Source organism: Schistocerca serialis, chromosome 6 (assembly GCF_023864345.2).
Source record: "Schistocerca serialis cubense isolate TAMUIC-IGC-003099 chromosome 6, iqSchSeri2.2, whole genome shotgun sequence".
NCBI classification, from domain to species: Eukaryota; Metazoa; Arthropoda; class Insecta; order Orthoptera; family Acrididae; genus Schistocerca; species Schistocerca serialis.
In genome coordinates, this window is record NC_064643.1 from 114,707,083 (window position 1) to 115,616,392 (window position 909,310).

Sequence of the window (909,310 nt, forward strand, 5' to 3'; positions counted from 1 at the left end):
ATCTCAATCATTTCAGTTTATAGTGAGAAGTATGAATTGTGCCTGCAGAATCAAAAAATGATGCAGCATATAAGGACAGTGCAAAAGAAGTGCAAATGGAAAATGAATTAGTGTAATAATATGAACTACAAGGGTCATTTAAAAACTTCTGCATACTATAAGATAGCACTGAAGAAAATAATTTATTTTTACAAAATACCTTTACAGGCCTTCAGTACAATTTCCATTCCAGCTCATGACAACTTCTCAACGTTCTGGCAGCTTATGCATTCAGGATAGAGCACACTGTTAAGCTGTCTCATTACTCGGCTCAGCTCACTGAAACCTGTATCAGTGGTATCAAAATGTTTTCCACGGAGTTGTTCCTTCAGTTTGGGAAACAAATCAGAGAGTGATGGTCTCATATCAGGATTTTATGGTGGGTGAGGAAGCATTTCTCACTGACAGAGTAATACGCGGACTTCCATTATCGTGCAGAATGAGGACATCAGCTGGAAGAATGTCAGGTCTTCTGTAATAAATTATCGGGCACATCACATTTCGCAGAAACGGTTTGTAGTATGCGCCTGTTAAAGACGTCCCCTTGGGCATTCTATTTGTAGCTATAATTCCGTTCACGTCATACGCAAAGATCATCATCAGTTTCAACTTAGATTGTTGGGGGGCGGAATTTCTAAATCATGTTTTCTCGTGTTTAAAGTTTCATTTATGCTTCTGTAAATTTAAGTGAGAGATTCTGGCCTCATATGCAATGGCCTCAACGTCGATCCTCTCTCAAAATGCCATTAACAATAAACTCACAGGTGTTGTCTATTATAGTTGATAGCCTTCCATTTCTTGGGTTGTCCTCAGTGCTTATCTGACCTTCATGGAAATGAGCTGTCCATCATGATAATGTGTTACGATCGTCTACACTATTCCCACACACTTCTCTTAAAGGTTGTAAATTTCCGTTGGGTTCTTTCCACGTTGGGTTTCATTTTTGATACAGGAACGCTGGTCACTACGTGTAATCCGACCTGACTCGGTTTCAGATTCCATTTTAAAGCTGAATTATTCACAACACAGCCTCGCGAATCAGCAAACACATATACACACATCAAAAAAAGTTTTACATCATCCCAGTCCCAGAACTCCTGAAAACAGACGTTGCCTGTAGATATTGTATCACAGACACCGGCCCTTTCACTGTTGAAAGATGTCACTACACTCGCCCAAAGATGTAAACAACCATGCATGAGCAACGCCTATTACACGGACGGGGTCCGACAGCCAATCAGTTCCAGTCATTCGACCAGGAAGGAGGTACACAGCTCATGTTGTCTGCAGTTCAACCATGCCTATACGGTCAATACCGCGGTTGGATCGCGTCCGCATTGTTACTTCCTGCCAGGGAGGGCTCTGAACAAGGAAAGTGTCCAGGCGTCTCGGAGTGAACCAAAGCGATGTTGTTCAGACATGGAGGAGATACAGAGAGACAGGAACTGTCGATTACATGTCTCACTCAGGCCGCCCAAGGGCTACTACTGCAGTGGATGACCGCTACCTACGGATTATGGCTCGAAGAAACCCTGACAGCAACGCCACCATGTTGGATAATGCTTTTCGTGCAGCCTCAGGACGTCATGTTACGACTCAATCAGTGCGCAATATGCTGCATGATGCGTAACTTCACTTCCTACGTCCATGGTGAGGTCCATCTTTGCAACCACGACACCATGCAGCGCGGTACAGATGGGGCCAACAACATGCCGAATGGACCGCTTGGGACTGCCATCACGTTCTCTTCACCGATTAGTGTCTCATATGCCTTCAACCAGACAATCGTCGGAGACGTGTTTGGAGGAAACCCAGTGAGGCTGAACGCCTTAGACACACTGTCCAGCGAGTGCAGCAAGGTTGATGTTCCCTTCTGTTTTGGCGTGGCATTATGTGGGGCCGACGTACACCGCTGGTGGTCATGGGAGGCGCCGTAACGGCTGTGCGATACGTGAATGCCATCCTTCGACCGATAGTGCAACCATATCGGCAGCATACTGGCAAGGCATTCGTCTTCATGGACGACAATTCGCGCCCCAATCGTGCACATCTTGTTGATGACTTCCTTCAGGATAACGACATCGCTCGACTAGAGTGGCCAGCATGTTTCCCAGACATGAACACTATCGAACATGCCTGGGATAGATTGAAAAGGGCTGTTTATGGACGGCGTGACCCACGAACCACTCTGAGGAATCTACGCCGAGTCGCCGTTGAGGAGTGGGTGAATCTGGACCAACAGTGCCTTGATGGACTTGTGGATAGTATGCCATGACGAATACAGGCATGCATCGGTGCAAGAGGACGTGCTACTGGGTATTAGAGGTACCGGTGTGTACAGCAGTGTAGACCACCGCCTCTGAAGGTCTCGCTGTATGGTGGTACAACAGGCAATGTGTGGTTTTCATGAGCAATAAAAAGGGCGGAAATGAAGTTTATGTTCATCTCCATCCCAATTTTCTGTACAGTTTCCGGAACTCTCGCAACAGAGGTGACGCAAAACTTTTTTGATGTGTGCATGTCTGTCATGTTGCTCAACACTGACACGAATTTCAGCTTCATCACGCTACCGTAAAAGTCGCGCATGCGCTGTGTGCAGGGCTTTTGAAAGATCCTCGTAATGTAAACACAACTGAGTCTAAAAGTCACTCATGGAACGGAAAGAGTTGTGAAGAAGAAATAAATCAGTTCATTTTGAAACGTAACTTTGAGAACACGTCATTAATGTTGATCTCTCAGATCTTCTCGCCTCTATTGATTAATAGTGCGCTTTTGAAAGTCCAGCCAATTGTTGATTCAATTTTCTTGCATGATATTTCGACGCCCAAATCAGTCGTCTTTTTCTGGTGGTCCGAGCTCTGCTCTTAAGTGCACTCCCTGCCTGGAATCTAGCCCGCAGCACGCGAAGAAGATGTCTAACAAGGGGAGGCCAGGACGCTGGCAACACAGATTTTTGTCAAGCTTTGTACACATTTAGTAGGCCAATAAAACATCATAATGTGCAAGTAATACGGTGCACTACTCTGACAATTCAGAGAAAATAGCAAGAGATGCTTTACGCGTCTAGTATGTAGCGGATGTATTTGTGCTAGGCGCAGAATGTGCTAAGTTAGTGGTGATCAAGTGGTTAGCGTCCTAATTTCGGAAGACGAACGTGTTAGCGGCGACATTTCCACTACCGCTTGAACTTAATTTTTAATCTATTTCCGAAGTGGCCGTGCGGTTAAAGGCGCTGCAGTCTGGAACCGCAACACCGCTACGGTCGCAGGTTCGAATCCTGCCTCGGGCATGGATGTTTGTGATGTCCTTAGGTTAGTTAGGTTTAACTAGTTCTAAGTTCTAGGGGACTAATGACCTCAGCAGTTGAGTCCCATAGTGCTCAGAGCCATTTGAACCATTTAATCTATTTTTTTCATCACTGGTCATATTATTTAATTTATTCGACGCTTTAGAGGTAATATAATTTTAAAAATGCACGTTTACTTGCATGAAGTTTTAGTGAATTTCATGTTATTTGACTACTTACTAATTTTAATTAAACTTGGTAATTAGAACAAATATATTTGTAACTATCGATAAGTAAATGAAGAAATGCATAGAGTTTTCTTGAAAATGTATACATGTCGTGATTTGCGAAATCCCTCATACATGCAATCTGGTAAGGTACCCAGAACTACTTTGCACCTGGACGCTTCGAGGTGCAGACACAGATGTAGGCCCCATTTGGCAGTAACCTGCATAGCGGTGAGACGTTGCTAACGTAGCAAGAACAAATAGTAGAGGTGCAATACTTTTTTGGTATCACAGAACTTGCACTTGTACTACAAAAATGGAGAGTTGAGCGGGAGTCGAACCGTCGCCTGACACACGTTCATCTTATGAAGCTTAAACGCTAACCACTTTTTTAACTTTTATTTTTTTATTTTTTGGGGCGGGAGGATCAGGTCACGGGCTGGCGGAGGCAGGGTGGGCAGGGGTCGCAACCCCAGGCCTGGGTTGACAACCCTCCCTTTTCTGGGGATGTGGCCCAAGGCATGAAAGGGATTTTTTTATTTCTTTCATTTTTTTAAATTTTTATTTGAGGTGTTTTTTGTGTCTATTAATTTTTATTGTCTTTCATAGGTGCTAAACACAGCATACAGAAACTGAAGGTGCCATTCAACACATCTAAACGTAAAAACGGCGCCTAAGGCCGTCTAGATTTTAAAGAGTTCACTAGAAAAAGAAAGAAAAGAAAACGGGACCCTGCAACGACCCTATCAGCGTGTATCCAGGTCGGCTTCTCGCTAACTTAAAAACGATATGGATTTCCCTGAACACATCAGGCATGAGCGTCAGTTCGTGAACGTCGAGCTATCTGCTCGTTTCACTTCCCATACTCGGAACACCCCAACTAGCCGCAGGGTCCGTGAATAACAAACCCAAGTAATTGGAGAAACATGTTCTATATTTTATATGTCGCCGTGTGATATCATGTTGCTCTTGCAATGTGTACCAGACGTCTATGACGTCCTTGTCATCGGTGCGATACGAGTAAATACGTCGCCGTCCGCTTTATCCAGTTTAGGGCGTTTGTCCTGGCGGTGAGAAAGTATGCTTTGTCCGGGAAGAGTAGGCCGTCAGATTTGATCGCCGTGTGCGCCGTACGCAGTAAAAGGGCCAGCATTTCCCTCGTTAGTAGCCAACAGTCGACTGCCGTGCAACAAACCAAACGGTGCTCTTCGGAGTCGACGACCACGCAGTGGGGGCGTATCGGCGTGTCGACCAAATGAATAGAGTGCACTCGTTGACGGTTCGGGAATTTTCCGTTCACCACTACACAACACAATGCATGTACCTCTATAGGGAGAGACGGAAGATGGACCGCTCTCCATATTCTCTGCCACTGTATCGCCGGGTACTTCTTCTGTTCGGCCACATTGCGAGATTGTTGCTGAAGGAAGCTTCGATACATGTCTTCCTTTGTGGGCAGCCTGGTCTCCTGCAGACTGTCCTGAACGTAACTGTAATCGACGAAGAAGTCCCGAAGGTGTGCGAGCGGTGCCGTGATGTGGCCTACATTGACTAGTCGACAGACTGAATGGGGAGCCACTTCGTTGATCACAGCCTCCATTAAGGTGACGTGCTCGGTTCTCCAATAGCGTTGCATCGTACTAAGAAATAGCGAACGCGCACTGTCCGTCACGTTTACGAGTCCGATGCCGCCTCCTCTCGGTGGCAGCGTCAAGATCTCGTAGCGGATTTTGAAGAGGAGGTCAAAAAATGGCACTGAGCACTATGGGACTTAACATCTATGGTCATCAGTTTTGTGGACTGGCAAGACAGCCAATCCACGAGGACGGGAGGCCGAAGGGCACGCGTTTAAGCTCACGCAGGCTGGCGTGAGGTCTGGTACAGTTAAAGGAGTTGAGTCTAGTAAAAAAAAGTACGTAGCTTCTGGAATACTTAACTTTAATCCATAATTGGTGAACATCGGTCTGACGGTACATGCATCACAAGATAAATAGCAATTGATAATGGCGCCTTGCTAGGTCGTAGCAAATGACGTAGCTGAAGGCTATGCTAACTATCGTCTCGGCAAATGAGAGCGTAATTTGTCAGTGAACCATCGCTAGCAAAGTCGGCTGTACAACTGGGGCGAGTGCTAGGAAGTCTCTCTAGACCTGCCGTGTGGCGGCGCTCGGTCTGCAATCACTGACAGTGGCGACACGCGGGTCCGACGTATACTACCGGACCGCGGCCGATTTAAAGGCTACCACCTAGCAAGTGTGGTGTCTGGCGGTGACACCACAATCAGTCCCGTAGAACTTAGAACTACTTAAACCTAACTAACCTAAGGACATCACACAACACCCAGCCATCACGAGGCAGAGAAAATCCCTGACCCCGTCGGGAATCGAACCCGGGAACCCGGGCGTGGGAAGCGAGAACGCTACCGCACGACCACGAGATGCGGGCAGAGGAGGTCAGCACGTACGAAATGTACGAAGGTCGACTGCAGTCTTGACGCGATCGTCGTGCGCAACGGCCGTATGTGTGCCAAGTGACTTATTTTCGGTGCCAAATAGACGTTGACATAACGTGCGCGCTGGGATATACCTATGGCGGGCAGTGCATGTTGTCGTACTAATGCGCGAATCTGTCGCAGTAGCGGTCGATAAATATCCGCCGCTGTGCGTCGTATATTTCCATGGAACACCACTCCCGAACACTCGAGAGTGGGGACCTTGGTGATGTGCATTGGTGTCCCTGGTTGCAGCCCTCTGCCCACTTCCATACATCGGGTCTTTCGTATGTTGATGACACTACCGGCCATCTCTCCATACTGCTGAAACCATTCCAGCACCGCCTGGATTTCGTCTCCTGCGCGGCACTGGAAGGGTGCGGTTCGTAGTTGGATGCCTTCAGGTCGTCGTCGGAGGTCGCGTAGTGCAGGTTCAAGAGCGACTGAAAATAAGATGGCCGAAAGGGGGCAACCTTGCCGCACCGGGCACTGGATCGTGAAAGGTTCTGAGCTAGCACCGTTCACCAAGACTCTCGAGTTCACGCCATTATTCAACCTCAACATCGTGTCCACAAACATTAAGGGGATTCCCACCCGTTCCATGACCCCTCGTAGGAACACATGGTCCACTCGGTCGAATGTGTGTTCGAAATCCAACGCCACGAGTGCTCCTCGTAATCGACATGCCCACATCAAAGATATGATATCCTTGTATGCCCCTGGCGCTGTGTGTAAATTGCTCTCCCCACTAAGACATGTTTGATCTAAATGTATTTTTTCCTTTATCGCCGCTTGAATGCAAGCACGGAGGATATGTGCAAAGATTTTGTAGTCTCCATTCAATAGTGTCAAGGGCCGGTAGTCTTGTGGTCTACGACCAGCACTCGGTTTTGGAACGGGTATCATGATACCCTCTGTGAACTCGGTAGGAACACGTAAGGTAGGTGTTAAGAGTTCATTGTACATCTTTACCCACGTCGGTCCCATCAGAGAAGCAAAGGTGCGGTATAACGCAAGAGGGAGCCAATCCGGTCCAGGGGATTTGTTTAACGCACCACACTTTAGGGCTGCGTCCAGATCATCTCTGGTGATTTCAGCCAGAAGGCTGTCCACTTCAGTCGGACGCTCCTCCCCTGGCATTTCGCGAAGCACGTCTGTCAGTCCTGCTCTGTCCAGCTGGTCCTCCGCATAGAAACTGGGATAATGGTGAGTAAAATCACGTGCACTATCCTTCTGTAACGTGGCCCGGGATCCATCGGCCATTTCGACATCCCGTATAACTGTACTCAGCCGCTGCCCTCTTTCTCTCAGTATATAGTGTAATGACGGCCGTTCGTTGCGTAATCCGCCGAGGATCCTCGCACATACTCTGACTCCTTCCATCTTCACTGCCGTAAGACTCAGCAGTTGTGCTTTGATACGTTGGGCAGCCTGCTGACGGTCGGGAGACGGTGGTTGTTTCGCCCACTCACGTAGGGCTGTGAAATAAAATTCGGAGGTCGCCCGTTGCCAACGTGACTTATCTTGGCAATACTGTGTGAACGTTCTGCGTAAAGCCGGTTTGACGCAGCAGAGCCACCATTTAAGCCTAGAATCGTACGAACGTTGACGCCGTTGACATTGTCGCCATGTGACTTCAACCTTCAGTAAACAGTTCTCACCCCGCAGGTGGATAACGTTGAGCTTCCATGGGCCCCTACTGCGCCATGTCTTCTGTCGTGGCAGAGCGATGGTGCCTATGTAAGCCTGGTGGTCTGTAAAAGCTGTAGGCCACACCTCGGCGCCGGCCACGGTGGCCGAGCGGTTCTAGGCGCTTCAGTCCGGAATCGCGCGACTGCTACGGTCGCAGGTTCGAATACTGCCTCGGGCATGGATGTGTGTGATGCCCTTAGGTTAGTTAGGTTTAAGTAGTTCTAAGTTCTAGGGGACTGATGACCTCAGATGTTAAGTCCCATAGTGCTCAGAGCCATTTGAACCATTTTTGAACCACACCTCGGCGTAGCCCACTTAACACATACACCCTGTCTAGTTGATTAGCTGAATGGCTTGTAAAGTATGTCTATCCGGGAATGTCACCGTGCGTCATTTCCCAGGTGTCATGGAGTGCAAGATCCCAGACCAGCGTCTGTAACGCCGGGCAACGAACGAAGTGTGGTCGTTGGTCCTGGGATCGCAGAACGCAGTTGAAGTCGCCGCCGACAATATAATTCTCCTGACGCCCTCGCAATAGCGGCGATACTTCCTGGTTGTGCGTTCGTGGCTCTTGGTCGAGTCAGACGGTGCGTAAACATTCACCAAGCGGACATCCTCCACAGTCAGGGCAACACCATGGGTCGATGGTAAGTATTCCACATCTTCCACGACTATTCCTTCCCGTAACTGTATGGCTGGGTCACCACTACCGTCGTAACCTGCTAAACGATAGACGTCATATTCATAAAACTCAACTGGGGCATCGTTTCGTACCTCCTGCATAAAACCTATGTCGACATCCGCCGCCTGCAGCGTATCTTGTAGCATTTGGATCTTGGTGCGTATACCATTCGTGTTTATTGTACCAACAGACGGTAGTAGTGTGACATCGTATCGGCTGTGCACTGCTAGAACGTCACGCACCATCGAATCGGCTGTCTACGGAGCATTTTTCCTGGACCGGGACCACAGGACACCGCCTCATTGGCCGCCATGGACAAGGTTCACTTCGGACTCGTTGCTGGTGGGATCTCATGACTGAACGTCGACCTACTGTATCTCATCAGTTTGGTCCATTTCTTGCGCCCAATCTCCTAATGAACTGATGAGGACTCTCGCTGTTGACGGGCATTCAGCTGCAGGTGGGACGACTTCCTGTTGCATAATTGTATCCATTGCGTATCTTTTACGTGGCGGCCACTCCACGGTTTGCAGCACAGACGCTGTGGGTGTGACGTCGTGTGGCCAAACGGTGGAAACGAATCATGATCGTTCCCACTGGCTTCGTAGAGTAGCCTCCTCGTCTGCTGAGGGATGCCGTTCAGTGCTATCCTCTTGCGGATCAACTTCCATATCTGAAGACATGTTCGACTGGAGATTGGAAAGACCTTGGCAACGCAGCCTTTGTGTGGGCGTGTGGCTGATGGTGTGGCAAGGTCATCTGTATCGTCAGTGATGTGGGATCGGGGGCGATACTCATACACTCTTCGGGCAACGGCCTATCATGCACGTCCTTAGAGCTTTCACGTACGTAATAGACGGCGATGTCATCTGCTTGGCGGGTGCTGGGTGTCCCGAAGTAGTTGTACGAGACGTCACTGAAGACAGTCAGTTTCGGAAATGGCCTTCCCGCCCGCAGCCAGAGCAAATTTCGATTGACCATCGTATATAACGATGGCTCTACAGCCTATGATACGCGCTTCCGGAATTCAGTTCTTATTTGGCACACTCCATCGAGTACGGGATACGTCCCGAAGCTGGTCCATTTCTCCATAGCATGATTAAGGACCGTGCGATAGGGGCGAAGTGTTGCAATGGCCATGCCCTCAGGAACTTCGAACGGGATTTTGAATACACGTACCGTTCTCACTCCGAGACCGGCATGATCAACGGCAAACCACACCCGTCGGCGTGGCAAAACCGGTTACCTCGGTGGATCGACGAATGATTCTGTCGCACGCTGCCTCGTCTATGAGTTTTGCCTATACGACGCTGGCCACTATTGATAGGTGAATCCCCATCAGCTCCCGGGGATCTAGCTTCACCACTTCGCGCATGAAGTGTTCAATTTCGTGTGCTTTAGGTCTTGAGTATTGTGCGTCGAACGTGAACTTGACAGTCGCCTTCCGGTGAGAAAGAGCCGTCGTGGTCTGTAGTAATCACTGCACCGCTTTGCGAAGCCTCAGGGACGTAAATACAGTTCGCGCTAAAGGGGCATGGCCGGTGCCCTAGGCAAGTCAGAGCCGCTACAACGCCGAAGGCGGAATGAAACGCTCGACAACCATGAACTGTAGCAGTTGGCATCTACACACAGATACATCAGGTACATAATAAACGCTTAAAACTTCTCTTGCCATTTTCTCGAAATTGCCAGAGTAATGCACTTATTACTTGCACTTTATGTTGTTTTAATGGCCTACTAAAGGTGTACAAAGTTTAAAGTAAATCTGTGATCGGCCGCCCTGATTTAGGTTTCCCGTTATTTCCCTAAATCGCTCCAGGCAAATGCCGGGATGGTTCCTTCCCTAATCCGATGAGACCGATGACCTCGCTGTCTGGTCTCCTCCCCAGAAAACAACCCAACCCAAATCTGTGAGCCGGTCACTGTGGCCGAGTGGTTCTAGGCGCTACAGTCTGGAACCGCGAGACCGCTACGGTTGCAGGTTCGAATCCTGCCTCGGGCATGGATGTGTGTGACGTCTTTAGGTTAGTTAGGTTTAAGTAGTTCTAAGTTCTAGGGGGCTGATGACCTCAGAAGTTAAGTCCCATAGTGCTCAGAGCCATTTGAACCATAGCAAATCAATATTCTTCACTTGCACAAGACCCCATAAAATTAGCTAGGGATCGAACCCAGTATCTTTACCTCGCTCACTAATTATAGAACATGTTTGCCGCCTTTTTGCAAACACACTGTTTTCTCTTTCTGTTTCAGCACCTCTATGCCGTCATCAGTGGGTTTTCGTTTATTGAAAACTGTAAAATGTGAACATATTTTAGGTTGCAACTGATTTAACCAACTGAGGCCTAACGAAAGCTTTTGTTCGTTTTGCTTTTACCATGATTTTACATTATATGGTTCTGCAGGTCCAATGTACGGTGTCTTGCACTTATAGCTTGTCATCTCCAAACATTTGCATCGTTTGGTTTGCAGATGACAAGCTATCAGTGCAGGACACCATGCAGATAGTCCTACAAAATCATATAATCTAAAATCACGGTAAGAAGCGAAACGAACAAGAATTTTCTTTAGGCCTCACTTTGTTTAGTCACGTACAACCTAAAATATGCTTACTTTTTACAGTTTTCAATTTTTTTTTAAAAATCCACTGATTACTACACCCAGGTGTTGAAACCAGTCCGCAGCTCGTGGTCGTGCGGTAGCCTTCCCGCGCCCGGGTTCCCGGGTTCGATTCCCGGCGGGGTGAGGAATTTTCTCTGCCTCGTGATGACTGGGTGTTGTGTGCTGTCCTTAGGTTAGTTAGGTTTAAGTAGTTCTTAGTTCTAGGGGACTGATGATCATAGATGTTAAGTCCCATAGTGCTCAGAGCCATTTGGACCATTTTTTGTTGAAACCTGTTTGGGTAACAAGAGAAAACAGTGTGTTTGCAAAAAGGCCGTACCCATATCCTATAACTTAACTGGAAACACGGAAAGAAAGGACAAGAGCTGCAGATCCAAAAGATGAATATCGCTCACTAATGTTAATGAAAGCTCTTATTCCTCAAGGTTAGTAGATCGCAAAGTGTGCTTCAGCCCATTTCATTCTTCTGTGACTACAGGGTCGTCAAATGTCCGGGTGTTCCTGGACATTCCAGGTTTCAGATTAAAGAAATCGGTGTCTCGCAAAATACTTACGGGATGGCAGTTTGTCCCGGATTTCAGATAAACATCTTTTTCAAATTGTTCCGCGGATCTACACTTCTATTCCAGCTAAATAACGAAAGTTTTTGCTATCGCAGCTGACTGAGTCGCTTAAGGAATATTATTATGTAGTAACGTTGCTGAGTTTCCATTACGGTTCCTAATCGCATCTCTGTCTAAGCTTTACAGTAACGTGATACTCTGTTTATTTGTGTGATTCGTACCGCTGTTAATTTGTTGTTTAAGTGTTTGATAGTTTCATGTGAACTAGAAATGCCGCCGCGAGGGCTAGCCGCGATGTCTAGGGCGTCTTTTCACGGTTCGCGCAGCTCCCCCAATCGGAGGTTCCAGTCCTCCGAAGGGCATGGGTGTGTGTGTTGTCCGTAGCGTAAATTATTTTAAGTTAGATTAAGTAGTGTGTAAGCTTAGCGACCGACGACCTCAGCAGTTTGGTCCCATAAGGGCCTTACAAATTTCCAATTTCGAAATGCCAAAGAAGAAGAAAAAAGAAATGGACAAATTTCAAATTCATTTATACAGTGAAAATTAGTAACAGCAATTCAATTCGCAATGTGCTGTCACCCAGTTAAACATAAAATGTTTTTGAAATCAGTGGACTGTACTTCTAGGGTATGCTTCAAATTTTGTGAAGAGTCCGAAGCAGAAAAAAATGTGACATTGGGCAGAACAAAATCAACAGCAATTGAGAGATTTGTGTTAGCGGTCTGTTATTTTAGTACAGCTGCAGACGCTAGAAATCACAAACCTAAGAAAATATTTCCAATAATTGTTCATTATTTTATACCGAAAAAAGGCGTTCGAGTGAAATTACTTAAATTAACTGCCCTGCCAAATGAAACTGCCTTTGTAATTGGTACAATTGCGTCAGTGCCCTAGAGGAAAAGAAAACTGATAAAAGTGCATAGAGTTTTGCGGTAACAGTGCCAATACTAATTTTGGAGGAGTACAACGGCCGGCCGGGGTGACCGATCGGTTCTAGGCGCTGCAGTCTGGAACCGCGCGACCACTACGGTCGCAGGTTCGAATCCTTCCTCGGGCATAGATGTGTGTGGTGTCCTTAGGTTAGTTAGGTTTAAGTAGTTCTAAGTTCTAGGGGACTGATGACCTCAGAAGTTAAGTCCCATAGTGCTCAGAACCATTTGAACCATTTTTTTGAGGAGTACAACGAGATGGTACAAACAACGTGTTCGTGAAATAGAGGAACGAAAATCTTGTAGGAGGTGGATGCCCTGCACACTTAGGATGCTGCAAAGCCAGCCGCTGGCGTGATGAATGTTGACGTGGAAACATTTGTAATTATGATTTTCAATTACTTCTCCATATACACAGTACGAAGCGTCTAAAATAATTTTGAGAGAAGTATTCCGGGCTATCGTGGTTTCTGCTTTCTGGATTACATTCATTTATAGTCATTTTAAGAGAAATGTCCCGGTTTGTCAGCCAGAAATTGTGGTAACGCTAATGATGTCCACTCTCCAGATTTCAGCAATTAATAAGTACGCTGCAATTTGCACGTACCTGCCACTCGTATATTGCAAAGATGAACATTCTCGAAGAGTTCGCTCGTTGCGTGAATGGAACAGCTCGAGGTACTTACCCAGTGAGATGGTGCGGTTCGTAACAGCGCAGCACACACCTGCTCGACAAATACACTGGGGGAACGACGTATATGGGAGGGTTCGCGCTGCGTGTGTGAAGTTCTCCCTTCCGGCTGTTAATAGGTTTGTATGGGGGGTGGGGGGAGGAGGGGGAGTGAGGGGAGGTGAGAGGGAGGGGCGTCATCCCCCATCTGAAGTACAGTACAGTGAGCACAACTTCAATATGGCAAAGAAGGACGGAGCTTTCAACCCGTTTACGCCGCAGCCTCGCTGCCTGCCGTCAGCATTCGCGCTGCAGCTGTGCACATCATCATCGCTAGCTGAGTGCGTTATTTGCAGCGGTCCGAACGGAAAAAATATATTCTCTGCACCGCCTGACAAAACAGTCGCTACAAAAAAAAACCGGTTATTGGGAAGGAGAAAGAAGAGAAGCAATGAGGAGCACCGTTCGAACGCAGGACGTCCACATCGTAGATACTTTCACTTGTTCTAACAGCAGCTCAAAAGCTTCCCGTTGCACTTTTTCAGACAGTTACGAATGTCGCAACCAGTTTTTTCAATTTATTTTAAATATTACTGAATCAGAATAGTTAAAAATATGATGATACGACCCAGCATTATTAAAGCGATTTCTGTGGAAAAGCGATTCGTATACCTAATCAGTTAGTATTCCGTCAGCATTTATACACATCTGCTTCATGTACTACAGCTGCTACTTGTAGATTTTCGTAAAGAAAACGGTAAATTAAGTGAAACAGAGGAAATAATTTCCAAAAATTGTTAACCTAATATTGTGCATCATGAAGCGGTTGTTATGATCTACACGCACCCAGCCCCTGATAATGCTGCATCTAAAAATGACGGAAATGTCTTAGTCATTAAAATTCTTCTGGGTATTATGCCGCGTCATCGCTAAAAACTAACAACAATAATAAACTAAAACCGACGTTTCGGCCGAATTGCAACGGCCTTCCTCAGGCCACGATTGGTTTTTCATGGGGATAGGTGCTTCTATTTATTACAGACTATCGATGTCTGACGTCACTGTTGTAAAACTTTTAATTGGCCCTCTAATATGATTGGCTACTCATGACGTAAGGGAAGATGGAAGGGAAGAGGCTATTCGTGGATGTCCATATCATCAACGATTGGTAGCTGTCCGCCAATCAGCGTTCGGCTTCTGGTCGGCAAATTTTCCTCCTGGCGTGCGTGGAAGTGGACTGACAGTTGCTGTTTGTGCAGATACGTCCGTGTCCCGTGTAGCTTCTGCCCCGCGGCCCGTTGGACAGTTTCAAATCATTACTTGTAGTTCTTATTCTTGAAATTATCTCCTAAGCTCACTACAGACACTACTGTCTGCGTATGGTGCTTTTATTAGTAAGGTAACTGTCTGCATATAATGTTTTCATTAGTAGGATACTGGGAAAATGCATCCAGTCTACAAAGGAGATTGCTTACAATACAGTTATGTGACCCATCGTAGAATATTGCTTGTGTGTCGGATTCATACCAGATAGGACTATAAGCAGGCACTGAGCGTATACATAGAAGGATAGCACCAAAGGTCACATCGTCTGATCCATGGGAGAGCGATACGAAAATTCAGAAAAACTTGAGCTGGCAAATGCTTGAAGATGGGCACAAATTGCCTCATGAAAGACTGTTACGAAGTTTGAAGTACGTATTAAGTGAGGAGTCTAGGAATGTGCTACAGCCCCCTACAAAACTCTCTTGAAGGGCTCGCGAAGACAAAATTAAACCAACTACAAGGTTGCACAGAGGCAGTCATTTTCCTGCGCTTCATGCACGAATGGAATGGAATGAATTATTAACGTGATACAATAGGAAGCACCCTCTGTCATGTACTCCGCGGTGGTTTGGAGAGCATGGATGTAGATGCAGATGATGTTGTACGATGTGCAAATATTTGTGTAAACGAGAAGTAGCCCGCTAAACAACGGTACCGCAAGTTACCTTCAAACAGCCAATCACTGCTCAGGTGTCATGGCAGACAGCCAGACCGAGCGAGATGTGAGCAGTGAGGTTGTAGCAAAAACGCACCCTAAGGGAAGTAAAGTAAAAAGGGTAAGTAAAGGAAAAGGTAAAGCTGTCCTCGATACGATGATTGGTTTGAACACAGAAGTCGTTTACCAGACGTAATATTGTTGGAGAGGATAACCTTTTACCTTGCTCTATCCTTTGAAATAACTTTAGATAGCTATAGGGAGACTTACAGTTTAACACAGGTACCACATCATGGTGTAACTTAGCAGTTCTCACATACACATATCACTCACAGAGATAAATGAAGCGATAAGTGACAGAGGAGATCAACCAATAAAAAACCACATATTTCGTTTTATAAGACGACGTTTGCGACACTGTTGCTAACATAAATTGAAAAAGTTAATTTGAAAATGTTTGTAACATACTTATAGGTTTCATAGGGAGTAACTGTGCTGTCAAATGATTTGCGTGTGAAAACCGAACATTTGTAGGGAAACACACAGTTTCGTTATAATATGGGCTTTACTAGAAGACGAAAATTTTTTTATTCGGAAAATACAGTTTATGTATGTATTTCTGAACAAATTGCGGTACTTCGACAGTATAAAGTTGTCAATTTCACATTTTATTAACATTTCAAAAACATAAAAATTAAACCCAATGATTTGCCAAACTGTGAGAGCCTAATGAAAATAGATTTTGTCAAAATTTTATGATGAATCCAAATTCATAAATTTCATTATAAAATCAGGTTTATAATGTAAAACCCTTATTACGTGCATGAAAGAACACGTGTTGAAAAGTATTTCAATGTCTCAGTGAGTGTTACAAGTATACTTAAGTGCTGACAGATATGTGGCAAGGAGAGAGTTAACTGGGAATAGCAGTGCAATAAAAGTTGAACATTTGAACTGGATTATCTTGTGACGAAATGTTTGATAATAATATTGTGGTTGCTAAAATTACGTGTTGCAATTAATAATGAATAAATTCACTGTGTTTCTCTCTGTAAATTACTTTTTTCATAAGATGAATCTTTGTTCTACAATCAGTGTTCCAGTTTCCTTAAAAAAATAATTTCATATAAATATCATTAAATATTTTTGAGTTCATACAAGACATTAGTCTTGTACTTCATGTTAATTTTATGAGGAAATCCAGGAATAGGAAGTTACAATTATTGGCTTATACTCAAGATTAATTTTGCATTAAAGCAGATATTCATTTTATTCCACAATTTTTCAATGCAACGACAACAAGAGTAGCAGTATTAATATGTGTGTTCTGAAGGAAAAAAAACATGTCAGTAGACTGAGAACTGTGTCTGCTAGCAATCCTCCAAAATGATAAATTCTCTTCACAGAGACATTTCTTTTTATCTCAGTGAAGTGTTTACAGTGGTGGAATGCTTAGCTATGTGACAGGGACAAACACTGAACCAAATAGCAGTGAATGGGGAAAAGGTAGGTCTAAATTAAATCAGTAAGTGGGTAGATTTGCTGGATAAGAAGATAACTGGGAACTATCTGAAATAATTAGACAGAACACATGTTTCTGATTTTGGAGGATAGACAGTGGCGTTAACACGACAGATGACAGAAAACAGTAAACAGCTCGCGCACATGAAAGAGTTTAACAGGAAGTGAGGGAAGGACTCGAATGAGAGTATGGATAATTTAGCATCAAAAGTAGAAAGTTTTGAAGAGAAAATGGACAGAGCGTATTTCGTGGCGTCGTCAGTGTGCTCTCTGCCATTGTTGGATTCCACACCCTCCATTCGTTGTCTACCTAAACTGGCAACACGGGTAAGCGCCATATTCGACTACTGTTTCTGTCCCGACTGCCCAAGATAAATTTAGATACTCAGAAAAGTATCGCAGCCACTTCTTGACGTAATACTTGTATTTGCTTTATTCGACCTGTAATAAACACCACAGTGGTTAAGTACCCGCACCTGACGTAAACCATATGCACCACCCAAAACGCATGCTAAGAGTCAAATGCAGCAAAATTACACTAGTGGCAGGAGTGGCACTTGTCACTGCACATCTCTCCACTCTTGCTGAAAGCCATAGTTACCTAGAACTGCGGCAACACTAACGCATGCTGCAGAAATGTAAATTAAATTTCTTTAAATTATTGGGCATGGCACACATTTAAAGCAGCTGTGCCAAGCCCACTTCAACTGACGCAAATCTATTTTGGCTGTGGAGGTCGTTGTATCTCTAGTGTACTGATGGAAGGGAAGTTCGCTACCATCCGGAAGTGTCTGGCTGCAGGGGCGATGGAATCTCCGGGACATTGGGAGCAGCACCTGATGTGGTGTCGGCATTGCCTGCAAATCTTGAGGTACCTGCACCTTCTGATGTGCCAGACTGACGCGTTCGACCTCTCCTTGTGGTGAATGGACAATAGTTGCGAGGGTGCCAGTCTCAACACGCAGGGTTTGTACTCGTACTGTTTGTATGGCTACCTCTATGCACCTTAACAGGACATATGAGATTTTGCCTACTTTTGAAACTACGACTGATTGGTAAGAGTCACCACAGCCTTTGGGACCGAGGCTGACCTACTTGTAAGGTCTGGTCTTGCGCAGAGGGAGCAGTCACTCGTTACTGGAACCTTTAGAGTTTAGCAGGTATGGAAGCCTTTCAAGGCAGTGTCAGTAAGCTGGGAAGCATACTTGTTGGCGGAGACTCGTTCGATACATGGAGGAGGCTCTGCTGGCGGCTACTGAATAGGATGGAGGCAGCTAGCTGCAAACTAACCCGTGATCAGAAGCCATCCTCAGCTTCATTCGGCAGCTGGCTGCATTAGTCAAAGCTGCTAGTTTTTCTGATGGGCAGAAAGCACCGCTCACAATTTGTAGCATTACCACTGGACCAACTGTGATTCTTTAGTTTGGAGCTAGATGCAACATTTAAACCAAAGTATCTATCGGGTCTGCATTCAGAATAGGAGACGAGGTCAAAGAATGTTGTATCGCTGTACTAAATGTATTTTTCGCAAACTATTTAGAGCAGTTGGTGGAGACAGTACACCTTGCAAAGAAACCTATTGGATCCGCTGGTAACGAACAGACCTGAACAGTCATAAATGAAAAATTACGAAAAGTAAAAAGATTCCAGAATGAAGTTTTCACTCTGCAGCGGGCTGTGCTCTGATATAAAACTTCCTGCCAGATTAAAACTGTGCCGGACTGAGACTCGAAATCGGGACCTTTGCCTTTTGAGAGCAAGTGATCTACCGTCTGAGCTCCCCAAGCACGACACAGGCCCCGTCCTCACAGCCTTACTTCAGCCAATACCTCATCTCCTACCTTTCAAACTTCACTGCGAGTTGGTAGAGCACTTGCCCGCGATAGGCAAAGGTCCTGAGTTCGAGTCTCTGTCCTGAACACAGTTTTAATCTGCCAGGAAGTTTCATATCACCTCACACTTCGCTGCAGAGTGAAAATCTCATTCTCAAAACATCCCCCAGGCTGTGGCAGAGCCATGTCTCCGCGATATCCTTTCTTCCAGGAGCTCTGCAAGTTCCGCAGGATGGCTTCTGTGAAGTTTGGAAGGTAGGAGACGAGGTACTGGCGGAAGTAAGGCTGTGAGGACGGGGCGTGAGTCGTGCTTGGGTGGCTCAGATGGTAGAGCACTTGCCCGCGAAAGGCAAAGGTCCCGAGTTCGAGTCTCCGTCTGGCGCACAGTTTTAATCTGCCAAGAAGCTGCAAGCAAAAAGTTATTTCTGTTTACTAAATGTGACAGGCAAATCACGAGGAACTGTCTGAACAGTAGCAGCAAACATTCAGTACTGCGAAAGAGAATGTGGAAAACTTCTGACAGAAATTAAGAAATATTGTGTACTAAGTTGTAGGTAAATTGGTGAGGGGTGGAAAGTATTCACTTGGTTGAATAATAACTTTAGTATTCTTCTATAAAATCAGAGATAGGATTGCGTAGCAGAATGAAATGTAGCTGAACCACCTGATGATGTACAAAATATCAAAACAAGCGTAAGGACAGCTACTCGAAATGGTTTTAATGAATTTGAAAGTGACTGTTCCCTGCAGAGTTATCAAAAACTATGAAAAGATTTCTTGCCACGTAAAACGAGATAATGGAAAAAATATCTGTCCAAATGCTCATTGACCATAATGGCAATGAAACCGAAGATGACAAAATGAAGACGGAAAATGTTATGGAACAAAACCGTCTGTCCAAATGTTCACTGGCTATGATGCCGCCGAAACGAAAGATGACAGACACTTCTCTCTTCTGAAACTGCTTCGCTGAAGATCACAGCGTGTTTCCTACGTTAGACTGTACCACAGACGCGAAAATCATAAATATACACTCCTGGAAATTGAAATAAGAACACCGTGAATTCATTGTCCCAGGAAGGGGAAACTTTATTGACACATTCCTGGGGTCAGATACATCACATGATCACACTGACAGACCCACAGGCACATAGACACAGGCAACAGAGCATGCACAATGTCGGCACTAGTACAGTGTATATCCACCTTTCGCAGCAATGCAGGCTGCTATTCTCCCATGGAGACGATCGTAGAGATGCTGGATGTAGTCCTGTGGAACGGCTTGCCATGCCATTTCCACCTGGCGCCTCAGTTGGACCAGCGTTCGTGCTGGACGTGCAGACCGCGTGAGACGACGCTTCATCCAGTCCCAAACATGCTCAATGGGGGACAGATCCGGAGATCTTGCTGGCCAGGGTAGTTGACTTACACCTTCTAGAGCACGTTGGGTGGCACGGGATACATGCGGACGTGCATTGTCCTGTTGGAACAGCAAGTTCCCTTGCCGGTCTAGGAATGGTAGAACGATGGGTTCGATGACGGTTTGGATGTACCGTGCACTATTCAGTGTCCCCTCGACGATCACCAGTGGTGTACGGCCAGTGTAGGAGATCGCTCCCCACACCATGATGCCGGGTGTTGGCCCTGTGTGCCTCGGTCGTATGCAGTCCTGATTGTGGTGCTCACCTGCACGGCGCCAAACACGCATACGACCATCATTGGCACCAAGGCAGAAGCGACTCTCATCGCTGAAGACGACACGTCTCCATTCGTCCCTCCATTCACGCCTGTCGCGACACCACTGGAGGCGGGCTGCACGGTGTTGGGGCGTGAGCGGAAGACGGCCTAACGGTGTGCGGGACCGTAGCCCAGCTTCATGGAGACGGTTGCGAATGGTCCTCGCCGATACCCCAGGAGCAACAGTGTCCCTAATTTGCTGGGAAGTGGCGGTGCGGTCCCCTACGGCACTGCGTAGGATCCTACGGTCTTGACGTGCATCCGTGCGTCGCTGCGGTCCGGTCCCAGGTCGACGGGCACGTGCACCTTCCGCCGACCACTGGCGACAACATCGATGTACTGTGGAGACCTCACGCCCCACGTGTTGAGCAATTCGGCGGTACGTCCACCCGGCCTCCCGCATGCCCACTATACGCCCTCGCTCAAAGTCCGTCAACTGCACATACGGTTCACGTCCACGCTGTCGCGGCATGCTACCAGTGTTAAAGACTGCGATGGCGCTCCGTATGCCACGGCAAACTGGCTGACACTGACGGCGGCGGTGCACGAATGCTGCGCAGCTAGCGCCATTCGACGGCCAACACCGCGGTTCCTGGTGTGTCCGCTGTGCCGTGCGTGTGATCATTGCTTGTACAGCCCTTTCGCAGTGTCCGAAGCAAGTATGGTGGGTCTGACACACCGGTGTCAATGTGTTCTGTTTTCCATTTCCAGGAGTGTAGAAATAAATGAGGGCGAACTTGAAACCGGCTGCTGTGGCCGAGCGGTTCTAGGCGCTTCAGTCAGGAACCATGCTGCTGCAACGGTCTAGGGGACTGATGACCTCAGATGTTAAGTCCCGTAGTGCTTGGAGCCATTTGAACCATTTGAGAGAACTTGGAAAACAGTTCAGATAGCTTGAATAGAGGAAAGGTGATTTGTCCTGATGAGGTGTTTCTTAGATTCTACACTGACTAAGCAGAGGAATTAGTACCTCTTCTAATATCACTTTATTGTAGGAAAATCAGATCACAACACTAATATCACTGAAACTCAGGTTCATGTGTGAATCTACCGACAAGCATTTTTCCTGTGTAAAAATTTGCACAAAATAACTTGGCCTATACATGTACAGACGGCGCAGTAGGCGGAGGAACAACTATAGTGTCGGGGGCTCGGTTATGAACAGCAACAACATGGTAGGGAAGCTGCAAGTAGACAGCCGAAGCCTACACACAAATGCATACTTCACGTAAGTTGGAAACTACAGCTAGTGAGTCTGCAAACATTTGTACTAACAGGTTACAACAGTACGACCAATAATTCGAGAATATAGACGTTCAAAGTCAATGGTTTTTCACTAGAGTACTGAAAAAGAAATGGTCAAATAAACATAGGATCAAATGAAGCAAAGCAAGTCTGACCATTCACTGCAGGCAGGGAATCTCGTAAAACAAAAAAAGGAATAAAAAATATGTTGCAGTAGCAATTACTTTACCGACAATACAATACTGACAATATACGAAAAGTACATATGTCACGTAGAGATTGTGTGACAGTCTCCCAGCTACCTGTTCCTCAATATCAACTAATGTAAAATTTTCTTCTCCTTCTTCCACTTCCTTCCTGAAGTAGTGAAGCTTTGGTAGTACTTATTATTTTATTTATTCGTTTATTTTTATTCATCCAAGGATCATCTCACAATGACGTAGGGACAGTCATGGTAAGACAACACAAATTAGTAGCTAAAAATATACATACACAGAGAATATGAGGACTGGACACATAATCAGTCATGGCCTTGATGAAGTAAAAGTCCTGGAATTTGCATGAAGTGATTTAGGAAACCCACAGAAAATCTAAATCAAGCTGGTCGTACGGAGCAAACTCTATCCTCCCAAATGTGAGGTTGGTGTCACAGCAGCGGCACTGCCTCATTTGGTTGGCCACTATTGCACAAAGTTCTTCGATTTACGCCCGTCTTGCTTCAGATAAACTGTAATATACTCGTAAAACACAGATTTGTTCTTCGTCACAGCACAAACTAAGGACACCCGTTGGTGACCCCTGCTGCTATGCTCGTGCAGTAACTCCAGTCTGTTCGGAAAACTGACTCCAGGCCGAAAACATTCAACTAAGCTCCATGCGTTTCTCCATGTTCTTCCCTCGGACCACTTGGAAAACAGAGCCAGCATCTCCTGTAATGGCGAGCAAGATGTTGAACTCAGGGGAATGATAAGACAGTACTATAATGCACTTTACATCTTGACACGTGATTTTCTTGTGAAGGACATAAATTTTGATCAAGTAATACTATTCAACAGGGTATTGTACTTACCCCCTTTCACTATTAACCACTCCGCTGAGTCCTCCAAGCAATCTTTTAATTGTGTAGTATGGCATTCGGCGAGACTGTTGTAACTTGGTACACTTTTCAGACATTCGGCTCTAGCCAACCCTATAACAAAAATTTAAATATATTTTCCTGTTCTGTTTTAAATGATGGTGTTTCCTTTTTATGAGCTGCTGTATTTTTCTGACCTTACAAAAATTGCTCCAACAAATTAAGTTTTTCCAAATGTGAAAACATCTTCCAAGATACAACATGGTCACTTACCCAGGAACAAATATTCGATTGCAATCTAAAACCAGTGAAATCAATAAAATCTTGTCAATGCTGTATTTAATAGTCTATATCTTATATTATTGCCCTACTACAAACCAATAATCACTAAGTGACACCAATTCAAGTATAACTAGTTAAGAGTTAAATACACTTTCAACTAGAAGCTGTTTGAAACTAAACATATTTCCATTTTCAAGACAGGTAAAATTATGAAGATATTAAAGAAACTCTTCATTTGCAAGTATCACATGTTCCACGGTAAAAGACCTCCTTCTGTTTCAAGGTAAAGACGCTCCACCACCAACGAAGTATGTTATACAAGTGTTTCTCAAAAAATGTAACATTGTACTCGCCGATTCTGTACCTGAAGAATTAACAATATATTCCCGATAGCTTCACTATACTACATAGCAATTACATGTGGAGAACGCAGAATATTTGCAAATGCTGTGCAAACCTAACTTCAAGTCTAACAACAACAAAAACTGGAGAAAATGGCGGAAACTGCTTATGGAAGTCTCTAGTGTGCATTCTGTCATGTGATTTTAAAACAAGGCATTAGACTGAAGCCCCGACCAAAAACCGTCGTGCGTTCGTAGGTACGCTATCCTCTAGGTACAACACTCTCTCGTACTTATGAAGAATGTTATAGGCACCTTTTTGAACAAATGTGTTTTAGCACCTAAGTTTTCTCCTTCCTTCTTTATTGTCTTTATTGTGTGACTGAAAGAGCTAGCGGTTCTGACAACCCTATCAACGTCACTTTTCAGTGAGAATTTTCCTTTTTCTATTTCCTCCTCAGACATAAATTTAATCGCATTGCTTACAATCACACTTGCCTGATAATCATACATGAAGAGCTTTCCCTGTGGCTGCATGTCACGTTGCAAAGATATCACAAGCAGGCGGTCAAAGTAGTCGGGTCAGTAGGCGACAGCCAGATGAGGCTCCGTCCCTTCCAAACAAAGGGGAGGACTCGCCAAGCATGCAGGACAAGAATACTTTTCTGCGTAGGCGTCAAGTTATTTTGCGTGAGCGCTGCCGACTGTGAATGGGTTAGGAAGAGGGCCAATGAAACAGCTGCACCATGTAACTTCCACCCCATGTCGTACAGTGGCTTGCAGGGTACGGACGTTGATGTCGAAGCTGTCACAATCTCAAAGCTCACCTCTGAACAGGCACCACGTGGCATCCAGTAGAAGGGGTAAGAATATATCATAACACACAGTTAATTTAGTCGTCATGATTTGCAAATTCTGTGTTTTATTTCACTGAAGACAGCAGCAGAAGTCATAGAATATGGGTATTGCTTTCAGTTTCTACATAGTTGCTGCTCTGAATTATACTGCCCTTATATTGGTAAGTGTCAGTTCATCCAGCACATGTTCTGGCATGTAATTTTGAGGGTATGCATATCAGAGCTTCTTCTATCGAAAATTGCTAGAGCGCAGTGTTTTTGAGGTAACTACAGAGGAATGGAAAAGAAAGTTAAGGATCCGTTACATGACGATCAGTTTGACTTGAAGAAAGCTAAGGCCATCAGAGGCATTTCTGGCGCTACGCTAGAAAATGGAGGCAAACCTTAAGGAAAATCAGTACAGTCCTAAGATTTGCCGACTTAGAAAAAATGTTCGGCAACGTACAATGATGTAAGACGTTTGAAAGTCTCAGAAAAGATGTATATCAACGCCTGTTTGCAGCTAGGGTGTCGATTTAATTCTCATTTCATTCTAGAGAAGCTGCACGGTCATCAATGGTATCTGTTCTTTCGGGAACAGATACTACGTTCATATTTAGTTAAAATGTGGCTACCCGGCCATTGACCTTCTTGTGCGAACGGACACGCAATGCCCAAACTCGTACGGGATTTGGTAGATTAATCTGCCACGAGTAATGAGTGTGATGGGCAAACATCTATTAGCCGCACTACGAATGTAGTGGTGTGGACATGTTGGGAATGTGGGTCTCACGGGGAGCGTGCAAGGGATAAGTCCCTGCAGGCGCACTATCTTCTGTGCCCTCGGCAGCTCAGATAGATAGAGCGTCTGCCATGTAAGCAGGAGATCCTGGGTTCGAGTCCCGGTCGGGGCACACATTTTCAACATGTCCCCAATGAAGTATATCAACGACTGTTTGGAGCTAGGGTGTCGATTTAATTATCATTAGGTACAATTTAATAATAGGGTAATACACAATATACAAAAGAACGAAGAGACTGGAGTAACAACAGAAAATACAGAAGTGGTCTTATTAACATGTTTGCCGCTGCCACGGCAGGCGTGGTATCCCGACGAACGGCAGGTGGTTCAAAAATGGTTCAAATGGCTCTGAGCACTATGGGACTTAACTCCTGAGGTCATCAGTCCCCTAGAACTTTTTTTTAAATTTCTTTATTCAATTCATTGCATTATACATATTTAACCCACTACCTAACTACATTAGTGGGTCCTATTAATGATACAAAGAAATGCAGCTCTCTGTTCTACACTACAGGTGATTTTATTATTATAATCTTACCGCTATGTGGTTCTTAAACTACTTAATCTATAAGGAAACTAAATGCTACCTGCAGCGTTACGGGTGTGCCAGTGCTACTATAAACCTGATGGATGTTGGCCAGGCCCACTGAGCTAATCCCAGTGGGCGTGCCCCTGACACTGGGCTGGCCCTCAACTTGGTATCGCTGCAGTCTATTCTGAGGTGTTATCCTATCTTCTAAATCTAATATAAATTACATAAGTCATGATTGGTGCGTGTTCCAGTCCGGTGTTTTTTGTACCCCCCTCCCTCCTAGTCCAGGGCAAGGCGGATTCCAGCCGTGAATCGGCTGGCCAAGTCCCTACCCGGCGGTACAGGAAGGGTGCACGGAGTCTTAAGTTGGTGAAGAAATTTTTGCTTTTAGTGATTGTACCTTAAAAAGTTCTTAAGGACTTTTTTCGATATTTCATCTGTGAGTTTATTTAAGGTGTTGAAAGTGTTGTCGTGCCTTAGTATGTGGTACGTGTCATTGTTCGGTAGCTGTTGTCTTAGGTCATTGGCTACCTCATCGATGAGGTGGCACTCATACACCACATGTTCTGGGGTGCCTTGCACAGCACCACAGTCACACGCGGGTGTAGCCTGCTTCCCAAACCGACACAGATGTGTTGGGTATGGTCCATGTCCAGTAAGAAAGTGCAGCATTCCTCTCGTAGGCGTGAAAAATGTGAGTTTTATTCGTTCCTCTATGTCCGGTAGCAGCTCATAGGTTCTGCGTCCCGTATCCTCGTTGCTCCACTGTTCCTGCCACAGTTCGATCCCTCTCTTTTTAATAGCGTTCTTATCCCCAGTATAAACCCCAAGTATCTCCCTAATTTTGTCCCTGTTCTCCTTCTTCGCCCAGTACCAGGCGGCCTGCTCACGGATTTTTATGTACAGTGGACAGATCCCCATTAGCACTAAAAGCGCTCCTCCAGGTGTTGTCCTGTAGGCCCCTGCTGAACGTAGGAGCATGTTCCGCTGCACTCTTCTTACGGCCACGGCAGGCATGACCGTCGTGAGTCTGTGTTCCCAGACCCCTGATCCGTATCCTACTATTGAGGTCAAGATACTATTATGATAGAATTTGATTAAGTTGGGTGGAAGGTGAAAACGTTTGTGACCAATTCCAGTTAAGTTGTTTAGTAAAACCAAGGATTTTTGAGATACGGTATCAATGTGTGATGCAAAGTTCCACCTCTCATCCATGACTACACCTAGACATCGGGCCTCGCGGCGCCGAAGAACTGGCGAGCCATTGATTCTGACAGTAGGGTTTCTGACCAGTTGGCCTTTGAGAAGCAGGTATGTAGATTTACAGGGCCCAATCGTCATTTTAGTTTTGTGACACCATGATGTAAGTATGGTTATGGCTCTCTCCACTTTAGGCTCTAAATGCTCGCGGCTACGGCCGCCGACCAGCAGGAGGAGGTCGTCTGCGTGTGTTATGACCCCTAGAACTTAGAACTAGTTAAACCTAACTAACCTAAGGACATCACACACATCCCTGCCCGAGGCAGGATTAGAACCTGCGACCGTAGCAGTCGCGCGGTTCCAGACTGAAGCGCCTAGAACCGCACGGCCACTCCGGCCGGCCTCAGGTGCTGCAGTCACGGACTATGCGGCTGGTCCCGGCGGAGGTTCGAGTCCTCCCTCGGGAATGGGTGTGTGTGTTTGTCCTTAGGATAATTTAGGTTAAGTAGTGTGTAAGCTTAGGGACTGATGACCTTAGCAGTTAAGTCCCATAAGATTTCATACACATTTGAACATTTTTTTCATGTCTGCCTGTTCCACATTAGGACCCTCTTCAGCTGTCGGCGGTTTCTGTCAGTCAACAGACGAGGTCGGCCTGTACGCTTTTGTGCTGTACGTGTCCCTTCACGTTTCCACTTCACTGTCACATCGGAAACAGTGGACCTAGGGATGTTTAGGAGTGTGGAAAACTCGCGTACAGACGTATTACACAAGTGACACCCTATCACCTGTCCACGTTCGAGGTCCGTGAGTTCCGCGGGTCACCCCATTCTGCTCTCTCACGATGTCTAACGACTACTGAGGTCGCTGATATCGAGTACCTGGCAGCGGGTGGCAGCACAATGCACCTAATGTGAAAAACGTACATGCTTTTGGGGTGTCCGGATACTTTTGATCACATAGTGTATCCTTGTTTAGTATGTGTTGTGTACCAGGCTTAAGGTGTAGACAAGGAACACCGCGAGAGGCTGCCACCACGCAGGCTCAGCCACTCACCCGTTGCCTCTCAGTTCCGAGCAGCAGCCTTTAGATGGTGCTCACAAATTCAGACCACTTTCTGCTTCTGCGTGACGTCGGACTATATTGCTTCTGCCTTATACTGGTGGACATGAAAATCCCGCTGCCGACAGGCGCAAAACACGACGTACCGTGGGCACTTGGTATTAGACAGTTTCGTTGAGAGCCTGCAGCCAACTCAGTGTAGTTCCTGCAAGACTACATTCCGACTTAGCAGTCACTATCTCCAGAGTAATAGGACAGCTAACTAAGAGTGTCCGCCGTATATATTCAGTCACAGTGACAATGTCGTTTACTAAAAAGAGAAAGCAAAATTATTTAGATTTCATTACATTAGGTATGTGACTTCAAGCGCCACGCATCAAACTGTGCCAAAGTTAAGTACCATTTTGTAACATACTCTTAATAAAAGTTATTGGTTATTCGTTATTGTGTTGCCACGTTTCTGCTCTAGTGTCATCCTGTCAAGCAAGTGTTTAAGTTGATAGTTACAGAATGCAACTGCCATCATACTATAGCAAGAAAACCAGTTTTCCACAGCCATGGATTTTGGGTTGAATTAATAGTAGCACTCAGTTACAACATATCTGACAGTATGTAATTAATACCCTGCCACCAAAATAAAGTTCGTCGGTCCGTGCCGCACCGTGTAAACGATGCTCCACAGTCATTAGCACCGCCTTCCAGTTTGACACCTCCATGTCATAGCCTTGTGAGAGAGGAGAAATAATAAAAGGCCGACGACATCTAGAAAGAAGCCTTGCTACTTTGCATATTTTGTCGTTGAAACGACTTTATGCATTTCCCCCCATATTTCTAGGACTGTGCTAGTCCACCAAAGTGATTCTAGCTTTCTTTATTTTGAACTTAAATATTGCCTGTGCTGGTGTATATCGGTAGTTACTGTGGTATATCCTTTCTCGCTGCGGCTGGTAAAATTGTTCCTAGAATTCTGTTCAATCGCCTCCACACTCTTCCCGAGACTGTACTTCCTGAATCTCAGTGCGTATTTCGCCCCTCCAGAGGAAATATTGATATGTTCTTCTGTGCGCGACAACTGCAGCAGAAGTAAAGGGAACAACGTAAACCTCCACTGTTTGTGTTCTAAGACCGAGAAAAGGCCTTTTTTACAGTGCCCAGAGAAGCTATATGAAAGGTCTTAAAACATTTTGGCTGCCCTGAACACTTGTTAAACTAATCCAAGATTTCCATGACGAAACGTCTGGGCAAGTACGATATCAGAATCAAACATCTGACAAATACTCTATCACTAATGGGCTCGAACAAGGATGTGTCCTCGCGCCAACATTTGTGCTCTGTACCTAGCAGCCATGCTTTAGGAGATATCGTCTGCAAACAACGCAGGAGTGGAACACAAATAAAGATTAGATGTGGGGATATTTAATCAATCCGGACTCCACTCTAAAAGGTACGCAAGTCTCACTCAGGTAACTGAACTACAGTATGCTGACGACAATGCCTCTGCAGCTCACACACGTGTAGAGCTGCAGATGTCTGTACATTGTTTCAGTGCTCCATACAGACGGTTTAGCCTGACCATTAACATCTAAAAAACAAAGACACTAGCACTGCCAACTCCTCAAACTGCCTTTCCGGATCTCAATATCTTCATTTCCAGTACATCTTCGGAACAAGCAGATCACTTCCTCTATCTGGGAAATGTGTTATCAGCTAATTGCTCGTCGGGAAAGGACGTGGAGAACAGGACGTATGCCGCGCATGCTGCTTACGGATGTCTCCTACATCGAGTGTTCCTGGATGAAGATCTGACACTATTTACCAAACACATGGTGTATCGAGCAATTGTTGTTTCTACCCTACTCTATGGTTGCGAAACGTGGACGCTATATCGCCGTGATCTTAAGAAACTAGAACGTTTCAGTCAACAGAAGCTTAGAACCATTATGGACACCTGATGGGGATGACTTCATATCAAACACTACGGTTCTTGAGAAGGCAAGTTTGGTGAACTGTCCATGTCCGGAGGATGAGAAACAACAGACTTCCTCAACAAATTTTATATGGTGAAGTAAGCACAGGTAGAAGGCTCCGTCGTGTTCCTCTGAAGCTCTATAAGGAGAATCTATAGTGTCTGAGCATTGACCAAAGTAACAGGTGCGCCACAGCAGAAGATCGTAAACGTTGGCGCGCAACTACCTCAACTGCTGTCTTACATTCTGAGTAGGAACGACGGAGGCAGGGAAACGAAAAATGTGGCATACGCACATTCCGCCAAGCCCAGCCACACATTTCACCTTCTATTGTGTGCAATGTGCGTGGCCGCATGTTTCGTGCTAGAATTGGCCTAAGCCATCATAGGCATCTCTGTACCTGAATAGCCATTTAATAACAGAAATGCAGGAAAGAAATGAAAACTCGGATACAATCATGAGCCTACGACGAGGTGTGTATTTCATTATTATAGTAGCATTTTTGTGTGTACCTGCCTCTCGAGATTATGTAAAAAAATGTTGTATATCATTACTGGCTGAAGTTCCACACGGTGGGCTGAGCAGCCTGTTGGACAGTGTTCTTTCTTCGTGCACATTGGCCCCTTTCCTTGCCGATGTGTGGAAGTTCTGTCAGTATATGGAGTAGACTATAGGTCAGTGTGATGGATGCATACAAGGGGTGTAACAAACAAGTACGGCACAAATTGCAGGACACATTCCTTGCACGTAGACGAAGAAATCATGTTATACAATATGTGATCAAAACTATCCGGACACCTGCCTGAAAATAACTTACAAGTTCCTGACGCCCTCCGACGGTAATGCTGGGATTCAGTATGGTGTTGGCCCACCCTTAGCCTTGATAACAGCTTCCACTCTCGCAGACATACGTTCAATCAGGTGCTGGAAGGTTTATCGCGGAATGGCAGCCCATTCTTCAGGGAGTGCTGCACTGACGAGAGGTATCGATATCGGTTGGTGAGGCCTGGCACGAAGTCGACGTTCCAAAACATCCCAAAGGTCTTCTGTAGGATTCAAGTCAGGACTCTGTGCAGGCCAGTCCATTACAGGGGTGTTATTGTCGTGTAACCACTCCACCATAGGGCGTGCATTATGGACAGGTGCTCGATCGTATTGAAAGATGCAATCGCCATCCCCAAATTGCTCTTAAACAGTGGGAAGGAAGAAGGTACTTATTAATGGAGGCCTATGCTGTGATAGTGCCACGTAAAACAAGTGGGGGTGCAAGCCCTCTCCATGAAAAACACGACTACACCATAACACCACCACCTCCGAATTTTACTGTTGGCACTACACACGCTGGCAGATAACGTTCACCAGGCATTCGCCATAGCCACACCCTGCCATCGGATCGCCACATTGTGTACCGTGATTCGTCACTCCACACAAGGTTTTCCCTCTGTTCAATCGTCCAATGTTTTAGCTCCTTACACCAAGCGAGGCGTCGTTTGGCATTTCCAGCATAATGTGTGGGTTATTAGCAGCCGCTCGACCATGAAATCCAAGTTTTCTCACCTCCCGCCTAACTGTCATAGTACTTGCAGTGAATCCTGATGCAGTTTGGAATTCCTGTATGATGGTCTGGACAGATGTCTGCCTATTACACATTACGGCCCTCTTCAACTGTCAGCGGGCTCTGTCAGTCAATAGACGAGGTCGGCCTGTACGCTTTTGTGCTGTACGTGTTCCTTCACGTTTCCACTTCACTATCACATCGGAAACAGTGGACCCAGGGATGTTTAGGAGTCTGTATGACACAAGTGACACCCAATCACCTGACCATATTCGAAGTCCGTGAGTTGCATGGAGCACCCCATTCTGCTGTCTCACGATGTCTAATGACTACTGATGTCGCTGATATGAAGTACCTGGCAGTAGGTGGCAGCACAATGCAACTAATATGAAAAACGTTTGTCTTTCGGGGTGTCCGGATACTTTTCATCACAATGCGTATCGACATGGGTCTGGAAACGATTGGTTTCCGTGTCACAACTAATTTTCTCCAACTCACTAATCATGGGAAACACACAAGAACAGAACAATAGAATCATGGTGAACAGGCACCCTTGGTGACGCCTGATTACGTTGTGGACTGTCAGTGTTTTGTTTTGCGTGTCCGTGTTGCGAAGCGACGTACGTCATTGCCTGTTTATGGGGAACACCAACTGTTCCAGCGATTAGTAAGACATTAGTAAGACATCGTCGGCCACGTTTGCAGAGTTGGATGTGGATTATAGGCAATACAGAGATGTGTAAACAGGCAGAATACGGCGCTGCAGTTGACAACGCCTATATAAGACAACAAGAGTCTGGCGCAGTTGTTAGATCTGTCACTGCTGCTACAATGGCAGGTTATCAAGATTTAAGTGAATTTGAACGTGGTGTTATAATCGGCGCTCGAGCGATGCGACATAACGCCTCCGACGTAGCGATAAAGTGGGGATTTTGCCGTACGACCATTTCACTAATGTACCGTGAATATCAGGAATCGGCAAAACACCAAATCTCCGACATCGCTGCGAACGGAAAAAGATCCTGCAAGAACGGGACCAACGACGACTGAAGAGAATCGTTCAACGTGACAGAAGTGCAACCCTTCAGCAAATTGCTGCAGATCTCAATGTTGGGCCATCAACAAGTGTCAGCGTGCGAACCATTCAATGAAATATCATCGATGTGTATTTCGGAGCTGAAGGCCGACTCGTGTACCCTTGATGACTGCACGACATAAAGATTTATGTCTCACCGACATTCGACTGTTTATGGCTGGAAACATGTTGCCTGGTCGGACGAGTTTCGTTTCAAGTAGTATCGAGCGGATGGACGTGTACGGGTATGGAGACAACCTCATGAATCCATGGACCCTGTATGTCACGAGAGGACTGTTAAAGCTGCAGTAGTGTGGGGCGTGTTCAATTGGAGTTATATGGCACACCCGATATGTCTTGATACGACACTGACAGGTGACACGTACGTAATCATCTTGTCTGATCGTCCGCATCCATTCATGTCCATTATGCATTCCGACGGACTTGGGCAATTCGAGCAGGACAATGCGACACCCCACACGTCCAGAATTGCTACAGAGTGGCTCCGGAACACTCATCTGAGTTTAAACACTTCCGCTGACCACCAAACTCTTGCGGATTTATGGACAGACCTACAATATACATGGTATCAATTCCCTCAGCACTACTTCAGACGTCAGTCTAGTCCAATTAGGTAATAGTGAAGTCCATGCCAAGTCGTGTAGTGGCACTTCTGTGTGCTCGCGGGGGCCCTACATGATATTAGGCAGGTGTACCAGTTTCTTTGGCTCATCAGTGTACATTCTTGTGTAGGTGAATTTCATTCCTGTTCAGGTTATTCTAGGTAACTCTTACTTATAATTTTGGTTTATTTCAATAAACAGAGTCCCAGAACAGTTCATAGCAAAACCTATAGCAAATAGTGGAGTGTGTTCTCTTAATCGTAACAACAATTGTAAAAATTGCAGGGTTGATCATGCCTAATCCCTCGACATTGTATAGTTACGAAAATCCTATCGACTATGTCCCACTTTAGTTGGAAACCACAATGACTTTCGGTAATCATTTGTACCACACTAACACCAAACGATCAGATGTTGGTATTAGGACTCACTATTTGACAACTTCTATGGGTTAACTATCTAAGCCGGCCGGTGTGGCCGAGTGGTTCTAGACGCATCAGTCTGGAACCGCAGGTTCGAATCCTGCCTCGGGTATGGATGTGTGTGATGTCCTTAGTTCGTTAGGTTTAAGTAGTTCTAAGTTCTAGGGGACTGATGACCTCAGATGTTAAGTCCCATAGTGCTCAGAGCCATTTGAACCATTTGAACTATCTAAGCCCATATGTTTTGCCACCCGTTCTCCACTGCTGGATGAAATTTTTCAAATCTTGGTCGCACATATGCTTCTAATGCTGTGGTAAAGCAATGTAACGAACATACATAAGCTAAATCTGATCATACATTTCACGTATTTAGTGCCAGTGCTCAACTCGTCATCCCGTAAACTTTCTCAGAACTGTGAAATGCTGTGCCCAATCAAGTGAACATGTTAGTGCAGTAAGTTTACGTCTTGATCCAAATATGACTGCAAGGATATCAAACAAACTGGGACAAAGTCTATGCATTTTTCATAGTTATGTATTAACGACAGAAAAGCGGTCATTGTCTACAACTGGACTTTTAACATCTTTGTCTTGAAGTCTTGTCGAATTTTACACCGGAGTACACTTCTTATTTGATATCTCAAGTCGCCCATAAGTGTCTGTATATCCACTTCAGAATCATCTAACCAGTCTAAGACTTTTTTCAGCAATTTATTTACAACTCGACTAGCTAATTTGTGCAGAGGTTTGGTGCAAGAACGCGATTCAGCAGCAACTGAAGCACATTCTGAATGAGGTTCTGAAGTCCAATATTCGGCTTCGTGCTGATGGCTTGTCTCTTTGCAGTGACCAGCTTGCTGAAGCACCCCTGAGAACTATCATGCATGCCATTTCATAATCCAGAAGGTTCCATTGCCTAGAGTGAGGATGCATCCGAAATATTTTCTACACACATCAAAAAAAATTATGCATCACGCCAGTTTCCAGAACTCTTTAAGATAGACGTTGACTATGGGTATTGTATCACAGACACAGTCCCTTTGACTGTTCAGAGATGTCACTAAATCCACAGTGCCTTTTAGATGGAGGGGTCCGACAGCCGATCAGTTCCAGCCATTCCACCAAGAAGGAGGTACACGGCTCGTGTTGTTTGTAGTTCAACCATGCCTAGACGCTCTATACCGCGGTTTGATCTCGTCCACATTGTTACTTTGTGCCAGGAAGGGCTCTCAACAATGGAAGTGTCCAGGCGTCTCGGAGTGAACCAAAGCGATGTTGTTCGGACATGGAGGAGATACAGACAGACAGGAACTGTCGATGAGATGCTCAGGCCGTCCTAGGGCTACTGCTGCAGTTGATGACCGCTGCCTACGGATTATGGTTCGGAGGAACCCTGATAGCAACGCCACATGTTTAATAAAGCTTTTTGTGCAGCCACAGGACGTCGTGTTACGACTCAAACAGTGCACAATAGGCTGCATGATGCGCAACTTCACTCCCGACGTCCATGGCGAGGTCCATATTTCCAACCGTGACACCATGCAGCGGGGTACAGATGGGCCCAACAACACGCCGAATGGACCGCTCAGGATTCGCATCACGTTCTCTTCATCGATGAGTGTCTCATATGCCTTCAACCAGACAATCGACGGAGACGTGTTTGGAGGCCACCCGGTGAGGCTGAACGCCTTAGACACACTGTCCAGTGAGTGCAGCAAGGCGGAGGTTCCCTGCTGTTATGTGGTGGCATTTTGTGGGGCCGACGTACGCCGCTGGTGGTTATGAGAGGCGCAGTAAAGGCTGTACAATACGTGAATACCATCCTCCGACCGATAGTGCAACCATATCGGCAGCATATTGGCGAGGCATTCGTCTTCGTGGACGACAAGTCGTGTCCCCATCGTACACACCTTGTGGATGACTTCCCTCAGGATAACGACATCGCTCGACTAGAGTGGCCAGCATCTTCTCCAGACATGAACCCTATCGAACGTGCCAGGGATAGATTAAAAATGGCTGCTTGTGGACGACGTGACCCACAAACCACTCTGAGGAATCCACGCCGAATCGCCGTTGAGAAGTGGGACAATCTGGACCAACAATGCCTTGATGAACTTGTGGATAGTATGGCACGACGAATACAGGCATGCATCAATGCAAGAGGACGTGCTACTGGGTATTAGAGGCACCGGTGTGTACAGCAATCTGGACCTCCACCTCTGATTAGATTAGATTAGATTAGATTAATACTAGTTCCATGGATCATGCATACGATATTTCGTAATGATGTGGAACGAGTCGAATTTTCCAATACATGACATAATTAGGCTAATTAAACAACATACTTAAGTTAATATAACAACTTTATTTTTTTGTGTTTTTTTGTTTTTCTTTATTTTTTATTTTTATTTTTTTAATATTTTTTTTTCTTTTTTTTCTTAATTTATATCTAAAAATTCTTCTGTGGAGTAGAAGGAGTTGTCATTCAGAAATTCTTTTAATTTCTTCTTAAATACTTGTTGGTTATCTGTCAGACTTTTGATACTATTTGGTAAGTGACCAAAGACTTTAGTGCCAGTATAATTCACCCCTTTCTGTGCCAAAGTTAGATTTAATCTTGAATAGTGAAGATCATCCTTTCTCCTAGTATTGTAGTTATGCACACTGCTATTACTTTTGAATTGGGTTTGGTTGTTAATAACAAATTTCATAAGAGAGTATATATACTGAGAAGCTACTGTGAATATCCCTAGATCCTTAAATAAATGTCTGCAGGATGATCTTGGGTGGACTCCAGCTATTATTCTGATTACACGCTTTTGTGCAATAAATACTTTATTCCTCAGTGATGAATTACCCCAAAATATGATGCCATATGAAAGCAACGAGTGAAAATAGGCGTAGTAAGCTAATTTACTAAGATGTTTATCACCAAAATTTGCAATGACCCTCTATGGTGCTACAACAGGCAATGTGTGGTTTTCATGAGCAATTAAAAGGGTGGAAATGATGTTTATGTTGATCTCTGTTCCAAGTTTCGGTACAGGTTCCGGAACTCTCGGAACCGTGGTGATGCAAAACTTTTTTTGATGTATGTGTTTTTTAAGAGGCCTAAAGAACGTGTTTGTAATGCTCAGGTTGAATTAAGCACACTATCGAAAGTGGGCATTTCCATCAACGTTACATTTTCTCATATTGTGATGACTTGGTATTGCTTTCAAGACTTTCGTGTTCTGTAGTAAAACAATGATCAAAAAATCACTTCACAGAACACAGGTCGATTCCCGCAGAGAAAACAACAGCACTTTTTATAATGGTATTTGTTTAAGATTACATAAATATCGTTACCTGTTTCGAACCGACAGACTTGTTCACGTTGACTGCTTGTTTTCACTGCGACGTAATGCTGAGAAATTTGAGACGTAGGTAACTAAAACATTTCCGCATTAAAAATTTGTTTAAATCACTCGAATTCGATATGAGGCACCAACAACAGTTAATTAGAATGTTTTCCACATCATGTTTTGGTCGTAGGGCACCACCACGTCAAGGAATTTTTACCATATGGGCGAATAAAAAGTGAAAACCAATGTGCCGGCCGGAGTGGCCGAGCGGTTCTAGGCGCTTCAGTCTGGAACCGCGCGACCGCTACGGTCGCAGGTTCGAATCCTACCTCGGGCATGAATGTGTGCGATGTCCTTAGGTTAGTTAGGTTTATGTAGTTCTAAGTTCTAGGGGACTCATGACCTCAGAGCCATTTGAACCATTTGAACCAATGTGAACTACAACAAAATGTGTCTTAAAATGCTCAAACTGTCTGATGATGAACGGCGCTATTTATGCAAATAAAGAGCATTACAAAAAGCGGCTGTTTGCTTTTATCTGTTCGGCAAGACTCAACGTGTATTTTGTACACAGCCACGGTCTCAAAATGCTACTTTTCGACAGAATAGCGCTTCACAGAACCTTCGTCAGTGGCAGGGATGTGAAGCAAAATTCCATATTGTCACCAACAAATCGTAATCCGAGATGTCTCTCGATTTAAGGACAGATACTAATAAAACGAATATATTTTCCATACGCGATTTGAAGACACATTGTCATCAGATAGTCACTAGTTGCCTTGGAAAAAGGGGGAGGGGCCCTCTGAAAGTGATTTTGCAAGTTCATTTTTAACTGAAAATGCAACAAAAATAACCTCTCAGATATAGTTTTACCAATACTGTAATAAGGAAAAACATCCAAATAGTCATAGAATTCTGCGCTGTCACATAAGTATCGCAGGCTGCAGCAGTATTCCGGTTAGGGTAAGTCTTGAGCAGTGACAGCTTTTTTCCAGTAACAGAGTTGTTGACACTACTTCGTGATCTACAAACATCCAAGTCACTACATGCTGTGTTTGCAAATTTACTTTAAGTTCTTTCCAGTTACATGAGAGCTGACACTTTGATGTATCATCATATTTGAGTGAGACAGACGTCACACCACAGGTTCGAAGCATCTACCCACAGTTTGAATCTGATAGGAGAAACTGCACCCATTATGGTGAACATCTTCTAGGAGCATCTAGCGGAGAGGTTGAGGAGAGCTTGCAGAGCAGGTGGCGAGAACCACTTATTCTCCAAGCATAAATCCATGAGTAATAATACGCTGAAGATCCAAAGAAACTGGTACACCTGCATGGTATCGTGTTGGGCCCCGCGAGCACGCAGAAACGCCACAACGCGGCGGAGTATGGACTCGACTAATGACTGAAGTAGTGCTGGAGGGAATTGACACCATGAATCCTGCATGGTTGTCCATAAATCCGTAAGAGCACGAGGGGGTGGAGATCTATTCTGAATAGCACCTTGTAAGGCATCCCAGATATGCTCAATAATGTTCATGTCTGTGGAAGTTGGAAGCCCGTGGAAGTGTTTAACACTCAAAAGAGTGTTCCTGGAGCCACTCTGTAACAATTCTGGACGTTTAGAGTGTCGCAGTGTTCTTCTCGAATTGCCCAAGTCCGTCGGAATGCACAATGGACATGAACGGATGCAGATGATCATACCCCACACCATTACAGAGCCTATACCAGCTTGAACAGTCCCCTGCTGACATGCAGGGTAGATGGATTCATGAGGTTGTCTCCATACCCGTACACGGCCATCCGTTCGATGCAATTGGAAACGATACTTGTCCGACTAGGCAACATGTTTCCAGTCATCGACAGTCCAATGTCGGTGTTGAATGACTCAGTCGAGGTGTAAAGCTTGGTGTCGTGCAACCATAAAGGGTACATGGGAGAGCATTCGGCTCCGAAAGCCCCTATCGATGACGTTCCGTTGAATGCTTCGCACGCTGACACGTGTTGATGGCCCAGCACTGAAATCTGCAGCAATTTGCGGAAGCATTGCACTTCTGTCACGTTGAACGATTCTCTTCAGTCATCGTTGGTCCTATTCTTGCAGGATCTTTTTTCCGGCCGCAGCGATTTCGGAGATGTTTTACCAGATTCCTGATATTCATGGTTGTTGTTGTTGTTGTCTTCAGTCGTGAGACTGGTCCGATGCAGCTCTCCACGCTACCCTATCCTGTGCAAGCCTCTTCATCTCCCAGTACTTACTCCAACCTACATCCTTCTGAATCTGCTTAGTGTATTCATCTCTTGGTCTCCCTCTACGATTTTTACTCTCCACGCTGCCCTCCAATGCTAAATTTGTGATCCCCTCATGCCTCAGAACGTGTCCTACCCACTTCTACTCAAGTTGTGCCACAAACTCCTCCTCTCCCCAATTCTATTCAATACCTCCCCATTAGTTATGTAATCCACCCATCTAATCTTCAGCATTCTTCTGTAGCACCACATTTCGAATGCTTCTATTCTCTTCTTGTCCAAACTATTTCTCGTCCATGTTTCATTTCCATACATGGCTACCCTCCATACAAATACTTTCAGAAATGACTTCCTTACACTTAAATTTATACTAGATGTTAACAAATTTCTCTTCTTCAGAAACTCTTTCCTTGCCATTGCCAGTCTACATTTTATATCCTCTCTACTTCGACCATCATCAGTTATTTTGCTCCCCAAATAGCAAAACTACTTTACTACTTTAAGTGTCTCATTCCCTAATCTAATTCCCTCCGCATCACCCGACTTAATTCGACTACATTCCATTAGCCTCGTTTCGCTTTGTTGATGTTCATCTTATATCCTTCTTTCAAGACACTGTCCATTCCGTTCAACTGCTCTTCCAAGTCCTTTGCCGCCCCTGACAGAATTACAATGTCATCGGCGAACCTCAACATTTTTATTTCTTCTCCATGGATTTTAATACCTACTCCGAATTTTTCTTTTGTTTCCTTTACTGCTTGCTCGTTATACAGATTGAATAACATCGAGGACAAGCTACGACCCTGTCTCACTCCCTTTCCAACCGCTGTTTCCCTTTGATGCCCCTGGACTCTTATAACTGCCGTATGGTTTCTGTACAAATTGTAAATAGCCTTTCGCTCCTTGTATTTTACTCCTGCCATCTTTAGAATTTGAAAGATAGTATTCCAATCAACATTGTCGAAAGCTTTCGCTAAGTCTACAAATGCTAGAAACGTAGGTTTGCCTTTCCTTAATCTATTTTCTAAGATTAGTCGTAGGGTCAGTATTGCTTCACGTGTTCCAACATTTCTGCGGAATCCAAACCGATCTTCCCCGAGGTCGGCTTCTACCAGTTTTCCATTCGTCTGTAAAGAATTCGCTTTAGTATTTTGCAGCTGTGACTTATTAAACTGATAGTTCGGTAATTTTCATATCTGTCAACATCTGCTTTCTTTGGGATTGGAATTATTATATTCTTCTTGAAGTCTGAGGGTATTTCACCTGTCTCATACATCTCGCTCACCAGATGGTAGTTTTTTCTCACGACTGGCTCTCCCAAGGCCGTCAGTAGTTCCAATGGAATGTTGTCTACTCCCGGAGCCTCGTTTCGAGTCAGGTATTTCAGTGCTCTGTCAAACTCTTCACGCAGTATCGTATCTCCCATTTCATCTTCATCTACATCCTTTTCAATTTCCATAATATTGTCCTCAAGTACATCGCCCTTGTATAGACGCTCTATATACTCCTTCCACCTTTCTGCTTTCCCTTCTTTGGTTAGAACTGTGTTTCCATCTGAGCTCTTGATATTCATACAAGTGGCTGTCTTTTCTCCAAAGGTCTCTTTAATTTTTCTGTAGGCAGTATCTATCTTACCCCTAGTGAGATAAACCTCTACATCCTTACATTTGTCCTTTAGCCATCCCTGCTTAGCCATTTTGCACTTCCTGTCAATCTCATTTTTAGACGTCTGTATTCCTCTTGCCTGGTTCATTTACTGCGTTTTTATATTTTCTACTTTCATCAATTAAATTCAATATTTCTTCTGTTACCCAAGGATTTCTACTAGCCCTTGTCTTTTTACCTACTTGATCCTCTGCCGCCTTCAGTACTTCATTCCTGAAAGCTACCCATTCTTCTTCTACTGTATTTCTTTCCCCCATTCCTGTCAATTGTTCCCTCATGCTCTCCCTGAAACTCTGTACAACCTCTGGTTCTTTCAGTTTATGCAGGTCCCATATCCTTAAATTCCCACCTTTTTGCAGTTTCTTGGTACACTCGTGAAATGATCTTACAGGAAAATCTTACAGGAAAATCCCCACTTCATGCTGTGTGTCCCATCGCTCGTGCGCCAACTATAACACTACGTTCAAACGCAGTTAAAACTTGATAACCTGCCACTGTAGCAGCAGTAACCGATCTAACAACTGAGGCAAACACTTAAATAGGCGCCGCCGACCGCAGCGCCGTGTTCTGCCTATTTACATATCTCTGAATACGCGTGCATTTCTTTGGCTCTTCAGTGTATAAAAATGCTAGAGCTAAGCACCCCTCATAGATCATATCTATCGTCTTAGTGAAGATCTAACTCTGTAGCAACAACTCAAGGCTCGCGAATGACACGAAAAGAGTGCTGGACAGTAAAAGTAAAACCTATGAAGCAACTGTGGCGTTTTTGTGTATGAGCTTCTGTCAGGGCAAGAAGATTTTGAACTGTGGAGCTGATCAATGTGACCTCCAACGGGCAAATTGATATTAGCATTGGTGGCAGGTAAGAATGTTAATGTCATGAGCACACAGTAGCAGAGGGGAGGATATTCATACATTATTACTTCATGCATAAAGAAAAGAAATCTATGTAAATGAAGTATTACACTTACTAATACTGCAGTATCAGTCGATCTGAGTGGTTTACCACCATGACAGTTACATTGTTAGAAACTGGAGCCTGTGCTGAACAATTTGTCTTTTTTCAACCTTAGGAATCAGTCCCCTACGTTTGTTACAAAGGTTTAGAAACATTTATCATTTATTCAAAACCTCCCAAAATGAATACTCGAAGACATTCTGACTGAACAACATGAGGAAATGTCAGGAACGCAATTTGTGATGGTTATTTGTACTGAGCCAAATTGATTTTGTAGGAAAAATTCGGAGTAGGTATTAAAATCCATGGAGAAGAAATAAAAACTTTGAGGTTCGCCGATGACATTGTAATTTTGTCAGAGACAGCAAAGGACTTGGAAGAGCAGTTGAACGGATTGGATAGTGTCTTGAAAGGAGGATATAAGATGAACATCAAGAAAAGCAAAACTAGGATAATGGAATGTAGTCGAATTAAGTCGGGTGATGCTGAGGGAATCAGATTAGGAAATGAGTCACTTGAAGTAGTAAAGGAGTTTTGCTATTTGGGGAGCAAAATAACTGATGATGGTCGAAGTATAGAGGATATAAAATGTGGACTGACAATGGCAAGGAAAGCATTTCTGAAGAAGAGGAATTTGTTATCATCGAGTATAGATTTAAGTGTCAGGAAGTCGTTTCTGAAAGTATTTGTATGGAGTGTAGCCATGTATGGAAGTGAAACATGGACGATAAATAGTTTGGACAAGAAGAGAAATGAAGCTTTCAAAATGTGGTGCTACAGAAGAATGCTGAAGATTAGATGGGTAGATCACATAACTAATGAGGAGGTATTGAACAGAATTGGGAAGGAGTTTGTGGCACAACTTGACTAGAAGAATGGATCTGTTGGTATGACATGTTCTGAAGCATCAAGGGATCACAAATTTAGTATTGGAGAGCAGCGTTGAGGGTAAAAATCGTAGAGGGAGACCAAGAGATGAATACACAAAGCAGATTCAGAAGGACGTATGTTACAGTAGGTACTGGGAGATGAAGAAGCTTGCACAGGATAGAGTAGCATGGAGAGCTGCACCAAACCAGTCTCTGGACTGAAGACCACAACAACAACAAGCAGATATGGAAGAGGGGGTCTAGAGCCTAATGGACACTGGACACCAGAAATGTCAACTTTCCCACAACAATAATGACACTTTGAACTTCAAACTACACAAATGATGCTTTTTGGAACTGAATGTGTACAAACTCCATCTGATTACTTTGATCCATGGTTTTCAGGGTGTTTTGTCAGAGAGTGCAAGTTCTCTTGTTTATTAACAATACCGACAAAAAATCGTAACAACAAGAAGGAGCTTTTCGTATTCTAAGGCCTGTTTCTGTATCTAGAAGATGATGTCTGTTCAAATTTGCCGCCAGTCGATAGCACTACTCGCCTAGTCGCACAGCGCCTTTATGAGGATACAAATCAGGTCTGCTTTAAATACACGCTGTTACGGTCGTATGTTAGTTGCCTTTGAGACTTGACGTGATGAGTTCATGTTAGTCAAGAATTTCTGTAAGGCGACGAAGAGATCATTATCAGCACCTCACTGAGTTTCAAAGAGGCCGTGTAATAGGGCTACGAGAAGCTGGATGTTCCTTCTGCGATACTGCAGAAAGACTTGGCAGTAATGCAGCCACTGTACATAAATACTGGCAGAGGCGGTCACGAGAATATACGGTCGCAAGAAGACCGGGCTCCGGACGGCCATATGGCACTGACGAGAACGATAACCATCGTGTTGGGAGTGGGGCTCTGGAGCATCGTACTGCATCTGCAACAGCAATTTGAGCAGCAGTTGGCACCACGGTGACACAGCGACCTGTTACAAATCGTTTACTCCAAGAGCAGTTCCGAACCAGTCGTCCTGCAATGTGCAGTCCACTGACCGAAACCACCGCCATTTCCGACTTCAGTGATGTCAAGCGAGAGCTCATTGGCGGGCAGGTGTTTTCTGATGAAGCTAGTTCTGCCTCGGTGCCAGTGATGGCCGTTTGTTGGTTAGAAGGAGGCGGGATAGAAACACTGAACCTACACCTGGAAGCAAATTTATACGTCAATCTGCTGATTAGACCTGATGTGCTGCCATTCATTAACTGTATTACAGGGGTGTTTCCAACAGGATAACGCTCGCCAACATACCGCTGTTGTAACGCAACATGCTCTACAGAATGTCGACATGTTGCCTTGGCCTGCTCGATCACCAGATCTGTCTACAATCGAGCACATATGCGACAGCGTCGGACGACAATGCCAACGTTGCTCACAAGCAGCATTAACTGCACCTGTCCTGGCCAACCAAATGCAACAAGCATGAAACTTGTAATGGTACTTGAATTACGTAACCATTATGATACCTCACCTGAACCTCTCGATACCAGTAATATTCTACTGTATTTCTGTTAACTACTTAACATATTTCTGAGACAACATTCAGATTTGATTTCACTTTTGATACATCGATATGTTTATATTGCAATGATATTATTCTTATGTGTATTCTTTCTTTTGTCACTATGATCTTTGACGTACTTGTAACTCTGATTTTTGGGCGCGTAAGCGATTGTTAGTTAGTTGTTAAGTTGTTAGAGAGTCGGACCTTGAAAAAGTCAAGTCTTAGACGTCATGTTGGAAAGACGAATATTCTCGTCAGCTTAAAAAATGTGAACTTTAACAAAGACTGTGAGGAAGATGTTTTCAAGTATGTTTTGTATTGTGAAGTGATGTTTGTGTGTTATGTGATATTGCAATAAAAGCAATTAAAAGGAAGTGTAACTTAAATTCGGAGTGCTGATTATTTTTTTTTACATCACTATTGTGCTAACTTTGAAAGGTTTAATCTCCAAGTATGGTTGGTTTGTGAAGCACATCTACATAACTTTTGAATATAGCAGAATAAAACCTAGGCCTCTTTGGAATCATAACCACCTAGATTTTCAACGATTGAGCCATGATTTTACGACGAGACCAGCGAGGGAAACACAAAAAGATGAGTGCCTAGTTTTTTTATTATTACATGAAATGACTTTATTAACTGTGCTCTAATGACACCTGCCACATAATATGACTGCTGTTACCCGATAATGCAGTATTTAGCAGGGTGTGCAACACTACAATCGTTATTAAAATTTTGACCTTTGTTGTGGTAGGGTTGTTAGAAACTCCAGCCCACAAACTAACATCATGCACCTGTACAATTCAACACATACCCATTTTCACATTTGCAGTTAATGTTCTGTCGGTTACACTGGTTATTACTGTACCATCATTTGACATTTGCTCTTTCTTAACTTATACTTGCCTTAACCTGTAATCTTGTGGTCACTTAAATATGTTTCTCAGCCAGATTTATTACCAAGATTTCAATAACTCTATCCGTACAGGCCTCATAAGGCCCAACGATACAGACCTACCGCGATGTCATCCCCTGCAGATAGGCGTCACTTCATGCGGATATGGAGGGGCATGTGGTCAGCACACCGCTCTGCCGGCTGTTGCCAGTTTCTGTGACCGGCGCCGCTAGTTCTCAGTCTCAGTCGGGCAGCTCCTCAACTGGTCTCACAAAGGATGACTGCACCCTACTTGCCAACAGTGCCCGGCAGACGCAGACGGTGATCCATCCAAGTGCTATCCAAGCTCAACAGCGCTGAACTTCCGGAAGTGGTGAACGACAGGGCCATCGGCCGAAATTTCTTTACTCTACATTAATTACTTTTTTTGGCGCTGCGGTTTTTTTTCCGTAATTATATGTTCACAATTGTAGCTTTGACACACACAGTTTTGGACAACAGTTGTCCTTTATCATTCTAGATATAACCAGTAAGAGTCGCTGCAATATTGCCGATTCCGACACACGAGAATGTTAGTAACAGTGGCAGTACCACTGTTCCTAACGATGCTACTACTACTGTATGCATCTAAGGTATGTGTGGTAGGGAAGTCCTGCTCAGGGGACACCGCCTTAACGTAGCACTGTTCGTGTGGGTGAGGAGGTTTGCGTCCTCTGGGTCTGGAGAGCTATACCGACGGTAGCTTAGCCACCAGAAGGATCACCCAGGATGGACAGGCCACAGGGGAGGAGCCAGACAAAGTGTGTCCCACAACGGCCTATCGCTCCCCCTTTCCTATCCCAAACCTGTCCTCACCATGTCCTTTTCCTACCGTTTCCTGTTACATGGATAAGACCTCAATGGCAGTGACAGCGAAGAGGGAGTCTTTCAGAATGGTGAAGCTGGCGGAAGAAGCACCTTTTCTCTTTGGCTACTACACCCAAGAGGGGCGGCTACACACAGCTGCTGATTTTTTGCTGGGCAACCTACTGCCTATGTGGAAAGTACGGGAAACTGCCACATTACATTTCCAAGCAGTACTTGGTATGTCTCTCCATGTGAAACGTTCCAAAGTTAAAACTTCCCCTCATTCAGATCTTTGGGAGGGTAACACATAGAAAGAAGACGTATTTGAAAGGAAGAACGGGACAATGAAGGAAGGAAAGATAAGGATTGGAACATGGAATGTGAGGACACTACTGGAAGTAGGAAAGCTAGAGAATGCAAAACAGGAGATAAATAGGAACAGATTAGAAGCCCTTGGTTTGTGTGAAATGAGATGGGGAGAGAATGGGGAAATATAAAGTGGAGATTATAACCTCTTTTACTCTGAGGAAATCAAGAGTGGTGTAAACGGAGTAGGAATATAGATAGGGCAAAAGATGAAAAATATGAAGGCACAGTATATTGATGGAAGACTGATGATGATAGACTGAAGGGTAGTTCAATAGATTTGGTGTTAATGCAGGTATATATGCCAACCAGCCAGCATAGAGATGAGGAAGTGGAAGAATATTATGAGAAAATACGAGAACTCATCAAGAAAGACAATAGAAATGCCTGCATTATCATCATGGGGGACTGGAATGCAGTGGTGGGTGAAGAAAGAGATGAAGATACAGCAGGAAAATTTGGATAAGAAATAAGAAATGAGAGAGGTGAGCGACTTATTCGTTTCTGTGAAGAAAATTCATTAGTAGTGGGTAATACATCATTTGAACACCACAAAAGGAGACATTACACTTGGATATCAAATTTGGATAGGGAAAGATATCAGTTGGACTACATCCTGATACAAAAAAGGTTTAGGAACTGTTTGAAGAATGCCAAAGCTTATCCAAGAGCAGATATAAATTCAGACCACAACCTAGTAGTGGGAGAAATACAAGTGATGTTCAAAAAAGTCTGGGGAGGTAAAGCAAAAGAAAGACTAAACATAGAAAGACTCAAAGAGGTAGGAAAGGCATCAGATTTGGGAAACAGATTTATGGAAAATTGGGAAAGAGGTAGTGTTGATGAAAGTGTTAATGACAAATGGAAAAAAATGAGGGAAGGACTCATGGACTCTGCCAAAGAAGTACTAGGAATTAGAGTATCCCAAAGTACCAGGAAAGAATGCATAAGAGAAAACATGTTGAAAAAGATAAAAGGTCGGAGAAAGTCGAAAAATGTAGAAACTGATGAAGGCAAAAAGAGGTATAAGAAACTGAATAATGAATTAAGAAGAGAAACTGAAGAAGCAAGGGAAAAATGAATGAAACAGAAATGCGAAAACATAGAGAAAATGGAGAAGGAAGGTATGAAATGATCTATAGACTGGCTAGTGAGATAGTTTTTGAACGTTAAAGAAAGAGGAATAACATGGAAATAGAAAGAGCGGATGGTACTCTAGCTGAAGAACCACAGGAGGTTTTGAACAGATGGCAAAAATATATTGAATGTCTGTATAAGGGGATGAAATACAAAGCGAAATTACGGTTGAAGAGAAGCAACATGTGCCGGAAGATGGAAAGGGATTCACCATCTTAGAAGCAGAAGTAGAAAAGGCGCTGGAGGAGGAATAGAAAGGCATGTGGAATTGGTGATTTACCAGCAGAACTGTGGAAGTGTCTGGGAAACAAGGCAAGAAAAAAAATAGTCTCCCTCTGTAATGAGATATACAGGGTGTTACAAAAAGGTACGGCCAAACTTTCAGGAAACATCCCTCACACACAAATAAAGAAAAGATGTTATGTGGACATGTGTCCGGAAACGCTTAATTTCCATGTTAGAGCTCATTTTAGTTTCGTCAGTATGTACTGTACTTCCTCGGTTCACCGCCATGATTTCATACAGGATACTCTACCTGTGCTGCTAGAACGTGTGCCTTTACAAGTACGACACAACATGTGGTTCATGCACGATGGAGCTCCTGAACATTTCAATCAAAGTGTTCGTACGCTTCTCAACAACAGATTCGGTGACCGATGGATTGGTCTCCACGCTCTCCTGACCTCAACCCTCTTGACTTTCATTTATGGGGGCATTTGAAAGATCTTGTTTACGCAGCCCCGGTACCAAATGTAGAGACTCTTCGTGCTCGTATTGTGGACGGCTGTGATACAATACGCCATTCTCCAGGGCTGCATCAGCGCATCAGGGATTCCATGCGATGGGGGGTGGATGCATGTATCCTCGCTAACGGAGGACATTTTGAACATTTCCTGTAACAGTGTTTGAAGTCACGCTGGTACGTTCTGTTGCTGTGCGTTTCCATTCCATGATTAATGTGATTTGAAGAGAATTAATAAAATGAGCTCTAACATGGAAAGTAAGCGTTTCCGGACACATGTCCACATAACATATTTTCTTTCTTTGTGTGTGTGGAATGTTTCCTGAAAGTTTGGCCGTACCTTTTTGTAACACCCTGTATGACAAAGGGGAATGGCCTGAGGACTTCCTTGCAACAGTTATGATACCAACAGAGAAAAAGAGAGACATTAAAAAATGTGCAGAGCATAGGACCATAAGTCTAATTTCTCATGCAGCTAAAGTGTAGCTGAGAATGTTGAACAGGCTATACAGCATGCTGGATAGAGGAATTGCAGAAGAACAGTTTGGATTTAGAAGGGGAAAAGGAACAAGAGATGCTATTGGGCTGTTAACAATCACAGGAAAGATATACGGAAAAAGGTAGAGAAATCTTTGCTGTTTTTATAGATTTAGAAAAGGCTTTTGACAGAGTTCAGTGGAACGAGCTGATGGATATTTTGGAGAGGAAGGGGGTGGACTGGAAAGAGAGACGACAGATACAGAATCTATATTTATACCAGAAAGTAAGTATAAGGATTGGAAATGAAATGTCAGAAGGAAGCAGCATTGGGCAAGGTGTTAGACAAGGTTGTTGCCTTTCCCCACTGATGTTTAAAGCATACCTTGAAGAGATTATTGCGAAAGGCTTAGATGGGAAAAGAGGAATATGTATTGGTGGAAAGAGAATAGAATGTATAAGATTTGCTGATGACATGGTATTAGTGGCAGAAAATGAGCAGACAGTGAATAACATGCTGAAAGATCTGAATGAAGCTTGTTTGGAATATGGGATGCAAATAAACACAGCAAAAACGAAGAGTATGGTCATCAGTACAAGACGCAGACTGTCCAATATTAAAATAGGACACTACCATTAGCCCAGAAAGTGCATCTAAATATCCAGAAAGCACAATAACTGAAGACTTGAGATGTCACCAGGAGGTGAAAACTCGAATTGTCATAGCGAAGGAGGCATTCAACAGAAAGAAGAGACTGTTATGTGGCAAATTAGATAAAGGTGTAAGGAAAATACTTGGCAAATGTTTTGTCTGTAGTGTGGAACCATATGGGCAGAAACATGGACGCTGAGACGAGAGGATGAAAAACGTTTAGAAGCATTTGAGACGTGGATGTGGAGGAGAATGGACAGAATAAGTGGATGGAAAGAGTGAGTAATGAAAGACGATTGGAAAGGGTTGGTGAGTGAAGATGTCTGCTGAAAGTTATACGAGAAAGGAAACGGAACTGGTTGGGACATTCACTGAGAAGGGAATGCTTGTTAGCAGAGTACTTTGGAAGGACTGGATTATGGGAGAAGACTGAGACGAAGAAGGAGATACAAGATGATAGACTACATATAGGGAAGAGGAAATTATGCAGACCTGAAGAGGATGGCAGAAAACCGGACAGCCTGGAGAACTACCATGTGAGAACTTGCACTAATGATGATGATGGTAGGGAAGTTCTCTCTAACTCCTTTAATTTGTGTCATGCGATCTTTAGATCATGAAGATGCCTAATCAATCTGGCTAGGGGAATATCTAGCTTTAATTTGGTTAAATTCATTTTTCAATTATTAATTATTAATCCTACAACAATCAATGATCAGCTTATGAGCGGGAACAGTGTTGTCATGTTTTTAACTGTTAGTCCTTTTGAATTAAATTTTTTGGCACCATAACCTCAACAGTCTGATAAAATTTCAGTCTACTTGTGCCCTTTATCAGAATATCTGTGGGCTTTTCATTTTTACGTGAAACTGAAAACCCTTCTTCCTGAGAATCGAAGAATAACCATCTCTTACTGCAAATTTGGGCCCACATATTATCATTAAGTCTAATTACTCCCTTGTTACAATTGTTACATGTGTCACAGACTGGATGTAACAACGTAGCCTCATAAGCCTCATGACCATGGGTTGACGGAAGTACTAAGGTCTGTTTACAAATGCTGCAATTTCTTGCTATCAGCTTACGCAGAAGTTGTTCACTGCTCAGTTTTGCATACTGTCTTTTTGCATTGTCAGTTAAGAGTGTGTCTTTCTCTGGAACAGTATACATATATATTTTCTGTTTAGGCCCTATTTCTTGCTGTAAACGTAGTGCCTTTTATAGATTGAATTTATTGTCCTCTAATAGAGGAACATTTAAAACATAGCTCAATATCCTATCTGACATGAAAACATCTAAATCAATTATTCGCAATAACTAGTATCCATTGTCCTCCATTAGGGTTACTGAGGATGTCTTTTCTTTAATGTCGTCCTTGATTAATTCTGGATAGTTCACAACTCGTAATAGATTAATAATGTATGACTTCAGAATTACCTCATGTAGGTTTATAATGGATTAAATTAACTTCTTGTATTATCTTTCTAACTCATATAGTCACACAGTAGAGCCCCAGTGATTCGAGCCCTGGTGTTTAGAGGTTCTGTAAAATTTGAGGTGGTCTTAAGAAAATTAAAATTTTACTTAAAACTAGAACAAAAACCCGTTTTCATACATTGTTCGCATGTACGTTTTATGCACTTTCGAATGTGCTACATTTTGAACTTTATTTCAATTTTCCATGTACAATGCAGGTAAAACTGTCCCACTTAGGGTACAGAAATAACCTTGGTCTCAGACTTCTAATGCATTTCTATTACAAATTGTTACAGATGAACAGGTACCATAAGGTTCTGCAGAGTGCGCTTGCTCTTTCTTTGTCGACCTTTCACTAATTGGGACTGCCTGGTAGTCAGTTGTACAGTGCATACCATCCTTAATTTACCCCTATTGTTGTGCCTAATCAGCAACAGTGGTCATTAAAATACAGTACGCCTAAGTAACAATACATTACTCATTTTACAACATTGTCTGACCATTGTTGTCTGTACTGTGGTTGGTTGTGTAGTAACGTCTGTATTGTAGTGAGCCTACCTGCGTCACATTAATTTTAAAGTGTTGTATATATGTACAGTGTACTGTACATATGTAACTGTGTGTTTCTTAATGTTTCAATTCATACATTACCGTGAGTGGTGGGAGTAAGAGAAAATTTGTGCTACTGAATGTGAAACTGGAGGCTTCGAAAAGACTAGGCAAAACTTGTTGCTGAGTATGGAGTTGGTGAAGTGATAGTCGGAGATTGGCATAGAAACGGAAACAGAATTGAAAAGTTTTCATCAAACAAGTGTTCTATTTCCTCATTTGAATGGAACTAAATGAAGAAATCTGAGTATGAAGAAATGCGTGAAGCTTCGTTCGTTTGGTTTACTCAACAAAGACAAAAAGGAAATCCAATTTCAGGGCCTATTCTGCAAGAAAGACTTAGAAAGAAATGAGTTAAAGGAAGATGAGGATGATTTTATTGCAAGTTCAGGATGGTTTGTATAGGTGGATGAAGCGATGTGGCGTAAGGCAGCTTGAAATTCGCTGTGAAATACTTTTTGCGGATTCTGAAACTGTTACACAATTTTGTGAGAAATTAAGAAAAATTATACAGGAAGAAAATCTTACCCGTGATCAACTGTATAAATGTGATGAAACAGTGCTAAATTGTAAAATGCTTCTATCTAAAACACTAGCTTCAAAAGAAGAAAAGGCTGCCCTGGGCTACAAAAAGCGTAAAGAGAGGTTAACAGTTCTTGCTGCATTGAATGCAAGTGCAGACCATAAACTGAAGCTGCTGATAATAGGGTAGTACGCTAAGCTGGGAGTTTTAAAATATATCACTGCTTCTGGACTGCCTGTTGCGTTATGTCCACCAAAAATTTGCTGTGATGGATAAAAAAAATTTTAAGAAGTGGTTTTTTCTGAAATTTTGTTCTAGTGACCAAAAGGTACCTAAAGAAAAAGTGCTTGTGTTCCAAAGCAATCTTAACGCTTGACAACTCTGGTTCACACCCTGATTCGGAAGAATTATAGTCTGTCGATATTCGTGCATTGTTCTTCCGCCATAATGTGACGAGTTTAATACAGCCTGTGGACCAAGGCGTTTTATAGTGCTCGAAAAAAATTATCGAAAAAAATTATCGTCATCGTTTGCTTCAGACGCTTCTACGAACAACAGAGGTTGAAGGAAAATTAAAAAAGAAAAAAAAGAAAAGAAAAACTACCACAAAAGACATAGTTTACTGGATAAACCGATTCATGGTATGAAATAAAGGCGGAGACACCAAAAAAGTCTTGGAACCAGGTTTTACAGAATGGAACGGATATGTACAGTACGGATGAAATTCACCTACCATTGCCATAATTAATGAAAGAGCTTCCTGGCTGTGAAAATGCGAATGTGAGTGATGTTTCAGAATGTGTGAGCAGTGATGAACAATTTGAAGTGATCAATCTTGCAATTCTTTAATGGTTAGTGAACCCACTGTAGACAATGACGACGAGGAATTGCCTGAAGAAACTGTACCGATTATCACTCATACCGTGGGTTTGGCAGCGCTATATGTGGCATTGCGTTACATCAAGCAACAAGCGGAAGCTACTCCAGCTGAATCCATACTTTTTAGAAGATGGCACGACATTGCTGCTAAAACCGGAGGTTCTATTTTGAAACAGAGGGCTATGGACAATTTCTTTAAAAGGTAATTTTAATTTTTGCAGTTTGGCAGTATGTACGCATATACCGTATGTACACATAACATAGGTATATACTAGATTGTTTTTATTTATTTTTGATTCATTGTTGTGCCCTTTAAACATTTATTAATGAATTACCCATTTATTAGTGATATTTCCGTATCATCCGAGTTATTTTGTTTAATTCGAAGTAGACTCAGCCCCAAATATCTCGAATTACTAGGGCTCTACGGTAAATCGTATTAACTGTTCATGTATGGTAGTTACTGCGGAGATATACTGCAATATTTTCTCGGTACTATTAATGTACCCATGAAGGTACCTCTTTAACTTGTGCATACTGACAGCAATTTCTTTGTTGCAATCTATTGTGAATAAAGTATCGCTGAAACTAGGCAAAGTGACTTTCACGGCAGTAACTTGTTCCTTACTAAACCAAAACAATTGTCTTTGTTCTCCTTACACAATGTCTATTTATGCTGTAAAGTAAGAGGCGTCTTCCTTGTCCAAGGTACCAAACAGAATTTTACTAACTTCATCCACAGAAACTTTATAGTTTTGGTAGCCACAGCCATGATAAATCGCGTTGAGAAATAAACCGCTTCAGCTATAACATTCTTTTTAAACATAGGTGAGACACCCCGCTTAACCTGCAGGACAGGACAATTAGTTTAAATTGTGGAAAGGAGCCAAAATAAGGGGCTGTCAGTTACACTCGAACATACAACTTTATTATTTGATCAACATTACAAGAGCCCAAAAAATTTTTTTTAAAAGACACAGTTTTAACCTTTGGGACTTAATTACCGGCTGAAAGCCACTTTAATTTAAAAAGAGCTGAAGGCTAAACAACATTAATTTTAAAAAAAACAAAGGCCTTATGTAAAACAGTTCTTAATTAGGCAAAACTCAACCAAAACAGAAATTTAAAAGGGAAAGCCTTATCTTAAAACAGTTCTTTAGTTAGACTGAGGGCCCAAAGAATCAGACACTTCAAGAGCAAACAAGTTAAATTCAAATCGGCTGAAGGCATAAAACTCCATAACATTAATCTTTTTTTGAATACCAAAGACCTTATGTGAAACAGTTCTTTTACGCTGAAGACCTTTAGAGCCAACAACTCAAACTCAAAATCGGCTGAAGGCCCAACACTTAAAATTCAACAACATTAAATTTTTTTAAATGCCAAAAGGCCTTACGTGAAACAGTTCTTGGAACTAGGCTGAAGTCCTTAACAGTAAAAACAACTCAAACTCAAAATTGCCTGAAGGCCCAACACTTAAAATTCAACAACATTAAAAACCGTTAAAATGCCAAAGGTCTTACATGAAACAGTCCTTTAAATTAGGCTGAAGGCCTAAAGAATTTTACACCTTAGGGGCAAAACAACACTAATTTTTAAAAAAATCGGCTAAAAGCCGTACAAGTCCAAAAAACAAGAACAAATAAAAAAAAAGGCAGTACACCAAAGGGTGCTCAGATGTTCGAGGGTCAGCCTGGAATTCAAACACTAACGCTCACTTAGGTGAGACAGGCAGTTGGGCCAACCAGTCACGATCCGACGACAACCCAACCGACCAACAGTCAATGGACCCACCGACAAGATAAACTTCCACTTCACCCGACCAGGGCACAACAGGGAGTTCAATGGAACAATGTAGAAGATATTGGCGCCCACAACCAATCATACATGGAGCTGTGAAACTACACATTGTGCTGAACAGCAACAACATGATGAAGAAGCTACACTGCCTGAAATTTACGTCAATGGCCAGGGCAGGTAACCGGAATGTTAGTGGCCACAAGGCACAAAATTCCGCTGGTGCACTTCAGTTCAAATAACCAAATACAGTGAAACTCCACTGGAGGGTGGCTAGAATTTTCCAACTTGAAAACCACGTTGTTGCTCGTGGGAATAGCCCAACAGCCGACAAAGAACTCCAAACAACACAATGTGAACAGTCTTGACCTGCTGGTAGGTTAAATCAAAACTCAACTTTCGTGTCCAGGATCAGTGAGCCACAGTCTTCGTAAGAATGAGAACAGCCCCACACACTCAGACTTTGCGTACAGACTGCCAGGGGCCTGGGCCAAACTACATCCTACGGAGAATTCCTCGCTGCTCCACGCCAACCGACCAACTGGTTGCACACTGCCCAGCTGGAAACTATAAGCGCCAGGTCAAAGATAGTACAAGGTGCGAATATCGATACACACTGCTGCTGCCACCTGCGGAAGAAAAGGATAACAGCATAATCACTGTAACACAGAATCGCAACAAAGGTTTAATCCAGCACATAGCATGAACCAGCCATGGCTCAATAGGCACTACTGGTTTTACAGCACTTAGTAAATACATCTTTGGATGCAAACCTATATCTAAGTGGAAAAACAAATATGTAAAAAAATAAGTAATCCAAAAACTAAATCAAACTGTAATGAGAAATGTACTCACTGGATTCAAATCGTGATATATATAATATATACTGTGAAGCTCAAATGGTTCAAATGGCTCTGAGCACTATAGGACTTAACATCTGAGGTCATCAGTCCCTCTCGGGAAGCCCCAGTGTTCATAGTCAGTCCCATGTAGCTTCCAAATTAATTACATTTCTACATGATTGTTTTTCCACTTACATATAGATTTACACCTGAAGATGCAACTGTAAGTGCTCTGAAACTGGAAGTGCCAATGAATAAAAAGGGTTTTGTATCTGAGGAGGAGGAGGAGGATATTAGTGTTTAAAGTCCCGTCGACAACGAGGTCATTAGAGACGGAGCGCAAGCTCGTGTTAGGGAAGGATGGGGAAGGAAATCGGCCGTGCCCTTTCAAAGGAACCATCCCGGCATTTGCCTGAAGCGATTTAGGGAAATCACGGAAAACCTAAATCAGGATGGCCGGAGACGGGATTGAACCGTCGTCCTCCCGAATGCGAGTCCAGTGTGCTAACCACTGCGCCACCTCGCTCGGTTTTTGTATCTGAAGCAGTTTTATTTCTCAAAATGATTCGCCCACAAATTTTAATATTCCACATGTGCTTCATGTTTCATGCATCTTGGCTTGTCCTGACAGACTATAAGACAGAGAAGGCTCAATTTTGTGTCATTCTAATGTCTGTTTTGCTACTTGACGTTCTGATGAACTCAGCCTCATTTTTTGTAGCTTCAGATACGGAAATGTGCCCACTGCCTTACCACAGTGGTAACACCAGTTCCCTCAGATCACAGAAGTTAAGCGCTGTTGGGCTTGGATAGCACTTGGATGGGTCACTGTCCAGATCTACGAAGTGCTGCTAATAAGTGGGTGCACTCTGCCTTTGTAAGGCCAATTGAGGAGCTAGTTGATTGAAAAGTAATGACACCAATAACAAAAACTGACAGTGGCTGGGAGAGCAGTGTGCTGACCACATGCTGCGCTGTGTCCACATCTGGTGACACCTCCAGGCTGAGGATGGTACGGCAGCCAGTCAGTACCATTGGGCCTTCATGGCCTGTTCGGACAGTGTTTTGTTGTTTGTTCTTTTGTGGATATATCTACCGATGTTTGCAGTAGTCGTCCTATTTTTTCACATTTATCCTTCAATCATCTTAAATTAACATAATTAACTGTTTTTCCATGAGATACTATATATACTTTTCTTTCTTAGATTATTGTAATTCAATCCTGATGCACATTTAATTTTTTTTCATTTTTTAAATCTTACACTTTCTGGTAACCATATGTTGTTGCATAGATGCATGCCCTTACCCCGAGTATGAGTCACTACATAATCAATATTTTAAAAGAATTCCTGTAATCGATTTGCGTAAACCATCAGGAATCTGTTCTTTCTTAACATTATTACTAGATTCGGTCCCTCAGTTCTGACTACCCGAAATGTTCCTCTGAACTGACTATCCAGTTTATGCAAGTGACCTCATCACATGCTTTTGTTGTATAGCAAGACTTTGTCTCACACCTTCAATAATTTTGTATTTTGAGTTCAGTTGTAGTGTTCTTTTAATCTTTATTTTTCATTTATCATTGAACTCTTTTGCACACTGATACATTTCTTGCATTCTTTCCATGAGCTCTAATATGTATTCATCGTAATCCAGTAGGACGTATCTGCAGTATCACTGATATGTTCCACTTCCTGTCATAATACTCCAGAAGGTATCCATGAATATCTATCTGTCTGATTCTTGTTTACAAAATGTCTCACAAACTTAGTTAGTGTACAGTGTGATCGTTCTGGCACACCATTACTTGTTGTCTGAAATGTTGCAATCCATAATAATTTGTGAACCCAGTAAAATGTTTCACTGACAAAATTTCTTCTCATGTCACTGAGAACAACTTATAGTATTCCAAATTCAAAATTATTTTATCTACTATTGCTCTTCCTATTGTCTCAGCATATGGCCTTTCTATTGACTTTGTCACTATATACTTTGTCAGAATATCTTGGAACGTTAATTTATATTTGTGCCTGTTTCTGTCTCAGCTAGTGGGCTATTGTCTCAGCTAGTGTTTCTTGAAAACGCTATCTGGGGTTTCCTTTATTCCTAGTGGCACCTTTATCTTAATCTTTGTAATATTATTTCCTTTTGCAACTTTCACTCGACCATATATATTCACGCGTGTCTTTCCTCAAACCCTGCCAAGTAAGATACTTTCTAAACCATTCAAGAGTATTCCATATCCCTCGATGACCTCCAGTGCGTGCATAATGTACCAGGACTTGTTTCAGAATGCTTTTTACTTATTTGGGACTCAGCTTTAGCTTTCCTCTTTCTTTGAATCAAAGTGCTGTACTTGTCTCGTCTCCAGTGATTGATACTCTCTCACCTTCCATGTCTCTGGCTATCTCCATAATCAGCCAAGTTGTCTCCCGTGCTGCACTCACTTTTTTGGCTTCACGAATCCTTGGCATTGCATCTGTAACGTGATTGCTTTTCCTGCTTTATATAGAGTTTCATTTCCATATTCTTCTTGCTTCAGATTTCTGAACCTTGTTAGTGGCTTATGATGGGTACATACTGTAAATTCGCGACCAGTCACATAGGGTCTATAGAGTTTCACTTCCCAAACGATGGCAAACAGCTCTGTTTTGATGGTGCTATAATTTCTCTCTGCTTTATTACGTGTCCTGGATGAATATACTAAGGATGCTTTCCCAGCTCTTCTTGGCTCACCATTGCCCCACTTGTCTCTTGGCTTGCTTTTGGTTCTGATTAGGAGTTGTTTTTCGAAATCCAGATACTGTAAGATTGGTTTACTCAACAGCTTTTTTTAACTCCTGAAACGCATGTTCATGCTTCACTGTCCAGATATATGTAACATACTTCTTTAACATCTGATGCAGCAGTTGGACCATTTTCTTGAATCCTATGATAAACCTGTAGTAGCGGACCAGACATGAGTATGTTACAGTTGCTTCGTGGTTTTTGATGCCACATATTCTTTGATGGCTGCTACCTTTTTCTCCTGTGGTTTTAGTCCTTCCACTGACACTACATGTCCTAGGTAAGTGATTTCTTTTCGGAGGAACTCGCCATTATCTACCCCTAGTTTGATACTATGTTGCCTTAATCTTTCAGAAACTTTCCTGAGTTTATACTCTGTTCCTCTAACGATGATATGAAAATTATTATATCATCCAAATATATAAACAGTTTCTCTCCTTGTAGTCCCATTAATATAGGAATTCACAATTTTTGGGGATGTTGAAGTTGTGGTCCTCAAGCTCATGGCCATTCTTCTTGGTTCATAACGACCAAACAGTTACTGAAAGCGGCTTTTTTGTTGTCCTTCCCATCAGTCACCACTTAATAATAGCCCTCGCCTAAATACAATGTTGAAAAGTACATTGTTTCTTCTATCCCATCAAGAATCTTTTCTATTCTTGCTAAAGGAAACACTGAATTGCATTGTGTGTCGTTGAGGTCTCAGCAGTCTGCTAAAACTCTCCATTTCCTCTTTTCACTAGCATTCTTCTTCTTTGGAGCCATGATTTGTGTGAAATTCCATGCATGGTGTCACGATATCGTCCTTTAGAAGTTTTTCTGTCTCTTCTTGTAACAGCTCCTTTCATGTGTGAGGAATTTGATTAGTTCTACAGTTTCTCACTTGACCCTCTTCTTCTGGAAGAAATTTAATTTCGTGCTTTATATTGCCAGTGTTCGAATATGTAATACCTGGAAAGTGGAATGCATTGTTGCAAGTGACAGACATCTCTACTATCACATTTCTCTCTTCACAGAGTTTAATACATTGTTTACAAGTTATCTTCAATAATACTGATTCTATTTTCCCCTTCTGTATTGGCTTCCAAACTTTCCTTGTGCCTTGTACTCCTCTCAGAACACTCACGACTTCTAATATGAGGTATATAAGTTATACACCCATGTTGGCCATTTTTAGTGCACTTATAAGACACACATCGTTTTCTATTTACATTAGTCCTTCTGGTACATACATTCCTTCCTTGTTTTGACATGATTGCTTCTTTCATTCATTTCATGTTAATCTTTATTCAAAAAAATCCTTACTTGTTGCTGACACATTATTATTTTTAACTTAATGTCGTTTTCCCCATTTTTTTTACTTACTGCAGCTAATGTTGCTTTTCGAACATACTTTTCTTCATTCCTATGCTTACTGCAGCTAATGCTGTTTCTTGAACATTCTTCACTTGTTCTAGTGAATTAGAAATTTTCCTTGTTTCTTTGCTTACTACAGGTAATATTATTTCTTGAACATTCTTCATCTATTCCGCTGGGTACGCGGTTTTTACATCTAGCCATGACAGATTGTTCTTACATCTCCTATTACCTCAACTAAATTTCTTAGTGAGGTCCCTGGAATGCATTAAACCCTCCCTGGCTTCCATAGGATTCGTTTTTCCACATATTTTAGTGGCCCTTTGATTTTTAGTGTTTCTAAGTTCTTTCATAATTCCTTCATTACAGTGAACTACCTCTCTTCCATTTTTAAAATTTTTGTTCCTTGAATTTCGATTGTATTTGTCGTGTAGTATATCACAGTTGCATGAATAGAGAACATATCTCTACCCCCTACGCAAGTGGTCGTGAAACTTTTTTGCTCAAGAGCCAATACTGACGCTGTGGATTGGCCTCTTCGGCCACATATGTACCAATCTTATTATTATTAACTGTTAACCTACATAAATCAGCGTGTTATGAGCGCCCAGCACTACATTTAGTAATGGAGTGATAAGTTGACTGCCAGCCACCAAATACTGGTCGTTAAAAGTTGGTACCACTTAGAACACGTTGCGTTGACTGATCTCTGTTTCAGATTACTGCCACCCTCAGTGACCCAAAAACTGTAACACTGTAGTTACAGGACGAAGTGTTGTTGTGTTGTCTGTATGAGCTGGTGAGACATCGATTAAAACAGGACTGTACTAATACTTAAATGCATTATGCAATATGAAACAGTCACAAATGTATATTAAATTTTCTGGATGTCGTTTTCTTCCACTCATTACATAGCAGTACAACAGCTGTAATTTAATTTCATATTTCTTACTACAAATATGTTCTCTATTTGAAGACAACTGTTTCTATAATGCATATTCACAAATCTATGATACTTTTATTTGAAATTTATACCATAGCAGGTGATCAGAATGATTCACAAACATCCATGAGTTGTCATCACTGGAAGACAAACAAGAAAAGATTTCTTCTATTACATATCCTCACCCCGAAATGACAAATCTATCTACCCCCGCACCTGGCGACTGAGGTGACTGCCCAGCTTTCTATGTGCTTCACGTATATTTTTGATACGTGAAGGCATCAGGTACAGCCATAAGTTTCAAATGTAAAGCGTTTATTCCCTAATGGTTTTGGATATAGAGGCCCCAATTAAAGTTCCAGCTTCAAAAAAGTGTAAAAAAAAAAAGAACTGCTGCTGAGAATGCCATCAAATATGAACTGAAGATTATCGAAGAAGGCAGAAACCTCATGGAAACAAAAAAAGGAAAACATAATAAAAATTTTCCCATTTATACCGCTATAGACGGCAGAATATACAAACTGCACATTATTGTTCCTCAGTTTGGCTCTGAGATGTTGGTAAAGCTCTTTTATAAGAACGGTGACTGTGCACCTGTAGCTTGCATAATCCCCAGACAGTCAAGGGTTTAAAGGAAGGCGTTGTTCTGATATCTGCCGACAGTCAGGAGAAAATGATTACAGAATTCGAAAGGATAGGTTCTCTTGAAGTGCAATGTAGCAGAGGGTTGGAAACAATTGATCTGAAGTCAGCAGAAGATGTGGCAACACCATAGCAGGGGAGGTCGAGCGGTGGTGTCCAAATATGCAGTGCACGAATTTGTGAGATGCTTGTGAGCATGTTGCTTAACGTTCTACAAAACACCCTGCATTACTACTCATACAAAATTACCCCTGTTCAGGATCTGCTTCACAACGACCTGTCAATAAAACTAATGTTTACTTTAGAATATCATGCTCACATGGAAGTGGGCAATGAATGTCCATGGTACATTCTGTGGACAGGTGAAGCCAATTTTTATGTCCAAGGACATGTCAATTCACAGAATGGCAGAATATATCCAATGAAAAATCCACTCGCCTATCAACATCCTACAATGGTAACTGTGTGATGTGAGTTGACAACATCGATTATCATAGGACCACATTTCTTCAAGGAGATGAGTCCTGGGGGTCTTGTTACCTGTACCATCACTGGCAAACTCTTCAGAGTCGTTGTGTACAAACTTCTTCCAACCCTACAGCAATGTGAATGTGTGGGTAGGCGCTCCTCTGCACATTGCATGGCCAGCGAAGAAGTCGCTGCAGAGGCATTTTGGAAATGCTAGATATATCACGTGCCATTTCCCTACAGCCTGGTGTCCAGATCATCTGATCTTAATCCACGTGACTTCTGTGTGTGGGGTTATCTCAAAGATGCTGTGTTCAGTATCCTTATTTTCAGTGCTCACATTGCAAACGTAGGTGAACTGAAGGCACGCACTGCACAGCACATTCAGAACGTGGCCCCTGGAGTTCTGCCAAACTGGTGGGGAACATGCTGTTTCTCAATTTCAACTTGTAGCGAAAAAAGGTGAGAAGCATATTGAACATGTCTTACGCCAGTCTCATGACGATTAAAAACCGATTTCACTTTTTAAGGCCCCAGGGCAATTGAAAGCTGATGTCATTGTTGCTTTTATACGCTTTTTGTCCTCAGGACAATTAAAAACCGATTTTTCCCATCCGATGTGGTACAGCCTTGTTACCTCATCCTGGCAAATGAGCTTACCTAACTAACAGTGCCTCAACTGGTAAATGTCTAATTTGTGCTGTCATGCACTTTGTACGGTATGGTTCGTTTAATGTGTAACTCACATTATAGCTGTTGTACTGCGATTCATCTGTCATTTGTAGCTGAATCCATTTAGGTCGAAGTCGTAAGGCGCCATCTAATGGGAAGATCTCCATTAAGTTTTTTATTTCTATAAAGTTTTCCTCTTCTTCGACGATATTCCATTCAAATTTACGTCATTCCAAGTAATGGTTCTTGTTAACAGCGTTTTGAAACTGGAACCTAAATTATAATCACTCCGTATGTAGGTTAACCTTCTTCAGAAGCTAGTAAAAGTTAACCCTTGTTACAAATGGAAGCATGTGTCTGAAACTGGTAAGGAATAAATACTTACCATTTGCAACTATTGGGTATACCTGACTTTTGAATAAAATTATTATTTATAAAATTGCTGACAGTGATCAGCTACGTTTAGGATATTAAAAGCCTTCAACACATGAATAAGAATTTTAAATTTATGCACAGCAGCTTAACAAAGATTAGATTTTGATGCATACATTCATGGAAGTAGAGTGTTGGCACATGCTGTTTTGACAACAATTAAAATTTTTGTAATGTACTGATGAGAGTCAATTGTTGGCACTGATTGCAATAATCTTGGAATAATCATTGTGATACCATGGGCCAATGATGGGATTTGCCATTGACAGAATTTCACAGAATGATGGCCACCATGTCTGTGAGTGTAGAAAATAACGTAAAGTGCTACTGGTCAGTCTTCAATAAACTAAAAGAAAGAATATAGCGTGCTTGTCTAATCCAGTTCACCTTATGCTGTCAGTAATTCAGCGGATTACTTCTATGAATTTCCTTAATCGTGTATTGGTGTGACATTGCAATTTTTCGGTTTTTAGGAACAGGTCTTTCATTGAGAGAGCAGTTGTATAAGATTGCCAAGTACAGCGTTATTATACTACTATAGTGTGAAAGGAACCTAATTCATATATGAACTGGACTGGAAGAGTTGCCTTTATTGACTTAAGTTGTTTCGTTACACCAAGGACATCTGCTTCTAAGTTACTCATGTTGGCAGTTGTTCTTGATTCGAATTCTGAAATATTTACTTCATCTTCTATGGTGAAGGAATTTCGGTTAACCTCGTTCAGTAACTCTGCTTTGATGGCACTGTCAGACACAATTTCATTGTTGAAGCCATTAAACTCATTCACCTTGAGGTCCACGCTAAATTCTGAGTCCTTCACAAGCCACATGCTGTGTAAAAGAAACTACAAGTTTTTTCTAGACTCTGGATTTCTATTCATTCTAATTGTAAAGTAAACTTAGTGTAACAACTGAAATTCTGTTAATTAATGTATCCTGTGATGTACTTTTTTGTATACCTTGCCTATATCTGAATCGTTTTCACTGTGTACAACCCTCATTGCACCTTTTAACTCGTTGGACAACTTAGTTTTTAAGTAGTTAATTTTTGGAAAATGAAGATCACTTCACAAAGATAAGTTGAAGGAAATAGTGTTAAAAAAACTGTGGACTATCTTGTAATTCAGCGTATTCCTGCCTTTAACAATTATCTATAAATTGTGCTTCAAGTTTGTGTCATGTTGAAGTTTGAATATCTCATTTATTAAATGAGTTTTGAGAATGAAACTGATTTAAATATTTCTGATATCAGCAAATCTAGTTGCTATTTGTTCCAAATATTCTTTCAGATAGGGTGTCATATCTTGGTAGGTATTTTGATGATAGTTAAGTGTGAATGGAACATAGCAACAGTACACATATTAGACAGAACTTTTTCTTCAAGTTCATTTACATACAATTGCAGTTTGGCTTCAGCTGCAAATACACTCCTGGAAATGGAAAAAAGAACACATTGACACCGGTGTGTCAGACCCACCATACTTGCTCCGGACACTGCGAGAGGGCTGTACAAGCAATGATCACACGCACGGCACAGCAGACACACCAGGAACCGCGGTGTTGGCCGTCGAATGGCGCTAGCTGCGCAGCATTTGTGCACCGCCGCCGTCAGTGTCAGCCAGTTTGCCGTGGCATACGGAGCTCCATCGCAGTCTTTAATACTGGTAGCATGCCGCGACAGCATGGACATGAACCGTAGGTGCAGTTGACGGACTTTGAGCGAGGGCGTATAGTGGGCATGCGGGAGGCCGGGTGGACGTACCGCCGAATTGCTCAACACGTGGGGCGTGAGGTCTCCACAGTACATCGATATTGTCGCCAGTGGTCGGCGGAAGGTGCACGTGCCCGTCGACCTGGGACCGGACCGCAGCGACGCACGGATGCACGCCAAGACCGTAGGATCCTACGCAGTGCCGTAGGGGACCGCACCGCCACTTCCCAGCAAATTAGGGACACTGTTGCTCCTGGGGTATCGACGAGGACCATTCGCAACCGTCTCCATGAAGCTGGGCTACGGTCCCGCACACCGTTAGGCCGTCTTCCGCTCACGCCCCAACATCGTGCAGCCCGCCTCCAGTGGTGTCGCGACAGGCGTGAATGGAGGGACGAATGGAGACGTGTCGTCTTCAGCGATGAGAGTCGCTTCTGCCTTGGTGCCAATGATGGTCGTATGCGTGTTTGGCGCTGTGCAGGTGAGCGCCAGAATCAGGACTGCATACGACCGAGGCACACAGGGCCAACACCCGGCATCATGGTGTGGGGAGCGATCTCCTACACTGGCCGTACACCACTGGTGATCGTCGAGGGGACACTGAATAGTGCACGGTACATCCAAACCGTCATCGAACCCATCGTTCTACCATTCCTAGACCGGCAAGGGAACTTGCTGTTCCAACAGGACAATGCACGTCCGCATGTATCCCGTGCCACCCAACGTGCTCTAGAAGGTGTAAGTCAACTACCCTGGCCAGCAAGATCTCCGGATCTGTCCCCCATTGAGCATGTTTGGGACTGGATGAAGCGTCGTCTCACGCGGTCTGCATGTCCAGCACGAACGCTGGTCCAGCTGAGGCGCCAGGTGGAAATGGCATGGCAAGCCGTTCCACAGGACTACATCCAGCATCTCTACGATCGTCGCCATGGGAGAATAGCAGCCTGCATTGCTGCAAAAGGTGGATATACACTGTACTAGTGCCGACATTGTGCATGTTCTGTTGCCTGTGTCTATGTGCCTGTGGTTCTGTCAGTGTGATCATGTGATGTATCTGACCCCAGGAATGTGTCAATAAAGTTTCCCCTTCCTGGGACAATGAATTCACGGTGTTCTTATTTCAATTTCCAGGAGTGTATTTTATTAGTTATATGCTCAATTATCTTCTTTGGTCCTTGCAACTTCAAATCAAATTTTTTGAATTTTATATAAGACAACAGCTGTAAATGCCTACCCTTCACCATTATCAAGTTCAGCATGATTTTTTCAGCTTTGTGGTAAGAACAAAATAATTTCAGGTTTCAGACTGACAAACTATTTCAGCACTTTTCTTTCACTTAGGCATCTATTCTTCCAGTAGTTATTTATTTTTTTGTGATTGAGTTCATTTGCACCAATTATATTTATAATTTTTGTGATGCTTTTCATAACATCCTTTAATCTGTTATTCAGAATTAGACATTCCAAACTTTCTTGATGCAGTAAGCAGCGAATGGAGAGTAAATTTGTTAATTTCCACCTCCTCTTAACCAGTGATATCAAACTTTCATTTACACCAATCACACGTGGACAGTCATTTGTATACACTAATATTAAATTGGTCGTATGTGAGCCATTATGCTACAAAATATTTGATTGGATCCATAAATTCACATCCTTTTGTGTGACTGCTCATCCTAAGAAGTTCGCTACTATCATCCTGTCAATTGTGAAGCAACACACGGATAACGAAAAGAGAGCCTTTGAAAGTGTATTCGTTCTGGAGTCACATGCAACACAAACGTATTTGCATATATTGTTAATTATTCCCTCAAACATATATTTTGAAATCTGTTCTGTGTGGCAACATCAAATAAAATCCAAAAGTGTAAGCTTACTTATTCCTGCCAGTATTTGTTTACTGTTTGAAATACATTGAAATGAAGATTGTGAAACTGATATTGTACATTGCTTCATTAATTCAGCAGCAGTGAAAGGTTTCATACTTTTTGTGAGAACGTTAAATACCATAATTCATATGATGCTTTCATGACAACTTCATTTGCCAGCTGCAACTGACATAACATTTAGTTGATGACGAATTGTGGATTTTGGATGAGCTATTTTGCCACCTCTTTCATTTGAATCTAAAGAAGAAACTACTGTGAATAAACTATAATTACTCATGTAGTAGCAAAACCAATTGTATCTCTTCACTTCCACAACCACATTAAGCAAAAGCAGCACCTTCTTTCTATCCACTTATAAAGCAAAATTATTCTTTCCATTTTTCTTGGAAACTTTATATTCTATTCACTTATCTTCCACTTATTAAGTGTATTTTACAGTTCACCATACATTATTTATTTTAATAAAAATAGTCACAGCAAGAACGAGTACAAATACACTTTGAAAATGGAGAATGCTCAGTAGTACCGAGACATAGTGCACAACTGACACTAATTGACATGACAAAGCTGAGGGTTATGGGGCTGGGTGCACAGACTGTGCAACCCTGTTCTTGGCGTTTTCTTTGCGCAGTTCTCCCTTGGTATGCCTGTAACGCCACTGAGTCTTTGTGGAGGAGATTCTAACTCAGGTCCTGTCACCGAGAGCAACTTTAAGAGTTCTCCTGTAATACGAATAATCGGAAAAAATACTTTTCGAGCTATTTATTCAGTGCTTCTTAAAATCGATATGGGTTCCGAGTAAAAATTACATAATAGGCAAAGTTGATATTCGACTTCAAAATTAGGATTGGAAATTTCGGATGAATGAAAGAAAAGAAAAACACAAGAATAAAGGAACGTAGCAGTTCACATATGGGTGTAACTTTGCATAGATTTAGATACAATTAAGAAATGAAAAGAACATATTGCGACAGGTGAATGAATTTTAAGTTAAATAAAAGCAGAAAAACTAAAGCAAAATGGCAAAGGTTGAATTTAAATTTGGTGGTGTCACAACAGTCAGTAATGGAAAGATTTCAGTGGGTAACAGTGGCACGCCCTTAATTCCCACAGCAATGTCAGCCAAGTAGACAAAGAAATGATGAAACACACATAACTATTGTTAATGTGTTTGTAAGTATAAACGTCGAGGTTTTGAAATTTATGGCGATATTTTCCTGTTGTTTCACTTCTAAACTATACACACTTTATCAATAACATTTGTTATGAAGTTTACTTGGCCATTAATAAATTTTACCATTGCTAGTTCCTCAATTCTGATACTATAGTCTGATTGTTTGTATCACAGATGGGTATCGTACAATTTCACTTTCACTGTACAGTACTGGGCTAAGTGAAAGTACGATCACTGTACACCTATCCATCAATTCCATTCCATTGACATCTAATGTAAATTAATCTATGAACATTAACAACTACACTTGGTTTCTACATGCAAAAGAGAGAGAGAGAGAGAGAAATGATGCCACTTGGTCGCCACTCGGTGGCATCACCAAAGTTGCATGTGGTTATAATCAAATTCCTGTGGCACCACTTCAGTGATGCCACTTTTAGCAGTGCCACATAGGTTAAAGTTGCATTAACTTTGTGACGCCACTTTCCTTCTCGCGTTTTTCGACTGCCATCTTGTACCTGAATTTCGAAGTACCATCGTTTTTTTTGTTTTTGTGTCAATAATTTTGTCATGCATATTTCTTACAGTACCTAAAAATGTCTAAAATTATACAGTTTAATGAGCTGTGTGAAGAGCGACTTTGTTTATGAAAACAGAAATGCAAGTGCTACCAATGCAGAAGTTTGAGCAATGCTTGAAATTGTGGATGCTCTCCATTTGCGATTCATTTATTGCAAAAGCTATAATAAACATTGCAAGGCCTACATCAGACAAAGTGTTAAAATCTTCTAGAAGTGGCTGCAGGTCCACCTGGCATCTAAGAAGATTGATTTCTGAAAATGGTGTAGCAAATGTATAATCCCATTGTAAACAAAATAAATTATATTGAAAACTGGTTTAAGCATGTTTAGAAAAAAATCCTTCATTTAATTTTTTTTAGAAAAATTCTTTATTTCCAATCATAATAATTATACAAGAATAACCCACCACCTTAATGATTAGTGGGTCCTAATATTCTACAATGTTATGTATAATTGCAGCTACTTCATATTAAAATATTTGCATTTAATTTAAAACATAAGTGAGATAATTTGAGAAAGTTGGATGAAAATAATTTCACTACAGTGCTTCATCAGTACAAAAAAATATCTTTTTGTGCTGTATAGTAAGTGCCCAGCTATAACGACAACGAAATGGTGTTGCTTAGGATTACATTCCACGTGATGAGTACAAACCAATGTTGATGACGTGATGTATCTGTTTTTATTTTGAGTTATATGTGCCTGGATCAGTGATTACATTTAACAAGACTCTTAAAGTTTCTGGAACCTAAAGATTTGGGCATTGCAATTATCAAGACAAAATGGTCCGTTTATGTGGTGAGAATATATGATATTTCTGCTGTTTGATCTATGGATAAGATCTGTGTGTGAGTAAGCAAGTGTAATTAAGTTGATAGTGAAAAGTGACATGTCGTTCACAGCAACTCACTTAATTCTACAAATGATGAAAATTAATGCAATACTGGCAGTATATTCTGATTCCACTACTGGAAACATAAATGTACTAAATGCCTGTTCATTAAATTTGAGAAAGGAAGTAACAAGGTTTCTGGTGGCAGTATTTGACTGTAACTGTTAATAAAGGCACATATATAGCCAATCACCAACAAAATTGTAATGTCTTTTTGTGCACTTGCAGAAAACATAATTGCAAATTTTGGGCCAGAATATCTTTAGTATTTGTCTTATTTAACTAATGTAGGTGCAGCCATGAAAATATTAGCTTTTAAATGAATTTACAGGATTCAACATCCAATACATCACAAAGTAACCCTAAAATTGTACTTCTGAGGATGTGATACTGAAAGGTACTTGTTGATTTATTACGATTTATGGTTGTATAGATCGTGGGAGGAAGCCGCCTGGTAGAATTTTGCGCAGAGCATAACTTAATCATAGCTAACACTTGGTTCAAGAATCATGAAAGAAGGTTGTATACATGGAAGAACCCTGGATACTAAAAGGTATCAGATAGATTATATAATGGTAAGACAGAGATTTAGGAACCAGGTTTTAAATTGTAAGACATTTCCAGGGGCAGATGTGGACTCTGACCACAATCTATTGGTTATGAACTGTAGATTAAAACTGAAGAAACTGCAAAAAGGTGGGAATTTAAGGAGATGGGACCTGGATAGACTGAAAGAACCAGAGGTTGTACAGAGTTTCAGGGCGAGCATAAGGGAACAATCAACAGTAATAGAGGAAAGAAATACAGTAGAAGAAGAATGGGTATCTTTGAGGGATGAAATAGTGAAGGCAGCAGAGGATCAAATAGGGCGAGCATAAGGGAACAATTGACAGTAATAGAGGAAATAAAAACAGTAGAAGAAGAATGGGTAGCTTTGAGGGATGAAACAGTGAAGCTAGCAGAGGATCAAATAGGTAAAAAGACGAGGGCTAGTAGAAACCCTTGGATAACAGAAGAAATATTGAATTTAATTGATGAAAGGAGAAAATATAAAAATGCAGTAAATGAAGCAGGCAAAAAGGAATACAAACGTCTCAAAAATGAGATCGACAGGAAGTGCAAAATGGCTAAGCAGGGATGGCTAGAGGACAAATGTAAGGATATAGATGCTTATCTCACTAGGGGTAAGATAGATACTGCTTACAGGAAAATTAGAGAAAGGAGAACCACTTGCATGAATATCAAGAGCTCAGATGGAAACACAGTTCTAAGCAAAGAAGGGAAAGCAGAAAGGTGGAAGGAGTATATAGAGGGTCTATACAAGGGCGATGTACTTGAGGACAATATTATGGAAATTGAAGAGGATGTAGATGAAGATGAAATGGGAGATATGATACTGCATGAAGAGTTTGACAGAGCACTGAAAGACCTGAGTCGAAACAAGGCTCCAGGAGTAGACAACATTCCATTACAACTGCTGACAGCCTTGGGAGAGCCAGTCCTGATAAAACTCTACCATCTGGTGAGCAAGATGTTGAGACAGGCGAAATACCCTCAGACTTCAAGAAGAATATAATAATTCCAATGTCAAAGAAAGCAGGTGTTGACAGATGTGAAAATTAGCGAACTATCAGTTTAATAAGTCACAGCTGCAAAATACTGACGCGAATTCTTTACAGACGAATGGAAAAACTGATAGAAGCCGACCTCGGGGAAGATCAGTTTGGATTCCGTAGAAATGTTGGAACACGTGAAGCAATACTGACCCTACGACTTATATTAGAAGAAAGATTAAGGAAAGGCAAACCTACGTTTCTAGCATTTGTAGACTTAGAGAAAGCTTTTGACAATGTTGATTGGTATACTCTCTTTCAAATTCTAAAGGTGGCAGGGGTAAAATACAGTGAGCGAAATGCTATTTACAATTTGTACAGAAAGCAGATGGCAGTTATAAGAGTCGAGGGGTATGAAAGGGAAACAGTGGTTGGGAAGGGAGTGAGACAGGGTTGTAGCCTATCCCCGATGTTATTCAATCTGTATATTGAGCAAGCAGTAAAGGAAACAAAAGAAAAGTTCGGAGTAGGTATTGAAATCCATGGAGAAGAAATAAAAACTTTGAGGTTCGCCGATGACATTGTAATTCTGTCAGAGACAGCAAAGGACTTGGAAGAGCAGCTGAACGGAATGGACAGTGTCTTGAAAGGAGGGTACAAGATGAACATCAACAAAAGCAAAACGAGGATATTGGAATGTAGTCGAATTAAGTCCGGAGATGCTGAGGGTATTAGATTAGGAAATGAGACACTTAAAGTAATAAAGGAGTTTTGCTGTTTGTGGAGCAAAATAACCGACGATGGTCGAAGTATAGAGGATATAAAATGTAGACTGGCAATCGCAAGGAAAGAGTTTCTGAAGAAGAAAAATTTGTTAACATCGAGTATAGATTTAAACGTCAGGAAGTCGTTTCTGAAAGTATTTGTATGGAGTGTAGCCATGTATGGAAGTGAAACGTGGACGATAAATAGTTTAGACAGGAAGAGAATAGAAGCTTTCGAAATGAGGTGCTACAGAAGAATGCTGAAGATTAGATGGGTAGATCACATAACCAATAAGGAGGCATTGAATAGAATTGGGGAGAAGAGGAGCTTGTGCCACAACTTGACTAGAAGAAGGGATCGGTTGGTAGGACATGTTCTGAGACATCGAGGAATCACCAATTTAGTATTGGAGGGCGGCGCGGAGGGTACAAATCCTAGAGGGAGACCAAGAGATGAATACACTAAGCAGATTCAGAAGGATGTAGGCTGCAGTAGGTACTGGGAGATGAAGAAGCTTGCACAGGATAGAGTAGCATGGAGAGCTGCATCAAACCAGTCTCAGGACTGAAGACCACAACAACAACAACAACAGATCGTGGGAGATGTCTAGGTCCTATAATTGACAGATCTTCTGTCCGCAGCTCGTGGTCTTGCGGTAGCGTTCTCGCTTCCCGAGCATGCGGTCCCGGGTTCGATTCCCATCGGGGTCAGGGATTTTTCCTGCCTCGAGATGACTGGATTTGTTGTGTCGTCTTCATCATCATCATTCATCCCCATTACGGTCGGAGACAGGCAATGCCAAACCATCTCCACTAGGACCCTGCCTAGTAAGGTGGCGCAGGTCTCCCGCGTCGCTCCCCTACGCTCTGTAAAAGGAGTATGGGACTCATCATCTGAGTATTTAACAGTTAATCGCTCCTGGCCTATATGAATATTTCAGTATGTTCCCTAAACAGACATCCCAAGCTTTTCTGATATAATTTGGAATCGTTTGTTAACCAGAAGTACAATAGCTAAATCAGGTTATATCCACAGAAAAATGAATAATTTAAGCCCCGAATTTAAGAGAGAGGTCTTGATCTTACCCTATGCAGGGTAACACTAATTCGGTACAGCCTTAGGATGACGATTACCAGAGCGTTGCATGCAATTGGTACCTTTCTGATTTGTACTACCGATTACAGGTACATAGGATGGGGAAATTGATAAATGTTAAAAAGCCATTGCAAACTACAATATTTAATAACATTCCCTTCGCCAACTGACATGGGATTTAACAGTAAAAGAATGGAAACTAACTTCATTTAATTGTCCTGTGCACATTCGCAACTGAGTGACAACTAAGTGGAGAAAGACCAGTGTGAGGTGTATTCTGTGCATTGAGGAAATGGATACTACATTTGGAGGGGATCTTAATCAGGCAAACACAAGATGTGCTCCATTAAAGGAAACTATTAGAAACGAAAGTGAAACTTGATACTTCAGCAAAGAATGCTACATACAGTGTGATAGAAAATGAAGGAAGCAAGTTAGAACTCCGCTAATTAAAGTTTCGGTAGTTAATTACAGAATGGACCATTCTGGAACCAAGTATTTCCGTAAGTAAATACCAGGTGCTCATGTGAACTGAAATAATAATTCTAAACTGTTTGTTATTTAATTATTCTTCACAAGAATAAAGTTGAAATACTATTGATTCTTTCAATTACTCCAGGGTCCACAACTCATCATTTAGCATACTTACAATTGGGTGTTTCTTACCATTTCAGTATGCAGGTTGTAACAGCTCCATAAAGACCTGCACCAGGCGAACGGTCTACCCGACGGGAGGCCCTAGCCACACGACATTTCCATTTATGGCAGCAACCTCTGCAGACATCCATCACTCATCTGTTGCAAGACTCTGATTTCTGCAACACCCGAAGTTTATCTGAGAACCTTAGCACTGAATGTACTACCAAATACTCCCAACAGTTATCTGACCACGCCCAGCAGTGAAAATATTCTCCATAATCTCTATAACATCCCAACTCAATCTGACTGAGCTGTATACAATTATACGGATATTTGACTGCAGCTTCAGCAACCCCCAGACTATCTTGACTGTATTGTTTGTCCCCCCAAAGCTGACATGTTTATCCCTAAAGTTATCTGTCTTCACTCCAGTGACCAAACCGAGATCTCGTCCGCATTTTTTCACAGTCCTCGTCGACCAATTTCTGTCACACTTTTCTGCGCTATGGCACAGACCAGTCAGACTCCAGAAACAGCACGTAGGAATACACCTTATTTGGCGCACTTCTGCAGAGAAAAAACTACCTGAAGCTCCTAGAAGCGTCTCTCGAGGAATTGACGAGACAATAAAATGCCTCTCCGTTTCTACATCAGCCACGCCAACCGAGTACGTAGGCTGCATAGCAATGTGCCACTAAACATTCATACAGTTTTCTTAGCTTGTTCATTCTGCTTTTGTGCCACGAAAGGTAAAGGAAACTCTCTGTGCTCCCTCACCAAGGCAGAGAGGACTCAGCGAAACTTGCATTAAATTTCATTTACCTTATGTCTATGATCACAATTTTTTGTCATCAGACAACCGGCTTCGGTGTATAATGAACATCTTCAGATTTGTTTTATAAAAACGTGTCTTACATTCTCATACATTTCAATGAAGTGCCACAAAATTGGAATTTGCGATTCGGAAAGATACTCAAAAATTAAAGTAAAATGCAGGTTATGCAGACACTTCCTCTTGGCATCGGTATTGCTCTACAGAGCTGAAAACAGGAGAAAACATAATATGATCCCGAGTTAAGTTAATTGATCGTAAAATCAATGAAAGAGGTACATACACAAAAATTGGAAATACGACAGGCAAACGTCAAATGTCGAAGTGTCACTTTTATTCGAGCCAGGACTGTATTTCTGGGTCTTCGTTTACGAGTACTGCTCCCATCATAAGTTTGATAGCACTGTGTTATTTCTGAGTAAAATCCACTTCCATTCTTATTTTTACTAGATCCTTGGCTCAGTTCTAACGCCTTAACCCGAATGACGACAGCGAAGTTCTTACGAATAACGGGAACTGAAGCTGTATTGAAAAGCACTGTGACTGATTTTGACAGGTGCGCTTGGAAACAGCAACACACGGTGCCACTGACGTATCAGCCGTCATGCCACTTACTGTTGTGTCACTTTTGTTGTATGTGGGGATACGGCTTTACTGTGGTGCGTATTTGCTACGATATACTGAAAACAGCGCTTCCCTGTATTTCCTCGTTCTGGATAAATTTTGGCTCCCCTATCTTAGAACTGTTTTATTCTGTATATATGAGGAATTGTCGGAATTAAAAACATTTGCCTTTTCAATATAGTACTGATCGAAGACGTTTTCGACCAATCGAAGGTAGATAATTGCTGAGACAGTATCTTTGGCGTGTCTTTTTAAATATCTGAATTGCCGCCAATATTTATGAATTTAAATTTTGTTTACTAAATGTTACTGTAAATGTTATTGTGTGTTGTGGGGAGTGCAAATGAGCGAATATATGTTGATTGATATAGTGGAACCTTAAACAACGGATTAAACTTGCAGCCGTGAGTGTAGGAATAAATCGGGGAATACGTTGACAACAGGTGTTGACATCAAAACAGGAAGGTAATTATTTAATTACGTTTCAAGATCTCATGAATAGTTCGGTGTTATCTTTTACACCTGTTACATACACATATCAAAAAAGTCTAATGAATTCAGATCTGCATTTAAAACACTGTTTTCTATGTAATACACCTGCTGCGTCGCGGAAGTAAGTCGCCAGTTCCTCTTGGACTACACTGTTATTTGCTGGTTGACTTCTCATGACGGTTTACGTATTACAGTATCGGCATATTTTTTGTTCATCACAGTCGGTATTATAAACTACTAGAAGTAACTTTCCTCCCTTGTTTCAAGGTGTTTCCGTGTCGTAGGCTTGAGTGTTACAAATTTACGTTGCCTGCAGTTTTCTGTGTGTTTGGACCTCAAAATTTGCGCCTAGTAATTGCAGTGTTTTACAAGACCTCCGCTTTAGAACTTTTCTATGACTTTCAGCTCTATCACTATGAATTTTTATGGCTGAGCGCTACTTAAGTGTACCAAGCATATTAGAGGAGTAGTAGTACCCCTTGATTACTCTGCGGGTAAGTGCCAGATTGTAGATCCCAGCCGGTCCCGGGTATTTTTCTTGCACTTACCACTTTTGTCACCCGCAGAAATGATTTTTTAATATGAAAAATGCCAGGTTTCACTGTTACTTTGAGTAGCCTATATGTTGCTTTGTAATGCTACTATAAATACAACTGTAACTTTGTTAAAAACTCAGAGAAAGATAAAGAGTACACCACCAGCAGTAGATCTATGCCTAGTTGTGCTCAAACCAACCATTACGTTTTGGTCAGCGTAACATATGCTGTAGAGATACCATTCAGTGGAATAGTCTGGTTTAGTTGACTATTCCTTATAGAAAAAGTTACTTCAGTAGTATTAATCCTGACGGTAATTCGAGATTTACATTCCCAAAACCAAAGTTTCCTTTATGTCGGGAAGCACTTAATATTAGTTTGTTTATTATTTGTAGTGTACACTCAAGAATGTGTTGCAGGAATCTTTCTAAAGAACTGGCTTTGTACTAACTACTAGTTTTCATGAAACATGTATACGTAGTATAATGTAATTTGCCATAAGCAATTTATTATTCTTTCACACCAAAACGGAGTTCACAGAAAAAATGCCATAAATAAGAACAATTGTCACAAAGATTTAAATTCATTTACTTTGAGCGAGAAAGGTGCCCACTTTTCAGAACACACATTTGAATAGCATGCCAGGAATCATAAAGATGTTAGCTACCATAAAGTACAGTTTAAGAGGAGACTGAAGGGTTTATTGATCGCAACTTTTTTTACTGCATTGATGAATTTCATTACATATCTGCATGACGGCAAAGGTATCGATAGGTTCAGGTGACTGGAATTTCTTAACAGGATCAGTTGATGAATTTATTGTCTATCGCATATATGACTTTGACACAGCTTGCCTGCAACGAAGTGATGTACACAAGTAAGCCTTGCAAACTGCTTTAGTACAGTGCTTGGCCACAGCACATCTGGAAGTGTTTCATTCACTTTAGTGTGCATATTTTTAACTATTTGTGGTATTCTTTGTAATTAATATGTGAATGAAAAACTATAGGCTAACAGTTAGGCCTATCAGTTCTTTTGTAAATATGCAAGTATTTTAGTTTTTCTGACATGAGGATTTCCTCGATGTTAATCTCTGGAATCTTCTGTGTATCCAATTTAATCTAACCCTTCCAGGAAAAATTCTCAATGATATGCATTTTTTTTTAGTGTATTGTTTTGAGTAGGCTACAATTTTCATTTTGTCTTCCTGAAAGAATATGCTGGATGTTGGTATTGTGTTTGTGTTTAAATCATGAGCAATCTTTCTTATTTTAAGACAACATTAAATTATCTGGCCCTGATGTTGTATGAAGGTGGTGACACAATGTGAATTTTAAGAAAATCTCCCCATTTGCTCTATGATTACGTCTATATTACTTAGCCTTATCTTTAGTTTTGCATGTGGTACACTTATGAATAATTTATTGTGAACAAATATTGAATATTAGGGAAGGATAAAAGTGATTTTGGTATTGGCTGTGCAAACGTGAATACTTGATACAGCTATTAGAGAAAGACTGCTTCATTCTGTTATGCATGGCTACTGCAATTCTCATGTTACACATTTATTTTCAGGATGGGGGACGATCTGGCCTACAAAGACGAATATGATAATTTAATAAGGATGCTGGATGAGTGTAACATTGTTAGGTATACAGCTTATCGCACAGCAGCAAAATTAAGAATTCTTCAAAAGGCACTGAAAGGTAAAAATATATGTTTCACTTGATTAATGGTTAGAAAGAAGTGAATTTTTTTCAATTAATTTAATACTGATGGTATATGGAAGTTAATGTGGAATTTAAGGACTCTGGTAGTTAAAATAATTATGACCTTGTTTCTTGTAACATTTATCTAAAATAAATACTACCTTTCATACATCAAAATTTAAGTTCTGTGAGGGCTGACAGCCTGAAGGACTTCTGTTTGATTCTTATTGGAATGTCATTTCAATTTATGACCTTTATAAACATTTTCTGTTGTTCAGTGACTTCACCTCTTCTTGGAATGTTCTAATTTATAATAATCTGACATATATCACAAAGAATCACTGACATTTGTGTTCCCGCTACAGTATATTCAAGTGTAAAAGAAGAGTTTTATACAACCATGATATTCGTTGGGGATAAATGAAGATACCACCAGTCCGCATTGACCTTTGATGATGTCATCAAGACCCCACAATTTCAAGCTTGTAGAATGTTGTAATCATTTCATCAGTCATTACAAATGTGAACAGACACAAATAGTGCCAAATAACATGAAACTAATAGCTGTGGGAATTAGGGGTTTGGTTGGCGGCAGACTAGGTATATGACAATTGTAATAATTAAGACATACCAAATGAAATATGCAAAAATCAAGCATACGAAATCATCAGTCGAGCATTCAACAAAACCACAATAAAATTATGACCACAATGCCGCAAAGCTCCAAAAATGTAGGTGCTGGAAATTTCACTTTACTTTTACAGCTTGAACAAAGTATAAGATACAACGAACCCACACATACTTCCTAAACCTGCCAACAGAAACTTCACTTGACCTGTATAGCTCAAACAAAATCCATAAACCATACACAACTCGACAAATCTGGTGACTTAATACTTTAGTTGAAGACTGTGGTAACACAAAACAGAAACTTGGATTGTATAACTAATATTAATAATCTAATGGCACGTAGTGTAGCTAAAACAAATTCCATGGTACCTACTTGTGGTGTCACCGCCAGACACCACACTTGCTAGGTGGTAGCCTTTAAATCGGCCGCGGTCCATTAGTATACGTCGGACCCGCGTGTCGCCACTGTCAGTGATTGCAGACCGAGCGCCGCCACACGGCAGGTCTAGAGAGACTTACTAGCACTCGCCCCAGTTGTACAGCCGACATTCATAGCAATGGTTCACTGACAAATACGCTCTCATTTGCCGAGACGATAGTTAGCATAGCCTTCAGCTACGTCATTTGCTACGACCTAGCAAGGCGCTGTATTCAATTGATATTTATTATATAAAACATGTACAGTCAAGAGAGATGTTCTCCAATTATGGATTAAAGTTAAGTATTACATCAACTACGTACTTTATTTGCTACTATTAATTCCCTTAACTGTTCCAGACCTCACGCCAATCTGCGTGAGCTTAAAAGCGTGCATTTCGGCCTCCTTTAGCAACACGGTGTTGGCACTTCTGCCAACACTACACTACTGATCCCAATACAACTTAAGTACCATCAATTAACAATACAAACCAAAGTTCGTAAAAAATTGCTTTAACACCAATTTATTACAAGAAACACACAATTGTGCATGTAAACACAAATACCATATTTACTACAATAAAAAAATAAAACCATACCTACCAACAAAAGTCAGCTGACAAATATATCTGAACCGTGATTTATTTTGAAAGAATATTCTTAAGAATTTATTTTATTTACTAGCGATTCATCAAGACCATTAACACAGTTAATCACACTATGTAAGCATGGAAGTAGTTGCCAGGGAGTAACCGATGAAATCACAAGCAAATTCCTTTTAACAAATGGGAATTTTATTCCCTTTAATAGTGCCTAAAAGCATTTTTTAAAAGAAACAGATTTAAAATTACAATCAGAAAGCACCCTCTAAATATCAAAATTACAATTTATTTAGAGGCAGAAAGAAACAAGCTTTGACTGTATGGGCTTTCAGGCAGAGAACCTTGCCACTCCCTTTTGATACTGCCGTAGTTACAACTGCTCACAACAGCCTCTGAAAGACTACACTGGTGCAAATCTGCAACGCACCATATTACTTTAAACTAATAGTTTTAACAATTTACACAAGCACACAAACTATGCACCCCCCCCCCCCCCCCTGTCGGAGGGATGGAAATGGTACAAAACACTGACAATTAAAATATTAACCTTGCCACCAAAGGTGCAACTTGATTTTAATTTCTAAGAAAAGTCTTCGTTGAAAGGGTGGCAACTTTGTATACTAAAATGATCATTTAAATAAAAGCCCATGACATGCAATCTTATAAAATTCTACAAGGTTGGCCAAACAATAATTAAGATGCTCTACAGTACACAGATACCGCCTCTCAAGATCATAGGCAATAATATGAAAGTTTCCAAAGATCAAAACGTATTTGAGGTATGAGGCCGTTACACTCCAAGCAATAAATTCGTTAACACGCAAAATCTGACAAACATGACAGAGGCAGCTACTAATGTACGGTAGATTGATAAGGAATTACTGAACTGCAGGTTGCTCTAACCCGCCCCTACTCCACAAGGGAAAAACGGACCACCCAATTTATAAACAACCACCTTCCCGTGGGTGGGCAAACGGAGAAGAATGGTGGGATAACCACAAAGCAAAATGGCTGGTGACCTCGCCAAGAAAACAAGTACAATTTAACAAGAGTAAATCAAACAACATATCACCAATCACTTAACTTCTAATAAACTGCGATTTGTCGAGAAGACCTGGCACAGCACCCCCAAACCGCTCTCCCGAACCGTCCGGTGCCAGCCGCTTCAACAGACACAGGAAGGCGCGCCGATCTGCCATCTCACGGCGTCGCAGCTCACACCGGCCGTGGGTTGACTCCTGTTGCTCTCGTGTCGACCGCAAAGTCACTACACCTCGCTATACGCTGCAGCCCACTGGACTCACGTGGCGACCTCACATGCGCTGATGCTCAAGACGGACAAGTCATCTTGTGTCTCAGTGCGTGACCGACCAACCGATCGATCCAACCAGTGATGACCATTGCCTGAGCAAACTCGAGCAGACTGGGGGCCTAACACGCAGACTCAGATGCAGGAACTAAGCCCCGACCGGGCGACCACTCGCTGAGTTCTCTTACTGGCGGAGTGGAAAGACTCATTTTGCCGGCTTTAAAGGTTGATCCGAACAACAGACATACTAGCACTCAGAAACTAACTGCCTAACAAATGCGGACGAGAGAGAGACTAGTAAGCTGGGGACGAGAGACTGACCAACTGGCGAGCTCGTAGCGCCCCTTAAATGCACGTGAATGGGCAACCTTTCCCCTTTCCCACCAGAGGGAGACACCAAAGCTGCGATTGCTACAGCGGCGCCACCGCCAGAAACGGAGGGCGACTGCTTCACACTACGCGCTGCAGCGCGCCCTTCAAAACAACAATTTTTACCACGGCTCAATATCCATCAACCTAGTGATAGCAAAAATATGTCATCAACACAGTTTCTTGAATGACCAGCAGAGACTGTCAGGAATCCGTCTATATAGAGCGCCATATGTTGTCCTGCTGACAGTACCATATACACTGCTCATTCTTTTGAGAAATGCAGCAACTTTAATCAGTCTTACACCTTCTTCACAAACTTGATACTTCACATACTCAGCAATTAAACTGAACAACTGTAGGAACTGATTCATAGTTGACATGTCATCCCTCATTGTGACATGCAGGGACCTACTCGCGAACTTCAGTGTCCGTAACTAACAAAAAGAGAAATATAAAATTAAATGTCCAACCATAAACAAAACACTGCACTAATAATTCCAGACCCAATAACACATCTGTTTCCCATAATTGCCAACATTAAAATAACTCATTAATAAACCACCACAAAATCTTCCAATATTATTCTCACAAAGAACACATGTGGAGTCCGGTGAATCCCTAACATCACTTCAAACAATTTATAAGCATGAACATCCCACACTGGAGAGTGGCAGTGCATATTCCCAACATGCCCTCTGCAAACATGGTTTATTTCAAATACATCCATCTTAACAGCTGGGAGGGGGTAGGGGAGTTCCACATACTTTGCTTGATCCTATTGGTTGACACAAATTCATATTGTAAAGAATACACATGCATAATCTATGGGTATGGAGAGCATTTCTTTGCCAAAGGCACATCATCAAAATGTCTTTGGTACATGCTAAAATAGGAATATATAAAGAAGGCACTGAAGATGGTTGTATACTTGATAGTAGTCCATCAATAGAATGAAAAAATGAAAGTACGGTATTGATCAACTTTACATAATATTTAAACAATGGAAAATCGAGGATGGAGTAATGACAGCATTATGAAAAGGATAGATTGCTATTCACCATGTAGTGGAAATGTTGGGTAGGAGACAGGTACAACAAAGAGACTGCTAAACTGAGACTGAGGCCTCAGCAGACAGTGGTCATTTGTGTGTAAGCGGCAGTCTATCCTTTCTTAATATTAATGCGACATTTTTTGTATTTGTAAGCTGCAGAGCAGCGCATATAGAAGACTAATTCTTTGTGAATATTTAGTTTTTTCAACTCATGATTATTCTAATGATTGATAATAGAAATCAACAAAAGGCTTAACCTGTCCCTGCTACTCTGTCTTGCCGAAACGACCTTAAATACTGACTCAGTTTCTGTTTATGTAATTGGAACCCAGCAGTGAACACAATGACACAGACCAAAACGTCTGAAGTCTACAGTTCAAAAAGAGTCATTTCATTGACATTGCTGTTATTGTAGAACTTAGAATTAATATGAGAAAGGCCAGTCATTCACTGCAATGGACCAAATAAACTGTGGCATCCTCAGGACACCAATAGGACTTGGACATGCAGTGACATTTTCAATGTACACTCACAGCTCTGTAGGAAAAAGAGAGAGCGAATCAGTGTCCTTGCAGGGAAAGGAAATGGAAATGTGAAAAGTGCTAGTGAATTAAGACTACTGCTTTTTTAGTAACGCATAATGTATCAGTGTGGTCCAAATATAGTAATATTCTTGTGACTGCCTTGCAACGGCCTTGCCGCAGTGGATACACCGGTTCCCATGAGATCAACAAAGTTAAGTGCTGTCGGGTGTAGTCGGCACTTGATGGGTGACCATCCAGGCCACCATGCACTGTTGCCATTTTTCGGGGTGCACTCAGCCTTGTGATGCCAATTGAGGAGCTACTTGACCGAATAGTATTGGCTTCGGTCAAGAATACCATCATAACAGCCAGGAGAGTGGTGTGCTGACCCCACACCCCTCCTATCCGCATCCTCCACTGAGGATGACACGGCGGTTGGATGGTCCCGGTAGGCCACTCGTCGCCTGAAGACGGAGTGCTTGTGACTGCCTTAGACCACATACAAGCAGTCATATATATTGTTTCAAGATAAGTGGCATGTTAATTTCAGTTTTAGAAGGGAAAAAATACTGGATCAGTGATCCGTTTACATGCAGTTCAAGGGTTCATGAGTAAAATTCTCACTTTTAGTGCTTGACAATATGTGAATCAAGTACATAATTCTAATTTTCCCTTTGGAAATCCTTAGCCATGACCTTTTTTATGTGGTATTTTCCCAAAATACTGAAGTACAAACTACTTCACAAAAAAGAAGGTAAAGCAAAACTCTTGTCTCATTTTTGTAAACGCTTCCAAAACTTTTCAAGAAGAACGAGTGCTGTAGAATTTATAAACATTTAATACAGGAAGTTATTCTCAGCATGAAACAGTTTGGATTATGAAAGTTCTGTCACAGGAATAGTTTCCTTTTGACTTGTGAATACAAGAATCTATCAGTCACAAATTATTACTGTTGAAAATATTTTATGGTTTAGCTGAAATCTTTTAATTGTGTGAACCGTGATGTGTTTGTGCATAAGTTAAAATACTGTGGAATAACAGACACAACATACTTGTGGTATTAACTGTATCTGCGTGACGGATAGTGTATCAGTTCTGTCTTGATCACAGACAATCCTTCTACTACAGTGAAGAGTATCTTAACAGAAACTCTTAGGTTGTTCTTTTTTTCTTTTTCTTTGTAATATAATTAACATTAGAACTTAAAGCAAAGCAATGTTTTATAATCTTAAGTCATTTTGTTGTCTTGCACTTAAATAATGTAGATCTTTGACTTATTTCTACATCCCAGAGATTCATCTTTTTGGGTGCCATGAAATACAGTTTATGTAATATATTATGGATCAACACTCAGTTTTGCAATACACAAATCCATTCTCTCTCAGCTACTAGTTTCTTACTGAAACACAGTCTGTGAAACAGTGCACACACAACTGCTTTTTTCAGTATTTCATCCACTTGTTCCTCGGAACTTATATACGTTACATTCATCTGTCTTATATTGTGCAGCTGATGTGTGAAATTGTTCTAAATATCAACATTTTTCAGTCCTACTGTTCCATCAGGAGTATGAATGTCTTGGTGTCTTAAAAGCTGTTGGTTTTACAGATATTCTAAAATCTTCAAGAAGTTACTTAAGCCACAGAAATTGTGTTGCAACTGTTGCTGAAGCAAAATGTTCTGCTTGTGTTGGAAAATAGCAAAGTATTTCTATGAGACTGAAGTACATATCTTTTTGCAGGTGTGAGGGCTTTGCTTTTCCAGTTAGAATCAACTCAACAAAGAATAGACACTGAATTCTCCTTTCAGTAGCTATGACGTACATAAATTTTTCATTTGAATTTAGAACAGCAGAGAGTGTGACATTCATAGAATAGCAAGAACGGATTATATTGAACTTTGGATAAAATCACACTAATGTTATAAACTGTTTTTGACAGTGAAATTGTGTAACAGTATTTTTCCTCCTATTTGTTCATTTACATACACCTTTACTATTCTTTCAGCTCAGCATTATTTCCAAAATTATTACATAATTTTTGTATTATTAGTATGTACTAATGTGTCATTTCTTCCTCTTCTTCATTAAGTTGTGTATGCTGATTTCATCTTCCCCTGTTTTTTTTACCTAATGGCTAGCTGCAGAATAAACTCCTTATGTTTCATGTGAGAAAAGGTGATGCTCATCAATATTTTGTGCTCGTAATGTTGGGTCTTAAGCATACATTCTAAAAGAGAACACTCATCATGTCGGTAAACAACAAAAATAATACAATTTATTATTTCTAAAAACTAGATTCATGCTAAACTGTACTGAATAAATCTACTAATGATCAAATAACTCATCATGTCTGGAACAGGAACAAGTTGAGCAACCCCTCAGGGAGCTAACAACTCTTCTGTGAGTATGTCCTTGGTGAGCACAGGGTTCCAAGCTACCGGAGCACCTAAGTCCTTTCCTGTGCTGCTATCTCTCATGTCTTACTATCCTTCCTTCTCTCACTCTCTTTCTCTTTGTGCCAGTCTTTGGTGTCGACCCCACTATTTCCTTAGTTCTGCCTTCCCTTCTTGGAATATTCTAATGTTTGGAGAGATTCTGGGAATCCAGCCAGTCATCGTAAACTTCATTCCACGATATTTCAACTAGACACCTGTCAGTCATCTACAGGAGAGCCATAAAAGACTTTCTCAGCTCTGCCTTATACAGCGCAGTGATAGTACTGCCGCGCATGTGTTATAGGCAGTGTGAAAGAAGGATCACACTGCCCAGCAACAGTGCCCTTGCTAGTGGAACTACAAGGATCAGCTGTCTTCAGCACTGCCGCTCGCCACAGTTGTCAGAGTATTCTGGCATCTTCGTCTGGAGCAAATCTCAGAGATCGTGCTATTCCACACATTATCCAGCTGATAGCCGCTGTGGCAGTTCATTAGATTTTCCATTTTGCGTATTTCAATGGAATCCTTTATAACGGAGTCCCAAAAAGGTGTTACTGTGGCCAAAATTAATTTTTTGTCATACTCCATAGTTTGTCCCAACGAAAACGATAAATTATTGACAAAATTGCCAATTACAATTGTCTTGTATGTGTGTGTGTTCTGCTGCGTAGATTTTTTATGTATCCAATTTTGTCCATTGAATGTCTGTTGGAGAAACAATGTTCCGCATCTGTAGACTTGCTGGGTTGCAGAAGGCGAGTGCAACGTTTGTGTTCTGCGCAGCGTCCTTCTACTGTGTGTGTTGTTTATCATATATAGGACATACCACACTGGTAAGGTATTTTGTAAATTCCCACCTTCCACAATAACAAATTATCCTTCACTGATCCCATCTTGTATGAAATCTTAAATGGTGAGTGGAAAATCGCTTCCACCTGAAAATTATGAAGGATTCTTGCTATTTTGGAGGTAATGTTTCCAATGAAGGGAAGGAAAGCTAGGAGCTTTGATGGCACATTCTCCTCTTTATCCACTTCCTGGTTCATGGTTTTAGCTGAGAATTCCCTGTTAATTTGCAGGGTTGAGAATCCATTGTCTCTGAACACTGTCCTTAAATGTGCAAGCTCTTTAGATAAATTATCTGCATCCGACAATGTACGGGCCCTGTGTACGAGGGTTTTGAGCTTACTCGTGGTTTGGGATGGGTGGTGGGAACTTGAGGAGTGCAAGTACAAATCAGTGTAAGTGGGCTTACAGTAAAGAGAATGTCCCAAAGGCTGTCACTCTTCTACCTAACCAAAACATCCAGAAATGGGAGACAACCATCTTTCTCTATTTCCACAATAAATCGAATGTTCTCATGAACGGAGTTAAGATTATGTAAAAACTCCATTAACTTATCCTCTCAGTCAGGCCACACTGTGAAAGCATCATCCACGCATCTTAAAAACACGGTTGATTTAGAAACTGCTGATTCAAGTGCTCATTCCTCAAAATCCTCCATAAAAAAGTTAGCCACTAGGGAGACAAGGGGCTGCCCATGGCGACACTGTCAGTCTTCAAAATATTCTTGGCTAAACATAAAATAGATTGAGGAAAGAGCATGTCGAAACAAACCAGTGATGTGCGGCTGAAACTGTTTACCAATTAGGCCAAGGAATCATCAAGAGGTACCTTTGTAAAAAGAGATACTACATCAAAACTCGGTAGAAGATCCGAACTACTTAAGTGGAGGTCTGTTGATAAAATTGGCAGAGTTCCATATATGATGTGGAAATTTGCCGACCAATGGTCTCGGCAAGAAAGCAAGATGTTTGGCTAAATCATATATAGGGTGTAAATATTACTCACTATAGGCTGTAAAAGAAGACCTTCTTTGTGCACCTTAGGATTGCCATACAGTCTTGGTGGTACGCTGCCATGAGTTCTTAACCACTTGTGTCTCTGGAGATAACAAGGAAGAATTCAGGAATGTACATGTCTTCTTCCATTGCACACATGCTGTAGGGTTGTGATTGGCATGGGCGCAATATTGAGTTCTTTACCCGAAACAGGCAGTGTTGCATTGTCCAAATTCTCCTCAGTCATGTTAACAATGGAATGTTGTGCAGTTATTCCCTGTAGCGATGACTGTTGTGGCTTATGATCAAATTTTGACATCTGCCAAGAACTTGCTTCCGTATATACCCAATCAAACTTGGCTGAAGTCACTCCATCGATCTAGTCCCGTGATACAGGAGGAAGAAGTGCTCCACTCTTCATATGTAGATGGAATAGTTCTTCTGAAATGTCATCCAGCCTTTGTCTTGTATAACAAATTCTCTCCTTCACAGTAGCATGACTCACCTTCCCAGTTGTCTTCCATGCAGTGGCCGTCTTAATAAAATGTGTCACTTGGCAAATTTTGGTATAATGTCAGGGTCCCAGCATGTCATTAAAAAACTTAAAGAACTTAAAAAGTTTTGCTCTTTTATCACATTGCTTGTCGAAACTTCTTACATGTAAGGCCTTCTCCTCCTCGTAAAGATGTTTGATGTGAAATTTAAAATTTTCCCGGCGACTCAAATGTTCAAAGAGATTCCGCGGTGGCAGCTGGTTCTCACAAACTTCATTCCACAATATTTCATTAGAGTCACGGTGACAGAAGGACCACGCCGCCCGGTGGCAGCGCCCTCATTGGTGGAACTGCAAGGATCAGCTGTGTTCAGTGTTGCCGCTCGCCATAGTTATTGGAGTATTTGGGTGTCTTCATCTGGAGCAAATCTCTGAGATGGCACGATTCCACGCATTATCGAGCTGGTAGCCACTGTCGTGGTTCATTTTCCGCTTTGGGCTTTCCAACAGATTCTTTTATAATGGAGTCCCAAAAAGGTGTTGCTGGTGTGTGTTGTTTGTCCTATACCACACTGGCAAGGTATTTTGTAAATTACCACCTTCCCCAATACCAAATTATCCTTCACTGATTCCAAAATATCTGAAATCTTAGAAGGTGGGTGGAAAATCACTTTCTCTTGAAAATTATTAAGCACTCTTGCTATTTTGAAGGAAATGTTACCAATGAAGGGAAGAAGAGGTAGGGACTTTCCTGGCATGTTCTCTTTATTCACTTCCCGATTCATGGTTTTAGCTAAGAATGCTCTCTTAATTTTCCGGGTCGAATATCCATTGTCTCTGAACACTCCCCGTAACGTGCAAGCTCTTTAGGTAATCTATCTGCATCTGACAATGTAAGGGCTCTGTGTACAATGGTTTTGAGCATTCTCACGGTTTGAGATGAGTAATGGCAACTTGAGCAGTGTGAGTGGATTTACGGTAAACAGAATGTCCCAAAGAGCCGTCACTCTTCAATCTAACCAAAACATCCAGGAATGGGAGACAACCATCTTCTCTAATTCCATAATAAATTGAATGTTCTCATGAATGGAGTTAAGATGATGTAAAAACTCCATTAACTTATCTTCTTCATGGGGGCACACTATGAAAGCGTCATTCACGTATCTCCAAAAAACAGTTGATTTAGAAACCACTGATTCAAGTGGTCTTTCCTCAGAATCCTGCATAAAATAGTTCTCCTGTTGTTGAAGTAATTTTTACAATTTTTTCTGTTGTGTGCACCAACTGGGGAAGAACACCTTAAAAGTGTTTTGCTGCATTCAGTGTTGAAAATCATACGCACACAATACCTGCATAGGCTCATATTTCCACTTCAGAGCCAACATGGCAGCCATTCTGATGTGGTAGGGTCATTATGTGCCCTGTCAGTTGAGCCCCTGACAACACAGGGCTCACACTGCGCATGCCTGAACTGCTAGCTCCCCACACATGTCAAGTAGTTGATGCCCAGTCCTTGATTGGAGTAGGTGGCATCAGGGCAAATCTTTTGCATGTGAAACATATTAAATTACAACAAAGCAGGGCCATTATGATCTGGTCATCTCATTAGACATGTATAGAAATTTCAGTCTGGGTAGTTTCAACCATACTGCTTTCCCCTAACCTGGCTATCCCGTGGAAAGAGGGACAAGCCAGACAATTAGGAGTGAAGCAATCTATTTAATACTTACTATGTACTCAAACTTATGGGGATGCTTCTATTGCAGCAGAGCCATTATTTTTTGTGGGACAGACAGTACATAAATTTGGAGAAGTTGAGTCATTGAGAAAACGGTGCAGTGGTTCGGTATTGATTGTAGCCTCCTCTGCTGCACTTTCTACAGCTCTTCAGGTGTGAACATCTGGGTGACAACAGTAACGATTGCCTCACACAAGACTTTGAATACAGGTGACAGAATCATTTTCCACCAAAACCTTAGGCTCCAGACAGACAAGGAGCTACAGACTAACCTTAAGTGTCGAGGCGTACATTTTGTCCGATACATCCAAAAAGGTATTAAAGATAATAAAATAAATACAGGCGCCTTTATCGTAGCCTTTGTTGGGATTGTCCTCCCAGAAAAAGTTAGTCGTGCTGCACAGGTCTGACATGAAAAGATATATCCCACTGCCCATTAGGTGCTTCTGATGCCTGCACTTTGGTCATAGGTCATCTCGCTGTTTGGTAGGCTGAAAATGTGGTAACTTCGGACAACTGCACCATGAAGATAGTACTTGTGAACAACCACCTTTGTCTGTCAGTTGTGCAGAACACTATCCCCTATGTTCATAATTTTGCCCAATCTTCAAGAAATCACAGGGATATAAATCTGTTGGCCACTTATATATTGAGGCACACAAAAAGATGAATGCACACAACCTGTTGGCATGGTTTCCAGTTATGGGGAGGCCCAGCTATCACTCCAACTACCTCAGTTTTTTCACTTCTCCCATTGCCCTCCTCTCTTGCAGTTCCCACAGCCCCCATCCTCGGGAACTACGTCCTGCACCCAGTTGGAGGAGCATTTACCTCCTCCGGCATCTATAGGTAACAGTGCTCCCTTTGGCACTCCCCTCCTTAGTAACCCACAGACTTGTGGCCCGACAGCAGCCAATGGCTGTGGGTTCCAGGGTGGCCCACTCTTCATCCATCCCCAAATTTTTCATGTATAGATCTTTGTACTGGCCCCTTCATACCTAACCTTGGATACCTGTTATGTGATCATTCAGTGGAACTGTGATGGTCATTACTATCACCTGCCGGCACTACACCTCCTTATCTCCTCGTATTCTGCAATTTGCATTGCTCTCCAAGAAACATGCTTCACCAATGACAATTCCCCAATGCTGTATGGCGCGTTCTGTCAGGACTATGAGAGGGTATCTGGAGGGGTCTGTATAATGGTTTGTACATGGAAGCAATAGTGCTGCAAGTGCAAATGACCTCAGCAGTGACCATTTGCAACATTTACATACCTTCAGATGGGTCACTTACCTGTAGTTGCCCACCTTAAACCAAACTTTTGACCCCATTTTCTCAAATTTGGGGATTTCAATGCACAGCATATTATTGACGCAAGGGGAATCAAATGGAACAAAATAAAATTGAATGAAAATGCATACCAACAGACGCGTGATGCATGGCTGTTCCTCAGTTTGTGTCTGAGATGCCTAACATAATTGTGTCCATAAAGGATGATGCACTGCTGGTAAAGCTCTTTTACATGAACGGTGACTGTGCACCAGTAGCTCTGCAGAAGTTCCAGTATGAAAGAAGGCATTGGTCCAACCTCTGCCAAGGGTCTGGAGAAAATTATGAAATTCGAAAAGACAGGTGCTCTTGAAGTGCAATGTGGCAGAGGGTGAAAACAGTCTGACATCAGCAGAAGATCTGGCAACAGGATTGCAGGAAAGGTCAAGTGGTGGTGTGCATACATGCAGTGCAAGGGGAATTGACCGAACATTGAAAACGCTTGTGAGCACTGTGCATAAAGTTCTACAAAACATCCTGCATTACCATCCATTCAAAATTACCCAGATTCGGGAGTTGCTTCATGCTGTCGGTGCTAGTGAGACAAACGTTTGCTCTAGAACTTCATTGTGCAAAGGCGACTGTGTGGTGTGGGTAGACGGCATTGCGTATTGTAAGGCTGTATTTTTTTCAAGGAGATGAGGAATGCGAGACCTATTACATGTACCATCACTGGTAAACACTATAAGTGTCTTTTTCCCACCAACATCATTCCAACTCCTCAGCAATGTGGATGTATGGGTAGGATGATTTTTATGCAAGGTGGCAGTCCTTTGCAGATGCACAGCCAGTGAAGCAGCTGCTGCAGAGGCATTTCGGAAATGCCAGAACTATCAGCACATTCTGGATATGACCCCGAAGACACTCCGTTCTGTTGTGTAACGTGGTACCTCTCCATTTCAACTTGTTGCAGAATATGGTGGGCTGCATATTGAATGTGCCTTGCACTAGTCTCACAACAGAAACTGATGTCATTTTGCTATTTATGCAATTTTTGGCCTCAGGACAATTAAAAACCGATTCTTTTTGTGTTCGATGTGATACGACCTTGCTGTGTTGGATGGGCTCATCTAACAAACAGTGCCCAAGTTAAAAATTGGGAACGGTCTGTTTCAGGGTCCTAAAGTTTCAGAAAAATGAATGTAGTTACATAGAACCTATGTCATGATAACTTGAGTTAAGTAGAAACTTAGGTCTTGGTCAGGCACTGAAGCATCATGTATGAACATGTTGTCTGAAAAGCTTTGTTAATTATCACTTGTTGCGAGTTGAAAACTTCTTAGAATATAGAAGAATTGCAGAAATTGTGTTTTGTGGTGGGTTTAAACAACTCTCTTATAGCCCATACCCCTCAGCATTTGGGGAAGAAGTCAGCGATCAAATTTGTGGGACTGCATAGCAGGACCACAACATCAAGAGAAAACAAGATGATGACTGGGAAATTCGGAAAACGGAAAATATGGTAACTGTTATTACAGGGAACAAGTAAAGACTTGGCATCTTGCAGTATATCGATCGCTTGGAATCAATCCACAACAAGAAAAACACCTCAGGTTCTAAAGCAGTGGATACCACAGGATATGCTTTTACATTCCATGCAGGTCGGCAACACCATTTGTTACCCAGAACATGTAGTGTTTTTACAGCGAAGCTGATAACCATTAATAGAGCCCTCCACTTTAATAAAGTGTCCTCACTTGACCATGTTTTAGTAAGTAGTGAGTCAATAAAGAGTCTTCAGGCCATTGTCCAATGTTACTATTGTCACCCTGTGGTCTCTGCCATTCATGACCTTCATGCTGAACTTAGTCATAGTGACTGCTTGGTTGGCTTTCTGAGGGCCTGAAGCCATGTGGTATCCAAAGAAATGGACTGGCCAATCATTTGTTTAGAGGAGTGATTACTTGCACCCAATTTGTTATGTGAATCTCTGTTGCAGACCTGCGGGTGTCTGTAGAAAGGAGATTAACCTATGGGTTCTGAAGCAGGGCAGCAGCCCTTTTAGTCATTGCAGGGGCAACAGTCAAGATGATTGTCTGATCTGGCATTGTAACATTAGCCAACATGGCCTTACTATGCTGGCACTGCGAACGACTGAAAGCGAGCCAAACTACAACTGTTATTTTTCCCTAGGCATGCTGTGCTACAGAATGAATCAATGATGATGACATCCTCAAGTGTTAAACATTCTGGAAGTAAAATAGACCCTCAGTCAGGGACTGCTTGGAGCATGTTGTCAGCAGAAAAAAATAGCATTCTATGAGTTGGAGCCTGGTCTGTCAGATACAGTGTACTCCTGATTATTCGTGTGCGGATTATACGATTTGAGGATTATTCATCCATTAAAAAAAAGTGCAATCTTTTTCTCTAGCAAACAGCAATAAACAACCCACTGCGTGGCAATAAGTGCCAATTCCATTGTTTAAAAACTGCAACATGACAACAGATGGACGTTTCTGTTGTGGTATAGGTCAGCCTGTTCTGTGTAAATAAGAAACAAACTCAGTTTCCTGATGTTAATCAGCATCTAAGTGTCAGCGAAGCAAGTTCAAAGAAATTTGTAAAAGAAATGACAGAGAAATGAAAGAAACGTGTTGACATTAAAACAAAATGAAGAAATAACAACTGTACAATTAATGAATCTAGCAGGAGGTTTAAGGGTTTTGAAGGTTTCGATGAAGAAAATTTGAATGAGTGGCTGAAGATCGCACATGTGAACCTGGCTTCCAGTTCACGAGTGACACCAAAATTGTGACTGCTGCTCCACTTGAAAACAAAGAAGAGGATAGCGCATGTGAAGTGGGGATGAAGACAGTGACCTCGTCGGTTATTGTACTGCATTGCAACACTTTGATATTCTCATAGATTTTAGTACATTGACATTATTGCTGCTAGAAATATTCAAAATGCTGTGTGAACAAATGGCAACTCCTCTCAGGAGACCAACACCAGACAGTTTTAAGGAATAAGAAAGTCTCTATTACCTATGCACAGAACTTGGATAAAACTTTCAAACAAAGAATACGTGTTTGAAAAAGTCTTGATTATTTGTGTTTTTCTATTATTTGTGTCTCTTCTCTACCACATTACCCCAAATAAATGAGAGTATACTGTATTTTAATTGAGTAGATGGACTAGAAAATTTTAAAAAGAAATTGAATAGTTTGAAGTTAGGTTTATTGGGAATTCATGAATTGTGACAGCAGGACTTCTGGTCAGATGTGTGTTAAGTCTGGGTTCGAGTCTCGGTCCACCATAAATTTTCATTGTCATTATTCCATTATACAGCTGATGGTTGTCCATGTTCGCAAATGCGAATATGTTTCATGTCTTTCATAATGGCTGTAATCGATGCAGTGCTTGTTCATTCAGACACGTGTGTCCCCTGAAGTTAGTCAGAACCAAAGTTTGAAAAATGTACAAAGGCGTTCTACTGTATTGTTTCTTTTTGATGCTAGCTTTAATTTACCATACCAGTGGACAGTAGTGTCAGTAGACTTTTGTATGGGTCCACAGCTGCTGTTAATTGCTTAAAGGGAAACCTTTTCTTATATAGGCTGTATTTTTATTTTAAAATAAACACTTTATTTAATTTTTTATTTGTTGACATTAGGTCTGTCTGATTGCATCATAAGGCATTTATTTAGGAACACCCCGGATTCAGAAAGTGCTTCTCATAATTTCTGATGTAATGTTTCACAATCTGCTTTACTGATGAATAAAGTTCTCAGTTGTTATGCTACACTCTCTGGCCAAAATCTAATGGTTGTAATCCTTTTTTTATGCTTTCTTATCCTTAAAGTGGTTCTTTACTTCAGTAGCCATTTTCACTGGGTGTTCCTCTCACGTCCTGTGAATAGAAGTCGTGTTGTGTGAAAAACAGTCAATATTCAGAGCAAGCATTTTGATAGTGGCTATCACAGGGTGGGTAGTCAGTCACCTTTCTCAACCTTAGGTAGCTTTTTGTAACAGTGTCATCCTTTTCAACCTTTTTTTTGGGGGGGGGGGGGGGAATAAGTTATCTACTTTCTTCCCAAGTTTTTGTATTTGTGTTCATTCATTTAGCTTTTTGGAATGCTTCAGCGGTGAAATTAGTGAAAATCTATCTTTGAGCACCAGCAATACAGGTGTTAAGTACCAAAGATAGTTCCAGCATTGCTGAATTGATTTGGACAATGAAATCAGATATTTCCAGTTACTCTATGGATTTGTCCAATGGTATTTGTAACTTTTTTAAGAGGATACTGTTCTTGAATATTTTTCACTTTCGTCAAGAAAATAAGATACTTAATAACTGATGGACTGGCACCATATTTCCAGGAACATAAGTTAAAAGAACTTAGATATTGAGTTTCAAAGACACTGCCAGTATTAAAGATAAAAAAGGATTACAAACAACTATTAGATTTTGGTCAGAGAGTGTCGCATAACAACTAAGAACTTTCTTTATCAGCAAAGCAGACGGTGAAACATTACATCATCAATTATGAGAAGCACTTTCTGAATCCAGGATGTTCCTAAATAAATGCCTTATGATGTAATCAGATGGACCTAACATCAATTAAAAAAAATGTTAAAACTTTTAAAGAGTGATGTCCATAACACCCAAGGCAGACAACTTACAATCATCAGAACTTGCAACATTCATACAATACATAATGCCTGTGCAAAGGCTTTGAGTGTTTAGGTGGAGAAGCATCCAAATTTCTGGTCAGTGTTTTACCATTACTTTGACAGTTAACCTGTTCGGTGGAGGGAGGGGGGGGGGGGGGATTTGAAGGAATTCAGTTTAAGTTTAACGTTCCCCATCACAAGTTTTTGAAGTATAAAGCTGCAAGATGGCTTGATTTAGCCAACAGGATTTTGGAACAGCGGGATGGAATTCAGTGTTATTTTCTTAAGTATATATATTTGTAAAAAAGAATACTGATAGTGTTCAGTCCAAATCCTGTGATACCATCGTGAATGCTTTTTAAAAAAAATTCTTCAGTGAAAGCAGAATTTCACTTGGTAATTTCATGTGTAGAACTATTCATTAAGTTCACAGAGTGTTTTCAAGGTCAAACACCTCTTATTAACAAGTTGCATAAAGAAATAGAAATTGTACTTCAAACCTTTTTGGCCTTTGTTTTCAAGGTATCTGCTTTGAGAAAAATTGAGGGTATTTCTGTAGTTCTTCATAATGAACTCTTTACAGTGGATAATATACTTCCTCTTGAACAGCTAGTTGTTAGCAGGCAAGTAACCAAAGAGCTTAGTAAACTGGAAGAACATGACAAGTTGTGGTTTCTAAAGAATGCCCCAAAAAATTACACTGCAGCTTGCTAACATGTGATGGGAAAAGACATGCTTAACAAGTGCACCACTGCAAAGTTTTGTATTCTTAGACCCCAAAGAAAGAATAAAGAGCAGAAGCTGCAGTGACATGTTAAATGTTGCAAAAATAATGCCATTCATTGTGCTGCAAGATTACTTATTAGACAAGTGGGAGGTTTTGCAGCTTGAAGAGGATGACCTAGCTTTAGATAACAAAGGTATTGACAATTTCTGGCAGGAGGATATCTCAAAAAAGACTCATAACCCATAGAGTTAAAGTAAACAAATATTTCAATACTTGTTAATGGCTCTCTTACATGGAAATGAAGACATAGAGGGAAGCTATACTGTTTCGAAGTACACACTAGGAGAAGACAAGGAAGCGATAGCCAAAAGATTTTTAAACGTGTTTTGACTGTGAGAGATGCTTTGGGACGATACCCCTATTTTCTTTCCGTGCCTATTGACCCACAATTTTTTAAGCTTGGACAGCAAGCAGTATTTATAGGGAAAAATGGGAGAGGAAAAGAAAATGTGAATTAGAAGAAAAGCAAAAACAGGAATAAAACCAAAAGTATTTTGAAGAGGAGATTAAAAACATGTCTGGTATCCTGGCCTGACTAGCTTGGAAGCCCACCAGAACACATGGACCCAGACGACAGCCACTAGGCAGTGCTCATAAAATTTGTGAGCACACTTCAGCACTATGTACAGGCTATGATGCCCATGCCCCCCCCCCTCCTTCCCCTCTAATGGTCTTCAGACGACAAGAGACAGTGTGGTTTCTGGGGTGCAAGACTCACAAGTCTCTCGCAGTTGACTCACGTGTTATGTGCAGCCAATCTTCTTCTCGGGTCAGATGGCTGCGTCGATCTTCACAACTCTTCTTCTCCTAAAACTATAGCTGGTTAAAGGAATTTCAAAATAGACTTCTTTTCTACTCTTGAAATGATTCTGTACTCTCAGGATACTTTTGTTCAACTCTGTTATATTGTCATCACCACTATAAAACAACAACAAGTTTCACACAAGCGTTCAACTCTCACAAGTCAACCCCGTCTTGGACCATTAGGTACTAAGAGATACAATTACAATATGTGTGGTTTAATAACCACTACAAAACGAGTTCTTGCTTCTCGCAAGTCCAAGACCAGAAAATCCAATGTAAATGTCTTTAGTTCCATACATAATTCATTCATTCACAACAATACAGTCTTTACACCATCAAAGAATAGAGCGTGCTTGCTCCTTGTACTGGACATACAGCTTCTATGGCACGCGCTGCAAACACTTGTCCGCGCCGATCGACCGTCACTATTGCAGTATTTTCCCAATACACATCCATCCTGCACACACAAAAACTGGCGGCGAGGTAGACACATCTCCACTCTCTCACCCTCTTACTTAAAATATCGGGTGTTTGAGATGGTGGAAAGCGAAGTGTCTCTAGAACTTACTGCACTCTCATATTGTTCATTGTGCTCATTTTGTTTGATGCCTAATATTACTGCATCTAGGCTCTCAATTTGGTTCTCTTACCAGACTTCTCATTCTGCTGTGCTGTCTTTGTTGTCCATCCATTGGTGCTGTTGTCTTTCTGTGGTTATCAGCAACTCACAGTTGACGCCATCGTTTGGGTGGCCAGTGTCTCCTGGTCATGTCCGGTTACTATAACACAAATAACATGAAAAAATCAATTGACTATAAGACAGCAGCTCTGAGAAAAGACAAAAGAACACCAACTGTCTAAGGGGGCATGAGAAGAACTTCTCTCTCAAGCATCAGATAAAACGAAGGAAATACTTGAAAAAAGTTATATGAAGGCAGCAAAAGTGCCCCAGGATGTGACTGGTGGAGCAAAAATCATGAAAGTAGAAGAAAGAGTGAAAGGAAGGGAGATAGAAACCATTCAGAAAAATCTTGGGAAAAGAAAATCTGGTATGAATACTTCATTTTTTTTCCAAGATTCCTAAGAAATGGCAATGCAAAAAATATTTTGTTGATCTTGTTCCAGTCTTGAAGCACAGAATATCATTACTTGAAAAATGTAATGTAGATTATTTTTGTGAATTACAGTCACCAATAATGAATTACCGATACTGGAAGTGCCAATGTACCTGCATATAGTAATAAATTTGTATGAAGGGAAAAATGGCCATACCCCATCCAGGACTATAATACAGAAATTAATTATAGCCCCATCCGGCCTTTTTGACAAAGTACCATCTCTGTTTATTTAAATATTTGGCAGATTTTTAAAATGTTTTTCCACCTTGTAATCATAGTTTTCTAATATTTTTTCACCTTTTCCACCTTTTTCAAGTGGTACCATTGCTCTTCACACTACTATCTTGATGTGAACTGATTCCCTGTCATTCACCTTTGATTTATCAAAAGCAGCTGCAAGATTGAGTCAATACTGCTTGATGTCATCTTCTTTTTTTTTTTACATGTAGCAATGAGATTTTTGGAACAGTGTTATCAGTCAGTGTTCATGGAACTTCCCCAAAATAAAATCACTCTGATTCAAGACTATTTGAAATTAATGTCACCAATTCACATAGTTGTTTGGAGGGAAAAAGGTTATTAGATAGATACAGAGAACAGAAAGTTAGATTTTTTAAAAGTATTTATATATAAAATTTATTATACAAATTCATAAAAAATTACTTATCTCATAGTTGGATTTCATATCTGCTTCGCTCTTGCCTCGTTCCAACTGCCTCTACTCACTCAGATGCTCTCCCTGTTTTCTGAAATAGCTGGTAATCGACTCCAAGCATGAACCTTAGCTATCTTTAAACTAATGCTTGATCGAAAACTGTTTATCTTTTTCAATAGTAATGATATTTAAAGCAGTACTAGGTGTTTTGACAAAAATATCAAGTTTATTTAACAAAATCTATTTTCTTTTGTTTATGAATGTTCACCGATATTTCAGCTTTTTTATAGTTACATTAATTTTTTATACCAAACTAGAGGGTAGCTCAACAAAAAAGTTAAAAATAAAAAAAAGTACTAAGTACAATTATACTCTATGGCAAAGACTGTAAGAAAGTGGAATTTAAGCTCATATTTCCATGATCAGATACCAAAGGTATCTGTAAGTAAATTCCAGGTGCTAATGTTTGAAATAGAAACTCACATTACTCCTGCATAGACAAGGTATACGTGATAATGGCAGCTGTAAATTCCTTGGTGTCTATTTGGACTCAAACCTCTGATGGAAAAAAACACACTAATATTGTGCGTAGTAATGGCGGCTATGGCCTGTATATTCTTAGCTGGCCCTCCAAAATAATGCCCACCCCCACCTTGCAAACTCTATTTTCTGTGACAATCTATATCTTAGCTACTGCATAGAAATATGGGTTTGTGTTCTAGATGTACACTTTAACAATGTACTGTTGTTACGTAAAAGAGCATTGGGGGTTATACATGGACTAAGTTCTAAAGAATGTTTAATAAAGCTTCCATGCAGCACAAATACTTCACAATCTGTTACTTGTAACTCAGTAAGTTAATTACTTTTTCTGTGTGCCAGCACCATGAAGTAACTAAACATAGTGATATATCACTGATCCACAACATCAGGTCCAAATGTAAATACTGCAGAGAAAGGACAAAAATTAAAGATGAGAGATGAGGTACTGGATTCTATTCTTCCTGGACAGTATGGCAGAACAATCTACCAGAGTACCTGCTCAAATCAAGTGCCCCCTCCTCCCCCCTCCCCCCCAAAAAAAGAATGCTGGTATTCACTCGAATGAATTTTAAAGTGGCGTTTATTAGGAGCTCACTGAGGTAGTGTAGTTAGACATACCAGTAACATCTTTCAAATGTATTTATAAATAAATATGATTAGGGTTTGTTTTATAACCTTTGTAATACTAATACATGAAAAATTGTATTGAAGTTTGATACATAATATTGATTATTGTAATACTAAGACCCAAATATATGGCATTTGCAAAAGTTAACATATTGGTGAATCCATGCAAAACTGTAACGACACTCATGTTCAGAACAATTTGAATGACTATAGATAGGATGTTCATAGCCACAGGACGAGTGCATTCTGCAGAAACACTAGCATTACAGTAACCTCGTTTTGGCATGTGTCCTGTTGCCTAGTAGGTACAGGGTCCACCATGGGCACTGATAACGTGTTCCATGTGTGATGGCATCAATGCTATAAGGCGCAGATAACGTCCTGTGCTAGAGCCACCCATCCTGCATTTGCCTGGTTTCAAAGTTTGTCTGTGATGGTTGGCATTGTGTCATATTGCTGCACTAGTCATTTACACTGTTTCACTCTTGCGCCAGAGCCAAGGAGGACACAGATCTGTCCTGGAAAGCCATTCGGATGAGGTGTTGATCTTTTTGGAGGGTGGTCTGGGTTGTGCAGCCTGACCCATCACGTCATGTTTTACGGCCTTCGGTGAACCACTGCGCACACACCTGTTGCTCTTCCAAAACACTTCGTCCCACATGAGGAGCTATTTCGCGGATGGCTGCATCACTTTCTCTCATGCCAATGATGTGACCTCTTTCAAACACACTGATTTGATGGTACAGTTTGTGCATACATCTGCAAGGCATCCTGCTCCCTTGCTCGAGTCATACTGACCCATTACCTTCAGTTTATAGTGACAACAAGAGCTGCAGGCACGTTTTACTGATAGGTGGTATAGCGCCACGGTATCGATGTTGACCTTGAACCAGCAGGCCAACATGGTTCAAATGCTGACCATTTCAGCAGAACATACTAATGTACATGTCCTTTGAATGAGAACATCCTGTCTCTTGTTGTTCTGTTTTTTCTGAACACGAGTATGAGTAAACACACAGACTAACTTATTTCTTACTGCTGGTGTAATTCTCTCCTGCACCCTACTATATACTTCTTTCATTATTTTTTAAACAGTATTGGTATTGATAAAATTATCTCTGTTTCAGTGGAAAAATTGACCCTAGATGTCATAGCAAATGTTTTCACCAAGCATTGTCTTCGTGCTACAGAAAATGAAGTGTTTCTTGAACTGCCAGATTTGGAAACATTGGTATCTGATATCTATCTTGCAACAAGAACAGAAAACACTAACAACACAGATGCCAGCCTGTCTTCCCAGTTGGCCATTCGTGTGTTGCAAGCAATATATCAGAGGTGAAATCTAAAGTTACATTTTACTGAAAAAATCTCTTAATTTTTATTTTTTATTTTTTTCCCCCTTCTGACAAATTCAGTAGTGAAATACTTGTATATTTCATATAGCCCTGGGGAAAAAGTATTATAAATTCAAAGCCATCTGTTTTTCATTTTGTAAAAATGCAGTAGCAAGTCATAAGTGGTGTGCTAAAAACTAATTTATTTTTACTTTTTGTGCATTTTACAGTGACGGCTGCTGCAGTGTGCAGGTGTTGCTTTTGAAAGTCATCTTTGTTATTTTATGTTCGTCACAAATCCAAGACAAGTACCAGTATCTTTTTCATCAACTCTCAGATCACAACAACTGTGTTTCAAGAAAAAAAATTGACTTGCTCTTGAAAGCAACTGTTAAACTAACAGATTTCCTGTCTGAGCCGTCATATTCCGCACCAAAGCTGATAGAGAACTCTGTTGAAAGTTGCTTTAAACATGTAAGTAATATTTTTTTCCTTCTGAATACTATCTTCAAACATGATTTTGTCTATTTGATTTGAGCTTATGGATTATATATGTAGAGAACAATGAAATACATATAGGATGTCTATCTTAAGAGTTGTCAGGCGTATTTTCTCTGGTGTTTCAGCAGATATTTACACTTTTGTTTCTTCAGTGTGTAGCTGGAGTCGGCCCAAATAAATGTCGGTTTGTTTGCCTTTTTGAACAAAATTATTTTTAAAGTGGAATTTTACGTGCACATTCAATAGAATGGTCCCAAATTATCTAGTGTGATATTCATTTTATCGATATGTATTAGTGGAGACAGTGGAACACAATGAACAAACGGTACTCCAACAGTGAAGGAGCATCACTGCTGCATAGCAGTAACAGTTAGCCCACACCAGAGCGTAGCTCAGTCGCTGCTGAATTCTGATCATTCTTCATGTTTTTACTGTCTCTGTCCACATTGATGAAACAAATATTCCACTAGACCAGGGCCAGTTGTGGCGTGCCAGACTTCACGTGTGCTAAGTGTCCAGGCTGTGTGTGGAGTATGGCCCAGCCAGTCTCAGCTTTGCTTGGTCCTTCTCAGAAGTATCTGCCACAATGTGACATTTCATTTAGTATTACAGTGTGGCATTTATTGGTCGGCACAGCTCTCTGAGTTCAGTATAATTGTTCTGTCGGCACAGTTTGCCCTTTGCTGTTTGTTGGGGGCTGAAGGACATCCCAGTTCCAGCAGCCATTTCCACAGAAAGAGGCAGTCTAGCAGTTTATCGTCACAGCCCTTTAAAATGAGTACGAATGACAGAAGAGAGTGATGAGAATTCTGAATTCGCATAGGCAATGGGTACTGGGAATTTGCTTTGAAAGAACAATACAATACCGTGCAGAAGAATTAAAGATGTAGTTGACAAGCAAAAAATTACAACAATCAACAGATTGATTTTTTTGAATGTCAAGAATCACTTTGTGGTAAATTTGTAGGTATGGAGCACATGAAGAAATTGGTGGTATGAATAGTAGAAAAAGTTGCGGCTACACACATTATTGCATTGTCAGTTGCAACAATTTTCAGTGGAACTGAATGAAGAGTATGGAGACTTCATGTATTATTACAGAGTATGTTGATTTATTAAAGGTGCATACCTGGAACAACAATTTGATTTAAAACTCACTATTGTTGAATTTATGAAGAAAAAAGGTGTTTAGGGATGAACGTTAGAACGTACAGAGTGGATTGCAGGCTTCGTATTTTAAGTGGACTTGTCTGCACACTTTCGACAGTGAGACATTGCAAGGCGACTTCCTTCTGATCTGATGGGGATGCATTTAAAAAGAAAATCATGTTGTACAAGGACAAAGACAGTCCAGTTCCATAAGCTCTCTGGCCTTAAAGAAAACACAATATTTGAAGAATTCATCATAGCCCTGAAAGAATTGCAAGGATAATTTTTTGAAGTTTTTGAGGACACTGTCAATCTTATATCTGTTTTTGAGACTGTTTGCTGTTTCAGTTGAAAGTTCCCCTGTGCATGTGCATACGTAACTGGTTGAGTGCAAGGTAATTCCAGTTTTAATGTCAAATCTTGTAACACTAAACCTGTCCATGATGTCTACATTGCTTTCCTCAGCTAGAATTTCCTTGCCCCCTGTAATGAGATTGTGAAAGTTCCACAGTATTTTGTTTAACATATTTCTGTGAAAGACCTTTTCTTTGCCATGAAATTAAATAAGTCTCGATTAGATGGTAGCTTGAGTGCAAAACTCTGTGAAATTGTCTGCATCTGTCTGAATGCTGACTGTTTGTACCAGATAAAAATTATATTATGTCTTTAGTGTGCCAAGGATAATTGAATAATACTGAAAATTTGTTTTTTTGTGATCTATGTTGTTCAGAAATGTGAAATATAAAACCCCCTTTAAATGCGACATGTTTGCAGTTTGCCACTCTTCCTCCTTCTGGCATTCAGACAGTGTGGCATGCCGGTGAGGAAAATGTGCAGTGAGGCTGAACAGTTTAGCACTTATGTCCAGGCATGCCTCATGAGCTGAAATCTTGGCCACCCCTGCTCTAGACTAATTTGGGACTAGTAGTGAAAGTGTGTCTCCATTTGCTTTGTAGAGCTGTCTTTAGTACACCACTGGTTTCAGCTTTTTTAAAAGTTATTCTCTGGTTACTGCCATACATACAGTAGATGTATACATGTGTATGATTGAAGATGGAAAAAACACGGTTACATATATTTCTCTAGTGGACTGAATAAAGTTTGACAGAGCAGCAAAAGTGGCCTTTTTTTGTAATTAAATGAACAGTTGTGGAGCACATTGAGAAACTAATAATTTGGGACCACTCTATTGAATGCGCGCATAAAATTCAGCTTTAAAAATCATTTTGTTTGTAATGGGAAACAAACCAAAGCTTTCCATCGACACTGGGTTTCACATGAAACATGTGCTGAGAAGTATTTGTCTGGACTGACTTCAGCTACACATGATGAAAATGAAGTTGCAAGTATCTGTTGAAACACCATCAGTAATGCACCTGACTCATGCCATGTGGTGAGCATCTTTGGGAACTTATCCAGTCTTGGCTGATGGCTAGGTACAGTTTGGGATTGGGTGAAACAAAGTTCCAGAGCTGGGGGGACAGTGCTGGCTTGCCCTTTACTGTAAATTCTAATGATGCTCCAATGATGAACCTCTCTGCTTAATTGTGAAACATTTTGTGCCACATTAAAACAGGTGTCTATCATTCAAGCCACGATACCACATTCACATGTCCACAGACGACATGAAAATTGCACAAATCTGAAGAAATTAGACTGTTGTGCCTTGGTGGCAAACAGCACAACTACATGTCACTGCCCCAGGTTTGAGCTGTAGAGAACCACATCTATAGAAAGTTTATGCCATTTGAACACATGGCAGTGCATGCATTTCAGCAATGTAGCAGGATTGTTCTTCATGATCAGTCTCACAATTTTCTGTCTGCCCTTGCAGACACTGTTCCGCGAAAAATGACGGATACAGCAGCCAGACTGAGCAGCACTTGAAAGAAAAGTTGCCAAAACAGATGCTCAGAAAGACAAAATGGTGGCTGTAGTACCATCTCGCTGTTTTGAACAATGGGACAAGAATGGGTGATGGGGAGATCTGAAAGCTGATGGTTTGTCAAGGATAACAAGAAGAGTTCTTGGCAAGAATTCTGAACTCCAGAACTTGTTCTGCTAAACCATCGATTTCATCACAGACCATCAGAAGAATTTCAGTCAAATAAAAAGTACTCTATTAATGCTTTTAATACAGAGCGAGATTTTCAGAACAGAAATTTTCCAGATAGGTATGGAGCATTTCACTTATGTTACCTCCGTTTTCAGCTGTGACGTTGGTTTCCATCACCACCAATTGATCACTATGAAAGCAGTTAGGAATTCATTTCTATCAATGATGTAGCAGATTTGGCATTGTCTTGGCACTTGACAAGTCGTTAGTACATGACAGATTCCACTATTACAGAATTACCCCACTAGCTACTTCAGAAATAATGAAGAGCTGCTGGTAAATTGCCACCTAGTCTGTATCTTACAATGCAGACATCTTAGTTCTTGTACTGTATGACCCTCCTTGTAGCAACTATACAGCAGGTTTTCCTGCACAGGCATCTTCTGTAAGCAGAAGAAAATACATATTAGAAGGTATATGGTACTACCTGAACCCATAGGATCCTTGTGGAGCTCCATGCACAGGACTTTTCATATACATCATACCATTGTAGACACTGAGCCTGCGACGCCCTATCAGCAAGCCACCATGAAGGGCATGGCAGAGGGTATGCCCCATTGTACCAGTTATTAGGGTTTCTTCCTGTTCCATTCATATATGGAGAGTGGGAAGAATAATTGTTTTAATGCCTCTGTGCATGCTGTAACTATTTCTATCTCATCCTCACAATCCTTATGTTAGCGACACATAGTACATTCCTAGAGTCGTCATGTGAAGCTGGTTCTTGGAACTTTGTTAACAGACTTTCTCAGGATAGTTTATGCCTGTTTTGAAGACCCACAGTAAACAGTCCCATTCTATTCTCATTATTTGTAGATGGTTTCTGAATTTTCTGCCCTTTTCCCAGACTGCTAGCAATCTCACCAAAGTTACAACTACTTTTTAACAAGCATTTGCTATCCTTTGAGCATGTACTAAGAACTGCCTTTTTTAAGTGGTTGTGGCAGATGTCAGTCCTATGCCAAGGTTGGAGCAAAAGGCTGCCTTGGGTCCTCAGGAGTCACAGAATTTTAGATTTGACCTCTTTTTTTTTTCTTCTTTTTTTTCTTTTTTTTTTTCAAAAAAATAAATAAATTAGAGAAAGCACTTAGTGTCCTTTCTAGATCATTATTTGACAATATTTTAGATAATCAGCAAAATACAGATGGACCCAAACAGTGGAACAACTAATGGCTACTTCATAATTTACCCTAGCCTTGTTGTCAGGATTTGTTTACCAGAAACATTCACAATGTACAGTTCAGAACTACAGTATATGCAAACCTGAGAGCACTGTGATGAATCCCCCAGGTTTGACTAATGCATCCAGTACATAAAAGCCACTGAAAATCACAAGTAGGGACAATAAGCTGTGGTTAATTAAACTAGCCACCTGGTCATGTTGTATCTGTTCCTTATTGTAGTCGAAACTTGGTTCCCTGTACAACTTTTACCCTCTAAATTTCCCTCTATTGCAACCATACTCCCACCTGTCAGTACTTGCTTTCTTTGTTATTGAGATTAGTATATTCTTCGTGAAGACTAAGGATGTTCTCCATGTCCCATATGTCACACATATGAGGCAGAATGATTTTGTCGTGGTTGGTTGTCCTAAGGATCTTTATAATGATGAGGGAATGTCAACTACCCCATGTGCCTTATATTTTGACTTATGTATATCAGTGGTCTGTCACAATGACCCATAGTATTACTTTCCTTATCTCGTCTCCATCCACTTCCTACTCCCTTTCCATAATACAGCCATCAAACTTAATCATTTATACAGCCCGTCTGTGTATTTATTCCACCTTTCAGCCTTCTACTTTTTTGCTTCGTGCTGGCTTGCTATTTGAACTCTTCATTTTCTTACAGGCTGCATATCATTTCTCCAAAAATTTGTTAAATTTACCCATAGGGGGCATTTCTCTTTTCCACAGCCATGCATGGTTCTATTGCTGTATGCTGCATCATGCTACTAGTGCATGTGAGTGTGAATGCACCAAGTGTGGTGTTGCCACATGTGCTTGTTTCAGTTGGCCAGCTGCTGGAGGCCACCTGTGGGAGGCGTACACACAGCGCTGTCCCCGCAATGCCATCTGCTGGTGACTCGCACATATATATGTATGGAGCAGCACTGACTGACTCTCTCTCTCTCTCTCTCTCTCTCTCTCTCTCTCTCTCTCTCTGCATCACGCACACCAGTGTTCTGTGTCTTGGGGAGTCCAGAGAGGGTTATTGTTCAGAGGTTATCATTAAAGTCATATTTGTGTGACTTGGATCGTTTCTGTGTATTAATTGGTTACTACACAGTTGGCAACGAATTTGGAATGGTTTCGTGTGTGCAATCTTTCAATGTGGTTTCATCAGGCTTATTCATTATGGATGCTGTGCTGCTGGCCCAGACTGAACAGCTTACTTCGGCTGTAATCACTTTGTCAGCTTCCATTAACAGATAGGGTGCCATTCCACTGGTTATTCCACCCATTTTTCCTCCATATGATGAGTCAATCAAGGATTGGGAAGCTTATAAAAAATAAAAGACTCAGATAGTATTTTTTTGCTTTTGGTGTGACAGACTCAAATTTGTGCAAAGCCTTTGTCCTCTCGTGAGTTCCACCTAAAATTTATCAGTTGCTGTGTCAGCTTGACCCTTTACAAGAACTGGTTGCTCTTACTTTTGATAAAATGTGGGGTTTGTTGTCCATCTACCATCGCAAATAAATGCATATCATAGCGGTGTGACTTGAATTCTTCTAGTGCCACAAGAAACAAAACTAGTCATACAGGGCCTGGGCGGCAGATTTAGCCATAAGTGTCAGTTCGCTACTGATGCCCATAATAATTCTTATGCAGACTCTAATGTCTGAAAAGCAATCGTCTATCTGCCTCCAGACAAGGAACTGCGCCAGAAGGCTTTACTCTGTGAAAAAAAAAACCTTTGGCAGAAGCTTTCCAAATAGCACCGTCTTTTGAAGTTTCTCAGGCAGCAGTGATCATATTGAAGCATGGGGTGATGTGGCAGTAGTGTCAGAAGATGTGCCCACTAGCGCAACAGGTAGCTTGCACAAGGAAGCAGCAGTGATGGTGGTAAACAAGTGAGCCAATGCCAAGCTGGCCAAAGCCAGACCAAGGAGCCGCAACTACCACTACACCAATGTCAGCATTCTCCGTTTTCATCTTGTCCTTTCTGTTTTGTCCAGCATGAACATTTGGCATGCCCTAAGCACTGGGTTACTTGTAATGCTTGCCGGAAGAAAAGCTACATCACCTCTGTGTTTTTTTTTCTCCTTAGGTTGATCAGGATGTGGATGTGGACATAAACTGTTTGACTCTGATGCTTGTGACTTCTCCCAAGTTGTTTATCAACTTAAGTGCTTTTTGTGAAGTTATTGGGCTAAAGATTGACATAGGCGCTGCATTGACATTACTGAATTCTCAAACCTGGACAATTTACATCATCTGCTTCTTACAAGTCAATGGTCTGTTCCATTACATTTTTGGTGGTTGCTGATCCCGGCGTTGACAACTTGTTCGGAAAGGATGCATTTCAGGCCTTTGGATTTTCTGTCACCAATGCAGCTCACCTTGTGTCCGATTAGGTAGCATGTTACCAATTGGAAACACTGTGCGAGGAGTTTTTGGACTTGTTTTCGGAAGGTATAGGGTGTGTTACAAATTACAGAAGTCGCCCAGAAAGGTCAAGTGGAAGCGGAATTGTACAGACTTTAATCTCTAGGGTGGTGCAACCTGTTATGGCTAGGGAATGGTCATCTCCGCTGGTTGTAGTTCGGAAACTTTCGGGGAAACTTTGCATCTGTGGTGACTTCAGTACTACTGTTACCAGGCAGTCGATCGTAGATTCATAACCTGTCCCATGCCAGGGGGAACTGTCGGAGAAAATATCGAGTGCCCAGTACTTTTTAAAAATCGATTTGTCTGAAGCATATCTGTGGGTTTCTGCAGACTTACTCTCACCGAGTTCTGCTTTTGAATACTTCTTTTGGTTTTCATCAGTATTTGTGCCTTCCTTTTGGTGTGGCTAGTGCTCCCGCTACTTTCCAACGATTTTTAGAGCAATTGTTATGCCTTTTCCCAGTTGCATTAATTATCTGGATGATATTGTCACAGGCCCTTCCACAGCCTGTCAATAGAAAAATTTGCACACTTTATTTTATGTCTTACAGTCTGCAGACTCATAGTGTAACTCGCAAAATCTCTGTTTTTCAACCTTCTGTTGTTTATCTGGGGTTTGAGATCTCACAGGATGGCGTTTGTTCTTTGCCAGACCACATCTCCACTGTTACGTCTATGCCTCGCCCCTTGTCCATGAAGGAGCTTCAAGCCTTTCTAGGGCAGATAGCCTACTAACATAAATTCCTGCTGGGGCAGCCAAATTGACCCATCTTGTGCATGTCTTGTTACGCAAGAAAGTACTCTTTTGCTGGAGCCCGGATTGCGAACATGCATTTTAAATGTTGAAATCCAGCTGCTTCACGCCGAGATTGCCGGAGCCGGAGTGATGGTTTGGTCACCGGTCCAAGTAGATAACAACCACTGTTGCCCACCATCAGGAACCCTGTCTTTGTAACGTCTGTATGGCTGACGGGCTGGTAACATTTATACCACTCATAATCATCTGTCTCACTCATAACAGATTCACCAATAGCCACAGTCAAATTTTAGAATGTGATGCCGCACTTTATTCTGTTTTTCAAGCAAAATTTAGTGCATATTCTTTGATCCATCTTTTTTTGAAAGTAAAAATGCATCGAGTACTTAAAAATATGTATGACCTTTTTGACTGTCAACGATAAACTAAATATTCAGCTGAAGATGCAAACATACTTCAGGAACACGTGTACCAACAGCACAATAATTTTTTTTGACTAAGTGTGTGAAGACTGCAAAATTAAAAAATTCCCGTTACTTTTTCGTCACACCTCATATGTCGTGAAATCATTGCAACAGCATCGTGTTGCTGAAATACCTGTTCTTGAACAGGGTGCAGTTTTGTAAACCAGTCAGTTTTATTTGCATTTCCAAAGCTCCTGTATATTGATGCAACTGAAAATGCAGTCAAATGAAACAACAAGTTTACTATTGCCAGTCACTGTTTAAATACATCCACAATGTGTTTTGAAGGTTTAAACCTCCGTCATCAGATGGATTTACGTAAGTTAGTATGACGAGTGCGTGTTGTGTTACGATTTTGGGGTAGCTTTTGGCACTGTCTCTAATGGCCACTGGCTCCTTTCTCTGTCGTAATACATCACATGTAAACTGTCATATAATCTAAACAAAGATGAGATACCATATTCATTTAGGGAATACAATGTTTACATGCGAAGTGTTACAACAAAGAAAGGAGCCTTTGACCACAGGAGACAGTGTCACAAGCTACCTCAGAATCATAATACAACACACACACGTCATATTAACACATGTAAATCCACTTGATGATGGATGTTTCAAATGCATTGTGGATATGAATAAACACTGACTGGTGAAAGTAAACTGGTTGTTTAATTCAGTATCGATAACAGTCACGGTAAAGCCTAACCTAAAATGTTCACATTTAAAATGAAAATGGGGTGCTAAATAATTCCAGTTAATTTCCTATGCTACTTATGATCCGGAGCTTTTCTCAAAACTGTGGTGAAGTTGCACATGTTTTGCTCCGAAACCATGAAAAGTGTTTCTGGGGCCAAGTGTAGCAATGAAAGGCATTTGAAAAAGTTTGGTGTTCTATACAAAACTGACTTTTGAACTGATGGAGTTTGTCAATGAACACATTAATTTTATCACACGCATAAATAATCAGTAGATACTTCTCTTGAGATTTTGTATTATTAATGTAAATAACATGCTATATTGGTGAGGGATGCTTTGTGTATGTAATAGGAAAAGACACAGATGAAGTGCAATTTGGTTGCCTGCTGAATAGTCTATACTACGGTGTTGGAACAGCCTGTGCTACAGGGTTTGGGGACATTTTAAGTTGACTGTATTCTGATCCACTGATGAACAATATGCTAGCTGCAAAAGGCTGAAAGTACAAAATATAATATAGAGGACAGATAATGTCATGAACATAAACAAAACCAAAAAAGAAACAATGAATTGATAAAAAAAATCTAGTCACCAAGGCGTGGCAGGTGAACACACATATAAAAGCTATTACAGTATGCTAGCTTTTGGAGCCAGTGGCTCCTTTTTCTGGCGGTAGGGTTGAAGGGAAAGGAAGAGAGGCGAAGGAAAAGGACTGATGAGTCAGGAAAAGGAGTAGAGTTTGGAAAAGTCACCCAGAACCCTGGGTCAGGGGAGATTTACTGGATGGGATGAGAAGGCAAGACTGACTGTTGGGGGGGGGGGGGGGGGTCACCAGAAAAGATTTGAGAACCCGAGAGCTTAAAGGTGACATTAGCCTACCTTCCACCTTCAATCTATCAGGTGTTCAAATCTCATCCAGTGCAGTCCCCAACAGTCAGTCTTTTCTTCTAATCCCATCTGGTAAGTCTCCCCTGACCCAGGGTTCTGGCTGACTTTTCAAAACTGTACCCCTTTTCCTAGGTCTCACCAGTCCTTTTCCTTCACCTCTCTTACTTCCCCTTCAACCCTTCCGTCAGAAGAAGGATCCACTGGCTCCAAAAGCTATCGTACCATAATACCTTCTCACTATATAGTGGAAATGGTGAGTCACAATAGGCACAACAAAAAGACTCACACAATTAAAGCTTTTGCCCATTAAGACCTTTGCCAACAATAGTCACACATACAGGTGCGTGAGTGCGATGCACACACACACACACACACACACACACACACACACACACACACACACAACTACAGTCTCGGGCAACCGAAAACACACTGCGAGCAGCAGCACCAGTGCATGATGGGAGTGGTGACTGGGTGGGGGTAAGGAGGAGGCTGAGATGGGGAGGGGAAGGGATAGTATGGCGAGGGTGGCAGACAGTGAAGTGCTGCAGGTTAGACAGAGGGCAGGGGAGGGGAGGGCGAAGTAATGGAAAAGGAGGGAAATAAAAAGACAGGGTGTGGTGGTGAAATGACGACTGTGTAGTTCTGGAATGGGAACAGGGAAGAGGCTGGATGGGTGAGGACAGTGACTAACAAAGGTTGCGGCCAGGAGGGTTACAGGAACATAGGATGTATTGAAGGGAAAGTTCCCACCTGCACGATTTAGAAAAGCTGGTGTTGGTGGGAAGAATCCATATGGCGCAGGCTGTAAAGCAGTTGTAGAAATGAAGGATATTGTGTTTGGCAGCTTGTTCAGCAACAAGGTGGTCCACTTGTTTCTTGGCCACAGTTTGTCGGTGGCCATTCATACGGACAGACTGCTTGTTGGTTGTCATGCCTACATAGAAAGCAGCACAGTGGTTGCAGCTTAGCTTGTAGACCACATGGTTGGCTTCACAGGTAGCCCTGCCTTTGATTGGATAGGTGATGTTAATGACTGGACTGGAGGAGTTGGTGGTGAGAGGATGTATGGGACAAGTCTTGCATTTAGGCCTATTACATAGGTATGAGCCACGAGGTTAGGGATTGGGAGCAGGGGTATATTGTGTAGGTTTGGTGGACGGCGGAATACCACTGTGAGAGGTGTAGGAAGGATAGTGGGCAGGACATTTCTCAATTCAGGGCACGATGAGCGGTAATCGAAACCCTGGTGGAGAATGTAATTCAGTTGCTCCAGTCCTGGGTGGTACTGAATTATGAGGGGAATGCTCCTCTGTGGCTGGACAGTGGGACTTTGAGAGGTGGTGGGAGACTGGAAAGATAAGGCACGCAGATTTATTTTTGTACAAGGTTGGAAGGATAATTACGGTCAGTGAAGGCTTTAGTGAGACCCTTGGTATGTTTTGAGATGGACTGCTTGTCACTGCAGATGCGATGACCACGGGTCGCCAGGCTGCGCAGAAGGGAGTTCTTGGTATGGAACGGGTGGTAGGTGTCAAATTGAAGGTATTGCTGGTGGTTAGTAGGTTTGATATGGATGGAGGTACTGATGTAGCCATCTTTGAGGTGGTCACCAGCATCTAGGAAGACGGCTTGTTGGGTTGAGTAGGATCAAGTGAAGCAAATGGGGGAGAAGTTGTTAAGGTTCTGGAGGAATGTGGGTAGGGTGTCCTCACCTTCGATTCAGATAGCAAAGATGGCATCAGTGAACCTGAACCAGGTGAGGGGTTTAGGATTTTGGGTTTATAGGAAGTATTCCCCTAGATGGCACATTAATAGGTTGGCTTAGGATGGTGCCATGTGGGTGCCCATAGCCGTAACCTGGATTTGTTTGTAGATAATGCGTGACGGCTTTTCTCCGATTCTAACCCAGTGCTGTTTTCCTTTGTTACCATTTTCTTTTACATCACTGTCCTTCTTTCTCTACTTTCCTGTGTTTCTCTTGTTGCCTTACAAACTGCACTGTACCTACTAACAAATCTGGGGTACGGCTAGGGGCACCTGCATGGCACCATCCAATGCCAACCTACTCATGGGCCATCTAGAGGAATCCTTCCTAAAAACCCAGAATCCTAAACTCCTCACCTGGTTCAGGTTCATTGATGACATTTTTGCTATCTGGATCGAAGCTGAGTACATCTTAGCCACATTCCTCCAGAACCTCAGCAACTTCTCCCCCATCTGCTTCACCTGCTTCTGCTCAACCCAACAAGCCACCTTCCTAGACATGACCTCCACCTCAAAGATGGCTACATCAATACTTCCATCCATATCAAACTTACTAACCACCAGCCGTACTTCCACTTTGACACCCGCCACCCGTTCAATACTAAGAAGTCCCTTTCATACAGCCTAGCCACTCGTGGTTTTCGCATTTGCAGTGACGAGCAGTCCCTCTCGAAATATACCAAGGGTCTCAGTGGAGCCTTCACAGTTCGTAATTATCCTCCCAACCTTGTACAAAAACATATCTCCCATGCCTTATCTTTCCAGTCTTCCGCCACCCCTCAAAGTCCCACTGTCTGGCCACATAGGAGCATTCCCCTCATAACTCAGTACCATCCAGGACTGGAGCAACTGAATTACATTCTCCACCAGGGTTTCGATTACCTCTCATCATGCCCTGATATGAAAAATGTACTGCCCACTATCCTTCCCATCCGTCCCACAGTAGTATTCTGCCATCCACCAAACCTACACAATATACTTGCCCATCCTTACACAACCCCTGCTCCCAATCCCTTACCTCATGGCTCATACCCCTGCAATAGACGTAGATGCAAGACCTGTCCCATACATCCTCCCAACACCACCTACTCCAATCCAGTCACTTACATCATCTATTCCACCAAAGGCAGGGCTACCTGTGAAGCCAATCATGTGGTCCACAAGCTAAGCTGCAATCACTGTGCTGCATTCTATGTAGGCATGAAAGCCAACAAGCTGTCTGTCCACATGAATGGCCACCAACTAACTGTGGCCAAAAAAACAAGTTGACCATCCTCTTGCTGAACGTGCTGCCAGACATGATATCCTTCATTTTTACGACTGCTTCACAGACTGTGCCATATGGCTCCTTCCCACCAACACCAGCTTTTCTAAATTGTGCAGATGGGAACTTTCACTGCAATACATCCTATGTTCCCGTAACCCTCCTGGCCTCAACCTTCGTTACTCACTGCCCTCACCCATCCAGACCCTTCCCTGTTCGTATTCCAGAGGTACACAGCTACCACCACACCCAGTCTTTTAATTTCTCTCCTTTTCCACTACTTCCTCCCCCATCCCCACCTCTCCGCTGCCCTCCCTCTAACCTGCAGCACTTCACTGTCCGCTATCCCCCACCATAATATCCCTCCCCGTCCCAGCCTCTTCCTTACCCCCCCCCCCTCTCCTCCAGTTGCCACTCCCATCATGTAGTGGTGCTGCTGCTCGCAGTGTGCTTTCAGTTGCCTGAGACTGCGTGTGTGTGTGTGTGTGTGTGTGTGTGTGTGTGTGTGTGCGCGCGAAGGCCTTAATGGCCGAAAGCTTTAATTGTGATAGTCGTTTTGTTGTGCCTATCTGCGACTCAGCATCTCTGCTAACATGGCGAGTAACAACTTCCCTTCTCATAATATTGTTACATCCCATCCTGGATTTTCCGTTGTTTGATTGTACTGTAATACCTTTTATGTGTGCATTCTCCTACCACCACTTGGTTAAGTAGATCTTTTATATGCCTAACTACATTGTATTTCAAAAATTGATTATTTCTGAGAAAAAAAATAAATAGCTGTATTTATTACATACCTGTATGCGGACTTAGGAGAGCTGTGTGTTTTTGGTACCCATTGTAAATAGTTGACAAACAAGGATGAAGGTCCTTGCAGCAGGTGATATCAGTATAAGTATGAGACAGCTATTGTAGGTCCTCCTCCACTTTTGTTGTTCAAGAACTATGGTAGTAGATTTACTTGTCTATATGAGAATAATAATGGCATTGTCAACTTTGATGAGACATTGTGGGAGACAGATGTCATCCAGTTGAGAGTAGTTTATACATATCCAGAATGTAGGGTCTAGAGAGACCTCATTTTAAGGACCTGTTGCCCCATTATTTTTATTTTGACCTGAGCCCATGAGCGATTCTTCCTGTTGAATAACTGTTTTCACAATTTTCTTCAGCCTTTTCCCTATCTTTCCTCATAAAGGATCCTCTACTAATAGAAGGTGACATTTTTTGTAACACCGTAAGTGTATTTCTGCTGTTGCTGCTTAATAAATACTTGTAATATAATTGGGTGGATAAATAATGTACTCACAAAGCAGCGGCAGAACACGTATGTAAAAGAAGTCAGACCTGTGGTTCTGGGTGATGTTTCCAAAATCTACCCCTTTTCCTAGACATGTCCAGTCCTTTTCCTTCACCACTCTTCCTTTCTCTTCAACCGTTCTGCTGGAAGAAGGAGCCTCTGCCTCTGAAAGCCTAAATGATTATAATATTCTTTTATGTGTGTGCTCTGCCACTGGTTGGTGAGTAGATTTTTTTATCCATACAATTACATTATATTGTCAGAAATTGGTCATTTTCTTAGTAAATACTTCATACTTGAAAAGAGTATTGTGGCACAAAATGCCAAATCTTCTACCATCCAAATTTCTTGTGAGTCAGGAGCATTTACTTCATCAACAAAGGATAATTGATTTCACCGATATGTTAATTAATGAAAGTGTATTGCGTGAATGACTGCAGTAAATATTTGTTTCAGTACTCTTGGTCTGACTGCTCATTTCCTTGTCCAAGGAGGAATACAGATAGAATATTGGAATTCATGTCAAGTGATGACTACCACTAGTTGATACAGTCTCCAGGCAGAACATGATCTCAGTTGCTGAGAAACTAGTGCTGCAGCAACACAAAGTGTTTCATGTTTTTCAGTTCTCCAACACAGACTCTGTATTTACAGTATGGGTGGAGTTTCAAAAATTATTATTCCTTTTTTTACAAAACACAGTATACTCTGAACAGCCACAGCTGTGGAAATATCTGAGGATGCAGCTATAAGTTATGAAACTGGTTGCTTCAGTAAAGGATGATTAAACAGCTATTGCAGTTCTTCATTTATCAAGATGGACTCCTGTTTTAAAATATTCACTGATCTTCTATTAACAGTGGCCATTAATAATTGGCATAAGTAGTTTCTAGATAGTTTCTAGAAGCAGATGCTTTAATCCACGGGAAAGTTCATTGTTACCTCAAATTTCAGATCAGCCACAAATAATGTACCCATTGGTGAATGAATGGAAAAAAATTCTGTTACTAAGAAATATGTAGTTAGTAAGACTGCGTCATGAATCCATTCCAGTTATTTCCATTATTCTGGAAATTATATATGTATATTATTTTTGCTAATAATTTACGTATGATCAATCATTTTTCTTTATAGTGCCAAGGAAGTTTAGGGTTGACTGAGGATTCCTTTATGGAATGGCTGCTATGTGAGCCACAGATACTCATGTGGCATTCTGTGTTATATCGTATGCAATCAGCTGAATTAGGTGAGCTTAACATTTTATTTACATTTCCACTTAATTTCAGTTTAACTTGTGACAAATGTTCACTGCAACAAATACTCTACTTACAAGTAAAGATGTGTCATCTAATAATTGTCTTTTGCTGATGGTATTAGAAACTAGTACACTGCCTCAATCGTCATGGTGACCGTGTTGGGAAACAGGCTATAGATGTATTTCTCTGCTGTAATTGAACTCTTGTTGTTTGTATTCATAAATATTTTGCCAAACAAGTGTATATTGAAAGTGTTCGAACAATAGCAGTTGTTAGAGATAAATCAGGGTTAGGTCAGCCAGAAGCAGATGCAACCAAAGAGAACTGAGTGTAGTTCTCACTAGTACAGTTGTCATAGAACTTATTGGTGCTCTCTTTGAATATATACAACACATTGGTTTAAGGAGCAGTATTGTTATTGCTTCATTTGTTTCTGAACTATCCTGCATGAGTTTTCTGCTATTTTCTGAAGTTACACAGGCAAGACTGAAAGATTATCCTGTATCTGTAGTATATTTTTTTCATATATCATATTAAAATGATAAAGGCATATGTGTGCATAATAAATGTTGTGTCTTCTGATCACTTAAATATTTTGACTGGTGTAGCACATGAGAAAGGGAGGGATACATTTTTTTGTTAAATTTTATTTTCATCGATGGGAAAATAAACAAGAACAGATGAAGCAGAAATGTTTTGTACTGAGCCGCGCGGGATTAGCCGAGCCGTCTAGGGCGCTGCAGCCATGGACTGTGCGGCTGGCCCCGGCGGAGGTTCGAGTCCTCCCTCGGGCATGGGTGTGTGTGTTTGTCCTTAGGATAATTTAGGTTAAGTAATGTGTAAGCTTAGGGACTGATGACCTTAGCAGTTAAGTCCCATAAGATTTCACACACATTTGAACATTTTTTTGTTCTGTACTGAAAAATATACATGTCTATCCATAATGTATATACACACACACACACACACCATATGATGAGCAGAAGTAAAAAAGCAGCTGGACGAAAACATGCTTATCTTTTTGTTGATTAGTGCTGAAGACTCAGTAGTTATTAATTCCTATTGTCCAATGTTTGAATTTGACTTATTATTTTAATTGTGTTACTATCTTCACACATACCTTTCCTTTTTCCCCAGTTTGCCATTACGTCCGTTGTGATGTCTGCAAAGTCTATCCAATAACTGGACTTCGATACACCTGCTTGCATTGTTTCAGCTACAATCAATGTCAAGCGTGTTTTTTTACAGGGAAAGTTAGTAAGAATCATAAGCTGAAACACCCAATACAGGAATACTGCTGTCAGGTAAGATACAGTGGTCCAAGCAAGGGAACAATTTAGTCCCCCCCAAGAAAATTGTTCAGATTGTCACCAAATTAACATGTTTATTCTGCAGGAAACTTCCTGCCTTATTGTTGTTGCAGTTATTGGTTTTAAATTGATCTCAATGAATCTGTTGTGTCTTTGTTGTAGAAATTATGTAGAGTCCATTACTTGTATGCCAGAGGCATTTTGAACAGTTATTATCACTGATGGGAGGATTTGTAATTTTTCCCCCCTATTAGATAACTCCAAAAGAGGCAGCTACTGCCTTTCTAAAAATGCTGAGAAACCGGATTCACAAGGGTTCATCAAAATATTTAACTAATGAGTCTTCTGAATCTGTTAGCTCAGACATGCAGGCTAGGTAAGTATGCAGCGGCCATTAATGATATAATCCACAAAGTTCATAATTTTAAGATCACAGATTATTATATTAGTGTCATATTTCCAGTAGTGATTTGAAGAATGGTACAATAACAAGATTCCATCACAGCTATTCTAGAGCTGGAAATTCAGTCTATGTCCTTGATGACATTAATTTGTCTAGACAGACATTCAGTAGCTCAAGATTTATGCAGCAACTGCATCCCCAAAAGGAGCTACAGAATATTATACAGAATCTTGAAGAGCAAGAAAGGTTTGTCAATTCAACTTATAGATGTGTAATGATATGGAATCATAATTCTCGTGATATTTGAGTAATCTAAATAAATGACACCATTCTTTTTTGCAGGAAAATGGAGAGAGAGAAGGAGAAAAAAATATACAACCAAAAGGAATTCACAACATGTCTACAAGAGCATCAAATGTGGCTTAATTCGCAGATATACAGGCTCAAAATTCTAATGGTTTGTTAATTAAAATTAATCTACAGAGGACGATACTACATATTTTAAATCTTCACAATATAAATGCCTTATGATTATTGTAAACATGAAACATTAATTTAAAAATAGCCATTTGCTTCATATTGAGCAGAAATTAACATATAGTGCATATAAAACTGTTGAATAAATATAAAATCATTAATTACAAATACTCAGTATCTCTTTCACTGTAGTTGGGACAGAAAGGATATTATTATTATTATTATTATTATTATTATTTTAACCATATAGTGGATATGTTGAGTCACAGAGAGGCACAACAAAAAGACTACTAAACATGCAAGCTTATGTCTAGAAGGCCTTCTTCTAAAACAGACAACATTCATACTCACATCCATGTAAAAGCAGCTCACACACATATGACCACTGCTCTGGCCACCAGGGCCAGACTGCAAGCAACTGCACGTAATGGGAGAATCAATCTGGATGGTGGGGGCAGCTGGGGTGGAAGAGGGAGGGAGAGCTGTGTATGGGTTGGGGAAAGTAAAATGCTGTTTGTGAGAGTGGCAGGGATGAATTGGAGAGTGAGTAGGGCAGCAAGATGCAGTCAGGAGATTGGACAGTAGGGGCAGGGGTGTGGGGAGGGGCGGTGGGGGTGGAAAAGGATGGTAGTAGTTGGAGTGACGAATGACAGCTAGCTCTAAATGTGGAAAAAATATAAGCTGATGCTGATGAGTAAGAAGAACAAACCTGTAATATTTGGCTACATTATTGCTAGTGTCCTGATTGACACAGTCACATTGTTTAAATATCTGTGTGTAATGTTGCAGAGCGATAAGAAATGGAATGTGCGTGTGAGAACTGTAGTAGGGAAGGCGAATGGTCAACTTCTTTTTATCAGGAGAATTTTAGGAAAGAGTAGTCCACTTGTAAAGGAGACCGCATATAGTGCACTAGTGTGACCTATTCTTGAGTGCTGCTCAAGTGTTTGATACCCCTGCCAAATCAGATTGAAGCAGTTCAGAGGTGGTCTGCTAGATTTGTACCAGTAGATTCGAACAGCACTTAAGTGTTATGGAGGTGCTTCAGGAGCTCAAATGGGACCCGCTGGAGGGAAGACGACATTATTTTCGAAAAACACTATTGAGAAAATATAGAGAACTAACAGTTGAAGCTGACTGCCAAATGATTCTACTGCCATCAACATACAGTGCGTGTAAGGACTGTGAAGACAAGATATGAGAAATTGGAACTCGTATGGAGGTGCATAGACAGTTGTTTATCCCTTCTTCTGTTTGGGAGTGGGACAGGAAAGGAAATGACTAGTAGTGATAGAGGGTACCCTCTGACATGCACCATACAGTGTCTTATGGAGTATCTATGTAGATGTAGATGAAGTAAAAAGACCGTGGATGTGCTTGTGGAATAGAAGGCTGTGGAGTGGAACAGGGAATGGGATAGGTGGGTGGAGGACAGTGACTAACGAAGGCTGAGACCCCGAGGGTTATGAGAACATCGGATGTATTGCAGAGAGAGTTTCTACCTGCACAATACTGCTAGTGTTGGTAGGAAGGGACCAAATGGCAAAGACTGTGAAGCAGTCATTAAAATGGAGAATATTGTGTTGGATAGTATGCTCAACAACTGTGTGGTCCAACTGTTTCTTGGCCACAGTTTGTCGGTGGCCGTTCATACAGACAAACAGCTTTTTGGTTATCATGCCCACGTAGAATGAAACACAGTGGTTGCAGGTTAGCTTGTAGATCACATGACAGGTTTCACAGGTAGCACTGTCTTTGATATAATAGGTGATGCTTTTGGCTGGGCTGGAGTAGGTGTTGATGGGAGGATGTATGGGACAGGTCTCACATCTAAGTTTGTTACAGGGATATGAGCTGAGAGACAAAGAGTTGGGAGCAGAGTTTTTTGTAGGGATGGATGAGGATACTGTGTAGGTTTAGTGGGCGGCGGAATACCTTGGTGGTGGGGGTGAGGAGGATAGTGGGTAGGACACTCCTCATTTCAGAACACAATGAGAGCTAGTTGAAACCTTGGTGGGAAATGTGATTCAGTTGCTCCAGTCGTCAGTGGTACTGTGTCACAAAAGGAATACTCCTCTGTGGCTGGATGGTGGGACTTTTGGAGATGGTGGGTGACAAGAGATAAGCCACAGATCTGTCTCTGTACAAAATTAGGAAGGTAATTATGGTCTGTGAAGACCTCAGTGACCCCTTGGTATATTTCAAGAAGGACTGCGTGTCACTGCAAATGTGATGGCTATGGTAACTTGTCTCTATGGAAGGGGATGGAATGGGTGGCAGCTGTCAAAGTGGAGGTATTGCTGGTGGTTGATAGGTTTGATTGCATGGAGATTGTAATGTAGCTATCTTTGAGGTCAAGGCCAACATCAAGGAAGGTGGTTTGTTTGGTTGAGGAGCACCAGGAGAAACAAATGGGGGAGAAGGTGTTGAGGATTTGGAGGAATGTGGATAGGGTGTCCTCACCCTCAATCCCGATCATGAATATGTTGTCAGTGAATCTTAACATGAGTAGGGGTTTGGGATTGTGGGTGAGTGGGAAGAATTCCTCTAGATGGTCCATTAATAGGTTGACATAGGCTAGTACAATGCGAGTAGGTCCCCATTGCTATACCCCAGATTTGTTTGTAAGTGATGCCTTCAAACAGAAGTAAATGTAGGTTAGGACATAGTTGGTCATGGTGACCAGGAAGGAGGCTGTAGATTTGGAATCTATAGTGCGTTGGGAAAGATAGTATTCACTAGCGGCTAGGCCATGAGGATTAGGGATGTTCATATTAAGGAATGAGGCATCAATAGTGATGAGCAAGGCACCGTGTGGTAAAGGAACAGGAGACATGGAGAGTCAGTGTAGGAAATGGTTGGTATTTTTTATATAGCAGCGTAGGTTACTGGTGATAGGTAGAAGGTGTTGGTCTACAAGAGCAGAGATTATCTGTGGCGGCACAGTAACTGGTCACAATGGGGTGTCCTGTGTAGTTGGGTTTATGCACTTTAGGAAGCATGTAGAAGGTAGGAGGGTGGGGAGTGGTATGGGTGGGGAGAGAGGTAGACTCGGGGAGAGGTTCTCCGATGGGTCTAAGGATTTGGGAAGAGCCTTGAGATCCTGCTGGATTTCGGAAATGGGGTCAGTGTGGCAGGGTTTGAAGGTGGATGAGCCTAAAAGCTGGTGGAGACCTTCTTCCAGGTAATCCTTGCAGTTCAGAATGACAGTGGTGGAGTCTTTATCAGCAAGTAGGATAATAAAGTGAAGATCAAATTGTAGGTGGTGGATTGTTGTTCTTGTATGTAGTGTGTTTTGGAAGAAAGCCTTCTGGCTGAAAGCTTACGCGTGTAGTAGTCTTACTGTTGTGCCTGTCTGTGACTCGACATCTTTACTATATGGTGAGTAGCAATCTATCCTTCTAATAATATTGTCATTATTCCATCCTGGATTTTCCATTATTTGATTTTGCTTTTCTTCCATTCTGTAACACAGTGTTGTTTTCCTTTGTTACTAGTTTGTAATGCTACTATACTCAGTGACCAACCTTTTCTTTCCCTTCTTTCTTGTGTTCTACATGGGGAATGATGGTGAGACAATGTTCGAGGTTAAGAAATTCTGGGAAGTTAACAGGAGTTGGTTTAGGGTCAGAGTGAACTGAGTCAGGCAGGATTCAATATTGGTTCCTGAGTGTGATTGGTAGGGTTGGTGGCCAAAAACTTTTTCCACTGTAGGGGCAAGGAAAAGGAGAAAAGGTCATTAACAAGTCCAGCATGATTGAATTTGCGAGTAGCGTAAAAGGTCAGGCCTTTGGAAAGGACTGACACTTCTGTGGGGCTAAAGCTTTTAGAGAAAAGGTTCATGACTGTGTTTCTGGTCTGTTTAGGTCCTTGATTCTGTATGGTGGTGGGAGGAAGTTTTTGAGTAAAGCATAAATGTAGGAGGTTTGTGAGGCAGGGTTTGTCAGCGGTGAGGGGATGTGGGGGAGATTTGGAGGCTGTTGTAGAGGTGGCGGATAGTGGTGGTCCACGGCAGGAGTAGGAACAGGGTGGAGAGTTTTTTAAAGTTTCATTGTGCATCTTGTTTTAGTTCCTGAAGGGCATGGGTTTCTGTGTGTGAGATGGGATCCAAGAATTTGGGATTGCACAGCAGGAGAATTTTGTGGGTAGAGAGGAGATACTGTAAGGAGGGAATGGCTTTTCACGACTGTGTTGGTGAGGGTGAAGGACTGGCAGAATCTGAACAGATGGTGGTCATTGTGGAAGGAGGGTTTGCAGCCAGAGATGGGTAATTTGATGGTAAATCTATTTGGGGGATTCCATGAGCCAAGCAACAATGCAGGAACACTATGTGGGATATGGTTCTGGCTAGGGATAAGGAAACTTTTTGTATTGACACAGATTAAAGGAGCTAGAATCCATTGTGCAAGAAAAAAAAACATAAATAATGTAGAAATAATTCTTGTGAGGAATTTTTTTTTTTTAATTTTCAAAAATACACGAAAATACATGGAAAAAAATCACAAATAGGATGACGTGGATGAAGTATGGGGAAACAAGATGAAACCTGAGGAAGTGGGACAATATGGAAAGGCGAAAACGCACTGAAATCAACATGAAAAAACATGAAATCGAAGTTAAAAATAAATAAAAAGTTTGTAATGTGGGTTACCAGTCCATAGATGGATATGTATGAAAAAGGAGGAAAGCAGATGTGTCAGGTCAGGCCAAATAAGTATGTGTGGACTGCAATGAGAAAGGGGGCTTGGATAGGGGTTGGTAGGATGAGGTACAAGTTCGTGTGGCACGGGAAGGAACAGAAAATAACATGCAAAAACTTGTGAGAGTTATGCAGGGAGAGTGACCAATTTGAAGGTCTAGCATTAATGATAATGGCAAGAGTAATGTGGGTCATGAGATGTTGCACCAACAATCAGCACCAACTTGTACCATGTGTTGTGCGCAGACAAGTCAGTTGGTACAGTATGGTTCGTAACTAAGGGCATGCAGAGCACTTTGGAAGGTGACATGTGGAACACAGGAAAGCAGAGAAAGAAAAGGATGGGCACTGTGAGTATGGTAGCATTAAAAGATAGTAACAAAGGAAACCAGCATTGGGTTATAGGATGGAAGAAAAGCCTTTAAGCAAAATCAAACAATGGAAAAGCCAGAATGGAATAATGACAATATTCTGAAAAGGATAGATTGCTACTCACCATACAACAGAGATGTGAGTCACAGACAGGCACAACAAAAAGATACTAAATGCGTAAGCTTTCAGCCAGGCCTTCCAAAACAGACTACATACAAGAACAGCAATCCACCACCAAAAATCTTATCTCAACCTTATTATCCTACCTGCTGGCAAAGGCTCCACCACTGTTGTCTTGAACTGCAGGGATTACCTGACAGAAGGACTCCACCAGCTATTAGGCTCATCCACCTTCAAACCCTACCACAGTGACAGTTTCAGAAATCCAGCGGGGTCTCCAGTCTCTCCCCAAATCCTTAGATCCATCCCAGAACCTCTCCCCAGACTCAACCTCTCTCCTCACCCCTACCACTTCCCGCACTTCTATGTGCTTCCTAAAGTGCAGAAACCCAACTACACAGGACACCCCAATGTTGCCAGTTACTGCGCCCCCACAGAAAATCTCTACTCTTGTAGACCAACACCTGCTGCCTATCACCAGTAACCTACACTGTTATATAAAAAATACCAACCATTTCCTCCACAGACTCTCCACGGTACCTGTTCCTTTACTGCACAGTGCCTTGCACATCACTATTGATGCCACATCCCTTAACATGATCATCCCTAATCCTCATGGCCTAGCTGTTACTGAATACTATCTTTCCCAATGCACTACAGATTCCAAATCTACAGCCCCCTTCCTGGTCGCCATGATCAACTATGTCCTCACCTACAGTTACTTCTGCTTTGAAGGCATCATCTACAAACAAATCTGGGGTACGGCAATGGAGACCCGTCTGCATTGTGCTAGCCTATACCAACCTATTTATGGGCCATCTAGAGGAATCCTTCCCAATAACCCACAATCCCAAACCCCTAATCATGTTCAGATTTACTCATGACATATTCATGATCTGGATTGAGGGTGAGAACATCCTATACACATTCCTCCAAAACCTCAACACCTTCTCCCGGTCCTCCTCAACCCAAGAAGCCACCTTCCTCAATGTTGATCTTGACCTCAAAGATGGCTACATCACAACCTCCATGCAATCAAACCAGCAATACCTCCACTTTGACAGCTGCCACCCATTCCATACCCTTCCATACAGCCTAGCCACCCATAGCCATCACATCTGCAGTGACAAGCAGTCCCTCTTGAAATATGGTCTTCACAGACCATAATTACCTTCCTAACTTTGTACAGAAACAGATCTCCTGTGGCTTATCTCTCGTCACCCACCATCTCCCAAAGTCCCACCATCCAGCCACAGAGGAGTATTCCCTTTGTGACTCATTACCACCAAGGACTGGAGCAACTGAATCACATTTCCCACCAGGGTTTCGACTACATCTCACCGTGCCCTGAAATTAGGAGTGTGCTACCCACTACCCTCCTCACACCTCCCACAGCAGTATTCCACCGCCCACTAAACCTACACAGTATCCTCATCCTCATCCTATACAACCGCTGCTCCCAACTCCTTGCCTCACATCTCATATCCCTGTAATAGACCTAAATGCAAGACCTGTCCCATACATCCTCCCACTGCCGCCTACTCCAGTGGGGTCGTAAGAATCACCTATCCCATTAACGGCAGTGCTACCTGTGAAACCAATCATGTGATCTACAAGCTAAGCTGCAACTACTGCGCTTCATTCTGCATGGGCATGCCAACCAACTAGCTGTCTGTCCACATGAATGGCCACCAACGAACAACAAACTGTGGCCAAGAAACAGCTGGCCCACCCAGTTGCTGAGCACACTGCCCAACACAACATTCTTTGTTTTAATGACTGCTTCACAGCCTGTACCATCTGGATCCTTCCTACCAACACCATCTATTCTGAACTGTGCAGGTGGGATCTCTCCCTGCAAAATATCCTACTTTCTCGTAACCCTCCCGCCCCCAATCTTCGTTAGTCATTGTCCTTCATCCACCTATCCCCTTCTCTGTTCCTACTCCACAACCTTCTATTTCACAAGTGCACCCACAGTCTTTTCACTTCCCTCCGTTTCCGTCCCCCACCTCCACCATCTAAGATCCCGACTCCACCTAGGTGCCCTACCCTCTTTCCACCTTCTCCCTGTATGCTTCCACAAAGAGCACTTTATTGTGTCCCACCTGTACCCTGCTCTTCCTTCCCTTCCCCAATGCTGCTACCCCCACCACTCAGACTGCTTCTCCCATCATGCACAGTTGCTTGTAGTCTGGCTCCAGCAGCCAGAGACAGTGGTCATGTCTGTGTGAGCTGCTTTTGCGTGGATTTGTGTTTGTATGTATGTCGTCTATTTTGGATGAAGGTGTTCTGGTCGAAAGCCTGTGTTTAGTAGTCTTTTAATTTTGCCTGTCTGCGACCAAACCAAAAACTACTTCCACAATGTTGTTTTACCTTGAATCTACCTCAACAATAAAAAAACCTGTAATATGGATTTGTTCTACAGGAAACAAAGACTGTCTTTACAAAACTACCTTTCATTTTGACTGCCTCAGCTACCCCTCTTTTAGTGATCTTACAGTGGAACTACAGTACCTGGCTGAACTCGAGCAGTTCACGTCCCTCTTCTCCATCACAGGTCACACTACAAGAATCACAGTTATTGGCTGCTCACTTCCCTATAATCTGAAACTACAACACTTTCAATAACAATCAAACTAACACCCGGATGTCTTCAGTGAGTGTTTCCACATTGTTCCATTCCCCACTTCCTCTGTTCAGGAACTACTGAACACCACACTCAATGCCTCAGATGGGTCTAGTGGTCTAGCAGTAAATTGCATGTCTGGAAACTGAGAGGTAGTGGAATCAAATCCTGGTTGGTCCATGTATTTTTTGACTGTTGCATTAGGCAGTGTGACTCATGAAATTGTTGTTATTTATTATTATTATTATAAGCTTTGCAATCCAGGTGACGTAATATCTATTACATCAGTTGCCCCTCCCTTGACGCTACTGTGTGATTTGAATACTCACAAGACACAAATAGCAGATGTCAACTAATACAATATCTCCTCTTGGATTTTAACCTTTCTCAGATGAATGCAGGAAATCCAACACATTTTAGTGTCACCCATACAATCTGTTTAACACCCTGTGGCCCAAGTCTTGCATCAGTAATGCAAAGCCATGTCCACAGTGACCAGTGTGACAATGACTATTATCCAGTCATTTCATCAGTACCACATTCTAGATCCCTGATGCTCTACTGTAATGGTCCGTATAAAGGGCAAGTTGGGATGCATACTCATCTGAAGCCTACGACATGATATTCCAAGAAAAGGACATTGATGAAATAATGCAAGAAGCGGCCATTGTGTTTTCCTAAGCTGCACAATGCAATATGTTACTCTCCCAGGCCATGTCAACGTAAATCTGTTCCATAGTGGCCTCAATAAATAACTGAGGCCATCAGAAATAGATAAAAAGCATTTACAGCTGCAAAACAGAGACCTGCCTGGATAGCTGCCTGTGCTAGCATGCCACTTATGTGATTTGAGTAGTGTGGCAGATCCGGTCCTAATCCATCAAGTGGATTAACAATTAGGGCCGATGTGCCAGTCAGGCTGGAAGTGTTTTTTAGATTGTTTGTTATGTTCAACTAGATTAATACTGGGCTAGTACCCAGGGGTATACATATTCCACCGGGAGAGGGGAGGAGAGGGGACGATGGGAGGTTTTGACAGGAAGGGCGTCCAGCCATCCTCTAACACAAACATTGCCAAATCCAATAATTAAACCTCCTGACCCCACAATGGTATGGGATAAAAGCCAGGAAAGGCATTATTTAATCGAATCAATGTAAGGGGAGTGTTGGGAACAATACATTTCTTCAGTGGCAGATGCATACGTATGAACAATAATGTTACGTGCAAATGGGCATTGTTTCCCATCTGAAATGCTCAGAACGTTTTATCAAGGAGTTTCATACCAATTCTAATGACAAAACTGAACAAAAAATGTGGACTTCGAACCATCCTTACTCATAATGGTGCTATTACAAACTAGGAATGTGCTACCACATTGCAAAGGTAGCTCACCGGGAACTGAACCATACACAGTAAAGTGCTTCACTACATTACTGACCATAGCAAAGCATCTTAATGATCCTTGTAAATTTGTGTTCAGTTAAGCCATGCTCTAGGGCATATTTCTGTTTGGTCTCCTAATGCTGAGGTCATGCTCTAGGGCATGTTTCTGTTTGGTCTCCTAATGCTGTAGAGATGATCAGAGTTATAAAGACCCAGATAGTAACTCCAAACTTGATAGCTGTTTAACATAGGCCACATTCTAATACCAACAGAACAAAAATTAATATCAATTCAAATACTGAGCTCAAAAGCTTGCATTGTATCCTGATTGTCTTTTCATACAATTTGGCAGGAGGAAATTTCCCTACCCAATAAACAGAACATGTCATTGAAATCTGTTATAAACCCTTACAGTGCTGACAGCTACAGATCTGCCAGTTTAATGATAATGCCATGCAAACTCGTGGACTGGATCATCAGTCATAGTATTGATTAATATCTGGAAACGGGAACTTAGTTTTCACCATTTCATTGTGCGTTTTGATGTTCTACATCCACAGATGATTGGAGACTGCTGTCAAGGGATACTTGTACATTGTTTGCACCTGACAAGTCTTCATTTTACGAAAGGACGTACTATATAGTGTGATGACACCACATCATGACTGCGTGGAGGCTTTAGGCAATGTACCCTCTTTTATTAAGAATATCTTAACAGCATTGGCACTTTCAGGCTAGAATGTTAGTAATCAGTGTTTACAAGATAACAGAGTTCCCAAGGCTGCAGTCCTGAAAGCTGATCTCTTTACAACTGCCTTAAACATTATTGCTGCTATCATAGAACCATATCTATCATTTGTCTTTTATGGTAATCTTTGGAAGTCCCCTGCTGAAATATTGAGTCATGCTGCCTCCATAGCTGCCCATAATTGTGAAAGTGTTGCCAGTGCAGGATTTTGTGCACAAACAGACCTTTTGATTACGTTCCATAGATGTTCGATGGAATTAATGTCGGGCAGTCTGGGTGGCCAAATCATTCACTCAAATTGTCCAGAATGTTCTTCAAACTAATCGCAAACAATTGTAGGCTGGCAACATAGTGCATTGTCATCCATAAAAATTCCATCATTGTTTAGGAACATGGAGTCCATGAATGACTGCAAATGGTCTCCGAGTAGCAATTGGCCTAGAGGACTCAGTCTATTATGTGTAAACACAGCCCACACCATTATGGAACCACCACCAGCTTGCACAGTGCCTTGTTGACAACTTGGGTCAATGATTTTGTGGGTTTTCTGCCACACTCAAACCCAACCATCAGCTCTTACCAATTGAAACTGGAATTCATCTGACAAGGCTACAGTTTTCCGGTCATCAAGGTTCCAACCAAAATGGTCATGAGCCGAGGAGAGATGCTGCAGGCACTGTCATGCTGTTAGCAAAGGCCTTCACATTGGTTGTCTGCTGCCAAAGCACTTTAACACCAGATTTCACTGCATTGTCCTAAATGATATGTTTGTCATACATCCCACAGTGATTTCTGTGGTTGTTTCATGCAGTGTGGCTTGTGTGTTAGCACTGACAACTCTATGCAAACATTGCTGCTCTCTGTCCTTAAGTGAAGGCCATCGGCCACTGCATTGTCCGAGGTGAAAGGTAATGCATGAAATTTGGTATTCTCGGCACACTGTTAATCTTGGAATATTGAATTCCCTAACGATTTCCGAAATGGAATGCCCCACGCGTCTAGCTCCAACAATGATGGCTCTGCCAATGCACTCCCATTTTATACCTTATGTATGTGATACTACTGCCATAAGTATATGTGCCTATCGCTGTCCCATGACTTTCAGTGGATATAACATTTGTTCGAAGGACAATGAGAAAGTTGGCTAAGCATTTATTAATAAAAATTTTAATATTCCGGTTACTACATGGCAGTTTTAGTAGCCATACTCATAACTCTGACACATTTAAAGAAAACAACTTGCCAAAAATATATTGATATGCATTTATTCTTTCAGTAGTTTAACATGCTGGCTGTCACAAGGGCACTGGAGGCCACAGCAGTGCCTCACATCTGATGCCCCTGCCTGGTGGGGAGACATCCATTACTGTGCATGCTGCAGTCGCCATGGTAAAAGTGATTGGCAGCCATTCTCTTGAGTCATTCATTACTCAGTGCCAATCACAGTCTTCCATTCGACCTCCAAAGAGCAGGACCCTTAGTGGTACTCGTCTGGTCACTGGTCTGTGTAGACGTCATAAGCAACAATCATACTGATGCATTTGTTGAGAAAGTCACCATGACGGACTCATTGCAGCTCTACCTTGACCTGTGCATGTCCTACATCTTGTTTTACTGATGTTTTTATGTCATTGTGCACCTTTCTAATCAGCAGCATAGCGTGTCAGCGCCAAAGAGTCATAGTTTAAGTTAGCAGACATCATTCAACTGAAAAGTAACAGCATTTGGCAGTCCATAAGGTTCCATCTTAGTCCCTTTTCATCATTAACATTGCCATATTCTAAGATCGCATTGCAGGTGATACAAAATTATATATGATAGCATATAAAAGTCTTCAAAATGACTGGTGTTTTTTTTTTTTTTTTTTTTTTTTTTTTTTTTTTTTTTTTTTTTTTTAAATATATATATATTAATGTATGGCTTATTGCCAATTCTTTCTCATTAGGCTTTGAAAAGACTCACTTTGTGCTGTTCAGAACCTACTAAAGATTTCTACCCAGCATTCATATAAAGTGTGAGTAGTTGCTGATAGAAGATGTTGATTGTGTTAAATTCATGGGATTACAATTTAATAATTATTTTATGTATAAAAAAAGGCAAATTCACCTGACGAAATCAGTGAAATTACTAGAAGATGATATGGCTGACTAATAATTATCACCAGGAGTCAAAATTTCAGTACTGCCTATAGACTTAATAAAAGTAGAAATATTGTGTTCCTAGTTTTTGGGCTGTTAGTTCCTTCATCAAGGGTTTCAGAAGCTCGAGGAGAGAGTCACATCAGTCAGACTCCAGGATGCAGGGAACCCACTTGTCATGGAGCAAAGAGGAGAAAAAGATGAAAGGTCTTGAATTTTAAAGGGCTATTACGTTTTCATGGAGTAGTACAAAAACTGGCTTCATACAAGTACCCGGGATCATTCTACTTTCCTAGAATTCTATTTGTCATGACCAGAAAAAGTTCTCCATTTTGGACTATGTCTTCATAAATTTTGTTAATTTTTGTGTCAGCACCAATAGTTGCATTTACTGCTGAAGGCACAACTTTCAACAGAAGTTCCATTTATTTTTTGGATGCCTGTTTCCTTACTTATAAGAACGTTGTAAGGGTTCCGCACTATTTTTGTGTTTGCAACAGACACAGAAATTTAACCAGCATATTTATCTCTAAACAAATAAGCAATTTTATAAACTTTTAAATTTATTTCTTGTATATTATTGGTGTATTGTGTAATTTTTATTGAGTATTGCATGAAACTTTTGCTACACCAGTCATTGATTTGTGACACCTCAAAAACAAATTGACAGTTTTTGTGTGTTAGAATACAAAGCTTGATATACATTTTTTCTCTACCTACAGGAATACATCTCTTACATACAGTCTTCGAATGTTCGCCGGCCACTAGCTTGTATTGAAAGCACTCCCATTCTGCCAGCTCAGCAACGATTCTGTAATGTGTTTACATCATCACAACCAAGCATTGCCAATCTCAGCCCAATTGTAAAGCAAGATAGTGATTTCAACAATGAATTAAAGAAAATAAACTTCCATTTCTCTGATTTATCTGAAGATTGCCGTCAAGATGAGTTGTCAAATCTAACATCGGTGACATGTCGTCCTCGTGTGCCGAATAACTGTACATACTCAAAGAATACTAGGGTACTGGATGACTGTAGTGTCGAAGGCGACCTCTTGACATCTAGTGAACTGTCTTCTTGGTTGAACAGTCCACGGGTGCTGTCACTGCAGTGTGCACCAATAACAAACTGTACATACAGTGTAACAAATACAGGTGATTTTAGGGAAGAGACGATACAGAATGTACATGGTTTACATGAAAAATGTAAACAAACACCCTCCTGCATTGATGAAATTGTGGAGAGACTTCAGAAGGTTCTTTCATTAAACTTCCATTTTGATGGTATGTATTACAGAAGTGTTTACTTTCTCACACTATTTATTGGCACTTAAGTTACTGAGAAGTTTAAAAATCTGTGTTCATTAAGTTGATAACTGTTGGAGGCTTGTTTCATGTGCCTAGGGACAAGCTAATGTGTTTGGAACAGCACATCACAGTAATGAATTATATGCACAGCAAACAAACTAAATTTGTTTAATAAATTACTGACACAGATTATGTCTTGACACGAGATAAGATAAGCAAAGGCATTGAAGTGAGCTGTGGTAAAGCACCATAGGATGTGGAGATCGGGTGAGATGGTGCATTTAAAACAAGAGAGATAAATAGAGAGAGGGGGGGAGGGAGACAGAGACGAGAGTTCACATCCTCATCGGGCCATCCAGATGTAGATTTTCACGAATTGTACAACTGATTAAGACGACGACCGGGCTTCATCAGGAGCTCCTCAACCCCTGGGTAGGCGGAGTCCTAGTAGGCTGCTCCTACTTTACTTCCAAATCTTCTGTGATTATGTAGCGGTGATACTTGCTTCTTGTCTTTTCAGTGTTTTCCCTTCTCAAGTTTTCATCTTTGCTGCCTGCTTTGCAGTCAGCTGTGGCGGCCCATGACAGGCCGGTCTTGCTGCTCTCTGTGCAGACGGCGTACGTAGTGCTCTACTGCAACAGCTGCTGGGCAGTCACCGGCATGGTGGTTATCACTGCCTCTGCAACTCTGCAGTGTTTCGGCCAGGTGTGAGACGTTTTTGATTACTGCAGAGTGTGTAGAGACGACTGCTGTGGCTGGGTGCAACTTGATTGCCAGTGGCTGCTGGTGTGTCGCCACTTCTGTTGCCTCCCATTGATGAGGCTTCCTCCTGGCATGTTTCTTCCCTGGGGGGATCGAAGTGCAGATCTTCAGGTGCGCCCTCTCGAGCATGTCTTCCGTTGCCCCCTTCAGTGGAGGCGGAGGTGGCAGCATTGGTGTTGACCTTGTGTTTGTCGGCTGCCTCGCTGCCTGGGTGTGGATGGTGGAGGGAGCGGTTGGCAGTCTTCTGTGTCTGCTGCCCATGTTGGTGAGCAACAGCAGCCTTGATAACTTCACAGCTGCAGTAACTCGCCACATGTGGGCCACCAGACTTTGCACACTTGGGCTTGTGCATCCTTGGTATCGGACAGTTTCTGCCTGCATGGTCGCTTACGCACTTCATACACGCCTCAGGAAAGAAGCAGTGGCGAGCCACGTGGCCCATCCCTTTGTAACGGAAGCACTGCACTATGCTCCTCTTCTGCTTTAGGTTTTCAACAGTGACCTTAGTGTTGGTCACCCGTTGCAGCTGGTAGAGCCGCCTGTTCACTGGGGTGTCAGTCACGATCACCAGCAGAGAAGGCAACTCCTTGTGTGTGACTGGGGACTTGACGCGTGTCACATTGCGCACGCCAAAGTCAAGCCATGCCATCTCGTCTTTCAGGAGTTCTGGTTCCACCTTCTTGGGGAAACCCTTGACGATGACCTTCAGTAACCTTTCAGGGATGGCAGCGTGTGTGTACCAGTGCAAGCCCTGGTTTGACACCTCGCTCATCACCTTGATGAAGTCTTCTGTGTTTGCGACTTGCAGTCGCACAAAGTTCCCTGCTACAGCTTGCACTCTGAATTCTGCAGTCGTTTGCTGCTTCATAAGCTGCAGGAAACCTTTAAAGCCTTTGGCCACCTCAGTGAGTACGGTAGGCAGTCGTCACTGCGACCGTCCGGTGGTAATGTCTGAACGGGAGACAGTTGCTTCTTCTTTCGAGTGGCCAGCATGGGCAGCGGCCGTGGTCTCGGTCTGCTTGGGTGCTGCTGGCTCCTCCGACTGCTCGTCTATCGCGTCGTAACAGTTACCAGTAGCCATGGGTGGGGGGGGAAGGCATCTTCTTGGGTTTGGCCGCACACCGAGCTGCCTCTTCTTCTGGGGTGCCTTTTTGATGACAGTTGGCGCTGCGGTGATTGGCTGTTTGTGGTGCTCTCCATTCAGGCAAGGCTGCACACTGGCCTCGCTTGGCGTCCTCTCGGCGGCCGGGAATGACATAGTGGGTGCATCGTGCACTATCATGTCATCTTCATCCGTATTGTAGTCCACGGATGGTGGCCCGGTCGTTCTAGGCGGCGGGTCAGAGAGGCAATCAGATGAGCAAGCTCCTCTGAATGGCGGTCTGCCACACCAGCGTCTCCAGTCGTCATAGGTGGGGGGCCAGATGGGGCTGTCGACCAAGCAGGCTTGGCTGAACGATCTCTAATGATCTTGTCATCACCAGTATGTTGCATTCTGATTTCCTTTCCCTTTTTAGAAGATAATGTATAAGAAATATTGAATTCATCATATTTATCAAAACAGGTGACCTGATTGTACAGACAGTACAGCAGAACAATTTATCAAGGGAACTTGAGTGAAGATTTGTACTTATTTCACAATCGCATCTCCTCCTCCTCCCCTCCTCATCAGGGGGCTCGCTGCTGTTTGGCGGGTTCGTGCTTGGTTACCATGGGGCCTCATCCTTTGCAGCACCTTTTTCCTTCCATGCTGCATGTCTATCCTCTTACTATTTCTTTTCCCGTGGGGTGTTTTTGGAACTGTGTTTCGCATTTTCAATAGCTAACATAAGAACAGTCTCACCACTGTTTTTCGTTCTTTTCTTCCTTTCTTTGTTCACCTTCTTCAATCCTTCCTCTGCTTCTGTGTTTGAAGCTCCTCCTTTTCTTCTGCCTCCCTGTGCTCTCTTGAAGGCCAGCCCAAGCATCTGACGTGTAACAGGTGATTGGGTAACACATAATTGCCAGCCCCGGGTCCACAGGTAGGATTCGCACGTACCCCCTGGTACAGGCCACGCCTAGGAAGGGGTGATTGCCTGAGCTGCTACCTTCCCAAATTGCCGATTGGCCCCTCTGTCAGGTGTTCAGGAGGTGTGAACAGTTTCCTAAGACGGTGAGATCCCTCTGAGGGGAGCCCCCAGTTGGAAGGAGCGCACCGCTGGAGACGCTGTCAATCGTGGGGGATTTTCTTACAATGAGCCAATCGTGATCTAAGCAGTTCATGTCTATCACATGTAAATGGAATGAAGCATCTGATTCAAAGACCCTACCAGCTGCAACACGGTTCCTCGTGGTTTCATGGAGTGAAGACAGTCGGTCCTTTGCAACGGTAAATCTGTTTCTCATTCAGAAATGCGATTGCCGGCCCTGCGAAATCCTGCTCTCGTGTACACAATGGCACTTTGCTTTTGGAGACTACTTGGATTCTCAAGCACAACAACTGCTTGCTGCTTCGCTTCTCCATGGATATCCTGTTCGTGTTGAGGCCCATAGAACTCTGAATTCTTCCCATAGTGTTGTTTACACTAGGCTGCTCAATGGGCTGAAAATTGTTCAAATGGCTCTGAGCACTATGGGACTTAACTTCTGAGGTCATCAGTCCCGTACAACTTAGAACTACTTAAACCTAACTAACCTAGAGAAATCACACACATCCATGCCCAAGGCAGGATTTGAACCTGTGACCGGAGTGGTCGCGTGTTTCCAGACTGTAGCGCCTAGAACCTCTCGGCCACACTGGTCAGCTCGATGGGCTGACTGAGGCAGAAATCCAAATGCACCTGTCTGATCAGGGTGTCATTACCGTCCATGGGTTGATGAAGAAGGTCGATGCCCACATGCACTCTTTTTCTCACCTTTGGTGCTTCCATCCGAGGTCAAAGCAGGCTATGGAGTTATCACAGTCCGATTGTACATTCTGAACCTGATGCGCTGCTACCAGTGTCATCATTTCAATCACATTCGAATGTCTTGCCGGCACCCAGCCAAATGTGTAACCCGTGGTAGGGATGTGCACAAGGGTGATTGTCCGCACCCTCCTCTCCACTGTATCAAGTGCAATGGCGACCGTGCCGCCTCCTCTCGTGGTTGTCCCGTATATCTCGATGAATGGGCTGTCCAGCAGATCTGGACAAAGGAAAAATTGCATTATCTGGTCACTTGCAAGTTATTGGCTAGTTGCAAACCCTGTCTTCTACCATCTGCCACTTACAGTACTTTTCTTGCTATATCTTGCTCCATGAAGGACATGGCCACACAGGCGTGCAACCTCAAATTCAGCATTGCAGTTGTGAAATTGCCCAGTGTCATGGTAGCATCGCCATCTCATCCAGCTGTTCAACAAGCCACCAAACATTTGCCTCCTGCGGCAAAGTCACCTGCTACACAACCGGCAGGCAGGAAAGGACAGAAGGAATACTCTTGTGAAGACTTCCTACGTCCCTCCAGCCAGCAAACATCTGAGTCTTCTTCTGCCAACCGGAAAGGCTCCAAGAAGTCAAAGAAAGGCAAACGGTCTTCTCCTTTGCTGACTCAGAGACCCTCTTCTAAAATGTCACCATGTGATACCCTCGTCCAACCGACCTCATTGTCACTGGTGAGCACCGCTAACCATTTATGTGCCCTGGACTCCGCAGATCGACAGAGCGAGAATGCCGATACCTCTGTAGATCTCATGGAGCAGCATCCTCCAGCCTCTGCGCCCTGTAGCAGCGAGTCTTTGAAGGCTAGCATTCAGCAGCCACCAAGGTGACATCCCTTCATTTGTTCTTTCCACCTTTCCTCATTATGACTGTCCTTCAATAGAATGTTCATGGCCTTTGATCAAACAAAGAGGATTTAGGGCTACTCTTAGAATCACAGAAACTGCTTGTTCTCTGCCTCCAGGAAACAAAATTGCGTTCTCACGACCGCTTTGAGCTCTCGCATTTCTTCCCAGTCTGATTTGACCATTTCCTCGAGGATGGCATTCTGTCTCATGGGGGAGTCGTGTTGCTCATACGGGATAACGTTCATAGTCAACCCATTTCCCTGACTACCCACCTTCAAGCTGTTGCAGTTCGCCCTTTCCTTCCTCACTTGACCTTTTCTCTTTGTGTTGTTTACATCCCTCTGCCATTCTGTATCACAAGGGCAGACTTCCTCCACCCTATTGGGCAGCTACCTCACCCATTTCTGTCGTTCGGTGAGGTTAATGCGTGTCATCCCTTTTGGGGTTGTCCCTGAATCTGTCTGAGAGGTGCCCTCTTGGCTGACCTTCTCAGTCAACTTAACCTCCTATGCCTTAACACAGGAGCACCCACGTTCCTTTCAGACTCCATGCACACCTATTACCATTTGGACCTATCTTTCTGCACTGCCAGCTTCCTCTTCATCTCGAGTGGTCCGTTCTCACTGATGCATACTTGAGCGACCATTTTCTGTGTGCTGTCTGTTTGCTGACTCCTATACTCCACTTATCTGCACACCCAAATGGATGAACATTTCCCCAGTTGTGATGACCAGGTAGAATACCTTAGAAACATTATCCTTACCGTCGCAGAATGTTCCATTCCTCGTACTTCCTCTTTACCACGGTCCCTCGGAGGACTGAGGCATGCCACGATGCAATTCACGTATGGAGACGTGCCTTCCACGTCTTTAACCATTCTCCTACAATGGCAAACTGCATTCATTATAAACAGTTGCATGCACAGTGTCATCGCATTCTTCACAATAGCAAAAAAGCTAGCTGGATTTCATTCATTAGTTCTTTTAACAGTTCCGCTCCCTCTTCCTTCATGTGGGCCAGCCTCCGACGGCTATCTGGGACCAAGGAGTGTTTCCCAGTTTCTGGCCTGTCAGCAGCAGACAATGTCATAGTGGACCCTATTGCTATCTCCAACACCTCGTGCTGCCATTTTGCAGAGATTTCAAGCTCCTCTCACCATCACCCTGCCTTCCTCCATTGGAAACGAGTGGAGGAGTCTCAGACAATAACCTTCTCTTCTCTGAATCATGAGTGCTACAATGCCATCTTTACAATGACGTAGCTAGGTCATGTTCTCACTTCATCCCAATCCTCCACCCCACGGCGAAACAACATTCACATTCAGATGTTGCAGACCTTTATGCTTCATACATACAACCGAATCTGGGTAAACACTGGCGTTAAGCCACTGTCATACCTATCCCTAAGCCCGGCAAGGACAAAAACCTTCCTTCTAGCTACCGCCTCATTTCTCTCACCAGCTGTGGTTGCAAGGTGATGGAACGTATGATTCCTACCTGGCTGGTATAACATTTCCACACTCCTATACACCCCTAGGTCCACTGTTTCTGATTTGATAGTGAAGTGGAAACGTGAAGGGACACGTACAGAACCTCGTCTGTTGACTGACAGAGACCGCCAACAGTTGAAGAGGGTCATAATGTGTAATAGGCAAACATCTATCCAGACCATCACACAGGAATTCCAAACTGCATCAGGATCCACTGGAAGTACTATGACAGTTAGGCAGGAGGTGAGAAAACGTGGATTTCGTGGTCGAGCGGCTGCTCATAAGCCTCACATCACGCCGGTATATGCCAAACGACGCTTTGCTTGGTGTAAGGAGCGTAAAGATTGGAAATTGAACAGTAGAAAAACGTTGTGTGGAGAGATGAATCACGGTACACAGTGTGGCGATCCGATGGCAGGGTGTGGGTATGGCGAATGTCCGGTGAACGTCATCTGACAGCATGTGTAGTGCCAGCAGTAATATTCGGAGGCGGTGGCGTTATGGTGTGGTCTTGTTTTTCATGGAGGGAGCTTACACCCCCTGTTATGTCTCGCATATAACATGTCTCGCAATTTACTAACCACTGCACAATGTGGATTTTGAGCATGCCGTTCTGCAGTGACCAACTCATCCCTTTGTCCACCCATGTCATGAATGGTTTTCTGCAGAAATCCCAGAATATGGCCATGTTTTTTTATTTGAAAAAAGCCTACGACACCTGCTGGAGGACTGGTATCTTCCATACCCTCTACAGGTGAGGCTTCTGTGGCTGCATGCCCCATTTCATTCAGCAATATTTAAAAGATCGAGTTTCCAAGGTAGGTGTGGATTGTGCCTTGTCATATACCTTTATCCAGGAAACTAGTGTGCATCAGGGTTCCTATAATGGCCTGTCTCCTGCCGGAAATCTCCGGATCCCTTTTTGTTGACAATTTTTCCATATATTGCAGTTCTCTATGGACTTGTCTCATTGAGTGCCGTCTTCAGCGATGTCTTGATTGTCTCACTCATGGAGCATCTACAATAGCTTTCGTTTTTCCACTGATAAAACTGTTTTTATGAATGTTTTGGTGGCACAGTTGTTTTCCTCCACCATCTTTACATCTTGGGTCTGTATGCAGAACCTGACGAACTACCACTGTTGTACTGCTGTGAATTTCTCCTCAGCAGATATGTATGCTGCTTGCCTGCCATGTGTGGCAACCCATCCTATGACTCCTTCTTCGATGATTCCTTTGATCACCAATATGGAGCACATCTGTCTTCTCTGTTACCTCCTGGAGTTCACTTTTGGCTCTTGCTCCGGCAGCTTAACTTCACACTACCAGCAACTTTTCCTTTACCACCTTGGCATCATGGAGTGGCCCATGTATCTTGGCCTTCGTTTGCTTTTTAAGGACACAACTCCAGCCTTACCCTATCACCTTCAGTTTCATGAACTTTGCATGAAACTTCATGATATTACCTTTGTGTACATTGATGGCTCTTGGATTGACCTTGGCATCGGGTGTGCCTTCGTCATTGGCACTGATGTTTTTCAGTATCAGCTTCCAGAACACTGCTCAGTATTTACAGCAGAGCTCTTCGCCCTGTATCGGGCCACGTAGTACAACTGGCGACACAAGCTTTTCAATTGCGTCACCTGCTCAGACACTCTCAGTGCCTTTCAAAGCCTCTGTGTGCTGTAAACTGTCCATCCCTTAGTGCTGTCGGTCCAGGAAAGCTGTCACTTGCTCAATCTTGATGGAACTTCTTTGATGCTTATGTGGGTTCCTGGTCACATCAGTCTGACGGAAAACGAGGCTGCTGCCAAGGCTGCAGTCCTCGTACCTCAACCCACTAGTTCTCATATTCCCTCAGGTTACCCCTGTGTTGCCGTCTGTCAGCAGGTAGTGCCGTTTTGGTATCACCACTGGTACACCCTTCATGGGAATGAGCTCTGGGTTATTCAGCGTTCCTCAGCAGCTTGGACGACCTCCTCTCAGCCGTCTCGCTGTGAGGAGATCATTTAAGCTAGGTTGCATATCGGGCATTGCCATTGCCATTTGTTAAGTGGCGCTCCCCCGCCACTTAGTGCGCATTGTGCTCATTCTTTGATGGTCCACCATTTCCTGATGGAATGCCCTTTTTTTTAACCACTTGCGTTCTCGTTTGTGTTTGCCATTTGAGTTATCAGCAGTTTTAGTGAACGATGCATTGGCCGTCAACCGGATTTTATTTTTTATCTGTCGCAGTAATATGGCGAAGGCTACTTAATTTTTAGGTCAGTACCTCCGTTTCTCTGTGGCATATTTTATAGACCTTTCTCAACATCCCTGTTTTTAGCTGTCTTCTCTTCCATGGATTGGTATTAATGTGTAGTCGATTTTAACTCCTCTCTTTGTGTTCTACAGTTCTGACATGGACGTGTATGACCTTAGTTGTTTTTGCGCTCTAAAAAAAGACAAAAACAAAAAAAGTATAATTAAATGTTCCCCTGAGACATTTAAGTCTCTTTTTATTATCTACGATAATGATCAAAGCAGACGGAATGAATTAAAATTTGTGCTGCTGTCAGGTCTCGAACCCAGGTGTTCTTGCTTGCTAGGCAGGAATGCTAACCATTACACTACCACAGCACAATGGTCAACATTGCTGCATGAACTACCTAAGCCGAGTTTGTGTTGGGGAGGGCACTCGGTTTGTGCAGCAATGATGACCATCGTGCTGTGGTGGTGTAATGGTTAGCATTTCCGCCTAGCAAGCAAGAAGACCCGGGTTTGAGTCCCGGCCGCAGCATAAATTTTAATTCATTTCGTCTGCTTCGATCATTATCGTAGATAAAAAGAAAGTATGTTGTGCAGAGAAATCAGTATAGCTTTCTACCATTTGGTTGTTTACTCATTTATGGGACATCTGCATGCTAGGATAATTGGCACTCTGGCCCAGTACAATTCAAAATTGTTGTTTTTATAGTTTGCTTTATGGAAAGAACTTTGTTATGGGATGAGATTTCTCATACAAAACAAACAGTTCGATTTATTAGATTATTTACTTTGCAATGTCAGTGGAATGATAGCAGGTAGCATCAGTGGATGCCAATTTTTGACTATTTTTTCTTGACTAAGCCTTCAAAAGTTGTCATTGTGTAAACCAGAATAGTGATAGTGAACCTTCTTTGACATAGTCTGAGAACATGACATTTGTTTATTCTCATATTGACTGTATGGATATTAACTTTTCCATAAAATAGCATCCTAAATTTTTATAATTGGGCTTTAAGAATTTGCCTGTGTCTGTAGTTCCAGCAACAAGAAGTAGTAGTAGTACATTTCTATCTGTTGAGTGATATAGTTATAGATTTGGTGCACCAGCAGATAATCATAAGGATCAATTAAATTTTGCATGCAACTGCTCCTCTTATGCTATTATGTACTGTAGTAATAGCTGTAATTATTCATCCAAGAATCATATTACAATGATACAGGATCTTTCAGCTTAATACAAGGAGAAACATAAGTCATACAGGGTGAGTCTGGAGGGAAAGTGCTTGCTTTGTAAAGTATTTCTCAGTCAGAATACTTCCACAAGGTCACAAGTAGGTGTAATTAAAATGTGTTTATTTGAACATGTAAACTTCAAACACAGTCTGCTGCTTCTGACGAAGTGCAACAAATGAGAAGAAACATTCTCCAGAAATTATTCTTAGTAATTTGAAGGAAAAGCCCATCACAAATGATTGTTCTCCAACAAAACTAAAATAGATTCTTGAGAGTGTAGATTATATTCTGCTGACCAATGAAAAGTTTATCTTCAAAACAAAGTACATATTTAAAGTTTTATCTAATGAACAGCACAACTTGTCCACAGCGCAAAGCCCTAAGGCTCGGAGCACAGGTTATGGGAGCACAACCATCTCGGTGGCGGAGGCAATGTTCCATCCTAGTCGGTGTCCAGACGGTGATGGTACATCATTCACTGGCAGGTTACCCCTGTTGCTATCTTCTGTACCCGCTGGCTGGTTACCAGGAGGTCCTCTGGGGAGCTGAGCCAGATATCGCAGAAACCAGTTGAATGCAGGGGTTGAGCTAACGATGACCCGCAAAGAATAGATGCATTGTGAGATGAGGCAGCGTTGAAGGCAAAGCTGAGAGATGCGCTACTTTGAGAGATGATTGTATTAGTGATTCTGTACAAAAACTTCATAGGGACGTATGCCCTATTCCAAGTGGTTTTCGAAATATTACACATTTAATATACATTGTTATTTATTTTTCTGTATTATTTGAACTCTGTCATTGTTTACAATGTACCACAGTAGTGTAGAGGAAGTTCAGAAAACAGTTTGGTATGGGACATTTGTTGTCTATCAAGTTGGGAAACTATCTCAAATTGTCCCAAATAAACCACTTAATCTACAGCACCTGCAAGTCGTGTGATATTTTCAGTATTCTTGCACTTTCTTTGAGCAAACTATTAGTCCTAGAGAAATAATGAATAGACGTTTCTTGTAGGAAATTGGAGGGTACAGGTTATTCAAGAAAAACTTACAAAAGTGATATGAAATGTTTTCTAGCTCAGAAACCATTTGAAATAGTTTTTTGTTCGCAGTTAGTAATAATATCACACCTCAAAGCATGTACCGTTCCTCCTGCCTCATCCTGTACATACATACAAATGACTCCACGAAGCTGAACCATCTAAGATATCATAATTTTGTTTTCATCCAAATTAATTGTGGAAAATTCCTCACAAAATTATGTATAGTCTCTTTTCATAACAATATTCATTAGAGTTATTGGTAGGAACTTCACTTTTTCAAATGAAACTGCAGTAATTTCCGCTGCTAGTCTCATAGTTCTAAAAGAGACAAATTCAGTGATGTTCCACTCTGTTCATGTTGTATGCAACTTCCATCTCAGGCTGATGGGGTACTCAAGCTTGAGTGTCTACTTAGAAAAGCGGAATAATGGAGAAAGTTTGATTTAAAAGTGATCTCGCAGGGCAGTCCATTACACAATATTAACACCCAAACCCCAAACTGACCTCATATGGCCAGTCCACCTGAGACGTGTGTGAGTGTGGATGAAAGCAGTAATAGTAACAGACCACATCCTGTGAAAAACTGTTGTCTTTCTACATCCATAAAGCCCTGGAGGGACTTGCAGGGCACCTTAAACACTATCAAGAAGCCATGAAATTGAACACTCCTGATTAACTGCCAAACTACTTGAAGAATATGCTATCAACAGTGAGATACACTAAAATTGTTGGACTAAATTGTTGTAAAGGAGTTTCAGCATTTTGGGCCAATATGGATATAGACATGAAAGAACTCCAACAGGAGTAGGGAAGTGAATGTGTGACTGAAGTTCAGAATTTCATGAAAAGGGTTAATGATGAGCTCCAGAAAGCATAATCCTTTATCGTGATATTCACTATACCAAAGTTGTCTGAATATATTGTGGCAAGCTTTTTTCACTTTAGAGTAACCACGTACACTGTGTGACAGAGACCTGGCCTATGACTGGTCACCCAGAGTCTAACACTGTGTCAATTGCGACATGGGAAAAATAACATGGCTACCTGCACAATCTGACAACTTTGTAGGCTGCAGCAGTTTCTGGAGGACATCTTAATTTCTGTTAGAGCTGTTGTATGACATCTGCACCCATGGTCTAGTGGTAAACAGCGTGTCATCTGAATCCAACATCTGGTGGCGAAACCACTTGTTGCCTAAAATTTATAGTGCCTTCTGTCTGAATACTGAAGTCATGAGTGTAATGGTAACACAGCTACAACATATTTCACTTTCTGACACACTGGTAATTACAAGTCTGTCCAATAACATTTGTTTGACAGATTTCTTTGCAGGCTGTCTGTTTGTGACACTGCATGTCCCAGAGCTGCCTGGGATCTGTTAAATGAGACCCGATAGTGACACTGCGCTCCCTCATCCTCTGTTGAAATTGCGAGCTTCCACTCATTGCTCTGGGTAGTATAAAATGCTTTACTGTTGTTGAGTGATACACCACAAAAATGCCCACAATTTGTGTTTCACACTCAATGCCACTGGAAGCAGACAGTCCGTTTTAATTTGATGAGTATTATTATCACACGAATCTGCAAGACATAAGACTGGCACAAAATTAATTATGTAATTTGTGATCTAACCAGGATACCCCACTACAGTGTTTAATATTTTTAATGATGCTTTACATCTTGTTTCATTTCTTTTCAGAAGTGATTCTTCATGCAGTTTTATTTCTCAGGAATTTGTATTTTTTTGTTGAGCAACAGTAACTGTGGTTAATTTCATCGTCCAATTCCTTATGGTAAATGTATACAATAAACAGTGTGAATGCCCCACAAGGTGTGCTCTGTAGCAGCACAGTCACACTGCATATTTTGAAGTGCATATATGGATTCATTGAGAACTTAATGGTGACCGAACGTGATATTAAGGTATTCAATTAGGTACAAATCACAAAACTGCCCATTTTAAGCTACCTAGAGTGGAAGGAAGTTGCTAGTGCTAGTGTCAGCAAATGTCTATCGGGGTGCCTAATTTTACTGCAGAGATTTAGCTCACTGGAAATGTGTTAATCAGTATGTTCACTTCACAACTATTCTCGTCCAATGAGATGATCAGAACTCAAATTCATATTGTTGGTGGTAAAGTCGAAGCCCTACAGAGATGTATGTATAGTAGTGATGCTTTGTATTCGTAAAGTGGACATCTGTGACCATTAACACACATCACTAAGTCAAGCTTATGAGAAGGTGTAGTTTGTAACGGTTTTCTTCAGGTATTGGTAAAGAATTTCTTCTAGTAATTTGGAGCTCCATTAAATAAAATGGAAAATAAGAACCTTGAGTGCACAGGTGTGTACCATGATTAGAACTGAAAACACACTGTCCTTGCACCACAAGATATTTGCAGGGCCACTGAGCCATCGAGATGCTGCTGGGAGCTAGTATCCCACATCGCAGTATTGGTCACTGTGCCTCATAACACAGTGTTAAAAGTAAGAAAACTTGTTACTTATGTGAATTATGGCATTCCTGGTGTCCAAAAATTAAATATTATGACTCTGTCTTATCTTATGTGAGGTTATGTAGCAAAGTCATCAAAGTGAAAAGGGAATTCCAAGTGGGTTTAGCTGAACAACGCAAACCCACATGTGGAAGTAAATGCAATATCACAGGATTGCCAAATATTTGCAACTATATTGCCAATTCTTATCTGTGCTAGGGGCAGCTATGTCGTGAAGTGCATGCCATGCTCATCTTATAAGGGCTCCCAGGGGGGTGGCAGAAGTGCGTTTACATTTTATACAGCATTATCTGCTGATACTTCTTAATATTGCCTTTCAGGCTATTTATATTGAAGGCATTCAAGTAGGTTTAATGTAGAATTCTTCATTTTATAAGCATTCTGGCATGGAAAGGGGCCACTAAAGCCATTATTACATAATTTCAGCCTAGGGATTCCCAAAGCTAGTGATATTAGTTACCGCAAATGTAGCATACGTGACATATGGAGATATATAATATTCTACTGTAATTACAATTTCAGAAAAATGCAAATGAATAAGACACTTACATTGACAATTCACAAAAATAACTTATTTCAGTGGAATTAAAAGTAATTGGAAATCAGCTGTGCCCCACACATCATGAAATAGTAAGATATCAAACACTCTGCACCTTTAAATCAAACGTGCAGTGTGGTGCCACATACAAACAGAATTTCACAACTATTATGAGAATACAGAGAGATGTTGGTGGGAATGAAAGCCAGAAGAAACACAATGGAATGGAAGCAAGAAGAAAGACAATTAATTAATTATTTGATGTCACACAGTAATAAATTCATTTGAGGGTTTAGAAGAGAAGAAAATTATATTCATGAACACAGAAAATTGACATCTTTACATATAAAGCATACCAAAAAGCCTGTTCTTTGATTTCGTAATTTTCCCCTCTTGTCTGGTTCCTAAATGATATAAAGAATCCATATCCATGTCACTGATGGTTTTCAAATTTTCCCAGGATGTTTTGTAAACCAGACCACTATTCTTGCTCATACACAGTTCTGGATCAAGCAGAAGGTTTATGAATTGTATTTGAAATTGAAAGTCATAAGTGAAACACACACTTGATTACCCAGGATTCCCATGTTAGTATACATAGCTATGTAAAAAAAAAAGCAGAAGAAAACCTAATTTATTGATTTGCGTAACTCATTCGGGCAGCAGTGGAACAAAGTTGGCAGTCTTCTATTTACAGTTGTAAAATTATAACAGTAAACTGTGGTTGTGGTCAGAAAATCATAGCTATCTATAGCTGTGGCAGGGTCCATCCTGCATCTGCGTATTAGATTGTTGAGAAACATACTGTGATATGAATTTGTGTGTTGTCACACTGTTAAATTGACAAAAATTGTTGCAGAATTCTGTGTGCATCACTGGCCCCGCTTTGTCCTCTTTTCTTATTGGGCTTTTCCTGTTACCCTGAAATCAATGCATAATCTGTGTGACTACATATCCAACATTCCATTCCTCCAAAAATATTGGTACCAAATAGTGATAGGAAAGCTCTTGTGAATGTACCTATGAAATTAATAATAAAAAAATCATAAATGAAGTTTATTGCATTACAGAAGAAGGCTGATGATAAAAAATAAATGAAAATAGGTATATCATTCATTTGTCACAATGTATTTTTAGTGTTCTTAAAATAAGCTTTCCCCTAAAGGTGAACAGGATAAGTGTGCAATTCATTTGTATGTGTAATTTGCTGTCGATCTGAAGCCATCTCTTACACTTGCATTTGGTAGCACAGCTTTACTGAGGGCAGGCTGGAGCAGTCTGTGGACAGCAGTGAGGATACTGTGAACAGTCCTTGATGTTCTCCATATTGCCCATGCAGCTGAGACTGGGCAATATTGCTGATGATGTATGGTATTGCATGAACAGTTCACCCACTTTCAGGATTGATGCTGAGTGATCCTGCTAAATTCTCACAATATTCTATTTTCGTACTGATAAAGTAATCTCTGTAGTCATGGTGTTCATGTGACAGAGAGAGCGTAAATTAATTTTTTGAACCTAGGAAAGTCGTTCCATGCCCAAATCTCAACTAATTTTGTATTTCACATTGTGAAAAGCCTACAGAGCTATAGCAGAGAGCTAAAAAAGCAGTGTCATGTTTGCTCCGTGGCACCATGCTCGTGTCATGATCTGAGGCAAGGGTAGTTGCTGGTTGAGACCTTGTTGGAATACCAATGTAGTCCATTATTTCTTTTTACTCAGCAAGTCTCTAGAATTCAATTCAGAAACAAGGCAATAAGAAAACTTTTGTATTGTGCTGACTGAATGATAATCCTATTTTTATTTATTTTTGTTTTTAATCATCAGCCTCCTCCTGTAATGTAATAAACTTCATTCATGATTATTTTATTATTAATGTCATGGGTTCATTCACAAGGGCTTTTGTATCACTATTTGGTTCCAATGAACATTACCAGTATTCCTGGAACAGTGAAATGCTGGATGTTTTCCCATACCAAACACACACATTTACCTAACCCAATAAGAAAAGACAGCAATGGGAGGATGGTGATGCATGCAGAACAATGCAATAATTTCTGTTGATGTAACAGCACGATGACAGATAAAAATTTGCTTCACAGTATATTACTCAACATCTTAATATGTAATATAGACTCTAACAAAGCTACAGATAGCTAAGAATTTGTGAGCCCAACCTTAGTTTGCCGTTGGCTCAGCTCCTGGTTTTAGTGTCACAACTGTAAACGGTAGACTAGGTTTGTTAACTTTGTTCCACTGCTGATTGGGTGAGTTATGCAAATCAGTAAATTACGGTTTCTTCGTGCTTTTATGTACATAGCTATGTAAACTAACACAGGAATTCTGGGTAATCAAGTGCTCGTTTCTCTTGTGACTTTCAATTTTGAATACAATTCATAAGCCTTCTGGCAACCTTATGTGAGCAGGAACAGTGGTCTGCTTTACGAATACCAAGCATCAACGCACAGAAAAGGTCTTTTGAAAGATCCACAGGAGCCATCAGTGACATAGATTTGGATTCTTTACTTCATTTAGGGATCATAACAAGAGAAGAACATTAGGAAAGCAATGAACAGGCCAGTTACTATGCATGTATATAGATCTCAAGCTGAAACTGCAAATTAGACATTGCTCACATCTACAGTTTAATTTGTATCTTAATGAGTATATGTTTCAGTTTCTTCTCTTCTGATCTGAATTCTCAAATGAAATGATTATTGTGTGGCATTGGATAGTTAGTTAATTGTATTTCTTATTGATGTCACCCCCATAAACATACTTCTGCTTTCTTGTGGTTGTCATGGAATTCTACTTGTATGGGGCACAACACTGCACACTGATGTATTTGATTTCGAGGTGTGAAGTATCTGATATCATAGTATTTCATGACTTCAAGGGCAAGGTTGATTTCCAGTTATTTTTGTTCCACTGAAATATTCTTTCTTCACAAACTGTCAGTACCAGTTTTATATTAGTTGTAATCACAGTGGAAAATTTATACTTCAAAATTTCATGATGTATGTACGAGTGGAAACCTATCCCTGCATGGCATTTACAGCACCCTTCCATGGTGGAAAGCTTTAAATATGATGTTAGAAAATATCAGGAGATAGTGCAGCAGAAAAATCAAACATGGTGCCACCTCCCCTCTAAGAGCCTGTATCAGTAGAACAAGCATTTTGCTACATAGATGCCCCTGGTGCAGGTAAGAATTGGCAACATAGCTGCAAATATTTGGCAGCCCTGTGATAGTGCATTTACTTCTGCGTGTAGGCTTGCATTGTTCTGCTAAATTCACTTGGCATTTCCTTCCCACTTTGATGGCTTATACTACATAATCCTCATGTAAGATGAGACACTGAGCCAGAATATTTAATTTTTGGGCACCAGGAATGTCGTACTTCACTCAAGTCACAATTTTTCATATCTTTAACATTGCATTATGAAGTACAGCTACCAATAGTGGTATGAGGGATACTAGTTCTCAGCAGCGTCTCAATAGCTCAGTGGTTCTGCAGATATCTTGTGGTGGAAGGAAAGTGTGTTTTCAGTTCTAATCGTGGTCCAGTGCACTCAAGGTTCTTATTTTTCATTTTACTTGCTACAAGAAATTCTGTAACAAAATCTGAAGTAAACCTTTACACACTAAGCCATCTCATAAGCTCGACTCAGTAATGTGTGTTAATGGTCACAGATGTCTGCCTAATGAATTACAAGCAGCATCTCTATACAGATGTCTCTTTAGGGCTTTGACTTGACCACCAACAATATGAATTTTAGTTTTGTTCATCATGTAGGACCCATATCAGGGTTGCCACAGACTCTGGAAACCAGGGACTATCAGGGAATTTCAAACACGTCAGGGACACTGGAAAACACTGCAAAAATCTCATTTTTGTCTCAATTGATGAAATGGTTTGTTTACTGAGGTGTCGTGCGTAGTTGCTGGCTGGGTGCAGCTAAGTACATGTGCCACTTCCCTACTCCCTCATTCCTACTGCTTCTGCCCATCCTACCATGCCCCTCAGCTTGCAGTCAGCACCACTTCTTGTGGCTAGCCTAGAAGCTGCTGATGAGAGGTAGGGAAGCATCAGGTGTGGTTTGTTTGGATCTAATTCTAAGAGACTGTAGAGGCAACGGCCGGAGACGGTGATCATGTTTGCCTGAGTTGCGTGTGAGTGATTGTGTGAATGTGTGTGCGCTCTCGTTTTCTGACAAAAGCTAAGGCTGAACATTTAGTTGTGATATTGCGATTGTCTTTTCTATGGTTCTGTCTGCGACTCGGCAATCATCTTTATGGTGAGTTGCTACCTATCCTCACCGTGGTCTGTGGCTCATGAATAGCTGGTCACACAAATGGATTTCCATGATGGGCCAAAAGTGGAGGTTCTTTCTGCAGGTATCCATAATGGATCGGGCCTACTGATCTGAAGCCATTCGGTTCCCACTAATGTGTAGGCCCTGCCTGTCGAATCTAGTCTCACCGATCTGCCTGCAGGCCGGGTCTATTTGTAGCATAATGCAGCGGATTTTCATGGTTTATCCATGGACCAAGGACTGCAGTGCTCCTCAGCAGGCCCTCCAGGGGACTCACGGTTCTTTCGTGAGTTCGTGTGTGGCACACACGAGGCCCCAAGCCATTGCCAGTTCTTCCTTCCCTGGCTGCATTTCCTTCACTCTGTCCTCCTTCCTTATCCTCGCTCCTTCCCCATTGCCCACTCCTTCCCCTCTCTCGGCGTTCTCATTTTATCGACCTGGCTTTCCACCTGGTTCCCCCTATTGCTTGCAATTTTGTTCCTTCTGCCTGTTCTTTCACCATTTTTGGGGTTTAGGTCGCCACCTGAGGTTTAACCTCCACATCTAAATTTTCTGTTTTCAGTGTGAGCTATTTGGGATTTGGGGAAGAACTTCCCCCCTAGCATCTACGGTGTAAATTCCTCTTCCCCCTTCCTTCCCCTCTCCCTTCCTTGCTGTAGCCCCCTTCCACCCAGCTAGGTCACTAGCACTTGTAGTCAGTCCATATGGTGGGAATGTTATGTACCCATCTGGCTAAGCCCCCTGATAACACCGGGATCACGCTACTGATACCTGAGCTGTCCCCTCCCCATGTATGCCAACGAGTTGTTGCTTTTCTTCTTGGAGCATTGGAGCTCCCAGCAATGGCCACAGTCCCAGTCAGCCCTTGCTGTGGCTGGATGGCGCTCACTGGAAGAGCTCCTGATCAGAGTGGGTGGTATCAGGGCACATGCTTGGCACTTGAAGCGTATCAAGCTGCAAAAATCTGGCCATTTTCAAACAGCCGTCTCTTCAAATGGTGAAGGATCATTTAATGTTGCTTCATGTGACCCGGCAGCCTTCCCTTCCCTGGCTATACCATGGGAGGAGGGCCAGGCTCGCCATCTTGCGATGAAACAGTTTCCCGCTACCTCGTCTATACTGGGACAGATGGGGATACATTCGCCACACAAAGCCATTGTTTTTTTGTGGAGAATATCGATGACAAGTTTGGTGAAGTGGAGTCTCTTAGTAAGATGCGGACGGGCTCCCTTTTGATCAATGCTTCCTCTGCGCCCAGTCCGCAGCGATCATCTTCGCAAAGTCCCAGTGTCTATTACTCCTCACCAATCTCTAAATATGGTCCAGGGAGTGACTTTTCATAGGGACCTCATCCTGCAAACTGATGAACTCCGGGCTAATCTGGAGTAATACATGTTCATTTTGTTTGATGTGTGCACATGGGTCGCAAGGACAACTGCACCGATACTAGCGCCTTCATTCTGGCTTTCGAGGGGGACACCCTATCAGAGAAGGTCAAGATTATATGTTACAGATGTGATGTGAATCCGTGTGTCCCACCACCCATTAGGTGCTTTTGGTGCTTCAATTTTGGGTATAGGTCTTCCCACTGTATGGCAGACCCTCTGTTTGGTGACAGTGGACACCCATTCCATGAGGGAAGGCTCCTGTGGTCCACCATCTGTGTGTATCATTGTCATGACTGCCACTCCCCTCACTCACTGGATTGCCTGGCTTACAAAAGAGAAAAGAAGATCCCAGAATATAAGTTTCTGGATCGCCTGTCTTATGCTGAGGCTCCTCAAAAGTATGACACTCCATCCAGTGTCACTATCTTCAACCTTTGCCTCTGTTGCATCTTTTCTTCCTCCTACCTCTTCCTCACCCCAGTTCCATCCTCCTCTACCCTCCCGTCCGGGAGCCACTCCCCCTCCCTGCCAGAAGAAGAACTGCCCTCCTCCTTCAGCACATGCCAGTGATTGGGCTCCCCCTGGGACCTCCTTCCCTGGTGCCTTTCAGGCCGGAAGCCTCCTATCACCGCTCAGCCATGAGGCACATTATCTGTGCGCCCCAAGGTCACCCGCTCTCTCTTTTGGTTCCAGATCTTGCAGACACCTGTACTCCCTTTGTACCCTGCCCTTCACCTTTGAAAGAGAGGAAGAAGGAACATAAGTCTCAAGACAAGCCCCCCCTCCCTCCTCCAGTGCCCCCTGAGGTGCCATCTCCCCCATCGCAACCTGAGTCTACATCTACATGGATACTCTGCAAATCACATTTAAGTGCCTGGCAGAGGGTTCATTGAACCTCCTTCACAATTCTCTATTATTCCAATTTCATATAGCGCACCGAGAGAACAAACACCTATAGCTTTCCCTACGAGCTCTGATTCCCCTTATTTTATTGTTGTGATTGTTTCTCCCTATGTAGGTCGGTGTCAACAAAATATTTTCGCATTCGGAGGAGAAAGGTAGTGACTGGAATTTCGTGAGAAGATTCTCTCGCAACAAAAAACGCCTTGCTTTTAATGATGTCCAGCCCAAATCCTGTATCATTTCAGTGACACTCTCTTCCATATTTCGTGATAATATAAAACGTGCTGTCCTTCTTTGAACTTTTTCGGTGTACTCCATCAGTCCAATCTGGTAAGGACCGAACACTGCGCTGCAGTATTCTAAAAGAGGACGGACAACCATAGTGCAGGCAGTCTCCTTAGTAGAACTGTTACATTTTCTGATGTCCTACCAATAAAATGCAGTCTTTGGCTAGCCTTCCCCACAATGTTTTCTATGTGTTCCTTCCAATTTAAGTTGTTTGTAATTGTAACTCCTATGTATTTAGTTGAATTTACGGCCTTTATATTTGACTGATTTATCGTGTAACCGAAGTTTAACGGATTCTGTTTAGCACTCATGTGGACGACCTCACACTTTCGTTATTTAGAGTCAACTGCCAATTTTCGCTTCATTCAGATATCTTTTCTAAATATTTTTGCAATTTGTTTTGATCTTCTGATGACTTTATTAGTCGATAAGTATCAGCATCATCTGCAAAAAACCTAAGAGGTCTGCTCAGATTATCTCCCAAATCGTTTATACAGATAAGGATCAGCAAGTGGCCTATAACACTACCTTGGGGAACTCCAGAAACCACTTCTGTTTTACTCGATGACTTTCCGTCAGTTACTACGAACTGTGACCTCTCTGACAGGAAGTCACAAATCCAGTCACATAACTGAGATGATATTCCATAAGCATGCAATTTCACTATAAGCCGTTTGTGTGGTACAGTATCAAAAGCCTTCTGGAAATCCCGAAATACGGAATCAATCTGAAATCCCTTGTCAGTAGCACTCAACACTTCATGCGAATAAAGAGCTAGTTGTGTTTCGTAAGAACGATATTTTCTAAACCCATATTGGCTGTGTGTCAATAGACTGTTTTCTTCGAGGTAATTCATAATGTTCGAACACAATACATGTTCCAGAATCGTGCTGCATATTGATGTTAATGATATGAGCCTGTAATTAAGTGGATTACTCTTACTACCGTTCTTGAATATTGGTGTGAACCGTGCAACTTTCCAGTCTTTGGGTACGGATCTTTCGTCGAGCCAACGGTTGTATATGATTGTCAGGTATGGAGGGAATGCATCAGCATACTCTGAAAGGAACCTAGTTGGTATACAGTCTGGACCAGAAGATTTGCTTTTATTAAGTTATTTAAGTTGCTGTCTGTCTTCTTTTGTGAAGGCATTTTGGAAAGCTTTGTTTAGTAACTCTGCTTGGCAGCACTGTCTTTGATAGTATCTCCATTGGTATCGTGCACAGAAGGCATTGATTGTTTCTTGCCACTAACATACTTCACATGTGACCAGAATCTCTTTGGATTTTCTGCCAGGTTTCGAAACAAAGCTTCGTTGTGGAAACTGTTGTAAGCATCTTGCATTGAAGTCAGCACTAAATTTCGAGCTTCTGTAAAAGATTGCCAATCTTGGGGATTTTGTGTCTTTTTAAATTTGGCGTGTTTGTTTTGTTGTTTCTGCAACAGTGTTCTGACCCATTTTGTGTACCAAGGAGGACCAGCTCTCTCATTTGTTAATTAATTTGATATAAATCTCTCAATTGCTGCCGATGCTATTTCTCCGAATTCAAGCCAAATTTGGTCTACACTTATATCATTAATTTGGAAGGAGTGCAGATTGTCTCTCAGGAAGGCATCAAGTGAATTTTTATGTGCTTTTTTGAGTAGGTATATTTTTCGTTAATTTTTGGAGGATTTTGGGGTTACAATATTCAGTCTCTCTACGACAACCCTGTGTTCACTAATCCCTGTATCCAGTTTGTTGCTCGTTATTAACTCAGGATTATTTGTTGCTAAGAGGTCAAGTGTGTTTTCACAACTGTTTACTATTTGTGTGGCCTCAAGAACTAACTGCTAAAAATAATTTTCAGAGAATGCATTTAGCACAATTTTGGATGATGTTTTATATGTACCTCCGGAATGAAACATGTATTTTCGCCACATATCAAGGGTAAATTAAAGTCACCACCAACTATAATTGTATGAGTCGGGTACGTATTTGAAATCAAACTCAAGTTTTCTTTGAACCTTTCAGCAACTGTATCATCTGAATTGGGAGGTCGGTAAAAGGATACAATTATTATTTTATTCCAGTTGCCAACAATGACCTCTGCCCATACTAACTCACAGGAACTACCCACTTCAATTTCGCAACAAGATAAACTACTTCTAACAGCAACAAACACACCACCGCCAACCGTGTTTAGCCTATCCTTTCGGAACACCATTAGGTTCTTCACAAAAATTTTGGCTGAGCTTATCTCTGGCTTTAGCATGCTTTCAATGCCTATAACGATTTGAGCATCAGTGTTTGGAGCTCTGGTACTTTCCCAACACAGTTACAACAATTTACAGCTGTTATACTGGTGGTTCCTGTATCTATGTTCTTCCTGTGTTCGGCCAGCACCCTTTGTGACTGAAGCCCTTGTTGTGTTTTCCCGAGAACCTCTAACCTAAAAAACCACCCAGTCCACACCACACAGCCCCTGCTACCCGTGTAGCCACCTCCTGCCTATAGTGGTCACCTGATATATTCAGCAGAGCCCGAAACCCAACTACCCTTTGGCGCAAGTCAAGGAATTTGCAGTCTGACATCTTATTTATATATGTCATCCCAATCTTCACCTACCGGAAATACGACATCTCGCTACCTCCTATTCTGCATTCTGTCTTGCTCTTCGAGAAATGCACTTCCGTGATGATCACTCTCCAACATTTCATGGTTATCGGGCATTCTGTTGGAACCATGCCGGCCCCAGTGTAGCGTGTAGCAGGGTCTGCACTGTGGTTCGCTCCGATGTCATTAGTGACTGGATTCCCCTTATGTACCAACCTGGAAGCAATAGTGGTTAAACAACTCCAGCAATCACCATTTGCAGTGTCTACCTCCCTCCAGGTAAGCCACTTCCTGCTGAACTGTCTACCTTAATCCAGCAATTCCTGCCTCCATTACTTCTCCTTGGGGACTTAAATGCCAACCACCCATTGTGGTGGTGGTGGTGGTGGGGGGGGGGGGGGGGGGGGGGGGGTGTCACTTCAGCAGGTAGGGGTTTCGTAATTGACCAACTTATTACAGACCTCGATTTGTGTCTCCTCAACTGTAGTTCCCCTACCCACTTCAGCACTGCTCATGGCACCCTTACTGCTATCAATCTCACAATCTCCTCCCCTGCTCTCGTGACTTCCCTACATTGGTCATCCCACAATGAACTTAGTGACCACTTTTCAGTGATTCTATCGTTCCCCTGCTGCCGCCAGGCAGACAGGCCCCCACGTTGGGCATTCTGCAGGCCCAGTTGACCTTTATATATGTCTGCTGTGCACTTAGATACCTTCCCCTCAAATTCTATTGATGCAGTCATCCAAGGCATCTCTGCCCTTATTCTTCGTGCTGCTGGCACTGCTGTCCCCCTATCCACAGGTCCCCTGTGTTGTTGACCGGTAACATAGTGGACCAATGATGTAGCAGTCGCTGTCCAGGACTGCCGACGGGCACTGCATTGATTTAAACGATATCCTTCACAGGCCAACCTCCTTACTTTTAAGCATTTCTGTTACCTGAAACTTCCTGGCAGATTAAAACTGTGTGCCGGACCGAGACTCGAACTCGGGACCTTTGCCTTTCGCGGGCAAGTGTTGTACCAACTGAGATACCCAAGCACGACCCTCGACACGTAGGAGACGAGGTACTGGCAGAAGTAAAGCTGTGAGGACGGGGCATGAGTCGTGCTTGGGTAGCTCAGTTGGTAGAGCACTTGCCCGCGAAAGGCAAAGGTCCCGAGTTCAAGTCTCGGTCCGGCACACAGTTTTAATCCACCAGGAAGTTTCATATCAGCGCACACTCCGCTCCAGAGTGAAAATTTCATTCTGGTTTCTGTTACCTTATTAAGTAGAGTGAAAAGAAATCCAGGGAATGCTATGTTTCTTCCCTGGGGACGTATGGCTCTTCATTGCTGGTTTGGTCCAAGCTCTGTAGCGTTCTGGGCCTCCAGCAACAGTCAGCTGTCAAGGATCTTAACCTCCAAGGTGCTGTGTGCACTGATCCATTATTCCGTTCAGAACACCTCACGACACGCTTTTTGACAGTATTGGTGTCCTCTTCCTATCCTGCAGCCTTTCTCCAGCATAACAGACGCCCCCCCCCCCCCCCCCTTCCTCTGTTTCAAACTGCACCATACTGAGACCTATAATGAACCCTTCACTGAATGAGAATTCTTGCAGGGTCCTACCTCTGCAAGAGACACGGCCCCAGGTCTGGATTCCATCCACAACCAGATGATTCAACACTTGAACATTCCCCAGAGGCAACATCTCCTAGGTCTTTAACTGCATTTGGCTCACCGGTACTTTTTCATCACAATAGCGAGGCAGTATAATTATTCCCATCCTTAAGCCTGGGAAGAACCCAGCGTCTCTCAGCAACTACTGCCCAATTAGCCTGACGAATATCCTTTGTAAACCACCCGAGAGGATGATTAGCTTCAGATTACGTTGGGTAATCGAATCTCGGTACCTTCTGTCCCCATATCATTGTGGCTTCCTGGCAGGATGATCTCCAACTTACTATTTACTCAGCTTGGAAACAGTCATCTGACAGGCTTTTACTAACCTCCAGCACCTGGTCGGGGTCTTCTTTGTCCTACATAAGGCATACGACATGGCTTGGTGCCATCACATTTTAGTTACCCACCATGGCTGGGGCGTCCATGGCCCCCTTCCGATTGTTGTCCACAAGTTTTTATCCCACTGGCTCTTCCGGGTTTGAGTTGGCACTTCACTCAGCACCCCTTGGATTCAGGAGAACGGTATTGCACAGCATTCTGTGCTAAGTGTCACACTTTTCTTCATAGCCATCAATGGGCTTGTAACTTCTGCTGGGTCTGTGGTTACCCTGATATTGTACATCGTCAATTTTTGCATCTGGTGAAGCTCCCACTTGGTAGCATCTGCTGAGTGGTGGCTCCATGGTGCCATCCAATGGACCTCTGCTTCCCTTGGCTTCCAGTTTCCTCCCTCCTAAACACAGGTTATGCATTTTTGTCATTGATCCACAGTACACCCCAACACAACTTTATTTAGGCGACCAGCTCCTCAATGTTGTAGCACAGTCCTCTTTCTTGGACGTTATTTTTGATAGCAAGCTGACATGGCTGCCCCACATGCACCACCTAAAGACTACATGCATGTGGAAGCTTATGCTCTCCACCTCCTGGCCCACCAATCTTGGGGTGCAGATTGTACCACTCTTCTCCAACTTTACTGTGCTCTGCTCTTGAACAGACTAGATTATGGTAGTCAAGTTTATGGCTCAGTGACTCCTTCCACTTTGCAACTACTTGACCCTGTCCATCATTTTGGGGTGCGTCTGGTCATTGGTCCATTCACACTAGACCTGCTGACAGTCTCCCCACAGAAGCAGTGTTCTCCCCTCTACACATATGACGTAGCCAACTCCTGGTTTCTTAGGCAATCGCCATTTACCAATTCCCTGACTATCCCATGTAACCTGTTGTCTTTGGAAACGAGGATTGTCTCCCTCTTGACAACAACCCACCAGTGGACCTACCAGTTGACATGTGTCTCACTTCCCTCTGTTGGGATCTCCATCTCCAGTCACTGGAATGCACCCCATGTATTTCCCCCCTTAACCCCCCCCCCCCTTTTCCCCTTGGAGGATGCCTAGGCCACGGATTAGAACCAACCTATTCCAGGGTCCTAAGTTCTCTGTCACCCCTATGGTCTTCTGGTGTCTTGTACATGCCATCCTTGCAGAGTTCCAGGGTGCCACCATCTTCTACACTGATAGTTCTAAAGTATTTTGTAAGGTGGGACATGCTTTCATGTCTCCTACTGGTGTAGAACACCATTTATTGCTGGAATCATGTAGTGTGTTAACAGCAGAGCTTTTAGCCATTCACAGAGTCCTCCATTTTGTTTCTCAGATCTCCCTCCATGGCATTTTCATTTGTTATGACTCAATGACCAGCCTGCAGGCTATTGACCGATGCTACTCTCATCACCCTTTGGTCTCTGCTATCCATGACCTTCTCTTAGCTCTTGGCCATGCCTCCTGCTCAGTTGTCTTTCTCTGTGTCGCAAGTTATGGGGGCATCCCAGGGAGTGAACTGGCTGACCGTTCGGTTAGAGGAGCAGATACTTACCCCACTCCCTTTCATGATTCCAGCTGCGGATATGCAGTTCTACGTCAAATCTCTCTTTGCCCAAAAGTGGAATGACATCTGGTGCACTACTGCTCCTAGTAATAAACTCTTCCCAATCAAGGAGTCTACTACAGTTTGGTGCTCTTTCTTCCACTCATCTCGGAAGGAGTTTTATGTCATTTATGCATTGGTCATTCCAGGCTCACCCATTGTTTCCTCCTGTGTAACGAACCAGCCCTCACAATGTGGTTGTGGAGCCAGACTGATGGTATCCCACATATTGGTCCTCTTCTTTGGCCCTTTGTACTAAGTATAGTTTTCCCAATTCCTTAATTTTAATATTAGCAGATGATTCACGGATTGTTGAACTGGTCCTCTGTTTCCTCCATGAAAGTGGTTTATATTTCCAGATACAAGGTTTTGCTTTACTCTTGGAGCAGGATCGGGTGGTTGTATTTGGGACCTCTTTTGCATGTCTTCTCGGTCTGGGACCCCATGACCACTCCCCCCATGGAAAGACCACTGTCTTTTTCCAGTTTTTGTATTTGGTCTCACCTCTTATGCCTTTTACTGTGTGTGTGTTTTAACTTCATTATTTTATAATTTGTTTCTCCTGACTGGATCCTCTTTCTTCTGTGATTAACTTCGGAATCACAGGACTGATGACCTCACTGTTTGGTCCCATAACCCTCTCATTTAATCAATCAATCCTCAGCAAGCCAGACGCCATGGGCAATGGATTTCGGGAGCTGCGTCTGTCTCACCGCAAGTACATTGGACAGTCTGGTGTTTTATGGACATTTTATTTGTTCTAGTACATCTTGGCACTTAAAAAGTAGTTTCTATGTCAGAAAATATGTACGATAACAAGAAAATTGTGTCACTCACTGGTGGTTTGTACATTATGTACTCATAGATTTCTTGGAAGAAAAATCACACAATACCTGTAAAATAATAGATATAACACAGTGGGTAATAACTGACAATAACAAACATAGTAAAACCAACATTTTATTGGTGGTCACCTACAGTGTTGGTTTATGCAATTCTTCCCTGCCTTATATGCTTCTATATAAGAGGCCTACTTTTTTCTGAGGTTATCTCTGAAATCCGTGAAGGTATTTTAAATCAGTCTTGCAACTCCAAGGAAATGCATATTTTTGTCACTGAATGTGCTTCTTTCTATTTGAAATAAAGTAACATCAGTGGTCTTAATGAAACATACATACCATTCGGCTTGCTTTCTCCATCTAAAAACAGTTCATTACAAAAGATATTAATGTTAGTACTTAAGATTTTTGCACACATCAGGGAATGCCATCTGCCTTTCTTTCTCTCTTTTAAGATATTTCCTCATTTGCACTATTGTTTCTTGTACTGCAAAGACATCCCGCCAACTTAAGTCCTAACTTACCCTTGAGATCTCAAAATTTGTCAGGACAAAATGCTAAAACTTGTTTGAAAATCAGAGAAATATCAGGGAATTTCATTTGGGGAAACTTGTGGCAACCCTACTTATGTCACTGGGATAGTTATAAAGTGAACATACTGATGACCATAATTCTGGTGTGTTAATCCTTAGTAAAAAGAAGTTAGGCACCCTGGCAGATGTTTCCTGGCACTAGCAGCAGCAACTTCCTTTCACTCTAGGTAGCTTAAAAAAATGGGCAATTTTGGTGATTTTGGTACATAATTGAATACTTGAAATATCACTTTCAATCACCATTAAGTTCTCCATGAATCCATACGTGGACGTCAAAATATACAGTGTGCTTGCGTTGCTATAAAACATGCAATGCAAGGCTTCCGCACAGTTTATTGGATATATTTACCATAAGGAATCAAACATTGGCGTTACACCACAGTTACTCATTGGTGCTTGACTAAAATGTATGAATTTCTGAGGAATAAAACTGCATGAAGAATTGCTTCTGAAAGGAAATGAAATGAGATGTAAAACATTAATAATAACATTAGCTAATGTTGTGAGGTATTCTGGTTAGATCACAAATTATATAATCAATTTTGAGCTGTACTCATGTCTTGCAAATTAGTGTAATACAGTACTCATCATGTTAAAACATGTCATCTCCTTCCATTGCTTTTGAGTATGAAATACAAATTGTAGGTTTTTTTTTTTTGCATAACTATAAAACAGCAAAACATTTTATACTATCCAAAACGATGAGCAGTAGCTGGCAATTTTGATAGAGGTTGAGGGTGCACAGCACTGCTGCTTCTGCTACTGGTGCTGCTACTGCTGCTGCCAGTTCCTAGCTAACAGGTCCTAGGGAGCTCTGGCACATGTGGTGTTCACGGGCTGACAGTATGCTAAGAAATCTCTCACAAAAATGTTACTAGACAGATTTGTCATTATTACTGGTCTGGCAGAAACTGATATATGTTGTATCTGTGTTACCCTAATACTCATGACTTCGATATTCAGAGAGAATGCATCATAAAAATTTTTGGACAAGTAAAGGTCTCGACTCCAAGATGTTGCATTCAGATGACACATGACCTACCACTGATCCAAAGATGTAGATATCGCACAACAGCTCCAACAGAAGACAAGCCTTCCTCTAGGAAGCCTCAGCCTATAGTGTTACCGAATTCTACAAATAGCTAGACAGAGTATTATCAGCATAGCCATGTTATTTGCCCCCATGTCACAATTGTCATGTCTCAGACACTGCAGCGCCATCTTCTGGTCATGTTTTGTGTCAAAGAGTGCACCTAATCCGCTGCACTGCTTTAGTTCAATGCTTCAGTTGCACCACCATGTGCCATAAGAGTCAGGCTATGTGTGGAATATGTGGCTGCTGCCCACAAACTAGATGTTCAACATACTGCCCCACCCATGAGTGTCAGATGCCCTGAAGTCCATCAGTTTGGAGCAAGGAACATCTTTGTAGAAGACACAGAGATTTTTGGCACTCACCGTATCTTATACTCTGACAGGAAGAAGATATTTAGGATTACATAGTCACCCACTTTTGTGAAGTCGCTTGCCCCAGTGTTGCAGTCTGTACAGAATAGTTGTACTGGCATCCAGACTTTTATAGCTGAGCAGAGCGTATCAGCCTGCACTTGTGAATGCAGCTGCTAGCCTCCATCGCTCGTCCAACAGCAAAGCTCTCTTACAGCTGAAATAATTGTAGCTGCAAAACCTAATGTGAGAAATGATAACAGGCTCAGAGCAGACGGAGGTCACCAACAAAATGTTTCTGTTAAAACTACCTTACACTATCCACAAAATCCAGACTGGAACAAAAAACAGTCCAAAATGATCACATCCGAAGCCATCAGGCCTTGCCACATCGGTCCTGTCGGATGGATCAGACGATGACCATATCATTGATAGTACGGATGTCCTTCGCCTCTGCTCCCCCTCCTCTGCAACCTCCACACTGTGGAAGAAAGGTAGAGGACAACCTCACTGTTAAGATGTGTTCCATACTTCAGTGTAACTGGAATGGGCTTACAACCCATGTGGAGGAACTATGTATATTAGCTCAGGATAGGCAAACGCTTATCAGTCTTCAGGAGAAAACAAGGTGCTGCGGTATCAGTGCATGTGCGTCACAGGTTGACAATACGTTCCCTCTACCTGCACCCACATGAGGTGCGAAACAGAGGCTCTCCTTGACCACCTTACTCAGCTCAGCTCCCCCATTCCCCTTGTCCTCTGTGGTGATTTTAACACACACAGTGTGCTTTGGGGCTCTGCAGGCACCTGCCCCAGAGGTAGAGCAATTGAAAACCTCATGTGCCTGATTGTTGAACATAGGGTGGAGCAGGCACTTTGGAACCATACTAACCCAGTGATGTTGCTGTAAATCCTTGCTGGTGCACTATGAAATGAGGTCTCATACTCTGAAATTGTTTTGATTTGTGGTCACTCAGTTAAATGACACACACACAACACCACTGATTTAAGTTGTAAATCTTTTCACTTTTATTTAATTTTAAGTACATTCTGCTGATGATCAATTCAGTAACAAGTAACGTACGGAAATGCAGTTGAGTGACATCATCAACAAACGCCGATATTTAGGCAGGAGCATTCTCTACTCTTTCCAAGCCATATGCTGTTATGCTTTGAAAATGGCAGGGTGTGCTTATGCCGAAATACCAGCAGTTGTCAATGACTTCACCTGGCTGCATTCTCATAGGTTATTTGAACGTTGTGTACACTGGGAGAAAGTCGGGTCTCACATAGTTCACTAACAGTTCTCTTAATAATATTAATTGTTTATTCATAAAATAATGGTTATTAACTGAGTTATGACCTCTCTAGTGTAAAAACCATTAAATTAAGTTTGTACCACATGTAGTAAGTTTTAACAGTTGCAATATATCCGATACAGATTCAGATATTGAAATCAAATGAAAGCTTTTTACGTTTTGGCCTTTACTGATCATCAAGCCTTGATGCGGAAATATGGCTTGAGCTGTATCGAGGCCCTGTTATTTTTGCATATAAATATTGTTGGAAGTATTCCCGGTTGTGACTTTCATAACAAGATTACTGTATATGAACTTTGTTACTTATAAACTGACAAAATTATTGAAACCTGATAATTAAGCACACCAACATACAGATGTTAACTGGGTAATGGATAGCCTCAAACTGCCGACGTACAGTCCGATAGGGGTAGATAAAGACAGGCTCGTGGCTAGTTGATGGAAATAGAAATTATATTTTGCTTTGTAATAATATGAGTCAAATTTTCTGGTGGCGTAATATTGGTAATTCGTGCAATAATTTTGATTACCTTATGTTAGACCTTAGAAGAAAGATTAAGGAAAGGCAAACCTACGTTTCTAGCATTTGTAGACTTAGAGAAAGCTTTTGACAATGTTGACTGGAATACTCTCTTTCAAATTCTAAAGGTGGCAGGGGTAAAATACAGGGAGCGAAAGGCTATTTACAATTTGTACAGAAACCAGATGGCAGTTATAAGAGTCGAGGGACATGAAAGGGAAGCAGTGGTTGGGAAGGGAGTAAGACAGGGTTGTAGCCTCTCCCCGATGTTGTTCAATCTGTATATTGAGCAAGCAGTAAAGGAAACAAAAGAAAAATTCGGAGTAGGTATTAAAATTCATGGAGAAGAAATAAAAACTTTGAGGTTCGCCGATGACATTGTAATTCTGTCAGAGACAGCAAAGGACTTGGAAGAGCAGTTGAATGGAATGGACAGTGTCTTGAAAGGAGGATATAAGATGAACATCAACAAAAGCAAAACGAGGATAATGGGATGTAGTCAAATTAAGTCAGGTGATGTTGAGGGAATTAGATTAGGAAATGATACACTTAAAGTAGTAAAGGAGTTTTGCTATTTAGGGAGTAAAATAACCGATGATGGTCGAAGTAGAGAGGATATAAAATGTAGACTGGCAATGGCAAGGAAAGCGTTTCTGAAGAAGAGAAATTTGTTAACATCGAGTATAGATTTAAGTGTCAGGAAGTCGTTTCTGAAGTATTTGTATGGAGTGTAGCCATGTATGGAAGTGAAACATGGACGATAAATAGTTTGGACAAGAAGAGAATAGAAGCTTTCAAAATGCAGTGCTACAGAAGAATGTTGAAGATTAGATGGGTAGATCACATAACTAATGAGGAAGTATTGAATAGGATTGGGGAGAAGAGAAGTTTGTGGCACAACTTGACAAGAAGAAGGGACCGGTTGGTCGGACATGTTCTGAGGCATCAAGGGATCACCAATTTAGTATTGGAGGGCAGTGTGGAGGGTAAAAATCGTAGGGGGAGACCAAGAGATGAATACACTAAGCAGATTCAGAAGGATGTAGGTTGCAGTAGGTACTGGGAGATGAAAAAGCTTGCACAGGATAGAGTAGCATGGAGAGCTGCATCAAACCAGTCTCAGGACTGAAGACCACAACATGTTAGACAACTGGAAAATTGATAGTCAATGAACTATTTGGTTTGGCTGGCCTCTGGGGTCTTTAAAACCAACCCTATTCTGAGCTTTTATGCTGGGGCCAGTGAGCCACTGCTTCGCATCAGACAACAACTCCTCATGGTGCAATAAGCCTATAAGACAATGTCCACACCAAACAATCTGCACCCGACAACATATTGTTACTCAGCTACCAGTGGAAAGGCTCATTCATAATGGACAACAAGCAAAGGTGTTCTGTGGATTCTTGTGAAGGATTGCCTTTTGCAGTTGGGTGTGGCAGGTTTTATAGTTTTACACCAAGGTTGGAGCTGATCTCCACCTTGGCTGTTACAGAGGCCCAGAAAAACACGGTCCATTCACATTAATGTGACCACTGACTATGTTCAGTGTCAGTGTGCAATAACCAGTCACAAATGGCAGGTGGCAGTGCTAGCAAAGGAGGGCATATTAAGTGTGTTGATGGGACAGTCATTGTTGTAATGTGATTTACGTTACGTCCAAAAGGATGGAAGCATTTCCAAAATGGCTATGTCTGTAAATGGTTCACGTGCCACCATGGTTAAAGTATACCATGGATGGCAAAATGGCACTATTCAAAACTGGCACTGAGGCTATTATGGTACACCCTGGGCCATAGATGACAGAGGTGAGCGATGGATGTGGAGATGTGTCCAAGCAAATAGGTGTGGAACTGCTGAGCAACTGACTGCCCAGATAAAGCAAAGAGCTACCAACAGTGTCTCCTTAAAGATCTTTTGGTGAACGTTGGTGTGTGTGAGCCTCTGCAGCAGGTGCCTTGTTCATGCACTCATGCTGACTGCATTTCTTCAGAGACAAATGCTAAGACAACAGGTGACCTTTCCAGATGAATCACGTTTTATGCTCCATCAGACAAATGGCAAACATCCTGCATCAATCGTCGGAAGGGACCAGGCCGTTCCCTAGGTGACAGTGTCATTATAGAAGGCACAGTGGATCAACACAAGTATGCTTCTATCCCTGGGGACCGTGTATTACCCTTACAGGCCGTTTGCTTTTCCTCGGCACGATGGCTTCTGTCAGTAGGACAGTGCAACGAGTCACACAGCTCACAGTCTACATCCATGGTTCGAAGAGCACCACGATAAGTTTACTGTACTCCCCTGACCACCAAACTCCCATTATTTAGTCCGATTTGAGAATCTGTGGGACCACCGAACGAACAGTTCAGGCCATGGATCCTCAGCTGAGAAACCTAGAGTAGCAGGCCATGGCACTGGAGTTGGCATAGCTCCACATCCCTGTTGATACCGTCCAGAACTTCATTGAATCTCTTCCTGCATGTCTCATAGTAGTCCACGTTGCAGAAGGTGGCTATTCAAGTTTTCGGCATAAGATCGCATTACTGGACAGTGTATTTTAGACTTCTTGAATTACAAGAAAGACTGCCCTCCAAATTTTGTGTCTCAGTCTCTGTTTTTTAATGTTTTAGATAGGTAACTCAGTTTTAAAATTGTGTATACTGATGGTTCCAAACCAGGGATTCCCTTGGCTGTTCAGAGGTGTTCACTGAATGTGTCTTTAGGGTTCACCTTCCTCGTGAATGTATTGTGTTTAGCGCAGAGCTCCGTGCATTCCTGAAGGCATTGGGGTAGATGAGGTCAAACATTTTCTCATCAGCTGTGATTCCGTTAGTGCCCTACACTCATTTCAGCACATGTACCCAGCAGAAAAAATGATCCAGCTAATACATGACCAACTGAACTTCCTTCAACAGTAGGAGAAGCAGGTGTCATTCTGTTGGGTACTGGGGTATGTGGAAATTTAGGCAAATGAACAAGCAGACAAAGCTGCTAAGGAGCAATGCAGGGAACATGATGTGACACAATGTACGATTTCCCTGCAGGCTGTCATTTCACTGCTGCATCTGAGATCCAAGCAGATGTGGGAGAATGTGTGGCAGGCAGTTGATGAAACTAACTATCTGGCCACTAAGACGAGATGAAGTGACCATGACCTACCTCTGCATTGGGCACTGTTTCCTAACATATGGGTTCTTATTTTGGTGCGAGGATCCCCCCAGTCTTTAAATTGAAGCCCATGGCATGCAAATCACTGTACACGACATTTTAACTGAGTGCATTTTAAATTTTGTAAGAGGGCAGAAGCAAATTTCGGTGGAGATCTGCCCTCTCTACAGTATAGGCCCCTTACTTATTGTTGATCTGGACTCGCATTCGGGAGGACGACGGTTCAATCATCCTGATTTAGGTTTTCTGTGATTTCTCTAAATCGTTTCAGGCAAATGCCGGGATGGTTCCTTTGAAAGGGCACGGCCGATTTCCTTCCCCATCCTTCCCTAACCCGAGCTTGCGCTCCGTCTCTAATAACCTCGTTGTCGACGGGACGGTAAAAAAAAAAAAACACACTAACACTTATAGTTGTTGTTGTTGTTGTGGTCTTCAGTCCTGAGACTGGTTTGATGCAGCTCTCCATGCTACTCTGTCCTGTGCGAGCTTCTTCATCTCCCAGTAACTACTGCAACCTACATTCTTCTGAATCTGCTTAGTGTATTCATCTCTTGGTCTCCCTCTACGATTTTTACCCTCCACACTGCCCTCCAATACTAAATTGGTGATCCCTTGATGCCTCAGAACATGTCCTACCAACCGATCCCTTCTTCTAGTCAAGTTGTGCCACAAATTTCTCTTCTCCCTAATCCTATTCAATACCTCCTCATTAGTTATATGATCTACCCATCTAATCTTCAGCATTCTTCTGTAGCATCACATTTCAAAAGCTTCTATTCTCTTCATGTCCAAACTATTTATCGTCCATGTTTCACTTCGATACATGGCTACACTCCATAGAAATACTTTCAGAAACAACTTCCTGACACTTAAATCTGCACTCGATGTTAACAAATTTCTCTTCTTCAGAAACGCTTTCCTTGCCATTGCCAGCCTACATTTTATATCCTCTCTACTTCGACCATCATCACTTATTTCGTTCCCCAAATAGCAAAACTCTTTTACTACTTTAAGCGTCTCATTTCCTAATGTAATTCCCTCAGCATCACCCGACTTAATTCGACTACATTCCTATTATCCTTGTTTTGCTTATGTTGATGTTCATCTTATATCCTCCTTTCAAGACACTATCCATTCCATTCAACTGCTCTTCCAAGTTTCTTTGCTGTCTCTGACAGAATTACAATGTCATCGGCAATCCTCAAAGTTTTTATTTCTTCTCCATGGATTTTAATACCTACTCCGATTTTTTTTTTTCCACTGCTTGCTCAATATACAGATTGAATAACATCGGGGAGAGGCTACAACCCTGTCTCACTCCCTTCCCAACCACTGCTTCCCTTTCATGTCCCTCTACTCTTATAACTGCCATCTGGTTTCTGTACAAATTGTAAATGGCCTTTTGCTCCCTGTATTTTACCCCTGCCACCTTCAGAATTTGAAAGAGAGTATTCCAGTCAACATTGTCAAAAGCTTTCTCTAAGTCTACAAATGCTAGAAACGTAGGTTTGCCTTTCCTTAATCTAGCTTCTAAGATAAGTCGTAGGGTCAGTATTGCCTCACATGTTCCAATATTTCTACGGAATCCAAACTGATCTTCCCCAAGGTCGGCTTCTACTAGATTTTCCATTCGTCTGTAAAGAATTCGTGTTAGTATTTTGCATCTGTGACTTATTAAACTGATAGTTCGGTAATTTTCACATCTGTCAACACCTGCTTTCTATGGGATTGGAATTATTATATTGTTCTTGAAGTCTGAGTGTATTTCGCCTGTCTCATATATCTTGCTCACCAGATGGTAGAGTTTTGTCAGGACTGGCTCTCCCAAGGCTGTCAGTAGTTCTAATGGAATGTTGTCTACTCCCGGGGCCTTGTTTCGACTCAGGTCTTTCAGTGCTCTGTCAAACTCTTCACGCAGTATCATATCTCCCATTTCATCTTTATCTACATCCTCTTCCATTTCCATAATATTGTCCTCAAGTACATTGCCCTTGTATAGACCCTCTATATACTCCTTCCACCTTTCTGCTTTCCCTTCTTTGCTTAGAACTGGGTTTCCATCTGAGCTCTTGATATTCATACAAGTGGTTCTCTTTTCTCCAAAGGTCTCTTTAATTTTCCTGTAGGCAGTATCTATCTTACCCCTGGTGAGACAAGCCTCTACATCCTTACATTTGTCCTCTAGCCATCCCTGCTTAGCCATTGTGCATTTCCTATCGATATCATTTTTGAGACATTTGTATTCCTTTTTGCCTACTTCATTTACTGCATTTTTATATTTTCTCCTTTCATCAATTAAATTCAATATTTCTTCTGTTACCCAACGGTTTCTACTAGCCCTTGTCTTTTTACCTATTTGATCCTCTGCTGCCTTCACTATTTCATCCCTCAAAGCTACCCATTCTTCTTCTACTGTATTTCTTTCCCCCATTCCTGTCAATTGTTCCCTTATGCTCTCCCTGAAACTCTGTACAACCTCTGGTTCTTTCAGTTTATCCAGGTCCCATCTCCTTAAATTCCCACCTTTTTGCAGTTTCTTCAGTTTTAATCTACAGTTCATAACCAATAGATTGTGGTCAGAGTCCACATCTGCCCCTGGAAATGTCTTAGAATTTAAAACCTGGTTCCTGAATCTCTGCCTTACACCATTATATAATCTATCTGATACCTTCTAGTATCTCCAGGGTTCTTCCATGTATACAACCTTCTTTCATGATTCTTGAACCACGTGTTAGCTATGATTAAGTTATGCTCTGCGCAACATTCTTTTATTTTATTATATCTTATTTTCTAACCTGACTATACCACCCCTACACCCACTCCTGTATACCTTGTATAAGTCACTTACCTTTCCGCTCTTATTGACTCTTGCATGATGCTTTTTCAGTAATCTCTGTCTTGCTTATTTATCTTCCACTTTTAAATCTCAGGTTTTCAAATATCGTTCAGTGCAGGCACCAACAGCCAGTCTTTTATTCTCATCCTGTCCAACAAGACTCCCCTAATGCAGGGTTCTGGGTGGCTTTTTCGTAACTCCTCCCATTTTCTAAACCTCATCAGTCTTTTCCCTTCATTTCCTCTGCCTGAGGACGGAGCCACTGGCTCTCAACCTTTTTATGCAGTTTCCCCTGCCCCTGATTTTTAACTAGATTTCCTATACATATCCAATTATATTAAACTAGCTTACTGCCAGCTGCTTCACTCACGTAAACTGTGTGGCCTGCAGAGATTTTTTGTTTTTATTTAATATGTTGGTCACAAATTGCAACACTTTCTAAGTTTTTCATGTTAATGAAGGTCATATAAGCAGGGTCTCTTCTGAATGTACTTCCGACCAAAAAGTGACTCTGGGAATTGGAGTCCAAAGTTTTTGTTAATTATGCCTTTTTTGTTCTTGTAGAGGTATTTCCATAGCAACCTTAATGCTCAACCAAATATTTCTTTATGTCTAACCAAGAAGTGAAATACCAGTTTTCATAAATTCAGCTATAAAATGTATTTAATGTAACGAAATATCTTTTTAAAAATCTTGTTTCACCGTCTTAAGGGTTGGATTTTCAAAAACAATGACATACATATGTCATACATATGACATGGCTAGAGGACATATGTAAGAATGTAGAGGCTTATCTCACTAGGGGTAAGATAGATACTGCCTACATGAAAATTAAAGAGACCTTTGGAGAAAGGAGAACCACTTGCATGAATATCAAGATCTTTGTTGGAAACCCAGTTCTAAGCAAAGAAGGGAAAGCAGAAATGTGGAAGGAGTATATAGAGGGTCTATACAAGGGCGATGTACTTGATGACAATATTATGGAAATGGAAGAGGATGTAGATGAAGATGAAATGGGAGATATGATACTGCGTGAAGAGTTTGACAGAGCACTGAAAAACCTGAGTCGAAACAAGGCCCCCTGAGTAGACAACATTCCATTAGAACTACTGACAGCCTTGGGAGAGCCTGTCCTAACAAAACTCTACCATCTGGTGAGCAAGATGTCTGAGACAGGCGAAATACCCTCAGACTTCAAGAACAATATAATAATTCCAATCCCAAAGAAAGCAGGTGTTGACAGATGTGAAAATTACCGAACTATCAGTTTAATAATTCACAGCTGCAAAATACTAACGCGAATTCTTTACAGACGAATGGAAAAACTTATAGAAGCCGCCCTCGGGGAAGATCAGTTTGGATTCCATAGAAATGTTGGAACACGTGAGGCAGTACTGACCCTATGACTTATCTTAAAAGAAAGATTAAGGAAAGGCAAACCTACGTTTCTAGCATTTGTAGACTTAGAGAAAGCTTTTGACCATGTTGATTGGAATACTCTCTTTCAAATTCTGAAGGTGGCAGGGGTAAAATACAGGGAGCGAAAGGCTATTTACAATTTGTACAGAAACCAGATGGCAGTTATAAGATTCCAGGGACATGAAAGGGAAGCAGTGGTTGCGAAGGGAGTGAGACAGGGTTGTAGCCTGTCCCCAATGTTATTCAATCTTTATATTGAGCAAGCAATAAAAGAAGCAAAAGAAAAGTTCGGAGTAGGTATTAAAATCCACAGAGAAGAAATAAAAACTTTGAGGTTTGTCAGAGACAGCAAAGGACTTGGAAGAACAGTTGAACGAAATGGACAGTGTCTTGAAAGGAGGGTATAAGATGAACATCAACAAAAGCAAAACGAGGATAATGGAATGTAGTCGAATTAAATCAGGTGATGCTGAGGGAATTAGTTTAGGAAATGAGACGCTTAAGGTAGTAAAGGAGTTTTGCTATTTGGGGAGCAAAATAAGTGATGATGGTCGAAGTGGAGAGGATATAAAATGTAGACTGGCAATGGCAAGGAAAGCGTTTCTGAAGAAGAAAAATTTGTTAACATCGAGTATAGATTTAAGTGTCAGGAAGTCGTTTCTGAAAGTAGTTGTATGGAGTGTAGCCATGTATCAAAGTGAAACATGGACGATAAATAGTTTGGATAAGAAAAGAATAGAAGCTTTCGAAATGTGGTGCTACATAAGAATGCTGAAGATTAGATGGGTAGATCACATAACTAATGAGGAGGTATTGAAAAGAATTGGGGAGAAAAGGAGCTTGTGGCATAAGTTGACTAGAAGAAGGGATCGGTTGGTAGGACATGTTCTGAGACATCGAGGGATCACCAATTTAGTATTGGAGGGCAGCGTAGAGTTTAAAAATCGTAGAGGGAGACCAAGAGATGAGTACACTAAGCAGATTCAGAAGGGTGTAGGTTGCAGTAAGTACTGGGAGATGAAGAAGCTTGCACAGGATAGAATAGCATGGAGAGCTGCATCAAACCAGTCTCAGGACTGAAGACCACAACAACAAAATAAAAGGGGCGTGAAGCAAAGGAATATTTACTAAAAAGAATTACCAAGATCACAGCAGTTAATGTAAATTTAGGAGAGGCACATGTTGTGACAACAGCTTCCATCTCTTCTGAGAAACTGGTGTCAGGAGGGAGAACTCAACAGGCAGGAACCGGGGTTACAACATTTGTTTGGTTATCATCACTTGTCTGGCTAAATTTTCTTCAGCATCTGTGGTCTTGGAATTTCTTTTCAGTAACTATTACTTTTCTTTGTCCCCCCTTTTATTTTCTGATCTTCCCACCCCATGTCTACCACATAATAACGCACTTAGCTTTCCATTCTTAGTGACCCTTGCAGCATGGTCTTTCAGTAGTCTCTGTCTTGCTTATTGTTCTTTCTTTCACCTTTAAGCTCTCAGGTTTTCATATGGCGTCTGGTGCAGGCATCAACAATCATTCTTTCTTTCACAGCCCATCCAGGACATCTCTCCTGATCTGGGGTTCTGGTCAACTTTTCCATAACTCTCCCCATGTACCTAAACCTCACCAGTCTTTTTCCCCCATCCCTCTTCCTCTGCCTTCTACCCTTCTGCCAGAAGGAGCCATTGGCTCTACACGTTTGCACATTTCCATATCCGTTTCATGTGGTTTCTCCTGCCACGACTTGGTGGCTGATTTTTTATGCTTCCAATTATCTTGTATTTTCAAACATTGATAATTTTCATTGTAGCAAATATTTAACTAGTTGTTTTCATCGTATGATGCAAACAATGTTATATAATGTTTTCTAAATTTTGTTGTTATTTTTTGCAAATACAAGATGCTGCCTTACAAGCAAAATTGCCAATTTGAGGTACATATTCTACTCACACAGCCACTGGAATGCTTATGTGAGGGCTATTCAGAAAGTAGGGAACGTTTTGGCATTAAAAGAAAGCTAAGTACAAGAAATACATTTTATTATATGCATCTGAAAGAGCAACTGACGTTCTACTTTTCCACATAGTCACCAAGCACATTGAGGCACTTATCATAGCAGTGGGCAAGCTTTGAAAGACGTTCGTCGTAAAAGTCTGCCGCCTGAGACTTCAGCTGGTGAGTTATGCCCGCCTGGAGTTCTGCGTCGTCATCAAAGCGCTGCATTGCAAGCGGATGAGGGAAAATTTCCCATTTGAATGAATTAAGGAGTTCTTTAGTGCGGTTTGCCGTAAGAGGTCGGGCATTGTCATGCAAAAACAAAATTTTGGATGTCAGCTTTCCTCGACATTTGTTTTGAACTGCTCTTCTAAGGCTGTGCAAAGTTTGACAGTACCGGGCAGAATTGGTTGCTCCACGTTCGAGAAAATCAATAAGAACCACACCTTGCCTATCCCAAGAAACTGTCGCCATCAACTTCCTTACTGACAAGGATTGCAAATATTTTCTTGGTTTTTGTGGGGACCTTGTGTGCCCCCACTCCATGGACTGTAATTTTGTCTCGCAATTGACATGTTTCACCAAGGTCTCATCACCGGTTACGATTTGATCCAGTAATGAATCACCATGTTTGTGGTAGGCCTCCAGAAATGTCAATGTTGCCCCCATTCGCTCTTCTTTATGGTGCTTTGTAAGCATTTTGGGCACCCATCCTGCACAAAATTTGTGGTAGCCTAGCTTTTGAGTGACAGTTTCAAAAAACAAAGTCCGTGAAACATGTAGAAAAGAAAGCAAAAGCTCCGTTATTGTGAAGTGACGGTTTTCACGAATCGTTTCATCAACTTTAGCAACAAGATTGTCAGTCACAATGCTCGGATGTCCACTCTTCTCTTCTTAATGGACCTTGGTTCGGCCATTTTTAAACTGAATGCACCATTTCCAGATGGAACATTTACTCATTGCATTGGTTCCGTACACTTCGCACAGTTCACGATAAATTTCTATAGGTTTTAGGTTTTTTGTCAATAAAAACCATATCACAGACCGCACCTCACAACTGGTGGAATTTTCAATTGCAGCACACATTTCAAATTCGAATATTGAAAAAACCAGATGCACAGAGATGTTCCTGCTGTCACGGATGGATGCCGACTGAGCTGCCAAGCATGCACATACTGAAATATATGCAATTGGTGCGCACCTAGCTGCATCAGACGGAAATGTTCCCTACTTTCTGAATAGCCCTCATTGTATTTCAGTCTTTTCTCCTTATGGTAATACACAAATACTGGTGCTCCACTTTATTTCTATTCATATCAGCAAACAACGTTGTCAGCTGAATTGAATAGAGATTTGTCTCCCTCAGTATTGTGTCCATTATTTCAGAGCCCAAGAACTACTTCAAAAACTGTTGTCATCTGACACAGTCTAATGTAACAGGGAAATCTATTGTTGAATCTGAAGCAATGTCTTCTTTTATCCATTTGTATACTATGGATGAACTTTTCTTCGATTATTACTTGTTTGTCAATCTTCGACATACTAGACAAAACATCCAGCACTGTAGGATTAATGTCTTCAACATCAGCACTGACACTTTTTGATTCTATATGTAATTCTTCTATCACCATACCAGATTTCCTAGTAAAGACATACTCACTGTAGTCAGAAACATTGTCACTCCTGCATGCTATGATTCCAGACTCAGAATCTCCTTGTGGATCACTATTAGACAGATATGAAGTTACAGAAAACTTTACAGCGTATTGCCATTTCCTTGTGCCATAAAAGGATTGTGAACCTATTTGCTACTGTAATAACTAACCATAGTTTGGCATTGTTGCCTATAAGCAAAATCCTTTTTATGACCAACTTTATTCATTTCAGACTGTAGAGTCATAAGATATTTAACATTACAACTCAACTTCTACTACTAAATAAATCCAAAGATGATTGTGAATCAGAAGACACACGAAGTAAAAAGATACTATCTCTAACAAGTGGTACTATTTGTACAGACAGACATGCAAAGATTCTGACTTGGATGCTCGTTGCTAACAAGTTTGCACCTATGAGTATCAAATGTCTCTGGATCACAGAGAGTAAATGTTGCCTATATGCATTAGTGCCATAGAAAGGGTCAGAGAGTGTATTCAGTTCTCTCAATTACCCCTGATTTCTACGTTGCTTCAGAACATCATTGCCAAGTGTGGGGTGAACTGATAACAAGACAAGTGTTGTAAAGGATTTTGAAGTATTGTGAAGTGTTTAGACTACAGCCCAAGATTTTAGGCTGGAGATTTTAAGGTCCTTTTTATACCAATGATCAACGAGCTGAGTTGTTGAAATTGCTTCCCCTAGTTTTTTTGCAAATTTTCAATCTGACAACATAAGCAATGTTTATAGTTTCCTTGAGAGACAGAGATTGTGTGTGTTTTTGGGGGGGGGGGGGGGGGGGTTGTGCACTCTGTTTTTAATGACTTTGCACCCTTTATCCACATTCATCTCATAAAATTTTAGTATGAGTGCTAAAGATCTCACTATTGTGCCCTGTTTTTGCCAGAATCTTGAAGGAAAAATACATGTGAAAAACTGAATTAGTTTGCAATACAGGGAACTGAGCAATAAAGATTGTTACATAATAACTTTGCATCACGAGTTTAACATTGAGATACACACTTGCCTTGAAAAATTACACAAACAACAGCAACAAAAAGGAAATCGCAAAATATTGTGGTCATAAATGCTTCCTTAAAATTTCATTTACATCATATAGTGTTTACAATGCTTACCCTATTGCAATACATATCTGCAGTCATTGAAGGAAGTACCTCTCAATAGACTGAAGAAATTCTTTCAATGTCAGTGCACAAACTGTTCAGTGTAATGGTTTAAATCCTCTTGGGTCATCAGAACTAGTTCATGGATTTCATCTTTGAGCTTAGCCCATAGGAAAAAGTTCAGCCCCATCAAATCAGGTAAACATTCAGGACAACTGATAACTGAGCAACAGAATTCCATGACTCTTCTGCAGTCCCGCTGGTTAATCTGTTGAAGTGACGCAATGCGAACAATACTGGGCTGACTCATTCCAAAGGCATTCATAATGTCTCTGGAGCTAGCATGTGGATAACGAGCAACAGTTTCCAGGACATTATTTCATTCATTCTGCTCATTACAGATATGCCCTTTACTCTCTGATTAGTATTCTAGTGCCCTTCAGAGAATAGTTTTTGCACATTTACTGAATTTTCATTCTTGTTGGACACAGTCTACATACTTTTATGCATTCAACCTACTTTTCGTCTGTACCCCTTTTATACTAGTATCAATGTGGTGCAGCTCTGTTTCTTTCTTATCTGAAGTGACATACTCATATTTTAATATTTGGGTGTGTCTATACACAACAGCAATTGGTTTCATGCCCAAAACGTATAGCCTAAATTCTAAATATTGGAATTACTGCAAAACTAATAAGCCGATTTTGGAGGGTGAAATGCCATTGAATATGACACTTTAAATACCAAGACACTAGTGCATAAATTACTATAACTCCATTTGAAGAAGAAGTTGAAACCAAAAGAGACTATACTCTGTTTAATGAGGATCTTCTTACTAGTCATCTGGATGAAAAGAGAATTACGGTATCTTAAAACAGTTCCTGAAATACTGGAGGTGAATGGCTTAGCTAAATTACTCTGTATTGATAATTCAGTCTTTATACAAATGTGTTTAATGAAGAGAGGATAGGCTAGTGGCCATATCCTTGGTTAAGGAAGTATCCCAGAATTTACATGAAATGATTCAGCACGGCAGGGCAGAGCATAGGCCTCCATTCTCACAAACCTGTAGCCAGTGTCTTAACAAACGCACTTCCTCATTCGGTTGCAACTAAAGTGCGATGTAAATACCCTTGCAGACCATCGTGGGCTGTGAACTGGTTTCATCACATTTTAAATTCCACATGTAGATAGTTATGGAGACAAAAGAGACCCTCTTGACCATACAACTTTTGTATTTCCGTAAGGGGTAAAAAGAAGCAGAAAGAGCAGAAAAACTACTTTTTTGGGGGGGAAGGGAGTGGGGTGGGGTGAGGGTTGGAACACCAAGCTAAGACGAGAATACGTACTACTTTTTATTATTATTTGATGCTGTATTTTCTTGTAAAAATATGAAACTGCTACTTTTCTCAGACTTACAAAATTTAAGCTCTAACTCCATTAGCACAATGGGTATTGCATCAAATGGCAAATGAACTGTACTATCCAATACTGTCATATGACTGTGTTCCCTCAAACAAAATGTCAACTTACCCGGTCTCTTTATGCATGGTACCAAATATTAAAATCAGAAAGTTTCCATATACTTCAGGAATAATATAAATAGTTTTACTCCAGTAATAAGACTGCCTATGGTCATGGAAATTAGTTTGTTAAAATATGTTCTGTTCAATAACAGATATATTATGAACTATAAGCATTAGTCGGGCCGCAGTGCTGGTACAGTGTAGTTGTACACGCTCCGCGAGAGCGCGCTCGCACTCGCATTTGTGTGTGTGTGTGTGTGTGTGTGTGTGTGTGTGTGTGTGTGTGTCCACACATGCATTGAAAATATTGTTGCATTAAATAAAAGTTATTTGGCTCCAATCCTGATGCAAGGTTCATTTCAGTTTCAGTGCTTTTGTTCTTAAGCAGCTACAAATTTCATCTGATAAAGCTGGGTAGACACCATTCTACAATTAATAAATAAAAAATAAATATGTCTGTGGTCATTGGTGGTGACTAAGCCCAGAACCTCAGCAGTTTTATTCAGTGGCGAATAACACTTATATATGGAATTATTTGCTTGAGAACATCAAATTTTTCCTATTCATCTCAGTCAAATCATCAGTCACCATTGGAACTGATCATTTTATTCCTCAGATACTGTATGGTCTTGCAGTATCTTTTTGAGGGCCTCATATGGCATGCTGTATGATAAAACAGGGATGAAGGCATTAGCTTAGGTTGCTGCACTCTCAGTTTAAGAGCTCACCAGCTTCATCAGAGTTGTATAAATCTAGTTAATGCTCCACATGCCACATGTGACAGACCATGTAGTACCAACCAGTCATTGGGCCATCCTCTACCAATGGTGAGACATATATGTGCTTTGGAGGAGCCTGGGATCAGCACACTGCTCTCCCAGCTATTGTCAGTTTCCCAGATACTAACCACTACTTCTCACTCAAGTAGCTTCTCAGTTGACATCATGTGGCTGAGTGCATCCTGTTACACGCTGCCCACTAAGGAAAAATCCCTGACAGTACTGGGAATCAAATCCAGGCACAGCTGTGAGACACACTGACTACTGAGCTACGTAGGTGGAAACACGTTACTGAAGGAGTGGATGTACAACAGGGCACGGCTGCAGGTGTGTATTAAAGGAAGGGCATGTGTTGCACTGAGATTAACTTTGAATGTGGGCAGCAATTACTCATCACCTTAACAACATTTGCCTTTTATAGACCACTTCAGACAGGCATTTTACACATATAAAACAGCCTGTCCAGCTGATACTTCTACTATTACCTATTTTCAGAGACCAAGAAAAATGTAACATTCATGTTCTTCATATCCAAGATAACTGCAATGAGTGAAGTGTGATCTCAATGCAATACAAAATTGTTTTTATGTGAAACGTATTATTGCAATATGGCCCAACAGCCAGGAATGATGGTTTGGGATGCCACTTCTTTTCATAGCGGAACCCTTTCTGTTGTTATCCGTGGCACCCTTACAGCACAGCAGTTCGTCGATGATGTTCTACGTCCCATTCTGTTGCCCGCCATGGCAAGCCTTCCTGGGCTTACATTTCAGCAAGCCAATGCCTGCCCACACATGGCAAGAGTTTCTACTGCTTCGTGGTTGCCAAACCCTACTTTGGCCACTGATGTTACTGCATTTCTCCCCAATCAAGAACACTGGAGCATTATGGGCAGGGCCTTCCAACCATCTCAAGATTTTGACAATCTAATGCACCAAGTGGACAGAATTTGGCATGGTATCTGTCAGGAGGACATCCAAAAACTCTATCAATCAATACCAAGCTGAATAACTGCTTGCATAAGGACCAGAGGTGGACCAACATGTTATTGACTTGCTTAGTTTGTGAAGCTCTTTTTTTTAAAAATCATCCAATTTTTATGGATCTGTAATTATTTGTTTGCCCGTACATGTACGTATTTCCACCCCATTTGGATAATTTCTTCATGATTCACTGTTTATTTTGTCTTGGAGTGTACATTCCAGTCAGAGTTTAGAATTTCATTGGTGCCGACATCTGGTTTCAGTTAACTTTAGGTCCCTAGTACTCTGTTGGCATTGTTATCGTTTATAAGCAAGACTAGTTCCAGGATATTTCCATAGACACCCCCGCAGTTAACTAATTCTGTGTTAACATTTTCTTTCTCCCAACTGTTGTGATGAATGCTATTCTGTCTGGAATCAGAATGCATCTTATCAGACCTGTGGAGGGATTTCTCAATCCTGAAAAAAACCACATATGCATGCCACATATACTCTGCTACCCTAGTATCAACTTCCTGTAAGTAGTGAATGACACTACAGTTCTCCACCCAATAACAGGGATGGAGAAATCCACATCCAAGATCATCACAGCCTCTAGTTTAACCCTTTCATTCAGCTCCAAACCCAGAGGACCATTATCATTTCTGGAAACAATGTTGCAAAGTGGTCGCTCTGCTTCCTCACTATGGGAAAGGCTAGCTGTCTTTCCCAAATTAGCCATCTGCCTGTAGGAACTGAAGATGGCCTCTGAACTCAGGCAGCAGACATCATTCATGGCGGTAAGAGCCACGATTTGCATCCTGATGCTTTCAGTGCTCTCTGTCATTGCTGGCATTGTCTCCTTCACATCTGGACGAGACCTCCTCCCATTTCTCCCAGCAAGCAAACGGAGTGGACACTGGCCTTCTTTTCCAACTTGCCCACTATTTCCCTGAGAAGAACCTGCCTAATACTGGAGCTCCTGATGACGAGCAATCCCACCATCTGCACTTGTCCGGACCTCTTGGGAAGATTGTCCACAGTTCCAACAAGTGAGGCGTCCTATGCTGGCTTGGATCTTCTTTCAGCAGTAGACAGTACCTCAAATCTGTTTTTAAGACATAAGGGTACAGCCATACAGCCGGTACCGACTTTCGCTTTCTGCACAGGTTTTCACGAACTCATCATTGTTTGCCAGTCATTGTCAGGCAAGTGTCGGCCAGCTGGAATGTGCTAATTTGAAGATGCAGTGGCATCAGGGATCTCAGGTGAAGCTATAGACTCCAAGAGGTATAAAGTATTCGTCCCGTGTGTCACAGTGCCAGTGCATTACAGGGGAGCAGCCATCTGCATAGTACACATCAGGTGCAGTCAGTATTCATCTTTTATCAAGTTTTGTCGAAACCGTAAGTAATGTAACACTAAGCTGAGAGTTTGAACTCACTCTGTGCAGACACTTACAGCACAGTAAAAAGCTACTGTGCACTTTTACTGAGAGTCAGGTAAGAATACTGCTAAACAAACAATGTATACCATCTGGTTCAGAAAGGATAAGCTGCTTCTGTAGTCCACTCTGCTCAGACTGGCACTCAGAGGAAAATAATTAGTGGATATGAAAGATGAAGTGAGTATCTTTGTAAGAAACTTTGCATTAATTTGAAAAACAAGCACATTTGAAGCCATGCGTTGTCTCAGTAGACAGTGCTTAAAGTCATTTCCCTCAATATCACCTATGAATAAGTAAACCATTTATAATTAGAAAATTATTGCTTACTTTCAGTCTTCTCTTTTGTGTTGTCCATTATGTATAAATATTTTTTGTCCTAAATGTTTTCCACACACAAATTCAAATGTTCGTGCACCTTACAGTTTATGTATCTTATTCCCTGAAAATCTTAGTTAACATCTTTAACATTTATCTGCTTCTATCTATGATGTTGAAGTGAGGATCAAGTGAATGGCCTGATTGCTATTTCAGACATATGCATCTGCCCCAAAGATCTGGCACTTCCTGACAATTTTTTGTACGTAACATACACCTGTAAAAACTGAAGAGTTATGCTTTCATCCTGTCATCATAATATTAATGGGGTGAAAGGAACATCAAATGTTTATTGAGAATGGTGACAAATGCATGCTCCTTTCTTATAAGAATCATAGTCTTTTCATTTTGTTGCAAACTGACAAAATATCTTTAAATAACAGACAGAATGTGCAGTAACTTGTACAGATACAATTCTGACAAGAAGGCTACAACAGATCTTCCATAAGTATACAGATTAGTTAGGAAACATAAAGATCCACCATATATTTTACATAATTTTTCTTGCCTTTCTTGTGTGCTATTGTCTTTCTTGTGTGCTAGTCAAATACCAAGCCAATGATTTTGCTTTTGTATTGGAGCCATTCATTTATAGCCCTGCTATAGTTTTTTCCTGGTTTTTAACCATCTCAGCTAGAGTAGCTATAGACTTATTATAAGATTGTCAATGATTAAAGGTTGTTAATTGACTGACAGACCTACTTAATTTATTTTCAGATTCATTTACTTGTAGAGACAACACTCAGTTGGAGAAAGCAGCTACTGAAATTGAAGAGTTACTTGCAACTTTAATCAACAGAATTGAAGAACGAAAGAAGACTACAAATGCAAAAAATGTTTAACATTTGTTTTTGGCCTTTTTATTTAATATAAATAAGATTTCAGTCTACCTGAAACAAGGAAGAAAATACTTTTAACTGCTGCTGTGTATGAAAAGCAGATGTGTGAGTGATTGTGGCACATAAAATAGGGACAGAGCTCCCTAGTAAAATAAAAGTAATCTTTATATAAAAGTGTTAGCCCATATGCATACGTTACAGTGTAACATTTGTTTTAGTTTCTAAGACAAAGAGACCACTACCTAAGCTGCACTGTTCCTGCAAACACAACTGCACATGTATATATGCAACACCTTTGCTCTTAATTGTAAGTAGGAGCAATGAACAGGAATGAGTACATATTACATTAGAAATATCTAAGGCCCTACAAAACAGATTGGAGAAACAACTTGATCAAGAAATTGGTGAATACCAAGCAGGCTTTAGGAAGGGAAGATCTTGTGTGGAGCAAATTTTAAACTTGAAGTTAATTATTAAATATAGACGATTAAGAGGAAAAGACATCTTTATCACGTTTGTTGACTTCAAGAAGGCGTACGACTCCGTTGACAGAACAACCTTGGTTAACATCCTTAGGGAGTTTGGAGCAGACAAGAAAACAGACGCAATCGTCAAAGAAACACTTACGGATACCTATGCAAAAGTAAAGTTCCGTGGTGAGGTATCCAGACCATTCAAAATCAGAACAGGATTAAGACAAGGAGATGGGTTGTCACCTACCCTATTCAACTGTGTGTTAGAAAAAGTTATTAGAGAGAGGAGGAAGAAAACGACTGAAGAAGGAATACAAAAAATCAGATTAGGAAGAAGAAAGGATGGATTAGAAGTAGATTGCCTCGCTTTTGCGGATGACTTAGCGATTCTGGCAGGAAGTTTGGAAGAAGCAGTCAAACAGATCAATATTCTGAATGAAACAGCAGAAAAAGCAGGACTGAAAATCTCCTTTGAAAAGACAGAGTACCTAACCAATGTAAAAGAGGCACCGAACAATATGATTACAAAGTATGGCCAGATAAAGAAGGTTTCTAATTTCAAATATTTAGGGGAAATCATCCAGCCCAATGCTTCAGATAAAGAAGGAAATAAAACAAGAACAAGAAAAATGGAAATGGCATTCCAGCTAACAAAGAATGTGTACAACAAGAAGTCAGTATCAATTAACGCAAAAATAAGGCACTACAACACTGTGATTAAGCCAGAGTGTCTGTATGCATCTGAATGTTTAGCAATGAACACTAACAAGGAAATGGAAGCTATAGCAAAAAAGGAGCGAAAAATCATTAGAAGAGTACTTGGGCCGAGGTTTGAGAATGGGACTTGGAAGCTTAGAAGTAATAGAGAAGTGTATGACAAAATTGAGAAAGTGGGAGATACTATGAGGAAGAGAAGAGTAAGCTTTTACGCCCATTTGAAAAGAATGAATGATGAAAGGCTGACAAAGAAAATATTCATGTTTTTTGACAAGAACCCCAGAACCCAAATTACCTGGTTCAAAGAAGTCAAAGCAGACTTAGAGGAGATGGGTATAGGAGAAGATGATATAACCAACAGAGACTTAATGAGAGACAAAATTCAACATTTTGAAGGATTTGAAGTGAAGAAGAGAAGAACTGGAGGAACAGTGTGGACAGAAGACCGAAGGGAGCAGCACAGAGAGAGGATGAAGACATACTGGCAGAAGAGAAAAGAGGAGGAGCGCAATAGGAGAAATGTACATTGAAAAATAGTTGTTTAACGCGGTCCCTAGACGGCCAAAATCGGAATAAAAAAATTAGAAATATGTAGCATGCATTGTATTAAAAAAAAAAAGGTCAATTGTTGTTGTGGCCATAGTGCAAATAGTCATGTTTACAACCAAAACAGAGACTTAAAAGTCGCTCACTATCATGCTGTACTCAAAATTATAAATGAAGCAAATGTGAAGTCACTCAACAAATACAAACTGAAATTAATTATTTTGCTCATCAAGTGTGAATACTGATATTTGTCCACATATTTTTGTCTTCATTTCACGAACTGGGCAACCAGTTTAACAATTCGTAAGATTCACTGGAAGTGGGACCCATACCAAATAGGGCTAACAGGGAGCATTGGATGGATACAAAAACAGGGCAGCACAAACGGACACAGATTTGTTTCTCATCGAAGAACATCATGGGAATACCTGAATTTGCAGACTGTTGAAGATAATGCCAGGTATCTTGCAAAAGTCTGCTTACAAATTTTTAACAACCAGCATTAAGCGAAGAATCCAGAGATTCTTCCTACATTCCATATATGATTGGAATGGAAAGAAACCGTAACGTATGGTACCATGTATGGTACCGTCTGCATGCGCTTGACAGTTGTTTGTAGAGTATGCATGTAGATGTAGATAAATTCTTTCAGATTTTAGCTTGAATGGTACTGGTTTTTTGTGGTTGGTGGGGAGGAGGGGGGGCACTTAGAAATTTAGTGGTCAGGGGATTAGCAGTCACAAGACTAGAGTGGAGAAGGAAATTGTTTGTGTCCATTTCAAAGGACTCATACCAGCATTCACATTAACATTAACTGATATCATATGTGTGTGAGATAGCTGCCCATTTTCCTGATAGTCACCATCTTCCATTCAGCGGCCATTTCACGTTTTTCCTCTGTGCACCTTGCAGTTGTATTGATGGCTTCTTGCTGTGAGTGTGGAGTGGCCGTTCACACCATTTGGTCTTTGGTAAATTGATGGTGAAGCTGTCATGATGTTTGGTAGACATATGGTACCGGTTACGTGATTATTCTTTGTCAGACCTGTTTATCAACATTTTGTGTTTACTGTGATAATTATGGTGCAATATATTATGGCTATTACTTGTAATTAATTTGCACAGATCCATCTCACCATTCAAAACAGCCTGAACAAGCTGGTTATTCTCAACAAGTTCTGAGAGTAAGTGAACCAAACATCAAAATTTATTTGAAAGACATGACGAATGACATTTTTGATGATAGTGATACTAATCCAGATTATGAGACAGAAAGTGATAATGATACAAATTCAAAACAGGCGCATTTGATGTAAGTAGAAAACAGTCATATCACCTTGATTCCTACTGTTGCGGTAGGGGAAATTGCTTCAAATGGAGAAAATCATAACCACCAACTAGTGTGAGAAAACACAGCATAACATTTTGCTGTGGATTCCTTATCTGCAATTTAGGGCTGATGCCTTTGGTAAGAATCTGAATGTTGAACAAGTATTGGGCCTACTTTTTACTCAAGGGATTTTAAATGAGGTTCTACAATGGTCAAGCAATAAAATCAGTAAAATAAAAGTACTATCATATCTTTTGTGTGTGATATTTGATGTTCTTAAGCTGAAAGCTTTTATAGACTTAAAAGCAATTTCCAGATCTGACAAGGAATCCATAGATAAACTTTTATCAGTGAGTACCATAAGAAAAGTTTTTTGTTCATATTGAGAACTCTTCAATTTGGTAACAGACGACGGGGAAGAAAGGAAAGAAATAAGATTCAACTGACACAGTATCAAACATTTTTGATAGATTTATTTGGAACTGTCAGCATTGTTACTCTCCTAGCTGTATTGTTCGTAATGGTGAAATGCTTGTGCCCTTCAGCCTTCAGTGATGATTTCGTATGTTCCTGCCAAGAACACTGGTGAAGCATGGGTTAAAGACTGTGTATATGACAGACACCAAGGCTTGTACAACACCTACACTATGAGCTCTAAAACATTTGAAAGTTAATATCAAAATGTGAATTTATACTTAAAATATTTGAGTAATGTTGTTTCTGTTTTGGAGCCTTGGTTGTTAATGAAAGACAGGCACAGTATAGGATTAATAGTTAAAATTTTTATATCTAGATTTTTGAGAAACGTAGGATAGTCCTCTTTTTCGGAACATGACTTTCATATTTTCTGTGTTTTCTTCTTGGTTATTAATATTTTGATGTGGTTTCACTTTCACATGTTTGAAAATACATGTTGTAACTAGGTGAGATCAGTAAATGACCAATTTAAAGCACTCTTGTATAGTTTACTATTAAACTTATGGGGTCTGACAGGCACCACAATACCAGTTAAAGGCTAAATGATTTAGGGAAACCATGGAATACCTAAAACACAATAATGAGTTGACAGATTCGAACCTTGCTCTTCCCAAATGCAAACCCTAGGCCAGTTTACTCAGTGGGTGCTGCAATAGTACTAAAATATTTTTCTTGCAAGAAGCCATGTATTTGATGCACAGAAGGGGGACAATAATTAAATGTGGGCACTATTGTTTGACAATAATTTTGCATATTGTTGCTATGTCAACACCAATTGCCCTGCAGTGTGTGAATAAAGAACTCAACTAAGTATAATATTTATTTTGAGCTCAGGATCTTGGTGCAAGAAAACTGTCTTGCTGATCAGTCATCTCATCTGGTGACTTTTGTAATGGTATATTAGAATCAAAATAATTTTCCTGATTGTTGCTTTGCTATCTTTAAGACACTGCTCTATCAAACTAACAAGATACAGTTTTTGTGTAGAGCTGGTATGTTCGTCTGTTGTTCATCGTATCAGAGGAAAAGCTGTCTGATTGCTCATATATGCAGATTGTCAGTTGTGTACTTTTTATTCTTCCACCATGAAGTAGGTAGAAGAGTCCCATTAAAACCTTTGTTGTCTTTTTATTTTTTTATTTTAATACCTCCAGCCTGTAATGCATAAACATCTTAACTGCATGTTCTGTCCTGTTTTCTGTCAACTCTCAGTCCTCTTCTTTTTTCTTCTTCTGATTGTTGGTGATATTGATAATACTAATAGTTAGCTGCCACACCTATCTGTGAAGGTTTTCTCTGTGATTGGTCCATTGGCTTACACTGCGGTAGAACAAATAACATGTAACCCTTTCCCCTTGAACACAGATGCGCTTTGTTATGTGATGTGTAGTTTCTGTGAAGCCTTGATTGAACTTGGCTTTATTGGGTAATACACTTTTTACAGGCATTGTTTATAACACTACCATATTTACCCAAGTGTAAGAGGACCCTGAAATAAGTTGACAACATCCTTTTTTTCCCTTTAAGAGGCTCCTTGAGAAAAATTTATTTTTAACATACTCTGACTAATCAAAATTACAAACTGTTTTATTGACTTAAAGTATCTGTCTAAGAAGTTAATATAATAGAGGGAAACATTCCACGTGGGAAAAATATATTTAAAAACAAAGATGATGTGACTTACCATACAAAAGCGCTGGCAGGTCGATAGAAACACAAACAGACACATACATACACACAAAATTCAAGCTTTCGCAACAAACTGTTGCCCTCATCAGGAAAGAGGGAAGGAGAGGGAAAGACGACAGGAAGTGGGTTTTAAGGGAGAGGGTAAGGAGTCATTCCAATCCCGGGAGCAGAAAGACTTACCTTAGGGGGAAAAATGGACGGGTATACACTCGCGCACACACACACACACACACACACACACACACATATCCATCCACACATATACAGACACAAGCAGACATATTTAAAGACCCACATGTCTGCTTGTGTCTGTATATGTGTGGATGGATATGTGTGTGTGTGTGTGTGCGAGTGTATACCCGTCCTTTTTTCCCCTTAAGGTAAGTCTTTCCGCTCCCGGGATTGCAATGACTCCTTACCCTCTCCCTTAAAACCCACTTCCTGTCGTCTTTCCCTCTCCTTCCCTCTATCCTGATGAGGCAACAGTTTGTTGCAAAAGCTTGAATTTTGTGTGCATGTATGTGTCTGTTTGTGTTTCTATCGACCTGCCAGCACTTTCGTATGGTAAGTCACATCATCTTTGTTTTTAAATATGTCTAAGAAGTTAACATCATAACTATTCTAAATTTACGCTATTTAATGACAACATTTTAATAATACAAGGAGAGATAAACTAAACAAAAAGGAATGGTTTACATTAATCTGTGGTGGGTTTTTTATGCTGTCGTCAGTGGTATATTGGTGTCACTGTTTTTAATTGTCATCATCCTAATAGCACAACTGTGAAATTTGTATCTTCAGTGTCACAAATATTTGGCTGTTTCTTCTGAATATGTTGCTGTTTCTTCTGTATATGTTGCTATTTCTGAGGTGTTTACAGTGGTACCTGACAACACAACTGTTTCTTTCCAAATACATATCGGATTTTACTTCTCTCTGACATGAAAATGTTACAATGTTTCTTTCTGCCAAACACATTATTGGCCCAATGCTCACTTATTTGTCGCTTAGAACCAAATAATATACATATTGATTTGGGTTCAGAATCAAGTAGCTAATGTTTTTTAAAGGATATCATTTTTGTCTTTGAATGATACCTTTCCTTAAAAGCATAAATGTTTGTATATGGTACCCATAAATGCACGTATCAGAACTTTTATTGCAAACAAGTTCAATACAAGAAGAGTTTTTAAGATGATAGAAATTAATGGTTCTTTCTCCAGTGTTTCATAGAACTGTCAAATTTTGAGTAGAAAAATAGATCGTTTTAGTGTCTAATGTCTTACTGACGATCATTCTTCCCACGCAATGTTCGCGAGTGGACAGGATTTGAGGGATCAGATAGTGGTACCGAAAGTACCCTACGCCATACACCATTAGATGGCTTACAGAGTATGATGTAGATATAGTTTCTCGCGTATACCTTCCACCTGTGCCGTGAGAGTCAAATATAAAGTGACTGTCCGAGCAGTGTTGATACTTTATCAAGCGCTTTGACATATCAAGAAATCTCGAGCCTGTTCAAATGCGAGTATTGTTTCTCCAGCTTTGCCCTTCTGAATTCATCAAAATGAATCTGCACATAACTGTAGAAGCTAAAGCTTTCTCTGTAAATGTAAGATGACCCCTATCTTCTCTACTAAACTACATATGGCCGAGAGTTTCTAGGCGCTACAGTCTGGAACCGCGCGACCGCAGGTTCGAATCCTGTCTGGGGCATGAATGTTGTGATGTCCTTAGGTTAGTTAGGTTTAAGTAGTTCTAGGGGACTGATGACCTCAGAAGTTAAGTCCCATAGTGCTCAGAGTCACTTGAATTTTAAACTACATAAAAATGTTGACAGAGCAGGAGCAGTTTAATCTGCGAATATAAGATGACCCCGCATTTTTTGAATGGTGAATTTGGAGAAAAAACCCTGTCTTATAATGGATAAATACGGTTCAGTTCCTATGTTTGTTCTTTTGATTGATTCATGTGACAAAATTTATTGCTGCAAGGCATTTGTAACGCAATAAAACTGTGTTGCTGCCAAGAACTGTTTATTTTCTTGCAACTAATATGTTGTAAAGGAATTACATAAAACTATTTTTATGAATATATAGACACCAGTTCAGTACCAGAGATTAATGCGTAAAGCATTTGCAGAACAAAAGAAGCTTTACGCTCTTCGTTTATTAGTTTTAGAATAAGTTACCTTTCGTTGTTAACCTGTCCTAGTGTTAAGACGTGTTGTACCATTCCTTAATGGTAAAATTGGGTTAAATAATGAAAGTGATTTTGAAGCAGAGCGATTTCGTCCGTTATGATACCATGGGCCCCAGCTTCTGAAATTCTGGAAAATTATTACTATTATTTTAATTTTAGGCAGAGAATTTAGATGGCGGCGACGCTGCTCAACAATAGAGGTACGTGAATGTATTCATCTTTTTCCTTTCGTGGCCGCTAACGTCAATTTCAATATATTTGCCGCGACATTCAGAACCTGCAGTCTTTCTTTTCATGTAATTTCGAAGTCCACGCATTTACGTTCTAAGGTAAATAAATGCGTTTAACTGTAATTCTTTTTATCCAGGCCACTGGGGATGATTGCACTCAAAATGTACGTGCCACTATCCCGTTCGTGTGTTCGCATACATTTCCTACACAGTTTTAACGGGTTTTTCTTTTACCACTCATTCGCGAATGTACGTGCCGTCTTATTTGATGTAGTCAATTGGCCGTATTCTTTAATAACATTATTTGTAGTATTCAGTGGCTTAGTTTCCACGATTGATCTTTGCCTGTGTCGCAACAGCGCTTCACGCGAAATATTTACTACGCGACATCCACAATAACTTTTATTTCAAAATTTCGACGACCGACTGAATAAAGATTTTTCTAACAATAACATTAGCAAAACATAATAATATAAGAGGACGCGTTACAAATGGCGACAGAGTGCCATGACGTTTGTTAATTTTCAGAAAAATTTTGTACAAATTTTAAGTGGAAATATGTAAGTAATTTTTCCCATCCATTATTGCGACTATAACCAATTGTTTCTGTTACATGCTACGCTAACAGCGTATAAGATCACCAAATTTACTAATGAAATCAGCCCATAAAATTCACATACATCCATAAAATAAAAATTTTGAAAAAGGAGGAACTTCTGGAACATCAAATTTTTAACCGACTACTGAGAAAACGACCGGCAAAAGAAAATACGTAAGGTAAGAGCAACAGCACTACTACGCTTTTAGTTGACCGTAAATGTGGGACTGAATAGCATTTTTTCCGACACCCACAGGGTAGCAGGCATTTTTTTCAAAATTTCAATTTTTTTAGATGATTTATAGATTGCTGTTAGTAAAATATATGTGAATGCGTCACAAGATGGCGGATCATTTTCATTGATTGCGCGCGTAGAAGTCTACTGTTTTACCAGGGACATATTTTACTACATTGAATTACGCAAGAGAGCGCGACGTCATCTGAGATTTGTTTACGTGTAGTACGAGCCGTAATAGTAGTGAAGTTCGGCTGCACGCTGCTTTACTATTACATACAGCTATGGTTGAATTAAGATCACAAACCAAAACGATGGCTAATTCGTCAGATGAGGAATCAGTTGCTCAACCTATACCTGACACAGAGATAGAAAATATTACAGATACCGCAGTCGCAGCGACTAGTACTCGGTCGCAAGCGACAGACAAAAATATGTCCACTCTAGAAACTGTTCCGGATTCCGCAGATGTACCAGGTCCAGCAGAGCCAGGCATTATGCAGATGTTAAGAATAATAACATTACAGATAGGGAATGTAACAACCCAAATGAATGCACAGGCAGAAAATGTCACAACGCAGATAGAAAATGTCGCAGCACACATGGGGAAAGTAACAGACGAAGTGAACAAGCTAGACAGTGATGTAAAAACCCTTACTGAAATGCACGATAACCTGGCGACACAACTAAAAAGAGAGGTAGCAGATCAGGTAATAGAAATGGTGCGGGAAGATCTAAACTGTATGAATCGGGATATTGATAACCACAGTTAAGGATGTGCCAAACCAGATAAGTTAGTTACCTGAAAATTTCAATGACATGAGTGTACAGCAAACCGAGCTCAATACAAAAATGTAGGAAGCTGTAAATCAAGTTGAGGGCTTGACAAAACAGCAATTCGAGGACTCTTTAGAAGAAAGAGACACACACACATAAACCGTACTCTAGAAACAGAGCTACAGAAAGCAATAAGTAACACAATGGAGCAAGTATACACTACACAAAACACATCTGTAGTTAAACTGCAAACTGACATAGGGCAGATACAGAAAACTTTGACACAGGACTTACCAGGTTGGCAGAATCAAATTGTCGAGCAACTAAACAGGAAACTTTGTACAATGAAAGAACGAAACCAACATGCAGCAGAAGAACTTGACAACATACCCACAGGTAAGAGCGATAGTGCGGTCAATGAATATCCTACCCCGAATGTACATGTGTACTCACCAAACTATGAGGTGTACGGTAACCAACGATACCGTGACGAGAGAAGGGAACAGCAGATAGCTGAATCCACTTTGTCATCAGTTTTGTTAGAAGAGAGTCTTATGAAACACCGTCAATTCAAAGTGTCTATCCCGAAAAAAAAAAAACCATGCATCTGGTAATTTTTATAAAGTCATTCAAAAACGTATTGCCTAAAACGTGGTCGGAACAGCGAAAGATACAATATGTTACGGTTTATATCCAATGTGATGGAGCGTTATGGGCGATGGAAATGTCAGACATTAGAACAGTTTGAAAACGCGTTTCTTTCAAAGTATTGGTCACATGGCGTTCAAGAGAGATTCAGAAAAGCCTTATTCAACCCTGGACAATATAATCCAAAATTTGGATCACTCCGAAAGTACTTTGAGAAATATTTAAATAAAACAAGATTCTGGGATGAACCAGTGACACACACGGACGTCCTACGCATTCTGAAAGCTAAACTACCGCTAAATAAATATTCGGGAAAGGCTAGTACATTTACCCGAAAGCAATTTGGAGTAATTTATGTCTGTCTTGGACTTTATTGACTTCATTAATGAAGACGCAGGACAAAGCCACCCCAATCATAATAATTTCCGTAGCAGCGCCAGCCTCAGTGCGGCGTCAAGATAGTAGCGTGCGCGGCTGAGTGACGACCGGCTTTTGTCGATTCCGCCGCACCAGCGCATATGCCAGGCCCGAATTCGGGAGGCAATTTCAATGACAACTATAATCAAAATTTTAATCTAGGATTTAAAAGAAAAAGAAATAATGGGGACAGAAACTACTCTGGCTAACCGGAAGTGAAACTAAAATAGGAACGATAACGGAAATCAATGGGGTAACGCTCACAGTAATTTTCAGCCTCAATTTAGCAACAACACGGCTAACCCACAAAATGTGCAGTGGCAGTACCAGATTAGCAATCAACACTATCAGTCCCAAGCTCAAAGTAACATTACACCTGTAAACTAAGGCCAAAATCATGATCGCAATGTGTAATGAGGTAACAACACGTCGGGGGTGAATATCATAGAAGTGACGAACGAAACACCTACAAACAGTAATAATGGGGCGTTAAACTAAACGTGGCCTCATTATGCTCCCCAGTGTTGGCCATGAATAGTCGTGGGGACGATCTATGCTACCATGGTAACTACTTGTTAAGATATCAAGATGAAACGGACATGCGTGATTTGTTAACCAATGAGGGAGAACCACAGTTGTATGAAGAGGATGGTATAGTGCAAGCTAGCATACAGGCTATAGTGGGAAAAATACCCTCTCATATACTTGTGGATAATGGCGCAAAAATTAGTGTTACGCCGAAGGCGCCGGCCGGAGTGGCCGTGCGGTTTTAGGCGCTACAGTCTGGAACCGGGCGACCGCTACGACCGCAGGTTCGAATCCTGCCTCGGGCATGGATGTTGTGATGTCCTTAGGTTAATTAGGTTTAATTATTTCTAAGTTCTAGGCGACTGATGACCTCAGAAGTTAAGTCACATAGTGCTCAGAGCCATTTGAACCATTTTTGAATCGAAGGCATTGTTTAAAGAGATTGACAGCCACAAAGATTTACCGACCTATCCTGTGCAGAACTGCAGGATATTAGGAGCCATAGGTGGTAAATCTAAATTAATTAAGGTACAAACCATGGTCGAAATACAAATTGAAGATATTGTTTTTCAGGCAGTTTTTCTAGTAGTGGAAGGACTGACGGAACGGTGTATTTTTTGCATGTATTTCTTAAGGGAAATTGTGCAAAAATTGACTTAAAAACTGGGAAGAGTTATCTGTTTATAAATGGGAAGAACTGTACTGCAGATTTGATAAAAGTCAAAAGCAGCAACGCCAAGCCTTGTCAAGGTATACACATCCAAATTTTAAAAGTCATCACCTTTCGACGCCATGACTCGAACGAAATGTGGTGTCTGCAAGTAGAGCAGCACGAATTTGAGGTTAGAATATCAGAATGCACATGAATCTCTCAGCAATAAAAGGACGACCTCAGAAATGTATTGTTACGTTATGTACGCGCTTTCGACAAGAAACCTGGAGTTATTAGAACGTATCAATATTGCATGGATGTTCGGCCCCATGACACGTTCCATACTGTGGTCACAAAGAGAGGCAGTGACCCAGGAGATAAAAAGGATGCTTGCATGGAATATTATACAGACCTCCTTATCGCCATATTGCCGTCCATTGCTTGCAGTAAAGAAAGCGGATAAATCGGTGAGACTTGTTCTCGATGCCAGGGAAATCAATAAGATTATAGTTCTAGTAACCACCCGACCTGAAACCTAGAACAACAATTGCAGCGGTTCCCTGGAGTACAGTTTTTAACTAGTGTCGACCTCCGTAGTTCGTACTGGCAAATTCCCCTATCACCTGAAAGTAGGAAATAAACAGCATTCATATTTGCAGGCAGGTCCTACCAGTATTGCGTTTTGCCCTACAGGTTAAATGTCAGTGCTGGTGTTTTCATCACTACACTCGACACCGTGTTAGGGCCTGACATCTTAGACAAACTCACAGTATATATAGCCGCACACTATCAGAATGTGAACGCAGATATTTCACCACAGACTTAGAAGCCCTTTCTATTGTGTGGGCATTCAAGAAATTTAATTATTATCTATTTGGCAAACATAAACGAGTCTACAAGGACCACCAGGCGTTAAGCTATTTACTCACATGTAAATTATTACATAATCGCCTTGCGCGGTGGGCTTTGTTTTTGCAGTCTTATGATTTTGAAATAATATATGTGAAGGGCAAAGACAACGTAATCGCTGATGCACTGTCACGGTTACCCTAAGGATTATCCGAGTTTGAAGAGTTTATAGAACAAAACACAGAATTTAAGGTTGTGCTCACAAAAGACACTAAATTTAGAAAATATTTTTTTAGATATGTGTAACAACATTGCGAAATTGCAGGAAGAAAATGAGCGGTGGAAGAAAGTCAGATTTCAATTAAACAATAACCCACCTGCACCAGTACGACAGCATTACAAGTTGTATAAAGATGTGTTGTTGTATAGGAGAAACCTAAGCAGCGATGTATGTTGCGTTTGTGTACCCGAAGCGTGTGAGAAAAGTTTATTTTGGCATACTCATTTCACTTGGGGACACTACGGTGCCCGCAAGTGCTGTAAAAAGTTGAATGTGTACTGCTATTTTCCCAATATGCTTCGACGCACACAACAAATTTTGAAAACTTGTCAAAACGCTAAGCCTGTCAATCTGAACTCTGAGACAGAGTTACATCCTATTTTACCAAAAAAAAAAAATCTCTACAGCTGGTATGCATAGATGCTATGGGTCCTTTACCCTCAGCAAGAGGAGGGGTGAAATATATAATTGGTGTATATGATGTATTTTCGAAATATGTGAAACTGTATACCAGAAAAACAACCGCAGCTAAGCCTATTATTACACGTATGCTAAATGACTACTTTCCGTCTGTCGGGAAACCGCAGGCGATCTTATCAGATAATGCAATCAGTTTTACATGCCATGCTTGGAAACAATTTCTAATAGAGCAGAAGGTGAAATAAATTTTTGATATTCAAATATAGCCCGCAATCCAACCCAATAGAGTTTTTCGTGAACTGGACAGGTTTATGAGGTCGTATGTAGGCAACAAACCGTCTAAATGGATTGAATACTTAAAACGTTTTTGAACAGGTAGTAAATAATCTTCCGATTTACGAAACAACAGTTACACCGTCGGAATTAATATACAATAGGAAAGAAAACAATGAATGGGTTATCCCAGGTCCGGCCATCCTGATTTAGGTTTTCCGTGATTTCCTTAAATAGCTCCAGGCACATGCCGGGATGGTTCCTTTGAAAGGGCACGGCCGAGTTCCTTCCCCGTCCTTCCTTAATCCGATGATACCGATGACCTCGCAGTTTGGTCTCTTCCCCCCAAACAACCAAACCAAAACCAATGAATGGGTTAACCCCATCTCGTCTGTTCCAAGACAACCTGGAGTTTTAAATGAAAGGGTACGACAGGTATTGATCTCTATTACAGAACAAGCTCAACGCCGTACGAAACATTTTGACAAACAGCTACATGGTGTTAACAGATTTGTGGTTAGTGAAAAAGTATTACTTAAGACCCATGAGAAATCTTCTCTGTCAGCCAAGAAGAACGCTAAGTGGCAAATAAGATAAACTTGTCCGTATATCATTGTACGTATTCCGCATGACGGATGTTATTTACTTGTGTATCCTCACAATGGGAAAATCAGAGGACTCTATGCACACAGAGACTTGAGGAAATTCCACCATGTTTAAGTATCACACTTTATATCTATATATGCACACGAGTGAAATAAGTAAACTATGGTAAAAAACAAGAAATACGATTAGGTTAAACTAGTTATATCTTCCTATGTAGCTACATGAATCAGAGCATTTCACTACTTCTGTTTACATTTGTCAGTGATTGTGGACTCAGTACACAAGTAAGCTAGGACGTACACATTGATGACTAGCAATGTTAACATAGGGTGTACTTGGGAGGTTGACTGAACAGTTTCTGATCACAGTGGTGTTTTAGTTTTAAGTTTATGTACAAAGGATTCTGGAGCGATCAATTAGCACAGACCTCGGAACAAAGTAGAGGAAAGTTTTATTTTATTTTGCCACTTGTGTTTCAAGATTATAAGGTACAGGGTAAGATACAGAAAATATTGGGCTCCCTAAGGTCCTTAAGTATCCGGTCACGCAAGTACATGCCATGTTGCAGTTTTTTTGACGTGTCCACATCACTGGGCTTTATTTATGAATATATCCAGCAAAACGATATTAAATTTTTTTGTGCTCCGATGATGATATGATTTCTGGCTGCTAATGAAAGTTTAGCGTGTTATACACCATACTCACGACAACCAGATCTAAGTAAAGTGCATCCAAAGATAGAGTGATCTTACTGAAATAAAAATAATGTTTCACCTTTATACACACGTTTGAGTGCAAGTACACTGCTGAGGTACGATTTGTAAAAAAAATTAACATATTTTGACTAATCAAAATTATCGATTGTGTACAGTTTAGTAACACAAGGAGAAATAAGATAAAGAAAAAGAAATGATTTACATTACTTTGTGGACTGTTTCCTTTTCTACCATTTTTGCTTAGTAGTCCTGTCATATGTGATATCAATATTTTTAATCATTAATATCATCATCTTCATCCTCGTAATAACACAGCTGTGAAATTTATATTTTCGTTGTCAAAAATATTTGGCTGTTTCTTCCGAATATGTTGCGAGTCTCAGGTTTTGGTTCCGGTTGGACCTGAGGATACTGCAGTTTTTTTTTTCCGAATATACATCGCATTTCAATTCTATACTGACGTCAGAATTTTACGCCTCGTGCTTCCAGACATAGTTTCCCCTGCTGCCCTCTCATTGGTTGTGTAGAATAACCATTCGCGTCATACAGCACAGTGAGTGTCGAGAGCATTGCAGCGCGAAACACGCGATTCAGTCCAATTCTCAACTTTCGCTCATATCGTGATACAGTGACATCTGTTCGTGCTGTCTCCACGATGGGTCTTGCTGCTGTAATTTATTCTCATGACACAATTACTGTCAGTTTAATATGATTTGTTTGTTAGACATGTTACTCTGGATTAATTCCCCCTCTTGTATCATTTGAATATCATCATCGTGTTCTAAACCTGATTAATAGCTGGTAACAAGACTTACCTGGTATACTAATATGTATTATCATTATAGTCTTTCATAACCAAATAAAATATTGATCTAGGTTGTAAATCAAGTAATGTTTTTTGAAGGTCAACGGCTTCACTTCTGAATTTTACCTTTCTCTAAAAAAGCAGCATTAATGTTTGTATACAGTCAGCGATGTGTTATGTTACTTGGCAACCGGCACTGGCGCAGTTACGCAGTCGCTAATGGGAATCTCACAGAGTAAAATAATTTTTCACATCTCTTTTCATTCGATTTTGAGCATCTGATTGATGGCTTCCAAGATGATTCAAGAGAGCTAGTATCTGAAATAGTTGAAAGTGAATGTAAATCGGTAAAAGGGTTGACAGCAACACTTTTCAATATCCAAAGTTAGCTGTAGATGCTCATCACTAATACTTCCAGCTTACGAACCTGACTACGCTGAATATTTTACGATTTTATGTGCTACTTTAGTTTAAATATATTTAGAGAATACTACGATATAGATAACGAAACTTACCTTATGTTTCCCGGAAAATTTAGTTCAAAGTTGCTGAAGACGACGCAGTCCAGAGAACATTTCGCTTCGCTAAAGCCCGGTTCATTGCATCACGTTTGGTTCTTGTAATCAAAAATCTAATGCGTATTATAGCTCTTGTATTTACATACAAATCAATGATTTCCTTTTCAATTTTGGGAAATCTTGATTGAACCAGTGTTGCTAATGATACCATCACGTGTTTGTAATGTGAAATGTTTGCTCCATGAAAAGAGCAAAAGTAATTTTGAAATCTGATATGTAGAAAACCATTCAGGTGATAGAGAAGTAAGCCCACTTTTCGAAACTACATTTATCCAGTTCAATTTCACTGTTAATTTTGCGCCGACATGGCATTTTGCTGTTGTAATTCCGAATGAACTATCAATGTTTTTGCAATGTACCCTGCAAAATATTTTAAGGCATCATGGGTAACGTCTTTATTGGAGTTCACTGAATCACGAAGATTGCAGTCTCCAAACAATTCTTATTTATCTGAAATATAGTGATGTGATGTGTCAGCGACTTTGTTGCATAACTCACTAGAAGTAAAATTCTTGAATTTGCCCACTATTTCTTCTGCAGAATTTTGGCCTTTGCCCTCTGCAATGGAAGCACCGAGGGACAAAGGTATATCTGTAGCATTGTCAGCCAGTATTAGTGGGCATATTCTATTTTTCACCTTGAAGGGCTCCAAGACCTTGAATTCTAGAAAAGAAATTTTCGAGACACTCTTGATTTAGTGTGGCAGTCAGGATGCAGGTTGCCGCGGTACGTTTCACATCTGCAAAAAGTCAAGTAAGTGAATTTATTGCTGAAAGAAATCCTTTTTGAAATGGGAGGAGACTATTTCTTTTTCCTACTCGCATATTTGAGCAAATTTTCCAAAAATATCTTTAAGGAATTTTCCTTACCTCTGAGGTTGAAACCATAACTACTTCTAAGAGGCACTTTCTGATCTTGAGTGTACCTTGAGTTCAACACTGAAAAGGTGTCAGTTAAATGAAGCTTCCTTTGTGATCTTTATGGAGAACATATCGCACAGCTTGGGCAGTGTGACATGGAAATAGCTGTGCAGCCATTCCAACATTTTGACATGCATGTCTACACACATTCATGTGGGCTTCCGATATGTGAAAGGTGGTTGAGAGATCACTTGTCTGGTGCTGCAGATCTTCTATTACAGTCATTGTAAATATGATACCGTCAGGCGAGGTGATTCTGTCACCAACAAAGTTATTTCTTAAGAATTTTTACAAATACAGTATGTTGTAAAAGAAACCTGAATCACATGTAACTGCTACAACACAAACTCCAACTCCTTCAAGTTCTTTAATGGTTGTCTACAACAAATTTCTTGTCATTGTCACATCAAAGTCATAATTTATTGCCTGCTTCTACTTTGAAATTAAACTTCTTATCATGGCTACTTGAACGTTGTCGTGTGGTCCGAGTCTGACATCGTCAGATGAATTATAGCTCACATGACTGTCAATGTTCATTTCATCAAAGCTTAGGGCAGCCATGACCTCATATGGTGTAAACATTGCCGACCTAGTCATAATTAAATGTAATACTTCCTTTAAAATGTGTAGCAGACAATGAGACTGCTTAGTCCTTCTTGAGAGTGTTGATCACCAGGGCAAAAGATGGTTCTTTCTTCTTAAGTAAGCACATGCTTTTGACGACAAAGCTATCAAAGTAAAGGCATTTGCAGTTCCTCCGAATTCCACTTTACATATTCTGTTCTCTTCATCAGGTGCCAAATGTGACCTTGGGTGACGCACTGAGGTAGTATAGTCAAAACCTCCTTACTTACTCTTTCTGTATTGTTACTAGTGGAAACAGGTATCATGAGAAGTACACCCAGTTTCTTGGCTTTCTTCATGAGTGTAATTTTTTGCTCTAATAAAGGGTTTCTGCTCTTTACAAGTCATTTCTAACAAGTCCTTAATTTCTTGCTCATTGCTTGTAACGATCAGATCAGAGGAAATTTCCGTGTTAATTGACTTGTCCAGTTTTGTTTAATTGGGAGACAAAACTGTCAATGTTTTGAGGGACCTCTTCGACAGAGCTCTGTTGTTACTACGATCTTCTCTTCCTGTTACATCATCTTCTGTGTGTGTGGAACCCGCAGCACCAGGTTTATTTCCATGCTGACTTCAGCACCTTTTTGTAAGTAAATCCAATGACCCATTTAGCATGTCCCGATTGTTATCCTGTGGACAAAAATATTTGGGACTTATCCTTGCACTTTCAATATTGATCCTGCCTGTTCACATTGAAGTTCTATGCCAAGTCTTTTAGAAACCAATGATAAAGGATACCTTCATTTCTATGCCCAGAGTTACTACACTTAGCACAATACAACATGTTTTTCCTTGTTTCACTCAGAAAATAGTGTGAACAACTCTGAAGATTACAAAAGATATCACTCCATACCAGAATATGCCATAGGTCATAAACTACACTCAAGGTTGCAAGATCACAGCACTACCAACAATGGCAATGGGTACTGTGAACACTTCATAGTAGCTGCCCAGTGATGTCATGCCTCACAGGATTGTGTGACCAGCAGACATGCTGGAACCCAGGATAGAACCCCTGAGCCAACGCTTCGTCCGTAAATGTATGAAAACACCTATGTAATCTATTAAACAACATAAACATATAATAGAGGGAAACATTCCACGTGGGAAAAATATATTTAAAAACAAAGATGATGTGACTTACCATACGAAAGCGCTGGCAGGTCGATAGAAACACAAACAGACACATACACACACACAAAATTCAAGCTTTCGCAACAAACTGTTGCCTCATCAGGAAAGAGGGAAGGAGAGGGAAAGACGAAAGGAAGTGGGTTTTAAGGGAGAGGGTAAGGAGTCATTCCAGTCCCGGGAGCGGAAAGACTTAACCTTAGGGGGATAAAAGGACGGGTATACACTCGTGCACACACACACATATCCATCCACACATATACAGACACAAACAGACATATTTAAAGGCATGACATAGTTAAAGACACAGACATCTTTAAATATGTCTGTTTGTGTCTGTATATGTGTAGACGGATATGTGTGTGTGTGCGAGTGTATACCCGTCCTTTTTTCCCCCTAAGGTAAGTCTTTCCGCTCCCGAGATTGGAATGACTCCTTACCCTCTCCCCTAAAACCTACTTCCTTTTGTCTTTCCCTCTCCTTCCCTCTTTCCTGATGAGGCAACAGTTTGTTGCGAAAGCTTGAATTTTGTGTGTATGTATGTGTCTGTTTGTGTTTCTATCGACCTGCCAGCGCTTTCGTATGGTAAACAACATAAACATGTTTACCTCAGCAACCATAGTTTAATTAATTAATTTATTTATATCCCATAAATCCAATACTGCGAGACATTCACATGGATGTAGGACGTGTCAGAATTATTACAAATAATACAAAAGGAATACATAAAGGTACCTCTTGCAAGAGGATATCTGGTATAAGACAAAATACACATTAATAGGTACAGAAAAAAATACACTAAAAAAATGGTAGATCTTAATAGCTAAATGAAAGACACAGTAATGTTAACAGTGATTGTGAGTACTGGAATGCACAATAGCACATCAAGTTAGTAAATGAAAGAATCAATTACAGTTAACTCTACTGAAATATTCTTCTACCAAATAGAAGGAATTATCTAATAAATACTGTTTGAGCTGTTGTTTAAATTTGGGAAGCTCGTGGATACGTAATTTCAGTGATGGTGGGAGAGCATTGAACATCTAGCAGCTCATGTAATGGACTCCTTTTTGTACAATAGTAAGGTTTTGTGATTCATAATGGAGGTCCATCTTCCTCCTGGTATTGTGGGTATGGTATGAATCATTGGTTTTGTACGATTGTCCATTTTTACCAATGAAACATAACAGGGAATAGATATACTGGCATGCAGTTGTCAGTATCCCTAATTTTCTGAAAAGGTTCCTACAAGAATGTCTAGGCTGGACTCCGCTCATTATCCTAATAACTCTCTTTTGGGCAATGAATATTTTTTTGAATAATGGCTGATTACCCCAGAAAACTATGCCATACAGCAATAGTGCATAGAAATAACTGAAATAAGCAGTTTTTGTGGTGTCTCGGTCACATACAGTGGAAATAATACAAACACCGAATGTTATTGAGCTGAGTTTTTTGTGGAGGTGCAAAATATGTTCAGACCATTTTAGACTGTTGTCAATGTGTACACCCAGAAACTTGGTTGACTCAACTTGTAGTAACTCACTACCATTCAATGTAATACTTAACTGATCCTCAACTTTTTTCCTTACTTGGAAATGTACAAACTGGATCATATTAACATTTAGTGATAACCCATTATTTACAAACCAATTACATACTTCACAAAAGACAATATTGGCCGATTCCTCAAGATTGAGGTTGGAAGTTTTGTTGATGAGGACAGAGGTGTCATCAGAAAAAAGAGTAAAGTGAGTTTTAAAGCTAGTACACAAGGGAAGGTCATTGATAAAGATGAGGAAGAGAAGGGGGCCAAGTACAGAGCCCTGAGGAACACCACAGCCAATAGAGCCCCAGCTATAGATGACACAGAGTACCCCTCAGAGTCATTCAACATGACCTTCTGCTTTCTTCCAGCTAGGTAGGATTTAACCCATGAGCCAACTGAGCCACTTATACCATAATATTCAGCCTTTGCTAAGAGGATTTCATGATTAACTCTATCAAATGCCTTAGAAAGGTCACAGAAGATACCAACAGGAGACAATTTATTATTAAAAGACTAAGATTTGATGGATGAAGGAAAAAATAGCTTGTTCTGTTGATACACCCTGTTGAAATCCGAACTGGCTACTGTTTAATAACTTGTAATGCTTGAGGTGTTTAATAAGTCTTTTCTGAACCAACTTCTCAAGAATTTTAAAAAAGGTTGTTAAAAGGGAGATAGGCCGATAGTTGGTAACATCGGCTTTATCGCCTTTTTTAAAGAGAGGTTTGATAATAGCAAACTTTAGTCTCTCAGGAACAATCACGCACTGGATGGATTCATTGAATATGTGGCACAGTATTTTGCTTATCGACTTATAACACTCCTTCAGTAATCTTGAAGAGATACCATCTATGCCAACAGAATTCTTGCTCTTCATCTCTCTAATTATATTCTCAATTTCATGTACTGTAACAGGAGACACTTTAATCTGCTTGGTTTTTTTCTTAATAGCTTTTTGAAGGGATAACATGGCTTCATTAACAGAACATGTTTCCAGTCTGTACTGCTGACGCCAGAAAGTGCTTGTTAAAAATTTCGGTGATTATTTCAACATTGTCATGAATGGTATCATTTGTTTTAATTTCTATTGTGTTTTCTGCAGCAGGGATTTTACCTGTTTCCCTTTTTATTATGCCCCATACGGTTTTAATTTTTTTGTTAGAGACATCAATTTCTGATTTTATAGAAATACTCTGTGCCCTTCTTAGCACTTTTTTAAGGATAGAGCAGTATAGTTTCTAATGTTTTTCCTTTCCTACACTATAACCGGATTTGAGTGAGGCATACAGATTCCTTTTCCTTTTGCAAGACGTTTTAATGCCCAGTGTTAGCCAGTTTTTATTAGAGTAGGTTTCGCATTTGGATTTTACAGTCCTTTTAGGAAAGGCTGCTTCGAATAGGCAGATAAATTCATTTAGAAAAGCATTGTACTTGTCATTAACATTGTCAAAGAGCTCAATCTGGTCCCAATCTACTTCTTGTAGGGAATTACAGAAGCTATTGATAGACTGTGTGTTAATTACTATGAATGTTTTACTGCAGGAGATGTTCTTACAAAGAGGGCTAACATTATCAATTGAAAGCAGTTGACCATCATGGTCTGAGAGCCCATTCAATATACGTTTTACAGTTATGTTTAGAATTCTACTGCTGTCTAAGAAGATGTTGTCAATTCAACTTGTAGAATTATCTGCGAATCTAGTGGGAAAATCCACCAGTGCTGTCAAGTTAAAAGAGTTCATTAAATGTGATAAATCATTTCTTACCATGTTATCTGTAAGAAAGTCAACATTAAAATCACCTACAATTATAATATCTCTTGTTTTTGCAAAGAGATGAGTTAACAGAGATTCTAACTGTTTTAGAAAAATACAAATTTTGCCTGCAGGAGCCCTATAAAATGAAAGCACAGTAATTTCAGAGAAATCAGTACAGATTACAACTCCACAAACCTCACAATGTTGATCAATACAGTATTCACTCAAGTCTAAAGATCTATAAGCTATTTTGTTCTTAACGTATAAATCACCACTCTGCCCTTGTCTAAAGAATGTCTAAAGTAAAGAGCTGCTAGGTTATAGTTATTCAGTTGCAGTGTGTCACAACCAAGTTTCATAAAGTGTTCACTAAAACAGATTACATCAGCATTATTAATACAGTCGTTATCTAAAATGTTAATGGATAGCTCATCTAGTTTACTTAATAAGCCTTGAATGTTCTGATGGTAAACAGCAAATTTATTAGCACTGGCTGGAGATTTGGGGTGGTTGATTGGGTTAGTCTCTCTTAAAGTATTAACATTAGGCTTACTTGGAGGTGTAGTTATGACACAATTTTCCTTTCCTCGTGATGATACCATAAAAAATTCTGTGCATATATAAGACAACACTGTATTTTCGAATGACAAATTTGGGAAAAAACTTTGTTTTACAATCAGGTAAATATGGTAACTGCTCAAGTTGAGCAATACCTCTGGCTTTGGACACCAAAGTTTAATGTAGTAAACATTAAGAAATGCATTTTCCCCACACAGAATAATGGTAATTTTGCTGAGCAATACTTACCACTGTATTCTTGTTCTAAATATAAGGATGTTAGTGGAGTGGTGTGGTGTGGTGTGGTGTGCTGTCATGTTTGTATAAGAAATGTTTAAAATTGAGAATGGAATATTTTTAATAGTCAGCTTTTATTGAAGCAACATGTTACATATAAACATTTAAATAGCCAGGACACACACAGATTTACAACAAACATATTTCATACAAATAATTTTTGTCTTAAAATTAAGAGCTTGGATTTACTTGACTTGATATAATACAATATAATGAATTTCATAATGGTGCTTCTGCAGCTCCATCATGATAGTTTAAAATATTAGCATGATCTGTATAATGACAAGAATGGAACAGTATACATAGATACTATGAAACATTTTGTTTCCCACATACAAGAGCATCTGATATTTGCATCAAATATTAGTTTCCTGCATAGATACCAGCAGTGATGATATATTAATTGACATGACTTTGTTGATGACTTGTGTAAATACAGTGTCTCAAAAATAGAACTCGAACATGAGATCACAGATCTGATCGCCTGTATTTGTTTAGTGAAATGAAAGTGGTATGTAAAGTGTTGCAGTTATGTATATACAGTGCCTGTTTTGTAGGATGGCTGTCCATATATTTATAAATATAAACTTAGTTTTCCAAGTATATCTAATGGATTACATATGTTACATTACTGTAAAACTGAAGTGCGCACACACACATGCATCCAATCTCCTCCTCAACCTCAACCCTGCCCGTTCCCTCTCCCAATTATCACACTTGGAAATGTGATGTTCTCTCTCTCTCTCTCTCTCTCTCTCTCTCTAACACACACACACACACACACACACACACACACACACACACACACACACACATTTTTAGCTTCCAGATTTCATTCTGTCCAACATCACTGTTATGCCATTAGTTGAGATAAGTGGATAAGTTGTTTGCAAAATGATGTAAAAAATAAAGTTGTCATTCATGCAATATAAATATCCAAAGGAGGGGGGAAGGGGGGAGATTTGTCATGAGTGCTAAAGAAAGTGAAGTGATGGCAGTAGTATGTCACATAACAACAGACAATAACGCAAAATAAATAGTTTCATGTACAATATGTGGAACTACTGATAACATTTCCTGCAGCTGTCAATTTTCATTTCACAAAACTGCTCTGTGCAGGAAAAGAGTATGCAGGAAGAAAATTGTTGGCCCACAAACCTCCCACCCCACCCCCCTCCATAGATATGCACATACACACCTCGACTTTTCATTTCTTTCATATATTTGTACACCATGCAACCAGTCACATTTCTAGAGAAGACGCTACTTTCATCTCCTCATTGGAATTGCTTTTTCCCCTCTTTATATCTGAGACTCGCACCATCATTTGACATTACTGTCATTATTGAAGGGATTCACTTTAAAAGAAAAAGTGCTATCATGAAAGTGTCATTTAGTACTACCAAGAGGTTTTATTATACAAAAAAATATGTGGTTGCATGTTGAATTTAATGTGAAAACTCAGCCCCACAAATATGAAATAACATTATTATGTATTCTCTTTGCTCAACACATTGTTATAATTACAACAATAAATATCTGTTTCATTGGGTGAATATATGTGGCAAGATTGTGCATGTGGAGTCATTGTGAAAGGTTTATATATACTGGTGGTAAGGTAAACTCATTTTAAAAATATAGATGATGGTATGAATTTTTAAAGCTCATAAGCTAGTACAAAAATATTGTGTGTTAATTATTGTTTCTAATACCACACATCTTTAACACTGATTCATGCACGGTGATTTAATATTGGAGGATTCAGCTTTCTGTAAGGTTTTTAATAAAAACAGTCAATGCATTAGTGCAGACAGTGTCACAGTGAAAGTTAATAGTGATATAAAAAGCAACATTACAGCCATCAACACAACAGGAAATGTAATGGGAGAAAATAGTCAAACTCAGTCATGTGAGCTTGCACTCCTTGTAGATTTGATGTTCTAATTGTGTTAGCTTAATGGCTACTTGACTATGGGGTGTAGTCATCTGTTACAAAGAGCATCTGAATCGTTATCTGCTGCTCTTATATCTGAATACTTGTAGAAGTAATGCTTTAATCTTAACAATAAAATCTTTTAAATGGTATTAGTAACATTTACAACAGTTTTTCTTGCTTTTGGTTAGACAATCTGGTTCATGGCTGTGTATTTCATTTCCATGATAACATTTTTCTGACAAGATCTTGACTGTTTTGATAACACTTGTGTGATGAGTTTTGGCAACCTGCTTCAATTTCTTTTTGATGAATTTATCAGATATTTACAACAGTGTGTCAGAAGATGCTTCTCACCAGTCCCATCCATCTGACTGCCCCCTAATTCACGTGTGTAAATATCGAGACCGTACTGACCTTCCTCAGGGAAACTTATATGAAATGTTACTATATCATCATCTGAGACTAAATGAGAAACAAATTTTGCAAGTCTTTTCTCTTCCACACCATTTTTATGCAGAGTTGCCATGAAGTCTGTAAGTGGTCGTGACATCCTGAACTGAAGCTCTAGCTCCCTGCCAGCGAACACCAGAGCATCCTGTTCAAAATAAAACAGAAATTACAGAAATACACAACAGACAACTATTTTATACATGATCTATATGCAGGTTTTGTCCCTCTCTCAAAATTTAAAAATGTGATCTCATAAATTGTTTGCAAGGAAAAACTCAGCTGCTCAGTTACACCACATTTTGTACAGTTTGGTATTGCCGTCTACCATCAGCACAAAACCTGTAAGCAACGCTGCTGGATACTGCCCTTTTGGAAATCCTGTCAGCACTCAGTCTATCTGGTCTGAACTCTATTCTATTTCATTTGTTCATGGTCCACCCTTCCCTATTGTCAAGCTCCAACTTCACTATGTGTTCTGGAGAATACATATGTTTCTGTATTATTTTGTCCTTGTGTATGCATCTTCTTGTATTGCTTAAAGACTGTTTAAGCTCTCCTACTAAAATATGTCTACTTTTCACATGTCTGACCACACATAGCAGAATGCTTTGTAAGCTAATGGTGACTTATTCTCACTCATTATTTACATTTTCTTGTCATGTGGGTTTCTGAATTAGAGGGAAATTGCGAGATTGTAAAGTTACATATTGAGGATCAATCCCCAGTTGTCTTGTTTTTTTCTGACATGGAAAGAAAAGATAAAGTTTGAAAAACAAGACACAGAAGCATCTTTAGAGGAAAACTTAGTAATAGACTTCATGAAATATTCGTAACAAATTTTCCTCCTCCAGCTTGGAGAGTGGTTACTTAACAGCAACGAATATGAGGATATATGAGATGTTCTTTCTTAGAATGGCGAGCTGTAAAAGCATAAAATGTATCTGAGTAAATGTTTTAGATTACTGGTGAGAATACTAACAAGATTCAGTTATCATTGGAACTGTGTTCTTTTGGGGTCCACAGCCTCAATGGTTACCATGTATTCTTTCTTATCATTGGTTTTTTTCTCAGCAAATAGGGCAGAAAGTTCCACATCTGTCGATAAATTATGGCAAAAAATAGTAGCTCCAGTTTTAATTATCTGTGAAAGGTACAATAGTGCATTGCTGGGTGGATTTACTCAGTTATTTATATCTGCTTTTATGTGCTCGATGATTGAGGAAATCAGTCACATTATTCAGTAAACATCAGTTAGTTATGATTTCATAACTCAGTTAATCATAAGAGGGCATGGACAGATTATGGAAAGTAAATAGTGGAGCTTTACCATTTTTGGTCAGTGACATTTTCCAGCACCAACTGCGAATAGGATCTTCTACAGGAATGCTACAGGCTATTAAGAAAAATAATTACTCATCATTTAGTGTTACACAGTATATCAGATCCTCCTTCCTATTTCTGTTCATACAAAGAATTATTTGTGCATACACGTGACAGGCCAAATGTATATCAGGGTAACACAATTGTCTATGCAATAACTAGAGTTAGGTAGGTTACAGGATATACAGCTGAATTACCAACAGAATACAGCTGCAGAAACATTGTAATAAATATAACTGATAGTACACATTGCATGGTAATTGTATCAAAAGGAAAATTTACCCATAAACTATAAAATTACGAGGAGACAGAATGGCTGGCCGCTACTTTCAGGAGGTAAAATTTCAATATTTCCAACAGATACCATACCTAAGTGCAAAAAAAGTGTCCTAGCTTTTGGAAACATTAGTTCCATCCTCAGGGAAAGTTACAAAGGAGTGTCAGGGTACTAAGACTCCAGGGAAAGAGTTCCCCACCTGTTTTGAGGAAGAGTAGGGGGACAGTGATTTCTTCTATTGTTATTCATAATTGTTTTTCACTTACCTCTGCTCTGTAAATGTACTACTGCATCCTGACAGCCTCTCCCAGAATCTACATTTCTGATTCTCATGAATTTTCTGTTCTCACCCAAAATAACTCTCTAATCAAGCTCTATCTTCAGACTTTTTCTACAGAGGGGGCATCATTTTTAAATGTTTTTTTTAGTATGTGAAAATGGTTGTATTTCTTTGAGACCTTTCTGTTGCTTATATTCTCTCAATTCTATATCTCTACTCTGAACACCTCACCCTTTCCTCCTTTCACCCTTTACAATCCTCAAGATTTCCAATTAAGACAAAACTATCATTGATAAAAGAGTAATTTTCAATATGTTGGAAATCTTGTAATAACCCTGAGCTTGTTATAATGTAAGGGTGTTGAATATCACTTGCCTTGAGCTTTGCTCTGCTTTTCTACAGACATTTGTCACCTTTCATAATTATTCTATCTGAACCTACCTGGTGGGTTATTGGCACAAGTCCAAACAGCCGTGTTGCCTTTGTAGGGCCCCATTCACCACTGGCACAGTCTGGCAGAGGGACCATTACTGTCTGAAGTTCTTCACATGCAATCTTGAACTTGCATACACTCTTGAATTTCATGGGTTCACCCGTCAGGTATTCCTTTGGCGTGACTGCATTAGCAAATATATCCAACAGGAATGCTCCACTACAAGGAGCATGTACTCGAAATGCGACAATGTTTCCTACAACAGACTGAAAAACCGCAAGAAGGATTCAAAATTGTGTTTCTGTTCAAGTACTTCATTTTTATAAAGCAAAGGTTTAAATTAATTCATGTGTCATTAACATGCCATTAAATTTCATGTGAGTAGTTCCCCACAGCTTATGATACTTCGGGACTGTCATGATCACCACCATAATCTGCTGTTCAAATAAGCAATTTTTATCCCAAAAGCAGCTTATCAGTGAGTCAGTAACGTTCTTTAAATGATTAAGATACATAAGGGGGGTTGTATTTAAATAGCTAACAAATGTACTCATACAAGTAGTTTTTGTAAGGCTTTAATTGTCACCACAAAAATATAAAGTTACATAATTAAGTTTATTTGTGGGTACATGCCTGCAGTCTTGGCAAACATTAAAATCTTCATGCCACAGTACCATAGCATGGCCCTAGAGGACCCAAAACAATATGCACAGCCCATTGATAAAGTGCGGTATCAGACAATAATTCATTTGCAGCAGGAGTAGAAAGACTGCAGCTGTGTCAGGCCAAAAACAAACCATGTGGATTGGCCTCATAGAGCTACCTCATTTCTGCTGCAGCTCCCATAAACAGATTACCTCATGATACTCAACTCCTTCAATGGAATGTGCTTTTTGTTTTGATGCATCTAATGGCATGTGCAATACTGTGGTGTGGAGATTTCAGTGTGTACAGGAACTTCAGACACATACCTGCAAAGAAACAAAAAATTTGTTGTATTAACTTTATTTTTTGTGGTGATAGTTAATACTTTGACAACCCTTTCCCCCTCCTTGCCCTACCTGTCTTTCCATGTAGCATTCAAACACGTACTTGTAGACCTTCCAAATTTTTACTTACAGGACAGAAACCGTTAGCTAGAGGAATATTGAGCAAAGTATGTTTTAGATAAAAGAGGACCATCTCAAAAACTGAGTGGCAAGTTTTGTTGTCTTCACAGTTATAACAATATAGAGCTGTTTACTCACCAATGTGTGATTCAGGTATATGTAAATGCATTTATGTAATTGTGAAAAGGCACTAAATTTTAATGGAACTAAGTGCTCATTTTATTAATACCATGAGGTGACAAAAGTCATAGGATACCACCTAATATCGGGCTGAACCTCCTTTTGTTCAGTGCTGTGCAGCAATTCGATGTGGCATGGACTCAACAAGCCCTTGGGAGTCTCCTGCCTCCATAGCCACCCATAGCTGTGAAATAGTTGTCGGTGCAGGACTGTACATGAACTGACCTCTCCATTATGTCCCATAAATGTTCAATGGGATTAATGTTAGGCAATATAGGTTACCAAATCATTCACTCAAATTGTCCAGAATGTTCTTCAAACCAATTGGGAATAATTGTGGCCTCGTGACATAATGTTTTATCAACCATAAAAATTCCACTGTTGTTTGGGAACGTGACGTATACGAATGGCCTCAGCTTATTCAGCTGGATCAGAGGACCCAGTCCATTCATTGTAAATGCAGTCCACACCACAAGCTTGCACAGTGCATTGTTGACAACTTGGGCCTACGGCTTCCTAGAGCCTGCACCACACGCAAACCCTACCACCAGCTCTTACCAACTGAAATCAGGACTCATCTGACCAGGCCACAGTTTTTCAGTTGTCTAGGGTCCAAGCCCAGGGGAGGTGCTGCAGGTGATGTGCTTTTAGCAAAGGCACTTGCATCAGAAGTCTGTCGCCATAGCCCATTAATGTCACATTGCTCTAACAGATTTGTTTGTTGATTTCTCCAGTTATTTCATGCAGTATTGTTTGTCTGTTAGCACTGACAACTCTTACACAAACACTTGCTCTTGGTCATCAAGTGAAGGCCATTGGCCACTGTATTGTCTGTGGTAAGAGGTAAAGCCTGATATTTGGTATTCCAAGCACACTCTGACAATGAGGATCATGGAATATTGAATTCCTGAACAATTTTTGAAATCAAATGTCCCATGTCTTTAACTCCAATTACCATTCCACGTTCCAAGTCTGTTAATTCCCAAGGTGTGATCAAAATCAAGTCAGAAACCTTTTCACATAAATCGTCTGAGTACAGATGACAGCTCCACCAATGCACTGCTCTTTCATACCTTGTGTCCACAATACTACTACCATCTATATGTGTGCATATCGCTATACCTTGACCTCTGTCGCCCCAGTGTAGTACTGTAGCATTCTGCACTAACAGGCAACTGCCAACTGAGCTTTAAGATAATTAGATAATTTATGTAAGAAATACCAGACAACAGATAATTTACTTTTTATCCTACACAGTACCTTAACATCTGCCACTGTCTCCCACTTTGGAAGACTGTGGCAAAGGAAAGGAGTGGAAAATTGCTAAGATGAAAGTCAAATCATAGAAAGCATTAACAGTGAAACATAACTTGCAGTTTAATTTATAATAAAAGAGTTGTGCAACAAAAATAAATAACTCAAAATTCAATATTTTGAACATGGCTGACTTCAGCAACTGTCAGAAATCAGTAAGTGAATCCATAGCAGCCAACCAGTTGCAACAAAGGGGGTATTATTTGATTTTTCAGCACGGTTTCGATGAATGTAAACTCCTGTATTTATAAAGAAGAAAAGTTTACATCTGTCAAAACTATGGCTAAAGGTGGAGTAAAACCACATTTTATTGCAGCTGGTTGGCTGCTTTTGATTCATTTGCTAATTAAAAGTTGTCTCGTTTGTATTTTTAACATAATTATAAGCCACTGTTTTAGTCATAGGATGAATTAGCATAAGCAAAGAAATTGTCCTGTTAGATTACAAGTTCAATACTTTTCTTTAGGGATTAGACTATGAGAACTTATAACACTAAGAAATAGATAAATTAATCTGCTCACAGTGCTCGATGGCTGTTTGCCACATTTGAACCTCACATAAATAAACACATGAACTTCATGTAATCATTTTGTTAGACTTTTATTTTTGCCCTAAAGCCATCAGTCTTTCATTCTTGTGCTCTCCCAAAGTGATGAGCTATTCAGCAGTTGTGAAATGTCTGATATTTGGTTGACCTTAAGCATGTTAACACTTGTCCCTTGATGGATAAGTCTGCCACAGATTTTTCACATGCAATATTTATTATGAGCAGATTCTTATAGAGTATCAAAGGAAGTGCTACTTCAAAGTACTTCTTACAAACTTCTAATGATATTATGGATGTGAATAAACAATATGAATATTGTTTGATTTCCTTTGTCAAGAAGGAATTGTAGTGTAAATCCCCTTCACTTTGTTCTTCAACATACAGTTTCCCATGTACAATTCCAAATCAGAGCTCCACAAGTTAGTATACAGCTGACATAAAATATATGATGGTAAGGTCAAAGATTACCTGCATCACAAACCGCTTCAAGCTGACTCCATCAAAACTATCGCCGTCACTATCGTAAAATTTCAAGTTGTAGTGGAAAATCAAACTTGACTGCATGTTAGCTGGCATTGCTATTCGTACTGTGGCTGCACCTGAAAAATATTTACTTACTAATTAGAGCTGTTCCTTTGATGTTAATTTAGGCAACATATAAATATAAATCTATGAAAATGAAGTAAGTACTTAATTAAACACAATTTATGATAACTTGATGTACACATTTTGTGGCTGGAAGCAGGGAAAAGCACATACTTCACAGTATCAAAGCTAACAGATTCATGAATAATAAGAACACATTGAGAATCTTTGGAGAGTAAAATTTATCCTTCTGTTGGTAAGGAAGATAGGCTGTAAGATGAAATCAACCGGTAAGAGAATACATTTAGCAGTGGATATAAAGAATGATATGCTAATTACCAAATACTACTTGTAGTCTGGAAGCAAATTACAAGGCGACAATATAACTGTAGACTAGAAAGTAAGTGCAGGTGGAAACTAGGACTTGAAACATAAAAAAATGGAAATGAGAGAGAGATAAAATGTTGAAAAGACTGACAAAATATGACTGAGGAAGATAGGTGAAAGTGAGAACAGGAGGCAAAAGGATTAAAAAATTTTGAAACTACTGAAGAACCAATTCCTATAATAAGAGTTGGAAAAAAGTGATTTTATGGATATTGGTAGAAGATATCCAAATAGCTTGAGTAGTGGAACCAAGTGACAATATTCTTGATGATATATTCCAGTGTGAGTTAAAAAAAATGGAAACTTAAAGTACTACCAATGTAAACGATAATAACTATAATTTTATGAATATAATAGAGGGAAACATTCCACATGGGAAAAATAATCTAAAAACACAGATGATGTGACTTACCGAACGAAAGTGCTGGCAGGGCGATAGACACACAAACAAATGCAAGACGGAAAGACTTACCTTAGGTAAGACTTCCCCCTAAGGTATGTCTTTCCGCTCCCGGGATTGGAATGACTCCTTATCCTCTCCCTTAAAACCCACATCCTTTCATCTTTCCCTCTCCTTCCCTCTTTCATGATGAGGCAACAGTTTGTTGCGAAAGCTTGAATTTCGTGTGTATGTTTGTGTTTGTTTGTGTGTCTATCGACCTACCAGCACTTTCGTTCGGTAAGTCACATCATCTGTGTTTTTAGATTAACTATAATTTTAATGAGTTATAATCATAAAATGATGACTGTAGCTTGTAAGTCATATATTGTACATGCTGTAACAAGTAGCCTGTTTCAGTTATGCAAGTTTTCTCAGTGGTAGTGCTGGTCTGTAAAGTATCAGGGAGATGCATTCAGTAGGTTTTCTAACCAACATGGATGATAGCCATGGTGTAAAGAAACCTCTTTACAAGTGTATTGTGCATGCAGGGAGGAGTACCTAAATTTAATTAGTGGCAGAGGTCAATGCTAGTAGGTTTGGAAATATTTCGGGCGATGTTGATCTCATTTCAGGGCATGTCTTATGGGAATTATGGTATGAATGTAAAAGACGATTGATTCCAGTCCATGTCATTACTACTCAATGATAGGGATACTGTGTTTATGGTTCATTGATTTGTTACTCGTAATGAGTCCATAAGGACTGGCCATTGTTGATTCCTTCACACTTACAGGGCTTGAAGGTCAATGCCCAGACACCATTTTCCTAAAGCAGTGTAACACAGTTCTTAAAAAAAATCATCTTTGAAGATTTCCAGTATAAAACATTAGCAAATACAAGAGTAATTGAATGCATACAACAATAGAGATTGTAATTGTAAAGTCACTAGTTCTAATCTAATATTTGTCTATTTGCTTTTATTTAAATTCCATAAGGAAATGTTATTTAATAAATATGGAAACATAATTTTTAATAAAAATAGCTTGTTTTTATTTTTAATTACCAGAATGAAAACAAATCAAAATTTCATTCAGGCATGTGAAACGCCTTCTTGTCTTCAATAGTATAGTAGAAATAAAAAATTATTTTATTTGGGTTTGAAGTTTCACGTTTTTACATAAAATTTTAATTATTTTGAGAATACTTGCATTTTCATACAAATGGTAATTACAAATCTGTCACTTTTAGTTATATAATTATGGTTTCATATTTGTTAAGTAACATTTTCATTTGTTACTAAACACGGAATTAAAAAAACTACAAGTGAGATTCAAACCAGCAACTTAACACTTACAGTCCTATTATGCTACACATTCACATGCCAGCAACAATATGTCAATAAACCAAAACTGTTTTATATGTAACAGTGCTCACAAATCATTTTTTAGTTCTTTTATATTGCAGTGCTTTAAAAAACTGATGTTCAGATACCAACCTTCAAATCTTCTAAGTATGAAGAGAATCGTAGAGACCCACCCAGTCTATAAGGTCTCCTTGTGAGATTGACTGGAATTGTCCACAGACAGGCTTCTTTATAATATGAGTTTCATCTATGTCGGTCACCCTGTTGTAGAACCTGCATAACATCGTTCTAGTTCCACATTTTCCAGGTACACCATCAGTAAATTTCTATAATCTGGAGTGGAGTGATGTGAGAGCACAGGCATAATCTGTCAGCTGACTTGTAAATTCTGATCAGCATTACTGAATGAACATCTCCAAATAATCAATGGAGAGAAATAATGATGATTAAGCCATTTAATCTCTCTCCTCCTTATCAGATGTCTTACATAGCTCTTTTCTCTCTCATCATATTTTGTCTTCTTGCTTTTCTCCACATCTTTTCTTCATTCCTCTCACTTTCATTTGTGCACTGACCCATTCCTGCTCTGATTACAAGTGAGATAACGTAGTGTTTAACACACTAAACTTCTGTTTATGAGAACAAGCTTCAGATCCCTGTTCAACCATCCAAATTTAGGTGTTTTGTTACACTAAATCACTTCACACAAATGTCAGAATGGTTCCTTCAATACACCCTTGCTGATTTCCTTCCCAATCCTTACCAAACCAAGCAAATGCTCAATTCAAAATGACTGTTTCACAGGGGGGTATTAAATTCAAACCATTCTTCTTTCCTTCCTTACTCTATCATATATTTAGTATCTGCCAGCATTCTGTGATTTATTTTACCAAGCAAGTATGATGCACAGACTACCTTTATTTTACAGTTGGTACAATGAAAAATTTAATTCAAATGTTCAACCCAATGTTATATCAATTTCTGTTTTTCTCTCATTTTTTCTAAGCAATATTATATAAATGCTGTTTGTAATGGTGTATAAAACATGATTCCATGTATGTTGCATATCTAATTGTAGCTCATCGGTGCAGATGGATTTGCTGCCTCTTCCACCTTCTTTGCACATCCATTTCTTATCTTCTATGATCTTCTCCAAATAGGTCATTGCTAGATGAGTTGGTTACTTGCCAGAGCTTGTGGTCTTCTTCCGGACCATCACAAGTATTTCAGGTTATATTTGTGCCCCTTGAAATCTTTTGGAGCTGCTCCTTTTAACACTTCAGAGGAGTGTCATGTTATCTCCTGCTTGTAATGAGCTCACAGTAGAGGATTTGGGTTGGTTAATATACAGAAAAATGGTAGTTGGGTGTACAAACAGTAGAATGAGTAAAGATAATCTCTTTCTGTGTTGTGGTGGTATTGAGTGACGGATTGGCATATAAATGAGAATAGACATAGTAGTTTGACTTTTAAACTTTTGCATCAACAAACAAAAACACACAATAAATCTGTGGTGCCATGACTATATAGCTGCTTGTGTGTCTTTGGGCTCTGAAGAACAATGTGAGCTCATGAGCTGAACTACTGTGTTTCATTTATTTTTATATTCCTATCCTCTCATTAATCTCCTCCCTTTACTTAGTTTGGCATTAATTTAAAACTATTCTCTGTCTGCACTTACCTGATTTTCTTTTTCCTGTGTCCTGTTTTTTTTCCTGTTGATTAAAAAAACTGTTTTTAAATCCTAACACTTACTGTGCAACGTCTTTGGTCTCATTGTTTTCAGCCCTGCTGCAGTTTATTGTGTCTGGTAACAAGCCAATCCTTTTCTGTCTCAAATTGTGTGTGTGTGTGTGTGTGTGTGTGTGTGTGTGTGTGTGTGTGGTAATAATGCTGAAAGATGAAAAGGCAAGTGAAGGCACATGTGCCAGCTGCTGTTAAAAAAACGATGGACACTGACATAACTGCCACTAGGTTATCAGGTAGAAGTACTGCATCAGAAAAAAAGAAAAAAAATAGTAGCAGTATTTTGCCTGGCAGAGAGGAGAATAATATGCAGTTGTGATCAGTCCTTCCCCAAAGAGTTCAGGAGCTATTTATTAAATTAATTTCTTCTATTTATGCTTAATATGAGAGATTTTCATTTCTCATATACTGGCATTGGACATGTGTCTTCCTGCGCACTGATGAAATTCATTAATGCTATTGACGGGGATTATTACTGATGCTCAATTAAATGATAGGGGTAACACAACAAACTGAAAGTAATTTAAGTGGACACATAGATTTAAATTAAATCCAACAAGCATATTCTTTTTTGAGCCCATACATGGAAAAAATGTAAATGAAGTAGTCAGTCAAAAGCAACGGATGGGTACCTCTCACCTATGTGTGCCATGTTAAATCAAACACTGATATTTTTTGTGGAGTCACACCCCTTACACTTCAGTATGTTTATTATGTAAATCCATTTGCAGATTTGTGTTTCCTAGTAGTTGGAAAAATCACTGGAAATTTGTGGTTACTGAAGTTCCTTTGTGATCAACAATCAGAAGTGGAACATAATAGTTCTGCTTAACATTCAGATGTACACATAAAATCTGCAATGCCAGGGCAGTCAAGGCTGCAAAACAGGCTTTCATTTCTAGTACTTGTATTTTTCATAGATAAGCATTAGGCCATGGCCTGGAAGCAAGTTTCTGTGGCTAATGTTTTGTCTCCTAATGCTGGAGATGTAATAGGAGGCTTTAAAGTCTCAGATAGTAGTTTTGAACTTAAACTGTGTATACATATCCATGCAACTTAAGATGGCGACGAGTGTAGTGATGCATAGTGAACGAGTGAATAAAAGTTACTGTTCTGTCGTAAAAAAGGAATCCTGTGTAAACTGTAAAAGTGAAATCGAAAAACTAAACGACTGCATTTCAAGTTTACAAAAAGTTGTAGATGTTTTAAGACGTGAGATTTCGTATATAACTAATGAAAACTGTGAGCTGAAGAAGTTGCGCCATATTCTAAATGATAAAACAATAAAGCCACAAAACGGGAACCTGGTGAGTTATGAGAAGCGGAAAGGAAGCGATAGACAGGCATCAAAGGCAGCAAATGAAATTATAATTACAGATAAAAACAGGTACAGTGTTCTGTCGAATAGTAGTGATGCCTGCAATAAGGATATGCAAAACGCCAGTGAAGTGATGCAAGACAGTGAAACAACGTCCGAGTGGATAAAAGTGTCGCTAAAAGGTAATCCCTTGTCCACTAAAAGAATAACAAACTCCGTAAAATCTGCCACATTTTGCGATAAAAACAAATACGACGTTTTGCAACAAAGTGAAAAAAAAAAAAAAAAAAAAAAAAAAAAAAAAAAACCGATGTGTGTGACAAAGAAGAAAGAATCAAAAGTCGACGTCTTTGGAGACAGTCACGCCAAAGGAATTTCTCAAGAACTGCAAGAAAATAGTAAATCAACGACAGTCACAGGCATGGTTAAACCAGGTGCTGGTTTCAAAGAAGTGACGGAAAACATCATAAAATATAACTATGACAAGCAGGACAGTGTTGTAATCTGCGCAGGAGCTAAAGACATTTACGAAAACAATGCTATGAAAATGTATAAACAGCTCTTGAGTCTTTTGCTAGTACTGTCAAATACATACATTTTACTGGTGAACTTTACCCACAGGCATGATTTACGTGAATGGTCATGTGTGAATAAGGAAATTCACAGAATTAATGTGAAACTTAAAAGTAGTTGTAGGCTATTCAGCAATGTGAAATTAATTGACTCAAGCCCACTTGACAGAGAATGTTTTACGAAACATGGGCTTCACCTTAACAGAAATGGAAAGGCCAGGTTAGGAAACTTAATGAGGGAAGCAATTAGATGCAATTACAAAGTGACAGCCACTGAACTGGGATGGTATAAATCTCCAATAGCAGAAACACCAGCAAAAACAGGAGCAGCACGCAAATGGACCATCCAAAAAACAGTAGCAACAGAGGACCCTACTACTGATCCAACAGCACGAAGAATCCTGTCAGCACCACCACCACATCCACTACCATTACCACCACCACCACCACCTCCGGCCACAGAAGCACCAGCAGCAACAACAGCAGCAGCAACTGAACCAACAACAACAGTAGCAGCAGCAACAAAACCATCAACAACAGTTGCAGCAACACAACACTGCCTAAGGAGAAGTCAAAGACAAGGTACATCTACATCATTAAATAAGGATTTTTTATGGCTTCAGACAAAGAAATGGAAAAGATTGTGACAAATCAGCAAGAAAATTTGCAGACAAGTCACATCTACTATGGAAAAAGCAGCACATTACCAGGTAATGACAAAAGAAAAAATACTTGCAAAACAGTCAGGATAATGTGTCAGAAAATTCAATGCCTCAGAAACAAAGTACTAGATCTAGAAGTAGCTTTAAATAATCTTGCTGATGTCTCTTGTATTTGTTTATCTGAACACTGGTGCAAGGCTAGTGAATTAAGTCTCATAAATATAAGCAAGTTTAATTTAGCAACACATTATTTCCGAAGTGTTTTTAAAAATGGTGGGGTATGCATTTACTCTAGAGTAGGACTGCAGTTCAAAGTGAAAACAGAATTGGACCATCTAAATATAGAAAAACATTTTGAATCATGTGCCATAGAGTTAAAAACTGAGGAGAAGAGTGAAAAAATAGTTGTCATTACAGTATATAGATCTCCACTGGGTGACAAAAACATATTCTTCAAAAAAATAGAAGCAGCATTAAACACTTTTTATAGTAATGAAGTGAAATTATTTTTATGTGGAGATTTTAATATTAACCTGTTAATTGAAAGTGATGAAAAAAGACAGCTTTTGAGTATACTCAGCAGCTTCCACATGAAACCACTCTTTACAGATGCCACCAGAATAACAGAACTGTCATCTTCTTTTTTAGACAATATTTTCTCAAATATGGAGAATGGTATCACTGAGCCACTAAACGTAAACTTAGGTCTTTCGGATCACAATACATTATTAACATACATAAATTACTCTATCCCCAAGGGAGTAAAATATAAGTGGGGATACAAAAGGCACTTCTATACAGAAAAAGTAAATACTTTCATCCAGTTGTTAGCTAATGAAACCTGGGAAGATGTCTTTGCACAAGCTACAACCGAGGAATCTTTCAATGCTTTTTCTAGTACATTCATGTACATTGAGATGTGTTTTCCAAAAAAGCTCACAAAGATCAATGTCATGCCTAGGAATACAAGCCAGTGGATAACACCTGCTATTAGAGCATCTAGTCAAACACTAAAAAAAGATAACAAAGATGAACACTTCACAGATTATGTTAAGACATACAAAAAAATTTACAGGAAGGTGATCAAAAAAGCCAAGACAATGCACAATGACAGTGTAATTGCTGGGTCAGCAAACAAATCAAAAGCTATATGGAATGTAGTAAAAACAGAAATAGGCCGAAGCAAAAATGTTAGAATTCCAGATGACTTTGTTTTAAAAGATGATCAAGGTGTGCTAGTCAGAAATCGTACTTTAGCAAATTACGTTAATGACTACTTCATAAATAGTCCAATCAATCTGCATAAAAATTGTCCTAAGATTAGTAGAACATCAATCCCAGAAGAACAAAGTGTGAATTCATTATTGCTACCTCCCACAAACAAATTGGAAGTTAATCAAATAATAAAAACAATGAAGAATAAAATGTCCTCAGGGATTGACGAGATACCTTGCTCAGTCATGATGAGATGTGCTAGTGTCATATCAGACCCACTCTCACACATCATAAACACATCATTTTCAGAAGGTGTCTTTCCACAACGATTAAAAATTGCAAAAGTAAAACCATTGTATAAAAAGGGCAATATACATGAAGTGGGAAACTATAGACCAATAGCTTTATTATCGGTATTTTCAAAAGTAATAGAGACAGTCATGAAAAACAGAATTACAAATTACCTCGAGAAATTCAATCTATTGTCTGTAAACCAACACGGCTTCCACAAAGGAATGAGTACAGAGTCAGCCATCACCCAATTCATTGAAAATATTGTAACGGGGCTAGATAAGAACAACAGTACAATAGGAATAAATTTGGACCTCTCAAAGGCATTCGATACTGTCCAACATGATATCCTGCTAGACAAATTAGAATATGTCAGTAAACAAGGAGTAGCTAAAAAGTGGTTTCAGTCATATCTCCATAATAGGAAACAGGTAGTAGATATTGCAACAACAAACAGTAAAAACCAAAGTATTGTTTACAGATCGGATATTCAGACTGTGCCAATAGGGGTACCTATTTCCTCTTTACATAAATGATATCAAGATTCCAGTAAATGGTACTCATATAACCCTGTTTGCAGATGACACAAACATTGTAGTAACTGACATAAACCGGGTATTGCCAACATCTGCAACCAGAGTTATAGAATATTTGCAAAATTGGTTTGAAGTGAACAAATTAACCATAAATATCTCTAAAACTAATTATATCCATTACAGGAAAGCAAAGTCACACTCTGATCTAGATCTCAGAATACAAAGTAAAGAAATTGTGAGAGTTGCTACCACAAAATTCTTAGGTGTACATATAGATGAAAATTTAGACTGGAAATCCCATATCCTGTATCTCTCACATAAGTTAAGCTCTGCTTGCTTTGCTTTGCGCGTTATTAGCTTTGTATGTAGTGGGGAATGTAGCAGAGCTGTTTACTTTGCTTATATACATTCTGCTATTACCTATGGCCTCATCTTCTGGGGTCATAGTAAGAAAAATCTCAAAACCATCTTCACTCTACAAAAACGAGCTGTTAGAATAATTACCAACAGTTCAAGGCTAACTCCTTCAAAGCAATTATTTAAACAGCTGAATATTCTACCCCTACCGTGCCTCTATATACAGAAAAGCGTAATTAGTGTAAAACGAAATATTAACAATTTCCAATCCAACTCGGATCTACATACTTACAACACAAGAAAGTGCAATGACATTCATATAAAAAGAGTTAACAAGGCTTTGGCGCAGAAACAAACAAACATAGAAGGAAGTAGATTGTATAACAAACTACCGGTAAAGATAAAAGAAATAAAAAAATTGTCTTCATTTAAAGAAGCAGTATTCAAATTTTTAATGACCAACTGCTATTATAGTGTAAAAGAATACCTGGAATAGCTCCATACTAAACAATTATATTTATGTACTCTGTGCCAATAGTAATTTTTATCTGACTGTTGCTATGATCTAAATAAATAATATGCACAAAAGTGCTAGAATTGTATGTGTTATATCTAAATATCAACTGTGTATTCCATGTAAAAAGTCTTTCTCATACATCAATGTGGTCTGATGTTACGTAGTCTACTATGCACATCTGTATTTTGTACAGTATTGTTCACCCTACATGTGTGTATATATATACTATGTATTTTTTTGATGAAATCCATGCAATGTAAATTCTCTCTGGATGAATAAACTACTACTACTACTACTACTACTACTAACAGCCAGGCAGTGATGTCATCAGGTCACTTCCTAAGATCATGTAGTTGCACTGAAATATGTTATGGAGCTTGTAATGTGGAAGGGTCAGCACTGTTTACTTTATTTATCAATGTCACCCCTAACTTGCTTAATTTCAGTTCTCCTTCCTTTCTGCTAAAGTTGTTTTCATACTTTGTAGTTTTTATGGCCTCTGGCCTCTGTGTACATCGTATCATAGTGATGATTGGACCCTGATAAAACTATAGTATCAGAAAGCAAATTTGTTGGCTACAGCCAATTTATTTGTGTTGCCTAGACACAAACTGCCTTAAAAGGAAATGGCTACTCTAACAAAGAGATAAATAAGGCACTACATCCTGAAGGATCTGGAGGCTCTACTGAAACAGAACAAGCTAAAGAAGGAGTTTTCATCACATTCTTGAAAACAGTCACAGATCATGTCAGCAGGGTACTAAAAACCAGTGTTGACACAGTATTCAAACAGACAAGAAAGTTGCATGAATATTTGAACAGTACAAAGGTTCTATGCTAGCTGCTTGCCACAGGTGGAGTATAACAAATCCCTTGCACATGTAGCTAAAGGAAGCATAAACACCTGGCTAGAGAATAGAAGACAAGTGTCACTGGGGCAAGACACAAACTGGCAGTATAAAATCACACTCTGGGGCCAGGGAACCACCAAATTCTTCAGTACTATAGGTTTGTCAAGGTCCAGTCATTATTATGCTAGAATGTACAGAAGTGCTCTAGAAATTCAAAGGCACAAAAACAACTTAACAGAAAGGAAGAAGGCTTGAAATTACACAAGTTGGTGGCCTTAGTGCTAAATCAAATAATACTAACTCTTTTGCATTACAAGCACCATAACTTACATCAGCACAATCTCAGATAACGGACTGATGATGATGCAACCTAAACATTGCATAGATACATATAAACAGTTCAGCTTGAGTTTGTTTAAGTTTGACAGTACTGTCTGTCTTAATAGCCTGCGATGATATCTGCAGCATGAGGAGATGAAGCATTCGGTACAGAAACACCTTGTAGTTGGGCCTAATGCCCGAATAACAAAAACTGTGTATATGTATGCAATTCTGACCATTACTTATCTTGAGTGCCTACATGTTCTATGCAGAGCAACAAACTCCAAGAGAGTCATACTTCACCATCCTTTGTAACACTTCTGATCTCTCCAGTGTCTCACGACTATTATGAGAGGGGCAGGGAGAGACCAACTCGGTGAAAAACACAACCTATTTAATGAACATGGCTCTGAGAATTAACCTACTTTGTATCTATCAACATCATTTTCAAAAATTCTACACCTATTTTATCTATGACACAAAAGAGAAAAATTATCCAAAAGTAGCCGAATTTTCAGGTATTCTTTTGGGCTCATTATCTCATCAAAGAAGAAAACACACAAAGCCACAATTGAAATATAAAGCGTTACAGACTTTTTAATTAAATAAAAATTTAATTACTGCACAATGATTGAAATTAGTTATGGTCAGTTTTACATTTATGAGTGACATCATCCTAAAAGTATGATATTATAGTTACACACTATTCATACTTAAAGGAATGTGCAATAATATTCTTAATTACATTTTTTCATAGGGTGAAGGACTTTCTACATTTCTGGAACTTTATTTTCCAAATATATGTTAGTGCCATTTTAATGTGCTTTGCAAAATGGGGCTTTGCTCTTGCCTTTACTTGGTGTAGGAAGATACTTTACATATTGTGTTGGCTACTACACTAATTTTATCCTCCAATGAAGTGTGACATTGGGCTGGTGCTACACAAGTGCTATATCAATATTTTACGTCAGGGACAAGGTACTAAACAAGATGTATAGTCTTGTTACTGGTTGTCTTAGACCTATGACATTTGTAAATCTTTACCAAATCATTGGCATAGCACCACCAGATACTTGTCGTCAAGTAACTGTCAGCACAAAGAGAACGAATCACTCTCGTCAGAAAAACCACCTGCTACATGGGGACGTTCCGGCAGCCCCAAGGTTTAGATCCAGAAGAAATTTCCTCAAGATCACTCCAGTCTTCCAAACAGCAGCATCTACAGCAAGAAAACAGTCGAGAATAGTCCTGATGGCCTTTCCCTTCAGAATACCTCCCAACTGGGCATGAACAGAATTGGATCAAATGCAAGTCACTCAACCACCTTTGTTCTGGAGTTTAAAGATCCAGGAGTAATGCATAGAAATAGCACTTTCCTGTGGATGCTGCTAACTGTGACTGCAGAGAAACAAGGGCCATGGATCACCTACTGTATTGTCAACTATGCCCTTTCTTCTTGCACTTATGATGATCTGTTTGTGACACTTCATTTGTTTGTAATGGTAATTACCATTTACTGTATTTGTTTTTCTTACTAGAATAAAAAATGAGTTTACAGAGAGCAGACATTTTTATAGGTGAATGTGTTTACCCCAAATAAAAATAAAAATTCTCTGTATCTTTGTAACAAGATAAAAAAAATAGTGACTGTTCAGATTCTATCTCTCCAATATCATATTGCTACAACATCACATTTTATTATATACAAAAGGCTTCAGTTATATGTATCAGTCTCACCTGTTGCGTCAGTGTACATAACAGCCTTGGTGTTTGTATCAGGGAAATAGAGTCCATATCGAAAGAACAGAGAACGTACAAAAGGTAGTTCTTCAAATTCTTGAAGTGTAATTGGATTTTTCAGTAATTGCCATTCAGCTTGCAATGGAAAGAACTCATAGATGAATTCTCGTGGATCTGTGAGGAAGTAGTGGTCATCATATTCATACCTGAGCAAGAAAGAAATCAAAAATTCATTCAATCACAGATAATTATTTTCTCACAAAAAGTATCTGAAACTAGTTTGTATTTCACCGCTGCAAGTTTTATGTTTATGACTATTTAACAGAAGCAGAAATGCGACAAACATTCTAAAATAATGAAGTGACATTAACAATAAAAGCCAGCGGCCGTGCCGCAGTGGTAACACTGGTTCCCGTCAGATCACTGAAGTTAAGCACTGTCGGGCTGGGCTAGCATTTGGATGGGTAACCACCCAGTCTGCCGAGCACTGTTGGCAAGCAGGGTGCACTCAACCCTTGTGAGACAAACTGAGGAGCTACTTGATTGAGAAGTAGTGGCTCCGGTCTCTAATCTATTAATAAAAAAATGAAATGAGCATATGGCATTGTTGGCTGGGAGGCCCCATTCGGGGAAGTTCGGCCACCAAGTGCAAGTCTTATTTCAGTCAGCACCCCAATGGGTAACTTTCGCACCAATGATGAGGATGAAATGATGGTGAGGACAACACACACCCAGCCACTGAATGGAGAAAATCTCCAACCTGGCTGGGAATCGAACCCGGACCCACTTGCATGGGAGGTGAGCGCGTTACCACCCAGCTAAGCAGGTGGACTAATCTATTGATATTTCTGGGAGAGAGAACTGTACCTAATGCTGTCTGCTCACAGTAGACGTAACAGGACACACAGAAAATTGAAATTAAATATATTTATCCTAATCTGGTGCCTGAAGAGGGGCAGCAGCCTTTTCAGTAGTTGCAGGGGCAACGGTCTGGATGATTGACTGATCTGGCCTTGTAACACTAACCAAAACGGCCTTGCTGTGCTGGTACTGTGAACAGCTGAAAGCAAGGGGAAACTACAGCCATAATTTTTCCCAAGGGCATGCAGCTTTACTGTATGGTTAAATGATGATGGCGTCCTCTTGGGTAAAATATTCCGGAGGTAAAATAGTTCCCCATTCGGATCTCCAGGCGGGGACTACTCAAGAGGACATCGTTATTAGGAGAAAGAAAACTGGCATTCTACGGATCGGAGTGTGGAATGTCAGATCCCTTAATCAGGCAGGTAAGTTAGAAAATTTAAAAAGGGAAATGGATAGGTTAAAGTTAGATATAGTGGGAATTAGTGAAGTTCGGTGGCAGGAGAAACAAGACTTTTGGTCAGGTGAATACATGGTTATAAATACAAAATCAAATAGGGGTTATGCAGGAGTAGGTTTAATAATGAATAAAAAAATAGGAGTGCAGGTAAGCTACTACAAACAGCATAGTGAACGCATTATTGTGGCCAAGATAGACACAAAGCCCACGCCTACTACAGTAGTACAAGTTTATATGCCAACTAGCTCTGCAGATGATGAAGAAATTGAAGAAATGTATGATGAGATAAAAGAAATTATTCAGATAGTGAAGGGAGATGAAAATTTAATAGTCATGGGTGACTGGAATTCGATAGTAGGGAAAGGAGAGAAGGAAATGTAGTAGGTGAATATGGATTGGGGGGAAGAAATGAAAGAGGAAGCCACCTGGTAGAATTTTGCACAGAGCATAACTTAATCATAGCTAACACTTGGTTCAAGAATCATAAAAGAAGGAAGTACACATGGAAGAAGCCTGGAGATACTGACAGGTTTCAGATAGATTATACAATGGTAAGACAGAGATTTAGGAACCAGGTTTTAAATTGTAAGACATTTCCAAGGGCAGATGGGGACTCTGACCACATCCTATTTGTTATGAACTGTAGATTAAAACTGAAGAAACTGCAGAAAGGTGGGAATTTAAAGAGATGGGACCTGGATATACTGACTAAACCAGAGGTTGTACAGAGTTTCAGGGAGAGCATAAGGGAACAACTGACAAGAATGGGGGAAAGAAATACAGTCGAAGAAGAAAGGGTAGCTTTGAGGGATGAAGTAGTGAAGGCAGCAGAGGATCAAGTAGGTAAAAAGATTAGGGCTAGTAGATATCCTTGGGTGACTGAAGAAATATTGAATTTAATTGATGAAAGAAGAAAATATAAAAATGCAGAAAATGAAGCAGGCAAAAAGGAATACAAACGTCTCAAAAATGAGATCGACAGGAAGTGCAAAATGGCTAAGCAGGCATGGCTAGACGACAAATGTAAGGGTGTAGAGGCTTATCTCACTAGGGGTAAGATAGATACTGCCTACAGGAAAATTAAAGAGACCTTTGGAGAAAAGAAAACCACTTGCATGAATATCAAGAGCTCAGATGGAAACCCAGTTCTAAGCAAAGAAGGGAAAGCAGAAAGGTGGAAGGAATATATAGAGTGTCTATACAAGGGCGACGTACTTCAGGGCAATATTATGGAAATGGAAGAGGATGCAGCTGAAGATGAAATGGGAGATATGATACTGCGTGAACAGTATGACAGAACACTGAAAGACCTAAGTCGAAACAAGGCCCTAGGAGTAGACAACATTCCTTTAGAACTACTGGCAGCCTTGGGAGAGCCAGTCCTGACATAACTATACCATCTGGTGAGCAAGATGTATGAGACAGGCAAAATTCCCTCAGACTTCAAGAAGAATATAATAATTCCAATCCCAAAGAAAGCAGGTGTTGACAGATGTGAAAATTACCGTACTATCAGTTTAATAAGTCACAGCTGCAAAATACTAACATGAATTCTTTAGGTTGGTGGTTGGTTGGTTTGGGGAAGGAGACCAGACAGCGTGGTCATCGGTCTCATCGGATTAGGGAAGGATTGGGAAGGAAGTCGGCCGTGCCCTTTCAGAGGAACCATCCCGGCATTTGCCTGGAGTGATTTAGGGAAATCACGGAAAACCGAAATCAGGATGGCCGGACGCGGATGAATTCTTTACAGACGAATGGAAAAAGTGGTAGAAGCTGACCTCGGGGAAGATCAGTTTGGATTTCATAGAAATATTGGAACACGTGAGGCAATACTGACCCTACGACTTATCTTACAAGCTAGATTAAGAAAAGGCAAACCTAGGTTTCTAGCATTTGTAGACTTACAGAAAGCTTTTGACAACGTTGACTGGAATATTCTCTTTCAAATTCTGAAGGTGGTAGAGGTAAAATACAGGGAGCAAAAGGCTATTTACAATTTGTACAGAAACCGGATGGCAGTTGTAAGAGTCGAGGGGCACGAAAGGGAAGCAGTGGTTGGGAAGGGAGTGAGACAGGGTTGTAGCCTCTCCCCAATGTTATTCAATCTGTATATTGAGCTAGCAGTAAAGGAAACAAAAGAAAAATTTGGCGCAGGTATTAAAATCCATGGAGAAGAAATAAAAACTTTGAGGTCCGCAGATGACATTGTAATTCTGTCAGAGACAGCAAAGGACTTGGAAGAGCAGTTGAGCGGAATGGACAGTGTCTTGAAAGGAGGGTACAAGATGAACATCAACAAAAACAAAACGAGGATAATGAAATGTAGTCGAATTAAATTGGGTGATGCTGAGGGAATTAGATTAGGAAATGAGATGCTTAAAGTAGTAAATGAGTTTTGCTATTTGGGGAGCAAAATAACTGATGATGGTCGAGGTAGAGAGGATATAAAATGTAGACTGGCAATGGCAAGGAAAATGTTTCTGAAGAAGAGAAATTTGTTAACATCGAGTATAGATTTAAGTGTCAGGAAGTCGTTTCTGAAAGTATTTGACGGAGTGTAGCAATGTATGGAATGGTCGATAAATAGTTTGGACAAGAAGAGAATAGAAGCTTTTGAAATGTGGTGCTACAGAAGAACGCTGAAGATTAGATGGGTCGATCACATAACTAATGAGGAGGTACTGAATAGAATTGGGGAGGAGAGGAGTTTGTGGCCCAACTGACTAGAAGAAGGGATCGGTTGGTAGGACATGTTCTGAGGCATCAAGGGATCACCAATTTAGTATTGGAGGGCAGCGTGGAGGGTAAAAATCGTAGAGGGAGACCAAGAGATGAATACACTAAGCAGATTCAGAAGGATGTAGGTTGCCGTATGTGCTGGGAGATGAAGCAGATTGCACAGGATAGAGTAGCATGGAGAGCTGCATCAAACCAGTCTCAGGACTGAAAACTGCAACAACAATGACATCTTAATCTATAAAGCTATTTACACATTTTTTCCGCAGTTAGCTCCCAAGAATGAAGTTATACCAGAAAATGTGAGTTCTGGTACCCATATTTAATGTGATGTTACATCAGAGCTGTTCAAACTATAGGTAAGAACAGCCCATTTAGGTATATTCTTTAATAATGACAGGAACTTGACTTGCTTCCCCACGTTTTCCAGTTTATACAACAAATGTATGATATTATTCCCTATTAAATGTCTTACAAGGATTATCCTAAAAGGCAAACATGTGCAAAATTTTTCTGAGGCGCTTTACATTAGATTAATGGATATATAGATCATAGTTTCATTTATCATTTATATTTGATCAGCACTGATATATATTTTGTGAGACTTGGCCCTTTATTCATTCTGCCATTTTGACTTAACCTTTTATTTCTTTCATATGTGTAGATTAATTAAAGTGGAGCATGGATTGGCAGTAATCAGTGCCGCATGGTCACTCTTTAACTGTACATCCCTACCAGGTTTGTCAACATTTTCCCAAGGCAGATTTACTTCACTGTCTACATACACATTTAATCTGACTTCTCTTCTGATACCTGACCTGTAAGAGTAGCTTGGCATAGTCCCTAATGTAATCAAGCAGCGTAATTCCCGTGAGGATGGGCCAAAGTATTAACTTTGTTGTAACGTCTTTCTGGCTCTCTCAGCCAACTTAGAACCTTCTCTTAACTTTATAGTTGCCTACCTGTGTATTCCTTTAAATCTGATGATAAGTGAGTCACTTGGTGCAAAACTGGAACTGTGTGATGGATATAACAAATGTTTCTACCTAAAGGATTGAAATAATTTCTTTGTGCTGTGTTAGAACACATTGTATCACTGACACAGTAAAAAAAAAAAAAAAAAAAAAAAAAAAAAAAAAAAAACCTCCAGTTCCAAAGATGCCACAGGGTCAGAAGCCTGCTATCCTCTAAATGTCTGTCACAAATAAACAAATTAATTATCTCCATAGGCAAGGATTAATGGTCTAAGGCAAGGCAAGCCAGTAAAGAAATTTTGAAAATTCCTGTAATTGGATAGGTAAAGAAATTTACTCACCACACAAACTTTTGGAGTCAGTGGCTCCTGCTTCTGTCAGAAGGATTGAAGGGGAAAGAAGACAGGTGAAAGGAAAAGACTCTTGCTTCCCCTTCAACCCCTCTGTCAAAGAAGGAGCAACTGGCTCCAAAAGCTTGCAGATATATTATCCATGCAATTACAGTGTATTTTCAAAACCTGACTATTTTCATTGGTTACAGGTGACTGTATATGTTCGGATGGACATGTGTGTGTGTGCACGAGTGTATACCTCTCCCTTTTTCCCCCTAAGGTAAGTCTTTCTGCTCCCGGGACTGGAATGACTCCTTACCCTCTCCCTTAAAACCCACATCCTTTCGTCTTTCCCTCTCCTTCCCTCTTTCCTGATGAATCAACCGTGGGTTGTGAAAGCTTGAAATTTGTGTGTGTGTTTGTGTGTTTTTTATTGTCTCCTATCAACATACCAACGCTTTCGTTTGGTAAGTTACAGCATATTTATTTTTAGATATATGATTATTTTCATTGACATTTAAGATACATCATGTGTTACAACTCATTACTTCCTAAAATCTCATTCTACTATAGTCTGATGGGGGAAGTGGACCTTCCCGAAAGAATTGTGCGGCTGCGGTACAGTGACACACAAAATCTGTTGTCCATTTCCTGTCCAGCAGTGTAATGCAATGAGTGGCGATTTACAGTGATTCTATTTGTGTGATTTCAGTTACCAAAGTCTGTCAGTTCAGTTAATATATTTTGTGACACACTTAGTTATCCAGAAGTGATGAATAGTCATACTATAGTGTAATAAAATGTGCATAATACAAAAAAGAGATATCTTCAGAGTAAAGATCATTCGGTTGTCTCTAAGATTATTACAGCTTGTGTTAAAGAGTTGGCACAAAAAGAACTGAGGGCTAATATTTCCAGTCCCAATCAAAGAGCTGTGATTTATACAGAAGTCAGTCTTGGCATAAAATGCACTTCAGAAAGGAATGAAAAAATATACCATATGGTTTACTACAATTGCCAAGACAGAGAGCTAAGAAATTTTGGAAGAAATCCATTATTGTAAACAGATTTTGAAAATTAGTAATTTGACAAATGATGGGGGGACTTCTGCATAAATAAAAAATACTGTGCCAACTTATTCCAGTAAAACAAAAGTTACATCTTTCTTGGCAGCATTGCGTGAAATGGGATTTACCTGAAAGAGACCTCTATATAAAAGAAAGTTATTGGCAGAGAGAAGTGATGTAATTGACTGGTGATGCAAATACTTGATACAAGTAAGGAAGAGCAAGACCATAAGTTCTTTTATATTTATGAAACTTGCATCGACTGCAAACAGTGTGGCAGAACTGCCAGAAAACATTGGCAGAACTGCCAGAACAGCATTACTCTTAGCAAATGTTGGCAATACCATGGCATTCAGCAACATGTACTACATTAACAGTGAATATTGGACCCAATACTGGGTTTATTTGTTAGTCTACATCAATGTTATCCTCATCTGCATATTTTCCATAGCATATTATACATTTATTCCAGTACTTTTTCCAATTCCTGACACACCTCTAGAACTCTGTCACTGGGATATCGTTTTAGTTGTCTCAGTGATGCATTTTTAGTCTCATCTGTGCTTGTAAAAAGATTGCCTTTTAAGTTTTTCTTTATGTTTGGTAGCAAAAATTCACATGGGGCAAGGGCACCATCACAGTGTTGTTTTTGGCCAAAAATTCAAGAAGACACAACGAGGTGTAAGCAGGTGCATTATTGTGGTGCAGAAACCAATAATTGTTCCATGAAAAATCCAAACTATTTGGTATTGTTTCATGCAAATGGCAGTGAACTTATAAGTATAGCATTTCTTATCAAATGATTTACCTTGTGGCAAAAAGTCTGGGTGCGCTATACAGTTAGAATCGAAGAGCACTGCTGAAGCATAACATTCACATCTGGCCACATTTGTTGAGAATTTATTGGTATTGGCAATCGAGAATGCTACCACTGAGATGACTGAGGTTTAGTTTCAACAAAGTATCCATGAACTCATGTTTTGTCTCCTATAATGACCCGTTCTGTCATCTTCACCTTCTCCGAAACAGCAGTTGTAAACCCATGTTTCACTCATGGTAGACTCACCAAAAGCAATATTCAGTGTACCTAAAACTTTCATGCACTTCATTCCATTCTTATAGCAAAATTTAATACAATTGCTCTGATTGATTTTTATGCAAAATAAACAATTGCTGATACCACTAAAACACATGTAATTTTTTTAACAGCTGACAACAGACTAAATATCCAATATGCCTAATTTTGTACAGATACTTTCAGACATGTTTACCAATGTTGTTGTTCTTGTGGTCTTCAGTCCTGAGACTGGTTTGATGCAGCTCTCCATGCTACTCAATCCTGTGCAAGCTTCTTCATCTCCCAGTACCTACTGCAACCTACATCCTTCTGAATCTGCTTGGTGTATTCATCTCTTGGTCTCCCTCTACGATTTTTACCCTCCACGCTGCCCTCCAATGCTAACTTTGTGATCTCTTGATGCCTCAGAACGTGTCCTACCAACCGGTCCCTTCTTCTTGTCAAGTTGTGCCACAAACTCCTCTTCTCCCCAATTCTATTCAATACCTCCTCATTAGTCATGTGATCTACCCATCTAATTTTCAGCATTCTTCTGTAGCACCACATTTCGAAAGCTTCTATTCTCTTCTTATCCAAACTACTTATCATCCATGTTTCACTTCCATACATGGCTACACTCCATACAAATACTTTCAGAAACGACTTCCTGACACTTAAATCTATACTCGATGTTAACAAATTTCTCTTCTTCAGAAACGTTTTCCTTGCCATTACCAGTCTACATTTTATATCCTCTCTACTTCGACCATCATCAGTTATTTTGCTCCCCAAATAGCAAAACTCCTTTACTACTTTAAGTGAGTCATTTCCTAATCTAATTCCCTCGGCATCACCTGACTTAATTCGACTACATTCCATTATCCTCGTTTTACTTTTGTTGATGTTCATCTTATATTCTCCTTTCAAGACACTGTCCATTCCGCTCAACTGCTCTTCCAACTCCTTTTCTGTCTCTGACAGAATTACAATGTTTACCAATACAATGACCAAAAATTATATATTCCCCATTACTTTTGAACTCTCCTCCCGTAGCAAGAATTGCTGCATCTCAATGCACCCTATCAAGGAAAACTTCTGCCTCTTAGTGGAAGCACAATGTAGGAATAAGCCTTAAATTCTACAGTGTAACTGCACTATATTGTGTTTAATATCACAGAATATATCCATCTGTTTCTGAGGAGGTAATGGATGTATAAGCATTCAGGTGAACAGGCAATCAGTTCTATATTTGTAATAGATACAGGAACACTGACTTATGACTTCTGTTCTTACATTAAAGTAACTTACTCTACAATGTTGTGCTTGGAAGGGGCCAATTTTCCTCTGTATTCCAGTAGAGTTAACACATTTATCTAAAAATACATGCTGCCTGGATGCATCTGTACACTGATTTAAAGCCCGCACCATGGAAGGCTTGGTACTATGTTGAGAAACAGCATGTAGAAGCACCTTGTGATATAGCTGGGTAGCAGAGTGAGGACTCGCTTGCTCACTCACAAGTTTACCAAAAGACTACACTCTGTGCAGCAATGACAGTTAAGATCATATTTTTCCAAAGTCATGCGAATGGCCTTTTAACAACTGGTAACGAGAAGAATTTTTGGGTACTTCACAATGTAGTTTTTAGTGTCCACTTGTAACAACTGTTGTGTTTAGTCTGGTCTCATTTCAGAATAGTTTTCAACAATGGAACCAAAAATCAAAATGCTACTGTAGTAAATTTCTATTTCAAGTATAGATACGTTCTAATGAGTTGGATTTTTTAAAATGACCATGCTTATGTTTCGTTATTCCTTTTCTCTCTCTCTCTCCCTCTCTCTCTCTCTCTCTCTTTTCATTTTAACTACGGAATTAATCTGTGTTTTAAAATATAATATGGGTAGGTAAGTAAAAACCTACTCACCAAGTGGTGGCAGGAGAAAAAAATACACGAAAGATGTGGAAACACACAAGCTTACGGAGCCCAAGGCTCCTGGCAGAAGGACTGAAGGGAAAGAAAGAGGGGTGAAAGAAAAGGACCAATATGTTTAGGAAATGGAGAGAACTGTGAGTCAAGTGAGATTTACTGGGCAGGATGAGCAGGAAGGACTGATGGTTAGTGCCTGACCTGGACAAGATCTGAAAACCTGAGGACTTCATGTTCTCTACAACACAACGTCCATGACCTCAGTGCCTGTTCCAACACACGTGCTATCTGCATTCTTCCCCTGAAGACCAGTTTCTCAGAAATCCACAGGTAGGAACTAGTGTTACAACATGTCTTTCACTATTGCTGTCCACCTAGCCTTAATTTACATTATTACTTTCTTTAATTTCCTCTATCTCCACACTTCTTCTCAGTAACTATTCTTGTCTTCATTTCTTTTAGTTTTCTACTTCTTTTATTTCCTGACACATTTATTTTTCCCTGTGCCCCACCTTTACCACTTCTTTCTGCCCTTAATAACTCTCACATGATGCTTAGTCAATAATCTCTGTTTTGCTTATTACACTATATTCCATCTTTAAGCTTGTCCAGTGCAATCCCCAAAAATCAGTGTTTCCTCCTCATCCTGTCTGGTGAGACTCCCCTGACCCAGGGTTCTAGGTGACTTTTTTGAACTCCCTCATTTCCTAAGCCTCTCCAGTCTTTTCTTTCATCCCTGTTCCTCCCTTTTCAATTCATCTGCCAGAAGAAAGAGCCGATAGCTCTGAAAACTTGCGTGTTTCTTTAATCCTTGTATGCATTTTCCTACTGCTGCTTGGTGAGTAGACTTTATCGATCCAGTAATATTATGTTTTCAAAAATTGATTATTTCTGTTGTAGTCATGCACGAATTTCTGCTCTTACATTAACTGAAAATTATACTGGCAGGAAGAGCTTCTGATTGCAAAATAAATTAATTACCAAATTGCGAACCAGTGCAAACCCTCCAGCAACAGTACAAACCAGGAAGATAAATATCTGAGAATCTAGGCTTATACTATTTTAATGGACAGAAACATATGTTGACACATTCAATGATCACATAGTCACACTTGGAAATTTGAATATAAGTCGATCTGCAAAATAGTGGTAGCAGTTGTCTTTTTGAGATAGTGTGCAGTTTGAACCACAGTTTTCAGAAAGATAGTTAACTAAAATTTCGCAATAATGAAATTTAAATGTATTTTCTCTGTCTTTTCATTAACATACGGAACAAATAATTTCATGATTAACATATTTAGAGAACTGCTGTTGTATCCAACTACTTGCCACTGGCCAACTTCTTCGAAGGCTGGTGTGAAACCGTAATATTGTTTTACCATTTTGTTTGACAGAAACCGTGGTGGCAGCAGTTTCTCCATGTTCTCAAGCTATAGAATGAGTAACCTTTAACTTTTTCTGACAAGTTTCATTTTTAAGATTTGTAATTTACTACAAAATTTTTGGTTATAAATGATGTGTGACAAAATATTAAGCACATTCTTGGTTTTTCTCCATAACTGATATTCCTTTACAAAAACAATACTATACCTTAAACTGTCAGACTTTCCTTTGCTACCAGCTTTTGGTACTTCCTTGGCATTTACAAGATGCCGGGCTCCCCAGTTACACTGTACAAAACGCCAAGCTCCAGCCACATAAACAGCATTCCAGGAATTTCTGAATCTGTTATCTTCAAAGCGAACTCCAGGTTGGTACCCAGCAGATTTTGAATACCCCTTTATGACTACGCAGTGAAGACCAGCATAACTGCAAGACACAAACTTTTTAATTTAGTTTTAATTTCCATTTTTATATAGGTACATAGTCAGAATCCTTGAGTAGTTTGTTTTCTGTAGTACATTATATTCAAAATAAGATTCAAAATAAGAAAACTTCTTGCCTGCAAAGTCGTTTGAAAAGCACATGATAGCTTTCAGTTCCATGCTTTATTCCTCTTAGTAAACCCATAGGTGTATCTCCTCTCAGATTTTCATCAAACTGCATTGTATTCAGATTCTTCACTGTAATCCATCTGAATATTGTCCTGAAAAATAATGTTTTCATTTAGCCTCGTGTGCAGGCATGCAAAAATCTCTCTCCCTCTCTCTCTTTCTCATGTATGAGGGTGCATTTAGAAAGCTATATAGAACTGTTTCATAATGATTTAGAAAGTTTTAGTGAGAGAAACATGGAATCTTATTAGAAAATCATGTACAGGCTTGTAATTTATAGTATTATTCACCGAAGATTGGTAACTGACGTCGATATCAACTGCCTAAATAAGGAACACAGTAACAGGTTTGGGACAGTATTTACTTACACAAACAAGTTTTAAATGATAAATGTCTGGCAAAAAATGGCCTATCTTATGGTAGTTTCGGCTCTGTAAACTTCAACAAAATGTTTATAGACATGTGTAAAACCCTAAAAATCAAGGGAAACATACATTCTGATGGAGCTGACAAAGGAAAGATACAAACTGAAAATAAAAATTATAAATACCAAAGAAAGAACGCTCATACAGTGTCATAGTCAACCACAAAAATGTTCTACTGATGCAATGGAATATCAGTGGCTCAACAGCAGAACTTCCAAACCTTAAATACTCTTAAACCGATGAACTTCAAATTCTATAAATAAATATCAAAACAATCTGTCTAAACAAACTTTGGTTAATAGAAGATTGTATAAAAGTTGTAAAAAACATTAATAATTTTAGGTAGCTGGCAGCTTCTGTAGAAAAAACAAGTCTCATGGAGTCTCCTGCATTCTTGTTAGTTCATCAATTATAAAGGAAGAGAAAATTTTAATTATTTAAGTGACGAGTGTGTCTGAGTGTTTCTCTGTAGAGTTAAATGATCTGAATGCAGTGATTATTGCAATCTATATCATTCCTGGATGAGCTGTGACAAAAGTGTTCTTAGCTAAATTCCAGTTCCTCCTAAAAAAAAAAAAAAAAAACTTCAGAAAGAAAGTAAGAAAAAAGTTGTGACTGCAGCAACAGGCTTTGACTTAAATGTGTTAGTTGAAAGCAGTAAAATCACAAAATTTTGCGACTTATTTCAGAAATCAGGAGTCAAGTTGACATTTACCAAAGTTAGTAGGGTAAACAGTAGGTTGGTGACCTACATTGATAATGTTATGACAAACCACCAACTTGAAAATGAAAATAAGTACTGCTCAGACCTACGTAATTCAGATCATTCAGCTCTGTTTATCGAGCTCTCACAAGCTTCAGGAAATGTATGTACAAAAGGAATTTCAATAAAAGGAATATGGATTTTTTTCTCAGTGAACTAAGTATTGTGATACATCAGTGCAGTGTTTGTATTTGACAGTGTCTGTAAAGTTTGATGCAATGTTCCTTCAGATGTGCATTGGAGAACCACTCCTTACTTCTCCATAAAGTCCAAATAGAATATGGGACAATGCTTTAGAGTCATTCAACTCTTCCTCAACAGGTTAAAAATGAAGAGTAATGTAACTCAAAATCGAAACAATTACTTATGCTGGAAAACAATTTCCCAAGGAGTCCCACATGGTTCTATACTCTGTTCTTATCTTTTTCTTCTCTACATAAATGACCTACCACTTGGAACAGATGCTGATTCAGTCTTATTTTGCGATGATACATCAGTTCTAATTGCAAATGAATTTCCTGAAAGAAAGTGTCCAAAATACTTAAGAAAACCATGTATGATGTTCCATCAAAATGGACTAAAACTGAAAGTAACTAAAACCAAAATGATGCATTCTGAAGCAAAATAATTATAACAGATTGAAATAAAAATAATCTGCAATGGTCAGGATATTACAGAGTCAAATAATGTAAAGTTCTTAGACCCAAATCTTGATAAAAATTTAAATTGAAAGTTTTACATAGCCTACTTAGCAAATAAACTGAACAGCTTAGCATTCGCATGACAAGAGCTACAATCATACTTCAAGTCAATTATTTGTTATGGCATAATCTTCTGGGAAATCAAGCAATTGTCATGCAGCTTCTTGTATTACAAAAGAAAATAATCAGGAACATGTTTACAAAATTAAAAATATTATCTATTACCTCCATTTACATATATGAGATGGTGTTCTTCACATTTAAAAATCAACACACTCTTGACATTTTCCATTTCCACTACAACTATAGCACTTATCACAGAGAGAATTTTAAACTTCTGACACCCTTTTAAAACTCTAGGCCCAGACACGAGAATATACGGGGTTAAAAACTACAATAAAATAAAAGGCAACAATATATTTAAAATGGATCTTTGTTAATGAAAAATTTCTCTTTGCTCTTGTGGTGTAACAGTGTTGTTGTTCTATTGAAGAATTTATTGAGGACAGTTTCACAATTGGAACAAGGGAATTACATACTCTATTTTTTGCTTACTGGAAACTACAGTATGTATTTGTGGAACAGTATCTCAGAAATGTAAGTATAAAATAATGTAAACTTTTTTATTTCTGTATTGCAAATCTTGACATGTTTCCTAGACATCAAGTCTAAAAATTTGAAAATTGTATGTAACAAGAGGAATAAATCACATTTCACATAATGACATCATTCAGTAATATCTTAACTAAATTGGCACAAGCCCAATGTATGCAGACAATGATTGTGGTTAGGAGGTAACTGAGAACAGAAGATATGACATGAAGGCAAAGTTGTCACCTGTGTTTGGACAGCTTAAAGGACAACAGTATACCTTGCCAGGGGACAGATATGGCCATCCAATCAGTAGTGGCCTAGTGACAGTTCACCAGTCTGCTAAGTTAATGAAACAGGCTTAAAAGGAAATATTAACGTGTAGCTCCTATATTTCAGAATGCTATTCATTTGTTGTCAACATTGCAAATAATGAAAATCCTGCACTTAAATCCTCCAAAAATCATGTGGTTTGATGAAAAAGAGAACATAATACATGATAAGACTGGACAGTTTAGGTAATGAATATTTTCTGAGCTATGTCAGACCTAATGTACCCCATCTTTTATCTAGAGAGGGGAAGATGTTTAAACGTTGTCGTAAGAGTTGAGTGGCAACTTATGTCAATACTGTTACTCATGAAATTTAATTATACTTGCTGTTGGCCCATCTCTTATAACTTACAGTAAATTTAGGCTAGAGCCTCTGTGTATGAGTCATGTGAATTTTCAATGATTTCAATGTTATTTATGTCTTTGATACATGTAACTGGGGCAGGCATTATTTTTTCCTGTATTCCCTGGTGATTGTAAAATATTACTGCATAATCAAATTCTGAAATTTTCTTCATTCCTGTGAGATATCTGTTAAGCATTTACAGCAACAACCAGTGAAGTTTACAAAGTAAATAGTCAAATTAAATATTTAGAAAATATATTACAGTAACGTAAATAGTTTATCATACGAAACAGTAAATTGCTTCTTAATTTTTTACTCTGATTTTTAAGTCCCAAGAGAGAGAAAATGGAATGGAAAATTTATTAAAAAGCACAATGTTGTTGGCAGTTGCAGTGAATTATGACTACAGTGTTTCCCTATTCTTTCTATTAACTCAGAAAACATTTATCCAGGTAACATTCCACGTCTCACAGACACATATCCCACTGAAATACCACCATTACTGTATTAGTAAACATGAGATTACAGAGTGATTTACTCAAATTACTAAACCAACAACATTATTGAACAAGCCAAGATCCTAACAAATTTTATACCTTGCTTTTTCAATGTCAGATCCACATCGACCAACTAACTGTCTCACCAAGTCTGTGAAAGTCTTCTGGTCTTCTTGTGCAACCTGAAAATAACATTTGTAAATTATTAGCTCCTCAAATATAAGGTTATCAGTAGAACATTACAGCAATTAAATGCAAAGAGGTAGTGACAACATAGTCTTCTTTCCCAATTATATCACATGTCTTTAAAGTAAGAAAAGAGGAATAACTTAAAAGATACCAACCGATATAGCAATTTGATCAACATCAGCAAACTCCACAGGATCGTTGTAAACTTCAAATTTCGAGAGAGCTGGTGGTGCTGGCTGTGGTGCCTGACTGGGGTATGGTAGCAGCACATCATCTGTGTAGCCATCTCCATCATCCAGGTACAGAGACTCTGCCATCATGTACTCACTACGCTTCTCGTTGATCAGCTCCAACATCTCTCTGCTTTGCTTCTCAACCAGAGCTGCTGTCGCTGCCCTGTAACCATCGGCACCATGTTATAAAACTGTATTTGTCATTTGCTTCTTACATAGTGTGGATACAAAAATGATGGGAAAATTTCACAACTTTACTGAATATCAACAAATGTATATGTCCATTATTCACGAACAGGAGTCAGGTCCAACATCAGCAGATCCAGAGATAAAAAAATTACACCTATGCGGGAGTTGTTTGTAGGTGTAAAAGTCCTGTAAATGCAGTGATGGAAAGAAACTGGAGCCATGCAAAGGGACACTGCATGCTTGGAATGCAGGCTTCAAAAATTACTTTGAAAACTAGCAAAAAGTCAAAACACTAAATGTGGCTGTCAGTAGAAAAGGAACAAATTTCATCGTTTGGATTGAAATAGAGGGAGAATATAAATTCAACACATTTGAAGTATCACAACTAAGAAAGATACAAGCTAGCTCAGAATACTCATCAGATTGAGGAAGTAGCTGAATTTTCAGGCAATCGAGAAAAATTCTATTGAACAGCACAATGTTAGAGATCACATTATTGATGGTGAATAGATTATTTGTACCATTCCTCATTTAAAATGAAACAGATAAACTTTCCTGTAAGAGCAAACCATCAAATCTAATAACTTAGAATGAAGTTCATGACACAAGTGAAACAGAAGACCATAAAGCCAAAATAGATTTGAGACTACCCATAATTAAAGTGGCATTAAATTTTCTGTTACTGGTGCACTGAGTACGAAACTAATGGGTTGTAACAACTGCATTTGACTTGTAAGTTTGGTTAGTAACACAGGACAGTAAAAAGTTAATTCTCAAGAGGAGTGATGGCAACAGATCAAATACAACATGAGGTGCAAGTGTGCAATGACATGAAAGAAAGTGAAATGCTGGTAATTCACACTTGGGAAAACTGTCATTTGGAAATGGCAACTGCCTCTTTCCCATATAAAATTATACACCAGTCTGCGAAACGTAAGGACAAAAGTAACTTTTACATGATGTGTAACTGCCAAAGTAACAGCTCAACAAAACTTTCACCATACATAGAAAAAACTGCTACATTATAGTACCAAAGGTAACAGAAAGAAATATGCAATGAGACAAATGGAAATGACACTTTTATTCAAAAACAATGATTATACTGCAGTCACCACAATTTGTTATTGTCCACTGATCATTACAAAACACAGGACATGGTTCTTAATAGGTTGTGATCACCACAGCCAGCAATGAATGCTTTGCAACAGGCTCCCATGCTGCCCCAAGGTTGGTAAGCAGTTTTCTGGCAAAGCATTTTATTCCTCCACCAGTGTATTGACATGTGCTGGACAGTCTTTGGAGCATGTTGATATACTGCAGTACATCTCCCAACCACATCCCACACCTGCTCCCTTTTGGGAGAATGGGTAGGCCAGACTGTTCACCGAATATCCTCTCGTACCAAGAGTTCCTTCACCTGTGCTTTTCAGTGCAGTTTGGCATTGTCACCCACAGACTGAAGTCAGGGCTAAATGCACTCCTGAAAAAATGCATGTGGGAAAGGAGTAAAGTGTCACAAAAATGTTGACCAGTGAGTGCTCCATTTCCATAGATTTGGAGGTCACCCATGCAACCATATGCCTCCCCACACCATAACAGCTGGGCCACCTAAATGAACATGTTTGACAATACTCGTTAGTGCATTATGCGTTCCTACCTTCCACAACATAAGGATGCAGCCAGAATCACTACTCAGACTGAATCTACTCTCATGTGATAAGAGCACAAAAGCCTACTTCTAGTTGGTCCAGTCCCCATGCTCTTGGCACAATCGCAAGCCGTGCTTTCCATGTGTGGGTGTCAATGGAATTTACTGGCCACTGAGCAAGTGTTCCTCCACTATGCAATCACCATGCCACTGTGGAACCTGAGATTATGTGCCTTGCAATCATGTTAAGTTTGGCTTCAATTGCACCCACTGTCTGACTTGGATCCCTTCTTAACCATTGCACAATTTAGCTGTCACTGCTACTGTAGTTAACCATGATTGATCACCTCCTCAGACTCTTCTCCTTCAAACAGCAGTGCCTGCATGCATGTGAAACAATGTAGTGAGCAATAACAAACTCATAGGTTTCGCTCATCACACTTTATCCTCCTTCCAGTTTCCTAATGATTCTTGTCCATGTGAGGTCATCCAGTTGTTGCCTGTGGGCCATGTTTGTAATGAAGAACACCATCACAGTGCAATGTAGCTGGTCACTGATTGACACATACTGCCTTTCCTGTTGCTTCAACTGGCTCGTGCTGCATGGCTAGCGACATTTGGCACTATAGTCAGACTGACCTTATGGCCGTGGCATCCAGATTCCTGTGCACAACTGGGAGACATCTGACAACATGTTCCCGCACTTTCATTCATTTTCTCTGAGTAGTTAATATATCATGTTACTTTAACTCGTCTTTAAGATTTGCAGAACAGAGTGTTATATAATAGCTGAAGCTGATACATTCTACACCTGCTATTTATCTTCCTAAACCTGTTTCTGGCTGCCAAAGAAATCCTATATATTTCCAACAAAATATGGCTTTTCAAATCAATTCAGTTGCATGCAGAGGTGCCATTTTTAACACACTCCTTAAACAAGAGGAGAATAGTAGTCCTCACAGTAATTCTTCATAGTGCTGTTCTCTGCATTAATGTATAAAAGGTTACAAACTGGGCGATTAAGCCATTTGGAGACAACATATTGCTTCTGATATTATAATAACAGCATTTGGACAAACATGGAGACTCCATATTTGCATGAAGTACTGATAGTGAGCAGTAATGGTAATGATACTGTGGGCAGAGTAGGAACCATGTACTGAATGTGAAAGTATTGTGTCTGTAACAACTTTACTTGATTTGGTGGAAGTGTAGTCTGTTTTTTTTTTTTTTTTTTTTTTTTTTTTCCAGACATCCTGTTGGGTTGACATCGTAGACATGTGAGAATGACATGATGCGTTTAATTGAACTTCAGGATTCTGTCACTTAGTGGTTCAACGATCGACGTATTCCGTTTTGCCTCACTAGTCTACTGATGAGAGTCTTTACGCGGAGTTCGCTCACTGCTCCAGTGCCACTGACAGATGTTCCATCGCAGTGCCCTTTTTCTGCTTGAGCTATGTCTTTCTAGAATACAGCTAGAACCAGACCACGCTTCTCCCTTCACATCTACCGACGGCCAAGATAGTGATGATGATGTTTGGTTTGTGGGGCGCTCAACTGTGCGGTCATCAGTGCCTGCTCAAAGGCCCAATTTTTACACAGTCAATTTTTTTTCACAATCCAATCTACTCAGTGTCACAAATGATGATGATGATGATGATGATGATGATGATGATGGTGATGATGATGATGATGAAATGATGAGGACAACAAAAACACCCTGTCCCCAGGCAGAGAAAATCCCCAACCCGGCTGGGAATCGAACCCGGGACCCCGTGATCCAGAGGCAGCAATGCTAGCCACTAGACCACGAGCTACGGATGGCCAAGATAGTGTGTGCCTCTCTGCAATCGTGGCTTCTGCCAAATGTGATTGTAGAAAAACATCGGCTCGGTCTGGTGGAATGCTGTGTGGCGAGCAATGCACGCTCCAACTCTTGCGTCAGGCAACTTGGTACGTGACGGTTAATGGGGAGAAGGTATGCAAATCGCGTCTCCATTGGACGCATCTGGCGGCTTCACCATTATGTACCACGTGTGGCACGCAAGACGACGATGGCCATCGACTTGTCAGCAGAGAGGCGAGCTATGGTTGGCGTTTGGTCTGCCAGATGTTGGCGTTCATTACACGCACGACTCTTGACGGCATCACCGCACAAATGTTTCTCTTCCCAGACACGGACTATTTCCCACTAAGACCCACTCAGTGACTTGGATTAGCGGGCACGCTGTCCCCTACCTGTTTAGTGGCGATGACAAATCAGCCCTCGATTTCTGGAAATACCTCTACGACCGTCATTGTGCAGTTGACAAGAACTCTTAAGTACCAACAATATTTCTCGAACTTTCTCCGAAACGCTTTCTGCAGCACCCCTCGCAGTTGGATCATTCATGCTAGGAGAAGCTGACACACGTTCCCCTTTTCTCCATTTGACAGAATGATCCCCTCAACTGTTATTCATACACACTTGCGAGAAGGCGTGCATCGATCTGATGGGTCGCCACCACATGGGTTTTCTCCCACTGACGTCGAAGGCGATCGCATCTTTGCGAGGACATGCTGATGCGATGGAAATGAAGTAACAATAATAGTAATCATAATAATAAAATTTTACCCATCCTTCTATCCTCCTTTCCTGTTTGGTAGTCGGAAGAGAGTCAATACCGATTACCGCCATTCAGTTTCAGTCGGAGCATCTACTCTCATTAGCTACATTGTCGGGTCCGGAGTGCGCCTATACTGTTGTCAAACCACATACTATGTAATAAATAGAATTTCTTTTGTCGAAACGATTGTTTCAAGCCACTAATAAGCCATCAAAAATTACTTTTTTTTTCACTCATCATTCTTCTAATTGATATGATGTGTCGGGTCCCAAGTTCCTCTCCTACGCCAACATTTTCATCTCAGAGTAGGACTTGCAACCTGCGTCCTCAATTATTTGCTGAATGTATCTAATCTCTGCGTTCCTCTACAGCTCCGTCTAGTACTATGGAAGATATTCACTGAAGTATTTAACAGATGTCCTATCATCCTGTTCCTTCTTCTTGTCAGTATTTTCCAAATTTTCCTTTCCTCGTCGCTTCTGCGAGTCTCCCCCTTACCTTATCAGTCCACCTAATTTTCAACATTTTTTTGTAGCATCAAACGTCAAATGCTTTGATTCTCTTCTGTTCCAGTTTTCCCCACAGTCCATGTCTCACTATACAGCGCTGTGCTCCAAATGTGTGTTCTCAGACATTTCTTCCTCAAATTAAGGCATATGCTGGATACTAGTAGAACTGGGAATGTCCTTTTTACCATTGCTAGTCAGCTTTTTATGTCCTTGCTCGGTCCGTCAGGGGCTATTTTGCTTCCTAGGTAGCTGAATTCCTTAACTTCATCTAATTTGTGATCGCCAATTACGATATTAAGTTTCTGGCTGTTCTCATTTCTGCTACTTTTCATTACTTTCGTCTTCCTTCTGTTTACTCAAAATCCATATTCTATACTCATTAGATTGTTCATTCCATTCAGCGGGTCCTGTAATTATTCTTCACTTTCACTGAGGATAGCAATGTCATCAGCGAATCGTAACACTGATATCGTTTCACCTTGATTTTTAATTCCGCTCTTTAACCTTACTTTTATTTCCATCATGGCTTCTTTGACACATATATTGAACAGCAGGGACGAAAGATTACAACCTTGTCTTGCATCTTTTTTCATCCAAGCACTTCGTTTTCGGTCTTCCACTCTTATTATCTCTTGGTTCTTCTACGTAGACCGACTACACATTACCCGTGTATCCTTGTAGCTTATCCCTATTTTTCTCAAGATTTCGAACATCTGGCACCATTTTACCACACATAGTCGAATGCTTTTTCCACATCGACAAATCCTATAGATGTGTCTTAATTTTTCTTTAGTCTTGCTTCCGTTATCAACCGCAACGTCAGAACTGCCTCTCTAGTGTGTTTGCCTCTCCTAAAGCCAAGCTGATTGTCATCTAACATATACTCAAATTTCCTTTCCATCAATCTGTATATTAATCTTGTCAGCGACTTGAAAGCATGAGCAATTAATGAGTGTGCGATAATTCTCACAATTGTCAGCTCTTGCAGCTTTGGGAATTGTGCGAATGATGTTTTTCCAAAAGTCTGGTGGTATATCGTCAGTTTCACACATTCTACACGCACTTACGTGAATAATTTTTTTGTTTGACTCCGGTTTCTTCAACACGTCATCAGAAATGTCGCCGACCGTGGTGGCCGTGCGGTTCTAGGCGCTTCAGTCCGGAACCTCGGGACTGCCACGGCCGCATGTTCGAATCCTGCCTCGGGCATGGATGTGTGTGATGTCCTTAGGTTATTTAGGTTTAAGTAGTTCTAAGTTCTATGGGACTGATGACCTAAGATGTTAAGTCTCATAGTGCTCAGAGCCATCAGAAATGTCTTTCCCTTCATAGTGGCCCTCAGTGTACTGTCCCCAGCGATCCGCTCTCTCCTCTGCATTTAACAGCGGAATTCCCACTGCATTTTTAATGTTATCGTCATTGCTTTTAATTTCACCGGAGGTTGTTTTGACTTTTCTATATGCTGAGGCAGCCCCTCCGACCATCATTTCTTTGATTTCTTCACATTTTTTCACGCAGCCACTTCGCCTTAGCTTCCCTGCACTTCCTATTTATTTCACTCCTTAGTGGTATTTCCGTATTCCCGAATTTTCCTAAATATTTTTGTACGTCCTTCTTTTGTCGGTCAACTGCAGCATTTCTTCTGTTACCCACGATTTCTTCGCCATTACGTGCCTTGTACTCACTTTTTTTCTCTACAACCTCTGTGACAGTCCTTTTTAGGGATGCCCTATCCTCTTTAATTGAACTGCCTACTGAGCTATTTATTATCGCAGTATCTATAGCCTCAGAGAACTTCATGAGTATCTGTATCTATTCATTCCTTAGTACTTCTGTATCCCACTTCTTTGCGCACTGGTCTCTTAAACTTCAGCCTACTCTTCATCATTACCAAATTGTGATCTGAGTCTACATCTGCTCCTGGGTGCACCTTACAATCCAATATCTGATTTCGGAACCTCTGCCTGACAATGATGTAATTTAACTGAAATCTCCCCGTATCTCCCGGCCGTTTCCAAGTATACCCCACCCTATTGTGATTTTTGAACAGTATTCGCTATTAACATCTGAATTTTATTGCAGAACTCAAAGAGATGTTCTCCTCTTTCATCCCTACTACCAAACCCACATTTTCCCGTAACCCTTTCTTCTGCCCCTTCCTTCCCCTACAACCGCATTCCAATCCCTCATGACTATTATGTACTGAATTACCCGTTCAATATCCTCATATACTTCCTCTATCTCTTCACCTTCTGCTTGCTACTCACCATGTGTATCTGAACTATTGTTGTCGGTGTTGGTTTGCTGTCGATTCTTATGAGAACACCCTTGACACTGAAATGTTCACAGTCACTTACCTCCCTTCTTGTAACAAATTCTACTCCTGATATGCCATTTTCTGCTGCTGTTGATGTTACCCTATACTCGTCTGACCAAAAATCCTTGTCTCCTTTCCATTTCACTTCACAGACACCTACCACATCTAGACTGAGCCTTTTTAGATTTTCTAGCTTCCCTGCCACTTTCAAACTTCTAACATTCCATGCTCCGACTCGCAGAAAGTTGTCATTTCGTTGGTTATTCAATCTTTTTCTAATGGCCACCTCCCCCTTGTCAGACACCTCCCGGAGATCCGAACTGGGGACTAGTCCGGAATCTTTTATCAATGGGGAGATCGTCATGACATTTTACCAATTACGGGCCACATGTCCTATGGATAAACATTACGTGTCTTTAACGCAGTGGTTTCCATTGCCTTTTGCATCCTCAAGGCGTTGATCATTGTTGATTCTTCCGCGTTTTACGGGCGGTTTCTGACCTCAAAGGTAAGAGAGTGTCCTGAACCTTCGCCCCCTTTGATAAGGTCGTTGCCAGAATGAGGATGACTTCTTATGCTGGAAGTCTTCGCCCACCATTGCTGATGATTTTTATTTTAAATTTAAGCAGTGGTGCGGTTCGAATCCGGGACCCAGGACGTTTTGATTACTAATAAAAGACGCTACAGCTATGCTCAACCAACACATATACTTTTCGTCATCTAGTCGTCCTAGCTCTCCCCAACATATATACATGGTTACATAAAGCGTAAAACAATTCTGTTCAGGTCCGTGAAAAAAGCGAAAAATCTAGAAAATTGCAATAAACCATTTACAGCAAGACTTAAATGAAACGTTTTCTGAAAACCTAGAAAACTGAACCTTTCGTACAAAATGGGCAATGACGTGCTTGCTAGGGACTATGAGCTAGACAAAATCTTGTGTATTAGTGTCTTACCTTTCAAACGATCGACGATTGAGTACAAAGCCTTTGCTACGATTCAAACAAGCACACCTACTCTTGTAACAGGACCGCGTCGTGAGCCAAACCAACGATCTGCCGTGTAAAACTTAATAGTCTCTACGCGCGAGTTTGTGTACCAACAATAGCAGATATGGGGAGTGGCAGAAAAAGAGATGAGGGGTTCTGTTCCAGCACTGCTCTGCGAAGGTTCGCCGCCTACCTTGATTTAGATCGCGTAAGAAAGCAACTGCGACGAGGGAAACTGCGTAATTTCTCGTCAACGGCGTAACTACTAAACAAACATAAGTTACGGAGCTTTTACGGAGGCTATAGTATTTCACCTTACGGCAGTCCAATTGCCGTTTAGCCAAATCATAAATAATCATTTCTAGAAATTAAACTTCCTGGCAGATTAAAACTGTGTGCCGGAGCGAGACTCGAACTCGGAACCTTTGCCTGAGCTATGAGGACAGGTCGTGAGTCGTGCTTGGGTAGCTCAGATAGTAGAGCACTTGCCCGCGAAAGGCAAAGGTTCGAGTCTTGGTCCGGCACACAGTTTTAATCTGCCTGGAAGTTTCATATCAGCGCACACTCCGTTGTAGAGTGAAAATTTCATTCTGGATTTCTAGAAATGTTTGAGAATTCTGTGATGAATAAAACGTATGTATTTCAGAGCTACGGGAGATGATGGGGTGGTAGGTGCACAGCCCTTCCCATCGCCCTATTGGACTCTCACGTCCACTTAATGTTTCTGTTGTCCTCTAAGATGCGTCTCATCTTTCTCGCCGACAGCCCCCTGACATGTTCCACACACATCAGCGCAACATGACGAGGAAAATGGTCTGGTATGAATTACTATCTAACGAAAGGTTGGAAGAATCTCCCAGGGTAAGGTCTGACATCGGTGCGATCGTCTCCATGTACTGCAGTACTGCCCTGTAGCTATAGTAGACTACAAACGGTGTTGAAACTGCTATCCAAGGCAATCTGCCGACAAGCATGTGACCCTGCAATTATGGTCATACACGGCGTGCAACCTGTATGATGTACATGAGACCAGTCAGAATTTTCAACTTTCAGGTACCTATCAACAAATGAGAAGAAAAGTATTACTTCAGGTATGTTTTGGCAGTATCGATTTTTCCTTGATTTCAATTCGTTTAGTTCCGTACATATCAAGTAATGTGGCCAGCACTGATCTCACACTTGGAAGATACTTGAAAGCGATATCTGGTTTTTGTGAATATGAAGAAGGTGGGCTGCTTGTTTAGTACAGGTTGTTTCACAAATCGTTGTTTCAGTTGTATTTTTGTAGCATTTGTTTTAGGAGTGATGAACTTTTTTGAATTTTATATGCAGGTTGTTCCAGTCATAATGGACTAATTTGTAGGGCTAAGGAGAAGCACAAAAATAGCGAAGTAAATATTTTTACAGACACTAAGTAATGTTCAAACAAACATCAGTTTGACGCCTGCATATTCTACGCGAATAAAGCTGTTTCATATCTGGGTAATAAATAATGAAAACAGTCTTATAGAGCCACCATGAAAAATTTAATATGAAAATGTGGCAGGAAGGTAAGTCATGAGAGGTGCTAAGTAAGTAATGCAACACATAGTTTTCTGAAAGCAGGTTAGTTTTGTTCGGGATTGCAACACACCATACTATTCACTACTCTTTTTGCTACAAAACCCTGTTTTCAACATAATCTCCGTTTAATGCGACAGCCTTACGCTATCTTACTGGGAGGGCTTTGTGCCCTCATGGGTCGTAGCCATGGTCTTGCTGCATCAGTAAGCTCCTCATCATCTACGTACTGCATTCCGCGGTGTGTATTCTTCATTGGGCCAAGGAGATGGAAGCCGGAAGGCGCGAGCTCCGGGCTGTGGAGGAAGAGCAGTCTAATGAAGTTTTATGAGCTGTTCTCGGGCGCGCACACTTGTGTGAGATCTTGCTTTGTCACGTAAAAGGAGAAGTTCGTTTACATCTTTGTGGCGACGAACACACTGAAATTGTGTCTTCAGTTTCCTGGGGATAGCACAGTACATTTCAAGAGTTGATCGTTGCACCATGAGCGAGGTCATCAAACAGAATAAGCTCTGCAGAGTCCCTGAAGACGGTCTCCATGGCTTTACCGGCTGAGGGTGCGAATTTCAACTTTTTCTTCGGAAGAGAGATGGTGTGGCGCCACTCCATAGATTGCCGTTTTGTTTCCCGTTCGTATTGATGAACCTATATGTCACAGACTGTGACTATGGTCGACAAAAAACTTGTCACGGTTAGTCTCGTAACGCGCAACCAATTCAATTCAGCACAGATGGCCCCTCGTTGTTCTTTATTGTCTTCTGTTAGGCGGCGAGGACTCCGACGGGCACACGCCTTTCGAGAAACCCCACTGATGGACGAATGTGTCAGCACTAGTTACAGATACGTCCAGTTGAGAAGCGAGGTGTCTGATTGTGAACCGTCGATCACCTCGAATGAGAGTGTCCGCACGTTGCAGGAGTCGTGCGTGGCCGGCTGGCACGCGGGAGATCCTACAGGTATACTTCAGATCATAGGTGGTTCTGTGATGTTTTGAGGCAGTTTTTGTATCATCACTTGCGTTCACTCATTCAGGTTAGCGTGAACATGAACCAGGAAGTTTATTTCAAAATTCTCGGTGATCAAGTGTTGCTCTTGCTTCTACATCTTCACGATGAGTCTGCTGTGGACACTGGTCTTCCAAGTTCCAAGATGACGTGTTCACAGGGGTTGTACGCATGCAACTGCATGTGTACGCACAGGTCATGTAATTAGGGTAAATAATGGGCCGATGATCTGCGAACCAGGTGATGGCACCTGATAGCGACCCAGATGGTTTCCATATGATTTACATCAGACGAATTTGGAAGCCGAGACATCAACGTGAGTTCACTACAATGCTCCTCAGAACACTGTAGCACGGTTCTGGCTCCGAGACACGGACAGTTATATTGCTGAAAGATGATATCGCCGTCGGGGAAGACATCAAACATGAAGGGATGCAGCTATCAACGTTTCTTCGATTACTACCACAGGTCCCATGCAAGCTCAGGACAATATCTCCAATAGCATAATACTGGACTCATCAGCCTTCGTCCCTGGCGCGCTGCACGTTTCGAGTCGCCGTTCACCTCGACGACGGCGTTTGTGGCGACGACCATCGACCTAGTCTAGCAAAGAGGTCTGCTGTGAAGCTCCTTGTTCAACACTTTACGATGAACGGTGTGCTCCAAACCACTTGTGGGTGCACCGGCATTGTGCTCTTTCGACAGAGGTGCCGCAGATCACCATCTATGCTACATTACAGAGCAGACAAGACTCCGAACCTCACGTTCTGTGAAGAATCGTGGACGTCCAACCACTTAGCGCCTAGTGGTAGTTCCACTGTCCTTCTACCTCTTTCCGTAGATGTTCACGACAGTAGCACGTGAACATTCGAGCAACTTTGCCGTTTTAGAGATATTCGTTCACAGGCTCGGCGTAATAATAATCTGCCATTTGTCAAAGTCGCTTATCTCAAAGGATTTCCCCATTTGCAGCCTATAACTTCGTTCCCCTTCGTGTCAGCTCCGCTTACACACTTTTGTTACCGAGTGACGTGCCTGTAACGCCAACAGGCGGCATCCAACGCCGCGGTGGGCACTGGTCATAATTTTCTGACTTTTCGGGGTACGCTGCTGATTAATTAAACACTCAGGCACCCTAGCGCACCTGCCCTGGCCCGCTAAATCACCTCCTCTTAACACGCACAGAAAATATCCGTGACTATTTTGAACTGACGGAGCTACATAGCAGTTTTCATCTACGCAGTTTGGTAGCTCTACCGGTTCTAGTCAGCAATGACTGGCTTCAGCTTGGTATGACATACTAGAAGAAACCGATGGGTTCTCTTCTGCCTTGAATTAAGGGCATTATCAAAGCTAGAGTTACATGGTATTAGCGTGATGTCTCCTGACAAAATATTTTTTGTCCGATGTACGTACTACACTGAGGTTACAAAACTCATGGGATAGCGGTACGCACATATACATATGGTGACAGTATCGCGTACACAAGGTATAAAAGAGCAGTACGTTGACGGAGCTGTCATTTGTACTCAGGTGATTCATGTGAAAAGGTCTCCGACGTAATTACGGCCGCACGACGGAAATTAACAGACTTTCAATGCGGAATGGTAGTTGGAGCTAGACACATGTGACATTCCATTTCTGAAATCGCTACAGAATTCAATGTTCCGAAACGCACAGCATCAGGATTGTGCCGAGGATACAAAATTTCAAGCATTAGCTCTCACCACCGACAACGCAGTGGCCGACGGCCTTCACTTAACGACCGAGAGCAGCGGCGTTTGTGTAGAGTTATCAGTGCTAACGAACAAGTAACACTACGTAAAATAATCACAGAAATCAATATGAGGCGTATGACGAACGTATCCGTTAGGACAGTGTGGCGAAGTTTGGCGTTAATCGGCAGCAGACGACCGACGCGAGTGCTTTAGCCAACAGTACGACATCACCCGCTCCGACACTCCAGGGCTCTGACCGTTATCGGTTGGACCCTAGACGACTGGAAAATCATGGTCTGATGACTGCCGATTTCAGGTGGTAAGAACTGATGGTAGGGTTCGAGTATGGCGCAGACTCCACCAAGCCATGGACCCAAGTTGTCAACAAGGCACTGTGCAAGCTGGTGGTGGGTCCATTATGGTGTGGGCTGTGTTTACAGGGAATAGGCTGGGTCCTCTGGTCCAACTGAACCGATCATTGACTGAATATTGTTATGTTCGGCTACTTGGAGAAGATCTGCAGCCATTCAAGGTCTTCACGTTCAAAAACAACGATGTCATGCCACTGGACCACAATTGTTTTCGATTGGTTTGATGAACATTTTAGACAATTCAAGCTCCTGTTTTGTCCACCTAGATCGCCCAACACGAGTCACATCGAACGTTTGTGGGACAAAATCTGGATGTCAGTTGGTGAACAACATCCTGCACTGGCAACACTTCCGCAACTGTCGTTGGCTCTAGAGGCAGCATTACTCAGTATTTCTGCAGGCGACTTCCACCGTCTTGTTGAGTGCGTGTCACGTCAAGTTACTGCACTACGACGAGAAAAAGGAGGTTCGACACGATATTAGGAGGTATCCGAGGACTTTTGTCACCACAGTGTAATGGAGACGTATCCGCAAACGTTAGATAGTGCTATGTTTCCATTAATGGTGTCTATCGATTCCGCCAGATCAGTTATGTAACGACATTCCCTAGCGGATAAATAACTTGTTCTGTAAGACCGAGACAGGTCGAGTAATAAAGTTTTATACTGCAGCTGAGACGTCTCGTTAAAATCCCTCTGGATGTACTGCCACGTCATTTTATAAAATACTTACAATGCTATACCAGACATCTCGGCCATGTTGTAGCAGCTACAACACAGCCAAAAACGTATGATTTAATATTTTTAGTGTTGTGGATTGGCAGGAGCCAACCCACGGAGTTTGGAGGAAGCCGAAAGGCACGCGTTTAAGCTCACGCAGGGTGGCGTGAGGTCTGGAACAGGACAAGGGATTCAGACTTCAGAAAAAAGGTGGTACTTGGTGGAATACTTAACTTTAATCCATTAATGTTGAACGTAGCTCTTGTCTGTACATTATTTACAATATCAATAGTAACTGAATAATGGCGCCTTGCTAGGTCGTAGCAAATGACGTAGCTGAAGGCTATGCTAACTATCGTCTCGGCAAATGAGAGCGTATTTTGTCAGTGAACCATCGCTAGCAAAGTCGGCTGTACAACTGGGGCGAGTGCTAGGACGTCTTTCTAGACCTGCCGTGTGGCGGCGCTCGGTCTGCAATCATTGATAGTGGCGACACGCGGGACCGACGTATACTAACGGACCGCGGCCGATTTAAAGGCTACCGCCGAGCAAGTGTGGTGTCTGGCGGTGACACCACATTTAGTATTTTATAAAGTGACGCGACAGTACACCCAGGAGGATCGTAATCGCATTGACATTGATTGCGTAGACCCACCTATTTACAGGGCCTGGAGAAAAACATGGAAACGCCGCGAGAGTCACATGTACCGCGAGAAATGCATGTTCGAACACAAACGCAGCTGCTAGCCAAGCCTGCAGGTGCCGCTGTTGTATCTACAGGTGAACAACACCTGTACAATGTCCTCAGTACGTTGCGTCTTTTCTACTCAGAACAGAGTTCTGTGCAGAACTTTTTCCAACTCAGTACGAGATGATACAGCGGCCAATGATAGATATTTTGAGTAGATATACAGGCTTGGCAGCAAAATAGGCATTATTATTTAATATTTGGCCAATGACACATCTCGTCTTGTTTAACGAATCTTCAGATTGGTCTTACAAAGAAATTACAAGCTTTCTTAAATATGTCACGTCCCCGGTTTAGTAATCCGAGTGCATTATACATTGAAGAGCCAAGGAAACTGGTGCACCTGCCTACTGTCGTGTAGGGCCCCCACGAGCAAACAAAAGTGTCGCAACACGACATGGCACGGACTCTACTGATGTCTGAAGTAGTGCTGGAGGGAACTGACACCATGAATTCTGGAGGGCTGTCCGTAAATCCGTAAGAGTACGAGAGGGTGGGGATCTCTTCTGAACAGCACGTTGCAAGGCATCCCAGATATGCTCAATAATGCTGGTAACTTTGGTGGCCAGCGGAAATGTTTAAGCTCAGAAAGGTGACTCTGGTGCTATTCTGGGTGTGGGATGTCGCATTGTCCTGCTGCTATCTCACAAGTCCGTTGGAATGCACAATGGACATGAATGAATGCAGGTGATCAGATAGTATGCTTACGTACGTGTCACCTCTCAGAGTCGTATCTAGACGTATCAGGGGTCCCAAATCACTCCGACTGCACACGCCCTACGCCATTATAGAATTCCTACAGCATGAACAGTCCCCTGCTGTCATGCAGGGTCCATGGATTCATGAGGTTGACTCCATACCCGTACACGTCCATCCGCTCGATACAATTTGAAACGAAACTCGTCCGAAGAGGCAACATTTTTACAGTCATCAAAAGCCCGATGTCAGTGTTGACGGGCCCAGGCGAGGCGTAAAGCTTTGTGTCGTGCAGTCATCAAGAGCACACAAGAGGGCCTTCGGCTCCGAAAGCCCATATCGATGGTGTTTCGTTGAACGGTTCGCACGCTGACACTTGTTGAAGGTCCAGCATTGAAATATGCAGCAATTTGCGGAAGGGCTGTACTTCTATCGCGCCGAAGGATTCTCTTCAGTCGTCGTTGGTCCCGTTCTTGCAGGATATCTTTGCAGTCACAGCGATGTCAGAGGTTTGACGTTTTACCGGATTCCTGATATTGACGGTACACTCGTGAAATGGTCATACAGGAAATTTCCCACATCATCCCTACCTCGAAGATGCTGTGTCCCATCGTTCGTGCGCCGACTATAACACCACATTCAAACTGAATTAAATCTTGATAACCTGCCGTTGTAGCAGCAGTACCCGATTTAACAACTGCGCCAGACACTTGTTGCCTTATACAGACGTTGCCGGCCATAGCGGCGTATTCTGCCTGCTTACATATCTCTGTATTTGAATACGCGTGCCTAAGCCAGTTTCTTTGGCGCTTAATTCTAGATGTATTCCGTTTAATCCACCAAATATTACTTGAGAATGTCCTGTTATACATTTGTTCCCTCCTGCGCTATTACAGTGTATACTTTATAGATTTTAAGTTTTAAATCATTACTCATCCTTGCTCATTACAACCCATTTATATAAGCATGTTATTTATATTTTTAATAAGGAATTTTATTAGTTTTCCACTGTTCGTTTCTGAAACTCATCACTACATTTGACTGTTAAGATAACTTTGTCCTAATTCTCCTTCCATGGCGATATCCGCTGTGATCAGCGCACTATAGCTATATATTGTTATAGTCCAGTACCGAGTATTAATTTAATCGGCGAGAACATGTACAAAGGCACTTGTTACATGCTTACATTTTGGAGACGCATTTCTTTAGGCCCGATCTCGTTTTTGGTGTCTTTTGGACTGCGCTATCTACTGTAGAAGGTAATCTACTGCCTCCTTATTTTGCAATACGTAGCTTACAGGCATAAGCAGTTTACTCGCCTTGAAAGCCGTTCTATGTTATGTTTCTTTTTAATAGCGCACAGCGTTAAGTCTGTTAAAACTCGACAGGGGCAACTACCTACTAATGTCTTTTATGTAAGAGTATTTTAAATTGATTTCCAGTGTACTCAACACTATTTTATATCAGTAAATCGTTTTAAAATGTTTCTATTGTGCGTGTTGGTGTTACTGATAGGCAAGACTAGTTACTAACTTCTGGCGGCTATTATATCCCATCTGTTTTTATATTATACGGCACCAAGCAATGATCTCAATATATTGACAACCGTGTTTTCCTGCTAAGACATTTAAATGGACTACAGCATATGTGTTTAGCATCTGCTGTGCCAATAAGTTGTTTTTAATATTTTCCTTGATAGTCCAAAGTTTTAATAAACCGGAGTCGTGCAGTTTTTAAGAAAGTTTGTATTTTCTTTATAGGCTAATCTGAAATTGCCTTAAACTAGACGAAATCCGTTATTCACAGAATATAAAATAATAAAGCCTATTTTGCAGCCAAGACTGTTCTTCTCTTTACCTCAGCGTTCTGTGTAGTTCTGAGTGCATTATCACGGAGACAAGTTATTTCGAACATAAATACACTCCTGGAAATTGAAATAAGAACACCGTGAATTCATTGTCCCAGGAAGGGGAAACTTTATTGACACATTCCTGGGGTCAGATACATCACATGATCACACTGACAGAACCACAGGCACATAGACACAGGCAACAGAGCATGCACAATGTCGGCACTAGTACAGTGTATATCCACCTTTCGCAGCAATGCAGGCTGCTATTCTCCCATGGAGACGATCGTAGAGATGCTGGATGTAGTCCTGTGGAACGGCTTGCCATGCCATTTCCACCTGGCGCCTCAGTTGGACCAGCGTTCGTGCTGGACGTGCAGACCGCGTGAGACGACGCTTCATCCAGTCCCAAACATGCTCAAAGGGGGACGGATCCGGAGATCTTGCTGGCCAGGGTAGTTGACTTACACCTTCTAGAGCACGTTGGGTGGCACGGGATACATGCGGACGTGCATTGTCCTGTTGGAACAGCAAGTTCCCTTGCCGGTCTAGGAATGGTAGAACGATGGGTTCGATGACGGTTTGGATGTACCGTGCACTATTCAGTGTCCCCTCGACGATCACCAGTGGTGTACGGCCAGTGTAGGAGATCGCTCCCCACACCATGATGCCGGGTGTTGGCCCTGTGTGCCTCGGTCGTATGCAGTCCTGATTGTGGCGCTCACCTGCACGGCGCCAAACACGCATACGACCATCATTGGCACCAAGGCAGAAGCGACTCTCATCGCTGAAGACGACACGTCTCCATTCGTCTCTCCATTCACGCCTGTCGCGACACCACTGGAGGCGGGCTGCACGATGTTGGGGCGTGAGCGGAAGACGGCCTAACGGTGTGCGGGACCGTAGCCCAGCTTCATGGAGACGGTTGCGAATGGTCCTCGCCGATACCCCAGGAGCAACAGTGTTCCTAATTTGCTGGGAAGTGGCGGTGCGGTCCCCTACGGCACTGCGTAGGATCCTACGGTCTTGGCGTGCATCCGTGCGTCGCTGCGGTCCGGTCCCAGGTCGACGGGCACGTGCACCTTCTGCCGACCACTGGCGACAACATCGATGTACTGTGGAGACCTCACGCCCCACGTGTTGAGCAATTCGGCGGTACGTCCACCCGGCCTCCCGCATGCCCACTATACGCCCTTGCTCAAAGTCCGTCAACTGCACATACGGTTCACGTCCACGCTGTCGCGGCATGCTACCAGTGTTAAAGACTGTGATGGAGCTCCGTATGCCACGGCAAACTGGCTGACACTGACGGCGGCGGTGCACAAATGCTGCGCAGCTAGCGCCATTCGACGGCCAACACCGCGGTTCCTGGTGTGTCCGCTGTGCCGTGCGTGTGATCATTGCTCGTACAGCCCTCTCGCAGTGTCCGGAGCAAGTATGGTGGGTCTGACACACCGGTGTCAATGTGTTCTTTTTTCCATTTCCAGGAGTGTAGTTGGTTCTTGTATGCTGGGTGCTTTCGTAAACAATCACTGAAGTGTTTGGTGTTTCATGAGGTGCCGTATCGAAGATTTATACCGCATACAGGCAAAGCGGTAAGACATTATACATTAAGTCATAAGGCGGACGAAAGTGTGTGCTGCCGGCTGTGGTGCCCGAGCGGTTCTAGGCGCTATAGTCTGGAACCGCGCGACCGCTACGGTTGCAGGTTCGTATCCTGCCTCGGGCATGGGTGTGTGTCATGTCCTTACGTTAGTTAGGTTTAAGTAGTTCTAAGTTCTAGGGGACTGATGACCTTAGAAGTTAAGTCCCATAGTGCTCAGAGCCATTTGAACCATTTTGAAAGTGTGTGCTGAGTGATCGTAAAGGAACTGCAAAAGTTAGTGCAGAACTGAATGAAGCATTCGCAAACCCTGCAACCGCCAAATCAACACGAAAGGAGTCCCAGGAGATGGGAACTGCAGGACGAGCTGGTATTCTAAAACCACTCATCAGAGATGCATATCCCCGTAATGGGAAAAGGTGGTGCAGTAGCCATAACACTTGGAGTATGTAGCAAAGGATGCCATTTGATCAGATGAGTCATGTTCCACATTTTTTTCCAACTTCTGACCGAATTTACTTCCCAAGAGCCAAACACGGCGAGGATTCTGTGATAGTTTGGGCAGCCACACCGTGGTATTCCATGAGCCTCATGGCTGCCACTCTGAAAGGTCGCACTACTACCAAGATTATGTGACCATTCTGGCTGATCAAGTCCATCCTATGGTAAAGTGCTTGTTCCCCAATGGTGGTGCTGTGTTCCCACATGACAGGGCCCATCTTCACACAGCTCGCATCGCCCAGAACTGGTTCAAAAATGGTTAAAATGGCTCTGAACACTATGGGACTTAACATCTGAGGTCATCAGTCCCTTAGAACTACATAAACCTAACTAACCTAAGGGCATCACACACATCCATACCCGAGGCAGGATTCCTACCTGCGACCGTAGCAGTCGCGCTGTTCCGGGCTGAAGCGCCTAGAACTGCTCGGCCTTAGCGGCCGGCCTCCAGGACTGGTTTTGGGAGCTCGAGGATGAGTTTTCGCACCTCCCCTGGCCAGCCCCAGTCACCATATCTCAATGCAATTGAGCTTTCATGGTCTACTGTGGGCAGAAGATTGTGTGTCCGCTATCCACATCCATAATCGTTACCTGAATTTGTCATTATTTTTCTGGAAGAAAGTTATAAGGGTTCCTTGAAATCCATGCAGAACCTTTATTTATCTATCCCAAGAAGAATGGAAGCTGTTTACAATGCCAACGGATTTCCTACACTGTATTAGGCATGGTAACTTGTTTGTGGCGTTTCCATATTTTTGTCCGTCCCCCGTACATCAGATGTGAGGTGTTCTGTGAAGAAAGATGTCATTTCTCCGGTGCTTCATGAGAACCAGTTCTGGGTGCATGTCCATATCTATGTGAGTACGGCTTTTGGAGCACAACGAAATTAGGACATTACAACTCGGCTATCAGACCGCTCTACCAAGTTAGATGTATCGTACGCTGTGTGGCGGAGAACAACAGTGATGGTGTAAAGCATTATGACCACCTGTTTAACAGTGTGTGGAACCGTCTTGGGAACATAATACAGCAGCAGTTCTGGATTTCACAAGTCCTTGGTAAGTTTCTGATGGTATGTAGTACCAAATGTTTATACGTAGGCCACGCAATTTCCGTAAATTATGTGACGATGGTTTCTGAGTGTGGAGTTGTCACCCGACAGCGTCCCAGATGTGTTTTTCAGATTCATAACATGCGAATGTCGTGGCTAAGTCATCAATGTGAGTTCACTACCAATCCCCATGCTCCTCAAACCACTGTAGTACGGTTCTAACGGTGTCACACTGACAGTTATCCTGCTGGCAGATGATTTCGCCGTCGGGGAAGACATCGAACATGAGGGGATGTGATAGTCGGCAATAATGTTCACATAGTCCACCTGTGACAGTGCCTCCGATTACTACCAAATGCAGTAAGGATGCCAAGGAGAGTGTCCCCCATAGTATAATAATGCGTCCACGATGCGGTGCATACACTGAAGCGCCAAAGAAATTGGCATAGACATGCGTATTCAAATACAGAGATTGTAAACAGGCAGAGTACGGCGCCGTTGTCACAAAAGTGTCTGCCGCAGTTGTTAGATCGATTACTGCTGCTACAATGGCAAGTTATCAGGAATCCGGTAAAACATCAGATCTCCAACATCGCTGCGGCCGGAAAAAGATCCTGCAAGAACGGGATCATGACGTCTGAAGAGAAACGTTCAACGTGACAGAAGTGCAACCCTTCCGCAAATTGCTCAGATTTCAATGCTGGGCCATCAACAAGTGCCAGCGTGCGAACTATTCAACGAAACCATCCATGTGGGCTTTCGGAACCGAAGGCCCACTAGTGTTCCCTTGATGACTGCACCACACACAGCTTTACGCCTCGCCTGGGCCCGTCAACACTGACATTGGACTTTTGATGACTGGAAACATGTTGTCTGGTCGCACGAGTCTCATCTCAAATCGTATCGAGCGGATGGACGTGTGCGGGTATTGGAAAACCTCATGTATCTATGGACACTACATGTCAGCAGGGGAATGTTCAAGCTCGTGGAGGCTCTGTAACGGTGTGGGGCGCGTGCAGTTGGAGTTATATGAGACCCCTGACACGACTCTGACAGCTGACACGTACGTAAGCATTCTGTGTGATCACATGCATCCATTCGTGCCCATTGTTCATTCCGACGGACTAGGGTAATTCCAGCAGGACAGTGCAACACCCCACACGTCCAGGATTGCTAAGAGAGTCTCCAAGAACACTCTTCTGAGTTTAAGCACTTACCCTAGCCACCAAACTCCCCAGACATGAATATTATTGATCGCATGTGGGATGCCTTGCAACGTGCTGTTCACAAGAGATCTCCACACATTTTCGACTGGCAACAAAGCTGGTGATCTGGCGGGCAAGGGCTGAAGGCTGACTTCCTTTGACACGAAGAAGGCACGTTCGTGCAGCTACTTGTGGTCGTGCATTGTCTTGCTGAAAAATGGTGTCCAGGGTGTTGTGCAGAAAGGGTATGGCTATAAGTAGGCCACACTGGTCACAGCGCCTGGAAAAGCACCAACTGTGGTTTCTGGTTGTACTCAATAGCACCCCACATCATAAAGCCTTCAGCTGGCGCTGTATGTCTTGTGGGAATGCAGTCACTGTGGTGCCGCTCCCCCTGTTTCCAGTGAACCAAAATGCGGCCATCATTTTCAAACAAACAGTACCTGCATTCGTCCGAAAACACCATTTGACGCCATTCGTGTCGGCAGAAACGTCGTTACATAAACCACTGCCGCCTGGCATGTTGCTGCACATTCATGTCCATTATAATTATCCGGGCTGTTATGCCGTGGTCGGTTGATGAATTCTGTGTCTGGTATGGGAATCGACACAGAATTCATCAACCGACCACGGTATAACAGCCCGGATAATTATAATGGACATGATATTTCCGGCCGTGAAAGTCTATATTTTAGTATCATGCTGCACATTCGTCAAAGGTAGGCAGAGAAGTGGATGACGCGCACGTAAGCCGTGCCGTAATAAACGGCGACGGACTGTCACTCCTCATAGTGTACGACGAGGTACTCTGTTCCAGGAGGGGGACGCAGATCTGTCCTGCAGTGCCATTCGGAAGAGCTGTCGATCTTCTCGGGGGGTGCGGCCTGACCCATCTCGTAGTGTTCTACGCCCTTCCGTAAACCATTCTGCACACACCCGTTGTGCTGCCGAAACGCTTCTTTCGATACGAGCAGCAATTTCCCGGTTGGATGCATCACATTCTCCCATGACAATAATGCAACGTCTTTCAAACTCACTGATTTGACGGTACGGTTCACGCATACGTCTGCGAGGCATCCTACACGGCTGCTGAGGTCACATTGATCCGTTACCTTTGGTTTATAGCGATAACGAGAGCCGCAGGCACATTTTATCGGTAGGCGGTGTTACTCCGCAATATCGATGTTGACCTTGAACCCGCGGGTCTACATGGTTCAAATGCTAATCATTTCTGCAGAACATACTAATGTACGTGCCCTGTGAATATGAACATCCTATCTCTAACCGTTCAAGGTGTTCTGTCTTTTTCGAACGTGAGTGTATATTCCTATAGAGGGGAGACGTGTTAATTAAAAGTCGCTTGATCGCTGTCGGCGAATAAGTACGATATCGCAGTGTCTGTGTTGTCGAGAATTACTCTGCACTGTTCCTTCGGAGATGCATGCATGTATTTCATAACGGCTGTAATCGTCGCAGTGCCTGTTCCTTCGGATATGCACATAAATCCGAAGGAACACTGCATCGAATTCTGAACAACATAGGCACTGCAATACCGATTAATTCGCCGACACCTGTCAAGAGACTTGCAAGTAACATGTCTCTCCTGTACGGGAATATACACACTGAATATGGCAGTGCAGGTTGTAGACACTCGGTTGACGACATACGGAAGTATGAGTCTGGCCGTGAATCGTACGTGGATAGCCAAAGCAGTTAAGCCCACCGCTCGGGATAAGCGGGAAATACGGGTTCGACTGCAGGTCCGGCACAAAATTTCAGAGTCGTCATTCCTTTAAACAGCTGATGGTCGTCCATATTCGCAACTGCGAATACATATCATGTATTTCATAACGTCTGTACTCACTGCAGTGCCTGTCCCTTCGGACACGCATGCATGTCCAAAGGGACATTGCATTGCAATTGTGAATAACACAGGCAATGCGATATCGTGTAGCATCAGTTAACATTGCTGCGGACAAGAGACCATCGAGACTGGACCGTGGATCAGTGAAAACGTGTCGTCTGGTCGGATGAATCCCGTGGTGTTGTTGCATCAGGTCGATGGTCATCTCCGCGCATGCTGTCATTGAGGCGAACGGTGCAGTGCTGTGACCCAGTGCCAACTATCGCCGATGAACTTTGTAAACAGGTGAATGCAACATGGATGGCTACACCACAAACACTTGCACCTGCACCAGCATCCAACTCAGCCGTCAGATATTCCACAGATCGCTGCGTTTACTGCTTTATAGAGTAGGCGAGCTTCAGACCTCCCCGTTCTATGATGACACGTGGATATCCATTGGCCCTCCTCGTACTTCGACCGTCCTTCAACCAGTATCCATAGATGCGTCGACGACAGTAGTACCAGAACGGCTAAACAACTTCTCCGTTATCGAGTTGTTAGTTCCAAGGCGCCAGGCCGTAACAATCTGGGTTTTGTCAAAGTCGGTTATTCCAGTGGATTTCCCCATTTGCGGCCCGTATCGTGTCTAGAATCATTCACCATTGGTCTCCGCTCCGCTAAAATGCTGTCCTTACCGCTTCACGAATTCTGTACAGAAGAAGAATGGAAAAACTAGTAGAAGCAGACCACGGGGAAGTTCAGTTTCGGTTCCAGAGAAATGTAGGAACACACGAGGCAATTCTGACCTTGCGAGTTATCTTAGAAGATTGGTTAAGGAAAGGTAAACATGCATTTACAGCATTCGCAGACTTCGATAAAGCGTTTGACAATGTTGACTGAGATACTCTCTTTGAAGTTCTCAAGGTAGCAGTGGTAAAATACAGGGGGCGAAAAGCTGTTTACAACTTGTACAGAAACCAGACGGCCACTATAACAGTCGAGGGGCATGAAAGTGGTAAAGCAGTGTTTGAAAAGGTAGTGACACAGGGTTGTAGCCTGTCCTTCACGTTATTCAAGAGGTGCGAGGGTTGACTGAAAAGTAATGCCTCCATCTTCGTAATTCTTCAACAGTTGGCAGCACTGGTATGCGGCAGGTATTGGCTTGTTCCGTAGCCTCTTCAGCTCCAGTTGGCGGGAAGCCTTAGCATTGAACGGTTGTGTTGTTACAGTGTAAAGTATGGAACCCTGCGCAGACGGTCGGTCAATCTGATTTAAGTAAGGTGCGGTCATTGAATTCTTGACGGCAAAGGAGATTCATCAGAGAATGAAACCAGTTTATGGTGATTGTGTTGATGTGAGTACTGTGCGTCGTTGGGCGAGTAAGTTGAAAGATGTTGAGGCGGGAACATCTGACCTGCGTGATAAACAAAGAGTTGGACGTCCTGTGACAGCAACCACCGAGTTGCACAAGCAAAATGTTGACAGACTGGTTCAGACGATCGTCACATCACTCAGAGAGAAACTGCAAGCACAATCCGCATTTCACAACACCATTGTGCTTCTGATGAAGACGCTGAGAGAAATGTGAGACTGTGGTTGCAGAAACAGAGAGTCGACGACTTCTTCCGTGACGGCTTCAAAAAACTTGTTCATCGTTGGCAGAAATGTATCCAATTGTCTGGTGATTATGTGGAAAAGTGAATATTGATAATTAAAGATCGCATTCTACGGATTAATTCTGGGTTTGATTTATTAAACTATTCCCATCCAAACCCAACTAACGAAGGTGGAGGCATTACTTTTCATTCAACCCTCGTACATTTAATAGGCAGTAAAGGAAACCGCAGAAAAATTTGGTGAAGGCATTAAAGTTCGGCGAGAAGAAATAAAAACTTTGAGGTTTGCCGAAGACACTGCAATTCTGTCAGAGACAGCAAAGAACTTGGAAGAGCAGTTTAACGGTATGGACAACGTCCTGAAAGGAGGATATAAGATGAACATCAACAAAAGCAAAACAAGGATAATGGAATGTAGTCGAATCGAATGCTAAGGGAATCAGAGTAGGAAACGAGACACTTAAAGTAGTAGATGCGTTGAGCTGTGTGGGCAGAAAAATAACTGATGATGGAGAAGTAGAGAAGATGCAAAATGTAGACTGGCAATGGCAAGAAATGCCTTTCTGAAGAAAAGAAATTTGTTAACATCGAATATGGGTTTAGGAGTTCGGAAGCCTTTTCTGAAGGTATTTGTCTGGAGTGTAGCAATGTGTGGGAGTGAAACATGGACGATAAACAGTTTAGATGAAAAGAGAATAGCAGGTTTCGAACGTGGTGCTGCAGGAGAATGCTGAAGATTAGATGGATCGATCCAGTAACTAATGAGGAAGTAGTGAACAGAATTGGGAAGGCAAGAAATTAGTGGCATAACTCGACCAAAAGAAGGGATCAGTTGATAGGACACATTCTGAGACATCAAGGGACTACCAATTAAGTACTGGAGGGAAGCGTGTGGGGTAAAAATCGTAGAGGGAGACCAAGAGACGAACAGAGTAAGCAGATTCAGAAAGATAGTACTTATTCAGGGATGAAGAGGCTTGTACAGGATAGAGTGGCATGGGCAGCTGCATCAGAACAGTCTTCGGACTGAAGACCACAACAACACCGCATCACGAGCCAGCAACGCCACCAGGAGGGATGGCGAGATCCAGTCTTGCAGTAGGAGGCGTTCATAACGTTCTCGTTGTTGTTGTTGTGGTCTTCAGTCCTGAGACTGGTTTGATGCAGCTCTCCATGCTACTCTATCCTGTGCAAGCTTTTTCATCTCCCAGTACCTACTGCAACCTACATCCTTCTGAATCTGCTTAGTGTATTCATCTCTTGGTCTCCCTCTACGATTTTTACCCTCCACGCTGCCCTCCAATACTAAATTGGTGATCCCTTGATGCCTCAGAACATGTCCTACCAACCGATCCCTTCTTCTGGTCAAGTTGTGCCACAAACTTCTCTTCTCCCCAATCCTATTCAATACTTCCTCATTAGTTATGTGATCTACCCATCTAATCTTCAGCATTCTTCTGTAGCACCACATTTCGAAAGCTTCTATTCTCTTCTTGTCCAAATTATTTATCGTCCATGTTTCACTTCCATACATGGCTACACTCCATACGAATACTTTCAGAAATGACTTCCTGACACTTAAATCAATACTGGATGTTAACAAATTTCTCTTCTTCAGAAACGCTTTCCTTGCCATTGCCAGCCTACATTTTATATCCTCTCTACTTCGACCATCATCAGTTATTTTGCTCCCCAAATAGCAAAACTCCTTTACTACTTTAAGTGCCTCATTTCCTAATCTAATTCCCTCAGCATCACCCGACTTAATTAGACTACATTCCATTATCCTTGTTTTGCTTTTGTTGATGTTCATCTTATATCCTCCTTTCAAGACACTGTCCATTCCATTCAACTGCTCTTCCAAGTCCTTTGCTGTCTCTGACAGAATTACAATGTCATCGGCGAACCTCAAAGTTTTTATTTCTTCTCCATGAATTTTAATACCTACCCCGAATTTTTCTTTTGTTTCCTTTACTGCTTGCTCAATATACAGATTGAACAACATCGGGGAGAGGCTACAACCCTGTCTTACTCCCTTCCCAACCACTGCTTCCCTTTCATGTCCCTCGACTCTTATAACTGCCATCTGGTTTCTGTACAAATTGTAAATAGCCTTTCGCTCCCTGTATTTTACCCCTGCCACCTTCAGAATTTGAAAGAGAGTATTCCAGTCAACATTGTCAAAAGCTTTCTCTAAGTCTACAAATGCTAGAAACGTAGGTTTGCCTTTCCTTAATCTTTCTTCTAAGATAAGTCGTAAGGTCAGTATTGCCTCACGTGTTCCAGTGTTTCTACGGAATCCAAACTGATCTTCCCCGAGGTTGGCTTCTACTAGTTTTTCCATTCGTCTGTAAAGAATTCGTGTTAGTATTTTGCAGCTGTGACTTATTAAGCTGATAGTTCGGTAATTTTCACATCTGTCAACACCTGCTTTCTTCGGGATTGGAATTATTATATTCTTCTTGAAGTCTGAGGGTATTTCGCCTGTTTCATACATCTTGCTCACCAGATGGTAGAGTTTTGTCAGGACTGGCTCTCCCACGGCCGTCAGTAGTTCCAATGGAATATTGTCTACTCCGGGGGCCTTGTTTCGACTCAGGTCTTTCAGTGCTCTGTCAAACTCTTCACGCAGTATCGTATCTCCCATTTCATCTTCATCTACATCCTCTTCCATTTCCATAATATTGTCCTCAAGTACATCGGCCTTGTATAGACCCTCTATATACTCCTTCCACCTTTCTGCTTTCCCTTCTTTGCTTAGAACTGGGTTTCCATCTGAGCTCTTGATATTCATACAAGTCGTTCTCTTATCTCCAAAGGTCTCTTTAATTTTCCTGTAGGCGGTATCTATCTTACCCCTAGTGAGATAGGCCTCTACATCCTTACATTTGTCCTCTAGCCATCCCTGTTTAGCCATTTTGCACTTCCTGTCGATCTCATTTTTGAGACGTTTGTATTCCTTTTTGCCTGTTTCACTTACTGCATTTTTATATTTTCTCCTTTCATCAATTAAATTCAATATTTCTTCTGTTACCCAAGGATTTCTACTAGCCCTCGTCTTTTTACCTACTTGATCCTCTGCTGCCTTCACTACTTCATCCCTCAAAGCTACCCATTCTTCTTCTACTGTATTTATTTCCCCCATTCCTGTCAATTGCTCCCTTATGCTCTCCCTGAATCTCTGTACAACCTCTGGTTCTTTCAGTTTATCCAGGTCCCATCTCCTTAAATTCCCACCTTTTTGCAGTTTCTTCAGTTTTAATCTACAGGTCATAACCAATAGATTGTGGTCAGAGTCCACATCTGCCCCTGGAAATGTCTTACAATTTAAAACCTGGTTCCTAAATCTCTGTCTTACCATTATATAATCTATCTGATACCTTTTAGTATCTCCAGGGTTCTTCCATGTATACAACCTTCTTTCATGATTCTTAAACCAAGTGTTAGTTATGATTAAGTTGTGCTCTGTGCAAAATTCTACCAGGCGGCTTCCTCTTTCATTTCTGTCCCCCAATCCATATTCACCTACTATGTTTCCTTCTCTCCCTTTTCCTACACTCGAATTCCAGTCACCCATGACTATTAAATTTTCGTCTCCCTTCACAATCTGAATAATTTCTTTTATTTCATCATACATTTCTTCAATTTCTTCGTCATCTGCAGAGCTAGTTGGCATATAAACTTGTACTACTGTAGTAGGTGTGGGCTTCGTATCTATCTTGGCCACAATAATGCGTTCACTGTGCTGTTTGTAGTAGCTTACCCGCATTCCTATTTTCCTATTCATTATTAAACCCACTCCTCCATTACCCCTATTTGATTTTGTGTTTATAACCCTGTAGTCACCTGACCAGAAGTCTTGTTCCTCCTGCCACCGAACTTCACTAATTCCCACTATATCTAACTTCAACCTACCCATTTCCCTTTTTAAATTTTCTAACCTACCTGCCCGATTAAGGGATCTGACATTCCACGCTCCGATCCGTAGAACGCCAGTTTTCTTTCTCCTGATAACGACATCCTCTTGAGTAGTCCCCGCCCGGAGATCCGAATGGGGGACTATTTTACCTCCGGAATATTTTACCCAAGAGGACGCCATCATCATGTAATCATACAGTAAAGCTGCATGCCCTCGGGAAAAATTACGGCTGTAGTTTCCCCTTGCTTTCAGCCGTTCGCAGTACCAGCACAGCAAGGCCGTTTTGGTTATTGTTACAAGGCCAGATCAGTCAATCATCCAGACTGTTGCCCTTGCAACTACTGAAAAGGCTGCTGCCCCTCTTCAGGAACCACACGTTTGTCTGGCCTCTCAACAGATACCCCTCCGTTGTGGTTGCACCTACGGTACGGCTATCTGTATCGCTGAGGCACGCAAGCCTCCCCACCAACGGCAAGGTCCATGGTTCATGGGGGGGATGGATTTATATTTTTGGGATGGGTGTTAGAGTGAATGGAGACTCCGTTGGCCGGTGACTGGCGATGACCCGCGTGACATTCCGACATTCCTGATGCGAGAGGCGGCCGATAGATATGCCCCGTTACGCGTAGCCTGGTGGAGTGAGGACCTTTGTGCTCCAGAGGACAGCATGTGATTACCGCTGGAATGCGCCCACTGACGTCACTAATTCCAGGGGCTCCCAGCCTGCTGCGGCTCCGGCTACAGCTTGCTCCAGTCAATTACTTCTCGAATGAGCAAGTCCCGTTCCTCCAAAACAACTAAGCGGACTCCGCCACGCCCCTAGCTAATAGAAGCCGGCCGGGGCAGATCCGTCTTCGGCGTTACCTGTCGTCTCACGCTTCCGACTGGAGTAAGCGCAAGGTGCGCCTACGTGTTTCGCTCTTACAGGTCCTCCTCCACTTACTTTCTCGGGCGTCGTTTTCCCATTTTCTGCACAATCGCTGTAGTCTGCATCTTCCACTTTGTTGTTTGTGCTAGCAACTACGATGAGTACGGTACAACAGGCATTCGGGTGATATCGTCCGGTTAAATATGGCGCGAACGCATAAATATTATGCTGCACCACAGGTCAATATGCTGTGGCAACCATTATTTGGCATACACATTCGCGGACTTCACGAACTCTCAACCACATTATCACCTTCCAACCTAGCCTATCCCTCGGGCTACGCTGCAGGTCAGTCACCGTATTCATTTTCGCGACTCGTGTTATTTGCTGTTGTGGTCTTCAGTGTGAGCACTGTTTTGATGTAGCTCTCCACGTTAGTGAATACATTGCGTGCAGGACCGGACCCAGGAGGGGGAGGTGGGGGGGGGGGGAGGGGGGGACCTGTCCCGGGCGGCAATTTCAGGGGGTACCAAATTCCTATTCTTGAAGAAAAAAACCTTGTTTCATGAAGCGCGTAGCATCCAGCGCACATTGATCTATCGATTATTCATATGATTTTGAAACGCATCCCTGTTGGTTTTTGAACACATTCTCAGTTGATTTCTGAATTAATCAAATTTTTGAATGCGTGCATAACGTACGTGATGTCTCTGCCAGAGGAATCCCCGTCGCATCTAGAAATAAAAGTCTTTCCTATGTATTGTAACGGCATAGTTAAAGTGCCTAGCTCCTTGAGGTGTCTACACGACGTCCGTGTGTGAACACCACATATTATTCTTACTGCTCGCTTTTGTGCAATCAATACTTTCATTCTAAGTGATGATTTACCGCGGCAAGTTATTCCTCACGACATTACAGAGTGGAAATGTGCAGAATATCTCGGGAGGTTTATACGTTTATTTCCAAGATTAGGAATTTTACGAAGAGCAAAAGTACCTGAACTTAATTGTTTGAGCTCAGTAATATCCTTCTTCCAGTTTATGTTTCTATCAATATGTACGCCCAAAAATTTGGAGCGTTCTACCCAATATACTGACTCCTGCTTATGTGCTACATCAATTGTTGGCATGATTCTATTTGTTGTTGTGTTTTTCCAAAATTTAGAGAGAATCCGTTTTCAGAGTACCACGTAATAATTATTTGGAAACTATCAATCACTAACTCTTTTGTTGCTTTCTCTCTAATGGGATTCGTTATAACAGTAGTAGGTTAACTGATGACTGCGCCAACAGGAAGGGCATACGGCTACAAAGCTAAAATAAAAATAAGTTTGCTAAACTGTGAAAAACAACGGACTTCTTACGAAACTATAAAGTCTAAGAAAGGGAGTTAGTTCCATAGATATTTGAAGTATTGATAATCTCACAGATATTTGCAGAATGAAATTTTCGCTGTGCAGCGGAGTGTGCGCTGATATGAAAGTTCCTGGCGGATTAAAACTGTGTACCGGACTGAGACTCGAACTCGGGACCTTTGCCTTTCGCGGGCAAGTGCTCTACCGAGTTCGAGTCTCGGTCCGGCGCACAGTTTTAATCTGCCAGGAAGTTTCACAGATATTTTTACTCTTTTCTGGATAATCATAGTGCAAAAGCTGTGGAATATATCATTCTAAGAACTTACGCTTTTTTCCGAATTTAACCTGTCTCTCTTTATAGAAGGACGCTGAATCAAGTTTCCAGGCTAGCAGATGGGCCATTGCGGTACACATATTGGAAAACCAAACATCGTCGCTACGGCCCTGATGTCGGCTGATAGTGTATGTGGTGCTACATCACGAAACGTTGTGTGCATAGTGTCTAGGGACTGGAAGTCAGTAATGAATGAACTAGCTTCTTACATTGTTAAATAACTCCTTTACAACACAGTACTTAGGCTAAGTATAAGCTGAGGAAGGCAACACTGAAACAGGCTGGCCTTGTATTCGAGAGAGTGGAGTTTCCAATCTTGATGCGGTCTTCCTGGTTTTTCCGTGGTTTCCCTACATTATTTCACACAAATGACCGGATGGTTCCTACTATAAGGCCACAGCCGATTACCTGTCCCAGCCTTGTAAAATTAGGCATGTAAGCGTGAAAACGGCTGCGTACGTGAATTATATTATTTTTTATGTTCTTAAATTGTGGCACCATGACAGCTCTAAAATCCTTACAAAAGTGATCCACGAGTGAATAAAACAGGTACTGTACTACTACTACTACTACTACTACTAACACGATGTGTTATCACTTCCATCGGTGTCAGCGTTGCAATGTCTGGAACAGATCCCATTGCGATGGTACGAGTAATGAATAACAGCCAGAGTACAGTGACAGCGCAACACAGGACGTGCCGCGGAGCGTCACGAATACAGTGACAGAACGGAAAAAGAGCAGTTGAGCAAGCACCAGCAGAGAAACGTGGCGCCATGAAACGAGGATCGTATGTCATCTTGCTGGTTTCTCTCAACGGCCAGCGCCGTTATGCAAACGAAAAATGAAAATACGAGTTTAGACAGAACGTGTACACGCTGTCTGTGAAGAGGGAGAAGTATTTTATTTCGGACGAGTTCCGGTCGCCAGACGCGGCACCGTGAATGGACGCCAGTGTGTGTCTAAGGCTGGCAGGAGCCCGCATCGGCGCGTGCTTTTTGTCGGCCTGCCTTTAAATCAACGAGACGGGCAGACGGACGGACGAAGAGGAGGTTTTTGTGGGCGGCAGAGGCCGGAGGGTCAGTCGGACGGGCGCTCACCTCATTAGGCCGCAATCTCTGGACTCTTGAGGGCCGGCGCTGAGCACACTCCCGCCTCGCGGCCACCACCGACATCAACAGCGCTGCAGTGGGAGGGAATGCTGGGAAGCTGTCTCCAAATGTTGGTCGCTGGCGCAGTAACGCTCATTACGTATCTACAATGAACAGCCAAAGAAACTGGTACACCTGCCTAATATCGTGGAGGGTCCCAGTGAGCACGCAGAAGTGCTGCAACACGACGTGGCATGGACTCGATTAATGTCTGAAGTACTGCTGACACCATGAACCCTGCAGGGCTGTCCATCAAAACATAAGAGTACGAGTAGGTGGGTATCTCTTGTGAACAGCACGTTGCAAGGCCTCCCAGATATGCTCAATAATGTTCATATCTGTGGAGTTTGGTGCCAGCGGAAGAGTTTAAACTCAGAACAGCGTTTCTGGCGCCACTCTGTAGCAATTCTGGACTTGTGAGATGTTTTTGTCCTGCTAGGATTTCCCATTGCTTCCCACCCAGCGAGGTGGCTCAGTGATTAGCACACTGGACTCGCATTCGGGAGGACGACGGTTCAAACACGCGTCCGGCCACCCTGATTTGGGTTTTCCGTGATTTCCCTAAATCGCTTCAGGCAAATGCCGGGATGGTACCTTTGAAAGGGCACGGCCGACTTCAAATGGTTCAAATGGCTCTGAGCATTAAGGGACTTAACTTCTGAGGTCATCAGTCCCCAGGAACTTAGAACTACTTAAACCTAAGTAACCTAAGTACAGCACACACATCCATGCCCGAGGCAGGATTCGAACCTGCGACCGTAGCGGTCGCGCGGTGCCAGACTGTAGCGCCTAGTACCGATCGGCCACCCCGGCCGGCACGGCCGACTTCCGTCCACATCCTTCCCTAATCCTATGGGACCGATGACCTGGCTGTTTGGTCCCCTCCCCTGAATCAACCAACCAACCACTGCTTCCCTTTCATGTCATACGACTGCAGTTTGGTTCCTGTGCAATTTGGAGACAGCTTTTCGCTCCCTGCAATTTATCCCTGCTACCTTTAGAATAAAAAAAGAAATTTTATAGTCGACACTGCTATCAGCTTTCTTGAAATCTAGAAATGCTATAAACTTGTGTTTCTTTAACCTATCTCCTAAGGTAAGCTGTACAGTATCTACTCGCGTGCTTCTGCCTTTCTCCTAGAACCTTTCACTGTTTAAATTGACTATCGCCGTATCTCCTGTTTGTCGTATTTGGCATGGGCCTCACACATTCGAACAGTACAGGGTATTTATAAAGTCCATGAAACATTTCAAACAAATCGTTATAGATAAACGGACAGAAACAACGTAACAAATGTTGCATTGCTTGAAGATAAACTCTCAACCTTTTTTTATATATATACAGTTTATGTGAATGTTCTACGTGCCCACCGTTCGTCACACGGCACACATTTAATCGCTAGTCTGATTCTGCTAACACCTGAGCGAGCATACCAGGTGTTACGGCAAGAACAGCTGCTGCGGTGCGGTGCTGTAACTCTCCGAGATCCTGTGGTAGACGTTGAACACAAGCCGTATATTCTCGATGTACCGCTACAAGAAAAAATCGCAAGGCGACCGTGGTGGCTACTCGAGCAGCATCACGTTAGCGTAGCAGTTTCAAGTTGTGGGATGAGCGTCAGTATGCCAGGTGATACCACTGACAGTTCTCTAAGTCAAGAAGAAGGGTCCGTACACATAACACGTTAACTTTCTCCGAATCTCTGTCCTGTTCGACAGCTGCATGTTTATTCTCCGACCCTCTGTGCCTGTGTTCTATTGGGTGAACTTTTCTGAAAGCTGAGAAGTGGTTTCCTGACTGAAGATTAATTTGCTTGCAAAGTTGTCACTCTCAAGGTGGTCCTGCATATCAGTGCTTAACCGCTTACGATGGATTTTTCCATGCTATTGGCTGAGGGATGTTCAGTGCTGCACTAGCTCGACTGGTAGACTGCGAGGAACTTCGTAGCATCACATCCCCCACACGGTGTAATGTCTGCTCTGGCCCTCCCGGTTCTCCGAAATGTTTTGCACCGCACAAACAACCATCATGGTCGAATTACTTGGTGTTGTAAACAGATGGTGTCTCTTGTGAAACATACCACGGAAAACTCTTTGATCTATTGACTGGCAACTGGCTAATTCGAATACACAAGATTCCTCTTCCTGGTTCGCCGCAATTTTCATGAAATAGTCGGTGGCGCCCCTGTAGGTGATTTTCGAAACTAATTCGCCGGCGCCACATTAAAACAGTCTTACTCCTATAGTTCTTTATTTTATTATCACAAGTCTTTAGCTTCACAGATTAGACTTCTGTGTTTGTCCACTAATATAGTATTGTAGTTGTGAAACTGGGAATTTGTAGCACCGCTGGGGCGTTATTAAAATTTCTCGTGTTAATATCCATGAGCCGTGCTGCGGTTCGCGTTGGTGCTGTTTGTAGGTTTCCGTCCTCTGTTGGAGGCCAGATGGTATCGTTTAGTTGCCATGGTTGCGGTTGTTTGTTTTCTTCTGGTGTTGACTGGCTCCACTCGGTTTTGCAAGCGTTGCCTGTCCGCTAGTGGCAGCAGCGGCGGTTATCGGTATGTAGTAACTGTTGCCCTATCTTTGGGGCGACTTTGTTGTCTTTCTGGGTCGTGTGGGTGAGCCAGTTCGGCTCGGGGGACAGGAGGAGCCAGGTCCGTACAGTGCGGTAACACGCCGGGACCACTGGCAGCACGCATGGACTGCCGGGTGGAAGGACTGTGGTCACCAGGATGAACGACCTCGTCGTAAACCGGATCCAGCAAGCTTTAAGATGAGTGCATTTCAATCCAAGTAGAGAAACCGCCACCACTGTGACATCTCGCGAGTCTCCAGTGACTTGGGTTGGTGCTGCTGCTCCTAGTGTCGCTGAGGCGAAGAGCAGCGAGTGGAGTGCTTGGGGAAGGCGGATTTGATTAGCTTTCCTCGACTTCTTATTACTGTTTACTGCGTTCAATTTGTTACAATTTGTTAAGTTCAACCAGCGGTAATTGTTCTTGCCTTGTGGCTGCTAACGCCCCAGTTAGCTGCCCTGGGGGTTAGTGTATGTAATGGCAGTGTACATTTCCTCGTCTTGCCGCTGCTGTCTGGTAGGGCTGTAGTTTTGGCAGCTTTCTTGATTGTAGGCCGGCTAGTGATTCTTCTTCTCTGCTGGAAGTGATTCCTTCCTCGTTCCGGGCACTCTAAAACACAGTATTCTGGGGACGTAGTGCAGACCGCCGGTTCCGGCTTTGGCGTATTGATCCATCGTTGCATTTGGTTTATCGGACGTCAGGTAGCTTCAGCAAGATTATCATTAGTCATTCGTTAGACTGCCACTAGTCTGAGTTACCATTTTGTGAAGTGAATGCAACCTTGAGCTGCCTATCTCGTTGCTCGCGAAAGTGTTTGTTGCCAGACCTTTTCAGAGGTCGATTCCTGGAGCACTGTCTGTGGCCCCCTGGTTCTTTTAAGACGTGTGTTCTAAAAGGTCTGATGGCCAGTATTTCAGTGTAACGCTCCTTTAGCCCAAGCCTTCTGCAGGTCTAGCAACGGCCTTGCCACAGTGGATACACCGGTTCCCGTGAGATCAGCGAAGTTAAGCGCTGTCGGGCGTGGCCGGCACTTGGATGGGTGACCATCCAGCCGCCATGCGCTGTTGCCATTTTCGGGGTGCACTCAGCCTCGTGATGCCAATTGAGGAGCTACTCGACCGAATAGTAGCGGCTCCGGTCAAAGAAAACCATCATAACGACCGGGAGAGCGGTGTGCTGACCACACGCCCCTCCTATCCGCATCCTCATCTGAGGATGACACGGCGGTCGGATGGTCCCGATGGGCCGCTTGCGGCCTAAAGACGGAGTGCTTTTTCTTCTACAGGTCTGATGTGCCTCAGTACCCTTTAAGGAACTTATGTACTGCTCCTTGTGTTTTATTATTGTAATATTTATTACAATACCTTGTAATGCCTACATTAAAGGTTATATGTGTCTAGTTAATACTTTTGGTCGCCTTCTGGAATAAATCTAGCAGTGTAGTGATCAGTGGATGTTAAGGGTTGTGTTACAAACTTTACCATCATCTTATTTCACCCGTTTGGTGATCAGTTGCTGTTTTTTTTTTTTTAATTAACCTTTGTTTTTGTGTTTGCTGTTTTACAGCAATTTCTAAATTTTTTATATTATTGCTGTTCCTGGCGTGTAAGGCCTTCTGCCCAGATCACAGTGGCTTGCTTTTAAAACCTTATCTGCTGTATCTGTATTTAATGGAGAGTTGCTAAATTATAACTCACTGAAAGCACTATTATTTACACAGTTGTTCACTCCTTCATTAATATCGTGTGGTATTTTTATTTACTGTTGAGTCTGGAATTACTGGTTTAAAATAAATTGTGTGTAACTGTAAAAGCCAACCAATAGTAACTGATTACGGCCCTGCCCACAATCGTAACCGAATCCTGCCTTCCTTTGACTATCAGGTTTCAATCCACTTTCAGTTTTTTTTTTTTTTTTTTTTTTATAAATTGTATTTGTCAAAGAAGGAATTTCTATTATGCCTAAGGTATTATTAATATGTTGCATATTAATTGTCCAATTTCAGTCTTTTTATAAATGGGACCCAGTCGTTTTACGTATTTCTTAAGTACTGTAGTGTATGTACAGCGGCTCGCCAACCGTGACGTCCCTTATAGCGACGGTTTTGCTCCCCGTCACCTCTGACGCCACCTGTCACAGGGCAGTCAGCACTGCAGCCGCTCAACCACTTTCCTGGCACGGTACGGCTCTTCTCGTTCATACTGTGAAATTGTCTTGGTGTGCTACTGGACTTCAGCTTTGTTTGGCCCGTTATTTTTAAAGGTTCTCCTATGCCCCGCCGTTTTTAATAAGAACTACCGGTTTTAGCTCACTATTTGTTCACAACTTGTGATTGTTGGGAGTGGCTCCAAAGCAGTGACCTTTCGCCGATGACTTGTTAGAAATACACTTGTTGTAGCTGGGATTCACAGTCACAAATTTTTTTGAAGGACATCATCTTTACACTAGTGACTGTCATATATTTGTATTGCACTATTGCAATTTCGGCCTTAGGCCATTATCAGGTGAATTATGGCTTTAAGCCATGTCAACGTAATGTAAGCTGACACACTTATACGTCGTTGTCAATTCTGTTAAATACATGAGGCCTCGCGCCCCAGTAGTGTGTTTACATTTTGCGGCGTGCACTGCAGCTGTAGCGGTTATAAGCTAAGTAGTGACAAACTTATTTGTGCTCTGTAATACAGTTACTAAATTTAATAGATTTCAGCTGTGTTGCGTGCCGTTTGTGGCGAAATAACGACTTAATAAACTTTTGTAATCGTTCGCTCGCTGTGTTTTAGAGAATTTTCAGTGTGTTGAAGTCGTTAGTAATTTTCGTGCTTTAGTTTTCAACTGACGTTTATTATTCTTTCTAGTGAAATATTTCAGTAAAATTTTCATACAGTGTTTTAACTTCGCTTAGTGTTACAGTGGTACTTTTAATTTTTTGGTTGTAGCTAATAGTTTTGTGAAGTTTTGCTGGTATTGGTATCGGCTATGTTGTAGTAGTATTAATACAAGTAGTTGCTTTCTTAGTAGGCAGAGAATTTCGAGACCATTATTGCTAGTTCTTAAATAGTTCTACTGGTGTAACTGAACTTTGGAAACGTAGACGTATAGTTTTTTTTCAGTAACTGTAAAATTTACCATGAGTGAAAAGTGTGGGCTCTGTCGTAGGTTTGTGAGTAGTGGATTACGGTGTGGGATTTGTTCAAAGTATTTTCATTGGGGGGAATGCAGTGGGGAAGCCAGTGGTCATTTTAGGGAGATCCTCTCCTGGGAATGTAGAATCTGTAGTAGAAACAAGTTAATAGAGGAGCAGGAGCGTAAGATCTGTGCCCTTCAGGTGCAGTTACAATGCGCAAAGGAGGAACTAGATAGGTTGAGGAGGGTGAAGGGTGGTGGGGAATGGGAACTGGCAGTTGGCAAGAAGGTAGCTAGGAAGAGAAGGTACTCAGACAGTTTTACTTTGCATACATGCAATAGATACGACCAACTGTCAGAGTTGAGTGGAGAGGAGCCTCGTGTAGCCGTAGATGTAGGTAACTTGCAGCAGTCCTCAGCAATTAGGAGGCCTAGGTTAGTTGCAAAGTCTAGCGGAAAGAAGGTTCTGCTGCTAGGTGGTTCCCACGGTAGAGGTGTGGGCCAACAGTTGCAGGAAGTGTTGGGGAGTGAGTACCAGGTCACCAGCATTGTGAAGCCTAGTGCAGGGTTGGCTCAGGTGACTGAAAGCATAGGGGAGTTATGTAAGAATTTTACGAAAGAGGATCAGGTAGTGATAGTGGGTGGAGCAGGGAACAGTCTCGATAGGGACGGGGAATATGATGTCAGTGGTGATTTGGTTAAGATAGCTACTCAAACTGGTGGTACTAATGTGCATTTCGTGCAACTGTTTCAGCGTCATGATCGGCCTCACCTTAATGCGGCTGTTAGGCGCGTTAATGTGGGGCTGGGGAGGGCACTGATGGCGGAGGGCATGGATCACATCTCAGTGGTGCCAGTCGGGTCTATCAGTAGATGGGGTTTCACTAGGCATGGCCTGCACCTCAATAGGTATGGGTAGGAGAGGCTGGCTAAGCTTGTAGGTGACAGTGTAGTGGGTGGTGGTGGTGGTAGTGGTGTCACTCATGGAAACATTCCTGTAGTAGTTGGTGTTAGAGCTGCACCTTTTTTAGACTGAAGTCAGCTGATAGGTATACCTGCTTAAAGGAAGTGCCTCTAACTAAGGGCTCACCTCCAGAGGATGTAATGTTTCCAAGTAGAGAAGGTATTAGCATATTTCATCAAAATATAAGAGGTATTAGAGATAAAGTTAGTGAACTGCTAATAGATGTTAACTCTGAAATTATTGGTATATCAGAGCTCCACTTAAATAATTTGACAATTCAGAGGCTTCCTTTACCAGGCTACAGATTAGCTGGCTGTTTCTCAAGGAGTTCCTTGCGGGGTGGGGGATTGGCTCTGTACGTAAAAAACAGTATTTCATTTGAGTCCATAGACGTATCACGACACTGCACTGAACAGATATTTGAAAGTTGTGCAGCATTAGTTGAATTTAGTGAAACTAAACTTCTAATTGCTGTTGTTTATAGGTCCCCTAACTCCGACTTCAGAGCATTTTTGCTTAGGCTAGAGAGGGTTCTTGATTCACTTTGTAGGAAGTACCAGAAAGTAGTTATATATGGAGACTTCAATATTAATTTTGTACATGATTGTGCAAGAAAAAGGATGTTGGTAGATCTCCTAAATTCGTATGATCTGATGCAAACTGTGTTTTTTCCAACTAGGGTGCAGGGGAACAGTAGCACAGTCAGACAATATTTTTATTCATTCTTCATTACTAGATGGGCATTCTGTTAGTAAAAGGGTGAATGGCCTCTCAGACCATGATGCACAAATTTTAACACTAAAAGGTTTTTGTACTCTAACCAATGTCGTATTTAATTACAAACTACGTAGGAAAGTTAATCCAACAGCAATAGAGAATTTTTCAAACTTGTCACGGAACAAGAGTGGCAAGATGTTTATAGTGCCGATAGTATAGATGATAAATACAATGCTTTCCATAACACATTTCTCACGCTCTTTGAGAGTTGCTTTCCATTAGAACATTCTAAACGGGGTACTAGCAGTAATGGACAGCCCGGTTGGCTGACTAGTGGGATAAGGATATCATGTAGAACAAAGGGGGAATTATATCAAAATGTTAGAAGTAGTCACAATCAAGCTACAGTAGCCCATTACAAACAGTATTGTAAGGTGCTTAAAAATGTTATTAGCAAGGCAAAAAGTATGTGGTATGCAAATAGAATAGCTAATTCACATGATAAAATTAAAGCCATATGGTCAGTTGTGAAGGAAGTGTCTGGTCAGCAGCACAAGGTTGACGATATAAAGTCAGTTTGCAGTAATAATATTTCTGTTACTGATAAATCAGATATATGTACAGTATTTAACAACCATTTTCTGAGCATTGTTGGTGAATTAAATAAAAATTTAGTATCTACAGAAATCATATAAATTTCTTAGCAAATGCCTTTCCGATACTGACGTCTGAAATACTCCTCTGTGATAAAGACAAGAGGCAGATTGAGTCAATAATCAAATCACTGAAGACTAAGGACTCTCATGGTTATGATGGAGTGTCTAGTAGAATATTAAAGTACTGTGCTGCACAAGTTAGCCCTGTATTTAGCCATATTTGTAAATTTTCCTTTAGGAGTGGTCAGTTTCCTGAGCGATTAAAGTACTCAGTAGTAAAGCCGCTTTATAAAAAGGGAGAAAGGGATAATGTAGATAATTTTAGACCTGTTTCTATGCCATCAGTGTTTGCAAAAGTTATCGAAAAGGCTGTGTATGTAAGGTTAATTGATCATTTTATATCACACGATTTGCTATCAAATGTACAGTTCGGCTTTAGAAGTCGTTTGACAACTGAAAATGCTATATTCTCTTTTCTCTGTGAGGTACCGGATGGGTTAAACAAAAAGTTTCGAACGCTTGGCGTATTTTTTGATTTAACAAAGGCATTTGACTGTGTTGATCACACAATATTGCTCCAGAAGTTGGACCATTATGGAATAAGGGGAGTAGCTCACAATTGGTTCACCTCTTACTTTAGCAACAGGCAGCAAAAGGTCATTATTCACAATGTTGATAACGGCTGTGATGTGGGATCTGAGTGGGGTACTGTCAAGTGGGGGGTGCCCCAGGGATCAGTGTTGGGGCCGCTCCTGTTCCTTATTTATATAAATGATATGCCCTCTAGTATTATGGGTAACTCTAAAATATTTCTGTTTGCTGATGACACTAGCTTGGTAGTAAAGGATGTTGTGTGCAACATTGACTCGATTTCAAGTAGAGCAGTACATGACCTCAGTTCATGGCTTGTAGAAAATAAACTAACGTCAAATCACAGTAAGACTCAGTTTTTACAGTTCCTAACACACAATTCAACAAAACCTGACGTTTTAATCTCACAGAATGGGCATATGATAGTGAAACTGAACAGTTCAAATTCCTAGGTGTTCAGATAGATGGTAAGCTGTCGTGGAAAGCCGACGTTCAGGATCTTGTTCAAAGACTTAATACTGCCATTTTCACTATTCGAACGGTATCGAAAGTGAGTGATATTTCGACACGTAAATTAGTCTACTTTGCTTATTTTCATTCACTTATGTCGTATGTTTTGGGGTAACTCTTCCCATTCTAGAAGGATATTTTTGGCTCAGAAACGGGCGGTTCGGGCAATAAGTGGTGTGAGTTCACGAATCTCTTGTCGACCTCTTTTCACGAGTCTGGGTATTTTGACATTGGCCTCTCAATATGTATATTCCTTATTGTCGTTTCTTGTTACCAATATTAGTTTATTTCCAACAATGAGCAGCTTTCACTCGGTTAATACTCGGCAGAAATCAAACCTCCATTTGGATCGGACTTCTTTAACTCTTGTGCAAAAAGGTGTGCAGTATACCGCTGCATCCATTTTCAATAAGCTGCCACTCGAATTCAAAAATCTTAGCAGTAATCCACGCGCTTTCAAATCGAAACTGAAGAGTTTCCTCATGGGTTACTCCTTCTATTTTGTCGAGGAGTTTCTTGAAAAATTAAGATGATTCTCATTGTATTGCTGATAGCGTTTGCTTAAACTTATGGACTGATTTTCTTTCAGGTTCATGAACATTTATTTTTATCTGTTATTACTTTTTATGTTGTAAGTTCATGTACTGACACGTTCCATGACCTTGGAGATTTGCTCCTCAATTTGGTCCTACGGAACTTGACATTTAAATAAATAAATAAATAAATAAACATTCGTGTCGTTGTTACATAGTGCGAGCACAAGTATACAGATAACATGATCTGTAAATGCACGTGTTCGTTAACCCATCACTAGAAAAACATGCATTAGACCAAAGCTGCACACCAGTAGTCTGCAGCTACGGTCTAAAGCATGTGTTTCTAGTGATGGGTTAACGAACATGTGCATTTACAGATCATGTTATCTGTATACGTGTGCTCGCACTGTGTAAAAACGACACGAACGTGTTTAACAGGATTGACAACGACGTGCAAATGTGTCAGCTTACATTATGTTTACATGGCTTAAAGCCGAAATTGCAATAGTGCAACAAGGACATATAACAGTCACTGGCGTAAAGATAATGTCCTTGTTAGAAATAATCTTTGTGAGTACTCTTCACACACGGCTCTATAATGCTGCTTTTCAATAGCTCTTTATTGTTTACACCATTGTTAAGAATTCTTTCTAAAAGAATATTTTCTTATTATATGTACATATCATGAGGATGAGTCTTCGACTGACGCGAAACCGGACGTGACTTTTAATAAAAAGTATTCTACAGCAAGTGTGGGTCATTTCATTCGAAATGTGGAAATTTGGCTGCAGTTGCCCGCAGTTTAAAACAACATAATTAAAAATGCTTTGAATGTGTGTATTTGCCATTGTGTATCATTTGTTACGTTATATTTACACATTTACCTATACTCAATTTTTAAAAGAGTTTCGTGGACTTTTAATTGCCATGAATTCTAGGATATGCCAGAAGATTGCAAGAGTGGGATCGCGTACCAGACCATGAGAAGAGGTGGTCGACGTTGTCGTCGGTAGCCATTAGGAGCATCAGATGGGCCTTCTAGAACATAATTTGTTGTCGTAATCAGATGGGGTGGTGACCCTCTGCAAAGCCACCAGGCAGTCGCCGCCCATCGAGCTTAAGCCTTATCCCGCCATCCCACACCTCAGCCTCCACTGGTGAATCACTACGATACTGCCTCCGCAGCTGCCCCCTGCCGCAAAGGCGGTCAAGAGGCAGCGAGGTTACGGGGGTCGATCTCCGCCCAGGCCGTCACGATTCCCAACAACGTCACCCGCATCCGCCCAGTGATGGTTAGGGTGCGCCAAAGCAACAGAGGTCGAGACCGCCCCGCAGCCCGCGGCAATCATGGACCAGTAGTGAGCGGTGCGCCTGCGTCATCCCGAAAGTGCGCCGCCCATGTTGCCGTCCCTACATGACGCCGATGTCACTGTCCTGAGTAGTAGTTCTGTCTCACTGAGTCTTCACACAGTTTATGTTCGAGCTGAGCGAGGCTATAATACCAAATGTTCAAATGTGTGTGAAATCTTATGGGACTTAGCCGCTAAGGTCATCAATCTCTAAGCTTACACGCTACTTAACCTAAATTATCCTAACGACAAACACACACACCCATGCCCGAGGGAGGACTCGAACCTCCGCCGAGACAACCCGCACAGTACTAAAGCGCCTGACACCGCTCGGCTGATCCCGCGCGGCCAGTACCCAGAACAACCACCTCTGGCCGTAATAACGGCCTTGATACACCTGGGCCTTGAGTCAAACAGAGCTTGGATGGCGTGTACAGGTACACCTGCCCGCGCAGCTTCAACATGATACCACAGTTCATCAAGAGTAGTGACTGGCGTATTGTGACGAGCCAATTGCTCGGCCACCATTGACCAGACGTTTTCAGTTGGTGAGAGATCTGGAGAATGTGATGGCCAGGGCAGCAGTCGAACATTTTCTGTTTCCAGAAAGGCCCGTGCAGGACCTGGAACGTGCGGTCGTGCATTATCCTACTGCAATGTAGGATTTCGCAGGGATCGAATGAAGGGGAGAGCCACGGGTCGTAACACATCTGAAATGTAACGCCCACTGTTCAAAGTGCCGTCAATGCGACCAAGAGGTGACCGAGACGTGTAACCAATGTCACCCCATACCATCACGCCAGGTGACACGCCAGTATGGCGATGACGAATACACGCTTCCAATGTGCGTTCACCGCGATGTCGCCAAATACGGATGCGACCATCATTATGCTGTAAACAGAACCTGGATTCATCCGAAAAAATGACATTTTGCCATTCGTGCACCCAGGTTCGTCGTTCCGTACACAATAGCAGGAGTTCCTGTCTGTGATGCAGCGTCAAGGGTAACCGTAGCCATGGTCTCCGAGCTGATGCTGCTGCAAATGTCGTCGAACTGTTCGTGCAGATGGTTGTTGCCTTGCAAACCTCCCCATCTGTTGACTCAGGGATCGAGACGTGGCTGCACGATCCGTTACAGCCATGCGGATAAGATGCCTGTCATCTCAACTGCTAGTGATACGAGGCCGTTGGGATCCAGCACGGCGTTCCATATTACCCTCCTGAACCCACCGATTCCATATTCTGCTAACAGTCATTGGATCTCGACCAACGCGAGCAGCAATGTCGCGATACGATAAACCGCAATCGCGATAGGCTACAATCCGACCTTTACCAAAGTCGGAAACGTGATGGTACGCATTTCTCCTCCTTACACGAGTCACCACAACAACGTTTCACCAGGCAACGCCGGTCAACTGCTGTTTGTGTATGAGAAATCGGTTGGAAACTTTCCTCATGTCAGCACGCTGTAGGTGTCGCCACCGGCGCCAACCTTGTGTGAATGCTGTGGAAAGCTAATCATTTGCATATCACAGCATCTTCTTCCTGTCGGCTAAATTTCGGGTCTGTAGGACGTCATCGTCGTGGTGTAGTAATTTTAATGGCCAGTAGTGTATATGAAAAAACCTACATTAGTTAAGAAATTATTCAACATGTAAACGTCACTACAGATATTCGGATTTAGGTTTTCACGTGTTCGATATGCCAGCCAGCATTGGAGATGACGTGGCGCAGACGAACAAAGAAATTCTGCATGACCCGCTGAAGTGTCGGAACATCGATTCTGAACGGCTGTTTTCAGCTCAGCAATGGTTTAGCGGTTATTGCTCTACACCTTGTCTTTAATACAGCCCCATAAAAAGAAGTCGCATGTGTTCAGATTCGGAGGACATGGCGGTCAATTGACGCCCACACCAGTGGCCCGTATGCGGTTCGCAAAGTGCTCCTCTAGGACATCAAACACTCTCTTGGTTCGATGGGGTCGAACTCTGTTTTGCATGAACCACATCTTGCCGAAATCAGGGTCACTTTGGATGATGGGGATAAAATCATGTTCCAAAACATTCACGTTCCGTTCGGTAGTCGCTGTGTCATCAAGGAATATCGCACCAATTATTCCGCACTGGACATTGCACACCACACTGTCACTCGTAGAGGGTGAAGAGACTTCTCGATCGCGAGATGCGGATTCTCAGTCCCCCAAATGCGCCAATTTTGCTTACTGATGAACCCATCCAGATGAAAGTGGGCTCCGTCGCTAAAGCGAACCATACCAATTCCCACCACGTCCCGCGCCTAACCATGCAGTTTGAAGTCCTAATGCAAACCGTTCAGAAATCATGACGGTTTTATTTCATATAGTTCAATAATTGCCACCCTCCATGTTTTACGTTGAAACTTTTGTGCCTCTGAAAAGACAAACATAGTTTTAGCTATTGCTTTCCTTACGCCTGTCTAAGATTTCATGGTCGGATCTTTCTTGACCTGTATTGTTCCGGTAAAAATTTCGGTTTACTCGATGTAATTTCTGTCATGTATTATGACCACCTCTTCACAAAGGAACAAATGTTTCAACGTAAAACATACGTTGTTACACATATAAATTTCCAAATTTAAAAAAAATGAGGTTTCGAAAATGATAAGGGATTCCAGAAAATTACAAGTTGCTTTTTGATTTGCAAAGATAGACGAAGTCCTTTGAAAAATCGGAAACATATTTTTTATTATCCCTCGTGCCTAAAAACTGAAAGATAAGTTCAACAGGGACACTTCTAATCTTCATGTTGTGCTAGGCAACTTTTTACCGACACTACAGTTTACGTATCTAGAAGAGAGATCGAAAACCGAAATAAACAGGGAACAGGAAGTAATTAGAAACAGACACCAGAAGAAACTTTTTAATTTAGATGTAAACTAGAATGTTGAAAAGGAAGTGACATACAAAAAGCTGCATTAATTCCATGATAGGGTCGTAAATTTAACTACGATAGAATTGACAAGAGAAGAGCAAAATCTTTTAAATACACAGCTCCAGTGTAGCCTGAATTCCACAAGTGACTAATACAACAAAAAATTACTGGCGCGAAGGGAAACTAGTGTGAGATGTCGCGAAATGAGTAAATACGAACAAACCAACACAGCAGTTAAAGTAAGAAACTCAATCGCAAGAGGACTGCACACAACTCGCGAGAACAGAAAGCAGCTGAAAAGTTATTAAGATAAACTAGAATCACAACTAAGGCAATTAAGGGCGCCACGGCGGTCGTAATACACAATAGAAATTACGCCGAGAAAACCGAGAAGTTTTTTACCGGACTGATAGATATCAAGAAAGATCCAACAGGAAACCTCAGATAGACGTAAGAAAAAAATAGATATCAGAATGTTTCTCTTCATGGAAGAACGAAAGTTTAAACGTAAAGTAATGATCCTGCGAATCCTCCAATTACGATCGCAAATGAAGGTGCATAAAGAAAAAAAAGTCTGTACATCCGATTGTGGCTAGCATTTGTTGCCCTAATTATAAAATAAATAATTGAATTATAAAGATGCGTAAAGACTCCGCTGTTACCGGCCCCAAGCCCGGGGAAGGAGGAGGGGGAGGAGTAGCAACCTCGTTGAGAAACCGGGGTCCATCCGGCTCGTACTACCCCGTGAGGACCCCTGCCTAGGGTTACAGTTGAAACCCGGCCAACAGTCTCGAAGGCGGAAGAGGAAGTTTGGTTTAATCCCCAACGGTGGAGAGAGACGAAGAGCCTAGTGGAGTGAACTACGAACAAGCAATCAAATTTCGGACTAACAATCCGATCTTATCTTGGAACTGAATTCCTTACTTTGAATGTAATACAAGTAATACAATTGCAACTGAAGTACGGAAAGTCCGAAAATGAATGCACTACTCCAGGTGGTAACTCGAGACAGAAATCCACTATTGCATCAAGCAATGTCTGCGGGACCAAGGGTTATAGGGAGTCCCAACAACTGCAATCAGAAGGTTGAATCGGAGCAACCTTGGAATCCTTCTGAAATAAAATTCAAAAAGAAATTCTTTCTAGGCATTTTAAACGTAAATTCTATCAAGACTGGTAAACAAAAAGAACTAGAAATACTTTTAGAGAAAAACAAAACTGAAATTTTAGCGGCTCAAGAAACAAAGTTCCTCGATGAAAATGTTGTTGATACCTTTAACTACGGAATCTTCGAAGGCAAATTACCAGTCAAAATTATGAATCAGATGCTATTATTGGGTATGTCTTGCCATGTTCATAAAAGTATAATAGGAAATGTTACAAAATGTAAATTCACCTCAGAGAGGGTATTTTTCTTCTCAGTTAAATGCAAAAACAAGATATACACGCTTGTTAATGGCCATGCACCAATAAATGAAGACAATAGGAAAAATCCACAAAAAACAGAGCTTGAAGTAACCAAGTAAGGAAAAATGGCACTGCCTAAAATCGGTGTTGTGGCAACTGTGGTGCACGATGGGCCATAGATGAGAGGGGTGAACTGCTATAGAGGTGTGTACAGGCGGATAGACCTGCAACTGTTGAGGGATTGATCACCCATATGAACCAAAGGGCTACCAGCAGTGTCTCATCAACGACCATCCAGTGAACGTTGCTGCATAAGGCTGACTGCTGTTGATCAGTGACAAAGACTGGAATTTTCATGTCAGTACCGCATGTGGACGTCCACTGAGATGAATCACGTTTTGTGAGATAGATGTCCTTTGGATCATTGGAAGCATCAAGGTCGGAGGAGGGAGAGTTATGGTCTCGGGAATTTTTTCATGGCATTCCTTGGGAGATCTCAGTCATTCTGAAAGGCATAATGGTTCAACACAACTATGCATCTATCGTTGGAGGTCATGTACACCACTACACACAGTTTGGTTTTCCTTGGTACATCTATCAGCAGGACAATGTTGTGCTGGCATAAGTTATCACCAGCACACTGGTCGGCGAAGATCGGTTAGTACACGCTGGATCAAGCGCGCCCATCACGAGAGAGGCCAGAGACACACCCACAAGAAACACGCTGCCTACGAGCTCTCCACAGCATGTATTTAGCCCGCTGCCACTGAGCAGAGGGCCTCACTCAATTATCCAGTTGGCATTGGAGCGGGTTTAGTTCATCACAGGCTACAACAGTACATAGCGACCAGATTAATGACTATAGTGGGACTAGTTTACCTCACCCAGAATTGTATTTTACTAGCAGCGAGAAACTAAAGTTTGCAGTAGTAAGATTACTGATATTGACATAACATCAGTCTGCAAGAGGACTATTTCTGATGAGCTTGCGCCACAAAACATGGACTCTATTCAAGTTAAGTAAATGTTCCACTTCATATAAATAAAGAACCGTACCAATCCACGTGTGCATTTATATTGTGGAAGGAGGATGCCGGCCACCCATAACAACATCCTCTCCCATGCTTCCTTGTGGTACAAGACTCTACAAGCAAAATGTGTGACGCAGCTTTCAGTGTACGAGCATGGTTCCAAGAGCACCAGGATGGGTTTACCTCACTGCCCTAGACACCAGAGTCTTCAGATTTAAACCCAACCGAGAATCTGCCGCATCACCTCGATCGGGTTCTTCGCACCATGGATCCTTAAACTACAAATCTAGTGCAGCTGGCCACGGCAGCAGATTCGGCATGGCTCCACATCCCGTTCGGTACCTTCCAGAGCCTCACTGCACATCTCGCAGCGGCCTACGCTGCAAAAGATGGTTACTCAGGCTTTTGACAGGTGGTCACGTTAATGTGATTGCACAGTGTAGAAGGAATGCGCTATTCCCATCTCTGCATTTCCACAAATAGCACGTAGGTTTCTCCAGTTGTGATGAAGTAGCAGAACATGCGAAGGCCTAGTTGTCTCTTACCACATTAGAAAACAGTACTGAAGTCCTAATAGTTTCGTCAAGCTGATGTCTTCAATTTGGTAATGGAAAGAAATAAGGGAAGAGGACAGTTGAAGTGGATGTATAAGTTACAGTGGATATGCAGAGATGAAGAGGCTTGCAGAGGATAGACTAGCACGAAGGGCTGCAGCAAACCAGCCTACGGACTGAAGACTATCAACACGACAAAAGTGTCCAAATGTGTGTGAATTCCTAAGGTCATCAGTCCCTAGACTTGCACACAAACTAACTTATGATAAGAACAGCGGTAATGATGTTCAGTCCCAATGTGGCACTGTGAAATGGGGCGTTCCCCAAGGATCGGTGCTGGAGCCACTGCTGTTTCTTATTTATATAAATGATATGCCTTCTAGTATTACAGGTGATTCAAAAATATTTCTGTTTGCTGATGACACCAGCTTGGTAGTGAAGGATCTTGCGTGTAATATTGAAACATTATCAAATAATGTAGTTCATGAAATAAGTTCGTGGCTTGTGGAAAATAATTTGATGCTAAATCACAGTAAGACTCAGTTTTTACAGTTTCTAACTCACAATTCAACAAGAACTGATATTTTAATCAGACAGAATGGGCATGTTATAAGCGAGACGGAACAGTTCAAGTTCCTAGGCGTACGGATAGATAGTAAGCTGTTGTGGAAAGCCCATGTACAGGATCTTGTTCAGAAACTAAATGCCGCTTTATTTACCATTAGAACAGTATCTGAAATAAGTGACATTTCAACACGAAAAGTAGTCTACTTCGCATATTTTCATACGCTTATGTTATATGGTATTATTTTTTGGGGTAATTCTTCTGATTCAAAAAGGGTATTTTTGGCTCAAAAACGGGCTGTTCGAGCTATGTGTGGTGTAAGTTCGAAAACCTCTTGTCGACCCCTATTCAATAGTCTGGGAATTTTGACATTGCCCTCACAGTATATATTTTCTTTAATGTCGTTTGTTGTTAGCAATATTAGCTTATTCCCAAGAGTTAGCAGCTTTCACTCAGTTAATACTAGGCAGAAATCAAATCTGCATGTGGAATGCACTTCCTTGACTCTTGTGCAGAAAGGAGTGCAGTATTCTGCTGCATCCATTTTCAATAAGCTACCACAAGAACTCAAAAAACTCTAGCAGTAGCCCAAACGCTTTTAAGTCTAAACTGAAGAGTTTCCTCATGGCTCACTCCTTCTATTCTGTCGAGGAGCTCCTGGAAGAGCTAAAAAATTAAACAAATTCCAGTATTACATTCTTGATTTTCTTTATTTAAACTAACGACGTGTCAGCTGAATATGTTTCTTATATTTCATTTTATCTGTTTCTACAATCTACAACTGAATATGTTTCTTATATTTCATTTTTTCTGTTTCTACAATCGTGTTATAATTTCATGTATTGACTCGTTCCATGACCATGGAGACTTCTCCTTAATGTGGTCCCACGGAACAATAAATAAATAAATAAATAAATAAACACACACATCCATGCCCGACAGAGGACTCAAACCTCTTGTGGGAGTGGACCATGACAAAGCGAAGAGAAATCTACAACAGACAATGGCAACGAAGCAGAGGTGACAAAAAACGGTGAGCACAAGGAACGACTGAAGGGGACAAAGACCACCCACCTCCGTCCCCTCCCCTACCATGCCATCCCCTCCTCTACCCTACCCTACCCTACCCTACCCTACCCTACCCTACCCCATTCCTCAAAAGAAATTAATCGTCGTCGGGGCAGAAACTTGCAGTAGCCACTTCATGTGGCCACATATGTGGCGCTTGGGTGTGGTGGGCAGTCGTACCTCTCGTGCTCGAGCAGCTTCCTGGTGAGGGACTCCTTCTTCTTGTCGCGGCGCAGCGTCATGTTCTTCTCGAGGTCCTCGCGCTCCTGCTGGTGGCGCAGCGTCAGCACCTTCTGCTCATCGGGCCGTTTCTTCTTCGTCTGCAGCTCGCGCTCGAACCTGCTCGTCAGCCGCTCCAGCTCCTTCTCCCACTCGTCCTGCGAAAGGAAAGCCAGCCATCTACTTATTGCTTCACTGTCCTCTTTGCAGCTACCGTCATTCAACAGTTATAGCTGCAAAACGTGGACTGATGTACGACACTGAAGAGGTATCAGACAGAGAGTCCTTTACTTTGCCATTCGATACACTTCACTAGTGAAGTACTCGATACCAGACTGCGAAAATGGGTACGTTTTACAACCACAGTCAACATTTTTGTCATAAGTTATTTAGTATTGTAAGCGTGTAGAAATGTGTCACTGAAATAAAAAATATGATCATTTCGATGATGATGTTTGGTTTGTGGGGCGCTCAACTGCGCGGTTATCAGCGTCCGTACAAATTTCCTACCTTTACTCAGTCCAAACTCGCCACTTTCATGAATAACGATGAAATGATGAGGACAACACAAACACCCAGTCATCTCGAGGCAAGCGAAAAGCCCTGACCCCACCGGGAATGGAACCCGGGACCCCGTGCTCGGGAAGCGGGAACGCGACCGCGAGACCACGAGCTGCGGACTGATTATTTCCATCTTACAGCACAGCTAATGTCGCTTAAAATTAATGTTTTATAGTATGTTCCACAATGCAATAAGAAAACAGTCAAACTAAAATGTAAAATTGCTACACGAGATCTTGCGAAAATGTTAACAGTCTAAATAATTTTGTAATTAGTACGAAACTTATTGCTGTTTGAATTTGCTTAAAAACCGTATTTCCTAAAGTTTGTATAAAATATTATTTTTTCAGTATTTTTGTTATGTAAAATACCTTTCATCCTTTCGCAAACATAATGTTTTACTCAAAGTTTTTTTAACATGATAACTTTTAACTGAGGGTCTTATGAACTAAGAATTTAAACAGTGTTACGAAATATCTTCATTCTTATAAGTATATAAATACTGTGGCGGCACTGCCCATCACAGTTCATCTTTGTTTAGGTCTTCGCAGTTTTTGTTATGTCTGTCTGAGTCCAGTCAGTAACGAACAAACATTGTACAATTAAATAGAAATCGCGGAAACGCTGTAACATATATGTCTGAGGAGATCGAGCGCGGAATCGCGATTTGAGGGGTCTTGGTGCTCGGTTCCTATTTGCGCTAGGAATGTGGGGTGGAAAGTTTTTTGTTTAACCCCGACCAGAGACCATTTGTATAGCCATTCGATCATCTGTCTTACTGTAGCTATGTCACAGTATATTATGCAAGTTTTGAACGACGAACCGAAACTGCCGCTCTGACAGAATGTGCGAATCGATTAATTCCTTTCGCAAAAGATATTAATTGGGGTTAAATCAGTGCTCAGCTAATGGGAGCATTTGTATGTGCACAGTTCGCATTTTACCTGCAAAAATTGTCACCGTCGTTATGATTCCACGTGCAAAGACAGTCACCCTTAAACAAATCCAGACCAAAGCGAGACTCGTGATTCAAATTTTGTCCACAGCTGTATCGGACTTTGGTCTAAGATAAGTTTTAACTGTCTGAAAAACTCTAGTTTCGTTTGGATTTTACAGCCAAAAAACACGTTTCGTAGCCGGTTCTTGGAGCGCGACATTTCCATAATTTAAACATATAAGAACTTTGCACAAAGGTAAATAAATGGATGAAGTCAAAACAAAATTTTTTAATCCTATAATCTTAATCCGTTTTCGAGACACAAAGTTTTGAAGTCGAGGTAAATGTAGGTTGCTGAAGTGAATGCGCGGAAACGGTTTATAGCGAATCGAATAAATAAAAAATGCATTCTAACGATATAATTGAAAACTCGCTTTCAAAAACCTAGCTTCATTCGGATTTTACGTGCAAAAAACACTTTTCTGCGAACATGTCCTGTGCAGAATCTGGCAGCTCCAGAGACATTTAAATCACAAAATCTTAAGATATTCGCGTTTTTTTTTTTTTTACGAGTTAATCCTACTACTTACACCGATACTAATGTAACAAATCAAAAAGCACGAATATGTCAAGATATAATGTCTTTGAAGTTGACAGGTAAGTCGAAAAGTTAGTTCCCTACTTTTGTATCCCAAACTCTGCGTAGCACATTTCGCCTTTTTTGTGCTATGATAGGAGAATTTTTCATTTTGATATTATGAATGAAAAACAACATTCATCATTTGGCAGAGCGCTCGGAGAAGATCCTACACGCGCAAAGTATCAGACATTTCTTTATTTCAGCGCAGCGCAGAGACCAATGTCAGCTCAGCAATGATAAGTTAAGTGCCAGCATTGTGACGTACCGCTGCAATTTCCATTAGAATCCGTGACAAACTTTTAAAGGTATCTGATGCAAAATAAAAAGTTAATTACATTCTTAGTACTATTTATAGCGGATAGTTCACAGGGAATACATAGTCGTAACATGGTATAACAAGTTTTATAATCAAATGTAACGTTACTTTCTTACTTTCCTGCGGTGTATGTAGTCGCGACTCGCCTGGATAGCCGTGCGTGTTAAAAGCGCTGCTTCTGGGGCGGGGAAGTGCGCCGGTCCCAGGCTAAATCCTCTCAGCGGACTAACGACGAGGTTCGGTGTGCTGGGCAGCCAGGATGTGGTTTTTAGGCGGTTTTCCACATCTCACTACGTGAATACCAGGTTGGTAACCAAGTCCCATCTCTGTTGCACGATTCGAAAACAGAAAACGTTTGCACTCTTTCGCATGAATAACACTACATGCAGGCAGTCGGAATACACGTATTCTGTCCTGGGCATCAACAGGGTGACCGCAGGAAGAGCATCCCACCACATTTGGAATTAACCATCTCTTCCTAAGCATGCCGACCCTGCGCTTATCAGGGAGAAAGGAGCAAGAAAAGGAAAAAGAAGTGTATTTTGTCACGAACGAGAATGAGTAATGAATGGATGTCCTGGAACATTATAAATAAGATATTAAAGTGGAAATGAAATAAAGTTAGCTGAAGTAAGAGAAGGTTTTTCCATGAAATGAAAGCGCCCTGTACGAGTAGTGCGTACACTATCTCACAATAGAAATGTGAAGCACCTAGAAGAAATTGTTGGATCTCGGTGTAACTTCATACATGTATGATGCCACTGGCGGGTATGTTAGTGATTAGGTTTGCAGTTGTCTGGAACAAGTAGAACGGCCGGCAGAGTGCATTTGTGTTGTTTTTCCAGGTGTGGAGGAGCATACAAATGGTTTGAAAAACGTCAGATATTGAGTGATCACTGAGAAGAACAAGCGAACTCGTGTGCCAATGAGCTATCAGCACGGAGTAAAGCTTGACAGTGACACCATGTGGGTCTCCATTTGGCTGCCTGGCCCAGTCGTGCAATATCCAGATTTGTGGGGCATTCGCATGCGAGTCCGCAGCTCGTGGCATAGTTGGATCACGTGCTCCTGGATCACGTGGTCCCGGTTCGATTCCCGGCCAAGTCGGGGATTTTCTCCGCTCGTGGTCTGGGTGTGTATTACCCTCATCATCTTTTCATCATCATTCAGGAAATGGCATACAAACGTTTGTGGATGTTCACCACTTTTCTATTTTCGTACCCAAAAATTCAATTACAGCACGTTGCTTGTAATGAATGTCTTGCGTAAATGCCCTTTCGATCGTTTTCCATGGCTCTGCCATCAGTCAGAGGTGTTCGTAACTTCGTACACGTGCAGAACAAACAACAAATTTGAAACACCTAAAACGACAGTTTCATATGTACCGAGTGTTTGACTGTCATACACTGGTGTCCAAAGTTAAAGCAACGAACCGATTGTGTCTAATTCATACAAACTGTCAACAACGTCCGTACAACCGTCTTCTGCACGGAAAATGGCATTCCGGTCAACGAACAACCAAATCATCGATGACGTCAGGGCACCTATCAAACGGGGTAGTATTTGCCGGGTAGTCCACATCCACAATCGATGTGTACAGTCACCGACGGTGCAGTATGGCACAAAGAAGACGCCTACCAGACTCTCTGCGGTGGAGGGCCAGAAGAAGAATGGAAGCAAAAGTGATGAGGCCCGATGGCTTAGTGCGAGTCGTTCTGGTGTTTCTCGGATGTGGCGACAGTTTGTAGAGACCGAAACACTACCCCAAAGACCAGGGCAGGGCCAACTACGTATGATGTCAGAAAGAGAGACCCGTTATGTCGATGTAAGGGCACGATGGTACCACCTTAGCACTGCACGGCAACTGGCGTCTGTCCTCGTAGCATCCTCAGGACGTGTTGTATCGAGGCAAACGCCGCCCAGAAGGCTTCGGCAGACTGGCCTTTAATCACGGAGACCTGCTGTATGTGTACCTCTGATGTGTGTTCACAGAAGGGAACGTCTAGTGTGGAGTTGTCAACATGACACCTGGGCCGTCGAACAGTAGGCCAATGTTCTTTTCACAGATTAATCCCGATTTGGTCTGAAGAGTGATTGTCGACGCATTCGCATCTGCAGGGAACGTAGAACACAATTCCGGTACTCAAATATTATAGTGAGGAGGAGCCCTAATATTGTCGGCAAGAATCATGTCGACCATATGAACACCTCTTCATGAAACTGTATGGGTGAATCGGCAAGGTTTAACTGGTGTCAGGTATCGCGACGAGATCTTGGGACCTCATGTGCGGTTGCTGCGAGGTGGTGCGCGCCCAAATTTCATATTGGTGGACGATAATGGTCGACCGCAAGAGAGCAAAAGAGGTTGATGTTTTCTTGAAAACGGAAGATATTGCACACATGACGTGGTCTGCTCGGTCTCCCGATCTGAATCCCATAGAGCATGTCTGAGGTGCACTAGGAAGATGGGTCGCATCACTTCAGCATCCATCAACCACTCTCCAAGACTTGCGAGCAGCTCTCCAGGAAGAATGGATGTTATTGCATTGATGATATCATTCACAGCATTTTCCCTCGTTGTCAGACCCGTATTGCTGCCAGAAGTGGTCACATCCAAAACTGAGCATAGTTGTCGGAATGTGTGTGCAAATCCGTTAAGTTGGAAAAAACGAAAAACATTTTTGTCTACCGTTATGCATATTGCAGTTGTTTCCGTATTCTTTACATTGTTTCTACTTTACTATCACCTGTTTATACTGTCTTGTCGCAAAATAAACACAACGTTGCAAAATTTCCATTTGTTGCTTTAATTTTGGACAGCAGTGTAGGTACAAATGAGAGGGGTGAACAGAGGCCAACGAAACAACAAATAATCCTATGAAACGTACGTCCGGAAACAAATATTTTCCCTGGTATGACCCATGCACAAATGCAGTCTGAAACGTCCCCTTAGAAAAATTTATGAATTACTATGCTGATAAAACTCTTACGCTATTTAATTTTCAAACAGCTGAGCAAAACTGAACGTACTCAGACATTTCGCTCTTTACCTATTCTGATCAACACTAAACTGACACACAATATTTTTAGCGCAACGCAATCTGACTTTCAGTAATCCCTACAAAAGAATGGCCCTGACTAACAAGAACCTATACCTTTCACAAATCACTTACCTCACAAAAATCTTCGTTACTCGAACTACTGCAATACAGCGAGCGCCACTACTGCCAGCTAAATAAAAGATTCAAACTACTGAAGGCACTAACTACTCAGAGGCATAGTTAGCAAATGAAAGATTTTGATAGAGAAAAAACAATGTATTTACCTTAATTGTGTTCAAAAGTCATAATATATATAGCAGTTCATGACATCCAGTCCTACAAATTTACTGTCTCTGATGGACACACGTCCAGATCATCCGCTCTCAAAACTCCGCCATTTCTCTCCCCACATCCACCACTGCTGGCGGCTCACCTCCAACTGCGCAACGCTATGCGCTGTTAACATCCAGCTGCCCAACACTACAATAGCAAACAACAATGCAAACCAGCCACAGACTACACACAGCACAGACAGTGATTTTCATACAGAGTGCTACGTGGCGTTACCAATAAAAAAACCTAAACAGCCTACTTACAAGTCTTGCCAATTCAACAACACTGTTAATTTCTAAAGTTCCGATTATGCTGCTGCGTCGCTTTGGATGAAGATCCTTATAGAGAAGATGCGTATGTGGTGCATGCATGATAGTGCACCGGCACACAGTGATAATTCTGTTCGGGAATACGTACACGAATCGTGGACAACAAGTGTATTGGTGGATACTCGCCAATACCATAACCTCCCAGGTCCACCGTGTTGAACCCAATGACTTTTTTTCCTTTTTTTGTGGGGATATCTAAACCTTTGGTGTATTCCAATCCTGTTGATAGTGTCGCAGAACTCCAGGAATGCTCTGTGGATGTTTGTCAATACATGCGGAACACACCTGGGATTTTTGAACATTATGGGGATTGGTGAGGAGACGTGATGAATATTGCCTTCACATGAAAGATGGCCACGTGGAACACTTGTTGTAATGTGTCTGTTCGCATGCGCATATCTGTAGTTGGATTCTCAGGGTCCTCGGGGAATCTATTATAATGCGTTCGTCTACTCAGGGACGACCGTTGTGACCGAGCGGTTCTAGGCGCCTCAGTCTGGAACCACGCTGCTGCTACGGTCGAAGGATCGAATCCTGCCTCGGGCATGAATGTGTGTGATGTCTTTAGGTTAGTTAGGTTTAAATAGTTCCAAGTGTAGGGGACTGATGACCTCAGATGTTAAGTCCCATAGTGCTCAGAGCCTTTTGAACCATTTTTTCGTCTACTCAGTCGCAATGCAGCGTGTTCGGGCTAGAGGTATACACAAACAAATCCTTATAATGAAAGAACTCTTCAACGTGTGATCCCCGTCATTTCATGAACAGAGGTGAGTCGCGTAGCGCATGGGCGCCAGTGACAAGGCACTGCTGTCTGCACATATCGGCGGACTATGCAGTTCCTCAGATGCCTCCCGACGTCGTTTTCGAGCAGTATGGTGCTCGGCCCCTCCCCCCCCCCCCCCCTGTCATGGAGATGTTACAGCATTTCTCCATGAGACATTTCCTGAATGTTGGATCGGAAGGGAGGATCCCATTGCCTGGCCCCTCCGTCTCCCAATCTGCCTCTGCTGGATTTCAGTGCATGGGGGTTTATCAAGAACATTGTTTACAAAACAAAGGTTCGAGATCTGGTAGATTTGAGACAATTGATCTACGACGCAGTAGAGGCCATAGCACCTGTCACCGTTATGAACATGTGGCGAAAACTGGACTACCGTTTCGATATCTGTCAAGCTACAAATGGTGCCCACATTTACTTGTACAAACATGCATAAAAACGTTTGAGGTCTTGTGTACAACGATGGACAAATAAAGTTATAAACCTTAATAGGTACTGACATATAAAGAAATGTGTTAGTATAGCTCTAGCCCGTATACCCCATACGTTGTATAGGGAAAACCATTGATTTCCCTGTCTATTTTTATTGGGATTATTTGTTTCTTTCACTATCCTCCGCTTGACCCTTTCGTTTTGTAGGGCACTGTTTACTGTGTGTTAGCTTCCCGAAATGCGTATTGGATAAGTGCAACAGCACAGTCCGAGCGAAACATCAGCCGTATTCAACTGGACAAAGACGTGTACAGTAGGAATCTTAACGTTGGCTCAGCGGCAAAATAATCATTGGTCAAATTTCGACGAAGAATTTTATGAGATTTCCCTACAGTCCAAGTGAGATTTTGGAACTGATAGTTCGTACCCAGATCTTCCCAAATGAAATTTCATTGTTCCAACACCAGCAAGGTAAAATACAACAATCAATAATAGACTTCAGCAGAAGTCTACCCAGCGCTCTTCGAACAGTGAAAAAAATAAACAAAAAATCCTAGTGCTGATAAAACTTTTGCTAGTTACATCCCTTCTATGTCCAGAGATTTTACTTCACAGCCAGAATATGCCTATGGGGACAACAATCGCGCTGCTTCATCTACTCTGTTCACATGTCACTCACGTCCCACATGCTGCGAGGAAGCCCTGGGATATCAGGGTCGCTAGTTCGGTTGCGTTCGTGTTCCTGGCAGTGGAACATGCGTCGTGCGTCCGCCTGTGCTTGAAAATTATCGCTGTTTGCTCGACACGACACGACACGTTACAGACAACGGGCGGTCCTCGTTTGCTATGTATACAGATAGCTTCTCCCCTTCCACAGCGACACACACACACACACACACACACACACACACACACGAGCGGGCGCGAGTGTGTCAGTTCTTCAGAACGAATGGATATTACTACAGGAGTAAACATTATGACCCACTGTGTCCTGCGATTGAGAAATGCGCGTAATGTCGCTTCATAGAAGCTGACTTCAAAAATTAATATGAAAACTACGGCTGACTCGAGAAAAGCGCAAAGTGACGGAAACTTGTTTTCGTAAGCTGCAGATTGTTTAGAATTGGCAACCGGCGTTAAGTCATGGAAGTGAAGCGTGTGTGTGAAATCTTATGGGACGTAACTGCTAAGGTCATCAGTCCCTAAGCTTACACACTACTTAACCTAAATTATCCTAAGGACAAACACACACACCCATGCCCGAGGGAGGACTCGAACCTCCGCCGGGATCAGCCGCACAGTCCACGACTGCAGCGTCTGAGACCGCTCGGCTAAGCCTGCGCGGCGGAAGTGAAGCGATATGCCAGTATCCGTCGGTTGTATGGAATCAGCTCAGTGAGGTGGTTCCACGTGAGGTGTGACAGAATGGCACAAAGCAGCTGGTGTGTTTGGACGTGCCCTTGACTGCACCGTGACTGAAGTTGCACAATTTGTTCGTGTGCCAGCGCGGACTGTGCAACGTGTATACAGGGAACAGTGTACCAGTCGCAGCAGGGGAACACGACCTAAGAACAGTGATGACAAAAAGGTATTGAGTCAGTGACAATTGGTCCCAACCTGACAAGAATTGCTGCTGTCATTGCATGCAGGTCTATCTCAACATTGAGGAAGTAACTGTATGCAGAGGATATCTGGAGTCGGGAAGCTTGGTAAAGATCACTGTTCACAACATTTTCCTTTGGTTTGGGAGTCGTCAGGCGTCGAGAGCACCAACCATCCAATGAAGCGTTTAACCCGCAGGGGGTGGGGCGTATATTTTAGGTCGGTGGTGGTTCTGTCATTTTCTAAGGGCGATATCCGTGCTATTACTTGGGCCCACTCATTCATGTTACTGTGAACATGAATCAGGATCCAGAATAAATTTTCTCTGTGCAGCGGAGTGTGCGCTGATTCCGAACTTCCTGGCAGATTAAAACTGTGTACTGGACCAAGTCCGAGGTTCGAGTCCCAGCCCGGCAGCACAGCTTTAATCTGCCATGAGCCAGGATCTTTATTTCAACATTATCGGTGATCAAGGGGTGCCCTCTCTTCCACATCTTCAGAAAGAGTAAGCTACGGACATTCGCGTCTTCTAAGATAGTATCCGTCGCGTTCACAGGGCTCCACGTACAGGGGCAGAGAAAAATATGGAAACACCAAAAACCCAACACGTTACCAAGCATAATACATTGCTCTAAAACCGTTGGCATTCAAAACAGCTTCCACTCGTCCTGGAATGGATATACCGGGTGCCCCATTTATCTTGACCACCCTAAATAACTGTTTGTCCAGATGAAAATTACAAAATGTTTCAAGAAATGTTCTTTAGCCGTCAGGGGGGGACATCTACCAGCATGATTGCCTTCGTTGTAGCTTTGTTTTTTACAAAGATATCAACAGCGGTATTACTTTTTTCAATGGGACCCTGTATTTTTTATTCGGTAATTCATTTCCTCTCCTAAACACCTATTCAAAAATCTGGACAAACAGTTATCTAGGGTGGTCACGATAAATGGGACACCCTGTGTACAGGTCCCATGCGGTTTTCAAGGGAATCTTTTACCGTCCTTCCGGAAAAATATGGGCAATTTGTGACAATGGTGATTGAGTTGTATAGCAATCAACCGCTCTTGTCTCTAAAGGAGACGACAAAGGTTCGGTAATACTGAGATCTCGTGAGTGTGGTGGCCAGGGGAGACGCGCCAATTCATCCTCACGTTCAGAAACAGTCCTGGACGATGCGAGGTGTGTGAAGAGGGACCCTGCCGTCTTGCAACACACCGCCACTGGCGAACAAATATTGTACCACTGAATGGACCTAATCAGCCAAAATCATCACTCCATCCTCAGCAGGAATGTGACCTTACAGAGTAAACATGTGTACCATTGAATACCACAATATGGCAGCCAAAATCATCAAGGAAGCCCCGCCATGTTTCACTCTTGGGACGTAAACTTCGCCGGAAGTCGGAGACAATGCGCAACAGCACTCTTCCGTCCAAATGGCAATCTTCCATTTCTCCATAGTCCAGGTTTTATGGCCTTAGCACCACGTTGTCTTGTTATGGGCATTTGCGTCACTGCTGAGTGGTTTTGGAACTACTTCACGCCCTGCAGTTCCCAGCTTATGGAGCTCCCTTCGCGTTGTTTTGGTGCTGACGGGTTCGCAAGTCCGACAAAAGTCTGCAGTGGCTTTTGCAGCTGCCGTCCTATTTTTTGACACAACGCTCTTCAATGGCCGTCTCTCACGATCACTCAACACGCACTGTCGTCCGCGTTGCGACTTAGCGGATGACGTTTCTCCGCTTTCGCTGTATGCGGTATAAATCTTCGAAACGGTCCTCTCACTAAATATTTCGGCTGCATTGGTGGCGGAAGCACCCACCATATGAATAGCAACAATTTGCCCACGTTCGACTTCATTTAGCTCCGACATAATGCACTCACAACTACACGGAACACTTCTGATCACGACTGACGCTTGTAACGTACTGAGGCCTTGGTACAGGTGCCGTTCGTCAAAAACCACAGCGCCACCTGCAGGCTTGGGCAGCACCTGCATTTACGTTCAACCACGCGTTTCTCGCCATCTTTCTGTGTTTTTGTGCAACCTCTGTATGTGTTTCCAGTCTGAGAACACACACGCACCCTATCGCACATCGGCTGGCCCACTAAATCGCTCGATCTTAATCCTCTAGAAAATATGTGAAACGTTGCAATCAACGTGCGCGCAATTTGGTAGCTCCATTGGATCTGATCGTAAAGGAGTGGCTTCAGCTGCCTATACCTGAAGAAAGTTGTGGGCTTTGGGCTTTCTTCTTCGGTAAATGCCGGCCGCGGTGGTCTAGCGGTTCTAGGCGCTCAGTCCGGAACCGCGCGACTGCTACGGTCGCAGGTTCGAATCCTGCCTCGGGCATGGATGTGTGTGATGGCCTTAGGTTAGTTAGGTTTAAGTAGTTCTAAGTTCTAGGGGACTGATGACCACAGATGTTAAGTCCCATCGTGCTCAGAGCCATTTGAACCATTTTCTTCGGTAAATTTTCTCCATTTTCAGAAGTAGAGGGGATGTAACACGGTACTACCTTCAGCCCACCTACGGGGGGACGAATTTTTTGTCCAGTGTGTTTAGTTACTTTTAGGATACTTTGCCAGTTGAGTATAGTGATATTCCACTCTTTGCCTATGGCGCAGACGACAGAAGCTAAGAACCATTGTCTACTTTCGCTAACTGTTGCGCCTTTGTACTCCTATTAGATTTAAATAAACGATTCAAAAGTTACATTTAAACTAGCTGCGACGCCCGCCGCCTCACTGCGGTTTCGTTTCACTATGGTTCAAAAAGTATATTTGTGTGAGCCCAGTACTGCTGTACAGCTAACAATGTGTCTGTCGCATATTATTAGGATACGTGTTAAATACTGTAAGTGCTATGGAAGCCATGTGTAGCTATGACGTTAATGCCCACTAACATCGGATGAAATAATGTTTTTGAATGAACGGCAGGCACTCTTGTGAGTAAACATTACGATACTAGCTTTTACCGTTGTGCAAATATCCAGCTTTATTTTCTTTTTCACACTATACTACATCGCGTACTGACCAGATGGATAACCGCGCGCGTTAGCGTGCCGCTTCCGGGATTCTGGGAGGCGCCCCGGCTCCGGAGAATCCGCCCGGCAGATTACCGACGAGGGCCGGTGTGCTTGGATGTTGTTTTCAGCCGCTTTCCACATCTGACGAGGCGAATGCCGGGCTGGTACCCACGTAATAACTCTCTTCACGATTCGCGAACGTTTAGAAAAACCTCACACTACATGCAGAAAGCTGGGGTACACATATTCCATCCCCAGGGAAGGGGAAGGGGGAAGGGGGGAGGGGGAGGGGTTAAGAGATGCAGATAGGGCATCTGGCCACCCTCTACCAATCATATGGCCAAATCCAGGTTAACATGCCGACCCTGTGAAAATACGGGTTAAAGCTAGGAAAAGAAGAAGACTACGTCGCATACCAACGGTGTGCCCTTTTAATAAAATTATTTGTTTCTGTAACTTGTAGAACACCGCCTTCCTTGATCCTGATGTCATTTGGCTGTCCACTCACTTATTAAGGTTGTTGTCAAAAATGAATCATAATTCGAAACCAGCAGTAAATTCATAGATATGATACTAGCAGGTGAAAATTTACACATCCTACGTTCCGCCTTAGTGTGCCACAGAAAGAAGCGGGGTATTCAGCATAAAAATCTTGGTCCAGCTACACAGCGGTGTAAAAAATTCAATAGGTAATGCATCTAAATTCAACACCAACTGAAAATGATGTATCTGCTGGATAACTCCTCCTACACTACAGAAGAATATCTGAATGTTGTATCGTGGTGTGTGTGTGTGTGTGTAGGGGGAGGGGCGTTATATATGTATATATGAGAGAGAGAGAGAGAGAGAGAGAGAGAGAGAGAGAGAATCATACACAGATTGATTCCGTGATGATATTACAAGGGTGAAGGGTAAACGTATCAATTTGGGGTAAGGGACCCTGTTTCGGAAACGACAGAGTCGAAAATTATAACTGAAAATCGTTCTGACACCTCTGTTAGAGGAAGAGGTATATAGTTTTTATCCAGGTTCCTGGAACATATTACATTTGTTATCCGTCAACGGATTTGGTTTCAACATGATGGACCTCACCTCACTCTCGACTGAGTGTTCGTCAACATCTGGATCAGACATTCCCTGAAAAGTGGATGGGAAGAGGAGGTCCTATTCATTGACCAGCGCGTTCACCTGATCTCACCCCACTTAATTTCTTCTTGTGGGACCAAATGAGAGGTTCAAATGGACCTGAGCACTATGGGACTTAACATCTGAGGTCATCAATCCCATAGACTTACAACTAATTAAACCTAACTAACCTACGGACATCACACACATCCATGCCCGAGGCAGGATTCGAACCTGCGACCGTAGCAGCAGCGCGGTTCCGGACTGAAGCGCCTGGAACCGCTCGGCCACAACGGCCGGCGCCTGTCGAGACTGAAGAGGATTTCCTGCCACGAATTTGCGCTGCTTGTGGCTTTGTTCAAACGGCAGTGGGGATATAGGAACGTGTACGATGTAACTCTGTGCAACGATATCATGAATCGACTGATTCTGAGAAAAGCCATTTTGAACGTCTGTTGTAACTGTAGCATGTTGTGAAACTTTTACACGTAACTGGAATCGATTATTACTATAGCATAGAAATAGGACTTTCGGTCTCTCAAACATCAAGTTACGTGGTCCGTCGCTAGTTCACCAACAGGGGCGACTATCTGAGGGTATTGGCGGAGGAGGGGGGTGTACTCAGCGTGAATTCCGTATGTTATTATCATGATTCCGAAGCTGGGACCCTTGGTTTGAGCGCCGCACGAGTCTAAGGCGGAACTTGAGTACATTTTGTCTTAGAACCTTCGACTCGGTCGTTTCCGGACCAGGGTCCCTTGACTCAAATTGTACGTTTATCCTTCTCCATCATCCCTCACAGTTTGTAACTTCATCACATCATTACGGAATCATCCTGTATACGGTCTGCATGTTTTATTTTTCATTCAGAAAGCGTACCATACTTGTAACCTTGCTCGTTGCACACCATATCATAATGACAGGTCAGAATAATGACCCGTGGGACACGCTAATAACCAAACGAAACATGTAGCACTACTATTGTGTGAGCGTTCTGCAAAATTTGTAAATACAGAAAGTTTACACTTATCTAGATTAATGTGGACCCGAGACTGTACGGATAACAGATACTACAGATAATCTAAAACACACATTTCTTTAACCGAATACTTCTGTTTTCTGTCTTTACAAAACATGCTACACGTCACATTTCATAGCCCATTATGTACGCGTTAATCACCGGAAAGTGACAAATTACCAACAAAGTTACACTTATAACCATTGTTCTTCGTATCACGTGCTTTCGGAAAACATCGCCCAACTTTTTCTGTTTTTGTTCCTCATTCATTTTAAAAAAAAATGTTCAAATGTGTGTGAAATCTTATGGGACTTAACTGCCAAAGTCATCAGTCCCTAAGCTTACACACTACTTAACCTAAATTATCCTAAGGACAAACACACACACCCATGCCCGAGGGAGGACTCGAACCTCCGCCGGGACCAGCCGCACAGTCCATGACTGCAGCGCCTGAGACCGCTCGGCTAATCCAACGCGGCCCATTCATTTTAACCCTGACGACGGTTCTCATTTCCTGTATTACTAGAGCTCTAATGACGGACCAACGTATTTTTGTGCATCGAAGTATATGATGCAGGGTTCCTCGACCGAGTCGTTTCCCTCTCTTTATCTACCGAGCACACATTCTTCAATACATCCACCTCACTCAGCTGTTCATGCACTCGCGGATGTTTTCGGTATCTACGGACTTCACAACCAGAAATTAGTACTGTATCACATTCCCCACTGCTTAGAGCTATTGCTGTTATCTTCCCATTGCCCAAGCATTACATGTTCCGTACATTGCATTGAACACATTCAGGAATTTCCAGAAACTGAGGATGTCTGAATCTCCTTGCCCAGGCTATTTCATGAGACTCGACATATAATGTTGTTTCACTGTCGCGATCACACCTTGGTTCACTGGCTGTGTGAGTGAAGTAGCACAATATGGAAGGTAGCTCAAAAAAGTGATTCCGTCATTCGAAACGAGCACATCTCCCGCAAGATAAGGTGCGTGTGGTTAAAAAAAAGCACAGCATGAACATAAACAGAAAGAAGCCACTCTCTGAAGCATTTCTTTACTAGTGGTATGTCCGGTGATATGGGCTTCAGTCCAAGAGACTATGTCTGCGTCTACATGCCCGGGATGAAAATTGTTCTGTTAGGTGTAACTGAAGAAAAAACCGCAAAAAACATCAGCTGCGACTTTTGTTATCCCTAAGCTCCTCGTCTTGAACAGCAATTTCTCGGATCCCATATCGATGTTTAAATAGAGTCAGTCATCCTGAGAAAGCAATAAATTTTCGTTGAATCTTCAGTGTTTCATAGGAGTTTCCTACTTTATTAACATCGTATCTCATCCTGGAAGTACTGCTCTGCTTGTCCTCGAATCGAGGGTGCAGTTATTCACCCAGTTTCGCGTAACTTGGAAGTTGTTAGGCAATTTCGCTGTGACGGTTCGGGTTGGTTGTCAACTTCCTTTGCCTAATTTAACAGCTTTCGTTTATTTCTATGTAAATCCCTCAGCAAAAATGTCAGCTGCACTTCTATCACCGGTTGCTGCTCTTTCTCATTGGCCCAATTTATTCTTCACACTTCGAATTCCCGAATTTTTTATAATGTTTGCAAAGAGGGATCGTGACGGCAAACCGAGATCAGGATACCTTTCAGCACACAACCGCGTCGCTGCTCTAACAGTTCAGCTGCATGCGCCATAAGCCACTTCGTAAGTATTGTGAAGATCTGAATTGTATTGTCTGACCGCTACAACAGTGGAACTCATGCAGATAGACACAAGTCAACATAACGAAGTGTACCCAAGTAACGCGCTTGCTTACATTTGTTGCAGTACGGCAGAAATTTGTGGGACTACTTCTCCTGACAGCGGGTCAGTTGCTAGCGTGCTGTTATCCCGATATTATACTGTATCTACATCTATACTCCTGTGTGTGAAGGAGGGTACTCCTGTACCACTGCCACTTTCCCCTTTTCCCGTTTTAGACGAGAGTGGTTCGCGGGAAGAACGAATGCTGTTAAGTCTCCGTGTGACCCGGAATCTCTCTAATTTTACCTTCATGGTCGTTTCGCAAGACAGTAGTAGGAAGAAATATGTTAGTTGACTCTTGTTCAAACACATGCTCGCGGAACTTTCATAGCAAACCACACCGTTACGCACGCTTTCACGCTTGCTCAATGCACCTGTAACGAAACCAGCTGCTCTTCTTTGAATCTTCTCTACTTGCTCTCTCAATCCTGCTGTCTCCTTGGTATATGGGCAACAAGCCTTGAAAATTCTTCCAATGACTCTTAGTCTGAAATCTTTTTTACCTGCGATTAGTTTTAAGTGCTCGTTTTACTTGAAATCATTCAATACGCATACTCCTGCTTCCAGTGATTCTTCTGCAAGCTTGTAATCAAACGAAACGGGTCTTTCTCCCGATTCATGTGTAATACGTTACATTTGTTTATGTTGAGGGTGAATTGTCAATCGCTTGCAGCTCTTCTGTTTTTTGGAATAATTTTTCTAGCGTTGCGTCTTCTCTGTATATAACAGCAAGCTTACGACGTCCCCTATATAGTGAAACGCAGTGGTACTATAACGATCCCTTAGAATACGCCGAAAGTTACTTTTACGTTTCTAGATTTCTCTCCATTGAGAATCACAGGCTGTGTTTTGTTTGCTAGAAACGCTTGAATCCAATCATACCGCTGTTCTGATATTCAGCACCGTGGAATTTTGTTCATTAGGCGGCAACGGGAATTCCACTGTTAAATGCAGAGGAGACAGCGAATAGGTGGAAAGAGTACATTGAAGGCCTCTATGAGGGTGAAGTTTTGTCTGATGTGTAGAAGATGAAACTGGCAACTATTTAGGAGAGATAGGAGATCCAGTTATTAGAATCAGAATTTAAGAGAGCTTTGGAGGACTTAAGATCAAATATGGCAGAAGGGATAGGTAACATTCCATCAGGGTTTATAGAATCATTGGGTGGGGAGGGGGGGGGGGGGGAGTGTCAACAAAGCGACTATTCATGTTGGTGTGTAGAATGTGTGAGTCTGGCGACATACGATCTGACTTTCGGAGAAATTTCATCCACACAAAAATGGTTCAAATGGCTCTGAGCACTATGGGACTTAACATCTATGGCCATCAGTCCCCTAGAACTTGGAACTACTTAAACCTAACTAACCTAAGGACAACACACAACACCCAGTCATCACGAGGCAGAGAAAATCCCTGACCCCGCCGGGAATCGAATATCATCCACACAATTCCGAAGACTGCAAGAGCTGACAAATGCGAGAATTATCAGACAAACAGCTTAACAGCTCGTGTATCCAACTTCCATTAGATATAAAGAAGAATGGAAAAGAAAATTGAGCATGTATTAAATGACGATCAGTTTCACTTTAGGGAAGGTTAGGGCACCAGAGAGGCAATTCTGACGTTGTGATTAATAATGGAAGTAAGACTAAAGAAAAACCAAGACACGTTCATAGGATTTGTCGACAATGTAAAATGATGCAAGATGTTCAAAATTCTGAGAACGTCAATGGCTGGGAGGCCCCTTGCGGGGCAAGAATATAGGGGTAAGCTATAGGGAGATACGAGTCGTATACAATATGTACACCAGCCAAGAGGGAATAATAAGAGCGGACGACCAAGAAAGAAGCGCACGTATGAAAACGGGTGTAAGGCAAGGATGTAGCCTTTCTCCCCTACTGTTCAATCTGTACATCGAGGAAGCAATGATGGAAATAAAAGAAAAGTTCAGGAGTGGAAATAAAATTGAAGATGAAGGGATATCAATGATACGATTCGCTAATGACATTGCCATCCTGAGTGAAAATGAAGAAGAATTACACGATCTGTTGAATGGAATGAACAGTCTAACGAGTACAGAATATGGACTGATAGTAAATCGAAGATAGGTCTAACTAATGAGAAGTAGCAGAAATGAGAACAGAGAGAAACTTAACATCAGGATTGACGGTCACGAAGTAGATGAAATTAGGGAATTCTGCTACCTTGGTAGCAAAATAACCAATGCTGGACGGAGTCTGGAACCGCGCGACCTCTACGTTCGCAGATTCGAATCCTGCCTCGGGCATGGATGTGTGTGATGTCCTTAGGTTAGTTAGGTTTAAGTAGTTCTAAGTTCTAGGGGACTGATGACCTCAGAAGGTAAGTCCCACAGTGCTTAGAGCCATTTGAACCATTTGAGGCATCAAATGCAGACTAGCATTGGCGAAAAGAGCATTTCTGGCGAAGAGAAATCTGCTAATATCAAATATCGGTCTTAATTTGAGGAAGAAATTTCTGAGAATGTACGTCTGGAGAACAGTAGAACTTAGAACTACTTAAACCTAACTAACCTAAGCACATCAGACACATCCATGCCCGAGGCAGGATTCGAACCTGCGACCGAAGCGGTCGCGCGGTTCCAGACTGAAGCGCCTAGAACCTCTCGGCCACTCCGGCCGGCGAAAGGAACATGTCGAAAACACTGACGAGGAGAAGGGATAGGATGATAGGACATCCGCTAAGACATCAAGGAATGACTTCCGTGGTACTAGAGGGAGCTGTAGAGGGCAAAAGCTGTAGAGGAAGACAGAGATTGGAATACATCCAGCAAATAATTGAGGACGTAGGCTGCAAGTGGTACTCTGAGGTGAAGAGGATAGCGCAAGAAAGGAATTCGTGGCGGGCCGCATCAGACCATTCAGAAGACTGATGACTCAGGAACTGTATTTAACACCTTCAGGAAGTTATGTAACTATTTGATCACATTACACGTATGTTATGACGTTGAAGTGTTCGTCGAAGGCTCTTTCATTTAGGAAATTGCAGGGCATAATTTAACAGTTATAAACATTAAAAATGACATCAGTACGTCAGCTAATTCACCACATTGTTTGCTTTAACTTAGCGAAAACCGCATCCCATCTCAGGATATTTTCTCCTTCTGGATGTATTTAGGGTGACCTATTTTGCCAGTTCACGCTGCAAATGCTGCTGTTAGTAGATACGATTTAGCTTTATGTTACACTGATGTCGACCATGATAGTCTTATAAAACTTGTTTTATCGTTCAGGTACCATCTACGATTATTGTTTCCGTTTGATAATAAAAGTATTCAAGGAGCAGTGAAACACGCACTCTTTATCTCTGCGGCTTCCGACGGAGCCACCGCCGCCTCTTGCACATCCGGTTCACCTCCATCCAGTCCACGTGTGCCCCTCCCGTGGCAAAGCAATTGTTGAGCTTGAGCGGCGCCCCGTGAAATGAGGTGTGGGCGCGCCCGGCTCCTGGCCCCTCCCCCCGGGCCGTTCTTCTGCCGGCAGGATGTCTCCGGCACTTCCTCAGGCGGCGACCACGCCCTTCAGAGCGGAAGGAGCCGCACACGGTTACGGCGAGATCAATTTTGGCACTCGCTGCGAAACACCGCCTCGTTTACTTTGGGTTATTCATTCTTTCGCTTACAGAGTCCGTTCTGCCTTTGGTGGTCTCGAAAGGAACGGCATCCGAACAGCAGTTTTTGATTTTGTGCTTCTGTTGTTGGTGAATTTACCACTTAGGCTCACGCTGCAACCTCATTTTCTTCTCTTTGCTCGGAGTTTGCCCTTTCCAGTACTACTTCATACGATAGCCGTGCTGCTGCTTTTGTTCTACCCTCCACATCATTTTGGTGTTTGTTGAGATAGAGATAGAGTTGAAACATTAGCAAACTTCATATTCTGCTTCGAATAACGTCCCGTTACAACATGAGGTTTTCCGAGATGTTGGACCTCTCAGCGTCTCCATAATCCACGTCGTGGTAGTCTTCTCGTTCCAGGAGTAATCAAGTATTTCTACGATAGTCAATTTTTGTCCATCCGTACAAGTGTCCAAGAAATATCAGTCTGCTTTTCCTCATGGTCTGTGAGATCCTCACCACATTCTGGTACTCTCTCGTTTGTTGTTCAAAAATTTCCAGCCTGTCTCAGACTGGACTACAACCATGATTTTTCGTAGGATTCTCCTTTCCGGGATCTCCAACTCTCTAGCTTGTAGTTTATAGAGAGGCAATCACTGGCGTACACGCATTCTGTTTGACCATAGTATCACAGTGTCTTAGTTTGGTATTCTAGAAGATGCACAATTTGTTGTGAAAGTTTTTAGTCAGCCCGTACGCTATCCTCATTTTTTGAGATTCGATCACCAATCGCAACTTTTTGTAATCCATTTTCTTGTACGGTCTCGCAGAGGTAATGGTACTTTAGTTTCTTCACCACAGTAATCTGACCTACCTGTGCTCCATGTAATTTCGCTCCATATTTGTCCTTCATCACGAATTTGGTCTTTTCTGTCGAGATTCAGCCGCGTTCTAATGACGATCCTCTCTGGTGGGTTGATCTGGATGGTTGCTTCCTCTGGGGCTTCCGAGAGTGTCGCAAAGTCATCCACACAGGCCAGGCAGTGATCAATTCATTCAGACTTTTCTCCTAATTCTTTTAGTTTAAAGTTTCGATTTCCAAATTCTCAAAATCTTTTCTAGAACACAGCTGAATGGTAGCGGTGGTAGTCCGTCACCTTGTCCCACGCCTGTCTTGATTGCACTGAGCCTAGACAATTCTCCGTTGAACTTCACCTTGTAGGTTAGGCCTGTCACGGTCTCTCTGATTTCGTACCCCATCCAGGATCTCTCTGTTTACCGTGTCAAAAGTCTTTTTGAAGTATACAGAAAACACCACGATTTTACTAGAAATCAGCATTCTGTGACGGATGATTGACTTCGAATTACGGATATGCTCGGCGCAAGAGCGGCCTTCCCGAAACCCTTCTTAATACTGCCCGAGTTGTTTATCTCTTACAGCTAACTAGGACATTTTATTGATCGATACTAAAGGCATTCTGTGCGACAACGATTCTTGATCGCGCCTGTGTGCTCGTTTTGTCACCTGCTGCGAACTCTAGAGCCTTTTTTCAGGTATCCGGGAGGGGGGGGGGGGGGGGGTGAGTGAAGGCTTTCCTGTTCATTCTGCAGATGATGAGCCAGTTTTCTCATAATCTTTCCAAATGGTTTATGGCCAATTCCTATGAGGCTCGCTTAAGACTGCGATTTCCCGAGGACTGGCAGTGTTTTCCAGCACTCGCTGGGGAAAAAACTTGTAAAGTTCTAGTAGGCTGTTTAGGTTTTTATGGTGGTAACGCCACGTAGCGCTCTGTATGAAAATCGCTGGCTGCGCTGTGTTCAGTCTGTGGCTCTGGTTGGACTCATTGTTGGAATATTTGCTTGTGTAGTGTTGGGCAGTTGGATGTGAACAGCGCATAGCGTTGCGCAGTTGGAGGTGAGCCGCCAGCAGTGGTGGATGTGGGGAGAGGGATGCCAGAGTTTTGAGAGCGGACGATCTGGACGTGTGTTCGACAGAAAAAGGAAATTTGTAAAGGTGGACGTCATGAATTGATTTAAGGTAAATACATTGTTTATTCTCTATCAAAATCTTTCATTTACTAACTAGTTAGTGCCTTCAGTAGTTTGAATCTTTTATTTCGCTGGCAGTATTGTCGCTCGCTGTATTGCAGTAGTTCGAGTAACGAAGATTTTTGTGAGGTAAGTGATTGATGAAAGGTATAGGTTATTGTTAGTCAGGGCCATTCTTTTGCAGGGATTATTGAAAGTCAGATTGTGTTGCGCTAAAAATATTGTCTGTCAGTGTAGTGATGATCAGAATAAGTAAAGAGAGAAATGTCTGAGTACGTTCAGTTTTGCTCACCTGTTTGAAAATCAAATAACGTAGTTTACCAGCACAGTCATTTTTAATTTTCAAAGGGGACGTTTCAAAGCGTTTTACAGGGTAGTGCAAGCAAAAGATGACCAACGAATAATTTCTATTCCTGAGGCTAATTGGCTGAAAGGGACAAATGGTAAATAATTTCACGGAACGATTCAGAGCCCTTGACGTAGAGGACTGCGTTGACAGCTCTCGGAGGAGTTGGAAGCCCTGTGGGTGGAGGTGGTGTTTCAAGTGTCGTGTGTACGAAGTCGGGACTGAGTAACCCTCAGTGATCAACAAATCTGTTCTGCCAACATGGAAAGTTTTGGAAAGTGTTGTGCGTGTGTTCCGTTGTAGAAGCATAGAATTCCAATTAATCATTTTCGGACACGTTAGTGAAAATTTCAGTTTTTTTCAAGCTTGCACGTACTCGGTAAACACAGTCCCAGCTGCTGCTGATGATGACGACTGTAAATATGAAGGGACTCAGCTACGTGGTTATTAGTCTCTCGATCCTCTCACGATGACTGAAGACGTAGGTACGTTTTGTACAAGCTATACGAATGGGTAAATAACCTACTAAAATTCACCTTTCAGAAATAATAGTAACGTGACTGCACGGCAGTCTGGTATGTATAGTTATTATGTTACGTTCCGTAAATAGAAACAAGTATTTTGTCGTCCATAGCGGGATCGAGTGCGAAGACTCAATTGGGTGGCCCCTCAACACTAAATCGGTGGCGAAAGGCCCCTAAGTCGACATATAAAGGCGTTGTTTTTAAATCCTACTGTGATATCGACTCCTTCGTAGAAAGTGAAACATGGCTTACACCTGTCTCATCATACGCTAGAATCTCTGACAGACGGTGCCCTACGTCCATCTAACGCCGGAAGTCCTCGGTAGCTGCACATTCTTCAAGGATGTGGCGAACCGTTGGTATTTCTTCAGAGACTCATCCCGCAGGCTTCTTCTTGTAGCAGTAGAAATACTTGTGCTATTTTGATACGTTCAACTCTGAAATGGTACGAGCCAATACGTATCGTTCTTGATCTTCGTTACCAAGTCTGGTAGACATTTGTGGTGTGTTTGTTGGTCTGTAGTTCCATGGATTGTGTGCAATTTTGCCAGTAGTCTTTCCATTTCTTCTGGATGTGATAGTTAAGTCAGGACTTGGTATATCTAGTTCGAGTGTTTCTATTCCCGTCGCTTCTTTGGCAAGTTTGTCATCCAGCTCATTACCTAGAATGCCGACAGCGATCCACTTGCTAGGTGGAGGTAGTTCCACTGAACGAAAGGGATTTGGCCAAGGGATTTGTCGGTAGAAATTTGATGTGGACTTCTGATGTGACCTTTTCCAGTGGACTCTAAATTGTTATCTTGTTTTATCTTTGTGGCGTTGCTAGAAGCCTGCTGCAGACGGCGTATGAACTGTTAGCTGTGTACATTTTCTAGTCCAGTGGTTGGACCTCTAAGTCTCTGTGGAAGTAGTAGCATCAGTGCTTTTAATTGTTGCCTTTGAGGTAATAAGAAGTTTCACTTTGTCTCGGGGGCCAAAATGCGGCTGATTTAATAGTTTACTACGCGCTTCCGTAGCCGAGGGTGCTAATGCATGCCTGTGCAACGGCGCTCGACTCTGAGGTAAGCCAGTTCGAATCCCATTGCTGCAAAAACTTTTCCATCACTAATATTCAGTCGGCAACGGGAGAGAAGTGCTGGCATGAAGTTCCTGATCACCAGTCTTTGTCTTAGTGTCATGAATTGAATTCCTAAACCTCTCTGGAGTGTCTTATGGAGTAAGGGCATGTGATAGTGTTGATGGTGATTCTTCCTTGGGATGGGGAGATTAAGCTCGGCGGACCCGTGCTGCTCCAGAAGAGTAGCCTATGTGTCGGTAACAGGTTTCGCCCTCTTCCTCCCCTTCACCTGTGACAACACAGACCAGCACTAACCTCTAAAAGGACTCACCAATACCATCCACACGACACAGACAGACACCTGACACGTCATAACAGGTGGGAGGTAGGCAATGGCAAATCACCTCGCTTAGCACCTTGCCAAGAGCGATTATGCGTGATTCCTGCATATGCTCCCCCTACGTTCATTCCTAGAGTATGGGACTTTTTTCACATTTGAATAGTGTGCTGGTGCTGACAGCTAATCCGGGTCCGCCTGTTTACGTCTTGGAGTAAATGAGCGGAGCAGTTCGTCTTGTACATCTAAATCTACACTCCTCAAGCCACTTTACGATGTGTGGAGGAGAGCACTTTGTGTAACAATGTCACTTTCCACTTTTTCCGCTCCAATCGCGAGTAGTTTGCGGGAAGAACGGTTGCTGGTAAGCATCCGTGTGCGCTCGAATCTTCCTGATTTTATCTTCGTCGCCTTTTCGCTAGATATGTTGATTCTTCTAGGAACTACGAGCTTTAACAGTAAACCGTGATGCAGAACGCCTCCCTTGCGGCTTCCGCTACTGCAGTTGGTTGGGCATCTCCGTGGCGCTTTCGCGATTAGTAAATAAACCTGTGACGAAACGTGCTGTCCTTCTTTCGAATTTCTCTATTTCCTCTATCAGTTCTATTTGGGCGGTTCCCAGCCTGGCCAGCGATATTCATGTATTGGTCGAACGAGTCTTTTGTAAACTGCTTCCTTTGCTGGTGGACTACATTTCCCGACGATTTTTCCAATGAAACTCAGTCTGGCCTCTGCCTTACGAGTCGTTAATTTTATGTGGTCGTCCCACTTCAAATCGCTCCGTACGCATACTTTTAGATATTTTATGAAAGTTGCTGTTTCCAGTGATTGATCTGCAATCGTTTAGTTATATAATAAAGAGTCTGTGTTGTGAGTGAAATGCCTCTCCCTGCACCAATTTGTAGTTTGTCTCACTTGCCTCACATCGCTAAGACTTTGCGCATTCATGCCGCGGTCGCGAGTGTGACATCGCGCGACACAACGGGAGCTCCATCGATAGACTACAAGAACGTCTCAGGATAGTGGGTGTCCTTGCACCTAACGTACAATCCAATGGTTAGAAAATGATTATTACATAAATAGCGGAAACTATAACAGCCAGCAGGAAAAACCGAGCGAGGTGGAGCAGTGGTTAGCACACTGGACTCGCATGCGGGAGGACGACGGTTCAATCCCGTCTCCGGCCATCCTGATTTAGGTTTTCGTATTTCCCTAAATCGCTTCAGGCAAATGCCGGGATGGTTCCTTTGAAAGGGCACGGCCGATTTCCTTCCCCATCCTTCCCTAACACGAGCTTGCGCTCCGTCTCTAATGACCTCGTTGTCGACGGGACGTTAAACACTAATATCCTCCTCCTCCAGCAAGAAAAACATAGTTTATGTACGTTTGTTAGAAGTGGAAAAAGAGACAAATTCTGGTAGGCATATTTGCCCTCCGGTCATCGGCAACAGTGGATTTGAGAGGAGAGATGGCAAAAACGGCGAGAGAGAGATACTGAAGTGACAGAACACAAGTACAGAAGAGACATGTAGAAAAAGGGGGTTAACTGACAATGAGAAAATACTGCTTGACAGTTACAGGGTGACAATTATTGACCAGCATGAAAAAAAAACGTGAATTAGTCACAAACTAGGACGTGCACACACTTTATTCAACATGTAAACATCACTACAGATATTCGGATTTAGGTTATGAAATGTTCGATACGCCTGCCATCATTGGCGTTGATGTCGCGCAAACGAATAGAGAAATTCTGCATGACTTGCTGAAGTCTCGGAACATCGATGCTGTCAATGACTTCCTGAATGGCTGTTTTCAGCTCAGCATTGGTTTTGGGGCTATTGCTGTACAACTTGTCTTTAAAACAGCCCCACAAAAAGGAGTCGCACGTGTTCAGATCCGGAGAATATGGCGGCAGATCGAGGGCCATCCAGTGGCCTCTGGGTACTCCAGAGCCAGGATGCGGTCCCCAAAGTGCTCCTCAGGACATCAAACACTCTCCTGCCACGATGCGGTCCAGCTCCGTCTTGCATCAACCACATCAGGTCGAAATCAGGGTAACTTTGGATTAAGGGGAGCAAATCATCTTCCAAACCTTCAAGTTTTGGAGCTTGTTTCAGAAGCGGACAGCTACAACAGAAAATTGTTTTACCGATGGGCACAACCAGGCACCGTGCCATCAAGGAATATCTCAGCGATTATTCCGTGACTGGACACTGCACACTACACAATCACCCGTTGAGGGTGAAGAGACTTCTCGATCGCGAAATGCGGATTCTCAATCCCCCAAATGCGCTAATTTTGCTTATTGATGATCCAGTGCAATTGAAAGTGGACTTCGTCGTGGGTTTCGTCGCTAAAGCAAACCATACTAATTGCCATAATCCCCTGCTGTCAACCGTGTAGTGTGAACCTCCTAACGCAAACCGTTTGGAATTTATAACGATTTTATTTCATATAGTTCACTAATTGTCACCCTGTATGTTAATTATAGTTAAAACTTAAATTGTCAAAAGGAAGTGCTTCTTAAGCGCTTCAGCCTTTTCTTAACTAAAAGAGTCCATTAAATTTTGCGGAGACTGAAGGGTAGCTTGTTTCAGAAGCGGACAGCTACAATAGAAAATTGTTTTGCCGATGGGCACAACCAGGATACTAGACAAATAAGATGTTGTGGTTACGATGGGATGACAGGTAGTAATCTCTGATGCAAAGTACTGGAGGGCATGCCACTGACGAATCAACGAAGTAGACGTCGCATGTCATAGGCACGTAAGTTCTATGGTCAAAACCTTCCTAAATGGGCGTTTGAAACAATGACGTGGCCAGACACAGGAACCGTGTAGATGTAACGCACTCAAGCATTCTTGGTTACTACCAATCGTCTAGAATTTTCACTAATCGTGGGGTGGTGTATTACATCGCTATGTTACAGATTCTGCAGGACAAGTGACTGCACACATTTACGGTCCACAAGCTGTGGAAACACGTTTCGAAACTTCTGGAGAACAAAGAGGCAAGCGGAAGTCTTTCAGTATGTGGCGACAGTATTTTCTGTCTATTTTACGTGCTCGTCCAAAGCTCTACCCAAGTCATTCACCTTTTTATGATGAAATACTGGGATACCGTCGATAAGAACAGAAGGCAATTCTTCGTGGCATTCACAGATAATTTCAAATATGATGTTAAATTTACTTGGGCGCAAAACCAGAGGTTCAAACTAATGCTAAGTCCCACCTCAACATTAGATATACACTCCTGGAAATTGAAATAAGAACACCGTGAATTCATTGTCCCAGGAAGGGGAAACTTTATTGACACATTCCTGGGGTCAGATACATCACATGATCACACTGACAGAACCACAGGCACATAGACACAGGCAACAGAGCATGCACAATGTCGGCACTAGTACAGTGTATATCCACCTTTCGCAGCAATGCAGGCTGCTATTCTCCCATGGAGACGATCGTAGAGATGCTGGATGTAGTCCTGTGGAACGGCTTGCCATGCCATTTCCACCTGGCGCCTCAGTTGGACCAGCGTTCGTGCTGGACGTGCAGACCGCGTGAGACGACGCTTCATCCAGTCCCAAACATGCTCAATGGGGGACCGATCCGGAGATCTTGCTGGCCAGGGTAGTTGACTTACACCTTCTAGAGCACGTTGGGTGGCACGGGATACATGCGGACGTGCATTGTCCTGTTGGAACAGCAAGTTCCCTTGCCGGTCTAGGAATGGTAGAACGATGGGTTCGATGACGGTTTGGATGTACCGTGCACTATTCAGTGTCCCCTCGACGATCACCAGTGGTGTACGGCCAGTGTAGGAGATCGCTCCCCACACCATGATGCCGGGTGTTGGCCCTGTGTGCCTCGGTCGTATGCAGTCCTGATTGTGGCGCTCACCTGCACGGCGCCAAACACGCATACGACCATCATTGGCACCAAGGCAGAAGCGACTCTCATCGCTGAAGACGACACGTCTCCATTCGCCCCTCCATTCACGCCTGTCGCGACACCACTGGAGGCGGGCTGCACGATGTTGGGGCGTGAGCGGAAGACGGCCTAACGGTGTGCGGGACCGTAGCCCAGCTTCATGGAGACGGTTGCGAATGGTCCTCGCCGATACCCCAGGAGCAACAGTGTCCCTAATTTGCTGGGAAGTGGCGGTGCGGTCCCCTACGGCACTGCGTAGGATCCTACGGTCTTGGCGTGCATCCGTGCGTCGCTGCGGTCCGGTCCCAGGTCGACGGGCACGTGCACCTTCCGCCGACCACTGGCGACAACATCGATGTACTGTGGAGACCTCACGCCCCACGTGTTGAGCAATTCGGCGGTACGTCCACCCGGCCTCCCGCATGCCCACTATACGCCCTCGCTCAAAGTCCGTCAACTGCACATACGGTTCACGTCCACGTTGTCGCGGCATTCTACCAGTGTTAAAGACTGCGATGGAGCTCAGTATGCCACGGCAAACTGGCTGACACTGACGGCGGCGGTGCACAAATGCTGCGCAGCTAGCGCCATTCGACGGCCAACATCGCGGTTCCTGGTGTGTCCGCTGTGCCGTGCGTGTGATCATTGCTTGTACAGCCCTCTCGCAGTGTCCGGAGCAAGTATGGTGGGTCTGACACACCGGTGTCAATGTGTTCTTTTTTCCATTTCCAGGAGTGTAGATTTTTCGTTCGTTTCTGAGATGGCAGTAATTATATATTCAGGTCTGTCACTTAAAGACAGAGACAACAAATATAGAAATTGTGTTTACGCGATGTCATTGATATGTTTATGGGGCGCACTTCGCAGAAATCGAGTGTGAACATTATATCAGATTCATTCTTTTACGTTCCTGTTTGATTCGAAACACTGTGGCCTGCTCCTGAAACCAGCCTTTTATTACCTGGTGTTGCACATTTTCTTTCGGTGCCTCCATATAGTCTTGCTTCACGTTGCTAAGAACTTCTGATTGTGTTTATATATACAGGAAACAAACTGGACGATATCAACGTGCTGCAAAAGCTCTGAAGAATCTAAAGATAAACTAGAATTGCATTAAAATTATATCAGTGAGAACCAAATAGCATTAGAAACGTACGAGAAAGTAGACGCAAGGGCAACTAGAGGAGTAAGTCAAGCTCGTAATTTATATCACCCGTAGTTAAGATAGAGGTTGCAAGAGAAACTATGTATACAAAATTTTAGAGTGTTTAAAGGAAATAAAAAGAAGCGCTTTCGTATGTGACAAAAATGTATCAGATACACCGTTCCCCGTTATGGGTCCGTGAAGTTTTTGACACTAGTGATGTTCAGAGACGGTGTTCAAACTGCCGCCTGATGAAGACTGTTTCAGAGGTGTTGCTGAAAATTTCGTCCGTTTACATCAATACACGACTAGCATCTGCGTACTACTGATTCTCTGACAAGCTCAAACAACAAGATGTTTCGCAAATAATGGTTCAAATGGCTCTGAGCACTATGGGGCTTAACTTCTGAGGTCATAAGTCCCCTAGAACTTAGAACTACTTAAACCTAACTAAGCTAAGGACATCACACACATCCATGCCCGAGGCAGCATTCGAACCTGCGACCGTAGCGGTCCCGCGGTTCCAGACTGTAGCGCCTAGAACCGCTCGGCCACTCCGGTCGGTCGCAAATAATGACTGCAGCTTCGACCGAACTGGCATTCAGCTCTTCTGGAGCGTCGGTAGCTGTATTTTACACAAAACGCGTCATCTCCCCCCCCCTCCCCCCCCCCCCCCACCTCCCACCCCACAAAAAGAAATCAATACGAGGTCAGCAACATCTCTAAAACAACGTTCAGCACACAGCCTTTCAACACTATCTCTGAACATTACAAACGGCAAAACTTTCATGGACTCGTGGCGTGTAAACGGTGCACCAGAGACATTTTTATCATACACAAACTGTTTCCATTTTGTTGCTCCTATAAACCTATTATCCATAAATAATTTTTTACGGCCTAGGTATGTAGAAGATCTAGTTAAAGAATGTGAATCAAAACATGCGTTTCGTACTAGAATAAACGGACATTTTTACAACACTGTCAGATCTGACATTAATAGCATTAAATACATGCTGACATTAATAGCATTAAATACATAAAATGAAAATGACTCGGAATCTTTACGAAAGAAAATTGATAACTTACTATCTGAAGTGTTAAATGTCAGTATTAATTATGACAATAATCAAAGTCGTGAATTGTACCCGTCCGAATAACCGAGCGCGTAGAAACACTTCCAGGACCCTGCGGTGCGCTCCAATCCCGGATCAAATCTGCTCGGCGGATTAACGACAAGGGCTGGAAGTTGTTTGCAGGCGGTCACCGACATGGGACTAGGTGAATACCGGGCCCGTACACACGTCCTGCCTCAGTAACATGCTTCGCAGACATCTAGAAAACTTTCTACATCTGCATCTACATCTGCGCCTTCAAGCCACCGCACTGTGCGTGCCTGAGGGTACCCTGTACCACTACTGGTCATTTGCCCTCCTGTTCCACTCGCAAATAGAGCGAGGGAAAAACAACGCTCTGTAAGCCTCCGTATAAGCCCTAATTTCTCGTATCTTGTCTTCGTGGTGCTTACGTGCAATGTATGTTGGAGGCAGTGGAATCGTTCGGCAGTCGGCTTCAAACGCCGGTTCTCCAAATTTTCTCAGTAGTGTTTCTCGAAAAGAATGTCGCCTTTCCTATAGGGATTCCCATCTGAGCTCCCGAAGCATCTCCGTAGCACTTATGTGATGTTCAAACCTGTTGTTGTTGTTGTGGTCTTCAGTCCTGAGACTGGTTTGATGCAGCTCTCCATGCTACTCTATCCTGTGCAAGCTTCTTCATCTCCCAGTACCTACTGCAACCTACATCCTTCTGAATCTGCTTAGTGTATTGATCTCTTGGTCTCCCTCTACGATTTTTACCCTCCACGCTGCCCTCCAATGCTAAATTTGTGATCCCTTGATGCCTCAAAACATGTCCTACCAACCGATCCCTTCTTCTAGTCAAGTTGTGCCACAAACTTCTCTTCTCCCCAATCCTATTCAATACCTTCTCATTAGTTACGTGATCTACCTACCTTATCTTCACTATTCTTCTGTAGCACCACATTTCGAAAGCTTCTATTCTCTTCTTGTCCAAACTGGTTATCGTCCATGTTTCACTTCCATACATGGCTACACTCCATACAAATACTTTCAGAAACGACTTCCTGACAATTAAATCTATACTCGATGTTAGCAAATTTCTCTTCTTCAGAAACGATTTCCTTGCCATTGCCAGTCTACATTTTGTATCCTCTCTACATCGACCATCATCCGTTATTGTACTCCCTAAATAGCAAAACTCCTTTACTACTTTAAGTGTCTCATTACCTAATCTAATCCCCTCAGCATCACCCGATTTAATTTGACTACATTCCATTATCCTTGTTTTGCTTTTGTTGATGTTCATCTTATATCCTCCTTTCAAGACACTGTCCATTCCGTTCAACTGCTCTTCCAAGTCCTTTGCTGTCTCTGACAGAATTACAATGTCATCGGCAAACCTCAAAGTTTTTACTTCTTCTCCATGAATTTTAATACCTACTCCGAATTTTTCTTTTGTTTCCTTTACTGCTTGCTCAATATACAGATTGAATAACATCGGGGAGAGGCTACAACCCTGTCTCACTCCTTTCCCAACCACTGCTTCCCTTTCATGCCCCTCGACTCTTATAACTGCCATCTGGTTTCTGTACAAATTGTAAATAGCCTTTCGCTCCCTGTATTTTACCCCTGCCACCTTCAGAATTTGAAAGAGAGTATTCCAGTTAACGTTGTCAAAAGCTTTCTCTAAGTCTACAAATGCTAGAAACGTAGGTTTGCCTTTTCTTAATCTTTCTTCTAAGATAAGTCGTAAGGTTAGTATTGCCTCACGTGTTCCAACATTTCTACGGAATCCAAACTGATCTTCCCCGAGGTCCGCTTCTACTAGTTTTTCCATTCGTCTGTAAAGAATTCGCGTCACCTACCGGTAACAAATCTAGCAACCCGCCTCTGAATCGCTTCGATGAGTTCTTTCAACCCGATCTGGTACGGATCCCAAAAATTAGAGCAGTACTCAAGAACAGGTCGCACCAGCGTCCTACATGTGAACCCCTTTTTCTTAAAATTCTCTCAATAAACCGAAACCTACCACAGTTCTCACACGCTCGTTCCACCTCATATCGCTCTGCAACATCACGCCCAGATATTTAAACAACTTGACTGTGTCAAATAGTACACTAGTGACACTATATCCGGACATCGCAGGTTTGACCTTCCGACTCATCCGCATTAACTTACATTTTTTCCATATTTAGGGCTAACTGCTATTCGTCACACCAAGTGGCTTTGTGGTAAGGTCTTATGGGACCAAACTGCTAAGGTCATCAGTCCCTAAGCTTACGCACTACTTAATCTAACTTAAACTAACTTACGCTAAGGACGACACACACACCCGTGCCCGAGGGAGGACTCGAACTTCCGACGGGAGGAGCCGCAAGAACCGTGACAAGGCGCTTAAGACCTCGCGGCTACCCCGCGCGGTACACCAAGTGGAAATTTTGTCTAAGTCGTCTTGTATCTTCCTACCGCCACTCAGCTTCGACACTTGCACGTGAGGTAACAGTAGACACAGACATATAGGGTGACATATAGGGTGCACAAATGCCATCACGGGAAGTTGTGTTGGCGTCAAGAAGGGCTACCGGCCACCCACTATCACTAACTTTGCCAAATGCGAAATTACAGGCCGATCCCGTCGAGACACGCGATAAGGTCAGTAAGAGGAAGACGAATCTGAAGTGATGAACTGTAGACGGAGAAAGGAGCAGAATGTTACCAGGTTGCAAGGGAGAAATCTGGCACGGATAAACGATTTCAGAAACTTGGGATGCCTACTTATTTCTGGTGTAACATATGAGAGAGACTTCTGCTCTACAATTACTCGGATGAGAGAAGAATTCAATGGAACGTATATTCTGTTGACATCTATGAATATTTTATTAAACGGGAAAAGAATCCTGCACAAAAAAACCTTATAGAGCGTTGCAAAAATATGAATCGCAGACCAGATACTGGCACCGCATGCTGTGCCTACCCCGAACAGGCCGAAGAACGTATGAAGTAGTACTGAGAAATACGGAGGAGGAACTTGCTTATGTGGAAATAGCTTAAAATAACTCTATAGCTGAATCAGTTGTTTACTACGTCACTCATCTTGTTGTGCTGCTCTAACAGAGGAAAATAGAAGCAAGATGAAAACGATGAAAGTAACGAGCAGAATTCTCAGAAGACGCCACTTACATTGGAAAACAAGACGATTAGCTCATGGAGGATTGCCATTAGACCATCCCGCTGCCTACAGACCGTAAGGAGGTGAAGAAGTAAACAGCAAGAAAACCTCCGTACATTACTTGTAATCTAACAGAAATTTTCTTCAAAGCTTCAGCACTGTTGTGGTCTCTTTTGCCAAGACTTCGCTCAATTCCTTTATGCTTCCCATCTCACTAGTTGTAGTTACAGTGAACCGTCAGAAATTACGATTTTTGATGAATGTAAGTGTTTGTTGGATAAAAGAAAGCGACTGTCTCTCCAGTTTTCACTTAACAATGAGAGACCTCCACCGATATTTCGCAAGAAGCCTATCAGCGGATGGCGGCGCGTATTCTGTACAATCACTAGTCATTTCTTTCCTTGATCTGTTAGTGAACGAGGTATGCGAAAAATGAATAACTGTACTCCTATCCACGCCCTACCTTATTTTATCTTTCCGAATAATCCCTATGTGAACTATTCGATCTAGAAAATCCATACCACATACAGCTTCTGTCTATATTTGCTCAACATTCCGCTAGCAGACACTCTTCTTTCTTTCAACCATTTCCTTCTAACCATCTGATTATAATTTCAGCATCCTGTCTGAATACTTTAAATGTCCTCTGTTAGGCCGATTTTATAGTGATCACATAAACATATGCAGTAACGAAGAATTATCAGTACCGTAGCTTAATTTTATCTGATACGTTCACCCTCCCTTCATACAGCTGATTTAATGAGTAGTGCTACTTCATACTACCTCACATTACTGTTCCAAAAAAGTGTATTTAGTACGTCTAGAGCATTATAACAACTGCATGATACCGGATTTTTCTTCTATTTATTTGGTTATATTGTACCTGCCCAGATTTAAAGTGATGTAAAATTCATTCCAATACGTCGAAGCTTTGTCTAGATTTTGCTGATGTTCGTACTTACTGAGCGATGATGTTTTCCTGTAGATTACAGCATTTTTAGTGACCGATCTGAATGTTCTTTGCTCTTTGTATTAAGACGTATAAATCAAGAAATTAAGGTTGAGTACATGTAGTACAGCTTCTGGTAATAGATGATAGATGAACTATTTCGTACCACAATTCATAAGAACTCTACCTTAGTAGACCTTTTCGTTAACCTTTGCTTCACAGATTTTTACTTAAGTAAACATACGGAAAAATGTATATTTTATTAACGTTTGTTCTTTTGTGTTAAAACGATATATGCAGAAAGTAATCAAACGATTAGTTAATTCCAAAATGTGGAATATTGTTGTACGTAAACATGTTTTGCAGCTTCTAGCTATTGTTCTGATTGCTCCTCATAGGTATTTACTTTCGTAATTCCTGCCAAACATTTGTTCGAATGATTATTATTTTTTATTGGTAATATGCTAATATAATCCACTGTCACGGCATAAACCTGCGGCTAAAACATTCTACACAGGAACTACCACTATTACAGAGAGGCGACGAGGCCTAAGAACTGTTACTCATTTCAGTTATCAGGCCTCTCTCTGATGGGAGAATTTAAGAATCTTCCTTTCTGTAACACGTGTTAAGTTTTCAGTACAGGTCTTGAACGCCGTATACACGTGACCAGGAGTGCGTTTCGGCTTTATGGGACGCACTCTTTGCCACACGATAGTTAATATACTACTTGAAGAACAAGTATAATCTACAGCAATTCTATTTTTACTTGAATATAAATGAACTTACCCTAAACTCCTCCCGAATCCTCTTGTCTTCCTCTTCCCGCTGGCGGGCAAATTTCCTGTACAGGTCATCCTCTTCTTTGCGGTGCTTCATCTCCAGTTGCGTCTGCTCATCCTTGTCCTGCAAAAATACAACGAAACAATTATTAACTGCCATGTTAATAAAGACTGCAAGAGTTTTTGTTGTGAATTTTCCTTCGATTACGGTGTGGACACTTGTGTAAGGCATAGATTTTATACATGATTAAAACTGGCAATTTAAAAATAAATGCTAAAGAAAGGAAAACAGAAACGCAATGTCTACTAAAACAAGTTTGTTTATCTTATTTTCAAAAATCATCGTTATTTTGTCGACCTTCATGATACATTCTAAGCAGTTGGTGTCGATTCCATAATTATTGCTAAGCTGCAGCAGTAAGACTCGGTGACTTTTTATTACAAGGAAACTTCTACCTCTGCGCCCATTCAGGGATATTTAAACAGATAAATAATATACCAGATCCTATGTACAGCTGCTTATGTTTCCTGTCAAAAGTTCGTTGTAGATTTCTTCAGGGATCGGCTCCGAATGTATTTTTGCATAAATATCTCTCAGATATCTCCTTCAAAACCATTTTTCTTTTACATGAATCATCGATGCGTGATGATTGTGATCACGTTGTTTCCTGAAATGTGCTAAGTTTAAGGATCGGAATGCATACTGTAAAATCATGAGTTTAAAATAAAAGCAACATATCAACAAACGCACAAAACCAGAACCTACAGGGCAACAGTGAAGAACCTCGCATTATTTGGGGCGGAGACGATAAACCTAGGGAAAAAAAACTGTGAGTAACAGGAAAAGAAAAGAATAAAATCCTTTCGAAGTCACTAGGGCCAAACAAGGAGGTGAAAGGTGGGAACAAAGATAAAGGGGAAAGTAGTATTGGAATCTGACGACAATATCACAAGGAATCATACTCACAAGGACAAGATGGAGTTGACTAGAAATACCAGAAGAGCTCGGAAGACAATATTTAGGACGAGAAAGACAGTGGGAACAGAACGGGTTGTTGAACTGAGAACGAACTGATCTGAGATGGCGATTAAGAAAAGGACAACTGGAAGAATAAGTACACACTAACTTATATAGTACCGATAAGTGCCACAGAATGGGATAAGAACACACAGAGGAACATCAATGGAGCAGACCAAGAAAGAGAACATTGAAGGTCTCAGAGGAAGAGCGAGGGAGAACAAGGAAGAGGGTGAAGAGGTTATGAAAGAAGAGCTAACCCATTCTATGAACGAATCGGCAGTCCTGCAGTGGTCATAACAAAGGGGAAGTAAGAGTAAGAAGAAAAAGAAGGGAATGGGTATGGAATAGTTCAGAAAACTGAGTGGATTAATTCACGATTGCCAGGCAAACATTAATAATGGCAGATCAACTGAAATTCAACTTTCTACCCATTTACAGCATTATTACGGTGACTTAACAAGGTCGGAAGGTATCTATTCAATACATCTTGTTTGAAAAGGTACAGTGAATAGAGACATTAACTTGAGAACGCAATTAAATGTCGGAATTCTAAAATTATGTATATTCGAGCGCATGTGGAAGTGTGCTATATTAGCTGCACCGGTAATAAATTTTCCTTTGCAGTCATGTTGGTACTATCTATGTGGTACAACAGCAACCAAACCTTATTGAAAGGTACTGTTGCAGTGACAAAATATGTACACTTCATTTCAGCTTATTTCGATCTATTCTCATCACTAAAAAATTAGTATGTTGTGCATCCAGACAACATACCGTCTGAACAACTTTTTTGCTCCTCGTAAAATTGTCACAACAGTGATGTAATTTTGAATGCCAACACTTCTGATAAATAAGTTATTTGTTTCACCAAATAACTTGACCTATCCCTGAATATATTGTCGAAGAGTTGCCTGAATGGATTGCTGACAACGCAAGGCATTCCTGAAGAGAAGGAACAGCGGATCAAATAAGGATCCACAAAGCGAACGCTTCCCACGACTCAACGATGACACAGCCGCAACTCAACCGCTAACACCGTTATATGCGTCCCTTAGAGACAATGCAACCACTGTGTCTTCGTTCTATTGTTTCTAAAAGATAATTTCGTCCCCTTGAGTGTTCATCCTAAAGGAAGTTAATTAGCTGTATGTGTGAAAGGTTTTATATTTTCCCCGCCGTCAGAACCAGTCGCTGAAAACGTCCTGTCAATCAATGTAAACCTTTTTTAGTAGCGGCTAACGTGTATTCCGAATCTGTTTCCTCATAACATTTATGTAACAGTTCATTTATGTAACAGTTCCGCGAACAGACTGACGCCGCAGCCACGGTGAGCAGTAAAAAAGGAAAGGAAGGCAAATGTCATATATGTCAGGATCAAAATATGGCGATGTGTAACGTAAGCAACTGTATTAGGTCAACTCTAATCGCATTCGATATTTTCAAACTTCCCATTTCGAAATGAATCCGTCCGAAAGTTGCGTTAGTTCGAATGCGAAGGGAGCAATGACCTGTTGCATCCAGGTTTATTCGTGGAGTCGTGATCTTTACAAATCCATGTTCCCTGTGTTAAAATGCTCTCTCAGCGAATATAACACGATTTATGATAGCTGCCTATAACGACAGCCATGACAGCGAAACACAACGTGGTAGCCTAAACTACTCTGGTTATACTGTGAAAGCGGATCAAGGGGTCGTGGATTTTTGGAGGCTTTGGTGCAAGATGAAAAGGCACTAGAATACATGCTGTTCGAACAAATCTGTGACGCCGGCCGAAGTGGCCGTGCGGTTAAAGGCGCTGCAGTCGCAGGTTCGAATCCTGCCTCGGGCATGGATGTTTGTGATGTCCTTAGGTTAGTTAGGTTTAATTAGTTCTAAGTTCTAGGGGACTAATGACCTCAGCAGTTGAGTCCCATAGTGCTCAGAGCCATTTGAACCAAATCTGTGACGTGACGGTTACCGAATAATTTTCGGGACTGAGCAAGGCATCATTCTAGTGTTTGGTTTTCCCAACTACGCCTCTTTGACCAAATAGACTTTAGCCCCTCCTCCCCCCTGTAGCTGAGTGGTCAGCGCGACGGAATGTCAATCCCAAGGGCCCGGGTTCGATTCCCATTCGGGTCGGAGATTTTCTCCGCTCAGGGACTGGGTGTTGTATTGACCTAATCATCATCATTTCATCCCCATCGACGCGCAAGTCGCCGAAGTGACCTCTTTTCGACATCTGCCTTTGGGTCTCATCCTGTCTATCGATCCGTAATGTTCGCGTTGTCATTGCGTGCAACCTGTCGCAGCTACGGTCTTCTTGCACTCTTCTACCTATATTACCAAAGGACTGCAACGGTGCAAGGACATAGTTGCAGCTTCCTATCTAACGACTCACAGAGGCAACAAAAATTTTATTTTCAACATTCCGTATAATTATTTAGAGAATTTCAAAATGTAAAATACTGTTATAATCTACTCATTACGACATATAATCTTACGTTACAGGTTTCAGTTAATAACTGAAGTATTACAATTACAAACTATATATTTATTGAGACAGTTAAGGGAGGCTAACTGATCGACGCGCAAATAACGCAGAATATATTCTTCGAACATTTGAGAACGAGAACACTTAGCGACTTCCAGCAAAGTACATGTAATTTGAAACTTAATTTATTACTTCTTTACTATAAATCTACTCGCAACACAATTTACAGACAATATCCACGCGTATCGCTGAATACGCTTACAAAATTATAGCGTTGTACGACGCATAGTTCTGGAGATAAACACTGAGGCGTGTGTTCAACCATAACGCTTTTACATGCTTAACGTTATGTATTTAACAGATTAACTCATTTCTAAAGTAATCAGACGTTTCGAGCTGTTTTATACACGAGCGTTCGACTCATTAAAGAATCGAGGGTGGGGAGTTACTGCTTAAAATCTCGAATAAAGAAGAAAAAAAGGAAATATTAAGGGTAACATTTCGTCAACATCGAGGTGGTAACAGACGGAGAGCAAATTTAGATTAGAGTAGGCTGCGGAAGGAAATCAGTTTTCTTCAATTCAAAGGAATAATTCCTGCATTTGGATTAGCCTTTTTAAGGAAACCACGCAAACGGTAAAACGGGATGTGGACGGATGGAAATTTGAATTCCGGTCCCATCGAACGCGAGTGCAGTGTCTTAACCACTGCCCTGGAATGTTCCACCAGGTGCCCTCATAAAAACTGACGCTTCTTCCCGCCGGCTGACACCTTCTTCTGTGCGGCTGTCTACCACCGTTATGTAAAACACCGCCTGGCTCCCCTCTGATACCACTTAGATGGGTGACGAAATCGTCTCGGGATATGAGACGAATAACAACGCCGTCCTGACGCAACGTTTCCATGTTTTTCTTACCCGTCACACATCGGAGAACCTATAATATTACATTTCATTTATTGAGTCGAATTATATACGTCATATAACCATTTGGCTCTTCAAAGAAATTGTAGAAAAAATAAAAGTGTTTTAATTTGCGGGTTCCTCTCTCAGTGAGGACATACACAATAAGGGGGGAAAAAGAAAAAAAACGCACCAGGAAGGAATATCCGAATAGAACGTAAATGATAGATATGATGTACATGTCGAGACAAGCAAACGATTACAATTTCAGAAAAATTCGAAATTTTATTCAAGAGAAAGAGCTTCACAAATTGAGCAAGTCAGTAACGCGTTGACCTACCTCTGGCCCTTATGCAAGCAGTTATTCGGCTTGGCACTGATGGACAGAGTTGTTGGACGTCCTCCTGAGGGATATCGTGCCAAACTTCGTCCAACTGGCGCGTTACATGGTCAAAATCTCGAGCTGGTTGCAGGGCCCTGCCCATAATGTTCCAATTTTACTGACATCAATTTGTTGTAGAACCATGGAACATATTTTGTGTTCAGACAAAATGACCTTTCTAGACTCTGAGAAGCGCATCTGCAGAAATCAGCACGGTTTTAGGAAACAGCGGTCATGCGAGACACAGCTGACCCTCTTTTTGCATGATATACAACAGGCTCGAGATATCGGCTCCCAGGTTGATGCCTTATTTCTCGGCTTTAGAAAGGCGTTCGACTCAGTTCTGTCCTGTCGCTTGCTCCAAAAAGTGAGTGCTTACGGTCTATCCGATGACATATGCGGTTGGACAGAAAGTTTTCTAACAGACAGGGAGCAGTAAGTCGTCCTGAACGGGGTGCCTTCAGCAGAAACAAGCGTAACTTCAAATGTGCCCCAGGGCAGCGTAATAAGTCCGCTGCTTTTTACGATTTACATAAACGACCTGGTTGATGGTATTGACAGCGGCCTTAGACTGTTTGCCGATGATGCTGTAGTCTACAGGAAAGTAGTATCACACGAAAGTTGTGAACAAATCAATGAGGATTTGCAAAAAATAAATGCGTGGTGTAATGACTGGCAGTTATCTCTCAATATTAGTAAGTGTAACCTACTGCGTATAACAAGGCGAAAATCCCCATTAATGTGCGAGTACAAAATAAATGCCCAGTCTTTGGAAGCGGTAACGTCCATCAAGTATCTGGGTGTGACTATTCGAAATGATCTCAAATGGAATGATCAGATTACAAAGGCAAACTCTAGACTGCGGTTTATTGGTACTCGTAGAATCCTGAAGCGAGGCAGTCCTTCAACAAACGAAATTGTTTACAATACGTTAGTTCGTCAAGTCTTATGGGACCCTTACCAGTTGGATCTCGTTCAAGAGATTGAAGAGGTCGAAAGAAGAGCGGCAAGATTCGTCACTTTGACATTTAGCCATCACGAGAGGGTTCCAAAACTCATAGAAAGTTTGAAGTGGGATACACTTGCAGATAGACGACGCGCCAAACGGAAGGAGCTGCTCACTAAATTCCGAAATCCGATCTTCGCTAAGGATGTAGAGCATATATTATTACCACCAACTTTCAAATCGCGCAATGATCACCATTCAAAGACAAGGGGAAATTAGAGCTCGTACTGAGAAAAGGTAAAGGGACGAGAGAGGCAATTCTGACGTTACATCTAATAATGGAAGCAAGGCTAAAGAAAAATCAAGACACTTTCATAGGATCTGTCGACCTGGAAAAAGCGTTCGACAATATAAAATGGTGCAAGCTGTTCGAGATTCTGAAAAAAGTAGGGGTAAGCTATAGGGAGAGACAGGTCATATACAATATGTACAACAACCAAGAGGGAATAATGAGAGTGGACGATCAAGAACGAAGTGCTCGTATTAAGAAGGGTGTAAGACAAGGCTGTAGCCTTTCGCCCCTACTATTCAATCTGTACATCGAGGAAGCAAGGATGGAAATAAAAGAAAGGTTCAGGAGTGGAATTAAAATACAAGGTGCAAGGATATCAATGATACGATTCGCTGATGACATTGCTATCCTGAGTGAAAGTGAAGAAGAATTAAATGATCTGTTGAACGGAATGAACAGTCTAATGAGTACACAGTATGGTTTGAGAGTAAATCGGAGAAAGACGAAGGTAATGAGAAGTAGTAGAAATGAGAACAGCGAGAAACTTAACATCAGGATTGATGGTCACGAAGTCAATGAAGTTAAGGAATTCTGCTACCTAGGCAGTAAAATAACCAATGACGGACGGAGCAAGGAGGACATCAAAAGCAGACTCGCTAGGGCAAAAATGGCATTTCTGGCCAAGAGAAGTCTACTAATATCAAATACCGGCCTTAATTTGAGGAAGAAATTTCTGAGAATGTACGTCTGGAGTACAGCATTGTATGGTAGTGAAACATGGACTGTGGGAAAACCGGAACAGAAGAGAATCGAAGCATTTGAGACGTGGTGCTATAGACGAATGTTGATAAGGTAAGGGATGAGGAGGTTCTACGCAGAATCGGAGAGGAAAGGAATATGTGGAAAACGCTGATAAGGAGAAGGGACAGGATGATAGGACATCTGCTAAGACACGAGGGAATGACTTCCATGGTACTAGAGGGAGCTGTAGAGGGCAAAGACTGTAGAGGAAGACAGAGATTGGAATACGTCAAGCAAATAATTGAGGACGTAGGTTGCAAGTGCTACTCTGAGATGAAGAGGTTAGCACAGGAAAGGAATTCGTGGCGGGCCGCATCAAACCAGTCAGTAGACTGACGACAAAGAAAAAAAAGACTGAGGCGTTCAGACAGTCGTTTTTCCCTCGCGCCATCCGCGAGTGGAACAGAAGGGGGGGAAATACGACTTTGGCGCGAACTGTGCCCTCCGCCACACACCGCTTGGTGGCTAGCGGAATATATATGTAGATGTAGAAGTAGAAGTAGATGTAGATGTAGAAACGTTCTCAATTGGGGATAGATCCGGCGACCTTGCTGCCTAAGGAGGGGTTTGGCAAGCACGAAGACAAGCAGTAGAAACTCTCGCCGTGTGCGGGCAGGCATTATCTTGCTGAAATATAAGCTGAGGATGGCTTGTCATGAATGGCAACATAACGGGGAGTTGGATATCGCCGACGTACCGCTGTGCTGTAACGGTGCCGCGGATGACACCCGAAGGGGTCCAGCTATGAAATGAAACGACACCCCAGGCCATATCTACTGGTTGTCGGGCCGTATGGCGGGTGGCAGTCATGCGATATCTCGCCGCTGACATGGGCGTTTCCGGACAAGCCTTCGCAGGTGATCCGGGCTTAATTCGAAGCGGTACTCGTCGCTGAACACAATTCTACTCCAGTCGATGAGATTTCAGGCCGAATGCGCCTGACACCACCGCATACTGGTTTGTTGGTGTACAGAGGTCAACGGTAATCGGCGTAAGGGGAGATGTGAGTTCAGCCTACTTTCCTCGCAGTCACTGAAGCACGAGTTGCATGTCCGATCGATAATAATGATGAAACAGGGGCTTCCAGTGCCTGCCTGACGATTGCTCGGTCCTGTCGGTCCTCCGACCATGGTTCACCCACTCGTGCCAACATCGTCGCATTGTGGCGTCGCTCTTATTCAAATGACGAGCGATTCGTCGATTACTCCAACCGACTTAGCCCAACTACACATCCTCTCTCAAACGCTGACATCTGCGTATATCGTTCACGCGTCTGTCTGCGAGGTGCAGTTACTGCCCAGCTGAGTAGACGGAATAAAATTCGCAAAAGTTTTATGCCCTGGTATCGACGTGTCCCCTACTTACTATCTTTGGCCGCTGTGCAGTGATACTACACTGCAGCGTCGCTGATTCATCGATCGGCCGCCAGAAGTTTCCACTTTTCCGTTCTCCGTCGATACCTACATGATAGCGATTTGTGACCAATTTGCACAACTCCCTCGTTGTGAATTCTGTTTCTTTTTAAATTTTTTATTTTATGTTTCATACTTCGTCTGTTAAGGCAGGGATATGGTTCTCCATGTACGGTGTATTCTCCCGTCGACGACGAGGTTGTTATAGACGGAGTATATAGCGGAAGAACAAGGAAGGAAATTGCCAGTGTAGAAACCATACTGGCATTCGGCTTAACGATTTAGGAAAATCACGGTAAACATAGATTTGGATGGCTGGACCGGGATTTCGGTGCTTACGTGATTCCATGAAATCCCGTAGGGTTAAAGCAGCAAGGTTTACGTCGTGGCCTATTTCGAACCCATTAGGGGGTTTCGTACTCCAAGTTAAAAAGTATGTATTTCCACTTTTCATTTCATCTTTGGTTTAGAGGTGCGAAGACAGGTTAAAAATCCTTCTCCCTCGTTAAAACTTCTGTAATAGTTACTTACAAACAAGCACTGAAATAGGCTAATAAAAGATAATAAATCGCTGCAGTAACAATACGCTGACTAACGTGGAAATTTAAAGTAATTTGCGCGAAAGTCAATCTTCAAATGCGAGCGTACAAAGCAGGATAACCTGTTTCCTCCACACAATTGCTAGACCGCGACTGGACGGTGCACCTAATGAGTTTTATTTTTTACTAGGGAAATTACAGCCTCTGCATGAAGCGTTGGCGCAATTGAGCGTTAAACTGAACTAAAAGAATGACCAAGAAAAGCGATGTTTCATAATCAGCGAATAAGTTAATTTCGTACCAGCTCTTTCAGCCTTTCAGTGACAACATTCTCGTTTGCGAGGATAATATTCTACAATGTGCCCCTGTCGGTAGACGATTATCATCTCTGACGACTTCACACTACGTAGACTATCTGATCGCAACTATCCGGACACGCAATGTAATGTGGAAATGACCACTAGATGTCACGAGAGGCGGGATTGCCAGTATAAAAGGAGGTGGGTAGTTTTGCGTTGTCAGTATGTAAGTAGGCTGTTTAGGTTTTTATGTTGGTAACGCCACGTAGTGCTCTGTATGAAAATCGCTGACTGCGCTGTGTGGAGTCTGTGGCTGGTTGCACCCATTGTTGGAATATTCGCTTGTGTAGTGTTGGGCAGTAGAGATGGGCAAACTGAAACACCTAACTGTTTCGAAACAAATGAAACAGTACAATGAAATGTTTCGATACGCTGTTTCGAAACAGAGAAACAGTTTGTGTTTTGTAATCTAATGAACCTACACATTTTATCATTTTGAATGTCCACATAAACACAAATGAGGTGCGAGAGCGCTAATCATATCGCAGAAAGTATGAAAGTATCACCTAGGCGTCTTGGCAGTTTCGTATTTCCTGCAGCAAATGCGCTGCTTTCGTGTCGTGTTACTTTTGAATTGGCTGAGGACAGCCATAGCTGAAGACGGAAGGACCACCACGAACAGAACTGGAGGTGGGAGCAAACTGCAGAAACAACGGATATGCTACTGGGATTCCCACATTCCGTTAGTATGACTAATATACCCATCCTGCTAATTTCCATGCACACAAAAGGAATCATTGTGGATAATGGCCAGTGACTATAGACTCACAGATAATGTCAAATAATTCAAATAAATAACAAAATATAACAAAATAATTTTGTCTTTCAAGGTGTTTCGAACTGTTACTATAAATTCACCATGCTTCCCAGCTGTTCGCATTCACCATTACACTATCAGTGATACGTCAAACAGATTGCTTGCAATTATACCTACATCAAATTTATGTTTATGTCTAATAACTGTCACTCTAAGCCTTTTTTTATTCAAAATGTTGTAGGCTTGCGTTTCTTAATATGATTACTGTAGATGACCAGAGAAACGTATGTTATAAAAAAGTGTAATTTAACTGAATGATTTTCACATATTTATTATTTTGAATGTGAATAGTATACGTTGTTTTATTGTTTGGTTAGTGTTTATAAAGCAGATGTTACGCCATTTCGGAATAGGACAGTCAGCTAGAAACGAAGCTTTATTTTCGGATACCTTAAGCTTCATGCTATTGCTTCTCAAAAAGATTTCGACGCCCTTGAAAGTGTTTCACGAAGTGGTATGTTGTGTTTCAGTACCTGTGCCGAGCCCGAATCTCGTCCGACACAGAGCGGAATGAAACACCACTGTTTCGAAACAGTGAACCACAGCCGTTCCGAAACACTGAAACAGTTCCACGTATCGATACACGAGTGAGGATATGAACATATTGTACAACATTGTGTAGTGCGTAGAGGATCGGTTCGGAGTCGATGATTGATTTTATCAGTATTACAGTGCACCTGGTCATAAAAAAAGCATATGTGAGACAACGGTTTTTGAACTGTAACATTCCCGGAATGGACTAGTCTGCTTTGAGTCCCGACCTGAACCCAATGGAATTCCTCTGGGATGAGTTACGACGTCGACTTCACTTCAGATCCCGGCATCAAACATGACTGCCTTCTCTGGTTTCGACTCTTGAGAAAGAATGGGCTGCCTATCCTCAACAGACTTTAAGACATCGCATTTATAAAGTGCCCCAGCAGAGTTGAAACCCAGAGTAGGTTGGTTGGTTGATTTGGGGGAGGGAGCCAAACAGCGAGGTCATCGGTCCCATCAGAGTAGGGAAAAATGGGGAAGGAAATCGGCCGCGTCCTTTCAAAGGAACCATCCCGACATTTGCCTGAAGCGATTTAGGGAAATCGGGAAAAACGTAAATCACGATGGACGGACGCGGGATTGAACCATCGTCCTCCCGAATGCGACTCCACTGTGCCACCTCGCTCGATGCTTCGAGTAGACAGAACCAATAGTAATGTCCACTAACAGGTGTCGGTAGAGTTGCGAAACTACCGTAGACTATCATAAGTAGCTTTGGTCAGCTAAGGTTGTACCCACGTTACCTATATGTTCGGTGTGTTGCATACCTATCCGAAGTTACGATATAACGATCGCTTTCTTCACGTATGCGGCTAGTGACTTACTAGATTCCATTGAAAACCGGAAACAGTGAACTATCTAGAAACCGATTGAGGGTGTATAAAGTGCCTGGTAACCTACGGAGCATTTTTGTTCTACACAGTTATCCGCCTGTTACTTCAAAGTAAACATATTTGCAGCAAAATTAAAATTATCAATGTTTAACTCGGATTTCATTTGTTAGTAGTTGAGGTGCAATGTTAAAGGGGCGGGTGTTGTAAAAACAAAGAAACAATACAAATTTTTTTACATACGGCCAGACAACGGAATTTCCTCAACAACAAAACATGTCGAGGAATGACTGCTAGTCAGACACACGCACGGCGCTTGTAGTATCACCAAGCATACTGTCCGTGTGTAGAATGGGGAAGGATCGCGACCTATCTAAGTTTGACCGAGGACAGACTGTGTTGGGCTGGAAGTTCGGCACGAGCATTTCAGAAACTGCACGACTTGTCGAGTGTTCGAGGAGTGCTGTGGTAAGTGTCTTCAACACATGGCGAAACCAGGGAGAAACCACGTCCCAGACGTTGCGAGGTTGGGCGGACACCCCTCATTACAGATGTCGAAAGTCGTAGGCTCGGCAGACTGTTAAACCAGAACAGGCGGCGAAGAGTGGCGAAGCTGACGTCAGACTTTAATGCTGGGCAGAGTACAAGTGTGTCTGAACAAACAGTGCACCGAACATTCCTAAAGATGGGCCTCCGCAGTCGACGGCCAATGCATGTGCTAATGTTAAAACCACTACATCGGCAACCACGACTGCAATGGGCACGTGACCATCGGCACCGGACGTTGGCCCAGTGGCAGAACGTTGCATGGTCTGATGAATCCCGATACCTTCTTCGTGATGCCGATTGGAGGTCGCGAATCCGTCGTCTTCGAGGGGAACAGCCCCTTGATACATGTACTGCGGGACGGAGACAAGCTGGCGGCAGCTTCATTATGCCCTGGGCAACATTCATGTGGGCGCCCATGGGTGCAGTGATGCTCGTGCAAGGCATCATGACGGCCAAGGAATATCTTACACTGTTTGCAGTCCTCGTACACACCTTCATGAGGGTTTCCCGACGGCAGTGGCATTTTTCAACAAGATAATACGCCATGCCACAAGGCCATGAGTATGATGGAGTGGTTCGAGGAAGACAGTGACGAGTTCCAATTGATCTGCTGACTCCAATACCCGCCAGATCTGTACCCGATCGAACACATCTCGGATGTGACTGAAAGTGACGTCAGAGCTCATCGTCCCCTCCACGGAATTTATCGGATTTAGGTGAAATGTGTGTTCAGACGTGATGCCAACTTCCCCCAACGAACTGCCAAGGGCTCATTGCTCTCATGGTACGACACGTCGCAGCGGTTAGCCAGAGGCAGAACTACCAGTTTTTAGGTAGGTTCTCATAACGATACGACTGATCAGTGTACCTAAAAACATTTCTGTTACTCATAAACACCTTTCACATTTATCAACAATAATAGGAAGCTCTCGCCTTTGGTCATGATGAAGAACTGTTGAGTACAAAATAACAATAATGTTATATACATTTGTTATGTTTGTGCATGTAAACTGTTCAAAATGGTTCAAATGGCTCTAAGCACTATGGGACTTAACATCTGAGGTCATCAGTCCCCTAGACTTAGAACAACACACACATCCATGCCCGAGGCAGGATTCGAAACTGCGACCGTAGCAGCCGCGTGGTTCCGGACTGAAGTGCCTAGAACCGCTCGACCACAGCGGCCGGCGTCCATGTAAACTGTACTTACATCAAAAGTAACTGTTTTGGTTACGTAAAAGCGCAGAAGTTACATGATCAAATAATTTTTATTACTTAAAAATGGAATTTATGTTCTGTAAAGATACGAAATGCACAATGGTCTAACTCTGAATGATGTGCGGTTCTTGTTATATGCAAAACAAAGTAGCATACAAACAAAAAGGCAAGGAGAAGTCGTCGGCTCGTAATTTCTCTTACACATTCATTTATGCTTCTTACCGCGCCAATGCTACCTGTAGTACCAATAATCCTACCATTTACTACGTCTTTTATGTAGTGTAAAATAACCACCGAACCATAGTTTTGGTAGAGCGCAAATCTAAGTGTCGGGATGATTTTGATCAGATGCTGCATTACATTCTTGACTGACATGGAGAGGTTGGTGCATGAGAGGAAGCCGTGGCGGGCCGCATCAAACCAGCTGACGACTCAAAAAAGCCAAATGGTTCAGTTTCGCAGCCATTTTAACTCATTACAGCAGAAGGTCATAATGTGGCTACATCCTCACTGTGCGGCTGAGGATGCTACTGCGCAAGCGCAACCTGTCTGCAGCAGACAGTGTTACGTTTTAACCAATAGGGCGGTTCGTTTAGAGAGGCGGCTCGCCTGGGAGCACAGGTGAGGAGCGCAGCGCGTTGTACTGTACAGCCAGCGAGTGAGGGCTGTCTGGCTGGCCAGGCCCATGCGGGCGCGACCTTGCCGGGACGTTCACACTGCGGCGCGGCGCGAGGCTCAGCCGGCGAGTCACTTAGGCCCGTTTTACGTGAGCGGTTTTCCGGTCAAAATCGACTACTCGGAGCAAGGACGCCCTTTCTACCTCAGGGTAGGGGTAGACCAGGAGACATGAAGTATAGAGTAAAGAAGCCGTAAGACAGTACCAGCTGCAACCCTGTTGAAAACCTGCGTAATACCGACTTTAAATCATTTTCTTGAGAGAAAAACGCCTTAGCACACTATATTTTCTCGTTTGACTGAGACCTGAAGTGGGAGGGGAGGGGGGGGGGGGGGCGAGGGGCTGCCCCCCACATTGCCCTCTGGGCACGGGCGCCGGTGATTCGAATTTCGTGCGCCTTTCGTGCCTGCTGGTAAATGAGCAGCGAACCACGTCACGAGTGTGTATATGACGTCAATGATCTATAGATTGTCCCGAGTGTGTGATTCTAAACTTCCGACTATGCTGTGCCCATGCGCATGCGCAGAAACTTACAGTGGCATCGGAACTGAACACGTTCTGGCTGAGCTCACGTTTCTTATAGAGGGTGTCCACAATCTCTGGGTACATGGCGAATTCTAATAAATAATAAAGCACAAAATCAAATGGCTCTGAGCCCTATGGGACTTAACGTCTGAGGTCATCAGTCCCCTATACTTAGAACTAGTTAAACCTAACTAACCTAAGGGCATCACACACATCCAGGCCCGAGGCAGGATTCGAACCCGCGACCGCAGCAACAGTGCGATTCCGGACTGAAGCGCCTAGAACAGCTCGGCCACAGCGTAATAAAGTACATTCTAGTGACATTAGTGTTAATAAATAGTATTTTCAACATGATCTCTGTGCTTTTCATGCATAATTTGATAAGCTTTGCAACAGTAAGGGGAACTCGAGCGAACAGGTCTGAATTGCCATCGATTTTAGCACACTAACTGGTAATGCGGTCTGTCAAGAAAGGTTTGGCGAATGATGGGACGACTCCTCATCACCTCTTCTCCCAATCTAGTGAGGAAAATTGTCATTCAACCAGTATCAAACAGCTGCAGCAAAATGGGCAGGGGCACCATCCTGCTGAAACCAGTCCTGAAGTCCCTCACCCTGGTGCTCAGTTTGAGGCATCAATTTATCTCTCAGATTGTTCAGGTGAGTCTCACCCATTACATGTTTGATCAAAGAAGAGAGGTTCTAGCACATGAGCTTTCCACAAACCACACTACACTGTCAGCGTTTGGCAGCACTGCTGTTCGGATGGACTCGTTTATTTATTAATATTCATTAACATTTATACAATATACAACATTTATTAGAATTTATTAGCGTTGTCTATGTACACAGACTTTCTGGGCACCCTGTATTTTCTGTTTTCGTGTCGTCTTCTCTTTTATTGTCTTGTTTGCTTTGTTTTAGTGAGACAGGACAAAATTGGACTAGATTTTGGTATTTTTCCTACCAGTGTTCTCCTACGAGAGACGAAATATCTGAAAGCAAAAAGATATTACCGTTTTACAAAGAAAAAGCCCCTGCACAATGCATAAATGACAAATGATAAAAATAATTTGAGCAGTGAAAATGCCTGAATTATTTGAAGAGAAAAAAGTTTTGATGTTATTTGGCACAGAAAGAAAACAAAACACAGAGGATAAAGTAAAAAGGCACTGACTACTGCGTTCTGCATATTGTTCGATGTGACTTCCGGTTATATTTTCTATATTAAACAAATGTATGTGTTTTGAAATGTTTGGACACCATTTTTTCTATTCTTTCAGCTCTCAGGAGTGTAGATATTTCATCACACGACCTATGACAAGTACACTCACTATGAATTTTGCTTTGCTCACTAATCAATTCTATTATCAGTGGTTGTTCCTACATTTCGTTACTATATTTCGCTTTTTTATGTAAAAAGGATAGTCACTCATAACCTCACTTTCAGCGTTCAGGATCTTGACTGCACAGCATACAGTTGTCATAACACAAAAAATGGTTCAAATGGCTCTGAGCACTATGGGACTCAACTGCTGAGGTCATTAGTCCCCTAGAACTTAGAACTAGTTAAACCTAACTAACCTAAGGACATCACAAACATCCATGCCCGAGGCAGGATTCGAACCTGCGACCGTAGCGGTCTTGCGGTTCCAGACTGCAGCGCCTTTAACCGCACGGCCACTTCGGCCGGCTGTCATAACACACGCGAGTTTGCCGGCCGCGGTGGCCGAGCGGTTCAAGGTGTTTCAGTTCGGAACTGCGCGACTGCTACGGTCCCAGGTTCGAATCCTGCGTCGGGCATGGATGTGTGTGATGTCCTTAGGTTAGTTAGGTTTAAGTAATTCTAAGTTCTAGGAGACTGATGATCTCAGATGTTGAGTCCCATAGTGCTCAGAGCCATTTGAACACTCGAGATTGGCGCTGAGGTATGAACTAAACTGACCATTCGAGACAGACGAGTTCGCGAGATCAGGCAGCGCAATTAAAACGCCAGGGGCGCTGCTGTAGCCGCGTTTGTCTCGAGTGGCCAACTGAACCAAGAAAGTCGGCAGTGTAAAAGGGGCCTCGCCCTACCCTAGTCTCCGCTCTTCTCTCCTTCTCAAACTCATGTCAACAAAGCGACTGTGGATACCAGTGGAAGACGAGCAATCATATCTAAGAGTCATCTTCGATCCAGCTTAGAAAACATGTTGGGCCGACGGAGCTCGAAAGCTAATCAACGGTAGCCCCGTAGTTAGGGAATGAGCGCAGGGGAGGACACGCAGGAATCGCCGTTCTACGTCTGCATCTACTTCAGTATTCCGCAAGTGTGTGGCGGAGGGTGCTACTGGTACGGCTAACTGATCCCCTCTTTCCCTATTCCATTCGCGAACAGTTCGTGGGAGGAATGATAGTCGACAACCATCTCTATTAGCCGTAACTTCTTGAGTTTTCTCGTTCTGGTCATTTTGCGCCACGTGTGGTGGGAGAAGTTAACTTGTTGTCCGACTCTTGCTTCCCCATCTAGGCAACGTCCTAGTGGACGTGCTTTGTCGTTTGCCTTACTCGCCGCGCGGGATTAGCCGAGCGGTCTTAGGCGCTCCCGTTATGGACTGTGCGGCTGGTGCCGGCGGAGGTTCAAGTCCTCCCTCGGGCATGGGTGTGTGTGTTTGTCCTTAGGATAATTTAGGTTAAGTAGTGTGTAAGCTTAGGGACTGATGGCCTTAGCAGTTAAGTCCGATAAGATTTCACACACATTTGAACATTTTTTTGCCTTTCTCCGGCTTGTTATACAGTGTCAGGTGTGGATGATTGTGATGGGTGCTTACAGATTGTAGTGTTGAGTTTTTGTTGTCGTGGATGAAAGGAAGTGAGAGGGTGAAACACTCTGCCGGTACACAGCCTACTTCTCTCGAAGACCACCAAGAGGGGCTGTCGAGACACTGTCGAGAGGTTTGGAATTTAATCGCAAAGAGTGGTGATCAGGAAACTTTAAGCCACCACGACTCCTCGCCTTGCCGGCCAAATACTGGTAGCCACCTCACTGCAATGCGTCAGCGACCTCGGCTACGGAGGCATTACATTAAGCAAATATCTAAGAAAAGGAAACCACTGATCTCGCTCAGTGCTGTTAATTTACACTGATATTGTTCTCCAACGGTGTTCGCAGAAATATATCCGTGAGGGCGCAAAAATCTAAATCTCCTGTTTTTGGTATACGTATGTTTTTGGATAGGGCATTGTTAAAGCAAACACGGAAAAAAAGAGCTTCAACCCTAAGATGATTGTTACTGGTTCAGTGAATGTGAGAACTAAATTTGGCATGACCTACACAGAAAGTATTGTTTCTCGCACGACTGATAGGTACCCACTCAATGTTTGTTAGTCTCTGATGCATTATTTGAGTGTTAGAAAGTAATATCTGGAGATATTTGTCCGGAATCTGCCCTTGTGCGGAAGTGAAACGCGGACAATAAGCAGTTCAGATAAGAAGAGGGTAGAAGCCTCTAAAATGTGGTGCTACAGAACAATGCTGGACATTAGATTAGTGGATCGAATAAATGAAATAGGCAGTAGTGAATCGAACTGAGGAAAAAATTTATGGCAGAAATTGACTAGAAGAAGGGACCAGTAGATATACCGATCCCCTTTTAGTGTCAATTTACAAATACCTTAATGTGCGCAATAAGACGCGCGCTAAAGCGAACGGAAAAAATCAAGTTTGGCTCGACGCACTGACAGCAAGCTACCACGGCGTCGAGTGCTGCGTAATATTCCGTGGCAGTGAACAACACCAAAACAAGGAAAAGGTTTTGTGGGTGAAAAAATGGTTGAAGGAACGCGAGGAGAGGAGAAGACATTTCTTCTAAACTAACCTATTTGCGAGGACGAATAGTCGTTTCGAAATTATTTGGGGATGAGCGAGGATAATTATCGAATGCTACGACGCCTTACCACCCTGTGCAACAGAAATTAACGAAGCAGTGCAATGTGACGAAAGCAGTTGCTTCTTCCGAGAAGCTATCGGGTACCCTACGACTACTGGGTCGCAGTGTGTATGTGTGGGGGAGGGGGGGGGGGTGGAAAGGGGGAGAGAGAGAAAATAAAAATAGTTTTGATATGAAGGGGTGGGGGAAGGGAGAGGAAGGGAGGGAGGAAGGGAGAGAGAGGGAGGGAGGGAGAGAGAGAGAGAGAAATAAAAATACTTTTGATGTGTAAACACACTATCAAAAAATGTTCAAATGTGTGTGAAATCTTATGGGACTTAACTGCTAAGGTCATCAGTCCCTAAGCTTACACGCTACTTAACCTAAGTCATCCTAAGGACAAACACACACACCCATGCCCGCGGGAGGACTCGAACCTCTGCCGGGCCCAGCCTAAACACACCATCAGCACCACTTCACTTCGAGTTCTCAATGATATGTTTGTCTCGGCAGTACTGTGGTCGCAGAGTTTTTCTTCTTCTTTTCAATGTCGTCCATTGTTGTCTGCGACCTATTTTCTTATAATGTACAGCACATTTCGTTTAGTACTGTATACGTACGTCTGTAATAATCTGATTTTTGACCTCAAAAAAGCCAGCTTACGTCCATATCGTTCGATTAAAACGCTCACATGTTCTTTGCACCAAATCACCACATTCAACCACCTTCGTTCTCGAAATCACCGTGTCGGCACAGCGCGAGAGGTGCGAAGTGCACGCCTGCAGACCTCTTCATCGTTTGAGAGCTCAGCGGCATTCCTGCGACGTCGTACCCGCTTCCACGCACCTATGTACATTTCTGTTCCGTGCAACATGCAGTAGCAGTTTGGGGGTGGCGAGTTTAGACAGTCCGCGTAGCTCCGCGGACTCGTGCGCAAAAAGGAAGGTCTACATAAACATTTAAGATGACCCACCGTAACAGTAGTAATAACGGTCGCTTCCTGTCAAATCTGTGTAGGTGGATAAGCCTGCTATTGAGGCCTGGCTATCGTTCTCTGGCCCAGCGGCAACGGCTGGTACGGTAGTGGTAGTGGGTGCCCCGGCCAGCAGTGCGCCGCGCCGTTATAACGGGCGATGATTAACGCCACGGCGCACCGCGCGGGCCGCCACCGCCTACTAAATAATTAACCGCACCTTGCTCCCGCCACATACCGGCTCCTGCAGGAACCAACTTCTAGCAGGCAGTGCTCTCTCACAAGCAACAAGATTTAACAAAGATATACCACATCCAGAGGGGCAACATTTTTTTTCTGATGCTCTGGAGTGAGCTTGCTTTGAAATGTCCGCACCAGTTTAGCCTTCGTTAACTGCGCTCCTCGCACTTGTTTCTGTCACCAGAGCGCTACACTCGCTTAAGGGGAAAGACGTAAAATGCACGCAAGCCATCAATGGCAGGTAGGTACACTACCCATGTCGAGACAGTCATCCATTTTGCACGCGTAGACAGATTTTGTAATATTGTCTAGGGGTTCATATCTATTTCGGGGACGAATTGCGCCGTAAATAAATTGGCTACGATTGCATGATTGCAAGTCAAATACCGGAACTGTATATACCCTGCCAATTTGCCCAAATTGGAAACGACATTATGCAACACCGTAAGTAATGTTCGATCGGTTTCCGTCAATGACCCTTTTCGATCACCTACTGTACAAAAGTCACGATTGCAGAAAAACCTGAGGCGAAAAGGATGTTTCAGAATTATAGCAAAAATACACGCAATACTTAAAATTTGGCTTAAGAGCAGGAGTGAAACATATAAGTAAGTATTGCTTGTATCATTACAACTATTTTGAAACATTCTTTTCACCTCAAATTTTTCTGCACTTACGACGTTTTACATAGCACGGGCTGGATACTGGGCTTTGAGCGAAATGCTTCGCACATTAGAGAATAGTCAGTACAACGAAAAACCAGAAAAGATTGCAAACTTCACTTTTTTTATTCACTCGATGACTAGATTCGGGCCGGGGCCCATTTTCAAATCATCATAACGCAGGCAAAATTCTGTTTCCGAAAATGCAGAAACCACATCAAAAATGTGAAAACGACCCGTTATAGCGCATCCAGCACGCTGAACGCTCGTGAGCAGCTTATGGTGTTATACAACGTCATTTCTACAGCTTAGTAAAGCTGTAGAACACAATCAACAAAAATGTTCCCAATTTCGATCACCGCTGCTCCACTACCAGCTCGCCTTGAATTTAACCAGAAAAAAATCTGAATCTTATCTCGAACAGCCTCAGAGTCCCGCGCAAGTCGAGATTATCACATGAAGAGTACCATCTCAATTGGAGAATCGTGGAGATCAAATTGAAGGAACTATGCTGCCATTCACCTGACTAAGGGAATTTGTCGGTACGCCACTCCTATGTCTGGGAAGCTAGGAGGTAATCTTGCCCTGAGAAGTTCGAGAAACATTAGGGCACCGAATAGCCACAATGTACTCACACTATTCTCCAACTGTGCTAAGGAATTCGTCTCAAAGTAAGAAATAAAATATATTAGAGACACATATGTGCCTTTGAATGATCCTCTAAACGTAAAGCAGTTAGGGGTGCCGATTGAGAACGTAAAGTTCAGTGTTTCACTGAGAATTTTTGAGTACTAGAGGTCAATTCTGCAGACTATATAGTCTCCTGTTGTGTGGTCTTGACATATTTCTATCGTCTGTGTCCGAAGATGTAACAAATGGTTCAAATGGCTCGCAGCACTATAGGACTTAACATCGGAGGTCATCAGTCCCCAAGAACTTAGAACTACTTAAACCTAACTAACCTAAGGACATCACACACATCCATGCCCGAGACAGGATTCGAACCTGCGACCGTAGCAGCAGCGCGGTTCCGGACTGAAGCGGCTGTAACCGCTCTGCCACCGCAGCGGTGAAGATGTAACAAAATTACAAAAATTTTTCAGTCTCAGAATTTACTCAATAGGAAACCCTCCAAATATGAGGAAAGAAAATGTCCACTCTTAATCGGCACCTCATTTGCTCCAAATGATTTCGAGCATCATTCAAAGACGCGTCAAATGTTTAACATATTTCTTAATTTTAGACAAATCATCTCACAAAACATTTGATCTTTTCTCCTTTTTTTTCATTTTCAAGTTTTGTTCTGAAAGCTGTTCTGGAAATGTCGAACTTTGTTCGAAGGAAGGCGTTTTAGAAATGAAATACCACACCAATGCTTTGTAGGAAAAATACGTACGTCTGGATGAGACTATCTTGTTGGCATCTCATTTGCTTTCCTAGCGTCTTCTGCTCTCCAAAATGTCCTAATTGTTAAAATGGCTGCCTTAGAATAAATGTTATAGGAATGTAACTTTTTAAGCGCAGAAGTCTGTGCTTTGAAGAGATGAAATGTTTGACACTCCGTTTACGTAGGTACCAGCAGCTGTTCGTGAAATATTCCAATTTTCCATCAAATCTCTGAGCTTTTCTTAATTACCTTGATTACTTGCAAAGCAAGTAAACATCTTTTTGGTAAACTAGACCTCACACTGGTCAATTTAATACTCCATTTGTCCATTTCCCATTCTTCATTTGGCTATGAAAATTCGGAAAAGAAGCCTTTGTCTAATTTATTGGGAGTCAACGGCCTTGCCGCAGTGGATACACCGGTTCCCGTGAGATCACCGAAGTTAAGCACTGTCGGGCGTGGCCGGCGCTTGGATGGGTGACCATCCAGCCGCCATGCGCTTTTGCCGTTTTTCGGGGTGCACTCAGCCTCGTGATGCCAATTGAGGAGCTACTCGACCGAATAGTAGCGGCTCCGGTCAAAGAAAACCATCATAACGACCTGGAGAACGGTGTGCTGACCACACGCCCCTCCTATCCGCATCCTCATCTGAGGATGATACGGCGGTCGGATGGTCCCGATGGGCCACTTGTGGCCTGAAGACGGAGTGCTATGTTTTCGTTACAGACATTTGACTAAAGATAAGCTCGCGTAAAGACGAGATTTTGATCTAAATGTCCCACAGGTATGGAAAGACTGGCGTATCCGTTTGGTATCGCTCGGTCAAGGTATTGACGGCGGTGACTCCATTTCCGCCAGTATGTGCGTATCTGTACGACGAATATCTATGAAAACAAGAATGGCCTCCACTTTTTTCCACGTCGCAAAACGAGCGAATGTTTCGCTCTCGAAGAGAGACCGTGGACGGCTTAGAGAAGCTCCCGAGAGAGCAGCGCGGCCGACGCACACTGCTCGAGCCTCGGTCTCTGGAGTGAGTGTCGCGCTTTGACGGCGTCCTTTCCTGCCGCCGCGGCTGAATGACACACTTTGCCGGAGTGGACACCGCCGCTCTCCGGCTCAGCTGCGACACCGGCAAGGGCTCCTTTCACATGGGAGGACAGTCGCGCATCTCGATGCATTTTCCACTCTCTGCGGGCAGTCGCGCGCACTGCAGCTCGGCGATAGTCGCCACATGGTAGCGTATAGGTCTCCAGTGGAAGTGGGGCGCAAGACGGGTCACTTGATCCCTTCCCCATTATAGGTGGCCTCTACCTCTAGTCACCCACCTCGAGATGACTGGGTGTTTGTGTTGTCCTCATCATTCTACCTCAATCAAGAAAGTGGCGAGACTGGGCTGAGCGAAGGTTGGGAATTTGTACAGGCACTGATAAGCGAGCAGTTGAGTGCCCCACAAACCAAATATTATCATTATCATCATCATCATCATCATCATCATCTACCTGGTGGTGGTGGTTAGTGTTTAACGTCCCGTCGACAACGAGGTCATTAGAGACGGAGCGCAAGCTCGGATTAGGGAAGGATTGGGAAGGAAATCGGCCGTGCCCTTTTAAAGGAAGCATCCCGGCATTTGCCTGAAACGATTTAGGGAAATCACGGAAAACCTAAATCAGGATGGCTGGAGACGGGATTGAACCGTCGTCCTCCCGAATGCGAGTCCAGTGTGCTAACCACTGCGTCACCTCGCTCGGTCATCATCTACCTCATGCCGGCACGGTAGCTCAGCGTGTTCGGTCAGAGAGCTGGTTGGCCTCTGTAATAAAAAAAAGGTGAGTGGAAGGATCAACAACGAACTTGAACGGATGTCATGTCACGTCTGTAACGACCAAACACAACGAAAAAAAAGAAAATCTCTAGTTTATTAGGCACAGCATTCACACGAGCCCCCACTAATAACGCAGGCTCCCCAATTCACTGGCCGTGCGGTTAAAGGCGCTACAGTCTGGAACCGCAAGACCGCTACGGTCGCAGGTTCGAATCCTGCCTCGGGCATGGATGTTTGTGATGTCCTTAGGTTAGTTAGGTTTAACTAGTTCTAAGTTCTAGGGGACTAATGACCTCAGCAGTTGAGTCCCATAGTGCTCAGAGCCATTTGAACCATTTGAACCCAATTCACTACTACCGTGGATATACAGGGTATTCACAAGTAAAACTAAAGAAAAAAGTTCGTATAAACATAGGTCCGCAAATGTTTAGTTACAGAGTTACGGCTAATAAAAGATTTTGCCGGAAATCTAGAAACTTCGCTAATATCAAGCCATCGCAAAACAGTACGAGGTTAAAGTAAAGCAGGATTTGCATTTATTTTGTTGTTATTGATCTGATGAATCTGATAAAACATGTTCCAGACGTGTATCTGCAGTAGTTTTCCAGAACATCCAGAGAAGCAAAGACGTAATTTAATAAAAAATTTAATTTATTAACTACTTGGCCAAAATTGTTTTCTTTTTTTTTTTTTTTTTTTTTTTAAATTCCAGACAGTTGCACGAAGTTTTCAACAGAAGTTGCAGAGAATTTAATTTTGGAAAAATGATGGTAATAACGTTAGCTGAAACTGTATAAATGTGTCAGATAATCTGCTTTCATTAATACCATAGCACACGTGAATTCATGTTAAACCTGCCTGTCGAATCTCTGGAACGGTTCTGAAGCGAATGCCACGAAGTGGTTCCTTCATCTTCGGAGTCAAATCAAAGCCACTAGCACTTAACTCCTGGGGCAGTTCGTGGATAATCCAAGATACCACTACCGATAAGAGACTGTGAACACCGACAGACACGAAATATTTTCCGACAAGAGTCGTTTACTAGATTAGGTACAGCTTCGTCGACCAAACCATAGTACACTGAGGTTACAAAAGTCACAATATAGCCCCCAATATCGTGTCGGACCTCCTTTTGCCCGACCTAGTGCAGCAACCTTACGTGGTATGGACTCAACAAGTCGTTGGAAGTCCTCTGCAGAAATGTTGAGCCATGCTGCCTCTATAGCCGACCATATTTGTGAAAATGTTGCCGGTGCAGGATTTTCCTCAAGAACTGACCTCGCTCTCGATTATGTCCCACAAATGTTCGGGGGGTTCATGCGGGGCGATCTGGGAGGCCAACTCATTCCCTTGAATTGTTCAGACTGTTCTTCAAACCAATCGCGAGAATGCGTCACCCGGCGACACGGCGCATTTTCATCCATAAAAATTCCATCGTCGTTTGGGAACATGAAGTCCATAAATGGCTACACATGGTCTCCCTGTAAGCCGAACTAACCATTTCCAGTCAGTGATCGGTTCAGTTGGACCAGAGGACCCCGTCCATTCCATGTAAACACATCCCATACCATTATGGGAGCACAACCAGATGTCGCAGTGTCTTGTTGAAGCCGACCGTTGTGGTCGAGCGGTTCTAGGCGCTTCAGTCCGGAACCGCGCTGCTGCCACGGTCGCAGGTTCGAATCCTGCCTCGGGCATGGATGTGTGTGATGTCCTTCGGTTAGTTAGGTTTAAGTAGTTCTAAGTTCTAGGAGACTGATGACCTCAGAAGTTCAGACCCATAGTGCTTAGAGCCATTTGAACCATTTTTTGAGTCTTGTTGACTATGCGAAACTCGAATCCTATCATCAAGTCTTACCTGGTGAAATCGGGACTCGTCTGACCAGGTCATGGTTTTCCAGTCGTCTAGGGTCCAACCGATATATTCACGAGCTTAGGAGAGCCACTGCAGGTGGTGATGTACAGTTAGCAAAGGCACTGCTGCCAAATTTTGGCGCACTGTCCAAAGGGATACTTTCGTCGTGCGTCCTATATTGATTTTTGCAGTTATTTCACGCAGTGATGCTTGTCTGTTAGCACTACCCAAACGCCGCTTCTCTCGGCCGTCAAGTGAAAGCCGTCGTCTATAGCGTTGCCCGTGGTGAGAGGTAATGCCTGAAGTGTGGTATTCTCGGCACACTTTTGAGGCGGTGGATCTCGGAATACTGAATTCCCTAACGATTTCCGAAATGGAATGTCGTATGCGCCTACCTGCAACTACCGTTCCGCGTTCAGAGTTTGTTATTTCCCGTCGTGCGGCTATAATGACGTCGGATACCTTTTCACATGAATCACGTGAGTGGAAATGACAGCTCCGCCAATGCGCTGGCTACACTACACTACCGACATCTGAATACGTGAAGATAGCGTAAGTGCCGAACACTAGCAATAGGTCCTATCGGTCTTTAGGCTTACACACTACGAAATCTAACTTAAACTAACTTCCTCTAAGGACAACACACACACACACACCCATGCCCGCCGGAGGACTCGAACATCCCACGCGGGGAGCCACGTGAACCGTGGCAAGGTGCCCCAGCCTGTCGGCTACCTCGCGCGGCATGCAGGTACGAGTTAAATGCCTTGGCGACATCGCATTCACTTGTAGGGCTAACACTTTTTTGTCACCTCAGTGTAAATGAAGCTTGTGTGGAATATGGGATGCAAATAAACACAGAAAAAACAAACAGTATGGTCATCAGTACAAGACGCAGACGGTCCAATATTAAAATAGAACAATCTACCATTAGACAAGTAAGTGCATTTAAATATCTTGGAAGCACAATAACTGAAGACTTGAGATGTCACCAGGATGTGAAAACTCGATTGCCATAGCGAAGGAGACATTCAACAGAAAGAGAAGACTCTTACGTGGCAAATTAGATAAAGGTCTAAGGAATGGGCTTGGCAAATGTTTTGTCTGGAGTGTGGCACTATATGGGGCAGAAACATGGACGCTGAGACGAGAGGATGAAGAAAGGTTACAAGCATTTGAGATGCAGATGTGGAGGAGAATGGAGAGAATAATATGGATGGAAAGAGTTGTAAGACGTCGTGGTCTCCTGACCTTCATTGCTTATATATTCTGCCCTCACAATCATATTCCGCACATCAAGACGCTTAATTCGAACCCAAACTCGATAAGATAACGTCACTGTTGTATGAATTCATGTAAACGATATGCAAATAACCAGTAAATCGCAAATGCGCTCCGAGATTGAAATACTCGAGGCTGGTGTACACACACACATTCAAGACACGATGGTCGCAGGGGCTTTTAGTTCGGGAGACGCAAACCGCACGCCGGTGGGCCGGTCCCTTAAGAGGCCGACTCAGACTATGTCGGCCGGTGACCGCCCACAGAGCAGACTGCATTTGCCCAAGGGAAAGGAGGAACGACCCCGTGTTCGGCTTAAAAGCAAATTCCGCTACATTGTGTGGGAACGCCCAGCCTACGCATTCTTTACAACATAGTATGCAGTTTCAGAGATTTTCACAGGGAGACAGCAAACGCCAAACGTCGATGCTACAGATTTCCGGATTGGTTGCCTTAAACGAAACGCCCCCCGGTTTAGAAGAGCAATGCGGATTGACAGACGATATTCCTGACGCCTTGAGCTAATTGAGTAATGGAAGAGACCGAAAGATAGACCCCTTCACGTCTGGCATGGAGAGGGACCGTTCTATTGTCGCTCTCGGAGCGAGAAAACGTAATGAGAGCGTGTGCGCTCGTATGTGCACTCAAAGAGCGAGGAACAAGTCTCTCCTCAGTACTTCACTGGGAGAGCACCTCTGTCAAGAGCGAATCGGAGTGTGGCTCTATATTGAGTCCTTGCGCACTATGTCCTTGTTCACTGTGTTGGCCGACACACTTATTGGGGGGTGTGAACGGACAGAGTTAGTCAAACACCTGCAAGCGAATTTTTGAGTGGCATTGCGGTGGACTGGTTATCTGACTGGTGTACCACGCCAGTAGTTAGACTAGGGGCGAATAGGAGTCCTTGACTTCATCAAGGCGTAGGGAGAGTTTGATTGGCGAAGGTCAATCCAGATAGAACGAGAGTTATCTTATTTGTCAGCAGCGAGCGGCGCAGACAGCAGTCATCGCAGCTTACGGTATTGTGCGCTACATCTCTTGCGAGCCCCATATTTCCTCCACAACAGTACACTTCACTGCATTTCACACATGACAGCCTCGACCGTACCTAGTAACATTCTAATGGATAATTATTCAAGTTGAGTAGGCACGGCTCTCAGCCATTCTGCGAAGTCAATAACAAACTTTGTACAGAAATTTCATTAGCGAATCCTGTCCTTCAGAGGTAACTTCACATTCCGAAAAGAACCCGGAAATAACTTGCTCAATTCATAACTAAAAGTGCCATTGTGATTTTCTCAGAATTTTTGCAAAATAAATAATTTTCGTTAGTTTCATGTTTTTCTTACACTAACTAGCACTACTCCAGTACCCAAGTATCCCACTAGTTACGTAAGATATTTTGTGAATGTTTGTGTCATTTCCTTACAGCAGACGACTCCAGAAGATATTTATTGCTGAAAGTTTTTCAGGCATTTCTCTTTAGAACGTTAGGATCGTCTGTCTGACTTCTGTAGTAGTGTGGGGGTGGAAATTGCACCTTGTGGGAGCCACAGGGTAAAGGGTACATCTCAGATTAATCCGTTACGCAGAATGACAGAATAGCACACACACACGCTCACAGAGTGAGTAATGAAAGAGTATTGGAAACGGTTGGTGAGAGAAGATGTCTGCTGAAGGTTGGAAGAGAAAGGAAAAAGATCTGGTTGGGACATTCTTTGAGAAGGGAGTGAATGTTAGCAGATGCTTTGGAAGGATTGGTTTGTGGGAGAAGACTGAGAGGGAGGAGGAGGTACAAGATGATAGACGACATAAAGGGAAGAGGAAATTGTGCAGACCTGAAGAGGACGACAGAAGACCGGACAGCCTGGAGAACTGCCATGTGAAAACCTGCCTTTTGGCAAATCACTGATGACGATGATGATGATGAGTGTAAAAGTAAAAATTCATGCACAAATTTCTAATATCTCGCTATGTCGTGTGAAGTGTCAACCGATTCATACACATACCACCATTTCTCTATGAAATAGGTGCTGACGATTTTGATACCTGGCTTTTACAATAACCTGCATTTAAATATCGTAATTGGGTGACTTCAGAATTCCGTCTACGGAGCAGAAGAAGTTAGCACAGACGACTGACTTCAATTTGTTTTTAAAAGTGTTTTCACTGTATCATTAATGGCTGCATAATTTGCTTCTTTCCGTGTGTGTGGCCGCGCGGGGTAGCCGCGCGGTCTCAGCCGCCTTGCTACGGTTCGGGCGGCTACCCCCGTCGGAGGTTCGAGTCCTCCCTCCATCATGTGTGTGTGTGTGTGTGTGTGTGTGTGTGTGTGTGTGTGTGTGTGTGTGTGTGTGTGCGTGTGTGTGTGTCGTCCTTGGCGAAAGTTAGTTTAAGCTAGATTAAGTAGTGCGTAAGCCTAGGGACCGATGATCTCAGCCGTGTGGTCCCACAGGAACGTACCACAAAGTCCGCAGCTCGTGGTCGTGCGATAGCGTTCTCGCTTCGCGCCCGTGTTCCCGGGTTCGATTCCCGGCGGGGTCAGGGATTTTCTCTGCCTCGTGATGACTGGGTGTTGTGTGATGTCCTTAGGTTAGTTAGGTTTAAGTAGTTCTAAGTTCTAGGGGCTGATGACCATAGATGTTAAGTCCCATAGTGCTCAGAGCCATTTGAACGTACCACAAATTTCCGTGTGTGGGAGAGATTCAGTTGGGAACTGCACACTGACTCTTGCTAACGTAGCCAGTAAGCCGCAACAGATAATCGTCGATATTAATCGTTGTGAGGACTAAGTAAATCGCAGCCTCGAGCAAATTACTCTGAGACCGAAACACCTTCTTCGCGGAGCTGATGACCCGGCGCCGAGTGCGGGCGTGCGACTTTGCTCCAGCCGCAGTGGGCGTTCCTCCTGGCCGGCCGTTTATATGGGAGCGCGAGTCTGCTGTGATGCGGGGCAGCGCGCTACAAGACTCGTGGGGCACCTGGGGCGATTGTCGGCACCTGTGAAGAGGCCGGCGGTTCCGGCATTCTCCCATTTCATTAGCATCTCCACACACACCGAGGGGCTTTCACAATTTATTCCACCGCTGCTGCGCCCTCTGTCTTTCATATTAGCGACGTCGTATGCAGCGAACCGGTTGTAGGAGAAGGCTCGAGTCCAGGAATGCAATGAAACCGGTCCGGCTTGTCCGAGTGTTCCGCCCGTATTTTACTCGAGCAAAGCAAACACAGTTAGCGGGGAAACTGTCTTTGTGACGCTTCGAGAGCGAAAAAAAGTCACTTTACATCTCGTTAACTACTTAGGACATGCGGAGATAGAGTCACTCTTTTGATTTACTATTCCAATAATGCGGCGAGAGTTGTGAGCTCAATATCCTCCCTGGGTTATAAATACTTTACATCGTTAATGGTCACGACGATAAACGACAAGCAACAACTTGAGCGAGTTATTACGAATAAAATACTGGACTATCAGAAGTTGGCTGCAAAGCATGCGAGAAATCGTCCTGGCGGCTTTCAGTTAGTGAAAGCAGTGTAGGTGTCAAAAGCAGACAATAAAGAAAAGGGTTAAATGTCTTGGCGACATCGCATTCACTAGAACGGCAGGGCTGCCCTTTTGGAAAAGGCTGGTGGGGAGAAGCGGATGGTGCCTATTTGACCAGCCATCTTCTGTTAGTTTGATGATCTAGGAAAATTCAACTCATCCCGAATACATCTACATCTACATCATATTCCGCAAGCCACCTAATGGCGTGTGGCGGAGGGTACTTTCTGTACCACTATCTGAGCCCCCAAGCCCTGCTTCACTCGCGAGCAGCGCGTGGGAAGGATGAATGTCGGAAAGCTTCTGTGTCTCAGTGTGGCATCGGAATCCGTGATAACCTCACTAGATTTCATCGAATTCTTTACAGCAATAAACACGCCGCCACCACTGTCGACTAACCTATCCTTACGATAAATATTCCAATCTGAACTTAGGATTTCGTTGTCATTAACTTCCGATTTCAACTGCCCTGCCTCTAATACTAACTGTGCTTTACAACCTTCAGTAAGCGATACTAATTCTGGAGCCGGCCGGTGTGCCCGAGCGGTTCTAGGCGCTTCAGTATGGAACCGCGCCACCACTATGGTCGCAGGTACGAATCCTGCCTCGGGCATGGATGTGGGTGATGTCCTTAGGTTAGTTAGGTTTAAGTAGTTCTAAGTTCTAGGGGACTGATGACCTCAGATTTCAAGTCCCATAGTGCTCAGAGCCATTTGAACCATTTTTGAACTAGTTCTGGAACCTTTCCTTGGATGCTCCTGCAGTTTACTAAAATCATATTAACCTTTTCTATGTGTGACCTTCGACGACGGATGTTCCCTGAGGATAATGTGGCTAAGTCATCAGGCAAATCGTCTTTGATCCCAATCGTCTTGATCTACCTAAAAAAGCCCCATGTGCACGCCACATGTACTCCGCTAACCTAGCAGCCGCTTCCTGCGTGTAGTGCATGCCTGATCTATTAAGGGGAATCCTGCCATTCTGTGCCCGACAGTGGAGGTCGAGAAATTCGCTTCCGATACAGCCGCAGAGTCGTCTGAGCCTCTGGTTTAGACCTTCTACTCTGCTCCAAACCAGAGGACCGCGATCAACCCTGGGAGCGACGTTCCAAAGAGACGGCTTAGCCAGCGCCCCGCTTGCGAGGCCAGTTGCCTTCACCAAATCAACCATCCGCCGAAAGGAGCCGAGGATGCCCTAAGAACCCAAGTGGCAGGCGTCATTCGTGCCGACATGTGCCACCACGTGCAGCGGGTTGCACCCAATGCGCTCAATAGCTGCCAACAGGGCCTCTTCCACCTCAAGGGTTTTGATTACCGCATTGCTCGTTTCTCGTGCCATGTAAAATAGCCACCACCAATATCGAGATGTTTATACCAGGAAGCACTCTCAGCTATCTTGTATAATACAGCAGATGAGGACTCCAAGGCACCACGACTGAGTGCTGTGCAATATGTGAAAAACTACACTTTCCAGTCACAGCTCGTCGCTATGGGCTACACAAGTTTGAAGGTGTGTACAGCGAAGGTACAGGACCGTCCCTCCATGTTATTCAGTACGAACATTGAGCGCCCAGTGAAGGTAACCGAAGATAAATTTAGGGAGGGAATTAAAGTTCAGGGACTAGAGATAAAAACAAAGTTTGGCAATGACAGAGACAAAAAAGGAGTTGAGGATGAATTGAATGGAATTGTTAGCGTTCTGGAAAGAGGTTATACAATGAACGTTAATGAAAGTAAAAGTAACGGAGTGTAGTTAAATTAAGTAAGACGATTCTGAAGAAGTCAGATTAGGAAATGAGATACTACAATGATAGACGAGCTTTGTCATTAGGGAAACAAAGTAACTGACGGTAGTCGAAGTAGAGAATGTATGGAAATTGGAATGGAGTTCCATGCTTCTTGACAAGAGGATATATACAGGATGGCAGTTATTGAACTATATGGAAAAAACGTAAATTATTTACAAACTACGGCGTGCACACACTTTATTCAACATGTAAACGTCACTACAGATACTCGGATTTAGTTTGATATGTTCGATATGCCTGCCATCAAGTGGCGCAGACGAACAGCGAAATTCTGCATGACCCGCTGAAGTGTCGGAAGATCGATGTTGTAGATGACCTCCTGAATGGCGTCTTCAGCTCACATTGGTTTTGAGGTTACTGGTTGTAATGACACATTCCGACGCAGAGACATACAATACCTTAAAGGCTGCGCCAAAGATTAAATTGAGAGGCATGTAGGTTATAATCTTTGTAATGTTCACATTGGATTCTCTTTTGTTTCATACTCCAAGAAGGAGCTAAGGGACACTTTCGATTGTTGCCTCGTGGAGGATGGACGTAATTTTTGGTGTCTGCGGGAAGGCAGCCATATTGTTAGTAATTATGGTTTGTGCGACGAGCAGAGCAAGTTTTATTGTCTTGTGAATAAAAAAATAGTGAGAAGTATCGAAGTGTTACGAAAATTATTTAAAGCAACGTAGCATTGTATTCCTTGGTTTGCACCGTCTTCGTGAAGTGAACCGATGCTGACTTAGGAAGATACACACGGTCAACAAAGAGAATAACTTCGATGGCGACTGATGAATAAATATTGTGGCAGAAGGACTAATTCTATGTCTCAGGTGAGAACTCTAATTAAATCAACAATGACATAGAATTCAAAATGTAATTAATCGGAATGGTAAATTATATTACAGGCATATTTCACGCAGCACTGTATTTGTCCGCATTCAAGCCGGTCAATACAATCCGTCAAAAAACCTTTCAAAAATTCTAAAGTTAAAAAACACAATAAAATTCAAATGTTTTTTTATTTATTTCGCCACACTGGCGACCGCTGACAGGGACAGTGCTGGTGGAACAAAGAGTAAGTACTTCATTGTTGTGCTACAAATGTACTTGTACTAATTACTGTTTCTCTGTTACATGACGCACATGGAAAATGACGAATAAGGTGAAACAATATTAACTGTATAAACGGATGGCACAATAACCAGAAGGAACAAGGACAAGGATTTACAAAACTAACTTAATCGTGAGTGACGCAGCTCAGCCGGAATTAAGGTAGGAAAGCGCAAACGCATGCAGTGGCTGCACCTGGCTTAGCTCCACTCAAAGCAGAATCTTTTCCTTTCCATATTAAAATTCTGGTAGTGTTTGTGGCAACACACAATTACACTTTGATAATTACTTTTTTATGTTCAACAATCGCAGAATTAGAAGACGTAGTTACGCTTGAGGCATTATATAGTCTGATGTCAAACGTGAGCGAGCAATTATCTGATTTAAAGATGAGTCACAACACAACGAACACAAAACTGGCGAATCTAGAAATCAGCTACAACACAACGAACACAAAACTGGCGAATCTAGAAATCAGCCACAACATGACAAACACAAAATTGTCAAACATGGAAATTGGGTTCCAATAACAGTTTTCAAGTGTAAACACGCAATTTGAAAACATATACAGACATTTCGATCAACGCTTAAATAAACTCACCAATGAAATCGATCAAAAGATCGAAGACAAAGTCATCAAAACCGTCAATAGTGTATACAATGTATTGGCAAATGACTTAGAAAAGAAATTGTCAGATCTTACAAACAAACAGGAACAGGAACCGTCAGAAATAGTAGAAACACACAATCAAACACAAACCGTACAAAAGGAAATACATGAAAACGTACAGGCTATTCAATTAAATTTAACAAGAGTACAGTCCGCATGTGAAGAAATACCTGACCAAGTTAATAAAGTTAACGAAGAAGTCGGTTTTCTGAAACAGGAGACTCGACGTATCAACGCGGACATTATCAAAATAAATGAAACTTTAGAAAACGGTAATGTAAATGAATCAATAACTGACCGGGAAACAAAACTTTTTGAAAAATTAGGTAATGAAATCAAAGTAGCCGAGGACAGAATACGCAAGGAAATTGCTGGTAGACTGAATGTTTCAAATTACTTGCCTACGACAAGCAACAGGCAGCTTGACACTTATTCGCCCGTGCCAGATTACGATGTCAATAACGCAGAACATCACGCGCCCAGTCCGACGTATGTGCACGCACCGGCACAGGCAAACAATGGCTATTCGCCAAACGCGGTGCGGCAACAGGCAGTAGGCGTGTTGCCTTGCATCTCGACGATTCTAGTCGATGAGAGCCTGTTGAAACATAGACAGTTTCCAGTTTTCTCCACAGAATCCAGAAAAACTCATCCAGTCGTATTTGTAAGAGCATTTAAAAATGTCTTACCAAGAAACTGGACTGAGGCACAGAAGATTAGATATGTAGTAGGCTTCACACAAGGCGACGCACTTTTGTGGGCCACAGACATGGCTGAACAGTGCGTCACCTACGAACAATTTGAACGGGCTTTCTTGGAGAAATATTGGTCTGCTGGGGTCCAAGAAAGACTGCGACGAGAGGTATTCAACCCACAACCGTTCAACCTCAAAAACGGCGGATTGAGAAAGTATTTCGAAAAGGACTTGAATAAGACGCACTATTGGAACAATCCAATACCGCACGTAGATGTTCTCAAAATTCTGAAAAACAGACTACCCGCGAACTTACGCGAAAAATTGGTAACCATACCGGAGAACGACCTTGAATACTTTCTTTCCGTGCTTGACTCAATTGATCTAATATGCGAAGAAGAGCCAAGCACAAGTAATCGGAATGAATATTCCGGAACCAATCAAAACAACGGTAACGGATATCATTTTAATGGCAGTGGACAAAACCCACACAGTTGGCATCCGTATGCGACAAGGCCAAATAATAGAACCTGGAATTACGGAAATCGGAGGAATTCGGCGCCACAGAGACGTGAAGACCGAAGGTATAGTACAGATTACGGTCCACGCCGGTATGGAAATGATAGAAATCACGTGAATGATTGGTCAGGCCCGCGTGATGAAAGGCGGCACACAAATGAAAATTACAATAGTTACAGTAATAGGAATGACAGACCAAGGAGGAATAGCGACGGCCAGTCGCAAGAAAATGTTGCACGCAGCGGTCCGGAAACTAATTGGCGACAGAATAACCACTAAGTACGCTTTGTAGAGGTAACGGACAGTAATGAAGCAACGCTGTTGTCTCCCCCGGTAAACAACAATCGGTCGCAATGAGCCCCCACCGGCCGACCGATTTGACAACAGGGGGCACAAACAAGCACACATTACATCTTAGACAATTATTTTTAAGATATGATCAGGATGCGACCGTAGATGATGATCTATGTGAAGAAGAGATGAAAGCACCGGACAAGGTAAGTGACCTCGTGCAGGCTGTAATAACAGCAAAGATAGGAACTATAATTACCAACGTAATTTTAGATACTGGCGCATCTACGAATATTATTTCTAACAGTTTATTTAAAGAAGTTTCGAAAGCATTAAAAGTACCAGTGTTGCCAACGGAAAATTGTAAAATCTTGACAGCTGTAGGTAACAAGTCAAAAAGTATTAAGTGGCAGACGCAAATACCTGTTACCATTAGCGATGTCACGATAAACTGTACATTCTTAATCGTTGACAAGTTAATCGTCAATTGTATTTTAGGTATGGAAGTTTTCCGGCAGTATAAAGTAAACATCGACATAGGCAGTGGACTTTGCTATTTCCGAGTGGGCAGTCGTAGTGTGAAGGTTAGGTTAATCTTGTAAAGTCAACAATAGATCGTAATGGCCAATTACAGAAACAAGCTGAAGTAAAATTAGTTTACCCACAAGTTTCATTGATAGATATTCCTTTCTCCAAACAATTAGACACGGAAATAATTAACGAACAGGCCGCCCACGAGAAGGTAGGAAAATCCACTTGTCTTTCAGAAACTCAACAAAATGAACTAGCAGATCTTATTTATGAATACCGAGACATTTTTAGAAAACAGCCGACAATAATCAAAAAGTATGAGTACAAAATGGAAGTCCACCCACATAAAACGTACTGCCATAAATCATATGCGATACCATGGGCAAAGAAGGAAGCGGTTCGCAAAGAGATAGATAGAATGGTTCTGTGGAAGGTGACAGAACCTTCGCATTCACCGTACTGCAGTCCCATCCTAGCTGTCAGCAAACCTGACGGGTCAGTCAGATTAGTACTTGATGCACGGGAAATTAATAAGATCATCGTACCAATACGCACTAGGCCGGAGAACTTAGATGAGCAATTGCTTAAATTTCATGGAGTGAAGTATTTAACATCCGTTGACATGAAGGCTTCGTATTGGCAAATAGCCCTACATAGTGATAGCAGAAAATATACTGCGTTCATTCATGCTGGCAGAAGCTATCAATTCCAAGTACTGCCATTTGGACTCAACGTGAGTGCTGGGGTGTTTATAGAGGCTTTAGACAGAGTATTGGGTCCAGAACTGATTAGCAAAGTGACGTTGTATGTAGACGATCTCTTGATAGCCACGGAGACCTGGCAAGAGCATGTAGAATTGGTACACAAAGTGTTCCAAAAGTTCCGAGAATATGACGTCACAGCAAATTTTAAGAAGTCCGAATTCGGAAGGGATCGAATAAAATTTTTAGGCCACATTATTTCACCAGGCGAAATTTTACCAGATCCAAAAAAGCTTGATGCCATAAAATATTTCCCCTCACCACAAACACGTAAACAATTGAAAGCTTTTCTGGGGCTCACGTCATTTTTTCGAAAATTCGTGCCCAAACAGTTACTGAATAGTGATTCCCTACTCAACCTTTTAAGGAAAAACCACACATGGTTGTGGACAGAAAAATGTGAGGAAGAGTTCGTAAAAATCAAAATGTTTTTTAATTTATTTTGCCACACTGGCGACCGTGACAGGACTGTAGGCGCGGGGAAAACTCTGCATTGTTGGTGAACATTATTCGTGATAGCCACCATCGTGTAATAGAGTCACGTGCCGCCTGGACTCGACCGCGCATACGCCTTCGCTCTTTGTATACACTCAACTGATCGGACAAGGAAGGGGGAAGATTTCTCCCCGGCTCGCTGCTTACAGCGCGGCCAATGATCTCGTCTTGACATGCAGCTATCGCATGCTCATGAGCTGAGCGTTGGATTGCAACTTCGACGCGTGGTTTGTTGCTCGTCTCAAGCGAACAAACTCTGACCTTCGCGCTAATTTGTCTTTGTTCCTCTCTCTTAAATAACTGAGTTAGACTACAAAATACCGTATGGTTTATTTTATAGTGTTAAGACTCACAGTAACACATGTTTCATTAGGTGTGGTTAACTATGCGTTGTTTAGCTGGCATATGCCCCCAGTTGATTACTAGTTTCGATGTTTAACTGAAATTTCAGTTATGTTTTCTATAATTGAATAATTGACCATTACGCTCTTATTTCGCCACATGGTGTACACCTTGTCTTTAAAATAGCCCCACAAAAAGGAGTCGCATGTGTTCTGATCCGGAGGATATGTCGGCCAGTCGAGACCCATGCCAGTGGCCTCTGGGTTCTCCAGAGCCAGAATGCTGTCCCGAAAGTGTTCCTCCAGGACGTTAAACAATCACCTGCTTCGATGGGGTCGAACTCCGCCTTGCATGAACCATATCTTGTCGAAATCAGGGCCACTTTGGGTAATAGGTATGAAATCATTTTCCAAAACCTTCACGTACCGTTCGGTAGTCACCGTGTCGTCAAGGAATACCGCACCGATTATTCCGTGACTGGACATCGCGCATCACACAGTCACCCGTTGAGGGTGAAGAGACTTTTCGATCGCGAAATGCGGATTCTTAGTCCTCTAAATGCGCCAATTTTGCTTGTTGACGTACCCATCCAAATGAAAGTGGGCTTCGTCGCTAAGCAATGCGCATACTAATTCCCATCATGCCCCACGGACGGTCGTGCAGTTTGAACGTCCTAACGCAAACTGTTCAGAAGTTATGACGATTTATTTCATGTAGTTCAATAATTGTCACCTTGTAAAATGCAGGCAGTCAACAGCAAGAAAAGCGTTTGTGAAAAAGAGGCCTTTGTTGACATCTGATATAAATTTAAATGTTAGGAACTGTGTTCTCCAGGTATTTGTCTTCAGTGCAGCCTTGCACGGAAATGAAACATGAGCGATAGACAGTACATACAAGAAGAGAATAAAGGCTTCCGAAATGTGGTGCTAGAGAACAATGCTGAAAATGAGGTGAGTAGATCGGATAATTAATGAGAAGGCACGGAATGGAATTGGAGAGGATGGAAATTTATGACAATGAGAGCAACAATAGGGATCGGTTAATAAGAGACACTCTGAGACATCAAAGAATCATAAATTTGTCAATTGCGGTACATCTGAGGGATAAAACGTATACAGAGAAACTAGGGCTTGACCACAATAAGCAGTTTCAAATGGGTATACGTTGCTGTAGTTACGCAGAGAAGAAGGCGCTTTCACAGGATAGATTAACGCGGCGATCTGTAAAAAACTAGTCTTTTGAGTGAAGACCACAAATACGAAAATATTCGTTCTGGCTATGTGTTAGATAATGTTATCAGACAAACGTTTAACGAATTGGCGTATCTCATTTTTCTCCCCTTACTTCTGCCGTATATTATTATTTTGCTGCATATACTTTCCAGTAAATACCTACGATTTACAATCCTGAGACACTAACCACACAGTTAAAATGTTTTTCAGGAACTCACTGTAGTCGGCAGTATTTCATATTTTTTATCTTTGGTGAAAAATCTAAGGGACATCTCTCTTGTTCATCAAACTGCTGGTTACATATGTGCTGATGACTTCTTACCTTCGAAGCGAACAGATTATAATTTATAAATGCGTCGTATAAAACAAAAAATTGTGCCATATTTAGTAGGTTGGTGTATACGTTCGCACCGTTTTTCCCTAAGTCTAATAAACACAACAGATAAATATAACAGAGACTTAAGCCATCAATAATATGAGGTGCATTCAAGTTCTAAGGCCTCCGATATTTTTTCTCCGGACTGGAAAGAGATAGAAACGTGCGCATTGTTTTAAAATGAGGCCGCGTTCATTGTCAATACATCCCAGAGATGGCTGCACTGTACGGCAAATGGAATTTTACCGCCAGCGGCGGGAATGAGAACTGTTTTAAATACTTAATGAAGGCAGAACATCGTGTGACAACAAACCAAAACCGAAACAACCTCGCACAAGCCGGTCTGACGACATGATCGAGAAAGTGAAGAGAATTGTTTTAGAGGATCGCCGAATGACTATTGAACAGATCGCCTCCAGAGTTGGCATTTCTGTGGGTTCTGTGCACACAATCCTGCATGACGACCTGAAAATGCGAAAAGTGTCATCCGGGTGGGTGCCACGAATGCTGACGGACGACCACACGGCTGCCCATGTGGCCTGTTGCCAAGCAATGTTGACGCGCAACGACAGCATGAATGGGACTTTCTTTTCGTCGGTTGTGACAATGGATGAGACGTGGATGCCATTTTTCAATCCAGAAACAAAGCGCCAGTCAGCTCAATGGAAGCACACAGATTCACCGCCACCAAAAAACTTTCGGGTAACCGCCAGTGCTGAAAAAATGATGGTGTCCATGTTCTGGGACAGCGAGGGCGTAATCCTTACCCATTGCGCTCCAAAGGGCACTACGGTAACAGGTGCATCCTACGAAAATATTTTGAAGAACAAATTCCTTCCTGCACTGCAACCAAAACGTCCGGGAAGGGCTGCGCGTGTGCTGTTTCGCCAAGACAACGCACCCGCACATCGAGCTAACGTTACGCAACAGTTTCTTCGTGATAACAACTTTGAAGTGATTCCTCATGCTCCCTACTCACCTGACCTGGCTCCTAGTGACTTTTGGCCTTTTCCAACAATGAAAGACACTCTCCGTGGCCGCACATTCACCAGCCGTGCTGCTATTGCCTCAGCGATTTTCCAGTGGTCAAAACAGGCTCCTAAAGAAGCCTTCGCCGCTGCCATGGAATCATGGGGTCAGCGTTGTGAAAAATGTGTACGTCTGCGGGCGATTATGTCGAGAAGTAACACCAGTTTCATCGATGTCGGGTGAGTAGTTAATTAGAAAAAAAATCGGAGGCCTTAGGACTTGCGTATATTCTTCCTCACTACTTACAACAGTCTGCCAACGCTGGGGAAACTTTTCGATTCCGCTACTGTAGAAATCACGGGCTTTTTGAGGCGAAGAACTCGTCGATCATTGTGCGGTGCGCATTTTCATCCGCAAAGGAAGTTGCTTGAAGGCTGTTAGACAGACAGCGGAAAAAGTGAAAATCTGAGGGTGCAAGATCAGGTTAAGAACTTGGCAACGGCATGACTTTGCAATCCAACTCCTGTGTAGTGTTTTTTGTCAGTCTAACAGAATGCGGGCAGGCGTCATTGTGGAGCAACATCACTTCCAAGTCTTCCTGGTCGTTGTACTTGGACTGTTGACAATAAATGTCAGCAGTGATGATTAAAACTCGAGGAAACAATTCGTAGAACATCGCACCTTGCCATTCCACCAGGTGCATCACATTGCCTGTTATGAATACGCGCAGGTCTGTGTACGGGGAGTTGCTGCTTTGTTTGGGCTCATCCATTCCTTTCTTTTCCTTACGTTAGCATAAAGACACCACTCCTCGTCACCAGTAACGATACAGGACAGGTATGGTCGGTTTTGTTCACGAGCCAACTGATGAGGAGCAAGCAGGGATGCACATATGGCCATTCGCTTACTTTTCCATCGCATGCAAGTGTCGCACGATGGTGGAATGATCACGGTTCATCGCATTTGTCAGTTCTCGATTACACTGCTGTGGGTCATTGTGGATTAATGCATTTAAACGATCTTCATCAAACCTCGAAGGTCTTCCTGTATGTGGAGAACCACTACTGTCAAAACAACTCTTCTGAAAAGGAGAGAACCATTTTCTTGTCTGAGCTGTGGCATTATCTCCAAACACTACACAAATGTTTTTGCGTCTCTCCGCTGCTGTCACCCCTCTACTGAATTCAAACAGAAGGTCGCGGCGCAAACGCTCCGATTTCTCCACTGGGCACTCCGTTCTCTAGCGTCCACAGCTCCATTCACTGCCTCTAAGCGACAAAATGACAGCATGTAAATTCGAATAGCAACAGTGAACTAAAAATAAAAAATGACAATCGATAAATAAACCCATAGCAACAGGAATACTAACATGCAAAACAAAAACGCTATGAACTTATGCACCAACTTAGTTTCGAGCCGAGATACCCTGCTTGGTGCGAGCTGTCGCCCTCGTACATACTAGTACACTTCGAGAAGAGACTCAATTGTTCAGTCTCACTGACGTCCCCGTCGTGTAAACTGATTTGTTTCATTTCAGTGTTTCCATGGATCTGTAGTACAACGCAGCCTCCCTTTTCACGTATCCCCCCCTTCCCCAAGCTGTCAGCAGTGTTTCACACGTACCCTATGGGGAGAACCTCTGGTTGTAGTAATCGGAAGTAATACGAGGGAAACTGGAGTGCGGTTGAGAGTTTAGTTCACTTCTGGAGACGTGCCTTTTGTGCCAGGTCGGCACAAGTGTTCATTTGCCACGATATATTCATTACACCGCAGGTTCAGAGCTTTTGAGCGAGTGTGACTGGTATCATCCGCGTGGATTCCATTAATTTCATTTCAGTGAGTTTAATCCCGTTGACATTATCTCGTATGCCGAAGTATCAGCAGTGTCCAAAGTTTCCAGTCAGTTAGGCTCTCTAGAATTCATGCAAAACCAATACTCGGCTTAAGCTTTTGATCATGCGAAATAACGGTAAGAAGAAAAAAACGTATTACTGTGCTTTAGTCTAATACTAAATAAATATAACATTCCCGCATAAATAGGCGAAGACATTCTGTGCTGTTCAAGTACGCTACTGGCGGCAAAGCAATGAAGCCGTAATTATTGTAGAATACTTGCGATTAACGATCCTGAGCGACCTAACGCGGAATGACCACATAAAACAGACGGTAGGAAAAGTGGATGCCCGACTGAAAACTCTCGGTCGACTGATTCTTAACTGTCGTCCATCAGTCTGCGACCCTTGCCAAGTCGGGTTAACAGAAGATTCAACGAAGCGCGGTGCGATTCATCACGGGACCATTTACGCGGCGAGAAAGTGTTACGGTGATGTTCTACAAACTCCAATGGCAGAAGTAACAACAGAGGCGTTGTCCGTCACCGAGAGGTTTGCTGATGAAGTTTTGAGAGCTTTCGCTCCAAGAAGTGTCGAGAAACATATTAGTTCCTCGCAAATTCGTCTCGTGCAGTGAAAACGACGAGAAAATAAGATTCGGAGGTTTACCGAGTCAATCTTCCCTTCTTGCCATTCGCGAATGTAACCGGAAAGGGTGGATGTAACAGTAGTACCAGAATTACCCTCCGCCACACACCGTCTGGTAGTTTGTGGAGCGTAGATGTGGGTGTAGATGCATGTAGGGTTTAAAACACGAATTGACTGTAAAGAATGTGAAATTTGCCCAGAGGAGGTTTTGCTCAGAGAGACTTTGTGGCGCGAAGCGGAAGGCGCCATTCATTCGTTGCGCCGGTGTCTTTCGCAATCTGTTTCACTGCGGGTATTGTTTACGATTTTCTGCACCAGTGCTTAGGACCCAAGGCCTGACGACAATCCAGTAACGTGGAAAAAAATACGCCAGCTACCGTTTAACTTCTTTTGGGTCCTTGAAACGGACGCAAAACACACTTCAGTGAGCGTTCCCAGATAACAAATCATCTGCGAGAACGAAGCAGGTTGGTTTTATTCGGGACTCCAATACACCACATTATTTCCCACTCTTTTCGCTACAAAAGGCTCTATTTTTCAACATAACCTCTGTTCATTGTGACGGCCTACACCAACATACTGGAAGGGCGAGTATGCCTGTATGGTACCACTTTACCGGTCGATGTCAGAGTGTAAGTAGGCTGTTTAGGTTTTTATGTTGGTAACGTGACGTAGTGTTCTGTATGAAACTCACTGACTGCAGTCTGTGGCTGGTTGAACTCATTGTTGGAATATTCGCAAGTGTAGTGTTGGGCTGTTGGATGTGAACAACGCGTAGCGTTGGAGGTAAGCCGCCAGCAGTGGTGGATGTGGGGAGAGAGATGCTAGAGTTTTGAAGGGTTACTATGAGCGGACGATCTGGACGTGTGTCCGTCAGAAAAAGGAAATTTGTAAGACTGGATGTCATGAACTTTTAAGATAAATACATTGTTTGTTCTCCATCAAAATCTTTCATTCGCTAACTATGCTTATCAGTAGTTAGTGCCTTCAGTAGTTAGAATCTTTTATTTAGCTGGCAGTAGTGGCGCTTGCTGTATTGCAGTAGTTCGAGTAACGAAGATATCTGTGAGGTAAGTGATTCATGAAAGGTATAGGTTATTGTTAGTCTGGACCATTCTTTTGTAGGGGTTATTGAAAGTCAGATTGTGTTGCGCTAAAATACTGTGTGTCAGCTTAGTGATGATCAGAATAAGTAAAGAGAGAACTGAGTACGTTCAGTTTTGCTCAGCTGTTTGAAAATCAAATAAAGTAAGAGTTTTTACAGCACTGTCGTACTTTACATACAGAGGGGAAGTTTCAAGAGCCACAGTCTTGCTGCATCAACAACCTCCCTATTATCCACGAACTGTTCCACACGGAGTGCATCTTTCATTACGCCAAGCAGACGGAAGGCGGAAAATGCATCATCCGCACTGTAAGTTGGATGAGAAAAAACAGTCCAATGAAGTTTAGTGAGTTCCTCTCGGGTGCTCACACTTGTGTGAAGTCTTACGCTGTCATAGAAAAGGAGAAGTTCATTTGCATTTTTTGTGGCGACGAACTCGCTGAAGTCGTTTCTTCGATTTCCTGAGGGTAGCGCCGTACACTTTCGAGTTGCTAGTAGCACCATGAGGGAGGACATCAAACAGAATAACCTCTTTAGAGTTCCAGAAGACAGTCGTCGGGGTACGCCTTTGGACTTTTTCTTCGGAGGAGAGTTGGTATAGCGCCACACCGTAGACTACCGTTTTGTTTCCCGTTCGAAGTGATGAACCAATGTTTCATCACCGGTGACGATGTTCGACAAAAAATTGTCACGATTAGCTTGGTAATCCAAAAGCAATTCCGCACAGATGGTCCTTCGTTCCTCATTATGTTCTTCTGTTATGCGGCGAGCAACACAACGGGCACACATCTTTGAGTACTCTGAATAGTGGACAAGTGTGTAAGCATTATGAGCAGAGACGTCCAGTTGTGCAACGAGATCTTTGAAGGTGATCGTTGATCCCCTCGAATGAGTGTCCGCACGTTCCAACATTGCAGGAGTCACAGTTGTGTGTGACCGGCCGACACGCCGGAGACCAGACAAGTTTGTGCGACCATCTTGCGATGATGACAGATGCCTCGCCCAACGACTGCCAGGTCTCCGTAGACATTCTGCAAGCTCCTATGAATATCTGCGATGCTCTGGTTTTCCGCCTAAAGAAACTCAGTGACAGCTATCTGCCTGGAACGCACCTACATCTACATCTACATCTACATTGATACTCCGCAAGCCACCCAGCGGTGTGTGGCGGAGGGCACTTTACGTGCCACTGTCATTACCTCCCTTTCCTGTTCCAGTCGCGTATGGTTCGCGGGAAGAACGACTGTCTGAAAGCCTCCGTGCGCGCTCTAATCTCTCTAATTTTACATTCGTGATCTCCTCGGGAGGTATAAGTAGGGGGAAGCAATATATTCGATACCTCATCCAGAAGCGCACCCTCTCGAAACCTGGCGAGCAAGCTACACCGCGATGCAGAGCGCCTCTCTTGCAGAGTCTGCCACTTGAGTTTATTAAACATCTCCGTAACGCTATCACGGTTACCAAATAACCCTGTGACGAAACGCGCCGCTCTTCTTTGGATCTTCTCTATCTCCTCCGTCAGACCGATCTGGTACGGATCCCACACTGATGAGCAATACTCAAGTATAGGTCGAACGAGTGTTTTGTAAGCCACCTCCTTTGTTGATGGACTACATTTTCTAAGCACTCTCCCAATGAATCTCAACCTGGTACCCGCCTTACCAACAATTAATTTTATATGATCATTCCACTTCAAATCGTTCCGCACGCATACTCCCAGATATTTTACAGAAGTAACTGCTACCAGTGTTTGTTCCGCTATCATATAATCATACAATAAAGGATCCTTCTTTCTATGTATTCGCAATACATTACATTTGTCTATGTTAAGGGTCAGTTGCCACTCCCTGCACCAAGTGCCTATCCGCTGCAGATCTTCCTGCATTTCGCTACAATTTTCTAATGCTGCAACTTCTCTGTATACTACAGCATCATCCGCGAAAAGCCGCATGGAACTTCCGACACTATCTACTAAGTCATTTATATATATTGTGAAAAGCAATGGTCCCATAACACTCCCCTGTGGCACGCCAGAGGTTACTTTAATGTCTGTAGACGTCTCTCCATTGATAACAACATGCTGTGTTCTGTTTGCTAAAAACTCTTCAATCCAGCCACACAGCTGGTCTGATATTCCGTAGGCTCTTACTTTGTTTATCAGGCGACAGTGCGGAACTGTATCGAACGCCTTCCGGAAGTCAAGAAAAATAGCATCTACCTGGGAGCCTGTATCTAATATTTTCTCCGTTACAGACGCCATTTTGAAGACTACGTATAGCGCTACCACCTACCGGAACTTCATGAAACTATAGATGCTGAAGCGGGAATATTCCACGATATCCCACAACAAATTATGCATTTTTCCAACCGTCTGTGGCATATTTCCCATACCCAATATGGGTAGCAATCAAAGTTTATTACAGTATTTACGATAGTTTTACAATATTATACAAAAATATTGACTGATTATTCGTGTAGGAGATGCGCAGTTCTATGATGCCGAGTGTGATCTGTCAACAAAACCAAGATCGCGGCAAAGGAATTTTGTTTCACAGTGCTCTTTATGTGAGAAGTAGCATTACGCTTCTAATGATGTCCTGTGAGAAAGACATCAAACATAGGAAAAAAAGTAATTTCGATAAAATATATAGGGAGAGCAGTAGAAATGTTTATGAACTCTGCTGTCATGTTTCAAGACATAATTACTTTGTTTCTAAAATTTGTTTGCTTCTATATTTTAAGTCCATTTTTGATTGTTATTTTGTTTTATTCGTGATTTGTTGATGTCTTTATACGAACTTACTATTACAGTACAAAGCAAGGTACTCCTCACGTAACAGAACTTGCATTTTTTAAATAATAGATCCGTAACGTAAAGCATCTACTAGAAATGAAAAAGAAATCAGGCTGATCCAGAAAGCCGTGTTGACATACAAAATAGTATTTATTAAACTCCTCAAAGAGAAAAAAAGATAAATAAAATTTTAAAAATGATATTTTGGCTGTGATGCCTTATACACTGACGGAAAAAAATCGCAACACCAAGGAGTTGTGCGACATAAACGAAAATTGGTAGGCGTGTTCCTATGTGTTAAAGATTGTGTCTATTCATATTTCGCACCAGTCGCGTAAGAGTGGCGTTAGTAGCGCCACTAAGAGGATGCGAATTAGGTTTGCTTTAAACACACGCTGTAAAGGTCATGAATGTTAGTTACCTTTGAGATTGGGCGTTGTGAGCTAATGTTAGGCAAGAATGCCTTTAAGGCGACAAAAACACCATTATCAGCACCTCACTGAGTTTGAATGACGTTGTGTAGTAAGGCTACGAAAAGCAGGATGTTCCTGCTGCGATATGGCAGAAACATTTGACAGGATTGCTGGCAACGGTGGTCTCGAGAATGTACGGTCGCAAGACCGGAGTCCGGACGGTCACGTGGCACTACCGAGAGGGAAGACCATCGTGTTCACCATATGGCTCTGGCGCATCGCGCTGCATCTGCAGCAGCGATTGCAGCAGCTGTTGGTTCCACAGTGCCGCAACGGAACTGTTACAAATCTATTACTTCGTGGGCAGCACCGAAACAGACTAACTCTTACTTGCATTCCAATGACCCCCCAAACCACCGCCATTTCTTTGGTGTCAAGCGAAAGCTCACTGGAGGGCAGGGTGGAGGCCTGTTCTGTTTTCCGATGGACGTTGTTTCTGCCTCGGTGCCAGCGATGACCATGTTCGTTAGGAGGAGGCCGGATGAGGGCCTGCAACCAACCAGTCTGCGTGCTACACACACTGGACCCTCGCCTGGAATTGTGGTCTGGGTTGCTATTGCGTATGACATCAGATGCTCCCTTGTGGTTATCCCATGCACCCTGATTGTACAATTGTACGTCAGAGTGGTGATTCGACCTTTCGTGCTGCAAACACGAACAACTTTCCAGGGGGTGTTTTCCAACAGGATAACGCTCGCAGACATACCGCTTTTGTAACAGAAAATATGCTCTACGGAGTGTCGACATGTCGCCGTGGCCTACTCGGCCACCAGATCTGTCTCCAATCGAGCACACATAGGACATCATTGGACGAGAACTCCAGCGTCATCCAGAAACAGCATTAACCGCCCCTGTTTTGACCGGTTAAGTACTACAGGCACAAAACTCCACGCCACAGAGTGACATCCAACACCTAGACAATGCATACACGTCGCATGCTTGCATTCAATATTCTGGCGTTTGCACCAGCACTTTACATTTGCAGTGATTTATCTCGCGCTTACATTAACCTGTGATCTTGCAATGTTAATACTTTAAATATGTTACCTAGACAAATGTATCACCGGAACTTCGTTTCTCTGCATTAAGTATTATTTGGTGTTGCAACTTTTTTCCGCCAGTTCATAACAATGTATAACAATGCCTGGTTACAAAACTTCACGTACGATCATGTTACTGAATTTCTTGCATTAGCTTAATGCCAATTCTAAAACGTAGACTGGCATAATAAAAGATCAATAGCATTCATTTTGAAAGCTATTTTTACTGGTTATTTGCGTAACACGTTTCCTGTAGCCAGTATTCGAACCTTCCGAAATGACCTTCAATCATCCGGGTTTTCTTTAAACCGCCCTCCACCCGCCTCAACCTTCAACCTGCACTGAACCGAGACGCTCCTCTTCTCGTCGGTTTGAGACGTTATTGTGCAGCCACGCAGCCTTGACAGGATTCGTAACACTGTAACCGCATGTAACGGTGTGTTCCAGCCGGCAAACTGTAAGAGTTTAAGGTGATCTCAGTTCGTAGACAGGACATGTTCTCCACCTACAGATTGCACGTTTTTCACCTTTCTCGGAACAAATAGTAAAATACGACTGTTATTAAGTTGTGCAGCTGGACTACTGGGATACCATCGTGTGAATTAGCGACGCATGCCAGGTAGCGTACGGCAGCCGTGCTAGTTCTATGTTCGGTATTGGCGGTGGGATCAGTGCGCTACGGCGTCGGACCGTCCCTTCCTACAGATCCGAGGAACCCTCACAGAAACTATTGGGGACTCTGCTTCGGCGCTCTTCTGCAAATGTTAGCACTCGCCTATAAACCGTTGGCCAGAGACGGATACGCCTCTGCGCCAAGGAAACGTTGTTCTCCTCGTGAACAGCCTGACAACCAAACAACCCAATCTTGTACAGCGACTGCCAAAGCCCCAATATTTCCCGTCGCTTTTCGAAGTGCTCAGTACGCAGTTTAGAAGAATCATACACAATAACTGCTATACATGCGCAAGAACCCTGCTTGAAAAGAAATGGCACTCATTACCGTAACTCCTCATTGTTGGGCGCACGGCGGACAACAGTGTAGTTGGTATTCCACCACCGTCTGGGATGTCTCTAAACGCATCTTCGCTGGCCATCGGAACTGAGTTCGAAGCGGGACTGATCACTGATGACAATTCTACTCCAGTCAGATTCTGGGCCAAAGGCGTGTCTGGAGATGCTGCGAACAGTGGCAGGATACCAAGCTGACTGTCTTCTGCCACTTGGACCGACAACAAGGGTTGATAGTCTGGGATCCCAATTCCTTTCATAACAGGACCCCATTGGATGTCATCTGCAGAACCCTTACATCACAGCGGTACGTCGATGACATCCTACTTCCCGTTTTGTGCCGTTCATGTCAAGCCATTCTAGGCTCACATTTCAGCAAGACAATGCCCATCCGCACATGGCGAGAATTGTTACCACTTGTCTTCGTGCTTGCCAAACCCTTTCCTCTTGGCAAATGTACCAACCCAACCAAACCTAATTAATAGCCTGCAAATGAAGTAAATGCTGATGTAACGTCGTTCTGTTCATCGTCCTGTCACCGATAGAAACACATGTTCTTTTACTCGTCAAACCCTATACGATAGGTGAACGTTGTTAAAAAAAATCTCGAAAATGTTCCTGACAAAAAAAAAGCACTCCATCTTCAGGCTACAAGTGGCCCATCGGGACCGTCCGACCGCCGTGTCATCCTCAGTTGAGGATGCGGATAGGAGGGCCGTGAGGTCAGCACACCGCTCTCCCAGTCGTTATGATGGTTTTCTTTGACCGGAGCCGCTACTGTTCGGTCGAGTAGCTCCTCAATTGGCATCACGAGGGTGAGTGCACCCCGAAAAATGGCAACAGCGCATGGCGGCTGGATGGTCACCCATCCAAGTGCCGGCCACGTCCCACAGCGCTTAACTTCGGTGATCTCACGGGAACCGGTGTATCCACTGCGGCAAGGCCGTTGCCTTTCCTGACAAAAAATTTATATCAAATTTTTGCAGGACAGACTAACAAATATTGATTTGGACGTAGGATTTATATTTTTCTTAAAAACAATGTAAAGGTTTTCTGTTAAAGTGCTGTGCCTCGCACCTCCGTGAACTGCAATAGTAGGGCATTTAAACCATTAGAAAAATTGTTTTCCAAATCGAGTACATATTCTTTCTCATTATATATATTTTATACAAGAATTTTGTACACAACAATGCGCTGTTTTGTTTTTTTACCCACCGTCGGTTTTATAGAAAATGCAAAGACTGTGTTATCGCTTATCAGCTTATGGTTGGAATACTATTACCGAATCTGAATTTGCAATAACATGAAGCAAGGCTCAACACCAGTGAGAGGGGAATGGGTAGAGGGTCAGAGAAGCGGCGGGGGGGGGGGGGGGGGGGGAGACGAAAAGGACAAAGAGAGGGGCTAGAAGGAGATGGACAAAGAGGGGAGGAGGAGGAGAGAGAGGGGGTGGAGGTGATGGAAAAAGAGAGATGGCAGATGACGGACGGAGAGAGGGGGATGAGGTGATGAAGAGAGACGGGGAAGAAGGAGATTAAGACATACATTCAATTCCCATACGTATTTAACAATTACCAATTGTGGTGTCACCGCCAGACACCACACTTGCTAGGTGGTAGCCTTTAAATCGGCCGCGGTCCGTTAGTATACGTTGGACCCGCGTGTCGCCACTATCAGTGATTGCAGACCGGGCGCCGCCACACGGCAGGTCTAGAGAGACGGCCTAGCACTCGCCCCAGTCGTACAGCCGACTTTGCTAGCGATGGTTCACTGACAAATTACGCACTCATTTGCGGAGACGATAGCATAGCCTTCAGCTACGTCATTTGCTACGACCTAGCAAGGCGCCATTATCATTTGCTATTTATCTTGTGATGCATGTACCGTCAGACCGATGTTTACCAATTATGGATTAAAGTTAAGTATTCCAGAAGCTACGTACTTTTCTTGCTAGTATAATTACTTTACCTGTTCCAGACCTCACGCCAGCCTGCGTGAGCTTTAACGCGTGCCTTTCGGCTACCTCCTAGTGGCTTGGCTGTCTTGCCAAGTCACAACAGCAATCATTGCCGAGTTCTCTAGTGTTTAAAACGACTGTACACCAGATCCCAGGAGCGGGAAAATGGGACGTCTGTGGGTATAGGCAAACACTGCCTTTGCTGGTGATCCCACGATCACCATAGCCAAAAGAAGGCTCATGAATAGACCCCCGTGGGCGTCTTCCAGGTGGTGAGGTGAGTCACTCCACAGCACTTCTCCAGGCTCCAGGAAACAGGTTGCAGCACACCGTGTCGCGTGACAGTGTCAGGGTCTCGGAAGTGAGGGGCGAGTGGTGTGACGTCGTGTGTTCCAGCGGCCGTAACGGGCACGCAGCCCAAGCGAGACGGCCTCCCGGCCAACGCACGGTAGGCGACCACATCCTCGCACGCGGTCGGAGGCCAGAGCTCACGTGGAAACCTCATACTCTCGGCGAAGATGGATACCACACGACAAATGGGATTATTACCTTTGTGTATTTTCAGCTACACATCTACCTTTACACATCCCACCTTACAAAATGAAGAGTGTAATAGCGTCGGCCTTTTTAAACCGAGTCTCGCAAACTGAACAGATCTCGCAAACTGAACAGATCAGGACTGGCGGAATGCAGCTAGAGGCCAAAATCCGGAAACGTGTTGCTCGTTGTCACCACTGATAACTATTATCATTTCGCTGCGGTAATCCAGTCTTGTTACATCTGGCAGAGAACTTTCCTTTCTTTGAAGCGCACATTTTCCTCACTCTTTGTGAGCGGTCTTGCTTACGCTCCTCTGTCGAAGGGGCACTGAGTCTTCCTTTTAGTTGCTCATCTCTGTGCAGTCCGTTTATCACTACCTTCTTCTACAACTACATACATACTCCGCAAGCCACTGTGTGGTGTGTGGCGGAGGGTACCCTGTACAACTACTTGTTACTTACTTTTCTGCTCGCAAATAGAGCGAGGGAGAAATGACTGTCCATACGCCTCCATACGATCCCTAATGTCTCTGACCATACTTAATGGTCCTTACGCTAAAAGTATGTTGGCGATAGTAGAATCGTTCTGCAGTCAGCATTAAATGCTGGTTCTCTAACTGTCTTCAATAGTGCTCCTCGAAAAGAGTGTGGTTTTCCCATTTGAGTTCCCGAAGCGTCTCCTAATACTTTCGTGTTGTTCGAACCCACCGGCAACAAATCTAGCAGCTCGCTTCTGAGTTGCATCAATGTCTCCTTTTAACCCGACCCGGTGCGGACCCCAGACACCAACAATGGATGACACTAGTGTCCTACATGCGGTCTCCTTTTCAGATGGACCAAACTTTACTAAAATTCTCCCAGTAAACCAAAGAGTACCATTGGCCTTCCCTGCCGCAGTCCTCAGATGCTCATTCGATTTATTTCATATCGCTTTGCAACTTTACGCCTAGATATTTAACCGACGTGATCGTGTCGAGCAGCACACTACTAGTGCTGTGCTCGAAGATTATGGGTATGTTTTTTTTTACTCATCTACATTAACTTACAGTTTTCTACATTTAGAGCTACCTGCTATTCATCACACCGACTAGAAATTTTATCTATGACATCCTACAGTCGCTCAACGACGAAATTTTCCCTTACTCCACAGCATCATCAGCAAACAGCCGCAGATTGTTGCTTACCATGCGCGCGTGGTCATTTATGAATACAGAAATAACAGCGGTACTGTCACACTTCCCTGCGGCACTCCTGGGGATACCCTCGTCTCTGATGAATTCTTGACGTCGAGGACAACACAGTAGATTCTGTTACCTAAGAAATCTTCGAGCCACTCACGTACCTTCTCGTGAGGAAGAGATTCTCGCCAGAGGCGTCGTAATGAGTATCCCTTGAGTATGTAGGCTTGCAGCCGGATGACGTCGATATCCTGCCACGATATTTTGGCAGACAGCCATTTTCATGTTTCCTACAGTGGAGATTGCTGGTGCAGTGGCACACGCGCATATGTCTTCACTGGATAAACCGACCTCTTCAGAGTTAAGCGAATATTGCTCCATCTACGGCGCGCAGGCACGTGAACAACGGTGATGTTGCATGCACGCCCTCTGTCGAACTGCAGGCTTGCGTAGTTAGTATTAAGTTATCAAAATAGCCTGTCTTTTTGAAGGTATCAGAGAAATCACTGGCTCCAACGCTCCATCAAGTAGAAAGCCGTCGTCAAGATTAATAAGCTCTTCCGTCAAACGTATTTCCACAGATTTCTTAATAACTGAATCCCCCAAGGATTTCCTCGTTGCCATGATTTTGATGATAAATCCATCCATTTTCCTACAATGTTCAGCTATGGCTGACTTACTGGGCTACGAAAGGCGAGAGTGGCAATCATGTTAAGCTCATCTTTTATGCACAATGAATGCTGTCTGACTAGTATACGCTTTGCCATATTGACATGGTATTCTTAGATTCTACCCCTCCGCAAACCCAGATCAGTCTTTCTTGAGCCAAAAAGAGCATAAGTTATTATATGTGGCCGAAAGATTATTTTGACGTGATGTTCATGGATTCTGCCTAATTTAGATGAACTATTGGTCGCACAGCTCCTTTTTTTCTTTATCTTGTGAATGGTCACGTTTACTCCTCGTTTCAGCCGAGTCTTGTAGAGAAGTGACGCCAAAATGACGTGTCTTCCATAAATTTCATGATTGGAGACTCCTTGTTGGAGTAACATAACTCGTTGTTTTCGTACTATATATTACGTGTTATGACAGTACGCTGCTTCAGGGCAATGGCACAATGAAGATTTATCACCAAAACGTGACTCTTGGTACGATTTGTTATAGATAAATGTCAATTAATGACGTTTTAGCAGTAAAAGACTTCAGGGCATCGTAAGATTAAAGAGCTGTATGTGTTTACTGTAGCGTAGTGAACTGAGGCATGGAATTCCGAAGCCGAAGAAAGCAGATTTGCGTTCTGCTATATTCTAAAATGTTATTTTCATCTTGGCTTCTGTAAAAGAGTTTTTGCGATCTCGACTGTTGGTTTTAAGTGACAGGAATGTTGTTGAGATCAGTGTTTTTGCTCCCATGGGGAGTAGTTTGAAGGCGTTGGGCCAAACCAGGATCTTGGTAAGGAGTAACAAATTTTAATTAATACATTTGGGAACTGTTGGTTGCCAAGTCCTGTTAGCGTGGAAGCTACCAGTAGGGAATCAGGGTACCCGGCTAGACCTATCGATCATTACGTGAATGCTACTGCGAGTACATCTCTCAGACACGCGGTGCACGATGAAGAGGCGTCTCCTGCGTGACCGTGAAGGTCGGCGTGGCCTTGCGAGGCTTCCAGGCTGACGGGACGCCGCTGCGCACTGCCGAGTGGTTTTTGTAGCAGCAGTCGCGTCGGATGCGCTGGACGCGGGCGTGACGCAATGCTGGCCGCGGGCCGCTCGCCAGGTGACCGCGTTTTTATGCCCTTCTGCAGCCTCGCACCGGAAGTGGAAAACACGTTACCCTGTTTCGAGAATAAATTTTCACTCTGCAGTGAAGTGCGCTGATTAGAAACGTACTGGCCGGTTAAAACTACGTGCGGTGCTGGGACTCGAACCAGGGACCTGTTACACCATACCTGTTACCTCAAGCGTACAGATTTTCTGGTACGATTTGGAGCATTATGCTTCTAATCGTCTGCTTTCCGGTGTTCAGCCTAGTCGTTGATTCCATTTTGTGCGCGACTAGCTGTACATCGCATTGCTGTGGATCTGTCAGGTTAAATGGGAAAGAAAGCTAACAAGGGAACTTCCCCATCGTACCCCCCCCCCCCCCCCCCCCTCAGATTTCGTTATAAGTTGACTCAGTGGATAGGCCTTGAAAAACTGAACACAAATCAGTCGAGAAAACAGGAAGAAGTTGTGTGGAACTATGAAAAAATAAGCAAAATATACTGAGTAATCCATGCGTAAGATAGGCAATATCAAGGATAGTGTTAGCTCAGGAGTGCCGTGGTCCCGTGGTTAGCGTGAGCAGCTGCGGAACGAGAGGTCCTTGGTTCAAGTCCTCCCTCGAGTGAAAAGTTTACTTTCTTTATTTTCGCCAAGTCATGATGTGTCCGTTCGTTCATTGACGTCTCTGATCACTGTAATAAGTTTAGTGTCTGTGTTTTGCGACCGCACCGCAAAACCGTGCGATTAGTAGACGAAAGGACGTGTCTCTCCAATGGGAACCGAAAACATTGGATCGTAAGGTCATAGGTCAACCGATTCCTCCACAGCAAAACACGTCTGATATATTCTACACGACACTGGTGACGGAAGGTGCGTCACATGACAGGAATATGTTGTCGACCCACCTAACTTGTACACTTGGCGAATGGGTAAAAAGATTCTTCTACCTTGCCCGATTTAGGTTTTCTTGTGGATGTGATAATCACCCCCAAAAAAGTGATGAAAACATAAGAGTTTGACACATAAACTGAAAATTAAAAAATTGAACTTTTCACTCGAGGGAAGACTAGAACCAAAGACCTCTCGTTCCGCAGCTGCTCACGCTAACCACTTTTTTTGTTTTTTTTTTTTTTAAATCTGATTTTGTTCGCTTTTGTTCGTTGAATGTGTTCGGGGCGGACGTCGTAAGACATCCGTTTAAGTTCGTTGTTGATCGATTAACTCAGTTTTTTTTATTACAGAGGGTAGCTAACCCTCTGACCGAACACGCTGAGCTACCGTGCCGGCAACCACTTTACCACGGCGCTCCTGAGCTAACACTATCATTGATGTTGCCTATCATGCGCATGAGTCCACTACTCAATTCGCATATTTTGCTTATTTTTTTCATAGTTCCACACAACTTCTTCCTGTTTTCTCGATTGATCTGTGTTCAGTTTCTCAAGGCCCATCCACTGTGCCAACTTATAACAAAATCTGAGGGGGGGGGGGGGGGGTGCGATGGGGAGGTTCCCTTGTAAGAGGAAGCACACGTTTCTAATATACATGGGAACTGGATATACGTCCTAATGTCGTTCTCCCTTCTGTCCGTGCCCGTCTTCTCCTCTTCCCTTCTTTGTGCACATTCTCCTCCTTCCCCCTCTCACTGTACACCTCCTCCTCCCCCCTCTCTCCATGTCCTCGTACCCTCCCCCCCCCCCCTGTCATTTTCCTCTCACGCCTCTGTCCATATACTCTTCCCTCCCCTCCCTCCCTGATCCTGAGCCCTGCTTATTGTTATTTGCAAATTCAGATTCTATAGCAATATTCGAAAGCCGATAGGCCATAAATACAACTTTCCTGTTCTCTGTGAGACCAGCTGCGAGCCAGAAAACAAAACAGCGCACTGTTCTGCATACAATTTATGTTTACAAATAAACACAATGAAAAAGAACACATACATGGGAAAAACAATTTGTATAACGGTTCAAACGCCCCGCTATCGTAGTTAAAATCACCTGCGTCAAAGGAAACAGAACTGCACGTGTTTACAATAGAACATTTTCTTTCTCGCAGTCAGTTTTAACGAAAAACATTATTGTTCAAAAGCATGTGTAGCTTCTGTCTGTCTGCATGTCTAACGGACTATCGCTAAAATTTGAAGTAAATCCGTCAAGAACTTCCAAGATATTTTCTAACAACTTTTCACTATTATATATTTTATGCATATGTATTTGTATATTATGGATATTAAATGACATATATATCATACATTAGTCCATATGTTTGTTAGAGTAACGCGTAAAAATTTGAAGTAAATAATTCAAGAACATTTTGACATTTTTGGTAACAACGTTCCCCCTTCCTATATAACATATTTATTCATGTATTTAAAAAACAGGCATCTAAGAACGCGCGTATTCGAATCTAATATTGTATCAAAATTTCAAGTCAATCGACCGACTACTTTTCGAGTTTTGCGAGCACAAACATGTACAAGCCAGATTTTTACATATAATAAGATGTTTCGACGACCGACATGCTAGTCTTCTTCAGGTGCCGCGAGCTGTGTTCTTATGCGTATCTGTTGCCTTAACTCCAACCAGACTTTCTTTTATGGCTAAGTGTGGTTTTTGCTGTACCGTCGGATTCAACGAACTTGAATTATTGCACACATTGAAGGAAAAAAGTGGACCTGTCGCCCACCTTTTATTGGTTTGTAATCGTTCTGTTTAATCACCACTTTTATCCTTCTTACGTGTTGAGCGGCATCTTGAGCCTATTTCTTGGATTAATGGAGGATGTACTGTATGTGTGCATTCCATTCGGTATTAGAACATTTTGTTGTAATAGATTCATCTTTTTGTACAGTGTTTTCATATGTTAACTGGTAGTAGTTTTAATGTTATCCATTTGCAAGGCCTCGTGGATGTCTGATTTTTTCCCAGAAGGAAGCTTTTGCAGTCCACGGGAAAACGTTTTCTTGAATTAGTTGTCATCTATTTAGTTTGAAATAGTTGCCATCTATGTAGTCGGGTACTGGAGGCAGTGCTCTGAACTGAGCACCTATATACAGTAGTAATGCTGGGAGTACTGTTGCTCTATATAATCGTATTTTGGATCCACATTCAATTTATTGCTTATGAACAAGACGCCCAAAGCCTTAGCCATTTGAAGGGAATTTGATCTTTTTTCTAATATGTGATGTATGACAAATAGTTGACGATACAGACTTATCCTGAGGTATTCTACACTAACTGGTCAAGTAATAAGATGTGAGCCTGTTTGATAGTGCCTGCAGTGCGACAAATCTATTGTGATCACAGCTGCTCGGTACCGCCGCGTTACAGCGGCCGCTCAGGTGTAGGTTGCGTGGCGCTGGCCCTACGAAGATACGATTCCGTATCACAGGCGCGAAGTTCTCTCTCTCCCTTGCAGTCTCGGCTGGTAATCAGATTCCTAATCCTCAGTGACTTAAGACCACTGCTTCAAGTCGGAGTGTGTGCTCAGTGGAGCCGCAGTGTGAATGTAAGTTGCGTAATGACGCTTTTGATTGGAACTGCCACAAATCAGTCAGATGTGGCGGTCAAGTTCTGCAGACTACTACCTTGAGATGGTATGGCTGTTCTAACTACATTACAGACCCCTGTATGCGGCGTCGTTTGATGATTTACGTGATACAACCTTACTGATTTCAAGTTTTCAAGGCAGCTTGGTCAAGTTGGTTCAACTCGTGTAAATAATTAACGTTTAACGATATTTACCTGTTAAATTTCCTAAATTAAAAGTGAAACAAAGGTTTGTGAAATTTGTTGTAAACTAGTTTTTTGTGCGTGGTGCCTTCTGCTTACCCATATTCTCGCTAGCAGCTCCAAGACGATTCTTAATTCTTATACACGATCCAGTTATATTAAGGAGAGGTTTACTATCTTTGGCCCGAAAAAAGCATGTCCTTTGAGACTTTTTTTCTCGTGATGTGTTATAGATATCAATGTCAAATTTGGTCAAAGTGTTTATTGATATTTCCTCTACAAACTGGAATTTTTTCGACCGGAAATGTCGAAGAGCAAAGGCGGAAGTGCCGTCCGAACGAAACAAAATTTCGATGTAGACCACCACGCGCGGTATGTCACAGGTCAGCCGGGTCGTCTGAAATCAAAATTTAGTTGAAGTTAGCGAAGTAACTAAGATTCTTTAGTACCTCGCTTAAGCTCTTTGGACCATGGGAAACAAAACGGCGGCCATTTGAAAAAATAGGGCTTTTTCATCGATTTTCGACTTCGTCGGCCTAGCAATAATATTTATAGTTGATGGATCGGAATAAAAGTGGTACAACTCCAGGACAATTTACTTAGTTTCGTCGGAAACAAAGAATCATGCCAATTGGTTCAGTAGATTTGAAGTTACCATACGGAGCGATACAAAAAAGTCATTTCGAGAAAAACGCGTTTGAAGTTTTGACTGCATATAAATGCATATTATGCAACTTACGTTCAATCTGCTATTCCGGGTCCATAAACTAGTCCTTCCTCTTCCTCATAGAGGGCGTTCTGCTCGATCTGGGCCATCCTGCGCTACTCCAGAGCCGCTCGAACGGCCGGTGACAAGCGGTTTTCGGCCGCTTGAAACTGGTGGTCGTTCGAATGCTTGGGGAACTGCGTCGAATAGAGTCCCAGGGTTACGTCCATCGTTTTCATGGTCTTCAGAATTGCTGAATACCCTTCGTTAAAGCTGCTCACTGCCAGGAAAGTCGCAATCTCTACAGTGTTCCCGCCAGAATGCAAATGCTTGGGGGCTAACTTCCAAACACACGCGTTCAAACTTTCATCGGATTTTGTGTGTTTCCTCGCAAGCACCGGTACAATAACTCGTCCTCCGAAAGAAAAATAACTGGTGCGTTAAAAAGGCCGATTTCAGGCAGGTGCATTTTTTTGTTCAACCGCGAATAACAAACATTTCCGTTCCGTATTCGGAAAAACCGTTTCAGGTGTGGATTCTAAACACTTTTATGGATCAAAAAATGCAATTTAAAAAAATCGATTTTTTGAACCAAAAGATAGTAAACCTCCCCTTAATCTGACTACGGCGTATATTCGACGTGAACGTGCAATAACTACTAACAGACAGCAGGTGGCAGCATCAGCGAAGAAGGCTACGGTAAGTATGCCCGGAGGACGCGGAAAATAGTGCTGTTCTTGAGAAAACGGATCGATTTATCTGATGTTCAAAAGGGCATGATCATTGGTTTCCGTACCAAGGGTGGAACCATTTCCGGAACTGCTAAGACTGTAAACTGTTCGCGTGCCGTTGTGGTTAAGGTATACCACGCATGGCAAAATGGAGCTACGCAAAACCGGCGCCGAGGTAACTGTGGTGGACCAAGCGCCTTAGATGACAGGGGCGGAGATGTTAACGGGCGGCTAGACGTGCACCTGTTGAGCAACTGACCGCCCAGATGGAACACGGGGCTATCAGCAGTGTATCCTCAACGGCATTCAGCGAATATTGATGCGTATGGGCCTCCGCAGCAGGCACCCATGCTGACTGCTGCTCATCGGCGACGGAGGTTGGAATTTGTACGATAATACCGCACCTGGACGTCCACTGGGTGGTGACAGGGGTCCTTTCCAGATGAATCACGTTTTATGCTCCCATCTGACAGATCACCGTTGGCGTGTACGTCTGAACGTAAACACCCTGCAACAAGAGCTCAGACCGGAGGAGGGAGCGTAATGGTCTGGAGATTGTTTTCGTGGCATTCCCTGGGTGATCTCGTCATTAGGGGATGCACGGAGAATCAACACAAGTATGCTTCTGTCTTCGGGGGCCCCTTGGCACATTGGCATCTACCAGCAGGAGAACGCAACGTGCCACGCAGCTCGCACTGTACGTAAGTGGTTGGAAGAGCACCACAATGAGTTTGCCATACTCCTCTGGACTCGAAAGTCCAGATTTAAACCCAATAGGGATCAGTGGGACCCCTTCAGTCCGGCTGTACGCGCCATGGATCCTGAACCGAGAAACCTGGCGCTTCTGGTCACGGCACTGTAGTCGGCATAGTTCCTCATCCCTGTCGGCACCTTTCATAACTTCACTGACTTTCTTCTCGCGTGTCTCGCAGCGGTCCACTGAGCAAAAGGTGGTCATTCAAGCTTTTGACGTGTGTTCACATTAATGTGACAGGACAATGTATTGTCTAGGACAATGTATTATCTAGGTTCGGTAACTACACTCATTGTCATAAATTAAGGATAATTACGATACACGGTGAAACAACGCTCTGGTGGGCGGCTTGCGGATTTCAGTTACCTCGGGTATGACCATGCGGCGCATTTGACCTGCGGTCGTCGCACGGTGGTGCTGGCAGCAGTCCATATACGCAGAGGTGTGTTGGTGCGTCTGTGTACGGTGCAGCGAGTAAGTGTGCAGACGTTTTCAGACGTGATAATGGTGACTGTGTGTAAAAAATGGCTCAAAGAACGCATATTGATGTTACGAGGGGTCGAATACTACGGCGACTGGAGGCTGGTCAAACACAGCAGGTCGTAACACGGACCCTCCGTGTGCCACAAAGTGTGATCTCAAGATTATGGCAACGATTCCAGCAGACAGGAAACGCGTCCAGGCGCTACAGTACGGGACGTCCACAGTGTACAACACCAAAAGAAGACCGATATCTCACCATCAATGCCCGCAGACGGCCACAGAGTACTGCAGGTAGCCTTCCTTGGGACCTTACTGCAGCCACTGGAACAGTTGTCTCCACACACACAGTCTACAGACGACTGAACAGACGTGGTTTATTCGCCCAGAGACATGCAAGGTGCATTACACTGCCTGGTCATAGGAGAGCCCGTAATGCCTGCTGTCAAGAACACAGTACATGCTCACCGGAACAGTGGTCCCAGGTTATGTCCACAGACGAGTCCAGGTATAGTCTGAACGGCGATTCTCGCCGGTTTTTTATCTGGCGTGAACCAGGAACCAGATACCAAACCCTTAATGTCCTTGAAAGAGACCTGTATGGAGGTCGTGGTTTGATGGTGTGTGGCGGGATTATTATTGGTGCCCGTACGCCTCTGCATGTCTTTGACAGAGGAACTGCAACAGGTCAGGTGCATCGGGATGTCATTTTGCACCAGTATGTCCGCCTTTTCAGGGGTGCAGTGGGTCCCACCTTCCTCCTGATGGATGTTAAAGCACGGCCCCACCGAGCTGTCTTCGTGGAGGAGTACCTTGAAACTGAAGAATGGGCGAATGGAGGGGCCTGCCTGTTCTCCAGGCCTAAGCCCCATCGAGCACGTCTGGCATGCTCTCAGTCGACGTATCGCTGCACGTCTTGAAATCCCTACGACACTTCAGGAGCTCCGACAAGCACTAGTGCAAGAATGGGAGGCCATACCCCAGCACCTGCTCGACCACCTGATCCAGAGTATGCCAACGCGTTGTGCGGCCTGTGTACGTGTGCATGGTGATCATAGCCCATATTGATGTCGGGGTACATGCGGCGGAAACAGGGGCGTTTTGGGGCACATGTGTTTCGGAACTGTTTTCTCAACTTATCACCAATACCGTGGACTTACAGATCTATGTGCCTATGCCATTAGCGCCAGTTTTGTGTAGTATCACGCTGTGCGGCATCACGTTCTGCAATATCCTTAATTTATGAGCATTAGTGTATTTCGATAAGGAGATAGCTTTTATTTTGTCGCTGTCTGGTGTAACTTCATTTAAGCTGCACCATTTAGTAGTAATCCTGCCTTATTTCTGTAGCTTAGCTACAGTTCTTGTGTGCTATTGCAGGCGAATAGTGCTGTGTCGTCTGCAAAATGCATTACGCCGCACCTCCATTTATAGCAGAGTTCAACTCCGGGCGTCCTTTGCACCCTGTGAAGCTCATTTGCTTCTCAGAGCCTGCCCTTTTACTACGTGAAACGCAAATTCTATCAGCGTTTTCCAGCGAGAGAGGGCGGGCAACATCTTAATAAATTGAGTGCCTGAGCCAGAAGTCTAGCTGAAATGGGAACCTCCGCCCCGTTTTATTAGGTTATCCGACATCTTCATCTCGATAGCCTCCTTAATTACGCTGTCCCATAAACTTGTCGTTTGCACCACGTAAATGGTCTTGTCGTATTTCATTTCCAGATTATATTCGAGCCAGTGCTCGGCGGTAAATGATTTGCTTGGTTGTTTTAGTCGCGTTATGTGTGTGTGTGTGTGTGTGTGTGTGTGTGTGTGTGTGTGTGTGTGTGGCGAAACTTCTGTGGGCTCTCGTCTCGACTGTTCTGATACTCTCTCCCATTTAATACAAGCCACATTCTCGTGGAATTCGGTACACACACAGCTTTCGGGAAACTACACTACTCGCCATTAAAATTGCTACACCAAGAAGAAATGCAGATGATAAACGGGTATTCATTGGACAAATATATTATACTAGAACTGACATGTGATTACATTTTGACGCAATTTGGGTCCATAGATCCCGAGAAATCAGTACCCAGAACAACCACCTTTGGCCGTAATAATCGCCGTGATACGCCTGGGCATTGAGTCAAACAGAGTTTGGATGGTGTGTACAGGTACAGCTGCCCATGCAGCTTCAACACGATACCACAGCTCATCAAGAGTAGTGACTGGCGTATTGTGACGAGCCTGTTGCTCGGCCACCATTCACCAGACGTTTTCAGTTGGTGAGAGATCTGGAGAATGTGCTGGCCAGGGCAGCAGTCGAACATTTTTTGTATCCAGAAAGGCCCGTACAGGACCTGCAACATGCGGTAGTGCATTATCCTGCTGACATGTAGGGTTTCGCAGGGATCGAATGAAGGATAGAGCCATGGGTCGTAACACATCTGAAATGTAGCGTCCACTGTTCAAAGTGCCGTCAATGTGAACCTGAGGTGACCGAGACGTGTAACCAATGGCACCCCATACCATCACGCCGGGTGATACGCCATTATGGCGATGACGATTACACGCTTCCAATGTGCGTTCACCGCGATGTCGCCAAACACGGATGCGACCGTCATGGTGCTGTAAACATCCGAAAAAAAGACGTTTTGCCATTCGTGCACCCAGGTTCGTCGTTGAGTACACCATCGCAGGCGCTCCTGTCTGTGATGCAGCGTCAGGGGTAACCGCAGCCATTGTCTCTGGGCTGATAGTCCATGCTGCTGCAAACGTCGTCGAACTGTTCGTGCGAACGGTTATTGTCTTGCAAACGTCCCCATCTGTAGACTCAGCGATCGAGACGTGGCTGCATGATCCGTTACAGACATGCGGATAAGATGCCTGTCATCTCGACTGCTAGTGATACGAGGCCGTTGGGATCCAGCACGGCGTTCCGTATTACCCTCCTGAACCCACCGATTCCATATTCTGCTAACAGTCATTGGATCTCGACCAACGCGAGCAGCAATGACGGTATACGATAAACCGCAATCGCGATATGCTACAATCCGACCTTTATCAAAGTCGGAAACGTGATGGTACGCATTTCTCCTCCTTACACGAGGCATCACAACAACGTTTCACCAGGCAACGCCGGTGAACTGTTGTTTGTGTATGAGAAATCGGTTGGAAACTTTCCTCATGTCAGCACGTTGTAGGTGTCGCCACCGGCGCCAACCTTGTGTGAATGCTCTGAAAAGCAAATCATTTGCATATCACAGTAGCTTCTTCCTGTCGGTTAAATTTTGCGTCTGTAGCACGTCATCTTCGTGGTGTAGCAATTTTAATGGCCAGTAGTGTAGAAAGTCTTTAATGTTATATCGCGTTGGACGTGTACCTCCCTGCTACCAGCGGCAGAACTCCCTTTGCCGAGTTTATAATGTAATAAAGGTCCAAGTAGTTATTGTTCCTAATAGAGAATTACACAGAGATGACAAGTGATGGGATACCTTCTAATATCACGTCGGACCTTCTTTTACTCGGCTAAGTGGATCACCTCCACTGTAAAGAAACTCAACAAGTTGTTGGAAGTCCCCTGCAGAGATACTGAGCCATGCTGCCCTTGTAGGCGTCCGTAACTGCGAAAGTATTTCCGACGCACGATTTGTGTGCATTAAATGACCTTTAGATTACGTCCCATAAACATTCTATGGGATCCATGTCGGGCGATCTGGTTGGCAAAATCATTCGCTCGAACTGTCCAGAATGTTCTTCAAACCAATCGCGAACGACTATGGCGCGGTCACAAGAACTTGTTTGGAACGTAAAGTTCGTGAATGGCTGCAAATGATCTCCATGTACCCGAACATAACCACTTCCAGTGAATGACCGGTTCAGTTGGACAAGGGGAGTCAGCCCATTCCATGTAAGCACAGCCTATTTCGTTACGGAGTCACCACCAGTTTGCACAGTGCCTTGTTGACAACCGGGGTCCATGGCTTCGTGGGGTTTGCGCCACACTCGAACCCTGCCATCAGCTCTTACCAACTGAAATCGGGACTCACGTGACGAGGCCACGGTTTTCCAGTCGTCTAGTTCCAACCGATATGGTCTCGAGCCCAGCAGAGGCGTTGCAGAGGATGTCGTGCTGTTAGCAAAAGCACTCGCGTCGGTTATCTGCTGCCCTAGCCAATCAACGCCAAATTTCGCCGCACTATCCTAACGGATACGTTCGTCGTACGCCTCACATTTATTTCTGCGGTTATTCACGCGGTGTTGCTTGTTCGTTAACACTGACAACTCTGCACTAACGCCTCTGCTCTCGGTCGTTAAGTGAAGACCGTCGGTCACTGCGTTGCCTTTTTTGAGAGAGAATACTGAATTTCCTAAAGATTTTCGAAATGGAATGTCCCATGTGTCTAGTTCCAGTTACCACTCCACATCGACTGTTAATTCCTGTTGTGAGGGCGTAATCACGTCGAAATCTTTTCGCAAGAATCAGCTGAGTACAAATGACTGCTCCGCCAATGTACTGCCCTTTTATACTTCGTGTACGATATGCTATCGCCATCTGTACACGAACACGTGCATATTGCTATCCCATGACTTTTTTCTCCTCAGTGTATAAGCCAGAGAAATTTTTTTCTTAGCTGGCTCCCCTCTTTTGTTGTACGTATCATCAGGGGAAAAAACGAAGCTGATGTATGATAGAAGAGTCTAGCTTCAAATCTCGTAGAAAACCGACACGTGTTTCTGAGATACGTTTTCCCATGTAACATTATTGTATGATCAAGTCGGAATTAAAAAAAAAAAAAAAAAAAAAGCTGAGCGTTTTGATTTTACGTGGCGATTACATTGCTTAAAGCAACTAAATCTGATCCTTATTCTAGATACGCACATCGTTCTCCGTCGCATATTACGGTATCATCGTTGGTGCCAGTATCCATGGGAAGTACAGACGTTCGTTGCCTTGGTTCTGGACGGCAGCGGCATTCGCATTCACATGTGAACCAGTGCACCAGACGAGAATCCATTGCTGAGAGCTGCGCGACCGCAGCACGAATTAGGATCGACGTTGCACTCACCAGACCAGCTAAGGCCGTCAGGAACCCTTTGCTGGTAACTGGGCTACGAATAAGAACGTAGCCCTCCTCCAGTGATGTAGCGAAAGATTTCCAGTAATGATCAGTAGCTACTGTACTCTTGCAATAAGGCCCATTCGCCAGTAGAGGATATCAGAACTGCGTTCGATGCCCTCCGCAATTCAGGAAATATCCCTGGACTAGTTATACAAACTGGTGGACGTAGCATGAAACAATAACATCGAAATTACATCTGACCACTCTAAGATCGACACTATTGGCACTGTACTTAGAGGGGAAGACACTAAATTTGTTTTCCAAGACAGTATTTTCTTGGGATTATGACCCTGTGATTGTGTTGTACGCAGTGTAAGGCTTGTATTAACTATGTCTTGGACGTTTGGTGCTCTGGAACTAGAAGAAATTGTACATGTGTCGTATTTTTACTTAATAGCCAGAGAAAGACTGCTTTGTGGTGGCATTTTGCTCCACCAGACTAGTTCGTGACGTTGCCCATCGTCAGCGGTATCTGTATTACGCGAAAGACACATATTTCTTATAATAAGTTACTTTCAGTGTACATTGTAGTGTTTTATGCTTACGTGATTTTTCAGTTCATTGTAATTCGAGTTGCTTTATATGTGATGTTCTGTAGCGTATCCCTAAGACAATATTTTGTGATGAACATGTAATTATAGGATTACATAGTTTATACATATATACATATATGTAATCAGCATAAGAATTTTTTTTACGAAATATATGCACTTGCAATGGCAAATGCCGTACATGCAAAGATTACTTTCGGTATACATCACAACACACACGTATTATCTGTGTTAGCAGACCAAAGAAACTGCATTTTAATTAAATGTTCTGACTCAGAACTGCATATATGATAATCAATACACTGAAAACAACTCATGTGACCAAATACAAAAAATTCAAGATGTTCACATCGCAGTGAATCCTAGTTTTATTTCCTAACATTAACCAACACGCTCACTACGGTACTAACAAAACTATTCAAATTATCGAATGTAATCTATATACACACTGTAAAATGTGCGAAATTGAAATTGACGCTCTCACATAACTATTTTAAGTTCAGGAACCAGCTGTATATACAAGAACGCAGTTTAGCAATGGGAAATTGCTTTCCTCGTGCGCTAGTTGAAATGGTCTTCATCATATCGAGACTTTTTTTTAAAAAAAATATCCAGAATGCACTTATAAAATTTAATACTACCGGAAATACGCAGATGATACATTAACTCTATTCGAAGGAACAGAAAGCTAAACAAACATCTTGCACTCACGCTGGAAATGCCTGCATAAAAATCTCAGGTTTACAATCGAACATGAACAAGATGTTAAAATAAATTTTCTTGATTGCGAAATTACAAGAAACGAAACAATCCACAAAGTCAATATTACGAAAAACAAGTAACCACAGACTGTGTAATACATAATAGTTCATGTAATCCAAAAGCACACGGAGAAACATTTTCTAACCTCTACAGAGAGACTAATAAAGTATAGATTAAGTAAAGAAAATGTAACATCTGAATGAAAGACTCTAAGAAGTGCAGCAAAAAAATAACGGTTACAGTCCCAACATAGTCGACAAAATTTATGCCTGGAAAGAACGCACAAGTGAAAATAAAAGACAACATTACTTTAACAAAGACAAACTACAACAAACGTAGATAGTTCACTGTCATGCCATATTGAAGAAAACTTTCAGATAAAATCAGAGTAGCGCTCCAGGAAAGGAACCTAAAAATAGGCTTACGAACATAGAACACACTGCAATCGCAAATAACTGACAAGAACCTGCCTACTTTTACTACACACTTAAAAGAAGAAAACCACACAGCCAGTTACATGACACAATGACAATTAGACATAGATATTGCCGAAAAGGCTGTTTCTAAACATTTTGTTAGAGACAGAAATTTTCACATGTATCACTAAACTTACAGACATTATTTTAAACAGATCTAAAAAACAAAATCATCCAAAATTTCGCACTGATGCTTTAATGAAGATACATTTCTTTGTTCCGCTAATAGGGATGATAATAATTAGAAGTAGGGTGTAATGTATGATGTATACCAAAAGTAATCTTTGCATGTACGGCAATTGCCAATGATAATTGCATATATTTCCTAAAAAAATCCTTATGCTGTATCCATACATTTATATATAAATCACGTAATCATATTATTATATGAACATTACAAAATATTGTCACTGGGATACGCTAGAAAACATTACATATAAGGCAAGTCGAATTACAATGAACCGAAAAATCACATATGTGTAAAGCACTGCAATATACATTGTGACTTATTGTAGGAAGTGCGCTATTTATGTAAGACAGATACCGTTGATGGTCGGCTACGCCCGGAACTAAAAAGGTGACGTAAAATACCACCACAAAGCAGCTTTTGCCAAACAATTAATAATATGACGTATGCACAACTGTATTAACTACTTCTTCATCCTAGTGAATTCCCACTTTAGTAGGATTCACTTTTTCGAATCTTTGAGCACCATTTTTCTCGATTTTTTTGGGCTTCTGATCGGACACGGTCGATCTATTGATGGCGGCCTGTCATCTCTGCCTATGTCACCCTCGTGGCAACCTACCATCGGTTTCCGGATTATCTACAGTTCTAGTGTTCTTCAGGACATCCACCATCTCTCAGTTTTTTCAATACTGGGAGATTCTACACATCTCTGCAGGACAGTGTTGATTGTGACATAATCAAGCAGGAGAAGCCACGTTGCCTCGAGAGCGTACGCATTTCATTACATAAAAATGTCTTCTGTTGGCCAGTGTTGCTGCGCAACACTCGGTCCATAATCGGCTACAGGACAAAAAACCCTGTCTTATGTCTTAATCATCAGGTATACTGGCGTTTGTTTGCCACGCTGCATCCTGGTGATCTATTACAATCAGACGTCGGCTGCTTTGATTCCATTCGTTCAGCATTTCTGATAGACCTATAGCATCGTAAATTGAACCCTATTTTCCTTAAATGAGCCCACTTCTTTACATTTGTTCCTGTGTTTTGGTACGTTCCAGTATTAGGATATGTATCCAAGTACTCAGTTTTTGCTGTATTCAGTCGGAGACTAAACTGACGGAGGCTGTCATACCACGCCTGACGTTTTCGCTGCAATTCCTCCTTTAGGCAAGCAGAAATGGCGACTTCATCACGTCAGATCGGGTTGACGGAGGAGATAGAGAAGATCCAAAGAAGAGCGGCGCGTTTCGTCACAGGGTTATTTGGTAACCGTGATAGCGTTACGGAGATGTTTAACAAACTCAAGTGGCAGACTCTGCAAGAGAGGCGCTCTGCATCGCGGTGTAGCTTGCTCGCCAGGTTTCGAGAGGGTGGGTTTCTGGATGAGGTATCGAATACATTGCTTCCCCCTACTTATACCTCCCGAGGAGATCACGAATGTAAAATTAGAGAGATTAGAGCGCGCACGGAGGCTTTAAGGAAGTCGTTCTTCCCGCGAACCATACGCGACTGGAACAGGAAAGGGAGGTAATGACAGTGGCACGTAAAATGCCCTCCGCCACACACAGTTGGGTGGCTTGCGGAGTATAAATGTAGATGTAGACGTAGAAGACTCGCATAATACGTGAAAAATTTGTGTTGTTCTGTAATTATTGCTTTGACGTCTTCTTTTTCCATTGTCTACTAGCGTACTTCTGGGTGTACATAGTTTAATATTTTGATAGTACTTTTAATACTTTGGTAGTACTTATTTATATATTTATTTCTTGTTCTGTATGCTATAACTTTTATTTGTTTCTCTTCTTTGGTAGTGATTCCTGTGTGATCGTCAAAAATCAAAATAACCCATGATGATTACTGTATGGTGCATATCATGCACAATAACGTCGTCTCAATAGTGAATAGTGAACAAATAGAGCGAAAGATGTAACGACTGTCTTTGGGACACCTATTATGCACATGCGACTTCATCATACACCAGTAAGAGCGAGGAAGGGCTGAATCATGCACTGGTTACGTCAGTGACCGCACGAACCGGTCAGCACGCCCCCGTGCTGGACGCTTCTGCAAACCAGGGGCTTACGGGACTCTTTAACAGGTTGTGGGGAGACACCGTTCTACCTGAGGTTCGAATCACTACAAACGAAATGGTGGAGATCCCTACGACACAAGACAGACACTCTGAAGGGATGCTACACGTTGCCAGTCTATGGGAAAATATCAGGAACGTATGCCCGGCATATTGGGAAGGTGTTATATAACTGGGTAGACACTACACAGGCGTAATCCTTTGTTTTCCTTAAGAGTTTGGACTTTATCAGAACACAACACTGTCAGAGAGCATTATCAAGAGAACATTATGCCGCGTGGTTTGAGGCGCCATGTCACGGATTGCGCGGCCCCTCCCGCTGGAGGTTCGAGTCTTCCCTCGAGCGTGTGTGTGTGTGTGTGTGTGTGTGTGTGTGTGTATATGTGTGTGTGTGTGTGTGTGTGTGTGTGTCTGTGTGTGTGTGTGTGTGTGTGTGTGTGTGTGTGTTGTTCTTAGCATAAGTTAGTTTAAGTAGTGTGAAAGTTTAGGGACCGATGACCTCAGACGTTTCGTCCCTTACGAATCACAAAAAAAGAAAGAAAGAAACATTACTGAAAGTACGGAACATTCTAGTTTGGATCTTTCTTTTATTTAGTCATCGCTTTCTCGAATGATTTAACGCCACTTATCATAGCTCCATATTGTAACAAATAACGTCTTCCATAGACGGCACATAAACCTCTCCATTTAGTTTTGCGATCTTACGTAATGTTTAGACCTCAATTTTTTTTCAAGTATCCTGTATTATCAATTAGATGCTGACCTGAGCAATTTTAACTCTGCTTCCACATCATTTTCATTTGTCTCGAAATAAATGTAAAGTTGAAGGGCGCAAGTATTTTGTCTCCTCCTGTTTAACGTTGAATTGAGCGGACTCAAAGAGGTGCTCACTCGTAATTTAGCAATAATTTGAAACGACTAAAGGGTAAATCTCAAAATGCGTTGATGTGGACTACATTAATTATCAAGCCGTTCAATTATTATATATTTACGCTTCATAAGGACGAAGAAACAGCATATCGGACGAAACAAGCAAAAGATTTCTTCCGTCAGTCACAGCAGCAAATTATATGAGACTATTTTGTGGTGACACTTGCATCTGTCCATACCTACTACCCAGTGCCACGCTCATTTTTAACTTGCCCCTAAAATCTTTCCTCTGTATCCCTCCTCCCAAAATACAGCTAATCATTCCTTGAAACCTTACGGAAAATCACATTAAGTTTTTTTGATCTTATTTGTTTTCGTGTTCTTTAAATTGTCTCTTGATTTTGTGTTTAATCTGGCCACTTAATTTAATACTCTACTGTGACATAACTTTATAGTTACTTCTAGTTTAATTTTGTTCAGTTTCTATATAGCCTCATTTCCACACAAAGCGGCTATATGAGTCCTCAACGTCATTTCATTTCAAACGCAACTTAGTAATAATATTGTACTATAAGGTAACCCTAGCTGCATTTACAGCAATTGTCGACTCTCTCCACTCCCCCCCCCCCCCCCCCCCCTCTCGAACTCTTTCGTTAATGACTTGCGTGTCACGATATTTACACAGCGTTAAAGAGTAGTGACTATGTGAATTAAGGAAAAAGACTTTGCCAATTGGTATTCTGGATTCTAGACCTACCCCTCAAGTTTCCGAGCCATCAACGCTGTAAATTTATCTGTTTAGTTTGCAATACAACGAAACTGCTTCAAACGCAAGTTATGAATAGAAGAATAATGGGAACGAGAAAAAAGCAAATAAGGTCGGTCAATAGGTCATGTACCGAGATGTGGTTGTAGCTGACAACGTGGGGAACCTTCTGACATACACATGTAATTTTTATCGTTGGATAAATGAAACTCACCCCGCAAATAGTCTGTGCATCTTAAGACAGGCAACCCGATGTTAGCTCCACCCAGGGCGGGCGACGTATGGTAGGTTGCCTATCTTAAGGTGCATTAGATATTTTGCAGGGAAGATTTATTTTGCCGGCACTGTAATTGCCCAATTACGAAACTGGCAAAGCTTTTCTGGCACCTGAAGAAACCTCCACACGCCGATATCGCTAAAGAAGCATTCCATTGGATGGCAGGTTTTGACGGGACTACGCTGTCATCTGTCGAAACCCGTCATCCAATAGAATTCTTCCTTAGCGATCTTGGCTTGCGAAGTTTTTTTCAGTTAGTGGAGCAGGTGATAAGCTTTGCATTGAATTTCAACGTCTTAATGTGCATGGGCCTTCATGAATTAAGAAGATAACTGTGCCACAACACACTAGGTTATTTAATTCTTCACGCTAGGTTTCTTGAATTTTTTAAAAATAATGTTTGCAAAGACAGATTATCAAAAGGTTCAAATCGCTCTTAGCACTATGGGACTTAACATCTTAGGTCATCAGTCCCCTAGAAGTTAGAACTACTTAAACCTAACGAACCTAAGGACATCACACACATCCATGCCCGAGGCAGGATTCGGACCTGCGACCGTAGCAGTCCCGCGGTTCCGGACTGCAGCTCCTAGAACCGCACGGCCACCACGGCCGGCTACAGATTATCAGAGCTCGGCACAATCAGGATGCCTTTTAACACGCAATTACTGCACCATAGTTGCGTTTTGTGACATTTGTCATATACGGAAACTGTACACACTTTAAGATTCGACATCGTCAGGTAAGGGAAACACAGGTATCTGTATTATTTAAAATCAGTTTTAATGGTGTTGATCTATCAGTGGCAGTATCACACGGGAATAAAACGGCAAAGGATCACTCTGAGACCCCCCAGTTCGACAACAAACTTTATGCCACACTTGTACCTTTGTCGAACAGAAACTCTGCCATCCTCGAGCTGAGTAGCGCTCCACCACCGCTCTGGCGCCCGATTGCTGGCATGCGGAATATGAGGGGTGTCGAAGGGGTTGCCTGCTCTCAGGCGCTAGAGCATCACTCAGCCCAATGGGTGTCTTAAGCGTCTGTACAGGTATGTTTTTAAAGTACTCAACAAAGGAGTGTCGGTGGCACCAAGGGCGTTGCCGAACTGATGGGTCTTAGAGAGAACCTTTGTCCTTTTATTCATGCATGTGTCAATGTGAAAGCCCCCCCCCCCCCCCCCCAGCGTCCCCACTCAAACAGCCATTGATTCTTAAGGTCATGTTCAAATTTCCTCTAATGGTTACCAATGGTCCATAATGGTACCACTTTTAAGGAGAGCGCGAAAATTGTGATTGGAATACACTCGAAAGAGGGTTCAGTCAGGTTTTCAACCCCACCATGTCCTTAGAGAAGGGTTGAATCGTCTGGGGAGGGTCAACAGTGTCGAACGTTGTCAAGAACGTCATCCTGTTGCCCATTGCATGGTACTCGTTTTAGACTGTGAAATGTATGGTACTCAACGCCCCAAGGTTAGGGTGGATTCATTGACGTCCTTTTTGTCACCACCTAAGCCTTTATCTTGTCGATGCTGAGTGGCAATGTGAAATGTTCTCCTCATAAGAAAACAGCACGGTTTTAACGACGGGCGTCGCGGTTCTTGTCGTCATTTCAAAGGGATCAAAAACGCCGTCCGAACAGCCCTTGAAGGTCCAACGGAACCGACCGGCCGCCGTTTCACCTTCAGCCCTTAGGTGTCACCGGATGTGGATACAGTGGGGCATGTGGTCAGCACACTGCTCTCCCGTCCGCTGTCAGTTTTTGTGACCAGTGCCGCTACTTCTCAGTCAAGTAGCTCCTCAACTGATCTCACAAGGGCTGAGTGCACCCAGTTTGCCAACGGCACTCGGCAGACCCAGACGGTGACCCACTCAAGTGCTAGCAAAGCCCGACAGCGCTTAACTTCGGTGATCTGACGGGAACCGGTGTTACCATTGCGGCAAGGCAGTTGGGCAAAGGCGTGAAAAGAAGGGCTGAAATGTGGGTCAGAGGGGGTGTGGGAATCTTCCCATCGCGTGACACGCCCACAGTAACGTTGGGCAGAATTGCGATGAAATTTTGTGCCAATGTGACATCATTAGCCCACTTTACAAATCACATGAATTTCTGAGCTCAGGTCTTTTTTTTCACATTTGTTGACAGCTTGCTGTCTGAAGCATAACTGAGCCCGAGAGTTATGTCGCAGGGCACCACGCTTTTTGCCTCATTACCGAGGAAGTAGGCATCTTTGCGGCAAGTTTCGAACTTCGGCGTTGCAATGGGAGACAATTACTGTGTTTCAAAAGGCGATCCATTAGCTATGTTGTGCAATGTATTTGACGCCATTTTGGCGAATCTTGCATCTTTGTGGTGAAGATTGAGATGCCATGATTAGAATGACACAAACGAGGAAAATCTTCAATCTGACCGGTAATCGAACCTGAGAACCTGGGATTTAGAGGCAGAGATACCAATCACTATTTTCGCCAAACTATCTACTTATCTAACGAAGTTCGACCTCTAAAAAAAAAAAAAATCAAAGTTACCCCTGCTTGGCACCGTCTCTTATACCCTACCATAAAAAACTGAAGTATTCTGCTTCTGGCGTTGCCCCTAATTATTCCCAAAAATTCTCCCAAGGTGATAGGATCCACGATGCTATAGTTCTTTTTTAATTACATGATTATGATTCGGAAATGTGTAAAAGTGAAAATTCTTAAAAACTTAACGTTTCAAAAAGTGTTATTCAAAGGATAAGTAAAAATAACGTTTTTATATTTCATGTGCTACTGCTGCTAAATGAATCTTTCTTCAAGAAATGGTGCAACCTGATTTTCCTTGTGCGCCGCCACTGACGTTTTCTACTTCCAACAACGCCGTGTAATCACTAGAGTACGACCAGCGGACGCTCTCCCAAGAGCCAGGCGGTGTATATTTACACTCCAGCGCCGTCATCACCCGAGAGCGAATATCGTGAGGCAATTAGCAGCGGCCCGATTCGAAACCGGCCGGTTGAGTGTTGCGGGCGGCGCGCTGCGTTTCTCTCCCGCTCGCAGACCCCCCGTGGAAACGGCAGCGGTGACGTCACCGCACTCGTCTTCCAGGCGTGACGTCCGGGTTTCGAAACTTCCGCCGCCGCGCTCGGCTCGGTTCTGGGGAAGCCGCGTTACGTCACAAGTTTCCCTGCAGACAACTCACCTGCGGTCGGATATCCAGGCTGGGAAACTGGACGTCGGGCGAATACAGACCGAAAAAAAGGTCAGGTAAGCCGTGCGAGACTGTTTGTCAGCAGGACAATGACACACGGTTTTCGGATGGTGAGTCATGTGCCTGCTACAAGTATTGCTGGGATTGGCAGTTCACCATCTGTCGTGAAGCTACATCTACGAAGGTTACCCAAAAAGTAATGCATCGGATTTTTTCCTCAACAGTTCTTTATTGAACATAATGAGAATTACACACCCGAAAGAATGGTGTTTTATCTCCATATCTTAGTTTTCCACGTAGTCTCCATCCCGTTCTACGGCCTTCCTCCAGTGCGAAACAAGGGAGTGTATGCCCTGTCGGTACCCATTCTTGTCCCGGTGGCGAATCCAGAGCTGCACTCTGTGAATCACCTCCTCATCGTCTCAAAATGTCTTCCACGAATGGCATCCTTTTAATGGCCCAACAAGTGGAAGTCCGAGGGGGCTAGGTCAGGTGTGTCAGGCGTGACAGCCGTGGATTGTGTCCCCGACCGCTGCAAATCGTGGAGCTCCGCCGAACCGCTTTTTGCTGACCTCACTCTCCGTGCCCAGCGACTAACTGTACATCTATCGTCAGCAGATGCTCCATAGACTTTGCACAAGCGTTTTTGAATACTCCCCACAGTTTCTTTCTCTGCAGTGAGAAAGTCAATGACGTCACGTCGCTTGTAACGTACATCACCAACAGACGCCTCTTTGAAACTGTCCTGCAGCTACGCCATCTGTCGGAAGTGACGGAAACTTGGAGTACTCACTCAGGAGATTTCAAATAATACCTACGTAACGTTTCTAATTCGTAACATTGCTTTCGGCTGAGAGAAAAAATGCGGCGCACTACTTCCTGACCAACCCTCGTAATTACACAGGATGACCCAAAAGCCCGTTAACATTTGAAAATTCAATACTTCACGCAATAATGTAGGCAGATGGTAAAAATTGACAACACATGCTTGAAATGACATGGGGTTTCATTGAAACAAAAGAGAAGTGCCCAGAACGGCCAACAGATGGCGCTTCATACGATACGAAAGCAATCATTAGCATAACAATTCGTTTTCACCAAAGACGATGTTATCTACAATAAAAACTTAGCATGTCGGCCGTCATTCATAAACAATGCCTGTAGTCGAGGGACAGTGTTGTGAACAGCACAGCAGAGCATAGCATATCAGTAGTTATGGTGGAAACTGGCGTCGGATGTTGTCTTTTAGCATCCCTAATGAGGAGGTCGGACGATTGCGATAGATTTGCGACTTCAGGTAACCGCACAGCCAATAACCACACGCATTGAGATCTGAGAGGCCTAGCATGACGGATGTGGCGGCTCAGTACTACGAATGGGAAAAACGGACCGCGTAAAATCGATACTGTATTTCAGTTCTGAACAACCAGTATTTTTCGGTATTTGTTTGGTCTCTGTTGTAACAGTGTTTCTTAATTTTTGCTTGTAACCAGTAAAAATCCGAAATATTATTTGCCATAGCAGCAATCTAAAACTTTTGGTTTTTAAATAAACCTTTTTTTTTAAGAAAAAGCAAGTAATTTCTTCTTACAATTTTCCTTGCTTAGAAATATTGCGTTGTTAAAGAAAATAAGGACATCATCACTGCTAGTTTATTAACAGTGTCGACAGAAACGAACAACAAACACATGGCATAAGAATGAGTACAGCGTTGTTGTCAGAGTAACGTACGGGTGCCCGTTACCGTGTGACGTGGCCAACTGGATGGAACACGTGTACACGCACTGTGCGACACTGGACTATATGGCACTTTCTCGCTGTTGTCGTCGTACAGTAGATGTATTACAGAAGGGCACGATCTCATTTAGAAGTGTTGCGGTATCAATGCACAATGCCCCGTTTCCTTTAAAAGGGAGAAAACGTAAAACTGAACAATTCATTCATAGTTTACAACAAAAATAGAAAATACCTTCTCTGTTACCTCTGTCTTTATAACAAGCCTTTCCCCTTGTAGCTTTTAAAACCGGATAATTAACATGAAAAACATAGTTCTTCAACCTTAGTTTTTACCCTTTAGCGCTGACTATTCGGAATATCCAAATAGTGGTGTGATTCCAAATGGCTCTGAGCAGTATGGGATTTAACATCTGAGGTCATCAGTCCCCTAGAACTACTTAAACCTACCTAACCTAAGGATATCACACACATCCACGCCCGAGGCAGGATCCGAACCTGCGACCGTAGCAGTCGCGCGGTGTGTGATTCCATTACAAAACGATTTTTCAGAAGAATTTCAAAAAATTGGTATCAGTAGGAGAATACTGGTGATCTTTTGTAGTACGTAGTGGACATTTCAGTAATGCCTGCAAAAATACATTGAACTTTCATCCTCTGAATTTTGTTTTATAATTAACTGTTGTTTAATTCGATTATTTCTGATATAATATGTCAAATGTGCATATGTCACCGTCCGCGACCGATAGGCGGCGCAACTTCGAGTCTTATTTTCGTAGCAGCAATGTAAGGCACTGGGCCACTCAATCAGATGTTCCTGTAATGTGTACGTACCAAAGGCTGGAACGCTTTAAATTTTTAACTTGAGCATGTCTACTCTAAACTTCGACTATTGCCTTCTTCCAGTGTAGCTGTCCGTAAGTAATCTTTCTATGTTATGACATTTTTCATCTTGGTTAATGTTTCTGTCAAACTTTTCTCGTATGTATTATTTTATAGTATTTTAAATTTTCATTCTGATGAAGACTTCCTTAGAGGTGGTGAAACCTAGATAAATGTATTAAACGTTTACTTGCAACAGTTATTTCTCCACTGAAATTTACATGCGGTTGCTGAAAGACAGCCATGTTCAAAACTGTAAGTATTTAATCACTTATCATTTTTCGACAAGAGCAGCTAACCGTGGGCGGACTAAGTTTTGTTTTATTTGCCTATTTTATTTTATATTTCGATTCTGTGTGTGATGAAAGTGAGGGAGTCGATATTTTTCAATTTTTGTTCGATTTCTGCGATTATTACAGGAAACAATGGGAATAAGAAACCGAAAATCATATTTCAGACACCGGTTATTTTGGGCGGTTTTAAAACACTCGGGTTGAGCTGGCGTTGAAAGAACCGATATAACCGAAAACTGGTTGTTTCAGCGATAACCACCCCATCCCTATTCAGTACGCCATCCTCGCCAAAAGATGTGCGCAAGAGATATTTCACTCATGTAGCAAGCAGTATGGGATGGAGCTCCATCCTGCATAAAATTCGTACCTTCCAGCAGGTGTTTATCAGCCAGGTTTGAGATGACTTGATTCCCTCTCTCACTACACCTCATTTTAAAAACTATTCTCATGCGGCGTCTCTTGTGTTGCAGTCCAGCACCATGTGTTTTTGCACTTGTTTCTGTTTTCAGTAAAACACCATGTCATTTCGCGCACGTGTGCCAATTTTTTCTCTCTGCTTACAGACGGACTTTTGCGTCACCCTGGACAACGTGAATCACCTGAAGCTTTTAACCCTTAGCGGCTAATCACGAAGTCCATGATATACCTAAAAATAAATGTCTGACAGATAAATGATCAAGAACGACGTAGCAAATGACACAACGACACATTATGTGAAACAGAGACTCTCAAAGAGTTGGTTTTTTTTTCACAGTCTGTGTGTCCACCCTTTTTCTCACAGCACACATCTAATCGATAGTCCTGCTCTGCCGAGACCTGAGTGTCGATAAGAACACGTGCTGCGATGTTTTGTCGCAGGTCTGTGTCGCTGTATGGTTAGAGTTGGAACATAGACGCTATCCTTGGTATTTCCCTACAAGAAAGAAAATCGCAAGGCATCAATTCCGGTGACTGTGGCGGGCAATGAATTAGCGCCAGGTCAGAGGACGCAACAGGGCCTATCTGGCGACGCGGTAATAACGATTGGAACAACCAAGTAACCAATCGATTCAGCTGCTTGTCGCTTTACGTATCGGTTCGAGCATTTATTCATTCATTTCAGTGAAACCAGTCTTTGCGAAGAACAGAATGAAAACAGTCGACGCAGACACGCGCATTCAGTCCTGGGTGGAGACAATCGACCGTTCTGCCGTTGTTAAATCATCATTGTTGACTCCAATCTGTTAAACTGACTGTCGTTGCTTTTATCGTCGTTCTCATATTTACTTTCTTCTGAGTGCCAATAAGTAGATTTTAGTTCAGTTCTTCAAAAAAAATGGCTCTGAGCACTATGGGACTTAACATCTATGGTCATCAGTCCCCTAGAACTTAGAACTACTTAAACCTAACTAACCTAAGGACAGCACACAACACCCAGCCATCACGAGGCAGAGAAAATCCCTGACCCCGCCGGGAATCGAACCCGGGCGTGGGAAGCGAGAACGCTACCGCACGACCACGAGATGCTGGCAGTTCAGTTCTTCATCCGTGTTTATGAATAGGCGTCTACTCAATAGTGAGCTTTGTATTGATCAAAATGCTGAAACGCCCAGCTGCGTGGGAATGGAGGAAATTAGATTACTGGATAAAAAGTGATCCTCATGATAAACTGAGTGCGATATACAATATCGGCAAGGATGATTCATATTATGAAACTATATTAATTACAGAAATTCAAAGAAAATTAACGAATGATGATAAATATTTCTCTCTCTCTCTCTCTCTCTCTCTCTCTCTCACACACACACACACACACACACACACACACACACACACACTTCTAACAAGTGACGCTCTATGCTTCAAAAGCAGCTGATTAAGTCACCAAACAATTAAAAACAATCATGTATGCTTCCTGTTCACGTCGCCTTAACGTTTATCTACATAGAATTATCGGTGACAGGTGCAAACAGAGTGAAGAGAGAAGTACAGCTTGAAGAAATTCAAATAAACAAGGAATTGTTTATCAATTAAAGTATAAATTTACTATGTAGGACCAGATATTAACCCTTAAAAAGCACCAAAAATTCACATTTAAAGCCAGAAGTACGGAAAAAATGATATTTAAGTAAAAAATACATAAATTTTGAATATACTTAATTTTTAGATCCCCTTGAAATAAGATACATCATTTGTATCTAAAAAAGTTGCCAATCCTAATGTCGATAGAGGTGTTACCATGTCAGTTCTCTCAGCAAAGAAGGAAGGTCCATATACAGTCTTGTTGGACACGGCATAAAATACTAACTTTCTCGGAATCCCGAACGTGTTCCACAGTTTCATATGGGTTCTCTGTCACCCTTTAGCGTGTAGTTTCTCTGCATGCTTTGCCGCCATTTTCTGCAACTACAGTCCCTGGCACTCCTGTCGGCGTTTTTCCAAACTAACTTGCCGGCTACAGGAAATAAAAGCATTAAAAATCACTGAGAATTTATTCTTCTTTGCGTTACCTATAACGAATTTTTAAAATCAATCATGAACTTGGTGAACGTTTCAAGATATGGAAGAGCAGTTTTCGGGTAATGATAAAAGGCAGACGCATTTTGTTGTGTGCGTGATAAACGCCTATGAACCCATATATTGAAGGAAGTTTTTCTTTTTAAGTAAAGAGATCTGCCTTCTTAAATGCATTGAGTCTTCAAACACTAGTGCGATTGTTGATTTTGGCGTTGAAATTGTTCGCATAAATATCCGAGAAACGTGCTAACATCGAAAGGTAAAGCTGCCGGAATTGGCTATTGCTTTGTGAACAACACCGCGTGCGACTCTCTCGCTAGATGTAAAACCAGAGGAATCTGCATGCAAACCGTAACTTGTATGCTGCACGCTCCAAGACCAGAGTTGTCCATCCAGGTAGTACAGAGATGACTGCTTAAAAGTTACCCAGAAACTCACCTTTGTAGCAGAAATGTTGTAAACCATGCATATTATAAAAAGGGATGTACGTATATATGTATTCATGTTCCACGTCTCCTTCTCAAGCACTGGACCGATTTCAACCAACACGGTACACATATCTCGTACTGTCTGGAAATAATCTCTGCGGACCAAGAACCACCTACGTATCAAAGGGGTGGGGGTGAAATAGCAGAGTAGTTCAGGGCGCGCCTGTGCCCATGATTTAGCCATCCAGTATTTGAGATTGACAGCACTTATAGACTTGGAACGAACATCACAAATAATTTCAAACCTTTATGAAACCTTTTCTTTCTGACGACCCTCAAAAACTGATTAAAGGAAAAAAGTTTATCTCATGTAACATGTTCAGTGTTCATGCAGTAAAAATTCCGCATGAAACGTGACGTTTAAATTTATTACTTGTTTACCACCAACTGTTTTCGCGAAGCATTTTGCAACAATATTCATCTATACCACTGAATGTACCAGAAAAATTATGTCACTGTGCGACACAGGAGATAAGTCGTCGTCATGCAAGACGTTTCAATTTATTACTTCTTTACTTCTAACTTTATTCTCAACACATTTCTCAGAGAGTAGAGACATATACCACTGGATGTACGAGCTGCAAAATTTTATCGTTGTACAGCACACAGTTCAGGAGATACTGTGTCATGAACATTGAGCTGTGTGAAAATGAAACTGCAGGGCGAAATTCGCTATAGGTACAACCGAAATATGCGTACAAATACGTGTAAAACATAGTTAACATATATTAAATATATTTGACATATGGATACGTGGGAAAAAGCCCATCCTAAACCCTTCCAACGATTTCAACGAAACTTGGTACACATATATTCGTTGCAATCAGAAAGAGATATTGTGAAGATGAGAACTACCAGCCTCTTATTTCAATTGGATGGTAATGTGGAGAGAGGAAGCGGAGGAGGGGATAGACAGCGAGGAGGAAGGAGCAGATGGGTGCAGATAGAGGAGGAGGGGGTGGACAGATAGCAAGGAGGGGGAAATAGACAGAGAGAGAGAGAGAGAGAGAGAGAGAGAGAGAGAGAGAGGAGGAGGAGGAAATGGACAAAGAAAGGAAAGAGCAGCAGATGGACAGAGAGAGGGGGGACCAGTAGATAGATGGGCAGATGGATAGAGGGGGAAGAGCTTACTGGCTGAGAAAGGGGATAGGAAGAGATGAACAGAGAGAGGGGTGGGGAGAGAGGAGATTGGTAGAGAATGAGAGGTGGAGGAGGTGGACTGAAAGAGGGGTGGATGAGATGGAGAGGAAGAGGAAGGAGATGGGTAGAGAGGGGTGTATGGGGAAGATGTACTAATGAAAGAGTGGAATAAACACGTACGCGGATAACGCAAAAAAAATGGCTCTGAGTACTATGGGACTCAACTGCTGAGGTCAATAGTCCCCTAGAACTTAGAACTAGGTAAACCTAACTAACCGAAGGACATCACAAACATCCATGCCCGAGGCAGGATTCGAACCTGCGACCGTAGCGGTCTTGCGGTTCCAGACTGGATAACGCAGGGTAAGGAACTAGAATGAAATAACACTCCCCGTTGTATTCAAGAAAATGCTTGGAAAAAAATGTGCTCTTACTAGATGTTATTATTTCCGAATCATTCCATGTCGTTCTGAGGTCACGTTTCTAGTTGGCATCCACGTGCTACAGTGTGCCTGAGCGTGTATATAAGTTAGTGGCGAGCTACGGTGTGAGTCACTCGGAGAACGCTGGACGTCAGCCATCGGACTGTGACGTCCCTTCCGGCAGCGCGTAGCCCCGTGACGTCACGGGGAGCACACGCACCGCTATTGCGCACGCACTTCCCCACTGGCTGCGCGTCTCGTTGTCATGATGAGCGTGCGTAGCAGCTTGCTGTGGTGATCGCAGGCGAGGCAGATACCACGTAGCAGATGTGCGTTGTGCATTATAAATCACTCACAAGGGAACGATTAGTACTTCGAACCCCATACCTTCAATTTGTGTATCTTTTTCCCAGGCGAATAGTGGAAAGCTGTATTCGACCTTTTATTGTATTCGCGAACTATGTCGACAGAATTTCGAAGGTCCTTCAGCGATATTTTCTGAATATTTTGGTATGGGGGGCTCGTGGTTCCCGGTGGCTCGTTTTCATCTTTTGTTCCTCTTTATCTTTGAATCTGTACTGCACTGAACTGATCAGCAGAACAGCGTAAATGACGAAGGTATGCGCCGATTGTCTTCTATGGAAACAAACTTCTTCTGTTCTCTCACTGTATTTGCTGTTGACAACGATGGTTCCCACTCCCCTGGATAGGTTTACTGACGAAGAACTGGCACAAAGACCAGCACGATGACACTGTGCTGAGCCGTGCCATCGGCGACGTCACGTCACACTGCTTTCGGTACTCCAATTCAGAAAATCTATCCCTACTGCCCTCATATATGAGAAACTCGAAGAGTTCTTGGAACATCTCAATGGCAGCGACAGTAACGTCCAGTTCACCACGGAGGTAGAAAAAGACAATGCAATGCCCTTCCTCGACGTCCTCGTCTGCCGCAAAGGAAATGCATGCCACTGCCTCTATAGAAGACCCACCCACACCGACTTCTGCTTCCACACCATCAGCCCGTCATAGGACAAGAAAACATTGGTGCTTCGTGTAAGAACGATACAGATGCTGATAACCTGCCCCATGAGATGAGCCACATACTCAAGGTCTTCAGGAATAACGGCTATAAAATTCATCTAATAAATGATTTCAAGCAAGAATCACAACAAGAGTACCGACGAGGAACAGGAAACTTGCTCTCTTGCCGTTCTGTGGTTCCGTGTCGGGCAAGATAAGCCGGCTGCTCAAAAGACGCAAGATCAAATCGATCTTCAGGTCTCCGCCAAAAATCCAACAGTTAAAGACACAGCAGGTCTCAGAACACCTGGGGTCTACAGGATACCTTGCGAGTGTGGCCAGTCTTACGTCATACGAACAGTACGCACTGTGGAACAACACACGAGGAGCATGAAAGATTTTACCACCTACGGTACCGCGAGAAATCTGCTTTGGCTGAACGTGCTTTTGAAGACGGTTACCGGATAAAATTTGACGAAACCCCCGTCATGGCTCTCGCTAAGGACGTCTGGAACTGTCTGATTAAAGAAGCCACTGAAATAAAAATCACCGATAATTGCACCTTTTGCTGCTTTGGATCATGATGTAATGTCCTCGAAAGGTTTTCAATGGTCACTAGTGGTTCCACACTCTAAACCAGAGAAAACCCTGTGGTCAAATTTCACTCCAAATTGGTGCGTTAACATTCATTGGGGTTGCTGCCCCAGGATTTCCTTAGATAGGGGTTGAATAGTCCGGGGTGTAAGCAGTATGTTATCAAGAACGTCGTACTGTTGGCTCATCATATGGCGAACTGTAGTTTCCGACCTCGAAATATATAGTCACATCGTAGCCCTCTGTGCCTCCCCCGAGGCCTTTTTATGTGAGCGGCGGCGTGTGTGAAACATCTGTTTCCTCGGGCACCCATAACAAAAGCACGCGATTTCAACTTTGGGCGTCGGCGCTTCCGACTTCCATTACAGAGGGGTCAGAAGAAGGGCTGAAGTGTGGGTAACAGGAAGTGTGACGACCTTTCCCTCGTGTGACTCGTCCACGGTGGCGTTGGACAGAATTGTGGTGAAATTTGTTGCCAACATGACGTCACTAACCCACGTTACATCTCACTTGAACATCTGGGCTGCGGCCTTCTTTTCGCATATGTCGACACCTCGAAGCGTCGCGTAGCCCGAGGGTGAAGTCACAGGACGACTTTTGTACCATCATACATGTAGGTTGTAGCCACGATTGAGGCAAATTTCAAATTTCTATTGCGCAATGGTAAACAATTGCAGCGTTTCGAAAAAAAAATCCTTCCACTGTGCTGCGCAGTGTATATCGGAACTGTCCTTTTCTGCTAGTGTAATCTATTGGAGTGATTTGGGGAATTATCACTACCATTTCTCTGGCATTCCAGATGGTTGCCCTTGCAGAAATTTCGTAGCAATAATGGGGAGAGAGAGTGTAAAGCGGTGGCTGGTCGCGATATCATTACTAGCACTGCCGCGACCACCAGGTGGGCGGCGTGGAGGCGTGCAGCCCGTTACGGGCGATTAGTGCCGTTTGATGCGACACTGGCGCAGGGAGACAAAGAGCTGCCGTGGGAACAATGGAGCAGGAAGTTGCGGGGCCCAGTGTGTCGCTGCGAGGACGGTGCCGCCGTGCGCCCGGGTTCTGGAGGCACACTTTGCGGTGTTTCCGCCTTCCCGCGCCTTCCTGCACGCTGCCGCGTTCTCATTGTTGCGGGGAATCTCCCGTGCAGGGGCTGCTGTCAGCTCCGGGAGCTGAGAAAAATCTGCAGCAACCGATCCTCCCTAGCTTCTCACGGGTACCACTAAGTATACGTATTCGTTTACGTATTGTTGGTTACGTATCTAGGGATATATACAAGTCTTCCTATTGAATCAGTCTATATAGTAGTGAAAACAGTATCAAAATAGCTACAGGTGCGATTAGCCGTTAGAAGCAGACAGAAAATTGTGGCAGGGGATCTTACAATATACGGGGTGTCATGTTGCAAGCTTTCAGGGATGATGGAAAAGGTTAAATGTATCAGTTTGAGGTAAGAGACACTGATCTGTAAGCGACCGAGTCGAAATGTTATAAGTGGAAGTTGTTCTGGTACCTCCGACATTGGAAAAGATGTAAGAGGTTATTATGAACGTACTAGGCAGGTTCCTATTAGGTATCCAACTTGTTATTCGTGAAAGGGCGTGGTTACAACATGATCGAGCCCCACCTCACTTTGGGCAGAGGGTTCCTCAACACCTGGATCACACGTTCCCTGACAAGTAGATAATGAGGCTGTCCTGTTTCGTGGTTAGCGCGAACAGCCGATTTCTTTTTGTGCGGCACGTGAAAAGTCTTGGGTACGAGGCGCCTGTCGAGACGGAAGATGATCTCCTGGCGAGAATTCTCGCTGACCCGGATGTAGGGATGGGGGAGAGCGGGGGGGGGGGGGGGGGGGGGGGGTGGCGAGGGCGAGGAAGGGGCAAACCGGGGTATCTGCCACCGGCGGCAAAATCAGAGGGGCTCCAATTTCATATTCTTGAAGAAAAAAACCCTTGTTTCATGAAGCGCCTAATAACCAGCACACGTTGGTCTATCGATTGTTCATACGATTTTGAAACGCATCCCTGCTGGTTTTTTGAACATTTTGAACACATTTTAAGTTGATTTTTGAGTGCGTGCATAGTGTACGTGATGTCTCTACCAGGGGAATCCCCGTCGCATCTAGAAAAAGCAAGCTTTGCCGCAGACAAAAGTGGGCAGGACTCTGCGAACTGAGCCGAATAAACGGGAACTGGTAAATGCCAATCGCTGTTGTTTTCGTGGTTGATTGGGTGTGCGCATGATAAGCGTTGTTATTTATAATTATTAGCGACATCCGTAGATTCAGACTACTAGAGTGGAAATAAACGACTAACGGGTAAGAAAGATTACAAAATTATCTTCTAAGTGTATCCGAGAAAAGTGCGCGTCTTAGAGTTTCAGATTAACATTTCATCAAACATAAGGAAGATTCTTTGGCGTCAAGTATCTTACGATTTTTAGTTGCAGCGACTGTCACATACACGTGTGTTTCTCTTTAGTACTGATGTCTCAGGAGTGAAATCATATAAAGTGCTATAAAAAAAATTTTGCTGTCTGATGGTACCCGTTTCGACTGATACAAGTCACAAAGTTTTATGTTATAAGCAGCTACCTAAAAGTTAATTTCTAAAGATAGCGTCAGCTTCACAACAGCTTATGAAAGAAAAAGTTACTGGAAGAAGTCAGCTTCAACTAAGTGCAAACCCATATTTCGGTACGTAGAGAAATACAAGTTCACAAGAGAGTGGAGCACTGAAAACACAACTTTATTAATAACATAACACAACACTGACGTTGACGCTCCCAGCGCTTAGTGCAGGTACTCGGGGTAATGGAACACGTCCAAGTGCTAACATTGACATACGAAAAATGTAAACGTAAGTAGAATGCACACCCGTCATTGCGTCAACCAACGCCAGTTGGAGAGTTGAGAGAGTAGAATGTACACTATCGAAGAAATGGTGGAAATGTTACTCATCTATGGGGAATGTAAGTTAGCACAACAGTAATTCCAATACTGTTTTCTTATGTACGGGTACATTTAGTACAGTAGTTTAGTCCTTTTAAATACTGTTGTGTAGAGTAGGCATACAGTAAAGGCTGTCCCTCCTACAAACTGCATCGACATAACGTTTCTTTTATTGTTGTTGTTGTTGTTGTTAAAGGTAGGCGAAATGCTACGCAGGCAGCGGAACTGTGCAGAGAGCGATATCCTGACAAAAACCCACCTTTCCGACGGATGTTTTCTCATCTTGCTGCGACGTTTCAGGAAACGGGAAGTTTCAACCCACGAGAACGCAATCGTCGTAGCACTCACACAGACGAAGCTGCCGAAGTTACTGTTCTCGCTTCCGTTGCTTTGAATCCACATGTGAGCACACGACACCTTGAACACGAGACTGACATGCCTAAAACCAGTGTACGTCGTATTCTTACAGGTCACCTGTTCCATCCTTACCATGTACAACTACATCAAGAATCGCATGGGAATGATTTGCAGAATCGCGTACAGTTCTGTCGGCACAGCAGCAAATCCACGCCAACCCGAACTTCTTCTCCAAAGATCCTTCTCAAACAAAGGACAGATAAATACAAGTAACATGCATTATTTGTCCAGCACCAACCCACGATGGCTTAAACAGGTGGAACATCAGCGTCAATGGTGAGTTAACGTCTGGTGTGGGATGCTTGGTACTACACTTATTGGCCCTTATATCATAAATGGTAGTCTAAACGGCACAACGTGTGCCAACTTCCTCAGACGAATTCTTCCTCCTCTTCCGGATGAAGTGATTCTAAGAACCAGAATGCTTATGTGGTATGAACACGATGGATGTCAAGCACACAATGCCCTTCGTGCACGTCGTGTTCTGAACCGAAGGTATCCTGCCAGATGGATTGGTCGAGGAGGAACAGTTACTTGGCCTGCTAGGTCTCCCGATTTAAATCCTCTGGACTTTTTTCTTTGGGGATGCATTAAAGACGTCTACCGCGATATTCCAACAACTCTAGAGGACATACAGGAACCTATCGTGACTGTTTGTAATTCTCTTCAGCAGGCAACACTGAAAGCAGTAAATAATTCTTTCATTCAACGAGTGCACCGGTGTATAGGTGTCCAGGCTCACCACTTTGAGCACCTTCGAATGTTTTATTTCTGGGCAATGGTATGGGAGAGTCAAAGTCAATTTTGTGTTATGTTTTTACTTGGTTTTCATTTGTGTTCTGACAACTCCAGCAACTCCCGGGCTCAAAGTCAGTGTTGTGTTATGTAATTAATAACGTTGTGTTTCAGTGTATGGTACACTGTGATACATTTTTGAATAGGTCTTTAGGAGAGGAAATGAATTGCCGAATAAAAAATACAGGGTGCCATTTAAAAAAGTCATACACCTGTTCATATCTCTGTAAATAGCAAAGCTACAATGAAGGCAATCATACTGATTGATGTCCCCTTGACGGCTAAAGAACATTTGCTTGTTTAGAATGGTCAAGATAAATGGAACACACACACTCTCTCTCTCTCTCTCTCTCTCTCTCTCTCTCTCTCTCTATATATATATATATATATATATATATATATATATATATAAAGCATTATTATCTCTGCTCGTTCCTGTGAAGAGGATCTCTAAATGCTCAAATGTAGGCGCGTTGGAAGGCAATTTAATATCCTCATACGAGCAAATTGTGTCCCCTTCCTGCGGAAAAAATGGAGATGATCTTATGGCATTGTTGATAGGGAGGCGCCATCCGAGAACGTTCGGCCGCCAAGTACAAGTCTTATTTCAATCGGCGCCACATTGGGCAACTTGCGGCCGGTGAAATGATGATGACGACAACACAACACCCAGTCCACGAGCGGAGAAAATCTCCAACCCCGTCGGGAATCGAACCCGGGCCTAGTGCATGGGAGGCGAGTACTTCACCACCCAGCTAAGCAGGCGGACTCATCTTTCTGTTAAACCCACGGATACACAAAATGGGATGCTTGTAATCCATTTAAATAATTACGAAGCACTGGACAATTGGGAAATTTGGAGATCACACCAAAACTAAGCACCGTGTGTCAGAGAATTAGATTTATCTGCATGCAGAGACACAGAAATCATTACCCTTGAAATTAGGCTTCTTTTTTAATGGCAGTAGTCATTAGTCTAATGTTAGGCGCCCCCTTTCTTAAGCGCTTTGTGAAGTTAAACACATGCGACAGCAGGTATTATAAATAAGGTATTCACTGCCCTGTAGACAGAAAGTGTGTGCTTTACATGACTGTTACACACGAAAAACAATATGTATGGAGCTGAAACGTTCAGCTTGAGGAAGTTCACTGCCTTTAGTGTTCCGGGAAATGAATGCAACAATTTCTGGGAGGTTGTTAGGCAAGCAGTCTTCGAGCCGCGGACAAACAAGAATAGGAACTGGGCATAAAATGAGCTGAGGAAAACCTGTTAAGGCTTAAATATGCACAATATTTGTTCCTGAGAAGTATCCTCAGCAGACAATCAAACTAAAAGAAACAGGAGACGTCTGTGAAGGCGTTTAGGTAACACATGCCTCGGAGAAATATTATATTCAGTTCCTCTCCGAACATGCTAACGGCCTTGCCGCAGTGTTAACACCGGTTGCCAGCGATCGAGATGGCGTAGTGGTGAGCACACTGAACTCGCATTCGGGAGGACGACGGTTCAAAACCGCGTCCGGTCACCCAGATTTAGGTGAGGCGTAGCGCCGTATAACGCCGGTTAAGTGGGAGATGTGTCTCAGAGCTGGAGAGTGACAGATGGTGACGCGAGACTGGACGCGCACGTAGTTTATGTATCAGCCGATAGAGGAGCCGATAGGGACTGTGATGTTAGTTTCGATTGTGCCAAGTAGAGTGCGCGAAAGTAATAGAATGTTTTTCATAAACTGTTCTAGTATTTTCATAAAGTGTTATTATTTCTTTTTGTGTATGTAAAATGTTATAAATATGTTTTAGCAGTATGAATGATGCGTGAGTGTGGTTTAAGGTTAATATGAAGATAATTATTAAACGAATTATGTAGTGGGATTTAGTGTGGGAACATTTCGAAGAAGTATGGATATGGAGAAAGGGGATTTTTGTAGAATCGATTTGTAAAGAAAGTTTATGGTAAGGAAAGTTAATTCAGGTATGAATAACAATAGTAAATAATTTTATGCATAAGCAAGACTTCAGCGTATTAAATAATTACGTCGGTAAAAGGTGCAGTCGTTAGGTTTACTATTCTGCGATTGGTTATTGATGAAAAGCGCGGACTGACGCGAGAGAATGTTGTTTTGCTATTGGCTGTTGAGTAAATTGACCACTGGTAAAGCAATATTCTTCGCGCTCCTTTCTCTGCTGGTAGAGAAGACTTAGAATATTCTAGAGAGGAGTCGAAGCCTAGCCATGAAAGAGTTCGGACGTGTGCAGTAGTAGTTCCGATGGAAATGATAAGTTGCCGGATCTAGCAGTGTTTCATACATCAAAAGTGTTGGAAAGAGACGGCATAATTATTCCGATGTGTGTGGATAAATTTCGGAATTTTTAAGTGAATTTTGTGACGAGATAAGGCATATATTTCGCGTGGCGTATTGAGCAGGTCGGTGGCTAAAAACTGTGACTTCATTTGGTACCGACAGACTTAATATTTGGCGAGCATTATCGATCTAAAACAATCAGAATTTTTGTAGCTATTACGTTTTCGGGAAATGCATAAACTTGCTAACGCGAGTGAAAGGGATTGTGAGTGACTGTGTTAAGACTGGCACGGGCTTGGCAGTGATACTTGTTCACCTAAGTTTCAGAATATATTAATTGAGGACAAAATTTCCAACCTTTCACTTCATATGAAAACTTTATCCCGAAACGTAGATTAGTGACTTTAATTGCAGCCTGGCTCACATCGAAGTATAGTAGGTTTCAGTCGGCTTCCCTACTGATGATCTGCTGAGACAATGTTCACAGGTAGGTGCAGGTCCGTCGTAAAGGGACGGAAAGAACCGCGCCCGCCGCAAGGTTTTCCGTGATTTCCCTAAATCGCTCCAGTAAAATGTCGGGATGGTTCCTTTGAAAGGCCACGTCCGATTTCCTTCCCCAACCCCGACACAATCGAGCTTGTGCTCTGTCTCTAATGACCTCGATGTCGACAGGATGTTAATCCCGTCAGATCACCGTAGTTAGGTGCTGTAGGGGTTGGCTATCGCTTGGGTCGGTGCCTGTCCGGGTCTGCCGAGCGCTGTTGGCAGGTGGGGTGCACTCAGCCCAAGTGATGTAAAAACTTTTCGAAATTGCTTTGCTTCTTTCGGTAGGTTTTATTTATATTTGAATTTTTGGCTACGAAAACAAAAGTATGTAGTTTGCCCTGTGATTTGGGTGCCTGCGTATTACATTTTGATTTGTTTATAAAAACAAGTCGAGAAAACGGTCGACGGTCGGGTCTTTCTCAGTAACCTAGAACTAAAAGACTCCGATGAAGATCGTGGTGTGAGACTTGCTCCAGCTCCAGGACATCAGGCTCTAACTCGCTCTTTGGGAACTCCTTTCGAAAGCGAGACGCCACGTAACTCTGATCGAGAGCGTGGAGGAGGAGATTAGTTTTCAGCGTCTCGTCGACATCGAGGTCGAGATGAAGCACAAGCTCGGATTAAAGAAAGGTGGAGAAGGAAATCGGCCGCGCCCTTTCGAAGGAACCATCCCAGCATTTGCCTTGAGCGATTTAGGCAAATCAGGGAAAACCTAAATCAGGATGGCTGGATGCGCGTTTGAACTGTCGTCCTCCCGAATGCGAGTCCAGTGTGCTATCACTGCGCCACCTCGCTCGGTCGACAGCGTCATTCAGTTATCTCGCTGCTCACAACGTACTATAAACAAGTCGTCCGGCCGTAGATACTTTGTGCTACGCGTGTGGACTTTCCAGAGTCCTGCAACAACCATTAAAATGCTGCCGCTTTCTTTTGAGTCATCAGTCGTTTGACTGGTTTGATGCTGCCCGCCAGCAATTTCCCTCCTGCGCCAACCTCTTCATCTCAGAATAACACTTGCAACCTAAGTCCTCAATTATTTGCTGGATGTATTCAAATCTCAGGACTCTTTTGCAGTTTTTATCCTTTGCAGCTCCCTTTAGCACCATGGAAGTTACTCGAGGATGTCTCAACAGATGTCCCACCATCCTGTCCCTTCATATTGTCATTGTTTTTCGCATATTCCCTTCCTCGCCGATTCTGCCGCGAACCTCCTCATTCCTTACCTTACCAGTCTACCCAATTTTCAAGAATTTTCTGTACTACCACATCTCAAATGCGTCGATTCTCTTCTTTTCCGGTTTTCCCACAGTCCACAGTTTCACTGTCATATAAGGCTGTGCTCCAAACGTACATTCTCAGAAATTTCTTCCTCAAATTGAGGCCTCTTGACCAGAAATGCCGCCGGCCTGGGTGGCCGAGCGGTTCTAGGCGCTTCAGTCTGGAACCGCGCGACCGCTACGGTCGCAGGTTCGAATCCTGCCTCGGGCATGGATGTGTGTGATGTCCTTAGGTTAGTTAGGTTTAAGTAGTTCTAAGTTCTAGGGGACTGATGACCTCTGAAGTTAAGTCCTATAGCGCTCAGAGCGATTTGAACCAGAAATGGCCTTTCTGCCAGTGCCAGTTTGCTTTTTATGTCCTCCTTGCTCCCTCAGTCATGGGTTATTTCGCTGCTTAGGTAGGACAGTTCTTTAACTTCATGTACTTCGTGATCACCTATCCTAACGTTAAGTTTCTCGCTGTTCTCATTTCTGCTCCTTCTCATTACTTTCGTCTTTCTCCGATTTACTCTTAATTCATATTCTGTACTCATTAGACTTTTCCTTCCATTCAGCAAATCCTGTAATTCTTTTTCACTTTCACACAGGATAACAATGCCACCAGCGAATTTTATGACTTTCATCTTGAATTTTAATCCCACTCTTGAACTTTTATTTTCGTTATAGCTTCTTCGATAAAGTACCCGAACAGTAGGGGCGAAAGTCTACATCCCTGTCTTACAGCCTTTTTAATCTGAGTACTTCATTCTTGCTCTTCCAGTCTTATTGTTTCCTCTTAGCCCTTGTATATTACCAGTCTTCTCTTATAGCTTACCCCTATTTTTCTGAGAATTTCGAACATGTTGACCCATTCTAAACTGTCAAAGGTTTTTTACTCGTCAACAAATCCTACGAACGCGTCTTGATTTTTCTTTAGTCTTGCTTCCATTATCAACCGCAACGTCAGAATCGCCTAGAGTTATATATAAATTTACCTATTAAGTTTCCTGATTCGTTAAATATTAACGCAATCAGCCCGTGATTATTATCATTGGTTTGTAATTTAGCCTTCATTATGAATCCATTTTTGGAAGTATTATTTGTCAATCAATTATGTACTGTTCGTCTGTGAGGGTTTGGACAACACAGCCGCCGAGGACGGTGTACGTGTGTGTGGGACATGGCGGAAACGTCTGAGGTTAACAAGTATATTTTCTCGACATGCTGGTGGCCAGCGGTGATGCGATACTTCCACTCGGCCCTGTCCGGGCGGTGACCGTTATCAAATTTATTCGTTCGCCGTTCTCGATCATTTCTGAAAATTAGCGTAACCCTCATCAAGAGAGCACCTTGGACGTGTACAGTCGTTCGCACTCGTGCCAACTACAGGCAACTTTTCAGTCCTGCAACAAGCGGAACACCGCTGCCGCTTCCCCCGCACTTCCCGTCCGAGTAGTCCAGAGGGAGTGAGCGGTTCGTTAGCCATCTGGCTCCTCGCCTCTTCCCCAACTCGCGCTCCCACCGACCGAAAACGAGTAACGCGATAAACCACGGCCGGGACAGCTGCGCTTTTTTCCCTTCGCTCTGTTTCCACAACTTTTCCGGACGGGTTTTCGGGTGGGCGCGATCGCGGCCGCATGCTAACGATGGACGGCGACCTCTCCCACCCTTCCCCCACGGTATACTCTCTGGAGCTGGAGTGACACCGGGTTTTCTGTGAACCTGAAACGCATCTTTTGCAGTGTTGCGCAACACTGGTTTCCTTGTATTTCAGTAGTACAAACATGTAATTATGACATCGGGAACGACAGCGGCCACATTGATTTTTATGTGTTTCAATAATATTGATCACGATTAAAACAGCAATGGTAGAGGCCGATTTATATAGCGTACATCAAATTCGAGCGGTAGCACTTGATTTCACTGTTCCTAATACGTGATACGCTTTATCAGCTGTTGAATGAGAGATAGACAATTATGTATGAGTAAAAACAGAACTGCTAGTACTTTTCTCGTTAAACACATTTTGATGCTGCTGATCAACAGCCATACAATAATTTTTAACTGAACACAGCGCCATTTGACTGTATTGTTGCTTATTTAATTACGACCCAAGTTTCGGCCTTTTATGCCATTTTCAAGTGATTGAATTTATGTCATTAACACATGTCAATGTAAAATCATGGTCTTGTAAAAGATGCTAAATCTTTTTACAAGATGATGATTTTACTTCTGGAATTTCATGGGGAGCTAATATTTTTCTTAATTTGTGGCCAATTTTGAGCTTGATGTTCTGCAATATATGTTAATGACATAAACTCAGTCACTTGAAAATGGCATAAAAGGCCGACACCTGGATCGTCATTAAATAGACAACAATACAGCCAAATGGCGGTGTGTTCATTTAAAAAATTTTCTCGTTGACGCTACTGTAGACTATTAGCATTTAGACGTTAACGGAAAACTATTTTGGTATGTTCTGCGGGAAATAAACAAGAATTATTTAACAGTTTGCATTATGTCACAACACGACGTAGATACGAGCAGATAAACACACTAATTGTATTGGCATTTGTTTTAAAAAAGTCATTGAATCTCGAGGCTTCAATAATCTATAGTTCTCTGCTTTCAGTGAATACTGACGTAGAGCCTAATCAAATGTAAATGGATGCATCTGAGACTCCGTGCCATTCAGATTATGAAGGCGAAATTCGGTGAAGTTGGTGTGCCTGCATTTTACAATTAAGATTTTTGGAAAAATTTTGTCATTAAGTTGTAGAATCTGGGTTTGCAAATTAGTTCTGGTAGAAGCACCACTGAATGAAAGGTTGTTACTAACTGTAAGTGACCCGAACCAATGAGAATGCGTCAGACCCAAGTGAATCATACTGCGCTTAAACCGCTGACTGGGTGAAAATTATCACTTGTTTAGCAAATTTGGAGAGTTATTTGAAACTGGGCAAAAATCGAGGAGTAAAAATAGCATGCAAGTGATAAAGCTAACATGTGTTAATTTTACCGATAGTTCATCATTCACATGTTCTTGCCATACTTTTACACACAGGGTGGTCAGAAAATGTGTGAAACGCTTGTAGGGATGTTACAGGGCAGGTTGTGTTGAGACATAAATGTTAAGAAAAAAATTCGATATGTTGCTTCGTTTCCGAGTTATTTAGCGTAGAATTTAGCCAATCGGGGCGCCGCGCGCTCACACTCAAGCGGCCTGCCAGGGGCAGTGTTGCCCAACGAGTGCTTTGTCTCCTAAGCTGAAACTTGAATTTACCCGCGCGACGATCTGATTGGATAACTTCAATGCTAAATAACTCGGAAACTGAGCAACGTATCGAATTTTTTTCGTAGCATTCATATCTCAGTACAACCCGCCCTGCAACATCCCTATAAGCGTTTCAGACATTTTCTGACCACACTGTATAGTACAGCTCCAAATGAGAACACGTGTTATCTAATTTGCATCATAATGCAGATAAATATGTGGAATTTATGGTACAAAAATATGTCTTCTCTACCAGGCCTCGAAGGCTTACTAACTTGTCATTGGCCCCGTTTGCGAGCGCAATGGACAGTGCAGAGAGGCCAGCTTCTGTTTCGAAGGCTGGTGCAGCAGTTCTGTTCTGAATGCCAAGCACTGTCACAATATCATCTGCGAGAACATCAAAACAGTGTTGAACGAGAAACTAGTGCTGAAAAGCGACACTTCAGAGAGCACTGAAAGGCTGCCATAAAGGTGTGAAACCTCCTTATTATACAGGGTGATTCAAAAAGAATACCACAACTTTAGGAATTTAAAACTCTGCAACGACAAAAGGCAGAGCTAAGCACTATCTGTCGGCGAATTAAGGGAGCTATAAAGTTTCATTTAGTTGTACATTTGTTCGCTTGAGGCGCTGTTGACTAGGCTGAAAACCAAACTACCCGAGGCAGCCCGTGACAGAGCACTTAATCGGGCCTCCAAGAAGCCCTGATCTTACCCCCTGCGATTTTTTCTTATGGGGGTATGTTAAGGATATGGTGTTTCGGCCACCTCTCCCAGCCACCATTGATGATTTGAAACGAGAAATAACAGCAGCTATCCAAACTGTTACGCCTGATATGCTACAGAGAGTGTGGAACGAGTTGGAGCATCGGGTTGATATTGCTCGTGTGTCTGGAGGGGGCCATATTGAACATCTCTGAACTTGTTTTTGAGTGAAAAAAACCTTTTTAAATACTCTTTGTAATGATGTATAACAGAAGGTTATATTATGTTTCTTTCATTAAATACACATTTTTAAAGTTGTGGTATTCTTTTTGAATCACCCTGTACTTCAAGATCAATATGCGAAATTTAAATTGTTTTTCTGTTTGTGTTTATAGCAGTAACTAACCTGATGTTAAACTGGTACGCTTTTTGTTCAATAGTTCGCTTTTCTGTCCAACACATGTTCCTTAACATGGAACTGTGCACTTGGCTGTGTTGCACCGATTGCTACAGGTAATCTAAAGTAATTCATTTACGCATAACTACGAAAGTTTAACATTTGATTTGGGAGCATAAATTTTTGGCATTAAGGATATACTGGGTTTCACGATTTTGTTTTGGTCGTCCAGTAACTAATTTTTTGCAGGACGCTGATTGAGGACCTGAAACGTGCAAGTCTTTTTTTCTTTTTTTTTTTTTTTTCTTTTTTGAGACACAGGTGAGGGACTGGCGCAGCAACTGCCGAAGCAAATGTGAGGAGGCCGCCTGAGAACCCTATTCACGTGACAGTGGCTGGTGTGTCGGACGATCATTTTTTTTTAAATCCGGGATGCAGATAAGACTCTGATCTAAGTCACCTTGTTTCGTCTGCACATTAAGCTATACGAGCAGATCTGATACATACAATTTGCAGTGGCTTAGTACTTCTAATTAACTAACACTAGGCTACTGAGATTTAAGTGCAATTGGCAGCGCTCTCAATGATCTCAGCGCTCTCCACCGGCGTTGTCGGATTTGTTTGGGTCGCAAACCATTCAGTTTGTTCACAATAATGGAATTCCTACGTTAGTTCTATTAAAACGAACATCTTCTTTCCTCACCATATGCTAGTCATATTGTTCTGCCCGACGTATACGCAAACAAAAACTTTAATATCCGTGAATGTGTCATGAGGCGAAAATGAAAGATACATGTCCACTAAGGAAGGTACATGTCCTCTCAGGAAGTTCACCAAATCAAACTCACTGCTGAGAGAACGCACAACTCCATTTGCATAACATTAAATATTACAGAAATTATGTACGTCTATTAATTTCATACGAACCCGCCACAACCTTTTACAGAACGCGAAAGTGAATATATATATATATATATATATAGCACTCCGTCTTCAGGCCACAAGTGGCCGTGTCATCCTCGGGTGAGGGTGCGGATAGCAGGGGCGTGTGGTCAGCACACCGCTCTCCCGGTCGTTATGATGGTTTTCTTTGACCGGAGCCGCCACTATTCGGTCGAGTAGCTCCTCAATTGGTATTACGAGGCTGAGTGTACCCCGAAAAATGGCAACAGCGCATGGCGGCTGGATGGTCACCCATCCAATTGCCGGCCACGCCCGACAGCGCTTAACTTCGGTGATCTCACGGGAACCGGTGTTTCCACTGCGGGAAGGCCGTTGCAATATATATATAGGGGCGCTACAAATGTACTGCGTGGACAGTAAGTTGGTAGTGTGTGTCTCACGGGGAGCGTGCCAGAGATAAGTCCCTGCAGTTGCACTATCCGCCTGTCCGCCTGTGTCCTCGGTGGCGCAGTCGGATAGAGCGTCTGCCATGTAGGCAGGAGATCGCGGGTTCGAGTCCCGCTCGGGGTATTTTCAACTGTCTCCGTTGATATTTATCAACGCCTGTAAGCAGCTAATGGTCTGGATTTCATTGTAATTTCATATATCACTCGGTCCCATGTTGTAATGACTCATCTACTACGCCAGGCTGCAGATCGCCTGTTTGAGCGGCCTCGTTTTCTGTACCTTCATCCCCGAAATGTTAATCAGATTTAATTATACAACAAATCCTAACAAGGACGACACGTGTTCATAAATTTTAGATGGCTCGTTGCATTAAAACGCCTTTCTCTCATTCCACATGAGTTATAACGCAAAAATAAATAAATTTGAAAATTGTTTAACCACTAATATGACGTTTCCCGCCATTTTATTACAACAAATCGTACCAATAACTATTCGTTCTCGAGACATTCAACGTGCAACACCATATATTCATAGGACATAACGTATAACGTAAGACCCATCGCATATGGACTTCTGCTGAATACGACAGATTCAGTATGGCGTCTTGCTTTCTTCTTGTGGCGTAGGGAGCGTTCTTGCTTCCTACTGGTTCTACTTTACGTGGCACGTTGTCGAAATATCGCGGACTTATTTTGCGTTTCATGTGACGAAATTGCTTCTCAAGGAGAAACAGAAGGAAGTGATGTTACAAAACTCGTAGAGCGGCACATTCGTGTTAGCTAACTCGTCCTGTGTTCCGATGATTTAAGGCTGCTAAGCGCTGCGCCTAACTGTTTGCTAGCACTGGCTCTCAGGGAGTGGAGACGGCTAGTTCGCAAGCCGAGACTCTCTACACTGTGTAATATTTGGCACGCTCTCTAGATTGCATGAATGACAGCTCGTGCAAGCCGGATGCTCTGCAATCTTTCTTAAACAACTTCAGAAAAACTACTTGATTGAAAAAATCTTGCATCTCACAGTATCATTTGTCAGCTTCGTCATGAACAAAGTATCATTTCGTTAATCATCATAGTTATTGTGATATTTCGAAAGTAAGGTAAGCGTCTATACTACATTCGAGTAGTCTACACTGAAAAATAGGGTTTACTATGAGTTAACGTCTTGTGTATGTTAAGTCATACACTGCTGAAGGCAAAATGTATTTGACATATTTAATTATTATTCAAATTTGGTAGGAGATCAATGTTTGTTTCCAAACTCAATAAATGGATTGTGTGTAATACACTCAGTTCCACACGCACGCACCAACGAAACATTCATCCCTTGTATCTCATATCTCGTATCTCATTTTGGAAAACCATAGCACACAAAGAGGAGAGAGTTTTGCTGTTTGGTTAATACGCTAACCTTTCTTATCTACGGTGATATGCGAATAGCAAAAATTGTTTTTATCAGTGGAATAATGTAATTTTTTAATGGCGATCAAGAATTGCTGTGGGTTCGCAGCAATATAAGTAAAGAAATTAGACGTTTATTTTTATACGGAAAATAGACTTCTTCATAAACGATTGAACTATCTTGCACTCAGTTGCTAATTTAGCAACACACAGTTTCAAGATTCTGTAGCAATATCAATTGCATTAGAATGTTAATGAGGTGAATATTTGTAAATTCCGCTGTATTTAGGAAAAGGAGGAAATTTTAAAATGTCAACAAGAGAAGGTTAGGCGTTACCTGAATCTCAGTACTGGTGACAATTATCTGAAGAAAGAAACGAGTAACAAATCTGGGGAAAATAAATCGCTACCTCTGTTGCTATGTTGGCGGAAAGCTATACTCTAGTGCAGGCTGTCCGCTCACTGCGGCAGCTCGGAGCCCGCGTGGAGGGGGAAAGCGAACTCACTGCCCCTGGCCGCATGCAGCCGCAACTGACGCAATAATCTGTGTTCAATTACAGCTATGATTAGCCGCGGGAGCCCTGTACCTCTATTGGAGGATACCTTCCTATTCATTGAGAGGGATGGTCGTCCGCAGTGTCCGGTATGTCATAAAGTATTTAATTCTGCGAAGAGTGCAATATACAACGACATTATACACGTCTCCACGCAGCGCACTACGATCAGCTAGAAGGCGTTGCACACAGAGAACTGGTAGCCAGGCTTAAGAACGACATACCAGGAGACTTAAGTTTAAAAACGGTTTCGTAATACGGAGGGTATCAAAACATGCAACATAGTTCATGTTCTGTAATGCGTTTATAATTTTCAGGTGAATGAGAGCGGAGAAAACACTACAGAATCTGCAATTCGAGCAAGCTACAGGGTCGCTCACATCATTGCGACGAGTGGCAAGCCGTTTTCGGTGGGACCACTCGTAAAATCGTCCATGGTAGCAGTTGCAGAATGTTTGTTTTCAAGGGAGGTGCAGGCAATTGAAGGGGTTTGCCTGTCGAATCCTGGACATGGCAGCGGATTTAGAGACACAGCTCAGGGAAAAGGCGGAGAGCTTTGTTGCATTTTTGCCAGTGCTTGACGAAAGCACCGACATATTGGACTGTGTTCAGCCTGCAGTCTTTGTGCGTGGCGTCGACATGGAGCTGCAAGTAACTGAAGAACTCCTGGATGTGGTAGCACTCGATTACACCGTAACAGGGCGTGACATTTTTGAAGCTGTTTGTGAATCAGTGGACAATATGAATTTGCCGTGGGATAAGCTCCATTCTGTAGCGACAGACGGTGCACCACAAATGACCGGGCGTCACCAAGGTTTTGCTTCCCGTTTGAAAAATAAACTCAGGAACGAATTCGGAAAAGACATTTTGACTCTTCATTGTTTTATTCACCAAGAAGCATTGTGTGCTGAAACAGCAGAGCTAGGTGGCGTAATGAAAGATGTCGTGAAGTGTGTGAATTTTGTGCGGCGCCACGGTATTAATCATCCCCAACTCAAAGGATTCCTGAAAGATATGGAAGCTGAGTATGGGGATATACCTTACCACAGTACAGTTCGTTGGCTGAGTCGGGGAAAAGGTCTTGATGTTTTCTTTGCCATTCGTGAGGAAATATCCCTTTTTCTCGAAATGAAAGGGGAAGAAATGCGTTGTCTGAAAGATATAAAATGGATATCAGACCTGGCGTCCCTAGCTGACATAACTATGCATCTGAATAATTTAAATCTGTCATTGCAGGGCAAAGGGCAGCTAATCGTTGACATGCACGACCAGATCAAAGCGTTCATGTAAAAGTTACGTTTATTTGAGAGGCAGATAAATAATGGACAATTAACGTTCTTCAATCGTCTTGCTTCTTTAAAACTACCTGAAGGTACTACTTTCGGCGATTACGAAGCAAAGTTAAAGCAGCACATCACGTCGTTTGAAACACGATTTCCAGACCTCACTAGTTTGGAAACGGAACTTCAGGTGTTCAGTATTCCTTTTTCAGTTTCCCCCGATGACCTGCCATCGTCACTTCAATTGGAGATTACTCATTTGCAAAATTCAGTTTTTTTTTTAAAGAGAGAGCCGGCCGGTGTGGCCGTGCGGTTCTAGGCGCTTCAGTCTGGAACCGCGTGACCGCTACGGTCGCAGGTTCGAATCCTGCCTCGGGCATGGATGTGTACGATGTCCTTAGGTTAGTTAGGTTTAAGTAGTTCTAAGTTCTAGGGGACTGATGACCACAGATGTTAAGTCCCATAGTGCTCAGAGCCATTTGAACCATTTTTTTGAAAGAGAGGTACTACAACACGTTGGATTTGTCACGATGGTATCGTTCATTACAGCGAAAAACATTTCCAAAGCTTCACAACAATGCCGCTCAGATCATGTGCATGTTTGGATCTACGTATTGTTGTGAGCAGCTTTTCTCAGCGATGAAAAGAGTAAACAGTAAGGAACGATCGTTTCTTCAGGATGCAACAATGAAGGTCATCCTCCGCATTAACGCTGCGAACGCTTTGACGACTGATATTTCCGATCTTGTAACGAAAGGAAAATGTCAAGTTATAGAGGCCCAATAAATTTAGTATGTAATTTCTTGTAAAACAGTTGTTTCTTATTTCATGAACATCGTATTTTCTGGTGTAGCATGTCACCACGTCTTAGCAGCTAAAAGTATGAGGTTGTCGATCTTGTAAGACGCAGCTGGCACATGAAAACGCTCGCCTTGCCGCCTGCCTCAGCCTGCGTGCCGGCCCACTTGAATGACCACAGTGAGCGACACGGCTCCCTGGAGCAGGGAGCGCTCCGCGGCTCATAACGGAGCCGACTAGCTGGAACAGCCCGCTCTAATGTATTATTACGAGGAGCGTTGATAAGTAGTGCAACATATTTCTTTTCGGCGAATTTCGATTGAAAAAATGTGGAACTTGTGTGAAATCGTGGAATATTCCCGCATCAGCCCATATAGTTAATGAAGTTTCGATTGGTGGCACCGCTACAAGCAGCCTCCAAAATGACGTCTGTAAAGTAGGTGCGTTCCAAGTGGAACGCCGTCACTGAGTTTCTTTTGACGGAAAACCAGAGCATCGCAGATATTCACAGGCGTCCGCAGAGTGTCTACGGAGACCTGGCAGTGGTCAAAAGCACGGTGAATCGCTGGGCGAGACGCCTGTCGTCACCAAAACAAGTTGGCGCAAACCTGTGCGATATCCCGCGTGCCGGCCGGCGGCACACAGCTGTGACTCCGCCAATGCTGTAACGTGTGGACACTCGCATTCGAGGTGGTCGACGGATCACAGCCACAAAGCGCGCTGGTCAACTGGACGTCTCTGTCCGTAGCGCTGCCACATCTGTCGCGGTACTCAAAGGCGTGTTCTTCTTCACCCACCCTACAGTACAGATCTCGCACCTTCCAATTTCCATCTCTTTGGCCCAATGCGGGATGCAGTACCTGGATAATGGGGAGGTTGTTGATGCAGTACGACGTTGGCTCCGATGTCGACCAGTAAAGTGATACAGGCTCTCTCAATAATGTGGCGTAGGGCCGTGTTGCGCTGAACGGAGATTATGTTGAAAAATAGGGTTTTGTGTCCAAAAGAGTAGGGAATAATATGGTGTACTGGAACGCTGAAGAACAACAGCTTGTTTTCAGAAAAAAAAAAAAAAAGTGTTGCATCACTTGTTGAACGCCACTCATGATAAGGAATGGCTAGAACTGAGACATACAGAACTACACTACTGGCCATTAAAATTGCTACACCACGAAGATGACGGGCTACAGACGCGAAATTTAACCGACAGGAAGAAGATGCTGTGATATGCAAATGATTAGCTTCTCAGAGCATTCACACAAGGTTGGCGCCGGTGGCGACACCTACAACGTGCTGACATGAGGAACGTTTCCAACCGATTTCTCATACCCAAACAGCAGTCGACCGGCGTTGCCTGGGGATCCGTCGTTGTGATGCCTCGTGTAAGGAGGACAAATGCGTACCATCACGTTTCCGACTTTGATAAAGGTCTGATTGTTGCTATCGCGATTGCGGTTTATCGTATCGTGTTGGTCGAGATCCAATGACTGTTAGCAGAATATGGAATCGGTGGGTTCAGGAGGGTAATACGGAACGCCGTGCTGGATCAGAACGGCCTCGTATCACTAGCAGCCGAAATGACAGTCATCTTATCCGCATGGCTGTAACGGATTGCGCAGCCAAGTCTCGATCCCTGAGTCAACAGATGGGGACGTTTGCAAGACAACAACCATCTGCACGAACAGTTCGACGACGTTTGCAGCAGCATGGAGTATCAGTCGGAGACCTCTGCTGCGGTTACCCTTGACGCTGTATCACAGACAGGAGCGCCTGCGATGGTGTACTCAACGACGAACCTGGGTGCACGAATGGCAAAACGTCATTTGTTTCGGATGAATCCAGGTTCTGTTTACAGCGCCATGATGGTCGCATCCGTGTTTGGCGACATCGCGGTGAACGCACATTGGAAGCGTGTATTCGTCATCGCCATACTGGTGTATCACCCGGCATGATGGTATGGTGTGCCATTGGTTACACGTCTCCGTCACCTCTTGTTCGCATTGACGGAACTTTGAACAGTGGAGGTTACATTTCAGATGTGTTACGACCCGTGGCTCTACCCTTCATTCGATCCCTGCGAAACCCTGTACTTCAACAGGATAATGCACGAGCGCATGTTGCAGGTCCTGAACAGGCCTTTCTGGATACAGAAAATGTTCGAATGCTGCCCTGGTCAGCACATTCTCCACATCTCTCACCAACTGAAAAGTGTGGTCAATGGTGGCCGAGCAACTGGCTCGTCACAATACACCAGTTACTACTCTTGATGAACTGTGGTATAGTGCTGAAGCTGCATGGGCAGCTGTACCTGTACACGCCATCCAAGCTCTGTTTGACTCAATGCCCAGCCGTATCAAGGCCAGAGGTGGTTGTTCTGGGTACTGCTTTCTCAGGATCTATGCACCCAAATTGCGAGAAAATGTAATCACATGTCAGTTCTAGTATAATATATTTGTCCAATGGATACCCGTTTATCATCTGCATTTCTTCTTGGTGTAGCAATTTTAATGGCCGGTGTATTTAATTTCCGAACTGGAAAATGTGAAAAAAATTCGCATGGGCACCACCTTCCTGGCTGTGACGTCAGACGGCAACAGTACTCCTTACTGGCCAGCAGAAGCAGCATTCACCGAACCCGACACGTAAAACAGCTCCGGAGCTATCATAGAAAACCGGTTTGGTAGATGTCGCACGAGCCAGCAAGTACTGTAAATTTACAGAGTATTTTCCCCGTGTCGGAGGGACCTAAGTAGCTGGCGTGCGCTACGCCACCGGCAGTCGGCGGGTGAAAATGACATCCACGCTGCTCGGAGTTTTCCGCTTTCCCGCTGCTCAGGACGCACGAGCGCACACGCCGACTCCAGTCGTCTGCGATGTCTCTCTCTCTCTCCCCCCCCCCCCCCCCCCTCCCCTTCTCCAATCCCCACTCCACCCTTCCACGTCTTCATCCTTCCGCTGTTCACCGAGCGTCCCTCCCTCCAGTGCGGGAAGTTGTCTGCCTAGAAACGTGTCCTGCATATTTTTCGGAAACTGGCATCTCATTTCGCGGAAACGGCGTAATCATAGAAGCAGCGCACGTATTTTATCCTTTGTAATAGACTGCACTGTCTCCGCTTTCAAGGACAAGGTGCAGTCCTTGCGTCTAGTTATCAAACACACTAGTCAATATGTGAGCGACTCCAGTACGGCCGAGCAAAATCTCTGAGAAAGAGAGGGCTTAAGAACACGCAGACATACCAAGACGTATGCAGTCATAGACTCCATTAAAAGACACGGCTGAGGCAAGTGGTGTACACTGATGAGCCACCTACTTAATAGCCGGTACGTCCACCTGTGGGATCGGTAACAGCGACGACGCATGGAAACGACGACGGCTTCGTAGGTCCCTGGGGGAATTGGGTCCACATCTGCACATACAAGTCACGTAATTCCCGTAAATTGCGGGGAGGGGGGCAGCTGAGCTCTGACGACACCATCAACATCATCACAGATGTGTTCGATCGAGTTCACATCTGGCGGGTTGTCGGGTCAGCACGTCAATTGGAACTTGCCACTGTGTTCCTCGAACCACTTCACTACACTACTGGCCTCGTGATGTGGCGCGTTATCTTGCTGAAACATGTTACTGCCATCGGGTAACATGATCGTCACGAACGAGTGTACGTGGTCTACAACCAGTGTACGGTACCCCCTGCAGTCATGGTGTCATGCAAGACCTCCACTAGACTCATAGATGCCCACGTGAATGTTCACCAGGTCATAATGGAGCTGCCGCCAGCTCGTCTCCGTTCCGCAGTACAGTTGTCAAGGAGGTGTTCTCCTGGAAGACAGCGGATTTGGGCACATACATTGGCATGATGAAGAAGTTATTGGGGTTCATGAGACCGTGCAGCGTTTTGCCATTGCTCCAAAGACCAATGGCGATTGTCACGTGCCCATTTCAGTACAAGTTGCCGAGGTCGTGGTGTTAACATTGGCACATGCAGGCGGCGTCGGCTGCGGAGGCCCATCATTAGGAGTGTTCGATGCACTGCGTGTTCAAACACTTGTATTCTGCTCAGCATTAAAGTCTGATGTCAGTTCCGCCATAGTTCGCCGCCTGTCCTCTTTTACCAGTCTGTGCAGCCTACGACGTCAGATATCTGTAATGAGGGATGGCCCCCCCAACCCTACTACATCCGGACGATGTTGCACCTTGGTTTTCGCCACGTGTTGAAGACACTCACCACAGCACTGCTCGAACACCCACACGTCGTGCAGTTTCCGAAATGCTCGTGTCGAGCCTCTGGTCCATCACAATCTGCCCTCTGTCAAACACAGATAGATCGTGCACCTTCCCCATTCTACACACGGACAGCACGCTCGCTGATATAACATGCACCGTACGTGTGTTTGACTAGTAGTCATTCCTCGCCGGTGACGTTGCTATCGCCTGGACGGGTTTATATCGATAATAGGTCGGTGGTCATAGGTTGTGGCTGATCAGTGTATGGCTGCCAGCCGGTTGCCTCGAATCAAGACAGTAAGTTGGGTCGGCGTGGAGATGCGGCTGAATGGGAGGAAGAAACTGTCGACGTTACGGCAAGTTGAAAAGGAGAGAGGGTGAGAGAAAGGAAGATACATACGTGAGTATGATAAGTCCCTTCTCTCGAAAATTTCTCTCCTCCTCTGTGTTACCACAGATGACGTGGCACTGATCTCATTTGCATTAAGACTGCAGTACACGGGATGTGCCTATTTGCTTTCCACCGCCCTGAGTGGATTGCATAACTTCTAATTAATGTTTACCAACCTGGAGTCTTCTATAGTTGTTGTCCCCTGCGCAGAAAACAGCATGTACGTCGTGAATACGCTGTCTTGAGGCTGTAATAAACTGATACTGGACGAATAGTTAAATTTGCAAAAAGTTGGTTTATACGGCATGCCACTCGCTTTATACTAGTAAAATACGAGAAACTGCACAATTATTTAGCACTTTATGAATCACAAAGAATTTCATTTCTTCATACTCTTATGCAAAATAAACAAAATAATGAACTGCATATGAGCATAATTACTATCAAATTGTCTCTGTTACATATCCAAATAATCAGAAATTGCTGATTAAGTCATTAACCGATATCGATCAAGGCAGACAACATGTCTGTCCTCCCAGACTGCCGAACCAGCTCTGATCGTACAGCCGAACCACTTCGCCCGCCATCGGAGTTAGGCACGATAGGAAGATGTCCGAAGTGCTTCGTCTGCCTTTTCGCTTAGCAGTTGTTTATTATTCTGCTTTTCAAATAACGCTAATGGGAGGTTTTTTATATGACTTGCAAGTAAATTCACTGCTCAGTTATTCTAATAGTGCCGGCCGGAGTGGCCGAGCGGTTCTGGGCGCTACAGTCTGGAGCCGCGCGACCGCTACGGTCGCAGGTTCGAATCCTGCCTTGGGCATAGATGTGCTTGATGTCCTTAGGTTAGTTAGGTTTAAGTAGTTCTAAGTTCTAGGGGACTGATGACCACAGCAGTTAAGCCCCATAGTGCTCACAGCCATTTGACCCATATTTTAATATTGATATCAGAAGTATATCATTTTGGCGTGCTACTTCCGAATGCAGCAGCCAATCGCGGGGGAGGGACACAATTCTGGCTGCCTTTCTCACGATAGACGTACCTAATAAATCATCTGTCACCAGTATCTCACACCACATTACGTTGTCTTCCCGCTCCTGCGTTCTCAACTGTTCCAAGAAGAGCCTCTAGTAACTGAATATAATGGCTGCAAAGTTAGAAATATTGCAACGTGTCGATCACCAAATCGCGCATGAAGTTGCCGGATTCGTTGATGTAACATCGCCGACTGTCCAAAGCGTCCACGAGGAATGGTGTACCACTCACAGGCGACAAGAACCGGACACGAACAATATAAAGCAAGCAAGCAGAACCTGACAATGTAAATACACAACAGAAACAGATCACGCATATTACGCAATTATACAAAATTAATGGATCCACGACTCAAAAAAGTATAGTTTTATTCTAAAAATGCTTTTACAAGATTAGTAATAGGTTAATGGTGGTTTGATGTTTCTCCTAGAGCTATGTAGGAACAGTATGTAATTTAATTAAACTACACAGAGGCACAATATTGTTCCAAGGCCATGCAGAACTAACTTACTAACCAACCTAGCAGCAGTAGTTGTTATGTAACTTGACAAACATCAACTCTCACCGCACTCTAACGAACAACACCGACATAGATTTGATCCGCGCGGACTGAACAAATCAAGTTTTCCCGAAGAGGGATGTTCATGTGAATAATGCTAAAATGGGTAGCACCACGTATGGACGCTGGTCTGGAAGTTCAGTGCCAAGTCCCCTTCCCCAGGTGGTGTTGGTGAAAGGATATCTATATCTACTCTTTCCTGTATTCTTTTGTTCTCTTCTTGAATTATACCATAAATTTATAATTTCCTACTTCGGAATTCCTGTATTTTTCTTTAAAAATAAGTGTATTTGCTGTAAGTAAATATAGGATAACTCCGAAGAGCAGACAAAAGAACTCCACGGAGCCCCACCTCCACGTCGTGCTGCACAGACAACACTGCCCGTGACCTCAAGTATGTAACTCAGTTTTGGTGCGCTGTGGTGGCTATGAGTGCTGGCTAGGAGGACTGTGTGGAGCACTCCGGCCTGCATAAAGTAATAACGTGGCACGCCCTAATAATCGTAGTGCAGCGCAGTGACATCGTTTTTCCTTCATACACCTGCGATTATTAGAGAAAAATGTAGTAATTATTGTGAGGGGCAGTCATATGAAAACTGAACACCCACCACAAAGAGACCACGGAATGGCTCCACTCAACAGTAATCACCACACGCGTTAAGATATTTACCCCACTGTGAGACGAGACGACTAATTCCCATTTCGTAGAATGCGCTAGGCGGCTGCCGGATCCACAACAGCATACGCTCTTGCACGTCCTCGTCTTAATGAAACCGACGTCCACCCTTGTCTGTCTTGGGTTGCCAAAGATGTGAACATCCCACAGTGAAAAGTCCGAGCTGTACAGGGCACGTTGCAGTCTTTCCCAGCCAAATCATTGGGCGTTATCGTGCAACAGGATGACTGCTATTGGAGACAGTCGTGTGTAGAATCACGTCGGTAGGAACTCAGTCGTGCTGCAAGAGTATGCACGCACTTTCTTGGATCGTTATAATTACTCGCGCGCTCGGCCTGCTCCGCGAACTGGCTACGCAGTACATAAATCTCACAAGTGCTGATGGTGTCAGACTTGCCACCCTTGCCGCCATCTGTTTTCGAATCTCGTACGTCTCATGCTCAACAACAGAAATTGGCCGAAAATGTCGACTAGGCCTACCAATTGATTTTTCCATTTATCAGTAGAGCTCATGGACAATAAGTTCCCAAAGTTTCAATGATGAAATCGCATTCAAAGTGCCTGAAATACAATTAAATGCGTGACGCGACCTTCCTGCCACGCCTACTTTTTGAAGCAATATTTCAACATTTGCAGGCTTAGAGGGGTAACAACCCCTCCATTCACAAGGAGAGGCTTCCAAATTGTGTACTGAATCTTGTCAAGCCCGATTACAGGTTTCTAGCCGATCCTAAACTTCTAAAAAAAGGGTGTTCACGATATAACACAGAATCCAAATGATTCCCTAATTTCACACATATGGAAACGTTACCCTAAAACCTAATTTTTATGTGCTACAGTTGCCAAAATTGCAACTTAATGATGCAGTTCTTGTATCCAGTGATGGGAACGAAGGAAGGATGAAGGTATTACAGAGAATGTACTTTAAGATAGGAAATATCATTGAAGACACCTTGAGAAAGATAGATTTACATTCCCTCTCTGCAGCTAAAAGTCATTTGAAGAATTGGTAAAAGGAAACGAGAAACCAGAACAGAAACCTTGAAGTGGAAGAGGACCCTGAATACAAATCTGGGGCGTTCTGAAGAGGTTGCAGAGAAAAAAACGTTACGTTGAATTGTAAATTGCACATCTGAAAATGATGTTTTTAGGTTTATGTACGTTTTGCCACAATGTATAAGGCTAGAATTATGAAATTTTATGCATTTATATCTATAAACCACCAAGAGCAAATTTTGAAATTGTGAGTGTAAGTTGACGTATGGGGCAAAGTGCTTGTAATTTTGCATGAATATTATATTATACTTACAGAATTACAATTAAAAATTATTAAAATTCTCGTATTCGATATATTAAAAAACCATCATTAGAGAAGGTTATCATACGAAAGAGACTAAACACAGAAAATTTTGTAGAAATATCCTGAAAAGTTTCTGAGAAAAAGGTACATATATTATTTTTTGAAAATAAAAGTTTTAAATTCCATAAAAAGTTAAGTACATATAATTCAAGGAACTTAACAGTAAATGTGTTAATTTTCTGTATCTCGCGGTACAAAATGTCATTGTCATCTATTGAAAATTGTGGATTTGGGGCATCTTTTAAACAGATTGTGGTTTTATGAACATCCCCCTTAAGATGGTTTTGTCACGTTTCACTGCTTACGTCTCTCTACAAGTTGGACGAAAAATTATTTCTTCTTTTACTGTTCTTCTCTTGTAACTTCTAACCCCCGTGGAGGATTGGCTGTACGACCAGCAATCCGGAACTATGGATTGTTGTCGTCCCATGCTGTGAAAGACTCTCTCGCATTGTGATTTAAATAGACAATATTTCATTACTCGATTCACTTACTGCTTTTTATGTTACGTGTTTGTTGTCTTCCCTTTTCCTTTTCCTTAGTTTCATATGGCTGAAACACCTTTTGCAGGTTCGAGCTCTGATGCTGTCACGGTCAGATCTTCAGGTAAGACAGTGAAGATGGGGACGCGGTAACAGAGAAGGCAGCAAACTCAACTGTTTTATTTTATTTTTTGTTTCACTGCGACAAACCACACTAACATCAAGAGCACACACCGCAAATGCATGTAAGGAAGCAACGTATCTGAATTGGTCAGTTGATGCACTGCCGCTTGCTACTACGTAGCGTTTCACTTTGCGTTTGAGCTCAGCCTTTTTTTTTCCAAGGCCGTTCCTAAATCGTTTAGTTTCTTCTCGGCTAAACGTGATAAGCCGTCTGCCAGAGTGTCCGAGCAACGGGCCGAAGGATCATGCAGCATCGGATCCTGTCTGTGGGTTTCCTGATTTCGGTACGATGCCGGATAAAGCATTTGCATAATAAATGAAACACGTTCTGCGATCAAGACCGACTGTTAAGCAGTAATAAATACCATCAACAGACTCCCTCTATAGGACAGCGGAGAAGTGCTGATTTTAACTTACAGCGCTAGTAGGGTTGTTGACGAAGGTCCGACCACATGATTTAGGTTCCCAGATATGTTAAGACTTGTTAAGTAATAGAAATCAGTACGTTGCCCTTGACGATGGCTGTTCATCAGAGACAAGGGTGTCATCAGGAGTGTGACAGGGCCTCTGCTATTCTCTTTATACATAAACGATCTGGCGGACAAGTAAGGAGCAATCTGCGGTTGTTTGCTGATGATGATGTGGCGTCCGGGAAGATGTCTGCGGTAAGTGACTGAACCAGGGTAAAAGATGACTTACACAAAATTTCTAGTGGGTATGATCAATAGCAGCTAGCTCTAAAACTAGAAAAACTTAATACAGATGAATAGGAAGAACCAACCCATAATGTTCGAATACGGCATTAGTAGTGTGCTGCTTCGGACAGTCACATCAGTTAAATATCTAGGCGTAACGTGGCACAGTAATATGAAATGGAAAAAGCATGTAAGAATTGTAGTAGGGAAGGTGAATGATCGACTTCGGTTTACTGGGAGAATTTTAGGAAAGTCCGGTTCATCTCTAAAGGAGACCCAACACAGGACACTAAACTGACCCATTATTGAGTACTGCTGGAGTGTTTGGGATCCGCACGAGGTCGGATTAAAGGAAGACGTCGAAGCAATTCAGAGGTGGACTGCTACGTTTGTTACCGATAGGGTCAAACGACACGCAAGTATTACGCAAATGCTTCGAAAAACTCAAATGGGAATCCCTCGAAGGAAGACGATGCCCTTTCCGCATGGCACCGGTATTTGAGGCCAATTGCAGAATGACTTTACTGCCGCCAATATAAATTTCGCCTAAGGACCATGAAGATATGATGAGAGAAGTGGTTTGCTGAGTGTAGATGTAGATGAACTGTACGCCACCATCTCTCCTTCCATTTTCAACCAAATGATCTTGATAAAAATTCCTTCCACCACCCTACGTCACAGCTTGCTACCTCTTGGTCCAGGCAGCTAATATTCGCATACACTTTGAATACTCGGCATGTAGGGTGAGCTGGGCTAAGGCAATCGATACTAATTGAAAATACTCGACCGAAACCGACGGTATTACCGGGCTGCCAACCTAGCCTGACCTCGTTAGGAGGCAGCACAGAGCGTGATGTCGTGTGTTTATGTATACGACAGCAGGCGTGGTGCAAGGAATTGCCACATCAAACAAAACTCGGCACAGCGAATACAAAACAGACTGATCAGCCAGAACATTATGAGCACCGACATACTATCGACATAAATTCGTCCAGGCGGCAGCAGTGTCAGCTGGCGATGTATGACTGCTAGTCACACACACGCACGGTGCATGCAGTATCACTGTGCGTGCTGCCCGTGAGTAGAATGTGGAAGGCGCGCGATCTGTCTGAGTTCGGCCTAGGGCAGATTATAACGGCGCGGAGGTTCGGCACGAGCATTTCGGAAACTTCACGGCTTGTCGGGTGTTCGAGGAGTGCTGTGGTAAGTGTCTTCGACACGTGGCGAAACCTAGGTCAAACCACATCGAGATGTCGTGGGGTTGGGCGGCCATCCCTCATTACAGGTGTCGGACGTCGTAGGCTGGGAAGACTGGTAAAACAGGACAGGCGGCGAGCTATGGCGGAACTAATATCAGTCTTTAATGCTGGGCAGAGTAAAAGAGTTTCTGAACACACACTGCGCCGTACACTACTAAGGATGGGTCTCCGCAGCAGACAACCAGTGCATGTGGCAGTGTTAACACCAAGACATCGGCAGCTACGACTGAAATGGGCACGTCACCGTCGGCATTCGACACTGGCGCAGTGGCAGAGCGTTGACTAGTCTGATGCATTCCTTCTTCATCATGCCGATGGGAGGGCGCCAATCCGTCGTCTTTCACGGAAACGGTTTGTTGGCACCTATACTGTGGGTCGGAGGCGAGCTACCGGTAGCTCCATTATGCTCCGGGGAACCTTCAAGTGGGCATCTATAGATCCAGGAGAGTTCGTACAAGGCACCATGACAGCCAATGAGTATCGTACACTGGTTGCAGACCACATGTAACCCTTCATGATGATCATGTTTTCCGATGGCAGTGGCATTTTTCATCAAAATAATGCGCCATGTGTGTTATGGAGTGGTTCTAGGAGTACAGTGGCGAGTTCCAATTGATGTGCTGGTCGCCCAGCTCGCCAGATGTGAACCCGATCGAACGCGTCTGCGATGTGACTGAACGTGGCGTCAGAGGTCATCGCCCTCTCCCCGAAATTTACGGGAATGAGGTGCGTTGTGCGTGCAGAAAGCAAACTACGAAAGCCTCCTTGCTTTCATGCCGCGACGCGTCGCCGCTCTTATCCGTGGCAAAGGTGGAGACATCGCCACTAGAAAGATGGTCGTAATGTTCTGGCGGATTAGTGTACAATGCACTGCATGTCAGTCCAAGGCTGGTTCTTATTGTGGTCTTCAGAACGAAGAGTCGTTTCATGTGTCCATCCGTGCAAGGCTGTCCCCTCTGCTTAAACTGCAATCTAAACCCATTTCTACCAATCCACGGCATTTATGCTTTGATCTCTCTCTAAGTTCTTATCCCACACACATACCTGATTTTGTTACCAAACCGACTGCCCGTTAATGTTACAAGATGTGTCCTGCAGCCCGACCCCTTCTTTTACTCAAGTCGGGACATAAAGCTGTGTTCTTGCCAAATTCGATTCCGTACTTCTCCCTTGCTCATCCCATCTACCCATGTAATCTTCAGCATTATTCTTACCACATGAAAAGCCTCTATTCTCTTCTTCTCTGTCCCTAGTTTACGTTTCACTTTCGTTCCAGGGTGGTAGCGACCTGAAACAAGTGATTATCGACTCTGCTACTCCCATCTACTTTGAGGATTTCTAAGCTTGTTGACGTACAGAAATTGGACCTATTTACAGAGTCGCCCAAATATTATACGAGTATTCTTATGAATACAAAATCTACGCTGGCATTGTCACTGATGTTCACTTTGTTTTTCGCAAGTCTTCATTTATTGTAAATAATTGTAAGAGTCTGTTATAATGGTTAAGATTTATATCAACATATGTACAAAGTTGTAGTTCATTGTATTTCAGCCAGCTGAAAGACATTTAAATTTCTTTTAAAAAAAATCCTGTGTTCATACGACATTAATCTAGCTACTCTTGTAATGGCAACATTTTTTATAAGGTTTATTTGAATTTTATATATAGTGCACGCACATTCATGTGACAACCGCCTATGTTCGACGTTAATGTGCAATAACAGACGGCATGTGGCACCACTAGCAGTGGAGGGTATATAAAAAGTGGCAGTGGGTACGCGGCAAACAGTGCAGCCCATGTGGTAGTGCAGAAGCGAAACGATATATCTGACGGCCAAAAGGGTGCGATCAATCGCTTTCGGGGCGGAAGCATTTCCGAAACGACTAAATTTGTATACTGTTCGCTTGCCACCATGCCAAAATGGGGCTATCCAAACCGGCGTCGAGGTAAATGTGGTGCGTCATGTGCCACAGATGAAAGGGAGAACGATGGCTACAGTGATGTGTATGGCCGAATGGACGTGCTACTGTTGAACAATTGACCAGATGAACGAAGGGGCTACCAACAGTGTCTCCTCAAAGACAGTTCAGCGAACGTTGCGGCATACGGTCCTCTGCAGCAGGCCTGCTTCATGCACACCTGCTGATTGCTTTTCATCGGCGTCGAAGGCTGGAATTTCCACGCCAGTACCACAATACCGCGACTGGACGTCGACTGACTGGTGACACGTCGCTTTCTGAGATGAATCAATTTTTATGCTCCATCGGCGCGAAAAGTCTGAAACCAAACTCCGTGCAATAACAGTCCAAATGGTCCAAGCCGTCGGAGGGGGCGTTATGGTGTAGCTAATGTTTCCGTGGCATTCTCTGGGTGATTTCGTCATTCTGGAAGGCACAGTAGATCATCTATACTTTTGGACCTAGTACGCTCCTAAATGCAGTTTCTGTCTCCTCAGCACGATGGTAACTACCGGCAGGACAATGCAACGTGTCACACAGCTCGGAGTGCACATGCGTGGTTCGAAGAGCATCAGGATGACTTTACGGTACTCCCCTGGTCACCAAACTATCCGGATAGAAGCCCAATCGGGAATGTGTGGAACCACCTCTATCGGGTCTTTCGCGCCATGGAAACCGGGAAATCTCGCGCTGCTGGCCACAGCCGCCATACGAGTAGCTCAACATCCCTGTGGGTACCATACGGTACCTCACGGACGGTCTTCCCTTACTCTCGCAGCGGTCTGCGGTGCAGAAGGTGGCTAGTCAGGCTTTTGACATGTGGTCACTTCATATACAGGGTGAGTCACTGACTACTGCCACCAAGAATAACTCCGAAAGTACGACAGTAGCTGGAAAGCTTGTGGGACAAATGTTGCATGGAACAACGGGGGCCGTAACATGACGTTGGTTTTTTGTTGCTAGGTGGGGTCACTTCAGAGATATGTAGATCAACTTTTATTTCTTTTTTTTCTTTTTTTCATTTTTTAATGGGTTACTGTAGTTTGGTACTTATTTTCTCATAGCGGCTATCGAGACGGATCCAATGAACTGTAACAGTCAGGTCTTTGAAGGTCAACGGAGGTCACAAAGGTGGCATGAACGTCCATTTACAGGTGTTCGAAATGATGACCATTGGTATCAATGCAGTGCTGCAATCGTGGATTGAGTGGTATTCCTTATCCATTCGGCACTTATTGAAGTACATGCACTGACAGTTGCCTCCCGTATATCGTGCAAATAGTAAATATTTGCCGAATACGGCGTATCCATCTAATGCGCCATTGACATGTAAACAGCATTCGACGGTTTCGCAATACAACTCTAACAGGAACGATAAGACGAGTATCGTCGAATCAAGCGAATTCGAATGATGTATTCCTTCGAAGAACAAGTCGATATGCTTCTCATTCACGGAGAATGCCAACGAAATTCAGTGAAAGCTAGAGACTTGTATGCTGAAAGATATCCTCAATGTAGTTATCTTGCACGTCGTACATTTAAATATGTATATCATAAATTGAGAAGAACTGGATCTTTAACGCATCGGAAACATATCCGGCAAAGGAAAGTTAGTAAGGAGGAAACGGAAATTGTTACTCTTGCCACTGTAGTTCGAGATCCTTACGTTAGTTCGCATCAAACTGCAAGGCAATCTGGCTTGAGCCGGAGTTGTGTTGTTCGTGTTCTGCATCGTCATAAATATCATCCTTACCATATCAGTCTCCACCAAGAACAAACTGGTACGCATTGTATGCGTCCCATTAAATTGTGCCGATGAGCTCAACTTCAGATTCAGAGGGATGACACATTTATTAATTTGATTTTATTTACTGGCAAGGCTACATTCACGAACCATGGAAATGTTAATTTGTATAGCATGTATTATTGGGCAACTGAAAATCCACGTTCGCTGCGGCAAGTAGCACACCAAAAACCATGGTTGGTGAATGCATGGTGTGGGATTCTAGTGGACAGAATTATAGGCCCCTATTTGGTCGAAGGAAACCTTAATGGCGGGAAGTACACCACATTCCGGCAAGAAACATTAGGTCTGTTATTGGATAAAATACCTGTAGGAACAAGGAACAGAATGTGGTCTGAACACGATGGCTGTCCGGCACATTTTTCGCTGATGGGTAGAAATGAGTTGCAGAGACAATTCCCAAATCGTTGGATTGGATGCGGAGGAGTGTGTCGTAGCCGGCTCGTTCGCCAGACTTGGCGGCTCTGTGGGGATTCGTAAAAGACATTGTTTAAAGACGTTCCAACTACACCTGAAAATAAGCGAGAGAGAATTATCAGCCGGCCGGAGTGGCGGAGCGGTTCTAGGCGCTACAGTCTGGAATCGCGCGACTGCTACGGTCGCAGGTTGCAATCCTGCCTCGGGCATGGATGTGTGCGATGTCCTTAGGTTAGTTAGGTTTAAGTAGTTCTAAGTTCTAGGGGACTGGTGACCTGAGATGTTAAGTCCTATAGTGCTCAGAGCCATTTGAAGCATTTCAAAAAACGAAGTTGAGCTTCATATCTCTGACGCGACCCCACCCAGCAACAAAAAACCAACGTCATGTTGTGGTACCCGTTGCCCCTCGCAACTTTTGTCCCACAAACTTCTCAGCTCCTATCATGCTTTCGGAGTCATTCTAGGTGGCAATAGTTAGTGACTCAGCCTGTATACATAAAATAAAAAGCTGCGTGTATTCGAGATTTTTTGCAGTTAACCGCGCTCGTAGCCTTAAATTTTCGAAAACGATTTTATTGAATGTTTCGAGTACCCCGAATATGATGCCCGGCTCAAATGGCTCTGAGCGCTATGGGACTTAACATCTGAGGTCATCAGTCCCCTAGAACTTAGAACTACTTAAACCTAACTAACCTTAGGACATCACACACATCCACGCCAGAGGCAGGATTCGAACCTGCGACCGTAGCGGTCGCGCAGTTCCAGACTGTAGCGCCTAGAACCGCTCGGCTACCCCGGCCGGCTATGATGCCCGGACACTGAGTTTCAAATCATATAAGTATGACGGAAATGGAAGAGGGGTGATCGCCATATGAGATGAATTTGGCACTTTCAACGGCGAGTATCCAAGTCGCGTGGGCGTGCGTGCAGCAGAAGAGCGCAGAACTCTGCGAGATGACGCGGCGGCCGGCCGGCGACAGGCGGTTGGTTCGCAGCGAGACTGCAGCGGCCCAAGTGTGTCGAGGACGCTGCTGTTCCGTGAAAGTCCTCAATACTGCCAGCTGCTGTCTCTGCTGCCGCCGCCGCGTCGGAAGCGCGCAACCGGCACCGGACAAGGCAGCAGCGGATGCAACACACGGCGAAACCTCAGGGTGCCGGTTTCGTACATCGCGTTTCGCTAAATCTCGGCGCTGGTGCGTTTCTGCACACCCTGCTTGCGATATGGGCGCCTGCTGCGATGCTATCTCTCTGGTTATCATACGCAGACGACAGCGCTTTAAAGTCGTTCCGTAGATAACTTCCCTTGTTGCTGATTTGTTTGGGCATAATGCGTAAGACAGGCACTTCTCTGAGTTTTTGATACGATCTTTCTTCTGTAAAATTACACATTTTTAATTTTGAATTAGCATCTCATTTTTGCCGCAGTATTTGTAAAAATGGTGGAGTATGCATATACACTTGGGCTGGGTTGCAGTATAAAGTTAGATCTGAAACATACCATCTAAATATCAAGGTGTTACTGAGTACAAAACGTAAAATGGTTGCAGTCATATCTCCACAACAAAAAACAGGTAGTAGCAATTACCTCAGTATGTCCTTAGGTTAGTTAGGTTTAAGTAGTTCTAAGTTCTAGGGGACTGATGACCATAGATGTTAAGTCCCATAATGCTCAGAGCCATTTGAGCCATTACCTCAAGAAACAATAAAAGCCAAAGCAGTGCACACTGTACCAAACGGAGTACCTCAGAGCAGCGTTCTCGGACCTCTCTTATTTATTACATATATTAATGACATCAAGATCCCAATCAGTGGTACCCACTAACTTTGTTTGTTGATGACACAAATATTATTGTAACAGACATAAATAGGGTATTGCCAACATCTCAAACCATAGTTTTGGAATGCATACAAAAGTGGTTTGAACTGAACAGGCTAACCTTAAATACCTCAAAACCTAATTATATACATACAAGAAAACAAAGTCTCAACATGATGTGAACCTCAAAATTCAAAATAAACAAATTGAAAGGATAGCTGCCACAAAATTCTTAGGTGTGCAAATTGATGGAAATTTAGACTGGAAAGCACACATTCTCTACCTCACTAACAAGTTAAGTTCTGCTTGCTTTGCATTATGCATAAGTAGTACTGTGTGTAGTAGAGAGTGTAGCTGAATTGTCTACTTTGCCTACATCCATTCTGCTATCACCTATGGCCTAACCCTCTTGGGTCATAATAAGGCAAACATGAAAACCACCTTCACCTTACAAAAACGAGCTGTTAGAATAATTTCAAACAGTACAACTCACGTGGCCGTCCGGAGCCCGGTCTTCTTGCGACCGTAAATTCTCATGACTACTGCTGCCAATAATCACGTACAGTGGCTACATTCCTGCCAAGTCTTTCTGCAACATCCAGCTTCTCGTAGCCCTATTACACGACCTCTCCAATGTCAGTGAGGTGTTAATAATGGCGTCTTTGCCGCCTTAAATGCATTCCTGACTAACATCAACTCACCACGGCCAGTCTCAAAGGTAACTATTGTTCACGACCGTTACAGCCTTTATTTAAAACAAACCCGATTTGGATACTCTTAGTGGTACTACTAGCACAACTCTTATGCGACTGATGCAAAATTTGAATATACATCTTCTTTCAGATGTAGAAATACGCTTACCGACTTTCGTTTATGTCGCAAAACTACTTCTTAGAACTACGTTTTTTTTCTGTGAGTGTATTCAGCCAGCAATTGGAGATAAGGAACAGCTGTTTAATGTAAATAAGGAAGCAGCAGCTTTTGTTTTCAGAGCAGCCCCTTTGCTCTTGATTAATACTAATAAATTAAACAGAAAACTGGAGCTGGCCTATCTCTGCTACAGTCTACAATAATAATACATTATCAGTTAGTTTTATGGGCTTTTTTTAAATACCCTACTTAGAAGAATGTCTTGTGAATTTTCTTCTATAATCCAGAGGCCACTTCATGATCTCTGACAGGGAACAATGTGCACCACACTTTTCTTTTCTTTTCCTCCCTTACTCGAGAATAATCCACGCCGAAAAAGGTGTCACCATCACTCTGTATGGGATGTCCCAGAAATAATTTTACAAACTTTGCTATCGAACTCTTAACATCAAATCGTGAAAATCTTTACAAACTTATGCCTGAAATTCCATTACATTTGAGTGGTTGCAGAAGGAACATTTTACAATTGATAAGAACGAATATTTCAGTCTAATAGAGTGTGCCTGCCAATGTATCCAGTTACATGTACTATATGCAATGCTTGACACTCCATGTAATTTGATAACAAAGGCTCACCCTAAGTTGATTACATTGACCAAAAGATGATAACGCTATCACAACGATATGTGTGTATGTCTGGGATCTCATCTGAAATCTCTGGAGAGATTTCAACCCAATTTGGCACAGACACAGCAGGTCAAATGGGTGTCAGCACTGCAGGGTTTGTAATTTCCTAGCTGCTGTAGGAACACAGATACATGCAAGAAGTTTATTTTCCAGCCCCTGGCCCATAGACTGCAATCCACAACAGGCATGTCGTGTGGTAACAGTATCAACCTGCCAAATCAACCTGCTTTGCTGTATATCAGGGGCAAGAAAGGGTTTTCTGGGTCCCAACATCTCATGTGCCCTGCATTACAGAATGTTGTGTTAGAGTATTATCAGCCTGCTTTACCGACCTGCTGTGCATGACAGTCTGTACATCAGGGGCAAATAAATGATTTTGAAGCCTCTGAAGTGTAGCCTACATTGCATGTGTTGTGAGAGCAATATCAGCCTGCTTTATTGAAGAGTATTGTAGGTGCTACATGTGCTGATGAGTATGGCTGGGGACAGGTCGAGATGGAAATAGAGGAGTGGACAGAGTGAGGGGGGCAGGGGGAGATGTATGAGGCAGCTGGAAGTTATGGAGGGGTAGTGGGCAAGCGATAAAGGAAGAGGGGAATGTGGAGATGGAAACAGGGAGGGGTAGGAAGGTATGGTGAGAAGGAGAGGGAGGAAGACATGATCAGAGAGAAGGGGTGGAGGAAATGGACAAAGAAAGGGGAAGGAAGAGATAAAGAGAATATGGAGAACATAGAAAGACAGATGTAGGAGAATGAGGTGGACAGACAGAGGGAGGAAGACGTGGACACACAGAAGAAACAAGGGTGTGTGTTTAGTATACATGTGGAACGCATATGCAGGCAAAGCTACAGCGAAAAGGCTTATCATTTAATAAATAAAGCTATATTGCAGCTTTTGGCAGTGACATTAATGATTACAAACGTGGTTCCGTAACTGACTGGGGCAACAGAAACCCGCGCTTGCGCGAGACAACACAGGTTAACAGTACAGAAAACGTGAGCGACCATGCTTGTACTGTGCTTGCGGTAGCTTTCCCGTAAATAAGCAGTTGTCATCCATTTGTGTAAGCATTGTGTGTACCTGCGTAATATTGTTCACAAATGTGTGGATCTACAACTGTGTTAACAGAAGTGCTCCTCTTGGTAACAGATAGCTGTTCCAATATCTCTTTAGCGCCACCCGCTGGTGATACAAATGGTTCAAATGGCTCTGAGCACTATGGGACTCAACTTCTGAGGTCATTAGTCCCCTAGAACTTAGAACTAGTTAAACCTAACTAACCTAAGGACATGACACAAATCCATGCCCGAGGCAGGATTCGAACCTGCGACCGTAGCGGTCTCGCGGTTCCAGACTGCAGCGCCTAGAACCGCACGGCCACTTCGGCCGGCGCTGGTGATACAAAGAACTACCTTCACAATACAAATTTTAATTACAAAAAAATCATTTAATCCTCCTGAGCGTCTTTTACTGGTGCCACAATTGTATAGTGTTACTGGCAATACTTTACGAATGCCAGATTCTGTTATTTTCAACTACTTTCAATCACCCAGTACCTGTTAACATGGCAATAGAACAGGCGCTTCCAGTTAGAAATAATTTTAGTTAGGCACTGCCCAAGTGTCTCACTGTAATGTGCAGAATACAGCTGCGCTAGTGTACCTGAGTCTTTTTTAAGTTATTAAAAACACAAGTATATGCTGACATGGATATAAACGTACATTACGTAACTACACTCTTCACTAATCGAATGCGGCGGAATATAACGAGAAAAATGTTAGTGTGCAAACAAGTACTTGACAAGCTATTAACTAACGCACTTACTGTAGGACGCTATTGAGTATGCAAATGTATCTGCGGTGTAAACGAATATCCAACTAATAAATGGGAGTGTGAAGCTATCGTAAAACGAGACCGGTCGGTATGCAAGGGGCACTGGTCGTTAATTCAGTTAAAGCGGCCGTAGGGGTTGGTGGTGCGGGGTTGGGAAGGGGGAGGGGGGGGTGGATAAGAAGGGGGATAACTCATCAGATTACTGTGCGACACATAGCTGTCGTCTCCGTGCAGTCGCAGAATGAAGCACCTTGTTTTGTTCTCATTGCGTAATCGACGGAATAAATTGCTGGACAGCATTTACCACCGCACGGAATTTAATTAGAGGCAGCATTACTGATACGTGGAACTTGGGGAAGGCAGGAAAAGGTGTGGACGGGGCCTAGTCAGTTACCGTTGGTTGCACAGTACACACGTGCACTTTTTTTAAGGAAATAATTTTTTTTTAAAAATTGACTAACAGAAGCTACACTGACGGCTGAAGGCCTTATTAAGAATAATTCAAATTATTTGTCTGCTGAAGGCCACAAGCAATAGGAATAATTTTTAAACAACTGACACAATCAGCCCAAATAAAGAAGGGAGTGATCCACAGACAGTGCTCCAAGGATCCACCTGAGGAAGGTCCCTACAGCTGCATAAGCGGTGAGACAGGCAGCCAAGAGTTATGCTCATTTAACAGGATGGCAACTCAAACTCGGGACAGCTCAAACGCCGGTCAACACACTCGCAAAATCCACCTAAGATGCGATAACCAATACCACGATAGAATAACAGTTAACATCGTCAGATGACAAGCGTTTAATTACACAAGATGGCTCCACCAAATCCTAGTACGCAGACAACGTTAAGACCAAACTGCCTATTCAAAATCTGACTAGATGCACATGGAACCGCAAAAGACAAGTCCACAAACAACTCAAACAATGCTAAAACAATCACAACAACACGAACTGCACGTAGACATGAACGCCAAGAATACAGAAACGGTCTAAAGACTACATACACGTCGTCCGAACGACCAACTATCGGTCGTTGCCAATCAAGTCAGGCCAAGGAAACGTCGGAATATAAAACCGCCAACTGACAGCTTGATGGCATGAGGTCACTTCGACGGGCGGAGACACACACAAGCGAAAGTTGCACTACTCGAATGTAACAATCCATTCGACTTCAACTCGCTGAATCCAGACCTCGGCGTGGTCGTGCACTCCCGCGACCACATCCTTTCGTCGGGCAGTGCATGCATAGCCAGCTCCCTCGGCGAGTACTGGCGGTCTCGGACCTCACTGCTGCTCCGTCCCAACTGAGCTCCGACACACGACGACCCGGGAACACTAGAGGTCCCTCCAAGGATAGTACCACTGTCCTCGCTATGGATAAACGCCGCTGCTGCCACTCACGGACAGACAAAGCGAGCAAACGTAGTGGCGCCAGTGAACGCACTAAGAAAACGAGAGGTCACAATCCGAACACACGACGCCAACCTGTCAACGGCACAAACGCGAGCCGGAGCACGGCTCAATTACTACATCTGTCCACGCGCGTGGCAGTTCATATGAACGGTAGTTATCATATAATAAGATGTTAAATGATCAACAGTCATTGTTGATCTTTTAAAAGTATCAAGCAATCAGTACCAAACAAATACCATAAAGCAACTGAACGGTATCGACTTTGGAGAGACCACTATGTTGAACGCTTATACAAGGATTTTCGAAACCATTCGTTCAAACATATGGCCTCTCAAGTCAGCTTCAAATGTTAGAGAACATTTTGTTAACGGTGCTGACGTAAGCTGTTGTCCGTTCTGTTGACTGGGAATGCGTATTAACATTCAAATGTCTCCAATTTGCATGTCTGGGCAAATGTGAATCCATGAGGTATTCGACCTCTTGCTTGTCAGCAGTTCAAAAATGGCTCTGAGCACTATGGGACTTAACTTCTGAGGTCATCTGTCCCCTAGAACTTAGAATTACTTAAACCTAACTAACCTAAGGACATCACACACTCCCATGCCCGAGGCAGGATTCGAACCTGCGACCGTTGTGGTCGCGCGGTTCCAGACTGTAGCGCCTAGAACCGCTCGGCCACCCCGGCCGGCTGTCAGCAGTGATTTGGTGTTAACTGTGCGAAGGCATTTTCGGTAATAGGTTGATTGGACCTTACATTCTTCCATTCCGCCTCAACAGAAAGAGGTATAGCATCTTTGTGGAACGTGTTGCCAGAACTTCTGGACATACCCCTGAAAGAGAAAGGATGCATTCCAGAAGGACGGGTCCCCAGCCCACTTCAGCGTTGCTGTCAAGAATCATCTGAAAGCCACGTTCGGGAATCGATAGATCGGCCGAGATTGCCCTGTGGCCTGGCCACCCAGGTCACGTGACCACACGTGTCTGGATTTCTTCCTCTTGGGGAAGCTGCTGCTGTATGGTGTATGGTGTATGAAACCATTGAGGAAAAAGAAGAAGAGCTCATCGCCAGAATTGCCGTCGCTGCTAGTATGGTTGCGGACAGGCTGGAAATCTTCGAACCGACACGACAGTCAATGGTCCGAAGATGTATCGCCCCCTTACAGGCCATACGATGGTCGCGCATTCGAGCAGTTCTTGTGAATGCCGCTGCTATAATTAGCTTGCTGAACTACTTCTGTGTAAATCGTCCTAGAATCAGAAGCTGCTATCGGGGATCGTATGTACCGAAACTAAATATGTTTTTGAGTACTCAGCCACTTGTATTAATTTGTACGAATAGTGCGGAACACCTCGTATAACTTCAAAATTTAGCAAAATCAAGAGACAACCGAAACTAGAACTAGTTAACACTACTAATCTGACTGAAGATAAAGAAAAAAGGCAATACTTTGCTCTCATGGACCAGCGGTATCCAAGGAGCAACAACGTATTGTTTGCTTTTATCCTATGACTTTTTTCTAATCACCAAAACATTGTTCATCAGACGTATCCCTACGCCATGGAGGAAGAAAGATTTAGCAAGGCGCTGATATTATAACAAACCTCCGTGATTTTAAGGAATTTAACATCTTGAGAATTATGAGTGTTATCAGGAAAGACAAGTAACATAAAATTAAACCAGAGAGTAAGGAATTGCTGGGACCCTTCCCACATTCCCACAGCAGCCGAGAACACACATAAATTCACTTGAAAAATCTAAATCTCCAAAAAATTTGTTGTTGCGAAAGCTCAGATTTTGTGCAAAAATTAAAAAAACGAGAAGTCGTACCAGTAGAGCGTGCAATTATAAAGTGAACGCTGAATAGTAAGGAATACTTCCTATTTCGCCGTTTAGGAGGCACCTTCTCCTCCTCAAATTGACACTCTCCATGCATACACTCCTCGCTCACACAACGCGGTATCGAAAAGTTCTTGAACTACGCATGCAAGTAGGCACAAGAGGCGTGCGCCAATTGAACATGGGTATCTCGTGTGATCTGTATCATCAAAAACACTGACCAAATGGGGTACTGCGAAGTGAAGACACTGGACTCGCATTCGTGAGAACAGCGGTTCAAATCTCTTCCACAATAACAATTTACATGTTTCATGATTTTTCTAAACCGCTCAACGCAAATGCCATCACTGTTTCTCCTAAAAGGATTCGGCCCATCTCCCTCCCCATCCCTCCACAATCGCAGCCTGTGCTCTCTCTCTATCTCTCTCTCACCTCTGAGACAACAGGTGGAACGTTATCTATATCTCTCACTGTTGGCGTCTGACACCTCTATAAAGTTCATTACGGTCGACTGCACTCCTGCATAGTAGCTAAGGAAACAGTACAGCATATCTGAAACAACGCTTTGACATCTCAGCCTTCTCAACAGATGTGTTGATTATTCTGCTCTCGGGTCTTCAGACAGATCACGTTATGTAGAACGCACTACAATTTATCGAAGCAACTGCTTGACTTTTTCAGGTGGTTCATATTGGCAAGTAACGGATGACGATTCGCTTGCACGTATGAACAAGCATTTACACTGGAGAAAACAGAATACGAGAAAAAGAGGGTATAGCGTACCAATCCGACAGTCCTAGGGGACTTGTGTTCTGATTTTCCTTTACTTCTTTACTTTTACGCTAATAAGCGTTACACAGGCTTCATCGATACAACAGTAGCTATATCCACGATGTAAAACTGTGTTATTTACATAAGGTTAGTTTGCATGGCGAGCACGACGATTTTGACAAAGCTGGTATAGGAAAGGAAGAATGTAGACCTAGACGTCTGAATTTGTAATCATTTGAGAAGAGCTTGAAGGTAGTGCATTTAACATTGAATTGCTGCTCCAGCCATCCTTAGCATTATTCCAAAAAGTCTGCACATATCTAGGCTGACGCTTTTCGCTAGCTTGTCATTACAAATGCAGACGAAATTTACAAGCAGGACACTAACAACTGAACGAGGGGTAGCATTTACTCCCTGGTTATTAGCAACTGGAGACATTTACGTTAAAACTGTTTCGCGTTTTAATAGCTGCTACATCTCAGTTAGTTCCAGATGTCTGCAGTGACATATATGCACTTCTAGTATATTTACTAAAGTACATACAAGAAATATGTCACAAAGTATGAGAAATGAAATGAGAAGATACATACAATCTTTCACACAAGCTACTTGATAAAATTATCTAATAACTTTGTTACAGGGCAGATGGCGTGATCACGAATAGCTTCTTTTTTATTCGGTTATAACATAAGAAATTTCTGAAATGTGTTCGTCAGACTTGTAGCTGCAGCTACAACGAACGTAAGCAACAAGAACGATCAGGTCTTTCGCATATTTTTAATTTTAATCAGCATAATAGATACATATTTGTACTTGTATACTTTCAAGTAAATTTATTTTGCGGTTACCTCTTAACAAAAATTAATACAGAGTTTGTACTTATTCACTCCGTTCCCGCCTAATAAATTTATCGTCTTTCTGACTTCCCCACCTGGACCGTTAACAGCTTCGGCAATTTTCTGCCAGTCGATTTCTCTTTGTTCGATATTTTCGCCGCGGATCTCTTCGGTCTCACAACCGCCTATGACGACTGTATTCTGTTGCCGGAAACGTTACATTCTCTTGAGACCACTCCACTGCTCACGAAACTCACGCCAACAATAGAAGTTCACTCGTAAAATAGCAGACGAATGTTCTCTATTCTGCTAGCGCCAAAGCGGGGATGGCGCGAACTTCCTTTCACGGTTCGTTGAAAGACCGACAATCAGCGGAACACGAGGGAGCGCTTGCGAATGCGAAGCGAACACGGCCGAACGGAACCGCTCGCAGTCGACTGCCGCTTAAGGCCCCCGTAAACGATCAAACGTATTTGACAAAACTGCTCTTATCTATCCACGGATTCGTCAAGCCCATACACGTTCAAACAACGTTTGTCAGTTTAACCCCACTTTCAAGCCGACGCTGTCCGTCTTCGTAAGTGTTTTGACAGTTGTGAGAACGGCCACAAATGCAGACAAACCAGTCCTGGCATTAACTCTGGCACTGTGTTTAAAGAAGCAGAAGAAGAAAACACGACTCTGGTTCAGGGAGTGGCTTAAAATGAGAGATTTGCCCATTAATATCTGCTAAAGGAAATATTACCATCAGAACCCGATGATTATATCAACTTTCTTCGAATGGATAAAGAAATTTTTTTAAAAAAACGTTGTTAAGGCCCTCATAAATGAACAATCTCGTCTGTCGAGTTCACTCTTATTTAGCCAAGGATGAGTCAAACAACCCCATACACATACCAAGAAAGCTTGTCACTTGAACCTTACTTTTGAAGCAGAGCCGGCCGGAGTTCTAAGCGCTACAGTCTGGAATCGCGTGACCGCTACGGCGCAGGTTCGAATCCTGCCTCGGGCATGGATGTGTGTGATGTCCTTAGGTTAGTTAGGTTTAAGTAGTTCTAAGTTCTAGGGGACTGATGACCTCAGAAGTTAAGTCCCATAGTGCTCAGAGACATTTGAACCATTTATTTTTTGAAGCAGAAGCTTTCCGACTGCGCTGTAATTTGACACTAGTGTGAATGGATAAAATGCAGATAAAGCATTTGTAGTAGCATGGAGAGCTGTCTCAAATCACTTTACGGACTGAAGACCACAAAAACAACACTGACTCTGTCAATGTGTTTAACGAAGAAGAAAACAAGATGCTGGTCCAGGGAACAGTTTAAAATGGGAGAGAAATATAAAACTGAAAACCTGTTAAAGGATATGTTACATTCAGAACCTGATCAAATTTTTGCGGATGGACAATTAAACGTTCAATAACTTGTTTAGCGTTACTTCGCTCTCACATTGAAAAAGTTTATTCTGTTCTGCTGATTTCTCTAAGACAGTTCATTAAAATATCACAACATAGGAACTTACAGCCCACATCGTCCGTGGACGAAATGGAGAACTTAAATTTCTTTTATTTTGTTCCATTTCCGCTTGTATGTGACTGCATGCGTAAAATATTTAATTTGTTCATAACCTTTTCATGCGTAATACACTGAAGCGTCAAAGAAACTGGTATAGGTGTGCCTATTCAAATAAAGACAACAAGTGTTTGCCGCAGTAGTTAGATCGGTTTCTGCTGTTATAATGGCAGGTTATCAAGATTTAAATGAATTTGAACGTGGTGTTATCGCCGGAGCACGAGCGATGGGACACAACATCACCGAGGCAGCGATGAAGTGGAGATTTTCCCGCACGACTATTCCACGAGTGGCTCCAAGTACTATGGGACTTAACATCTCAGGTCATCAGTCCCCTAGACTTAGAACTACTTAATCCTAACTAACCTAAGGACATCACACACATCCATGCCCGAGGCAGGATTCGAACCTGCGATCGTAGCAGCAGCACGGTTCCGGACTGAAGAGCCTAGGACCGCTCGGCCACAGCGGCCGGCTTTCACGAGTGTGCCGTGAATATCAGGAACCCGGTAAAACATCAAATCACCGACATCACTGCGGCCGAAGAAATATCCAGCAAAAACGGGACCAACGACGACTGAAGAGAATCGTTCAACGTGATAGAAGTGCAACCCTTCCACAAATTGCTGCAGATTTCAATGCTGGGCCACCAACAAGTGTCAGCGTGCGAACCATTCAATGAAACATCATCGATATGGGCTTCCGGGGCCCAAGGTCCACTCGTGTACCCTTGATGACTGCACGACACAAAGCCTTACGCTTCGCCTGGGCCCATCAACATCCACATTGGACTGTTGATAACTGGAAACATGTTGCCTGGCCGGACGAGTCTCGTTTCAAATTGCATCGAGCGGATGGACGTGTACGGGTATGGAGACAACCTCATGAACCCATGGACCCTGCATGTCAGCAGGGGACTGTTCAAGCTGGTGGAGGCTCTGTTATTGTATGGGACAAGTGCAGTTCGACTGATATGGGATCCCTAGATACGACTCTGACAGGTGATACGTACGTAACCATCCTGTCTGTTCACCGGCATTCATTCATGTCCATTTTGAATTCCGACGGACTTTGGCAATTCCAGCAGGACAATGCGACACCCCACACGTCCAGAATTGCTACAGAGTGGCTCCAGGAAAACTCTTCTGAGTTTTAACACTTCCGCTGGACACCAAACTCCCCATACATGAACATTATTGAGCGTATTTGGGATGCCTTGCAACGTGCTGTTCAGAAGAGACCTTCACCCCCTCGTACTCATACGGATTTATGGACAGCCCTACAGAATTCATGGTGTCACTTCCTTCCAGCACTACTTCAGACATCAGTCGAGTTCATGCCACATCGTAATGCGGCACTTCTGAGTGTCCGCGGGGGCCCCTACACGATATTAGGCAGGTGTACCAGCTTCTTTGGCTCTTCGGTGTACATGTCTGGGAAAGACGCTATACGTCCACCATTTTGGTAATTGTCAATGCTATTTTGTTTTTATACTTGACCGCAGTTTCCATGGTTGTGGGAACTCACGGCATAATGAGATAAATTGTAATAAAGCAATTTTTCACGAAACATATGCGGTGAAACATCGTCATAAATTACCTTGTCAAACTTTCTGTATAAATAACCTTGTCAAACTTTCTGTCAATCAAATTTTTGGCATACGTCAAGCACAATCTATGCTTGACAAACACGTCAAACAGCACCGTTACCGTCAAATATTTGACAAGCATAGTTAAATTTGACAAAATGTTTGATCGATTACGGGGGCCTTTACACCAGAGAGAATTGTCGTCCGCTTGTGTGCGCCCCGCTGTACAGGGTACTAAATTGGCCTCGTGCTAAAGTCGGGTACGCGCGACCGAGTTGCTTCCAGACGAATGAGGGTAGACCGTCCAGAGCCGCCTACGGAAAGGGAGCTGTGGCCTTCTGGCAGCGCTGGGTCGCTCTACAGATTCGCCGTTTGTCACCCTCGGAAGCAGTTTCGGTGCCCTGGAACACGCGCAGAAGGCCACATGTCGACTTCCGGTAGGGGACTGTGGGCACATTATCGTCATCCGTCTGGAAGCAACTCTGTTGTGCACCGCGTGACCTGCGGACTTGTTCATAACAAGAACGTTGCAGTTGATATCGGGATTAAACACAAATTAACCTCCAATAGATATTAAAAGTAAACACGTGTTTGTACCGTCACGGTGCGTGGTTGACAAGGGAGACTTTGAAGGTAGCGTTGTGTTAGTCATCTTGTGTTACATTCATCATTGTACAAGCGGCAAGCGACTCAAGTGGTCGGTGCTTTGCAGTTGTGAGATACGTTCTGACATTCGCTACTGCAAGATGCAGTAGTCGTGCCGCTGAGATTGATCACCGATTGTGTCGTGTGTTTGAGGGTGGGATTATGTGTCATTGTGTTGTGACGGAATGGTGCACAAAATTGAAGGCTGGTCGATCAGTTGCGCATGATGAAACTTGTAGAGGGTAACATTCAGATGCGTCTGGTGAACATGTGTAACATGTTGGCGAAATTGTGCATGGGAGACGTCGCTTCATAATTTCCAAAGTTTCTGAAGGTGTGCCTCAGATTTCAAATACAGGCCTCTAACACTGTTACCGAGGGGTTAGGTCAGCGTAAGTTTTGTGCAAGGTGAGTATCGAAATGTCTAACCGGTGTTCGAAAAACTGAATGAATAGGCTGGGCCAAGACATTAAGCGCTGCTGTGAAAAGGGGGAAGAATTTGTGAATAGTATCGTGAAAGAACAATACATCGGTGCAGTATGTGAATTCTGAAACTAAGGAACAGTCCAAACAGTGGATGCACAGTCATTCTCCCAATGATTCCCAAAAAATTCAAGTAGATGCTGTCAAACCGGAAAATAATGGTTATAGCTTTTCGATAACTAAGGAATTTTGACAACAGATTTCGTGAGAATAATGCGCGACAATACTGTGACAGGGCAGGTTTATCGTGAGATCCTTACAAAACTCCGAAGGTCAGTCCAAAATAAAAGGCGATTACCGATCTAATCATTTTCCTTCGCCACAATGCGTGACCACATACTGCGAATCTACCTCAAAAATCTACCAAACTACTGAGGTCATCGGTCCCTAGACTTCTACACTACTTTAACTTTTGTTAAGAACCAACCCATGCCCGATGGAGCACTCGAACCTCCGGCGGGAGCGGCCGCGCAATCCGTAACATGGCGCCTCTAACCGCGCGGCAACTCCGCGGCTTAGCGAGATTAGGAAAGAGGCTGAATTACACGCCAAAAAAGGTTACTTGGTCGTACCGTTAGTGTGTGGTGAACTCCGAAAATCGCATAGTTTCTTCTTTGAACCCAGTAATTGACAAAGAGCGCCTGCTGTTACCTGAGTTTATTTACTTGCTTCTCACAAGTGTCTCTAGATCTTGAAAGTGGCAGCGACTTACCTGGAACAAGAAAGTTACACATCACAAATCAAAAACTTAGACCAGCCTTCAGTCAATATTGAAAAGTTTACAATAATCTCAACACACTGTGAATCACAAATTACTAACTTCTACTAGTACTTTAAGGGACTGCTTATTACACTAACTGCGAATCTACCAAAGGAAAAAAATGTGAGTTTTTACTGGGAGACTTTTCAACATCTTCCACACTTTCCGGACTTGGCACCAAGCAACTCATTTCTCCCTCAGAATGGAGGTCTGGCTGACATCTAAGCACTTCAGGAACGACGATGATCTCTCGTATGCTGTCAACAACTGGCCGAAGCACTAAGCGGCACCATTCTTTGATGGAGGGATAAAGAAACTAGCGTCACGGTACGAATAATGTTTGAACTGGGGTGGTGAGTATGTGGAGGAGTTACGTCAACATGTAAGAACAAATTATATAGCACAATTTTTATTTAATTTTTTAATCGCCGTCGGGGGTAATTTATGAATAGCGCCTATGCTTGCAGCAGTGACCACAAATCACCACCTGACGATGTCGGGCAGCTTGTGGTGTTACACCTAGCATGCCCCTCAGCTTCCACTAACAAACTGAACCCAATGAAGGTGATGCTACTGCGTATAGCCTTGGATATCTCGTTCCTATTTGCAGACGTGAATCAAGCAGCCACAGTAAACATGCATTATTCGAAGCTAATGGTTAAAAAAAAATGGCTCTGAGCACTGTGGGACTCAACTGCTGAGGTCATTAGTCCCCTAGAACTTAGAACTAGTTAAACTTAACTAACCTAAGAACATCACATACATCCATGCCCGAGACAGGATTCGACCCTGCGACCGTAGCGGTCTTGCGGTTCCAGACTGCAGCGCCTTTAACCGCACGGCCACTTCGGCCGGCAGCTAATGGTTCAAATGGCTCTAAGCACTATGGGACTTAACATCTGAGGTCATCAGCCCCCTAGAACTTAGAACTACTTAAACCCAACTAACCTAAGGACAGCACACACATCCATGCCCGAGGCAGGATTCGAACCTGCGACTGCAGCAGCAGCAGCGCTGTTCCGGACTGAAGCGCCTAGAACCGCTCGACCACAGCGGCCGGCTATTCGAAGCTAATCACGGGGATGTAAGTAAACAGGAAGGGCAGCACTACTATAATAATAATAGTGGGAAGATGTCAATTTCGAGTTCTTAATTGCGATATATTCTCCATTCCAGATTTAAAACGGAGTAGCCGTCTTTCAAAACTTAAAAAACTCTATTTTTATTTTTTTGTTTCAAATATTCTCTGTGATCTCTTCTTTATCGTAGCGTTCATCCCAATTTCGCCAGACACTCCATTACCAGCGCACTCGCTGCATACGTCAGGTTATCGACGAAACTGGTGATCCCTTTTGTTCGACATGGTATCGCTTGACTTGCTGGAACGATGCCTAGGATGTTACACTCAAAATGCCAACGAAGGTTTTAACGCTTGCGTCTAGTCGACGTCTCCGAAAACCACTCGCAACGGGAAGAAAATAGTCGATATCGCGGCCGCTGTGGCGTTATGTGCTTTCAACGACGGCTTAACAAGTATTATGAAAATTATGAAAGTTCTCTAACTTGAGGTTGGACCATCCTGTTACAACTTTTGCATAAAAGCGGACGAAAAGGGTATCGAGCGAGCAGAGGAGCTGCCAGAGAGGGCCGCAGGACCGTCATGGCAACCAAGAAGAAGGACGACGACCTCCTCTTGGATATAAAAGGACAGCTGTATGGTCCAGCGACAGCTGACTGGAGGTAGATGTACATTAACTACAAAAAACCTAACCCAAAACTTATAACCCCTTTTTCTCGAAACATTTTTCAAATTGGGGGTGAGGGGGAACATATGATTTTGATTGAATCTTCTATCAGCATAAGTCGCCGTTTTTCAATATCCATTTTCGGTGCCCGCTTTTGTCTCAATATTTTGGGCAAAGAAAATGAAATTTAAAATTTTGTATTTGTGGGGATCCACAGCCTCCAGATGCTTAATAAACGTCAACTTAACCCGAAGTAGGCCGTAATGCGATGTTTATTTAACCGTGAGATTAGCTAACTTCGACTATGCGTCATTGTCAAGCACCTGTGAAACCAACATGAAAAAGCACTACATTCTCTGCATACATCGCCACAACACACCCCACATTAAGATAAAACATAACTGCATAAATTTCTTACTTACATTTGTAACATCTGTGTTTCGTGTGATTTTCAAATCAATCTTAATTACAAGTAAAAAGTAGCCATATTCTGTCATTTTACGAAATGATCCACGCTACAGCATATTCTGAACTTTTACCTATGTAACACAACATAGCAACTGACAGCAGCTGCTAATTTATTGTTGCAGATACATATTCATCCAATGACTTTAAGACTCTTGATAGCACATATGATAGGCACGTTACATATATCGCTGGCGTGCCAGACGTAGTTGATGTCATTTATAAAAACAACCGGTGACCAAAGAATACATTAAGGGCATACAAATGGACATAAAATGTTTTATGCAGTACATGACATATCACCGGACAATTATTTTAAACATCATATTAACAAACATGTCAGGTACGTGCAAAATTCCACAAATGGTTGAAATAGAACACTCCATCAATTGCTGGCGTGCCAGGTATAACGAGTGCATTATATTGTAAGCCATCAATGTCCGAAAGCTATTTCTAGACACACAGAAGGCAGAGCTGATTATTTGTACAGAAAGATAACCCACAGATTTTTTTTGTTTCAAATAACAACCTATAAACAATGCGTGAAAGGGTGGCAACCAAACGTCACCAGCGTTATAAAATTACCAGCATTGGGAACATCAAGTACTTCAAGATTTACAGGTGCATGATAGTATCATAATATAAACTACATCAAAAACCATGGGATAGGTTCAATATAAAGACAAATAACGTTGGAAATAACTACGAAAAAGGAGAAAGAAAATAAACATCTCATTACAGCTTGCTACGGACCACGTTTACGTTTGTTAAAAAAAATGAAATTTGTTTCGACACGTCACCATCTTGTTAGAACTTAATATTTTTCTATTACCGTATGCATGCTGATAGAAAACATATCGAAAATAATTTGTAGAAAATTACGTTATTGCATGTCCAATAGGAGGGCTTCAAGAATTCCCGGTGGTTGCTAATGTTCTCGCTGCAATGCATCCTTGCACTTGGTGCAGCGGTTCGTGAGAAATAAAACTGTCATCAGATTCAGCATTACTTTTTATTTTACTTGAAAAAATCACAAAATTCACCTTCTTTTAATGCGTTCAAAGAGGGTTACCCCCTTAAGCGCTGCTACGGTCGCAAGTTCGAATCCTGCCTCGGGCATGGATGTGTGTGATGTCCTTAGGTTAGTTAGGTTTAAGTAGTTCTAAGTTCTAGGGGACTGATGACCACACACATCCATGCCCGAGGCAGGATTCAAACCTGCGACCGTAGAGGTCGCGCGGTTCCAGACTGTAGCGCCTAGAACCACTCGGCCGAAAGAGAGCACTAATGTTCAATGTCTAGTTCACAAGTTATCAGGCATTAGTTGAAATACAAGTTTAAAAATTATAATGAATCAGGCTCCTATAAGGTTGAGAGAGAGATAAATGACAGCAACGAGGATCAACAGAGGAGCATGAGGACGCCTTAGCTAGCCTGTTGGCTGTGGTATCCCGCCGTCGGCGGCTGGCATCGCCCACGAGGTCCTCTGTTGATGGACACGGACGCTTGGTGTAGCCTTCTCCAGGACACCGGAAAAACTGAAGCTGAGCGACCCCGCTGTGCGCCGTTTAAAAGCTCGCTCCCAGTAAGGAAACAGCACGCTGTCAGGGTGGGCAGTATTTTCTATTGCGGGCGCTATTTTCTGTTGCCACCTTAAACGGCCGTTCCCATAAAAGCTAAGTCCGTCTTACCAGCGAGTTCTCTTCTCCACGTCTGCTGGCCTGCCATTACCAGTCGGGTCCTAAGCGCCAGCTGCTTCCCACGGACGTATCGCTGCGCTCCTGGCGTCTTCCTTCAAACCACGGAGCTTTTCTCACCACTATCGTCGTGACTACCAGTAATTACAGTTCGAAAGACGTTTGCCTAAAAATTAACCTGCTCAAAAATTACTCATGTGCAGAGGGAATAATGTTAAGTAATGACCGTCTCTCTCTCTCTCTCTCTCTCTCTCTCTCTCTCTCTCTCTCTCTCATCTCCGGGAGAGACAGAAAATCATGAGGTAAGTACTTGGTGCATTATGCTTACTACCTGAGCCCCCATCTTACTCTGTTACTCGCTCCTGTGAACGGGAACGCGTTATGCAGATCTTGGTGCCTCCCGTGTCCATTTAGAAAAGGTAATGATTTTAATATTTTATATTTCTAGTTTTTACTGAGTTTAACGAAGGCGTTGTTGGCCTGATATATTCGACGATGCCCTTTGTCCACACTGACTAAAGGATTCTTCTAAGAAATAACAAATAAAGGTATTTTCTCTTTCAATAGTTGATCTGTTTATACGTGCTTACAGGTTATCCAAGTCTGCACAACGCGATCGCGATTTTAAATAGATGTATTTATTCTCTGTTAACGTGAAGATGCCTACATAAGGCGAAACGCGTCGTTCAAAGACAAAAAACTAAAATTGCAACCAAGACTGTTTTTAACCAATACTGTTAAGCACTGGTTTGCTGTATGCCACATATGACTTGGAAGAATTTCTAAGAACTTTTTATTTTAATTCATAACTTAATCCATACGTAGGCATGAATGTATGTACGTATGTCCTCATAAATTACCGATTTCAATCACATTTGAAACACATATCACTTACTGCATGGAAAGAATCACTGTGTGGATGAGAACCACCTATCTACCAACGGGTGCGGTGGAGAATACTTCAGACATCCAGTATATGAGAATGAGAGCGCTTAGTAACTTGCAACAAATTTTACACATTATTGAGAATCTTTATGAAACACTTGCTCGCTGACAACCCCAAAAAATGATGAAAGGAAAATAAAGTTTATCGCTTCGTTTTCACTGTTTATGCAATAAAAATTCCTCATGTAACATAACTTGTAAGTTTATTTCTTCTTTACTACTAACTGTATTCACGACACATTTAACAGACGGTATTAACATGTAACTCTCTCTACATGTATACCTCGAAATGTAGCTACAAAAATATATAGTTGTACGACACATAGTTCAGGAAATACGACGCCATAGACATTGACCTACGTGATATGTAACTGCAGGGCGAAATGATTGTGAAAAACGTTGCATATATCTGAAATATGTGAGATGTGCGTGCGCAGGCAAAGCCACAGTTAAAAACCTCATCCTAATCTCCTAGAACGATTTCAACCAAATTTGATATCCCTGCTAGTTACAGTCTGGAAAGAAATACTATAGGGGTAAGGTGAACCAGCCTCCTATCCTTATGAGCGTTATAATGTGCACATGGAAGAAGGGGAAGGAGATGGACAGACAGTGAGGGCGGGGGGGGGGGGGGGGGGGAGAAGGGGTACAGATAAGGGGAAAGAGGAGACGGACAGAGATGGACAAAGAGAGGGGGAGCAGGAGATAGGTAAAGACAGGGGGAAAGTGGCACTGGACAGACAGCGGGGGGACAATAAGGCGTACAGAAACAGGGCGGAGGTGAAGACGGATGGAGAGGGGGGAGGAGGAGATGGACAGACAGATGAGGGAGGAGGAAATAGACAGAGAGAGGAGGGAGGAGGAGATGGACAGAGAAAGGGGGGAGGAGGGGATGAACCCAGACATCGGGAGAAGGAGAGAAGGTCATAGGCAGAGTGTGGGTGGGTGGAGAAGGTGAACAGAGAGGGGGGAGGGTGGAGGAGATGGACACAGAGGGGGTGAATATGGAGAAAGGGAGAGGCAGGGGGAAGGAGTAGATGAACTAATGGAACACTGTCGGTAATTTATTTAATACTGTTACGACGTCCCCTGAATGGTTGCATATAACATTTTTATATTGCAATAATGTGCCACATACGGATGAATTTCATACAAAAGAGAGCGCCTATGTTTAATTGGCGGTTTGATAACTTATTAGTCACTTTCTAACGAAAGGTGCCCACAAATTTAATTACCATTGGCCCATAGCTAAAAAAAAATTCAAAAATAATATTTAAAATTTTCCGCGATCCAGACGAAAGAATGTACAAATTTTTGTTGTCTTGGCTGTGAGAATAGAAGTCTCTGATCGAGTAATATTGCGTTAACTGTTTTCACACTTCAGTGAAAGGGTTTTCACAGTATCGCTGGTATTTGGGGTTTGAAATTTTATTTCTTGTTACTGCATGAAAACGTTAATAACCTTTCTCACTTAAAATTTCGTAGTAATTTCAATGTCTCTTTTCATATGCAACGGTAAGACTAGTTACTGTTAAGCGTGTGAAAAATTATCATCTCAGGGACACATGTCAGTGACCGGGACACATGTCAGTGACTAATTTTTATGAAAGAATAATTCGAAGTCCTTTCTTTTTTTTACTATAAGAAAAATCGACACTTACATGAGTCGTACCTCAAGCGGACCATCAAGAATACAATTACTTAGCATTATTTCCTCTGTACATGAGTATTCTTAAGCCCAATTAATTTTACAGCAATGTCTTTCAAACGGTGATTATTACTGGCGGCCGTTAGAGAAGCTCCTTGGTTTAAAGGAGGAGGCTAGGAGCGCAGGAATATGTTAATGGGGGACAGCTGGTGGTTAGGACCCGCCGGGTAATGGCAGTCTAACAGACTTGTAGAGTTCCCTCAGAACTCGCTGGTAAGACGGGCGTAACTTTTTACAGGAACGACCGTTTTTACGGTGGAAACAGAAAATAGTGCCCACCCCGATGTCTGGTGTTTTCTTGCTGGGATCACAGGGTCGCTAAGCGTCACTTTTGTGGAAGTTGCGGAGCAGGCAACATCTCTGTCTTCCTCTACAGTTTTTGCCCTCTACAGCTCCCACTAGTACCATGGAAGTTATTCCCTGATGTCTTAACAGATGTCCTATTATCCTGTCCCTTCTTCTTGTCAGTGTTTTCCACATATTCCTTTTCTCTCTACCTCGGTCCTTACCTTATCAGTCCACCTGATTTTCAGCATTCGTCTGTAGCACCACATCTCAAATGCTTCGATTCTCTTCTGTTCCGGTTTTCCCACAGTCCATGTTTCACTACCATACAATGCTGTACTCCAGACGTACATTCTCAGAAATTTCCTCCTCAAATAAAGGCCTATGTTCGGTACCAGTAGACTTCTCTTGGCCAGGAATGCCCTTCTTGCCAGTGCAGATCTTTTTTTGGTCCTCCTTGCTCCGCCCGTCACTGATTATTTTGCTGACTAGGTAGCAGAATAACTTCATCTACGTCGTGACCATAAATTCTGATGTTAAGTTTCGGGCTGCTCCCATTTCTGCTATTTCTAATTACTTTCCTCTTTCTTCAATTTTTTCTCAAACCATATTCTGTACTTATTAGACTGTTCATTCCATTCAGAAGATCATGTAATTCTTCTTCACTTTCACTCAGAAAAGCAAGGTCGTCAGCGAATCGTATCATTGATTCACCTTGAATTTTAATTCCACTCCAGAACCTTTCTTTTATTTCCATCATTGCTTCTTCGTTGTGCAGACTGAACAGTAGGGGCGAAACAGTACATCCCTGTCTTATACCCGTTTTAATCTGAGCACTTCGTTTTTGGTCGTCCACTCGAATTATTCCCTCTTGGCTCTTGCACAGATTGTACATCATCCGTGTCTCCCTGTGGCTTATTCATATTTTCCTCAGAATATCGAACATCTAGCGCCATTTTACATTATCGAACTCTTCTTTTCCAGGTCGACAAATCCTATGAACGTGTCTTGCTTTGTCTTTAGTCTTGCTTCCATTATCAAACATCACGCCAGAATTGCCCGTCTGGTGCGTTTACTTTTCGTAAAGCCAATCTGATCGTTATCTAACACACCCACAATTTTCTTTTCCATTCCTCTATATATTGTTGTAGTCAGCAACTTGGATGCATGAGCTATTAATCTGACCGTGCGATAATTCTCGCACTTGTCAGCCCTACCACTCTTCGAAACTGTGTGGATGATATTTTTCCGAAAGTCAGATGGTATGTTACCAGACTCATACATTCTACACACCAAGGTGAATAGTCGTTTTGTTGCTACTTCCCCCAACGATTTTAGAATACTGGATGATACATGTATGTATCAGAACATGTGTTGCGTGTTAGAAAGCTTTTCAGTGACAAATATAAAGTGTTCAGTTAGAACAATTTACGTGTGCAACAATAAGAATGCAGTGGGAATGCATTTACATCTGTTGGACGAATGCTATGAAAACAAACACTCCAAACCGACGTTTCACGACAATTAATCTGTAAAAAACACACCACATGTCACAAAGAAAGCGTGTAAACCGTCTGAGGATGAATCACAACGATTTGAAACCGGCAACGGTACCCTTTGAATAAAGGAACTGGAAGTAAATTTGTGGCTGGTTGCTCTCCTAACACCGTCAACATTTGTCTTCAAACAACAGCCACGGTCTCCATCACGTCATCATATGACAAAATTGCTCATAAGATAGGTTACAATGTCGGGTAGTAAGCTAGTTATCTAATAAAATAAATGTAGAGTGACAAGTTGCCTCGTGAACCGGCGCACCGTTCAGTTGTGTTGTCGAATAAAATTGCGAATGAAACTTTATTCATATGGGCCCATTCCTTAATTGCGCTCGTTTATTTTTTTTCAAATCTCCACTGGTTCGTACGTACGGTTTACCGTACAGCATGGTTGAGGTGAACGGAACAGACCTTTGCTGCTGGCGGGTATACGGCGTCCCTGACGGCAGTGCCGGTCCCCCGCGGGACGTCCTCTTTACGCAGCCCGCGGCAGCCACAGCTACCAGCCACCAGTCACCAGCCAGCGGCCGCTGTCCGACACAAAAAACCGCAGCTTCCGGCGCGCCGGCCGCCTAATTCGCCGCCGCCGACTTTAATGGGAAGGTCGGGCGGTGGCTCACTCCCGCAGCGCCGCTTGTTTAGAGACACAGACGCCGTTACTGCTCCGAGCGCATGGAGAACGTCAGTGACGTCTTGACTCTTCGCCTTTAAACTTACAAACCCTGAAAAGGTAGCAAATGTCGAAATTTTACTTGAATTTTCGTCCATAAAGGACGGAATCATGATGGCAGGCCGCGCGGTGTAGCCGCGCGGTCTTAGGCGCCTTGTCGTAGTTCGCACGGCTCCCCCCCCCCCCCCCCCTACCCATCGGAGGTTCGAGTCCTCCCTCGGGCATGGGTGTGTGTGTGTTGTCCTTAAGCCGTCGGCACACGGACCGTGCTGTCGAACGTTAACGTGGAGCATGCCAAGTTCAACGTGCTGCTGAACGCTCAGGAACGACGCGACTCCTGCATACGGTACGTGGGCCCCAATGTGGTATACGCGATCGCAACGCACTCCAGCGGCAGTCGAGGGATGTTTCTAGTTCGTAAATTACACTGTTTACTCAACGGGCGCGCGTAGAATTCCCACGTTAGCTATATTGAAACGCAGATTTCCTCCATCGTCCACGAAAAGGAAAGTACCATGTCGAATCAATAAGGACACAGGCTTATAAAAGTTCCATTACAAACAATGCGGTACAAATATGGAACACTTCTCCGCATAAGATAAACATTATTTCATCATTCCCACATTTTGGTAAAACCCCTAAGTCAGTCTTACTTGATCACTGTTCCTACCCAGTAGCAGAATCTCTGCAACATGTGAATTACGAAGCGTAAAAGAAAAAGGAGCAAAATATCTTTATACAAGTAGCGCAAGCTGTCCTGTAGATTAAGCCAATCGAACAAAGTCACTCCTCAGAAAAGGTGACTTTATATTTACATAACATCAAACATTATAGCATATAATTATATTAAACTAATAATAAAGTATCAGAACCTAATAAAAACACGAATGTTAGGAAAAAAATTGAGATGTGGTAAGGCGCGAACCACCGCCCCGACAAAAACTCATTACTGGATAGAGACGCTACTCATTACGCTTTTTTTTTATTGCATTTTGTTCGTTTTATCTGCTCGGGGCGGACGTCGCAAGACACCCGTTTCAGTTCGTCGTTGATCCATTAACTCGGATTTTTTTACTACAGAGGGCAGCTAACCCTCTGGCTGAACACGCTGAGTTACCGTGCCGGCTTTCTCTAGAGTCTAGACAATCAACACACTTCTTATACTTTATCATACTGTGTTACCCCTTGCTAAAAACGTTAATCGTAGATAATTATATTACTAATTGAAATTTAATTATAACAAATTGTACCACGAACAATGCGTTTTGGGTGGATCTTCAGTGTGTCACTGCCTTCAAATAGCCTACTCTCATAATACCCAAGTTACAATAATTCTTTTGCCACGAATACGATGTATCTCATTTTTTATTAGAACGAATCACACAACTAACAACGGGTTTTCCAGTGATTCTCAATTTTCTGGTGCTCAGAAACGGCATATATACATATAGGCTTGAAATGAATGCCAATATGGCGCCTCACAACTCTGTACTGAAGAGAGACGGCGCGCGTGTGACGTAGGTGGCGTTGTGCCATCTCGTTGGTCAACGCTCAGACGCACGCTCAGAATATCTGACATGCCAGATATTGCTCTGCACGTTCGGAAAGACTCCCGAAAGTGCTATTCCACGCTATGGCGTCAGAAACTCGGCACGCTCAACGTTCGGATGCACGGTCCGTGTGCCGACGGCTTTAGCGTAAGTAAGATTAAGTAGTGTGTAAGCTTAGGGACCGATGACCTCGGCAGTTTGGTCCCATAGGACCTTACCACGAATTTCCATGATGGCTGCCGCTGTTGACAAATACAAATGAAACATTGCAGAAAAACGGCTTTTGCGAGCTGCACATAATTTTTTTTTATAATTTACTTGCGCACCCAGATGCGTTTCGCCTTATTCACAAGGCATCTTCAGTGGCTGTCCTGAAATATTATACGACTCTTTTTTGGTTTGCACAAATAGGTTATAGGTTCAAGAAAACAATAAGTTTTCGATGCTCCTGAGCCACAGTACACAGTACAGGGTGATTCAAAAAGAATACCACAACTTTAGGAATTTAAAACTCTGCAACGACAAAAGGCAGAGCTAAGCACTATCTGTCGGCGAATTAAGGGAGCTATAAAGTTTCATTTAGTTGTACATTTGTTCGCTTGAGGCGCTGTTGACTAGGCTGAAAACCAAACTACTCGAGGCAGCCCGTGACAGAGCACTTCATCACTGGCCTCCAAGAAGCCCTGATCTTACCCCCTGCGATTTTTTCTTATGGGGGTATGTTAAAGATATGGTGTTTCGGCCACCTCTCCCAGCCACCATTGATGATTTGAAACGAGAAATAACAGCAGCTATCCAAACTGTTACGCCTGATATGCTACAGAGAGTGTGGAACGAGTTGGAGTATCGGGTTGATATTGCTCGTGCGTCTGGAGGGGGCCATATTGAACATCTCTGAACTTGTTTTTGAGTGAAAAAAAACCTTTTTAAATACTCTTTGTAATGATGTATATCAGAAGGTTATATTATGTTTCTTTCATTAAATACATATTTTTAAAGTTGTGGTATTCTTTTTGAATCACCCTGTATTTCTGAAAGCACACACAGCCATTTGACCGTACATATATTTCTAGTGTACAACCTAGATTTCGGCTTTCACGCCGTCATCGTGTACAATGTGCTTAGGCCACTAACATCATTTTGCTGTGAACTGTGCAGGATGATAAATACACAGTGTAACGGGACATCCTCCTCTAGTATTACTTTTCCTCAACAGTAGCTGTCGATACCAGTATTATTTTTCGAATTTTGTACAGATCAGCATTATCTCTGTTGCTTTTATGAAAACTTTCATATAATTTTATACACAGTATGTTATATTTCAAAGTAAAATTTATAAAAAGGAATTAATTTATTTAATACTTTAGTCACGATGTTGTACTCCATTGGGGGGGGGGGGGATATAGCCGCCATAGCCCCCCCCCCCTCACCGCTTTACACAGCCCCTGTTCATTATTTTTTCCAAAAGGAGGAGATCACCCAGGGAATACCATGAAAACATTCCACGGGGCATAATGCTCCCTCTTACAGCCTGCATCCTTACTAAGATTGTTGCAGTCAGACGTTTCACGCCGTTCACGCCAGTGGCCATCTGTCCGATGGAACACAAAATGTGGTTCATCTGAAAAGACCGCCTGTCATCCTCAGTGGATGTCTAGTTGCGACACTGGAGTCAAATTCCAGCCTCCGTTGCCGCAGTCAGCATGGGTGCAAGAGAGGCAGGCACCTTCTGTGGATGCCCATGCGCAACTAAGTTCGATGAAAGTTCGTTGACGGGAGACTGTCGGTACCCGTTGGTTCACTTGGCCGGTCAGGTGCTCAACAGGTGCACGTCCATTCGCATGTACCCGTCTCCGCAGCTGTCTTTCACCACTGTCATCTATGCCCCGTTTGTGCCACTGCATGTGCTCCCTCGCCTATACTTACAACAGAAGCATGCCCTTTCTACACACGGGACGCTTGCTCACGTCTAAGTGCAAATTTACAGTGAGGGACAGCAAAAGTATAAACAACAAGTACGTGGAATTTTATCACTGATATGTTTCACGGGGTACATAGGTAACTCAAATCTAAATGATGTATAAAAGAAAAAAGGTTGTCTTAAATAGGACAATTTTAGATTAGACCTTACCTTGACCGTTAGATATTTCAGTCGACGTGGCTAATGTAAACAAAATTCTGTTTTTTTAAATACGATATAAATTTCGATTTTGGAAGTCATGATTTAAGACGGATATTTTTCCTTATGTTATTACAGCTGCAGCGAATAGCTGCTTTTATTTTTATAATAACCGGCAGGAACGTACCCACGACGTGAGGCAGCATTTTTGTTTTGCATATTGGTATTGCCGTTGCTGTGGGTTTATATATCGATTGTAATTTTTTATTTCCAGTTCACTGCTGCTACCTGAGTTTACATATCATCATTTCGTTGTTTGGTGATGTGAGTAAAGCCGTGGACGCTAAAATAACGTGTGCCAAGTGGAGAAATCGGAACATTTCCGCCATATTCTGTTGTTGGAGTTCAGTGGAGGGGTTACAGCAGCGGAGACAGCCAGAAACATTTGCGCCGTATATGCGGATGGTTCCACTGGACAGAGCACGCAAGAAAATGGTTTTCTCGTTTTAAGGGGAGATTGTATGTCCTATGCCGCCAATGTTAAATTATCGAATTTTGTGACCCATTATCTTGAAAACATCTAAAGACACCAACTTACAATTTTCCATAATTATTGAATGCACCTTTCTGGATACACTGAACTAGAATTATTACTAAAATTTTATTGTGGGGCATGTTATCTTTTTTTATTTCAAACACTCAATTTTTTGACAGAATTTTGTAAATAAATGAACTTAAAAACAAAACAACTCAGAATATTTTAATTATTATAGTTGCATATGTGTTGAATCTCACACTTGGCACGCTGTGAATATTTCATGTCCCTGCCATCAGTACTTGTTTAGAAAACGGGTCATTTATTGCAAAAAAATGTATTTCAGAGATATTAAGGTTTAAAACTTTTTTTATTGCAAATTCTTATACAGACTTACATTTATGCGTCTTTCATGCACTAGAATTGCCCTGGCCCATTGTCTGTGTCTCCTTCAGTGTCAGAACAGCCCAGTGCTTGCCTCCTCCTTTTCTTTCTTGCTTGCTTCTTTTGTCATTTGCTGAGCAGCCAACTCTGCTTCACGTGCACGAAGCTCATCCAGTGCCCGCAGTCCTTTAGCTGTGTCCAAATCTTACCCCTAGCTCCTCCAGTACCTCAAGCCTTTCATAGTTCCCACCATTAAAAGTTATTACAGCATCAGACACTGCTAACTTTAGAGTCATAAGGCACACGGCACGACACAACAATATTGAAGGATTCATTCACATTCTGGGTCTTCCCATGTAAACACTTCTTTAGTAGCTCAAGATCTGCCAAATCTCTGTAACTAGGTTTCATTGCGTCCATTACAGCCAAAGGAAGAGAATGTTTATGTGTAAATTCACGCAGGGTGCCAAAAAAAATTCAGCTTCCCTATATTTACACAAAGTGTTTGTGAAGGTGGACACAAAGCATGACATGGTTTTTTATCGGTTGATATTCGATGAAAGAAAGTCTCACTTATCTGTTACCCGCAAATTTACTTGTACGCTTAGTAATTTTATTTGAGTATATAAAGCAATAGAAGTTAGCTTACTACAAAAATAGCCGATAATCACACTACTTTCAACGAAAGCTAGTATCAGAAACAAAGGACTGATTTGTTTATTCGTAGTGCCAACTTCGGAGACGTAGCAGTAGGCACAAAACAAAGCAATTCACAGCCTTCTAGACTGTGTAGTTCCCAAGATATGATGTGGCAGTATAGGCGTAGCCGCGAAATTTAAGTGTCACACGCCAACATTCAAAATATTATTTGAAGGTCTCACAATTGTCTGATTTTAATGTATTATATACCAAATGTTCAGAAAAGTCCAAAGTACATTATGGAGTGGAAAACAGAAAATGTCAAACCCCAACGAATTTTATGTACAATGTCCCCTTAAGGAGAATCGTTTTGACATTAGTGACTCTCCACGTTCAGGACGACCTTCGGGGTTTGATGAAGCTCGTTTAAGCGTACTGATCCACAATGATCCACTATGCCATTGTACTCGAGAACTAGCAAATGTGATGAACTGCGATACTTCCACCATCGTGCGACATTTGTATGCAGTGGTGGAGGTTCAAAAATCTTGTGTATGAGTACCGCATGCTCTAAGCCAAAATCACAAAAATCACCAGGTGGCCATATGTGCACCTCTGCTTGCTTCTCATCAACTGACACTTCTATCGTTAGTGGTGACGAAAAATGGTATCTTTGTGCTAACGTGAGGAACGGTAGGGCCGAAACAAAGCAGCAGCTACCCATACGAAGACTCGCCCGCATGCACAAAAGGCAATGTTCTGCATCTGGCGGAACAACCACAGTATGGTGTACTACGAATTGCTCCCCCGAGGTGTAACCATCACTGCCGACATTTACTGTCAACAACTGAGACGTCCTGCAGACGCAATCCAAGAACAGCGACCAGGAAGAGTGCGAGAAGTGAAGCTGCTCCACGATAACTCCCGCTCGTTAGACTAAAAAAAAATAAATAAATAAAAACACTGTACAGGAGTTGGGGTGGGAAGTTATTCCGCAACCTCCTTGTTCACCTGATCTTGCACCCTCGTATTTTCACCTTTTCCGGTCTCTGTCGAACGCTGTTCAAGGAACATCCTTTCTGGATGAAAATGCGCTCCGAATACGGACGGACGAGCCCCAAAACCACGTGACCTCTACGGTCGCGGAATCGAAAAGTTACGGCAGCGTTGGGAGACAGTTGTAAATAGGAGAACATATTATTGATGACTAAAATCTCTGTTATGTGTATCTGTTGTGTTTATTATACTTAAGGAAAAACGCTACCTGCTTATGCACCAACCCAAACGTTACTATCCATTACATGTTATCCTTTTCTTCGCTCTTTTTCGTCTCTGACTGGCGAAGTAGGCTGTTCTTCTTTTATGGGGACGGGAGAGAAGTAGCGGCAGATGGCTTCCCTGCCCCGCGGTAGATACTCCGTTCATGACCTGTTTTAGCCATGATTTTGTGATTTACAACCACGATCACTGTTACAGCATAAATAGATTCGTAATACGGAGACGTGTGACGAAGCTTCTTATGCTCCAACACTGATTTCAGTTCTCATTGAAAAATAAAACTAGCGTCCGTTGTCACGTATAATGATGCAAGAAACAAAAAACTATCTATGTTACGTTACCTGAAATAAACACCCCTGATGGGGGAGACGTAATTCTCCCCAAAGTACAATGCGAAGCTAAATAACGGGCTAGTTAGTCATTTCTGTTTTGCTGTTGAAAATATGTTCGTTACGTAACGTTTCCCACACCGACGCAACTGGTTCTCGTGACGGAAGCGCTGCAGCACCCCTCACACCCGCGCGTGTGGGTGGTCTCGCTCCCGCAACCCCTATTAAAGCGTCCACCCGGCTTCCTCCCCTTTGCTTTGTTTGTCCTTCACTTAAGAACGGCCGTTGGTAGCGGGCGCGCCGACCTGTGAATCCGGTGCAGCTGAAATGTAGTTCGGCTACACACTAATTCAACTGAAGAGTGTAACCAGGATCTAAGCTAGACTGCGGTTGGTGGTAACTCAGTTTCGCGGTGACTAGCGAGACAGTTTTGAGATTTCACGACTAATGTTCAGGGTACACTCGCTACTAGTCTTATATATTAAACGTTCCACCTTTGTTCAAACTAATGTTGTACTGATAAATTTGTCTCTGTATGTGTGTGGCGGGCGGGATGCAAGTTCTGTTTCAGATCATCTTTTTCTCCTCGGAGAGGGTGGGGGGGGGGGAGGCGGAGCGGGTGTGAGAGCCCACCGTACTCAGTCGCTGGGCACGCGCCAACTTCGAGCTAGCGACATCTGCAAAACTTCGTCGATAACAGCTACATTTTCATATAATATGTATCGGTCAAATAGTTCCCATTCGAAGGCCGCACATTCCAGAATCGGTATGCCCCGCCAATCAGACAAAATCGCCATGAGCACAGCGACAAACATCCGCCGATGCACGAAGTTGGAGGTACCCATTTGGTATACCATCGTGTTCCGCTGCGTGAAGAAGTCTGCAGCCGCCTACTGCACATCCCCAACCGTCAGGGTCTTTTTTAGGGTACCGAAGACGTGATAATCGCCTGGGGAGATATCAGGACGATAGGGCGGGTGCTCGTGTGTCTCCCACATGTGTTGGCGCTACTTCAGCGATACGACACTTGCGATACGGGGACGTGCGTTATCGTGATGTCGCAACATCTCTTGGCGCACTGTTCCACAAAGGAGATTTTCGACAGACATGCCGCTCCATTCACTATCATCATTCTACCGTTGTTGTCCTTTGACTGCCAATAAAAGAATAACAGCATGTAGGTCCTGTTTGGACACATTTGGTAGTAACGTTGCTATGTTCATGTTTCCACATTTACATCTCGCACGTTGGAACCACACGAATGCCACGCTGTAACCTCGCCTACATGTCGCTGCTTGTATACCCGCATTCGAGTCTCGCTACTTTATTTATACGCTGCAGCGACGCCCTCAAAAGGAAACTTTTCCACATTCCTTATAGAGGTGTCTCAGTCTACTTTAAGGGTCCGGCGGAAGAAAACGATAATTCTTACTTTAGTAAAGCTTTGTTTAATCACATAATCACATAATCTGATCGTGTTATCTGTTGTGTTTTCGGCCGACGGGAGTGGCCGAGCGGTTCTAGGCGCTACAGTCTGGAACCGCGCGACCGCTACGGTCGCAGATTCGAATCCTGCCTCGGGAATGGATGTGTGTGATGTCCTTAGGTTAGTTAGGTTTATGTAGTTCTAAGTTCTAGAGGACTGATGACCTCAGAAGTTAGGTCCCATAGTGCTCAGAGCCATTTGTTATGTTTTCGAATGCACTGCGTGACATGTTGCTAGTAACAGGTAGTTTCGTATGTGCCGCTAGAGAATGTATCAAATATATGAACTGTTTGTCTTACTGAACTTAAGCTATTGTTTTAAATTCAACCAAGCGTAGCAGTAAGATACGCCCTTGTCGATTAGTACTTTCTTCCACCGAGCTGTCCGCCATGCTTTTATCAAATTCTTTGGGGGTGGTTTTGCTGTACTTTTTAACTTCTTGGATCATGCGACTCTTCTCTCGAAATTTTCACGTCAGAAGGTTTCTTGTGCAGCGAGCGGCATTCTGTTCGGTATCGTGCGCAGTGTCGTTGTCACCTCTTCGAGAGTGGCGCCCAGGGTCGTGTGGTGGCTTCCCGCGAGTTGCCGCGATTGATGCGAACTGTGACAGTAGGCGCAGAGGCAGTCGGCTGTAGCGTGTCTAATTGTAAGGCTGCGCTCACCCACAATGGTCGACAGACAGCATCGCCAGAGGCCGCCCGAAAGCATCCCCCAATAGCGTTCTCATAGTGCGTCAGATCTCCTTCGTCAGTTTTTTGCAGGTTCAAAGGAGGTTAGGTTAGAATCTGTTCTGTGCACGAAGTAGGTTAGATTTTAACCTCAAGGAGTAGGGTGCATATCACGACGCCTCTGTTCTCGGATACGAGTGCTGCATAGCGGCTTCTGCTATTAAACAGACGCCAAATACATGCGAATGAATTTTCCTGTCTCGTAAAAAACATTCCGGGTTATCGTAATAACCAGACGAGCTTTACAAATACATGAGACGACGGGAGGGACGTTCTGTTACATACTGGAGATAATTCCTGGTGACCCTGAAAAGCCAGTTATAAACACTCTGTTTCGCTGTATTTGCTTAAAGTAGTGCAGACGTATGTCGATTATCCTTCAATGGCTGTAGTTTAGCACACGATCGAAAAGCAAACATAATCTGTTGCTTAAGATAATCTGATAACTTACATCACTTAAAAGTGGACCGAGCGAGGTGGCGCAGTGGTTAGCACACTGGACTCGCATTCGGGAGGACGACGGTTCAATCCCGTCTCCAGCCATCTTGATTTAGGTTTTCCGTGATTTCCCTAAATCGTTTCAGGCAAATGCCGGGATGGTTCCTTTGGAAGGTCACGGCCGATTTCCTCCCGAATCCTTCCCTAACCCGAGCTTGCGCTCCGTCTCTAATGACCTCGTTGTCGACGGGACGTTAAACACTAACCACCACCACCACCACTTAAAAGTGGAAAAACATACCGTACACCAGAATGAAATTTTCACTCTTCACCGGAGTGTGCGCTGATTTGAACCTTCCAGGCAGGTTAAAAGTGTATGCCGGACCGAGACCCGAACTCGGCACCTTTGCCTTTCGCGGGCAAGTGCTCTCCACCGACTGAGCTACCCAAGCACGATTCACGACCCGTCCTCACAATTTTACTTCTGCCATTACCTCGTCTGCTACGTTCCAAACTTCACAGTTCTCCTGCGAAATTTAAATATTCACTATGAAACTTCCTGGCAGATTAAAACTGTGTACCGGACCGGCTCACGACGCGCAGGAGACGAGGTAATGGCGGAAGTAAAATTATGAGGATGGGTCGTGAACCGTGCTTGGGTAGCTCAGTTGGTACAGCACTTTCCCGCGAAAGGCAAAGGTGCCGAGTTCGAGTCTCATTCCGGAACACAGTTTTAATCTGCCAGGATGTTTCATACCGTACACCGCATTTGCAAACCACTTCATATTTACAGAATCACCACCCTGCTGGCATAAAACGCCAGTGAGCAGTAAAAATAATTTGTAGACAACTAATGACAACCTACCACAAAAAATATCCAGGACAGTGGCCATACGGATGTAAGATACGCCACCCTTTTCACTTCAACAAATTATTTTTTGGGGCTATAATCTGTGCCTAAAATTGCAGTGAAGATTTTGTCTATTTGTGGATTCGAATAAAACTGCGACGTCACTCCATAGATCCCAAGCTATATCGCGATTATATTTTCATCTTCAGGATGCCACGAACTCACTCTTTCTTGGACTAAGCTTATTAGTTTGTCACGCTCCCTATTTCGTGTGCAAGAACGTCGGTCGATTTGACCGAAGAAAACAAACTGATCTGAATTTCACCGATTGTCGTCCGAAGTCTGTACGTTCGGTAGATAAGATCGGCTATAGTGTGACTGCGCACATAGAAGCGTACTTATTTGAAAGGATGAAATGTTTCCGACCGTTGTCGGTCGTCGGCAGAATCAAATGGTTCAAATGGCTCTGAGCACTATGGGACTCAACTGCTGAGGTCATTAGTCCCCTAGAACTAAGAACTAGTTAAACCTAACTAACCTAAGGACATCACAAACATCCATGCCCGAGGCAGGATTCGAACCTGCGACCGTAGCGGTCTTGCGGTTCCAGACTGCAGCGCCTTTAACCGGTCGGCAGAATCCACCGATATCGGAGCTACTGTGACCGCAGCACAAGGTGGCAGTTACTTGTGTAGTAGCGTGGTCCGGCTTGCCACTGCTAGAGGCACGTGTGACTCTAAGGTCTCTATTGGCATCCTGAAGAGCAGATCAATCGATTGTGTGCTATTTTGGAATTATGTGGAGCGGACTCTTGTGGAACATGTAATGAATTGGTGACATTGTGGCAGGCTATTGTGGGAATCCAGTCAATTATTCTTACTCTCTGGTATCCTGTCGCTATAGTGTTAATTCTATATGGTCTAGAGAGCTAAGTTAGGTCCCGGTGGCTCTCTTCTACAGAGTCCTCCAGATAGTGGTGAGAAATTTTGTACTAACTGTAATGTTCTCGTGCCCTAGTTACGTTTATTCTCATGTCAAAGTTTCAACAGTGCTGTGATTTCAAGTTGGTCGCGTTTTGTTAACATTCAGATCAATAGCTACTCCACGCAATGTGGGTATCTGGGCCATCCCTTATGTTTTAGTTATGTTGGTTGCTTCTGGCAACAAATCTGTGTTTCTGGTATTCCTACCCGAATGTTCTTCCTTGTTAACGCATTGTAAAGGCTACCTTGATGACAGCTGTTTCGTTAAGAACCCCGAATGTGTCAGTTGATATTGGGGTTTGTACCTGTGTGTTATTTGGAGCCAGGCTCTTAAGTAATTTGGGTTTTAATTTGTCGTGTAGTAAGACAGTCAATATTTTAATTTGTCATGCTGTAAGCTAGTCAGTGGTAGTTATTACATGGTGTTAGTTACAAAAAATGTTAAAACGTGTGTGAAATCTTATGGGACCTAACTGCTAAGGTCATCAGTCCCTAAGCTTGCACACTACTTAACCTAAATCATCCTAAGGACAAACACACACACTCATGCCCGAGGGAGGACTCGAACCTTTGCCGGGACGAGCCGCACAGTCCATGACTGCAGCGTCCTAGTCCGCTCGGCTAATCCCGCGCGGCTGTTAGTTACAGAAGATCGCTATTTGATTCTAAACTATCAATACTCTTTTCTTGGAATTAGCACTGTTTTTAATAAGACGCATCAGCTTCTATATGTGGAGACTGTTTGAAAAGGCTGTGTGCCTGAGATTTACGTTATTTCATAATGTACGTTCAAGCTTTAAATTTTAAAGTGTTCATTATCGGATGTCATATAATTATTGTTGCTCTTTTTAAAATCTGTTCACTGCAGTGAACTTCGCTATAACGCCTTTTACGAATTTTAACAATTTATATGGTGATTGCAAGTTCATTGTTCTGGAATTGCCGGCCGCGGTGGTCTAGCGGTTCTAGGCGCTCAGTCCGGAACCGCACGACTGCTACGGTCGCAGGTTCGAATCCTGCCTCGGGCATGGATGTGTGTGATGTCCTTAGGTTAGTTAGGTTTAAGTAGTTCTAAGTTCTAGGGGACTGATGACCTCAGATGTTAAGTCCCATAGTGCTCAGAGCCATTTGAACCATTTTTTTTTCTGGAATTGGATGACGTGTAAATTGGCGTATGCGCAGCTGAGTTTTCTGTCTCAGGCATCAATTTGTATAGTCGTTACCTAAGCTCTCTGAAACTGATGTCAATTTTGAAAGCCTCTTTTTCCTGAGTTACAGTCAGTGTGTAAAACTCGTAATTTGAGCTTGATTTCATGTGCGTTGTCATAAAACTGTTAAGCTGTTATTCTTGTAGCATGGTGTTATTAGAAACTGTAATATGAAGTAAGAGTATGTGGCATTTAATTGCAAAGGAATACTAAGTTTCGAGCTTTAACATTAAAATCCAAACTTTATTTAATAAATTACTTTTTGGTAAAATTTGTAAAGTAATTTCGGCCCAGCACCTTACTACTTCCTCCCCGCTCCTACCACTACAGCATTCCCGTCCTTTAAACACTCTTTGAAACTCTGAAGACTTAGATTTAAACAAAACTAGAGATTTACTCCGGCTTTACACGGGTAACATTTACAAGGAGGTCACACGGCAATCGGATCTTCGTAAATTTTTTATATTTGTGATACGTGAAGTTGAGAACTCAAACATCAATACTTTTAACGCAGTTAAGCGCAACCCTCAAATATTGTCGAGGAAAGCGTCCTTAAACGTCTTTAATAGACTAAAGTGGTTCGGAGAACCATCTGTCAGGCACTTAACTGTAAATTGCGGAGTAAGCATGTAGATAGAAAGTAGGGTAATATTTTAGGCAGGTTGCGTGGGTTTGTGGTAGAATGATCGCCTGCAATATGAGGGCGGGGGCGGGAGTGAAGGGAGACGTGGTTTCGATTCCAGCCTGATTTTTCCGTTCTCTTCAAGTACATACGTCATTTAAATATAATATTCATCAAATATATGTCAGTTAACACATATCTGCGAGGGTCGTTCCGGAAGTAATGCGTCCTATTTTTTTGTGGTGAGTTGGATATCCGCGTCAGATGTCTAATGCTTGAACTTCCTCTTTTCATTTTCAGGTGTTTCCGTTGTTCTGCCGTAATTGGCGCCAGCAGAGGAGTGTTCCAAAATGGAGTCTGATATGGATGCGCCTATAAAACAGCGATGTGTGACTGAATTCCTCCCTTCTGAAAAAATTGCTGCGATTGAAGTCCATCGACGTTTGCTAAAGGTGTGCGGAGACCATACAATAGACGTGAACAACGTGAGGCGATGGGTACGGCATATTCAACGTGGTGAAAATGGTGTGCATGACAAGGCACGACCCAGCCGACCCAGCACAGCTGTCATCCCTCGCCATGAAGAGCGTCTTGATCAACTTGTCTATTCTGATCGGCGGATAATGACCATGGAATTGTGTGCAAAGCTGAATATCGGCTGTAGCGCCTTGGAAACAATGTTGGAACATGTCGGTTATCGCAGTCTGTGCGAGATGGGTCCCACGCCTTTGATGTATCAAGGATGTGCCACGAGTAGCTCCGTTCTGGGAAAACCGGCTCTAACTTTGTCGTGTGCGACGAAGTGTTGATGACACGGGTCGCCGTCGACTGTAGCGAGTTTTAACAACAATCGTAAGGGCCATGGTGTAGCGTATCATTCGCACAACCGCCACTGAACCACAACAAAGACTAAGGAGACGGGAACGAGTTGGACGACAACTGGTGACCAGACACAGTCTCCGCAGTCCCACTCCTTGCTTTGGGATAGAGCTGTGTACTTCTTCTAACACCATGGCACACCACAGGACACAGGGATTAGCATTTACAAGCCGTCGGTAGAATACGTACACGACAGTCCAGTTGTTGCCAGTTTGTCAATAGAGATTTTCGAACAACGGGCACTCCAGGAAAACAAATCTGTTGTATCGCTATGCGGTTGGTACTTTTGCAGTATGTACCCACTTGCACAGAGGAGCTGAATGTTTACTGTTTCAAAAATGGTTGAAATGGCTCTGAGCACTATTGGACTTAACTTCTGAGGTCATCAGTTCCCTAGAACTTAGAACTACTTAAACCGAACTAACCTAAGGACATCACACACATCCATGCCCGAGGCAGGATTCGAACCTGCGACCGTAGCGGTCACGCGGTTCCAGACTGTAGCGCCTAGAACCGCTCGGCCACCCTGACCGGCTGTTTACTGGTACATAGAAAATACCGTTAACCCAAAAATTCAACTTACCATCGAGAAAGTGAGCACTGGATAGCTTCATCCCTATGTTCTTGTTGTTGTCGTTGTTGTTGTGGTCTTCAGTCCTGAGACTGGTTTGATGCAGCCCTCCATGCTACTCTATCCTGTGCAAGCTCTTTCATCTCCCAGTACCTACTGCAACCTACATCCTTCTGAATCTGCTTAGTGTATTCATCTCTTGGTCTCCCTCTACGATTTTTACCCTCCACGCTGCCCTCCAATGCTAAATTGGTGATCCCTTGATGCCTCAGAACATGTCCTACCAACCGAACTCTTCTTCTAGTCAAGTTGTGCCACAAGCTCCGCTTCTACCCAATTCTATTCAATACCTCCTCATTAGTTATGTGGTCTACCCATCTACTCTTCAGCATTCTTCTGTAGCACCACATTTCGAAAGCTTCTATTCTCTTCTTATCCAAACTACTTATCGTCCATGTTTCACTTCCATACATGGCTACACTCCATACAAATACTTTCAGAAACGACTTTCTGACACTTAAATCTATACTTGATGTTAACAAATTTCTCTTCTTCAGAAACGCTTTCCTTGCCATTGCCAGCCAGTCTACATTTTATATCCTCTCTACTTCGACCATCATCAGTTATTTTGCTCCCCAAATAGCAAAACTCCTTTACTACTTTAAGTGTGTCATTTCCTAATCTAATTCCCTCAGCATCACCTGACTTAATTCGACTACATTCCATTATCCTCGTTTTGCTTTTGTTGATATTCATCTTATACCATCCTTTCAAGACACTGTCCATTCCGTTCAACTGCTCTTCCAAGTGTTTTGCTGTCTCTGACAGAATTACAATGTCATCGGCGAACCTCAAAGTTTTTATTTCTTCTCCATGTATTTTAATACCTACTCCGAATTTTTTTTTTGTTTCCTTTACTGCTTGCTCAATATATAGATTGAATAACATCGGGGAAAGGCTACAACCCTGTCTCACTCCCTTCCCAACCACTGCTTCCCTTTCATGCCCCTCGACTCTTATAACTGCCTTCTGGTTTTTGTACAAATTGTAAATAGCCTTTCGTTCCCTGTATTTGACCCCTGCCACCGCCAGAATTTGAAAGAAAATATTCCAATCAACATTGTCAAAAGCTTTCTCTAAGTCTACAAATGCTTAATCTTTCTTCTAAGATAAGTCGTAAGGTCAGTATTGCCTCACGTGTTCCAATATTTCTACGGAATCCAAACTGATCTTCCCCGAGGTCGGCTTCTACCAGTTTTTCCATTCGTCTGTAAAGAATTCGCGTTAGTATTTTGCAGCCGTGACTTATTAAACTGATAGTTCGATAATTTTCACATCTGTCAGCACCTGCTTTCTTTGGGATTGGAATTATTATATTCTTCTTGACGTCTGAGGGTATTTCGCCTGTCTCATAAATCTTGCTCACCAGATGGTAGAGTTTTGTCAGGATTGGCTCTCCCAAGGCTGTCAGTAGTTCTAATGGAATGTTGTCTACTCCGGGAGGCTTGTTTCGACTCAGGTCCTTCAGTGCTCTGTCAAACTCTTCACGCAGTATCATATCTCCCATTTCATCTTCATCTACATCCTCTTCCATTTTCATAATATTGTCCTCAAGTACATCGCCCTTGTATAGACCCTCTATATAGTCCTTCCACCTTTCTGCTTTCCCTTCTTTGCTTAGAACTGGGTTTCCATAAAGCTCTTGATATTCATGCAAGTGGTTCTCCTTTCTCCAAAGGTCTCTTTAATGTTTCTGTAGGCAGTATGTATCTTACTCCTAGTGAGATAAGCCTCTACATCCTTACATTTGTCCTCTAGCCATCCCTGCTTAGCCATTTTGCACTTCCTGTCGATCTCATTTTTGAGACGTTTGTATTACTTTTTGTCTGCTTTATTTACTGCATTTTTATATTTTCTCCTTTCATCAATTAAATTCAATATTTCTTCTGTTACCCAAGGGTTTCTTCTAGCCCTCGTCTTTTTACCTATTTGATCCTCTGCTGCCTTCACTATTTTATCCCTCAAAGCTACCCATTCTTCTTCTACTGTATTTCTTTGCCTCATTCCTGTCAATTGTTCCCTTATGCTCTCCCTGAAACTCTGTACAACCTCTGGTTCTTTCAGTTTATCCAGGTCCCATCTCCTTAAATTCCCACCTTTTTGCAGTTTATTCAGTTTTAATCTACATCCCTATATGCACCAGTAATCAGCCTGGCGCACAGGTGTTAAGGCGCACAGAAAAACAATACACAAAGATCTAAAAGCCCATTAGGAATTTAACCTTCGTTCAAAACGAAAAAGAGATATTATGAAAATGTTTTTAGATAGGGAAAATAAAATATGAGAGCCGTTTTACTTACAACGAGAACAGTTTCTTATGTCAACTTCTTAATAAGCAACACTGTGGTGGAACGAGCACTACGGGCAAGAAGAAAGAATTTCAAGGCTAACGAAAAACAGCGGTCGCCAAGCGACGAGTTCTCCTTCCTTTTGTAAACAAGATTTCTGATCGCATCGGAAAAGATTTCACAAAATATGGAGTCCAAACAGTTTTTAAGGTCAGGAGAAAAATAAAAATTTCTTACAACCGCAAAATATGTACGGCATCCACTAGTGACACCTGGTGCGAATAAACTCCGTGAAGTTGAGACCAAGTTAACCGCGTATCTGGACCACGAAAAGAAGTATAAATACTAATATAGCTTAACAAAGGGGAACTGTCGCTTTCGATAAAAATGATTAGCCAGTTAATTCTGGAAAGTGATGTCTCACAGTTTGTAATGTATACAAAACACATCTCATGGATCATTGAATAATACAATAAACAAAATACTTAATATATCTAGATTGTATTATTCATAAACATAAGAACTTAAAACCAGATCTTTCGGATGTTTTGTTACGTGCCTACTGCGTGAAACACTCCATTATCGAACTCTTTAAATTTGTCAGCATGACCACTATAGAGTCTCGAGTCCGCCCACTCCCATTTTATTCATTCGAATACAATGAGCTCCTCGGACGGGCGGATGCTGCATGCGGATGCACACGTCCCATATATGTAACGGCTGCGATCTCCGCCGAGTGCTGACGTAACAAGTCGTACCTTTCAACAGGGTTGGCCGCCTGCCTACGCGTCGAAGTCTCCAGCGGCGGGGCAAATGGGCCAAGTTTACGACTCCTAATTTGATACGCGCTCGATCTGACGGAAAAGGGGGGAGGGGAGGGGTGGGGGGTTCGCAGCGTCCAGCGCGAACCCGTGACGTTTGGCCGCAGGCAGCGGCGGCTGCTTATCGCTGCGTGTTTATCTGCTTCCCGCTGTCGTGTAACGCCGCGTGCGTGGCTGGGCTGCTACCCACTCGCACGACCCCAAAAGGAGGAATGCGCCCACGGAGGACTGCCGACCGGTTTAAATGCCAACTGCAGACCGCTGAAATCCCTCGGTTCGTACACGTGACGCTCTTTCGCCATAACACGTTGTCACACACTTTGCGTTCCTAAAAGGCGTGTGTCCACCAGGAAGTTAACTTCCACAACTCAATTGAAAAAGCTACGTCTGCAAGTTCTTTGTTGTGGAAACATCTCTAGCAAGTCGACTTCTGCGAAGAGCTTCTGTAAAGTTTGGAAGGTAGGAGACGAGATACTGGCAGAAGTAAAGCTGTGAGTACCGGGCGTGAGTCGTGCTTCGGTAGCTCAGATGGTAGAGCACTTGCCCGCGAAAGGCAAAGGTCCCGAGTTCGAGTCTCGGTCGGGCACACAGTTTTAATCTGCCAGGAAGTTTCAACAAATATATTGCTTTTTCCTATGTATATTTCACGGTCGGAGGAAGGCAACGGCAAACCACCTCCGTTAGGACCTTGCCTAGTACGGCGGTGCGGGACTCCCGCATCGTTCCCCTAAGCTCTGCCGAGAATCATGGGACTTCATTATCATCATATCTCACGAAAAGATCATGAAGGTAAAATTAGAGAGATTCATGTATAGTCCTACATCTACATGACTACTATGAAATTTACAGAGGGTTCATTGAACCACTATCACACTATTTCTCTGCTGTTCAGTTCTTGACCAGTGTATGGGAAAAGTGAACTCTTGAATCTATCCATAAGAGCTTTGATTTCTCTTACTTTATTTCTAGGATTATTTCCCTATATAGGGTGGTTTCAGTAAAAAACCGGGTGTGGCGCTTAAATCTGGACAAATTTCAATTTCCTGCCACATCGTAGCTCCACCGGAGGTCATGATTGGTGTTCTAGAAAGCCATAGGCATCTAGTGAACAGTCATAACCTCAAAATGGCCGACATCTAACGGTCAAGTGCGGAGTACAAACGAAGAGTCGCGATTATCAAAAGTCTTTGCGCTGGACGTTCGCTCACTGAAATAGTTCAATTCTTCAGGTACCTGAGATCAGCTGTTTACGACATTGTGGCCAAGTATAATAGTTGCTCACACGAGCCATTTAGCCCAAAACTGGCTCTCGGATAACGTTGACATTTTCTGGTCAAAGGAGTTCCGGCCCCCGAATAGCCTGGATTTGAAGCCCCCCGGCTACTACATTTGGAGTGTAGTCGAAAGAGTTACCAATAAGACGAAATGGTTCAAATGGCTCTGAGCACTATGGGACGCAACTGCAGAGGTCATTAGTCCCCTAGAACTACTTAAACCTAACTAACCTAAGGACAGCACACAACACCCAGCCATCACGAGGCAGAGAAAATCCCTGACCCCGCCGGGAATCGAACTCGGGAACCCGGGCGTGGGAAGCGAGAACGCTACCGCACGACCACGAGATGCGGGCCAATAAGACGAGGCACCCTAATGTCGTATCTGTATAACCGCTATCGAATATGGGCAGCGCTGTTTGAAAAGCGCATGCTATCACTTCAGGAGAAGATTTGAGGCTGTCATTGCGGCTGAAGGGGGTTACATCGAGTAATGTACTCTTGAAAGATATTGCTACTTTTGTGTAAAAGGATTTTCATTTATATTTTGCTTTAATAAATTTGCTTTTTTAAAAAAGTTCCATTTGTCCCAATTTAAGCGCCGCACCCTGCATATTCGCATTCACATGAGAAAGGTGGAGATTGAAATGTTGTGAACAGATCTGGCCATGACGAAAAATGGCTCTGTCTTAATGATTGCCACCCCACCTCGCATATCACATCGATGGCACTCTGTCTCGTATTTCACGATGATACAAAACAAGGTGGCCTTCTTTGAACTTTTTCGATGTCCATCGAACCTACCTAATCTGGATCCCATACTACACAGCAACACTGTAGCAGAGGACAGAGAAACATAGTGCAGGCAGTCTCTTTAGTAGACCTGTTGCACCTTTAAAATGCCGTGTTTGGTTCACCTTCCCCACAACATTATCTATGTCCGGGGCCACCAAGACTTCGGCTCAGGAGCCATGCCCTGCACAAGTGCTATAGCGGTCAGCCTCGCTGCACACTTCGCCCACTGCCACAGCACACTGCCTGAGTGGAGGAGGGGGTGGAAGGGGAGGGGAAAACTGTCAATGCGCCACATTTAAATGGCAGTGCTATCGCAGTGCATACGGCTTGCTTTTATAGTTCACTTTTCTCTAAAACACTAAGCAAACACAAAACAAATGTCCAGTATTATTTAATTATTTTTTGCGCACTGAAGACATCATTTCCACCTGGTACAGACCGTTCGCATACAAACACATGAGGACAATTTCATAGATTGTCACAAGATCGTGATGTAATTAGTTCCATAATAGAAAAAGGTTTCTCATACTAATATGTTGATCGAAATATTCTAGCACTTTCGCAACCTCATTATGGAGACAAGGTTGGCTGGCTCTGAGCACTATGGGACTCAACTGCTGAGGTCATTAGTCCCCTAGAACTTAGAACTACTTAAACCTAACTAAGCTAAGGACATCACACACATCCATGCCCGAGGCAGGATTCGAACCTGCGGCCGTAGTGGTTGCGCGGTTCCAGACTGAAGCGCCTAGAACCGCTCGGCCACTCCGGCCGGCCAACAATAAACAACCGCAGATTGCTGCCTACCCAGTCGGCGAGATGATTTATGTATACAGAAAATAATAGCGGTCACGCCACTCTTCCCTGGTGCACTCTTGATGACAGTTGTTTTTATTCTTCCGTTTAGTGCCGTGGAAGAGCGTATGTGGAGTTTACAAGGTGTGGAGATTATTAATGGCAACTGAAGTTTTCAATCGCCTATCCCCATGCCCTCCCCCCCTCACCCTCCCCTCTCTTTGGATGTAGGTAGCGGTTCTGGATCGTATCCCGTTCCCGATAAGATGTTTCATCTTGTCGCTAATGTTCATCGCGCAGTATACTGCGCTACACGAGAGGCGTTGTGCATCACAGAGAGATTTACTGTCGAAATTCCGAGAACGAACGTTCGAAGAAGAGAAGAATCAGACAACGTATTACCTCCTCACACATAAATCAAGCAAAATGGGCACAATGGGGAAAGTCGTTCTCCCCACGCAGCATTCGCTGGTGGAACAGGTAAGGACGGAAATGGTAGTGGTAACAGAAGCACTCTCCGCCACACACCGCAAAGCAGGTTGTGCTGTACAGATGCAGTAAAAAAAAAGAAGAAAAAGAGTTTAATTTTTATTATCAGTCCCGAGACAGGCGAAAACGCTGCAAGATGGTGTAACAAGTAGAATGTATGGTCGTGGTGCAGAAGTTGTTAGTGCCTCGTGCCGTGGATCAGTGGCGGAGCGCGGCCGCTGACTCAGGCAGGGGTCGGGGCCGCATTCCGGCTGCTACGTCACCGGCAGCAGGCAGAGGCCTCTCCCGGCGCAGGCCGGACTCCCCACACCTGCGGTCGGTTTGCGCCGCTCCGCTCCGCTCTGCCGATTTACCGCCCACGTTCTGAGCGCGCCGGCCGTAAAACGTGACGACGACTCCTTCACAGGAAATCCTGCTGGGATGAACCTCCTTTAGGCTCCTCTGGGATGGTCGACGGCAATCACAAAAGAAGGACATCGCCATTACAGGCCTTTACAGTCTTCAAGCAGGCGAAGGGAGGAGGCCCTTATTTATTTGCCATTCCGTCACGGTTCCCTTAACGGCTCTTCCACGCCACGACCCCTTGTTCAAATTCCTCGTTGCTTCTTCCTGCTTCTACCTAGTTTCTCTGAGGAACATCGAGCGAGACGTCTCATTATCCATTGGATGGGAGGGAGAGCGAAGGGGGAGGGGACGTGAGTCATGACTATCCTCAACATGCGCCCCACACCCACAAAAAAATTAGAAGAAGCGTTCAGATTTTTGCATACAATGTGTGAGAAAAAAGCTGAAGCACCCAGGAAACATGGCCGCAGGTCAGCTTAACTCCGTGTACGTGCACATAACTGATTAAGAGTCGAAGTTCTCTGTGACAGGTAGAACAGCCACCAGGTTGCATAAGTGCTGTACGTGTGCAGTGTTGTTACGAGGCCTGGTAGGGTACTTAAAGGGCATGAAAGGCGTCGGATGTTGAGTGACCGTTGTGAAAGACACTGAGAAGCTGCACACTCGTGTCAGGCAGCGCTATCAGCATCTGACAAAGTTTTAAAGGTGCCTCATTTTGGGTCTTGATTTGCCAGGCTGGTCGAATCGTGCAACATCCAGTATTTTGTGGCTTTCTAATGTGACAGCAGCCCTGTGTTGGAGTGCGTGGAAATGTGAGGACAGGCATACTCATCTTCAAGGTTGCGGTGGACCACGTCTGAACACAACAAGGGAGGCTCGCCGTATTGTGCACCAAGCGCATCTCATCCCCTTCACTAATGCATCTGCCATCCGGGCGCGAGTAATAGACTCCTAAAACATTTTGCGTTATCCATCAACATTGATCCGATACTGTCATCAGCTGGACTAGAGAATTGCCGTCCCGTGGGTAGGCTGGCGTTAACACAACACGAACGGCTGAGTCTGAGGCCAGCCGCGGTGGCCGAGCGGTTCTAGGCGCTACAGTCTGGAATCACGCGGCTGCTGCGGTCGCAGGTTCGAATCCTGCCTCGGGCATGGATGTGTGTACTGTCCTTAGGTTAGTTAGGTTTAAGTAGTTCTAGGTCTAGGGGACTGATGACCTCAGACGTTAAGTCCCTTAGCGCTCAGAGCCATCTGAACCATTTTTGAGTTGAGTGTGAAGTGGTGCAGGGACCGGGAAGCATGAACTGTTGATAAATGGTGAAGCACTGTATTCAGCGATGAATTGCGATTTTGCGACGAGTATTTCGGCGACTTGCGGAGCCCTTCCTTCCTGCCATACCTTTGGAGAGAGACAGCGTTGTTACTGCTGGCGTCATGCTTTGGGGGACCATCGGGTATGACTCCAGGTCACAATTCGCAGCCACTGAGGGAACTGTATTGACACAACGGTACTTGACGGACATCCTTCGTCCTCGTGTGTTACCTCTCTTGCGTCAGTGTGGTGGTGTCATTTTGCACTACCAGTATCCAACATATCAAGGACCATCTGTAACAATTGTGGGACATGTTGTCTCAGGAGATGATACAACGGCTTTATGACATCTTTCCCAACCGAATCAGTGCAGTCATCCTGGCCAGAGGTGGTTCCACGTCATGCCCTCGCAATCCGTGAAATTTGATTTCGTACCCTATTCACCATCTGTGTGGTTCACGTTTTTTCTCAGTGTCTTTTTCCAAATTTCACAGCTGACTTTCGGAGAACGAAGTGGCAAGAAAACTGAGTGCTCTCAAAATACGAAAATGTAAATTTCGTGTGACTAGGGCCTCCCGTTGGGCAGACCGGTCGCCGGGTGCAAGTATTTCGATTTGACGCCACTTCGGCGACTTGCGCGTCGATGGGGATGGAATGACCCAGCCGGGAATCGAACCCGGGCCCTTAGGATTGACATTCTGTCGCGCTGACCACTCCGCTAGCGGGGGCTGACTCAAAATAGGAAGTAATTGTATAAGTGACAACCTGTGTTTAACACAGGACACTTTGTAGTCGCTTGGGTGAATGCCTGCTCTCGCAGATGGGCTTGCTGCCTCACGGGTAACAGGGGTCTTGTAGAGGCACACATTCACGGCTGGTCGCACTTGTTGTCAACAAGGAATCCGACACGGTTCGTGAGTAGTCAATATAACTCTAAGCGACACCGATCGCTACGTAAAAGTTGCTGTTTACTTTTGCCTCTCTGACGGATGATGTAAAGTTTAGTTTTTTGCCATTTTTTGCGTTAGATTCATTAAACTGGTTCGAGTTGATTGGGCCAAGAAAAATAACAGTTTAAAGATATACTTCATTCTGTTCCATTAATAGCTGCACGTCACCATTACTCCAACGTAAAACCAACGAAAGCAAAATGTGAGACACTTGCAACCTACGCCGCTTGCGCCACTGTACCAACACACGCAGTAGTCACGGGAGAGAACTCTGCGAGTAGTGAGGCGAGTTTTATGTTTCTGTAAGCATCCTTCTACGGCAGTATTTATTTTAAAGTGCTGACGAACATTTGGCGTTATTCTCGTCCGCCTTTTTAAGAATACTTGAAAATGGCTAACGGCCGAAATCAGCTGATCATAGCGTACATAAAAATCATTCTGTAACATGCAGTTGCCCTCAGTAAATTTGTGGGTGTGGCACCCGAAGTGGAAAAAAGGACCTACTACAGTTTAGAGTTCTAAGATATTGGTGCTCGTGTTGTTCTGAATGTCATGACTGTCATGCGCATGTGCAATGAATTAGTTCAGGAGTGCCGTACTCAACAACGTGTACGACGGCAGAGCCAAGCGACTAGCGCCCGATAGGCTAGACACGTTGTTCCCTCGGCCGTGCAGGATCGTCCAGCCACGGACCACGAGTCAGGAAATGAGCTTGTTTGCAGCAAGACAAGTATCCAGACGGACAGTGCGACGACCTTTGAAGCACCACAGACTGGCGGGGCAACACAGAAAGGAGCGACGACAAAACAGGACACAGCACTCGCAGCAGCATCCGCGTGTGGAGGCTCCGAGGAGCCCGACACCAGGCATGATGGTATGTCGTGCCACTGAGTACACGACAGGACTACCGTGTAATATGGACACCAGCCGTTACTTTTCTGACCTGTTAAAGGCGGTGGTTTCCGACATCTTCGAGGCACCTGTGACGTTATCTTTCAACAAGACAACGTCTGACTGCATATTGCCCGTGCTGCCTTGAGCTACGAGGGCTATTCGGAGAGTAAGTTCCGATAGGTGGCGAAACGGAAATGACAGTGAAAATCCGATAAAGCTTTGTACAGGTGGGTTTTGCAATGTCTCTAGTATGCCAGTCGATTGCGTCACGCTGAGCACACAGTAAGCATGTAAAGATGTCTAGAACAATAGAGCCTCCCGCCAAGTATGGGTACCGGCGAGGTTTCACCCAATCATGAAAATCCACATAACATACCTACCCTGCATTTCCTTCTTCATGACAATTCTCGGCCGCACGCTCCGAGGGCATTGAGGACGCCCGTGCAACATTTTCGATGGGAAGTGTTTGATCACCCACCCGCCATACAGCCCGGACTTTGTGCCCTCCGTTTTTCAACTCTTTCCTCAGATGAACCGCTGGTTGTGTTGACAACAATTTGAAACAGACAGCGAACTACAAACCAACGTAGGGAACTGGCGGAGGGCACAGACGATTGCTTTCTATGACGAGGGTATTGGAATCTTTGTTCAACACTGCGACAAGTGTCTACGTCGGTGCGGGGACTATGTGGAGAAGTAGCTGGAAGGTGTAGCAAATTGTTGCAAATAAAACATTTTTGGTTTTCACCGTGGCCTTCATTTCACGACCGATCGGACCTTACTTTCCGAGTATCCCTCGTACATTTAATGTCGTGTGGCTAGGGCTTCCCGTCGGATAGACCGTTCGCCTGGTGCAGGTCTTTCAAGTTGACGCCACTTCGGCGACCTGCGCGTAGACGGGGATGAAATGATGATGATTAAGACAACACAACACCCAATCCCTGAGCGGAGAAAATCTCCGACCCAGCCGGAAATCGAACCCGGGCCCTTAGGAGTGACATTCCGTCACGCTGACCACTTAGCTACCGGGAGCCGACAGGCCTCGTACAGAGGTTGTTCGACTGTTGTTCTTTCCATCAAGTTGTACAGAGCTCTCACTCATTGAAAACAGTTGAATATTCGTTGCGATCACTCACCAGCCAGTACAATCGATTTAACTAGGCGCAGAGTAGAAGCAGTGTGGGATTCATACCTGCATCTGTTACCAAAGCTGAGTTCGACTCTATGCCCAACTGGGTCAGAGTCGCTGTTATTGCCAACAGGTGGCAGCTTTGTGTACTATATGTCGCACCTTGTACACCTCCGAATCACCTACAAGATTAATCGAGTAATCTTACCGGTATACTTCAACCGCATATATGTGAAATTTCGTTGCTTGTTGTCCTTCCAGGTAGTTTTCAGTGGCTGGCAGTTTATTTCCAGAGGAGAGGCTGTGATGTCCTCGGCCCGATGCGTCCTTGTGGCAGCCGCCTCTGCACGGGCCACGAATATGAATATGCAGCTGGGCCGGCGAGCACGCACGTGCTGGCCAGAGGTACCGAGTGTCCCTGACCAGGGCACCACGCCCAGGCTCAACACGCGACCTACACACCAGTTTCAGGGCCCTCTCCGCTGCGCTAAGTATGAAAGACCAACAGAGAGATACTCGCAATAAAAATGGTGTCTGGCACGGAAGCAGTCTCTCTCTTCTGCTGTTGAACTTTAATGTCGTGGAAGCAACGAGGGAAATAAATGATAGATTGAAAAGGGGGATAACTGTCCAGTTTTAAACGTAATCACTGATTATTTACCGTCCTTTGTGAAAGCGAGGAAGACTTACAGTGCTAAGTGCAATTAACAGTCTAATACCCTCAGAATACGTGCTGAGAGTAAACTAAAGAAAGCTATAAATAACGACAAGCAACAGAAATGAGATTAGTGATAAATCTGTCATCGAAATTGGAGGCCATCTAGTGGACGGGACGTAGGAGGAAGCAAGGAGGACATAAGAATCAGACAAAAACAGTACGGTCCTGCCCAAAACGAGTATGAAAGGTCTCATTAACCGGGAAAAAAAGATTCTGACGATGTGCGCCTGCAGCGCAGAATTCTGTATACACTACTGGCCATTAAAATTGCTACATCACGAAGATGACGTGCTACAGACGCGAAATTTAGCCGACAGGAAGAAGATGCTGTGATATGCAAACGATTAGCTTTTCAGAGCATTCACACAAGAATGGCGCCGGTGGCGACACCTACAACGTGCTGACGTGAGGAAAGTTTCCAAGCGATTTCTCATACACAAACAGCAGTTGACCGGCGTTGCCTGGTGAAACGCTGTTGTGATGCCTCGTGTAAGGAGGAGAAATGCATACCATCACGTTTCCGACTTTGATAAAGGTCGGATTGTAGCATATCGGGATTGCGGTTTATCGTATCGCGACATTGCTGCTCGCGTTGGTCGAGATCCAATGAGTGTTAGCATAGTATGGAATCGGTGGGTTCAGGAGGGTAATATGGAACGCCGTGCTGGATCCCAACGGCCTCGTATCACTAGCAGTCGAGATGACAGGCATCTTATCAGCATGTCTGTAACGGATCGTGCAGCCACGTCTCGATCCCTGAGTCAACAGATGGGAACGTTAGCAAGACAACAACCATCTGCACGAACAGTTCGATAACGTTTGCAGCAGCATGGACTATCAGCTCGGAAACCATGGCTGCGGTTACCCTTGACGCTGCATCACAGACAGGAGCGCCTGCGATAGTGTACTCAACGACGAACCTGGGTGCACGAATGGCAAAACGTCATTTTTTCGGGTGAACCCAGGTTCTGTTTACAGCATTACGATGGTCGCATCCGTGTTTGGCGACATCGCGGTGAACGCACATTGGAAGCGTCTATTCGTCATTGCCATACTGGCGCATCACCAGGCGTGATGGTATGGGGTGCCATTGGTTACACGTCTCGTTCACCCCTTGTTCGCATTGACGGCACTTTGAACAGTGGACGTTGCATTTCAGATGTGTTACGATCCGTGGCTCTACCCTTCATTTGATCCCTGCGAAACCCTACATTTCAGCAGGATAATGTACGACCGCATGTTGTAGGTCCTGGATACAGAAAATGTTCGACTGCTGCCCTGGCCAGCACATTCTCCAGCTCTCTCAGCAATTGAAAACGTCTCGTCAATGGTGGCCGAGCAATTGGTTCGTCACAATACGCCAGTCACTACTCTTGATGAACTGCGGTATCGTGTTGAAGCTGCATGGGCAGCTGTACCTGTACACGCCATCCAAGCTCTGTTTGACTCAATGCCCAGGCGTATCAAGGCCGTATTTACGGTCAGAGGTGGTTGTTCTGGGTTCTGATTTCTCAGGATCTATGAAAATGTAATCACATGTCAGTTCTATTATAATATATTTGTCCAATGAATACCCGTTTATCATCTGCATTTCTTCTTGGTGTAGCAATTTTAATGGCCAGTAGCGTACTTGTGGCAACGACTGGGCGAAAAGTGGGCAGAAGAGAATCTAACTTTTGGAGATGTGTTGTGACCGAAGGATTTTGAAAATTAAATGGACTGATGAGAAATGAGGGATTTCTCTGCAGAACTGACGTGGAAACGAATCCGTAGAAAAGCAGTTAGGAGAACGAAGAAGATGACAAGATGAGTTTTAGGACATCAGCGAATAACTTCCATAGCAGAACAGAGCCATAGAGAGCGAAAGTTGTAGGAAAATTCATAGATTCGAAAATACATCCAACAAGTAATGAAGGACCTTGAGTGTAAGTGGTGTTCGCTCCGTGCTGCCTTCGAGACGACAGCCACAGTGTGTGGTAGAGCTTCGGCTACGGAGGCGGATGCAGGCAAGGTGTCTGAAACAGACCCGAACAAGAAGAGGAGGTTCGCCCTCAACGAAGAATGAGCTCTTGTGGTATATAAAACATTGACACTCCACTTAAAATAATTATTCTGAAACTGAACATTTGGCTCTCTACACTGTATGTAACTGTAGCGTAGTCACTGCAAAGACACAAGAGGAAGAAATTTAAAGCATTAGAAATACGATTATTGCACCATGGTGTAATGTTAAAAGTAAACTCGACGGTTCATGCACGAATTAGGAGATACTGGACAGAATAGAGGAAGGAAGAAGTCTGTAGAAAACAGTTTTTGGAAGAAGGATGCGATAATTACCATTACCACTATCATTACCATCACTACCACCACCACCACCACCATCATCACTACCACTACTACTACTACTACTACTACTACTAATAATAATAATAATAATTACAATAATAATAATAAATACCAGCTTGGTGTAAGCTATATCATACCACTTCCGCTGCTTCTGTGTCAAGTTCACTGACTCTATTATCAAGGGAATTTTCTTTCGATCTCACGTGGCTGCGCAGACCCCGTTCCCGATCTTTGCACCACAAAAAAATCTGAGGTGATTACCGAGATTCAAACAAGGGACCTCCCCACTGGTAGCCAGAGACGCTAACCACCAGACCGCGGAGAGGCCGCACGCCTGATGATGACAGATGTCCTTTTTTACAGGACGCCCTCTGCTACTGGCGAAACTACTCACTGGAAAAACGCTGGAGGAAGTGCATTGACCGAAAACATGACAACGTCGAAAAATACATGCGTTCTGTGTTTAAATGAACGCAGTATTTCAGAGCCCGGATTTTCTCCCCTTGCTCGATGACAAATCAGGATCGCACTTGTAAGATTTCTCTCCATTTGAGATCCGCCTATCAGCTTCTACGACGAAGAATCACATCTTCGTAGCTCGTTGTTTTCCCATGTACATGAAGCCGTGTTAATATTCGCTACCTGGTATGATTTATTAAATATCTCGGCGTAACGTTACAAAGTGATATGAATAGGAATGAGCGCATAACGACCATAGTATGGGAGACGAATGTTCAAGTTCGGTTTATTGGGAGAGTTTTAGGAAAGTGTAGCTCATCTACAAAGGAGACCGCGTATAGAACACTTGTGGGACCATTCTTGAGTACAGCTCGAGTGTCTGGTATCCTTAAAAGGTCGGGTTAATGGATGATGTCGAAGCAATTCAGAAGCGTGTTGCTAGATTTGTTACCGGCAGGTTCAATCAACACACAGATATTACAGAGATGCTTCGTGAACTCAAATGGGAACCCCTGGTGGTTAGGCAACGTTCTTTTCGAGAAACGCCACTGAGAAAATCTAGAGAACCAGCATTTGAAGCTGACTGCAAAGCGATTTTAGTGCTGTCTTCACGCGTTTCTCATAAGAACTGCGAACACAGGGTAAGAGAAATTATGGCTCGTACGGACGCATATAGATATTCGTTGATACCGCCTCCATTTGCGAGTGGAATAGGAAAGGAACAGACCAGCAATGGTACATAGTAGCCTCCGCCACACACCATACGGTGCCTTGCAGAGAATCTGTGTAGCTCTGCATTTATCACATACTTTGGTATGGGGCGGCTTAGCCTGAAGTACATGACGGACCAATGAGTGAGCGAGTTATCAGAGCTCCTTACTTTATACAGGTTGAGAAAAGTAAAGCGACAAGGAATATATTTTATGCACCTTAAGGTAGGCAACCCAACTTACATTAACACCAGGGCGGCTGCTGCATGTTGGTCTGCCTATCCTACGGTGCATAAAATATATTCCGGGACCATTTTATTTTGCCCACCTTGCATTTTACAAGGCGCGTAAACAGGGCTTTGAACACTGATCAGCCAAAACATTGTGACTAGCTGCTTGTTTGTCCGACTTTGGAACGAAATATATCATTAATACTGCGTATTAGGAATCCAAAAGTTTGTTGGTAGGTTTTTGGAGGTATGTGGTACTAGATGTTTATCCACATGGGGAGTTGATTCGTGTACGCGGTGATGGTGCCAGATAGGGATCCAGATGGGATCCACAGAATTTACTTCAGAATTTGGTAGCCGAGACATCAACGTGAGTTCACTGTGATGCTCCTCAAACCACTGTAGCACGGTTCTGGTTCAGAGACACCGAGAATTATTCTGCTGAAAGATGACATGACCATTGGCGAAGACATCGAGCGTGAAGGGATGCAAGTAGTTCGCAGCTGCCAGCGTGCTTTCGATTACTACCGTAGGTCTCTTTCAAGCGCAGGAGAATGTTTCCCATAGCATAATGTTGTTCCCATCAGCCTGCATCCGTTGAGCGCTTCACGTTTCGAGCCGCCGTTCACCTCGACGACGGCGTTTGTGTAGACGACCATGGACCGAGTGTAGCAGAAATGTGATTCACCCGAAGAGCCCACACGTTTACACTGATTGACGGTCGAAGCCCGATGGTCCCGTGCCCAGTGCAGTCGTAACTGACGACGTCATTGGGTCAACATGCGAACATGGAGTGGTGGTTTGCTGTGGAGGGCCATGTTCAACAATGTACAATGAATGGCGTACTCCGAAACGCTTGTGCGTGGACCAGCATTGTGCTCTTTCGGCAGAGGTCAGAGTTGCCGAGAATTCTTCCGGGTAGTATGGCCGTGGTCCCTGGAACTCTTCTATCTCTGACATTTCGTCCAAAGATACGCTGGACATCCTCGGAGGCGCTCCTGGTTGTGCTGAGACTTGCCGACTCGGCCAGACTCAGCACACCCAGGAGCGCCTCCGAAGACGTCCAGCGTATCTTTGGACGAAACGTCAGGGATAGAAGAGTTCCAGGCACCACGGTCATACAACCCGGAAGAATTCTCGGCAGCTGAAACATCCGATCGTGAAAGTCTTCATCGTATGAAGAGATGTCAGAGATCACCATCTGTCCTACTTTACAGAGCCGACAAGCCACCGAACACCACATTGTGTGAAGAGTCGTGGACGTCCAACCATTATCGCCTAGTGGTAGTTTCACTATCCGACCTCTTTCCATAGATGCTCACGGCAGAAGCACGTGAACATTTGACCAACTTCGCCGTTTTGAGATGTTTACAGACTCTTCCCTTTGTCAAAGCAGCTTATCTCAACGTATTTCCCCATTTGCAGCCCATATATTCGCAAGGGTAATCTCCCGCCGGCCGGAGTGACCGAGCGGTTGTAGGCGCTACAGTCTGGAACCGCGTGACCGTACGGTCGCAGGATCGAATCCTGCCTCGGGCATGGATGTGTGTGATGTCCTTAGGTTAGTTAGGTTTAAGTAGTTCTAAGTTCTTTGGGAGTGATGACCTCAGAAGTTAAATCACATAGTGCTCAGAGGCATTTGAACCATTTGGTAATCTCCCATTCATGTATGCTCCGTTTACATCGCGTCACTTCCCCGTAACACCACCATACGGCATCCAACGTCGTGGTGGGTACTGGTCATAATGTTTTGGCTTTAATCTGTGTGTGTGTGTAGTTTCGCGCTTAGGTCTATATTAGCCAGTTAATACATCTGATATTGTACGCAGATACGAGATCAGCTCGATCACTCACATGACCGGTAGTTGTTACACGCCGAACGTTCATGGTATTACTATTTTGTCCCCAGCATATTCTAAACAAGATATCAGTCTTTGGAAGGACACGGGTGCATCCAAACTCTCGTGTAAATCATTAAGGGCAAAGAAACACGTCGTAAGTTTGACTGGCAAGCTAACGACGCAAGGTAGGCGTCTGTCGCGTGACGCACCGCGGGCCTGGCTCCGCAGTTCAGCGTCTCTGGAATGCAGGTGGTGTGCGTTAAGAGCAGTTCCCGTTAAACAGCCGACTCCGGCTGCTAGAGGCAACTGCGGGTACAGAGACCCGGCTCACCCTGCGACCCCGTAAATCGTATCGCTTTGCGGCACCGCCACGCCATATTTGCTAGGAGGCGTGAAGGCTTTCGCCCATTATCCTCTCGCCGGTAAAAATAGTAGGGTCGACAGCGGCAGCGATTCGCGGCAGCATGCCACGAGAAAAGAAGTATACTAGACGCACTGAAATGTTTATCTTTTGCATATTCAACCAGCTACACAAAGCAGGTAGGAGTAAACGGCGTCGACATTCTGTATATGTGGGCAGATCAGGCAGTGGTTTTCTCTTTCAGAAATTGCTTTCGAATGTCAGTTGTCTGCGAGATTTATCATTCCGTGATATTCCTTCTCAAGTGGGTCTGCGCACACACAGCTGACACGCGACTGTGGAATCGATGACTTCAGGAGAGCCATACTGAGTGTTACGCACGATCTGAAACTGTCCCATGTAACTAGCGCCCGAGAGTGCTCGGTCGTGCCGAATCGCAAAGTCGCATCATGTGCCGTGAGTCACTAAATGGGTTTGTTTGCAGTTAGACATGTACCTACACGAGTAATATGACGTCTGGAACACCACTGGCTCTCGGCTACAGGGCACTGCTACACTCCTGGAAATGGAAAAAAGAACACATTGACACCGGTGTGTCAGACCCACCATACTTGCTCCGGACACTGCGAGAGGGCTGTACAAGCAATGATCACACGCACGGCACAGCGGACACACCAGGAACCGCGGCGTTGGCCGTCGAATGGCGCTAGCTGCGCAGCATTTGTGCACCGCCGCCGTCAGTGTCAGCCAGTTTGCCGTGGCATACGGAGCTCCATCGCAGTCTTTAACACTGGTAGCATGCCGCGACAGCGTGGACGTGAACCGTATGTGCAGTTCACGGACTTTGAGCGAGGGCATATAGTGGGCATGCGGGAGGCCGGGTGGACGTACCGCCGAATTGCTCAACACGTGGGGCGTGAGGTCTCCATAGTACATCGATGTTGTCGCCAGTGGTCGGCGGAAGGTGTACGTGCCCGTCGACCTGGGACCGGACCGCAGCGACGCACGGATGCACGCCAAGACCGTAGGATCCTACGCAGTGCCGTAGGGGACCGCACCGCCACTTCCCAGCAAATTAGGGATACTGTTGCTCCTGGGGTATCGGCGAGGACCATTCGCAACCGTCTCCATGAAGCTGGGCTACGGTCCCGCACACCGTTGGGCCGTCTTCCGCTCACGCCCCAACACCGTGCAGCCCGCCTCCAGTGGTGTCGCGACAGGCGTGAATGGAGGGACGAATGGAGACGTGTCGTCTTCAGCGATGAGAGTCGCTTCTGCCTTGGTGCCAATGATGGTCGTATGTGTGTTTGGCGCCGTGCAGGTGAGCGCCACAATCAGGACTGCATACGACCGAGGCACACAGGGCCAACACCCGGCATCATGGTGTGGGGAGCGATCTCCTACACTGGCCGTACACCACTGGTGATCGTCGAGGGGACACTGAATAATGCACGGTACATCCAAACCGTCATCGAACCCATCGTTCTACCATTCCTAGACCGGCAAGGGAACTTGCTGTTCCAACAGGACAATGCACGTCCGCATGTATCCCGTGCCACCCAACGTGCTCTAGAAGGTGTAAGTCAACTACTCTGGCCAGCAAGATCTCCGGATCTGTCCCCCATTGAGCACGTTTGGGACTGGATGAAGCGTCGTCTCACGCGGTCTGCACGTCCAGCACGAACGCTGGTCCAACTGAGGCGCCAGGTGGAAATGGCATGGCAAGCCGTTCCACAGGACTACATCCAGCATCTCTACGATCGTCTCCATGGGAGAATAGCAGCCTGCATTGCTGCGAAAGGTGGATATACACTGTACTAGTGCCGACATTGTGCATGCTCTGTTGCCTGTGTCTATGTGCCTGTGGTTCTGTCAGTGTGATCATGTGATGTATCTGACCCCAGGAATGTGTCAATAAAGTTTCCCCTTCCTGGGACAATGAATTCACGGTGTTCTTATTTCAATTTCCAGGAGTGTAGTTGGTGTCGGAGCACTGGCAAGGTTATTGTGCATCGCCTGTCAAAGCGACAGTGGCGACCCTTATTTTGCTAGACTTTACAAATAATCTAAATTGGAACGATCACATAGATAATATTGTGAGTAGAGCAAACTAAAGACTTCGATTCATTGGCAGAATACTTAGAAGGTGCAACAGGTCTACTAAAGAGACTGCTTACATGACGCTTGTCCGCCCTATTCTGGAATATTGCTGTGGGGTGTGGGATCCGCATCACGGAGTCTGACGGATGACATCGAAGAAGTTCAAAGAAGTGCGGCTCGTTTTGTACTATCGCGAAATAGGGGAGATAGTGCCACAAACATGATTCATGAATTGGAATGGCAATCATTAAAACAAAGGCGTTTTTCGTTGCGACGTGATCTTCTCATGAAATTTCAATCAGCAGTTTTCTCCTCCGATTGCTAAAACATTCTGTTGGCACCCACCTACATAGAGAGAAGTGATCATCACGATAAAATGAGAGAAATCAGGGCTCCCACAGAAAAATCTGAAGGGCTCGTTTCCCGCGCGTGCCGTTCGAAAGTGGAACGGTAGAGAGACAGCTTGAAGGTGGCTCATTGAACCCTCCTCCAGGCATTTTATTGTGAATAGCAGAGTAATCACGTAGATGTAGACGTAGATGTAGACTTTCTTCCACTCCATTAGGCCGTCTGGTACAGCAACTGCATGTAGACTACTTGAATTAAAAACAGTCTTCGTTGCAACTTATTCTTCTATTAACAATGCGTTTCGTCTTCATCGGGTATCTTCAGATTATGTCTATATATAACAAAGTAAGTACAAGGGTATGGTCCTAGCTTGCACGATTCTAAGGAATGCTACAACTGATGGTTGTCCATATTTGCAATTGCGGATACATTTAATGAATAAGGAATTGTTACTGACCTTATAATTTTCCTTTTACAACATATTAGGAACAATAAAACAGGTGTGTGTTACACTGAAGCACGCGTCGAGTCAGATGAATCCACTGAAACTTTTTCTTTCTCCAACATTTTAGAAATCATAAAATGACTCTGTGCTAGATGGAAGCACGCATCGAATCGCATTTCGTTCTACACATTCTTCCAGTCTGGTCAATACAAAATTTATGGCAAACATTACATTCCAATTTGTAAACCCCAAAAGACGCATGCCGATCTTTAGTAGGCCGCTCATTATGTGCGTAATAGTTCTGAACTTTATTATACGGTGGAAAAGCTATGCGGACCTCGAGATTTTTGAATGACTTAACCAACTAACACACTGCGGACATTGTATGCAAGCATCATTCCATTGCTCGCTTGACGTTCCTGTCATGATGTTATGGCGGCAACTCTGCGTATTATGTTTAAATGTGTACACTTCTTTGTGGGTGAGGTCCTACCATTGCACCTTCCTGCCCTGTGGGTACGACTTTATTAAGGTATGTTTCGCTCAGTTTGAAAATGTGCATTTTACATTCTATCCCACGGTTACATGATATAGTATTAGTTGTTTTTGACTAGGTCACCGTCACTAACAAGTCCTTATTCACATCCAGAATCACGCAATCTAGGATCATACCCTAATTTTATTTTGTTATCCCTATAGATAATCTGAGGATGCCCCATGAAGGCCAAACGCATTGCTAACAAAAGAATAAGTTCCAACCAAGCCTGTTTTTGATTCAAATATAGGAATAGGACTAAGTGTGCAATAAATTTAACCGGGTCTTTCAAGAAATGTTTCACTGTTGATCTTCGGAGCAAATGACCATATCATTCGTAGAGCTTCAGCGATATCCTAGAATCCAGAAAGTTATGTGATATGCGCTTTGTCATCATTCAGTATTTACTACACTGCGAGAACAATGTACCTGACATGCATACGATGTATGCACGACGTTTGCGATGATTCCATTTACTTTGAACCTCGCATGCGTTGAGTTCAACGGGACCCGCAACGAACACAATAAATTTGTTCAGCTCTGCGTTACTTGTCGATCGGCGGATCCGCTGAAACAGTGAATTACTCTGCCACCAGACAACGGAAGACCTGTGCGCTGTCTTGTGCTATTTTCAGTGTTAGAGTAATTCAAAACGGAGTTTCTAAAAAGAAAATTTACATATGACCAATCATAATTTTGTCGCAATGCGTAGCCTTGACCATTTCGCAAAGGTCACAGGCGACGATTCATAAACCCAGAGAAAATATTACGGTGCTAGACCGCCTGCCGCACTGGTGACACACTAACTGCAACCTGTGTTACGCTTTTTCAGTACGCAGGCTGTTACACAATTGCTGTTATATACCTTTAGTGGTTGAGTAGAAGACTTTGAAATAGATTCACTGTGTTGTAAAGTACGTCTGGAGGTGGCCAGTTTCCAAGAAAAGGGGCGTAACAGACTTGGCTTTTCAAGCCATAACGTTGAAAGTGATATTTTTTTTTTTGGGATGTTTCCTATATTGAGTGCTTACATGATAGCATCACATACGTTTTGTTTAAGGCACTGTATTCTCTGAGGAAGACTCATTTGCACTGGTTGTGGGTGCGGCAGCAACGATTCACTCTGTTACTAAATGGGATGTTTCAATAATAGAGGGTGTAATTTCGGGTATGTATTCCCAATACGAAGACAATAATAAAGCAGATAACCGGAAATGTTTGGATTCCGAGTTATGTCTTTCAAAACAGTGATATTTCCTGAAAAGTTTTTCTTCCAACAGGTAGTTTTCGAGAGAGAGGATGTTAATAGGGCAGTTAATTCCGAGGCGAAGGGTGTATTAGGTGTTGTGTTTGGCTTTTGACATATATGCAGTACAGGAGGTGGCAGAAGTGAACTTCGCACATGGTTAGGCGGATGGCAATGCTGCGCTGGATCGTCGCTTTCCTGAGGACAGGTGCCCACGGCGAAGGTGTCCAGATCGGAAGACATTTAAGCATCTCTATCGCTGTCTTCGTGCTCATGGCAGGTTTACATCTCCCGGTTTGGAGACGGGACGACAAAAATCTACAAATCCAGATGTAGAGAAGGAAACTCTGAATTCTATGCACACGACTCCCTCTATCACCATTCGAAGGTTAGCACTGCATGCTCGTCATACGACTGTTTGGTCACTGTTGGGAAAGAACCAGCTGTATCCCTATTATTCGCAACATGTACGGGCCTCTTCACCATCAGATTAGCCTGCACGAGCTACGTTCTGCAGTGGTTCTAGCTTAATATTATTCACAGATGAAGCACAGTTCACGCGAAATGGTATTACAATCAACAGGTATGTGCAAATGAAAACATGCATTCAGTTGTTCCATCTCATCACCTAGTGTGGTTCTCGCTCAACATGTGGGATGGTATCATTAATGATCGGTTACTTGGATCCCACATACATGTAAACAGATTTTAGAGGCAGGCGTTCACAAACTTTCTGGAAAACACCATAGCTCATGTTTTTGAAGACACTCCACTGATCATTCTTCAACAAGCTCTCTTCTTGCATCATGGCACTCCAGCACGCTTTAATCGTAGTGATTGCCGGTACTCGGATCGAATGTTTCCTGATCGATCGATTGGCAGATTTGAACCCTTCTGATTTATGTTTGAGGGACCATTTAAAATCATCCGTAAATTAGTTTCCAGTTCCTAACAAGAAGCCCCTCCGTAATCTAATTGTGGCTTGTTGTGATGAAATACGCAATATTCCTGGAATTTTGGATCGTGTTTCGCAGGGCCACGAGACGTCGACATGAGGCCTGTATTGAACGTCTTCTGTAACGACAACTACACGCGGGAAGAAAAACGTTTCGATCAATATCACTCTGACAGAAAGCATTTGAAGACATACGTGCAATGAACTTTGTTTGTAGTGTACATATGGGGGAACATATGGTGAAACTATGCACAGCCTTTATACAGGGCGACTCACCTAAAATTCGCATCATTTCTTTCGTTTACAGTGCAAGATATCGGAACGAGATTTCCAGCAGATGATAGTACGCAAAAGAACAGGTAATTTTATCGTATGGGTAATATTCTTCACTCTTCCATTAACCGCCGTGATGAATCACGGTTGCCCTTTCTTAATGGGACGGTACTTTTTTGACGACATTCGAAAGCTCTTGACAACATGGGGAGAGTCATATTACGCTTTCTTTTCGCAAAAGTATCCGAGAAACTGAAATGGAAAGACAACGTGGCAGCGACTGTCTATCCGGTGTAAACGCAACCAAATGGGTCGCTACAGTCCGAAACCAATGCTCGTCTGTCTGCCGTGCATCATGGCCCGAGTATATACTGAAGAGCCAAAGAAACTGGTGCACCTGCCTGATATCACGTAGGGCCCCCGTCAGCACGTAGAAGTGCCGCAGCACTGCGTGGCATGGACTCGACTAATATATGAAGTAGTGGTGAAGAAATTGACAGCATGAATCCTGCAGGGCTGTCCATAAATCCGTAAGAGTATGAGGGGGTGGAGATCTCTTGTGAACAGCACGTTGCAAGGCATCTCAGATATCCTCAATAATGTTCATGTCTGGGGAGTTTAGCGGCCAGCGGAAGTGTTTAAACTCAGAAGAGAGTTCCTGGAGCCACTCTGTAGCAGTTCTAGACGTGTGGGGTGTGGCATTGTCCTGCTGGAGTTGCTCAAGTCCGTCGGAACGCACAATGGACATGAATGGGTGGAGATGATCAGACAGGCTGCTTACGTACGTGTCACGTGTCAGAGTCGTATCTAGAGGCATCAGGGGTCCCATATCACTTCAATTGTACACGCCCCACACCATTACAGAGCCTCCACAAGCTTGAACATTCCCCTGCTGACATGCAGGGTCCATGGATTCATGAGGTTGTCTCCATATCCGTACATGTCCACCCGTTCAATAAAATTTGAAACGAGACTCGTCCGACCAGGCAACATGTTTCCAGTCATCAACAATCCAATGTCGGTGTTGACAGACCCAGGCCATGCGTAAAGCTTTGCGTCGTGTAGTCATCAAGGGTACACGAGTGGGCCTTCGGCTCCGAAAGCCCATATCGATGATGTTTCGTTGAATGGTTCGCATGCTGACACTTGTTGATAGCCCAGCACTGAGATCCGCAGTAATTTGCAGAAGGGTTGCGCTTCTGTCACGTTGAACGATTCTCATCAGACGTCGTTGGTCCCGGCGTTGCAGGATTTTTTTCAGGCCGCAGCGATGTCAGAGATTTACGGTACACTAATGGAATGGTCGTTCGGGAAAATCTTCGTCGCTACCTCGGAGATGCTGTGTTGCGTCGCTCGTGCACCGACTGTACACCATGTTCAAACTCACTTAAATCTTGATGACCCGCCACTGTAGCAGCAGTAACCGATCTAACAACTGCGCCAGACACTTGTCTTATACAGGAGTTGGCACCGCAGTGCCGTATTCAGCCCTTTTACATAGCTCTGTATTTGAATACTAATGCCTATACCAGTTTCTTTGGCACTTCAGTGTATAAATAACACTTACGTGCTGCAATTTTGAGAGCTGGAGGTGGAGCGACTCGTTCTTAACTTCACCGCCACTGATAACTTATAACTTTGACTAGTCACTCTATACTGCGTTTCTATCGAATATTTAAGTCATTCGACGTTTTGGCACGTACAAGGAATTCAGCATGAACATTTTATTACACTGCCTAACAAAAGAAGCGAAGCAGGCAGGAGGGGAGGAGAAACGAAATAAAACTTAATGGTCTGGCGTGGTATGTGATTTTATTTCGGTAATATCATACTCTAGTCAAATTTACGAAGACCCTGGCGGTATGAGCCATTTACCAGAATGTCCTTGCATTTCTCGTGGCCTGGATGCGTATACATCCCTTGTGGCGTGGATAAGTACAATAATTCCCTTCGGGAGTGTGTGAAAGCGGTTGAATCCTGTTCTGAGCCAAACTGATCCATAACTGTGGTAACTGGTCCTTGATATCCTTCTTGCTCGCACTGCAACAGAGCTGAAGTTCGAGCTGGTCCCATACATGTTTTATCGCGGATAGGTGTTTGGATCTTGCAGCCCATACTTAGTGACTTACTCCTTGGCGCTACAGCCCATGCAGCGCCTTGGCTTCCCGGACAATCTCCGCCCATTCTTCTCTGCTGGCTGCTTTGGCTCTCCATGTTCTAACTGCCATACTTCTCAAGTCCTCCACCTTTTCTAGCCATCAGGTTCTTGGTCTGCTTCTTATACGACGTCCACGGGGTTTTCCTTTGAAAACTTTCTTGACTGCGCTGCTCTCCACCATTATTTCTACATGTCCCAACCAACGTAGTCTATTACTCTTTATTTCTGTCACGATATCTGGTTTGTTGTACAATTCTCTGATCTCCTTATTATTTCTGAATCTCCAAAAACCCCAATGAGTCACTGGACCGTAGATTTTCCTAAGTATCTTCCTTTCCCATCTCAGCAACAACTCCTCATCATTTTGTGTCATTGTCCAGGTCTTCGAACCATACATCACCACAGGTCTAACTACTGTACGATACACAGTCAGCTTTAGATTCCATCTATGGCTCCTTTCCTTAAATAGTTTAACCAGTGCAAAGTAGCTCCTGTTACCAGCTGCATCCTGCATGTATTTCTTCTCTCACATCATTATTCTCAGTTGCCAGTTATTCAGGATATTTAAAGTTCTCACACCGTTCATATTCTTTTACGTTCAAAGTCATGCTTCGTACTCCTTCACTCTATCTTTTCCTAGATGTTAACACATACTTGGTCTTTGACTGATTAATGCTCCATCTCCGCACCATATCTTTCTTCTTTTTCAAAGTTTTCTTCCAGGTTCTGTTTCCTCCTGGATAACAAATCAATATCATCCGCATATGCAGGCTCCCGAGTCACTCTATGAAACCGTGTTCCCTCAGGGTTGTTGCTTTGTGTCCTTAGCATTACGCTCTCCAAGGCGAAAATGGCTCTGAGCACTATGGGACTTAACTTCTGAGGTCATCAGTCCCCTAGAAATTAGAACTAATTAAACCTAACTAACCTAAGGACATCACCCACATCCATGCCCGAGGCAGGATTCGAACCTGCGACCGTAGCGGTCGCGCGGTTCCAGACGGTAGCGCCTAGAAGCGCTCGGCCACTCCGACCAGCACTCCAAGGCGACATTAAACAGAGTAGTGGAGAGCACATCACCCTGCGGCAGACCTTTGTTAACTTCAAATGCCTTTGATAAAGGGACCTCGATGTTTAGTTTGCATATTGTGCTTCTCAAAGTAATTTGAACCAATCTTATCGGTTTGTTAGTCTTGCAGCCCATGGGACTACCTAAACATCACGCAGTCGCCGAAGATGGTCATTCATCGTGGTGCGGAACCGCGGTTCATCGCAGAAACACTGCGACGCTAGTCATCAGCAGTCCACACTTCCCGGTCACAGCATCGCTCACAACGCTGACGTTCGTGTTGTGGTGCTTGCAGCAGGGTAGGCATGGGACGGCGACTATGGCGCCGACCAGGGAAGGGTCCCGCTCTTCCACCGTGTTGTAGGGGCACGGCGGTGTTACACCTGGCGTCGTGATGTGAGGAGGCATCGGATGTGACTTCACGTCACGGCGGGTAATGACTGAGGAAACTATGGAGGCGTAAGAAAACCGCGTGATTTCACCGCTGGGCGTCGCAGTTATGACCTCCATCGTAGAGGCGTCAAAAGAAGGGGTGAAATGTGCGTAAGAAGGGCTGTGATGACCTTCCTATCATGTGACACGTCCACAGTGCCATAGGGTAGAATTATGGTGCCAGTGTGACATCGTTAACCCACATTATCCCTCATATGACCTTCTGAGCTGCGGCTTTAGGTTCACATGTGTCGACACCTTGCTGTTTGAAGCTCGCCATGGCAGGCAGAGGCGGTGGTTATTGCTGAAACCAACGAAAGTACACAAAATGACCAAGTGCTGTCGTTTCATATGACAAACCGCTCAAAATAACCGTTTCTGGAATAACCAATTTTCAGTTTCTTTATATGTATTATTTCCTATAATAAACGTAGAAATCGAACAAAGACTGAAAAATTTTGACCTCTGAGTTTCAACATGCATAGAATCAAATAATTAAATTAAAGAGGCAAAGAAAAGCTTACTCCATCCACCATTCACTGTTTTTTTCGAAGAGTGCTACGTGGTTAAGTACTAAAAAAAACTACATCCTATAGATTCCAATTGTTGGAAACTCTGCACAAAAATCATGTTGTAGTCTGGGATCATACCACTATTTGGACATTGTATGTATTGTATGTTAACCGGGGACCTAGAAACGACGGAGAGGCTCCGTCGCCGCCGCAGCCGCAGTGGTCCACAATCCCACGGCGACTACCGCAGTCCACTCCACCCCTCCGCCGCCCCACACCGAACCCAGGGTTATTGTGCGGTTCCGCCCCCGGTAGACCCCCCCAGGGAACGTCTCACACCAGACGAGTGTAACCCCTACGTTTGCGTGGTAGAGTAATGGTGATGTACGCGCACGTGGAGAACTTGTTTGCGCAGCGGAATAATGGGAAGCAGCCCGCATCCGACGAGGCAGATGGAACGCCTAAAAGCCATCCACAGACTGGCCGGCTCACCGCACCTCGGCACAAGTCCGCCGGGTGGATTCGTGCCGGGGACCAGGCGCTCCTTCCCTTTCCGAAAAGCCCTGCGTTAGACCGCTCGGCTAACCGGGCGGGCATTTGGGCATTACAAATAGTCAGTGCTAAAGAATGAAAATTCAAATTTTTCGTGTTAATCTGTCTGCTTTGAAGGCATACAAGCAGATAAGTCTTTAATTTAATACTGTTACCATAATTTCCTTCCTCTTTTGTCGTTTTATAGAAATGGAAGACAAATCTTGTAAAGCAAATGAAGCATTGTACTCCACTGTTACGTCACTTCGTAGAAATATTTTCAGAGTCGGGTTGCTGCCATTCTGCAATAGAGCTATGTCCGGCGACGACAGGCAGAACCTGCAGTATAGACCAGGTGCGGGAAACTCTCGCACACTGCACGTACGAGCGTAACTCAAGCTACAAAATACGGCAACATTGACGTTATTGCACCACCAGTGCCTTAGCAATCCTTACGCCACGTGTTCGTTGCCCGTTTCTGTCGGCATTGTTGTTAAAGTAACACTGATTTCTTTTCGAAATTTGTGTAGTAACACAATGTTTCAAACAAATGCAAATTTTATACGAACAAAAATTGCTCCATTCTTACAAAAGGTTTATTTGAAAACGAATAATTTTAGCGCTGCTGCTATGGTTAATTGATATTTCGGTTATTTTTTACTCAGTTATTAGTAAAAAATTAGAAAAACGCCTGTTACAACCGTGACGAAATAAATACCGAAAATGCCGCTTATTCAGACCTAAAATACGGGTATCGGTCTTGAGCCAGTTCGCTGGTCGATCATCAGCGATCGGCTTGTTATCTTTGGCGCGTCCCCGGGCATGAGCATCTTTGCGTTTTCGGCTGGGGCGCGCGGGACGGCGAGAGGCAGTCGGTTTGGGGCGGCCGGTGAGACTGGCGGAGTTGTGGCTCGGGCGTAAGCACATGTGTGATGTCTGTTACTCTGGGGCTGTTTGCTAATCGTGAAACTCCTGTGGCGGTTACTGGTTGCCTGGAAGGCATTTCATATAAACTGCGCCAAGCCTCGCAGTGAGGGGGGAGTCCGGAGTTGGTGTTGGCCGAGATGTTTGTTCAAACTGAGGTGCCTGTGTGAGAAGCACGGCGCGGGCCTGTTGGTTGCTTCGTCCTTCTGGCAGCCACCGCAAGAGGATGTTCGGCCGGAATGTCTACAGTTTGTGGTGAGCATAGTGTGAACAAGTTCTCGTAGGATGTGCTCCCAGCCTGACTCTTAGCCTGTGTTATTTGTGGGTGTCGACCCCTTGTCTGTTACTGCTTCCGGGTGTCCTGTAAGATTTCACAGCAAAACTGTGTTTTTGTGGCATTCTGTGTTTCTGGCTCAGCCTCCGCCTAGAAAGGGGAAAGATTTGTGCCTCAAGTGAAAAGGTGGGGGTTCGATGGGACATCTTTTAGTATTCCTTAATGCTGTAGTTTAAACATATAAAAAAAATTTGTTCTTTCAGAATAAGCGCCTGTTTCTTTGGGACACTGAAGTTCAAACAGGAGTGGTGGAATGTTAATGAGTATTTGTTATTCGTCAAATGAAGTGTATTTAATGTCATGCAGTTTTCTGGGGCACGCAGCTGTGTTATTGAAGTCATTTTAAAGTGTTCTGTCGGGTGAATGACTGCTCCCCACTTCAGTGTATTCTTTTGAGTAGTATTGTAAGGTTTTTCGGATATTTGTCAGTGGGGTGTATTGATTCAATTTTGTTTTTCTCTTTCTTTAGAATTGTTATTGGCTTAACTCGCGCTTCATGCACTAAATCAGCTGATATTGAAATGGTTTTTCTTTTAATTCCTGGTTAATGTCAGACAGATTCAAATGTAACTTCATTTATGTTATTTGAAATAAATGTGTTGGATTGACCTTAATGAATTGTGTGTAATCGAAGTAAGGGACCCAGTCCTTCATTAGTGCTGAAGAGTGGCGTGTGGTTCGGGTTGTGAGCCCCGTGCTCGGGCCAGGTCTTAAGCGGTCGGTTTGCCCCGTCTCTTTGTCATCGTCGAGAATGATGTCGAAGGGCGCGGTGCTTTTATACCATTACAGCGGAAGGTAGCAGGCAGCTGCGAGTTAAATTTCAAACTTACGCGTCGCTGTGGGAGCCAATTACGGGGTTGTGAGAAAGTGATCCTTTTAATTCTGTCGCGCAGTGTACTTCCTGCCCACAGCGGCTGCCTGGTGTGAGGTTCGCCCGGCGGGCAGCCACGGAGGTGTGTGGCTGCGGCACGCGCCGGCCATCAGCTGCCCACACCCACACACCCACCCAACCACCCCGCCGTTTGTCACGGCGCGACACGGCTGTGCGTGCGTGCGCTGCGTGATTTACGCGCCCCACAGAGGCTGCCGCAGCGGCGCTTAGTTCCGGCCCTGTGTCCCCCTCTCTGTGTCACTCGGCCACGTCCGTTCAGTGACGCATTGCCGGCCAGCACGCTGTTACACAGCCGCGCGCGATATCCCTCTGTGCTGGGTCCGCCGCGAGCTGCCACTGTCCACTGCGTACCGTGACTGCGTCCGCGCTTCATATACGGGGTGACCCAAATGTTTGCTAATATTTGAAAATGCACCAATTCGTGCAATAAAGTAGGCAGCTTGACTCACATGCCTGAAATAACATGGGGCTTTATTGAAATCAAAAAAGAGTGCAAAAATCGGGCAACAGATAGTGTTGGCCAGCAACTCGCCAGTGATGCCAACTACAGAATCTACATCTACATCTACACTCCGCAAGCCACCGAACGGTCTGTGGTGGACGGCACTTTACGTGCCACTGTCATTACCTTCCTTCCACTCGCGTATGGTTCGCGGGAAGAACGACTGCCGGAAAGCCTCCGTGCGCGCTCGAATCTCTCTAATTTTACATTCGTGATCTCCTCGGGAGGTATAAGTAGGGGGAAGCAATATATTCGATACCTCATCCAGAAACGCACCCTCTCGAAACCTGCACAGCAAGCTACACCGCGATGCAGAGCACCTCTCTTGAAGAGTTTGCCACTTGAGTTCGCTAAACATCTCCGTAACGCTATCACCCTTACCAAATAACCCTGTGACGAAACGCGCCCCTCTTCTTTGGATCTTTTCTATCTCCTCTGTCAACCCGACGTGGTACGTATCCCACACTGATGAGCAATACTCAAGTACAGGTCGAACGAGTGTTTTGTGAGCCACCTTCTTTCTTGATGGACTACATTTTCTAAGGACTCTCCCAATGAATCTCAACCTGACACCCGCCTTACCAACAATTAATTTTATATGATCATTCCACTTCAAGTCGTTCCGTACGCATACTTCCAGATATTTTGCAGAAGTAACTGCTACCAGTGTTAGTTCCGGTGTCATATAATCATACAATAAAGGATCCTTCTGTCTATGTATTCGCAATACATTACATTTGTCTATGTTAAGGGTCAGTTGCCACTCCCTGCACAAAGTGCCTATCCGCTGCAGATCTTCCTGCATTTCTCTGCAATTTTCTAATGCTGCAACTTCTCTGTATACTACAGCATCATCCCCGAAAAGCCACATGGAACTTCCGACACTATCTACTAGGTAATTTATATATATTGTGAAAAGCAATCCGGGTTACCGATAATCCTGGAACTATTGTGGAAACCCCACAGCGTGCCGAGAAACTCATGGTGTTGTGTGGATTTACCACATCAGTCCGGCTGGGTCGGAGGTTTTCTCCGCTCAGGGACTGGGTGTTCTGTTGTCCTAATCATCATCATTTCATCCTCATCGACGCGCAGGTCGCCGAAGTGGAGGCAAATCGAAAGACTTGCACCCGGCGAGCGGTCTACCCGACGGAAGGCCCTAGTCACATGACATTTACATTTTTACCACATCAATCGTGATCGGACCCTTTTTCTTCGAGGAAATGCGGGATGTTACTTTTCAAATGTGTCACCGTGAGGGTATGAGGTACGCCGATATGTTACAGAATCGCATGATCCCTAGCCTGGCGCATAAACACCTGCTGGAAGATACGCCGTATGCAGGATGGCGCTTCATCCCATACTGCTACACGACTGAAAGATCTCTTGCGTACATCGTCTGGTAAGGATCGCGTGCTGTATCACCACTTCCGTCGCGCTTAGCCTCCCACGTCCCAAGACCACGGTCCGCGTAATTGTTGGCTGTGGGGTTACGTGAAGTCACAAGTCTACCGCGATCGTCCGACTTTATTTGGGATGCCAAAGTACGACACCCGACGGTAATTTTTCACCACATTCATGAAAGAAGGTTGTATACCTGGAAGAATCCTGGAGATACTAAAAGGTATCAGATAGATTACATAATGGTAAGACAGAGATTTAAGAACCAGGTTTTATATTGTAAGACATTTCCAGCGGCAGATGTGGTTTCTGACCACAATCTATTGGTTATGAAACTGAAGAAACTGCAAAAAGGCGGGAATTTAAGGAGATGGGACCTGGATAAACTGAAAGAACCAGAGGTTGTAGAGAGTTTCAGGGAGAGCATAAGGGAACAATTGACAGGAATGGGGGAAAGAAATACAGTAGAAGAAGAATGGGTAGCTCTGAGGGATGAAGTAGTGAAGGCAGCAGAGGATCAAGTAGGCAAAAAGACGAGGGCTAATAGAAATCCTTGGGTAACAGAAGAAATATTGAATTTAATTGATGAAAGGAGAAAATACGAAAATGCAGTAAATGAAGCAGGCAAAAAGGAATAAAAACGTCTCAAAAATGAGATCGACAGGAAGTGCAAAATGGCTAAGCAGGGATGGCTAGAGGACAAATGTAACGATGTAGAGGCTTGTCTCACTAGGGGTAAGATAGATACTGCCTACAGGAAAATTAAAGAGACCTTTGGAGAGAAGAGAACCACTTGTATGAATATTAAGAGCTCAGATGGCAACCCAGTTCTAAGCAAAGAAGGGAAGGCAGAAAGGTGGAAGGAGTATATAGAGGGTTTATACAAGGGCGATGTACTTGAGGACAATATTATGGAAATGGAAGAGGATGTAGATGAAGATGAAATGGGAGATAAGATACTGCGTGAAGAGTTTGACAGACCACTGAAAGACCTGAGTCGCAACAAGGCCCCGGGAGTAGACAACATTCCATTAGAACTACTGATGGCCTTGGGAGAGCCAGTCATGACAAAACTCTACCATCTGGTGAGCAAGATGTATGAGACAGGTGAAATATCCACAGACTTCAAGAAGAATATAATAATTCCAATCCCAAAGAAAGCAGGTGTTGACAGATGTGAAAATTACCGAACTATCAGTTTAATAAGTCACAGCTGCAAAATAGTAACTTGAATTCTTTACAGACGAATGGAAAAATTGGTAGAAGCGGACCTCGGGGAAGATCAGTTTGGATTCCGTAGAAATGTTGGAACACGTGAGGGAATACTAACCTTACGACTTATCTTAGAAGAAATATTAAGAAAAGGCAAACCTACGTTTCTAGTATTTGTAGACTTAGAGAAAGCTTTTGACAACGTTAACTGGAATACTCTCTTTCAAATTCTGAAGGTGGCACGGGTAAAATACAGGGAGCGAAAGGCTATTTACAATTTGTACAGAAACCAGATGGCAGTTATGAGTCGAGTGGCATGAAAGGGAAGCAGTGGTTGGGAAAGGAGTGAGACAGGGTTGTAGCCTCTCCCCGATGTTATTCAATCTGTATATTGAGCAAGCAGTAAAGGAAACAAAAGAAAAATTCGGAGTAGGTATTAAAATTCACGGAGAAGAAGTAAAAACTTTGAGGTTCGCCTATGACATTGTAATTCTGTCAGAGACAGCAAAAGACTTGGAAGAGCAGTTGAACGGAATGGACAGTGTCTTGAAAGGAGGATATAAGATGAACGTCAACAAAAGCAAAACGAGGATAATGGAATGTAGTCAAATTGAATCGGGTGATGCTGAGGGGATTAGATTAGGAAATGGGACACTTAAAGCAGTAAAGGAGTTTTGCTATTTAGGGAGTAAAATAACTGATGATGCTCGAAGTAGAGAGGATATAAAATGTAGACTGGCAATGGCAAGGAAATCGTTTCTGAAGAAGAGAAATTTGTTAACATCGAGTATAGATTTAAGTGTCAGGAAGTCGTTTCTGAAAGTATTTGTATGGAGTGTAGCCATGTATCGAAGTGAAACATGGACGATAACCAGTTTGGACAAGAAGAGAATAGAAGCTGTCGAAATGTGGTGCTACAGAAGAATGCTGAAGATAAGGTGGGTAGATCGCGTAACTAATGAGGAGGTATTGAATAGGATTGGGGAGAAGGGAAGTTTGTGGCATAACTTGGCTAGAAGAAGGGATCGGTTGGTAGGACATGTTTTGAGGCATCAAGGGATCACAAATTTAGCATTGGAGGGCAGCGTGGAGGGAGACCAAGAGATCAATACACTAAGCAGATTCAGAAGGATGTAGGTTGCAGTAGGTACTGGGATATGAAGCTTGCACAGGATAGAGTAGCATGGAGAGCTGCATCAAACCAGTCTCAGGACTGAACACCACAACTACAACAACCTACTTTTATGCTGTACAGTGTTGTTCACAACAGTGTTCCTCTACTACAGGTATTGCTGTCTAATGACGGGCGACATTTTGACCGTTTGCTATAAAGAACATCGTTTTTGGTAAAAATAAAGTGTTATGCTAATGACTGCTGTTGTCATATGAAGCGCCGTCTCATGGTCATTTCGTGCACTTTCTTTGGTTTCTTACCTCACTATCTACACTATTCCGTGAGGTGCCGGCCGCTGTGACCGAGCGGTTCTAGCCGCTTCAGTCCGGAACCGCGCTGCTGCTTCGGCCGCAGATTCGCATCCTGCCTCGGGCATGGATGTGTGTGATGTCCTTAGGCTAGTTAGGTTTCAGTAGTTCTAAGTCTAGGGGACTGATGACCTCAGATGTTAAGTCCCAGAGTGCTTACAGCCATTTATTCCGTGAGGTACTGAAATGTCAAAAGTTAACCGACTTCTGTGTCATTGCGCAGATCTCTCTATCTATACTTTGCAGCCCAGTGCAGGATGAACGGTGATTCGAATATGATAAATCAAACGAAATATGTGACTGGATAGAGGATTTCTTAGGAGGGAGGCCGCAGCTTGTCTTGGATCAGGAGTCATCGACAGATGCCGACTTTTCGTGGAAAAGTAAGCTGCATCTGAGGAAATTGTCTTTGATTTCAAATTGCTGTATATAAGCTATTACCTGTGGTCAACAATCACGGAAGGCATCAATGCCAAGAGATGTGGAATGCGTCACAACAAACGAAAGGTGAATATCATGCGGCATTACAATCTCAAATTCCTACAAGGGATTGGCTTACGAGGGTTCATTTGGGTCGATCAACCATTTTCACCTTCATTCGACTCGCTTTAACCATTCTTCTTTCCCCTACACTTACGCGAAGTCAACATCTGCTATTCCCCCGGATGTGAGTTTAATTCTACTGGAGAAGCCAACATGAAGCACATCTTGTTTTCGTGTCCAAATTGGACTGTCAAAGATCACAATTTTTTTAAAATACCGCTGAATATGGACTACCATCTCTCGATGAGCTTCTTGTATTTTGTTTTACTAAAGACATGCGCGACTGGAGCAAGACGATACGATAATACGCTGTAGCGTGAGAAGTACTTACGCCGTATTCTTCGCAGTGGCTTGCAGAGTATGGTTGCATCTCGTCAGTCCAAAAGAAGTTTCGTGACTAGATTCATAAAAAAAAGCAGATTTCCGGAAAATAATTAGTACACCTGGAAAGTCGACGTCGATTTTGATTCGACGATGGCATATGCCACCTTGGCAGTAATAGATGTACTGATATTGGTTTCAACATCGTCAGCCGGCAGTTAGCGTAGTGGCATAGCTACCAGATCACAATCTGTTTCTACCCCTTAATAGGGAACGATCACAGCCAGAAGAGTCAGTGCGAAACAAGCACGTAAATCTGCCACGGAGACGCACTCGTGCTTCCTGGAGCAAGCTGTTTGAAAGGCGTCAAATTGTGGGCTTCCTAGTTTGGCGGGACGGTCCTTTCAGAGAGCTGCCACGCAAGCTGGACGAGCTACGTCAGTTGCGCAACGGTGCTGGTAACAGTGGTCACGTGAGCATCCTCACACCCGTAGACGACGTTCTCGACATCCACGCAGCACAGACGCCCGCCAGGATCGTCGTGTTGCAATGTCAGCAGTGGCGGATCGTACAGCTGTCACAGCACGGATAAGAGGGCCAAGCCCAGACGTGTGAACACGAACTGTTGTGAACCGGTTATTGGGAGTGGGACTACGGGCAGGCGCACATCTCTAGCCCGTCTTCCACTCACGCCACACCATCAACGTTCATGAGTCGACTGTCGTTGTCACAGGATCACTTGGAATCGCTTGCCGTGGTCTTCAGCGATGAAAGCAAATTCCGCCTGCATGCAAGGGATACTCGTTTGAGCGTACGACGTGGACCTGGTGAATGCTTTCTCGTTGAGTGCATTCGTCCAAGACACACTGGAATCACACAGCCGTATGGTCTTGAGTGGGATAAGCCAGAATTCTCGTTCGCCTTTGGTATTTCTGGAGGGAACTCTTACCAGCACTCAGTTCGTGCAGTATGCTATTAGACCCGTACTTTTGCCGTTCTTGCAACAGGAAGGTGATGTGTTGTTCCTGCAGGATAATGAACCCTGACACACTGCCCATGACACTCAACCTGCTCTGCAAGTCGTGCAGCAACTTCTGTGGTCAGCACTACCTCAAGACTTGTCTACAATCGAGCACGTGTGGGGTATGGTGGGATGGGATGTTACTAGTGCGACTCCTCAACCAACAACTTTTATACAACTGCGCGAACAGGTGAAGCAGGCGTGGCATAACATATCTCAAGACAGTATTCACCATCCGTAGGATCGACTGGATGCCGGTGCCTGCATTGCCGCCAGTGGTGTAGATGCCACATACCCTAGTCCCTATTCAGTTTCATGTATGTGAGCTGGAAGCAAGGTTTTTCGTAGATTTCACTATGTGATAATTTCTCCATTTTTAAGATAGAGAGGACCCCTTGCGTCTGTTCCAGCCACGCAATTTGGTTTACATATTCACATTTATTTTATTCCTCTGGCTCGAACATGTTCGGATAGCTTGCTTTTGTTTCGTTATGAATACATAACCTTCCCACAGTGAACAAATCTAGGTGGTTACCGTGATTAAATGAGCGCACACGAAGGGTACAGAATTCTGACGCAACTGTGTGACGCTATAACCGTACAACTACTCTGAGCGAGCGTAAAGTTAACAAGATCAATAATATAGCTAAATTGCAAGTTAACTGAGTTGCTTTTTTCTCCAGCTAATGTTAGCCGGCCGCGGTGACCGAGCGGTTCTAGGCGCTTCAGTCCGGAACCCTGGCGACTGATACGGTCGCAGGTTCGAATCCTGCCTCGGGCATGGATGTATGTGATATCACTGTTAGTTAGGTTTAAGTAGTTCTACGTTCCAGGAGACTGATGACCTCGGATGTTAAGTCCCATAGTGCTCAGAACCATTTGACCCGTTTTGAACCTCTTGTTAGACAGGCAGGTGACGATACGATCAGAACACACTTTAACGACAGACATGCGTTTCACTGAAGACTTTAATGGCTGGAAAAGTCGGGAGGCCTTTGTCGCCAGTGTATGTCATATAGGTTCTGATTATACGCCGGAATGATGGAGAAGGGAAAATGCTTCAATCTGAGACCGGCAAGCCTTGTCTCGAGAGAGTGTGGAAATTTAAGCAAAAATCAGAATTCCACTCATTACACCGTATGCTGCCGCCGTCAGAAATCCAAATAGAGGACGACGGTTCAATCCCGCGTCCGGCCATCCTGATTAAGGTTTTCCGTGATTTCCCTAAATCGCTCCAGGCAAATGCCGGGATGGTTCCTTTCAAAGGGCACGGCCGACTTCCTTCCCCGTCCTTCCCTCATCCGATGAGACCGATGACCTCGCTGTCTGGTCTCCTTCCCCAAACCAACCAACCAACCAACCAACCCAAATAGAAATCTTTACTCAATCACTTCATTTATCTGCACAATTTGTGTTGTAAGTAGGCTGTTTGTTTTCTTATTGGCAACGTTACGTAGCGCTCTGTATGAAAATCACTGGCTGTGCTGTGTGCAATCTGTGGCTAGTTTGCATTGTTGTCTGCCATTGTAGTGTTGGGCAGCGGCAGCTAGATGTGAACAGCGCGTAGCGTTGCGCAGTTGGAGGTAAGCCACCAGCAGTGGTGGATGTGGGGAGAGAGATGGCGGAGTTTTGAAATTTGTAAGACTGGATGTCATGAACTGCTATATATATTATGATTTTTTAACGCTATTAAGGTAAATCTCTATTAAAATCTTTCATTTGCTAATTATGCCTATCAGTAGTTTGAATCTTTTATTTAGCTGGCAGTAGTGGCGCTCGCTGTATTGCAGTAGTTCGAGTAACGAAGATTTTTGTGAGGTAAGTGATTTGTGAAAGGTATAGGTTAATGTTAGTCAGGGCCATTCTTTTGTAGGGATTATTGAAAGTCAGATTGCGTTGCGCTAAAAATATTGTCAGTTTAAGCACAGCCTTGTATAATTGTTCAAAGGGGACGTTTCATAGTGTAAACGGCTACATTAACAGTTGTCTCTATGTGATGCACGATGTTTTTGGAAGAATGTCATAGGCAACGAGAAAGTTATGCAAAATGACTTCTAACAAGGTAAAGCGGAGCTATGTCCATACCACGTATTTTCTTCTTATATGTGTGAGAAATGTCTCTTGCAAGCCTGGTCGCTCCTTTTTGTTACTTCCTGTAGACATAAATTGCAGCATTCCTGCATAACAAGCGTCTTCTGCCCATCAGACATGATTTCTTACATTCTCTCTGAAGAAACGTTCTCGGAATTTTAGGCTTAGGCCTTCATTACATTTCATCTAACTACTCCCATCGTGTTTTCCTGGACATTCGCCTTGCTCACTATTGTAGACTAACAAAACACCTGGCATGTATCGACTAAATTCCGCAGTGCGAAACGAACCGTGACCTTTTGTTACCATTGGCTACAGAAGGAAACCTGCGCTAAAAGCTAATGGTTTCGCGACCGTAGAGTTCCATACTTCTGGCGACTCAATGCTGTGCTCGGAATTTTTGAAGTTTGTTTACTGTGCGCTTGGGAAATACCAGCGATTTTTATGGCCCTTAATACTCGGCGAAAAGCGCGAAGTGCTTGCCTGCGGAATTCCGAGTGTGCACTGAAGGCGAGACTTTACACAGGCGCGTATGCGCTTAGCTATTTGTTGTTCGGCGCAGTAAATAGGACGAAACCAGTTTGTTGCGCACGCAGCGCAAGGTCCGATACAGCCTCAACAGTTAATATATAATGTTGTCATTGAGAATTTCTCTTTATTTCCCATTGTTTATCAACGTTCATTATTTCAGAGCTTATGAGCAGAGTGATACTGAATGGAGGAGAGGAATTTCAGGATATGCTTGTTATTGGGAGGAGTGTTGTGATCTGCAGACACGTATTGCGCGAGCCTCAACTCGATCTTCTAATGTATGCAAAAATAAATAAATAAATAAAAGCGAGACAAGATTTTCTAAAAGTGTAATCAATTCTTGTTTATCACAGTAGCCGGCGAAAACAAACTGCTCGAAGGTGCGTTTTTTTTTTTTAAATACGAGTAGCGTCAGTGAAAACGCATTTGCATGTGTGAATACCAGGATTTCGATGACGTCACTGCAGTGGTGCCGTTTTCTTCGATCCCAGTAAAATTTAAAGTCGGTTGTCTTTAGTAACATCAGCAGCCTTCCCCCCATCACTCAATAATGCCTACCAACTGCTCCCTGGTGGTTCTATTTTGGAATATTAAAATTCTTTACAAGTTTTCGTGGAATAATTGTTGCTGTTATCCTTCATGTTCAGTGTTTTTCGATGTCCTTATTGGAAAAAAAGATAAAAAGTTGGTTGGCAGGTAGAATCCCACAGTTTGTGGAAATGTACGAAGACCTAACTGTAGAAATTTCCGAACAGGGTACACACGAGGCCTCCGAAAAGTGGCAGCTCACATTCCACTTTCGTAGAACAACTAATTAACAAAAATCACAACCCCAGTAATACCGAAAGTTATCTACACATCCTGACACAAAGCAACAGTAACTGCGAAAACTAACAACAGAAGTAAATTATTAGATACAAAAGGCTATAGTGGAGGGAAAAACGCCGGCCGGTGTGGCCGTGCGGTTAAAGGCGCTTCAGTCTGGAACCGCGCGACCGCTACGGTCGCAGGTTCGAATCCTGCCTCGGGCATGGATGTGTGTGATGTCCTTAGGTTAGTTAGGTTTAATTAGTTCTAAGTTCTAGGCGACTGATGACCTCAGAAGTTAAGTCGCATAGTGCTCAGAGCCATTTGAACCATTTTTGAGGGAAAAACGTAATAAACGAAAACACGCGCGCGCACACACACACAAGTCACTCTCCATTACGCACAGAGACATAAATAAGAAAGAGAAGCTGTCAGAACTCCCTTTACAATTTTCTCGCAGTATGCGATGCATTTCTCGCGACACGCGCGAACAGCAAGATGGCGTAATGTTCAGGATCTCTAACAAGATGCAAAAGTTACGTTTGTCTAAGTCAAAAAGTAGTTGCAAGCTGTCCACTGAACGTCAGTACATGCCAAACTATGTAACAACTTAGTACACACCAAGACTCTATGTACCACACACCGCAATCCCAATAGTGCAACGCTGACATACGTAAGTTACGTTTTTGCTTTTGTTTTAACAGTTGCAGATGGCATGTTGTATGCCGAGAAAAACGACAACAAGAAAACCCAGAAAATATGCTGGAAATAGCGGCAACTATCGTAAAATCATGCTGTGACGCATAGTAAATAAGGTATTACGAAATTATTCACAGAAACAATATTTGGAACGAAATAGTACACATATAATAACGCTTTACAATGTTTTAAAAGTATGTTATTTCCGCATGTTTTAGAATAGAAAAAAAAACCACTGATGATTGCAATATTCGTCGCTGAAACTAATTTGGGAGAATAAATCAATAAATAACAAGTGTTTGCAACAAGGCAGACCCATAATCCCACATTGTGTGTGTGTGTGTGTGTGTGTGTGTGTGTGTGTGTGTGTGTGTGTGTGGACGCGTACAGTCATATGCAGTATTTATGAACGACTGATGTACCCTTAGGATGTGAAAATATTTGTCGATATGGAGCTAAAGATGCAATTCGTACGCAGAGCGTGGTTGGAGAGTCCAAGCACTGTAAAAACTGGATTGCATGCAGGAAATAACCCCGAGTGCGATGTCACAGTTTCGAAAGTAAAAATTAAAAGTATTCTAAAGTCCTGCATCGACAAATGCAATAGTATTCTAAAATATGGGAAGACTAGTGAGGCAGCAGATGGTTCTTAGCCGCGTGGGATTAGCCGAGCGTTCTAGGGCGCTGCAGTCATGTACTGTGCGGCTGGTCCCGGCGGAAGTTCGAGTCCTCCCTGGGGCATGGGTGAGTGTGTTTGTCCTTAGGATAATTTAGGTTAAGTAGTGTGTAAGCTTAGGGACTGATGACCTTAGCAGTTAAGTCCCATAAGATTTCACACACATTTGAACATTTTTTTGAGATGGTACTTAAAAGCTGGCCGTGCGGTTCTAGGCGCTGGAGTCCGGAACCGCGGGACTGCTACGGTCGCAGGTTCAAATCCTGCCTCGGGCATGGCTGTGTGTGATGTCCTTAAGTTAGTTAGTTTTAAGCAGTTCTAAGTTCTAGGGGACTGATGAGCTAAGATGTTAACTCCCATGGTGCTCAGAGCCATTTGAACTTAAAAGCTAACGGTTAGCTTAGTGAAATTTGGGTTAACAGGCTACCGTTAGGCCAGAATTTGGTGGCCGGTAAAAATTTCTGAGGATTAATTTTACTTCACGTAGGTCGTCTACTCTCGTCCAACTGACTTCGCAATCAGACTCACTTTCGACCTGGATACGTATTTTTCGTTGTGATGAACACTCCCCCTGCCTTTTCGATATACGTTCGACTCTTCGTTAAATATTCCTGATCTTTCTAATTCGGGTTTCATCCAGCTCTCAGTTCCGAGTGTAATTTGAGCCCGACAGCTTTCCTGAAGAGCTGTAAATTCGAGAACTTTGTTACAAATGTTTCGGCACTTACTGTTAAAATTTTGATATTCGAGTTGTCCTTGTTCGCAATCTAATTTTGATCTCTGTGTATCGACTAGCGAGCTTCTGCGAAACTACCATCTACACTTAACCAAGTAGCTGCTCCCTCTGTGTGGAGCACCCCTGACTTATCAAGGGCAGTCCTACAACTCTCCGTCCCAAAGCGCAAGTCCAGGGAACTGTAGCCAACACCGTCACAGAATCTCCATAATTCTCTCTCCTCCTCCTACTCCTCATACTGTAGTACAGTCCTGTCTTGCCTGGTACTCCTTCGTCAAATGTTGCACGTATAAAATACACTTTAGCTAGTGTTGGAGCTTATAACGGACTATGGTTACAGTTTTGACTACCTACTGTGCCATGGTTGTTAGGATGGTTAAACAGGAAAACTGTTCATAAAAGGTTCTGTTTGATAATGCTGAAACACAGTTGACGTAAAAGTAGTGATTATTTGCTAATCCACATAACGCTAAATTCGTTACGCACAACAGTCTACTATGTACAGCCACTATTGTCCAAACTTACACTTAATTATGGTAAACTACTGTATTTGCTCCGATGCCGCGCGAGTTTGTTTCTTATCCACCCACCCTCTCTGACGTTCTATTCCAGCTCAGTCTACGTCTTTCAGATGTACACATTTCTGTCTGCAATATGAGAGTCAGAAAACTGTTGACTAGCACTATTCACGAATACTATTGTACACTTACCACGTCCACGTTCTACGAACGACCGCTGACGACGACCTTCGCGGATTTACTACCCACAACTCGCAGCTTAAACGCGCCAGAAAGTTTCACGCATTTCTCCACTGGCTTAGAGGTCGATACCAACTAACCATTAGACGAAACAATAAGTAAACGGAAATCGGAAAAGTGAATATACGGAGTGTAGCAGGTGGAATGGTCAGAATTCAGGGATGTGACAGGAAGCACTCAATTTGAAACAAACTTCATCTTGACATACCCCCTATTCCGAATGGTTTCAGCGACAGAACACCCTTAATTTACATTTGTCTTTGGGCTAGTAACGCGCATGTTTGTCTGTTACCCACCCACCCTCTCTGACGTTCTATTCTAGCGCAGTCTATCTCGTTGCTTTCAGTCTCTTTGCTCGGGTTGTCTTTATGCTATTAAACTAGCCAGGTGAACGCACAACTGTCCACGGCGCGCCATGAGTGAAGTAGTGGGGGAGGATTGAGAGTGCATCAGAGGGAACCATCGGTTAATTGCGTTTGTACACGTACCTGCTAAAATGCCACACACCTATATTAATGAGTAACGAGCAGATATTGTTTGTTCACGGCTTTTGCGATGGCAGAGCTCTTGCTGCTGTATAGGGAGACTCTTTCCAAACGTCGAATTCCTGATCGTCGAGTGTTTACCAGTGTTTTCAGCACACTGCGTGAAACAGGTATTCTTTCCAGTTCCCATTTTTCTTCTGAACGTTTAGGTAAACAACCTGTGCCGGAGGAGCAACACATTATTGAAATGGTGCAGCGTAGTCTTGCTACCAGCACACCGCGACTTTCTACACGTATCAATGCTTAGGGTGAATGTGTTAGAAATACATATATTTGAACTGATACTTTGAAATACGCATTTTGTAGTGTTTACTAACTGTTGCGCATCTATACATGTGTAAACCTCACAATGTATTGAATATCACAGGAAATAAATAACAATGTACATTAAATTTGTTCTGTCTTGGAAATCAATCGAATCAGAGCTTATGTATGGAATTTTGTGCTTCAATGATCGTTTTTCTCATATCCTTGAATACTGATCATTCCTCTTGGGACGCCCTGTGTATAAAATAATGTCGACTGTGAAGATATGCTCTCCTCACATCTCCCTCATAAAAATGGTGTTCTGGACAAGCATTGACAATGATTCTGGTACATGATATTCCCCTCATGCACATCGCTAACCCGTTAAAATGTACGTATGGAATCACACAACACTCTCCAGTTGCCTTTTGCTATGAGTCACGTGATGGTGTCAAATCAGGGCAGGGTTTGCAGCGCGTAGTATTACTCCTTTCCGGTAATCTTCCCACCGAAAGGCCCCTCCGAATATCGCAGGCCCGCACTTCGCCGTAGCCCGAGTTCCTGGATTCATTCAGCAGTCAACGGTATTCTTCTCTCCGTGGGCGGCGTTTTACGACGGCAACTTCGCCTCTTCACTCCTTTCGGAGTACAATGCGCCCGCCGCAGGAACCGCTACTTCCCGGAGAGGTGGGTTCACGGCTGCCGCAGTTCCCGTACCGAATTCCCGTGCCACCAGAAACTAACACAAGTCACCTCTCTGCTACATAACACAGCCCCTAACACCTGCCCCTGCCACTGAACAAGTGTCAACTTAGGTCCTGTGGATCTTACGGTGACTACTGGTGTGTAACAGGGGTCAACAGAACGTAAATGCTGACTTAATTGGTTTATCAGAATGGTCGGAGAACATACGCTATCTGATCGAAAGTATCCGGGCACCTGGGTCAAAATTTCACAGGAATTCCAAATTGCATCAGGATCCACTGCAAGTGCTATGACAGTTAGGCGGGAGGTGAGAGAACTTGGATTTCATGGTCGAGCGGCTGCTCATAAACCACACATCACGCCGGCAAATGCCAATCGACGCAAAAACGTTTGTAGAGCGACGAATCACGGTACACAATTTGGCGATCCGATGACAGGGTGTGCATATGGCGAATGACTGGTGAACGCCATCTGCAGCGTGTGTAGTGCCAACAGTAAAATTCGGAGGCGGTGGTGTTATGGTGTGGTCGTGATTTTCATGGAGGGGGCTTGCTCCCCTTGTTTAGCGGGGCACTATCACAGCACAGGCCTACATTGATGTTTTAAGCACCTTGTTGCTTCCCACTGTTGAAGAGCAATTCGGGGATGGCGATTGCATCTTTCAACACGATTGAGCACCTGTTCAAAAAGCACGGCCTGTGGCGGAGTGGTTACACGACAATAACATCCCTGTAATGGACTGGCCTGCACAGAGTCCTGACCTGAATCCTATAGAACACCTTTGGGACGTTTTGGAACGCCAGGCCTCACTGACCGACGTCGATACCTCTCCTCAGTGCAGCACTCCGTGAAGAATGGAGTGCCACTCCACAAGAAACCCTCCAGCACCTGATTGAACGTATGCCTCCGAGGGTGGAAGCTGTCACCAAGGCTAAGTGTGGGCCAACACCACATTCCATTCCAGCATTACCGATGGAGGGCGCCACGAACCTTTCATGCAGCCCACAGGATGTAACTGCCGTGCATTTCCTTCTTCGTGACAATTCCCGGCCGCGCACTGCAGGGGCAATGAGATCGCTACTTCAGCATTTTCCGATTGGAAATGTTCGATCACCAACCATACAGCCCGGACTTCGTTCCACCTGACTTTCGTCTCTGCTCACTTGAACCGGTGGCTACGAAGACAGCATTTTAGAAGAGACAACGAACTGCAGACCAGCGTCGAGAATTGGTAGAAAGCACAGCCGTGTGCCTTCTAAGACGAGTTTATTGGAAAGTGGGCACAACGCTACGACGTATGTCTGAGTCGGATCGGCGATTATGTTGAGAAATGGCTGGAAGATGTAGCTAACTGTTCCAAATAAAATATTTTTAATTTTGTGACCGATCGGAGCTTATTTTCCGAATAGCCCTCGTATTACATACTTCTATCGCATAATATATGAATAATTAGTACCTACTTTACTCGTCCACCGTACAGAAGAAATGTTTTGGTATTCCTCTGAATCGTCATTAAATTCCAAATATCTATGTTGCTTGTGCGTGGGTTAGCTGCCCCTCACATTCTAGTACTCAATTGCTCTTCGTAGACGACTGTCTCGAATCACGAGATCCAGTCACTGAACCAATCATCGGTTGACGCTTTCTTCCTTCCCTGACTGCCTGCGCATCCTGAATGTCCGTAAATTCTGCTAAAAATTTCCTGCGTCCTTGCCACACTTTTGTCACACATGACAGTTACTTATGTTGACTGCATCAAATCAGGCACAAGAAGTCAGCGCGAAGAAATCTATTGACAGCACACATTTGGCACTTGACGGGAAATTCTACTGTTCCAGGCATCTTTATTTGCTCTCAGAACTGAAAAGTGCTACGTGATTTGATCGACGGCCATACTAGAGACACTGCGCAACACGTCTGTGCAAAGCTTCATCGGATTTTCGCTGTGGTTTTGATTTCGCGATCGATCGCACTTTCAAATAAATTAAAAGGGCTATACTGCAGCAATCGAAGGAGTTTTGGTAGTGCCACAGTATCTCAGGAAGAGTAGTCTGTTGACAAATGGCGTCACATCATCTTCAGCGATGTATCTCGGTTCTGCATTATATCGAAGACCATCATTACTGATGCAAAGATGAAGTCAAGAAACATCTCGCACAATCTTTGTGTTATGACATGGGATCGCGGCTCCAACGCCGACATCTGCTCCTGGACTGGTGTACCCTGTGGCAAAATATTGCGTTGCAGCCTGGATCAATAGCTCATACACCAGACTCGTTGATACGCAGCTCGACCAGAATATGCGCATCATCACAAGTGCAGTCAGAAATACTCCATCTTTCTGGGTACATATCCTCAGCCACATACAGTAGCTCACCCATTTTTGCGATGCTAATCCTTACCTCCCTATACATAAGAACTTTCTTGTACTCAGTGGATACAGACTTCGTTCGTGTCACCCACCTGTACAAGGTTCAATATCTTTGGTGGACAACGAAGCAACAACAGCAGACCGATGAGCAGAAATGTGGCACAACATCGCTAACCCAGAACCGCTGAAGATGCCCTGCGTCTCTTCCAGGCCAGCAGAGTTTGAAGAGCATCGCAACATCCGGTATGCACTCAAGAGAATAAGGACAAATAGTGGAAGATATGCTGACTCGATGTACAAATGGGGATTAACAACATCGTCCAACTGTCACTGTGGTACTGACAAATTGTTCAACACATCATACGTACGTGGCCAAATCGATCCTTTCCTAACTATTCCTGTTAGCAACTAAGGCATCAGTGGTGTACGTTCAGGAGTTGGACATAAGTCAGTGACCTTATGTGCTGTGTAAATATCGTAAATTTAATCAGCCTATAATCATAACGTTCTTGTTTGTGTTAAATATCTGAATATGTGTTGTTAAAGGAAAAATGTTCCCATGTGTGATTTGATGCTAGCCATACGCAACGTAAATAATGGTTGGTGAGTATTGTTGCATCGAGGACGGAGGTTACATACGGCCATTGCTTTGTTGAGGCGCACTACTGTTGACCTGTTGTCAAGATTTGGGGTGGCGTCTGTGGAAGTTACGCAGAGGCGCCGGGCGGGAACGTAGAATCACTCGCGACATTGCGTCGCCTGACGAACTGATGATTAAGCTCACCGGAAAAATATTACTCACTCCCTTAAAACAGCAGACTGGTCTATCTTGTAGAACTGGTACCAGGCGGTCATGTGACCCTGCACCGCTGATGTAAAGCGTGGAAACGAAGTTGTAAATGCCAGTCGGGTCGCGCAATCAGCACAGTAAAGTGGTCGCAGCCAAACTGACAGAATGACGGAGAGGAGCTAGTGTGTTTGGACGTGAATAACGGTGCCCGATTTGTTGATGTACCAACGCGGACCGTCCACCGTGTTTCACTCGCAGCCATTTAACGAAGTTTACGATCAGTGCGTGTAAAAAAGATCTTAAACGATAGGAACTAAATAAACTCAATGAGAATAGTTTCCGAAAATGACAGGAATTGCTGCTATCAGTGGATGCAGGATACTTGTCAACCAGTTTGCGAACGAACACTGCCAGGGGAAATGGTACTTCAGAAAAGGCTATTGCTTACCGAGCAACATAAGGCTGTACGTCTTCAATGAGCCACACAACACAGTGACTGTCAATAAAATTGAGTATTTGACCGCATTGTCAATATGCAAAATTCTTCGACATTTCGACCACTGTTGCAAATGGCCTTCATCATAGTATTTTGTTTACTGCTGAATGATTATTCCTCCCTTGAGTATGTCGTGATGTTTTATCATCTTTGACGATCGGTATTTCTGTATTGCATGGTTCGCGAAGAAGGTTGTGATTTTATTTATCAGCATCGGTCACCCAAGGTTTGGGCAGTCTAAAGAGTGCTCGAAACTTGTTACGTGACCAGCGTATTCCTTTAAGGCTTACATGTAAAGCTGCGGAACATCCTTCGTCCTAGGTGATGAGGTTATAGGGGATCGAACAAAATTGCTTTGGGTACTTTCTACTTGTGCCACCGTGGAGGGGCAACTGTGCACACCTTACCTAGTTGTGTTATATCTCATAGGGCGTCCAATGTGCCAAACACTCTTGTGATTTTATTCCTCACTTTCTCGTCAAGGTACTTCTCTACTTCTGTACCCACCAAGGGGCTCCTGTGGTGCATCGGAGGCAGCGATTTTGTATTGCCTGTAGGTTCTTTTAATTGGTTTCTCATGTAATCCCCGATGATGTCGAGCTGTCTAGTAGGATCTGTTCCGTTGTGGCGTAGTGGGCTTGTAATTTCGTGCGTTGGTTCCAATTCGGGTTTTTCAGGAATGGGATGAGAGCCACCATCCTTGCCACATCCTTGCTGCTGTCTTCTTCTCTCGGATGTGTGTCGTATAAAGCAGCTTTCAGTCGAGATGTGTCCCCCAAGTACTTCACAATATTTGACAATGTGATCGGTTGTTCTAATATCCAGAGCCTACCGTTGACAAAGGGTTTCCCTTCGTACAGACAGCGGCTGCTGTCTTGGTCGGGTTAGTTATTTTGTTGTCTTTTGCCAACTGTTCCATAAGTTCTCTGTATGAGGTGATCCAGTCGCTTTCCATTGGTAAGGAACGCTGTGTCATCTGCATATAAACAAACAGACATGTGGCACAGTGGGAATGTTAATACTGAAGTTAAAAAGGAGCGGCGATATGACAGAGCCTTGCGAAATTGATGCGGTGACTAACCTTGATCTCGAGTTCTGGTCTTCGGTACGAACGTAGAGTCGCCTGTCGTCGAGAAAGCTATCAAAAATCTTGAGATAGCAGTCCTGCAAGGGAGTGGTCTGAAATAATTGCGCTGCATAACTTTACTAGTGGAAGGAACTGTTTTTGTAGGTTGATAGCATATTGACGATGAGGAGGAGGGGTGTTAGACATCTTTTACTGGTGTTTGTTAGATTTCTTGTTATTGGTGGAAACAGATGTCCTTGATTGGTGTTTGCGCTATTTCTTGCCGTTGGCGGGAATAGGCGAATTAGAAACGGGAAGCAGTTACGTTCACTTCTTGCCTAGTGCCCGGATAAGGCACCTGCGGCCGCTGTCGTCTCCAGCGGCCTGGGTGGGTTGCTTTGCCACGGATGTCGTCCCGTGGCGCTGATAATGCTGACGGCGAAGACGCTGGAAGTCTGCACCCGTCTTCTCCATTTATGCTGGCGGGCCGCTTGGCTGTTTATATCGCCTTTCTGATCTTCCTCCTCAAGGTAAGTGGCTATTTCGCCAGTGCGCCAGCTGCTTGAAATATTACTTCCTTGCCACACTCCTCCATCGCTGAATGGGTGTGAGGAGTTACTGAGAAATGCCATTTGCAACAGCGGCCGAAACGTCGGAGAACTTTAGATATTGACAGTGTGGTCACATGCCCTGAAGAATTATATTGACAGTAACAGTGGCCGAGGAAGCCTACGCTTACAACATAGAAACTCCAGAGTACCTGACTGGACGCACCTAGTATGGTCCGAGGCTTCTCCTCTTTTCCAAGATAAAGCCAAATGAGGCGATTAACCATCTGTGTCTCGAGAGTGACGGTCAAACTTGAAGTGCTTCTGTGATGTTTTTGGTATGCTTTTCGTACCACGACTCGGATACACTCATTCTTCTAACCATTAACATGAACCAATGTACCAGGATATTCAACCTCGTCGGTGACCAAGTGTTACCATTCCTCTATATCTTCAAATGTGTATGCTGTGGATACTCACGGCTTTCAACATGGCTACAGACGTGTTCACAATGTTTGCATGCATGCGTTCCTGGTTTGACGAAAGCTAAGGTACCCTATAACAGCCGGCCGCTGTAGCCGAGCGGTTCTAGGCGATTCAGTCTGGAAGCGCGCGACCGCTACGGTCGCAGGTTTGAATGCTGCCTCAGGCATGGGTGTGTGATGTCCTTAGGTTAGTTAGGTTTAAGTAGTTCTAGGGGACTGATGACCGCAGATGTTACGTCCCATAGTGCTCAGAGCCATTTGAACCATTTTTAAACCATATAACACCTCGCTGGACTACTGGACCACCAAACCTTAACCCCACGGTTGAAACAGCAGGTGAAACGCAGCCATCGACGGAATTTGGAAGCTCTGCGGGACCTAATCATCAGTGAGTAGCTTGAGCCGGATCCGGCATACCTGAAGGACCTTATGGACTCTCTTCCTCGCCCAGATGAGGCCATTATGAGCGCTGGAGACTGTGTATAGCACACCACTTCCTGGTGTGACTAGTTTTCTTTCCGATGTGCCCATTCTGTCAGTGATGCCCGCGGATCGGCGTTCGGTAGCCCATCCGTACGACCGGAAAGACATTCCCACAGAGGTGGCCGTCGCGGTTCGTCCGTGCGCGTCCTCTGGCGCCGTGTTTTTTTTCCTCTCTTGTTGTTATTACCTGTTGGAGGTGCGGCTACTGTGGTGTGGACCGTCCGGCAATCTCGTGCCATTTTCCGTAATTTCTTTCCTGTGGCCTTGCGGTCACCGGACCGTAGCAACGTCCGACCCGCGCACTCGACAGCAGACACTATTACAGTTGCCACGAACCGGGGCCCTGACGAGGAAGTCAGCACTTCCAAAGCTGACACAGTCATTCATAATTATTCGATACGGACTTCAATCTAGAGAGAAATTTTGCGTACGTTAATCACGGGGTGAAAGACCTTCCCCGCCTGGTCCAAAGTGAATGAGAAGACAGCGAATCGTGTCCTCGAATAGTGTCCTCTCTTTCGTTGACAGCTTTTGGAGATTGGGGTCTCCGCTCCCCAAAGAAAGACGACCTTCGTGTGGTCCTTAGGTATGCGAAGTGCTTTGGTTTCAATTGTTGGGTTTGTCTTTTTTTCCTTTCTTTCGTGGCTGTTCTTCCGTCTTTACAGGTCATTTCTTCTTCCGCCATTCGCTTTGCAGCTCTATCGAAAGTCGACAAAGACGGAGATTGACTTTTTTTCCACAGATGTTTATTACTACATTTCAACGATTCCTGTTCAGATAATTCCCCTCTTGCTTGAACGCACTTTTCACAACGCCTCTGCCAGGTCTCTAACACTTGGTGCAGGCCATTCTTTGTCTGGACCTTGACAAAGTTCTCCAATCGAATGTTCCGAAGCTTTGCCTTTATTGATGGGAATAAAAAAAAGTCACAGGGTGCAAGATAGGGGCCACAAGGCGGATCGGGTACACAAGTAATGTGTTAAACCAGAAACTACACGACTTGATTTTCGACGTGAGACCGGGCATTGTCATGAAGAAACCGTCATCCTGTCCGAGAAAGTTCTGGTCGCTTCCTTGCAATGTGCTTCCTCAGTTTAGTTAATACTGACGTGTAGTACGCTAGCGTAACAGTATCGTAAGAAGGAACAGCATGCTGGTAAATCATTCCATAACAGCCAAAAATATGACTGCCATTACTTTCCCAGCAGATGGAACAACTTCCGCCTTTTTTGGACACCCTGGCGATTTCCACACTATGCTAGCTTGTTTTACTTCAGCATCGTAATGATGCAACCATGATTCATGATAGATGTTAATCGATTACAGAAACGCATCCCCTGCATCAGCAGAGAGACGCAGCCATGCCCAAAGGCTATCGTTAGGTAGGCAACAGACGTGGCACAGTACGGGCACAACACGGGTCATTTGGAGATGATCATGCATAATCGTAAAGACATTACCATATGAAATTTTCAAGTACTTCACTGGGGATTTATGACAATATCCGCCAATTCTCACGGGCAGTCACAGCAGCTGTACTGATGTTGACTTCAATCATAGCAGAATCCGAAACACCAGGCCCATCTTGATTAACCAAGATAAGTCGGCCATCTCTGAAATGCCTGAACCACATAAACACTGTTCCACGAAGTAGTGCATTTTCTCTGTACGATTTCTGCAGTTTTTCGTACAATCATAAACCTTAAATAAAACTAGAAACAAAGACAATCTCCAACCAAAGCGTTGTTGTTGCATGGTCTTCACTCCAGAGACTGGTTTGATGCAGCCCTCCATGCTACCCTACCCTGTGCAAGCTTCTTCATTCTCAAAATACCTACTGCAACCTACATCCTTCTGAATCGGCTTAGTGTATTGATCTCTTGGTCTCCCTCTACGATTTTTACCCTCCACGCTGCCCTCCAATACTAAATTAATAATCCCTTGATGCTTCAGAACATGTCCTACCAACCCATCGCTTCTTCTGGTCAAGTTGTGCCACAAACTCTTCTCCCCAATTCTCTTCAGTACCTCCTCATTACATACGTGATATACCTCTCTAATCTTCAGCATTCTACTGTAGCACCACATTTCCAAAGCTTCTATTCTCTTCTTGTCAAAACTATTTATCTTCCATGTTTCACTTCCATACATGGCTACACTCCATACAAATACTTTCAGAAACGATTTCCTGACACTTAAATCTTTACTCGATGTCAACAAATTTCTCTTCTTCAGAAACTCTTTCTCTGCCATTGCCTGTCTACATTTTATATCCTCTCCCCTTCGACCATCATCAGTTATTTTGCTCCCCAAATAGTAAAACTCCTTTACTACTTCAAGTGTCTCATTTCCTAATCTAATTCCGGCAGCATCACCCGATTTAATTAGACTACATTCCATTATCCTCGTCTTGCTTTTGTTGGTGTTCATCTTATATCCTCCTTTCAAGACATTGTCCATTCCATTCAACTGCTCTTCCAGGTCCTTTGCTGTCTTTGACAGAATTACAATGTCATCGACAAACCTCAAAGTTTTAATTTCTTCTCCATAGATTTTAATCCCTACTCCAAATTTGTCTTTTGTTTCCTTTACTGCTTGTTCAATATACAAATTGAATAACATTGTCGATAGGCTACAACCCTGTCTCACTCCCTTCCCAACTACTTCTTTCTGTTCATGACCCTTGACTCTTATAACTGTCATATGGTTTCTGTACAAATTGTAAATAGCCTTTCGCTCTCTGTATTTTACCGCTGCCACCTTCAGAATTTGAGAGAGAGTATTCCAATCAACATAGTCAAAAGCTATCTCTAAGTCTACAAATGCTAGAAACGTAGGTTTGCCTTTCCTTAATCTTTCTTCTAGGATAAGTCGTAGGGTCAGTATTGCCTCATGTGTTCCAACATTTCTACGGAATCCAAACTGATCTTCCCCGAGGTCGACTGCTATCAGTTTTTCCATTCGTCTGTAAAGAATTAGTGTTAGTATTTTGCAGCTGTGACTTATTAAACTAATAGTTCGGTAATTTTCACATGTGTCAACACCTGCTTTCTTTGGGATTGGTTTTATTATATTCTTCGTGAAGTCTGAGCGTATTTCGCCTGTCTCATACATCTTGCTCACCAGATGGTAGAGTTTTGTCAGGGCTAGCTCTCCCAAGGCTATCAGTAGTGCTAATTGAATGTTGTCTACTACCGGGGCCTTGTTTCGGCTCAGGTCTTTCAGTGCTCTGTCAAACTCTTCACGCAATATCACATCTCGCATTTCATCTTCATCTACATCCTGTTCCATTTCCATAATATTGCCCTGCAGTACATCGCTCTTATGTAGACCCTCTACGTACTCATTCCACCTTGCTTCCCTTTCTTTGCTTAGAACTGGTTTTTCATCTGAGGTCTTGATATTTATACAAGTTGTTCTCTTTTCTCCAAAGGTCTCTAATTTTCCTGTAGGCAGTATCTATCCTACCCCCACTGATATGTCTCTACATCCTTACACTTGTCCTCTGGCCATCACTCATCACTGCTTAGCCATTTTGCACTTCCTGTCGATCTCATTTTTGAGATGTTTGTATTCCTTTTTGTCTGCTTCATTTATTGCATTTTTAAATTTCTCCTTTCATCAATTAAAATCAATATCTCTTCTGTTACTCAAGGATTTCTACTTGCCCCCGTCTTTTTACCTACTTGATCCTCTGCTGTCTTCACTGTTTCATCTCTCAAAGCTACCCATTCTTCTTCAGCTGTATTTCTTTCCCCCGTTCTTGTCAATCGATCCCTAATGCTCTCTCTGAACACTCTACAACCTCTGGTTCTTTCAGTTTATCCATGTCCCATCTCCTTAAATTCCTACCCTTTTGCAGTTTCTTAGTTTTAGCCTACAATTCATAACCAATAAATTGTGGCCAGTCCACATCTGCCCCTGGAAATGTCTTGCAATTTAAAACCTGGGTCCTAAATCTGTCTTACCATTACATAATCTATCTGAAACCTTCCAGTGTCTCTAGGCTTCTTCCACGTATACAACCTTCTTTCATGTTTCTTAAACCAAGTGTTAGCTATGATCAAGTTATGCTCTGTGTAAAATTCTACCAGGTGGCCTCCTCTTTCATTCCTTAGCCCTAGTCTATACTTTGCCTTCTCTTCCTTTTCCTACTATGGAATTCCAGTCCGCCATGACTACTAAATTTTCGTCTTCCCTCACTATCTGAATGATTCTTGTATCTCTTCATACATTTCTTCAATCTCTTCATCTGCGGAGCTAGTTGGCATATAAATTTGCACTACTGTGGTAGGCATGGGCTTCGTGTCTATCTTGGCTGCAGTAATGCGTTCACTATGCTGTTCGTAGTAGTTTATCCGCGCTCCTATTTTTTAATTCGTTATTAAACCTACTCCTGCATTATCTCTGTTTGATTTTGTATTTATAACACTGTATTCACCTGAACAGAAGTCGTGTTCCTCCTGCTACTGAACTTCAATAATTCCCGCTATATCTAACTTTAACCTATCCATTTCCCTTTTTAAATTTTCCAACCTACCTGCCCGATTAAGGGATCTGACATTCCACGCTCCGATCCGTAGAACGCCAGTTTTCTTTCATCTGATAAAGACGTCCTCCTGAGTTGCCCCCGTCCAGAGATCCGAATGGGGGACTATTTTACCTCCAGAATATTTTACCCAAGAGGACACCATCATTTAACCATACAGTAAAGCTGCATGCCCTCGGGAAAAATTACGGCTGTAGTTTTCCCTTGCTTTCAGCCGTTCGCAGTACCACAACAGCAAGGCCGTTTTGGTTAGTGTTACAAGGCCAGATCAGTCAATCATCCAGGCTGTTGCCCCTGCAACGACTGAAAAGGCTGCTGCCCCTCTTCAGGAACCACACGTTTGTCTGGCCTCTCAACAGATACCCCTCCGGTGTGGTTGCACCTGCGGTACGGCTATCTGAGGCACGCTAGCCTCCCCACCAACGGCAAGGTCCATGGTTCATGAAAAATTCAAATAAACGCTAGCCTGTGAACGCTCAGACTGATAATCTCAACCTAAAATTAAAAGCAAAGTAGGCGCTAATCTAGACCCAAAAAATTATAAAAAAGGAAGCAAGCTTTTTCGTGGCCGTTACAAACCGGCGACGTAGTAGATGTATGGCACCTCTCTTCCTGCAGAGTGCCGTGTTTTCGTCGTATAAAGCTAACTGTGCTTGTGAAGTACGAAGTAGGTCCTCTATATAGAGTATATGACAGGATCAAGTGCGGAGCCTTGGGGAACAACAGGCTAGATTCCGCGTCCAGTGAAACATGGATGAGTCTCGGGAAAGGTTTTTAGTGCACTGTGAATAAATTGTCTTCCTCTGCGACTAAGCGTTCAGTGTGTCTGATTGCCTTGCGGAGGACCTGAATTCATTTCCCGCTACTGCCAGCGATTTTTCTTTGGTGCGGCGGCTCAGCCTCGCGATGCCAATGGCCCCGAGATCTGCGAAGCCGATAACGGCCAGCGGTGCGGTGTGCTGATCCCACACCCTCCACACCACATGGTCAAATGATGATGCAGCAGGCTGTCAAAACGGCATGGCCCACACAGCCGGAACATGTAGCTTCTGACGTAATACTAAAATAATTTTCTAGAGTTGCGAAGGTTGTCCTGTTGCTTCGTGCGAACGTTTAGTTTCATTAGCTTGAAAAAGTAGGTTGTGAGTGGTTCTGACAAGCGATAGCACCGAATAGAGGAGGAGCGATGTGGTTTTTTTTTAATTTATTGGCCTTTGGCATTAACGATTTAGCCAGAAAGTAACTGCAGATTTGGTACAGAATATCATACATGAATCATAGGCCTTAGAAATAACATTAATAGGTTAATACATTTGTACATTCACACACTTAATACAGCGCATATATTACAACTTCTTACGGTGGAACCTTTGCGTCTGACTTAGAAGTGGATATCCGTTTCCTGCAGACGCCAGGCAATACTGACTTAGTCCGTTGTGAGCAGCTGTCGAAACAGGTCCGTCAAAGAATTCCTGCTCTGATCGAGGCCTTAAGAAACTTGAAGGGTTCTGTTCTAACGTGAACCCCTGGCATCACATGACGGAGGTCTGCAATATCAGTTGGGTGGAATTCGCAGTATGGAGACGCCATAAAGATGTGAAGCATAACAGCCGTGACTGTCGGATGCGCGTTATAGTAGTGGTCTGACGTCTGGTTAGCTTCATTCGGGAGCAGCAGGTTTTTCGCGGAATACTCGGCTGTACAGGGGCACAACGCCTTCATCGGGAGTGTTGTGCGGCCTCCCAATTCTGTGGCCATCCTTGATTGATCTCTTTCTTCGTGGCAAAAACAAAATCTTTATGTGGAAAGCAAGTGTAGTAAGGGCGGCTATCAATCACAGTTCGTTTCGCAAGGTGATCCGCCATTTCGTTACATGAAATACCAGAGTGTCTCTTGGTCCATAATAAGCGGACACGTTTATGTTAACCTTCACACTGGTAGAGTAACTTAATTACATCGAGTACATGGCGGTTAGAGTTGCAGCTCCATTGGTGCTTTTCCAGGTTTTCCAGTGCAGTCTTCGAATCCGAGACAATAAGGATGTCGTCGAACTGGTTTGCCTCGAACTGAAGGCATTCCTTAACTGCAAGAACTTCGGCAGTGAAGATGCTGGATTCCATCGGTAGCTTACACGTAGCCCAAGATAGTGGATCTTCGCAGAAGTAAGCAAAGCCGGTGCCGTCTCTCGTCTTGGAGGCGTCAGTGAATATTTTGACCGATGAGGGTCACGTTGATGCAATCAGATGGGAAACGCCAGGAGAAGTAGTGAATCTTCGATTCGACCCTCTGGAGTGATAGAAAATTATGGGCTGTGACTTCAACGTCGGGTCTAGGGGTCATGACTGTAGCGAAGGGGTGGCAAGATAGGCACCTGTCAAGGGCTTTGGCAAAAAGGGACGCGCAAAAACTTGCCGAAAGAAAAAAAAGACGACTTAAGAATTAACCAGGAGAGGTACGTGAGCTCTCCCACGCTCGTGTTCCCACCTTCTGGCAGTGAGTCTAAGCGTTTCCCTCGGCTCGAGAGCACGCATGCCGTTGCCTCAGTGTCATTTCGTCAACGCAGCGTCGTACAGGAACGACTACCAGCGAACGGACGTCCACCGCTAACGTGATTTACTAGGCAACGGCGCACTTCGTCACGCAGTCCATGTTCAACAATAGAGTTCGTGCGGCTAGTTTGTTATAATAATTCAGGCCTGCAGGGTCTCAAACATTTACGAGCGGGTCTTGAAGCAAAATATAACACGTATGCTGCAATCCAGTTTCTGCAAACTGAGAACTGTAGAGGAACGCGACTGTCAGGGAAGAAATAAGAAATGTGGACAGAATACGTGATTTACTTGCATTGCCCCTCCAGGAAGTAGTTTTCAAATTATTACTCTTTATACCTCAAAACTACATTTCAATACACGCATACGTCCATTCCAGCTATCCTTGGCGCTTGGGCCGTTTGTGACTTTGATCGATACCTCTTTCTCTGTAAAGCTGTTGTGACATTCTACGTCGAAGTAAATTTGGATATAGGTGTTGTACTGGCCAATGAGAAGTTTCAAGTATATGCTTTCGACAAAAGTGAGATGAACAAAAGCGGATGGCGATATTTTATCACAGGATTTTGACGAATGACAGCCCGCAGCACGAGTAATGTTCTGAAAGTTGTTGTAAATGGAAGAAAGTTGAGATGAATGGAACACGCAGAACAACAATGAAACACTGAATTCATTACTCTGGACTTACGCTCCGAAACAAATGTTTTCAAATGTAAAAGTCGTCCAAATTGCTAAGAAGGGCGTGTGTAATTTTTAAAGACGGATCATAACATGAAAGTCATGGGAGTCGTTATCGACACTGCAGCCTGCTCATTCGCCACGAACAGGGGCTACAAATGCCTCAAGCGTTCATTCTGCCATGCATGTCCAAAGAAACATTGCGTCCAAAATCGGAACAATACAGGTACTGCAATATCATACACTCATGCTCACAAATTAAGGATAATTGCAGAATGTGACGCCACACAACGTGGTACTACACAAAACTGGCGCTGATAGCATAGGCACTTAGGGAACACATACGACACAGATCTGTAAGTCCACGGTATTGGTGATAAGTTGAGAAAACCGACCCAAAACACATGTGCTACAAAACGCCACTGTTTCCTTTGCATGTACCCCGACATCAATATGGGATATGATCACCATGCACACGTATACAGGCCGCACAATGGGTTCGCATACTCTGGATCAGGTGGTCGAGCAGCTGCTGGGGTATACCCTCCCATTCTTGCACCAGTGCCTGTCGGAGCTCCTGAAGTGTCCTAGGGGTTTGAAGACGTGCAGTGATACGTCGACCGAGAGCATCCCAGACGTGCTTGATTGGTTTTAGGTCTGGAGAACAGGCACGCCATTCCATTCGCCTGATATCTTCTGTTCAAGGTACTCCTCCACGATGGCAGCTCGGTGGGGCGGTGCGTTATCACCCATCAGGAGGAAGGTGCGACCCACTGCACCCCTGAAAAGGCGAACATACTGGCGCAAAATGACGTCCCGATACACCTCACCTTTTACAGTTCCTCTGTTAAACACATGACCTCCATACAGGTCACTTTCAAAGGCATTAACGGGTTGGTATCTGGTTCCTGGTTCACGCCAGGTGAAAACCCGGCGAGAATCACCGTTCAGACTATACCTGGACCCGTCCGAGAACATAACCTGGGACCACTGTTCCAATGACCATGTGTTTCTGACACCAGGCTTTACGGGCTCTCCTGTGACCAGGTGTCAGTGGAATGCACCTTGCAGGTCTCCGGGCGAATAAACCATGACTGTTCAGTCGTCTAAAGACTGTGTGTCTGGAGACAAGTGTTCCAGTGGCTGCGGTAAGGTCCCAAGCAAGGCTACCTGCTGTTACTGCGTGGCCGTCTGCGGGCACTGATGGTGAGATATAGGTCATCTTGTGGTGTTGTACAGTGTGAACGTCCCGTACACTTTGTGGCAGATGGAGGGACCGTGCTACGACCTACTGTGTTTGACCAGCCTCCAGTCGCCCTAGTATTCTACTCCTAACAACGTCATCAATATGTGTCTTTGAGCCATTTTCAACACACAGTCACCATTACCACGTCTGAAAACGTCTGCACACTTACACGCTGCACCGTACTGACATGCGTATGTGGACTGTTGCCAGCGTCACCGTGCGACGACCGCAGATCAAAGGCACCGCATAGTCATACCCCGAGGTGATTTGAGCCTGCAAACCGCCCACCAGAGCGTTGTTCCACCATGTACCAGCATTATCCTTAATTTATGAGCATGAGTGTATTGTCCGCCGACGCTGGGCAAGCGTCTCTCCTGTACGGCACCATACATAATGGAAGTAAGAGTGCAGGGGTTAACACTTGGTTGACGACAGATGGATGTTTGGGTCTGGCCGTGGAGCGTTCTCGGATAGCCTAACTGTCCGATGACTGCTCGCAATGAGCGAGAAATTCGGGTTTGAGTCTCGGTCGCCACAAATTTTCATTCTCTGTTGGTCCATCATGGCCAGGGGACATCGGCTGGTAAGTAATTGTCAATGTCAATCAAATTCACCAACAGCCATATACTTTAAGATAATTTATTTTATTCTGAAGGCAACCAGTTTCGCCATTTCATTATGCCATCCGCAGGCTCCATACGCTTCTATTCAAACTCAGTTGCTGTCATGCCTTTGTATGAAGCAATTGTATAACGATTGCAATTCGCGATATCCAGTGATTTATGGCGCTAAACGACAAGTTCGTTTATTTGGGTAGAAGCGTGTGGGTGCTGGGCATGGCATAATGAAATGCCGAAACTGGTTGCTTTCAGAATAAAATAAAATGATATCTTAGAGTATACCGCTGTTGGTGAATTTTATTGACACTGACAACAATTTTCACTGTCGTCATTGTCTATTGTACAGCGGATTGTTGTCCATATTCGCGACTGCGAATAAATTTCATGTATTTGAGCGTTGAAGTCATCCAATGTGCGTAAGCAGCTCTACAATTATGGGCATCTGGCCAAAAATGGGCAAAGACCTAGATTAAAGGCAACAACACACCCATCTCAGCTATGACGCGCAGTGAATCATTTTCGGGGCGTCCAAGTTTCCCGTGTGTTTACATTCCCCAGAAAGGCAACAGAGGAGGATGCGCGATGCTGCAGGTATTTCGCTGCTACGCAAAAGCCGGACGCTGGAATGTCGCGCATGCGCAGACGGCGCGTTTAAACAGCGGCGTGACATCGCATTGCAGCTGAAGGTCGCCTCGGCGCTTGCGCAACACGCTGTGCTGTGCCACGGAGCTCGCATCACAGCCCTCTGCATCCTTATGCAACGTTCCTCTTCTGCATTCTCTTTCATCTGGGTGCAACGCCTTGTCGGCAGCTCCATCGGCATTCCAACTTCACGGCGCATGCCGACTTGTTTACGAGACAGTCTGGCCGACTACTTCCTGCCACAGCTATGTGGAACGCAGTTGGGAAGCTGTGGCATGAAACACCTAGTCTACATTTCCACAGTATCGCTTCAAAATGTACTTACAGCAGGTTCTGTCATACTTGTCCACGGGGTACCATATGTTTTTGTATAGCCACCAAGCCACCCGTGACATCCACATCTACGTCTATAATCCGCAATTCACTTTGCGGGGTGTGGCGGAGGCAACTGTGTGTGTGTGTGTGTGTGTGTGTGTGTGTGTCAGTTTCCTATTTTCCTGTTTCAGTCGCGTATGGTTCACGGGAAGAACAATTGCCGGTAAGCCTCCGTATGGACGGGCGAGCGCGAAGAATTATTCTACGTACACACACACACACACACACACACACACACACATTATCGACACTGTACGAGAATGGATGGGCTCCTAAATATGGAGTACATCCCATAAAAGATAGCTTGACTGTGAAATAGGCACAGGATCTGAGAACACAACTTAAAAATGGTTCAAATGGCTCAAATGCACTATGAGACTTAACATCTCAGGTCATCAGTCCCCTAGACTTAGAACTACTTAAACCTAACTAACCTAAGGACATCACACACATCCATGCCCAAGCCACAATTCGAACCTGCGACCGTAGAAGCCGCGTGCTTCCGGAATGAAGCACCTAGAACCCCTCGACCACAGCTGCCGGCAACACAACTTAAAATATTTTGTTAAGAAATAATAATAATAATAATAATAATCCCGTGGAGGCCCGGGACAAGAATAGGCCTCCGGTATGTTCTGCCAGTCGTAAAAGGCGACGAAAAGAACAAACCACTAATAGGGCTAACCCCCCTTTTAGTGTGATTAGTTGGTTCAGGACAGAACTAAAGAAGCCTCGGACAAGCGCCGTCATGGTCGGGGACGACGCGAACCCTATGCCCGCCCACAATGGTAACGACACTGCTAGCCAACTGGAAAATGATTTAAATCCAAATAGAGGTGTTTTGCAGGATATGCTTCCTGCAACCACCCTAGAAGGAAAACAGAGACAGAGGATGAAGATGGTCAGATGAAGTTAATCGACACCTCATGTTCTGTTATTACCAAGCAACAAACCTAGGAACCAACACAACTGGATACAGATCACAAGTATACACAACATTTATTACCAGATACCCAGAATTAAAATTTTTAACAGAACAACGACTAGCTGATCAGATCCGTGTGATAATCAAAAATAACAGGATACCCCAGTCAGAATTAGAAAACATCAAACAACAAGCACAACAAATACTGGAACAAAATAATAGGCAATCAGAAGAAGAAGAAAATACAATAATGGACTCAAACATCCCAGAGCAAACAAACAAAGGACAACACGCATCAATTAAACAATCAGAGAAAAACGAAATCTTAAGACAGCCACCAGAACAAGCACAAATAGAACACGAAGTGACACACATGTTAGATATAGAAGAAAAATTTCAGCTAACATATATAGAATACAAAGACACAAATACAGACATTAGACCATTCTTGCATAGACCGCCAAATAACCCACAAGTCGAAACAACAATAAAAACTATCAACACAATCATACACAACAAAATAAATGAAAACACAACTATGGAAGAGTTACAGCTACTGGTTTATATAGGAGCACTCACTACACTAAATATACACACTAGGCAGAGATCAGAACCAACCAATACACAGAAGAAACCCACAAAACCAGCATGGCAACACAGGCTACAGATCAGAATAGAAAAACTGAGAAAAGACATCGGACAGCTAACACAATTTATAAGAAATGAAATGTCAGAAAAAAACCGAAAAAGGTTAGGTAAAATCTCACAACAAGAAGCGATAGAGCAATTAGATGAAAAGAAGCAGAAATTACAAGCATTGGCCAAAAGACTTAGAAGATACAAAAAAAGTGAAAATAGAAGGAAACATAACCAAACATTCAACACAAACCAAAAGAGTTTTACCAGACAATAGATAACACACACATTAAAATAGACAATCCACCAAACATAACAGACATGGAACACCTCTGGAGCAACATATGGTCAAACCCGGAACAACATAAGTCATGCACGGTGGTGCATACAAGCAGAAACAGACACATACAAGATGATACCACAAATGCCTGAAGTGATAATTTTGCAACATGAAGTCGCCCAAGCAATTAATTCTACTCACAATTGGAAAGCCCGTGGAAAAGATAAAATAGCAAATTTCTGGCTAAAGTAGTTCACCTCAACACATTCACATCTAACTAAATTATTTAACAGTTACATTGCAGACCCATACACATTCCCTGATACACTTACACATGGAATAACTTATCTAAAACCTAAAGATCAAGCAGACACAGCAAACCCAGCTAAATATCGCCCCATAACATGCCTACCAACAATATACCGAATATTAACTTCAGTCACTACACAGAAATTAATGACACACACAACACAGAACAAAATTATAAATGAAGACAAAAAGGCTGTTGCAAAGGAGCACGAGGATGTAAAGAGCAACTGATAATAGATGCAGAGGTGACATATCAAGCTAAAACTAAACAAAGGTCGCTACACTACGCATACATTGATTACCAAAAAGCTTTTGATAGTGTACCCCACTCATGGTTACTACAAATATTGTAAATATACAAAGCAGATCCTAAATTGATACAGTTCCTAAACATAGTAATGAAAAATTGGAAAACCACACTTAATATCCAAACAAATTCAAATAATATCACATCACAGCCAATACAGATTAAGCGTGGAATATTCCAAGGAGACTCATTAAATCCTTTCTGGTTCTGCCTTGCTCTGAACCCACTATCCAACATGCTAAATAATACAAATTATGGATACAATATTACTGGAACATACCCACACAAAATCACTCATTTGCTATACATGGATGATCTAAAACTACTGGCAGCAACAAATCAACAACTCAACCAATTACTAAAGATAACAGAAGTATTCAGCAATGATATAAATATGGCTTTTGGAACAGACAAATGTAAGAAAAATAGCATTCTGAAGGGAAAACACACTAAACAAGAAGATTACATATTGGATAACCACAGCGACTGCATAGAAGCGGTGGAAAAAACAGATGCCTATAAATATCTAGGATACAGACAAAAAATAGGAATAGATAATACAAATATTAAAGAAGAACTAAAAGAAAAATATAGACAAAGACTACCAAAAATACTGACAACAGAATTGACAGCAAGAAACAAGACAAAAGCTATAAATACTTATGCTATACCAATATTGACCTACTCATTTGGAGTAGTGAAATGGAGTAACACAGACCTAGAAGCACTCAATACACTTACACGATCACAATGCCACAAATATAGAATACATCACATACATTCAGCAACAGAAAGATTCACATTAAGCAGAAAGGAAGGAGAAAGGGGATTTATCGATATAAAAAACCTACGTTATGGACAGGTAGACAATTTAAGAAAATTCTTTATAGAACGAGTAGAAACTAGCAAAATACACAAAGCAATCACTCATACAAATACATCGGCTACACCACTGCAATTTCATAACCACTTCTACAACCCTTCAGATCACATAACATCAACAGATACAAAGAAAGTAAATTCGAAAAAGAAAACACTACATGGCAAGCACCCGTATCATCTAACACAGCCACACATCGATCAAGACGCATCCAACACATGGCTAAGAAAAGGCAATATATACAGTGAGACGGAAGGATTCATGATTGCAATACAGGATCAAACAATAAACACCAGATATTACAGCAAGCATATTATTAAAGATCCCAATACCACAACAGATAAATGCAGACTTTGCAAACAACAAATAGAAACAGTAGATCACATCACAAGCGGATGTACAATACTAGCAAATACAGAATACCCCAGAAGATATGACAATGTAGCAAAAATAATACATCAACAGCTTGCCTTACAACATAAACTTATAAAACAACACGTTCCCACATACAAGTATGCACCAGAAAATGTACTGGAGAATGATGAATACAAATTGTACTGGAACAGAACCATTATAACAGATAAAACAACACCACGTAACAAACCTGGCATCATACTCACCAATAAAAAGAAGAAATTAACACAACTAATCGAAATATCCATACCCAATACAACAAATATACAAAAGAAAACAGGAGAAAAAATTGAAAATACATCCAACTGACTGAGGAAGTCAAGGACATGTGGCATCAGGATAAAGTTGACATTGTACCAATTATACTATCAACTACAGGAGTCATACCACATAATATCCACCAGTACATCAATGCAATACAGCTACATCCAAACTTATATATACAACTACAGAAATCCGTAATTATTGATACATGTTCAATTACCCGAAAGTTCCTAAATGCAATGTAACATATACCGTACAGTTAAAAGGAAGTCACGCTTGATCAAGGTCCGCGTCACTTTCCATTTTTGACCAGACATAACGTCTGAGAAAAGAAAGAAATAATAATAATCTTTCAAATGTAACTCTATATGTATTCTTTGCTTTTTAATTCTCGCAATATGTTAGGAGAGCCGGAAAGCAGTGTCCTTTTTATCCATTAAATTCAAACAGATAAATGGTTCAGACACATTTATTTTTATCGATGACGTATTAAATCTCGTTATCAGCAATCTTTTGCCATCTAGTGTGCAAATTTTCGATACCGGATCGATAAAAATCAATTCCTTTTTGGTTAAAACATCTGGACATCGCATTTTGGACATCGTCCAAAGTTTCAAATTTTTTTGTCACTTAGGAATCCCGTCCTGTATTATCGTGTTGCAAATTAACGCCTTTTCCTTTGCCAATCGCTGGGCACTTTTCAATCAAAGATTGATGTAGTCGACCAATTTATTCACAGCAAAGATCCGCATTCACAGTTAGTCCAGGTTTCAGCACATCAAAATTAACGATACCGCGAATAATCCACCACACCCACAAAAGCGCGTTTTAGGGTGTAAATCTGGCTTAGCTGTACTTCGTGGTGATGCATTCTCAGAGAGTCACTGACTTTTACATTTGGTTCACCGCAGAGGACCCATTTTTCATCTCCAGTGATCTAACGACCAAAAAACGAATGTGCCGCTGAAGCAATACGTTGCATGTGACGGATCGGTTAACTTTGTTTCTCTTTACCAGTCTACTCTAAATGCTCTTGTAGGTCGATCGAGGTTGTTGGTTAAGCGTTTGACAGTTCCTCGATTTTCTGGTACGGATTAGCTTCCACTTCCGCTCTTAACATGTCATCGGTTACACTTATTGATCGTCCTGAACGATACGAATCGGAAAGATCAAAATTACCGGATTTGAACTTGAAAAAAGAACCTTTGGCATTTACGCACGACTAGTGCACCTGGATAAACAATGCAAATGTTTTGGTAGCAACTGTTGCGCTACTACCCTTGTGAAACTCAAACCGCATACAGTGCCGGATTTATAGCTCTTCTGGTATTTGGCTAGCTATTTCACCACAAACTTCAATGAGCTGATAAATAGCCGGCCGAAGTGGCCGTGCGGTTAAAGGCGTTGCAGTCTGGAACTGCAAGACCGCTACGGTCGCAGGTTCGAATCCTGCCTCGGGCATGGATGTGTGTGATGTCCTTAGGTTAGTTAGGTTTAACTAGTTCTAAGTTCTAGGGGACTAATGACCTCAGCAGTTGAGTCCCATAGTGCTCACAGCCATTTGAACCATTTTGAGCTGATAAATGACGAACGAATATCGACAAGCGCAGAAACGACATTACTTTCCGGTCCCCTTAATTTATTCAAGTATGCGGGGTATAAACCTTCTTATATTGTATACAGATTCTCTCATAATTATGACTATCAGAACCGATCCCTAATAACAACTTGCTTTAACAGAAGGGCTCCGTCCACTTGCGTATGCATGTGGTAACGGCGGAACATAACTTTCACGTTCTCTGTCGACTATTAATCAAGACAGACAATTCAGAACTGATAGTTAATAATCTTCGTCTTACACTATGGAAAGGAGAAATACGGGAAGTAGGCACAGATGTGCACTCTACCTTATCTGACTGTAAGATTATCTCAGGCTGAACTTAATCACTGCATTGTTATTTTGAAGTTTCATTAAAAGCTTTACGAATATAATTCCTACCTACAATGGAAGGCTGGAAACATATGAGATGTTACAACACACACACACACACACAAGCCTAGCATTCGAACCGTCAATAAAGTTATGCAATTGTGCGCGACCTTGCAAAGACGCAAGGAAACAATCGAACATGTAGCTGCAATAACACAAGAGCTGACGACAGAATTCTCGTTTTTTTTTCTTCTTATAAGATAAAATTAATTGCATGTACAACTCTTAAAGTAGCGATAGTAAATACAAGTGTTTTTACAAGTCTGACAGAGCAATAAACAAGACAACACTATCGTCAGGAACCGCAAGTAACTCGCTAAAAACGTAATATGAGATAACAGTTTGCAATCTGTATTATAGAAGAATACAAACTTCTCTTGTCTGCAGGTGATAAGTGTGTTCCTAGAGGGATGGACAGTATTAATGGATAATACAGGACCATTCGAAACAATGAAGTTAAGTAAACATGGGCTCTGCAATGCATACTTAAGAACCAAGAGCGGTTTTTTATCTTCAGTATTGTGAGACACATGTCTTTTACTGAACGGGTGCGCATAGCTCTTAAGGTATAGAACCCTTGTTTACTGGACTTGTTTTTCTTATCTTGGTCCATGCTACCACCTCTGAAAGGCGGTGGAGTTCTGGTTTTCCTGTATATAGACAGTTTCAAAGTCTTTTCGTCAAACGTCTAGGGTTGGCGGATCACGTCTTGGGGAACAACGTCTGGTAGAGAGAAAATCTTTTCTGACGCTTTTCGGCGATGCTAAGGTTCCTTTATTATTTATCGTCCCTCGGATGACGAGAGGTTACTGAACTAAAAGGATCTACTAATCAGGTGTGGTGCATACTACCTTCTCCAAGAAATTGGTGTGACTTTCAACAAGAGTACCTTAAGAGTGAGTGTGTCTAAGTTTAGAAGGTGATTTAGAAGCGAATCAGTAACTTAACTTTTGCTCGGCTTATTTCCTTTCACGCATAGTAGACGACTGGATTATAGGCAACCCACCTTGCATACGCCCAGGGGCATGACCAATACATAAAGAACCCCTAGAGAACATGTTGTGTCTAAGAAAATCTGTTCCGCATGACGCGATCTCTCGCCCATAGAATTTGATGCAAAGACTTTGAAACACTCTACTTCAGTCACAGGTCGCTCAAATGCAATAAATAGCGGGTTCGATCTATTGCCACGTCATCGTCAGACGATCTTTTTCAAAAGAAAGAAAATCCAGGTGAGTAAAATACTGGGACACTAAATTGCAAATCAGACTGACTTCTATACCCAAATATGGTACACACTCGTACTAACTCGTCAACTGAGTCCGCAGCTCGTGGTCTAGTGGCTAGCGATGCTACCTGTGGATCACGAGGTCCCGCGTTCGATTCCCGGACTGGTTGAGGATTTTTCTCTGCCCGGGAACTGGGTGTTTGTGTTGTTCTCATCATGTCATCATCATAATCATTTGTGACAGTGGCTAGATAGGATTGTGAGAAAATTGGAGCGGGTAAAAATAGGGACTTTGTATGACCACGCAGTTGAGCGCCCCACAAACCAAACGTATTCATCGTCGTCTGAACAGGCTCAGCAGATACATTTACGGTGTGAGCACGTCTCCGCACCCGTTCAGTTGATGAGTTTCTAACAGGGGAAACTCACCGTCAACTTACTTTTGCCGCAAAATGGCCCAGTCAATAACTGAACACAGGTAAAGCATGGAAACAGGAAGAATGTGTACTGGACTGTGAAAAAAGAAGCAAAATAGAAACGGTGAACGATACAAGTTCAAGGTGTGCAGCGTGGAGCGAATTGCAACAGTCACGGCGTCGTGGTTGTGTGGCCACGCTGTTGGTCTGCAGAGCGGGAGATGCTGTTCAAATCTCCCTCGCGCCCCTTTTTTTTTTCCAGTAAATTATGAACCTTCCGTCCGGTTATTGACGCGTCTGTTTTCCTTCTGTAGTCTTGGCAATTAACATACCATACACTCGTTACAGCATATGACTCATGTGGTAAGAATATATTACCGTCGCAAGTAAATGTGACGAATAGTGAGAGCAGGCGAGATGCCGCATAAACCTCGTGAACTAAGTTACAACAAAGGAATTCAAGAGTGAAAACTTCCAAAACGGAACGTAGCAGTCATAGCATGTGGTACTTTTGTAGCACAGACAGCACGTCTAGAGGTTTTTTTCCTTATAACTCGCTATTGCAAACAGATGTTACACCATGACACAAGACACAAATCTGAATACAGCAAACAGATATGTCAATACTTCCATGAGCGGACGGACTCTTCATAATTTTGTGGAAAAAAAAGGGGGGCATGAGGAGATTTGAACATAAATCAAACACCGTGACCACATAACAACAACGCCGTGGACTCTTCAACTGCCTTGATGTTGCACATCTTGAGCTTAGTCCGTTCATTGTGTCGATTTTGCTTTTTTCAGAGTTCAGTACACCTTCTTCTTGTTTTCACGCTTGATCTGTGTTCACTTTTTGACGAGCTATCCTCTGAGCCATGTTACCACTAAATCTGAGAGGGGTGCGATGGGGAGTTTCCCTTGTATCGTATCATATCCAAGTATCTATAGTTGTGTATCGAAGTCAATCTGATTTGTAATATCGTACCCTAGTGTTTTAGTATCCCCCGTTTGTTCTTTCTTTTTAAACAGACCGTCTGATGGTGTCGTAGTAGTAGGTCAAAATGGTAGTGACCAGAGGTTGAAATATTTAATAAAAAAACATAGAAAACGATGAATGTATTTCCATAAGCCGGTATGCTTAGATCATTTACATATAAGACAACCAACATCAAGTAATTGATAGGCGAGGTGAACGTGACTTAATTAATACAGTGGGCATAAGTTTCAACACAAAAAAACTAAACTCCTCCCAAACAGGCCATGAAGGCCCAAAGGCACTGACCGGCCGCCGTGTCATCCTCATCCACAGGCATCACTGGATGCGGATACGGAGGGGCATGTGGTCAGCACACCGCGCTCCCGGCTGTATGTCAGTTTCCGAGGAGTTTCAACACATATGTGTAGTATTTTATGGCCCAGTTGTTTAGTGAGTGTCACAGGCTTTTGCTGTAGATATTAACGTATGTCAATGCAAAATTAACGTAAGATTATCACCCTTCCGCATGTAGGGCTAAGTTCAAGCTAATTTCTTAAGTACCTCTACATGGTGTTACGTCAAAATAATTTTACAGACCAAATAATAAACAAAAAGCCTCGGTGGATAGAACATAAATTGCTCAAATACGCAGGGTGAATCATCTAAGACTTGCGCGACAAATATTGCGGAAATGGAATGTACTAGTGATGAGCTGTTTTCACAGAATCGATTGTTGGTCAGCTCGTACTGAAAGCCAATAAACAGATTGTAATAATACTCAGAAAGTGTTTTTTGTGCGACCATACACTTTTTTAAATGGAACAATGCCTATTGACATTAACAAACAAAAAGCGGGGTAAATTCGAATGTCATTGGTGTTTATTGTGGGAGTCTACTGCGAGTTGTTTACGCGATATCGTATTTTGAAAAGTTCCCTCACTGATAGTTGCACAATACCTGTGGTAGTACTCACTAAAGAACAGAAGTATACACACTAGTTTGTGGATTCTGACCGGCAACGAGACAACTGACCATCACAGCGGCAGCGACAATACACACAATCAGGTATGGAACAACTGCTGCACACGTGATAGCATTTCAGCTGAGATGTCCGAGCAGGCTGCAGTAATACTTCGTTGCATAGCATCAGATGTAGTTGGTATGTTCTTGTAGATAGCATCTTTCTGCTTTCCCCTTTCTACAGACGTCAAATACGGGAAACGGGCCGGCCAAGATACAGGTCCGCTGCGTCCAACCCAACGGTTAGGAAACAATTCGTGAAGACATGCTGTAGTAAGCCTACTTCGTGCAATGTGGGCTGGACAGTCGTGTTGGTACCACAGGTTCTCCCTAGTCTGCAGAGGAACGTCTAACATCAGTGGAAGATGGTCCGGTAGGAGACTGCGATACTTGTGAGCGTTTGGTGTTGCATCTATCAAATACGGACCTATGACCTGATGGTTCACTATTCCAGACCACACGTTTACACTCCACCTGACGAAGCCAACGGGGATAGTCAACAGACCAGTAATGCATGTTTCGGCTGCTTACCTGTACATGATTGGTTCAAATGGCTCTGAGCACTATGGGACTTAACTTCTGAGGTCATCAGTCCCCTAGAACTTAGAACTACTTAAACCTAACTAACCTAAGGACATCACACAAACAGCCATGCCCGAGGCAGGATTCGCACCTGCGACCGTAGCAGTCGCGCGGTTCCGGACCGCAGCACCTAGAGCCGCTCGGCCATCGCGGCCGGCGCATGATTGGTAATTGTGGCTTTATCATTAATCCCTCCATACACCATGGGCATGTGAGCTTTCTCTACATTCCTAAATCCCATCGTCTACTCACGACCTATTGCTTGGACTGCCACACACTAACTGATTAGCAAGTCGCACTGCACTCAGAGAACACACAAGCACACTGCAAGGAAACATAAGAACATCATTCGTAGCATCTACACAGGCTGAATGACTCAAACAAGTGTCGCTGTGGAAACTTTTCATAATACGACATCTTGTAACGACTCGCACTAGAATCCTGCAGCAAACACCACTGACATTCTAATTTCCCCTAATTTTAGTTTGTTAATGTCAGTAGGTAGTGTTCCACTTTAAAAGCGTTTGTTTTCACAAAAATACACTTTCTTCGTATTATTAGTATCTGCTTATTGACTAACAATACGAGCCGCTGACTGCCAATCCACTCTGTGTAAACGGCACATCAATAGCACTTTCCATTTCCGCAATATCTCGGTGCAAATTTTAGGCGTTTCATCCTGTATATGGAAAAACAAAAACAAGTAAGTTGTGTCCTCTATAAGGCGAAAATTTTACCCAATTTTATAACATGTTTGCATATTTACTTCCAACAAATCTTTTTAAGGTTCCATGTTACATATTACACCCATGTCTGAGTCTCTATAATATAGTAGATCCTCATAATATCAAGAAAGCTTTGATGGAAATATGTAACCGAGCCTTAATCTGGTTTTAATTCCACGTTTATTTTTGCTGTCTTAGGTGTTTAGTGCATGGTAGTGTTAAGTAGTGTAAATCGACTTCTTTTTCAGTATAATGACCGAGCCTACGGAAGATTAAAACTTTTTAATTTCATACAGGTGACACTGGTAACGTCAGTGTGCATTTCAGTCTGGTGCCGTAACTAACTTTCAGCTTCATCAGGCCTTGCGTTCCTCTACATGAATGGATGTATACAGGAACAAAATTTTGCTTTATATTTCAGGGATAACGGTCTGTCTCTTTTCCAGTCTCCCCGCCCTTGTTGATGTATTTTTTGAATGTATTCATTATACGGGAGTTTCATTCGTTAGAATTTGCTTTGAGTAACGTTTTCCTTAGCATCTGTGTCGGCTATTTTGACACTTATGATATCGACATTACCACACGAAGTTTATGTGAATGCAGACATATTAGAGAGTGCGGCAAAATTTATGCGCTGTGGTGTTTGTACACAGGCAGTAGCCGAGAACTGTACGGCGCTCGCTGCAATCGAGAAACTTATGGAAATGAAATTTTTAAGCAACAGGGAAGCTCACTCTTCCTTTAATGCACTACTTCCGTAATACTAAAGACCTATCTTTGGAAGTTTCATTTACTTGATTCATCTATGCCGTTATGGATGTGGAAAGAAAAATAAGACGAAGACAGTTTCCCGAAAAGAATTCTTTGCTCGGCTGTAAGGAAAGCCGAACGGTGTGCTTCGTGCTGGGGTCCGCAACGGCGAAAGCTGTGTTTACTCTGAGCGAGAGACGCACCTGCGCGCCCCGCACGACACCTTTCACGGAACGGCTGACAGGTGGAAAGCGTAAACAGGCTGTCTGCGGAACAAAATACTCTGGCGAACAGCCGTCAGTGTGTGTAAAGCCGCTGAGTTTAGGTTGCTGCAATCGGTTTCCACCAACTTTATGTCGCCTATTCGAAACAGTCGACTGGGAGCAAAATTTATTTCTGTCCCAGCGTGACCAGCGGTATGTGGTAATCAGGGGTCATGGTTTATGCCAGGGTTCGTGTGAGCTGTTTGCTCTGTGACTTGAACCCGTCTTTGTAGGAGAAAGGTGGCACCAATGACGTGATATTTCGGCTAGCGTTTATTATTCAGTATGTGCTATTCAAGACAGCAAATCGACGGCATCCTCCACAGATTGGAGGGTCTCTCCCCTATCTCAGTTACATAGCTCTTGAAAATTAGCAGTATCATCATCGGCTACCCTTTGCGATCACAAGAAACAACTTGTTTACTGCAGTACCAGCTACTGGGAAAACTTTGTTGAAAATGGTTCAAATGGCTCTAAGCACTATGGGACTTAACATCTGACGTCATCAGTCCCCTAGACTTAGAACTACTTAAACCTAACTAATCTAAGGACAGAACACACATCCATACCAGAGGCAGGATTCAACCTGTGACCGTAGCAGCAGCGCGGTTCCGGACTGAAGCGCCTAGAATGGCTCTGCTACAGCGGCCGGCACAAAACTTTGTTAGGAACAAATGTTATTATCATATGAATAACATTTTGTTTCGCAGCTGGACAGATACTCGTATAAAGTGTAAAGCACTGTACCACACATTGAAGAATTCCTACGCAAACAACGGTTAGTGTCCTCCTACGTGCCTCACTCGCGCTTAGGATGTGTCGTGCATTTTAATCAATAAAGATGCAGTTTGAACATTATGCTGTTAAAACGGGTGCGAAATATTGTCACCAGAAAGTCTTCCTCATCTGTGTGATAAAGTATATTGCATCATCCTAATACCTTTTATAGTACAATATCATCTTCAATCAGTGGATGTTTATGAAGACATTTTGGGTCAAGATGCGAGCCCTATTCGGAGAGCAAGGTCAGATCGGTTGGGAAATGGAAACCACTGTGAAAATCAAGAATGTTTTATTGGCAACAGTTAGCTCCCTCTTCCAACTACTTGTTTACATACTCCCTGCTCCGACTTAGCTATCTGCCATAGTGTTGTACCGACTTCCCAATACCCTCGTAACAGAGGACAACCGCTTGTGCTTTCCACCAATCTTCTGCACTGGTCTACAGCTCGTTGTATGCACCAAAATGTCTTCCTTGTCAGTGGTTCATGTGACAAGAGATGAAACTCAGGGGAAGCCAATCACAGGCTGTATTATGGACGATTAAACACTTCCCGTCAAAAAAGCAGCAGCAGCGTTTCATTGCCCCTGTAAAGTGCGACCAAGAGCCGCGCGGGATTAGCCGAGAAGTCAGAGGCGCTGCAGTCATGGACTGTGCGGCTGGTCCCGGCGGAGGTTCGAGTCCTCCCTCGGGCATGGGTGTGTGTGTTTGTACTTCCGATAATTTAGGTTAAGTAGTGAGTAAGCTTAGGGACTGATGACCTTAGCAGTTAAGTCCCATCAGATGTCACACACATTTGAACATATTGAACTAGTGCGACCAAGAACTGTCGTGAAGAAAGAAACGGACGACAGTTATGTTGTGTGGGCTGCATGATATCAGGCGAAATCTCTCTCCAAGCCCTCATACCTAGCGGAAGACATTATTTCCTATGCGTTTTTACGCGCTCAGAACTAAAAAGAATGCAGTGACGTGATCGACAGCCATACAAGAGACACTGCCCAATGCATCTGTGCAAAGATTCATCAAATTGTCACTGTGGTTTCCATTTCACACCTGTGCGGACCTTACTTCGAGAACAGCTCTTTTAGTGTAGAAAAACGTCGGTGATTGTGCCACCCTGGTTTTTCCCCAGTTTAATTTCATATAATACATGGGCTGCAAGATATGGTGCTGATTTTCCAAGAGAACCGGAATCGTTCGTAACACACAAAAAGAACCTTTACATCCAGACAGTGAAAAAACTGTTGTAAAATTTAAGAGAATATCACCAATGTAGCAAATAAATTCTCGATCTTTCTTCTCGTCTCTGAAATCGTGAATCATGGAAGCGCCAGGTAATTTCTTCGGTGTGCTGAGCAGGACAGAGGATGTTGTTGAAGCAGGCGCCTTCACGGATCGGCCGTACAAGCTGTGCTGTGGAAGCCATCCGGGCGGCGCACCCGAGACACACAATCTGTCACAACCTCCGCAGCCGCGGGCAGCAGCAAGGGACGCCGCTTCTGCACAATGGCCGATGAATTATTCAGCAGCAGCAGCAGCAGCAGCAGCGCGTGGTCACGTGACCTGGGATGGCCGCTCCCAAATGGAGATCGCCAGCCACCGGTCTTCCTTCTAGAAATTCTCCCCGAGTCGCCGCAAAAGAGCGAACGCGGAAAACTGTATTCCCATGTACAACGTGTTCCAGAGCCTCACTTACCAACTTCGTGGGTGAGTCGGTGAGTTGATCAAAACGAGACAAAAATTTCACCCCATTTTTGATGATGCTGGATCCCTTGTGTTGCAGGTGCAACTCTACCACAGTTTTACTTGTGCTGGCCGAATGGAAAGCTGGCCCTGGGGTGGAAGAACGTTGGCACTGACCACCGGATCGACGCCAATCAGTACTGATGAACGTTTCGTCCTTCCGGGGGAATGACAATGGTTCACATGGCTCTGAGCAGTATGGGACTTAACTTATGAGGTCATCAGTCCCCTAGAACTTAGAACTACTTAAACCTAACTAACCTAAGGACATCACACACATCCATGCCCGAGGCAGGACTCGAACCTGCGACCGTAGCGATCGCGCGGTTCCAGACTGTAGCGCCTAGAACCGCTCGGCCACTCCGGCCGGCGGGGAATGACACTGTTTAGTGGTTGTTGAACACCACGAATGCTCACAGTGAACGACACCCCTTGTTCATTGCATATTAACCACACACACACACACACACACACACACACACACACACACACACACACACACATGTACGAGTTGAGTTCAAGAAGTAAATTACATACTATTACGACAGGCCAAGTAACGTTTATTGAACGCTGTACTACACTGCAAAGTGACACAGGCACTTTTAACATTGTCACCAAGTCTTTGTGAATAACAGTCGGAATGTCCTACCAGACGTTCAGTTCCTCGACGATAGTAATCCGCTCCTTGGTCACGGAGTAATTCGACAAAGGCTTTTTGAACGTACTCATCGTTCGAAAACCTTTCTCTTCCTCCCCACCTCAGATACTCTTTCAACTTGCCGAAAAGGTGGACTCGCATGGTGCAAGGATCTGGACTTCCCTGCCAGCATAAGCCACGCTTGCGCGGCCTTGGTCAAATTGTCGTCAGCATCTCACTGCGGTTGAACGGTATATTGCATTTGGTCGACGTACCGCCAGGTTCTAACAGTGAATGTGTGCGCAGTGCAGGCGTACTGCCCACAATAATCTCACTGTCACGCGTACTTCAACTCTGTATTACGTTTTCAGTTAGCGCGCCATTCCACTCGACATCTGTGATGCACCTGTGTCTACAGGAAACCTGGAACGTGTAGTCTCTTCTGGCAATGCGCCAGTCTTGTTGCGCAGTGATGTGTACGGGATGTGTAACTTACATACAGAAGTCACTAGTCACTACGTACATGAAGGAAGAAAGCAAGATTAGCGTGCAATGTCACGCTGACACTGAGGATATTAGAGACAGAGCACGCGCCTGGATTACGGTGGTTGGAGAAGGAAACTGGCCGTTTCCTTTTAAGGGAACCATCCCAGCATTGATCTTTTCAAGAAAATTACGAGAAACTTACATTAGGATGGCCGGACGTGGATTTGAACCGTGCTCGTCCCCAATGCGAGTCCATTGTGCTAATCACTGCGCCACCTCGCTCAGTCCTACGTGCAAGATTTTCAAATGTAATTTCATTAGAAACATAAGTAGAAGTCTGCGTGAATGCGCATATCCTCAGATATATGTACATCTTCATAAATATTCTACAGGCAACTGAAGTCCATGACAGAGGGTACTTCTCATTGTACTACTTGTTATGGCTTCTTCGCGTTACATTCACGTATAGAGCGTCCGACTGACAACTTTTTAAACGCCTATGTGCTCGCTGTACTTAGTTTAATCTTGTCTTAGCAAACATTACGGGATCGATATGTACGGCGTTGTAGTATATCCTGAATTCATTACTTAAAGCTGGTTCTTGATACTTTCGATGTGCGCTTTTTCGGGATAGTTTGTGTCTGCCTTCAAGCTCTGCCAGTTTTCTTCAACTACTTTGCGGACGGAAGCCTGCTCCGATACAAATATTCTTTATCTGCAGATACCGGCAATTATAGTCCGCCTCCTTAGTTGGCTGACAGTCAACACGGTAGCACAGCGTGTTCGGCCAGAGGGCTGGCTGTCCTTTGTAATAAATAAAAGTGAGTCAAGTATTCATCGATGAACTTGAAGGGTGTCACTCAGATCAAATGCCGAGAACAGTGAACATTGACGAAGAAAATGAAGGCGACAAAAGATTGGTCAACGTGTCTGACTGCCATGTAGCGGGCCCGGCTTCGATTCCTGGCCGCATCAAGATCTTCTCCGCTCGGGGACTTCGTGTTGTGTTGTTCTCATCATAATTTCATCGTCATCGACACGCATGTCGCCCAATGTGGCGTCAACTGCAAACGCTTGCAACTCGGCGACTGAACTTCCCCCTGGTGTGGACTTCCGCTCATCAACGCTATACGATCATCTCATTTCATTTTTTTGCAATAATAATTACTTTGCGACCTGTCTACCTTCCCGGTTTTCCGCAGAATTACACACATATCCTTGCTTTGTTGTATCAGCAGCTGTATTACCTTTGCGTCATTCTTGTTTCGTCTGCATTAGGAGAGGTCACATCTGTAGTTAGTGTAATTACCAAATCTACCAGAAAGCACATGAACACTGTTTTAGGACACTCCATCCACTGCAATCTTCATTTTATTGTCTGACCTCTACTGCTCATACGACGCAAGAAAATTTCGCTACAAACTCACTGATGCTATTAACGTTTGCTAAATATATATTCCAGTACACAATGTAACACTTACTCCAGTGAAAACGTAACAAATCATCATGATTTAATACTGTGGTGAACTTTTCTTAAATATATATTCCAGTACACAATGCAACACTTACTCCAGTGAAAAATGTAGCAAATGATAATGATTTAATACTGTGGTGAACATTTCTTAAATATATATAACAGTACACAATGCAACACTTACTCCAGTGAATAATGTAGCACATCATCATGATTTAATACTGCGCAGAAGTAATGTATATTTGATAAACGAACAATACTATTACTATTTAACAGTTCCGAAGATGTGACAACATAAAAGACGACCTGATATGATTTCACAACGTTGATAAAATATTCCGCAAAAAATTTCACATAATAATTGCAACAAAAAATTAAACAAGGAATATGAGAGACCATGTTTTCTTAAACTATATTCATGACAAGCCGTTCCTAATCTAAGTAACATAAATTACGAGTCCGTATTCAGTAGGAAAATACAAGCCAGGGGCAAGCATACCGCCAGAGTACCGTACGGAACGAGCTCAAGTGATTCACAAAATTGTAATATTCGCGGTTGCGCACAAAAGACTTGAGGACGTGAATAGCATTTCTCTTATCCGCGCAGACTTCTGAACACTGGAACATGAAGAAAACGGCGTGATAGACATAAAGGGGGATGGGCGAATGTATGTAAACACGAAAAACACAACACATTGCGAAACCTTATACGGTGAACGAAATCAATTGGCATTCAAAACAGCTTCGTGTCGGAATTGATAAATACAGGTCCTGTATGGTTTTCAACGGAATAAAATAACATTCTTCTTGCAAAATAGTGGTAATTTCACGTAACAACGATGAAGGTCGATAGCGATCAATTATGGAGCTCCCTTCGTGTTGGTTTGGTGCTAAGGCGGTTCGCGACTGCGACATTAGGTTCTGCAATAACTTCTGGAGCTGTCCTCCTCGTACTTCTCATCACGATCCTCTGCAATGGCCGTCCGTCACGATCACTCTACACACACTTTCGACAGCGTTGTGACGTGGCGAATGATGTTTCTCAGTTCCAAGTGTGCGGTATAAATGTTCGATTCGATGCGTCCTGAAACGCCAAACATTTCGGCTACCTTGTTTACGAAAGCACCCAGCATAGAGCACCAACAGTTTGACCGCCTTCGAATTCCCTTATCTACGACGCAATGCACTCACAACTGCACAGAAAACTCTTCTGGTCACAGTTGACGCTTGCAACGTGTTGTGGACATCGCATCGGTTCCGTTCGTTGTCAAATACAACAGCGCCACCTGCAGGCTTGGCTATCATTTAGATTTACGTTCAATCAGGCATTTTTCGTGGTCTTTCCATATTTATCCCACCCTCACTAACAATTTTCATTAATAATGTCGCTTACGCTCCTCTAAACGGATTCTTACTTTATTCCTAAACGGATGTCAGTGCGTGTGCACTACGGAAGACCGGTGGGGAGACTTCCGTTTGCTTATCCAAAGAAGGCATTTCGTGCGATGGGCAAAAGAAGCTACGTCAGTCCTAGAAAAAACGCCATGCGAAAGTCTAGGACACGAATAGCACAATTAGCGAGCGCAAAAATGGGGTGGTAGACTAAGGAGCACCTCCAAACCCCCCCCCCCCTCCTCTCACACGCACACACTCTTAAGACAGAAGAAAGTCATCCAGTGCGTATGTGCCAGACCGTAAATGAAACGAAATGAGCGTATGGCAGAGTTGGCCAGGAGGACATTTCCGGCTAACATCAGCCGCTAAGTGCAAGTCTTATTTCAGTAGACACCACGTTGCGCGACGGTGAGATGAATGACTGCGCTGTCTGGTCTCCTCCCCCAAAACAACCCAACTCCTCCAACCCGGCCGGGAATCGAACCCGAGCCTGCTTGCATGGGTAACGAGCACGTTACCACCCAGCTAAGCAGGCGGACTGCCAGATCGTCTGTAAAGAGGTTAAAAACCTCAGTCCTCCCAAGAACTAATTTCTATAGACGTGTCATTCTTTATTTTCCGCAGTCGCAGTTATACAAGCGGCATAGGTTACATACCGTCTTTTGCTACTGTAGTAAAAGTGTTATTTAGGTTATACGTGTTCCGATTTGTAACAATATAGTCTTATTCAATGTAGTTTTGTTCGTTAAGATGCTGTAGCTTTAGCCTAAGTTCCTGTTTTGTTAATCTGCAAGCAATCTGTAGATGTTCAACGAACGAAACTGTTCGTAACACAATAAAAGTGCAATAATACAGCTGTGGTTGTTTTTATTCCTAATTAACAATATGGTTTTTCTTGCAAATTTGTCTACCAAGATATGAAACGGTTTTCATGTTTTAGATTACTACAATTAAACAGTTTAAAATCACTATTATTGCTCACGAATTTTTGTTTCCTATTGCATTTCTAATGTACTTCAATGCGTTCATGTTCGATTTTAGTACACTGAACTACAATGACGCAGAATATATTCTCTCTCTCTCTCTCTCTCTCTCTCTCTCTCTCTCTCTCTCTCTCTCACACACACACACACACACACACACACACACACACACAGAGAGAGAGAGAGAGAGAGAGAGGGGGGGGGGGGGGGAAATCACTTCCTATTTGTATTTTTATTACTTTTTGATTTAAATGCTTTCCATTATTCTAATGTGTACGTGCAATGTCAAATTTGTTGAATAAATTTTGAAAGCAAAAAGTTGGCAAAGCGCGAACCTGGTAAGCGAAAAGTCACCGGATCGAATTTCGGCCGCACCCATAAAATTTCCAGTCTGCTTTTATTCTAGCCTTCAGCTCTCAATGATTCGAAGATATGCTAGCAATGACAAGTGATTCGGTTTCCGCGTTAAACTATAGCTCCCTTGCTCCCTTTTATCCGGTCTCCGCGGAAGAGCTGTTATGCAGAAAGCGGTAACGATATGAAATAAACTTTTCTAGAACAGCAGCTTGAACGTAAAAGTTCGTTTATCACTTTTTTTTAGATTATACAGTGTCTCCTGCAACCTATTTAAATCCAACTTCTGGCTTTGAGAATGGTAGTTTTGCAAACGAAGCCGTGAATCATCAGAAAAAATTTTGCTTCCAGGCCACTTTCCTGCTTTACGGTTAATTATCGAAAATACCAGTTCCTGTTGGTATGAGGTTCAATGAGAATGCTTGTTGAAGAGCAGAAATGCCCACCTGTATCATTAAAAGAAATGTGTGCCAGTGAACGTATTTTGCAGCCACAAGTAATTACAACTGGGGAGGTGTATCTCGTTTCCCGTACCTGTTTCCAGATGACTAGTTCGTTCTATCACCTACCGTAGTTCTCTGAATTACCGCATCAGCACAGATTTAATCTCGTAAAATTGTTGTTGCGATCCAGGTGCTGGCCAACGGCAAGACAGAAGTAATTTATGAAAATCACTAAGAGAAATGCCGCTCATTAACGCAAGTTGGAAACAATTTCTGCTGGATCTTTATTAACTGAAATCTCTCGTATTTCAGCAGCTGATAGTGAAATTAGACGAGAAGTAACGATGTGTAAAACATACATGACAGTCCATTACTACGTACAGTCATTACGTAATCTAAGATACTGTATATCAAACAGTATCTACAGTAGAGTAAGATAGACGTACGTACACTACTGTGACTCGTAGAAGTACTGAACTGCTCACCCATAACTTTCGTTTGCGTCGAGACAATACACACATTTCACATCTAATTAGAAGACTTGGCTGGTAACAGAAACGGAAGGTTACAGCTTATCTTCCTGCAGTCATTCACTTGGCTTAATGGTCTGATGACACACAGTTATTTCCTTTTAATAGCACGACGCGCCTCTGCACGTTCTATCTAGCACTGTTATGTCCCAGTGTTGGCTATACTTTGCGGGTAATTTTAGACGTGGCATTACACCCTAAACGTAAAGTGTCTACTCAACTACGGAATAAGCCGCAACTTTTTCCTGAATAATGGCAAGAACAGAAGTTTCTTTGCGAATAGTTTCGAGAGTAGTTCTCACATTTCTACCACGCTTAAAATGATTCGCTGTCTGCCATTTGCCTATGTCGTCAGTTACATTCACGTATTTATTTCACCGTCATCGCTATTTTCATGACAGGCATTCCAATTCATATGAAAATTTCAGTTCTACAGCAAGCATACGTCAGACCTTATAAATCTGAATGGACGTGACTGATGTTGATTAGCAAGAAGTATCTTAACAAAAGAGCTGCGTCAGTTTGTTGGTGAGGTATTATAATTTTTCTAACGTGTGATTTTCTTCTTAGTAATGCAGTCATGTCAAAACGAAAATTCTTCTCTCTAGTGAGACACACTGTAATTATACTTTGGTAGATTAAAGCTGTGTCTTGCATGGGACTCGAACCAGAACTTCTGCGCTACGCAGATGATTCTTCACTAGCTGAGCTATTCAAAAAACACCAGGGAGCTACAAGATCGCTGCGATTCTGCGAAGGTCGTTCTCATGTGATTTATTCACAACAGCTGTAAACACGAAAAACTAAATCACGATTTGAACCGAAGGGGCACGTGGATGAAAGTAAGAGTTAGTTAGATCACATTACGTGCCGGCCGAGGTGGCCTAGCGGTTCTAGGCGCTTCAGTCTGGAACCGCGCGACCGCTACGGTCGCAGGTTCGAATCCTGCCTCGAGCATGGATGTGTGTGATGTCCTTACGTTAGTTAGGTTTAAGTAGTTCTAAGTTCTAGGGGACTGATGACCTAGAAGTTATGTCCCATAGTGCTCAGAGCGATTTGAACCATTTTTTTCACATTACATGTTGTGTTTTCGAAATGCACCAAGTAGTTCCACATGTACAGCTTGAAACCACCTTTTGCGGTGTAATCGGTATTGTCGTTTTATATTAACGTTCTTCTGTTTGAATTTAAGGGGTAACACCACTGTAGAATTTTCAAGAAGGAATTTTTTATTGGCTTAACAGATGCTTTGAACCTTCTAAAACATGAGGCAAAAGGTCTAATCGCTGAAAAGAAAAAGTTGTTCTATGGAATTCCGATCTCCTCGTTTAGCGTCTCGGACGACCTGAAACGGCCTCTCTGTTGCAACTCGATACTCCCTGTTGTGTTTGGGCAAAGTCAAAAGCATTTCAAAACAACCATACGTTAGCTAGGCGCCACAAAGCGTCAGTACGTGTACGAAAAAGGCTTTCGCTTCGAAACTTCTTTTTTTGCGTGCAGTAGTGACTTTTGATAGTTCATTTGTGATATTACAGTATACAGTTTTGTCTTTCAAGGAACAATGAGTAGTAAGATAGCTAGGAAAACATGTCCAAAGTGGCGTTGAAGCATTATGTCAACAAAGCGTCCAAAGAATAAACATGAGGTCGAGAGCAGTACGGAAGGAGTCAGTGCCTCTGCTAAGAAACTGAAGGACAGGGACCAGGATTTCGATATGAATTACGGATTTAGCTACAGAATTATAAATTTTCTTGCTGTTTTCTCTATTATTCCTCAATACGTGAAATGCAAAGCTTGCAAATGCAGTCATCATGTTGCAAGAACGAAGTCGTCGAAGCTTAGGCTTTCAAACTGCTCAGAAGTTTTATAATCTACAAATATCACGTATCAAAATAAAACTGTATCATTCTACATCCCACTGAAGATACCTTAAAGTAAAAATTCGAAACGCGTCTGGGAGAAATAAAATGCAGAGCAGCAAGAAAAAGCGGTTTTTATTTACAAAACATGTGCTGAGAATTTGTTATACCAAATAGTAAGTTTGTACATAACGCATACGTAATCAACTATCGAATCGTTCTAGCAATGCGCCTTCTTGGAGTATGGCTAAACTGAATTGCAAAGTTCTGTACGTTCATGGAATTGCCACGACCGATATTTCAATTGTCTATCATAAAACTAGCGGGTATGACATCAATCGCAACAGTACGTCGGGCCAGTCCTGGGATAGCAGATAAATGAGGGAGTTTTCTGAAAGTAGGTTTTTTCATTTGTTTTTGTCTATAACACATTTCAAAACAGCACAAAGCATAATTCCAACGATTTTCAATCTCTTTATTTGAAAATGTAGCCACTACATTGAAACACTATTTCAAAGCGAACCACATAAGCGTTTTTCCGACTAGTTAATGTAAACGATATTTATTAACAACTGACTGTCCTTTTTTGGTGAAAACTGATCGACTTTATTAAAATACTCGCCACTTATATAAAAATCAATTGTCATTTCTTTTTTCAGATTCAAATTGGCACTAGTTAAAGAGCACGCGCCAGATCGACATGCCTCAGGAGAATTGGTACAGTATAACCATTTTGTAATATTTTGTGACAGAAATGTTTTATAATGTACTTAAATATATGCTCAATAAATACCCCACGTATTATTTCTTTATCGTCGACAAAAAAAGAAAAAAACGCTTTTTTTGGGACCGTTACAGCGGTGTTACCTCTCAACCAAAACATATAGCGTGAAATAACTCAAAAGATCCTCTTGCTTATTAGCTCTTTGTTCCGTAGATTGCAATGGTTTTGCAGTCCGACATTTAGTGTAGCCATGCAGCAACTAACGTGGAGTTTCATAATGAAATAATCAGGTGTTTCAGCGAGGCACAAATGTTGACGGAATAGGTATTCGGCGGTAAACTTGATCAAACCTGCAAGCACTGTTAAGATTACAGTTAAACACCTTTTGTTCTTATAAGGCATCAGGACAAAACCCGTAATCATCGAAGAATAATTAAGAAAGGTAGAAGGCCTTAAGGTTCATCTCAGGGGGGAGTTTTGCCGTGTATTCTGTGAGTCAGCCGGTAGCAGTTCCGTGGACATTCCCATGTGTTTACTCTCTTGAATTCCGTCTCGCTGGCTGCTCTTTATTTTCCCCGAGCTCTCTCTTAAGGCTCTCGCTATTATGTCAGGATTATATAAGTTAATGGAACGCAGCCGACGTGGTGTACCGATTAGGAGTGAAAGTTTAGAGCAGGTGTGTCTATTACAGTCTGAACCATCTGGGCCGCCATGTTCACGCCAGGAATCCTAATGAAACACACTGTAGCTCAAACATATCATGTACTTGTAGGGACTCCCACAACTAAAACTTGGAGAACAATATAAATTGCACGAAGCAGGAGCAAACAAATCCGTTATTCACAGAAGCACGTACGGTCACCTCAACAACAAAAGATATGCCACCAAAAACAGCTGCTGGAGGACAGCCACAGCGTAATAAAAACAGTCACGGCACTCTGGTGCGAAAGTTATCACCGTTTGACAGCTGAAGCGACACTTGCGCTCCAAGCGTTGAGAAAGCAGATTGTCAGATGCGTCGCAAGGGTAATGTTTGTTTTTAATTATTTTCTACTTTATGAACGGAATAGTTGTTAAAATTGTACGTTCCATGCGTTACTAAGTTATCAAGAGAAGCCGAATCACACTGATTCAATGACATGAGCTATAGCTAATTCCTGAAGAAATACTTTCGAGTGTGTCTATAGCAGCTTATTCCGTTGAATGCAAGAGCATATAAACACATTTCATACACGAGAAGCATATGTTTCTGCTGTTGCCTGTTGTTATTATCATAGACCCTTTTCTTGACACTCAAAAATTTTTTATGGAGTCTAATGATTCGCCCATTCCTACACTTCATTCGACTTTCTAATACACGAATCTTTCTGTAAATGTAATTACTTATGCTTCAAAGGCGAATGCGTTGAAGACTCCTGTCGTTTGTGACTCAGATTTAGCAACAATTGCGGATTACGTTTCTTCTGCGTTGGGGAAACAATTTTATTGCTTTTCACGATTTTTTATTCCGTCTGTGTGGTCTTTGTTTAAGTTACAGATGTGGTGGCTTATTTGGTACGTGAAATAATGTATTACATATACGTGTCCTGCATTTCACAGTCACTGATTTGGCTGAAAGTGTAGCGAACTACTAATGGGGAGCTCGTGAATGAGTCGTTCAAATGAACGCTTCACTCCAGTGAAGTGTGAACTAACCACTCAATTTCAATTAACTGGCACTTCAAACTCTTCACAGATAGCACACTCCACACTTTTGTCTAGTTCACTCACTCTCTTCCACTCTCCCTTTTCCACTACATCGGCGCTACGTCACTCATTCTCCCTTCACTTCAGTCCTCCCTCTACTGCCTGTCGACGAATCGCGCGGTGAAATACACTTAGAGCAACAGTTGCACTTTGCTTTCCCATCACCTAAACCGGCCAAGAAACCCCAAATTTCACTACTTTTAGGCGATCGTGAGTTGCTAGCCATTGTATAAGCGTGAACAGAAACAAAAACTGCTTTCCGAATTAAATAATGAGGGATTTCACCTCAAATCGTACCAATCACTACAGGTGACAGTTTACGTTTTGAATTTAGAGGGTTATTATTCTCAACAAAAATTAAATATACAGGAAAACTTCTGAATAATTACGTAACGTAGGTATATAGACTTTGTGACAGTGGTAAACATACTCATTCCATTTTGGATTAAATTTTAAAAGGAACATAAAATTGGACTGCATTTCGTTGGTAGCCCTAGTTTTCAGTCCATGAATAAAACAAATAAGGTTTCACTTGGCAGATGAAGACTTATTTTGGCGCTTCATGAAAAAATGTCGAGCAAGATTAAACGTAATACCTTCTTTATATGTGACATGCTTCTCTGTTTATCTTTCCTTTGTCCCCTTCGACCATGCTCTATTTAAGTCAACTCACGTCAGACGCTGTAAGATGCAAAACGTTGCGTGCACGTTACTGCATAGTTCGGCCATCTGTTGGTAAAATTATGAAGTATTACGAAGCTTTATTGTACGAGCGAGGCGAGTTGAGCGCGCGACGCCGAAGAGTGCGGACAACGGAACGCGCGCGTCCGAGCCAGCCGGCTGGGTGGCGCCGGGGCCGGCCGCTGGCCGGTCGGTGGGGCCTGCCCCGCCGGCCGCTCCCCACAGGACGAATACAACGGCGACGACCCCTACAACGACAACGGATTCTGACAGGCAACATAATGAGGACGGGACCACGACGAGCGCTATGCGAATGCAGAGCGGAGGACAACGTACGTCAAACCCCTATGACGAGCGACATCAGCTCATACAGAACGATCGGCAACAACGGGACCTAAGACGTGAAATAAAACACATGATTCTGCAAAGTCGGGAAATATACGACAACCGCACTAGTACAGTTCCTACTTCACAGCCTGAAGAACAAGTAGACGACGTGGAACAATTTTCTCCTCCAGAAGACGATGACGAAATGGAGGGAGTCTCCTCTGAAGAAGTTTGGACCATGCAGCCCACCGACGGAGAGGGCGATTTTACACTAGTTCGCCAAAGAAAACGACTCAACGCTTCTCCTAAGCAGAACAACTCTCGGAAGCGACAACGTCCAGAAGAACTGAAAACTTCCAACCGTTATGCGGCTATTGCGACGGAAGATAATACGGATGCTCCAGAACGTATGGACCGGATGAGTGATGTCAATCTCGAAGCAGATAAAGAGGGGACAGATGGCTCTGGCCGGAACTTACTACGCAAAGTCCCGCCCTTTACTATTTACCATATCAAGAACTACATGGAACTCAACAAGGCGCTGAAAGCGAATATTGACGGCAGTCTTAAGGCCATCTACCAACGAGACAGGATCAAATATCACTTTGACTCCTATGAAGATCAACGGCGTCCATCAATTTCTTTGTGTCGAATGACATCCACTTTTTTACACATCAGGCCGCAGAGGACAAGGACCTCAAAGTGGTTGTCAAACGTCTACCTGCCGAAGTTACGGAGGAAGAACTGAAAGCCGCTCTGATAGAGAAGGGTTTCCCTGTCGTCAACGTCCACCAGTTTAAAAATTGAGACGACCACAAGAAGGAATTACGACCTCAAGATGCTTACTGTGTCACGTTGCCAGCCCAAAAGGAAAACTACAAGATTTACGACATCAAATACCTTCTGTATACTAAAGTCGTTATTGAAACCTACAACAGACAAGAAGGACCTGTTCAATGTCGCCACTGCCAGCGATTCGAACATACGGCTAATTATTGCAGCTTGCCTGCTCGCTGTGTTCGATGTGGAGGGCATCACCGACCTTCAGCATGTCCTCATCCCCGAGGGGCTCCGCCGAAATGTGCTAACTGTGAAAAGGACCATCCTGCCACATGGCGTGGTTGCCAGAAATACCAGGAACTTCTCAGGAAATACACACAACGGTCTTCCCCGCAGCCATCTCAACGGAGGACTCGTGTAATACGGAACTCCAACCTGACGCCACACCCTCCGCCCCACCGTCAGCAAACGCCACAAGAACAGCCGGCGGCGACACGGCAGCCAGTAACACAGCCTCCTCCTGAAGCACTTCCACCTCGACAGCACCGTCAGCATTATTCATACGCCCACGCAGCATCGCCACGCCGACCGGAACCGGAAACCTACGGCTCACCAGCTCATTTGATGAAATCTATAGCTCCAGCGCTCTCTGATGTCGCCAAACTTCTCACCGCCGTGCAGCAACAACTAGTGGGGATACTTTCTTTAATCGAAAGTGTATTGAAGGCCTTTGAAACACCTTAAGCTGGATCGCCCTGGGACCACGAGAAACCTGAAAATCTGTACATGGAACGCCAACGGAATGAAACACAAGAAACCAGAATTCACTGAATTTTTACAACGTCACAAAATCGACATCGCACTTGTATCGGAGACGCACCTTCGTCCAACAACTGAGCTCAGATTTCGTAACATGTACGTCTATAGAACGGACAGGCAAGGCCAACGAGGTGGAGGGACCGCAGTTCTGCTTAAAAGGGAACTGCGGCACCATCATGAAACGCTACCACACCTCCAAAATCTGGAGGCAACAGCAGTAACGGTTCGATCGGCGGCAGGCAACATGACTTTCATCGCGGCGTACAACAGCCCCGGTAAAAACCTGGTGCCAGACGACCTAAGGAGTATCTTCACCAATTTTGACAAAATCTTCCTAGGAGGTGACCTTAACAGCAAGCACGTCGCGTGGAATTCCCGGCGTACGAACCCTCGTGGACGAACTTTGATTGCCATGGAAGAAGAACTGGGCATCACAGTCCATGGCCCACGAGAGCCCACACGGATTCCTTACGTCGATCGGCAAGAAGCAGACGTCCTAGATATTGCTATCATCAAAAATATCGAGACGAACCTCCAGCTCCGCACCGTCGACGATCTTTCGTCTGACCACCGACCTGTTATCAGCATAGTGGAACACGGAACGGCCAACCTTCCGCCCCCAACCTCACAGACTCTGAACTGGGGTCAATTTCGGACATATCTTGACAACAATATCTGCCCGACGCAGGACGTTTCCACATCGGAAGCCATCGACATCGCGGTACACACTTTGACGCAGAAGATAAAGGTAGCCAAACGGAGGGCAACTACTCACACGGTCTACCCTGTAGTCGCTTTCGACGAGTTCCCGCCTCTACTCCAAGAACTGAAGACACAGAGAAACAGGAGCAGGCGACGTTGGCTCCGCTATAGAAAACCGATCGATCGACGAGAAACACACGTCTTAACACGAGAACTGCACAGGAGAGTAGCCGAGTGGCGACAGCAGGACTGGGAAGATAAGATGGATGAATTCTTACTTCGAACCAAGAACGAATGGCAGGTAGTCAAGAACATACGACACCAGCGGCCACCTAAACGAGCCATCAGAGGACCAGACGGCCTCCTCTATGACGAACTCGCCCAGGCGGAGCTGTATGCTACGACTTATACCAAGAACAGATGTCTACACTAGCGGTCCCCGTGAACGACGTCCGCCTGCAAGAACAGGAAGCCGTCGTTACAGCAGAATGGACTGCTTTTCGTACTGCGCCTGTGCAGATCCGCCCACAACTCACCACACCAGCAGAGATCCGTAAAATTATCCGGAAGACTCGGAATAATGCGCCGGGCAACGACTCCATAAGCAACACCGATTTGAAACAGTTGCCCAGGAAGCCAACTGTGCTCCTTACCCGAATTCTCAACAGCTGTCTTCTGCAGGGATATTTTCCGACGGCATGGAAGACGGCTCGAGTAGTTCCAATACCCAAGCCAGGTAAAGACCCAGCAGAACCCGACAGTTACCGGCCAATTAGCCTCTTGCCGACCCTTGGCAAGGTGCTCGAGAGAGTGCTGTTGAAGAGGCTCCATGACACGCTTACAGCGCATGATGTTATACGACCCGAACAATTCGGTTTCAAGGACAAGTTATCTGCCGCTACGGATCACCGAACGGATACAAGACGGATACAACAAGCAGTACTTCACGATTGGTGTCTTCCTTGACATCGCAAAAGCTTACGATAAGGTGTGGCGGCCCAACCTTATCGTCAAAATGCATTGCACTACCCCTATTGCGTATTGTTATGTTATACTCATAGATAGCTTTCTGCAGGACAGGAAATTGTATGTCCGAGTCGACGACAAAAACTCCGAAATGAAACTGATCTCCGCAGGGCTCTGTCATTTCGCCTCTGCTTTTCAACTTATATATAAATGACATCCCAACAGCCCCCCTTGTTACGGCGAGTTTTTATGCGGACGATACGGCCTTTCTGACAACTGGACGACACTTGGACCAGCTAATCGCTAGGATGCAACGGCACCTTGCTGTAATGGAACGCTGGGCGCTGCAAAATAAGATAACCATCAACCCGACGAAGACGGCAGCCGTTCTATTCACACGGAGGAAACCAGTTCTTAACGACAGACTCCAAATAGCTGACCAATTTATCCCATGGTCGTCGGGAGTGAAGTATCTCGGTGTCTACCTTGACAAACAATTACTCTTTACGCAGCATATTGACGACAAGAAGACGGCAGCCCAGAAGATGGCCAGGTCATTGATTCCGTTCCTGAAGAGTAAGGATCTCAACCCTAAGACTAAACTCCAATTGTATAAGGCAACGATGGAGCCCACAATGTTGTATGGCTCCACCTCGTGGGGAACTACGTGCGTCTCCAACTACAACAAACTCCAAGCGCTGCAAAACATTGGCTATCGATGGATCAGAGGAGCTCCATGGTGGACAAGAAACGTCGACATCCGCACCGCACTCCACGAGACCACTGTACAAGAGAAGGTCCATGACAAGGCTCTACGAGTTTTTGACAAGATCGATGCCCTTAGGGACGAAGTTCGACAATTAGAATCGGTAGGAACGGTAAACCCTGCAAGATGGCACAAGTACAGAGTACCGAAGTCAATAACGTTTCACCCCCCATAGGCAATCTGTCATAACACGAGGAAGCAGTCACACATAACAGCCTTGACACATTTCACCCTCCACAGGAGATAGACATCACCAAAGACAGCAGGCTAAATGACCCATTGCGTGCCCAAGCCTAACTGAATGCGTAATAAAGTGTTTTCCTTTTATCCTTACATCCCATCCTAGAAAAATAAGTCATCAAGGATGATCTCTTCAGTCCTCACTACACACTATATATTTAAAAAAAAAAATAAAAAAAAAGAGCGAGGCGAAGCGAGCGTAGCCGCGGCTGAGCGGCGAACTGGGCAACTTCGCCAGGCTTCCGTACTTCATGAATGAACTACTTCATTTGAATGCTTCACGGCAAAGAGTGAAATGAATGAAGTAGTTCACGGGAATGAACGAGTTCGACCCATCTCTATAGCGAACAAAATTGTGCTCTGTTGGATAGATACATGACGTCTTTCTGTAAAGTCAGGTTCTCTGGTCTTTATTAACAATTTTTTATTGTTAACCGAAAACAACATTTTCACTAAATGTCTGTACGTTACAAGAGAACCGTAAAGAAACCGTCCTGTAGCACGCCGATTTGTATTTCCAAGAGTCTTTACAGAATTAATGACAAACGTGGGGTCATTTTTTAGTTATTGTCGATTGTTATCGTACCACATACACCTCCAATTGTAAAAAATATTTTACAAGTCAATATAAACGTTGGGGTTTGCGCTCTTTCGATGTCGTATTTAGAATTGGCACGTGCTGGCCGCTTGGGGCGCCGCTATCGCTATGGGTAAGAAAAACTAGACGCAGTGGCACCACAGTCTAACACAGTCTTATGTTAGACTGTGGGACAGCCGCGATGTGTGCAATGTCTGCGGCCTTATTGTAAGTTCTTTGAATTATAGCTGAAGGTTGACTGGCCTTTAAATCTCGTGTATAACTGCGCCTCCAAATCCTGGCGCGTGGATGTGTGCCCATTACTTCAAACTGCAAAACATAAACATCGAAGATATCTCAATTCTGCAGTTTTCACACGTGTAACTAACAATGTGTGCCAAGAGGTAAGTCATTAAAGCAGTAAATACTGACAGCATGTTCGACCTTCAGATTAGTTGCAGACAAAATAGACTTTCACCGTGCTACTTACTGGTAACTGAAGCAGTATTTGCGAAGTGGATAGAAAAACGAACAAAATATTGATATTTGTTAAAGAATGTAACTGACCTCTAGCGAGAAAGTTAAAAAGTACGTGCTTTCACCCCTTGGCGACTAATGCTAGTGAGCTCCTGTTCCGCAGGGCGAAATACGAAGCAAATTACTTGCAAAACATCCGGAACATTTACAACGCCACATGCTTTGGTAGTCACATTGGTTGGTTATTTTCCAAGAACGATTGCCTATCGAATCGCTGGATCCAAAAGATACATATCGGACATGCGATCGTAAATCGATCATACGACATTGGCGGGCGTTATGAGTATGTTTACGTTGGTCACTACAGCAACGACAAAAGAAGAGCGTTACAAAAATACTTGTCACTGCAAAGGAGACGACTTACCTTACTCGTCGTCGGTGTTGTCGTCATGTGGAAGTCCATTACGGTGGTCTGGATGGGTAATTTGGAAGAGTCGAACCATGTATTATTTCTGATACTCTTTAGTTTTCCTCACTGTCTGCAATGAAATTGTAACGGTATTTCAGCATCGAAACTGTTCTTAACGAAGTTTTACACACTTCGCACTACCACAGTCTACGCAGTCCCTTCCCTCCTTGTCCTGTAGTACTCCATATTTGCGACAAAAGTAGAACAATTTTCTGCGCTGGATAAACATGGAATTAGATTCTTCCATGTGAGAGAATCCCTAGCAACTCACAAATAATTCGCGAAGGTATGTGATTTAGAGTAAGTACGGGAACGACGGAAAACAGATAAGAATGACGATCACAAATAATTGATCAAACCGCCCGCCACCGGGATCGCATGATCGATTCCCGAACGCACATTCGATATGTATCGTTCGCACCCAGCGACTTCGATAGGCAATCATTCTTGGAAATTACTCATTAGTTTGTTGCTTCCACAACCTCAGAATTAAACAGAATACACTACTAGTCGATTACAGATAGTTTTGTACAATGTGGTCTTCTCAGATCTTATGAAGAACCTACTCGATGAAGTCGGCGTCTTAACAAGTGAGGACTCTGCAGACTCTGACAAAAACAGCTTTAAACGTCACGGCCTACGTAAGTTCAGAAATTTTGTCCGACTAGTGCCGATCAAGATATATTAAATGTTAGAGTCGTTGTTTGCAAACAGTTCGATATTTCTTATTGACGTGCGACTGATACATATAGTGAACTAACACATGCGTCTATCGGGTGTCTGGAGGGAGAACCTAAGGTGCTGGTAGAAGTCAGTTCTGTGGCTGTCTATGTACATAATAAGAAATTTTTTTTGTATATGTTTTGGTGACAGAAACAGAACTAGTCAAGCATGTCGTTACATTGTGGAAGGCATATCACCCTCTCATTTGATCCGGTCATACCTCTTTAAATATTTCAGCAATGGGAAGATACTGAGGGCAATTGTGACATTTGAAAAAAGCTGAAAGTTTACTGACTTTGAATTGCACGATTACAATTGCCACAGGCTGAACAGTGTCACCTTTAAAAGTAAGTGACAGATGTATAATACGTATGTTTTATTTTAAGCTAGCGTCTCGCATTGGTTCGCCAGACGACTTGTCTGGCGCAGCGGTGATACATTGCGCACACAAACCTTCCTCGTGAATCAGTCTGTCTATTAGTGCAAACAGTATCAAAATCCCTGCATTAGTCGCTGAGATCAGCATTCACAAACAGACAGAAAAATCTAGCGGAGCACTTTAATTGTCCGCCGCTCGTGGTCGTGCGGTAGCGTTCTCGCTTCCCACCCCCGGGTTCCCGGGTTCGATTCCCGGCGGGGTCAGGGATTTTCTCTGCCTCGTGATGACTGGGTGTTGTGTGATGTCCTTAGGTTAGTTAGGTTTAAGTCGTTCTAAGTTCTAGGGGACTGATGACCACAGCTGTTAAGTCCCATAGTGCTCAGAGCCATTTTTTTGAGAACTTCAGGCTGCCAATGTTTTGTGCCTGACCATTGTTACTGATAGAAATAATAATGATATTAACAATAATAATAATAATAATAATAATAATAATAATAATAATAATAATAATAATAATAATAATAATAATAATAATACAGGGTAGGCCCTAGAACAGTGTAGTAGTCATTACAAAGTTGATATTGAAGCAATTTCTGGATTATTATGGGAACTGTCTTAAGACTCGGAGAAGAGTTTTTCTTGATATATTTAAGCAAATGTGATGTATATTTCGCAGTTTACTGTCTTGGATGCATAGTACAAAGTATTTGTGTAGTGGGAGGACAATGTAGGGAAAATATGGTTCACCCATTCGTTTCTCAATCTGTAATCTCCACTACGTTATGTCACGCGTTGAATTGCTGGTCACATACGGAATCAGTACTACGATTTTACAAAATACTGATTATAGTAATGATGTTTAAACAAAAAATTTGAATTTTGTAATCGAAACACAACTGAACCCATTTGTTTTTACACCTTAGTAAATTACTTTTTATCTCTCAATGGGTAATAAAGCTCCCACCACCACCACCCCATTTGCAAACCACAGCTGTAGGGGCTACATAGTATTATTATTGACACTGATCAGACACAAATCATTGGCAGTCGTAATCTAGCAACCGAGTGATTCACACAATAAGTATTACTGCAGACATTATAACTAGGTCGATTTTAAATGGGGGTGCATGATGTGGGTGAAACAGTGTCGCTAGGGAGGGGATTGGTGAAGAGGAAGCAAGTTTTTTAAGAACTCTCTACGGTTGGTAGGTTGTTTTGGGGAAGGAGACCAGACAACGAGGTCATCGGTCTCATCGGATTAGGGAAGGATGGGGAAGGAAGTCGGCCGTGCCCTTTCAAAGGAACCATCCCGGCATTTGCGTGGAGCGAATTAGGGAAATCACGGAAAACCTAAATCAGGATGGCCGGACGCGGGATTGAACCGTCGTCCTCCCGAATGCGAGTCCAGTGTCTAACCACTGCGCCACCTCGCTCGGTAACTCTCTACGCTCAAAGTAGAAAATTAGCTTTCTTTTCCGTGAAGGAGCTGTAGGAAGCACTTACGATGCACTCAGTATTGCGTCATTATTCTATAAAAATAGTTTGTTCTTATAAATTAACAGTATCAGCTGTCTCACTGACTCATTAGCTCATGGTTTAAAAAAACATTTAAAAACAAATAGCGTTTATTTTTCGTCATTTTAAAAGTCAAAGTGTACAAAGACCATTCAGAAATCTAGTTAGCTGTTCATGTAGAAGGGTGATGGTTGTAGGGAGAGCGAGGTGGAGTACCAGCTCATATCTGACTGCACTCAGGGGTAGTGGTCTGAGAAGACTGAGGACCACTGCTCTAGAAACATAGCGTGGCGCCACGACATGAAAAAGAACGCGATCAAAGAACCTTATAGAGGTAGTGGAAGGAACATTGACCGTTCGCCCTCGCAATATCAAACGTGAGTGGGGGGGGGGGGGGGGGGGTGGTACTTTATGCTCAACTTTTCAAAATATCGTAGTCTAATCATGTACTTAGTACTGTCTTATACCACATTCGATGATTGTTTTAAATTTTTTAGTAAAGTTGGTTTGTGGGATTGAAGGCACCAGACTGCTATGGTCATCGGTCCCTAATTTTTTAGTAAAACGTGATATAAGAATTTAAGCCTTGGTAGTGAATGTGACTTTTCACAACAAATATCATATTAACATTTTCAGTTTCAGAACCCTTCTTACACACCTATATATCTTTCAAAAGTATGGCGTAAATAAAAGTCAACGAGAAGTAAAGAAATTTGTAATATTTTAATTTTTTGTGGTGAGCATAAAGTACGCTCTTGGCAGCGCGAGTTATGAGATATTCGTTTCTATGAGTAGGTTTAAGCTAACGGAGCTTACTATTGTATAGAGGACTGTAGTAAAGGAGATTTCTGATTTTCCTTGTTCGCCTGATGCGGCTCGGCATTATTTGCCGCCGACCACTACCCAGAGGGGTCCTGGAGGCAGGTTCCAGATCACCCCTCGTGATACAAAAGCTACAAGGAAAATACACTGATGAACCAAAACATTATGACCACCTGCTCAATAGTTTGTTTGTCCGTCTTAGGAACGAAACACACCACTGATTCAGCGTATCAGGGATCCGACAGTTCGTTGGTAGGTTTCTGGAAGTGTGTGCCATTTGATGTCTGCGCAGACGTAAAGTAATTCGAGTAAATAACGGGTCGCTGATATGTGTACGCATTGATGGTATCTGATAGCGACTCAGTGTATTTGAATCAGTCGAATTTGGTCGCCGACAGATCAACGTGAGTTCGCTACAATGGTCCTGAAACCACTGTAGCACGGTCCTGGCTCCAAGATAAAGCGGAGGAGAATGCCTCCCACAGCACAATACTTCCACCAGAGCGCATCCGTGGCGCGCTGTACGTTTCGAACCGCCGTTCCCCTCTACGACGGACGGCGTTTGTGGAGACAACCATCGACCTAGTGTAGCGAAAACGTGATAGAACCGAAGATCTGACACGTTTCCGTTGATCGACGATAGAATCCCGATGGTCCTGTGCCCAATGTAATTGACGATGTCGCTGGGTCAACACGTGAACACGTACTGGTCTGTGCACCACTCTACGTATGTTCAACAATGTCCGATGGACAGTGTGCTCCGAAACACTTGAGCGTGCGCCAGCATTGTGCTCTTCCGGTAGAGATGCCACAGATCATCATCTAGCCTGCATTACAGAACAGACAAGCCTCCGGACCCTACATCCTGTGCAGAGTAGTGGACGTCCAACCACTTAGTGGTGGTAGTTTCATTGTCTACCTCGTTTCGTAGATGCTCACGACAATAGCACTTGAATGTTCGACCAGCTTCTCCGTTTCCCAGGTATTCGTTCACAGGCCCTGCGTAATATAAGTAATAATCTGTCCTGTCTCAAGGCAACGGCCTTTTGCCGCAATGGATACACCGGTTCCCGTCAGATCACCGACCTTAAGCGCTATCGGGCGTGGCCGGCACTTGGATGGGTGACCATCCGGGCCGCCATGCGCTGTTGCCATTTTTCGGGGTGCACTCAGCCTCATGGTGCCAATTGAGGAGCTACTCGACCAAATAGTAGCGGCTCCGGCCAAAGAAAACCATCATAACGACCGGGAGAGCGATGTGCTGCCCACAAGCCCCTCCTACCCACATCCTCATATGAGGATGACACGGCGGTCGGATGGTCCCGATGGGCCACTTGTGGCCTGAAGACGGAGTGCTGTCCTTACTCGAAGTCGCTTATCTCAATGGATTTCTTCATTTGCAGTCCATATCTTTGCAAGGGTAATCCCCCGTCCGTATCTGATCCGCTTATATACTTTTGTTACCGCGTCACGTGCTCGTATCGTCACCAGGCGCGTGGGGCAGTAGTCATAATGTTTTGGCTATCAGTGTAAGTTAGGTGCGAGACTAACGGTTCTCGGGGCCTCCGCGGCTGTTGCCAGCGCCCGTGCATCTTGCGTACAGCCTGGAACAGCGCCCGGAAGCTGGAAGCTGAGAAGCGGCGGCGCGATGTGGCGTTGCGTCAGAGAAGCGACCCAGCAGGTGGGCTTTCTCCGGGGTAATGACGCCCGCTACGCGGAAACAGCTTTCCCCGGCCCTCAGCACCGGAAGGAATACCACGGATGCTTGGAGTACAGCATCCCCGCCGCACCAGCAGCTCTCAGGTTGCGTTAAGGCTGGCGGTGACTACAAGTCTACGACTCTCCACTGTGATGCAATGCGACGTCGTGTCACACTACAACACAGCACACGACACTGTAATACAACGTTACTACTGAATTTATTTATTTATTTTTGGTCGTCAGTCTTCTGACTGGTTTGGTGCGGCCCCCCACGAGTTCCTCTCCTATGCTAACCTCTCCTAGCACTTGCAGCCTACGTCCTCCATTATTTGCTTGATGTATTCCAATCCCTGTCTTCCTCTACAGTTTTTGCTTTCTACAGCTCCCTATAGTACCATGGAAGTCATTCCCTCGTGTCTTAACGGATGTCCTATCATCCTGTCCCTTCTCATGATCAGTGTTTTCCACATATTCCTTTCCTCTCCGATTCTCCACAGAAGTTCGTCACTCCTTACCTTATCAGTCCACCTATTTTTCAACATTCGTCTGTAGCACATCTCAAATGCTTCGATTCTCTTCTGTTCCGGTTTCCCCACAGTCCATGTTTCACTACCATACAATGCTGTACCCCTGACGTACGTTCTCAGAAATTTCTTCCTCAAATTAAGGCTGATATTTGATATGAGTAGACTGCTCTTGGCCATGAATGACCTTTTTGCCATTGCTAGTCTGCTTTTGATGTCCTCCTTGCTCCGTCCGTCACTCCTTATTTTACTGCCTAGGTAGCAGAAAAACTTGATCTACTTCGTGACCACCAATCCCGATGTTAAGTTTCGGGATGTTCTCATTTCCCCACTTCTCATACTTCCATCATTCTTCAGTTTGCTCTCAATCTACATTCTGTACTCATTAGACTGCTCATTCCCTTCAGCAGATCATGTAATTCTTCTTCACTTTTACTCTGTTTAGCAATGACATCAACGAATAGTAACATTGGTATCCTTTCACTTTGAATTTTAATTCCACTCTTGATCCTTTCTTTTACTTCCGTCATTGCTTCCTCGATGTACAGTAGGAGCGAAAGGCTTCATACTTGTCTTTCACCTTTTTTAATACGAGCACTTCGTTTTTGCTCGTCCACTCTTATTATTCCCTCTTGGCTGTTGTACATATTTTATATGACTCGTATGTCCCTGTAGCTTGCCCCTATTTTCTCCGAATTTTGAACATCTTGCACCGTTTTACATTGTCGAACGCTTTTTCCAGGTCGACAGATCGTATGAACGTGTCTTGATTTTTCTTTAGTCTTGCTTCCATTATTAATTACGTCGTCAGAATTGCCTCTCTCGTGCCTTTTCCTTTCCTAAAGCCAAACTCATCGTCATCTAGCGCATCCTCAATTTTCTTTTCCATTCTTCTGCATATTATTCTTGTCAGCAACTTGGATGCATAAGCTGTTAAGCTGATTGTGCGATAATTCTCGCACTTGTCAGCTCTTGCCGTCTTCGGAATTGTGTGGATGATATTTTTCCGAAAGTCAGATGGTATATCGCCAGAATCATATATTCTACAAACCAACATGAATACTTAATTTTATTCTTTCTTTCGAACGTGATTTTTTAAAAATACAAGGGGTGTTCCTCATGTAATGCTACACTTTTTTCATTGCTCAGTTTCGGTTGAAAAGAGTGCAATGTATGTTATGGGAGATCGTGGACTATCCCCTTTCAGTCCCTACAGTTAAATGAAGGTCCAACAGGCGGCGGTGTAGAAGTAGGCTTTAAAATGGCGTCTGTACCGGACGTGCGTTCCAGTCCGAGAGCTGTTACGCGGTTTCTTTTGGCGGTAAAGCAGAGCATCGCAGATATTCTTAAGCTCTTGCAGAATGTCTAAGGAGATCTTCCAGTGAACAAAAGCACGGTGAGCGGGTGGACGAAGCGTCTGTGATCAGCGCAGCAAGGTCGCACAAGCCTCTCCGATTTCCCGCGTGCAATGACTCCCGCAATGTTGGAACGTGCACATAGTCTCATTCAAGGTGATCGACGGATCACAGTCAAACTCCTCGCTGCTCAACTGGACGTACCTGTTGGTAGTGATAACACACTCGTCCACAAATTGGGCTACGCAAAGGTGTGTGCCCGCTTTGTTCCTCGTTTGAGCAATACGCGGCTGATCGTGGCAATATTTTGTCGAACATTGTCACAGGCGATGAAACATTGGTTCATCACTTCGAACCGGAGACAAATCGGCAATCCATGGAATGGCGCCACACCCCTTTCTTCTCCTCCGTAGAAAAAGTCCAAAGTTGTACCCTCAACCGGTAAAGTGGTGGCGATAGTCTTCTGAGACTCTGAAGGGGCTATTCTGTTTGATGTCCTCCCTCATGGTGCAACGATCAACTCTGAGGTCTGTTGTGCTACCCTCAGGAAACTGAAGAAACGATATCAGCGTGTTCGTCGACACAAAAATGCAAAATAACTAATCCTTCTCGATTACAACGCATGGCCTCAAGTTTGCACGCCCGGTAGGAGCTGACAGAACTTTATTGGACTGTTCTTCCTCACGCACCCTACAGCCCGGATCTTGCACTCTCTGACTTCCATCTGTTTGGCACGATGAAGTATGCACTCCGCGGGAAGCAGTACGTGGACGATGGGAAGGTTATTGACGCAGCAAGACGTTGTCTCCGATGTTGATCAGTGGAGGAATGCCGTGCGAGCATCCAGGCCCTCCCAGTATGGTGGCATAAGGCCGTGGAACTGAACGGAGATTATGTTGAAAATAGGGCTTTGTAGCCAAAAGAGTGGGAAATAATATGGTCTACTGGAATCTTGAATAAAACCAACCTGCTTTCAGAAAAATATGTGATGCATTACTTAGTGAAAGCCCCTCTTATTTTTTGTTATGTACGATCAGTGTACTTTCGAGTAAAAACAGGAAACAAAATTTGAGAGATGCACTTCTTATAATAACGAAATATGAGAAATGTCAGAAACAACTTTGTAAAACCCACACAGCAGACACATTTCCAATGTCAGGGATTTTTTATTTTCACAGAGCCACTGCAGCTATATAAACTATTACAGTGAGATCTTTGGAGTGTTCACCTACGAAGCTGCTTACCGCGACTAGAACGGTGAACGACATGTATCTCGGCAGTATAAGGGCAGACACCAAGGTGCCATACAACCGGACAATCCTCCTTGACCATGGTTCGACTGTGTGAAGCTTATAAGACGTCATGTCACTGGCATCACACGAATGTCGCTGGTACACAGGTGTTGCCCCACATTCAAACCGACTAAAAATTCTAGATTCTGGATGATGCGACGAGGATCAGTGCGATGTGGCAGGTTTGAATCATATTACACTGGCATGCAGTAAATAAAAAGATTCACTAGAAGTATTGTTGCAAGGGCTTTTCCCCACAGCCCGTAACTGTAACCTCTCCATTCTACCGATTCGATGCAAATAAATATAACTGATAGCGAAATATTTCAAAGAAGCTGATATACAAATTTGAATTGTAAGTTGATGTGGTCCAAGTATTCTTACGGAATCAGCCGCGTTAGAAAAGTGCGTTATAACTTAGTGTATTTATTTTAAATTAAAAGCTTTTACCTGTACAAAAAAGCTCAATTTATTGTTCCATTCCGAAATTTTAAATTACGGTAACCTTGTACTATCGTAACTATTGCTGGCTGTATGGTCAGTGTCCAAAAGCTAAAATAAATCAAAAAGTGCATAAATTAAAGCGTGCACAAGTTCTGCCAGTAATAAGACTACAGAGAGAAGTGACATAGTGACGTAGCTGGATGTAAGTACGAACGCAAGGCTTGCGTATGGCTCTGGCGCAGCATGTGTGTGTGTGCAAAACGAGACTATTTAGGGACGGACAACAAGCTCGAGATAGGGAAGGATGGGTAAGTACATCAGCCGTGCCGGTTGCAATGGAACAGTCCCGGCATTTGCCTGGACCCATTTAGGGGAATTGCGAAAAACCCAAATCTGGATAGCCGGACGGGGATTTGAACTGTCAAGAGGAATAAAAGGAAGAGCACAGGAGGGCAACGAAAATTATAATGTTCCTAGTGTTAAGTACGCTATATACAAGGGCTTTGCAACAACTGCTCCAAAGTAACGTGCTCCTAAAATAGCGTCAACACCTCGAATTATTTTATGAGCGTAACACGAAGTTACAGGAGCAACGACGTATATGACATAATCTGCTACTAAAAAATCATCCATAAATTAAGTTATAATAAGCTTAATTTATCTACAGATATGACTTGTTTCTACATCAAAATCACAAGTGTCACTAATGTATCCAATATATGTACTTCCATTTCAGATACTTGAAAATGGCCTAAGGCCGAAATTGTACAATCGTAAAGGAAATAAAGAGAATGGCAGCTGGCGGCTTCAAGAAATCATTCAAAAAATTCATCGTAGCTGCGAACCCTATCGCATTCAAAATTATTTAAAAGAAATGTTGAAACCACCGAATCTGGTAAGTCATAATCGGTTAAATTTTTGTCCTTATTTGACTGTATAGCTAATTTTCAGTGTTTTGGGGTAATTTTATCTTTGTTGCTGTATTCCAACGTTGCCATGGTATTTTGTTCATAGTGACCAGCATTAAGAAATACTGAGAGTGAATGTTAACTATATGAGAAACGTTGTCCATCAAGTTCGTAAAAGTATCATAATGGTGCATTTGTGTCTCTATTACCGGTTACCACGTCATATACTACTGTGTGGGAATTCCAGGTACGTGGGTACCGGGAATGACTGATGAATAAGAATGCCGATATTATTTGGTGATATTGCCGAGTACATACGCAGTACGTTAACACACTCGAAAAAGAAAGAAAGAACTGTATCAAGTCACACTCCAAACATACAATCCAACTAAAAAAAAGTCTTGCGAAGTTAATTGTGTACAAAAGATCGTCGCTAGGAGGCGAAGTCTCCAAACTGCAATTCATCCAGTTTTCATTGTGTGTATCATTGCTTTAAACAAGTCTAAAGCTGCGAGTACGAACTTCCACTTACGTAAATTTTTTGATCCGTAAATACGAAAAATTACCGCGCGCATGTTATGACTGACGAGATCAATACATGTGCAGATGACTGTTAGGGGGACATAAGTCCGATTATAACCAATTGGTATCAAAAAACAGTTGTCTGCTTTAGGAATGGCGACCGAATTACTTCATTGTGTGACTGGAATTTCACTATAATACAAAAATGGTGACTAAAGATGAATTCGACTAACCAATCTAAATGGGGCTTAGTAATTATTATACTTCTTTTCACTCAGTCCTTGTTAAGACGGTTTATTCAGTGGCCATATTATGGTATTGGCTGCACACTTTTTCACATAGTTTCAGTCAATTTTATTCGTAATGGGCGCTTTTTCTATTAATTAGGTACACGTCATCACAGTCTATTGTATCGAATACTGCACGAGGCGGGAAGATTACAATCGTAAATGTTACGAACGACAGCAACCCAGGAATTAGTAGAATTTTTGCCACTCTTTGATTGCCACGGTTGTATGATTTGATTACTAGTTTTGATAGATCTGTGTTAATAAAATGTTGCAAACACACAAAATTCATATCGAAGACTGGCGGCGTCAGAAAATGTAAAGCATAATAAAGCCTACAATAATCGGTCGAGTGGCACGAGAATGTTACTCGTGTAAAAGCTGCTTTAAGCTACTGATGTCTGTGTCGTTGCAGTGGTAACCCTGCTCAGTACGGGAGCAACCGCAGGTTCAGGCATTTTGTTGACGCACTTTGCCGAACGGTCGGCGATGCCTGAACGCGTCCTTGTCCGCGTCTCATCTGCCTATCGTGTTAAAAGTACCGCTAGGGAGTCCCGAGGGTCGACACGCTCCAAAATACGTGACTTTACTACAAGGCGCGGTCGACTCACGGGGCTAGGCACCGTTGGGTCAAACTTGTTTGTCGTATTGGGCACTCTGATGCCGCTGTCTGGGATCAGTTATCGGGAGCCGCGCTGCTTCTACCGATCGACCACGGCTGCCTACATTTCGATGTCGGGACTCAGAATCATCTGCGGACAACATAGATTGCCTGTGCCGTAGCTGCAAGTGGCGTGACGCAGATCCCGTCTTGTGCGTTACGCATAAATGCTTGTCTTTTAGTGCCATCGCCTTTTGTACTTTTCCAAGCAGCTATTCTTCGTTGAAAAATATGTTTTTATACCATTTTATTAACAGAGACCGATACGAAGACAATCATAATTCACAGAAACTAGTAATCAAACACAAAATCTTTGCGACCAACGATTAACACCAATTCTACAAGTTGGAACTCCCGATTGCTGTACCTTTCATTATGAACTTCTCCAAATTTCATCACGATCGAGGATCGTTTGGAAGTTCTTCAAACAAATTTTACCGATCTAGATACAATAAACGATGATCAGTTTCTATCGAGCGGGACCATCTTCAGATCGCTGAAGAGAGTACACATTTTATAGGCAACATTTCTAACCAATGCCACCATTAGTAAAGAGTAGAGCGACTCATCACCTTGTAGTCTAGTCACTGCGAAACCTCAATACACTGTAGAAGCATGTACCAGGGAAAGTCGTATATACAGGCTATTTTTGTTATAGTGCTAAGAAAGATATTCTTGATCACATGTATGAGCTGAATACAAACAGTGACCACCACACAGTAAAAGAACTGAAATAAATGTAGTCAAATATGCTAATGCGAACGTATGTTAAAATATTCTGGATACATGGCCTCGTCAGTCAGTTTAATATTATGGTAAGATCAAAAAATAAATCATCTAATAAGAAGTAAGCCGATGCGCAGGGCAGGTTCATGCTTACTTCTCCGACACAAATGAGTTAGGTAAGGTCTGCCGGTAGTTGTTGCAAGACATTTTGTTTGAAAGAAGTTATTGTAAATAGTTAAAAGATTACATACAAAATTTTACAACAGGTTGATAAATATCTTTAGAAAACTTAAACATCGTATGTTTCGAGGCATATTTTCGAAATGTAGAGTATATATGAATAAGTGTTGTATACGTTATCTCGGTCAGATGGGCCTGTGGTTTGGAACAAGGTCCAAGGGCGTATAAACTACCATATGTAGCTTTTTCGTGGTATTTGACGGATTATAAACTGGCATGGAAGACGGCATGCTAGTGCTTTGTATCGCACCTAAAGGCGACTTACTTCATAAAAACAAGGACGATAAACCTCTGAACATAATCTTCAATGAACAAAATGAATTCACTCAAAATTTGTATTTTAATATTTGGTAAGTTGTGACACTGACTGTTCGCGCCAGTGGTGTTATCCATTTTCAACCAGTTTTTCTTTCTTTATTTATTTATTTTAGAACTGTGTTTCAAATATGACAGATTTCCTCATTTCCATCGACGCGTAGTGAGGTAATATTTGCTTCTGCTTAATCAAGGAGCCGGACACTCGTCTTCTACAACACAGCTGTTCGTATCCCCTCACAATACACATAATGGTCCATTCTATGATTTAGTATCTTTTGTTTAATGTCTTGTCCAAATATCAGATTTTCTTAAACGATTAGAGATATTGTGTTGCCACTTTGGAGGCCACACCAGTTATTCCTCAGAAAAGCTATTTTAATTATATATTACCTAAAACAAATGACATACAAATTTTCATCTACCAATAATATTTACGTTCTGCTTTATTTTTCATGTATTCGTTACAGCGGCCGGGCTTACCTAACTCAGTTGTGTCATAGAGGCAACCATAGTGTAAATGTAACTACTCTACAATTTACCATATTGTACTACTTCATTGAGTACTGTCAGTGTCATGCCACTTCACCAGCATTTATAATGTTTAATCACGGCAAGTTATTTAAGCATACGTATCTCAGTTGTCTTATTATTTGGTCTTTACTTTCAGTCAGCTCACGTAGCACACCAAGATTAGCCTTCTTAACACAATAAGACACTCAAGCTTGTGAATGTTCCTTTACGTTTTAACAGACTGTATTTCTTTTACTACGTCAAAAATAGAATGCTAAGCAAGGTTGTGGAAGAAGCTGAGTAACACATCGAAAAACGTATCTAGTCGTATAGTTAGTGTTTGGTAAACAATGAGAATCGTAAAGAAATTTGTTTCTTCTTTGAATCCAGTAGCTGAAAAAGAGCGCCTGCTGTTACCTGTGTTTATTTACTTGCTTCTCACAACTATCTGGTCTCTGCCGATACATCTACGCGAAAGTGGCAGCGACTTACCTGGAACAAGAAAGTTACACATCACTAATCGAAAACTTATACTAGCTTTCAGTCACTAATCAGAAGCTTACAATAATTCCAATACAGTGTACCTCTGTAATTACTGGCTTCTACTATTATTTAAAGGGACTGCTTACTACATTACAGGCTGTGGATGCTGATATTTGATCTACGTCAGCATGATGCTTGAGAAATGTTGTAGATTACTAAGGCAGAATGCTGACGCCATCGTAACATAAAAGAACTAGCATGTTCATTTCGAGAACGAAAAGTTTTCAGAAGCAAATGGAGATCTCTATGAATTTATTCATTATTTTTTTGAAATAGGGTTGATAAGATGGGAACATTCCTGCAGGGAGGGTTCAAGCATGTTACACAGCACGGGGTAGAACGTCAAGGCATTGCTTGTAATCAAGCAAAAAAGTTCAAATAGCTCTAAGCACTATGAGACTTAACATCTGAGGTCATCAGTCCCCTAACCTAAGGACATCACACACGTCCATGCCCGAGGCAGGATTCGAACCTGCGACAGCAGAAGCAGCGCGGTTCCGGACTGAAGCGCCTAGAACCGCTCGGCCACAACGGCCGGCTGATCAAGCAAAAGTTTTTGATTTCACAGAAAAGCAGAAATGTGTACTTTCGAACATACCGCCTCGGTTTTGGTAAGCCTATTGTTTTTATTTCACAATAAAGTAATTTTAGGAAGGTTCATAACGTTTTAATCCGTTCATGGTTATTGACGATGGCATCCTGGAGACACTCAGCCGAAATCTATATTATTGTTGGACAGGTAAATACTCTCTCATGCCGCACTTTACTGCTGTTAATTATTTGTTGCAGTATTCACAATCAATTTCGAAACACACATTCCATCATGAGATATATCTGGAAACCAAACATATCCACAGCATATCGATTCAGCGGAACACATACATGCATGCAGAGTCGATAATCACAGGAATCTTGCATAGCTTTTTTGTTTCTCTTTTTGACTAGTCTGATGCGGCCCACCACAAATTCCCCTCCTCTAGCCGCTTCACCTCAGAGTATAACTTGACACCATATTTCCTTAATTATTTGTTTCATTTATTCCATTCTCTGTCTTCCCCTATAGTTTTTACTCTCCACAGCTCTCTACAGCTCCTTTCAGTGCCATTGAGGTTAATGCCTGATGTCTCAACACATGTCCTACCACCCTGCCCCTTCCACTCGTCAGTGTTACTGGAATGTTCCTTTCCTCGCCGGAGAATCTTCTTATTCCTTATTACTCCACCTGATTTTCAACATCCATCTGCTGCACCGTATCTCAAACGTTTCGATTCTTTTCTGTTCCGGTTTTCCCAGTGTCCACGACTCACTGCCATACAATGCTGTGCTCCCCAAATGATCATTTATTTTAGGATCTCTTCACGTATTTCCTGCAACCAGTTCGCCTTGGCTGCCCAGCACTTCCTATTTATTCATTGCTAAGGGCTTTCCATTGCTGTAATCCTGTCTTTCGCAGGGCATTTTTATACTTCTTTCTTCCGTCGCTCAATTGAAGTGTTTCTTCTGTTACCTAAGGTTCCTTCCCAGTCATCTTCCTTCTGCCTATGGTCATCTATCCAACAACTGATTTCCCTTTTTAGAGAAGTCCACGCCTCTTCAGGTGAACTCCCTATCCTGGTATTTCTCATCGCAGTATCCACATCTTTAGCAATATTCTGATTCTTCTCATCCAACTTATCACTGTATCACGTACCTAAATCACGTGAAGCTATGAGGAAAAAATTCCAGTCACGTGAAGCTATGAGGAAAAAAATTCGGTTTTATTCAGGATTTCCGGCCCGAGTGGCCGAGCGGTTCTAGGCGCTACAGTCTGGAACCGTGCGACCGCTACGGTCGCAGTTTCGAACCCTGCCTCGGGCATGGATGTGTGTGATGTCCTTAGGTTAGTTAGGTTTAAGTAGTTCTAATTTCTAGGGGACCGATGACCTCAGAAGTTAAGTCCCATAGTGCTCAGAGCCATTTGAACCATTTTTATTCGGAATTCCAATACCATGTTATTCCCCACTCTTTTGGCTACAAAACCCTATTTTTCAACATAATCTTCGTCCAATTCGACCGTTTTACGTCACTTTACTCGGAGGGCCTGTATGTACGCATGGTACCACCCTACTGGGCGACATTGGAACCAACGTCTTGCTGCATCAGTAACGTCCCCATCATCCACGTACGGCTTCTCACGGACTGCCTCCTTCATTGCGTCATACAGATAGAAGTCGGAAGGTGCGAGATCTAGGCTGTAATATGGGTGAGGAAGAGTAGTCCAGCGAAGTTTTGTGAGAGCTTCTCAAATGCGCGGACTAGTGTGAGGCCTTGCGTTGTCATGGAGAAGGAGACGTTTGTTTGCACATGCGCGGCGACGAACACGCTGATGTCGTTTCCTTTGTTTCCTGATGGTAGTACGACACATTTCAGAGTTGAGGTTTGCGCGATCTCGTTGCGATGATGACAGGCGCTTAGTCCAACGACTCGGCGTGATTTTGTTCACTGCCAGGTCCTCCCAGACATTCTGCGGCGGTCTATGAATATCTGCGATGCTCTGGTTTTCTGCAAAATAAACTCAGTGACAGCTCTCTGCTTGGAACGCACCTCAGTCACAGACGCCATTTTGAAGGCTACGTGTAGCGCCGCCACCTATCGGAACTGCATGAAACTATAGCGGTTGAAGCGGGAGTATTCCGCGATGTCATCAACAAATTCCAGAATTGGCCGAGAAAAGAAACTGTTGCATTACTTACTGAACGCCGCCCGTACCTTTCTGGTAAGGTAGTATAGCAGTATTCTGGTGGTTAGCGACTATCCATGCAAGGATGTATTCCATTGAATCGATATACTGTAAATGTGACTGGTCTCCTATAAACATGTGATATGCCTATTTCGTAATTCGGTTTTAGAAATAATCTGCGTTACTGAAGAGCAGCCTGTGGAAGTCTACATCTTTCACATAATAATTTTCATACGGTTTTTTTACTTTCTTTGCATCTAAGCACAGAAATGTTTGCAGCTCTGTAGATTGTGTATAAATTTGAGAATTTTACTAGAAGGAAAGGAGTGTATGTTGCTTCTCCGTTTCCTCTAGCACTGTTACGGGCGAGGCGTCCGTGTGGTTAGGGACAGGGACGCCAGCTCGAACGACGGAGGCGTAGTGTCCTTGCATACGGCGAAGGACGCTGTTGCGGAGTACAGTGTGTGGAGTGTGGAGTGTGGTTGTGTAACGGCGACCCACGCGGAACCAGTTTTCGGGGAGGCGTCCCACGGCGCTGTGACGTCACGCGCCGTGCCCGTATTTGGCGGCGTCTGCGGTGCGGCGCGGTGCCGTGTGATGCGCCGCCAGCCCGCTATACACTGTACACACCAGGGTGCGGTCGCTCCTCTCCACAGCGGCGGAGCTCGAAGCTGGAGGCGTGTGCACCGTCTGACTTAGCAGTCTGTCCAGTATGTTATATACTGCAGTGCTTCCACATAAAAGCTGTGTTTATAGGCGGACCTGTATGTGCGCCATCGTACCTCACGCAGAGACCTATGCATTCCCAACATCTCACTGTTATATTGCGGAGCATCTTGTGACTTACGGTTCGAGAGGCTTCAATACTTTTGCACAATTCTTTATTAGTCTTCAATCGATAGTGATGTCATATGGGAGTTTATCATTCCCCATAATTAATTCCACAGCACTATGGCCCCTTTCCACGAGGTGTATGAGAGCTGTGTCTTCAGTTCAACTGTTGTGTCGCTACTACTGTATAATGCGTGTGCGCGTGGGGTGGTGTCATGTTTGTCTTGTATGATGAAGGTGAGAGAAGGCAGAAGATGAAGTCCAGTGCCATCACACACGGCCTAGTCTTCTCGAATAGCACCGAGGGGGCTAGCAGGCGTAACGTTCCCATCCGATGGACGGTGTACTGCCAGCTGAGTCACCCTCAATTACTTCACGAGACATTGCTAAAGGTTTATATGACTGTTAGAGTAGCGATGAGGCGGTTAAAGTGAGGTCAACGAACTTTTTTCCACTACTGTGACCAACGTTAGAAAGTTAAAAAGACATTTACAAGCTTAGTTTTGGTATTGATTGAAAGTGATGTACCTCTCTTTCTATTCGCTGCATCATACTTCATATTTGAACGCTGGATATTTTTCAAACAGAAGTCTTCAGTAGTCGATGTTACGCCACAGAGGCTCCGAGTAAACGCAATGTGATCTTCGGTTGACAGTAGTATTGTCGTTGCCCTTGTAGCATTCAGTATTTCTAGATTTGCGGAAAGCATTTGACGCGGTGCCCCTTTGCAGGCTTTTAACGAAGATACGATCACATGGAATAAGTTCACAGATATGAGAGTGGCTCGAAGACTTCTTGAATAATAGTTGTTGTCCTCAACGGCGAGTGTTTATCAGAGACAAGGGTAGCGTCAGTAGTGACCCAGAGAAGTGTGATAGAACTGCTGTAGTTCCCTATATATATAAATGGTTTGGCTGACAGGGTGGGCACCAATCTGCACAGTTTGCTGATGATGCCGAGTAAGGTAAGGTGTCGAAGTTCAATGACTCTAGGAAGGTACAACTTAGTCAGAATTTCCAGTTGGTGTTATGAATGGCAGCTAGCCCTAAATGTGGAAAAATGTAAGTTAATGCGGACGAGTGACAAGAACAAACCTGTAATGTTCGGTACAGTATTATTAGTGTCCAGATTGACGCTGTCAAGTCGTTTAAATATCTGGGCGTAACTTGGCAAAGCGTTATGATGTGGAAGTAGCATGTGCGAACTGTGGTAGGGTAGGCTACTGGTCGAGATGCTGTTTTTTGAATTATGGTTTTGTACAAGTTGAGTTGAAAGGTGTAAAGATATTCAGGTAGTTTGTCGCTGCATTGCCTGCTCTCGCGTAATCACGAGTTAGAGAAAGGAAAATTTTTAGCACGACTTTCTCTTTATTGGTTTGGGTCAGTTACTTTGTCAAGACATGAGTTATCTGCTGACACAGCTTAGATTCAGAGCTATACTTTCGTCACCCCTTTTCTATTTCAGTAACGTTTTATATGGCGGAGTAATATTGCTTTAAATAAGAAACTGATTTTTTGAAGATTGTTGTACGTATTAAGGAATGGGGTTCATAATTCACAATACAGTTTTTGAATGCTTGTCTCTTCTACATTATTGAGTAAGTTCAGTTTCTACCACCGTCTCCTGACGGAAGTTTTATTTTCTAATCGTGTTTTGCCGCATTATCCTTGGCGGAACACAGCTGCATTGCAGCTGGATAAAGTTTCCTTTCTTTACATGGTTTGGTGCTGCGCTGCATTTTAATTTTCATCACTAGTTTCCGTTGCCACAAGATAAGTCATTAAATTTTTGTTAGGCCCAGTTTAACATCAATCAGGAAGCAGCAAGATTATTCAGAGTCGTGCGTTGCATTTCAAGACTACCCTCAGGGTCATTTCACAGCTCATTTAATTTGTCAGACAGCCTTACTGTTAGAGTGCAGTGTTACATATTCGTGTGTGGGTAATTTAGTGTTTGGGATTTTATTTTGCCAGTTTGCATACATAAATTTACAGGGCATTTTCACAGAGGCATTTTGGATATTCTTTCTTTCAAAATTCGATTTGCAATTTTATGTAGAATTTTTACTCTGTTCGTTTTCTGTGTTCGTACTGTGATGTCACGCATTCTGTGATGTAGCTGCAGTCCCCAATACACTATTTCACAGGAGAGCTTTTTTGCTATATTCTACGTTTTCTAACTGTTTTTGATAATAGTTAACTGGAATACAGTTATACAGTTTCAGATGGATTCTGCGACTCTTTTTACCAGGTAGCGTTTCCGTAAGCGCACCATTTGCGTCGTTCAGGTTCACGTTACAACACAGACACAAACTGAAGTATAGAATATGAAACCAGGTCTCATACACCAAAAAATAAACAAAACAGTTACAAAACAAAGGTAATGAAAAAAATTCAGTGGCTGTCGAGCTTCTGTATAGACAACATGCCAAACATTTCTGTATGATTACTAACACGATTTGAGACTAATTCAGAGATTTTAACAAGCTGTTTCAGCTACAGTGTCTTATTCAATCGTATGGAATTTATTCATTTCCTATACAGGGATGAGCCAAAACGTTATGACAATCTGTTTAATAGCGTGTCAGTTGGCCTTTGGTGCCCGCATCTCGTGGTCGTGCGGTAGCGTTCTCGCTTCCCATGCCCGGGTTCCCGGGTTCGATTCCCGGCGGGGTCAGGGATTTTCTCTGCCTCGTGATGGCTGGGTGTTGTGTGGTGTCCTTAGGTTAGTTAGGTTTAAGTAGTTCTAAGTTTTAGGGGACTAATGACCATAGATGTTAAGTCCCATAGTGCTCAGAGCCATTTTTTTTTGGCCTTTGGAATGCAGTACGATAGCGTGCTAGAAAGTAATGTCTCCGGATTTTCTGAGTAAAAAGTCTTAAAGCTTTTTAAGTAAGACTGACGTTATTAACATTCTACGTCTTTATTCTTCATGCCTCTCTGCCGGCAGGGGCTCTAAACTGTAACGTCTAACATGGCAGTAAGTAACACACGTAACTACACTGATCAGCCAGGGGACTGTGACCACCTACCCAATAGCCGGTATGTCCACCCTTGCTACGGATAACAACGGCGACGCGCCGTGGCACGCAAGCTAGCTCGCTGGAGGGAGTTGGTAAAACATACGCACAGACATTCCCATAAATTCCCGGGAGGGAGACGATGAGGTTCGACACCACATTCAATCGCATCCCAGATGTGCTCGATCGGGTTCAGATCTGGCGAACACATCAACTGGAACTGCCACTGTGTTCCTCGAACCACTCCATCACACCCCTGACCTTGTCACATGGCGTATTATCTTGCTGAAAAATGCCACTACATCCGCAAACATAATTGTCATGAAGGGGTGTACGTGATTTCCAACCAGTGTACGATACTCCTTGGTCGTCATGGTGCCTTGCACGAGCTCCCTTGGACCCATGGATGCCCACGTGCATGTTGCCCACAGCACAAGGAAGTCAGCGCCAGCTTGTCTCTGCCCGGCAGTACACGTGTCAAGGAACCGCTGCCCCGGAAGAGGACGGATTCGCGCCCTCCCATCGGCATGATGAAGAAGGTATCGGGATTCGTGAGACCATGTAACACTCTCCCACTGCGCCAACGACCAGAGCCGATGGTCTCGTTTCCATTTCAGTCATAGTTGACGATATCGTGGTATTAATATTGGGACATGCATGGGTCGTCAGCTACGGGGGCCCATCGTTGGGAGTGTTCGGTGCCACTCTGTGTTCATACACATTTGTACTCGGCACACACACACACACACACACACACACACATATATATATATATATATATATATATATATATATATATATATATATATATATATATATACACAGGGTTATTACAAATGATTGAAGCGATTTCACAGCTCTACAATAGCTTTATTATTTGAGATATTTTCACAATGCTTTGCACACACATACAAAAACTCAAAAAGTTTTTTTTAGGCATTCACAAATGTTCGATATATGCCCCTTTAGTGATTCGGCAGACATCAAGCCGATAACCAAGTTCCTTCCACACTCGGCGCAGCATGTCCCCATCAATGAGTTCGAAAGCATCGTTGATGCGAACTCGCAGTTCTGGCACGTTTCTTGGTAGAGGAGGTTTAAACACTGAATCTTTCACATAACCCCACAGAAAGAAATCGGATGGGGTTAAGTCGGGAGAGCGTGGAGGCCATGACACGAATTGCTGATCATGATCTCCACCACGACCGATCCATCGGTTTTCCAATCTCCTGTTTAAGAAATGCCAAACATCATGATGGAAGTGCGGTGGAGCACCATCCTGTTGAAAGATGAAGTCGACGCTGTCGGTCTCCAGTTGTGGCATGAGCCAATTTTCCAGCATGTCCAGATACACGTGTCCTGTAACGTTTTTTTCGCAGAAGAAAAAGGGGCCGTAAACTTTAAACCGTGAGATTGCACAAAACACGTTAACTTTTGGTGAACTGCGAATTAGCTGCACGAATGCGTGAGGATTCTCTACCGCCCAGATTCGCACATTGTGTCTGTTCACTTCACCATTAAGAAAAAATGTTGCTTCATCACTGAAATTCACTGTAGCTCCATTCATTGACATATGGTCACGACACACTACAGATACGTAGAAAAACTCAAAGTTTTGTTCGGCTGAAGCCGCACTTCAGGTTTCTGCCACCAGAGCGCTCGAGAGTGCAGTGAGACAAAATGGCGACAGGAGCCGAGAAAGCGTATGTCGTGCTTGAAATGCACTCACATCAGTCAGTCATAACAGTGCAACGACACTTCAGGACGAAGTTCAACAAAGATCCACCAACTGCTAACGCCATTCGGCGATGGTATGCGCAGTTTAAAGCTTCTGGATGCCTCTGTAAGGGGAAATCAACGGGTCGGCCTGCAGTGAGCGAAGAAACGGTTGAACGCGTGCGGGCACGTTTCACGCGTAGTCCGCGGAAGTCGACGAATAAAGCAAGCAGGGAGCTAAACGTACCACAGCCGACGGTTTGGAAAATCTTACGGAAAAGGCTAAAGCAGAAGCCTTGCCGTTTACAGTTGCTACAAGCCCTGACACCCGATGACAAAGTCAAACGCTTTGAATTTTCGGCGCGGTTGCAACAGCTCATGGAAGAGGATGCGTTCAGTGCGAAATCAGTGACGAAGCAACATTTTTTCTTAATGGTGAAGTGTTTAAACCTCCTCTACCAAGAAACGTGCCAGAACTGCGAGCTCGCATCAACGATGCTTTCGAACTCATTGATGGGGACATGCTGTGCCGAGTGTGGGAGGAACTTGATTATCGGCTTGATGTCTGCCGAATCACTAAAGGGGCACATATCGAACATTTGTGAATGCCTAAAAAACTTTTTGAGTTTTTGCATGTGTATGCAAAGCATTGTGAAAATATCTCAAATAATAAAGTTATTGTAGAGCTGTGAAATCGCTTCAATCATTTGTAATAACCCTGTATAAATACACTGGGTGATCAAAAAGTCAGTATAAATGTGAAAACTTCATAAACCACGGAATAATGTAGACATAGAGGTAAAAATTGACACACACACTTGGAGTGACATGGGGTTTTATTAGAACCAAAAAAAAAAACATATTGCTAGACGCGTGAAAGATCTGTCGCGCGCGTCGTTTGGTGATGATCGCGTGCTCAGCCGCCACTTTCGTCATGCTTGGCCTCCCAGGTCCCCAGACCTCAGTCCGTGCGATTATTGGCTTTATTGACCTGAAGTCGCAAGTGTATCGTGATCGACCGACATCTCTAGGGATGCTGAAAGACAACATCCGAAGCCAATGCCTCACCATAACTCCGGACATGCTTTACAGTGCTGATCACAACATTATTCCTCCACTACAGCTATTGTTGAGGAATGATGGTGGACATATTGAGCATTTCCTGTAAAGAACATCTTTGCTTTCTCTTACTTTGTTATGTTAATTATTGCTATTCTGATCAGATGAAGCGCCATCTGTCAGACATTTTTTGAACTTATGTATTTTTTTTTGTTCTAATAAAACCCCATGTCATTCCAAGCATGTACGAGGTGTGGCTAGAAAAAAACCGGACTAGTACTGGTGAAACAATAAAACGAATGCAATGAGGCTGAAAGTCGCGTGGCCTATCACGTGACTCTCGCTCCGCCTACTGCTCGAGTTTCATCTGCCTCCTGCACTCAGTCTGCCCGTGGCGTCTGGTTTAAGTAGTTGACGTTTTGTCTGTGCGTCGGAAAATGTTGAGTGTACAGAAAGAACAGCGTGTTTAACATCAAATTTTGTTTCAAACTAGGAAAATCTGCAAGTGAAACGTTTGTAATGTTACAACAAGTGTACGGCGATGATTGTTTATCGCGAACACAAGTGTTTGAGTGGTTTAAACGATTTAAAGATGGCCGCGAAGACACCAGTGATGACACTCGCACTGGCAGACCATTGTCAGCAAAAACTGATGCAAACATTGAAAAAATCGGTTAACTTGTTCGACAAGATCGCCGTTTGACAATCAGAGCAGTGTCTGAGTTAACAGGAGTTGACAAGGAAAGTGTTAGGCAGATTCTTCATGAAAGTTTCAACATGAACAAAGTGTGTTCAAAAATGGTTCCAAAGTGTCTCACAATTGAACAGAAGGAACGCCGAAGAATGATTTGTTCTGACATCCTGGAAAACATTGAAAGTGATCCCACCTTCTTACAAAATGTTATTACTTGCGATGAATCGTGGTTTTTTACTTACGATCCCGAAACTAAACGCCAATCGATGCATTGGAAAACTCCTGGTTCTCCACGACAAAAAAAAAGCACGAATGTCAAAATCGAAATTCAAGGCAATGATGATAGCTTTTTTTGACATCAAAGGGATTGTGCACATTGATTGGGTACCAGAGGGACAAACAGTGAATCAGCATTACTACATTAGCGTCCTGGCTACCCTACGTGAGCGAGTACGGAGAAAACGGAACGATTTGTGGAGAAAAAAGTCATGGATCCTTCACCAAGACAATGCCCCAGCTCACAGTGCGTTGTCAGTGAAGACGTTTTTGGCAAAACACAACATTCCCATCTTAGATCATCCACCCTACTCACCTGATTTGGCCCCCTGTGACTTTTTTCTTTTCCCTAAAGTCAAGTCAGCTTTGAAAGGAACTAGATTTGAGACTGTTGAAGCAGTAAAAGAAAAAGCGACGGAAGTAATGTGTGGACTTACCGAAAATGATCTGCAGCATTGCTATGAACAGTGGAAAATTCGTATGGAGCGGTGTAGAGACCGAGGAGGAGAGTACATTGAAGGAGATAACATGAAATTGTAAATAATTGTAAATAAATGTTTTTTCCAGCATCAGTCCGGTTTTTTTCTAGCCGCACCTCGTATGTCAATTTGTACCTCTCTATCTACATTATTCCGTGATTTATTCAGTTTTCAAATTTATACTGACTTTTTGATAACCCGGTGTGTGTGTGTGTGATTCGGAACGAGTAAAGGGAAACATTAGACACTGCATCTCCTGTTGTTATATTTCCGTAATTTCCGTCTGAGTTATTTTCCCATCTACTTATTGGAAGGTTAAGGTTATGAACCAATTCGTTTCTCCGTTCTTATCCATCTGAGCGAGAGCTCCGCCTTTTATAACCTCGATGTCAACGGCAAATTAAAGACTACGGCGTTTTTATGGTTCAAATGGCTCTGAGCACTATGAGACTTAACATCTATGGTCATCAGTCCTCTAGAACTTAGAACTACTTAAACCTAACTAACCTAAGGACATCACACAACACCCAGTCAACACGAGGCAGAGAAAATCCCTGACCCCGCCGGGAATCGAACCCGGGAACCCTGGCGCGGGAAGCGAGAACGCTACCGCACGACCACGAGCTGCGGACGGGCCTTTTTATCACCTGAAATACTGTTCGTGCGTATTAGAAAAGAGTACCTCAAATCCCACGTTAACGTATTGTACCAGACAGCCGATCGAGTAACGGCTACATAAATGTAAAAAAAAAAATAGCAAAAAGAGAAAGCTGTTCTCCCACGGCGTCATTTCATTACGCTGGATGCTGGCAAAGCTGCCACGTCAGAATAAATGTATACTGAAGAGCTAGTGCCACGAGAGGGTAGGAGAAACTTGCTCGCTGCCGCTGCATACAGAGAAACGACGCATAGAGAGTGTGTTGGTCTGCGTGGCGCGACATCGCATCGCATTGACCCGCCGCGTCGGCAATTACCGCTGGCACGCCACGCAGCCCCGTCTGGCAACAGACTGCTTCCGGACTCCGGTCAACGGCGCCAGGCGTTTAACCCCGCTCTGCTGTCCGAGCTGGTGGCCAAACTACACGTGAATCAAGTGGCCTCACTGCGAACGGTCGTCCACGTTACGCCAGTAAAGTATAGTAGCGGGTCTAGCAGGATTCTTTTTATTCACTTTTTATAGATGTATTTTGTGCATATCATGTGGCCAGTTCTTAATGGGTTCATTCGATAATTAATAGTGTAAGCACGTACGGGGCACATGGTACAGGTCACAATATTCTTTAAACTCCGTGCTGATTCTGTAAGTTTTTGTTCTTGTGAGAAAATTCATTACCGAGCGAAGTGGCGCAGTGGTTAGCACACTGGACTCGCACTCTGGAGAACGACACACTCCTGCCACCCTGATTTAGGTTCTCCATGATTTTCCTGTATCACTTCACGCAAATGCTGGTGTGGTTCTTTTGAAAGGGAGCGGCCGACTTTCTTCCCCGTCCTTCGCTAATCCGATGGGACCGATGACCTCGCTGTTTGGTCCCCTCCCTCAAATCAACAAACCAACCAACCAGGAAATTCATTATACTGGTGGGAGGCTGGTTCACGAAGAAGAAGAAGAAGAAGAAGAATATGGTATAATAATATGAAGAAGTTGATGATGATATGAAGATAATGATAGTGTGTTGGAATAGTTCTTAATTAATGATTGCCGGCCGCTGTGGCCCAGCGGTTGTAGGCGCTTCAGTCCGGAACCGCACTCCTGCTACGGTCGCAGGTTCGAATCCTGCCTCGGGCATGGACGTGTGATGTCCTTAGGTTAGTTAGGTTCAAGTAGTTCTAAGTTCTAGCGGACTGATGACCTATGATGTTAAGTGCCATAGTGTTTAGAGCCAATTGAACCATTTGAATTAATGATTATGTGACTAATGTATCAAACATGGATTACCTGCTTTTAAGTTTCATTGACAAGGGTTTTCCTGCTATTAGTTTCCATTTACTCGTTCTGTAAAGCGCACGCTAAAGTGAAGTTAGAAGCGCTACCAAGTGCACACCGGTGCTGCACGCAGACACAACAAGCAAGCTATCATAACGTCGAGTGCTACAAGGAAACCAGCTATAAATCCTTTTTTCTTTGTGGGAGTTGCATTATATATCATGGCACTGAATAATACGAATAGTACGAACCGCTCATTATTGGTGGCAACATGAATAAGCAGACGAAATGAGAGAGGAAACTTGCCATTTCTACGGAGAAACTTTCAGCGGACAAATACTCGTTTCAAAGTAATTTGAGCGCAAACGAGAATGAAGTTGCCATATTCCGCCTTGTTTCCCTTCGAAATAACACTGTCGTCGCGGCGCGGATGTTGTGAAGTGCAAAGCAGCAGCCGATTTCACCGCTTGAAACGACACCTACGCACTAACGCTTCGGGTTCTATCGGCAACACTGGTGTGTCACCGGAAGCCCCTTTTACACATACGTATCGACTATCTTTTGTAAAACGTGCTCTGCAGCTCCAATAATTAGAAGAAATCCATGTTACCACCGTAAGCTGGTTTTGGTGAATAATGCGTTTGGTAGGAAGATCCAGTTTCGAGTCGACCTACACAACAGAAGAATACCGCAAGAAAAGATGAAAGTCTACAGTTATTTTACATAAATGACACTCAAACCGTAATGTAGATAGAACTGAGTGTAGTTGCTTACCTAGAAATATATTATACTAATAACATCTTGGTAGGTGAAAATAACACCTAAAACGTCTTAGTCAAGTTACCAGTTGTCTTGGTCAAGAAAATTTGCATCAAAGACTGAAATGAAAAGAGTTTATATGTTGGCATGTGCCTGCACTGCACCAGATGGTGCATAGAAAACGAACATACATCAAATCAATCGGTTAGCAAATAACGCAGGCCTGGATTACAAGATCAGTAATGTCATATTAATTCATTCCCCTTCACAGGTAGGGAAGGTGACTGTGTTTATTGTACCATTCAGTGTTGAGTCTTCTTATTTGGGATCTGACGTGAGCAGCATTTGTTTCCTTGGAATGGAAAGTCAGTTCTACAGATGATGCACTCTGAATTTATTCACCATAAAGACCCTAGTGAGTTAGTACATATTTATACAGTTCACACCAACTATCGATAATCACAGTCCTCCCACTCCACCTTGAACTCTGTCTCTTCCGCGAACATACCCGTTACTGTACGGTGCAGCGAGGTGCTACTGTTCTCTTGCCGGCCGTGCGCGACTAGGAATGAGAAAAACAGACTGGTTAAAACCGGTACCGATATTTTACTTCCGAATAACCGCTATTTTTCGGTATTTGTTTGGTCTTATTTATAATAGGTCCGTTTTTATTTTTTGCTAATAACCCAGTTAAGAAAACGAAATATCAAAAAATGGTTCAAATGGCTCTGAGCACTATGGGAATCAACGAGGTCATCAGTCCCCTAGAACTTAGAACTACTTAAACCTAACTAACCGAAGGACATCACTCACATCCATGCCCGAAGCAGAATTCGAACCTGCGACCGTAGTCGTCGCGCGGTTCCAGACTGAATGAAGCGCCTAGAACCGCTCGGCCACCCCGGACCGCGAAATATCAATTAACCAAAGCAACAGTGCTAAAATTTTTCGTTTTTCGATAATCTTTTATACGTACAATTTGCGTTATTTTGAAGTAATGTGTTATTACAGAAAATAAGCGATGAGTGTTATTTTAATAAGAACTCCGACAGAAAGAGCAACGAACACATGGCACATGCTGAGTCAATGATGTCATGTTACCGCTTGTCGTGCCTTAAGGTATGCGCGTACGTACTGTGTGTGCATGAGTTGCCCCTACCTGGTTTCTCGCTGTCGTCGCCACACGTTCGTTGTATTGCAAAAAAGCACCAATCCCAATCTGAAAATACTTTTGCAAAGTGACGAAGCAATGAAGTACAAAGCTTCATTTGCTTTAAAATGTTAAAGATTAGTCTGCATTTCTATGATGTAGTAAAAGAGGAAGGAAATCATGGTAATAGTTCATTCAGAGTATACAACAAATATATAAAGTGGCTAATCTGCTTTCTGTGACTGCTTAACTTCTTGTAGCCCTTCAAAACATCACTCCATAGAACTGACTGTTCGTAACGGCTAAATAGTGGTATGATCCCCGATTAAAACAATATTTGGTCATTTTTTTGTAGTATTCCACCACATATTTGTCGAGCATAGCAGCGAACGGTGGACGGACGAACTTTTCTTTTATTTGCCTTTTTAATATTTTGATTTTATATACTTTGATAACGAGACAGTCAAAAATTTTCAATCTTTGTTCGATTTCTACGTTTATGACAGGAAATAATAGGAACAAAAAACCGCAAATCTGTTATTCCAGAAACCGGTTATTTTGAGCGGTTTTGAGAGTCAGGGACAAAAAGCGATATAACCGAGAACCGGTTGTTTTAGTGATACCCGCCATCCCTACGCGCAACACTATCGACCTAAATTCCACTGTCGGCAGTCAAAAATCTTGCAGGTATGGCACGCCACTGACCAGAGTCGGAAATAACCGAAAAGATAAAAACAGAAAAATGAGAAACAGCATCAAAAGTCGAGGTGTGATGATGTAGGGTGCTTACAAGGACCCTGACCAGCAGACAGCAGACACGATACATGTGGTCTCCACATCACAAAACATAGGCCTTTCATAGCTGTACGGTATACATCAACAGGTATAAGATCTGCTTCAAGCATAACGAGAGCGATGTTTCAAACATATGCAGTGTGAAACGCGGATGAAAAAACCATTATGTGGCATGCATTTCCAGAAAAATGAAGAAGTGCTTTTGAAGTGGGGTGCGTTAGCTGCACAACCAAAATGCAGACATCTACACCATGTCCTTCCCCCAGTCATCCATTGTTGGAAAAATGATTTGTATGTAAGAGCGAAAATAAAAAGACTAAAAGCATTACCGCCGGCCGCTGTGACCGAGCGGTTCTACGCGCTTCAGTCCAGAACCGCGCTGCTGCTACGGTCGCAGGTTTGAATCCTGCCTCGGGCATGGATGTGTGTGTAGTGCTGAGGTTAGTTAGGTTTAAGTAGTTCTAAGTCTAGGGGACTGATGACCTCAGATGTTATGTCCCATAGTGCTTAGAGTCATTTGAACCATTTGGAAAGTATTACCAAATTCCGGGGTCGTTTATTTATTTTTTCATAGGCGATAATTACAACTTTATGATCACGCCGGATGTATTTCTTTGCCATTACCTGTATTTCATCGTCCACGAAGGAAGCAATCACATTTCAGATATCACCTCCAACACACTGTCGAGCATGTAGGTTAAGCGGCGGGACGGCTGCTGAAACCGCAAAGCAGATGACGAGGTCAGTTTGTGGACACCCTCAAGTTTGCGGAAGGCCAGCCCGCCGCAGCTCGTAAAATCCTGCCGCCCACGCCTCTCCACGGCACGCCACACCTGTGACGTCTCTCTCTCCGTCTACCCGAGCAGAGCAAGGTGCGCGCACCGCTGACAGGGAGTCCGTAACGGCGCGTGCTGCTCTGCAGTGCCCCATTCCCAGCCGGCGCGTTTTTTCGCACGCGAGCACTGTTCCGCAGGCGGTTTCCGCTGCTCGGCCGACATTCCGTTACTTTTCTCCCCCAAGGAGAACCGGGCCAAGAGCATCGCCGTATATAATAACAATTAACTCAGGCTGGCCCGCTAATTTAGACAGCTTCCATCATTAAAACTAAGCGGAAGCTACGCCTACACCGATGCCCCGATAAACAGAAGAAAACAGTCTGTACCGAAGGAAGTTGCAAGAGTCCCGTTGCAGAAGGGCTTCGTTCTAATATTAGAGACACCACCTTGCCAGGTGTAGAAGTATGAAACCGGAATTTCCCTATAGATGTTGCTAGCCGTCAGTGTAGGGCATGCGAGACCGCGTCTGCAGCGCCATCTGGCTTCTGTAATGGCTGACGACGAATGTTAACACACAGAATCAAAGTTCGTACAACGGTATCTGCTTCAAACCCGTAAAGATATCGAGTTTTGTGCCTACGAACTTCGATTTGCGGACAGCAAATGTTTCTTGTTATCACTTGAAGAAAACTGCTGCACAATCGCTTGTCGAAGTTTTCGGCGAACATGCTCTTAGGAAAACAGTGTTTTTAGTGGTTCAAAAGATTCGGAAGTGGTGATTTTGACGTAAGAAACGACGAGTGCTGGAAATCACCGAAAAACTTCGAAGACAACGAATTGCAGGCCTTATTGGATGAAGATGGAAAAACTCAACAGTAACTCGCGGAACATTTTAATGTGACGCACGGTTGAAAGCTATGGGACAGATGCAGACAGTGGGAAAATGGGTTCCGTATGAACTGAATAAAAGACAGCAAGCAAATCGAAGAACCCGCTCGTGAAATGTTGCTCGCCAGATACAAAAGAAATTCCCTTCTCCATCGAATAGTCACAGGTGATGAAAATTGGATACATTTTGAGAATCCTAAGCGTCGTAAATCATGGGTCAATCCAGGCAAACCATCGATATCCATAGCAACACCAAATCGCTTTGGAAAGAAGACAATGCTCTGTGTTTGGTGGAATCGGAAGGGTGTCATCTATTATGAGCCGCTAAAACCTGGTGAAACCGTTAACACTCATCGGTATCAAAACTAAATGATCGACAGAAATCGAGTATTACGTGAAAAACGACCGGAATATTGAAAAAGGCAATACAAAGTCATATTCCTCAATGACAATGCCGTATCACACACATCAAAACGGGTCAGGGAAACGATCGAGGCGTTCAGCCGGGAAATTCTAGGGCGTGCGGATTATTCTCCAGACTTGGCGCCGTCCGATTATCATCTGTTTGCATCAATGGGACACGCTCTCGCTGAACAGCGCTTGAGTTCGTATGAAAAAGTACGAAAATGGCTCGCTGACTAGTTCGATTCAAAAGGACTGTTTTTTTATTTTATATTTTTTATTTTATATTATTTTTTATTTTATATTATTTTTTATTTTTTATTTTATATTATTTTTTATTTTTTATATTATTTTGAATAAAATATTGTTTATCAGTTTCAAACAACAGTCGTGTAAAGATTGCAACCTAATTACGGATTCATACTTCTACACCTAGCATTTCACAATACGCTGTGGTCTAGACATCTTTGTCCGTTCCAGTTGCAGGTAGACTGGAGGTGATGTTTCCATCTCTTCTTAGGACGCCAAACATTTGAGACGTGCATTTGTACATTCATTTAGGTATTCGTTTATTTGACAACCCTTGATCGTGTTCATGCCATTTCTTTCCGTAGTCTTCTACTTTGCAAAGTATGCTTTTGATTCCCAGTTCATTTCTTATTTCACTAATCTTTATCCGATCGGTAAGTCAGGAACCAACTAGTGGTGTTAGAGTCTGATCTCTGCTGCTTCAGTCCTCCTCAGTTGACAGGCTGTTAGAGTGTGACCACTATATTAGAACTGGTAGTGCCATCACATTATAAAATGTTGCTGCTTTCTTAAATTTCTAGAGGTGAGTGCGATTTATGGTACCTACCAGCTGTTGAAATTTTCAGTTTGCATTCTTGATCAATGGATGTAACATATCTCACATCTCAGTTCTTTAAAAGTTTTTATTTGTTCTAACGGTTAATCATCAATTATTATTTTTGCTCTTAAATTCCCCTTACCATGGAATGGCTTTATGATAGGTTTATTTTTAGATATCGTCATTTTATAATCAGTTGCTACTTTATGCAAGGACCAAATTGCTCTCAATAATTTATCTTCCGAGACCGCTACGCTTATTTGGTAATCTCCGAACAGAAGTGCATTTATAACTTATAATGGTGCACTAATTTATTCTGCTATGTCTTTACGGCGTCATCTATGTGTATTTTAAATAATGTGGTTGTCTCACTGCTTACGAGGAGTTTCTTTCTTTTCGTTCTTTGATCCTGCTGGCCGGCCAGGGTGACCGAGCAGTTCTAGCCGCTACAGTCTGGAACCGCGCTACCGCTACGGTCGCAGGTTCAAATCCTACCTCGGGTATGGGTGTGTGTGATGTCCTTAGGTTAGTTAGGTTTAATTAGTTCTAAGTTCTAGGCGACTGATGACCTCACAAGTTAAGTTCCATAGTGCTCAGAGCCATATTTTGATCCGGCTGTTTGAATTGCACTTTTTTCTAAAATATCCCATAATTTAACTATATTAACTTTATCAAAATCTTTCTGATAGTCGATAAAGGTGATTTACGGGGGATGATAATATTCTGTGTTTTTCAATAATTTGGCAGACAGGAAAAACACTACCCAAGCAAGATCTTCCCATCCGAAATCCATTCTGTTCTTCAGTAAGAAACCGTTCCGAAAGAATATTTGGTATGTTTGTTATTGGTTTCGCACATGTCAGAGATCCAGAGTTCAAAAGAGTAATACTTCGATAACTGTCGCATATCTTGCAGTTAATAGTATAACATCTGCTGTTGGCCAACGCTCGGATACGTTGTAGAAAATTTTCGGTTACTCTTTCCAAATGTTCCCTCCACCAAAAGCATTAAGAATATCCATATTCAGTTTTGTCCAATATGTTTCCGTTCATATCTTCCGTTATTGCACTCATTGCTGTCGCTTTCCGGTGTTGCAGTTCACTCGAGTTCTTTTAAGGGGAGGCACATAGACTGAATCTTTCATAAAGTCCTTTCGTCCTCCCTCCTCTCAAAAAATCAGATATTGAAATCAGGAGACCTAGGAAATTCGTATGTCCCTTATGCTGTAGAAGGTGGGCTGCCGTACTCTCGTTGAAATCACGCCGCACAGTTGTAGTTGAACTGTAGCTGTTGAAACGGAGAACGAAAAACGCCCTGTATTGCTGTGTTAGCGCCCTCTTGAGTTAACGCATCTTGGGTAATAAAAAGATCGATCGAGCTATCTGCACCAGATAGACGCTGATGAATACAGAACCGGCAACTTACAACCGTTGCCAATGTAAACTTTTAGTTTCGACACGTAAGTTAAAATTCACACCAGCTTTCTGTCTTCATCCATGCAGAATATATAATCTTGCGAAATCGGATGAATGTTTTATGAGAAGGTTCTTTGTCCAATGCAAAGATTAGACCTTTCCTTTCCATATACAAAAAATTCCTACGAGTAAAAGAAAATGTGCATTTAAAGATATTCGAGGCCCAAAACGTGGCGAGGCGAACGACTAACAACGCTCACAGTCGAATTTCTAGCCTTGACACTGGACGTCGGGACAGCGTTGCATAATCACCATAGCCAAGGTCAGTGCCAGAACAGTGTCAGGTCACTGACAAACAGGACACGGGCGTCAGTTACAGCACAGCACGTGTCTGCCGCCGAGTACTCTGCTATTGCATTATGCGTATGAAGCGCATCTGCACACGCGAAGAAGGTGGACACTGTAGTGAACGAGTCAATGCGAATTTCAACGTGACGCATGAATCTGACTCGTTCACTGCCATTGCACCCCCTCACATACGCTGGGACATTGCGAAGGTGGGAACCGACCCTCAACACCTATACACTCATAGCAGCCCGTTGGGAGTTCATCAGGAACATTGGGTGGAAAGTTGGAGGATAGAACTGGAGAACCAGGACATCCTACCAAGGGAAGAATCAGTGTCTGGCACAGAGCTCCACTATGAGGAGGGTGGGAGTGGTGGACTGCAAGACCAACACGCAGGAATCGATTGGTTGGTTGGTTGATTGATTGGGGGGAGGGGACCAAACAGCGAGGTCATTGGTCCCGTCGCATTACGAAAGAATGGGGAAGAAAGTCGGCCGTGCCCCTTCAAAGGAACCTTCCAGGCATTTGCCTGACGCGATTTGGGGAAATCACGGAAAACCTAAATCAGGATGGTCGGACGCGGATTTGATCAGTCGTCCTACCGAATGCGAGTCCAGTGTGCTGAGCACTGGGCCACCTCGTCCTGTGCAGGAATGGGAATGAAGTAGAGGTTCCTGTGCGGGTGGGGTGTGGCGAGGTACAACATGCGGGCCACCTGCTACAGTGGGCTGGGTGACCCTTGCACACTGGAAGATAGTTTTGAAGTGAAGAACAAGGCCATTTCGTAAGCAGTTTTCTAGTAGAAATACTTTTATCAGTCAAAGAAAATTAATAAGCCAAACGTCGTCGCCTAACTTAGCAGCGCTACTCAAAGCTGGTGCTAGGTTCAGCGAGATCTATTGTAGAATAATGGCATGCTGTGACCTATTTGGAGACGGACCCTGTGTGGCAATCAATGTGGATTTCGCAGCCGGCCGAAGTGGCCGTGCGGTTAAAGGCGCTGCAGTCTGGAACCGCAAGACCGCTACGGTCGCAGGTTCGAATCCTGCCTCGGGCATGGATGTTTGTGATGTCCTTAGATTAGTTAGGTTTAACTAGTTCTAAGTTCTAGGGGACTAATGACCTCAGCTGTTGAGTCCCATAGTTCTCAGAGCCATTTGAACCATTTTTTTTTTTTTTTTTTTTTTTTGGAATTCGCAATGAGCGATATTGTGAAACTAAGCGTGACTTGTTCGAGCGTGAAACGCAGATTGCAGCTGACAGCGGCGCGCTGGCTGATTAAATTTTGTTTGATTTCCGGAAGGCGATCGATATAGTTCCGCACTGTGAACCAGTGCACAAGCTTTGTCTGTCAGTTCCTGACGCGCGTTCATACTCGTTCTACTGTAACAGTGCCGTTCTCCAACACAGGGACCCATATTCGACGACCGACTATTTAAACTCTTCTATACCCGCATCCAGTCACGTCTATGGACTAAGGATGACACGGCGGTCGGTGCTATTGGGTCTTCAAGGCCTGTTCCGATGAAGTCTATGTCTGCCTATAGGCGTTTCGTTTATTTGTTCTTGTGAAGGATCTTCAGTGGCTTGTAATAAAGTTTCTTTTTGTATATAATTTTTGTATTACGCTCTAATAATTACATATCTGTTACTACATTAAGGTTTTTTGTTATTCTTTTGTTGTTAGATGGAAAGCAACTTTTTGGAGTACAAGTTTAGTTGTATTAGACGAGCCACGTCCGAGAAGAACGAAGAATAATAAGAAGAAAGAAAATTTGTCCGATACTGGGACAGGTTTGAGAGGGAGTCACTCTTTAGGCGCCCGCAAGTCAATATCTTCGACAGCTCCCTCATCAGCAATATGTTAGCAACGTCTCAGTTTCCTTGTAAGCACAACAGGCACGTGAAAATCGTACAGCTAAGACTGGAGATTTAATGTCAAGTTAAGGCGGGGTTTATGTTCTGATCCCTTCTATGGTTTCTACCGACTCATTCGAACAATCGCTGTTCTGTAATTATTTCCAGCAATATCGCGCTTTGACGATTGTTGAGTCCTCAGGGCACACTCTGGAGGGTCGCACGTTAACTCTCTGCGGAGCTACTTTGCTCGTGGATGGTGAAACTTACAAACGAAAACAATGCGTCATCAGAAGTTTTTTGGTGCCGGTTATTTAGAGGATTCCTGAGATCTGATGAGAAACTGAAGACGTAAGGTTTCTTAGATTCTTAACTGTTTAACTACGTTCTTTCGAGAAGAGGACAACGACGACGGCCAAAACATAAATAAAAATGTATTGCTTGTCATGATACCTCACGTTGTGTGCCAGTTATATAGAACTATACATACGAACTCAGCTAAGTCCTGTGGCACTTGTAACAATATCGTTTGTAAATAAAAATGTCTACTGGCAATGCTAAACGCATCTGCGGTCGTTTTCACAGTTGCTAACTTTTATGTAAAAGATTAAAAATTAAAGGATGTTTCTCAACGTGACTTCAGGTGAAAAACAGACATGTGAAAAAGTAGTTAAAAAGTTCCATTTCTAAATAATTCCGAATCTCTTAATACTGCAATGAAAGAAATTAAACTGCCGTAAATGGAGCCTTAATAGCTTTCTGGAGATATTACAGCATATGGTAAAGCAGGACTGTAAATCTACAGCTCCAGAGAATTAATTCAAATCGAGGTAGTTAGGTGCTGGAAAACCAAAGTTTGGAACCATCATTTCGCTACACCAACTAGGAAGCACTGTTAAACGAAAGAAAACAACAACTGGTAATTAATATCACGCAACGCGCCAAGCTAATCGTGAGCATCATCAGAACTTCATTAGAAGTAAGTACTGAGCCACCAACACCCAGGAATGAAATTGAAAATTGAGCTAATTGGTCTTCTTTGCGTGTGCTCGTGGCGCAATACACGGATTTATTTCGATGCGTTCATGGTGATACAATACTACAGCTCTGTCGCCGAATTCGCAACAGGAGACAATACGTTAAAAATTTCTTGTGATTTTGTTGGTGTTTGGACATAGACATAGAGCCATCCGTGGCCTAAATAGTATTATCCTTACTATGTATTGAGTCCGGAAGTTTCCTCAAGTAAATCTTACACAGGTGACTGATAGTTATATCCCGGTGACATACCAGATTGAGCAGCAGAGAATTTTACGTAATGGGTATCCACTGCTCTAGAACTGCATCATAATGAAAAAGTTCGCTGTATGACTTATTTATTTACGAAACAACTAGTTTCAGGGCGTAGGAGCCACTTCTTCAGGGTAACATTTGTGTATAAATAGGAGCAAAAACGTAGAAAAATCCTGTTTCGTGTACACGAAGCTATATAGGGAAATTATGTACTCACATTTATTTAAAACTTAGCTGAAGCGATAGCCAGTGGACGACCGAGCATTCTCTGTCCAGTTCTAATAAAAAATGATCAACCATCAAGGTGTCGATAGTCAAGTTAAAACAAGGCAAAATGCAGTGAACATCATTCCGTTAAAGAAAACCTAGAATAAGGATAAAGCGTTGAACTAGATGGATGTAAAATTATAAAACAAACGATAAGTGTTCCCCTTTGGTATGGCTATATAACATTTTTAATTGTTCCTTTCCCCAGTCTTCCTTTTATCTCAATTATAGTCTATTTTGTAAGCAAAAATTTCTGTAGATTTGACCTGTGTTATCTACTGTACAGTTAGGCCGGCTCTGCTTTTAGGGAGCTATTTTACCACACGAGGTTAACGTAGGTTTCATCACCTACACACATCATCCATCTAGTTTGCAGCTTTATCGTTACATCGGCGCCAAAGTTGTGTGTCCTGTGAGTGCTGCCTGTCACGCAGTTTGGCACCTGAACGCTGAAAGTGTGGTTATGAGGAGTCGTCCTGCTTATTTAAAGACGAAATATAGTAACAGTATTAAGGAACAAGCATTGATAATAAGGTTTACTACCGACCAAGGCAAAATAAATACTAGATGTTCTCGACGTATGTGGTATGGTAAATTCTACACACTGCTGAAAACTAAACACTACAAGATATGTCGTCTTAAAATTTCAGAACATTTACATTTATTTGTTGGAGAACACAGATACAAAAATATATCAGACATTATTTAGAAGGCAATGCATGGTACCTTTTTGCTTTATCCTTAGTATCTTGTTTCCTTCCAAAGCGTCAAATAACATTTAAAAATGCTTTTATCTGCTTAAACAGAGTTGATTTTTACTCTATTGAGACAACTATAATGAAAAAACGTTCCCCATCTATTTATGTTCTTATTTACGCACAGTTCCTTTTTCATTTCCGGTATTTGTTATCTCGTGTGGTTGAACACTCGTAACAAAGTATCAGGACCTCGTGCAATACTTGCAGTTTATCGCGAAAACAGAGCAAACCATAGATTAAAGATTAAGAAGACACGAAAGCACAAAATCCACCACTATAACACTCGTGAACGTGACAAGTGGTTAACTTGTGATGTCGGTGTCCTCTCCAGTCCTTTTTTCCGTATACGCAGTCTTTAGGATATTTAAGTTTAGCTCAGCGCAATCAACTTATCATTGACGTCGTCAACCAACTCGAAACCTGGTTGCCGGCTGATACACCCACCATGAATAGAAGATTTTTACCAGAACGTGTATACCATCCCCGAGTAGACCGGTCGTTCTAATTCGTTGTACTTTCTCCTAGAAATATTGTCACTGTAGGAGTTGCTCCAGTAATATTTACAATATCTCTGGAGAAACAGCTCGTCCCTAGTATCGATAACCATGTCTGGGGAGAGACTGGACCTCCGCACCCTCTCATGGGGTACGAAGTAGCCGTGAATTGCGCAGGCAACCGAAGTGCGTGATTCAGCTGCGAAGCGCCAGGGCGGAGGCGGCTTGCATGCCTGAACGCTCTGCCTGTGCCGTCTGCCCATCTGTTAGCACCTGTTTAGCGTCTTGTTACTGCCCTTAGAGCTGGTCCGGCGCGCTTGCGGTCTATCGAGATGTTTCAAACTCGCTACTTGTAGCTTCTTAACGCACACGAACTATTACAGCGGATAACTGTGGTGCCATAAATGCACAATTGTTATCAAAGACGATTAGGTGTATCGGATCAGATCGTATACAACTGACAAAGAGATCATTCTATGCTTGACGCCTACGACGTCACTTTTTTACAGTCTTATACACTTCTTCATAAATTTGGATACGTCTTTGTCATTAATGCCAGCCTCCGTAGCCAAAGTCGGTAACGTACGTCTGTGCTGTGGCGGGGGACTTGGAGGTAGGCCGGTTTGAAATCTGGTCTCATGAAGTGAGGCAATGTGATATTGTTGATGGTGATTTGTTCGTCCGAATAGGTACGTTAAGCTCTGTGGCCTCCTTGTGTTCTTCTAGAGATGGCAATGTGCTGGCACCGGGTCTCACCGTGTCCCTGCTCTTCATCCATAACAACACAACACAAAACAACACTAAACTGCACGAGAACTCATCAGCGTCACCCACGCAACACAGATACACACTGGCATCACATAAGACGTCGGAGGCTGGCAACAGCAAACCACCTCCACTAGGATCTTGCCATGGACGGCGGTGCAGGGTTCCTGCATCTGCTCCATCATCGCTCATTCCCTGAGCTTTCCGTTTGTTATTGATGAAATACGACATGGACGCCTGAATGGTACAGCAACTGAGTGCTTGAATTTGAAGTTGAGTCAGTCTATAGCGGCAAATATTTTTAGTTTCGGTCGATTACCTTCATCATCATCACCACTCCCACTACCACCACCACCACATTCCGATCGGTCGGTGATAATACAATGGTATCAAAACATAATTCGCCAAGAATTACTAATACTCAAAAAATATTTAATATCGATAACTGATAAAAATTCTTTATTACTTCGGAGACGCACTGCAAAAACATTTAAATATGTTAAATGACAGGACTTATTAATGCTCTCTGTAAATATTTTTTCGGCTTTCGCTTTCTTTACACGCGTAGCCAACAACAGTTACCAATTCTCTGTAATAAAATGAAATAAAATCGAAGGCGAACAAAATATCTCTATGCAAATAATGTTAGTATACGTGGCACATGACTATACAGGAGTGGCACTTGAGGCTAAATATACGGGGTGCCGCGCGGGATTAGCCGAGCGGTCTAGGGTTCGGATTGTTTGGGGGAAGAGACCAAACAGCGAGGTCATCGGTCTCATCGGATTAGGGAAGGAAGGGGAAGGAAATCGGCCGTGCCCTTTCAAAGGAACCATCCCGGCATTTGCCTGGAGCGATTTAGGGAAATCACGGAAAACCCAAATCAGGATGGCCGAACCGTCGTCCTCCCGAATGCGAGTCCAGTGAGCGGTCTAAGGCGCTGCAGTCATGGACTGTGCGGCTGGTCCCGGCGGAGGTTCGAGTCTTCCCTCGGGCATGGGTGTATGTGTTTGTCCTTAGGATAATTTGGGTTAAGTAATGTGTAAGCTTAGGGACTGATGACCTTAGCAGTTAACTCCCATAAGATTTGACACACATTTGAACATTTTTTATACTGGGTGACAATTATTGAACTATATCAAATAAAATTGTCGTAACTGCTGACCGGCTTGCGTTGGGATGTTCAAACTGCACGGTTGGCCGCGGGGCACGATGGAATTTACCGACGAAGCCCACTTTTATTTGGATGGTTTCGACAATAAGCAAAACTGGCGCATTTGGGAGACTGAGATCCGCATTTCGCGATCGTAGAAGTCTCTTCACCCTCAATGGGTGACCGTATGGCGTGCAGTGTCCAGTGTCGGAATAATCGGTGTGTTATTCCTTGGTGGCACGGTGACTACCGAACGGTACGTGAAGGTTTTAGAAGATGATTGCATCTCCGTTATCCAAAGCGACCCCGATTTCAACAAGATGTGGTTCATGCAAGACGGAGCTCGTTCTCATCCAAACAGGAGTGTGTTTTATGCCCTGGAGAAGCACTTTGGGGACCGCATTTTGACTCTGGGGTACCCAGAAGCCACTGGCATCGGCTTCGATTTGCCGCCATATTCTCCGGGTCTGAACACAGGCGACTCCTTTCTGTGGGGCTGTATTAAAGACAAGCTGTACAGCATAACCCCAAAAACCATTCCTGAGCTTAAAACAGCCATTCAGGAGGTCATCGACAGCATCGATGCTTGAACGGGTCATGCAGGATTTCGCTATTCGTCTGCCCCACATCATCGCCAATGATGGCAGGCATATCGAATTGTCATAACCTAAATACGAATATCTGTAGTGACATATTCATCTTTTAGATCTGCAGCTCTTGTCCTTTCTTTCCGCATTTACAGTTAAATTCTAGGATATGGGTCCAGCTTTTTTTGCGAACACTCTGGTTTTTCTTTTTACCCAAATATGTTTCAGCACCTCTGTGCCATCATCAGTGTGTTTTTGTTTATAGAAAACTGTAAAAAGCGAAAATACTTTAGGCTGTAATTGATTTAGCAACGTGACGCCTAAAGAAAGTTTCTGTTCGGTTTGCGTCTTACCGTGATTTTACATGAAGTGGTTCTGCAGGACCAACAGTATGGCTTTCTGCAATGATAGCTTGTCATCTGCAAACCAGACAATGTAAATGTAAATTTCATCGGCGAGTTAAACCATCCCTTTAATTTTAAAAACGCTATTTTGGCGTGTCTAAATGTTTTGCGTATATATTTGTTACTACTCACGTTTTGTTCTGACTGATCCTTCTCCATTTGGATGCCGAGGACCCTGCATACGCATATTAATGTTCTTTGTGTAATTTGGTTTTCCTTTTAACGGCATACGCGGTAAAATTCAGTGACCACAATGTTGTTGTGTTTGCTAAAACCGTCGGCGTTCATTTGTTCCCGGAGAATTTGGCGCCGAATTTGAGAGAGAAAAAGTAAACAAAATTCAAATTCGAAAACTAACAACGACCGGGAGAGCGTTGAGCTGACCCCATGTTCTTCCCCATCCGCATCCGGCGACGTCTAAGGGCTGAAGATGACAGGCGGCCGGTTGGTACCGTTGGGCCCTCTAGGCCTGTTCGCGCGGTGTTTGTTTTATTATATACCTTTTCATACGACACTGGAGAGTACTTCAACGACGTAACACGCGAGAAACATGAAGCAGTAACAAGGTAACACCGACACAGATGACAGTCTTGCAGTGGAGAAAGAAGTTCGGGTGTTCATAGACTACTTGAAGAAGCTGCTGCGGAATATACGGTCTATTTAGAAAACAGAAAGATTCGTGTAAATATGAGACACATTCGTTTCAAGAGTCGGTCTGCTGGATCAAAACGAAGATGGATGAATTTCGTATTAGGCTTTCCGTGAATACTAACTGTCCTTCCCCATGTATCTTAATCCACATCATCCTGATGTGAACACAAAGAAAAAAAAGTACTAAGAATGCCAGTTTTATTAACAGCACTCCAAGTTAATTAAAGACTGCAGTCGATAGGGCGAAAGAAGATCACTGACAGTTGAATTATGCTTGGCGCGGCTCCTAACGTGCGTCTGTCTCGACCAATCACCTAGGGAGATCTTGTTTACGTTTCTATGATTACACCTCAGTGTTGCCGCAGCTGTATAGACGTCTGTTGTATTCAGTCACGTAGCCTTGGGAGCGCCAGCAGCATGTTTCGGTGTCAGGGCTCTTCTCAGTTCGAAGTGCTGCTACAAGAACACAATGTTTCCTCTTCTACTATAGGTGTAGCCATGGGCGATACTCCACTGTTTGTCTGTCATTTAATTGTAACCCCCCCCCCCCTCCCCCCTCTTCTCTACCTCTCTAGGATGCATGCCATAAATTTACGCATAATACACTGAAGAGCCAAAGAAACTGGTACACCTGCCTAATATGGTGTACGACCCTCGCGAGCAAGCAGAAGTGCCACAACACGACGTAGCATAGACTAGACTCATGTCTGAAGTAGTGCTAGAGGGAACTGACACCATGAATCCTGCGGGGCTGTCCATAAATCCGTAAGAGTACGAGGGGGTGGAGGTCTCTTGTGAACAGCACGTTGCAAAGGATCTCAGATATGCTCAATAATGTTCCTGTGTGGGGAGTTTGGTGGCCAGTGGAAGTGTTTAAACTGAGAAGGGTATTCCTGTAGTCGCTGTGCCGCAATTCTGGACGTGTTGGGTGTCGTATTGTGCTGCTGGAATTACCCAAGTGCGTCGAAATGCACAATGGACATGAATGGATGCAGGTGATCAGACAGGATACTTACGTACGTGTCACCTGTCAGACTCGTGTCTAGACGTATCAGGGGTCCCATATCTTTCCAACTGCACATGCCCCATACCATTACAGAGCCGCCACCAGATTGAACAGTCCTCTGCTGACATGCAGGATCCATGAATTCATGAGATTGTCTCCATACCCGTACACATCAATCGGCTCGATCCAATTTCAAACGAGACTCGTCCGAGCAGGCATCATGTTTCCAGTCATCAACAGTTCTATACATGGATGTGTGTGATGTCCTTAGGTTAGTTAGGTTTAAATAGTTCTAAGTTCTAGGGGACTGATGACCTCAGAAGTTAAGTCCCATAGTGCTCAGAGCCATTTGAACCATTTTGAACAGTCTTCGTATATCCATAATTGAAACGGACGACTTGGGACGTCAGTTAGTATAATATATGTTAAAAATGACGAAATTCCTCCAGCTGTAGTAAGGTGTTGGCTTTATTGGCAACTAGTTTCGATGTTGTTAGATCTTCTAACTACCTGCCTTCCGCATGGAACACGCCTATCTCACCACTGACTACTAGTGTTAGACGCATACGGTTGCCGTTAACAAGTATGGGCCTGAAGATGATGATGTAACAGCATCGAAACTAGTTGCCAATAAAACCAACACCTTACTACAGCTGGAGGAATTTCGTCATTTTTTAACATACATTTTGAACAGTTCTACGTCGCTGTTGACGGGCGCAAGTGAGGCGTAAAGCTTTGTATCGTGCAGTCATCAAGGGTACACGAGTGTGCCTTCGGCTCCGAAAGCCCATAAAACCGAGGTAACTGAAATAATCATTCCTGCAGAACGCACTAATGTACATGAACGTCCTATCTCAAGTCATTCAAGGTGTTCCGTTTTTTCTAAACATGTGTGTGTATTGCACTCAACTTGTGGGTGGACAAGTGCTACGCTATTGACAACTTGTGGCACACGCGGCTAGCTGCAAACGAAAGCCCGATACTGGAGTGCATCTAAGTACACAATGTTTGCCGGTAGAGCTAACTATTAACTACTTATTGTAATGATCGGCACCAACTAGCAACTAGAAGTAATCTTGAACTGGAAGACTGGTGCCCAGGTGTCCGCCGCTTATAACACCGTTCTAGTAGTCTTCATTGGTCTGCGGCCTGGAGATTCTCCACTGGCGGCGGTGTTCAAAACGCCGCTCGCGACACCCGCAGGAGTCTACGAGGTAGTATCGATAACAATATATGATACTAGAACGTTCAGCCAAAAGCGGTTATGGCGCCGGAATATACATTCCCTGGTACTTGTTGTACACGCACTTTTATTCTCTCCTGACAGCTGTACCATTCCACCCTGTTGACGGCTCAAATGCACAGTGACAGTGAGGAGGAAGCGGAAGCGCCAGGGCATGCGAAATGGCACGATGCCACAGCCCGGCACGGCACAGCTAACTGCATTCCGCATTGTTCCCGTGCATCCGCTGGGAAAGTAACTGCATCTGGGCCGGCCGGCTGCATTCTGCAGTTGGCGGCCGCGTGCGAAAAAACAGGCGGTGCAGCGGCGGCGGGCCGCCACCTCATCTGTACACTGCCGCACCCGCACTTGCTCTGCTTCATCACCAACACTCTCTCCAGTCGTCTCTCTCGTTCCGGGTGTAAGTATCGCAAATTTGCAGTTTGTTGCTGAGCTGTATTGGTACCCTGCCATAAGAGAAAATGTAGCAAAAATGGTGCCCATGTGCAAAGCAACCTACCACATACCACGGAACTTTCCGCGATGGGAAGGCTCGAGCGAGTCTTGGCGGTACCGACAGCCAAACCACTGGTGCATACCACGTCGAAGGGGCGTCTGAGGAGACATACTAAAGTAATGTTCCTGAAGAGCGGCGGCAGCCTTTTCTGTTGTTACAGGAGCAGCTGATCTGGTCTTGTAACATTAGATGACATGGCCATGCTATATTAATACTACGGGAATGCAAAAGCAAGGAGAAACAACGATGTTCTTAATACGATACTGCAGTGCCTATGTTGTTCCGAAGTACGATGCAACGTTCCTACGGACTTGCATGTATGTTCGAAGGGGCAACACAGGCAGTGAAATGCGGTATTTATCCGCCAACACTAGGAAAGCGAGTTTCAATTAAAATGTCTCCCGCGTACCGGGATCTACATAATGGATGTACGAGTGCGTGCTGTAGACACATGGTTGACGATTTATGGAAGTTTGAGGTCTAGGCATGAGCTGTGAAGAAGAAAGATACCATTATACTGGACTGTATTGTAAAACTGTACTTTATTCGGCACTACTAGTTCAAGGCATGGCCCACTTCGCCGACCGGGGTGGCCGAGCTGTTCTAGGCGCTACAGTCTGGAACCACGCGAGTGCTACGGTCGCAGGTTCGAATCCTGCCTCGGGCATGGATGTGTGTGATGTCCTTAGGTTAGTTAGATTTAAGTAGTTCTAAGTTCTAGGGGACTGATTAAGTCCCATAGTGCTCAGACCCATTCGAACCATGGCCCATTTCCTAGTAGGTCTAAAAATATAACAACACACCGCAAAGAAAAGAAAGTTAAAACACAAAACGCAAACGACTACACCAGATGTACTGTTTTTGTGCTCGGATAGTCTAATAGTACGGCGACCGCTCGCGATAAGCGGGAAATCCGGGCTCGAGTCCCGGTCTGGCACAAATTTTCATTTTCGTCATTCCATTCTACAGCTGATGGTTGTTCGTAATGGCATCTGTGAACACATTTCATGTGTTGCATCGTTAATATTCATCGAGGAGGCAGTAGCTGAGAAAGAAGTGAAACTTGGTCGCTGGTTAGTCCGCATGTTAATTTACACATAAAGCAAGTAGTATAGGAGAAAATTGGAAAAAGAAATTAAGCTTAAGGAGAAGACACAAAAAAATACTGTTTGCCGGTGAACGTTTTATTCTGTTAGCGACTGCAAGGGACTTGGGAAATAATAGAGCGAAATGGATGGTAAGTTGAAATGATATTAGAAGATGGTCAACAAAAGAAAGCAGTGAAATACAGACGAATTAAATCTGGCGACGCCGCAGTAATTGGATCAGGAAACGAGACGCTGAAAACAGCATTCCAGTTTTGCGATTTCAGCATACATATATAATAAGCAGACGTATATAAACCACACTGGAAATAGTGAAAGACTTTTCTGAAAAGGAGACATTTAGTTACATCTAATATAAATGCGATTGGAAGTCTTTTCCTGAAGTATTCTTTCGTGGTGAAAGGACGTGAAACGTGAAAGAGAACGGTGCAGACAAGGAGAGAACATAAGCTTTTGCTACAGAACAATAGTGGAGGTTAGATGGGATAATTAATGAAGAGGTACTGAATCGAATAGGGGAGGAAAGACGCTAATGACAACTTGACTTAACTAGGGGATCGATTAATAGGCGAAACCCTGAGGTATGAAAGAATATTATTATTGTTTTGAGTGCTCATCATGGCCTCGATAAATTTGGAGAAAGTTAACACTGTTCAAAAATGGCTCTGAGCACTATGTGACTTAACTTCTAAGTTCTAGGTGAATGATGATCTTAGAACTATTTAAACCTAACTAATGTAAGCACATCAGACACATGCATGCCCGAGGCAGGATTCGAACCTGCGACTGTAGCGGTCGCGCGGTTCCAGACTGTAGCGCCTAGAACCGCTCGGCCACCCCGGACGGCGTTATCACTGTGATGGGTTGTATTGAAAAATAGTACTCTATGCAACATTTAACGAAAAGAAAGATACAACATAAAACCCATCAATTACACCAGATGTAGTGTCTTTGCAAACCTTATAATTACCTAAAACAGACGTGGATAAATTGTCTTCGCCTCGTCATACAAAATTCGCGTGATATACGTTTTAATAGTGTGTTAATTGTGTAGTTCTCGCAACCATTATCACTCCAGACGCTTTGTATTTTATATCATGCACTTTGAAGATCATGCTATACACAATTATGGGTGGCAACCGACTTTTGGATGACGAGACAAGGACTATGTACTCACATCTGTTTTAGGTGATTACTACATCTAGTGTAAGTGTATAACTTTTATGTTGTAACTTTCTTTTCATTATTGTGTACTGTTATGTTTTTAGATGCACTTGAAAATGGGCCATGCCAGAGACCAGTAGTGCCGAATCATGTGTGGTTTTAAAATACAGTCCTGTGGAATGATATCTTTCTTCAGGCAATATTTAATTATGCAGGGAAGAGAGAGAGAGAGAGAGAGAGAGAGAGAGAGAGAGGGAGAGAGAGAGAGAGAGAGACTTAGTGTAGGGGGAAAACGAGGGTAGAGGGAAGCTTGAAACTGGGTTGCAGAACTCATGCAAAGATGGAGAGTCTGTCACTGGATAAAATAGCGTGGTGAGCTGCATCAAATCGGGGGCAAGGTAACATCTCGCTGATGTTTACTGCTTGTCATCGATAGTTCGTACGGAATTATTCGTGCCGAACAGAGAGCTGTACTGGCGATTCTCATTTGTAAACCATCTATGGTATAGAAAAGAAAAGATCGCGGATTCAGGCCGTGACAAAAAAACGAAACAAAAAGATGAGCAGCAAGGTTAGTGTTTAACGTCCCGTCGATGTCTAGGTCATTAAATGCAGAGCACTGTCTCACGTAAGGATGGTGGAATGATTTCAGCATTTCTCGTAAGTGATTTAGGGACTCACGTGTGTCTGAAACTTGCTATTCACAAATGCGAGTCTAATGCCTTATCTCTACTGCACATCGCTGGATGTCGTGCAGGGGAACGAGTGACGTATAGCCACGAAGTTCTTTACGACAGCAATTCCGTGTGAAAGGCTCTCAGCTTTAAAGTGGCGTCAGTTGTAAATTACCACTCACCATTTAAAAGGTTGCGCCACCTTCTTCGTCAAGTGTTAAGCAGGCTACACCCTGCTGTGCAGACTTTATTGGACGTGCATTATCCCTGCTGCCTTTCGTCGATGACGTCAGTAGTCAGTTTTAATAGCGACTAAGTAATCTGAGTTAATCCCAGAAATGTTGAATGATAAGTCGCATCAGTCACGAGTAGGATATCGAATGCGTGTTATGTAAGCCGACTTTCACTTTGGTTTTTCACGTTCCTTAATCGTTGAACCGTTGATGAACATAATATTGGTTGCCAAAATATCAATATAATTGTTATTTAAAAGGCGAGTTCGTCGGCCCCGAGTACATGAACAGACGGTGAATTTGACGTAAGACACGTTTCTTTTATTGAACTGTTGCAAGAGTGCAGATATCGATACCGCTTGGACCCGTTATTACATATGGATCGGCTATGCCCCGTCAGTGGGAACGAGCTCTTATTACCTGCAAGAAAGGCGCGAAGATGGTCAGTTTGAAGATTCGGCACATTGAGTGAAAGAGTCCGGGGCCCGAAACGTTGGCACGAATAGGGGCGCGATGTGTGGAACAGTATATGGCGACTGGACGGAATCTTAATGAGCAATGGATATCTCGAGTTATTGCTGTACACCTTGTCCTTAATATAGACCCACAAAACGGAGTCGCGAGTGTTCAGATTCGGATAATACGGCGACCAATCGAGGCCCGTGCGTGCGTCTGTATGCGTGTTGATGCACTCAGAATGGACTTTACCTCGACGTAGGTACCTGTGCAGGATATAATAAGCTCAGTGTTAACCAATAACTGTTTAATTTCAAGATCCCTAATCGTCACAGTATGTTCGCTGTCAGCCACATTGAAGAGTGGCAGCGGCAGGTCGAGAAGACACGTGTCGGATAGGTACACGTTTATGGAAGTTATTACAATTATATGTGTACCTCGGGAGTAGGTTGTCCGGTAATGCTGGGTACAAATAGTCCGATACCGAATCAATAAGACAGCAGGCAACGGATCAAAGTCTTAATGAGCCAATGAATAGCTTACAAAATCATCAAACGACGGGCCAGCTTACAGTGTTTCAAAAAGAATCACCCGATTTCACGAGATCATATCTCCTCCTTGAATGAGCCGTTTTGTATTTTTCTTTTGCATCGGTGCAATTTATTTATAACTGTGCGGGGCGGTTATCGTCGAGATTGCCATACTGCACATTTACGACGTGGTGAGGGGCGTAAGCCTCCAAGGACGGCTATCTCACAGCGTCTGATTTTTTTTGTGGTTTTTTTTAAAGATAAAGTCTGTGTCTCCGCTTCCAATAACTTCGGTGGACTGCGACGCAGCATAGTAATAGCAATGAGTGCAGTAATTCCAGACATGCTCGCAAAAGCACGAGTATGGTACGAGTTTGACTACTGCCTGGATGTTAGTCGAGCAACTGGTGCAGGATGTATTGAAAATATGTGAAAGGTAAATGAGGTCAAATGTAATTTTAAAAACAGATTTGAATTTAAATTCTCTTTGAGAGATATGAGTCTCAACTTTATCTACGATAATGATGTAAGCTAAGCTGAACAAATGAATTACATTACATGAACTTCAATTCACGTGTTCAGATTATTTTCCCCTTCTTAAATCGTTGCTGTTGCCGAGGCTCTCAGGTACTGGAATAGGACCCCAGCTTTGCACGTAATGGGAAAATACTGCCTCTACCTCAGGTGCAGATGATCTACAGATTATACACATATACTATTTATTTAGCCGATTATTGCCATTTAGGAGAGCGACTGAACTTGAATTCACGATTTTATTTTTGGGTGTTTTCCCTCTTCCTCTTCCAGAAACTCTTCATCCTCTTAGAATGTTCTCTTTTCCGTTCGTCTATCCACTTTTCAGCAGGCTATTGCGTTGTTCTTTGCTCGAACTTCACATTCATGAAGCTACTCCGCCACTCGTCGCCGCCTTCGAGATTTTCTATGTTGATCTGTTGCATGTCCCTCTGGACCTCCTTTAGCCACTCCGTGCTGCATTTGCTCTTTGTTATGATGTGGAGTACTTTCTTTGCTGCTCTGATGTTCCCCATCCTGTAGATGTGTGTTTAGAACTTTGCTCGGCGTTTCCTGATTTCTTGCGTTATTGTGTTGGTGTTCTTCATCCATATTACGTTTTCGTTGATTGCTCCATAAATCTTCCTATTTATTTTCGTTCCTGTTTTTGTATTTCCATAATTTTGGAGTGACCGCCAATTTTAGCTGCGATGTAACTTCTGGAAGAACCACAGATTTGTAATGGCTCAGTTTTGTGACTGTCGAAATGCATTTCTTATATATATATATATATATATATACGAGATCATCGATCTATAGATCATCTACGCCTGAATTACAGGCAGGATTTCCCCAATACGTCCAAAGCTGGGGTGCTATTGCAATATCGTAGCGCCTCGGCAAAAGTGACGACTTAAGAATGGAAAAATAATCTGAAGACGTGAACTGAGGTTTGTGTTAGGAAGGGCACTGGATTATGGTAGTCCGTGCAGATGTGTTACTTACACTGCTGCGATGGTGTGATGGCTAGCACACCTGCGTAGTAAGTAAGGAGACCTGGCTTCATGTCCCAGCTGTGCCACAAATTTTAATTCATTTCTTCAGCTTTCATCATTATCGTATCTAATTTTAAAAAGTACCTCAACGTTGCATATGGACACATGCAAGTGATATAACCTTGCACCATCTGATGCTTCTAATGAAAATAAAAACTACATAGTCCTGCATCAAGCTAAAATTTATCCATTCGTATAGAAGAAACATTAATCAGAAATCAGATGCATCTTTTTAAACACCGTGCATTATTTCGACCAGAAGATGATCCCAATGATCGAAACTGGTTGTCAGTAACGACTGCTAACAATGAACCATTGTTTCAGCAGTTCGAGATGAAATTTTTAAAAATGTATGAGATGTATACCACGGCTTGCAAAGCTACTTTGGTGGCACCTGTTAGGAAAGCTGTGCCATACCTAAGGACTTGAAAGTAAGTTACACTTGTCGTTGTCCTATTCTAAGACCATTCCGTAACATGAGCGGTGTACTGTCAGAAGGGAGCGCACGTTTGCTGCTGACACAGCACTGTCACGATGCAGACAATAGGTGCACCACAGCGTGCGATTCAAACGGCGCGCCAACTGGAAACGCACTCCACAGCTTAAGTGCGCGGGATGATACGACTCTTGTGGGTAATCGTATGAATTTTCCTGAGATTCACAGTGAAATTGTGGCGCTGTATGGACTAAATCAAATTTCGCGTCAAAACGTACGGAATTTGTGACAACACTTTGAAGAAGGCCGCACTGACGGAGGAGATGCTGATCGAGAAGTCCAGATCTTTTCGCAACGCGATTTCCATCTTTTCGGCAAGCTGAAAGAGCATCTGGGCGAGGGGCAGGGGGAGGGAAGAGATTTTCCAACCATGAGGACGTATGCAGAATGAGATTTTCACTCTGCAGCGGAGTGTGCGCTGATATGAAACTTCTTTGCCCGCGAAAGGCAGAGGTCCCTACTTCGAGTCTCGGTCCGGCACACAGTTTTTATCTGCCAGGAAGGTTCATGAGAACGTTCATGGTGCTCTAACGGCTCCATGGCCGAGGAGTTGATTTCTTTCGTCGAGCAAATGAAGGGTTGGTGAAAACTTCCGACTATTGTTTTCAGAGACTTGGTGAATATGTCGAAAAATTGTATCACGCATCTGTGTCGCTTTGATGTGTAGTGCAACATTTAATTAAAGCTACTCGACCTGGTGTAATAATGTGTAACTTACTTTTTGAAGTCTAAAGAAGTACGTCGAGCGACTTCTTCTCTGTTCCTCGTTTCACTGTGACATTGTACCTATCTGATCTACTAGCGTACGTAGCAGACGTCGCTAGCGCGCGCCCGTTGGGTGATGCTCAGCTCGTGGATAGTCGGTCGGAATCCCGGTGGTAGAAGAGATTTTTACCAGCAGTGTTTAGCTGGGAAGGGAAGGAGTGGTGGTGGCGTAATGTTGCTAATGGCATCCTGGATTAAATTCCAAACCTCTTCGCAGTCTCTCATGTAGTGAGGACGTGTGACATTGTTGACGGTGATCCATCCGTCGGAACAGGACGTTACGTACGGCAACTCATTTGGCACACTTCTAGAGGAGTAAGCTATTTGACCTTCTGTCATCATCTTACAACACAAACCTGACAGCACACAACACAGTCGTGCGTCAGCTGCACGCGTCAGATGCACTTACGACTGGTCAAACGACTGTTTATTTATATCAACAGGCTCAAACAACTCTCAATTCATGCCGGTCCAGAGCATCATATTATCAATGTGATTGGCAATGTGTAATGATTTAGAAGCAGATTAACCTTGTAGTTGCGTCTCATTCATGGGCATAACTCGTGAGAGAATTACAGATGGTTATATCCCTTAAAAAGAAATTATCTCTGCATGAGAACTGTCGTCCTGTACGCTTGATACAGTCTCTATTAAAAAACAAAACCTGCTGAGCCGACGAAACGTTGTGACCACCAGCTTAATAATGCGTTGTTCTACCTTTGGAACGTAATTCGGCAGCGATTCTGCTTGGCATCGATCGGACAAGTCCTTGACAGCCTTGCGAAGGCATATGGAACTAGATTTCTACGCACGGGTCATGGAGTTCTCGTTGATTATGGACCGATGGTGTGTGGTTCCATCGGTTACAAATCAGGCGAATGTCACGGCCACGACGTTACCGAGAATTAACTTTTATGCTCCGCAAACCACTTTTGCACGATTAAGGGCTTGTGACAAGGACAGTTAAACTGCTGGAGGATGTTGTCGTCGTCAGGAAAGGCAGGAAGCATGAAAGGGACCTAGCAGGGTGCCTTCAGTGTCTATCAGAGCTCCCACGGAAGCCGAGTTGAGCACGCACCGTTGCACAATACTGCCCTCAACGGACTGGATCGGTAGGGCTGTGCCTGGCTAGAACATCCGTTCGCCCGGATGACGCCTTATCTGGACACGACTTCAGGCCAGGCATAACAGGAAACGTAACTCATCCGACCAGGTGTCAACTATCGACTAATCGACGAGCCAGTTGCGATGAACCTGTACCCACCACATTCGTAATTGACGACGTCGTTGCGTCCACGTGGTATCAGATAGGTGTCACCTGCTGCACAGCCCTATGTTCAACAATGTGAGCTGAATGGTTGCGCCGAAACACTTACGCCTGCACCAATATTGTACTCTGTTGCCAGTTCTGCCGCAGGTGGGCGCAGATCGGGCAATCCCCAGACCTACACGTACTCCGCTAAGGTGTGGACCTCCACCACCTTGTCGCCTGCTCATGGTTTCACCGTTCTTCAATCACTCCCCATACAGCTGACGACAGTGGCATGCGAACAGCGGACTAACTTCGCCGTTTCCGTTACGCTCGTTCCCAGGCATCGACTCATAACAATCAGCCCTTTGCGAAAGACGCTAATCTCAATGGATTTTCCATTTGCGGCCCATGCTGTAGCTAGAATGGTTCACATTCGTGCATGCTCCGCTCATATTTTCTTAATGGGAAACTTGTCCGCGATGCCAACAGATGAAATTCAGTCTCGCGGTGGGCACTGGTCGTAGTAATGTTTTGACTGATCAGTCTACACCGTTAATGAAATGCTCTATTGGCCACCAAAATTCCAATATCATGAAGTCATAAAGGTAAAGCTCGTAAGAAGTGCACAGCATCAGCGTTCAGCACAATGGTACAAAGCTTTTACGAGTAACGCCATCTACATTCTGTATATAAGGAAACATTACGCAGCGGGTTTCTCAAACAGAATCGCTTCTGAACGTTGGCTCTTTCTGAGACGATTTTACACCTCGTATAAGGAGGACGAACATCTACTGGCACGTGTGTTGGTCGTGGCCTAGCCAACGGCGATTTATCGTTCCACTACAAGCTGACGCAAGACAGCAAGTTACCCATGCTGTATTGACCTACCCAGATAAAAAGGTCTTCCACTGTTGTCCCGGGCAGCACGTTCTCCGGATCTTCCTCCACAGAAAGGGTCTGTTCATGGGTTGCCGCCAGACTGACACGCCACCACTCATCACGCACTACGATTGACGGTTTCTGGCATATAGTTGCTCAAGAGTATCGCTACTCGTATCTGTCATCCAAGCTCAGTTCGACTTGATGTCTAGCCGGATTAGAGCCATTATTGCTGTCTGAGTTGCCAGCTCTGTGTCCTGAATCACGTACACACTGATCAGCCAGAACTTTATGACCACCGACCTACTGACGATATAAACCCGTCCAGGCGATAGCAGCTTCACCTTGCGAGAAATGACTGCTAGCCAGATAAATGCCCGGTACATGTATTGTCAGTGAGTGTGCTGTCCGTGTGTAGTCTGAGGAAGGCGCGCGATCTATCGGAGTTTGATAGACGGCACATTGTGATGGCCCGGAGGTTCGGCACGACCATTTTGGAAACTGGACGACTTGACGCATGTTCGACAAGCGCTGTGGTACGTGTCTGCAACACACGTGGAGAATCCACGGTAAAACCACGTCCAGATGTCGTAAGTGTGTGCGGCCAGCCCTCATTACAGATGTCGGACGTCGTAGACTTGGCAGACTGGTAAAACAGGACAGGCGGCTAACTGTGGCGGAACTAACATCAGACTTTAATGCTTGTCCAAGTGTGGTCGAGCGCACAGTGCTCCGAATACTCCGAACGATGGCCTCCGCGCCCGACGACCCATGAATGTGCCAATGTTAACATTGGCAACTATGACGAAAATGGGCAGGTGACCATCGGAACTGGACGTTGGCGCAGTGGGAGAGCGTTGTATGGTCTGATGAATTCAGATTTCTTCTTCATCATGCCGGTGGGAGGTCGCGATCGGTTGTCTTCCAGGGAAACGGTCCCTTGACACCTATGCTGCGGGACTGAGACTCGATGGTGGTGGCTCTATTATGCTCTGGGGAACACTCGGCGGGCATCCATGGGTCTAGTGGAGCTCGTGCAGACCACCATGACGGCCGAGGAATATCGTACACTGCTGGCAGACCACGTGCATCTCTTCATGACGATCATGTTTCCAATTTTTCAGCAAGATAATGCGTCATGTCACAAGGCCAGGAGTGTGATGGAGTGGTTCAAAATGGCTCTGAGCACTATGGGACTTAACTTCTGAGGTCATCAGTCCCCGAGAACTTAGAACTACTTAAACTTAACTAACCCAAGGACATCACACACATCCATGCCCGAGGCAGGATTCGAACCTGCGACCGTAGCGGTCGCGCGGTCCCAGACTGTAGCACCTAGAACCGCTCGGGCACCCCGGCCGGCGTGTGATGGAGTGGTTCGAGGAACACAGTGGCGAGTTCCAGTTGTTGTGCTGGCCCCATAGCTCGCCAGATCTGAATCCGATCGAACACATCTGGCATGTGACTGAACGTGGCATCAGACCTGATATACCCCCTCCCTGGAATTTACGGAAATTACGTGACCTGTGTGTGCAGTTGTGGTGCCAACTCCTCCCAACGACCTACTAAGGCCCCATTGCTTCCATGCCACGATCCGTCGCCTCTGTTATCCGTGCCAAAGGTGGACATACCAGCTGCTGGCTAGATGGTCATAATGTTGTGACTGATTAGTGTAAATATTGTCATGTATTCTTCCTACAGTACTACTAGGGTGTTCGGAAATTCCAGTTCCAAGCCTGTCTTGTAGAGGGGAGTGAGTAATATTTTGAACAGGAACCCATAACCGGCCGTTGTGGCCGACCGGTTCTAGGCGCTTCAGTTTGGAACCGCGCGATCGCTACGGTCGCAGGTTCGAATCTTGCCTCGGGCGTGGATGTGTGTGATGTCCTGGTTAAGTTCTAGGGGACTGATGACCTCAGATGTTAAGTACCATAGTGCTCAGAGCCATTTTTGAATGAAAGTACGTAAGCTGAGCAGACACGGACGGGCTTCATACCAGCGAAGATGTGGGCTGCAAATGGGGAAATCCTTTGACAAAGGGCAGATTATTATTACAGTCTGTGATCGAGTACATCGAAGACGGCGATGCTGGTCGAATGTTCGAGTCCTACTGTCGTGAACATGTGTGGAAAGAGGTAGGACAGCGAAACTACCATTAGGCGCTATGTGGTTGGACTTGGACGTCCACGACTCTTCACGTACCATGGGGTTCGGAGATTTGTCTGCTATATGAAGTAGGATAGATTGTGATTTGTGGCGTCTCTGCCGAAAGAGCACGATGCTAGTGAACGTACAATTGTTCTGGAGCACACAGCTCATCGTAAATTGTCGAATTTTGGAGCTCCGCAGCAGACCACTCCTACGTGTTCACATGTTGACCCAACTACATCGTCAGTTACGGCTGCAGTGGCAAGGGACCATCGGGATTCGACCGTCGATTAATGGAAACGTTTCGGGTCTTCGGGCAAATCACATTTTTGCTACAATAGGTCGCTGGTCGTCTCGACAAACGCCGTTATCGAGGTGAACGGCTGCTCGCAGCACGCCAAGGACGCAGGCTGGTGGGAGCAGTACTATGCTACGGGAGACATTCTGCTGCGCATGCATGGGAGCTGTGATAGTAGTCGACGACGCGCTGGCAACTGCGAACTCTCTCCATCCCTTTCTGCTTGATGTCTTCCCCTACGGCGATGTCATCTTTCAGCACTATAATTGTCCGTGTCTAGGACCCAGAACCGTGCTACAGTGGTTTGAGAAACATTATAGCGATCTCACGTTAATGTCTCGGCGACCAAATTCGTCTAATGTAAATCTTGTGGAACCCATCTGTGTCGCTACCGAGCGCCGTCACCGCGTACTCATGTGAGAAGCCTATTACTTACGTGATTTACATCACTTGTGTGTAGACGTCTAGTGTCACATGCCTCCAAAAGCCTACTAACAAACTGTAGCATCCCTCGTACACAGAATCAGGGACGTATTTCGTTCCAAAGATGTACAAACAAGCTATGAAGGAGGTGGTCAATGTTTTGGATCATCAGTGCATATTGTATTCTCTGCGTATTGCAAATTTATTTTCGGGGTAATCGTTGTCATTTCTGTAGTTGTTGATAACGCCTGTTTGGGAGGTACCCACGTCTGAAACAGGCGTTACCGACAACTACAGATACGACAACGATTACCCCACCGGCGTATGCGTGGGGTAACCAGTATGTGACAGTGTAGGCCGCGACGCCACGGGCGTGTGGCGCTGCAGCATAGCCGTGCTGTGGCAGAGGTCGCCGGGCTGCCACTGGCGGGATTTTGACCGCCGCGGAACCGTTACCGGCTCTGCCGGAACTGACAGCCAGCTCGCTTCACGGGCCGTGTACCTCAGCAAACCTGCAGCTCTTCACAGTCGCTAAGTATATGGTTGGTGCCCGAGCAGAAACAAAACTTTAGTGTACAAGCACACGCACGGCGAGCGCAGAGTGGCTAGAAAGTGCCTTTCCTGATAGTTCTGTAGGTAGCAGAAAAAGGGGGAAGGAAGGAAGGAAGGAAGGGAGAATTGGGTTTACTGACCCGTCAGCAACAGAGTCATTAGAGACGGAGTACAGCCTCGGAAGAGAAGTGCGTCGCCCGTGTCCTTGCCAAAGGAACCAGCCAGGCCTCAAGCGATTTGCAGAAGGTACACCGAAGATGCACGAATGCATGTTTGAGGACGACATATACTGATAAAATTTTGTCGAGCTTCCAGCATCGTCAGTTGGTTAAGAAACCACGACCTTTAGGCCGAACACTCGTCGGCCACTGTCAGGTGGTGACTGTTGTGTGGTTGCTGCTTTCGACCTCATTTGAAGTGGACGCGCTGGTCTTATAACGAAAACATTACCTTATATGACTCTAAACTGGGCACCAGAGATATCACAGCCGTAGCACGGCCATTTAAGGACAGCAGCAGCAACCACACGACAGAGTTAGCACTTTACAATGCCAAGGAGTATTCGGTCTGAAGCTCGTGTGTTTTTAACTGCTGAAACACGTATGTAACGCAGCAGCGATGGCGAGGCATTGTAGCATCTGTGACCAGAGAGTATGCGCTTGACCGCGCGAGTGTTGCGAGCGGTTCTCAGTCAGTAGTGGTCTTTGCGAGTTAGTTGTCGCTATGCAGAGTAGCAGTCAGTCGGTCGTTGCGAGTCTGTAGCTCTGTCTAGTTGAGAGCAGTACTCAGTCTGTAGTCGTCATGCAGAGCGGTCGGTCAGTAGTAGCAGCCCAGTGCGGTTGTGTGATGTAGGCGGTCGGCAACAATGGTCAAGATGAGGAATAAGGTATACTGTTAATTAATATAATCATTAGATAATGAAAAATTTTATTTATTGTAATTATTCTCCAACAAGTCTCCCAATAATAATTTTTTATTTCAAAAGCATTTTCTCAAAAGTTTAATTTTTTTTGAACTAAAGATCTCGTTGCACTTCCCATTTCATTCCACTTCTTTTTGAAGAAAAATTTCACTAGAATTACAAAAAAAAGGAGAATATTATTATTTGCAATGTAGTTCCTCCAAGTGGTGCGCAACAACAAGAGCAGATATGTGACATCCATTTATTCTGAGGTAAGACTTTAATTCTGATTGTTTTTACACAGGGTCAAAAACCGATATTTCGGTTTAATTGAATTTTCTTGTCACTGAATGGACTTTAATTTTTTGAAGGATTTATAATTGAGTCAGATTGCGAATTTCACATTTGTTGCCATTGTCAGTACATTTGATTGTAGGCAGGTTACGCATAGAGCCATGTCCATCAGCATTTCTAATTAGTATCGTTATTTTCTTTTAAAATTTTTGTGGGGAGGTTACACTTGGCTCCCATTTCTATTAAGTATTGCAATATTTTCTTTCAAAATTGCGGTGGGGAGGTTACACTTGGCGACACCCAGTCCAGGATCGTATTTCGTTGAGAGTCTTTTGAACAACAGTCAGATATCTGCTCTTGTTTGCTTAGATATAATTAGGATTTGGCGCAACGCTTTTATTAACTTGTAACTTTTTTTTTTTCCTACAGGTCAACGGCAATTCGTTGCTCTATTGTATTTGTGTGTTGCTTTTGCATTTGTGCTTATTGTTTTGTGAGTATTTGTGACTGTTGCAAAAATGCCGCGAAAGACTGTGAATAGTGTATCGCGAGGTATTTTGAATGAAATTACCGACTTAAACAGCGTGACCGATAGTAATTATGACACGCAGTGTGATGATGACAATCCTGCGTCCACTAACAATCAGTGCATTATAACCACTAGTGATGACGTTTATATTAATGATGAACAAGCGAACTCAATTGTCTCGTCTGTTAATTTGACGACAATTGATGACGCGGGACGCTCTATTGTAATGAGCGCTGCCCAGCTTAACACACCCGATTTGGGAAATTCAAGTAACATACAAACAAATTTTTCGAATGAAAATGGTCAGTGTAGTGAAAGTACGACGGATTTATTTAATTCCGAAATAACGTCTGACAATGTACATCCGACTGACAAACCTTTTTGTAAATCTCAGAATAACCAAATGGTTACAGTAAGCGAGAGAGTTCCAGATCCACCACTAAACAGCACAGAGAGTATAAACGATAACTTTGGCTTTGAACAAATTATGGTAAGATTGCTACAACAACAGAGTGAAAATTTCAAACAGTTTAATGAAAGATTTAATAAAATCGATGAAAATTTCAAACAACAGAACGAAAAACTTGACAATAATGATGAAAATTTCAAACAACTTAGGGAACAGAACAGGCAGCTTAGTGAACAAATTAGAGACGTTGCCGCGCAGTGCCATGACACTAAGGAACAGTTGCGCGTGGAAATTGAGGCGTGTTCACAAAAAAACAGCGAAGAAATTAAATCTGTTGCGCAAGAATTAAGAGAAATGCAAACAGTCGCAACAGAAACACTCAGAGACGAAATTAGCGGAGTCGCTAAACAATGCTCTGAAAAAGCTACACAATTACGGGACGAGTTTAAAGCTATGACGGTAGAACTTTCGCGCACAGTGGACGCGAAGATAGACGCGAAATTCGAACAGCAGAACACTCAGATTAACGAGCGCTTTAATCAGCACATACAGAACAGTGATACGCGTTTCCGCAGATTTATTCAAGATCAAACAAAGTAAAACGACAAGTCATGGAAACAATCACTGCACAAAGACAAGAGGACAAACGTAAAATGTTTGCGAAAGCGAAGACGTATGTAGATAATAATATTACTACAGTGTCCGGCAAAATTAATACCTTAGAACAGTTGAACGCGGAATTAAGGGATGAAATTTCTGATCTTAAATCAAAAACAGATACACACACAGTAAATATTCAAACAGTGACAGATAGATTCGAACAACTAGATCTAACACAGGATTGCGATGTCATCAAAGCTGATGTTAAAAAACTGAGCGAAACTACGCGCAAGTTGCAAAAACAGATTAATGCGTCTGATTCTAAAACCGATGATCAGGTTAAAATACTGACTGAAAAATGTGATGAATTGGCCAGTCGTATTGATGTTATCGAAAATACTAATGACAATAAATCAGACGATACTGCACCGGTTTCTTTTATCCAAACACCTGAATTTCAAAATTTACAGCTGACAATTAATGAAATCGATTCATCTAACAACACGTTACGTCGGAAGTTATCAAATTTACAACAAGAAGTAACAGAGATGAAAAACATGTCAGTTAATAACATACCACAACAGACGCCACTTTATGAACATGTGTCAGAGTCACGCAGCGTGTATAATGTGAGCAATTTACAGCAACTACGCGACTTAAAATCCGAAAAGCCACGCGACTTAAAATCTGAAAAGCTACGCAACTTGAAATCCGAAATGACACAGACGAACAGATTCACACACAAACCTGAACGTGTTATCAAACTGAGTGACGAGAACGTAGATTTCGAGCAATTTGCATTTGTAAGCAAATGTAAAGAATTTAATAATGACAGAACACAGATACACGATTTGCACTGTATACGACAATTTATCTTTGTACATTCACCGCTATTATCGGTAATGGAGAAACTAGCTTTGAACCTGAAGCGACAAATTGCTATTGTATTTTCATCAGCATTGCCTGTAATGAGGAAACTAGAATTAACATGGATACAACTATTTGCTTTTGAATTTTTACCGCTATTGCGTGCAACGCAAAAGCTAAAATTTATTTGCAGTGCGTAATAGACCTCAGGGGATTCATTACGCTTTAATGAATATGTGCCGTAGCGAGCATAGGGCCCCGAGCTGTAGTAGTGCTATTTCATCTTTAGTTTTCTGCACTGCTGCCTTCTCTTCTACTATCCTTTATATCTATCAAAACTGCTCTTTAACTATTGCTCTATATAGAATTAAGAAATATTGTACTGAAAACCCGATATGACAAATCTTTTACCGAATGTGACAATTTTCAGCAGGCACTCCCGTAATGACAACTACCGCCGTAATTTTAATTACAGATAAAAATCGTAATCATCAGTATGTGTAAAATTATCAGCAATAGCAAACCACATTTTGGTAACAATATATGTTTTTCGGTACAATAGCATAAAAGTCAACCGCTTAGCATACGTAACCAACAATGCAGTCTACAAGGTCAACCAAACTTTAATGTTTCGCCGCGTGCACGTATAGTCCCAGCCCCAACAAATGGTAACGCATGGCAGCAAAGAAATAACTACGTACAGACAACACACTATTTCAACTCGCATCGCAATGTACCGTATAGAAATTACTATCATGACAGACGTAAAAATAACGAGCACAATTTTCAGCGTACATTTAATAACAGTCGATTTTTTCAGCAGCAAGAACATCAGCAACAACGAATAATCATGAATGAAACAGACAATAGGTGTCATCCATAGCGTAACACGTCAGTAAGAAATAACAGAACAGTTCATATAGTGGATATGCCACAACATTCTCCCGTAAATAATAACACGTACGATAGAATTTAACCAGATACAGCACAGATTGCATACTACAGTAACGCAAACATTACTTTTGACAAGCAGAATTTTGCTCACGAGAATGTTATTTGAAGCATGCTTTGTTGAATGCTCCACTATTATCGCACCCAGATCTTACTAGAAATTTTTCCATTGCCACCGACAGTTCTAACACCGCTTTAGGCGTACACATTTTCCAGGAAATAGAAGAAGATGGTTCTACAGTAATTAAAAACATCGCATTTGCAAGTCGCATTTTGTCACCTGCTGAACGAAATTATTCCGTTACAGAACTGGAAACATTATGTGTTGTATGGGCTTTTACGAGATTTCGGCACTTTCTTTATGGCAGACATACCACCGTTTACACAGACCATAGAGCTATACAATTTTTTGCTTTCAGCTAAATTTACTCACGACAGATTAAGTAGATGGAAACTATATTTACAAGAAGTTAATTTTACGATTGTTCATATTCCCGGCACACAAAATGTTATAGCAGACGCACTATCGCGTTCTCTCGGCAACAATCAGCAAGACATCGCAACCAACTTCTGCAAAGCAAATTTCAGCGTCATGTACATTCAACAAGTTGCATTTGAAAATTTTATTTCATCTTCATTACAGGACATAGCACAAGAGCAAAATAAAGACAATGTGTGGAAAGAAATTAAACAGCTTTGGCAAGATAAGAATAATGTTACGATTAGAAACCACTACACTGTACGCAATGACATTCTGTTTCGCCGCTCTCATCCTGACAGCAACAATTGGTTATTATGCATTCCTGACGAACTGGTTAACAAACTAATTTGGTACACTCATTTAAGTTACGCACATTACGGAGCACGAAAATGTTTTCTTATACTGAGACAGAACTGTTATTTTACCAACATGGAAAAACGTATACGACGAGTTTTAGCGTCTTGTAAAATTTGCCAGAAAGCTAAATCAGACACCACTTCACATATTCCTCCTTTATATCCCATTATACCTGTGAAATTAAGACACATGGCCGCAGTAGATATTTTTGGTCCGATTCCGAGAACTAACAGAGGTTTTTGCTACATTTTTGTCGCTGTTGAGCTCACTTCAAAATTTGTTACTTTCACTCCGTTACGCAAAGCTACTGCTAAAACTGTTTCGAAAGCATTTGTAAAACATTTTCTATTTCATGTAGGGCATGTAATGAAAGTAATTTCTGATAATGGATCTCAATTTCGTAGTAGTGTATGGACACGCATGTTACGAGCTAGAAACATTTCTCCGATCTATATATCCAAGTACCACGCTTCTTCGAACCCTTGCGAAAGATTAATGAAGGAAATTGGTAAGCTGTGCAGAATATACTGCCACAAAAGACATATTGATTGGGATACACACATACTCTCATTCCAAGATGTAATTAATTCCATTCCAAATGAATCCACTATGCTATCTCCGACTGTTATACTGAAAAACGTTGAACCACCGAACAAAATTAAAGAATTAATAGAATTCCCCAAAAATCGTCGCCTACGACACCACGAAATAATTGACATTGCGCTGAACAACATCAAACGTGCCGCAGAGCGCCGGAGAAGACAGCAAAAACAGGTTTGTACACGCCGCGACTTTCACGTTGGACAGAAGATATTAGTACGTACACACTATTTATCCAGCAAATTAAAAGGTAAGTGCAGTAAATTTGAACTTCTATACGCAGGTCCGTATCGGATTCGCAGTATCCCTCACCCCAATGTTGTACACGTCGAAACTTTGAGAACCAGAAAATCGAAAGGCAATCACCATATCTCAAACATTAAACCGTTTATTGAGTGAAACCACTGTATGATTCAACACACTATGATGCCATTTACTAATGCAATTAATTCACCTGACTAATTATTGATGATTATCGTATTTTTTTTCTTGGCAAGTGCCCGGCAAGGTAAGGTTAGCAGGTCGCTTTTCTTGTCGTTACACATCAGACCGTGCACATTTTCCATTTTTTTTGTGTATATGACTGTACTCCAGTTTTGTTTGTATGCACTATGAAATAGTTAAGATATAACACACACCAGTCGACTTTGACATTTTTTTTTGCCTTATGACATCTCAACATCGTGACTGTTTCACATTTTTTTTGCTACTGCATTGTATTATTCTGTGTACATTTTTTTGCATCCGAACACTGTCAATGTCTTGGACATATTACGTTTTCTGTCATGTTATGCTGTATGGTTAATTGTGTCACCATAAACCAGTCATTATTTAGTGGGTATAGGATTTAAATGCAAGACATTAATCTTTGTTCATCAATTTCAGAAAGGAATGATGATTCTAAGAAATATATTTAACATAAATGGGAATTTCACCTACGGAATAAACGAAAGGAGATGCAATAACTTTATGAGGAAGAGTAAAGGGATCAGGATTAACAAGCATTAACAAGACTATACTATACTCATCACAGAATAGCAGTCTTAACTAATTTTTTCTTTCAGAATACAAGGTGATTGATGCAGGCTGTCAGAGAGAACTACACATCTTATTTTTAGTGATGAAATATGCTAGAGATAAGGAATAGTTAGGTAATGAGTAATGAAGTGATTTTTTGCAGATGATAGTGAATACTGATGAATAATGATGAAGGAAATGGTATTATGAATAATGAAGTTTTTCTTTACAGGTGATGATAATGGTGAAGTTATGATGATATGGATAATGAAGTTTTTTTTCTTTACAGATGAGAATAATGTTGAAGTAATGTATTTATGCTACGTAGTTATTTAAGTATTTGTTGCGGTTTGCTTTGACAGCAGGTGTTACATTGCATAGTAGGATGACGGAAAGTTTTGGAAAGGACAGTTATGGAACACATTTTATACACATTTCACTACTTGTTAATTCGAAGTTCACTACTTTTCAGCATAGTGTGCGTTTCTTCTTTCAGGTCAATAATCCGTTTTTGTATTTTTTCCAGGAGAAGTTTTTCATGACACTTACTAAACCTGTTACTTATTATACCTGTTCTAGTACTTGCATTTTTATATTTTTTACCCATTTGTGTTTATCATTTATAAATGTGATCACATGTACTGCCTTGTTACATAATCTTGCTACAGCTGACTCATGACGAATGACGTTACCTATCCTCATTTGCAGCAATAGGTCAAAAGCAAAAAGTATTATGCCTCAGCAATTAATTATCGATCCCAACGCAACGCATTGCTACCAAAAAAAATGTATTACCAGTCCCACATAATGTCACTAGTTTATGATAATTCTGAATAATACTGATCAACTCTGAATAGCATGTCACTCGAGTAATGACCTCTTAATGAGACTATATTCAAAATAATGCTTTGTCACTAGCTAATAACTGCCACTGTTTATTGTAATGCCTGTGATTACTAATGATTTGACTGTAATTAACTGATTTTTAATAATGACTTCGTAATAATCTGAATAATACTGAATGATGATTTTATTCAATACTTGCTGGCCACTGAGTGCCAATAATTAATGTCACTCCACGAATTGTTATTAATTATGCCATTGATTAGCTCTTGTTTCCAATGTTGATACTTTGTTGTTGGAAATGAATGTGACTGTTTCATAATGCTTTGTAATTAGGAAAAGACTAATGATTCTTAATAGATTGGAATGACACATAATTAATTAACTATGGTACTGTTTAATAATGCTTTGTAATTAATTAAGGCTAATAATTCTTAGTATATTGAAATGACAAATGATTAATTAATTAACTGTAATTAGACAAATGATTAATTAACGACAAATGATTAATTAACTGTAATTATACAAATGATTAATTAACTGTAATTAGACAAATGATTAATTAAAGACAAATGATTAATTAACTGTAATTAGGAGAAGGTTAATGATTCTTGATTATACTCTGTAACTGAAAAGAATGCGATTATTTCATAATGCTTTGTAACCAGGAAAAGAAGGCTACTGATTCTATGTAAAACAATTAATGAACATTTTTCTGTAATACTACATACTTGGTACAGAAATGTTCAATAACTGGGCTATGAATGCCACGAACTATCAATGAAGACTGTAATTGTCAATATTATGTGACTTGATGTCCTTCACCTCATAAGCTGACTACCCTGAATTACTGCAATGTCCATTTGTCCTGTTTATCCCAGTGATCATGGAGCACTATATTTGGTTTTGCACTAATTCTACGTTGGTGTGCCTTGTAAGAGTGTGGTGTTGACACGACATGCTGTCCACCACCATGAGCGATGAAGACATTATTATGGTCCCACTGTTTGGTGTACCTAATGTACTGCCAAAATGAAAACATGGAACATTACTACGACAGTTCAGTGTCTTGGCTACACTGATAAATTCTGATGGGAAAAGAACTTCAAGTTGTGTCACTTGGTGTTGTACTACTGTGGAAAGATATGGACTTTCAGAGCAGCTGTGTGCAATCTAAAGTGCTACAACCATGATGCAATCCTTCCCTTTCCTATCCTGATTCTTGTCACATAAAGAAAAAATTTTTTTTTTTTTGGTAACATCATTTATGTTCATAGGTTATACATTTTTCGATTCGCTAAACTCCAGTGTGAGTACACTTATGTCACTGGTCGACATGATGTTTGCCATTATGTTTATTTGTTGTGAAAATACTAAAGACATTTTTCAGTGCATGTGCACTTTGGACATGAATTTTTTTTTTGCCATTATGTTTATTTGTTGTGAAAATGCTAAAGACATTTTTCAGTGCATGTACACTTGTCAACATAATATTTTTTTTGCCAGTCTGTTTATTTGTTCTGAATATGCTAAAGAATTTTTTCAGTGCCTGTGCACTTTATCTGTCAAAAAGTTTGTATATACTTTTCTGATTTGCTACTATGTTTTGTACTCACATTTTGTCTTTGTCTGATATATTTTGTACTTAGTGCGTGTGCACAACATTTACTTTATGTACTACATCTAATTATTCTTGCCAGTCTGTTTATTTGTTCTGCATATGCTAAAGAATTTTTTCAGTGCCTGTGCACTTTATCTGTCAAAAAGTTTGTATATACTTTTTTCTGATTTGCTACTATGTTTAGTATTCACATTTTGTCCTTGTCTGATATATTTTGTACTTAGTGCGTGTGCACAACATTTAAATATTCTGTAAGTTGTAGGATTTTGTTAATTAAAGAAAAATTTTGCCGCGCTTGGCAAGTCCAAATGACTCACCATCGCTGCCAAATTTTTGCCCCTCGAGTGGAGGGTTATGAAACACGTATGTAACGCAGCAGCGATGGCGAGGCATTGTAGCATCTGTGACCAGAGAGTATGCGCTTGACCGCGCGAGTGTTGCGAGCGGTTCTCAGTCAGTAGTGGTCTTTGCGAGTTAGTTGTCGCTATGCAGAGTAGCAGTCAGTCGGTCGTTGCGAGTCTGTAGCTCTGTCTAGTTGAGAGCAGTACTCAGTCTGTAGTCGTCATGCAGAGCGGTCGGTCAGTAGTAGCAGCCCAGTGCGGTTGTGTGATGTAGGCGGTCGGCAACAATGGTCAAGATGAGGAATAAGGTATACTGTTAATTAATATAATCATTAGATAATGAAAAATTTTATTTATTGTAATTATTCTCCAACAAGTCTCCCAATAATAATTTTTTATTTCAAAAGCATTTTCTCAAAAGTTTAATTTTTTTTGAACTAAAGATCTCGTTGCACTTCCCATTTCATTCCACTTCTTTTTGAAGAAAAATTTCACTAGAATTACAAAAAAAAGGAGAATATTATTATTTGCAATGTAGTTCCTCCAAGTGGTGCGCAACAACAAGAGCAGATATGTGACATCCATTTATTCTGAGGTAAGACTTTAATTCTGATTGTTTTTACACAGGGTCAAAAACCGATATTTCGGTTTAATTGAATTTTCTTGTCACTGAATGGACTTTAATTTTTTGAAGGATTTATAATTGAGTCAGATTGCGAATTTCACATTTGTTGCCATTGTCAGTACATTTGATTGTAGGCAGGTTACGCATAGAGCCATGTCCATCAGCATTTCTAATTAGTATCGTTATTTTCTTTTAAAATTTTTGTGGGGAGGTTACACTTGGCTCCCATTTCTATTAAGTATTGCAATATTTTCTTTCAAAATTGCGGTGGGGAGGTTACACTGCTTGACGCGGCTTGAAGCCATATAAAATTTCACCAGTAAAGAAATTCTGGTACAAATATGTAGTTTATTCTAATAATAATTTTGTGAAAATTTAATTTGGTGCCTGCAAATGGCATATAATAGTGAAGGTGTTGCGAAACCAGCGCTCTACCATTTGAGGGATACAGACGCGAGCGAGTGTGCCGGGACTTACCCCAGTTCACGGCTACTAGCGCCATGTCACCATAGTTAAAGTTGCTTTTCCCAACTTTGTCAGCATGTGCTTTAGTATATTAATGTTTAAACTGTCAGATCTCAGACTGTCCAGATGAATATCTTTCCCTAATTACATGGTTTTACGAAAAATATACGCTAAGAAAACACACACACCCATGCCCGAGGGAGGACTCGAACCTCCGGCGGGAGGGGCCGCGCAATCCGTGACATGACGCCTCAAACCGCGCGGCCACTCCGCGCGGCTTGAGAAGACTGTGACGGATACCTCTTACCTTCATATGTTGTAGTTGAGGTTGTTTACTCGACTAACTGCCGACACCGAGAATTTCATCTCCCAACAAGACGGGGCATCGATGTTGGTCACCAACTAAACGGTGAACTTCGGCATCGCTGGATTCGGCTAGTGGTGAAGTTGATGTGGCTCTGTTTCCTTGGCCCTTCAGGTCGCCTGACCTAACAACGCCTTACATGAAATTTATTTGCAACACTACTCGCAGCCAGACCCAAACTTCAATATGTTCTCAACTATATGTGTGGCCGCGAATCGTGCTCCGATAGGATAGACAAGTGATAAAAATTTTGGAAATTTGTGGTAAGGTCTGCTGAGGTCATCGGTCCCTAGGCTTACACATTAATTAAACTAACTTATGCTAAGGACAACACACATACCCATGCCGTGGCCGAGCGATCCTAGGCGCTAGCGATTGCTACGGTCGCAGGTTCGAATCCTGCTTCGGGCATGGATGTGTGTGATGTCCTTGGGTTATTAAAAAATGGCTCTGAGCACTATGGGACTCAACTGCTGAGGTCATTAGTCCCCTAGAACTTAGAACTAGTTAAACCTAACTAACCTAAGGACATCACAAACATCCATGCCCGAAGCAGGATTCGAACCTGCGACCGTAGCGGTCTTGCGGTTCCAGACTGCAGCGCCTTTAACCGCACGGCCACTTCGGCCGGCTGTCCTTGGGTTAGTTAGGTTTAAGTAGTTCCAAGTTCTAGGGAACTGATGACCTCAGATGTTAAGCCCCTTAGTGCTCAGAGCCATTTTTGACACCCATGCCCGAGGGAGGACACGAACCTCCGACGGGGGAAGCCGCCCGGACCGTGACAAGACGCCTCAGACCGCGCGGCTATGCCGCGCGGCAGACGAGTTGTAAGGCGACTGCTCGCGACAAGCATAGAACCCAGGTTCGAGTCTCGATCCGGCACAAATTTTCATTGTCATCATCCCATTATACAGCTGATGGTAGTGCATATTCGCAGCTGTGAATACATTTCATGTATTTCAAAACGGCTGTAGTCGCCACAGTACCTGTTCCTTCGATATGCATATCAGACGGAACTTTTGATCGTAATTCGGATTAACACAGGCACTGCAATGTCGTAATAAACCCTTGTCGCTTCGTTCTTTAGGGGTACATTAAGGCCGTTGTATACTCACTCCCACAGCCAAGAACACGGGAACAGATCAGAGAACTCGTCAATGCTGCTGTGATTAACGCTGTCAGGATGTTGCTACATAAGATATGGAACGAACGTGACTACCGATTGGTTGTGTGTCGTGTGACCAGAGGGACACTCATAAAACATATGTAGGGTGCAAAATGCAAACTTGGTGAGTTTACGGGTCTATTCGTGCATCAATCATATTTGTACAAGTACACAATGGGAAGTATCCCGAATCATGTACTTCACAGTGGGCAGGAGAGTATGGGGGTAAATGTTGATGCAGATGGTTTCTTTGAATTGGTACGGACGATCTCCTTTGCCATCCATGCCCTAATCGTCTTTAATGGCCTTCTTCACTCCTCCCTTTTCACGTGCTTAATAGCCGCAACATCTAACAGATGTTCGATGCTAACGTCCCTCCTGTTCTTCCTCTTAACTCGTCACGTTCCTCCAAATATAGACGAAAGAGAGGAACATACACGCGCCTACAGGGACGCCTCTGGCTTTCACCCGCCAGTTTCCTCTTGTAGTACGCCCGAACAGTGCTTTGCGTTTTCTCCGAGTGCGCGGCCGAAAGACCATGTGTTCGCCGTGCAGGAGGCTGCGGCTGCGGGCAGAGTGTAGGAGGCGTGGCGGGGCGGTGCAGAGTGCAGAGCGGCGACCCAGCCGAGGGAAATAAAGTCCTTAGCGGGAGCAGCGGCTAAGCGACCTGGCTCGCGGATAGCGCTCGCTGCCTTTTGAGGAGCGTTTCGCGGCGCACGAGAAGGCTGCGCTTTCACACGGCACCGGGGGCCGCTTGCACTCCGCTCGAGGCTGTTGATAGCTGCGCCTCTGCTGGTCGCCAAGAGCCGCGACGTGGTGCGGCTGTAGTACGATTCCCGAGCAATGGTCGAAACGACTTGGGTTTTAGCCGCCTGCTTGTCAGTGGTATTCCTTTACCGTACATCAGCTGGGCCCTTTCCATTCGCAAAATAGTAGGCATGCGACTCCAATCGGGCGCCTAGAGTCGTACTACTTGTTAGTGCTATGGCCAACCGTCCAGTCTTAACAGCCACTCTGTCTAAAGAACTGGCATTACAGTTTACTTTTCTCTCCGGTATTTGTTTTTAGCTCGAAAAATGAACGATCCATATCTCATCCAATAAGTGCACAATCATTCACTCTTGTCTAACACTAAACACCACTAACGCAAGAACGTTGTATGGATGGAAGCTGTGTGAGTGCTGAAAGTACCGGGTGCTTATGATCAAAGTGCAGCTGTGGGAACTGCGGAACCGATTTACGCTGAAAAAAAAAGTTAGTTTCAGTTGCAGTCACCAGGTGCAAATCAGGCACTGTACACTGTTTGTATATGGTATGAAATCCACGCTGTCATCTGACAAGCCATAACGTGAGTGAACATTATGGCTACCGAGAAGACAGACCGGGCGCTGTTAGTGAAACTGTTTTATGCGAACGGCAGCAATTACAGTGGTTCACTGAGAGACTGTCGCCGACTGAAAGGTCTGAGGAGGAGTTTGATGTCATTAAATAGTTTAAGGAAGATGATAAGCCGGCCGGAGTGGCCGAGCGGTTCTAGGCGCAAGAGTCTGGAGCCGCGCGACCGCTACGGTCGCAGGTTCGAATCCTGCCTCGGGCAAGGATGTGTGTGGTGTCCGTAGGTTAGTTAGGTTTAAGTAGTTCTACGTTCTAGGGGACTGATGACCTCAGATGTTAAGTCCCATAGTGCTCAGAGCCATTTGAACCATTTGAAGATGATAATCAAGTACGAAACAAGTGTGAGCGTGGTATGGCACCTGGAAGATGAGGGCGTCCTATTCCAGTGGAAATTATTGACGAGCTTGCTGTTGCTGTAACTGACCACGCCGGCAAGTGCCCCACATACTGCTAGCGCTCATGTGCAGTGTCGCGAGAATTGCCCATTCCATGGTCAACAGTACGGAAAGTTTTACGGTCTATTTTAACTCCTACCCATACAAAATACAAGATCGTGCAGCAGGTAAAACCTCATGACCGCAGCAACCGTCTCAGTTTGCTCTTAGGTTTCTGGCACGGATTGAAGTTGATGACATGTGGTGCGGTAATATTCTACGGGCTGACGAAGCGCATTTTGCACTACAGGGTTCAGTGAATACATAGAACTGCCGAACTCGGCGTACTGTTCATGCACGAAGAGCCATTGAACTCGCCGTATGTGAGTGTGCGGTGGTGTGGATTCACAAGCATACTTATTCTCGATCCCTTCTTCTCTGCAGAGAAAACAGGCAGAGGGCCTGTCAGTTGTACCGTCACGTCTGCACGTTATCGAGACCTCCCTGTACAGCAAATGATTCTGCTTTGGAAGAGCGCAGCTGTGTGGGAGCCAGTGTTTTCATGCAAGATGGGGCAACACCTCATCTCGTTCGCCAAATGAACGACCTGCTTAATGCTGCCTTCCACATGTTATCTTCCAGATGCATGGCCTTCAAGCTCGTCTGATCTGAATCCACAGGTTTTCATATGCACATTTATCTCTCACTTTAAACAATTCCCTGGACCAGTATCTTGTTTTCTTATTCTTCTTTAAAGACAGTGTCATAGTGAACGTCAGGGCCGCCATTGTATGCATAAGAGGCAATTCTTACTACTATCAAAGTTCTCACGAATATCAGAAGTGCCGCGCGGGATAGCCGCGCGGTCTTGGGCGCCTTGCCACGGTTCACGCGGCTCCCCCCGTCGTTTAAGTAGTATGTAAGCCTGGGGATAGATGAGCTCAGCAGTGTGGCCCCATCATAGGAACTTCCCACAAATTTTCAAATTTCCAATACCAACAGCGTCTGCTTCAAAGTGAGGTTAAACTGACAAACTTCGTTTGCACGTCTACGGATTTGTTTGACAAATACGCGGCTAGACAAGGGCTCGTTTGACATACAAGTTCGCTCGTTTACGGGGGTCTTTAGAAGCATGAACGTCTCTACGCACAATTTTTATTAGTTTAAAATAACAAAAGTATGCGTTTTATCCTTTTATTTCAGGGTAGCATCCATCCAGGAGCACACTGAGAAAATAGAAAATACTTTCCGGAATAAAACTATTGGCGTATAATACGCTGCAAAGCGTGACTAGGTAAGAGCAAAGAAATTGTGTGACACCCTTTTTAGTAGCGAGAATATGTAGTTGAGTAAAGATTTTATATTGTTTATGTAGGCATTGTTAAGTCTTCATGAATCGACAGTTTCAAAGCTTCGATTCCTGCACGTACATACGCCAACAAAAAATTGTCTGCCACGTATCTAGGAGGAAGGAAAACCCGCTCTTTTTTGATTAGCTTTTCAATATTAGATTTTCGAATGATACCACTCTTACCTTCTGTATATGTCGCATATATACGCAGTATCTGTTACTGTTGTTATGGTCATCAACTCCAACGCCGACCTCACGAGGTATATAATACCGAATGATCTGCGGTCTTTCCACGTTCCTGAGGCAATTGTGTTCCAGTCACGCAGTTAATTATACTGCATCATAATCGCGTTTGGGCATTAGTTAGTTTGCGTGATGTGTGTTCTGTTACCGATCTGTATAACGTTTTAAGAGTTGAAACAGCACGCGGGCTAGAGCGTCACAACTGCCGCTATTAGTGTGCCTTTAATTTCACTCAGAACATTATTTACGTTTTTGTGAGGAACAACTAGACAGAGAGCGTGACGTGTACGGCGCTTACTTCCAGGAATAGAGAGCTGTCTAGAGACGAGCGAGCCGGATTGACGACTGACACGTGCTTCGTCTAGGAATGCGATGTTGACGGGAAATGACTGCACCTTCTAAGTAAGGCGCACGGAGCGAAAGTACCAAGCTGCACAAACGTCTATTTGGAAAGCGAGATGACGTCAGTTGTTCCGAGACGAAAGCACGAACTGCGAAAACTACATCGTAATTAACTTACCACGGAAAGAATAATCTACTAAGTGCAGTCTAACGTGGAAGTATAAAGCATACGCGAGAAATTTAAGAAGTGATCGACCCGCCAGGGTAGCCGAGAGCGCTAATGCGCTGCTTCCTGGACTCGGGTAGGTGCGCCGGCCCCGGATCGAATCCGCCCGGCGGATTAACGAGGAGGCCCGATGTGCCGGCCAGCCTGGATGTGATTTTTAGGCGGTTTTCCACATCCCGCTAGGTGAATACCGGGCTGGTCCCTATGTTCCGCCTCAGTTACACGGCTCTGGACACATTCACACTATTCCATGGATTACACTCGACGCAGACAGTTGGGGTACACTAATTCCGTCCCGGGGGGTTCGGGGTGGCGGCCACCTCTTAAACATTAACATGCCAAATCCGATTACCGATGGCTGACCCTGCGTAACTGTGGGACAAGGCTCAGTCTGCTTTCGGCTGCGGTGGGGCGAGGACGTCCGCTGCGCCTCGCCGTGCGCGACCGTGAGCGCTTGCTTGTGTTTACCTTCTCGCGGCGCGAGTTGTATTTGTTCCAAGTTCAGTCCGATTATGGCACACACATGGCGCCACGATACGATCAAAATTACTTTCCAACCAGATCACGCGCGTCCTCGAGCCTATGAAATAGAACAGTTCATACGCGACGATCTACATTTAGATCCGGCGACTGTCGTCGGAATACATTTTTCTATAACGGCGAGCGTGGTTTATGTTAAAATGACCAGTGCAGAGGTCTGCACGACAGTGGTTTCTAAATACTCGAACTCTCTCCGATTCAAACATTCTGACGGGCATATCGGTGCAGTGACGGTGGATCATGCTGGCATGGGCCTAAGGACTGTAAGAGTTTTTGAGCTCCCCTTCGAGGTCCCAGAGGAAGTTGTCAAGGACGCCTTCCGACCATATGGCAATGTTATCAGCCACGTTGCAGAAAAGTGGCAAACTTTCTCGACGTATAAGGTCTACAATGGTGTGCGCCAAATTAAACTTGAGCTCAAGAAACATGTGCCGTCCTATTTGAACATCGGTGGCTGTCGTGCAATCATCATGTACGACGGTCAACCGCGTACCTGTTCCGGATGTGGGCAGGAAGGCCATGTTCGATCGAGCTGCTTACAACGTAGAATTACGCAGATACCAGTGGGAGACTCCGTTTCCCCGACGGGGACGACAATCCTGCCACTCACGTACGCTCAGACGACGATGCGCACCATAGTTGAGAACGAAACGGGCGATCAGACACATCCATCGACGCCAGAAGTACCACGGGAGGAAGAGGAAGGACCCTCGGTGCCAACCCATATGTCGCCCCCTCCACAGCAACAACAGCAGCAACAGTCCCACGGACTCCAGACGCAACATAACATTCAGAACGCGATGGACGTGGACGCGAACATTGTCCCGACCGCGGCTTTCCTAGCGGAAGGTGATACGACGCTGGATTGCCTCCCACATTCGGATACGGATGTCCACGTTCGAAAGCAACGTTCGCCCCGACGACGCAAGCGACGTCGGCGGACCCCTTCTGACGATTGCCTCCTACACACGGCCGGTCAAGAAGGTGACATCTCATCAGACGGCATGGATGCTGCGCCTGCTGAGGATCTAAGTGGTGTAGACGGTTCACTTGCCCATACTACGAGTGCCCAGTTACTTCTTGCACCACAAACGCGGCAGGTCGCGTCGATGGATGGCGATCCGTCTACCTCTACCAAAGACGACGTACGTGAGAGAGATTTAGGTGCTGATCAGCCACACAGCATCGTGTTGCACCCACTGTGGTCGGACGATGTTGAGGAACTTGCTGACGAGGGCACGGGTGACGGGGGAGGGGGCGGCATTGGGGATGCCACTACTAGCGTGAACGACTCATAATTTGTAACGGGTTTGGTGGGTCCGGCATCTCTTGCGGTTAGCTTTTATTGCCATGGCGTCTACCCTAGGTGAAGAGGCTAGGCAGCACACCTTTCGCCTTGCCACAATCAATATCAACGCGATAAGGGCACCACACAAACTGACAATGCTACAACGCATGCTTGATGCGGCGGACATCGACGTGGCCCTCTTACAGGAAGTATGTGTCGCTAGTTTCCCTGACTTCTACGGATATACCGCCCACATCTCCCACGCCTCTTCTACCGATTGTGGTGTGGCTGTTCTGTTGAGGGACGGTTTGGCGGCTACGGACGTACTGTACTTACCGAGTGCAAGAGCCATGGCAGTAACTGTCAACGGTGTACGACTCATCAATGTATATGCCCCTTCAGGATCAGGGAGACGGAGAGATCGGGCCCGCTTTTTTTCGGAAGATATTACGCGTCTATTTATGGGCCACATAGACGATATGGTGATCGGAGGAGATTTTAACTGTACATTATCTCCATCTGATCAGCAGCCACATCACGTCCCGTGTGCGGAATTGGAAATGCTAGTGCGTGACCTCCACCTGATTGACACGTGGCGCCACATCCATGGCCCAGCTCCTGGTTACACCCATTATACAAGCCATTCATCAAGTCGGTTGGACAGGATTTACGTCACAAGCACCCTTTCGACGGCGACGAGAGGAGCAGAGCTCTGGCCCACTGCATTCACCGACCACACAGCCTATATTTGCACCATTGCCCTCCAACCTGCACGTGTGTGGCGCAGTAGGCCCCCCTGGAAACTGAACGTCGCCCATCTGGACGAGCCGGCATGTAAAGGTGCTGTCGAAGAGTCGTGGACCGCGTCCTTACGGCGTCGTGGTCGGTACCGATCGACCCTCAGTTGGTGGATTGAATGTGCGAAGCCTGCTCTTCGACGCACCTTCATGGCTTACGGCCGGGAAGCAGCGGCATGGAGGAGGAGCACGGAAAACTTTTATTACACCGTCCTACGGGAATGTCTTGCTATGGAGCCCTCACCTGACAGGCAGATCATAGTCAATCGCGCGAAAGCGCAGCTCGTCTCCTTAGCACGCCATCATTTACAAGGTGCTGTTATACGGTCGCGTGCTCCAGACGTGATACAATCAGAAAGGCCATCTATGCACCACGTGCTCATAGAACGCAGGAGGCGCCGCAGGGCACTGGTAACCGACATGATAACCGACGACGGTCGACATGTGGTAGAACAAGCAGATATAGCAGAAGCCTTCTATGGGCATTACGCTCAACTTTATTCAGCAGTGCTCCCTGATATGGCAACGGTAGACACCGTTTCAGCACATGTCCACGGTACAGTTCCACCAGACATGGTACCGAATTTACTGGGAGAAGTGACAGAAGAGGAAGTGCTCGACGCCATTGGTAAAGGTGCTCCCCATAAATCACCAGGAATCGATGGGTTACCATTAGAGTTCTATCGAGCCTTTACACAACTGTTGCTACCGTGTTTTATTGAAATTTGCCAGGAATTGATGTCCCCGGATATAACATTGCCTGCACCATTCTTGGAAGGTCTGATTGTCCCCATCCATAAGCCGAAGGGACGGAATCATGTCCGCGACTATCGTCCCTTAACGTTATTGAACAGCGACTTCAAGATCTTTTCGAGGCTGCTATCAGGACGTATTCGCGGCACACTATTGCACGTCTTGTCCGGCGATCAGACGTCCTTGGGGGGACCCAACAACATCAGAACTGCGTTATGTCGTTACCGAGATCTCATCTCCCTTGCACGGGTGAGACGTTTGCCGGCAGCCCTCGCGTCTATCGACTTTAGCCAGGCTTTTGACCGTGTGGGCCACACTTTCCTCACGGCCGTTCTACGGCGCATGGAATACCCCGACCCCTTTATCACAGTGTTGACACGCCTACTACATGGTGCAACTTCTCGAGTTCTTGTCAATGGAAGACTGACGGCACCCATGCCGATCCGCCGATCAGTACGACAGGGATGTCCATTATCAACATTGTTATTTGCATTGGCCTTAGAACCCTTGTTGTGTGGTCTCCGAGACAGGCTCACTGGGATACAGTTCGGCGGCTCCATCTATCGCTGCACCGCATATGCGGATGATTTGATGATCGTCATACGAGGAGCTGACGATATGGCCGCGGCTTTGGACTGGATTGCAACCTACGGTACAGCTTCTGGTAGCCAAATCAACGTTGACAAGTCCGTCGCCTTGAGCATTGGGATTGGGCTACCGCAGGAACACATTGCCCCCTTACGCTTCAGTGATACTGTACGCTGCTTGGGCTTAGATTTCATGAACGACATGCGACGCGCGACGACGCTCAATTATCGACGCCTTCTTAACCAAATTAGGGCCGGCATTGCAAATCAGCGCTTGCGATCCCTCAACATCGTTCAGCGGGCGTATTATGCCAATGTATACCTTGCGTCCCGCATACCGCATGTCGCCCAAACGCTACCCATTCCGAAGCCCTTGGCTCGTAGCATTATGGCAGCGCTGGGATACTTCGTCACCACTGGTATGTTACTGAAGATCAGATACGTATCTCTTACCCTCCCCAAGGAAAAGGGTGGTCTCGGCCTAGTTAACGTCCATGATAGGGCCATTGCCCTCTATGTTAGCTCACATTTAAGTCTGCTGCGCCGTTGTCCTACGAGCCTCACGAGTCTGCTTCTGACGGCGCTACGTCCTGCTTCACTAAGAGCGCCGGTGCCACTACAGGACATCCCAGCGCCCCTCTTTTATATAGGCCGTTTCTATTTAGAACAAAGTTATTGCAGTGTCGCGCTCACGACACCTCAAATGGCCACAACTCGACGCCTGTATCATGACATGCTGCAACGCCGCCCCCTAAATGTGGTCGAACTAAAATATCCTGACGTACGGTGGCGCGTGGTGTGGAAGACTGTACACGATGCCATGCTTGATTCCGATGTTGTTTCTCAATGGTACGTCGTCGTGAATGGGAAGCTCGTGACGCAAGAACGTCTCTACAATATCCACATGACAGAATCTCCCAATTGTGTGGGTTGTAATACAGTAGATTCTGACGAGCACCGCCTCAGCTGTGGAGAGGCGGAACCGGTTTGGCACCTAGTGCGGCAGATGCTGGCTTATCTCTTGCGAGTTAGGCCGGAGCATATATCTGCACGCACGTTATTGTTTCCGGATGAGACATTTTACCCCAAGACTCGAACCAACTCTGTCACCTGGATACGTGGACATGCCGTCCATTACCTCTGTCGTGACGGACACAAGGATTTCCTTGACTTCTGGCTCTACTTGCAAGAAAGACATCATGCTATTTCCGGGCATACCAGATATCGACAGTGCTTCGCAAACTACCTATGGAGTGCCTTTCACAGCCCGCCGTGTAGCTGGAATGTTCCAGGCAGTGGCAGATGAGGTCAGAACGAACTGCAAACGACCATATATTGAACAATCTTATCAGTGGGCGCAGTCGCTGGGAAGCCTCACTACGACGTGGTAGCTTTCTTTTCATGCCATTTATGTCTCATATCTTCGATGGCGTCTTCATTCTGTTTTAGTTTTCCAGGCTCGGTTAACTGTGACTGTTCGCACATTGAAAAAAAAAAAAAAAAATAAATAAAAAAATAAAAAAAAAAAAAAATAAAAAATAATGTGGGCAGGAGACCTGCTTTCAAATCCACATAAACACACAAGAACAACATAAGAACAAAATGAACAACAAATAAAATTTAATAAAGTATTATACCCTTTCCTTTCTTATTTTATTTTTTTTATACAAAGTTCAGAGGCATATTTAATTTTTGTTCGTTGGCGGAACCTGAAGTGGCGGTGAAGGGCCGTCCTAGTTAGCTTCAGGATGAAAGTGGCGGTGGCACTAGGGGCAACGCCTGAAGTGGAAGAGGAAATTTTCTAAAAAAAAAAAAAAAAAGAAAAGCGCTAATGCGCTGCTTCCTGGACTCGGGTAGGTGCGCCGGCCCCGGATCGAATCCGCCCGGCGGATTAACGAGGAGGCCCGATGTGCCGGCCAGTCTGGATGTGATTTTTAGGCGGTTTTCCACATCCCGCTAGGTGAATACCGGGCTGGTCCCTATGTTCCGCCTCAGTTACACGGCTCTGGACACATTCCCAAAAAAAAAATCGAATGAGCTTGGATCAGAAGAGCGAGGAGACAAGTGAAGATTGGCATATCTGGAGATACTACAGCCTGGGAAATGATTCAGTAAAGCAGCCACTGAATTACGAAATGTATTTGCAGTTGCACCATCTTGTTGAAACCATACTGTTCTCGTTGTCCAACTGCTATGTCGAAGTTTTGGCAAGAAGATGGTTTGGAGCATCGTAATGTAGCGCACGCAGCACGCGAGCGAACCGACCGTTGAGGGCCCTCTAGGCATGCACTTGTTACTCGCTCGATGAATGCCGGCGAATGTATTGTGCTAACAGGGCCAGGTGGTCCTTCTTCATTATGGAGCGAGTTGTGTTGGCGTTTCTAGCCTGTCACAAAACAGTGTTGCGGCCTGGAACAGGTTGGCGGTCGGGGAATATTAACATGAAGGTGGTGACTCGATAATGGTGTGCACTGTGTTTTTCATGGAATGGATTGGATCTTGTGGTCAAACTGAACCAATCATTGACTGGAAATGGTTATGTTCGGCTACTTGGGGACCACTTGCAGCGCCGGCCGCAGTGGCCGTGCGGTTCTAGGCGATACAGTCTGGAACCGAGCGACCGCTACGGTCGCAGGTTTGAATCATGCCTCGGGGATGGATGTGTGTGATGTCCTTAGCTTCGTTAGGTTTAACTAGTTCTAAGTTCTAGGGGACTAATGACCTCAGAAGTCGCATAGTGCTCAGAGCCATTTGAACCACTTGCAGCCACTCATGGATTTCATGTTCCCAAACAACGACGGAATATTTATGGGTGACAATGCGCCATGTCAACGGGGCACAATTGTTCACTATTAATTTTAAGAATGTTGCGTCTGCGTGACAGATCGTTGTTTACGAAAATTAGGCGGCAAGCGAACGGACAATACTCCGTGTTCGATATCTCTACTAAACTTTTAACTCTAATGGACAAATCGAGAACATCATCCACTCTATAAGGCAAATCGCTCGGCCATATTGCTCAATACAAAAACATGCGTTTTCCGTGACTGATCCTGTACGTACGTCATGCACTTGAGTACGAGAATACGTGCTCGAAATGTATCCCGAAGGTTACCTGAAAACCGCGACTTGAAACTAAAGGTGGATTTCCTCTTTTTTTTCATGTTTTGCGAAAGTTAAAACAGCACGAATACAGCGCCGACTGTATCGGATTTTATTAAATTTAACTCTAACCTTTCTAAGTAGTTGCTTGCCAGCGTGAGTGAGTGATCATTGGCTGGACGTGACGTATGTGCGCAAGTAAAAAGACTGTTTATGTGCTCTTCAGAAGCGAGTAAATTACGCCGTTAAGTACAGAAGCAAGAATGACACTCGTCCGTTTTAGTTTTTACGAAGTAGCTGTCAGCGTTTACAAATCACAACAGAGTTGTCTTTTTAGTGCACTTTGGCCCTGTACGCGGCGCCGAGTTACGATTCCCAGCTGCCGTTTCCCAGTAGACGACAATAACACAACTCGCGACGATACGTCAGAGGATAGGTTTGCTGGCAATTAGCGCAGCCCCGTAAGGGCATAAGCGTCGCCACGGCGCTGGAGTCGCTGGCGAAGAAGTGGCGCCTTCGAGTCCGCGGTCTCCGGCAGCGCCGGCGCGGCCGTTACCAGAACCAGTTGTGCAGCGGCCCCAGCCCGTGCGCGCTGAATGCAGATCGCAGCGGCCTTCGCTGCCAGCCGCCGTTTCGACACTTCGGTCCGATCGCAGCTCCATGCACACGGCTGGAGGACTGGAAAGCAGGGACAACAACACGATGCGCCGACGAGATCTTTGTCAGGGCGAGTGAAAGACTTCAAGTAGAATACGTGCTTTCTTCCATCTACGCTCTGAAAGCCACCTTACAGTGTGTGGCTGACGATACAACTACCTTTAGAATCGTTGATACTGCAATTTTCCGCTGGCATTTTTGACGCGAGAAAGTGTATTCGTTCGACGGTCGAACTTTCTAGTACGACAAAATACCGTCGGGTTAGGATTACTAATAACTACGCACTAATAACGCATCTACATGGACACTCTGCAAACCACACTTAGGTGCGCGGCAGACGGTTTTCGAACCGCCTTCACAATAATTCTGTTACTTTACTCTCGAACAGAAGAAAAAACGAACACCTGTATTTTTCCGTACGAGCTCTGATTTCCTTTATTTTATTCTGGTGATCGTTTCTCCCTATGAAGGTCGCCGTCAGCAAAATATTATCTCATTCGGAGGAGAAAGTTGGTGATTGAAATTTCCTGAGAAGATTCCGCAGCAACCAGAAACACCTTTGTTTTAATTATGTCCATCCCGAATCCTGTATCATGTCCGTGAGACTCTCTCCCCTATTTTTCGACAATACTAAATGTGTTGCTCTTTTTTGAACGTTCTCGATGCAGTCCGTCAATCCCACCTGCAAGGATCCCACAACGCGCAGCAGGATTCCAAAAGGGGACGGACAAAGTTAGTTTCATTAGTAGATCTTTTGCATCGTCTAGGTGTTCTGACAGTCAAGTTTAGTCTTTGGTGCACGGTCCCCACAGCATTTTCTGTGTCTTCTTTCCACTTTAAGTTGTTTATAACTGTAATTCCTAGGTATTTAGTTGCACTTACGGCCTTTAGATTTGATTGATTTGTCGTGTAGGCGAAGTTTAACGCATTCCTTTTAGGGCTCATGTGGGTGACGTCACACTTTTCATTATTTAGGGTCAACTGCCAATTTTCGTACCATACAGATATTTTTTCTCATCCGGTTTGCAGTTTGTTTTGATCTTCTGATGATTTTACTAGACGATAAATGAAAGCATCATCTGCAAAGATCCTAAGCGGCTGCTTAGATTGTCTCCTAAATTGTTTATATAGATCAGGAACAGCAGAGATCCTATAACGCTACCTTGGGGAACGCTAGAAAACACTTCTGTTTTACTCGACGACTTTCCGTCAATTGCTGCCAACTGTGGCCTCTCTGACAGCAAATAGGAATCCAGTTCCATAACTGAGACGATATTCCGTAAGCCCACAATTTGATTACAAGCCGCTTGTATCTAGAAATACGGAATCAATTTGAAATCCCTTGTCAATAGCATTCAGCACTCCGTTTGAGTAAAGAGCTAGTTGATTTCACAAGGACAGTGTTTTCTACATCCGTGTTGACTATGTTTCAAGCCGTACTCTTAGAGGTAATTCATATCGTTCGAGCACAGTATATGTTCCAAAACCCTGCTGCATATCGACTTTAATGATATGGGCCTGTAATTTAGTGGATTATTTCTGTTGGCTTTCTTTAATACTGGTGACACCTGTGCAACTTTCCAGTCTTTGGGTACTGATCTTTCGTCGAGCGAGCTGTTGTATATGATTAAGTACGAGGCTATTGCATCAGAATACTCCGAAACAAACCTAATTGGTATACAGTATGGGCCGGAAGAGTTGCTTTTATTAAATGATTTAAGTTACTTCACTACTCCGAGGTTATCTGCTTCTAAGTTACTCATAATCAGTGGTGGGTACACAAAATGGATAGATCGTATCTGCACATGTTTATCGTGCAGTATTTGCTCTTTTCTTTTTGACTGTGACGGCGTCGTATCAATGTAGGTACAAGCGTGGTGATTGTTGAAAATTAGCTTTATGTAAAGATATGAACCTCTGTAGTGTGGAAGCGTGTTCAGATAGAACACTGATTCGCATGTCATTGTGAAGCGTTTGCGGAACACTGTTAAGACCTAAAGTAAGACAACATTCTCCGGAATATACGCGAAACGGTATTAAACACAAAATTACAAAGTACTGAAAGATGTTACCTCGTAAAAAATGCTCGGAATTACACAAAACGCAAGTCAGAGGAAAGCTCGCGTCGAATAGGAATCTAAAAAACCTATAAAGTACTGTGCCGAGCAAATGCAAGAGTTACGCCGGCGTCGAAAGGAAATGAAAAAAAAAGGCGCAAAGTGTTTACTTACGTGAGCTATCGCGTTCACCACCGCACAGTGTTATATCGAAGCCACCGAAGCTCACGACGTGTACGCGTGTGATCCGCTTCAGGCGGTTGTCTATTATGCGGAAGATGGCAGAGGTGATCATGCTGACCTCATCGGCGATGCTGGTACGCACACCGTTCAACATCCCTCGATACTCTTGCTCGAGTTCATGAGCCCACTGACTCTTGCTATTTGTGATGAAGTTGTGATTTGTCTATTCTACACCACCTGTCAAAGCTCTGAATTCCCACTTTTTGCAGCGCTGACGAGAAGGAAGAGAGTCACTGAGGTTCTGGAAGGTGGCAACAGGGATGTGGAGCCAGGTAGACTCTACTGCCTTGACCAACTGCGCTGGGTTCCTCGGTTGAGGATCCATGGTGCGAACAGCCCGATCGAGGTCGTTACACAGATGGTTAGGTTTAAATCGAGCCACACATGTGCACTGTGAGTAGCGTATCACGTCGCATTGTCTTGTCGACAGATGCCTTCGTGCCCATGAAAACAAACTGCATGTAGGGGTGGGCATTATATCCAAGAATAAATGCATACTTGTGTTGTTCCATTGTGCCTTACACCATGACGAGAGCACCAAGTGAGTGCCTCGAAAATATTCCTCAAATCATAATGCCTCTCCTGGTTGCACAGTGTTTGCTTTCAGACGTTTCACACCTTACACGCCAAGGGCCGTCTGTCCGACGGAGCAGAGAACGTGATTCGTCTGGAAAGACCACCTATCACCACTCAGTGGACGTCCAGTTCCGGTTTTACTATGCCATTTTCAACCTTCGTTGCCGAAAAACAGTGATCATCATGAGTGTATGAACCAGGCTCCTGTTACGGAGCCCCATACGCATCAATATTCGCTAAATGATTGTTCAGGAGACTGTTGTTAGCCCCTTGGTTCATCTGGCCTGTTAGTTGCTCAACAGCTGTACGTCTATTCGCCTCGGCCCTGGTTTTGGATAGCGCAATTTCTCATGCACGGTATACTTTAACAACGGCGGCACGCGGACGGTTTACAAACTTAGCCGTATCCGAAATGCTCCCACCCTTGCCCCAAAAGCCAGTCATTATGCCCTTTTGGACATCAGGTAAATCGCTACGTTTCCGCATTACGACGAGGACTGCACTTTTTACCGCCCCCAGTCAAGCTTCATATACCCACCACTTCTAGTACTGCCACCTGCTGTGAGTGGTTATTGCACGATGACTTCTAACAGTGGCGATGCTCACATTAATATGGCTGGACTGTGTATAACTATTATACCACTACGTTTAAATATTATATTAAATAGGTCACGTAAGTAATGAGGAGGTATTGAATAGAATTGGGGAGAAGAGAAATTTTTGGCACAACTTGACTAGAAGATGGGATCGGTTGGTAGTACATGTTCTGAGGCATCAAGGGATCACCAGTTTAGTACCGGAGGGCAGCGTGGAGGGTAAAAATCGTAGAGGGAGACCAAGAGGTGAATACACTAAGCAGATTCAGATGGATGTAGGTCGCAATAGGTACTGGGAGATGAAGAAGCTTGCACAGGATAGAGTAGCATGGAGAGCTGCACAAACCAGTCTCTGGACTGAAGAACACAACAACAACATATTGAAAATTAAATTACGTAGCAATACGAAATACTTCATACGATTTTACGAGACATCTCTGGTGCGAACCCGAAACACACACTCAGAATTTTATGTTGTCAAGTGTATTACGTATGAAGGGTTTTTTCCCGAAACACACACTCAGAATTTTATGTTGTCAAGTGTATTACGTATGAAGGGTTTTCTTCCAAGTCCACTGGTTTATGGAGCATGTAACGATGCATTACTACCTGCACAAATTTCTAAACATCAGTTTTCATTTCGGCTACATGTGTAAGAACGTGACCCGTCGACACCATCGATGTCATTAGAGACAGAGAACATGCTCGGACTGTGTCAAGGATGGAGAAGGAAGCCGGCCGTGCCCTTCCCAAGTAGCTATCCCGGCATTTGCCTGGAATGACTTTAAAAAATCACGGAAAACCTAAATCTGGATGGCCGGACGCGGATTTGAACCGTCGTCTTCACGAATGCGAGTCCAGTGTACTAACCACTGCGCAACCCCGCTCGGTCCTGTTGGTTGGAGCAAAATACCTCAGTTCAGCTGTGCGAATTATGTAGCATTTACAACAGAGGCACAAAACTGCTTATTGTCATGACAAAAAAAAATGTTGAAATGTGTGTGAAACCTTATGGGACTTAACTGCTAAGGTCATCAGTCCCAAAGCTTACACACTACTTAACCTAAATTATCCTAACGACAAACACACACACACACACACACACACACACACAAACGCACGCACCCATGCCCGAGGGAGGACTCGAACCTCCCCCGGGATCAGTCGCACAGTCCACGACTGCAGCGCTCGAGACCGCTCGGCTAATCCCGCGCTGTCATGACTACAAATATTAAGCATTTTTATCACAAGTGTTGTGAAAACAGTGAATTCGTTCACAGGACGCTACCATGCGAAGTTAAGTGTTTTATAAAGGCAAACTCCCTCGTCTGTGTAGTTTTATTGGAATAATTGTTGGATTAATTAATATCATTGGTTTTACGTGTTTCATTCAGCAAGTAGTGAATGCATCCTGATCCTGTTTCCACGTGCTAAAGTCTGTTAATATATTCAGTATTCGACAAATACAGTGGATTTACTTCAATAAGAAACCATCTCTATGTGGCAGGTGTACGACATGCTATGAAAGAGACAACGAAGCTGACTTCATGAGGTAACAAGTTGAATACGACGTTGTTCAGCGGATGCACTGTGGTGAACTGATTCCAGTGAAAACAGTTTCTTTCAGTACCTCTGACGAAGCTGAAATACTAATTACGTGTAGTTTGCATTTCAGTGGCACATTCAGTTAACTCATTCTTGTCGTTGTAAGTATCGGAAAGCAAACGATTTAAAAACCGTCATTTTTTAAACTGGAATGTTGCTTGCGCTAATACTCAAATACTCAGCATCCGCAGTGGGCGCCGTGTCTTCTATGCAATGCAGTTTAGCTACGTATTTACTTACTGCGGAAGATTTATGTATATGTCCTTCACCACTTTGTGTGTCACATTTTAACACTGCGTACGAATGTACGCGCCGATAGTCTGACTTATTCCAGTTAATGTGTCCCATTTGTAGTGTTTGTTCCCAGTCCCCAGACATCTTGAAGTTAGAATAAAATTGTTAGTACAGATAGCACCGAATATGATTTCAATATATTATTTCAAGTGCAGTGGCTCAGATACATCATCTTGTTGTTAGGTATACAGTGCAACATTGATTATCGAGCAACTACTACAAGCGATCGTTGCTATTTCAGTCAGATGTCTCACGGTTAAATGAGTGTCATTCCTAATGAGGACATAGCTAATTACGTAAAACGAAGCAGTGCCATGGCTGAAATGGCTCTGTGCACCCAATAATTATTAATGTAATTTCGTGTTCACACTTCCTACGGCTGCAATGTGTGGGGGCTGAGTAATATCTCTGGATTCCTCTCTTAATACTGGTTCTTGACACTATGTAAGTAGGATTTCGCGCGATAATTGGCGCAAATCTTCAAGCGACTGGCATTTCAGGTTTTCCATGTCTCTGCGACGCTCTCGTGCGAGAGAGAAACACAACTGTAGCATTTCGTGCCGCCCGCATCTCGTGGTCGTGCGGTAGCGTTCTCGCTTCCCACGCCCGGGTTCCCGGGTTCGATTCCCGGCGGTGTCAGGGATTTTCTCTGCCTCGTGATGGCTGGGTGTTGTGTGCTGTCCTTAGGTTAGTTAGGTTTAAGTAGTTCTAAGTTCTAGGGGACTGATGACCATAGATGTTAAGTCCCATAGTGCTCAGAGCCATTTGAACCATTTCGTGCTGGCCTTATTTGTTTGCGTCCAATATCTCCTGTTGGTCGTACTCAGTAAGAGACCCACACACTAGCGAAATATTCTAGGATGCGTCGCAAGGGTGCTTTATAAGAAGTCTACCTTGCAGACGATTGCGTTTTCCCTGTATCCTACCAATGAACCGACGTCTGCACCCTGCTTTGCCCAAGGGTTGCTCTCTACCAAACCTACGGGTCAGTAGTTTTGGTACATCACATAAATGATGCAGTGAATGGTAGTGTTACCAGTAGCACTGGTAAGGAAAGAAACGTGAATGAATGTATAAGGCAGAAACTGGGAGTCGACGACTATTTTTTCTTTGTTTCCTTATTTGTCATGCACATAATTTGGACCACACATCATTCAATATTAATCCTCTGTGTATTTTGTATCCTTCCAGAATATAAATTGCATTTTATAAGTTACAAAAATTAATCGACTGTATAACTTCTGCGATTTTATGTAACCAAAACAGTTACTTTTGATGCAAGTACAGTCTACATGCAGAAATATAAAAAAATGTATATTATTATTGTTGTTATTTTGTACTCAATAGAACGTAATTCATCGTGATCAAATGCAAGAGTTTTCTGCTACTACTGATAAATGGCACAGTTGTTTACGAATAAGATATAAACCTGGGTTAAACTTTGACAATGCCAATTCTGCTATAAATACTGTTTATCTTTAAGTACAGACAGTAAAATAACTATGTAGAACAAAAATGTTCCGTAGGTCATCCGGCGCTTTATACACTCCTGGAAATGGAAAAAAGAACACATTGACACCGGTGTGTCAGACCCACCATACTTGCTCCGGACACTGCGAGAGGGCTGTACAAGCAATGATCACACGCACGGCACAGCGGACACACCAGGAACCGCGGTGTTGGCCGTCGAATGGCGCTAGCTGCGCAGCATTTGTGCACCGCCGCCGTCAGTGTCAGCCAGTTTGCCGTGGCATACGGAGCTCCATCGCAGTCTTTAACACTGGTAGCATGCCGCGACAGCGTGGACGTGAACCGTATGTGCAGTTGACGGACTTTGAGCGAGGGCGTATAGTGGGCATGCGGGAGGCCGGGTGGACGTACCGCCGAATTGCTCAACACGTGGGGCGTGAGGTCTCCACAGTACATCGATGTTGTCGCCAGTGGTCGGCGGAAGGTGCACGTGCCCGTCGACCTGGGACCGTTAGGCCGTCTTCCGCTCACGCCCCAACATCGTGCAGCCCGCCTCCAGTGGTGTCGCGACAGGCGTGAATGGAGGGACGAATGGAGACGTGTCGTCTTCAGCGATGAGAGTCGCTTCTGCCTTGGTGCCAATGATGGTCGTATGCGTGTTTGGCGCCGTGCAGGTGAGCGCCACAATCAGGACTGCATACGACCGAGGCACACAGGGCCAACACCCGGCATCATGGTGTGGGGAGCGATCTCCTACACTGGCCGTACACCACTGGTGATCGTCGAGGGGACACTGAATAGTGCACGGTACATCCAAACCGTCATCGAAGCCATCGTTCTACCATTCCTAGACCGGCAAGGGAGCTTGCTGTTCCAACAGGACAATGCACGTCCGCATGTATCCCGTGCCACCCAACGTGCTCTAGAAGGTGTAAGTCAACTACCCTGGCCAGCAAGATCTCCGGATCTGTCCCCCATTGAGCATGTTTAGGACTGGATGAAGCGCCGCCTCACGCGGTCTGCACGTCCAGCACGAACGCTGGTCCAACTGAGGCGCCAGGTGGAAATGGCATGGCAAGCCGTTCCACAGGACTACATCCAGCATCTCTACGATCGTCTCCATGGGAGAATAGCAGCCTGCATTGCTGCGAAAGGTGGATATACACTGTACTAGTGCCGACATTGTGCATGCTCTGTTGCCTGTGTCTATGTGCCTGTGGTTCTGTCAGTGTGATCATGTGATGTATCTGACCCCAGGAATGTGTCAATAAAGTTTCCCCTTCCTGGGACAATGAATTCACGGTGTTCTTATTTCAATTTCCAGGAGTGTATATGCTCACACAGATTCTAGACGGTTGACTGCTTCCAGTTTTTAGGAGAATCTAGTAAGGCACTGATCGCATACACAAATAAAGTGATAATTCTCAGGTAACCCCTGACACTAATACCACACACCTAACCCATAGGTAACTTGGGTGATCAAGGCTACCAGGAAAGCTACCGTAGTGTACACTTCCTTACTGACGTCTGCGGTAGTCTACGGTAGTTTTACAGCTCTACCGACTCCTGCATTTAAGTGTTCATTCCATTTTGTATCCTCAAAGATTTTAGCATCTTGGTATTTGCGTGATTTAACTGATTGTCATTTCTTAACGCTACAATTATAGTATACTACATTTTTCCATTTTTGAATTGTACAGTTTTACAATTCTTAGCATTTAAAGCAGTCTTTCCATTATTTTGAGATATTATCGAGCTCAGACTGGACGTTTGTGCAGCTTATCTCGAATATTAATTTGTAGAGAAATGTATCAATTGCAAAAACTCTGATCATCGAATCCCCAGAATTCTGAATTGTCACGCTATGTCTTCCTCAGCCACGTTCAGGATGGGAACACTGTTTCTAGAAGACGTCTGACAACTGCAGCAAAGAGTGTCTAGCTTGGATGAATCTTCTTAGTAAAGAGATGCTTGTTCACATTCCAGTCTCATTAATGTGACCTATCTTCGACGTCGAAGTGCAAAAAGCACTCACAGAAGGCAGATAACAGCGCTAGCAATAAAGGGTTGATAAATCATCTCTAGGGGCAGGGATGGAGGGGTGGGGGTGGGGGGAAGAATGCAGACGTTGTCGTAATGCGAAAACAGAGAGATTTATCTGACGCCCGAAAGGGCATGATCATGGACTCTGGAGCCAATGGTGGAAGCAGTTCCGAAACGGTTAAATCTGTAAAGTGATCGCGTGCCGCCGTGGTTAAATTACGAGGGGCGTTCAGAAAGTAATCTCCGATCGGTCGCGAAATGGAAACGACTATGAAAATCCGATAAAGCTTTGCACAGATGTGTTGGGTAGTGTCTCTAGTATAACCCCAGTTAGCATCACGTCGCTCTTCTCATTTCTGAGCTCGCAGTGAGTGCGTAAAGATGTCTAGAAAACAGTGTCTGCCGCCAAGTACGAGGGCCTGGTGAGAAATTTCACCTGAAGCTATGCAGCTAACATTACATAACTGTCGTGCTGTTTCTTCTTCAAGACAATTCTCAGCCGCATTCTGCAGGGGCAATGAAGATGCTCCTGCATCGTTTTCAAATGGAAATGTGAGATTACCCACAATACAGTCCGCAATTGTCTCCCCCTGAGTTTCATCTCTGGTCACATGAACCGCTGTCTTTGAAGACAACATTTTGACACAGACAAAGAGGTGTAGGCCAGCGTGGAGAATTGGCGGAAAGCACTGGCGGCTGCCTTCTATGATGAGGCTATTGAAAAGTTGGTACAACGCTATGACAAAAGTCTAAGTCAGAACGGCGACTACGTAGAGAAGTAGCTGAAAGGTGTAGCTAATTGTTACAAGTAAAACATTTCTGATGTTCACTGTGGTTTCAATTTGGCAATCAATCGGAGCTTACTTTCTGAACAGGCCTCGTATATGGCGCATGGCAAAATGGCGCTATCCAAAAGAAGCCACGAGGCAATTGTGGTGCACCACAGGCCATAGACGACAAGGGCGAACGACGGCTGCAGAGATGCGTACGGACGAACAGGCGAGCACCTACTGAGCAACTGTCCGCCCAGTTGAATCAAGGGATTACCAGCAACGTCTCCTCGACGACCGCTCACCGAACGTTGCTGCGTACGGACCTCAGCAGGAGGCGCCTGGCTCATGCACTCGTGATGACTGCTGGACGAAGGCTGGAATTTACGCACCATCACCGTAACTGGACGTCGTGCAAATGGCGAGAGGTGGTCTTCCCAGATGTATCACGTTTTCTGCTCCATCGTGCAGATGGACATTGGCATGTACGGCCCTGCAACAATCGTCGGAAGGGTCCAGGCCCAAGGAGGGAGCGTTATTGTCTGGAGAATGCTTTCGTGGCATTCCCTGGATGACCTCGTCATTCTGGAAGGGACAATGGATTAACATGAGTGTCTATCTAGCCTTGAGGTCCACCATACATTCAGGTCCACCATACGTGTTGTTTGCTTTACTTCGACACGATGGCATTCACCAGCAAGACAGTGCTACGTGACACCCAGCTCGCAGAGTACGTGGGTGTTGGAAGATCACCAAGATAAGTTTACCGTGCTCCCTTGGCCATCAAACCCGCCAAGATTTAAACCGGATCAGGAATCTGTGAGACCTCCTCGAACGGGCTGGTCGTGGATCTTCAACTGTGAAACGTAGCACAACTGACCACGGCACTGGGGTCGTCATGTTCCACATCCCTGACTCTCAATGACTCACCCCTGCACGGCCGCGCTGAAAAAGCGCTATTAAGGCTTTTGACAGCTCGTCTCATTACTGTGACTGGAACGTGTAGTTATGACAGCTCTCCCCAAGAAATAATTTAATAATGGAGTGAAGTGTGGGACGTAGCAGGGGTCCAAAGTTTGACTGTACTAAGCGAGTTCAAATGGATGTAGGGTGCGATAGTTATGGTAAAATGACGGGATCAGCGCAAGGTAGACTGGTGTGGGTAGCTGCATCAAAACTGATCGGACAGAAAGCCACAGCAATTCTAACACTTCCCCAGCGTACGCTGGATTAGGGGTGGCGGTTACCGCTGAAGTACCCAATTTGGGGCATATCTTTTTATTTTCTGCGCCAGTCTAACATGACTTATCACTCAAAATAACCGGCTTCTGAAATAACCGATTTTCGGTTTCTAGTTCTATTATTTTCTTTTATAAACATAGAAATCTAAGTAAGATTGAAAAATTTTGACTCTCTCAGTCTGAAGACACAACGAATCAATTAAAAGAAAAGTTAGTCCGTCCACCGTTCGCTGATTTACTCGAAATGTAATAAGTGGTTGAATACAACAACAAAATCATTAGTATCCTCCTATTGATTCTAATGTCTTTTAATTCCGCTCAAAAATCATGCTGTAATCGTGGATCATACCACGATTTGCCCACTGGAAATAGTGTCAAAGGTGAAAACTGAGGTTGAAAACTCTGTTTTTCGTGTTAGTCTGTCCGTTTTTAAGTGCTTCAAACAGATATAGGCATATGTTTTACACACAGGCAAAATATCAGCTGCTTTCTATTTTTGTTGTATACTGTGAATGAATTTCTTTTAAGTTTTTAAATCCTTTCTCTTTTATTCTTTCACAGAAATGGCACACAGCTTTTCAGTATTTTAAAGTAAATGAAGCATGGACTTCATTGCTACGTCATTTCGTAAAAATATTTCCAGACTAGGATTGTTGCCATTCTGCAATACAACGGATGTCCGGTGACCACAGCGAGAAACAACCATATAGACCAGGTGGGGGCAAGTCTTGCACACCGCACGCCACGACACACGGCAACAGGGACGTAATTGTCTCAGCAATGCTGTACCAATTTTCATGTCATGTGTCTGTTGCTCGTTTCTGTCGGCATTTGTTATTAAAATAGCACTGACAGCTTTTTCTCATTTTCTGTAATAACGCAATATTTCAAACCAATGCAAATTTTACGAATAAACGTTACTCCTTTAAAAAAATTATTTAAAACCAAAACATTTTAGCACTGCTGCTACGGCTAATTGATATTTAAGTTTTGTACATGGTTATCAGGGAAAAATGAGAAAAAACACCTCTTATAACCGAGACTAAACAAATACCGAAACATACCGCGTATTGAGAACCAAAATACCGGTATTAGTTTTAACTGATCGGTTTCTTTCGCATCCCTATGCTGGGTCCATAACCTCACGTGTTAAAACTTAAAACTGGTACGGCACGCAAGAAAGCCTAGAAGCAACGCAACGACCAAGCAAGTAGCTGGCTACTGTGGTGTTGGGGGAAGGCGATCCCCACGGCCCGTGGCGCGAACTGGCCAAGGTCCCCGGCAACAGGTGTGAGCTCCCGTCACGCGATACCGACGCGCATCAGCCGATCAAGTTTCCACGCAACTTGCCTACTCCCAGACGAGGTTCCCAACAGCAGCCGCAGCACAAGCAGTTTGTTCCATTAATACGATAAAAAACACCGTTTTAAGAGAAACAAGTTTTTTGTTTGTTTGTTTGTGATGTCATATCTCCTGAACTACAGTAGTGGGAACCACCATGAAGGTACGGTTCAAATGGTTCACATGGCTCTGAGCACTACGGGACTTAACATCTGAGGTCATCAGTCCCCTAGAACTTAGAACTACTTAAACCTAATTAACCTAAGTACATCACACACATCCATGCCCGAGGCAGGATTCGAACCTGCGACCGTAGCGGTCGCGCGGTTCCAGACTGAAGCGCCTACAACCGCTGGGCTACCAAGGCCGGCATAAAGGTACGGATGTCTGTACGAAAATTAACATTGTCAGTTGGAATACTTCTGCACAATGTATATACAATAGTATGAGAACCAGTGTACTGACAAATGCAGTCAAATGGTATCGCCTTTGATGTCAGTACTACAGTAAGGTAACGAATGAAGAGGTTCTGCGCAGAATCGTAGAGGAAAGGAATATGTGGAAAACATTAATAAGGAGAACAGGACATCTGTTAAGACATGAGGGAATGACTTCCGTGGTACTTGAGAGAGCCGTAGAGGGCAAAAACTGTAGAGGAAGACAGAGATTGGAATACGTCAAGCAAATAATTGAGGACGTAGGTTGCAAGTGCTACTCTGAGATGAAGAGGTTGGCTCAGGAGAGGAACTCGTGGCGGGCCGCATCAAACCAGTCAGAAGACTGATGATAAAAAAAAGGTACAGTATATAAAAGAGACATGAGTGAATCAGGTGATAGAGGGTGGAAGTCGGTATAGAGACAGGCGGCCTTCTGCGGAGTTTGTGTGTGCGTGCGTGCTTTTACTACGGATAGGAAACCACTAGCGGCAGTGTCTGTTGCGTACATGAAGCGCGACTCTGACAGTGCCACACGGAAAACAGTTACCATGTTATGAGGAAACAAAAATCGGGTCCTCACAAGTAAATGGGACGCTAATCTTCAAATTGCAAAGAACTTAAGCCGTTCAAGTACCATGCTGATAATTTCGTTAAACTGTGCGCGTGAAATGATCAGAAAGGAAAGTATAAAGCAAAAAATTATCTGTGGCATCGAAACGGTTACTTTTGCGCAAAGCAAACGCCACAAACCATTATTCTTGCCAACATGTTGCTGATTTGTAATTGCCAGTAACTGCCAGGTGTGTAAGAGAAATTTTGTCAAAACACAAGAGTCTTGCATTCAAGAAACGACTGCAAAAACCTCCTTCAACACCCAAGTCTACATTCGAGTTTGCTAAAAAACATATGTGATGGACTTCAGAATGGAGTAAAGTGATGAGACGGAGTTTAATTTAGGTGGGCGGATGGATTTCATTACTACTGGCGTGATCTGAGAACAGAGCAGCAGGTAAGAATGAGCAGAAATTTCGGTGGTGGAAGTGTTATGATTTGGTCAGCCTTCTGGAGTAAAGGTAAATCGCGCACTGATTGGCTGAATACTAGAACGAACATGTACAAGGAGATGTTGCAGACAGAATGTTCTGCTACAAAGAAAAAGTGGTTTGAACAGAAAAGTGTCAATGTCTTGCCATGGCCTGCACGTAACCCAGATTTGAAGCTCGTGGAAGACCTTTGGAAAATACTTGCAAGGCATGTTTATTGAATTGAAAGCAATTTGAGGTCGTATGTGAGCTGAATAGCACGATACGAGAAGACCAGGAGACAATTTCACTGCAAGAACTACAAACCATAACAAAATCAATGCCAAAGACAATTACGGATGTAATTAGGCAGAAAGGAGTTTGGACAAAGTTCTAACAACGCAATAATACAACAGAACAGTGAGTGCCCTTATACCAGTTCCCATCCAAGAAATGGAAACCATTATTTTGTTACTCGTGTTATGAAAGCATCTATGTAATTCCGTTATGACTGTTTATGTCTTATACGTATTTACTACTTTCATAATAAATTAGATACAGTTATGTTTCAGATATTATATTATTACTTTCATAGGAACCGTGCCTTTACTGATTTCCACTACTGCGTGTGTTGTAGTTTGATATAATTTTGCTGATGCAATCAGTGGTATATATCGATACTGTCTGCAAAACAAGTTGTGGATAGAGTTAGTGGTAAAGAAATAACAAATTAAAACGTCTGGCATGAAACTGAAGTTGTAACGCATGAAAGGCGAAAACGGAAGCGATAAAAGATTTCCTTTCATTATTTTGTACGGCTGACACCTCATACCCACGCCACAAGATACAAATCTTTATCACCAAGCAAGACTTTTTTTACTTCTTTACTACTAATTTTATTCGAATAATATTTTGCAAACAGTAGCCAGATATACTACTGAATATACGTGCAAAATTCTACCATTAACGACACACAATTCAGGAAATACGTCGAAAACAGTGAGGTGCGTGAAAAACCAGCTTTTCTTAAAATGGAGCACAATTCGTTAAGTAATGGGGGTGTGAGGGTTATTGACATCCGAGAGACACGCAGGTATCAATTAAAACTTTTGTATGTGAAGATGACCATATACACTAAGACTGTTAGTGCATAGACCTTTTTCAGCAGCTGAAGGTCTTAGTCTCAATGTCATTCCAGCAATTTATCACAGCTGTGGAGTACCCGTTTATCGAAAATCTTTCATCCATACCACAGTCCGCTATATTCACTTTGCCAGCACCTTGGACAAACAGGTACTCTTTGTCGTGAAAGTGTTGATCGTGGTGAGCATGAGCTGAGAACATCGATTTTTTTGCGTTTTTCCAGTATAGGGTGAGAGTGGTTAATAATATCGCTGCAGGTGCTAACGGGGTAGCACATGTTATAGGCACAGCATTGTGGAACCTCAGTTCACTTCAATGTTGATACGGGAGCGCAGCAGTCGACCTTAGAGAACAGTGGATAGGACGACGAGAACTGTTGTGGAAATTTGTGGTAAGCCCTATGGGACCGAACTTCTTAGTTCATAGGTCCTTAAGCTTACACACTACTTAATTTAAGTTACACTAACTTACGCTAAGGACAACACACACACCCATGCCCGAGGGAGGACTCGAACCTCCGACGGGGGGAGCCGCACGAACCGCGACAAGGTGCCCTAACCGCGCGGCTACCCCGCTCGGCAAAGGAACTGTTATTTGTTATTTGCTTCGGAAGCAAATCAGCAGCAAGGTGTGCGTTACAGTAATTCGCACCACGGCGGGACTGATTCCACGAATCAGTGAAGCGTTTCACAACATGAAACTAAATACCATCTCCTGTCAAGTTCGACAGAGTAGGCTCAGGGCAACATCATCTGCTATGATATTATTTGAAAAATTTTGTAATAAAATATGATCTTCGTACAACTGCTATTATCAATTGTCAAACTTACAGAGGTCTTGTCGGCATAGTTAAAAAGCCATGTAAAAATAATGTATCATGCTGACCATGCAATGCAATGTACAATAGACAAAGAAAAACGTTTTCAATTTCAAGTAAAATCTAAAATTGTTACTTTTGCCTCTGAGTCATCAATATAATGACTAGTTTGATGTGACCCGCCACGAATTCCTCTCCTTTGCCAACTTTCTCATCTCAGAGTAGCACTTGCAATCTACGTCCCCAGTTATTTTCAGTCAAACTTTCCTATAGATGACCATCAGTTACAGTTTCGTTCAGGAGACCATTAACATGCCGGATCAAAGCGTAAGCAGCTTGCCGCTACAACATTTCAAGTGAACAACTTCGATGTAAGTACAAAGTTGTTCACTTTAGATGTTGCAGTGAGAAACTGGTTACGCTTTGCTTCGGCTTGATAATGGTCTACTGATCGTAACTGTAGCATTGAGCCTAAAAACAAACAGCTCATAATCATCTACAACGAAGTTTCACAATTATTTGACAGTTGTAAAGCGCCACCTCATCACAAACAAATGGGTTATCTTGCTGCCTAAGTAACCGAATTCCTAAATGTGGTCTACTTCCTGATCCACATTTTTGATGGTAAGTTTCTCGCTTTTCTCATTTCTGCTACCTCTTAATTTCGTCTTTCTTCGATTTACTCTCAGTCGACATTCTGTACTCATCAGACTGTTCATTCCATTGAGCATACCCTTTAATTCTTCTTCACTTTCACTGAGGGTAGCAACGTCATCAGCAAATATTATCATTGTTATCCTTGCACCCTGAATTTAATCCCACTGTAGAGCCTTTCTTTTATTTCTGTCATTGCTTTTTCGATGTATAGACTGAATAGCAGGGGCGACAGATTACACTCCTGCCTTATACTCTTCTTAATCCGAGCACTTCCTTCTTGGTCTTCCACTCTTGGTTCTTGTGCGTATTGTATATTACCCATCTTTCCCTATAGCTTACCCCTACTTTTTTCAGAATTTCTAACACTTTGTACCATTTTACATTTTCAAACGCTTTTTCCATATCGAAAGATCCTATGAATGTGTCGATTTTTTTTCCAGTCTGGCTTCCATTATTAACCGCAGCGTGAGAACTGCCTCTCTGGTACCTTTCTCAAGCTAAGGCCAATATCTGATACTATAACACGTATTTTGGCGATTAATGTTCCTTCTCTGTGCTTGTTTCATTGTTTCTGCTCCTTAATACTTTCATTCCATTCAACGGGTCTTAAAATTCTTCCTCATTTTCACCGAGCACAGAACTTCCATCAGAGAATCCAACCGCTGATATGCATCCAAGCTGATTTAATCCCACTTCTGAACCTTCCTATTTTTTTCTGTATAGCGTCTTCGGTATACCGATGGAACAGTAGAGAAAAGAGGTTGCATCTGCACCTAGTTCCCCATTTTGTATTCTGTTCTAACTACGTTAGTGAAATGTAGTTTCTTTGTGCACGATATGTTAAATGTTATATAACATATCATTACAGACTTGCTTAAGCAACAGCGATAAGCGGATTTCCCCTTCTGGGACACTTGAAGTCTGAAAATCGTAAAAGCTGTATTTTCTGTATTCCATTTGTAAGGAAACAGCGAGCAGGCAGACGTAGATGTAGAAAAGGCACGCTGGTTCCCAGTAAACTAATGAAACTAACACAAGGACGTATACAAGAGACAACATGCAAGGTGAAAGTGAATGGATAGATGTCTGAGAAGTTAGAGGTGAGGACTGGAGTTCGACAGGGACACTGTCTCTCCCTCCTTCTGTTTCATTTGGTACTAGAAAGAGCACTATCGAAAGTAACAAGCCTATAGGCAGGAACTTAGCTAGGTAGAAGCACCAACATTATGGCCTTAGCGGATATGCTTCAGATGGTAACAGTGTTAACGGACAAGGTAATGAGAGCAAGCTTGAAGAAGAATACGGATAAAACAAAATACCTCGGAGTAAGCAGAGAAAACGACGACAGACCTTTAGATGTGGATTGTAAAATCTTCGAAAGCGTAAAAAGGCTTCAAATATCATCGGGCAGTACTCAGTGAAATAAAAGGTTTGTACTCAGAAAGCTGCTCAAAGTCATGGATAGTATAGAGATCCAAGAAGATTAGGAACTACAAGACTGTAGTACAATCCGTGGTCCTGTACGTAGCAAAGGCGTAAACTTACCCAGAAGACAGAAAGAAAACTCCTGACATATTGGAATACCACTCTGAGACACATTTATCGGAGAAGTTTGGAGACGACATGAGGGGGGGGGGGGGGGGGAATGCGAAATGCAGGAGTTGTACAAATCTCCGGACACTGTGGCAGTGGTCAGACAGAGAAGACTGAAGTGGTAGGGTACATAATTTGTGGAAAGGGACAGATCGCTAGCCAGGTGGTGGGAGAAGATATCAGAGGCAACAGACCAAGTGGAAGACCACGGCTGAGATAGGCTGACGGTATCAGAGAGGATATTAGTACAAGACTAACTGGAGAAGAATACGTGGACTGAAGAAGAGCGAGGAGCCTGACTGACGAAGCGAATGAACGACTGCCTTTCGTGTTGCCAACCTAGTAAGTATGCTTTTGTAACTGATGCGAATACTTTGCAGTCCAAGTACACAAATAATCTTGTGCGACTTTGTTACACGCAAGGAGTGTATCCTAAATGTCATGAAGTCGAACGTGAGGCAATGCCGATGACATTTCTGGAACACCATCAGAGGGACAAAACATTATCACTTGACGTACCTACGTTACCAGTTCCATATTTAGGTGCTACCAGTGCGGAGCAAATTAGGATTTAAATGGTTTCGATCCTCGTAAAACACTGCGCGCCGATCTGGAAAATGGTTTCCGTTTTTGCAACGGAGGTGAGCTAAAATGTATCGAACATATGTGTCGCTGCTCCAAAGGCTACGTAATTGGTTTAGCAAGACACGCAGCCGTTGCGTAATGATCCGTGTCCATTCACCGCTGCTCCATTTCTGGTCTGGCGGCCTTGCTCAAGGAGTCGACTTTCCTGCGCCAGAGGTCTCTGATCCCACTGCCGCGCTGGACACTTCACAGTTGTGACTGTCTTCCAAAATAATCTAAATGCCGTAATTAACACGCGTGTTAGAGCAGTAATTTGCGCCGGTACTGATAATAATAGTGAGAGCTAGCAATAAATTTCTGGAACAATTTGGAGACTTCATACATCTACATCAACTGTCATAACCTACAAACCACGGTGAAGTGCGTGACAGAGGGTATTTAGCATTGCACCTCGATTTAGGATTTCTTTCCATTCGCGTATGGATTGCAGGAAGAGTGCTTAAGTGCATTTGTGTGCTATGTTATTAAGCTAATCTTGTCTTCACGGTCCGTGATTGTCGAAATTTTTTAAGTGCGCTTGCAAGTGATATTTTTCGGCTGTCTTCAAGTGTCTGCCTGTTTTTTTTCCACTAATTTCGTAATGCTGTCTCTTGGATCAACAAACCTGTAATCTTGCATATTGTGTGTGTCATGTTATGACTGAAACGGTTTCAGTGAAAACTCCAAAAACACAGTGTTCTGTTGTTTTCACTGAAACCGTTTCAGTCATAACATGACACACACAATATGCAAGATTACAGGTTTGTTGACCCAAGAGACACCATTACGAAATTAGTTGAAAAAAAAAAACAGGCAGACACTTTAAGACAGACGCAAAATATCACATGGAAGCGTACTTAAAAAATTTTGACAACCACGGACCGTGAAGACGAGATTAGCTTAATAACATCGCACACAAATGAACTTAAGCACTCTTCCTGCGATCCATACGCGAATGGAAAGAAATCCTAAATCGAGGTGCAATGCTAAGTACCCTCTGTCATTCACTTCAGTGGTTTGTAGAGTATGACAGTTGATGTAGATGTAAGAAGTCTCCAAATTGTTCCAGAAATTTATTGCTCGCTCTCACTATTATCATCTGAACCGGCGCAAATTACTGCTCTAACACGCTGCGGCAGTCGTTTGTGCCACTGGGCCACGAACATTGCGGAATTGAAAGATACTAGGTGCCTCTTGGAACAATGACGAAATCGAGCGAGGTGGCGCAGTGGTTAGCACACTGGACACGCGTTCGGGAGGACGACGGTTCAAACTCGCATAATTTAGGCCTTTCGTGATTTCCCTAAATTGCTTCAGGCAAACGCCGGGATGGAAGTTTTCCTTGAGATTCCTAATTCGCTTCAGGCAAACGCCGGGATGGATTCTCTGAAAGCGCACGGCCGACTTCCTTCCACCATCCTTCCCTAATCCGATGAGACCGATGACCTCACTGTTTGGTCCCCTCCCCCAAATCAACCAACCAACCAACCAACAATGACAAAGAACACGATCTGATCAAAAGTATGGATAACTGTTAGTGGGCACTAATGTGCGGTATGTTCAGCTTTGGCCTTTACGGCGGCTTGAGATCGGTTGGGGACACTTTCCACGAGGTGTCTGAATGGGAGCCCATTCCTCTTCAATAGCCGAAACCAGTGAAGGTACTGACGGTCGACGCTTGGATCTGGAGAGAAGCCCCAAAGGTATTCCATTCGGGTCAGGTCGGACCTCTGGTTAGGCCAGTCCAATTCAGGAATGTTATTACCAACAAACCAATGAGTGAAAGACGCTGCTTTATGACAGGGCGCACTGTCACGCTGTTACAGTCATCATCTCCGAACTGTTCCTCCAATGTAAGCAGCACACAATAGTGTAAAATGTGTTCCTATCCTTCCGCATTCAGCGTTTTCTCAAGCGCAGTAAGGGGACCACGCACTATCCACGAGAAATACCTCCATACCTTAATACCTCCTCGTCCGCCGTCCACTGTTAGCAATGCACATGACGACAGGTGACGTTATGCTAGCATTCGCCAATCTCAGAACCTTCCGTGGAATTCCGCGATTCATTGCTGCAAATCATTCGTTCCCATTCATCCACTGTCTAGTGATGTCGCTGTTTACACCAGCTCAAGCGTCACTTGTCACTGACTACATAAATGTGCGACTTATAAGGACATCCTCGACCACTGTACCTCATTCTTTTAATTCCCCATGCTCAGTCACTCATATAGTTGGACTCATGTTAGCACAAGCGAGTAATTTCTTCGGCTGATTTCATGCGATGTTTAGAGTCATCTTCCACAATACTCTACGTGCTTGCTCATCAGTACAAGATGTCTTCGTGGTCTTGGTTTAGCCATGGTAGTTCCTTCGCGTTTTCACTCCACAATCGCATCACCAAACAGTCATCTTGGAAAGCTTCAGAAGGGCTGAAATGACGCTGGTAAATCTGTTACTCAGGTGACGTCATAGTTCTTGCTAAGTCGCGTATTTAAGGCTTGTTGGTTTTCGACGAGTATTTTATGTCCACCAATTCGATGCTGGATAGTATCACGATAGTTCAATAACTCGAAAATTTTCAACTGAAGCGAATTGTAGAAAATGGGAATACATATTCGTTAAAACCCGTAAGGCATTTGAGTACTTCTATACGCATGAAAGTAAAAAGTGCTAACAGTTTGGAAAAAAAGCAGAAGTGGGAGGGACGACTTTCTCACAGGTGACGGAAACGGGTGGGGGCCCACATCGAAAAAGCCCTCTCTCATTTAGGGCGCTCTTCACCGTTTGTAGCTGCAGTTTATGGCGGGTCATGGCCCATCGAACATAGGCCGGTGTGAGGTGGCGCGTACACCATTAAGTAGTGGTTTAGACTTTGTACATATGTACTGTTTGTGTTTTCCTTTTCTTTTTCGCTTATAAATCTATAGCTATGGTGTTCTTTTAATCATTGACAAAGGTCTTTTTAGGCACTTGTGGGTTTTATTGTTGTTCTGATGAAGGTGTAATTATCTGCGCCGAAACCTGGGTTAACACTTAACACTAGGTGCTTTTTTCGCAATCGAGGCGGGTTTTTAGTTTTTTAATATATTAACCAACGATTGCTGACGCGCTGCGATGTTGAAGGTTCTTAAATTTTCGACTTCCCCTACTTACGATCGGCACGCCAGATATATCACAAAAGAACACATCACGTGGTACCCGCTAGAGGGAGAAAGTCTCATACTTCTGCCAGTCATGTAATGACGCAGTTCCATTAGCCACCGGACGGTGAGTATATCTGTAGCCCCTTAGCTAACAGACTGAAACCGAGAGTTGTGTGGAAGCTTTCTGATCGACCATCTCGGCTGCAGTTTGCGGCAGATGGTCGGCGGAGTGCGGCGGCCGCAGATCCCACACGGGGAGGCCGGCGCGCGACCCGGGGGCGTGGGAGTGTGTTGCGAGGCGGCGCTGTGGGTCAGAGAGAGCCGGCCCGCCGCAGAGCCACGCCTTCACCTTGGAAGGCCGCCCATGCCCGGCCCGGCCGCCACCTGACCACCGTCCCAGCCCGCTCCCCGCTGGCAAAACACCGCGAGAGTCATCAGCCGTGTGCCAGCGAGCTTCTGACCTTCCGCGTCATCGACATTTTGCCTTCACTCCACACGGCGGCTTAACCTGCCGCGAACGTTTTCGCTATGCTTTACGCTTGCACCGATATCCGATGCTCATTCCTTAGCCGTCTTTTCCAAATCAGAAATAAAACATTTATACGATGTTCTATTTCACTATTATTTCAAAAGAATTTCCAACACACAAGTGAAAAATGATCGGCGCACCACAAAGGTATTACCAGAATGGGACAGATATCGAGACACGATATATATACGTACTAAGAAATAAATGTTTATAATTTCGGCAAAACTGGAAGACTTATTCAAGAGAAAGAGCTTCACAAATTGAGCATATCAATAATCCGTTGCCAGAATAAGATTTTCGCTCTGCAGTGGATTGAACCGCTGGTTCACCTCTGGCTCTTATGCAGGTAGTTAATCGGCTTCGCATTGACTGATAGTTGCCGGATGTCCTCTTGAGGGATATCGTACCCTGACTAGAGATGGGCAAAGTCGTTCATCCTTGGGAACTAGTTCACTGGTGATCGCTCTTTTTTGGGAACCGTTCATTTTCACTCGTTCACCGTTCATTGTGCTTCGTTTATGGTTCTTATGAAAAATTGAAAATTAGTAGCATAGTTGACTGAAGATGGAAGGCGCCAAGAGGAGGCACTTGCCTCCCCCCTGGATTACAGAGCTTTTATTCATGACAGAATTCTCACACACTTGTAATTTTCGTGATTCTGCAAAACATCACGTTTAGCCAACTGTAGCGTTATGTGGCTGATCGCAGTAAAATAATATAAGGTGGCGCACGAAAAACCGGCCCCGAGTACAGACTGCTCGCCGTTTACGCACGATTTGTTTACCGCTACGAGCAGAATAGATAAACATGTAATAATTAGGCAGTGAAGAAATAACAAATAAGCTAATGCAAACAACTTCGAAACAATAAATGACGATTGGTAAGCGACAATGAGCAGTCTACTACTGCGGGCGGGGGCCGATTTTTCGTGCGCCACACTCTGCCACTTAAATAATATTGTAGGAGTTATCATATTCTCTTTACAAAATGTGACACCACACACTCGATTACGAAGAGCGGGCTTCATTCGGTTGTAAGTCGGTCCGCCTTCCATGACAATGAACACGCTCTTTTACCTCGGATCAAAAAAAGACGGAAAATGGCCACTCGTGTGTGCCGTGCCGACGTCCTTTGCATGTGTAATGACAAAAAATCTTTCCTTTTGACAAGTAGCCGGCCGGAGTGGCCGTGCGGTTAAAGGCGCTGCAGTCTGGAACCGCAAGACCGCTACGGTCGCAGGTTCGAATTCTGCCTCGGGCATGGATGTGTGTGATGTCCTTAGGTTAGTTAGGTTTAAGTAGTTCTAAGTTCTAGGGGACTAATGACCTCAGCAGTTGAGTCCCATAGTGCTCAGAGCCATTTGAACCATTTTGACAAGTATTTCTTCTGCTGATTATCGAAATAGTGAAGTAAGCAGATACGCCGTTTTGTTACCTGAAAATGTAGTAATTTTCATGTAGTTTACGTAATTATAAAATACATTTTAATTACCGGTCGTGGACGCTGAACAGAATACGAAAAGAACCAGAAGTACAGAGTTCAAAAAAGGTTTAAAACAGATCTAGAATGGGCGTGCTAAGCGAACGAAACGAACAACAACTCGATACTGAACTATGAGCAGTCGGCAGTGGAACTGCGACGAGAGGCCACGCGAAGGAGGACGAGTCCGACCGAGCGAGACCGAGACAGAGGGGAACAGGACCGAGGCTGGAACGAGACCGGACGACGTGCCGTTGTGGGAACGAGACCGACCGTTTCCCGTTCCCGGGAACTGTAAGCAGAAAGCCGCGACCGAAGTGAACTATGAAAGACCGTTCTTTAGAATTCGTTCCTCGCTCGTTCCGTTCATCTTGGTGAACCGTTCCTTTGGACCCGTTAGTTCGCGAACGACCCATCTCTAATCCTGGCGCCTTAGATCGTAAGTAATGCTCCAAACGTTTATACGTAAGGAGAGATCCAGCTACCTTTCTGGCCGAGGTACGGTTTGGCAAGCACGACGACGAGCAGTAGCATATCTCGCCGTCTGTGGGCGCTCACTGTCTTGCTAAAATGTAAGCCTAGGATGGTTTGCCATGAAAACGAGGGGATAGAATGTCGTGGACCTGCGGCTGTGCTGTAAGGGTGCCGTGATTGACAACCGAAGGGGTCCTGCTATGAAAAGAAATGGGATGCCAGACCAACACTCCCGGTTGTCGAGCAGTATGGCGAGCGACGATCAGGCTGGTATCCCATCGGTGTGTAGGACGTCTCCAGGAACGTCATCGTTGGTTATCCGGGCTCAGTTCGAAGCGAGACTCATCACTGAAGACAATTCTACTCCAGTCAGTGAGATTCCAGATCGGAGACGTATCTGGATACGTCCCAGCTGACTGTCGCCCACCACACTGCCCGACGGCCAGGAGTGACGGTCTTGGGGAGCCATTTATTTTCATAATAGCCGGCCAAAGTGGCCGTGCGGTTCTAGGCGCTGCAGTTTGGAACCGCAAGACCGCTACGGTCGCAGGTTCGAATCCTGCCGGGGGCATGGATGTGTGTGATGTCCTTAGGTTAGTTAGGTTTAACTAGTTCTAAGTTCTAGGGGACTAATGACCTCAGAAGTTGAGTCCCATAGTGCTCAGAGCCATTTGAACCATTTTTACTTTCATAACAGGACCCCTTTGGTTACCATCCGCTGCACTCTTACAGACAGCGAAAATTCGATGCTCCGTTTTCTTGCTCTTCTTGGTAAGTCATCCTGGACTTACATTTCATCAAGATAACGCCCAACCGCATACGGTGAGAGTTTCCACTGCTTGTCTTCATAGATGACGGACCCTAACTTCGCCAACAAGGTCACCGGATCTCTTCCCACTTAAGATTGTTTGGAGCACTATGGGCAGGACCCGGCAACCATCTCGGGAATTTGCCAAAAAATGTTCAAATGTGTGTCAAATCTTATGGGACTTAACTGCTAAGGTCATCAGTCCCTAAGCTTACACACTACTTAACCTAAATTATCCTAAGGACAAACACACACACACACACACACACACACACACACACATACCCATGCCCGAGGGAGGACTCGAACCTCCGCCGGGACCAGCCGGGAATTTACCGATGTAACGCGTCAACTGGACAGAATGTTGCAGATATCACTCAGGAAAACGTCCAACAACCCCCCCCCCCCCACCTCAATCAACACCAAGCCGAATAGTTTCTTGCATAAGGGCCAGTGGTAGATAAACGTGTCACTGAATTGCTCAGTTTGTGAAGCTGTATCTCCTGAGTAAATCATCCAGTTATTCTAAAATTGTAACCATGTGTACATGTACATGACACCTACCGACTTCCGTCCTATTTGGATAATTTCATCATGGTGCGTAGTTTTTGTTTTGTCTTTAGAGTTTTTATGCTAGAGCTCTCTCTTTCAGGAGTGAATTCGTTCAATTTTGTGAATGCAGTAGTGTTTGCACTAATTACTGTAGGTAATTTTGCACTTAAAAATGAAGTATTTGACTTGTTGTAAAAATTCTCCTACCTTGTTCCAGCAGCGATCTAATAATAATAATAATCTTAGGGGTTTAGTAAAACTTATAATTATAACATAGTATTTATTTGATGTGGATGAATATTTAAAATTTGTATCGTACTATCTGTAATTGAAGTTTTAAATTCTCATGTCGTTCCTTTTAGCCTTGTATCATGATCATGGATACTAAAATTTTTATTTATGTGTACTACAGGCAGAACAGCATGGCTAGCATTAGACAAATGGTAAAGTGTGTTCATTTCTGTAAGTAAACTATGTGATTTGCAAGCCAAACCACATTGGTAACGACGTCTGGCGTGCTTCACGTCCCGTGTGAGGACGGCTTTGCGCTATAAGAGAGACCGGAAAAGTCGAGCCGATTTCCCCACCGACAGGGTACAAGGTAGAGACTCTCCCCTCATCCACTTAAACGGATGGGCATCGCATCAACAACATTTCAGCATGTGATGAGGTTCGTCAGCACGTGCATCAAGGGAAAACACTAAGTCCTCCTGCATTCGTTTAGACACATCCAGTACCCATACAGTGTTAGAGGCGCTGCAGCGAGAAATAAAACAGGTATCAGCGATCGTAGACAATGCGGAGTGGGAAGACACAGCAGCACATTGCCGTGTGCGTGGGAGCAGCCGTGAGAAGCAGAACGAGGAGAAAGCACGGAGCTGGCGAGCGAACACAGCGGAACAGCTGCTAGCCGCGTGTCCCGACGCCAGATTTACGGCCAGCCGGAAGCGGCGTCGCGCCGCGACACGGGGTGTCTGATCGGCTCTCGCCGCGTGCCTGCGTGTGCGTAGAAGTGCGTGCGCGCGTGCCTGCGTGCCCGGCTGTCGCAACAGCTCACGCACACGCAGGTGTCGGCCGGGGACCGCGCCCCTGCGCCCACGGGCTAATGTTGCTTCTGCCGTGTTCCCCCAGCTGGGCGTTCGCCAGTGGGGAACAGCACACGCGCCGACGGCCCACCAATTAGGGCTGCAGATAAAATATCGATATTTTATCCAAAAAATATTTATATTTATCGGCGGTATTATTTCCCTGACATCGATATGTGGATATCGAAATGGCAATATCGAGATCAGATATTTTTATATTATACACTACTGGCCATTAAAATTGCTACACCAAGAAGAAATGCAGATTATAAACGGGCATTCATTGGAAAAATATGTTATACTAGAACTGACATGTGATTACATTTGCACGCAATTTGGGTGCATAGATCCTGAGAAATCAGTACCCAGAACAACCACCTCTGGCCGTAATAACGGCCTTGATACGCCTGGGCATTGAGTCAAACAGAGCTTGGATGGCGTGTACAGGTACAGCTGCCCATGCAGCTTCAACACGATACGTTCATCAAGAGTAGGGACTGACGTATTGTGACGAGCCAGTTGCTCGGCCACCATTGACCAGGTGTTTTCAATTCGTGACACATCTGGAGAATGTGCTGGCCAGGGCAGCAGTCGAACATTTTCTGTATCCAGAAAGGCCCGTACAGGACCTGCAACATGCGGTCGTGCATTATCCTGCTGAAATGTAGGGTTTCGCAGGGATCGAATGAAGGGTGGAGCCACGGGTCGTAACACATCTGAAACGTAACGTCCACTGTTCAAAGTGCCGTCAGTGCGAACAAGAGGTGACCGAGACGTGTAACCAATGGTACCAATACCGTCACGCCGGGTGATACGCCAGTATGGCGATGACGAATACACGCTTCCAGGTTCGTCGTTGAGTACACCATCGCAGGCGTTCCCGTCTGTGATGCAGCGTCAAGGGTAACAGCAGCCATGGTCTCCGAGCTGCCAGTCCATGCTGCTGCAAACGTCGTCGAACTGTTCGTGCAGATGGTTGTTCTCTTGCAATCGTCCCCATCTGTTGACTCAGGGATCGAGACGTGGCTGCACGATCCGTTACAGCCATGCGGCCAAGATGCCCGTCATCTCGACTGCTAGTGATACGAGGCCGTTGCGATCCAGCACGGCGTTCCGTATTACCCTCCTGAACCCACCGATTCCATATTCTGCTAACACTCATTGGATCTCGACCAACGCGAGCAGCAATGTCGCGATACGATAAACCGCAATCGCGATAGGCTACAATCCGACCTTTATCAAAGTCGGAAACGTGATGGTACGCATTTCTCCACCTCACACGAGGCATCACAACAACGTTTCACCAGACAACGCCGGTCAACTGCTGTTTGTGTGTGAGAAATCGGTTGGAAACTTTCCTCATGTCAGCACGTTGTAGGTGTCACCACCGGCGCCAACGTTGTATGAATGCTCTGAAAAGCTAATCGTTCGCATATCACAGCATCTTCTTCATGTCGGTTGACTGTGTGAAGCAAGTATAGCTGGCACGAAAGTAGTAGTCTGATTACACTGGGGGTCGAGGGGGGGGGGGGTGGCTGTGTCTATGCAAAAACAATTTTTAACGCAACTAGTGTGCTATTTCTTCATATCGGGATTCTTCAAAAATAATTGCTGAAAAAGATGACCGTAATCTAAATGACAAGATTGATTTTTGCGGTGGACAGAGACTTGTGAGGGCATATGCGTCTTAACCGGCGCTCGGCACTACCAACAGAAACTGCAAAGTTGAACTTCACCACGCAGTTTTGACGCTGTAACTACTAGGTCAATGGCGGTTGCAGAACTGAAATACAGGAAGCCGACATGAAATGTTCCAGACAAATCCTGTAAGTGACGTAACCGAACAATGGACCAATTGGACTCCTTTTATTGTGCCACTTACGTGCAGTTGCCATTGTTAACAAAGTGGCTGTCGCCAAGGGTGAACGTGCACCGTTTTCCTTTCAATTCTTGCTCTACAGGGGATAAGTAGGCAGCTAACTTGTTGTTGTACAGGATATCTAATAATAAATCAATACTTAAATATACAGATCTAAAACCCTCAGTGTATTTACAATGTGTAGCTAATATTTTTGTACGCTGGTACGTCGATTTCTTTCGTTGATATATCGATACACGATTCGATAAATCGACTGCCGGAAATGATATTTCCTTAAGTATCGATGATGGAAACACGATATTTTTAAAAATATCAACAGTCCTACCACTCCAGAAAGAGATTTTCAGTCTGCAGCTGAGTGTGCGCTGCTATGAAACTTCCTGGCAGATAAAAACTGTGTGCCCCAGGCTGTGGCATAACGATGTCTCCGCAATATCCTTTCTTTCAGGAGTGCTAGTTCTGCAAGTTTCGCAGGAGAGCTTCTGTAAAGTTTGGAAGGTAGGAGACGAGGTACTGGCAGAAGTAAAGCTGTGAGGACGGGACGTGAGTCGTGCTTGGGTAGCTCAGCGGTAGAGCACTTGCCCGCGAAAGGCAAAGGTCCCGAGTTCGAGTCTCGGTCCGGCACACAGTTTTAATCTGCCAGGAAGTTTCAGTCCTACCACTATTTACCGCCACAGTCAAAAACTCCTTTTACAGAACAGTGGACCTTTTCCTATAGAGTGACCACAGTCTAGGGAGCATGTTCACAGCATCAAACTGGGTTAGTCACGTGGTATTGGTTCAAATGGCTCTGCGCACTATGGTACTTAACATCTGAAGTCATCAGTTGCCTAGAACTTTGAACTACTTGAACCTAACTAACCTAAGGACATCACACACGTCCATGCCCGAGACAGGATTCGAACCTGCGACCGTAGCAATCGGGCGGTTCCGGACTGGAGCGCCTAGAACCGCTCGGCCACACAGGCCGCCGGTAACGTAATTAATTAGAACAGATTCGACAATATGAATAAGTGCAACAGAAAGTCTGAGAAGATATTGTTGGCTGTCACTTATTTTGTTATTCCAAAATTCGAACACTGATCTTTCTTTTTTTATTGTGTGTGTGTGTGTGTGTGTAGTGTATGGTTTTAGTTTTCTGGTGAGATAGCGAAAAGTGGTGTCACTCCTTATCATGTCACCGAAAAAACTTAAATAAAATGGGTTCAAGCTATGATACTGTGGCGAAAGAGCACAGCATCATTGGTCTTCACATCTTTCAGCCAGTTTCAGTTCCTGGTATCAAACTCGAAAGATGTCTGTAAAACGAGTAGAGAATGTTTCACTGTACTTCTGAAGGTGATCAGTCTGTAGCAGCGAGGTAGTAACAATCGACATATGCTAAGCGCTAAAACGCGACATTCCATTGTCACCAGAGCTGCAGGTGACGTTGCGGGCAGAATTCTCGATGTGCGCCTCCGAATGCTACACTTTCTGACCTTCACCAGTGATTTCTGTACTGCCCGGCTGTAGATCACTAGTGTCTTGGCATGGAAGTTCAGAGAGACCGCAATTTTTGCTCTGGTCTACTAAGTGTTTTTGAATCGACCCGAACTAGTAAAGGGTGTTTAAGCATTTTCAGCCCTCTTGTTTTGCATCCTTCTGTGGCGTGCTTTGATTACTTTATTAACTCCTTCCACAGAGAGAGGAATTTATTGGTTTCTCGCTTTTCGTTTCTGCATTTTGTCTGTCACTGAGCTGGGGAAGTTATTAGCCAATACATTTGCTCAATGACGCCGAATTCCTGCTCCCTGTTCTCTTTGCTCAGTGCTTTTGTTTGCGTACCATCGTGTTGCATGCAGCTTTCTTGTGTATATGTGGGTGATACGACGTAGTATTTATCATTGTGCCGGAAGATGTCTTTTTCCTGCATATCTACAGAGACAATTTCTAACAGTGTGAGATCTTTCGCGAGTGTATTGCGTGGACTTCTGCAACTAAATCAAGGTACTGAGAGTTTTGTTGGCGAGTTATCAACTTACTTTGTCTGTAAACGTAATTTCGTTGTGTGAAAACAATTCGAAAATATGTTTTGCAATTACTTAGTTATTTTCGGAGTATCCGCCCTCATCTTCAAGCTCCTCTGGAAGTTCAGAGAGACCGCAATTTTTGCTCTGGTCTACTAAGTGTTTTTGAATCGACCCGAACTAGTAAAGGGTGTTTAAGCATTTTCAGCCCTCTTGTTTTGCATCCTTCTGTGGCGTGCTTTGATTACTTTATTAACTCCTTCCACAGAGAGAGGAATTTATTGGTTTCTCGCTTTTCGTTTCTGCATTTTGTCTGTCACTGAGCTGGGGAAGTTATTAGCCAATACATTTGCTCAATGACGCCGAATTCCTGCTCCCTGTTCTCTTTGCTCAGTGCTTTTGTTTGCGTACCATCGTGTTGCATGCAGCTTTCTTGTGTATATGTGGGTGATACGACGTAGTATTTATCATTGTGCCGGAAGATGTCTTTTTCCTGCATATCTACAGAGACAATTTCTAACAGTGTGAGATCTTTCGCGAGTGTATTGCGTGGACTTCTGCAACTAAATCAAGGTACTGAGAGTTTTGTTGGCGAGTTATCAACTTACTTTGTCTGTAAACGTAATTTCGTTGTGTGAAAACAATTCGAAAATATGTTTTGCAATTACTTAGTTATTTTCGGAGTATCCGCCCTCATCTTCAAGCTCCTCTGTTATGGAAATGAATACAATTACGATACACCTTTCTGAGGAACTCCACTCACAAGTTACACTTGTGCTATGTGCAGAACACCGTGTTTATATTGCTGCGGTGTGCCTCGTCCCTGTAGATGCTCACTTGTCTTCTGTTAGTCTAGTACCAAATTTGAAGCCGCGCGGAGCGGCCGCGTGGTTAGAAGCGCCATGTCACGGATTGCGCGGCCCCTCCCGCCGGAGGTTCGAGTCCTTCCTCTGGCATGGGCATGGGTGTGAGCGTGTATTTAAGTAGTAAGTCTAGGGGCCGATGACCTCGGCAGTTTGGTCCCTTAGAAATTCACACTCAAACACCGAATTTGAAATTTGTTTACCATTGCTTACCGTGTATGTGCCTTTTTTTTCTTTTTTTGTGTAGTTCCCTTAATCATTTAATGTATTAAATACTATGCCATTGCCTAGTGTAGGAATTTCATTTATACTCTGTTTTCCTTCCGATAATGACTTTTCCATGTGTGTCTACTTCATTTGGGTAGACGTTCTGTGGTATTACGATATTGCCCCTAAAGAAGCAGTACCTTTTATCCAAATTTCACCCTAGAAAAGTTAGGATGTGTCTTATATCTGTTGTCTTTTGCTTGTTTATTTATTTATTTTTGTACGTATTCTTTCTATAAAAAAATTGCGCATTTGCAACAATATAACTAGCACCTGTAACCGAAAGTTTCGTCAAGGCATCTTACTATTCAACAGTGCAAACTTTTACTGGTATTTTATTGGCGTTAACACTGTGTATGTCTATCAATAATGTTAAGTTAGCTTGTAACTGAGTTTCAGTTGGGTACCAGTAAGAAAGTCTGATTTATGCCACATGAACGACCATTTAGGACGAAAAGCATCATCATGCCAAGGAATTCGGCGCAGTTACGATGCAACATTCAAACGTACATCTTGTGCATTATACCAGATCCACAACCAACAAAGAGGTGTCAAGAAAGTATGGACTGAACGAATCTAATGTGCGATTACTTCATAAGAAAAATAGAAGAAGACAGTTTCAACGAGAAAATCATTCAGGGGGACCGAAATGTGGCAACAAGATAAAGAGGAAAAATGGGTCGCCTATCCCACGAGAAATATTCTGACTGAAGGCTCTGGAAACCACAAGTCTTAAACGTGGCACAAGGAGAATTCCGCGTGAGTATTGGTTGGCGCCGTCGGTTTATGCGGAGGAACGGCTTTGCTCTCCGACGAACTACACTAGCAGACAGAATACCAGCAAATCTCGAGGAGAAACTGGTTAAATTGCAGCGATACGTCATCCATTTGCGAAAGTGTCAATCACATTCTTTTCATCAGATGGAAAAGCTGGTGAAACGCTAGTATTTTTTGACATGCCGAGCAACACGACACTAGACATGAAACGCGTAAGAAGCTCCCGTTAAGTGGAACCAGGAACGAAAAAAAATTGAATAACTGTGATGTCAGTTGTCGCAGCCGATGGGGAAAGTTACTCCATGTCATTCTGAAGAGGAAAACAATTCTCCAAGAAAACTTTTCTACGGACTGGCTGTCTACAGTTTGGAATCGCAGAGGTGAAGCACTGCTTGCTAAAAGAACTGTGCCATTTTTTCGATGCTTTTAAGGGCCATCTAACTGCTGAAGTAAAATCTCCGCACAAAAGACAGACCTTGTCGTAATACCCAGAGGAATGGCTTCAAAACTACAGACGCTAGATGTGGCCATAAACAAGTCGTTCAAGGACAACCTCCGAAAAAATGTGTCTGGTAACATTAAGACGTCATCAGTCACCCTTCTGCGCGAGTGGATGCTTGCTTCGCGGTCCTCCGTATCATCACAGACCATCATTAAGGGGTTGAAGGTATGATGCATATCGAAAATGCTGGATGGCAGCGAGGATGACGACGAATTGTGGGAAGAGAATGAAGAAAAGGTTGTTTGTTTGTTTGTTTGTTTGTGTGTGTGTGTGTGTGTGTGTGTGTGTGTGTGTGTGTGTGAGAGAGAGAGAGAGAGAGAGAGAGAGAGAGTGAGTTGTGAAGTGAATAATGATGCTGATAGTGATCAGAGGGACTAAGACAAAATGTGGTACCAGTATGTTAGGTGCCAATGTGTTGTATCCTATGTTAGAACATATGTTTACTGTATGTACCTCTCGAAATTCATGGGTGCATCTTACACGTGGCAGCGGCTTATTATCGAGCCAATAAGGTAATTGGTCAGCAAATGTTGTAGGGCTCTGAGAAGTTGTGAACACATTATTTTAATGTTTCTGCAACTTTACTTGCGTATACTACCAACAAGAATTGTATGTAAGCTGGTGTATGCCCGATCAGTTGAATATGTCTGTTGGTGTTGCTTGTGTTTTGTGCATTCTATTGTCTGTTGTATATACCGTGCCGTTAGAACTACAGTGCAGCTACTCACGGAGATATAGTGTGGGCTGTAATTATCGTATAGCAGCCAAACTTGGTAGATATGCTAATGCGTTAATGCGGAACCGATTTACACTGGAAAAAATTTGTTCCAATTTTGGCCACCAGGTGGACATATGGCGTGTACAGCATCTCGTCGACGTCTCCGGTGCTTATACAGAACACACTGTGTAGGCGGCGGTTAATAATAAAAACAACGTTACGCCTTTGTCGCTTGTTTGACCTTCTGCCCACGACCTGTTCATAATCCAGTGCCGGGAGCTGTGGCCGAGCGGTTCTAGGCGCTTCAGTCCAGAACCGCGTTGCTGCTACTGTCGCAGGTTCGAATCCTGCCTCGGGCATGGATGTGTGTGATGTCTTTAGGTTAGTTAGGTGTAAGTAGTATAGGGGACTGATGACCTCAGATGTTAAGTCCCATAGTGCTTGGAGCCATTTGATTTGAACCTAATCCAGTACACAAGGAAACATTTCTGACATGTCCGAAAGAACAGACACCATTTTGATGCTGTGACCACTATGAATCAACAGAGAGAGGAATGTGTGTGTGTGTGTGTGTGTGTGTGTGTGTGTGTGTGTGTATTCGGAAGTGACCATACTGCTGTGGTCATCAGTCCCTAGACTTACACACTACTTAACTTATGCTAAGAACAACACAGACACACACATACATACACACACACACACACACACACACACACACACACACACACACACACGTAAACACAACTCAGACACACATGACTGCGGGCAACTAAGACCTTTTGCCTGAGAGTGCACTCATGTGTGTGAGAGTAGTTGCGCTGCGGACGCGCGCTTGTGTGTGTGTGTGTGTGTGTGTATTTTTGTTGAAGGCCTTACTGGTCGAAAGACGTACTTGCGACAGTCTTTCTGTTGTGCCCATCTGCGACTCAGCAACTCCTCTGTATGGTGAGTAGCAACTTTCCTTTTCATAATATTGTTACATTCCATCCTGGATTTTCCAATATGTAGGTGCTGATGGTCTCCTATGATCGCTTCAGTGCAGATGAAGACAAACTCCAACTCTTACGGTAGTCGGCGAGATGCCGCGAGTAATGCGGCTAACGAGCAGGGGCGCTACATCAGTAGCGTGTGGGATAAATTGAGAATTTGAGTTTGACGGAAAGCGTGCTAGGGTAGTTCGCACACTGTGTCCAGTTGGCGTAGTGGTCTGCAGATCTGCCTAGTAAGCAGGACTGCCGGGTTTGGAATACCAGTCCAGCGCAATATTTTAACTTTCTCCAGTCATATAAATAAATGGCTACTGGCAAGTAATGTCTTTAATTCCTTTGTGTCTTGATTTTTAAACGTCTTACTTACATTCGCAGCGCCATATTTGCACCTGGAGGCCAAAATAGGAACTAATTTTTTTACTAGCGTAAATCTGTTCCGCTTTAACGCATTATAATATCTACCAAGTTTCGCTGCCGTACGATAATTACAGCCCTACTGGGCCTCTCTGAGTAGGTGCACTAGAACCGCTCTGTTTTATTTGAAATCTCTGTTTCTTTAGAATGTTCACATAATAGGCAACCTCCGGCAGACGATGTTTCCATAGGCACCGGAGAGGTCACCCGCTATACTGTAAAAAACCACCACAGGTTGACGTCCGCACAGTTAGGCAACCGAGAACAACAACAGCCGAGAGACGGCTAGCCCTATACGGTGGCCAGGCTGGGGCTATTGCGCGGTGGGAAAGCATTGACCTTGCTGCTGGAACGCGCACGAGCCGCAGAGCAGAGCAGGGCAGAGCAATGCGCGGAGGCGGCACGGACCGCGAGGCGGAACGGGGCGCAGCGCCCCCGCGTAGGCAGGACCAGCTGCGGCCGGCGCCGGTGACGTAGAGCCTGGCCGCGGGGGCGGCGAGGGGGGCAGGGACCAGGACGCAGGCGGCGAGTCTTGTGCAACACACACACACACACACACACACACACACGTCCCGGCTTACATCACAATTGTGCAGTGGCAACACAGCTTCATGACGGTGAATACGACCTAACAGACATCACTAATGGTTCAAGTGGCTCTGACCACTATGGGACTTAACTTCTGACGTCATCAGTCCCCTACAACTTAGAACTACTTAAACCTAACTAACCTAAGGACATCACACACATCCATGCCCGAGGCAGGATTCGAACCTGCGACTGTAGCGGTCGCGCGGTTCCAGACTGAAGCGCCTAGAACCGCTCGGCCACAGCGGCCGGCTGACATCACTAAAGATTCCGCTTTTTGGCCTGTACAATCCTCAGGTAGGAGTTATAAAACTTAAACTATACTCTGAGAAAAAAATAACGCACCATGAAGGAAAGGAGCGGAAATCGGTACATGTGATGTACATCTAAGGACAAACAAATGACTAAAATTTCAAAAAAATTGGATGATTTACTCAGGAGAAAGAGCTTATTTAATTGAACAAGTCATTACCATGGCAGTCCACTATTGATTGGCAGAGTTTTTGGTTCTCCTTCTGAGGGATATCGTGCCAAATTCTGTCCAATTCCCGCGTTATATTGTCAAAATCCCGAGCTGGTTGGAGGCCCCTGCCTATAATGTTTCAAATGATCTCAACTGTGGAGAGCTCTGACGATCCTGCTGGCCAAGGTAGGATTTGAGAAGCAAGAAGACAAGCAGTGGAAATGCTCTCCATTTGCGGACAGGCGTTATCTTTCTGAAATGTAAGCCGAGGCTGGCTTGCCATGAGGGGGCAACAAAACGTGGTGTAGAGTATCATCGACGTACCGGTGTGCTGTAAGGGTGCCGCAGATGACAACCAAACTGGTCCTGCTATGAAATGAAATCGCATCCCATACCACGACTTCTGGTGTCGAGCTGGATGGCGGTCGACCCTCAGATTGGCATCGCACCGCTGTCCAGACACATTTTCGCTGGTCATCGGGTCTCACTTCCAAGCAGGACTCGTCAGTGAAGTCAGTTCTACGCCAGTCAGTGAGATTCCTGGCCGAATGTGTCAGACACGCCGAAAACGGGCTTGTTGGTGTAGAGGAACACGATAGTCTGCGCTAGAGGTGCCGTGAGTTCAGCCCCCTTCTGTGAGCCGCCTGTTAAGGGTCCTTTTGGCCACTGAATCACCAGTTGCACGTCGGATCGACGACAATGATGAATCCGAGGCTCTCAGCGCCTCTCGTTCTGTCTTCTCTCCAGGTTGACCGCTTCCCTCTTGACGCTGTGTTCGGCCACGGTTCACCCATTTCTGCCAACATCGTCGAATGTAGGGATCGCTCCTGCTCTAATGTTGAGCTATTCGACAATTACTCCAACCGACTTCTTCGAGCCTAACTACACATCGTCTCTCAAATGGTGACACCTGAGAATAAGGTTCACACGCCTGTCTCCGAGGCACAGTTATTTACCAAATGAGTATACGCAATGAAATTTCCAAAGACTTAATGCCATGGTACCGACATGTCCTCTGTTTACTATCCTTGCCATCTACGCAGTGAAATTGTTCTGCAGCATCATAAATTCCTCCATCGGCCGTCATACCTTACAATTTTTCATTTTCCATCGAGACCTGTATGAATACCACTTTGTGACTAATTTGCGTAACTCCTTCCTGGTGCGTCTTTTTTTAGTCTTAACGGCGTACATTTCGGTCTCTAGAAATGTTATAAAACGCGAGCATGAGACATGTTCCTGAATTCTGTAACTGACTGACGTCAGAGACATAGGCCCATAATTTTGTGTATATGTTAAAGTAGGGTCGTGGAAGAGACATGTAAAACTATGGGCCTATATCTCAGAGATCGATCTATTCTAGAATTTTGCAACATGCCTTATTCTCGCGTTAATACGACATTTATGGCGACCGAAGATTTCCTCTCTATGAATCAACATGGGTTCCGGAAACATGGATACTGTGAAACACAGATCACTCCGTTCGTCCACGAGACCCAGAAAGCAGTAAATACTGGCGCCCAGCCTGATGTTGTCTTCCTTTCACTTTGGGAAGGTGTTCCATACAGTTTCGCACTGCTGCCTAATGAACAAAATACACGCCTACTGAATATAAGACCAGCTATGTGAATGGACTGAACAGTTTCTAGCAACACAACACAGAATGTCGTTCCCAGCAGAAAGAAATCTTCGGACGTAGAAGTTACTTCTTCAGCAGTACCCCAAGGGAGAGTCATAAGACCAATAGTTTTCACAATATATTTAAACAACCAAGGCTATAGCATCTGAAGTTCAATTAGGCTTTCCCTGTATGATACTCTTTTTCACAGTGAAGTGGCCATGCTAGAAAATTATAGCGAATTGGAAGAAGAGCTGCAGAGGATCGACATCTGGTGAAGGGATTGCCAACTTCCCTCCTGCAAGGCCGTTGTCAGGAACATGTACCATTGTTTAAAACCTTTCACCGGCCGGGCATCAAAACAAGGAGTCCCACATGGCAAGAATCCATTTTTTATTTTTTTGAATTATTTTAAGATAAGCCGTTTTTAATTGAATCCGTTCACATAACTCTAACAATTATAGCTTAAAAGGCATGGCTTTAAAAGTGATGAGATGTGAAACAGAAGGTTTGTAAGTCGAAGTTTCTCGTTTTATCAAAGTAGACAACAGTAAAAAAAAAAAACAACCTAAAGGCATTATTGCCAAAAACTCTGCAATTCAACCACAGAGCCATACTACATGTCAAAATGATCGCCCTCACGTAAGGGTGTTAAAGACGCTTGAAAAACTTCAAAGTCTATTTTCTCTAGGATATTTAAGAGTTGCATTGCTTCGGAGGATCAATATTTAATTTCTGAACTTCACGGCCAATAAACAGAAAAAAATACAAAAGTCTGATTGTCACGTGGTGTTTTAAGTGAAAGAAGAGCTTTGAGTGTAACAAACACGTGACACATTTGGGTTGAGAGTTCGAGCTTAGACGGGTAACCTGTGCAAAATTATCGAAACTGACATATTGCTGTCGATGCTATGTTTTGGGGGCGGCTGGTAATTGGTGACAGGAGAAAGGAATAATATACTCAACGTCTAGACAATGGCAAGAAGGTCGTAGTACATGCTCGGATTGGGAAAGGATATCGGCTGCGTTCTTTTCCGAGGAACCAATCCGGCTTTTGCCGTAAAGCTTTTAGGGACAGCACAGAAAACCTATTTTTGGATGACTTGACGGGGACTTGAACTGCTGTAATCCTGTCTGCGAGTCCAGTGTCTTGTCAACGCGCAACCTCGCTCAGCAAATGGTCACAGCCCCCGATGGCGCTTGAGGTCCAAGTTTAGTCGAACGGAATAAACAGAGACAAATCACTGCCATAGGAGGAGCAAGCTGGAACAGACAGAAAAAAGGCCGTGAAGGGAAAAGCGAACATTCGAATTTGTAGTTTGTCAGACAGCCACTGAGCCTCGGATGTAATGGTTTAGATGGCTCTGAGCACTATGGGACTTAACATCTGAGGTAATCAGTCCCCTAGAACTTAGAACTTCTTAAACCTAACTAACCTAAGGGCATCGCACACACCCATTTCCGAGGCAGCAGGATTCGAACCTACGAACCGTAGCGGACGCTCGGTTCCAAACTGAAGCGCCTAGAACCGCTCGGTCACAGCGGCCGGCTACGGATGTAATAATTCATCCCCTCCACACACGCACACACGAACACACAAACACGCAACCCAAGCAATTAGCTACATCGATTTTAATCAACTGACTGCAGTCAGCTCCTTGTCTTCCGCCACAGTTTTTACATGTCCACTCACATTCCTCCATTACCAAACTCACAATACCTTAATGTCTCAGGATATATCATATCATCCGGCACCTTCTTTTAGTCCTACCATAAAACGATTTTGATGGCAGCTCGTGGTCTAGCGTTGCTGACTATCACGGGGTCGCGGGTTCGATTCCCGGCCGGGTCGGCGATTTTCTCCGCCCGGGGACTGGGTGTTTGTGTTTTCTTCAACATACCATCATCATTCGGGAAAAGTGGCGAGACTGGGCAGAGAAAAGACTGGAAATTTGTACGGGCGCTGCTAACCACGCCCTCAAAAATTTGTTTTGGCCCGAGTTCGATCCAGTACCTCTATATTAAGTATACGGTTCGCTCATATAATATTCACAATTCTTCTGTGTCACCAGATTTCAAAAGTTTCTATTCTCTTTGGTCCGAACTGTTTACCGTCCGCGTTGCATTGCCGTATAATGCTACACTCTAGCCGGCCGAAGTGGCCGTGCGGTTAAAGGCGCTGCAGTCTGGAACCGCAAGACCGCTACGGTCGCAGGTTCGAATCCTGCCTCGGGCATGGATGTTTGTGATGTCCTTAGGTTAGTTAGGTTTAACTAGTTCTAAGTTCTAGGGGACTAATGACCTCAGCAGTTGAGTCCCATAGTGCTCAGAGCCATTTGAACCATTTTGCTACACTCTACACAGAAAGCTTCAGAAAATACTTTCTAACAATTTATAATCAATGTTTCGAAATGTCTCTTTTTCAGAAACGCATCCCTTGCTATAACTAGTCTGCATTTCTGTCGTCTCTACTTCTGCCGCCGGCCGAAGTGGCCGTGCGGTTAAAGGCGCTGCAGTCTGGAACCGCAAGACCGCTACGGTCGCAGGTTCGAATCCTGCCTCGGGCATGGATGTTTGTGATGTCCTTAGGTTAGTTAGGTTTAACTAGTTCTAAGTTCTAGGGGACTAATGACCTCAGCAGTTGAGTCCCATAGTGCTCAGAGCCACACATCTACTTCTGCCATAGCAACACTGGTCCACTGCTTTTAGTTTCTCATTTCCTAATGGGAGTCCCTCAGCATCGCCTGATTTAATTCGACTACATTTTTGAGGTTCCTTCCGGTTGCCCAGTTCGTTGTTAATTACTCCTCTCCTTGTCGATGGAGCACTGTTTCATCATTAGTATTATTTGATGGTCGGTTGGTGAAGTTAAGCGCAACGTATTGAGGTGCCGCTATTAGTTTATACTATCCTTTGTCGAAACATATGATTGAATTACGGTAACGAAAGCATGCTACGGAATTCGAATAACACCTCAATCTTCAAGAATGCTTCAATGCTGGACGGCGTTCCCTACCTGCGAATTACTGTTCAATATTTTTCCGACACGCCATCATAAAATTCTGTGCGCTACTTGGCTTTCTTCGTAATACTTCCGCCGACCTAGTGTTCGCGATCAACCCCATCTGAAGACCTTACATTAAACTAGTGTCTCTCTGGCACCCACTCAAAAAGAAGTCACCGTAAAACTCACAGCTAAGTCCAGAAATAATTAACTTCGCGTTGTCGTATTTCAAAAACGTTTAATCTGTTCTCGTAGCAATTGCAATGCCTCACACATTCCATTGCCCTCATTTCAAGGCACTGCCCATTCCGTTCAACTGCTCCTGCAAGTCCTTTGCTGTCTGACAGAAATACATCGTCGTCGGCAAACCTCAAAGTTTTTCTCTTTCCCCGCGGAAGTTTATTTCTCTTTCCAAATTTCTTGTTGGTTTCCTTTGCAGGCTGGTCAATGTACAGAACTGAGTGACGTGTACTTTTAGAAACTGACATGGGAGGCCACGACGTTGGGACTAAGGACTTACTTCAAACTTTATGCACCTTTAGCAGGACATTGAAACAACGTAATGTGCAAGTAAAGATGCACTACTCTGGCAATTCCGGGAAAAGAGCAAGGGGAGTTTTACGCGTTTATTATGTAAATGTGTCTCTGTGCAGAGGTGTCGGTTGTAAGAAGCCACTGTGGTCATGTGGTTGGCGTTCACGCTTAGCAAGAGCGTCGTGGACGAGGCGGCGGTTCGAATCCCGCTAACTCTGAAATTTATATATTTTTTGCGTCACTGGCCACATTATTTAACTTATATGACATTTGAGAGGTAATACAATCAATAAGCCCCAATTACATTTTCATGAAATTGTAGTGAATTTCATATGCTGTTTGACTATCTACTATTTGTAATTAAATTTTCAAGGACGAGGTTCAAATGGCTCTGAGCACTATGGGACTCAACTGCTGAGGTCATTAGTCCCCTAGAACTTAGAACTAGTTAAACCTAACTAACCTAAGGACATCACAAACATCCATGCCCGAGGCAGGATTCGAACCTGCGACCGTAGCGGTCTTGCGGTTCCAAACTGCAGCGCCTTTAACCGCACGGCCACTTCGGCCGGCCAAGGACGAGGGACAGGCGTGGAAAGCCCATGTCAAACCTCGATAAAAAATGATGCGACTTGACATCTACATCATACTCTGCAAGGCACCAAATGGTGTGTGCCGGAGGGTACTTTCGGTACAACTGTCTGATCCCTCCAACCCTGTTCCACTCGCGAATTGTGCGTGGGAAGAATCATTGTCAGTAAGCCTCTGCATTGGCACTAATTTCTCGAATTCTCGCCTCGCGGTCAATACGCGAGATGTACGTCGGGGGAAGTAATATCTTGCCCGACTCCTCCTGAAAAGTGCTGCACCGAAATTTCAATAGTAATTCTCACCGTGATGCATAACGCCTCTCTTCTAATGTCTGCCAACAGAGTTTGTTTAGCAGCTCCGTAACGCTCTCTCGCCAGCTAAACGATCCCAGGATGAAATTCGCCGTTTTTCGTTGGATCTTTCTATCTCCTCTATCAGTCCTACCTGATAGAGTTCAAATGGTTCAAATGGCTCTGAGCACTATGGGACTTAACATCTGAGGTCATCAGTCCCCTAGAACTTAGAACTACTTAAACCTAACTAATCTAAGGACATCACACTCATTCATGCCTGAGGCAGGATTCGAACCTGCGAACGTAGCGGACGCGCGGTTCCGGACTGAAGCGCCTAGAACCGCACGGCCACCACGGCCGGCACCTGATAGGGATCCCGGATGGACGAACAATACTCAAGAATCGGGCGAGCCGGCCGGCGTGGCCGAGCGGTTCTAGGCGCTACAGTCCGGAACCGCGAGACCACTACGGTCGCAGGTTCGAATTCTGCCTCGGGCATGGATGTGTGTGATATCCTTAGGTTAGTTAGGTTTCAGTAGTTCTAAGTTCTAGGGGACTGATGACCTTAGAAGTTAAGTCCCATTGTGCTCAGAGCCATTTGAAGAAATGCCCGAGGCAGGATTCGAACCTGCGACCGTAGCAGTCGCGCGGTTCCGGACTGCGCGCCTAGGATAATATAGTATTTATAATATAATATAGTAAGTCATAGTGTGCGACACCGAGCGAGGTGGCGCAGTGGTTAGACACTGGACTCGCATTCGGGAGGACGACAGTTCAATCCCGCGTCCGGCCATCCTGATTTAGGATTTCCGTGATTTCCGTAAATCACTCCAGGCAAATGCCGGGATGGTTCCTCTGAAAGGGCACGGCCGACTTCCTTTCCCATCCTTCCCTAATCCGATGGGACCGATGACCACGCTATCTGGTCCCCTTCCCCAAAACCAACCAACCACAGTATGGGACAGCATGTGCTCTCGACATCAGACGTTTCGGGATATTATTTGTCATACAGAAGTGGAAAACAAATTTTTTTGTTATATTACGTCTCAAATGTCATATAAATTGAATAATATAACCAGTGATGAAAAAAGTAGATTAATAAAGAAGTTCGAGGAGTAGTCGAACCGACGCCTCATACACGTTAGTCTTACGAAGGTCGAACGCTAATCACTTGACCACCATGAACTCTGACATACGGTACTTACGCAGAGGTACATAAACCACTAACAGACGCGTACGACGTCTCTGGTGTTTTTCTCGGAATTGCCACAGTAGTGCACCTTGCTACTTGCACAGTATGTTGATTTAATGACGTAGTAAAGGTGTAGAAAGTTTCAAGTAAAGCTGTGGCCTCCCCTTGTCAGTCCAAAACGCCTGTGTTTATGGACCGTGAGGCGACAACCCTGGTAGCGCAGCAGGCGTGTAGCGCGCAAGCGGCGCCGTGTTGACCAGGAGGAGGCAGGCATTCCTGGGCAAGTGGACGGGCCGGGCTAACGAGCTCACGCCCTAGCCGTAACGGGCCATCACCTGCTACCCATGGGCCACCTCACCTCACCTCAGCTCAGCTCAGCTCAGCTCTCACAGCCTTGCTGCTGCAGTGCTGCCGGCCGGCGAGGGGGCGCAGCGGGAACGACACCACTCTTCAGGTTCTCTGCGGTTTCCATACATCACTCTGACCACAACTGTAACCGGCAGGTCACAGTACCCGTGTGTGGCCGAGTGTAGATTGTGTACCGGTAGCACTGCTCAAGCCCGGATGTGGAGGGGGGGACGGCGGCAAACCGGGGTACCTGCACCGGCGGCAATTTCAGTGGGCGCCAAATTCAGATTCTTGAAAAAACAACTTTGTTTAACAGGGCGTATAGCATCCAGCTCACGTCGGTCTATCGATTATTCAAGTTATTTTGAAACGCATCTCTGTTGGTTTTTTAACACATTCTAAGTTGATTTCTGAACGAATCATAAGATGAATTTTAATGCGTGCTTAGTGTATCTGATGTCTCCGCCAGGGGAATCCCCGTCGTTGTTGTTGTTGTGGTCTTCAGTCCTGAGACTGGTTTGATGCAGCTCTCCATGCTACTTTATCTTGTGCAAGCTTCTGCATCTCCCAGTACCTACTGCAACCTACATCCTTCTGAATCTGCTTAGTGTATTCATCTCTTGGTCTCCCTCTACGATTTTTACCCTCCACCCTGCCCTCCAATACTAAATTTGTGATCCCTCGATGTCTCAGGACATGTCCTACCAACGGATCCCTTCTTCTAGTCAAGTTGTGCCACAAATTCCTCTTCTCCCCAATCCTATTCAGCACCTCCTCATTAGTTATGTAATCTACCCATCTAATTTTCAGCATTCTTCTGTAGCACCACATTTCATTTACCCCGTCGTATCTTAAAATAAAAGAAGTTTCCCGCAACCAAAAGGGGACGAGGCTATACCAGCTGAGCCAATTAAACCCCAACGGTTGAATGTCAACCGCTCTTTGTTTATGCGGTTGGGTTAGAGTGTGAATGATCAGCGTTGTTATAATTACTAGCGAAATCCATAGATTCAGACTACCAGAGTGGAAGTAAACGACTAACAAAAATAACGGGTGAGAAAGATTACATATTATCTTCTCTGAGTATCCAAGGAAATGAAATTTTGGCATAAAATTTTTGTCAGATCGCAACACTACTAAGGAGGGGCACCACAGGACATTTTAATTTCCACTGTCCTGAATGCAGGTTTGATGGCTCCCATTACAAAATACACACGTTCCAGCTACACAGAGCGAAATACAGTGTCGTGCCACAGGAGACTGCCGTGTGAAGAGGTGTGACACTGCACTTCGGAACGCTAAACACCAAACAACAAGTCTTACATTTCCTCCAATATACATGTTTTATATATCAAACACTTTAGAAAGGTGTGCGCTACAAAGTGAACATATTTTTGAGAAATCGATTTTTAAAAAATTTTCGACGCCCTATCTCAAACCGACTATGAAGTTTTTGCCCTGATTCGGAAATATCGTAGATCCGAGACGGTCGCTGACGTCTTCGTGTTTCATTAGCGCGTGGTTCGAATTGTTCTAATTTTAGCGTAGTGGTGACTAAGCGAAATCGCTGTCTTACTGCTGTGCAAATTAAGCGATATCACGCTCATTCCGCGTAACACCGCTTTCAGCCCTCACACTTCCTCTTCCTGTATTAGGCTTCATTGGTTGAGCCGGCCACTGTGGCCGAGCGGTTCTAGGCGCTTCAGTCTGGAACAGCGTGACCGCTACGGTCGCAGGTTCGAATCCTGCCTCGGGGATGGATGTGTGTGATGTCCTTAGGTTAGTTAGGTTTAAGTAGTTCTAAGTTCTAGGGGACTGATGACCTCAGATGTTAAGTACCATAGTGCTCAGAGCCATTTGAACCATTTTTGATTGGTTGAGTGATTAAGGAGAACAGACTGCGAAGGTTATCAATCTCCAATTCATCCTCTTGGCTGGAAGCAATGTAACCGTTTTGTCAGCATTCAGAATAAATTCTGTGTGCAAATGTGAGAATTTTTTAAAAATGTTTTCGTATCGTGTATCTGAGACGGAACATGGGAACTAGCCCGGTATTCACCTAGTGGGATGTGGGAAACCGCCTAAAAACCACATCCAGGCTGAACGAAACACCGATCCCACGCCCGTAATCTGCAGGGCGGGTCCGATCCAGAATCGGTGTACCTACCCTGTCCCAGAAGGGGCTCACCGGGTGGGTCAGGATTAGGCTGTTAGCCTGTTCCGTCCTCAGTTTTCCTGACTTCTCTTCATGGGTCCACCAACATTTCTTCCAGTAGTATGATATTTAAGGGCAAGCTCCCGAATTCTATTGCACTCCATTCTAAAACTGTGGGTTTCCCATTTTTCTCTTGGTTTGAGAAATTCTGTCATTCAACGAGACTTATTATTTACCTCTTCATTGAGTTTTTGTCTTTTAGGGAGTATCCCTTCGCTGATGTGACTAACCACATTTCAAACGGGTGTATTTTATTTTGATACTTTGTTTTATTCAGCCACGTCTGGTTTCCATAGATCAATGATGATGCGGCCATAGTCTGATAAAATTTTAGTCGAGTCTTTTCTCTCGTCTTACCTTTCAGTGCTTACCGAATTTTTCCACACTCACATGTACTGAAATCGCTAAAGCTCTTTCTTCACTTCGTCATCGTCGTTAGCAGATAGACGACAAGCAAGATTTTATTTCTTTTCTTTTAACACGAGTTGAAGAGCACAATGGCAACTACAGAATAGGGAAGATTGACAGATCAGAGAGTGTAAAACATCCCAGGAAGGAGGAAGGAGGAGGCCGTGAAATTGCATGACATCTAGATTCCTATGCTGAAGAAGATGTGTACCATTCTTCTATCATGGGAGGATAGCAACAGCGGATGAAGACAGTCGACAACGGCCAATAGCGGTCGAAACATGCGACGTCATGCTACTGCGCGGAAGCGGAATTTTGCTGTTCTCAGTAGCGAGTCAGTGTGTGAAACGGACGTTCAAAGAGGCTACAATCGTCCATGAAAATGTCCTCCGCAGACAGGGACGTAACGTTGGCTTTTAAGCTGAAATCCATTCGGCAATGGCATAATAGCCCCTAACATTTTATTAATTGTAATATTCCTATCGTAATTCAAGGCACAATTAACAAATGTACCTCACAGGATGAATTGTGGTGATGAGGCTTATAAGGCTCACGGCCACTTTCGCGTCTTGTAAGAAATGGACTCCAACGCTAGTTAAAAAAGAAACGGATGTTACTACAATATTGTACTGCGAGATGAAGAGATTTAGAAGCTTAGACGCGCAACTCCATTTCTGTGAGGCTTACTGGTAATGCGATGGCGTAGCGGCAAGTCCTGAAGCAAGAAACACGCGTCGTGGATCAGAGAGGTCAGCGGAAAAACTGCATACCGGGCCACTGATTTCCCTTGACGCACGGCCTTTTCATAACTGAGGGGAAATTTTCAGAACTCCAGCGTCGATTGCTACTCTAGTTCACATGCTCTGATAGATGCAGCCAAGCTTCATAAGCTAATACGAGCATTTCAGTGTGAATATTACCATCATCATTGGGAGACTGCAACACCAAATTACAGTACAGACGTCGAGAATCGTTATCTGAATTGGTCAGTAAATGTACGACCGTTACTTTGTAAGTTTTCGGTTGAAGTTCATGCTGTGTAAGTAGGTACAACTGTGACACAAATATGAAGTGCTAAACGCCAAAACGGTTTTTGTCGGACTTCTTTCCAAGGCCGTTTTTGTGAAGGTAACGGTACGACACGATAGTTTTTTACATATTCTTGTGCTTTCTTCTTTCCCTTTTTTTGGGATGTTCGAAGATTTATATACAGGATGAATTTTGTAACTTTATTCTTTGTGGAATTTTGTATCTGTGACAAGTGAGTTTGCGTTGTACTTGGCGTAATGTTAAGCGAGATGTGTTGAGCTGAAAGTCGGAAGGGAAACAACAGCCAAGTCTGTACAGCGAGAACGGGTGATGGTTGATGTGCCGTGTGAGTGCCAGTGTACAGTGTGTTCTTGGACGACGTTAAAAAACTATTTTTGCGGTGATACGTGTTCTAATTTCTGTATGTACGGTGGACAAAGAAACTCTTAACCGAAGGTGTCGCATTCATTTTCAACGCGAGCTGATATTCAGAACATTAACCTTAAGACTGCAATATTTGTTTTGTAAATATAAACCAGATTTTCTTGCTGCACTGTATTTTATTTCTCCCAGAAGCGTTTCACCTTTTTCACTTTAACGCATCGTCAGTGGGATCTAGAATGTTACAATTTTGTTTTGATACGTGTTATTTGTACACTATAAAACAGTTCATGTCTCGTTTTTTTCGTAAATTAGTGGTTCTTACAGTTCTTCGCGTTTTTGGTTGACATCTGGGTTTCCTCTCGCAAAGAATTGTAAGTAATCACTTATTTACGTGAAAAACGAGACGTGAATTCCCTCATAAGCTGCAGATAATAGACATTAAAACAAAACTGTATCACTGTAGATGGCACTAATGATGCGTTAAAGTGAAAAAGGCGAAACGCGTCTGGAGAAATAAAGTACAGTGCAATAAGAAAAGATGGTTTTTATTTACAAAACAAGTATTTCTGTGCTTGCTGCGGAGGATGCCCACCCAAACTCGTTAAAACTACAGTGTTCAGACTGACAAGCTGCGTGAATGCTATGCATGTACTGTATCGAGTTTGAACAGCGCGGGCTGTGTAGTGCAGACTTTGTACACTGGATAATCAACGACCACAGGAATATTTGCAGAGATATCACAAGAACCTAGGGGAGTCATCACGAGCAACAATCATTTTGGGCAAACAGCCCGAACTAATACTGGAATTCAGTTTCCACCCTTGCACAACACTAATTTCTGAATTGCTTTTACGGCATCGTAACTCAGAAAGTATCAGAAAAGGAGTTCCTGATTCGGGATTCTATGTTACTGACGAAGGAAGGAGGGACGGGGGGGAGGACATCTGAAATAAGCTGCACGTAGATCTCAACTTTTTTTTATTTTTATTTGTAGCAGAGTTGTACTATCTTACATCTTACGCAGTTGTCTTCTTTTATTAGATACTGATTCTAGGATGACCTCTGACTTTGGTCAAAACCTGTGGTCCATATAAATATGTTTTATGCTCAAGAATTATGACACTTTTGGAGAACGAAAATCTATAAAAATCAACATGGCTTCTGTAAAACAGAGATCTTGCGAGACTCAGCCCGCTCTGTTCCTCCAAGAGATCCATAGCGCTGCAGACAACGGTACTCACATTGATGCCGTGTTTTTCGACTCCAGGAAGGCATTTGACACCGTCCCGCGCTACCGTTTAGTGATAAAAGTACTAGATTGCCGAGTACCGGAATAGATTCGTGACTGGATTCAAGACTTCCTTGCGGATAGAACTGAACACGTCGCTCTTAACGGAACAAAATCGATAGAGCCGTTATTGTTTACAATGTACATAAATTATCTAGTTGAAAGCGTCGGATTCTCCTGAGACTGTTGTCTATAACCAAGCAGTAACGCCAGAAGACAGTATCGACTTGCAAAATGACCTACAGAGGATTGATGAATGATGCAGGCTCTGGTGGTACGCCGCCGAACGTACACAAATAGGAAAAGAAATCCAGTACTGTACAACTACACTATTTACGACAAATTGCTGGAAACGGTATCTATCGAAAAATTTCTAGCATTAACTATCCAGAGCGACCTGAAGTGGAATGATCACATAAAAAGAATAGTAGGAGGAGCAGATGGCGTACAGCTTCATAGGAAGAATCTTAAGGAAAGGTAGAAGAATCTTAAGGAAATGTAAATCATCCGCGGAGGAAATGGCTTTACATGCCGCTTGTTCGACCGATTCTTGAGTAATGCTCATCAATCTGGGATCCTTGCAACGTAGGACCGACAGAAGAGGTAGCGAAGATCCAACGAAAAGCGGCGCGTATCGTCACGGGATCGTTTCGTCGTCACGAGACCGTTACAGACATGCTCAGCAAACTTCGGTGGCAGACGTTACAAGAGAGGCGCTATGCATCTCTGAGTGGTTTAGTATTGTAATTTCGGGACGAGTCGGACAGCATTTTAATTCCTCACACACACACACACACACACACACACACACACACATCCACACACATCTCTCGAAATGATCACGACGAGAAAATTCGAGAAACTAAAGCTAATATAGATGCCTACCGACAATCATTCATTCCACGCGCCATTCGCAAGTGAAACAGGGATGGGATGGAGGGGGGGGGGGGGGAGGGGGGGTCTCAGTTAGTAGGGCGCTAAATATCCTCCACCACACACCACCAGGAGGCTTGAGGAGTATTAATGTAGATATAGACAGAGATAGCGTGTGTTTATGGATGTGGGTCGGCCAAATGCCCAGTGGGCACGACATCATTTATAACTGGGGATTTGCCTGGGAATTTGCCTAAACCACTTTTAAGTGCCCAGAATCTGGGCGTTTATAAAAAAGTAGCGTGTTTTTTTTAATAACATTCCAGCTTGCTGTACCAAGGATGAAGGCGTGTTGCTGACAGCTGCTTATTATAAATAATGCCCTTTTTTCTTTTTACGAGTTCCACTCTTCGCTCTCGACCTGTCCCCTTCACACTCGGACAGTCGCGCGCGCGCACACACACACACACACACACACACACACACACACACACACACACACACTGCGTCGAACAGCTGTGTAGTGATAACGGACAAAAAAAAACATAGTCCTTATGACATTGCTTTGTAATGTAAAACACTTTATACCGAGCGAGGTGGCGCAGTGGCATTCGGGAGGACGTCGGTTCAATCCTGCGTCCGGCCATCCTGATTTAGGTTTTTCGTGATTTTCCTAAATCTCTCCAGGCGAATTCCGGGATGGTTCCTTTCAAAGGGCACGGCCGACTTTCTTTTATAATCCAATGAGACCGATGACCACGCTGTTTGGTCTCTTTCACCAAACAACCCAATCCCCAACACTTCATAATCCTTTTCAAATCTCTGAATATTATTGAAGAATGATTATTGTAAAAAAAAATTATTACTCAATGTATTAAACAGCCGGCGTGTGGTTCTTGATGATAAATGTATTCTTAAACATTAGATTGTTTACAGTATTACCAGATATAGCGACATTTGAGACACTATAGTTTCTATTCTGCTCCTTTCTTTATCTACTTTCGTATGATTGCACTGCTGTAAAGATAAAATTGGCCTCATCAAAAATATAAAAAGTTATGTTTACATTGCCGCGCGGGATTAGCCGAGCGGTCTTGGCGCTGCAGTCATGGACTGTGCGGCTGGTCCCGGCGGAGGTTCAAGTCCTCCCGCGGGCAAGGGTGTGTGTGTTTCAAAAAAATGGTTCAAATGGCTCTGAGCACTATGGGACTCAACATCTTAGGTCATAAGTCCCCTAGAACTTAGAACTACTTAAACCTAACTAACCTAAGGACATCACACACACCCATGCCCGAGACAGGATTCGAACCTGCGACCAAAGCAGTCCTGCGGTTCCGGACTGCAGCGCCAGAACCGCTAGACCACCGCGGCCGGCGGTGTGTGTGTTTCTCCTTAGGATAATTTAGGTTAAGTAGTGTATAAGCTTAGGAACTGATGAACTTAGCAGTTAAGTCCCATAAGATTTCACACACATTTGAACATTTTTTTTATGTTTATAGTCCAGTTTATTTCCCCTAATAACTCTCTCCTAACGCTCAAGCAACTTTTTACAACTTGGTTACCCAAGCACTAAAGAAGCAGTGCTGCTGCCTTTTCCAATACAAAACATCAGCTTCATTTTTTCTTGTAAGCGCCGTTTATCACCTAATCTTTAAAATGCATAAATGATCGAGCATTTAGGAATTTTGGGCATTTGACCAGGCATTTACCCTGGGCAACTGCCTCCAACTTATAAATGCCTAGGCATTTCACATCACTGCCCGTGTCTTCATTAACACGATATTCGCCCGGACGGTTTAGGAAAACCACGGGTAGCCCGAATCGAGAGGGCCACACAGACGGATACATACGGCGCCTGTTGTCAGGGAAGAGAAAGCTGGCGGTTTGTCGGAGCGGCCTGTGCTGCTGCTGCTGCTACTGCTGGAGACTGGAGAGGAGAGGAGAGGAGAGGCCGTTGTGTTTCTCCGCGGCTGGCCGGCGGGCAGGTTTCCATAGCGGGGCGGGCGCGGAATGCGGCGCCGCTTTCAGCCCACTTTCCCCACCCCGCACGCACTCGCCGACAAACAGTTCTTCATTGCAGAGCGTCGCTACTCACTGCTCATTGAGGCGCGGTTGTGCGGGCCCAGAATGGTCCGCACGGCTGGGCTCTTTGGCAGTTCAGAGCTCAAACGCACTCTTCGCCTCTGAGAGGGGCACCTTACGGTCTGACCGTCTTCGATTTTGGATTTCGAGGTCGTTGCCGGGACATTAGTTTCCTGAACCACTACTGAAAAATTCTCAAGAAAAGGGACGAAAAAACCATCTGTCAAGTTAATTGATGATGTTCACGTTAGGTCTGTCTACGCGCAACAGAATAAAAACAAATCATCAGTGGCCCGTATATACAGAGGGGTCCAAAAAAATGTATCGACTGTTTAAAAGTCCACAACTTGCAAACTAATTGACGGAGTTGTCTCATTTTTGGTGAAAGTCTAGCTTAAAGTACAACTTAAAGACATCACTGTAGGTGTTCGAAATGGTCACCATTAACATCCACACACAAACGATGCAGCCGAACTGCAGCACGAACTACTGACTGCAACGGGTTCAGTTGCATATTTGAACATGAATGTACGATGGATTCTCAAAGTTCATTCAGTGTGCGTGGCATTTTCGATGAACGACGTCCTTCAGGTAAAAGTCCAGAGGAGTTAGGTCTGGGGAACGTGGTGGATACTCCACAGCACCTCTACGGCCTATCCATCTTCCTGGTAGATTTTCGTCGGGATACGCCCTAACACGATTTTGGTAGTGTTCTGGGGCACCATCTTGTTGAAGGCAAACTCTTCCGTCACCATACAAGTCTCGGATGGCAAGTAAAATGGATGTCTGAAGCTTCTGAAGCTCATCGAATGTACGCCTTGCGCCAGCCATATTTGCTCGAGTAACTAGGTGCAACTAAGAACAAAACACTGACTATCTGGCAACAAAACACTGACTATCTGGCGACTGTCATCTGACAAAACAAAAACACAATACAACGCTTCTGTGGCGATTGCCGGAACTACAAATTATTACACTACCAAAGATGAGACAACTCAGTCAACTAGTTTGCGAGTTATGGACTTTTAAACAGTGGATAAATTTTTTTGGACCCCTCTGTGTAGTGTGCGTGTGCGTGCGCGCGCGCTCGTGTGTGTGTGTGTGTGTGTGATATTTTGTTTTACGTAATAGAAACAGTGCTTTCAAGTCAGAAACAATTGTGGCGTTCTCTGAATTACAATTACGTAATAATAACAACAATAAATAAAGAAGTTTGTGTTGTGTAAGGATAGCAATTAAATTCCAAGATAAGATCGGACTGTTAGTTCGTAGTGATTGTTTTTCGGGGTTTCCTCCTCTAGGTGCATCCGATCTCTCTGCCGTTTGGGCGAGATTCTTCATCAGCCTCTGATAACGCTGACCAGGTTTCACCTAGGCAAGGGCCCTTACAGGGTACTACCATCCGCAGCCAGATGGAACCAGATTTTTATCACGAGCAACAAAGAAGTTCACGATCTCTGAGACCTTTAGACAAAGAGCAAAACCAGACCTTGCAGTCAAATATATGATTACCTATCGAACAACGAGACAACCACAACATGCGTTCAAGAAGCCAGCAAGGATCTTGAGAGGTCCATCACATCCGAAGCCCTCATGTTAGAACGGAACATCTTTAAAAACAATATCAATTTTAGACGGGCTAAAGAAGGACTACAAAAAGTGAAAGAGCGTGTATGAAACACCAAAAGCTACAGCACACCGATTGCATGACGAGATAATGGCAACAGGACAACCTAGACAGAGAGAACAAAATGAAGCTATAGCTAGAACTTCGTAGAAGTCTAGTAATCAAAGTGTCTGTTTGGAATCTCTCTAGTAACAGCTCTCGTTTTTAATGTTATTTAAATCCTAATTAATAAATTTATAGAAATTTTAATTAAGACATACTGAATCATGATTTTAATAAAAATAAAATGTTTCTGTTTTCAAGTAGGCTTCTGGTCGTATGAAAAGAAATTAAAATTTCATAGAGACATGTGAAACGCATTATTGTTAAAATTATATACATCAGTAATACTGTCAACCTTAAGATCTCCTTTCCCATTTTGCCTTGATCCGATTTCTCTCCAATGAACTCGATGTCCCCGGGACGTTAAACAGTAATCTATCTCCCTCTTTTTTTGAGTTATGAAATCACATGCAGTTCTAATAAACTTAGGTTCGTAGGACAACTTGGGTTCCTAATGCGATGGTAGACAGTCCATTAACGTGACCACCGCCTATGCTCGATGTGAACCTTCACAACCTCTCACAGACGACAGATGGCAGCGCTATCAGCGGATGGCTTATGAAACGAAGTGGCGGAAAGCGAAAACAGTGCAGTCGTGGGAATGCGGTAATGGTGTGACTCATCTGACATTCAAAGTAGCATGATCACTGATTTTCTGGCCAAGGGCGGAAGCATATCCAAATTTCTAAACTGTTCCCTTCCCGCCGTAGACCATGCACAGCAAAATGGCGACAGCGAAAGCTGGCGCCGAGGTGACTATGGTGCACCCTGGGCCATAGATGACAGGAATTAGAATTATATATTAATACCTTCAGCTGCTGACGGGCGTTGATATATATCAACGGGGACAGGTGAAAATGTGTGCCCCGACTGGGACTCGAACCCAGGATGTCCTGCTTACATGGCAGACGCTCTATCCACCTGAGCCACCGAGTGCACAGAGGATAGTGCGACTGCAGGGACTATCTCGCGCACGTCTCCCGCGAGATCCACATTCTCATCTTATATGTCCACACACTACATTCGTAGTGTCCCTACCCAACACACTCATTACTCGTGGAAGACATTCTTACCAAGTTCCGTAAGAGTTCGGGGAATATGTGTGCATCCGCACAGAAGAAGGTCATGGCCGGTGTTGCCAGAACTATATACTTATATGGATATTGTGCCTGTTCTTTCGGACATGTCCGACAGAACAGACACCAGTTCTGACAATACCAGCCATGACCTTCTTCTGTGCGGATGCACACATATTCCCCGAACTCTTACGGAACTTGGTAAGAATGTCTTCCACGAGTAATGAGTGTGTTGGGTAGGGACACTACGAATGTAGTGAGTGGAACATATAAGGTGAGAATGTGGGTCTCGCGGGAGGCCTGCGCGAGGATAGTCCCTGCAGTCGCACTATCCTCTGTGCACTCGGTGGCTCAGATGGATAGAGCGCCTGCCATATAAGCAGGAGATCCCGGGTTCGAGTCCCGGTCGGTGCACACATTTTCACGTGTCCCCGTTGATATATATCAACGCCCGTCAGCAGCTGAAAGTATTAATGTATACATAGTTCTGTTTTCGTTCTAGGCGGCTGCAGGTCATGTGTGAACGATGGCGAGACGTGTGCTGGGAATAGACGTTCAGCTGTTGAGCAAATGACTGCCCATGTGAGCCAGTGGGCAACCAAAATCTCAACGACCGTTGAGTGAGCGTTTCTGCGTATGAGCCTCGGCTGCAGGTGCCTGATTCATGCACACATGCTGACTGTTGTTATTCATCGGTGGCGAAGGCTGGAATTTGCACTCCAATACCGCAACTGCGCACAGTGGATCAGCACAGGTATGCATGTATCCTTGGGGACAATGTCCACCTTTACTTGCAGTTTGTTTTCCCTCAGCACAACGGCATCTACCAGCAGGACAATGCAGCGTGTCGCACAGGTTGCAGCGTACGTGAGTGGTTTGAAGAGCACCGAGATAAGTTTGCCGTACTCCCATGGCCACAAAACTCCGCGGATTAAAAACCAATCTACAATCTGTGGGACCAGCTCGATCGAGCTCTTCGCACCATGGATCCTCGGACGAGGAACCTATCGCAGCTGGTCATGGGACTGGAATGGGCACGGCTCCACGTCCCTGACGGTACCTTCCAGAACCTCACTGACTCTCGTACTCTCTTCTGGCACGTCTCCCAGCAGTCCGCGCTGAACAACGTGAATATTCAGGCTTTTGGCAGGTGGTCACATTAATATGACTGGACAATGTAATTACGCGAAGATTGGCAGATACTGGATGCCGTCTCAAGTTGCCCAGCACCAGAGTAACGTTCATCCTCACATAAACGAAGCATGCCCTCCGTCACCTCTAAGCTTTCGGGAGATCTTTTGTCGTTGTACAAGCGCCGCTGCTTTTGGAATTTTACGAACCTCCACTTCTTTACATTTGGCTTTTGTGGCACACTGATTTGGCTTGAAGTGATTGCTGTGACGTGGATCTGTGGTTTTTGTCTGCATTTTGTTGTGGAGTTTTTCTATTATTATGGGTTTATATCCATTTTATGAGCAGCTGTTTTAATTACATTGATTTCATTTTGCTGGTCTGTGTCGCTCTCACCTATACAGTACTAAAAAAAAAGGATCAACTTTGTAATTAATGTAACAGTATTCGCTCTAAAGCCCACAAAATCAATGTCTCTCTGTACTAGTGTAAAAGGCGTTTCAGTTGCATAAGTGAATTTATGATCTTTTTCCAAACATGGGACACCTTCATGATGTTACGATATATCATAGCATCTTTGCCACTCATATGTTTGTAAGCACTTTGTATTGTATCAAAACATGTCGTGTATGCTACAAATCTTTATTGTGCCAAATCTTAAGTGCTCAGCGAGAAAAATTTACGTGTGTAACGACAAGAATGCAGTGGGAATGTATTCACATCTGTTGGACGAATGTAATGAAAACAAACACTCCAAGGCAACATTTCACGTAAGTCACATCCAATGAAAATCTGTAATTAAAGCATGAAAACGGTCTGAAGATGAATCACAACGATTCGAAGCCGGTAACGGTACCCTTTGAATAAAGGAACTGAAAGTAAATTTGTGGCTGGTTGCTGTCTCAACACCATCAACATTTGTCTTCAAATAACGGCCACGGTCTCCAACCATGTCATCATATGACAAAATTACAATTTTACTGCCCTTTAAGGCCTGCAGTTATGTGTTAGTGACAGAATGACAATAAAGAAAACAGTTATAATTTGAGAAAGAAAGTTTAACCCACGTGACAGCCGGTGAAAGCGCTAAACTAACTTTGACACTGTCTGCATACAAAATTCTCACCAGAGTAGGCTATTTTTACTCGTGCGTCACCGTCCACCTAAGTTCTCAATATGCAGATGTGACCCTCGGAGGAGCTGCAGCCCTAATTTCTGCTGATGAAGAACAACGGTGTAGCGTGGTCCCTCGCCATTTTCATGGCAGTCAGACTTGCTCAATGACAACTATGCTGGAGGTAATCATCGAAAGCTCGGGATTTTCTCCGCATCTGACGCGGCAAGTAAACCGAGAACTTTTTTATCCAAGGACTCTGTCGCGAAAGATTTCGTAGCCAACAGTGCGTTTTAAAATTATGTATTATACCTGAAATCCTTTAAAAGTCTCAATTGTTTTCATAAAATGCACATTATATTTTTCTGCAGCGATTATTGTGACTAAGCGAAACTAGTTTAGTCTGGCCCCAAAACTGTGGGTTCTTTGCTCTGGGAGAAGGCTCATCAAACTATAACACATGAAATATTTGCTCACTTTATTACATACATGAATCAAATATTTAATTAACTCTGACACCTTTCTTTACCATAGGAGTACTGGATAACAAATGACACTGAGTAGCAACGATAACTTGATGCACTAAGTAACAAACTATTCTCTTGAAGTGCAGTGTTTGAGGTACAGAACAGTTCATGTGAAACTAACTATTCGTTGACCCCAGACGATGGTGCTGACTACATGATATTGACCTAAGTATGAGGGCGCTACTATGCTGAGAAGGGAGGCGTGGTCTTGAGGAGCACCTGCCATACGGCGTTGCAGATTCAGTGAGGCCTCGCTAATGTCTGTGGTATCGATTCGTGTTGCCAGCTTTGGTGTGGCATAGCGGTCTATCTGTGTACGATAAAGGAACGATCATTCTTTTCAGTAGCTTACTTTTTATTCTCTAAGTTTCGTATTTTACTTATTCTATTTGATTGTGAATGCACCTCTTAGACCACGACATAATTTTCCGTATGAGCCACCCTCCCCACCTCTCCCTTCCTGCAACCTTCTCCTCCTCAGATTTAGGAAAAGCTTTGCACTTTATTTAATGGAACACTCTATTTGAAATTTGGAAGTTATCAGGGAGTGAAAAATTCAAATTCAAATGTGTGTGTAATCTTATGGGACTTGACTGCTAAGGTCATCAGTCCCTAAGGTTACACACTACTTAACCTAAATTATCCTAAGGACAAACACACATAGCCATGCCCGAGGGAGGACTCGAACCTCCACCGGGATCAGCCGCACAGTCCATAACTGCAGCGCCTAAGACCGCGCGGCTAATCCCGCGAGGCTCAGGGAGTGAAAGACGGTCGATAAAAACTACGGATAAGCAACAAACAGAAAAAGTTCAAAGTGAAGTGCTATAGAGGACTGCTTACCATTAAATGAGTAAGAAATCAAAAACTACTCATTCAAATCGGTGAAAAAATTAAGCACTACTTGATTAAAAGAACGGACACACACACACAGATTAGTTAATATAATGGAAGGAAGTGCAAGGGGGTAACAATAGTAGAGCAAGATGAAGGCTTTACTACAGTAAGTAGGTTCAAGATTATGTAAGCTGCGATAGTTGTGCAGCGAGGAAGACACTTCCACGCGATAGCCCGATGTGGAGAGCTGCATCAAACCAGTCTTGGAGCCGAAGACCACCACAAGATGCGTAACGTTCGCAAAAAGTACTGTCAACGCCCAGACTACAAGATGGTGCAGTTCTCCAAGGCTGCTAGCTGCCAAATGAGCGGTGTTCCGTATCAGCTGCCGTGACTGCTGACAAACGTGCCGCCGTGTCCGGTCTTCATAAACGCATAGCGGTCGCTTTCTCCTCATCCATTCGAAAGCGTCGAGAATCGGGCAGCGGCGTATCGCACCGCTAAAGGCATCTGCAGCGACGACTGTCGTTCTGCATGCCGCCTCCACCCAACCCAAAACTGTCAACAGTACTGTGCAGTCTTATTTAAATCCTTCCAACACAGTGTAACACACTTGCTGCTCCAGTACGTGCTTTACTTCGCTGTAACAAGAATAGAAATAAATATAGTTGATAGAGTAGTATCAAGAGCGTAAGAAAATTCACAAAAGAAAAGTTAATGAGCGCACTAACCGAGGTAGATGATGATCAGGAGTCTTTATGCGGCTATGGAACAACATTACATACTTTGCGGAAATGGTCGCGTTCAGAGTTTAAAAATGCGATACTTAGCAATCAAATTGTAGGATCATAGTCTAGGTTCGATTATTTGGTTGCACGCATCTCACTTTCCTATGATTCATCACTTCATTCCTCTAACCGACTTGATAAAACCTTTGCTACATCTTCATCCGAATCTGTATGAGGTCTCTCTTCATATTTCCTGGACCGCATTATTTTCCTTCCATTTTCTAACTTACTCACCTTGACATTCTATAAATCCTTTTATGTCTTTTATAGTTCTGTGCATCCTAGAGTGAATACTCTTGTTAATTTTTTAATCATTGTACTAGTAGTAGTAAACAAGAAAACCAATAACGAACTCCGAAAGTTTGAAAAACGAAATCGTATCGATGTAGTCGAGCTCAGTGATTTTGCCTCAGTGGGTCTCATGCGCAGTTGGCAGTTTATTGCGCTGTAATATACACAGAAGACACAGCGTGCCTCATATTACGCAACGTATTTTAATAGTTTTGATCCTCGCAGTAATACTGCGGGCACCTACAGACGGTAATTTTATTGCACAACCGGAAATATTGTGCAATATTACGTACTGAACGTGGCTCTTTGTTTACAGCAGCTGCCGCTGTTGGAGCAACGTTCCCTGCTTGCGCTTATGACGTTATATGAACAAACACTGTCGCGTTACGGGAGGTGAAGCAAGCATGAGTTTTCGGAATATACACAAGTAAGCTCATCGAACTAAAATATAGACACGTAGCGTTTGGAAGGGCTTGCAGGTGGAGTGGAACAAACAGCAGCTGTTTGTCACACGACTGAAGCAAGCGAGCCCGTTGCTGCCGTTCTGTCTGGAGTGAAATCGTGAGCAATGACGTTACACAGGGCCAAATCCTCCCCTCAGTCGGGCTCGCTAACACTCACCTGTGGAGTGGCAGATTCGAATCCTGGTGTCGGAAGGATTTTTCAAAAATGGTTCAAATGGCTCTGAGCACTATGGGACTCAACTGCTGTGGTCATAAGTCCCCTAGAACTTAGAACTACTTAAACCTAACTAACCTAAGGACAGCACACAACACCCAGCCATCACGAGGCAGAGAAAATCCCTGACCCCGCCGGGAATCGAACCCGGGAACCCGGGCGTGGGAAGCGAGAACGCTACCGCACGACCACGAGATGCGGGCTGGAAGGATTTTTCACCAACCGCGTTTCGTCGTTCATATGATGAGAGGTGGTGGCGCAAATTTTCTAGTCGCCAGATTTTTCACCAGTGTCGTATATTAAATTCCATACCTTCCCGTAGCAGCTGATGGAGCGAGGGCATGTGCCACTGTTAACTGTGGACGTGGACGCTAAGCTCAGCGGCTACCTTATTGCTGTTCGAGAGGAGTAGGCTGGTTCTGGCACCGGATTTCACCCTCTGGCCCCTCTCATCATACATCATTACAACACGCCGAGATGACAAATGTCATGGGATAGAGGTATGGAAATGTACAGATGGCGGTACATCGCGTACACAAGGTATAAAAGGACAGTGCATTGGTGGAGTTGTCATTTACACTCAGGTGATTCATGCAAAAAGGTTTCCGACATGAGTATGACCGCACGACATGAACTGACATATTTTGAACGGGAAATGGTAGTTGAACCTAGACGCATGGCACATTCCATTTCGGAAATCGTTAAGGAATTCAATATTTCGAGATACAGAGAGTCAAGAATGTGCCGAGAATACCAAGTTTCAGACATTACCTCTCACCAGGGATAACGCTGTGGCCGATGGCCTTCACTTAACGACCGAGAGCAGCGGCAGTGTGTAGTGGTGTCAGTGCTTGTAGACAAGTTACGCAAATAGCAGCAGATTTCAATGTGGGACGTATCACGAACGTATCCGTTAAGACAGTGCACCGCAATGTGGCGTTAATGGGCTTTGGCAGCAGACGACTGACGTGAGTGCCTTTGGTAACAGCACGACATCACCTGCAGTGCCTCTCCTGGACTCGTGACCATATCGGTTGGACCCTAGAGGATTGGAAAACGATGGCCTGGTCAGAACAGTCCCGATTTCAGTTGGTAAGAGCTGATGATAGGATTCGACTGTGGCATAGACCCAATCTCGCCATGGACCCAAGTTGTGAACAAGGCAATGTGTAAGATGATGGGGGCTACATAATGGTGTGTGTTTTTCATTGGATGGACAGGATCCTCTGGATGTTCAGCTACTTCGAGACCATTTGCAGCCATTCATGGATGTCATGTTCCCAAACAACGATGGACTTTTTATTCATGACAGTGCTCCTTGTCACTGGACAACCATTGTTCGCGACTGGTATGAAAAACGTTCTGGACTATTCGACCGTCCGCCATGAATCCCATCAAACATTTATGGGACATAATAGAGAGTTAGTGCACAACATCGTGCACCGAAAACACTTTCGCAATTATGGACGACTGTATAGGCAGCGTGGCTCAGTATTTCTGCAGGGGACTTGCAACGACTTGCTGAGTCCGTGGCACGTCGAGATACTGCGCTACGTCGGGCGAAGGGAGGTCCGACACGATATTAGGAGGCATCCCTTGACTTTTGTCACCTCAGTGTGCATTCACCATCACGAAACAGATACATTAAAGACAGGTCACTCATCTCGCCGAAAGGGTGCCATTGGGCGCGGAGCAGTAAACCGATTACCCGGTTCATCCTACCCATCGGGGTCTGCAAGCCAACATTGCCAGAGGGCAGTCTTTTCTTCACTAGAAGGCCAGTACAGTAGTGGATACATCTACTTCACACGAGCCGGAGAGAAGCCTAATGCGTGGAAATAATAAGCATTTTACCAGCCGCTAACACTTAGGTCTTGAAAATGGTAATTATACGTGCAAGACGGGACAGAGTAAGTGGAACAAGAATTAAGGGTGACTACTGTATAATGCAGGGTGTTTCTAATAATATATACTCTCTTTAATTCACTCTTTTAATGAAAACAGACAAAATATTCAAAAAATGTTCAAATGTGTGCGAAATCTTATGGGACTTAACTGCTAAGGTCATCGGTCCCTAAGCTTACACACTACTTAACACAAATTACCCTAAGGACAAACACACACACACACACACACACACACACACACACACACACACACACCCATGCCCGAGGGAGGACTCGAACCTCCGCCGGGACCAGCCGCACAGTCCATGACTGCAGCGCTACAGACAAAATAATGCGTTGTAGGTGGCAATTCAGAAGGCAGTGAAGATCTTAGCAACGCTACCATTTATTGCAGGATTGAAAATAAACGTAATGTTATTGTTTGGAAAACGGAAGTAGGCGCTGAAGACTTACTGGAAAAGAGAGCATGTGCGCGAGGTTCGACAGTTTTGGAAAGTGGAATTTGGAACAGTACCACCGTCACGGTTACAATTTCGAGAATCAGAGGAAAGTTTGACGTCGATGGAATGGTCCTTTATGCAAAGACACAGCGGAGGAAAGAGACGGTCAAAAGACAACAGAAGTGGTGTTGCAGTGACTCATGTGAACACACATTTGCCCAAAAGGTCTGTGGCAATGGTTTCGTGAGACTGTGATCAGTGAAGACAGTGTTCTCAGAACTTCGCGGATGCAAAAGATGGAAGCCTTACGCTCCGGCTCTTCTCCTTGCTGTAAACGAGGATAATCCCGATATGCGAATTAAATCTCTAATTCTTGGGTCAGAGGAAGCTACCTTTAAACGCAACGAAACTGCATAATGTCGTGTACGGGGCTAACGAAAATACACCCGTAACTGAAGAAGGGCATGATAATCTACTAGAACTGTCAGTATCGTGTCGTCTATCGTCTAGAAGCTTAATCGGGCCGTACTTCTTTGAAGCGGCTGTCACACGTCGCTCTTACCCAGAGCGGTTGCAGATGTTAACTCCAGGTCTTAACATTTTCAGGAGTAAAGATTATTTATTACCTTCAACAGGATAGCGACCACCTCACTTTCAAGTTGATGTGTGGGACTTTCTTAATAGAGATAGGTTGGACGAAGACGGAAGTGCTGTGGAATATCCAGCTCGATCACCGGATTTAACGTCTTTAGACTTCCATCTTTGGGGTACTGTCAAAAACACAGTGTGTAACGCCGCGAAACCATAAACACTAGATGATCTTAGAGACTAAATTGAGCAAGCCTGTGATGCTATTCGATTAGAAACGATTAACTGTTACGTCACTCTGTTCTAGTTCGTCGTCGACGATGACTGTCACGCGGGGTAGCCGCGCGGTCTCAGGCGTCTCGTCACGGTTCACCCGGCTCCCCCCGTCGGAGGTTCGAGTCCTCCCTTGGGCGTGTGTGTGTGTGTTGTCCTTAGCGTAAGTTAGCTTAAGTTAGATTGATTAGTGAGTGAGCCTAGGGACCGATGACCTTAGCAGTTTGGTCCCATAGAACCTAACCACAAATTTCGACGATACTTTGCGGTGGAAGGTGCTAATTTTGAGGGGGTACTACCTTAAGTTACATCTTAGTTTATATGACATCATAAACGTTTTCCGTATCTTCTTTAAATAAAGATATATTCGGTTTCAAGGAGTATATATTTTATTTTGGAACCTCACATAGTTAAGCATAGTGGTGTTCGATGTACGTCCAAGGAATACGTGACCTGTGAAGGCTGAAATTCTTCGATTTTGTGTTTTCCGCTTAATAATCTACTCTGAAAAGACTATCTTGATATGGTGTACAGGATATTCTCAAATTCGCACCATAGCTCTTCACAATGCGAAGTGTCACAGCATTTTAAAAACAAATAATCCTCATCATAAAACACCCCACGATCCCCCGTTTGCGGTAAAAAACCGATAGAAAGAGTAATTGCCTCATTTAGTTACAGGATGTATGTATAGCCACCTCGGTTGCATAAAATTATTGTCCAATTGACCATGGTTTCGTCTGCACTAAGGCAGTCTTCATCAGAATAGAAAATAAAATGTCATGTCATTATATTTTATATTCTGATGAAGACTGCCTTAGTGCAGTCGAAACCATGGTCAACTTGACAATAATTTTATGCAACCAAGGTGGCTATACAGACATCCTGTAACTAAATAACCTGAACCCCAAACAATAAAAATGTTTAAAATTCCATAATTACCAAATCATGAAATATAACGCCACACTTCCCATGAGCGTACCTCATGACCACGGGTCAAATGCCAGGGAGAAGACAGGAGTCCCGTTAGAAGAACAGTGTGTAGACAGCATGTCCCATACTTGCGTCTCCCGCCTTCACGTAATACGAGAGAGTCGTTACTGTCCTTGATACATCAGCTTTGGCCTGCGGTATTCACATACGCGAAGCACACGGAAAATGTTGCAAGCGGATAGATAGGTAACAGCGGCCAGCTACGGTGGTCTGGAGTAACTGCAGTAACTGCGGCACTGAAGATGCCTCGTGCGCTGACATTTATCCAGGTGATGTCATAACCTACTAATCACATCGTTAAGTTTAGATCTTCAGCAACAAGTCTGGCGCTGTAATTCCTTTACTTTAGCTACGAACATAACGCTCGCTGTTCTTGGCAGTGCGCTGTCGTTTCTTTACCACTGACGGAAAGTAGGCACTTCGTTTAAACATATGGCTTCGAGGGCCCGAAAGGTTATCAGCCACTCACCCAGAGGGCCTTCTCCTGTAGAGCGTTTGGCATCTTTATTCCTGAATCGTGAGTGGGTTGCGCTTTAGTGCTAAGATCAGAAGTGGATGACTGCAATGAACAGACTTAATTACACGACGGGTAATTTCAGCAAAATCAGCCGAGGGTCTGGATGTATTCGGCTTTCTGTTAGCTAGCTTTCGAATCAGTGGAAAAGTTATGTTAAAAGGTGGAATTTAGGGATCTGAACAACACTTCATTTACAGACTATTTGTGCTGGCGGATACAGGTACATTTAGACAGGAACTACTAAAATACGCACAAAATTTTTTGTATATCATTATTACTATCTGCGATTTTGTGGTATCTGATTAAAAAACAATTACAAATATGTAATGTACCCAGCCTAGGATTCTTACGAAGTAGGATTGACAGAAGAGATAGAAAAGATCGGCGGAAGAGCGGCGCGTTTCCTCTCGGTGCGTGAGTGTTATGGCGGTGCTCAACGATCTCCATTGGCAGACGCTACAGGAGAGGCGTTGTCTTTCACAGAGAAGTTTGGGATTGAAATTTTGAGAGTACATTGCGGGAAGAGTTGGACAACATATTATTTTCTCCACATAGGTCTCGCGAAGTGATCACAACGAGGAAGAGAGAGGAATTAGAATTCATACAGCGATTTACTTACAATCATTTCTTCTTCCATTATCATAACTGTACCAGAAGAACCCTCCGCCACGCACCATAATATGACTTACAGACTATGGATGTCAATGCCAACAGCTTTGGAAGGGTGTATAGAGTACCCCTGGGTATTTTGTGCTTTAACACTAGCCTAGCTACTTTACATGCCGTTTCTGCGAACATGATGTGTTATGTCTTTCTTATTGGAAGGATGTCACATAATAGGTTGGTTGGTTTTGGGGAAGGAGACCAAACAGCGAGGTCATCGGTCTCATCGGATTAGGGAAGGACGGGGAAGGAAGTCGGCGGTGCCCTTTGAAAGGAACCATCCCGGCATTTGCCAGGAGCGATTTGAGGGAAATCACGGAAAACCTAAATCAGGATGGCCGGACGCGGTGTCACATAATACTTCGATAAAATAGGTTGTATGGAGCAATTTCAGCCAAACATGTTGCACGCTGTCAGTTACTACCGATAATGGTAAGACTGCCCTGTCAACTTTGGGGTGGGGATTGTGGGGAGCCGGCCGGGGTGGCCGAGTGGTTCTAGGCGCTTCAGTCTGGAACCGCGCGACCGCTACGGTCGCAGGTTCGAATCCTGTCTCGGGCATGGATGTGTGTGATGTCCGTAGGTTAGTTAGGTCTAACTAGTTCTAAGTTGTAGGGGACTGATGACCTCAGATGTTAAGTCCCATAGCGCTCAGAGCCTTTTGAACCATTTGATTGGGGGGAGGGAGGAGGGACCTGGAAAGCCTGACTAAACTCAACCAAACTTTCTTCATATATTACTTTACTGTCAGCAAAAAATACTACGTGAATGAGGCACTCTTACAGTAATTAGAAGTAGTGAAGGAATTACTCGTAAAAATCTGAGTAATTCTGAAAATTTAATCTAATGTAGCGTACACTTGATTTTTTGTTGGAAAACAAAAAAATTAACTCAGTAATCACCTATAGTAGATAGGATCTCGGTGCAGTTCACAAACTGCAGACACAATTACACAGTTCTGCGTGACAACTAAGAGAGTAATATGTCATAAAAATGGGAGAGGCTTACCAGTCTTCAGATCGAAGATGACAAATACGAATAAAGTAGTCCCGAGTTCCTAAAAGGAAGCTCCAAACAGCATAAAAAGTCAAGGTAAAGCCGTAGCTGGGGGGTAGTGGAGGACCGGAAGAATAAACGCGATGTACTCCCTGCAGAGGTCGGTGACATCCTGAAAAGGACAACTACAAGGAAATGACAGTAGGCTGATTACAAAATGAGATCTGGGCAGGATGGAGGAGGGTGTCAAGAAAGGAACCAATGCCCAGGCAAAGGCCTCCAGGTCGACAAGCTAAGGGCAAGAGAACAGTCAATAAAACTTGCACTTACTCCAATCAGCACATCGTTCCACTGCAGCACAATAAGCAATAGATGTAAAGTTAGATATGATTTGTTAGAAACGCTGATCGTTGTTATACCAGTAATTTAATCAAGGTACATCATCAGAGGAAAGCCTTAAGAACGGGATTCAGAATTTTTTTTTCCTTTATTTTCCCGACAACTGCTTTGTACCTCGCGAGTTCAGTCACCGCATCGGCGACGCATCGCCGACTACGAAGAGCGTCTGTTTTTCTGCGGACGACACAGCCAATCGCGCCTCTGAAAATACACCTCCTTTGTTCGCCGCCACGAAATGTTGACGGTGTGAACGGAGGAAAAAAATTCGGGGTGCGAATAGCTTGATGTAGCTGTCTGACTACATGGCATTCATATTGACTCATACGATCATGCAGTCTTTCCCTTCCTCTCTCTCCCTCTATCTCTCTCCATTTATATCATTACTCTGTAGCTCACAAGTGCTTGGCAGAGAATTCTTGGAACCTACAAATCCACTTCCGAATAGCACGGGGTACAAATGGAAACCTAAATCTTTCGGTGCGACCTCTCATTTGGGTTTTTCTTTACGATCGTCATTTCTCCCTGTGTAGATGCAAGTCAGTGTTCAGACGAGAAAGATGGTTGAAATTTCTTGGAAAGATCCAGCCGCAACGAAAATCGCTAGTTTCTTTTAATAACTCCTGCCCCACCGCGTTTTTCGTATTCGTGACACACTCTCCCCTGTTTCGGGATAATACAATATAAAACAAAACCAGCTGACCTTTTTTGAACTTTTCCTACGTTTTCCACATATCTTATCTGGTAATAATACCATACCGTGTAAGAATACTCCCGCACAGCACGGGATACGTGATAGCCCCTCGATCGTATCAAACTGACGCAGACGATGTTCATTTTCTGTTCTGGTAGACTTCAAGAATTTGAAATGGTTTGAATCACGTGTCTATGCATGAGCAGCGCCTATTAGACGGAGGGGGTCCGACAGCCGATGAGTTCCAGTCATTCCACCAGCAAGGAGGTAGACGGCTCGTGTTGTCTGTAGTTTAACCATGCCTAAACGGTCAATACCGCGGTTCGATCGCTTCGGCATAGTTTTTTGTGCCAGGAAGGGCTCTCAACAAGAGGTGCGTCCAGGCGTCTCGGAGTGAACCAAAGCGATGTTGTTTGGAAATGGAGGAGATACAGAGAGACAGGAACTGTCGATGACATGCCTCGCTCAGGCCACCCAAGGGTGGATGCAGTGGATGACCGCTACCTACGGATTGTGGCTCGGAGGAACCCTGACAGCAACGCCATCATGTTGAATAATGCTTGTCGTCCAGCCACAGGACGTCGTGTGATGACTCAAACTGTGCGCAATAGGCTGCATGACCTGCAGCTTCACTCTCGACGTCCATGGCGAGGTCCATCTTTGCAACCACGACACCATGCAGCGCGGTACAGATGGGTCCAACAACATGCCGAATGGACTGCTCAGGATCAGCATCACGGTCTCTTCAACGATGAGTGTCGCATATGGCATTCCAATTTTCTGTACAGGTTCCGGAGCTCTCGGAACTGAGGTGATGCAAAACTTTTTTGATGTGTGTATTTGTTTGCCGCCAGTTTATGCTAGTCTCGTTCTCTATGTGGTCGCAATGCCAGTTTGTGGTTGCACAGAGCAGGAGGCTTTTGTGTGGTCCCAATTTGATGGGTCGCTCTTTCCCTAATCCTCCTAAATGGGAGGTGGTCGGAGAAGACTTGATTAATCTCAAGGGCGAGTAATTTTCCCGTGAAGGACGCTGCTTTCCAACAAACGCTGCAGAGAAACTTGAAGTCCTGGCAGGAAGCAGCACCTTATAGGAACGGTTTAAGCGGCAGCACGAAACGGTCAACGGAAATGCCTACAGTCTGCTCCTAATTATGACTGGCTGGAACATCTAAATTTTACACAATTGCTGAGTGCTTTTGGGAGTTTGCGGCTTCGAGTACTCTACCGACAGTCCTCGAGGCGTGTAGAAGTCGTATGCCCTCTGGGGCAGAAGTGGTGATTCCGTAGTGTATTTCAGAACTCGAGAGAAGGTGATCATTCATGAGCAAGTGAGTTATTTCTTGCAGTACGGAAAAGAGAATCGGAAAGGGCATGCCCGACCTCTGGCGAGGATTTTGGATTGATTCAGTTCGGTTTTCTAAGTTTGATGTTTATCATTTAGCGAGCGTCCATACGCCCAATAGGCAAACATAGATTTAAGATCTATGAAAACTGCGGTTCGGTCGTTTTGGTACAATAAATAAATGTCGCAGTAAATGGTAAGATTTCCGGTAGTATTGGTGGCACTGGTGGGGAAAGACTCATGAATGAATGTTTGAGAGAGAAACTGGAAGACGACGAATTCTCTTAATTTTTTGTTCGTTTGTTCTGGACATAACTGGAAACGCACGTCTTTCAGTGTTTGTCCATTGTGTATTCTATATCCTTAGAAAATATTAATTGCAGAGAAATAAAAATTAGTTGATAGTGTAACTTCTGCGCTTTTATGTAACCAAAGCAATTAATTTAGATTCAAGTACAGTTTGTTTACACAAACGTAAAAGAAACATATATTATTATTATTTTGTACACAGTAGACCTTTCTTCATTATGAGCAAAGGCAAGAGATTTCTCTTATTATTGATAAGCGCGAAAGTTGGTTCAAGTGGTTCAAATGGCTCTCAGCACTATGGGACTTAACATCTGAGGTCATCAGTCTCCTAGAACTTAGAACTACTTAAACTTAACTAACCTAAGGACGTCACACACATCCATGCCTGGGGCAGGATTCGAACCTGCAACCGTAGCGGTCGCGCGGTTCGAGACTGAAACGCCTAGAACCGCTCGGCCACAACGACCGGCAGCGCGAAAGTTGTTTATGAAAAAAAGAAACATGACAAGCTTGTCAAAGCATCGACGCGACGTTTGATATGTTTTTGTTTGGCATTTTTTAAACTTTCCTTTTTTGGTGAAACTGCGTTTGCTAGCGCTATATGATACGTATGCATAGATTTTTTTTTAAAAACGTTACTATAATATCCCTCTCTCTTACGTTACTATATTCCCCAGGTTATGGAGACCTTGATGTGTCCTCACTCAGTTTCTAGACGGTTCACTGCATCCAGTTTCCAGGTGAATCTAGTAAGACACTGAGTTCACACGCAAACAAAGCGATCGAAATAAGGTAACTCCCAAAGGGTATGCAACACATCCAACACAGAGGTAATGCGTTTATGATCTAATCTGACCAAAGGTAACAGGAAAACTATCGTAGTCGACAGTTACTTTTGATGGCCTACAGCAGTTTCAAACTCTAGGCAGACACCTCGATTAGGTTGTGGAGCCAAGTAGATAGCTGGACGGTGGCGTTTAGTGAGGATTTAATTGTAGCCAACGAATTATATTCCTTTCCGTGGAAATTTGAGTGTGATGCTTTTGTGTAACTCTTTCGCTATTGATGCTGAAACGTATTACTGTTTCATTGTTCTTGTTCATATTTTAGGCATAAGTTTCCAAGAGCCAGTTGCCTGTTGGAGGCGGTGTGTGAAATGTTAGCGGCCTATATGTTCGGAGTTCACCTATCGGATCTGTGAAACTAGAAGTGGTTGGACTGACTTCGGAGCGAGCCAAGGTGAGGCTGACGACCTTTATTTAGACTGCCTATGTGTGTAACGGCGCAGAGAATTAATCCGTGTCCACCAATAAACGATTCCGATTGAATTTGTGAAACAGTACATCGGGTAATTTGTCTCTGACACCGCGAATGGCCGAGAACGCGTGATTCCGTCCGCGGCAGTCAGTGTGGTTTCGAGCGATGCCCGCAGAAGCCCAGTGCACGGACGAAGTGAACGTGTCACCTTCAATGGTAGAAAACGAAAACAGAAACATATTCAGATATAAAGCTGAGACTATGCACATCATCTTTAACTTCAGTTGTAAAGCAAGTCCACAAGGCTACAAGGGACGTTCAAAACAAATTTTTCCTCGGCAAATTTCAGCCGAAAAGATGCAGAATTTGCTGTGGGACATCGTGGAGTATTCCCTCTTCAGCCCCTATACTTTCAGCCCCCATACTGGCTCTACGTAGCCATCAGAATGGCGTCTGCAACGGGGGTGCGTTCCAAGCAGAGAGCTGTCACTGAGTTTCCTTTGGTGGAAAAACCAGGCTATTACAGACATTAATAGGCGCTAGCAGAATGTCTACGAAGTCCTGGACATGCACACAAGCACGGTGAGCCGTTGGGCGAGGCGTCTGTCATCACCGCAAAAGCGTTACGCAAGCCTGTCCGACCTCCCACGCGTCGGCCTGCCGCACAAAGTTTTGTTCTCCTGCAATATTGGAATGTGCGGACACTCTGTCAAGGCAATCAATCACCTTGTTGCTCAACTGGACGTCTCTGTTGGTAGTGCTAACAGACTCGTCCACCAGCTGGGGGACCCAAAGGTGTGTATCCGCTTGATTCCTCGCCCTCTAACAGAAGACCATAAACAGCAACGAAGGATCATTTGTGAGGATTTGCTGGCGCATTACGAGACTTATCGAACATCGTCACAGGTGATTAAACGTGTGTTCACAGCTTCGAAACGGAAACAAAACGGCAATCCATGGAGTGGCACCACAACACTTCTTCCTAAAGAAAAACTTCAAATCTGTTCTCTCAGCAGGTAAACTCATGGTGACGGTCTTCTGGGACACTGAAGGAGGTACTCTGTATAATGTCCTCCCGCACGGTGTAGCGATCAACTCTAAAGTGTATTGTGCTGCCCTCAGGACACAGATGAAACGACTCCAGATTGTTCGTCGCCACAACCTCTCCTTTTGTACGACAACGCAAGGCCTCACCTAAGTCTGCGTATCTGAGAGGAGGTCACAGAACTTCATTGAACTGTTCTTCCTCATCCACTCTACAGCTCGGATCTCGCACCTTCTGATTCCCAACTGTTTGACCCAGTGAAGAATGCACTCTGCGGAAAGCAGTGCGTGGATGACGGGGAGGATATTGATGCAGCAAGACGTTGGCTCCGGCGTCGACCAGGAGAGTGGTACAGTGCGGGTATATAGGCCCTCCTAGTAAGGTAGCGTAAGACCGTCGCATTGAACGGAGATTATGTTGAAAAATAGTTTGTTGCCGAAAGTGTAGCATAACTTCTTTACCTACCCTCGTATTAATTAAAGCTTCTCTCACTCGGCAGTTAAGGCAGTGTATTCTCCACTAGTTACTGTATTTTCCATCGTTTATAATGGTAAGGACAGAAATTATGGAAGCCATTATCCTGAAGAGCTTGCTCATGATTTGCTTATAAAAGGTTATTGTATTTGCCTTGACAACTGGTACATTGTTCCAGACTAACGAGTGAGAACACCCATATTATAGGCACAATGCGGCGAAGCTGAGAAGAGTTCCCTGACTTCATAAAAAATGAAATACTAGAGAAGGCTAAATGCGTAACGGTATACAGAAACAAGTTGATGCTGAAGTGAGAGGATGAGAGAGACGTGACGATCGACACATTTTACGGCGATGAATTACCAGAAGTAAATTCAAAGTACCGCATTGTGAAAGGCCACATGTCATCGACAGCGATAGGAACATGTGGATAGGTGCGATTTCCGGTTGAAAAGCTACCAGGTGACCAGAAGCAGACTGAAAAAAAAATTATCATAATATTTGTTGCCATTAATTTGACGTTGATTTTTCTATGCATAGTTCTGAGAAAACAACATGGTGGTGAAAAAAGGGGATCAGAATCCATGATTAGCCTCATGGGAAAGTTGGCCGTACTCTCTCCACAACAAGGGTCATCACTGGACACACACCTCGAATACTAATACTGACTCGTCTTCTAACCAGACAGTTTTCACAATTTTTGCCAAGCACCACGAAGAAAATACCAATAAGACGTTGAATACTTTCGAGAAGAGTACTTCGAAAAAGGAGATCTTATTAACGTGCAGAATGTGAAGTTCCTCTGAGCAGCACTCCGTTTTACAAAATTTCAGATAGAAAACGACATCAGATTATGTGAAAATAAAAGACATTTCTCTTGTTTAATATACAGGGTGATTCAAAAAGAATACCACAAGTTTAGGAATTTAAAACTCTGCAACGACAAAAGGCAGAGCTAAGCACTATCTGTCGGCGAATTAAGGGAGCTATAAAGTTTCATTTAGTTGTACATTTGTTCGCTTGAGGCGCTGTTGACTAGGCGTCAGCGTCAGTTGCTGCTAAGATGGCGACCGCTCAACAGAAAGCTTCTTGTGTTATTGAGTGCGGCAGAAGTGAATCGCCGACAGTTGTTCAGCGTGCATTTCGAACGAAGTATGGTGTTAAACCTCCTGATAGGTGGTGTATTAAACGTTGGTATAAACAGTTTACAGAGAATGGGTGTTTTGTGCAAAGGGAAAAGTTCTGGACGGCCGAGAACGAGTGATGAAAATGTAGCACGCATCCAGCAAACATTTGTTCGCAGCCCAGGAAAATCGACTCGCAGAGCTAGCAGAGAGCTGCAAATTCCACAGTCAACTGTATGGAGAATCCTACGAAAAAGGTTAGTTATGAAACCCGAACGTCAACTACCCGAGGCGATGGATCGGCCGCCAGGCAGCCTGTGACAGAGCACTTCATCACTGGCCTCCAAGAAGTCCTGATCTTACCCCCTGCGATTTTTTCTTATGGGGGTATGTTAAGGATATGGTGTTTCGGCCACCTCTCCCAGCCACCACTGATGATTTGAAACGAGAAATAACAGCAGCTATCCAAACTGTTACGCCTGATATGCTACAGAGTGTGTGGAACGAGTTGGAGTATCGGGTTGATATTGCTCGAGTGTCTGGAGGGGGCCATATTGAACATCTCTGAACTTGTTTTTGAGTGAAAAAAAAACCTTTTTAAATACTCTTTGTAATGATGTATAACAGAAGGTTATATTATGTTTCTTTCATTAAATACACATTTTTAAAGTTGTGGTATTCTTTTTGAATCACCCTGTATTCTAATCTAGGCTAATTCTTTTCAGTTTTGGTCAATTGCGTAAAAAAACCAGAAAACCGTCTTGATGGTTGAGCGAGGCACATGGCGAAACTGCGCCAGACGTCGCTAGGGGAAATTTCCCTCTCAGGAAGAGGAGTGTGCACGAAAAATACTCACTTGAGGGGTTAATCACTGAATGAAGAAAAATATCTACATCTGCATACATACTCCACAAGCCAGAACGGCGGAGTGTCGGACAGTCATTCCTTTCCTATCATTCCTTTCCTAATTCACTTGCAAAGAAACGACTCTCTGTATGCCCCCGTAGGAGCTTTGATTTTTGTTATCTTGCCCCTTCGCGGTCCTTGCGGAAAAAGTATGTAAGCGGCAGTAGAATCGTTCAGCAGTCAGTCGCAAATGCCTGTTCTCTAAATGTTTTCACTAGCGTTTCGCGAAAAGAACGTCGTATTACCTGCATGAATTCACAAAGCATCTCGTACTAATCGCGTTCTGATGAAACCTACTGTAAGAAATCTAGCAGCTCGCTTCGGAATTGCTGCTATGTATTCTTGTAATTCGACATGATGGCTATCCGAAGCATTCGAGGTGTAACGACCGAATCACGGAGGGCTGCCAGAAAAAAATTCATCCAATTATGAATATTAGCTGTAAGTATTCTAACATAGTTAGGGGTGCAGAGTGCAAGCCGCTTTCGTCAGTCCATTTAGAAGTCATAAGCAATCAGAGGCCACTGATTTCACGGTCACCGATTTCGAATTGAGAGGTGAAAAGCGAAGATCACGGGGTAGATGGCGGAAAGGTGTGGAGCAGTGATTTTGAAAAAGGGAACGAGAAGTGGACCGGAGTGAACGCAGAGAGTTGGTGGGAAAACAGGACTAGGTGGCTAGGCTTATGTCCCAAATAGACCCAGCCTGCAAAACTACTGATTGTTTTAATTTCAAGTTTGACATCGGGTAACAAATGACAAAATAAATATTTTTTCGTCTGATATAATTATAAATTAGGTTTCTGGATTTTTTTCCTTTACTCGTCCCTTGGATATCGCCAAATTTCATCATTCTAGGTCAACGGGAAATATCCTACAGGTTTTGATGAGTGAGTTTGCGAGTATCAAAATGTGGGACCTCAATAGAAGTAGCTATTTGTTGCACTGACTGAAAAGATTACGTTTATTACATCAGCAAGGACCTATAGGCCTCAGTATGTGACACAAATTTCAACTTCATACGTCTTCCTCTTACTGAAGAAAAGGGGTCTTAACAGACGGGGCGAACAGACAAGGAGTCAGATAAGAAATGACAATAAATTTGTCTCGCGTGATATAACTACAAATTTACAGTTTTCGGATTTATTTTTCTTTGGTTGTACTGTGAAATCTTCCTTTTCACCAAATTGCATGATTCGGCAAAGGGGGAGTACTCTTATAGGTTCCGATGAATGAGTTCCCTAGTATCAAAAAATGTGGCATAAATGGCCGTTTCTTCTGACTCCACTGACTTAGAAGCTTCCCTTTTTTACACCGCTAACGGACTATTTAGAATTTGAAATTTCAAAGGTGGCAGGGATAAAATACAGGGAGCGAAAGGCTATTTACAATTTGTACAGAAACCAGATGCCAGTTATAAGAGTCGAGGGGCATGAAAGGGAAGCAGTAGTTGGGGAGTGAGACAGGTTTGTAGCCTCTGCCCGATGTTATTCAATCTGTATATTGAGCAAGCAGTAAAGGAAACAAAAGAAAAATTCGGAGTGGGTATTAAAATCCATTGAGAAGAAAAAAATAACTTTGAGGTTCGCCGATGACATTGTAATTCTGTCAGAGACAGCAAAGGACTTGGAAGAGCAGTTGAATGGAATGGACAGTGTCTTGAAGGGAGGATACAAGATGAACATCAACAAAAGCAAAACGAGGCTAATGGAATGTAGTCGAATTTAATCGGGTGATGCTGAGGGAATTAGATTAGGAAATGAGACACTTAAAGTAGTAAAGGAGTTTTGCTATTTGGGGAGCAAAATAACTGATGATGTTCGAAGTAGATAAGATATAAAATGTAGACTGGCAATGGGAAGGAAAGCGTTTCTGAAGAAGAGAAATTTGTTAACATAGAGTATAGATTTAAGTGTCAGGAAGTCGTTTCTGAAAGTATTTGTATGGAAGTGAAACATGGACGATAAATAGTTTGGACAGGAAGAGAATAGAAACTTTCGAAATGTGGTGCTACAGAAGAATGCTGAAGATTAGATGGGTAGATCACATAACTAATGAGGAGGTATTGAATAGAATAGGGGAGAAGAGAAGTTTATGGCTCAACTTGACAAGAAGAAGGGATCGGTTGGTAGGACATGTCCTGAGGCATCAAGGGATCACAAATTTAGCATTGGAGGGCAGCGTGGAGGGTAAAAATCGTAGAGGGAGCCCAAGAGATGGATACACTAAGCAGATTCAGAAGGATGTAGGCTGCAGTAGGTACTGGGAGACGAAGCAGCTTGCACAGGATAGAGTAGCAGGGAGAGCTGCATCAAACCAGGCTCTGGACTGAAGACCACAACAACAACAACGGAGTATAAACCTCATAAACGTATAACGTCTACCCGGTCGTGAGAAAAAGGGTTTTCAACAGTCGGACAGAGAAACTGAAAACAAAGTGGTCTTATAAGGGTTCCGTTTTTACCGATTGAAGCACGGAGCCCTAAAAATTAAAAAGAAAATCTGTTGTCACCGAGACCAAACAAATACCGAAAAATACCTGTTATTCAGAGCTAAAATATCGGTATCGGTTTTTTGCCAACGCTGGTGGGAGGCGGTGGTTGAGCGGCTGGTGGCGCCGCGCTGGAGCAGGCGGGCCGCAGCGCGGCGCGGCGCTGTCCGCCGTGTTCCGGGCTGCGGCAGGTTGTCGACCTCGGCGGCAGCGCCCGCTGCGTCTGCCTCAGCCTCGGCCTGTGCCTCTCCGCCGCCGGGGAATGAGGCCGCGTCTGCCGCCGGCACCTCCGCCTCTCTCAATGAGCGCTGACGCCGCTCGGCGCTTCTTTCCGTGAATGACGAAAGCTGCGGAATGCCGGCAAGGGGTGTCTCCAGCCTTTTGGGTCAAAGTGACACAGATGATGTGGGTCCAGTTGACTATATTGACACAGGGTACTGAGCCGTGCGTGGCTCGTGTTCGTGCCATATCTCATTTGACATCCTATTTTTACTGTACCACCACCTCGTTATGTTAATTTAAATTACTGGTGTCACTCAGTTGCCGCTTTGCCTGCCCGTGAGTGGCAGCAGCGGCGCTTATCGATGTAAGCCGTAGCGTATTATCTTTGTTGACTGCTATTTCTTCCCGGCTGTCAAGTGTTTGGGGTTAGTTCGGATCTGCCAGTGAATTGGGAAGCGCTAGCAGTGGAGTTCGGACCTGGCAGTGTTTGACTTAGGACGCGGCTGCAGTGAGGTCCGGACAGGCATGACTCTCCCGACGGTTGCCGATACATGTCACTTGAGCGCGGACCACCTTGGTTGGTCGTCGGTCTGTCGTCTTGTCGGATGACGTGTACGTTGGCAGGCGATCGCTTATGGGATGCCTGCGTGTGCCGACTCGTCCTTGTTATTGCACAGTCACTGCCGTTAGTATTGTCTCGTCCTTCGTGAAAGTGTTCGTGAAACTGTGTGTAGCTTGCTCAGTTATTTTAGTGCTGTCTCCGTGCTAGTGTGAATCAGCCAAGAAATCTCCTCGCGGCACAGTGAGCCGGGCCCGCTGGCGGTCTCTACGCAGTGTCGGAGTGTGTGGGAGCTGTTCCGATTGCTTCGCCGTTCGTGGCTCACCGACGCAGGACAAAGTTGAGTGGTGATTTAATTACCAAAGCGGTCTATTCACACTGTGCTCTTCGTTTTCGTGGTTGGCTGTTGGGGGCTATTCCCGTGAGCAACAGCGAGTTTTCGAGTTGGCGAAAGTTTGGCCACCATTCGGTGGAGTTTAACTGTATTTTGGTTATTTGAAGTCCAAGTGCATCAGCGGAATTTTCTGCGTTGTGGCCGTTAGCGTTCCGGTTACTTGCCCTAGCCGCTGACGTAAAATTCAGACAGTGTCCTTTCCTCACCGTGTTGTCGCTGTCCAGCTTATGCATGCTTGGTTGTCGGCGGCTACGCCTTTTACGTTTTAGCTTTGGAGTTCCTTGTGCACTGGTCAGGTGGAAAGAAAGTCGTCTTGTCGGTGGGTCTGTTGACTGTCTCGTGGTTGAGTTGTCAGCGGATCGGATGTAGTTGGGCCGACTACCTGTGTCCCCTAAGCGAACGGTAATATTTCAAGTGCGGACCGAGTCCCGGAAACTTCTGATCGCCGCTGGAAGTACTGCCTTTTCTTATTGGTGTTTGTGTATTTTAATGGATGACAGCCAATGGTTTGAATTTGTGTGCTTTTAGCTGGGTTTTAAGTAATGGGCCTCGAGCCTTTTAAAAATTAAGGAGGTTGTGCCCTTAAGCCATAACATAGTGTGACATATTCAGTCCACAGTTGAGCTCGGAAATTTGGGCTGTAATGTTTGGGCAACTAAATAAAGTTATATGTGTTCGAGTGTAACTGACAGTCACTCATTTTTGGTCCCTTTCCACAATTCCAACTACCTGTTCTGTCCTGGGGAGTTAACCAGGCGTCTCAGGTTCCAACGGGTGGAAATACCTATTTATTTTGTTGTGGACATACACGGAGTACACCGCATAACAGCAAAGTAGCTCATAGTAAATGCTCAAAGTGACGACCGCCAGTCTGTCATGCGTGGCAGCGGCGCATAAGTTCTGCTTCACTGTCTCAAGATTCCCTGGTGTCTGTTGTATCAAATACAGGCAGTTTGGATCCTAGTAAACATGTGTGCATCCGTTTCTGCGGGGGGTTTCATACACCGTCTTGACGTAACTCCAGAGAGAAAAGTTCAGAGGTGTGAGATCCGGCGATCGCGCTGGTCATGGGACAGAACCTGCAATTCCAATCCGACGATGAGGGTACATGTTGTTCAGGCGCTCGCGGATATTAACATCGAAGTGGGCTGGTGCACTGTCGTGCATCATTTCGCAGTCAACAAGGGGTGCAGTATCCAAGAGCTGTGGCAGCACATCTCGCAGGAACACCAGGTAACGGGGACCAGTCAAACAGGGAGGCAGCAAATAAATTTCTATTAGCTGATCCAGGTGGTCAAAGGGTGCTGGGGTATCACACACTGCCTGTTCCAGTGTGCAATAGACAGCCGGGATCCTTGCGAGAGAGCGGCAGAACTGCATACGCCGTTGCACTACATCTTGCTTTCAACAATTACTGTGAGCTATGTTGTTGTTATGCGGTCTACGCTGTGTATGTCCATAACACAATAAATATGCATTTCCGACCATTGGTTCCCTATCTCACTATAATCGTTTGTGGACCCAGTATCACCTGTTCCAGTTTTCCATGAAAGGTTTGAGACAACATGTATGGCTTCTCACTGAGAGCTCATCGGCATCTGGTCTTCTTTTTGGGGTTCACCAGACTTGTGACTAGTTTGATGCGGCCTTCTCCTGTACCCACATCTTCATCTCACGAGGCAGTTCTAGGACATCAGACTCCTATGGCAGTAGGTAACAATTCTAAAAAAACACTGTTAAAAATCGCCTTTGAAAAATATATTTGTGACCGCTGTTAACTACAAATAAACACTAAGACAAAAAAAGAGACGCATCGCAAAGGAGTTATGTGAATTGGTCATAAGCTGATGTTCATACAGATACCGACGGAAAATACAGAACTGGAAGCATATGGATGAATTTGTAACGCTGCAGAGCAATTTAACCGCACAGCTAGAAAGGATAGTAGGCAGGGGACATGTCGATACCAGGGCATATGTGAATTTCATTGCATGTCCTCAGCTGGACAGGAACTATGCCTCGCAGACAGACGCGTCAACACTGTACGCAGAAGTCAGCATTTTGAGAGGGGACGTGCGGTTAGGCTTAGAAGAGCGGATTAGAGTAATCGGCGAATCCCTCCACATTTCAGTACGAGCGATGGCACTATTCGACGATGTTGGCAGGATTGGGTCAACCGTGGGCGAACACAACGTAAAGGACCGTTAACACTTTGCCGTCCGCACGTCTCGTACAAATATATTCACTTGGCGCCGGCAGCGCTAATTCGGATTAGTTGGCTTGTCGCCGGTCGCTTGTCACCTTTCCTTTGATGAGAAGCTTCAAACACATTGACTTTTGCGCGCTTTAATTTTTCCGGAAATCCTCTATTTTGCCGTATCGTTCCACAAACTCGAATTTTCTTTTCAAGTAACTTCTCGGCAAGTTCTACACTGTTATAATAATTACCTTCGTAGAAGTGATGCCACTTTCCATAAGAAGGTTTCAATAGTTCCATCATTGTTTTTGCTAAAGGTTATCTAGCGCCGGAAATATCTTGAATGAGGAAATGTATCCCGTAGTCGAATCACACAGCATCCGAATGCCATATTTGGTAATTTTCGACAGATTGTAAACTTCAAAATATCGTTCCTTCATCAACTGAGATGTTTTGACTTAGATTAAACGTTTCTTTGAACTTTTTGGAAAAATAATCAATTGGGAATTGCACTTTGAAAAGCCCGTCGGCATTATCCGGTTTATTGTTTTTGTCGGAAAAATGTAAAAATGATAATATTTGTCTGAATCGGTTGCGGGACATCGTTTTGCGAAATATCGGTGTGTCTGTCAACGGATTCGTTGACCAGTAATCATCCATCCCTGCTTTTTTTACAATTCCCATAAGGATAGCAAGCCCAAACCATTTTCTAAGTTCGAATCACGTAACGTCGACAAATTTGGCATTTTTTTAATCCAGTTTCCTTCTATTGCAATTTTGACTGTAATACTTGTTGGTTTCGTTGCTAATATATTCAAATAGATCGTTTCCAACATATAATTCTACGATATCCTCGACGCTCCGTGTATCTTTGGGAAATATTTGTGGACCCAGAGATCCTTCAAATTTATTATTGGTCCTCAGTAAATCATAGTCTGTCTTCTTCATCTGATTTATCCGAATCAGTTGGCAACAGTAGCGTTCGCCGAATTCTTCTTGGACGTATTTCACGGTCTTCCGACGATTCTGCTTCACTTTCATTTTTTTGGTATCCAGTGTCTTCTTCCGAATCGGCCAAGTTGTCTGGAACGTCAGGCAAGACGTCCGCGCATTCATCGTAAGTAATCGTATCGTCTCTTTCGTCAGCCATGATGAAAGTGCACAAGTACTCATAAAAACACAAAAAAACTTGTTGACGTGTGTAACTTATTGTTACCTAAACAAAACACCAACAGAATGAAAAAGATACTAAAGTGCTGTCACCGGCCACTGAGCGATACTAGGCACATGACACCACTTTGGTGTCGGCGGCCGTTGACCGCTATTTCGCGCACGACACCACTGTGGTGTCGCCGGTCAGCAAAGTGTTAATAGGCGGCTCACATAAACAGGACTGAGACAACAGCACCCTCGCGGCAACTACCATTGACCTATACACATCAATATGCCAGTTTGCGATGATATCGGTCACAATCAGCCTCGTTGACTGGAGTAGAGTTATCTTTACCGATGAATCCTGCTTCGGACTGAGCCCCGATTGCTAGCGAGGATGTGTCTGGAGACGCCTCGCACAACGGTGCGATACCAGCCTGACTACCGCGTGTCATACGGTCCGACAAACACGACTGACGGTCTGGGGTGCCCATTTCATTTTATGGCAGGACCCCTTTGGATGCCATCCGCGGCACACTCAAAGCACCGCCGGCACATGGCGAGGGGTTCTACGGGTTATCTTCGCGCTTGCCAAACCGTCCCTTGGCGAGCAAGGTCCCTGGATCGCTCGGCAGTTGAGAACATTTAGAGCATTATGAGCAGGACCCTCCAACCAGCTCGGGATTTTGACCATCGAACGCGCCTATCGAACCGATTTGCACGGCATACGTCAGGGGGACATCTAACAACTCTGTCTGTCGAACAACAGCTTCCATAAGGGCCAGAGGTGGACCAACGCGTTTCTGACTAATCCAGTTTTCGAAGCTCTTGCTCTTGAATAAATTACCCAATTTTTCTGAAATAATAATCATGTGTGTGTCGTTACATGTGCATCGCATATATAGCGCTTTCGCATAATTCATTCGTGGCGGGTTTTGTTTTCCTTTTTTTGTACCTTCATCCCTATCAACATGGTAGAGTTTAAGCCAACTAATTTGTAAGTGGTTCGTTCGAATATCGGTGGTAGCAACTTATTTTGTTTAAATTCAGTATTTATCAAAGATATAAATGTTAATGAACAAACGTAGAAGCATAATTTTGAATAAAAACAACATCTTTTTGTTTTACTATTACAAATCACACGAAAATAAATTCAAACTTGGTATATGTGCCTTATTATGAAATGAAAATGTTACATACATCAGTACTGTTCAATTCCTAGAAATAGAAAGCATTTTATTTAAAGCCGCCTGGGTAAGTGCGCGCGTTAGCACGCCACTTTTGGGATTAGGGGAGTCGCGCTGGCCCTGGATTGAGTCCGTACGGTGTACAGACGGCGAGGATCGGTGTGCCGGCCAGCCTGGATGGAGTTTTCAGGCGGCTTCGCCACATCCGACCAGGTGAATACCGAGTTAATGCTCACGTTGCGCTTCGGCAACACAACAGGCAAACATTGTGGGAAGAAAAAAACAGCCCCACCCTTTCACATGCGATAACGCTGGACGCGAACTGTACACGAACTCCGGCCATCCTATACCACCAACACTACCAAATCCGAAAATTAAAGTGCCGATCCCATTAATATAAGGTGCAGACGCCAGAAAAAAGAAAAAGTGTTCCAGTGTATACTTGATGATTCACATTTTGTACCAAATTTTAATGTAATGAAACTTTATTGTTCCAGAAACGTTTTCATGTCTAAAACATCGATGATGTATATATGCTAACCGAAGAGACATACGAAAATTTGTACGACGGCTGGGTTTCGAACCCGAGTCTCCTGCTAACTAGGCAGATACGCTAACGATTCCGCCACCCTGGCACAGTGGCTTTGCACAACTGCGCGGACTACCCCAGCACGCTTCACTCTTCAACTGAAATTCCCATTCACGCCTCAGTCCATTGGTATTCATTCCAAACTCGAATAGCATGTATTGTGAATACTCGAATTTTCTCACGATTGGTAATTAAAAATAAAACGATACTATTTTTAATAAGACATTATTATTCAATGTTTGTTAATTAACATCCTCATTTGTTAATAAATATGGAATTTAAATAAAAGCAAAAAATGTGGTTTCGAACGAGATTTCAACCAACAACTTCAAGATTACTAGACTTTTAGGCTACGCACTCAGCTACTAGCAATTCTGTTAATTACCTATAGATATTTTGTAGCTAACACCTGTCACAAATCTAATTTTCAAATATGAACGAAAGATGTTTTGCGCTAACGGTTTCTCACGATTCTTTGAAGTTTTATTTTGGATGTTCCTTGTATGACCATCTGTAGTTCGCACTCCATGCGTCTACCTCTGTACGACTCAGCATAACTGCAGTTTTGAAGCTGTTTTCTTTTTTCAAGTATACATGTCACTCTCCCCCATAACCTTTTGCTTGTATTTTTTCTTAATTTTGAAGGATCCGTTTTACCCGAAATCTTTCTCTATTCATGAAGTTCGTGCAAAAGGTATTGAATAATAGTCTCTGACCGAAACTGGTTCCGCATTAACGCATAAATTAAACAGCAGATTACGGTCTTATACCACGTCATTTCTAAAACATTTAGAAAAACTTAAAACGCGAAATGTATCTATGGCGTACGCTTATTGTAAAACTAGAAAAACGGCGACAACCGGACAGCAAGTAATAAGACCACATGCTGTTTTAGAAATAATTTCACTCAGAAAACAGTCTACGCCTCTCCTAACTGGAAATCGCTAGCATTCTGCGCTCAGCTTTCATGTTCGTCCCGTAAATATTCTAAACGCAGAGTTACTATGAAAGCATTGCTTACATTTTACTACGAAATACATCGCGGACTCTGCAGCGGAACCATAACATTGTCAAGTACAGTAAAAGGCGTGTGAGACTTTCCGCATCGGAAAGCGTCGCATATCCTGCATTTCTTGCATATGCAAGACGCGACATAAGCTCCTACCCACTTCTCATAGTGTTGCAAGAATTCGCCAGGGCTTTCCACTAAGGAAGTTGATGTAAAATATGCCTTCCACCGCTGAATCACGTAACGGCCAGTAGAAAATCTTGTGGGATACGCAAATAAAGCAGCGCTTTCATCAGCTACTTTAACGTGTTTTATCAACATATTAACTGTGGCCATATTGTATAAGGAGTGCCTATAAATTTTGTTGATATGGACTGACGTTTTACACTTAACAAGATTTTGCTGAAAAATGAATGAAAGTTTCGAAAACGTCAAAAACGTTACATTAGAACATTCGTTGCCATGCCCCTCATCGACCAACGAATGCATTGCATAGCCTGAACGGAAAACAATAGCAAAATAATCTCGCTGTAAAGTAAACTCGGTAAGTAACTGAAACGTTACGTTGTTACCGGAACAGACAAATATAATTAACGACGCTTCGGCGCTTATAATGTACTTGACTTGCCATCTCATTAAAGGCAAGAAACAACTTCCGTATTCAGCGGGATGAAGTACCTATTGAGTTGAATCCGAAAGCTAGAATAGCTGTAACTAAAGCATGCACCTGAACTCAGTAGTTCTGGGGTTTTGAAATCGACAGAGAGCCGGAAGTATGCGTCCAATACTCATATATCCTATTACAAACTCTTGTTTCATGATTGGATCGCTATCGGTTTCAGTGAGACCTATAATTAAACTTCAGCACTGAGTAAAACTGCTCGTGAAACTTAATACAAGCCGGTCTAAATGGCTTCAGCATTTTGTAAACATATATCGGAATCGTTGTCCGAATTGGACAGACTTTTATTTCGTCAATATACTTCATTACATCGTACACGAGTTTGCAGAATGAAACTTTCAGAAGGGGGATGTATTATGTCAGGCACAACAGACAACTCGTTAGAAACTTTCAGCTAAAACATTTTTACTATTTTGCGCAAAGATAATAACCCGAAATATAATCTGGCCTGCAAATGGTAAACTCGCGGAAGAGATAGTCATTATCGGTTACTATCCCAGCTTGCCGACCACGATATTGCATATCATTAGTTCTCATGTTATACAACGTGATTCTTATTAACGTTTAAAAAATCTGCGAAGCCACGAAGACGACGCTAAGGCAAGTAATTTAACTTACGACATATGGGGCCGCGGACTTCGGTAAGTACCCCAAAAGTGTATGAGAAATGTTGAACGTGTGACGTCACCAGATAACGTATTTCGCCACGCGTGCAGCAGCTGAGCCTATCGGTCTGTCACGACTGATCATCCCAACACTAGTCAAGTATTCACGTCGGTGTGGCTCCGGACCCATGTGCGCGACTCTGCCGTATTGTGTGACAAGCAAAAATAAGTATACGCTTCCGAATTGCGTTGTTAGCAATAAATTACCGACGGTTTCCTTATTAAATAATGTGTGCAAACAAAAAACAAAAATGAGAAGGGACAAAAGAAAAGAAATACAAAATAAGAACAGTTTTTCCTTCGTCACACAGAAGACAGTACTTCTGTAACTTCCACGTTCACATCAGATTACATTTATGAAAGGTGTTCGAAATTTGCACAGTTTGCCCGAATGCAAGTATTGCATCACTCAATTATCCTTTCATGCCCAAGTGCAACAGCTTTGCTTACGACGAGGTATGTCATCTGGTGACGTCACATGTTTAACATTTCTCTTCTACTTTTGGGGTATTTTGAGACATTTGTGGCCCCATGTATTTTGTATTAGATTACTTGTCTTAGTGTCATATTCGTCGCTTCTGGGTTTTGTAAACGTTAATAAGAATCATCCTGTACAAGAACCATCGTGTCACGTGGCCTTTAGGACAGCACAAGCTTCACAGAAAGAGTGTGACACAAACAAACAGTAACGTCCACGCCATTAGGGAAATCACTTGGAACGTATCCGTCGAACGACAAAAAATTATCAAGAGCACAGCCAGAGTGCCTCGAAAGAACAAGAAACTAACACATTCGTGTCTAGACTGCTTGACTTAAAATGAAGTGGAAACTGCAAGTGATGTGCCAAAGCAAGTCAAGAAAGATAATTCCATGGAGAAAAGAGATTAACATGCAAGATCGAAATATAACTTGTGTAATGAGAAGAACAGCTTTCTTCACAAGTGTGTGCGCAATACATATTCTCGTTTCTTTATGAGTAACTTACTGTCTAAAGTCATTCTATCAACAGATTCTTTACCAAAGGTGAAAATGTAAGTAGTTAGTTTTAGCAGTAGGAAGATGCAGGACGAGAGTGAACAGAGGGAAGTTGATGTTATTGTCTAGGCAGTTCAGATGAGATACTGAAGGACACAGAGTGTTGCAGAGCCTCACCGACAAACTATGTGGGATGATAGTTCACATGCAGGCAGAGATCCATGAATCGGCTGGAAGAGAAGTAGCATGAAAAAGGTGAGACGCGAAACTGGCACTGCTCTAGGAAATTACAAGCTACTGTATTTTTAATACCGAATATGTTTCAATCGCAATTCAAAATTACTTTGTGTTCCGCGACGACGACATTATAGTAGTTTCCAAGTGTGGTGTTTCGTTGAGGAGAAACTATTTGCGAAAAGCACTGGCGCGAGTGTTCCTGCAGACATCGCGGTTCGGCACGAGACTTGGAGAAAGGGCTGCTCGCCCGTCCTGGCGTCGAAGTCTCCGGCTTGAGTAACTGTGTATATTATAGCGGCTGACGTAACCACTCAAAAGTTCACCGCCGCAACACAGTTGGAGACGTCGGCACCGAGCGGCTGCTGCCTGGACGCTGAATGGGGTATAATGCATCTAATGCGGGCGGAAGAAAGATATCTGGCAGATAAGGTGGTAGCAGTATAGATGCAGATCATAGTTTCGGTCTCTTGTCAGAGCATTCTGAGACTGACTGCTCAAGAAATGCCTATTCTTTAGTAAGCATATTATAAAATAATAATAATAAAAATAATGCATAGAGAAAAAGCAATGCACTTTACACACGATTGTTTCCACATGTATTCTGTCTAAGACGCGGAATGCTGGCCCCGATAGTAAGAATTATGATATCTCAGTTAACCTACATATTTTACACAAGCTCCGGTGAAAGAGATAAGCGCCTATATTTCGAAAGTCGCAAATTCATATTTTATTGTGGTGGCGCTAGACATGTAAATAGCCGGTTCGAATTCCGGCGAAGGAATAAATTTTCGTCACTATTATTTAGTACTGCGAACGGCTGAAAGCAAGGGGAAACTACAGCCGTAATTTTTCCCGAGGGCATGCAGCTTTACTGTATGGTTGACAATATTATAGAAATGGAAGAGAATGTAGGTGAAGAGGAAATGGGAGATACGATACTGCGTGAAGAGTCTGACAGAGCACTGAAAGACCTGAGTCGAAACAAGGCCCCGGGAGTAGACAACATTCCATTAGAACTACTGACGGCCTTGGGAGAGCCAGTCCTGACAAAACTCTACCATCTGGTGAGAAAGGTGTATGAGACAGGCGAAGTACCCTCAGACTTCAAGAAGAATATAATAATTCCAATCCCAAAGAAAGCAGGTGTTGACAGATGTGAAAATTACCGAACTATTAGTTTAATAAGTCACAGCTGCAAAATACAAAAACGAATTCTTTACAGACGAATGGAAAAACTAGTAGAAGCCGACATCGGGGAAGATCAGTTTGGATTCCGTAGAAATATTGGAACACGTGAGGCAATACTGACCTTACGACTTATCTTAGAAGAAAGATTAAGGAAAGGCAAACCTACATTTCTAGCATTTGTAGACTTAGAGAAAGCTTTTGACAATGTTGACTGGAACACTCTCATTCAAATTTTAAAGGTGGCAGGGGTAAAATACAGGGAGCGAAAGGCTATTTACAATTTGTACAGAAACCAGATGGCAGTTATAAGAGTCGAGGGGCATGAAAGGGAAGCAGTGGTTGGGAAGGGAGTGAGACAGGGTTGTAGCCTCTCCCCAATGTTATTGAGCAAGCAGTAAAGGAAACAAAAGAAAAATTCGGAGTAGGTATTAAAATCCATGGAGAAGAAAAAAAACTTTGAGGTTTGCCGATGACATTGTAATTCTGTCAGAGACAGCAAAGGACTTGGACGATCAGTTGAACGGAATGGACAGTGTCTTGAAAGGAGGATATAAGAAGAACATCAACAAAAGCAAAACGAAGATAATGGAATGTAGTCGAAATAAGTCGGGTGATGCTGAGGGAATTAGATTAGTAAATGAGACACTTAAAGTAGTAAAGGAGTTTTGCTATTTGGGGAGCAAAATGACTGATGATGGTCGAAGTAGAGAAGATATAAAATGTAGACTGGCAATGGCAAGGAAAGCGTTTCTGAAGAAGAGAAATTTGTTAACATCGAGTATAGATTTAAGTGTCAGGAAGTCGTTTCTGAAAGTATTTGTATGGAGTGTAGCCATGTATGGAAGTGAAACATGGACGATAAATAGTTTGGACAGGAAGAGAATAGAAGCTTTCGAAATGTGTTGCTACAGAAGAATGCTGAAGATTAGATGGGTAGATCACATAACTAATGAGGAGGTGGTGGTGGTGGTTAGTGTTTAACGTCCCGTCGACAACGAGGTCATTAGAGACGGAGCGCAAGCTCGGGTTAGGGAAGGATTGGGAAGGAAATCGGCCGTGCCCTTTCAAAGGAACCATCCCGGCATTTGCCTGAAACGATTTAGGGAAATCACGGAAAACCTAAATCAGGATGGCCGGAGACGGGATTGAACCGTCGTCAATGGGGAGGTATTGAATAGAATTGGGGAGGAGTCTGTGGCACAACTTGACGAGAAGAAGAGACCGGTTGGTAGGACATGTTATGAGGCATCAAGGGATCACAAATTTAGCATTGGAGGGCAGCGTGGAGGGTAAAAATCGTAGAGGGAGACCAAGAGATGAATACACCATGCGGATTCAGAAGGATGTAGGTTGCAGTAGGTACTGGGAGATGAAGAATCTTGTACAGGATAGGGTAGCATGGAGAGCTGCATCAAACCAGTCTCAGGACTGAAGACAACAACAACAACAACATTATTTAGTTGACACAAGAGGAAAAGGCACAGCTCCTAATCGTCAAACCGAACGCCAACATCGTACTTAACTCTCTGCCGTGTCTGTGGAGCATGCGCATGTGAATATGCCTCTAACGATGCGTTGTTTAAGTAGCAATACTTTTAAAATCACTATACTGACTTTTAGTTGTCCAACTATTTGCCCAATAACTTAATTACATTATTATATATTTTATTCACAACTTTCAGAGCATATTTACAGAATCTCTTTACGTTGTTGGTTACCGGAGGTATTACTCATTACGGCTGGAGGAGATGGCAAGCTCTGCTGTAAATGATGATGTGTGGAGTGGGGTGGTAGTAATACTAAACACTGCAATTGGTACTTTAATTTTTGTGAATACAAAAACGTATTGACCATATTCTCCCTGCTGTCAGCAGCTTCTTATAGGGTTCATGTACTTTGCTGTACTGTCAAAATTTCTAACACTACCATTTTTGTCTCCTACTGTGCGCATGTAACTGAGGCTTTTTTACAATATGAAATAACGGTGTTTCTATTATTATTATTATTATTATTATTACTAAACAAGATTCGTCACAATGTAAGAAGTATACATGGGTTTTTGTTAATGTTTGCAGTGAAATGTTTCGTGAAAACAGCCCGGAATATGCTAAAAGGTAGTATTCGATCGATGTAGTTCAATTTCAGCCCTGTTAATCGCTGTTTACTTGTGCGTTATGCTGGGTGCCTTAGCCATTACTTATAGTTCATCGCTCGGCTGTGAGTGGAAAACTATCACTCCAAACAACTATGGCATGAGTCACATCGTATACTTCTTCTCGACGGCTTTCGAGCGCTAATTCAAGTGCCACAACGTCCTTCAAAAATAAATCATAGTTCCTTTAGTATGTCTGTAAATAAAAGAGCTACGAGCGCTAACCACATTGCTTCATACTTGCCATTTGAGAACTGTAAGTTGTATGAGAAACTGGTTCTTTGACTTTGACAGTATAAGACAATTAGGAATTCCTACGTCCCTAAAAATATTTAAGCTTCGAGGACATAAGGCGCAACAAATGGCCGCATACAAGCTGGAGACAGAACTGTAATAAACCGGACACGTTTCAAAAACTGATGTACAGACGTATACCTGAAATAGTAAGTTATATATGTCGACAACAAGTATTTGTCAGGTTAGCATAAGAACTAAAGATGTTCTTCAGAAAAAATAGTATAAAGCCTTATGTGGAAAGCCTTTTCCATTTCTCGAAATAATTCGACACCAATCAGAGGTAAGCAAGCAAGTAGCATACCAAACGAAAATGGGAATACGTTAATAAATTCAAGGCATTACTCGGGTCGCACAATCACCAGCACGCTAAAAATCGATCGACTAGATTAAAGAAACAATGAGGTTCATGTTGTGTAGCCTATGAGGGTCGATGCTAATATGATGCGGGAAGGTGCAACGACCTGGCGAACGAGTGAAACGGACGGCCTTCGAGCCATGGACGACGCTGACACCTTGTTCATCCGCGCTTTCTACAAAGGGACTACTTTTTTCGTGTTCATGGGTCTGTAAGTGGTTTGTACCTACACAGTGTTTTTTTTTAATTGTTAACTTCAGTGTCCTACATCTAGATCTCACATCACCAAAATCAATCTCCTCTCTCTCTTTCTCTCTCTCTCTCTCTCTCTCGCTCTCGCTCTCTACAGAGACAGACTGGCTGTAAAACTGTGACACTTTTTGAAACGCAGAAATTCGTTCTACGTACAAGATCAGAGTCAAAAGCAAAAAGAAAAACTCGAAGTTCATTCTTTTACTTGTGCCCTGACTTGTAATTTTGTGGTACATCTACCACTATTTGCGCAAAGATAGTCTTAAAAGAGGTCTGAAATACTACACTGGGCATGACAAGTTCAGGAACCGCAACGCGGATTCGAGCTGTGTTTACGTGCTACGTAAGTCCTATAGTGAAAATGAAGTTCGCTTAAAGAAGGCGGTGCATCTGAAAGATGGAAAAACGGATTTATTTACAACTGTATTACATTCTATAATTTTTCCTGACTACATTTATATGTACTTTATTGTGTTCGGGACGAAAAATAACTGTATACTAAATTTTAGTTACGGCCGTGTACGTGGCCACACCCCATTATTTAAATTACAGAAAACCACTAGTTTTTTGAAAAACTGGAAAAGTTTAGCTTCCAGCGATTTAGCTTGGGGTAACACTGCTAGTTTCCAACATTTGTAAATAATCAACTCTGCCCCTGTTTATTTTCGCTCTGGTGAAGTGTTTAGTTTACGTCTTACTGAATGTTTGTTGGTTAAGTACCATCGATTTTTGTCAGTGTAGACAGTCATTAGTGTGCAACAAATATTAACAATGCTACAAGTCAATAAATTCTATAACAGAGAGTTCAAGGGTAACTACTTGACAGGTAAAGGGAATTCATACTACTGAGAGTAGCCAATGCGTCAGTTCTTTAGGGAAGAAAGTCTCACACGACTCGCCCCCCGATGATTTAGATTTTTGTGTTAACAGTGATGCTGTTTGTCATGGATGCTAAACCCTTCCTACTAGTTTGTTTATCAGTTATTTTGACGCAATCTATACCACCATATTACTTGTATTTCTTCACTGTCTTTATGAAAGAAGATGCTTCAATAATCGGTAATTGATTACGAAATTATATCACAATACCCTCGGAATTTTACACATAATGATGTATTAAGTGTAGAATTCTATTCCTACGCAGATGTAATTTTTTTAAATCATTTATATATTTATTTATGTAAAATTTGTCTCCCTAGTACCTTCATGCACCAAAAATAATAGCCATTTCTTCTGAAGTATGTAGACATAATTAATATACATTCGCCAAGGAAGCAATAGGAATGCCAAGAGGAAGCTTGAAGATGAAGAAATGCAGCAGGATGTAGACTACGCTTCAATAATGTTCTGAGACACAATTTAATATGACTCAAACCTCAATTTTCAATTTCCTGCAAGTCGTACTTTTCAGAATTTACGTACACATATCTCCTTAAGTTTGTAAAGCATTTTTCTTAATATAAATTTCAGCTGTCTATACCTGTCTAGTAGGTGTAAACTTTACTGTAAGTTAAACTAAATTGTAGAGAAACAAAATCCGTTATATGATAAGAATTAAAATATGAGATACAATAATTTTTGTTCTGGTTAATATAGTTAATGTGCGGAATTAAGGGCAAGCATCTGAGACAATATATCATACATATCTGGTAAAAATCTGGTTTCCTTCACATGCCCATTCAGGGATTTACTGTTACCTGAATTTGAAGAAATATTTTAGCAAATCTTGTGCAGCCCTTTCTTAACTATTATTTTTTATAAACATTAATACATTCTAAATAGTTAAAAATACTTGCTAGTGGTTTAGAAAGTGCTCTACATTAACTGTGTTAAATTACAAAACTGTAAAACATTTGTAAAAGAAGTAGTCTCTGAAAGAAAGAGGTGCCGACGTGCACATAATATCGAGAAGAAAAAGTACCCTGTGTCCTTAAGGTTCTTAATATGAATTGAGATCTATTCTCTGACTACTCTATTTCTAAGACGTCAGCTTGGCAAGAATTACAGTTTAGACATTATGCCAAACAGCAGTAAATTCTTTAGACCTTGTGACATATAGCAGTAAATTTCTTCGTTGCCCTTTCAGACAAGTATTTTTTTTACATAGTATGCGAAAGTATTCGATTCATTATACCGGGATATTTAAAATAAATGCCTAAACGTAATCTGCGTGGGGCTTGGAGTCCAAGTGCGTATGTGTCGGACTATGAGCCCTGAGGTTCTGGGTTCCTATGATTTTATTTCTTCTTTCGCTCATCGCTTCTTTCAACTGTGTTAACGTTTTTACCAGTGATAAATGTCCACTGTGTAGTTGGACAGGTCAGACATATCAATGCGACTGACTAGTAATGTTCAGTGACGTTTGTTTCGGGTCGAGAACGTCTTTAATCAGACCAACTGCTTCTATACAACATAATTGTCACTGGCTGCTTAAAAGGACACGCTGACTACAAACTCAGTAAGCCATATTCATTGTGCTTCCATTGTGTCAAAGAGGAAATCATCATTTGTCTGGAACTATACGTGTCTGGAGAATAATGTGACAATATCCCTCCATCGCTTACCGCAATGCGTCAGCTGTTAATCAGTTTCAAATAACATGAATTGCCTTTTAAACCATCTGTGTACTGCGTAGTATGTATCTGTTTTGAGTAGCGTCACCTGTACTTAATACTGAATAAAAGTTCATTTTCGGACATTAAATTATGTGCAAAAGAAAGCTAGTATCTCGTCTCGGCTGCCAAGATAGACGTGGAAAAGAGACTTTCGCAGTTGGTAATTAATACCCATATACGACGCAATATTTTTGGGCGGGTAGTTGACAACGACACTAATGCATTTTATAATCGTGTCTAGCGCCAGATAAGTGCCCTGGGAAACGAATAACCTCTGATAGCGTCTGGCGGGGCATTGAGGTCAGCACTTGTTTTCCGATGAGTTAGCGTCGGCACGATACAGGCTAAAGTTTCTGCCACGCTCGAGTACGCGCAAATGACCCACTCCTATCCCGTGAAAGATACCATAGGTATCAGTTAAACAGCCTATTACCGCTACGCCGTTTATAAATTCACCTGCGATAAGCCATGCAATGTTTTATAGTGAAGTTTCTGGAATGGGTATGCCGACATTGGACTGTCTCTATTGCTGTTTCGCGTAAAAAATAGTACATAGAAAAGGTCATGTAATAGCAGAAGGTGGTAAGGCGTTTTCTGAATCTGGAGGAAGGGCGGAATAATGGGGAATAACGTTCCGTCGAGGACGAGGTCATTATAGACGCCACAATTTGTGTTGGACGGGAATGTGCAAGAAAATCGGCCCGTCCTTTCCAAAGGAACCATTCTGGCATTCGCTTTAAGCTGTTAAGGAACACTTTGAAAACCTGATCTCGTATGTGCATTAGCAGCTTCGCCTTTTTACTTATGTCGAGTCTCAATAAAATTGTTTTGGGCATTAGATGTCATTCTATAAAATAATAGTTAAATGCAAAAACCACCGTTTTAAGGGATTTGCAGCTGCCTTTTCAGTGACGAGGCCTAATTATCAAAACGATTTTATTCAATATTGGCGGAGGAAATATACCGTGCTACATCTTTCCTCTGGATTCCAAGTAACGCCGTTATGTTTTTATTCAACTCCCTGGTTTATCATGTAAGAATGGCTTTCAAAACAATGCGCAGTTTATGAAATACTGACCTATTGCTGTGTTAGCGACTGCAATTGAAACGTGGAATGTCTTGTCAAGGTAGCCTAGCGTCATACCACCTGTAGTAACAGGTTAGACTACTTACAGATTCCAGAATATGTTCCTTGAGTCGTCTAGTGACACCAAACGTTAGTTTTGCAGAAACGATACTCTGTTTCAGGTCAGTGTCGAAGAAAGTTTTGATTTTTTCTTCCACAAGAGTAAAAACAAGATACCACGCGATTTTACCTACACTCCCACGGACGTGGTTATTACGAAGTCTAATGACAAAAAAGTAACTCTTCGCAGACAATATTTTGTGGGAGAAAGTAAGTACACTTGTTTCTCTACAAGCCATATACGAGTTTGCTTACTTAAGACGACAATTTAAAATCATGTGGGAGCAGGAATGTTGGAGATATGACGTGCAACATAAGGGATATTATGCCACAGGGGTTTAACATGCGAGACTTTCAAAAATCGCGCAGCGTTGCATTTAAAATCTCGCCGTGGCTGTGCGGTTCTAGGCGCTACAGTCTGGAACCGCGTGACCGCTACGGTCGCAGGTGAGAATCCTGCCGCGGACATGGATGTGTGTGATGTCCTAAGGTTGGTTAGGTTTAAATAGTTCTAAGTTCTAGGGGACTGATTACCACAGATGTTAAGTCCCATAGTGCTCAGAGCCATTTAAAACATTTTGAAAATCTCGGCGCAGCGCACGGCTTCATATAACGAGCCCTCTGTAGAGTGAAGAGCTTTGTGTGTGGCCTTTCCCATTCAGCTTCATAGTCACAGTCTATGATGCAAGCGCCGGATTTCATACACACTTCGTTCTATTCCACACTGATGAAAACTCTCAACGCATCTCTCATCTCCATGTCATAACTACGTATATAACACCATAATACACAAGTAGGTAGATTATGTTGAGAACTAACTGCAGTACGATCTTACAGAGACAACATTACCGTATTACATGGCTCATTTCTGAGTAAACGGCGATTTATACACAGCAGGAGCGAGAACTAAATAGATACTGTAGAAACATATAATATTTAGTAAATCTTTAGTGAATTATATTAACATCAAAACATTTGTAGGACAGTATTCCATAAGCATCTGACTTGTGTAAAAATTGTCGGGCTTTTAGTGACATATCGTCAACATCAAACGTTAGTTTTGTGGTTACATTAAGGATCTCAAAATTTCTCTTTCCTTCTTTTCTGTGGTCGTCCTCTACTTCATTTTTCTATGGATTTGTAATATAATATTATTTTTGACAGCCTATTAACGCCACTTCTCTTACAACACGATCTAGCCATTTTATGTGATCTAGTTAAATTTTTCCGTGCTACTCTTTACATCTTCCCTTTTCATTCCTTTAGCACATCTTCAAATACATTATCGTTTTAGTTATGGATGGCCGAATTGAGCTTTAAACTCATTTGCTCCCCAATGCGAATCCATCTCTCTCTACACTGCAGCTGTCGTCAGTGATATGCTGGCTGTCACAGAAGATGGCATAGTAATACGCAGTTTATATAATGCGTGATTAAATAGACCATGGACGACGTCGCGCCGATAATAAACACCATACATCTGCTGAGAGGGAGAAGAAATAAGTTTGCTCACAAAACATATCAACGTAGATATGGCGAGCGGGGAAAGGAACATTAAGTTCCCTGTGGGGGAAACTCGGATCCGACACTGCACAACGCCCATTGGTTACTACGTATCCTTAAGCACTTGGTGAAAGTTTGCTTAAGCTTCTGTAGAGCAATATTGCGCAAGCGTTTTAAACCCTGCACCTGCAGGTTCAACGACTATTTTTGCACTTACACTGGAGTGACAAAAGTCATGGGATCATGATATGTACACATACACATGTGGTAATATGGCGTACAAAAGGCAGAAAATGTCAGTGCATCGGCGGAGCTGTCATTTGGGCTCAGGTGATTCATGTGAAAATGTTTTCCACGTCATTGTGACCCCACGACGGGAATTAACAGACTTCGAACGAGGAATGGTAGTTGGAGCTAGACTTACGGGACATGCCTTTTTGGAAATCGTTAGGGAATTCAATATTCAGAGATCCACAGTGTCAAAAGTGTGCCGAGAGTACCAAATTTCAGGCATTACCTCTCACCACAGTCGACGCAGGGGCCGACGGCCTTCACTTAACGACCGAAAGAAGTAGCGTTTGCGTCTGAATTGTCTGTGCTAACAGACAAGCAACGCTGTGTGAAATAACCACAGAAATCAATGTGGGACGTACGACGAACGTATCCGTTAGGACAGCGCGGCGAAATTTGGCGTCAGTTGACTATGTCAGCAAACGACCCACGTGAGTGCCTTTGCTAACAGCACATCACCCGCAGCGTCTCTCCTGGTCCCCTTGACCATATCGGTTGGACCGTAGATGGCTGGAAAACCGTGGCCTGATCGGATGAGGCCAGATTTGAGTTAGTGAGAACTGATGGAAGGGTTCGACTGTGGTGCAGACCTCTCGAAGCCATGGGCCCAGGTTGTCAGCAAGGCACCCTGCAAGATGGTGGTGTCTCTGTAATGAATTGGGCTGTGTTTACAGGAATTGGGCTGGGTCTTCTGGCGCCACTGAACCGATCGTAGACTGGAATTGGATATGTTCGGCTACTTGGAGACCATTTGCAGCCATTCATGGCCTTTACATGTTCATAAACAACGATGTCATCACACCGACTCACAGTTGTTCGTGATTGGTTTGAAGAACATTCTGGACAATTCGAGGGACTGATTTGGCAACCCAGATCGTCCGAAATGAATCCCATCGAACATTTATGGGACATGATCGAGAGATCAGTTCGTGCACAACATCCTGCACTAGCAACAATTTCGTAGTTATGGGTTGCTATAGAGGTAGCATGGCTCAATATTTCTGTATGGGACTTGCAACGACTTGTTGAGTTGGTGCGGCGACGTAAGGTTGAAACGCAGACATCAGTGTACATTACAGGTGCAGACAGTTTATATCGGTCTGGACAAGGTGAGCAGTTTCATGAGCTGTTTCACCAAAACAACACCAATACTGGCTGCTGCTCTTCGTGAATGTTGTTGTTGTTGTTGTGGTCTTCAGTCCAGAGACTGGCTTGATGCAGCTCTCCATGCTACTCTATCCTGTGCAAGGTTCTTCATCTCCCAGTACCTACTGCAACCTACATCCTTCTGAATCTCTTTAGTGTATTCATCTCTTCGTCTCTACGATTTTTACCCTCCACACTGCCCTCCAATACTAAATTGGCGATCCCTTGATGCCTCAGAATATGCTCTACCAACCAATCCATTCTTCTAGTCAAGTTGTGCCACAAATTTCTCTTCTCTCCAATTCTATTCAATTCCTCCTCATTAGTTATGTGATCTACCAATCTAATCTTCAGCATTGCTCTGTGGCACCACATTTCGAAAGCTTCAGGAATGTCGATGCATTAATGGTATGTGGAGAGGTCCTCTTTCCACATCGGGTTTGTAGGAGATGAATCGCTCACGGCCAACTGCGCCACAAATTGATGAAGAGGTTACTGTTGTCATGGCTGAAAATGTTGGACTATGGAAACCTTGATGCAGTGGACGAACTGTCACGAATTCATGAAGGTCGTTGCTGTATTGCAGTCTAGACCGCATATGGATAATCGGGATGTTGCTTTATAACGAACTCGTTCTCTATTTAAATTGTTACTTGAGTAATGAACACCTCACTTCATCCTACTGAGGAATATGAAACAGCTGATTCACAGACACCATTCGCATGTGACAACTGACACTAAAAAAACAAATATTTGATTGTTCTAGCAAAAAACCATTTCTGACCATACATGGGAACAGTGCTACGAATTTCGATTTTAGCGTTCCGCGACTAGCGTTGCATACAGTTGTGATGGGTAAATGTTTGGTAGTCTATGTATGATAAGCGTAAATAAGATACATCAAAACACTCGCCGGAAAATCGTTCATAATCTAATATGTTGTTGTTGGGTTGTCCTTCAGTTCGAAGACTGGCCTGATGCAGCTCTCCATGCTACTCTATCCCGTGCGAGCCTATTCATCTCTGAATAACTACTGCAACTTCCATCGTTTTATATCTGCTTAATGTATGCATCACTTGGTCTCCCTCCACGATTTTTACCCCCCGCACTAAACTGGTGACCTCTTGATGTCGCGAATGCGTCCCATCAACCGATCTCTTCTTTTGGTCAAGTTGTGCGACAAGTTTGTTGTCTGCCAATTCTATTCAATACCTTCTCATTAGTTATATCAGCTACCTATCTATGCCTCAACATTCTTCTGTGACTCCACAGTCTATTCTCTTTTTGTCTCAGCTGTTTGTTGTCCATGTTTCACTTCCATACATGGCTACAGTCCTGACAAATACCACCAGAAAAGACTTGCTAACACTTAAAGCTACATTCGATGTTAACATATTTCTCTTGTTTGGAAATAATGTCATTGGCATTGTAAGTCTGCATTTTGTATCCTCTTTACTCCGGCCATCGTTAGTTATTTTGCTGTCCAAATAGCAGAAATCATTTATTACTTTCGCTTGCTGATACAGGTTTTCTGAATTTAGCTTCCATTTTTAATTTTACGGCAAAGTGTGTTTGGATATGGCGGGAATGTATTCATTAGGCTGCGCTACAGGTCGGTATGTTAACGCAGCCTCTGTTTGGGCTTCACATACGTTGGTTTCGTCAAGTCACAACCATACAACCGAGTAAACTAACCTAGACCACATCAGTGTTTCACCACAGCCAAAAATCAGGGGGGGCTAATGTCAAACACCAGCCACGCTATGTGGGGGCCAGTGACCCTTTTGAGGGGTGGCTACTGACCAGGTAGTAGTCAATGGTCTTTTCGCGGTGCTTGGCGTAAGTGTGTTTAGATATGGCGGGAATGTTAACATTAGACGGCGCTACAGGTCAGTGTGTTAACACAGCCTCTGTTTGGGCTTCACATACGTTGGTTTCGTCAAGTCACAAGCATACTACCGGATAAACTAGACCACGGACTACGCTTCACATCAATGTTTCACCACAGCCAAAAATCAGGGGGGGCTGATGCCAGACACCAGCCACGTGATGTCGGGGACAGTGACCCTTCTGAGGGGTGGCTACTCATCACAGTAGGCTGTGCTACAGGTCAGTATGTTAACACAGCCTCTGTTTGGGCTTCACATTCGTTGGTTTCGTCAAGTCACAAGCATACTACCGGGTAAACTAGACCACGGACTACGCTTCACATCAGTGTTTCACCACAGCCAAAAATCAGGGGGGGCTGATGCCAGACACCAGCCACGCGATGTCGGGGACAGTGACCCTTCTGAGGGGTGGCTACTCATCACAGTAGGCTGTGCTACAGGTCAGTATGTTAACACAGCCTCTGTTTGGGCTTCACATTCGTTGGTTTCGTCAAGTCACAAGCATACTACCGGGTAAACTAGACCACGGACTACGCTTCACATCAGTGTTTCACCACAGCCAAAAATCAGGGGGGGCTGATGCCAGACACCAGCCACGCGATGTCGGGGACAGTGACCCTTCTGAGGGGTGGCTACTCACCAGGTAGTAGTCGATGGGCTTTTCGCGGTGCTTGGAGTAGGCGCGCTGCAGCTCGGTGGCCTTGAGCGCGTGCGCGATGTGCAGCGCGCTGGCGTCGAACCGGCCGTACTGGTAGCCGGAGCCGGGCGGGTCGTGGTGCGCGGGCGACGCGCGCCCGCCGAAGCCCGCCGACGGCCCGTGGCCGTGGCCGTGGCCGGCGCCCTGGTGGCCGTTCAGGTACGGCCGGATGCTGAGCGCGTCCGCGTCGAACGTGCCGCCGCGCCCGCCGCCGCGGATCTGCTCGTTCACGAACGTGGACGACTTGGGCACGTTGAGAGCCGAGCGGATGCCGACCGCCGAGCCGTCCAGGTGGCCCGGGCCGATCTTGGGCACGTGGCTGCTGCAGTACACCTCCTTGTCCTCCTGCCGGTGCTGGTTGTTGTAGTACGTCTTGAGCGTCAGCTTGGTGCCGCACGCCGCGCACTTGAAGCAGCCGCTGTGGAAGAAGGTGAAGTCCTTCAGCGGGCCCACGCGGTCCACCTGGTACACGGTCTGGCCGCAGCGCAGGCACGTGCTCTCGTAGAAGTTCATGCGGTACATGGCGGCGTCGCGGGATCGCACACTCACACGGGGGTTCGCGCGGAAGAGACGGATCGCTCCTACTGCTGCTGGTAGCGGTCGAGTCGCGACTCGGTCAAGCGCAGGCTCTACCTGCCCCGGCGGCGGCCATGTTGACACTACACGTCAGTGCGCGGGCCACCTCCGCACCTGCTGTGCTACCTGCGACGGTGCTGCGCTCTGCGGGCGCGCCGCCGAGGCTGCGGCGGCAGGCAGCGCTACCTGCTGGTGGACATTGGAAGGTCGCGCCTCGCCTCGCCTCGCACTGCCTTACCGCTCCTTCTAGAGTAGTTATCCCCACTACCTCTCGGCGAATACATCTACACCCATACCTACAAGGGGTGTCTCTCGGTTCGAACAGGGATTTGTATATTAACAGACTCAGCTCACATTTCTAATCACGCCCGCGATGGTGTGTGGTTGTGTTGCTTTCGGTTTGTACTCGATGGCGCTTTCAGTCTTGGAGGAGGATTAACCTCAGCAAGCAATTGATGTCTTCGGTATAATTGTGTCGATAGTGTCACACATGTAAGACAAAACGTCCCTCCACCACCCCCCCCCCCACCCTCTTATGGGTCCTCCTCCTCCAACGGCTGCTTTCCGCCCTTATCCCCCCTTCGTTTTTCCTCTCCTTCCCCCCTTTTTAGTTTCCCTTCATCTCTCCAGGTTCCCCCCACCCGCCCTCGGCTGTGGTATGTCATATTTGCCAACTTTTTAGTGCAGTGTTCACGTGAATGTTCAGTGTTGTTCGTCTTTCCAAAGTGTTGCGAACAGAAAACATGCTATCGCTGGGTGTGAATTTTATGTCTCTCGCGAACAGAAACCAAAAACTGTCGCCGTGTTTTTCAGTTGTCTGTCTATTATTTTTTCCTGTCTGCATCGTATGTATTTTATTAGCATCATCATCCCTTTGTTTCTATGTTTTCAGTTCCACGATTTTTTTCCCCCGTGTTCCCATCTAAGTCTCCGATTTTATCGCCTGTTTTTATTGTTTATCATCTTCCTCTTTTTAAAATAAATTCTGTAGGCTGAAGAGCGCCATACTAAGCTGCTCGAAACTCAATAAAAAAACGTTAATGTCGGGAACGTTTTAAATAACGTAGCATCCAAGCTGAGAATGAATTACCGAACGGCAGGCAGTGTAGGACAGGATGATTACACTTTCGCAGTGTTTCTGGTGAATCTGGTTACTCAGAAATACTAGGTTACATTGTACAGTACAGTGGACGAAGAAAACGACTTTATAGATGATAGCGAGATTAATAGTGTTAACGGTTGTAATCCTAGCAGCAGTGGTGGAAACAATATTCCTCAAAGATAAGCTAACAGTTCTTGCCGACTACAAAGCATCGTCACAAAAGAAGTTCAATACTGTTAGTACTATAACAAAGTTATCGGAAGAACGTCGTGAACGTATTTGTGATGTTTGTCGTACAGCTCCACATAAAGTTTCTACCTACAGCTCGTTATTTGCTTTCGCCAAATATGTTTATTGTCAACAGCATATTGTTTCATGCATTTTATGGTGCAAACTCGTGTACATAGTTAAAGTCCGTTAGTAGCCGAACTAAGAGTAACGCAATCGAATGGTTTCACCATCATAATCGCAGTGATACGTAAAGCTTCTCAATACCAGTGGAACACCAAATTCCTGTTGTTTCGAGCCGTGAGAATTCCCTCGTTAGGGTTGCCATAATACTTGACAAACCCGGACATTTATCTTAGACGGACTAAATATGGACGTAATTTGGGTATCAGAAACCGGGACACTTCTCCTAAGCTTAAAAAAGTGAAAAATGCGAGCAAATTGTCCCTTTCAGTTGCGAGATTCCGAACCGCTGCATCGAGACACTCCCGGTAGGACGGTTCAAATGGTTCAAATGGCTCTGAGCACTATGGGACTTAACATCTGAGGTCATCAGTCCCATAGAACTTGGAACTACTTAAACCTAACTAACCTCATGACATCACACACATCCATGCCCGAGGCAGGATTCGAACCCGCGACCGTAGCAGTCGCGCGGTTCCGGATTGAAGCGCCTAGAACCGCTCGTTCACGTCGGCCGGCTGGACGCTAGGAGATAAGTGGTTCACAAAGGCAGGTCCTCCGCACAGGCACCTCAGGTAATAGCTGCCCATTAGTCAGTGAGTCACATTGAGTTCTAGGCGAAGAAGTAGCCGCTGTTGCGTCTGTGGCCTAACTGAAAACGAAAGGAAGAGGAGGAGACTAGAAGTTTCAGAGTCACATCAATATCACAGACTGTACAGCATCTAGCTCCATAAAATATTTAATGCAAAAGTACATTTGCACATTTACTGTTTTGCTGCTCAACTACACTCTGAAATACTTCATGCATGCTGATGCTGCATACACGTATACGTCCGCAGAATGGAAGTGTACGTTTACACAGGGAGCAGTGAATTTCATCAGGTAGGATTGCTATTTTTGTTCGCGAGTTAAGATGACTGAGTTTCAAGACACGAGAAGCCAAGCAAGGTACATTAATTTCTTGCGACCGCAAGGACAATCCCAGAAGAGACGAATCGGCACAGCAGACTGCTACCAACGTGACCTCCGACCACCACACGGCCAGAGAACCAAGAGTAATGATCTGGAGTGCAGCTTTGTTTCATAGCAGGACCCCTTTGGTTGTTATCCGCAGCACCTTACAACACAAAGGTACGTTTGCGATATTCTACGACCCGTTCTCTCACTCTTCAATGGAAGTCATCCTGAGCACGATAATGCCCGCCCGGACACGGCGAGAGTTTCTGCTGTTAGTCTCCGTGCTTGCAAAACCTTGCCTTGGCCACACCTCACCGGATCTCTCCCCAGTTGAGAACGTATGAAGCGTTATGGGCAACGCCCTCCAACCAGCTCGGTATTTTATCGATCTAATGCACCAGTTGGACAGAATCCCTCAGGAAGACATTCAATTCCCGGGTTCGATTCCCGGCGGGGTCGGGGATTTTCTCTGCCTCGTGATGGCTGGGTGTTGTGTGCTGTCCTTAGGTTAGTTAGGTTTAAGTAGTTCTAAGTTCTAGGGGACTGATGACCATAGATGTTAAGTCCCACAGTGCTCAGAGCCATTTGAACCATTTTGAAGACATTCAACAAATCTGTCAATCAATGCGAAGCCGAATAATTGATTGCATAATGGCCAGAGGTGGACCGACGCGTCGTTGACTCGGTCAATTTGTGAAGTTCTTTTTCTTGAATAAATCATCCAGTTTTTCTGAAACTGTAATACGTTATTTATCTGTACATGTTAATCATGTCTACCGATTTCCGTCCCATTCGGATGATTCCTTCATGGTGCATAGCCTTTTTTATCTTCGAGTGCATTAAAGAATACGGTCTGCAAGATCATTAACATACAACATGAACAGCAATGGTTCCAACACACTTTCTTGGGGCACACCCGAAAAAGTATCTTCTACGTCTATCAACGATTCTCCATCCAGGATAACGTGCTGCGTTCCCACTGCCAAGAAATTCTCAGTCCATTGTAGTGTGACGTATCACTTTGGTGAAGCGATGTTTTGCACAAGCATTTACCTAACCGACGGGATTGATGATCGTCGCCATAAAAAGCTATTTTAATTAATTAATTGGTATATCTTGCTGTTCGGATGTGTTTTTTTTTATTTATGTGCATTTATTCTGGAATGGATGGACGCAGCGTATCTGCAAGCCGGGACGACGTAAGAAATATTACTACGTTCGCGGCACCAGCTGGTTGGCACTTTATTCCGTGTCGTCGGGTACTGCCTTGGAGATACGATGTTAGCCATGAAGAAGAACGGCAGTGACAATCCCGGTGACGTCACTGGGACAAGAGAAAACTTATCTGTATATTCAACTCGAATCTTTAACTAAGACAGGCGGCTTGGGCATAGTAGGCATTAATGTATTTATGATGTTCCGAATAACGAATCAATTTTGTTAAAAAAAATGGTTCAAATGGCTCTGAGCACTATGGGACTTAACATCTGTGGTCATCAGTCCCCTAGAACTTAGAACTACTTAAAACTAACTAACCTAAGGACATCACACACATCCATGCCGGAGGCAGGATTCGGACCTGCGACCGTAGCAGTCTCGCGGTTCCGGACTGAGCGCCTAGAACCGCTAGACCACCGCGGCCGGCCAATTTTGTTATGCATGATCATTGTAAATGAGAGTTCAATGTAATATACTTTCTTTATGAGAAACGCAGTGTTCATTTCGAGGATTTGGTTACTGCGTTGTACTTCCAGCAATACCTCCAGCATATTGGGACATGTTGGTGAGTATGAAGAAATAACAAGGTGAGCAAAAATGAATAACAGGAAATCGTAGCTCCCGAGCAAACTCTACCTCGCCGGTCAGTATCACGATAAAGAATCAACGGAAGATGGCACCACTGAGCCGGGTGCTCACCATTCGACAGGCCTGTACCCACATCTCATTTTGTGCGCGGCGCTATTCACAGTTGTGGCGGGCCCTGGTAGCTTACGGGCACTGCCGACCCGGGCAGTATTTCTTGTACTACCGAAGTGGGCCGCGTCGTATAGCGAGGGGTAGTGGCTTCGCGGCCGACACCAGAGCAACAGGAGTCAACCCACGACATCGGTCTGGCCGGGGCGAGCTGCGACGCCGTGAGACGGGAGATCGGCACGCCTTCCTGCGTTCGTTGAAGGGGCTGGCAGCGGACGGTTCGGGAGAGCGATTTGGGGGTGCTGCGCCAGGTCTTCTCGAGATATCGCAGTTTATTAGAAATTAAGTGATTGGTGAAATGTTGTTTGATTTACTCTTGTTAAATTCTACTTTTTTTTTTGTGAGGTCACCAGCCGTTTTGTTTTGGGGTCATCCCAACATTCTTCTCCGTTTGACCACCCGCGGGAAGGTGGTTATTTATGAATTGGGTGGTCCGTTTTTCCCCTTGTGGAGCAGGGGCGGGTTAGAGCAACCTGCGGTTCGGGTTGTTCGGTAGTTTGCCTATCAACCTGCTGTACGTTAATAGCTGCCTCCGTCATGTTTGCCTGATTTGGTGTGTTAACGAATTTATTTCTTGGAGTGTAACGGCCTAATTCCTGAAATATGTTTTTACCTTGCCTATCATCTTGAGAAGCGGTATATGTGTACTGTAGAGCATGTTAACTCGTTTGGCCAACCTTGTATAATTTTATATAAGATTACATTTAATGGGCTCTTATTTAAATGGTTATTTTAGTATATTAAGTTGCCACCCTTCCACCGTGGGGACTTTTCTTAGAAGTTAAAATCAAGTTGCACCCTCGGTGGCAAGTTAATCTTTTAATTTTAGTGTTTTGTACCATTTCCATCCCTCCTACGGGGTGCATAGTGTGCTTGTGTGAATTGTTAAAACTTTTAGTTTAAAGTAATTTGGTGTGTTGCAGATTTGCACCAGTGTAGTCTTTCAGAGGTTGTTGTGAGCGGTCGTGACTACGGCCGTGTCAAAGGGAGCGGCAAGGTTCTCAGCTCGAAAGCTCATACAATGAAAAATTTGTTTCTTTCTGCCTCTGAATAAATTGTAACTTGATATTTAGAGGGTGCTTTCAGCTTATAATTTTAAATCTGTTTCTTTAAAAAAAAAAAAGAAACGCTTTCAGGAATAAAATTCCCATTTGTTAAAAGCAATTTGATTATGATTTCATCAGTTACTCTCTGGCAACTACTTCCACGCTCACAATGTTCTTGATGAATCGCTAGTAAATAAGATAAATTTTTAAGGATATTCTTTGAAATTAAATCCGGGGTTCACCATGCCCGAGGGAGGACTCGACCCTCCGACGAGGGCAAGCCGAGCGAGCCATTGCAAGGCGCCTCAGGCCGAACGGTTACCCCGCTCGGCGAAAAAATGTGGAATTTGTTGTAGGACATAGTGTAATATTCTCGCTTCAGCCTCTATACTTTCATGACGTTCCGATAGGTGGTGCCACTATACATAGAGTTCAAAGTAGCGTCTGTAACAGAGATGCGTTCTAAGCAGAGAGCTGTCATTGTGTTTATTTTGCGGAAAACCAGAGCATCAAAGATATTAATAAGTGCATGCAGAGAGTGTGTGGAGACCTCGCAGGGAGCAGACTCACGGTGAGTCGTTGCGCCAGACGTTTGTCATAATCGTAAGAAGGTAGCGCAAACCCGTCCGCTCTCCCATCTACCGGCCAGTCGCAAACAACTGTGTTTCCTGCAATATTGGGACGTGCGGACACTCTCATTCGAGGTGTTCGACGGATCACGATCAAACATCTCGCTGTTCAACTGGACGACTCTGTTCTGGTAGTGCTGGCACACTCGTCCACCAGTTGTGGTCCTCAAAGGTGTGCGCCCGCTCGGTTCAAATGGTTCAGATGGCTCTGAGCCCTATGGGAGTCAACATCTGCGGTCCTCAGTCCCCTAAACTTACAACTACTTAAACCTAACTAACCTAAGGACATCACAGACATGCATGCCCGAGGCAGGATTCGAACCTGCGACCGTAGCAATCGCGCGGTTCCGGATTGAAGCGCCTAGAACCGCTCGGCCACCGCAGCCGCCCCCCGCTGGGTTCCTCGCCGGTGGACAGAAGACCATAAGGAGCAATGAAGGACCATCTGTGTGGAATTTCTTGCGCGTTACGAGGCTGACGGTGACAATTTTTTGTCGAAGACCGTCACAGGCGATGAACCATGAGTTCATCACTTCGAACCGAAAACAAAACGGCATGGAGGAGTGTCCCACTTCCTATCTTCTAATGAACTAGTTCAAAGCCGCACCCTCAGCCGGTATTGTCATGGCAAGAGTCTTCTGGGACTGAAGGGGCTATTCTGTTTGATCGTGGAATGATGATCTGTAAAGTGTATCGTATTGCCCCTAGGAAATTGAAGAAGCGACTTCAGCTTGTTCGTCGCCACGAAAATGCAAACGAACATTTCCTTCTTCATGAGAATGCAAGGCCTCCCACAAGTCTTCGCACGCGAGACGAGCTCACAAAACTTCTTTGACTGTTCCTCCTCATCCACTCTACAGCCTGTGTATCGGCTATCTTTTTGACCCAACGTAGGACGTACACCGCGGGAAGCAGTAAGTGGTTGATGAGGAGGTTACTGAAGCAGTGAAACGTTGGCCCCGACTTCGACCACTAGAGTGATGCCATGCGGGCATACAGGCCTTCCCAGTAAGGTGGCGTAAGGCTGTCACATTGAACGATGTTGAAAATCAGAGTTTTGTAGCCAAAAGAATGGGAAATAATGCGGTGTATTGGAATTCTGAATAAAGGCAACCTGCTTTCAGAAGTAATATCCCTACTGTATATCTTTTTCTGACATTTTACCACTGAAGGTACACTAAATACAATTCCATTTAGCTATCTCATGGGGTATATTACGGTTCACGAGATCGTACGAGAACCTTACAAGAGAATTACAAACAATATGCAGGACGAATTGATGCCTACTCGACAGAAGAAATGTGGAAGAACACTGCTAAGGGTTTTTATGAAATGTGGCATTTTTTGTAACTTCATAGGAGCTTTCAATGGGAAACACGTTACTATGCAGGCTCCTTCGAACACCGGATCACTATTCGTTAAATACTCAAAGACATTCTCCATAACTTTGTTGGGTCTTGTAAACGCTCATTGTAATTATATTGCTGTTGGTGTCGGGGTATAAGGAAAGAAAATGTTACAGCTATAGCCAAAACACTCAAACAATAATCATCTAGCTGGTTGTTGGTGTCGGGGTATAAGGAAAGAAAATGTTACAGCTATAGCCAAAACACTGAAACAATAATCATCTAGCTGGTTGTATTCATTCGTGCAAAACCAGAAAAATGTACGTGTGTTCTTCAGTTCGGTGTTCATGTATTTGGGATTGGGGAAATCATACAATACAGGATAGTTGCACACTAATTCAATAAGCATTTCATAGTTCGTGTCAATGACGACAAACTACTGCGCAAAAACGCAACAACCTGACCGCGCCGCAGTCGCGAAGTGAGAGAATATCGACCGCAAGAAATACGGCGACCACGGTACGGCGTCGGCTGTTTGCACTGTAACGGACGCGCCGCGGGCGAGTGTTAACACCGACCTTTAAATCCCTGGAACAGTACTTTCGAACACGTCGGCGGTAATGGTGGGTCGGTCACGGCACTGATGCCTGTGAAGCGGTCTTTATGGGGCTATTTAATATTTAAATTTTGTCTTCTGGTAAAGGGGTGTGCCAGTTAGGAAGGCCGTGTTATTTGTACAGCTCTGTGTTTCAGAGTAAACTCTTACTCGCGTCGGGTTGCTTTCCACCGACGATAGGAAAGTTGGAGAGCGGATGTCCCGAACATGTCATGTGAGAAAAGTCGGAGTCCGGTTTCACGTGATCGACGTTTTTGGAATACGAGCTGTTTGGCATGGAGGAAGTCACTCTGTTCGAGATATCTCATTACGTTTAAACTCAGAATATGTTCGAAGATTCTGCAGCAAATAGTTGTCAAGAAGGATGCTGGAGGATAGTTTTATGGGTAACTTCTCTACCATTCTCCAAGGTGGATGTGACCTGTTTTATCCATAGTGAATGCTTATTAGGCACTGTTTTCTGTTCGAGGGATCTATGATAAACTGTAGTTAAAGGAGGGGCTAACTCAGCCGTAAATTCGGTTTAGAATCTGATAGGGATTTCATCAGGCCCTGGAGATTTGTACAATTTTAGCAATTTCAGCTGTTTCTCAACACCACCAAGACTAATATCTACTACTTTGGACAGATTTTCATACCAGGGCCATACTAAGTTGGTGACGAGATAGGCCCCATGCCGCCAAGCGCGCAGGTACAGAGGGAGCACAAAACAGAATCAGTTAAAAGAAATGAAGTTTAAAAATTAACCGGAGAAGTTCGCGAGTTTTCCTACCGCTCGTGCTCCCATCCTCTGCCTGCGACAAGAAGTGTTTCCTCTGGTCCGCGATTGTAAATGCACGCTCTTCTCTCACAAGGGAACCTCCCCATCGCACCCCCCTCAGATTTAGTTATAACTTGGCACAGTGGATAGGCCTTGATAAACTGAACACAGATCAATTGAGAAAACAGGAAGAAGTTGTGTGGAACTGTGAAAAAATAAGCAAAATATACAAACTGAGTAGTTCATGGGCCACATAGGCAACATCAAGGAGAAAATGAGCTCAGAAGCGCCGTGCTCCCGTGGTAGAGTGAGCAGCTGCAGAAGGAGAGGTCCTTGGTTCAAGTCTTCCCACGGGTGAAAATTTTACTTTCTTTATTTTTGCATAGTTATTACCTGTCCGTTCGTTCATTGACGTCTCTGTTCACTGTAATAAGTTTAGTGTCTGTGTTCTGCGACCGCATCGCAAAACCGTGCGATTAGTAGACGAAAGGACGTGCCTCTCCAATCGGAACCGAAAACATTTGATCGCAAGGTCATAGGTCAACCGATTCCTCCACAGGAAAACACATCTGATATATTCTATACGACACTGGTGACGGCATGTGCGTCATATGACAGGAATATGTTGTCGACCCACCTAACTTGTACACTTGGCGAATGGGTAAAAAGATTCTTCTACCTTGCCCGATTTAGGTTTTCTTGTGGATGTGATAATCACTCCCAAAAAAGTGATGAAAACATAAGAGTTTGTCACATGAACTGAAAATAAAAAATTAAAGTTTTCACTCTATGGAAGATTTGAACCAAGGACCTTTCGTTCCGCAGCTGCTCACGTTACCACGAGACCACGGCGCTCCTGCGGTCCTAGTGTCCTTAATGTTGCCTATGTTGCCATGAACTACTCGGTTTGTATATTTTGATTATTTTTTCACAGTTCCACACAACTTCTTCCTGTTTTCTCAATTGATCTGTGTTCAGTTTTTCAAGGCCTATCCACTGTGCCAACTTATAACTAAATCTGAGGGGGGTGCGATGGGGAGGTTCCCTTGTCAGTGTCATTTCTACAGTGTCATTTCGTCCAAGGGGCGTAAGAAAGAAACGACTTTTATCGACCTTGCATGCAACAGCATCCTTACGAATATGTTCCTGCTCATACCTCCGGTTCCGTTGGTGGTAAAAATATTGGATCAAGTATTTTGAATAGCCCTTGGCCATTTGTATACCCAACAGAAAGATCGTCTTAGTGTCACTAACCTGCAGTACAGGGTCAAAGTATAAACATTTCACACTTTCTCCTGCTTAGGCAAATGGAGAAAATAGGTTGCATTCGATGTGATCTATGGTGTGCTAGACGAGACTTACGGAGGCACAATTAGTTCATGGATAGACCCTCGGAAAACCCCACAAAAGTTTTTTTTACTATATTTTTGCCGTCACCAGTGGACTAAACCCCAGCCGAGGTTGCTAATTACCTCGCGATATGGCGATAATTTTGCAGAAAACAAGAATATCGGAATACTTTCTCGAAAGTGAATTTTATTAATTACATCGCATCTACTTCTGATTGCCGTTTGCTGCGCCATGAGACTAACCGTTGTTATGCAACGGGCTAATGTAATTTTTCGCCCTTCAGTAGAAGTACACGTCGTCGTTTTGAAACATGTACGTTTGAAATACGATGGAAATTACGTAACTGACAATAGACTGAAACACAACTGTTAGAATGGGAATGGCTTATGAACGAGTATTTTATCTCGTCGCTTAAGTGCTTTGCCCTGTACTGAACTTTAGTGGCTGCGAGAATGTAAATTTAACATAGCTGCGAGAATGTAAACCGTCAATAACTTTAAACCAAACCAAACTGCATGAATTTACGTATAAACTAATTATACATTAACAATTAGCTTCACGAAATCATTGGATGTGAGAGCTATACATTGTCTCAATCATCACTTACGAATACGCGCACTGCATTAGTAACAAAACAACTTTCTTTACCTTAATTATTTCCAACTTCTGTTGAGATTCCCTTTACAGTTAGCAAACATCATAGTAGCTTGCAAATTAAAAAAAAAATATTACTTCCCGTAGCGAGTAAGCATATTTCCAGCACACATCAGATACAACACATCTTTACACTTGAGCGGCCTCCACACATATCTGGATCTAAAGTTATTCTAACACATTACCCATAACACCTTGAATGAGCGATCGCTGTTGAGCAGCGACGCTATTGCACAATCGATACTACATTTGTCCATGTTTGGTTCAATATAATATTTTCTTACAAAACTTGAATTAATTTATCCTGTGCATATACATTTCAAGGTATCATTAGAAAAACTAAATTTCGTTAACGTAGCTAAATATGTCGCGATATGGCGATAATTTTGCAGCAAGCCAAGAATATCGAAGTACTTTCTCAAGAGCTGGAGCCTGCAATTGATTACGTATTTGGTTGTGTATTTTATTAATTACATCGCACCTACTTCTGATTGCCATTTGCTGTGTCATTAGATTAGAGTAGTTATGCAACGGGCGAATGTTGTTTTTCACCTGTCAGTAAAAGTACACGTCGTAGGTTTGGCAGAACCGCATACAGTTTTGACCAAATTGCTTTTATGGAACACGTCGATATTCCGATTTCATCGACAAGGCTCCATTACTAAACAAGATCAGAAAGCTTTGTGCAAAATCTGACGATAGATGTCTTTGATTCAACTGACCGACAGCTATTTCTGTAACTTTCTCACCTGAAAACGATAACAGTCTCTTACTAGAGATGTGATATATTGTGTTTGATTCGCACTTAACAACGAAATCAATGTGGAATTCGGGAAATGTAGTGTAAGTTTTACATTGGAAAAACCTTGCCGTTTTCAATAATTCATCAAAGGTAGGATTGTCATTGGTGCTGATATATTTGGTGAGACGACCCTGGCGAATTCTTTGTTTCTCCTTCATTGAATCGCAACAGGTGTCTAAGACTTTGAATTAAAAACTTTCTGACAGAAATGAGGCAGCTGCGGGCAGCGCTCACTTGTATAGTAACCACATGTCCAAAGATTTTAGCCTCTGTAAAATAACCGAACACCCACGAATCGATCACTTTGTATTTGTCTCGAGTCGATCCTCCGGTTGTCATTTGGGTCCTTCGTCGCGATGGTTATATTGTACTTGTGACCTTGCACACTTGTACCCTGCCCAGTACGGGTTAACGGTTTCTAGAAAAGTGTTACAAACTGCTTTTGTTAGTCGCCAAGAAGTCAGAGGCAAATCTGGTCCTCGAGTCCAACAAAGCGCAGACCAATTAATGGAACGGCACCATAATGTGTGTGCAAGAGCCACAAAATTGGGAGATGTCTCAAAAGAAGCCTTTTATTAGGTTGTACGTGAAAGTGGAGCCGTTTCTCTATACTATCAACTCGTGGGCTGCACAAAGCGATCGCTCCTTATACGGTGGGTTGTTTCTCGATTAATTCGGAATGCCAGCGTTTTCATTAAACGCGATTCTACAAAGTTATACACATTTATGTTAACTGTCCGGCGTATACTTTTACTGAAAGATGAAGAATGCCTTACACTTATTACAGAAGTGTCCTATTTTCATCGCACAGCAAAGGAAAATCACAAGTAGAAGTGACGCAATTCACATACACAGCTTGACTCATAAACAAGCGCAGGTTCCGTCTTCAGAGAAAATGCTCCTATATGGGTGGTTCGCCGCAAAATTATCGCCAGAGCACGAGGTATTTGGCTACCTTAATGAGGATGTTTTCCTGATTATATTCACAATAAAAATGTGAGTGTGGCATATGTGACTTGGCACGTTGCTCCTGGTTCTCCGATTTTTATGCCTTGAATGTTTTTTTTTATGATAGATGTCAATATGAGGAACGCACTTGTTCCCTTGAGGCGTAAAAGTAAAAATCCAAGCAAAAAGTGAAATACCAGAATGTATGTGTTTTTAATTTTTAATTATCGTTGATTGTCTAAGATTATATAATATTTGTGGTGATAAAATCTATATTTGATAATGTTGGAAATGCTCATTCCTTTTCACGATAATTCCATTTCATTTCTCGATGTCACAAAAAATATCAGTGTCATATACTTCTATGACAGCAAAAGGTGAACTGGATCTGAACACGGGGCGCAAAAATTCGAAGCTGTGCTCTAAGAGACATTTTTTAAAGATTATCCAGTCTCCTAGAGTTTAAGCAGTTGCTACTTTTGGACCTGAGAACCAGGACGTTTTACTAATGAAAGACGCTATCTCTAGACCATGAGTTCGCTCCGCCAATACGCTGTCAGCTTACGTGGATACACTCTACGCGAGTCGGCGGATGAGGTAGCGTTGAAGCTGTGGCCATCATTTTATCGGAAAATATTGAATATTGGCACCTAAACCAAACTAGGTACCCTTGTTTTTCACCCTTTTTCACCCTGCTAAGTTTCTGCTTTATCAGTCACGTATGTCTGTAACGTTATTGCTTTAATTTGCTATGAAAACGGTACTGATAGACAAGACCATAAAAGTGGGTTAAAAGCTGTGAGCTGTCTGGGGTAGTTAACTGTGCATTACTGCGCAACTGTTTCACCAGGTATCTAGTCTAGGTTTACCAAATTCCCAAACAGACTAACATTAATTATAATCTTTTAATAGTCATACAACAACCGGTAATATATATATATATATATATATATATATATATATATATATATATATATAAGAGAATTTAAATAAAAAGAAAGAAATCAGTTTATATTTGGAAATTTATTTTAATTGTGTTGCTAATGGACGTGGGACAATGCGTTTCCGTCTCTTGGACCCTCGAGAGTACCTGCTGGTTTTCTCTATGGCATTCTTCTCTCAGCGCTTGGAAATTCCTAAGTAGCTGTTCTTCGCTCTCTTTCGATTCCGCATCGCAACTCCGCTTGCCCTGTTCTAAGGCTTGCAGACGACCATCGATTTGTTCAAATGTACGGCCTAATTCTTTCATAATATCACTTTTTATTTCATTTGCCAGATTGTTTATTCTTTGTGAGATATCATCGGACACTCTCTGCATCAACTTGTCAATTTTGTCTGCTGGATTTGTTTTTCGTCTATTTGTTCGCCTAGCTCTCGGATCGATTTTTCTGATTTCTGCGTCATTTGTTCGCCTAGCTCGCGAATCGATTTTTTGGATTTCTCTGCGTTTTCTTTATTTTGTTGCAATAAGGTTTTCATGAGTTCTGCCAAATCAATTTGGTTAGTTGGAGGCAAACTAATTTCTGGCTCTGATGTGAGCCCGTTTGTCCTGTTTTGCATATCCTCTGAAGTATTCCCCATTGCATTTTCGGAACCGTCCGGCTTGTTAATATTCGAAATCAAATTATCCCCATGGTCCATGTTGCTTAAGTTGTCGGACCGCTTACTTTTAGCTTGGTTACGTGTCTGCATTAGTGCAATTTATACCCGGTACGCGACACACTAATCAAAATAAATGTGTCCTCCAAAAATTACGACAGTCACACGAAAGATACCCAACCTAGTACGCAAAACAAATTTTTGTCTTTGATCGAAACAGTGGAATTTACAAGCGAGAAAAAAAACACACACACATATAAAACACACAAATATAGAAAACAAAACAAGACAAACAACACAACGCTGCTCAACAACGCCGTGAATCTTTTGAAAGACTGCTCAGAAACAACGCAGAAGTTGTTTGAGCGCTGTAGGGAAAAAAATTAAGATTATACAACGCTCGCAATCCAACGTTTCAGAGATTCCAGAGTCTAGCGGAATCACTGAACAGGGTCGCCATGTGCAACGTTATTGCTTTAATTTGCTATGAAAGCGGTACTGATAGACAAGACCATAAAAGTGGGTTAAAAGCTGTGAGCTGTCTGGGGTAGTTAACTGTGCATTACTGCGCAACTGTTTCACCAGGTATCTAGTCTAGGTTTACCAAATTCCCAAACAGACTAACATTAATTATAATCTTTTAATAGTCATACAACAACCGGTAATATATATATATATATATATATATATATATATATATATATATATATATAAAAGAGAATTTAAATAAAAAGAAAGAAATCAGTTTATATTTGGAAATTTATTTTAAGATTGAACATTGAAATTTCAGCATATTAAACTCGATTCATAACTAAGCTGGTGCCTTATTTAGGATTGTGAAAATGTGAGATTGTAATCTTACGGAACACATCAAATATGGAGCCAAGATTGGGAGACTGCATACAACACTGCATTCATAAAATAACACACGAAGAACGTTGAAACATATGCAAGAGGAAATTAACCACAACCAACCGATTCAATTTTCACCCAAAGAAATTACGTTCGTAGCACAATCCTGTCCGTCATGTAATTACCACACACTGGTATACTAAATTCATACTAACTCTCTGTGAAATCTTTCCAAAAAGAATAGCTGAGGGCTACTTTGATGATTACACCACATGCTTCACGTGGTCAACTTGGTTTACACAAAGTGTATAACTCCACAATAATTTTCATAATTAAAATAAATTAGATCGAAAAGCAATTTACAAAAGAAAAACCTCGAACTGGTTGCTAACGTCTTACTATTGAGCTGATGGGTCAAACAGTAATATAAGCACGTGGTTCTGGTCTCGCAAAGTACACCCCACGTGGGTTGAACATAAAGAAAAGTTGCTATATTGAAAAATATTGTCGAGACGAGACGTTATAATGACACAAGCATTCGCATTTAAGATTGATCTTAGTTAGAGTTAATGATCAACACGTGGTTCCACTTTACTCACAAAGTAGTGACAAAGCAACTACCGGAAAATAACCTGAACTTCACACGAGAATTACACTGCGCTGCAATTTAAGATAACATTAGATATTTTAGAGCTAAACCTGAAATAAAGGTGATTAAATTTTCAGTTAGGCTGAACTTAAGAAATCCATTGTCCTATGGACTTAGCAGAGACGCGCTTAGCCGGAGATCTTACCACTTCAGACGCTCGCCACGGACAGACTGACCTCCGCTCCATCCGAACGTGCTTCCCAGATACAAACGGAAGTGACCAAAGGGGCAGCTTCCTATACCAACATGACAAGGGACGGCCAGGACCATGGTAAGAATGGAAACCTCTCTGCTTTTAGAAAGCGTAGCTACCTGTTCCGACGTTGGTCCTACTGTTCTCTAGCAGACAGGCTTGTCTGCTACCCTCAAGCATGCAACTAGAAACACATTTGGTCATTCATCCTCTCACACAGAAGGGAAGGGGGGATGACAGTATCTTATCATATACAGTATATAAAAGAAAGCGGATGTAGGTTCCGTATGAGACTGTGTGACATGAATTACATATGAACTGTGTTTTAAAGTGTAGTAGTGTGACAGATCGTTCTTGTTTATGTGTAAAAGTAACACGTTCCACTACTCAGTCTCCTCCCAGATAGTCAGAAACGCCACAGTAAATTTAGACGAGGAATTTATGCCGTAAATGACAACAGATTTAAGAAATTAAACATGAAAGGAATCCAACAGAGACCTTTCATAACCCCAACGCTTCGGGAAAAGACTGTACAGGGAATTTTCTGGCCATGCTAGGACATTCCCAAGCAGGCTTCTCACACCCTACTTAAACCAAAAGTGTAAAGAAAAGGCAAAAGGTCACCAGCTACTTGCTAAAACACAATAATTTCAACAAATCTTTAAAATCTACTAATTTCAAACAGAAAAAAAGAACACAATCTGTGACACCTATTTAAAAGATAGTGTAGACCTAATTCGGTCAGCAAGTAAAAACAGTGGTTCCTGTGTCATTAATATGAAAACAATTTCTGGTTGTTACGCTTATGGAGTTCACCAGTATTTGCTCATTGCAAGAGCTAACTGATCACAGGAAAATTTATGACTTTATTAACAAGCAAAATTTATGAAAATAGCAAAGGTGCCACAGCAATTAAAAAAGAACATGAACTAACATCAGTATTATAAAACAAAACATTACAATGCACAATCCGCAAAAGCAAAAAAATTATAAGAGAAAAAACATGTTTTACAAAGTGGTTATCGCAAAAAAATTCTATATCTTATAAAACTAATAATTTGTAGAATTAAAATAACTTTGTGGCACTAATTTAATCACTCTACTATATTTCAGTTAGTTAGCAAACAATGACCACTGTGTCATTATACCGAAACTACAATTAATTAAGTGATTGTTACCCTTATGGGGTTCCTCACTATAAATATGCCCCATGCAAAAGCTAATCGATCACAGTCCAATGAGAATGAATAGCTATCTGATAAACGAAGCAATGCCACAGGAATGAATTTACGAAACAAAATATCACAAATCTAATACATCACACAAGAACAAACATTGATCAATAGAACAGCTCTGAAAGTACAATAGTCAACATCTAAAAAAAAACACCAATAAATAAAACACCTGGAAAATACAAGAGTCAAAGTCTAAAAAAAACAATAAATAGAACACCTGCAAAATACAAGAGTCAGTCTGATAAACACCAATAAATCGAACCCCTGCAAAACACACGAGTCAAAGTTTCTGTGACAGAAACACACGTATATGCATTGAACTAAGAACCGTATAATCACTGTTCACTGACACACTCAGTAGTTCCACTGTTCCGAGGCACAATATAAGGGGAAGGGGGGGGGGGGGGGGGGTTCGTCGCCGCAGCTGTCAGTAGGGATTTTTGTCCATCTGTTGCGTGCAATCCCGCCGTCTCTGCTCTCTCATGAAGTTTCTCTTGGTGGCCCGTGTCACGTACATCTCGATATGGTTCCATGTTTGTGTTGTCAAATTCGTGCGGTATCCTCGATTGACACGCCAGGTTGACATTCCTGGGCAAGGATGACACTTAATGCCTCTTCTTTGTGCCACCCTTATCGACCAGAGAACATCGAACCATGATTTACTGTCGCTTGACAGTGGGCATCCGTCAGGAAATGTTGATAGGCGTCGTTGAAGTCTGCCAATTTCTCTGGACAGTACGTGTCAAAAGGCTCCACGCCCCTTTATCCCCTGTCATCGGTCGTTTCACCGCACCCGTCTCGCCACGGTCGTGTGCGTGTGGTGCGTTGCCAGCGGATGGATTTCCGCGCGGTGGACCGCTCGCCTGTCTCAGGTCATCGCCTCCAGGACTGGGGCGGCCGCCCATTAGCTCCAGGTGCAAGGGAAAGTGTTTGTCGCGTGCCCTTCTTTTGTTGTCGACCGCGCTCCCGAAGTGGCCCAGTTGACAGCGTGTCCTGCTGGGAAACCCGCCTGTTCACAACTATTCCGGCTGCTCCTGCTGTCTCGTAAGAGTTTAGCCGGTTCGCTTTCACGTTCTCAACTGCATTCACAGAAATTTTTCATCATAGTTATGTGATTACACAATGTCATACATAATACCACTTAGTATTGTCTTTCACAATTTTTAAGAACAAAAGTGAGACTTAATTTTTTTAAATAAAAAAAAATAATGAATCGACAATATAAAATAAAAGTTAAATGACTTGACAAAGTAAAAAAATAAAAGTTAAATGACTTGACAATGTAAAAAAATAAAAATTAAATGAACTGACAATATAATATTTAAATCCACATAACTAATGTGGTTCACTTACGTTTTAATAAATCAAATGCTACTTATTAATTCACTAAAATGAATAGGATTATGCCTTGTCCAAGTATAGGTCAGGACAGCATAGGGTTCACATGTTATTTACACACACACACACATGCACACCTGTTGTCTATTCTACAAACTAACTACCCATAAACATGCATTACTCAAAATTTTACTTCAATCCACTACTAGTTAAGCCAACAAGCTACTTCAATGCTATTTCAACACCATGTATATACCGCTACAACATTGTTCTAATTCGTCCTCTTCTTGACGCTCGCGGCATATGTCTTGTCACATGATAAACATGGAGAAACGTTCCTTAAACATGCATAGAAGAAAGAACAATGGTTATTTGCAAATCAAAACATTTATACCAGTTCACACACCTGGTAAGAGATTCGCAATTATGCATTAATCATACTCATATGTTTATACATAAAACAGTAAGACAATTTCATCTAAAATTACGTTATCACAAGAATTAATCACGCAGATGACTCTGAGAAGGGTAAAAAATTTTTTTTATCCTACAGGTTAGATTACATTTTCTTACCCATTTCGTTCCTTCTTTAAGTTACCTTTCGCTTCCAAATCAGTTATTTCGCCAGTGGTGGTTATTCTGGATCCATTTCTCATGAATGGCGAAATTGTGGTCTCCTCTATTCTGTAAAACAGTTTCATCTTAACATATTGAACTTACAACAGACACAAAAGATCCGAATCCTCCTGTAGTTTAAATGACAAATGTTTTGCTTCATCCTTATTACATTACACCAAGCTTTCCTTCGGTCCCATAATCAAAATTATTTAATCTTCCTCTACCTTCAAGAGGGAAATTTCCTCAGAACAAATCATATAGGCTGCAGTGCATCCCGCACCAGCGAAAACAGTAGGCTGTAATGCTCACAGCATCATCAAAACACAAACGTCGCTTTTTCTAGGACAAGTATTAACGCAGAATAATTTTTCAGGCTCTGGCTCAACATCAATCAAGACTACAGAAAGGATCCATATTTCTGTTCCATTCTCCATTAGATGAAAAACTGCTCGTATTTGACTACCACAATAATATTTCAGGGCCACATAAATTACACAAACCACAATTCTTCTTTCACCTTGAAGGGAATCAATATACTGACGAAATCCACAGACAGCACTTTACATACTCAGCTATAAAGAACAAAAAAGATATATCATCAATATTAACATATCATCGCATATTGGGAAGCCAATGGTTAAACAATCGTATTATTGCATCCTGTTTTCAAGATTCTAAACTTACTCATTCCTTTCTCAGAGTTCCCCTATCTTAAAATATTCATACAGCATGCATACTATAGTAAGAGATCCTCATTTATACTGACAGATATAGAATAGTAATAGATAGATAGTAGCACTGAAAGCAGAAAATCGGAAACACGGCTACTAACAGCTGGGGACCTGGGTTTGCCAGACCCATAATACCCACAGATCGGATATTCCCCTGAGTTTTGCCTTAATTCAACACAGATCTTGCTTCCCTCAGGAGCGACTCTTTTCAATTTACACAAAAAAAAACATAAACAGCATTTCACTCGTTCACAAAGAAACCTTTTATCTTCACATTTGAACCAACCTAAATCCTAATTGCACAAGGAAAGAAAAAAAATTAAAAACATCATTTCAATCAATCACATAGAAACATCTTTATCATTATTTTTACCAACATATTATTCAAAATGCATACGTCACAAATTTAAACTAATGAATTCTTTCTCCTCACTGTCCTCTCTACTTCTCACTGTCCTTTCTACTCATTTGCCATGTCGCTCGTTTGTTCCGATTGGGCGCCTTCTGTGCTGATCGTTTGACATTGCCGGTTTTGTTCATTTCCATTTGCTGAATTATGTCTAGGGTTAGCCGGCCGAATTTCAACATCATGAGGTGCTCCGCCTACAGTCCTATTCCCACGGTATTCATAGCAGTATCGATTCTGGTTGCCGTACCTGTAGCGTTCACGATCTTGTCCACGTCCTCGATCATTTCCGTTGTTCCACCTTTGTTCGCGACTGTTACCCCAGTTTCTATACGGCCGGTCCCGATTACTGTTCCGTTCGCGTCGCGACGACCAGTCACGCCGTTGATTAGTACTACGGCCACGACTGCGGTCGCACTGTTGTGCCCCGTAATAACTTTGTGCCTGATTAGGCGGGCATTCTCCTGTATTGTATTCCAACTCTTGGAGAAGTGTTTTAAACGTTTCCACGTCCTCTTTGCATCGTCCCGCAAGAATGATGTGGCGCAAGTGCATCGGCAATTTGGTGATGCATATCCTAATTAGTTCCGCAGGTCCGTATGGGTCGTATAGAAATTGATTCGCCTGCAGCATGTGGTCGAATAGGCATGCTGGGCTGCCGAAACCAGACTGGTTCAAATTTGGCAGCATAATTATGCCATGCTTGACCCTATCTTGTGCCGCTTCCGACCAATAGGCGGAGAGAAAGGCTTTTCGAAACTCCCGAGTGGAGTTGCAGTGACGCGCTGCCGACCTCATGCGAATCGCCGGTTCGCCTTCCAAATAGCCACACATATATTCTATCTTATGTGAACTTGCCCAGTCGGGGGGAAGACAAAACTCAAATTGCTCGATCCATGCTCGTGGATGTATTCCTTTTTGCGAATTTCGGAATATCTCAAACTTTCTCACCGTAAGGAAATGTTTGAAATCAAATCCCCGCATTTCCTCGCGGCGAGGCCCTTGAATGTTTCTATTTTTCTCATGTCTGTCCCTCAAAATACATTCTTCCCTGTCGTCAAAATCTCCCTCGTGGCCGGAGTCCCTCTCTGCACTGTTCATACTGCTATTTTTAGTGCTATTGGCGAGTTCAGAATCACACGCCATGCGGTTTTCCAGATGCGCCACGCGTTCTTGTAATTCGCCTGTTACAGCTTTGTGCTGCCTGTTCACTTCGAACTGTCCCTTCTGAAATCTAAGAAGCGAACGCACTTCTTCGGTCTCTGCGGCCGCTGCTGGTGTAGTATTGTTCTCGCTTTCCGTCAGCTTCATCGTGCCTACAATTTCCGCTAATGCCGCAATCTTATCATGTATTTGTCTCTTGTCCTCCGCCCCAGTCTGCTTCAATTGTTCTACTTGCTGTTTCAGCGCGTGAATCGCTAGACTGTTGTCCGCTATTGTGTTGCTAACGGACATGGGACAATGCGTTTCCGCCTCTTGGACCCTCGAGAGTACCTGCTGGTGTTCTCTTTGACATTCTTCTCTCAGCGCTTGGAAATTCCTAAGTAGCTGTTCTTCGCTCTCTTTCGATTCCGCATCGCGACTCCGCTTGCCCTGTTCTAAGGCTTGCAGACGATCATCGATTTGTTCAAATGTACGGCCTAATTCTTTCATAATATCACTTTTTATTTCACTTGCCAGATTGTTTATTCTTTGTGAGATATCATCGGACACTCTCTGCATCGACTTGTCAACTTTATTTGTCTGCTGGATTAGTTTTTCGTCTATTTGTTCGCCTAGCTCTCGGATCGATTTTTCTGATTTCTGTGTCATTTGTTCGCCTAGCTCGCGGATCGATTTTTCAGATGATTCTTTTTGTTCTCGGAACGATTTTTCTGATTTCTGCGTCATTTGTTCGCCTAGCTCTCGGACCGATTTTTCAGATTTCTCTGCGTTTTCTTTATTTTGTTGCAATAAGGCTTTCATGAGTTCTGCTAAATCAATTTGGTTAGTTGGAGGCAAACTAATTTCTGGCTCTGATGTGAGCCCGTTCGTCCTGTTTTGCGTTTCCTCTGAAGTATTCCCCATTGCATTTTCGGAACCGTCCGGCGTGTTAATATTCAAAATCAAATTATCCCCATGGTCCATGTTGCTTAAGTTGTCGGGCCGCTTACTTTTAGCTTGGTTACGTGTCTGCATTAGTGCAATTTATACCCGGTATGCGACACAGTAATCAAAATAAATGTGTCCCCCAAAAATTACGACAGTCACACGAAAGATACCCAACCTAGTATGCACTTTTTCACACACAAAACAAATTTTTATCTTTGATCGAAACCGTGGATGTTACAAGTGAGAAAGAAAACACACACACATATATAAAACACACACATATAAAACACACAAATATAGAAAACAAAACAAGACAAACAACACAACGCTGCTCAACAACGCCGTGAATCTTTTGAAAGTCTGCTCAGAAACAACGCAGAAGTTGTTTGAGCGCTGTAGGGAAAAAAAATTAAGATTATACAACGCTCGCAATCCAACGTTTCAGAGATTCCAGAGTCTAGCGGAATCACAGAACAGGGTCGCCATGTGTAACGTTATTGCTTTAATTTGCTATGAAAGTGGTACTGATAGACAAGACCATAAAAGTGGGTTAAAAGCTGTGAGCTGTCTGGGGAAGTTAACCGTGCATTACTGCGCAACTGTTTCACCAGGTATCCAGTCTAGCTTACCAAATTTATATATATATAAAAGAGAATTTAAATAAAAAGAAAGAAATCAGTTTATATTTGGAAATTTATTTTAAGATTGAACATTGAAATTTCAGCATATTAAAATCGATTCATAACTAAGCTGGTGCCTTATTTGGGATTGTGAAAATGTGAGATTGTAATCTTACGGAACACATTAAATATGGAGCCAAGATTGGGAGACTGCATACAACACTGCATTCATAAAATAACACACGAAGAACGTTGAAACATATGCAAGAGGAAATCAACCACAACCAACCGATTCAATTTTCACCCAAAGAAATTACGTTCGTAGCACAATCCTGTCCGTCATGTAATTACCACACACTGGTATACTAAATTCATACTAACTCTCTGTGAAATCTTTCCAAAAAGAATAGCTGAGGGCTACTTTGATGATTACACCACATGCTTCACGTGGTCAACTTGGTTTACACAAAGCGTATAACTCCACAATAATTTTCATAATTAAAATAAATTAGATCGAAAAGCAATTTACAAAAGAAAAACCTCGAACTGGTTGCTAACGTCTTACTATTGAGCTGATGGGTCAAACAGTAATATAAGCACGTGGTTCTGGTCTCGCAAAGTACACCCCACGTGGGTTGAACATAAAGAAAAGTTGCTATATTGAAAAATATTGTCGAGACGAGACGTTATAATGACACAAGCATTCGCATTTAAGATTGATCTTAGTTAGAGTTACTGATCAACACGTGGTTCCACTTTACTCACAAAGTAGTGACAAAGCAACTACCGGAAAATAATCTGAACTTCACACGAGAATTACACTGCGCTGCAATTTAAGATAACATTAGATATTTTAGAGCTAAACCTGAAATAAAGGTGATTAAATTTTCAGTTAGGCTGAACTTAAGAAATCCATTGTCCTATGGACTTAGCAGACACGCGCTTAGCCGGAGATTTTACCACTTCAGACTCTCGCCACGGACCGACTGACCTCCGCTCCATCCGAGCGTGCTTCCCAGATACAAACGGAAGTGACCAGAGGGGCAGCCTCCTATACCATCATGACAAGGGACGGCCAGGACCATGGTAAGAATGGAAACCTCTCTGCTTTTAGAAAGCGTAGCTACCTGTTCCGACGTTGGTCCTACTGTTCTCTAGCAGACAGGTTTGTCTGCTACCCTCAAGCATGCAACTAGAAACACATTTGGTCATTCATCCTCTCACACAGAAGGGAAGGGGGATGACAGTATCTTATCATATACAGTATATAAAAGAAAGCGGATGTAGGTTCCGTATGAGACTGTGTGACATGAATTACATATGAACTGTGTTTTAAAGTGTAGTAGTGTGACAGATCGTTCTTGTTTATGTGTAAAAGTAACACGTTCCACTACTCAGTCTCCTCCCAGATAGTCAGAAACGCCACAGTAAATTTAGACGAGGAATTTATGCCGTAAATGACAACAGATTTAAGAAATTAAACATGAAAGGAATCCAACAGAGACCTTTCATGTCTGGTTTCCCTTGTCAGATAAGCCGTATGCTTTACTTCGTGGGGAATTCTGCAATATATCAGTAGTATAAGTCAATAGTAAACAGCCAATATATCAGTAGAGCAAGGTAATAGGAAATTACCTTATACCAGCGCAAAATATCAACCTTACCCCAACTAAACGTGATCGCTCTGTTACCAAATAATACGTGAATGCCAGCCGCGGTGGTCTCGCGGTTCTAGGCGCGCAGTCCGGAACCACGCGACTGCTACGGTTGCAGATTCGAATCCTGCCTCGGGCATGGATGTGTGTGATGTCCTGAGGTTAGTTAGGTTTAAGTAGTTCTAAGTTCTAGGGGACTGATGACCACAGCTGTTAAGTCCCATAGTGCTCAGAGCTATTTGAACCATTTTTGATACGTGAACTGGAGCGTTTAGGATAAAAGGGTGGAATCGATTGAGTTCGTGTTAATGTACAACATTTATCCACTTATTGATAACACAAGTAGAATCAGACAGTTACAAATTTAATTTCTTCTAAACAACAAGTTACATTCATTAAATTAATTTAAACTGTACTGCTTGCTTCCCGGACTAAATATTACGTTAAAAGCGATAAAAAAACTAATGATAAGACAACATTTATTTTAGTTTAGCAACGTGTTCAATACGATATACGATAGAACAACAAGTCGGTGAAGGCAAGTTCATAACTATACGAGTCCAAAAGAATCAATAATTTATTATACATACAATTAAAATCAATTATTAATAGTGAGCAGATAAATACAATTAAGAGCGTCACTTCCCCTTTGAAGGAGCTGGAATGTTTGCATATGAATGCCGTTGTTTCATATACTTCGGTACTCGAATCTCAGTCAACAGGCACACATAAGGGACAATAAATAATTGAGAAACTAACATAAAACAACTCAGTATTAGAAAAGGAGATCACCCGTGCCTTCTGTTCGTGACTGGAGCTACTAGTGGTGCAACCGACAAGTAAAACATTAACGTATTAATCATAATATACGAAACCTAGCAAGCCACTTGTCCACTGGATACATGCAATTGTTTAAGGTTCAAATGGCTCTGAGCACTATGGGACTTAGCTTCTGAGGTCATCAGGCCCCTATAACTTAGAACTACTTAAACCTAACTAACCTAAGAACATCACACACATCCATGCCCGAGGCAGGATTCGAACCTGCGACCGTAGCAGTCGCGCGGTTCCAGATTGTAGAGTCTAGAACCGCTCGGCCACTCCGGCCGGCACTTGTTTAAGGTCTGTAAAATCATGCAGGAAAGACGAAACACTGTGGACCACCAGTTTAACACAGTCAACTATTAACACAGTCTATGGATGCACTTCACATAGGTAGTCATTAGGTTGTGAGTGTTATTCACGGTCGAGACACATTGTGACCGCCGCCTGTGCTCGCCATCAACGTGCAATAACCACTCATACACGACATTGGAGGGTATATTAAGCGTGTCGACGGGACGAGGAAAACAGTGCAGTCGTTTGTCGTAATGTGGGAACGGAGCGTTTTATCTGACGTCCAAAAGGACGTGATCATTGACTTTTGGGCCAAGGGTGGAAGCATTTCCGAAACGGCTAAGTTTGTAAAGTGCTCGCGTGCTGCCATTGTTAAAGCATATCTTGCATGGCAAAACGACGCTATCCAAAACCGTCGCTGAGGCAACCGTGGTTCACCACGGACCGTAGATGGCAGGTGTGAATGAAGGCTGTGGAGATGTGTATTGGGAAACAGGCGTACAACTGTTGAGCAACTGAGCGCCCAGATGGATCAAGGAGCCACCAACAGCGTCTCCTCTACGAGCGTTGAGTTAACGTAGCTGCGTATGGTCCGCTGCAGCAGACGCCCGATTCAAACGCCGACGCTGACTGCCGTTTATCGACGACGGAGGCTGCGATTTTCACGCTGATGCCACAACTGGACATTCGCTGAGTGACTACAAGTGGTTTTTTCAGATGAATCACGCTTTATGCTCCATCGGACAGATGGCCGTTGGCACGTACGGAATGAAACGTCTGAACGTAAACACTCTGCAACAATCGATGGAGCCTAATGGTTTATTCTCTCGTCTGGGAGGCATTTACCCATCCCTTGGGGGAAGGCACCATGTAGACCCCTACATACAGTTTGCTTTTTCCTTGGCACGATGACATCTATCAGCAGGAAAGATCTATCACACAGCACGCGGCGTACGTGCGTGGTTCGAAGAGCACGAGGATGAGTTTACCATACTCACTTGACCAACCAACTCCCGGGATTTAAGCTCAATCGAGAATCTATGGGACCACTTCGATCGGGCTCTTCGCGCCATAGATCCCCAACCCAGAAGACTCGCGTAGCTGGCCTCGGCAGTGGAGTAGCGATGGCACCGTATCTTTGTCGGTGTCTTCCAGGACCTCATTGACTCTCTTCCTGCACGTCTTGCTTTTGACAAGTGATCACGTTAATCTGACTGGACAGTGCAGCATCCATCAGATTACAGCACCTGTTGAGAAGTTGCTCTCCGCGACCAGTTACGCACTATACAGCTAAGGTACAGCTCTGTGTGTCTGAAGTGCATGGAACATGGGCACACTATCAGCAAATCCATAAGCCACACAGGTTGCAGCGCCTCAAGAGTGCTCGGTTCCGCAGGTCCACAGCAACTCCGTGCGTGCGGGTGACCACGTAGCAACAAGCTGTAACGCCGGAAATGCATATCCTCCTATTTCCATCTATTGTACTATTATTTTTTTCCTTGTTTTGTTACCTCAAGATATGACATTTCTGTCTCTTTATATATAGTAATTGTTTTACTGTTTGTATATATATATTTATGCACTTATGTCGATGTATAATTGGTTTGTTTCGTAAATATTATTTGTATTTTTACGCTGGGTCTTGCCTAGGGAAAACTGCTATCGAACGATTACATCGATGGGTCGTGTGAAGAATCAAAGTGTGTAGGATCTTTGGTAGTGTTAACTCTGCCGCGTGGAGCGCGGGCAGAGGGAGTCTGGCTGGAGTAGCGAGTGGAGCAGGTGTGTTGTGTGAAGCTCCCGCGAGTTGCCGCGCTTTCGGGGTTTGGCAGCATGTAATTGCGCTCGACTTGCGATGATAGTTTCTGACATGGTGTCGCGGACGGGAAGCATTAGCTGGCGCACATCAAGAGCCCGTTTCGTCTGGTGACCGTGTCGAGAAGAAGGCGCGCCAACATCCAGCTTCTGCAACAGCGACGGCCGACAATGAGTGACTGTCGCCACCTCCTCGATCGACGGCTTCAAACCTTCAATCAACCAACAAGGAAGACTGGAAGCACGTAAAGTTTCAGAACTGTATGGCAGACCTCAGCTTTTCAAACTGTTCAAATTACAAACTTACAGCAACGTAGCATGAACCTTTGTTGCTCATTGTCCCAATTGCATTGCCAAGCAGGGTCCCTTCCTTTTCCGAAATGAACCCGAGTGTCGTTGAAATTCAAACGCCAGCATAATTCCATTTCACTGCTTTAATTTCAAAGTTCACTTTAAGTATCCATAGCTGGCTACAATATTTAGCACAAATTAAGAGTGCGAGTTTTGTTACCGTATTTTAGCTTACCTGTGACTGCAGCTCAGCTTGGTACGTACTAAATTTTACCATTGTTAATTGTTCAGAATCATTTAATTCAAGCTCAAAGTAAAATCTCTTATTTCTAAATTGCGTAGATTCAAGTTGCTTTTGAAATGATTGTTGAGGTAGTCCAAGACTAACCGTATTTTACTGAATTTCGATGTGCTTCAGAAAGAAAGCTCACTATTAACTTCAGTCACTAAATTAACTTTCGATTTTCCAGTTTTGTTAATTCTTTTGCTAAATTAAGTCAGAATGTAGCGAAATTTATTACTTCTGACAAACTTTCAGTTTTCACACTACACGTGTCAACCTCCACGCTTCTAGTGCTAATTATATGTGTAATAACCTTTCTTTTTCAGTTACTATAGTAATTTTCCTTAGGACTGGCGACCGTAATTTCCCCAAATCTCAAATATCTAATTACCGCTAGTTGATTGTTAACGTAACGGCCGCACATTTACTTTCTTTATTAACTTTACCCCTTTTCAAAATTAATTTCCACCAGTTTCATTTGAATTTTTCCTTTCATTTAGATGTAACCCTTTCCTCCCTCTTTACCGACAGATTAACTTCGGTGACGATTGCTTTTCCCAAATTTCCATTAGGTACACGCGGTTTAATTTTTCACTGTCATTAAGGTCGATAAGTGAGGGGGAGGTTACAAAGCCCGCTCTCAAAGCGTGGCCCGGCTACCGAGCAACCGCCTCTGTCCTCGTGGCTCCGCTCCCTGCCCACAGCGCATGGCCAGATAAACACCAGAGAGATATGCCACAATGAGCAGCGGTAAAGCACAGCAGGTAGAAGGCTAAGTCGAAATAGTGCCCATACTCGACACAGTTCTGTTCTCGAGCACATGATGAGTTAATTGACTCAATATTTCAGAGTTGCTTTCCTGAAACGTTATCCAAAAAAGCCATTACAAATTCAAGTAAGCCATGGGTTACTAAGGGAATTAAGATATCGTGTAAGAGGAAGAGGGAAATATATGGACAGGCCAGAATAAGTCAGAATCCGACGTTACTTGCTTACTACAAAATATACTGTAATATTTTAAGGTAAGTCATTAAGAAGTCGAGAAGCTTATGTGTTCTGGTAGAAATTCATAATGCGGATAATAAGATTAAAGCTATATGGAATATTGTCAAACCTGTGACGGGGCAACCTGACAGTGCACAGCATACCATAGCAATAAAGCTAAATGATGATATTGTGAATGATAATTCAGAAGTTGGAAGTATTTTTAACAATCACTTTCTGAATGTAGCAGCAAAAGTAGGGTTAAAGGGTTTAGTTGAAGAAGCAAAAAAATATGTTAAAATGTCATTCCCCAGGACTTTAGGCCTTTAGAAATAGCACCAACATTCCCCACTGAAATTAAGAGAATTATAAATATACTGAAAAACAAGAGCTCATGTGGTGTTCATGGAGTCTCTAAAAGAATTTTGAAGTTTTGTTCTAATTTAATAAGTGGAGTCCTTAGCGATATATGTACTGCTTCGCTGGCACAGTGAATTTTTCCAGACAGATTGGCTCTGAGCACTATGCGACTCAACTTCTCAGGTCATCAGTCGCCTAGAACTTAGACCTAATTAAACCTAACTAACCTAAGGACATCACACACATCCATGCCCGAGGCAGGATTCGAACCTGCGACCGTAGCGGTCGTGCGGTTCCAGACTGAAGCGCCTAGAACCGCTCGGCCAAAAAAAAAAAAAAAAAAAAAAAAAACTCAGGTTTTATGGAATTGAAGTCTATACACATAGCTGGTTTGAATCATACTTAATGAACAGAAAGTAAAACGTTGTGCTGAATAGCACAAATAATGTTGGGAGCGTGGTAAATTCTAGTGAATGGGGAGTTATGACAAAGAGAGTCCCACAGGGTTCAATTTTAGGTCCTTCGCTGTTCCTTATTCATGTGACTGACCTCCCACTTAACGTTCAGCAAGCGGAACTAGTACTTTTTGCAGATGACACGAGTATCATAATAAATCCCATTCCAAAAAAAGCAGCTGAAGATATTGTTAAAAGAATTATTAAGCGGTTCTCAGAAAATGGACTCTCCCTTAATTTTGAAAAAATTCACTGTATCCAGTTCTGTACACCGAATAGTCATACCGACATATGAACAGGGCTCGGTTAACAGGGTAGATTTATCCAAATTTTTAGGTGTTCACATTAATGACAACTTGAACTGGAAGAGGCATATTACTGAGCTTCTCAAACAACTAAGTTCAGCTTCTTTCTCTCTTCGTATAATCGCTAGTCTTGGTAATAAACAGATCAGCCTCGTAACGTACTTTGCATATTTCCACTCAATAATGTCTTATGGAATAGTTTTCTGGGGTAACTCACCACTTAGACATAAAGTACTGATTGCACAAAAGAGAGCAGTGAGAATAATTAGTGGTGTTCACCCAAGGACGTCACGTAGGCACCTTTTCAAGGAGTTAGGTACTTTAACTGCACCATCAGAGTACATATATTCACTAATGAAATTCGTTACAAATAATCCATCTCAGTTCACGAAGAACAGTAATGTTCATACGTACAACACTAGAAGGAAAAATCCTATCCGTTACTGAAGCTGTCAGTTGCTCAAAAAGGAGCACATTATTCAGCAACAAAAATCTTTGATCATTTGCCTAGCAACATAAAGTATCTGCCAGGTAGTAGATCAAGTTTTAAATCTAGCTTAAAATCATTTCTTTTGGACAACTCCTTCTACTCCATAGACGAGTTTCTGTTTCAGAAATGGTAAAAAAAATTGTACCTCTATATATATTGTAATCTGACTTGTTCCACACCATATCGATAAAATAATAAGGAAAATGATCTACGGAACATGACATAACTAAAACTAAAAAACTCATAAGCATCTTGAAATTGTCTTGAGTACTGTTTAGTGGTTGGAAGAAGTTGCCAATGGGTGTGTTGGGTGTTTTGGCTGTGTTGCCGAGAGTCGTGTACTAGGTGTAGCAAAAGTTTCTCAACTACCATATTCTTCAGTGGATGTTGCTCTCTGGACTGTGAAAGGTTTGTCGGTTGAAGGGCTAGGTGTCCTCCCAGGGGGGACAGGGACAAGACAAACTCACGGCGTTCCATCCATCCCCCTAACCAACAAGTTCGAGGTGCTGTCTTCCACTGGAAGTGCTGTGTGTGGGGAGCGATGTGCGGCAGGGCGCGGAGCGAACGGGCACCACTAACGATTTCGTTGCGTGTTGTAAGAATTGCGTGTGTGTTGTGTGTGTGGCGGTGCCTTGTTGGCTGTGTGGCATGGCTGTGTGTGGCGATCCCGCTGAGGGAAAAGAAAGGCGCCGCATGCGGTGGTAGTGGTTGGCTGTGGTCGTACAGGAAGGGGAAGTATGTGTATGATTTGTTCCACTGGAACTCAAACTGACCATGTGATACGCACTTTACCTTTTGGGAAACGTGCTGTGTCTTGTGTTAGTGGGAGGCAAACGAGAAAAGCGAGAGGTCTATAAATCAGACATACGGCGAAAATTGGTATCCATTAGGGATATGGCAGCAACGGACTGGAAGGGACACCAGTTGCACTCAGTAAGTACACCTGTGGGCTACATTCAACATGTTGGAAAGGCCTCGGCAGCCACTGAGGAAATTGGGTGCAGGTACCAGCAGATTGTGGCGCTCGTTGCAACGAGCGATGCCTGTCGTCTGGGTTCTGACTTCATATTTAGTTCATTATAGCGACTGGAAGATAAGTTTTAGAAGACCGAGATTGGTCGTAGGATTTCAGTGAAGCATTGTCCCTAGTAATAGTCGTGGCCTCGTGGTTCTGAGCTGAGCGGAAGAATTGAACCGGATAGCATGTCAGCAACTGGAATCAGTTAATTGCATAAATTATCTGGGAGTAGGCATTAGGAGTGATTTAAAATGGAATGATCATATGCCAGACTGAGATTCATTGGAAGAATCCTAAGGAAATGCAATCAGAAAACAAAGGAAGTAGATTACAGTACACTTGTTCGCCCACTGCTTGATATTGCTCACCAGTGTGGGATCCGTACCAGATTGGGTTGATAGAAGAGATAGAGAAGATCCAACGGAGAGCAGCGCGCTTCTTTACAGGTTCACTTAGTAATCGCGAAAGCGTTACGGAGATGATTGATAAACTCCAGTGGAAGACTCTGCAAGAGAGACACTCAGTAGCTCGGTACAGGCTTTTGTTGAAGTTTCGAGAACATACCTTCACCGAGGACTCAAGCAGTATATTGCTCCCTCCTACGTATGTCTCGCGAAGAGACCACGAGGATAAAATCAGAGAGATTAGAGGCCACACAGGCATACCGACAACCATTCTATCCACGAACGATTTGAGGCTGGAGTAGAAGGGAGAACCGATAGAGGTACTCAAAGTACCCTCCGCCACACACCGTCCGGTGACTTGCGGAGTATGGATGTCGATGTAGATGTAGATGTAGACTTCGGTGGTTCTGTGACAGGCTAGTCTGCGACTTCTTCGAATTGTAGGGTCCCTATAAATGGGTTAAGGTGTCCAGTACGCATCAGAGGCTGCAATCCAACATGCACAGAATATTTTGTTTTTAGATTTGGCGAATTCCCTCCACTCCAGATAACGATAGCTGTAGGAGATCCGGAAGTATCAGTGTAAGCCGAAGTACTCGCAGTATACAGAATACTGATCAGAATCCGAAATTGATAGCACTGAAATCGGTGTGTGTGTGTGTGTGGGGGGGGGGGGGGGGGGGGAATTTGAAACGTTACTAATTGGTTTATCTGAGAGCTTCCCTTTTGAAAATGGAGCGCTGCAAAGCGAAGTAGGAGTACGAGGTGCGTTCAATAAGTAATCCAACATTTTTTTTCTTGGTTAATTTGAACGTCGTTTCATGAAGTTCTGATAGGTGCGGTGCTATATGTAGCCTTAAAAATGGCGTCTCTGATAGAGGTGCTTTAAAAGCAGAGTGCTGTCACTGAGTTTCTTTTGGCGCTAAACCAGAGCTTCGCAGATATTCACCAGAGCGTCACAGATATTCAAAGAAGTTTGCAGTATGTCTATGGAGACGCGGCAGCGAACAAAAGCACGGTGAGTAGTTGAGCACGGCGTCTGTCATCATCGCAACAAGGACGTGCAAGGCTGTCCGATCTCCGGCGTGCAGGCCGGCCGCACACAGCTGTGACTCCTGCAATGCTGGAACGTGCGGACACTCTCACTCGATGTCATCGACGGATCATAATGAAACACCTCACTGCACAACTGTACGTCTCTGTTGGTAGTGCTGACACACTCGTCCACCAGTTGGGCCACTTAAAGGTTTGTGCCCACTGGATACCTCGCGTCACCTGACAGAAGACAATAGAGAGTAACGAAGGACCATGTGTGCGGAATTGCTTGCGAGACTGATTCTCACAATTTTGTGTCGATCTTGACAGGTGGTGAAACATGGGTTCATAACTTCGAACTGGAAACAAAACGGCGATCCATGTAGTGGCGCCACACCACCTCTCCTCCAAAGAAAAGTCCAAAACCTCACTCTCAGCTGGTAAAGTTATAGCGACGGCCCTACTGAACTCTGAAGCGATTATTCTGCTTGGTGTCCTCCCTCATAATACAACGATCAACTCTGAAATGTGTTGTGCTAACCTCAGGAAACTGAGGAGACGACTTCAGCGTTTTCTTTGCCAGGAAATGCAAACGAACTTTTCCTCTTTCAAGATAACGTGAGGCCTCACACAAGTATGCGCACCCGAGGGGAGTTAACAAGACTTGATTAGACTGTTCTTCCTCATCCACACCAAAGCCCGGATCTCGCACTTTCCGACGTTCACCTGTGTAGCCCAGCGAAGGATGTACTGCGCGTGAGGTTGTACGTGGATGATGGGGAGGTAACTGATTACGGCAAGAAAGGAAGAATGAATTGATTGTTGGTGTTAATAACAGTCATCCTCCTTTACCTCCTCTGCATTACTGCAGATGACGTGTCACTGAGCACATTTGTTCTGTGCATGCAGTACGCGTGAGGCGCCAGTTGTTTCCACTGCACTGCGTGGAATACGAAGGTTCTGTTATAGTTCACTAACCTGCTGTCTTCAAGTTGATGTTCCCAGAGCAGAAAACAGCACGCAGGTCGTCGGTTCGGTATCTTGAGGCTGAAACCCCCCTTCAGAAAGGTTCTGTTCTGAAATAACGTATCACTTTATTGGGAAGCCACTCGTGTATTTTAATATAGCCACACGAGAAGACTACATGATCTTAATACAACACCTTCTGATACAGCAAAGTACATGATCAAACACAATGTTTACGAAAATGTATCTGTACACTATTTGTGGCACGTGTTTGTGCCTCATGACTACCGGAGTGAATCTTTTAATACTGAATACTGGCGAAAACATCCTGCCACAGACAACATGACTGTACATCTCGACTGCCTAATCGAAAATGACGTACAGGAAATTAAATAAAAATTGCAAACACATCCTGCCACAGACAACATGACTGTAAATCTCGACTGCCTAATCCAGATTGACGAACAGCCCGAAACACTTCGCGAGCCATACCAGAAAAGGCGTGACCCGAACGCTTCCCAAGTGCTTCGTCTGCAGTTTCGTCAGTCTTTTGCTTATGATTTAAACTGTTTTTAGTAGTTCTAAAATGATTGATTGATAGTCAGCTGTTGAGAGATATTTATATTAAGGAGTGAAGTAATTCCAATGAGTAGTTTAACTAATAACTATACTTTAACGTTTTGGCGCCCTTGCTCCGAACACAGCAGCCAATCACAGAGCAGTAGCATTATGCAGGCGGTCTTTCTCACGGGAATGGTACCGAATCTAACATCTGTTACAGGTACCTCACACCACATTTCGTCATCTATATACTTCTTGCATCTCCACTGCTCTGGGAACAGCTTCTTGGAGCCATATGGCTGACTAAGCCAGGAATATTACATGATGCAGCAAAACGTTGGATTCAGGGTCGACCAGCAGTGTGGTACTATCGGGGCATGCAGGCTCTTCCTGAAAGATGGCGTAATGTAGCCACATCGAAAGGAGACTATGTTGAAAAATAGGTTTTTTTAACCGAAAGAGTGGGAAATAATATGTTGTACTGCAATCCTGAATAAAGGCAACCTGGTTTCAGAAAAATATATGTTGTGTCAGTTATTGCACGCTCATCGTGATTTTGGCTGGCACGCTCAGACAGCTACAGGTTACTGCTAAGGCAAATGAGTCCTAAGTAGCTTTTGTTACATAGACAGGAATGCTCCACACATACGATTTCAAGACACAGGAATGACTGCACTGTGAGATACGAAGCTGGACGCGATTCCTGTTGATATTCTGGCTGCCGGAACGCGGGGAGATAATTAACAGGCGGCCTAAGTTCCCGTCCGTTGAAATTGGGGGCGAGGAATCAGAGCAGCAAGTGGCATGCAGAGAGGATCGCCTCATCTGCGAATATAAGGAGCTCGTTACCCGCGGGCACTGCGTTTTCTCTCTTTAATTCCTCACCTGGCCGTTACGCTCTTCACGATGCTAACGAGGGAGCGGTCAGGCCAACGATGCGATCTCTATGCAGAGGGTGGTGGAATGTTGTTCGACTCTTCTCTGGAGAGGGAATTGGCAAGTCTGTAGCTAAATGTCTACATCTACATCTACATCTATATTTATACTCCGCAAGCCACCCAACGGTGTGTGGCGGAGGGCACTTTATGTGCCACTGTCATTACCTCCCTTTTCTGTTCCACTCGTTTATGGCTCGCGGGAAGAACGACTGCCGGAAAGCCTCCGTGCGCGCTTGAATCTAATTTTACATTCGTGATCTCCTCGGGAGGTATAAGTAGGGGGAAGCAATATATTCGATACCTCATCCAGAAACGCACCCACTCGAAACCTGGACAGCAAGCTACACCGCGATGCAGAGCGCCTCTCTTGCAGAGTATACCACTTGAGTTTGCTAAACATCTCCGTAACGCTATTACGCTTACCAAACAACCCAGTGAGGAAAGGCACCGCTCTTCTTTGGATCTTCTCTATCTCTTCTGTCAACCCGACCTGGTACGGATCCCACACTGATGAGCAATACTCAAGTATAGGCCGAACGAGTGTTTTGTGAGCCACCTCCTTTGTTGATCGACTACATTTTGTAAGGACTCTCCCAATGAATCTCGACCTGGCACCCGCCTTACTGATAACTAATTTTATATGATCATTCCACTTCAAATCGTTCCGCACGCATACTCCCAGTATTTTACAGAAGTAGCTGCTACCAGTGTTTGTTCCGCTATCATATAATCGTACAATAAAGGATCCTTCTTTCTATGTATTCGCAATACATTACATTTGTCTACGTTAAGGGTCAGTTGCCACTCCCTGCACCAAGTGCCTATCCGCTGCAGATCTTCCTGCATTTCGCTACAATTTTCTAATGCTGCAACTTCTCTATATACTACAGCATCATCCGCGAAAAGCCGCATGGAACTTCCGACACTATCTACTAGGTCATTTATATATATTGTGAAAAGCAATGGTCCCATAACACTCCCCTGTGGCACGCCAGAGGTTACTTTAACGTCTGTAGACGTCTCTCCATTGATAACAACATGCTGTGTTCTGTTTACTAAAAACTCTGCAATCCAGCCACACAGCTGGTCTGATATTCCGTAGGCTCTTACTTTGTTTATCAGGCGACAGTGCGGAACTGTATCGAACGCCTTCCCGAAGTCAAGGAAAATGGCATCTACCTGGGAACCTGTATCTAATATTTTGTGGGTCTCATGAACAAATAAAGCGAGTTGGGTCTCACACGATCTCTGCTTCCGGAATCCATATTGATCCCTACAGAGTAGATTCTGGGTTTCCAGAAATGACATGATTTTTTTTGTTTAATCTTATGGGACTTAACTGCTAAGGTCATCAGTCCCTAAGCTTACGCACTACTTAACCTAAATTATCCTAAGGACAAACACACACACCCATGCCCGAGGGAGGACTCGAACCTCCGCCGGGACCAGCCGCACATTCTATGACTGCAGCGCCTGAGACGGCTCGGCTAGTCCCGCGCGGCAGAATTGACATGATACGCGAGCAAAAAACATGTTCTAAAATTCTACAACAGATCGATGTCAGAGATATAGGCTTATAGTTTTGCGCATATGCTCGACGACCCTCCTTCTTGAAAACTGGGACTACCTGTGCTCTTTTCCAATCATTTGGAACCTTCCGTTCCTCTAGAGACTTGCGGTACACGGCTGTTAGAAGGGGGGCAAGTTCTTTCGGGTACTTTGTGTAGAATCCAATTGGTATCCCATCAGGTCCAGTGGACTTTCCTCTGTTGAGTGATTTCAGTTGCTTTTCTATTCCTTGGACACTTATTTCGATGTCAGTCATTTTTTCGTTCGTGCGAGGATTTAGAGAAGGAACTGCAGTGCGGTCTTCCTCTGTGAAACAGCTTTGGAAAAAGGTGTTTAGTATTTCAGCTATACGCGTGTCACCCTCTGTTTCAATGCCATCATCATCCCAGAGTGTCTGGATATGCTGTTTCGATCCACTTGCTGATTTAACGTAAGACCAGAACTTCCTACGATTTTCTGTCAAGTCGGTACATAGAATTTTACTTTCGAATTCACTGAACGCTTCACGCATAGCCCTCCTTACGCTAACTTTGACATCGTTTAGCTTCTGTTTGTCTGAGAAGTTTTGGCTGCGTTTAAACTTGGAGTGAAGCTCTCTTTGCTTTCGCAGTAGTTTCCTAACTTTGTTGTTGAACCACGGTGGGTTTTTCCCGTCCCTCACAGTTTTACTCGGCACGTACCTGTCTAAAACGCATTTTACGATTGCCTTGAACTTTTTCCATAAACACTCAACCTTGTCAGTGTCGGAACAGAAATTTTCGTTTTGATCTGTTAGGTAGTCTGAAATCTGCTTCCTATTACTCTTGCTAAACAGATAAACCTTCCTCCCTTTTTTTATATTCCTATTAACTTCCATATTCAGGGATGCTGCAACGGCCTTATGATCACTGATTCCCTGTTCTGCTCTTACAGAGTCGAAAAGTTCGGGTCTGTTTGTTATCAGTAGGTCCAAGTTGTTATTTCCACGAGTCGGTTGTCTGTTTAATTGTTCGAGGTAATTTTCGGATAGTGCGCTCAGTATAATATCACTCCATACTCTGTCCCTACCACCTGTCCTAAACATCTGAGTGTCCCAGTCTATATCAGGTAAATTGAAATCTCCGCCTAAGACTATAGCTTGCTGAGGAAATCTATGTGAAATGTATTCCATATTTTCTCTCAGTTGTACTGCCACTAATGCTGCTGAGTCGGGAAGTCGGTAAAAGGAGCCAATTATTAACCTAGCTCGGTTGTTGAGTATAACCTCCACCCATAATAATTCACAGGAAGTATCCACTTCTATTTCACTACAGGATAAACTACTACTAACAGCGACAAACACGCCACCACCGGTTGCATGCAATCTATCCTTTCTAAACACCGTCTACCCGTTGTAAAAATCTCGGCAGAATTTGTCTTTGGCTTCAGCCAGCTTTCCGTACCTATAACAATTTCAGCTTCGGTGCTTTCTATCAGCGCTTGAAGTTCTGGTACTTTACCAACGCAGCTTCGACAGTTGACAATTACAATACCGATTGCTGCTTGGTCCCCGCATGTCCTCACTTTGCCTCGCACCCGTTGAGATTGTTGCCCTTTCTGTACTTGCCCAAGGCCATCTAACCTAAAAAACCGCCCAGCCCACGCCACACAACCCCTGCTACCCGTGTGGCCGCCTGTTGCGTGTAGTGGACTCCTGACCTATCCAGCGGAACCCGAAACCCCACCACCCTATGGCGCAAGTCGAGGAATCTGCAGCCCACACGGTCGCAGAACCGTCTCAGCCTCTGATTCAGACTCTCCACTCGGCTCTGTACCAAAGGTCCGCAGTCAGTCCTGTGGACGATGCTGCAGATGGTGAGCTCTGCTTTCATCCCGCTAGCGAGACTGGCAGTCTTCACCAAATCAGATAGCCGCCGGAAGCCAGAGAGGATTTCCTCCGATCCATAGCGACACACATCATTGGTGCCGACATGAGCGACCACCTGCAGATGGGTGCACCCTGTACCCTTCATGGCATTCGGAAGGACGCTTTCCACATCTGGAATGACTCCCCCCGGTATGTACACGGAGTGCACATTGGTTTTCTTCCTCTGCCTTGCAACCATATCCCTAAGGGGCCCCATTACGCGCCTAACGTTGGAGCCCCCAACTACCAGTAAGCCCACCCTCTGCGACCGCCCGGATCTTGCAGACTGAGGGGCAACCTCTGGAACAGGACAAGCAGCCATGTCCGGCCGAAGATCAGTATCAGCCGGAGACAGAGCCTGAAACCGGTTCGTCAGACAAACTGGAGAGGGCTTCCGTTCAGCCCTCCGGAATGTCTTTCGCCCCCTGCCACACCTCGAGACGACCGACTGAAATAGGAGTGAAAATGAGATGGGAAAATAATTCTGGTGAGAGGAGTTTTGGAATTGTTCTAGAAAGAAGAGCAGGTCTTAGGGTTTATTACACTGCTCCATGCAGTGGTTCGACTTGTCACCTAACAAATGAAACCAAACGACAAACGTTATTCACTGAAACAGATGTTCGTTTTCTCACCAGTAGTGATTTGACGCAGCCGCCGTGATTTACTCCTCTGCCAAATTCTTCATTTCAGAGTAGCGATTCGTGGCCCGTATTTATGAACTGCTTAATATTTTAGGAGAGAGTTTCCATTTTAAAGTAATTTTATGTGTATATAATGAACATGAATGTGTCTTACAGTGACTGATTTACCTACAGTTCCCTGTTCGTCTAAGAGCAACAGGAACCAGCACACCCAGCTTTTCATTTTTTTTCATTTTTTATGTTATATTATCATGTACTATAATGAATCGTTAATGGCTACCTTCGTTATGATTGACATCGCATCTGAAAGCACTTCTGTACTAATGGTTGCAAATTTATGGTTTTAATTGGAACAATAATAATTGAAAAGAGTTATTTAAATTTCTTTATGTCATTCTCCACCTCTTTATTTTACTGAAGAATTAAAGTTAAATATACGCGTTGTGATTGTACTAATGGAAGCTAGTGTGGATTTGCGTAATACAGTTAACTTATTTTCATTTTTAATAATAATTTCTGGTATCTACTGTTTATCAGAAACTGCACATAGTTTTCTTACTTCGAAGTTCGATTCTTTAATTAGGTCACACTGTCTAGGCTAATCTTCAGTAAACAGATTTTTCAAACACAGCCACACAAGCCGAAGCTACTCAGTAACTGTGACTTGAGTTCAAAGTCAGACTGTTTTAAGAAGAAGTAATTAACTCTAAATGAGAGTTAAAAAGCATTCCCTATATGCACTTCCTGTTAACAATACAGTGCTTGATTCAGAGATACTGTTTGACTCAGACAATAATTTCCCCAGTTACAACGTATTTATAACTGATTCTTGCGAAATATTACTGCACACAATAAAACAAAGGTTTCATTACCGTCTTGTTGTAAGATAAAGTCAAATATTAATAGAGGTACGTTGTAAGCTACACACAACGTCTGTTATAACTATTCTACTCTCTGTTTACCCTTACTATTCTTGCCGTCTGCGATTACCTCCAATATCGCAGAAGTTAATCCTTCACGTCCTCCCTGGTATCATTTTGTCCATTCCTCTAGTTGGTGTTTTCCACGCATTCTTTTGTTTTCCGATTTTGGCGAGAACCTTTTCGATTTTTATCTTATCAGACCATTTTAATTTGAACACGCTTTTGTAGCACAACACTCCAAATGCCTTGTTTCTCTCCTCATCCGTCAGTGAAAACGGGCAGACGACTCGTTGGAAGGCTAGTGCAAAAGTGCAATGTATCATATACTATACGGTAGTGCCTCATTTCTATTGTTCCGGCGTTTGGAGTCCTTTTCAAGTAAACCTGAAAACAGAAATTGAACGAATTCAGACACGCGCTGTTAAGGGTCATAGTATGTCGGCACAGCCCGCAAGAAAGTTTAGCTGAGATATTGGGGGAACTTAAATGGGAATCTTTGCAAGTAAGTCGCCGTTTTTCTCGTGAAATCCTGTTGGGTAAATTTATTCCAGGGAAGTTTGTTCGAGCAAGAAGGAAGTCCGTTAGGTAGAATCAACTTTCAGTCAGTGAGATGGGGGTATCCTTTGGTTCAAAAATGGTTCAAATGGCTCTGAGCACTATGGGACTCAACTTCTGTGGTCATCAGTCCCCTAGGATTTAGAACTACTTAAACCTAACTAACCTAAGGACATCACACACATCCATGCCCGAGGCAGGATTCGAACCTGCGACCGTAGCAGCAGCGCGGTTCCGGACTGAAGCACCTAGAACCGCTGGTCACAACGACCAGCCAGGCAATGTTGACTAAACCAAAAGTAGGTAAGATGCGAGTGATATTAGGACATGTGCAGAGGCATATAGACAATCACTTTTCCGTCGGTCTATATGCGAATGGAATAGCAAAGGGAATAGCTATTATTGGTACGATTTACCTCCACCATGCGCTATACTGTGACTTAAGTATATAAGTAGACATAGATTCATCAAATTTTTAACTATGCCAGTGTTAAACGAATTAGGTATTATATTGTATCCTGAGTGGGGTGGGGTGGGATGTTTTGACAATGCGACAAATGGATCAAAGAGAGTGAGACTTGATGAATGAGTGGATGAATACACGTCTATAGATCGGGGTTAACTGGGAAAGAAAATACCTGCAGATTGTTAACGGTACATTCGAAAAGCTGCTCCTAAGAAAACTAATTTCTCTCCAGAATTAAAGTTCCCATGATGTGGGCAGTAGTGAAAAGTACGCTACTACAAATAAGCATCTGCTACGAGGTATGCTGGTCAGGTAGACAGCGCCTGCAGACGTGCGGTTAGGCTACCGGCGCAGCAGGTGCGCGGCCACGTTACATCTACGGCGATCGACAAAGCGTCACGGATGCGTGGGCGGGTTGTAAAGCGCGAACGCAACCACTCACCGGCTGATCGCGACACAACACTGAACGCAATTTTGCACACACTGTGGAGCTTCCCACGGTCAGTGATGTAGCTACGTTTGTGCAATGGGTCACACTGAGTCGTGGAATGGGGTCGCTTCGAACTTAAGAGGAGATCGATGACCACGATATCTACTCTACTGATGTTTGAAATTGCAACACAAAGATGGCAGGATACAACGAACGTCAAGTTGGAATGAAATGTACTATATGGTGCGAGATGCAAATGATTAGTATTCACGCGCGACAAAGTAGACGATAGTGCCATGTGCAGGGTGCTCATTTTAAATGAAGAGATTGACATATCTCGAAAACTACACATCGTATCAAAAAAAGTTATAGTTCCAATTTGTTTTTTCTCTCGGAGGAGGACATCAACAATACCACACTTGGCCCATCACCCTTACTGAGCCGTGCGCGGTTCGTGTACATGGCGTTTTCTTGCTTGACAACTTCTCTTTACGGAACTGTCGCCTCGTTTCTTATTCGATGTACTGGAGTCACTAAGTTGCTGGCTTGCCTGCCCGTGAGTGGCAGCAGCAGCGCGTATCAATAAGAGCGGTGTCGTATTATCTTTGAAGCGACCGCTAGTATTTCCGGCTCGTCGTTTGTCGGGGGTTCAGTCAAGACCCAGCGCCAGTGAGGTCCGGACAGCCAGTACTCGCCCGACTGTTGCTGACACACATGACTTGAGTGGGGACGACCATGGTTGGTCGTTCGGTCGGTCGTTATATCGGACGACGTGTATTTGGTCGCCGACCGTTTCGTGTTCTGTGTGTGTGTGTGTCGACTTGTCATTCGTCCTGGTTGTTCCACAGTGATTGCTTTTACGATTGTTCGATTTCTTGTGGAAGTGTTTTCGTCGAACAGTGTCTAGTTCGTGTAATTTCGACTGAGCAGTTATGTTAATGCTGACTGCGTACTGGTGTAGGCAGTCGGTCGGTTGGGACAGGGCAGCGAGGAAGTCTCTGCGGTGAGGGCATTAGCGTAGTGTTCCGTAGTGTGTTTATCCTCGTCGTGTTGATGCTGTCCGTACCGCGTGTAGTTTGGCAGCCTTTGGTGTTCATATTTTTGAGTGGTTATTGCGCCTTGGCTGTTTTTAGACGTCAATTTTGAAGACGTAGTGCTGCTGGTATCTTCGTCCTCGGCAGATATTTTCCGTTGTCGTACCGTTGGTCAGCGCAGCGGAATTGATTAGGTTGTTGGTCGGTCCTTCAGCCGTCCCTGGGTCGGGTTGCCATCTGATTACTTACTCTTGGCTGCCTATTTCACCTAACCTTACGTTCGAGTTACCTCCTCAGGCCGACACTTGGAACACTTCTGAGCACCATTGTTCTGTTGTTTTTAGATTGTGATTTTTGTCTCAAGTACGGTGCGAGGCCTTCAGCCGCCTATTTATTTAGTTTGTTTTAATTTTAAAATAAGGCTTTGAAGATTCTTTTTTGAACTAAATTTTTTTAGAAGAAAAAAGGAGAATTTGCTCTATTGCAAATCCTTGTTATCCAGGCCTTAAGCCTCAGTTCTTCTGTGTCCAGTGTGTGGCCCTCAGCCGAGTATTTACGTAAGATTTTCTTTTTAAGTAAGGCCTTCTGCCGCGTGTATTCCTTAAAGCAATTGTAATAACTTGTGTTCGGGATTTCAGCCGTATTGTTTTGAATCCTTTTAAGGGCATGTGTGATTAAGTGTTTTTAGGAAAATAAAGTTTGTGTGTTTTGTTGCAACTGACAGTAAATGATTTTGGCCCCTTTCCACAGCTATAAACCTGATCCGCTCTGTCCTGCGAAATCAGAGTGGCGGTGGGGAAATTTAAAATCTTCAGTGGGAACCCCCGCTTTTTATTACAGATTACGATTCTACGGCAAAAACGACACACATCCTGTATGAAGCATTTTCTTCGTTTCGCCACATATGGCGCTGTAATCGGAGGAATAGAAATGGATAGACAATAGCAGTTTACGACGTACTACCCAGTGGCCCGTGAATATCCAGTGACATGTGGGACCCTACCTCCATACTGCGAGGGTAGGACAGGCCAGAATTTCGTAACTTCTTATTGGAAACCTCATTTCCAAAATTGTATTCCTCCAATATATCGAACAAGGGACTACTCGACGCGCCACCTTGGCCAAGTAGCCAACGACGACATATCATAACAGGCAGTACACTGCTGCCGCAGCTTACGGATCGTGCAGACGTAGAACAGGTAGTGGATCTAAACATTACAATACTTGCGCAGCGTTTATTGGCTACACACATACCTATCATTTGGAGAACAGATGTGCAAATGGACGATGAATATTGCAACAACAGAAGAAAAAATTGGAATGATCCCGATTATGGAGACTGTAGGATAAATGTTGAGGCTATTGTTGCCTTGTATGTCGAATGCATCCCAGGAAAAACTCGCTCTCGTTCGTTCTTTGACAAGGTTGTGAACGCCTTTATGGCAGCGTACAGACCGGCAAAATGAAACGAAGCAAACGTGTAGCAGAAGAAGTTAATGAAACAGCTGTAGTAGCGGCAGTGCACCACAACCTACGGACAAGCGTCCGGCAATTACACCGGGATTCCGGGAGGTCCGTAAATAGTGTAGTCACAATACTGCATAATCGTAAGTACCATCCATATCACTTGTCGCTGCATCAAGAACCTCATGGCGCCGATTTCCATAACTAGGTAGCTTTTTGTGAATGGTTATGTCAACAAATGCAAGCGGCCCGTACGTTCTTGGCCGAGGACTGTTTTCCGGTGAGCCAACATTTACAAACCGCGGTAGCGCTAACCGGCATAACATGCATTACTGGTGTGCAGACAATACCCACTGGTTACGGCACGTTACCATCAGCGTCCCTGGTCTGTTAACGTATGGTGTGGCATCAAGGGGAACAAACTCATTGGTCCGTATTTTATCGACGGTACGTTGAATGGACGCAAATACCGAACGGTTTTGGAATAGGAGCAACCGGTACAACTACAGGATGTTGCCCTGGATGTTTGACATCGTGCCTTGTTTCAGAACTATGGTTGCCCAGCGCATTAGGAAATTGAAGCACGGAAGGTATAAGATCGTGTGTCGGTGGATCGGCAGAGGTGGCCCTATTAATTGGCCCGCTACGTCGCCGGATTTGACGTCGCTGGATGTCTTTCTGTGGGGATATTTAAAAGATAAGGTGTACCAGCAAGTAGCAACTGGCCGTGAAGGCATGGTCGACCGCATCAGAAACACTTGTGCTGACATTCCCGCAGATGTGTTTCTTTCCTGTGGACAATCATTTGAAAAGCGGATCACTAAGTGTATTGAAGTTGGCGGCTCTACGTTTGAACACTTACTATAATTGGAAAATTAGACCAGCGTTCGCCTCGAGCCACGGCCACAGTGACGCGTCGAGTAGTCCCCTGTTCGATATGTCAGAGGAACACAGTTTTGCGAATGGGGCTCCCAATTACAAGTTACCAAATTCTGGCCTGTCCTACTCTCGCAGCATGAAGGCGGCGTCCCATGTGCCATAGGATATCCAAGGGCCATTGAGTAGCATGTCGTAAATTACGATTGTGTACCCGTTTCTACTGTATTCCTCCGATTACAGAGCCATCTCTGGCGAAATGAAGCAAATGCTTCAGACAAAACGTGTGCCGCTTTTGCCATAGAATTGTAATCTGCAATAAAAAACAAGAGTTCCAATTGACGATTTCAAAGCTACCCACCGCCATCCACCTACGAGATGGGTTGGTAGGTCGAGTGTGGTATTGTTGGGTGTCCCCCTCCGAGACAAACTGTTAAATATTTAACGTAAAGCGTGTAAAACTGAGGACTACCTTCCTACAAAGTTTTTTTTTAATTCTATAAACATTTATACAACCGATATTAAATCTACGTTTTTCTCAAAGCTGGTTTTTTCTTAAACTATGTGTCGTGCAACGATGTAATTTTTTACGTTTCTTTAATGGCATGTGTGGATACTTTCTGTAGAATTAATAGTGAATAGAATTAGTAATAAGTAAGTTTTATTGTATGAATAACGAACATTTAATAAGAGATAAAATGTTTTCATTTCATTATTTTGTGGAGATTGCAAGGACCCCCCACTCGTACGAAACCTCCAGAAATGACTCAGTTTACCGGTAAAAGTGGTATAAGTGGCGTACAGTATAACAGGCCACGCTTTACAACCCGAGTTTTGCGATAATTAAGCCAGTCCGTCCTTGAACTGACTTACTGAACCGCCGCTAGGAATTCTTCCTACCTGTTACATGGAGGTGCTCTCGTGGTTTTATATCCCCTTGTAGAGCCGAAGCAGCGTCGTCGGATTCTGAAAGTGCAATACTGCTATCTATGTTTTACGTAATGAAACGGTAGTAACTTTTATTGAGCAAATAAATTTTACACGAGATGCCATTGTGATGCGTTTATTTAAGAAACATCGTAACTTGTTCACATTGATTATAAGCTGATTATTAACGGCACGAGATTATGGTCTACCGCATGACTAGATCGAAACTACTTCCTATCGGCGACTCCCGGCTATGGCGCGCAGTCTGTTGCTTGAGCGTAGGATCGGTGTGGTTCTTATTAAATAGTACATCTTCGGTTTTTCATTTATTTATTAATATCAACGTTTCCTGGCATTTTAAAATTACTGAAAGATAGTACAGGTTGTATCAAAAAGAATCATCCGATTAAAAAAAAATCATAACAATTATGTTATTTGAGATACGTGCGTGAAGAACGTCATGTTGGAAAGAACACGCTTTCGAATTTTACATGGTTCCCGCACGGTAGCTGCAGTGTGCCCCCACTTCAGTTCTAGTAAAAATAGTGTCGGGACAACAGAGAGCGTTTTGTGTTCTACGTTTTGCGCAGTGCGGGTCAGTAATAACTGTTCAGCGAGGCTTTCGTACTAGGTATGCTGTGGATCCTCCAACAGCACAGAGCACTAGACGATGGCATGAACAATTCCGAGAAAGGGGTTGTTTGTGTAAAGGCAAATCGCCGGGCCGTCCCTGTGTGTCTGATACAGACGTCGACGGCGTCCGCCATAGCTTCACAAGGAGTCCGCCGAAATCCGTTCGCCGTGCAGCTCGACAGCTCAGCATGCCCCCGATGTCCGTCTGGCGTGTGTTGCGTCGACGTTTACACATGAAACCGTACAAAATTCAGCTACTGCAAGCTCTTCGTAAAGGTCACAAACAACAACGTGGGGAGTTCGGTAATTTCGTTCTTGCAAATGGAGGATGACAGTTTTCTTCCACGCTTAGTGTTTAGTGACGAGGCAACATTTCATTTAAATGGAAAGGTGAAACGTCATAATGTGAGAATATGGGGTACGTAACAACCACATAAAGTTGTTAAACATGAGAGGGACTCTCCAAAATTTAATGTGTTTCGTGCAGTTTCACGGGAAAAGGTGTACGGTCCATTTTTCTTAGCCGAGAACACTGTTACAGGAAGCACAGATCTCGATATGCTTGAGAACTTTCTGTTCCCACAGTTGGAGATTGATTCGAAAGACTTCATTTCCCGACAGGGTGGGGCGCCAACACACTGGCATCTGGAGGTGCGGGAATTTTAAAATCAAAGGATTTCTGAACGACCAAATGAGTCAGTCTTACATTACTGGCCTCCAAGGTCATCGGACCTGACTGTGTGCCATTATTTCTTGTAGGAATTTATAAAAGACTCTGTTATATGCCTTTATTACCAACAACAGTGAATGAACTGATACATCGCTTAACAGCAGCTGTGGAGGCTGTAACTCAAGAGATGCTTGCCGCAGTGTGGGAACAATTTGAATACCGCATTGACATACGTCGTACATCTCAAGGGAGGCATAATGAACACCTTCTTAGAGAAGGTCAACGAGCAAGCGAGGAAGACTGCATATCTTTTGAGCGTTTCAAAAGGATTTGTAAAATTTTTGATGAGCAGAGGTCCAGGCAGTATTGGCATAGGTTAGAATGGAACGAACTCATCAGAGATTTTTAGGTGATGATTATGGTAAAAAGATGTTACTGGCGCTAATAACCATTCATGATTAGTGCTAAGCTGCTCATACTGATATTTATGACAATTTCTTCTAGACTGACGAGAAACAATAACTTTGAAGAACTCAACTATGCTCACCTGGTCCTTTTATCTACTACTTTATGCTAAACTCAACTGTATCACTATTATATGTCTATATGGGATGAGTGTTAAGTAAGGAGATTAACTTCAGGACCTGATTCCCAACAGGAAAAGGAACTTAGGAGTTCATATCCTGCATCAAAACCTCAATTACACCTGTTACCTGCAACGTGTGTAAAGATTATCTCCAACGGGTTGTCCTACAAGAGAAATATTTTGTCGCTATCTGTTGGAATAGCCGCCATTATTATGGGATTCCTGTTGTCAGTTCTCCTCGTCAATTACGCTACCTATGGTAGAGATGACATCATGAACGTACACAGTGGTCATCTGTGGACCACAGAAAATCTCCTGGAACTGGTTGAATCGTTACATCAGCGCCGGCCGGTTTGGCCGTGCGGTTCTAGGCGCTTCAGTCTGGAACCGCGTGACCGCTACGGTAGCAGGTTCGAATCCTGCCTCGGGCATGGATGTGTGTGATGTCCTTAGGTTAGTTAGGTTTAAGTAGTTCTAAGTTCTGGGGGACTGATGACCACAGATGTTAAGTCCCATAGTGCTCAGAGCCATTTGAACCATTTGAACGGTTACATCAGCAACAATTTAGTATCAGTTCTTGGACAAGAATTATTGACGATCACCGACATGGTCCTCCTTTTTTTTCCACAGCGTCTTGACTGACATACTTATCTGGAGTCCTACAGAACACGAACACTCTGCCTCTTTTGCTGCAGTACAATAGGTAATGTGGCCTACGAGTGATGAAATACCAGCCCACTTCCATATCTCCTTTTGTCAACGCATGAACAATAGCTTCCCCAGGAAAAGGATAGGGCGAGGAGGCACTTACCCCTATCCACCTCGGTCACCAGACTTCAACCCTCTTAATACTTATTTCCGGGGCATCCGACAAATTTTGTGTGAACGGAGTGTCCCTGTAGCCTGTGACGCTATTCGCCTACATCTTGGAACATTCCAAAAGAATAAAGCGATCCATGAACCGACGTGTGAACGCCTGCATTACATTCCACGACACCCACATTGAACGTCTTTTGTAATTTGTAATAAATAAATACCATGTAGTTGATCATGCGAAGTACAATATGTGGCTGCCGTCTGCAGTAGACATCTTGTAACTATGTATTCATACTTGTATTGATAAGCACTTGCATGTCTCAGAGGAAATATTGTCAGTCTTCCGTGCGCTAGAGTAGCTTCATCTTTGCTTCAGAACCGCAAAGGCATGTCTTAAGCACGCTACTTAAGCTCTGAGATTCGGTTGCCAGTAGTACTGCTTGGCATGGAGATCGGTTAACGAGGCCCCACGTGGCTTGTGGGACAATTGGACATTGTTGATTTCCGCCTTTAGCCGCGAACCCTCTTTCCTGCTTGTTGGACGCGCCGAACTATTTAGTACAGACGTTTGTCATGTGATACTGAGACAATGAAGGGCGACGGCCAAGACTATGGTGAGATGATCTCTTCCTTGTGCAGTCTTTGCGTAATTATACAGAGGTTGGCAAAAACATGAAACATGACAAACACAACACACTACCGTGCCTATTATGATATATAAAACCAGTTGGCATTGAAAACAGCTATCAGTTGTCTCGGAATGGATAAATACACGTCCTGTATGGTTTTAAAGGGAATCTTATACCATTCTCACTGCAAAATAGTGGCATGTTGAGCTAACGGAGGTGGATAGAGATCACGCACCCTATATTCCAAATTGGACCCCAAAGGCTCAATAATATTGAAATCCGGTGACTCTGGTGGCCACGTCAGATGCGACAATTCATGGTCGTGTCCACAATACCACTCCTGGGCAACTGTGCGAACCAGGGAACCTGTCATATTCGAACAGAGCACCATCACCGGGGGACAAACATGCCATGGGATGGACCTGATCAGCCAAAACGGTCACATGATCTTTGGCAGTAATGCGACCTCGCAGAGTGACCATGGGGCCCATGGAAACCCACGATAAGGCTGCATAAATCATCCCCGAGCTCCTGTAAGTTTTCGCTCTTGGGACGTAACTCGACCAGAATTGGAAACAGTGAGAAACAAGACTCACCTGCCCAAATGGCTTTCTTCCGTAGGTTCACAGTCCAAGTTTTATGGCTTCGGCACCGGTCATTTGCATCAGTGACGAGTGGTACTGGTGTTACAGCTCGGCCTGCAATCCTTGCTTATGGAGCTCGCTCCGTGTTGTTTCGGTGCTGACATGGTTCCCGAGTGCGACATTCAGTTCTGTAGTGACTTTTGCAGCTGTCGTGCTTTTCTTCAATGACCGTCTTTTATAATCACTCCACATAAAATTCCGCCCGCGTTTTGACTTAGTGGATGATGTTTTGGCTCAAATGGCTCTGAGCACTATGGGACTTAACATCTTAGGTGCCCGCATCTCGTGGTCGTGCGGTAGCGTTCTCGCTTCCCACGCCCGGGTTGCCGGGTTCGATTCCCGGCGGGGTCAGGGATTTTCTCTGCCTCGTGATGGCTGGGTGTTGTGTGCTGTCCTTAGGTTAGTTAGGTTTAAGTAGTTCTAAGTTCTAGGGGCTGATGACCATAGATGTTAAGTCCCATAGTGCTCAGAGCCATTTGAACCATCTTAGGTCATCAGTCCCCTAGAACTTATATCTACTTAAACCTAACTAACCTAAGGACATCATACACATCCATCCCCGAGGCAGGATTCGAACCTGCGACCGTAGCAGTCCCGCGGTTCCAGACTGCATCGCCTAGAACCGCACGGCCACTGCGGCCGGCGATGATGTTTTCCCGCTTTCCATATTCGTGATATAACTTCTTGAAACACTTAACATTTCGTTAATAGTGTGTTTCCGCGTGTCCTTCAGAGCTTTTCATTTTAGGCACACCGACATGGCCGTTTTCTTCAGTTGCTGCAAGGTTTGCTGCGACATGTACTCGCTCCCTGGAATCCAACGAGACAGTGAACTGTTGTTGGTCTCACTCCGCTGGCTATAGCCGTGTTCGATTCCCGACGCCTACAACACCCGTAGAAGCACTTTTATTTTTCAGAGCTCCGTGAAGCGCAGATTCTCTCAGCATTTTCCACTTTTGGTGAATGTAATGACTGACGAGATTTTAATAAATTGACTGCCGGACCCCAAGTATTATTTAAATTGTAGCCGCCGTCCTTGTTTATTAGCTCTTCTGACGTGTTCGCTTTTACTTAGGACGCCTTAATTATGCTGGCCCAAGAACTTGGCGTTCGTAATGCGATACTGACCTCATCTCACTGTCTGGTTGGAGCCCAGGTAGCGAGCGTTTATACAGCAAAACTCGTAGCAGCTGAAGTTGATGAAATATTGTGCATAAAGTGGAATCAACAAGTCGGAAGAACGCCAAGAAGTACAGTATTGATCAGTCGCTACGAGAAAATCTGAGAGATTACCCCGAAAACTTCGGCTCCATTCGTTATGGAAGTACACACGATACGAGCACCAGCAATATTTGCCCACGTTAGAAGTCACTCAGCTCCGACATAGTGCACTCACGAGGACACGGAACACTGTGCTGAGCGCGACTGAGACTCACAACGGGTTGAAGACGTTGTGCAGATGCCGTTCGTGGTCAAATACAACAGCAGAAGCGACAGGCTTTACTAGCATATTCATTTATATTCAAACACGGATCTCCCAATTTTTCTGTGGTTTCACCTACTGCTTCCTCAGTATATAGATTGAATAACATTGGGAACAGACTAAAATCTTCTCACATTCCCTACCCAACCACTGTTTCCCTTTCATTCCGTTCATCTCTTATAAATGTCATGTTGTTTTCTGTACTGTTTGTAAACAATCTTTCGTTGCCTATATTTTACCCCTGATACCCTCAGAATTTTAAACAGAGTATTCCAGTCATTGTTGTCAAAAAGTTTTGTCTACCTCTATAAATGCTACAGGCAACCCGCGCAGACTTTTGGGGAGAAAAATCCTAGCATCAGAATCCGTCTTAAGGCCAGGTATTCATTCAAAATGGTCAAAAATTCGATTTTTTATTGCATTTTTGAAAGGTATAAGTGTCTAGAGTGCTGGGTCGAAAAGGTTTTTTATACCGCGCGATACAAGCGTCTGTACAGCCCACTGTTCGAAGCAGTGTCGCGGCCGCCGTGCGACGCTCTCAGCCGGAGACCTCCGGCTCAGGTGGAAAACTTGTCGCGACGTGGCGCACGTTCACAAAACGATTTATACTGCAATACGCATGCAAACATATTCGCCGAAAAATCTGACGAACAATGTGTGCCGGCTGCCGAATGCAGCGTATTCTGGTCAGCCAGATCCGATTTTCTCACCAAGAAGAACGAGGGAATTGTGTTAGAGAAAGGGTTGATGCACGGTCCTGGAAGTAGAGGACTAAACGTAAGTAACGAAAACACTTTTTCCGGTCAAATTTTGGTCAAGATTGGTCAAAATGTAATGTTTGGTCCGCCATATCGGATTAGCCATCTTGAATTTAGAAAGTATAACATGGGATGTGTGTTCAGCGACATCAGAGATATATAACAGCATGTAGTTTGTATGCAAATTGAAGTAATAATACAAATTAATGCTTCTCCCAAACGTCAAACAGCATGGACTATCAGCTCAGAGACCATGGCTGCGGTTACCCTTGACGCTGCATCACAGACAGGAGCGCCTGCGATGGTGTACTCAACGACGAACCTGGGTGCACGAATGGCAAAACGTCATTTTTTCGGATGAATCCAGGTTCTGTTTACAGTATCATGTTGGTCGCATCCGTGTTTGGCGACATCGCGGTGAACGCACATTGGAAGCGTGTATTCGTCATCGCCATACTGGCGTATCACCCGGCGTGATGGTATGGGGTGCCATTGGTTACACGTCTCGGTCACCTCTTGTTCGCATTGACGGCACTTTGAACAGTGAACGTTACATTTCAGATGTGTTACGACCAGTGGCTCTACCCTTCATTCGATCCCTGCGAAACCCTACATTTCAGCAGGATAATGCACGACCGCATGTTGCAGGTCCCGTACGGGCCTTTCTGGATACAGAAAATGTTCGACTGCTGTCCTGGCCAGCACATTCTCCAGATCTCTCACCAATTTAAAACGTCTGGTCAATGGTGGTCGAGCATCTGGCTCGTCACAATGCGCCAATCACTACTCTTGATGAACTGTGGTATCGTGTTGAAGATGCATGGGCAGCTGTACCTGTACACGCCATCCAAGCTCTGTTTGACTCAATGCCCAGGCGTATGAAGGCCGTTATTACGGCCAGAGGTGGTTATTCTGGGTACTGATTTCTCAGGATCTATGCACCCAAATTGCGTGCAAATGTAATCACATGTCAGTTCTAGTATAATATATTTTTCTAATGAATACCCGTTTATCATCTGCATTTCTTCTTGGTGTAGCAATTTTAATGGCCAGTAGTGTATAACAACATGTAGTTTGTATGCAAATTGAACTAATAATACTTATGAATGTTTCCCCTAAACGTCAGACAGGTTTTTCTCGAGAATCGATTTGTTAAAACTGTGTACGGCATAAAAAACAGTTCACGCTATTAACTTCTACCTTTTATCTCCGAAAAGTAAACATTTTTTTTTGGGAGCTTACACCTGATGACATCGTTTCCGAGCCACCACAGGATGCCTCGCCTGTTGGGCCAGTGGCCGATTCTCCGGCAAGGTCCCGACAGTCACAGAGGGCGGGCCTATTAGTTATAGGGAGCTCCAACGTTAGGCGGGTTATGGAGCCCCTTAGGAAAATAGCGGGTAGGTCGGGGAAGAATGCCAGTGTGCACTCGGTGTGCTTGCCGGGGGGTCTCGTCCGTAATGTGGAGGAGGCCCTTCCGGCAGCTATTGAACGCACTGGGTGTGACCGGCTGCAGATAGTAGCACATGTCGGAACGAATGACGCCTGCCGCTTGGGTTCTGAGGCCATCCTTGGTTCCTTCCGGCGGCTGGCTGATTTGGTGAAGACAACCAGCATCGCACGCGGAGTGCAAGCTGAGCTTAATATCTGCAGCATAGTGCCCAGAGTCGATCGCGGTCCTCTGGTTTGGAGCCGTGTGGAGGGTCTAAACCAGAGGCTCAGACGACTCTGCGACTATAATGGTTGCAAATTCATCGACCTCCGTTATTGGGTGGAGAACTGTAGGGCCCCCCTAGACAAGTCAGGCGTGCACTACACACCGGAAGCAGCTACTAGGGTAGCAGAGTACGTGTGGCGTGCACACGGGGGTTTTTTAGGTTAGAGGGACCCCCCCTTGGGCGAAACGATAAAATACCTGACGGCTTACCGTCGTTGATAAAGAACGTCCGTCCTCAGAGACCAAAAACAGGAAAAGTCAACGTAATATTGGTAAACTGCAGGAGTATCCAGGGCAAGGTTCCTGAATTAGTATCTCTTATTGAAGGAAATAGTGCGCATATAGTATTAGGAACGGAAAGTTGGTTAAAACCGGAAGTGAACAGTAACGAAATCCTAGACACAGAATGGAATATATACCGCAAGGATAGGATAAACGCCAATGGTGGAGGAGTATTTATAGCAGTAAAGAATTCAATAATATCCAGTGAAGTTATTAGCGAATGCGAATGTGAAATAATCTGGGTTAAGTTAAGTATCAAAGGTGGGTCAGATATGATAGTCGGATGCTTCTATAGACCACCTGCATCAGCAACCGTAGTAGTTGAGCGCCTCAGAGAGAACCTGCAGAACGTCGTGAAGAAGTTTCGTGATCATACTATTGTAATAGGGGGAGACTTCAATCTACCAGGTATAGAATGGGATAGTCACACAATCAGAACTGGAGCCAGGGACAGAGACTCTTGTGACATTATCCTGACTGCCTTGTCCGAGAATTACTTCGAGCAGATAGTTAGAGAACCAACTCGTGAAGCTAACGTTTTAGACCTCATAGCAACAAATAGACCGGAACTTTTCGACTCCGTGAATGTAGAAGAGGGTATCAGTGATCATAAGTCAGTGGTTGCATCAATGACTACAAGTGTAATAAGAAATGCCAAGAAAGGAAGGAAAATATATTTGCTTAACAAGATAGGGCACAAATCGCAGAATATCTGAGTGACCACCATCAAACGTTCATTTCTGAGGAAGAGGATGTGGAACAAAAATGGAAAAAATTCAGAAACATCGTCCAGTACGCCTTAGATAAGTTCGTACCGACTAAGGTCCAAAGCGAGGGGAAAGATCCACCGTGGTATAACAATCATGTACGAAAGGTACTACGGAAACAAAGAAAGCTTCATCATAGGTTTAAGAGTAGTCGAATCATAGCTGATAAGGAAAAGCTGAACGAAGCGAAAAAGAGCGTAAAGAGAGCAATGAGTGAAGCATTCAACGAATTCGAACATAAAACATTGGCAAACAATCTAAACAAGAACCCTAAAAAGTTTTGGTCATATGTAAAATCGGTAAGCGGATCTAAATCCCCTATTCAGTCACTCGTTGACCACGATGGCACCGAAACAGAGGACGACCGAAGAAAGGCAGAAATACTGAATTCAGTGTTCCGAAACTGTTTCACTGCGGAAAATCGTAACACGGTCCCTGACTTCAGCCGTCGCACGGACGCCAAAATGGAAAATATTGAAATAAACGATATCGGAATTGAAAAACAACTGCTATCACTTAGTAGCGGAAAAGCATCCGGACCAGACGAGATACCCTTAAGATTCTACAGTGATTATGCTAAAGAACTTGCCCCCTTTCTATCAGCAATTTATCGTAGATCGCTGGAAGAACGTAAAGTACCTAGCGACTGGAAGAAAGCGCAGGTCGTTCCCATTTTCAAGAAGGGTCATAAATCAGATGCGAATAATTATAGGCCTATTTCGCTTACGTCAATCTGTTGTAGAATAATGGAACATGTTTTGTGTTCTCGTATTATGACGTTCTTAGATAATACAAATCTCCTTCATCATAACCAACATGGATTCCGCAAACAGAGATCATGTGAAACTCAGCTCGCCCTATTTGCCCAAGAAATTCACAGTGCCGTAGACACTGGCGAGCAGATTGATGCCGTATTCCTGGACTTCAGGAAGGCATTTGATACGGTTCCGCACTTACGTTTAGTGAAAAAAATACGAGCTTACGGAATATCGGACCAGGTTTGTGATTGGATTCAGGATTTCCTAGAAGAAAGAACACAACATGTCATTCTTAACGGTTCAAAATCTGCAGATGTAGAGGTAATTTCGGGAGTACCGCAGGGAAGCGTGATAGGACCTTTATTGTTTACAATATACATAAATGACTTAGTTGACAACATCGGTAGCTCCGTGAGGCTATTTGCAGATGACACGGTTGTCTACAAGAAAGTAGCAACATCAGAAGACTCGTACGTACTCCAGGAGGACCTGCAGAGGATTAATGCATGGTGCGACAGCTGGCAGCTTTCCCTAAACGTAGATAAATGTAATATAATGCGCATACATAGGGGCAGAAATCCATTCCAGTACGATTATGCCATAGGTGGTAAATCATTGGAAGCGGTAACGACCGTAAAATACTTAGGAGTTACTATCCGAAGCGATCTGAAGTGGAATGATCACATAAAACAAATAGTGGGAAAAGCAGGCGCCAGGTTGAGATTCATAGGAAGAATTCTAAGAAAATGTGACTCACCGACGAAAGAAGTAGCTTACAAAACGCTTGTTCGTCCGATTCTTGAGTATTGCTCATCAGTATGGGACCCCTACCAGGTTGGATTAATAGAAGAGATAGACATGATCCAGCGAAAAGCAGCGCGATTCGTCATGGGGACATTTAGTCAGCGCGAGAGCGTTACGGAGATGCTGAACAAGCTCCAGTGGCGGACACTTCAAGAAAGGCGTTACGCAATACAGAGAGGTTTATTATCGAAATTACGAGAGAGCACATTCCGGGAAGAGATGGGCAACATATTACTACCGCCCACATATATCTCGCGTAATGATCACAACGAAATATCCGAGAGATTAGAGCAAATACGGAGACTTACAAGCAGTCGTTCTTCCCACGCACAATTCGTGAATGGAACAGGGAAGGGGGGATCAGATAGTGGTACAATAAGTACCCTCCGCCACACACCGTAAGGTGGCTCGCGGAGTATAGATGTAGATGTAGATGTAGATATAAAGTTCCTTAATATTAAGTGTTTTTTGTCATGCGATAAAGAGTGAAAAAAAAACAATTATCGAACTCAAAGTTAGCGCCTTGTCATTAAATTTGAGGTATTTCCATTGTGGTTAGTTATAAGTCGTCACAAATTTAATGTAGTATCGACTGATGTTATTCATTTTTGATTTCAGATAATTCCTGAGGAGCTATACTGCACACAATCTGCATACTTCAAACTTCCAGACCCTTCATCAAACCATAGTTAGGGCCATCATTTTTTGTACTGAAAATCTAAAATAAAGTTCAATGTATGATCAGTCATAACCCGAAACAGAGCCTTTGTATGTTCAATAATTATCGGGTGCGCAGCCGGATCCCGTCGATAAGGTAGATGCCAGACTGAGATTCATTGGAAGAATCCTAAGGAAATGCAGTCCGAAAAGAAAGGAAGTAGGTTACAGAACACTTGTTCTCGCACTGTTTGAATACTGCTCACCAGTGTGGGATCTGTACCAGATAGGGTTGATAGAAGAGATAGAGAAGATCCAACGGAGAGCAGCGCGCTTCGTTACAGGATCATTTAGTAATCGCGAAAGCGTTACGGGGATGATAGATAAACTCCAGTGGAAGACTCTGCAAAAGAGACGCTCAGTAGCTCGGTATGGGCTTTTGACGAAGTTTCGAGAACATACCTTCACCCAGGAGTCAAGCAGTATATTGCTCCTTCCTACGTATATCTCGCGAAGAGACCGTGAGGATAAAATCAGAGAGATTCGAGCCCACACAGAGGCATACCGACAATCTTTCTTTTCCACGAACAATACGAGACTGGAATAGAAGGGAGAACCGATAGAGGTAGTCAAGGTATCCTCCGCCACACACCGTCAGGTGGCTTGCAGAGTATAGATGTAGATGTAGATCCCGTCGACATTCCGGCACGATATTTCGGCACAGAGACGTCCGGCCATCTTCAGTTGAGTGGACAACTACTGAAGTGCCCGGGTGCATTCAAGGTATCCACGCCGCATCTCGAGCATGTGAAATGTGGTTGCGTCCTTGGGCGCATCCGTCAGGGGGTGACATTCGCGGGACAACCGAGTTGCGTGTCCTGCCCTCGGTGGTGGAAGTGAGAGACAATCTAATCATTGAGTATCAGTGGTTGTCTATTCACCTGAATAAGGCCGGACGGCTTGGGCTTAAACATCGCGGCAGATTGTCGACGGGATCCGGCTGCACACCCGAAAATTATTATAAGAAGAAATACGTCGGGAAAATTTCAGAGGTGTGTCTTTTAACTGTCTCAAAAAAAATCCGAACTTCACTTGTTTTTGCTCATTTGAATGAATACCTGGTCTTAAGTCGTGAGAAGGAGCAGCGCCTCGCCGAACACACGGCTGTGCCAGACGTACGGCAGGTGGCGCGCCGCCTACTTAGGGGAGTGAATCAGAGCGGAGAGTCAGCGAGAGTGGCCGCTATCCGGGTCAGGAATCCTCTGGGCGGGCCAGCCGGCCGTCTGCAGGCCCAGCGCGGCACGCCGGGGAGAGGCGAGGGCCGAGGCCCGGCCAACAGGAAGCGCCGGCGTGCCGGGCCTCATTCCGACCACCGACTGCCCACACACACACCACTGGCCACACACTGCCGCTTACGTGCGCGGCCTGCATCGGGAACACTGCCTCATATTTTGGGCACGCATTATAAAGGGTGTTGCACTATCTACGGTGAGAGGGGGAGGGGGCACGGGTATTCATTGCGTACCAGTGTCCATTTACCCTTTTCCTGTTCCAGTCGCGTATGGTTTTCGGGAGGAAACGATTACTGGTAAACGATCATATAGGCTCGAATCTCTCTATTTTTATCTTCACGATCTCCATTATCTCTTCGGCAGGTATGTGTGGCAGGCAGCAATATGCTGAGGAGACAAAAGTTCAAGAGATAGCGATAAGCACATGTACAGATGGCGGTAGTATCGCGCACACAAGGTGTAAAATGGCAGTGCATTGGTGGAGCTGCCATCTGTACTCAGGCGAGCCATGTGAAAAGGTTTCTGACGTGATTATGGCAGCACGACGGAAACTAACAGACTTCGAACGCGTAATGGTAATTGAAGTTAGATACATGTGACTTTCCGTTTCGAAAACGGTTAGGGAATTCAATATTTCAATAATTCCATTTCACATAACATCACGGACTTCAGCATTCCGAGATCCACTGTGTCAAGAGTGTGCTGAGAATACCAAATTTGAGGCATTACTTGTCATCGTGGGCAACGCAGTGGCCGCGGTACTTGCGGTAGAGTTGTCAGAGCTAATACACAAACAATGTAGATGTGCTTGAACCGTGGATTTAATTTCAAAGAATATTCTTAAAATTTTATTTTATTTACTAGCGATTCATCAACAACATTAACACATTTAATCACACTATATGAGCATGGAAGTAGTTGCCAGGGAGTAACTGATGAAATCATAATCAAATTGTTTTTAACAAATGGGAATTTTATTCCTAAAAACGTTTTTTGTTCTTTTTTTTTTTAAAAAAAAAGAAACAGTTTTAAAATTATAATCAGAAAGCACTCTCTAAATATCAAGTTACAATTTATTCAGAGGCAGAAAGAAACATATTTTTGAGTGTATCAGCTTTCGAGCTGAGAACCTTTTGACACGGCCGTGGTCACGACCGCTCACAACAACCTCTGAAAGACTACACTGGTGCAAATCTGCAACACACCAGATTGCTTTAAACTAAAAGTTTTAACAATTCACACAAGCACACAAACTATGCACCCCCGTAGGAGAGATGGAAATGCTACAAAACACTAACAACGAAAATATTAACTTTGCCACCGAAGGTGCAACTTGATTTTAACTTCTAAAAAATTTCTTACGGTGGGAGGGTAGTAACTTTATATACTAAAATGACCATTTAAATAAAAGCCCATGAAGTGTAATCTTATATAAAATCATACAAAGCTGGCCAAACGAGTTAACATGCTCTACAGTACACATATACCGCCTCTCAAGATGACAGGCAAGATCAAAACATATTTCATGAATTAGGCTGTTACACTCCAAGCAATGAATTCGCCAACACACCGAATCCGACAAACACGACAGAGGCAGCTACGAACGTACGGTAGATTCATAGGGAGATTACCGAACAACCCGAACCGCAGGTTGCTCTAACCCACCCCTACTCCACAAGAGAAAAACGGATCACCCAATTCATAAATAACCACCTTCCTGCGGGTGGGCAAACGGACAAGAATGGTGGGGCTACCCCAAAACAATGCGGCTGGTGACCTCACCAACGAAACAAGTACAATTTAACAAGTAAATCAAACAACATATCACTAATCAATTAACTTCTAATAAACTGCGATTTCTGGAGAAGACCTGGCGCAGCACCTCCAAATCGATCTCCCAAACCGTCCGCTACCAGCCGCTTCAACGGACGCAGGAAGGCGCACCGATCTCCCGTCTCACGGCGTCGCAGCTCGCGCCGGCCAGACCGATGTCGTCGGTTGACTCCTGTTGCTCTCGTGTCGGCCGCGAAGCCACTACCCCTCCTGTCACCGGACCACCCGGGTGATGATAGACGCTGCGTGGGAATAGCAACTTTTCACCGCATGCAATTAGAGAGGAAAATATTCATATCTTCTGAGTTCTCAATACTAGCCTTGTAATGACCATACTCGGCTATACTTCCCCAAATCGAATTACTCAGAGTAAGATAGAAATATGAGAGGGGGCTCATGCCACCTCTCAACTTCCCTGGCCCCCATGATCCCCAGACTTCTCTCCAATTGAGCTTGTGTGGGGTATGATGGGACGACAAGTAGTAACACATGCGAGTCGTTAACCAACAGCTCTTACAGAACTACGTGAACAGGTCGAGCAGGCGTTGCATAACATGTCCCAGGACCGTAATCATTATCTGTACGATCGACTGCGTGCCAGGGTCAGCGGCTGCATGGCTGCACGTGGAGTCTACACCACGTACTAATATGGGTGTTTCAGCATAGGTCGATACCCGGTCCATCAGAACAGCTTGTGCTAATGATCAGTAAATGTAATCATTTCGTGTAATCCATACGCACTGTTGCAACAATAAATCTTGAGTGAATTGGTACTTCTAAAAGAGTGCACTAATTTTTTCCGGCAGTGTACTGTGGCCTACCTTGCATAATTTTTTGTAAGTTCTAATGTGTTGTTTCCCATCATGTACCATTGTTACTTACCCCTTTTCCTTCCCCAGTCCCGAAGAGTGCACATTAAGAACGGCTATTGCAGGCCTTATTGTGAGTTTACGTTCGTGGCCTTTCGCGAGATATTTATAGGAAGAAGCAAAATGTTTGTTGACTCTTCAAGGAACGTACATTCCAAGAATTTAAATAGTAAGCCGTACTGACATTGCGGCCCTTTCTTAAAATGAGGACTAAATTTATTTAAATATTATTTAAGATAGCCATCGAGCGCTACTTTTCCGGCATAGTGTAGTAAGCTCATTTCATAATTTTGCTCATGTGAACCTCTACAATCGGTTTGAATAAAAATCCTCTGGAAAAATTAAGTTGCCTCTATAAAAACTGTAAGTGGGGTCTTACATTTAGCTTCTTACTGTATCAGAAATATTGCACCGCATATAGAACTATTGAATTAAAAATAGCATTTCCAAGAAATAAATGATCCACTCACCTTCACATAACGATTTAAGATTTGTACACCACGCAAAGTTACTGAAAACGAATGGATGCACTTTCATGTAAAGCCACTTTATAAATAAACTATTGATCACTGAATTAAAAACCTAGCATATTCTCGCCGCGCGGGATTAGCCGAGCGGTCTTAGGCGCTGCAGTCGTGGTATGTGCGGCTGGTCCCGGCGGAGGTTCGAGTCCTCCCTCGGGCTTGGGTGTGTGTATGTTTGTCCTTAGGATAATTTAGGTTAAGTAGTGTGTAAGCTTAGGGACTGATGACCTTAGCAGTTAAGTCCCATAAGATTTCAAACACATTTGAACATTTGAACTAGCATATTCTCCGAATGAAATTAGTCACTGCTCCTCACTGTACTAAATCTCCTAACAGTTTTCGAAACTATTAATGGCAACCGCAGTATCAGTTTCATAACTCAAGGTTGTGTAATACTAACAGGAATTATATACATAAGAAAGGAAAAACAGAAGTCGACCTCAGCGAGGATCATTTTGAGTTCCGTAGGAAGCAAGAATACGCGAAACAATACTAACCCTACAACGTTTCTCAGAAAACAGGTTAAAGAAAGTCAAAACTTTGTTTACAGTTTTTTGAAGACCTAGAGAAAGCTCTTGACAATGTTAAGTGGAAAACAGTCTCCGAATTTCTCAGCGTAGCAGGGAAAAAAATATAGGTAGCGGAAGATTATTTACAAGTTGTACTGAAACCAGACGGCAGTTATCGAAGTCCAAGAACATAAAGGGCAAGCAGTGGCTGAAAAGGGTGTGAGAGAGAGTTGCAGCCTATGCCCGATGTTATTCTCTGTACTCTGAGCAAGCAGTAAAGGAAACAAAACAAAAAAGGGAGAAGGAATTATTCAAGGAATTAATTACCTGACATGTAATTAAGAACTGGAAAAACGGTTGAACGGAATGGACGGTGTCTTGAAAGGAGAATATGAGATGAACTTCAACAAAAGCAAAATGAGGGCCAAGGTTAATGGAATGTAACTGAATTAAATCAGGCGATACTGAGGAAATTAGATTAGGGAATGAGACACTATAACTAGCAGATGATCTTCGCTGCTTGGGTAGCAAAATAACTGTTGATGGTCGATGGTCCCATCATGTACTGTACTGTACTGTACATGTACTGTATAAAACGCAGACTGGCTACAGCAAAGAAATAGACTGGCTATAGCAGGGAAAGCATTTTTTAAAATGAGGAATTTGTTGACATCGAATTTAAATTTGTCAGAAAGTCTTTTCTGAAGGTATTTTCTGGACTGCAGCCATGAGCGGAAGTGAAACGAGGACGATAAGCAGAAGGAATAGAAGATTTTGGATTATGGTGGTACAGAAGAATGCTGAAGGCTACATGAGGTGATCGAATAACAAATGAGGAGGTACTGTACATAATTGTGAAGAAAAGAAATTTGTGGCAAAACTTCAGTAAAATAAGGGATCTGATAACTGGACATATTCTGAGATCCAAGGAATCATCAATTTAGTACGGAAGGGGAAAAATTAATACTGTGGTCAAAACGCAGTGACAAACCAATAGAAATAAAAAATTGCATTTAACCCAATTAATTTAATAAAAATAATGATCAAAGTCATTACAACAAAGATCTAAAAATGAAAAGTTTCAAAGCACCTTACGAGATTGGAATGCATAATCTTTTACATGTACGGCCTGTACCTTAACCGTTACGCTGCGCAACCTGTCTGTTGAATAGCTCATTTTTACAGTTGTAGAGCATCACGCGAAATTCTAATTTTTTTTTCGTTGATTACTCGCAAACGGGGACACACTAGGATAAACAGCTGTAGGGCGTAATACCTGGAATCTCAATCACCATCAGCGTGTAATTTGGTTTCAAAAAGTCGATCCAACCACTGGAGACCTCTCCTTGTTAGTATAAAAAATATGTTAACTCATCATAATTTTGATTTTGAACAGTCTAGTAATAGTTCTAAGCAAAATAAATTTCACGCCACTTTAGTATGTCAAATATGTCTGACACGGCAAATTCAGTCTAAATATTCTCAGGAGATAAACGTATACATATATGTACTGAAGATATCTTGTTAAACATTGTTTTCATTAGTAAACACATTGCATTACTTTTGATTTTATTGTGTATGATTTGTAATATCTAAAATATAATTTACTGTTCTTCCTGAATATTAACGTAATTTTTGGTCTTTGTTTTTCACTTCTTTCGGTATGAGTTGGACGTAGTTCTGACTGGTCTCATTAAGTAGCAGTATGTGCATGATATACGTATATCGGACTGGTTCCGGCTCTCAGGGACGTAGCGAACGTGTAATAAAATGTGGGCCGATTTTTAGAGAGATTAAAATTAAAATATGCTTATATGTATTTGTCATTAGTATATTGTAACTTCAACGTATTTCTTGTAGAAAGACATCTCTTTTGTGCCTTTTTCTGTTTCTTAATATTGTGGCGTTCCGCGAGTCTGCGAGCTAAACAAATGCAAGAACCAACAACTACAGGTAAACTGGCGTGATTTTCTAACCTAGCAGACTGCAACGATTGTTCCAAAGTTGAAAAACGGCTGTAACACGGTTTGTTTGTGATCTACATTTCCAGCTCAATACTTTAATTAATATGCATTTCTTGAACACGTGTTAATGATTCATATTTAACTGAAATACTTTATCCAAAATAACGGTAGCAGTTATTATTCTTATTTCGCGGACGCTGCAGATTGTTGGTTGTTCAAAAGAGTACTCCGTTCTGTATCATAGAAATAATTATATTGTTGTTTAGCTTTAACAATGGCGCAAGAATGGAAGCAATATGAATGACTCTTTCTACTGTTTACAGTTTTAAGTACATAACATACTTCAAAACTAACAACAGAGAAAAATATTCCTTAATAACGAAATCTACCATGTTGTCTTTGCAGACTATGAACTTTAGAAAGCTTAGAGAGAATAAAGTGTTGCTTTGTAAGAAGATTGCTTACTCCTGGATAATTATGTTACTTTTTCGCGTGATTGATGATCATTCATGTACTCGAAAAATAATTTGTCTTCTCGTCTATTTATGTGCACTACATTACATTGATTTATGTTGACGGATGATTATAAATATCAGCTTCAGGTGTTGAACCTCCGCAGATCTTCCGGCATTTTGCTCCTACTTTCTGGCTTTGAAACTTCCCTAACCACAGCATCACCCATGAGCAACATCGTGGACTACCTGATGTTATACATCAGATCACTTATGTGTATCTTCCACCCCATAAAACTCACTTAGCCCACGGCCCAAGTTACTTTCACGTCTGGTGATTTCCTTCGATTAAGAATCTCGACGTTCTGTAGCGTCATAGAATGACGCTTCCCGAAACAGGTTCATAACCTCAATTCGATCCCACAAAGTGCGTCGGTGTTATTTTGTTACACCTCGTACGTAGTTATTCATAACTACTTCCGTGTTTTCAGAAGACGATTACACGAAAACTGCAAGACACACGGAAAAAATGACACATATAACTTGAAAATTTTGATTATTGATACATACTGTTGCACCAGGAGGCAGGTGAGTCAGAACATGTAGACAGATCACACACTCCATATTGCCGCATTGTATTAGTTCGCCTTTGCAAATAGTTAAACTCAATGAAGAGATTTCGAAAGTGGACTTCTGTTACCCCTTCACGGGCAATTCATGTCAGCGACTTTGCTGTGCCAGTAACGGTGCCCGTACTGGGCACCTGTAATGTGAGTTAACAGCCTGAGAAGCTGCTCTATCCGCTGTGTGTTATTTTTCCGTGTGTCTCGTGATTCTCACGCAGTCGTCTTCTGAAGCCCTGCGAGTATTTATGAATTTTCTCTGGCGTTCGCCAGATACTTGAAATTTCGTTTTTGTAATGTGTAGAAAATGCCGCACTACTATCCCTCTGATCTCCCGTTTCAGTCCATTTCTGCTGGACGCTCTCATCAGTCATTAGTTGGCCGAACTTACAATTTTCGTCAGTACTACTCTTTGTCAGGAACACCCAGACCCAATTCACCATTTAGGTTTCGCACTGTTGCATCAAAAGTTAGACATAAGTTTTGGAACGTACGTGCGCATCGAACAGTTGGAAGAATATTACAAAAATGTTTTCCTTGTAAGATGGCCACGAATCCGCTTGTCAATAGGCTCTAATATCTGCTGATCACTTACGGCGTGAATCGACTTCACATGGCCCCCATTCGCCAAAGTGTACCCCGTTGTCTGTATGAAATAGAAGACAGTATTATAAATATGTGTTTACATGAAAATACATGTTATTATTAATTCCAAAATTACCTACTTGTTCATCCAATGGCTGCTATTGTCGATTATAGCTTGGCGCCTTTTCGACATGCTTTTCACGAGATTTTCTGCATATTCTCTCGGTAAGGATCTGCATATCGACCTGATTTTATATGACAGCTGCTTCAAACTATGTACTGTCTTTCCTTTAAGCTTCATTTTAATACACGACCAAACATTTTCGATCGGATTTACATCCGGAGACACTGCATGCCAATCCATCGAGGACTCCCCAGTGTCTTGTTTCCACGATGTACAGATACACCTGCGATATTCCGAATCATTATCCTCTTGAAGCATCCATTTTGCCTTGTTCGAATCAAATAGCTTCTCAACGGATCTCAGAACACATTTTTGGTAAATACTGCCCATTTTTTCAGCTTTAAAATTGGCTGTAAATAAATGCAAACAGCCAAAACTTCAACCTTCAAAACAAAACATTCAACTTTCACACTGTTTATACACTCCTGGAAATGGAAAAAAGAACACATTGACACCGGTGTGTCAGACCCACCATACTTGCTCCGGACACTGCGAGTGGGCTGTACAAGCAATGATCACACGCACGGCACAGCGGACACACCAGGAACCGCGGTGTTGGCCGTCGAATGACGCTAGCTGCGCAGCATTTGTGCACCGCCGCCGTCAGTGTCAGCCAGTTTGCCGTGGTATACGGAGCTCCATCGCAGTCTTTAACACTGGTAGCATGCCGCGACAGCGTGGACGTGAACCGTATGTGCAGTTGACGGACTTTGAGCGAGGGCGTATAGTGGGCATGCGGGAGGCCGGGTGGACGTCCCGCCGAATTGCTCAACACGTGGGGCGTGAGGTCTCCACAGTACATCGATGTTGTCGCCAGTGGTCGGCGGAAGGTGAACGTGCCCGTCGACCTGGGACCGGACCGCAGCGACGCACGGATGCACGCCAAGACCGTAGGATCCTACGCAGTGCCGTAGGGGACCGCACCGCCACTTCCCAGCAAATTAGGGACACTGTTGCTCCTGGGGTATCGGCGAGGACCATTCGCAACCGTCTCCATGAAGCTGGGCTACGGTCCCGCACACCGTTAGGCCGTCTTCCGCTCACGCCCCAACATCGTGCAGCCCGCCTCCACTGGTGTCGCGACAGGCGTGAATGGAGGGACGAATGGAGACGTGTCGTCTCCAGCGATGAGAGTCGCTTCTGCCTTGGTGCCAATGATGGTCGTATGCGTGTTTGGAGCCGTGCAGGTGAGCGCCACAATCAGGACTGCATACGACCGAGGCACACAGGGCCAACACCCGGCATCATGGTGTGGGGAGCGATCTCCTACACTGGCCGTACACCACTGGTGATCGTCGAGGGGACACTGAATAGTGCACGGTACATCCAAACCGTCATCGAAGCCATCGTTCTACCATTCCTAGACCGGCAAGGGAACTTGCTGTTCCAACAGGACAATGCACGTCCGCATGTATCCCGTGCCACCCAACGTGCTCTAGAAGGTTTAAGTCAACTACCCTGGCCAGCAAGATCTCCGGATCTGTCCCCCATTGAGCATGTTTGGGACTGGATGAAGCGTCGTCTCACACGGTCTGCACGTCCAGCACGAACGCTGGTCCAACTGAGGCGCCAGGTGGAAATGGCATGGCAAGCCGTTCCACAGGACTACATCCAGCATCTCTACGATCGTCTCCATGGGAGAATAGCAGCCTGCATTGCTGCGAAAGGTGGATATACACTGTACTAGTGCCGACATTGTGCATGCTCTGTTGCCTGTGTCTATGTGCCTGTGGTTCTGTCAGTGTGATCATGTGATGTATCTGACCCCAGGAATGTGTCAATAAAGTTTCCCCTTCCTGGGACAATGAATTCACGGTGTTCTTATTTCAATTTCCAGGAGTGTATATACATTGTGCAAAAACACATTCAGAACAGATTCTAGACCACTACCAGAGATGTCGCTGCGGACGTCACATTTTAAATTATGACGTACATTTTGTTGTGGAATTGCTGTGCACCTCGGACTATTGGTTCGAAACTTTGTTCTGACATGTCTGCAAAGTTTCAGCAGCACTTGAACGGTTTGTTGGAAGAAAAGGACTGCTGCACCCCGTTCCCGGCTAATAAGGACGGTGCCCCGACCTTTCGCGCCATCAGCAAACACCTGGGAGATCTCTGGCAGTCATTTACCAGCGCCCAGACGCACATCATCTCGTGTACCGATATTGCTCCGAAGACAGCATGGTATGTTCAGTGGCGAGAAAGAATGATGATAGAGACATGAAATGCTATCTGATACATCTTGTTGGATTACCTCAGAACACCAAAGAGCACCTTACTGTCATACTTTTCGTGGCCTGCTTATCGGAAGGTGAATATTAAATGCCCTTACACTGTATGTACACCTTCACACACCCCCGATCCCAGACGCGTGAAGAGTTCAAGAGTTGTATGATACGTCTGATAAAAAATGTTTGTTTCGTGATCTCACCTAACTTACTCGACATAGTCTCCTTTGAGGGAGTGCACTTGATCCAGCGATTCTCCGGCTCTTTGATCCCACCGGAAAAATAGGTTCTGTCAAACTCTGCAAATACTCCTTGACGAAAATTTCTTCCCAGCAAGCAAAAGCTTCAATTTAGGGAACAGGAGCAAGTCACTTGGTGAATAAGTTTGGTGAGGAACCAATTCAAAGCCCAATTAATACCCTTTCGGCATTTTTATCGCTGGTGTGCGGGATGGTACATAATCCAGGCGAAAGAGCACCTTTTTGCTTGCCAACCTCGGTATTTTTTCCGCCAAATCGAGTTTCAAACGAGCCAACAATTAAGCATAATACGGTCCAGTCGTCGTTTTGCCTTTTTCCAAGTAATGTATGACGATTATTCCTTGGGAATCCCGAAAGACAGTGGCCATCACCTCACCAACTGATTAAATGTTCTTTGTCTTACGCGGCATACTTTCACCAACCTTTTCCATGGTTTTGACTGCCGTTTTGAGTTTGGTGTATAATGATGGATCCAAGTTTGCTTAACAGCCATAGATCGGTGCAAAATGTCTCGCGGATTGCGATCAAACATCGCCACTCGACAATACATATATTACACTTAAGCGCCAAAGAAACTGCTATAGGCATGTGTATTCAAATACGGAGATATGTAAACAGACAGAATACGGCGCTGCGGTCGGCTATGCCTGTATGAGACAAGTGTCTGCCGCAGTTTTTAGATCGGTTTCTACTGCAATAATGGCACGTTATCCAGATTTAAGTGAGTTCGAATGTGGTGTTATAGTCGGCGAACGAGCGATGGGATTTAGCATTTCTGAGGTGAAATGGGGATTTTCCCGCACGACCATTTCACGAGCGTACTGTGAATATCAGGAATCCGGTAAAACATCAAATCTCCGACATCGCTGTCCTGGGAAAAAATCCTTCAAGAACGGGACCAACGATGACTGAAGAGAATCGTTCAGCGTGATAGAAGAGCAACCCTTACGCAGGGTGCTGCACATTTCAATGCTGGGCCATCAACAAATGTCTGCGTGCCAACCATTGGACGAAACATCTTCGATATGGGCTTTCGGAGCCGAAGGCTCACTCGTGTACCCTTGATGACTGCACGAAACATAGTTTTACGCCGTCAACACCGATATGGGACTGTTCATGACTGGAACATGTCTGGTTGGACGAGTCTCCTTTCAAATTGTATCGAGCGCATGGACGTGTACGGGTGTAGAGATAACCTCGTGAATCCATGGACCCTGCATGTCAGCAGGGGAATGTTTAAGCTGGTGAAGGCTATGTAATGGTGTGGAACGTGTGCAGTTGGAGTGACATGGGACTTCTGACTCGCCTAGATACGACTCTGACAGGTGACACGTACGTAAGCATCCTGTCTTATCACCTGCATCCATTCATGTCCATTGTACATTCCGATCTCTTCACAGAGTGAGGGCATGCTACGTACACTGGTCCACAGGACCAGTGCAGTATTGGGCGAAGAAAGCCAACCAATAGAGTTCCACCACCTCAAGCTCCCCAAGGCAGTCCTTGAGGTTTCTAACGAAAGTGCAACGCTCCTTTTTAAAGGAACGTCACCATTTCTGCCAAGAGTTTTAAACAAATATCTTTGGTTTTATCTGTTTGTCATTCCATTTTAATTTAAACAACAAGGAAAATCAACAGTTTCATATTACATAAACAACATAAAAATTTATCTTTTTATAAATATTAAAATTTTTCGCCTTTTTTTAGTCGTATATGCTTCTTTACTATTTTTATTGCTAAAGCTTCTTTTGGCTGAAGACTGAGGTGTTGCACCGCTTGCATTCCAATCTGTATGAAAGAGAGAGAGAGAGAGAGGACCCAACTGCTTTTGATACATAAGCAGCCAACTTCAAAGTAGTATGGCTGCAAACTATCTTGCCAACTTTACTTGCATTTGTGACCTAGGTCGTTCACCTTTGGGTAAGGTCATTGACCTACTGGTGATATTATCAAGTCATGTGGCCTTTTCTATGATGTAATAAAGTTAAAGTGACACCCCATTTTTTTTACCAGGTCGTCTAGAGACGACTGTGGGAAAGTCAAATATTGGCGGGAAGTTTAAAAATTTAAAGACGGCGGTGAGCGGTAACCTTAACTGCACACACGCTATCAAAGATTACTGTATTTCCACATCTGTATTATTTACCAAAAGTACATAAACGCCTAAATTACGACTCATCACTAAATTTCTCTGTGTAATCTGTCTATCCACTAAAAGATGCTTACGACAAGTAGGCCTACTTTTTTTCCTGATCAGCAAATCTGATCTCTCTGCAATATACTTCACTACAAATGTTTTTATGTCAAATTTCGTTTATCTCTGTCTTTCTCTCTCTCTTTTATACTCTGCTAATGTTATACCAAAATACTGTACTACCTCGTCATCATTTTACTTCACGTCAAATACTGTACTGTCTCATCATCAGCAAATTTCGTCTCTGTCTTTGTAATATATTACAGAAGGAACGGGAAGGAAAAAAAATTCAAGCACAAAAATGCTCCCGGTATAAAATTTATTGCATTTGAAAGATATTTAGATGCATACTTGGTTGACAACGCGCATTTACGCACGACAAGAAATATTTTGAGTTGAAATTGTTACCTTTTTTGACACTACGAAAATTCACTGTGTGACACCTTATGAAAAAGCCTGGCATTTTTATACGCAGTGTTTTCTGCTAGCCACAAACGTTAGTTCGAAACACTACTTTCGAAATCAATTGTGTCCATATTGTTCATTTTTCCATGATATACAACGCATATGTTGCCATTGCTGAGAAAGTTAAGTTCATACTTACTGATAGCCGAAAATTTTGACGTCGTTCAGGTACACCAGCACAGCTGTTCCAAATTTGATGTCGACGCATTTTGATCTCGAGATTGAGTGTGTTTCCCCCTATGCCAGTGCTGTTATTTGTATTGCGCTTCCACCATCACCCAGATGTGGACAGCTTAGCTGCTGGTTTTGTTCGATACTTTTCTGGCGTACATGGGTTTACTTCTACCTGTAGTCATCTCGAATATAAAGGGTGTATCAAAAAGAATCATCCAATTTAAAAAAAAAAAAATCATAACTATTATGTTATTTGAGATAGTGCGTGAACAACGAACTGTTGGAAAGAGCAAATTCACGAATATTACCTGGTGCCCGCTAGGTAGCAGCAGTGTGTACCCTCTTCAGTTCTAGTAAAAGTGGTGTCGGAACAACAGATAGCGTTTTATACTACATGTTTTGTGCAGTGCGGGTCAGTAATAACTGTTTAGCGTGACTCGTCGGTGAAAAGAACGTGATGCCAATCCTCAGCGGTCCATTCGGCATGTTGTTGGACCCATCGGTACTGCGCTGCATGATGTCGCGGTTGCAAAGATGGACCTCGCCATGGACGTCGGGAGTGAAGTTGCGCATCGTGCAACCTATTGCGCACAATTTGAGCCGTAACACTACGTCCTGTGGCTGCGCAAAAAGCATCATTCAACATGGTGGCGTTGCTGGCAGGCTTCCTCCGAGCCATAATCCGTAGGTCTGAACGAGGCATGTCATCGACAGTTCCTGTCTCTCTGTATCTCCTTCATGTCCGAACAACATCGCTTTGGTTCACTCCAAGATGCCTGGACGCATCCCTTGTTGGGAGGCCTTCCTGGCACAAAGTAACAACGCGGACGCGATCGAACCGTGGTATTGACCGTCTAGGCATGGTTGAACTACAGACAACACGAGCTGTGTACCTCCTTCCTGGTGGAATGACTGATCGGCTGTCGGACCCCCTCCGTCTAATAGGCGCTGCTCATGCATGGTTGATTACATCTTTGTGCGGGTTTAGTAACATCTCTGAACAGTCAAAGGAACTGTGTCTGTGATACAATATCCCCACTCAACGCCTATCTTCAGAAGTTCTAGGAACCTGGGTGATGCAAAACTTTTTTTGATGTGTGTACATGGTTTCATTCAATAACTATGTGACACAAAGAAGGATTTACCTGGATGTTGTGCAACCAACAGTATGTTACCAGAAGACAGTCAATTCCGAGCTGTACTACGTCTTCACCCTTACTCATCTTACATGCAAACGTAAACAGACAACATAACTCACATTATGCCTCTAATATACAGACCATTGCTGACTCGACTTCAACCGGTCCATCTCTCACCTGGAGATAAGCCTGGTACAACGTTGTTACTGTCATACTACCAATACCATAGGTGGGAATAATATAACTGCCCTGTAAATCTACATTAACAGATCAGAAGCGTGTTGAGAAACTCTCGCCTGCCTTTGTGGCCGAGCGGTTCTAGGCGCCTCAGTCAGGAACCGAGCTGCTGCTACGGTCGCAGGTTCGAATCCTGCTTCGGGCATGGACGTTTGTGATGTCCTTAGGTTAGTTAGGTTTAAGTAGCTCTAAGTCTAGGGGACTGATGACCTCAGATGTTAAGTCCCGTAGTGCTTAGCGCCATTTGAACCTTACTTTTTTTTTTTTTTTTTTTTTTTTTTTTTTTTTTTTTTTTTGAGAAACACTCTGCTCCTGTGTGAAACTTAACAATGAGAAATAGCAAACAAATGGATCGAGAAATATCTTGCAAACTATCGAATAACTACACTGCATTCGCTAATGTAGTGCATTCTGTATCCTAATCTAGCAGGTTCTATGTTTCTGATAATCTGTATCTGCTCCACTATTTAAAATATATGCTTGCATACAAATCGATAACAACCACATTTCTGTAACACTGGCTGTCATAGCTGTTACAGTATTGCTGCAACAGGGGTTAATTGTTGAGTTGTTACAGACAGAGTTGTTATAGCTTTGCTGTAGCATGGATTAATTATAAGAGTTGTTACATATTTCGTAGTGTCCACTACGAATACCTATGGAGTAAGTTTAGTTACTGTGCATGCCACCAACATTGAACTAGGATTGTTACGTGATTTTTGTATAATGCTGTTTGTTATACTAAGAGCTAGACCATAAAATGACACTGGTAGCAGAAATGATGCAAATCGAAGCGTGTCAAAGTTACTTTCTATACATAAGCACCACAATGGTCTAATTATTAATCAACACCATACGTGGGAAATCACATGCTCTGACACCTCACGAAACTACTTCGATAATGGTAATACTGATATTTAATTAGCTGCGCACATTTTTGAAAAATCTGATGGAGCATTAGTTACGCAGTGATATTTAACCGTATACGCTACAAATAATATCACATACGATTAGCAAATTCTCACATCAAAATTGTAAGCTCAACAACCCAGTGCTGAGCGTTCTCTCTCGTTTCCACAGAGTATAATTTTCTTTTTCGATCGGATATTATATACAGCTTGTCTCTGATATTCAGATGACTGCTTACTCGAACGAAACACTTTTGAGATCCATCACAGTACGCTTAAAACAGACAGCACATATTATGAAACTTAGTTGCAGTGACAGTGCTCTGTCTGTGCAGTGTGAGTTACCGCGCTGTATGTCATTTGCCATATCTGCTGACAGCTGTCCCTTTAAAAGCCTAGCGCCGACACCTGGCGTGAAAATTTAAAAGCACTGCTGACTGGATACTGCGTAACATGCAAACTCATGCTACCCACATTAAGCAAATGACCGCTTATTTTTCACTCGTGGTTAATTGACTAGGCTTCACTGCCGGAATAAAATTCATTACTTTCACTTTTGCGTATTAAAACTGCGTGGTGGACCGAGACTCGAACTCGGGACCTTTGCCTTCCGTGGGCAAGTGCTTTACCATCTGAGCAACCCAAGCACGACTCACGCCCCGTCCTCACAGCTTTACTTCCGCCAGTACCTCGTCTCCCATCTTCCAAACTTCACAGAAGCTCTCCTGCGAACCTGGAAGGTAGGAGGCGAGGTACTGGCGGAAGTAAAGCTGAGAGGAGAGGACGTGAGTCGTGCTTGGGTTGCTCAGATGGTAGAGCACTTGCCCGCGAAGGGCGAAGGTCCCGAGTTCGAGTCTCGGTCCACCACGCAGTTTTAATCTGCCAGAAAGATTCATAACAACGCACACTCCGCTGCAGAGTTCGAATCTCATTCTCATATTTCACAATGTTGCTACAGAAAGATCTATGGGTACCTCAGAGTACAATAAATGCTAGTACCACACAGCTGAAAACTGTTTTCTTTATTTTTGCGTTTATCTCTTCAAAGTTTTACGTCCCAACAAAGACTAGCGTAAATTAGCGATCTGTGGGATGTTTAATAAAACAGCATTTGACTCTCTGACATAATTTGGCAATACGTAGACACACTCAGACCCCCCCCCCCCCCACACACACACACACACACACATGTTGATCAGACAGCAGCAATCATGAACTTGCTGACAAAACGTTTTTGCAGACACCAACTTGTCTCGGTCATCGAAATACGAAATTTATGCACCGAGAAGCCCTGAACTGAATTTTTGTGAGCCGGTGATAAACGAGAGATTGTAAAAATATTGAATCGCTAAGTAGTTTTGCAATCCCCAACTTGTAAGGACTGTCGAGATAGTGAACCACGATGCGAAGACTGCAAGTTTAATGCCACCTGAATTAGCGATGACTGGTATTCGGCTAATGTTATTGATAATCTGTTAAAAATTTGAGATGTTTCAAATTAAAGATTCCGGTTGGGCGTTGAAGGAAATGATGTAATTGCATGTTTACGCTTATGAAAATAAAGGTATTTATGCAGAAAGCAAAACTGTCCAAACTAGTGGCAATAATAAACGTCCAATTAAAGGATAATGCGTGTTCCAAGTGGTCCATTTTAGCAGCTTTGTATCCGGTAAATAAGCATGTTGACCGCGAGTCTGTATACTGACCACACGTAAAGAAACAAATTTGCAAACATACCATTCCTTGCAGAGCTAAATTATGTCCACATTTTCGAAAGACAGAACGGACACGTTTCTGTAAATGTTTATGGCTTCCAGAATTCAGATTACGAATGGACGGTTGTAGATGATACGAGAAATTGCTTCTACATTTATATCTACATCCATACTGCTCAAGCCACATGACGGTGTGTGGCGGTTAGTGAGGTGTTTATACTTTCCCACCTCCGCGTTGCAAATGTTTTGACTTTTGAGTGAAATGCGCAGTCGATGTGCTGTTGTTTTCACGTCAATTGTACCAACAGTGAGAGTTGTTTAGTTCTCGGGGTGCTGTAAAATTCCTGGATTCGTCTCGTCGCTGTGCAGCCTATGAAAAGGATGGCGGAAGACTCCCAAATAAATTCCAAAGTACAGTGCAGTTTTAACACCAATATATTTCCAGGCCTCTGGTGTCTGAGCCTGGTGAACTGTACCAGTTACATCACATGTACCCAAAGTTGACATCAAACGACACAGTGTTCACAGCAATCAACAAACGAGTGAGCCTACAATACATTCGCTCGCAACCCTAGACAAAAAACGAGTGCCCCAAGGCGCCTGCATGACCACTATTTATACTTTTGTTAACAATTACAGACAATGAAAATTAAAATTTTATGTAAAATCACAATTAAAAGTTAAACTGAATATGAGATACACATTGCCAAAAATTTACAGTCACAGTGCTGAACAAGGTGAACATATTTTCAACTTAACTACGAGTTAATATAACACTTTCTGACTAATTATGTTACAGGTAACAATTACATTTCTAAATTTGTTTGTAACAAATCAACTAGTGACTGAATTTTAATGCTAACATATATCGGAGATTCAATTAACGTGCTTTATTTATATGTTCTATTTAATTTGCTGTGGTAATTTTGTACTGATAGGTTTACTGGTACATCCTGACCATGTGCTACATTTCTTTCTATTAGTTACAGTATTAATTTAACATTTATGTTGTGTTTTTCACATAAGAACAATGTTAATCAGCAAAACATAATTTTCGAGTTATATGTAGACTGAAATAGTGGTTATTTTTCTATGTCATTTCGAAACAGGTAACTTTATAATTGGGCAATTAGGACTGGTGTTTATCTTTAATGCTCTCCGAGGGGTTCAGATAGGTAGCAATGAGATACAGTAATATTTCAATAACCCCCCGAAGAGTTTTGCCTAGCCTGATAGACGAAACTCTTCTCACAGAAATATTAGTGTGCTTGATGTGATACAGTACTAGTTGGACAAAATAACACAAACTGCATATATTTTAAAAGGTACAAAATTGAATCATGAAACTTTACATACAGATAAATTTTTCAAATAGCTACAAACAAGAATTGGAAATATGAGATTACAAAGAAATTTCCAAACTTTTACAAAATCAATATTTACATCAAATTTCTGAATCAATGTGTTTCCGAAACTATCACTTCTAAAGCGTCCTTGTTTTTGTCACTTCTAGAGCGTCCATTAATTTTCCCTCCTTCAAACACTCAAACACAACTAAGCTAACAAATCACAAATTTGATTCGATTGATTATGTTGCACTTTTAAAGTGTTCATATGACATGTTCTAGAATAATATTATCATATAAAAGACAGAAAAATAAAATTTATCCTAACAGTTTGCAGTACCATAAAATATTTTACAAATCTTATCAAACATGAATATTCAAAATTATATTTGTATATTTATATTGTGACAGTATAGAAACTGTTCATTTATATCCAATCCGGGTTGTTGTGACAGGTATCTGAATATACTATGTGCAGTCAACATTTCTTGGCTTTGTACATCAAATGTAATAATGTTTCAAAATGTTTACCAGTCATCCAGAAAATCAGATCAAATTAACACTGTGAAACAGCTTCAAGATTTAATAAATTGTGACAAAATTAGTATTACGTCAATAAAATTCCTGAAAGTGGCAAGATACACTTAAGCAAGTGAAAATGCAATTGTGCTATAGTTAGCAACATTGCAGTAAGGAGATTTTATAAAAAAAATCCAGAACCTTGTCACATGGCATCTTATATTTCATTTCGTCAAAGTCCTCAGTCTGTCTATTAAAGTTGTCGTTTCCTACCCCTCAATACCAATCTAGTCTCCAAATTGTGTCTTGCGAGACTTGAGTAGTGTAAAATAATAGTTTTTCAATGTGATTTGTGTGCTATGCATTGTCATAGTTGTTCAAAATAACTCAAGTTTAATTCACATCAGCATTTTCTTCAATCAAAATGTATAAGAGTTCTACTTCATGCAATTCAAATGATTCATTAGTTCCGTTATATGTGACTGCACAGTACCATCATCATCACAATCCTCTAGATTAAATGAATCACCAAAACCATCAATAAATGAGGGTTGAATACCACCAACCACCTCAGCAGCATTGCATATCATATTACCTAAACCTATCATCATCATCATCATCACCATCATCATCATCCAAACACCCCTGCGAAAATGCAATATTAAATCAAACCATCTTCCATCTTAAAATCGTTAACATCAATTCATGTGAATCAGAAACAGGAATGAGTCGGCAACCTCAAATCCTTAATACAAATGCAAATCACAACATCACTTACCTTATTTCAAGACAATCCTCAACAATTCATATCAATTTCAACATCTCTCTTGTGTGTACATAACTGAGTGAAACATGTATATTGTATATCATGGTGATAATCCCTTCTTAACAGCATAAATCACTTCAACCCTTTCATAAATCATAATGTCTTTCAACATCTCATGTGGTCTTACATGTATATAGTAACACATTAATTCAGTTGTCAATCGTATATCGGTATGAGAAGCAGAACATAGTAATTCCTTCCCTTATATAAGATAAAAACAGTGAAAAGATGCATATAGTTCTTCTTAACTGCACAAATGTACCATAAAATCTTTAAGTATGTATTAATAAGCTTAGTGTATCTTCACACAATCCACCTCTCATTTCTGCATAAGCTGATGTAAATACAGTATGGTCTGTTGTCTGTAAAGATGTGTAACTGTTCCTCACTAGAAAATACATATTGGTTTTTCCTGGCAAATCATAGTCCTCACATATCAGTAATAGTCACAATAGGTAGGATGTAAATGTCAAATTATCAATACATCTGATGATGCAGATTACTCAATCAAAACAAAATGTATATTATACTACAAATTAAATCACATGAAAATATCTTACATAACAAATATAAGCAAACATAGGTACAAAAAAAATGTATGTATTGTTGGAAGTTTGTGTGTCAGAAAGGTATCTTGGAATGTGGCATCAGTGTTTTCGAGAAGAAAATGTAACATTAGCTGGGGCACCTTGCATAAGCCACACGCATAGTACTCAAAGATTGTGTACCCCCCTGAGGGATTGCAATTATTGCACATAAGGTTTCAACTGAGTGACATTTCTTAAACCAAATAGCTTTTTTGATTTGGGATAGATAAGACGGTAGGCGTTTGGATGTGGTTTTTCATAAACTTCAAATGGACCAATGTAAATATCGAAAAATTTCTTGATCTCTCTATTGATTGCCTTGGATTTCTCATAACTTTTGGTTAAGACTAGATCACCTACATTGTACTGTTTGCTGATGTGATTTGATGAAAACCTGAGGTCAAATCCAGGCTAGATAGATATATATTTTGTGTCATTGAATTTGTACATGAGTTCCTCCATCGATTCAGGAGGATCTGTTTCTCTTTCTGTACACTTATTCAGGTGACGTGAATCCAATACCAGCCTAACAGCACCATCCTCTTTTGAAATACAGACCATCGGGCTGTTATATGGACTGTGACTTCTCTCTAGTATTCTCCATTTTTGCATTTTCTGGAGTTCCCTCTCCACTTCTTTCCTTTTACAGATGGGTACCCCATAAGGCTTAATGAAAAAGGGTTTGTGTGGCTTTAACTTCAAATGACATTCATAATCTTTGACCCTACCAGGTTGATCACTAAAAATGTTACAGTTTTCCCAGAGAAAATTTTCTAATTCCTGCTTTTCAGACTCAGTCAGGTCATTTGCTTCTTTTACCTTTTCTGATATGGTTAGGGAGTAACTATCATCAACCAAATTCTGGTTATTGTGATCCCTATTTTCCTCTTCCTCCATGTAATGGCTACACTCTGGATACATTATTTCCCTAATATGGTTACTACTGTTTGTACTTGAATTTAGCTGGATCACTACTTCTCCTTGAATACTGGTCTTTGGTTCAGCGAACAGTAATTCTGAATTTTGCCAATCAAAACTCACCTTTGCTTTAACTATCCAGTCCATCCCTAAAATCATTTGCTCATTGAGGTGTGGAATAACTAAACAACCATGTTCAAAATTAATGTTGTCAACAGAAAATGTGATTAAAGCTTGTTTATTTATTAACTTACTAAACTTGTTAGTGGCACCTTTAATCCGTACACCTGTGATTGGAAATTCGATGTAACTTTTAGTGTCTTTTATCCTGTTCTTCAACTTGTCTGAGATACTACTAATGGGACTGCCAGTGTCAATCAAACAAAGTCCTGACCAATTGTTAATGCTTATTTCTACGTAAGGGCTACCTAAGGTAATATTTGGGTCACTATTCGCATTCTCTGCCAACAAGTCACTTTCTAATTCAGTTGTATCAATGTTGTTCCATACTTCTTCACCACAGGTTTCAATGTCAGAATCAATATAAGATTGAGTGTCATTATGACTGGAATCAAATACACATGAAACAGATACCTTACTTTCACTAGACTTAAAATTATCTTTCATGGATGGATCTGATTTGATGACTTCACTTTCCTTATTATTTTCTAAACAAACTTCATTTTCACTGAAAATAGACTCCAAAATTTTCTCACCTATCAACTTAGCTTGTTCCTGCTTATTAGTAGATTTACTTAAGATTTCATTTATACAAATTGGTACCAATACATTGTTTGCACTCTTAATATCTTCACATGAACCAGCTTCGCTTTCAGAGTTACTTTCAGCTGCAACACCATTATCAATAACTTCAACATACATAATGCCATCTAATTCCTCCTGTGTGCATATATCATCAAATACATCATCCTTTAGAACACTATCTTTACCAAAATCATCATCAAAATAAACTGTGGGTGATGCCTCTGCATGCACATCTGCCTTAACTACTAAGTGTTCAACATCTGAAGTTACACTACTGAAATCGCTACCTGTTTCATTATCTAAGTCAGGTGTTATTTCCTCATTTTGGCTACCAATTTCTACTAATATAGATACCTCATTATCCTTACCATCATCAGAAAACAAGCTAGTGGTGCCATACATATCATAAGTTCTGTCTACATCAGGTGTTAATGTGTCATCAATTAATGCTAAGTAATGTTCATTAAGTTCAAACTGTGGTCCTGCTTGAGTATGTGCATTATTCAATTCACTCAACATGTGATCCCAAAAGTTTTGCTTATAACTAGTATTATCTAAGTAGCAGTCCCTATTTACATTACATTTATGATTGCTTTTACGTTTTCGTCTCTTTAACCTCCTATCTGCCTGGTTTGTGCCATAACTATTCACCTCAAATTGACAGGCTCCCAACGAGGTGGTTACCAGTTTCCCTGGTTGGAATTGCTGTTGTGAAACTGGTTACTGTTTCTCTGTTCTTGATGGTTTTCGTGTCTGTTGTAACTACTGTTTTGGGTACCACGCCAGTTATTATTTCTGTGACCATTATATTGTTGTGACCCCCCATTCCTATTGAGAGTGTTTCTGAGGATTTGATTGTACTGTCTGTCATCATTCTGCCATGCACGGTCAATTTTGTCTGCATAACGTAAAAATTCGTCAACACTGTCATCTGGTCCACATACAAGTCCCCACTGAAAACGGTGTGGTAGGCGCCGTTTCAGTGCGTCAATCTGTATCAGTTCGTCCAGTGGTTTGCTCAAATGTGACAATGTCCCTAATTGTTTTTCACAAAATTCTCGCATGCTAATTGCAAGACCTGTGTGGCATTTGCTACCGTTAAGAAATTCAGATTTTATTCTTGCCTGTTTGTTTTCCGACCAAAACTTTGCCTCTTGGCGCTCAAAATCGGCAAAAGACGTAGTATTTGTATCAATGTTTTGGTTCGCCCGTGTAAGGGCTTCACCATCCAAAAAACGTTTCGCAAATTTAACTTTAGCAGACTCTGGCATGTTAGGTTGGAAACTCTTTGCACTGATGCACAAAGTCAACTGGATGCAATTTCGCATCACCTGGGTAAGATTTTAAACTAACATTGTTACAACTATGCACAAACATCTGGTTTGAATCAAAATTGGACATTATATTATTTTGCAGTTTTGAAACTTCAGAGCTGACTTTGCAGTTCTATTGTTACACTTTCTGCTTTCTCGTCAATACGAGATATCTTACCAGAAATTACTTCAGAATTTAATTTCAGTTTTTCCCCTACCAATTCTTTATCTGAAAGAATGAGTTCCTGCAACATTTTTAACTCGTCTTTTCGGTTCACTAATTCATTTAAAACGACTACTTCCGTGTTTTTGACACGTTCGTTAACTAATTCAATGCTTTTGTTTGTTTCTTTAAATTCGGAGAGTGTGAAAGCCTCCAAACAGTCAACATTTTTTTTCTACCATTTCTATGTTACTTTGTACTTTGTTATTTGTTGCGTTGATTTCTTCTCTCAATGATTTCAAGTTTTGGTCCAGCTTTTCTGTGACGTATTTAATGTTGCTACCCAATTGGTTATTTTGAGTTACCAGTTGTTCTAGTTTATTATTCAACAATTGAGATATCTGATCAATTAAATTCGGTTGCTGATTTGCTCCTGAAAAACTGTGAAAAGGCGAACAACTACTGCTTGCGGAATTTGCTTCACTGTTTCAGTGTACATTTGGAGTTGAAGCATGAAATTGACGGCCTGACCACGTGGTCATGCCTATTTGATTTAACTGGTTTCGCTCATTTTGATCAAAGTGGCTAGACACTAGACAAAACACTTTCCTGCCTATGAGGTGAAATTGTCACACGCACACAATGAAACAAAAACAGAAAATTGTAGGACACAATTAAATGGGATACTTATCTGATTCATTCTCGATGTCATTCCAGAATTTCACTTTTGCTCCTGGCGACGTCCGTGGCGCAGTCTGCAACGTACAAGATTATGGTTCCTGCTTCTTGTACATGGAATTCTTGCGAGTCGTCCTCTGCATAGTCTTCCACTTTATCCCAGCTCCTCCTCCACATTGAGATGTTTATACTTTCCCACCTCCGCATTGCAAATGTTTTGACTTTTGAGTGAAATGCGCAGTCGATGTGCTGTTGTTTTCACGTCAATTCTACCAACAGTGAGAGTTGTTTAGTTCTTGGGGTATTGTAAAATTCCTGGATTCATCTCGTCGCTGTGCAGCCTATGAAAAGGATGGAGGAAGACTCCCAAATAAATTCCAAAGTACAGTGCAGTTTTAACACCAATATACTTCCAGGACTCTGGTGTCCGAGCCTGGTGAACTGTACCAGTTACATCACATGTACCCAAAGTTGACATCAAGCGACACAGTGTTCACAGCAATCAACAAACGAGTGAGCCTACAATACATTCGCTCGCAACCCTAGACAAAAAACGAGTGCCCCAAGGCGCCTGCATGACCACTATTTATACTTTTGTTAACAATTACAGACAATGAAAATTACAATTTTATGTAAAATCACAATTAAAAGTTAAACCGAATATGAGATACACATTGCTAAAAATTTACAGTCACAGTGCTGAACAAGGTGAACATATTTTCAACTTAACTACGAGTTAATATAACACTTTCTGACTAATTATGTTACAGGTAACAATTACATTTCTAAATTTGTTTATAACGTATCAACTAGTGCCTGAATTTTAGTGCGAACATATATCGGAGATTCAATTAACGTGCTTTATTTATATGTTCTATTTAATTTGCTGTGGTAATTTTGTACTGATAGGTTTACTGGTACATCCTGACCATGTGCTACATTTCTTTCTATTAGTTACAGTATTAATTTAACATTTATGTTGTTTTTTTCACATAAGAACAATGTTAATCAGCAAAACATCATTTTCCAGTTATGTGTATACTGAAATAGTGGTTATTTTTGTATGTAATTTGGAAACAGGTCACTTTATAATCGGGCAATTAGGACTGGTGTTTATCTTTAATGCTCTCCGAGGGGTTCTGATAGGTAGTAATGAGATACAGTAACATTTCATTAGGAAGAATTGTTGTTTATATGGGTCAAAATGGCTCTGAGCACTATGGGACTTAACATCTGAGGTCATCAGTCCCCTAGAACTTAGAACTACTTAAACCTAACTAACCTAAGGACATCACACACATCCATGCCTGAGACACGATTCGAACCTGCGAGCGTAGTAGTCGCGTGGTTCCGGACTGAAGCGCCTAGAACTGCTCGGCCGCCGCGGCCGGCTGTTTATCTGGTAATAAATATGGAACCAGTCGTTTTTTTAAGACTGGTTGCATATTTATTACCAGATAAATGACAATTTAAATCACAGACGCAGTTCATCATCTACAATGGATGTACTAAAATTAGAAAGAATGTAGAATTCTAGCGTTGCGTATTACAAAACTGTGTCTTCTGAGACGTGTGACAGGTTGCTAACACAGATATGTGCCATTTACATTACACAGATAACTCGTCGAGATTTGCTATTAGTAGTGTAGTATTAGTCCTTCTCATAGGTATATTGCAGTACGTGAGCCATGTCTGAGCTATTGGATTGTTGCATAAGTTCGCAGCGTTTTTCTTTAAAAACAGATACACGTTACAGAGACTTTAGTCATACGTAGTATATTCTACTTCAGTATTTGCTACAGTCGGCCAATGCTTGGGTAACTTTTCGATCCCGTGACTGTATGAACCACATGTTTTTGAGGCGAAGAACTCGTCGAGCAATGTTCGGAGAGCCATTTTCATCCGGAAAGGAAGTTCCTCGTTCGATAGAGAGCGGAAATGCTGAAAATCTGAGGGCGGAAGATCAGGCGAATAAGGGGAGTGTGGAATCTCTTTCCAAGGTAACTCCCGTATAGTGTTTTCGTCAGTCAAACAGAATGCAGGATGGTGTTATCGTGGGGTAGCATAACTTCATGCTGCCTTCCTGGCCGTTGTTCTTCGATTGCTTCTGCAACGCGTCTCAGTTGCTGACAATAAATGTCACCAGTGATGGTTATAACTCGGGGAAGCAGTTCGTAGTACACAACACCGTCGCTGTTCCACCAATTAATTTTTGTGGATGCGCGCAAGTCTCTGTAAGGGAAGTCGTCGCTTTGTTTGGGGTCAAATGGTTCAAATGGCTCTGAGCACTATGGGACTTAACATCTGTGGTCATCAGTCCCCTAGAACTTAAAACTACTTAAACCTAACTAACGTAAGGACATCACACACATCCATGCCCGAGGCAGGATCCGAACCTGCGGCCGTAGCAGTCGCGCGGTTCCGGACTGAAGCGCCTGGAACCGCTAGACCACCGCGGCCGGCGTTAGGGGTCAACCACCCCTTTCAGTTTCCCTACGATAGCATAAGTGCATCATTTCTCGTTAGAGGTAACGATAAACGATGGGAATGATAGGTGTTGTTCACGAGACAGTTGATGACGAGCAAGCAGAGATGTGCCCATGACCAGCCGCTGATTTTTGTGAATTTGGCTTAGAGCATACAGTACTCGCACACAAGATTTTTGAACCTTCCCCATTCCATATGAATGTCACACCATGGTGGAATGACCAAAGTTCATCACATTTGCCAGCTCCCGAGTACAATGACGGAGATCAGTGTGGATTAATGCGTTTAAACGACCGTTATTTTAACTGCGAAGGCCTTCCTGAACGTGGAGAGTCACTAATGTCAAAACGAACCTTCTTTAAAGGAGAAAACCAATTTTATTGCCGTGAACAGTCCAATGGCATTATCCTCGTATACGGCGCAAATATTTCTGGCTGCCTCCGCTGCTTTCACCCCTCTGTTGCACTCAAACAGAAAAATATATCTGAAATCTTCCGATTGCTCCACTTGGCACTCTGTTTTCTAGCGTTCACAGCTCCAGTCACTATCTCAAAATAACAAAATGATAAGATGTAAACTCAAATTGTAACAATGAGCAACAAATAAAAATGCCAATCGTTAAATAGACCTATATCAACCGGAATATCAACTTACAAAACAAAAATGCTACGAATTTATACAGCAACACAATGTTTTTATTCCAAAGAAAAGTTGGATGCATGCTCAGTTAACTACAAACACTTCAAAGCAGTCGCCAGTTTATTAAACTTTCAGCAACAAACGAAGCTACCTTTTGGGATTCATGCTGATACAGCATGCATACTGGAACCAGCAGTTGTAGCAGTGACTCTGATTCGAATTCCAAACAGGTACATGTGCATACGCCCTTTAGCATTGCCTGCTGTAAACACTGCGACTGTGGTGATCGATACTTTTAATTTAAGTGTTAAAGACGTAGCACTTGTACGAACTGGTTCACTGAACAGCTGTGCACAATCGCTAAGAGTGTAAACAGGTTTTTATTGCAAAATTAAAAGATAGAAATGAGGTCTGAGGAAGAATTAGCATTTTGCTCTGCTGAGATTTGCGAAATTTGCTGTGGAGCATTTAAGGAAGTTGATGTAAAACGTAGAGACCACTCCATTTCGCCGGTACATATGGGGAGTCCTGTTCGTGCCAGCTGGAACGTGATTATATGCCTTACTATACACTCCCTGTCGTATTCGACACTCTTAGCAGTGGGTATTTCTTGCTCACGAACCTATGTGAACCAACGACGATAAATTAGAATTTAAGAAATTTAAACCAATTCCAGATCGTTTTTCTCCGAGTCCATCTAATGTGGCAAAATATAAAATATTTACAGAGAGTATTTCAGTACTGCGACAGGGGAAGAGAGGTAATATAAATTTCAGATTTATCGATTCACTCAATTTTCCATTGTGTTCCCTTCAAAAGTCTGTACCTTGCCTGAAATCCATTCTCAAGATAATGAGGTCATATTTTCGCAACCAGTAAGTGTTTCATTTAGTTAAACATAACAGTGTTTGTCCATATGAATATGTAAGCAATGAATCGATTCTACTGCAAGATCACTTATCTAGATCTCAAAGTCAAAAAGTTTGTTGGAAGGTGAAACAATAACAGAAGCTCAGTACCAAAGAGCGTGTGGAAAGTTTTCAGTTATTATACACTAGGGGCGTTTTTAGATTTATATTTAAAAACTGGTGTGCTGTCCCTTGCTGATGTTTTCAAAAACTTTTGCGGTTCTTGTATTAAAGCATGTTAATTGGATCCTGTACATTGCATTACATCAACTGGCGTGATATGGGATGCTGTGTTGAAAATTATTAAAGAGGAGTTGCAGCTTATAACCGATACCGAAGAATTCCAGTTTGGCGAAAGGGGCATTAGAGGCGGTATTGTCCATTGTTCTCGCAGGCATGCAGTTGCCAGTAATAGACCCATGATTAATTACGACATCAAAACTGTTGCATCTTACATAATTTATCTTGATGTGAATAGCCTTTATAGCTGGGCAATGCTGCAGTCTCTTCCAGAGTCATAGTTTGGATGTTTTCATTCAGAGAGTGTGAAAACGTTTGATGTGAAAAACGTATCAGACGATTCGAACGTAGGATACATGTTAGAAGTAGATCTGAAATAACCCAAAAGTACTCACGATTTATGTTCTGATTTGTCCCTGTGTGGGGAAAAAATGGCGTCACTACCAGACGGTAGGAAACCAAAGAAATTATTTGCAACCTCGAATGATAAAAATAACTATGTCGTTTATTACATAAAATTTAAATAACTGTTAAAAATAAATTGTTGTTAAGAAAAATTCCTCTTATCTTGTTGTTTAGGCAAGCTCCCTGGATAAATCCACACATTGAGATCGGAGGAGGAGGAGATAAGTGTTCAACGTCCCGTCGACAACGAGGTCATCAGAGACGGCGCACAAGCTCGGATTATGGATGGATGGGGAAAGAACCATCCCGGCATTTGTCTGAAGCAATTTACGGAAATCACGGAAAACCTAAATCAGGACGGCCAGACACGGGTTTGAACCGTCGTCCTTCCGAATGCGAGTCCAGTGTGCTAACCATAGCGCCACCTCGCTCGGTCACACGCTGAGATCAATGAAGAAAACTGCATGAGTGCAACCAATGAGTTCGAGTAGAATAATAGTGTAGAATAATAGTGTGTTTGGAAAAACCATGAAATTTTGTTAACATTGAACAGGGAAGGCTTAATGTAGTCTTCGATAAACCAACTGCAGCTGCAATGGCCGTTTTGGATATTTCGAAAACACTTCTCTTCGATTTTCACGATAAATATGCATTAAAATAAGTTCAAGCATACAGCGGAAAACTGTGCTACCCAGATACAGATAGCTTCAAATATCACATTACAACCCCAGATATCTACGAGGATATCAGGAATAATGTGCACAGAAGGTTCGATACTTCGAGTTTCCCGACAAATAGCAAATATAATGTCTCAATAGTGAATAACATGGTGGTTGGGTTAATGAAAGATGGACTAAATGATGAAGCTATTGCAGAATTTTTTGGCCTGCGAAGAAAAGTGTATGCTCTGGAGACCGAGTCTGGGCACATAATACACAGAGCAGAAAACATGAAACAGTCTTAAGTAAACAGGTTAACCACTGACGATTACAGACATTGTGTCTTGAATTTGGAAGCAAAAATCACTGTGAGGTTTTTCGTTCAGTCAAAGCAGCATGTTGTTTAGACTGTTAAACAATATAAACTTTCTTCATATGATGAGGAAGACAACCATCACATACTTCCAGATAAAATAAATACAATGGTCTGGGCTCCCTACCACACCAAAAATTATGCTTTATTGTAATCTGAGATCTCTACGATGTTTGCTCGTTCGGGACCTCCCTACTTCAGATTAACCTAAGAGGTATAAGGAATCAAATCTGAGTTCTTGTGGACCAGACGGAGTGACACTAACTGTTCGGCTACAGAGGTAGAGTTCATTTTATTGTAGATGTGTAAAACATTAAATGTGACAACTAATTTAGAGTGCGGAAACCATATAATACATCCATTTGATTCGTGGGAGACTGAATTTTAAATTGACACATTGTAATGTTAAACAGTTGGTGGAGATATTTCAAATATCTCCTCAAATTTTAAGAATTGAGACTTTCTAAAAATTGCTGAAGATCAGTTGCAATATATTTGAAAGCATAAAAAGTGATTCAATTTCAGTATAACAAACTGGTTGTAAGGATACTGGAATTTTTCTGTAGTGTCAAAAATGTGGAAAACATTAATTGTGTGTGAAAATGTAAAAAAACAGCACTGAACGTAAAAAAAATATTGTATATACAAGAGATGATCTCCAGCGATTGTTGTTATATGTTATTCACAGACAGAAAGTGAACGAGAAGTCCTTGAGACAGTGATATTAGTTGGTTCCCATGTAACCATCTGTGACAGTTTGTGATAACATACAGAGTTAATTGGAACCAATCTACACTTTATTTAAGTAGAGAAGCAGTGTTTTGTTTTATAGCCACTTCACTTATAGAAATTTGCAGGAAAAAAGAAGTTAAATGTCGAGGAAGAGCAGGGCACAGCATAGCCAGACCCTGAAGGAAATCGCTAGAGTTGCAATGCTGAATATCTACACCAGCCTAGTAGAGGAGTGTTAAGGTGGCAGTGTTAGGTGTAGCTGCATGGAGTAATAGGTTCCGAATAATCGTTGCTCAGGCAGCCAAAACATCGCCACACTAGCTAAATACAGCAGTCACCAGCCGTCTAATAGACACGCCAAGATGAATCATTTAAATTGACAGTTTTGGAACAGGGATGACTGTTAATCGAAATTATGCATTTTGAGATCCGAATCAGAAAGAAAACCCTTGGTGTAAACAGTCATCTACAGCAGATGAATCATCTAGCCTGACAGTTTCGCAACCGGAATGAAGTTGAGGTCCAAGTCAGAGTCTTTCCATCCAAAACCACCTATTTTTTGTCTTTTAGCAGATATGTCAGGCAATTTTTCAGACACATGCTCAGGCTGTTTTTCGGAATCGGAGGAGGAAGCGATGGTATGAAACATCAAAATTTGGATCTGCATTTAGGGGTGCAACGTTTGCCGGTTCACTGATATTATGAATGGTTCTGATGACGGATTCACCTACACGCTCATCGGCACCACTCTTTGTCCAACCATAATTTTTTTAAGTAGATTATCTGAAAACTACATTGAGCAGTTAAACAGAGAACGACTCGTCGCGATAACATATTAGACCTAGTGACAAACAGACCCGAACTATTTGAAACAGTTAAAGCAGAACAGGGAATCAGCAATCATAAACTGGTTGCAGCATCGGTGATTTCAACCGCAAACAGAAATATTAAAAAAGGTAGGAAGATTTTTCTGTTTAACAAAAGTGACAAAAAGCAGTTTTCAGAGTACTTGACGGCTCAACACAAAACTTTTGTCTCAAGTACAGATAGTGTTGAGGATCAGTGGACAAACTTCAAAACCATTGCACAATATGAATTAGATGAGTATGTGCCAAGCAAGATCGTAAGAGATGGAAAAGAGCCACCGTGGTACAACAACCGAGTTAGAAAACTGCTACGATAGCAAAGGGAACTTCACAGCAATCATAAACATAGCCAAAGCCTTGCAGACAAACAAAAATTACACGAAACGAAATCTAGTGTGAGGAGGGCTATGCGAGAGGCGTTCAATGTATTCGAAAGTAAAGCTCTGTGTACTGACTTGGCAGAAAATCCTAAGAAATTTTGGTCTTATGTCAAAGCGGTAGGTGGATCAAAACAAAATGTCCAGACACTCTGTGACCAAAATGGTACTGAAACAGTGGATGATAGACTAAACGTCTTTTTCCAAAGCTGTTTCACAGGGGAAGACTGCACTGTAGTTCCTTCTCTAGATTGTCGCACAGATGAAAAAATGGTAGATATCGAAATAGATGACAGAGGGATAGAAAAACAATTAAAATCGCCCAAAAGAGGAAAGGCCGCTGGACCTGATGGGATACCAGTTCGATTTTACACAGAGTACGCGAAGGAACTTGCCCCCCCCCCCCCCCCCCCGCGTTCTTGCAGCGGTGTACCGTAGGTCTCTAGAAGAGCGTGGAAAAGGGCACAGGTCACCCCCGTTTTCAAGAAGGGACGTCGAACAGATGTGCAGAACTATAGACCTATATCTCTGACGTCGATCAGTTACAGAATTTTGGAACACGTATTATGTTCGAGTATAATGACTTTTCTGGAGACTAGAAATCTACTCTGTAGGAATCAGCATGGTTTTCGAAAAAGACGATAGTGTGAAACCCAGCTCGCGCCATTCGTCCACGAGACTCAGAGAGCCATAGACACAGGTTCCCAGATAGATGCCGTGTTTCTTGACTTCCGCAAGGCGTTTGATACAGTTCCCCACAGTCGTTTCATGAACAAAGTAAGAGCATATGGACTATCAGACCAATTGTGCGATTGGATTGAAGAGTTCCTAGATAACAGAACGCAGCAAGTCATTCCAAAGTAAGAGTGATTTCACGTGTGCCGCAGGGGAGTGTCGTAGGACCGTTGCTATTCACAATATACGTAAATGACCTTGTGGATAACATCGGAACTTCACTGAGGCATTTTGGGCATGATGCTGTAGTATATCGAGAGGCTGTAACAATGGAAAATTGTACTGAAATGCAGGAGGATCTGCAACGAATTGACGCATCGTGCAGGGAGTGGCAATTGAATCTCAATGTAAATAAGTGTAATGTGCTGCGAATACATAAAAAGAAGAGATAGAGAAGATCCAACGGAGAGCAGCGCGCTTCGTTACAGGATCATTTAGTAATCGGGAAAGCTTTACGGAGATGATAGATAAACTCCAGTGGAAGATTCTGCAGGAGAGACGCTCAGTAGCTCGGTACGGGCTTTTGTTGAAGTTTCGAGAACATACCTTCACCGAGGAGTCAAGCAGTATATTGCTCCCTACTATATATAGCGAAGAGACCATAAGGATACAATCAGAGAGATTAGAGCCCACCCAGAGGAATACCGACAACTTTCTTTCCACGAACAGTACGAGACTGGAATAGAAGGGAAAACCGATACAGTTGCTCAAGGTACCCTCTGCCACACACCGTCAGGTGGTTTGCGGTGTATGGATGTAGATGTAGATAATCACCTGTGTGGGAATGATGATGTCCTTGTTGTCACTTTGATTTAGAAGACTCAGCATCTGATCTCTGTAAACGCACGCTGAACTCTTGTCATTTCATTCGATAACACGGATAGCGCACCACAGAATCTAGATAATGTTACCATGACATCTGAAGAGAATTCAGTATTCAGTTAAGTCGTTCGGGTAATTCCTAGTATTAAAACAATTAGAGCGCATACTTGAGCAACAATCATCTCCAACTGGCTGGCCGGGTAGTAGACGTTATACGTATCTTTATGACTGTAACAGGGAGTCACTCCAGTGGAAATATTTTTAATAGCAAGTCGTATACGTAGGCCTGGAGCACTGAGATGGTTAGCGTACATATGCATCTGGAGCAGAAGGGTCTACAGTCCTCAGAGGTGCTTTCCAACCAAATGAGCGCTGTAAATGTGGGCCATTGCTCGGGAGGGTAGCTGTCAGGTGGCAGCAGACAGAAGTGCAGTGTTGGCAGCGGAGGGCGACGACCACTGCCGGCTCTGGCTGTTACTCTCCCACGGCGGCGCTCGTGAGAATGCGTCAGGTGAGCAGCTCAGCACAGCAGCACCCGGCCTCTGCGATATCGCCTCCCGTGCTGGCGGAACGGCGGCGCTTTCCAGCTGCCGGTACGCTTTCTTGAGATCCACGCCAAGGACATCTCACATCTGATGTACGTATTTGCCTAAAGAGCGAAGCAGACACGGTATTTCGCGGCTGGCTTCAAATGGGTCACACAACGTGCTTTGGATAAGCATGAAAGACACTATTCCATTATTTTTCGCTTTTGTATCCATTGTATTGTATACAGGTGTACGGGATATGACGTCACAGGGCATCGATCTTTTCATTTATCGTACCAGTACGGAATCGGTTACTTCAGTTTTAAATGTTCATGAGGAAGGTTTCCAGGTTGATCAAAATGGCTCTGAGCACTACGGGACTTAACTTCTGAGGTCATCAGTCCCCTAGAACTTAGAACTACTTAAACCTAAGTAACCTAAGGACATAACACACATCCATGTCCGAGGCAGGATTCGAACCTGCGAGCATAGCGGTCGCGCGGCTCCAGACTGTAGCGCCTAGAACAGCTCGGTCACCCCGCCCGGCCAGTTTGGTCACTTATGTTTTCAAAAGCGTATTTTATAAAATTAACAAAAGTGTATGGTGTATCATATGCGAATTAGCTATGAGACAAATTATATAAACTCACCAGAAAAAGTTTGGCTAAACCCTTAAAGGAGCACACTGGTCGCTTTGGAGCGCTCTGCATGATGTACGAATCGTACCAGGCGGCCCTGTGACCCTCCACCGTCGACGTTAGAAACGTCATCTGAGGGTTATCTGTAGGGATACACGTCCCGCTGGCGCATAGAAATCTGTGGAGAGCCAATTTTAGACCGGCCATATGCGTGTGAGGGTCCGAGGGTGTTGCCGAATTGAGGGGTCTTTGACGGAACCTTTGTCGTTTTACTCAATATCCTATCCGGGCCCCGTGCACAAGCCACATAATGTTTGGAAGGAGGGATGAAAAAGCAGAGACACACCTTTCTACTTCGGATCACGTTCAAATTTCGTCCAGTGGCTTTGAACGGTCCCTAGTTGTTCCACCCTGTACACCAGAGCAGAAACTACTGTCACTCTACGCTCCAAAGGGGTGAGATCACATTCAGTGGGTCTGCTGGCTTCTGATGTTCTTAACAGAAGGATTGAATCGTATGAGGAGGAGGGGGGGAGGGGCGGTCAGCATTGTCAGAGGTTTCCAAAAACGACATCTTGTTCCACATCACACTGCAAACTGTTGCTTTCGACTTCGGAAGATGTGGAAGCGAGTGGTTTTATTTTTTCCCCTTACGACACCTGTTCTGAACTTTTCGTGTCGCTTCAGAGCAGCAGTCTGTTCCAACCGGGGTGGCCGAGCGGTTCTAGGCGCTGCAGTCTGGATCCGCGCGACCAATACGGTCGCAGGTTCGAATCCTGCCTCGGGCATGGATGTGTGTGATGTCCTTAGGTTAGTTAGGTTTAAGTAGTTCCAAGTTCTAGGGGACCGATGACCTCAGAAGTTAAGTCCCACAGTGCTCAGAGCCATTTGAACTAGCAGTCTGTCTTAAATGTTTTCCTCGGCCAGCCATAAGAAAACCGTATGATTTCGACATTGTGCGTCGCGTTTTCTGATCTCCGTCACAGAGGCATCAAGAGAAGGGGTTGGTTGTGGGAAAGGGGTGTAATGACGACCTGCAATCCTGTGTCATATCCATAATCTCGTTCGGCAGAATTGTGGTGAAATGTGGTGCCAGTGTGACATTATTATCCCATAAACCCACCTTACAGCTCACATGAACTTCTGAGCTCTGTCCTCTTATTTGCACATGCGTCGCACGGCGTCGCATTTCTGCATTGTCACAGAGGAAGGTTCTAGACAACTTCGAGCCAAATTTCTAACTTCTTCGTCAAAATTTGGGAAAGAGACGGCGTTTCAATAAGGTGACCCTTTGAACTTTGTTGCGCACTTCACATCTCGTATAAGGACCGCGAAGACAAGATAAGAGAAATCAGGTCTCTTATGGAAATCTTTTTTCCGACGCTCCATATCCAAGTGGAACTGCGAAGGGTGTGAATAGCAGTGGTACAAGGTGCCCCGCCATGCACTGTATGGTGGTTTGTGGAGTATGTATGCAGATGCAACCGCTTAAATTCATTGAGCTTTAAATTTGCCGTAAATAATCATCAAAGTACTCGCACGAGTCATCTGTTTATATTCCTAACTTGAAATTCCTTATTTTAACCTCTAGTTTGGAATGACAAAAAAAATCTACTCTTGTCCGCTACATTGACTAGCAAACAAAATATCTTTATTCAGTTCTGGCGTGCGCTCCTGACTATAAACTAATCCCTTTTCTAAACTAGTACATTCCCAGACCCATTTGAAATTCTTGGTACCTAAATAGAATTACTTTTTTAAATCCACTACGTTACTATCACTGACGAGTAGTATGGCTGTGTTGGTCCTGGTCACTTTGTCTATATTTGTGACATCACATGATTCAGGCCATTGTCTTTGATCTAGATTCTGGCGCAGTTTGCTTAAATCACATGATCCAGGTCGTTAGCCTCTCCTTGACCATGACTTCAACCTTGAACACAATATGTAATCAAATCCCTGCTCTCTCCTCCCTCTCCCCTCCCCTCCTCTCGTCCTTCCAGGCAATCACAGAGTAGTATTAAACAAAACAACCAATCAAAATCAAAGATGGTGGAACTAGGCAAATTGTGCTAGTGGGAAATTTAAAAAATGGTCACACCCCGTTTTGGATTGTGTAATATCTGTGAGGTTACAAGTCATCAAGAGATGGGAAATCAGAGAATTGGTGGGAAATTTAAAAACAAATTAAACGTGATGGTGGTAAACTTAAACTTGTGCATACATACACACACAACTACGTACAAAGTGCTCAAAGTTATCAGAAGGCTGTATCTTGCATCATATCATCATATACAAAAAATAATGTAAGCATACACACACACACACACTCTCTCTCAGCAGTAAATGTCATTGTTTGTATGCTATACTTGTTTTCATACTTAAACACTGTTCTGTCTTAGCAGTAAATTTCATGTCCCTCTCTCCCTCTATCTTTTCCTCTGTTCTTGTCATTACTTCATCATCATAGACATGCAAATCGCCCAGTGTGGCGTCAACTAAAAAAAGACTTGCAGATCGTTGGCCGAACTTCACCAGGTGGCGACTCCCAGCTATCAGTGCTAGTATATGATCATTTCATTTCATTCTCTACTAAATTTTATGTTTAAAGCTGTTCTATCCCATCATCAGTATGATACAGAGTGACTGGGAAGGAAATAAAGCCACAAACAAAAAAACAATCAATAAAAAAGATTTATCACATACAAAACCGTTAGATGCACACTTAGACGACTGTGCGTATTTACATACAAGAGATGGAAATCTGGAAAATTAGGCAATCTGTGAGTCATCTAAAAGAAGCATTTTCAAATGCTTTCCATCCCTTTAAAAGTTTGAGCATTGACCAAAGTTTAGTTCTTTACAAAGGTCGTGTCGTATTCAAAAAGTATGTTTCATCCAAACGCCATAGATTTAGCGTAAAGTTTTTTTGTGTTGCGTGATTATGAAACTAGATATACTTTTTTACTTTTCATTTATGTGGGTGCAGCAACTATCGTAAAAAAATTGATTTTGGTGTAAATGTTGGAATATCTGGAAGCATCGTTCTTAAATACTAATACGTTACTTTGGTAAAGGGCCTACCCTGTATGTTGACAGTTGATACACTATCGCTGCGTTATGTTCTTACGTACATGACAGAGTGAGTATTGTTTGTGTAACTGTGAGGAAAAATCGTAGAGGTATGCCTACCTTAAGAAAAAAAACTTGAAAAAGGTGAGTTGGAGTTTATGTCAACAGATAAACTTCTTGCTCTCAAGAGGAAAGACAAGCGGGAAGTAAGGATGCTTTCAACTCGTCATGAAAGCGAAATTATAGCGACTGAAAAAATTGCTAGAAGCGCAAATGAAGCAAAAAGAAAGCCAGCTTGTATTGTAAGCTACAATGAAAATATGAGGGCCCTCGACAGGAGCGACGTGATGCTAAGTTCAGTAGAACGTGTACGAAAAACTGTGAAATAGTATGAAAAAGTTTTATTTTTTCATTTGGTGGATCTGTCTCTGCTGAATGGACGTGGCTTGTATAAAATTCAAACGGAAAGAAGTATTTCTGATTTTCGGCAGAAATGCATCAAGGAGATCCTGGAAATTCACCACCGACCGCAAACAGAGGTCCATCGTGGAAGGAGATCGGCTGATGGTAACAATCCCTTAGGCTGCGGTCGGGGTAGCTCCGATATCGTTGGATTCTGCCAAGGATCGACATCGACCGGAGACGGCCGATCTTTTCAAATAAATGCGCCATTACGTTCGCGGTCACACTGGAAGCCGATCTCGCCTCCCGTACACACAGACTTCGGACGATAATCGGTGAAATTCGGATCAGTCTGTTTTCTTCGGACAGATCGACCAAAGTTCTCGCACACGAAATATGGAGCATGAGAAACTGGTAAGTTCAGTCCAAGAAAGGGTGAGTTTGTGGCATCCTGAGGATGAAGATATCATATTCGGGATATAGTTCGGAATCTATGTACCGAAATCGCAGACATATTCGAAAACTCAAATAGCCAAAATCTTTATTGGTGGCATAGATTATAACCTCAAAATATAATTTGTTAAAGTGAAAATGGTGGCATATCTGACGTGCTTATAGCTACTGTACTGGATATATAAAAATATACAGCCTACAGTTGCAGGTTAACTTTATCGTTTACCTAGGTTTCAACGTTAGTAATAACGTCTCTAGTCACACGAGGAGGCCCATACAACGGGCTTAAAGTTAATTTGCTACAGCTTGTTTTATAGAAGTGACAAAACCTTATGGTTATGCATCAAGTTTTATAAAGTTGACTTAGGCCATGGCCTGTTTTAGGCAAACATTTAAATAATATTTTATGTTCTGAAGAAGACGCTGTTACTAACGTTGAAACCTAGGTAAACGATAAAGTTAACCTGCAACTGTAGGCTGTATATTCTTATATAAACAATATCAGTCGCTGTCGCTGCATAAAAATGTTAAAAATTACTGTACTGGATCTTTTTCAGGTGGGTTGTCATTAATTGTCTACAAATTATTGTTACCGCTAACTGGCGTTTTATGCCAGTAGGGTAGTGAGTCTGTTAATATGAAGTGGTTTGCAAATGTGGAGTACAGTAGGTATTTCCACTTTTAAGTGCTTCTGGTTATCAGAGTATCTTATGCTACAGTTTATGCTTGATTTTCACTCGTGTGTTAAATGACAGTCATTGAAGGTTAATTGACGTACGTCTGCACAACTTTAAACAAACACGACGAAATAGTGTGTTTATAACTTGATGCAATTTTGTCATATGATGACATGATGGAGACCGTGGCTGTTGTTTGAAGACAAATGTTGATGGTGTTAGGACAGCAACCAGCCACAAATTTACTTTGAGTTCCTTTATTCAAAGGAAGGCGTTACCGGTTTCGAATCGTTGTGATTTATCCTCAGACGGTTTACACGCTTTCTTTATGACATTTGGTGTGTTTTTATAGATTAAGTGTCCTAAAATATAAATAAAACATAATTATAAACACGCCACACACAGATGGTTGCGTTACAGATTTTCGTTGCATGTGACTAACGTGAAACGTCGGTTTCGAGTGTTTGTTTTCATAACATTCGTCCAATCGATTTAAATGCATTCCCACTGCATCCTCGTTGTTGCACACGTAAATAGTTCTCAGTTTATGGTACTGGGGAAATGAGAATATGATTTCGATAAAGTAGTTTTGTTAAGAGGAATTAACTTTATATTTCTGGGTTTTCAAATTTATTTATATTAATTTACTGTTCTGCTTCAGTGACAAATGTTGATTGGTTCTGTATAGAGGGTGTTTCAAAAAGGACTTTACAACTTTTAAAATTCTTATAAATTAATTCATAGTACCTACAGAGGTGACTGTAGTGTCAATTTGTAGGGAAAATACATCAAGTTTTGTCTCGCGTAGTTGCTAGTGCTGAATCGCACCGTAAGGAGCGCTAGCGGCTGTTGCGTTAAATATGGCTGCCTTCACTGGACCCGAGCTTGCTAGCTGGTCTTTTGGTTTGAAGAATCGAAGTCAGCGACAACTGTTCAGCGTAATTTCCATATCAATGACGCTAAAGATTCTCCTAGTAGGCCTACAGTTTAAAAGTAGCATAAATGGTTTGTAGAGACAGGGTGCTCGGTAAGACGTGGGAGATCATCAGGTTGTCCAAGCACATCTGACGACGTCGGCGAACAAGTGAGACGTGTCAACAGCCGTACGAAATCGACCCGGTGTGCGTCTTGCTAGCTGCAAAACCCACATATGACTGTTTGCCGTGTGTTGAGAAACATTTTGTACTAGAAACCATACAGAATGACGATAGTACAAGTAGTAAAAGACAGTGATAAAATTGCTCGCAAGAACTTATGTGAGGATATGTTAAATTGATTACATGAGGACGAACATTTCTTGGACAAAATCATCTTTTCTGACGAGTAAACTTTTCACTAAAGTGGCAAGGTTAACGCACATAACTGTAGGATTTGGAGCAGTGAAAATCCACGTTATACCTTGCAACATGTTCGTGATTGCCCTAAAGTGAACGTTTTTTGTGCATTGAGTAAGAACAAAGTGTACGGCCCCTTTTTTTTAGTTAAGAGACGACAGGATAGTGTACCTGGATATTTTACAACAATTTTTGATACCACAGATCGATGAGGATGGCCAAAAACGAAATGTTTACTTCATGCAAGACGGTGCACCACTCTACTACCTGAATGACGTCCGGAATTTTCTCAGTGACCGTTTTCCAGGTCAATGGATTGGCCGTGATGCGCCAATCGCAAGGCCCCCACTTTTCCCAGACCTGATACATTTTTTTATATTATTTCATTAAAGATATCTTGTTTGTACCTCCTGTGCCAGCTTCTTTATCTGAACTTAAAGCGTGGCCGAGCGGTTCTAGGCACTTCAGTCTGGAACCGCGCGACCGCTACAGTCGCAGGTTCGAATCCCGCCTCGGGCATGGATGTGTGTGATGTCCTTAGGTTAGTTAGGTTTAAGTAGCTCTAAGTTCTAGGGGACTGATGACCTCAGATGTTAAGTCCCATAGTGCTCAGAGCCATTTTTTTGAACTTAGAGCAAGAATTTACTCCGCCACTGAGCAAGTTATACCTGCAATGCTACAGCGAGTTTCGGAAGAAATTGACTTCCTGCAGGATAACCAATAGAACTCACATACATCTTTAGTTTAAGGTAAAAAAAAATTATGTTTCCCTATAAAATAACATTAGACCCAGATCTATATCTTATTTCAATAAATTTACATGAATTTTTAAAGTTATGAAGTCCTCTTTGAAACACCCTGTATATGCTCAGGATTGAGCGTGGTTGATGTTGCTTTCCGAAAGGCTGTGATGTTTCTCAGCCAATCAGAAATTAACATATTCGCACGTTTTTTGGGAACTATAAACATCATTTGTGTAGAGTAGAGTTGGGGCTTGGATCTCATGGTGATCAGAGCTGGTGATAGGCGCTCCGATGAAAATTATTAATATTATAGTATTTCGGTACCAAAATGATTGGGAAGTGCCGTAAAGTGTGGAAGAGAGTTCAATTTAATGCACGGTGTGAAAGTCAGAGCTTTTAGTGTCGTTTTAAATAACTAAATTCGCGTGGCGTGTTGCTTACTGACGAACACGATCATTTTGTTACGTGAGACTGATTGTAGCAACATTTGAGAGAGCAATTCCAAAAGAAACAATCAGTTTGTAAATTTTCGGTGCAAGATAATTAATATTTACCATAAACTGGCTACGGTTAAAAATGACGTGTGCGTGTGGACTTTTCAGACTCTGTACAGCTTAGTGATTGGTGCATATGAGCCTACCGTAATAGTGTGAAATTTTACGCACATAAATGCTATCATCGAACAGTTCCTTTCACCGATACAAGCCCCCCTCCGGTAGCTGAGTGGTCAGCGTGACAGACTGTCAATTCCAAGGGCCCGGGTTCAATTCCCGGCTGGGTCGGAGATTTTCTCCGCTCAGGGACTGGGTGTTGTGTTGTCCTAATCATCATCATTTCATCCTCATCGACGCGCAGGTCGCCGAAGTGGCGTCAAATCGAAAGACCTGCACCGGGCGAACAGTCTACCCGACGGGAGGCCCTAGCCACACGACATATCATATATATATACCGATACAAGAATTTTTAGATCGACTTGAGGTTACGAGCCGTACAGTTTCTTTCTATAGATTTTTCCTGCTATGAACCGCATTTGAGTAACTTCAAGGAGGCTTGCGTGTGACAAGAGAATCACCACAAGGTGAGTGGAACTTTGCAACACATCGCAGCATCTACTATTTTACGCATTTGATAACTCGCGAGCACATTGCTAGTATATTCCGTGCCCAGTAATAGGCATGTGAAGTGAGGACATTCTTTCGCCAGTCGAGAAGGGAAGCCTGCGACACGTTCCTTGGTGAATAGTCTCTCGGCGAAGCCTCAGCGCGACCTTGCGCCTTTATGTATGGACACGATTTGAATAGGACAAAGGTAGACGGTAGACGAGAGGGACTTGTTGCGAGTTCCTGTTCGACTCTGATTGCACGGCTCTACAAGTGCTGACATCTTCTTACTTGACGATACTGATGTGACAGCCTCCCATGAGATTCCTTTCCGCACACGCGCAACGAATTGCGATGAGGTGGAGCATGGCGCGGCACAGCTCAGCGTATCAAGTCGGTGCAACGACTTCAGGTTTGCAGTGAGCTGTAATGAATGGTAGGATTTAATATGTTCTGTAGTGTGAAATATTGCAACACAATTTGTGTAGTCTGTCCACTGCAACCTTTTAACTCACTTCAGCTCTACACTCATATGACATAAACTCATTCAATGTGGGCAATGAAAATTTTGTCTAAAGCATGCAGTCTTCATTTTTAGTTTACAGTATTAATAAAATAAATTAAGAAAAATTTAACATATTTTAAATCAGAAATCTCTGTATTTCATCAAAGACTAAAGAAATGTCACTGGATGGGATTATTCACAACTTCTTTTAGACTTTAGTAATCCATCGTAGTGATAGACACACAAGGATAAGCACTGGATTATAAGGCAGGGTGTCAGAAATATAGATTGTTATGACCGGTGTGGCCTTCAGGCCGAAGATTGGTTTGAACCCGCTCTTCAGGCTAATCTATAACTACTGCAATCTGTATCCACTTGAACCTGCCTCTCTACAATTCTCCGTCACCCATTCCCCTCCCTTCCACCACATACACACACGTACTTCCAACCATTGTCATTACTACACTGAAACGCCAAAGAAACTAGTATAGGCATGCGTATTGAAATACAGAGATATATAAACAGGCAGAATACAGCGCTGCGGTCGGCAACGCCTGTAAAAGACAACAAGCGTCTGGCGCAGTCCTTAGATCGATTACTATCACTACAATGGCAGGTTATCAGGATTTAAGTGAGTTTGAATGTGGTGTCGGCGCACGAGCAACGGGACAGCATCGCCGACGTAGCGATGAAGTGGGGATTTTCCCGTATGACCATTTCACGAGTGTACCATGAATATCAGGAAACCGGTAAAACATCAGAACTTCGACATCACTACAGCCGGAAAAAGGTCTTGCAAGAACGGGACCAACGGCGACTGAAGACAATCATTCAACGTGAGAGAAGTCCAACCTTTCCTCAAATTGCTGCAGATTTCAATGCTGGGCCATCAGCATTTGTCAATGTGCGAACCATTCAACGAAACCTCATCGATATGGGCGATCGGAGCTGAACGCCCACTCGTGTACTCTTGATGACTGCACGACACAAAGCTTTACGCCACGCCAGGGCTTCTCAACACCGACGCTGGACTGTTGATGACTGGAAACATGTTGCCTGGTCGGACGAGTCTCGTTTATAATTGTATCGAGTGGATGGACGTGTACGGGTATGGAGACAACCTTGTGAACCAATGGATCCTACATGTCAGCAGGCGACTGTTCAATATGGTGGGGGCTCTGTAATGGTGTGGGAGTGTGCAGCTGGACTGATGTGGGACCCCTGAGGCGTCTAGATGCCCCTCTGGCAGGTGACACGTATGTAAGCATCCTGACTGATCCCCTGTATCTATTCATGTCCATTGTGCATTCTGACGGACTTGGGCTATTCCAGTAGAGGAAAATGTGACACTCCACACGTCGAGAATTGTTACAGAGTGGCTTTAGGAACACTCTTATGAGTTTAAGCACTGGCGCTGGCCACCAAACTCCCCATACATGAACATTATTGAGCATGTGTGAGATACCTTGCAACGTGCTGTTTAGATCTCCACCCCCTCGAACTCTTACGGATTCATGGACAGCCCTGCACGATTCATGGTGCCAGTTCTCTCCAGCACTACTTCAGACATTAGTCGAGTCCATGCCATGTCATGTTGCTACACTTGTGCGTGCTCGCGGGGACACTACACAACATTAGGCAGTTTTTTAGTCTATTCACTGTACATTAAAATTGTAGATTCAACTTTATTTTTCATTTATTAAATGTACCTCTACGTAAAAAACTTTACGTACCTTTTTTAGTTCTCTGTAGCTCATTCGATAGAAAAGGAACCCTTAGGTTGCGTTCACAGTGGCACCGACAACGATCGTCAAAGGTCGCCCGATAACATCTGCCGATAGCGTGGTCATAGCGCGTCCGATCTCCTTCGTTGGTTTTTGGCAGGGCCAAGGAGGTTAGATTAGGTTAGAATCTATTTTATGTATGAACTAGGTTAGATTTTCTTAGCGGTGAATAGACACCACGACGCGTCTGTGCTTGGATACGAGTGCTACTTAGCGACTTCTGCTATTTAAGAGACGCCGAATGCATGTGAATGAGCTTTCCTGTGTCGCAGAGAACGTGGGCGAGCATTATACACACTGTCCTCAGTTATGGGAACCACCAGACACGTTTTACAGATGTATGAGATGGCGGGAGAAACGTTCTGTTACATACTGGAGGAAATTCGTGCTGACCTTGAAAAGCAAGTTATAAACACCCTGGTTCGCTGTATTTATTTAAAGCTGTGCAGACGTACGTCACTAACGTTCAATGACCGTCATTTGTCGTACGAGTGAAAGACAAGCTTAAAGTGTAGCATAAGATCCTCTGAAAACCTAAAGCATTTAAAAGTGGAAATACATACCGTACACCACATTTGCAATCCACTTCATATTAACAGACTCACTGACACCAGTGAGGAGTAATAATAATTTGTAGACAACTGCCACAAAAAGATCCAGTACAGTATCTATAAGCATATAAGATACGCCACCCTATTCACTTTAACAAATTTTTTGTTATAATCTATGCCTAAAATTTCCAATAAAGATTTTGGCTATTTGAGGTTTCGAATACAACTGCGACTTCAGTCTATAGATTCTGAACTAAATCTCCATTATGTTATTTTCACCCTCAGGGTTCCTAAAACTTGCTCTTCCTTGGACTGAGCTCCGTATTTCGTGTGCGAGAACGTCGGTCGATCTGCCCGAAGAAAGCAAACTGATCTGAATTTCACCGATTGTCGTCCGAAGTCTGTATGTTCGGGAGATAAGATTGGCTCTAGTGTGACTGCACGCGTAGTGGCGCATTGATTTGAAAAGATCGGCCGTCTCCGGTCGATGTCAGTCGTCGGGGGAATCAACCGATATCGGAGCCACTGTGACTGCAGCCTTATAGGACCACTTTGTTCTCCGCCTGTACGGCTGCCTGTCCGTCTGTCAGACTGTTCAAAAATTTTTTCTTATTTACGAGTTGACGGATCAAGTTGCAATTTATGTCACATACTTAGGCACGATTTCTTGGCGATGTAAAAAATGAACTTTCTAAGTCAATGCAATCAAAAGATACGTCTATTTATGTCAGATATTTTGATACTCGCAGGCTCACTCTTCAAAACCTGCAGGGCACTTCCCGTTGAGCTAAAACCATGAAATCTGCCAAGACGTAAGAAAATCAAAATGTGTGTGAAATCTTATGGGACTTAACTGCTAAGGTCATCAGTCCCTAAGCTTACACACTACTTAACCTGAAGTATCCTAAGGACAAACACACACACACCCATGCCCGAGGGAGGACTCGAACCTGCGCCGGGACCAGCCGCACAGTCTATGACTGCAGCGCCCTAGACCGCTCGGCTAATCCCGCGCGGCCGCCAAGAGGTAAGGTTTAACGCTATAACCAAAGGTAAAAACCCGAAAAATGTCAAAACTTTGTGGTGTTTGATAACAGATTGTCTGCCTGTCTGTCCATGTGTTAAGACTCCTCTTTCTCGGGAACAGGTAAGCGTATCAAGTTGAAATTTACGTCACATGCTGACGTCTCCAGTGCTTTGGTGGTGTAAAAATGCTAAACAAAATTATGCTATCAAAAGATACGGCCATTTTGGTCACATATTTTGATACTCACAAATTTACTCATCAAAACCTGTAGGGTTTTTCTCACTGGACTAGAATAAATCTGGCAAGAGAAAGGCTTCACATTGCAAGTAAAGGAAAAAAATAAGAAAATTGTTAATCTGTAATTATATCACACGCATGAATGTATCTTTCGTCATTGTTATCCGACTTCAAACGTAAAATTAAAACGTTCTCTAAACTCTTGGAATCCCTGGGACCAATATCTTGCTAGTATCAAGATTGGTAAGAGGAAAAAAGCGTCGAGATCCTCGACGCGCGGAATGGGTGAACTGTATATACGAAGTTAAATTAAATCTGTGCAGAACCCTCAGTTCGCAAGCCCTGCTCGCTCTCGGCTAGTTTTTGAGGAAATGTAATTGTTTCTGTGTGACATAAAAAAATAATACTTTACTATGTAAACACTCTACACGTCATCATTTTTCTATCTTCTGTGTAAATAATATCTGTGTAAGTGGCACACGTCATTTTATATGCGTTCGCGACATTCTGTTGTGAATGACGATTGCCTAAGATTCTGAAACCCAGTTCGTGACCAAATAAATAGAATTTTGAGGAACATTAGCCAGTGTTTCCCATTGAATATTGTTATAGTGTTCTGCCGGCCGGTCTGGTCGAGCGGTCCTAGGCGCTTCAATCTGGAACCGCGCGACCGCTACGGTCGCAGGGTCGAATCCTGCCTCGGGCATGGATGTGTGTGATGTCCTTAGGTTACTTAGGTATAAGTAGTTCTAAGTTCTAGGGGGCTGATGACCTCAGATGTTAAGTCCCATAATCCTCAGAGCCATTTGAACCATTTTTTGTTATAGTGTTCTGCGAAGCACCGACGGTAAATGCAGTTAGAAAGCGCTCCGTCTTCAGGTCACAAGTGGCCCATCGCGACCATCCGACCGCCGTGTCATCCTCAGATGAGGATGCGGGGCGTGTGGTCAGCACACCGCTCTCCCGGTCGCTATGATGATTTTCCTTGAACGGAGCCGCTACTATTCGGTCCAGTAGCCCCTCAATTGGCATCAGGAGACTGAGTGCACCCTGGAAAATGGCAACAGTGCATGGCGAGCCGGATGGTCACCCATCCAAGTGCCGGCCACGTACGACAGTGCTTAACTTAGGTGACGTAACGGGAGCCGGTGTATCCACTGGGGCAAGGCCGTTGCCTAAATGCAGTTAAGGGGGCTTATATTTACATTACTAACAAACTCTGTATACGAAGGTACAACAAGACAGAGAGATACAAGTCAAAGATGGCTCAATCAGTCCTCGACATCTTCCCCAGCCTGGCCAGTCCGAGATGGGTGAGGAGCAGTGTGGGACGGGACGGGTGGGTCTGTTGCCGCCTGGTGGCCAAAGGACCGAAGTGCGTAATTTCCCACCTCGGCCTTGTTGTAATTAGTCAGCGCAGGTTCGCTTCGGCAAGTGACGTGGCTAGACATTCTCTTGTAACAGAATTGCTTCACCGGCTGTCGGAACGGGGGAGCATTTCTTTCGTCGGACCTCATCGAAACTCTACGAGACACTGTCTGTTTTAACCCATGGTACGGGCCCTAGCGTTTTTCAAGGTTTGACAAATTTACTTTTATAGTTTAAGCGGCTTTGCTACATCGAGGATACCTTCTTCTAAGTTACGCATATTGACTGCTGTTCTAGACTCGAATTCTGGAATATTTACTTGGTCTTGTTTGGTGAAGCAGTTTCGTAGAACTGTGTTTACTAGCTCTGCTTTAGGGGCACTCTCACCAGTGACATGACCATCTACATCTACATTTATACTCCACAAGCCACAGAACGGTGTGTGGCGGAGGGCACTTTACGTGCCACTGTCATTACCTCCCTTTCCTGTTCCAGTCGCATATGGTTCGCGTGAAGAACGACTGCCGGGAAGCCTCCATGCGCGCTCGAATCTCTCTAATTTTACATTCGTGATCTCCTCACTGGTATGGATCCCACACTGATAAGCAATACTCAAGTATAGGTCGGACGAATGTTTTGTAAGCCACCTTCTTTGTTGATGGACTACATTTTTCAAGGACTCTCCCAATGAATGGTTCAAATGGCTCTGAGCACCATGGGACTTAACTTCTGTGGTCATCAGTCCCCTAGAACTTAGAACTACTTAAACCTAAGTAACCTAAGGACATCACACACATCCATGCCCGAGGCAGAATTCGAACCTGCGACCGTAGCAGTCGCGCGGTTCCGGACTGAGCGCCTTAACCGCGAGACCACCGCGGCCGGCTCCCAATGAATCTCAACCTGGCACCCGCATTACCAACAATTAATTTTATATGATGATTCCACTTCAAATCGTTCCGTACGCATACTCCCAGATATTTTACAGAAGTAACTGCTACCAGTGTTTTTTCCGCCATCATATAATCATACAATGAAGGATCCTTCTTTCTATGTATTCGCATGTATTCGCAATACATTACATTTGTCTATGTTAAGAGTCAGTTGCCACTCCCCGCACCAAGTGCCTATCCGCTGCAGATCTTCCGGCATTTCGCTGCAATTTTCTAATGCTACAACTTCTCTGTATACTACAGCATCATCCGCGAAAAGCCGCATGGAACTTCCGACACTATCTACCATGTCATTTATATATATTGTGAAAAGCAATGGTCCCATAACACGCCCCTGTGGCACGCCAGAGGTTACTTTAACGTCTGTAGACGCCTCTCCATTGAAAACAACATGCTGTGTTCTGTTTCCTAAAAACTCTTCAATCCAGCTCCACAGCTGGTCTGATATTCCGTAGGCTCTTACTTTGTCTATCAGGCGACCGTGTGGAACTGTATCGAACTCCTTTCGGAAGTCAAAGAAAATGGTATCTATCTGGGAGCGAGTATCTAATATTTTGTGGGTCTCATGAACAAATAAAGCGAGTTGGGTCTCAGACGATCGCTGTTTCCGGAATCCATGTTGATTCCTGCAGAGTAGATTCTGCGTTTCCAGAAATGACATGATACGAGAGCAAAAAACATCTTCTAAAATTCTACAACAGATCGATGTCAGAGATACAGGCGTTATCGCGCAGTGAAGGTGTTGAATGTGTCTTGCCGCTGACGTACTTTACAAAAGACCAGAATCTCTTTGCGTTCGTTATGTGATGGCCTGAGTGACGAGCATGGTCAGAGCTTTAGCTGGGTGTGACACTGACGAAACAAAGCTACAAAGAGACTCCCATGTTAAGTGGTTGTTGTGGATGGCGAATACAGACGCTCCTGTAACTCAGGCAGGCTAAAAAGAGACGCTCTTACTTTGTTGGATTCATTTTTATCTTTTTTTCAACTTTTCTTGCATAATACATGCAATGAATATCATTATGAGAGAAATGAGAGGCAGTAAATAGCTGTATACGCCATTCTACAGTTCTGTGTTCCAAAAGACTGTGAAGAAATCGTAATCTCTTCGTCGTAATATTAAAATTTTCATTACTTGCAGAGAAGTCTTATTTCCTTGTGACATTACTCGAGGTAGATACCAGACCGTCTACAAAGAGTAGCACCTTCCGCGTGCAATTGGTGTGCTAGTAGCGCACCTAAGAGCTGGACCTGCCACAACTAATAGGCGTGCGGTGGTCGCCGCTCCCACGGCAGCGACGCCTTATGATGGATGACCGGCATTCGTGCCAACTCCCCGACGCGCAGAGCTGCTGGTGTGAGAAGCCGGTTCTTCCCCGGGAGACACGGGGTTACTCCGGCGGACTGCCGAGTTTCCCTGGAGAACACCAGCTGCTCTTCCTCTCTTTCCCAGGGATTATCACGCGGTACAGGGTCCACTGTTTTCATCACTGAGTAAATATTTGACTGGTGCATAAGTTGGTAACGTTTTTGGTTTGCATGTTGGCGTTCCTGTTCCTATGGGTTTAGTTATATATCGTGTTTTTTTTTTATTTGTACTTCGCTTTGCTATTTGAGTTGACATATTGTCAGTTTGAGGAGATAGTGAGTGGAGCTGTGAACGTTAGAAAATGGCGTGCCAGGTGGAGAAATTGGAACATTTCCGACACTTTCTTCTGTTTGAGTTCAGTGGAGCGGTGACAGCAGCCGAGGCAGCCAGAAAAATTTGCGTCATGTGTGGTTATAATGCTGTTGTACAGAGCACGGTACGAATATGGTTTTCTCGTTTTAAGGAAGGTCGTTTTGACATTAGTGACTCCACATCCAGGAAGACCTTCAGGGTTTAATGAAGATCGTCCAAACGCTTTAATCCATAACTATGGATGTCAGTGTACTCGAGAACTGGAAAATGTGACGAACTATGATAATTTCACTATTGTGCGACTCTGTCATGCAATGGGGAAGGTTTAAAAATCTGGTGTATGGGTACCACATGCTCTACATCAAAACCGCAAGAATCACGTATGTTCGCCTCTGCTTGCTTGTCATCAGTTGCTCGTTAACAACACCGACCATTCCTGTCTGGCATCATTACTGGTGACGAGAAAAGGTATCTTTATGTTAGCATAAGGAAAAGAAGGGAATGGTTGTGCCCAAACAAAGCTGTAACACCCTGTAAAAAGACATGCGCACATCCATGAAAGATAATGTTTTGTGTATGGTGGAACAGCGATGGTGTGGTGTACTACGAATTGCTTCTCCGAGCTGTAACCGTCAATGCTGACGTCTATTGTCAGCAACTGGACGTCCTACAGACGCAGCGCAAGAAGGACGACCAGGAAGGCTGCGTCAGGTGGTGCTACTCCACGGTGACGCCCTCCCGCATTCTGCTACACTGGCAAAAAAACACTGTGTAGGAGTTGGGTTGGGAAGTCATCCGACACTCACATTATTCACCTTCACCTTGCACCCTCAGATTTTTCAGCTTTTCCGCTCTCTGTCGAACAACCATCAACGAAATTCCTGCCCGCATCTCGTGGTCGTGCGGTAGCGTTCTCGCTTCCCATGCCCGGGTTCCCGGGTTCGATTCCCGGCGGGGTCAGGGATTTTCTCTGCCTCGTGATGGCTGGGTGTTGTGTGCTGTCCTTAGGTTAGTTAGGTTTAAGTAGTTCTAAGTTCTAGGGGACTTATGACCACAGCAGTTGAGTCCCATAGTGCTCAGAGCCATTTGAACCATTTGAACGAAATTCCTTTCCGGATGAAAATTGCACTCCGAACGTGGGCCGACGAGTTCTTCGCCGCAAAACAACGTGATTTCTCCAGAAGCGGGATCGAAAAATTACCCCAGCGTTGGCAAATTGTTGTAAATAGTGGAGGAGGATATATTATTGATAACTAAAATCTCTGTTATATGTATCTGTAGCGTTTCGGAAAAACGCCACCAAGTTATGCATCAACCCAATAGAATTTACTTTAAATTCGTGGGAAGAGGCCCTTACTGTTGCCATGGTTAGTGTAAGGGGAGGGAACCCTGGGTCGCCGTCTGTCTAACAATCATGTAAACTTTGTTTTGCATGTTGTCGTATTTTAACTGTTTGTTTATCGTATTTTCTTAGACGGAGACTGGTGCTTTAATGAACGCGGAAAAGCTGTCAAAAACATTCTCAAGGAGGACAGTGTACGATACCAACGGTCGGTCGTTAATCCGGCTAGCAGATTCGATCAAATCCTGCTTCACCCCTCATCACGCAAGCTAGTTCGCCGTGTGCTGTGCTGTATAAGCACGTGGTGTTAACGTCAATTTATCGATAAACGATATGTGTCGAATCGGATTCCGTGCGAGTCACAGAACACGTAAATAGTATGATGGTGGCAGGTAAGCTCCGGATAGTTCGCACCGAAGCTGCCGAAGAGGCAGCATTGCTCGGTATTTCTGCAGGGAACTTCCAATGAATTATTTAGTGCATGCTGCGTCCAACTACTGCACTACTCCGGGAAAAGGAGATCCGACACGATATTGCGAGGTATCCCATGACTTTTATCACCTTAATGTACAATGAATAGTTACATACAGCAAGATTCTGACGTGTATTTGCTGCGGACTCATGAGCGCGTTATTGTCTGTTGCATGAAAGTGGACACTGTGGGAAAGTCTGTCATAAGTCATTGTTGACACTGACGGCAATAGAGGCTGAATCAGGGCTGTATTTATAAACATCGCGAATGGATTCTCCTCAGCGAAAGATGAAAAATATTCGATTTTGACATATAGACGAAAATCTTTCATTTTTGAATTATTAAAGAAGCTATAGGTCCAACAACAGAACCCTGCAACCAGTAATTAAAACTAATATTGTTAAATAATAATCGAGTGATCCTTTCGATACAAGTCAATTTGCTGGTGCGTTAGTGGTGTGCTTGATACGAGCTGGTTAACGTGTGCCCTACAATTGCAGGTGACTATCTGATTGATCCATGTGTTTTCCGAGATCTCCACAGGCGTTCCTTCGAGGACGTTATGCAGAATGGACTACCAGACTTCCTGCAAATAAAAGGAGACAAGTATTTTATACTCGATTAAAATGTTCTCGAGAGTCCAATAGGTCAAGTGGTTAAAATGCAACGAGTTATCGACAAAGCTCTACTTGGTCATTGTCAAGCGAATTGATTGGGTAGTCATGGCCTATCGAACATAGGCCGGTGTGAGGTGGAGCGTACACCATTAAGTTATAATAATTGTATAGCTATGGTGTTCTTTTAATCATTGACAAAGGTCTTCTTAGGCACTTGTGGGTTTTATTGTTGTTCTGAAGAAGATGTAGTTATCTACGCCGAAACCTCGGTTAACACTTAACACTAGGTGCTTTAACGCAATCGAGGCGGGTTTTTAGTTTTTTAATATAAAAACACGTGATGTATTTTACGAATGATCATTTTCAGTGAAATTTGTAATGTCGGTGCACTGACGTGTTATTCGTTTGGGTAAGATGACGGAATTGTATGTTTTTGTACTTTGATTTGGCTTTATTATTTGTAGTTATGACGTGTGGAGATGTATTTCGTTTTAGGCACTTCAACCGAAGTTCACCTTTATGTAATTATGAGCCACCTTGTAAACACAAAGGATACAGATTTAAGAGTGGAAGCATCGCAGTATTCCACGTGGCGATATCAAAAAATAAAGTTCACAGCATACCGAATAAAGCGAACCAGGATCACTGGCTCAGTTGTATAAAAATAAAAACAAAAAATGAACGTTTTCTAAACATATTGTGTGAAAACTTGATTGGATCAAAACGTATTTTTTTCCAGTGAAATGGTTCAAAACGTATTAAGTCCAGTTTAAAAATTTTAATGGAACTTTCCTGCACTGGGAAATGATTTCAATGTTGACTTATTCTGGAACGTAATCTAAATGCCTAGCTCCCGCCGTCGAAACGTTTTTTTCTCTACCTATGACATTATGATATGTGAACGTAATACTATTTGAAACAATGCTGCTCATATGTGGACACACGTTGAATTTGCATTCAATGCAGTTGCTTCAACGTCGTGATTGCAGGATCCCCATTCCGCGCTGAACTGTAGGCCGCTGTCTCTGTTAAGACCGTATCAAGTGATTTTTATTTCAATGGCTTCTTTAATGACGCTGCCAGAGAAGCTTTTGTTGTAAGCCAAGACAGTGGCGTCGTCAAATTTAATCCGGTGACCGTTTACAAAAACAATGTTCAAATGTGTGTGAAATCTTATGGGACTTACCTGCGAAGGGCATTTTATCAATTTGTTGCATCCTTGAGCCCCCGCTTCGCGATGTACGCTCAGCGGTTGATGACGTCAGCGGTCACAGATTAAGGCAGCAAAGTTCTTATTCATGGATAGCCGTATGGGACTTAGTCTCTGACAAATAAAATGGTTAATAAGTTTGTTATTTGTGAGTAAAGATGGGCGATACTCAGAGATCTGTTTATTAGTAACCAGATGTATAATTTAAGTGTAAGAGAGCTGAAGTATAATGACTTTCAAGAATGACGTTATCCCGTACGCGTGCTGTAGTCGTTCTAGCATCACGCGCGTCCGGGTAGGACCCACCAACCCACCCCCTACAACCGCCCACCGTGGCCTTGCACAACACATCATGCTGCTGCTAAGTAGGCATCAGGGCAATCAGTATAGTAAAATTTTATCAATTTGTTGCATCCTTGAGCCCCCGCTTCGCGATGTCATTATATTTAAGCTCTCTTACACTTAAATTAGATATCTGGTTACTAATAAACAGATCTCTGAGTATCGCCCATCTTTACTACAAATAACGAACTTATTAACAATTTAATTTTTCCGAGACTAAGTCCCATACGGCTATCCATGTATAAGAACTTTAACTTTGCTGCCTTGATCTCTGACCGCTGACGTCATCAACCGCTGAGCGTACATCGCGAAGCGGGGGCTCAAGGCTGCAACAAATTGATAACATTTTATTATACTGATTGCCATGATGCCTATTTAGCAACAGCATGATGTGTTGTGCAAGGGCACGGTGGGCGGTTATAGGGGGTGGGTTGGTGGGTCCTACCCGGACGCGCGTGCTTACACACTAATTAACCTAAATTATCCTACGGATAAACGCACACACACACACACACACACACACACACATGCTCGAGGGAGGACTCGAACCTCCGTCGAGACCAGCCGCACAATCCATGACTGCAGCGCCTCAGACCGCTCGACTAATCCCGTGCGGCTGACCGTTTCCTAGAGCACGCTCAGCTGACCGCGACTTTTAGGGGTGGCGTATGCGAAAAACCCTCCAGTTCTCGAAGTAGGCAGGCCGACTTGCGATGCTGAAGTGTCGCGACACCTGGATGGGGATGGATTCGCCCAGCGTCCAATACCAGAATGAGTCTCTGAGCGGGAGTCACGTTATACTGCGCCACCCTTCCCTGACGATCCTCAGGCGGGACGTTTGTTACCTACGGCGCCGGAAGCGGTATGTCGCGGACACCGGGCTGGCAGCGGTGACTGGGTGATGGGGCGATTGTCCCGGCTCCTGTGGTCACCTGCTGGAGGGTACGCCGTGCGTGGGAGCGAATGCTGTGGCTTGGCGTGGCTCTGGGAGTCCGCGTCGGCCTGTGTGGCATGAATATGCAGAGCTGGTGGGCAGCAGGGGCGAGCCGCGAGGCCGTGGCAGTCTCTGCGTGAGCGCGAGATGCGTGCCCTCGTGTGAGAGCGTATGTGCGTGGGGCGGCCTTCCGTGCGGACTCTCGGAGCGCCGACAGCACCGCCCTAGCCTTTTGATTTCGTTTTTATCTTTCATTCCTCTCCCAGAACGGGAGAAGCGGGAACATTGAGAGCCTAGTAGTCTTTGGTGCCGTATACACTGAAGAGCCAAACAAACTGTAACACCTGCGAGCACGCGGAAGTGATGCAACACGACGTGGCATGGACTCGACTAGTGTCTGAAGCAGTGCTGGAGCGAACTGACGCCATTAATCCTGCAGGGCTGTCCATAAATCCGTAAGAGTACGAGGGGGTGGAGATCTCTTCTGAACAGCACGTCGCAAGGCATCCCAGTTATGCTCAATAATGTTCATGTCTGGCGAGCGTGGTGGCTAGCGGAAGTGTTTGAACTCAGAAGAGTGTTCCTGGAGCTACTCTGTAGCAAGTTTGTACTTGTGGGTGTCGCATTGTTTTGCTGGACTTGCCCAAGTCCGTCGGTGTGCACAGTGGACATGAAGATGCGGCTGATCAGACAGGATGCTTACGTACCGGTCAACTGTCAGAGTCGTATCAGAGGTCCCGTATCACTCCAGCTGCACAGCATGGGTGTGTGTGCTGTCGTTAGTTTAACAATAAGTAGTGTGTAACCCTAGAGACCGATGACTTTAGCAGTTTGGTCCCATAGGAACTTACCACAAATTTCCAATTTCCAACTGCACACGCCCCACACCATTACAGAGCCTCCACCAGCTTTAACAGTCCTCTGCTGACATGCAGGATCCACGGATTTATGAGGTTGTTTCCATACCCGTACGCGTCCATCCGCTCCATACAATTTGAAACGAGACTCGCCCGACTAAGCAACATGTTTCCAGTCATCAACAGTCGTTGTCGCCGGGTCCAGGTGAGGCGTAGAGCTATGTGTCGTGCAGTCATCAAGGGTACACGAGTGGGCCTTCGGCTCCGAAAGCTCATATCGATGATGTTTCGTTGAATGGTTCGCATGCTGAAACTTGTTGATGGCCCACATTGAAATCTCACGCTGAACGATTCCTTTCAGTATTCGTTGGACACTTTCTTGCAGCACCTTTTTCCGGCTGCAGCGATGTCGGAGATCTGATGTTTTACCGGATTCCTGATATTCACGGTACACTCGTGAAATGGTCGTACGGGAAAATCCTCACTTAATCGCTACCTCAGAGACGCTATGTCCCATTGCTCGTGCGCCGACTATAACAACACGTACAAACTCACATCTTCATAAGCTGTCATTGTAGCAGCGTTAACCAATCTAAAAAACTGCGACAGGGCAGCAATGTCGTATCCTGCCTCTTTACATATGTCTGTATTTGAATACGCATGCCTACACCAGTTTCTTTAGCGCTTGAGTGTATTACTTTATGTTACACCGGTTTGTACTCATATCTAATGGCTTTCTTTCGCGTGCTAAAAATGCTGGCATCTGCCCCAGTGCTGAGGGAAACCTCCCTAAACCCTCAGCAAGGACCTGTTGAACCTTCTGTTGTTTCTGTCTGTACTATTTATCTTCTTCAACGGTTGTTCAGTGTGTGGTCACTTGTTCTGCTCTGTGTTCTTATTTTTAAGTTTCGTCTTCCTCCTCAGCTTCCTCTTCTAGAAAGTGTTTTATCTTGTCCTCTTATATATGTGTGGTACTCAAATTTGTTGTTGTTTTTGTATCGGTTGCCTTTATGCAAATTTTAATGATTATAGACGGACAGGGATACCCGCCGACCGTCGTCTGCTCTGGTCCTTCATTCATCAGCTGTACTCAACGCTCCAGTTTTCCGCGCCGGAACTGTATACTTGTACTGACAGATTTATTTTTTGTGCACAGTAAAGCCCAGAATAGTACTACGCCTGAATTTAACACTGCTAGCCGGTGAATTTCTGCAGTCAAATTCCTACAACACCATGGTTTTCGAGGATACATTCGGACCGATCGTCGATGTCCACCATTATTCGACTTGGCTTTAGCACGTCTTTTTTCCTCCCTGTCTACGTCGGATTAACATCTACAGTTCTTTAAGAATTTTGAGGGACCTTGCCCTTAGGAAAACAGCTATCGATAAAATTATATTACAATTGTCAACGAGACAGTCTAGATCACATGAAATTTGTATGCATTTCTTTTGGTTACCGCTTTCGGTCTTTTATCAGACTGTCATCAGATCATCTTTCTACACCTTGGTGACAGCAGGAGCCAGTGGCTTCGACCAGGCTGCTCCGAAGGCACTTGGAAATATATAAAAATGCAAAAATGCATCGCGGCAGTTCAACAATCACTGTACGCTAGCCATTCGAGTTTTGTCAGGCAAGGACATGAATCCGCCATCTTATGTTTGTTGCACATATCGATAGTGTAGGAAATTTCACTTTGTAAAAATCTAAAATTATGTGTTAAAGCACTATGAGTCATGGATCTCTTATTAAAATTTATGTTCCGAACACGGTTCACAAACACAGAGGAGCCTAGCATTGATCTGCTTACCTTTGCTGGGTACAGCTGTGGGTAGTCCAAAATTTGTAAATTCTTGAAAAATGTAGCAAATTCTCTCTTTACATCTCTTATTCCTTTGACAATAATATTGGCCCTTAAATGCATCCATCTTCTCGCTCGGTTAGCACATGGAACAGAAATTACCATCATTTCAGGCAAAAAGTACAAAATTCACATGTACATAAGGTTTCGTTGTATCTGCAAATTCTTTGGATCACTGTTTGGACGCCGCATGTAACTTTCCCCTTCCTATATGCACCTTACATTGTTGAAATGTAAATCTATCTCGAATTGTTATCTAGTAATACTATGGGAACGGAAGTTATATTATTAAAAGTAATAAACATTTAAATTGTTATTTTGTAGGATCTTTGCCTTTTAGATTGTCGAAGTGAAAGTAACACTCCATTATTTAATAATTGTGCATATTATTATATAGTTAAATTCTGAATACAGCAGCTTTTGCTACTTATCTCAGTTCGGTTCAATCCAAAGTTACTGAATGGCGCCTCCTCTATGTGTTTGCTTTAGAACAGCGCTGAAATACGCAAAGAAATTCGTCCACTAAGCTACGTAAAAGTATCGGATTTCGTATGCTCATAATGAACAAAGCAGGTTTTCTTTCAAGATACTCAAATTACGATTGGTCGGAAATGCTAACTGATCATTCGCATTTCCACACAAGCGTCAGATAATACAAAGTCCAAAACTATTTATTAAACTGATTTTAATTCAAAGGGTGACTCATGGTGTTCAGAATGCTTGAATAAAAACAGGAATTCTTCTATGCTGGTATGATTGAAATAGTGCATTTCATAACGTACCGAACAATTCCATGTATTCGAAGTGAGTGTGTGTGTGTGTGTGTGTGTGTGTGTGTGTGTGTGTGTGTGTGTGTGTGAGAGAGAGAGAGAGAGAGAGAGAGAGAGCATACAGAATCACGAATCATTTTATATCCATTACATAAAAAAACAATACCGCAGTGACAGGACCATAACATAATATTTTCTTTAGATAGGGTTTCATTTCTTTGAGAAATGACAATGTTATCTTAGGAGCTTTGCCAGTATCTCAAACGCCGCGCGGGATTAGCTGAATGGTCAAGGGCGCTGCAGTCATGGACTGTGCGGCTGGTCCCGGAGGAGGTTCGAGTCCTCTCTCGGGCATGGGGGTGTATGTTTGTCCTTAGGATAGTTTACGTGAAGTAGTGTGTAAGCTTAGGGACTGATGACCTTAGCAGTTAAGTCCCATAAGATTTCACGCACATTTGAGCATTTTTTTGAATATCTCAAACACTTAACACATTTTATTTGGCATACGTAATTGTAAAATCGGCTTAAAATGGTACTGGCTTAAAATAGCAAAAGGAGCGCCGCAAGTACTCGTGAATATGAGTGTGTTTCTGAGTAGGAAGCTGATGTAAACCACATCTCGTTTTCATGTCCTACATTCGACTATAAACTGTTGGGCTCTTTGAAGACACTGTTGTGTATGGAATACCACCTTCCATAGTGAACCTCTTCTCTTTTATTTACTAAAGACAAGCGCCTTTATAAAGTAACTGCTAATTTCGTCAAGAGTAGTGGGAAAAATCCTTAGATTTTCATGGCATGCATATTTCATTTTTATGTCTCCCTTGTGATGAAATTTCCAAAATGGTGTTAATTTATAAATCAAAACTGTTTCACTTACTTTTAATGCTAGTTGTTAACAATTTATTGTGAAGGCCACTGTGATAGGTTTGGCTCTTATATCGGTGAATATGCATTTCTGTATTCTCTTCACACAATCTAGAAACACCTGTATTAGAAATAGCACCAAACAACGAAATTTCATACACCAGACTTTGAAGTCAAGGCAGCCACAGCCTGGATATATCATTTTAAAAAGATAAGGCCGCTTTATTTGTAAGTCCTTTATTTATAGGCACGACCAATTTTGAAGCATTTTAGCTGCATCATCAGGTGCAATAAAATCATGTTCCGATTGAGAATAGAGAATGGGATAACCCAGTGATCGTAGTCAGCATTTTTCGCTAAGTAGCGGACGTCGAACACAAAATAACATAGAACCTATACCGTGAGTAACTGTATCTGGTGAGCTAGCGTAGTTCTCATATACACAAATCATGATCGAAGCACAGATCGTATATGATTATCTATGGAATAACATGAAATTTGAGCAGCTGGCGGTCGCTTATTTGCCTAAACAGCCCAATCGGAAGAAAGCAACGTATTGCGAAGCCGGTTGGCAAGAGGCTGAACTTACTCCTAGCAAGCGCGTGCAAGCCGCCCAAATTTCAGATCATCCCGCAAATGATCGTATGCGCTCTCATCACTGTTTCGTTGTATGGTAACCAACCTAGCTCACCAGGTACCTGTCACTCAAGGTATCAGTGGAGCGAGCTACACTGGAACACCAAAGAAACTGGTATAGACATGCGTATTCAAATATAGAGATATTTAAACAGGCAGAATACCGCGCTGCGGTCGGCAACGCCTACGTAAGACAACAAGTGTCTGGTGCAGTTGTTAGGCCGGTTGCTGCTGCTACAATGGCAGTTTAACCAGATGTAAGTGAGTTTGAACGTGGTGTTACAGTCGGTGCACGATCGATGGGACACGGGATCTCCGAAGTAGTGATGAAGTGGAGATTTTCCCGTACTACCATTTCACGAGTGCACCGTGAATATCAGGAATCCGGTAAAACATCGAATCTCCGACATCGCTGCAGCCAGAAAAAGATCCTGCAAGAACGGGACCAACGACGACTGAAGAGAACTCTTCAACGTGCCAGTAGTGCAACCCTTCCGCAAATTGCTGCTGATTTCAATGCTGGGCCATCAAGAAGTGTCAGCATGCGAACCATTCAACGAAACATCATCGATATGGGCTTAAGGAACGAAAGACCCACTCGTGTACCCTTGATGAATGCACGACACAAAGCTTTACGTCTCGTCTGGGCCCGCCAACACCGAAATTGGACTGTTGATGACTGGAAACGTGTTCCTTGGTCGGATGAGTCTCGTTTAAAACTGTATAGAGCGGGTGGACGTGTACGGGTTTGGAGACAATCTCATGTTTCCATGGACCTTGAAAGTCAGCAGGGGCTGTTCGGGGTGGTGGAGGCTCTATAATGGAGTGGGGCGTGTGCAGCTGGAGTGATATGGGAGCCATAATACGTCTAGATACGACTCTGACAGGTGACACGTGCAAAAGCATACTGCTCGATCACCTGCATCCATTCATGTCCATTGTGCATTTCGACGGACTTGGGCCGTTACAGCAGGACAATGCGACGCCCCACAGGTCCCGAATTGCTACAGATTGGTTCCAGGAAAACTCTTCTGAGTTTAAACACTTCCGCTAGCCACCGAAGTCCCCAGACATGTTGTTGAGCATATCTGGGATGCCTTGCAACGTGCTGATAGGAAGAGATCTCCACGCCCTCGTACTCTTACGGATTTATGGGCAGCCTTACAGGATTCATGGTGTCAATTGCTTCCAGATATTATTCGAGTCCACGCTACGTCATGTTGCGGCATTTCCGCGTGCTCGCACTATATTAGTCAGGTGTACCAGTTTCTTTGAAGCTTTAGTGTATGTTATCTAATGTTTGACGCCCGCTACTTAGGCCGGTATTACACTATCAAGTTTCTTTGTCAAAGATTTGACCAAAAATGTGATCAAATATTCGTCAAATATATTTGACAAAAATCTTTGACGTGGCGCTAAAAAGGGGCATTACACTGTCGTCATATTTTTCGTCAAAGTTCAAGACAGCTGACAACAAAAACTTGTTATTAACTGGAGCAGTTGCATGTACCACAACAGCACTGAGTGGACATGCGGAAGAGAAGCGGGCAAAAAAAAGAGGAAACGTACCTGGGTGAACCCGTGGGTTTTACGACACGATAAAAGCTTTCAACAAAACATGTTACGTGAACTTATAGTGGAGGACGTCAAGTCGTACATCAATTACTTAAGAATGGGTTAGCATACATTTCTGCATGTGCCCAGTGAAGTGTATCCTCATATCACAAAGCACAATACTCACTCAAGAACTTCTAGATCTGCAGAAGACAGGCTCACTGTAACACTCCGACTCCTTGCGACAGGAGAGAGTTGGGTTAGGTTAGGTTAGGTTAGGTTAGGTCAGGTCAGGTCAGGTCTCCAATCGTCTTAATCCATTTTGGTATTGAGGTTGTCACACGTTGTAAAGCACCGCATCAGCTTCATACATCTCTATTAATTTTGTAGTTGTCGGTGCACACCAATTGTATTTACCGGCAATGTTTATAAAAACACTACAGATGACAGACGCCGCAGCGATGCTAGCGCTCCACGTGGTAACATGTCACATTGCAGTGGCAAGAAGACAAGCGACGTCTTTGATCAAATCTACAGCGAGGCCATAGATTTGATCAAATATTTGACGACATTTGACAAAGTGCCCTATTACACCATTAAATTTCTTTGAGAAAGATATTTGACAAAGATATTGGACAAAGAAATTTGATGGTATAATACCGGCCTTAGCGAAAAATTCCGAATTTGAACACTGTGTCATCCCATTGTCTTTTCTCGATCGGAACATTACTTGATTTTATTGCACCCGAAATTCGGCTAAAATCCAGCGATATCGGTCGTGCCCATATGTGAAGCACTTACAGCTAAAGCGTTCTTATCTCTTCAAAACGAGCCAGCCACCGTGGCCGAGCGGTTCTAGGCGCTTCAACCTGCAGCCGCGCGACTGCTACGGTCGCAAGTTCGAATCTTGCCTCGGATGTATGTGATGCCCTTAGGTTAGTTAGGTTTAAGTAGTTCTAAGTCTAGGGGACTGATGACCTCAGATGTTAAGTTCAAAATGTTTGCCGGCTGAAGTGGCCGTGCGGCTAAAGGCGCTGCAGTCTGGAACCGCAAGACCGCTGCGGTCGCAGGTTCGAATCCTGCCTCGGGCATGGGTGTTTGTGATGTCCTTAGGTTAGTTAGGTTTAACTAGTTCTAAGTTCTAGGGGACTAATGACCTCAGCAGTTGAGTCCCATAGTGCTCAGAGCCATTTTTCAAAATGTTTCAAATGGCTTTGAGCACTATGGGACTTAACATCTGAGGTCATCAGTCCCCTAGACTTAGAACTACTTAAACCTAACTAACCTAAGGACATCACACACATCCATGCCCGAAGCAGGATTCGAACCTGCAACCGTCGCAGCAGCGCCTAGAACCACTCCACCACAGCGGCTGGCAGATGTTAACTCCCATAGTGATTAGAGCCTTTTTTTTTTTTTTTGCAAATTATAAAACGGCTCGTACATACACTGGGCCAGCGATTACAGATAGTGAGCATCACCGATAATTTTGGTAACACAACATACGTCTCGCAGCTACAGTGGCTCTGACCCAGGGAGACATCTTGCTGAACTGAGTTTTCATGCCAGAATTCAACCACCATGGAAGCTGGTGAACGACGCCATTCCAGTCTCCCGGAAACCCTTGACCAAATTTTGTCAATGTGTGAGAGATCTGGAAAAAGTGCTCGCTAGAGCAGTCCTCGAGCACATAGCGTATCGGGATAGATCACAACTGCACAGGCAACAAGTGGCCTTACATTGTTGTTGCTCTTGTTGGGGTCATCAGTCCGAGGACTGCTTTTGAGCTGCTTTCTACGCTAGTCTATCCTGTGACAGACTCTTCAGCTCTGAATAACTACTGCAACCTACATCCATTTGACGATACGTGTGTCTTCACACCTACAATTTTTATACCCCACCCCCACTCCCCACCATTAGCAAACTAACTATTTCTTGATCCCTCAGGATGTGTGTCCTATCAACTAATCCATTTTTTTACTCAACGTTTCACACAAATTTCTTTTTTTTCCAATTCCCTCCCCATTACTTACTCGATTAACCCTCTCATCGTCAGTATTCTTCTGTGAGACGACATTTTAAAAGCTTCAATTGTCTTCTTGTCTGAACAGCTTTACTTTCAGTAAAGAGTTCCTAACACTTAAATTTATATTCGATGTAGCAACTTCGTTTTTGTCAGAGTGATTTTTTGCTATGCCATGTCTCCATTTTACATCCTCTCTATTTCGGCCATCATCAGTTATTTAGCCGCCCAAATAGCGGAACTCATCTACCACTTTAGGCATCTCATTTCCTAATCTAATTCCTTTAATATCGCTTGATTTAATTCTACTGCAGTTCATTATTCTTCTTTTCTTCTGTTGATGTTCATCTTATTTCCTCTTCCTAAGAAACTGTTCAATCCGATCAACAGTTCCTTCAAACCCTTTCCGTCTCTAGCAGAATTACAATGTCATCGGTTGACCTCAAAGCCATTAATCTTCAATTCTCTCTCTAAATTTCTTCTTCGCTTCCCTTTCTGCTTGATCAGTATACAGACTGAAAACACTGCGGGTAGGCTACAAAACTGTCTCACTCCCTTCCCAATTGGTGCCTTGTTTCATGTCCTTCGACCCTTACAGCTGCAAACTGGTTTTTATACAGGTTATGAATAAACTTTCGGTGCCTGTATTTTATCCCTGATACCTACAAAATTTCAAAGAGTGTAGCTCAGTCAACAGAACTACAGATCTTATACTGAGATGACAAAAGCCATGGGATAGTGCAGCAGCTCGACGTGCCATGGACTCAACAATTCGTTGGAAGTTCCCTGCAGGAAAACAAGGAACCTTGCTGACTCTGTAGCTGTTTATAGCTGAAAAGTGTTGCCGGTACAGGGTTTTGAGCACCTCTCAATTATGTCCCTTAAATACTTGGTAGAATTTATAAATGGCGATGTGGGTGGACAAGCCATTCACTAGAACTGCCCAAACTCTTCTTTGAAACAATAGCATTGTCATCCATAAAAGTTCCTTCGTTGTTTGAGAACGTGAAGTCTGAATGGTCTCCACGTAGCCGAACATAACCATTTCCAGACAACGATGAGTTCAGTTGGCCCAGAAGACCCAGCGCATTCCATGTAAACACAGCTCACAGCATTACGGAGCCATCACCAGCTTGCCCAGTGCCTTGTTGACAACTCGGGTCCATGGCTCTGTAGAGCCTGTGCCACACTCGAACCCTACCATCAGCTCCTACCAACTGAAACCGGGACTCACCTGGCCAGACCTCGCTTTTCCAGTCACCTAGGGTCCAACCGATGTGGTCAGGAGCCCAGGAGAAGCACTGAAGGCGACGTCGTGATGTTAGCGAAGGCACTAGCGTCAGGCGTCTGCTGTCATGTCCCATTAAGGCGAAATTTCGTCGCACTGTCTTAACGGATACGTTCGCCGTACGGCCCACATTGATTTCTGTGGTTATTTCACACAAAGTTACTTGTCTGTTAGCACCGACAACACTATGCAAATGCGGCTGCTCTCGGTCGTTAACGCAAGCCGTCAGAAACTGCGTTGTACGTGATGAGAGGTAATACCTTAAATTTGTTGTTCTCGACACTCTCCTAACACTGTGGATCTTCGAATATTAAATTCCCTAACGATTTCCAAAATGGAATGTCCATGCGTCTAGCTCCAACTAGCATTGCGTGTTCAAGGGGCTCCGGAAATGTTCAAAATCACGAAATGTTCAATTTTTGCATTTTAAAAATCTACAGACTTTCCCCTTTCAATTGATGTATAATTTATTCAGTTCAGAAAACTACAACTATTTTTAAAACATTTTTGAAATATGTTCTCCATAGGAGTGATCTACTGTGGCGCTGTTAAACTGCTGTAAAATGTTGTACTCGTGAATCTACATGCTCATCAAGTACATTTTAGTGATGTGAAAGAAGAATCGATATTATAATACTCGCTCGATTGTCGTGAGTTTCGTGTTTATTTACTCTTTTGTAATCCTGAAAATATTCGTAGTGAATTCCGTTCATTGATATCTCTGTTTTATTGAAGGATAGCCATGGGTAAAAGTAACGTGACTACAAATCCTCTGAAGGCATTTGAGAAAAGGAGAAATGTTGGAAAGCCAAGGGTAGGTGTTATTGCAATACAAAATAAAGACGATAAGGAAGTGTGTGAACCTAACCTTGCTGGTAAACCTGCTCATTGCAATGAAAGTGAGAAAGAAAGTATTTCGCAGAGGATGATTGGTTCAATTAATGAAAGGTATGAATGGTTTTATCGGCGAAACGGATGTGAATTAAATACTTGATATGGCAGCTCTCAACAGAGTTTTTGCAAACTGTGTAAGGTATATTCAGTGTAGTGAAATGGGTCTGGAACTCTCTATAGAAAATCACGTAGAACTTGCCAGTGAAATGAAACTGAAGGGTGGTAAGTGTATGAACATGAACACCTTTTAGAACAGTGTTGCAGTAACTCCAAATGAAGAAAATGGTAGCAAAATCTATGAACACAACATTAATTGGTAAGGGTACTACAGCAGGTGCACTTTTCTGTGACATGATGAATCTTTCAAATCCCCCAACCTAGTCTACCAACTACAGTAGATTTATAGGGTCTAAAGTAGAAGATGTCTGTATAAAATCTATGAAGAAAGCTGTGAAAGAGGCAGTAACAAAAAACAGTGGTAATAGAGACTTGATTGCAGCATTCAGTAGCACCTGGAATAAACGGGGACACACATCTCTTCGCGGTGTAGTGTGTCACCAGCGTGTATACAAGGAAAGTTTTAGATGTAGCAGAAACATCTAAATATTATAGGTGTCGACAAAAAAAAAAAAAGGTTCACATGAAAATAATTGCGTGGCTAACTATAGTGTCAATAGTGGAGGAATGGAAATAGCTGGTGTTGCTAGTATATTAAACGTTCTGCTGCGTGTGATAAAGTGCGATATCTGAATTACCTTGGTGACGGTGATTCTAATAGTTTCAAACATATTCAAGAACTGAAGCTCTATGGTGACGATGTTCTAGTGCAGAAATTTGAGTGTATTGCTCAGTAACGAATGGGCTCAAGACTTCGGCAACAGAAAGCTTCCTACAAAAACAAAAACTCAGTGATGGTAAAGGGTTGGATGGGGAGGGAAAGTGTAATTGACAAAATCCAGAACTATTATGGAATGGCTATTAGGCAAAACACACACAGTGTTGGTGAAATGAAGAAGGCTGTTCAGGCTGTTGTTTCCATACTTTTTCAGCTGATGTAAGTCCCCATTATTACTTGTGTCCCAAAGGAGAAAACATTTTGTATAAGTAAAACTGGGGATTGCTAACTGGTGAAGTGTACACTCACAAATATAGTCTGCCTGATGTGGTGATGGAGGTGATAAAAAGCTATTTTCAGAGACTTAGCAGCACTTGAACTGTTGAAAAAGTGTGTTCATGGAAAAATTCAAAACCCCAATGAAAGTGTAAATAGTGTTACATGGTCAAGAATCCCGAAGACTGTGTTTGTTGGAATAGAACCACTTCATTTTGGTGTGTATGATGCTGTTGCTACTTTCAAAGATCTCAACGTTGTAACGTACAAAGCACTTCGAAATATGGGGATGAAGATAGGTTTTAACATGGTACAAACGATGCTTGCTGTAGACAAGGAATGTCTTCGGGCTGCTAACAGGGCTGTAAATAGCCTAGAAATACAAGCCAGAGAAAACAATAGGAGGACAAAGAAGAAGCTGGAGGAGGAGTTTGCAAAAAAAATGGTTCAAATGGCTCTGAGCACTATGGGACTTAACTTCTGAGGTCATCAGTCTCCTAGAACTTAGAACTACTTAAACCTAACTAACCTAAGGACATCACACACATCCATGCCCCAGGCAGGATTCGAACCTGCAACCGTAACGGTCGCACGGTTCCAGACTGTAGCGCCTAGAACCGCTAGGCCACTCCGGCCGGCAGGAGTTTGCAGAAAATGAAGATAATCAGTCCTACGGACCTGGAATGCACTAAAAAGGTAACCCAAACTTTGTCGCTCGACTCCCCAAAGTTTTATCGTTTCATACAAAATACATGTTTTTTCAGGATTTACCACACCAATTTTCTTCACATTTTGAGGAAATGTTACACAGTCCCTTTTGCGTAAGTTAACATAGCCTTTTTCCAGAAACCTGTATATTGTTTTTATAAACAAAAACTGGCACAAAAAAGTAGTGAATTTTCATTGCAATAGAAAAAAAATAAGCTGTAAGAAATAAATTAAAATTTTTTAAAATCCCTATGTTAACTTGTAGCCAATACTCCAGTAAATAACCTTCAAAAAATTCAACTTCCTAGCTCAAAGACTTTATGAGAAAATATGCAATTTATAAGCGCTATTTTAACACTGGAAAGATAGGGCTTACCGGAACCCCTCGAAGTCTGTTAATTCCCGTCATGCCGGCATATTCACTTCGGAAACCTTTTCACCTAAATCAGCTGAGTACAACTGACAGCTCCACCAATGTACTGCTCTTTTGTACCTTGTGTACGCGATACTACCACCATCTGTACAAGTGCAAATCTGTATCACATGACTTTTGTCACTTCAGTGTATCTTTCTACCTCCACACCTTCTGAGATAAGTCGTAGTATCAGTACTGCATCGTTTGCTCCTGCATTTCTCCAGAGCCCAAACTGATCTTCCCTTACACTGTCTTGTTGAAAGATGTGGCACAGAGGCCTCGAAGTCGGGACACAGCTGTGAGCCTTAACGTATTATTAATGTAACGGCTGCCGTCTAAATTATGCGAACCAGAGGTGATCGGGTCATGTACCATAGGGCACCCCACATCATCACACGTGGTGCCCAACTCGTATGATCATGCAATCTGGCAACGTTTTTTCTTAAGTTGTCCACCCACTTAGACGTCCGTTGACATACTGTACACTGAACCGCGTGTGGCGTGTTCCCATTCCTGTGTCCAATGTTGTTACATACACAACCATGCCGCGGTGTCGGGGAAAGCCGTTAACAACAGTCGCCGGACTAACAGTTCATGGAGCTCCAAACGTCGTCGCACTGCCCGTGTGTACAATATTCTCTCTGCAAACAAGCCCGTTTCCTGTGTGAATCTACGTAACGTGGCTGTATGATTCTGCACGGTCTAGAGAACATTACGTCGGTTTTATCGGGCCCTAGTCTTGTATGATCCCTCGTGGCACTGGGTATGGTCCTGCTGAACACGTCGATCCCGTATTCGCATGCAGGTCAGACCCAACGGAAGTAGGAGTACCGCGATATGATAAACCACTTTTCTCCACGGATCATCAACCCGCCGCTGTGGAATTCCGAAACGTGCTGACAGGCGTCTCTCTTTTTAACACGAGTCATAACACAATGTTGTCGCACATAACTAACATGCAAATAGGATTTGTGAATGAGTAACCTGCTGCATTATCTATCCTTGTATACAGAAGTAAATGGCATTACTTCTACATACTTTTTGCGGAAGTGTTGAAATGATAATCATATCCAGGCATGCTCAGTATACTACACTACACTGCCTGAGAAAAAAATTAAGCATCCATTAACCATGACCATATGTCATGACAAGATGTATCTACACCATCGGTAGGTATGCAAATGAGTGGGATTTGTAAGGTACTCCTTATTTGCGTATAAAAGCGCATTTTACTTATTTCCAGTTTTGCTATTTCACATACTTGAAGTGAAAGTATCATCGCTGCAGTACGTACGGAGTAAGGAGCGAGAGGTAAGTTCCAACGCTGGCTAGGAGAGGCAGTTGGTCATCTGGCGCTTTCAGAGGCAATGACATGAGGTGCTGAGGCAGAAATCGCTCGTGACATCAGCAAAGAGATGCATGGAGAAAGTACATTTATTGTGGCGCGATCAAGTAGTTGTTAATATATATTTTTGTAAAAAATGTTGTCTTTTGCCACTAAGACATTAGGAGGAGTCTACGGGTCATAAATATTATCTTTCTGTAATTTTACAATGCCAGGAAGCGTTGACATTAATAAATAAATGAACAGCTTTGGCGTAATCGAAGATGTACTATCTTATACGAGCTATATCGATTGTACGCTCGAGCTACAGATTGTGCGCCATAGTCGGAAGTCGTCGATTGGGTGCCTTTCGATCTAGTCATGCGGTAGACCATGCTCTCATACCGTTAATAGTCAGCTTTAATCAGTGTGAAATAGTTAATTTTTCGGTGTTTCTTAAATAAATCGCACCATAATAGCATCCCGTCTAAAAATTATTTGCACAAAAACCTTCTTCCCACTTCATTAAATAAAAGGTAGGCAGTAGTACTGCACTTCCAGAATCCGATGGTGCTGCTGCAACTCTGCAAGGGGATATAAAACTAATTCGGCATCTCCTACGCGGCGGCTCACTAAGTCAGTTCAAGAAAGGACTGGCTTAATTATCGCAAAACTCCAGTGGGAAAGAGAGGCCAGTTATAGAGCACTCTCTTATAGCACCAACTACGGAGATACCTGCTAAACTGAGACGTTTATGGTGGTTTAGTACGAGCGGGGGCCTCTTACGATCTGAAATTTTCTTAAAAGACATCATAGTCGCCGTTGACTGTTTAAAATACACTCCTGGAAATTGAAATAAGAACACCGTGAATTCATTGTCCCAGGAAGGGGAAACTTTATTGACACATTCCTGGGGTCAGATACATCACATGATCACACTGACAGAACCACAGGCACATAGACACAGGCAACAGAGCATGCACAATGTCGGCACTAGTACAGTGTATATCCACCTTTCGCAGCAATGCAGGCTGCTATTCTCCCATGGAGACGATCATAGACATGCTGCATGTAGTCCTGTGGAACGGCTTGCCATGCCATTTCCACCTGGCGCCTCAGTTGGACCAGCGTTCGTGCTGGACGTGCAGACCGCGTGAGACGACGCTTCATCCAGTCCCAAACATGCTCAATGGGGGACAGATCCGGAGATCTTGCTGGCCAGGGTAGTTGACTTACACCTTCTAGAGCACGTTGGGTGGCACGGGATACATGCGGACGTGCATTGTCCTGTTGGAACAGCAAGTTCCCTTGCCGGTCTAGGAATGGTAGAACGATGGGTTCGATGACGGTTTGGATGTACCGTGCACTATTCAGTGTCCCCTCGACGATCACCAGTGGTGTACGGCCAGTGTAGGAGGTCGCTCCCCACACCATGATGCCGGGTGTTGGCCCTGTGTGCCTCGGTCGTATGCAGTCCTGATTGTGGCGCTCACCTGCACGGCGCCAAACACGCATACGAGCATCATTGGCACCAAGGCAGAAGAGACTCTCATCGCTGAAGACGACACGTCTCCATTTGTCCCTCCATTCACGCCTGTCGCGACACCACTGGAGGCGGGCTGCACGATGTTGGGGCGTGAGCGGAAGACGGCCTAACGGTGTGCGGGACCGTAGCCCAGCTTCATGGAGACGGTTGCGAATGGTCCTCGCCGATACCCCAGGAGCAACAGTGTCCCTAATTTGCTGGGAAGTGGCGGTGCGGTCCCCTACGGCACTGCGTAGGATCCTACGGTCTTGGCGTGCATCCGTGCGTCGCTGCGGTCCGGTCCCAGGTCGACGGGCACGTGCACCTTCCGCCGACCACTGGCGACAACATCGATGTACTGTGGAGACCTTACGCCCCACGTGTTGAGCAATTCGGCGGTACGTCCACCCGGCCTCCCGCATGCCCACTATACGCCCTCGCTCAAAGTCCGTCAACTGCACATACGGTTCACGTCCACGCTGTCGCGGCATGCTACCGGTGTTAAAGACTGCGATGGAGCTCCGTATGCCACGGCAAACTGGCTGACACTGACGGCGGCGGTGCACAAATGCTGCGCAGCTAGCGCCATTCGACGGGCAACACCGCGGTTCCTGGTGTGTCCGCTGTGCCGTGCGTGTGATCATTGCTTGTACAGCCCTCTCGCAGTGTCCGGAGCAAGTATGGTGGGTCTGACACACCGGTGTCAACGTGTTCTTTTTTCCATTTCCAGGAGTGTAATTCGGCATCTCCTACGCGGCGGCTCACTATGTCAGTTCAAGAAAGGACTGGCTTAATTATCGCAAAACTCCAGTGGGAAAGAGAGGCCAGTTATAGAGCACTCTCTTATACCACCAATTACGGAGATACCTGCTAAACTGAGACGTTTATGGTGGTTTAGTACGAGCGGGGGCCTCTTACGATCTGAAATTTTCTTAAAAGGCATCATAGTCGCCGTTGACTGTTTAAAATATTTATTGTTACTATTGCAATTTCGGCCTTATGGCATTTTCAAGTAACACTGCAAAGTCACATTCTGTCAGAATATAAAACTATCTGACTTAGTGTTACTTGGAAATGGGCATAAAGCCGAAGTTTCAATAATAACAATAAATATTTTAAACAGTCAACGGCGACTATTATGTCTTTAAATAAATATTATATGACTGTGAATCCCAACCATGAGAAGTTAATTAAATTTTCTGTTGCAAATCGAATGGCTACCAGAATGCATTAGTATTGTTCCTTTCTAGTGATGTTACCAAGCCGGGTAGAGTATATGAGGGACATGAACAGTATCAGATATAAAGTGATTACTGTGAAGGTTACAGAGATGGCGTGTACTTGCATGAGACAACGCAATCATCACCTGACAGATACTGTAAAGGGCCTCATTGTGGATTATCTTTTGGCTGGCTGGTCCCATCGTGCACTATCCAGATCTGTGGGGTATTCGGATGTGACAATGGACAAATGCTGGACTGCATGCGAACGTGATAGTAGGCTTACTCATCATCAAGGTTCCGATGAACTATGTGTGACCACCATAAAGAGGGATCACCGTACTGCTCAACAAGCACATCGTAACCCCTCTACATCAGCGCCTGCCAATCGGCGACAACTAATGGACTGCCTCAACATTCTGGTCGATGCTACACCATTGGTCGAAGAATAGCTGCAGCCGGACTATGTTATTATTGTCCCATACACAGGCTACCGTCAGTACCAGGGCCCAAACGGCTGCGTTTGGAGTGGTGCCGTGACAAGGAAGAATGGACAGCTGATGCACGGCACTGCATAGTGTTTCATGGTTCTGCATCAACCCAGATGACCATATCCATCGAGTACGGCGGCGACCTGGAGAGGGGTTCCATTTTTCTAATGCTTTGGAGACGCACAGCGGTGTTCCTCATGGTTGCCGATACGACTTCAATTCATGGCTGGTAGTGACCGAGGGAAGTCATTCGGGACAAGGTACGTCACGAACAATCTACGTTCTCTTGTGTAAGCTCTTATGCACCAGGATCGTGGTGCCATTTATCAACACAACGATGTTCATCGCCATACGGTACGTGTCTCTACGAGCATCTGAGTGATGTTGAGGCACTGTTGTGTCCAAAAGATCCTCAAATATGTCCCTGATAGACCGCGTGCGGGACCGGCTCAGACGTCAACTTTGTCCCAGCGCCAGTGTTCAAAGTGTCAAGGTCCAATTACAACAGCTGACAGCCAACTTGCTCCAGGAGAGTATTCAACGGCATTATGAAGCCCTTCCCATTCGAATTAGTGCAGTCATCTAGACAAGAGGTGGTGCAACCTCATATTGATAATTAGGTTCATACTGCCTTCCTCTTCATAAATTTAACTCGATACTGTAACCACTGAAATAACTTCATTTCCCTCTGACACTGTGAAGTTTAATTTCGTTTCCTCCTTCCGTTATGGGTTCTTCACTTTTTTGGAAGGCTGTGTAATTTGGTATTTGTTGAATGTCATCATCATGGTGTTGTAATTTAATGGTCAGTAGTATATTATCGTGATGAGTGTACTTTATTATTCTCCAAAAATCTCATCTTCTCTCCAAAATCTTTTCTTCTTTCCAAGTTCTCAGACTACTTGCAAAATTATGATTTTCGATATGTGTTCTGAATGAATTTTTTTCCATGAATGTAGACCTTCCCGGCGAATACAGTTGATGAAAAGCTCTCGGATTTCCGGCTGGGTGGCAGTCCTACGAAACTGCGACATTTCCACGAGTGACACACTCATCATCTTCTGGCGAAGCGTGGAGAGTTCGCGCATGCGGTCCTACTTAATATCTGAGGTGTGCCCCCCTCCACCTGGATGCGAGAGGCTGGGTACAGGGAGAGTGGGGGACGGGGTGGGAGGTGACGTCGCGGTGGTGGGGGTAGCGGGCGCGCCGTTCGCAACTCTTGCAGAGCATTCCGAACTTGTCTCGCGAGAAGGACGGTGGCAGGAGTGCTCTCGACGAGTTGCCGCTATCACTGGATTACATGCCGCACTCAGTTGGTACTTCGTCTTCGGAAAATTCGAATATAAAAACTGTCATCCGATCACCGCCGAAGACGAAAAGAGAGTTTGATTCTGCGAAAGACCTACTTAAACACAACGTACCAGGAATTTACAGCATCTCCTGCGAATGCGGTCAACAGTACATTGGACAAACGCAGCGAAGTATTTCTAAATGCTGCCATGAACATATCAGGCATGATCGGCTGTGACAGACGGAGAAATCGGCGTAGCAGAACACAGCATAAGGAAGACCACACATTTGACTTCGAAAAGACCAGGGTGCTCTGCCGAGCTCCGACTATTGGGACAGAGTCCATCGAAATTCGGATTCACGAGGATCTTGTAAACAGAGGCAAAGTACCAAACTAGGTGCGGCATGTAATCTAGAGGTAGCAGCAATTCGTCTAGAACGCGCCCATCGTCGTCTTTCTCGCGAAACAGGGCCGGAATGCTCTGGTAGAGATGCAAACGGCGCGCCCGCTAACCCTACCATCGCGACGTTACCCCCACCCTGCACTCCTCGGAAAGCCAGTAAATAATTGTCCCACTATCCAACCATACCTCCTCAAGATGCCAAGAAAAACGATAAATTTATTGAATAAAACAACTTCAGCATGTTTTCAGAAAAACACATTTACATTCACTGCATTTCGTGCTATGTAACTGTTCAAATGGTTCAAATGGCTCTAAGTTCTATGGGACTAAACATCTGAGGTCATCAGTCCCCTAGATTTAGAACTACTTAAACCTAACTAACCTAAGGACATCACACACATTCATGCCCGAGGCAGGATTCGAACCTTCGACAGTAGCAACCGCGTGGTTCGCGACTGAAGCGCCTAGAACCGCTCGGTCACCGAGGCGGAGGTAGCTGTTCTTCCTGTAAGTCAAATAATGTCCAGTATAATATCAGTTATTCTGGCAACTAAAAGTATAATGCCGGTCAGGAATGGACACAATGACTCTAACACATTCATATATTGTTTCTCCATCAAGACAACATGTGGAGCATCGCTTGCTCCTTGATTGTTTCCCTCCTCCACTGCCTCCACGTCTGTCAGCCGGGTACTGTGTTCCGCAATACGTGCTGCTACGTGGCATCTCCTGTAATCTTTATTGATGACATGAAACGTATTTTCCACAAAAAGTAATGAAAGCATTTTTCCCCAATTTCCGGCTCTCTTCCATCACTCAGCAAACGTTTTCGATGGATCAGCCTAGTGTTGAAGTATTTCAGCGAATTATAGACCTATATCACTGACATACCGTAGAAGTAGCTGCTAAAGAACTAGTAGGATTACGGAAACTAGAACCGAGGAAACCATGAATAACCAAGGAAATATAGACCTTATTGAAGAACGAAACAGGCTGAGGAAAAAAGATTTCGATATGTACACAAGAGTAAAAAATGCAATTACAGAAATGTAGATTTGAAAAAGAAAAGTGGAATCACGACAAAGATAAGGAAATTCAACAAGATCTAAGTGAAGGTCAAACTGATAGAGCCTACTCTAAAATTAAATCAATGCAGATAAAACCAAGAACAAAAACGAATATGGTCAAGAATAAAAACGGTGACCTACTTTTCGAATTAGAGGATGTATGCGAAAGATGGAAAGAGTATACTGAGGAACTATATGAAGGAGAAGAGGGGGAAATTCCGGAAGAAGAGAGCACTGTGGATATCGACATGATAGGGCCACCTGTATCTAAAGAGGAATTCAACAGTGCCTTGAATAATCTAAGTAATGGCAAAGCGACAGGCACAGATAACATCCCAGCAGAAATACTGAAGGAAATTGGAGAATCAACAAAAGAGTACTTATATAAACTTATTAAAGAGTACTATGAAGATGGAAAAGAACCACCTACAGATTTGCTTAACTTATTAAAGAGTACTATGAAGATGGAAGAGAACCACTTACAGATTTGCTTAACAGCAAAACAGTAATAATCCCAAAAAAGGAAATGCTCTGGACTGTGAGAACTATAGAACTATCTCCTTACTATCTCACATTTCCCGAATAATATTAAACATTATAAAAAATCGAAAAAAAAAGAAAATTGAGGCAAACCTAGGAGAAGACCAATTCGGTTTCAGACCCGGAAAAGGAACTAGAGAGGCAATACTAGCTCTGAGGATGGTATTAGAAAGACGAATTGGAGTTAATAGGAAAACCTATTTGACCTTTATAGATTTACGGAAAGCATTTGACATGGTTAATTGGAAATTGTAATTGCGAACAATGAAGGAAATAAATCTAGATTGTAGGGACAGAAGATTAACCTGGAACCTGTATAAAAGGCAGGAAGCAGAGATAGAAGTGAATAATGTGAAGAAGAAAGCAAAAATAAGGAAGGGAGTAAGGCGAGGATCACCCATTTTCACCATATTTCTTCAACTTATTTATTGAAAAAACCATTGAAAAATTGAAAAGAATAACCAAAGGAATTAAAATTAACGGGGAACGAATACACTGTATCCGTTTTGCAGATGATATAGTAGTAGTACTTGCTGACTCAGTAAAGGAAATGGAGTTTGTGTTGCTAAAATTTGCCAAAATCCTAAGAGAATTTAATCTAAAAATCAATAAGAAGAAAACAAAAACTATGGTAGTAGGGAAGACAAAAAAATGGTAAAGTTAATATTAAACTAGAAGATGATGTTCTAGAGCAGGTTGAGAACTTCTGCTATTTGGGGAGCACAGTCACTGACGACAATGAGTGGCGGCAGGAAGGGCATCCGGCCACCCCTTTAAATTACGCTTGCCACATCCGTTGTAACCACGCCGACCCTGCGACCATTGCGGGACAAAGGAGCAAGTGAAAGAAAGTGAAAGAATCACTGACGACAATATATGTATCACAGATGTAAAGAGAAGAATAGCCTTGTCAAAGAAAGCTTTCCAAAATAAAAGGAATTTACTAACAGACAATCATATAAGCCTAGAAACTAGGAAAAAGTTTGCCAAAACTTTTGTCTGGAGTGTCTTAGCGTACGGGTGTGAAGCGTGGACTCTGGGAAAGGCAGAGAAAAAGAGACTGGAAGCAATGGAAATGTGGATATGGAGAAGAATGACGAAAACGAGCTGGGTAGATAGAAAAAGTAATGAACAGGTCTTAAGAGAAGTGAATGAGAACAGAACGCTGCTATATTATATAGGAAGAAGAAAATCAAAAATGATAGGGCACATAATGAGACACAACCAGTTCCTAAAGAATGTACATGAAGGAAAAGTATTAGCAAAAAAACCAAGAGGCAGGCCAAGAGCAACGTATTTTAATAACATCAAAGAAATATGGGGATAAAATCGTATGAAGAATTGAAGACGATGAAAGTGGAGAGGGAGACGCGGCTAAATCGACAAGGCGTATCCTTCAGTGTATGATGATGATCACTACCATTGACCAGCCTCTGTAGCCGAAGTCTCTAGCGCACGCCTATGCAGTGACACTCGACTCGGAAGTAAGCTTGCCAGAAATATAATGGTTCGTAGCAACGATGGATAGTCACCGAGTGAAACCGAAGTGACATCTGGTGTTCCAATTAAGCATTATAGACTCTCTGTTGTTCTCTTCTATATAAACGATTTAAAAGAAATTTGAGCATAAATCTCAGAATTTTTGCAACTGGTATAGGTCGTTGGAAGATCCCAATGTATTGCTAAATAATTTAGACAAGATATCTGAATGAAGAAAAAAGTGGCAGCAGATGTAAACAATAAAAAGTGTGAAGGTCCTCCTCATTAGTTCTAAAAAATTCCTTTAAATTTCGGTCACACGATAAATCATGCGAAAAAGTGCGTCTGTATATTTGGCCAGTAGTCCCTATCTGATGAATTCGGTCGCGTGGTAGAAGCCTTTTTACTTGACGACAGTTTGCCGACTTATGCGTCGATGAGGTTGAAATGATGATGAGGACAGCCCAGGCCCGAGCGGAGAAAATCCCCGACACGACCAGTAATCCATGTGAGAGCCCTGTGGTGAGGAATAAGCAACAATAATTACAAGACCACGTGCTGCTGACCAACACACAAATTTAAAGATCGTAGATTCAAAAAGTGTCGGCTCGAGAACGTGTTTCGACCCAAGCGATTTACCATTTGGCGCCTCCCCCTTCCCTCGTATGCTATAATCCGTGGAGTTTGAACTAATATTTCTGATAAACCCTGTACTCAAGTTTTGCACTTTCAGCTTGCCGCCACAAGCGGCCACTTGTGCTGCTTCGGCCTTAAACCGGCCCTGACTAAATACCCAATGATTATTATTAGTTAAATTACAATTGAATTGGAACCATCGCATATAAAATGTGAGGAAGGCGAACCAATGACTGCGTTTTGTTGTTAGAACACCTAGAAGTTACAACAATCCTTTTGGAGTATTGCTCCGCAATATGGTATCTTTACGAGGTAGGATTGACGAGGGCTGCTCGTTTGCACTATTGCGAAACAGGAGAGAAAGTATAAGGAATACAATAAGTGAGTGGGGACATCAACCATTAAAACAAAGGTGGCCGGCCGATGTGACCGAGCGGTTCTAGGCCCTTCAGTCCGGTCGAAGGTTCGAATCCTGCCTCGGGCATGGATGTGTGTGATGTCCTTAGGTTAGCTAGGTTTACGTAGTTCTAAGTTCTAGGGGACTGATGACCTCCGCTGGTAAGTCCCATAGTGCTCAGATCCATTTGAACCAAAACAAAGGTGTTTCTCGTTGTGGCGAGATCTTTTGACGAAATTTCAGTCGCCAACTGCCTCCTGAGAATGCCAAAATATTTGGTTGAATCTCACCTACATAGGGGGAAAAGACAATCGTAATAAAATAAAACAGGACACCAAGGAAAGATTTAGGTTTCCATTTTTCCAACGTGCTACTAGAGAGTGGAATGCTTGAAAAATAGTCTGAACGTCGTTGTATGAACACTGTGCTATTCAAGTGTGAACTGCAGAGCAGTTGGGTAAATTTGGATGCAGAGTTCACAATAGACTAACAAAATCTGTGATTAACACCTGACGAAGTCGACTAGGGAAGTTGTGGAAATGTCGTGTAAACAGACAGTAACAAGAATGTTGGAAGCACAACTACTTGTAAACAGTGCAGACAATTGCTGTAACTACTGTTGCACGACACCTGTTACGTTTAACGTGCCTCGGGAGCTTTAACTTGGGGACCTCAGTCATTTAAAAACAGTGAACTGATTTTTATAACTAATTTCTTATGCGTATCCACCTTCTCCCATTCAGCAAATGTTATGAAACGTAGCATAGTTACAACAATTTGCATGTAGGTGTTTGTTGTTGGCGCATGAATTTCCGGTCGAATATGAGAGTTTCGATCGTGACTGCAGTAGGCACGCCCCTTCCGTACCTGTTTATAATGTTCTCGCGCACCGGTCACACCCATTGCGTACCAGTTTGGATGTTACTGCTCCAGGATAGTCATTCGTTGACAGGGTGTGGATTCCCCGAGTGGGTGGTCCAGCGATGTCCAGAGTAACTGGTCGGCGACAATTCGCTTAACTGCAGCCCTTGTTTTATGCAACTGTGTGAGTGCCTGTTACGTTTATTGGGGACACCTTGTAATTACCGAAGGCGTTCGTTTCTCAGCAGTAAGTGTTTCCTGCTTGGCCACACTCCACACCTGCTGGAAGGCGCCACGAGTAGTCGGTGTCACGACGCCTGACGCCCACTGATCCCCTCCCACGTGAGTCCACTGCAAGTGGATTTATGCCGCAGCAACCCACACCCCGTTATTACCACTTCAGATGTCCGCGTCTCACTACTTGATTCCTTCCATTAGCTGCCTTCAGGTTTTTGTTATACGTTATAAACAGTGGTAAGAGTTACATAAACGTCATTTCACGGTGGTGTACAAAGTTAAAATTCTGATACCGTACCGTCCCCAGAAGAGGCAACCAATATGTCGCTTCCTCCTACGTATATCGTTCAAGAAGACCTTGAAGATAGAAATACACTGAGGAGACAAAAGACATGTGACAACGATGTGCACGTATGCAGATAGCTGTAGTATTGCGTACCCAAGGCACAAAGGGCAGTGTATTGGCGGAGTTGTCATTTATACTCAAGTATTTCATGTGAAAAGTTTCCTACGTGATTACGCCCGCACGGCGGGAATTCAGCCTTTGAACGCGGAATGGTAGTTGGAGCTAGACGCATGGGACATTCCATTACAGAAATCATTAGGAATTCTATATTCTGAGATCCACAGTGTCAGTTTCACCACACAAATCTTCAGCCTTTTAAAGCAAATGAAGCACTGTACTTCATTGCTACGTCACATCGTAAAAATATTTCCAGGCTAGGGTTGGTGCCATTCTACAATTCTACTGATGTTTCGGGATGACAGCGAGAGACCACCGTATAGAGCAGATGGCGGCATGTCTTGTGCACTGCAGGTACATTCGTACCTGAAGCAACTACACATGGTGACAGGAACATTATTGTCTCAGGAATTCTGTACCAGTTCTTATGCCATGTGTTTGTTGCTCGTTTTGTTGGCAGTGTGATTAAAAATAGCACTGATAACTTTTCCCACTTTGTATCATAACGTAACATTTCAAATCATACACATTTTACGAATAAAAATTTAGTCTATTTTAAAAAAGGTTTGGTTAGAAACGAAACATTTAGCACTGCTACTGTGGCTAATTGATATTTCGTTTTTTTACTCGGTAAAAAATAAGAAAGAACCACATGCTAAAATCGAAACCAAGCCAATACCGAAAAATACCGGCTATTCAGAAAAAAATACCGACATCGGTTTTCACAGGTCGGTTTTTCCCATCTCTATTTTCTGCTGGAGAGCAGCATCATCAGGAAACAATCTGAGAGTGCTTCGATCTTATCTGATAAATCGTTAGTGTATTTTAAGAACATTGGAGATTTTATGGTTTACGCTTCCCGAGGGTATACTTGTGCTTACTTCCGCTTTTGTTGGACATTCTTCGTCCTGTTTAAAATACTGCATTCTATTAGTAAAAAATTCTGTACTGCACTGCATGTGTTTTTCTATTATTATTATTCACGTGTGAGCGCGTGCATCTGTCAAAACACAGAAACGGTAGCACGGAACTCATGCAAGAATCGATTTTTCAACGCAGGATTTAATATTAAGTAACTTCATGAGAACTCACTTGGGGTACAAGCAGCGATTACAGACCATTTTAAACTGTAGCTGTTATTTCAGTTGAAAGCGTACTACTGTTTTCACCATCAGAATATTACTCCGAATGACGGGTACGTTGCAGTATTTGACAAACATTTGAGGACATATGCACAACACGCTGTTACTTATCTTTCGTGTTGCTGGTCTTCACGACAGTCCATTTGAAGTCCCAGAGTCAACTCGATTTTTGTATACTCGAAGTGTAACTGGTGATATGTGATTTTCTTATTAATTAGTTTCTTCATTTTCAACCAGGTACATTGATTTATTTTCTTTTAACCATAAAATGTTACTTTTAACCGAAGGACAAAACTTTACAACTGACGCAGGTTAACTCCCGACTCGAACTGTATAGGAAACACCAACTAGCCAGAGATGTAATTTACACAGATGTTTAATCAATTCAGAGATTCATATCGAGTATTTGTAAGAATTAATCTTTACAAGGAATTGATTTATATTAGTAATTTAAGTCTTTGTGTATAACGGAGACTGCACAAATTTAAAATTCAAATGGCTCTATGCGACTTAACTTCTCAGGTCATCAGTCGCCTAGAACTTAGAACTAATTAAACCTAACTAACCTAAGGACATCACACATCCATGGCCGAGGCAGGATTCGAACCTGCGACCGTAGCGGTCGCTCGGTTCCGGACTGCAGCGCCGAGAACCGCACGGCCACTCCGGCCGGCTGCACAAATTTCTTCAAAATTTTGTTGTGACATAGTTTCAAAGATATAATTCTGAAATATTCACAGTTTTCTTCTAATTACTAACATTTCTATACGCATGTGCGCAGAGACTTATATGGAGGAAATGGTGCCGGTACAATCACTTCAATTAAATATTCCTTCCTTGAATTAGCACACATTATGGCGATATTGCTTTGTTTCTTGTGGGTAGTGACATAGCCCACAAATATCCCAAAAGAGATAACAACTCCTAAAATATAATGCGAAGCAAATTTTTTGTGACATTTTCAATTGTGAATGGCGAAAAGTACAGTAAAATTGTCTTTCTAAATACCAGTAACATTTACAATTAAACGATAAACATGTTCATAGAAAATCGTACCATAACTGCACAAATCAGCCTAGAAAATTCGAGCACCTTATACCTTTCAGTTCCTGAGAAAAATGTACCTAAGCACTGAAAAACTCTTAGGTGAAAAAATTGCACTTGGAAGCTTTCTTTGTAGTTCACTCACAATTATGTTGCGCTGCCTCCAAATAACCAGTCTTCTTGTCTTCTTTTCGTCCTCTTCTCTTGTCTGGCAACTTTCTCTAGCTGAGCGATTGGAGCTTGTGCATTTTCATTCCTGCAGCAGTCGATACATTGGCGGGTATGAATTGCAAAAACTCCAGGGTAGAGTCAGTGTTCTTAAATACTTCAATCCTAACCCTACTGTCTTCATTAAAATACAGAACAGCATAAGGCGAAGCTGTACTGATAACACTTATATCATAGAATGATGCTTTTGGGCATCTTAGCCAGACCACGCTACGCTTCAGGACGCTGAACTAAGCTGAGGACCTGAATATAGGCTTAAATGATTCCGTGGCTTCTGGCAGGGAATGCTCCTGGCTGTAACACTGTCTCTGTTCTCCTTTTGTCCTTGCACCACCCATCTTTCGGGCACAAATAGTGGATGGTATGTTTGTTGGTAGAACGCATGTGGAAGAACACAGCCCAGACAGAATTCCTCATAGCATCGGCGCTAGCGTTGTTTTCCCTCATTTCTTTTCCACAATGAAACTGAAAGAGGTCAATTTCTTAATGAGATAGACGACCTTCTTCAGCTAATAGTTTACTATCTTCTGGTTTCTTATCTTTGTCTGCAGCAAATAACGCATTCCAGTTCCAACGCATTTCTATACACATCCCACACTTCCTAATTTTGTCACAAACTGTACACTCAGTTGCAGATCTAAAAGCCGCCATCGCCTACGTATTGAGTGTGTGTGACACCATATGAAGGGCTTATTTCAATAGTGGTACAAGTCCATTTTTGTTGATATTCAGATACAGAATCCTAAAGTTAAATGAGGGCTCAAAAATCTGCAGTTGAGATACCAGAAATATTCAAGCAAATGGCTTCTTGCTAGAGATGAACTTTTATTTCTGTTTGTTTGGCTCTATAATTTCAGAAGCATTATAGATAGAAAAGTGGAGGTAATGGACTTGTACCACTATTAAAATAAGCCCTTCATATGTGCTGTGTCAGTGCTGGAACATTTTCACGACAGTAGCTGGGTCCCCCCCCCCCCCGTCCCCCCCCACACACACACACAAACACACTCAACACACTTGGACCACTGTAATTTTTTTTTTACATGTTTTCCTTGATTGGCTTCTTCTGCTTCTTCTTCCTTACAGCAAATTCATGGCAACACTTGGACATTGTCTCGACATCCGTAACTTTGCCTGTGTCCGTACTGACGATATAAGAGACACGATATAAGTGCTGTGTGTCCTCGCTTCATCCATGAGTCATCTACTGAAACACCAAGCTCATTGGCACTTCATTCTTTTATTCTAGCATTTATGCTACAGCTTAACCCTCTTTTACATTTCGTTAACAGCCATGGTTATGCTCTTCCTTTCCACCTCACTAACAGACTGCAAAATGAATTTGTTCTCCGTATTGAATCTTCTAAGAGGTGGCGGCTTATTCATCCCATAAGAGAATTTACAATTATTGTCGTAAACACCGTACTCTGTTTTAGTAGACACATCAAAATATAAGAAATGTTCACATACGGTTTTCAGTTCACCGACTAAACATATCTTTAGGCAAGTCAACGAAGGCAAGTTAGAGGAAAAAATTTATGTAGTCACAAATCCTTGTATATTTGTAGGAAGGAGTGTCATGAACAACACAAAAAAATCCCGTAAATCCTGACTGATGGGGTCTTAGCGTGGAGGTGGGGCGTGTGTGCTTGCGTGTGTGTGTGTGTGTGGGGGGGGGGGGGGGCGAGGTGGAGAGGGGTGGTGGGGGGGGGGCGTTTAAAGCTCACTTTTATGTTTTTCTTGTATAGCGCGAGAAACACGCCTTCTAGCGAAAACGTGTTTCATTACAAAATTAAACTACATTAAATTTCCTATATAAAAGTGTCTATTCATTTTTTTTCTCTGAGACTAGTAGCTTGCTCACTGCAGCGGATTGGAAAATAGAGTATTGTTGAACCTATTGTTGAGTTATAAAATTAATGAATGTTGTTAAATGATACGGGTTAACAACAGATATTAAAAGAGTTTATATATTAAGGCATTAATTGAGGAGTGTACTACGGGGGGAGGGGGGGGGGAGGGGGTGTAGAAGTACGAGGGAAGACAGCTCGCCAGATGTGGTCAAACACTACCCTCCTCCAGACGGAAGAAGAAGCAGGCGTCCCCGCGTTACCTACGCCGCCACATCACAAGAAGCAACTACAGGGCGTTTCACAAACTTATACCGACCCTTACATAGCTCGCCTAATGAATCACTGGCGACACAGTGCGCAAATATGGCCGAAGTTGCTTATTTCTTGCAGGCTTCATGGCCTGTTCGGGAGGAGTTAAGTTATATCAGTTATTTTCAGTTTATTGAGTGACTAGTTATTTACAGTTGTCAAGTGAGTTTTCTGTGCAAAATACACTCCTGGAAATTGAAATAAGAACACCGTGAATTCATGTCCCAGGAAGGGGAAACTTAATTGACACATTCCTGGGGTCAGATACATCACATGATCACACTGACAGAACCACAGGGACATAGACATAGGCAACAGAGCATGCACAATGTCGGCACTAGTACAGTGTATATCCACCTTTCGCAGCAATGCAGACTGCTATTCTCCCATGAAGACGATCGTAGAGATGCTGGATGTAGTCCTGTGGAACGGCTTGCCATGCCATTTCCACCTGGCGCCTCAGTTGGACCAGCGTTCGTGCTGGACGTGCAGACCGCGTGAGACGACGCTTCATCCAGTCCCAAACATGCTCAATGGGGGACAGATCCGGAGATCTTGCTGGCCAGGGTAGTTGACTTACACCTTCTAGAGCACGTTGGGTGGCACGGGATACATGCGGACGTGCATTGTCCTGTTGGAACAGCAAGTTCCCTTGCCGGTCTAGGAATGGTAGAACGATGGGTTCGATGACGGTTTGGATGTACCGTGCACTATTCAGTGTCCCCTCGACGTTCACCAGTGGTGTACGGCCAGTGTAGGAGATTGCTCCCCACACCATGATGCCGGGTGTTGGCCCTGTGTGCCTCGGTCGTATGCAGTCCTGATTGTGGCGCTCACCTGCACAGCGCCAAACACGCATACGACCAACATTGGCACCAAGGCAGAAGCGACTCTCATCGCTGAAGACGACACGTCTCCATTCGTCCCTCCATTCACGCCTGTCGTGACACCACTGGAGGCGGGCTGCACGATGTTGGGGCGTGAGCGGAAGACGGCCTAACGGTGTGCGGGACCGTAGCCTAGCTTAATGGAGACGGTTGCGAATGGTCCTCGCCGATACCCCAGGAGTAACAGTGTCCCTAATTTGCTGGGAAGTGGCGGTGCGGTCCCCTACGGCACTGCGTAGGATCCTACGGTCTTGGCGTGCATCCGTGCGTCGCTGCGGTCCGGTCCCAGGTCGACGGGCACGTGCACCTTCCGCCGACCACTGGCGACAACATCGATGTACTGTGGAGACCTCACGCCCCACGTGTTGAGCAATTCGGCGGTACGACCACCCGGCCTCCCGCATGCCCACTATACGCCCTCGCTCAAAGTCCGTCAACTGCACATACGGTTCACGTCCACGCTGTCGCGGCATGCTACCAGTGTTAAAGACTGCGATGGAGCTCCGTATGCCACGGCAAACTGGCTGACACTGACGGCGGCGGTGCACAAATGCTGCGCAGCTAGCGCCATTCGACGGCCAACACCGCGGTTCCTGGTGTGTCCGCTGTGCCGTGCGTGTGATCATTGCTTGTACAGCCCTCTCGCAGTGTCCGGAGCAAGTATGGTGGGTCTGACACACCGGTGTCAATGTGTTCTTTTTTCCATTTCCAGGAGTGTAGCTTCCTATAAATAACGACTGAGAAGCCTTTAATTTGTAAGTGTGATGTTGACAGGGTACTGTGTAGTGTTGGTGGGAAAGAGGGTGGTCTGGTGAACGTGCCATATTAATGCTGTCTGTCGTTGGCAGGATATTGTAAAGCTGCGTAATTGCGTTGTAGTCACTTGGTGTTAATGAACGGCGAGGAAGTTACTGCACTTCACTCAGCATTAGATGTGCTCCTGTTACACTGCAGGAATCTCTTGCATTCAGGAACTGCTGGCACTCGTAGAGTGGCCTGCACTGAGTCGCACCGCTTGTCACACATCCACAGTGTCTCTTAAACAAGGCGGGTGTGAATATATCTGATGGTACGGTACTGGTCACGTTAAAGTCTTAAGTAGTAATCTGCTGTAATGCATTGCTTGGCTTGTGTTAAAATATCTGAAGTTCCATAACATCTAGGTGACCCTCTTCTGTTGCAAAGGGAGCCAATTTAAGGGCCACTTCAGATGTTGGGAGAGCTGAGGCTGTGGTGATACATTTTATATCTCTCATGCTGTGACAGGTATTCCATCTATTGTCTGTGGAGACAGTGAAACCGACATTGTCAAATACATATTAACAGCACGTAACACTTGGTACAGGATCTTCAGCATGGTAGACAAATGACAGCTCCAACTGTTGAGTTATTTTACACGATATTGCAGTTAACAGCTACAGATAAGTACTAACTTAGCTCAGTGGAGATACTTTGCTTACTCACGTGAGAAAACGGGAGAAGATATGCTGAGAAGCTATAGTCCGCCTGCAAACTGAAACTCGAGCAGTGCTCGTGTTGGGGGCAGTTGCCTTTCGCTGAAGGACGCTACAACTGCCATACTGAATGACTAATTAACTTCCTCTCTAACAGTGTACAGATATACATAGAATCAGTCCATACGCATTTCTTGCGTTAGCGTTATAAATAATTCATTCATATCTGTCTTCCATGCAGTGTTAACGTACTTTTAGAATCTTTTATTGTATATTTCTTCTTGTATTTCTGTACTTGGTTATAAATGTACTTAGTTTCTTACTCGAAATATAGGTTGGGATGCCAATGCAATTAATTATAGGTCATATTTAGATCAGCTTTTGGCTGTGCTCGTAAGGGTGTGGTTCAGAGGTTTATAACAATGTATGATTTCTTATCTTGATCTGAGAAGATTACTTTACATTTTTTTCAAATGTTTGTTGGACAGTTGCAATGATTCGATTAGATGGACTGTGATGTATATTTGTCATATTGCTATTTTTGAAGAAGTCTAGTACCTGCTCTACATAATTTTCATGTTTCAGAATAACAACAATATTTCACTTACCTGCTTTCACTGTTATGGCGTTATGTGTCCTCTGATTATTATTTATATTTTTAATACTTACTGTTTGTAGTTCCACTGATCTTCTGTTTTGAATGCCAACCTCCCTGAGTTTCGCTTCTTTCCGTTATATTTAATTAATCAAATTCCATTCTGTTCTCTTATTGATAATTTTGCCATGTCTATTGCAATCTCAGTTGTCGCTATTACGTGTTATAGGGTTGTATTAACTAGATGTGGTTCTGTTATTATATTCAGGACCTTTGCTGAGTAATTCTGTTTCAGTATTTGTAAATTGAAGATTAATTAGATTTATTATGCGTTCGAAAAATTTTTATGGTGGCTAGATTCCTTGCTGTGTTTCATGTTTTTACATAGGGTCGTTGTGCTTAAATTAACATATCAGTTTTCTTTTTATGTGTAGTACATATTTCTTGCCCAGTACACCAGATATACTGGTCTAATAACTTGTTAACATAATTAAATTTTATAGGTGTAACACGTCTACTTAACTTTACACATGCTAGATATAAATCATTGTTTTATGTGACCCTCTGCTTTAGCTTGTTGGTGATTTCTTGTTTCATCTACATTTTAGCTCCAACCCCACTAATATGATTTTGGAATATTTTCAAACATTTGTGCATCACACGCCAAAGAGGAACACCTCCAAAGATATCACAGGTCACAAAAGAGGAATAATTACAGTAAATAGAACAGAGCAAACGAAAAATCGTCTAATGCCGCAGCGAGGGTGAGTAACACTGCATGTGCATCACTGGAAGAAAAACACACTTCAAAATATTTTCCTTTGAGCTACATCAACGATCTTTTCACATAAGACGGATAATACAGTGAAAACCCAGGAGATATCAAAACGATGTCCCCCAGTAATAGGGTGTTTTCACGTATACGAGATTTAATTACATAAATATGAATTAAACCTTTTAGAGCTTAAGGTTTTCATCGTGTTAAGAAAGATACAAACTTTATTATATAGTAGATTTGGATATGACAAGCACTAGCGTGAGCGCTATTTTAATAAGAAAAGCTTTAATAAGAAAGATAAAATGATCAAGCTGAACCTCAGGTCACTAAAATTATAAAATGTGTACTGTAGTGTGTTTCCATCACTAAAGCATTACTGCAGGTCCTCATAAAGGACCTCTGAAATAATGACTGAATCCTTTAAAAGGTTCACTCTGCAGTGAATCACATACCTAGAAGTGTTCTGCACAGGTAATTTGACCAAAATAGCGAGAACGTCGAACTTCTGATTCGGATGGACCCCCAGTACATTAGCCCGTAGAAGACATGATGGGAATTTCTACTTATTTATGCAAAAGTACTTCAGATAACAAGGAAATGTGCATACCAAATTAAAACTCACATAGGAGTAAATGAACATACGTTCAGGTCGACAGGCGTATCAAACATTGGCTGTATTGAATCAACACAAACGTACACATTTTCCAGTAAGTTAAATAATATGAGAATTCTAAAATCAGACTGGAAATCACCTTATATGAATGTGGAGCACGGCCTGAAATACGTTCACGTCGACAGTCGTATTGCATACGGGTTGTACTTAAATAAATAAGTATGCGCATAATCACAACAAGGAAATTAGGAAAGCAGACTGGAATTCACATAGATTAACGTGAAGGATTGCCTGAAACATTCGTCCAAATTGACAGGTTTACCGAACTCTCTATTATTGCAATCAATAACTGTTCTTAATCATTCAAAGAACTCCTGTTGATCTTGACATTTGACTAGTGTGGGCGAAGAGTTGTGGGCGACACTATGCTCAATGTGTGTGTGTGTGTGTGTGTGTGTGTGTGTGTGTGTGTGTGTTTTCTGCTGTGACGCTGGCGTCTGTCAGTAATTGATTGCCTTGTTGCTCGAGAACACTTTCCATTCATCTAAGCGACTGTCTGCCTCGAAGGTCACTTCTTGTCATTATTAGCAGAGTCCCCACGCAAAATACGTACAGTACATGTGATTACGTTGCGTAAGGAACCCCAACACCTGCAAGTCAGCCATTTTCTAGAGCTTGTGATGCAACGTCAACTAATCATAAGTTTTCCTTTACATAACATATTCTCTAAGGGCGTATGCCATTGTTTTCTCCCCAGGTACAAAATTAACAGCGCCCGAAGAGGTAAGCAGATTAGCTGAATTAGTTTGGGTTTTTACACAGGTAAATATGATTATTACTTTTACTACAGGACAATAGGTCGTCTTGATCACATAATCATTTTTGCTGATTACCGGTTTTTGTTCTCAGAGAGTCACCGTTAGATCAAAGAGGCCACTGCAAAATGTAGTTCATTCCAAAGTCCAGTATTGCACGAAATACACTTTGATAGGAATACTTTTAAGGTGCATTCACAGGAACGTGTATCCACAATAGCGTAGCCATCAATATTGCAGCAATGTGGCAGCTATACATGACAGTATTGTATGGCCGGAGAATATTACTGACGGAACAGACTGTTGCAGGTAATTGCCGGCGTACTGCTGAGGTGCTGTCCATCAACGACGGAGAATTTTTGGTATGGCCTAGCCACGTCCGCCTCTGTCCTTGTACGCTTCCCTCTCAGTACCACAATCAGTGCTGGTTCCTCTCTCCCTCGCCGACAACACTGCAGTGGCCGTTCACGTGAAACAACATTGCTTCGCTTCCAGTAGAAAGCTGGCGAGCGAAAGTTAGAGACACTGTGTTCTCTAAAAGAATGTAGAAGTAGCGAAACGAGACACCTACGAATGCCCTAAATGTGATACGTACATCTACGACTAGAGCTATGCATCCCAGGCAATAATGTACACAGACCGAGATCTGAAAAATGACACTCGCGATGCTATTGTCGTAATTGAAGGTCTGCAGTAATGTGCCATGCTTTTATTCCACATAGGCTCCTAAGAGGTATAGACTTCTTTGGAACTTCATCACGGGTTTTACATGGATAGAAACTTGCCAACTCTCTTATTTTGTTATTACAGCGTTTTTTACATTATTTTTGACGTATTATAAGTTTGGCCTTAGATTTATCACATTTACGAAATTAACTGTTGTCTCACTGCAGTTGTGAACGTTGATAAAATATTAATACAAGCGGAACACAGATGAATCGGGAACCATTATAGCAACGTGAGGAACGGTAAATGGGAAATCAGCGTAAAAAATTCCAGCATCGCGCGTGTAGTTTTAATACATTTATTCTTTACTACATTAACACTGAGATGCATGAAAAAATTCCGCGTCATGCATGAAATTTTAACACATTTATTCTTTGCTACTAAGACACTCGCCCGCATCTCGTGGTCGTGCGGTAGCGTTCTCGCTTCCCACGCCCGGGTTCCCGGGTTCGATTCCCGGCGGGGTCAGGGATTTTCTCTGCCTCGTGATGGCTGGGTGTTGTGTGCTGTCCTTAGGTTAGTTAGGTTTAAGTAGTTCTAAGTTCTAGGGGACTTATGACCACAGCAGTTGAGTCCCATAGTGCTCAGAGCCATTTGAACTAAGACACTCCCATAGTCGAGTCAAGTTAGGGAAATCAGTGACACGTGGCACCGCTTTGACACCTTTCGACTGCGAAGCGCAAACTGCTGTAGGAGAAAACAATAGCAGCCGGCCGAGGTGGCCGAGCGGTTCTAGGCGCTACAGTCTGGAACCGCACGATCACTGCGGTCGTAGGTTCGAATCCTGCCTCGGGCGTGGATGTGTGTGATGTCCTTAGGTTAGTTAGGTTTAACTATTCCTAAGTTCTAGGGGACTGATGACCGCAAAAGTTAAGTCCCATAGTACAAAGAGCCATTTGAAAAAGAAAACAATAGCCGCCTATAGAGTTCTGAAGAGGCGTTGACACAGAAACGTTTACAAGACCGCATTGTAGATACACGAAGCAGCCGCACCTGGCGTACAGAAACTATATGTTTTTAATAAATAATTGGCAAAATGAAACCTGCCGAGTTTGTCAGCTACTTTACTGATACAAACGACTTTGACAAGGGACAGATAGTTTTGATCTAACACCTAGGAACGAGCCTATACGAAATGGCGAAGCAAGTTGATTTACAGCATGCTAATGTGGTGAGAATCTATGGAAATTAGTTGAAGGACGGTGAAATTACGAGTACGCAATAAGGTGATGGGCGTTCACTTCTGACCACAGACTGTTAACGTCGGAATTTTGCCCGCTCTGTAAATTAGAATAGGGGGATATCCTGTGGCAGATCTGACGGCAGAGTACACTGCTGGCGGCGACAACAGTGTTTAGTATACCCTTCAGCACACATTGTTGAACATGGGGCTCCAAGGCAGATGACCCCCTGCATGTCTCCATGTTGACACAAAGACATCGTCGGTTACGATTGCAATGGCCATGGGACCATCGAGATTGGACCTTGGATCAATGAAAACGTGTCGCTTTGTCGGGTGAATCACGTTTGTTGTTACGTCAGGTCAATGATACACCGTCACCCAGGCAAATGGCTGCTCAAAACATGCACTGTGCCACGGACGCAGGCCGATGGGGGCAGTGTTCTGTTGTATGGGACGTTCATCTGAGTTTCCATTGGACCTGTGGTAGTAACGTAACATACCATGACAAACGGACTACATGAACCAGATTGTGGCCCACCTGCATCCCTTCATACTTGATGTCTCCCGCAGCAGCGATGATTTTTTCCAGCAGGACAACTTGTAACACCGAAGAAGTAGGATTCATGGCACCTGCTACCGATGTATAATTTTTTAAATTTTATGTCAATATTTGTAATTTAAATGTTTTCTTTTAATAAGTAAGGAGATTGCTTCACTGTATGTGTACATTTAGGTAGAAGTCTGTTGACGTTTTATTGTATTTATCTGTGTTTTACTGTGAAACTTACAAGCTCTGTGAAAAATCCAAAGGAATTGTTATTTGCATCGACTAGCAACGATAATAGCAGTGCTTGTGAGTTGTAAAGTCTTTGGGTAGGGGGTTGTTGCGCAGAGCGGGCGGAGAGAGCAGGAGACGGGTTCCAGCGCTTGTGGTGTGCGGAAGTGTGGTGTTAACGCTCTCGCAGTAGAGAGTACCATTTCGGCGGCATCATGTACGCGCGCCGGCCAGGTGACTGGAAGCAGGAGGAAGGACAGTGGACGGGCGGAAGACGCTGTATTAATTACGATTGTCCGTCCCTGTAATTATCCGTGGCCCCACAAGATGCTACCGTCTTCAGCAACAGCAGCAGTTCCAGCAACACATTCGTCGTCGGCACGCACTGCACTGAAGTAAGACTGTTCATTGGTAGAAAGTATTAACGGCTAACCCAGCAGCACAACTTAATGTGATTTGATGAATGAACTTTATATAAATAATAATCAGTTAAATTCAGGGTGGTTGTGTCCTTATTGTCCCCAGACATTGTTACCAAGGAGGGTCCTTGTTCCCTTTTTTCCTGATATGCTAACCGAAGTTTGAGTATCAATG

The 909,310-nt window shown here is 43.2% G+C and overlaps 2 protein-coding genes, 3 non-coding genes and 3 pseudogenes across 7 annotated transcripts; 4 read left to right on the forward strand and 4 right to left on the reverse strand.

Annotated features, from left to right (window-relative positions):
• The first annotated feature begins 74,492 nt into the window (after nucleotides 1-74,492).
• On the forward strand, nucleotides 74,493-181,471 carry LOC126483905 (dystrophin-related protein 2-like). 3 transcript variants are annotated; one of them, XM_050107174.1, is made up of 11 exons: nucleotides 74,493-74,700; nucleotides 76,839-76,969; nucleotides 99,993-100,200; nucleotides 100,430-100,673; nucleotides 115,848-115,959; nucleotides 117,107-117,273; nucleotides 117,534-117,655; nucleotides 117,743-117,928; nucleotides 118,025-118,139; nucleotides 130,972-131,533; nucleotides 180,997-181,471. In XM_050107174.1, exons 2-11 carry the CDS (start codon nucleotides 76,840-76,842, stop codon nucleotides 181,119-181,121), a joined length of 1,971 nt encoding a protein of 656 aa, XP_049963131.1. In that variant the 5' UTR covers nucleotides 74,493-74,700; nucleotide 76,839; the 3' UTR covers nucleotides 181,122-181,471. The 3 variants fall into 3 exon arrangements, with proteins under 3 accessions (XP_049963131.1, XP_049963133.1, XP_049963132.1); XM_050107176.1 differs by having other exon boundaries at nucleotides 117,746-117,928; XM_050107175.1 differs by lacking the exon at nucleotides 74,493-74,700 and adding an exon at nucleotides 75,558-75,576.
• On the forward strand, nucleotides 140,322-140,394 carry Trnaa-agc (transfer RNA alanine (anticodon AGC)). Its single transcript has one exon. It is a non-coding gene; the product is annotated as a tRNA-Ala (tRNA).
• Nucleotides 181,472-204,058: 22,587 nt separating the features above from the next.
• On the reverse strand, nucleotides 204,059-757,437 carry LOC126483882 (hillarin). The gene is made up of 11 exons (XM_050107138.1): nucleotides 756,705-757,437; nucleotides 326,304-326,420; nucleotides 291,350-291,546; nucleotides 240,160-240,400; nucleotides 239,915-239,997; nucleotides 236,109-236,252; nucleotides 235,757-235,975; nucleotides 224,750-224,958; nucleotides 212,378-212,508; nucleotides 208,768-209,025; nucleotides 204,059-206,534 (listed from the first exon to the last, which is right to left on the reverse strand). The coding sequence occupies exons 1-11, from the start codon at nucleotides 757,281-757,283 to the stop codon at nucleotides 206,232-206,234; spliced, it is 2,481 nt and encodes an 826-aa protein (XP_049963095.1). The 5' UTR covers nucleotides 757,284-757,437; the 3' UTR covers nucleotides 204,059-206,231.
• On the forward strand, nucleotides 225,131-225,248 carry LOC126485688 (5S ribosomal RNA; annotated as a pseudogene).
• LOC126485707 (5S ribosomal RNA) lies at nucleotides 375,769-375,885 on the reverse strand (annotated as a pseudogene).
• On the reverse strand, nucleotides 423,921-424,037 carry LOC126485184 (5S ribosomal RNA; annotated as a pseudogene).
• Trnat-ugu (transfer RNA threonine (anticodon UGU)) lies at nucleotides 711,329-711,403 on the reverse strand. The gene has a single exon. It is a non-coding gene; the product is annotated as a tRNA-Thr (tRNA).
• On the forward strand, nucleotides 711,882-711,956 carry Trnai-uau (transfer RNA isoleucine (anticodon UAU)). Its single transcript has one exon. It is a non-coding gene; the product is annotated as a tRNA-Ile (tRNA).
• Nucleotides 757,438-909,310: the final 151,873 nt, after the last annotated feature.

What these genes read in the sequence shown, in the direction of transcription:
- LOC126483882 (XM_050107138.1), bottom strand. Translation starts at nt 757,283, where the DNA reads ATGTACCGCATGAACTTCTACGAGAGCACGTGCCTGCGCTGCGGCCAG. An exon ending in CTTTTCAAACGACTTTGCAG is followed by an intron (nt 235,976 to 236,108) that starts GCAAGAAGTTTT and finishes TGTGTCTTGCAG; the next exon opens with TTATGCTGGTCTTCACTGCG. An exon ending in TGAAGCGGTTTGTGATGCAG is followed by an intron (nt 209,026 to 212,377) that starts GTAATCTTTGAC and finishes GCGGTTTTTCAG; the next exon opens with TCTGTTGTAGGAAACATTGT.
- LOC126483905 (XM_050107174.1), top strand. Translation starts at nt 76,840, where the DNA reads ATGGGGGACGATCTGGCCTACAAAGACGAATATGATAATTTAATAAGG. An exon ending in TACAGGAATACTGCTGTCAG is followed by an intron (nt 117,274 to 117,533) that starts GTAAGATACAGT and finishes CCCCCCTATTAG; the next exon opens with ATAACTCCAAAAGAGGCAGC. An exon ending in AATCTTGAAGAGCAAGAAAG is followed by an intron (nt 117,929 to 118,024) that starts GTTTGTCAATTC and finishes TCTTTTTTGCAG; the next exon opens with GAAAATGGAGAGAGAGAAGG.